We start from the raw sequence: 1,012,953 nt of genomic DNA on the forward strand, positions 1-1,012,953 counted from the left end.
TTTCAAGCATTCTTTAGGGAAAATGTGTCGTCTAAAAGTTAAATTGGTAACTGTGCAAAATTAAGATGCTTTAAATTACGAAATTAACATCTCACTGGTTGTTCGTAAACATAAAAAGACTTGAGTCTTTGTTTACATAATACAGTAGGTGAAAATTTTGGCTGTCAACATTAAATGGGTTATATTTTTTTTTTTTATCTAACACCAAAAGTGAAAAATCTACACACAAAAAATAATAATTCCAAAATCGTAGTCCCCAGTATAATAATCCAAAATCATGTAAAGTGTCTAACCAGAGCTTCTTTTCTATCATAAAAATTCAAGTATATAAGATAGGAATTAATTTTCTAGTACAATCTTGAAAGACCATGATGCAACCGTTATGTAACCTTTCTACTAAAATAACATATCTAGAACAATCTCGGTCACAGATAGTAATGAAAGAACATCACTTTCTAGAATTATCTATGCCAATTTAGTGTAAATAGTAATATACACAATAGTATATAGACAGGAGATTGATGGTATGAATGGTATTTAGTTGAAAATAACTATTAGAATAACGATAATATTTCTACTGATTTCTCATTTCAGTATTTCAGCAACGGTATCTATGACCGAATCTGCTTTTCATATTTCAAAGTTTTAAACGTGTTTAGGTACATGTATTAGAAGTATCACAACGAATGAAAAACATGCATTTAAAATATCGATCATATATGCAGCATAGCTGTACGGAAGCCGATAGTATGATATGTAAGTAATATTTATTAAAATGACGGCCGCCACTTGATTTATGTGGCGGACGCCATTTAATTTAAGTGGCCACCGCCACTTAATTCATCCATCGTGGCTGCCAATTTCAAAAGCAATTTAATTCATACTACTGAGTGATTAATTTTGAAATATTTAGAATAGTACGCAGACACGTAGCATCGTTTTCAAATTGATCTTTTTATTCACTTAATATTACATTTTACCATTCATCAATACCACCAAAAGAGTGGGATGGGGGTCACTCCATCAATTAATTTTATTTAACATGTGAAAATAATTTATTTTGCATATGAAAACAACGGAAAATGAACGTTGTTAAGAGAGTGACGGTTCATTCCCATGGTTCTACGTGCCTAATAAGTTAATATATCTAATTTAGTACACAAGTAGCTGACCTGTTTCTAGATCCATATGAAGCAGAATTTATTCAAAAACGTCTACGCGAGAAGAAGAAATTTCTCGCTGTGGCCTTCAATTCGACATTTAGATATATCGATGACGTTTTGTCTATTAACAATAATAGCTTTCATTCATATGTCGATTTGATATATCCCTGTGAGCTTGAAATAAAAGACACCACAGAGTCGTCCACTTCTGCTTCATACTCAGATATTTTCATGAAGGTATACATTAACGGCAAACTGACAACTCAACTGTATGACAAACGGGATAATTTCAGCTTCTCCATCGTCAACTTCCCATATTTATGTAGCAATATTCCATTATCACCTGCATATGGTGTTTATATATCTCAACTGATTCGATATGCAAGGGCTTGTTCTGCGTATAGTCAGTTTCTAAATCTAGGTAAGCTACTGAAAAACAAGTTGATGGTACAGGGGTTTCAACAGTCTCGATTGAAGTCAGCATTTCGCAAATTCTATGGTCGTTATAACGATCTAGCTCGTCAGTACAACCTCACATTGGGTCTAATGCTGTCTGACCTGTTTCATACCGATTGTTAAGCCGTTCTTGGGACACTGAATTTGACTGCGGATAACTCCGTTTACCTGATCAGGATATAGGGCTCACGGCGGGTGTGACCGGTCAACAGGAGATGCTTACTCCTCCTAGGTACCTGATCCCACATCTGGTGTGTCCAGGGTTCCGTGTTTGCCCAACCATCTATTTTGTATTGCTTATAGGAGTTATGAGATTGATCACTGTTCGTTATCTTCGCCTTACATACTGATTTTCTCGTGCGAAAATCTCTTCACATTTTATATCATGAACGTTTACATAACTTTGTTAACTAAAAGCACAATTGACAAGCAATAATGCTCTTAATTGTAGATCACAAACATATTACAAAGTATTGGAGATGGAGATTCATTTCGAGAGAAAGAGAGTACAATATTTGAAGAACTGGCGGCCGCTCTTTACTTCTTATGGCGGCCGTCAGTTAATTTATATGACGGCCCCAGATTGAGCAGATATATTAAGTGGCGTCCGCCAGTTACTTCATATGGCGGCTTCCAGATAATAAGCGACGGTTGCCAGCTAAATGAATATTAATTCTATACCCTGCCACCTATCGGCTCCCGTATATCTGCATTCATTAAAACTATGCATAGCTTCCATTTCATAAAAATATGATTTTAACACAGTTTGATAATATTACGTGATTTGTAAAAGGTGAAAGCACGAGGTCTATTAATATTCCTAAATTGAACGTTGTCTCTGTGTTAAGACCCTGTCACTTTGTTACCATGAGGAAAACTGCTTACTATTGAGTTTTTAAATCAGTTGATATTTCGACATTCCTCCTAAGAAAAGAACAAAGGGAAGTGTTAAAGCTATTCAGAAAATATCGTGTGTGGCGTCTATGTATAGCATTTTTAACTTTTGTATAATATAATTGCTTTATTGACCACAGAGAAGGGAGTCGATTCTGATAGGTGTTTCACCTCATTGTTTAATTTCTTAGCGTTTTTTTTTAATTATCGTGTATATCTGTTTGTTGAAATTTCCATCAATAGATAATGTTAGATTTAAGTGTTGCTGTCCAGTTGCTTGAAGGATGGATACAGAGTACAAGGTGAAGATAACGAACAGTGATCAATCTCACAACTCCTATAAGCAATACAAAATAGATAGTTGGGCAAACACGGACCCCTGGATACACCAGAGGTGGGATCAGGTGCCTAGGAGGAGTAAGCATCCCCTGTTTATAACTAATGGGGATGTTTAATGTGAATTAGTTTTCTTGTAGATATAAGGAGACTTTCGGTCTTATTGGAAGTAAAATTGATCAACTAAGTTTGACCATTCTTGAATTTTTGTTAAATCAGAGTTTGGAGTTTCAGCATCTGTGATGGGGTTTTCTATCATTATGTATATCGACGTGGCGTTTGAAAAAAAATGTTTAATAGACTTGAAGGAGAATAGCATCATTGCAAATTAGGAAAAATAAATATCCTAATAGTGATCCATGGAAAACTGAATTTATATGCGCGATTTTCATTCAACGCGACTCTTTGTTTTTTGCAATGTTCGCTAGCCAACGGTGACGCTCTACGAAGTTTCTATTTTCGGCGAAAGAAAATCTTCATGGAACATCAAACGAGATCCACCGTGGAACGTCGGACTTGGCTAGTGAAGATGATTTTCTACTCGAAAGATAATTTTCAATAAATCCAAAGATATTTTCTTGTATATCAATACTGTGCAGTTTGTAGAGTAGACCGTGACAGCAAACTTATTAAAGGTCTTACGGATATTAAACAAAATGACGGTTCAAATATCTTTTTCTGAATCCAGGGCTCTTGTTAACTCATCGGATACACACAGTACTTAGTTGATACCAAATCAACTTTTGTAAATCCAGATTGGTTAGCGTTGATAGTTTTATTGGAAACAATGGCATTACATATGTAGGTATTTATTGATATATTTTCAAACTTTTTACTAATGATATTGAATTAAAGAGATGGGGCAATAGTTCCACATCTTTTTGGTATCACTTTTTTTAAAGATGGGTACTATATTTGCTATATTCTATTCGCGTTAGTGAAAATTTTGATGTCAATGAAAGGCTAATGCATGAAAGGTGAATATATCGAACAGTGATCAATCTCATAAATCCTATAAGCGATTCAAAATAGAGAGTTGGGCAAACGCGGACCCCTGGATATACCAGAGGTGGGATCAGGTACCTAAGAGGAGTAAGCATCCCCTGTCGACCGGTCACAACCGCCGTGAGCCATATAACTTGATCAAGTAAACGGAGTTATCCGTAGTCAAAATCAGTGTACCAAGAACGGCCTAACACGTCAGACAACATTTGACCCAATGATAGGTTGTATTGACAATGTAGATCGTTATAATGACCATATAATTCCGAAATGCTGATTTTAAACGAGGCTGTTGGAATCTCTGCACCATCAACGTGTTTGTCAGTAGCCTGCGTCAATTGAAAAACTGACCATATGCAGAACAAACTATTGCGTATTGAATCAGTTGAGAGATATAAACCCCATATACAGGTGATAATGGAATATTGCTTCATAAATATGGAAAGTTGACGATGGGAAGGCTGAAATCATCCCGTTTGACATAAAGTTGAGTTGTTAGTTTGCCGTTAATATCTACTTTCAATAAAATATCTAAGTACAAAGCAGAAGAGGACGACTCTGTTGTGTCTTTTATTTCGATTTCATTGGGATATATCGAATCGACATATGAATGAAAATCATTATTGTTAATAGATTATAATTCGTCGATATATCTAAATGTTGATTGAAGACTTACAACAAGAGATGTTTTCTTCTCCCGTAGTTTTTGCAAGTGATTTTAACATTATAGAATTGATTTCATTTGAAGTACATGCTTTATTAATATATAAACATTATATACAATCAAGGACGTCTTGTTCATTTATAACTTTTTTCTGTTCACGACTTTTCATCAAGGAGGGATATATCTATAGGTAGGATATTTCATAGAAAGTCTACATCTTGACAGTGCTGATATGTAAATTTATAAAACAAAACATAAAACAATCATTAAAAGTATTGCCGGTTTGGGTTGTCAAGGCGTATGTGTCCCTGGCACAACATGTTATACAATATAAGTATTTTTTTCAGTGTGCTCAGCGAATGAATTTGAGTGCTACAATTAAAATTGAAATATTCTTGATTACCTTTATTTAGGTAGCGTTTATATATCAGTAAATCATTTCTTCTAAATATTTTCGACAATCCAAATGATATGTAGATTTACTTCAATTTACCTGTACAGACAAGCACATACGCATCCAATTACTTCCACTTCACTCTGAGCTTGTGTCATCTACTCACCCTAGTCATGGCAAGCCATGAGTGAAATAAGAATACAAAAGTTCGAAAACTATAATTTCCTTTCTAATTTTCTGGGGGGAAAATAGCTACACTTTTGCAGAGGAAGTTCTCCTTTCGAAAATTTGCATTTCGTCATCTAAACAGGAAAAAAAGTGTCAGTTATATAGTTAAAGGTGGGAGAGTCAGACAAAGACATATAAGGAGTGGATGCGATCAAGCTATTTACGCACCAGGTGCCAATGAAGTGATATTATTGATCATACATAATAAATATCTTTAGTATATTATTTATATTTTATTCACTAGAAATTTAATAATTTGGAAATTAAATGTCGTGACAATCAACTGATATCATAACTTGACTTACACACCAGTCACTTAGATGTATGCAATATAAAAACTGTCGCCTACTTCCATAGTGTGATCATTTCTAGATGTCAGTTGATTTACTCCATTTGTTTTACAGATATTCAGTGGCTATTGGGATATAAACTTATATAGAAATACAGACCAAGTACGGCTATAATACCCTTCCCCTGTCACCTACTTTACAGTTTGATAATAGATACGTGTAAAATGAAGATAACGAACAGTGATCAGTCTCATAACTCCCATAAGCAAGACTTATAAAATGTGATGTCACTATAATCAAAGAACGTTAAACACACACTGATGAATGATACGATTGACGTGAAACCTAGGACTGCAACGACAAGCATACCATATATTCCGGTGTTAGGGAAGCAAATGCAGAAATGTAGGTCATTGTTGCTTCATGCAACACGTCATATACATCCATTTACAAAAATCATCCGTATTTTCCAGATGTTTTCCAATTCCAAGAATTGTAATCTTATCAAACAGGTTATGTTAATCTCCATCAAGTAATATCCTTATTAGTAATGTAGAGTATTTGTAATTCGTTTTTTGTCATTGATGAATGACAATATTTATCAAAGCAGGTTTAGTTGTTTTTTGAGGAAATAAACGTTAACACAGAGGGGGGTCGAATATGGAACTGAAAATAACTTGCATTTTACTGTAAATACATAAAATATATGGAGAACATATACAATTCTAACCGAACAAAAAGCGATAAATTGAAAAATGGGGAATGCATTGTTATTTAGAGAGAAGAATCTTTACTATGGATATTTTTCCTAGGGGGTATTTAAACTGCGTTAATTTGTCTTGTGAAGAACATTTAACTTGGATCTGTTTTCCGGGGGGATCTATCCTAGGTCAGTATTGTCAGGAGGAAATACTATGAGATTTTTTTTACTACAACGTTATCAACTTTGAATGTATTTGGAATAAACCTCCTTCGAAGATTTTTCTTCTCAACTGAATTTAATGGCAAATTATCTGGTCAAAGTGCTTGTTAGAATTATAATTACATATTTAGACAAATTGTAATGTTTTCTGTTCTGGCAACTTAAAGATTTTGAAAATAATGCTCTCGCCATGCAGTTTCCACTAGATATAATGATTCCTGAATCATAAGTAACATTTCATTCCGCAATTTGATATTGAAGTAGATAAACAAAAACTTATCGAATTTTCAAAATTTACCAAAAATATGCACCTGTGGATAAAAGATTAGAAAGCAATCTTTTTCCAGAGAATGAAATAAATTTCAGACAAAGTAAGGTGTTACAAGTATCACTATTTTCAATATTGTTACTTTTTTCTAAATCAATTGGAAACATCTCGGTTTAATAGTAAAAGTCGATACAATTCCATTATTACACAATTTTCACATTATATGTAATCGTCTTGAAGTTGAAATTCCTAATAACTTTAAATTCATCAGATACATTTTCATACAGTATTGATCCCAAAGCTTTTATCATAAGTCTTAGAATACTTTCATTTTGACTTTGGAAGTACAACACTCCCATGGAGAATAACAGTAGACGTGAAATCCTATCTTTGCTATTTCATTTTCTGTTCTATCATATTTTGCAGGTCAAGATATATCGTTGACTCCACAGCCTCCTGCCATAGTCAGAGAGGGACAAGCTATAATGCTGACATGTCAATCAGGCCAGACTAGTGGAGTATATCGGTTCTTTTTATATCAACAGTGAGGGAAATAACATTTTTTATGCTACTGGAGGAGGAGGATTCAAGTCGTGTAGCAGTAACACTGATGATGCATTCATAGAGTGTGATTTTGGGACTCCATGGAAATTCAAACTAACATTGCTAAATCCTGTTCACAACCAGACTATCTACTGTCAGAGTCAGGATATGACTATAAGTACCACCATTTTTGTACAAGGTACTAGTAAAGCATATCAATATCATCATGTAGATTTAACAACATATTCAAATATTTTTATTGTTCGGATGTACATGTATCTTAATGAAAAGAAAAATCCAGAGTGGAATATTTTGAAAATACAAGCATAGTAAATTAAAGGCATAGGGTCTATCTTTTATTTCAAAAATGACATCACAATATTTTGCAAGAACCCCCCCCCCCCCAAAGTTTTAGTGTTAATTATGAGTTATCTATAGCAGCAGTGCTGTGAAATTGAAGTCATTTTGACGTTTTAGTCCTTTATAAGATGTTTATCTGGAGGACAATATATTAAATTGGTACCCCACTGATTGGTGGCTACACACAAACATAACAGATGCGAAGTCAACAGGGTACCAGTTTAGGCAATGATAACAGGGAAGTATTTTGTAATTACTATTGTACCCTATGTGTTTGTAAACACTCTGAAGAACTTTCTGTGATTTTCTAGTTATGATCATTAATTTCGCCACCTTTTTGGAACCTGCAAAATTTTACCAATGTCTTAGACCCTATGCCTTTAACGTATAATTGTATTCCGTTAATCAATGATGATTTCTTCGAAAATTTCAAGTTGACTTTGCTTTTAATTGTTTTCAAAATATATTTTTCTATTTATATTTGCGAAGTTACGTACAATCATGTTTTGGGACTGTTATGATGTTTTACAATTTCCAACAAGTATTCAATAATCACAAATGCATTTCTAAAATCACGGTCGCCAACGCTGAATTTGTACTAATTAACATTTCAATCCTGTACCTGTCCTCTTCTAGTGATCGACAGCAACAGTTGACAATCAATACCACTGTACCCCCCCCCCCCCCCCCAATATTCCTAGTTAATGTTCCGCGGTCTTAGTTCGATGAACATAAATCAAGATTTGCAAACACCGGAACTATTTGCATCAGCTTTGTAAAGGTCTTGATAACTTCATGGAAAAATAACATGTTGACTTTAAGCGTGTTCGTCAAGAATGATGTATCGATGATATTTGAACAGTCTACTAGTGAACGTTTTATAGATATGACATGCATTCATTTGACACGGTAACTTTACACTTTTGGTATTAATAGGCCTCAACAGCAGCAATATTTCCTAAATACATATCTAAATATATTATGTTTATTTTCTTTCTAAACCTAAATATTATTAGGTGGACTTGATATCAAGCTGCTATTTTTTGTATCAATATCTGCATACGTTTACTTACTTTAAAATGTAAAGATGTTTTCTTTCTTTTTTAAACTACTGGGTTCGAATCACTCATGGACATAGTATGTTTTCATAAAATTTCGTTTTTCATGTAATTTTTTTCTTAATTCAAACACACTTCTATTGTTTATAAGTGTTTCATGTCATTTCTCTTTATTATAATGTGCCGAGTTTGAAATAACCTTCCCACCTGGACACTGTTTCGTTTGTTTATGTTGTGAACCAATGTGTGAATGGGAGTCACGACAAACACTCCAAATACAGCATGTGGTAGATGTACCTGTGTTTTAATAGTCAAGCCTACTAACGAGAAATTTTATTGTTTTTCTGAGTGAACGGTGTTGATAAAGGCAGCATGCCTTTACAAGAAATAGTTGTAAATTTTACAAAGCTTTGAAAGAAAAAGAGCAAACAAGGTAGAGAACATATGTAGTGTGAAACAGTTTTAATGGATAACATGTTTCCAGTAGCAAATGGCTATGGTAAATCAATGTTTTCAAGTGCATGTACTTAGAATTCTGTTGAGTTTTACTGATGCGTATTAAACTTCTTATACTTTGTTTTGTTGTCAGAGTTATGTACAGATAGTTGTCGAAAATAATGCATACGAGTATAAGAGCTTTTCGACTGTAGTAGTATAGAGTATTATATATCTGAAACACTCTTAATCGTATACATTGTGTCTGATACACAGGGAAAACTAAGACAATTCGATTTTCAAGATTAAAAAAATATGTTTAGTTGGTTAGTTGTATGTTGTTTAACGTCCCTCTTGAGAATGTTTCACTGATATGGAGACGGTCAAAAACTTATGTTTAGTCTATGTATTCACATGTATTTCTTAAAAGGTTTGTCCTTAATAACTGGGAAATTTTAAAGACATTCAAATGACAAATACCTAATAATAGTTTATATAGGGATAAAGGTCTGGACCCAGTTGCACAAAAGTTAGTTAACTTTAACTGACAGTTAACCTACCATTAACTTGAACATTTATATAGTGTTAATTTGACATTAACTATCAGTTAAACTGAACTAACTGTTGTGCAACTGGCACGAGTTTTACATGTACGTCATGAATGTTACGGAGCTCCGATTAGGAAAAGTTGCCGCTTCTATGCAACACCTTTTTAAAGGTTAATACTAGTTACACATTGCATTTGACATGCAGTATATTTTATCTAAACACAAAGATTGTAATGAACTCTAATATAGTGATTTTTTGTGCTTTAAATCAAATATTTATTCACTTGGGATATTTATTTTTATCTAAGTGTTTATTGTAGCCTGTGTGCCTAAATAACTAACCACGTTTATTTGGAATATCTAGCAAGACTTGCCTAAATACCTACCTGATATCTTTACAAAATCATGTTACATAGATCGATGCTACCATCTTCATGATAACAGGGAACACAATCATAAATTTCATTGATTGAAACTATTTCAATACGTAGTTACGTGGTAATAACATCGGTCAAAATAATGTAACATATTTTTTTATATATACAAGATAGGTATTTCGTCAAGTGGTGGTATCTACTCTAGATGGAACGATCATTTGAAATGGAATTACTTATATTGTTATGAATGTGAACACTATATTGTTAAAATGTAATTATAATGATAGTACTAATATTTGTGATGATAATAGTAACACGTTGCTATTTCAGTGCCCGTCAGTAGTGCCACACTGTCACCATCGTCCAGTGTAGAGGTCATTGAAGGAACGTCCTTCACCTTCAGCTGTGTATCAAAAGCTTCCAGACCAGCAGCAAACATAACATGGTACAGTGACGGCGTTGTCGTGAGTGGAAGTTCATCGAGTACTTCAACGAATAACCTGTTGTACGATGTGACCAGTAATCTTACGTCATCCTATCAAAGAACGGATAATGAGAAGAGGATATATTGTACTGCAGTCAACATAAATGGAGACACTCCAATACAGTCGTCCCAAGCTCAACTAAATGTTATATGTAAGTATATATGTGGGGTATCATAATACAGTCCCTGAGACGTTCTACTTTACCATTTTCCGTTCGCTCACCTTTCGCTCACCGTGCGTTCACCATTCGTTCAGCGTGCGTTCACCGTTCGTTCACCGTTCACAAAGCGTTTAGCGTGCGCTCATCGTTCGTTCATCGTTCAGTCTTTTCATTGGCATTCGGAACACCAAAGTGAAAGGACCAATATTGATAGCAAGGCGAAAATAAAAAGTAAACGTGTGCATAAGAGTGGAAGGATACTTTCTTACTATATCAGAAATTTAATTTTGAAGTACAACAATGTCCGGATTATCCACTGTTCATTTGAGCTTTTGTTAAAACAATTCTAAATGAGAGACGAATATAAGAGCTTGTCGTTATGAATTTAACCCAAGTACAAAAAATAAGGCAGTTTCAGGTAATGAAAACCTCTTCCCCTGTGTTCACGATTTAGCATTTACAATTTCGGGCACAAATTATTATAATTATTTTGCATTGCTTGACAAGAAGAGTTTTAAACAAGTCACCCGCTTACTTTGAAAAATAAAAACAAACAAACGATGCTACATAATGTACATTGTAACGTATGTACGTGTCAGAATGTCAAACTGATATAGATATGCTTACGCCTATATATATGAAAGACATTGTCAATAAACTGATATTTACTACTCTTGTCAAATTTGAAACTTTGTAACATTTGTCCTTAATGCAAAGATGTAATTGTTTATATGGTACGTTTCTGCATTAGCTTTTAAACATTCTACGGGTAGTTCAGTATAATAAACAGTTTTATCTACATCAAATATATACAAATATTGCACGATCTAACTGCAATCTATGGTCACATCAATAATAAAGATAGAAAGTTTTGTACTGATTATTTCCTCGGGTCGATGTAGCTGCGACAAATGAATGACATAAAATATAAGTAGGAATATTCAATACTGTTAGGAGTGTTGATGTGTTGACACAGGGTATACCGTCCGTATTGTTTGTTTACTACATCTATCTTGACTCCTTTCGGGGGTGTTTGTTAATTACAGGTACCCAAACGATCGACCTCGTAAAGTTTGAAACCATACATGAACACCTGTTAATTCTGGATGTCACTACACATGTAGACTATAGTGTTTTCCTTTTCACATGCATTGTTTATATATTATACCCATGCATTAAATGTATCTGTACATGTAACGGTATACACAATGTGCATACGAAATTTGCTTTTGTTTGTGTATGACTGTTGCGTGTATTAATGTACAATTTGCGATAATTTCGTGAAATATATACATGTATACTCGGTACTTGTACAAAAATATGTTACATTGAATATATCCAGAACTGTAAAATATGCTGTATCACGATTCTGGTTTATTTCATTTTTTTTTTTATTAATTGATGAAATATACATGTACATGCATTTTATTACTTGACTATGAAATAAGTAAAATCCCAGGGAAAAATCCGAAACATTCCGAGTAAATAGATCATTTTGCGTTCAGCGTGCGCTCAGCGTTCGTTCACCGTTCACTTTGCGCTCTGCGTTCGCTCACCGTTCACCAAATTGCGTTCACCGTTCGCTCTGCGTTCGTTCACCATTCGCTCTGCGTTCGCTCACCGTGCGTTCACCGTTTGCTCATCGTTCAAGTGGAAAAGAAGAACGTTTCAGGGATTGTAAAGCGAACTTTTATCCTATATCATTGTGTTTCTGTTGAAAAACGAATCTTGTTTCTTACAATGCTCTTCCATTCAGAGGAATTCCGGTAAGTAAAAATCTAACTTATAGACATTGTAGGATATGCTCGCAAATAGTCTTGATTTTTTCTTCATATGTACAATTTAATTCAATTGAGAAATTCGTATATTGTTTGCACAAGCTTTAAATTCATGTAAAATAATTCAATGAATTAATAAAAGAAATTTCAATCCGGGCTTCATGCCAAGTATAAGACATTTAAATCATGGAGTGACTGTTTCTTCGCCAAGTGCCCGACATTGAAAGTACTAGTAAATGAAAGTCACGTGTCCTTTTGGATCTGACCATAAAACCGGAGGTCCCATTTTATATGTACCACTGTCGGTTATCCGCGCCTATGGAACGCTGTTACTGCCTTATAGTGTAAATTAACCTTACATTATTTCGATACATCTTTACGTTATGAGGTTACATCATTACATTATGTCGATAAATCGTTGCGTTATGTCGATACATTTTTATATTTCCATATCCATTGTCTTTTCCTACTATAACCTTGTCCTCACCAGTTGAATTTGTTTTTCTATAATTTAATTTTACTTGTAGCACGCAATTTGATTGGCTGAACACACAGCAAAAAAATAGTTTATATTGTATAATGCAACTTGGTATGGGGACACGCCCCCTTGAGAACCCAAAATGGCACTACTTTTTTTTTAAATTTCATATTGTTGGCCTTCTATGAAATATAAAATTAAGAGAACAAACCGTGCCGAATAAAATACTTTTTTGTCGATGTTCAACAAGGCGTACCTAGTTTTTTCACATATAATTACACAAAACATCAATGGTAAAAACACGTAGGATACTAATTATGATATAACGATATTATTTGCAAAATAATGGTATAATAAGTACTTGCAACTTTTCTGTTTCATTATAAAATATATTTGCACTTGGGGGATTGCTTGATCAGCCTATCAAAGCATATAATGCGTCATGTATTACAAAATGTACATATTTTAGATGATGTCACGCCAAATCGATGACATGTGGTTCGCATTCTGTGAATTGTTTACATTTTTCAGTGTCCGATCTAATAGGCGACAATGCTGCATATGTAATGATAATAGTAAGTTATAATTTAGTTTAAAACTTATATAAAGTAGGGAAATCGCAATTCATGTAGCATTTTTTGATGCATTACGTATTTTGTGTGATGTCGGGTTTAGGTTTATAAAAATAAAAATAAACAACTTTCCGGTACTTTCTGTTGGATCGTCTCAAAACTCGATCTTGCGCTGCTCAGTAAACACTAAGCTTACATAGGTAGCCCACACATATCTACTGTATCAGGATTCGTTGAAAACACCACCTTATGCTCCAGTTTTGCATAGATGGCGGTTTTCTCGTTCGACTCTTCCTCAGTCTGTTGATAAGTGAATCCCTGCGCAATGCAAGTGATTTCCATTTCTCAGTAATAGTTTACTTTTTTGTATAAATGAAGACGTGTACAATGTAGTTTTGTCTTTTTGCATCAAATTATAAGGAATAAAGCTAATTTTGAAGCGAATAGGATTAAAAGAAGTGTAAACAAGTTACATCATATCGTATAACATAGGTCAAAATTAGCTCCATTCCTTAAATAATCGCAATTGCTTTGGCTGTACTCGCAATTGTTACTCAGAACTTGCTCGGATAGAACACTTCAATTTTATACATGTAGATATATTTAAGACTATATATAGCTAATATTGTCAAAATTATTAAAATTTAGTGATCATCAAAAATATTTAAAAATCAGAATAATTGAAATGTGATTACTTTATTTTCATTATTTAAAAAAAATCAATTATAAGCATCGTACATAACTGTATAATAGAAAAAGAATCCAGATAAAACAGAGGTGTTTGAATTCTATATTCATCTGTACAGGCCTCAATGTACAAGGAAAGACAACTCTTCATAAACCGATAGGTTAAGAGTGCGCGATTCCCAGAGAATTTGCCCCAAATCCTAATCCGTTCATATTGACCATGGACAGCTCAAAAATGCTGTTCAGTTCTTATATTTATATTTATTTAATTAATCACCGTTTGTTTATTGCTTAGAACTATAAGTCGTAAAATATTTCTTTGCATAAAACGAACTATGTGTCAGTCGTATTCTGACGTACGTCAAAACATAGACACGACGTCACACTTAGCGAGATCTCTGTCACATCTGCTGTATTTTCTCTCTCGAATCATTACGCTCACTCAGTCGCGTGTTTTAAACTAGTCTAGTTCATACTTAGTTTATAGTCAATATGAACGGATTGTGTCGCGTATGACATGTCAAAAGTTGCAATATTTGATCTTTTTCAATTGTATTGTATAATTTTCCATTTGTATTTTATATTTTCCATTTGTATTGTATATTTTTCCATTTGTATTCTATATTTTCCATTTGTATTGTACAATTTTGAATTTGCATTCTATATTTTCCATTTGTATTCTATATTTCATTTGTATTGCATCCCAGGGATTGTTTATTTTGATTTGTTGCGAAGGATTTCATTAGTTAACGTTGCTTTGAGAATTGTTTACTGATGTAGACGTGCTTAGCGCACAGGGCAGTAGCAATGAGGGTTCTTTAACGTGCCAACACCTGCCACAACACAGGATATTTGTTTTTAAGGTCATTTCGGAAAGACCAGTGATTCTCACTTTTAAATGCCGAGTGTTTGGCAACGGAGCAATCACTACCTATGTTTATGTCTTATTAGCTTTGATGCGACAATGGCAGGAGCGGGGCTCGAACTCAAGACCTCCCGTCCACAAGTCCACAAACCAAGCGATATGTTACTGAGCTACCGCAACCAGGTCCATGCAGAATACAGCCCCCTCCCCAACATGATTTACTTTTATAGAACGGTCCAGAAAAGCATGCACATTTTATTTAGTCAGAATTTAGTAGATTCGGGGGACTTTGACCCTTGGGTTTAACATCGAGTTTAATTTGTTACAACTATTCATTGGATTAATCTTGATTTATCGTTTATCGAATTTGGTAATGCGCTACATGTTGAAGAGGTCAAGTTCAGGAGCCATGTTTAGCAGGAATGTACCGTAATTGCTAGATGCAATGGCGTGACACCCCCAGCCCCTCAATTAATTGCTTTTATGCGCCTATTGTGATCATCACATTCAAACCAGTTCCTGACTGATCTAGATAATCCTGAATGAAAGGATTCAGTAAACTGCTGGATGTCTGGGGGCTGTCTTAAGATCCCTAGTGACTCCAGGGCAAAGCCTTGGTGGGTGGGTGTAGGTGGAGGGCGAAATCCACTGAAACAAGTGCGTTCTAAAAAAATAAAACGTACATTCATGCTTTTGTCGACATTTTTATACAAAATAAACAAATTATTATATGTGTGAAGGGAGGGAGGGGGTGGGGTGGCCGGCAAGATTCGTCATTGCTACCTACATACATGTATCTTCAACTAGTCCTATATGGAACCGGTCGCGGTAGTTCAGTGATATACCCTTTGGTGCGTAACCGTGAGGTCGCATAGTTGAGTTCTACTCGTGTCCTGGCTGCATCAAACCTTAAACGTAAATATAGTTAATGCTTCGCCAAACGCATAGCTATTTAAAAGTGAGAATCACCGATAATGTGACCTTAAAAGCAGTTGGGACTGGCGTTGGCACGTTAAAGATCCCCACTGCTACGCCACTGTGCGTCTAGTTATGGTACGTCACTGGCCTACAGCTGGTGACGGCTAAATATAAGTGCGACCTAAGCTAAATTCGTAACAACTTCAAAATAAATGATCCCTCGGATACAATACAAATGGAAAAGTTTGCAATGCAAATGAAAATTGTACAATGCAAACGAAAAAATTATATAATACAAATGGAAAACATAGAATGCAAATGGTAAAGTATACAATATGAATAGAAACTATAGAATACAAATTAAAAAAAATTGACAATGCAAATGGAAATTATAGAAGGCAAATGAAAACTTATCCAATGCAAATGGATAATATAGAATACAAATGGAAATGATACAATACAAGTGGAAAAGATCAAATATTGCAACGTTTGACATTTCATAATGTTGACTGAATAATGTTGTTTATCTCTTAAATGTTATGTGGTTACATCATTTTGTTTTGTGCAAACACCATTATGCTATGATAAACTTTGAAGTGATGGAGATTGACGTGACCGGTCGACAGAGGATGCTTACTCCTGCTAGGCAACTGACCCCACATCTGTTATATCCAGGGGTCCGTGTTTAGCCAACTCTCCATTTTGTATTGCTTATACGAGTTATGATATTGATCAATGTTCATAATCTTCACCTTGGTTGCTTCTCTCTAAGTGAGCACCTTGGTCACTTGTTCACCATATATATATTTTATGTTACCTGATATATACATATACACTGCATGTTTTCTGATATCTGTGCTTTCAATATTTATCATTTAAATAAGCTACAGTATTTGTACTACCTATTGACAATAAACATTTATGCTAATGAGCTATTCATCCATCATGTCTAACGTTCCTTTGTTCAGACAACTCGAAGACTTTCACGGTGTTTGTGATACATGGGTACCTTACTGCTATTTTAACATCTAAATCATAACACTTGTTGCAGTGTTCAAATGGCAATCGGTACCGTAGTATATACAAAAGAAAAGCATACTTGTGCTCATATTAACGCAAACAAACGTTTCATTTTATTTTGATACCTACAACAGTTTTTCTTGTATATTCTCTAAGATATAAGAGCCAGTGTATGAGAAAAGGGTTCTTATAAATATAGCATACATATAACAAAAATAGGTTTTGATTGATTATTAAAGAGAAAAATATAAGGAATGAAAAAGTACCAGAATTACCATTTTTCTTACTGTTCAATGTTGAAAATACGTCTTTTATTACCATGACATCAAAATTTTGTGTGTTTATATTCTGACGTCGAATATTTTATGTCAAACCTTTAAAGTTACATCAATAACGTAACTGGCTTTCCATATAATTAAATAAAACAAAACGACAAATCAAATTACCGGTACATATGTAGTACATTTATTCATAATTCGCAAATTCGAAGTGATTGTAACTGTCAATACATGTTCTTATGATTGATGAAAATGACTAGATTTAACCATTGCTGTTTAAGTTATTCCATGAATAATGTTTGAATAAAGACTTTTTCCCGAACTTGGTTTGGAAATTTTCACATTTTTAAGCTGTGGTGGTACAATTCCAGGCTTTCTTTCTTTTTCCAGTAAAAGGAGATCTGACAATGCTATTAGAGCGTGGGGTATAAATCTTTCATTTTTTTTTTTTTCATTTTTCTATAGCATTTTAAAAATACATTATTCAGAATTACTTAATACTCAAGCTGGAAAAAATATTACTGTCCTCATTTACAGTTTTGTGCAATGTCATTTGCACTAGTAGTTCCGAAGGAGTGCTATTATCAATTCTGCTTGTAGAGTCAGATACATTATTTTCTGTTTCCGAAAGAAAATTGTGTATTTTGCTTAATATTTTCTGATCACAGGCTATTTAGGGCATAGAGGGCAGGGGCAATCGGTGTACGTGTCCCCCTTTAAAAGTGGGGGTGGGGGCATGTTTATTTCCATACTTTTTGAGGCGAACAGATTTTAGAACGCAGTTCGCAGCTCACTATCCGCAATTCAATAGTGAACTGTACTCTAGACCGCAGATCGCAATTCAAAATTTTATGTGCATAAAACAACACCACACTGGAATGATAAGGATGAGGTGCCAGTTACCAACCCCAAACACTGTGAAGAAATGGTGATGGTACTATCTCTAGTTACGGAGATCCGCCCTTCCAATTGTTATGCATAACGCATTACACTTAGTGAATAAATATCGGGTTCGGAATCATCGAAGACCCCTACCTCGGGGACTAAAATTTTGGGGGTAGGGTATTAGTGGTCCTCTCCCACCACTGCAAAGGAATGATGATCGTATTCGCACTAGTTATGGAGATCCGCTCCTCCAACTTTTCTTAATAACGCATTACACTTAAACATTGGGTTCGGAATAATCAAAAAACCCTACCCAGGGGACTGAAATTTTGGGGATAACATATAAATCGCCCACTCCCAACACTGTGAAAAAATGGTGATGGTACTCTCACTAGTTACGGAGATTGGCCCCTGAATTTTAAACATAATGCATTACACCTAGTGAATAAACATCGGGTTAGGTATCATCGAAGACCCCTACCCTACTCCGGGGAATGAAATTTTGGGGGTAAGGTATTAGTCGTACACCCCCACCACTGTAAAGAAATTGTGATGGTACTCTCATTTCTTACGGAGATCCGCCCCTCCATTTTTATGCGTAATGCATAACACTTAGTGAATAAACATCGGGCTTGGAATCATTGAACACCCTACCCAGGGGCCTGAAATTTTGGGGGTAAGGTATTAGTAGTCCAACCCCACCACTGTGAAGAAATGGTGATGGTACTCTTTCTAGTTACGGAGATCCGCCCCTTCAATTTTTATGTGTAACGCATTACACTAACTGAATAAACATCGGGTTCGGAATCATTGAAGACCCCTACCCCGAGGACTTAAATTGTGGGGGAAGGGTATTAGTGGTCCTCTCCCACCACTGTGAAGAAATAGTGATGGTACTCTCACTAGTTATGGAGATCCGCTCCTCCAACTTTTTTTAATAACGCATTACACTTAGAAAATAAACATCGAGTTCGGAATCATCGAAGACCCCTACCCCGGAGACTGAAATTTTGGGGGTTAAGGTATTAGTCGTCCACTGCCACCACTGTGGAGAAATGGTGATGGTACTCCCTCTAGTTACTGAAATCCGCCCTTCCATTTGTTTTATGCATACAGTACCCGCAACCTTATTCTTGACATTCCTATCGTGTTATATCGTACGTGTATCCTATCGTATCGTGCGTGTATCCTATCGTATGGTGTTTTGCGTTTATCCGATTTTCCGTTTTCTATCGTGTTTTGCGTTTATCAGGTCTATGAACAATTGAAAGAAATGAAATATCGCATCCAATTCTATTTCTTAAATGACACTTCGAGCGACTATTACACCTTGTTGTTGGAGATGGACGATAACCTCTCAGTGGCTGAGATCTTGAGACTTTTCGAGAAGCGCTTCAAATCGTCAGTGCATACACCAGATGAATTTCCAGTTAGTTTCTCAGTGTGGGAGAATCGCTGAACCAGTGGGCGGACCGGGTCCTCACCTTAGCGATACATGCTTTTCCATTTGTGCCTGATGTGCATTCACATTTCATTGCTCGGCTGTTTTATAGTCGAGGATCCAGATGCAGTTTTGTACGCCCTGGATGGTAGACATAAGACTGTAAAGGAAGCTACATGTATGGACAGGATGTAGTACTACCAGCATTCCCGATAAACCAAGTCAATTTGAGCCCAAGAAGGAAATGAGGATGGTAGACCAGGAGGAGGTTCAGCAACCAGTGGGAACAACGTCATTGAGGGATTTAAGGGACATGTCTGAGAAATGAGGAACTGGAGAAAGAACTGCGGGGCAGAATCCTTCCCCCAGATGTACGATTAATTACAGCAGGGCATGAACAGAAACCCTCGGGTGCTTCAAGTGTGGGGGCTGCTGTATATTTCAAGAGGGCTGACGGTAGCTCAATTAGAAGGATGCACCCAGAAGACAACGGTGAAACCTAAGGAGAAAGCCGAGGTCGATCAAGGGACACTTGAGCCTCAGGGGCAGGGAGCGACGATCCATCCACCGTTGGCTAAAGAGGGGTCTATCCACGGGGATGTATGGGTGCTGAAACCGAAGCGCTCTCCGCAAAGGCCCACGATATTGGTGTCAGACACTAGCAAAACAATAAAAGCTCATTGCACGAGTCATCAAAAAAAGGAAAAACCATGCACTCAATTATATGCGTCGTTTAAGGTATTCCATGTATAATGAAAGGATAATGAACAATTTTGAAGGATTTAGATCAACTTAAAAGTTTATTGTTAAATAATGATGAAAGTGAAGCAGATGAAATTCACATGACTGGTAAATGATTAGAAGCTGACCTTTTTGCACTTAAGACTTTTTGGAAGAGTTGTCTGCCCTTTGTAAAAATAAGAAAAATCTAATTTTCTAAAAATGTGTGTGGTCAATGATTAATTTTATTTCATATTTTCATAAAAAGAAAGTGTATGTAACTTTCTACCAAGAGATTAGTATGAAAATGTAATTTGTTTTTAAAATATTGTAATAAAACATGCTTTTCCCATATACTTCAATGTTAAATTCTAGGTGAAATAAATCAAGCAGTAAACAAAACTTTGAAAATTCCTATGGTGGATTATTTTTATTTGATGAACCCTTCAAAATGATACCATGAAAACAAATATTCCACCATCCATTCATTAGATATGAAATATGGTCATTATACATGGAATACCTTAAAGAGAAACAGGATCCGAGTCCGGTTCCTGGAGGCACCAGAGGAGAAGGATGAATCTGGGTACTAAATCATCGGGTGGGAAGACGACAAGTTTGAAGCCTTCTCTCCATGGATGAGTCATGTGTCCAGGACAGGTTCGAATTCCCATAGGATATCGCAGTGCCAGAGCTGAACGGGTTTGGTGCAAGGGACATGGAGTATTAACCAAATCAGGAGATATCACCTGTTTAGGAGTAGGACGTGGATAATGAGACGCTTGAGAAATGTCCGGAAATAGCGACGCGGGAAGTTTCTCAGCCAGAAGAGAAAAATGGGTTGTAGAAAGTTTTTGGCTAAGCAGCAGAGGAGACGGATGACATGCCCTGTTACCATGCTTCTTGGCCCTACAGAGACTTATTTGCCCCCGTTGGGCAATTACGCCCGACCACATGATCCATTGTAAAAATGACAATCCAGGGAGTGCAACTACAAGCAGTAGTGAACACAGGTAAAAGGATCAGTGTTAGTTTCACCATGATCTAGGAGGAACTTGATCCAATTCGCTCATAAAGCAATATGTCACCCTTGTGCAGGCTGGGTAAAACGCAAGGATGGGATGATTTATCACCTGTCCCGTGAATATACGCCTAGGAAATGTGGCATACAGTTTCCATGCCTATGTGGCTCCCCTAGAGGATCAGATTATGTGGAAATGGAGCTCCTGCATCAGCACAAAGCTCGCCTGGATTTAGAATTTGGTACTCATCTGAAAGGAGACAGTTCCCGTGACGTTCGGGCTTTCTGGGAACAAGGAGGAGGCCCAAGTCTCTGTGGCCAAAACACTCCAAGTTTCAGATGCCAAGTTGATATTTGCCTTCGTTATGACCCTATAATATCTAAGATTAGGAACTTTCAGGTGAGCTCAATTGCCCACAATGGCATTTGCTACCCCTTCCGAGGGTTCTGTAAGTTTGTCGTCGTTGTTCTCTATCCATGTATCAGTTTATTCAACTATTAGAGAGGTCTGAGACACCTTCGCGAGGCCTAATTTGCTACCCATTCAATCCAAAACTGAGGGCAAAAAGGAGAACCCAAGGGGTCCCTTTCCTTGCCTCCGCACCCCTTTTGTGGACCTGTCAAACATAAGTAGGGGCCTTCGATGATTCAGAACCCGATGTTTATTCTATACGTGTAATGCATTATGCATAAAAAATGAAGGGGCGGATCTCAGTAACTAGAGAGAGTACCATCACTATTTCTTCACAGTGGTGGCAGTGAACGACTAATACCTTACCCAAAAAATTCAGTCCCCGGGGTAGGGGTCTTCGATGATTTCAAACCTGATGTTTATTCACTGAGTGTAATGCGTTATTAAAAAAGGTTGGAGGAGCGGATCTCCGTAACTAGAGAGATTACCATCACCATTTCTTCCCAGTGGTAGGGGTGGACGACTGATACCTTACCCCCAAAATTTCAATCCCCGGGGTAGGGATCTTCGTTGATACCGAACCCGATGTTTATTCACTATGTGTAATCCGTTATGTTTAAAACTTAGGGGCCGATCTCCGTAACTAGTGAGAGTACCATCAGCATTTTTAACAGTGGTGGTAGTGGACGACTAATACCTTAACCTCCAAAATTTAAGTCCCCGGGGTAAGGATCTTTGATGATTCTGAACCCGATGTTTATTCACTAAGTGTAATTCGTTATTAAAAAAAAGTTGAAGGAGCGGATCTCCATAACTAGCGAGAGTACCATCACCATTTCTTCGCAGTTGTGGTAAAGGACCACTAATACCCTACCAACAAAATTTCAGTCCCCGGGGTAGGGATATTCCCCGCGGTAGTGGTCTTCAATGATTCCTAACCCGGTGTTTATTCACTAAGTGTAATGCGTTATGCATAAAAATTGGAGGGGCGGATCTCCGTAACTAGAGAGATTACCATCACCATTTCTTCACAGTGTTTGGAGTTGGTAACTGGCATCCCATCCTTATAATTCCAGTGTGGTATTGTTTTATGCATATAGAAATTTGAATTGCTAACTGTGTTCTAGAATGCAGTTCACTATTGAATTGCGAATAGTGAACTGTGAACTGCGTTCCAAAATCTAATTGCCACTTTTTGAATGATATTAGACAATATCACACAATGTCATTGAATCAAGCTACTCTATGCTTTGCCCATCTCTGCAGCTTTGACATATTGGTGATACGTTTATATTCAGACACACATCTGCTAGATTAGAAATGATTTAATTGAAGTAATTTGGAATCCAACAAGTCAATTATTCTATGATCTAACTCTTTTCTCCTTCTGCAAGAAGAAAAATTCCTTCTATAACTCAACGCTGATTTTTGTTTGAGAAAAGAAAGGTTAGACATATAAATTGATAATCGTTTTGTTTAACATGTGCTTTAAAATTGTGAAATAATGAATGATATAATGGTCGTTTATAGAAAATGTTAACTCTACTTTTGGTTTTGCCTATTAAGTGCTGTTCCACGTAAGAATCATGCAAAGGGTGGCACATCGACCGTCAGGGATTGAATTGATACTTATATATACTTTACCACTATACATAAGAACCCTATATGTGGTACTAATTGTTTCATCTGATGCATACCTGCAGAGATTTGTTACTAAAAATAGATTACCCCCACAATCAACACAAAATAGCTAAAAATAGGCAATAAATTGTAAATTGTATAATCAATACCGAGAGGAAAATACCAATATATTTTGGTCAATAAAAATATACAATGGCAAATAAAGTCCCCTTTTCCTTTATGCATTGCCATAGTGACAATATCTCACTTGTCTCCATGAGAACGGTTGATTTTATTTGATGAATATGGTTTTCTTGAAAAAACATCTAATTTTTAAAATTACTTTTCTTAAAACAGCAAACACTTACAATCGTATGAGATTTAAAAAAGAGAAAAGGGGATTTTGTTTAATCAATTTTCATTTTCAAAAGTGTGGAAAATTCATTTTTTTCCCAGAAATGCCTCCTTTAAAATGGTGAAAAATTCCGGGAAAATGAAAAAAAAACGAGATATATTGAAATCATTGAAATATAATAATTGTGCATTAACTTATCATCTTTAATTATTTCAGTTAATGATTATATCAATGTATTTTCATTTTTGTTTCTTAAACTATCGAGATATAATATATGATCCTACCAAATAGGTAAAACAATAATTTCTGAGAAATTTAGGTCGGGATCGAAATTCCCATTATACCTAACCCATTTGTTTCCACCACGAGTTGTACAGACGAATTTCAATTTGGAATTGGAGTTGTTTTTAAGCTTACCTTTGTAAGTTTTAATGAAGAGGCCATGTTACTGTTACATGTAAAGATGTGTGGTTTATCAACACTAACGATCGGTTAATATTCATATGAAGCACCATGTAAACAAGGTAGGACCTATATCTCTTTACCACAGGGGCTCAGTTTCAACATTCAGGGTATTCTTTAATCTCTATAGAGAAGTAGATCACAGTGAATGGGCTTGTCATATGTAGAGGTTAGAATTAATTATCCCCGGAAAAAGAATGTTCCCACCCCCGAAGATTTCTTTTCTATACAGCCCATGTGAATTGAGAGCCAGTTGATAAACTTCACTAAAGATATTAAGTATTACATTAAGGGTAGGGGATTTTTTTAACGCCATTTTCACAGTATTGGTGATAATTCATACTTGCTAATGTTATAATGCATTCTACATCAAGATATATGATTAAACCCATAACAAATATGACCAAATATTGACCAAATGGTACCTTTAACAAATCCATTGATATATAACACTCCCATATTCTATTTAAATATAATATTCAAGATGTATTACTGATGATATGGAGTATTTTGTGTGTTATACTGTTGCAGCTAAAAATGGCTTTATTTTCAAGTTTTTGTTCAAAGAGATTTATAGAAGAGGCTTTTGGTAATGAAAACCAGATCAATGAGAAATTATTCCACTTTTACGTGCAATTTACTGTATGTAAATCGAAAAAAAATATTAACGAAATAATATTTAAAAATATGAAAATGCGTGTACGTTATGCAATTTTATAAAATTCCAATGTTTAAACTTACAAGTAAAAAAAAACTACACGTTAATTCATTATTTCAACTTTTGTTTTGCTTTGAAAAATGAGTTGAATACTAAATGAAACATTATAGAAAAGTTGAGTGGATTATTCAAAACTTGAAAAAATGGCGCATTTTTCTCTAACTGGCATAAAAATGTCCCAAAATTCTGTAGTGTCCGCAACATGTGCATATTTTGGAATGCCTGATGACTTATATTTCTATACTCTTACTGGTAAGAGGCAATACAGTTACTAGTGTATCTACCAAAGAAACAGACTCTAATTCATTATTGCTAAATTTTCTGGCAGATATATTGTGTTTTGTAAAGTCCGCAACCTTGTGGAGTCTTCAACGGCTTTTTGATTTCATAGATTTTTTCAAGAAAATGTATTGTGATTTATCTTTATGATAACTATAACTATTCAAGTATTTACTTTAAACATGTAATGGATTAAAATACTGTAAAAATATATGTTCAAACTCGGAATTTACACCCATAACATATATTGTATACATATTCAAAATCCTTCAATTTTCAGTCTAAAGTTACATATTTCAAGTCAATTTTCACATATTTCAAACTGAAGAAGTGGAAACTAATTAAACAAATATATGTCAAGATCTTAATTGTTTAATGATAAATCTAAATATATTCCAATTTAATTATGTTGCAGACACTACAGTAATGATATGTATTCCAATTTTCTTAAGTGCCATAGACTAAAATATTTCAATGAGCCACTAAGATGAGCAGCCCAGAGAGGTTAATGAAATCAAGGGAGAAGATAGAAGAAATAGGGTGAAATTAAAAAAAAACCCAGTGAAGCTAAAGAAAGACAAAATAAGGAAAAGGAGAAAGAGAGAGATGGGGGAGGTATTAAAAAACAATCCCCAATTTCTTGCCACACTTGGAAAAAAGAGATTACATGAATAAAAAAAATACAGACAGAAAGAAATCTTGAGAGAAAGAAAAGGTTGAAATTGAAAAGGAAATGCAAGAAAAAGTGAACACAAAATATTGGAAAGAAAAGAACTTTAAAAAGGAAAGAATTAAAACCAAAAAGGGCAGAGAAAGAACTGTTATTTGTGACAAACATAATTTTCAGATCATAGCTATGGACAAGGAGAAAGATGAGGTTGAAATCCCCCCCTCCCCCTCCCCCCCCCCCCCCCCCCCCCCCCCCAGTACCATTCCTGTTCACACGAAATACAGAAAGTAGATTCCTCCTGGGGAAACTAATGATAAAATTAGCGTCATACTTTCTGAGCCAATTTTATCCCCAAACAGTACCAATGACAAGTTATTTCATTCTTTTGATAATTAAGTACTGTTTATATGCAAACATTATTTTGCATTCAACATTTAGTTCCAAGTTCAAGTTTGTTTGAATTTGAAAAAAAATAAATAAAAGATTTGTTCATAAATTTATCTACAGTATTTGCAGTGTCTACAACAGCACTAATTATCATTTCACTTTTATTTCATTACAATATTTCTGAAATAAGTGAATATAATAAAACATCTCTAATATTCTGTTATTTTGATGATAAAGTTGGATAACTTTATTTAAAAATACAAATGGTTAGTTTGAAAGATGACACTTCAAACTTGTATGTACACACTTTATAATTGATATATAGGTATCATTTCCAAAAGTATCATTCTAGCCCCCCCCCCCTTTTTTTAACAAATGTTCCCATCATGTTATACCATTCACTAACATAGAAAACAAGTTAGAATTTAAGGTTTTTAATTTACTTCATTCAAATCAAATATGGATTCAATCAGAAATACTTCAGTATATTTGTAGTGTCCGCAACAATATAAAATCTGAGAGAAAACAAATAAGAGTCCTCAGTAAATTCTTTAATTTATGAAATTTACTCTATAAAATCATTCCTTAGAACATGTTTAATAGAATGAACATCTGTGATACTATCAATATTTTTTGAAACTGCATAACAATGTATAACAACAAAAATTTAATGATTAATGTTATATGGTAATTCCCATTTCAAAAAAAAAAAAACCACATTCTACAACTTTTGATATTTAATTTTCCAGAGTTGATCCTATGGCACATGAATTAGTCGATCAAGAAACATTCATCAACATTGATTTTAAAATAAATGACAATATATTAGATATGTAATATATGGTGACCTGTAGTGTCCGCAACAAAAATATCTATGTATTTTCAAAATTTAAGAGGAATGAAATGTTCTGGAATGGACGTCTGCCACATTATGTCGAAGTTGGCTTCTAAGGGGACTAGATGTGCCTTTTGTTGTGAGTTGTAGAATCTGATCAGATTTACATCCATTAAATCTAACTCACGGTCTTCACTCCAATTAGAATTCTGTGATACTGATTGGGAGTAAGACTCTTGACTGTCCCTCATTGTCTAAAGAAAGGGTATATATGTATTTCAAATACTTGTGAAAGCAGTTATAATTGTAACGGGACAGTTACAAATGATCCTTAACAGCAACAACAACCCCACCCTAATTTAAACAAAAGGCCCATGAGCCACATCACTCACTTGAGTCACATTGGCCTGCCATTGTTCAGCTGATGTGAATTTTCAAAGTTCACTGGGTTTTAAAAATGATTGAAATTAAACATTTTATTCATATATAATGATTTCCATATCTAGTTACGGAATGTATAAAAAAAAACCTGGTTTGTAAATTGACAGTACACATTTTAAACACAAGGTGTCATACATGTATGCTTATAGTAGTTGTACAGTTGTTACCTGTATGTAAAATTGTTCGATTTTATTTTATCACTATCATCATCATAAACCAATTTAAAGTTGTCACTTAATTATGTGTACTTTTGTATAATATTCTATTGGTAATCTTTTGTTCTAAATGTTCACACCTGTATAGTGGCAATACCCTAATATATGGGCAAAATAAAATCTGAAAAATTGATAAGTTTCTTACACGAGAGAGAGAGAGAGAGAGAGAGAGAGAGAGAGAGAGAGAGAGAGTAAATAAATAATAATAATAAAAAAATCATTTTGATGAGGTAAACAGGTATATATTTTTTTAAACTTCACTGTAGCGTGAGTTATGTTTCCTTTTTATATTGACTTGCAGCTTGAGTTACCTTTCCTTCTTAGTGCATATATTTATATAAAATTAGCTACTGAGGTTTTATATTAATTAAATTAAATCAAATTACTTACTATTAAGTTTATGCTATATTTTTAAACATTTGCACAGAAATGAATATGCATTCATTAATTATTTGGTAAAAAAAATTAACTTAATTTTGTTAAAACCTTCGGAAAGTTACAATTTTATATCATGAAACTTAATTCAACGTGAGGATTTCAATTTAGCGAAGTGCAAGCGTGTGGCGCACAATTGTTTAACATATATATCCCATCCATAAACTCTATCTAAATCAAATTGAATTCTACTTATAGTTCAATTACAGGAGTCGGACATTTTTCTGTAAAGGTTTACAATGTAAACAACAATCACTGAGCTTTCGCTTTTAGTGACTCGATCCCCCTACTATTTTTGATAGTATTGGTGAAGAGGGAAGAATGTAAGCTTGAAGTCATGAATGTATTGACCCATTTTGAGAAGGACGACCCCCCCCCCCTCTTCCCAACACTCCCATGCCGGTTTTTTGAAGATTTGAAAAAAAAGAGTTTCCCCCCATTTTTGAAGACTTACTTTGCACGTCAAGGATTTTAGATAATATCACTCCTCGTCCAGCTACCAACACACTTTCAAAAAGATTTTACGTGCCCATATTATCATCTTTAAAAATCTCATTTAAAAGTAGTTATCCCCCTCTTTTCAAGGTGGAGCTTCGCCGTTGTCGTTTCTAATATCGCTTGTTGAGTAATTTGAACAGGAACTATATCCAGCCCAAAGTATTTCTAAGAAAAGTCGAATTGTTCCTAAAACATCACATAATACACATGTACTTACAGGAGCGGATCCAAGAAATTTTCAAAGGGCGGGGTTGGACCTAATTTTATATGGAAGGGGGTTGTCTTGTAGAGCCAAAATGGCGTGCTAAACAAGTTCAATCACAGTGGGATACAATCCCAAAAGACACCCACCCCTCCTCAATCTGCCACATACTTAAAAATATTTGTTGATTTTATTGCTTAATATATAATATTATCAAATGATCACTTATCATAATCAAGTTATTCATTCCAAGAATCCGTTACCATTATCTATAACAAATCAATTGATTTGTACCACAAATAAAATAATGCTATACAACTTTGCAGAAGCACGTGAGCTAATATTTTGTTTAATCTTTTAAATCTTTAAATTTATACATGCACCTTAACCAGAAGTAAAATATTTCTTACATAAGAAACAAATCTAGAAACCGGTGTCCTATACCGTGTCAAAATCGCAGTCTCTAAAAGACTTTGCATCAAAATAAGCATGAGAAATAATATATAAGTATGTGAAAAGTATGATATAAAATTGTGTTTGTTTGTGAAAAGACGAGCTAGAACTGATAGCTTGTGTCAAACGAGCACCCCTCAAAAACAAACTTGTCACCATGTGTTATAGTGTAGGAGTTTTGAGATTGATAACTGTTCGTTATCTTCACCTTTCATAAATACAACCCATTGGACCATTTATTTACGAATCCAAATGAGAACCATTTCCCGCTAATCTTTGTACCGTGGAGAATATAGCTTGGTGGTGGATTTTTATTTTTGTAGATGTATCTATGTCTGATAAAGCTTTTGTCGATATTTTGAGCATAAGGTCACACTGTTGCTAAATCTATAACAGTGAGGAATTCAGATCAGATTTCTTGTCGTGTACATGTCGCCAGAGTAGAGTATCACTGGTGTTCCTCTTCTTTTTAAAGATAAAAAATCGTGAATAGAATTCAAAACATTAGCTACAGTTCAATGTACTTATATCTTTTTATATTGTAAAACTCAATCGTTCCAATTTCCTCGGTAAGCTGTATGACAACTCTCCGTACTAATGTGACCTTAACATTCTAGATGTTACTCATTTCATAAAAGCCAAAACATAACTGCCATAGCTTTGCATTATAAAATGCCTAAATGATATTCATGAGTTCTCTGCAACATCTCTTTGAGACAGGCTTGCAGTATCACTAGTCGTAAACCCTTGTATATCAAACCATCTATACAAGCAAGTTCATACCTGTAATTCCAGTAGGTACGTATTTCTGTAGGAAGTTTATAATGTATCTCTGGTCATCCTTCTATAATAGCTTTCCTGAGCAACATCATGTCGAGATCTCCTGATGCTGCTTTCTGTAATTCAGCATATTTTTCTGGTGTTATTTTTAAGTACGACAAAGCAGTGACAGATAATCCATCAACTAACTTCTCAGTTGTCTCATTCAAGTAATTTCTGGAGAGGTGAACAGCAACTACAAGTGTACTTCCAGGTTTGTATGTAACGTCCAAGTCGTAACATTGTAATATAAGGATTATCTTCTGCAGACGAGCTGGAATTCCATGTAGTGGTTTGCGGAAAAATTGATTGTAGAGGTTTGTGGTCATTTTCTACTTGAATTCTTCTTCCATAAACATATTGATGGAATTTCTGACAACCGTACACAATAGCTAATGTCTCTTTTTCTAACTGTAAGTATACTTGTTGTGTTTTGGTCAGCGCTCGTGATACATGAGCAACATGTTTGCCACTTTGAACAATTACAGCTCCTAGTCCAGTTGAACTGCTGTCCACAGTAAGCAGAACTTGTTTCTCCGGATCAAAGTATGTGAGCTCTGGAGTGTTTGTAACCATCTCCTTGAGCTTTTGGAAACTTTGTTGTTTGTCTCCATCCCAATACCATGACACTTCATTTTCGAGTAACTATCACAATGGTGTGGATTCCTTAGATAGATTGGGTAGGAATTTGGCGATATATTGAATGAATCCCATGAATTTTCTCAGTTCCTTCCTGTTACTTGGTGGAATCATTTCAGTCACTGCTCGAATTTTCTCTGGATCTGCCTTCAGTCCTTCACTACTTAAAACGTGGCCAACATAAGTTATTTCCTGTTTGCGGAATTCACATTTGTCTGCGCTAAGTTTCAGATTATATTCTCTGGTTCTATTCAAAATTGTCTTCAGTCTTTGATCATGTTCCTTGGGAGTTCTACCCAATATAAGGATATCATCCACAATAACTTCAGCACCTTCGATATCCTCCACCATTCGTGACATCACACTTTGGTATATCTCTGACACACAGTTCAGACCAAATGCCACTCTCAAGAATCTAAACCTTCCCAGAGGCAAGTTAAATGTACATAGCTTAGAACTTTCTTCATCCAATTGGATTTGCCAGAATCTAGAAATTGATCCAACTTGGAGAAATATTTGGCACATTTGCGAGAAACTATTTCATCAATAGTGAGCATAGGATAATGAGGTCGCATTATAGCTGAATTGAGATCTTTTGGGATCAAGGCAACGTCTAACTGAACCATTAGGTTTAATAACAGTCACCAAACTATTAACCCACCCCGTTGGTTCAGACTGTCGGAAAACGATTCCCTCCTGTTCAATTGTTTTGAGTTTGTCCTTGACCTTTTGACGAAGAGCAACATATATGCGTCTTGGTGGATGTACGACTGGTTGTATGTTTTCCTTTAGTTGTATTTTGTGTTTACCAGGTAAACAGCCAATTCCGAGGAATAATTCTGAATAGTTCTTCTGTATGAACTGTTCTATGAGGTTCTCATCAGTGTCAATAGTTGACTGTGACACACTAAACATTTTCTGTACTAGTCCAATCACCTGGCGTGAATATGATGGTGTTTTAACTTCTACCACTTCAAATGGAATGTTGAAAGTTTCCTTGTTAAATGTACATGGTATCACAATGCGTCCTTTGGATTTCATGGTATGTAAACTGAAACTCTTCAACAAGGCATTCGAATTTTGCATCGATTTATCGAATTTCAGAGTTTGTAAAACACTGTGACTGACAAAATTACATTTGGCTTCGGTGTCCACATGCATGATAACAATTTTGTTATTCACTTTGCTCTTCATTGTCCAGTCAGATTCTGGGGTCACTGAGTTCACATCGTGTATAACACGCATAAATATACCACTACACCTCCACTGTCACTTTCCTCACTTGTACTATCTTCATCTGTATACTCATCTTGCACTAAATTGATCTTCTTCTGTTTCTGACGTTCCTTGGTTTATTTGTGTCGGTCTAATTGTTGACGTTTAGATTTGCACATACTGGCAAAGTGGTCTGACTTGTGACACAAATTACATGATTGTCCTATGGCAGGACACTTATCCTTACGTGAATGCTCATATCCACAGCGGAAACATTTCTTCTGTTTCTCCTTATATGTGCGAGGTGTGTGTTGCCTCTTCTTCATCACCATATTCACATGATGATCCTCTTCTGTAAAGTCCATGGTTTTGAGTTGTTTCTGTGACAGCTCATATGTACGTACTATATCTGTACACTTTTGTAGGGTCAATTCTGATCCTTTTTCTATTAGCTTCTCACGAATTTTCTTTGACTTCACTCCAAACACTATGTGATCCCTGAACATTTCATAACTACAGTCATTGAATAACACTTTCTGATCAGTATAAAACTGTCCAAATGTTTCATCATCACCCTGGTTGCGACATTTAAACTTGTACCGAGCATATATCACGTTATACTTCGGCTTGCAGTATTGTGCAAACTTATCAAAATACACTGACAATGTTTTTCTGTCATCACCTTGCAAATTCCAGGTCGAATATATGTTTCTTCCTTTTCCTCCAACCCATAACTTAAGGTAGTTGCACCGCTGCTCCTCATTTTTCTCTTTAAGAGTCCACCGAACATAAATTCACAGTGGGCTTTGAAAGCCTTAAAAGCACTAGGTAAGTCTGCTGACTCTCGTGGCATCCGAGGATTTTTTTCTTTAACTGATGTCATCTTGCAAAAATGACGTTAAATTTTCACTAGAACATCTATAGTAATCCTTACATACCAGTCTCAGTTGCGGATGCCATTGTTTGGGTGGGTTTTTTCGAGGATCACTTCTGACACCATGTCATATACAACACATGTGTCTGGGAAACACGTTTATTGAATCATACTCATCAGGATGCTTATCACAATAATCATCATGTATATTATTAAACTCTTGACTGACATAGATTACTTAATAGGTAATTTGCACTATGATAATGATAGATAACTTGTACTTTAAATATGTCACAAGTGTAACGTGTTAGGGTTCGAAAATATGGATGAGTCCCTATATTTATTGGTATTAGTCTTACACAAGTGATTAGGAACTATACGAGTCAATATATACAGATATATTAAAGATTATCTATCCTTATAAAAAATGTATGAGTCAATATATACAGATGTGTGCAAGATTTCCTATCTTCATCATAAATGACAATATATCTTGATGTGACAGATCCGGGAGTACGGGATATGTGTCCTTATCCCGGAGAAGGACTGGTAAAAAACACACCAGGTGAACGTCCCCACCTTTAAAAGCTTCTCTACTAGTATACTAGACACCGTATACTGTTAGTTTCTTTTTTCACCGTACCTTCGACAACTCTTTGCCAGCGTCTACTTCTGAATGACACTGTCTCTCGAAAAACAGCCGTATTTATACTACCCGGCATTCGTTATGCCTTGGGTCATTATGGGCATTGATGAGATGGCCCATTATATAATATATGTTTGGAGAAGTCGCCTGTATGGTGTCCGGATAGGGCCATTTGCAAAGGTGACTGCATGTTAGTCACAACACGCCGTCACCCCAACAAGCAACGCGCCTTCGCGCTCTCACGACAACAAACAACGCGCCTTAGCGCAGACAAGCAAGGCGCCATTGCGCCGTCACGCCAACAAGCAACACGGCCCGAAGGCATATTGCTTGTTGGCGTGACGGTGCGACGGCGAGTTGCTTGTTGGCGTGACGGCGCGAAGGTGTGTTGCTTGTTGACGTGATAGCGCGAAGGCGCGTTTCTTGTTGGTGTGACGGCGCGAAGGTATGTTGCTTGTTGATGTGAGAGCGCGAAGGCGCATTGCTTGTTAACGTGATGGCGTATTGCTTGTCTGCGCGAAGGCGCTTTGCTTGTTGGCGTGAGAGCGCGAAGGCGCGTTGCTTGTTGGCGTGACGGCGTGTTGTGACTAACGCGCAGTCACGCTTTTGCAAATTGCGCCATATCCAGACACCATACGCCTGTGTGTCTGCGGGACTTGCGTCTGTTACCATAGAAATGTTTTAATAAAGAGTGATGTCTATCATTATATTTCTAAACAAGGATTTATACATATATAGAAAATGTTACCATGAAAATAAAAATTGTATAACAAGTAAAAGTTCCGACTATAACTTTTAAATGGCATGACCTTTGCACAATACCTTTAGGCAATTTATAATTAGAAGACCGAAAATCAATTGTGTTTGACAAGCGGTGTGTGCTTTAAACGCGACACCATCAAGCCGTACGTACACGGACTGCACGTGAATTGAACACAGTTATAGCATGTCAAACTGGAGCATTATATTGAGTATGGTAAAATTTGTGAAGAATTGCGTCAAATTGTAGGGTTTCTGGATAGAGGGTGGGGGGGGGGGGGTTACAAGCGTATTTAATGTTTATTTTTGTCCCAAGTTGTAATACAATACGAATCCCGAGAAATTTAGAAGTAATGTGTAATAAACAAGAGACACCCGGAAAGGGGGGGGGGGGGGGGGGCAGCCGGAGAAGTTAGTTTCGCATCTGAAAATTCTTATCTCGCAAAATTCCTCGATTAATTTGATTATATTTCCACAACAGTAAACTACTACTATTTAAAAAAAACAAGAGGTTCATGGGCCACATCGCTCACCTGAGTCATCTTGGCCCATATCTGAAGACTTTCGATATATATTTGCATGTAAAACCTTAGTCCCTATTATGGCCCCAACCTACCCCTGGAGGCCATGATTTTTGCAAATTTGAATCTACACAATGTCAGAAAGCTTTCATGTAAATGTCAACTTCTTCAGCCCAATGGTTCTTGAGAAGAAATTTTTTAAAGATTTTTCCTATATTTGTATGTAAAACTTTGATCCCCTGTTGTGGCCCCGTCCTATCCCCGGGGGTCATGATTTGAACAAACATGAATCTACACTATGTCAGACAGCTTTCATGTAAATATCAGCTTTTCTGGCTCAGTGGTCCTTGAGAAGAAGATTTTAAAAGATTTTCCCTAGATATTTGTATGTAAAACTTTGATCCCCTTGTGGCCCCATCCTACCCCCGGGGGCCATGATTTGAACAATTTAGAATATGCACTACATAATAAAGCTTATCTATAAATTTCATCTTTTCTGGCCCAGTGGTTCTTGAGAAGATTTTTCAATGACCCTACTCTATTTTTACCTTTTCTTGATTATCTCCCCTTGGAAGGTGGCCTGGCTCTTTATTTTAACAATTTAGAATTCCCTTTACCTTGGAATGCTTTGTGCCAACTTTGGTTGAAATTGGCCTAGTAGCTTTTGAGAAGAAGTCAAAAATGTTAAAAGTTTACAGACGGACAAACGAACAGACGGACGGACGCCGGACTACGGGTGATCAGAAAAGCTCACTAGAGCTTTCAGCTTAGGTGAGCTAACAACTCACGAGCCAGCCTATAGATCGTAAATGTGTGGGGATATCAGTGGCAGATTTAAGGGGTGGGAGGCGCTTGTACTAAACTATGTAAGAAGCAACAATTTCGTCCACTCCCGGAGAAATAAATGACAAAATCTATTGATTTCTTGAATTATTTTATTGGGATAACTTAATTTTAAAAAAAAACAAAAAAACTTAGAATTTGCGTCATTTTATTAATTTCACCTGATAAAAAATGATAGAAAATAGTACAAAGACTAAATAGGAGAAATATTTCAAGCCCTATAAAATCTGTAAAATCCAGGAGCTTCCGGGAGCTTCGTCCCCTGGGCCCCCACCAGGGCTTCGCCCCCAGACCCCCTGCCTCATAAAGTGGCGCCCCCCGTAACCGCAATTCCTGGATCCGCCCCATGCTATTCACCACCTCCATCCCCTAATGCTACGTAACTCAATATATACACGTGGAGCTGTGTAATATATTAAACGTTGATTTAGATAAATAATTCTTTTTAAAATATTGAATAGCACATAAAAAACAAAAACTAAAGCAGATTTCAACAGAAAGATTACATTAGATCCGTATTCAATATACATGTATATGTAATTAACATTGTCCAGGCGCGAATCTAGAAAATGTTCAGGGGGGGGGGGGGTGAACCTGAGGATTAAGTTTTTAATATCATGATATACATTTTGTGTTTTTATCTTCTGTATTAGGTTTGATAGGATAGCTACCAAATAAAAACGCTCTTTAAAAAAGAAATTAAAATGACAAAAAGAATTTACAAATGGGTACATGTATGATCAAAAGTTCAATGTCTGACCAAAAAATGCTAAATTCACGTAATTTGTATTAACGCCCCACCAGTTTCAAACTAAATTTGATGAATGTTGAAAATAATAAAAATCAGTGTGTGAAAATTGATGTCGGATGACATAAACTTACAGGGGTTTATCCCCTCTCTCCTAACTATTTAAATTTAGATTTTTATCCTATAATCAATGCGATGCAGTAATAATGTTCCCGGAAAAATATAAATACCATACTCTTGATATCTCTCTTTCTCTCACACTCTCTTTTTAAAAACCATAATCAAATGGGTGTGAGTGTTGCAACATCAGTACTCCCCTCTAGATCAGCTAATGTAATGTACATGCCTTGTTGAACATGTAATTTCTGCGGATCGCCGACTGTTTGAGTGACGGGAGCATTAACCAATCAGAGAGCTACATTATAATAATAACATAGGCGTAGCTTGGGTTCGAATATAACCGAGGCAGGGGTTCTGGGGGCACAGCCCCCAGAAGCTATCGAAATTTTAACAACGTAATTTTTTTTTTTACCGAGGCAGCTGCCTCGGTTGCCTCAATGGAAGCTACGCCACTGAATAATATCCTTTATTTATACAGGATTGCACAATTAGTTGTATAAACTAGTTTACAGTGTGGTCCTGTCTATAACATATATACATATCAAGAACATAATATATCACAAAGCATGTAAATATCACATTCATTACATCACATTCACATCCATTAACAAGCGCTTTCTGAAGCTAAGGACGCGGCGCCATCTTGCCCGACATCCGACAGATAGTTAGATTGTTTACATCGGATCGAATTTGGCGAATATATATGAAAATGGCGAAGCGATGTTGCTTGGGAACATGCAACACAGACAGCCGATATCCCGATCCATTTGAGGGGGGTATTGTATTTATGCCATTTCCGAAACCAGGCAGAAATCTAGAGGAAGCGAGGAAATGGATAAAACTCTGGAAGGCCACGCTGCACTGCATATTGTCAGTTAAACGAAGAAATTCTGAAAGATCGAGGAAAAGCCAAACACTTATACGTATGTTCAAAGGTAATATAATAATATAGGCCTATTTTATATGTAATTACATAGTTGTATGTGTAATTTGAATCTAATGCGTCTGTGTAAAAAAAGAGCTCCGTTTACAGGCTTACATGTAGGCCTAAGGTGAAGTTCTAAGTAAGTTTATTCTCTTTAGAAAAATGGACAAGCGTAACCTATATCCTTTTAGGTTATTCCTGTCCACTTCTTTAAAAAACGTAACAGGAAGGTGTGTTGATAGAGTGTCTAACATATAAAAAAGCACTGCAGGACAGTGAAGCATATAGGCCTGTGTAATCAAGACTTGAGTAGAAGGGGAAGGGGGGGGGGGGGGTAGCCAGAATTGTAGAAATATATTAAAATCTCAAATTATAAAATGAAATAGAATATAACATGACTAATCAAAGAGAATAATTTAATCATTAGTGTAAGTCATCATTTTATAATGTTGCAGCACTTTGTAAATGTTAAACCCTCAGAGAAATACCTAGCTTACCCAATTCCAGCCAGCAGCTATGAGGTTCTAACACCTTGCAGGTAACAACCAATTGAAAGATCATTCGAGTTGGACAGATTACCTGCTTTGGAATCCAAAAGACAGATTTTTGTCAGAAATTTCATTTAATAAGTAAGTATCCCATTATTATTATTGCTATAAGATTTTACAGAACTTTTATATTATATCTATATTATACACTTGTACTATTCATACTTTTATGCAAGGTGAAGATAACGAACAGTGATCAATCTCATAACTCCTATAAGCAATACAAAATAGATAGTTGGGCAAACACGGACCCCTGGACACACCAGATAATATATATAATATATTGTTGCATCATTTTTCAAAGTTGGGGTTGGACAGTCAGCGAAGTTGTTTGTAATTGTCCAGTATTCTTGCCAAGAAAATAAGGGGGGGGGGTCAAACTTCAAAATCCTAGATCATGGGGGAGGGAGGCACATTCATCCTTTACTGCATGGGTTTAATACTTTAAATTTGAAGTTGACATTCATGCAATTTCATGCTACTATGAAAGAAAGTTGGTGGGGGATAAGCCATTAAACCTTACTTTGAAAAATGACTAATTTTGCATGTAAAAGCAACAAAAACTGATGTTCTCATAAAAGATATGTGCCTGATATTTTTACATTTTCTTATGAATTCCATAAAAAAAAATTACGGATGTATGATAGTAACATCTTGTTGTATAGAAATCAAGATGGAGAGGAATGCAGTAGAACACCACTAGATTCCTCTGAAGCTGCCCAGGGTTGTTTAGTATCCAACGCAACACAAGGGAGTGATGACCCAGGTTACTTAGATAACACAATGCAATTAAATACAGGTTAGTTTGATAACAATACTAATTCCATGTTCTTTATAATATATGTGTCGTTTATGTGACCAATTAATAATTCATATGCATCTGATTAATAAAAACTTCTCCAACCGCTCCTTTGTTTTCACGTCGCTGAATAGAAAATTTATTTGATGTTTCAATCATATCTACAAAATAACAGCCAAGTAAAATTGAAAATGTAAAATGTTGGCAATCCAAGATGTACACTCTGTCCTTGTGTTGACTTTTCCTCACTCTGTGTTATGTTAAGGTCACTCCACTCTTGTGTTTGATGTTGAATATATACAAGGTCATGTATAGGTAGGGCTTTGGGAAATGTAGTTTCTCCACAACTATTTGCTGCACAAGGCTCTGTAATTGGTTGTACCAGTGGTGCCTAAATAGAATAAATATACAAATGTTGAAAATGTCCTTAATTCTAGAACACATGATATGGGTCATAATAGGTGACGGTCTATTATAAGAACTGCAAACATGACCTATAATATCAGTTATGTAGACACTTAATAGGCATAATATCGTTATATATAGTATTGGTTTCAGCCAATGAAATTCCAAGATTTTATCGGAGGCAGGATATTATTTATTAGGATATATCAGAATGAAGTATATAATTATACTCTAATCCTTTCATTCTTGTAATATGACTCGGTGTAACTGTACAAAAATTGTTACGATTTATATGATACATATCTTACAGGTGTCTCTCAACTCAACCTTTTGGCCAGTGTTGCTGAAAACAGAGCATTATTGGAAGAGAAAGAAATAGCTGCTACATGTTTACTGTGATATTCAACAACTGTTACATGTCTTGAAAGAAAAAAAGCTGCAGGGGGAGGAGATTTGGATGTCAAAGTCTGAATGACAAAGATTATCAGTATTACATTGGGTTTTCGAGGGACCAATTTGATGCTATCTACACATTTCTTGTACCAACAGCTGATGATACTATCAAGTGGAGCAAGACAATTTTTAGTGCCAAATCATTGTCGACAAAATATCAAGTTCTAACTACTCTGATGAAACTGAGATAAAATTTTAACTTTCAGCACATCGCACATTATTTGATATATTAATCCTCATAAGACTCTAGTGCAATTTGTACTCACTGGATGAACTATATATTTTTTAGATTTAGAAGTTTAGTTATTTTGTCTGAATAAAGTTTGTAACTTACATGATAGCTGAGATGAGATCATATGTATTGAGTACCAAAGGGAGTATCAACAGTTGGTCCTGCTACTGTACGAGATACCAGATAGGAAATGGGGGCTTGTTTAAACCTTTTCTCTATTTCCATTTCACTGATTCATCACAACCAGAAATCTTCCACTGCTCCAGAATCATAATGACTGCTAGGACATGTGCACATTGACCTGCTTCCCTGTAAAATGTACACAACATGAAAAAATATAAACCAATTCCCATATAAATTTATATCAAATTAATAATAGCATTAAAACACTACATGTACCAAAATACAAAATTATTTCATATATATCTTTGGTATGATTATCTAAGCAGGCTTTTGAAAAGGGTGTGTACTTGTATTTGGTAAAGAAGCTGAATCATAGTTACACTGACCTGGTATGTGCACCCTTTAGTAAGCAAGTAACTGGAAACACTAACATTGGTAAAATGCACTGAGTTACTGAAAGGAACAAAAATGTTACAAATGAAATTAAAAAAAACAGAAGAGAACATTACTGAGCAACGTTAATGGCATAAATATGACAACTTTTCCGAGTGAAGTTGTTTACAAACACCCTCTCTCTCTATTTAGACCTATGGTCTAAAACATGCATGTACGTATATGAACGTTTCAATGATTAAAAAAAAATGTAAAATTGAAATTCTAAACATTTAAAAACTAAATTTCAATAACTCAAAATAACCGTATACAGACCCAACTTTGCAACTGCAACGTGCGTCGTCTAATTTCTTCCGTTGAGAGTTTACATCGATGTTAATCTCGTGTGGCCCCTCTGTTTTCTCTGACTCCGATATACTTGGGTTTTTATATGCATATTTTCAAGTTCTTGTGTATATAATTTAACGGATTTTACATAAGAACGCAACAGCCCTTTGTTTTTGACAAAGTAACGGTGTATCGAACATGTATGATACAGAAGAGTCGTCTGGGATGTCCTTTAACGACATGATCCGCGCCATGTTGTTTATGCGTCGAATGTCGGGTTAGTTACCGTCGTCATGGTGGGCGGGGCTTACACGAAAATCAGCGATCGGCCAATTGTGTTTTGGTCGTCCAAAATATTGAAAATTAATAATGAGGAATTGATGATATGCTAAAGATACCTTGATGCTGATCTAAATAAGTAGATGACTATTATTTACGTAATTTGTTACATCATGATCCAGCATTGTCTACGAAAAAATCATACAATAAACATATAAATAAAATCAGTGACTTAAATTATTTTACAGTCACATATTAGTTTTCATGTATTCAGGGGGAAATAACTCGCGCTGCATTGTGAAAAATGTATTCGATTTAGAGATATTTTATTCAAATATAAGACTTTTTTCCACGTAACATTACGGAAACTGGCAAGATCAGAAATTTTAACGTACAACGTCACAGTAAAGAAATTATATTTAGTCGATGCAAAGTATATAGATCAATCGGGCAAGCGTAAACTCTATATAGCCTGGCTAGTCAAGATCGTAGCGGCTAGCCTAGTGGCTAGGTATGGTGGCTGATTTGTGCAATTTTACAATGTTTTGTTATTTCGTTTTTCTGGGGTGAAAAATAGCTAATAATATCATTTTGTCGTGCGTTTTTTTTGGGGGGTGGGGTGGTGGGGGATGTTAAATATCGTTTTGTTGTCTTTTCGCCTCGAAATAACAAACAGACGATGAAGTGTAAAATGGCAGAAATCAATCACCATACCTAAATGTAACTCTACGATCTTGAACGCAGCCTGCTGTTGACTTTGGTATTGCGAATTAAGTTAACATCTTATACGGCTAGTTGCCTTATTGACCTATTAATCAGGCGCGTGTAACTAGCCCTGTTTGGAAGTGCAATTTAAGCCCATTCAGGCGAGGGGTCTGGGGGCGCCCAGGGCATGCAGAGTCCTGGTGGTGGGGGGTCATGTGGGCAAAACTCCCCGAGGGAAAACAATTTTAGGAAATCAGGGCAATCTAATTAAAATCAGACTTCTTAGATCCGCGCCGTATACCTGCGTAAGTAGCGATTGTGAGCGTATTCTAGGATCTGGTTTTAATTAGATTGCGAATCAGCCCCCTTAAAAGCATTTAAAAAGCTTCTTTTTTAACAAAATATATTTAATAATTGACCACATTGTTTTTGTTTAAGCATTATTTTAAGAATCACTGACGAGACATGACTTTAAAAATTGTATCCCGTGCCCAAATCTCAACATAACACGCCATGCGACGGCGTAATGTAAATTAAATTGCAGTATGTATCACAGACATTGGCGATGATCAGCAATTTAATTGACATCATATGATCACCTCCCAGCATCTGTAAGTTTATCTTCAATTTACATTAAGCCCCTGTGTACTTCGTGCCTTTAAAATAATTGATTTGAAATTGTTGCAGTTTCACGCTCTCTCTTCTCTTATCTTTTTCTTTTTCTATATTTTTGTCACAGAATAATGTGCAGCATGGACACGATTCAAGCTGACAATTTTCAAATTCTATTTTTTCCATTTTGAACAGTTTAATGTATAGAATGCTTAACTAAGGTGTTTCTAATGGTCAGTAAAAATCGAATGTCAGTTGTCCAGGTATATGGGAGATACATATCTCACAATTTATTGTTATGTAAACAAGGATCGTGCCATGATTTTGTTTACATGTAAGTTAAATATACTAGCAAAAGTTTCGTTTAGAGCAGATTTTTTTCCCTCAATATTCAAGTTATTTCTTGGCACAATTAAATAGTTTCTAGTGTTTGCCACATCTAACTTTGTTTTAAACATGCTATTTCCTAACAAGCAATTTATATGTAAACAAAAACATTGAACGAGCTTTATGTACATAACAAAAAAATTGTGAGTGATGTGTCTCTTGTAACTCAACATCTGATATTGAAATTTTGGTTAAGCATTAGAAATATTTTAGTTAATCATTATAAACAATACAAATGAAAAAATAGAATTTGAAAATTTTAAGCTCAAATCGTGTCCATACCCCTTAATGGTACCTTCACATTCACGGATTTTTCTTACGGATCCTTACACGTATTCCACAAATCCGTAAAAGTACACGGATTGTTAAGATTTATACACGTATATCGATAAGTGATTTACGAATGCTTGCGATTGACTACGAGTCGGAGATCCGTAAGGACTCGTAAGAAAAATCCGTGAGTGTGAAGGTGGTATTAACTATTTTTTCCCACTTAATTCTTTCATTGCCGGATTTGATCAAAATTTCTCTAATTTTACCAGCCTTCGCGGTGTAATTTTCTCGCGCTTTTAAACAAAGGAATTCTTTGGAACACATTTCTGCAAATATTTAGTTGTTACATTTCCCAAAAATTCCCGTCCCATAAATTTGGTGCCTGCACAGATGTTTCTTGTATTGTATTCTCATCATTCTCTCACCAGAGGGCGCGAGGAACTCTGGGTAGAAAATGGTATTGTCATACGATAAAATCGGGATCACATCAGCTCTATTTATAGATAACAATACATCCCGTGCCCGATCCTAATTCATCACAATAGGATTTACAGTTCGTCACAGGATCGCAACGTCACACTTGTTTGAATCAACAAAATGCAAAATATATTATGGAAACGAGGACTTGGATGATTTGGAGAATACTTGTACAATTTATACGCGGGTAGGTTGAGGATTCCCTTATAGAATATCACAGTGCACTTTATGCCTTTACTTCTCTGAACTACCAATATATGACATCATGATAGAACATGACGCCAAGTCACTGCAAACTTGAGCTGTTATGACGGGGAGAGTGTCAAAAACTTTAGACCTTATTTCAAACTGCCTATAAGATATCAGAACGCTATTGCAATATTCACGTGTCTGAATTATATTTTGATATCTTATATGTTCGAATATTTTAAAATAGTTTGTTTAATTACTCTTGATTGAAATTCAGCGTGTTTACGCTGCTTTCGAAAAATATACTTTTAAAATGTACTCTGTTTTATACCAGTGATAAGAGGTAGAATTTATGATATGTTTATAAAAGAGTCTAGCGCAGGTAATTTATAAGGATTCATTTGGGATATATTACGGAAATCGTAAGAGGATTTTGTTCTCTATCCGAATCTTGCTTGGTTAAATGTGTGATGGCTTTGTTTGAATACATATTACCCTCAAATGTGTAGGTAAGTGTGTCGGTAAGTTGAACTCTTCATGAAATACGTGTATTTTGCACGCAAGTAATACTACCATTTTTCCCAAGCACATTTCGGGTACACAAGGATACGGTGAGTTCATTTATCAAGCAAAAAGTTAAAAATAATTGTTAAATGAGCTGCGCTGAAGCGATTTATGTGAAACACTTCAAACAATTATAAATGACCGTCACGTGATCAACGAAGTCATGTGATATAACAGATATACTAATATATAGCCGAGAGAACCTTCTATATAAATTGTCTGTACTTAAGTATATAAATTACAAGTGAAAACCAACAACCGACCTCGCAATCCAATGTATGTTTTAAACGCATTTCAAACTCCGAGAAACCTTAACATAGCTGCTTAACCAAGCTCCGGTCAGCTTAGTATATTCCGTTACGATACAACTCCAACATATAAGTAAGGGAGAGTTGGAATCTGATTCACTATTTGGAACTAAGCAATATCTGATATATTTACGTGTTTGAAATATAATTTAGTTTCTAAGACAGCAACATGGGTCATTGGAAACCACAAACATAAATGTAGTATAACCCATTATCGCCGTCATTGTCCACAACATTTTTTCATACTTGGTCTCCATACGTGTTACAAATAGTATAACTTATCAGACCTGGTATATGTGATAACAATATGGTATAGTTTGCCAATACAACCTATCATTGGATTAAATGCTGTCGGACGTGTTTCGTACCGATTGTTATACCGTTCTTCAGCACACTGATTTTAACTACGGATAACTCCGTTTACCTTATCAATATATAGGCATCGCGGCGGGTGTGTGTTAGTTTACAAGTATGTTATATGGAAAGAGAAGTAACTCTTCTAATGGATACTTTATCTCCCCCTAAGGGAGCTCTTCATATTGGAAGTCATATAGTGTTTTTAGAGATGCTGAATAAAGCATGGTCTAACAGTGTGGCCGATCAACAGGGGATCCTTACTCCTCTTATGGACCTTATCCCACCTCTGGTATATCAAGGGGTCCGTGTTTGCCCAACTCTCAATTTTGTATTGCTTATGGGAGTTATGAGATTGGTTTTTATTCGATAGCTTCACCTTTCATGTGTTTGTAATATCTGCTTTTACTGAAAAAATGTTCTCTTGCTAAGATTTTGCCAGCAAAAAATAGAAGACACATATTGAATTTGAATTAAATAGATCCACCCCCTGCTGCCCCACAACTGACAGCTGATGGATCTACGTCAGTGGATGAAGGACAGTCCATTACATTACGATGTACCTTGTCTACGCTGGGCAACCCTCCCATCACGTGGAGCTGGGTGTGTGGAGATGACACACTGACCACTGGAGTGACCAATACAGGGACCCAGTCAGTGCTGACATTGACAGCAAACAGAAAGTACAACCAGAGAATGTGTCAGTGTAGAGCCACAAGTCCAAGATCGTCATTGTCGTATAACAGGACGTCAGGAACACAGACCATCACTGTATACTGTAAGTAAATTATGAAATTCCATAACTACATTAATTGATGTGTAGGAACAGTTCCCGACTTTGATCAGTTACAGGACAGCATTGATCGTTTCTTCATTTTGTTTACTTCATCTTAACAAACGTCCACCTTTCGAGATTATAATAGATTGACGGTTTAAATCCAACGGGATGAAACCCGAGGTTTGAAATATGGTTTATCAAGAACACAGTAAAAAATATTTAAATCACTAAAATTATCAACATTTAAAATGTATTCAGACAATGTCTAATTCACTTTCATTACCAAATTCATGAAATAAGAAGTAATGTTCATAGTAAGCTTAGTTTGAAGCACTTTTCTAAGTCAAAGTCAGGTGCTGATTGTTTTCTGACTGTCCTGTTCTTCATTATAAAATGTTATTTATGTGACCTAGTGAGAAACGTGGACTTGCACTCCCATTTGGTCAACTTTCCAACTGTGTTGTGAAATGGGATACATATATTGTTCATGGTGCAGTGCGGGTTATTTCCCCCTGAATCAAGGGGCGCACAACACGATGGGGTCATCAAGTGATTGCGTCATTATATAAGGACTAGATAGAAAATGTACTATTTCTAATTGTAATTCAGTGTCAGTTAAGGAATTTTTGTAGAAATTAAGTGCAATTACTGACCAATGACATGCTTGTACAAAATGCTTACTCATTTATTATATTTATGCATGTGTCCCGTATGTGATTTATCGCAGTTCAGAGTATCCAGTTTACATCAGAATAATAAGGATGAGCAATTCGTCATTATTACTTTTTATCAATAGTATTGACGACCAAAAAAAAAAAAAAAAACTGCAATGAATATGCCAGAGATTACACATGCAACCAACGCATGTAATCATTAACTTTTAAGACTATGTGGACAAATTATGTAGAATATTATATCAGATGTCAATGAACGGAACATGTTTTTGTTTTAAGTATATCGAATCTGTATCTCTAATGTAATTTTTCTGTTGGAATCTGTTTTCTAACGTACGCGAGTAATTCAATTTAAAACAAAAAATGTTTATGTAAATATATTTAACCAAAAGTACACACAAAAATTCATCAAGCACGTAGAGAGAGAGAGAGAGAGAGAGGCCGCCTTATTTTTTTCCAACAACTACCTTTATTCTTATCTTTACATGCTAGTTATTGTAACTAGGACAGTTTGATCTATAGGTTGTTCCTTTTTCTATATAGTAGTATTAAATCATAATGGAACTATGAAATTTAAGGAAACAATTAGGTGAATTTCAGGATTAACCCCCCACCCCCACCCCAATCCACGACTTAGGATTTGGAGCTTTTGGATTTTGTTATATTTCTTTCTTTGATTTTGCTTTTCAAGAATTTTCAAAACAATAATTGTGAATTCAACTTCTCCTTGTACTCCCCCCCCCCCCCGCCCCATTTTAAAAACAATGTTACAAACCTGATTATACCGAGCGAAGCTCGGACGGGCCGAAGGCCCGTCCGCGAAGCAAGGCTCTAAAGGTAACACGTATGTAAAAAAAAAAAAAAAAAGTCAAAATCAGCAAAAGAAAAAGATATAATCTCTATATACGTTCACCGAAATTTTCGTGATCCATATGGGCGCCGCCATTTATTTTTTCATTACCTGCTTCAACAGTTATTCGTGTTTTATTTTGAATGCCAATAAAAAAAGACTCTAACGTGCAATTCGTAATATAAACACTCAGTTTGTTCAAAGTGAATAGTATAATTATCATTGTAACAGGGTTTAGCAAATAAATACATAAAAAACCGTAATACGACTAAATAGATGAACGAGTTCATGAGTTTCTTTGAATAAGAATATACGATAAAATTACGGTTACTTTTTTACCATTTTGAATTTATTGGTTAATTTTGTTTAGTTTTAACGGCCTTTTTCATTGCATACGGAATGTATTATTGTTGTTTATAATTGTTTGCTTTGAAAAGGAGAAAAAAGTCGTGGCTAAATGTGACGTCACAATGCACAGTTTACGTCGCCTTGCGTTTTATTTCCCGCGTTCAATGAATAGGCGGATCATGTAAAACTGTTGTCCCCATATAAACTCCTTTAATATTGAGATGTTACTGGGTGTTTAGCGCAAGGAAATTTCATTCAAAATATATATTTTTAAATGAATCATAATCTACCGTACTTAACGGAATTATGATTACCACTCGGGACACGGAGTTACGTATATGCTTCGCTCGGTCCAACGGTCACACCGTATACATATTATTTAAATATTAGAGGGCGAAGCCCTCTCACGGCCCGAAGGGCAGTTAGAGCGGAGCTCTCCCTATAGGTAACACATATATACATGTTTAAAAGGAAAATATAGAGAACTAATGGAAAATTAAACCATACCTATGGAACTTGAAAATTTTGGTCCCAATGGCGTCGATTCGAATGCTAGCGCGTGGACATGGATTTCTCCATTTTGAATCTCGTGTACCCAAGTTCACGTCGTTCTGAGATGTTACATAAAATCCGTAAAAGAATGTAAATCTTATTTTGTTAATCATACATAATCACTCCTCGATTAACGCTTTATTGTACAATATTTCCTATGTTTGCTAAACACCGACGCTGAATATGACGTCACAATGCACTGTTTACATCAGTTGCATAGCGTTTCCCGCGTTCAATGAATAGGCGGATAAAAAATGTCTAACGTTAGAATGCTTTGATTGAGCTCTGTCCTCACACGTTAGGTGCTAATATTTCGGGATATTTTTTGTTCTGTAATGGATCTAGATACTAATGCTAATATTTTTTGCTTCGCCCTCAAACACGGTCACGCCGTAAGACATATTATCGTATAGTTTTATAGCGAGCGGAGCGAGCCAGCGCGAAGTGAAGCACTGGCTAGTACTGCGAGCTCTAATGACTAGAGCGCGCGAAATAATCCAGCTAAATCTAAACCTCTAACAAAGAATTTTTTTTTACGCCAATCCCAGAAGTCCCTTGTCAAAAATGGCTGAGATCTCGTAAAGTCACACCTTGGAATATGATTGTGAACTTACTTGGATTATCATCCTAATCTTGTGGTCTCCTAGCGCAAAATTCAGTGTACCGTTAGGCGAAATGTTTAACGAAGTGCAATGTTTATGAAAGGCAGGCTAAGATGATTTGTGACGGCATGTCTACGTTTTGAAATACGTCATAATAAGACTGACAGTGGCGGATCTAAATACGTACTTGTTATTTCCATTTGTAAAAGCGGGATAATATTGAATATACGTAAACATTAGACATACGTAATATGACAACGAAAACAAATTGTGTATAATCGACTGCAAACCACAGATCTGATTAAAATACTAAATTCTCAATAGGAATTTATTATTCTAACAAGAAAAAAGGGAGACTAACTTGTTTAAAATTGTTAGAATATGGGAGGGATCAAAGGTACTAAATTGGTGCTATTTAAAGAATTACAAAAAAACTATGGAATTCGGATTGAATTTTTTTTTTAAATCTTCTTTTTTATCGCGAGTGAAAATATATAAGTGCTTGAATCCATTTCCTTTTAACCCATCCGGAAATGCAAACCACGAACCCCCCCCCCCCCCCCCCTCTTGTCATGATAAACAACCATACCAGTTGCTATTAACGACTGAAAAATCATTAATTATTCTAGTTTTGTGAATTAATCTTAATTAATGTATCCTCACAACAACAGTGGAGAGGGGCTTAAATATGTTGCAATTCTATTCAATAATTATATGTGAATACTGAAATATTTCATCATTGTGTTACAACTAGGGTTGTGTACAATATTATAAAAAAAATTCTAATTTTCTCTTTTGGAACATACCATTTCAATAAGGGGATTATCATATGGATTTCATTTTTTTTAAAATCAGATAAGAACGCGTGTTGGGGGGGGGGGGGGGGGGGGGGGGGGGTTATCTGCTCATATACATGCCCAATAGTTGAATTTATCGATTTATTTTAAAATTATCATTATATTGTTATACTGAAATGCGTTTTATTTTCAAAAGCAGTGCTGTTTACACAGTTTTACAAATTTGAAAGGTGTGGGCATTTTTATCATACAATTAGTAACTTAAAAAGATTGAGAGTAGAGAAAAGGAAAGTAGAGGCAGTCGACAGCATACATTTCAGAACATTTCGCGCGTCAAAGATTAAGCAAGTCACAGTGAAAACAGCAGAAATGAAATGTATGTATAGCAAAATAATATTTCAATCACATTAATGTATACATGTTTTAATGATTTTTAATTTAAAACTAAAACGGACTAGCTGTTTCAGCTACCTAATTTGATTTATGTTATGAGTATTTGGCAAATAGATATTGTTGAAATTGAATCTGATCAAAGCATGAACATTACAAAATATGTACATACATGAAGTTGCGTTCGCTCAAACGGTAGCACCGTCAACATGTGTTGTTCTCAGGTGTCTGCTAATTATTATCATTTTTTCTCTACAGAGTACTCATGCAAGTTGTGGTATTGATAGACTTGAAAAGAATTAAGCATGAAACACTGGATACTGGATACCCCCCTTTTACACTCCTTCAATTTAACGAGATGTATATTCTAAAAAGTGCTCTTTGAAAAATCGAATAAACTAAACTTTGTTATTGTAGGAGCTATGATACAAAATGTTAAAATTCATCCCATAATAAAGATACCGTAAGCTTTACAATACCGTATTTGTCACTACTATTTCATCTGAAGCTTAGGACCGCATCGGTAAGCACGCCACGTACTTCCGGTGTAAGGACAGTAACTGCAAAAATGAAGGCCGTTAGAACAGAGATGCAGCATGTAGTATCATGTGCATGTCTCAGATATTTAATATTTTTAATTCAAATCCTTATTTCTTATTGAAGTGATTTTCAATGCCTTGGAACGTACATGTAGTGAGTTACGTTTTTGATTAATTGATTTCAAATAATCTAATAATTACCAGAAAAATAGAACTTTAAGTACGGAGTAAATGTTTCTGATTTATCATTGCGTGTTTATGGCATATATATATATATATATATATATATATATATATATATATATATCTATATGCCATATATATATATATATATATATATATATATATATATATATAGTATACACACAAAATCGATATCTTTAAGTGCTATTGATACCATAGGGATGTGTTTGCTCTAAAATGTGCGTTTTAACGTTTAGAAATAGTTGTGAATTTAAATACAAATATGATAATTTTAAATGATAGTAAAATCGTTGTTGTATATAATTCTTGAATCTGCTGAATATTTAGAAATTTCGAATGGTAATTTCAAGCGCATGGAACATAAATGTGACACTTAATAAACTTTTTTTAAGACCGCATTAATGAATATTTTGATTCTAATTGGATGCACTCAAGACTTGCCTGTTGCGTGATACTATACAATGACATCTGTATTTTATATTTTCTCTCTTGGCAGCCAGTATCTAGAATGTATGCAATGATTTAATTCAAAACTCATTTCCCTAAAACAGTTATAACTCTTATCTACATGGAATACATCACCACTAACTCCCGATGATGTGACGTTCCTATAGGTGATAAAATACTAGGCCGATTTTAATTGAAAAATTTGATAATAATTGGCTTGAAGTGCGTTCACATGTGATTCAAACTATACGAAATGAAAGTAAAATTAGTACCGCCAGATATATCATTCATTTTCTCCACAAACATAGGGGATACTTACTCCTCCTAGGCACCTGATCCCACCTCTGGTGTGTCCATGAGTCCGCGTTTGCCCAACTTTCTATTTTGTATTGCTTATGTGAGATATGGGGTTGATCACTGTTCGTTATCTTCATCTTTCGTCTAAAGCACTGAGCGTTTATGCTAGCCAAATTCCTCTGTGATGGGGATTCTAGCCAAATTTATTAACTGGAACGAACCTCATAGAAATAGTGATTAGACTATGCCTACTAAAATGTATATACCACTCTGTCTGGAACAAATCTTACCTAAAGCTGCTGTGAATGGGAGTCATAACAAACCCCCTCCTTTCAAAGAACATACTATCTACTTTTCAGACCTTCTTAAAAGATTCAGCTTTTTGAAAATCGTAGCTAGATACAATGCCTTATGTTTTACTACAGTCTTGTTTGGCAGTGGGGAAAGGAACACAACGTTAATAGCCTTGCACTTTTGAAAAATGTATCACAATATATATCAACAGTCTCTGTCATTTGTTACATTTTTTATTACATATTATAAGCTACACAAAATGAAAAGAGTAATGCATATCTTTTACCATTAAGGGGAGGTGTTGATAGTTTTCTAACAAACTTTCCACCAGGAGCACTGCAATTCAAAAGGCATAATTCTGACAAATATTGAATGTTTTTTTTTATTAAATAGATGTACCCCCTGCTGCCCCACAACTGACAGCTGATGGATCTACGTCAGTGGATGAAGGACAGTCCATTACAATACGGTGTACCTTGTCTATGCTGGGTAACCCTCCCATCACGTGGAGCTGGGTGTGTGGAGATGACACACTGACCACTGGAGTGACCAATACAGGGACCCAGTCCGTGCTGACATTGACAGCAAACAGAAAGTACAACCAGAGAATGTGTCAGTGTAGAGCCACAAGTCCAAGATCGTCATTGTCGTATAACAGGACATCAGTTATACAGACTGTCACCGTATACTGTAAGTAAATTCTAAAGTTTTAAACCAACATAAACTGTAACTGTACGTAAATACGCAATTTCCGTGTTGCCCGATAGTTACTTCTTTTTTGTGGAACTCTTACACACATTGAGACGCAAAACACACTTTCGCCCACTCGCTTTAGGTGCAAATGTTTATCGCTGTCATCATATATTGCCTAAGGGATGATTGTCAGACATCATGCAACCACCCAAACAGTAGGAACACACAATTTTAGTAAGATTATGAGTATTTGATAAAAAAAATAGCTCAAACAAAAACCGATAATCACCATCGTTTTTTGATTAAAGTATTACGCGTGCAGAAGAGAAAATAAAAAGATAATTTCATATTTAACTTAATGGCCTAATTCAAACAAATATAATTATTGATATGGTCAGTTTAATGTTTACCAACAGCTGATGTAAATACAATTTACGCTTTCATAACTTGTATCCTTATTTCACATAGCCTATGACAGATTTATAAACCTTGTACCCACGCAAGCGTTCAACAGAATACTGAACGCGCCCCCATAACAGAAGAGCTCATACATGTATATGGGAAGTTACGTATTTCAGATATCATCTACTTGGTGATAATTATTCCGATACGGACGACGTCGCAATAGTCACTTAAAGATATGAGCAATTTGGTGACTGTGTTGTAAGTGATTCATCATTCGTAAAAAAGTAAAATAAATAAAAATAGGCGCATTGTTTGACAAATCCCTTACCATGAAAAAAAACCCAATGTATCTCTATTTCCCACTCAGCACATGTGAACATTCGCAGAATTGATTGTATACGTCCATTTATCAATGGTGAAGCATGTACAACTCTAGTAAACTCGTTAGTTGCATCCATATTAGATTACGGAAATGCATTGCTTTATTATGGTGTTCATTCGCAACACACCAGCAAACTTCAGAGGGCACAAACACAGTTGCAAGATTAATAACACGCTAAAAAAATCCGACCATTTTACTCCTGTTCTAATATATCTTCACTGGCTCCCAGTTAAATACATAATTCAATATAATATCCTTCTTCATTCTTTCAAATCTCTAAACAACCTATCTCCAGTTTACATAAAGGATATCCTTACAGTTTACAATCCCACATGATCACTAAGATCAAAATCTCTGCATCTTCTCCGGATACCTCAGACACGTACGAAAACACATGGAGATCGACGTTTGGATAAGTCCGCATCGAGTCTCTGAAACTCTCTGCCTTTTAAACTCAGACAATGTAATTCACTGTCTAGTTTTAAAGCGGACCTCAAAAGGCATCTTTGTACCGGTAGATTAGGTTTTCATTTGTGATTTGTTTTTCATACTTAGTACTCTTACATTGTAGCTCTTGCAGTGCTGTTACATTTTTTTACCAATAAATAAATAAATTTTAAATTGTTTTATATATTATTAGGGTAATTATATCATTACATTAGGCGCTATATATTAATATTAATAATTATGCATTTTAATTCTAACACTATCAATATTTTATTCACATGTATGTGCACATCGATTTTATATTATCTTTTTTCTCATATTTGTAAAGCGCTTTAGAGAACTGATGTTGATAGGGTGCTATATAAATCTTTTAATTACAATTACAATAGCGGGTACCAACGACCAGTCCAAAACCCATATGACATTTCAGACCCGCGTGCAAAAATACATATCAATCCCAAAATGTATTCGCGAAAAATTCTGAAGTGGGACGTTCAATAATTGTGAATAAAATACAATACGTATTCACACATATCAAAGTTTTAACCATGATTGGTGAAGATAACGAACAATGACCATTTCATAACTCCTACAAGCAATACAAAATAGCGAGTTGGGCAAACACGGACCCGTGGATATACTAGAGGTGGGATCAGGTGCCTAGGTCGAGTAAGCATTCCCTGTCGACCGGTCACATCCGCCGTGAGCCCTATATTCTGATCAGGTAAACGGAGTTATCCGTAGTCAAAATCATTGTGCCAAGAACGGCCTAACACTCGTTATGAAACACGCCAGACAGCATTTGACCCAATGAAAGGTTGTATTGACGAACTAGATCGTTATAACGATCATGCGATAAATCAATGTCAATCAGAGATATCAATAACAGTTTTCACCATAGTCATTCAATGTATCACAAATTCCACATTATAATGAATGTACCTAGGTTTTTACCAGAGTAAAGTAATGTATCAAATATTCATCGATATAACTTTGAAATGCAAAAAGTCATCCGCATGTGATCAAAAGAATAACATTTTATAAGATCAGCTTCCGGACACATTTTCCATTTTTAAAAGAATCCATTATAAACACTATATCGTTCGTCTACAACATTTAAGCACGAAAAAATGCAGCATATGATGAATAGAATATTGCAAGCCAAAATCATATCTTTTCACAACAGAATTCGGATCCCATATCAACTCTCGGGCTGAGTTTAGCATGTGAAATTCTTTATAGCATTGTCAAACTATCTTGAAGACTATCTCACGATCTGAGAAATGTAAAAAATGCGACAGGTTTACATTTCTGTAAGAATATTCGATCTTCTCTGTATGTTGATGGCGTTGATGTCATGAGAAAAGCTTACAAATAAAAGGATTCAATGGTTTTCAACACCTTTTTTAAAAACTTAATTTGGATTTTAACGTTTAAATAGCATTCTGTAACTTTGAATGTAAAAGAGCAATATAATTTAATTACAATGACACATTTGACATTCACAATAATTGATAGATATAATGTTAAATTTAATGTCATGCTCATGGAGGAAGAAATCTAGAGATTGTTTTTATGAAAACCAAATGTCTCTCCAGCTCCCCAAATTGGAAGTGCTCCAAATGAAATTTCCTCCCCTTAATGTACTGCATGGTATGGAGGAGAAAGCATAAGCAGAAACATAGACAATATGAACTCCGATAAGCTACATTATAGAAGTGTTCACAAACTATTTTACCCTCCAACCTTTAGATCCACTATAATTTTAAGGACAACAATTAGATCCTCCTGTTCCTGCAAAATGCACATCTGCAAATGGTATTAAAGTATTGTACAAAATTTCAAGTCTATCGGATAAGTCATACAAGAGGAGGAGCGTTCACAAGCTATTTCACATCCCCCAACCCTCTTAGATCCACTATAACCTCTAGGAAAATAATTGAATCCTCCTGGCCCGACAATATGCATATCTACAAATGGCAATGAGGCATTGTACAAAGTTTCAAATGTATCCGATAAGCCATATAGGAGGAGAAGTGTTCACAAGCTAGTTTACATCCTCCGCCCCTCTTAGATCCACTGTAACTTTTAGGAAAATAATTGGATCCTCCTGTCTCAACAATATGCCCATCTAACAATGACAATGAAGCATTGTTCAAAGTTTCAAATGTATCCAATAATCCATATAGGAAAAGTGTTCACAAGCTATTTTACATCCTCCACCCCTCTTAGATCCACTATATCTTTTAGGAAAACAATTCGATCCTTTTGTCCTGCCAATATGCACATTTACAAATGGCAATGAAACATTGTACAAAGTTTCAAGTTTATCCGATAAGACATATAGGAGGAGAAGCGTTCACAAGATTTTGTGACACACAGACGGGCGGACGAAAAGTACTAAACCAATATGTCTCCCCTGAAAGAGAGGGGAGGGGGGGGGGGCACAATAACTGCACCACATATCAAGCTTTAAAAATCCACAATGAGATATATTGATTTTCTTTAGATAAGGTTTTACTTCATTTAAAACGGCAAAGATATAGGAGCGGTCGCGGTAGCTTTCGCATCATGACCCTGTATTGAGTTGAAAGTTCCGAGTCCGGGTCGTATCGTAAAATCTAAGACGTATACATAGACTGTGATTGCCCCTTCGCCAAACAAATTGAGAGTTACAGGTCTTTTGGATATGACCTTAAAAACGGAGGTCCTGTGTCGTGACAGCCGTTGTCACGATAACGAATCCTCACTACTACGGCTCTGAGCGCTAATCACAGGTCTAAAGGATGAAGTGAAATGGCTATATAAGATGGTACCAATATATTTATGAAAATAAATTGGGATTGATCACTGTTCATTATCTTCACCTTTCATACGGTATACATGTATTTCTGAATTTATTTACCAACACACTTAATTTTGATCAATTGTATTTAGTTATATACATGTGTAGTTATCCTTATCAGAAATAGGTGGACGTTTCTGAATCTAATTTTCTAAATAAATAATTATATTACTGCTCAAGCCAAAATATTGGAAATCCGAAATAACAATAAACTTGTAAGAACTTAAAAGAAAAACAGAGTGCCAAAGACTAGAGTCAAATTCGTCTAAGGATCAGAGCAATGCGTGGGGGAGATAACCCTTAATTTGAAATGAATTTCTAAATCTTATCACAGCAATTAAATATCCGTCCGTATTTTCAAGCTAGTAACAAAGTACTTATCTACTGGGCTGTAAAGACCCTCGGCTACTAACAGTCCACCAGCAGAGGCCTTGACCCAGGGGTCGTAATGTAAAACTTATACGGCACCTATTTTGATGCACCAGATGCGCATGTAGTAGCAATATCATCACTTTTCATTACAATGGATAAATGACATCATTAAACTATCAATCACACATGAAAGATGAAGATAATGAACAGTGATCAATCTCATAACTCCTATAAGCAATGCAAAGTAGATAGTTGGGCAAACCCATGCTGCATAAGGAAAATCTCTCTACAGTATGTCAACAATGTCTTGCATACCTCAAAAAATCAAAATAACTAAATTTAAGCCCCTTTAAAAATACCCTCACTGGTTCTGTTATAAAAAACTTTCAAAACTCAGATATTTATCGTTCCATTACTTGTAAATACTATGCAACCATACATGTTTAACTTGTCATAAAATGTAGATGACGACAATTTGCCCAGAAACGTCTCCTATATGATATGCTTAGTTCCAGTATTTTAAATTACTGGTCTCCAGCGCGTGTTAAATGTACATGCATGAAAGAAACTGAAAAAAAGGAATTATTATTAACAAATTTATATTTTCCTTTCTTTAAATAGACTATGAAGTGGTGGGATATATTTAGAATCTCGGAGTATCAAAAATCGTATACAAGATGTAAATTTTGCTTTTACCGATATAGAGGAAAACAGCAGTTTGGTACCATCGAAAATCGCACTAGAATGGACATTGGTTTGCAAAATCGTATATTACGCTCTCAACCGTGTTAAAAACCGGGGAAAATATCTTGTAATTTGTTTGAGGAGTGTTGCAATTTTAATGACATATATGTATTTGCAATGTTCAAATGTAGAAATAAATAATAAAATATCAAAATATATACAGTGTATTAACATTCTCTGTCGTTTGTTACAATTGTTATTACATATTATGCAGATTATAAGTTACACAAAAAGACAAAAAGTAATACATATCTCTTATCTTATCTTTTCTCATTTAGGGGAGGTGTTCATAGTTTTCTAACAAACTTTCCACTAAGAGCATTGCTATTCAAAAGGCATAATTGAGACAAATCTTGAATTCTGATTAAATAGATGCACCCCTTGCTGCTCCACAACTGACAGCTGATGGATCTACGTCAGTAGATGATGGACAGTCCATTACATTACGATGTACCTTGTCTACGCTGGGTAACCCTCCCATCACGTGGAGCTGGGTGTGTGGAGATGACACACTGACCACTGGAGTGACGAATACAGGGACCCAGTCCGCCCTGACATTGACAGCAAACAGAAAGTACAACCAGAGAACGTGTCAGTGTAGAGCCACAAGTCCCAGATCGTCATTGTGGTATAACAGGGCGTCAGCAACACAGACTGTCACTGTATACTGTAAGTAAATTCTAAAAGTTTATACCCACATGAAGAGACAGGCATTTCAAGTATGATTTAATTGTATATCCATGCCATTTACAGTGCAGTAACATGAAAATTATATACCTTGAATTGAAGTTGATTCTATGGGAATTATTTGGACTTTAACTCTCATACAGAATAGCATTAGCCAGTCCTCAAATGCATTTGTAAATTAACTTCCATTCATTGATTGTTGAATATTTCATTTAACTTCATTGTTTAGTTTAATTTATTGAAAAAAAATATCAATTTCAATGAATTTGTCTTTAGGATATAAAACTTTGAATATAGACTGAATCCCAATCATTTTTATTTTTTCACTTTGATGTGTTCATGACATAATTATTGTAAAAAAGAACAACCCTTTGAAGTTCAGAATTTTTTATTTCTAATGTTTAATGTTCATGAAAGTAGAATTTAAGAATGATAATAAAAGAAATACCGATGATATCTTCGAAATCCATGATTGTTAAATTTTATCTAAGACCCGTCATAGGCATGAAAATTAAACATTACGAGTACTATGACAATGATTTATTTGCACAAGCACAATAACAATTACTGGCAAAGGCACATACTATAGATTATATTATAGAAACAATAATATTGAAAATTTAATCAGTGATTTGAATGCATGAATATGGCATCAGACAAAATCATATCATGTTACACTGAAGATAAGCTGCATACGAGATAAAGGGACCATAATAGGTATATAGGAATAGTATAATACATATATATATAGGAATAGTCATAGGACTTTCTCATGATATATTATGTAGACATATTGGAATCAGTTGCTTTAAGAAAATTCCTTTCATTTAACAAATCTTCAAAAACAGCATTCCAATAGGTAAAAAAGTCTCATATAATTTATCCCTATTCTGTTATATCTAGGGGCCAATAAATCAACACATGAAAAAATATTTATTAAAGTTGTGAACTGAAGTAAATGTTTTGTCAGTATGACAAACTTTGTGCAATGGTAACTTCTGACTAATTCGGAAACTTATCAGCTGGTATTAACGAATTACTGGTTTATTCAATGCATGGTTTGATTGTTAGGCCGTTCTTGGCACACTAATTTAACCTACGGATAACTCCGTTTACCTGATCAAAATATAGTGCTCAAGGCGGATGTGACCAGTCGACAGGGGGATGCTTACTCCTCCTAAGCACCCGATCCCACCTCTGGTATATCCAGGGGTCCGTGTTTGCCCACCTCTTTACTTTGTATTGCTTATAGGAGTTATGAGATTGATCACTATTTGTTATCTCCACATTTCATGGTACAACTATGATTTCAGGAGTAGGGGTTTTGTCATCAGGGTGGGGCAAAAGTGGTCACAATTGCATAGTTTTCGCTTCTTGGTGATTATTATTTCAATTATTTTCAATTTTGGTATGAAGCATCTTCGGGACAAGAGTGACATAAATCTCTGGCATCCCTGAGGTCGTAGTGGCGGAGCCAAACTGCCAACAATTGATTGATTTTCAAAACTATTTTCTTCTACTACCGCCCATCTGTAGGAAAACTATATGCAGGGTGATGTAGAGCAGGAATTTATATTGTAACACAGTGTATATGTGTACAGATCTAAATTATATCTTTAATGGTATTAAGATGAGTCCGTACTCCTGAATGGTTTTGTTTAGGTAGCAGTGTTTTGTTTGAAATCAAGAGATCAACATCCAGGAAATTGAAGAAGAGCACACTATTTAAGGATTTACATATGAATTTTCAATACGGACACAACTGAAGTCATTTACCCCTACACAGATTTTATCAGGGTGCGTGTTTGCCCAACTATCTATTTTGTATTGCTTATAGGAGTTATGAGATTGATCAACTGTTCGATATTTTCACCTTTCATCAGTGTCGTCGGAAACACCCTTTCTGGTCATGTTGAAATGAATGACACAAACGGTCTTTTAAATTGCATTTGTTTATCAGGAAACATGTCAATGGTTTAGAATTAAAAAAAAAAATCACCTTCGGGAAACAGATATTCACAGTTATTGAACAAGATATAACAGACATATATCAGGCATGATACGAACAATTTGAATAAACTCTATAGCAGGAAGCTTTTACTTAAATACCCACTCCTATGGCCCGGATTTGATTATTGATAAACGGTAAGGGTGAAATTGGAAGACTTCTTAATATAATTGAGAAAAGTTTCTAGAGCTGACGAAGATAATATTTACATGTACATTTATAGTCAGATAAGGTATGGGCAACAAGTATTTCCCTAAAATCACGAAACACCGCGGACGGAAAGTCCAAGCGTAGGCCTACATAATATTCCGCGCCTTTGAAGTTGCGGTTTCTTCGTCGACTTTAAAAGTCCCCTGTGTTACACGCAGTATAAATAGAGGATATCTATATATACGAGTTGATATGGTGTATTTATTCGCGAGGCTTGCCGAGCGAATAAGTGCACCATATCAACGAGTTGGATAAACCAAATATCAAAATACGCAAGTATAGATGTTCTATTTATCTCATACGTCTTCTTTTCACTTAATTTTGAGATGATCCCCAGTATGGTAGAAACAGCTGATTGAATTTGTTTTGAATCCGTGGCTTAGACGTCGTGCTTAATCTGTCTACCTACGCGGGAAAAAATAGTTCGCTTACAAACCATTAATATACAGTACAAGGGGTCATTTTCATCAAAGAAACCATGGATGAAAATTGTTTTTAGAAGGGATTATAGTTTATAATTAATAATGTTTTGCCATTCCAACAAAGTACTATTGACCGAGTATTTAGTTTTTGACGTAGGCCTGACCTGATAAAAGTTTGATGTCGTCGTCGTTTTGAAATAAACATGTGAAATAACGACCAATAAAGAAATATTTTAATGCAACGTTATTAGAATGTTCAACAGTTTACAATGAAAAGTAGAAGTGTTTGTGCATTTGGATTTTATTTACGTAGTTTCTTTGGATCTAAGGGCGAGAGGAAATCCTGAGGCTTAAATAGGCCTAGCCTAGTAAGCAAAGCTGTTGAGATTTGTTACATTAAATATGCTCCAGAAAAAAGAGACTGTGCTTGCGAATACTTGGTACCGCAGCATGTCGAGGTACTTTCGATTAGGCTTGTCCAGTAGGCCGTCGATTCCTTGTCGATGATAATAGTGTGCACATATTTTTGTTTTCTGATCGTAATTTTTGAGTAGTTACACACCGAGTTGGCATTTTTGTGGCCGGTTGCTTGCATTATATGTCAGTGGGGGTAGCATCATTTTAATTTTGCTATAAAAGAAATTCTAAATAAATACAGAATAATAAGTTTTACGCTTTATTTCATGCATGGATATGCATAAACACAGAAAATATGTTATCCAAGCGGGGACAGTGTCAAAAGTAGTTCGGACCGGAAGTGTTTATCAAACGGGCGTGTGATAAAGCTAATGCTTTATCTCACTCTCAATATACACCACACGTATGAGATAAATTGTAATCTCTGAATATAGTGTACAGTACATTTTCTTGCAAAATAATATTAGATTATTTAAACCATACAGATCTATTCTTCATGGACAATTTTAAATTGTTTGAATGAGATGATTTCGTGTTTTATCTTAATTTTCAAATTCCTTGTAAAAACTTTGTATAAGTCAAGCCGAAAGCCTACATCAAAAGGGAGGCGAATTTCATTTATTTGTGGTAACTTTCACAAAGGCCTAAGATACCATTTTTAATGATCATAATCAAAACTTTCACAGAGGCCTAAGATACCATTTCTAATTATCATAATCAAAAGAGTTTGTTTATACAGTCTGTTTCGTTTCGGTAGGTTTCGTTTCGTTTAATAATAATAATAAAGCCTTTATTTATCCTGAATTACATATTTAGTGATAACGCTAGTTTTCAGTATGGTCCTGCATATAACATACATACAGACAGATATTAGTAAAATAAACACAGATTAAAAGAAGTTTCGGTGGGTTTCGTTTCGTTTCGGTAGATTTCGTTTTGTGTCAGTAGATTTCGTTTCGTTTCGATTTTGTTTCGCACTTTACAGGTACCCTAAAAACCCTTACAAAGACACATTTTTGGATCCTGTAAGTGCACACTGATTTTGACTGCGGATAACTCCGTTTACTTGATCAGGATATAGGGCTCACGGTGGGTGTGACCGGTCAACAGGGGATGCTTACTCCTTCTAGGCACCTGATCCCACCTCTGGTGTGTCCAGGGGTCCGTGTTTGCCCAACTATCTATTTTGTATTGCTTATAGGAGTTATGAGATTGATCACTGTTCGTTATCACCTTGCACCAAGCCCCTATCTTTGCTCCTAACGAAAATATCAACAGCTGTGAAAAAGAAACTTTAATCTTACTGTGCGACCACATATGCCAGAAGTGTGTAAATCAAATGTGGATTTTAAAAATATCTAAAGAACTTCTAGCTAGCTAGAATTCCCAAAACTTTTCTCAGATCAACAACATCAAAGCATATGACTTTTCAACACTTTACACGACCATTCCTCATGATAAATTAAAAACTAGAGTTTTTGAAATCATAGACAGTTGCTTCTTCAACAAAATTGGACAACAGAAATAATTATATCTATTGATCAATCATCCTAAAAATTACTTTGTTAAACACACCACTCTGATTCCACGCACACATATTCTGAAGTTGAAATAAAAGAAACATGCTAGAGTTCCCCATTGACACTATCTTTGTGGTCTTTGGTGATCAGGTATTCCAACAGCTGTCGGAATCCCCATGGGAACAAATTGTTCTCCTTTGTTAGCTGACCTGTTTTTAATCAATCGCTTAGCGCGCATGCGCCAGCGATTATTAGGAGGGAAGTCAAAAGTCTTCCAACCAACGCTCTCGGCAAATTTATAAAGTACATTATTCAGAACATATAGTGTACGGAACAGGTAACTCTGGGTAGATTGAAATTGTCATTATCATGCAATTGGACTTCTGTTAAAATACCGACGCATGTCATACATTTCTTGATATAATTTAGGATATTCCTGTGCTGCAATAACAAGCAAATGTTTTGTGGCACGTTTTGAAACGCTTAGCGTAGGATATAAAATATGCATCGGTTGAAAGAGATTGTGTGGATTGAAAGTTTCTAAACAATCATCGGGTGTTCCTAAAACGTGGAATGAAAAATGGAACGGAACGTAAAATACTGTATGCATAGTTGATATTATGGGGTGACCAGCATTTTGTAAAATCAAAAAGCTTATTATACCCCCGAACGAATGTCCGGGGATATATAGGAAACACTCTGTCTGTCTGTCTGTCTGTCTATCCGTCCATCCGTCTGTCTGTCTGTCTGTGCAGATTCGTGTCTGGGCCATAACTTCTTTGTTCTTTGACTTAGGCATACCATATTTGGCACATAGGTGGATCACCATGAGACGATGTGTCGAGTGCCTTCATGACCTCTATATGACATTGACCCTTGACCTCAAGATCAAAATTAAAGGCTTTATACAATGGATTCGTGTCCGGGCCATAACTTCTTTGTTCTATGACATAGGCATACCATATTTGACACATGAGTGTATCACCATGAGACGAAATGCCATGTACCTTCTTGACCTCCATATGACCTTGATCTCAAGGTGTTGGGTGCCTTCATGACCTCTATATGACCTTGGACTTTGACATCAAGGTCAAAATTGATTTTAGGGTTTTGACATACCATAAGACATGGGTGTATCACCATGAGACTATGTGTCATGCGCATTCATGACATCTTTATGACCTTGACCTTTGATCTCAAGGTCAAAATTATTGGTTTATGCTTTCGATTTGTGTTCGGACTACATCTTCCATTTTCTTCTACAAAGGCATACCATATTTTTACACTCAGGAAAGAGGTAATTTATACCTATTAACAACACCCTTTGGGAGATTGGGGTAAGCGGGGGGTATTCTTAATGAGAATTACTCACAGTACCTATTGTTGTATTATGAACAAGAGCAGCAGAAATTGCATAGAAAACAGGAAGTCATCACTATGTTCCACCGTTTCATATACTTCATAAGTTATACATTCTGTACATATATACTTGCATGGTGTATGCATGTTCGCATTTTAAAATTGTAATAACTTACTATTTAAGCAAGCGCTTGTGCATACTACCCCTTCTCCGGAGTTACCATTTTCTGACCCTCTCTTGCACCGATTTTGACAGTATGTTGTTTCACAAATATAAAAAAAAAATTGAAAATGAAGAAATAAAATAAATAACCTTTCAAATCTTATTATTTCTCTGGTATTAACCTTTAGAAATGATTTTACAAGCCTAATTTTATTAACGGTTTACAATAGTCTTGCAACCCAGCGTTGACAAAGGTATTAGTGAGCAGCTACATACATAATGAAATTTTCACTCCACCCACCATCCTTGAAAAATAAAAGAACAAAAATAAGACACGGAAGAAATATTAATCCGATGCATTAACGGACTTCTGACATTTGTTAAAGCTAGTAATTCAGTGCTGTGAGTAATTTGGAAATTTTGTTCAAATCAATACCGACTGATCACAGTTTCGTATATCGTTATAGTTCTTTCAAAAATTAAAATGTTAGATATCAAATTGGGAAAACTTTCTTTAAAAATATATAATCATGTGGAACACAACACAATTTCCAACTTTGTCTTTTAATGAAAGGTGATGATAACGAACAGTGATCAATATCATAACTCCTACAAGCAATACAAAATATATAGTTGGGCAAACACGGACCCCTGGACATACCAAAGGTGGATCAGGTGCCTAGGAGGAGCAAGCATCCCCTGTCGACCGGTCACACCCGCCGTCAGCCCTATATCCTGTTCACGTAAACGGAGTTATCCGCAGTCAAAATCAGTGTGCCAAGAACGGCTTAACAATCGGTATGGATCACGTCAGACAGCATTTGACCCAATGATAGGTTGTAAATCATATAACTTCGCTGTAATTGTCATTTCTATTCATCCATTTTGACAAGATTAATATCAGCCCTATCTGATCGCGAAATTTTATGAAGACGGAAAAGATAAGCATCCCTTTGTCCTTTGACGGTAGTGTCCTTTTGAAACGTGTCGGCTATCCTTTGAAACGAAGACAGTTCAAGGTGTATCTACCCAGACATCCATTCTTTACTGAAGACAGATTGAAGCATGATGTGGTGAATAACTGTGATAAAGTATTATTTTATATACGTGCTAGATATTCCTTATTCAAACGTAGACTTACTGATTGGTGTATTTTTTTCACCGTATGTGTTTAATTGTAATTTATTTTCTTAATACTGTAGTATTTGATGCTCACAAGGCTTTGTGTTTGAAAAGTTTCGAATTATATAGAATGCGCTACTTGCTGAATGTACGCACTATATCATTAGTGGTGTGACACAGAAAATGTTAATACATTGTGTAAAATAATTGAATAACATATCACATTTTCATTGATATGAATTAACATGTATTGATATTCATTAATGCTTGCATGGAGGTAAAATATACCTGTTATGTTACATTGTATGTTTCGTTAAGAAAAATATGTGATTTATAGATTTTGAATGTTTTTGTTCTGTTCCGTTTTCCGCTCCGCGTTTTTGTTTTTTCATCAAACCGAGCAGCCTACCTGTGATTTGTATGAAATAGACTACTGAAGACAGAATAACAGTATCAACTGTTGACTGTGCATGAAATGAATCTACCTCTGTTGATATGTCACATTATTACACATCATACATGTAATCATTGTATTGATAAGGAAATGAAAACAGTGATGAGGCCTGTGGACGTTGAACATGTGTATTAAACTTTCGTTTAAAGTGTGTTCTGGTATAGCAATTTTACCGGTGTTATACTATAATACTAAGCATACATATTGATTTATAACTTAACTTTTAATTTAGAGATACTGCTCTGTCATTTTCACATTTGATACAATTACCCTACAAAACCAATATCAAATTTAGATATCTTGTCTTTGTTCTAGTAAATTGAGAAGAATGAAGTTTTATATGTACAGACTAATGATAATCACATTGTTGTTTTGGAATCATTTGAAAATCATTCAAACTTATATAGATATCAGCCTATTTTTTTCTTCTTTTATTATTAAGTACCCCATTTTAATCCTCGCCAAGAGTGTCAGGGGCCCCTAAATTGGACACATATGTAGCACAGTAATTACAAAATCATATACATTGTTAGATTTGAAAATTTTATTTCAATGTTTTATATAAGCAAAACGAAAAAACCAAACATAATTCTACAAAAAATGAGTTCATCATTTACCCTGCGCTACGCTTCTAGAGGCAAGACACCTCAAATAATGGGTGTCTAGGTCATATAACGGAGTTATTGTTACATAATATTATATAAGATATATAAATATGCATGATGTACAGTGGATGCAAAAAGGGGCTTAATCCTAAGCTAGGACAACATGGATTGGATACATTTATATAATACGAGTTCTAAACATCATTAGGAGATTGTTTGAGAAAAGGGAATTTACTTTCACATGTTTTAAGAAGTGTGATACTAACAGATTAAAAATTATATACAGGTTAAAAATTCCAAGACATATTATGTAAAAATCTAAGTGGGATTAATTCGATGTAACATTTTTTTAGAATATAAGATATATTGATATTATACAGTTAGATTTGATTTAGATAATGAGGTATACTTTTGAGATTTCATCAGGCGAAAATACCTTCGGAATCATTTGAGAACATTTAAATGCTATGAGGCAAATGTGTGAGAATTTATCAAATGATTTAGAATTGCTTCCGAATTATTTGAGAACATTCTTGAGATTGTCGAGAAATAAAATTACATTTGATCGAGATGATATGATGAGACATATTTCAAAGATTTTATTACGGCGGGTGTGTTTGGTCAACAAGGGGTGCTTACTCCTCCTTCTAAAAATAATATTAACTTTCATTCGTATGTCGATTCGATATATCCCAGCGCGCTTGAAATAAAAGACACCACAGAGTCGTTCACTTCTGCTTCATACTTAAATATTTTATTGAAAGTAAATATTAAAGGCAAACAAACAACTCAACTTTATGACAAACGGGGTGATTTCAGCTTCTCCATCGTCAACTTCCCATATTTATGTAGCAATATTCCATTATCACCTACATATGGAGTTTATATATAATAATGTCTCTTCAGTGAGAAATGTTTGAAATCCGAAATAACAATAAACCTGTAAGAGTTATTTTAGGGAAAGTCAGAGTGTCAAACAAATTGGAGTCAAATTCGTCTAAGGATAAGAGCTATGCATGAGGGAGATAATCCTTAATTTTGAAATGAATTTCTGAATATGCAAGATCGTAAATACCGAGTTAGCGGAACTCTCTTGTAAAGAAGTCCGGAAAAGTGTGTCGATCTTGGGCATTTTTTGTTTATTCAAACATGGCATCGGAAGGCGATTTAACCTGTGATGTCCACAATTAGAAGTATTTTGAAATGAAAGGTGTGTAAAAACGTCAGGATACAGCAAAACTGAACTGAATTTAGCTCGTGAAGCTATCTATTTTGACGCAAGCTCTTCTCAGCTTTGGAAATTTCCTGGCTGACAGCAGTGGAAACAATCCACCACATTTCCTTTAAAATCTTTCATTTGTGGATATGTATGGGTATTATGTTTCTTTCTTGAATCATTACTACAGTTTACTGCAATGCAATGATGGTGCACCATTGTTAAAATCAGGTGAATCGATCACGACAAAAGTTACAGAACTGGTATTATTTACCAACACGCCCAAATTCTTGCATACTCTGAATTTCGCGAGACTTTGAAGGGGAAAGTAAAATTTAAAACCAAGACGGAAAAAGTAGTCGCGATCTTGCGTATTATATATACATCCGTATTTTCAAGCTAGTAACGAAGTACTTAGCTACTGTGCTGTAGAGACCCTCGGGGACTAACAGTTCACCAGCAGAGGCCTCGACCCAGGGGTCATAATGTAAAACTGATACGATACCAATTTTGATGCACCACATGCGCATTTCGACAAATAATGTCTCTTCAGTGATGCTCAACCGAAATGTTTGAAATCCGAAAAAACAATAAACTTGAAAGAGTTATTTTAGGGAAAACAGCTTTGTTTCATTTGATAATTGGGGAATAAATAGGAATTTAAAGCAAGTTTAAAATTATAATTTCATATTGATTGTGTAGTATTTATTGCCATAAGATTGGATTTGTTCGTGTATATTGTTCATAGCAATATAGCTCAAGGGCAGACCAAAGGATACGCCGTGAGCCCATGTCAAACTATTTCTGCTCAACAAGAAAGATCAAACAACTGTCGTTCTGACATTTCATCTTCATGATTATGCGATCACTGTATATTCACGAATCCCCGTAGCATCAACAAATTTCATAAGTTATAAATTGTCAAAATAAACTATCTTTATACATGTATGTATCAAAATTTCCAGAAGTCATCAAGATATTTCGTATTTTGTAATAATCAGGCGAACGATTCCAAAATCTGGAACAATGCTTGTTGAACATTTCTGATGAGATGATTTTCGATCGAAATGAAGGTAATCTAACTTAAGAGAATTGCCCCTCAACTCCATGATATTTAGTATAAGAAAGCAAATGTTGTTAACAGATATCGTTTAGAACATTGTTATATACAGATTTCGTGCATGAATGCATGTCAAAATATTTCTGTTTTCACAAGATGATCTAGCCCATAAACTCCTTGATTATGCAATTTATACATGCAGTTATTTCATTGATTCTATCAGTGTAGATCGTTAAACAAGCAACTGATGTTCTGTCATGTATTGCCTATCATGTAGCACAGATAAATTGATAATTACTGAATGTCAAAGAAAACTTTTAACATTAATATTTTTTTCGTGCTGCTTTCAGTGAGAATCATTTTTGTTTAAATATTTAAAAATCTAAACTTCTTTTTAGATAACAACGTCATAACATCAAACTTGAATGGAAAATATATCACAATTGAGCATTGGAGACTCCAAATAAGATGTGATGTGGACGGAAATCCGTTATCTAACATCACGTGGCTGTTTGTACAAAACAACACTGTTGTAAAAAGAGACTCTGATGTAAGTAGTAGTTCACTGGAGATATCGTCAGCAAACTGCCTAGATCACGGGAGTTACAAAGTTACAGCTGAAAATGGAAAGGGTCCAGCTGCTATCAGAACAATCCATGTAGCGGTGAGATGTAAGCTTTCTTTCTGTTAAAGTAATGCATGATTTGTTGGTGTCTATTAGTTTTAACAACCCATGTAGTGGTTAGATGTAAGTCTCCTTGTTGTTAGGATCCAATCATGTCCATCCGTACAGTCATATCGTTATCATTATCTTTGATCAAATATATTGAATCTGTTTCGTCTTTAGTGACAATGAACCATAAAACGTTGTCTCCAGTAAGCATTTTTATGTATACCTCAGTATGCAAATATCTTGTAAAGAATATCAATAAGGATACAAACATTAAAGCGAATACATTCAATTTCTTATTGTATGTTTTTGTTTTGGAAAGGTAAACCTCGACTGTATAACATGGATTCAGACAAACTTGGCATAGGAAATAATGAATCTCTTCAAATACTCGTGAGAATGCTATTGTATCCACAAGCAACTCTGACACAGTGGGCTTTCTCGGGGGAAAATAATGAGAGTAAAATCATTCAGAATAATACAGGTGGCTACAGCATAACAGACAGTAAAGAAGAGAATAAACAAAACAGCTCTCTATACAAAAGGAGTGCTAAGACAGAGGACTTTGGAGAGTACACCTTAATGGTTCTGAATGATGTTGGTAATTTCACCAGGATCTATCATGTAGATGCAGCAAGTGAGTTAGTTTTATTCTATTTTTCAATCAAATATACTGAAGAAGAAGCCACAGTTCTTAGTGAATTTTAACCCCAAACTATCGACGGATTTGTTGATTGTATACTGTTTAACGTCCCTCTCGAGAATTTTTGACTCGTATGGAGACGTCACAATTGAAGGTGAAGTGCTGCAAAATGTAAGTCTATGCTCGGTGCTTACGACCTTTGAGCAGTGAGGGATTTATATCGAGCCACACCTGCTGTGACACGGGACCTCAGTTTTTATGGTCTCATCTGACGGACCGCCCCATTCCGTCGGCTCTTACAACAAGTAATAGGTACTTATGACCTACCCGGGTTCTCACAACACTATCGAGGTAAGAAGTGTAAGAAAATAGAGTTTCCAGTTAACCCATCCTGAAAGCTTTTATTCAAATCAATTTTTTCTTTGGAAGATTCATTCATAGCATCTCCGTCGTCTACATGGGTGTTTTAATTGTCACAAATCTTCCTTGCTTCCGTAGCATTGTGATGTCTTCATTCTCTCAACGCCTGTCTCGACACGGGACCTTCGTTTTTGAGATAATATCGGAAAGACCAGTGATTTTCACGTCTAAATACCGAGCGTTTGTTTTTAAATGTTTGTTTTTAAAATGGGAATGCTTTGAAATCTCCGTGACAATATATATCATTTCATTTCATTTCAAAATTAAGGATTATCTCCCTCATGCATAGCTCTTATCCTTGGACGAATTTGGCTCCACTTGTTTGACACGCTGTTTTTGGCTATATTTAGATCTAAAACTTCATAGTTATTTCAGATTTCAAACATTTCGGTTGAGCATCACTGAAGAGACATTATTTGTCGAAATGCGCATCTGGTGCATCAAAATTGGTACCGTATAAGTTTTACATTATGACCCCTGGGTCGAGGCCTCTGCTGGTGGACTGTTAGTCCCCGAGGGTCTCTACAGCCCAGTAGCTAAGTACTTCGTTACTAGCTTGAAAATACGGATGTATATTTAATTGTTGTTATAAAATTTAGAAATTCATTTCAAAATTAAGGATTATCTCCCTCATGCATAGGTCTTATCCTTGGACGAATTTGGCTCCACTTGTTTGGCACGCTGGTTTTGGCTATATTTAGATCTAAAACTTCATAGTTATTTCGGATTTCAAACATTTCGGTTGAGCATCACTGAAGAGACATTATTTGTCGAAATGCGCATCTGGTGCATCAAAATTGGTACCGTATAAGTTTTACATCTAGATGTTTACTCGTAATTTTATTATCCGTTTTACCGCAACTTGAATATGCTGTTGATGAACATGGATTCTGCCTTACAGTGTTGTAACGGTCTATTTCATGTAGATAACAAAGATAAAAATTTAAAATTCACAAGACATGTCCGAATTTACATGGAATGCATTTTCTCTGAACGTAATGGAGGTCCCTTGTAAATACGGGCATGTGCCACTTCGCGGGTTTTTATATTTTCTTACAAAGTTAGTAGATTTTAAGGAATTTGGATGGACAGAGCATTATCCATATCCTTGTTTGATTACGTTTGCTGTTTATGAATTTAAATTTGGAAAGTACGCGCAACATTTCTTCATCTGTTCTAAAAAAATCAGTAAGGTTGCGGACGAGGTGTGTTATGTTCAGATTCTTAGGGTTTTATGTTGTAAGAAAAAGAAATGAATAATTGTTTCTTTGACATATATATATATATATATATATATATTTATATGAAAGGTGAAGATACCGAACAGTGATCAATCTCATAACTCCTATAAGTAATACAAAATATAGAGTTGGACAAACACGGACCCCTGGATATATCAGAGGTGGAATCAGGTGCCTAGGGGGAGTAAGCATCCCCTGTCAATATAATCAATTATGTCTCAAAATATTGAATACAAGAGAAATAACTCTGTTTTTATTAATTTCTGTATCAAGTTGGATTAGACCTCAAACAACATAAATATCCCCACACATGCAGCTGGACACACTCTGGACCTAGTGTTCACAATAGATGACCCTATGTACTCACTAGTAAAGTGATTGATATAGGGATATCAGACCACTATTCTGTTATATGTCAACTCCATTACACCTGACAAACAAAACTCGGCTAGCTAGGCAATTGAAGCGCATCCCTGTGGAAATATTGGCACAACAACAAGGATAATTACTGTCCTCCATCAAAGAGAAGAGCAATGTCGACATGTCGACGATCTGCTGCCAGATTTCGATTCAAAAGCAAAAGATGTTCTGGACAACATAGCACCCCTTCGAACGATCACCATCAAAGACGGTTCTCTCAAACCGTGGTGCAATGACTCAATCCATGAAGCCAGGCAACGGAGAAGCTGTTGGAGCGTAAAGCCATGAGCTCAGGCCTGGAGGTGCATAGACAGATGCTTGCGGAGCAGACCCGAGCTGTGGTGCATATGATCAACTCCTCTAATACCAGCTATTATCAGGAAAAGCTCATCACCGTGGACAGTAGATAGGCTTTTAGAGTTATTAGTAGTCAGGTGAATTACAATGCAGGGACTCCCTTACCACCGGCTACCAGTGACCAGACCTTTGACGACGATTTTGTGCAATTTTTCTACAGCAAATTCGAAAAGATCAGACAGGGTCTCGATGCCTCATATCTCCATGACAATACAGCTTCTCCAGACCTGGACAGACCAGTGCCTCATCTTATTTCCTTCAAGATACAGACGCAGAAATAAGTGGGCAAGGTCATCAGAAGCTGTGCTTATAAGACCTGCTCACTGGATGCCATCCCCGCTGCGCTCTTGAAGAGCAGCATTGTTCTCTCTGTGGTGCTACGGACCATTGCTGAGCTGATGAATACATCACTTTCAACCAGAGTCTTTCCGAATAAGCTGAAACGTGCACTTGTTACACCAGGTCTGAAAAAGGCTTAACTTGATATAAGAACTTTTAGTAACTATAGACCAGTCTCAAATATTCCATTCATCAGCAAGGTCATCGAGCGTGCTGTTGCACAGCAGCTTAATAGTCATCTCACCAGGAATGGTCTACATGATGATCGGCAGTCAGCTTATAAGACCGGTACCAGCACTGAGACAGCCATCCTGTGAATAAAAGCAGATGTAGACGCAGTACTGGGTGAAGGTGACGCTATGCTCCTGGTCCTTCCTGACCTAAGTGCGGCATTTGATACCATCGATCATACCCTATTGCTAGAGAGACTACGTGAGGAAGCTGGATTAACGGACACAGCACTCCGTTGGGTACAGTCTTACTTGAGTGGCCGCATCCAAGCGCTGAAGATCAACACCAGTGTGTCCTCAGATGTACCACTGTCCACCGGAGTGCCCCATGGGTCTGTTCTCGCCCCTTCTATTCCTGGTATACTTTCTTCCACTCAGGAGAATTATCAACCAATATGTCATAAACCCCCATGGGTTCGCAGATCACACTCAACTTTACAGCCGTTTGGGTGTAAAAAACACTGCCATGCGGACCTATCAAGTCAACATTATGGAGGAATGCATGGGGAATGTCCGAACCTGGATGACTGTGAACAATTCAAAATAAATGATTGTAAAATTGAGATAATGGTGATTGTTAGTGCTCACAACCAGTGCCGTGTGCAGGATATCCGTCTGAAGATTGGTGAGGCAATGTTGACACCTAAGTCTACTGTTACAAACGTCAGTGCTACCCTGGACGCCACCTTATCAATGGAAATACAAGTCAGCTGCGTGGTAAGGAAGATGTTACTTCAACATCAGGAGAATCTCAAAGGTGAAACACCATCTCACCCAGGAAGTGTGTGCGAAGGTCATCAATACAACAATCATATCCCACCTGACTATCACAATGGCCTCCTGCTTGGCATGACCGATTGCCCCATGCACCGACTACAAGTGGCTTACAACAACGCTGCACATTGTCTCTCAAGAACATGCTGCAGACAACATATTTCGCCGGTACTTCAACAACTACACTGTCTGCCTGTAAAGCAACGCGTTGTGTTTAAAGTGCTGACAACCATACATAATCACTACACTCTTTCTCAGCACCAGCATACATGAGAGAGCTATGTCTTGTTTATCAGTCACATAACACCTTGAGATCATCATCCGACCAATGGAAACTGGTATTGAAGATATAATCAAACAAATACGGTACAAGAGCCATACAAACACTAAATGCACAATTGTGGAATAAACTGCAATTGGAACTTTGAGCTTGAAACACATGGATCATTCCGCAAGACCCTAAAAACACTCTTGTTCAAGTGTGAATATGCCCTGTGAATGTAAAATTCACTGCCATATCAAGGATTTCATGTGCAAGCTCTTGCAAACTGAATTTTGATCCAGTATAAGAATACCTGTATGTCAATTGTATCTTGTCTAGTCAAAGTCAACCACTTTGTCATTTTACTACCATGTTTTATTCAAATTCTTTCTATTGTTTTATCATTTCCTTTATAGCTCTTGCAGGTCTTTTATTGGTATATTATCATTGATAATTAGCACAAACATTGTACAGCGCATAGAAACTATGTGTAATTTTGTGCTTTAAAAATGAATAAAATAAATATAATAATGATAATAATAACCAGGTTCATTATACGAATATAATTCCTTTATTTTCACAGATAGTTTGTAAAGAAACTACTTTATGAAGCCATTAGGAGTGCTATTGTGAAATTGTGATAATGTTGTTTAAAGAAAATTGCAATTTTCTAATGTTGATATACTATTCTTCTTCTGACTCATTTCTTAAAAAAGTGTCCAGTCCTAAATATTTTATTTGATAATGCATTAGTTTTAACTCTAATAAATGGAAATGATCATACTTTCTATACTTTTATCAGATAATAATGTATTTATGAAGTTAACTTAATGACAACAATGTTGTTCAGAATAACACAGGTGGCTACAGTATAACATGAACAGAAGGAGAAAGTATGCAAAAGGTTATCAATTGAACATAGCGCTACATGAAACACTGGTTCACCGTAATATCAATTCAATACATGCAGAGGAAGAATAGTTCAAACAAATGTGGACTCAATGGACATCCAATCGCCAGACGTTTTAAGAAATAATAGTTTGCTATCCCATTTAATACCATGATAAGGGCACAACTGTATGCAAAAAGGCACAATTTCAAAAGTGTTTGTAACACCAGCTTTGATAAGCAGCGAACTTCTATGGATTTCAGATCAGTAGGGATCCGGATTAAAATAGGTCCTCAGTACCCTTGTTTGTCGTAAGAGCCGACTAAATGGGACGATCCTGCGGAGGAGACCATAAAAACAGAGGTCCCGTGTCAAGGCAGGTCTGGCACATAAAAAATTCCTCCCTCCTCAAAGGCCATATTCACTGAACATAGGCCAAAACTATGCTACTCTTCACCGCTAATAGTCATCATATGAATGAACTATTCTCGAGCGGGAAGTTACACAATGTACAACTAACAAACCAACCAAAGAATTTCTTGATTAGATTTATTACATTTGTTCACATAACTAAGCCCTTTCTGTTGGATAATTCATCTAAACGTGGGTTTTTTATGGTATTTTGTGATGCCAAAATACCAATAGGTCTCTTTATATTTCCTTTCATCTATTTCTATTGGATGTGTGAGAGCGAGATAGATAGAGAGAGAGAGAGAGAGAGAGAGAGAGAGAGAGAGAGAGAGAGAGAGAGAGCACGTTTCAGACCATGAAGCATACTACTGCACCAGTGGAACAGTGGACAAACACTGAACGGTTTGGGTTGAACGGTTTTGTTTGGGGAACGAAAGCTGAATGGTTTAAATGGAGTGGTTCAGCGAGAGTGGGCAATCTAATTAGAATTAGAATGTTAGATCCGCTCACATACTCGCTACACAAAGATATAACAACATCCCATAGAGGGTCACGTAAGAGGACAAATTTGCATGAAAAATTAACCAATCACTACAAAGGTGGACGTGTCATCGGCATCCAATAAGAATCCACATGATATAATATATTTGGTTACTTATCAAAGATGGCGAAGAAATGGAAGCGATTAAAACCGCTTTGTAGATATTTGATTTGAGGCTTTAAAACATGAACAAGAACAGATTCTTAATGTTTTCTTTGTTGAAGTATACATGAAAATATCCCCCGATGTCGCCATAGTTTAAAATCTAAACAAAAACACACGATAAACAAGTCACGATCACGGGTTCCGCTATTTTTTTCTTCCTTACGTAAACAATGCGTGGAATTCTGGGATAATGCCCTAATGATATGATGCGGGAAAGTTGACCTCTGACGTGACCCTTGATGGGATGTTGCTATATGTTTGTGTAGCGAGAATATGAGCGGATCTAACATGTAGTTTTAATTAGATTGCGAAAACGGGGCGCTTTTTATCGAGAATGAAACACTTTGAGAAAGGGAACGAACAAACAGTTCTCACCAGGAACGGAACACTTTGGGAACGAAAGGTTTACCCTCGATTTCCAATTCTGCATTTCAAACACTTTCGGTACTTTTAGTTCATACATATATTGCGAGAAAAAAAGTTGATTGTTTTTAATTTGTCGATGGGAGATTTCGAAACAAACAAAATATCAAATTAAATAATATAGTTTCAAAACGTATAACTCTAAAACTGATATGAATTTGACATGTTTTGAAGAAAGTTTTGGAGAATTGGAATGTATTGTTTACGTGTTAGTATTTCAATTGATGTGCTGCCGTCTTTTAAAGTAGGTATGAAGTTATCAGGGCAATAAGGGTTGCTAGGGTAACGGTTTACATATATCAGTGAACAGAAAAGTTGACATAGAGTCCACTCTATATGTCCCTGTCTCAAGTAACATTAGTTTCATTGATATCCTTCTTTAAATTTTGACAGTTGTCTTCAAAGCTTTCTTCAAAGCTTTTTATAAATATGTCCCGAATGGGCACCATTAAGTGTTCCATCAATCACCATTATAAATCACCATTGAAAAATGTGGACATTCCCCTATCAAGTTAATACGGAAAATATATCAATTTTGAAAACATTTTTTTAATCATTTATCATTACGTTACATTAATTATATTAACATGGAAGGTGAAGATAACGAAAAGGGATCAATCATATAACGCCTATAAGCAATACAGTATAAAAAGGTGGGCAAACACAACCCCTGGACATACCAGAGGTGGGATCAGGTGCCTTGGAGGAGTAAGCATCCCCTGGCCACCGGTCACACCCGCCGTGAGCCCCATGTCTTGATCAGGTAAACGGAGTTAACATGCATTGGCCTATTCATTTTGGATATCTTCATTCTGAATATAAATGAATGTTGAAGATAACAAACAGTAGTCAATGTCATAACTTCTAACAGAGAGTTGGGTAAACTCAGACCACTGGATATACCAGTGGCGGGATCAGGTGCCTAGGAGGGGACAATGTCCGCTGTCTACTAGTCACACCCGCCGTGAGCCCTATATTATGTAAAACTTATACGGTACCAATTTTGATGCACCAGATGCACATTTCGACAAATAATGTCTTTTCAGTTTAGCGCAGTTTAGCGTGTTATACACACTGTATTTGTAAATGTAATTGTTCTTTTAAAATACTTCTGCATTAAGTAATCAAAACAAATAATAAAATTCGGACCTGAAATGACCTATTGCGATCGTTTCTTTTTAAACAAGAATGTTCTTTTCTATTAATTACATTAAATAACGCTGACTTTGCCGATGTGGATTTAAGGCATATTATTATGATATACTACTCAAAATTTGATAAGGATCACTAGGTTATATGTGTGGAATTTGCCACTAACATAACAAAGGACATAAATTTGACTCAGAAACATGTTTACTCAGGTTATGAATGAAAATTCATGAACGGCATGAACTTTTATCAATACGGAATGCTTGAAATCTGATAACAACACCAAAAGACATTTCATTACAAAAAGTTAACAGCAAACCAGAGAAAGCATTACACAGTTTTTAGAGATATTCCATCATTACACTTAGTCGATGAAGTGTCAATACCGGGTATGGCCCCCATGCATCAATAACGGCTTGACAACGTCGAACCATGCTGTCAATAAGCACCCGGATGTTTCCAATGGGAAGTTGTTCCACTCTTCCACGAGGGCGTTTCCGAGCTCTGCCAAAGTCGTGGGTTGTGCTCTACGGCGTGAAAGGGCAACCTGCAGCATGTTCCATACATGCTCAATCGGGTTCAAGTCCGGCGAGCTCGCTGGCCAGTCCATACGGACAATTGTCTCCTGCTGAAGGTACTGCTCCACCATCCTGGCGCGATGAGGACGGGCGTTATCATCCATGAGGATGAACTCAGGGCCAACAGCACCAGCGTAGGGTCTGACGTAAACATCGAGGATCTCATCCCGGTACCGCACCTCCGTCATTGTTCCTTTCTCCAGGACATGAAGATATGTTCTTCCATCCCTGTTGATTCCACCCCAGACCATGATGGAACCACCACCATGACGGTCATGTTCACTGATGTTGGCATCATGGAAACGTTCACGTTGTCGTCGCCACACTTGTTGCCTCCTGTCTGTAAAGTCCAAACAATACCTGGACTCATCGGTGAACAGAACTTGAACCCAATCGTTCTGTGTCCAAGTGACATGATCTTCAGCCCAGTCCAATCGCTCCCGACGGTGTCGAACAGTCAGGGGGACTCGAACACATGCCCTTCTCGAGTTGAGACCTGCATTGTGAAGCCGATTCCGTATCGTCTGAGTGGACACATTCACCCCCGGGGCGTTCAGGAGGTCGTTACGTAGGCTGGTTGCTGTCCAGAAGGGATGGCGTCGTGCCTGAAGAGCCACGAAATGGTCTTGGCGTTGAGTTGTCGACCTCTGACGACCACCCCCATGTCGGTGTGCTGCTGTACCAAAAGTTTGCTGTCGGTTCCAGGCCCTGTTTACAACGCTCTGGTTGACGTTTAGTGCATTTGCAACGTCACGTTGTGAATAGCCAGCGTCAACCATTCCAATACATTTGCCGAGTTGTTCTGTCGTCAGGCGACGCCTTACACGTTGAGGGGGCATTGTGTTGATAAACGTAGTGTAAACACTCAAGTGAGATTGAAATTTTAGAAAGAATCGACACCGATGCCTGAGTGAAAATCGTGCAATGGTAGCAAAAGTATAAACTTCGACGAGAAACGCATTTCCCATGGCATGAAATGCACGTGCAAGTTTGTTGAAGACGTTTTTGATTTCACTTGGAAACAATATTGCCAGTTATGCAGTTATTAATTTTTTAAACAGAAAAATATCTATGATTGTTATCAAATATTGAGTAGTATATATTATAACTATATTTATATATACCTTCATTCCATTTTAGAATATGCATAGCTGTAATTAAATTAACCTGTTAGTTCGGCAAGAAATATTGTCAAATCAAGAGCGATGGTCTTTTATCACTTTGACAAGCGTCATGTTGACTTAGAATGGCGAACTGACGCGCGAGCTCCAAATGATCATGCCGGAACGAACAGTTTTAGGGAACAAATGCTTTGATGGCACGAACGGTTTTCGATGATAACGGAACGTTTTGACCTGGGGATGAAACATAATAGTAATAATAATAATGATATAATAATAATACTTTATTCCAAGAAGTTGACCCGAATGCTTCACACACTATTCTTTCCCAGGTCCTTTTATCACTCGGATCACCTCAGTCGATTCCATCTAACCTCAAATGTATGGTGTTTTCCACCACAGTGCGCATGCAGTAACGTATAACTAATATCGCTGATCAAGTGAAACTACTGACAACTCCCGCGAATAAAATCCTTTTAAGCATAAAACACTCTTAATGCTTGTAATTACACTGCATTTCTCTTTGCGAATCTTTTCTTTCGAAATTGAGCGAAGGTTTGTAACAAAAATTCGTAGAATTCATTTTAAACGAAAAATATATTTTGATCACTACTTTCTGAAAGAAGGGTAAATATACGTTCACATTTCAAATGTAAGGTTGATCTACATATCAATTATCATCACACACCGAGGTTAGTTGAAGGATACCAGCATCTGCCGAAGTTTGTCGAATGGGCCTTCCCATTGATACATACAATTATGTACAAGAATATTAACTTAAAACAAAGTCTCAAAAACATGAACACAAGGTTATGTAGCAAGTCAATATCACTTAATACGATTGAATATCAGTAATAAATAATAACAATATCTATCATCATACCTCAGCATGAAAATTCTATGCAACGTCTAATCTATTTGGTATAGATATTCACGCGTCAAGGATGATAAAACTTCGTATTTCCCTCTCAAACATTATATTCCTCCATTATATTTCACCCGTTCTGCAGTTTCGTGCATTATTCTTTATTTTTTGTGAAGGTAGACGTAGTTTATTGTAAGTCACAATAAGTTTGAGTCCATGTACATTTATTGTTCGTAAGACACAAAATATACGGGTCTCAGATATACAGTTTTGAAATCGCCTACTTTTGATTGATATAAAAACAAGCGTGTGGATCAGCGTTCAAGGAGAATGGGAATACAAGAAATGGTTATCATATCACTGAACTTCGTTGTTTGTACCTTCTACACTGACGGCGCTGTGTTACCACTAAGGCAATCTCAGCTACATACAATGTATAGATGGCGGACTCCAAAATGCATTTTTGTAGTCTTGCGTTGTTGCGGTATAATAAACAATATATTGCATGAATGTTCTGGAGATTCTATGATCGTTATAACTATCTGGTTCGTCAATACAACCTACTTGACGTGTTTCATACCGATTGTTAGGCCGTTCTTGGCACACTGATTTTGACTACGGATAACTCTGTTTACCTAATCAGGGTATAGGGCTCACGGCGGGTGTGACAGGTCGACAGGGGATGCTTACTCCTCCTAGGCACCTGATCCCACCTCTGGTGTGTCCATGGGTCCGTATTTGCCCAACTATCTATTTTGTATTGGTAGTCTTATCTGTGAAAACTTATGTGTCTGATCAGGATATAGGGCTCGCGGCAGGTGTGACAGGTCGACAGGGGATGCTTACTCCTCCTAGACATCTGTTCCCACCTTTGGTTTATCCAGGTGGCCGTGTTTTACTCAACTCTCTATTTTGTATTGGTTATAGAAGTTATGCAATTGATCACTGTTCGTTATCTTCACCTTTCATGGATGTTCTGGAGATATGACGATTTATTGACCCAAGAGAAATTATTTCCCCCTCGGACGATAAGATTGTTCTTGGTTGAGTAAATCTTCAAATATCCCTTACTATGAATAACTGTATAATATTCCAGATTGTGAATAAAAGACAAATGCATATAATGTATATACAAGAAGAAAAAAAGCATACTTAAATAGTGATACGGCAGCTTGTAATGTATTTCTCTACATTATTCTTCAAAATATGTTGAGAATGAGTGAGCCTTATGTGTTGTAGTTTGTGCAACAGGTTTACATCCGAGTATTGTAAGGAAGTTTTAGAATGCTAGTATCAATAAGGTGAGTGACCGGTGCACATTATGCATGTATCTAGACAAAATATCCAAGAGGTATGGACCGATAATGTCAACATGTATTAATATCAAGATAATTTTTAACATAGTGAGAACTTCACTTTCATCAATTTGTTGAATTCCAAAATGAATATCATCATAAAGTTTTGATGTAACAATTGCTGTAGAATATTTGGGCTATACCGATGTTTTGCCAAATCTTCTAAAAGCTTACTTGACACATTCATGGGATGCTTTCTCCTCCTAAGCACCTGATCCCACCTCTGGTATATCCAGGGGTCAGTGTTTTCCCACCTCTCTATTTTGTATTGATTATAGGAGTTATGAGATTGATCACTGTTCGTTATATTTACCTTTCATCCACAAAATGAGAATTAAAAATATTCACTATATCGTGCAAGATATCTACTATTGCCGCGTTATATGTAATATGATCATTTTGCGTTGTCTATAAGTATGTTTACCTTGTTTCGATATAGTTTATAATTTTCCATATCTCTTTTGTCTGGTAAGAGTCACATACATGTAAGTGTCTAGCATCAGTTTCTTGTGTTAGCCATTTTGGTTGAATTTTGCTCTTTAATCGCTTAGTTTTAAGATGTGGATGTTTGTCAAATAATTTATTGAATAATTCATAGGATTCAGTTAAAATATCATTTGAGTTATGTATTTGAAGGAGGTTGTTCAATTATGAATGTTGTCAGTCTTGTGGAAAGTTACTTTCATTATTTTTTTCTAATGCCGCGATATTGCAATTGAATTTCGATATGATTTCTTTTTTGCTGCATGCTATCAGTTTTTCTGGAGGCACAGATACGATGATGGTCAGATATAGCAATAAAGGATATGTTATTTTCACACGTTTTCTGGTTTATTAGCACAAAGGTGAACAATAAGGGTACTTGAAGTGCTATTTACTCTTGTTAGGGTTGTTATTGTTTGTTAAAACCAAACTCTTCTAAAGCAGATGCCCAAATTAGGTTTTGTTTGAGGAAGTCCACATTAAAATCATTTCTACGCTTATTGCTTCTGTTATTAGAAATATAAACCACAATTTCACCACCTGCCCTTAAAGCGCGACAAATTCTTTCAAAATCAAAATACTGAATATGCAACGCACAATCGCTTATTTGTTCATTCAAAAAGGTTTCAAAAAGTCCTATAATATTAAGAATTTGTTTGTTTTGGAGAAACATTTTGATTTCCTCAAGTTTAGACAGAACATGACATACACTTAGTTTCCCAAATATTGGACCCTTTTTAATTAGTCCACAACCGTTATTGTGTGAAATCAAAAGTAGATACAGTAGGATTATTGTTATTTACAGAATTAAAGATCTCCTTGGTATAGATATTCTTATTTGCCTTCAGATGTTTAGACGTAATTGCCTGAGTAGTTCAATCACATAAATTTTGTACAATTGCCCAAGAATCATCATAATGGTGACATGAACAATTAGGGTTATTTCAATCTGAACATATGTCATTAAGATTCGAATAGGCATTGCTGTTTAACAAGAATGATAGAGAATTGTTGTCGGCTACACATTCGTTGCGCGTTTTCTAAAAGCCATGGTGGAAGAGCTCGTTTTTGTGCCCTAATTCCTCACAAGTCCAGCGCCCAAGCTTTCTCCAATGCCAACAACCGGGAAATGTGACAACTTTCTCCACAGAAAAAACAGAAAGTTGAATTAATTGAAGGATGGGAATCCGACATCTTCCCACTTCCATTGACGCTTTCACCAACATATTTAAGGATCTCCTCGTAGCCTTGAAAAAGTTTGAGTAACGCCGCGGTGCCTCTGTCCGAGATATGTATCCCATCTTTCCAAGAACAATTCCTTGTGAGGCTTTTCTTGGCTAAAGATGAGTGTAGAAATCTTTTTACCACCATACATTTCACTTTTTTTATTTCATTTACCACACTTGTGTCCGTATCATGCCTTACTGGAACTTCAGAAATATACACATGAACATTTGGATCCCTGGTTCGGAGATCCAGTAATTGTTTCCACGAAGTCATGCCTAATTGCCTCTGGATCTCGTTTTCTGTATGAATCATTTCCTCCTGCCAAGATGATGATACTCTGATACGATGCTATATCCATCGGTATACCCGCGAATAGTAATTACCTTTACAAATGACGATAATTCTATTGTCTGAATCATTTGTGAAATTGAGCTCCCAGTGATCAGGATCAATTTATCATTGGGTTTCTTCCCTGGACTACGTCTGGGATCTGACGATACGGGTAAGGTGAAAACACTCTGTGTTTCGGTATTTCATGAACATCTGTCATTGTCCTTTTGCAGGAGTTCAGGCCTGTAAGGGTGCACTTACTTTGTATAGAAATGCCAATCGGATTTAAAAGCCCCTCTGTTGTTGTCTCCTTCTCTTTAATCTTGTTTGAAACTGTTTCGGTACATTTAGTGACAAGTATTGCAGTCTTTTTCGTTGTGTCGAACTGCTGTTTAGGTCATTTACTTCCTCGGAAAGACGCTGGACAGTGTCTATCAGTTTGTTGATAATTGCTTTGCTATCAATACACTGTTGACAATTCATTTTGGTAAAATACTATTTTTGGATTTTTTCAATTTAGGAATATATTTGCATTTGGAAGAAGATTTTACCACAGTTTTATATTTTGTCTCCAAATCGTCATCCATACTATTTAGATCGCTGAGAAATTCATGCTACCAAGAGAAATACGAATCTCCTTAAATATGCAGAGTACTAGTCGACTTATAGATTGTAACTGTGACGCATTCGTCCTGAGATTTGAAGATACATCCATGTCTTATTTACTGACTAGTTTGAAGAGTTGGTGTTTGTTTTAAGTACATGCAAAATCACCGAGTATTTCTCACTGTGGAAAGTTATCTTTACACTTTCCCGATATTCCTTGACTCGACAAAAAATGGCACATTAATATTTACAGGATCACGTACAAGGAATGAGTTTAAAATTGACTTGAAGACATTAGAAGTATCACTCATTTTATCAGATTTCCACATTGTAAGCATATTGATGAGATTCAGGAGCTGTAAAAGCAGACCTGATCACCTGGACTGCTTGGATGAGAACGGAACGCCGAACGGTTTGATGTGGGAACGAAAGGTTTCATATAGGAAACAGTTCATATGGTATAGTAGTATGCTTCATGATCTGTGGGGTACTGTTTCGCACAGACCAATTCACTTAGTCATTTTTTGAATTTCAGTAGTGAGTCTGCCATTTATGAAACTAAACTGGTCTTCATTAATTCTACAACGATATAAAATACTTAAAACCACACGGTTTAAAGGATCATGAACACGTTTGAGCGGAAAATTTTATTTTTCCATATTTATTATTTACAGTGCTTAACTTAAGTATTTCTAACGGTCAATTTAGATTTGAATATAAGTTTTTGCGTTACAAGTGACACAGCACTCACAATTCTTTGTGATGTAAACAAGGCTCGTGTCATGCTATTTTTTAAATATAGATTCCTTGATAGAAAATAACATGTTTAAAACAAAATTATATAAGCTACACACTAGAAACTTTTTAATTATGTTCAGAATTAACTTATAAATTGAAAAGAAAATCTGCTTTAAACGAACGTATACTGGATTAACCGCCACGGTGGTTTAAAGCACATGCAATTCTATCGCTTGGCGTCTGCACTTTACTTATCACAGTCATTTTGCCAGTGCCACTAACTACCCAAAGTAACATCAATAATATAAATCGTCAAGCATCTGTGGTTTGCAGAAACATAAAGTAATAAGACATTTTTATCTTTATAAAGACTTTTCATAACCATAATGTATGCCCTGTAATAAATTAATATTGATGAAAAATAATATTTGATTCTCTAAATCGTTACTGGTCTTTTAATCTTGTTTGGGTAATATAGTTGCACCGGTGAAAATGGCTTTGATAAGTGAAAATGACTATTTGTGTTTAGAATTTTCAGTTACTTGGGGCTACCGACTTCACTTTATCAATTCGGGTAAGAAATTCAACTTAGAAATGATATGTTATGCTGCACAGTTTATGTAATAGTTGGTTACATTGCTCAAACATTCTGTGTAGTCGTTAAGTGACAGGGCCAACTAAAAGTCAACGAAAAAATAATAGGCGTTTTTCGGACTTTAGTTCAGCATATCTTAGTATACGGACTTTTCGGATGAACTTTGGCGATAATTTTTATACCATTTGGTTTATTGTATTTACATCGGTGATCTTGGTTACCCTATGTTTAGAGTTCTATAACTTTAGTCTTTATTAAAAGTAAATTCGACCGAAGCGATATAATTACCTGTGGTCTAGAAGTAGAGTGTTTCCTGCACATGCGGAAGGTTGATGTTTGAATCCCGGCCGCGACAGACTTAAGTCGTTAAAACAGGTAAGGACAGTTCCATCGCCAAACGCTCGGCATCAGCTGTGAATGTCACGGGTCCTCGGAGATAACCTTACAAAACGGATGTCTGTTACAGTAGGTGTAACACGCTAACGAAACCTCACTGCTCAATGGCCATAAGCGCCGAGCATATGCCTAAATTTGAAGCCCTTCACCGGTCTTGGTGATGTCTCCATATGCGTGAAAAAACTTTGAGAGGGATGTTAAACAAGATAAAATAAATCAATCAATTTACTTGTATCTTTTAGCTTATGTAAACAAAACGAGCCTTGTTTACATAACAAAGAATAGGGAAATTTGTATCTCTCTTGTATCTCGACAACTGACATTTGAAATGTTGCTGATCATTGGAAATATCTTAGTTAAACATTCTGAACATTAAAATGCAAAATAAAAAATAAAATTCGAGAATTTTCAGCTCAACCCGTTCCCTGTATGACCATATCAAATCGGATAGTTTTGTAGCCTATGTGCCTCTCAATATTAGAGTCCATTTGCTGCCCAAATTTTTAACTGGATCGTATTCATTAATAGAAATATAATATGTTTACACCAATGGGATCAGTATTGGATCAGTAAATACTTAGTTATAGCATCTTGCGCAGTTGTGGTCAAAAGCTTAGGATTGATTGATTGAATATTGTTTAACGTCCCTCTCGAGAATATTTCACTCATATGGAGGCGTCACCGCTGCCGGTGAAGGGCTGCAAAATTTCGGCGCTCATGGCCTTTGAGCAGGGAGGGATCTTTATCGTGCCACACCTGCTGTGACACGGGACGTCGGTTTTTGCGGTCTCGTACAACAAGCAAGGGGTACTGAGGACCTAACCTAACCCGGATCCCCACGGGACCAAAAAGCTTAGGAGGTAACTTCCTTAAGTGCAATGTTTCCCAATAACGTTGTTACCAATGCTACCTATGATATTACTTACAGGGCCACCATTTAAACCCACTAATCTAACATTGGTATGTGACACTTCGTCAGTAAAGTTATCATGGATTTCCAACTTTAATGGCGGAGATGGTCAGATCTTTAAGATTTCCTATTCTATGGATGGGGATATGACAACATCCTATAAATATCTAGAGAGCATCATTGACAATGGATATGGCAGACTCCACAGCTACACTCCCAGTATTGAGCTGCAGGGGGCAGTATGGTTTACTGTCAATGCCTACAACATGTTTGGGGAGGCTAAATCAGATTCTGTCCACTGCACTGTTAAAGGTAAATATTGTCTTCAACATTCACCCTGGTATATCTCAAATTTTCTGAATTTCTGAAAGCCATCCACTATCAGAGATGCAACACAGCTTAGTCTCCGTCATTTAGTATCGATTAGTCCTTCCTTTCAAAAAATTGTACTGGTAATTAGAAAACACTTTTGGAAATGGTTATTTCATCATTTAGGACGTATAATGATAAACGTTTCACATATGCATTTAGACCTATGCATGTTTCTAATGACCGTATACATGATGTTTCCTTATCGTGTCAATACTTACTGTGACACAGTACACCTTACGTTTGTCGAGAATCATACTCAGACATACGGTTACGAAGCAAACACCCTGACGATCAGACTACCGCGACCAGACAATGAAAAAAATGAATATCTACTATTGGAAATAGGTTGACTTTGTACTAGGTACTAACTGTCGGTAACCGTCCTTCTAATAGGTTGAATTTAATACAACTCGGTTGAATTGTTTTCTTTGTTTGGCAACGGTTGATAACAGGAAATTATCCGCGGTATTCTTACTTTAAGCAATGTATCAAATATTAATTAAAATATATATTTATTTTGGCAGTTTATAGAAAATACTAAATGTACAGTGCACGTACATTGATTATAACACATTTGATTTTTCATCATTAGAGTACCGGTACTTAAAGGTAAAAAAACAAACAAGAAAATGGTAAACAATTGTAACACTGATATTATATTTCACCCGGTGAAAACACGCACACACGTAGAAAAGTGAACTGGAGCTGGTGATATAGAAAGATTTAAAAAACATACATACGAACCATAACAAAATCTGAACTTGTCCTGGTAAAGTAATGCCCAAATATCAAATAAATATATATGCAAGCATTATGAAATATTGCAGAGACCGTATTTGCCGGGATGACAGACAGATGGACGGATGAACGAAGTGCAAACTTAAAAGTCCCCCTCGGCTCTTTCGATATGGCACTAAAAATTGAGAGCTAAGAAAATGACAATTCATGTTTATGTCAACATTTCTTTGCACTGATTTCACGAATATGAATATTTTCAGAAAGTAATATAATTACGACGGCATGCTTTAAATTTCCTCTTTGAATTACATATTTCACTGTAGATAATTTCGTTGATCCGCGACCGTACTGTATTTCCGATTTCGCAGCCAAAATTAGAATAAGATATGTACTTTTAAAAAAACCCATCTGCTTGATGATTCAGGAAATTAACTGTATGTCACCATTTAAGAGGAGAATTATAGATTTTTTTATCCTATAGTAGTGTATGTTTTGTGTATGATATGGATATATTTTCTGCTCTATAATATACAAATGTAAATACAATTTAAAATTCAAGTTTTTCCATCTTAAAAGTAAAAATACACGAACAGTGACCAAATTCAGAAATCCCATAAATTTATTTATAGTATAAAACCAATAGCAGGGCAAACACGGACTCCTGGACACATTAGAGGTGGGTCTAGGTGTCCAGGAGGAGCAAGTATCCTCCGCCATTCCCGCCATGGACCCTCTGTCTTGATCAGTTAAGCGGAATAATCTAAGTGTTTGAAAAGGTGTAGGCCTATAGCAGCTGTCATAGGGACTTCAACATTTCAAAACCAGTACATCACCATTTTTAAAGCAAAAAGGTAGCAATAGTACAATGTACAAATTGTATCATACAATTCACTACATGTAACTGTTTGGTTTATGTAAACAGGGCATACATTATTTTAATATTAATACGTCTCATGCTGACAATAGATCAGGAATTGTATAACCATGCATATTAAATGCGATATATCTGATGTTCCGCACCGAATTTCCAAACTTAAAAAAAAACCCGGAGATACATGTATATTATAAGTACATGACCATATATTCATCTGGCCTCCTGGAATTGTCACACTTCATTTTTACGATTTCCCCATACCTTGAATAGACAAACAAAACGGGATAGCTGACTTAAACTTTTACATCACCTGAGTATGGTGATTATGTCTCTAAACTGAGTCCATACCCGGGAGTATGTTCTGAGCATGATTAATTTCTAAACCAAGATTGTTTAAGGCCAGCAATTTTACAAATTTTATGGTTACTGTTGTAATAATCCTAATAACTCCGTTTACTTGATCAAGACAAAGCCTTGTGGCCCATGTGATCGGTCAACATCGGATGTTTACTCCTCCTAGGCATTCAATGTTTCCAGGAATCCGCCTTTATCGTGTTCTCTATTTCGTATTTTTAAAGGATTTATGAGATTGATCACTGTTCGTTATCTTCACCCAGTTAATCTATTATGGAAACTATTCAAGTAGGAAATATGTTTACCATTTCCCCAAATGCTTGTTTGAGAGAAAGGACGGTGTACGCGATACACACGTCAGACTTTATGTTGATTTCATATATCATTGTAATTAGTAGGAATGCAAGAGGAGGTCAGCCGTCAGACGGAGACGATTGTCGGCAGTGTTGTTGGCAGTGTTGTCGGCAGTGTGGCGTTAATCATCGCTGTTTTAGTCCTTGCGATCTTCCTCCGAAGGCGTTATAAATGCACCTGCATCATAAGTAATGTATCAATCTTTCCCAAGAATTTACATATGTATTTAACAGCATATTGAAATATATATTTCAACAACAAATATTTCAACATAATAGGGTGACTTTATTAATATAAAGATATATCATATATGTATTTGGCCTATGTATATACTTTTTTGTTACATGTCCTCCATCTCATGTATATTTGTAAATATATCACTGAAGGTTAAACATAGATATATTTTGGTAAAAGGAACCAAACCATTAGCATCTTGATGTTCTATTAGGTATTGATTTAGGATTCTCTTGATCATTGACTACATGTACAACACTTCTAAGAAAACATAGATTTGCATAAAGTTTATAATTGGAGTACACCTATGCATGATGGGTTGTATTTATGCTGGGAATGCTAGGCATGGTCTTTATATTCTGGTTTGTGACTTGTAATGAACAGTAAAACTTTCTTGTTAGGAATCCCTTGATTTCTCTGGATCATACTATTTACTTGTTTCAACTTAATGATATTGTATCCCGTTAATGCAAAGAACATTCTTATATGAGAAACAAAGGAATGCAATTTAATTTACAATCAAATGAGTACAACATCGTTCTTTGTTTGAAGCACATATACATGTTTTATGCATGCATGTATAGGCGGATGTTTAGTACTGTCTTAGTTATCCACTTTAAAGATAATTCCTTTAAAAAATTTAAAACTATGGAAAATGGAATTAGACGTATCAGTTTTCGTGAGCTAAAATAACTCATCCGAGGTTGCATAGGCTATTGTAAATAATGATAAATAAACATTGCCACCCGTTTGATTTTATGTGCCTGTTATAAATATTGCAATTAATCAAAAGAATACTATATTCTAAAATAAAATATGAAAATAGAGTATATAAACATACCAATACATCCTATAGAAAAGGAAGTGGATCATAAAACTTATTATATATAACTTGTTCAATATTGATCCTGAGTGCACTCGTCAATCTTGTATTCCATGGTGGTTAAGCGTATGCGCAAATTCCATGCACTTTGCTAGTTGTTGCTATTCATATGAAAGTTTGCTTATAAGTGAACAACGTAATCAGGCTACTTAACAGACAACACCAACGGTAGCGTCAATAGTTCTATAAATAACCTTAATGAAAAGTGAAGACAACGAATAGTGATCAATCTCATAAATCCCAAAAGCAATACAAAATAGATAGTTGGGCAAACACGGACCCCTGGACACACCAGAGGTGGAATCAGGTGTAAAGGAGGACTAAGCATTCCTTGTTGACCGGTCAAACCGCCGTGCGTCCTATATCTTGATAAGGTAATCCTCAGCCAAAATCAGTATGCCACGAACGGCTTAAACAGCTCAGCTAACAGAGGAGCGCAATTCGTGCCCATTGAATTTCAACGAACTGTTGAAAGACCTGTTTACCAAAGACCATGAATAATTTGTCAATGAGGGACTGTAGCATACTTCTTCAGAATGCTTGTGCGTGTAATCAGAGATGTGTTTAACATACCATAAATTATTTCATCATTTTGTTAATAAGCAGGTAAAGGAAAACAATTATCAATTTATAGATTTAACTTTTCTTTTCATTGAGGTAGAGCTTCAGGGTAGGGGAATATTTTCTAATTAAAAAGTCTTAGTTTAACCTTGACCCTTTGACACAAACATCAAGGATATACGTTAGAATCCCAACGATAGGATTTTTCAAGTGTGAAGTATAATCATTGTTTGCAGATATACTGTTTAAAAGTTAATGATTTTGAGTGTCGAAAGACATAATAGTGTCTGTTGAACCTCAGCCTTGGCACTGAACCCCTTTTAATACCACCAATGAAACTCGCTACAGGTTTATTTTCGAATGTGTTGAAAATTTTCTAGGTGTAATATACCTAACATAGTTCTCTATTTATTTCACATTGTCGTTGAAAGTCAATGGACCTTAATTAGTAATATATGAACTTCGTTTACCAATGCATGCTTTAGGACATGCAGTCTCATTGGGCAAAAAAGATTTCAATGTTAGCAAATATATGATTTGTTTAGAAAAAATCCCGAATGAACTTTCCCAAAGTTAATACTACAAGTAAACTCTCACTCTGACGTCCACACCATCAAATGCCCACCGGAGGTCATTGCATGGTAGAACATACCAACCTATTGAAATCAGCTTTCCCGCAATAACTGATGGTATATTCTAACAAAAATAATTTTGTTACATTGTTTTTAAATCCAATAATAAAATTTTCATTTCAATTTTGTTTGGTTACCTTTATTATTATTTGTAAACAGAAGTGGCATTATAACACCGAGTTACAATGTAAGTAAGAACCTGTGGCGTCGCCATTCAAAGTAGTTCCAATACATAATTTACAGTACGGGATTCTGCCTGAATGGCTCAATGCCATCGTCGCAAATCATGCCCATTGCCTCCATTCAGACTACGTCATGGCCTTAATAGAACACCCTGGACTTTATGGTACTGATTTTAATGTATTAACCATTTGGGAAGTTCTGACAATGTTTGCGGGGATAGAAAAAACAACAACAATCGGAGATAATGGTGTGGCTCGCAGCGGAATAATTAGAGTAGTGTCGATTTGGAAAACTGACAAAATAAGTTTATTGTTGCATACTTTGCAAGCATAGCCTCTGTTATTCAGGCGAAGTTCGTTGAACATACAGCTAAGTACGTACTTCTAAAAGAGAGATCTATAATCTTTTTGTTTGTCAACATTTGTAAACAAATGTTATGAGTTTTACCTGTGAGTGCAGACGCTAAGATATCGAGATATAGTACCGTGACTGTCATGTGTCAATACATAATTGTGTCAGTTCATGAAAATCGAAGGTTTCACTGATCATACATCTACAGCCACAGTTTGAGGTGGAGTAAGTACACGCAGACTCAGTAATCAGACATTAGACTCTCTCTGTACAAGCACGGATACTCTTTATATAATATATAGGTTGAATATCACAGTCACTTTGGTGTGGACGATTTTCCTTTGATATGGTATCCACAGTAAAAATGTTCTAAGGGAATGATTCCTACATAAGAATACGATCATTCCGTTTGAAGTTAGTTTTTTAAGCATACAAATAACATAAGCTCTGTACTGATATTTACCGACATCAGCATGTTGCGAGTAAGTTGTGAGTGTGTAATCGATGTTGTAGGAATGATGTGCCTCAATGACTGGGTATTCATGAAGTATTGGTATATTGTGTACCCGTTTTTGTTTAGTACGCTATGTGATCTTTTTGTTTTTTTATTTTGTAGAAATGGAGCGCATGTAAGTTTCACTAATATCACCTATTGCAATCATTGTATATGTGTTGGGTGGATAAAACAGTTTTAGATTTATTTCTAATATGGATTCAATTTCTCCAAAATTTCAAATGTTGTATCCCGTTGAAAAGTAAAACGAATTACACCAGAGGTTTTGAAAAATATATATCAAAATGTATTTTTAAAAAACCAATATCTTTGTTTTACTCCTGAATATCGTCTGTTACAATCCTCTCAATCTCCATTTAGAACAGAAATCTCCATTAAATGTATGAAAATTTGAAAATAACAAATATTGATAAATTTTATAATTCCTATAAGGAACACAACATTAAGAGTTGGGCAAACACAGATCCCTGAACACACCAAACCAAAGGTGGAATGAGGTACCTAGGAGGTGTAAACATTCCCTGTCGACCTGTCAGACCCACGATGAGCCCTATACCTTGGTGAAGGAAACGAATGATTCCATAGTCAAAACCAGTGTGTAAAGAACGTCAGCCCGCATTTGACCTAATGGAAAACTGATTTGTCAAATTATGTTGTTTTAATGACCATGGAATTTGCGAATTATTTTATAGGAATATAGTTCCTACACACAGATTTTTTGTAACTATAATATATATGTGGAAAAGTTAATGCAAATTCGATAACGAAACGTTTTCGAGTTTATTGGGCAGTTTCAACTCGCGTTCCATAGGTATGGTCACCAATAATTATGAACTGTTGTACTTTTTAAAGTAGCATCTTGATAGGTAAATGCACGTGTCTTCATACGTACAAGAAATTAACATCTTGTGTGATCCTATTATACTAAAATTAGATAAATGATTATAGCAGGTTTCCATGAGTTTGTTTTTCCCCTGCTCTGGATTTGTAATTTTACTAGGTGAAATCACGCTCAAATGCGGGAATTCAGAATTAAATTATATTGCATAGAGGAAGGACTTTTGATGCGTGTTTGAATTCTTCCGCACATTAATTGAATGAACGAAATATTTAATTCAAATGAATTTACGAACAATATTTGAATAATTCGGTGTATTAATTATGTTCACGGCGGATGTGACCGGTCAACAGGGGATGCTTACTCCTCCTAGACACCTGATCCCACCTCTGGTATATCCATGGGTCTGTGTTTGCTCAACACTCTATAGGAGTTGTGAGATTGATCACTGTTCGTTATCTTCACCTTTCATCTACTGATTGATTGATTGATTGTATACTGTTTAACGTCCCTATCGAAAATATTTCACTCATATGGAGAAGTCACCATAACCGGTGAAGAGCTACACAATGTAGACCTATGCTCAGCGCTTATGGCCTTTGAGCAAGGAAGAATCTTTATCGTGCCACACCTGCTGTGACACGGAACCTCGTTTTTTGCGGTGTCATCCGAAGAGCCTCCCCATTTAGTCGCCTCTTACGACAAGGAAGGGATACAGAGGACCTATTCTAACACGGAGGATCCCCACAGGACTTCATCTATTGCTATCATATACAGAAAATAAAACTTGATTATTAGGATGTCACCCGGAGCTCTAAATTAAATGCTTTTTTATATGTTACATAAATGATCCCTCTTCTTATTGAAAAATATATAATGATTTTACGAATGCAATCGTAATGCGTCATGCCGAATACTTGACCAAAGACAGAATTAACACTCGTTCATAATTTTGATATTTGAAACTCAGTATTGCAAATGTGTTTATAATGGTAGTTTTTGTCCATTGCGACAATCAAATTATGAATACACATCGTTTCTTCCCGTCAAACACAATAATCCAAATATTAATGCACTATATGAGTGACTAACAGAAAGACTGTTATACTGTAAATAGTGGGTTGTATATTTTTTTTGTATTTCCCCTTGTATTATCCATGTTATGGATCCGACACTTAATTTTAGGTATCGGGTGTTGTTGGAACTTGGTGCTTATATATATATATATATATATATATATATATATATATATATATAATGGATCTTTGTGGGTCTAGTCAAAACTATTATACGTATAACTATCACTGAAAGCCTACATAACTTTATGCTGACCATATTGTAATCCAATATCGTATCTTTTTGGCTTGCCGGAAAGGCCCGAGAGTGTGCGAAGGGTATGACATTGCCTCGCTTCGTTCTGGAAATTCCCATAAGGTGGATTTAAGACTAAAATCATTGATTGAAGAAATAAGCAGGCATATTCTGCTTATTCAACAACTCATTTCTTCTGTAAGATCAAATTCATGCATCGATAAACAACGGATTAACATCACTTCGTATTATCTCAAGTTGTCATTAAGAAAAGAAACTGGCTGAAATCCGCCACTCTACTTTCAATTTTGCTATTTCAGGGTAGTTTATCGAAACCGAAAGTACGTTTTTAATTAATTTTACGATATTTAGTAATCAAGTAACATTCTGTTGTAGCTTACGGAATTCACTTCACATATAAAAGATAGTAACGCTGCAAGCAGTGACTCTTGGGCAAATGTTTAGGGTTTAAGTATAGATAGACTCAAATATTTGAGAATAAAACTGACTTTGAAAAGATTTTTGTGCTCCACTTTTTTATGACGGCCGCTGATTCTCAGAATGAGGGAGTTGAGAACAATCCCAGACTTGAGAATATTCTCAGACTTAAGTATGTTTTATGACGGCGGGGCCCATGGTATAGAATATTTTATTTCAAATGCAAGACGAGCAATAGGTTGTGATTGTTCCTCCGTCAAGCACCGGATATTCGAATCGAAAGTCACGTATCATTTGGATATTCCCACGGAAGGATTTTGGACAATATAGAGAGCTCTTTCTGCTTAGCCTTTAAGCGTCATGCATAGGTCAAACTGTGTGACACTTCACCTGCAATTGGTGTAATCCGTGAATAAAATATGAATGGGGCGTAAAATAACAAACAGAGAAATAAAAAATAGTCAGTGTGTTTAGAATGTATACCTGTAAAGTAAAAATAAATAGTCAGGGTGTTTGGAATATATACCTGTAAAGTAAAACATAAAAAATAGTCAGTGTGTTTAGAATATATACCTGCTGAAATAAAATATAACGGCGATTGCAGTGTGATATTTATGTTGAATTATTTTTGTTACCAATGCTGTGAAATTAAATGAGTTTGAACAGTTGGAGTACAATATTTCTATAAATATTTATCTACGCTTAAAGGCAACATTTGTAGCGATATGTACACTTTGTAATACATATTCATTTCTGCACAAACGACAGTTGATTTCGCTTAGAAATGAAATAGCTGATCATACTTACTACATGTATTTGAAATTTTGATTGTAATGTACTGTCATGATCCGATGATAGCCAATTTCCACTAAAAGCGATAGAAACATGTTAATGCAGTCATTTATATTGCTTTACTTATAGAGACGAAAGTATAAAAGCAACTGACCTATCTAAAGATGAATCTCAAATAAATTTGGCAGGTAAGTGATTGCATCAAGTATAAGAATATTGATAACTTCAACATCCAGAACTACCTGTGGTGTCCCACATCCAATGCTATTCTTGTGAATAAGATAATGTTTAAGTTACCTATCCAGTTATCGGGAATAGCAATTACACATAGGTAGGACATAGTAAATATAAGACGATAATTTTAAAGCTATATATTTTCTGCTATAATTTTTGTTCACGTAAGAATTATATTTTCAAATATACAGATAAATCATTCCGGCAAGGTATATTTTGATAACTGTTTATCCATGGAAACCTTTTCAACGATTACCATGCAACGAACGCATAGATGATTATAATACTTAATACTATAGATGGTCTACTAAGTGTAAATTACCTCACCTGGTCGAAAGATTTTCAAATCAGGTTTTCTGATAAAATATTCTCCATGATATCTTTGTCCGTATGTGTCGCTGTTAAATCTTTGCATTTTTTAAGTAAACATGTCTGAGAATAATAAGGCCACGGACAAATTGTAGAGAATAACATTGCTCGACTGCTGATGCCAATTTCAAGCTGTTCAGTTGGTAGATCAATTAACCTCAAGTCTAGAGGTTTTTGAATTTCATTCCGGTCTGGTTCGTTTCCCTCTATAGTTACAGTGTATAATGCCGTACACCCAAACCCCATGAGTGGATAGATAAACAGTGTGATATGGGATACAGGTTCTGGGTTGCGAGTCATCAACAATAAACGCTTTAATGACTTAGAAAAGTCAGCTACTTGTCATATAGCACAGTTGTGGACGTATCTAATATTCTAGATTCAGGGTTCATAAATTGAACCTCGGTTATGTCCGTTGGACACCTTCTCCTGTTCCGATGTGATTACGGCCTAGCTTAGTTTAGTGGAGTCACGCTTATGTATGAATGAATAAAGAATGTACAAATATCCTCAGTGCTATCCATCATCATGATCCTTAGGACCATTATAGGATCTAATTTTTACATGGTAAAATACATCTTTGCTGGTAAGTAATGTTGCCCGTAAGTCCTTTATGTAGTGAGTTTCTTTCCATCAAGTATAAGTGCAAGTTCATACAGTCGTTCCATGCTCCATTTAAACAGTTTTAACTTATGACATGATATGGGATTTTTATGACATGATATACTTACGTGGTATTATATAGTGCTATGGTACAGTATCACACGCTTTGATTCTTTAAGAATAACATTTTCCCCAGACGAGTTCCAAATTTCCATTTCGTTAAAAGAGAAAATGGTATGTGTATGGATTATTTGTTTTTGCTAGATTTTATTTCAGAAGTATTAAAAACAATTTATTAACTAAATCCAATTCAATACTGTATTGATCATACAGTAAACTATCAATATCGGGTACAGTCAGATTAAAATACACCTCTTTAAAATAGCACACAGCGTAGAAATTATTCGCACTGTTCAAAATGACAATGCTGGGCTATGGTGTTGTGTAGCAAGCAGCGAATTCCATGGTATGACGGTCGAATTTTTTTTCCATATTGTATGTCATATATATGGTATGGTTTATGTTGTGAAATGACAATATGCTATAGAAAACGGTGCTAATGAACTTGAGATTTATGTTATAAATGTATATGGAAGGAGTCCAGATTTGAGATATTTCTGATGAAAATTTTCGTTTCCGTAATATATAAATGAAATTCATAAACGTTGTTTATATTGTTTTATCATATACTTGGTAATGATTATGCAGGTTCTGCACTGCTTGATACATGCAAAAATGCATATCAAGTCGGAAATAACGTGTTCTCTCGTAACAATCAACGTATCAATGTTTTTTGCCCATGGTAAATCAATGTTTTTATTGTGGTAAATCAATGTATGAGAGTTTTTACCATAGTTTATCATAATTGATATATCAAAGTTTTTAGCACCATGGTTAATCATTTTTACTAGAGTAGACCTAAATCATTGCAACACGGTTCTTATAATAGAAAAATAATGTAACGAATATTCCCTGATCTGCCTTTAAAATGCAAAACGTAACTTGCATGTGATAACATGAATACTATTTTATAAAATCAGCTTTCGAACTCCGTATCAAATTATTAAAAAAAAAACCATCAAAGATACTATCCCGTTCGCATGAAATATTTCATTAAACATAAAAAGGTGCAGTATATGATGAATAGAATACTGTAAATGTATTACATTTGGCTGTGTATTCTATTTAGCGCCTTTTGCGGAACGCAGCTTCCGCTAAATCAAGTACATCGCTAAATGCCATCCGTAAATCTAGATGTTTAAAGTAATTCAGGAATGCGCTAAATCAAATCTACGCTAACTTGTTGAAAAAACGATTTCCGCCAAATATCGTACACGCCAAATATAATACATTTACAGTATTACATGCCGAAATCCATATCATATGTCAAATCAGCCCTCGGGCCCTAAATCAACCTTCGGCCCTCGGGCTGATATGACTTATGATATGAATTTTAGCACGTAATATTCTGTATACCATACACATACGGTTATTTCAAATATATGTATATTCCACTGTGCAACTATATGTATCTATGATACACTAGTATTTTAGTCAAACGGAGACAGACAAATAAATGACTTGTAGATTGAAAGTCAATTGTCGACAGATTAGCATATGGTAAAATTCAGGGGGAAATCATTTTGTATGCACTTGCTGTTTTTCATTTAATTCTTATTTGTATTTTTCAGAGCAAAATATGCAGGGAGAAAGGTAAATACAATTATTGGAAAGGAAGTGGTGATTTAATGGTTTGAGAATTTATTCTTAACTTTGAACATGAGTGCAGTCAATATATACTTGTTGCTGAAGCAAGAATACAAATCCGTTCCAAGGAACCTGTTTTAGTTTTGAACTGATATGGAGCACTTTCCATTTATTCATCAAGCAGGTTTTGAAAAATTATATATTTAACCTCCTACTGCTCAAAACCGAAAAGTGTTAATTAGTAATCTAAAAAAATAACTACCATGACACGAAGGCGTTGTCATTACTTTCACAGTCTAAAGTATTTAAAGTAATTTCGATTCGGTGCAGTGGATCTGATTGACTTTCATGTCCATGGGATGGAACGTAAAATGGTGTCACACTTGACACCCAAAATACCGTTTTACTGATTTTCGAAAAAGCGTTGGCTCACTGTGGGCCGTCAAGGAAACTCAAACACAACCAAACTGATGTATAGCGACAGCAGTTAACAGTGGTGTATAGTGGTGACAAGTTAACGGTGGTGTATAGTGGTGACAAGTTAACGGTGGTGTATAGTGGTGACAAGTTAACGGTGGTGTATAGTGGTGACAAGTTAACGGTAGTGTATAGTGGTAACAAGTTAACGGTGGTGTATAGTGGTGACAAGTTAACGGTGGTGTATAACGACGATAGTTACAGTAACGCTGACGTATAGGGACGGAAATTAAAGTAGATGCATGACGACGATAACTAACGCTTATGTATGGTGACACAAGTTAAGGTTGGTGTATGGCATTGGACGTTAACTCTGTTGTAAGGTGACATACGCTTACGCTTGTGTTGGAACAATTACAAATGTATCAGCATTATAAAGTTTAAAGTAGAACGATGTGCAGTGGTATATACTATTGACATGCAATATCGCTTTTGTTACAATTGTGCTCAGTGATTTATTTTTTTTTTTATATTTGCATACTCATAATAGGACGGGCATCAACATAATCAAATCATTTTTGCTTTACAAATTTAATTCTAACGACACTTCATAATTAAATTATTTATTTCTGGCATTGTAGGGGGCCGTATTTACTTCGGGATTGCTTTAAAATAAATATTTCAAAGTCAAATCAAAAACAGAAAATAGTGAATGTCATAAGGAATATATATGTAAATGATTCAAATTAAATTATATCTACATGTAGACTATCTTCAACCCATCGCCCATATTTTGTTAATTAAAAGCAAAAATAGTATATAGTCGTGTTTCGTTTTGAAACCTAGTAAAATGCAGAAGACAAATATGACAAGTCGTTTAAGCCAACTACAGTAGTAATGACGTATTATATTAGGATAAAATCACATCATTTATGTTGTGGTAACTTAACGAGGTCAAATCGTAGCTTATGAGCCTTTTGTATTTTGTTTTAATGAAATACAAAATATTGAATTTTACTGATCAAATGGCATAGTGTATACTTATTTCCTTCAGAATTGTGTATGAAGAATTAAAAGAGAGAAAGACTGGAAATCAATACCAGGATCTCTCCACTAAAGGTTATGTATTGTTTTAATCTGGATTTGAAAACTTACTTTTCATTACACTAATTCTCATAACAAGTGCTAAGATCCAATTATTTTCTTTATACAGGAAATCAAGGAATTAAAACGTAAGATAAATATTATCTCTCTCTCTCTCTCTCTCTCTCTCTCTCTCTCTCTCTCCATCGCCATCCATCATACTTTTCAAGTTCTATTCAAGAACTACGATTATCTACCTTGTGTACGATAAGTGTTGTCTTTTGGGGAGGGGAAACAAATACACTGTGAATGTTATTTAAGTTGTAATTTTTACTAAGGATAAGGACATAACCAACAAGCGCGTTTATTCCATTAATCAAAGTAGTAGAGAAAAAGATAATTCTCATCGGGTTATTAGTTTCAAGAACGGGTACCTGTAAAGTGCGAAACGAAATCGAAACGAAACGAAAGCTACGAAAAGAACCTACCAAAAAGAAAAAAAAAATACGAACATTATAATTTATTGTGAAAAATAAGAAGAAAACGCATCTTGGTGCCACTATGTTTTATATTTACATTTGCAACTGTTTTCTCCTACATAACACTATTACGAGTAATACGTATTTATCCTTGCATAAATCCACTACGGGGTCAACAGAGGTCACGGCTGTGCGTATGAACATTTGTTAAAAGTAGGTAACAGGTACTACTTTACTAAGGCAATACACATCTAGCAATCAATCTCACGTACTACAGAAATCTATCAATAGATGAAATCAACAGTACAAAATGTATTTACGGTTTTATTTGTATTCCAAGCAGTGGACTTTCATCCATAATTGATAAAAGCATCTCTGTAAACAATATTTTACTATTGTATGTCTAACATTTCGTCTGCTACAACTTCACCCTGGTCATCGGTAATGCGGAATTGTACGTACTGCTAGACGATGACATTACGCTTTAGCAAAAAGGTCATTCACAGGATGTATGGCCGATAAGTCGTCAAAGTGCATTAAGACCTACACACAACACTGCTTCCGTGCCACAACATCCATGAGTGATTGATGTCGGTTTCCAAGTTTATGTCGGGACATCGAAGCGAGGCATCGTTAAAAACCTATTACAGAAGTTTATCGAGTCAAAAGAAGCGTTCAGTGAGCTCATATTTGTCAACAATTACATATCCAAATCCAAACCGTCCCTTACCTTCGTGCAGTTCCACATTCTCTGCGATGTTCAGTTCTTTCCGGAGATTTATCTGAGCTGCGTCCTCTGTCCTGTCTATAATGATTTGCCTCACCTGACGACTGCCGCCCTGTTGTCCATGTTCCTCCATCTCAGTCTTCTGTTAACTCCGTAATATCCACAGAATATCTTTCAAAGTCGGTCATCAACGTCTTCACTTTTCAAAAGTGAAAGCGCATCACAACTGTAAGTGTAACATTGCGAACCCCCGTTTAAATCATAATTCCCCACCCCCTAAAATTAGACATATTTAAGAGTTTTCCATTATATACTCCCGAGTTCATGTATAAGTATATGTTGGTATACTTGCTTTTTAGCGTCTTAATAATTAAAACAGTTCTTAATTTTATGGAACTTTGTTTTGTGTTGTCGTCATTTGGAACATCTATGACCCTTTATTGTGGACGTCAACAATTCGAAATGTATGGAGACGTGTTGTTAACACAATTCAGCAATGTTACCGACCAAAAATGTAAATATAAGTCATAAGGTATCATTTTAAAATATTTATCGGGATATAAATACAGGTTGGTACATGATAAATTTTCCATAAAGCCCTTTGGGCTTTATGGAATTTGATCACGTGACCAACTCGTAGTTATATCCCGATAAATATTCTAAAATGATACCTTATATATATATATATATATATATATATATATATATATATATATATATATATATATTCAAAGACCTAAAAAAAGCTTGTGTCACTTTTATAATTTCACCTTATCAAAAATGACAGAAAATAGTAAGAATGACTACATAGGAGATATATTTCAAACACTATAAAATCTGTAAAATCCAGATTTTCTGGGGGCTTCGCCACCTAAACCGACAGACAGTTGTGTCGCTTGGGTTCAACGTACATGTGTACTCTTTAAAGGGACTGATTCACGATTTTCTTCAAACTTTTCTATTTCACTTTTAATGATCAAAATCTACTGTCTAATGTGTTTAAAAGATTTCACATAAAAATCAAGGTTATGCATTATCACAGAAGCTCATTTTAGAAAGTTATGATTATTTGTTTTGTAAGCAAAGATTGGGGTATGTCATTGTTTACATTTTCAAAAGAAATGGATATTGATCTTAGTTTATTGTATCTTTCACATTTCAAGCATTTTGGGGTTAAAATGTGGCATCTAAAAGTTAAAATTTGTGACTATGCAAAATTAAGATTCTTTACATTACAAAACCAACATTTCACTTGTTTGTTTGTTTACATTAAAACAACTCGAGTATTTGTTTACATCACAGAGATTTAAGGCTAAACTTGTATTCAGAAGGTCAAAAGTTTGGCTGTCAACATTAAATGAGTTATATTTTTAATGTTTAACAACAAAAATGAAAAAAAATATATCTTTATCAAAAATCGTAAACCAGTCCCTTTAATAGTAATTTCCAACCGAAGCGATATAATTGCCTGTGTCCCGACCCACTGGGGGCCTTAAGACACCCGGACTACCTGCCTTATCAAGTTGCACCCCCTAACCTTAATTGCTGGATCCGCCTAGATAATATGATACTACATTGTATATACCTTTTCCATGATTGAAAGTACTCGCACCTAAGCACTTAAAGATAAAAATAAGATGCTACACGTCTCCCAGATTTTTAACTTTCTCAAATACCAGCTTCTTCAAACAATGTTTTATTTTAACCGATGGACATCTTAAAAATGCATCAGTCCACCCCGAAAGATCATGATAAATAGATGTGATAACTTTTACCGGGAACACGAGGTGCCCGGCCATATCATTTTTGTCACCATTTACGAGTTTGGTTATACAGTTTCGTTTTCTTCTGTTTTGTTAGATTTTCTTTTGTTTCGTTTAGGCAGTTTTCGTTTCGTTTCGGTAGATTTCGTTTCGTTTTGGTAGGTTTCATTTAGGTATATTTCGTTTCGTTTCAATTTCGTTTTACACTTTACAAGTACACGTTAAGAACATTAGATGCTTATATTTAACACAGGTATTCTTATGCTTGGACAGTATGCAACAATTTGCATGGGCAAATCATTTGGTCAATGTCATATTCACTGGTACATTGTACCTTTAACAATATAATGAAGTGGTTTAACTAGATCATCAATTTATAATGCAGAGACATTAGGATATTACATGAAACACACAGATTGCTTCTAATCAGGCAGAATGATTTCACTTTGAACAAAAATCATTTGACCAAATGATGGGCCTAGGACAAATATTACAAATATTTGTCAAACTGATCAATGCACGAAATAGTAGTAGTACTGATCCTTACTTTTGCCGTTTAGTCGTTTGAAATGCTAACATATTTGTAGGATATTTTCTAGGCAAACATTCGAGAGTATGCAAGGACCCAGTGCTGACAACAAATACGAAGAACTTTCAGCGGTTTCTAAAACACTAGGTTAGTCCAATTATATATATTTATTCTTATTCGTGTGTTACTTTTCAACCGCAGCTCAATGTTGTGGAGGACTTAAAGACAACTAAAATTAAAAAGCATGCAATGCATATCACATAGCTGCTATGATTTCCTAAAATCTTATTAAATTGATCATGTTTATTAATCGCGGTACGTCTTTTAGATGGAATTACCTACGTTACCTTACTCCGAAGTATCCAAAATACACCCTTTCCCGAGGTCACTTTCAAACGATAGAATCAATTGAAGAAATATCGTTCCTTTGAAGCAAAGCGGATTGTTTTGTCCCTTGGATGTTGATATCTAATCCTAATTTGAGGGTTTTTTTTTTGGGGGGGGGGGGGGTTGTATGAAAACCTACATTTAGATTCAATGTGGATTCCAGGTGTTTAGAAGTCAATTAAGATCGATGAGCCCCCTTTTCAATCCAATTAGTGGATATTTATGTGTAAAAATATGAATTAAAAGTAGATTTCAACTTACGATTTTTCAACATATCTTGAAATCCATTCCTTTGTGGCATCCTAGATAGAGTAAGGGATTTAAAAACTTCATGGGTATGTAAACAACGAAAGGTAAAAAAAAAACTTACATAAGCATATCTAGATCTGTTCTTTAAAATATTCACAAGAACCAATATCGTACAGGTGCTTAGATCATTTACAAACATCATCATGAAGTTTAGATTAATTATGTAGCAGCACTGGAGCTAGGGAAGGGCCATCCTTCACAACTCCATTACTATGTACTCGAGCAATAAATAATATCAATAAAATGTAAATTGTTTTCACAGATCAGAGAGACCAGACTTACTACAACTCACAAACGGTAACGCCCACTGATGTGTACGTCAACACCTCATTTCAGAACTAGTCAAATGAGGTAACGCCCACTGATGTGTACGTCAACACCTCATTTCAGAACTAGTCAAATGAGGTAACGCCTACTGATGTGTACGTCAACACCTCATTTCAGAACTAGTCACGTGGTAGTCATGTGAACTCTAGAAGATACTTACGATTTGTTGTTGCTGTGGCTGTGTGTGCGTGTGTAAAAATATATAACAGTAGCACACTGTTTTATGAACAAACTACTGTCAGTCAATGACATATATGTTATAGATGTGAATGATTCTCTTTCTGGTGTACAAAAGTTAGAACTTTTCAATGTTATTCAATATTTTCTAAATGAATGTGACTGTATTTAAATTTCTCAAATGAAAATGATTATGTATCTTTTTTTACTATGATACTACATGTACACTCTCTAAACACAAATAAGCTTAATACGCATGCATTGTATTTCGTTATTTATTCTATGCCCATCATTTATTTATTATATACCCACCAATTTATCGTATTTTTGATACTTTTGATTCCACAGAGTGTGATCTGATTTTCCGGATCACCACTCTGAGGTTTTCTGATTCCGTATCAGTACCCTATGAAACTGATTACGTCACAGTGCATCGACACATTTTTCTTTTGAAAATATTGACCACGTCACAAACAAAACTGCGCACACAAAATAGAATTTTAATCTATGTCTGTTTGTTTGGTAATTTGATTACATATAAATGTGGATTTAGAAATACATAAGGGTGTTAATGATAAATTTAACATTACTACAATTACATGATGCGAAGAGTTGGATCGAATAGCGTGTCTCGCTTGATATGATAAACCGCGTCTGTCAACTCAACGTGATCCAACTCTTCGGATTAAGTTACTGTAGTAATAATGCATATATATCCATTGTAGATTGGTCATGATATATACCAATTTTATAAATTATTGTAATGGGAGAGGGTGATCTAAATATTTGAACTTATGTTTAATCCTTTTGATGTTTTTATCAATAAAATATGACCAATTACATTCAATAAACCTGTGATGTCTTTTATTTCGAGTTCTTGTGCATATATTGGGTTCATATATGAATTAAAATTGTTATTGTTAATAGATAAAACGTCATCGATATATGTGAATGTCGATTTGAAGGCCACAGCAAGAAATGTTTTCTTCTGAAGTAGAAGCTTTTGAATGCACTCTGATTCATAAGGATGTAAAAACAGGCCAGATAACAACAAAAAAGCACAATTTGTGTCCATGGGAATTCCAACAGACCTGATCACCAAAGATTATGAAAATATTGTCAATGATGAACTATGGCATATTTTGTTTTAGTTTTCATATCAACTTCATGCTACCTTTGCGTTCAATCAAAGTGATGTTTAAGATTAATTCTATGTAAAAATCAAAGAAATCAGATAGGGTCTGGCCACTCAATGTCACAGATTTCTTTGATTTTTACAGTATTAACTTTACTTGCACCATCTTACATAATTTTAACCCCACCACTAAATTTCTACCATCCGTTGCCATGGAAACCGATAGCAGTCTATGAGGGCTAATTCAACAGCAAAATTCAGCCCGTTTTACCCATTTTTTGTCCTTGTGGTATTTAAAAAAGTAAAAAAGACAATTAATTCTTTCCATAAATCTCGATTCCCCATACAATTCCCTCCTTATTCATGATATCTATATCCACCTATGGTAAGGAGTGTGTTACTGACCTTTGTACCAATGTATTATAATCTGGCACATTGCCAAAACGTGATTTTTTGTTTTATTTCATTGATGAATTTAAATAATTTGGAAAATACATGCAGCATAATCAACTGCCATCAAAGAAAGTCCATATCAAAGACTCTTAATGTATATAAAAAGATTAATGATGAAACGTAGTGCAATTGATCTATAGTAGCATGAAAACTGTAGATTTGGTATTTTACCAAAAAGTGATTTTTTGTTGGATTTCGTTGATGAATTTAGATAATTTGGAAAATACATACAGCATAATCAACTGTCATCGAAGGATGTCCATATCAAAACTCTTAATATATATAAAAAGATTAATGGTGAAACGTAGTACAATACGCCATTTCCGAATTGCCTAATAGTTCTTTCCTTTTGTGGAACTCTTACGCACCTTGAGACGCAAAACATACATATTGATGCCGAATAACGCAGTCAGACACGTTCTATGTTACCTATCTCGTCTGCCGACACCAGAAAAAAAACACCCTACGCGGTATTTTCGAACAAAAACATTGCCCGCAAACAAGACTACCCTCAAATGCACGTGTTTTTCACATGTGTGTAAACAGCCGGAGTGCACTTCAGGGAGTAGCCTCAGCTACCAACAGCAAATAGTTCCTTTGTATACTATTGGTTATTTCTACAAATTACACAAAATTTCCTAATCAGGGGTGCAAAGATTATTAGAAAAGAAGAAGAGGAAATGAGAAAAATCGCGCAAGGAAAAAATATTTCTTTAAATCTATGGAACTACAATTGACTAAGTTCATTTTGATTGGACAATTACCGGTGTGATACCTACAAATGCCTATCGTTGCCTTCATATGTTGCCTAAAGGCCGATTATCAGACATTCTGCAACCACCCAAACTGCAGGAACGCACATTTGTAACTTTGTTAGTATTTGATTATAAAATAACTCAAACAATAATCGATAATTATCATTTTTGTTTGATTAAAATATCGCTCGTGCAGAGAAGAAAATAAAAAAATAATTTCATATTTAATTTGATTGCCTAATTCAAACAAATATTGTACATGATATGGTCAGTTTAATGTATACTCGGTTGAGCATTACTGAAGAGACATAATTTGTCGAAATGCGCATCTGGTGCATCAAAATTAGTACCGTATAAGTTTTACATACTAACGGCTGATATAAACAAAATTGACACTTTCATTACTTTTATCCGTATTTACATAGCTAGTCTATAGTATATGTATGCATAGTGCACCCACTCAAGCGTTCAACAGAACATTGAACGTACCTCCATCAGAGAAGAGCTGATATCTCGGAAGCTGCGTATTGATCTATTGTAGTATACACTGTATATTTGTGCATTTTGCCAAAAATCCATACTAATGACAAGTAATACACACCGAGATGCATGAAACGTTAAAATTTGTTGAAGTTTGTTCAGTGTTTAATGCTGAGATACCAGTAATTAGTAAATTTATAATATTAACACCGAACAACTAATTTTTGCAAAGTTGTTTATTCAACAAACATGGATCATAATAGTATCCAAACAACACAATCCTCCCTTTTAAAATCATTATAATAGTGATTTCCTTCAACTGTTCAGTGATAAATCCTTATTCAGCTCACATAAGACACTAACAGGAGTTCTAGCCTGTTAAGTTTGCAATGTTTTAGTTACATTGGTCTTCCGACACCAAAGCTTGATCTTAACTAAGTTATGGTGTGTCCTTAGAAGAATAGACTACCAGTTCATTGAATCAGGATGGACTTGTGTCGTGAGGTGTTTTCATTGACTGTAAAACTCGTATGTGTGGGTTTTTTTTTATTCTCAAGAGCTCTCATTTGTCTTCTATATCATACATTAGTCATGGAATGCATATTCTGCTCTTCAAGTTCTAAAAAATGTGTTGAACAAATATTGAAAAGTTCATCTTATTTTTCACATTTCACATTTTCATACAATACACACCTAATTCAGTTTGATTAATCCTTTCTCTACCGGCACATTTTAGAGGTTTTCAAAGACTAAATGACAATATTTTTAAATCGAGCTACATCTGCATGTATCACCAATTTAGGTAGGCGTGTGATATATAATTTTGTTCAGAATTGGACAGGGAACATTTTTTCTATAAAGTTTGTCATGTTATCCCATTAACCCAAAGAGTTATACGGATTTAAAGGTCATTTAAGTGCACAATTGTGAATTCTTTTTTCTCTGGAATATATATATTCATATGTTTTTATATTCATATGAAGCAGACTTTATTCAAAAACTTCTACGTGAGAAGAAAAAATCTCTCGCTGTGGTCTTCAATTCGACTTTTAGATATATCGATGACGTTTTGTCTATTAACAATGATAGCTTTTATTCATATGTCGATTGATATATCCCTGTGGGCTCGAAATAAAGGACACCACAGAGTCGTCCACTTCTGCTTCATACTTAGATATTTTATTGAAAATAGACATTAACGGCAAACTGACAACTCAACTGTAAGACAAACGGGATGATTTCAGTTTCTCCATCGTCAACTTCCCATATTTGTGTAGCAATATTCCATTATCACCTACATATGGTGTTTATATATCTCAACTGATTCGATATGCAAGAGCTTGTTCTGCGTATAGTCAGTTTTTAAATCGAGGTAAGCTACTGACAAACAATTGATGGTACAGGGATTTCAACAGTCTCGATTGAAGTCAGCATTTCGCAAATTTTATGGTCGTTATAACGTAGATCGTCAATATAACCTCGCATTGGGTTAAATGCTGTCTGATGTGTTTCATACCGATTGTTAAGCCGTTCTTGGCACACTGATTTTGACTGCGGATAACTCCATTTACCTGATCAGGATATAGGGCTCACGGCGGGTGTGACCGGTCAACAGGGGATGCTTACTCCTCCTAGGCACCTGATCCCACCTCTGGTGTGTCCAGGGGCCCGTGTTTGCCCAACTATCTATTTTGTATTGCTTATAGGAGTTATGAGATTGATCACTGTTCGTTATCTTCACCTTGCATATATTACGACCCCTCAAACTAGATTTGAGTCAAAAATAGGAAATTCTAAATGTATGAGCTGATGTGTATTTTAAAATACTACAAAAACATCAAATAAATCAATTTTATTGACAGAGATATTTTTGGTTGCTAAGTAATAACACTCTTGGTATAATTTTGACCATAATTTGCCTTTCTACATCTATTCGACACAAATTAATCATAATTACATTGCATGATGATTAATAAATGTTACATTATTTTAAAAATATAATCTTTGACTAGGTCTTAATCATTTTAAAAGGTTTTTAACAAAAAATAATAATAATGAAGAGAATTAAGGTCAAAGGTCATCAAATGGAAAAGTCGTACTTTACACACATATTAATCATTTTCTAATAATATGACGTTTTGTCATTGTGTTTCACTAAATAGTATAAATATTGCAACATTAAAACAAATATCTTTACTGTGAAAATCTAAAATAAACTATTTTTTTCATTCAAATATGTTTGGTTGCTAAGCAAAAACACCATTATTCTATCAAATGTTATGAAAAGGTACTGCCCGTTTTTCCTCCCCAAGTTCAATGTATACGAATGTTAAAGTACTTACTTTCAATCACTAGATTTTTGACAATGTATAGCTTTTCCATAATTCTAACATACGAAGTTTGATTTATCCCCATCCCCTTTATGGTAGTAGTGAATGCTTGTGGGAATGAAATGAAACCTTGAAATCCACGTCCTGGTGAATCAACCGTTTCACAAAACGTAAACATTTATGCTGCCTACTTGAATGTGCTATTTGAAAAATATTGCATTAGTGATCATGTGCATGTATACAAAATTAATTTGTCACGAATGTACATATATGACGGAAAATAACTTTATAATATTTATCCGTATATAACACAAAGCGATGTATGATACAGGCATATAGAATATGGGGTGTTTTCTTAACAACGTATATTTTTGTAGTAAAAAAATATATTTGGTGACTTCCCTATGCCACTTTTTAAAAAGTAATAGTGAATGGTAAGAATGCAGTTTCGAAGTAGTACTAATAGAAGTTATGAAATGAATTCATGTATACAAGGGAGCACCCTCCCCCTCCACACCCCCCCCCCCTCCGACCCCCCAACACCCCCGAATGAAGGACTAAAAGTTAGGGAAAGCGTAAACTTTAATCAATATTATATTTAACGAAAATATATTGCATGTATGTCAACCCAAACCCTCCCCCACCCCACAAATTAGGATTTTGAAGAACATGTTGGCTTTCTGTTTCACTGAATTTTACAAATATTATTTTTAGATATAGTGAAGTCAACTTCTCCGGCTCCCCGCCTCCCTTGAAAAAACGACCCTACATGTCTGTAATAAAATAGGTAATATACTAATATTCACGAAAGGGTAACACGTTACGAATCTGCAGATATAGGCCTAGGCCTAAATATAGTCGTATAGCATGACGGCATATGCACTGTAATGTTAAATAAAAAGTAGATCAGAATTACATTGAAATAGATCTACTTTAAATTAAAAAAATATCTTGATATTGGTCGTTTCCACTACACTACCGGCTGAGGTAACGTACTATGTAAGTTGACAAATCGATCTATCAACCCATTATGACGTCACTTTTGAAAAGTGACGCTATATACCGAAATACATGTATAAATCGGCCTAGTGCTCTGCCACGCATTTAGCTATATAGATTAATAAGAAATAGTAGCTTTTTGTATTTGGCAAAATGTTTTATATAATGCAATTCCATTAAAAGTATTTGATATCAAAGTATTCCTAACTAGTGTACATTTCGCTTAGTTACAGGGCACGGAAGTAAGATGACATGATTAATATATAATACACAACACAAGGGAAGACATGTAAATATCGTATCGTGACATTGCCCCCTCAATTGAATTAAGGCGTCCCATACAAAAATAAAGTAAAATAGGTACATAAAATGGCCTTTAGTGTTTTATATGGAAAATATTTAATGGAAAATATCCGAGAACGAAAGGACGTTTAAACCGATACCCAGTAGCCTTCCATACATTTTCATCGAGGCATGTGTTGAACATCACGAGACTATCACGTGACATTATATACTTAGAACCAACAAAAATTCTTGTGATAATTGCAAAAGTGGAACGATATCGGTTACATGCAGGCTGACCCTTTTAATATTGAAAAACAGAGCCTACTTTACATTACCTGAAAAGTTTTGGGAGCAAGTTCTCCGATAGAAGGAAGGAAGTTTAAAATGCCTTTAATGCAGCATATTTCTTAATTTTCATGAGTATGCAAGATATTATCAGATGCGGAAAGGGGTTTCTGTTTGTGTCAGAAGTTGATCTCAACACTTTTCTGATATATCAATGTAATAAGAATAAAAATATATAAACATCAAGCACCACCATACACTGTACATCGTTGCATTTTTACATTTACTGCAGCTGGTCGCAATAATTATGTAAATTAAACGCAGTGCTAATCCGATCAGGAGAATATGTAGGGGCGATTTCAAGGTAACAATATAAAATGAACATCACCTTCTTGCAAACTAGATATGATAAATGCAGAGTGATTTGATATGAAAAAGAAATAATATATGATTATATGATAAGCATTTAACAAGAAAAATTTTCATGAATACTGCTTATCACTTGATAACGGTAGTAAATAATGACATACTATTATGACACTTTCCCCGCGATACAACTGTAAGAACTTATGCATCGTGACGTATGTTTTTACTGTGACGTCATATGGTGCGAAGTGCACTGAGCTACATTTATATACAGCACTGTAATTGTTCCTGGCAAGCCTTAACTGAACTGAGCCGTTAAATTGATGTTAGGAATTTTATCATTTGATGCGGTGTTAGGCGTGTATTTTCTTTTGTAAACAAAATATAGGTAAACTTATTTAGCAACACATATATAACAACATCCATAAACACGACATGTATTTCCATGCTGTAAAAACGCTAAAATTATGAACGTTAGAATAAGAAATAAGTATGGTCCGCACAATATCACCATCGTAATTTGTTGTATGTGAAATGCTTACACATAAATGTTTCATGTGTGAAAATTTTAAATTGGTGATATTATGCGGACCTATTCAAATATCTTCAAAAGTGGTTAACTTTTATGACATTTTCCGGAAATTTGTGTTCCGTACGTATTTTGACCACGTCAATGTTGTAGAAATGAGACACATTTCCAAAGTTTCGGTTTATTTTTTAGACAAGTGTATCTCCGTCAGTATTTTGCAATGTAGAAGTTTGATTCAATATGTACTTCATTTTTGAATAATTCAGAGGGCCAAATATGACACCAAACGAACTTCGTCCTTTAAATGTACTTGCATTATATTTAAGAAACATGTTCTTCTTATATTCAACCTCTTAAACCCTATTTCTAGACATAATTCTTGGTACTGGATTGTTCCGATAGGGGCATGCGTTGACTAATCTGTCTATCGACTGGAACATCTCAGCATACATGCATAAGGTAATGCCCAAAAATCTGGAAAAAAGAGATTTCTTTATACTTAGCCCCAAATACTGATGTATTCTCAGAGCTTTTGAATACTCAATTGGCTCTGTAAATGTTTTCTATAATCAAGACCCTCTGAAAATAATGCGTTTAATTACTTATGAAATTTGATCAGGGGTAATTATAGTACACATTTGATAAATGTGTTAGATGCACAGCCAGATTAATTTTGGTAAAGATAATCTTATTAAAATGCATTTTATTATTCGTTTAAACTGGAAATCACTGTCACAATATTGGTACTTTAAAACTAGTAATACCTGTAACAGTTCCTCTTCAGTGACAGGCTGCGAACGTCCTTGGGAAACATATGACAATCCTTCCCACTAAATATGATCATCTCAGCATAATGGCTGGTGACAACACAGATGGAGAAAACCAAATCTTCTGTCAAAAAACAGCTTCATAAAATCTGCAGTTCTCTGAATAATTGGGTCAGATATCTGAATGGAAATTGCAAATAAGCAGTATTGGCCATCACACCTTATTTGTCAGCATTAAAAACACTTATCATACCTTATAATTAGAAACAGAATAATGATTTATCGTATTTAGTCTCATTTTTGTATTGCATGTTATATCTAGTGATGCAACGATAAACAGTAAAATGGTACACGCATATTAGTGTACCATAATGCCATTATTCCATTTGTTAATGTATTATCTGGATTCATTTGAATGTTAACCAAATGTATACGGATTTAACCTGATATTCAACCTCAAAAAGTAATACCAACTGAATGCCAGATTGTCGCTCCGAATGAAATGCCACAGTTCTTGGATCAGGTGCCCCTGTGTCCTCTACATCAGCATCCTTCCAATACATGTCTTGATTTGCCAGTAGACTGTCACTAGCGGACGATACTTGGAAGCTTTCCACTAAAGATTGGGATGTCAATAACCTTTATAAAGATGAAAAAATTACAAATCTTAATTAAGAATTATTGATTTATGTTTTAAAGCAAAATATAAGCTTCATCATAGTAAGGGGCAGTTTTGCATGAAAGTATTGGTCATATTTATTTAAGATAGAGATGTCCTATATTTGAAGTGCCATTTGGTAAGGGATTTACATACATGTCTTAGAAATTAATGGAATATTTCATTATACATAGCGATTGCAGCCGAGTGCGTATTGAAAGAAAAAAGATATGCATCATGGAGGTGTTAGCATTACGCCTAGCATATACATGGGGACAAATACTGAAGAAATTCAGGTTAAAACATACAGGATTCAGCGAAAATACTGTAACTCTGGGGGAAATTGAATGGCCCCAGATTTAAAGTAGAATTGAATTGGTTCTTCATTATACACAGTGAGTGTCTAAATTCTATGACATGGTACTCTGATGGGGTGTGGGTTTAATCGAAATTAGAGAAAATCTAGGCAAGAAGTGAGCACATGCCCATCAGCTCATAGCACACCAGCATGATAGATCACATGTAATTTATGGTCATAAGCTACTAAGTGTATATAAGATAAAAGAGAAATTTCTATGATTTTTCAATAACCTGTCATAATCATAATTGATGTTACACCCCCCCCCCCCTCCCCGACCTCTTGTCTCGAACACACATTTCGTTTTTATTTCTGTTACAATATGAAGAAAAAACTCAAATTAAGGTAATAAATTATATCATTATGATAATACAATAATGTGATATGTGCTTTCCTAACAGATTGTGTTTTATTTTCATAGAAAGATAGTCTTTTTATACACATAGAAAAATCTTGGAAAATAGCCTCCGCACCAGCGGTCATGAATGCCCAGTCTGATTAAAACCACCCCACCCCCTTCTCATCGTACACTAAATCTGACCTTTTCTTACACTCGCGCGTCAGGTAAGGAGAGACCAGAAATGGCGGGTAGTGGTGGTAATCAGACTGATTAATGCCGGGGCAGGATAGATTGATTGGTGTCAGATATGTTTAGCTCTTAATAAACAATTAGGTGTTATACACTTGGTTGAGATATCATAAAATATAAATGTTTTCTTTCATGAAACGAAAACTTATGGCATCAAATCGTGGTTAATATATTAATTGTGAATTTTTCATAACATGACATAACCATAGACGTTCTTTTTTCCTAGTCGGCCTTTGTGGCTACATTAACTTACATGTTTATACTGAATGCATGATCGTTTGGGTCATCTTGCAAGAGGAGATCCAGTGCATCTTCTTCATCTGACATCAGGTCCTTTTCAAGATGTAAAATACATTACAAGCGTTCGCTTTGTTGTTTTCGTTGAAACGGACACACGTGTGTTGCCCGTGCACAATTTCACAAAACCCCACGGTCGCGATCCGGATCACGGAAAAAAAATATAAAATATGCAAACTGGTTTCGTTTTTTTTGGGGGGGGGGGGTCTTTGTTTGGCAGAAAAAATATTACTATTCCGAACAAATATTACATAACGTTTATATCTGAATTTGAAGTATTTTTTTTTTAATTCACTCTACCGATATAACATTCTCATTAGGTGTTTTATGGAGTTACAAGTAGGTGGCGTAACTGTTATTCACAAACAATGGTTTCATACTTTTTTTTAAAACGCAGAGAATACCTGGCTGATTAATTCATACATATGTGTATATTGTTTTAGTGTATCAAAAAGTATTCAATCACCAATAGAGGGCATACAAATAGTTTTCACTACTTTATTGTGCGACGCGCGTCGATCACTTTCAGCGACGACGTTTTGTCGCTAATTTTAAAGAAAACCGTGCAGTATGTCCCAATTTCATTTTATCGTAATATAAAATCTACCATGAATTATAACACAAATAAGGGCCCATCAAAAAGAAAATGTCCTCTACTTTTACAGGCTGTATTTACTTTTCCCTATATCCATATTTGAATGTTGGTAAAACGCCGATCTGTTTAAACATTGAGAAATAAAATCGTAAGAAAGTGTACATGTGCAAACAATTGCTATTTTCTTATAACTTTGCCAGGCATTAAGAATAATTTTTATATGTGCTAAAAGCAGGGAATATATGCCTTTCAAAAATATAAAAAAAAATAGTGCATTCATATGGAAAATAAAACAAAAATCGTATTTTGGACCCACATTCACAACCCTGTGTTTGCGAAATTCGCAGTATTGGTACCCCTTTCTGCTTTTCCTTCATAAGCATCAAGTTTTATTTAAGGTAGTTCCAACCTCCTGTGACGTCATAAGATTTTGCGAAGTCTATGATTTAATAAGATTTATACGTGACATGAACATACATTTTGTTCGAGTCTTTTTCAATAGTTATTGTAAAAACAATCTTGTTAACCATAAATATTTCAAACCTATGTAAGGTGAAGATAACGAACAATGATCAATCTCATAACTCTTATAAATGGCCTAAATATGCAAAAAGAACTTGATACATTGTCAGAATGGGTTAAAAGCATAAGAGGGATATTAAAACCCCCGCATTAGACACATGAAAACAAAAGTACGTACCATCTATCCTTCTGTGTTTAATAAACCAGAAGTGATAAAAGAATTAGATAGGTTACATGAGGAATATGTTTTGGTTCCAGCTGACAAAGCTTGTAACAACATTGTCTTTGTTTGTAAGGCTCATTATTACAACTGTATTTTAAACGAACTTTAAAGCATTAATTCCACTTTTGGTAATCACACATATACTCTAACTGCTCTTTCAAAAGATGACATTCTTCAAAACCATGCTTCCGTTTTAGACACATTTAATATTCCAGTCAATGGGTCGAATGAATATGAGTTATCGTACATATACTGGATTCCTAAAATACATAAAAACCCTTACAAACAAAGATACATTGCTGGATCCAGTAAGTGCTCTACCAAGCCCCTATCTTTGCTCCTCACGAAAATGTTAACAGCTGTGAAGGAGAAACTTCAAACTTACTGTGCGACTACATATGCCAGACGTGGTGTTAATCAAATGTGGATTCTAAAAAATTCTAAAGAACTTTTAGTAAACTTGAAATCGCAGAATTTTTCCCAAATCAAAAACATTAAAACCTATGACTTTTCAACACTATACACGATCATTCCTCACAATAAATTAAAGACTAGACTTTTTGACATCATAGACAGTTGCTTCTTCAACAGAAACGGAAAACGGAAATATTCATATCTAGTGATCAGTCATTCAAAAACTTACTTTGTTAAATACCACTCTGATTTCACGCACAAGTACTCTGAAGTTGAAATAAAAAAAATATGCTAGAGTTCCTCATTGACAATATCTTCGTGGTCTTTGGAGATCAGGTCTTCCAACAGTCTGTTGGAATTCTCATGGGCACGAATTGTGCTCCTTTGTTAGCTGACCTGTTTTTATATTCATATGAAGCAGGATTTGTTCAAAAACTTCTACGCGAGAAGAAAAAATCTCTCGCTGTGGCATTAAATTCGACATTTAGATATATCCATGACGTTTTGTCTATTAAGAATAATAGCTTTCATTCATATGTAGATTTGATATATCCCTGTGAGCTCGAAATAAAGGACACCACAGAGTCGTCCACTTCTGCTTCATACTTAGATATTTTATCGAAAGTAGACATTAACGGCAAACTGACAACTCAACTGTATGACAAACGGGATGATTTCAGCTTCTCCATCGTCAACTTCCCATATTTATGTAGCAATATTCCATTATCACCTACATATGGTGTTTATATATCTCAACTGATTCGATATGCAAGAGCTTGTCCTGCGTATAGTCAGTTTTTGCATCGAGGCAAGCTACTGACAAACAAGTTGATGGTACAGGGATTTCAACAGTCTCGATTCGCAAGTTCTATGGTCGTTATAACGATCTAGTTCGTCAATACAACCTCGCATTTGGGTCAAATGCTGTTTGACGTGTTTCATACAGATTGTTATCCGTTCTTGGCACACTAATTGTAACTGCGGATAACTCCGTTTACCTGATCGGGATATAAGGTTACCGGCGGGTGTGATCGGTCAACAGGGGATGCTTACTCTCCTAGGCTCCTGATCCCACCTCTGGTGTGTCCAAGGGTCCGTGTTTGCCCAACTATCTATTTTGTATTGCTTATAGGTGTAAGAGATGTATGTTAATACCATATTTTTATGTATATGTTAGAAAAGGAAAAAAAATATATTTTAGCATGGCTAGGATTCGAACCGGGGTTGTTGTGGTCTGGAATTGCCAATCCCGTATGTTTACCACTTGACCATTGCAGATTATATACGGTAGCAAAGTTGTTACACAATATTTTTTTTTCATCGTCGCACTCTCAAAAATAATGCAGTCATGTAAATTAAGTTTTGTGCAGATTCAGAGTAATGCAAAATATTGTAACTTATATTTTGCATTATTTACATGTTTAAAATGGTATTTTTTTGTAAGAGAAGTTTTTGAAATATGTCAAAACTTGGTCATAGAGATTGTTTTTCTCGTGCGCGCCATTTGTGTTTTGGTTTATAGTCAAACTGCACAAAGATTCTCCTGTATTATAAAGTACATTGTAAGTATTGATTAGAAATGGAGATGCATACAGAGTGTGTAGTATTTGTGTGATATATATTTTTAAGATATATTGTGTAATATGAAATTGGATTATTTAATAGCAATGTTGTCAAACTTTGCAAGTTGGGTGAAATACCAGAGTAATGCCAATTGCTTTTCTATTATGGTTTTATTCTTATTATCAAATTATTAAGATAAGGGTATCGTTTACAGATAGATCTGTCAATGCTGTGTCAGTACGCTAGTCTGTTTGTCTGTCTGTTATTTGTAGACGTCTGACATACCAGTGTTTCTCTATCTGGGGTAGGTATAGTGGTCAGATAGTATGATATATTGTATGCTTTATATTTTGTTTTTATTAATTATGAACCATGAACCTACATTGTAATATTTGTGCAATAGTGTGTACTAGTTGTGTGTTTAGAAAAGGTTCATGAAGGTGATGCATATACATATAATTGTAAATAGAGCAGCACATAAAGTACTTGCAATTATTCATGTATTAGTAAAGTAAATTGAGTATTCATAACTTATTTGATAAATAGTTCATATCATGGTATTTATGTAGAATAATAATCTGAATTTGAAAATCCTTATAATTATTTTTTTTTTTTGGTAATTTCTTTTCTACAACATTTGTAACTGTGTTTTGTAGATCCGGTGTGACCGGTCAACGGGGATGCTTACTCCTCCTAGGCACCTGATCCCACCTCTGGTGTGTCCAGGGGTCCGTGTTTGCCCAACTATCTAGTTTGTATTGCTTGTAGGAGTTATGAGATTGATCACTGTTTGTTATCTTCACCTTGCATCCATCACCTTGATACAGTTAATACTGATTACTTCATGAATATCATTCAATAAAGAATAAAGTGAGACAAAAAGAATTCAGTTTCTTACATAGGAGTTATGAGATTGATCACTGTTCGTTATCTTCAACTTGCATATTTGTATTGTTTTCACATTCTATAATATCATTACCAAAACAAAATTTTTCCTCCAATAGTCTACCCGAGTTGTTGAAAATTATTGCTTTTTTATGTTTAATTCTAGACACCATTCACTACAGTAATCATGAAGGATATTTAGTGTATGTTGGAGATCTGATTTGGTATTGGATAATAGTACAAGGTCATCGGCATACAGAAGACATGAAATCTTTTCATTATCTAGAGTAACAGGAACAGAACTGTCATCTAGAATACTTGGGAAGTCATTTATAAAGAGTTTAAATAAAGATGGGACAAGGACATCACCTTGTCTAACTCCAACCCTAGATGTGAAAAAATATGTCCGATAACCCTAACCCAAACCCAAAAACTGCAATTTCCACATCCTGCCATACTGAAAACAAATGAAGGCTGTTCATATCCCCAATGCAAGAGAGTGTTACAAAGGGCAATAGCTCTTCCTGGTGTATTTTGGTTTATGCACCAGAGGAAAGTACTGGTTTATGTGTTTATGTGTTTATCTTTCCTTTCTCCACAAATATGTTTCTGTACTTTTTTAATGTGGATTCTAAAAAATTCTAAAGAACTTTTAGTAAACTTGAAATCGCAGAATTTTTCCCAAATCAAAAACATTAAAACCTATGACTTTTCAACACTATACACGATCATTCCTCACAATAAATTAAAGACTAGACTTTTTGACATCATAGACAGTTGCTTCTTCAACAGAAACGGAAAACGGAAATATTCATATCTAGTGATCAGTCATTCAAAAACTTACTTTGTTAAATACCACTCTGATTTCACGCACAAGTACTCTGAAGTTGAAATAAAAAAAATATGCTAGAGTTCCTCATTGACAATATCTTCGTGGTCTTTGGAGATCAGGTCTTCCAACAGTCTGTTGGAATTCTCATGGGCACGAATTGTGCTCCTTTGTTAGCTGACCTGTTTTTATATTCATATGAAGCAGGATTTGTTCAAAAACTTCTACGCGAGAAGAAAAAATCTCTCGCTGTGGCATTAAATTCGACATTTAGATATATCCATGACGTTTTGTCTATTAAGAATAATAGCTTTCATTCATATGTAGATTTGATATATCCCTGTGAGCTCGAAATAAAGGACACCACAGAGTCGTCCACTTCTGCTTCATACTTAGATATTTTATCGAAAGTAGACATTAACGGCAAACTGACAACTCAACTGTATGACAAACGGGATGATTTCAGCTTCTCCATCGTCAACTTCCCATATTTATGTAGCAATATTCCATTATCACCTACATATGGTGTTTATATATCTCAACTGATTCGATATGCAAGAGCTTGTCCTGCGTATAGTCAGTTTTTGCATCGAGGCAAGCTACTGACAAACAAGTTGATGGTACAGGGATTTCAACAGTCTCGATTCGCAAGTTCTATGGTCGTTATAACGATCTAGTTCGTCAATACAACCTCGCATTTGGGTCAAATGCTGTTTGACGTGTTTCATACAGATTGTTATCCGTTCTTGGCACACTAATTGTAACTGCGGATAACTCCGTTTACCTGATCGGGATATAAGGTTACCGGCGGGTGTGATCGGTCAACAGGGGATGCTTACTCTCCTAGGCTCCTGATCCCACCTCTGGTGTGTCCAAGGGTCCGTGTTTGCCCAACTATCTATTTTGTATTGCTTATAGGTGTAAGAGATGTATGTTAATACCATATTTTTATGTATATGTTAGAAAAGGAAAAAAAATATATTTTAGCATGGCTAGGATTCGAACCGGGGTTGTTGTGGTCTGGAATTGCCAATCCCGTATGTTTACCACTTGACCATTGCAGATTATATACGGTAGCAAAGTTGTTACACAATATTTTTTTTTCATCGTCGCACTCTCAAAAATAATGCAGTCATGTAAATTAAGTTTTGTGCAGATTCAGAGTAATGCAAAATATTGTAACTTATATTTTGCATTATTTACATGTTTAAAATGGTATTTTTTTGTAAGAGAAGTTTTTGAAATATGTCAAAACTTGGTCATAGAGATTGTTTTTCTCGTGCGCGCCATTTGTGTTTTGGTTTATAGTCAAACTGCACAAAGATTCTCCTGTATTATAAAGTACATTGTAAGTATTGATTAGAAATGGAGATGCATACAGAGTGTGTAGTATTTGTGTGATATATATTTTTAAGATATATTGTGTAATATGAAATTGGATTATTTAATAGCAATGTTGTCAAACTTTGCAAGTTGGGTGAAATACCAGAGTAATGCCAATTGCTTTTCTATTATGGTTTTATTCTTATTATCAAATTATTAAGATAAGGGTATCGTTTACAGATAGATCTGTCAATGCTGTGTCAGTACGCTAGTCTGTTTGTCTGTCTGTTATTTGTAGACGTCTGACATACCAGTGTTTCTCTATCTGGGGTAGGTATAGTGGTCAGATAGTATGATATATTGTATGCTTTATATTTTGTTTTTATTAATTATGAACCATGAACCTACATTGTAATATTTGTGCAATAGTGTGTACTAGTTGTGTGTTTAGAAAAGGTTCATGAAGGTGATGCATATACATATAATTGTAAATAGAGCAGCACATAAAGTACTTGCAATTATTCATGTATTAGTAAAGTAAATTGAGTATTCATAACTTATTTGATAAATAGTTCATATCATGGTATTTATGTAGAATAATAATCTGAATTTGAAAATCCTTATAATTATTTTTTTTTTGGTAATTTCTTTTCTACAACATTTGTAACTGTGTTTTGTAGATCCGGTGTGACCGGTCAACGGGGATGCTTACTCCTCCTAGGCACCTGATCCCACCTCTGGTGTGTCCAGGGGTCCGTGTTTGCCCAACTATCTAGTTTGTATTGCTTGTAGGAGTTATGAGATTGATCACTGTTTGTTATCTTCACCTTGCATCCATCACCTTGATACAGTTAATACTGATTACTTCATGAATATCATTCAATAAAGAATAAAGTGAGACAAAAAGAATTCAGTTTCTTACATAGGAGTTATGAGATTGATCACTGTTCGTTATCTTCAACTTGCATATTTGTATTGTTTTCACATTCTATAATATCATTACCAAAACAAAATTTTTCCTCCAATAGTCTACCCGAGTTGTTGAAAATTATTGCTTTTTTATGTTTAATTCTAGACACCATTCACTACAGTAATCATGAAGGATATTTAGTGTATGTTGGAGATCTGATTTGGTATTGGATAATAGTACAAGGTCATCGGCATACAGAAGACATGAAATCTTTTCATTATCTAGAGTAACAGGAACAGAACTGTCATCTAGAATACTTGGGAAGTCATTTATAAAGAGTTTAAATAAAGATGGGACAAGGACATCACCTTGTCTAACTCCAACCCTAGATGTGAAAAAATATGTCCTTTTAACATTTACTTTCACACACAATCGGTCATTTTTATACATAGATTTAAGAATTCTGTAAAAAATACCTTCTGATATCATATGATTGTAGTTTATACATAATGCCAACATGAATGACTTTATCAAATGCCTTGCGAAAATCAACAAAGCAGGCATATGATTTCTTATCACCAGCCTTTAAATATTTGTTAATCAAACATTTCAACACAAAAATATTACAGGGAGCGCGCAGCACATTGCGGTCCTCATTTGATGGGATCAAGTAAGGAATAAATAGAAAATTTGCAATTTCTAATTGAAATCAATTGCCAGTTAAGGAATTTTTCTAAGAATTAAGTGTAATGACTTGAAAATTGTATAACTGAACAAAATTTCTTAGTCATTGATTACATTTATATATACATGTGGCCCTAGTGTGTTTTTTTTGCAAGCAATGTATGGTCATGGTGTAACAAAGTATATAAATATTAACTAGTCCTCAATTTCTTTAGATCAGAATAATGATGTCCTCAGCATATCAGCTATTCTTCATTTTTAATTTCTATCAATATTTTCGACAATCAAACACCAAAAAAATGCAATAAGATATGCCTAAAACACATGTACAACCAACGCATACATGTAAATTATCAATTTATCGTTTCATACTGAACAAAACTACTTGTTGTTAAATCTACACCAGATGCCAATAAACAAAGCATATTAATTATCTCGAATTGGCATCCCTAGTGTAAAATTTTCGTTAAATTATTATTTTTTTTTTGCATGTGATTCAATGTTTTGAAATTTTGTGTACATCAACTTATAGTTCCTCTTCCACTTAAACTACTCAAATGAGCACAAAAATAATCATCAGACACATAGCAACATTTGAACAATGGATCTGCCCCCTTTTATTATTACAAAGTTGGTTATTTTTTACTTCCAGATATAGTTCTATAGATAGTCTGCTCCTCCCACTCTTTTTTTTTTTTTTTTTTTTAGAAAAAAGCATTGTCATGAATGTTAAAAATTAACCAATGAATGGAAGTGGAAGATCAACCCTTGCCATCTTTCTTCTTGAGCTTTGGATTTTCAGGCAATATTATGAAGTCAACCCCCCCCCCCCTCCTTATCACATGTATGGTTTCATTGTGTTCTTAATTCTAGGTGTCTTTTGTTTTAAAACAGACTACTACTGAAATCCTCAGTATTAATTGCATAATTTGGAAACAAATAAATGTCAAGTACACTTATAAACCCCCCTACTCAACTCTAGAATTCGACGAAGTGTATACCTTATAAAGTTTTCTCCATTAAATCGAAGAAAACAAACCCTGGTTCTAAAACAAAATTCTCAATTTTGGTAAAGAAGTTTTTGAAAAGTACCGTCAATCCAGAGTCCTTAGATTTACAATCTATGTTCCCCTTGTCCCAAAGATGCTTAAAAGACATTTGAAAAGAATTGGAAGGTTGGTTATCAAGAAAAATATTAATGTTCAATTGTTAACGTCAGTCTGTCTGTCTTATGACTGACGCAGACAAATAGCAATATGTAGGTCACTTGAGTGATTCTCAACATTGACCTAATTAGAATTAATCATTTTTACAAATGATACTGAGCTCATACACATGTGTATACATATATGCGCGTCATTGGCAACAAAACAACTAGTCTTTCTGAGTATGCTAAGTGAAGTATATTTTTTTAGGAAGTTGTGATGAAAACGTTTCAAGTCATCATGTTGCATAAAAAAATGGATGGTCTCATGTGATTATTCTAGAGAATTTGATTTCCATGCAGGCTCTAACCAAGAAACTAAACCCAATGTACCACATTCCCAACATCTATTAATTTGTTTTAGGATTTCTTATACTGGGATTCAAATTTGAATTTCAAATTATGCACTCAATGTATATTTATTAATGATGAATACTTACCGCCTCAAAGTCAGCTCCTTGGTCCACTCCATCTTTAGATGATTTGCACAGTATGATGCTCATGCAGCTGAAACACAGAAAAGCACACATTAAACAAAATAGTGGTCATGTAATTGGGCTAAAATATGTGATTTTTGGATCAAAAAGCAAGAGTTCAAAAATATTTGTATTACAATTTACATTTAATATTTTTTGATTTACTTCAGTTGACAGGACCTACATGTTTTACAATTTGCGGACCCAGTTACATGGCCCATTCCAAAATCATAATTGTGGGGGTTACCACAGGTACACAAACTTTAAGGTAGCCTGGCTGCACACATGCCATTCACATGTTTGTTTTTATCGTAAACTTCAGAGAGAGAGAGAGAGAGAGAGAGAGAGAGAGAGAGAGAGAGAGAGAGAGAGAGAGAGAGAGAAAGATTAGGATTAAACTATGATGATGAAACATGATTTTGTAAGTATTCCCCAATTTTACAGATCCTGAACTTAGTGTAATTATGTTCGGAAACTCCCTGAGTGAATGTTAGGTAGGGAACATGCTTAACTAGTATTCTATTGTACACCCATGCAGTAAATGACAGGACTACTTACAATGTTCAGTCTACATGTATACCACTATAGCTGACGAGCCGGACTGGCAGTATAAAATAAATTGGGGTTCTCATATGTTTACTATAAGCCAATTTTCTGATACCTTTCATTCAGACTTTACTTTAGAATTTGGATTCGACATCAAATAGAAAACTTACGCCAATGCACGGTGAAGATAACGAACAGTGATCAATCTCATAACTCCTATAAGCAATACAAATAGATCGTTGGGCAAACACGGACCCCTGGACACACCAGAGGTTGGATCAGGTGCATAGGAGGAGTAAGCATCCCCTCTTGACCGGTCACACCCGCCGTGATCCCTGTATCCTGATCAGGTAAACGGAATTATCCGCCGTCAATACACGTTCCAACACGGCAACAGGCCGGACTTTTTCATATTTTCTATGAATATGTCTGTGCCTTCTGTGTCCCTGGCCATTTTATTAATCGGATGTGATTCAATAAACCGTCAAATTCCACAACATCTACTTTCTCTACGACTACGTAGACGATTGGATACTAGAGTTCGGTGACTTTGACAAAGATCAAACGGATTTGTATTCCACGAAATAAACCGGACTCCTTTAGCACAATTGAAAATAAAGATCGTGGTGGTGAATTAAGTGAACAAAGAGCATCTGATGTTTACAAACTTCTGAAGAACAGATTGAATAAAAACTGCAATTTCCACATCCTGCCATACTGAAAACAAATGAAGGCTGTTCATATCCCCAATGCAAGAGAGTGTTACAAAGGGCAATAGCTCTTCCTGGTGTATTTTGGTTTATGCACCAGAGGAAAGTACTGGTTTATGTGTTTATGTGTTTATCTTTCCTTTCTCCACAAATATGTTTCTGTACTTTTTTAAAAGGCAGATTCAAAATGTTTACTCGCATGTGAGTTTACACCATATGATTGGGCAAATATATTTTATTCCTCTCTAAAAATTACATATATCAAAGCCTTATACATCATAAAAATAATTATTTCCATTGTTTTCAAAGATTAAATAAATACAAAGAAAATCAAAAAGCTTAAACCCAGCTCAACATAATTTTTACCATTTTTTTCATAAACAATAGCAGTTAATATTTGATTATTCAAAATATAACATACATGTACAGATTTTGTCCAGCTATTGTTAGAGGGTCGGTTTCCATGGCAACAATTACTAAGTCAAACCTTCACATGTCCTTTTTGTTTTATATTTCTCATAATATTGTTATAAACAAAGTTTCATCAAAATCTGTGACAAACCGTGGCCACTGAATTTTGATAGTTAAAATGGAATCAGTCTTAAAAAGCAATTTTTAAATGACTGATCACTAATTATGAATATTTCCTTTTTCCGTTTTTGTTGAAGAAGCAACTGTCTACGGTATCAAAAAGTCTAGTCTTTAATTTGTCGTGAGAAATGATCGTGTAAAGTGTTGAAAAGTCATACGTTTTGATGTTGTTGATTTGAGAAAAGTTTTGCGATTTCAAAATTACTTAAAGTTATTTACAATGTTTTAGAATTTAGAATCCACATTTGATTTGCACCACTTCTGGCATTATTTGTGGCACACTACGTTTCACCTTCACATCTGTTAAAATTTTCGTGGGGAGGAAAGATAGGGGATTGGTAGAACACTTATTGGATCGTGTAAGTTTTCTTTCTTTCTAAGGGTATTTGTGAAGTTTAGGAATTCCAGTATAGGTACGGTAACTCACATTCATCAATCCCATTGACTGAGATATTAAATGTGTAAACAGAAGCATGATTTTGAAGAATTTCATCTTTTGAAAAGGCATTTTGAATATAGGTACAACTACCAAATGTAGAATTAATGCCAAGTTCGTTGAAAATACAGTTGTAGTAATGAACCTTACAAACAAAGACAATAGTGTTCGAAGTTTTGGCAGTTGGAACCAAAACATGTTCTTCGTGTTTACTAATTTGATATTTTGATATTTCAGGTCCTCGTTTCAAACTACATCAATGTCACCACACAGCTATTATAAGGTTTCCCGGAGCTTTGAAATGCATTCAAAACATACATTGCATTGCGAGGTCGGTTTTGATCTTAAATTGCAATTTATATACTTGAGTGCAAAATATTTAGATAAAAGGTTAATTCAGCTATATATTAACATGAATTGCATGATCACGTGAGGGTCGCTTATAATTGTTTGACATGTTTTACATAAATCGCTTCACCGCAGCTGTGCGGTTACCTTAAGGCAGGTTATGAAAATCTTTACTGGAATAATTCAGTGAAACAATATGACGTCACAATTGAAATAAGTATATCACTAAGTATATACTAAATTCCAATATTAATTGCATTCAATATTTAATTATGCATAGAATAAACCATGCGGCTACTAAGATCCAAAGATATACAAACTGTTATATTGCTGTCGTGTCTAATCACCATGAAAGTAAACAGATGACGTCATAACTATACAACGAGTCACGTTGACACATGTAAAGAATTTGTTAAAGTGTGTCATGTAGATACCATGTTTTTGCCCAGCTCTCTATTATGTATTGTTTATAGGAGTTATGAGATTGATCACTGTTCGGTATCTTCACCTTTCACTGTAATGAAACTTCAAAAGTAACACACTACGCCACATATCTATATAAACTTTATATACCCTGTGTGAAAGGTCATAAACTAATGTACACGGCAATTACCGATATAACCGTCTGTTATGAAAACTGTTAAAGAAACTGTATATCACCAGTTTAAAATGTGAAGGATAGACTATATGGTTTCGTGTTTAAATGTTTAATAGTTATTTTTTACTGAAAGTAGTAGGATTCTAACAACACTTTTGATAAACGATGGGTGGTTTACCGTCATTATCTTCAGTTAGATCACAGTTTAAATCCTGGGGTTGTGTGGTACTTTTCCATTTTCAATTAAGGTACATTCGTGATCTATTTATAACAGTCATGTAATGACGTCATACAGAATCACATGTTTGTCATGTTATGATACAAAAATGTTTTCATGTAAACATCCAAAATAGTTTTTTTAAAGTAAGTAGCTATCTCCCTTCTTAAAGGACAGGTTTTAAAACTTGTGTAGTTTACGTACAATTATTTTTAACTTTTTGTTTTAAAAATGCACTCACCGTATTATGACACTCTTCCCGTCATAACAAGTCAAGTTTGCAGTGACTTGACGTAATTTATCTATGGGAAGCTTCACCCTACCTGTGCAGTAGTGACATCTACAGCTGGGCTGGGTTAATTATCTTCAGCTTGCCATGCGCATGCAATATATTGACCTTTTCCGTCTAAGAAAGGTGTATTTCGCAATTTATCTGTCAATAAATGGTTCATAAAAAATTGAACGTGATGAACAGTAGCTAATCTCATCAATCCTATAGAAATACAAAATTAAGAGTAAAGCAAACATGAACCCCTGGACACGCCAGATGTGGGATTGGGTGCCAAAGAGGAGTAGCAAGCATTTCCTATTGACCAGTCACAAATTGAGCTTTCCTGTTTCGTCAGGTAAACGGAGTTATCCATAGTGAAATCAGTATGTAAAGACTAGCCTAACAATTGATAAAAAGGGTAGACATCATTCAACCTAAGGAAAAGTTGCATTTGCAACTAAGATCATTGACGTTTCGTGCTGACTTCAAACGAGACTGTAAAACTACATTTAACATCGACTTATTGTTCAGAAGATTGTCTCAATTGAATAATTTATTATTCGTAGAACATGCTCTAGCAGGTCAGTTAAAAGACATTGAAACCATCATGGAATGATTCTCCATAACTATGGGGAGCTGGCGATTGATATGATGTATTTATTCTAATTGTCATCAACTTCAATCATTAGTTTGCTGTTTGGAAACGTAGATGGGGTCAGAGTTATATTGTGTGTTAATTTCCTTAATACGCCCAGTATATTGAAGAAAAAATAAAATAAAATTTATTCTTTTCGTCATTTATTGAATCAAGTAGTAAAGAAGATACAAAGTAATGATTTAAATGCAAATCACATATCTTGCAATAATACTTTGAATAAAGAATCCACGGTATCTCATCAAACTCTCGGTTTTTTTCTTGTTCGTGTTATCATCCCACCAAAAATTGGCCCACACTGGACTCTAAAACAAAAAGTGTGCAATTTATTGATGTGGTAGCTAGTATCACGTAAATACGAACAAACTAGTAAGGGGCACTAATTATTTGTAATGTAATTCAAAATATCCACCGTGGTTAACTACAGATTGGTGCGCACCTGCATCCTGTGCAGGGTTTGAAAAAGGGGGTTGAGAAAAGGAAAGTGTATTGTTGTGTAATACTTATACCTGATTAGCACATGTGACCTAGATTGTTCAAGGTGTTCGATGTGTGTCGATATTCACCACTTTAGTAGAAAGATGACGTGATACTGATTACATAACCGCCTTTCATAAATGTTCCAGATACTTAGAATATATACGTTATGAAATATTATGATATTAAGTTCTTGAAGACAAACACTTTAACAAATGATGATTAAATGCATTTCCGAAAATGTATTGGGGACCATAGGGATTATTCTGACTGGAATTTAGGTTTGCGACATTTTGACATGTAGTGAATAAATTCTTGTAGGAAATCAGTGTGTTCTGCAGGAATATATCGAACGCTTTTTTTTTTTTTACTTTTAACAAAAAATTACCGGTGTTGTTTTTGGACAAGATAGTCTTAATTTTTGGATGTTTTACATTTTCTGTACCTTTGTACAAAAGGAAATACTTTTGGTATAAAAAGTACACAAGGCATACATGTAGGATATAAATGTAGAAGAGGTTTTAGGAAGAGTACTATTTATCAAATTATATTATTTTGTGAAGAAATTCGAAATCAAAACACAGAAATAGCACTTTGTATATCTTGATCAAAATGTATATTGGTTGTCATGGCAACATAAATGCATATTGAACAGCTTTACAAGGTTTACGTCCGAAAAGTTTACTTTTAACATATTTGTACATTAAACTTTTATAAAAGCAAATAAGATTTCTAGCACCACCCTCAGACTTTGTTTACTTGGTAACAGAATAAAACAATTGTTTCAATTATGTGATTTGTTATTTTGTATTATAACTGTACAATTTTTGAAGGGTGCATTGAGCATTTCATGAACAAAATATGATTCAAAGCTAAAATGATAAACGAATTCTGTTTATTTGTCAGGTATGTTCAAGCATGGTAGTACCACATATTCTCCTGATTTATTTCACAATTTTAATATCAAGCGATATGGATCAACCTGATGATCGATGAAGGCGAAATTAGAACCTAATTATCTGATATCAAAAATAATATGACCAGACACAAAAGCAAATAGGATGAATATAAACCTATGGGTGTCTACCTTACAAATGAAATGTCAATTTCAATGAAAATGTTTCCTTTAATTCAATTACAGGAGGACAATCTACATCTTCATTTTCTCGGCAGGTTTTCTACAGTCCTGTTTTTGTCATAAATTAAGTGTTTCAGTAGCCTGAGACTGTATTGAATGCCGCGTCTTTGAAATAAATCACAAGGCACGTTTGGGGCCAAATTTCGTCCCGCGTCCAAATTAAATGATATTCCTCAAAATTCTTTCATATGGTGTATACTTCCATACAATGGTTATGATGTATTTGTAAAAAGCTTTACTTATGTATAATACATATGTAAATACAGTATAGTTTACGATAACGTTGTGCCATTTTGACGTTACTTTATGCGACGTCATGAACAAGAAGGCTATGTCATCAACTCAATATGAAAATAATCCAATGTATGTCGCCATATGCTTCAAGTTTTATTAAACAAATGTGCTCTATGATTTTTATTTGAAAAGTTTAATTGATTTCTTTCGAAAGTTTTAATCAATCGATGAGTCGATGCGGCGGATGCCATGATTTGAAGGACGATTAGTGTAATCGTATATAAGAATTGTAGAGCAACCCATATGTATTCATTGAATTTTACTTTTGTATTTACAGTACATCTATGTAGCGCGTGGTTACCTGAGGATGTTCTTGTGTATATATGTACACTTTGTTATTTTTTTCTGAGCACACTCAATATGTTTTCACCGAAGGCACACGCACTAACCAATGCTACATTGGATTGTAGTAAAAAGAGCATGAAATTCATTCAGAAGTTATGTGAAAAGGAATATTATAAAACGAACTTAAAAAGTTTGTTTTAAAATTCAACACATAACAATGGGACCGAATGTGAACCTTATAGGATGTGGTAAGATTTACAAACAATGTGATAAGTTCTACACAAGATTTGACACTGACACCATGAAAAATCTAACAAAAAAGAATCTTGTCGGTATTATATTCAATTTATTTTAGCATTAATACACTTGTATCTATTTATACTCATTATTTGAAGAAAACATATACAGGCTCCTGATAATTATTTTCATATAACAAATCGTTCAATGCACTAGTATTTACGCAAAGGAAAAAGTTTGAATCATAAATCATATTCATTGTCGCAAACCACGTCCGAATTCCGCATGGGAGATGATCGTATATTTTGACGAGGGGAAGAGTGTGGGAGAGGGCTTGCTCCCTCTTAAAGAGGGTGGGGGTCCGGGAAAAAATTTCAAAATCTAGATGCAAATTGTTCGTTTGAGACAAATAAATGAAAATTTGATGACCAAATCTATAAGCCTCTATTTTTCCTGATTTTCACATCAAACCACCATATTTCTGCTTGAATATTATGAAGAACACGTCGATGCTACAGTGTAATACCGTATTTTGTCGAATATAATATGCACTTTTTTTCAAGAACTTTTGGTGTGAGAAAGGGGTGCGTATTATTTACCAAATAGTTTTTTTTCCAGGTGAAACTCGGCAGTTAAGTAATGTTTCACTCGGAGACATATCATATGCTTGTTCACGTTGTTCGCCTAATCCATCTCAAGAAAATTACTACGGAACGTATAATTGTAGAAAATGTTTTACTTAACAATATGTAAATAATTAAATTATTATGAAACGGCCAATTAAGTTTCATTCGATCTTCAATTCATATTATATATTCATCATTGTGCAAAAGTGCCAGATATCATGAGATCGTGATCATGACCGGTACATGTTTTTCGAAGCCATAGTTGTATACAAGGACTTCGTCACTTGATTTTGTCAGACACCTCTTCAGGGTACTTTCTGTATGCTGCACGATTTCCTAGGATTTGGGAATATGCGATTTTCTTTTACAGTAAATGACATTCGACTGACGTACTTCGTCTATCTAAATACAGCGACATTTTGGAGAGTTATGTTTGAATTCTTCATTTCACTACCGTCTCCAAATAATGGTAGTGTACGATTACAACACATTGAACAATTGTTCAATATTTTTGTTTTATTTCTATAACGTTGGCTATTTAAATTATTTGAAATTTAAACAAAGAAAATATCGAGTGTTCAAACATTAATGCTACAAAATATCATGCTTTGCTGAAATTGATATATTATTACCGTGCTGTATCCCAATTCTTGTGCTTTGTTGAGAACTTGCATTATTTCCATAAAAATTTCGAGTGAAATTGAATAAAGTCAAGAATACCGCTTGGTTAGAATGTTTACATTAATCACCGGTAATTATGTAAATTGGGAAAGGGATATCAAACAATCGTTCCGGCTTTATACAGATGATTTCATGATAGCATTGTGATGTGGTGCAGTCCTCATTACTTTGCACACAAATTACATGCAAATTTAATTCCAGAGGGGGGAGGGGAGGGGGGGGGGGGGTCGGGGGTCCAGACCCCAACTCTAGATCCGCACATGATTCAGATATAGACATTAAGTGATGTTTTGTGCACATGCCTCTAAATGCTAAGTGAACGACGGTGAGTACGATGGTTAGAGTTTAGAGTGTAAATGCAGGAAAAGAAAGGTCTCCTTATGTGTGAAAATCGCGTTTTACTACTTCAACATCAGTTTCACGATTTAATGGTGAGAATAGTAACCAATGACTAGCTATCATGTAATTTTTGATAAGACTATGTCACAGAATACGTGCGTCAGTTATCGACAAATGTAAGGCGATTTCTAGAAACAAATAATTATTACAGCCACGTAGCAACACGAGCATTTGGCGAGAATGTAGTTTTTCCATAAATTTTACATGCGAGTTTTGATATATCACCCCACCCCCCTTTATGGTTGTACTGAATGCTTGCGAAAATTTAAGCATGGAACATGCAGTCAGAGTCGTTCGTTTCTCTAAAGATTTTTTTTTATTTATTTATTTTTACATGCAATGATCGGGGTTCACCGGGTTTTATCCTCTTAGAACACACAATACAAGTGTATACTTTATCTTTCAGCCTACAAATGAGTAATAATTTAGATATCTAAATATTACATCGTTCATCTATAGACTACCAACATTCACGCTTATAGCAGAGTAAATGCGAATGTTTCATTACCATATATATCATGAAGTAACCTCTCCTAAATGAGTTCACCAACTTTGTAATATAAACGACAGATCGGTGAAATTGGAATTGTTTTGATAGGAAACATGCATGTCATAAACATACATGTACTGCAGCATTTAAATTATCAAAAATGTATTGTATTGAATTGATTTTCAAGTGTATATATTTAAAGCCTGCATGTTTGACTTGCTACTAAGTCAGTTTTTACGGGGAAATTGCATTCGAACTCTCGCTCTATTATGCTCTGATGTAAATGTACCGATTAAGCCATCGTGCTTTCATTTTCGATATTTGTAATATGTAATTTTTTTATTTTATAAACAAAGATCGGTTGCAGACGTGCATTAAAAAAAACGCAGGCCAAAGCCATAATAAAATTCTAACTTAATTAAAGAGGTTCGCACCTGAGATTTGGAGAAATGTCACTTTTTTGGGAAGTGTATTTTTGATTTCTACATTGAAGGAGGATTAGGGAATTAAAAAGAAAAACTGGGGTCGCAACGCTTGTTTATTGAGCTATAGTGTTCTAAACATGACCTTTTTGAACTTAAAACTTGATATTTCTGTCGTTGTCAACACAACATAAGCAACACAAATCAATCATTACATAAATTAGATACATCATCATGTCTTCTAACACTACAGATAAAAAATAAATTAATACTGGTAATGGAAATAAATAATGACCTATTTGTACTTGATATACGAAAAACTTTATGTATCAAAATTGATAGTTTAAAAGGACATATTAAGAGTAATGTCAATTTCTAAAATTTTACACAATTTTCAAGGTATGGCCTTACAGTTCAAAATGCAACTTAAAAAAGTGGGGGTTGGAGATCAAGTTTTTGAATTATTGGCGAAAATACTGAATTTTTATGCAAAATTTCGAGTAAATTAATTAACCCTTTTTTTAAGAATCGGTGTTCTGTTTGGAAAACATAATAACCACGTTAATAAATTACAACATTTGAACTAGTTCCAAGTCTCAACTACCTGTATCATAAATCATAAAACTGAAATACATGTATAGGAGTATAAAAATAGACGATACAGTGGATGAAACAGAAACTGTAATATCATGCAGAATTAGAACTTTTTGATTAATGAATCCTTCCGCCACAAAATATAACCCCTGCCAAACCCTTTCAAAATTAGAATTGACACAACATTTTACAACTGGATAGGGTTCAGCAATAAATGTGTAATATGTTTGCATCAATGGTCAATACTAGTCAATACTTAGTTGTAGCATCCTGCGCAGTTGTAATCAAAAGCGCAGGAGCTAACTTCCTTAATAACATACATATTATGTATCATGAGTGGGTTTTTTTTTTCAGATGGACAATCATTAGATGATTGATTGATTGATTGTATCTTGCTTAACGTCTCGCTCGAGAATCTTTCACTCATATGGAGACGTCACCAAGACCGATGAGGGGCTTCAAATTTAGGCCTATGCTTGGCGCTTATGACCATTGAGCAGTGAGGGTTCTTTAGCTTGCCACAGCTACTGTCACACGGGTCATCCGTGTTTAAGGTCATCTCCGAGGACCCGTAACATTCACACCTGATGCTGAGCGTTTAGCGATGGAACTGTCACTACCTGTTTTAACGACTTCGGTCTGTCGCGACCGGGATTCGAACCCCGGCCTTCCGTATGCGGGGCGAACGCTCTAATCTCTCGGCCACCGCGGCGGTTCAATCATTAGATGTGTCTCCGGGATTCGAAGCCGGCCTTCCGTATGCGGGGCGAACGCTCTAACCTCTCGGCCACCGCGGCGGTTCAATCATTAGATGTGCCTGTCAAATTGCTTAATACACTATTAAAATATCATCTGAAATACTACATGCAACATACCCATTAAGTTAGCCAGCATGTACGTTAGAACATTATGACTGGCATTGCGTATTTAGACAAGTATATAGATACGCATTGTAGCCGGTTCAGTATATGCACACCAATTTAGAGGTATAACTCATATCATAAATTATCTATAATAAAAAAGAATATGTAATTGAACTTTGCCATGTGTTACATTAATTGCATTAATACCATTGCGTATCCATATCAAACTTAAAACGAGTAAAATTGGAATCGGAAATAGCTGTGACGAAGATTCCAGTTCTCTGTATACACACTACCTTCTTCAATGCAAACTGCATAGAGTCTTATAAAATTTAATATGTTATATCACAGGCACTTGTTTCTGTAAATGACTTATGACTTCTGTATACTAATAATAACACAAGGTACCTAGCTTCAAATGACAACGAATGGCACCCCCTGATAATGTCGGCCTTTTGAGCTTCCAAGGAATATGCGATGCAAATGTATTTACTACCGTTTTATTGTACAATCATTCAACTAAAAAAACATGTATGACATGACTGCATCCATTGCCTCTTATCGCCGAAAACTGCAACAAAACCTGGGTATACAGCTCGAGTTTCCGTTTCATACCACGAAGTGCTATGTACTGATACCATAGGCGCCCGGGTAAAGGATATTGCACTATAACCTATATGTAAACAATGGAGGAAATTTAACCACGATTAAATATTTCTTTCCGATCTATGATGTCTCTTTTTACATTTTTTCATATTTCAGGAAGCTTAACTACACAGAACACTAATTTATCCACGTTTTAAAAATGTCTTATCTCACTGATTCAAAATATTTAACAAGGCTTGTAACTCAGTCTGCCCCTTTCCGTACCACATGAGAGATATTTCTCGATTAAAAGTTATCTACACTGCTTACCAGCGGGTTTTTGAGCACCATTCACTCCCGATAATTCTTTTTTGATGATTGAAATCCTTTAATAACAATGTCCATATCCGTTGTATATTTTTAATTTTTTTTTCTGTCGAAAGTCGTCTTATTCAATTCTCTAGTAAACAGTACTAAACACGAAACGGAATAAGGACAATCCGAATTAATCTCGAGTTCCGAAAGACGCTAGCGCTATTTAAACTCCAGAGGATATCGAGAATAACCAAATACTTTATTGGCGTTACTTTTCAAAATGAACAAGGAGAACAATTTTACAACTACAGCATGATAATTATTAGTCTCTGCATTGACAATCTTTTCTACTACTTTATCAAGGTTTTATGAATTCCCACACTGTCCTTCATAAAAAGAAATGACAGCAAAATAAAACAGGTACCCAGATTTGTACAGCGGGTGAAGGGCAGACCCTACCACTCCCCACCCCACTCCCCCCCCCCCCCAATGTTCTTTTTTTTTCAATTTAGATTAGAAATTTCACTACTTGCCAAATACATAGAGCCCCCCCCCCCCCCTTCAATAGTTGTTAAGGTAATTCCACCCTCATGTGACTTGTCTATATCAATTATGATTGAAAGTGGAAAATAATATTAATTTCCACTCAATATAGTTTAATTAATAACCAAAGAAAATGTGCATGCCGCTACCTTTTTTAAATGTAAGACACATAAAAACAGAATTGTAGGTCAAGATCAGAAAATCATACAAAATAGAATAATAAAAATAGATAAAAAAAACTTGTTATAATGATAATTTTATAATATCAGCAGTTTATAAAAACTGCTTATTTAAAAATATGTATAAATTAATTGTGGATATTGGGGAAAACATTGCACGATAGACATATATGGAGCGCCAAATTAACATAAACTTTGAAGATATCATCAATTCATTTGATGCGCGCAACAATTTAATTAAAGATCTCTTCAAATATAATTAATGATATCTTCAATTCTGAATCATTGCGCGCATTAATTGTATTGACGATAGCATTAATTCTTCAGCTGAATTGATGCATGCTTTAATTTAATTAATGATCTCTTCAAATGAATTAATGATATCAACAATTGAATTGATGCGCACTACAATTCCATTGAAGAGAGCAATAATTGATGTAATACGCGCATTAAATCAATTGATGAGAGCAATAATTGAATTGATGCACACATTAATTCATTCGATGAGAGCAATAATTGATTTAATGCGCGCATTAATTCAATTATTGCTCTCTTCAATTGATATAATGATATCTTTAATTCATTTGAAAACAGCAATAATTATTTTAGAGAGAGAGCAACTATATAACTAAAGATATCTTCAATTCAACAATTCAACATATCCACAATTGAATTAATGATCTCTTTAATTGAATTGTTGATCTCTTTTAAAATAATTGATGCGCGCATTAATTCCTTATACAAAAGCATTGTAAATAATTAAAGATATCTTCAATTGAATTAAAGAGATCATCAAATCATTTATACCGTGCTCTAAATTAACTATTGCGAGCAATGTTTCTACAAAATTGATGCTCTCATCAATTGAATTGAAGAGAGCAATAATTGAATTAATCTGCGCATCAAAAATGTTATTGCTCTCATTAATTCAATTGATGTGCGCATAAATTGAATTGAAGTGAGTAATAATTCAATTAATGTATGCATTAAATCAATTATTGCTCTCGTTAATTCAATTGATGAGAGCAATAATTGAATTGAAGCACGCACTAATTCATTTGACGAGAGCAATAATTGATTTAATGCGCGCATTAATTCAATTAAAGAGAGCAATAATTGAATTGATATCTTCAAATAATTGAACATATCTTCAATTCTTGGAGTTTATGTTAATTTGGTGCTCCATAGACATACAGTAGAGGAAATACTAATACCAGCATAGGAGTTATTGCCCTTGACAACACTTTTTTCATAATAAATAATTGATTGCATTTGGAAAATATGAACGTTTTCACTATCAATGTTTACCAGATTTTTTTAATTTTATACATTCAATAAAATTCCTCTGAATGACATATTTCTATAATGCGCTAAGTTTAATTTGATAAAGATTTTTGCAAAGACCTATGACATCACATGAGGATTGATTTACCGCGAGTGTAATGGTTATAAAAGCAAGCATGTACATTTAGGGTGGACCGGAAATGCCCCCTACCCCACTTTTTCTTGTTTTAAATGTTATTCTGTAATGTAAATCAAAAACATATTGGGTGACCCCCCTTCCCCGGTGACAGAGTATTAAAAGACTCCACTACCCATGGAGCAAGAGTCAAAATTGGGGAATGTATTTTTTTTATTCTCTTGAGGTAACATATGACTCCAACCTCCTCTGTATTTTATACTGGGGTAGTTCTGCTTGTCAATAACTTTTGGAAAGCCAATTTTCCCACTTTTCTTCTGACCCCCCCCCCCCCCCCCCCCCAATAATGATACAAGCACAAAAATAATTCCAGTAATAGTGAGAACAGAATTTGCAATGTTGAATTTGAATAGAACAGGTCTAGCTTATCACCCCTTGACAAATGTGGTTTGTGCCTGTATAACAAATCAGAAGTAAAAGAAAGCTACACAATAAATCAAGCAACTGTTCTATTAAATAATTTTAATGATATGTAGGCTAATTAAAATATTTCTATTGGTGTGTAGGTTATTGCAACACATAGAAGAAGACGAACAAAGTTCTCTATGTGTCACAGATATTGCCCAAAAATGACATTGGGCTCTGGAAAACAAGTTCACAAACGTACATTAGGGAAAGAAGTTAAAAAGCTGTTCAATGTGACAGTAAAACGAAGACGTGCCTCTTTAAACTGGACGGAAGTTAAGATAGTGTACCAGGGATTGAAATTTAAAGAAAATACTGAAAAAAAACATTACTTTGATTGATATACCAAGGCTTTCCCCTGCTGAATTTTTCTGCATTCCATCAAATCATTTAATATCAATGGGGTCAAATTTGGACATTTCTTAAATGCTTCATTAAACAATAATAACATTTATGTTGAAGTAATGTTTGACCCAACAAATAAAATCTGGACAGTTACATCCTGTGGAAAACCAGTTCATCCTGAATACTTAGGGTTTCTGAATAATTCATTTCAGATGACAGAAAGTTCAGTTGTAGCTATTTTCACCTCAATCAAGAAACTGAAAATATGCAGAGGCATTTCTGAGTGCAATCTGCCATTAGAGAGTCCTAATGTGTTAAAAGTCTTGCATTGCAGTAATAATTGCAAAAACCAGAACATTTCTTACCATTCAACTACATGCAACACATTCATTTCAACCAAACAACATCAGTCTTAAAATGTGTGCTATTATTGCAAGAAAATAATGAAGTTGAATTTTGACAACAGTAGTGAAACAGGGAAAGAAAACATAAGTGAGAAAGTAAAATCCGACTCTGATATATGTAGAGAAAAAGAAACTGTTCTCTCTGACATCACAAACAATCCACTGCCAACGAAACAGTGTCCAGTATCACCTAATCAAAATAATGATGACAATGTTGTAGATTCTAGTAAAGTTCTAATGTCAGAGTCTGATCATTTTGATTTACATACTATTCTCGACTCCATCATACCCGACTGCCCCCCTAGAATGTTAGCATTCTTACAGTCCCAACAAAGGGCAATGAATACATCAAAGAATGGTCGACGTTGGAATAAAGATATTATCAGGATGTGTCTGAGCCTCTGGTGTAGAAGTCCTCGTGGTTATAAAGATTTGCGTGACAGTGGTTTTATGGTCTTGCCTTCACAGCAACTTCTGCAAATATATAAAAACAAAGTTCACGAAAAGCCAGGTGTTAACAAAAACCTCATGTACTGGATGTTGTCAGAGGCAGAGTGTAAAACTTACCTCCTGAAGGATATGATGGTGGGTTGATACTGGATGAAATGTCGATACAAGCTGACCTCCAGTTTTATTCAAAGGATGACATTCACCACTTGATAGGTTTTACAGATCTGGGAGAGGAACCATATCTGATGAATAGCATTCAACATGGCAAGAATGAAGTGAAACTGGCCACACATGTTCTTCAGTTTTCATTCCTTGGTTTCACTGGCTTCATATTCCCCCTGTTCCACTACCCATCTTTGCAAGCTACAGCTTCCAAGTTATATTTATTGATCTCAAAAATCATACAATCTATCAATACATTTGGTTTTAATGTTCAGTACATTAGCACTGATGGGGCTGCAACAAATCGGGATCTAGCGAAAATACTGCTTGGTGACTTCACCTCAACTTCTCCTAGTATGAAAATTCAAAATGTGGTTCCTTCTCTGCCACAGAGCATCTTCTTCATAATAGATTATTCACACCTGATGAAGAAAATTAGGAACAATCTGAGTAAAAGTATCTATAAACCACAGAGCAAACGCTGTTTGAATCACAAGGGTCATTATATTCTCTTGGAACATCAGTATAATGCCTACATACGGGACATATCAAGTAACCCCTTTCCAGTGCGCAGAAAACTTAACCATGAACATTTTAATCTAAATGGGGAATCTAAAATGAGGAATCACCTAGCTGAAGAAGTGTTGAACAAGGATATGCTTCATCTGGTCCAGTGTTATGCCAACTTCTTGAACAATGGTGACCATCTCTCCAGTACCATTGAGCTACTGAATCACACAAGTGTTCTAGTAGAAAACTTTCGAGATAGGCGACCCATTACAGACATATCAGATGTACGGCTTGTCCAGAATAAATCGGCACTAGAATGGTTCCTGGAATGAGAGGAAAGTATCAAATCTGACCCTGAAATAAAACAAAAAGAAAAAGCATTGATATCCCATCAGACAAGGGCTGATTTAACATCACTTTTCATTGGGTTAAACGAATTATGTGAAGACAAATTAAAAAAGAATTCATGTTCAATTATACCAAGTAGAGTTAACTCTGACGTTATTGAGAACTTGTTCTCACAACAGAGGGGAATCTTCCAAGGCAACAATACAAACCCTTCCTACCTCACATACTGTAGAACAATGAATGCTGTTATACTTGGTCAGCCATCAATCTCAAGAAAGTCAAATGCTGCAGATGTAACAACTCCAGCTGATCCAAAGTCATTTTAAGGGCAAGGTAGGACTATATCATTTAAATCACATACGATTTCCAAATACTAAATGTGTCAATTAAAAATAAGGTAGGAAGTTAGCATCTATTTCCATCTTCCACTGGTCTTAGAATATATAGTCTCACCATCATCAAAAAGAAATGTGTATGTTCTCAAAAACAATCCCAATAATGAACTGATAAGTGTCACTCTAACATTTTGCACTGGTGGCAATATTATTCATTTGAACAGTTTTCTGGGTCAATGCTTACACATTGAAAATGGCACCAATCATAACACCCATCACATGCTATAGCATTTCCAAAACATTCATCTCTGCACACTCCACATGGGTATTTAACTATTTTCTTTGCTTTGGCTTTACCCTTCCCTTTAGATGGTTTTCGTTTACTGCAACCCTTTGCCTCGGATGACTTTGTAACAATTTGTTCATTTTCCTCTAAGTGTGGCTTGGAAGAACTTGATGTACTTGGTCCATATTCTGCTTAAAATATTTTCAAATGACATTATAATGAATTTGAAGTCGCAATGAACAGTATAGTTTGCCAAATAAGATTAGAGTTTAATGTTGCATCACTATTGGCAATTGAAGGTGCCTTAATTGCATGTGCCCTTTAGATGTACATGCACCTTTTAAGTTTATGATGATTAAATTTAAAATCATAATAGAAATATCAGGCATATAAATAACAGTATGTTTGGATACCATGCATAAACTGATACTCCGTTGGTCCATGAAGGATTACATTAGCTTCTGATTGGTTCACTGAATCATTTTTAACTGCCTGGATTTCACCAGATCCTGGTTTGGTCTGTACTTCAACAACTGGAGTATTAGATCCACTGGGTTCTAAAGTTTAAATAAATCAAAACTGTTACAACAGTAGCACAACGACGTCTGAAACTACAACAGACTTCTATACATAATAAATCATTCAAACATATCCAGGGGTTCGTGTTACCTCAACTCATTATTTTGTATTTCTTGTAAGAGTTATGATATTGTTCACTATTCATTATCTTCACCCCTCACTGTATGCATAAAAAAAATTGCCAACACAATGTATGGAGAAATTATAGAATGGCTAAAATCATTTACAGTGAAAACATAACTGGTCAAACTGTTTTTCAGTGATGTTTGGCTAAAATGTAGAACAGGGTGAAGATAACTCTGCATGTATACAGTAACATTCACATGTGTAATAAACTGTACATAATGGTATATTGTTGCCAATAAATTACATATATATCAAAATATTTACTATACCTTCACTAATGCTTGGTGTCCGAGGTTCATTAGGGTGCATTCATTTTCCTTGGACAGTAAAAATCGAACTAAGGGCATCTGGATTTTTCATGGAATCAGCTTCAAGGACTGCTTTTACTAAAGACTGGTTGATTTCTGCTTTCTTCTTGCTTTTGGAAATCTTTACACCATATGTATTACAAAGATCCAGTAATTGTGCCTTTGTGTAGTTTATTTCCAGGGTTTCAGATTATCTCATAATTTCACTCTTTATTCTTAAATGAGAAGCAATCTTGTTTACTGAATTGTCATACTGAAATGTTTTTAAATCGAAATGTTTCCCCTTCTTCACTTCCCTTTCTTTCACTTTCTGTCTTAATGCTTTTGATTTTTCCACAGACAGTGCAATCAGGAAATCCTTTCTGAATTGATTTATGGAAACTTTAATGAACAGACTTACAAGTTCGATGTATAGGTAATCCAAAGTCTTTCAAATTTTACACTGGTCACAAATGGTGCGACTGCCAGCATGTCATGGTCATTGTCTTCATCTGGGAATGTCCTCAACAAGTCTGCAAATAAGCTTTTTGATTGCATGTCTTCAAGTAACAGTTTTTCAATGACTTCATAAAACTTTGATTTGGTCTCAACAAGTTTTTCATATGTTAATAACTGTCTAGATTTCAATTCTAGTTCTCTGAAGAAATCAACAGTATGATCCTGTATATTACACAAGCTTTCAGACACATTCTGTTTTCTTTTTGTCTCAAGTAAACTCTCTGGATCTGTAGCGTGTCAATTAAATCCATATCTGATGAACATAAGGAGTTTTAAAAGATTCTGTTGACGCTCACACTCTCCCATTACATTTCCTTTTCCAGGAGCAAATGCTGAACGTCTGACAATCCGGGAGTTTCTATACTTTAGTTTTGCAATAACATATCCTCCAATATAGCGAATTTTCCTCTTCCTGGTCCACTTACAGGTTTATCTGCAGACATTTTTTCAAGCACAGATGGGATTCCTTTTTCTTCTCTTCTTGCAACGTCTTTCAATACATCTCGCTGTACTTTAAACATAGATGTTGTGATAAACCTGTACAAAAGTTGTCTGGAATGATAACTGTCACAAACCTGTTCTGTCACATTTCTAAATTCATCTGACTAAATATATATGTTGAACTGCGTGTAAAAATTTCTGAAATCCCACTGGGAAAATTTGCTTTTCTCCATAGGAAAGACTTTACTGCCAATGTTCTCAATTTCCATTTTGTGTTTGTGAACACATACAATAAATGAATTTGGAGAAAGACGGATTTCATTCTGTAAATCTGCTGCACTGTTACTGAGAGGAGTATCTTCAAATTCTTCCATAATGTAGGAAAGGATTTCCTCCAATTCCTCTGTTTTGTTAGCATTCTTTTCCCAAACTTCAATTTCCTCAATAATGTCTAATTCTAAGTCTGATAAGTATGATTCATCACCTTGAAATCCATTGTCTTCAACTACATCATCATCTTTATCATCATGATCATTATCACTGTTACCATCGTCACCCTGACCATGGATGTCGTCTGTCTCATATCCATTATTCCTATTGCAGCAGGTATATTCATCCTTGAATTCTCCATGGCAACAGTGTAGATAAAATTGTTTAACTGCAGTTGAATGTGGACGGCATAATGAGGGTTTAAAGTTTTTTTTACACATAAACCATCAATGGATTTAGCTCTGCCAATGGCGACACCAATTTGCCCTGGAAAAGTTGCAATACTGCAATCAACTACTAAATTCTCAATAGTCATACCTTGAGATTTATAAACAGTAAATGCATACGTCAAATTGAGAGGAAACTGTCTTCTAGTTGCAATAGTCGATTTCCTTACTGGGTTAAATTTAGTGAAGGTAAACTTTGAAACCTTTACTGCCCTGGTCTCTCCAAACAAACAAAATGTTACAAGAATGTAGTCTTCTTCTATAATTTTGACAGTGCCTATTTTCCCATTTACTAAATAGTCTGTTAGATTGATGAGCAGCATTAATGGGCACCCAATTTTCACCCCTAAGAATTTTGGACCCAAGAATTGATCGCACATTTTGACGTCTCCACTGTCTTCAGTTCATGAAGGTCGCCAACAGCTGATTTTAATTTATTGTGATTGAACAGCATACCGTCAATATTTCTAGCAAAAAGATACACTGCACTTTGGGTTCTTTCTGGAGTGATTGGCCTAGATAACGAATTTAAAAATGCTACGGTGTTTGATGATGGTTGGCCCAGTTCCAATTCATTTACAGCAAGTATAAGATTGGGTCTACTCTTGTCTGTGAATTACCTTTAAATTGATAGCATGTGGAAAAGCATTTTTAAACCATTTTTGCTAAAAAGCATGGATGTCCTAGGTCACCATAAATATCATTCCGCACTGGTTGTAATTGATAAAATCCCCAACTAGAACCACGTGTAAGCCCCCCAAAAACAAATCTGAATTCCTGACACTTCTGCAGACAAACTCTATCTGAATAAGAGTTCTTTTCGAAACCATCGACACTTCATCTTTAATCAAACAATTTGTTTGAAGTATGTTTCTTTTGGCATTCTCAAATCTTTCGTCTGTCTTGATAAGATGTGCCAATTCCTCATTTTGGTGACGTCCATCCTCTAAACCGCACCACTTATGAATGGTATATGACTTGGTGGAATGACTATACAATGACGCACCTACCAAACACATTTCTTATCTCATTAAATATGTAAATATATGTGTAAACAATTTAGCAGTCAACAAAACTATCTATCCATTTAAGAATTAGGTGCAATTATATAGATGAAGTGTAACAACATATCTAGAATTGAATGGAAATCAATTACCAAAAGAGAAGTTTATGTGAAACCTTGATGCCCCCAGATTACAACAAAGTGGAACTTATTCAAGCAAATAATTTTTAAGTAGGTCAGGGGTCAATTTCAAGGTCACAATGTCAACAAATTTGGTACCAATAGAATGGTCTTCTCACAAGAAATGCAGATTCTCAATATGAAAGTAGTGCCTCACGGTTTAAGATATGGCTTATATTCAAATTTCTAGAAGTAGGTCAAAGGTCACCCGGTCAAAGAATTTGGTATCAATGTAAAAGTCTTGCCACAAGGAATACACATACCAAATATGCAAGGCCAACCTCTTATAGTGTAAAAGATATGACCAAAGTTAAAGTAGGTCAAAGGTTAATGTTAAGGTAATCAGGTCAAAGATTTTGGTGGCAACGGAAAGGTCTTGCCACAAGGAATACACATACTAAATATGAAAGTCTACCTCACATGGTATAAAAAATATGAGCAAGGTTAAAAATTGTTGCCACAGACAGACAGATGGACAAACAGGCCAAAAACTATATGCCCCTGAATCGAGCATAAAAATGTATTTGATTATCAATTAAAATCACCTTTTTAAAATATTACCATTAAGAGTCTTAAACATGTAACTTTGTTCCAGGACGCATGATGTGAATTCTTCAATTAAATAGATTCCAATGTTTATAGCAACAACACAACATTTAATGCTTTGTCTTAGAAATCATATATACATGTATATATATATATATATATAGTACATATTGTTATTAAATTTCACTACCAGAGTGACAATATTCATTTGAATTGTAAACACGTCATATTTCTTTTAACATATGGAAGTTTTAAAACCAAACAATTGGAAATTATTTACTGTAATATGTATGAAATTGTTGGCAATTACACAGTTCAAGTTCATTGATTTCATTAAAAACATGACGCCTATTTAGTGGCCCCAACCTAGTACCAAAGGTATCCACCCTATTTTTGCCTTTCATGAGTATCTCCTCTTTGAAGGATCCATGGTCCTTCCGTTCAACAAACTTTAATCTCTTTCATCCAAGGATGATTTGTACTAAGTTTGGTTGAAATTGGCCCAGTATTTCTGGAGAAGATGAAAATGTGACAAGTTTATGAACAGACAGACAAAAGGTGAGCAGGGAAGTTCAATGAGCTTTTATTTAATGCATATACATGTGAATCCTGAAATATTCAATCACTGCATGTAACTCTATAGTAGGAATCAAATGCAGAAAAGTTTCTAATAGAAAAAAAGGGGGCAACCCAAATACATATATGAACTTTACTGTCCCAAAAGGGGGTGAGTGGGTGATATTTGTGTTAAAAGTATTCAACCGAAAGAGAGTGGGTGGGGTTTGCAACGACTGTAACCCCCTTCTAGATCCACTACTGCAGCACATGTTCTAATTTTTTTTTCAAATCAAATTGTATTTTTATTGGTGAAGGTTATGTCACACGTGCACATAGGAATTGAGGGTCCATTCCACCCCATTTTGAGCGAAAATAATTCAAATTATTATATTCACCTATTTTTAAGCCCATGTACTGACAGTTGTGCATATGAAATACTAAATGCTATTCCCTTCTAGCATGATTAATATTGTCATTAACAGTGTCTATACCGGTGTATTCTTGTACACATGTTTTCATAATAAATATTTGAAAATATTCAAATGTAATGTGTAATTTAATTACTTTGTCAAAACAAATTATAATTCAATCAATTACATTTGTAAAATGCAGCAAATGCAATTAAATTCATCTTGCTAATCACTTTGATTGATCAAAAACTATAATAGTGTAATTCCAAAATGGAAACAGTGCATGACCATAAGTCACTTGCCCTACCTGAAATTTACTTGCCCTACCTACCACAAATTAAGAAAGAAAACAATTCATGCAATTCTTATTTTTTCTGGACTACTTCACATTCATCATAATATAATTCCCATGAGCATAACTGGTTTGATAAAATATTTTAATGATACCCATTCCTCATGAATTTGATGCAGATGTGAACAATGATTCCCGATATAGTCATAATAAGTACATCTATTTTAACAGCTGTGAATTCTGACAAAAAATGAGAGTAGAATGTGAATATATTAAATAATTTTTTTTGTAAATACATGAGGGTATGAACTTGCAATGTTTCATGACATAATAATGCATTTCTGCAGTTTATGCGTTCAGGTCGTGTATTTTCAAAAAAAAAGGGCATATCTTAATATTTGGGGTTGGCAACAATTGGAAACTCCCAACAGTAAATACAAAACTTTGACAACACTATTACATCATACTTAGATAATGGCTCAGCATCGTTCATGGTTTTTGTCAGTTCTCGACTCAATGATTGGTCTGACATTTGCGCTTTAAAATTTTCTCCATCACTAATGTTCTCACCTTCTACCGTTAATGTGTTGACTAATAAGTGTTCAAACTTGAACTTGAAACATGTCTGTATGAATTGTATTGACTCAAAATAACAGATTAAACTGGTTCGCATATTTTTTTTATGTTAAATAAATAATGGAAGATAACTCGTACGATGATTTATCTTCAATTTCAGTACGGATGTACGACATATTTTATTTTACATTTCATTGATTTGGATTTTTTGTCACTCCCACAGACAAGTGGTCATTAGATATTCACTTGCCCGAACAGAAAATCTACTTGACCCAGGCATTGGGATGTGTCTGCTCCTGATACCTAAGGTCACACTCCTCTTAAAACATACCAGGAGCAACCTTTTAAGGTTAACAACATAAACGTGTACATGTATATAGCTACTATCATTTTTCAGGTAAAATAATCTATATACAGGTAATTTTTATTCCTTTATTCAATAATATTTCTATCATCTCTTTCGTCGATCTTCAATATTTTTTTGTGCGCAATCAAATGGGGAGGGGGGGGGGGGTTGAAACCTTTACTGGATTTGAATCCGTTATCCATACAATGCACTCGCTCTGACTGTAGTATCGTCAACAATATTAGCTTCTTTAAGAAAATTAACATCTAGTTTCAGCAAGTTCCGAAAATAATGAGCAAGATATAATACTTTAGTACACTTCAGTAGGCCTACACTACTACCTGGTGCATACGTATCTTTACGTACCTAATCCCGTTGACGCCGTGACACTGAATCTTGTTCGGGTATTCTGCAATAGTTTGATAATTTACTTGATGACGTGGCTTTTTCCCGTCCCAGCTTGTCCTGTGAGTACGATATTATGTCCTTTAAAAATGGCCTCAACTGCAAACTTCTGGTCTTCGTCCATTTTACCCGCGCATATGCTAAATGCTCGATATCCTCTGGAGTTTACACAGCGCTAGCGTCTTTCGGAACTCGAGATTAATTCGGGTTGCCCTTATTCCGTTTCGTGTTTAGTACTGTTTACGCAACTTCCGTGATTAGAGATTTGAATGAGACGACTTTCGAGAGAATTTTTTTTTTTAAATATACAACGGATGGACAGTTGTTATTAAAGGATTTTAATCATCAAAAAAGAATTATCGGGAGTGAATGGTGTTCAAAAACCCGCTGGTAAGCAGTGTAAATAACTTTTAATCGAGATATATCTCTCATGGGGTACGGAAAGGGGCAGACTCTGTTGCAAGCCTTGTTACATATTATGAATCAGTGAGATAAGACATTTTTAAAACGTGGATAAATTAGTGTTCTGTGGTAATGACACATGTACTTAAGCTTCCTGAAACATGAAAAAATGTAAAAAGAGACACCATAGATCGGAAAGAAATATTAATTCGCGGTTCGAATTCCCTCCATTGTTTACATATAAGTTATAGTGCAATATCCTTTACCCAGGCGCCTATGACTGATACCGCGCAGAATAAGTGCGCGAGTTTGACTGGCTAGTACGCTCTTCTAAAACTACGTTTGGAATTCTTTAGAGTTATTTATAGAAAGATGAAGAGTCAGGGATGCAGTAAAAATAACAGGCAAAAGGATGGTTTTAATGGTGACTATTGACCACAGTTTATCTTATTTTATATTATTTAGTTACTAACATTAGGGGGGAAATGCTACAAAAAATAAAGGGGGCTGCATCTCCCCATATTTTTTCCAGAGACACCTGATATGTATATATATATATATATATATATATATATATATATATATATATATACAACTACCCCCCCCCGTTCTGATTTTTTTTGCGGTGACATTTTTTTCAAAATTTGTGAATTCCTTGTCTTTCTCATCCCAATTTCGATTGATGTAGTCATTTCACGCTTTTCACAAGCTTTAGCGATTGGCCTTCTACTGGTCGACAGGTATAATAAAATATACTTATGATATACAGTATAAGGCAAGTATAAGGCTTACAAAAAGCATGTTCGAATTCACGATTACATAAATCGAAATCAGTATGGAATAGACGGGGAATCCACACACACATTTCGGAAAAAAGCCAAAAGAATCAGAAGTGGGGGGGGGGGGGGGGGTAGTGGTGTCCATACTTCAGATGCCTGTGAAATTTTCCATATCGGCACAGATCTGTAAAATTAGGGATGCGGGGGAGGGGGCGCCGGAAAAGTTGTTAGTTGCACATGGCTTGTTTAAATTTCCTCGCAGGCAATTATAAAAATATAATAGTCATGATAAAGATCTTCAGAACCTTAATTAGTGTGTGTGTGTTGGGGAAGGGGGGGGGGCAGGATTTATAGTGTTCGTCATTGCTGTCAAATTTTTTTTCCTTCAGGCTGGGAGGGGGTCATCCTTTGCCTCAGGGCTTCACTTTATAACTTTCAAGCTTACATGTATTAATATCTTCTCATTCACTACTACGTAGTACTATAAACAATAGTGGAGGGGCCGGTCTCGCAATATATCTTCATTTGCATACATGAAAATAACAGCTATGTAATGTTTATTGTCAATTAAAAGGGTGGGCCAGTCCCCTCCGAAAAACATTGGTATGTGCCTGCAGCGTTCTTGGTACTTATGGTGGGTTTCATAAGACATCAATACATACCACAAAGTCAATAAAACATTCTTGCTCTATTTAGCATACTTCCAAAAAATCTTTGATCGATATTTTCACTGACTTTCCATAGATCTGCATGAAACATTCATTTCGTAGAAATATTTTTCATATTAGTTTTACAGTAAGTCATAATTTCATTATTATCTTCATCAGAAATGATTCCGACACGAAAATATTTTTAAATATTCACTCGGGAAGTTTTTACTTAGCTTCTATCTTCTGACGACATGTAAAATCCCGAAACGTACGAACAGCTTGGTTTTTTTAGTAACTAAAATAAGCGCACAGCGACTTCAATTTCAAATTTTTATTTTGTTAACAAATCAATATTTTCAAGATTTTTTGGTAATAAACATCGTATCAATTTATTGTGATAATAAAACAATGAGACTTTATTTTTCAACACAACGAATATACAATATTCATTCTGTGCGGTATCAGTACATAGCACTTCGTGGTATGAAACGGAAAATCGAGCTGTAGACCCATGTTTTGTTGCAGTTTTCGGCGATAAGAGGCAATGAATGCAGTCATGTCATACATGGTTTTTTAGTTGAATAATTGTACAATAAAACGGTAGTAAATTAAATACATTTGTATCGTATATTCCCTGGCAGCTCAAAAGGCCGACATTCTCAGGGGGTGTCATTCGGTGTCATTTGAAGCTAGGTACCTTGTGTTATTATTAGTATACAGAGGTCATATGCCATTTACAGAAACAAGTGCCTGTGTGTTATACATATGGATGTTACTTTTGCATTAAACTTGTATATATGAACAACATCAACGTTGAAATTTGTATTACAGATGAACGCGGGAAACGGTTTACGTTAAATTTGATAGTCTGCGCATTTATCAACCACGTCGAAATTGTTTTCATTACTGATTTTCAACATGACTAAAGTGCATACAAAACATCCGTATAGTTGATGCATATGCTCTATCTTAAAAATGGTTTTAAAGGCATAAACAAGCCAGCCAATTTCGCCGATTTTTGTAAATCTTGTCAATCGCAGATGACGAAAATGACGTCACAACATATAACGTCACTAATTTCCACATGTATCATCAGGGCCAATGTTCTAGTGCATAATTATAATGATTAAACCAAGTGAAACCTCATTTTAAGTTTACCCTAATTTTGAGGCGAAAATTGTGGCTTAGTGTACCTTGCTCTTAGCTCTTCTTTTTACATTGCTCGAAGCAATTTTGAAAGGTATCGCATTGTTAGGTTTATTTGAAAAATCCATGGGAATATGAAAATTCCTAGCTTCGTTAAAAGTCGGACCTCGTGAAATGTGAGGATACTATTTACAAACAATGATCGATTATGACAGAGCCAAAATGGATTCTACTTCTCCAAGCAAAATTTGCAGAGATTGCACGTTCCCTTTTATGGTTCCACACGAAATATATAACATATAATCATTTTTACCGGCACCAAGTCGTTGTTTACAAATAACTGACTTTCTTGATCTCAAGGTCAAACATTAAATTGAAATTACAGTAGCGCATACTGTATACAAACAAGTGTATACTTATATACACTGTAATATAAAAGAAAATAAATGATCGTATGAGAAACATTTGTCAAGTATATTTACACATACGCCGCTACAGCGGTAGGAGATAACGATTGATTGATTGATTGATTGACTGAGGTTTTTCGTCACACTCAACAATTTTTCAGTTATCTGGTGGCGCCCGGATTTTATTGGTGGAAGAGAGAACCCAGATGCAAAGTACCTAGGAAGAGACCACCGACCTTCCGCAAGTAAACTGGGAAATTTTCTCACTTACCGGCGCGAGCGGGATTCGAACCTGCGGTGAGCAGAGGTGAGAGACGGGTGGTTTGGAGCGCAGTGATCTAACCATTACGCCACGGAGACCCCTGGGATAACGAGAAAACATTACGACATTTCCCTGTAATACAACTATGTAGACATGCATGCCATGGTGCATTTTTTTTAATGTGAAGTCATAAATTGCGAAGTGCACTGGGGTATATCATGTTTCTCCCTGTTGGTTATTTGAAAAGTCAAAATTGGTGTAAAATTTTAAACTTTAGTTCGAGTTTTGACGTAAGTTTCTTTCAGAAAATCCAGACCAGGTGCCTAAGAGGAGTGAATATATCCTCTGGTTACACCTGCATTGAGCCATACATCATTATTTTTATTTCCAAATTTTAGGATTTGAAAATGACATTCATACATATATTCAAACACATAGTATAATTATTATGTTATCAAGGTTGACAATAGCTATGTAAAGAGTAGACAGACATTAATTAAAAAAAATTCCATACAGCCCAGATTGTACTGAACATGCTCCTGCATTTCGAGTCAGTTGAAGAAACACAGACGCCATATGTAGGTGATAATGAAATGGTGCTGCATAAATATAGGAAGATGGCGATACTGAAGTCATCCCAATTGTATTGAAGCTGGGATGTTCGTTTGCCGTTAACATCAATGTTCAATAACATATCCAAGTAAAAAGCAGATATCAAAGACTTTGCAGTGTTCTTTATCTCAAGTACACTGGGATATATCGAACAGACATATTATGAAAATGAGCATTGATTATAGAGAGATGACGAAAAGTAATCAGTCTCATACAGTCCCTGAAACATTCGACTTTCCCACTTAAACGATGAAAGCACAGTGAACGAACGGTGAACGCACAGAGAACGAACGGTGAACGCATGGTGAGCGAACGGTGAATGCACGCAGATCAAACGGTGAACGAACGCAGAGCGAACGGTGATCGCACCGTGAACGCACGCAGCGCGTACGGTGAACGCAATTTAGTGAACGGTGAGCGCACGATGAACGCAAAATGGTACATTCATTCAGTTTATTTCGGATTTTTCCATTGGGTTGTATTTACTTTATAATCAGGTAGAGAATATAGATATGAATATATTTGTTTGTTCATTTTTGTGCAAGTACTGGATGTATATTTCTCATGAAAATGATGGTAAATTTCATATTAATGCACATAGCAATCATGCACAAACAAAAGAAAAGTTCATATATTCACTGTTTACTGTATGTCATATACATATACATGTATACATGTAAATAAAAAAAAAACATTTTATAATATTTAGAATTCCTGATGTTTTCATAAATCATGAATATTGGTGCGTCATCTCAGTATGCTACATGTAATCATACATTTTGACTTAAGATGTATAATATTTGATTTCTTAATATAAAAGTATAAAAATGCAGGTAAAATAAAGATAGTCTAGTAATTAGCGCCAAGAATTTACAGGTGTGCATGCATGACTTCCAAATTTACGAGCGCGGTCGTTTGGATTACACGCTATTAAAAACATCCCCGAAAGGAGTAAAAATAAATGCATTAAACAACCAACAAGGATAGAACATGTACCTGGTGCTTAATTCACTTTACTGCAAATACATGTATAGTATATCGACCTGAGGACATATTCCCAGAATTAATGTACGTATGTAAAAAAAAAAATAGTGTGACCACGAATTTACATTTAGATTGTGAAGTATTTCTATATTCATAATGCGGATAAAATTGTTTATTTTGCCGTACTATATGTATATCAAATGTGGGGCAGGAATGTACGTGAAATATTTCATCTTTATATTAGATTCAGATATGGAAAATGGAGTAAATACATTTATTGACAATGTCTCTCTCAAATATTGACGTAAAATACTCAGAAATACTTGTCAAATGAATGTGACATTTTGCCACGAATGTGCATTGAAGTGCACAGTGTAGCATATGATTTTAAGTAAGAGAAGGAGGGGGGTGGGGGTTAAGAAAGATAACAGACTTATATAGAATTATTGTCAAGTGAGAGGAAATAAAATAGACAATAAATTGTGCCATTACTCAAACTTGAAAATGTTAAAATGATAGTTCTGGTGGGGGCAAAGTATTTATTAACTGAGACTGCCTCATTTTCGTATACGTACCAGCGCTCGTTGCTCGTTCTTCGCTACCTGTACATGTATAGGGGTTAAATTCATAACTGAAGGCTCTTACATTTTTCTCTCATTCAGAACTTCTCCCACTTTTTAACCAAACAGTACTTGTGTGTTGTAATGATAATAAAACTGATTTAATCTATTCTTTGTAATTGATGAGTGATCTGCAGGTTTCCTTGAATTTTCACAGTTGATAATCCTAATATTTGTACTTTATAAATCAAAGTTCTAATATAATAAAGTCACTGAAACGTTCTACTTTACCATTTTTCCGTTCGCTCACAGTGCGTTCACCATGCTCTCTCCGTGCGTTTACCGTGCGCTCTCCGTTTACAGTTATGCGCTCATCGTGCGTCCACCGTTCACAGTGCGTTCACCGTTCACTGTCATTTGGAACAACAGTCAAAGGATCGATTTTCATAGCAAGGCAAAAATGAAAAAGAAACTTGTGCATAAGAGTGAAAGTAAACTTCTTGATATATCAGAATTCATAAAGCACAAATATCACAATTATCAACTACGAAAATTCAGGGAAAACGGATGATCACTCATCAATATCAAAGAATAGAACAGATCATTGTCATTATCATTACGAAACACAAGTATTGTTTGCGTAAAAAAGTGAGAGGAGTTTTGAATGAGAGAAAAATGCAAAAGCCTTCAGTTGTGAATTTAACCCTTATACATGTGCATGTGGTGACGAACAAGCATCGAACGCTGGTACGAATACGAAAACGATGCAGTTTCAGTTAATAAATACCTCGCCCCAACCCGAATTATTATTATAATATTTTCAAGTATGGACAAAAGCACAATTTATGATATTCTATTTTGTCTGACTTGACAAGAATTATACATAAGTTTCTTATTTTTCTTAAGCCTACTCTCTCTTACTTAAAAACAACTATGCTACAATCTACGTTTCCATGAACATTCGTGCCCAAATGTCAAATTGATTTGACGATTATTTCTGATTATTTTATGTCTATCGTTATGAGAGACATTGTCAATAAATATATCTCCTCCTTTCCTCAAATTTAAAAGTTTTGCATCGTCTGTCTTTAATATATAAAGAGGAAATATATCTCGTGTATTTCTGTCCCACATATGATGTACGTATAGCTCACTGTAATAAACAGCTTTACCCGCATCAAAAGTATACAAATCTTGCACAATCTAAAAGTAAATTCATGATAACACTGTGTATTCTGTACGCAACTAGGTTAAGGGTTTCCAAAGTAAAATGCACAATAATCATGGGGTGAAATTGCACCTTAAATTCACAGGTATCATTACACTTGTTACGGTTAAACACCGAACCGATACTACCCATATGTTGACTGTGACTGAGCTACCGTAAATTCCCCTCATGGTAATTTCCCGTAACGTTAGTTGAATATCACGTAACATTTTATTTTTGGAAATCAGCAAGAGGCCCTACTTGTGAACAAAAGTTCAGGTTCATGCGGGTAACCAGCTGAATTTTTATTGATATACTCAGAAAAAAATAAAAATCCTTAACATGAAAAGTGTTGGAATCAAATGCATACTCAAATGTAAAACTTTTACGGTAGTAATTTTGAGGCACCAGATGCGCATTTCGACAAATAATGTCTCTTCAGTGATGCTCAACCGAAATGTTTGAAATCCGAAATAACAATGCAGTTTTAGAGCTATTGTAGGGAAAACAGTGTGCCAAAAAAAAACCATGCTGTAATTTAACAACATATCAACAGTCATCTGCAAATTACCGGGGTTGTCCATATTCTTATATATGTCATACCGTTAATATACAAGACAGAAATTCCTCCCCGCACTTTTCAAACGGATAAATATACATGTATTTATATTTTATATCAGAAAAATTCATATTGTTTTTTATAGCAGATAAACCTGAACTTTGCCACTGTTTCTGTAGTATGAGATTATTTATGTACATGAGGGAATTTTTAAACGCATCAGTCATTCATATCAGGGGCGATTTCAATGTCACAATATAATATGAATATCACCTTCGTGTATACAATATATTAAAATGGAGAATGATTTGATATCATAGAGGAATAACATATATAACCATTTTACAATATATGTTTTCACGTATACAGCTTATCACTTGATAACAGTAGTAATTATCGACAAAATGTTATGACACTTTCCCCCCGATAAAACTATCAGAAAATGTACGCTGTGACGTACTTTTTCATTGTGGCGTCATATGGTGCAACGTGCACAGAGGTACATTTATAACAGCACTGTGATTTTTTTTTCGGATAGCCTTAACTGAGCTTCGTACGTACTTACACTAATTCTGAGATTATTTCTTCAGGTCGATATACTATACCTGTATTTACAGTAAAGTCAATTACGCCAAATCTCCGTGGGGATAAACATTTTATACCATTTAGAAGCGTTCAGGTGTCAACACGAGGTACCTGTTCTACCCGTGTTCGTTGTTCAATGCATTTATCTTTACTCTTTTAATTGCGTTTAATCCAAACGACCGCGCTCGTACATTTTGAAGTCATACATGTGCATCTGTAAATTCTTAGTGCTAATTACTAGAATATCTTTATTTCACATCAAAGACACCACAGAGTCGTCATCTCCTGATTCGTACTTAGATCTAATATCGAAAGTAAACTTTAACGGCAAACTGACAACTCAACTGTATGACAAACGGGGTGATTGTAGCTTCTCCATCGTCAACTTCCCATATTTATCTAGCAATATTCCATTATAACCTACATATGGTGTTTATACATCTCAACTGATTCAATATGCAAGAGCTTGTTCTGCGCATAGTAAGTTTTTAAATCGAGGCAAGCTACTGACAAACAAGTTGATGGTACAGGGGTTTCAACAGTCTCGATTGAAGTCAGCATTTCGCAAATTCTATGGTCGTTATAACGACCTAGTTCGTCAATACAACCTATCATTGGGTCAAATGCTGTTTGATATGTTTCATACCGATTGTTGGGCCGTTCTTGACACATTGATTTTGACTACGGATAGCTCCATTTACCTGATCAGAATATAGGGCCTACGGCGGGTGTGATCGGTCGACAGGGGATGCGTACTCCTCTTAGGCACCTGATCCAACCTCTGGTGTGTCCAGGGGTCTGTGTTTGTCTAACTCTCTATTTTGTATTGCTTATAGGAGTTATGAGATTGATCACTGCTCGTTATCTTCACCTTTCATTTAACCATCGAGCTTGTATCTCTGCTAATGGACAGTCTGTCCCCGAGGATACTTTTCACTCCATATATGTTTCTTCATAAATATACACAATAAAGAAACAATACTGGCTGACACATCGCCCAGTATAAACAATTGTCACTCTGTGGAGTCTATAAGGGACACATGCTCCTACAGATCGGTTGGTGTCCTTCGGATTATCCTTCGAGATATCAAAGATTTGTCTTATGTACAATCGTTAGATCGTCAGCTTTGGTACAGAAACCAAAATTCTTATAACCAAATTAAAAACTGTCATGTTCCTTTAAGAGATATATTTGATATTTCCTTTTCAGACCCCATGGGTTCAATCTCAAAATGTTCCGCAAAAAATTGCAAAACTTGTGATATACTGATCAGTAAAATTTCATTTAGTAGTAATTTATGTGGGAGAAACCAAGGGTGCACTTAATAAAATCATATCGAGGCACATATTTCAAATAAATAATGGTGGTAACCATCTTCTTTACAAGCATTTTAATGCACCGGACCACTCAATCTTGCCCAACGTTAAGCACTCCTTTTCGTAGACAACGAGAAGATCAGTGGATCAGGACCCCAGGCACTGCATTTCCATAGGGATGCAATGATAATGTATATGATGTGGGGAATTTGACTAGTCCACAAGGAAATAACGTGAATGTGATGGGACTCTTTCCCAATACTCAAAGACGGAAACGCAGTCATGGACATCGTTCATATAAAAGACCAAGTATAAATGATGTCACGTTTGATTCACTTTTTGCCTTACGTCAACAGACAATTAGGTCCACATCATATTCGTACAAAACTTTACTATGTTCCAATTGAGAGTTTTACATACGTTATTTGAAGAAGCTACAGCTAGTCTATACTTGGATTTTTCAACACCTCAATATAGACTGAACTCTATAATTATGGATGTTGCCCATCACAGGTTCTTTAAACCAGCACGGGTCATAGACAATATTCCTTCCACATCGTGCCGCCATTTCCTTAAGCTCAGATTTACAAACAAAGGAATAGATGTCGTCAACATAAGCAACATTCTTCGTCATAAAAGGGTTCAGTCGTGTATTCCAACTTATTTCAAGTTCAAGTCTACTCCCTGTATTTCCTACAGCTATACTTCTACTATTGCATCCAAGCTTTTTCATTATAAGCAAACTTTGCAGTGCCTAAATATAGACCACCTTATACATAACCCACCAACGTGTTCTTGTTCTTTATCTTCTTTCAACTATAGTCCAGCTGGATATGCCATTACTGGTGATGTTGATATAGTTTAAAATGAGTACCTCAAATCACTTATTCTAAAAGGTCCTACATACAGAGAACCTCGGTCTTTTAATTGGCGAGATAACTTCATCTCTATGATGAATTCTGTCGAAGATTATGTCAGACGATAGGCTGAATATGAGAAAGAAGAACTTGATACATTGTAAGAATGGGTTAAAAGCATCAGAGGAATATTAAAATCCCGCACTAGACATATTAAAACCAAAGTACGTACCATCTATCCTTCTGTGTTAAATAAACCAGAAGTGATAAAAGAATTAGATAGGTTACACGAGTAATATGCTTGGTGCCAGCTGACAAAGCTAGTAAGAACATTGTCTTTGTTTGTAAGGCTCATTATTACAACTGCATTTTAAACGAACTTGGCATCAACTTTTAGTAATCGTACTTATAATCCAACTGCACTTTCAAAACAGGAAATTCCTCAAAACTATACTTCAGTTTTAGACACATTTAATATCCCAGTCAATGGGTCGAATGAAAAAGAGTTACCATACCTATACTGGATTCCTAAAGTACATAAAAACCCTTACAAACAAAGATACATTGCTGGATCCAGTAAGTGCTAAATCAATCCCTTATATTTGCTCCTCACAAAAATATTAATAGCTGTGAAAAAGAAACTTCAAACCTACCTTGCGACTACATATGCCAGAGGTGGTGTAAATCAAATGTGGATTCTAAAAAATTCTAAAGAACTTTTAGTAAACTTGAAATCGCAAAACGTTTCCCAAATCAATAACATCAAAACCTATGACCTTTCAACACTATACACGACCATTCCCCACGCTAAATTAAAATCTAGACTGTTTGACATCATAGACAGTTACTTTTTTAACAAAAATGGAAAAAGGAAATATTCATATCAAGTGATCAGTCATCCAAAAACTTATTTTGCTAAACATCATTCTGATGTCACGCACAAGTACTCTGAGTTGAAATAAAAAAGTATGCTAGAGTTCCTCACTGACAATATCTTCGTGGTCATTGGTGATCAGGTCTCCCAACAGTGTGTTGGAAATCCCATGGGCAGGAATTGTGCTCCTTTGTTAGCTGACATGTTTCTATATTCATATGACAAAAGGGATGATTCCAGCTACTTCATTGTCACCTTCCCATATTTATGTAACAATATTCCATTATAACCTACATATGGTGTTTATATCTCTCAACCGATTCGATACGATAGAGCTTGTTCGGCGTATAGTAAGTTTTTAAATCGAGGCAAGCTACTGACAAACAAGTTGATGATACAGGGGTTTCAACGGTCTCGACTGAAGTCAGCATTTCACAAATTCTGTGGTCGTTTTAACGATCTATTTCATCAATACAACCTATCATTGGGTCAAATGTTGTTTGACATGTTTAATGCCGATTGTTGGGTCGTTCTTGTCACACTGATTTTGACTACGGATAGCTCCGTTTGCCTGATCAGGATATAGGACTTCTCCTAGGCACCTGATTCCCCATCTGGTGTGTCCAGTGGTTCGTGTTTGCCCAACTATCTATTTTGTATTGCTTATAGGAGTTATGAGATTGATCACTGTTTGTTATCTTCACCTTTCATGCATCATTTATATCCTTGTATTAAGAAATTAAATACTATGCATCTTAAGTCAAAATATGTAATTACCTGTAGCATACCGAGATGACGCACCGATATTAGTGAATGATAAAAACGTCAAGAATTCTAAATGTTATAAGATATATTTTTCTAGTTTTCGTGTATACATGTGTCTGCATATGCAATATTGTAAACAATGTACTTATGAAAGTTTCTTTTGTTTGTGTATGATTGCTACGTGCATTGATGTGAAATTTACAATGATTTTCATGAGAAGTATGCATCCAGTACATGCACAAAGATGAACAAACATATATATTCATATATATATATTCTCTACCTAATTATAAAGTAAATACAATCAAGGGAAAAAAATCCGAAATATACCGAATGAATAGACCATTTTGCGTTCTTCATGTTCTCACCGTTCACTAAATTGTGTTCACCGTTCTCTCTGCGTGCGTTCACCGTGCGCTCACCGTTCACTCTGCGTGCGTTCACCCTTTATCCACCGTGTGTTCACCGTTCAAGTGGGAAAGTAGAAGGTTTCAGGAACTATAAGAAAGTTTACTTTCACTCTTATGCACACTTTCTTTTTTTTCATTTTAGCCTTGCTATGATATCGCTCCCTTGACTTTGGTGTTCCGAATGACAGTGAACTGTGAATGCACGATAGCCGCTTTGTGAACGTTGAACGCACCGTGAGCGCAAAACTGTAAACGGAGAGCGAACGGTGAACGCACGGTGAGTGCAATTTGAACGCACGGAGAGCGAACAGAAAAATGGTAAAGTAGAACGTTTCAGGGACTTAAAGTTCTATAAGGAATACAAATAAGATATGATTATAATCTACCGATTATAAATTATCTCAAACGACGTATTGGCTGTATAAAAGTGGCTTTTTCTGACTAGTACTATTTCTTTTACTTGACAAAATCCACACCAGTTTATGCTTCATTTCGAAACTCTACATCACGAAGGCTTTGATTTGAAAATCTTCAAAAAATCCCCGGTTTTTTCCCCAGTAAAACATGTGTCACTTGACCTTTATCCCAGTGTGTAGGTCCATAATCTTCTTATCATTTTTGATGATCCGATATCTCTATCAGTCCAGTTTCTAAAATTATACAAGTTTTTATAATCAAGGTTAAATGTCAAGGTCAAAGGGGTTACTACTTTGTGGGTAACTAAACCCGTTTATCATTTCTGAAGATTCCATGTCTCTATTGGTCCCAGTTCTAAAGGTGTACCTTACTTATGTTTAGGTTTAGAGGTCAATGTCACTTGACCTTAATACCAATATATAGATCCCATAATCGTTTTAATATTTCTGAAGATTCCATCTCTTTATCAAACCTAGTTCTTAAAATATTACCAAATTTATGATTAAAGGTCAGAATTCAAGGTTACTGTTGACCTTGTAACTGATTTGTTGATCTCACCATCCTTTCATCATTTTTCAAGATCCAATGTCTCTTTCAATTCTAGTTTTAAAATTATGAGTTTGTATGTCCAAGGTCAGAGGTCAAGGTCAAGTTTACTGGAGTCACTTGACCTTGATCAGAATTTGCATATTTTATCATCCTTTTATCATTTCTGGGGACCCCATACATCTACAAGACCTGGTTCTTTACTAATACCAATTTCATGTTTTAAGGTCAAAGTCACTAGAGTCACTTGACCCTGATACTAGTGTGTAGGTCCTGTCGTCCTCTTGCCACTTTTGAAAATTCCATGTCACTATTAGTTCAAATTTATATCAATTTTTATGTTCATTGTCAGAGTCCAAGGTCACTAGATCACTTAACCTTGATACTAATTTTTAGGCCCTGTCATTTTTTATTCATTTCTGAAGACCCCAAGACTCTATCTATCTTTTTTGTCTCTTGAATTTTGATAAATTATCCTAGAATATGGGTCATGCTTTTCAGTTTTTTTATGCAGGCTTTGTAACACAGTTTGTTTTCTAGAGTAAATATTCTTTTTATTGGATCTTTGTTTAAAGGTATTAGCCTTGCTTCTCAGTCCCCATGCCAACAACGCCATGAAAGTCTAATTGTCGTCCTCTTTCTTTCAAGAAAATTGCATGCTAAATTTTGGATACTATTAAACAAATTCAGGAGACGTTGAATAAACAAACATATGTGTTTTACTATACTCAATGAAGGATCCATGAATCCGTTTTGTTTATTTTCTTTTAATGTTTAGATCATGCCCATTTTCATCAAAACAACGAAATTCACATTTGAGAAGAAGCTGAATCCAAAGAAGTGGCCTTGCAGAATGGTTCTTCTGTCATATATATTCAAAGACTGTCCGTATTCATACCTTCAAAATCATATGGTCCAAATCTATAATCTGTTGAATGCTGAGTTCCAAGGCTGCTTGTAAATGTGATCTGGAAGTACACATTTGATTTCCCAGAGAGATCTGCATATGTTGACGAGTCTATGTCCACTGTTGCATTTGTTTGCAAATCAAATTCATTTGTTTCACACCCTACACTAATAGCTGACAGTCCCACTACTTAAATTGTTGTCAATGGCAAGACTGATCCAGAAATCTGAAAACAAAAATAATGAAACAAAATATCAAATTCCAATTTTATTCCAAACATGATCATGGGTTACAGTCCCTGAAACGCTCTACTTTCCCACTTGAACGGTGAACGCACGGTGAGCGAATGGTGAACGCACGGTGAGCGAACGGTGAACGCACGCAGAACGAACGGTGAACGCAAAACGGTCTATTCATTCGATATATTTCGGATTTCCTCCTTGGATTGTGCCTACTTGATAATCAGGTACATAATATATATATGAATACATCTGTGTGTTCATTTCTGTGCAAGTACTGGATGTATATTTCTGATGGAAATGATCGAAAACTTTTACATCAATGCACGTAGTAATCATGCACAAACAAAAGAAAATTTCATATGTACATTGTTTACAGTATATTACTTATACATATACATGTATACATTAAAAATAGAAACATATATTTCATAATATTTAGAATTCTTGACGTTTTCATAAACCACGAATATTGGTGCGTCTTCTCGGTATACTACATGTAATTATACATTTTGACTGAAGTAGCATAGTATTTAATTTCTTAATGCGAGAGTTTAAACGATGCATGTGAAATAAAGATAGTCTAGTAATTAGCGCTAAGAATTTACGAGTATATTTGCATGACTTCTAAATTCACGAGCGCGGTCGTTTGGATTACACGCTATTAAAACCAACCCCGAAAGGAGTCACAATAAATGTATTAAACAACCAATTCGGGTAGAACAGGTACCTCGTGTTGAGACCTGCAGGCTTCTGAATAGTATAAAGGGTTTATTCCCACGTAGTTTGCGTAAATCATTTTACTGCAAATACATGTATAGTATATCGACCTGAGGATATAGTCCCAGGATTAATGTACGTACGTACAAAATAAATAGTGTGACCATGCATTAACATTTAGATTTTGCGATATTTTTATATTTTGATGCGGATAAAACTGCTTATTTCACTGAACTGTACGTATATCATATGTGGGGCAAAATTATAGAGAAATATTTCATCTTTATATTAGAGACAAACGATTCAAAAGTTTCAAATTTGAGGAAAGGTGTAAATGCATTTATTAACGTTGTCTTTCATAAATATAGGCGTAAAAAATCCGAAATACTTGTCAAATCCATTTGACATTTGGCCACGAATGTGCATTGAAATATACCGTAAGTAAGTAAAAGGTAAGTAATTTTTATTTAAAGTCGGAAACTACCGTGTAGCAGCGTTTCTTTTAAGTATGAAAGGGGCGGGGACTTTAGAAAAATTATAAACTTATATAGAATTCTTGTCAAGTGAGACAAAATGAAATATAATAAATTGTGCTTTTGCCCAAACTTGAAAATGTTACAATTATAATTCGTGTGGGGCGAGGTATTTATTAACTGAAACTGCCTCATTTTCATATACGTACATGTACCAGCGCTCGTTCTTCGCTACATGTATACGTATAAGGGTTGAATTAATAACCGAATGATTTTACATTTTTCTCTTTTTCAGAGCTTCTTCCACTTCTTAACCAGCAAGACTTGTGTTTTGTAATAATAATAACAATGATTTATTCCATTCTTTGATATTGATAAGTGATCTGGAGTTTTCCTTCAATTTTCGCAGTTGATAATCTTGATATTTGTGCTTTATAAATCAAATTTCTGATATAATAAGAAAGTCTACTTTCATTCTTATGCACACGTTCCTTTTTCATTTTTGCCTTGCTATGAAAATCGATCCTTTGACTTTGGTGTTCCGAATAACAGTGAACGGTAAACGCACGGTGAACGCTTTGTAAACGGTGAACGCATGGTGAGCGCAAAACTGTAAAAGGTGAGCGCACGGTGACCGCACGGAGAGCGAACGAAAAAAAGGTAAAGTAGAACGTTTCAGGGACTGTATCTTATAAACTACGTTGAATCTACACAACAAGAGAAACCTACATATCTGACAAGGATCATGTACCTCAGATGAATCTACACTACACGAAAAGCCTAGCATTTTCCGAAATACACTGTAATCTTGTGATTTTTGCTGAAAAGTTGAAGATAAGGAACGGTGATCAATCGCATTACCCCTATCAAGAATAATTAATAAGCAGAGTGCGGTACACGTTGACCCCTGGATATACCAGAGGTATATGGTAATTAATTATACCAATTATTAACCGAACATTTTGCTATACTTATTCACAATAGGGATTTAAATCTAAGTAAGGACTGTAAAAACATATCGTTAATTAGCTAGGGATTACCTTCTTACATTAATGTCACATGCGACCTTCGATCAACATATTGTATAGATAGCTATATATTCAGTTATAAAACCCAGCTTTTATAATTATTAACCACAGAGAACACCTTTTTTCAATGTTGACCCAATTCGCAAGTATAAACATTTAACCGGATAGGTTTGAGCCGCCAGCTTGTTAAGTTGTCGATGTAAATACTTGAGAATGTAATGAGGTTGAAACATGATCGTAATTATTGTCCAGTGATGTAGGCAGTATCTTATATACATAATAAATGGGTTATCAATGGGTTTTCTTCCCCTACTGATACTACAATTGTAGGGATATTCTAGGGCACTGTTCTCGATCCTTTATTATTCTTACTCTACATTAATGATATTGCTGATAAGGTTAAATTATTCCACTGAGCTTTTATTGATTTAAGATGTTGATATTGATGTTGACCTCCATTACAATTAAGAAGAAAATGTACACGAATTGTACTTACCAAAAGGTTTCGATAATCTTTAAATGTACCAAATATATACATTTAAATATTTGTAAGAGCGTATATAACCGGCACCATCAATGTTATATTTATGCAAGGTGAAGATAACGAACAGTGATCAATCTCATAACTCCTACAAGCAATACAAAATAGATAGTTGGGCAAACACGGACCCCTGGACACACCAGAGGTGGGATCAGGTGCCTAGGAGGAGTAAGCATCCCCTGTTGACCGGTCACACCCGCCGTGCGCCCCATATCCTGATCAGGTAAACGGAGTTATCCGCAGTCAAATCAGTGTGCCAAGAACGGCTTAACAATCGGTTTGAAACACGTCAGAGAGCATTTGACCCAATGATAGGTTGTATTGACGAACTAGATCGTTATAACGACCATAGAATTTGCGAAATGCTAACTTCAATCGATACTGTTGAAATCCCTGTACCATCAACTTGTTTGTCAGTAGCTTACCTCGATTTAAAAACTTACTATACCCAGAACAAGCTCTTGCATATCGAATCAGTTGAGATATATGAACACCATATGCAGATGATAATGGAATATTGCTACATAAATGTGGGAAGTTGTCGATGGAGAAGCTGAAATCATCCCGTTTGTCATACAGTTGAGTTGTCAGTTTGCCGTTAATGTCTACTTTCAATAAAATATCTAAGTATGAAGCAGAAGTGGACGACTCTGTGGTGTCCTTTATTTCGAGCTCACAGGGATATATCAAATCGACATATGAATGAAAGCTATCATTGTTAATAGACAAAACGTCATCGATATATCTAAAAGTCGAATTGAAGGTCACAGCGAGAGATTTTTTCTTCTTACGTAGAAGTTTTTGAATAAATTCTGCTTCATATGAATATAAAAACAGGTCAGCTAACAAAGGAACACAATTCGTGCCCATGGGAATTCCAACAGACTGTTGGAAGACATGATCACCAAAGACCACGAAGATATTGTCAATGAGGAACTCTAGCATATTTTTTATTTCAACTTCAGAGTACTTGTGCGTGGAATCAGAGTGGTGTTTAACAAAGTAAGTTTTTGAATGACTGATCACTAGATATGAATATTTCAGTTTTCCGTTTTTGTTGAAGAAGCAACTGTCTATGATGTCAAAAAGTCTAGTCTTTAATTTATTGTGAGGAATGGTCGTGTATAGTGTTGAAAAGTCATATGTTTTAATGCTATTGATTTGGGGAAAATTCTGTGATTTCAAGTTTACTAAAATACCTTTAAATATCTTCTCCATCGTCAACTTTCCATATCTATGTAGTGATATTCCATTACACCTGCATAAGGTGTTTATAAGAAAGGTGAAGACAACGAACAGTTATCAATCTCATGACTCTCAACTGATTCGATACGCAAGAGCTTGTTCTGTACATGATCATTTTTTTTTTATCCATAGGGCTACTGACACATACAATGATATTACAGGGTTTGAAGAGTTTCGCTTTAGGTCAGCATTTCACAAATTTTATTATCGTTATAATGATCTAGTTTGTCAATACAACCTATCATTGGGTTCAATACTGTCTAGCGTGTTTTATGCCAATGTTAGGCAATTCTTGGTACACTGATTTTGGAAGATATTGTTATTGAAGAAATCCAGCAACTTGAATACTTGAACGTGGAATCAGGATGGTTAACAAAACAATTTGCTGTTTGCCTGATCACTCGATATGAATATTTCCGTTATCCATTTTTGTTGACGAAGCAACTGTCATTGATGTAAAAGATAGATTCTTTGATTTAGCGTGAGGAATGGTCTTGTTAAGTGTTGAAATATCATATGCTTTGATATTATTGATTTGTGAAAAAAAGTGTTGTATCTGTAATTGGCGTTGTTTTATCATAAATTGTGCAATTAACATTTATTTTTGGATTTAAAAAATATGATGCCTGTTACATATTTGATCACTAGTCCTACTGTCACGGGAGCGTTTCAAAAATAAATAAATAAGTGAAAATAATGAAATGCAAAGTAGGAATCACAATACTTTAATTGTTTTAAATTTAGTAATACTCTTTCGTGTTTAGATTGTGATATGCACGTTGTTAGCAAGTTGGAACACTGCCTTATATTGCACTTTATGTTATGAGTTAAATTATGTTATTTTGAATTGTAATAATTCAATCTGAAGTTGAGATCTACAATATTTTATTATCTATAAGTACAGCTTCAATTATCTTTTGATCTTTAAAATGTTTGTAAATCAACAAGTTTATAGAAACTGGAGGCAAAAACATATATTTTTTACAAGATCACTTTATATTCCCAGAGTGCGAGTGTATATTTTGTGAAGCGATTGAGATCAGATTAGAATGCATATGCTGTAACCGTGCTTAGCTTCTACTAATACATTCCCACAGTTTGACTGAATCTCTTTGGAACTTTTTTTTGTGGAAAACTGCATGGGCAAAGGCGACTGTTTTTGTATAACGACGTCCTTGCACTGGTATGATTAGATCATTCAAGTCTTCTCTCACAAAATTGGACAAAAATCCATATCCCCTTCTTCTGACAGCTCGTAAACCCGTACGTGGTACAAAACACCCTAATACAATGCTATCGACAAGTAATTAACGTGAACACGGACTTATTTGTCAACTAAATCTTTTTGTTGACTAATTCTAATTCGTCTATCAAATTGCAAACAACTGCTTTCAAACCGTCTCGTTCGAGGTCGCACATGACGTCACACGTAATGGCGCGTAAAATATCGAAAGTATACATGTATATGCATATGGCAAGATTTGAATTTCATTCCTCTCTTTCTCTAGCAGAAAGCTACGCAAACTCCGTTTACCTGATGAAGACATAGGGCCTACGGCCGGTGTGACCGGTTGACAGGAACTGATTGATTCAAACATATTTTAGAGTATATATATCCAAAAGGATTGGTTACAAGTTCTAGCAACTTCGAAAACCTCTCCCATAAGTGATTACTCCTCCTAGGCACCTGATCCCACCTCTGGTACATTCAGGGGTCCATGTATGCCTCCGCATTTTGTATTACTTAGAAGTCTTATGAGATTAATCACTTTTCGTTATCTTCAGCTTACATAAATGTACACACCCTGAAGCGTGCTGCTGCACCTCCAAATCGTTTCGTTTCGTTCCGTGCAAACCGTTCACCGTTCTGCGCAAACCGTTCTCCGTTCCATGCAAACCGTTCAGCTTTTTGTGCAGACCGTTCAGCATTCCATGCAAACCGTTTCGTGCAAGAACCGTTCCTTGCATGGTCAAGTCACGCCCATAGAAACGTGCAGATCGTTCAAACATCGCCCTTAGAAACGTACAGACTGTGCAAGTCATTCTGGCATGGAATGTAGAACAGGTAAACATTGTTAGGGATTTGATCAATTATTTCAAAATGTACCTAGACGGACTTTCAACAGTGAAAATCTGCAAATAATCGAAAGAAAACAGTTTACTGAAAAACCACTGCGCAGATCAAAATCGGATGCCATTTTATCACGTTTGGTAGTTTTTAACAAACGCAGAGAAATGTATATCTGTCTCCTCAGTAGATTTTTTTTGTATATAGGAATAATTTATTTGTCTTGCTACATTTGTAAGATCAAGTTTCTCTTTTTAAATGAAAAATATTTTCATCAAAATTGTTTATCGGAACTGTCTGCATAATGCAAAGACCGACCTGTGTATAAATTGTATATTCTACACAAATTCCAAAGTACTTTTTTTTTTACTGCAATAGAGGTCAGCTAATCCGGGTATTTGAAATTAACATGTTTATAGAAGGTGTGAAAATAGGCGGGGCAATTGAAATATGACAAAAGAGGTGTTTATATATTTTGTCTTTCAAAAATGAATGCACTTTTCTATAGGTTTAGAATCTAATTAGAATTGGATGTTACATGAGGATCCGCTCGCATATCTGTTGATCTTTATTGCAATTGTAGTCATTATTTGTTTTATCTATTCATTTATATGTTTGATTTATTTCTCAATCTATTTCAATCATATTTTGATTGTTTCTTTTTTGTTTTCTATATTTCCTTATCATCGTAGATGACAGGTTTTTATCGACTGGCCAATACAATGCCTAGACACAACCCCATGTGGAGAAGTCAAAAGCAACATTCAGAAAATCAAAAGTCAAAGTGAACGTTCACACGGTATCTGCTCAGATTGACCCTGCCACCTGGCCATCTTGACCGTCTTACCTGGCCAGCTTGACCCCGCTAACCCCTGCACTCAAAACTCCACTCATGTCCCTATAAAACTTGAACTCAAAACTGCACTTAGTTGAACTCTCTATAAAACCTGCACTCAAAACTGCACTCAAATGAACCAGCCATCGAGGTGCGTTATACTACTCACATTGTTTTCTTTTACGTGAAAGGTGAAGACAACGAACATTGATGAATCCCACATGCAATACAATGCAAATGTTTTCAAGTATGTAATTAAAGGACACAATGCATGTTTCTAAACTTTTTAATTTTTGCAGCAAAATTGATTCTTTTCATGCCTAAAACTAATTTAATGTGTTTTAAATGAAATATTTTGCGTAGTTTTCAAGTTTGAAAGCGATGAAATTCAAATCTTGCGATATGCATATTTACTATTGCTATTTTAGCGTCATAATGTGTGATGTCATATGCGCCCTCGGGTTTGGAAACATTTATTAGCCATTTCATAAACAGATTATATTTAATCCACGAAAAACCAATTTTCACGTTAACGGCTTGTAAATAATGTTGCATTAAGATGTTTCGTGCCGTGCTCGGGTGTACTAGTTGTCGGTAGAAAGGATTTAGATTGAGTATTTTTCAATTTTTCGAAGGAAGATACAAGAAAAAAGACGTGGATATTGTTTTGTTGAAGCATTAACTTTACCTTTAAAAAAAACACCCATTCACTTTTTCAAAAACCGCTTAGACAGAGGCCCTGATAAACTGCGAGAAAATGGATAAATCGAAGCTATAAACAGTGGTAGGCCTACATCATACATTCTGTTTTGGTCTTCAAATTCAATACATATTCGGATCAACTGACCTTCACCTTGTAACAACAATTACAATATAACTAGTGCCAACTGGTAGATTTACAAAAAAATTAAAGATACAATATAATTGAACTTTTCAGTATACAAATAATAGAATATTTTATTTCTTAACTTTAAATTGAATATAAAATAATGTCCTTATTGAACTCGTAACATCTTGAGTACGCCAGTATGTATAAAACACCGTGCTCCCACTTCTTACGACGTGCAACTCACATTTCAAAAATAATGATAAGATTGCTTTATCAAAATAATGTGATTTCCACTTTAAATTTGATTATTTTTATTCATTTGTGCGTCATTTTTTTCTTTTTCATTCTTTCCGAAATGCACCCGTGACACTAGCTTAGCCTTGGGCCTAGATGTCAATAATGTAACGCATTATAATTTGTAATCCAAAAATAAATAATGATTGCACTGTTTATTTTAGAAAAACAGCGCCAATTACAGATTACAGATCGATGTATAAAGGGATAACATTACCAAACAGTTTGTAGACAGCGACCCATATAAACATTATTTACTCGCAACATTGCCGATTTCATACACGCGTTATTCGCTATATTTTACGGAAGGGTATTGCTGCCAATTGATATAAATTTTTGGTATGTCGTACGTACGAGATACTACGTCGTATGAACGAGATACTAAGTCGTACGTAAGAGATAATAAGTCGTTATTACGAGATATGCCGTACGTACGACATACTACGTCGTACGAACGACATAATAAGTCGCAATTACGAGATAATTAGTCGTATAAACGACATATACAAAGTCGTAGGTACGACATACACTCTAAAAAACTTTTACTTAGTAATTCATATTTACTTAAATTTGTGTATGCAAGTAACAACAAATTACTTGGTTTTTACTTACAGTTAACTATTAATTACTAACTATTACAAATATATTTTTAAATTGCAATATTTAATTGGTTTACTTAAAACAATAAATTATTTACTGCATCGAGGATATTTCAGAGCAGCTGCAGTACAAATTACTTAAATCTGGTAGTCTAATCGCTATATATACTATAATAATAAACAAAGATAAAGATATCAGAATTGTATTTAATTCCAGTATCATTTATTTCATTATTTCACATTCACATAATTGCAACTGTTTTATTGTGAAGAAAATATTTCCAAAAACATTAGCAAACAAATAACAAATTCATTTTTGATAATTAAAAATACAATATTTGAAAAAAAAAATGGATCTGATTCAGATAATACATTAGATTGTGGTAAACTTCTAATTACATCTAAATTGCAATCAATAATTAAGCACAATTTTTATGGAAAGTACAGATGTACTTAAATCTCATAATGCACTTTGACATCAAATAATAGATTGTGAAAATAGTCATGATGTAATGATAGGATGTCAAAATTTTCAAGTAAAGATATTTACATCACATAACCAACTGTTGATATCACATAACAAGATAAAATAGCCCGTAAAGAAATATTCATATAATATGACACCCAGACAGACTCATGTCTTCAATAAGAAAGAGTTTGGTAAAATAACACAATTTTGTTTTTCTTTATAGTAGTGCTGTAATGATGATTTTTCACATGAAAAAATACATATTAAATATAGAGCTAATTATGTCTTTTTGTTTACATATTTAACTCTTTATGTATCATATCAACTAAATCATAAGGAATTGGGATGAACAGGTTTTGCTGTTTACCCTCATATAAATGGAGAGGGTAATCTATTAACATGTTTTCTATGTAGATCAGTTTATTACCTTGTGGTAAATCAGGTTGCTTTATTTGATATGACAATAATTCTCCACTGAAATTCAAAGTTTCAAACATATGAATATTAAAGTAAACATTCTGAATGTCATATTCATCAACACGTTCCTTGGTAATCCAAATAGACTTAACAGTTCCAAATTCAGGTACACCATTTGCCACACCAAATGCAATTTCACATTGATCAGATACAAGTTTGTTACCCTCATATATGATCCATCCCACCTCATGAATAAATATTACCTGGTTTTCATCTATTTCAAAAAAACTTGAAAGCCCCTCTTTGCAGTAGTTAATATTTTTCACAGGCTTTGTTTTGCCATACATACAACCATTGTTAAGAAGTGGATGATCATCACACAAATTTAAAGTACATTCATACATAACACATCGATCTGAAATAGACTTTTCAATGTTTTTAAAATTATGACAGCCAGTCATGTGTTCCTTAATAAAATTGTGTTTTGATTCAAACCTCATGGACCAGACATTACTGAGACATCCAAATTTCTCTATTGTTGAGGGTAGGTGAATAAGATAGTGCTGTTTTGGAATGATATTTTTGCCTGGGAATAAATATGTAAATTTTCTTAGATGATCAGATATAATCATTTTCAGCATTTGCACAGACTCATATGATACAACTGGAGACATCAAAATCAATGTAATTTCACATAATTTTACCAAAAATGCTACATATCTATTGTTGAAATCACAATTTAATTTTTCAATGAGGAAAAAAGGAAGTAGTTTCATAAGCACTATCATTCTAGTTGCAGATTGTTTTAATGTTGTGTCATTCCCATTAAACACTTTGGCAGAAATTGTCACTGGTCTGCTACTTCTATCTGCATATCCATAACAAAAATTATCTATAGCATTATTGAGCTCTATTAATGAAATAAGTTTTACATCTAGAAGAACTTTTAATATTAATTTTATCTCATGAACTGCAACACCCTCAAACATTACATGCATAATATCATGTGATATGTGCTCAGTCAAGTTAAAATAGGGAAACTCTCTTGCAATGCTTTGAAAATTAATACCATAAGAACGAGAAATATCATCTCTAATAGACACTGTATGTGCTATTGCAAGCTCATTGCACTGATCATCATATCGTTCTAATGTTCTTTGGATAAAAAGATGGTCCTCAAAATTTGTTTGCATTTCGTCAAAAGTGCATTCGCAACTCCTACATTTTTGATATGCAAATCCCACCCCTAACTTAAATCCTCCAAATTCATGGGCAGCTAAAGTGTCACCAATGACACAAAGACAACCCCCTACAATATCATAATTATTTCCATTTATGGATCATGTTATGCCATTAGAAAGTACTTCTGAATCAGTTTTAAGCCGATCAAGAACAACATTAATCCCATGCTTATTCATAATACTTCATTTAATAACATCCAATAAGCATGTTGCTTGTAATCGAGATCGATAAATTACAGGAAAATTTGCAAGACTGTAGTAGAATATACCAATTTTGTGCACTCCAGCTTGCTTATTCATAGGATTACAAATGTCTACATCATCAAAATAGAGAATAATTGACAAACTTAATCTGTTCTGCTGAAATAGAACATTACGTCTATATGCAGTGCCAGTTCTAATATCAGAAAAAAAAAGCCATGAAAAGGTAAAGGATCCTGCATAATAAGTTCAAGTGTGTCCTCATTCTGGAGAAATTGTTCAATACTTTGTGTAATATGCACATACTAGAAAGAGTCTAACAACATCAAGGTTAGCATCTCCTCTCCGTCTAATAACTCGCAGCCTTTGTCCTACCCGAACAAGTTCTGGTTCCTATGAAAGAAAATTGTATGTATAGTACATGTAAAATTGAACTGTTGCTCCATTCTTAACATGGATAATGATTATGCTTCAATATTGTTGCTTCAATGAAATTTAACAAAAACAAAAACAAAAAACACACCAACAATTGTGCATTCATAACATTTACAAAAATACATATGTAAAGTTATACACTATACATACAATATATAGGAAGTCCTCTTTTATAAATTTCTTTCTTTCATGCGATGCAACAACACCATGAAATGGCAGTTCAACGTCAAATACTTTATTCAACTCGTTGATGTGTTCAGGAATACCAGCACCCTGCAAACATTGATGTACTTTATTCCTCAACATGTCGATGTATTTCTGGACTATGCCATTAATCCCATTTGCAACAGCTTCTGCAGTAGTCTGAAATTCATAATAATAATATACATGTATTGCAGTTTGTGCTTTTTCTACCTTAACATGTTTAATACAAAATCCAAAGGATATTAGACAGGTTTAAATAACTTTTATCCCATCGACGATCATCATACAGCTCTGCATAGAGTATTTTGAGAATCATGAAATTGTCATCATTTCGTCCATCATGATATTATATAAGTTTTGTATTTTGCATGCGTACAACATCTTTATACAAACAAGTATCAATTGGTACTTTGTTTCTGCATGCAAATAAATTTTAACACTGCTATAGGTACACATGTGTGTATAATTTGCCAAGGGAAATCTTGATGACAGAGGATACTTGTATACCTGAGGTTTAATTGTTGTAAGTTACAAGCAACACATATACATTACAAGTAGGTTATTCGACCTCTCTTTCAATGAAACATAAAATGCAAACAAGTATATACCTCCCGTATCCTGTGCATTTCTTTGAGATTCATAATAAAAGACACTGCTTTGCCTCTATCGTAACATTCACTATGGTCAAGTTCAACTTCCATAGTGTCTTTTCTTGGATTATCTTCAGTATCCACTTCCATAACCTCCCCAGTGTCCTACAACAGGATAACGTATTTACGATACAGATCACTTCATTATAAATACATAAAAGAAGGGACTGACAAATCCAATTGCCCAACGCCCGGGGCTAGTGAATTTTAGGGATGGGCAAGTAAATTTTGATGAACATCAACATATCAGTTTATGATGTGGCAAAAAAAAAAAAGCGAACCAAGCAATGCACTTGCCAATGCGTAAGTGCATGAAAATATATTTGTCAGCCCCTAACAATAAGTAAAAGCAGAGTTTTATCATATTGAAATTTCGATTACACTTGCTTACAAGCACTATTTAATATCAAACAATGACATGATTACATTTAACTCACCATCTGTATTATGTCAATCTGTTCCTGGTCGCTGTTATTCGGTAGATTTCGAGCATCATCTAACTGATGGACATGCATTTCACTAGGCCTATCCAGCAAGTCGGAGTGATGTTTCATTACGTGACGGTAAAAAGAATTGTATTTACGATATGTTTCTTTTCATTCATCGACACTGCATTGTATTCGAAAATTTGGTGCTTGTGAATGTTCTGAGTAAATGTGTCTCATAAGCACATGCAGTGTAACAGCTGTTGTTAACTTGTACATCTATTTGGATTAATATCTATTACATTTGTAAGCTATTGAAAATAAAAATTAATGAAAGAAATGAACTTAATTTGCTTGAGACATACAAATCTAAGACTTAAAATAATCATATAATATATAACTTAGTCATAAGATAAAGTAAAATTACTTGAACGACTCATGCGGGTACGAGTTAATAACTACATCTGCAGAACGTCATATCCGTTTAGCGCCATGGCAGGATTGAAGGACGCAGAAGGGTTCGAAGAATTCGATGTTAATAAATTGTGCGATTGGTTAAGATGAAAAAAAAGCATCTTAAGACATCATAATTGCTGTTGCAGGTACGTAATTTTGGTCAAATATTGTATGTTGAACTCTTTGAAGTGAATTCATACACTTGTGCACCAGGAGAACCAGTAACAATAATTTGGAAGAAAACACTTTGTCCAATATGTTTTGTATTTTAAATATAAATCCAATTTCTTATATGATAAACAATGCAATTAATGGAAGGACATTTCTGGATCTAAATGGTGAAGATTTGAAAGACCTTTCCAATTCTGTTAAAGTAAGGAAGGAAATCAGAAGGTTTTTGGAACAATTGATAATATTTATGTTTGTAATGAATATCGTCTTGGAAATCAGAGTTAAGTATATATATAACATCATACTGCAAAACGTTACAAATCATTCAACAATAGATGAAATTTATAGTATGAACCTGCATGTACATTCAGAGGTGTGGAATTACCATTACAGTACCCGCAAAGTTATTCTTGACATTCTTATCGTGTTCTATCGTGCGTGTATCCTATCGTGCGTATATCCTATCGTATCGTGTTTTGTGTTTATCGGGTTTTCCGTTTTCTATCGTGTTTTGCGTTTATCAGGTCTATCGTGTTTTGCGTGTATCAGGTTTTCCGTTTATCGTGAAAATCGTTTACAGTGTAGCTTCGGAAACTATCGGGATTGTATATCAAATCTATTGAAAAAGTACGATACTTTTCGAAAGCTTTATTCGTTTTGTTAAAGAAGCTATTTTTAGGAATCCAGAAAAGACAGTATATTTGAAGGAGAACATAAAGCTGTCGATTTTAAGGCAGAATAAGAGCTATTTGTCTGTCCAGAGAGTGAAAATTTATCCCAATTTCATTCTAAGTAGTATGAAAAGTAGGCAGTGGTTTGCCGCGCAAACCGGGGACAGTACATCTGAAAGCTCCTTCATGTACAGTTCATAAACATTTGCTTGTCTAGAAACAATTATTTGTAATTAACACGCACAGAGAAATAGGAAGTTTCGATTTGAAAGGAAAAATCAGTAAGTTACGTTGTTTATTACTACACATATTTTAATAACGGCTCGTTTTCTTCCGATTTTTTTTCCAGCTGTGTTCTATTTATATACCCACCATTGAACTTCTGCGCGTCTGTGTATCACCCGTGTTTTGACTGCAAACATTTTCAGGGACATTTTATTTGACAAATTTAGAAGATTAAGTTTTAAAAGGGTGCAAGGGTGTTACATCTCCCAAAAGTCTGCACAACTGGGCACGACTCAGCTGTCATCGTTGTTTTTTTTACTTGTACACTTGTACATGTACCTATAGTCGTACTGGTAGATACTGGAAATTAATACAGGGTTTGATGATTATTTTTATATTTTTTTTTACATACTAAACACACATTTTTTAAGCCTTTCAAAATTGTGAATTTAAAATAGCCGTGTTTTATTTTTTGTCCCGATAGTTTATTTATTTTTGTTATTAATGTAAAACTTATACGGTACCAATTTTGATGCAACAGATGCGCATTTCGACAAATAATGTCTCTTCAGTGATGCTCAACCGAAATGTTTCAAATCCGAAAAATCATTCATCACTCATCGTGTAGAAATTTGGTGTAATGCAGTGGATCTTTTTTAAAGCTGTCATGATGAAAATAATTGTAATTGTTGAATGACCGGTGAACTTACAGCTTGATGCAAAATAACCCCCTCCTCGCTACACACAAACTATTCCTTGGTTTATTTCACATTCAAGATAATATACATTAGAATTATAGAGCTACTGAAGCATGATATCACTTCATTATATTACATTTAATTAATTCACTGTATAATTTTTATATTAAACATTAGGTGGCAATTATAATTTTAGAATCATTGGCTGGGAAAATTCAAATAGATATAAAATAATGAATTAAATACCGTATAGAGTTAATCCCCCAAAATGGCATTACTCCAAACTACTTTAAGAAAATCTTACTCCGTGGGAAAGACTTTCATTTTGAAGGAGTGGATTTTATTTTGTGAGAACGAATTTATGTCAAATGAATTGATTTTATTTCGTGGGAAGTAATTTCATTTCAAGGGAATGAATCTTAGTTCGTGAAAACGAAATTCAATTGAAAAAATCCATTTGTTGTAAACTAGGAACCGTAGGTGCAAGTAGAAAAGACGGTGGGTTAAATTGATCTAAAAATGGTTTAACAAAGATCTCAGTTCTACTAAATATTTCTTTTAACACTAACCCCAACGCTGTATTGAAGATTGGCTGAGGAGATTGATGGGGAAAAACAGTAACTTCTAGCTGATAGGTTTACTATTTTATATTTTGTTCCTGGGACTGGTGTTGTACTTGATCCGTTTATGAAGGTTGTTACTGATGGCTCAGCTGAAAAGAATTTAAAGGTGGCATGAATTTATGAATTTCCAATCATTTTTTTTTTTCGATAAATGTATACCATCGTCTGCCATCTTTGTGCTTGTTAAACCCTATAACGGTTTTTCTTTATAAAAAGTAAATTGGTATAATTTCCGATACCGAAAACCATCGTAATGTGATTGATTTCTCTGCAAAAAGAGATGGTGACCTAAGATATATCTAATCGGAAAATCTAGCAAGTTATTATATCTTTTGGGAAATTCTGACACCTTCCGAATAGAATCATGAATGTTTATTCAAGCAAGGAATTGCGTCACAACTCAACTTCGGCATATTTGGAGCATTACTATATATATATATATATATATATATATATATATATATATATATATATATATATATATATATATATACGAACAAGTTTACGATAGCAAACGGCAATACTTATGATGAATTGGGGTTTTAAACAGTGTACGAATTTCAAGATTTGTTTGTTTCAATATGAGAAGCTAAAGAATCTTTTTGACCGAGAAATTGTAATAATTGTTTTATATGATTAAATATTCTGAATCATCACAATTGACTACCAAAACTTTCCAAATGAAGCCATTTATGTATACAGATACATACACGGTGTAAAATGTATTCGAAAATGATTAAAGATGCGTTTTTGTTTATCACAACTGAATAATCAAAACATCAAAATCCGCTTCGAGAACTTACAAAAACAATATATGCTTGATCATACTTAGATCAGATTCGATGTTGCTATGAATCAACGATTCTTACTCTAGTTTGTAATAGAAAATACCTCCTTTTTTACAATTAAAGCGCAAAATGGTTAAACAAGAAATAAAGACGCGAATTTTTATTGAGTGACCAAAACAATTATCAATCCTGTCAATTTTTAAGATATCCAATCCATTTTTTACTTAAATGATATAGAAATCAAATGTTATATACACATTGAAAGCACATACTGGTGAAAATCGTGTTGCATGTTTTCCTAGGTTATTGGTAGCGAACGGTGATTGATATTATAAATCCTTTAAGGAATATTTATGCCACTACTTCTATAAGGTATGCAAAATAGAGTTGGACAAACACGGACCCCTAGATATGCCAAAGAAGAGATCGTGAGCCTAGGAGGAGTATTGTCACAATTTTGACTGGAGATAGGAAAACACCTCGTCTTCAAACTGAACAATGACATTTCGAAAAGAAACACACACACGAGAAATAACTTTATTCACACAGAAGGGGCACAGATAAAACCATTCACACACTACACGCTCAAAACTCACACACTCAAATTACATAACGTATGGCAATAACACAACGTACTTTGCTTAAAGATAGACAGTCTATTTCCCCAAAACCCCGACCGTATAGGGAAATAGAACGTTCAATGATTCATTGGTTTACAATACGATGTGCATACATGGTACGGATACTTGCACATGTTGGTTATGTCACCACTTGGTATCCGTAGTTGTAACATGCATTTCAGAGATTTCTCATAATGCCTCATCCAGGTATAATACGCTGATACATGTAGTGGAAGTCGATTTTCGCATTGCTAGTAGTACAATGACACTCACATGCAGTACAATCAGACAGAACCAGTACACAGATTACGTGAATCGCCTCAATGAGTACAAATCAGAGGTCACTGCCATTCCACACAGGATTTCACACAGAAAAACGGCACCATCAATACCCATAATAGCACCACCACATTGGACAGATATATGACGACACAGGTTTTCACAGAGTAAACGGCACTACCAACACACACACACACACACACACACACACACACACACACACACACACACACACACACACACACACACACACACACACACACACACACACACACACACACACACACACACACACACACAACAGTACCACCGCACAGGACAGTTCTTGACCACACAGGGTAATCTATATGACCAAACAGGTCCACACATACATGACTTGAGCGCTCTCTGTTTTAAGGACACACCTTCTCGACGACTCGTGCTGGACTGACGCACCCTATATAACTGGTTTTACAAAACACGTGACCTCACTCTCGCCTAAATATAGTTACTCTCTCATACAAGTTAATAAGTTACTATGTACAAATTGTGGCAATACCTCCCCTCTTTAACTTCAAAATTGTGGAACCCATATTTTGAGAATAATGATACTAACTACTGTACATGACGACTGAGGAAATCAACACCAATATTATCAACACCTTTGATAGCCTGGATCGTAAAATTGTAAGACTGCAAATAAATTGTCCAGCGCAGCAATCTACCATTTGCCACTTTCGACCTATGTACGTACATTAAAGGTTGATGACTAGTCTGTAAGAAAAAATGTATCCCATACAAGAATGTCTGAAATTTCCTCACTGCCCACACTATTACCAAGCATTCTTTCTCAATTACAGAGTATCTTTTTTCTCTTTCACTCAACTTGCGGCTAGCGTACGCAACAGGAAGCAATTTGTCGTGCTCTTGCAATAACACTGCGCCGATACCATAGTCCGAAGCATCGGTTCTAAGATAAAAATCGTTTCGACAATCTGAAAGTCTGAGAATGGGTGAAAACAACAACACAAACTTTAATGACTGAAAAGACCTCTCGTGTTCCTTGTACCACTTGACTTTGTTAGGAACACCCTTTTTTGTCAGATATGTCAATGGACAGGCTATTACAGCAAAATTAGGGATACATTTGCGATAATAACCCATGAGACCTAGGGAAGATCTTACTTGATTCTTAGTTCCAGGACATGGAACATTTTTTTATTGCCTCTAGTTTCGCATTGTTAGGTTTCATCACACCATCACCAACTGAATGACCTAGAATTTCTAATTAACTAAATCCAACATAACATTTTGATCGTTTTGCTGACAACTTCCCAGATCTAAGTATATCTAAGAAACCTCTAAGAGACAAAATGTGCTCTTCCCAAGTTTCCGAATAAATCAAAATATCTTCGATGAAACTTTCAGTGTCTTTGAGATCTTTTATCAAGGCTCGCATCATTCAATTGAATGTTGCGATAAAATTTGATCAACCGAAAGGCATTACCTTGAATTTAAACAAACCATCAGGTGTTACAAATGATGTCAGGTCTTTTTCCTCATCTCTCTTTGGGAATTACCAATATCCGTTACACAGGTCTACTTTAGAAAAAAGCTTACTTTGACCTATCTTGGCGAAAATCTATATTCTTATATTCTTATGAAGCATAATTTATTCAAAAGCTTCTACATGAGAAGAGAAGGTATCTTGATGCGGGCTTTAACTCGACATTTAGATATATCGACGACGTTTTATCTATTAACAATAGTAATGTTCATTCATATTTTGATTCAATATATCCCTGCAAACTCGAAATAAAAGACACCACGGACTCTTTCGCATCTGCTTTGTACTTATTGAAAATGAATATTAACGATAGAATAACTCAACTCTATTAATAGCGAGATGATTTCAGCTTCTCCATCGTCAACTTCCGATATTTATGTAACAACATTCCCTTATTGTCTGCATATGGCGTTTAAATATTTCAACTGATTCGATGCACAAGACCTCGTTCTGGGTATGATCAGATTCAAAATCGAGGCAGGCTATTGACACCCAAGTTGGTGGTGCAAGGGTTTCAACAATCTCGTTTAAAGTCTGCATTTTGAAATTTTTATTGTCGTTATAATGATCTCTAGTTTGTCCATATAACCTATCACTGGGCTAATTACTGTTTGACGTGTTTAATACAAATTTTAAGCCGTTCTTAGCACACTGATTTTGATAACGGTAAACTTGGTTGACGTCATTAAGATATATGGCTCAGGGTGGGTGTGATCGGTCGATAGGGGATGCTCACTCCTCTTAGGCACCTGGACACCGTTTCATCAAACATCGTAACTAGTTGCGTAAGCTTAGTTTGGCGTAACTTTCTGACTAGACTAAATATTTCACGTAAGTCCGTTTCATCAAATGACGTAAGATTAGAATTTACGCAAGTTTTCTACTAACTTGTAGAAACACTACGTCAGGTCGAACCCTTACGTAAGTACCTACATGTACGTAAGCAAAAATCATGGTCAGCTGTTTTTAAATATATATGGAATTTTTAACGATTAGATTTGCGTCGTGATCTAATTTTTCAAGACCAGATGCTTTTAGACGTTTACAACAATAAATATGTAAAGCCATAAGGGTTACTTCCCTTTGAAAACTAGAAAATTTATAGCTTACCTTTACTGTATCATTATTTTCCACAAGTGTATATCTGTACATAAATGATGAATGTACAATGTTATTCACTAATCTCTTTATAAAGTAGTCCACCGTAAAAGGAACATTTACTTTGTTGTAGTATATGTAGGCTATTTATAAATATCTTCAAAACTTCAGCTCTGACTAACTTGGAACAAATGATTAGTGAGCCCGATTCAATTCGGTATATCTCGTATGGTAGGTGGATTTACGGGAGTGTAATGTACATATTTCATGAACAGTTATTTTAAGATCTACTATTTTCGATTGTATATCTTAAATCTTGAAAAAAATATCCCGTCTAAAGAGATACATACTTAGATATTTTATTGAAAGTAGACAATAACGGCAAACTGACAACTTAAATGTATGACAAACGGGATGATTTCAGCTTCTCCATCGTCAACTTCCCACATTTATGTAGCAATATTCCAGTATCACATGCATATGGTGTTTATATATCTCAACTGATTCGATATGCAAGAGCTTGTTCTGGGTATAGTCAGTTTTTAAATCGAGGTAAGCTACTGACAAACAAGTTGATGGTACAGGGGTTTCAACAGTATCGATTGAAGTTAGCATTTTAAAAATTCTACGGTCGTTATAACGATCTAGTTTGTCAATACAACCTAACTGCTCTCTGACTGCTGTCTGACGTGTTTCATACCAATTGTTAAGCCGTTCTTGGCACACTGATTTTGAGTGCGGATAACTCCGTTTACCTGATCAGGATATAGGGCTCACGGCGGGTGTGACCGGTCAACAGGGGATGCTTACTCCTCCTAGGCACCTGATCCCTCTTCTGGTGTGTCCAGGGGTCCGTGTTAGCCCGACTATCTATTTTGTATTCTTATAGGAGTTATGAGATTGATCACTGTTCGTTATCTTCACCTTGCATTAAGACGGGATTTTTTTTTCAAGATTTTTTAAAATATCAAAAATAAAGTTCTTCCAAATAAAAAAGGTCTTCGTAACAATTTGATACTTGACGAATTTCGGTGATAAGTGATGTGCAGGATAATCCGTACAGATATATATTTTATGTTATCAAATAAAGAAAAACATCTACATGGTAGGGAGGGGGCACCATGCGTTGCTACTCCACTTTTTTTAACAATATGATTTTTATATTATTATGTACTGTAAGTGAATGAGATTAAATTATTAATAAAAACTATTTAGCGTGGTATGATTATTAGCATTGATAGAAGAAGTCTACCCCCCCCCCCCACCACCACCACACACACACGATGTTTTTAGGAAAATGTTTTGAGGCACTCATGATAGAGGACTCTAGCACCCCCACGATTGAAGAAAATGAAACCTGAGAGAAAAAAAAATGTGGAAATCACTGCAACAGATTCCAACACCACCCACTCAACCTCATCTCCGAATTAGGATTTTGCAGATAGGACAAAACTCTTTTTTGCGTTATAAGATGATTTGAAAAGCCAACATCTAATTTATGTTCCAGCTGCACTCACCCTACCCGCCCCCACTTCACTTTGCAAAACGATGGTACGTGCCTGTATATAATCCCAAATTATAAAATATGCACATATATTCAATTGTTTTAACACATTTAGGCCTATGAGTCTACATTAATTATCCATTTAAAGTATGGATATATAGTTAATATTTATATACAATGTAGATGTATCGTGTCGACCTACATGCACTTAAAATATAATGACATTTGGAATCATAAAACAACTACTTTTGTAGAAGAAGAGATGTAAAATATATACATAGGCCTATATAGATAAAAACAAATTTTGTTTATGGAGTGATATGTTTGATTTAGTATGCAGTGCCCAAATAATATGGTATAGGAACATTTTACTGCCTCTGCCAACACGGCCATCTCTGTCGCCTCCCAATTTCACTTGTGGATTTTCTTTGCGTTCTTTTCATTCATTATTTTGGTCCAGACGACAAGTGAAAAAAAACCTCGGAAGTATGATGTACGCATGCTCAGGACGCGGTAACTAAGCACATAAGCTTAGTTGAAAACTTAGTCGAGTAGTAACGTACGCATGCATTTACGTCGTTTCGTGAACCGTGGTTTGCGCTAAACTAAGATTATAGTAACTAGATTTACGTAGTTGACGTAAGACTAGTTAGTTGAAAATTTACACTTATTGATGAAACGGCGTCCTGGTTCCATATCTGTTGTGTCCAGTGATCTCTATGTGTCAGACTCTTTATTTTATATTCTTTGTGGGATTTAAGAGATTGATCGCTGTTCGTTATTTTCGTCTTTCATTGTATGGTCATATTCCATTGCTCAGTGGCAAGTATTAAGCAATATAATTCTTTTAACTGTTTTTATCAGTGACTTTGTCCAAGTAAATTTAGATATCTTTAGTCATGAAAGATATCTGCATCAATTGAGCCTTTATATTCCTGATGAGGGGATTATGACATGAAAAATTACACATATTGTTAACCTTTAATACTACCCATAGAACCGTACCTTGTTGTATGTGACTTACACAGATTAACAATATCAGCCAACGGCAATATATTTCTTTTAATGAATTTGTGATGAGTATTTGCTGAATTATTATCCCCTTCCATTGTCAAATCAAAACAAAAACCACTATCTAAGATTATTTGGATAGACTGTGCCAAATAAGCCGAAATCACCAAATATATTACAGTCCATATAAAGAGAGAGCTGCAATACATCATGGATTGATACTATTTGAACAATAACTGTTAATGGGGTATTTTAGTTCATATTGTTACAAATAAAATGTAATCAAATATGTATCGAAGTTGCCATCAATACTTACTTTGAACAACAAGAGAATAATCTTTGGGTGATGATGATGCTATTGAGCACGTCCAAGTTCCAGTGTCACTTGTATGGCTTAAAGAAGTGATTGTCACTGTTACTGCTGAGGAGTTTGATGAATATACATATCTACCAGCATCACTGTTTGATGGATTGCATATATTTGTATTGTCACACGATGTCTTCAAACTGCCATCTTTGGTAAGGGAAATGGGAGAAGTGAAGTCTGATGGTGCAATAGTGCACACAAGACTCACTGTTGCCCCTTTAACTGTGTCTCCATCTGGATTGAATTCAAGACACAGAAATGCACCTGGAATAATAGTTTGTTGATAAGTAACAATATCATCAATTACCAAAGCAGCAAAAGATACTTGCAATATTTAGTAATCACAGCCCTTACCATGTTTAGGTCATCCACGAATTTATACATGTGGGTATTTCTTAGCATGATAGGCCATGATTCAATGGAAATTGTGGAACAGTTAGAGAGAAGTTCCATTTGGCAAAAAGAATACAAAACCAATGTAAATCGGGAGAACGTTATCGCAATCTTACAACAACATGTAAATAGTATAAGGCAACAATTGACACATTTATAACGAAATGCGAAAATAACTTTAGTTAAAAAATAATCTTAAACGATTGCGTTTGAACTAATTAATGTTACCCAAATCCTCGCCCCATCCCAAATCGTCGACGGCGACGATTTGCAATGACATTTCATAAAATGTAAATCATGTTCTAGAAAACAGTATTTAAAGAAATATTATTATAAACACCCTTCTACTTTCAAGCCTGTCCAACTATTATCACCTGGAAATATTACAGAATTATCTAAACTTGGTAAATACCTATATAAATGTTCATCTATTAAATCTCAGTCATTATAAGATTATTCTCAGTATCCGTCCTGTCCATGTCCATCAGTATGATATATTATGTTCTGTTACTATTTCATTGTATAATTTGTTATTGTATATACTTTATACCAATGAACTGTATGGTTCTTGGTCAATAAACAATACAATACCCCACATCGTTGCCCTGGCGAGGATTTGGGACAAGATTGGACTATCATTAGGGCGACGGATGTACTATTGTACAGTACCCGTAACGTTTTTCTTGACATGATAAACGATAGAACACGATACCAGCACGATACGATATTATATACGCACGATATGATAATATACACGCATGATACGATAGGATACATGATATACCTGATAAACACAAAACACGATACACGATCTTCACGATAAACGGAAAACCTGATAAACGCAGAACACGATTAATGATCTTCACGATAAATGGAAAACTTTATAGACATTTTATACATATTTCGAAGCAATTTATACAACGCGGCTGAGTTTAGGCTGTCCCCATAATTACCAGTGCTGTACATAAATGTACGTTACCGTACGGGCACATTACATGACGTCACAATGAAAAATACGTCATGACAAAGGTCATGACGTACATATCTACAGTACTTTTTAGGTTGAAAATGTCAAAATATTTTTTCGTTATTTACCACCGATGTCAAAGGATAAACCTCAATCGTGTAAAAGTTTCTGCCAAATGGGTTTTATTAATTCTCTTTGATATTGAAATAGTTTCAATTTCTTCTTTATATAACATACAAACTAAAGTAATATCCACATTATATTGTGATCTTGATATCACCCCTAATCTGCACGTATAGTTACTTTCACAATGGACTCATTTGCATAAACAGGGTTTCCGTACATACAAATTTCATCATCGGTACGACACCCCGAGGTTTTTGAGTGAAAGCTGTTTGATTTATATGCAAAAATCGCTGCATCTTGCATATTCAATGCAAACATTAGACATGTTACAAGTCACGATAAACTTGCTCCCAACACTTTTCAAATTAAGAAATTTGTATGTTTTGAAGTTATATTAACTTCAACTTGCATTGATATCTGGATATCGTGCCAATGGACCGATTTATACATACACGGTACGATTTTATCTTGATATTTGATCACATGATACACAGCTGATGTAGAGACTGTCGGTCTAATGAAAAATGTATGGAAGGTCCATATGCGCTTAATGCTATATGCATATTGTTTTTGTATAAAAGGATTGTGTTTACAAAATTTGTCAAATATTGACCTGTTTATTTATGTTTTTTCCCTGACATATTTCTATGGCCCTACCTAACACAACTGCGAAAACGAAATTTGAATATATGTAGTTGTGTTATACAAAATGAATTGTGTTGATAACAACACCGAAAAATATCAACATACATGCAAATAACATGTACTTCCAAAATAACATCTAACTGGAAGGTACGTGTAATATGCATACAAATAAAGACAAGACAATACTTTTCTGCAATTGTTTTGGTTTTGTAATAGAGGGCTTTGTTTTCAAAATTCGTCGCTTCCTCTGTTGCAACTAAATGTGATCGTTGACTTTTTCAACTCGTAACTTTTGCTACCAGTATAGAAGAAAAAAACTATAGCTGTCTCTTAATCATACGAGTAAGTATAACTGTATTCTTATCTTGCTACTAGCACTAGTGGAACTACTAGTTTTATTATCATTATTCATAAAAATCATGTTCTTATATATTTTCAATATTTTTGTCATTCACATTCCTTGTTTGTTTTTTTTTTTTTTGGGGGGGGGGGGGGGGGGGTCTTTGTTAAATGCATTAATTGGTCCAGTTTCATAACGCAATGTCGTACATTTCTCATATATCATTTAGAATTATTCCTTCATGTATTTTGGTACATTGGCAACTATATCAGATTTGGTATATAGCTATAAAGACGTTTTTAATTGTTTGTGTTGGTTTAACGTGTTATCACGCTTGATTTTAGTTCGTTGACTGCTAAGTTGCGTACGTATTTTGTGCCACATTCCCCTTACCTCGCCAATGGTACATGTAAAGGGCGCATTATTTGAATGTCGATAAAGAAGAAGCGATTACAGGTGTTTACCACTCTAAACTAAAGGTGTATCCCTCTCAGATAACCTGTAGCCTTTATTGAAAACTCTAAAAACATTGGGGGAGAACATACCTATTAGTTGGCATTGTGTGCTGTCAAAACACATCCCAGATCAGGACCCAATGGCATAGAGGTAGAATGAACGGGTTCCCAATTATCGACCAATTAATTGGCGACGTACACAAAGCATGACAGGTGTGGGTATCCATGATATTGACGTTAGAACCCATAAATACACCCTATACCTAAAATGGTAGATCTACTCAGTTTAGGGCTTCATTTAGGAGTATACATGTAGGTATACCTAAAACCTTTACACATCGATCAGTTGAATCGGGAAATATGAAGTGACTGGTGATATATAGGACTTAGCTGGTTAAATTATTCTATTGGACGTAAACAGTAGGTATTACGCAAATCATTATATTCTGGGTTTTTTTTTTACTTTAGGGCAGCAAAGTTCAAAGATAAGATTGAAAACTGCAATAGACTTTTCAAAGGCCTTCGACAAAGTTTCTCACAAGATTCTTTTATATAATTTAGACCACTATGGGATTAGACACAGTCATCTGCAATGGATCAACAACTTCCTTGTAAGCCGGACCCAACAAGTGTTACTGGAGGGTGTTACAGTACCCGCAACGTTATTCTTGACATGATAAACGATAGAACACGATACACGCACGATAGGATAGGATACACGCACGATAGGATAGGATACACGCACGATACGATAGGATACACGATAAACCTGATAAACGCAAAACCTGATAAACGATCTCCACGATAGACCTGATAAACGCAAAACACGATAAACGATCTTCACGATAAACGGAAAACCTGATAGAAATGTTGTAAATTTAGAAACGGTTTAGACGGAACGAAATTTTGATACCTACAACATAATTACATTATGTTTACATTATGTTGATAATAATATTGAAGGATTTCAATGTTCATTATATACCTACATTACGGACAAAGCGGATTTCTTGTTTCCCGCGTTCTCGCAATGGGAAAAAATCTAACGCGGTAATCTATAGGTTAACTCAGGAAAACCGCGTTCTCATCGCGGGATGACTATCCTGTCCCCGTCGCGGTAACATTTGTTTAAAACATTGATCGGTTTTGTACCATATAATTTCTTTAATCCACGGTCATACGTTTTTTTTTTTGTTTTTTTAATGCCATCACAGCTAAAATTAATATATATATATATATATATATATATATATATATATATATACGACATTGAATTCATTATTTGATATCTATATGAATTTTATCAGCCAATGATTCTAAAACTTATATTGTCACCTAATGTTTAATATATAGATTATACAGGGAATTAACTAAATGTAATATAATGTAGTGATATCATGCTTCAGTAGCTCTCTTATGCTAATGTATATTACCTTGAGTATGAAATAAAACCAAGTAATATTGTGCGTGTAGCGAGGAGGGGTTATTTTGGATCAAGCTCTAAGTTCACGGCTCATTCAACATCTCAAGTTATTTTCATAACGACCGCTTTAAAAAAAATCAACCGCACTACACCTGTTAGATATTTTTACACTATGATTGATAATTGATAGTCATAAGTAATTGGAACATATTTATTTGAATTGATATTTTGTTAACAAAACATAAATATACTGTTTAAAAAACATAAACAAAACTCGGCTTGTTTTAAATTCGCAATTTTGAAACGCTTAGTGTGTAAAAAAAAAATTCAAATAATCATCAAAACCAACATAAATTTCCAGTATCTATACTTACGAGTATTGGTACATGTGTACATGTACAAGGTATATATAAAAAAAAAACAACGATGACAGCGGAATCGTGCCCAGTTGAGCAGAATTTTGGGGGATGCAACACCCTTGCACCCTTTTAAAACTTAATCTTCTAAATGTGTGAAATACAATGTCCCTGAGAATGTTAGCTGTCAAAACACGAGTGATATACAAAATCAGATATAAGGACGCGCACAAGTTCAGCAGTTGCTGTGTAAGTAGCATACACGTGAAAAAAAAATCGGAAGAAAAAGAACCATTATTAAAATATACATGTATGTGATAAACAATGTAATTTACTGATTTTTCCTTTCAAATCGGAACTCCCTATTTTTCTGTTAGTGTTAATTACAAATAACTGTTTCTAGACAAACAAATGTTTATGAACTTCAGAAGGAGCTTTCAGATTTACTGTGCTCGGTTTACTGTCCTACTTTCCAGACTACTTAGAATTAAATTGTGATAAATTTTCACCCTCTCTCTGGACAGACAAATAGCTCTTCTTCTGCCTTAAAATCGACAACTTTATGTTCTCCTTCAAATATACCGTCTTTCCTCGATTCCTAAAAATAGCTTCTTTAACAAAACGAATAAAGGTTTCGGAAAGTATCGTACTTTTTCATTAGATTTTATATACGATCCCGATAGTTTCCGAAGCTACACGATAAACGATTTTCACGATAAACGGAAAACCTGATACACGCAAAACACGATACACGATAGACCTGATAAACGCAAAACACGATAGAAAACGGAAAACCTGATACACGATAGGATAGGATACACGCACGATACGATAGGATACACGCACGATACGATAGGATACACGCACGATAGAGCACGATAGGAATGTCAAGAATAACGTTGCGGGTACTGTACATCATCTACAGCCCCAGAACAATCAGGTGTATCCCAGGGTAGTGTGCGTAGACCATTGCTGTTCCTGTTGTTTATTAACGCCCTACCAGATTGTGTCTCATAGGCATCTACAGTAATGTTATTTGCAGATGACTGTGTCCCCTACTGGTATATCAGAAAGGAGGAGGACGCCATCAAGCTTCAAGAAGACCTAGGAGTTCTACAGGAATGGGAAGGTAATTGGTTGATGAAGTTTTACCCACGAAATGTCAAGTACTGCATGTCACCAAGAAAAGGAAGTGTGTAGAATACCTTTACAACATCCATGGACATACCCATGAAGTGGTTGATTCTGCCTAGTACCTTGTGGTTAATATCCACAAAAGTTTGAAATGGACTCAGCACATCAACCAGATAATCAGGAAAATAAACTCAGCATCAGCTTTTCTGCGTTGTAACATCCATCAATGCCCACGTGAGACCAAAGCTCTATGCTATAAGACATTAGTCTGTCCCTTGCTGGAATATTCAAGTGTTATCTAGGACCCGCATATGGTAGAAAATATCAACAACATTGCGATGGTACAGAGGAAGCTGCTAGAATGGTAATGGATGGTTTTAGGACAGCAAGTAGTGTCTCCAATATGATCCAGCAACTCAACTGGCCCTTACTACAGGAGCGCAGAGCCCAGGCCAGGAGTATTATAATGTACAGGATTGTGTATCAGCTGATTGACATTTCTTCTACATTCCTGATAGGAACCATTTCTCCAAAAGGGAAAACATCACCTTCCTTGTGCCCTACGCCAGGACTACAGTTTACCAGAAATCGTTTTTTCTAGATGGGATTAGGATTTGGAACTCTTCAAGTGGTGAAGTACCATACAGGAAGAAGAAGACAAAGACGAAGAAGAAAAAGAAGAAGAAGAAGAATCTAGTCGGTAAATAGCTCTTTAGTTTAGAGCTCTTCCATATGGACCCGACTTCAACTTTAAGTATATCTTGATATAAATATTTCAAATCTTGTAACAGATTGATGATTAATTTCTACAAATTAGTTGTATAGAATGGAAAGCTGCATGTAAACTTACCAAAAAAAAAAAAATAATAATTAAAAAACATTGTGGTCTGTTTAACAAAAAAGATTACGAATTGTCGTGGATTTTATTATGACAATACTATTTTAGATCTATATCATAGATAAGGACAAATATCTTGGCATATTTTTTATAATCAAATGGTACTGTAGTTTCTTGTGATGAGTTTGCTGCTAAAGCTAGAAAACCTTACTCTGCCCTGAAATATAAACTTCCCTTTGCCCAGATTTTTGGTGTCAGGTCGTTCCATATCATGGCTGACCCGTCCCTACTCGATCTGTCCCTAGATGGTCCGTCTCGTTGTCGATCCGGTCCATTTTACTTAGTCGATTCGGCCCCCGAATCTTTTTTTATTAAAGATATAATAAATGATTGATTAATTAAGAAAAAAGGGATGATTTTGCATGCATAGTTTAACATGATTTGGCAGAGATATTATAAAACAATTTTAGGTATCTGAAGTTAGAAATTATTATTTTTGTTTGAAGTGCGATAATCAATGCGAATGTTTATGAAAAAGCATGCTCATTAATTATTGTAAAAAAAAAACATTGTTATTTAAGTTTGTACTTCAATCAATGTAAAAAATTGTCCATTAATAGTTGTGAAAAAAAAAAACACTTTTAGAGGTATGCTTTGTTTTACGATCTTTGATCATTAACCTAACAATTTAAAGTTTTTTCTTTAAAAAAGGCATTGCTCAAAGCTTAGGAATATTTTTAAGCTACCGAAACTAAGGATATATAATCTGATCTTCAAAATGGTCTGTCATTTAAATGTAAATAACAATTGCAAAATCGTTAAAAAACTTGGTAATCATTTTTTTCTGAGGGCGGGATCAACCTTGGGACGTATTAACTAGAGGACGAATAGTCTAGAGACGGATCTGTAATGGGACGAATCGACTAAGGGACGGATTGATAATGGGACGATTCGCCTAGAAATCCAGATCTTTCACTCAATTGTGGATAAAAGAAAGGCGAAGATAACGAACAGTGACCAATCTCACAACTCCTATAAGCAATACAAAATAGATTGTTGGGCAAACACGGATCCCTGGACACACCAGAGGTGGGATCATGTGTCTAGGAGGAGTAAGCATCCCTTGTCGAACGGTCACATCCGCCGTGAGCCCTATATCTTGATCAGGTAAACGGAGGTATCAGTAGTTAAAATCAGTGTGCCAAGAATGGCCTAACAATCGGTATGAACCACGTCAGGGTATATGAATAAATTATTGTTCCAATTCTAACAATACATCAAAAATATAGATCTCTGATTTTAACAAATTTGAAAAAAAACACCCTTTGAAAAGATTGAAAATTTCATCTTGTAGAACATTCTAGGTGTACACATTAAAGCATCTAACTTGGCTACAAAAATTGAACTAGGTAAATCCCCTTTACATGTTAAAATAATTTAGCTCGCATTTAAATACTTTCCAGATTGACGAAATCAAATGATAATGATAAACTTGGTTTAATAAATGCATTCTTGGAAGATACAATGTCGAACACTGAAAATCTAAAATGTTGGCAAAGCTTTATAAAACAATGACCTACATTTGTGCAGTTACTCCCCTTACACCGGAAGTTGGGGGCGCGCTTATGATTGCAGTCCTAGCCTTCACATAAATAGTGTTAACAAATAGTGTATAGTAAAGATTAAGTTACCGAATTCTCCATTATGCTGAGTTTTAACAGGTTGCATTTTATCTAAGACACAAACAAAGTTTAATTTCTTCGATTTCATGGAAAAAAATAATTTTAATATGCACTTCGTCAAATTATAGAGTTGGGGAGGTGAGGGGGTGTTAAAAGCGTATTTGACGTTATTTCTGTCCAACTTATAATGCAATTAATACCGATAATTTCAGTAGTAATCTGATTTAAAAACAAAATACACCTACAATTAAAGCACAATGAAAGCATGTGATATAATCAGGCACGTTGCATCGTGACTTCATGATATTGCCCTACAATTCTTGACAAGTAAATCTTTTAAAAATCCAAAGCTCGAGAAGGAAGGTTTCAATGGTTGATCGTTCAGTTCCATTCATTGGTTAAATTTTACTTTTCCGTTATACCATTCACAACGCTGTTTTTTTTAACAGGGGGGGGGGGGGGGCTTGCAGCTTATCTTTAGAGCGAACTTTGCACTTACGTTGCATGGAATATTAAAAGGGGACAGACCCATTGTTACTACGTGCCTGATAATTGTTTTTGTGCTCATTTGAGTAAATGAAGTGCAAGAAGAGCCGTAAGTTGAATGAGTTACATAAAATTTAACTTTCAAAAGATTGAATCACACGCACGTTCCATCGTTTAAAAAAAGGGGGGGGGGTGATTTCATAATATTGCCCTACATTTCTTTACAAGTAATGTTTTTTTTTAAAAATCCATGTTCTGTTTATTGCCACCTGGTGTACATCTAGCAACAAGCAGTTTTGTTCAGTGTGAAATTATAAATTGATAATGTACATGTATGCATTGCTTGCACATGTGTTTTTATGCATCTATCATTGCATGTGTTTTGGTTGTCGAAAATAGTGATAAAAGTTAATAATGAAGAATTGCTGATATACTAAAGACATCCTGATTCTGATCTAAAGAAGTCAAAGAGCAGTTAATATTTACATACTTTCTTTCATCATTATCATACACTGCTTGCAAGAAAACCACACAAGAGACACATACTAGTAGATGTTATCAGTAACTAAACTATTATTGCTCAGTTAAACTATTTTTTAAGTCATTACACTTAATTCTTAGAAAAAATCTTTAACTGGCTCTTTTGAATGCAATCAAAATTTGTATATTTTCCATTTATTTCCTAAATGACACTGTCAACTAAGGACCGCAATATGCTACACGCCATCTGTAATCATGGGGAAATAACTCGCAAAGGATTGTGAAAAATGTAGGCCATTAAAATGAACATTGAATATTAATTGTGACACAACATATAAAATATTTGGTTCTAGGCTTCATGATTTCTTTGTTAATAAAACCTTAAATTGAAGAATTAAGAATGTTAGTAGCACTCAATGTGGAAATCGTTCATTTTATATCATTTTGTAACTATGAAGACAAAACTAGAAATACAACCATATGTGTGTCTTCAAATTCACAGGAACTTGCACTCTTATCTCACAAAACTGAGATTAAGTGCACATTAGTCATATACATGTATAGAAATAGGTAGATATTGTAATCATGTCATTTCTACAGAGAAATCAGATTTTTCTACTATTGTAAGACCAGTGTTGAAGATGAAAAACATTTCACTTGATTGTCCTTTATACAAAGATATAATAAGAAAAAAGTATTCAGAAATATCATATGATTATCCTATATCTTGTTTACTGAATCCTCTTAATATTTTATCTACAAAAGAAATTTGTTTATATATCAAGAGACTATTTATACCTTAAACACAATGTATGTGTGTATATTTCATACTACATGTGCATGATTAACAACACTTGCATGTGCTTTAATGCCAATGAAGATCTGAATTAAATTGAATCTAAATGCATAAAAATAAAATTTCACTGAGTGAACATAATTTATTCTTGGAGTCCATACAACACATTGTAGACAAAACAAAACAAAACAAAATAAACTACATCTCTTAGGAAGAATTTTGATTCACTATTGCCAAATGTTTAGGGTTACTAAGTTAATAAACAGAATAGAATAAAAGTCTAGAGGGGTCAACAGAATAATAAATTGGTAATCGTATTACACAGTGTAAAGTCATCATACTCACCTACGTATACGCTTCATGAAAAGGTAGTCAACATTTAACAACATAAAATAAATTGGCTTTTCATAAAAAAATCTTAGAGATACATTGTTTTGGTATGAACTCTAATTAAAATAGTATTATGATAAGTTCAAAGAATCAACACATTCAAAACTTATTATGCAACTGCAATATACATGTAATTCATCTAAACAAGCTTAATCAAGCTATATTTCAAATAGCTTTATAAAGCTATTAGCTTGATAAAGTTAGGAAAAACTTATACGGTACCAATTTTGATGCACCAGATGCGCATTTCGACAAATAATGTCTCTTCAATGATGCTCTAGCCGAAATTTTGGAAATTCAAAATAACAATAAACTTGTGAGGGCTAAAAGTAAAACTAGAGTGCCAAAAACTGGAGCCAAATTCGACCAAGGATAGAGCTATGCATGAGGGAGATAATCCTTAATTTTGAAATGAATTTCTAAATTTTATCCCAGCAATTAGATATACATCCGTACATTCAAGCTCGTAACGAAGTACTTAGCTACTAGACTGTATAGATCCTCTGTGACTAACAGTTCACCAGCAGAGTCCTCGACTGTTGCTTGATAAATAAATTGTGCTGGACCAGTCTTAATGTACGAACTATTGCCTGTGGGTTGGACCATACATGTATGTTATATATAGAAAATCTTCTTTAATCGTGTTCATGCTATTGTATTGCTACTAAATTGAAAGTAAATGGATATTTAGAAGGAGTACGTAGTCCTACCAAAATTGTAAATTTCATGATCCTTGTGTTTAGAAGGTTTTGGTTCCAGGGTGGAGCCAAACTTCTTATAGCGATCATTGTCTTTATCATTTGAAAAACTTCTTGAAGTCTGCTTATACAGTTAATACTATAGTTAATGATCAACTCCTCCAAGTCCAGCTATTATCAGGAAAAGCTCATCACAACGGACAATATCGAGACTTTTAGAGTTATTAGCAATCTTGTGAATTATAATGCAGGGACTCCCTTACCACCGGCTATCAGTGACCAGACCCTTGCCGACGATTTTGTGCAGTTTTTCTACAGGAAAGTTGAAAAGATCAGACAGGGTATCGATGCCTCAGATCTCCATGACAATACAACTTCTCCAGACCTGGACAGACCAGTGCCTCATCTTGGTTCCTTCAAGATCTAGACGTAGGAAGAAGTAGACAAGATCATCAGGAGCTGTGCTAATAAGACCTGCTCACTGAATGTCATCCCCACTGCGCTCTTGTAAAACAGCATTGTTCTCTCTGTAGTGCTACCGACCATTACTGAGCTGGTGAATATATCACTTTCAACCGGGGTCTTTCCAAATGAGCTGAAACGTGCACTTATTACACCACGTCTGAAAACGCCTGGACTTGGTATGAGAACTTTTAGTAACTATAGACCAGTATCAAATATCACATTCATCAGCAACGTCATCGAGCGTGTTGTTACACAGCAGCTTAATAGCCATCTCACCAGGAATGGTCTACATGATGATTTGGAGTCAGCTTATAAGACCGGTACCAGCACTGAGACAGCCATCCTACGAATAAAAGCAGACGTAGAAGCAGTACTGGATGAAGGTGACGCTATGCTCTTGGTCCTTCTTAACCTAAGTGCGGCATTTCATACCATCGATAATACCCTCTTGCTGAAGAGACTACCTGTGGAGGCTGGAATGACGGACACAGCACTCCGTTGGGTTCAGTCTTACTTGAATGGCCGCATCCAAGCGGTGAAGATCAACATCAGTGTGTCCTCAGATATACCACTGTCCACCGGAGTGCCCCAAGGGTTTGTTCTCGGCCCCCTTCTCTTCCTGATGTACCTTCTCCCACTCAGGAGTGTTATTAACCAATAGGCCATAAACCGTCATGGGTTCGCAGATGACACTCAACTTTACAGCCGTTTGAGTGTAAAAAAAAAAAAACACTGTTAAGCGGACCTATCAACTCAACATTATAAAGGAATGCATAGCAAGTGTCCGAACCTGGATGACTGTGAACAAACTTAAACTAAATGATAGAAAAACTGAGATTATGGTGGTTGCTAGTGCCCACAACCAGTGCCTTGTGAAGAATATCCGTCTGAAGATTGGTGAGGCAATATTGACACCTACGTCTACTGTTAAAAACCTCGGTGCTGCCCTGGACGCCACCTTATTAATGGAAATACAAGTCAACTCCGTGGTAAGGAAGATGTACTTCAACATCAGGAGAATATCCAAGGTGAAACACCATCTCACCCAGGAAGCGTGTGCGAAGGTCATCAATGCAACAGTAATATCCCACGTTGACTATCACAATGTCCTCCTGCTTGGCATGACCGATCGCCCCATGCACCGACTACAAGTGGCTCAGAACAACGCTGCACGTTGTCTCACAAGAACATGCTACAGACAACATATTTCGTCGGTACTTCAACAACTACACTGGCTGCCAGTAACTCAAAGTGTTGTATTTAAAGTGCTGACAACCATACATAAATCACTACACTCTTTCTCAGCACCAGCATACATGAGACAGCTATGTCCTGTTTACCAGCCACATAGGACCTTGATATCATCCTCCGACCAATGGAAACTGGTAGTGAAGAAGTCATCAAACAAATACAGTACAAGAGCCATAAAAACACTAGGTGCACGATTGTGGAATAAACTGCCACTGGAACTTCGAGAGCTTGAAGCACATGGAGCATTCCGCAAGAACCTAAACACACTCTTGTTCAAGCGTGAGTATGCCCTGTGAATGTAAAATTCAGTGTAATATCAAGGATTCCATGTGCAAGCTCTTGCAAACTTAATTTTGATCCAGCATACGAATACCTGTATGACAATTGTATCTTGTCAACTCAAAGTCAACCACTTCGTCATTTTACTACCATGTTTTATTTTAATTCTTTTTATTGTTTTATCATTTTCTTTATAGCTCTTGCAGGTCTTTTATTAGTATATTATCAATGATTATTAGCAAAAACATTGTGCAGCGCATATAAACTACAGTGATCCCCCGCTATATTGCCCCCCCCCCCCCCCCCCCCCGTTATAATGCCACCCCAGCATATCGCCAAAAAAGTTCAAAGTCCCGTTTTCCTCGCTATGTAAAACCCCGTTATATTGCCATCCCCCGCATCCTGCCATCCGCCAGCCTATTTACAGGTACGATTTGGTCAATTACCATTATCATCACCCCCGCTAATTATCGCCAATCAACGGCAGGACAATTTCAGTGAGCAGGCTTAGGCAATTATCCGTTATTAGTCCTCAAGGTATCAACGTTTGGAGCAGATAATAAGTTATGTAAATTATAATCAACTGAGTTCAAATATGCAGTAATGTTTTTGAAAGCTGAGAATGGCGTATACACCGAAGTCTAAGAGTGTTGGACATAAAACAAAAACGGGAAATCATTCAATATCCCTACCATTACGAGTCATTTACGACCACTTGACGCCGGGACTACCCAGGCATTCAAAGCACTATGTACTAGATAAAATTTGTTTGATATCTTTTGACAGCTGTACACATACCCCCTCCCCCGATATAATGCCACCCCCGTTATAATGCCAAAATTGCCGAGGAACAAATGTTGGTGTTATAACGGGGGATCACTGTATAGGTAATTTTGCGCTTTATAAATTAATATAATAATAATAATAATAAACTAAATGCATATTTAGAAAAAGCAGAAGAGGATGTAGAAAAAAATATGAAGTTTGTAACCTTAGGGTTTTGACTGTAGGGCAGTTCCAAATTAGTCATTTCGCGTTAATGTTGCATATATTATAGCATGTATAATATTTCATCAATATAGGCTCTTTTGAGGGCATTTAAGTTTTAAGAACACGTCATGTTTTATATGTGTATTAGAATTTAGCTTAGATATTCAGAACAGGGATTTCTTCTAGATTTTGTAGCTCTTGGGATTAGGGATACCTTTAACTAATAGTCAAGTGATCAATAAGGCCCGTGGGCCTCTTGTTCTCAGTCATAAGTAATTTATTGGTTATTCAAATATTAACCAATCAAAAGCTTACACATGTATGCAAGTGATTTTGACAATGCTACTAAGTATATTTGTAGATCGAGAGTCCAAAAACATTATTTACCACCTACATTTCAAAACATTTCATTGTAATCTTAAAATATCATACATCAATATCTGATGAAAGAAGCTAAATTTAACAATGTACATGCATTCACATGTACACGAATTGATTTCTCACCTATGGTTCACATCATTCATTAGCTATTGTAAACGTATAGCAGAAAAAATCCATTTCCTGTTAAATAATAGTCTTTACTCTTAAAAGCTTATGACAATTTCAGTCCCAAAAATGAATGGCACATAATGATAATAAGACACAATAAAAACAATACGTTTGCAAACATCATTTGGGAACATGATGATGAGGTTTTTGCATTGTTATGTTTCTATAGTCAGACTAATTTTGGTAAAATTTGCACAAGTCATCGATGGAATTTCAGCCACCCCCACCTCCGTATGCCTAGATTTCTTTCGATTCCACGCCTAATATACTAATATGCCCACTTTTTTTTAATATTGTTCTTCTGCTTGATCCCCACTTAGTACATATAAAACCAGTAATATGTTTTTGAGTGAGCACAGCATCATATGAGTGAGCACAGCTACATATATCATATGTAATGTTGAGGGTTTTAATCAATTTTATCAAATTTGCAAATTAAAATGACCTGTTTTAGCCCTCTCTAACAGTTTATGTTAGGTATATCGTTTGATAAGACACTTTGCATGTAAAAGCAAATATCATCTATGTATCGTGCTTGGTATCATCAACTACGTAACATCGGACAAATACGGTCGCTCATCACAGAAGATGCGTGCAAGAATGTGATCTCGTGAGATATCAGCTCAACTACGCCAATGCTCTTCTTTCCGGTATTAACACAACCGACTTGGCAAAACTGCAGCGGATACAGAATATGGCAACACGAATCATCACTCGTACCAAGAGAAGTGACCACAGAACTCTAAGTGCTGAATTCTTTACATTGGCTTCCTATCAACAGACGCAGCCAATACAAAATCATCCTCTACTCATATAAGGTGATTCATAAGATGGCACCAACATACTTGGAGGAGGTGATCACTGTTTACGAACCAAATCGTTCCCTAGGATCTGAACATTCACTGACATTAGTTAGACCTAGATGTCGAGCCTCCTCATATGGAAACAGGCCCTTGGATGTGGCAGCAGCTATACTCTGGACCTTAATGCCTGATACCCTCCGCCGTTGTCAGAATTTGAACACTTTTAAAAAACATTTAAAAACACATCTTTTTAGACTTGCATATCATTAGTATTATACTTAATGGTTAAATCTTTACGGTTTGTTTACCATCATTTTAACATTACTTCTTCAAGTCTATAATTGTATATTTATTTCAACTATTGTATTTATATCATTTAATTGTATGGAGTGAAACTTTCTTCATACACATTATGTTTTAGATTTTAGTAATTTTACTTCACATTATTGATGTTTTGTTAGCATTGTTTTGATATTATCTGTCTTAATGCTATTATAATATCCATTTACTACTTTTATAACATGTTGTATCGTTTTTATTGTGTGCAGCGCTTTAGAGTGGTTATTTATAGTCATATAACGCGCTATATAAATAAATATTATTAGCATTATTAAATCATGAACAACGTCCTGCAAAAAGTTATTTAGGTTCATTCATTGCTATATTCGGATCACATTGAAATACCCAACATGCATATCAGCAATTATAATCACAGCCATACACATTAATTTGACCCATTATAGGGAGTTTGATAGCCATGGCAACTCTCAATCTTTCAAAGTCACTGCATTGCGTGATGGAAATGCCGAAAACTGTCTTGTCGCAAACCTATTAAGTGTAAACAGCACTGCCTGTGAGCAAAAAAACCAATTTCAATATAATGGTAATTCAAATATTTTTCAATTTGAACATTAGATATGCATTAATGTGGGTAAAATATTCATTAAATAAATTGTTAAGTCCGACTTCATTGCATATACATGTATTGGTGCGGATCCAGAATTTTTCTTGTTGTCACGCAGTTTCCCTCTCCATTATGAAATGGATAAAAACATCCAAACATGTATATATTATGACAAGGCCATGCTTATCCTGCATACTGATATAACAATTCCCAAGTAGCAATCACATGAAATTAGAACAATAGAATATAATGTGCAGAATCCTATATGTATTTCACACTTTGAGGCCTGAATTTGAGTATGCAAATATATATATATATATATATATATCCAAATTGTGTTTTTAAAAAAAATCACAGTGTCCGGTATAAAATATTAAAAGAAATAGAATAAACAGTACACAAAGTTAAAAATTTAACGCAAGCGCTTTCATTTTATAATCCTCAGGCGTTACATTTTAAAATAGTTTTGAAATGCTTTGACGTCATAAAGGCGTCCTAACATTTCACGTACATAACGACGTCATAAACGAATGAAGGGAAAAGGATTTTACGTTAAGCATATTATGACGTCATAGATAATAACAGTAAACATATTTTACAGTAAGCTATTGAGAGCCGGTTTTAAAGTCTTAATAAAGTGTCTTTCTTTTTCTCGTCGGGAAATAGTATTTTCTGTATACAGTTTATAAAACGGAAATACATTGAATTGTCCGTGGCCACACACATCTATATGTTCACTAACTTTAATTTTTCTGTATTCGGGTGCTGAAATGTGTTGTTTATGAACTCGTATACGAGTTCGCAGAGTAGTTCCAGTTTCACCGATATAATGTTTTCCACAGCCAGCACATGTTATAACATAAATTAAATTTTTGGTGGAGCACGTCATATCTGAATTTACCGTAAATTCCTTGTTGTTAAATTCGAACGAACTTCCTTCCCTTAAGTATGGGCACGTTCCGCATCGCCGATCGTCACATTTGGTAACGGTGAAAATTTTTTTGTTGGACTTTTCCTGAAAATTAGATTTACATAACAGTCTCCTAAGATTTTTCGGTTGTCTCTTGCTGTTGATAAAAGTATATTTCTTCATAATTTTCCCCATTTTTTCATCTGTTTTTAGTAGGTCGTTGAGTTGCCGAACGATAGGTGTAACATTAGAGTTCCTTGGGTTGTATGTTGTAACAAACGGTAAAATGTGTGAATTTGTTGTGGGATTGATTTTGGATTTATTGATAAGATTTTCTCTATTGAGTTCTCTGGCTTTCTTGATTCCGTCGTTTATAAGTTTGATTGGATAATTCTGTTTTTGTAAATAACTATTTAATTCCCCTAAACGTTGTTCTCTGGTAGGTTCTTCGCTAACGATGGTACATATTCTTCTGGCGAGGTTGTAAGGTATGGCACGTTTTGTGTGTCTTGGATGCGAGGACGAAAAGTGTAAATACTGGTGAGTGTCCGTGTGTTTGTAAAAAATATCTGTAATTATTTTATCCTCCTTTTTGATAACAGAAACATCCAGGAATGGTATACAAGATGTACTGTAATCCATTGTGAATTTTAAATTGATATCCAATTCGTTTAGAATGTTCTTAAATTTATTCAAATCCGTAATGTCTTTGTTCCAAATAATGAAGCAATCATCCAAGTATCTTTTCCAGTTTTGTCTTATATATAGACCGAATTGTTCATCAAATGATTTTTTAACTTTTTGGTATAATAATTCCTCTAAATAGCCGAGTGTAAGTGTGGCATATGTTGGAGCCATTTTGGTTCCCATTGCGGTACCTTTATCTTGAAGATAGTGTTTGTTGTTGAATGTGAAAACATTGTTTTGTAGTACAAGTGCTGTTGCCTCTAAAATAAAGTCTTTAGAAAAACGTTCATCTATTTGTTCTGGGTGTTTATCTATCCAATATTCTAGTGCTTGAAGTCCTAGTGGACAAGTAATATTAGTATATAAATTAACAACATCAAACGTTACTAATATTGCATTCTCGTTTACCTTATCAGGTAAGTGTCGTAAGAAATCTAAATCATCACGGACAAAACTGTTGACTTCATTACACAGAGGTTTTAATATAATGTCCAGCAAGTTACTAAGTCTTTGTGTTGGGGCGGATGGCCCCCCTACAATTGGGCGGAATTTCAAATCCTTGGGTCTAAGACAAGTGATGTATTCACAATTTTGAAGCTGTATTGCGTGTTTTATTTCATCCGATTTGTGGACTTTGGGTAAGCCATAGAAACAGCTTTCTTTCAAATCAAAATTTGTGATAAAATCCTCTTCTTTTTCAGTAAGTGATGACGGATGTTTTTGTATAATTTTTCTAATTTTTTGTAGAATCTTTTTATTTTGACTTTCATTTATTTCCGAGTAGAACTCATCGTTGTTTAGCATATCTAATATTTTGGATTTGTAGAAATCTGAGTCCATTATTACAACTGCTCCCCCTTTGTCAGCTTCTTTGATAACAATGTTTTCATCCAATGACAATGATTTTAAAGCATTCATTTCAGTTTTCGATAGATTGTTTTTTCCGGTGTTTGAATTATCATCAATGATTGGAGTTTTTAGTAAAACATCACAAACTGTATCTAACATATTATTTCGGCCTCTCCTTGGATTAAATTTTGATTTATTTCTGAGAAGGCTTTCTTCCAGATTTTTCTCTTCATCATGTTCATCCTCCTCACCAAAGAATTCGGCCAGTCTCAATCTGCGGGTGTATTCTTTAATATCTTTAGTTAATTCTTGGGTATTATTTCTCGGTGTTGGTGTAAATTTTAAACTTTTCGATAATAAATTTATTTCGTCTTTTGTCAAATGTTTGCTAGAAAGGTTGATTACCTTTGGGTCCACGGTTTTGGTCTGATGTTCTCGAATCTCTGGCTTCCGTTCAGTTTGCCTCCGCCTAAAAAATACTGGCTGCTTTTTCTTCCAATATACGTGGTGCCATTATGTTTGAACACGTTTGTTGTTCCCGAATTTTTATAGTTTTTATAAACAGTTTGGTTTTTCGTTTTGAATCCTCTGTTGGTCTTTCTCTGGGTATCTGAGTCTGATGTCGGCCTCGATTGATACGGATTGCGTCCTGATTGTCCTGGTTGTTTTTGTTGTTGGTTGGTTACAGGACCTGTCCTTGTATTTTCTGTACTAGTGTTGTGATTTTTCCTATTACCCTCCGTTTTGAAGGAGACATTTTTCCTGGTTGCTGCAGCATAATTGACCACTTGTTCGTTGTTTCTGTTGGGTTTTCTTTTATTTGTATTCCGTTTGTTTGTTTTCTCCTTGATAACGGTTTTTCCATACTTTCTTATGTAATCTAACTGCCAAATTTCTTTGTATCGCCACCTGTCGATAGATTTCTTTTCTTCTTTTTCGCAGTCGGATTTCCACATTTCCTGCAGAATTTCTAACACTCTACCTGACGTTAAATCCTCGAGTTTTGTTTTGATATTCTCGTCGATGTTCATGACTTTCTGCTGGTTGTTGGAGGATCTCATTCGGAGAAGTTGTATTTCTCCTTTTACTCTCTCGATGGCAACGTTAGCTCTTATATCCGTTTGGTTTTCTGGTTCACCTCGGATTTCTGGAATTCTGAATTTTCTTGGTATGATAGGGGTATCTTCACTCAACCAATTTTCAAACTGATCAGCATCCTTTGCACAGTTTATCTGTTTCCAGAACAGTTGTTTTCTTAAATTTAAAGCTGTATTCCACTGGGTCTTCATTTTCTGTTTAATTTTGTTAGCTTCTTTCAGCAAAGTTATTGCCATCACTTGCTGCTGAATTGATTCAGTCGGTGTATGGTATACAGCGTGATTCCTCGAAATTTCCACACTAGAATTCACTGATTTTATGTAGGTTTCCTCATCGCTGTTGCTTACAGGAATCTCGCACACCATTAAGATATTTTTCATCTCGTCCACTTTTTTCTCAATGGATTCAATGCGATCCAACAAATCGTGAAGTAACTCATTATTATCCTTTTCCCTATGAGTCCCTTTGTGTTCTGCCATCACGGTCACTGGTGTAATATATCCAAATTGTGTTTTTAAAAAAAATCACAGTGTCCGGTATAAAATATTAAAAGAAATAGAATAAACAGTACACAAAGTTAAAAATTTAACGCAAGCGCTTTCATTTTATAATCCTCAGGCGTTACATTTTAAAATAGTTTTGAAATGCTTTGACGTCATAAAGGCGTCCTAACATTTCACGTACATAACGACGTCATAAACGAATGAAGGGAAAAGGATTTTACGTTAAGCATATTATGACGTCATAGATAATAACAGTAAACATATTTTACAGTAAGCTATTGAGAGCCGGTTTTAAAGTCTTAATAAAGTGTCTTTCTTTTTCTCGTCGGGAAATAGTATTTTCTGTATACAGTTTATAAAACGGAAATACATTGAATTGTCCGTGGCCACACACATCTATATGTTCACTAACTTTAATTTTTCTGTATTCGGGTGCTGAAATGTGTTGTTTATGAACTCGTATACGAGTTCGCAGAGTAGTTCCAGTTTCACCGATATAATGTTTTCCACAGCCAGCACATGTTATAACATAAATTAAATTTTTGGTGGAGCACGTCATATCTGAATTTACCGTAAATTCCTTGTTGTTAAATTCGAACGAACTTCCTTCCCTTAAGTATGGGCACGTTCCGCATCGCCGATCGTCACATTTGGTAACGGTGAAAATTTTTTTGTTGGACTTTTCCTGAAAATTAGATTTACATAACAGTCTCCTAAGATTTTTCGGTTGTCTCTTGCTGTTGATAAAAGTATATTTCTTCATAATTTTCCCCATTTTTTCATCTGTTTTTAGTAGGTCGTTGAGTTGCCGAACGATAGGTGTAACATTAGAGTTCCTTGGGTTGTATGTTGTAACAAACGGTAAAATGTGTGAATTTGTTGTGGGATTGATTTTGGATTTATTGATAAGATTTTCTCTATTGAGTTCTCTGGCTTTCTTGATTCCGTCGTTTATAAGTTTGATTGGATAATTCTGTTTTTGTAAATAACTATTTAATTCCCCTAAACGTTGTTCTCTGGTAGGTTCTTCGCTAACGATGGTACATATTCTTCTGGCGAGGTTGTAAGGTATGGCACGTTTTGTGTGTCTTGGATGCGAGGACGAAAAGTGTAAATACTGGTGAGTGTCCGTGTGTTTGTAAAAAATATCTGTAATTATTTTATCCTCCTTTTTGATAACAGAAACATCCAGGAATGGTATACAAGATGTACTGTAATCCATTGTGAATTTTAAATTGATATCCAATTCGTTTAGAATGTTCTTAAATTTATTCAAATCCGTAATGTCTTTGTTCCAAATAATGAAGCAATCATCCAAGTATCTTTTCCAGTTTTGTCTTATATATAGACCGAATTGTTCATCAAATGATTTTTTAACTTTTTGGTATAATAATTCCTCTAAATAGCCGAGTGTAAGTGTGGCATATGTTGGAGCCATTTTGGTTCCCATTGCGGTACCTTTATCTTGAAGATAGTGTTTGTTGTTGAATGTGAAAACATTGTTTTGTAGTACAAGTGCTGTTGCCTCTAAAATAAAGTCTTTAGAAAAACGTTCATCTATTTGTTCTGGGTGTTTATCTATCCAATATTCTAGTGCTTGAAGTCCTAGTGGACAAGTAATATTAGTATATAAATTAACAACATCAAACGTTACTAATATTGCATTCTCGTTTACCTTATCAGGTAAGTGTCGTAAGAAATCTAAATCATCACGGACAAAACTGTTGACTTCATTACACAGAGGTTTTAATATAATGTCCAGCAAGTTACTAAGTCTTTGTGTTGGGGCGGATGGCCCCCCTACAATTGGGCGGAATTTCAAATCCTTGGGTCTAAGACAAGTGATGTATTCACAATTTTGAAGCTGTATTGCGTGTTTTATTTCATCCGATTTGTGGACTTTGGGTAAGCCATAGAAACAGCTTTCTTTCAAATCAAAATTTGTGATAAAATCCTCTTCTTTTTCAGTAAGTGATGACGGATGTTTTTGTATAATTTTTCTAATTTTTTGTAGAATCTTTTTATTTTGACTTTCATTTATTTCCGAGTAGAACTCATCGTTGTTTAGCATATCTAATATTTTGGATTTGTAGAAATCTGAGTCCATTATTACAACTGCTCCCCCTTTGTCAGCTTCTTTGATAACAATGTTTTCATCCAATGACAATGATTTTAAAGCATTCATTTCAGTTTTCGATAGATTGTTTTTTCCGGTGTTTGAATTATCATCAATGATTGGAGTTTTTAGTAAAACATCACAAACTGTATCTAACATATTATTTCGGCCTCTCCTTGGATTAAATTTTGATTTATTTCTGAGAAGGCTTTCTTCCAGATTTTTCTCTTCATCATGTTCATCCTCCTCACCAAAGAATTCGGCCAGTCTCAATCTGCGGGTGTATTCTTTAATATCTTTAGTTAATTCTTGGGTATTATTTCTCGGTGTTGGTGTAAATTTTAAACTTTTCGATAATAAATTTATTTCGTCTTTTGTCAAATGTTTGCTAGAAAGGTTGATTACCTTTGGGTCCACGGTTTTGGTCTGATGTTCTCGAATCTCTGGCTTCCGTTCAGTTTGCCTCCGCCTAAAAAATACTGGCTGCTTTTTCTTCCAATATACGTGGTGCCATTATGTTTGAACACGTTTGTTGTTCCCGAATTTTTATAGTTTTTATAAACAGTTTGGTTTTTCGTTTTGAATCCTCTGTTGGTCTTTCTCTGGGTATCTGAGTCTGATGTCGGCCTCGATTGATACGGATTGCGTCCTGATTGTCCTGGTTGTTTTTGTTGTTGGTTGGTTACAGGACCTGTCCTTGTATTTTCTGTACTAGTGTTGTGATTTTTCCTATTACCCTCCGTTTTGAAGGAGACATTTTTCCTGGTTGCTGCAGCATAATTGACCACTTGTTCGTTGTTTCTGTTGGGTTTTCTTTTATTTGTATTCCGTTTGTTTGTTTTCTCCTTGATAACGGTTTTTCCATACTTTCTTATGTAATCTAACTGCCAAATTTCTTTGTATCGCCACCTGTCGATAGATTTCTTTTCTTCTTTTTCGCAGTCGGATTTCCACATTTCCTGCAGAATTTCTAACACTCTACCTGACGTTAAATCCTCGAGTTTTGTTTTGATATTCTCGTCGATGTTCATGACTTTCTGCTGGTTGTTGGAGGATCTCATTCGGAGAAGTTGTATTTCTCCTTTTACTCTCTCGATGGCAACGTTAGCTCTTATATCCGTTTGGTTTTCTGGTTCACCTCGGATTTCTGGAATTCTGAATTTTCTTGGTATGATAGGGGTATCTTCACTCAACCAATTTTCAAACTGATCAGCATCCTTTGCACAGTTTATCTGTTTCCAGAACAGTTGTTTTCTTAAATTTAAAGCTGTATTCCACTGGGTCTTCATTTTCTGTTTAATTTTGTTAGCTTCTTTCAGCAAAGTTATTGCCATCACTTGCTGCTGAATTGATTCAGTCGGTGTATGGTATACAGCGTGATTCCTCGAAATTTCCACACTAGAATTCACTGATTTTATGTAGGTTTCCTCATCGCTGTTGCTTACAGGAATCTCGCACACCATTAAGATATTTTTCATCTCGTCCACTTTTTTCTCAATGGATTCAATGCGATCCAACAAATCGTGAAGTAACTCATTATTATCCTTTTCCCTATGAGTCCCTTTGTGTTCTGCCATCACGGTCACTGGTGTAATATATCCAAATTGTGTTTTTAAAAAAAATCACAGTGTCCGGTATAAAATATTAAAAGAAATAGAATAAACAGTACACAAAGTTAAAAATTTAACGCAAGCGCTTTCATTTTATAATCCTCAGGCGTTACATTTTAAAATAGTTTTGAAATGCTTTGACGTCATAAAGGCGTCCTAACATTTCACGTACATAACGACGTCATAAACGAATGAAGGGAAAAGGATTTTACGTTAAGCATATTATGACGTCATAGATAATAACAGTAAACATATTTTACAGTAAGCTATTGAGAGCCGGTTTTAAAGTCTTAATAAAGTGTCTTTCTTTTTCTCGTCGGGAAATAGTATTTTCTGTATACAGTTTATAAAACGGAAATACATTGAATTGTCCGTGGCCACACACATCTATATGTTCACTAACTTTAATTTTTCTGTATTCGGGTGCTGAAATGTGTTGTTTATGAACTCGTATACGAGTTCGCAGAGTAGTTCCAGTTTCACCGATATAATGTTTTCCACAGCCAGCACATGTTATAACATAAATTAAATTTTTGGTGGAGCACGTCATATCTGAATTTACCGTAAATTCCTTGTTGTTAAATTCGAACGAACTTCCTTCCCTTAAGTATGGGCACGTTCCGCATCGCCGATCGTCACATTTGGTAACGGTGAAAATTTTTTTGTTGGACTTTTCCTGAAAATTAGATTTACATAACAGTCTCCTAAGATTTTTCGGTTGTCTCTTGCTGTTGATAAAAGTATATTTCTTCATAATTTTCCCCATTTTTTCATCTGTTTTTAGTAGGTCGTTGAGTTGCCGAACGATAGGTGTAACATTAGAGTTCCTTGGGTTGTATGTTGTAACAAACGGTAAAATGTGTGAATTTGTTGTGGGATTGATTTTGGATTTATTGATAAGATTTTCTCTATTGAGTTCTCTGGCTTTCTTGATTCCGTCGTTTATAAGTTTGATTGGATAATTCTGTTTTTGTAAATAACTATTTAATTCCCCTAAACGTTGTTCTCTGGTAGGTTCTTCGCTAACGATGGTACATATTCTTCTGGCGAGGTTGTAAGGTATGGCACGTTTTGTGTGTCTTGGATGCGAGGACGAAAAGTGTAAATACTGGTGAGTGTCCGTGTGTTTGTAAAAAATATCTGTAATTATTTTATCCTCCTTTTTGATAACAGAAACATCCAGGAATGGTATACAAGATGTACTGTAATCCATTGTGAATTTTAAATTGATATCCAATTCGTTTAGAATGTTCTTAAATTTATTCAAATCCGTAATGTCTTTGTTCCAAATAATGAAGCAATCATCCAAGTATCTTTTCCAGTTTTGTCTTATATATAGACCGAATTGTTCATCAAATGATTTTTTAACTTTTTGGTATAATAATTCCTCTAAATAGCCGAGTGTAAGTGTGGCATATGTTGGAGCCATTTTGGTTCCCATTGCGGTACCTTTATCTTGAAGATAGTGTTTGTTGTTGAATGTGAAAACATTGTTTTGTAGTACAAGTGCTGTTGCCTCTAAAATAAAGTCTTTAGAAAAACGTTCATCTATTTGTTCTGGGTGTTTATCTATCCAATATTCTAGTGCTTGAAGTCCTAGTGGACAAGTAATATTAGTATATAAATTAACAACATCAAACGTTACTAATATTGCATTCTCGTTTACCTTATCAGGTAAGTGTCGTAAGAAATCTAAATCATCACGGACAAAACTGTTGACTTCATTACACAGAGGTTTTAATATAATGTCCAGCAAGTTACTAAGTCTTTGTGTTGGGGCGGATGGCCCCCCTACAATTGGGCGGAATTTCAAATCCTTGGGTCTAAGACAAGTGATGTATTCACAATTTTGAAGCTGTATTGCGTGTTTTATTTCATCCGATTTGTGGACTTTGGGTAAGCCATAGAAACAGCTTTCTTTCAAATCAAAATTTGTGATAAAATCCTCTTCTTTTTCAGTAAGTGATGACGGATGTTTTTGTATAATTTTTCTAATTTTTTGTAGAATCTTTTTATTTTGACTTTCATTTATTTCCGAGTAGAACTCATCGTTGTTTAGCATATCTAATATTTTGGATTTGTAGAAATCTGAGTCCATTATTACAACTGCTCCCCCTTTGTCAGCTTCTTTGATAACAATGTTTTCATCCAATGACAATGATTTTAAAGCATTCATTTCAGTTTTCGATAGATTGTTTTTTCCGGTGTTTGAATTATCATCAATGATTGGAGTTTTTAGTAAAACATCACAAACTGTATCTAACATATTATTTCGGCCTCTCCTTGGATTAAATTTTGATTTATTTCTGAGAAGGCTTTCTTCCAGATTTTTCTCTTCATCATGTTCATCCTCCTCACCAAAGAATTCGGCCAGTCTCAATCTGCGGGTGTATTCTTTAATATCTTTAGTTAATTCTTGGGTATTATTTCTCGGTGTTGGTGTAAATTTTAAACTTTTCGATAATAAATTTATTTCGTCTTTTGTCAAATGTTTGCTAGAAAGGTTGATTACCTTTGGGTCCACGGTTTTGGTCTGATGTTCTCGAATCTCTGGCTTCCGTTCAGTTTGCCTCCGCCTAAAAGTGAAGATACCCCTATCATACCAAGAAAATTCAGAATTCCAGAAATCCGAGGTGAACCAGAAAACCAAACGGATATAAGAGCTAACGTTGCCATCGAGAGAGTAAAAGGAGAAATACAACTTCTCCGAATGAGATCCTCCAACAACCAGCAGAAAGTCATGAACATCGACGAGAATATCAAAACAAAACTCGAGGATTTAACGTCAGGTAGAGTGTTAGAAATTCTGCAGGAAATGTGGAAATCCGACTGCGAAAAAGAAGAAAAGAAATCTATCGACAGGTGGCGATACAAAGAAATTTGGCAGTTAGATTACATAAGAAAGTATGGAAAAACCGTTATCAAGGAGAAAACAAACAAACGGAATACAAATAAAAGAAAACCCAACAGAAACAACGAACAAGTGGTCAATTATGCTGCAGCAACCAGGAAAAATGTCTCCTTCAAAACGGAGGGTAATAGGAAAAATCACAACACTAGTACAGAAAATACAAGGACAGGTCCTGTAACCAACCAACAACAAAAACAACCAGGACAATCAGGACGCAATCCGTATCAATCGAGGCCGACATCAGACTCAGATACCCAGAGAAAGACCAACAGAGGATTCAAAACGAAAAACCAAACTGTTTATAAAAACTATAAAAATTCGGGAACAACAAACGTGTTCAAACATAATGGCACCACGTATATTGGAAGAAAAAGCAGCCAGTATTTTTTAGGCGGAGGCAAACTGAACGGAAGCCAGAGATTCGAGAACATCAGACCAAAACCGTGGACCCAAAGGTAATCAACCTTTCTAGCAAACATTTGACAAAAGACGAAATAAATTTATTATCGAAAAGTTTAAAATTTACACCAACACCGAGAAATAATACCCAAGAATTAACTAAAGATATTAAAGAATACACCCGCAGATTGAGACTGGCCGAATTCTTTGGTGAGGAGGATGAACATGATGAAGAGAAAAATCTGGAAGAAAGCCTTCTCAGAAATAAATCAAAATTTAATCCAAGGAGAGGCCGAAATAATATGTTAGATACAGTTTGTGATGTTTTACTAAAAACTCCAATCATTGATGATAATTCAAACACCGGAAAAAACAATCTATCGAAAACTGAAATGAATGCTTTAAAATCATTGTCATTGGATGAAAACATTGTTATCAAAGAAGCTGACAAAGGGGGAGCAGTTGTAATAATGGACTCAGATTTCTACAAATCCAAAATATTAGATATGCTAAACAACGATGAGTTCTACTCGGAAATAAATGAAAGTCAAAATAAAAAGATTCTACAAAAAATTAGAAAAATTATACAAAAACATCCGTCATCACTTACTGAAAAAGAAGAGGATTTTATCACAAATTTTGATTTGAAAGAAAGCTGTTTCTATGGCTTACCCAAAGTCCACAAATCGGATGAAATAAAACACGCAATACAGCTTCAAAATTGTGAATACATCACTTGTCTTAGACCCAAGGATTTGAAATTCCGCCCAATTGTAGGGGGGCCATCCGCCCCAACACAAAGACTTAGTAACTTGCTGGACATTATATTAAAACCTCTGTGTAATGAAGTCAACAGTTTTGTCCGTGATGATTTAGATTTCTTACGACACTTACCTGATAAGGTAAACGAGAATGCAATATTAGTAACGTTTGATGTTGTTAATTTATATACTAATATTACTTGTCCACTAGGACTTCAAGCACTAGAATATTGGATAGATAAACACCCAGAACAAATAGATGAACGTTTTTCTAAAGACTTTATTTTAGAGGCAACAGCACTTGTACTACAAAACAATGTTTTCACATTCAACAACAAACACTATCTTCAAGATAAAGGTACCGCAATGGGAACCAAAATGGCTCCAACATATGCCACACTTACACTCGGCTATTTAGAGGAATTATTATACCAAAAAGTTAAAAAATCATTTGATGAACAATTCGGTCTATATATAAGACAAAACTGGAAAAGATACTTGGATGATTGCTTCATTATTTGGAACAAAGACATTACGGATTTGAATAAATTTAAGAACATTCTAAACGAATTGGATATCAATTTAAAATTCACAATGGATTACAGTACATCTTGTATACCATTCCTGGATGTTTCTGTTATCAAAAAGGAGGATAAAATAATTACAGATATTTTTTACAAACACACGGACACTCACCAGTATTTACACTTTTCGTCCTCGCATCCAAGACACACAAAACGTGCCATACCTTACAACCTCGCCAGAAGAATATGTACCATCGTTAGCGAAGAACCTACCAGAGAACAACGTTTAGGGGAATTAAATAGTTATTTACAAAAACAGAATTATCCAATCAAACTTATAAACGACGGAATCAAGAAAGCCAGAGAACTCAATAGAGAAAATCTTATCAATAAATCCAAAATCAATCCCACAACAAATTCACACATTTTACCGTTTGTTACAACATACAACCCAAGGAACTCTAATGTTACACCTATCGTTCGGCAACTCAACGACCTACTAAAAACAGATGAAAAAATGGGGAAAATTATGAAGAAATATACTTTTATCAACAGCAAGAGACAACCGAAAAATCTTAGGAGACTGTTATGTAAATCTAATTTTCAGGAAAAGTCCAACAAAAAAAATTTTCACCGTTACCAAATGTGACGATCGGCGATGCGGAACGTGCCCATACTTAAGGGAAGGAAGTTCGTTCGAATTTAACAACAAGGAATTTACGGTAAATTCAGATATGACGTGCTCCACCAAAAATTTAATTTATGTTATAACATGTGCTGGCTGTGGAAAACATTATATCGGTGAAACTGGAACTACTCTGCGAACTCGTATACGAGTTCATAAACAACACATTTCAGCACCCGAATACAGAAAAATTAAAGTTAGTGAACATATAGATGTGTGTGGCCACGGACAATTCAATGTATTTCCGTTTTATAAACTGTATACAGAAAATACTATTTCCCGACGAGAAAAAGAAAGACACTTTATTAAGACTTTAAAACCGGCTCTCAATAGCTTACTGTAAAATATGTTTACTGTTATTATCTATGACGTCATAATATGCTTAACGTAAAATCCTTTTCCCTTCATTCGTTTATGACGTCGTTATGTACGTGAAATGTTAGGACGCCTTTATGACGTCAAAGCATTTCAAAACTATTTTAAAATGTAACGCCTGAGGATTATAAAATGAAAGCGCTTGCGTTAAATTTTTAACTTTGTGTACTGTTTATTCTATTTCTTTTAATATATATATATATATATATATATATATATATATATATATATATATTTTCACCTCTAGACTTACAATGACTATTAACATTTTTATAGGTGCCTTTGTCTTTACAAACCATGTGTGCTCTTGTCCTGTTTGATATTGATGGATGCACGGCTATTTTTGATGCTAAGAAGTTTCAAGTCCTTGATACAAAAACTTTGTGCAAAGGACAGCAAATATATGTGCAGTGCCAGAAGAAATCTTTAAAAGTGGAAGTCTTAGAATTGTCAGGTAACTTTAAAAAATTACAATATTGTAGTACGTATTAAAGAGATATAAGATGTTTACTGGTACAATGCACAATGATACATGTAGGTGTACATGTACATGTGCTCTTGCATAAAGAATTTCTCATTGATAATGACTATCATGACAAACATTTTGCTAATGTATATCTTAGATGGTATATTCTCATTTCATAGAATCCAGAGCGTTTCTGAATAAATTTGAGGACATAGTTCTTCAAGCCATAGATCAATAGCTTTGGACAAATAAAAAGAGAAAAAGAATAAAGAGCATAGATATCTGCCTGTCTGGCCACATGATCAGGTACTGCAACTTGCAACAGATACGAAAAAATGTCAAATAACATATTCTGGTTTGGTACCATATTCTGCTCTTTTAATTAAATTTAGTCATAAAATTTTGAACTAATATTTATAAGATAGATACATTGCAATGTGTTATATGTCATATTCTGCTCTTTTAATAGCATTTATTCATAAAATGTTAATCTGATACATATATTTAGATCAGATAGATACATTGTAGTATATTTTATTAAAAAAACAAATATGGCTTGCATCATAGCAAGCCATGGCTGAAGTGTGCTCCTAAAGGGAAGATAAACATACAAATGTACATTTCATCTGTGGTTTGAGACATATCTGTCTTGTTGATAGTTTGTAAAAACAGGTTTCCTATCAATTGCATTCTATTATGGCTTTTTAGGAGGATGTTACAGAAGATCAAATGGAAAGTTCTGCATGTAACAACAGTAATGAGGAAACTCAACAGAACGTAAATTTCAAAAAACTAATCTTAAAATCAGTATAGCTAATTCTTTGACCGGAAGCTACTTAATACTAAGAATTACCTTGGTATCTTTGGTTTCTTTCCGTCTATTCACCAATATTTTGTTAAACTTTCCATCCATCTCTCATTCTAACCTTCCTTTATTCGGCTATTAAATAGGTGGAATTTTTCCAGTAATTAATAGGTGGATTTCATGTGTAGCCACACGTGCTAAATTTCTTTTCATGGACCTACTTTCAGCAGAATTATTTCCCTCATAATTGAAAATTGTATGAGTTTCAAATATTTCTGTAATATGCTTTAGGTGGAAGAATTTGTTGATGGACTGTATAATATTGATCGTTTATATCCAAGCTTTATATGTAAATTGCACAGCATATAAATGTAAATCACAGACAGATCCAGAAATGTTGTGAAGGGGGGGGGGGGCACATTATCATTTACGGACTTACCCATGTCGAGACCCTCTGCTTGTGTATGTAACATATCAGGGACCCTGAGACATTTTTAAATTAAAATGCACAGTTAATGTTTTACTTTTCGCGCACAAATCTCGGGATGATATAACTGTGTATGTATTAGTTTGATACGGATGTCATTGCTTCATATATAGTATACATTTTTGACTTGAACCTGTCCATTTCCAAAAGAATATGTGACTTCTTTCAAAAGGTTTAATTTAGAAAGGACAACTTTTTGGCCGAAGGATTGTTAATCAGAAAAGGTCTAAATCTGCTTACTTATCGTCGACTGACCGGTTTCGGTGACCTTAGTGATAAACACTCAAAGTCAATAAAAGCGTGCAATCGATGTCGCCGGCACTTTATTAGAAAATAAGCTATACCAAATCATATATTTTGTGTGCTATACATTCATGGACCCATAGCCTCCCTAGGCATGGTATACTTTTTATTTCCCCTTTACTTATAAACTTGGTAGGAAGCGTAGATACCCTAATTTTGTAACGTACGTGACTGTCGCCGACTCAATTTTTAAAATTGAACAAGCAAATATAAAAATCTGAGAGCGTGTTTTTAAATTTTCTTTGCGTTAATATCATTTGTATTTCCTAAATTTTCATTCAATAAAAGTTTAACAACTTTTGCATATGATTTTAAGCAGTGGTGTATATATTACTCCATGTCGCCAGATTATATTATGTGATCATAGGGTCAATTAAACACCCAATGTATGGACAAAGATTTCGTATTATCTTTATGTTTTTGATCTATTTTGGCGCTAAAATATTCAAAAACTGTGTGAAAATATTCATCAAGCGATATTTGGATGTGGCATTGAGAAGAAGTCATCATATTCTCAAAATTTTGAATTCTGATTTTAGAAATGTAACATACGATACACTATTTTTTTTTTATGAAAACGTATTTGCAGAGCAAATGTTACCCCTTTTATGAAAATCTCGTAGTGTACAGAGAATGAAAATATAAACATTTCTTTTGCAGAAGTCATTGGTTGGTCTGAAATTTGACAAACGTGTCAAGATGTAACATTCGTGATGTAACATTCGTTACCGAGAAATTAATTAAAGGGAATGACAGAACAATTTCCAGCGTATTTTTGCTCTCTCTCTGCATGATGTGGTATACGACATGAACGTCTACTATGAACATTTGAGTTTGAAAGTCAATACGTGTTAAACTTTGAGAATTAGGATTAATTTTCTCTTACGGTAAGTACTGTTACAACAACTGCAATGTTTGATATACAATATTGATGAAATGTTTTGGTCTGAATTTGTTCTTCTGATATCAAAGAATGTATATCGTATTCCAAATATCTCGAAATTCTTCTGGTGTAAGAATTACATTGAGTAGAATGCTGGTAACATACGTTACTCAAAGTAACGTATGCTACTTAATGAAATGCTTGATTCGACATCAAATATTGAACTACATATTGACAAAATATCATCATTAATGATATGTTTGTTGAATATCAACTATGTTATGAAGAAACAAATGTGTTATTGTTCCCGTATTCACTAGCATATACAGATATCCTCTGCAAGAAATGCAGGCCATGTTTTCTTCTGCTCCTGTCCTATTTATGATACATGTAACTATGCAACTCTACATTTATCAATTTGCTAGAATTCAGCATCTTTTCATAATATATCTTAGAAATGAAGGGACTAATCTCTGATGATTGTTCTATGCAATCTTATAGAGAAATCATTCAAAAATATTTTATCTGAGTGTAACATATGTTACCACAAATTCCGTTACGTAATATTATTCTACTTGTTTTTAATTTTTTATTTATTTTTTTCAGAAATGGCGCTTGTGAGAGTAGAAGTACAGAATAACTACCATGAAAAAAATGTATTAAAACATAAGAACAACCATGAAAAAATGTTTTCGAAATAATGTTATATGCTCCCCTTGTGGCAATACTGAAAAGGTAGAATGTCTGTATAGACAGTGAAAATAAAGGTTTAACTACCGGTCAAAGGCTACCATAATGATACATGTAAGTTTTGCCTCTCAAAATACTTTTAAGCAACTGGTCATTTGAGTAATTTTGTATGACCTTTGACCTTGTGACTTGGAATCCAATGGGGGTCATCTATTCATAAGGGGCACCAGTGTTTCAAGTTTGATGTCTATCAAGGAAAGATTTCTCAACGGACAATAGCGTATGTCCAGAGTAGTTTAACCGTTGTCCTTTTGACCTCAAAATTAATAGGGGACATCGTTAAATATTCATTCATAACACCACGTGGTGGATCATACTGACAGTTTCTATGGAAAGGTATTCCAAAATAAGCAACAAAAACATAAGATTCGATATACATTTAATTAAAATGTTGGGAAATTAAACATTTTCTTTATATTATTATTGTAAACAGATTGTTAGAAATGGGTACATATGATTCTTTCCATTTTTTGAATAGAAATGATGTGTTTATAGTAATGAAAGGAAAAATAAGAAACATACGTTACTTTCATTGTTTATTATAACAAAGAGCAATCCAGGTTTCAAAACATGTGTCTGTTATTTCTATAAGAATCATGAGCATTTAAATAGCGAAACATCAATCTATCACTTTTGTTTTAATCGCACATTTATTGCAAATTAACAAATTCATAAGAAAAGACACATTTGGTAAAAAGTTTTGCTTGTCTACGTTATATTTCTATTAAAATTGGTATTCCCATTGAATTAAGTGATGTCGTTATGATTTTGCAACATCAATCGTAAAGAATAACTGATGGTGACATCGTTTTGGCACAATATTTTCATGGATGTAGTGTTGTGTAAGTGTTGAAACATACGTTACATAATTATAGCGCTACTTCATTTACATACAAAAAAGCTATCGTTCTATATCTATTGCTAGTCTTTTGTGTTCATGTTTCATACATATTGAACTGTTCGAGAATATTTGTTAATCAATTTTATTTTTTGCCATTTCAAAGATATTGAAAGTGATATCTAGTCGTTTATTTTGCGCTCTTAAAATCTTATTGCTGACTTTTACAGGAGATAATTTCTTGTTGTGTTGATTAAATATTTTCTTTGAAAACCTGTATTTATTGTCTTTCGCAAATTAGAAAAAATATATGCTCAGTCAATTCCAATACAAATTATGGAATAATACATGGAAAATTAATGTTTATCTTAAATATTATCATGTCAAGGACTCAGTAACGAAGGTTACATGTGAGAAAAATCTCGAAAAATATACCATACTTTGACCTACTGTAAAAAAAATATGTCATACTTAACTTGAAACAATTTGAGGTGAGTGTTCAACAGATATTTACCATTAATAAACGCATGTTACCATATATATTTTGAATGGTCGATAAACTATGATTTTGAAACCCTCAATTGCACGCTTTTATTGACTTTGGGTGTAAAACGCGATTTCCCCATTAATCACTTGGATTAAATAAATAAACAAATACTCATACCTTTAAAGTAATTAAATTCCAAAAATTCCAACTACATTGGTACGTTAATTGAATATGTTTTCGTAACACAAACATGTCACTTTGTGCTCCTAAAACGTTGACGTCACCTATTTCGGTGACCATTGTTAATACAGATTTGCCAAAAGTTCGTAACTGTAAAAAGCTGTATACAGAAGGAATGTGCAACTAAACGTCAGTTAATAAAGTAACAGTGTAGAATTCTAGACTTTTGGTATACTTTATATTAATTTGAAGGTTTTCTTGAAAATGTGATTAGTAAATGGGCTTATTTTTGGGGTGCTCATGTTGGGTTTTTGCATACTCTCCATCTAGTAGTTTTCAGCAAAAAAATGAAGATAAGCTCTGTGTATGTTTGCAAACATTACGGCGAAATCGATGACATACTCAAAACTCGGAAACGACAACGCGATTTACACCCCAAATCGTCGCCCCATCCCAAATCGTCGCCCGGCATCCCAAATCCCAAAGCAACCCCGGCGACGATTTCGGACAAGATTGCACTATGACTATGTTCTATTGCACAACCCAAATCGTCGTCCGCTAATATTTTATTGACGTTTTTAGGATATATTACACAGAAATTGCCGTCTTATATGGGAGTCTGTTTGTCTTTCCGCACTCATATATCTAGTGTTGGTCGACCTATTGAACTGCAAATTTGTCTATAGAGTACAACTGACCCTCTGACATGCCTCCCCCAAAAACGCAAATTCTGGGATGAGAGCTTAAAACACCAAGAGCTGTGCACAAATTTCAGAAACTCTGCAATATCCCCGTTGTTTGTGAACCGATGTGTGTGGGTTACATGTGATCCTGGCATGTGCTTCCCGTAACATGAAATCTTTTCACCGTGATCTCAATGCGCCGCTAACTGAAATCATAGCAAACTAATTTCGATTCTGATTATGAACCGGTTGAGCTAAAATTTTGTATATAGGTTATACGGGACTAAGCATAAGAAAGAGAGGGAGAGAGAGAGAGAGAGAGAGAGAGAGAGAGAGAGAGAAAGAGAGAGAGAGAGAGAGAGAGAGAGAGACAGCAACGAATTAAACAAAAAAATATTGAGAAATATAGAGGAAGGGTGGCTGTTTCTCGAGGTTTTCACAAGTGTTCAAACGGCGGGAGAGTGTATAAACGGCAGATAACAGGCGTGATCTAACATAATCTGAAGTAAGTAACAAATATGTGATACACAAGAGCTAACAACCCCATGTTCAGCAGAATGACCCTACAACAAAAGACAAAAACAAAATTGTCGGACACATCTCTCTCTCTCTCTCTCTCTCTCTCTCTCTCTCTCTCTCTCTCTCTCTGGTGGAGTGAACAAAAAAAATCATATAAACAACAATGACACCACCACCATCAACAACAACATACATATACAGCAGAACAAGTAGAAGACGAAGTAGAAGGTTAAAATGCTTTCAAGGTCCAAAGAACCTTTTGTGGCCATAACTGGACCACAGAAAAAGTTGTAGAATTCGAGTTGTAGAAACGTTTTTAGCCAGTAGTAATTTGAATATTTAAAAAAGTTGATTGATTTATCCCCCACTTTTTCGCTCAATTGATCTTTTCTGATGAGCTTTTCTCTATCATCTGAAGTTTATGAAACAATGTTTTTCATATACAATATTTACATATACTGTCAGTCTTCCCTCACAAACATTGTCAATAAGTAAAGCAAAGGAAAATTAAGGATATTATTGGACAATAACAAGACGTTTTCATCAGTTAATCAACCATTTTTAGCTCACATGACCTGCTCAAGTGAGTTATTCTGATTCTTTTCCAGTGTCAGTCTATATGTTTGTAAACATTTTTGTTTGCTTCTTCTCCTACACGACAGGGTTATTTTCAGTCAAACTTGCCACAAAATGTACTTGAGTAAAGAAAATTCAGTTTGTTCAAATAAAGTGTCTATGTCTGTCAGCAGAAGCTCGACAATTCAAGTTATTTTTTCATCATATATACATTTTTATTTAATCAGACAATTTACAGTGATTGGTATACTTACATTGATTACAGAATGAAGAAAGTAATGACCAAGAAGAAAGAAATATCTGGAGAGAGCTTAAGGTAATTTCTAGGCAAATTAGTATCAATAACATGATTAAGTTAAGGTGATTCTGATAGAGTACAACTGTGCTTTTCATTATTAGCTTTTCGGACCAAAACTTTCCGTTGTCTCTCGCTGGCGTCGTCGTCATTGCTATAAACTTGTCACATTTTCATCTTTTTCTCCAAAATCACTGGGCCAATTCCAACCAAATTGGACACAAAACATCCTTGGATAAAGGTAATTCAAGTTTGTTAAAGTGAAGGGTCATTCACCCTTGAAAGGGGAGATAGTCACAAAAATATAGTAGGATCAGAAAAGCTGAAATTATCATGAAAGTTTCCTGAGATAGTGGATATTCAAGTATGTTTAAATCTTGATCCCTGGGGTATGGTGGGGCTACAATAAGGGATCAAAGTTTTACATGCAGATATATAGGTGAAATCTTTTACAATCTTATCCAGAAACACCAGGCCACAAAAGCGAAAATTTAAGTGAAAGTTTCCTTATATAGGGTAGACTCAAATTTGTTCACATCTTGGCCCCCGAGGGTAGAGTGGGGTCACTTTAGGGTATCAAAGTTCTACATGCTGGTATCTAGAAAGATCTTCCCCAGAACCGCTGGGCCAATTTCATTCAATATTGATAGAAATCAACCTTAAGTGAAGGAGATCCAAGTTTGTTCAATGCCCCCTTCATGGGGGAGATAATTTCAATAAAAAAAGCAGTATTTTCGCCAATAATTTAAAAATTTGGTCTCTAGCCCCCACTTTTTAAAAGTTCCATTTTGAATTTTAAAACGAGCTTGAAAATTATGTGAAATTTTAGAAATTGATACTATTTCTAATACATATATATGTCCTTTTAAACATTCAAATTTGATATCTTGCATATTTCGTATATCATGTGCAAAAAGGTCAGTGTTTATTTCCATTACATTTTTTAGCTCACCCGAGCTGAAAGCTCAAGTGAGATTTTCTGATCGCGTGTTGTCCGTCGTCTGTAAACTTATTTTCAACTTCTTCTCCAGAACCACTGGACCAATTTCAATCAAACTTGCCAAAAATCATCCTTTGGTGAAGGACTTTCAAACTTGTTAATTGAAATGACCCCCCCCCCCTTAAATGGTTATAATCGGTAGTGTTAGAAGACATAATCATGTATCTATTTTATGTAATGATTGATTTGTGTAACTTATGTTGCGTTGACACCAGCAGAAAAATAAAGTTTAATTGAATAAATCTTAAATCAATATTAGTGTGTAAAGGAGATGCTTAGAACACTGTATCTCAATAATAAGCATTGCGATCCTCGTTTTTCCTTTTAATTTCCTAATTCTCCTTCAATGTAGAAATAAAAAAAATCACTTCCCAAAAAATTACATTACTCCAAATCTCAGGTGTGAACCTCTTTAAAACAAATGAAACCACTTACTAAATGGGGAACATTTAGGCAACATCTGTAACAGTCCCTGTTACAATCAACACTATTTGTGTTGTGAAATAGAATAAAAATGAATTATATCTAGCATCATTCCCAAATGTATATTTATAGACACCTTACCTTAGATAATTATTTATTTCAATATATTCCCCCTCTTTCATGGGAAAACATCGTTTTTGAACTTTTTGTCCGTCCGTCTGGCTGTCTGTCACAAAATATTGTGAACGCTTCTCCTCCTATATGGCTTATAGGATATACTTGAAAATGTGTACAATGCTTCATTGCCATATGTAGATATGCATCTTGGTGAGACACGAGGATCCAATTATTTTTCTAAAAGTTATAGTGGATCTTAGAAGGATGGAGGATGTAGAATAGCTTGTGAATATTTCTATGTTTCATGGCTATTTGTAGATGTGCATATTGTAGGAATGGGGGATCCAATTATTACCCTTAAAGTTATAGTGGATCTGAAGTCTGAAAGGTATAACATAGTTTGTGAACACTTCTCCTATGTGGATTATCGGAGTTCATGTCTATGTTCCTGCTCATGCTTCCTCTTCCATACCACACAGTACATTATGGGGAGGAGGTTTCATTTTGAGTTTCCAATTTGGGGAACTGGGGAGGCATTTGTTCTTCATAAAAACTATCTCTAGTTTATCTTCAAATTTATTCAATAAGTGCAGCTATTATGTTCAAATCACGAGTATTAACTATGGTCGACTTGATTTTAGGGTTCCAAAAATCTCCATCTTGTATGAAGGATCCGCTGCAGGTCATTCATCGCATGCCAGCCCACGATGGGATCCTTGCTACTTCAGGGATCTTTCTACAGATGATGGTGAAGTTTTAGAACTCCAAATGACCCATTGATCTGAGGGAAAGATTTGCTCTTCTTCTCAAACAGAACAAGTTGTTGCAATCCAAGACGAACAGGAGATCGTTGATCTCATTTCACAGCAAACTAGGAAGAAGGAAAGCAGATAAATATCCACTCAGCCTGACACTGTAGAGTGTTTAAGTTATTTTGTGCAGACTGGCTCTCTCAATCAAGATCTTGCAGCAGTCCATAGGAACTTGAATGATATAATTGGCATTCTTGAAGTAGGATTGGAGGATTCCCTGAAATGTAACAATATAAGTGACATTGTTTTATGGGTAACGGATAACACCTCAACACAGCAACAAGGTTGTCCATCTGTAACAATAGTTCCAGTGGAGGAGGCAGTGCTTGAAATTCCTGCACGATGGGCAACTGTTGCTTTCCCAATATTGGCAAGTGAGCACCACAGCCATCGCTTGACAATCCATCTCCACCTGTCAAGAGAATTCTGTTTGAGGAGGACTCTGAGACATATGTTAGTGATGTTATGCTCAAGAAAGACGTTGGACCTAATGTTGATATGGAATATGGTTTGGAGTTACCCTTTATGAATGTCACTCACAGGCTTAAAAACCAAAATCCTCAAAAGAAGAGAAGGTCATCGAGGTGGAATGGAGCCCTACAAAGACTTTGAAAGAGATAAAGAACACCTAAGACATCATCCCGAGATATTATGAGTTCAGGATTCGACGGGCTGTACTCACAGATGTGAAAACCAGTTCCTATTCTGATGGCAATTTCATGTGGATTTTAACCAGGAATTTTTTAGAGATGAAGAACTGATTGGAAGAAATTTCTTTGGACGGAAAGGAAGAAAACCATTATCTCCAAGTAGGAAAAATGCCTTAAACATGCTTACATGGTTGCCCGTGGGACAAACTACAAGGCACTCACCAAAACTGTAAACAATATAAACAATGGAATCCGATTTCTTGGACGTAAAAGTAAAAACGGGGTCCATGAACAGCGGACGTGTACATCTAGAAAATCAAACTTATGCCTTATTTTTAAGTTCTTGTATGTTAAATGCATAATTGTAATTGTTACAGTGACTAATTAACATGCAGGACATTGGGTAAATATGACATTTTTGCATTGGTGTATGTTGTATAAAATGCTTATTTGGGAAAATATGACCTTCACTCTCTATTGCCGATCATGTGTAGCCTTTTTCTAATTTAAGAGAAGTTATTAATAATTTTGTATGACAGTAAACTGGTAGGTTTATATAAATAACTAAGATATTGATATTATTTAACTTTTGTTCTTCATATTAAAATGAATTAAAATTGAATTAAGATATTTTTATGTTTTACATATGTATTCAACATTTGATTGTATAGAAGCATGACAGCATTGTGTTGATGAATGTAACTCATCAGCAGCTTAGTGCTCTAAGATTGGAGAAATTAACTTAAAATTCTAAAACATGGTGTTCAATGGTATACCTTAAAGTCAGTCTACCTGTAGTTTGCCTACTTCGTGATTCATCTATATGCAGAATAAACATGCTAAAAAAGTTATATTATATAAATGGGTTATGGCTAATCACAGTTGTGTCCATGCGAGGCATCAAGGACAGTGTCAACTTAAGAGCTGGAATTTGTTCTAAGCGCTGTATTTTGTAGCATTATGTTAGGTGCATGACAATGGTACAATTGTTAAACATGGTAAAATTTTAGATTACTATTGTCAAAAATGTTTTTAGGAGCAATGTTACACCAACAAAATTTGATATGGATGAAAAATGGTGGATATGTACAGCAACATTTTGAAATTCAAAACTTTTAAATTTACTTTTATTTAATCAAAAAATGCAGTTTTAATAGAAAGTAATCTGAAAAAAATTCAAACCCCTGCCAGATTCTAAACCGTGATGTACAGATCAGCGGTCGACGTGCTAACCTGCTGAGCTACTCATCTAATCTAAAAGGAAAAGACAAATATTGAATTGCTGATATTTATATTTTCATTCATGGTTTAAAAGAAAGTAAATCGTTATGATGCAGTAGAGTACCTCCTAAGCTCAGACTTCACGTTGTATTACTTATGAGTATTTGGTCTGTATTATTGACATATCAAGCATCCTGACTTATTGGATTTATCTATTTCAAATTGTTATCTTTGGTGACTTATTCTTCAAAATACTTCCATTGTACATTCTGACATTTTGAAAAAAAAATATTTAGAACACTGTAATGATTTACTTCAAATTTTGAATAGGTATACACATTTCTTTCACAGTATCAACCCCAAACTTTACCAATCCATGAAAAGTATAATGAAATAAAGTAACTTGGTCTTTGCTTCATTTAGTATTGCATCATCAACAAACAATGGGAATTCTCTTAATTTTTGTGCATAGGATATGCGCACGATAGAACGCAATGGGAATGTCAAGAATAACGTTGCGGGTACTGTACATCCCAAATCGTCGCCGGTCCTAGATCGTCGTCCGTCCTATATCGTCGCCCGCCAATATTTTATTGACGTTTTAAAATAGACTATACAGAAGTTATATTATTGTACCCCCTCCTATATGGGGGTACATGGGTTTCACTTTGTATGTTTGTCTGTCTGTCCACACCCATATCTCTGGTGTTTGTCGACCTATTCAGGGGTGTAGCTTCGTTAGGCACAGGTACGTACGTGCCTACATATTTTTGTCTTTATTTTCAAAACACATTTTTGTCCATAAATGTTTGGAAAATAAAAGTTATTCATATATATTTCTAGTAATTGAAATCGAATATAAAATTATCATTCCGTCGGACGTTTTCATTTTATAATGAATTCTACATAATGGTTCTAATTTTTGTCTAAACTTTGGTGATCACAATGACTCACTCTCTAACTTAGCATTTTGAATTTTTCAAAAGTTGTACAATATTTAATGTATATTGCAATCATTTTGATGCTCAGAGTAGTGCAAACGAGTCCTAATATTTCAAAATTTTCTCGAGGTGACCCCCTCCTGCACCCACCCCCTCGGCGCTTCGCACCTCGGTAAAACCTTCAGTTTCATCTTTCGTGCCTACACATTGAAACAGTTCTAGTACCGCCCTTGCAGTATTAGACTGCAATTTTCCAAAAATGAGAATTCTGTAATGAGAGGTTAAAGCGCCGCGGGCTGTGCACAAATTCAGCAACTCGGCAATAGCTCTGGTGTTTGTGAACCGATATGTGGGGTACATGTGTTCCTGGGATGTGCTTCCCGTCACTTGAAATATCTTGATCGCAAGCACAAAGCAGCGCGAGCTGTAATCATAGCGAACTATTTTCGACTATCACTCTTGTGTTTGTGAACTGATTAAGCTACACTTTTGTATGTAAGTTATATGGGACTAAGCACATAGGGTTCGGTTGTTTGTTTGATTTCTTGTTTATTAGTTTACTTATTTATTGAGAAATAAAGAGGAAGGGTGGGTGTTTCTCGAGGTTTTCACGAGGACCAAAACGGCGGGAGAGTGTCTAAACGGCGGCTAACAGGCGTAATCTAAGATAATCTGTACGAGGGGTAATCGTGTTCAAAAATCCAAGTATTTAACCTTGTTAATCGAAACATGCAACCGTGTTAATTTCTCAGTTTCCGGTATGTGTGTTTGTAACTCAGAGGGTGTAAGTTATGTTTCTCAAAAATGTATACCTCAGTGTTGTACTCTTCATTTCTGTAATCGTTTGATTTCTTATCGTACATTTCTCGTTATAAAAATGCGTCATTGCTTCTTAAGTTATACGGGGTCATCCCTATAGTATTTCCGTTTGTAGAATTAGTATTTACATAGCTGTAGTTTATGTGGTAGTGTGAGTGATATGGCATTCCTACTAGCTCTGGCTAGTGGGTTAACCCTTTAGTTCGATTGGTAGAGTGCTGGACTTCAGTGCCAGAGACACGGGTTCAAATCCCATCAGAGGCATAACAATGTCTCTGTTACATTTACAACATCGCATCTTACACCTTACAAGTCAACAAATGTCAAGTTTACATGTTTGACGAATTTCGATCTGATCATATATGGAAAGACAACGGAAATTCCCGATTATTACCGGGAACCGAAAAAAAATCCCCATCTGTAGAACTAAGCTATTGAGCATGCGCCAAAATTGACACTGTATGTGCATCTCGAATTTGTTAAGCTTTTATATAAAAAGAATAATAGACATGTGTCACAGTCTCAAGTTCTCATCGGTACGTATTACAAACAGAAAATTATCTATAAGGTTAAGAAAAATGGATTTACACCAACGCCTAATAATAAGCATATCATTTCTTGATGTGCATGTGCACAGGCATTTAACGTTCATGTATGGATAAAACCATCCAACTTGCTAGTACAAATATTTTGCACCGATTAAGGTAGCTCATTATGTAGCAGTGTGAACATTTTGTAAATAACTTTTAAATTTTATGATTAAAAAGAATTGAATTTGCAATTGATAGGATTGTATAATAAAGTTCTACTAAAAACTTACGCGAAAACAATGGCAATCAGCTTTGATTTTTTTTAATTTCCAAATTGATGCAATTAGTATTTTCCCGCCAAAAGTTTGGTGAGCGTTTGGCGCCTCTTACAGTCATGTGACTTTAGACCAGGGTTGGATTTTTTGATATTGTCCAGTGGGTTTGAAGTGTTCAGACGCTTGAGTTAAATAGTTATAGTTAGAGCTATTTCGCCTTCATGGTATGTTTGGTTTTTCTTTTTTTTTATGGAAGCAATAGCATCGCAGTTGGCGCTCGTAATTATATTGCTAATATCTAACAAAGTGCATGTTTAACTTTAATTGCAGTTGCACTAAAGAAGCTTTGATATATAGATTACAGCTTTGCATTTGATAAATATCAAGCCTAAAGTCCATAACATTGGTAAGTTATACTATTTAGACTGTTTAAACAATATAAAAGTCAACTAAAGCAATAATATAAATAATTTGGTTTTTTTTTTAAATTCTCACTTATTAAATACAAATAAGTTCGGTGGATCACTTTTATAAAATTGTGATTAAAGTGCTTGAATATCATTTGATATAACTATATGCTAAGTTTCAAATGATACAATATATGTATATATAACATGTATAAAATGTATATATGTATTTGACGTGATGTACATTTTCATGTCATTTTGATATGCGGCTTTCTGTTTGTTACAGGACATTTCAATTTATGCTACTTATTATGCAATTAACTGTGCAAGTTAATGGACTTACATGGATGAAATATAAATACGAACTTTTAACAAGGATTAACGTTGTTGTTGTATTTCTATCAATGCATCGTGAGCTACATTTGGAGCCCCCGGTTTGGTTTGAATAGCCCCGCTTCGTGTGAACACCCACAGTGAGGTATTTCCACAGGACAAAACTTGGTCTCCACAGAATTCAATTTATTCTTAGCCTATTGAAGAGTGAAATCTACTCATCAGAGTTGGACCGGTTCGCTGGATTTCATTCCGCAAGAAAGGCGCGCACCTGTAGAGGCGGATCCATGTAACGTCAAAGCGGATTAAAAATCGCCAAAGACTTGTGAATTCGGAGGGCGGATCCAATACTTTGATCAACCAATGGAATTCCAGGATTCGGATTTGCGCACAAAACATCTGACTAACTTAGTGACAGAGAGATTCCGAATTAGTTTACGTACTACTTGTCTTTGCGTGTCACACCGGAAATATTGCAGTTTCGATGTAAACATTGTTTGACACTGACACAACTGGTGTTTTCTTGGATCATTTGGACTTTCATTTTATTTTAAAAAAAACAGAAAAACAAACAACAACAATTCTTTGGATTATCTTACTGTGTTTATTTGTGCTATTGTTCATGGCCCTGTGATTTTTGTGTGTGTTTTTGTTTTTGTTGGTTTTGTTTTTAAATTGTGTTTGTGATCCATTCGACAATAGACACATTCAAGGCTAAAGTCAGCAGATCGGTAAACAAGTAAATCTAAATAAAATTTCAAAATATCTTTCTATAAATAAATGGTAAAGTTAGGGCATAGAATGGCACTACTAACATTGCATGCAAGTTTTGTTGATAATTAAGTTAATAGCTACCAAGAAAACAAGTTGAGCGCAATTATTTGACATTGTTTCTTGGTGATTATACAATCAGAGATTGGTGGTATTAAGATTATATAATTGGGAGTTTATCATTAGATCTGAGTATGTCAGTTTGTTATAAAAACATATTTCAGTTTGCATTCAGTGTCAGATTGGTATAAGCGAGTAGACATTGACAGTGACTTGGCTAAGGTATTCTGGTTGATATAGTTTGTCGTCTACTGGAAGTGCGTATTTTCAACCGGAAGTATCCAGTTGATAAAACCAAATTACTAGTTTTACAAAACAACTACCATACTTTTTTATTGTCAAACTTCAATATTATCATTGGTGTGTAGTTTGTATGAGATATTTTGAATAGCTAGACATTATCATACTTGGTGTATGTACCGTGTGTTTACACTTGCGCGTTTCGGTTGATGATCGTTAATTCAGTGCACTAAATCGTGTTCATTTCATATTACGGTTTATTTACGCTGTCGTTTTCGCAAACTCAGTTGGTTTAAACTATGACATCTGAGGATGAATGGAAGCTTTTGAGTGCTTTTAAGGAATTTGGTCTAAAGCCAAAAACAGATACATCCGAGGATCTTAAAAATGGGTGGAAGATTTTTCAACAAAAGCAAAATCAGAGGAAAACGTTGAATCTAAACCGATAACTATAATGCAATCAGGTCATCCTAGTCAGCCTCGACTATCCATTTTCTATGGGGAAAGTACCACTAAAGGTGAAACAGATTATGACCAGTGGTGCTATGATGTAAAAAGTTTATTGCATGATGAGATCTATAAAGAGGAAGTTATTATGCAAACAATTAGAAGGTCAGTCAGGGGTGAAGCTCGCAGAATCTTGATGAAATTGGGACCTGGTGTTAGAATTAAGGCTGTTCTAGAGAAATCTGAGAATGTATATGGTACAGTTGATACAAAAGAGGAATTACTTGCAAAATTTTGCAGCGCTAAGCAAGAACAGACTGAAGATGTTACTTGATGGTCATGTTGACTGGAAGACATTTTAAGGAAACTTGTTGAACAAGGGTTGATAAGGAGTTACGGATCAGATGAGATGTTGAAGTCCAAATTTTGATCTGGTCTTCGACAAGAGTTGAAAGATATATCTGGTTTCAAATATGAAATGATTGCAGATTTCGACAAATTGAGAGTAGAACTGAGAAAAATTGAAAGAGAACATAAAGTCCCAGTAGCAGAATAATAATCTAGGAAAGCATTAAATGCTCAGCAGAATGTGACTGACAGTGCAAGTACTAGCAAAGAGTCAGAAATATTCGAGCCCAAGTATTTAGTACAGGATATGTCAATGACAATGAAAGCTATGGGTAAGGATATTTAAGATCTTAAACAACAAACATATCACCACCACCCAAATAGAAACAAGTATTCAGGAAGAGGTCGAGCTAGGAATAAGCAGAATTACAATTTAGATTTCTCAAGGGATTCTAATCAGGACAGAGGGCATGATTCTGAGCAGAATTTAGGACCTCAATGTTATAAATGTAAGCAATATGGGCATTTTCAATGGCAGTGCACAGTCAGATTAGATCATTCAAAGAATTTAAACTACGGATCACCTTGTACGAGGGGCGGGTACTAGGTGCAAAGAGAGCATGCCCTTTTGAGGAGACTGTAGGTATTAGCAATGAAGCAGTGGTCAAAGTAGATGGAATATAAGTGAATTATTTGGTTGATACTGGTAGTGCTCTTAGCACAATCAGTGAGAAGTTTTATAGAGAAAATCTCAGTCATAGAGAATTACAGTCTGTCAATGATATTTTGCAAATAGAAAGTGCAAATGGCGATACTCTCCCTTATTTAGGATTTATAGAGGTTGAGTTGGAATCAGAGGGTATCTCCATATCTGATTCTCATACATGTATTTTTCTGGTTGTACCAACAACGGCATACAGTGAAAAGACGCCATTGTTGATTGGCACTAACATTTTACGTCATTTAATGGATGGTTGTAGAAATAGATTTGGAGACAGGTTTCTACAGAATGCTGCTTTGTTTACATCATGGTACTTGGCATTTAGGTATATGATGATGCAGGAAAGGGAACTAAGAAGAACAAACAATAGATTAGCCTTGGTTCCTTCAGCTGAGAAAATTAAAATAATTATCAAGCCAAGTAGTAGCATATGCATTAGACGATACATCGATGCCAATAGCAGGACTCAGCACCCTGATACGTATGCTATTTTGGAACATACAAAAAGTCAATTTTGCCAAAGGATTTGGATATAGTCCCAACAGTCATGACTTTTTCAGTCAAGACAAGACAAGTTGATGCCATATATCCAATAGAACTACACGAATGGTATCAGTTCAGCCAAAGCCGTTGTTTTGTGAAGTACAGCTAGTGGATTTGAGTCAGCTCCTGCCTGATGAAGTACACCAAGATAACCAATCAGAACATATTGGGAATCTTACTTTGGGTAATATTGATTTATCTGATAAGCAGATAGAGGATATATGGAGATTACTCAGGCACTATCAGAATATATTTTCTAAGGGGGATACTGACATCGGTCATTATACAGATATTAAACACAGGATCAACTTACCGGATGAAACGCCTTTTAAACAAAGGTACAGACGTACACCACCATCTATGATGGATGAAGTTTGAAAACATATTGAGCATTTAATATCTGCAGGAATGATTAGAAAGTCAAGTTCACCCTTTGCATCGAATGTTGTTCGTGTACGGAAAAAAAGATGGCAGTATTAGGATGTGCGTAGATTTTAGGATGCTCAACAAGAGAACCATCAGAGATTCATATGCCCTTCCCAGGATAGAAGACATTCTCGACACATTATCAGGATCAAAGTATTTTTCAGTTCTGGACATGAAATCCGGATATCATCAAATCGAAATCGAAGAAAGTCATAAACACAGAACAGCATTTACAGTCGGGCCTATTGGATTTTTTAAATTCAATTTACCATTTGGTCTTTCAAACAGTCCAGCAACTTATCAACGTTTAATGGAATAATGCTTAGGAGATTTGAATATGAAAATATGTGTCATATATTTGGACGATTTAATAATTTTTTCGGATTCATATGAGCAACATTAAGAAAGATTAGAAATCATATTTAGGAGATTAAAGGAGTGTAATCTCAAGTTGAATCCAAAGAAATGCAATTCATTCCACAAAGAGGTAAGGTATGTCGGATTCATCGTATCAGAACAAGGCATATCTACAGATCCAGAAAAGGTGAAGACGTTTTAGAATGGCCAACTCCTACTCATTCCGATTAAGTAAGACAATTTGTTGGATTTGCTGGAATTTATAGACGTCTCATCAAGGATTTCAGCAAAAATGTAAGACCTTTACAGGAAATTATGCCTCCACAGTATCAGAGAAAGAAAAGGGTTAGATCAGAAGTGAAAGGATGGACTTGGGGTCATCAGCATGAAGCAGCATTTAAGGAGCTGAAACATCATATGACAAATGCAGCTATTTTGGCTTATGCAGACTATGACAAGCCATTCGAGCTTCATATAGATGCAAGTGCAGAGGGGTTAGGAGCAGTTTTGGGCCAGGAACAGGATGGGCAACTTGGAGTTATTAGTTATGCTAGCAGAACATTAGGAAAATCTGAGGAAAATTATCCTGCTATGAAGTTGGAATTTCTATGTTTGAAGTGGGCAGTTACAGAGAAATTTTATGATTATCTCTATGGGCATAAATTCACCGTCAAGACAGATAACACTCCTTTAACATACATTTTGTCATCAGCAAAGTTAGATGCCACAGGTCAAAAATGGGTATCTGATTTCGATATTATTTATAAACCAGGAAAACTGAACACAGACGCTGATGCGTTATCTCGGTATCCTAATTCCAACAAGATAGTACTCTACAGTCACGGGATGGTACCCCCCGGAATTCCAGAGATCACATTATTCTAAACTGCGGATACCCCCGCCACCAACATATATGTATGCTAACTGAATGACCTTTTCTTATGAAGACTTAAACATACACCAAAAATGAAAAGTCTATATCAAAAGAAAAAAGTGGTGGTGCAGACAGGAATGAATGGTAGATACCTACATTTTTGACCTTGAGAGCAAGGGCAGAGGTCATATAGAGGTCACTGATATAATTTGTGACCTGAATATGTTAACTAATGTATATCTGAGCTTGAGGTCAAAATAATGAGAGATAATTAAAATTTTGGTGTTACACATAAAATTACCTCTTTCTTACAAAGTTGTATCTGTCTCATTAAAATCTTGGTTTTACATATGAAATTACCTCTTTCTTATAAAGTGATAGGTAGAAGAACTGTGAAGAAACATTTGTTATGAAGAAAACCAAACAAATCCATGTGAAAATAGAAAGCAATTTTAAGCTTGAGGTCAAAGGTTAAGGTCATATAAAGGTCATAAATTTACTTGACAGATTGTCCCATAGTGATAATGTCAAGGTCATAAAAGATGTCATGAATATACACAACAAATCTTCTCATGGCAACACACCACTGTACAAATATGGTATGCCTTTGTAGAAGAAAATGGAAGATATAGTCCGAACACAAATCCATGTTATAAACCTATAGTTTTGACCTTGAGATTAAAGGTCAAAGTCATAAAGAGGTCATGAATGTACATGACACATAGTCTCATGGTGATACACTCATGTCTTATGGTATGACTATGTCAAAACCCTATAATCAATTTTGACCTTGAGGTCAAAGTTCAAGGTCATGTAGAGGTCATGAAGGTACCCGACACATCGTCTCATGGTGATACACTCATGTGTCAAATATGGTATGCCTATGCCAAAGAACAAAGAAGTTATGGCCCGGACACGAATCCATTGTAAAAAAAACTTTAATTTTGACCTTGCGGTCAAGGGTCTAGGTTATATAGAGGTGACGAAGGTACTCGACACATTGTCTCATGGTGATCAACATGTGTGCCAAATATGGTATGCCTAAGTCAAAGAACGAAGAAGTTATGGCCCGGATACGAATCTGCACAGACAGACAGACGGACGGACAGCCAGACAGACGGACAGACAGACAGGCAGGCAGACAGAGTGATTCCTATATATAATAAGAACATCAGTTTGGAGACAGTCAAAACAGTATACAACTCTGTGGAAGTACAACAACACATCATTAATATGGTAGAAACAGTGGAACCTTTTGATATAATTGAAGCAACAGAGTTTCCAAGACAACCTTTCGCTCAGCTAGAGTTGAAAGAACTTCGGAGAATTCAACGAGATGATCCACTTATTAGATTTTGGATAAATGCAGTAAAGGCAAAAGCTCTTCCAATGAACCACAAAATTCCAAAAGGCAAAGATCATATCTACATCTATAGGAACTTCAACAATTTGAAATTAAAAAAGGGGTATTATACAGAGAAATTAAGAGTCAAGACAACGTCATCAGTCAACTTGTATTCCAAATCAACGTATGCCTATTGCTTTAACAGGACTACACAATAATATGTGTCACCCAGAGAAGGATAGAACATTTTCTTTATTAAGGGACAGATGTTTTTGGACAGACATGAACTCGGATGTAGAAAACTGGATTAAGAACTGCGAAAGATGTTTGAGAAGAAAATCCTGATGTCAGAAGGCACCAATGATGAATATCACATCGTCTTATCCACTAGAATTATTTTTTTTAGACTATCTAACATTAAAGCCTTGCAAAGGAGGAATCGCCAACATTTTAGTTCTTACAGACCATTACACAAGATATGCTCAGGCAATTCCGACAAAAAATCAGACTGCAAAAACAGCAGAAGCACTTTACAATAATTCCATTGTACATTATGGTATCCCAGCTACATTACACAGTGACCAAGGCGCACAATTTGAGAGCAATTTAATTAACAAAGATGGAAAAATCAAGAACAACACCATACCATCCGATGTGTAATGGCATGACAGAAAAATTTAATAGGACTCTCATCAATATGTTAGAAACTTTAGAAAATAAAAGCAAGACTGGAAAAAAATATATATCTCTTCATTGGTTCATGCCTACAATTGTAAAAAAACATGAAAGTACTGGTTATTCTCCATTTGAGCTCATGTTTGGAGGAAAACCTAGATTACTGATAGATTTAGCAATTGGATTACCTGAGGAGCACAACAAAAAGGAATCATACGGCGAATTTATTACCGGATTAAGGGACAGAATAAAAGAAACCTTTGAATTAGTAAAGAATACAGCAGAATCTTCCAGGCATAAACAGAAAATGAATTTTGACAAGAAAGCTAAAGCAAATAAATTGAATATAGGGAATCAAGTCTTATTGAAAATATTGGCATATGATGGCAAACACAAAATTGCAGACAAAGAAGAAACAATTTACACTATCAAATCTCAACCGAATACAGATATTCCTGTGTTTGTAATTACAGATGAGGATGGGCATGAGAAAACAATTCATAGGAATCTTATTATTCCTATTGGACCGACATTGAGGCCTAAACCAGCAGAGAGAAAAGGTGTTAGAGAAAGAAATCCGCGGATTGAGGAGAAACAGGACGAACAGAGTAAGATATCAGATAGTGAAGATGAAGAACAATTTGTCACAATACAAATTGAAGGAGTAGGACACACTGATAAACAGAAGGATACGAATATGGCACCACAACCATTGGAAATCCATGAAGCGCATGATCATGCAGAAGTACAAGCTGAGGAGGAGCTAGTAGAAGATGATGACTCAGTAGAGGAGATTAGACGTTCGTCAAGAAGAAACCAAAGTGGCATGACACTTATGTTATGTCTCAAACACAGGAGGTTGAGAACAGACAAGAGAGCGCAAGTTAACAAATTTGTTTTGCTCCAATATTTTAAAATCTACATCTCCTTTATTGATTGAAAACATTGTACATAGTATCATTAAACGATGGGACATCATTTCATGGAGAGGGGGGGGGGGGGGGTGTAGCAGTGTGGACATTTTGTAAATAACTTTTACATTTTATGATTAAAAAGAATTGAATTTGCAATTGATAGGATTGTATAATAAAGTTCTACTAAAACTTACGCCAAAACAATGGGAAGCAGCTTTGGTTTTATTTTATTTTCAATTTGATGTAATTAGTATTTTCCCGCCAAACGTTTGGTGAGCGTTTGGCGCCTCTTATAGTCATGTGACTTTAGACCAGGGTTGGATTTTTTCATATTGTCCAGTGGTTTTGAAGTGTTCAGACGCTTGAGTTAAATAGTTATAGTTGGAGCCATTTCGTCATCATGGTATGTTTGGTTTTTCTCTGTTTTTATGGAAGCAATAGCATTGCAGTTGGCGCTCTTAATTACATTGCTAATATCTAACAAAGTGCATGTTTAACTTTTATTGCAGTTGCACCAAAGAAGCTTTGATATAAAGATTACAGCTTTTCATTTGATAAATATCAAGCCTAAGGTCCATAACTTTGGTAAGTTATACTATTTAGACTGTTTAAGCAATATAAAAGTCTACTAAAGCAATAATATAAATAATTTGTTTTTTTTTTAAATTCTCACTTATTAAATATAAATAAGTTCGGTGGATCACTTTTATAAAATTGTGATTAAAGCGCTTGCATATCATTTGATATAACTATATGCTAAGTTTCAAATGATACAATATATGTATATATAACATGTATAAAATGTATATATGTATTTGACGTGATGTACATTTTCATGTCATTTTGATCTGCGGCTTTCTTTTTTGTTACAGGACATTTCAATTTATGCAACTTATTATGCAATTAACTGTGCAAGTTAATGGACTTACATGGATGAAATATAAATACGAACTTTTAACAAGAATTTACGCTGTTGTTGTATTTCTATCAACGCATCGTGAGTTACATTTACACTAAAATTTGATTCAATGGCTCGTTAAAACACGTCTTAGGAAGTGTGATTTCACCATCGAAAGACTGATACAAGCTCTCAATTTTTTTTATATGATTTTTTGTTATTTATTCCGGAATGATAGAAAAATGTTTTCTTTGCAATAAAAGGGTTCTAGAATTCAAATTTCACTGTGATTTGGTGCATGATATGGATATCTAATTAAACATGCCTAAAAGATTCAAATATAAACGTTCTAAATTTTTAGAATAAAATATTTATGAAAATTGAAAGCGTTATTTGTTAATATACAATTATGGGCTGTTTATATCAGGGATACATCGGAAATTATCCCATTTAGGAGGGGTATCACCCGAGGGTGCCTATGTGTATGTGTATGTAACATCAAAAGTGCATGTTGGCATGTGGTACTGCACTTCACAGGGCCAGTCAAAAGGCTGAGAGAATGCTGTAGTAGAAACAATTTTTTCCACAATCAATGAGGGACACCCCATCTCTGTCAAAGTGTTCCTCTTTATAAATTTTGTGGAAGATGAAGTTTCAAAGAAGTTGTTTGAGTGGATAATCACATTTGATATCCTTGATTTCGTTTATCTTATACTCAGACACGTTAAAACAGAAAAGGGACCTTTTTTAATTTTCATAAAATCGATTTTCCGTTATTTTTACGTGCAAAGTTATTTTCACATAGAAACTAAGGTATATTGGATGGCACCCCCCCCCCCCCCCCCCCACCACATGTTCATTGTAGTAAATCATGAATCGAAGGACTAAGCCCCCTCCCCTCCCTTAGGTTGTTAGTCTGGAATAGACAACATATTTTATGGGGTTCTTTTTTGGGGGTCTCCCTTTTTTGCTAGATTGACATTAATTTAGACGACTTTTCCTCTGTCCCCACCCCCATCCCCTTTTCAGAAAAGCCACATCATGCTCTTTGTCATTTTTTATGCAACAAAAATTAAGTTGATCTAAATTTCTGACAACTAATTTCTTACATATTGCTACATATTATAATGGAAAAATATATGCGTATTTTGATTTATTTCAGCCCTAGATATGATTGAAGAAAAAAATATTAACCTACCAAACTGACATGTAATTCCAGTCAAGTTATGCCTCGTAAAATTTGCAATGTAATAATATGTCTAAGGTATTTTAGATCTAATAAATATGACTTTACTATGATTAATTTATCAAATATTTAAAATACGTTAACATTTATTCCGGAAATATATTGTTCATCGGTGACGTTTCACCCAAGTACGTACAATTTCACGAGAATACCGTTTGTGTTCTGCCCGTGTAGCACATTGATTTTCTTTCGGTTCTTGGTAGTAGTCGTGAATTTCCCTTGTCTTTCCATATATCGGGATATCGAAATTCGACAAACATGTAAACTTGACATTTGTTGACATGTAACGTGTAATATGCGATGTTGAAATGTACAGCTATGTAAATACTAAGTCTACAAACGGAAATACTGTAGGGATGACCGCGTATAATTTAAGAAACAATGATGCATTTTATAAAGAGAAATGTAAAATAAAAAATCAAACGATTGCACAAATGAAGAGTACAACACTGAGGTATACATTTCTGAGAAACATAACGTACACCCCTGAATTACAAACATACATAGTTAAAACAGAAATTAACATGGTTGCATGTTTCAATTAGTAAGTTTATATCCTTGGATTTTTTAACACCATTACCCTCCATAAATCTGAGGTCACTAACAAATCTGCGACACACAAGGTGTGTCCAGGGGTCCGTGTTTGCCCAACTATCTATTTTGTATTGCTTGTAGGAGTTATGAGATTTATCACTGTTCGTTATCTTCACTTTGCACAAGACCTAACAACCCTACGTTCAGCAGAATGACCTTACAGCGAAAGGCAATACGATTCATTGTCGGACACATATCTCATATAAAATGATGAGGAACGTAAATAATTGATATAAAGCAAATTAAAAAAAAAAAAACGATGGGTATATTGCAATTCATATAATAAAAATTGGCATGGGAAATATGAATTTGTTGAATTTTGCACATTTAGTTATCTCCCTTTGTGGAATTTCTAATGTACGAGATAATAAGTAGTGATATTGTGAACAGTAGGAAAAGGAAAACCAGGCAAACAAACGTGTTTATTGGCATTTTAAACCTCCATTACCATTACTATATATGTACATGGATGTATACTTGTGTGAAGTAGTATATAGATAGACAATGGGTGTAGTAAAGAACGATTCCTGATAAATAAACTTAACTTGATATGAATTGAAAGCCAAAATCGTGCCTACATGTACCCGATTTACGCTGTTATACGGTCCATTCTACGGTTTCCCATTTAGCTATGAAAGGTGTATTAAGGTCAGTCGGAAAACACAAGTTTACGTAAATACTGCTTGTAGTTTGTTACATTGAAAGATAACAATCATGAAGCATTACCTCATAAGTACACACACACATCTCTCTCTCTCTGTCTCTGTCTCTCTTTCTCTCTCTCTCTCTCTCTCTCTCTCTCTCTCTCTCTCTCTCTCTCTCTCTCCTCTCTCTCTTTCTCTCTCTCTCTCTTTTTCCGGAGGGCTGGACGAAATAAAATCACATAGACAGCAATGACACCACAACCGTCACCACCACCACCACAAATAACAAATACAATAACATTTTTTTCAATAGTAACAAAACCAATAACAACCAAAACAACAATAACACATAATTTGATCATACATGTAATAAATCTATTGACAAAATATACAACAAAACAAGTAGAAAACGAAGTAGAAGATTAAAATGCTTGCAAGGTCCAAAAAACCTTTTGTGGTCATAGCTGGACCACAGCAGAAGAAGAAGAAAAAGATGATGATGATGAAATAGAAGAAAGAGAAGGAGAGGAGAAGGAGTTAACAAACGGGCCAGTTCGTATGTAAATGATGTTTCTAAAATAAATAGTTGCAGCAAAGGAGACGACAATTATGAGTTGTGAGGTTATGCCCAAATCTTCGCCGGCGACAATTTGGTACGGGCGATTATTATGGACGTTACATAATAATTTACATCAAAAACACAAATCGTCGCCCATCCCAAATTGTCGCCGGTGACGATTTGGGACGGGCGCCGATTTGAGGTGTAACAATGGAAAAGCTTAAATGCCGCAGGAGAAAAGTTATACATAAATTGTGCTGGTGATATTAATGATATCTCCGAATTTCGAAAACTTTAGATAAGGGTGAAAATGAAGATCATCAAAAAAGCTAAACATGGGATTCGGCATTCAAGTGGTTTCTCCAACGAAAAGATGATGCTAACAAACAATAATCAATGTCAGTCAGTTATATTAGAAGAGTGCATCGATCTTCAATAATTTCTTCTACACTGATTCAACAGTTCCGAATTTCTAATCGGTTGAGATATATATGTATAAACACCTTATGCAGGTGATAATAACTATGGAAAGTTGACAATGCAGAAGCTGAAATAATTCCATTTGTCATAAACTTGAGTTGTTATTTTCCCTTTCATCTTTATTTTCAATAACGTTACCATAACTATACTGGATTCGTAAACTACAAAACAAAACTTACAAAGATACATTGCTGGATCCAGTAAGTGCTCTACCTAGCGCCTACCTTTGCTCCTCACGAAAATATTAACAGCTGTGAGGGAGAAACTCTACTTACTCTGCGACTACATATGCCAGAAGTGGTGTAAATCAAAAGTGGATTCTAAAACATTCTAAAGAACTTTTAGTCAACTTGATATCGTAAAACTTTTCTCCAATTAATAACATCAAAACGGATGATTTTTCAACCCTTTACCTGACCATTCCTCACGATAGCTTGAAGACTGGACTTGCTACCTCAACAAAAATGGAAAAGGGGAATATTCATATATAGTGATCAATCATTCAAAAAATTATTGTGTTAAACATCCCTCTGATTCCATGCAAAAGTACTCTGAAGTTGAAATAAAAGATATAATAGAGTTCCTCGTTGACAATATCTCCCTGGTATTTGGTGATCAAGTGTTTCAGCAGTCTGTTAGAATTCTAATGGGCAAGAATTGTGCTCCTCTTCTAGCTGACCTGTTTTTATATTCATATCAAGCAGAATTTACTTAAAAAATTCAACGTGAGAAGAAAAAGACAATTCCTGTAGCCTTCTATTCGACATTTAGATGTATGGACGATGTCTTATCATTTACAGAAATACCCTCCATGCATCTGTAGATTAGATATATCTCTGTGAACTAGAAATAAAAGACACTACCCAGTTGTCAACTTCTGCTTCATACTTATATATTCTATTGAAAGTAGATATTAACGGCAAACTAACAACTCGACTTTATGACAAACAGGATGATTTCAGCTTCTCCATCGTCACCTTCCCATATTTATGCAGCAATATTCCATTATCACCTGCAAATGGTGTTGATATGTTTCAACTGATTCGATACGCAAGAGCCAGTTTTTAAATCGAGGCAAGCCACTGACAAACAAGTTGATGGTACAGGGGTTTCCACACTCTCGTTTAAAAACAGCATTTCGCAAATTACATGGCCGTTATAACGATTTGGTTTGCCAATACGACCTATCAGTGGGACAAATGCTATTGGGCGTGTTTTATACCGATTGTTGAACCGTTCTTGGCACATTGATTTTGACAACGGATAACTCCGTTTACCTGATCAAGATATAGGGCTCACGATGGGTTTGACAGGTGGACAGGAGATGTTCACTCTTCCTCGGCACTTGATGCCACCTCTAGCGTGTCCAAAAGCCCGTGTTTGCCCAACTCTCTATTTCCTTTGTTTTTGGGAGTTCTGAGATTGATCACTGTTCGTTATCTTCACTTTTCACAAACCGCCGCGGTGGTCGAAAGGTTAGAGCAGTCGCCCCGCATGTGAAAGGTAGGGGTTCGAATACAGGCCAAGACAGAGAAAAGTCGTTGAAAGAGGTAGTGACGGTTCCATCGCCAATCGTTCGGCATCAGGTGTGAATGTCACGGGTCCTCGGATATGACCTTAAAAACGGATGTCTCGTGTCACAGTAGGTGTGGCATGCTAAAGAACCCTCACTCTTCAATGGCCGTTAATAGAGATACAATCAATCAATTAATCAATCAATCAATCAATCAACCACATTTCATACGGAGAACTCTGTGATGTTTATTCTTATTTTCGAGTCCACAAGGACACACCGAATCGACATAACATGAATAAAATATATAATTGTTAAAAATTCGTTGATATGTTTAAATATCAAGTTCAAAGCCATCGCTAGAGAGTTTTTTGTTCCCATTCAGAAACTTTTGAATAAACTTATGTTTCATTAGACTATAAAAACAGATCAGCTAACAAATGAGCACAGTCTGTGCCATTGGGAATTTCAAATGTTGGAAGACCTGATCACCAAATACCACGAAGATGTTGACAGTGATGAACTCGAACATGTTTTTATTCAACTTCAGAGTACTTGTTCGTGGAATCAGAGAGGTGTTTAACAATATGAGTTTGGAATGGCTTTTTACTAGATGTGAATATTTCCTTTTTTTTTTAGTAAACTCATGTGACCTATTACCATCGGTCTTCGCCCGTCGTCGTGCGTCGTTTGGGTTTTACATTTACAACTTCTTGCAATTGTAAATGGCATGGCCTCTGGATCAGGGGATCAGGGCCTAGGGCGGGGGTCCACATGGCCATATATTGAAAATGCATGATATCTTAGTTACTTGGTTGTAAATACGGCATAAAATTTAGAAATTCATTTCAAAATTAAGGATTATCTACCTCATGAAAGGTGAAGATAACGAACAGTGATCAATCTCATGCATATATCTAATCCTTGGACGAATTTGACTCCAGTTTTTGGCACTCTGGTTTTCCTTTTAGCTCTTACAAATTCAATGTTATTTCGAATTTCCAAAATTTCAGCTTGAGCATCACTGAAGAGACATTTGTCGAAATGCGCATCTGGTGTATCCAATTTGGGACCGTATCAGTTTTATATCTTACAAACTCTTCTTCTCTGTTCCCATACATGTATTTGAGAAAAATAAAAGCTTAGTTATAATGTTCATGAAGCTATTTATCTAAACTGACTCCTGGGTTAAATGTTCAGGCCGTTGAACAGGATCAATATAGCCATATAATAAAGATATATTACATCTTATAAAATGTTCTCTCTTATGTATTTGAGAAAAACTAAATGCATGATTATCATGTTCATGAAGCTTCCTACCGGAATGGTCAAATTCATGGATCCCCGGTCAAGGGTTCAAGGCCTAGGGCGGGACCACCTTAGACGGGGCCAATATGGCCATATAGTGGAATTGTAATAGTTCTTAGACAATATTCTGCTTTACTCCCATAAATATTTCATATTTCTAAATGCGTGATTATGTTGTTCATGAATTTTTCTACCAAAGTTGTGAAATTCATGTCTCCTGGGTTAGTGTCCATGCGCTAGGGCGATGCCAATATGACCAAATAGTGAAAATGTATTAAATATTGAATGATAGAAAATAGACAAATCCCACAATCACCCAGATTGTCAAATTTTTGGGGCGATATGTCCTTTCTTCGGGACAAACGAAAATATTGCCATTATATGGCCAATATTGACAGATAATAATAACAAAGCAACAACAACTACACATAAATACACATAGCACCAAAACGAAACAAACTTTTACATGCTGTTGGTTTTTAGGCTTTGCCAATATTACAATGTACTTGGTTGGGATGCTTAATGTTAGGCAGAGGTTTCCCTACTCCATATCGATATCTGCTCAGGCTGGTTGTTTCATGCTTTAAGATTTCCAAACGTTTTGCGTGTCCCGTTATCTAATTGAATCCCACTTGCGTCATCTTTCTAAACCATAGGTTACTTCAGATAAGCATTTGGTTTAATTAATTTTGATCGAGTATCATCTCCAAATCATTGATTCTATAAAGTCGCGTTTAAAGTCAACTTTTCACAAATTCTATGGTCGTTACAACGATATAGTTTGCCAATACAAACTATCATCGGGTCAAGTGCTGCCTGACGTGTTTCAAACTGATTGCTAAGTCGTTATTGGCACACTTATTTTGTTTACGGATAACTCCGTTTACCTGATAAAGATATAGGGCTCACGGCGACTGTGACCAGTCGACAAGGGGATGCTTACTCCTCTTAGACACCTGATACCACATTTGGAATATCCATGGGTCCGTGTTTGACCAACTCTCTATTCTGTATTGCTTATGGGATTTATGAGATTGATTACTGTTCGTTATCTTCATCTTTCATGCATCAAAACTAGCTTTTTACCATAAAACAGTCAGAGTTGATAATTTCATTAGTCATATTCGTTTTTAAAATCATACACAAAGTTATGTCACAACCTTCTCTCAGGCTGTCAATGTACGTAAAACTCGGGAACGATGAAATGAGAGAATGTGACAAATAAAACGGGTGACATGGGATTTAGATGAAAGACATCAAAAGAATTACATTAGTCTGACGAAATATTCGCATAAATTTATACCCAGTATCCCCCTGTTTGTGTACATGATTTGTTGCGGACTTTTACATATAGTAGTAACGCACAAGTGATCATCTCAAAAGCTTACAGAAGGTAGCAACTGACTTATGAGGGTAATCGGCGGGGAAATAATATTTTGGATAAATTATTGGTTCTGTATGAAATTAATTTCTTTATAGAAGTAGGGGGTATGTACTTGTACATAAGATCTATACAAGCTATCCACACTTCGGGTGCCTGGGATATGAACAATGTGTTGTGAATGAAAAATAGATAACAAACGCTGTAAAACAAAGTTTTAAGGATCAATTTGTCCAGACTTATCAAGGGATGCAATGTACAGAATTGTTTAAACAAGTTTTCGTCTGGAAACTTATCTTAAAAATCTAGTTAAGAAACCCAGTAGCCTCTTTTTGAAATTCCGTAGAACGAATCATCATATCCCAGTAGAGACTGGTTGATGGTTTAGTATACCATATGTAATGGTAATATGTAATGAAACAAAAATATTGATGGATATTATTTTGTAATAGAGTGTAGTGTTTCATCCGGTACAAGAAAAGAATATCTACACAGAAAATATTGTGTGAGACAAAATATCATGATTGTTTTTTGAAATTATGTCAACGAGCGATTTTAAAATATTAAAAAGGTTTGCATTATTTATTTTGAAGGTATACGAATTAATCTGTTATCTTTAGCACACAACTTCCTCTGACGTTACTTGTATTGATACATGAAATTCCTGTATTGTACCTCATGTAGATGTAAATGAATAAAATGAACGAATCAATCAAAATAGATGTTTAGAGTGCTTTACGGCGGCAATCCTGTAAACAATCAAATTCTACTTACCAATGTGAAAGAACAAGAAACCCGATATCACCAGTAATTTCGCCATCTCTACAATCTGAAACATAATGAAGAATTAGAGATCGGCATTGCCCTATCAAAGGCAGGATCAAAAGTTCAATGTCTAAAATGTAGATTCACAAAGTTTTCATTCATTACCCCCATATGATGAATATTGACCCAAGTACGACCAAAATACTGCAACCCAAACTGAAAAATTGTCGATTGTAATCATAATGATAATAATAATGATTGGTTTTATATAGCGCCTTTTCCAGCGTATGCTGCTCAAAGCGTTTTACAATAATCAATGTACATTATTACCCCGGCAGACCATATATCAATCTAGAACTTTCTCAGCCTCCTAGGAAGCATACAGTGCAAGCTGCCATTACAAGCGCTAGAGCACTAACATTCTAACAATATATTTCACTGTCTATAACCAGGTACACCTTTACTTGGGTGGAGTGAGGAAATTCATGTGAAGTGTCTGCTTCATACTTAAATATTTTACTGAAAGTCGATATGAACGGCAAACTAACAATTCAACTTTATGAGAAACGGGATGATTTTAACATTTCCATTGTCAACTTCCCATATTTATGTAATATTCCATTATCACCTGCATATGGTGTTTACATCTCTCAACTGAATCGATACGCAAGAGCTTGTTCTGCATAAGGTGAGTTTTTAAATTGAGGCAAGTCACAAACAAACACGTTCATGGTACAAGGGTTTCAACAATATCGCAAATTGTATGATTGTTATAACGATCTAGTTCGTCAATATAACCTATCATTGGGTCAAATGCTATTTGAAGTGTTTCATACACATTGTAACAGACCGTTCTTGGCAAACTCATTTTGACTACGGATAACTCAGTTTACCTGATCACGATCAAGGTCCCACGGCAGTTGTGACTGGTCGACAGGGGAAACTTACTCCTCTTAGGCACCAAATCCCCCTCTGGCGTGTCCAGGGGTCCGTGTATGCCCAGCTCTCTATTTTGTATTGCTTATAGGAGTTATGAGATTGATCACTGTTCGTTATTTTCACCTTTCATAAAAGAACTGCAATATAGGCTTGCCATTTGTATATTTTATACTAGTTGATGTACATGGACCACAGATAAAATTTGGAGATGCAATTTACAATTTAAAAAAAAATATATTAAAACAATACTTATTCAGAATGCGTAACAGTGTCAGGGGTTTTAAGAAATGCTCTTTAGGAAATGCACCCTGAACGTATGTCACAAGAAATGAAGGTAAAGCTACTCTCATCCCCCCAAGAGGCTGACCGCGTCGGACCTAGTTGATAAACTGCGTGTGCGTCTTAGATCTTGATATCATGACTGCAAGAGATTTGTTACTTTATTATATCACATGTGTATGTGTGATTGGTAATGTTTACACATCAATGTCATGTTGTGTTTAAATTTTAGTACATGAGAATACATAATGTATTTTTCCTTTTCGTTTGTTCTTAATTTTTTAACAAAATGTTACCCATGTCCTCTAAGACACGTCCTCTCAGGGTACACACATCCATGTATAATTGTAAGTTGTGTCAATTATAACAGGACTTAGACACATTATGTCAAATTATGGGTGTGGAGAACTGCACTTTATCCCACCTCTGATGTATCCAGGGTTCCGTGTTTGCCCAAATATCCATTTTGTATTTTATAGAAGTTATGAGATTGATTATTGTTTGTTATCTTCACCGTTCATGTGCATATCTGTTATCTACCACAAAATGTTCAAACTCATGACAACAAAGACCCCCCTTGAATGTACATAGCTACAATTTACACAAGAACACCAATCAAAGAAAAATCCTCTCTCATTAAAATCAACTGCAGGTAAATAAATATTATTCTGAGAAACAATTTTTCCTCTGTAATATCAGTTTCAAAATGATATCCCATTTTTAATTCACTTTCTGTTGATGACATTTTAACGTTGATGCTTACAATGTGCCAAAAATACACATCATGTCTTACTGACGTCAGAATCAATAATTTCGGTGTACATTAGTTCAATGATTTTTATGCGGTGTATAACAAGTCTCTAAAAGATTGCGTCGTAGTGTGTTACTTTTGCAGTTTTATTTCAGTGTGTGAGGGAGAAAAATCGGATGGACATTCTATTGAAATGTTTCCCTGTTAAACAAAATTGTCAATGAATGAAATCAACATACCTTCATAACATCAATAAATTCTCAGCATTTCACACATATATCCCATGTCTTATATTTCAAATACTCCACATTTTGTTGATATTTACACGGCACACTTTATCAAATTCTTTACATGTGTCAACTTCACTCGATGTATAGCTATGATGCCATCAGTTTACTTTCATATTGATCAGAAAGATATTACACGACAGCAGTATAACATTCCATGGTTCTTTGAATCTTAGTAGCTGTATGATTTATTTCATACATTAATAAAACTTCTATTTGAAAAAACTGGAGTTTAATATCTACTTAGTGTTATACTTATTTCAAGTTCGGGGGCCTCCGTGGCCGAGTGATTAGAGCATCGCGCTCAAAATCACATGACCTCTCACCTCTGTCGGCGCGGGTTCGAATCACGCTCGCGCCGGTAACTGAGAAAGTTTCCCAATTTACTTTCGGTAGGTCGATGGTATCTTCCCAGGTACATTGTATCTGGGTTCTCTCTTCCATCAATAAAAACTGGGCGCCACCAGATAACTGACAAATTGTTGAGTGTGACGGAAAACATCAATCAATATCTCAATTTCAACGTCACATTGTTTCCTGGATTTTATCCCAGTAAGAATTTTCATAACCTGCCTAAACGTACCGGTGTAATGATTTTCAGAATTCATTATATACATGCACATCAAAATGACAAATTAAAACCCTTTGTCACATTTTCATATTCACTTCGTTTAACGTAGTTTGGATATCTTTGGAGATTTTGCAATGAAAGGTAGTCAATCTGTCGATTCATGTGCCAAGCTTCTTTTTTGTGACTTTATGACAAACAATGTAACCATTAACATTTATAAATAGCAATACAATTAAGCAATGTTTCCCAATGACAATTATCTGAGGAATACGTCCTTATTCTTGAAATCAATATGTATCATGCAATACACATATTTTAGTTTTAATTTACCTGACTATGACCTCGGTAAACTCTGGGGAACCATTGCAATTAATCAACATTCGTCGTCTCCGTCAGACATTAACCATTCAATATTTTCAATGTCGTCTTGATAACTACCATTCCATTTTTTTTTTAAATTTAGTATAAAGCTTCTTTGGAACAAGAGTGGCGTAAATGTAATTGCAGGACTCCGGCTACCCCAGGGACTCATGAGACGGGCAAAAACTGCCAAACATTTCCCAAGTTTCATAAATATTATTTTCTACAACCACAAATTTGTAAGAAAAACTAAATTCATCATGATGTAATGTCGGACATCCTCTACCACAACAATTGTAATTTTAATAATTTCCAGTGTAGAGCCAAATTTGGAAAATGATGATTTGTGTAAATATTAAAATAACATATTCTTTAGAGCTATTGCTATCAGGGGTAGATGTTCTATGTGTACATTTTTCCTGGACTCTTTTTTGATAGACCAGACATAATTTAATGTAATCATTGCTTAATAAACGTACACTCTATTTCACATCGTTTCGGTCTTGAATTTAGACCTTAAGCTATCAAGACGCACTATTATATTGTATTGTATTCTCTCACGTAAAACAATAATTCATTCAATCCCATTATTGGTTGACTCATTGTAATTGTTTTCTCATTATCTTCACCCTTTCAATATCAAACAATTCAGCATATGAATGGTTTTCTAAGGACAAAGTGTTCGATGCTCTCTTTAGAATTCCTGACGAAAATCATAACTTGAGATGAATCCGTAAAGTTATTTCAAATCAGAAAACCGGGAAGAGTCTAAGAAGGATTGAATGCACAATGGAGTGCAAAATACGAGTGCTACATTCGTTATTTACCTTTTGCTATGGAACTGCTTATATCCCCTCAATATGGCGGATAGCGTGTTTGTCCAGTACGAAAACGCTGTATAATCGACACTAGAATACCTTGAAATTGTTGAGTTGTGAGTGTATTATCAGTTGTGGTGACGTGCTACAGTTCTGTCATGAATAGTAGAGTGCATCGATACTTGAGAGATAGTGAACTATTTTAAGATCAGCAACATGAAATTTAATGTCATAGTTTATGTGAAAATCACGTGGTTACCCTGAATAATTTTAAGAGGTTCTAACCTGAGGTTTGTAACATAGTCAGTTTTCTAAAGCATGTTACTTGAAATACACGTGTATGTGTTTGCGTAATGACAATATATTAGATGAAAAGGAAAGGGTAAAATTATAAAGGTTTAGATATCACAGAGTCATCCATTTCTACTTCAAACTTAGATATATCATTGAAAGTAGACATTAACGACAAGCGGATAACTCAACTGTATGACAAACGGGATGATTTCAGCCTCTCCATCGTCAACTTCTTATATTTATGTAGCAATATTCCATTATCATCCACAGAATATGGTGTTTATATCTCTCAACGGGTTCGATACGCAAACGTTTGATCTGTGTATGGTCAGTTTTTAATCGAGGCAAGCTACCGACAAGCTATCGACAAACAAGTTCATGGTACAGGGGTTTCAAAAGTCTCGATTAAAGTCAGCATTTCGCAAATTCCATGGTCGTTATAACGATCTAGTTTGTCAATACAGCCTATCATTGAGTCAAATGCTGTCTGACGTGTTTCATACCGATTGTTAAGCTGTTCTTGGGACTCATTTTGACTACGGATAACTCCGTTTACCTGATCAGGATATAGGGCTCACGGTGGGTGTGACCGGTCGACAGGGGATGCTTACTCTTCTTATGCATCTGATCCCACCTCTCGTATATCCAGGAGTCCGTGTATGCCCAGCTCTCTATTTTGTATTGCTTATAGGAGTTATGAGATTGATCACTTTTCGTTATCTTCACCTTGCATGTATAAAATAAACCCCGCAGCTACTAAGATCCAATGAAATATGGAATGTTATACCGCTGTCGTGTAATTTCTGTATGATCAATATGAAAGTAAACTGATGACGTCTTAGTTATACATCGAGTGACGTTGACACATGTAAAGAATTTGATATTTGAAATTGTATGTCCTAACTGGGTCTCCTTACTTAGAAAAATGCTCAAAAATCCTACTCTATAAATGAACCAGCGAGGTGGAAAATATAAGAGAGATGAGCAACATCACCCAATATGATATCTACCATAACACTCTAAAGTTGAACTATAAAAAATAATGTAAAGTTGGGGCTCTAAATATAACTGACCCAGAAAATAAACAACACCAAAAATATAAAGGGCAAAAAAATGATAAATAGTGGTTCTAGAATTTACATCTGTAATCTACATATCCTTAGACCAGGTTGGACTTGGAAAGGGGAAACTTCAACTTTATAAAACCTACATCCTAAGCTTATTCCTAACACTATCAAAAACCTAGAACTTATGAAAAACGGGCAACTAAAGCTAAGACCTAGAGTGCTGTTAAATCATAAGATTTTCCTAGCACAAAAGTACTAATGAAATAGTGCTGATAAACCATGAGGTTTTCCTGCACAGTAAAGAGGAACTAACCATGAGGTTGTGTTCTCCAACCCAAAGTGAAGAAAACTACACGGACACGGCTTTAAATACCCTAGCTAGGCCCAAACATAGAAGCCAATAATTATCAAAGATCCTGAGACTAACTTAGCCAATCAGAACACAGCTATCAAAAGTACTACGGAAAGACTGCGAACATGGATGACACTTTCTGTTTTAAAAGTAAAATATGTGGAATGTCAACACACGACCTAACTTAAAAACAACCAGCATTAAAGGGTGTTTACGTAAGTAGCAACTGAACACTCAAGGTAAATACAATTATCATACTGAAATACCAGCAAAACTAGCTAAATAGAGATTACGAAACCAAGGCTGTAGAAATAAAAATCAAAACCACTACATTTGCATAGGCTCGAGTATCACAACATTCATTTGTTTTCCTTTATTTTAAAAAGTAGTAAATTATTTTTTTTAAAAATCCCAATTAGTAGCATAGTTATCTTGAAATCACGGTACATGAATTAAGAATATTCATATAAATAAATAATGTCTGTCTTTTCTCTAGCTGTATAAGTCTAGATTTTAATTTTTTACTCGGAAATATGTCACGAATATCATGTGTATAAACACATGTAATGGAATAAGAATGCTCCTAAGTAGTTAGGACGTCCTAACTTAAAATGTTCCAAAGATATCGTCGAGAAACATGCAGATAGCTACCTGTAAATTGTTCTAACACATTTTTATTACATGTACGTGTGTAAAACAATCATCATGAAGGATTTAACTGTAAAATAGAATTCGAGAATACTGGTCCATATTACTTCCAGAATGTCACACTCTGTCGCCCAAGAATGCGCACTAGCTGCAAAGATACCAACGTATTTGCTATCGCCAAAAGGCGCTAGCAATAATCATTTTGAAATGGATCATTATCATTAATCTATACTTTTTAAAAAAAAACAAAATGTTGAATATATTATTATCACATTCTACTTTATGTCAGTGCCTCCTAGTGGTTAGAGCATCGCGCTCAAAATCACACAGTCTCTTACCTCTGGTCGGCGCGGGTTCGAATCCCGCTTGCGCCGGTAAGTGGGGAAGTTTCCCAGTTTACTTTCGGAAGGTCGGTGGTCTCTTCCAAGGGATATTATATATATCTGGGTTCTCTCTTCCACAAACAAAAACTGGGCGCCAACAGATAACTGAAAAATTGTTGAGTGTGGCGGAAAACATCTAAACAATCAATCAATCAATCTACTTTATGTCGTCTTTTTACATATTTTATTGAGGCCACTGCTAAAGTGTCTAACACTATCTAAACTACAACAAATATCCTATTGTATTTACTTTGTGCTCCAACAATTATTCATTATCTAAACTACAACAAATGTTTTCATTTTGTTCACAGTGTGCTCCAACGATTATTCATATTTCGGGTTTCAGTCCGTTAAACTAATAAACCTTCCGATCATTGCATTCATCAAAATAAAAAAAAATCAACAAAGCAATAGACCGTTACAGAAACCTCCCATTACACTCTGGGTAAACCCAAATTTTGTATTGTATTATATTGCTTATTGGTTTTAAGCCTCAGGGTACTTTGATCTTGAACAGCGCCTTTTTAATGCCTTTTCCTTTCAGATTTCTTTTATGTACTTTAGACAGAAATAGTCCTATCCTCTGAAACATTCCATTTCTACAGTACATCAAGCATAAGCTAAAATAAGCAATAATCAAATTTAATTGTTGAACGAGATATGCCGAAAGTGCACTCATTTGCTCCCATGTTCAATACATACGCCACACTCCTATTTACCTTTTAAAAGATAACATTTTGTACATGCAAACTATGTTTACATACACGTCAATGAAGAACAAGGAAGTAAATCAACTGACAAAATGTGTGCTGGATATTCGCCTTCGTCGTTTGGATTTGGAACCCTTTTATTAATTTGCCTCATTCTACCCCACTGCTTCGGTAAGTAATATCAATAATATGTTCATGTTCAACATCTTAACGAATATTGTAGTGTTATTTTATCGTCGTGGCTTTAATAATCTGTAGACGATACATATATGTGTTTTGATAATACATGACTAGAAAGTTATGATGCAGATATATTCACAGTTCAATATATGTATACTTGATCATATAAAATGTATGAATGTATATATGTGTATGTGCATGTATACAAATACAAATGGAATAGATACACTTACAATGTAGAATGAGGGACGTCCCGGTATATAACAAAAACGAAATGACCCAGTGGGAGGATTGAAATCAACCGTCATTTAAAGAAATATATCCTTATTGATTGTTTACGAAACGTCTTTCCATGATATAAATTTATTTTTCATTTTAAAAGCAAAAGAAAAATCAAAAGGGAAATAACTCTAGTATATTCAATGCACACTCTGCGACTTCAAATGACATTCTAGACCAGACACATTTGTCCAAGATCACGATTTATTTGTGATAACTACTTGTACTTATATGTTCAAAACACAGGGACTAAACTAAGAGGGGCCCGACCTATGTGATACCATAAATATTGAAAAGGGTCTAACTCTGACCCATATACACAAACTACCCACTCGCTTCAAATGCCTAAAAAATCAGAAACTATGTGCAATATGCGTAATTTGTCGGTCTCCTTGAATATATGAATATTTTGTCTAGTCTGTATTTCGCTACTGTCATAGGCGATAATTCATCCGCTGAACTAGACCGATAAATGTCTTAGTAAAAATTAACACATGGAATCTAGAGAACGATGGTGTATATCACTGTTATTTTAAGACGATGCAGCTTGAAATTTGGCATGCAAGTAGTCAAACATTAGTCTCCATTCAAGGAGACCGGCAAAACACGCATATCGCATCTATTTTCTGATTTTTTAGGCTTTGGAGCAAGTGAGAAGTAATTTTTCCCGGTCAGAGTTAGACCCCTTTCTATATTTATGGTATCACAGAGTTTAACCCAAACGGGCTTAGCCCCTGGGGTTCAAAATCCTCCATCTTTTGTCAAAATTAATGTGCTACCACCGACGATATACAGAAATTTGTCTAATAATAAAGTATACAACAATATCCCAAACTTCAGAAATTTTATTCCACTAGTTTAAACTGTATACATTCAAAAGAGAAATACATACAGGGGTCCATGTTTGCCCAACTTTATTTTGTATTGCTTGTAGGAGTTATGAGATTGATCACTCTTTCTTATCTTCATCTTCTATAGGAGTTATGAGATTGGTCACTCTTTGTTATCTTCATCTTTTATAGGAGTTATGAGATTGGTCACTGTTATCTTTACATCTTTTTAGGAATTATGAGATTGATCACTGTTCGTTATCTTCACATTTTTCAAGATTCATGAGATTGACCAGTGTTTGTTACATATGTATATCAACCTTTCATGATTGCATACATTTCATTTAACCGTTGAGACTAGAAAATAAATGTTTCTCATTATTATGAATTAACAAATGTCGATCACGTTTGACGAGAAAGAATAGATCAGAGCAAGGTCAAGAACTGAAAAACAAAAGAAAGTTTAAACAGGAATCAATAATTGTAATTGGATCATACAAATTTTAAGCAGTAAAGGCAAAGTTAGGGCATGACTATGAAAATGTATGAATCATACGGTAGGAAAGATAATCTAGCTGAATAAATACACACAGATTGGGGGTATGTATGGTATAGACGAAACGCAGAAGAGCAAATATCGAATTTACACTACGGTGTATGAATAAAATACATTGAGATAATAAACGAGCTTATCGTATCAATAATACTGATACATGTACTAAACAAGAAGCAGAGTGTCAAACATCAAATGAAAACAACGCGAGGAAAGGACATAAACAATGAATTAAGACAACACTAAGCATAGCATGAAGCTTGTATAATTATAGTATCAGATATTGTTAGACCTCCTCCTCTCTCCCTCTTAGATTTTCAGGAAACTTTGTGCACAGATTCGATTCCTGCTGACCCCAATATTAAATTTGTCAAATAAACAGTTTTTATCATGTTTAGTTTGGGTTCAACATGGAATAACTACTTTAAGATAATGTTTGGTGCAAAAGGGTCACGGAATATTGAGGGAAAGCGTAACGTTTTAACAGCTCCACAATATCACATAATTAAGAAACAGGGATAAGCAATATTATATACGTTAGATATACACCACATGCAATAACTAAGAGGGTTTTTGTGTGTACATTCATCCAATGAATACATTTATTAATTGTTAAATTTGCACATGTTTTACATCAATATATTTTACAAGATAATGGTCAAAATTTAAGATACATGTAAAACTCAATACAATGTCTCAACAGAAATACAGTATGCATAACCACCAAGATAAAGATGTGTCTTTCAAGTTACAAAAATAAATTCAGTGGGAAAAGCAAGGTTTGATGGTGAAAAGTTGAACTGAAATATCTAAATTTTCAATAAGTCCAAAACTGTCAGTTACTTAAATGAAGATTGTTGATCTACATAAATAGAAATTAATATGAAATAGATATAATCAATCAATGATTAATTAAAGGATTGAAATACATGAAAAATTACTAGAACCTATGAACATTGAGAAATAAATTTCATATGTGTGTATACATTGCAGTTAATTTTTTTTTGGGGGGATGCCACTAATATTCGGCTGTTTCCCCTCACAAACTTTAGCTTTCCCCCTCAATTTTATATATGTCTTTCCCAATTTCAAATGTAGGGAAGTCAGTCCTATATGTTGAAATTTTAAACAAAGGTTACCGTATATTGCTGATAGAGAGCAAATATGTCTTTTACTTCAATTTTATTCTCCAAAGTCCTGCATATGCAAAATGTCTGGTAAAGAATGTATAAGATAATGGAGGTATCCATATAAACAGATACTAGCGTATTGTATACTAATTAGTATACAGATCCCAGATACAAGCCTTGTTGTTGACACTTTTAGTGTGGCCATCATTATTACATCGTCATAATGGCTGACTTCCTTCTAAAACATGGTGAAAAATATAATATCAGCAATATTTGTCTATTCATTTGAAAATTTCTCGCCTAGCTGAGTAGCTCAGTAGGTTAGCACGTCGGCTGCTGAACTATAGATCGTGGGTTAGAGTACAACAGGGGTTTTAAAATTTTCTTAGATTGCTTTCAAATAAAACTGTATGTTTTGACTAAATAAAGTAAATTTGAAAATTTTCAATTTCAAAATATTGTTGTACATATTCTACACTTTTCATCCATATCAAATTTCCCTCGTGTAGCATACATCCTTAAATGTAGGGTCAGGTTGATAACAGGAAATACTAAAACTTATAGGGTTTCACTAAAATCAGGAAAACACAAACAGGGGAGACGTTCTGGAAACTTGATTATTCGAAGATTATGCCAGACGATGGGCTAAATATGAAAAAGAAGAACTTGATCACTGGATGAAAACGCTAGTTTCCGCAAAACTGAAACCATATGGAAACCTTGCGGAAACCTGACGTTGAGGTTTCCCATATGGTTTCCGCAGTGCGTAAACGATTATATAGTTTCCGCAAGTTTCGTCAAGTTTCAGTCTGCGGAAACCTGAAGTTGAGGTTTCCCGTATGGTTTACGCCGTGCATAAACGATTATATAGTTTTCGTCAAGTTTCAGTCTGCGGAAACTGTAGGCTATGATTCCTAATGGTTTCCGCAATGCTGAAACTTAACAAAAATTCGGAGGTTTTTAAAGTAATAATATGCAATAAATAATTCAAATGCGAATTTAAAAAGCACATTAAAAACTTAGAAATGTAAGTGAGAGAAGAATAGTAAGCACTTTATATACATCATATTGTTATAAGAATTTTTTCAGTTAAACAAAACAGACATGAAAGGAGATACAGAAAACAAAGTATATTCCGTGTGTTGTTACGTTTGACAAGCTAGCATGCCTGTGCACTTCAGTTAATCCCTCCGTGTACTGGAAGAATAATGTCCAGCTTTGTCACCGCATAGAAACAAAGATCGAAGTTCATTGTAATTAAAAATAAGTGCATATGTGGGGTTGGGGTTGAATTGAACATAAACCTTCAACTGGGACATTTATATACAGTCATGTATTTACGCAGATTTTACGTTGCATTTGCATTACTAAGAATGTAGATTTTCTTATTTTCATAATTTCAAAACTGAATACTATAAATTAAGATTTCAAACACTAATACTATAGTCAGGTGGTAGAATTAGACACATATGTCTGCGTGTGAAAGACGTTCGCACATGCAAGTAATTACATGAAATATGCCAATTGGAATTTTTTTCGAATATGCTCAATTGATTGATTTAGCAATCAATATGTAATTTGCATACATGTATAATTATGCATGCATGTCAATGGGTGTTTTGATTTTATCATATGTTATAATAGTATCAAGGATATACAATATGATTATAGGCATATGTTCTGAAAACTTATGTTGCCCTCTCTACATACAGTGTACATGTAGATTATGACATGTGTACATACATTATTAGTCACAGTACATTTTAGGACATTATACATGTGTAATAATATTAATATTATTTGTTTAAGAACATTTCAATTCAAAGCTTAACTGAATCTGTCAGGTTTTCTAATATATCTTTGAAAAATACAAAATAATTTAACACAATACGAATCATCGTCTCATAAAACATATGGTGTCAACGGTTTGAGTTTTATCAAGTCCATAAAAATGACCGAAGGAATCCTTCCTAGCCTTTGTGAATTTCGGACAGAAGAAAAAAATAATGGTATGCATCTTATACTTATAATATTCACATGAACATAACGAGGTTGCAGTAATAGAGCATTGTTCATAGTACACAATTTTGACAAAATCTAATACCTAGATGTACCACCATAAGTGGTAATTTAGCTTGCCGCTTTATTTATGTTTTATAATTTGAGATTGAATGAGCATTTCTAATACCAGTAGAAAGGCAGTTGACCTGTAAGGATGTAATGCTTCCTTCATTTTATCGATATCAAATGAATATTTTACGCCTATGGAATCGACTCGTTACAATGCCGGACGACAGGCTTACGAAAAAAAAATTACATGTGGGATATGAAATAATCACACAACATAAATTGGTCAAATACAGTCAAATTCCTTTTTGAATCTCTTGATATGACAGCATTTTTCCTAAATCGTATGGTCTGTAACTTGAACACAGTGGAAGAAAAACTTCTTCGGGATTTTATGAATGGCTGGAATAAAGAGGTCCATAACGTTCCAAAACTTAGAACCTACCGACCGTAAAAATATGAGTGATTTTCAAACAGAAAAATATGTAATCATGGATATTCCAAAAAGTCATCGTTCTATACTTGCCTAGTACAGATGTGGTGTCTTACCTATGAGAATTGAAACAGGACGGTACAAGGGGGAGGAGTTATCGGTTAGGCTGTGTACTTTATGTTCTTCAGATAGTGTAGAAGATGAATGTCACTTTTTACTTCATTGTTCCTGTTATTCAAAGCTTAGAGTAATCTTTTTTACCAGTATCGGATTTAACCCCACTGTGATCAATATGTCAGATTTAGACAAAACAAAATTTCTATTATTAAATTTCCCAAGACAAACTGCAAAATTCCTGTTCTCCGCATACACCTACAGACAATCTACCATATACCATAATAGTATAAGTCATGCGTAATACATGTACCACTGTATTTATTATTTAATGTGGGGGGTGTGTTCTGTTAAAAGTGACATATAGGCCCGATGGGCTGGGTGTTTAAATTCCTATTATTCTGTTTAATGTATTTTTCAATTCTGTAATGTATAAAACACATGTCACTATAATAAATCATTTATTTACTTACTTACATTCCTAGATGTATTTGTGTTCGATTATGCAGATGAGTTTTAAATTACCTCGCATGTTTGTAACATTTGGGCACTAAACTGTATGCGAATATTTGTCGCATATAGTACTTGTTCACAAAATTCAGGACTAGTTAATTTTGGAATCAGCATATCTTATAATATGAATTTAATGCAGTGTAGTTTGAAACCATGCAAAGTTTCACACATTAGACATGAATTCAGCATTCTAATACAAACATGCACTTATGAACACTTTTCAATTTAAGTTCCTGAAAGTCCATATTGTAACCTGAAAGTCTATTTACTGTTATTTAGAAGTTTGAATCTAAACCTACAACATTTGCAAAATCTGCATCTACTCAACAATACAATTCGGTGTGCATTATTTCGACAATAAGTTCTATGGGGATGTATTCTACACAACTCGATCTAGAACTCGGGTATTGGTAGTAAATTAAAGCAAATCTAATTAGATAATATCTTCACCATCTCTATATTATTATAACCCTCAACAATATATATCCATGCACTTTGGAAGTGATATCATACAAATGAACATGATATAAGCATAAAATAATCGGCAAACTTAGAAGCTCTCAAATGTGTACTGTTGATTTAAATAAAAATATATTTACGAATTTTTCACTTCATACATATATCACTGTTGCATACATATGGGAAATAGGTTACATGGATATTTTCACACATATTCATTTTGAAATACGAACTCAATAACATAAGGTATACTGTCTACATTTCATATTCATCTTATTCTTTTATGTAAGCATATATATGATGTACACTTCTTTTTCAGAGAGAGAGAGAGAGAGAGAGAGAGAGAGAGAGAGAGAGAGAGAGAGAGAGAGAGAGAGAGGTACATAAGTATTATTTTCTTGGTAACATATTTTGATAACTATAATACATGTACATGTAGATATAGATATGATTTACAATGTATCTATTGATCAAACCAAACAACACACAAAAAAGAAAAGGAAAAAAAAAAAGAAAGAAAAAAGAAACGCAAACGTATTTGATGAAAAAGTACATATAGACCTACATGTATATACTGATCATGCATATGAGTTTTTACATATTCTCTGCCAGTGAATTTCATAATCATCATGTCTACAGTTTCTTAGCAGCACGTACTTCTCAACCACAATTCTGTCCGTAACTATTTTTCTAATCGCAGATATATGTACTTGCGGACTATTTTGATATTTACAAGAAAAAATATATTGTTTTACTACAAGCAAATCAAATTTTGAATGTCTAACTGTTGATTTTTATTATACATTTGTAGAATCAATATTTTATTTTTACTGACATGTATCCCGACTGAGATATTAATTATAGAAAAAGAAACTTAAGCAATTACTTGAATTTAGTATATAGTTCCTGTGTTTAATCTATCATCTAAGGATTTCAACGTTTTAGTTCAGTAAAAATTGAGACTCCAGTAGTGAATAAAACCACTTTAAATGAAAGTAGATGGTTGAGGGGCAGACGTACATGTTCATGTGTTTACAAATATCCTTGACAATTGCGAGGCGAAATTAATGTGTTGCTAAGAAAAAAGCAGTTCATTCTTCAAAACATTTCCATGTATTTGGATATCTCACATGCAGAATTTCCAGTCTTGTATATACACTTACTTTATAGCTCATATTGTGAGAACAGAAAAAAGTCGGGCAGAAGAGGGGCACCTTATAATACCCCATAAAGATGCAGAAGAAAGTTTGTGTGACTGTATGCTACAACGGTATTGAGTTTATTTCGTGATTTTTAGACCTCTAATAAACGTAAACTTTTCATTATAACACAACATAAAGCACACTACAGATTATTTACATTTAAAATTGTAAACAAAGGGCGGCCATTTTGAACTTAGAGTCGCAGGGACGCTATTTAAAAAAATCCTATGATATAGAAAAACGATGCAGAAATTTAACACATGCATGATTTTTTAAATTCAGACATTTGTGAAACAATTTACACGCAAAATAAATTATATATCTATAAAATTATGTTTTCCCATAAATCCTTTCCTGATCGGCGCTGATTGGTTGTACTTTTTCGGCGGGCAAAATTGATTGTTGTTTGTGAGAGAAAACCTAGCGTGACTCAAATGGAACCATGTCATGTTTTGATTAAATGGAAGATCCAAAGATTTTTCTGAGAATAGGAGACGTCTACTGTTGTTGGGCATCATTCAGGTATGTCTTTTGGAGGGTATTGAGTAAAAATTTCTGGAACTTTTTAAAACAATCTTCCATTATGCATCCTCACTGAATATTTTAGTATGAGTCTGTCCATAGCCAATACTGGCAATTGCCGTCTCATTTAAACAATTTTTGACGGGATATCATGTTATCTCTGACTATACAAATTATCCTTTTCTCATAAAAGAGCAATGATATTTAATATTCATTTCATAATCACAACAGAACACATCAAAACATGCTTGATATTCACCTTTTAGAATTTTAAATACAAAATAAAAAAAAATATCCTGTCCCGATTCGGAAACAGAACGCTATCTAACCTATTCTTTCTCTATATATATCATTGTAGGTTTTCCAGTGTTGACTTGAAACATTTTCATTCACGATGTTGCGGATTCATCATTGCATTTGCATGGAGTAGTGCATATGTTGTGTGTGGCCTTCTAAACGATAAATCTATGGATTAGAGGATGAACAGGTCGATGCAGGAATATTCATTTTAATGATAAGGAAATACGAAATGCAAGGACAACCTCCAAGCATGCAGTATGCCTTATACAAACAATGATGGGATGTTCCAGTAAGTGGTGAAAGGTTTTACATATAACGTTTGATTTTGTGTTGTGATTACAAGGTCCTTATATAGATCTAGTTTATGTGAAATTTGAAATGGTTTTGCATTGTAGTCTTTGAGAAATTTAGTGGGTTGGGGGGGGGGGGGTATTACGTATAATACTGTATACAGTATTGTATGTAGGGACCAAATGATATTACGACTATTGCATATTAGCCATACAAATATCTACAAACTATTTCCAGTTAACCATCCGAATTTTTTAGTCCTAGAAATAGTTTCTATTCTCAATTATGGTGCAGCATCAAATTAAAGATGACAAGTAAATCCTGTGCCAATCTCTCAGCATTAGAAGTGAAAGGCACAGGTGTTTTAGGCATGACATTAAAACCAAAGGCCCCATATCACGGTAGGTATTGGCACGATAAAGAACCCTCACTGCTACACAGCTAAGTTAAGGCTAATCCCCCCAAAAGTCTCAGTGCTGTACATAAATGTACCTTCAAGTTGAACAATGCACTTCACACCATACCATACAATGTCACAATGAAAAAGTAAGTCACAACGCACAGGGCTATATATTCATATCATTGGGAAAATATTGCAATATTTTAGCTGTGTTGACCAAGGCTATCAAGTTCTAAGCTGTATACAAATTTGTTTAAATTTTTCTGCCATATGATATATTTTTCTCTTTGGTATTGTAACAATTTCAAATTTTCAGTATAGAACATGTGCAAAGATATTATTCATATGATTGATTGATTGATGTTTTCCGCCATACTCAACAATTTTTCAGTTATATGGTGGCGCCCAGTTTTTATTGGTGGAAGAGAGAACCCAGATACAATGTACCTGGGAAGAGACCACCGACCTTCCGAAAGTATACTGGGAAACTTTCTCACTTAACGGCATGAGCGGGATTGGAACCCACGCCAACAGAGGTGAGAGGCCGCGTGATTTTGAGCTCGATGCTCTAACCACTCGGTCACGGAGACCCCTTATTATTCATATGATATTATGACGTTGAAATCACCCGTAATCTATACATATAGTTTGTATTAATCCGAAATATTTGACGTTTTCCTGGCTTTTGATATTTACTGTGCCAGGAAAACGTCAGAATCGGCACCATTACGTAAACTGGAATCGTTTTATTGATTAATTATGAGTTTCACATTGTATTCGACTCCAAAGTATTTAAAATAGACCCGAGAATGCCGCCTCCAAAAGGAGGCGGTGAATTTCCAGTTTACGTAATGGAGCCGGTTCTGACGTTTTCCTGCACGGTAAATATCAAAGTCATAAAAAAGCCAGAAAAACATCAGATACTTTGGACTAAGTGTGTATATGCTCATTGTATGTAAATAATGCAAAGGTTCAAGGACATCTGCTAAATTACTATAATAATAAAAAGTATTTCACCCCTCCCTCTACATAATAGACACCCACTTTATTAGATAATATAGAGAAAAGAACAAAATTCAGATTTTATAAAGTGTATTAATTTTACTTATAATATTAACATAAATTAAGTGTCCATTTTCATCATTTCAGGAAAAAAAAGTTTTGTTTGTAGCAAGTGTCATTCACTTCAATGCAGTCTTCAATACAGTTCTACATTTTTTGACATACTGTAGTTCAATTTTTATTTGCCCCACAATACAATAAAATTACTCTGTTGTTTCAGTCAGGTCTATAAAATTAGACATTTTTCATCTTTTTAAAATAAAGGCTTTAAGGGGGTACTCTACAGCATGATAATGGCTGTCCTTTTAAACCATGTATGAAAATATAAATATTAGCAATATATGTCTTCTCCTTTTGGTTTTCATTGCCTAGCTGAGTAACTTAGTGGGTTAGCACGTCGACTGTTGTGCTGTACATCACGGGTAGGAATTTGGCAGGGGTTTTAATTTTTTTTCCTCGAATACTTTTTACTAAAACAGCATTTTTTGACTAAAGAAGGTAAATTTAAAAGTTTTCAATTTCAAAATGTACATATCCTCCATTTTCATCCTTATCAAATTTCTCTGGTGTAGCATTCCTTCTTAATTGACACCCTCTGTTGACAAAAATAACTTTTGTCATCAATGTCTTTTCTCATAAAAATAAAATCCACCACCCAACCTACATTTTTTTGGTGACCCTGGATATTAATTAATCTACTCACTTGCTATTGTCTATCTAACTGATGAATTTAGGTACTCGAATGCATTGAGTTAGACCACAAGAAAGGTAGTAGTTCTGAAATCTAATACATAAACTGGTGTATATAGTCATAATGATCTTGGTGGCCTCTATTCAAATAATGTGTCCTGTATTATATAATTTTCTTTGAAATTGTCAGCTGTCTGGTAGTTTTTTATGTAATCATGTGCATATAGATAAACACATATACATTTATAAACAATGTCACATGTACACAAAATAAATCTAATTAAAATTACTGTACCAAAAACACTACCAGCAATAAAATTTGGTATTTTAGAATCCCGAAATGATCTTGTACATGTAAATGCATGCAGTGGTGGATCCACGGTTTGTTAAAGGAGAGATAGGGCTCCAGGGTTTTGAGGCTTTTTAGGTAACTTGTAAGGTTTATTCTAGTTATAAATACATGTACAACATAATAGAATTATTATATGATAATAAGTAATGGATTTGCTTATCTTTATGTGCTTGTGTATATATATATATATATATATATATATATATATATATATATATATATTATGTCAAATCCTATACCGCTATTTCTTTTATTAGCTCACCTCAACTGAAAGCTCAAGTGAGCTTTTCCAATCGACTGTTGTCCTTCATCTGTCCATCTGTAAACTCTTTACATTTTTACATCCTTGGGTGAAGGGCTTTTAAGTTTGTTCAAATGAAGGGTCATGTCCCCTTCGAAGGGGAAATAATCACAAAAATGCAAAAAATAGGGTGGGGTCATTTAAAAATCTTCTTCTCAAGAACCACTGGGCCAGAAGAGCTGACATTTACCTGAAAGCTTCCGGACATATTGCAGATTCACGTTTGTTCAAATCATGGCCCCCGGGAGTAGGATGGGGCCACAAGGGGGGATCAAAATTTTACATACAAATATATAGGGAAAAACTTTAAAAATCTTCTCAAGAACCACTAAGCCAGAAAAGCTGAGATTTACATGAAAGCTTTCTGACATAATGCAGATTCAAGTTTTTTCAAATCATGGTCCCCGGGGGTTGGATGGGGCCACAATAGGGGATCAAAGTTTTACATACAAATATATAGTTAAAATCTTCTTCTCAATAATCACTGAGTCAGAAAAGCTGATATTTACAAGAAAATTTTCTGACATAGTGCAGATTCAAGTTTGTTCAAATCATGGCCTCCGGGGGTAAGATGGGGCCACAAGGGGATCAAAGTTTTACATACAAATATATAGTTAAAATCTTCTCAATAACCACTGAGTCAGAAAAGCTGATATTTACAAGAAAACGTTCTGACATAGTGCAGATTCAAGTTTGTTCAAATCATGGCCCCCGGGGGTAAGATGGGGCCACAAGTGGGTGAGGGTCAAAGTTTTACATACAAATATAGGAAAAATCTTTTAAAATCTTCTCAAGAACCATTGGGCCAAAGAAGTTGACATTTACATGAAGGCTTTCTGACGTAGTGTAGATTCCAGTTTGCAAAAATCGTGGCCTCCAGGGGTAGTTGGGGCCATAATAGGGACTAAGGTTTTACATGCAAATATATATGGAAAGTCTTCAAATATGGGCCAAGGTGACTCAGGTGAGCGATGTAGCCCATGGGCCTCTTGTTAGTTCATAATACAATGCTTTTTGAGAAATAATCAGATATCAACCTACATACTTGAATTTTGATTATGATCCTTGTTTTTATTACTTTTCTCTAACTTTAAATTCTAGGAACATCAAACATTTGCTAAACACCGACTTGCTTTAAAAAAATTGTTGTTGCTATTCTAAGTTACTAAATCGAAAGATACAGAGACACAAAACATTTACTCATGAATTCACTTTAAAAAAAATCCAGTGAGAGATCAATCGAAGGGATCTGAAGACCCTTAAACCTGGTTTATTCCCCTTGAATGTCTGCAGTTTTTTGTTTGAGCGCTGGCTCTTCTCAAATACAGTAGATGTTTTGTGACCTTATATAGAACTTTGAATTCTTGTCAACCCCAGTTACCATCCCTTTAATTTTATGTTTTGACTTGAATATCTTTGATACTATGACATGTACTCAGTTTAGGTTTTCTTAATTCTGGTTCTTACTCTTTCGATCTTGAATTTAGGGTCAAAGGTCAAGGCCATACATATATTTTCTAATGTTTGCATTTTTCAAACAAATTGAGCATTTTTAAGTTAAAGTCACCTTTCTTTTACAAAGCACTATGATACGATCTCTTAGAGGTTGTGTTTAGTCTCCTACCGACAGAATGGAAGGGGACTTTAGGTTTGCACTCCGTCCGTCAGTCTGTCAGATCAGTTTTAAGCACTTTTTTTCTCTGTTCTTACAGATATACATATAATATTTAGTAAAATGTAGATGACCCTTAGTGATTTTGAGGTCACATGGTCAAAGGTCAAACTGGACATAGGAAGATACTGACCACTCAATATCTTGAGAACTCTTTGCTTGAAAGACATCAAACTTGGTGATACATTGGTACATCTTAAGAAGTAGATGACCCTTAGTGATCTTGAGGTCACATGGTCAAAAGTCAAACTGGACATAGGAAGATACTGACCACTCAATATCTTGAGAACTTTTTGCTTGACAGATATCAAACTTGGTACACTGGTACAGCTTAAGAAGTAGATGACCTGTAGTGATTTCGAAATCACATGGTCAAAGGTCAAACTGGAAATAGGAAGATATTGACCACTCAATATCTCGAGAACCCTTTGCTTGACAGACATCAAACTTGCTACACTGGTACATCTTAAGATAAATGACCCTTAGTGATTTTGAGGTCATATGGTCAGAGGTCAAACTGGACATAGGAAGATACTGACCACTCAATATCTCGAGAACCCTTTGCTTGGCAGACATCAAACTTGGTACACTGGTACATCCTAAGAAGTAGATGACTCCAAGGGATTTTGAGGTCACATGGTCAAAGGGCAAACTGGACATAGGAAGATACTAACCACTCAATATCTTGAGAACCCTTTGCTTGACAGACATCAAACTTGGTACACTGGTACATCTTAAGAGGTAATGACCTTTAGTGATTTTGAGGTCACATGGTCAAAGGTCAAACAGGACATAGAAAATACTGACCACTCAATATCTTGAGAACCCTTTGCTTGACAGACATCAAACTTGGCACACTGGTACAGCATAAGGAGAATATGACCCCTAATGATTTTGAGGTCACAAGGTCAAAGGTCAAGGGTTAAACTGGACATAGTAATATATTGTCTCCTATACTTTAAGAATTATTTGATTGATTGACACCAAACTTGGTACACTGGCAAAGCATAAGGAGTAGATGACCCATATTGATTTTTAGGTCACATGGTCAATCCACTCCTGACATAGGAAGATATTGTATTCTCAATATTTTGAATTGGTGATACTACTATAAAATTAGATGATGCTTGTATATAACCCTTTTCAATTTTGCACCATGGGGGCATATATGTTTTACAAACATCTCTTGTTTGGAATTGAATTAATAGTTTTGAAATTTATGTTGAAGATACATTTTTGGATTCTGTACTCATTGATGTTTGGGGAACATCTGTAAAGATCCCAATTGAGAATTATATAACAATTTATTTTCATAGAAATTAGGTTTGTGTGAAGGACAGTCAGATATAATATGACATTTACTGTATAATAAGATGTGTTAGTACACATGATGTGTTAAACAAGATACTGAATGCTTGAATGACATTTCTTTGGATTCTATGCAGAAGTATCCTATATACGAATATTGCTAGTATAAGTTCACCATCAGTATCGTTATAATTCATTGCACATCTTTTTACAGAAACTAAAGAGTCGAAAGGCCCAGCTGGAGAGAGATTCCCATTTCTTGACCAAGGATGAAAAAAAAAAGATTAAAAAGGTGCTGACTAAGGATGCAACGTCTCCAGAAATAACGGATGATAAGGAAGCCACCCAGAGGAAGGTCTTACCATTTATATGGGAGTCATCCCTGCTGCGTATTGTTAAGTGCGACCTGGACAGAGAGTATTTTGAATCTTTGCAACTTCAATCAAAGAGACAAAAAGCCAAGGTCATTAGAAGTAGAACGGAAATGACTATGACCCCACCATCTAGGAGCATTCAAGAGTGGGCCGTTTCCTCTACTTATAAATGATGCTATTACTGTTAATAGTTATATTTAATTTCCTCATTTCTAGCTCACCTGAGCCAAAGGTTCAAGGTAACAATTAATAATATTATACCGTTATAACCAGTTTTTATGAAATTTTAATAATGCTGTTGAAGGAGAATTGCAATTTTTGGGATGTTTATATTTGATACTGTTTAAGTATGTCTAGCATCTTAAAAAGTGTGATGACCTATCTATTTCATTTGATAATTTATTAATTTTAACTTTTATAAATTGAAATAAATGCATTTTCGATACTTTTATCAGTGAACATTGCAAGTATGGAGTTACCTTGATATATTTATACAGATTTGTTTTGCTTTAGTACTAGTGTATCAGTATTATTACATCAAGTTCATTTGTGTGAATATTATAATATTTAAGAATGAATAAAACTGTCAAATTGTGGCTTGTATTCTCTGTACAGTAGAAGGTCTTTGAGCATCAAGTTGGAAACTTGATATCAAATGCATATATGCAGAAACCATTTGCATATCAGTAGCTTATGCATGCGGAAACTTAACGTAAACTTTGTGGAAACTTGACGTAAACCATATATAAACCAATATAGTTTATGTATGCGTAAACTTATGATAAACCATATATGCATGTTGATGGATTACGCCTGCGGAAACTTATGATAAACCATATGTATGTCAATGGTTTATGGCTGTGTAAACTCGCGGAAACTTGAGGTTTCAGCAAGTTTCCGTTGCGGAAACCATATGGATTCGTGGACACCCTAAGTTTCCGGAGTGCGGAATCTTGCTGAAACTTAAAGTTTCCAAGCGGAAACTTGGCAGACATCTTATGTATACTTAAGTTTCCGCAGTGTTTCCGCAGTGTTTCAGCCTTGCGGAAACTGCATTGTTCATCATGTGGATACATTGTCAGAATGGGTTAAAGGCATAAGAGGGATATTAAAATCCCGCATTAGACACATGAAAACAAAAGTACGTACCATCTATCCTTCTGTGTTTAGTAAACCAGAAGTGATAAAAGAATTAGATAGGTTACATGAGGAATATGTTTTGGTTCCAGCTGACAAAGCTAGTAACAACATTGTCTTTGTTTGCAAGGCTCATTATTACAACTGTATTTTAAACGAACTTGGCATTAATTCCACTTTTGGTAATCATACTTATACTCCAACTGCCCTTTCAAAAGACGAAATTCTTCAAAACCATGCTTCAGTTTTAGACACAATTAATATTCCAGTCAATGGGTCGAATGAATATGAGTTACCGTACCTATACTGGATTCCTAAACTACATAAAAACCCCTAGAAACAAAGATATATTGCTGGATAAAGTAAGTGTTCTACCAAGCCCCTATCTTTGCTCCTCACGAAAATGTTAACAGCTGTGAAGGAGAAACTTCAAACTTACTGTGCGACTACATATGGCAGAAGTGGTGTTAATCAAATGTGGATTCTAAAAAATTCTAAAGAACTTTTAGTAAACTTGAAATCACATAATTTTTCCCAAATCAATAGCATCAAAACCTATGACTTTTCAACACTATACACGACCATTCCTAACGATAAATTAAAGACTAGACTTTTTGACATCATAGACAGTTGCTTCTTTAACAAAAACGGAAAACGGAAATATTCATATCTAGTGATCAGTCATTCAAAAACTTACTTTGTTAAACACCACTCCGATTCCACGCACAAGTACTCTGAAGTTGAAATAAAAAATATGCTAGAGTTCCTCATTGACAATATCTTCGTGGTCTTTGGTGATCAGGTCTTCCAACAGTCTGTTGGAATTTCCATGGGCACGAATTGTGCTCCTTTGTTAGCTGACCTGTTTTTATATTCATATGAAGCAGAATTTATTGAAAAACTTCTACGTGAGAAGAAAAAATATCTCGCTGTGACCTTCAATTCGACATTTAGATATATCGATGACGTTTTGTCTATTAACAATGACAGCTTTCATTCATATGTCGATTTGATATATCCCTGTGAGCTCGAAATAAAGGACACCACAGAGTCGTCCACTTCTGCTTCATACTTAGATATTTTATTGAAAGTAGACATTAACGGCAAACTGACAACTCAACTGTATGCCAAACGGGATGAAATCAGCGTCTCCATCGTCAACTTCCCACATTTATGTAGCAATATTCCATTATGGCCTGCATATGGTGTTTATATATCTTAACCGATTCGATATACAAGAGCTTGTTCTGGGTATAGTCAGTTTTTAAATCGAGGTAAACTACTGACAAACAAGTTGATGGTACAGGGATTTCAACAGTCTCGATTAAAGTCAGCATTTCGCAAATTCAATGGTCGTTATAACGATCTAGTTCGTCAATACAACCTCGCATTGGGTTAAATGCTGTTTCATACCGATTGTTAAGCCGCTCTTGGCACACTGATTTGACTGCAGATAACTCCGTATACCTGATCAGAATATGGGGCTCACGGCGGGTGTGACCGGTCAACAGGGGATGCTTAGTCCTCCTAGGCCCCTAATCCCACCTCTGGTGTGTCCAGGGGTCCGTGTTTACTCAACTATCTATTTTGTATTGCTTGTAGAAGTTATGAGATTGATCACTTGTTCGTTATCTTCACCTTGCATAAGGCTGTTTACATGATATTGAATAGAAATGCTCATAAATCATTTTTAAAAAAGAAATTAGACAATAAGTAATTCAAAGAAAAACTACATAATATTTATACAAAGTGTGACTTCCCATTCATATTTAATATTAAAAAATAATGTTTTTTAAAATTAGATCTCAAATAACCTTCAAATAAAAATGGTTGTTATTCCTTATGCTTGATTATTTTATGCATTTTTGTTTTCATTCTGATTTTCTATAAATGATTTTTAACAATTTCAGAAAAATTTCCCCAATTCAAAAGGTGGAGTGGTAGTTTACAAACAAAAACAAAACGAAAAAGAAACAACACCCCCTCCAAAAAAAACCCCACTGCATTCTAGATAATAAAGGCAAAATAATGCTTATGTATATCATGGTATGAAAATTCACAATTCTCATATGTGAGGACACAGGATTTGATTGCCTATTACGAAGAATCTTAATTCATTCCCTCACATTACAAACTTAACATTGGTGGATCCAGAGGGGAGGTAGGGGTGCGGGGCTTTGAATGCAGGGTCCTACCTTTTTCCCTGAGACATCAATGTAGTTTTTTAGCATTACCTAGACATTTTGTGACCCTCCATCAAAGTATTTCCATTTGCATTCATGAAATAGCATGCCATATTCTATTTTCTGCCTACACCAGATTGACAGGACTTGCTTTAATACATGTTAACTTTGATGTTGATATAGATGTTGGCCAGATATACAAAATGTTAGTTGAATTTTTACCCACGGAAAACATTCAAAAAGTCTCTTTTATTAATGTATAAAAGATTAACTAGCAATGAATAATACACCTATCAATTTTTGGTTTCGATTCATCGGATAAGATCTAAGGCAGATCTTAGATGATTTTTGTGACCCCCTTCCCATTTCCAAATCACTTGATCTTCCTCTGTTTAACAAATGACAATAAACAAACCATGTCTTAGTGCTTGATACTTAACAGCAATGGTAAAGAAAGAGCTAGTGTGCATTTATAACACTTGTTAAAAACAAACTTTCCCAACATAAATTATGAAAATGGCACTGAATTTATGTTCATAAATTAACAATAGATATATTTCACGGTGTGGAATCTTAATTTTCCACTTCACAATTCTCTTCTAATTCACATATATTGATATGCAATAGCAGTGTTTCTTTAAAATATTGGTCCATAAAAAGGAATAAAATGTGTCACTTAAAAATCGAGATATGCTGCAACATAGACTTAAAGTAGTGGTCATCATTTGATTATCCTTGTCAGCTGCAAACTGCTTCTGGGAAATATCTCTTGAGATATCAGTTAAGGTGAGCTAAAAACTATATATCTACTGTCTGACGTGTTACATACCGATTGTTAGGCCGTTCTTGTCACACTGATTTTGACTACGGATAACTCTGTTTACCTGATCAATATATAGGCCTCACAGCAGGTGTGACCGTTCGACATTGGATACTTACTCCTCCTAACCACCTGATCCCATCTCTGGTATATCCACGGGTCTGTGTTTACCCAACTCTCTATTTTGTATTGCTTATAGGAGTTCTAAGATTGATCACTGTTAGTTATCTTCACTTTTCATTTACAAATAAAAATATCTTTAAGCAGTATTCTCCAATAACAATAATCTGATCTTGCATTCAAATATATATTTCTGTGCATATTTATATATATCAGGACAATACACATTTTGATAAATAATTATTGTAATTTTTTTCATCTTTCATCTCGTTTGTGTGTGATTCCATTGTTTCTTAATTCAATGATTTGTGGGTAAAAATTGTGTACTGGTTTGACAAATTCCTACAGTAGTAAAAGAAAACCAAGTTAATTATTATTATTTTAAAAGAGAATAATTTTATCAAATGAATTGTTGCATAAAAATGTCCAGCAATCAAAGATATTTTTCAAAGAAAAATAACAAAGTAAATTCGACATTGATTCTTATCACTTCCAAACCACTGACATGAACTTGAAATAGGGAAAAAATATTCCCATTGAAACTTTGATTTACTACTCTGTCTGCTTTACACCTTCTTTTGTATAGTAGATAACACCATTTGGCGGTGAATTGCTTCCAGTAAATCCCCAAGGAATCACGATGACCCATCATACTAGTAGGCTAAGTAGTAACAGTCATCTACACGATAGTTCTACGTCTAAGTACCCCGATCTGTACAGCAGGAGGTCAATCTCGATTGAATATTGCACACAGTTCCAACTTTAAGATATCTTAGATATCCACTTGTGTCTATGGAAAATCATTAAGGGTTGACTAGTCCTATAGGCAAGGACCACTCCTAGAAGAATTTATGTTTCCATCACCTTTCGGCCATATCTGTTTGATAAGGTCCGGGCTGAATATTCATTTTTCACCATAAGATAAAAACAATCTACATTTAGATTTGATAAAACAAATTGAGATAAGTGAAATATGTTCTGAATACTCGTTTACAATTTATGCGAGTTTTGAGTCACTTGGATTAATGAATTAAGCCAAGTTTTGGCATTTAACAATGTGTGTTTGCGAAATTTACATTGCATATGATAGAATTGGCATATGATCGTAACTTTTATTGGATATGAATAAAATTTTGTTCGTCCGAATATAAAAAAATTACAATTCAATAGTAACAAAAGACTTGCATATAGGAATACTGCTCGCTAGAACATGGAAATAACACAGAGTTTGGAGAATAATTATAACACATATACATTTACTTTGATATATCTAAAAATGTTGTGACATTTATTTTCCATGAAATTTTTAATGTTAATGTCTCTTAAAACGTCCTACTTCCATCTGTCATGTAACTTGACAAGCCTGTCAAATACGTTATTTTTAGGCCGCTGTTGCACCGCTGCTTCAAAAACTATGTAATCCGAATATGTTGGAATCGAGACCTATAGTTTTTAAAGCTTCAAGTAATAATTCTGTTGCATGTGTGTAAGATAAAGGCGTATTTTGCTCACAGAATTTGTATTGTTTTGAAGATTTAAAAATCCCTAATGCCCTAAAATATACCCTTCTGTAGATATATCTGCTAATTCGAAAGAATGCTTCATCCAAAACATGGGGCACAATGAGCCACCAGTTTTTGCAATAGTCACAGCGCCACCTCCCCTTTATACATAAGTTTTGCTTGATTGAATACACAATTCCATCTAAAGATAGCAAAATTCTTAAAATAGAAGTTGTATTTCTTGGAAGTGTTGTTACTGACGCTTTTCTTTATTACTTGCAGAATATCGTCGTTGCACACATAGAACTATCCCCACTGTGTCAATTGTTTTACATCTGACCAAGCTTCCCTGAAACTCTAATGAGAAAAGAAAAATGTAATCAAATTATGAATCACTTAATTTTTATACTCAGTCATCCTATCTAAATCTACTTTTGCTACAATTACGTTTTCATTGATTTTTTGTGTGCAAATATACTCATCTCATCGGAACCAGATACAAAGAAATTCTAAGGACTTTGATACTCAATACATTCCTTAATGAAACTCGTGAATGCTCCATGTACTTTTCCCCAAATAACTGGCCAAGATAAAGCAGATTTCCATGCTGGAAAAATCAAAACCGTAACATTTACAAATATCTAAATGCTTCAACACTTTACAAATCATTGTAGGTGATGAAACAATCCAGCAGTTTTCATTTGACCAATTGTACCCAAATGAATCAATTCCCGATGTACCGAAAGTCCATTATTTTGGGAAAAACGTTATTATTTTTATTGTCTGCGAATAAATCATATGTAAATATACCCATTTACTCTGACATCACTTAAACATATGATCCGACACACCCCAATCGTCAAAATCAAATATGTTACTGTATTCATTAGCTACACTGTTAAGATCCCTTGAGATTCACTGTAATTTTAATTCAATAGCATATCTTACACATGCACAATAATTGTTCATTGCAAGCTGATGCAGCTCTTGATCCATGCTCCCTTTGCATGCGTATCGCATTTTGATTGTCAGAAAACACTTTCAAAATGTTCCCAGTGAAAAATTCTGACACTCAAGATAATAATGTGGACTGTTTTGAGGTTTTTTTCAGATTGAACTTTTTTGGTTTTTCCATACTATTCCACATATGAAAGGTGAAGATAACGAACAGTGATCAATCTCATAACTCCTAAAATCAATACTATATATAGTTGGGCAAACACGGACCCCTGGGTACACCAGACGTGCATTACTTTGCTATCTTTCTCATATGTGAACCTTGCACCAGCAGTACTACTTCCTTTAGAAAAAAAATGTTTTTTCGGGAATCGTGGAAAATTAAGTTTTCTGATGTTTTCGTACCAAAATGCAATCTTCTCCACACAGTTGTCTGACACGGTCAGTTTTCAATCCCATGAATGTCTACAACAAATTACCATACACATCCAACGTGTCTTCAACTGGCATATGATGCTCAGTGACGGTATTAACGCCAAACCTTTTCTCACCAATGAAGCTAGAGTCCTACCTGTAACATAATTGTAATTGTAATTAAAAGATTTATATAGCGCCCTATCAACATTAGTTCTCTAAAGCGCTTTACAAATGTGAAAGAAAAGATAATATAAAATCGATGTGCACATACATGTAGATAAAATATTCATAGTATCAGAATTAAAATGCATAAATATTATTATTAATATATAGCGGAAATGCAATTATATGATTACCCTAATATCATATGAAACAATTTAAAACAACCCTTAGGAATAATTAAATACATAAAAAGGACATAGTTATAATAACAAAACTCAGGTGTTTTTTTATTTTGTTTTTGTTATTGTTAACAGCACTGTAAGAGCTGTATGTAAGAGAACTAAGTATATAAAATAATCACAAAATTAAAAGCTAATCTAAAGAGATGTGCTTTGAGGTCCACTTTAAAATTAGACAATAAAGTACATTGTCTGAGTTTAAAACGCAGATAATTTGAGAGACCCGATGTAGCCTTGTCCAAACGTCGATCCCCATATGTTTTCGTACGTGTCCGAGGTACCTGGAGAAGATGCAGAGATTCAGATCTTAGTGATCGTGTGGGATTGTAAACTGTAAGGATGTCCTTTATGTAACCTGGATATAGGTTGTTGAGAAATTTGAAAGTATGAAGAAGTATCTTATATTGAATTCTGTATTTAACTGGGAGCCAGTGAAGATCTATTAGAACAGGAGTAATATGGTCTGAATTTTTTTTAGCGTGTTATTAATCTTGCAGCTGTGTCATAATGTAAAACATATGATACATTGTTTATAATGCTTTTAATGTAAAACTTATACGGTACTAATTTTGATGCACCAGATGTGCATTTCGACAAATAATGTCTCTTCACTAATGCTCAACCGAAATGTTTGAAATCCGAAATAACAATGAAGTTATAGAGCTATTATAAGGAAAAACAGTCTGTCAAAAAAGTGGAGTCAAATTCGTCTAAGGATAAGAGCTATGTGTGAGGGAGATAATCCTTAATTTTGAAATGAATTTCTAATTGTTTTAACAGCAATTAAATATACATCCGTATTTTGAAGCTAGTAACGAAGTACTTAGCTACTGAGCTGTAGAGACCCTCGGGGACTAACAGGCCACCAGCAGAGGCATCGACCCAAGGGTCATAATGTAAAACTTATACGGTACCAATTTCAATATCATTTATGCACCATATTTTATCAATTGGAACTTCTATAGTTCCTTTTTCTAAATTCCACAAAAAAAAAAAAAAAAAAACAAACAATCCAAGTCAACTTACTGGTTTCAGACAAGATTTTTGTTAATTTATTCCAAATCTGGTAGTATTATGGTATTTTCTACTATCTTTGGATTTTTGTTTTACACTTTTCATACTGATCACAAACCCAGTCGTCGTCTAAATGTAGAAATACAGGAATCCCAAGTCCTCTCCAATACTTGACTGAAGTTCTTACCACCTTTGTGAATATATTGTGGCCCGCAGATGACAGTCCAAACGATAATATTGTAATATTTCAAGATATGTACACACTCCATCAATATTCCAAATAAAACCAAGATATTTGTGATAATTTGGATAGATATTAAGATGGTGGTATCCTGAATTTTAATCAAATTTGACCATGAACATAGTTCTCTTTGCATATTGTATTCCCTCAGAAACTCCTTCAAATCTGATCTTTTGTTTTCTACATACTACTTTACATATCTGAAATCCAAAACTAAACTGGGTTTTTTCCGGATACATTACCAGAAACAGTTAACGGATTGATAAGGAAATGATTTTCAACTTCTCGTATACACCTTGTATTTTTTAAAATCCCTAATGGCATTATTCACAAAATCACTATGAATAAAAGCTGACCTGTTATTTTTCAATATACATTTGTGAGGATTTTGAACAAAAGGAATGTATTGTAAATTGTAAAGTATTATGAGCTAGTGTATTTGCTGATAGTGCATTCTTCCAAAATTGTAATTTTTGTGTAACTTGGATTTTATCGAAATATTCTTCTCATTACTCAGCTCATATTCATGCATTTCACCAATAACACCATCATTTTTGTATTCAACTTCACTTGTTTCTGTATTTTCGTTATTGTGTGGCACTGCCGGCTACAGAGGGAGTGGAGTTTAGTGGTATTTTGACTTATTGCGACCGTGTGGGTGGACAATTCCTGACGAAATGACCTGGTTGCCTGCAGTAGAAACACTTTCTCTCTGGATCAGCCGACGCTTTGTAGGGGACATTGGGGTTAGCCGTGTTTCCAAATCGTTCTTGTTGAAAGCTCCGGTATTCTAGCCCCCTGAAGGCTTGTAGCGATATATGTTCTTCCTAGAAGTACGACTAACAGTACCACTTAGTTTATCGCGTCATCTTTGTCATCGGCTAGGAATAATCTAAATAGTCATAAACCGTGTCCCAGCCATGGCGATCCGCTATTTTCAGAATTTTGTTTCTCTTTCTAGCTTCGGCCTTTTCTTTCTCATTAAGAGTAGTCACAGCATCAAAGTCTTTTGAGACAATATATTGTTGAAGCTCTACCAGCTTTTCAATTCGTTCTTGATTAAAAGCAAACTGAATTTTCTGGTTTTTAGCCCACTTGAGCTGAAATCTCAAGCGAGCTTTTGTGATCGCCTGTTGTCTGTCGTCTGACTGTCCGTCTGCCTGTAAACTTTTTACATTTTCGACTTCTTCTCAAGAACCAGTGGGCCAATTATAACCAAACTTCGCCAAAAGCATCCTTGGGTGAAGGGCTTTACAGTTTGTTGAAATGAACGGCAATGTCCCTTCAGAAGGGGATATAATCACAATTAATGCACAAATAGGGTTAGGTTATTTAAAAATCTTCTTCTCAAGAACCATTGAGCCAGAAGAGCTTATATTTACATGAAAGCTTTCGTTCATAGTGCAGATTCGCGTTTGTTAAAATCATAGCCCCTGGGGATAGCATGGTGTCATCATATGGAATCAAAGTTTTACATACAAATATATAGGGAAAATCTTTAAAAAATCTTCTCAAGAATCACTGAGCCAGAAAAGCTATCATTTACATGAAAGCTTTCTGACATAGTGCAGATTCGAGTTTGTTAAAATCATGGCTCACCGAGGGTAGGATGGGGCCACAATATGGCATCAAAGTTTTACATACAAATATATAGGGAAAAATCCTCTCAAAAACTACTGGGCCATGAAAATGGAAATTTACATGGAAGCTTTTTGACATAATGCAGATTTCAGTTTGTTAAAATAATGGCCACCGGCGGTAAGAAGAAGCGACAACAAGGGATCACAATTTTACATACAAATATATAAGGAAAATCATTAAAAATCGTCTGAAAAATCACTGGGCCAGAAAAGTTTACATTTACATGAAAGCTTCATGACATAGTGGAGATTCAAGTTTGTAAAAATCCTGGCCCCGGGATTAGGTTGGAGCCACAATGGGGATCAAAGTTTTACACGCGAATATATAGGAAAAATCTTTAAAAATGAGCCAAGGTGACTCAGGTGAGCGATGTTGCCCATAGGCCTCTTGTTTTGTCATTGACCTCACTAACGTTTTTTACCCGGTACTTTAGCGAACTGGTTTACAATGTTACTCACAATAGCGTCACCTTCCTCCTGTAAAGCTATCTTTAAATAAAGACGTGTTGAAAAGAGAAACGACGTCTTCATTTGTCAAGGGATCCTTTTCATAGAGTACTTCATCGTCCGAATGATCTGCCATAATATACAAACATTCAACAAACTCTTCAAGTTCCAGCGAGCGGTAAAATGTTGGAAACAGCACGGACTTCCTATCTATACCACCCGACCACGTGTCTACATAGACAACGAACAAACCTTATCTAAGCATAAGCATAATATTTTTTTAAAAAATTCACGTATACATAATACAGCTTGTCACTTGATAACGGTAGTAATGTAAAACTGATACGGTACCAATTTTGATGCACCAGATGCGCATTTCGACAAATAATGTCTCTTCAGTGATGTTCAACCGAAATCTTTGAAATCCGAAATAACAATGAAGTTTTAGAGCTAAATATAGCCAAAAAAGTGGAGCCAAACTCGTCTAAGGATAAGAGCTATGCATGAGGGAGATAATCCTTAATTTTGAAATGAATTTCTAAATTTTATAACAGCAATTAAATATACATCCGTATTTTCAAGCTAGTAACGAAGTACTTAGCTACTGGGTTGTAGAGACCCTTGGGGACGAACAGTCCACCAGCAGAGGCCTCGACCCAGGGGTCATAATGTAAAACTTATACGGTACCAATTTTGATGCACCAGATGCTCATTTCGACAAATAATGTCTTAGTTACTCTCTTCAGTGATGTTCAACCGAAATGTTTGAAATCCGAAATAACAATGAAGTTTTAGAGCTAAATAACGAAAACATATTATGACACTTTCCCTGCGTTACAACTTTCAGAACCTGTACGTTGTAACGCATTTTTTTCATTTTAACGTCATATGGTGTGAAGTGCAAAGCATTATGGTTCTTCTCAGATAGTTTTAGCTGAGCAGCATTTTCATATCAATTGACTTTAAGTTGATGTTATCAATAACTATAATTTCATTTGATACAGTTATACATGGTATTGCTCTCAAACGGACTTTTCATCAAAAGCTTGGAAGACCCTTTTTACTTCGGAAGTTCAATACCCAAGATTATGGAAAATAACTGTAGACGTGAAATACCATCTTTCCTATTTCAATTTCTGTTCTATTATATTTTGCAGGTCAAGATATAACACTGACTCCACAGAATCCTTCCACAGTCAGAGAAGGACATACTTTAGTGCTGACATGTCAATCAGGCCAGACAAGTGGATTGTATGATTTCTTTTATATCAACAATGAGGGAAATAGAATTGGTTATGCTTCAGTAGGAGGAGGATTCCAGTCATGTAGCAATAACACTGATGATTCATTCATAGAGTGTGATTTTGGGACTCCATGGAAATTCAAACTAACATTGCTAAATCCTGTTCATAACCAGGTCGTCTATTGTCAGAGAAGTGGCGGGGGTCAAGATGTAAAAAAACAGCAGTACAACCATCTTTGTACAAGGTACTAGTAAATCATACCCTGTGAGCTCGCAATAAAGGACACCACAGAGTCGTCCACCCCCGCTTCATACTTAGATATTTTATTGACAGGTGACATTAACGGCAAACTGCCAACTCAGCTGTATGACAAGTGGAATGATTTAAGCTTTTCCATCGTCAATGTCCCATATTTATGTAGCAATATTCCATTATAACCTGGATATGGTGTTTCTATTTCTCAACTGATTCGATACGCAAGAGCTTGTTCTGCTTATAGTCAGTTTATAAATCGAGGCAAACAATTGACAAACAAGTTCATGGTACAGGGTTTCAACAGTCTCCATTGAACTCAGCATTTTGCAACTGCTATGGTCGTCATAACGATCTAGTTCGTCAATACAACCTAATATTGGATCAAATGCTGTCTGACGTGTTTCTTACCGATTGTTAGGCCGTTCTTGGCACACTGATTTTGACTACGGATAACTCTGTTTATCTGATCAGGATATAGGGATCAAGGCGGGTGTGACCCGTCGACAGTTTATGCTTACTCCCCTTAGGCACCGGATCCCACCTTTGACGTGTCCAGGGGTATGTGTTTGCACAACTATTTATTTTGTATTGCTTATAGAAGTTATGAGATTGATCACTGTTTGTTATCTTCACTTTTCATCAATAGCATCATAGAGATTTAACAATTGAGTTAGACATTCTTATTGTTCGGATGTACATGTATTTTAATTAATAAATATCCAATATGAAACTTCAATTTTACAACCATAGCAAACTAACGCGCATTTCCCCCTTAATGAGAATCGCTTCTAAAACTTAAAATTTACCTTTCCTTTTCATTGTTTTCAAAATATATTTATCTATTTATGCTTGCGGAGTGACGTACAATCGTGTGTTGGGACTGTTATGATACCGAAACAAATAGTTTACAATGAAATAATGAATACTACAGTTGATTGATTAATTTTATATTGTTTAGCGTCCTACTAGAGAATGTATTAGTCACATGGAGACGTCACCATTGTCGATGAAGGGCTGGAAATTGTAATTGTAATTAAAAGATTTATATACCGCCCTATCAACATTAGTTCTCTAAAGCGCTTTACAAATATGAAAGAAAAGATAATATAAAATCGATGTGTACATACATGTGAATAAAATATTCATAGTGTCAGAATTAAAATGCATAATCATTATTATTAATATATAGCGATTTGATATGATTACCCTAATAACATATGAAACAATTTAAAACAACCCTTAGGAATAATTGAATACATAAAACGGACATAGGTATAATAACAAACAGCATTTTTGTTTTTTTGTTCTTTTTTTGTTTTTTTTTAAGGATCTTTGTCGAGCCACACCTACTGTAACACGGGACCTCGACGTTTGCGGTCTCATCCGAAGGACCGCCCCACTTAGTCGCCTTTCACGACAAGCAAGGGGTACTGTCCGTACTGAGAACCTATTCTAACCCGGATCCCCACGGGACTAAATACTAAGACGTTCTTTTTAAACTTAGATAGTTTATCAAGATTTTCAAATAGGAGTTTAGTATTGGGGGTCTCCAAACTGATATTTGGCAACGCCTTCGCCATAAATAATGCATATATTTTACCACTTTCATTACCGAAAATATTCAAATCAGAGAGATGTATACTCTTTGTACTTGCACGTACATTCATATCATTAGACCTAATTGATTTTTTAAAAATATTTATGACTTTTAAGTAATTGATAAGAAATGCACCTCTTTGCTAACCCCGTAAGTGTTCCAACAGGGCCCATTTCATTTCTAACACTTCGCCTAATATTGATCTATCGAGAAATCATTGACACACAACGAATGTATATTCATATGGATTAATGCTTATCAAATTTGGCGCGAGGGATGAGGTAGTAGGGGATAGTTTCATATTATAGGTAATGTCAACTTTCTTAAGTAGACCAATACTCGGCCTACGTCACAATCATACGGAAGCCGATAGGTGCCAGGGTATATAATTAATATTTATTTAACTGGCGGCCACCATTTAATTTATGTGGCTACCATTTGTAAAAACAATTTAATCCGTATTGCTGAGTGATTATTTTGGAAAGATTTAGAATAGTACACATACGTAGGATCGTTTTTCAAAGTGTTGGGATAGTCGGAGGAGAAATTGTCTTCTACAATTGTTGACAAGCAGAAAAGGAACCTAAAAAAATTCTCTTTTGCCGAAACTTCGTACTCCTAAATTGGAGGGAGGGGGCTCCATTCGTCCTTCAATTCATCATTATTACATTTTTACCATTCATTACTACCACCAAAAGAATAGGATGGGGGCTAGTCATCCATTTAATCTTATTTCACATGTGAAAATAACTTAGTTTGCATATGAACATAAAAAAGAACGTTGTCAAAGAAGTGAAGGGTAAGCACCCTGGTTCTACGTGCCTCATACGTTGGTATATTAAGTTTCAGTTCAGTTGATTAGCATAAAACCACACGGTGTACAGGCATGTACAAATGAAGATTTGCTCGTGCGCGAATCTGTCGACATTTGATATCGCAAACATTTATATAGAGTTGTAAATTAACAGCACAATCGAAAAGCAATAATGCTCTTAATTGTATATCACATACAGGGAATGCTTACTCCTCCTAGGCACCTGATCCCACCTCTGGTGTGTCCAGGGGTCCGTGTTTGCCCAACTATCTATTTTGTATTGCTTGCAGGAGTTATGAGATTGATAACTGTTCGTTATCTTCACCTTGCATACATATAACTAAGTATTGGAGAAGAGAGGGATATTAAAGGGATTGCATCAATTTGATTTCGAGAGAGTGAGAGGTGGGGGGGGGGCGGAAGAGAGAAAGATTGATTGAGTGATGTTTTCAGAGAGAAAGAGAAGTTGACTGTAAATTAAGTGGCGGCCGCCAGTTAACTTATATGGCGACCGGCACTTAATCTAACTGGGGGCCGCCAGATAATAAGAGGCGGCCGCCAGTTAAATTAAGTGGCGGCCGCCACATTTATTAAGTAGCGGTCACCATATAAATTAACTGGCGGTCGCCACTTGATTTATATGGCGGCCGCCATATAGTAAGTGGAGGTCGCCACATAAATTAAGTGGCGGTCGCCAGTTAAAATGAATATTAATTCTAAACCCTGGCACCTATTGGTTTCCGTAAAATTGGCAGTATCGTTATGATTTTTGTCATTATATTAATATGTGTTTTAAAAACGCACATAATTAAATTGTGGAAAATGAGCTGTTGTGTCTCTTTAAAAATTGGAAACTCTTCATATTTAAAGTTGAATTAATCGTATACAATTGTGTAAAATAAGATTAGTATCTATGTGACGTGTAGCTGATAGCTTAATAAAAACAAATGGTATGCAACATGTAGGTGTCACCATGATTCCTAGCATATACAAAACTAAGACACGTGGCCAATTGCTGCAGAAATGCAGGTGAGGGAGTGTGAATTTGCACAAATAAAATGTCGATTTTTAAGAAGGGTAGACGGAGTTCGTGATTGTACACAGAGTCTAAATCCCGTCGGACGGTACGTTGATGAGATGTAGGTGGTACGGATTTAGTCCAAAATGAGAGAAAATCAAAGCGACAAAGGCACAGCTCCTCAGAGGATGTCATGTGCACCAGCACCGGTAATAATGAATTACATGTAACATATGGCCATAACTTATTAACCACAACAAAGAAAACAGAAACATGTCATATTCTCTCATTTATCTGTCTGTGGATATGTTTTACACAGGACCACAATGTAAACTAGTCGTTTGATACTGATTTGATTGAACATATTGTACTGTCTATGTAATATTTAGAGTATCCTTGAACGAGTGTATCTTCCGATACCAGTCGAGGGAGCGTAGCCCCCGAGACTTGTATCGGAAGATGCACGAGTTCAAGGTTACTCTAAATGCGCTCAGAAATTATTGCATTATCCTTAATTATATAACTGTACTCTAGCAAGAAACTGCGTGACCAAAATTTAGACCAATCAAAACTCATTATCGAAATCACATGTTTATCTGATACGGTCGAATAAAACGCTTGTCACTTTTTAAGCAATAACCACCATTGACGATGGCTGGGAATTTTTGCTCTCACAGTTTGCAGAATCCGTATATAGAAAATCAGATACATGTTGAAGATTCGTTACAAAGTATGACACTCGATCTACCGGGACTAAAAAATGAACCTCATGGATTTCGATATAGGAGATATTTTGAAAATGATGGAGACTTATTTAAGTGCGCCAAATTTCTCCAGTCCTGAGGTCGAGATGAAAAATGAACGATTTGAACCGGTGTCCGATGATGAAATCCAGCGTTTGATAGACTCACAACACATCTTAACACTCGTAAAAATACTAAATGGGCAATTGAAACGTTCAACAAATGGCGTGCCGCACGAGACAATGCCCCACTTTTGACCGAGATGAATTACTGGATGCAACGATTGGTGTTGAAGTAAGAAGACAGCTCGGAATATCCAATACGTTTATTTGAGTTTGTTTTATTGATAATAAAATGGACTAGTTTGTTTATATTGTTTCTCCTCCAATGTGAGGTCAAATGGCATTGAGATTGTCGATTCACCCTGACATGGTCTATCTTGATAGAGTATGGTTGTTAGAGCACAACAAGTCATGGTGTATCAAAAATAAAAACACAGTGATCATCAAAGGAAAAACACCACAGCAATGATACAAATGTCTATATCTTATAGCAAAAGGATTGAGCACACGTTCCTAAAACTTGGAACACCCTCTCCTATAGGACAATTGATCACATAAGATAATGTTCAAGAAACGAAACACAAAGGTATCAAAGGTCAAAAGATGATTTGCTTTCATCAAGCTATTGTATGATGAATTATATCTGTAGATATGTATGTGCAATTGATTATTATATACATGTGAGTACAATTGATTAATATATGTAGCACGTATAAAGTAAACGCTATGAAAACCCCATCAACTCAAAAACGACCAGATCTCTTTAAAATAAATGAACATAGGAAAATATGGGTTTTTTCCCCATTTTCTGTGGTACTAATTGCGTCATCTCCCCATTATAAAACATGTCTGTCTACTACATGCAAATTATCCAATCTTAAAAAATAGCATTAAATAGGTCATTTCTTGGAGCGGTGTATTTTGCATATGAGAAAACGAAATGATAAGCATCTTCTACTTTACCATTAGTATACAAGGACTGTAAATGATGTTACATCTAATTAAATATACAATCCTCCGTGGCCGAGTGGTTAAAGTATCGCGCTCAAAATCACACGGCCTCTCACCTCTGTCGGCGCGGGTTCGAATCCCGCTCGCGCCAGTAAGTGAGGAAGTTTCCCAGTTTACTTTCGGAAGATCGGTGGTATCTTCCCAGGTGCATTGTATCTGGGTTCTCTCTTCCACCAATAAAAAATGGGCGCCACCAGATAACTAAAAAATTGTTGAGTGGGGCGGAAAACATCAATCAATACACAGTTGTGTCTTAGTCTCATATGGATTACGTTCCAATGGCGTTCTTCGAAAGAAGAAAAAGAATGAAAGGTGCAATTTTTGGAGGTGACAACAATATTTAAACAAGCTTGGTGTCGTAGATTACCTTATTCCTAGGGGCAAGGAGGGGAGGGGGGGGGGGCTGAAGTCATGTTCACAAGCACCTGGACGTTTACTTGATCAAGATGTAAGCCTACAGCGGATGTGACCGGTCGACAGAGGATTCTTACTCCATTGACCTATATCAAATATATGAGGATCTAATACGGATCTTTGAAGGACTCCAACCTGTAAAGGTTTGAAATCAGACATTACATTTCTATGTAATACCCTCTGAATTCTGAAATTTAAATAGCTTTGAAACCATTGTAATAAGTTAACACTCACTCCATAAGTATGTAGCTTAAACAAAGTCCCTTATGCCATACAAGATCAAAGGCCTTTGACAAATCACAAAACACCATACCGCAGCATTTGCCCTGATCTATGGATTTCGCTATATGACCATATGTTTCAATAAGCTGATAGACGGTTGAATGATCAGGTAAAAAATGTAAAAGAGAACATTCAAGTGAAAATAATTGTAAACATATTGGAAAATAACACGTTCCATAATTTTACCCACACAACTCAACAATGATACAGGTCTCTAATTTGACATTACTGATTGGCCACCTATTTTAAACATTTGATACTAATTGTGCTATCCTGCTTAGATAAGATACTTTATCAATTATTTATCCATTATAGTATTCACATAAAACGGTTATATGATTTTTCCTTAAAGTAGTCTCCCATAATGTGATTGATTGTATACCACTACCCACATGCTTCAGAACCAAACAAAATCCCCTGTCATCTGATATGACACGTGGTCGTTGCTCTGTAAGATAACCTCAATCGAGACTAGAATAATGGGAATGGTGATTTAATGCCAAACTAATTGAAGCAATGGTAATGTAATGTATTACTATGAATATAAAGCACAGAGAAATATAATTTATTACTATAAATATGAAATACAGAGAAAGAAATATTATACATGTATTGCTTGATAGTGAGGGAGATATAGTCCAGTCAAATTAAAAAATTAACTTTACCTAATTGCAACAGAATTTTTATTAATACAGACATGATGTATAAGTAAAAAGGAATATCTGATCAAAAATCCACCGATTTCTATCGAGCCGTTTTAGAGAATTCAAAATAATTATTTCGCGTAATATTTGTTCAAAACCGATGTCCTGAGTGATATTCCATACTTGATTTTCCATTGCGACGTCATGAGTGTATGACGTAAACAATATATGAAATGATAACAATGTACGGAGATAATACATAAAATGCCGATTCCTTTGAGTGTTCCTCTATATATTGCATTTCTAACAGGTAAGTAAACTTACTATCAATCAAATTTTCACAAATTGCCTTGATTACACCAAATATTCACTCAAAAATTCAATGTAATTGCAGATTTTATTCTCGTATTTACATTAGGACTAATGCATTTACAATACAACTTAGAACGTTGCAATGTATTTTGTTGTCTCATATCTAAGATAAACAAATAAATAAAACGTTTATTCATGCATTATGAATGCAAATACGTAACAATGATGAAGCAATACAGTATTTATGTCCATGCCGTTCTGGTCAATTTTTCAAAGTATGGAACGCCGTTTATGTTAAAATGTTAGCATTTTAAAGGAATGTGTTTTTTGGTTGTTTTTTTTTAAACTTTTATCAATACCTAACGATATTTTTCAGCTATGGCATCAACTGGAGAATTGTGAATCATTTGCTGTGAAACTGTGCCTTGTTCAGAACGACACATTTTGACGGTAAAGGGAAGTCTGGACTTGAATAATGCCAGTCAAGAGCGTCAAGGAACAATATTTTCCAAACCTGGTGATGTAGTTCATCAACAATGTAGAAGGAATTTTACAGATAAAAGAAGAAATTTACAAGCTAAAAGAAAACAAACATATGAGACAGACAATATGGATGCAGTGGAGCTACGATCCAAAAGCATTTTTGACTTCAAAAATCACTGCATATTTTGTTGCAAGCCAGCCAAAGTTAATAAGCAGAAACGGGGAAATGACGTTTATCCTGTTCGAACTATGGACTTTCACAGCAAAATATTACAAGTATGCATTGAACGAAATGATTCATGGGGAAATCAAGTCAAAGGTCGCATATATTCTGTGAATGATTTACATGCGTCATATGCGATATATCATCAGCCTTGTAGCATCAATTTTCGGTCACTGAAACAGCTTCCAGTCCACAGCTCATTTGAAGAACCACGTCGGAAGAGGCGCTCTCTTGGAAGGCCTGTGAAAGATACTTGTAAAATTGCGTTTGAGGAAACTATGAAATATTTTGAGGAAAATGACGATGAACAAATGACAATTGACGAATTAGTAAGAAAAATGTCTGAGCATTGTAACGATCCGTACTCAGTCAAACATATGCGTCAAAAATTGAACGAAAGATACGGCCAAAATATCATAATTACAAGTATCAATGGTAAACCAGATGTTGTCACTTTTCGTTACACAGCCAGATATATTCTGCACGAATTTTTCAGAGAATCCAAAAACGGAGAAGCAGAAAACAAAGATGCTATTATTAAAGCTGCAGCGAAAATAATACGATCAGAAATTAAATCAATGAGTGTATCACAACAAGCATATCCCAAGCCATCAGAAGTTGAATGCCTTCAACAAAACCTTAGTTTTCTTCCAGGTGGACTTGGGGCACTTCTCAGAAGAAAAACATCCGTTAAAAATTGCTTCAATTGGACAAGCTATTATTCAAGCTGTGCGCCCAAGGGTGATTATAGCACCATTACAGTTGAGCCTTTCAGTACAACTTCACCAACATTTTGCTTCAAAATACCTTGTTGACACTCTCAACAAAATGGGATTCTGTTCCTCATACAGTGAAGTGCAAAAGTTTGAGTCCTGCGCAGCTCTAGTTGAAGGGAACTCCCGATTTGATATACCTGCGGAGTCTTGTATGCAATTTATCGCCGCTAATGTTGCCCATAATTCTAATACAATAGACGGTCACAATACATTTCATGGTATGGGGATCATGTCAACAGCCACCCCAGGTTTCTTCAACAATAAACGTGTTCCTAGAGTCGATGTTTCAAGAGACTCGATATTAAATTTAGGAACAATCGAAATAAAAATCTACAGGAAAGCTTTGGAGTTGCAAGAAGTGAAATTTGACGAGCTTCAAAGCCTTCGGCACATCGACAAGTATCATCACTTGGATGTCTTATCACGGATAATTAAACCACTAAAGTCTCCAACGCCATCGTGGTCAGGATTTATGCAAATGTTGCACAAAGGTGATCATCCCGGAAAAACATCAATGGTGTTTTTTCCAATGATAGATTTGGAACCTGGATATATGTCCTTTATATGTTCAACATTATTGTTTGTCACAGGTGAAGCCGAAAAATACGCAAGAGTTCCAATTGTCACGTTTGACTAGCCACTGTACTGGAAATCTGTTATCATAATCAGAAATGAATCAAAAGATCATGTGCTACGAAACATCGTATTACGCCTCGGTGGGTTTCATTTACAGATGAGTTTTCTGGGATCCATTGGTCATTTGATGGCAGGTTCGGGTCTAGAGGAAGTCCTTGAAACAGTATATGCTCCTAACGCAGTTAAACATATGCTCAATGGTAAAGCGGTATCAAGAGCTCTTCGTGGTCATTTTTTAGTGGAATCCGCCCTTAGCAGCATCGTGATCAAAAAAGCCTTTGGAATTGCTGAAGATCTACAAAGCAGTGACACTTGTATTTCAAACAAGGACCTCAAAGAAGTGCAAGAAATATATGAGGACCTTCTGAAGGGGAACATAACAATCGTTGATGCTGTACGTAATGCAGTTTTTGATAGAATAGAAAGTGTACTCTCCAATTATAAGGATTTACTATCAGAATGCAGAACGGCAAATTTATGGTTCCAGTATCTTGAAATGATTGATCTTGTCCAGAAATTTATCAGAGCGGAAAGAACAGGTGACTGGCTGCTTCACTTAGACACCGTTCAAAGAATGCTGCCATATTTTACCGCTTCTGGACACAATTTGTATCTTAAATCTGCTTACATCTACCTTTCCGATATGCAGAAGCTTCAATCATCACATCCCTTGATATATGAATCTTTCTTGTCTGGGAAACATGTGATAAGAAGATCAGATCGTTTTTGGGCCGGTATCTGGACAGACCTGACAATTGAGCAAGTTCTCATGAGAAGTCTAAAGACATCTGGTGGTCTCACAAGAGGGCGAGGTATAACAGAGTACCAACGAACTTTGTGGGTCTTATCTTCTCCCTTGTGTGCTGAATTCAGTCTTGCAATGCAGACCCTTACAGAGACATTGTACACATCCAGTGAGCAGCATAAAGACACGTCTCATTCGCGCATGAATAGAGATGAAATCGATACGACCAGAATTTTAGCTTATCTGGAAGAGAGTGCACCTTTCCAAGAAGACCTCAAGGATCTTCGTGGTTTACACGATGGTGTAACAGCTGAATCAAATGTCAATGTTGACAAAAGTCTTGAGATTAGTAGGCAGGTTATTCAATCAATGGTCGGAAAAGATGCAATGAAACATGTTTTCAAAAGGAAGGATCATGCAATCACCCTAACATCAAAACACTCAGTTAAAGTCGATGATGGAGATAGTGTCAATGTGGATCCACAATTGATGTTTCAACGTCTCAGTGCTATTGCTAAAGATAGTTATCCGGACTTGAGTGGAGTTTTCAGATACGAACTGACAAGTATTCCACCAGCAGTTTTTGATAGTTCAGGTCTTCTGAGAGAAGCTAGCAAAAGCCAACTTGCAGATGCTATTTGGTCAACAGGTGATTGCAGTAGCGATGGCGCATCTCTAAATAAATGTTCTACATTCGTACTTGATGGAGGATCTCTGCTACACAGGTTTAACTGGCCACAGAAATCAACTTTCGAACAAATACTGACCATCTACATGCAATATGTCACCCACAAATTTACAAATGCCTGTGTTGTATTTGATGGCTACAACAACGCACAATCACCAAGGATCTCACCCATCAGAGAAGATCAAAGGGTTTACAGTCTAGGAAGACTATATTCAGCGAATCTACTGTATGTGCCGCGAAAAGAGAGCATTTTCTGTCAAACAAAGAAAACAAGAAAACATTTATTCAAATGCTGTCTACAAGACTCCGAGAAGCCGGTTGTGAAGTAATACAATCTGAAGCAGATGCAGACCTTACTTTGGTTTTCACAGCTCTTCAGAAAGTGAGAACTCAGTCCGTTGCTTTAGTTGGCGAGGATACTGATTTGCTCACACTATTACTTTATCATGTAGAGCCTGATATCGAAAAGGAGTTATTCTTTTATTCCGACAAGCAAATGAAAAACCATCGGATTTGGAACATATATAACACAAGACAGATTCTTGGAAAAGACCTATGTCAGTGTCTCTTAGTGATGCACGCTTTGACGGGATGTGATACAACATCCAGGCTGTATGGAATCAGTAAACATGTCACACTCAAGAAGATGAAGGCAAATTTATACTTTTATATAACAGCCAGTAAGCCTTTCCTAGATAAATTTGCCTCTGTCACTAAATTGGAGCAAGTTGGAGGGGAGATGTTGGCGTCATTGTATGGGGCATTACGAGGAGAAGGTTTGGATATTTTGCGATTCAGAAAATTTGTTACCAAAATGTCAAAGGTAGAGAAACATATTGATGTACAAAGTCTCCCACCTACTTATGAATCTGCAAAGCAACATATATATAGAGCGTATCATCAAGTACAACAATGGATAGCAAACGACTTGGACGCGACAAAATGGGGATGGAAATTGAATGACACTGGTTATCTTCTACCGATTAAGACTAAATTGGCACCAGCACCGTCCGATCTTCTGAAAATAATTTGTTGCAATTGTCAAAGCAACTGTGACTCAAAGCGGTGCAGTTGCAGACGACACGGAATTAAATGTTCAATTTGTTGTGGAGAATGCCGGGGTACAAGTTGTACGAATGCTGAACCTTGCCATGATGACGATGACTGATTTATCATTCAATTGAATATTTTTTGTATACATGAATGATGAACTGAACACGTGAGATGGTGGTGATCATCATTCATTAGCATTATAAATGCTGCACAAATGTTTAAACAAGCCATAAGTTATTACTGAAATAACTCAATATATTGATATTAGTATTGTGAATTAAACAAGAAATCTATTAGTGAAAATATACATGTACTTTGTATGGATTATGATAATAACGATGATGTGTCAGATGATGCTTAAACATAATGATTTGTGTGCTGAATTACGCTTTCAAATGAATATTTTTCTTTTATCTTTATTGATGTCAACTTCGCTTTCAAAACAAAGTTAGTATTACACCAACCCCCTATATTCATGCAAGATTTACTTGAACAGTACTCGGAGAATTTTGGAAAATAGATTATTAGTTATTGATATTTAAACAGGTAGATCATATATATATATATATATATATATATATATATATATATATATATATATATATATATCTACCTGTTTAAATATCAATAACTGTATGTCACTCTAGTACTTTATACGATATTTTATCTGACTTTCATGTTTCGCGTCTTCCAAAATGTATGGAAATCGACAAACCTGAGAACGTATATATCCATGAATGGCGATAAAATACCATTTAAGCTACCCATTTTCAAACTAGAATTACCCGAAAAGTGCTCGGTGGATTTCAGTGGATTTTGGAATATATATTGTCTAGGGTCTACCTGTTGATGCTCTGTAATCAGAATTTCTGTTGCAATTAGTTCAAGGTTGACCCCCAATATCCACTATTTTGACTGGACTAATATGAAGATTTATTCACCCAAGAAAAATCATATTCCCCTAGGGCAACGCCCGAGGTGAATATGATTTTTATTGGGTGAATAAATTTTCATATTTCCCAAACTTTCATGTAATAAATTGTTTATTATACTGAAACAAAGCAAGACTACAAAAATGCATTTGAAATTGGAGTCTGCTCATCTATACATTGTATGTAGCTGAAATCGCCCTAACTGTAACACCGCGCTGTCAACGTATTAGAAGGTAAAAATAACGAAATATAGTGATATGATAACCAGTTTTTGTATTTCCATTCTCTTTGAATGCTGATTTACTTGCTTGTTTTAGTATCAACCAAAATCAAGCGATTTTAAAACTGTATATCAGGGACCCACATATTTCGTGCCTTACGAACTATGAAAGTAGAAGGACTCGGACTTATTTTGACGTCATAATACACTTCGTCTACCTTGACGTTAAATTCATAGATAATGTACGAAGATGCCCAAGGGGCAAAATATGATAGGGAGATATGATGTTTGAGAGGGATATATGAAGTTTTGTCATCCCTGACACGTGACTGTATAGACCAATCAGATTACGCGTTGCATACAATTCTCATACTGAGGTATAATAATACATGACGGCCCTCGGACTGATACTAGTCTCGGGTTGATATAGAGTGTGATACAGATATGGCCATGCATGATCATTTTTATTACATATTTGAAAATAGTGAATGTTAAGGGCTCTTTAACGGATAAAAGTTAAAAACAACGATTACTGTGTTTGAATGATTTAAGATATTCAATGAATACATGTAGGCTACCGGTACATGACATCAGATAGCAATTTAGATAAATTGTTTCAATTCTTTATAGTTTGATATTACTATTTGCTAAAAATTATTGTTACATCTTGATCAACTCGATCAATTCCTCAAGTTCTCCAATCGTTAACGATTCCAGCGTTCTCTCTTTCTCCATCTGTTTACAAAATCATATCCTCTGCTTCCAAGCGGAATAAAAAAGTCCGAGGTACTCCGAATCAAAACTAGAGAGGTGTTCCAGAAACGTACGATAAAGGGTGAAATAAAGGGTAAAATAAAGGGAGATGATACAGGGTGTGTGATAAAGGGTGCGTGTTTGTGTTCATATCAGGGGTGCAGAAATGCTGTATTAAATAACAAATATATAATAAAACTTCTTATCATCCCTGGCACGTGACTGTCTAGACCAATCAGATTATGCGTTGCATAGAATTCTCATACTGAGGTATAATAAAATGTATTACTATGAATATAAAGCACAGAGAAATATAATGTATTATAAAGAGCACAGAGAAATTCAACATAAACAGAATACTCACTTCCTGGGTTGAACTAATGATCTGCGGAAGCAAATCTTCTAGCATCGTGTGACCAGCGCTCTAGAAGGCTCAACAATCTAGATATGTATATATATATAAAAAAAAAAAACCCACTTGGTATCAATAACGATGGAATTATCGACATGTTGTCACACGCTACACGGTAATTGAGAATTGAAATGATATATAGTTATGTGACGTGAATTTAAGATAAACAGTTGGCATTTGACTATATTTCATCAAATAAAATCAAAGTATCTTTATCTAAAGCCAGACATTGTATATATAACAATACAGCATTGGCTCTAAACGTCTATTTACCGACTAATATATAAAGAACACCGATTGCACTAAACTCTAATATAGTGTTTTTTGTCTACGCTATATATTGAATATTCTTCATTTAGGGCAGCTATTTTTATATATGAGTTTATTGTAGTCTTTGTGCTTCAATAACTTACCCCGTTGATTTGGGATAACTACCATGACTTGACGAAATATCTAAACATGTACCAGGGCCTGGGGTTTCGAAAGGTGGTTAGCTTCAGTGTTAGAATTAACACTGTAATAAACCGATTTTAACTGCTATGGAAAATACGGTGGTAGATATAGGATACGCAATATATAATTGGTTGAACTCACTTTAGATAGGAACATATTGTTTAACAAAGGAGGACGAGAGATACTCACTTCTAAATCGTTGTTAGCAATAATCTTTAACATTACGTGGGTCTCAAAATATTAATATTTATTAGAATAATCTTTATTTACTCTGATCACTAAAACACACTTCACTGCAATGTGCGTATATTTTTAATAGTCTACTGTGCAAATGAGAAATATTGGAAACTATCTACCATGGGCACATTAGTTTGATGGGTTTTAAAGTAGAGAGATCAAAATACTCCTGCTTTTGTTTGGCGTTGACCAGCACGCTGTCTTGGATTTAATCGCGTGGGAGATATTGTTTCGTACGCACGAGATAATATGTGTGCACGAGATATTATGGCATGCGCAAGACACAATTTATTTCGAAAAAACTTGCGTGTCGTAAATATATACAGTAAAAATAGACTAAGAAAGAATTTTTGATATTTACATAGCATATCCCACACATTTTGTCGAGTTAAGAATGAATCAAACAATGTAGTAGAACACATTAATTTTCAAGGTATGTAGCCCCCCCCCCCCCCCCTCTCATACTTTTTCGACAACGAACGTTTACTATCAAGAGCAATAATTGATATTAATTACAAAAAAATGATTTTAATCAATAAAACATACGTATCATGTAATCTCTTTCAACCAATTAACAAAAATAAAAAAAAAATACCGACATGTCTGAGCAATGGAGATTTTGAATTGAATTCTTTACAACGAGGTATTATTATTTGTGTAGGAAGTAAATGTGCACCATGCGTAATCAATTGATTAACAAATGGTTGAATTAGTTAACACAATGTTAGTTGATCATTGTGTTGAATTCTCTTGAAAAACAGATTCTAACCAGTGTGTTAGCTGATCACTTGACAAGGACTATGTTAAACCTAACCAATGTGTATGTTGGATTAAGCAACTTTCGAAAAACTGAGCCCTCATGGGCATCTCGTCAAGTGGTGATAACTACTCTAGACGAAAGGATCAAAATTATTGAAATTACCAACAGTGCTATGAGTGTGATATGTTGGTAAAATGTAATGATGATAGTACATATATTAGTGATGATGATATTAATACGTTTTTATTTCAGTGCCCGTCAGTAGTGTCACACTGTCACCATCGTCCAGTGTAGATGTCATTGAAGGAACGTCCTTCACCTTCAGCTGTGTATCAAAAGCTGCCAGACCAGCAGCAAACATAACATGGCACAAAGACGGCGTGGTCGTGAGTGGAAGTTCATCGAGTACTTCAATGAATAATCTTCTGTTCGATGTGACCAGTAATCTTACGGCATCCTATCAAAGAACGGATAATGGGAGCAGGATATATTGTACTGCTGTCAACATTAATGGAGATACACCAAAACAGTCATCACAAGCTGAACTAAATGTTTTATGTAAGTATCTATGTGGGATGTTCTGCGTTTTAGCAACACTCATAGGTGTGATATTTAGATATGTATATGGGTAACGAACAGTACTCTAAAACGTACATTTTGATTGACTGATGGGCTTCAGCAATCTCAAGAAGGGCTTGCGAGATAATCCGATCAGGGTAAATTTCATAAGCGAGTAAGTTTTGAATTGAAACAAATATAGCACATTCATCCTGTTGTAAATTAAGCTGAATGTCATAGTAAATCATTGAACTATTTTCAAATACCGCTGCGTTGCTCTTGAAAAGTGAATCTGATTTCTTACAATACGTTTCCCTTCTGTACAAATAGAATGATGAAATACTGGTCTGGAGGTTATTTAACTTTTTGAGCACGTTTTCATACTCAGACTCGAACTCCGTGCTCTAAAAAAAGGGCAAGGACGGAGAGAAATAATCACTTAGGGTTTATCATACCGTCATGGGCACTTCTACTCCGTAGGTTGTCTAAACTAAAGCCTACATTGCCTCCCAACCTACGGGGATACGGGGTTATGTCGCGCTACTGCTGGGGTATCCAGGGAGGGGCAAAATCCCAACAAAGAAGACACCTCATCCATAGACAAATGCATCACCCTCATAGACAAAATATACAAAGCTACTAATTTTTTTATTACAAAATGTCTAAATAATTGATTCTATCTATCTAAAACAATTACTAAACCTCAATTTAATTCAAATTGAATAACATAAACTAAATTGAAAAACTCCGACATAATGGCAGCAAACCAGCGTACTGCAGAGAAACAAATACTTTGCAATCACCCATGGAGATAACTCCGTGGCCTGGAGTTAAAATACCCCATAAATTAATCATTAAAGAGCTCTGAAAATGGACCGAGACTCGGAAGACCCAAGGTGGGACCCCAGCAGTAGCAAACTGAGGGCGGAAAATTATAGTCCTAGGGTTTCCCCTTCTTACCCCCATACCCTTTTGGTGGACACTTCAACGATTAAGATGTTATTAGTCTTTCTTATATATGATCTTACATGATGGAAAATCATGAACTTTCAGGTGAGCTCAATTACCCTAGAGGCCTATTTGACACCTTTGAAGGGTTCTATATTTTCGACGTCGTTGCCCTCTAACCTTATATCAAAATTGTTTTCTTTCATCACCCAATATTCAAACATAAGAAAAGTCTGAAATGTTGTCCCACTCTTGGGATCGAGGCGTAAGGTTGTACTCCTACAGTCCAAAACTGAGGGCGGAAAATGATAATCCGAGGGATCCCCTTCCTTGCCTGCATACTGTTTTTGTGTACTCTTCAAAGATTAATTTGTTATTACATGTACTGGGGTAGACTACATTATGACCTTACATAATGTAAAATCAAGAACTTTCAGGTAAGCTCAATTATCCTTATAGGCCTAAGTGACCTTTTAAATGTTGTATGTTTGACGTTGTTCTCTATCCGTCTATCAGCTTTGTTTTCTTTCATTACCAAACATTCAATTATTAGAGAGGTCTGAAAAGTGGCCTCACCTTTGTGAGGCCCCAGGTAATACCCCTAGTCCAAAATTTAAGAGCGAAAAATGATAGCCTTAGGGTTCCCCTCCCTTGCCTGCATGTCCCTTTTGTGGACTCTTCAAAGATTAAAAAGTTGTGATTAGCCTTCATTATGACCCTACATGATGTACAATCATGGACTCTCAGGTGAGCTTAATTGCTCTTAAAGGCCAATGTGACCCCTTGTATGGGTTCAATATGTTTAACATCATTGTTCTTTACCCTTTATCAATTTTGTTTTATTCCAACACCCTATAGTCAATTATTAGAAAGGTCTGAAAAGTGGCCCCATCTTTGGAACACCCCAGGTGGTACCCCTACAACCCAAAGTAAGGGCGGAAAATGATAACCTTAGGGATCCCTTTACTTGTCTACATTTATGACCCTACATGATGTACAATTAGGAATTTAAACGTGAGCTCAATTGTACTTTAAGGCCTATGTGACCTTTTAAAAGCATTATTTGTGTTGTACCTTGTTGTTCTCTACTCGTCTATCCGTTTTCTTTTCTTTCATCGTCCAATAATCAATTATTAGAGAGGTCTGAAAAGTGGACCCACCCATGGGAGTCCAAAGGGGGTACCGCTACATCCCCAAACTGAGAACGGAAAACGAAAGCTTTAGGGTCCCCCTCCTTGCTTGAATACACATGTACTCCTTTTGTGGATTCTTCAAAGATTAAGTTGTTATTAGCCATCATTATGACCCTACATGAAATTATCACCCTACATGTAAAGTCATGAATTGTCAGGTGAGCTCAACATTGCCCTTAAAGCCCTATGTTACCCTTTTAAAGGTTCTATGTGCTTGACTTCATTGTTGTCTAGTTTTTTTTATCAGTTTTGTTTTATTTCAATACCCTACAGACATTTATAAGAGAGGTCTGAAAGGAGATCATACCCTTGGAAGACCCCAGATGGCATCCAAAAGGCATCAAACTGAGGGCGGTAAATGATAGTACTATCCACCGGGGTAGGCGTCTTCAATGACTCCGTACTCAATGTTCATTCATGAAGTGCATTGCATTATAAATAAGAATAGGAGGGCGGATTTACGTAACTATCAAGAGTATCTTCAACAAATCTCCACAATGGTGGGAGTGGACTAATAATATCCCAACCCCAAAATTTCAGTTCCCGGCGAAGGGGTCTTCGATGATTCCACGTCCGATGTTTATTCACTAAGTGTATTGCCTTATCAATAAAAATCGTAGGGGCGGATCTCCATAACTAGAGATAGTACCATCACCATCTCTCCACATTGGTGGGGGTGGATCACTGATACCCTACCCCCAAAATTTCCGAGCCCGATGTTTATTCACTTAGTGTAATGCATTATGCATAACAAATGGAGAGGTGGATATCCATAACTAGTCCCAGTACCATCACCATTTCTTCCGAGTCGTGGGAATGAACAACTAACACTTTACTCTCAAAATTTTAGTCCCCGGGGTAGGATTCTTCGATGATTCCGAACCCGATGTTTATTCACTAAGTATAATGCGTTATTAAAAAAAGTTGAAGGAGCGGATCTCCGTAAGTAGAAAGAGTACCATCACCAGTTACACCTTACTCCCAAAATTTCAGTCCCTGGGATAGGGGTCTTCGATGATTCTGAGCCCGATGTTTATTTACTAACTGTAATGCGTTATGCATACACAATGGAGGGGCGGATCTCCGTAAGTAGTAAGAGTACCATCACCATTTCTTCACAGTGGTGGGAATGAACAACTTATACCTTACCCCCAAGATTTCAGTCCCGGGGTTGGGGTCTTCGATGATTCCGAGCCCCATGTTTATTCATTAAGTGTAATGCATTATGCATAAAAATTGAGGGCCAGATCTCCGTAACTAGAGATAGTACCATTTCCATTTTTTCACAGTGGTGGGAATGAACAACTAATATTTTACGCCAAAATTTTAGTACCCGTGGTAGGGGTCTTCGATGATTCCGAACCCGATGTTTATTCACTAAGTGTAAGACGTTATGCATAAAAATTGGAGGAGCGGATCTCCTTAACTTGAGAGAGTACCATCACCATTTCTTCATAGTGGTGGGAGTGGATCACTAATACTCTACCCCCAGAATTTCAGTCCCCGGGGTAGGGGTCTTTCATAATCCCGAGTCCGATGTTTATTCACTAAGAGTAACGCTTTATGAATACAAAGTGGAGGGGCGGATCTCCGTAGCTACAGAGAGTATCAGCACCATCTCCTCACAGTGGGGGGAGTGCATCACTAATACCATATTCCCGAAATTTCAGTCTCAAAGCCAGGGGTCTACTATGATTCTGAGCCCGATGTTCATTCACATAGTGTACGACGTTATCCATAAAAATAGCAGGGGCGGATCTCCTTAACAGGAGATAGTACCATCACCATTTCTTCACAGTAGTGGGAGTGGATCATTAATACACTACCCTCAAAATGTCAGTCCCCGGGGTAGGAGTCTTCGATGATTACGAGCTAGATCTTTAATCCCTACGTGTAAGACATTATGCATAAAAATTGAAGGGGCGGATATATGCAACTAAAGAGAGCACCATCACGATATCTTAACAGTGATGGAAGTGGATCATTAATGCCCTACCCCCAAAATATCAGTCCCCATGGAAGGGGTCTTCGATGATTCCAAGTCTGATGTTTATTCACTAAGTTTAATGCCTTATGAATAAAAATTGGAGGGGCGGGTCTCCGTAACTAGAGATAGTACCATCACCATCTCTTCACAATGGTGGGAATGGATCACTAATACCATACCTCCAAAATTTCAGTCCCCGGGGTAGGGGTTTTCAATGAATCCGAGCCCGATGTTTCTTCACTAAGTGTAAGGCATTATGCATGAAAATTGGAGGGCGGATCTCCGTAACTAGAGAGAGTACCATCACCAGCTCTTCATAGTGGTGGGGGTGGACCCCTTATACCCTACACCCGAAATACCAGTCCCAAAGCTAGGGGTCTTTAATGATTCCGAGCCCGGTTTTTATTCACATAGGATAGGACGTTATGCATAAAAATTGGAGGGGCAAATCTCCTTAACAGGAGAGAGTACCATCACCATTTCTTCGCAGTGGTGGGAGTGGATCATTAAAGCACTACCCCCAAAATGTCAGTCCCTGGGGTAGGGATATTTGATGAATACAAGCCCGATGTTTAATCACTAAGTGTAAGGCATTATGCATAAAACTGAAGGGGCGGATCTCCGTAACTAGAAAGAGTACCATTACGATATCTTCAGAGTGGTGGGAGTGCACCCCTTATACCCTACTCCCAAAATTGCAATCTCCGGGGTAGTGGTCTTCGATGATTCCGAACCCGATGTTTACTCACTAACTATAATGCGTTATTAAAAAAGTTGGAGGGTTGGATATCCGTAACTAGAAAGAGTACCATCACCACTTACACTTTACTCCCAAAATTTCAGTCCCTGGGATAGGGGTCTTCGATGATTCTGAGCTTGATGTTTCTCGTTAACTGTAATGCGTTATGCATACAAACTGGAGGGTCGGATCTCCGTAAGTAGTAAGAGTACCATCACCATTTCTTCACAGTAGTGAGAATGAACAACTTATACCTTACCCCCAAGATTTCAGTCCCCGGGGTAGGGGCCTTCGATCATTCCGAGCACGATCTTTATTCATAAAGTGTAATGCATTATGCATAAGAAATGGAGGGGCGGATCTCCGTAACTAGAGAGAATACCATTAACATTTCTTCATAGTGGTAGTAGTGGACCACTAATACCATACCCCCAAAATTTCAGTTCCCGGTGTAAGGGTTTTCGATGATTACATGCTCGACGTTTATTCACTAACTGTAATACGTTATGCATAACTATTGGAAGGCCGGATCTCCGTAACTACAGAAAGTACCATTACCATTTCTTCACAGTGGTGGGAATGAACAACTAATACTTTACCCCAAAAAATTTTACTACCCGGGGTAGGGTTCTTCGAAGATTCCGAACCCGATGTTTATTCACTACGTGTAAGACGTTATGCATAAAAATTGCAGGGGCGGATCTTGTTAACATGAAAGAGTACCATCAGCATTTCTTCACAGTGGTGGAAGTGGATCATTAATACATTACCCTCGAAATGTCAGTCCCCGGGGTAGGAGTCTTCGATGAATACGAGCTCGATATTTAATCGCTACGTGTAAGACATTATGCATAAAAATTGAAGGGGCGGGTATCCGCAACTAGATAGAGTACCATCACGATCTCTTCATAGGGGTGGGAGTGGACCTCTTACACCCTACACCCGAAATTTCAGTCCCAAAGCTAGGGGTCTTTAATGATTCCGAGCCCGATTTTTATTCACATAGGGTAGGACGTTATGCATTGAAATCGGAAGGGCGGATTTCCTTAACAGGAGAGAGTACCATCATCATTTCTTCAAAATCGTGGGAATGGACCACTTCTTCCTTACCCCCAAAATTTCTGACCCCGGGGTAGGGGTCTTCGATAATTCCGAGCGTGATGTTTATTCACTAACTGTAATGCGTTATGCATAAAAAATGGAGGCGCGGATCTCCGTAAGTAGTCCCAGTACCATCACCATTTCTTCCGAGTCGTGGGAATGAACAACTAGCATTTTACTCTCAAAATTTCAGTCCTCGGGGTAGGGTTCTTCGATGATTCCGAACCCGATGTTTATTCACTAACTATAATGCGTTATTAAAAAAAGTTGGAGGGGCGGATATCCGTAACTAGAAAGAGTACCATCACCACTTACACTTTACTCCCAAAATTTCAGTCCCTGGGATAGGGGTCTTCGATGATTCTGAGCCCGATGTTTATTCACTAACTGCAATACGCTATGTATACAAACTGGAGGGGCGGATCTCCGTAAGTAGCAAGAGTACTATCACCATTTCTTCACAGTAGTGAGAATGAACAACTTATACCTTACCCCCAAGATTTCAGTCCCCGGGGAAGGGGCCTTCGATCATTCCGAGCACGATCTTTATTCATAAAGTGTAATGCATTAAGCATAAAAAAATGGAGGGGCGGATCTCCGTAACTAGAGAATAACATCAACCTTTCTTCATAGTGGTAGTAGTGGACCACTAATACCTTACCCCCAAAATTTCAGTCCCCGGTGTAAGGGTCTTCGACGATTACACGCCCGATGTTTATTCACTAACTGTAATACGTTTTGCATAACTATTGGGAGGTCGGATCTCCGTAACTACAGAGAGTACCATTACCATTTCTTCACAGTGGTGAGAATGAACCACTAATACTTTACCCCCAACATTTTACTACCTGGGGTAGGGTTCTTCGATGATTCCGAACCCGATGTTTATTCACTAAGTGTAAGACATTATGCATAAAAAATGCAGGGGCGGATCTCCTTAACAGGAGAGAGTACCATCACCATTTTTTCACAGTGGTGGGGGTGGATCATTAATACACTACCCCGTAAATGTCAGTTACCAGGGTAGGGGTCTTTGATGAATACGAGAACGATGTTTAATCACTAAGTGTAAGGCATTATGCATACAAATTGAAGGGGCGGATCTCCGTAACTAGAAAGAGTACCATTACGATATCTTCAGAGTGGTGGGAGTGCACCCCTTATACCCTACTCCCAAAATTTCAGTTCCCGGGGTAGGGGTCTTCGATGATTCCAAGCTTGATGTTTATTCACTAAGTGTAAGGCATTGTGCATAAACATTCAAGGTTCGGATCTCCGTAACTAGAAAGAGTACCACCACGATATCTTCACATTAATGGAAGTGGATCACTAAAACCCTACCCCCGAAATTTCAGTCCGAAAGCTAGGAATATTCGATGATTCCGAGCCCGATGTTCATTCACTTAGTGTACGACGCTATGCATAAAAATTGGAGGTGCGGATCTCCGTAACTAGATAAAGTACCATTACAATATCTTAACAGTGGTGGGAGTGGATCACTAATACCCTACCCCCGTAATTTCAGTCCTAAAGCTAGGAGTCTTCGATGATTCCGAGCCAGATGTTCAATCGCTTAGTGTACGACGTTATGCATAAAAATTGGAGAGGCGTATCTCCGTAACTAGATATAGTACCATCACGATCTCTTCAGAGTGGTGGGAATAGATCATTAATACCCTACCCCCGTAATTTTAGATCCCGGGGTAGGGGTCTTCGATGATTCCCAGCCCGATGTTTATTCACTAAGTGTAATATGTTATGCATAAAAATTGGACGAGCGGATCTCCTTAACTGGAAAGAGTACCATCATTATTTCTTCACAGTGGTGGGAGTGGACCCCTTATACCCTACCCCCAAAATGTCAGTCCCCGGGGTAACTGTCTTTGATTTTTCCGAGCCCGATGTTTATTCATTAAGTGTAAGACGTTATGCAATCGGAACTCCTCGAATGTCTCGCGCACTCGACATAGATCTCGGATGTAATACGATGGCATCCATGAGCGAATTTGATGCATTGCTGTGACGTCACAATTGACAATTGCATCAAATTCACTCATGGATGCCATCGTATTACATCCGAGATCTATGTTGAGTGCGCGAGACATTCCAGGAGTTCCGATTGAGACGTTATGCATAAAAATTGGAGGTGCGGATCTCCTTAACAGGATAGAGTACCATCACCATTTCTTCACAGTATTGGGAGTGGATCATTAAATCACTACCCCCAAATTGTCAGTGTCCGGGGTAGGGGTATTCGATGAATACCAGAACGATGTTTAATCATTAAGTGTAAGGCATTATACATAAAAATTGAAGCAGGGAATATCCGTAAGTAGAGAGAGTACCATCACGATATCTTCAGGGTTCTGGGAGTGCACCTCTTATACCCTATTCCCAAAATTTCATTCCCTGGGGTAGGTTTTTTTTATGATTCCCAGCCCGATGTTTATTCATTAAGTGTAAGACATTGTGCATAAAAATCCAAAGGGCGGGTCTCCGTAATTAGAGAGAGTACCATCACGATCTCTTCACAGTGGTGGGAGTGGATCATTAATACCATTCCCTCAAACTGTTAGTCCCCGGCGTACGGGTCTTTAATGATTCCAATCCCGATGTTTATTCACTTAGTGTATGTCGTGATGCATAAACATTGGAGGAGCGGATCTCCGTAACTAGAGATAGTATCATAACGATCTCTTCACAGTGGTGGGAGTGGATCATTAATACCCTTCCCTCAAACTGTTAGTCCCCCGTGTAGGGGTTTTTAATGATTCCGAGTTCAATGTTTATTCACTAAGTGTAAGACGTTATGCATAAAATTTGGACTGGAGAGAGTACCATCACCATTTCTTCACAGTGGTGGAAGTGGATCACTAATACCCTACCCCCAAAATGGCAGTCCTCGGGGTAGGGGTATTTGATGATTCCGAGCCCGATGCTTATTCACTAAGTGTAAGGCATTATGCATAAAAATTCAAGAGGTGGATCTTCATAACTAGAGACTGTACCATCACTATAGCTTCACAGTGGTGGGAGTGGATCATTAATACACTACCTCCAAAAATGTCAGTATCCGGGGTACGGATCTTAGACGATTCCGAGCCCGAGGTTTATTTACTAAGTGTAAGGCATTGTGCATATAAATTGAGGGGTGGATCTCTGTAACTAGAGAGAGTACCATCACGATCTCTTTACAGTGGTGAGAGTTGACTATTAATACCCTACCCCCAAAATTTCTGTCCCTGGAGATGTTTCCAAGTCTGAGGTTTATTCACTAAGTGTAATGCCTTATGAATAACAATTTGAGGGGCGGATCTCCGTAACTAGAAATAGTACATCACCATCTCTTCACAGTGGTAGGAATGGATCACTAATACCCTACCCCGAAGATGTCAGTCCCCGGGGTAGGGGTCTTCGATGATTCCAAGTCCAATGTTTATTCACTTAATGTACGACGATATCAATAAAAATTGGAGGGGCGGATCTCCGTAACTAGAGAGAGTACCATCACGATCTCTTCACAGTACCGGGAGTGGATCACTGATACCCTACCCATGAAAGAGCAAGGTACATTAAGCCCCAATTTTCGCCTCAAAATTAGGGTAAACCTAAAATGTGGTTTCACTCAGTTTGATCATTATGATTATGCACTAGGGCATTGGCCCTGATGATGCATGTGGAAATTAGTGACGTAATATGTTCTGTGACGTCATTTTCGTCATCTGCGATTGACAAGATTTAACGAAATCGGCGAGATTGACTGTTTTTCAAGAATTTAAAACCATTTTTAAGATATAGCACGTTCATCAACCATAATGATGTTTTGTTTGCACTTTAGTCATGTTGAAAGTCAGTGATGAGCAAAATTTCGACGTGGTTGATAAATGCGCAGACTATCAAATTTAATGTAAACGGTTTCCCGCGTTCATCTGTAATACAAATTTCAACGTTGATGGTGTTCATATACAAGTTTAATGAATAAATAATATCCATTTGTACAGCATATTAAATTTTATAAGACTCTACGTAGTTTGCATTGAAGAAGATAGTGTGTATACAGAGAATTGGAATCTTCGTCACAGCTATTTCCGATTCCAATTTTACTCGTTTTATGGTTGATATGGATACGCAATGGTATCAACGCAATTGATGTAATACATGACAAAGTTCAATCACATATTCTTTTTTTATCATAGATAGTTTAAGATATGAGTTATCCCTCTAAATTGGTGTGCATATACTGTGCCGGCTACAATGCGTGCATGTCTAAATACGTCATTCCAGTCACAATATTCTAACGTACATGTAGGTTAATTATGACTTATTGGGTATGTTGAATGTATAATTTCAAATGCTATTCTAATATTATATTAAGCAATATGTCAGACACATCTAATGATTGTCCATCTGGAAAAAACCACTCATGATAAATAATATGTTTAAGTTAGAATTTTATTATGGCTTTGACCCGTTGTTTATTTTTTTTAGAAAATGCACGTCTGCAACCGAATGCAATCTTTGCTTATAAAATAAAAAGTTTAATATTACAAATATCGAAAATGAAAGCGAGATAGCGTAATCGATACCTTTACATCAGAGCATACTAGTACGAGAGTTCGAATGCAAAATTCCGTTATATTTCCCCCGTAAAAATTGAATTAGTAGCAAGTCATACATACAGGCTTTAAATATATACACTTGAAAATCAATTCATTACAATACATTTTCATACTTTACATGCTGTAGTACTTGCATTTTTATGAAATGGATCTTTCCTATGAAAACAATTTCAATTTCACCGATCTGTCATTTATATTACAAAGTTGGCAAACTCATTTAGGAAAGGTTGCTTCATGATATATGGTAATGAAATATTCGCATCTACATGTACCCTGCTATAAGAGTAAATGTTGGTAGTTGATAGATGAACGATGTAATATCTAGATATCTAAATTATTACTCATTTGTAGGCTAAAAGATAAAGTATACGCTTATATTGTGTGTTCCAAAAGGACAAAACCCGGTGAACCCCGATCATTGCATGTAAAAAACAAAACAGATAAAAAACATTTCTTAAGAAAACGTTTTTAGTAGAAACGAACGACTCTTGACTGCATTTTCAATCAATGTCAACAGATCTACAACTCTAATCGTTTCCTGCTTAAATTTCCGCAAGCATTCAGTACTACCATAAAAAGGGGGGGGGGGGGGTAAATCAAAATTCGCATGTAAAATTTATGGTAAAACTACATTCTCAAAACAAAAGAATGTGTGGACCATTCTGATGTTGTTATATGGCTGTAATAATTATTTGTTTATAGAATCACCTTACATTTTTCGATAACTGGCGCACGTGTTCTGTGACATAGTCGTATTTAAAAATACATGACAGCTAGTCATTGGCTACTATTTTCATCATTAAATCGTGGAACTGGTGTTGGAGTAGTAGAACGCGATTTTCACACATAGGGAAATCTTTCTTTCCTTGTATTTACACTCTAACCATCCCACTCACCGTCGTTCACTTAGCATTTAGTGACATATGCACAAAACATCGCTTAAAGGGAAAGGTCAGGCAAAAAGAAAAAAGAATTGAAACAATGATTTTTACCATAACAATTATATTAATCATTCTAATTTTCTTAACGTATATACAATTAAGCACTAATCACCGATTAAAAATCAGAGTTTGAGAAAATCATGTAGGCTGCCATTTTAATGTTCTTCACTGTTTAGAGAAAAATATGTTGTAGCTTATCATCGTGTTTTATCCTAGAATCCCGATCACTTCCAAATGCTCTGCTACGTCAGCAAACCCCTTTCACTGTTCTTATCAGTTCTCTAGGGAAGTTTAATAACAGTAATGTGTTTCTAAAATTGCAAGTTTGTCAAGCCTTTAATCGCACACATAAGCAAGAACAGTGCACGACAATTTTCTTTGTGATGTCAAGCCCTGCTCAAGATGCTGCATCCAAATGAAGATCTTTGCAAACAAAGGATAACTAATTTGAAGAATGGGAAGTTGTGTTATGAAACTTTTGTGTACGATCTTACTTGTTAGATAACTGTTCTGGTGCACATCCTTGCTGTCTTTTGTAAATCATTATTTTAATAAATGCAACTGCAAGAATATCTGGGTTTAGAATCAATAAATCAAATTGTTCATGGTCAGTTATACACTGGAGCTCCCCCATATTCCTTACTGTGTAATCACATTAGTAGTATAACGCCTCCCGATAGGGGGTTCAACTGAGTGCACTTTTTATGCAAATGAGGTCAAGCAAGGGCGTCTTTTGATTGGTCAAGCGGTGTCGGGGTCAACGGAGTGGTTCAATATCTAGGACGGGGTCAACCCCAGCAGGGGTTGTAGAGCGGGTGTCGGGTGAATAGGTTGGCCTATGGCCGCTGGTCTAATTTTAGCATGCGGTACTTTCGCTTTGAGTTCCTGGAATGAGTTCCTGCTATTTTTCTGAAAATAAAATCCAGTGAAATCCTGTGAAATCCTGTGTATTAAATCTAAAAGAATAACACAAGGTTTTAAGTTGACATGTTTATTAAAGAACAATTTAATTAATTTAGAGTGTTATTGACGTTGTGAAAAAACCTGCTTTTCTATGACGTCACAATAAGTATATAAACGCAATACACAATTCGCGTTATCACTTTCGACATCATGTCAGACAAGTTACCTAGTGGACTTCCACGGAGTTATATTGAACAGCGATTGAGATTTTTGAATGATCAGCTGAACAGACAACGGCAGCGTGAATTACAACTCCGCAGAGAGAATCAACGGCGATTACAGTATTTACAGCGGGGAGGAGGGAAAAAGAAACTCATTTCGGATTATTACAAAATTCAACTGGAACGAGGACGTCAATCACGGAAATTTAAAGTCAAGGAAAATGTCTACAATGTTGCCTTCAAGCCTATTCCAGAGAAAGAAAATACAGCCTTCATTCGTCGCCTCTTCCGGGATATGTTAAAAAATGTGAAACAGGAAATGCAGTGCAATCCCAATGATTATCTACGTTTAAATATTCGGACCCGTCTCTGGATTCAGCTATTTGGTACGAATTTACGCAGTCCAATCAGCTCAACGAGGACAAAATTCTGAACAAAATAGAATCCGTGCAGCAATCTAAAAAGGAATTCCTAATCACCGACGGGGCAGTGCAGATGGATTTTTTCCATGTCAAATATCCACAAGGCAGCGGGTGCACTAAGAAAAAACATCTACACGTGGATAAGGAGAAATTCAAAACCTCTAAGAGAGCGATCGTTCGCATTCAAAATCCTGAGGATTCTCTCTGCTTGTCCCGGGCTATTGTGGTAGCACGTCTACACAGCCAGAAATCAAACGACCCGGCATGGGAAACGAAATGGTTACGCATGAGAAAAGGGGATAAAGATTCTCTCGATCAGAAACGAGAAGCGATAGCCTTGATGGAACAAGCTGGGTGTGTTATGAACCAGCCGTGTGGGCCACGTGAATGGGAGCAATTACAGCACGCGCTCGCCCCGCAGTATCGATTGAAAATATTTCAATTCAAAACGAATACAACTCGTTTACGACTGGAACCTATTTACAAAGGACCGGGGCACGGGACTTGTTTGAATATCCTGCTGGATAACGAGCATTACGATGCCATTGTGTCTATGCCTGGAGTGACGGAAAACAAATACTATTGCGATTATTGCGATGTTGGCTACAGTCACATTGAAGATCATCGGACCGTCTGTCCTCATCGATGCTCATTTTGTTTAGCCGATACCCCCTGTACCCCGGACGGGACTCAGACGAATTGCCCTCATTGTAAGGGATTTTTCAGAAATGCAGCTTGTTACCAGACCCACTTGAAACCTTACAGCAGTAATACAAAGACCACGGTCTGCAGTTTAATGGGGCGCTGTAACCAGTGTCAGAAATGGATGTCCAAGCAATTATTAAAACGCCACGCGTGTGGGGGTCAAACCGAATGCCGCATCTGTCACAAAGTCGTCACCATGCCTCATCACTGCTTTGTACAGACGAAACCCAAACCTAAGAAAGAAAAAGAAGAAGAGGAGTTGAAAATATACATTTATTACGATTTCGAATGCAGTCAGGAAAACGGTATTCACATACCCAATTTATGCGTGGCAGAACGTGTGTGTCAACATTGCGACAGTGTGGATATCGACAAGGCCTGTTCTCATTGTGAAGGATTCGGATCACAACGCCGCTTCCTATTTCAAGGACCCGACACGTTAAAACAGTTTATGGAATGGCTCTTACAGAGCGAGACCGATGAGCAAGGCCATGTGGAACTCAAACACGATGAAGCCACCATCATTGCCCACAATTTCAAAGGATACGATGGGCAGTTTATTTTGAATTACCTGGTGCACACGGCGTGTATCAAACCCACCGTCATCCTGAACGGCAGTAAAATCTTATCCATGCAAGTCTTGGGGTTGAGATTCATCAATTCTTACAACTTTCTACCCTTTGCTCTTGCCAAGATGCCCTCTGCTTTCGGATTAACGGAATTGAAAAAAGGATATTTCCCGCACTTTTTCAACACGACAGAGAACCAGCAGTATGTGGGTCCTTACCCGGCCGCTCATTTCTACAATCCTGACTATATGTCCACCGCCAATCGTGAAGCCTTCTATACTTGGTACCATCAACAAGAGGGCAAAGTCTTTGATTTCCAGAAAGAATTCTTAGCTTACTGCATCTCGGACGTGGATATTTTACGCCGGTGTTGTGCCCATTTCAAGTCCACCCTGTTTGATCTGGTGGAAGTAGACCCCTTTCAAGAATCCATCACGTTTGCCAGCACGGCTAATTTAGCCTACCGACGAGGATTCATGGTTGAAAATACCATCGCCATCATTCCTAATATGGGCTACCGGCCAGCACGACGATATTCAGCTAAAGCTTGTCGATGGCTCGCCTGGCTAGAACATCAACATCACTGCATACGACATGCTAGAAATGGGGGCGAAGTCACGCTTGGACCCTATACAGTAGATGGGTATGATGAGGAATCTCGTATCGTGTACGAATTCTATGGCTGTTACTGGCACGGCTGTCCCACCTGTTTCCCGAATCTGTTGACTGACATGCATCCTCATCGTGTTCAGCATACGTATCAAGACCTCTACCTGGACACCTTAAAACGAGCCAGTGCTTTAGAAGACCAAGGCTATACAGTCGTGAGCATATGGGAACACGAGTTTGATCGTCAGACCCAGACCAATCCCGACTTACAGGAATTTTTACAAGGAGTCGATATACAAGATCCTTTGAATCCCCGTGACACTTTGTACGGAGGCCGGACCAATGCTACACGACTGTATTGTGAGGAGGGTGACATGCGATACGTGGATGTCTGTTCCCTGTACCCGTACGTGTTGAAATACAAGCCATTTCCCGTCCAACATCCCCAAGTCATCACCAGCCATTTCACCGATGTCAGAGACTATTTCGGGCTCATTCGTTGTCGTGTCCTCCCACCCCGAGAGCTGTATCACCCCGTATTACCTTACAAGACCGGGGGTAAATTACTCTTTCCCTTATGCCGCACCTGTGCGGAACAGCGCAACTTAGGACCCGACGAGCGGTGCCAGCACACCGATTCTGAACGCAGTCTCACTGGCACCTGGGTGACCACCGAACTTCACAAAGCATTATATCTAGGCTATCGTCTCGACCGCATTTACGAAGTTTGGCATTTTGAGAAAACCAGTGACCACTTATTTCGAGGGTATATCAACACCTTTTTGAAAATTAAACAAGAAGCTTCCGGATTCCCCGAGGATTGTCAAACAGCCCAACAGCAGCAACATTACATTGAGGAAATTCAGCAACGAGAAGGCATTGCCATGAACCCGGCAGACATCCAGAAAAATCCTGTCCGAAGAACCATTGCCAAACTCTTTTTAAATTGCTTGTGGGGAAAATTTGCTCAACGATTACAATTACCCAAATCCCTGTATCTCACGGAAGAAGAAGAATTACAACAGAAATTACAAGATGCCACTTTAGAAGTCAAAGGCATCGAACTCTTAGAAAATCGTGAACGCCCCGAATGTGATATGATGCTGATCAATTATCAGGAGAAAGAAGAATTTTTAGAAGACTGTCCCTTTGGAAACGTGGTGCTGGCGTGTTTTACAACAGCTCATGCTCGTTTACATTTGTACGAGACGTTACAGCCTTTGGGAGAGCGTGTCCTCTACTTTGACACGGATAGTATCATCTATCAGCACGACGAGACCCAGTTCAATCCGACCATTATCAACAGTTTAGGTGGCTGGACCGATGAATTGGGTGGAGATCGTATCATCAAGTACATGTCGGGCGGGCCCAAAAATTATGCATACGAGACCCAGGGGGAAAAATCTGTCTGCAAAGTCAAAGGATTGACACTCAATTATCGTGCCTCTAGAGTCGTGTCTCTCGATACGTTGGAAAAAATGTTAAAAGGAGAAGAAGAAGAAGTCCATGTCCGTTATCCGCACTTTATTCAACGAACCCGCCAACATGATGTGCGAACCATTCCTCTGGTGAAGAAATACCGCATGGTGTATGATAAACGTCAACGTATTCATGACTATGACACGCTGCCTTACGGGTATTAAAAAGGATATGCTAGAGAAAACCATCAGTCGGCAAAATGACGGACTACGAATCACTACATAACCCGGGTACACCACGTTATGCTCTACTGTCAGATCGAGTAGCGTCGTTTGAAAATGCTCCCGAACACTTGCAGAAGCTATTACCTACCATTGCAGAAGCGGGATACTTTTACAAAGGGTACGGGGATAACACGTGCTGTTTTTATTGCAACTTTGGACTTCACCATTGGGGAGCTGTCGACAATCCTAGGATACAACATGCTTATTGGTATCCTCACTGTCCTTACCTGAAGTGTAATAAGGGTAAACAATGGGTACGCCAAATGTTCGATGCCGTTAGCCGAATGCGAGACACGGGGAAGGATTGGGGAGACTTGTCTGTAGACAGTGTGGAGAATCCGGCTACGACGACGGAGAAATGTCATCTGTGTTTAGAAAGAGACTTGAGAATAGCTTTTTTACCTTGTGGTCATTTATGTACTTGTGCTATATGTGCTACGGGACTGAAACAATGTCCTATTTGTAGACATGGTGTTGAGCAAGCTGTACGTATTTTTATTTGTTAATAAATATGTATGATCCCGTGAACTTGTGTCATTTATCAAGATGTATACCTACGAGACACTTGAGCCTTTTCAGTTGAAACATGAATTTACCATGGTGGTGGCTGGACCCTCTAAATCGGGTAAAACAGAATTTGTGAAGCAACTGGTACAAAATACGCAAAGGATTGCACCGCCTCCCGAAAAGATAGTATGGTGTTATCGAGAATGGCAGTCCGCGTACGAATCCTTACAGGACAAGGTCACTTTTATCCGCAATATACCTCAAGACGATGAGCAGATAGTGGCGGATCTCAGTACGCGTCATCTACTCATTTTTGATGATATGATGGGAGGTAAAGCCATCGAATCGATTGTCGACTGGTTTACGCGCAAAGCGCATCATCGAAATACCAGTGTCATTTATATCACACAAAATCTGTTTGATCGAGCAGTACAACATCGTACCATCAGTCTGAATGCTCACTATCTTGTGCTGTTTAAAAATCCTCGAGATAAATCTCAGATTGGGGTGTTAAGTCGGCAATTACAAATGCCGCATTTACTTCCAGCCTATGAGGACGCCACCCGTGTACCTCACGGGTATTTACTAGTGGACTTGAGTCCTCAGACGTCGGACGATTTAAGATTAAGAAGTCAACTCTTTACCAACTTGGCTGTGCACATGCCCCCGAGAGTATAAATAATGTCACATCATGGGCAGGTGTATCATTCGAAAGACAGTCTTCACCATGGGTAGACCTTCCGCGAAGAGTAAATTAGTCAAAACGTTACGCCGTTTACAACGGGAACGGGATCCCGTTCAACGGAGCCATCTCATTGAATTAGGACGTAGAGCCTTACTCAACTGGTTTGCGATGGGAGCTCGAAATTTATTGCGAGGCGTCTTACCAGGCAATAAAATCACTCGGCGGTTCATTCAATCCCATCGCCAAGACTTGAGTGTCATTGCCGATAAGAAGTCCAATGAAGAAGAGCGTAAAAAAGCCATTTTGAAACGAGGAGGCGCCGGATTCTTAGGAGGGACCATTATCCGTCATTTATTCAAATGGGAAACAGGCCGTAAGCCCCGTGGGGGACAACCCAAGAAAACCAAGAAACCACGGGCTAGGAAAGCTAAAAAATCACCTCAGAGAATTCCTAAGCTCATTATTCGCTTACCTAAGAAGACACCTAAGAAGTCCCCTAAGAAGTCCCCTAAGAAATCCCCTAAGAAGACACCTCTCAGGATGAAGAATCCGTTTCCCAATTGGGCTCCAAAGAAAACCCCTCTCATTGTGAAGATGCCGTTTCCCAAGGCCACTCCCCCCAAGGTCACTAAAACGTTAGCCAATCTGAAAGCCGGATTAGCTCAAAAGAAAATGGAACGATCCATGCATGGGCCTATAGGAAGTTCCAGAACCAGTGATACTGCTCTACCGAGTTTTGCTCATACCTTTGGAAGCATGAAATTTCAACCCTTAACCACCTCAACACCGGTTCAGGTGCAAAAGAAATATAAATGTAAATTTTGCCCTCTGGTCTTCAATGCGAGAGAGAACCGCAATCGTCACGAAGAGACCGTCCATCACAAGCGTTTTGATCCTAAACATCCGAGTGCCATTGTCGTGGACTAGGTATAAAAAGGAGGGGGAAGGTGCCCCACCCTTCATTACCATGGCTCATACGAAGAAGTGTGAATGTCGATTACGACCTCATTTACCGCTCTTGCAGACGTTAGCAGCTCCTCACTATTCCAGCAAATTAAAGACAGAGGTGTTGAAACATTGTTCCAATGACTGCATTTTAAAGATTTGTGAGATTGTGTACAATCTATTAAAAGGGGTGATTCCTCTCACCCCTACTCAGAAGCGACAACTGGGTCGAAAGAAACACATCTTAAGACGCTTAGTCCACCCTCAACCCGTGAAAAAACGACGAGGTATACTCATCCACCAAAAAGGATTGGGTTCGTTTGTGTGTGGCAAGATTTGTAAGAAATCATGAGTCGAAAAATGGTGTTGGTACCGGAAGCGATGCTCAACGAATTAAAAGGCAAATTACCTAAACCTCCCGAATTTACCTCGACTATTGGTTTACGCAGTGATTTGGACGAGATTGAACATCGAGATGATTTAACCGAGAAAGAAAAAGTGGGGTTGTACGGTCATCAACTTCATCGCTATCGTCAATATTTACAACAAGCTCGACATCCCACCACAGCGACTCGGCCCTCCCCAACCAGTGCAGCCAGTGCCGCCTCACCACCCTCAACCGCCTCAGCACCCGATGAGTTGGAGGAACAGATTATCAAAAGCGTCAATAAACCGGGTCAAAAGAAAGCAGGTTTATTACTCGATCATCTCAAGAAATCCAAAGTGGTGACTTGGAATAAAGAAGGAGAAATCAGCTATAGAGGACGCAGGGTTCCCGATTCCAATATCGTGGATTTAATCACCGAGTCCCAGAGACAAAAACCTTTGAAACATCGTGAACCGCCTGCAGGGTTACAGCAATTTGCTCAAGCGTTAAAAGAAACGAATGCCCCTAAAGGATATTTGACCAATCGTGATGTTATAAAAGCCATGGACAAGCCCGGAAAAATCAGTACTCCTAAACCTATAGAAGAAGAAGAAGATGAGAGCGGATTTCAAGAAATCTCTGGTTTTGACCAATCTTTCTATGAAACTCCCAGACGAATGATGACCCCTAAAAATATCAGGGAGGCTGGTAAAAAGACATCACGTGAAATTGGAAAATGGTTAAATCTGCCATGAAACCAGAACAGATCTTACAGCGACTGTATTACGATCCCAAGACAGGTTATGGGGGAGTCCAGGCGTTGTATCGTCAAGTGCGTCAATTAGGACACAAGATTACCCTGTCTCAAATTCGAGAATGGGTGAAAGCTCAAGATACCTATACCTTGCATAAACCGATACGGAGGAAATTCAAGCGACGACAAACACGAGTGACGGATATGGATGAACAATGGCAATTAGATTTAGCCGATGTCTCCAGCTTGAAACAAGACAATAATGGGTATACGTTTTTATTATGTGCCATTGACGTGCTGTCTAAATATGCCTGGGTCGTGCCTTTAAAACAGAAAACGGGGAAAGAAATGATACGAGGCTTACGACGGATTTTTCGAGAGGGACGTCGCCCCGTGCGCATTCAGTCCGATCAAGGAAAAGAATTTACCAATAAAGAATTTCGTCAAGCCTTCAAATCCATTCATTTCTTTACGACCCGTAATGCCGAAACCAAAGCCAGTATTGTGGAACGTTTTCAACGCACGCTGAAAGCACGCATGTGGCGGTATTTTACACGTCATAAAACACGACGGTATGTCGATGTCTTGGCCGATCTGGTGTATGGTTACAATCATACCTATCATCGCAGTATCCGGCGAGCTCCTGCTCAAGTCAATGCCAAGAATGTCTTGACCGTATGGAAAACCTTGTATGGAAAACAGAGTGCCGATACCACGAGTCGCTTGCAAGTGGGAGATCGTGTACGCATTAGTAAAGCCAAACGTACGTTTGAAAAAGGATATTTACCGAATTGGACCAAAGAACTGTTTACCATCTCTAGAAAAGTGCCAGGACGAAACGTCTATCGCATTCAAGATGACCACGGGGAAGAATTAGAAGGAACCTTTTACGAGAAGGAATTACAACAAGTGATTAAAGACGATGATGTCTACGAAGTGGAGGAGATCTTAGGGTATAAAAAGCGGCGTGTGGGAAAAAAGTCATTTCAGAAGTCAAAGTGCGTTGGAAAGGATATCCTCCCAGTTTTGATTCATGGATTCCGCAAGCGGATCTCATTCGACCATGACCACCCAGTGGACTTTCTTGGGTGAAAAAGTCCCCCGAGCAGAAATTGTGTATTTTGCACAATTATTCCTGTGTTTAACCATCATTATCACCTCGGTCGTCATGTTAGCCTTAGGCGATCCCAATCGCGATTTTTGGATGGTGACCTTAAGTTCTCTCGTAGGCTACGTCATGCCTAGTCCACAAATGACGTTAGCGAGCCCGAGTATAAAACAGGAGTCCCCTTCACCTGAGAGATCAGTTCACCATGGTTAAGCCACAGTACGCCTGGAAACAAGAGGGGAAGAAAAGTACCTGGTTCTGGGATAAGCAAATGTGTTTGATGCATTGTAAACAACACAAAGTGTTAGATCAACCGGTGTACTTGTACAAACGGATACTGATACCTCACGGATGGTCAGCCTTTATCATGAAGACCAAGTATCAAGAGTTTCGGTGGAAAGTCAAAGCCTTCTGGGGATTGATGGGACGACAAGACGAATCCGATTGGACCTTAAATGCTAGTCCTTGGTTTGACCATTCCGAGGACTGTCTCCGACATTTTAAAGACATGATCAATGAAGGTTATGATGTAGCCGATTGCTGGGGAACCCGACACTATCTGGTGATGCGACGACGCTTAGTCCCGAGACGAACACTAGAGTTGGAAGACTCTTTTCTACAATCGTTGACTTGCGGTGGTGGTCGCGATCAAGAAGAATGACATGTAAAATTGTGTATTAACATTATGTTGTATGTTCAATAAAATATGAAAATGTTCATTGTGTTATGAGTATAAATAGAGAAGGAAACAGAGACAGGGTCTCATTTAAGACATCATGGCTGGAGGAGAAGGGTTTTACATGACTCTGTTGAGTGATGGGTCGATGGAATCGTTTCCGACGAATACGACGGCTCAATTTAAAACGTTATTGCCACACACCATGGACTTAACGGATGGAGCATGGGAAGTCGGATTGACCGAAATGATGTACTCGGCCAACTTACAAAACGTATCGGATAGCGAGGCTTATGTGGACGTTCTCATTCCAGATCCGTATACGCAACATGTCCAAGATCCCAACACTTATAAATGGGAAAGATTTAAGACAGAGAATATGGGCAAAGTCACGATGGCCGGGTGTGAGGTGGTGGTCCCCTGGGCTCTGACGCCATGGTCCCATCTCTTTGCGGGAGGGGATAGTTTATTTCCCTTCGATATCATTCGCATTCACTTCCGACCCGGAGCTTATACACAACCTTTGGCGTTAATCAATGAAATCAACGCAGCCTTAAGGAGAACCCTGTGGAAAGTATGGAGCGAGTTAGGGAATCCTAACGACGAGGGGAACAACCAGATCTTAGTGTATCACCCCGAGTACGATCGTGTCGAGTATCAGTTTAATGGGAAAGCACTGAGAACCACCCCCATGTGCATTCGTTTCCCTACGCCCTTAGCTTACAAGCTAGGTCTGGATAGTGACAAAATGATCCTGGGCGATGAAACCATGACGGAATGGATCAACGTGAATTACTTGGGGAACACGACCATGGATGTCTACGACAATCTGAAAGCCATGTATGTGTATTGTGACATTGTGGATCCTCAAGTGGTGGGCACCAACAAATTGAAATTATTGAGAGTCGTCCCCTGTACGGGTCAATACGACGATCGACAACAAGCCCGTTGGGAACCGATTCGAGCCGAATATTTGAAACTGAGTAAGAAATATTTCGATACCATTGAGGTACACATCATTAATTCTTTAGGGCGTCCTATGGGGTTTTTAAATGGGCGCTCCTTAGTCAAACTTCATTTCCGCAAAGTGTATTGAAAGATGAAGTACCATCGAGGAGTCAGACGCCAGAAAGGACACGGAATCTGGTTTCTCATTCCATGGATTGCCAATGCCATTGTGGGTCAAGCGGGCCAAGGAAAGAAGAGAAAGAGACGGCGTAAAAAGTATAAAAAGCGGGTGTAACCCCTAACGAAGTTCATTTACATCAAGATGCACTACCATAAAGGTTTAATACGGCAGCAGGGTCACGGGCTTGGAGCCCTGCTGGGAATAGCCAGCAAAGTGGCGGGTCTCCTGATCAGTGGATTATTAGGTGGAGCTCCCGCACAACAGCAACAACAACAGCGTCCTGTCTATCAAGAGAGATATTATGATTACGACCGCCCTTATCGCTCTTATCAGAGGAGACGACGTAGAAGCCATCCAACAGAAGAATATGATCCAGAATCTGAAAAGCAGAAGGGAAAAGGATTTTTCACCGATTTACTCAAATCGGGGGCTAAAAGTGCCTTAAAGGCTGCTGCTAAAACAGGGATGGATGTGTTAGATAATAAACGATCACTCAAAGACGCTCTCAAGACACACGGTGCCCAAGCCCTGAAAGAGACAGCAGGGTATGCTCGTAGGCGAAGGTCTCGAAAAGCCCCATCCAAACGAGGAAGAAAAGCACGCACAGGAATACTCAGGAAGCCTGGAACCACGACCCTCAAAAGAAAACAGGTGGGAAAACAGGTGGAAATACAGGAAGGAAAAGGATCTGTTAAAAGAAAACAACGTATCTTAGCTCGGGGAGGGCCTCATAAGAGACCTAGGAAGCAACCTAGGAAGCGATCTAGGAAGGGAGGTAGGAAGCTAGTGAAAAGGGGTAAGCCAAAACGCTCTCTGGATATTTTCGACTGAGAACCCTATAAAAAGGGAGTGAGAAGGAGACCAGAACACATTTGATCCCAGTTCACGCTGAGTAACACATCGTTCCAATATGATGCACCGAGAATCTTGCGCTTGTGGCACCAGCAGTTTAGAACTGTTTAAAGTGCCCCCGACCAACGTCACTTTAGAAGATTCGAAATGGATGGAATATTACCCCATTTCCAGTACCCTCAACTCGGATACGGCTCCGATTGAATTTGAAATCAAAGGACAAGGAGATGAATATCTGGATTTATCCCAAACTTATCTCCAGATGGTCTGTAAATTCACGAAAGCCAATGGAACGAATCTCACAGGAGGCCATTCGACCTCCACCCCCGTGAATAACATTCTCCATTCCTTGTTCAGTGAAATCGATGTCAGTCTCAATGGAAAAGTCATTACCCCGGGGACGGATACTTATCCCTACAAAGCGTATCTGGAGAAATTGTTGTCTTATGCACCCAAGACTCTGGAAACCCAGATGAGAGCCTGTAGCTTGTGGGAAAAAGATACGGCAGGACATATGGATGAGGTCAAATTAGAAGCTCTGGCTCAAACTCCTGTGGAATTTGCAGTAGTGAATAACAAAGTCAACATCGCCGCCGTCATCCCGACTCCCGAGTATCCGGATGATTCCAAGAATGTAGGGTTGAGAAAACGTCACGGGAAGATTACAGACAGTAAGGAGATCGTGTTGATGGATCGATTACATCTGGATTTGTTTGAGCAAGAGAAATGTCTCCCTAATGGTTTGGATGTCCGTCTCAGATTCAATCGCGCTCGACCCCAGTTCTACATGATGACCGATGCCGGGAGTAGTGGGAAAGTGGTCATTCAAAGTATGATCTTGTGGGTGAGGAAAGTCAAACCTGTGCCGAGTATCATTAATCTCATCAATCAGCAACTGAGTACTCAAACGGCGAAATATCCATTGAGACGAGTGGAAGTGAAAACCTTCACCATTCCTAGTGGCACCCAATCTAAAATCACCGATCATCTGTTTCAAGGACAGATGCCTAAACTGATCGTGTTGGGCTTTGTGGATAATGCGGCTTTTAATGGGGATAATACCAGAAACCCCTTTCATTTCCAAAATGAGAGAGTCAAGAAATTAGAAATCAGTATCAATGGAGAAATGATGGAAACCCGACCTTTGGAACCTAATTTCACCGACGATCAGTACCTGAGATCGTATTTGAGTCTGTACAAAGGTTTGGGAAAATTAGGCCAGGACTGGGCTCCGGACATTACCCTGGAAGAGTATAAAAACGGTTACACCCTCTGGTGTGTGGATTTCACGAAAGATCAAGAAGCCCAGACGGATAAATTTCATCTCATACAGACGGGGAACTTGAGAGTGGAAGTGCAATTTGCCGCCAACGTAGCCAGGACCTTAAACTGTGTGGTGTATGCCGTGTTCGACAATCTGCTAGAAATCAACAAACAACGAGAAGTCAGCATCGATTACTAAGAGAGAGAGATGGATACTCAGCAATTGAGAGATGTTTTACAACGAGATTTAGGACCGGCGTTTGCAGGTGTGTATCCTCGAGATGTCATACCTGAGCTGTTACCTCATCACAAAGCCATCGTGGTGAATACAGACCCTCACGATCGCCCTGGAGCGCATTGGGTCTGTTTGTATTTGAGTAGCCCTACCGTAGAATATTTTGATTCTTACGGATTACCTCCCAGCCATAAAGACATCCAAGACTTTATTCAACGCCACGGAGAGACTTGGATTCATAACACCCATTGTTATCAAGATTTGAATACGGATGTCTGTGGACAAGACTGTGTGTATTTTTTACATCAACGCCATCGCCATAGAAGCACCGTACAAGAATGGTTACTTCCCTGGAAAGGCACGGCCTTACAACGCGATCGTTTTGTGGCTGATTGGTTTAAAGAGACCTTCCGAAAACCGAGAACCCATCAAGGACAAACTTGTCAATGTCAAAGACTGAATGTATTGTAAACTATGTTATTGTTATTGTTCATAGTTGGAGTTTAATAAAACGTTGGAAAAATTTTTTTTTTTTCTTGTCATTGTAATCAACCATGTCTTTTCAAAAAGAATGGGTAGCCCTGAAAAGGGCTGTTTTCTTTCTCTCTGTTCTTGGTCTTTTCTCTTCTTCTTCTTCTTCTCTCTTCTCCTTCTTCTCCTTCTCTTCTTCTCTTCTCCTTCTCTTCTTTTCTTCTCGGTCCCCCTCACTGTCTGTTCTTCTTCTTCTTTCTTCTCTTCTTTTTCTGCTCCTCCGGGGGTTGCTCGTGGTCAAACACAAAAACAGGCAACCACCCGTGTTTAAAAAACAATCTCCTCGGAGGCCGTTGCACCACTTCTAACTCTGCGTCCCAGTTTTCCTCTGGCGGGGGCAGATCCTGGCTCATGGGCGGTGGGGGAAGAGCCTCCCGTGAGGCCGGCGGGGCAATCTCTTCGTCCCAATCCTCCTCGCATTTGTAACAATAATCATTCACTGTAGGGTCTGGTCCTACTCTACGGCTCATGGTTCTGGTTCCTTTAAAAAATCGGAATGCCCGATTTTTGACGTTGCGCTCGTTTAAAAAGGCGAGAGCGCGGACGTCCTCGAAAACATCCCCTACCTCAGATGGCTGACGTCATGTTGATGACTCATCAAAAAACACTATATAAATAGGTCACTTGTTACCATTTTTCTCAATCATGTCGTTTGAACGGTACGTGCAAGATGAGAAAGATGTACTAGTGTGTGGGTATTACCGAGGACCTTGGAGAACTTGTGGGTGTTTTCATTATAAAAAAGAAAACATCCTGGCCAAACATAAGTGGATAAAGTATATGGCAGAGCTGAATTATTGTCCCTTTGTCTATAAATGTTGTGGTCACATTAGAGAACCCTGGTTACCGTGTACGTGTCCGCAGCATTGTACCATCACCCCTGAAGAAGAAATAGCACATAAGAACTGTACCTGTGAGATATGTCAGGAGTTTAGAGAGCGCTGGACTCAGAGAAAGTTTAAACCCCACCTGTTTCAACATTGTCCTTACAGTCAAGAACCCCGGTCAACGTGTACCTGTGAGACCTGTCAACCAGCATGTCGGTGACGGATCTACGAGGAGATGTATTATCTCTACCTTGGGTGGATGCTATTGTACAACAATGTAACTGTTTAACGGTGAAACCTCATGGATTAAGTCAACGTATTGCCGACCGATTTCCTTGGGCTAATCTGTATGCGACCCGACAACCTTTAGGACGGAGAAATTTAGCTATAGAAGCGGATCGAGGAATACCGGGTACTGTGTGTATTATGCCTCATTCTACTCATCCTGATGTGATCTGTTTGTTAGCGCAATGGGATTACGGGAGAGGCACTCAACGCTTACCCCTGTATGCCGATACCCCCGAACAACGTGAACTTTGGTTTCAACAATGTTTACAGGAATTAGGCACTTTGTCTTACCAGACTTTAGCGTTTCCTTATCGTATTGGATGTGGATTAGCCGGAGGCAATTGGACTCATTATAGACAATGGATTTGTGACTTTGCTTATCAGTATCATAAACATGTTTACATTGTCAAGAAAATGTAACTTTATTATAGCTTTATTCTAGCTATTACTTGTGTTAATAAAACTTTTTTAAAACAAACTTGTGTGTTTCTTGATTTTTGCCATAAAAAGTGTCTTTTCAAAAAAGTTGGTGGCCCTGAAAAGGGCCGTTTGGTCCTAAGGACCGACTTTTCAATCCCTGGTTCCGGTAAACCGGCATAACGGGCACCGTCCCCGGGTGTGTCGCCGCTCCTGTAACTCTTCCACGCACGAGCAGCAAGCTGGGCGCTGCCCACATCCCCTACACGTGATACCGGAGTGTACCCTGTCTTGCCAGCAGACAGGGCACTTAAACCAGATAGGAACCGCCCTATCTGCCCAGCCAGGGACAGTCATAGGGTGGTTCCTCGGGGGATGAGTTGCCACCGGTGCGTGGGTTGGTCTCGGTGGTGGAGTCCTCCCTGCAAACCGGATGGTAGGTGGTGGGGGTCTTGCAGGGGCTGCTGGTCTCGGTGGTGATGACGTGCCTGTCACCAACAGCGACGGACTCTGGGTTGGGCTGGGCGGTGGTGCGGGGGACGGTGACCTCGGTGAATACTCCACCGGCGACGCTGGTGAGTCGCTCATCGGCACCGGGCTGTATTCCACTGGTGCCGATGGGATCGCTGGTGGTGGTGTTGTAGGCGTCGCCGGGGAGTAAGGTGGTGGTGGTGAGGGTGGCTGTGGGGCCCGTCGGCGCGGTCTCGTACCCGTGGAGATTCGAGCGGTGCGGCGGCGTCCCCTCCCTTCATACTCTGCCCGCACCCGGCAGATGATCTCACGGACCCCACTCTGGTCGAAAGGGGAGAAGGTGCTCAGGTCGTTCTCAGAACGCACGACCCAATTCTCCCCTACCCGTTCCTCAGCCACCACTAAGAGCCGGTACCGAAACCCAGGCAAGGTCTGGAAATTGTAGAGCGGGTCTCTTCTTGCAGCCATTCTTCTTTCTTCTTTCTTCTTAAATAATCTTCAAAAATCTTCTACAACTGTGCTGGATCACCAGTGAAGCGAACTGGCGAGTTCGCTGGTATATATCAGGAAAGCGCGGACCTCCTCGAAAACATCCCTCGCTTCGGAGACGAAGCCAAGATGGTGGTCGTCAAAATGGCGGATTTGTTCTTTCGAGTACAGAGTTTTTGCTCATTGTCTTTTTCTAGACATTCGATATCTGTGCATGGTAAATTTAATCTGATAGATTCTGGGGCACGGAATTCGTTAAACTTATTTTTATTTTGCTACGTCGCATAGTTTTCAAAGAAACAGAGGTTAAAGAGGTTGAGTCGAGGTTCAATGTTTCTTCACCACCTCTTTAAAAATTTATTTCTCGACCATGTACATCCCTAAAAACATCTCATAAGGTCTATTCGATAGAAAACACCTTATTTGATTCGATTTTCACTCTACCTTTAGGATTTTCTGGATTCCTCAACAAATAAACCCTTATCTGAGAGAGTCAACCAAACACAGCTTTCGTGTAAACAATTTTATTCATGTCACATATTTCAAATACATAACTCCCACACACAACACCAATGCACATGTCTTTTTAAAATAGGGTCCAACATTTTTTCCATTTCTCGAATCCTGCGTTGAAATCGATATCGATCAGCGGCTACAGTCATCCAGATACTTGTCCGGTCTTCTTCGGGTAACAGATACACTTCATTATGATCCAGATTAAAAGTCACACGTTTAACTTGACGTACATCTCTCGAAGACATCGTAGTCTGATTTTCTCGATTTCTGCTCTGTCTGTGGGTCGAATTCGTTTCAATTCCTGGCCCATTAAATGAATCAATACTAAGGCTTGCGGGGTGATCCGGTTCTCGATCAAATACTGACAGAGACATGGATAGTCCTTTAAGCTGATGGGAAATAATTCTTCTCGCAGATAGTGTAACACAAATTCAATCTGCCAAGAATGAATGTCTGTGAGATAATCCAATACATAAACTATCGCTTTCTCTGTGATGTGGTCACTGCTGGCCATCCTCCGGGAATAAATGAAATGAATTAAGTTCTTCACACTTTATGTATACTTCTCGAAGCCAGTCCTTGGTGATACTTTCAATCTCGGCGGTTTTTTCAGGCATGCGTTTCTTGAATTCCTCCCCCAGGACATGAATTAACATCAATCCCGCATCGTTATAGAGATTGATGTATATCCGGTTCCGTAGATCTGTATATTCGTCCAGAGTCATTGGAAACACTCCCGCTATCAGAATTTTTTTAGCGAATTGAAACACCGTATCGTCTTGCATTTTCTCGACCCATTCTAATGCATGGTTATACGCTTTTTCTGCGATGTTGTCACTTTCAGCCATGGTTTGTAAATGAAAAAATTCCAAAACGTTCTTGTTTTATAACAGGGCAGCCATTCCTTTCATACGAATCAGTTCCACGAATCCTTTTTGTAGACAATCGCGTAAGATCCGATCAATGTCACTCATCTGGTCTGGAAGATTCTGTTTCAATTCCTCAGCATACAAATAAATCATGAGTAAACGTCCCGTATTGGTATTCTCCGCTAATGAATCAGCAATCCGTTGAAAACTATGTACATTTCTGACCTCCGGTGACATCTGTTGTACAAATTGACGAGCATTTTGAATGTGAGGGTTATGTAAGGCCACGTTCATACATTGTAGTACATAACTATATCCATTTATTCTCGTAGTAGCACTGCCGCCCATAGTAAATAACGAACGTTCAGAAAACACCTGTATTTATAGGTAAAGGTTATGCATCACGTGATCAAACACCTGCACCACGTGATCAAACACCTGTACGTCAGCTGGTTTTTCTACAGTCATTCTTGTCTGACCTTCAGTCATGGATACACGGAGAATTTTAAGAGCGAGACGCCGCCGCCAGGGAATACAACAAGTGGAGAATTTAACCATAGTAGAAGATTATGTAGACGAGATGGAGATCTGGGACAATTTAGTACAGAGATGTCGCCATCGATTACGCTGGGGCCGATCTAAAAATTGGTGTTTTGACTATGTATTGCGGTCACATGAAACAGTGGAGGATATTTACCTGCGTTTAAGTGACATGTACCTGAAAAATTCCCCCCTCATACAGTACATGATTTACCAGTTTTACACGTTATTGAACGGCACTCAAAAAGTATCGGGATTTATTCGACTGGAGAAACCACGTTACCGGAGAAGTGTATGGGTATTGTTTTGGGATGCACACTGGATGTGGGAAACCGTCGAAGAGATACGTTTCCCCGGGAGAAGAGCTCGACAATTAGTACAACACATTATATCCGAAGATCATGACTTACACGTGTATATAGAAGAACCTGCGTATGAAGCCGGCCATTTTTAAAGATAAAAACTTCATGCACAGCCCTTTTTAGGGCTACTTTAAACACCAATGTAAGTTCCATTCCACTAAAGTCAATGTGTACCAATGTGCACTAGCACGCGCTGGTCGCGAGAAACCGGCTTTTCAAGTTCAATTAGTGCACTAGCACGCGCTGGTCGCGCGATGTTCTAGCTGAAACCGGTTTTTCCAGAAAAAGATGATGCAACCACGTGCTCCCCACGTCCCCCTCACGAGACAGAATAGTCTAGACATTTTACTGGCTATAAAAGCGGAGCCCCAGTGTCAGTCCTCATTCGATCTTCAATCACCTTCCAGAAGACATGGCTCAGAAACAACTAGAATTTGTGGACAAAGCTCAGAAGAAAATAGATCAGCTGGTACAGAAGGAGATGGGGCCACGGAAAGACTACATTGAACTGAAGAAAGCTAAGAGTGACGATCAGAAGACTGAACTGGGGAAGACCTCGAACTTCTTGCTCACGTCTCCAGACTACGTTGCTCAAAGAAGAAGAGAAGAGAAGAAGATGGCCCAGACCTCGAACCAGACCACGAGCTTCAATCTCACGCCTTCAGACCACGTTGCTCGACAAGAGAAGATGGCCCAGACCTCGGATTACCTCCCTAGCCAGAATCCGACAGACCCCGGATTAGGCTTCTATTTTCCCGATTCACAGGATGCTACGGGACTGGAGATGGGCTTATACGATAAACTCCCCTTCGGTGGAGAAGATTCCCCCATGAGCAGGACCGATTTCGCCATCATTACCACGACACTAGACGGGATCGTTAACCGCATTAATGTGCTGAGTAATGAGATTGGAAATCATACCACAATCCTACTGAAGAAGCTGGAAGAGCTGACTTCTAAAAAACCTAGGAAGGAATACACTCCAGATTACACTGCTAACCCGTGCTACACGTGTGGAGAAACAGGACATTGGTCGCCGGATTGCCCACAGAAAACAGATTATCCGCAGACCAGTAAGAAATCGAGGTCAGCAGATTCTCAACAGACCAGCAAGAAAACCAAACAAAAGGATCCTTGCTTCAAATGCGGAAAAATAGGACACTGGATTAGTGAGTGTCCAGAAGAACAAGCGGAGATAGATGCGATGATTGGACCCGTACCTGGCTCAAAACCCCCTGTGAAGAGAGAATACACACCGTTAGAGATGTGGAATCCGCCCGCACCTACTGAAGAACGGCCAAAAAAGAAGAAGAAACTCAGCAGAAAGTAATGGACTGTGCTTGAACTGTTATGCTTATTGAACTGTTTTTTATACTTATTGAACTGTTTTGCATTGTTCTATGCTTGTACCATTGTTCTTTAATAAACATGTCAACTTAAAACCTTGTTTTATTCTTTTAGATTTAATACACAGGAATTCATAGGATTTTATACCGATTTTCAGAAAAATAGCAGGAACTCATTCCAGGAACTCAAAGCGAAAGTACCGCATCATAGAATTAGACCAGCAGCCATAGGCCAGCCTATTCACCGGACACCCGGCCTACAACCCCTGCTGGGGTTGACCCCGTCCTAGATATTGAACCACTCCGTTGACCCCGACACCGCTTGACCAATCAAAAACGCCCTTGCTTGACCTCATTTGCATAAAAAGTGCACTCAGTTGAACCCCCTATCGGGAGGCGTTATACTACTCACATTGTTTACAACACATGCATTCCTCTGCAGTAGGCATATCCTCACACTGTCCACAGGAACACCATTCATCTAATGTGGAGATGACTGCATTTGGTGCATCATCAGTGATGTTTTCAAGTAATTCTTCCATATATTCAGGTTCAAATGCATATGGAACAATCCCAAGGTTATTTTTTTGTGCCATTCTTGTTTAGTTGTAACCATCTGCAGGTCAGTTTTCAAAGGGGTTTGCTGACGTCACAGAGATGCTATCATGGCAGCCTTCATGCGCTTACAGGATAATTAACACCGACCATATAACTGAACCACATTTTATGGCTTTAAATGACACTATAAGATAATATATATAGTGGGTGTATACAACATACTTTAGTTTATTTATTTCACTAGGAATATGTTATACCTGACCTTTCTCTTTAATGACTCTATCCGAATTATGTGCGGATCTAGAGTGGGGGTCCGGACACCTGGAATTAAAGTTACATGTAATTTGTACGCAAAGTAATGAGGACTGAACCAGATCACAATATTATCGTGAAATCATCTGTATAAAACTGGAACGATTGTTTGATATTTGTTTAGTGAATCGAATGAGTTAATGTATGAACTTTCTAGTTCCGGTGTATCCTTATGCACAAGTTAATGTGTACCTGACTTGTGTAGTTTTAGCGCCATATTGAATAAATATGTGTGTTTGAGCTCGGGTGTTATTTTGAAAAACCAAGCCATCCAAACATGGTGTCAGAAGTGTAAAAGTCGTCAACATGCCGAAGTTCAATCCCCCGGAGAATTTTGCCTTCACCAGGCCGAATTAATGTCCGGAATGGAAGCAGAGATTCACACGTTTTCAGATCGCAACAAAGCTGACCGACGAAGATGACGAAATTCAGATAAGTTATCTTATTTACGCCATAGGACCGGAAGCAGAGGGAATATTTAAGTCCTTCGCAGTCGCTGAGGATGATGAGAAAAAGTTCAAGAAGGTTCTTGAAAGTTTTGACAAACACTTTGTTCCAAAGAAAAACGTGACCCACGATCGCGCCAAATTCCACATCTGGAGTCAGCGGCAGGGCGAGTCGGTAGAAGAATTCGTCAGGAGTTTGCACGGGTTGGCGGCGCATTGTGATTTCAGGGACAAGGATGACCAAATTCGTGACAGGTTAGTTGTGGGCATAACTGACAAGGAACTAAGTGGGATATTACAGTTATAATCTGAACTTACACTTACAAAAGCTGTCGATATGGCACGCAATTCTGAGTTAGTAAAACATCAGATAAAAGACTTACAATTTAAGAACTTAGATGCAGTAAGAGTTAGACAGCACGATGGCCAACACACCAGACACAGTCATAGCAGACAGTTTAAAGCTAAGGAAAAGTTTCATAGTAACTGTGACAAGTGTAATCAGAGGTACAGTCCCGGGAACTGTCCGGCATCAGGGAAAAATGTTTGAAGTGTGGGAAAAAAGGACACTTTAAGGTTGTTTGTCGTAGCAAGCCGAAACACCTGGAGGAAGTCCAAGACGTGTGCTCACCATCTGATTCATTCTACATGGGCTCAATAGACCTGAGTGACTCCGACAATACGGATGCATGGACAGTGAAATTGAAGGTGTGTCGTAAGTACATTACTTTTAAGATCAACACTGGTGCCGACACTTCAGTGATTACCGAGGTCACATACAATTCCTTACCGATAAAGCCGAGACTGCAGACATCAACAAACCAGTTGTACAGTCCAGGAGGGTCAGTAGAGTGTAAAGGGATGTTCGTTGCTAAGACCTTTCAGAAAAACACAAGAGTTTCATTTTAGAGTGTATGGGCTTAAGAACTCTAATAATGGTTCTAATTTGCTCAGTCGAAGTGTGGCACACCGCATGAGACTTGTGATTAAAGTAGAGGAAATTCGGGATGTGTTTGGTACACGTGGATGCGTTAAGGGCCCACCCGTCAAAATAACGCTTAAACCTGGAGCCGTTCCATATTGCGTCACAACAGCACGCAGAATCTCTTTTCCATTGATGCCTAAAGTAGAATGGAGAAGGCAGGAATCATCGTGAAAGTCACAGAACAGACAGATTGGTGTGCACCAATAGTGACTGTATCCAAGAAAAATGGGGACGTTCGTTTGTGTGTTGATCTCAAGAAACTGAATCAGGCAGTTCAGCGTGAACATTTCATGTTACCAAATCTGGATGACATTGTACCGAAACTGAGCAAGGCTACAGTCTTCTCAAAGCTTGATGCTAGCAGTGGTTTTCACCAGATACCCCTGGCACCAGAGATTTGTCACCTTACAACCTTTATAACTCCCTTTGGACGATATTGTTTTCAGCGGATACCTTTCGGGATAACGTCAGCCCCTGAAATATTTCAGCGTCGTATGTCAGAGATATTAGCAGATATTGATGGAGCAGATGCCATCATGGACGATATCATTGTATACGGAAGTACAGTGGAGGAGCATAACGAGCGTTTGGACCTTGTACTGGACCGTATCAAAGAAATTGGTCTCAAACTCAACAAAAGTAAACGTGTGTTCCGGAAACAGAGCATTGCATATTTTGGACACTTGATTAGTTCAGATGGGATCAGTCCATGTCCGGAGCGTGTGCGTGCAATTCGTGAATTGACTGCACCGACAAATGTAATTGCACTTAAGAGAATACTGAGAATTGTGATTTATCTTGGCCGATTTTTTCCAAATCTATCCACAGGCATGCTCCCTCTTACTGATCTTTTGAGGAGTGACTCAGCTTGGATATAGGACAGCCCCCAGGAAGAAGCCTTCAAAAAAGTGAAGAATATGCTAACAGAAACACCTGCCTTGGCATTCTATAATTCTTCAAAGCCAGTCGTGATCGGTGCAGATGCCATATTTCAGCAGTTCGATGGTCAACTTAAGCCTATTGCTTTTGCTTCGAGAACACTTATGCCAGCTGAAACCAAATATGCACAAATCGAGGAGTGTTTAACATTGGTATGGGCCTGTGAGAAGTTCGAGCGGTAAATCATTGGACTCGAATCATTCAAACTAATCACAGATCACAAACCTCTCGTCCCGCTCATTAACACTCAACCGCTAGACAAGACACCACTGAGATGTCAGATACTTTTGATGCGACTGCGCAGATTTAATCCGACTGCTGAACATGTGTCAGGGAAAAATCTTGTGGTTCCCGACACCCTATCGAGGAGTCCGTTAACTGGGAACTCCGAGGAAACAGAGGAGGAAGTCAATCTTTACGTAGACTCTGTCGTAAGAAATCTTCCAATATTTGACCAACGACTAGAGCGCATTCGATTAGCTACCGCAGATGATCCAGAATTGTCTGAAGTTTTGCAGAAAATTCAGAGCTGGTGGCCAGACCATGAGATATCATTGAAAGCAGAAATCCGACCATATTTTACTGCAAGATCGGTACTGTCAGTCTGGAATGACATTCTGATGTACAGAGACCGAATTGTATTTCCAGAGGCCCTTAGACCAGAAACCTTAAAAGACATACATTCAGGACATTTGGGTCTTAATAAGTGCCGTGAACGCACACAGAGAGCAGTATGGTGGCCTGGAATTTCAACCGACATTGAACGTACCGTTAAGTCCTGCGAATTCTGTCAAGTTCATCAACCAAAACAGAACCGAGAGCCATTGAAGACAACAACCCTTCCATATACATTAACATGGCAAAAGATCGCTGCAGATCTATGTGAGCTGAAAGGTAGACATTTCCTAGTAGTTACCGACTATTTTTCTCGTTATCTGGAAATTGCTTACCTGGATTCGTTGACTAGTGCTCATGTGATTGGAAAATTCAAGAATATATTAGCTCGATAGGGTATTCCTGAGGAATTGGTAACCGATATTGGCACCCAGTTTACATCAGACTCTTTCAAGAAGTTTGCTCCTAAGTATGGATTTGTGCATACCACCACTAGTCCTCACTACCCGCAAGCAAACGGTGAGGCTGAAAGTGCAGTCAAGACCGCGAAACGCATATTGCAGCAGGAAGACATCTTTATTGCGCTTATGACATACCGTTCAACACCCATTTCAACAACAGGAGTTAGTCCAGCGGAACTGATCATGGGACGAAAAATTCGAACCGTTGTACCAGTCACACTTTACTTTTACCAAAGTGGCCGGACTTAAAACAGGTGAGGAGAAAATGGGCGCGTACGAAGGAAACTACCAAGTTTCATTATGATAACCGATTTGGAGTAAAGAAACTCTACCCACTTGGATCAGGCGACCAAGTTCGTATCAACACTGATAAAGATAAAATGTGGCCAGATAGTGTCACGATTACCAGTGCAAATTACCAAACTAGGTCGTATGTAGTGGACACTGATTATGAATTATTGAGGGAAAATCGAAGCACCTGCAGCATACCGGATATGTCACATCCTATTAGTGCGCCGTATCCGACAACAGACAGTGTGCGTGACAGTGAACCAAATGTCGTTATATCTGACATTGAACCACCCTCCGTGTCTCCTAGCCGGGAAGTGACCTCACCTCCTGTGAAGCAACATGTAATGACACGATATGGTCGTGTTGTGCACCGTCCCATAAGATTCAAGGACTATGAGTGAACTTGTGGACCTTTTATGTAACGTTTTAATGTGTACGTAACAAGTAATGCATGCTGTAGATCTTTCGTAATTGTGTTTACTACTGAAATGCATGTGTTTCTTTTCTAGTCAATTGACTCGATATTCTAGTCATATAGTTTCAGAGGGGAGATATTTAGTGAATCGAATGAGTTAATGTATGAACTGTCTAGTCCCGGTGTATCCTTATGTACAAGTTAATGTGTACCTGACATGTGTATTTTTAGCGCCATATTGAATAAACATGTGTGTTTGAGCTCGGGTGTTATTTTGAAGAACCAAGCCATCCAAACAATATCATTTTCCCAATTTACATAATTACCGATGATTAATGTACACATTCTAACCAAGCGGTATTCTTGACTTTATTCAATTTCATTAGAAATCTTTGTGGGAATAATGCAAGTTCTAAACAAAGCACAAGAATTTGGATACAACGCGGTAATAATATATCAATTTCAGCAAAGCATAATATTTGGTAGCATTAAAGTTTGAACACTCGCTATTTTCTTTGTTTAAACTTCAAATAATCCAAATAGCCGACGTTATAGAAATAAAATAGAAATATTGAACAATTGTTCAATGTGTTGTAATCGTACACTACCATTATTTGGAGACAGTGGTGAAATGAAGAATTCAAACATACCTCTCCGAAATTTCACTACATTTAGATAGATGAAGTACGGCAGTCGCGTGTTATTTACTGCAAAAGAAAATCGCATATCCCAGATCCATGGAAATCGTGCAGCATGCAGAGAGTACCCTGAATAGGTGTCTGACAAAATCAAGTGACGAAGTCCTTGTACACAACTATGGCTTCGGAAAAACATGTGCCGGTCATGGTCACGGTCTCATGATATCGTGACACTTTTGCACGATGGTGAATATCTAATATGAATTTAAGATCGAATTAAACTTTAATTGGCTGTTTCATAATAATTTAATTATTTACATATTGTTAAGTATAACATTTTCTACAATTTTACGTTCTGTAGTAATTTTCTTGAGATTGATTATGTGAACAACGTGAACAAGCATACGATATGTCTCCGAGTGAAACATTACTTAACCGCCGAGTTTCACCTGAAAAAACTCAACTATTTGGTAAATAATACGCACCCCTTTCTCACACCAAAAATCCTTGAAAAAAAAATGCACATCGTATTCGACAACATACGGTACTACAATGTGGCATCGACGTATTCTTCATACTATTCAAGCATAAATATGGTAATCAGGAAAAATAGAGGCTAGATTTGGTCATCAAAATTTCATTTATTTGTCTTAAATGAACAATTTGAATCTAGAGTTGATCTTTTTCCCCGGACCCCCACCCTCTTTAAGATGGACAAGCCCCCTCCCTCTACTTTCAACAGCCGGACTAGTCACAAATCAGCAGGACTGGTAAATTATAGATTATAATAGTCCTTTTCACTAGTATAGTAAAAAACTTCGTGTCAAAAACAGATTAGATCTTACACTTTTCATTATTTTGACAACAAATTGCTGGAAAATATAAACATCTTTGACTGACGGCATTATGTATGCTTGGTGCACTGTCATAGTGATTAACTTTAGTACTGTTAATAGACAATCTCTGCTTCATTCATCATTAAAAACTGGCCAAAAAGGAATTGTTGAATGATTTATTAGACAGGGAAACCAAGATTATTTTCATGATGTTTCTGACTAAATCGGCATGAAGCAAAAGGTAGAAGGGGGGGGGGGGGGGGTCAAGATATACGATCCTCTCCCATGCGGACTTCGGACGTGGTTTGAGACAATGGATATGATTTATGATTCAACCCTTTTTCCTTTGCGTAAATACTAATGTATTGAAAGATTTGTTATATAAAAATAATTATCAGGAGCCTGTATATTTGTATCTTCAAATAATGAGTGTAAGTAGATACAAGAGTATATGCTAAAACATTGAATATAATACCGACAAGATTATTTTTTGTTAGATTTTTCATGGTGTCAGTGTCAAATTTTGTGTAGAACTTATCACATTGTTTGCAAATCTTATCACATCCTATAAGATTCACATTCGGTCCCATTGTCGTGTGTTGAATTTAAAGACTTTTCAAGTTCGTTTTATAATACATGTATTTCTTTTCGCATAACTTCTGAATGAATTTCATGCTCTTTTTACTACAATCTAATGTAGCATTTGGTTAGTGTGTGTGCCTTCGCTGAAAACATATTTAGTGCGCTCGGAAAAAAAGAACAAAGTGTACATTTACACACAAGAATAGCTTCAGGTAACCACGCGCTACGTACATATATGATATTCATTTAATTTAGATTAAAACAATGCAAATTGGATGCAAATGTAAATATAAAGGTAAAGGGGGCTGCTTTACAATTCTTAGATACAATTACACTAATCATCCTTCAAATCACAGTATCCGCTGCATCGAATCATCTACAATTGATTAAAACTTTCGGAAAAAGTCAATTAAACTTTTCAAATAAAAATCATAGTGCACATTTGTTTAATAAAACTTAAAGCATATGGCATGACCTTCTTGTTCATGACGTCGCAAAAAGTAACGTCAAAATGACACAACGTTATCGTAAAGTATACTGTATTTACACATGTATTATACATAAGTAAAGCTTTTTACGAAGACATCATAACCATTTTATGGAAGTATATACCATATGAAAGAATTTTGAAGAATATCATTTAATTTGGACGCGGGGCCAAATTTGGCCCAAAACCTACCTTGCTCTTTCAGTCCCTAAGCTAGGGTTCTTCGATGATTTCGAGCCCGATGTTCATTCACTTAGTTTACGACGTTCTGCATAAAAATTAAAGGGGCGGATCTCCTTAACTGGAGAGAGTACCATCACCATTTCTTGACAGTGGTGGAAGTGGATCATTAATACCCTCTCCCGAAAATGTCAGTCCCCGGGGTAGGGGTCTTCAATGATCCCAAGCCCGATGTTTATTCACTAAGTGCAAAACGTTATGCATAAAAATTGGAGGGGCGTATATCCTTAACTGGAGAGAGTACCATCACCATTTCTTCACAGTGGTGGGAGTGGATCATTGATACCCTACCCTCAAAATTTCAGTCCCGGGGTAGGGGTCTTTGATGATTCCAAGCCCGATGTTTATTCACTAAGTGTAATGCCTTTTAAATAAAAATTGGAGGGGCGGATCTCCGTAACTAGAGATAGTACCATCACCATCTCCTCACATTGGTGGGAGTGGACCCCTTATACCCTACCCCCAAAGTTTTAGTCCCCGGGGTAGGGGCCTTCGATGATTACGAGCCCGATATTTATACGTTATGCATATAAATTGGGGGGGGGGGGGTCTCTCCGTAACTAGAGAGAGTACTATTACCATCGTTTCATAATTAACGTTTAGTTTTAAAAAACGGCAAGCGGGTGTTGGGCGATTCAGAACTGCAAAAATAACTGAGCAGTATACACGTTTACATCTACATGTGTAGTTGTATGGTGGGTACTTGGGAATAAACAACACGTAAGTGTTAGAAAAAGAGGAGTTACATGTTACATTAATTTTAATAAGGAAGCTCGGATTTGACACGAGCCAAGTTGTACTTGGTTGTGTTAACTCTGAAGAGTTTCTAAGAGAAAGACCAAATGATTCAAGGGATGGGGGAAGGGGAGGGAGGGGGTGACGGCGGAAATTCCGTGTTGCGGTGTGATATTCAAAATGTCAAAATTCCGTAAAGTGTCGTATGATTGCATCATTTTGTACTTCATTCCTCAATAATTCTTCTGGTGGCGGACCCCATAGTCCCCTCTACCTATTACTTTAGACCGTAATAAAATACAGTCATGTAAATTCCCCCTACTCACTCCCTACCCTATTTTTTTTATTTCATTCCAATAAAGTCTACTAATGATTATACAATACAATGCGAGAAAAGTCAAAGGGTATTCTTATTTATACTCAACATTCTACTATTTTTATTCGCTTGATAAAATTATTGAATAAGCCACTGTTCAAAATGAATGATTAATCTGCCTTGGCGTACCTGGGAATACATTATCTGAGCTAGACCATGCTCAAAATGAATATTTCCTCCCGTTAACCCCCCCCCCCTACCCCCAAGGATCGAAGATACATTTTGTATACTTGAGGTCATTTTTCAATATTGAATTTTGACCCCTCCAATTTTAATTAAATTAGAGAGTTTTGAACATTTTCTTAAAATATTAATGTACAATACTCATTCACTACCGAGTCACCCCCTTTCAACTAAACAGGTGAGGGTTTGAACACCCTCCCCTTAAGCTCGGCATCAAATGGATATATTCGTAATTACTCATTTTTAATGTACTACCATTAAAAAATACAATGCAAAGGTTACACCGACTCAACAAAATTTCATCACGTGGGACTTGCTCCCTGGGGAAAATTATAGTTATGCATGCAGATGTCGTTCTGCTCGCACTAACAAACTATTTGTAGTATAATTTTTGCAGATGCGAACTTAAAAGCAAAGGTGACAAAAGTAATTGTGTCGCGTTTCTAACTACGAATATTCATTCTTCCTTTTAAAGATACCTCCATGATCGTAACGTACGGATACTTAATCAGTTAGTTTAGAAGTAATTACAGTTGTGATAGTGATAAGGGAGTGTTACTGACAAATTCTATCATGCTGAGGTTTCTCTAGCAAAATGCAAATGTAAAGAATATCAGAGAATTGTGAAATTGAATTAAATAGATGCACCCTCTGCTGCCCCACAACTGACAGCTGATGGATCTACGTCAGTGGATGAAGGGCAGTCCATTACATTACGTTGTACCCTGTCTACGCTGGGTAACCCTCCCATCACGTGGAGCTGGGTGTGTGGAGATGACACACTGACCACTGGAGTGACCAATACAGGGACTCAGTCAGAGCTGACATTGACAGCCAACAGAAAGTACAACCAGAGAACGTGTCAGTGTAGAGCCACAAGTCCACGACCGTCATTGTCGTATAACAGGACGTCAGGAACACAGACTGTCACGGTGTACTGTAAGTACATAAGTACATTCTAAAAGTTAAAAAATTACCTTACGGTATGTAAATGACCGGTTTCCGACCTTCATCAGTTACAAAGCCGCGTTGATTGTTTACTTATTTGATTTAGTTTAGTTTGATAAACGTCAACCTTTCGAGAGTATATTATATGAAAGATTTGAATTCAGCAATAGGAAAACCCATGTTTGAAATATGGTTTATCAAGAACACACCGACAAACATTCAAATCACTCAAAATATCAACATTTGATTGATTGATTGTAGTTTTACGCCGTTTTGACAACATTTCAGCAAATATATTTAGATAATGTCTAATTTACTTTCATTACCAAATCCATGAAATAAGAAGTAATTGTTCATAGTAAGCCTAATTCAAAGTACTTTCCAAAGTTACATCTGGTGCTGATTGCTTTCTGATTGCCCTCTTCTTCATTATAATTATAATGTTATGCATGATATGCATGTGAACTAGTGAAAAACATGGACTTTTTACTCTCAGTTAACCAACTTTCCAACTATGTTGTGTAACTAGAACAAAGATGCATCATGCTGTATCAAGCGGGTGTCTTATGTATTTAATATCTTCAAATTCCGAATCCTTATTTCTTATTGAAGTGATTTTCAATGCATTCAAACATACATGTAGTAAGTTACGTTTTTGATTCATTGATTTCACTGAATTGATATTAGTAATCAAATAATCTAATAATTACTGGATAAATTAACCTTTAAAAAGGTTCGCACCTGAAATTCGGAGTAATGTTAATGTTTTTGGGAAGTGTATTTTTGATTTCTACATTGAAGGAGAATTAGGAAATTAAAAAAAAAAAAAAAATGGGGGCGCAACACTTGTTATTGCAGTACAGTGCTCTAAAGATGACGTTTTTGTACTTAGAAATTATTCAATTAAACTTGATTTTTCTGTTGGTGTCAACACAACATAAGCAAAACAAATCAATCAATACATAAATTACATAGATAATCATGTCTTCTAACACTAGAGATAAAAAAAAAATACTTGTAGCGGAAATAAATAATGATATTGTTGTTCTTGATATGTGAAAAAATTCATGATATCAAGATTGAGAGTTTAAAAGGACAAATTAGGGGTGATGTCAATTTCTAAAATTTTAAATTATTTTCAAGGTATGGACTTACAATTTAAAATGGAACAAAAAACATGAGGGGTAGAGATCAAGTTTTTGAATTATTGGCGAAAATACTGAATTTTTTTTTGCACAGTTTCGAATAAAATAATTTAAAAAAATTAAGCAATCGTTGTTCTGTTTGGAAAAAATATATCAACAAAATTAAGAAATCACAGCATTTGAATTAGTTCCAAGTCTCAACTACCTGTATCATAAATTATAAAACTGAAAATACTACGGATTACTCCGTTTACCTGATCAGGATATAGGACTCAGGGCGGGTGTGGCCGGTCGACAGGGGATGCTTACTCCTCCTAGGCACCTGATTCCACCTCTGGTGTGTCCAGGGGTCCGTGTTTGCCCAACTATCTATTTTGTATTTCTTATAGGAGCTATGAGATTGATCACTGTTCGTTATCTTCACCTTTCATACATGTATAAAAGTATAAAAATAGACGATACATTAGATGAAACTGTAATATATTATGCAGATTTAGAACGTTTCGATTAATAAATCCGACCAACACAAAATATGATCCTTGCCAAATCCTTTCAAAATTTGAATTGACACAAAAATGTTCTCCTGGATAGAGTTCAGGAATAGATGTGTGATATGTTTGCACCAACGGAATCATTATCCTGCACAGTTGTACTCAAAAGTTCAGGAGTTAACTTCTTTAAGTACGGAATGAATATTTCTGATTTATGAGCGTGTGTTTATGCCACATATATATATACAAAATCGATTAATTTTAGTGATATTGATACCATAGGGATTTTTACTCTAAAATGTGCGTTTTAACGTTTAGAAATAGTTGTGAATTTAAATAAAAATATGATAATTGAAAATGATAGTAAACTCATTGTTGTATATAATTCTTGAATCTGTTTTAATCTTTAGAATTTTCGAAGAGCAATTCCAAGCTCATGGACAAAATGTAACAATTAACTTTTTGAAGACCGCATTAATGAATATATATTGATGTTAATTGGACACACTCAAGACTTGCCCGTTGCATGATATTATACAATGACATCTGTATTTTATATGTTCTCTCTTGGCAACCAGGATCTAAAGTGTATGCAATCATTTAATTAAAACTTTATTTCTCTAAAACAGTTATAACTCATATCTACATGGAATGTATCAATAACTCCCTGTGACCGGTCAACAGGAGATGCTTACTCCTCCTAAGCACCTGATCCCACCTCTGGTGTGTCCAGGGGTCCGTGTTTGCCCAACCATCTATTTTGTATTGCTTATAGGAGTTATGAGATTGATCACTGTTCGTTATCTTCACCTTGCATGTCTTAAATATCCACGAAAAAGTTGTTTGACTGATTAATCTCATTATCATGTAATGATGTAAAACTTATACGGTACCAATTTTGATGCACCAGATGCGCATTTTGACAAATAATGTCTCTTCAGTGATGTTCAACCGAAATTTTTGAAATCCGAAATAACATTAAAATTGGTAAGAGCTGTTTTAGGGGAAAGCAGAGTGCCAAAAAGTGGAGTCAAATTCGTCTAAGGATAAGAGCTATACATGAGGGAGATACTCCTTAATTTTGAAATGAATGTGACGTTCCTATAAATGATGAAATACTTGACCTATTTCGCTTGAACAATTTGATAATATTGAGATTTAACTTGAAGTGTGTTCACATGTGATTCAAACTATAGAAAATGAAGTAAAATTAGTAGCGCCATACATATCATTAATTTTCTCCACAAACATAAGGGGTGCTTACTCGTCCTAGGCACCTGATCGCACCTCTGGTGCGTCCAGGGGTCCGTGTTTGCCCAGCTTTCTATTTTGTATTGCTTATAGGAATTATGAGATTGATCACTGTTCGTTATCTTCACCTTTCATCTAAAGCACTAAACGTTTATACTAGCCAAATTCCTTTGTGGTTGGGGTTCTAGCCAAAGATATTAAATGGAACGAACTTCATTAAAATAGGAGTTATACTATGCCTACTAAAATGCATATACAATTTTGTCTCGAGTAGTTCTAATCTAAAGCTGCATTGAATGGGACTCATAACAAGCCCCTCATTTCAAAGAACATACTATCTACTCTTCAGACCTTATGCAAACATATAGCTTTTTAGAATCATAGTGAGATATAATGGTTTATGTTTTACTACAGTCTAATTTGACAGTGGGAGAGGAACAAAACGTATCAAAATGTATAGCAACACTCTCTATTATTTATTACATTTTCCATTACACAAAAAGAAAGAAGTAGCACATATTTGTTGCCATTAGGGGGAGATGTTTATAGTTTTCTTTCCACTTAGAGCATTCCGATTCAAAAAGCATAACCCAGTCAAAAATTGGATTCTGATTAAATAGATGCACCCTCTGCTGCCCCACAACTGACAGCTGATGGATCCACGTCAGTGGATGAAGGACAGTCCATTACATTACGATGTACCCTGTCTACGCTGGGTAACCCTCCCATCACGTGGAGCTGGGTGTGTGGAAATGACACACTGACCACTGGAGTGACCAATACAGGGATACAGTCAGTGCTGACATTGACAGCCAACAGAAAGTACAACCAGAGAACGTGTCAGTGTAGAGCTACAAGTCCAAGATCATCATTGCCGTATAACAGTACGTCAGGAACACAGACCATCACCATATACTGTAAGTAAATTATAAAAGTTTGAATCTACAAAGATTGTAACTGTATGATAATTTCAGTTATCATCTACTTGGTAATAATTATTCCGATTCTGTACTGTACGATACGTATTACGTCACAATAGCAGATACCACCGACTGGTAAAAAAAATACCATATCATATATCAGACCGGAGTGCAAAAATGCATATCAATCCCAAAATTACGTATTCTCGACAAATTGTCAAGCGGGACATTAAAAGATATAGAATACAACACAGCATATATTCAATTGTAACAATCAACATATCAAATGTTTTAACCATGTGCTAAATCAAGGTAAATCAAAGTTTTCACTATAGTAAATCAATTTATGAGAATTCCTACCATAGGTAATCATAATCAATGTATCACAGTTTTTACCATAGTTAATCTATGCATCACAGCTTTACCATTATAATGCAATAATGCATGTACCTGGATTTTTACCGGAGTAAATCACGGTATTGATATTTACCATAATAAAGTAATGTATCAAATACTCCTTGATATAACTCTAAAATGCAAACAGTAACCCGCATGTGATCAATAGAATAACATTTTATAAAATGAGCTTCAGGACTCTTTTTTTTTCAAATCCATTATAAACACTATACCGTTCGAATACAATATTAAAGCATGAGCAATTACAGTAAATGATAAATAGAAGATCGCATGCCAAAATAATATTTTTTCATATCAGCCCTCGGGCCTCATATCAACCCTCGGGCTGATATGGATGTCACACGGGCTGATATGACATGTGATATTGATCGTAGCATTTGGTATTCTCGCTTTTTAGCACTGTCAAACTATGTTTAAGAATATCCGACGATCTCAGAAATGTACAAAAGTACCACAGGTTTACATTTCAGTAATAATATCCGATTTACCTTTTTGCATGTTTATGGTGTTTGTGTCATGAGAAATTCGTACAAATTAAAGGATTTAATCGATTTCAACACCTTTTTCAACTTAAGTTGAGTTTTAACGTTTAAATAGAATTATGTAACTTTGAATTTAAAACATAGCAATATAATATAATTGCAATGAAACATTTGACATTCATAACAATTTATTTTGATTAATAGACGGGACGTTGAATGTAATTTAATGTGCACCGAGGAAGAAAATAACTGCACCACATATCAACTTTTGCGAAATGCACAATGAGATTTATTGAATTTCTTTAGATAGGTTTTTACATGTCAACTTCATTTAAAACGGCAAAGATATGGGACCGGTCGAAGTAGCTAAATGGTTGAGCATTCACATCGTTACCCTAAGGAGATTGTGAGTCCCGCTCGTATCGTAAAATCTAAGACGTAAGCATAGAGTCTTACTTCCCCTTCACCAAACGAATTGAAAGTTACAGGTATTTCGGATATGACCTTAGGTACAGTGTCGCAACAGCTGTTGTGACATTAATGAACCCTCACTGCTTCGACACTGAGCGTTAAGCTAGGTTTAAAGGACGATGTGAAATGACAACATGAAATGGCCGTAATATATTTATAAAAATAAATGCTTTTGTTTTCTCTTAAAATTTACACGATAACTCGGATAATTCCGTTCACCTGATCAGGATATAGAGCTCACGGCGGGTGTGACCGGTCGACAGGGGATGGTTACTCCTCCTAGGCACCTGATCCCGTCTCTTGTGTGTCCAGGGGTCCGTGTTTGTCCAACTATCTATTTTGTATTACTTATAGGAGTTATGAGATTGATCACTGTTCGTTATCTTCACCTTTCACGTTTCAAGTGATTAACATTTGCAGTTTTATGATTTAAATGTTACATGGCGCATGAATTCTCCACAAACTGTATATAACTCTGAGTTTAAGCTTGAGGTTCCTCATTAATACAACCTCGCATTGGGTCAAATGCTGTCTGACGTGTTTCATACCGATTGTTAAGCCGTTCTTGGCACACTGATTTTGACTGCGGATAACTCCGTTTACCTGATCAGTATATTGGACTCACGGCGGGTGTGACCGGTCAACAGGGGATGCTTACTCCTCCTGGGCACCTGGTCCCACCTCTGGTGTGTCCAGGGGTCCGTGTGTGCCCAACTATCTATTTTGTATTGCTTGTAGGAGTTATGAGATTGATCACTGTTCGTTATCTTCACCTTGAATGAAATTCCCATAGGAATTTGACCCCGCCCATATTTTACAGGTCTGGAAATATATGGACGATAGTAGTGCTGTGCCATCACACTGCGTCACAGTACAGACACTGAGAATTTGCGTACTTGAAAAGTACTGCGTCCTCCTAGCTTTAGCTTCTGGTACGTCCAGACCATATCACGATATAAAAATAGAGGCGAATATGATCTTTCAACAATTCAGTGACATAAAACTAAACTAAATTGCAATAATCTTCCATAATATACACATTCTAAGGCCGTTCTCTAAAAAATGAATATGGATGGGTGTTTCGGAGGGAATCGGAAGATTTCGTGGAATTTAGTGGAAAGTGAAAAATGTTCCCCAAATCATGAATAATACATTTCTCTTTCTCACCTCACATCTTAAGGTAGCGACGGATAGCAACCACGTGATCAGTAAAAATTGTGTATTTTCACGTGAATTCATTTTCCGGAATTCCTTACTCCGTCATAGAATAGTCGAAAACAAAAAGGGGTTCCGAAAGTGTTTTGTTGCTGTGACTGACTGACTCGCCTACAGAAAATATGCACATACCACATAAGTATACGTCAATGTCTGTAATAATGGTAGATCAAATGTTTCATCTGTGTGAAACTTATTGCTAATCGAAATGTTAAACCCACCACCAATCCATGTACATAGATGCGCTACGTAAACAAAGTTGTTGATTGATGCATCGTAATATCCGAGTGCTGCATGCTGAGAGATTAAATACTGTTTATACAGTTATTGAGAGGCTAAACAAAGTTTCTTGCAAGAAGAGGAAGTTGGTGGATGCATTGAACTTGGACAACGAAATCATAGTTTCGTTTGGTGAGTGAAAAAATGCCATAAATTTGTATTCAAAAGTTCAACTCACATTTCCTCTGCCATTTCACAACGAGATTTATAATAACATCTGTAAGTTTAAACACACGACATACAGTAGATGTATTATTTTGTATGTATATATGTATTCCATATGTGCATAAAATATAACTCCCACCTCTGCATGTGATTGTAAACGAACGGATGTCATGTAAATGTATACCACATTTGTAAACATGGGCTCTCACAACTCTTTTACTAAGAAAATAATAATATCGTTATGAAAATAATCGTTACGAAAATAACATACCTTGAACTACGTGTTTAAAAGTAATGAAAAACAAATATCTGTATAGACCTACTATCTAGGGGTATGAGGGAACCAGATAAAAAGTGGAAGGGGGGGGGGGGCATGTGTTGAATTATAATTCCCTAGACTATAGTATACATGTATACTATTACTTTGAAATTTCAGTGACCTAAGAAATATATCAACCCTGAAGTTTCGTGTTTCACACAAACATGTAGGTTGGCAAAACCATTTTAAATAATGTAAATTAATCACAAGTCTACATAAGTAAGATATGTATACTACACGTATGCCCTTCTCTTGACCCATATTTTGTAAATAAAACAGATATGATAAGTCTATGGCAGTTTATGAAAACATATATACATGTCATCTCATTGCAATTTATAATTTTGAAACATCAGTATTTAAATTTTAACTGAATATGTGTTGAGACACAGTTTTAAAATTCACATTGTCTGACGCAATCTAATTACTCAATGGTATAATATAGACCTAACTGTGCAAATATCAATTATGATGATCTTTTTTCTAGGCATCAGCCTGAAGACCGAGGGAGGTTAGATAGGACCAGTGCAGGTTGAAGTGGATTTCGAGTCAACAAGTATAACAGCAAGAGAGGTACTATATATTTTTTTTGATAAACATTTGTAAAGACAATTCTGAGTATATCAGATATTCATCTTTTTTGCTATATTTAAATATATTTATCAATATTTTGAACAGGTACTCCATTTACAGTGATGATGACATATCCCCTTGACCCCCACAACTCCACAAATTTAAAAATGTTTGATCAAGTTCCGAAGATTAAAGAACTACTGCAAAATTTGGGACTGGATGAAAAACATTAATTCACTTATATGAGCTCAGAGCAGTGGATGTTATACAACATACTTTAAACTAAATTGTGAATTTAAGGGAAAACAAGTACATGTACTCGTATATTACAAGTACATGCCTTTTGAAAAACAATAATATTGCATAGATGTAAAGGAAATTTCAATGTTGATTATTCTTTCTTAGATATATTAGTAAAAAATGTGCACATGATATTAAGAATATCAATTTTATAACTTCAATCAATGTGTTTGAATTTTCCTTGTAATTCAAAATTTAGTTGAAACATACATCATAGATACATTAATGTATATCAAATTTTTAGAAAAGTTTCATAATGGAACTAATTCACCCCCCCTCACCCCCTTATACATACAGTGAACATAGACCTTCACCTGGGGAAAACTTCAGTTAGTTAATGAAATATACATGTACATGCATTCTCAGTTATCCAATAGTGAGTTTTTGGTTCCATGTGAAACTACAATTAGAAATCTTAAACTTATGAAAGACACACCTATCTGTGAGGGTAAGATGACTCAGATGGACTTAAATGTAGTGATCCATGGGCAGTCCATGGGTCTCTTTCCATTGATATTAATTACTTATTGAAATATGAAATGGTTATTTAAACATATTTGGTGTATTATACTGTATAGTGATATAAATTTCTATCAAAACATATGTATAGGTAATAGATTTGGTCCAGTTATTACAAGAAATTGTATGAAAAATAACTAAATATTTAGGCAATCATTGTGAGTGCGAAAAGGTCAACTGCCACTATATATCATTCTTAAATGGCTCATAGAAACTTCTAGTATTGTGAGTTTGAATGCTCAATATGGTTATTTGGGAATGCTTAATCATTTAAGGTCAATAATTTATCTCTGCTGACTGTATCTCTTAAAATTCATTTCTAGAAGGGAGGGGGTAGGGTTACAAAATCTGACATAGTTTCAGATTAAACCTCATTTGGTGTATTTTTTTCTATTCAATATTTTAGATACTACTTGACTTATTGTAAAAATGAAATAAAATCAGAAATTTTATGAGCAGAATTTTGTTGTTGTCAGAAAATGTATGCCTGATAGTATTTGAGAAACGCCATATTTAGGGTAAATTTGGCCAATTGCCAAGTCGAATCATGCCAATGTTTTCCTTAGATGCATTTTGAATTTCTAATCCATGTTGATTTTTTATCTGTTTGTGTTTAATTTACATAACTATATATGACAAACAATATTTCTGGTGTCAATAAAATTTTTATTGGCTTTTGTGTTAATTTGCTCAATTTTGGCATTTTTTGCCTTTTGGGGCTGCAAAAGAATGGATTTCAATTTCGCTTTCCTCGAAAATTAACCTGATTTCTTTTGTAGATTTTTTGATATGTTTTAGGATAAAGTCAAAATGTTGTAATAAATAAAATTGAAAAAAATTCAATGAGCGGTTTTTTGGGGGCTAGCTATCAACAGCTACCTTAAGAGCCATTTTCTGTAAGCATCAACATTTTTATTATAGGGGTGGAAAGGTACCCTCACCGATTTTGCTGAAATTTGGCATATAGTGATTATTTGATACCCTCTCATAGAATGTGGTACCAAATTTCGAAATTGAGGTACCGTTGTCATGGTAACAAGAACACTGTGAAAACAGCTCCCAAGATGCTTAAAATTGCTCGATTTTGGCCTGTTTTTGATTAAACATAAACAAATTAATTTTACTGATGTACAAATGTATTTATTGCTTGCTTAAAGATTAGGTTCAGGATAAGGAATTCTTAATAAAACATCAATAAATCAATATTGGATTACCTATTTCTCCTGAGGTTGAAAAATCAATGTTTTAGCATTTTGACTAAATTTGAAAAAAAAATCATTTTTAAGCCATTTTATGACATCATTTACAAGAAAACACAACAACACACATCAATGAAAGTTATATATAATGTAATTCATCCCATTTTGTGTAAAATATAAAAAAAAAATGACTAATGTCTTATTTTGCTAAATAAAATTATATAGCTTGAAAAATTGGTTGCCATGCTAACATGAAAAATCTCACAATATGAATATATGAGTCAATTTTTAATAATTTATCAATATAAAATCCTTAATCTATTAAATTTGGCATAAACAATGATAAATATCGTGAATTATCATGTTATGAAATATTTCAGTTGCCATAGCAACCATATTTCAGTATTTTATAACAAGGTTTTAATAAGCAAACTAGTATGCTAATTTGTATCAGAAAGCATTACAGGTCTGCTTATTACCATGTGATAGTGTAAACTCATTCTAATATTATATTTGAACATATAAATTGATGTAAAAGTCTGCTTAAATTAACCATATAAATGATTAATTCTTTTGTTACCATAGCAACCATTATAAGATACATGTTTTGAAGAAAAGTGCTGACTATAAAACTGATTTGTGTCAGGAAGCAGAAACGTGTGTGCACATTATTAAGTGAAAGTGTTCTGTCATATTCTTAATCACTGTTATAAAGTACAAATTTCATAATTTCCATGGATTAGTCAGAAGTTGGATTAGTTGGTGTAGCAAACATTTAAAAAAATCTTCAAGTGAAAAGGCATTGGTAGAAGATTATTACATTTAGAATGAAAATCAAGTTTTTTTTAATGTGTTTGAATTACTTTGTATTCAATAGAATTTTTACTTTTCACAAGATAAGAATTACATATTTATCTCTAGGTATTTCCTGTAAAAGCATTATATGACTCTGTTTAATCATTTGAATTTAATTATACAAAGGGGAAAATATGAAGAAAAATGTGTTACTATGGAAATGATAGGGCCAGCAACCATAATCATTGAAAACAATTTAATGTACACGTATTTCAGTAGATTTATTCTATAATATTATAACTTTATTTCTGAATTGTTTTGTGTGTCAACTAAAGCTGCAAGGTAACAGAAAGATGGTGTTACTTAGGTCATAATCTACTTACACCAGTACACCACCCTTTCATTTCATTTCTTTATTTCTCGATTAATCCAACTTTAGTGGGGGGGGGGGGGGGGACAACTGAATATGGATGGCCTTTTGGGTTGTGTCAGTACTTTCTCCATAAGTACTTAAGTGCACTTTTCTAATTACTTTGTTGCAAATAATTTCATTCATTTCCATGAATACCAGATTCTGTGATGATGGCATTAAAAATATTTGCAATGCAAAACCAATGCCCATAAAAATTCCCAAAACATCCATTGTTTATAACAACACAATTTACAGGGGGGGGGGGGGGGGGTGGATTGCTGTTGTTAAAAATAGGTTTTTGTTTTGTATCAAAATTATAATATGGATGTATGTGTCATACATGTAGTAGAATGAATTATAAGATGCATACATTACAAAAATACTGCCCAACTTCCAATTCGGGGTGGGGATGGGGTATTATTTTGTTTTTAAAAGCAAATTTTGTGTCCATCTTGGTTATATTAAGAATATGAATTTAAAGTTGTCCTGTTTCTGTCAGACTTATCCTGATTGTTTTCTATTAGATTAAAATTGTACATTTTAAATTGCAGTTTGTGAAGCTCGCAGTCAGTGCAGACAATAAATTAAACAATCTTCAATTATATGTTCAAGCTTTATCTAAAAATGAGTTTTAAACAATGACTAACACACTTTATTTGTTTTTGCATATACATCAGTGTTTTCCTGTAAACTATGGACATGTACTGTACAGTTGCATTGTTCAGTTGAGTAGAGTTCCTTCCATGAAAGGGGATGAGAAATTCAAAAACTGGTCATCATATATTCTCCAACAGTTTCAGCCTCTGTGATTTTCTCAGTGGACACATTCTAGTTGAACAATCTTTAAACAATTTCCAGCCATGTTGGATCCACTTAAATTTCAATGACCCACAACTGTGTTGTGATAATGATGATGTTGAGTCTTATACATTCCTCACAGAAAATATTTCTGTCTTAATTTCATTTAGAACATCCAATTTTGAATATGCACCCCTGACTGTCAGAGCTAGAAATGTATATTAACAATAATAAATATTTCTTGCTGATTAATAAGTTTAAATAACATCAGAATGAGCAATTGCAAACTTCAAAATGAAATTAAATTGACAGATCTATGAATATTTACAAACGTTAAAGTTAATGTGATAAATCTTATTCACAAACACCTATCGGCACAGGCATTTCTCATGTACAAGATTTTGCTTGAAGTTTATATTCAACGGTGAATTGCATATGGAATTCGATAGATCTATATGTTTGTTTACTGTCTAGTTATTTTACAAACTGAGACAAAATGAATGATAGTAAAGTACTTACGGATCTGAATTGTTATGACAACAGCGTTGGACACATTTAATGCCACATGTGCGTTTCTTTTTCGGCTAATTTTCTCAGAAGTTTTTGCATACAAGTTATCCCTGTTGTAATCACGATCGCAGCGTAAATCCACTGATATATCATCATTGAAAGCTATCCATCGAGAGCATAACGGTCTCCGACAAACACTTAAGTATCAAATGTAAAATTCTAGTTGATTTAAAGACTTAAACCAGCTCAAAATATCCAAATCACCACTCACGAATTTCTACTTTCACTTCAGACAAGGGACGTAACTTGTCTTGATCATGAATATACTTGGAATACGAATTGCAGTCAAGAGCCGAGGTGATCTAGATTTCGGAAAAACTCGCATATTTTCACAATAGCGCAAATATTAAAATCCATTTATTTTCTTAAATGAAATATGACATCTCAATTTTTTTTTATATGTTATTCTAGTAGATACGATACACATTTATCAATGTAAGAACAATCCACCAGTGGTTGTGTTTCTGCACAAAATTGAAACAATTTTCTCTCATTTTCAGTGGGATTTTGGGGTATTTGAGGGCATATATTTCATGTTAAGGCGTTGCAGCAAATTAATTTTATTTTTAAAAATTGCACACAACATAGCTTAATTAAATAGCAATGGAAATTAAATGAAAAATTAATATACACATTTTTATAAAGGAAAATTCAATATTTACTGAGGGGCACGTCTTTACACAAAATTGGATGTCTCTTGTTGCCATGGAAACACGAGTCAAAGCCCATTTTAAGGTGTCATGATTAAAGGACTGACGTATGTATACTTTGTGTAAAATTTCGTCAAAATCCGTGTCGGTCGTTTTCCACATGTTTTGATGCTTACAGAGAATGGCTCTTAAACTATGATTTGATTAGTTTCAATCTAACTTTGATTTATAACTTCAGTGTTTTGTCAGGATTATCACCAAAAATCAACACTTGGTATTACCTTGGAGTTGAAGGAACACTGGTCTAATCAATATGTATATCTAATACATAATATTAGAACTTATAAAATCTTCTCATTAAATTTGTCTTAACAAAATTTCTTACATTTCTCCTTTCCGTCTTCTCTAAATACATTTCTTCTCTCTAATTTTTCTTGCTCTTCCCTCGAATGCTGGGATACAATCTTCGCCAAATAATTCAATGTTGCCTGGTTTTATACTAACCGCGTCCTAAACTACCAGGAGGCGTTCGGTTATTTTTCAGCCAATCAGAACGCTGAATCGTATTTCGTGCGGTGTGGTCCATGCAGACGAATGGACGAGTTTGTAAATGAAACTAAGTAAATGTTTGTAATTCTAAGTCAAATGACATGTAAAATTCAAGCGAGCTTAACAATTAGCACAAATACATAACACAGAATGTATTCTTCACCGATTTCCTTGATGAAATGGCTTGTAGCAAATGTAAAGTTGAAACATTCATCGGATATCGAAAGTTTGAGAACGACCATTATAAAACATAAGGTAAAGTTGTCAACAATGTGTACAAGCATACCACATTAAATTACGATGCATATTGTGCACAGTTAGTAATTATAGATTACATAGATAATATCAACAAGATATTAATTACCAATTGCATCATAATATATCGTACTTGAGCGTTACAACGAAAAATAAACAACGCGAACACTCGAACATGCACAATCAAACTTCGTGTGTATGTTGAATACCTACTTCATTAGAAGTAATTAAATGTTTAACTGATAACTAAATTAACTCATCATTTATATACAAATTATATCGATGAGAATTCGGAGAGGATATTCTTGAATGTTCAGGCCCTGAGTGCTATATTATGTAAGTGTATATCTAAATAATGAAGTGAAATTGTTATATGAAATGGCCCCAATATATTTTATGCTCCAATATATTTTTATATAAAAATAAATTGTCTAGTTTCCTGTTAAAATTTACATGATTCAAGTGATTGATATTTGCACTTTTATGCTTTAAGGACGACATACCCAATTCGAAATGTTGCGCCTCATGGCATAAAGCCGAGCACATCGCCATTTAGATTATCGATGCATTGTGACGTCACTGTATTTATTTCAATACATTGTAAACATACGGACTGAACTTGAAACTGTATTTCTATCATCATACAGGAGTACATCTTATCTTAATCCATATTTCATATAAATGCTTCCATAAAATCATTTCATAGAATTTCCGTAACTTTGGTATCCAGGAATCCGTTACTTTAAAAAAATCTCTCCGTGATTCTTCTGTGTTTTTGCGTGTAATTCATGTGATGTCCGTGATTGTCCGTGTTTTGACAACCTCCCGTGAAATCAAACTGTCATAGGTATGTCCAACGGAGTAAAAAAAAATTAGACTCTTTCGATATTTAAATTTTACTTATGTAAAACTTATACGGTACCAATTTTAATGCACCAGATGCGCATTTCGACAAATAATGTTTCTTCAGTGATGCTCAACCGAAATTTTTTGAAATCCGAAATTATGAATATGATTATGAATATACTTTGTATCCTGAATATTCTTATTAATATCAATTACTGTATTACTCTATAAACAATGAACGATTTACGGCATGCACCAGAAGCGTATTACTCAATACCGACGATAATATCTGTTTATATGAAATGACTCCCAAATATATTAATAAAAATAAATTTTCTTGTATCATGTTAAAATTCACATGATTCAACTCATTGACATTTGCACTTTTATGATTTAAATGTTACACAGCGCATAAATTCGTCACAAACAGTACATGTTTATAAGCCTGAGTTTAAGCTTGGGGTTTCCCTATTAGCTGAATTTCCCATAAGGATTTTGGCCCGCCCATATTTTACAGATCTGGAAATATATTGACGATAGTAGGTACTGTTAAAGCTATGGTTGTATATTATTAAAAACTTTTAAATTTCGTATGGCGATATTTTGAAAAAAATTTCGAATTGTTTTCCAGAACCCTCTCTATTATGGATACCTGTTTGAAATCGATGAACTACTCTGAGTAGCTCGCTCTATACAAAAGACGATAATTATTACGTGATCTGCATGTATTGTCTGCTGTTTTAGGAACATTAACATATAATTTAAACAGAATACATTCGATATATATGGTATTCATATGTATGTAATTTTAATATTTACCAACACACTAAACTTTGATAGATTATATGTAGTTATATACACGTGTAGTTGGCATTATCAGAAAGAAGTTAACGTTTCTGAATCTAATTGATTTAAACAAACAATTATATATTTCCATTGTTTACACTACAGGCATATGCAAAATAGAATACACTAGTATTTTCTTTCTTTCTTTAAAAAAAAAACGTACTCTTTATTTTTAGATCTTTTGGTTCTTTATTCTACCGGTAATGCAATTAACCAAAACATAAAGACTAAGCTATACTGTACATGTATTTTCACAGCTCGGGCTTTTCAAATATAAAAATAAATAATCAAGGTATTTTCATAAATATTTATTTACATATTTTGCTTCAAGTCAAATTCGACCAAGAGTCTGTGAAAAGGGGAGGGGGTGTCTTTATTTTTTGTGAGCACTTGTGACATAGATTTAGTACATCACAATATGATATAGTGTTTGAATGAATCGTATTTTGAATGTTAACAGTTCTAATATAATTTCCGTATTTAGTTGAAAATAACTATTTGAATAACAGTAAGATGTGTACTGATATCTAATTTCTTCTTTTTTTCAGCGACGGTATCTAAACATATATGACCGAATGCGCTTTTGATAACGTGTTTAGGTACATAGGCCAGCACTATCATCACCTTTTATCACAACAAATTAATAACATGCATTAAAATATCGATCACACAAGCTGCATAATGAAAATCTCTCTAATGCACATCAGCAATGTCTTGCATATCCCTAAAGTTCAACATAACTTAAGATAAGTTCCTTTGAACATACCCTCCCTGGTTGTGTTATAATGACCTTAAAAACCCAGATATCTATTATTTCATTAGTTCCGTGGGGATCCGGGTTAGAATAGGTCCTCAGTACCCCCTTGCTTGTCGTAAGAGGCGACAAAATGGGGCGGTCCTTCGGATGAGACCGCAAAAACCGAGGTCCCGTTTCACAGCAGGTGTGACACGATAAAGATCCCTCCCTGCTTAATAGTCATAAGCGCCCAGCATAGGCCTAGATTTTGCAGCCCTTCTACGGCAGTGGTGACGTCTCCATATGAGTGAAATATTCTGGAGAGGGACGTTAAACAATATTTAATCAATCAATCAATTAATATTAATTCATTACATTCTTAATACTATGCCACCATACATTTTTAAAGCGCTCCAAGTTATCGAGCTTGTCCCATAAGACGAAAACTTACTTCCCGTATTTCAAATTACTGGGACCAGTTACACAAAACTATCTTACGACTAAGATCTGTCTTCAGACTAAAATTTGTCATAAGATCTATCATAGCTCTTTCACAAAACTGTCATATCTTGAGATAATCTTAAGATTGTTAGAAATCTTAAGACATCCAGATAAGTCTATACTGATTTTGGTGGTAGTCTATGTTTTATTAGGAAATAGGTACTTTATCCGGAGGGAATTGGTTTCAGGGACAGAAACAATCCATTAGACTATGTGGAGGATGTGGACATCAATGATAAGCTTCGTATACCGGGAATGTGATCTTTGTGATGAACGTTCCTACTTTTGCTGCTTTTTCTTCATTTCTTTCCCCGACCGGACATAATTTTTGAATTTACTGCATTGACTTTAGAAGTTACATTTTGCCAAGTTTCCTTAACAACATTGTAAACTATGGAGTTTTGTTTAGAACTGCTTTTTTTTTCTCCACATCTTCAGTCAATATTGATATTTCAGCAGGAGAAAATGGACATCGTTTCATAGACATCTTTTAAAAGTATTTTGATACCGGTTTATCTGAACACACGGACTTTGTAACCGCTCCGATGTCACAAGTAAACGCTTTCGAATATTTGTAGTCACAGAAGCAGTGTTGGATAAATTCATTTCTTATATTTGGTAGTTTTCGTACTTTCTCGTTTTATTTAGTAATTTGCTTTCTCACGTAGGAACGCTTTCGTACCCAGTATATATGGTTGAACACGTGTTTTGATTTTTTTTTTAATTTAGCATGTTATTTTATTAAATAAAATTTAGAAAACATTTATTTTCGGAGGAATGGAAAGAGGGAGAATATATATATATATATAAGTATATATAAAGTAAAAAAATAAAATCCAATGCTCAAACTTTTATCTATAGCGCTTTCGCCCTGCGGGCTCGTCAGTAGATTTTTAAACAATGTAAACAAGTTCCATTATGACGTCATCCTCGTGACGTTATGTGGGCAACGTTAAACATAATGCAGTCATGATTGTGACGTCAGAACATTATACAATGTTAATGTAAGGCACTTTTAAAAAATACAGACATATTTTAAACAGTTCCGTCTATAAGTTTTAAGCGCCTCTAAATTCCTGTACATTAAAGGAGACATTCAATGTAAAATATACATGTTAAATAACATGAAGTAAAAATATTAACAGTTTAGTTTCGGCTTAAACAGTTTTATGAAATAGTATTCCTTGGCTTTGCGTAATTGTTCATTTTCCTCTTTTACTTTGTAAAATGGGAAAATATAAAAATATAAAAACTGCCTTCCCCGCACGAATCAAAGTGGCCGCTACACGGTGTGTTTCTTATTGTAGGATCTCTGATCGGTTGTTTATGTACACGAACACGGTCAGCCAATTTGGTTCCTGTTTGTCCTATATAGTTTTCTCCACATGTAGGGCACGTCATACAATAAAGTAGATTTTTAGATTTACACGTCATAGTTGAATTTACTTTGAAGTTCATTCCGTTTTTGAAAGTTATGGAGTGGCCGGTTTGTATAAATTGGCAAGTACCGTATCGTGGATCCTCGCATTTGAAGACTGCTGGTTTTTCGAGGTTTGATGTAAATTTGGCTTTAGTGAGAATGTTTTTCAAATTTGGTGGTTGACGTCTGCTATGGAGTATATCTGTGGGTTGAATGAGGTAATTTAATGTTTCTGATTGTTGAATAATAGGGAATAACTGCTTTGCTGTTTTGAATATGTTGTGATTTCTCGGGTTGTGTGTAAGAACGAAAGGAATTTTGTTGTTGGTTTCTTCATGTTGTTTAGTAGTTCGCAATTCTGTGATGGGAGTTTCTTTAGCCTTTTGTATAGCTGTTTCAATTAATTTTGGTGGGTATTTCTGTCTGCATAAAAATGTCTTAAGTTCAGATAATCTTGTATTTCTGCGATCCTCATCTGTTACTATTGTGCAAATTCTCCGGGCCATGTTAAAAGGGATGTTTCGTTTGGTGTGAGATGGATGGCATGAGTTAAACATCAAATATTGATGGGAATCTGTATTCTTGTAGTAGAGATCTGTTATGATTTTCACCCCCTCCTTTACAATCAGGATGTCTAAAAATGGTAATTCATATATATATATATATATATATATATATATATATATATATATATATATCAGAGTTTCACATTTACAAGATCAGGATATAGAGCTCACGGCGGGTGTGACCGGTCGACAGAGGATGCTTACTCCTCCTAGGCACCTGATTCCACCTCTTGTGTGTCCAGGGGTCCATGGTTACCCAACTATCTATTTTGTATTGCTTATAGGAGTTATGAGATTGATCACTGTTCGTTATCTTCACCTTTCATATAGATGCTTTTATAAAACATAATTCAATACTTTCACTTTGTATCAGAAATTGCTGTAATTAAATGGTACCCAAACCGAGCATAATTTTCGAGTAACGTGTAAAATAACACAATTTAGAAAAGAAGTACCATATATTAAATCTTTTAAATACATTAAATTATTACAAATGGCTAAATTCGTAATACTTCATATTCCTTTTATATTTTTATATATTTAAATCTTTCATTTAGCATTAAAATTCACCCATGCAGTTAAAAGATGATAAAAAAAGGATATTTTTCAATGTAACGAGTATAGCAATGTCATAAGATCTATCTTAATATTTCTTGAAGTTAAGATAGTTTTGTGAAACGGGAATGTCGTATCTTATGATTGTCATTAGTCAGATCTTAAAATAGTTTTCTGAAACCCGACCCAGGTCTCTAGTGCGTGTTAAATGTGCATGCATTAATAGAAAGGAACTCAGCATTCTTGTATCATCAACAATTGCATAAAATAGACATTGGTTTGCAGAGTCGTATAATACGCTTTTAAACGTGTTAAAAGCCGGGAAAAAATTAAAAACATAGGATGTACTTTGTCAGAGGGGTGTTCAAATTTTAATGACATACATTTATTTGCAATGTGGAAATGTAAAAATAGGTAATAAAATATCATGAAATTGAATAACATAGATGCACCCCCTGCTGCCCCACAACTGACAACTGATGGATCTACGTCAGTGGATGAAGGACAGTCCATTACATTACGATGTACCTTGTCTACGCTGGGTAACCCTCACATCACATGGAGCTGGGTGTGTGGAGATGACACACTGACTACTGGAGTGACCAATACAGGGACCCAGTCAGAGCTGACATTGACAGCCAACAGAAAGTACAACCAGAGAACGTGTCAGTGTAGAGCCACAAGTCCAAGATCGTCATTGTTGTATAACAGAACGTCAGGAACACGGACCATCATCGTATACTGTAAGTAAATTCTAAAAGCGTATACCCATATGAAGATACAGGTATTTCAAGTATGATTTAATTGTACATCAATGCCATTTACAGTACTCGAAGGTGAAAATTATCTACCTTGAATTGAAGTTGATTCATTGGAAACTATTTTGACTTTAACTCTCACACAGACTAATTTTAGCCAATCATCAAATGCATTTGCAAATTAAATTCCATTTATTGATTGTTGAATATTTCATTTAAATTCATTGTTTAGTCTGACTGATTGTAAAAAGTATTAATTTTAATGAATCTGTCTTAAAGATATTTAATTTTATATACAGCCTGAATCCAAATCATTTTTTTAGTTGACGTGTTCATGACATGTCATACAAAGAAGAGAAAAATAAAACACCGAAGTTTAAAACTTTTATTTCTACTGTTTAATGTTGTTGAAAGTTGAATTTAAGAATAATAATAAAAGAAATACCGATGATATCTTCGAAATCTATGATTGTTAAATGTTATCTAAGACCCGACTTAGGCATGAAAATCAAACATTGTAAGTATTATTCCTCTGGCTACAAAAGTCTCATATATTTTAACCCTATTATGTTATATCCAGGGGACCGTGTTTGCCCACCTCTATATTTTGTATTGCTAATAGAAGTTATGTCCTTTGTCTTCACCTTTCATTTTAAAGTAGCGCACATTCAATTTCTAAGAAATATTTAAGAACCCATAGATTATGAAGGATGTATTTTTCCATACCAGGGCGACTGCAAATGTTCTTATTGGTGTCATTATTACAGATGGACGAGCTGACTGTAACCATGCCAAGCTAACACATTTAAAAAAGTCTCAATATAGTTATAAAGAGTTTATTATGTACAATATCTCTTATATGAACATGGTCCTAATTTTACAAGTGGCCATGCCCATGATAATCTTAAGACCTCTGTGGGGTCCCTTGACCGATGTACCCACTCCTGGAGCTTGGTTATCCTGGTCCTATACTATTACTCTTCACGTCCTTCATACACTGGTTACATCAGGATAACTGCAGTAGACCACAGGGAGAGGACCTGTTTTAATACACATACATAAACTGTAATATATTACTTGTACGCACTGAGTGGCGTTACATTACACATAAATACAGACACATTATCTTATTTGCAGATAATATCCTGGACATGCCTTCTGTTTAAGACAATACATTTACACTTTTGTCTATTGGAAAGACTCCACAAATACATCCAAGTTTTACATTGCATTGGTATACATTTACACATATTCGACCAAGTCTACTTGATGACTATAATACTGCTTCATACACTGAAAACTTGTTTCAATTAGTACCATTTTGATACGAATGAAAATCACATGTATGAAATTAAGTTAACACTAAGGAACTCCATAACTGGATGTTGTAGGACTGTTAAAATAACATAAAACAATAGACATATTGCTGAGTAGTAAATAAAACACCTTACCTAAAAAAAGCTGGATCATATGCAGTACTACGTATATGCCATGTATAGAACTAGAAAGTTTGCTGATTAATATAAGTTGATATGCAGAGAAGTATAAAAACGTTCTTCCTGCTAGAATGTCGTGTCCAAACTGAATTCAGCACGGACTGGTGGTTTAAAGTCCAGTGAAGTAAGGTTCCAATTAGGGCAGAGTAAAAAGAGGCTCCAAGCAGGATTTGGAGTGTGTTCGATATGTACACAAAATAAGAGCATATGATTTACAATACATACAAAATGAGAATAAGTGGAATTGAATGTGACAAATACCCCCCTTTTTGAGGAAGTACGAAGTATTTTAGCCACACATTAAAATTCAACGTCATAAAACAAATCTCAATGGGTTATGTACAGTCTACAGTATTACAAACGACTTAGATAATCCGCACCTACGTTATCCTTGCCCTTGATGGCTTGGATTCTATACTTGGACGGCTGTAGGCTGAGCGCCCATCTCATCAGTCTAGGATTTGTGCGCTTTGACTTATTCAAATATACCAGACCAGCGGACTATGGTCAGTTTCCAACACAAACTGATGACCGTATAAATACTTCTGAAACTTCTGGATAGTACATACAATAGCCAAACATTCTTTCTCCACTGTTGCATCCTTGCACTCGCACACTTTGAACGTTCTGCTTGCGTATGCTATAGGTAGTTTTTTTTTTTTTTACCTTGCTCCATTTGAAGGGGAACTGCTCCTAAACCTCTGTCAGACGCATCGGTTTGAAGTATAAATACATCCTTGATATCTGCCAGTTTCAGAATGGGACATTGTGTCAAGGATGATTTGAGTGCCTGGAATGCTAATTCGTGACACTGATTTCATTCAAATTTAGTTGGGCTACCCTTCCTTGTTAAGTCGGTTAGTGTTAACGCAACATGCGCAAAGTTTGGCACAAACTTGCGGTAAAATCCAGCAAGACCAAGAAATAACTGTAATTGTTGTTTGGTAATAGGTCTTTGTGCTTGTCTAATCGCTGTTACCTTTTCAGAATCTGGCTTTAGTTGCTCATTTCCGATAATGTGACTTGGACATTTCAAGCTTGAATAGGCAATTGAGCATTTGCCTGGTTTAGCTCTTAAACCAGCTTCACGCAAGCGTCTAAAAACGTCTTTGAGAACCATAAAATGATGATCCAATGTCTTTGTATAGAGTAGAATATCATCGATGAAATTATCTACATTTTCTAGTCCACACAAAACTTTCCTCATTAGTCGGGAAAAAGTAGTAGGGGATCACTGAGCCGAAAATTGAAATAACCCCTTCCCCGTTCTGAAAGCTGTTTTTGGTTTTGCAGAATCAGTTAATTCAACTTGCCAGTAACCTTTCGATAAGTCGATTTTGGAAAAGTGACAATGCCCAGTCAGTTTAGAAAACATGTCGTCTGAGTTAGGCATTGGTTAAGAGTCGAACACTGCCTGACTATTGAGCAGTCTGAAGTCAATGCAGAACCTATTTGTACCATCTTTCTTGGGCACAATGATAATGGGTGAACAAAATGGAGAGTTCCATGGTTCAATAATGTTCATTTGCAACATCGCAATTACCTCTTTATTGATTGTATCATCCAAGAAATAGGGTATCTGACGGTTTTTGACTTGAATTGGGTTTTCACTTACCAATCTGATTTCATGTTGTAAAACATGAGTTATCCCTGATCTGTCCTGAAGAACATCATCAAATTCCTCCAAAGTCCTAATCAATTGTTTTCTGTCCGCTGACGAAAGCATTGGGTTTGTATCAACTTCACTTTTGCTGCTTACTTGCAACTGAAGATACTCGTGTATCTGTCCCTCCTGTGTTTCATCCTCCACACAATCTACCACTGTAGCATTCACCAATCCAAAGGCACTTTCGTCTGTGAGCATCACTGAAGCAATTTCTGTTCTCATTATGTACTTCTTGAGTAAGTTTACATGAACAGTTTTTGTCTTACCTTGAATGCTAAGCTGGTAATCCACTCTGATGACTTTCTTGGTAACAACAAAAGGACCTTTCCACTGGATAAGAAGTTTGTTATTATCAGTTGGTAATAACACGAGAGCTCTATATCCTACCTTGATACTCCTGTATCTTGTTCTCCTATCGTACATTTTCTTGTGTCTGATCGAGGATTTCTCCAAACTAGCCTGTGGAAGTTCTGACATAGATTGCATGATCTTTCAAGTGCAACACGTACTGGTCAGTGTCCTCTGTATACCTAAATGACCGCCAACAAAGAATCATGAGCTAATTGCATTACCTTTTCTCGATGTTCCTCTGGAACGACTTTAGTAGCCCATCCTTTCTTGTACCATGTAACCTTACCTTTTTTCTTCATCTGTGTAAAGTTTTGTGTTGCATGCTCACGTATTTTCCCTGGTGATGGATCTTGCTCTTGAGCGTCCTTGATGATTTGAGGATCTATTTCCGCTGCAATGATATCTGGAACCTTAAGCTTTTGATATGGCTTATTCTTGTCACGTCTTTGTTGCCTAGTTTCCACCGCATTTACCTGCCATTCAGGATCGGGTTTGTCTGCAGATCTTGCACCCGGGACATTTCCAACAATCAAATCATAAACCGGATTTTCCATACACCATGCCTCATGTCGACCTTTTAGAAAAGGACTATTGATGCTGACTTCTGCCACTGGGACGGTGATTGTAGAGCCATCTGCTAGAATACAAATCTGTGTCTTACCTTTCAAGATATTTTCTTCTGTCACTTTGCTCCTCCTGATCACAATGCCAGCACATCCAGTATCCCTCAACACTGTTACCGGTTCGTCATTGACGTGGCCAGCAGATATTGGCATGTTCAAACTTGAGTTTCTTTGGCAAGATGATGTCAATATGGTCGTTGGTGAAGTTGTAGCTTTAGAATCCACCACGGATTCAGTTGATAATGTGCTTACAAAACATACCTGTTTTGTTGATTCAGTCACTTGAATGACTTGAAATACTCCTTTAGCAAACAGCTTTGACCTAGATTCCGACGCTATATGACCAATTTTATGAGACTTATAACATGTACGCTCCGATTTAGGTATAAACTTGCTTTGCTTATCAGATGCACGACGATTTTCAACCCGATTTTGTTTCTTCCCTTCACCTCCCTTCTTTGGCGGATAAATTTTGCTCTTACCTGTAGACTGTAATGCACTCACATCTCGAGCATCCTTATACTGATCAGCCAATTCTGCCATTTTCTCTAAAGTATCTGGCAATCTCTCTTTCAGAAAAAGCTTCAAGTCTTGACTGCAGCTATGAAGAAATTGATCGCGTAGCATTAGGTCATACAAACCGTCAAATGTTTTCGGCGATTTTGCCATTTCAACTCATCTATCGAAATAACTACCTAATCTTACCACAAATTGGGAAAGTGTTTCACATCACTCGGGTCTGCAAAATTTAAACTTTTTCTTAAATCCATCGTCCGTCAGTTCAAAACGTCGCAATAATGCATTCTGAATTTTCCTATTATCAAGGGCGTCACTCTTTGGCATTAACGCATACACATCTAAAGCCTTTACCCTTAGGAGGGCACTTAAATTTATGACCCAATCTGATTCATCCCAATATTGAGTTCCGGCATATCTTTCAAAGCTTAATAGATAGCTATCCATCTCGTCATGAATATAGTCAAAAACAGATAATTTGGGAACTCTTGGTTTAACCCTACCCTGATTAACATTGAAATTACGCTCACTGTTACTATCTTCAACTGGTTCATCATCTAATTCAGGTGACCTAGATCATACACGCATTTGTTCTATCTCATGCCACATTTCATCTTACCCTAATTCAACCATTGCACTTTCTTTCTCTGCCTCTGCTTCAAATCTACTTCTCTCTAACTCTTCTTTAATGAAATTTTGCAACCCTTCATCCTTAAAACCCACAGATTCAACATACCTCTTCAATTCATTGAGAATGTGCATATTTGAACATGCAACTAATTCATGCGTTTCAGAATGATTCGTATGGACCTTTATAATCTAATTGTACTTCAATTCACTTTGGACATAATACAACACTACATATTTTGCTTGTTTCAGCAAAATTTCATAACTATTATTAACATGGCATACACGGCAAGTACCAACATGATCAAACTTACTGAGACAGGTTCAAGTCTTTTCCCAAGTTTTCTAAGATCCCAAACAACCAGAACTGGACATTTCTTCTACAAGATATGTAACATAGTGAAAAAACAGTAGTTGGAAATAAACCACACCAAAATACATCATGAAAATGTATTTACAAAAGACGCTACATTACAACTTATACATTGATTGTAGAAAAAAATATATGGAATGTTTCTACAATCTGACAGTCTCTGCAAAGTCCACGACCATGAAGTCTTTATCAAACGAAGGCTTCATCCCTGAAGGCTGTATCCTGAAGACTGTATTCCTGACAACTGTATTCCTGATGGGTGTATCCTGAAGGCTTGCAATCCCTTCAGGCTGTTATCCCACTTCTGACACCACTTTGTCACAGATGGACGAGCTGGCTGTAACCATGCCAAGCTAACACATTAAAAAAAGTCTCAATATAGTTATAAAGAGTTTATTATGTACAATATCTCTTACATGAACATGGTCCTAATTTCACAAGTGGCCATGCCCATGATAATCTTAAGACCTCTGTGGGGTCCCTTGACCGATGTACCCACTCCTGGAGCTTGGTTGTCCTGGTCCTATACTATTACTCTTCACGTCCTTCATACACTGGTTACATCAGTATAACTGTAGTAGACCACAGGGAGAGGACCTGTTTTGATACACATACATAAAATGTAATATGTTACTTGTACACACTGAGTGCCGTTACATTACACATAAATACACATACAACATTATATTATTTGCAGATAATATCCTGGACATGCCTTCTGTTTAAGGCAATACATTTACACTGTTATCTATTGGAAAGACTCCACAAATACATCCAAGTTTTACATTGCATTGCTATGCATTTACACATATTGGACCAAGTCTACTTGATGACTATAATACTGCACCATACACTGAACACTTGTTTCAATTAGTACCATTTTGATACGAATGAAAATCACATGTATGAAATTAAGTTAACACCAAGGAACGACATAACTGGATGTTATAGGACTGTTAAAATAACATAAAACAATAGACATATTGCTGAGTAGTAAATAAAACACCTTATCTCAGAACAGCTGGATCATATGCAGCACTACGTATATGCCATGTATAAAATTGGAAAATATGCTGATTAATATAAACTGCTATGCAGAGAAGTATAAAAAAGTTCTTCCTGCTAGACTGTCGTGTCCAAACTGAATTCAGCACGGACTGGTGGTTTAAAGTCCAGTGAAGTAAGGTTCCAATTACGGCACAGTAAAAAGAGGCTCCAAACAGGATTTGGAGTGTGTTCGATATATACACAAAATAAGAGCAGATTATTCACAATACATACAAAATGAGAATAAGGGGAATTTAATGCGACAGTCATCAGTTATACGATATGTACAGTGTTTTCACAAAACTGAAATCCACAGTGTATTGTGGTCTGGTCAAAATATTGAAACCTACAAGAACATACTAGTATTAGTCATATTTATATTTCAACGAATATGTGAACTAGTTTCCTATATGAACAAGTGAAGATAAGCAATCTCATAATTTCTATCAAAATTACAAATTTAAGAGTAAAGACAACACGACCCTTGGAAACACCAGAGGCGGGACCTAGGTGCCTTGGAAGAATAAGCATCCCCTGGCAACCGGTTTCACCCGTTTTAAACCCTATTTCTTCGTCACGTAAACGGAGTAACCCGTAGTCAAATCAGTTTCCCAAGAACGGCCTAACAATCGGTATAAATCATGTCTTCCAGCATTTGGCCCGATCACAGGTTGCATTTGCAAATTAGATAATTATAACGATCATAGATAAATGCTGAATATGAGTGAAAAATTACCAAGCGGGACGTTATAAAATATACAACCAACTACAACCATTTTACAAGGTGGTCGTTTTCAAAATTCTGAAATGTATTCTCATAAGATCAAGAGGAAAACAGGGGATGAATATGAGTTTTATGTTCCTATTCTTTTCTCATGAGAAACAGATTGCTCATTTACAAGGCTTGATTTTAATCAATTTTAGGAACTGTATTTTTAAACTAGATGTATATGAAAGGCGAAAATAACGAACAGTGATCAATATCATAACTCCTATAAGCAATACAAAATAGTTGGGAAACACGGACCCATGGATACACCAGGGGTGGGATCAGGTGCCTAGGAGGAGTAAGTATCCCCTGTCGACCGGTCACACCCGCCATGAGTCATATATTATCAATCATTAATGGTGATAATTCAGTAATGGTAGAGCAAGATAAATGAGTTCAAAGAGAGTTCATTAAATCCAAAAGAAGAAACTACGGATACCTCCGTTTACCAGATCAGAATATATGGCTCACTGTTTAACAAGAAAAATCAAACAACTGTGGATCTGACACTTCATCTTCATGATTATGCGATCATTGTATATTCACGAACCTCTGTAGCATCAACTAATTTCGTGAGTTCTAAATCGTCAAAATAAACTACATTTATTTATATGTATCAGAATTATCAGAATTTATCAAGATATTTCGTATTTTGTAATAATCAGGCGAACAATTCCAAAATCTGCAACAATGCTTGCTGAACACTTCTGATAAAATGATTTTGGATTTCGAAGTAAATGTAATCTAACTTAAAGGAAGTGCCCCTCAACTCAATGACTCCAGTACAAGAAAGCAAATGTTGTTAATAGATGTCATTTAGAACATTATTATGTAGAGATTTCGTGCATTAATGCATGTCAAAATATTTCTGTTTTCACAAGATGATCTAGCCCAATACACTCCTTGATTATGCAATTAATACATACAGTTATTTTATTGATTTCACATGCAGTTATTGTATTTATTTCATGTATTGTAGATCGTTTAAATAAACAACTGGGGTTCTGTCATGCATTGCCTATCATGTAGAACAGATTGTTGATGCTTATTGAATATCAAAGAAAACTTTGAACATTAATATTTCTTCGTGCTGCTCTCAGTAAGACTAATTTTTTAAAAAATGTTTACAAATCTAAACTTCTTTTCAGATAACAACGTCATAACCTCAAACTTGTATGACGAATATGTCACCAGTGAACATGGACGACTTCAGATAAAATGTTATGTGGATGGAAATCCGTTATCTAGCATCACCTGGCTCTTTGTACAAAACAACACTGTTGTAAAGAGAGACAGTGATGTAAGCAGTAGCTCACTGGATATATCATCAGCAAATTGCGTAGATCACGGGGTTTACAAAGTTACAGCTGATAATGGAAAGGGTACAACTGCTGTCAGAACAACCCATGTAGCGGTTAGATGTAAGTCTTCTTTTTGTTAGGAACCAATCCTGTCCATCCGCAGTCATGTTATCATTATCTTTGATCAATTTTATTGAGTATGCTTTTTCTTTGGTGGCAATGACCAATACGTATCGTCTTCAGTAAGCATCATTATATATACATCAGTATGCAAATACCTTGTAAAGAATATCAATAACAATATATATATATATATATATATATATATATATATATATATATATTGAAACTAATACATTCAATTTCTTATCGTATGTTTATGTTTGGAAAGGTAAACCTCGACTGTATAGCATGGATTCAGACAAACTTGGCATAGGAAATAATGAATCTCTTCAAATACTCGTGAGAATGCTTTTGTACCCACAAGCAACTCTGATACAGTGGACTTTGTCGGGGGAAAATAATAAGAGAAAAGTCATTCAGAATAATACAGATGGCTTCAGCATAACAGACAGTAAGGGAGAAAATAAACAAAACATCACTTTATACAAAAGGAGTGTTAAAACAGGGGACTTTGGAGAGTACACCTTAGTGGTTCTGAATGATGTTGGAACTTTCACCAGGATCTATCATGTAGATGCAGGAAGTGAGTTAGTTTTATTCTATTTTTCAAATATACTGAAGAAGCCACAGTTCTTACTGAATTTTAATCCAAGACTGATTAATTGATAGTATACTGTTTAACTCTCTCACGATAATTTTCACTCGTATGGAGACGTCACTGAAGGCCTGCAAAATTTAGGCCTATGCTCGCCACTTACGGCCTTTGAGCAGGGAGGGATCTTTATCGAGCCACACTTGCTATGGCACGGAACGTCGGTTTTTTATGGTCTCATCCGATGGACCGCCCCATTTCATCGCCTCTTACAACATGCAAGGGGTACTGAGGACCTATTCTTACCCAGATTCTCACAACACTATCGAGGTAAAAGTGTAAGAAAATATAGTTTTCATTTCACCCATGCTGAAAGCTTATATTCACCATATAAGTTTTACATTATGACCCCTGGGTCGAGGCCTCTGCTGTTAGTCCCCGAGGGTCTCTACAGCCCAGTAGTTAAGTACTAGCTTGAAAATACGGATGTATATTTAATTGCTGTTATAAAATTTAGAAATTCATTTCAAAAATTAAGGATTATCTCCCTCATGCATAGCTCTTATCCTTGGACGAATTTGGCTCCACTTTTTGGCACGCTGTTTTTGGTTATATTTAGCTCTAAAACTTCATAGTTATTTCGGATTTCAAACATTTCGGTTGAGCATAACTGAAGAGACATTATTTGTCGAAATGCGCATCTGGTGCATCAAAATTGGTACCGTATAAGTTTTACATATAGCACTACAACTACACTAATCTACAAACGGATTTACATAGCAGACTACATGTTTGTTGGTCTTTAGGCTTGCCAATCAATGTTAATAGCGGAGCGAATTAGGAGATGCCTTATTTGTCCAAAGAGCTGATCCAAAATTTATGAAGTGATAAAAATCTCAAGTCTCTCCAAATAAGTGGTACAGCTATGGGAACAAAAATGGCACCATCGTATGCCAACATCTGTATGGGGAGACTGGAACGTAAACTTCTACATTATTCACCAGTTAAATCCCTTAGTTGGTGAAGCAAGGCGATGTATCGTTGGTAATATGAGGCGGTACGCAGATATCTTAAGAGAAATAAAGTTATGAGAAAAAAACCGTTGTCGTTTATCAGAGGGAGAATAACATTGTTATATCAGGAATAGGTTTAGCCAATGTTCATTCTGGCAAAGTCAATAATTTTGTTCATGCCGCTAGGACGGATGCACAGACTAAAGTCATTGGAAACGAACGGTTTAGCCTCGATTTCAAATTCTGCATTTCAAACACTTTCGGTACTTTTAATTCATACATATATTGCGAGAAAAAAAGTTGATTGTTTTTAATTTGTCAATAGGAGATTTCGTAACAAACAAAATGTCAAATTAAAGAATATAATTGCAGTACGTATAACTCAGGATCCAAACGTTATAAATGAAAGGTGAAGGTAATGAACAGTGATCAATCTCGTAACTCCTATAAGCAATACAAAATACATAGTTGGGCAAACACGGATCCATGCACACACCAAAAGTGGGATCAGTTAACTAGGAGGAGTAAGCATCATCTGTGCGAATTTGACATGTTTTGACATGTTTGACATCTTTTGGCAAAGGTGTTGGAGAATTAGAATGCGTTGCTTATGTGTTAGTATTTCAACTGATGTGGTGCATCTTTAAAGGTAGGTATGAAGTTATCAGGGCACTAAGTGTTGCTGGGTGTAACGGTTTACATCTATCAGTCAACAAGAGAGTTGACTCTATATGTCCCTGTCTCAAGTAACATTAGATTCATTGATATCCCTCTTTAAATTTTCACGGTTGTCTTCAAAACTTTCTTCAAAGCGTTTTATATACGTGTACCGAATGGGCACCATTAAGTGTTCCATTAATCACCATGATAAATCACCATTAAAAATGTGGGCATTCCCCTATCAAATCAAAACAGAAAATATACCAATTCTGCATTCACAAAAGTTTTTAAATCATTTATTATTAAGTTACATCAATTACATTTTGACATGGAAGGTGATGATAACGAACTTGGATCGATCACATAACGCCTATAAGCAATATGAAATAGATAGTTAGGCAAACAAGGGTCCGTGGATATACCAGAGGTCGAATCAGGTGCATAGGAATAAGCATATCCAGTCGACCAGTCACATCAGCCCTGAGCCTTATGTCTTGATCAGGTAAACAGAGTTAACATGTTTAGCCTATTCATTTTGGATAATTTCATTCTGAATATACATGCATGGTGAAGATAACGAACATTGATCAATCCCATAACTCCTACAAACAATACAAAATAGAGAGTTGGGTAAACTCGGACCCCTGGATATACCAGAGGCGGGATCAGGTGCCTAGGAAGAGGAAGTATCCCCTGTCTACTAGTTACACCTGCCGTTAGCCCCTGTATGATAAAACTTTCAAACAGTTTAACACGCTATATACACTGTATTCTGCATGTATTAAGTTTATAAAAAAGTATTTGTAAGACATGTACAAACTTAATTGTTCTTTCAAAATACGTCTGAATTAAGTAATCAAAACAAATCATAAAATATTTAGTTAAGGGGATAATGCTATGATATTGAAATCGGACCTGGGATGACCCTTTTGCAATTTTTACTTTTTAAAGAAAAATGTTCTTTTCTATTAATTACATCAAATACCTTTGGCTTTACCAATGTGGAAGTTACGGCACATATAACTGTATGTATTAATTGATTTCATCCACCTTCATTCTATTTTAGAATATACATAACTGTAATTAAATTTAAATTTAGATTAAGATATTTTATCACCTCGACAAGCGCCATGTTGACCTAGAATAGCGGACTGACGCGCGAGCTCCGAATGACCATGCGAAAACAAACCGTTTTAGGGTACAAACGCTTTGATGGCACGATTGGTTTTCAATGAGAAGGAACGTTTTGAACTGGGGATGAAACGTTTAAATAATAATGATAATATAATAATACTTAATTCCAAGAAGATGACCTGAATGTAAAACGTATACAGTACCAATTTTGATGCACCAGATGCGCATTTCGACAAATAATGTCTCTTCAGTGATACTCAACCGAAATGTTTGAAATCCGAAATAACAATGGCGTTTTAGAGCTATTATAGGGAAAAACAGTGTGCCAAAAAAGTGGAGTCAAATTCGTCTAAGGATAAGAGCTATGCGTGAGGGAGATAATCCTTAATATTGAAAAGAATTTCTAAATTTTATAACAGCAATTAAATATACATCCGTATGTTCAAATTAGTAACGAAATACTTAGCTACTGGGCTGTAGAGACCCTCGGGGACTAACAGTCCACCAGTGAATGCTTCACGCACTATTCTTCCTCAGGTCATTTCACCACTCTGATCACCTCAGTTAATTCCATTTAACCTCAAATGTGTGATGTATTCTGCCATAGTACGCATACAGTGACGTATAACAAATGTCGCTGATCAAGTGGAACTACTGACAACTTACGCGAAATTAAATTCATTTTATGATAACACACTCTTAATGTTTGTAACCACACTGCATTTCTCTTTTAGAATTTTTTTCTCTCTCGAAATTGAGGGCACGTTTCTAGCGAAAATTCGATGAATATATTTTAAAAGAAAGACATGTTTTGATCACCACTTAATGAAAAGAGGGTGAATATACGATCACATTTCAAATGTGAGGCGTTGCTACATATTTATTCTCGTCATACATTCTAGGTTACGAGCATCTGTCTTCCCAATGATACATACAATTATGTACAAGAATAATAATTTAAAACAAAGTATCAAAAACACGAATACAAGATTATGTAACAAGCTTCAGTCAATATCACTTAATATGATTGAATATCAGTAATAAACAATCACAAAATCTATCATCAGACGTAGCATGATAATTCTATGCAACGTGTAATCTGTTTGGTCTAGATATCCAAGCGCCTGGGATGATAAAACTTCGTACCCCCCTCTTAAACATCACGTATCCCCATCATGTTTCACCCGTTCGGCAGCTTCGTGGATTTTCCATTAATGTTTTGTCGAGGTAGACGTAGTTTATTATGAGTCACAATAAGCCTGAGCCAATGTACTTTCATAGTTCGTAAGACACAAAATATACGGGTCTTAGATATACAGTTTTGAAATCGCCTGCTTTTGGTTGATACAAAAACAAGCAAGTAAATCAGCATTCAAGGAGAATGGAAATAAAAGAGATGGTTATCATATCAATGTATTTCGTTGTTTGTACCTTCTAATTAATACGTTGTCGTTGCTGTTATACCATTAGGGCAATATCAGCTACATACAATGTATAGATGAGCGGACTGCAAAATACATTTCTGTAGTCTTGGTTTGTTTCGGTATGATAAACAATATATTGCATGAATGTTCTGGAGGTATGACGATTTATTCCTCCGGCGATAAGATTTTTCTTGGGTGAGTAAATCTTCATATCTCCCTTATTATCAATAATTGTATAATATTCCAGATTGTGAATAAAAGACAAATGCATAGAATGTATATGCAAAAAGAAATGAAGGATACATAAATAGGGATATGGCAGCTGAAAATGTATTTCTTTACATTTTTCTTAAAAATGTTGAGACTGAGTGAGCCTTATGAGTTGTGGTGGTTTGTTCAACAGGTTTACACCCGATTATTGTAAAGAAGTTTTATAATGCTTGTATCAATAAGGTGTACATCACATTATGTATAGACCAAATATTCAAGAGGCATGGACTGATAATTGTCAACACCAGCTAATTTATTAGTATCAAGATAATTTTTAACATATTGAGAACTTCACTTTCATCGATTTGTTGAATACCAAAATGAGTACCATCATAAAGTTTTTGATTTTAAAATTGCTGTAGAATATTTGGGTTATACTGATATTTGGCAAATCTTGTAAAAGCTTACTTGACACATCCATGGGATGATTTCTTCTCCTAAGCACCTGATCCAACCTCTGGTATATCCAGGGGTTAGTGGTTTCCCACCTCTCTATTTTGCATGGCTTATAGTAGTTATGAGATTGATCACTGTTCGTTATATTTACCTTTCATCCACTATTGCCCCGTTTGAAAATACGTTTGAAGGAGTTATGTTATTGAAATTAGATGATAACTGGTTTAAGTATTTCTACATTTCTTTGGGACTAGAACTTTCTTCAATTGTAGTATATGTAACATGATTATTCTGCACTGTCTATAAGTATGTTTACCTTGTTCCGATATAGTTTATAAATTTCCATATCTCTTTTGTCTGGAAAGAGTTACATGTAAGTGTCCAGCATCAATTTCTTGTGTTAGCCATTTGGTTAAATTTACTCTTTACCCGCTTACTTTCAATGTTTGCATCGTTGTCAAGTAATATATTGAATAATTCATAAAATTCAGTTAATTTGTCATTTGAGTCATGCATTTAGAGGAGGTTGTTCAATTCTGCATGTTGTCAGTCTTATTGAAAGTTACTTTCATTATTTTTTCTAAACCAACGATATTGAATTTCGATATGATTTCTTTTTTGTTGCATGCTGTCAGTTTTTCTAAAGACACAGATAGGGTAATTGTCAGATATAGCAACAGAGGATGTGTTATTTTCACACACGCTATCGGGTTTATTAGCACACAAGTAATCAATAAGGGTACTTGAAGTGCTACTTACTCTTCTTAGGGTTGTTATGATTTGTGAAAACCAAACTTTTCTAAAGCATAAGTCCAAATTAAGGGGTCTTTGAGAAAGTCCACATTAAATTCATTTCTACGCTTATTTCTTCTATTATTAAAAATATAAAACATAATTTCACCACCTGCCCTTAGAGCGCGACCAATTCTTTCAAAATCAAAACACTGAATGAAAGGTGAAGATAACGAACAGTGATCAATCTCATAACTCCTACAAGCAATTCCAAATAGATAATTGGGCAAACACGGACCCTGGACACAGCAGAGGTGGGATCAGGTGCCTAGGAGGAGTAAGCATCCCTGTCGATCGGTCACATCCGCCGTGAGCTCTATATCATGTTCAGGTAAACGGAGTTATCCGAAGTCAAAATCAGTGTGCCAAAAACGGCTTAACAATCGGTATGAAACACGTCAGACAGCATTTGACCCAATGCGAGGTTGTATTGACGAACTAAATCGTTATAACGACCATAGAATTTGCGAAATGCTGACTTCAATCGAGACTGTTGAAACCCCTGTACCATCAACTTGTTTGTCAGTAGCTTACCTCGATTTCAAAACTGACTATACGCAGAACAAGCTCTTGCATATCGAATTAGTTGAGATATATAAACACCATATGCAGGTGATAATGGAATATTGCTACATAAATGAGGGAAGTTGACGATGGAGAAGCTGAAATCATCCCGTTTGTCATACAGTTGAGTTGTCAATTTGCCGTTAATGTCTACTTTCAATACAATATCTAAGTATGAAGCAGACGTGGACGACTCTGTGGTGTCCTTTATTTCGATCTCACAGGGATATATCAAATCGACATATGAATGAAAGTTATTATTGTTAATAGACAAAACGTCATCCATATATCGAAATGTCGAATTGAAGGCCACAGTGAGATATTTTTTCTTCTCACGTACAATATACAACGCAAAATTACTGATCTGTTCATTCAAGAAAGTTTCACAAACTCCTAGAATATTAAGAATTTGTTTGTTATGGATAAAATTTTGATTTCTTCAAGTTTAGACAGAACATGACATACGTTTAAATTTCCAAATGTTGGATCCTTTCTAATTAGTCGAAAACCGTTATTGTGTGAAATCAAAAGTAGATATCGTGGAATTATTCCTATTTACGGGATTAGACACCTCCTTGGCGTGAATATTCTTATTTGCCTTTGGATGTTTAGACGTAATTGGCTGAGTAGTTGAATCACATCAATTTTGTACAATTGCCCAGGAATCATCATGATGGTGACATGAACTATCAGGATTATTTTAATCTGAACATATGTCATTAAGAATCGAATAGGCATTGCTGTTTGACAAGAATGATAGAGAATTGTTGTCGGTTACACATTCGTTGCACGTTTTCTAAAAGCCATGGTGGCAGAGCTTGTTTTTGTGCCCGAACTCCCCACAAGTCCAGCATCCAAGTTATCCCCCGTGCTTACAACCGAGAAATGTGTTGACTTTCTCCACAGAAAAAAAACCCAGGAAGTTGAATTAATTGAAGGGTGGGAATCCGACATCTTCCCACTTCAATTAACGCGTTCACCAACAGATTTAAGGATATCCTCCTAACTTTGAAATAGTTGCGGTGCCTCTGTCCGAGATATGTATCCCATCTTTCCAAGCACAATTCCTAGTGAGGGTTTCCTTTGCTAAATATGTTTGTAGAAATCTTTGTACCACTATACATTTCACTTATTTGATTTCATTTACCGCACTGTGTCTGTATCATGCCTCGCTGGAACTTCAGAAATATACACACTAACATTTGGATTCCTGGTTTTGAGATCCAGTAATTGTTTCCACGAAGTCATGCTTAATTGCCTCTGGGTCTCGTTGTCTCGTTCGTCAATACAACCTATCATTGGGTCAAATGCTGTATGACATGTTTCATACCGATTGTTAGGCCGTTCTTGACACACTGATTTTGACTAGGGTTTGCTCCATTTACCTGATTAGGATATAGGGCTCACAGCGGATTCGACCGGTCGACAGAGGGTGCTTACTCCTCCTAGGCACCTGATCCCGTCTCTGGTGTGTCCAGGGGTCCGTATTTACCCAAATATCTGTTTTGAATTTGCTTGTAGGAGTTTTGAGATTGATCACTGTTCGTTATTTTCACCTTTCATATGCTAAACACTAGAAGATATTTAATTATGTTCAGAATTAACTTGTTAATTGAAAAACAAATCCGCTTTAAATGAACGTTTACTGGTATAACCGCCGTGGTGGTCTAGAGCACAGGCAATTATATCACTTGGCGTTTGCGCTATGACTTATCACAACCGTTTTGACAGTGCCAATAACTACCCAAATTAACATCAATAATATAAATCGTCAAACACCTGTGTTAAATAAAATAATAAGACATTTTTCTCTTTATAATGACTTGTTATTACCATTATGTATGCACTGATATTGATGAAAAATAGCATTTGATTCTTTAAATCGTTAAGGTCTTTTAATCCTGTATGGGTAATATAGATGCTTCAGTAAAAATGGCGGGGATAAGTCAAAATGCAGACTTCGTTATACATTTTTCAGTCACTTGAGGCTATTAACAACTACACTATATTAATTTGGGTTAGAAATTCAACTTCGAAATAATATTTAATGCTGCACATGCAATGTAATAGTTTGTTACAATGCTCAACCATTCTGTGTAGTCGTATAGTGACAAGGCCCAACTAAAAGTCGACCAAAAAATAATAGGCGTTTTTCCTAATTTATTTCGGCATATCTTCGGAAGTATACGACTTTTTGGGATGAACTTTGGTGGCAATGTAGATTGATTAAGTATAAAAATATTAGAATACAAAGTAAAATATTATATCATTTGGTTTATTGTTTTTACATCGCTGAACTTCGTTACCCTACATGTATATTTAGAGTTATATACCTTTATTCTTTATTGATAGTAAATTTGACCCAAGCGATATAATTACCTGTGGTTTAGAAGTAGAGCGTTCGCCATGAATGCGGAAGGTTGGTGTTTGAATCCCGGCCGCAACAGATCTAAGTCGTTAAAACAGGTATTGACAGTTTCATCGCCAAACGCTCGGCATCAGGCTTGAATGTCAAGGGTCCACGGAGATGACCTTAAAAACAGATGTCCCATGTCACAGTAGGTGTCACACGCTAAAGAACCCTCACTGCTCAATGGCCGTAAGCGCCGAGCATAAACCTAAATTTGAACCCCTTAACCGGTCTTGGTGACGTCTCCATATCAGTGAAAAAATCTCGAGAGGGACATTAGACAAGATACAATCAATCAATCAATCAATTTACTTGTATATTTTAGCCTATGTAAACAAAACAAGCATTGTTTGTATAGCAAAGATATGTGAGCTATGTATCTCTCTTGTATCTCGACAAATGACATCTAAATTTTTGCTGACTATTGGAAATATCTTAGTTAAGCATTCTAAACATTAGAAATGGAAAAATAAAATTTGAAAACTTTCCGCTCAAGACGTGTCCATGTCCCTATAAAAATAGTATTTAAAGTGTATCGAAAGTGTGGAATTAAAACTCCCTGTGTGAGCATATCAAATGGGATAGTTTTGTAGCCTATATGCCTCTTCATATTAGAACCCTGTTGCTGCCAAAATTTTCAACTGAATAGGGTTCAGTAATAGATGTGTAATATGTATGCACCAATGAGATCAGTATTGGATCAGAAAATACTTAGTTATAGCATCCAGCTCAGGTGTGCGCGAAAACTAAGGAGGTAACTTCCTTCAGTGCAATGTTTTCACAGTAACTTTGTCACTAATGCTACCTATGATATTACTTACAGGGCCACCATTGAAACCCACTAATTTAACATTGGTATGTGCCACTTCGTCAGTAAAGTTATCGTGGATTTCTAACTTTAATGGTGGAGACAGTCAGACATTTAAGATTTCCTATTCCACTGTTGGGGATTCTACCTATCAAGATATAGAGACCATCAGTGATCAGGGATATGGCAGATTTCACAGTTACACTCTCAACATTGAGCTACAGGGAACAGTATGGTTTACAGTGACTGCCTCCAACATGTTTGGGAATTCTACATCAGATCATGTCCATTGCATTCTTAAAGGTAAACATTATATTCAACAGTCACCCCTGGGATATTTCAAAGGGAATTTCTGAAAGCCACTCACTATCAGAGATGCAACACAGCGTAGTTTCCGTCATTTAGCATCGATTAGTCCTTCCTTTCAAAAATGTGTACTGGTAATTAGAAAACAATTTTAGAAATGGTTATTTCATCATTTATGACTATCATAACAAACGTTTCACATATGCATTTAGACCTATATATGCATGTCTCTAATAACCGTAGATATGAGGTTTCGTTACCATGCCAATACCTACAGGACACCTTACGTTTGTAGAGAATCATACTCGGGCACACGATTGCGAAGCAAACACCTTGTCGATCGGACTACTGCGACCGGTCTATGAAAAAAATGAATATCTATATTATTGCAAATAAATTAGCTTTGTACTAGGTATTCATTGTCGGTCTCCGTCCTTCTATTAGTTTGAATTTGATGCAACTCGGTTGAATTGTTTTCTTTTTTCGACAATGGTTGAAAACAGGAAATTATCCACGGTATTCTTACGAAATTGTTACTTTAAACAAGGTATCAAATATTAATTACATGTAAAATAGATATTCATTTTGACAGTTTATAGAAAATACTAAATGTACAGTGCACGTAAATTGATTATAACACATTTAATTTTTCATCATTAGAGTACCAGTACTTAAAGGGAAAAATCAAACAGGAAACTGGAAAAACATTTGAACACTGATATGATATTTCACGGGATGAACACACGCACACTCAAAGAAAATTGAAATGAAGCTGGTGATATAGAGATAATTATTCATGAATCTCAGCTTAAAAACACATACGGACCATAACAAAATCTGAACTTGACATGGTAAAGCAATGTCCAAATTTCAAATAAATATATCTTAAGTATCACAAAAAAAGTCAGGAAAACGTATTTGCCGGAATGACAGACAGATGGACGGATGAACGAAGTGCAAACTTAAAGTCCCTCTAGGCTCCGACGGTAGTGGACTAAAAATCGAAAGTTAAGAAAATGTCATTACATTTTTATTTAGAAATTTCTTTGCACTGATTTGACGAATATAAATATTTTTCATAAAGTAATGTCATTATGATGGAATGTTCTAAATTTTCTTGTTGAATTACATATTTCACTGTAGATCACTTCGTTGATCCTCGACCTCACTGTATCTTACTATTTCACAGCCAAAATCAGAATAATATATGCACTTTTCAAAAAACCATCTGCTTGGTCGTACAGGGAATTAAATGTATGCTACCGCTGAAGCGGATACTTATATATTTTGTTAATGTAGTAGTGTGTGTTTTGTGTATGATATGGATATATTTTCTGCTTTATGATTTAAGAAATGAAACTTATAATTCGTTGTTTCATGCATGTATCAAACGAAACATTGGATAGAAAACTTCATCAATGCACGTAGCGCATTGATGAAAAAGTTGTCCTTCCAATTTTGCATTTGATACATGCATCAAACAAAGAATTATAAGTTTCATCTCTTATCATTTAATTATGTTTTTAAGATAGAAAAACAAATAATTTCTCCGGTCAAAAAGCTTGAATTAACGTTTTTGAAATGGTGCGTAGGAATACATATATGTACGAATGAAAACAACAACAACATGGCATGACTGTGTGTTCAGGTCAGGTACAGTTGCTGTGCAGATTTAAATGGATTATACGCCAAATTAAAGGTGCAATGGTTAAAAGCTGAATTAAATATAAAGGAAGAAAAGAAATGGTGACTGGATGTATGCTGCATTGTGTTGGAGGAGACGTTGAATACTGGTTGTGTCGTTGGAACGGTGGAATGTAACTCGGCTCCATTTCAATATCGAGTAAAAAATTCAACACTTCTTCATCTAAAACGCACTTCTTGACTGAGTCCGATATATCGCAGTTCAATTTCATTAATATTTACCAGATCAGAAGTCGCCACTTCCTCGTAAAGTAGATGATTCATACCGGGAACTCGTGTAATCTGTCTTTTTCTACCAGAAAGTGGATCTACGTCATCAAGTTGACTATTCTGCCACGTCATTGCCTTTGTATGTTGTTTCATTAAATTAATTTGTATTTAATTCATATCTTTATTTGTGCTTATTTTTGATAGCAATGAAAAAGAAACATCAAACGAATGCATTTCGTTAGATATAATGCTTGTGTGGAAAATCCCGTTCTATAGATAGCGCTAAAATTAGAAAGGGGAAGACGCATTCCAGAGAAAAGTATTCCCGCGTGCTTAGTGCAGATGAACTCCAAAGGAAATTTTGACACAGAAATCAAACGCATTTTTCAACCAATCAGCGTCGTTCTTAAGTCATCACTTTAAAAGTTATTAAATGATATATAAATGTAAATGAAAGTTAAAATTCAAGTTCTGCCATCTTAAAAGTGAAAATAACGACCAGTAACCAATTTCACAAATCTCATAAAGAGTATAAAACCAATAGCAGGGCAAACACGGACTACTGGACACATTAGAGGCGGGTTTAGGTGCCTTGGAGGAGAACGTATCATCCGCCAGTAGACTATACCCGCCATGGACTCTCTATCTTGACCAGGTAAACAGAATATTCTAAGTGTTCCAAAAGGCGTACGTGAGAGTATTTTCTGTGCTTGATCAATTTCTAAACCAAGATTATTTAAAGTCAGCAATTTTACAAATTTTATGGTTACTGTTGTAATAGTCCTGGTAACTCCGCTTACTTAATCAATACAAAAGCTTACGGCGTATGTGAACGGTCAGCATGGTATGTTTACTCCTCCAAGGCATTCGATCCAACCTGTAATGTTTACAAGAATCCGCCTTTACCGTGTTCTCAATTTTGTATTTTTAAAGGATTTATGATATTGATTACTGTTTGTTATCTTTGCCCATTTAATCCATTATGGAAACTATTCAAGTAGGAAATATGTATACCATTTCCCCAAATGCTTGTTTGAGAGAAAGGTCAGTATACATGTAACCGATAGACACGGCAGACTTTTTGTTGACTTTATTTGTCATTGTAATTAGTAGGAATACAAGAGGAGGTCAGCCGTCAGACGGAGGCGATTGTCGGCAGTGTTGTCGGCAGTGTGGCGTTCATCATCGCTGTTTTAGTCCTTGTGATCTTCCTTCGAAGGCGTTATAAATGCACCTGCAGAATAAGTAATGTATCAATATTTCATAAGAATTGATGTTTTGAATAACATGTCTATACACATTTCAACAACGAATCTTTTAACGTATTTCAACACTTTTCTTAATACAAAATTACATATATATTATTATAAATTTTATTCGCCTGTCCTCTGTCCGTCCCCCATCTGATTTGTGTATAGGTCATTTTCAAATATGCTAGCGGAAAAAAGAAACTGCATTGTAAAATTTCGTATACTTTTTCTATATTTATTGTTTATATTTATAAAATCTAAACAATCGATACAGGTGATGTTTTTAACAATATCGGATAGTACTCGACTCAGAGCACGGACGTTTTCATGGTTAGTGAACGCATGTTGTTTATTGAAGTGTTCGTACGCACGATTTTTTCTGGCCTATACTGTTTGGAGTAAGAAGTGTAAAAGGTTTGTTTGGATACAATTCGTTACGGAAAGCACTTTAGTTTTGACAAAATTTACCCTTTTGTCATGCCACGACTCGGCGAAAACCAACGTAATCGTGCTGTTGGGATGCTTCAAGCTGGAATGGCACAAAATATCGTAGCAAGAAACTTTGGAGTTCATTGGAACACCATCCAGTCATTATGGAGACGTTTCCAACAATATGGTAACACTCGGGATCGACCACGTTCTGGACGTATTCGTGTGACGTGGCGTCGACAGGGCAAGCACATTAGACTTGTGCATCCGATAAATCGTTTCCAGACAGCACCTTTGACTGCTCGTAGCATTCTTGGACTTCGACCAATCAATCCAAGAACTGTGCGTAATCGTCTACGCGAGCACACCATCAGACCAAGACGTCCAGCGGTTCGCCCAATACTGCTTCAACGTCATCGTATCGCTAGACTAGCGTGGTGCAGACGACGTCTGTGATTCAGAATACAGGACTGGGACAATATTCTGTTCACTGATGAATCCAGATTTCATTTGGATAGCAGTGACGACCGTTGTAGAGTGTGTCGTCGCGTTGGGGAGCGGTGTCAGGATGCTTGTGTTGTGCAACGTCCACAATTCGGTGGAGGTAACATTATGGTGTGGGGTGGAATAACAGCACGTGGAAAGACCCCTCTACAAATTGGCAATGGAAATCTCACCGGCGTACGCTATCGAGACGAAATTATTCTGCGAAATGTGCTACCATTCATACAGAGACAGCAACATCACATCACTCTGCAGCAAGACAATGCAAGGCCACATGTTGCACGTGTAGTCAGGGACTTTTTTGTTCAACAGAATATCGATGTCTTACTTTGGCCAGCTGTTTCCCCAGATATATCGCCGACTGAGCACGTCTGGGATGAAATGGAGCGACGTCTACGCTGTTTACCAAATCGGTAAGTGGCATTGGCTGATTTAGGCTAGGCTTTAACCAACACCTGGAACAACATCCCTCAAACATATCTGAACACTTTAGTGGCATCAATGAGGCGCCTTTGTCAAGGATACGTGAATGCAAATGGTGGTCAGACGCGTTATTAACTTTGTTAATTCAAGTTCGAATACAAGTGTCTTTCGAGTGTGCTGAAATTGACGTTATTCGACGTAAACAGTAATGGAATATGGAATGTTGTAACAAATACATTTGTTAACAGTATTACAAAAAATAAAAAGAATTCATTGTTATTTTTCATTATATTTTTCATATATTAAATACTACACAGTTTAATTTTTCCGCTAGTATATATTCGGTATATCTGATAGTTAAACTTCATGGACAAATATTTTTTTTGAAAAGGAACCGACCCTTGATCGATTATTCATCTTGACACTCCTATTCCCACCTCCAGTTTTTTCATCGATTTCAAATTTCTTGGTTATTGACTACAACACGATTACGAATGCATATATTTGCATTAGGAGCAACTTTGAATGACGAGTTGCTTTTATGCTGGTGATACTAGGTATGATCTCCATATTCTGTTTGGTGACTTGTAAAGAACAGTAAGATTTGCCAATCAGAATTCTATGAACGAATTCCGTTGTATGATATTATGTATTATACTATTTACTTGTTTCAACATCATGAACTTCATACGTCTACCGTTAATCTATATCTCTTAGTTCAAATCACAAATTCCTTGAAATCATTATATAATTCATCTCTGTTTTTGTATTTTCACACTGTACATTATGTATAGTGGATATTACTAAATAACAATTAAAATCCCGAATATGTCTCTCCAAAGTTAATATTAAGGTACACACCATCAAATGCCCATCCGAGGTCATTGCGTGATAAATCGGACCAACCTGTTGTGCACCGCTTCCATCCAACGACTGGTGGTGAACATCTGCCCTGATATTCGATCAAAAATCGTTATATTACTTTTTTTCAAACTTAAGAATGAAAATTAGAATTTCACAAGCGCACATTCGTCAAAATTCACGTTTCTGTTTGCGTTCATTATTTGCAAACAGAACTGACATTAAGGTACTACCAAACAGTATTCGATTTTGGAAACACCTGTGGCCTCGATTTTCACGTTTACAACAGGTCAGCACATCAGAATCGGGCTGTATTGTTAACTCACGTGTGTAACAAGTGTTCATTTCAAAACAACAACTGTGCTAGCTATGACATCACAGTCAATCACACTACGTTACAAATATATGGTGAAGTATGAAGCGCGAGCTTCGGGGTGGATACAACGACGCTACCATTCAGGGTCTCTAATGCGGCATAAAAATCAAATAATCGATGCAATTGGCTCATGTGGGCTGACCAAAGCACCAGTTACCCGTTGTTTGTGTGTAGCACCAATTAACGGGGAACCAGTTTAACATTTACACGGCGTTTGAGTCAAGCGTTAGTAGCAACAAATAATACAAATGACACTAGTCTCGTGCAACCAGACGATCGGCTGTTATAATGTATGTAAGCAGCTGGGATGTCAGGAATCAAAGAAGTTATCGGGCAAAATTTATAGCGCGAAATTCTACGTAAATAGCTCAGCACTTTCGTCGCAAACCATGCATATTGTCTCCGTTCATACTATCATAGCCGTGGTTATATGATTAAGAAAACCCTCGACTTTCAATTACTTAAGTTCATATGCCAACTAATCGGAGAGCCCCTTGAATGTTTCGAGGGATAGAAGGAAACGGAATAATCCGAGGATTGCCCATCGGGGAAAACTGACAAAGTACGCATAACCTCTGTTATAAAGGCAAATTTCGTTTAATATATAACTATATGACATATAATTATATACTTGACTTGCCTCTAAGAGTGATCTGCCATCGTATTGTCCGATATTATTTGTAAACAAACGCCACGAGTTTAATTTGTGGGTGCAGCCACTAAAATATGTTATTGGCCAATACTTGAATATGTTAATTCATTAAAATCGAAGTTTTCAATGATCAAAAACAGCCACTATATCAGGTAGGGTAGTTACTCCCAGATTTATTAAGCGTGCCCAGTAATCCATGATGGTTTCAGTGTAATTAAGTCCGGGTATTCTCTATGCAACATATCACAACATCACTTTGACGCGGACAACTTTCCTCTGTTATGGTATCAACAGTAAAACTGATGTAAGGCAATTTCCCTTACATAAGAATAAGATCATTCCATCTGAAGTCGGGTGTTTAAAGCATACACATAACTTAAAGCTCTGTACTGATATTTACCGATATCAATATTTTGCGAGTGGGTAATTTATGTTGTAGGATCGCTGTACCCCCATGCCTGGGCATTCATGAATTATTCACATATCTTGTACATGCTTTATGGCTACGATGCACAATCGTTTTCTTTTTTTATTTTATAGAAATGGAGATAGAGCGCATGTAAGTTTCGCTAACATCATCTATTGCAATCATTTTTGCATCAGCGTAGGGTGAAATGAACAGTTTTGAATTTATGTCTAGTCTCGAATGCAGTATTAAGTAACAAAGAAACATAGATCATTACATAGGTTTTCAAAATAATATTTTGAATGTTTCTTTTTTCGAAAACTATATTTAATTTGTTCCTGAGTATCGTCTATAACAGTCCTCTAAACCTCCATTTAGCACACAACACTTTTCATTAAATGTATGAAAAGGTGAATATAACAAACAGTGATTAATTTCCTATAAGCAATACAAAATTACAAGTTTGGCAGACACGGACCCTTGATATTCTCGTAGGAGAGGCGACATCAGTTACCTAGAAGGCGTAAGCATACCCTGTCTACCAGCCCCACCCGCTTTGAGACATACACCTTTACCAGGTAAACGGAGTAGTCTATATCTAAAACAAATGTGTCAAGAACGACCTAGCAATTGGTATTTAACACATCATACATCGTCGGAAACCCACGGTCGGTCGCACTTCTTTTACCTCCCATTGGAGACAACGCCGATATTTTCACATAACTCATTAAAATGCCTGACCTTATATGACCTATCGAGGAACAATTGGAATCGCCGTAAGTATACCCGGAACAATAAGGGTCAGCAGTAATGGCAGCACCAACGGGTTTCCGACGATGTACGGCATACAGTATTTAACCTAATTTTAGGTTGTTATATCGACCATATAATTCGCGAAATGCTGTATATGACCATATTTCCTTCAAATGAGTAGTGTATTATATCGTAATTGTAATCCATGTGTGGAAAGGTGGATGCAAAAACGACTACGAAACTTCTTCGAGTTTACTGCTAAGATATAACACGTATCCCATAGATCTGGTGATCAATGACTATAAACGCTTGTACTTTATAGAATATTATCATGATAAATAAAGCACATGTCTTGTCAAATACTAGTAATGAATATTTTGTGTAATGGAATTAGCCTAACATCAAGTAGATCAAAACAATAGGTTCATGGCGAGTATGTGTTGTCAACATGGGGGCTCACTTCCTCCATGTACCCTATCTCACCTCTGCTGTTTCCATGAGTTTGTGATTGTTCACCTCTCGATCTACATATTTTCATTGTTCAGGGGATCAAGGGGTCATGCGCGATATTCACAAATGGCTGGTATATTTGGTTAAGCGGGTCAGGAATTTAACACCAAGCATAGGTTAAAGTATGTACTCTGATTATAGTGATTCCCCGTGTATTTCTGTGTGTTTATCAGTCGCAGTAGTATGATATCGAATATCTTATTTCAAATGTCGGATGAAGCATCTCAGCACCCGTACGGTAGTCTAGCATTATTGCAATGTCTTCGCACCGGAAGGGCTTGATTTCTATTATTTCCTGTGACTGCGTGAAACTTTATCGTTTAACATGAAATGTGAAGATAATGAATAGTGATAAATTTCACAACTCCTATAATCAATGCCAAATAGGGAGTTGGGCAAACAAGGTACCTGGATATACAAGAGGTGGAATAAGGTGCCTTGGAGGAGTAAGCATTCCCTTTCGACTGGTCATAACATATTTTGTAATTATTCATTCGTCAAGCACGCGGTATTAGATATTTAGAAATAACTTAGCTGTCCATACGATTGATTGATTGGTGTGGGTTTTACGCCGTTTTGGCAATATTTCAGCCATTTTACGGCGGTGCTGTCCATATGCATACTTATACTTAAACTATTGGTTGCAATGCACTGTCATGCTCCGATGATAGCCAATTTCCACTGAAAACGACATTAACATGCTAATTCAGCCAATTGTATTGTAGAGATGAAAGTGTAAAAACAGCTGACCTATTTCAAGATGGATCTCAAATACCTTTGGCACGTAAGTAATTACATTGAGCATAAGAATATTGATAACTTCTACATACGGAACTGCCGGTCGAGTCCAACATCCAATACTAATTTTGTGAAAATAGGTATAGGAAAAGCATTTTGAATGTTGATATTTTTCTTTTGATTCTCTTATTCGTGTAGGAATTGTATTTTCCGATGAACAGATAATTGATTCGGGAGGGCCTACTTCGATATTTTTTTTAATCGTGGTAAACGTTTAGATGATTATCATGTAACTACAGCAAAGATTATCATAATTCCTAACAACATATCTGATCCACTCAATATAATTTACCTAACCTGATCCGAAGGTTTGCATGTCAGGTCTGATAAAATAATGTTCATCGGTGTCTCTGTTAAATCTTCACAAAATTCTGCTAAATGAATACACCTGAGAATCCTGGACGACATTTGCAGAAGTTAGACTTGCTCGATGACCGATGACAATTTGAAGCAGTTTAATTGGTGGATCAGTAACCTCAAATTAGAGTTTTTTGGTTTAATTCTGGTCTAATTTGCTTTTTTATTCCCACTTTGCTCTATAGTAATAAGTTGCAATGTGTAGTGCAGTGGACCTAACACCTTGAACTGACAGGTGAGATACCTGCTCTGGTGTGCGATTCCTCAACACTATACGCTTTAATGACGTAGAAAAGTCACCACCAGCCGTTGGCCACAGATAGCACAGTTGTTGACGTATCTAATATTCTAAAGTCACGGGTTCATATATTGAACCTCCGTTATGTCCGATGGGATTATGACCTATTTCAGTCAAGTATAGTCATACTTATGAATGAATATATAATGTGCCAATATCCTCATGTACTGTAGATCCATTTTAATTTGCATCATAAGCTTTAGAACCATTATAGTATTTAATATTTACATGGTAAAATGCATCTTCGCTGGTTAGTAATGTACCCCATGAGTCTTTTATGGAGCTAGTTTGTTTCGATCAAGTGCAAATTCATAAGTCGTTTCATTCTCATTTCTAACAATATTTATCTCAATGGATCTGAAAGCTCAAGTGAGCTCTTCTGACCACCCGTTGTCCGTCGTCCGTCTCTCTGTCCGTTCTTCTGTCTGTAAATATTTCATATTTTCGACTTTATCAAGAATTATTGGGCTAATTTCAATCAAACTTGTCATAAAGCAACCTTTCGAAAGGGATTGAAGTTTATTTACACGAATGGCTATGTTCACCTCAAAGAAGGAGATAATCTCAAAACTTCGGTGGGATCATTTGCAAATCTTCTCAAGAACCACTAGGCCAGAAAAGCTAGATTGACAGGAAAGTTTTCGGACATAGTGCAGATTTAACTTTGTTAAAACATTGACCCCTGGGTGTATGTTGTAGCCACAATAGGGGATCAAAGTTATACATACAGGTATATAAAGAAAATCTTTAAAAATCTTCTTCGCAAGAACCACTGAACCAGAAGAGTGGAACGTTATGATTTAGAGAATATTCAAGTTTAATGTTCAGATAATGGCCCCCAGGGGTAGGATGGGGCTACAATAGAAGACCAAAGTGTTCATGTAGATGCATAGCTACAATAGCTACAATAGGGGATCACATTTTTACATGCGAATATGTAGGGGAACTCTTTAAAAATCGTCTCAAGAACCAATCGACTGTAAGAGTGGAGATTGAAGTGAGATATTCCTGATATAGAGCATATTCAAAATTGTTCAGATCATGGCCCTCAAGGGTAGGGTTTGGTACATTAGGGGATCACATTTTTACATGCTGATATCTCGAAAAATCTTCTTCTCTGGAACCACTGGCGCCTATTTAGATTAACCTTGATACAAATAATTCTTAGGTAAAGGGATCCACGTTTGTTCAAATGAAGAGCTATACCCCCTTGCAAGGGGAAATAATCACAACAAATGCAAAATTATGGTGTTTTTTTTAATGAATATTTATCTCAAGAACCAACGGGCCAGAAAAGCTGATATTTACATGACAGCTTCCTGACAAACATTCTAGATTCGAGTTTGTAAAAACCATAGCCATTCGTGTTAGGGTGGGGCCACGTCAGGGGATCAAATTTTTACATGTCAATATGAAAGGCCATACCCGTCTACAAAGGCATATGATAATGAATGAATTTGTAGTCAAGGTAAACAATTAAGTTTGATGATTAATGAATTTTTAATCGGTACCTTTGAAACGTTATTTTCTGAACCAGGCTGCTTGTATAATGATTGTTTATTGATAAGAAATGCTGATCAGTTGAGCGATGTGGACCATGGGCCTCTTGTTATTCTATGATATAGTACGGGATTTGAATGGTATGATATATCTGCATGGTATCTATCTTTTATATTTAGGGTTTTCCACCTTTCTGTGAAAAGCCCTATTGTTATTGTTCTGTTTATTATTATTAGGGCTTTCCACCTTTCAGTGGAAATTCCTATTATTATTGTTCTGTTTATTATTATTATTATTATTATTATTATTAGGTCTTTCCACCTTTCTGTGGAAAGACCTTTTGATATTGTTCTGTTTATTAGGTCTTTCCACCTTTCTGTGGAAAGACCTTTTGTTATTGTTCTGTTTTTTATTATTATTACTATTATTATTATTTGTCTTCTTTTCTTTCCGCCGCGAGAAGCTCTTGACGTTTTAAGACTTATCGAAAAACAATTTAGACCATCATATTTGACATCTCGAAACATGCTCAGATCTCACCCTGCGTATTTGATCTTTGACCCCTAACGAACTTATGGGACTTTACGCAAAAAACCCTTGTTATCGGTTCACCTCGAAAACCGTAAATGATAAGAGCATGAAACTTTCACTAAATTCTTAAGTCGATCAAGCTGAAGCGTTGTAGTGTTTACTTTTAAGTTTTCAGTGATCCCTAAAGGGAGTTAATGGCCCTGAAAGTTTACGATTTTTACGGAAAAATTCAAAACTCCTAAAATATAAGTCGTAGAAAGACGGAACCAACTGGAATGGAATACTTGACCTTTGACCTTGAAAATCAGGTCAAGGTCAAAGGTCAAGGTCCTCTAGAAACTTTGAAAATAAGCAATTTTCATACCGTCTAAAGCATATAAAGTACAGATAAGGTATACTATGCACAAGTAGTCAAGAACCAACTTAAGTCAACGCATATCATTACCATTCTGAACTTTGACCTTTGTTCGATTTACAGCGACTTGCGTAAAAACCATTGTTATCACTACAGTATGGAAACCGTAAATGGTACGAACACGAAATGTTCACTAAACTTATTGCCTGACCAATTGTAAAAGATGACTTCCTGTTTTTGATGATTCGTTGATCCCTGACGGGAATTAATGCCCTTGAAAGTTTTCGATTTCGCGTAGAAATTTACAACTCCTAAAGTATTTGTCGTAGGAAGACAGGACCAACTGAAGTGACATCCCTGACCTTTGACCTTGAAAATTAGGACAAGGTCAAAGGTCAAGGTCATCTAGAAACTTTGAAAATAAGCAATTTTCACAGCATCTAAAGCATATAAAGTACAGATTAGGTATATTATGCACAATATGTCAATAAGCAACTTAAGTCAATGCATTGCATTACGACTCTGAACTTTGACCTTTCTTCGATTTACAGCGACTTGCGTAAAAACCATTGTTATCACTACAGTATTGAAACCGTAAATGGGACGAACACGAAATGTTCACTAAACTTATTGCCTGATCAATTGTAAAAGATGACTTCCTGTTTTTGATGATTCGTTGATCCCTAACAGGAATTAATGCCCTTAAAAATTTTAAATTTAGCGTAGAAATTTACAACTCCTAAAGTATTTGTTGTAGGAAGACAGGACCAACTGAAGTGACATCCCTGACCTTTGACCTTGAAAATTAGGTCAAGGTCAAAGGTGAAGGTCATCTAGAAACTTTGAAAATAAGCAATTTTTATACCATCTAAAGCATATAAGGTACACATTTTTTTGTATTCAGAGACATTGTTTGAATGTCTGAAAAGGTGGAAAGACCTCTAATTGTTCGCGAACAATTAGGATTACTAGTTATTATTATTTGTCTTCTTTTCTTTCCGCCGCGAGAAGCTTTTGACGTCTTAAGACTTATCGAAAATCAATGTAGACCATCCTTTTCGACATCTCGAAACATGCTCAGATTTGACCCTGCGTAACTGAACTTTGACCTTTAACGAACTTGGAGGACTTTACGCGAAAAACCCTTGTTATCGGTTCTTCTCGAAAACCGTGAATGATAGGAGCATCCGACCTTTTCCAGAACATAGAGACGACTTGGTCCAATTGACATGGGAATTCAACCAAAGGATTCGAGGACCCTTTCAGGAAGTTAGTACCCCTCGTGTTTTACGGTTTCTGCGTAAGAAATTGTCGACTCCTAAAGTATTCGTCGTAGAGACACCGAACCCACTGGAGCGGGTTGGGTGACCTTGACCTTGAAAAATAGGTCAAGGTCAAAGGTCAAGGTCACCCAGAAAGACCAGAAAATGGCACATTTTATACGCTCTTTCACGCTTCAGATAGCATCGAAATATCACATGGGTCAGCATGGAATTCTAGACTGGTCTGGGTATCATGAATGTCAACTCTGAACTTTGACCACTCTGCGAATGTCGGCGACTTAACGTCAAAAACCCCGTTATCGCTACTCCTGCTAAACTGCAAGTCGTGGAGATCCGAGACCTTGACCGACGAATTCAAGATGAAACACTCTCGCACAGAGAAATCGACCGAGGGAAACCGAGAACCCCGAAGCACGGTTTTCGCCCCCGAAAGTCTCCGACGTCGTCGTTCGAGCCCACAACTTCTTCACGGATGTAGATAGAGACGCGGGACCACTTAAACGAAGCCCCATGACCTCTCTGACCTTCAAAATGGGGTCAATGTCAAAGGTCAAGGTCACACTTTCTCTCCCATGGGTTTTTAAAGTTTGACCTTGAAAGTGGGTCAAGGTCAAAGGTCAAGGTCACGCATCCAGGGGCCAGTTTCCACGAGTAAGGCCAACCCACCCATCACGCCTGTCGTCCCCAAGGAAGAACTCCCCCACCCTTCAAGTGATCTGTCTGTGATCAGCTGTTTAAATACACTATTTTGACCGGTCTCATGCCATGCAACAATTACAGGATTCTAGCTAATCTGACTGACACCTACACATCTGACCTACACCCATTTCTTCCATTTCTTGACTGTCTTGTCAATCAAACATGAATTCCATTTACATTCATGAAAAGACATAGGCCAGATTCAATTGTCTGCCTGCATCAACATAAAGACTAAGTTGGGTTTTTTTTTGGATAATCATGATGCAACTTTACTTGACAGTTGAACTCATTGACATTCCATCCTGACTGTCATTGTAAACAAATAAACACTTACCTGCAGGATCAGATGGGATGCAGTACTCCTAATTCTCCGTTCAGATATCCTACATGCACTCAGACACTTTCTAATTCACCGGCCGCCATTTTGGTTGTTTGTTGTCAAAGCCTATAAATCCGTATATGCATGCCTCCTTGGGTGAAATGACTGAAAGACATTGTCTCCGTGAATTAAAACACATAGAATGAGCCATTAAAAACTGTATATTCAATTCCACAATCCACAACACACACGGTCAAATCCAGTGCATCTTCACAACATCAACATGAGGCTTGTAGACTCCCAGCATGCACCAGCAGTTACTACAATCTAGGAAAATGTCACATCCGGTTTCTTTGCACCTCCAAATATCCTATCTAACAGGTCCAAAGTCACCCCAAACACCTGCACAAGTCCCATTACACTTTTTACCTGATATGTGCATATGTGCTGGCTACCCAACACCCACACCCCTTTTCTCCTTCAAATTTGACGGGTACTTAATGCGAAACCAAGCATTGAACACACTTCAACACTCAAATTTAGGCGGCAAATTTTAATTTCTTTTCTAGCCAAATCAATTTTTTTTGGCCTCATTTGACCTACTGAAGAATGGATCAAGATCAAAGGTCAAGAAACAAATCCAGAAAAGGTGGAAAGACCTCTAATTGTTCGCGAACAATTAGGATTACTAGTTAGGTCTTTCCACCTTTCTGTGGAAAGACCTATTGATATTCTTCTGTTTATTATTAGGGCTTTCCACCTTTCAGTGGAAAGTCCTATTGTTATTGTTCTGTTTATTATTATTATTATTATTATTATTATTTTCCTGCCGTCAAAAAAAATCTTCGTCTTAAGACTTATCGAAAAACTTTATAGTCCATCATATAGTACTTCTTGAGAAACGAATACAGTTCACCCTGCGTAATTGAACTTTGACCCCTTACGGAGTTATTTGACCTTTCGCAGAAATCATTGTTAGCACTTCTACTTTGTAACCGTAAATGATAGGAGGATGAAACCTTTTCTAAAACATAGAGGGTAATTAGTAGAAGCGAAGAATTTCAAATGAAGGGATTCGGTGTCCCCTAAAGGGAGTTAATGCCCCCTCATGTTTTGCGATTTGTCCCCTACAAATTGACGACTCCTAAAGTCTTCGTCGTAGAGAGACGGAACCCACTGGGACGGGTTGGGTGACCTTGACCTTGAAAAAGTAGGTCAAGGCCAAAGGTCAAGGTCATCCAGAATGGCCAGAAAATGGCACTTTTTATACGCTCTTTCACGCTTCAGATAGCATCGAAATATCACATGGGTCAGCAAGGAATTTTGGACCGGTCTCGGCATCACGAATGTCAACTCTGAACTTTGACCACTCTGCGAATGGCGGCGACTAAACGTCGAAAACCCCGTTATCGCTACTCTCACTAGACCGCAAGTCGTGGAGAGGCGAGACCTTCGCCGACGAATTCCAGATGAAACGCTCTCGCACAGAAAAGTTGACCGAGGGAAACCGAGAACCCCGAAGCACGGTTCTCGCCCCCGAAAGTCTCCGACGTCGTCGTTCGAGCCCACAACTTCTTCACGGATGTAGATAGGGATGCGGGACCACTTAAACGAAGCCCCGTGACCTCTCTGACCTTCAAAATGAGGTCAAGGTCAAAGGTCAAGGTCACACTTTCTCCCCCATGTGTTTTTGAGGTTTGACCTTGAAAGTGGGTCAAGGTCAAAGGTCAAGGTCACGCATCCAGGGGCCAGTCTCCACGAGTAAGGCCAACCCACCCATCACGCCTGTCGTCCCCAAGGAAGAAACCCCCCACCCTTCAAGTGATCTGTCTGTCATCAGCTGTTTATAATACACTATTTTGACCGGTTTCATGCCCAACAACAGGATTTTTGAGGTTTGACCTTGAAAGTGGGTCAAGGTCAAAGGTCAAGGTCACGCATCCAGGGGCCAGTCTCCACGAGTAAGGCCAACCCACCCATCACGCCTGTCGTCCCCAAGGAAGAAATCCCCCACCCTTCAAGTGATCTGATTGTGATCAGCTGTTTCAATACACTATTTTGACCGGTCTCATGCCATGCAACAATTACAGGATTCTAGCTAATCTGACCTACACCTACACATCTGACCTACACCCACTTCTTCCATCTCTTGACTGTCTTGTCAATCAAACATGAATTCCATTTACATTCATGAAAAGACATAGGCCAGATTCAATTGTCTGCCTGCATCAACATAAAGACTAAGTTGTTTTTTTTTTGATAATGATGATGCAACTTTACTCGACAGTTGAACTCATTGACATTCCATCCCGACTGTCATTGTAAACAAATAAACACTTACCTGCAGGATCAGATGGGATGCAGTACTCCTATTCTCCGTTCAGATATCCTACATGCACTCAGACACTTTCTAATTCACCGGCCGCCATTTTGGTTGTTTGTTGTCAAAGCCTATCAATCCGTATACGCATGCCTCCTTGGGTGAAATGACTGAAAGACATTGTCTCCGTGAATTAGAACACATAGGATGAGCCATTACAAACTGTATATTCAATTCCACAATCCACAACACACACGGTCAAATCCAGTGCATCTTCACAACATCTGACAACATGAGGCTTGTATAGACTCCCAGCATGCACCAGCAGTTACTACAATCTAGGGAAATGGCACATCCGGTTTCTTTGCACCTCCAAATATCACATCTAACAGGTCTAAAGTCACCCCAAACACCTGCACAAGTCCCATTACACTTTTACCTGATATGTGCCGGCTATGCAACACTCGCACCCTTTTTTTCCAAATATTTGACCGGTACTATCGTGCGAAACCAAGGCCTTAATCTCCAACACTACAACACTCAAGGCGGCAAATTTGAATTTCTTTTCTAGCCAAATCCATTTTTTTTTTTTTTTTTGGTGAGGGTGGGGTGGGGTAGGGTGGGGGTGCTTTTAGCATTTCAACACTACTGAAAAACCGCTAGAAGGTGGGAAGCCCTCTAATTGTTCGCGAACAATTAGGATCACTAGTTATTATTATTATTTTTCCTCCCCGTGATTTTGAGTTTCAAGATTTATCGAAAAGATTTATAGCCCATAAGAATGTACTCCTTAAAAGATTTTGGCAGTTCACCCTGCGTATATGAACGTTGACCCCTCAAGGAGTTATTACCCCTTTTGCAATAAAAGCTTGTTATCACTACTCCTCCGAAATCGTACACCGTAAAGATACCAAACCTTCACCAATGTCTTCGACTAGTCAAGGAGACTCTTCAATCTATTCATTGCGAAATGATTCTTCGACCCCTTTTATGAGTTATTGCCCCTGGAAGTTTTTGATTTTTACAAATAATTGAAAATTTTTAAAACCATTTATCCTAGAGACATGGGACTAACTGCATTAGAATCTTCATTCTTTGACCTTTTGATTTATATCAAGGTCAAAGGTCAAGGTCATTCAAAATATGAGAAATTTAGCTCTTTTTATATCTCTTTTGTCTTTCAACATATACTACATATCATTGTATCTTTAGTATGTCCTTTTAAATATATTTTAAAGATTTAATTCCTGTACCTTAAGACTGACCCCTTTAATAGTTATTGCCCCTTAGAGTATTAACCTTGTTATCACTACTCCTCCGAAATCGTACACCGTAAAGATACCAAACCTTCACCAATGTCTTCGACTAGTCAAGGAGACTCTTCAATCTATTCATTGCGAAATGATTCTTCGACCCCTTTTATGAGTTATTGCCCCTGAAGGTTTTTGATTTTTACAAATAATTGAAAAAATTTAAAACCATTTATCCTAGAGACATGGGACCAACTGCATTAGAATCTTCATCCTTTGACCTTTTAATTTATGTCAAGGTCAAAGGTCAAGGTCATTCAAAATATGAGAAATTTAGCTCTTTTTATATCTCTTTTGTCTTTCAACATATACTACATATTGCATCTTTCGTATGTCCTTTTAAATTTATTTTAAAGATTTAATTCCTGTACCGTGAGATTGACCCCTTTACAAGTTCTTGCCCTTTACAGTATTAACCTTGTTATCGCTACTCCTCTGAAACCATAGACCGTAGAGACACCAAACCTTCACCAATGTCTTCAACTATTCAAGGAGACTCTTCAATCTATTCATTGCGAAAATATTCTTCGACCCCTTTTATGAGTTATTGCCTCTGAAAGTTTTTCATTTTTAGAAATAATTGAAAAAAAATTAAAACCATTTATCCTAGAGACATGGGACCAACTGCATTAGAATCTTCATCCTTTGACCTTTTAATTTATGTCAAGGTCAAAGGTCAAGGTCATTCAAAATATGAGAAATTTAGCTCTTTTTATATCTCTTTTGTCTTTCAACATATACTACATATCATTGCATCTTTAGTATGTCCTTTTAAATCTATTTTAAAGATTTAATTCCTGTACCCTAAGATTGACCCCTTTACAAGTTATTGCCCTTTACAGTATTAACCTTGTTATCGCTACTCCTCTGAAACCATAGACCGTAGAGACACCAATCCTTCACCAATGTCTTCAACTATTAAAGGAGACTCTTCAATCTATTCATTCCGAAATGATTCTTCGACCCCTTTTATGAGTTATTGCCCCTGAAAGTTTTTGATTTTTACAAATAATTGAAAAAAATTAAAACCATTTATCCTAGAGACATGGGACTAACTGCATTAGAATCTTCATCTTTTGACCTTTTAATGTATGTCAAGGTCAAAGGTCAAGGTCATTCAAAATATGAGAAATTTAGCTCTTTTTATATCTCTTTTGTCTTTCAACATATACTACATATTATTGCATCTTTAGTATGTCCTTTTAAATCTATTTTAAAGATTTAATTCCTGTACCCTAAGATTGACCCCTTTAAAAGTTATTGAAACCATAGACCATAGAGACACCATACCTTCACCAATGTCTTCGGTTTCTCAAAACACAACTTCAACCTATTCAGTGTGAAAGGATCCGCTGACCCCTTATGTGAGTTATTGCCCTTTTATGTGTTTGTGCTAATCGTTAACTTTTAAACGGATAATCATAGAAACATGGGACCAACTGCAATGTGATCATTGACCTTTGACCTTGAATATTAGGTAAAGGTCAAAGGTCAAGGTCACTTCAAATATTGAGAATTTAGCTCTTTTTATACTCTTTTATCTTTCAACATACATCATTTTTCATTGCATCATTAGTATGTTCTTTTAAAACCAATTAAAACTTCTTTCTTGGCCCTTAAGCCGGCCTCCTTTAAAAATGATTGCCCATCTTACAAATAAAGCTTGTTATCACTAGTCCTTCGAAACCGTTAACCCTGGAGATACCAAACCTTAATCATTAATGTTTTGTACTGATTTAGTAGACTTCAATCTATTCAGTGCGAAAAGATTCACCAACCCCTTTAAATAGTTATGGCCCCTGAAAGTTTTCCAAGTTTACATTGACTTGAAAGTTTTTTGGCCTCATTTGACCTACTGAAGAATAGATCAAGATTGAAGGTCAAGAAACAAATCCAGAAAAGGTGGAAAGACCTCTAATTGTTCGCGAATAATTAGGATTACTAGTTAGGTCTTTCCACCTTTCTGTGGAAAGACCTATTGATATTCTTCTGTTTAATATTATTATTAGGTCTTTCCACCTTTCTGTGGAAAGACCTATTGATATTCTTCTGTTTATTATTATTATTATTTTTCCTCCGCGTGATTTTGAGTTTCAAGATTTTTCGAAAAGATTTATAGTCCATAAGAATGTACTCCTTAAAAGATTTTGGCAGTTCACCCTGCGTATATGAACTTTGACCCCTCAAGGAGTTATTGCCCCTTTTGCAATAAAAGCTTGTTATCGCTACTCCTCCGAAACCGTACACCGTAAAGATACCAAACCTTCACTAATGTCTTCGACTAGTCAAGGAGACTCTTCAATCTATTCATTGCGAAATGATTCTTCGACCCCTTTTATGAGTTATTGCCCCTGAAAGTTTTTGATTTTTACAAATAATTGAAAAAATTTAAAACCATTTATCCTAGAGACATGGGACTAACTGCATTAGAATCTTCATCCTTTGACCTTTTGATTTATATCAAGGTCAAAGGTCAAGGTCATTCAAAATATGAGAAATTTAGCTCTTTTTAGATCTCTTTTGTCTTTCAACATATACTACATATCATTGCATCTTTAGTATGTCCTTTTAAATCTATTTTAAAGATTTAATTTCTGTACCTTAAGACTGACCCTTTTAAAAGTTATTGCCCCTTAGAGTATTAACCTTGTTATCGTTACTCCTCCGAAACCGTACACCGTAAAGATACCAAACCTTCACCAATGTCTTCGACTAGTGAAGGAGACTCTTCAATCTATTCATTGCAAAAAGATTCTTCGACCCCTTTTATGAGTTATTGCCCCTGAAAGTTTTTGATTTTTACAAATAATTGAAAAAATTTAAAACCATTTATCCTAGAGACATGGGACTAACTGCATTAGAATCTTCATCCTTTGACCTTTTGATTTATATCAAGGTCAAAGGTCAAGGTCATTCAAAATATGAGAAATTTAGCTCTTTTTAGATCTCTTTTGTCTTTCAACATATACTACATATCATTGCATCTTTAGTACGTCCTTTTAAATCTATTTTAAAGATTTAATTTCTGTACCTTAAGACTGACCCTTTTAAAAGTTATTGCCCCTTAGAGTATTAACCTTGTTATCGCTACTCCTCCGAAACCGTACACCGTAAAGATACCAAACCTTCACCAATGTCTTCGACTAGTGAAGGAGACTCTTCAATCTATTCATTGCAAAAAGATTCTTCGACCCCTTTTATGAGTTATTGCCCCTGAAAGTTTTTAATTTTTACAAATAATTGAAAAAATTTAAAACCATTTATCCTAGAGACATGGGACCAACTGCATTAGAATCTTCATCCTTTGACCTTTTAATTTATGTCAAGGTCAAAGGTCAAGGTCATTCAAAATATGAGAAATTTAGCTCTTTTTATATCTCTTTTGTCTTTCAACATATATTACATATCATTGCATCTTTAGTATGTCCTTTTAAATCTATTTTGAAGATTTAATTCCTGTACCCTAAGATTGACCCCTTTAAAAGTTATTGCCCTTTACAGTATTAACCTTGTTATCGCTACTCCTCTGAAACCATAGACCGTAGAGACACCAAACCTTCACCAATGTCTTCAACTATTCAAGGAGACTCATCAATCTATTCATTGTGAAAATATTCTTCGACCCCTTTTATGAGTTATTGCCCCTGAAAGTTTTTGATTTTTACAAATAATTATAAAAAATTAAAACCATTTATCCCAGAGACATGGGACCAACTGCATTAGAATCTCCATTCTTTGACCTTTTAATTTATGTCAAGGTCAAAGGTCAAGGTCATTCAAAATATGAGAAATTTAGCTCTTTTTAAATCTCTTTTGTCTTTCAACATATACTACATATAATTGAATCTTTAGTATGTCCTTTTAAATCCATTTTAAAGATTTGATACCTGTACCCTAAGACTGACGCCTTTAAAAGTTATTGCTCCTTACATTATTAACCTTGTTATCGCTACCCCTTTGAAACCATAGACCATAAAGACACCAAACCTTCACCAATGTCTTCGGTTTCTCAAAGCACAACTTCAACATTTTCAGTGTGAAAGGATCCGCTGACCCCTTATATGAGTTATTGCCCTTTTATGTGTTTGTGCTAATCGTTAACTTTTAAACGGATAATCATAGAAACATGGGACCAACTGCAATGTGATCATTGACCTTTGACCCTGAATATTAGGTGAAGGTCAAATGTCAAAGTTACTTCAAATATTGAGAATTTAGCTCTTTTTATATCTCTTTTGTCTTTCAACATACATCATTTTTCATTGCATCATTAGTATGTTCTTTTAAAACCGATTAAAACATCTTTCTTGGCCCTTAAGCCGGGCTCCTTTAAAAATTATTGCCCATCTTACAAATAAAGCTTGTTATCACTAGTCCTTCGAAACCGTTAACCCTGGAGATACCAAACCTTAATCATTAATGTTTTGTACTGATTTAGTAGACTCTTCAATCTATTCAGTGCGAAACGATTCACCAACCCCTTTAAATAGTTATGGCCCCTGAAAGTTTTCCAAGTTTACATTGACTTGAAAGTTTTTTGGCCTCATTTGACCTACTGAAGAATGGATCAAGATTGAAGGTCAAGAAACAAATCCAGAAAAGGTGGAAAGACCTCTAATTGTTCGCAAACAATTAGGATTACTAGTTATTATTATTATTATTTTTCCTCCGCGTGATTTTGAGTTTCAAGATTTATCGAAAAGATTTATAGTCCATAAGAATGTACTCCTTAAAAGATTTTGGCAGTTCACCCTGCGTATATGAACTTTGACCCCTCAATGAGTTATTGCCCCTTTTGCAATAAAAGCTTGTTATCGCTACTCCTCCGAAACCGTACACCGTAAAGATACCAAACCTTCACCAATGTCTTCGACTAGTCAAGCAGACTCTTCAATCTATTCATTGCGATATGATTCTTCGACCCCTTTTATGAGTTATTGCCCCTGAAAGTTTTTAATTTTTACAAATAATTGAAAAAAATTAAAACCATTTATCCTAGAGACATGGGACCAACTGCATTAGAATCTTCATCCTTTGACCTTTTGATTTATATCAAGGTCAAAGGTCAAGGTCATTCAAAATATGAGAAATTTAACTCTTTTTATATCTCTTTTGTCTTTCAACATATACTACATATCATTGCATCTTTAGTATGTCCTTTTAAATCTATTTTAAAGATTTAATTCCTGTACCTTAAGACTGACCCCTTTAAAAGTTATTGCCCCTTAGAGTTTTAACCTTGTTATCGCTACTCCTCCGAAACCGTACACCGTAAAGATACCAAACCTTCACCAATGTCTTTGACTAGTCAAGGAGACTCTTCAATATATTCATTGCAAAAAGATTCTTCGACCCCTTTTATGAGTTATTGCACCTGAAAGTTTTTAATTTTTACAAATAATTGAAAAAAATTAAAACCATTTATCCTAGAGACATGGGACCAACTGCATTAGAATCTTCATCCTTTGACCTTTTAATTTATGTCAAGGTCAAAGGTCAAGGTCATTCAAAATATGAGAAATTTAGCTCTTTTTATATCTCTTTTGTCTTTCAACATATACTACATATCATAGCATCTTTAGTATGTCCTTTTAAATCTATTTTAAAGATTTAATTCCTGTACCCTAAGATTGACCCCTTTAAAAGTTATTACCCTTTACAGTATTAACCTTGTTATCGCTACTCCTCTGAAATCATAGACCGTAGAGACACCAAACCTTCACCAATGTCTTCAACTATTCAAGGAGACTCTTCAATCTATTCATTGTGAAAATATTCTTCGACCCCTTTTATGAGGTATTGCCCCTGAAAGTTTTTAATTTTTACAAATAATTGAAAAAATTTAAAAGCATTTATCCTAGAGACACTAGATTAACTGCATTAGAATCTTCATCCTTTGACCTTTTAATTTATAACAAGGTCAAAGGTCAAGGTCATTCAAAATATGAGAAATTTAGCTCTTTTTATATCTCTTTTGTCTTTCAACATATACTACATATCATTGCATCTTTAGTATGTCCTTTTAAATCTATTTTAAAGATTTAATTCCTGTACCTTAAGACTAACCCCTTTAAAAGTCATTGCCCCTTACAGAATTAACCTTGTTATCGCTACTCCTCTGAAACCATAGACCGTAGAGACACCAAACCTTCACCAATGTCTTCGACTAGTCAAGGAGACTCTTCAATCTTTTCATTGCGAAAAGATTCTTCGACCCCTTTTATGAGTTATTGCCCCTGAAAGTTTTTGATTTTTACAAATAATTAAAAAAATTTAAAACCATTTATCCTAGAGACATGGGACCAACTGCATTAGAATCTTTATCCTTTGACCTTTTAATTTATGTCAAGGTCAAAGGTCAAGGTCATTCAAAATATGAGAATTTTAGCTTTTTTTATATTTCTTTTGTCTTTCAACATATACTACATATAATTGCATTTTAGTATGTCCTTTTAAATCCATTTTAAAGATTTAATACTTGTACCCTAAAACTGACCCCTTTAAAAGTTATTGCCCCTTACAGTATTAACCTTGTTATCGCTACTCCTTTGAAACCATAGACCATAGAGACACCAGACCTTCACCAATGCCTTCGGTTTCTCAAAGCAGAACTTCAACCTATTCAGTGTGAAAGGATCCGCTGACCCCTTATGTGAGTTATTGCCCTTTTATGTGTTTGTGCTAATCGTTAACTTTTAAACGGATAATCATAGAAACATGGGACCAACTGCAATGTGATCATTGACCTTGAATATTAGGTAAAGGTCAAAGGTCAACGTCACTTCAAATATTGAGAATTTAGCTCTTTTTATACTCTTTTGTCTTTCAACATACATCATTTTTCATTGCATCATTAGTATGTTCTTTTAAAACCAATTAAAACTTCTTTCTTGGCCCTTAAGCCGGGCTCCTTTAAAAATTATTGCCCATCTTACAAATAATGCTTGTTATCACTAGTCCTTCGAAACCGTTAACCCTGGAGATACCAAACCTTAATCATTAATGTTTTGTACTGATTTAGTAGACTTCAATCTATTCAGTGCGAAAAGATTCACCAACCCCTTTAAATAGTTATGGCCCCTGAAAGTCTTCCAAGTTTACATTGACTTGAAAGTTTTTTGGTCTCATTTGACCTACTGAAGAATAGATCAAGATTGAAGGTCAAGAAACAAATCCAGAAAAGGTGGAAAGACCTCTAATTGTTCGCGAACAATTAGGATTACTAGTTATTAGGGCTTTCCACCTTTCAGTGGAAAGTCCTATTGTTATTGTTCTGTTTATTAGGGCTTTCCACCTTTCTGTGGAAAGTCCTATTGTTATTGTTCTGTTTATTATTAGGGCTTTCCACCTTTCTGTGGAAAGACCTTTTGTTATTGTTCTGTTTATTATTATTATTATTATTATTATTATTATTTGTCTTCTTTTCTTTCCGCTGCGAGAAGCTCTTGACGTTTTAAGACTTATCGAAAAACAATTTAGACCATCATATTTGACATCTCGAAACATGCTCAGATCTCACCCTGCGTATTTGATCTTTGACCCCTAACGAACTTATGGGACTTTACGCAAAAAACCCTTGTTATCGGTTCACCTCGAAAACCGTAAATGATAAGAGCATGAAACTTTCACTAAATTCTTAAGTCGATCAAGCTGAAGCGTAGTAGTGTTTACTTTTAAGTTTTCGGTGATCCCTAAAGGGAGTTAATGGTTTTACGGAAAAATTCAAAACTCCTAAAATATAAGTCGTAGAAAGACGGAACCAACTGGAATGGAATACTTGACCTTTCACCTTGAAAATCAGGTCAAGGTCAAAGGTCAAGGTCATCTGGAAACTTTAAAAAATAAGCACTTTTCATACAGTTAAAAGCATTGAAAGTACAGAAAAAGTGTTGTATGCACAAGTAGTCACAAACCAACTTATTCCAACGCATTGCATTACAACTCTGAACTTTGACCTTTCTTGAATTTACAGCGACTTGCGTAAAAACCATTGTTATCACTACAGTATGGAAACCGTAAATGGTAGGAACACGAAATGTTCACTAAACTTATTGCCTGATCAATTGTAAAAGATGACTTCCTGTTTTTGATGGTTTCTCGATCCGTAACGGGAATTAATGCCCTTAAAAATTTTAAATTTAGCGTAAAAATTTACAACTCCTAAAGTATTTGTTGTAGGAAGACAGGACCAACTGAAGTGACATCCCTGACCTTTGACCTTGAAAATTAGGTCAAGGTCAAAGTCATCTAGAAACTTTGAAAATAAGCAATTTTTATACCGTCTAAAGCATATAAAGTACACATTTTTTTGTATTCAAAGACATTGTTTGAATGTCTGAAAAGGTGGGAAGACCTCTAATTGTTCGCGAACAATTAGGATTACTAGTTAGGGCTTTCCACCTTTCAGTGGAAAGTCCTATTGTTATTGTTCTGTTTATTAGGGCTTTACACCTTTCAGTGGAAAGTCCTATTGTTATTGTTCTGTTGTTTATTATTATTATTATTATTATTATTATTATTATTATTTTCCTGCCGTCAAAAAAAATCTTCGTCTTAAGACTTATCGAAAAACTTTATAGTCCATCATATAGTACTTCTTGAGAAACGAATACAGTTCACCCTGCGTAATTGAACTTTGACCCCTTACGGAGTTATTTGACCTTTCGCAGAAATCATTGTTAGCACTTCTACTTTGTAACCGTAAATGATAGGAGGATGAAACCTTTTCTAAAACATAGAGGGTAATTAGTAGAAGCGAAGAATTTCAAATGAAGGGATTCGGTGTCCCCTAAAGGGAGTTAATGCCCCCTCATGTTTTGCGATTTGTCCCCTACAAATTGACGACTCCTAAAGTCTTCGTCGTAGAGAGACGGAACCCACTGGGACGGGTTGGGTGACCTTGACCTTGAAAAAGTAGGTCAAGTTCAAAGGTCAAGGTCATCCAGAATGGCCAGAAAATGGCACTTTTTATACGCTCTTTCACGCTTCAGATAGCATCGAAATATCACATGGGTCAGCAAGGAATTTTGGACCAGTCTCGGCATCACGAATGTCAACTCTGAACTTTGACCACTCTGCGAATGGCGGCGACTTAACGTCGAAAACCCCGTTATCGCTACTCTCACTAGACCGCAAGTCATGGAGAGGCGAGACCTTCGCCGACGAATTCCAGATGAAACGCTCTCGCACAGAAAAGTTGACCGAGGGAAACCGAGAACCCCGAAGCACGGTTCTCGCCCCCGAAAGTCTCCGACGTCGTCGTTCGAGCCCACAACTTCTTCACGGATGTAGATAGGGATGCGGGACCACTTAAACGAAGCCCCGTGACCTCTCTGACCTTCAAAATGAGGTCAAGGTCAAAGGTCAAGGTCACACTTCCCCCCCATGTGTTTTTGATGTTTGACCTTGAAAGTGGGTCAAGGTCAAAGGTCAAGGTCACGCATCCAGGGGCCAGTCTCCACGAGTAAGGCCAACCCACCCATCACGCCTGTCGTCCCCAAGGAAGAAACCCCCCACCCTTCAAGTGATCTGTCTGTCATCAGCTGTTTATAATACACTATTTTGACCGGTTTCATGCCCAACAACAGGATTTTTGAGGTTTGACCTTGAAAGCGGGTCAAGGTCAAAGGTCAAGGTCACGCATCCAGGGGCCAGTCTCCACGAGTAAGGCCAACCCACCCATCACGCCTGTCGTCCCCAAGGAAGAAATCCCACACCCTTCAAGTGATCTGATTGTGATCAGCTGTTTCAATACACTATTTTGACCGGTCTCATGCCATGCAACAATTACAGGATTCTAGCTAATCTGACCTACACTTACACATCTGACCTACACCCACTTCTTCCATTTCTTGACTGTCTTGTCAATCAAACATGAATTCCATTTACATTCATGAAAAGACATAGGCCAGATTCAATTGTCTGCCTGCATCAACATAAAGACTAAGTTTTTTTTTTTTTATAATGATGATGCAACTTTACTTGACAGTTGAACTCATTGACATTCCATCCCGACTGTCATTGTAAACAAATAAACACTTACCTGCAGGATCAGATGGGATGCAGTACTCCTATTCTCCGTTCAGATATCCTACATGCACTCAGACACTTTCTAATTCACCGGCCGCCATTTTGGTTGTTTGTTGTCAAAGCCTATCAATCCGTATATGCATGCCTCCTTGGGTGAAATGACTGAAAGACATTGTCTCCGTGAATTAGAACACATAGGATAAGCCATTACAAACTGTATATTCAATTCCACAATCCACAACACACACGGTCAAATCCAGTGCATCTTCACAACATCTGACAACATGAGGCTTGTATAGACTCCCAGCATGCATCAGCAGTTACTACAATCTAGGAAAATGGCACATCCGGTTTCTTTGCACCTCCAAATATCACATCTAACAGGTCTAAAGTCACCCCAAACACCTGCACAAGTCCCATTACACTTTTACCTGATATGTGCATATGTGCTGGCTACCCAACACCCACACCCCTTTTCTCCCTCAAATTTGACGGGTACTTAATGCGAAACCAAGCATTGAACACACCTCAACACTCAAATTTAGGCGGCAAATTTGAATTTCTTTTCTAGCCAAATCAATTTTTTTTTTTTTTTTGGGGTGAGGGTGGGATGGGGTGGGGGGGGGGGGGGGCTTTTAGCATTTCAACACTACTGAAAAACCGCTAGAAGGTGGGAAGCGCTCTAATTGTTCGCGAACAATTAGGATCACTAGTTATTATTATTATTATTAGGGCTTTCCACCTTTCTGTGGAAAGTCCTATTGTTATTGTTCTGTTTATTATTATTTTCCTGCCGTCAAAAAAAATTTTCGTCTTAAGACTTATCGAAAAACTTTATAGTCCATCATATAGTACTTCTTGAGAAACGAATACAGTTCACCCTGCGTAATTGAACTTTGACCCCTTACGGAGTTATTTGACCTTTCGCAGAAATCATTGTTAGCACTTCTACTTTGTAACCGTAAATGATAGGAGGATGAAACCTTTTCTAAAACATAGAGGGTAATTAGTAGAAGCGAAGAATTTAAAATGAAGGGATTCGGTGTCCCCTAAGGGGAGTTAATGCCTCTTTATGTTTTCCAATTTATTCGTAAAATATGTCGAGCTTGAGAACAGTTTGTCGTAGAGACATGGGACCAACTGGAATAGGATCGGTGACATTTGACCTTGAAAACTAGGTCAAGGTCAAAGGTCAAGGTCATCAGAAAAGAGGAAAAAATAGCACTTTTTATACTCCCTTTCCTGCTTAAGATAGCCTTGAAATATTATATGGGTAAGTATTGACTTCTTGATTGATTTTGATAGTATGCATTACAACTTTGAACTTTGACCCTTCTGTGAATTTCGGAGACTCGCGTCGAAAACCTTGTTATCGCTACTCCTACTTAACGGAAAGTCATACAGACACGAAACCTTCGCTAATGAATTCACAGTAAAACCCTCTTGCAAAGAAAAAATAATCAAAGGAATACGAAAACCCTTAGGCATAGTTATTGCCCCTGAAAGTCTCCACTATCATTATCTAAGCCTATAACTTTAATATTAATATAGATAGAGACATGGGACCACTTGCTTGAAGATCGATTGCCTTTGACCTTCAAAATGAGGTCAAGGTCGAAGGTCAAGGTCATAATCAAAATTTTTTTTTTCCATTTTAAAGGTCTTTCAAAGGATTTTTAGCATTGAGAAGCTAACCGAAAGTAATCGAAAACCTCTAGACAAATTATTGCCCCTGAATGTCTTGATTAACATTTTTAACCTTATAGCTTTTATATTAATATAGATAGAGACATGGAATCACTTGCATTAAGAGCGATGACCTTTGACCTTCAAAATGAGGTCAAGGTCAAAGGTCAAGGTCATCGTAAAAATTATTAATTAAATTTTCTAGGTCGTTTTGAGTTTCGTACATAATCTTAAATATTCTTTTTTAAATCATTGTAGGTGGAAAGCCCTCTAATTGTTCGCGAACAATTAGGACTACTAGTTATTATTATTATTATTATTATTTTCCTGCCGTCAAAAAAAATCTTCGTCTTAAGACTTATCGAAAAACTTTATAGTCCATCATATAGTACTTCTTGAGAAACGAATACAGTTCACCCTGCGTAATTGAACTTTGACCCCTTACGGAGTTATTTGACCTTTCGCAGAAATCATTGTTAGCACTTCTACTTTGTAACCGTAAATGATAGGAGGATGAAACCTTTTCTAAAACATAGAGGGTAATTAGTAGAAGCGAAGACTTTCAAATGAAGGGATTCGGTGTCCCCTAAAGGGAGTTAATGCCTCTTTATGTTTTGCGATATATTCGTAAAACATGTCGAGCTTGAGCACGGTTTGTCGTAGAGACATGGGACCAACTGGAATAGGATCGGTGACATTTGACCTTGAAAATTAGGTCAAGGTCAAAAGTCAAGGTCATCAGAAAAGAGGAAAAAATAGCACTTTTTATACTCTTTTTCCTGCTTAAGATAGCGTTGAAATATTTGATGGGTAAGTATTGACTTCTTGATTGGTTTTGATAGTATGCATTACAACTTTGAACTTTGACCCTTCTGTGAATTTCGGAGACTCGCGTCGAAAACCTTGTTATCGCTACTCCTACTTAACGGAAAGTCATAGAGACACGAAACCTTCGCTAATGAATTCACAGTAAAACCCTCTTGCAAAGAAAAAATAATCAAAGGGATACGAAAACCCTTAAGCATAGTTATTGCCCCTGAAAGTCTCCAATATCATTATCTAAGCCTATAACTTTTATATTAATATAGATAGAGACATGAGACCACTTGCATTAAGACCGATGACCTTTGACCTTCAAAATGAGGTCAATGTCATAGGTCAAGGTCATCATCAAAATTATTTTTTTTTCCATTTTCAAGGTCTTTAAAAGTATTTTTATCATTGATAAGTTAACCGAAAGTAACCGAAAACCCATAAACAAATTATTGCCCCTGAATATCTTGATTAACATTTTTTTAAGCTTATAGCTTTTACATTAATATAGATAGAGACATGGGATCACTTGCATTAAGAGCGATGACCTTTGACCTTCAAAATGAGGTGAAGGTCAAAGGTCAAGGTCATCGTGAAAATTATTAATTAAATTTTCTTGGTCATTTTGAGTTTCGTACATCATCTTAAATATTCTTAAATGTCTTTTTTAAAATCATTGCAGGTGGAAAGCCCTCTAATTGTTTGCGAACAATTAGGATCACTAGTTATTATTATTATTATTATTATTATTTTCCTGCCGTCAAAAAAAATTTTCGTCTTAAGACTTATCGAAAAACTTTATAGTCCATCATATAGTACTTCTTGAGAAACGAATACAGCTCATCCTGCGTAATTGAACTTTGACCCCTTACGGAGTTATTTGACCTTTCGCAGAAATCATTGTTAGCACTTCTATTTTGTAACCGTAACTGATAGGAGGATGAAACCTTTTCTAAAACATAGAGGGTAATTAGTAGAAGCGAAGAATTTAAAATGAAGGGATTCGGTGTCCCTTAAGGGGAGTTAATGCCTCTTTATGTTTTGTGATTTATTCGTAAAACATGTCGAGCTTGAGCACGGTTTGTCGTAGAAAGATGAGACCAACTGGAATAGGAAAAAATAGCACTTTTTATACTCTCTTTCCTGCTTAAGATAGCGTTGAAATATTATATGGGTAAGTATTGACTTCATGATTGGTTTTGATAGTATGCATTACAACTTTGAACTCTGACCCTTCTGTGAATTTCGGAGACTCGCGTCGAAAACCTTGTTATCGCTACTCTTACTTAACGGAAAGTCATAGAGACACGAAACCTTCGCTAATGAATTCACAGTAAAACCCTCTTGCAAAGAAAAAATAATCAAAGGGATACAAAAACCCTTAAGCATAGTTATTGCCCCTGAAAGTCTCCAATATCATTATCTAAGCCTATAACTTTTAGATTAATATAGATAGAGACATGGGACCACTTGCATTAAGACCGATGACCTTTGACCTTCAAAATGAGGTCAAGGTCAAAGGTCAATATCATCGTGAAAATTACTAATGAAATTTTCTTGGTTATTTTGAGTTTTGTACATCATCTTAAATATTCTTAAATATCTTTTTTTAAATCATTGTAGGTGGAAAGACTTCTAATTATTCGCGAACAATTAGGATCACTAGTTATTATTATTTTCCTGCCGTCAAAAAAAATTTTCGTCTTAAGACTTATTGAAAAACTTTATAATCCATCATATAGTACTTCTTGAGAAACGAATACAGTTCACCCTGCGTAATTGAACTTTGACCCCTTACGGAGTTATTTGACCTTTTAGCAGAATTAATTGTTAGCGCTTCTACTTTGTAACCGTAAACGATAGGAGGATGAAACCTTTTCTAAAACATAGAGGGTAATTAGTAGAAGCGAATAATTTAAAATGAAGGGATTCGGTGTCCCCTAAAGGGAGTTAATGCCTCTTTATGTTTTGCGATTTATTCGTAAAACATGTCGAGCTTGAGCACGGATTGTCGTAGAGACATGGGACCAACTGGAATAGGATCGGTGACCTTTGACCTTGAAAATTAGGTCAAGGTCAAAGGTCAAGGTCATCAGAAAAGAGGAAAAAATAGCACTTTTTATACTGTCTTTCCTGCTTAAGATAGCGTTGAAGTATTATATGGGTAAGTATTGACTTCTTGATTGGTTTTGATAGTATGCATTACAACTTTGAACTTTGACCCTTCTGTGAATTTCGGAGACTCGCGTCGAAAACCTTGTTATCGCAACTCCTACTTAACGGAAAGTCAGAGAGACACGAAACCTTCGCTAATGAATTCACAGTATAACCCTCTTGCAAAGAAAAAATATTCAAAGGGATACGAAAACCCTTAAGCATAGTTATTGCCCCTGAAAGGCTCCAATATCATTATCTTAGCCTATAACTTTTAGATTAATATAGATAGAGACATGGGACCACTTGCATCAAGACCGATGACCTTTGACCTTCAAAATGAGGTCAAGGTCAAAGGTCAAGGTCATCATCAAAATTATTTTTTTTTCCATTTTCAAGGTCTTTCAAAGTATTTTTAGCATTGATAAGCAAACCGAAAGTAATCGAAAACCTCTAAACAAATTGATGCCCCTGAATGTCTTGATTAACATTTTTAAGCTTATAGCTTTTACATTAATATAGATAGAGACATGGGATCACTTGCATTAACACCGATGACCTTTGACCTTCAAAATGAGGTCAAGGTCAAAGGTCAAAGTCATCGTGAAAATGATTAATTAAATTTTCTTGGTCATTATGAGTTTCGTACATCATCTTAAATATTCTTAAATATCTTTTTTTAAACCATTGTAGGTGGAAATCCCTCTAATTGTTCGCTAACAATTAGGATTACTAGTTATTATTATTAGGATTTTCCACCTTTCTGTGGAAAGACCTTTTGTTATTGTTCTGTTATTATTATTATGTCTCCGAACACAAAGTGTCGGAGACATATTGTTTTTGCTCCGTTTCTTATTATTCTTATTTTCTTCTTCTTCTTCTTCTTCTTCTTCTTCTTTTTATTCCTCTTCTTTCCAGAGAAATTTGTCCGCTCGATTTTATGAAAGTCTTTCGACAGATCCACTTCAAACTTTGTGAGCTGATAGGGGGTCATGAGGAGGGGTGCAATCAACTTTCTAAATTTTCAAAATGACCGCCGTTTCAAGATGGCGGCCAAAAAACGTCAAAAATTCAAGGTTGTCGAATTTTAACCAAATTCTATTTCTAGGGTAATTTAGTGACAACAAGTCCATTTCCACCATCAAAATGTTTTTTTGAGCCGCCATTTTCAAAATGGCTGCCATATACTGAAATATTTGAAAGTGTTAAAATCTGTACAACATTTGGGTTCTGGGGTAAATTGGGTATCCACAATTCATTTCTAGCATCAGTATTTCCTTCCAATCAATTTTCAAATGTTTCAAAATGGCCGCCATTAAAGAAAATGGCGGACAAAAATCAAGTCCCTCGGATTTCAACCAACTTTAGTTTTTAGGGTTTTTGGAGAATCCTGAGTGCATATCTGGCATCAAAAAGCATTTCTGACATAGGGAGGTGTTCGGAGACATTTGTGTTGGCATCCCAACACAGTTATAGCTCGTTATTATTAGGTCTTTCCACCTTTCTGTGGAAAGACCTTTTGTTATTGTTCTGTTTATTATTATTATTATTATTATTATTCTTATTATTATTATTATTATTTGTCTTCTTTTCTTTCCGCCGCGAGAAGCTCTTGACGTTTTAAGACTTATCGAAAAACAATGTAGACCATCATATTTGACATCTCGAAACATGCTCAGATCTCACCCTGCGTATTTGATCGTTGACCCCTAACGAACTTATGGGACTTTACGCAAAAAACCCTTGTTATCAGTTCACCTCGAAAACCGTAAATGATAAGAGCATGAAACTTTCACTAAATTCTTTAGTCAATCAAGCTGAAGCGTTGTAGTGTTTACTTTTAAGTTTTCCGTGATCCCTAAAGGGAGTTAATGGCCCTGAAAGTTTACGATTTTTACGGAAAAATTCAAAACTCCTAAAATATAAGTCGTAGAAAGACGGAACCAACTGGAATAGAATACTTGACCTTTGACCTTGAAAATCAGGTCAAGGTCAAAGGTCAAGGTCATCTGGAAACTTTAAAAATAAGCACTTTTCATACAGTCTAAAGCATAGAAAGTACAGATAAAGTGTTTATGCACAAGTAGTCACAAACCAACTTATTCCAACGCACTGCATTACGACTCTGAACTTTGACCTTTCTTGAATTTACAGCGACTTGCGTAAAAACCATTGTTATCACTACAGTATGGAAACTGTAAATGGTACGAACACGAAATCTTCACTAAACTTATTGCCTGATCAATTGTAAAAGATGACTTTCTGTTTTTTATGGTTTCTCGATCCGTAACGGGAATTAATGCCCTTGAAAGTTTTCGATTTCGCGTAGAAATTTACAACTCCTAAAGTATTTGTCGTAGGAAGACAGAACCAACTGAAGTGACATCCCTGACCTTTGACCTTGAAAATTAGGTCAAGGTCAAAGGTCAAGGTCATCTAGAAACTTTGAAAATAAGCAATTTTCACACCGTCTAAAGCATATAAAGTACAGATAAGGTATACTATGCACAAGTAGTCAAGAACCAACTTAAGTCAACGCATATCATTACCATTCTGAACTTTGACCTTTGTTCGATTTACAGCGACTTGCGTAAAAACCATTGTTATCACTACAGTATGGAAACCGTAAATGGTACGAACACGAAATGTTCACTAAACTTATTGCCTGATCAATTGTAAAAGATGACTTCCGTTTTTGATGGTTTCTCGATCCGTAACGGGAATTAATGCCCTTGAAAGTTTTCGATTTCGCGTAGAAATTTACAACTCCTAAAGTATTTGCCGTAGGAAGACAGGACCAACTAAAGTGACATCCCTGACCTTTGACCTTGAAAATTAGGTCAAGGTCAAAGGTCAAGGTCATTTAGAAACTTTGAAAATAAGCAATTTTCACACCGTCTAAAGCATATAAAGTGCAGATTAGGTATAATATGCACAATATGTCAAGAAGCAACTTAAGTCAATGCATTGCATTACGACTCTGAACTTTGACCTTTCTTCGATTTACAGCGACTTGCGTAAAAACCATTGTTATCACTACAGTATTGAAACCGTAAATGGGACGAACACGAAATGTTCAATAAACTTATTGCCTGATCAATTGTAAAAGATGACTTCCTGTTTTTGATGATTCGTTGATCCCTAACGGGAATTAATGCCCTTAAAAATTTTAAATTTAGCGTAGAAATTTACAACTCCTAAAGTATTTGTTGTAGGAAGACAGGACCAACTGAAGTGACATCCCTGACCTTTGACCTTGAAAATTAGGTCAAGGTCAAAGTCATCTAGAAACTTTGAAAATAAGCAATTTTTATACCGTCTAAAGCATATAAAGTACACATTTTTTTGTATTCAGAGACATTCTTTGAATGTCTGAAAAGGTGGAAAGACCTCTAATTGTTCGCGAACAATTAGGATTACTAGTTATTATTATTATTATTTGTCTTCTTTTCTTTCCGCCACGAGAAGCTCTTGACGTTTTAAGACTTATCGAAAAACAATGTAGACCATCATATTTGACATCTCGAAACATGCTCAGATCTCACCCTGCGTATTTGATCTTTGACCCCTAACGAACTTATGAGACTTTACGCAAAAAAACCCTTGTTATCGGTTCACCTCGAAAACCGTAAATGTTAAGAGCATGAAACTTTCACTAAATTCTTTAGTCTATCAAGCTGAAGCGTTGTAGTGTTTACTTTTAAGTTTTCGGTGATCCCTAAAGGGAGTTAATGGCCCCGAAAGTTTACGATTTTTACAGAAAAATTCAAAATTCCTAAAATATAAGTCGTAGAAAGACGGAACCAACTGGAATGGAATACTTGACCTTTGACCTTGAAAATCAGGTCATCTGGAAACTTTAAAAATAAGCACTTTTCATACAGTCTAAAGCATAGAAAGTACAGATAAAGTGTTATATGCGCAAGTAGTCACAAACCAACTTATTCCAACGCATTGCGTTACGACTCTGAACTTTGATCTTTCTTCGATTTACAGCGACTTGCGTAAAAACCATTGTTATCACTACAGTATGGAAACCGTAAATGGTACGAACACGAAATGTTCACTAAACTTATTGCCTGATCAAAATTGTAAAAGATGACTACCTGTTTTTGATGGTTTCTCGATCCGTAACGGGAATTAATGCCCTTGAAAGTTTTCGATTTCGCGTAGAAATTTACAACTCCTAAAGTATTTGTCGTAGGAAGACAGGACCAACTGAAGTGACATCCCTGACCTTTGACCTTGAAAATCAGGTCAAGGTCAAAGGTCAAGGTCATCTAGAAACTTTGAAAATAAGCAATTTTCACACCGTCTAAAGCATATAAAGTGCAGATTAGGTATAATATGCACAATATGTCAAGAACCAACTTAAGTCAATGCATTGCATTACGACTCTGAACTTTGACCTTTCTTCGATTTACAGCGACTTGCGTAAAAACCATTGTTATCACTACAGTATTGAAACTGTAAATGGGACGAACACGAAATGTTCACTAAACTTATTGCCTGATCAATTGTAAAAGATGACTTCCTGTTTTTGATTATTCGTTGATCCCTAACGGGAATTAATGCCCTTAAAAAATTTTAATTTAGCGTAGAAATTTACAACTCCTAAAGTATTTGTTGTAGGAAGACAGGACCAACTGAAGTGACATCCCTGACCTTTGACCTTGAAAATCAGGTCAAGGTCAAAGGTCAAGGTCATCTAGAAACTTTGAAAATAAGCAATTTTCACACCGTCTAAAGCATATAAAGTGCAGATTAGGTATAATATGCACAATATGTCAAGAAGCAACTTAAGTCAATGCATTGCATTACGACTCTGAACTTTGACCTTTCTTCGATTCACAGCGACTTGCGTAAAAACCATTGTTATCACTACAGTATGGAAACTGTAAATGGGACGAACACGAAATGTTCACTAAACTTATTGCCTGATCAATTGTAAAAGATGACTTCCTGTTTTTGATGATTCGTTGATCCCTAACGGGAATTAATGCCCTTAAAATTTTTTAATTTAGCGTAGAAATTTACAACTCCTAAAGTATTTGTTGTAGGAAGACAGGACCAACTGAAGTGACATCCCTGACCTTTGACCTTGAAAATTAGGTCAAGGTCAAAGGTCAAGGTCATCTAGAAACTTTGAAAATAAGCAATTTTTATACCGTCTAAAGCATATAAAGTACACATTTTTTTTGTATTCAGAGACATTGTTTGAATGTCTGAAAAGGTGGAAAGACCTCTAATTGTTCGCGAACAATTAGGATTACTAGTTATTATTAGGGCTTTCCACCTTTCTGTGGAAAGTTCTATTGATGTTGTTCTGTTTATTATTAGGGCTTTCCACCTTTCTGTGGAAAGACCTTTTGTTATTGTTCTGTTTATTATTATTATTATTATACTTATTATTATTTGTCTTCTTTTCTTTCCGCCGCGAGAAGCTCTTGACGTTTTAAGACTTATCGAAAAACAATGTAGACCATCATATTTGACATCTCGAAACATGCTCAGATCTCACACTGCGTATTTGATCTTTGACCCCTAACGAACTTATGGGACTTTACGCAAAAAAACCCTTGTTATCGGTTCACCTCGAAAACCGTAAATGATAAGAGCATGAAACTTTCACTAAATTGTTTAGTCTATCAAGCTGAAACGTTGTAATGTTTACTTTTAAGTTTTCGGTGATCCCTAAAGGGAGTTAATGGCCCTGAAAGTTTACGATTTTTACGGAAAAATTCAAAATTCCTAAAATATAAGTCGTAGAAAGACGAAACCAACTGGAATGGAATACTTGACCTTTGACCTTGAAAATCAGGTCAAGGTCAAAGGTCAAGGTCATCCCCAAAGACCAAAAAATGGCACTTTTTATACTCTCTTTCCCGCTTCAGATAGCAGTGAAATACCACATGGGTCAGCATGGAATTCTGGACGGGTCTCCGTATCGTGAATGACAATTCTCAATTTGGACCCCTCTGCGAACTGTGGCGACGCGCGTTGAAAACCTTGTTATCGCTACTCCTCCAGAACCGAAAGTCGTAGAGACACGAAACTTTCGCTGAGGAGTTCCCAGTGAAACTCCCTTGCAGTGAGAAGTCAACCGAAGGGCACCGGAACCCCTTGAGCAGAGTTATTGCCCCTGCAAATCTCCGATATCGTTATTTCAGCTTCTAACTTGGACAGGAATAGACCTAGAGACACGGGAGCACTTGTCAGAAGACCGATGACCTTGACCTTCAAAAGGAGGTCAAGGTCAAAGGTCAAGGTCACACACCTCCCGGTGCGAGTCCGTGGTGGTCCACAATACAACACAACAGGACTTGCGGTCTCTCGGCACGTCCTCCTAAAAGCACACTAGATCCCTGCACATTGACGCCTGTCCTACGTTCAAACACACAGAAGAACAACAAGAAAACCCTTAAAATTCCTTTATTTATTGTCTTTGGATGTTACGATCTTTAAACAATGGCTTTCGTGGCCCTAAACAGTTTATAATTCACTTGGACTTGTTTGTTATTAAGCAAGTCAGTCTGGTGTAGTGGTAGAGAGTCTGTCGCCATGATGGAAGTTAAGCAACATTCATTGTGACGAGTAGTTGGATGGGTGACCGTCGGAACTGTTTTTTTTTTTTTTTTTTTTTTTTTTTTTTTTTTTTTTTTTTTTTTTTTTTTTTTTTTTGTGCTTTTTTTATATATATATAAAGGATTTAGGCGTTGTCCGGTTAGGTGATAAAAGAAGTGAAGAAGTATAGAAGTTGAAAATGATTTGAAAATTAATTTTCAAGAAAAAGCACTGAAAAGGTGGAAAGTCCTCTAATTGTTCGCGAACAATTAGGATTACTAGTGTTCTACCCAACTGCCACCTTGCACTGTTTTATGCCTAAGCGAATGCGAAAATTGAATTGAACATGAAATTGATGCTTAAAACAATCAATTTGGGTTAAGTCGTAATGTTTGTAACACTTCGTTTGTGGAAAAAATAAATCGCAACTTCATTCAATGCGAAAAAGGGAATGCGACATGTTGCACGTACTTTTTGGTCTTTATTGGGGTCGAAAGTGTGTCGCGGTGGTATTTTTTACTGTATGATCATTTGTTTCTCTATATTGGACCATTATCAAGCTGATTTACCCAAACAAACCCTGTTTTCTCCAAGAAATAAGGGATAATGTATTACGTCTTAACTATTGCCAATATCGAACTCTCCGTACGTGCGACGACTCCACATTTCCTGGTAGACTGACCGAGGGAATCGAACCCACCCCTTTTTCCATCCGAGAACGGAAAACGTGCACCTTTACACCTGGTCAGTTGCAAATCTTGAAATGTAGAAATCAACAGTATACGAGAATTCTGAATGGACTCGACCGCGCATTTTGGACGTTAAATCATCAAGGATTCCCATTCTGACCTAGGATTGACAAACGTATTCAATACGTGGCACTTTCGTCTCAATTATTAGGGCTTTCCACCTTCCTGTGGAAAGTCCTATTGATATTGTTCTGTTTTTTATTAGGGCTTTCCACCATTCTGTGGAAAGTCCTATTGATATTGTTCTGTTTATTATTATTTTCTTCCTTCTTTTCTTTCCGCCAAAAAATAATTTGACATCTTTAGACTTATTGAAAAGTTTTATAGCCCATCATATTCAACTTCTCGAAACATGATCACATGTGACCCTGCGTAATTGACCTTAGACCTTTTACGGAGTTATTGGACTTTACGTAAAAATCCTTGTTATCGCTACTCCTCTTTAATCGTAAAAGATAGGAGCATCAAACCTTTGCTGAAACATAGAAGAGCCTTAGATGGATTCATATGGGCATTAATCAAAAGGATTCGAAGACCCCTCAGGGGAGTTATTGCCCCTTAGGTTTTACGATTTATTGGTAAATAATGTCCAACATGAGAACAGTTTATCATAGAGACACGGGACCAACTGGAATGGGATCGCTGTCCTTTGACCTTGAAAATTAGGTCAAAGGTCAAGGTCACCCCAAAAGGCCAGAAAATAACACTTTTTATACCGTATTTCCTGCTTAAGATAGCATTGAAATATTATATCGGTAACTATTGACTTCATGATTGGTTCAGATACTATGCATGATAACTTTGAACTTTGACCCTTTCGTGAATTTCGGAGACTCGTATTGAAAAGCTTGTTATCGCTACTCCTACTAAAGCGAAAGTCATAGAGACATGAAACCTTCGCTAATGACTTCAAAGTAAAAGCCCCTTGCACTGAGAAATTAATGGAAGGGATACAAAAACCCTTAAGCATAGTTATTGCCCCTGAAAGTCTCCAATATCATTATCTAAGCCTATAACTATTATATTAATTTAGTTAGAGACATGGGATCACTTGCATTAAGACCGATGACCTTTGACCTTCAAAATGAGGTCAAGGTCAAAGGTCAAGGTCATCATCAAAATTATTTTTTTTCCATTTTCAAGGTCTTTCAACGTATTTTTAACATTGAAAAGCTAACCGAAAGTAACCGAAAACCCCTGAACAAATTAGTGCCCCTAAATATCTTGATTAACATGTTTTAAGCTTATAGCTTTTACATTATTAATATAGATAAAGACATGGGATCACTTGCATAAGACTGATGACCTTTGACCTTCAAAATGAGGTCAAGGTCAAAGGTCAAGGTCACCATAAAAATTATTATTTTTTATTTTCAAAGTCTTTTAAATATTCTTAAATATCTCTTTTTCAATCATTGTAGGTGGAAAGCCCTCTAATTGTTCGCGAACAATTAGGATTACTAGTTATTATTATTTTCTTCCTTCTTTTCTTTCCGCCAAAACATAATTTGACATCTTTAGACTTATCGAAAAGTTTTATAGCCCATCATATTCAACTTTTCGAAACATGATCACATCTGACCCTGCGTAATTGACCTTTGACCTTTTACGGAGTTATTGGACTTTACGTAAAAATCCTTGTTATCGCTACTCCTCTTTAATCGTAAAAGATAGGAGCATCAAACCTTTGCTGAAACATAGAAGAAACTTAGATGGATTCATATGGGCATTAATCAAAAGGATTCGAAGACCCCTCAGGGGAGTTATTGCCCCTTAGGTTTTACGATTTATTCGTAAATAATGTCCAACATGAGAACGGTTTATCGTAGAGACACGGGACCAACTGGAATGGGATCGTTGACGTTTAACCTTGAAAATTAGGTCAAGGTCACCCCAAAAGGCCAGAAAATAACACTTTTTATACCCTTTTTCCTGCTTAAGATAGCATTGAAATATTATATCGGTAAGTATTGACTTCATGATTGGTTCAGATATTATGCATGATAACTTTGAACTTTGACCCTTTCATGAATTTCGGAGACTCGCATTGAAAAGCTTGTTATCGCTACTCCTACTAAAGCGAAAGTCATAGAGACATGAAACCTTCGCTAATGACTTCAGAGTAAAAGCCCCTTGCACTGAGAAATTAATGGAAGGGATACGAAAACCCTTAAGCATAGTTATTGCCCCTGAAAGTCTCCAATATCATTATCTAAGCCTATAACTTTTATATTAATTTAGTTAGAGACATGGGATCACTTGCATTAAGACCGATGACCTTTGACCTTCAAAATGAGGTCAAGGTCAAAGATCAAGTTCATCATCAATATATTTTTTTTTCTTCCATTTTCAAGGTCTTTCAACGTATTTTTAGCGTTGAGAAGCTAACCGAAAACCCCTGAACAAATTATTGCCCCTGAATGTCTTGATTAACATGTTTTCAGCCTATAGCTTTCACATTATTAATATAGATAAAGACAAGGGATCACTTGCATTGAGACTAATGACCTTTGACCTTCAAAATGAGGTCAAGATCAAAGGTCAAGGTCATCAGAAAAGAGGAAAAAATAGCACTTTTTATAATTATTATTTTTTATTTTCAAAGTCTTTTAAATATTCTTAAATATCTTTTTTTAAATCATTGTAGGTGGAAAGCCCTCTAATTGTTCGCGAACAATTAGGATTACTAGTTATTATTATTATTTTCCTGCCGTCAAAAATTTTTTTCCTCTTAAGACTTATTGAAAAACTTTATAGTCCATCATATAGTACTTCTTGAGAAACGAATACAGTTCACCCTGCGTAATTGAACTTTGACCCCTTACGGAGTTATTTGACCTTTTAGCAGAATTAATTGTTAGCGCTTCTACTTTGTAACCGTAAACGATAGGAGGATGAAACCTTTTCTAAAACATAGAGGGTAATTAGTAGAAGCGAAGAATTTAAAATGAAGGGATTCGGTGTCCCCTAAAGGGAGTTAATGCCTCTTTATGTTTTGCGATTTATTCGTAAAACATGTCAAGCTTGAGCACGGATTGTCGTAGAGACATGGGACCAACTGGAATAGGATCGGTGACCTTTGACCTTGAAAATTAGGTCAAGGTCAAAGGTCAAGGTCATCAGAAAAGAGGAAAAAATAGCACTTTTTATACTGTCTTTCCTGCTTAAGATAGCGTTGAAGTATTATATGGGTAAGTATTGACTTCTTGATTGGTTTTGATAGTATGCATTACAACTTTGAACTTTGACCCTTCTGTGAATTTCGGAGACTCGCGTCGAAAACCTTGTTATCGCTACTCCTACTTAACGGAAAGTCATAGAGACACGAAACCTTCGCTAATGAATTCACAGTAAAACCCTCTTGCAAAGAAAAAATATTCAAAGGGATACGAAAACCCTTAAGCATAGTTATTGCCCCTGAAAGTCTCCAATATCATTATCTTAGCCTATAACTTTTAGATTAATATAGATAGAGACATGGGACCACTTGCATCAAGACCGATGACCTTTTACCTTCAAAATGAGGTCAAGGTCAAATATCAAGGTCATCATCTAAATTAATTTTTTTCCATTTTCAAGGTCTTTCAAAGTATTTTTAGCATTGATAAGCTAACCGAAAGTAACCGAAAACCCATAAATTTTTTTATTGCCCCTGAATGTCTTGATTAACTTTTTTTAAGCTTATACCTTTTACATTAATATAGATAGAGACATGGGATCACTTGCATTAAGACCGATGACCTTTGCCCTTCAAAATGAGGTCAATGTCATCGTGAAAATTATTAATGAAATTTTCTTGGTCATTTTGAATTTCGTACATCATCTTAAATATTCTTAAATATCTTTTTTTTAAATCATTGTAGGTGGAAAGCCCTCTAATTGTTCGCGAACAATTAGGATCACTAGTTTTTATTATTTTTCTTTCATACAAACAAACAAACATTGAAGTCAATACCAATAGCATTTGTTTTGAAACACTCTCTACGTCTGAACACTTTCAAAGAGTACATACATACCGTACACATAAAAAGAACAGATCCAGTTAAGTGGTTACGACGGCGTATTCGTGCCAATTTACTTAGCAGAAAAAATAAAAATAAATCGTTTCTACGATATATTAAATCGTAGAAACGATTTAAAAGGTCGTTTCTATGATTAAGAAAGTCGTTTCTACGATTTAGAAAGTCGTTTCTACGATTTGATAAATCATTTCTACGATTTATTTATATTTTTTCTGCTAGGTAAATTGGCACGAATACGCCGTCGTAAGTGATAGATAGATTTGGTATTTTATTTTGCAATAAACAAATGAAAATATATTGCTTACCATATAGAATAATACAATTAATGAATTTGTTATAAGTGTAGATTGATATAAGATGACATGCTGTGTTAAAGTATGCCATGTTATGATACTTTACGAATCACATTTTCTCCAGACGTGTTTCCAAATATCCATTTAATTAAAAGAGAAAAATGGTATAAGTACATGTAATAAATAAAAGACACTACAGAGTCGTCCACTTCTGCTTCATACTTTTATTGAAAGTAGACATTAACGGCAAACTGACATATCAGCTGTATGATACGCAAGAGAATGTTCTGCGTATAGTCAGTTTTTAAATCGAGGTCAGCTACTGACAAACAAGTTGATGATACAGGGGTTTCAACAGTCTCGATTAAAGTCAGCATTTCGCAAATTCTATGGTCGTTATAACGATCTAGTTCGTCAATACAACCTATCATTAGGGCAAATGCTGTCTGACGTGTTTCACACCGGTTGTTAAACCGTTCTTTGCACAATGATTTTGACTTCGGATAACTCCGTTTACCTGATCAGGATATAGGGCTCACGGAGGATGTGACCGGTCAACAGGGGATGCTTGCTCCTCCTAGGCACCTGATCCCACATCTGATGTGTTCAGGGATCCGTGTTTGCCCGACTATCTATTTTGTATTGCTTATGGGAGTTATGAGATTGATCACTGTTCGTTATTGCTCACTGTTCGTTATCTTCACCTTTCATTCATATGATTAAATTCAGTAGAGAATTATTTTGTACACATTTGCTGCTCTTTCATTGAATTAACATTTGTATTTTTCAGAGCAAAATATACAGGGAGAAAGGTAAATACAACTATTGGAAGGGAAGTGGTGATGTAATGCTTTGATAATTTATTCATAGCTTTGAACATGAATGCAGTTAACATATACTTATTGCTGGAATATTTTCCATTTTTTTCTGAAAAACGTTTTGCATTAAAACTGGCTTCAATTATTACTTATTTAGTCCATATGTAACCGGGTGTAATAATAATAACTCCGGTTTCGTGGGTTTTATCTTTATTGTGGTGATGATTGTTGCATGACCCTGAAAATGAATACAATAACAATAACTCTGCATAAGAAGTTTTACAATCAAGGGCCTTATCAAAATATTAAAAGAGAGGTTAAAATACATAGAAATTATGAATTACAATGATTTCTTGAATCAATAATCTTTCCCTAAGCTTAGCATGGATAAGCTTATCATAGTAAAGAGTTTATGATATACACAAACTGAATACATTCTAAATAATAGATAATTCATGCTAAACTGCTAAAGTACATGAATTGAACAAAAAGAAAGCTGACTATAAATGCTTTAACAATTTTCTTGTGAAATACTGAATTTATAGTAAAACATCTCTACAATTAACCTTACCTCCCATGAGGTGCAAAGGTCGGTGCAAACATTAAGAAATCCTCCTACTTTATAGAATGTGTTGATGTTTTAACTATAATAAAATAGGTATTTACTGTAGAGTTATAATTTATTGCATGAATGAATATTTACTCTTAAGTATTTATAAAGTGTAAAACATTCATTCTCTCCTTTAAAAGTTAAATACATTAATTTGAATCTTATTTAATTATATATCAATTATTTACAGCATTCGTGCAAACTTGCAAAGATCATTCACTCCTCATATTGTCTATCATTCAAACATTCACTCAGACAAGATAAAGTAGTGAAAATAAAGAAATAGTGCATCCTAACTTTAATACTAACCTGATCAAATAGAATAAATCTCCATCCAATAAATCAATCCACTAGCAAAGAACAAGCTACTATATGAAACTTTTATCGAAAAACCCTTCTGTGCCACTTAAGCATGAAAACAAGAATACCTGTCCTCAAAAGAAATTTCCCTCCTAAAAACCATGTGACCAAGCTAGAGTGATCTATAAATAGTAACAATTATCCTAAAGAAAAACCTGTTCTGCATAGTAAGCAGTAAAATTTAATAAGTAATGAAATAACAAGACAAACACAAGTCATAGTTATAATAATGATTTCAATTAGATAAAACTTTATTCTCATATCAAATTTCAAAACTCTGTAAAGAAATTGAATTAAAGCAATTTATTTTCAATAAATAAAAATCCCTGAAATAAAGTATTAAAAACATGTAAAATTCACTCTATTACACATATAAACCAGAACAGTTTACTCAATTGACGCAAACGGTTTAGAAGGTTAGTGAAAATACTGGTCTCGGTAAAGTAGTGGTAAAGCGTTCGCTTTCTGACCGGGACGTCGTGAGTGAGTTCAACTCGTGTCATGGCCACGACAAACTTAGGTACATGTAGTGAATGCTCCTTCGTCAAATGTTCGGCATTTAAAAGTGAGTTACAGGGTTTGGATATGACATTAAAATACCACGTACACGAACTGATATTGCCCTGAATGCGAATCACAGATATAAAGGATGAGGTGAAAAAGCTATTAGAGTCGGTCCCCTTTTCCGTGGTCAATAAAAGCAATTCTATTGTGCAAATGTGAACATGTTATACATAGAGGCCACAGACAATGGTTTCTGAAAAGTTTTAATAGTTCCATTTGTTGTTGTTTTTTGTCACGAGAAATTTTGACATAACAATTTTTAAACCCCATACCAAGCAGTTTTCGTCATGGCACTCCTTCATGAATAATGATAAACAAAGTGGGCGGGTCTTAATACCAAGGAAAACATTCACGTTAGGAATAGGAATCGATCTCGTGCTTTCCCCGTTTACAAATCAAGTGACATTATTTAATTGCCTTACAATTTTGATATATTTTTTTTAATTAAATTTCAGCTATGCTTGATGTGCACTGATTATATATATATATATATATATATATAGATAGATAGATAGATAGATAGATAGATAGATAGATAGATAGATAGATAAAGCACAGAAATAGCAATGTACTCTTAAATGAACATAATACTTGCCTAGATGGTCGAGCGGGCTAGCGCGCTGGTTACATGCTGCTAGGAGATTTGGTTCCGCAGGTCGTGAGTTAAACCCCGGGTAGGGGCGGAAGTGGGTATCCAAATAAAGTGAAATTTCATCTGCTTTATATATATACATATATATATATATATATATATATATATATATATATAAATTGATGATCAGATGGAGTTCAATCACATACCATTAATTTCTCTACAGGGGATAGTTTCCCCTCACTCGTCGGGAGAAAAATTATTTCATAAGATTTTTCTCCCGACGAGTGAGGGGAAACCATACCCTTACGAAACAGCCTGTAGAGAAATAAATGTTATGTAATTGAACTCCATCTGATCATCAATTTATGTAGTTCCGTGAGGCCATGTCGAGCACTCTAGAAGATTATATCGGAGATTTATCCCACTATATATATATATATATATATATATATATATATATATATATAGGTATAGATATATATAGATATATATATATATATTCAATGTTTGTATTCACCTGAGGATGGATGTTAAAATCCAGAAAGCGTTAGTGATTTAAATTTATTTTGGAACTGCATATTTTCCTGCCTTTTTATTGAATTATTTTTACTGTGTGATATCAACTCTTTCTATTTGGATTATATATGCTATATGTGTGTTTGACATCTTTTAATGCATGTTATTTATTCGTTGTGATGAAAGGTGATGATACTGCTAATGCATGCACCTAAACACTTTCGGTGATTTATTTCCAGATACCACCGCTGAAAAGAATTAAGTTAGAAATCAGTACAAATTTTATTGTTATTCAAAGACATGTACTTATTTTCAACTAGATACGGAAAATTTATGTAGATTAAACTGTTGACATGCAACATAAGTTTCGTTCAATTTTACAATGCTCTAAATATGTCACAAGTACCCCCTCCCTCCAAAAAAAGACAACCCTCTCCTTTTCTCAGGCTCCTGATCTTATTTGCCTTGGAGCAAAATATCATAAAATATCTGGGCTCGTATAAATATTTATGAAAATACTTTGATTATCTATTTTCAAATCTGAAAAGCACGTGCTACGAAAATTAGCGGATTGGTAAATAAATTATGTATGCGTGTATACCGTATGTACCTAATACACTCTTCTTAAAGTACATGACGTTGAAGGCCTGTTTATGTTCACAAAATAGCGGATAATGCATCCAAATCACGTGTTATCGTATTTTGTATAGAGCTACTTCGGGTACGTTATCAAGTTCGAACATATTTTCGTAATGAAGAGGCTTCTTTGATTTTGTTTTAAATATCGACGATGCGGGCTACATTTATAGTCATGTGAAAGCCAACAAAGTTGAAATTGGGTTGGTCTTAGGATGGTTGTAAGATTATCACATTTTTAAAAACATTTTTGTCACGCAATCCTTTGCCTTTTTATGCTTTTATATAGAAGAAATTCCACTTATAATGAAAAACTTACCTATAAGTGTCCAATAAGTTGACAATTGATGTCCATTATTTTAAAGAAAGGACATATTCTGTCCGTTCTTAAAAGTAATTGACAGTAATTGTCAACTTATTGGACATTGCCAGGTAAACCCACAGGGGCTAGGCCCGTTTGGGCCCGAACTCAGTGATACCATAGATTTAGATTTATTAACCCAAAAACTTATTAGACATCTACAGGTAGGCTGAAAATAAAAGAGAGACAATACACTTGTCAACGAGATACAAATTGATTTTAATCTTAAATTTCCTACAATTAAGAATCAGCACAGATACTGGAAAAATCACTGAAACACTTAAAAACGATATTTCCCTTAGTAGAATTCTTTGCTCTAACTTTAAGATTCACAACGTTTTAAATTCCATTGGCAATTATTATATCACATCAAAACTTAAATTTGAAAGACATATTTCCATGCTGTATTTGAATTTCGATGGATCCAGAGGTACGGTACATTCCGACATTTTTTAACAACGCTATTTTTAATGTTTTATTCGTTAACATATCCTAATTTTGAATTATCATTTTCGCTTTCATGAATAATTTCATTTCATTTCACGAGATGGGCGGATTAGGTTCTTTTGGCTGGCAGTAATTATTTTCTCATCCAAATATTCAAAAACACTGTTTTTCAGATCAAAAGTTGGCTCCATCACCTTCTCACCCTCCCTGTTGTTTATCATATAACACTCATTAACATAATATTCGCAGTAATTTCATTAAAATCCTTTGAATTGTGCAATGAAAATGCTCCCCTATCAAAGGACGACATCTTCATATGACTCAGTACTACATACAAAGTGAATATAAAACCTGTAGTACAAGATTACTTATCTGACATTGTCCAGTAAGTGAACATTTGAAGCATACTTCTAGGCAAGATTTGTCAGACTATTCAAAAATAGCTTTATTCATAATAACAATTGTCAATGGGTTTACCTGAGCCCGTCCACACTTAGAACAAAATATGTAATGTTTTAAGTAGGATATAAGCCTCAAACTGCCCATTCTGCGAGAGAAAGAACTCATATCGGCCCTACAGGCCTCGATCAGTTCTTTCTATCACAGGAGGAACAGTGTTTGGCTTGTATACTTTACTTAGGTATAATTTTACAAATGAAAAACTATTATAACATTCATTTTCAAACAAAAGAGGTGAACATTCGTTTGAAATCATCTTTATTTTGAAACATAGGAATAGGAAAATTAGATTTGATTTGACTCCGGAAATTAACGAACATTTATATCAACAAAGAAAGCTACGGTAGATTAGTTGGTAAAGTGGTAGCTTCCTGTGTAACAGGTGGTCTGCGTCAGATCTGGTTAATCAGACCATGCTGTAAGGTAAGAAGGTGCCACATTAGGGGGGTGAAAGCTTTACAAAGAAATATATCGGGAAAATCTGCTTAAGAACCACTAGGCTAGGAATGTTCAAATATACATGAAAGCTTCCTGACATAATGCAAATTCAAATTTGTAAACATCATTGTCCTCGAGGGTAGGGTAGGGCCACAATAGGGGATAAATGTTTCATATACAAGTATATACAGAAAATCTTTAAAAATCTAAAGTTTCACTGGGCCAGAAATCTTCAAATGTACACTAAATTTCCCTGACATTGCAGATTTAATTTGTTAAAATCATGGCCCGGGCATGGTTCAAACTTTAGCCCCCCAAACATATATCCGTGCCTTTCTTGAAATATTCTATTACGACGAATATTATTAGCTCGTCTTTGCAATTGAAAGTACATAGCAGTCATATTTGTATTCGGGTGACGTTCTAGATTTTGCCTGTAACTTAGAACCATCCGAAATTTGTCATAACTTTTGTGACAATCGAAAGACCATCCTAAGATATATTGCTTGACGTCCTAAGATTGAGTCCGATCTTAGGACGAATCCTACTTTAGGACTCAATCGAAAACATGTCTTATGACTCAAACATGCCCTACGATAATCCTAAGACATGTTTCAGTCCTAAGACTTATTTTTTCGAACACCCTTGTGCCCCTTGTGTAGGGCGGTACATATTAACGTTTGTGTTGAAACAATTACAAATTGATCAGCATTATAAAGTTTAAAGTAGAAGGATGTGTAGTGGTGTATACTAATTACATGCGATATTGCTTTTGTTACAATGGTGCTCAGCGAGTTATTTTTCATATTTACATACTCATGATAGGACTGGCATTAAAATAAACAAATCATTTTTGCTTAAAAAAATTCTAACGGCACTTTACAATTAAAAATCTATTTCTTACATTGTAGCGAACCAGGTTTAATCAGAATTGCTTTAGAAGAGTTACTTCATAAGCTATTCAAAAACGGAATATATTGAATTTAACTCTATTAGCTTCAAGCCATCACCCATGTTTTGTTAACCAAAGACAAGAAATAATATATACTCGTAGTTTTGCTTGGTTTCGAAATCCAATAAGATGCAAAAGAAAGAGAAACTGCATTGATAATAGAATAATTTATTGAGGCAAAATCATATCACTTGTGAATGGTAATTTGAAGAGACCAAATCTTGACCTATGAACTTTTAGTATTTTGTTTGAATTATAAACATGATCTTTATCAATGTCCATCAGAAGTGTCTATGAAGAATTAAAAGAGCGGGAAACTGGAAATCAATACCAGGATCTCTCCACTAAAGGTAATGTATTGTTTTAATCTGGATTTGAAAATTTACTTTTCATTATACTAATTTTCATAACAAGTGCTAAGATTTAATTATTTTCTTTATACAGGAAATCAAGAAATTAAAACGTAAGATGAATATACTCTCTCTCTCTCTCTCTCTCTCTCTCTCTCTCTCTCTCTCTCTCTTTCTGTTGAGGACAAGTTCTAATTTTATCTAGGGACGTTAGTAAATATAAGTGAACTATTTGTTTTTTATTCAATTTTATAATGAAGGAATATTAGAAGTTCATACTCAGCAAAAAAGGTTACTTATGACCAAAACTCACGTTAATACCCTAAATCAAATAAAGTGAAAAAATAATTTCCATTGGGTTATGATGTACAAGAAATATTAAATATTTAACACAGATATTGCTCTGCTCGGACAATGTGCAATGGTCTGCATGGGGTATGATTTGATCAATGTCAAACTCACTGGTACATCGCACCTGTAAAAATAGAAAGAAATCGTTTAACTATGTAATAATGATAATATCCTTTATTTATAAAGGATTGCACAATTAGTTATCCAAACAATGCTGTCCTGTCTTTAACATATCTACATATCGAGAGCATATACGATAAAAAATGAAAATTCACAGTTTAAATATATACAGATAAGATATACCCAAGAAGAGACAATAGACACATGCATATGAGTTACGTACCTATACTGGATTCCTAAACCAAATACAAAACCTTACTAAAGATACATTGCTGGATCTAGTAAGCACACTACCAAGCCCCTATCGTTGCTCCTCACTAAAATATTAATAGCTGTGAATGAGAAACTTCAAACTTACTGTGCGACTACATATGCCAGAAGTGGTGTAAATCCATTGTGGATTCTAAAAAAAATTGAAAGAACGTTTAGCAAACTTGAAATCGCAAAGCTTTTCTCGAATGAACACCATCAAAACGTCTGACTTTTCAATCTTCACACAATCATTCCTCACGATCAATTAAAGACTAGACTTTTTAACCTCGTAGACAATTGCTTCTTCAACAAAAATGGAAAACACAAATATTTATATCTAGTGATCAGTCATCCTTAAAAATTACTTGGTTAAACACCACTCTGATTCCACAATGTACTCTGAAGTTCAAATAAAATATCCTAGAGTTCCTCATTGACAATATCTTCGTGGTCTTTGGTGATCAGATCTTCCAACAGTCTGTTGGGATTCTTATGGGCACGAATAATAATAACAATAATAATAATAATGATGATGATAATAATAATGTCCTTTATTTAAAGAGGAGTTTACATTGTGGTCCTGAAAACATAAATACAGACAGCAGTATTCTACATATACAATATAAAATGGTATATGAAGGTGTGTTGCATACATACATGTACGCTATCTACATATTTAAAACTGAAACTAAATAGATAAATAAATAAAATGAAACTGAAAATGATCAAAAACAAATCTATATGGTTTTAATTTCCCTAAGATAAGCGGATTTAAAAGTGTCTATTGCATGGTAATATTTAAAAATTCTGGCATATCATTCCAATTGTAAAAGATCTTCTAAAATACTGTGTCTTTGCTCTCTGGATATATAATGAATTACGTTGACTTAATCTGGTAGATCCACAGGCACTCGACGTTTTAAATATCTATAATAAAAAAAAATGTCTTCCTGTAAACATAATATTCACAAGGTATATCACACCGCCATCTTGGTTTTCTTTTTTACCAGCTGATACTTGAGATTGATTGTAAGTTTGTTTTTATCCATCCATTCCAAAGTATTTCTAAGATCCATATGTAATTTGTTTTCTATAACATCTATACTTTCATCCGATACATCTTGAGTTGTATCGTCCGCATACATATGGGCTGCAGGGTATTGTAAGCCATATGTATAGTCATTTACATATAGAATAAAAAATGAGGGACTAAGTATTGATCCTTGAGGTACCCCTATTTTAATATCAAATTTGTCGGACTGAATTCCATCTAACACATTGTGATCTATTTGTCAAATAAGGTTTAAACCAATTTTATGAATTTTCACATATTCCAAAAGACAATAGTTTTGAATTAATACGTCATGATTTACCGTGTCAAAAGCTTTACTTAGGTGTACAAATAAGACACCTTTAAGTTTGCCATTGTCAATGTGTCGTAACAATTTTTCAATCATACTATGGAGAGCTGTTTCGCATGAATGTTTGAGTCTGAAATCAGACTGTTTTTCATTGATAAGATTGTGACGTAATAAGTATTCGTAAAAATAATTGTGAACATGCCTTTCAATAATTTTGCTGAGAATAGGCAGAAGACACACTGGACGGTAGATATTGACCCAAAACTTTTCACCAGTTTTATACAGTGGGGTAACCCGTGCATTTTCCCACTCAGCAATAAACACATTCGACTTAATTGAACAATTCATGGTATGTGTTAAAATATCCTCTATTACATGAATGCTAATTTTTAGACGTTTAACAGAGATATCGTCTAAACCAGTTGATTTTGAGTTGGACATAGACAAAACCTCAGATATAACACAATGTTCGCTGAAGAGAGGTGTTGAAAATAAACCTTTCGGCATTTGTTCGTTAACACTGTATAACATCATGTTAAATTTAGCTGCATATTTGTGCCCGATATTAAAGAAACCGTGTTCCTTTGTTAGCTGACCTGTTTCATATTCATATGAAGCAGAATTTATTCAAAGACTTATAGATTAGAAGAAAAAAATATCTTACTGTGGCCTTTAATTCAACAGTTAGATATATCGACGACGTTTTATCTATTAACAATACTAAATCTTATTCATATGTCGATTCGATATATCAATGTGAGCTCGAAATAAAAGACACCACAAAGTCGTCCACTGCTGCTTCATACTTAGATATTTTATTGAAAATAGACATTAACGGCAAACTAACAACTCACATATATGACAAACGGGATGATTTCTGCTCCTCCATCTTAAACTTCTCATATTTATGTAGCAATGTTCCATTATCACCTGGATATGGTGTTTATATTTCTCAACTGATTCATTACACAAGACCTTGTTCTGTGTAGGGCCAGTTTTTAAATCGAGGCAAGTTACTGACAAACAAATTGATTGTATAGGGTTCCATCAGTCTTATTTAAAGTCAGCATTTTGCAATTCGGTAGTAGTTTTAACGATAAAACATACCATTGGGTTAAATATTGTCTGACATGTTTAATAACGATTGTTAGACTGTTCATAACACACTGATTTTGTCTACGGATTACTGTGTTTACCTGTTCACGATATAGGACCCACGGCGAATATGATCGGCAGACAGGGGATGCTTACTCCTGCTAGGCACTTGATCCCACCGCTGGTGTGTCCAGAAGTCCATGTTTCCCACCTATCTATATTACACTGCTTATAGGAGTCATGGTATTGATAACTGTTCATTATCTTCGCTTATTATTGAGAATCAAAATGATGTTTGAGATACGCTGATTTAAAAGGTAGTTTTGCATTTTCTAATAAACTCTGGTAATCAGTTCCATTACATTGCTGCTGAAATGATAAAATATCTTCTAAAATTTTCAAATAAAATAATTAGAGTTCTGTCTTATATTGCTTGTGTTTACCTCATTCACAAGTCTAAACACATTTTAATGCCCTAGAGTTATGTGATGTAAACCTTTAAACACAAGAATAATGTTTCGATACATAAAATAGTCAAACAAATGCATCCACCTCAAATTTGATAATATACAAGAAGTTGACACTGAATGAGGTACTTTGATGTGTAAACTGATTCTTGCGGCTCCCTTTTGGAATTTAAAAAGCTTATCAATATTGTCTTGTTCATGCCATATTGTACAATAGTTAAAATGAGGAAAAGCTATCGTATTGTAAATTTTGAATTGTGCTTCCTTTGTTTAAATGTACCCAGTCTCTTTAAAACTCCAAGTTTCTGACTATTTCTTTTACAAAAGGCAGCTATGTGGTAAGACCACGTAAGACATTCATCGATGTAAACACCTAAAAGTTTGGCACATTTGGCATTTTCAAAAAATTATTGTCATGTAGTTTTTATCCATCCATTCCCTATAATTTAAAAGGCCGTCCTTTCTTTGTATCACATCTAGATTTTTATCAGAAACATCTTGCATGTTATCATCTGCATGTCATGATGCAGGTCATGTAGTGAGAAGACATCGAAATATATCGTGGAACATTGTTTTTTTTTATAACCAGGTAGCATGTCTTGACCCTGAAGAAAAATTCATTTAACCTAATGAAAGGCCTTGGACAAAGAATAGAAATATATCTCAAACTGATCAGTGCAGGAACAGTACTAGTACTGATCCTCACTTTTGCCGTTTGGTTGCTTGAAACACTAAACTATTCATATTACATCAATTTCTAGTCAAACTTATGAGAGCATACAAGGACCCAGTGTTGACAATAAATACGAAGAACTTTCAACGGTTTCTAAAAGACAAGGTAAGCCCAGTTATATTTAGGAATTCTTTTATTACTGTTTAACAACGGCTCAATGTTGTGGGGTATTAACGGTAACTGCAGTTTAAGAAATCACGATGCATATCAAATACCTACTATGACTTCATGAAAAAATATGTTTACAATGCTTTTCATTAATCTCGGCACGTGTTATATATGGGATTAACCGACGTTAAGGATAAATCCCAAGTGTCCAGAATTACACCCTTTCCCATGGGTACTTTTGAATGATGCAAGGTGAAGATAACGAACAGTGATCAATCTCATAACTCCTACAAGCAATACAAAATAGATAGTTGGGCAAACACGGACCCCTGGACACACCAGAGGTGGGATCAGGTGCCTAGGAGGAGTAAGCATCCCCTGTTGACCGGTCACACCCGCCGTGAGCCCTATATCCTGATCAGCTAAACGGAGTTATCCACAGTCAAAACCAGTGCGCCAAGAACGGCCTAACAATTGGCATAGAATAAATGGAAGAAATCACATTAGTTTGAAGCAAATCGGAATTCATCGATGACAAGCGGATTCTGTTGTCCCTTGTAGGTTGATATTTTGTCCTAATTTAAGTTTATTGGGACTTCTTTTATAAATGTATGTTTAGATTCAATGTGTATTAGGTCAATTAAGTTTTATGAGCCCTCTTTTCTATTCAATTCGTTGACTTGTATGCGTAAAATATGAGAAAAAACTAGATTTCAACTTAACCATCTTTCAACATATCTTGAAATGGCATTCCTTTGTGACATTCTAAATAGAGTAGGGGATTTAAAACTTCTCATATTAGTAAACTCCCAGTAACTCCTACACCTGAATGAGCCTCAGTGCCAGACGGATTTCTTAGTAGGGGTTTAAGATCTCTACAGTAATACATCGGATTATTTTTAAAGATATTCCTCATCAATATGAAAGCATCGCTATATATACATGTATTGACGTTTCTTCACACCTTATCCCTCGTGGTTAGATCAGAGCTTCAATGTTTTGCACAGGAATATGTATAAAAAAGGTATTTTCAGGATTTTCTTTTTACTAGTAGTGAGAAAAGTGAAACAATTTGAAAAAAAAATGCATGTAGACCCCTTGGATATAGCAGAGGTGGGATCACGTGCCTTGGAGAAGTATGTACCCCTGTTGATCGGTCACACCCACCGTGAGCTTTATATCTTGATCGGGTAAACGGAGTTATCCGTAGTCAAAATTATTGTGCCAGGAACGGCCTAACTGAATCGGTATGAAACAAAGTCAGTGAATGTAACAATATTCCATTATCACCTGTATATGGTGTTTATTTATCTCAACTGATTCGATACGGAGAACTTGGTCTGTGTATGGTCAGTTTTTAAATCAAAGCAGGCTACTGACAAACAAGTTTATGGTGCAGGGGTTTCAACAGTCTTGTTTAAAGTCAACATTTCGCAAATTATATGGTCGTTATAACGATCTAATTTGCCAATACAAGATATCATTGGGTCAAATGCTGTTTGACGTGATTCATACCGATTGTTAGGCCGTTCTCGGTACCATGATTTTGACTAAGGATAAGTCCGGTTACCAGATCATGATATAGGGCTCTCGGTCAGTTTAAATATATATTTTAAAAAATCCAGGGAAAATGGAAAAAGTAGGATATTAAAATAAATTTTAATACAATAATTGTGCATTAACTTATTAAATACATTGTTTTAATTCATTATAATATCCGTTTAGATGATCAGGATATAGGGCTCACGGCGGGTGTGACCAGTCGAGAGGGAATGCTAACTCCTCCTAGGCACCTGATCCCACCTCTGGTGTTTCCAGGGATCCGTGTTTGCCCAACTATCTATTTTGTATTGCTTATAGGAGTTATGAGATTGATCACTGTTCGTTATTTTCACCTTTCATTTTCATTTTGAAAAATAAGATACCAAAATATCGTACATAATCATACCGAAAAGGTAGAATAGGATTTTTAAATATGTTTATATCGTGATTGAAGTTCCCATTATAAAGAACCCATTTGTATACACTACTAGTGCACCGACCATTTTTGAGTCGTTTTTCTGTCAATGTGTGCAAGTTGTAGTGACGACTGTATGTTATTGTTAAGAATCAGGGGTTTATTAACACTAACGGTCAATTGAACTTGATATACGACAACACGTAAACAAGGCAGGACTCAATATTTCTTTGTTAGCCCTACAGGCCTGGGGCTCAGTTTTAGGGTGTTTTGCACAGGGAATGTTTAGAGAAAAAAGTAGTTCTTCCCAGAGAAAGAATGTTTATCACCCCCTCCATCACAACTGAAGATTACTACTTTTTATTCATGGTCATATGACTTAAGGTAGTTCCAAACTCTTGTGAAATCCATTTTCACCAATAAATAAGTATCTTTTGAAATTTAGTAATCTAATTAATGAAATCTCCATAATACTGTACAGATATTCAATGATGTTATGATTTGATAAACTCTCTATGAACTCGTTTATCTTGTTTTACTTTAAGGTCACCTTAGCTAAGTTTTTTCCAACCTACGTCACTATCAGTACTATCAGTATCAGTGCTTTGAGAAGTTGTCTTTTATTTACAAACGGAAAATATTGTTGTTGTCTATATTTTTGGACTTGGAAAGACAAATATGATGTCACAATGCTCTCTCGGCTGGCGTTATATTTCACGTGTTAAATGAATATGCAGATTATGTAATTCTCCTCATATGTTCCCTCTTTAATATTTGGACATTACTGAGCGTTGCGCACAAGGCAAATTTTATAGACAATGAATATTTTCAAGTGAATGGCTATTTCCACTTCTAATATTTATCGTACTTAATTAAGGTATTCAATGTATATTGACCATATTTCATATCTAATAAATGGATGGTGGAATTTTTGTAATCATGGTATCATTTTGAAGGGTTCATCAAATAAAAATAATCCAGCATAGGAATTTTCAAAATTTTGTTTACTGCTTGATTTATTTCACCTAGAATTTAACATTGAAGTATATGGGTAAGGCATGTTTTATTACAATATTTTAAAAAGAAATTATATTTTCACACAAATCCCTTGGTAGAAAGTTACTAACACTTTCTCTTAGTGAAAATATGAAATAAAATTAATCATTGACCACACACATTTTTAGAAAATAAGAGTTTTCTTATTTTTACAAAGGGCAGACAACTCTTCCAAAAAGTCTTAAGTGCAAAAAGGCCAGCTTCTAATCATTTACCAGTCATGTGAATTTCATCTGCTTCACTTTCATCATCATTTAACAATAAACATTTCTAAATCCTTCAAAATTGTTCATTATCATTTTCATTATACATGGAATACCTTAAATTAATTCTTGCATAAATGATTTTCACTTAGAACAACAATTACCATTTCATGCTTCGCGCGGTCCAACGGTCACATCGGATATCCATATTAATGATAATGATAAAATAATAATTATGGTACCGTTGGTTGCTGTGGGAGCAGCAATGTGATAATCACAGCTTCAAACAAAATAATAAGCAATCAGAGACATACTACTTACTTGACTCAAATGTGTAGTCTCGTCGAAGCAATGCGCTTTCAAATTCTCATTTGAACTTCAATGCCAAAATAATTAGAAAGGTAGAAAGAGCTACATAAAAATGGTTCACACTGTGAGTGTAACCGAAGAAAAACTCAAGGTTACCCTTTAGAAAACTATATGAAATTAAAATTTAACGAAAACGACACAAAATATGTTACTTCACCATATAACGTAAAAAATACAAAATATAGTGGTTCAACAACAGGACTTGGTATATTGTGTAACCGTTATCAGTTTTCAGCTAAGACGGATAATCTGAAAGCACGGCTTCTTCCTCAAACGCTCGACATTTAGCAATGAAAGTTGCAAGTCTTTACGGTGGGCTTTAGTAACTAACATCTCCTGTCACGGCAAGCGTTGCCATGATAAAGAACCCTCACTGCTAAAGTCTTTTAAAAGCGCCATGCATCAATCGAAATTGATGGCGCTTCACAAACAGTTGGTGATATTTCCATATCAATAGACAAAATCAGAGCGATGTAAAACAAAAAAACCCTGACAAATTAGTTCAAGGAAGGTCTATGTATGAGCAAAGTGACTTAGGTGTGTTTTGGGATCATTGGTCTCTAATTAAGTTTATTCAAAAACATGGATGAGATTTGCAATCCCGCAACCTTCTCGTTACGTTTAGTTTAATTAGCTAATAAAATGCTCAATATAATACATTTTAAACAATGAAATTGAATATCTAAAAAAAAATTGGAAAATTCAGGATTAAATTGTGGTTTTGGACTTTACGGGACTGGGCTAAACTCATATCCTAACTAAGTTCTAACTTGTCAAGGTGAAGTCAAACCCAATTGCAAACGCTACTCAATGGAATGAATTTACATTTTCTGATCAAACAAATTCAGGACAATGAAAGGTGAAAATAAGAGTAGTGATCAATCTCATAACTCCTATCAGGAATACAAATTAAATTCAATTGTTGAGCGTAATGTGATACGCTTTAGTTCTGTTTTCATTTCTTTTTTACTAATTTGTACGGAAATTCTCGTTACATCATTATAATTATTACTTTCATGTGATTTCATTTAATGTCGCGCTCTAGTTTACTACTACATGCCTTCTACTTTCAATTTTTGGGCATCGGATGTATGATTATGTTCATGTTATTTTTATTCAAAAAAGATAACTAATCATTCACAATTCCTTTGATATGTACTCTAACAATAAAAGATATCAATGAAATGAACGTTGATTTTCCAGATCAGAGAGATCAGACTTATTACAACTCCCAGACGGTAACGCCCACTGATGTGTACGTCAACACCTCATTTCAGAACTAGCCACGTGATAGTCATGTGAACTCTAGAAGTTAATTACGATTTCTTGTTGTTGTTTTTCTGGTTGTGTGCTCGTGGGTGAAAATATATAACAGCAAAGCACTGTTTATTAAACAAACTACTGTCATGCATGTGCATCTAATGCTACGGAAAATGCTACGGAAAATGAGTTTCTTTGCAATGTACTAATGTTAGAACTTTTAAAAGTTATTCATTTTTTTTTAAATGAATGTAGCCGTCTTTCTGAAAAAAAATAATTATTTACTTTTTGACTTTATCTGAATGATAATACCACCTATACATTATCTAAACACACATAATATTCATGTATTGTTTTTTTATATCCGTCGCATATTGCTCATAATGTATGACAATTTTATACATCATTGAAATGGGGAGAACTATCTAAAGTTTTGAACTTATGCATACTCCTTTTGATGTTTTTGTCAATAGAATATGTTCAGTTAAATTTGATCAACCTAATAAATGGTTTTAGCAGAATGTTGATACGCGTAACTATTAGTCTTAAAAATTATAAGATCATTACGTTCATAATATTAACTGTTTTGTATACAAACTAAATACGCTAGTTTCGAGATACGTTCGAGTTATTTCCCTTTAAATAACTCTCGTACATAGTAAGGCGCGAAACAACTTGTTCACATGCAGGAGTGGGACGAATATTCATCACTGCATAAGTAAATGTATTTTTCTCATACGCTATTTCATCACCCGAATTCAACTGATACACAGATTAAATAAGTGATAAGTATTCAAGGAATAATTAAATACATGGAATTCTTATTATATCACGAATTTCGTTGGTCGTAGGTATCATATCAAGAATACTGCTTTCAAATATGTCATTGTTGTTATGTTTCTAATTTAGTAAAACATTTATTTCGATAGTATTTTGTATTTCCTACATTTAGATATCTAAAGAGAAGCCGCTTTTAATACATTTCATCGTCTTCCTCACTGTCTGTAGGTTCACTCTGTCCCACTTAGGCACTTAAAGTTTTACTAAATCTACCTCTTACACAGGCGAGCTCTTATTTCGAAACTGGCGTATTGATAGATGTTTAATATTGTTATTTCATTTACTAAATGGTGAAGTTGATACTCAATTCTTTCTTTGGACTTTTCGTTCGCGTTGTTGCACTCTTAGATTAGCTGTTTTTTTACTTCATCACTAACATATTCATAACATTCCGATTAAACACTCTCTGTAAACAAAATATGTTTCACTTTCTATGAGACTCAGAGGAGATACAATTCGCAACGTACGGTTATGATATCTAAGCAACTTCATATCCAACTGTCGGACGATAAATTTAGTCTTGATGCAATATTCCTGACTTGACAATAATTATAATAAATAATTGATTGATTGTGTATTGTCCCTTTCGAGAATATTTCGCTCATATGGAGACGTCACAAATGCTGATGAAGGGCTGCAAAATCTAGGCCTATGCTCTGCGTTTGCGGTCTTTGAGCAGGGATGGATCTATATCGTGCCACACCTGCTGTGACACGGGACCTCGGTTTGTGCGGTATCATCCGAAAGATCGCCTCCTTTAGTCACCTCTTACGACAAGCAAGGGGTACTGAGGACCTATTCTAACCTGGATCCCCACGTGACATACTCATAACGATATGAAGTATGGCAATGATGATAATCCTCATAACCTTTATATATTTATCCAGATTAAACAAAATAAAATACAACTAATTTTCATTGTAGTTATTCATTCAAGTATGGATATTAGTATAAAATGATGAAACTCAGTTACCTTTCAGCTTTCTAAATGGTATAGTTTCATCTTGTGTATACTAACACAAAGTGAGCATTTGACTATATATGTATCAAAGTATGAATACACAATGAAAGGTGAAGATAACGAATAATTTGAAACCATTAAAAAGTGGCATGGCAAAATTATATAGGTATTAAAGTATGAATACACCTTAGAGCATAACATTTTTTCCTCTCTCTTTCTCTCTCTCACAAACACACACAATGTACATGATAAATAACTGGCTCTAAAATTGTGGTCCCTAAAGATCTACTTTATCAGTATTTGACATACCTCTCCATCTGATATATTGTCATGATTTGAAACCATTTAAAAGTATTTTGGAGAATTCCAACATTTATTAGTAATAAATAAGTGTTAAAGAACTTTACAAAAGGTGAATATAACGAACAGTGATCAATCTCATAACACAATATAGATAGTTGGGCAAACATGGACCCCTGGACAGTCAGAATCAGTGTGCCAAGAACGGCCTAACAATCGGTATCAAACACGTCAGACAGCAGTTGCCCTAGTGATAGGTTGTATTGACGAACTAGATCGTGATAACGACCACAGAATTTTCGAAATGCTGACTTCAATCGAGACTGTTGAAACTGTAGACGACTCTCTGAGGGTGTATACATTGTTGAATAAATTATGCTTTAAATGAATATAGAAACAGGTCAGCTAACAAAGGAGCACAATTCGTGTCCATGGGAATTCCAACGGACTGTTGGAAGACCTGATCACCAAAGACCACGAGGATATTGTCAATGAGAAACGCTAGTATATTTGTATTTCAACTTCAGAGTACTTGTGCGTGAAATCAGATTAGTGTTTAACAAAGTAAGTTTTTGGATGACTGATCACTAGATATGAATGTTCGCCTTTTCCATTTTTGTTGAAGAAGCAACTCTCTGTGATGTCAAAAAATCTAGTCTTTAATTTATCGTCAGGAATGGCCGTGTAAAGTGTTGAAAAGTCATATGGTTTGATGTTGTTGATTTGAGAAAATATTGCGATTTCAAATTTACTAAAAGCTCTTCAGGATTTTTCATAATCCACATTTGATTTACACCACCTTTTGCATATGTTGTGGTACAGTACGTTTGAATTGTATCCTTCACAGCTTTTGATATTTTCGCGAGGAGCAAAGATAGAGGCTTGGTAGAGCACTTACTGGATCCAGCAATGTATCTTCGTAAGATTTTTTATGAAATCTAGGAATTCAGTATAGGTAAAGTAGCTCATATTCATCCGACTCATTAAATGATAGGTCGTATTGGCAAACTAAATCATTATAACGGCCAAAGAATTTGCGAATTTCTAACTATAAACGAGACTGTTGGAATCTTTGCACCATGAACTGGTTTGTCAGTAACCTGTGTCGACTTAAAAAATGATCATACGGAGAGCAAGATCTTGCGTACCGAATTTGTTGAAATATATACACACCATATGCAGGTGATAATGGAATATTGCTACATGTACATAAATATGGGAAGTTGACGATGAAAAAGCAGAAATTATCCCGTTTATAATAAGATTGAGTTGTGAGTTTACTATTACTATCTATTTCCAATAAAATATATAAATATCAAAACGGAGTTCACTTGCGTCGGCACGTTAAAAAAAACAATGGTACGGACGTAAGCGTTGAGCATCTGAGACTATATGTGTGGTACTTGACCTACAGCTGTTGAAATCTGAATGAAAAATTATCGACGGAACTTAAAGCAAATAAACAAACAGTGTCGTGTTTTAAATGTAGTATGTACATGTAGGGGCAGATTAGGATAGCAAATAAAATGGTAGACTCAAAATTTTAAAAGTGGCGGAAGTTTTAAAATAGCCACAGATACCGCATTAAATTTTCAAAGTAGTCTAATGTCAACAAATTTTGGGAATCAGACAACTCCATTAGAATTTGATATTTTGACATTCTCATCAATAATTACTCTGTAGATATCTGACATTTAGTAATGTAGTTGTAAACGAAAGCAGATGTATTTTTATTAGTGTGCCCAGAGCATATATCCTTATGCATAGAGTTACCTATATGATTATAGATAGTTCAGTATAGTCGAATCCCGCTCCCGTCGGTAAGTGCGAAAGTTTCCCAGTTTACTTTCGGAGGGTCGGTGGTCTCTTCCCAGGTACATTGTATCTGAGTTCTCCTTTCCACCAATAAAAAAACTGGGCGCCACCAGATAACTGGAAAATTGTTGAGTGTGGCGGAAAACATCAATCAATCATTATATTCACCTTCGAGGACTTCGGATTTCGCTAAGGTTTCTTTCCACAGGGAACCCTGGAAACAATCCAACACAAACATTACACTCTAACATGTACATAAAATGTCCCATTTGGCTACCAAATTTGACAATATAAACTACTTGACGAAGGAAGAGTCATTGTTTTTTTTAAATGTTTTATGATCAAGAATCCTACTCGAATCCACTTTGATGAAAATGGTAAATAAATGAGTAAGGTCAGCGTTGTGAGTCACGATAGTATTGCTTAAAGTATCCAATCAAGTTTTCAAAGCCATTATTAATTTGAATTATAATGTTCCTTGATATGCATTCTAATGACAAATATACACATTGTGTTTCAACACACGATGACGACAAAGATCCGACTGCCCCACAACCCCAAAACAATAAGATCTGCTGATGTGTAAATCAACACATCATTTTAGATTTAGCGACTTAAGCGGTGGTTTAAAATTGTGACAACCATGTAAACATTTTGTTCAATCTTGAACGAGCAGAAATGTTCACCAACAATGTATGAAGTGGCGGATTCAATTTATCTGGATAGATATATAAAGGTTATGAGTATTATCAATGAAGGGTTCAGGTCCCATTTTTGTGAACAGAAATAAAAAGATAGTAGGACGACACAGAATGTATTAGATTTGACACCAAGCCTACAAACAAGTGCAAAAAGATGAAGAAATCAATTATTTGTTGCTCCTTCATTATGCATAAAATCTTACTAGAATAAGCCATGAAATAACATAAAAAGCATGAAGACTTTGGATCCACCAGAGCACCAGCTTTTTGCGCCCATTTCTTATCACATCCTGGAGCCACCACTGCAATGTACATGTACATTATGACCCCTGGGTCGAGGCCTCTGCTGGTGGATAGTTTTTATTTAATTGCTGTTATAAAATTTAGACATTCATTTCAAAATTAAGGATTATCTCCCTCATGCATAGCTCTTATCCTTAGGCGTACATGACTCCGCTTTTTGGCACTCTGTTTTTCCCTACAATACCTCTTAAACTTCATTATTATTTCGGATTTCAAACATTTCGGTTGAGCATCACTGAAGAGACATTATTTGTGGAATTGCGCATCTGGTGCATCAAAATTGGTACCCTATAAGTTTTACATGTAATATATACGCGGGTTGCGTCGGAAATTTGAGTTTTAAATAACTAACAGTGCCGTGACCTTTACAGTGCTTATATATATATATATATATATATATATATATGTATATATTGTGTTTATATATAAATATACTACGATTATTTTCATCGGTATTGATAGACATTGTGGAGAAAAATATCTGGATATATTTCAATCTTGAAGGAGAACGGCAATGAAAAATGTATTTGATTAGGTCAATTATGATAACGAATACAAGGACAAATATATAAGTAAAATACATGTGGTTTGTCTTAGCAATTTCTAAGGAACACGACATAGAAGTAAAGAAAATCCAGGATGTGTTAGTAAATATATGATTAGAAAAATACACAAACGAAAAGATATGTCTACGTTGAATGTTGTTGAATTATATGGAAACATGAAGTAATTCGTATGATGGTCCGATCTGATTATGTATATTCCCGAAAATAACCTAGATACTTATTCATTATATTTATATTTTTGATATGTAGGTTTCTATTTTAAATTTAAAAACATGTGCTATTACCGGTGTGCAAAAGTAAAAGGATGGAAGACAAAAATAACAAACAGTGAACAATATCATAAATCCTGCAAGAAATACAGAATAAAGACTTAGGAAAACATGGACCCAACAACAAACTGGACGTGGTATCAGGTGCCTAGTACGATTACGTATCCCCTGTCAACCGGTCACACCCACCATGATCCCTTTGTTTTGAACTGGTATATGAAGTATTCCCTAGTCAAAATCAATGTCCCAAGAAAGGCCTTACAATCGGTATGAATTACCTCAAACATCATTTGATCCAAAGATAGATTATATAGGGAAACAAGATAATCATATTGACCATATAATTTGTGAATTGCCGACTTTATACGAGATTGGTGAACGATATATTGAAAAAGGCAGATGTTCTGGAAAATGTAGATTTTAAAGCATATCAGCAAATTGTTTACAGGTAACATGCTCTGCATATACAACGTATGTCAGCATAACATATGAAGTAAAATATTGTGTTCAAAAACAATATTGTAAAATCAATACAAAACTAGGAAGTTATTTTCGCTATCCTGCACTAATATGAGAGTTTAGAGACATAGGTATGTACAAGATAACATTTTCTCTTCAACATAATTTATGTAAATTTGAAAAATATTTACCAAGATAGACACAGGGATATTATGATGACTATTATAACTCAACTATAAGCTACTGTATTATATATGTGTGTTTAACAAATCAAAAATCAGCGAATAGTACACAAATATACGGTTTTTTATTTTAGTTATGTTATTTGCTAGATATCAATCTTAGTTTTCACGTGGGTTTTTTTCCTATTGTAAATATGATAAATACTTATCTACTTGTACCTTCATGTTGTTCACTAGAACTTCAAAGAGTTTCTCAAATCAGCACGGTATGATTTAATCATAAAATGTATGGTATGTAATAAATACATACCTGAATAAAACAAAATATATACAATGATCAATAAAACACGGTTTTCTAACATTTAATTGAATAAATAGGAGCTAAAGAGCGCTAGCAGATCAAACTGTGAGTCGGCAGCCTGACACTCTATCCACTACGCTACAATGATAGACAAATTTACACACTGATTTTGACGACGTATTACTCCGTCTACTTGATCAATATATAATGAGAACTCCTCTTAGGCACCTGCTTCCTCCTTTGGCATATCAAAGGGTCCGTGTTTGTCCAACTCTTGATTTTGCATTCCTTATAGGAGTTATGAGATCAATGAATCTTCGTCATCTTGATATTTAATTGATTAAACGAATTAGTGAGTGTATCTATCCTGAATAACTCGTGTGTAAGTGAAGGACTTTTATTTTGAATACGGATGTCAGCAATGACGCGATAGGAGTTGTGTTATCACAGATTCGGTGACCAGCTGCAGAGAGTACCTGTTACGCATCCCCGCTCACTAGCCAGTCGACGGAGACCTAACCCTTTGAAGACGCAGCCAGTACGCCCATCCATCGCAGACGCCAGACTTCAGTCATCAGCCGCTAGCCGATCAGATTCTGAATCTGAGGGGTGACCAGAGAATGACCCCCCCCCCCCCCAGATTCTCCAGACCCAGAAAACATGGCATGGGCGGGTCATAAAAAGACCACTTCGTTTTGAAGACAATAATCAAAGACACCCGCCTCGAGGCTCCAATTGGGTCTTGGTGGGGACCCAGGGGGCGAAGCCCCTGGAAGCTCCTAGATTTTAAAGATTTTATAGGGCTTGAAATATGTTTCCTATTTAGTCATTTGTACTATTTTCCTTCATTTATAAGGTGAACTAATAAAATGACGCAAATTTTAATGATTTTTGAAAAAAATTAAGTTCTCCCAATAAAGTAATTCAAGAAATAAAAAAAAATTGTCATTTTGTTCTCCAAGAGTGGAATAAATTATTGCTTCTTTTATCGTTTAGTACATTTTTCTAAAAAAAAAAGATACCACAATTTACCTTAAATTTGAAAATTTTAGGGGGTAGCGCCCCCTTAAAATCGCCACTGCCAAAGGCATTATTTTAAGAGTTGAGGGTGTCAGTAGGTGATGTAAGGATGAAAGTGTATTTAGTTTGGTGTAACGCAGCGTGTTCATGAGACATTTGACAATGGGCAAGGGTTAATCCCCGAGCCACTGCCACCAGACAAATTCTGACCTGACATAGTGCCAACGCCACACACACCACTGCGATGATAGAGGATGATAAGTAAAGAATGATAAAATGCAACGAATCCTACTCCAACTTGGGCATCTCTACAATGAGATACGGAGTTCGGATCATAAGCAATTTAATCACATCTCACAATGAGTGTGTCGGTAGGATGTTAAGGGAATGAACGATGATGTGTATACGAGATAACAAATTGGTTTAAAATGAAGGATGAAGTGAGAAGGACAACCTACACAAAAACGCAACTAAACACAGATGACAGAATCCTACCTCAAATGGGCATCTCTACAATAAGATAAGGAGTTCGAACCATAAGCAATTCAACAACATCCTAGTGTGGACTGTCGCCCCCCACCCCACCCCACATATTTAGATATATCATGGCCTGTACTGTAGTTAGTATATCTAGTTGATGTGATAGAGTTTGATATTGTTGGTACATTAGTGGTAATATTGCTCGTGGATAAGGTTAGAAGAGTTTGAGGGTTAAAGGTAGTGACTCCTCTACGTGAAGTCTTTGTATGATGTTTGTTCTGTGGTGGTTGTGTAGTGGACAGTGTAATAGGTAATGGGCGATTTTTTCTGGGACCTGGCGAAAATATCTTTACCACCTATGAGAAAATTGGAATGCTGGACAACTGGTCTCCAAGACAACTCACCCTCAAGACAACTCGCCCCCTCTCAGAACAACTCGCCCTCTCTCAGGACAAGTCGCCCCTTCTCTTAAGACAACTCGCCCCCAATATTATCTATAAATATATTATCACATTTTATTTTCATTTTCTGTGTGTGTTTAATTGTACAAAAATTAACACTCTCAACCCTATAAAGATACGTCTTTTTATTTCATACTTTAACACGAGTAGTAAATTCTAATAGAATTATACACCGATTTAATTGTTGCATTTCAGAAAAACAGTGATATTTTTCATGTTTCATTTGGCAAGGAAAATTATGTTTACTGATCTTTGGGCAATTTATTAAATTGATTAAATTAAATACTGGAAAATTTGGGGGGGGGGGGTGAAAGGTGTGTGTTTTATCAATACAGTATACGTAAGTGTAAATGTGAAGCATGAATATTCTACTACATGTAACTATCTTTTAATGCGTTTCTCAACTAATTCACGTTGAAAATTCATAAGATTCTCATTTTAGAAATTTTATAACGACTTTGTTTCCTTGATTCTTTTTACGCGGCAATTTCAAAGTGAAAAGTACTCTGATTATGAGTACCTAAACGTTTGAAGTACATTTACAACAGCTTGGGGTAAGTCAAACAATTAGATTTAACAACAGACGCAGGTTATAGATAATCATACTACGCCAGCTGTAGACCAAGTTAATAATGGCTTCACTACCAAACGCTAATTTAACTTGCTTCCGCTGAAATTATATATTCTACGTGTACATAAAAATGATGAATTTACTGAACCCAAACACTGGATTTTCACTAAAATCTTTCGTCTTGCATAAAAAATATGAAGTTCGGTGTTTATGTGAACATTTCTTTTTGTTTGTGATTTATAATCTCTACAAGAAATTCCGTAATTTTTCCTAATACACCTCTTGAATATTTAGACCAAATATGATAATTGTAAACATGTATAATATGCAAGGTGAAGATAACGAACAGTGATCAATCTCATAATTCCTACAAGCAATACAAAATAGTTAGTTGGGCAAACACGGACCCCTGGACACACCAGAGGTGGGATCAGGTGCCTAGGAGGAGTAAGCATCCCCTGTTGACCGGCCACACCCGCCGTGAGCCCCATATCCTGATCAGGTAAATTTATCTGATAAATACAATTAAAACATATGAAAGGGCGAGTTATCTCAAGAGAGGGGGCGAGTTGTCTCGAAGAGGAGCGAGTTGTCCCGAAGAGGGGGCGATTTGTCTTAGGGGCGAGTTGTCCCGAAGGGAGGGCGAGTTGTCTTGAGGGTGAGTTGTTTTGAGGGCGAGTTGTCCCCAAAAGAGGCGAGTTGTCTTGAGGGCGAGTTGTCCCAAAGAGGGGCAAATTTTCCAGAAGAGGGGGTGAGTTGTCTTGAGGGCGAGTTGTCTTAGGGGCGAGTTGTCCCGATGAGGGTCGAATTGTCTTGAGGGGGAGTTGTCTTGGGGGCAAGTTGTCCTGATACCGAAAATTGGGATTTAAAAATAATGGTATGTCTGTATAAACTACCTGATATCGTATTTTTTCATTTATTTTATCTTTTAACCCGATCCAGGCTTTGATCACATCTATCCAAATTTAAAAAAACTATTTTGCTTTTCATTACATGTTCTAAATACGTCTTTCCACGGGTAAGTCTTTTAACTAGATCAATCGAAGGAAAAAAACAACATAATTCTTTAGTTGTAAAAATAAGTTCTCTCATCCAAAAGATCTCCAAATAATTCAGAAAAGCTTTAAGATATGTCCTTTTCAACCATATCTCCTTAAATGTTTTAACAATAGAATATGTCTTGACCTTTTGTCTTGCACCTTCTATACGAGAGAGAAGAAGTGTTTCTCTAATTCTTGACAGAAGGATGCATTTGGATTTGGAATAGACATACTAAGTGATTCAAAAGGGAAGTACTAGGGATTTTAGAATAGTGATTTCTCCTATTGGAGTCACGAAAATCAGCATCGAAAACAATTCCATGTGGTGTAAATCTATTAACAGCCCAAGAGTGGGTGATTATGTTCTGATTCTTCTTCCAACTCTTAATGCAATGAAAATTCCATTTATCGTAGTTTCACCCACCTGTGACGTCATAAGATTTCGCAAAGTCAATGATTCAATAAAATATATGCATGACAGGAACATGATTTTTGTTAGAGTCTTTTTCAATAGTTATTATAAAAAATCTTGTTTTATCATAAAATACTTCAAAAGTCTATGAATGATCAACCATGTTTCAAAATATTAAATCCATGGGCAATAGCGCTGTTTTCATCAAATCATTTATCAAGTCCATTGTGCAATAAATTTACTTTATTTTTCACAAACATTTTGTATATTTCTTAAAGAAACAGTTTCATGAAATTGTTATGAATATTATTATATCGTTTTAATCAGGTTTTGTAATATTTTGATAATGAAATTGCAATTTTCTGAGGTTGATACCGGTATATGTGTGCTAATTGATAAAAAAAATATCAATATGGCAACATACTTATTTTATCACTTTTTATTTGTGTAATGAGTTCTTTTTAAATTTTGTCAGATTAAGAAAATACTGACGATAAGTTGTAGAATAAACAAGAACAAATTTATTGTTTAAATAAATAAATAATATATAAAAAAAAATACACACACTGACTCCTTTCACTCTCAACACAAATTTACATGAATAAGCAATTGGCGATATAAATATCTGATACGTTGTAAACAGTTCTTTTGAAAAGTTCGATAGTACGTATCAGATGTAAAGCAAATGTACAAGTATTAACTTTTCAAGTTAAAACAATATTCAAAAGTAGTATAATTTAGAAAAAACTCCAATATTCAATTCTCCTTTTCTGTAATATAATATTCTTTGGTTTTGTTTCTAAATTTCGAGTTACTTTAACTATATAATGTAACTAATCTGCACTCTGAAGACACTGTTCCGGTTTCCCGCCAACTTGCGATAAGCACGCCCAGAATGGAAAACAATCCCTCACCATGCAAGCCTTGCACAAGCTATCGTCAATTCCTGACAATACAACAGGGTTCCGATCCCTACCAAGTCTCGGGTTATTTTTTTACTGCGCTACACCACGCCCTTCCATATTGTAGTACAATATCTGCATGGACCTCCGTATATCTTAATCCCGCAACTCTCTGCATGCCTTCGGGTTGAAACTGGTTTTGTTAAACACCCATGTACGCACTGAAATTAATTTCATAAAAACTACCAACTTGCAACCAAACAAGAAACCGAGAACTTACAAATAACAAGACCGTGCTAGGCTAATTATTAAAACTCACGAACTATCAGAATACAAACAAAACACGCTTACCGGCTAGGAAAAAGATGTGCTCTCCAAACAAACTCCTACATAAAATATGACAGGAACATAACCATCCCCTGAACTTCTAGGACCTGTCAACGTGGCACCCGGCTGATGTCGTTACCGTGCCCTATCCAACTTACAGCCAGCAAAACCGGTCTCTTTTATACTAGCAACAAAAAATAACTCACACCCGACTCACTCTTACGATAATCCATTCGCATAAAAATCAAAACAAACGAAAAATACAAAACGCTAAATCAGCAAAACTGAATCAACTTCATTACAATTTGCTACTAAGATATATTATTTGAAGAATCAACAATCAAATATAAGATTGAATCTATAATTCTAGAAGGGTGTAATTACCTTAAAGTGATATAGAAGAAAGGACCCGCAGATTATCGCAAAGATACAAATTCATGAATAGTACAAAGAGACTGCTTCATGTAAATTTGTTATAGAAATACTATGTTAGAGGATAACTGAAAGCTGCTACGATCTCATCATCAGAAGTGACATTGGAATCTGAGAAGAAAACAAGAATCAAACAACGAACAGTTGTTGTTAGTTGGTATATATTTTACCTACGAAAGACACAGAATCCTTTCTCGATGCCAGAGTCAGTGTTGCAACTTTATCATTTGATGACCAAATGTGTGTAAATAACTTACTGCAATAATGTCAGAATGTGCTTACTGATCATCCGAGAAAAAGCGATGTAATCCAGCATGAAATTAACCAACAACATATGAACCAATTAGGAGGAGACCAAATGAGATCCCTTGTGCAGTCAGAGGCGCAGTGCCAGAGGACATCAAAAGCATGATAGATAACGACGTTATTGAACCGTATGTCAGCTCGATCATCGTAGCAAAGCAATCAGATGGTAGTATTACAATATCGTCTACTTTCGGAAATTCAATAAGGTAACTGTTTACGGCCTTTCATATGTTTCTCCTTAATATAGTGAGCAAAATGAGAAATAGAGTACCTGAATGAAGAATTTCTTCGATGGAACATAACAATAATTAATTTGGGTATACGAATTTTCATTTCTGTACTAAAGCTGACTATTTGACGACTGTACATGTGAGCCATATTTGATATATCGAAGGATAATCCGAGGTACACCAACCATTTTGTTAGAGCCCGTGCTTCTTTGTGGGTAAACTAAAATTGAAATAGTGTCAGCTAGTATTACCAGGGATTTTGACCTTCCACGGCGCTTTATATTTAAGACGCTTTATGTGTATTAGACAGTTAATGAGTAGATCGTGGATTTTAATTTTATGTTAAATTACTTTCTACTAAAATAGTTTTCAATTTCAAAATCTTGTTGCACATATCCTCCATTTTTCATCCATATCCTCTGGTGTAGTATTCCTCCTTGAAGATAAAATTATATGCATGTACACTATGTTTACATACACTTCAATGAAGATTGAGGAAGTAAATAACCAGACAAAATGAGTGCGGGATCTTTGTCCTCGTTGTTTGGATATGGAACCCTTTCATTAATGTGTCTCAATCTATCTCACTGCTTTGGTAAGTAATATCATTTAAACCATCTTACTTAATATCTGACAGCTATTTTCCGGCGTGGCTTTAATTGAATGTGTTGTGATAATACAGATGACTAGAAAGTTGCGATACATATACAGTGTATGTAGACACTTAAAACACAGACACATTTTCTTGTAAATAAGTTATGACGTCTGTGTACTAATGGACTTTTGCGAAAAGGGCTGACTTACAGTTAACGGTTGACTTCGACTCTAGCATGATATACGGAAACCTTTCCGTGACATATATGTATGCATGAATAAGTTATGAACCGATGCAATGTTCAACTTGTCCAAAGGGATTTTTGTTTTAGAATTTTTGATAATTTCACAAAAAACGTTACATATCTAATGGAAAAACGGCAAAAGAGAACACAAAATAATCGATATTAAATGAAATATTAATTATAAATGGTTGGAACATAAAATCAAAGTACTGAAAATACTGAAAAGCGCTAAGCTGACTTCATTCTGTCTGTAATGTTAATGAACAGCTAAAAAAGAGTATCCACTCACCCCTTAAGTATGACTATTTTCGGCTTCCATACGTTTCTTCCTTTGTTATATTTACGTGATCGATACTTATCTCGATAAATACATTTATATTTACATTTCATACTTTTTTGTGTAATAGCCCTTTGAAGCTTCAGAGTATCGCATGCTCATATATTTATGCACTTCCTTATATGATATTGACATTCAATTTCTTGTAACATGAACTAAGCCACGTGATCTGTCTTTCTTGCGTATGAATAAAATCATTGCTTCAACAGTCAGGTAGTTTCACGTGGCTTCTTGCTTACGCAATCCAGTGACGAATTTGGAGGCCCTCCCCTTTTTAAAAGTAGTGTGAGTAAAATTCAAGATTGGCACCCAAAATGGCCGAGTAGTTTGGCTAATACTTGACTTTGGTATGTGCCCCCCTTTTGGAAAATCCTGGATCCGCCTCTGCAATGACATAATAACAGAAACAAATGCATCAGGATATTCATACAGAGTTTATTTTGTAAACAGACAAGAATTTTATCAATTGATCAAACAGAAACATTAAATATACCTTCAGTTGTTTTATTTCAAACATTTTTAAATACCGTCTGCAACTATGCCTAAACTGGAACTTCTGCAACATGGCGAATTCGTAAAGTAACGTTGACATTGGAGGCGAAAAAATGGAGGCAGAGTTATAAGCCTATTCACTTTATGATGATGATGATAACCTGTTGTTTCCGGGCAACTGCCATCACGGCTGACTTGGCATGAGCGAGGCTGGTTTCGAGACTCGAAACATTATGCTCATGTCAGGGTACCGCTGCGAGTCTTCATTAAAATCCTGTATCAGAAATCTCTTAAGTGAACAAAAACTCTGTCAGCTCGTTTTTATTTTCTCTTACACACACTGAAGGCAAATAAAAGAACCAACCTACCTGCATTTCGTCTCAATCTATTATACTGTCTCGGAGCGTCTCGTATATCAGTGCATGGCTACAACTACGAGTCCTAACGATGAACATGCCGTTGTTTCCTTCCAAAAAGCTGACTAAGAGCTTAGTGTTAACTTTACCCATTAATCCTCCATCATTTCTATCAGATCCATTGAATTTCTGTCGAAATCTGTGTTCAGCAATTGCGTTTTCAACTTAGTAGCTACGCCAACGCCCCAGTTTTTCCGTTGTAGATCGCGACCAAATCACATCACGAATGTAGTTTACTCCGCTCTTCTTGTCTTCAATTCAGTTGATTGTACGCCCTAAATTACCTTTATGTTACACCTGTTTCGTGTTAAACTTCTAAATTGAATATCTAAATCTTCTCTTTGATATTGTTCCAAATTATTTATTCGATGCAATTGTAGCGAACTATATTTTGTGTTGTACGATCGTTAATTCGGTTATCTGCTACATAATCCTTCAACGATCACACGGAAACCTGTATTTGACAAGAAAACGTAGTCCGATAGACAAACACAATCTAATTAAGCTGGATCACGAGTGAAGTGTTTTAATTGTGGAAAACATTGACATAAATCACTCAAATGAGGTCAAGTCAACTTATCTATACGTGCGCTTCCAGAGAAGCCTTGCGTTTGGGAAATTTAAACGAGCAATATTCCAGGAAGCATAACTTCAAAATAATGGGCGTCCAAGAAAAACACCACGGAAATACTTGGAAGGTAGTCCAAGACTTTCTGAAAGCGAACGCGAAAGTTGAGTTAGAGGACCGAGAAATCGTTGCCACGCACATAATTCCAGGCGTAAAAGGAAAACCTCGACCAATAATTGTTAAAGTGCTAAACACAAACATTAAGGCACGAGTCATGAAGAAACGATCGGACGTCAAACAAAAAGGAAGGGGCTGAAGGTGGTGGATGATGTGACCAAGAAGAACTCTGAACTCTGAACTCTCCTTAACCATGCGAATATTGACTCCGCGTGGTATTTTAATGGATCAGTTTTTGCAAAACTGAATGGTAACGACCGTCGAGTCAAATTCGACATATTTGACGACATCGACAACAAAATCAAACTTTCCAGCAAGTGAAGTGAATTATCCGGAATTTTCTTAAACCCTCAGTCTGAGGTCCCATATTACATTTCCCACATGAACTTCCGATTTTGACGCGTTGTGCCATTTACAAGAGTAGATATAAAAACTCGTTTATCAATGTTAAGTTTTTCATTTTGTTTGTTATTTTGTGCAGGTGAGTGTAAAAATGTGATTCAGCATGACTGCGATGTATGTTTTATTAGTTGTTTTGCTTTGAGGTTGCTTTATTTATCAACTACATTTTTGATTAATGAATAATGCTATAAGTATTCCTACGGTCAACTGTCAAGGACTAGCAACACCCCAGAAACGGCAAGATGTCTTTAACTACTATAAGAAAAAAAGGTATTATATTCTATGTTTACAGGATACACACTTCTTATATGAATTACAGCCATATATAGAAGCACAATGGGGTTTTAAATGTGTTTTCAGCTCTTTCAGATCCAATTCTCGTGGCGAGGGTATTCTTTTTAATAATAATTTTGAATTTAAAATTCATAAGGAAAAGGGAGATTGTGAAGGAAATCTAGTGACTTTAGATTTGACAGTGGAGGACAATGGATTAACGCTTAATAATGTCTATGGGCCTAATAGCGACCATCCTGACTTTTATGAAAAGTTCGTGAAATCTTTCTGGAATTTGATAATGATTTCTTTATATTATGTGGTGATCTAAATATTGATCTAAATAACCCCAAGACTGATACACACAGCTATAAAAATATTAATAATCCAAAGGCTAGAGAAAAATTGTTAGAAATTATGGAGGATTTGCAAATTATTTACTACTACAGAGTTTTGAACCCAGAAAGAAATGTATACACATGGAGGGAAAGAAATCCTTGCATACAAGGTCGTCTCGACTATATTGTTATTTCGGAAGGGTTGTCTAATTTGGTAGAAAATTTTCACGATCAAACCAGGATATCGTTCTGATCACTCTATTGTTGTTTTAGAATTAAAATTCAGCTCTTTTAAAAAGGGTTGTGGTTTATGGAAATTTAATAACAGTGAATTGCATGATAAGACATACGTAGATAAAGTTAACAAACTATTCTGAGTGTTAAGTTTCAATATCTTCAAAATCCTACATCCAATGGAATGATTACAATTATATTGATAGTATCGATGATAGTGCATTTCTTGAAGTTCTCCTTATGGAAATACGGGGAATAGCCATTTCATACTCATCATATAAGAAAAGGAATAGAGACCAACTTGAGAAATCCCTAGTTAAAGAAATTGAAAGGATGAAATCACAAAACAGGAGTGATACTGATATTTTTGAAGAGAGATTGAGAAAAGAAAAAATGCAAGGTCATTTAATAAGGTCACATGCTAGATGGGTGGAAGAGGGTGAAAAACCAACGAAATATTTTTGTAACTTAGAATCACATAATTACATTAATAAAGTTATTAAAAGGGGGTAGATATTGAAGGACAATATACTGTTGATGATCAGTTTGAAATTTTAAACAAAGTTCAAACCTTTTATAAAAATATATATGCAAATAGAGATTCGGAACTTATTGACTTAGATCTTAATGATATCATTGATCATTCTGAAATTTAAAAAACTTGATGAAAATCAATAGACGCCCTTGAAAATGATATTGTAGAGAGTGAAGTTTTCAATGTCCTAAAAATATAAAAACAACCAATTGTATTTTAAAAAACAAAGAACTGCCAATTTCGCAAAGACATGGTATTATTACATGTATACCCAAAGGTGATACACCTAGACAATATTTAAAACACTGGCGTCCAATAACTCTGTTGAATGTTTTATATAAACTAATATCTGGGTGTTTAAGCAACAGGATGAAATCTTCATTATACATGTATGTAATTATTTCAGATACACAGTCTGGTTTTATAAAAAGTAGATATATAGGTGAAAACACAAGATTTATTTATGATTTAATGTCTTATACTGAATCCAACAACATACCAGGTCTCTTAGTGCTAGTTGATTTTGAAAAAGCATTTGATTCAGTATCATGGTGTTTTATGAATAAAATATTGAATAACTTTGGTTTTGGGAAAAGATTTGTTGAATGGATTAAAATTTTGAACACAAACTTCAAAGCATCAGTTCTACAATATGGGCATTTATCTGACCAATTCATATTCAAAGAGGTTGTAGACAGGGATATCATATTGCTCTGTACTTGTTTCTTTTTGTGCTGAGATCCTTGCCATCCTTGTGAAGCAAAATAAAGACATAAAAGGTATCACCATCTCTAAGAGAGCATAAAATTGCTCAATATGCCGACGGTACTTCGCTTGCCCTTGACGGTTCACCAACATCATTGTTTGCAGCTATAGATACTTTAGATTTCTTTTCAAAATTATCTGGGTTGAATATAAACAGTTCTAAAACAAAAAGTATTTGGATTGGATCTAAAAAAAAAATTCACACCAAGTCTTCCACCATCCAAGATGGAAGCTAGATTGGGGATCAACAAGTTTTTTTTTACTTGGTATTCAATACTCAGTAGATTTAGAATCTATCACTGAAATAAATTATGACAAAGTTCTACCAAAAATCAAGTATATGATTAAACAATGGAAACGAAGAAGTTTGACCCTCATTGGTCGAGTCACTATTGTAAAAACTCTTATTTTACCTAAATTTAACCATATATTCATTTCTCTTCCTACTCCCAATACAGAAAAAAATTCTTTGTTGTGTAAAGACATTTTTGAATTTCTATGGAAATCAAAGTGTGACAAGGTAAACGGATCTGTAGTTAACCAGGATCATCTCTCTGGGGGTTTAAAGATGGTGAACATTGATTTTGAAGATTCATATATTTCAAATGTTCTAATGAACAAAAATAATATTTTTTGGAATGATGTTTTAGCTCATGGCAGCATGTTATAAAGAAAATACATCAAGATAAGAATATGAAAAATAAAACGTTCACTATTCCAGTAGGGTATAATTCAAACATAAATATTGGTGGTAAATGTATTTTTATAAAGAATTGGTACCAACAAGGTTTTAAAATTGTTGGATATTTTTTGTCTGATGGGTATACTTTCTTATCAAAATCTATGTCTGAACAGAAGTTTCATATCCCTGATATAGATGTGATGCAATATAATAGTGATATTTGTGCTCTTTCTAAATGCTTCAAGATTTTGAAAATTGAGAGGACCTGTATGTTAAAAATTTGTCTTCCTTATTTACCATTTTATTTTAAAAATATTCTGCCAAATGTCAGATGTACAAATATTATTTATAATTGTATAAACACAAATGCGGTAACTCCTACTCCAATACCAAAGTGGAATGTAGAGTTATCTCCCCATGGTGTCAATAATATATGCATAAATGATGCTTTCAAAGTTTGTTTCAAAACTACATCAGATTCCTCTGTACAGTGGCTACAGTATCGACTTCTTCACATAATTCTTCCTGTCGGTTACTATCTCAAAAAATTCAAATCAAAACATCAGATGTTTGTAACTTGTGTAAAAAAGAAACAGAACCTATTCAACATATGTTTGTGAGTTGTAATGAGGTATTGGATCTCAACTGTATGACAAACGGGATGATTTCAGCTTCTCCATCGTCAACTTCCCTCATTTATGTAGCAATATTCCATTATCACCTGCATATGGTGTTTATATATCTCAACTGATTCGATATGCAAGAGCTTGTTCTGGGTATAGTCAGTTTTTAAATCGAGGTAAGCTACTGACAAACAAGTTGATGGTACAGGGATTTCAACAGTCTCGATTGAAGTCAGCATTTCGCAAATTCTATGGTCGTTATAACGATCTAGTTCGTCAATACAACCTCACATTGGGTCAAATGCTGTCTGACGTGTTTCATACCGATTGTTAAGCCGTTCTTGGCACACTGATTTGACTGCGGATAACTCCGTTTACCTGATCAGGATATGGGGCTCACGGCGGGTGTGACCGGTCAACAGGGGATGCTTACTCCTACTAGGCACCTGATCCCACCTCTGGTGTGTCCAGGAGTCCGTGTTTGCCCAAGTATCTATTTTGTATTGCTTGTAGGAGTTATGAGATTGATCACTGTTCGTTATCTTCACCTTGCATCTTTGGAGAGCTTTAAGTTTGCATATTTACAGTACTACTTCAAAAAGGATTGGTTTTAATTTTAAAAATATAATTTTAGGAGAATTACCACTTACTAAAGACAACATGAAAATTAACTTTAATATTTTGTATACTAAACAGTATATTTTCAATACCTCATTACATGGCAAAACATTAAACAATTAGGTCTTTGGAACCATTTGAAAATAAAATACAGTATTGAAAGGTGTATATCTATTTACAATTCCAATCAATTATTTTTTGAAAAACAATGGAATTTGTGGAACAATATATTTGAACCCACTGAATAGTATATTTTTTAATGCATGTTTTGTATAAATTTATATTTTTTTTGATACTATTATAGCAACCTCAATAATTATTTTTTGTTTAATGTCAGTTAATTTCGACATGTATGCGTCGAGTATGAATGGTTGGTATGAGTGATTATATATCCATTGTACATCTTACCTATAAAAGTATATAATATGATGCACTTAATTAATTTCTATTTGTACAATGGACAATGCTAATAAAAAAAACTTATCTATACGTAATGGATTTGAGAGAACGTCTTCATGAAACTTCCAAAATAGCTCACGAACATTTAGAAAAGGCCAGAAAGTATCCACGCAAGTACTACAACAAGAAAACAAGAAATCGTCGGATGGCACAGGGAGATAAAGTGCTAGTTCTTTTTCCAACGAAGTATAACAAACATATCATGCAATGGAAAGGAATATACAGTGTTTTACAGAAGATTGGCGATATGGACTATACAATTGATATGGGAGAAATAGTGAAAACGTAGGTGCAGATTACCTAAGTCGCCAGTGAGTAGTAAAATAGATATGTCAAGGCATGTACATAGATTAAAGTGTAAATAAGTTAGAATATCAAAAATTTACTGTTTCTAATACTCAGTTATTGTTAGTTTTGAAAACAAAGTGTACGACAATTTTTACTAAGGAGGAAGTGTGTAACGATCACAAGTATGCCATATCAAATACGCCCTTGATATTAGAACTACCCATAATTTTCTGCGAATAGCTCAGTGACGCTCGAACAATAGCAAACGTGTCATTCCAAGCAGAGCCGTCATGTAAGACAGACGGGTACATTGTCACAGCGGACTAATATCTGCATTCATTGAATAATTCAATGTTTCATCCGGCATATTACAAACGAAACACAATGCAACAATGTGTTATTAGTATACATGTATTCACTATTTTTTAGTTTCATTAATTGCCGGGATAATACGATTGATGAATCGATCATTGTTGTAGCGTCATATCTGTGATGACGATGACAACGATGATGATCGTGATGGTGACTTCATCGTGATGATGTTGGTGACGATGATGATATAATGATGATGGCGATGATGAAGACAACGATGATGATGATCTTGATGGTGACTTTATCGTGATGATTATGGTGATGGTATCAACGTGGGTCGTCTCGGGCATCTTATACCATTCCCAGCTCTGGATATAAAGCCTGAAAGGATTGGATGGATTGGATGTGACATCTACGGTTTGATGTGACTTATAGTGATACAAAAACGATTTAATTTAATTTTCCCGGGTTTTCTTTTGCTTGATTTTTATGAATAAATAATAGGTACTGTTTTCCTATTATCGTGAATGTTAATTGGTGTAGGTGTGTGGTTGGTGTGCGATTGTCTATGCGGTTTGTTTCTTTATCAATTACCTATATTGCTTCCTTTCTGTTGTAAATGAATTATTTTTGTTTGTTTGAATGATTCTTGTTTGTTATTTGGAATGTAGCCTCGCTCATCCCGTTCCATAGTGACCTTTTTGTTTTCGGGTGGTAACCTACAATTGTCATCCACCAGAACTGCACTACAAATGAAACTTCCTTCGTCATAGGTAACAGTCCCTGTGATAACTTACTTCCCAATACGGCGGTTGCATTACCCAGCAAATATAACGGCATGTAAAAACTTTAGGACATTCATCCCAATCGAGACTGAATCCCGTTCAGGAGCCATATAAACAGGCCAGCAGACTTGATGACTACCAGTTTGGATGGTCGCAGTGACCCCTCCAAATGAAGCCATATCTGTTCCATTTTCCGCGCTGGGGATTTGCGTTTTTCTGCACCCAACATTCTCAATTTCTGATTCCTCTGCAGCATTTGATGCGATCGCAGTTACATCAGCCCCTGTGTCTTTTAAACTACTGGTCTTAATATCTTTCACATCAACCCGAATAAGCATTCCACCTGAAAAAAGATCTTGTATCTGGTCAACCTTCTCGGGCGAGTCGTTCATTATTGGTTGCAATTTCTGCTCTGACTGCTTGAATAGCGAATTTCAAGACTTGCATTCATTTTTGAAATACCCAGTCTGTCCACACTGGAAACAACGAGTATTTAGCTCCTTGAATATCTTATCACGCTCTTTGCCCTGTCTCTTTATTGTCTTCTCTTGAGTGCAACTCAATCTGCCTCAGCCGGGTGTCAAGCTGCTCCATGATGGAGTGAGTAGGTCTTGACATTCTTTGTGTTCCAAGCACCTCTCGATTTTCATCTTAGGAAACTTCATCATGAGACTCATCTATCCAACGATAACTCTCACATAACCTCTCGTATGGGACGAAGACTTTTCTGTAATCCCGCCCTCCATAATTGTGGACTTTAGTCTGTGAACCTTTATTAGAGATAAAATTTTCCGTTAGCTTGGAATTGCTTCGACTTGGCCCATAAGGTCCTTCAATAACACACAGGGCATCATCAAATGATCTCTCAGTACCTCTGCAATATTGGAGGCTGTTTACAGCCTGAACAGTGCTTGAAGTCTTTCGATTCTTTTTATTCTGCCACAAGGCTGCATAGAGTAGAAGGTAGTCTTGATGACCAAGGTACATATGTTGATTAGTTTGACCATTCCCTAAGCCCACATTTTGTCCCGGAGTTGATGCAAACATGATAGTTTGGCAGGCATGGAGGAGTTGTTCTCTTGATTAAACGAGGAACAATTCAAATTGTGTCGTGTAGCAATTCCCTCTGTCTTAGATGTCTTCATCTCCCTCCCGCAATGTTCTCATAAAGGCCTCCTGGTTTAGATTTGCTGTTTTTCGAAAGACGCACTAAACAACTATTTTGCTTCTTCAGAGTCTTGTGAAACCAATTTCTACCTCCTCCCCATTTTTTCCTGACCGGTTGCAAACGTATACTTTTAATGTCAGATATTACAAGTAATAACAGGTATGTCCCGTGCCTCTTCTAGCGTTAACAGTTACCACTATGTGTCAACACTCCAGGATCAGCTCGCTGTAACACTTTGTTCGCAGTGAACAAAACAAATGTCAAACAATGTAACTAATCGCAGTGAACACCATAAAAAAGTCCTTTAACACAAGCTAAAAATGTTACGAATTTATTTATGATTAGTTAATCAATAAGTTTATCAATCGTCGTTATTTTACTCTAGTCTACACTTTTATTCAAAACACGAAGTCTACTTTCACAAACAGCATGTACCACGCGAACCGCTTAGTGAATTCCTTGTTCTAAGAATAGATATATCGTATACCGAAATGAATTACTTGATAATTTTAAAAAATGGAACGGTTTGATTTTTTTATCATTCAATATTTTTGCCGACTTTTTACCCCCAGGAGCTCCCAGTCAGCACCCCGTACACTATCAAACACGTGTGTTGATTCACGCTTCTTGAAACAAACGCCAAAATCTCAGCCAAAATCGTCCAAATGGGGAGAATCTTGGTTGAATCCCACTTCTGAGACTAGTTAGGGGACTTTTGGTGGCAATACACTACAGATATTGGCCAATATGACCGAAAAAGAAAACGCGAGCTGGATATCAATAATACGTGTACTCAGTGAAACAGCCAGCGCAACTCTGCACGCATTGACAACAAAAGAACAGAGTAAAAGTAGAAAAAATGAATAAAATAAAACTAATCCAAGTCCAATTGCATCACACTACATTCAAAATATACAAGTTTTCGTAAACGGATAATCAGTATTCGGACATCAGTATACCAAAAAAAAAAAAAAACGGGGGGAATATGGATATGAACTCTGCATGTGTGAGATGTTTCGATTTTGCTGGTGTAATAGAAATCAAGTGTATTTTAAAATATATCAATTACTGCAAACATACAAGTATTACATTGGAGTTGATATATTGATCGATAATTCAAAAAGGCTTTTAATGGTTCGCGAACGTCAGACTAGCGACTGATGGGAAACAAATAGATCTTGTCTACCACTTCACATAACAATATGTAATGTTATTGTTTAAACAATCTTTGATTGAAATTATCAGAAACTTAATCCGATTACTTGAACATCCAAACCCTTTTTAAATAACATTCTTTAAGGGTGGAAATACTTTTGGTTAAGGTCCACTGAAACAACCTGAAGGCCAATTCATTCTGATTATCCCTCTTTTGTGCTCTCTCTCTCTCTCTCTCTCTCTCTCTCTCTCTCTCTCTCTCTCTCTCTCTCTCTCTCTCTCTCTCTCTCTCTTGTATTCTCTTATCTAGGTCGACTGACAACCCTTGAGGCTAATCCGGATAATCCCACTTTTGTATTCTGATAACAAAAGAATATGTTGTATTTACACTCCATACAGACACTATACTGTTTGAAATAAGTTCATTCCACATTGTTTACGAGCCACAGCAGTTACTTACTTGAATGACAGCATGTTTATGTCAAAATGAACAGACAAAACATCCGGCCTTTGGCAAGTTTCTTCAATAATGCAAACTTATCGGTTGTACGTTTAACTCTCGTTAGAACCGAAATTGCGACTGTAGACAGCTTCACTCCTCTGTAGGGTGCCATTACACAATCAACTGGAAAAATTGTTGCAAAGATATACCATTGTTAATTGTTGTAATCATTGATAAATGTTAACGTTTGTTTGCGAAAGATATTTTTTCTCCAAGTAATATCCCAATGCACTATACTTTTCATAGGAAAAAGAGTTGATTGTTGGCTCTTTCGTTTATTGCTCACACCAGTTCTTTATAAAAAAAAAAATAAACTAAAAAATGTAAATATAGGCATTGAATTCTTATATTTGGATGTCGTCCGTAGAATAACTGCACCTGGACGTGTCGAAAAATCAATTTGTGGACACGGTCAAGGTGATGTTATACCTGATTTCTTAATAAAAGATTATTCCGGAGTCCCACGACACAAAAAGTGTCCAACGTCTCCTCCAACACAATGCAGCATCCAGCGAGTCAGCGCTTATCCTCTTCCTTGATATCCAAACCTTTTTTAACCATCGCATCTTTAATTTGGCGTCCAATACATTTAATTAGATAACTCTACCTGACCTGAACACACAGTCATTTTGAATTTAGTGTTGTTGTTTTTATTGTTTCGTATATGCATTCCTACGCACCTTTCAAAAACGTTAATTAATGCTTTCCGATGAGAGAGACTATTTGTTCTACTATCTAAAAACATTATATATTGTAAGAAATGAATACTATAGCTCTTTTCTTAATGCCGGTATCATAGGAAAAAATGGACGGAAAACCTTTTCATCAATGCGCTACGCATATAAGCTACGCATATACGATTCATTTTTTAGATAAAGTATTCAATTGATGAAAAGTGTAGTTGCTTTGATTAAACCACATATACTTCTTTATGGAGTGATCCCTGTTCCGTGGCCGTTAGGCACTAGATGACCGATCCCGATGCTCGTTTTGTACAATATTTAACATACTTTTTCTTGATGTGGTGCGCTTACTGATATAGTGGTTCATATTTTTAAATGATATTTCCCTACTCCTGGAACATTTTTCAAGAAAGGATAGAAGTAAGGAAACACACGTGTTTTCAAATGTGGAAGAACAACTGTTAAGCGCTTCACATTATAAATGAAAAGGTTCGGAAAACATACCTGCTGAATAATGGAAGTTGCATGTAATAGACAGACTCAAACGCCAGTCATCGCATGCATGACATTCAACCATGCAGTGTACCAAGAAAGCGCACTACCTGCATGAAATATCATCACTGTTTGACTGAAAACCTTGATCTTTCAGTTTCTTATTGTTCTCACAAAACATACATTGATATTTGTTTTTTGTTGACATATTGCATGGATTACACGTTTGTCATACACTATTTATATCGTATATAGCGTGTGTGATTAACTGGTCACGTGAGGCGGTACTATTTACCAAGCATTGGACATTGGTGTAAGTAAAGCCCCGGGCACGTAAGATCAGGGGAGGGGATCTGCAGTTATTTGTTATTTTGTAATGCGCGTCCAATATCAATATTTGGTGAGTGCCCCTCTTACTATTGAAGTGGAAAAGAAGAATGTAAGCTTGTAAGTTGTGACATCATAGTAAAATACCCCCCTCTCTCTACGAATTAAGAAATCAAAGATTGGGGAAAAAGACAGTTTTAAGGCACTCAGTTTAGAGGACTCTAACACCCACCTCCCCTACCCAACGTATTCTCATTCTGTCAACATGAATTATCTGAGATCGACCTCAATGACCGCAATCAACTTCATAGTTCATGTCTGTGAATTTTCTTAAGACTTTGAACGGTCCTTTCCAAAACCTTGTAAATTTTGGAGATTGTCCTGGTATATATCTTGGGAAGAACACATATACTTCATCACCAGGTTTGAATTTTTGCCAGTTAAGCTTTTGATCGTGAAAAGATTTTTGTCGTAGCATTGCCTCATTAGCATTTTGTCTAGCTATTCTGTGAACAATCTCCATTCGCTCTTTTAATTCCCAAGCCCATTGATTTTTTGGAATTTTCTTTATGCTAGTTGGTATCTCAGACATGAGGTCAATTGGTGTTCCTACTTCTCTTCCGATCATTAAGTAGTTAGGACTACATCCTGTCGTTTCGTGTTCTACTGACCTATATGCCATCATAATAAATGGAAGGAACTCATCCCAATCTGTGTGGTGCTCATTTACATATGAGCTGAGCAAAGTAGCAAGAGTTTTGTTGAACCTCTCTACCATACCATCTGATTGGGGGTGGTAAGGGTTTGTATGTGTTTTCTTGATGTGCAAGAGTTTACACATCTCTGTGAAAAGCTTACTTTCAAACTGAGCTCCCTGGTCAGAATGAAGAGTAGTGGGTACTCTGAATCGTGTCACTACTTCTTTAACGAATATCTCTGCAACAGTTTTGCCTCGATATTTGGCATTGCAATGACTTCGGTCCACTTATTAAAATAGTCTGATATCACTAACATGTATCTATTACCCTTTTCCGTTGTAAGTAATTCACCAAGGATGTCCATTGCTACTCGTTCCATTGAAAACCGGCTCCAACTATTTTTATTGGTGCTCGTTTAGGTTTTGTTGGACACTTGTGCTTTGAGCAAACAACACAGCGATGTATTGGCGTACATCTTTGTGAAGTCCTGGACAATAGTAAGACACTGATTTTCCTCAGGGTTTTTCTGATGCCTAAATGTCATGCAGTCTTCTGATCATGACTATACTGGAGGACATTTCTACGCTGACTCACCGGAATCATTGCTTGAAGAATGTCTTTATCATTATTTTTCAATCTTTTCAACAGCATATCATTCTGAATAACTAGCATATATTTCTATGCCCAAAGAGATTTGATCATGACTCCTCCTGAGTTGAGGTCTTTAAACTGACGTTGCTCTGTGCTCTCCAGCCATCTGCTGATATCACTTATATCCTTGTCATTCTTCTAAAGGTCACATAATGAGCTGTTATCGTACCATGAAACACTTTCTTCTACAGATTCTTGCTCAGGGCAGTTGGACTTTAATATCATTAGCTGATGTTTTTCCCACTCCGGATAAAATTTACACTTTTTGGATGGACGTCGACTTAGTGCATCTGCGTTCCTATGTTTTGTTCATGCACGGTGCTCAATGGCTATGTCATACGAGCTTAGAATTTCCAACCACCTGGCTAACTGACCTTCAGGGTTTTTAAACTTTAGCAACCATGGCATAGAGCTATGGTCTGTTCTCTGATCGTAAACTGTTTCCCATAAAGATAGTGGCGAAAAGTAACTCTTTTTTTTTGTCATGCAGTAGTTTTTTCTGACTTTGTGAGAGATCTGCTTGCATATACTATGCCTTGCTCATTGTCATCTTGTATCTGGGATAGTACAGTTCCTATTGCATTGTCGCTCGCATCTGTGTCCAAGATGAATGGCTTTGTGAAATCTGGGAAAGCCAGAATTGGTGTATTTGTGAGCTTACTCTTTAGTGCATCAAATGATCCTTGACATTCCTGTGTCCATACAAAACCTTTGCTCTTTTCCATGAGTTTATGTAAGGTTTAGCGATCTATGCAAAGTCTTTTACAAATCGTCTGTAGTAACTGCATAGGCCCAGGAAGGATCTTCCTTCTGTTACATTGCATGGTTCAGGCCAATATCTTACTGCTTCTATCTTCTTTGGATCTGTTGTAATGCCTTTTTTTCTTAGATAACGTGACCCAAGTAATCAACTGTTTCCGAAAATAGCAAACATTTGGATGACTTTACCTTTAGACCTCCTGCTTTCAGCCTGGAAAATATGGTCTCAAGATTCTGCACCATTTCGTCGAATGATTTGGCAATAACTTTTATATCATCTAGATACACTAAGCAGATATCCCATTGTAGTCCACTTAGTATTGTCTCAACAAGTATCTCAAAAGTTGCTGGCGCGTTGCATAATCCGAAGGGCATTACTCTGAACTGGAATAGTCCTCTCTTCGTAGCAAGCGCTGTTTTGGTTTGTCTGCGGGGTCAACCTCTACCTGCCAATATCCGGAGCACATATCGAGAATGGAGAATAAACGAGCTCCTGATGAGTGATCGAGAGATTCATCGATCCGGGGTAATGGATACGAGTCTTTTATGGTAGCGGCATTCAAATTCCTGTAATCAACACAAAATCTTGTGCTTCCATCTTTCTTTTTCACTAATACAATGGCAGCTGCCCAGAGGCTCGTTGACGGCTCAATTACACTTGTTCAAGCATCTCGTCTATATGTTTGTCAACTTCATCCCTCATATGGACAGGTATCCTGCGAAATGGCTCTTTGACTGGTGCAGACTTTCCAGTGTTTATCTTATGCTTGATGATATCCGTTTTGCCGAAGTCCTTACTGTCAATAGCAAAAAGAGTATAATGTTTTAATGACATCTCTCTCAATTTACGTTTTTCCTCTGAGCTTAAATATTTGCTTGATCTTTTGAACAAATCATCCAGAGCTGGAGTGAGCTTGCTGTTGTTTGTATGACTAATCATTTCTGTGTTTTCAATGATATCTCCAACTGGTGTCAAAGTTGCAGTGACTGTTCCTTTATGAAGAACTTTAGAATCTGATGAGAGGTTCATGGTTCTAATTGGGAGTTTATTATCTGTATTGACAAGAGCTTTTCCAACAAGACCATTGTCGCTTTTAATAAAGGTCTCATCTGGCTCAATCAATCCAAATCCTTTTGGTCCTATCTCATTTTCTTTGAGACAAGCCTCTCCAAATGTAATAATCTCACTTCTTGGTGGAATGCTCAATGTATTGGCTAGAGCAATCCTATAGCATGCAATTTTGCCTTCAGAGAGCAGTGGAACTTCGTCTCCTTCGACCCAGATCTTCTTGCGGTTAATATCAATAGTGCATCTATTGTTGATCATAAACTCAAGTCCTAACACACCATCTACTGATAAATCTGCTACTGCTGTCGTATTTTCATATACTTGGCTATTTAGTTTAAACTTTAACTGTGTCTTGCCAAAAACTTTAATTGGTTCACCATTAGCAGAAAGAATTTCTCTATTGAGATATTGAAGCTTTTCTTCATGACCCGAAATCCTTTCAAAAACTTCTTTGGAAATGAAGGAAACTGGCACCAGTATCTACAAGGATATTTGCTGATGTACCATGTATTAAAGCTTTTACATAAAATTCTGGTGGTTTTGACATGAGATCGGACATTTCTCTAAAAGTACATTAGTCTAAATTTTGTTTAAAAGTCCTGTCATTGTCAGCGTAACTCATTTAAACCACCTCAACATAATTTAAGAAAACTTAGATAATAAAGGTTTACAGTGTAGATGTGCATATTTACAGGAAATTTCCATTTGAATGGGTTTTTTTGGGGGGGGGGGGGAGTTGTGTCACTTTCGAACTTAGACCTCTGTCAGTTCTGTTTTTGTCAGTGCAACTCCCCTGAAACCGGTTAGCTGGAGTGGACTGTACTGTGTAAATGTACATATTCGTAGAGAAACCTGATCCGATCTTTTGCTGGGATTTATGCGCCTTCTGACCCTAGAAGTCTAGAATTAGATATATCACTACTGAAACAATTTGCCAGTGCAACTAGTCTGAAACCGCTTAGAAGAATTCCGTGTAATTTTGTATGCAATATGGGCACACTTTGTAGATATGCATATTCTTTGAATTTTTTTCTGGTGAATTAATGGGACTAAAATCTCTGTGCAGTTGGACTCATATTTAATAAACATCCCCATACTTAAAGTATTATCAACAGTTTACATAATTATGACTGCATGAAAGTCTTAATGCATTGGACTTCTTTATACTTATCAGCAAGGCCACAATATAAAACATCAATACGTAGATAAATTCGAATTTGTATATTCCTAATTAACAGAATCGTTTCAGTTTTGGTAGAAAAGAAATGTGTAAGACTACTAGTATGTTAAAAAATGTCCGTAGCCATATCTGCGTTAACTTTGCACCTTAAAAGGGTTGATGCTTTCTCGTACATTTTTCCATGATTCTACAATATATATAAATAATACTACCAACGTGACATTGTCTCCATATAAACAAGTAGTTATTTACTACATTTGCTGACTAGCAAGTAATAGATATAAGTTTCTTTATGAGCACCAACCAGAGTTTGGTATATCTTAGTGTATCTATACTAATAACGTGACATTATATCCAAATAATAGGTGTTTCTGATGAACTACTAATGTTCCCTTTTCATGGAATATGGATTATCGTTATCGTTATTGACCATGATGAACTTTCTTACATTCTGATATAATAAATCATATAAAATTCCTTTTATATGCATGCTTATGACAAATATACATATTTTGCTTCAATAGATGATGACGGCAAATACCAGAATTCCCTCAAACCGAAGACGTTAGGACCAGATGATGTGTACCTCAATACCTCATTTCAGAATTAGGAATTTCGAAGGAGGTCTTAAGCAGTACTTTAAAATGATAACTCCATGCAGAATTGATCTTAAATACACCGAAATATTTAACGCACGGACAATACTTATACGCACTTTAACTTATACATATGCAACTTGCAAACCATTGTAGTTTAAACTTGATACACTGTATGTATAATAATGAGATACATTTGATACACTGTATGTATAATAATGAGATACACTTGATACACTGTATGTGTAATAATAAAATTTACAAAGTATATGACAGAATCAATTCCGTCAGTTTGAGGTCATATGGTTAATTATCTTAATCATAATTTGTTAAGAATCCAATTTTACAAGAGCCGTTTAGAAAAACGCTGAAGATGATTCATGTCCTCATTACACTAGTAATTCAGCGAATATTTTTATATTTGATAAAGTAATCTTTCATAAGTTAAAATACATATCGCATTTTACTAAGCTTTAAGTTTTTGTTAGCAAAATCAAATCAATAGATGACTAAAATGTCTTTGAATTTGTTTTAAATAAAATATTTTGTGTAGTTTTCGAATTCACCGTATACAAGGTCAGAACCGAGGGGTCGTCACTGTGGATCACGAGTGCACCGAAGTAGAGCAAACGCAGTATCAGTCAGTATGAAGTCGATTGTTGCATATCATACACAATATTTCTGCAAAAATCATATTACATAGAGTGTCCTAGATACATCTTGATCAATCAAAGTCACCAAACTTAACAATCCAGTACTTGCCTCAAACACTTCGTTCGCGTTTCACAAATAGGTCTGTAGCGTTGAAAGTGATGATTTAAACCCATCTTTATCGGTCATGACATATCTTTTCATTTTAATTTGTTTGATAGAGAGCGTCTATATGCCGATGGCAATTGGTGATGATTATATCGCCCATTTTGATACATTTCACGTGTAATTCGCACAAAATTACAGTAATTAAAATTTGTTGCGTGAGGGCTATGATTTGAAATCCCACGAGAACCATGTTATATGTTATTTTTGCTGTATTGTCGGGCTTTAATAATTATATGATAGGCGTCTAAATGTAAATTTTATTATGATCTTTTTAATATCACATATTTTTCAGACGTACTTGGAAGTACCGAGTTCTACAACTAACGGAACGTATACATTTTATTGTTTTGGACACATTTTTATACTACTCGATCATACATGTATTTGTGACAATAATCTACTATCGATTATCACAGCCTTGAAAAGGGTACAATAAGCAATTTTGAAATACTGTGGTGGGGTGCCCATCTACTAGCCCTTTCATAAAAATCGAACTGTGATGTATTGATGTTCATTTATGTATAAAGATATCTCGACTGAATTATGACGTATTATACTTAACGTTATTAGCAGCCGTAAAACCAAAAACTCCATGGTAGAGCTATGGTTAAAAATATCTAAGGTCTTCCTTGAAAGGCTGTATAACTGTTATTTATATTTAACTTCATGTACACATATGTATTATATACCTACTGATCTTACTATGAATCTATGCATTGTAATAATATCTAATACGAAGTGTATGTAGCTTGCAGTCTCTGTAAGGGGAAATAGAGATTGATTGACGGAATGCATGAGTCTTATGATGTTTTAAAGCTGGTATTATTGATGTTTTCTGTATATCTGTTTTATTTGTCTTTCTTATCATCCAAAGTGTCAGTTTGTATCGAAGTCTTGCTCTGTAACACCATTATATATGTAGTTCTTAGGCAGGCACAACACTTACATCACCATTGTGGTCAATTCATTGAAATTATATATTATGACTTATCAGATAAAACTGCCAAACACTTTGCATACTCATCAAAGAATGCAACGGAATAACGAGTTGCTTCGCCTTAGTCTAGTGCGAAAAAAGGAAACTCTGGGTTTTGAAATGAGGTACCTGTATTAAGGATTTCTCTGACTGGATGAATTCCTGAACTGTGGATTCCTTCTGAAATCGAGCGTAGAGGAGAGATCAGGGATAAAATACTTACCCAAATAAAGTAAAGTGCATAAACACACTGTAATGGAATTGGGAATAAGTGAATAAATTATTGTCTTCAAGGAAATTATTGGCGTCTATTCAATTACACATATCAAATGAGGACCCCCTACACGATATAGTCAACTATAGTAAAAAATGTACATGTGCGGCAATGTCAAAAAGTAATAACGACGTTGAGCGTAGCATGGACGATCTTTTTAATTTTGTAATTTTTAACTAACTAGTCTTTAGTATTTTTGCAATTGGTGAGCGTCCGCTACCGTGCATTAACAATTGAACATTATTAACATATTTAAGTTAGGGTTAAGGCCGTTTACTTAACCCTAACTCCAACTTCTTATCAAATTAGGTTTGACGCATCTTTTGGACAAGGGTGATATAAATCATAACCTTCAGGACTCTTATGTAAATTCATAATCCTCAGTTCAGTGCGGGGCCAAACTTGGTATATGCATGTGGTGTATATGTTTGAAACATTTAAAACATCATCAATCTATTGATGCTAAATTGAAACTAAATGGTTTTTTTTTTAAAAGAGTAGGTAGTCTTTTACAAAAAAATGAAATTTCCGAAAACTTGCAATATTTGGAAAGTGCACAATAATTATGAAATCTGAAATCTGAAAATAACTACGGGGAATCACCCAATGAAATGATGACTACGCAACATATAAATATATATATATATATATATATATATATATATATATATATATATATATATATATATATATTGATGATCAGATGGAGTTCAATCACATAACATTTATTTCTCTACAGGCTGTTTCGTAAGGGGATGGTTTCCCCTCACTCGTCGGGAGAAAAATGACATCTAACGAAAAACATCCGCGTGGCTGAGAATATGTTACACAGAAACATACTGGATAGTTGCTAAGCCTGATTACACACAGGATTGAGTAAATAGAAATTTATGGGAGTGACGGCAAGTGCTGAGAAGTTCTGAACGCTTATTCAATGAAGATTTTTCGGGATGACATATTATAAAGAATTTCTCTAGAATACAAAGGTTGCACTTTTTTGAAATGTTTGAGTATGATGATGTTTTTCCTAAAATTTCCCACTTGATTTTGTAGTCAACATTTTTGTCTTTCAATGTCCATATGAATTTGCTGAGTTCGGTTTTATTCTTTTTCGTGGAATTACGGAATGAATGAGTGTGGTTGGCGTATCTTAATTTTACTCGGTGTCTGCTAGTCCCACGTAGCTCTCTTCTTGTCCATTATCGGTTCTGACTCTAGCTAAATACACAATTCCGTGGGCGCGACATTCACTGTTGAGCGGGCATTGATCTTTGTTTCGGCAATTACACCTGTTACATGTATCTCCGGTCTGGCGCACTTGTTTGATTGAAGCGTTATGCGAGTCAATTACATTTTGCATGGATGGCATACAACTGTATGATATTTTAATAGTGTTTCTGTTGATAATCGGGCGTAGAACATGGCCTATCAGGAAACACTCATCTATAATTTTGAGAAACTGTTTACCCAAGTTTGTTTTTACGTTGCTATCATATGGGGGGTTAAACCATGTGATGTTACGGGAACGATTTCTTCTGCTGTTCTGTTTAGTTTTGGCTGATTCGTCGTATGTTAGCTTGTATTTATAGCCGCTTTCATCAAGTGCTTTTTGGTATATGCCGGCGGCTTTGACGAATTCCTCTTTGTCCGATGAAATTGATGACAATCCGTGATTGATGCCTGATGGTATAACTTTAAGTATGGAAGGCGGGTGGTTACTGCCGGAGTGTACGTAACGCGGAATGTTGCCGGGTTTCAAATACGGGGAATGTTTACTTGTATGTAAGTTCAACGTTACGTCCAAATAGTTGACCACCTTCTTGTTGGCATCTATAGTGATACGGAGACCATGATCCTCAACTATCTTGCACAGACGTTGTTTTATCTTCTCTGTGACTTGTGCGCTGCATTTCGTAACGCCTAGTCCGTCGTCTCTGTATAGTCCTACGTTTAATAGACTACCGAACTCGGCTTTGATCACTGACAGCAGGTAGATGCCGACTAATTCACAACACTCAGCGCCATCGTATGAGCCCATGGTAATATCGAATAGATTTTCTTTGGCTTCTTTCTTGACCCACGGTTGGTTTTGACATAGTAATAACGACTTCTTTGTGTGCATAATGATGTGACTATCCGCATCGGAAATATGATGGAACTTCGATGCGTAACTGAGAGCATTGCGGAGAAATTGCTCAGATATGCAGGGATAAAAGTCCACGATATCAAAACAAATGAATGAAGATGAACTCTTGTCAGGTATACTGTCGAACCGTTCCACTACGGATAAAGAAACCATCCCCTTACGAAACAGCCTGTAGAGAAATAAATGTTATGTGATTGAACTCCATCTGATCATCAATTTATGTAGCTCCGTGAGGCCACGTCGAGCACTCTAGAAGATTATATCGGAGATTTATCCCACTATATATATATATATATATATATATATATATACAAGTTTATTAGTAATGATTGGCCATCTTATAAATGTAGGAGCCAAGCATCAATTATTGCCCTACAGGACATCCTTAAAAACAAGCAACATATTTGAGCCCTGGGAACAGATGCTCAGATTATTTGCTGATCTAGTCCACAATAGACAATTCAAAATGTCAACTCATATAAAGTTAACATAGAAACACTACAGGTAAGCCAGAACGCCTTCACATAACGATACTGTGCATCGTCTGCGCCATCAGTAGAGTTATGAGCTACGCCCCATGTTGTGAGATTTCTTTCTATCAGAGGCAAATTCTCACTACAGAATGAACAAAATAATGCGAACTTGAATTTGAATTTGGGCGAGCTTTTTAAACCATTAGCATTAATAAAGATAACTTTTCATGATATGGAGACCCCCCCCCCCAATGAAAACAAAAACCAACAAAAACAACAGAAAAATGTTATGACACCCATGCACGGGCACACATATTAGTATGTGAATATGTGTATACATTGACGGTTTAATCCCGCCTATAATCAGTCAAAATGGAACAAACAAGATAATCTACATCCGTCATAGCGGATATATTAGATATCTGGTATACTGGACTAGGTGAAAAGAAAATCATATATCAGTGTCAAGTATGACAAACTATGACCCAATTAGTCATAGCGCAGCCACGGCAATTCTTCCCCAGTTTTAGGAGATACAAACACAGTTGGATCAGACAAAAATGTTTGCAAAGCTTGCTGTAACCTGTATAAAAAAAGTCATTCCCGAGATTAGAAAGGTGAACTTTGACGAGAATAGATCAGGTCAATATAAACGTAGCTCAGGGTATCTAATGTAATTTCCACCCAACCTCTTTAAAAATGATGTCACAGCCGTATGTGTCTGGTTCCTCGCTCTCTCTAACGCCACATGGTTCCTCTCACCCCTCCATTCACCTGAGGCAAAATCTGAAACTAAACTAAAGCAGTGGATGGCAGCATTTTTGAAAGATGCTGCAGTGTTTTTATTATGTTAAACCTAAGTTTAATGGACCCCCCCCCCACCCTTGTGTGGGGATAGTATTGCCCCCGCAATGTAAAATTAAGATTTTGGGTGGGTCTTCCAACCGAAGCAACAATTTAACTTTTTGTATAAACTTGCTCCCACCTCATGCCCCTTTGTCCTTGCCAGAAAATGGATGAATTGAGTATATCTAACTGCAGGTTGGAACCAAAGAGAGGCTTTCTTGTATGACAAAAAAACATGTTTAACCCGACGATCTAGATTTTTCTATGTTCTAAAATGATTAATAAACAAACTAACATAAAAAACTAATCTATCTGGATAAGTCCATTCATTATATAATTACGCAAGCATTGAGATTTCCATCTACCTTCTGTAGTAATCTACTGCTCACTATCTCCGGAAGCCTATGTGTTATGGGCTGCATCTATACGGAATGAGTGCGTTTTGTACGCCCTACTGTCTATCCTCAACTCTTGGTTTGAGGTATTGAAAACTGATACAACCTGGTATCTGGTCACATGGTTTCCTGAAGTTAAACAGAGCCCGCCTTACCAAAAAAATGATTCTATTCGATTAGATTTTAACTCTAATTATAGCCGAATGAAAGAGATAAGACAAATGGTCTTTTGAGTATGTTTTAAATGAATCAGTACCCCTTTCCCTCCTGGTCAGTTTTTCGATGTTTTAGCAGTCTGACGGTATTGTTGTGTGGTGAGTATAGAAGATTTTGAGCTTGAATGACATGACCTGCATCATGTTTACTGCTCTAGACTAACTCCTCCATTCGGAAAACCACAAAAAATGCTGTCAAAATATGATTGAGAATAATGTAGATACATAATATGACTGCCATATCTTTGAAATCGTCTGAAACATGGCAGTTAAAATATCCAAGGTGATTGATTTCCTTCCATCACTGTGTAGGTTGCTACGACATTCTTGAGTAAAAATGACTGTGTAGTGTCAAGAAAACCGTCCAATTTCTTGTGGTAAGAAATGCCTGCAATGTATGATTTCACTGTGTTACATGTAGGCGAAAACTTCGTGAGGGATAGGTATGACACAAAATCAACCAAAGTTGCAAGAGATGGGGCTAGACTTCGTTTTGGAGATAACTGGAACAAACCATATGATATGCCTTAACTTTAGAGACATACAGTTTTTTGGTATTGGCTGATAAAGCACAATTTAGAAGATCTTGGGATCTAAGCTGTAAATCATGTACAAACATGATGGGGGGATTGGGGGTGATTGTGCATCTCCTTCTTCTTCGCTTCCATTGCTGTCGGGAGAGAGAATCCGTTTTAATGTTATGTATACCTGAAATATGCTCGGCTTTAAATTGAATATTAAGCAGTAAACCTTGGAGAACTAGTCTCCTAAGCAGAAACATCACTGTCTTGAACCTGGAGGTTTTCGAGTTAAGAATTGAAACCAAAGCTACGTTATCAGTATGAATAATGACTCGTTGACCTGACAAACCACTGCCCCAAACCTCAAATGCCATGGTTATAGAAACCAATTTTAAAAATGTTATGTCAGAGAAAATATATGACCCATTCCACTCCTCTGGCCAAGCTAAATAAACCCAATGAGTATCGTATACTGCTCCTCATCCTAAACTGGCATTGCCTGCACTGTCTGTAAACAACTCTTATTCAAAATAATTCAACAAACTGACCATTCTACATGATGTAATGCTATTAAAATCATCTAAAAATGCAAGCCAAGTGTATATAACTTTCCTCATTTCCTCGATGACTCTACTCCTGTGATGCGGACGGGAAAGCCCACAACATGCATCATACGGCCGCCTAACGAAATCCCTACCTGCTGGAATATCACGAATGCAGAAATTGAGTAAACCAGTAACTTCTTGGAGGTTGATTAGAGTAACCTTACGTTTTTGTAATATCTGAAACAACTTGAACCTGAGCTGCTCAATCTTATCTGATGGGATCCTAACAGTCATACTAAGAGTGTCTATTTCTAAACCAAGATATACTTAACCGACAGCCCGTTGGCCCTAGTGTTTTTTCCCCAGCTAAGGGGACACCGAACTATGCACAAATTGCTCTAAAATAGACATAAGATAGACAAAGTTTGGAGTACCTGCCCTCCCAGCGAGAGGAAAACCATCAAGGTAGTGTACCACATTTAAACTATTTGCCTGTTGGTTAAGTAACCACTCTAAAAATGTTGAAAATTTCTCAAATTTCGCACCATTAACCAAACAGCCAAATGGTAAACATTTATCCATAAAAATCATCCTCATCATTTTGAATTCTAATAACTCAAAATCAGACTTATGAGCAGGTATCAACCTGAAGACAAATTTAATATCCATGCGAGGTATTAAGGCCCTGTGACCAAGGTTAGCTAGCATGTTAAGGGGCCTCATCAAAAGAAAAACATTTAACTGTGCAAACAATTTGTCCATGAAGTCGTTAATACTATACCCATGTGGTTATGAGTTATGAGTCGGAAAGAACCATCTTTCTTTGGTACCATACCCACAGGTGACAACCTAGGGTTTTGGAGTCGTGAATGAATGGAAGGACCAGCAATCCTCCCCAAGCTTATCTTTGTTAATAGGTGCATTGCCTCCTCTTGCAAACTGTGCAATGATTTAAGTTTTCTACAATTCGATGCCACACCCGGGCCTTGGTAGCAAAGTTCAAAACCCTCTCTAAATCCCTGTAATGATTCTAAAGCTGCCACTTCATCTGGATAGTTAGCCAAGTATCTAGATGAGAAGGAAATACTAATAGAGAAGGGGACGATATCCTCGAGGTCTAAACTGCTGGGTTGTTTAAGGGGTCCTAAAGCGCTGGAATTGTGGGGGGTCTAGTAGTGGTCGCTTGGGTGGATGGTACTCCATTCAAGTGTGGGTGCCATGATGGTGAAGCACTGGGTGGCCTGCAAATTCAATCAACACCTGAAATACATCTGCATTTGACTTAAGGTTGATACAAGGAACACAAGATACTTTCGTGCTTGTATTGATATGCAGTTTTACTGCATTGCCCTTTGTAGTTGAACTCATAACATCTTAAGGTATTCCATGTATAATGAAAGGATAATGAACAATTTTGAAGGATTTAGATCAACATAAAAGTTTATCGTTAAATAATGATGAAAGTGAAGCAGATGAAATTCACATGACTGGTAACGATTAGAAGCTGACCTTTTTACACTTAGACTTTTTGGAAGAGTTGTCTGCCCTTTGTAGAAATAAGAGAAATCTAATTTTCTAAAAATGTGTTTGGTCAATGATTAATTTTATTTCATATTTTTATAAAAAGAAAGTGTATGTAACTTTCTACCAAGAGATTAGTGTGAAAATACAATTTGTTTTTAAAATATTGTAATAAAACATGCTTTTCCCGTATACTTCAATGTTAAATTCTAGGTGAAATAAATAAAGCAGTAAACAAAATTTTGAAAATTCCTATGGTGGATTATTTTTATTTGATGAACCCTTCAAAATGATACCATGATTACAAATATTCCACCATCCATTTATTAGATATGAAATATGGTCATTATACATTGAATACCTTAAGGAGATGGCTTGTGACACAAACCCTTGGACAGCGAGTGGGCTGGGATAGCACGAATGCAGCAATTGAGTAAACCAGTAACTTCTTGGAGGTCGATTAGAGTAACCTTACGTTTTTGCAATATCTGAGACAACTTAAACCTGAGGTGCTCAATCTTATCTGATGGGATCCTCGATTCAAGTGAGGGTGCCAGGATGGTGAAGCACTTGGTGGCCTGCAAATTCAATAAAAATCTGAACCACGTCTGCATTTGACATAAGGTTGTTACAAGGAACACAATATACACTCGTGCTTGTATTGATATGCAGTTTTACTACATTGCCCTTTATAGTTGAACTCATAACTTCTTACGGTGGATGATTATTTTTATTTGATGAACCCTTCAAAATCATACCATGGTTACAAATATTCCACCATCCATGTATTAGATATAAAATATGGTCATTGAACACTTTAAGGGGATGGCTTGTGACACCAACCCTTGGACAGTGAGTGGGTTGTACGTGTACAACAGCCACAGCCCTTGATTAACAACAGGAAATGACATACCGGGGTTGTATTCTTTTTTCGAACGGAAATAAATATTATAATCCCTCCATCCACGTGCCTCTGATCGACTGGCCTATTCTGATAGTATGCATGTATTTAAACAGGATGCAATAATTATGGGTGTGTCAATGCATAAATTGAGGCATAGATAAAAATGCATTGGTCCACACCTGAATATCTGAAATGACCATGGATTTATATTTTGATGATAAGTTAAGTTGCCTCCTTGCATAAAAAAAATATTTATTATCGTCATTGAGATCAGAATCATCACTGCAATCGATCAAAAGCCTTAAAATAACATACTCGCCATTGGCAATTTTGGGTTTGAGATTGTGGAAGACATTATGCACACATGTACACAATGCACGGCAAGCACCAAGTCATGTCCTGCACTTAGCAACAATCAAAGACAAGTCCTACTCTTGCATTTCAGAATTTCTATAGATTCTTTCACCCCTAGTCCAGGCCTCAGCACTACAGAACACCAATCACTCCATCCCAGCAGAACTATCTCGGCTCCCCATCCAAACTCCTAACTACAGGGGAAATGCACACAACATCAATTAGAATTCATGTATTGCCCAAATATCTTGTCAATTATGCCAACAAATCAGTAGCTCATAAACTTATACTAGATTTTTTAAACATTAACAAAGAGGTGGAATTAGGTAGGGTAGGAACCTTACAAGAGTCGACCTATTTCTAATCTTCGTATATATCCCGTAGGAGTTGTTCCAAATGGTAACAACACTGGTTGGCGTCTAATAACCCATTTATCATACCCTGCAAAGAACAGTGTCAATTCATACATAGAGTCAACAGTTCATTACTCGTCATTTGATACAGTGATGAGAATGTTAGCCACGATTGGGAAGAGTGATTTCATCGAAAATGGATATAAACTCATCATTCCGATAATTGCCAATTTCTTCTCGGGATTTTGATTTATTAGGTTTCAAGGTCAGTGGTGTGTATTACATTGATAAATGGACTATTCATTGTCATGTAGATGTTTTAAAGAATTTACATTGCTTTACCCAACACCTTATTGGTTCTAGTACCTTCATCACTTTCACATGAAAAGATCAAATATATTGTTACAAACAAATGTAAACATTTCAAACAGTGTGTAGTGAACTTAAGGTCTCACTTGCCAAGGCAAAAGCAGTCTTCCCTACACCTTGTCTTGTTTTCCTGGGTCTGGAAATTGATACCATGCAGATGATGGTTCGATTACCTCAAGCTAAATGTGATGAGTTGTTGGAATTATTGAGGGAATATCTAAGGAAAAACATATTCTACTGTGGCAGTTACAATCCCAGCTGGGGAAGCTTGTTTTTCCCCACTAAATCCATCTCACCGTGAAGGGCATTGGTGAAGTGTTTGAAGAACACAACCCATGGAACGAGTAAGCCAAATCAGCATTTTATTGAAAATAAATATTGATTAAAGGCAAACTAACAACTCAACTTTATAATAAACGGGATGGTTTAGGCTCCCCCATCGTCAACTTCTCATATTTATATGGCAATATCCCATTATCACTTGCATATGGTGTTTATATCTATCAACTGATTAGATACGCAATACCTTGTTCTGGGTATGGTAAGTTTTTTAATAGAGGCAAGCTACTCACAAACAAGTTGATGGTGCAGGTTTTCAATAGTCTCGTTTAAAGTAAGCATTTTGCAAATTCTATGGTCGTTATAATAATCTAATTTGCCAATACAGCCTATCATTGGGTCAAATACTGTCTGACTTCTTTCATACCAATTGTTAGGCCGTTCTTGGCAAACTAGTTTTCGATACGGATAACTCCGTTTACCTGATCAAGAGGGCTGGTGCGACCGGTCGACGGGGGATACTTACTCCTCCTAGGCACCTGATCCCACCTCTGGTATATCCAAGGGTCCCTATTTGTCAAACTCTCTATTTTGTACTGCTTATAGGAGTTATGAGATTGATCATTGTTCATTATCTTCACCTTTCATGAAATTCAATAATGAAATGAAACAAGACCTTTGTATGTGGGTAAGTTTGTTAGAACGTTTTAATGGTAAAATGTATTTCATAGAAACCGATTGGTCATCGAACTTGAACTTTTGGACCCAGACAGTGCTATTTCTGCTCATTCGGATTGTGGTGTCCACTTTTAGGGTGAATGGTGTAATTTTCCTCGGCCACATGATTGGTACGACTCGGAAATAATGCATGATATGACAACTTTAGAACTTATTACAGTGGTTTGACCATCAAGTTGTGGGCCAGTAGATTACCAAATAAAGAATTCATTTTTCATGTTGATAATGAAGCATTGGTGGTAGTTTTGAATAAACTGTCCTCCAAATTCAACCGGGTTTTGAAGTTAATCCATGCATTTGTTGTGGATTGTATATTGCATAACATTCTTCTTAGAGCAGTTGACATACCTATTAGGGCTAAAAAATTCAATTTCTCGCCAACAGAGGCACCTTTTTCAGGCAAGTTGGCTGTCATTCACAGGCATCACTATGCACGATACCTATCACATTTCATACGCCTATCTAAAGTTTGAGGTAAACAAGTTGTTCGCAGCAGCTTTGTCAGAAATCACATGAAAGGCATATCAAATGTACCTAAAAACGTATTTTGATTATCACATGATTCAAGGTTTAAATATCCCGTGGCCACCTACTTCTGAGTTGATGGTAAGGTCTCTCGCCTATTTGTCATTGAAACGTCATACCTGACATCAATATCCTACCCTTGTAAAGTCTCAAAGATCCCACTGTTGAATTACTGGTGCAAATTTTGTCACAGGGCTTACAATTCAAGTCTGCTAAGATAGATGGTATGCTACCAATCACCAAAATCATCTTAGGTCGGATCATTTCAGTTCTATCCTGTGTTTTTTTTCAAGTTCAACAATTACCCATTTTGCCCCACTATTTTTTTTTGTATTGCTTATAGGAGTTATGAGATTGATCACTGTTAATAATAATAATAATAATAGCCTCTATTTATCCAGGATTACACAAATTAGCATATAGCTAGTTTCCATAGTGGTCCTGCATTAAAACATATACACAAACATAAAATTAGCATCTAAAATAAGTATCTAAACATGAATACGCCATAGAAGGAAAAGGTGAAAAAATATAGCATAAGACACACCTAATTAGTGATAAAATTATTACCTGAATATGAATACATGACATAAAAGGAAAGAAGAAAAAATAACATAAGACACACTGTTCGTTATCTTTCCCCTTTTGTAGACAACGATAGGATCACTGGATCAGGAGCCTAGGCATTGTATATCCATATGGATGCAATGGTAATGAATATTATGTGCGAATGAATATGAGTTACTGTACCTATACTGGATTCCTAAACTGCATAAAAAAACCTTACAAGCAAAGACAATGACATTCGACCCATTGACTGAGATATTAATTGTGCCTAAAACTGAAGCAATGTTTTGAAGAATTTCATCTTTTTAAAAGGGCAGTTGGAGGATAAGTACGATTACCATAAGTGGAATTAATGCCAAGTTCGTTTAAAATCAGTTTGAATTATTAGCTTTACAAACAAAGACAATGTTGCTAAAAGCTTTGTCAGCTGGAACCAAAACATATTCCTCATATAATCTATCTAATTCTTTTATCACTTCTGGTTTACTAAACGCATATTCTGACTGGCACCGAGTCAGTCAAAGATGAAGCAAAATCTGGCCGACCTGTGACTGTAACAGGCAAGGCAAATGTCTTATAAGTCAGGGAAACAATTGAAAGTGATGGCGGATACACGATTCGTGATATTGCCAAAGCTGTTGGCATATCGCTATCGTGGGTGCATTTTATTTTGAAGCCTATTTTGAAAGTACGAAATATTTCTGCCAGATGAATACCGCATATATTGACAGATTACTAAAAACGGGTACGAGTACAAACCGCTAGGCAATTGCTCAAAATGTTTCCCACATTCTATCAAGGTTTGTAAACGTTGTTACTGGTGACGAAATATGGGTTTACTATTTCGAACCAGTAAGAAAAATTGGACACAAAATATGGCTAAACACGGTAGAAGGCATGTAGTTGCCAAAAGAACCATAAGCACAAAGAAGGATCTTTAATCCATGTTCTTCTCATGTGATGGTATAGCCGTAAAAATTCCGGTGCTGAAGTTCAAAAGTTTTACAGGTCGGTATAACCGAGATGTTATGCTAAAAAAGTTTAAGAAATATTATCATAAACGACGCCTTATGTCATGATTTAGGCATGTTCGTCTACTTTAATGCTTCATCACATCGAGGTAAGCTATTAACACAAAAGTTGATGGTACAGAGGATTCAACAGTCTCGATTGAAGTCAGCATTCTCAAATTATATGGTCGTGATAACGATCTAGTTCGTCAATACAACCTATCATTGGATCAAATGCTGTCTGACGTGTTCCATACCGATTGTTAAGCTGTTCTTGGCACACTGATTTTGACTGCGGATAACTCCGTTTACCTGGACAGGATATAGGACAGCGGGTGTGACCGGTTGACAGGGGATGCTTACTCCTCTTAGGCACCTGCCCCCACCTCTGGTATGTCCAGGGGTCCATGTTTGCCCAACTATCTATTTTGTATTGCTTGTAGGAGCTATGAGATTGATCACTGTTCGTTATTTTCACCTTTCATACATATGAGGTTGTGAAGCAATTCTTGAAGTCAGATATGGTTACCGTCTTGCCACATCCACCATACTCTTCGATTCTAGCCCCATGCGACTTATTCCTTTTTCCAAAACTTAAAACATTCTTATTTGGTCGTTGTTACAAGTCCCAACAAGCCTTTGACTCAGCCATCAGTCAGTGCCTCAGAAGTCTACCGAAATCAAGGTACCGTGACGCATTTCAGAAATGGATTTAGAGATTGAAATTGTGTATTTCAAACCACGGAGAATACTTGGAAGAGATGTAATGTTAATTTCACTATTTGAGTAGAATGATTTTGAGATATCGTACAATACACATTACGTGTCGAACAACCCTCGTATATATTAAAAAAACTAAAAATATGTATGAACAAGAGTGCAAAATTGAAAATGGTTTATACCTATGCATCATTCAATTAATAGTAGTGCCAAAACAAATTAAGATGTTGAGCGGACAATATCTTTCTATGTCTTGGTTGAATTGACACTTGACCTTTGACCTCAAAATTAATAGGGTAAAACTCCTTAGGATGTATCAGTGTACCGAGTTTGATGTAAATCATACAAATGACTCTTAAAATGTAGAAGACAGTTTATTACTACGACCAGTTTGACACTTGATTTTTAACCCCATGAACCCAAAATAAATAAGGATAATCTACTTTTAAGGATGTACCAGTGTAGTAAAATATTGAGCTGATAATATCTTTCTATCTCCATAGTGGATTAACCTTGGTTTGTTACCATGTAACCTCAAATTAAATCGGGGTCGTCTACTCTTTAGGATGACAAGTGTACCAAGTTTGATGTTTGTCAAGCAAAGCGTTCATAAGATATTGAGCGGACTTTATATTTCTATGTCCAATTTGACCCTTGATCTTTGACCATGTCACCTCAAAATCAATTGGTGTCATCTACGCCTTGGGATATACCAGTGTGCTAAATTTGATGTTTACTAAGCAAAGGGTTCTCAAGATATCGAGTGGACAGTATATTCCTATGTCCAGTGTGACCATGAAAGGTGAAGATAACGAACAGTGATCAATCTCATACTCCTATCAGAAAAAATGAATAAATAAAGAATTGGGCAAACACGGACCCCTGGATATACCAGATATTTCAAAATCAATAGGCATCTTCTAATTCATATGATGTACTAGTCTGTCAAGTTTGAAGTATTTCAAGCAAAGAATCTTCAAGATATTGAGCAGGCGGTATATTCTTATTTCCAGTTTGACTCATGACATTTGACAACGTGGCCTAAATCAATATGGGTCATCTACTTCTTAGTATGTACTAGTGTGCGAAATTTAATGTGTGTATTATCAAATGAGTCTTTCTGTTCGCATTATGAAATGTTTTTTTTCTTCTAATTTATATTTTCACTGATGTATGCTATGCAGTATAAGCTAATTTTGTTTCTGATGTGAGTTATGAACAGATTTCTATGCATGGGATGCATTTTGATAAAATATTTTTTAAAAATGCAACTTTTATGATCCCAGGGGTAGGGGTTTGGTATAAGGGTGGGTACAATATTTTCAAGAATTTAATGTGTTAACAATGGAATATTTTTAATGTCCTCACAACTACTAGTACCATTCCAATTCTTTTTAAGTCTCTCATCAATATAGGCATCTTAGGGACGTTTTCAATGTATTCACAGTGTGCTCCGACTATTCACAGTGTGCTCCGACGATTCATGTCTGGGGTTTCAGGCCGTCAAACTTATAATTACAGACGTTTCTATCAATTCATTCGCCAAATTTTAATTGAAAACAATATAAAATCAATGAAAACATAGACCACCATACGAAACAGGTAAACTCTAACCCTGAAATTTGGTCACCTGGTATTGGTTTTGTGACCCTTAACAGTGCTTTTTAATGTCTTTTTGAAAAACTCTGTATGCGTTGTTAGACAGAAATAATTATGTATCTCTGAACCAGTTTATTTATACAGTACAGCAATCCTAAACTAATACAATGGAGAGTCATATTTGAATGTTGAAAGAGATATATCTAAAGTGCACTCATTCGCTCCGGTGTTCAATACATACACCACACCTTATTCACTTCTTTAAAGATAACATTTTATACATGCTTACTATATTTACATACACTTCAATGAAGAAGGAGGAAGTCAATAACCTGACAAAATGTGTGCGGGATTTTAATCTCCGTTGTTTGGATAGAGTGCCTTTCATTAATGTGCCTCATTTTACCTCACTGCTTTGGTAAGAAATATCAATGATATGTTAATGTTCAACATCTTGATAAATATTTGATTGTTATTTTTCCGGCGTGTCGTTAATAATCTGTAGACGATACATGAAAAGAATATAAAATCGACGAAAAAAATAGACTATTATACAAAACTGGTAAATTAAAATTGAAATGGTCAGCTGGTATTTCCTGGGTTTGTGACCTTTAACACCGCCTTTTAATGGTCATATATATATATATATATATATATATATATATATATATATATATATATATATTGCTATATAACTCTTTATTTGTTTTAAACAGAAACAGTCCTGTATTCTGCATCATTTTATGTATACAGTACATCAATCATAACCTAACACAATGGAGAATCATATTGAATGTTGAAAGAGAGATACACAGAGTACACTCTTTCGCCCCAATGTTCAATACATACGCCACACTCCTATTTACCTCTTTAAAGATAACATTTTATACATGCTTACTATATTTACATACACTTCAATGAAGAAGGAGGAAGTAAATAACCTGACGAAATGAATACGGGATTTTGGCCTCCGTCGTTTGGATATGGAACCCTTTCATTAATGTGCCTCATTCTACCTCACTGCTTTGGTAAGTAATATCAATGATGTGTATGCTCAACATCTTAATCAATACTAGACTGTTATTTGACCGGCATAGCTTTAAGAATCAGTAGACGATAAATGTATCTGTTGTAATCATACATATTACCAGGAAGTTATGATACGTAGATATATGTACAGTTTCATACATGTTTTACTGTTTCATACATGTATATGTATTTGTGACATAATATGTATGAATGAGTGCTTGTATGTGTGCATGTTTACAAATACAAATCGAAGGGTAACACTTACAATGTTACTAATTTCCGTTACTGTCATCTTTGTTTTTACTTTTACTTTCGTTACTATCATCCTCGCTGTTTTTTCAACGAGGAATTTTCCGTTCATATGAGCCGTATAAAAGATAAAATAACACCTAATCGTAATTGTTGCTAGTGTATGATATGTCTTACCTACATATCATTCGCAAATAAACAATACAAATAGATATAATAAGTAAACGTGGTTTTACCCGAATATCCTTCCGCCATCTTGGGATGATAGTAACGATCGTTACTATCATCAGTTTAATACCAGTGATATTTGCCATACTTAGCGTATGGCAATATGTTTCCAGGCATGGAATAGAAATCTTTAGTTTGCTCCAATAATATCGATATTGACACATATTTATATAACATTTTCATCTGCAGTAGGTTGCTACTGCACTAGGGCTCAAGATACGCATTAATGTCAGGGTCATGGTCACTAGGTACAAGTAGCTTGTAGCAGACAACATATACATTTGTTGTGGAATTTCCTTACTGGCTATCTTGTGAAATGCTGTCTTGATGTGCACAAGTTCCTCACGGATGGGCCATTTTATAAATATTTCTGTCAAATGACACAAGTCCTTAACCACCTTTATTGCTGTGCCTGCTGCACTTTTAGAAACATTGACTCGATGATTGATAGTCACCCAACGTAATTTAGGTCAGGTACTAAATTAAAAGTCTGGTAATAAAGAATATACACATTTGTATATCATTATGTGAAATATCACTATAAAAAACTTGGGACAAACTATCATAAGAATTCCAGTATATATTATAGGAATGAATTTTCTAGTACAATCTCGAAAGACCATGATGCAACCGTTATGTAATTTTTCTAACATGTGTAGAACAATCTCGGTCACAGATGTCAATGAAATCAACATTACTTTCTAGAAGTATCTATGACGATTTAGTGCAAATAGTAATATACACAACAGTATATAGACAGGAAATTGACGGTAGGAATGACATTTAGTTGAAAATAACTATTAGAATAACAATAAGATTTGTATTGATTTCTCATTTCAGTTTTTCAGCAACGGTATCTATGACCGAATGTGGTTTTCATATTTCATAGTTTTGAACGCGTTTAGGTACATGTATTACCAATATCACCACGAATGAAAATATGCATATAATCAAAGTACTGAAAGTACTGATGGGAGTTGATTTTATGTAGATTTGCACTAGATGCTTCTGGGATTGAGAATTATTCCAAAATAATAATAAAAAAGTAGAGACGTACACTCAGAAGTCATAAAAAATATTTTGTGTCTCTAAAACAATCAACACGCAATTATTTATGTTTACATACATATATACACTGATAAGTTAACACATTGTCTAGATTCTGTTCTATTATTCCAACATATTATATACTAATACTATTAAAATTGCCCATTATTTGTCAAAATATGTCACTACACTAATATTCTAGCACAGGAGCATGTTTGAAAAATCTCCACACATCACTTAATAATTCTTTAGTTTATGCTAAATTTTCATTTTTTCTACAACTTCTCTTAAAGAATGACACGACTTACACAACTAAACAATTCCCCATTGCTTGAAGTGCAAGAACTTGTACTTAGACATCAGACATTTATGTATCCTTTATCTTTAAAAATTGTGTATTATCTTACTTTTAATTTGAAATTCAATTTCTAGAGCTCTATGCAAATCATCTAGGAAAATCTCGATTTACATAACATCGTAAGCATCAACAAATGACAGTGCTATAGCTAAAATTTATTTAATGTCCAGGAAATAGCCACGCCGTCTTAATTTTGCACAAGTGAAAAGGTGAAGATAACGGACAGTGATCAATTTCATAAATCCTAAAAGGAATACAAAATTAAGAGTTCAACAAACACGGAGTCCTGTATATATTAGAGGTTGGACCAGGCGCCTAGGAGGAGTAAGCATCCTCAATCGACCGCTCACACCCGCCGTGAGCCCTATGTCTTGATCACTTGAACGCATGTGATTGTGTACAGGACTCCATATCCCACCCCTCCTTGTATTTTTGAATGGTGTTTCAGGTGTAATTTTGATAAGATATAAAACTTTAGTCAGGGTTAGGGTTAGGGTTAGGGTATTGTTAAGTAGATGCAGATTTTGCAAATGTTGAGGTTTCGATTCAGACTTCTAAATAACAGTAAATATATTTTCAGGTTACAATATGTACTTTCAGGAACTTAAATTTAGAAGTGTTCATCAGTGCATGTTTGTATTAGAATTCTGAGTTCATTTCTAATGTGTGGAACTTTGCATGGTTTGAAACTGCACTGCATTAAATTCATATTATAAGATATGCTGATTCCAAAATTAACTAGTCCTGAATTTTGTGAACAAGTACTATATGCGACAAATATTCGCATACAGTTTGGTGCCCGAATGTTAGAAACATGCGAAGTAATTTAGAATTGGTCTGCATAATCGAACACAAATAGGAATGTAGATTACATCCTTACAGGTCAACTGCCTTTCTATTGGTATTAGAAATGCTTATTCAATCTCAAATCAAATTATAAAACATAAATAAAGCGGCAAGCTAAATTACCACTTATGGTGGTACATTTTGGTACTAGATTTTGTCATAATTGTGTACTATGAACAATGATCTACTACTGCAACCTCGTTATGTTCATGTGAATATTATAAGTAGAAGATGCATACCATTATTTTTTCTTCTGTCCGAAATTCGCAAAGGCTAGGAAGGATTTCTTCGGTCATTTTTAAAGACTTGATAAAACTCAAACCGTTGACACCATATGTTTTATGAGACGATGATTTGCATGCATATGATGTTAAATTATTTTGTATTTTTCAAAGATATATTAAAAGACCTGACAGATTCAGCTAAGCTTTGAATTGAAATGCTCTTAAACAAATAATATTAATATAATTACAATACACATATATAATGTCCTACAATGTACTGTGACTCATAATGTGTGTACACATGTCATAATCTACATGTACACTGTATGTAGAGAAAGGGTAACATAAGTTTTCAGAACATATGCCTATAATCACATTGTATATCCTTGATACTATAAGATATGGTAAAAGCAAAGAACCCATTGACAAACATGCATACTTATGCATGTATGCAAATTACATATTCATTGCTAAATCAATCAATTGAGCATATTCGAAAAATTTTCCAATTGGCATATTTCATGTAATTACTTGCATGTGCATACGTATTTCACACGCAGACATATGTGTCTAATTCTACCACCTGACTATATTATTAGTGTTTGAAATCTTAATTTACAATATGCAGTATTTATAGTTTTGAAATTATGAAATAAAAAAATATACATTCTTAGTAATGCACATGCAACGTAAAATCTGCGTAAATACATGACTGTATATAAATGTCCCAGTTGAAGGTTTATGTTCAATTCAACCTCAAACCCCCATATGCACTTATCTTTAATTACAATGAACTTCGATCTTTCTTTCTATGCGGCGACAAAGCTGGACAGTATTCTTCTAGTTTACCTTGTGTATTTATCTCTATTGTTCCCATGACGGAGGAAAAACCTTGCAATTAACATGGGACTAACAAGAAATATACGGAGGAATTTACTGAAGTACACAGGCATGCTAGCTTGTCAAACGTAACAACACACGGAATATACTTTGTTTCCTGTATCTCATTTCATATCTGTTTTGTTTATCTGAAAAAATTCTTATAACAATATGATGTATATAAAGTGCTTACTATTCTTTTCTCACTTAAATTTTTAAGTTTTCTGTGTGTGTGTGTTTGTTTTTTTTTCATATTCGCATTTCAACTATTGATTGCATATTAATACTTTAAAAACCTCCGAATTTTAGTTAAGTTTCAGCATTGCGGAAACCATTAGGAATCATAGCCTACAGTTTCCGCAGACTGAAACTTAACGGAAACTATATAATCGTTTACACACGGCGTAAACCATACGGGAAATCTCAACTTCAGTTTTCCGCAGACTGAAACTTGACGGAAACTTGCGGAGACTATATAATCGTTTACGTACTGCGGAAAGCAAATGGGAAACCTCAACGTCAGGTTTCCGCTAGGTTTCCATATGGTTTCAGTTTTGCGGAAACTAGCGTTTTCATCCAGTGAAAAGTTCGAACCTCTTCTAATTTCTGGGGAAAAAAATAGCTACTATTTTGCAGAGGCAGTTTTCCTTTCGAAAATTTATATTTCGCCATCTAAACAGTAAAAAAGTTCTCAGTTACGTAATTAGAGGTGGGGGAGTCAGACAAAGACATATAAAGAGTGGATGCAATCAAACTAAATATAAGCACCAGGTGCCAATGAAGTGATTATTATACGTGTACAGAATTAATATCTTTAGTATATCATTTATATTTTAATCACTGGTAATTCAATAATTAGGAAATTAGATGTCGTGACAAATAAGTGATATCAAAACTCGACTTTTATTTCAGTTACTTAGATGTATGCAATATAAACATCACCTGCTTCCCTTGTGTAATCATTTCTAGATGTATGTGGATTTACTCCATTTGTTTCTACAGATATTCAGTATCAATCTGGTTATCAACTTAGATAGAAGTACACACCAAATACGGTTATAATGCCCGTCCCCTATCACCTACTTTACAGTTTGATAAAGATACGTACATTTATGAAATGTGATGTCCCTGTAATCAAAGAACGTTAAAAAATACACTGATAAGTGATACGATTGACGTGAAACTTTGGACTGCAACAACAAGCATACCCATATATTCCAGGGAAGTAAATGCAGAAATGTACGTCATTGTTGCTTCATGCAACACGTCATAAACATCCATTTACAAAGATCGTCAGTATTTTCCAGATGTTATCCGATTCTAAGAATTGCAATCTTAACAAACAAGTTATGTCAATATCCATCAAGTAATATCCCTATTAGTAATGTAGATTATTTGTAAATTAGTTTTTTTTTTGTCATTGATGAATGACAATATTCATCAAAGCAGGTTTAGTTTTTTTATTTAGGAAATAGAAGTTGCCACAGTTGGGGGGTCGAAAATGGAACTGAAAAAAACTTGCATTTTACTGTAAATACATAAAATATATGGCGAACATATACAATTCTAACCGAACAGAAAGCAATACATTGAAGAATGGGGCTGTATTGTTATTTAGACAGAAGATATTTCTCCTAGGGGGTGATTAAAATGCGTTAATTTGTCATTTGAAGAACATCTAACCTGGACCTGTTTTCCGGGGGTTCTATCCCTGGTCAGTATTGTCAGGAGGAAATACTATGGGATTTTTTTTACTACAACGTTATCGACTTTGAATGTATTTGGAATAAACCTCATTCGAAGATTTTTCTTTTCATTTGAATTTAATGACAAATTATCTGGTCAAAGTGCATGTTATAATTATAATTACATGTTTAGACACATTGTAAAACATGTTTTCTGTTCTGGCAACTTATGCAAATAATGCACTCGCCATGCAGTTTCCACTAGATATAATGATTCTGAATTATAAGTAATATTTAATTTCGCAATGTCATATTGAATTAGAAACAAAAACTTATCAAATGCTCAAACTTTTCCAATACATGCACCTCTAAAATAATTAGAAAGCAATCTTTTTTCCAGAGAATGAAATAAATTTCAGATTAAGTAAGATTTTACAAGTATCATTATTCTCAATATTGTTACCTTTTTATCAATCAATGGGAAACATCCTGGTTTAATAGTAGAAGTCTATAAAATTCCACAATTACACAATTTTCACATTATATGTAATTGTCTTTAAGTTGATATTGCCAATAACTTTAAATTCATCTGATGCATTTTCATACAGTATTGATCCCAAACCTTTTATCATAAGTCTTAGAATACTTTCATTTTGACTTTGGAAGTACAACACTCTTATGGAGAATAACGGTAAACGCGTAATACCATCGTTGCTATTTCAATTTCTGTTCTATCATATTTTGCAGGTCAAGATATAACGTTAACTCCACAGAGTCCTGCTACAGTTAGAGAGGGACAATCTTTAGTGCTGACATGTCAATCAGGCCAGACTAGTGGAGTATATCGGTTCTTTTATACCAACAGTGAGGGAAATAAAATTAGTTATGCTACAGGAGGAGGAGGTTTTAAGTCATGTCTAAATAGCACTAATGATGCATTCCTAGAGTGTGATTTTGGGACTCCATGGAAATTCAAACTAACATTGCTTAATCCTGTCCATAACCAGACTGTCTACTGTCAGAGGAGTTTTCAGGGTCGAGATGCTGATATAAGTTCCACCATCTTTGTACAAGGTACTAGTAAATCATATCAATAACATCATGTAGATAAACCTTTTTATTGTTCGGATGTACATGTATCTTAATGAAAAGAAAAATCCAGAGTGGAATATTTTGAAATTACAAGCATAGTAAATTAACGCATTATTGTATTCCCTTAATGAGGATTTCTTCGAAAACTTCAACTTGACTTTGCTTTTAATTGTTTTCAAAATATATTTATCTATTTATATTTGCAAAGTGACGAACAATCATGTTTTTGGGACTGTTATGATCTTGTAGTGAAATTCCGTTGATCAAGTTAATCATATGCAAATTAGATAATCAAGGTTGAATTATTCTTTTCTAATCATATGTTATCTCCTGTGTTCGGACAATGTTCCAAACGTTAAGATGATCTAGATCTGACTCAGCAGATTTAGGGAAACTATATAAAGAGGTCTTATTCAATATCGGTTGTTCATTCTGGAAGAAGTCGTCGTATAGTGAAGACGTGCTTGGAGGTAAGGTATTTATGACTACTCATTTGCGGTGTCTCAAATTGCTGAAGACGGACCATTTGGGTATCATAAATTCTTGCTGAATAAAAAGGAGCAAAGTGTATTAATAGGGTGTTTGAAACCCAGTGTTTAGAAATAGGTCTGGGAGCTAAGGCTCAAATGTAAGTTTCAGACCTAGGCTCAAAGCACAGAGAGATAACAGAGAAAAACCAGATAAATATAGAAGATCAGTTTAAATCATTGTGTTGTTGATTATTATTGATTCTGTTCTATTATTTTATTTAAATCCAATCAGTAGAATACGCCAAGTAGAGTAAGGAAAATTATATATATATCTACTTCATTCGTGGTCGAACCTACAAAACACATTACAATCTTTTACAATTTCCAACAAGTATTCAATAATCACAAATGCATTTCTAAAACCACTGTCCCCAACGCTGAATTTGTACTAATTAACATTTCAATCCTGTACCCGTGTTCTTCTAGTGATGTCAAATGGCTGGACAGTAACATATGACAATCAACACCACTTTATCCCCCAATATTCCTAGTTAATGTTCCGCGGTCTTAGTTCGATGAACATAAATCAAGATTTGCAAACACCGGAAATATTTGCATCAGCTTTGTAATAGTGCTGATAACTTTCATAGAAAAATAACATGTTGACTTTAAGCGTGTTCGTCAAGACTGATGCATCGATAATATTTGAACAGTCTACTAGTGCATGAAAGTTTTATAGATATGACATGCATTCATTTGACACGGTTACTTAGCACTCTTAGTATTAATAGGCCTCAACAGCAGCAACATTTCCTAAATACATATCTAAATATATTATGTCTATTTTCTTTCTAAACTTAACCCCCTTCCCCACAATCACACACTTTAACGCACTTTCAATGAGCATTTGTTTTTACTGCGTTTTATCGTTGATGCAGCGAAAAGTGTTAATTTTTTTGAATATCTTGGGTTGTAAGACAAAATAGTGATCAAATGAGCGATTTGCCAGATTTATTTGATAGTTCCAACAGTAGCAAAGATGCATTACTGCAACGCAGCTTCATTGTTTACCGACGGGAAAATCTAACGCGGTATTGTAGAGGAATTTTTCATCTTTGGTTTTATTATTTTATTTTATTATTTCAATTCATTATATTTCTACAGGGTTATGAAGATTACTGATTGTCAGGAAGATGATCATTTTATTTTAAAGTTGCATCAGAAAGAGGGGGGGGGGGTACTAAAATCCATCATGAATTACATAATGAATTTCGTGGTATGCATAAGTTATGTATATCAAACAAAGTATACAAAATAGGGGAAATATTTTTTATATGTATAAGATCTTTTAGACTGTAGTAGTATAGGGTATTATATATCTGAAACACTCTTAATCGTATACATTGTGTCTGATGCACAGGAAAACATAAGACAATTTGATTTTCACGATTAAAAAATATGTTTAGTTGGTTAGTTGTATATTGTTTAATGTCCCTCTTGCGAATGTTTCACTGATATGGAGACGGTCAAAAAAGTATGTTTAGACTATGTATTCATATGTATGTCTTTAAAGGTTTGTCCTTAATACTGGGGAATCTTAAAGACATTCAAATGACAAATACCTGATAATAGTTTATATAGGGATAAAGGTCTGGACCCAGTTGCACAAAAGTTAGTTAACTTTAACTGACAGTTAACTTACCATTAACTTGAACATGTATATAGTGTTAACTTGACATTAACTATCAGTTAAACTGAACTAACTTTTGTGCAACTGGCCCCAGTTTTACATGTACGTCACGAGTGTTTAAAAATAGCAGTGTGTTTTACAAATGAACTTACGACTTATGACCAACTTAACATGATGGAATTTTCCGGGTTTTTCGTAAGATCATACGCTCCAAATGCAAAATATTTTCTTTTTAAATGTTGAAAATTAAAGCCTCAGAAAAGCTTTACTTCATTCATTTAAACTAATAACTGTGCAATACAATTTAAGACTTGCGACTTTGTCACAAGTTGTTTTGTAAAACGGGCCCCTGGTACGGAGATCCGATTAGGAAAAGTTGCCGCTTCTATGCAACACCTTTTTAAAGGTTCATACTAGTTACACATTGCATTTGACATGTAGTGTATTTATATAAACACAAAGATTGTCGTGAACTCTAATATAGTGATGTTTTGTACTTTAAATCAAATATTTCTTCACTTAGGACATTTATTTTTATCTAAGTGTTTATTGTAGCCTGTGCGCCAAAATAACTCACCGCGTTTATTTAGAATATTTATCAAGACTTGCCTAAATACCTACCTGGTATCTCTAAAAAATCACGTTACATAGATCGATGCTGCCATCTTCATGGTAACAAGGAACAAAATCATAAATTTCAATGATTCAATGAGTAGTTACGTGGTAATAACATCGGTCAAAATAAAACAACAGATGTACAAGTATCTCGTCAAGTGGTGGTAGGTACTATAGATGAAACGATCATTTGAAATGAAATTACTTATAGTGCTTTGAGTGTGAACACTATATTGTTAAAATGTAATAATAATAGTACTGGTAGTAGTGATGATTATTGTAAAACGTTATTATTTCAGTGCCCGTCAGTAGTATCACACTGTCACCATCGTCCAGTGTAGAGGTCATTGAAGGAACGTCCTTCACCTTCAGCTGTGTATCAAAAGCTGCCAGACCAGCAGCAAACATAACGTGGTACAAAGACGGCGTGGTCGTGAGTGAAAGTTCATCGAGTACTTCAACGAATAACCTGTTGTACGATGTGACCAGTAATCTTACGTCATCCTATCAAAGAACGGATAATGGGAGGAGGTTACATTGTACTGCAGTCAACATAAATGGAGATACACCAAAACAGTCATCCCAAGCTCAACTAAATGTTATATGTAAGTATATATGTGGGGCGTTTTAACAACACCCATATTTGTGTGAAATTTAGATATGTATATGGGCAAAGAACAGTACTCTAAAACTTACATTTTGATTGATTGATGGGTTTCAACAATATCAAAAAGGGCTTGCAAGATATTTCGATCAGGGTAAATCGCATTAGCGAGTAAGTTTTGAATTAAAAAAAAAATAGAATATCCATCCTGTTCTAAATGAAGTTCACATATCATAGTAAAGTTAACTTTTATCCTATATCATTGCGTTTCTTTTGAAAAATGAATCTTATTTATTACAATGCTCTTCCAATCAGTGGAATTCCGGTAAGTAAAAATCTGATTTATAAACATTATAGGATATGCTCGTGAATAGTCTTGATTTTTTCTTGATATGTGAAATTTAATTCAATTGAGAAATTCGTATATTGTTTACACAAGCCTTAAATTCATGTAAAAATAAAGCAATTTTCAATCCGGGAATCATGCCAAGCCTAAGACGTTTAAACCATGGAGCGACTGTTTCTTCACCAAGTGCCCGACATTGAAAGCAAATGAAAGTCATGGGTCCTTTCGGATATGACCATAAAAACGGAGGTCCCATTTTTTAGGTTATCCGCGCCTATGGAACGCCGTTACTGCCTTACAGTGTAAATTAACCTTACGTTATGTGGTTACATCATTACGTTATGTGGTTACATCATTACATTATGTCGATAAATCGTTACGTTATGTCGATATAATTTTATATTTCCATATCCACTGTCTTCTCCCACTATAACCTTGTCCTCACCAGTTGCATTTATTTTTCTATAATTTAGTTTTACTTGTAACACGGAATTTGATTGGCTGAACACACTGGAAAAAAAAGTGTATATTGTATGATGTAACTTGGTATAGGGATACGGCCCCTTCACAATCCAAAACGGCACTGTCTTTTATTTGAAAATTCATATCGTAGGCATTCTATGAAATAGAAAATCAAGAGAACAAACCGTGCCGAATAAAATACTTTTTTCTCGATGTTCAACAAGACGTACATAGTTTTTTCACATATAATTACACAAAACAACAACAGTAAAAACTCGTAGGATACTAATTCTGATACAACGATATCATTTGCAGAATAATGGTATAAGTACTTGCAACTTTGCTGTTTCATTATAAAATATAAGATATATTTTCACTTTGGGGATTGCTTGATCAGCCTATCAAAGCATATAATGCGTCATGTATTACAAAATGTACATATTCCAGATGATGTCACGTGACATCTGGATCGCATTCTGTGAATTGTTTATATTTTTCAGTGTCTGATTTAATAGGCGACAATTCTGCATAAGTAATGGTAATGGTAAGTTCTAATTTAGTTTAAAACTTATATAAAGTAAGGAAACCGCAATTTATGAAGCATTTTCTGATGCATGACGTATTTTGTGTGATGTCGGCTTTAGGTTTATAAAAATAAAAATAAACAACTCTCCGATACTTTATGTTGGATCGTCTCAAAACTCGATCTTGCGCTGCGCAGTAAACACTAAACCTACATAGGTAGCTCACACATATCTTCTATATCAGGATTCGTTGAAAACATCAACTTGCATTTAAAGTACATGCTCCAGTTTTGCATAGATGGCGGTTTTCTCGTTCGACGCTTCCTCAGTCTGTTGATAAGTGAATCCTTGCGCAATGCAAGTTATTTCTATTTCTCAGTGATAGTTTACTTTTTTGTATAAATGAAGACTTGTACAGTGTATTTTTGACTTTTTGCATCAAATTATAAGGAATGAAGCTAATTTTGAAGCGAATCGGATTAAAAGAAGCGTTAACAATTTACATTATATCGTATAACATAGGTCAAAATTAGATCCATTCCTTAAATAATCGTAATTGCTTTGGCTGTAACCGCAATTGTTACTCAGAACTTGCTCTGAGAGAACACTTCAATTATATGTGTATTTTAAAGACTATATATAGTTAATATTGTCAAAATGATTAAAATGTAGTGATCAGCAAAAATATTAAAAAATTAAAATAATTGAAATGTGATTACTTTATTTTCATTATTTTTTTAAGTCGATTATAAACATCGTACATAATTGTATAATAAAACGATTACAGATAAAACAGAGGTGTCCGAATTCTATATGCATCTGTAAATGCCTCAATGTACAAGGAAAGACAACTCTTCATATACCAGAAGGTTAAGAGTGCGCGATTACCAGAGAATTTGCCTCAAATCCCAATTCGTTCATATCGACCATGGACAGCTCAAAAATGCTGTTCAATTCTTATATTTATATTTATTTACTAAATCACCGTTTGTTTATTGCTTAGAACTATAAATCGTAAAATATTTTGTTTCATAAAACGAACTCGGTGACAGTCGTATTTTGATGTGCTTCGAAACATAGACACGACGTCACACTTCGTCTTACCCTGCCTTTTATCAACATTGTACGGTGTACTGTATTTTTGAGCTAGGAGACCACTAGATTGGGATGATAATGTACGTACGTTCACAATCTTAATCCGAGGTGTGACTTGGCGAGATCTTTGTCACATATGCTGTATTTTTTTTTTAAAAATCATTACGCTCACTCAGTCTCGTGCTTTAAACTAGTCTAGTTAATATTCCACTTAGAGTCAATATGAACGGATTGTGTCGCGTATGGCATGTCAAAAGTTGCAATATTTGATGTTTTTCATTTGTATTGTATAATTTTCCATTTGTATTCTATATTTTCCATTTGTATTGTATAATGTTCCATTTGCATTCTATATTTTCCATTTGCATTGCATAATTTTTCATTTGTATTGTATAATTTCCATTTGTATTGTATAATTTTTCTTTTGTATTGTATATTTTCCATTTCTATTCTATAATTTTTCATTTGTATTGTATCCAAGGGATTGTCTATTTTGATTTCTTACGAAGGATTTAATTACTTAACGTTGTTTTGAGAATTGTTTACTGCTGTAGATGTGCTTAGCGTACAGGGCCGTAGCAATGCGGATTCTTTACCGTGCCAACACCTGCCACAACACAGGATATCTGTTTTTAAGGCCATTTCGGAAAGACCAGTGATTCTCACTTTTAGATACCGAGTGTTTGGCAAAAGAGAGATCACTACCTATGTTTATGTCTTATTAGGTTTGATGCGGTAATGGCAGGAGCGGGGCTCGAACTCAATATCTCCCGTCCACAAGTCCACAAACCTAACAATATATTACTGAGCTACCGCAACCAGGTCCATGCAGAATCCAGCTCCCCTCCCTCAACATGATTTATTTTTATTGAACTGTCCAGAAAAGCATGCACATTTCATTTAGTCAGAATTTAGTAGATTCGGGAGACTTTGACCCTTGGGTTTAACATCGAGCTTGGTTTGTTACAACTATTCATTGGATTAATCTTGAGTTATCGTTTATCGAATTTGGTAATGTGTGAGATGTTGAAGAGGTCAAGTTCAGGAACCACGTTTAACAGGAATGTACCGTAGTTGCTCAATGCAATGGCGTGACACCCCCGTCCCCTCAATTAATTGCTTTTATGCGCCTATTGTGATCATCACGTTCAAACTAGTCCCAGGCCGATCTAGATAATTCTGAATGAAAGGATGCAGTAAACTGCTGGATGTCTGAGGACTGTCTTAAGATCCCTAGTGACTTCAGGGCAAAGCCTTGGTGGGTGGATGCAGGTGGAGGGCGAAGTCCACTGAAAAAAAGTGCGTTCTGACAAAATAAAACGTACATTCATGTTTTTGTCGACATTTCTATACAAAATAAACAAACTATCATATTTGTGAAGGGAGTGGGGTCACCCGGCAAGATTCGTCATTGCTAGCTACATACATGTATGTTCAACTAGTCCTATATGGAACCGGTCGCGGTAGTTCAGTGATATACCCTTTGGTATGTAGCCGTGAGGTCGCATGTTCGAGTTCTGCTCGTGTCGTGGCAGCATCACGCCTTAAACATAAATATAGCTAATACTTCGCCAAACGCATAGCTATTTAAAAGTGAGAATCGCCGTAAATTAATGTGATCTTAAAAGCAGTTGCTACTGGCGTTGGCACGTTAAAGAACTCCCACTGCTACGCCACTGTGCGTCTATTTGTGGTACGTCACCGGCCTACAGCTGTTGACGGCTAAATATAAGTGGGACCTAAACTAAATTCCTAACAACTTCAAAATAAATAATCCCTCGGATACAATACAAATGAAAAATTTTGCAATGCAAATGGAAATTATACAATGCAAACGAAAAAATTATATAATTCAAATGGAAAATATAGAATGCAAATGGTAAATTATACAATATGAATAGAGAATATAGAATACAAATGAAAAAAAAATTGACAATGCAAATGGAAATTATAGAATGCAAATGAAAACTTATACAATGCAAATAAAAAATATATAATACAAATGGAAAGTGATACAATACAAATGGAAAAAATCAAATATTGCAACGTTTGACATGCCATACTGTTGACTGAATAATGCTGTTTATCTCTTAAATGTTATGTGGTTACATTATTTTGTTTTGTGCAAACACCATTATGCTATGATAAACTTTCAAGTGATGGAGATTGACGTGACCGGTCGACAGGGGATGCTTACTCCTGCTAGGCAACTGATCCCACCTCTGTTATATCCAGGGGTCCGTGTTTAGCCAAAGCTCTATTTTATATTGTTTCTACGAGTTATGATATTGATCACTGTTCGTTATCTTCACCTTTCATGCAAATGCATATGTGATTGGGATCGTATTCGGTTGCCCGAGCCTTACAATGTTATAAAAATAATGAATGCAACATATACAGATTTGCCATACACTTGTCTATTGTGATAGATTAAAGACTTACAAATGATATTAACAAAAAATGTTTAGCAACTTGTCCTACTAATTGGCCACTTGACTAGATGGAGGCTTGCTCACTCGGCATTTGGTTATTCATAACTCGGTATAGAGTGAGAAAATTGGTCACTTGCCACTTATCAAGCGTACCCTTGTCACACAGTGCACACATTGGTCACTGGTTGCTTCTCTCTAAGTGAGCACATTGGTCACTTGTTCACCATATACATGCTTTATGTCACCTGATATATACATATACACTGCATGTTTTTTTTATATCTGTGCTTTCGGTATTTATTAATTAAATAAGCTACATTATTTCTACTACCTATTGACAATAAACACTTATGCTAATCAGCTATTCATCCATCATGTCTAACGATCCTTTGTTCACACAACTGGGAGACTTTCATGGCGTATGTGATACATGGGTACCTTACTGCTATTTTAACATCTAAATCATAACACTTGTTGCAGTGTTCAAATGACAATCGATACCGTAGTTTATACAAAAGAAATTTAGCATACTCGTGCTCATAATAATGCAAACAAACTATTCATTTTATTTTGATACATACAACAGTTTTTCTTCTATAATCCTCTAATCAAGGAATCTGTTGATTATAAATATCTACACTGATTTCTTCAATTCTCAAATTCAACAAAGGGACGTAGCTCTCGACCGTTTCAGACACTTCAATGATATATCTAAACGCTCAACAGCCGAGAAGAATTTACAAATTTAATGAAAATACAAGTACAAAGTTGTTTTTTATATACAAATATGCATTTTAATGTGCATTTATAGATATATAAATGTGCATGCATCTGCAAAATACCAGATCATAGTCTAAAGTATTTCTGATTTTTGGCGTTTTTTATGTTTATACGATATATCAGTCCTGTTTATTTATTCTTTAAAATGCATTCTAAACTCATGTAAATCGCTTCATACAATACACTGGAGTGGTGGCTGATTTGTACCACTTTGCAATTTGTCATCTTGTCGTTATTTCGAGGTGAAAAGACGACAAAACGAAAAGACGACGAACGATAATTAGCAACTTTTTGTCCTGAATTAACAGGAAGTCGAAAAGACGACAAAACGAAAAGTCAAAAAGACGACAAATAACAGGCGAAAAGAGAAAAAATAAAACCTGCATAATTAGCAACTTTACTTGTTGTCTTTTCGCTTGGCGTTTTGTCGTCTTTTCGAGGCGAAAAGACGACAAAAACGAAAAGTCGACAAAACGATAATTAGCGACTTTTCGCCTCGAAATAACAAAAAGTCGAAAAAACGAAACAACAATATAGATTTTCCCGTTATTTCGCTATCTCATTTTCTAGGAATTCAATATCAAATTTGCTGCGATTTCGATCATTATTAATTACATTTACGAAAAGGAAACATCTAAAATTAAAATATAGTTCTTATGTACTTGTATTCTAGTGAAGATTTTTTTGTAAATGTTACATCAGGCATGTTAGATTGGAGATGGGGTTGGGTAGGGGCCCTGGTCTCTCCCCTTTTTACAATTTACCTTTCCCGTTTTTGCATACAAATCTCATATATTCTACATGCAAAGATCGACTGATTTGCCCCTCTCCCCTCCTCCTCTCATTTTTAAAGTAATAGTGAAGGTGGTAGATGCTGGAAGTGATGAATTGAAGAATACGTGCAATGAACTACCCACCCACACCCACCTCCTCCTACGATGTATAGGATATTGAAATTTGGACAGAGGTAACCAAATTTCATTTTTTCTTACTTGTCAAGAATTTCATCGCAAGTGTGAAGTGAACTCCGGCTTCCCCCGTCCCTACTTCGTAGGAGGAAGGGGGGTGTTTCGTTCAGTGCACGTATTCTTCAATTTAGCACTTCCAACATCAACTACCTTTCTCTACTAATTTGAAAAATGAAAAGGGGGGGGGGCGCAAATCAATCAAACTTGTAAAAAAAATATGAGGTATGTATGCAAGAATAACGTGGAAAGTAAATTTTAAAAAGATAAGAGACCAGGGCCCCTGCCCACCCCAACCTCCAATTCAACATGCCTGATGTAACATTAACAAAAAAAAAAGATTTCTTCAGTAGAATACAAGTACATAAGAACTATAATTTAATTCTAGATGTTTCTCTTTTTTTTTTTATATAAATGTAATTAATATATGTATGATATAAAATTGTGCTTGTTTGTGAAAAGACGGGCTAGAACTGATAACTTGTGTCAAACGAGCACCCCTCAAAAACAAACTTTTCACCACGTGTTATATTGTAGGAGTTATGAGATTGATCACTGTTCGTTATTTTCACCTTTCATAAATACAACCCATTGGGCCATTTATTTACGAATCCAAATGAGAACCATTTTTCGCTAATCTTTGTACCGCGGAAAATATAGCTTGGTGGTTGATTTTTATGTTTGTAGATGTATATATCTCTGATAAAGCTTTTGTCGATATTTTCAGCATTAGGATCACACTGTTGCTAAATCTAAAATAGTGATTAATTCAGATCAGATTTCTTATCGTGTACATGTCGCCAGAGTAGAGTATCACTGGTGTTCCTCTTCTTTTTAAAGATAAAAAATCGTGAAGAGAATTCAAAACATTAACTACAGTTCAATGTACTTATATCTTTTTATATTGTAAAACTCAATCGTTTCATTTGCTCGGTAAGCTGTATGACAACTCTTTGTACTAATGTGACCTCAATATTTTAGATGTTTCTCATTTCCCTGGCATATTTTCATCTTTTCTCCATTATCAAATTTTCATGATTTTAGATTCATTTCTTTTGTCTTTTGTCTGTGTGGTTTTATATTTTGTTCTCTTTTTTTTTTAGTTTTCTATATAACTTTTCCTTATAATTCGCTTTATTTTATCCCTCCTTTCAATCCTCCAAAAAATTTGAAATATAAAGCAAGAAGATGAAAATAGTGTCATATACAACACATGTATCCGGGAAACATGTTTATTGAATCATACTCATTAGGATGCTTATCATAATAATCATCATGTATATTATTAAACGCTTGACTAACATAGATTACGTAGTAGGTAATTTGCACTATGATTATGATAGATAACTTGTACTTTAAATATGTCACATCTCCATTTCTTTCAAGATAAATGTTCAATTACCAACTGATAATGAAAACAACAAATGTTTGACTTGTCATTTGTAATAATGAATTCAAGATGTAAATATTTAACAGTTAATATTATTGATCACCAAGGAATCCTCCAGAATGAATTGGAATAGCTCTTTCTGAGCCACTAAAATAAATTCACATTCACAATTTCACAAATGCACATAGTCGTATTCGTCACGAAACCTTAATGGCTTTTTCACTTCACGCCCAGATTTTGTTTTCACCGAATTTGGTATTACTTCACATCTGGATCCTGATTCCACGGTGCTTGGTCCAGTTGGAATACCTTTTCACGGCTGCATGTCTTCCCCCTTTGCTTTCTCTAGATTACGACTGCCTGGTTTGAGTGTTTGTGTTCCTTTTTCCTTCATCAGGATTCTTGGGCTGTAGGTACATTCACTGCTGTACGGTTTCAGGTTAAATTCTTCCTCTATGGTCACACCTTTATGAACTGATTTCGTAGATTTTAAGTCACATCTGTTCCTACGGTACTTTTTACCATTGCTCGTTTCAACAATATAGAACGAGGGGTTTCAGGCTTTTCCACAACAGATCCATGCATCCATTTTTCGTTGTGCTTGATCATCACATTTTCTCCTTGAACTAATTGTTTCAAGTCAGATGCTGAGACATGCCGATCAAATTTCCTTTTCCGCTTAGCTTAACGAGTCATGAGGCTCTCTCTGCCCAATTCTGCATTATGTGGTTTCAACAGAGTTGATGAAACAGGTAATTTTATTTTGAGTCTCCTAGCTAAGAATAGCTGAGCTGGCGATAATCCAAGTTCTTCCAGGGGAGTATTCCGATAATCAAAATAACAACGTGAGGATCATTTGCTTTTTTAAGCAAGTGTTTTATTGTTCGGATCATACGCTCCACTTGTCCATTGGATTGTCGATATTGAGGGCTTTATGTGACATGACGGAATTCGTATTCCTTTGCGAATTTCCGGAATTCAGCACTGGCGAATTGAGGTCCATTATCCGACATGGCTTCATCTTGAATACCATATCTTGCAAATTGGCTCCTAAGGTGTTGAATAACACAGTTGGATGTAAACTGATCTAGTTTTGCTATCTCTGACCATTTCGAATAACAGTCCACTGATATGAGATACTGGTTTCCACAGAATTCAAACAAGTCCATGGGTATTTTTGACCAAGGTCGGTCTGGGACTTATGAGGAACAAGGCTTTCCCTTGGATTTTCTCTTTGCTGACAATCACAAATGCTGCATTTGGAAATGATGTTTTTGATGTGGCTTCCAATGGAAGGCCAAAACATGACATGCCATAGCTTTGCATTATACAATGCTTAAATGATAGTCATGAGTTATCTCCAACATCTCTTTGCGACAAGCTTGCAGTATCACTAGTCGTAAACCCTTGTATATCAAACCATCTATACAAGCAAGTTCATATCTGTAATTCCAGTAGGTACTTATTTCTGTAGGAAGTTGATAATGTCTCCCTGGCCATCCTTATATAATAGCTTTCCTGAGCAATATCATTTCTAGATCTGCTGATGCTGCTTTCTGTAATTCAGCATAATGTTCTGGTGTTTTGGTAAGTACGACAAAGCATTGACAGAGAGCTCATCAACTAACTTCTCAGTTGTCTCATTCAAATAATTTCTGAAAAGGTGATCAGCAACTGCAACTGTACTTCCAGGCTTGTATGTAACATCCAAGTCGTAACATTGTAATTTGAGGACCATCTTCTGCAGACGAGCTGGAATTCCATGTAATGGTTTACGGAAAATTGATGGTAGAGGTTTGTGGTCATTTTCTACTTGAATTCTTCCATAAACATATTGATGGAATTTCTGACAACCTTACACAATAGCCAATGTCTCTTTTCTAACTTTGAGTATTTCCGTTGTGTTTTGGTCAGAGCTCGTGATCCACAAGCAACAGGTTTGCCACTTTGAACAATTACAGCTCCTAGTCCAGTTGAACTGCTGTCCACAGTAAGCAGAACTGGTTTCTCCGGATCAAAGTATGTGAGCACTGGAGTGTTTGTAACCACTCCTTGAGCTTTTTGAAACTTTGTTGTTTGTCTCCATCCCAATGCCATGGCACTTCATTTGAGAGTAACTGTCACAATGGTGCGGATTCCTTAGATAGATTGGGTAGGAATTTGGCAAAATATTGAATGAATCCCATGAATTTTCTCATCTCCTTCCTGTTACTTGGTAGAATCATTTCAGTCACTGCTCGAATTTTCTCTGGATCTGCCTTCAGTCCTTCATTACTTAAAACGTGGCTAACATAAGTTATTTCCTGTTTGCGGAATTCACATCTGTCTGCGCCAAGTTTCAGATTATATTATCTGGTTCTATCGAAAACTTTCTTCAGTCGTTGATCATGTTCCTTGAAAGTTCTACCCCATATAAGGATACCATTCACAATCACTTCAGCACCTTCTATATCCTCCACCATTCGTGACATCACACTTTGGTATATCTCCGACGCACAGTTCAGACCAAATGTCATTCTCAAGAATCTAAACCTTCCCAGAGGTGAGTTAAATGTACATAGCTTAGAACTTTCTTCATCAAATTGGATTTGCCAGAATCCAGAAATTGCATCCAACTTGGAGAAATATTTGGCACTCGGCATGCGAGAAACTATTTCATCAATAGTGAGCATAGGATAATGAGGTCGCTTTATAGCTGAATTGAGATCTTTGGGATCAACGCAAAGTCTAACTGAACCATTAGGTTTAATAACAGTCACTAAGCTTTTAACCTATTCCTTTGGTTCAGACTGTCGAAAAATGATTCCCTCCTGTTCTATTGTTTTGAGTTTGTCCTTGACCTTTTGGCGAAGAGCAACAAATATGCGTTTTAGTGGATGTACGACTAGTTGTACGGTTTCCGTTAAGTGTATGTTGTGTTTACCAGGTAAACAGCCAATTCCGAGGAATAAATCTGAATAGTTCTTCTGTATGAACTGTTCTATGAGGTTCTCATCAGTGTCAATAGTCGACTGTGACACACTAAACATTTTCTGTACTAGTCCAATCTCATGGCTTGATTATGGTCCAAGTATGGTTGCTGTTTTAACTTGTACCACTTCAAATGGAATGTTGACAGTGTCCTTGTTAAATGTGCATGGTATCACAATACGTCCTTTAGATTCCATGGTATGTCCACTGAAACTATTCAACAAGGCATTCGATTTCTGCATCGATTTTTGGAATTTCAGAGTTTGTAAAACACTGTGACTGACAACATTACATATGGCTTCGGTGTCCACATGCATGATAACAATTTTGTTATTCACTTTGCACTTCACTGTCCAGTCAGATTTTGGGGTCACTGAGTTCACATCGTGTATAACACCCATAAATATACCACTACCACCACCAGTCACTTTCCTTACTTGTACTATCTTTACCTGTATACTCATCCTGCACTAAGATGATTTTCTTCTGTTTCTGACTTTCCTTAGTTTACTTGTGTCGGTCTAATTGTTGACGTTTAGATATGCACATACTGGCAAAGTGGTCTGGGTTGTGACACAAATTATATGATTGTCCTATGGCAGGACACTTTTCCTTACGTGAATGCTCATATCCACAGCGGAAACATTTCTTCTGTTTCTCCTTATATGTGCGAGGTGTGTGTTGCCTCTTCTTCATCACCATATTCACATGATGATCCTCTTCTGTAAAGTTTATGGTTTTGAGTTGTTTCTGTTGTAATTAACATTGTCAAAGCGCGAATCTAGAAAATAGAAAATATTCAAGGGGGCGGAGGGGGGGGGGGGTTCAACCTGAAGATTAAGTTTTTACTATCATGATATACATTTTGTGGGGTTTTTTTTATCTTCTGTGTTAGGTTTTATAGGTTAGCTACCAAATAAAAACGCTCTTTAAAAAAGAAATTAAAATGACAAACGAATTTACAAATGGGTACATGTATGATCAAAAGTTCAATGTCTGACCCAAAAAATGCTAAATTCACGTAACGTAATTTGTATTAACGCCCCACCAATTTCAAATTAAATTTGATGAATGTTGAAAATAATGAAAATCAGTGTGTGAAAATCGATGTCGGATGACATAAACTTACAAAAGTTTATCCCCCCTCTCCTAACTATTTAAGTTTAGATTTTTATCCGATATCCAATGCGATGCAGTAATAATGTTCCCGGAAAAAATATAGATACCATACTCTGATATCTCTCTTTCTCTCGCACTATCTTTGTAAAACCATAATCAAATGGGTGTGTGTGTTGCAACATCAGTACCCCCCTCTAGATCAGCTAATGTAATGTACATGCGTTGTTGCACATGTAATTCTGCCTATCTAATTGTGTTTTGGTCGTCCAAAATATTGAAATTTTTTAATGAAGAATTGATGATATGCTAAAAATACCATGACCCTGATCTAAATAAGTAAATGACGAATATTTACAGAATTTGTTACATCATGACCCAACATTGCCTACGAAAAAATCACACAATGAACATTTAAGTAAAATCAGTGACTTAAATTAGTTTACAGTCACATATTAGTTTTCATGAATTGAGGACCGCATCGTGTTGTGCGTCCCCTGTATTCAGGGGGAAATAACTCGCGCTGCATTGTGAAAAATGTATTCCATTTAGAGATGATTTTATTCAAATATAAGAATTTTTACCACGTGAAATTACGGAAACTGGCAAAATCAGAAATTTAACGTACAACGTCACAGTAAAAAAATATATTTAGTCGATGGGAATTATATAGATCAATCGGACAAGCGTAAACTCTATATAGCCTGGATAGTCAAGATCGTAGCGACTAGCCTAGGGGCTAGGTATGGTGGCTAATTTGTGCAATTTTACAATGTGTTGTCTTTTCGTTTTTCTGAGGTGAATTAAATATCGTTTTGTTGTCTTTTCGCCTCGAAATAACAAACAGACGATGACGTGTAAATCGGCAGAAATCAAGCACCATACCTACATGTAACCCCTAGACTAGCCGCTACGATCTTGAACGCAGCCCGCTGTTAACTGGTATTGCGAATTAAGTTAACATCTTATACGGCTAGTTGCCTTATTGACCTATTAATCAGGCGCGTGTAATTAGCCCTGTTTGGAAGTGCAATTCTAGCATTAGCATCATTTGTATAGCACTTGCTAGTTTAATAAGGATTTTAAAACACTTTCATTTGACATGATTGATCTAAAACGGCCAAAATTCTATTTAAATCACAACCTGACCTTACGCCAGAAAAGTGTCACAGTGGGTTGATATTTTTCTCTTGGATGTTGAAAGAAATTCTTTATGCAACAGTTTCCAAATAAAATGTACTCTCATGGCCATGGTGGGACTTCACCGAGAACTTTTTAACATTGCACAATGCAATATTTGTGGATTAGAGGCTGTTGCAGTTTCTTTAAGTTTTCTCTCACATCTTGTTATTATATTTTATATTTTTGGTCGGGTTGTACAATGTGCAAACAGTTTATAAAATGGTGAATGACTGGTGGGCAAACGACAATAGCGTTCCTGTAATAGTACCTACTTTGTGTAATCAACGATACCTATTACCTATTAACTCCTCTTACAGCATTTATTTGACATCCGTTAGACCTTGAACAGCTGTTATGGAAGCATTGTAAATGTCCATTTGTCTTTACGGAAGTGATCAGGCATTTTTGAAAAATTTACATGTGCATGGTGAAGTTGAACTTCGTCATTTTTTTTTAAAGCATGGGACTTTATGTAACCAACTCAGCTTTTACTTAACATTTTCCAGACCCTGTACATTATAGATGTCATAAAAACATTGAAGATATACATGTAATATTTTAAAAATGCTTCTATTTTTTTCTGGAAAAAGTTTACCTTTAATTTGTCATTTTCCAGTATGTTTCTACTGTTGTTCCTATGATAGATAACATATTTTACAAGAACCCGGTCATATCTGTTTTTGAATCAATTTTTTTTGAATATGTTAATGTCATTGTTCTTGAAATTCTATTAATTGCATTGTTATTGTGTTTTTGTAATGACAGTTTATATAGGATCCCTTAATTTCGAGCAGACAGTACCAGAAGTGTGCCGCAAGTTTGCTGCAAACTGTGCTAGAAGTCTGCAGTAAGAGTATGCCGCAAGTTTGCCTCAAACTGTGTGCCAGAGGGAAAATTTGCATACGAAAAGTATACTTGCGGCAAATGTGCTGCAACTAGTTGCGGCAAACTTGCCGCAAATGCACTGCAAATTTGCAGCAACTGTATGCCAAAGGGCTTATATTTTGTTAAGGATGTTACACTTCCCAAAAATTCCCGTCCCATAAATTTGGTGCCTGCACCAATGTTTCTTGTATCGTATTGTCATCCTTCTCTCGCCAGAGGGCGCGAGGAACTCTGGGTAGAGAATGATATTGTCATACGATAAAATCGGGATCATATCAGCTCTATTGATAGATAATAATACATCCTATGCCCGATCCTAATTCATCACAATAGGATTTACAGTTCGTCACAGGATCGCAACGTCGCACTTGTTTGAATTAACAAAATGCAAAATATATTACGGAAACGAGGACTTGGCTGATTTGGAGAATACTTGTACAATTTATAACCAAGTTCCGGTCAGCTTAGTATATTCCGTTACGCTACAACTCCAACATATAAGTAAGGGAGAGTTGGAAGCTGATTCACTATTCGGAACTAAGCAATATCTGATATATTTACGTGTTTGAAATATAATTTAGTTTCCAAGACAGCAACATGGGTCATTGGAAACCACAAACATAAATGTAGTATAACCTACTATCGCCATCATTGTCAACAACATTTTTTCATACTTGGTCACCATACGTGTTACAAATAGTATAACTTATCAGACCTGATATATGTGATAACACTATGGTCTAGTTTGCCAATACAACCTATCATTGGATTAAATGCTATCGGACGTGTTTCGTACCGATTGTTATACCGTTCTTCAGCACACTGGTTTTGACTACGGATAACTCCGTTTACCTTATCAATATATAGAGATCGTGGCGGGTGTGGCCGGTCAACAGGGGATCCTTTCTCCTCCTAGGGACCTGATCCCACCTCTGGTATATCCAAGGGTCCGTGTTTGCCCAACTCTCTATTTTGTATTGCTTATGGGAGTTATGAGATTGGTTTTTATTCGATAGCTTCACTTTTCATGTGTTTGTAATATCTCCTTTTACTGAAAAATGTTCTCTTGCTAAGATTTTGCCAGCAAAAAATAGGAGACAAATCTTGAATTTTGATTCAATAGATGCACCCCCTACTGTCCCACAACTGACAGCTGATGGATCTACGTCAGTGGATGAAGGACAGTCCATTACATTACGGTGTACTTTGTCGACGCTTGGTAACCCTCACATCACGTGGAGCTGGGTGTGTGGAGATGACACACTGACCACTGGAGTGACCAATACAGGGACGAAGTCAGTGCTGACATTGACAGGCAACAGAAAGTACAACCAGAGAACGTGTCAGTGTAGAGCCACAAGTCCACGACCGTCATTGTCGTATAACAGGACGTCAGGAACACAAACCATCACTGTCTACTGTAAGTACATTTCTAAAAGTTTATACCCACATGAAGATACAGAGATTACTGTAATCAAAGTTACTTTCACTTGGAGTTGATGTTTAAACAAGCATATATCAATCCGCGAGAAATATTAAAATTGCATCTGCATTTGATGGAACACTTCTAGTATACCGGTCCCCAAAATATAACGCTAAAATAAGTGCCGCCAAAGGCGGTTTAGTATATATACAGTATACGATCGCATGAGCGATCGGTAAAATCATTAAAACGGCAAAAAATCGCAAAATTAAGCCCCAAATTTAATTCCTTGTGTAACATGAAGTTTAAAAAACTGGTTTTTAAATAGTTTTTAAGATTCAATATGAAAACAGAATGCAAAAATACGTGCATTTTGTGTTCCAAAATTGATAGAATCCGTTGTGTAGAAATATTGTGACGTGTGCGTTATCTTGCGTAATTCTCCTGAATATTATCGTCACTGATGTTGATGAAAGCAAACTGAATTTCTTCTTGGATTGAGAAAGGATACTGATTCTTCCTATTTTGCAAAAAAAAATATTCTAGTAAGTGCAACATTGGGGAAAAAACTTTTAAAAACGCTTTAATCCATATTTTAGCCCACGGATACATCCGAAATGGGGGCTGCTCCCAACGTCCTTGCTTAATTTCTTTAAAACCTATATAATAGACTCACATGATCACCTTGATTTATCAGGGGCTGCCGCTCCTGATCCGCCGCTTCCCATGTGATTTATCAATATTAGTGGTTGAAAGTGGAAAACTGTATTAATTTCCACTCATTTTAAAAGCTATCAGACATACAAAAACAGAAGTATGTGCAAATCACACATTTGCGTTGTACAGAATATTTATAATAGATAAAAACTTGTTGAAATGACAAATTTTAAATATCAATAATTTAAAAAAGCTGCTAATTCATAAAAATGTATAAATTAATTGTGGATATTGGGGAAATCATGTATAATAAACATGCAGTAAACGCAATACCAGACTAGGAGTTATTGCCCTTGACAACATTTTTTAAATCATAAAAAATTGATTATCTATGGAAAATGGAAAAAAATTCAATATCAATAGTTTACCAGATTTTTTATTTTATGCAGTGAATAGAATTCCTCTCAATGATATATTTCTAATATGCGCAAATTTTATTTTGATAAAGATTTTTGCAAAAACCTATGACATCACATGAGGATCAATCAACCTTAAATACGCTCAATCGCCGCTGGGCTTTCTAATACATTTTATTTCACGAAACATTAGCGAGATTCACGTCTCAGCATCCGAGGCGAAAATGCAAATGGCGGTGTGTTTACAGTCCGCTTAGCAACGACAAGGGGAATAACTGCTCACGTATAGTCGCGTGCTATTGGGGATCGGTATACTAGAAACTTCCCGTAATTACTCTGCTATTTAATATCCCTTTACATCGAATTTAATTTTGTAGTGGTCACGAAAAAAACACCCTAAAGAACAAGGTCTGTTTTTTTGCAATTGTAATTACCGTTACAGAAAGACATCTATTACTCAACCAATTTAGACACTCGAGTGCAAAACGTTAAGATCATGATATTGTTGAAATAGTTTGGAGAATTTTCATAAAATCAAAATAATGGTTATATGAATTCGATCCAATAGGAACATATAGATTATCATCATTGTTTCCAGAGACCACAAAGGCGTGTACTTTATTAGAAAATAAATTAAAATACATGTATCAGCGGGAAGAAAATTTACAGATATTACATGTAATAATCGACTTGTAGGGGAGAAAACGGAGGTGATTTATATATATATATATATATATATATATATATATATATATATATATATATAAAGGATTATCTCCCTCATGCATAGCTCTATCCTTGGACGAATTTGGCTCCAATTTTTGGCACTCTAGTTTTCCTTTTACCTCTCACAAGTTTATTGTTATTTCGAATTTCAAAAATTTTGGCTTGAGCATCACTGAAGAGACATGCATCTGGCGCATCAGAATTGGTAACCGTATACGTTTTACATATGATAGTTTAATATTGATTTAATCGTTAACAAAGGATTTTTGGTGTTAATGACTGTCATTTACGATATCAGTAAGTAATACTTTATTCATAAAAGCATCATTGTGGCTATGGCTGCTTTCCCTTTAAATAGATACACCCCCTGCTGCCCCACAACTGACATCTGATGGATCTACGTCAGTAGATGAAGGACGGTCCATTACATTACGGTGTAATTTGTCTACGATGGGTAACCCTCACATCATGTGGAGCTGGATGTGTGGAGATGACACACTGACCACTGGAGTGACCAATACAGGGACCCAGTCAGAGCTGACATTGACAGCCAACAGGAAGTACACTCAGAGAACGTGTCAGTGTAGAGCCACAAGTCCAAGATCATCATTGTCATATAACAGGACGTCAGGAACACAGACCATCACTGTGTACTGTAAGTAAATTATGAAATTCAATAACTACATTAATTGATGTGTAGGAACAGTTCCCGACTTTGATCAGTTACAGGAAAGCGTTGATCCTTTCTTCATTTTGTTTACTTCATCTTAACAAACGTCCACCTTTCGAGATTATAATGCATTGACGGTTTATATCCAACGGGATGAAACCCGAGGTTTGAAATATGGTTTATCAAGAACACAGCAAAAAATATTTAAATCACTCAAATTATCAACATTTAAAATATATTCAGACAATGTCTAATTCACTTTCATTACCAAATTCATGAAATAAGAATTAATGTTCATAGTAAGCCTATTTTGAAGTACTTTTCAAAGTCAAAGTCTGGTGCTGATTGTTTTCTGAATGTCCTGTTCTTCATTATAAAATGTTATTTATGTGACTTAGTGAGAAACGTGGACTTGCACTGCCAGTTGGTCAACTTTCCAACTGTGTTGTGAAATGGGATACATATATTGTTCATAGTGTAGCACAAGTTATTTCCCCTGAATACAACACGATGGGGTCATCAAATGATTGCGTCATTATATACGGATTAGATAGAGCATGTACTATTTCTAATTGTAATTCAGTGTCAGTTAGGGAATTTTTGTAGAAATTAAGTGCAATTACTGACCAATGACATCCCTGTACAACATTCTTAATCATTTATTATATTTATGTGTCTCGTATGTGATTTATCGCAGTCCACGGTATCCTGTTTAGATCAGAATAATAAGGATGAGCAATTCGTCATTATTACTTTTTATCAATAGTATTGACGACCAAAAAAACTGCAATGAATATGCCAGAGATTACACATGCAACCAACGCATGTAATCATTAACTTTTAAGACTATGTGGACAAAATATGTAGAATAGTACATCAGATGTCAATGAACGGAACACGTTTTTGTTTTAAGTATATCGAATCTGTATCTCTAATGTAATTTTTCTGTTGGAATCTGTTTTCTAACGCACGCGAGTGATTCAATTTCTTTTTAAAAAAATGTTTGTGTAAATCTATTTAACCAAAAGTACACACAAAATTTCATCAAGCACGTAGAGAGAGAGAGAGAGAGAGAGAGAGAGAGAGAGAGAGAGAGAGAGAGGCTGCCTTATTTTTTCCAACAACGTACCATTATTGTTATCTTTACATGCTAGTCATTGTAACTAGAAAAGGTTAATCTACAGTTTGTCCTCTTTTCTATATAGTAGTATTAAATGATTATGAAACCCCTCCCCTCCACGATTTAGGATTTAGAGCTTTTGGATTTTGTTATGTTTCTTTGTTTGATTTTTGCTTTTAAAGAATTTTCAAACAATAATTGTGAAGTCAACTTATCCTCCTCCCCCCCGCCCCTTTTTAAAAACAATGTTACATACCTGATTGTATTTAAATATTATCGTATGGTTTTATAGTGATTTTGTTCCCAGGTGTCTGCTATTTATTATCATTTTTTTTTTTACAGAATACTCATGCAAATTGTGGTATTGATAGACTTGAACAGAATTAAGCACCAAATACTGGATACGTCTACCCCTCCCCCATTTACACCCCTTCAATTTAACGAGATGGATATTCTAAAAAGTGTTCTTTGAAAAATCGAATAAACTAAACTTTGTTTTTGTAAGAGATATGATACAACATGTTAAAATTCAGCCCATAATAAAGATACCGTAAGTTTTACAATACCGTATTTGTCACTACTATTTAGGACCGCATCGGTATACACGCCACTTCCGGTTTAAAGACAGTAACTGCAAAATGAAGGCCATTAGAACAAAAATGCAGCATATGGTATCATGTGCATGTCTCAGATATCTAATATTTTTAAATTCAAAATTCTTATTGAAGTGATTTTCAATGCATTGGAACGTACATGTAGTGAGTTACGTTTTTGATTCATTGATTTCACTGAATTGATATCAGTAACAAAATAATCTAATAATTACCGGGAAAATAGAACTTTAAGTACGGAGTAAATGTTTCTGATTTATAATTGCGTGCTTATGCGTATATATATATATATATATATATATATATATATATATATATATATATATATATAGGTAAAAAATAAAATTGAAACACGAAGACGTTTAGTAAAGCTTTAGCGCTTTCATTTCAAATCTTCAGAAGATTTAAAAAATGTAAAGCTTCTGAAGATTTGAAATCAAAGCGCTAAAGCTTTACTAAACGTAATCGTGTTTCATTTTTATTTTTTACCTATACTTTAACCGATCATTGCGAAAAGTAAATATTATATATATATATATATATATATATATATATATATATATATATTTGATATCTTTTAATGCTATTGATACCATAAGGATGTGTTTGCTCTAAAATGTGCGTTTTAACGTTTAGAAATAGTTGTGAATTTAAATACAAATATGATAATTGAAAACGATAGTAAAAGCGTTGCTGTATATAATTCTTGAATCTGCTGAATATTTAGAAATTTCGCAGGGTAATTTCAAGCGCATGAAACATAACTGTGTCACTTAATAAACTGTTTTAAAGACCGCATTAATGAATATTTTGATTCTAATTGGATGCACTCAAGACATGCCTGTTGCATGATATTATACAATGACATCTGTATTTTATATTTTCTCTCTTGGCAGCCAGTATCTAGAATGTATGCAAATGATTTAATTAAAAACTTATTTCCCTAAAACAGTTATAACTCTTATCTACATGGAATATACCGCTAACCCCCGTGTCTCGAATATCCGTCAAAAGGCAGTTTGATTAATTTTATGATCATGTAATGATGTGACGTTCCTATAGGTGATAAAATACTAGGCCGATTTTAATTGAAAAATTTGATAATAATTGGCTTGAAGTGCGTTCACATGTGATTCAAACTATACGAAATGAAAGTAAAATTAGTAGCGCCATATATATCATTCATTTTCTCCACAAACATAGGGGATGCTTACTCCTCCTAGGGACTTGATCCCACCTCTGGTGTGTTCATGGGTCCGCGTTTGCCCAACTTTCTATTTTGTATTGCTTATGTGAGAGATGAGGTTGATCACTGTTCGTTATCTTCATCTTTCGTCTAAAGCACTGAACGTTTATGCTAGCCAAATTCCTCTGTGATGGGGATTCTAGCCAAATTTATTAACTGGAACGAACCTCATAAAAATAGTGGTTAAACTATGCCTACTAAAATGTATATACCTTCTGTCTGGAACAAATCTAATCTAAAGCTGCTGTGAATGGGAGTCATAACAAGTCCCTCCTTCCAAAGAACATACTATCTACTTTTCAGACCTTCTTAAAAGATTCAGCTTTTTGAAAATCGTAGCTAGATACAATGTCTTAAGTGTTACTACAGTCTAGTTTGGCAGTGGGGAAGGAACACAACGTTAATAGCCTTGCACTTCTGAAAACTGTATCACAATATATATCAACAGTCTCTGTCATTTGTTACATTTTATATTGCATATTATAAGCTATGAAAAAAAGTAATACATATCTTTTACCATTAAGGGGAGGTGTTCATAGTTTTCTAACAAACTTTCCACCAGGAGCACTGTAATGCAAAAGGCATAATTGAGACAAATATTGAATTCTGATTAAATAGATACACCCCCTGCTGCCCCACAACTGATATCCGTTGGATCTACGTCAGTGGATGAAGGACAATCCATTACATTACGGTGTATCTTGTCTACGCTGGGTAACCCTCACATCACGTGGAGCTGGGTGTGTGGAGATGACACACTGACCACTGGAGTGACCAATACAGGGACCCAGTCAGTGCTGACATTGACAGCCAATAGAAAGTACAACCAGAGAATCTGTCAGTGTAGAGCCACATTTCCTAGACCGTCATTGTCATATAACAGGACATCACCAACAAAGACTATCACCGTGTACTGTAAGTAAATTCTAAGGTTTTAAACCAACATAAACTGTAACTGTACATAAATACGCAATTTCCGTGTTGCCCGATAGTTACTTCCTTTTGTGGTACTCTTACACACATTGAGACGCAAAACATACTTTCGTCCAATCGCTTTGGGTGCAAATTTTTATCGTCTTCATATATTGCCTAAGGGATGATTATCAGACATCATGCAACCACCCAAACAGTAGGAACACACAATTTCAGTAAGATCATTTGATAAAAAAATAGCTCAAACAAAAACCGATAATCACCATCGTTCTTCGATTAAAGTATCACGTGTGCAGAAGAGGAAATAAAAAAAATAATTTCATAGTTAACTTTATGACCTAATTCAAACAAATATAATTATTGATATGGTCAGTTTAATGTATACCAACAGCTGATGTAAATAAAATTTACACTTTCATAACTTTTATCCTTATTTCACATAGCCTATGATATATTTATAAATCTTGTACCCACGCAAGCGTTCAACACAATACCGAACACACCTCCATAACATTAGAGCACATACACGTATATGTGAAGTTACGTATTTCAGATATCATTTACTTGGTGACCATTATTCCGATACGGATGACGTCGCAAAAGGCACTTAAAGATGTGAGCAATTTGGTGACTGTGTTGTAAGTAAAAAAAAAATAATAATAGGCGCATTGTTTGACAAATCCCTTACCATAAAAAAACAATGTATCTCTATTTCCCGCTCAGCACATGTGAACATTCGTAGAATTGATTGTGTAAACTGAAGATAACGAACAGTGATCAATCTCATAACTCCTATAAGAAATACAAAATAAATAGTTGGACAAATACGAACCCCTGGACACACCAGAAGTGGGATCAGGTGCCTAGGAGGAGTAAACATCCCCTGTTGACTAGTCACACCCACCGTGAGTCATATATCATGATCAGGTAAACGGAGTTATCCGCAGTCAAAGTTAGTGTGCCAAGAACGGCTTAACAATCGGTATGAAACACGTCACACAGCATTTGACCCAAATGTAAACGTCCATTTATCAATGATGAAGCATGTACAGCTCTAGTAAACTCGTTAGTTACATCCAGATTAGATTACGGAAATGCATTGCTTTATAATGGTACCTTTACATTCACGGATTTTTCTTACGGATCCTTACGTATTCCTCAAATCCGTAAAAGTACACGGTTTGTTACGACTTAGACACGGATACCGACAAGTGATTTATGAATGCTTGCGATTGACTGCAAGTCGGAGAGAAAGAAAAATCCGTGAGTGTGAAGGTGGCATCAATCATAAAGTTTAAGTATGTACTTCGTAAAGTAATCGTGTCTATACGTAAAGCGCTCGTAAAGACTCTGAACAATCCGTAAAGCGATTGTAACCCGACGTGAATGAAATCGTATCACTTAACCATTCGTAATAATACGTAAACAACTCGTAAACTATCCGTAACATATCGTAAACTAACCACAAAGATACGTATAAAATAAACTTTTTACGAGTCTTTTACGGATTCTTACGAGCAGTTTACGTGTTCTTGCGACCAGTTTACGATACTTACGGATTGTTACAAGTTATTTACGGGTTATTTACGGAAATTGAAATCCGTGGACAATCGTGAATGGGTTTTTTTTTTACGTGTCAAACAATGTGCCCCGACTTTCACGTATCCTTACGGATGTGTGCGAGATGTGACGATGTATTAACGGATACTGACAAGTGGAATGCTTGCGATTGACTACGAATCAGAGATCCAAAAGGACTCGTAAGAAAAATCCGTGTGTATGAAGGTGGTATTATGGTTTTCCTTCGTAACACACCAGCAAACTTCAGAGGGCACAAAACACAGTTGCAAGATTAATAACACGCTAAAAAAATCCGACCATTTTACTCCTGTTCTAATATATCTTCACTGGCTCCCAGTTGAATACAGAATTCAATATAAGATACTTCTTCATACTTTCAAATCTCTCAACAACCTATCTCCACTTTACATAAAGGATATCCTTACAATTTACAATCCCACACTATCACTAAGATCAGATTATCTGCATCGTCTCCGGATACATCAGACACATACGAAAACACATGGGGATCGACGTTTGGATAAGGCCACATCGAGTCTCTGAAACTCTCTACCTTTTAAACTCCGACGATGTACTTCACTGTCTAGTTTTAAAGCGGACCTTTGTAGATTAGGTTTTCATTTGGAATTTGTTTTCATACTTAGTGCTCTTACATTGTAGCTCTTGCAGTGCTGTTACAACCCCCCCCCCCAAAAAAAAAAACAACAACCTTAAGTTACTATTTGAACTGTAGTTTGATATTATACTTATGTCCTTTCTATGTATTTAATCAAATTTCTTAGGCTTGTTTTAAAATGTTTTATATATTATTAGAGTAATTATATCATTACATTAGGTACTATATATTGATATTAATAATTATGCATTTTAATTCTGATACCATGAATATTTATTTTCACATGTATGTGCACATCGATTTTATATTATCTTTTCTCTCACATTTGTAAAGCGCTTTAGAGAACTGATGTTGATAGGGTGCTATATAAATCTTTTAATTAAAATAACAATAGTGGGTTCCAACGACCGGTCCAAAACCCATATGCCATCTCAGATCCGCGCGCAAATTGCACATCAATCCCAAAATTATGCATGCGCAAAAAATTCTCAAGCAGGACGTTCAATAATAGACAAAACAATACAATACGTATTCATGCGTAGCAATCAACATATCAAAGTTTCAACCATGAAAGATGAAGATAACGAACAGTGACCACGTCATAACTCCTATAAGCAAAACAAAATAGATAGTTGGGCAAACACGGACCCCTAGACACACCAGAGGTGGGATCAGGTGCCTAAGAGGAGTAAGCATCCCCTGTCCTGTATCGAATATATTCTGTTTAAAGTATGTTCCTAAAACTGTAGGCAATACATCCATATCCCATGATGTCTTTTGTATAGAGTGGGTTACTCCGGGTAGGTAATCGAGTTCAAACAGGTATCTGTAATGGAGAGGATTCTAGAAAAAAAATGCTAATGTTCTTTTTTTAAATATCGACGATGCGGGCTACATTTATTCCCAGCTTTCATTCATATGTCGATTTGATATATCCCTGTGAGCTCGAAATAAAGGACACCACAGAGTCGTCCACTTCTGCTTCATACTTAGATATTTTATTGAAAGTAGACATTAATGGCAAACTGACAACTCAACTGTATGACAAACGGGATGATTTCAGCTTCTCCATTGTCAACTTCCCATATTTATGTAGCAATATTCCATTATCACCTGCAAATGGTCTTTATATATCTCAACTGATTCAATATGCAAGAGCTTGTTCTGCGTATAGTCAGTTTTTAATTCGAGGTAAGCTACTGACAAACAAGTTGATGCTACAGGGGTTTCAACAGGTTCGATTGAAGTCAGCATTTCGCAAATTCTATGGTCGTTATTACGATCCAGTTCGTCAATACAACCTCGCATTGGGCCAAATGGTGTCTGACGTGTTTCATACCGATTGTTAAGCCGTTCTTGGCACACTGATTTTCACTGCGGATAACTCCGTTTACCTGATCAGGATATGGGGCTCACGGCGGGTGTGACCGGTCGACAGGGGGTGCTTACTCCTCTTAGGCATCTGATCCCACCTTTGGTGTGTCCAGGGTCCGTGTTTGCCCAACTATCTATTTTGTATTTCTTATGGGAGTTATGAGATTGATCACTGTTCGTTATGTTCACCTTGCATTTGAGAGTTTTTAATAGTATACAACCATAGCCTAAATGATTTAAATGTACCTCCTATCGTCCACATATATCCAGATCTGTTTCCTATGGGAATTTCAGCTAATGAGGAAAGCTTAAACTTCGAGTCTTTTATCCTTTGTGGGAATTTATGCGCAGTGTAACATTTAAACTATAAAGTGCAAATGTTAATGACTTGAATCATGTAAATTTTAACATGAAACTAGAAAAAATTATGTTCATAAATATATTGGAACCATCTCATAGAGCCATTTCACTTCATCCTTTAGACCTATGCTTACAACACAATACAGGGTCACGATGCAAAAGCTACCACGACCGCTTGAGGGAGATAATCCTTAACTTTTTTTTATTTCTAATGCTTAATGTTGTTGTGAGTGGAATTCAAGAATGATAACAAAAGAATACTGATGTTACCTTCGAAATCCATGATTGTTATTTTTTTCTAAGACCCGACATAGGCATAAAAATCAAACATTACGAGTACTATGACAATGATTTATTTGCGCAAGCACAATTATAATTACTGGCAAAGGCACATATTATACATCATACCATAGAAACAATAATATTCAAAATACAACCAGTGATTCGAATGCATGGATATGGCACCATACAAAATCATATGTTATATTACACTGAAGATAATGTGTGCACGAGATAAGGGGATCATAATAGGTGTATAGGAATAGTTTAATACATACATATAGGAATAGTCATAGGACTTTCTTATGATATATTATGTAGACATATTGGATTCAGTTGCTTTTAGGAAATTCCTTCAATAAATCATTCCAGTGGGTAAAGAAGTCTCATATAATTTATCCTTATTCTGTTATATCTAGGTGTCAATAAATCAACACATGCAAAAATGTTTATTAAAGTTGTGAACCGGAGTAAATGTTTCGTCAGTATGGCAAACTATGTGCAATGGTAACTTCTGACTAATTCGGAAACTTATCAGCTGGTATTAACGAATTATTGGTTTATTCAATGGATGGTTTGATTGTTAGGCCGTTCTTCGCATATTGATTTAACCTACAGATAACTCCGTTTACCCGATCAAAATATAGCGCTCAAGGCGGATGTGACCAGTCGACAGGGGGATACTTACTCGTCATAAGCACCCGATCTCACCTCTGGTATATCAAGGGGTCCGTGTTTGCCCACCTCTTTATTTTGTATTGCTTATAGGAGTTATGAGATTGATCACTATTTGTTATCTTCATCTTTCATGGTACAACTATGATCCCAGGAATAGTTGTTTTGTCATCAGGATGGGGCCACACAGCAATAAATATCAAAAATCATTTTCTCTAGTGCTGTTGATACTGAATTGAAACTTTACGGATAATTAGAAAGATCAGGTAATCCTTTACCAAAAATATAAACTACACGATCCCAGGGTACAGGTTTGGTATCGGGGTTGGGACAAAATTGTCAATGGTTAGATGTGTTAACTAGTGAACATTTTAAGTTCTTGATAATTACCATTCCATTTCTTTTCAAATTTGTCATGAACCATATTTGGGAAAGGGGGAGACAAACTGAAAAACTAAATGCATAGTGCTATAGAACAGGAAGCGTGTACTAAACTTGTAAATTTCGTGATATCCAAGCTAGTGGTTCTGAATCAAGGGCGGGACCAACCTTCGTATATAATTTATAGTGTAACACAGTGTATATGTGTACAGATCAAAATTATTTCTGTAATGCCATTAAGATGGTTTTGTATAGGTAGCAGGTTTTTGTTTGAAATCAAGAGATCAACATCCAGGAAAATGAAGAAAAGCTCAATATTTAAGGATTTACATATGAATTTTCAATACGGACACAACTGAAGTCATGTACCCCTACACAGATTTTATCAGTGTGTGTGTTTGCCCAACTATCTATTTTGTATTGCTTATTTGAGTTATGAGATTGATGAACTGTTCATTATATTCACCTTTCATCAGTGTCGTCGGAAATACCTTTTCTGGTCATGTTAAAATGAATGACACAAATTAAAGTCTTTTAAATTCCATTTGTTTATCAGGAAACATGTCAATGATTTAGAATTTTAAAAAAAATCAACTTTCGGGAAACAATTATGTACAGTTATTGAACAAGATATAACAGACACATATCAGGCATGATACGAACAATTTGAATCAATTCTATACCAGGAAGCGTTTACTTTAATAGCCACTACTATGGCCCGACGGTTCTTGTGAAGAAGATTTTGAAAGTTTTCCCTACAGCTGTATATATTCGACAGTAAAACTAATGTCCTACTGTGGCCCGAACATAATGTGCCCGGATTTGGTTATTGGAAACCGGTAAGGGTGAAATTGAAGACTTCTTAATGTCATCAAGAAAAGTTTCTAGAGCTGACTAAGATAACATTTACATGTACATTTCGTACATTTGAGTACTTATTTATAGTCAGATAAGGTATGGGCAACAGACATTTCCCTAAAATCACGGGACACCGCGGACGGAAAGTCCAAGCGTAGGCCTACATAATATTCCGCGCCTTTGAAGTTGCGGTTTCTTCTTCGGCCTTTGAATGTCCTCCGTGTTACACGCAGTATAAATTGTATTCTCTGAATATAGTGTACAGTACATTTTCTTGCAAAATAATATTATATTATCTAAACCATACAGATTTATTCTTCATGGACAATTTTAAATTGTTTGAATGAGGTGATTTCGTGTTCCATCTAAATTGTCAAATTCCTTGTAATAGGAGTAAGTCATATTGACATCAATTTCCGTTGGTTTTAGTGCGATATACATGATTTGTTTATTTGTTTGTTTATTTAATTAATATTTTCAATGATACATGCAACTCAAGTCTATGTGACACATATTTTATAACAATTGTTCCTTCGCCTCGTGAGATTTTGGCATCTTTGAATTTGATATTGTACACATTACGCAAAGTGACGAGTTTGCTACAGCAAAAGAGATGTTGGGTGCGTGGACAGTTCAAATCAAAAGGGAATAAATCGGTCAACGATGTTAAAACAGTTACTTTGGACTTGCATTAAATTTCAAGTGGTTGCCACATATGGAGTTTCTTACCTTTTCATAAATATATTCATAAAATTCCCCAAAGACTCATTTAAATTCAACCGATGGGAAATTCCACTCATTTATAAGAGTTGGTATACACATAATTTTTTTTTTATAGAATTGACGTTTAACATATAGGTATTTTGTAATTTATAGTGTGTATTGCGTTGTACTTTTAGGAGAAAAATGTTTTTAAAATAATTTGGAGTTTAATTCTTGTTTACTGAATTTACAAGTTTTTCGCCTTATGTGAAGCGGTTCCTAACTTGTTTCCAAATAAATAAATTCCCTCGATGCTAAAAAATGTCATCATGTAACTTTATCCCAGTAATTAGTAGAATATATTACTAATATTGCAGATACGTTTTGATTTTTACATTCTCCCTGATCGAGGCAACTCTAGATATCTTTTTGGTAACTCCAACATTATATTAGTTTGATAATTAGTGATTGAGAATTCCAAGACTTGGGAAAAAAATTGAATAACCCAATAGATGAAAGTAGTTTAAACACATGCAATTCTTCAAAACCATTCTCCAGTTTTAAGCACTTTTGGTACCCTAGTCGGTAGGTTGAATGAATATGAGTTACATTACCTATACTGGATTCCTAAACTACATAAAAACCCGGGTACCTATAAAGTGCGAAACGAAATCGAAACGAATCGAAATCTACCGAAACGAAACCCACTGAAACGAAACGAAACCTACCGAAACGAAGCAAAACAGATTGTATAACCGAACTCTTTTATTTATAATAATCAAAAATGGTATTTTAGGCTACTGTGAAAGTCACCACATATAAATAAAATTCGCTTCCCCTTTGATGTAGGCTTTCAGCTTGACTGATACAAAGTTTTAAAAGTTGAAAGGGGGTGAGTAAGCACAAAAAGTACATATCCGAAGTTGATTAAATACCATGTGCAATTAGTTTCAATTTCAGAACGGAGGGTTATTGTGTCAGAAGTCTGGGAAAACACACTAAATGAGGCATATATACTACATTATTTGAAGAAGCTGGTGTCTGAGAAAGTTGAAAGCAGAAAGAACTCTTAACCTCTTATTTCATCTCTAATTGCTGAGGTGCGAATACTTTCAATTATGGAAAAAATTAAATAGTGTACTATATTAAGTGTAAATGCTATTCAGTGAGATATATATATATACATGTATTATTCAGAACTAATATTGACATGTAGTGATTCTAAAAATAACTCTTTACATTTGGGGTTGAAAACGGGACGGAAAACGGATTTTTTATGCAATAATATCAGTAGGAGGTCAGTATTTTGTAAAATCAAAAGGCTTATGAACAAGGGAAACATAAATTGCAATGCGAACGGGAAGACATACCCAGAATCTACCGTTTGATATACTACATACAAAAACACAATATGCACATGCATACATAAATTTGTCTTTAGCAGAAAAATACTGAAACATGTAGTTATGCCCAGCGGCGGATCAAACGCCGGCGACCCCACCCTCGTTTAGTGTGTTCCCCAGACATCTGACGTGTTGGACTGTAACCCTTTGTTTTGAAATTTATGCATCCGAAACTAATTGCACATGGTATTTAAGGTTAGGGTTAGGGTTAGGCCTCATGCTTAGATGTTTTATTGAAACTAGATATCAAAGGTAAACAAGCAACTCAACTTTATGACAAACGGGGTGATTTCAGCTTCTTCACCGTCAACTTCCCACATTTATGTAGCAATATTCCATTATCGCCTACATATGGAGTTTATATATAATAATGTCTCGTCAGTGATACTCAACCGAAATGTTTGAAATCTGAAATAACAATAAACTTGTAAGAGCTATTTTATGGAAAAACAAAATGCCAAAAAATGGAGTCAATTTCGTCTAAGAATAAGAGCTATGTGCGAGGGAGATAATCCTTAATTTTGAAATTAATTTCTAAATTTTATCACAGCAATTAAATATACATCCGTATTTTCAAGTTAGTAACGAAGTACTTAGCTACTGGGCTGTAGAAACCCTTGGGAACTTACAGTCCACCAGCAAAGGCCTCGACCCAGGGGCCATAATGTAAAACTTATACGGTACCAATTTTGATGCACCAGATGTGCACTTCGACGAATAATGTCTCTTCAGTGATGCTCAACCGAAATGTTTGAAATCCACACAGCTATTTTTCATTTCATAATTAGGGAATAAATAAGAATTTAAAGCAAGTTTGAAATAATCAGTTCATATTGATTGGGTAGTGTTTATTGCCGTAAGATTGGATTTGTTAGGATATATTGTTCATAGCAAGATAGCTCAAGGGCAGATCAAAGAATGCGCCGTGAGCCCGTGTCAAACTATTTCTGCTCAACAAGAAAGATCAAACAGTGTGGTTCTGACATTTCATCTTCATGATCATGCGATCACTGTATATTCACGAATCCCCGTAGCATCAACTAATTTCATGAGTTGTAAATTGTCAAAATAAACCTTTATCTAAACATGTATGTATCATAATTTCCAGAAGTCATCAAGTTATTTCGTATTTTGTAATAATCAGGCGAACGATTCCAAAATCTGGAACAATGCTTGTTGAACATTTCTGAAGAAATGAGTTTGGATTTCGAAATGAAGATAATCTAACATAAAAGAATTGACCCTCAACTCCATGATATTTAGTTCGAGAAAGCAAATGTTGTTAACAGATGCCGTTTAGAACACTATTATATACAGATTTCGTGCATGAATGCAGGTCAAAATATTTATGTTTTCACAAGATGATCTAGCCCCATAAACTCCTTGATTATGCAATTTTTACATGCAGTTATTTTATTGATTCCATCAGTGTAAATCGTTAAACAAGCAACCGGTATTCTGTCATATATTGCCTATCATGTAGCACAGATTATTGAAAATTACTGAATGTCAAAGAAAACTTTTAACATTAATATTTATTCGTGTTGCTTTCAGTGACACTCATTTCTGTTTAAATATTTAGAAATCTAAACTTCTTTTTAGATAACAACGTCATAACATCAAACTTGAGTGCAGAATATGTCACCAGTGAACACGGACGACTTCAGATAAAATGTGATGTGGATGGAAACCCTTTATCTACCATCACCTGGCTGTTTGTGCAAAACAACACTGTTGTAAAGAGAGACTCTAGCGTAAGCAGTAGCGTACTGGATATATCGTCAGCAAATTGCCTAGATCACGGGAGTTACAGTGTTACAGCTGATAATGGAAAGGGTCCAGCTGCTGTGAGAACAACCCATGTAGCGGTGAGATGTAGGTTTTCTTTCTGTTAAATCAATGCATGATTTGTTGGTGTCTTTTAGATTTAACAACCCATGTAGTGGTTAATGTAAGTCTCCTTGTTGTTAGGACCTAATCATGTCCATCCACACAGTCATATCGTTATCATTATCTTGATCAAATATATTGAGTCTATTTTTCTTTAGTGGTAATGACCAATAAAACGTTGTCTCAAGTAAGTATCATTATAATTGTATGTATACGTCAGTATACAAATATCTTGTAAAGAATACCAATAAGGATACAAACATTGAAACGAAAACATTCAATTTCTTATTGTATGCTTTTGTTTTGGAAAGGTAAACCTCGACTGTATAACATGGATTCCCAGACTCCAGACAAACTTGGCATAGGAAATAATGAATCTCTTCAAATACTCGTGAGAATGCTATTGTATCCACAAGCAACTCTGACACAATGGACTTTCTTGGGGAAATATAATGGGAGTAAAGTCATTCAGAATGATGCAAATGGCTACAGCATAACATATAGTAAGGACGAGAATAAACAAAACATCTCTCTATACAAAAGGAGTGTTAAAACAGAGGACTTTGGAGAGTACACCTTAATGGTTCTGAATGATGTTGGTACTTTCATCAGGATATATTATGTAGATGCAGCAAGTGAGTTAGTTTTATTCATATTTTTCAATCAAATATACTGAAGAAGAAGCCACAGTTCTTTGTGAATTTTAACCCCAAACTATAATTTGATTAATTAATTATATATTGTTTAACGTCCCTCTCGAGAATTTTTCACTCGTATGGAGACGTCACAATTGAAGGTGAAGTGACGCAAAATGTAAATCTATGCTCGGTGCTTACGACCTTTGAGCAGCGAGGGATTTATATCGAGCCACAACTGCTGTGACACGGGACCTCGGTTTTTATGGTCTCATCCGACGGACCGCCCCATTCCGTGGCCTCTTACAACAAGCAATAGGTACTGATGACCTACCTGGGTTCTCACAACACTATCGAGGTAAAAAGTGTAAGAAAATAGAGTTTTCAGTTAACCCATCCTGAAAGCTTTTATTCAAATCAGTTTTTCTTTGGAAGATTCATTCATAGCATATCTGTCCTCTACATGAGTGTTTTAATTGTCACAAATCTTCCTTGCTTCCGTAGCAGTGTGAAATCTCCATTGTCTCAACGCCTGTCTCGACACGGGACCTTTAGTTTTTGAGATAATATCGGAAAGACCAGTGATTTTCACGTCTAAATATCGAACGTTTGGTGAATGCGCAATCACTACCCTACGTATTTTAATATCTTAGATGTGACGCAATCATGGCATGAGGGGTGCTCAAACTCATGACCTCCCGGTTACAAAGCGAACGCTATAATAATAATAATACAATATCTATATAGCACCCTTTTCATACACTATATACGCTTAAAGGTGCTTTACAATGTATATATACCTTACAAAAGAATGTTATACACATAATACATAGAAAATAGATAAAACATTAAAAAGCAATGATATAAAATGCGTTATCACATGTAAACAGCCCGTAGTTGTACCTATCCTGATTGTACATATAAAACAAGAAAACACAAGATACCATAAATATGCTAGATAAGAAAAAACATCAGTTTCAGGGCGTATTAAAATAATAATAATAATGAAATACACACTCGCACACATAGCGTATAATGTCCCAGGTATAATACATGAAAACATTTTTTTAATAAAACATCATAAAATGGTACTCAAAAACTAAGACACACGGTCAAAACAGATAATGCGATGAAACAGCAAACACGATTGACTGAAATTATAGAAACTAGTCCTGGAAAACTTGATGGAAAAATGTGTTTTCAGTGACTTCTTGAACGCACACAGTGTTCTACAGTCCCTAAGAACTGAACTACCGCGAGTAGTCCGGATAAAATGGAAAATTCAAGTTATTCTCCATGTTCGGTCTTCACAAACGAAAGTCAACAGGAAAATAAAGCGTTAGCGGTTTCATTGATTTATTCAGACGTTTTACAAAACGGAATTAATACATGTATCGAAGTATATAATACAATAACGTCATGGTAACGTTGAGGGATAGAATATCGCGGAAAGTTTGTGATAGGCTATAAAATGCACATGTACACATCAGTTAACCATTAATAAGAAGTTGTATTAAACTTTTTCAAACTGGGTTTGGATTTTTGAAGAAAATGTATCCCTTTTGTCTTCTTTGTATAACATCGTGCGCATACTGTTTGTGTTTAAATGTTTGTTGTAAAAATGGGAATGCTTTGAAATGTCCGTGACAACATATATCTAGATGTTTACTCGTAATTTTATTCTCCGTTATTCCGGGACTTGAATATGCTGTTGATGAACATGGATTCTGCCTTACAGTGTTGTAACGGTCTATTTCATGTATATAACAAAGAAAAAAATTAAAATTCACAAGACATGTCGGAATTTACATGGAATGCATTTTCTCTGAACGTAATGGAGGTCCCTTGTTGTAAATGCAGGTATGTGCCACTTCGTGGGTCTTTACATTTTCTTACAAAGTTAGTAGATTTTAAGAAATTTGGATGGACGGAGCATTATTCATATCCTCGTTGGATTAAGTTTGCTGTTTATGAATTTAAATTTGGAAAGGACGTGCAACATTTCTTCATATGTTTTTAAAAAAAATCAGTAAGGTTGCGCACGAGGTGTGTTATGTTCAAATTCTTTAGGTTTTATGTTGTAAGAAAAGGTAATGAATAATTGTTTCTTTGACATAACGAAGATAACGAACAGTGATCAATCTCATAACTCCTATAAGTAATACAAAATAGAGAGTTGGACAAACACGGACCTCTGGACACACCAGAGGTGGGACCAGGTGCCTAGGGGGAGTAAGCATCCCCTGTCAATATAATCAATTATGTCTCAAAATATTGAATGCAAGAGAAATAACCCTGTTTTTATTAATTGATGTATCAACTTGGATTATACCTCAAACAACATATAGATGTCCCCACACATGCAGTTGGACACACTCTGGACTTAGTATTCACAAAAGATGACCGTATGTACTAACTAGTAAAGTCAATCTCTGTAATTGATATAGGGATATCAGACCACTATTCTGTTATCCCACCTCTGGTGTGTCCGGGAGTCCGTGTTTGCCCAACTATCTATTTTGTATTGCTTGTAGGAGTTATGAGATTAATCACTGTTCGTTATCTTCACTTTGCATGTCAACTCCATTACACCTAGCAAACAAAACTCGGCTAGCTAGGCAATAGCTGCAGAACTGTAGCTCTCTGAAAAATATGTTGACATAACAGAGAGATACAGATCCACCCCTTATAAAAACCTTCGATTTACGGAACACAAAAGGCTGCGCACGGTTGAGGCCTTATATCGTTGTATTCTTGAGTTGCTGTCTCATTAATTTAAAGGAACTGATTCACGATTTTCAATGATTTAGGAAATAAAATTTATTGCCAGAAATGTGTAGATTTTGTCTATATTCTGCTGTTACATTTACTTTTTCCACCGGATACCCTTCTAGATGGACAGAAAACCGGGTCCAAAACTGTGTTTGTAAACACCAGCCGTGTGCTTTAATAATGTGCGCGCGCATATGCTTTTGGCGGAGAAATTGAACAATGTCGACAAGAAAGAGAAAGCAAGAGGCGGTAAGATGTTTTTTTTTAAATAGGAAACGGATCTGAATTATAATTATTTTGATATTGAAGACTCATAACTGTTTCGGTCGACGTTGACAATATTATTTACTTGCTATGATAATCAGAACTGATGATTTAGCTAAGTGAAGCAATTGTATGTGTCGATTCGGGGGTCATCTCAGAACACATAAATTAATACTCGGGGCACACCAGTTTGCAATCGTGAAAATCAAGGGATATGTTTAGATATTTTTTTTTACAGGTTAGAGTTCAGAGAAGATTGAGGCGACAGAGGTTATCAGATGTAGTGGAGGAGTCCAGTAGTTCGGAAATTGAGGATCCCACTAGCCACGAACAGGCAAGATCTTTTCTAACACGTAACGACTACGTTACCACAATATTTGAGTTACTTTAGATCTTGTGATATAGACCTATGAATTTTTTTTATCAGAATCCGAGGTTTGAAAAGTGTCTTCGACTCAGAATATAATTTTACCTTATTTTTCACAATAAAATTTGATTTGTTATCAACTTCAACATGTGCTAGACTAACACTTTACATGTAGATCTATATTCTGTACTGTCTGTTGTATATATATGCAATATATCTATTTATATATATTATAGATATATAATCTTCATTACGAATTTAAAATTTAGGATACAGAATCTGACTTGCCAGAGCCAAGTACAAGAGGCAGAGGAAAACGAGGGCGGGGTAAAGGACGCGGAAGAGGACAGGGCACCACTAGAAGAGGGAGGCGTGTCTTTCATGGAAGACAGTTTGAAGAAACGGAGAGAGAGGCGGAGGCTTTCACTGATGTACATTTGGAATGTATACAAAAAGCAGATGTAAGTAAAATAATATATACACATATAATTATAGTTATTGTGATATCTCGTATAAGGAGGCCCTTTTAAAATTAAGGAGGTAAAGACTTGTGTAGGGTAATTAAATGATTTTACTATTTCCTTTGCAGGAGTTTATAGACCAACTGTCAGGGGAAGAGTCAAAAGAATTACTGAAAGAAATGTGTAAAGAAATACCGTCAGTGGTTCTAGATGTCAGTGAAATCCTAACAAGGAGGAACGAAGAACCAGACCCACCAACACCACCACAACCCGATGGGGAAGTTCCTAACTGGTGCGTCTGCAACCACTGCGTTCCCGTGAACTCGGCTATAAAAAGGGTGTGCTGCGAAATGAGGCCAGATCTCTGCTTAAGCCTGCGGCCAGTGAGTCTCTCATTTTCCATTTTGACATAGTATATTTCACCTTGTGCCTAAACATTACAGCTATTTCACCTCCTAGAGTTTAAAGTGTTGTAATTTAAGAATATATTTGAGTTTGAGGAAGTTGCTAAATATTAATAGTTGATAGCATAGTTTCCCTCTTTTGCATTTCCATTAATTTTTGAATGGCTTCTAAATTATTTCATCCGTGTAAATAATTCATCTTTCTTTTTAAAAAAAAAACTTCCTAGAAATGATATACAATATGTGCAAAGAAACTAAATTTACAGCTTTCCTATTTTACATAATTCAGGAGATGAATCTTGTTATCGTCCACCCATTTGTGCTACACCTGCAGCAAAGATTTAGGAATGACATTTTTGCACGGGATGCCCAAACCCAACAGGACGTTAATAAAGCGTACCGACATAGTGCATACCGACAGTATATCCTATGGGTCTTTGGGCGCCTTCATCGGAATGACAGAAGAGTTGTCCCATCTTGCTGTGTGAAAGTGATAAGAGAAAAGTTTCCCGATCCCCGTGGTCGATATCGAGGATTTGTTCCGGCATACAGTGCAGGATGGTAACAACATGTCATTTTGAACATGTAGAGAAATAGTTTTCTCTAAGAGACCATGCATTGTGGTAACATTTGGATTTTTTATTTATATCATCCATGCAGCATTTTCATTATTCTTTTGTTTAGCATTTACTATTCATTATTTAATTTTCCTACTTACTACCTATGATTCTTAAACCATGTACACAGCAAAGCTATTAGAGAACTACTGTTATCATGTGGTTTTCTTTCTTTTGTTCATTCCATCCCCATGGAAATATAAACATTGTCATTTTTGTAATACATGTATCATCTGCTTATACAATAAATAATAACAAACGTGATATTTATATCTGCTATGTCAATATGTGAAAGTTCATCAATACTCTTTCCATGTAACAATACCCAGAACTTTGGAAATTAATATGTAATAAAGCAGCAATGCACCCCTGACAAAATTATCCCTCTAATATACATAAGAGCATAGCTGAACCTTGCTTCTTTTATTGAAGCTTTCTTGATTTAGTAGGACAAGGCACTTATAGTAGTATTGAAGGCCTACAGATTGTTCTTCCATTAGATACAATAGATGATACAACAAATACATAGAAAAAATACATTAAACACGAGATGAAATTAACCTGTCCATAATTAGACAATAAAAATTCTCATTTACACAGCAGTTTACATTTGCATACTCGAATACAAAATAATAAAACGCCTACAAACTACAAAAAAATTAAGACTTGCACCCTAATATCAATCTTGAAACTATGAAATTGTTCTTAGTTATACAGCTGTGTGTGGCAGCACATTTAGTATTTACACAAAGTCTTTTTTCTTGATGCGGGGTTTCATTTTCTCCACAAGTTCTGATGTTGGAGGGGGTTCTTTTGGAGCAATTGTTGATGCAATATTCCGAGGATCTTCATCTGAAATCACTGTACGAGCTCGCAAGGGGTGGAATTTATGTCCACCACAGTATTCATTAACAATTGTCTCGATCAAGCTTGGAATATAGGCATACTGTTTTGGAGCTTTTGCTTCAGAAGAAGTCCACTTGTTGGAGCCTTTGGAGAACTTTCTCTTGTACCTGAAGTTCAAAACACAAGTTGAAAGTACTGAAAAACATAGATATTTTTCATCTTACAGTCCACTGATAACATTCCGAGATGCATGTATTAAAATAATTTGATGCTACAGGGGTTTTAACAGTTTTGTTTAAAGTCAACATCTAGCGCATTCTACTATTGCGAACATGGCTACCTTATTTGCAGTTACAACCTGTCATTAGGTTAAATTGTGTATGATGTGTCCAATACCAATTGCTAGGCCGTTCTTTACACACTGACTTCAACTGGATTACTCTGTTTACATGATCAACTATAGGCTCACGGCAGGTGACCAGTCAATGGAGGATGCTTACTCCTCATAGGCACCGGATCCCACCCATGGTATATCTGGGGGTCTCAGTTTGCCCAACTCTTAATTATGGAGAACTTATGATATTGTTGATCATCTTCACCTTTTCATTATATGTTGAAAATTGCAATGAATGGAAATTATTTTTTCTGTATATATAATATGCGAGTGACACTGTCACATCTTGTCAACAAGTATTCTTAAAGTATTGCACTACAAAGTAGGACAGACTAAAGAACACCTACAGTCCCCTTCAGTATATCATTCAAACTGATGGATGCTTCTCGAAATGCATCTAATTAATACTGAACTACTTCATATAATGAAAACCTCACATGATGGTCAATAACTGTTGAAATGAACTTGAAGGTTTCTTTTTCATATAAAAGGGATATGTTGACCTTTAACAACATGACATTGAGTGACCTTTGTCTGGAAGTCATTTCCCTATTATTTGTGTAATATATGATCAATCCCTGTTCAAGAACTTGTAATAAGACAGTTTTTCTGTACACAAGGCACTTATTCTGTGTGACCTTGACCTTTCCAAAATAAACTTGGTCCAAAAGATCAATAACTGTTGAAATGAATTAATTTTTTTCACATGTAAGGTATGTTTTGGATGACCCTGACCTTTACAAAATGACCATGAGTGACTTTTGTCTGAAAGCTGTTTGTCTACAACTTATTTTGTGATATATGGTCAATCTCTTTTTAAAAAAACTGTTAAAATATCGAGCTTTTTACTTGGTCCAAAAGTCTCAAAGTATATTTGTGATTGATTTCAGATGAGATGTTTAGCAAATGGGAACTTTTAATATACCAAAAACTGTTGAAAGAAGGAACTTTTATATATGTTCTGATTGACCTTTTCAAAATAACCTTGAAAAACCCTGGTCCTAAAGTCTTTATCTCAAGGAATATTTGTGATCAATTATAATTAATATCTGATGATAGGTTTAGGGGATGTGAGCTCGGACAGACAGACATGATGGCGACTATATGTGACCCACACAATTTTTCGGGGAGCACAATGAACTGCATACATAACACATGCGCCCTACTTACTGTTTATTTCCATTCTTATCCTTGAGTGTATCACGTTGCAACATGCTTGGTGTAATCGATAGCTGCCAAATAACATCTGCATTTGTACGATTCATAACTGAAAAAGTGTAACATAACAGTCTATTTCAATACATGCATTGGGGGAAAGGAACAGAAATATACATGCCTAAACCAGTATCTTTTCTCACCATAATGATGATAATGGAATCCGTCTCAACGGTGTTTTGATTTATAAAGTTTTGAATTATCTGTCAGCATTCTTTACTTTTGAGATGAAGTATATGGGCCACATCTCACACCTGAGTCATTTTGACCTTGTTGTTCAGCTGTTGTGATTTTCAAAAGAGTTTTTTTTTTCAATTTTTATTTCCATAATAATTTTCTGACCTCATATTGTGGTCCCAATCTATACGCAAAGGGTCATGGCATTATCAAACTTGAAATGACAAAATATGGAAACGTCTCAACACAAATATGATTAACAAGATCTCTCCATTAAGCAAAATGGCAAGGGTCACGATATGAAATGAAAGGTTTTACCATAAAAAATCTTTACAAAAACTATAAATATAACCCTAACCTTTTTTCAATATTTCCTTAGCTGTTAAGGTAGGACACCTTAACAGCTAAGGAAATATTGAAAAAAGGTTAGGGTTTTTAAAAAGTAGGCCAAACTCTCAAGGCCAACATCACAAGGTTAATAAGAGGCCCATGGGCCACATCGCTTACCTAAATCACCTTGGCCCATATTTAAAGATTTTCCCTATATAATTCTATGTAAAACGTTGATCCCCTGTTGTGGTCCTAACCTACTACTTCGGGAGGGGGGGGGGAGGGGGGGGGAGGGGGGGGATAATTTGAACAAACTTAAAAGCTGCACTATGTCCGGAAGCTTTCATGTAAAATGTTAGCTTCTTTGTCCCAGTGGTTCTTAAGAAGATTTTTAAATGACCCATAATTTTGCATTTTTGTGATTATCGCCCCTTTGAAGGGGGCATGGCCCTTCATTTGAACAAACTTGAAACCCCTTCACTCAAGTTTGGTTGAAATTGACTAATGGTCTGGAGAAGATGAAAATGTGTAAGTTTACAACAACGACAGTGAAGCCGACAGACAACGAAAGAATTTTGAACAGAAAAGCTCATATGATTAGGTGAGCTGAAATCTAAAAAGTCTTTTTGCAAAGAATGCACATATAAAATATGATATCCCTATTACTCACAAATTGAAAGTTATTAGCAAGGTTAAAATTTCAGACAGGCAGATAGGACAATAACAATATGCCCCAAACTTTGGATCCCTACAACTTAGACCATTTGTAGTTGGATGTTCCTGGTACTTTTGGGTTAACTTTCTGCATATTCCTATTTAAAAATATGTATCTCCTATTGTGACCTCATCCTATCCCCGAGGCCCCTGAACTAAATAAAATTAAATTCTAAATACCTGTAGATGCTTGCATATCAACCGTATTATTCATTGCACTGTCAATCTTGACAAGAACAATTTATTTGATACATTTCCTTGTGATTACAACCTAATACCATGGACAACAATATGAAGAAACTTGAATCTGTACTCCATGGGATTGCTTGTATATTAATGAGTAATAGTGACCTTGTTATTCTTGGAAAGGAGAACTCTTAATGAGATTCCCTATATATCCTCACGTAAAAATGACAGACAAAAGGTGATCAGAAAACCTCACTTGAGCTTTCAACTTAAGTCAGGCAGATTTCAGACCTGGATTTCTCTAATGAAACTTGAGTCCAAACTTGGACTTAACTATATTTTGACGGGTCAAATAAAACAAAACTTAAAGTTCAGTTTTGAGATTTTTTTCAAGAAATCCAAGCCAGATGATAAAATTAGATTACTAAAATATGAACTAACCCAAAAGCAGATCATTTTGGAGCATACATTAGGATGTGATTATTGAAACTTTCTAGTTCTGATGTGGCCCTGCAATGGGAATTTAAGTAAAGTAGATTATGAGGTTTTTTTTTTTTCATTTTGTAGACAATTATAATTTGTTCCCATCAAATACAAGTATTTGCACACTTACTGGCAGGTAGTGTAATAATGGAATGATTTCAATAATCTGGGTTCCAAAATTGCTCTCTGCAAATCGTTGTAAACACGACTATGAGGTGACAGCCACGCTTTGTCTCGGTCCTCCTCTTGTATTGGTTCATGGTCACATTTTCCCAAGGCCCAAGAATGGCGGTTGACAATGTGGTTTAACATTGAAACCCACTTTGCCTACATAATGTACAATGACTTTATTAACATTCAAATTGTTTGATATCTAAATAACTCTTAGGAAAGGATGTAACATACGGGTTGCATAAAACAATTATAGAATTATGGAAAATCAATACAACTTGTAACACACGCACACATATATAATATTGTATGCACCTGCATTATTTCAACATTTCCATCACAGTTGTCTGCAGAGTAGAAGAAATGATTTGTTATATCACCCAACCATGGCTTCAGTTCCTCATTTCCTTTACTGCATGCTACCTAAAATATAAATATATGTCCTCTAAATGCTGTCATCCACATGAACTTTGTCATGTAAACCATTATTTTACTTTGTACAGTATATGTAGATATGTAAATGTGTTTTAGGATAGCTATTAATGTACACGGTCAAGCTATATTGGTGCATAATTATACCATAACTTACAGAGGCCAGTTTCTTCCCCATGTTTTTAGCCCCATGCCACATGTCGTAACTGTGCCTGATCTTAGGAAAATTCTTCTCTGAAATAGATTTGGATTGATCAATGAAGCTTTATCGATATTTCTTTTTAAAACTACTGCTTTTATCAATAAAGTGAATGCAGATGCAATGTAACTTTATAAATTCAATTCTTACTCATTATGGATGCGATTTGGGGGTGTGCATTTGTTACAATTTCTTTTAAGATCACTCCATCTTTTTGGAGAGAGGCAATATATCTTTGAAATCCCTCGGCCTCCATAAGACCTGACTTCAGTTGGCACTCTCTTTTGTCAATAATTTCCATAGCCAGTATCTTTTTATCATCCTGGTTCATCACGGTGTATGTGCAATATTTGGCCGAATAACCAGGTGAATCCATGCGACCATCTCCTGTTAGGAATGAATAATATTAGGTTCAATTTCATTTCCATCATTGTAAAACCTATGACCATCTTTGGCTATTTACTTTACGTGAATAACAAATCTTGACTTACCAGATACTACAACTTTTGTTGACCTATGTTCTTCCACCACTGAAGATTTCAGGTCATTCCAATAGTTCTCCACTACCGGAGCCACATACTTTGACTGCACTCGGTTATATGTGCTTTTGGTAGGAAAACCCATTCCTAAGAATTTGGCAAACAGGGCAACTTTTGTGAAGTTATTTCCAGACAAAGTTACAGCTGTTGATGCTTGGAAGTTTCCAAGATATATTCTATTAGGAAGTTGGGGCTGTGAAGTCCAGCTGTAAACTTCGTGACCAGCAGCACACATCTGTTCAGGGGGAAAAAGCATCAGTTTGATTAAAATGAAGACTACTATAACGCACTTTAAACATCTTTGAATTCGACGAAATAGTACATGTATATATCATTAAATAAACATGTAATAAAATTACCCATGAGCCAGCTACAGCAGAGCCATTGTCTATTAAATGGGGTGACACTGGTTTCTTACAGTTTTTCACAATACATGTAAAAGTTATTTTTCTGAAAATGGCCATCAAGCAGAATTTGAAAATTATATATTTTGGTTCTGTAATATCTTCCAGTGACACCTCTTCTTTCTGTGACATGGCCCTTACTCCCTTAGAAGATGGGTGCGGAGGACTGGGGGGTACATATTCCTCATCACCATCATTCTCACTGGATTCAAGGTCATGAACCTCCTCGGCTAAACCAATGTTCTCTTCATCATTGCTATCAAGTAGTCTAGCCTTTCCTTCTCTGAAACTTGGAAAATGGGAGATCAGTGCATTTATTAATGAACACACACATGTTTTCACTGAAAGATATTTCGATTGTATTTATTCAAACATGTGATCACACATTTCTCTATCTGTATGACCTTAACTTTGTACTTGTATAAAGAGGGCTTATATAGGCAATGCCTTTTGAGTAATCCATTTATGGTTTATACATAATAAAATAGTTTCAATCAATAATTAGATTGCAAATTTATCATTTGGTAGTTGTTGAATACTCACACAAAGGAAATTTCAAGGCAAGATGACTCAAAAGTAGGATCATCATCATCCTTACCAATGTCTGATGAAGACGCAAATTCAATGTTGACACTATAACATTAGAAAACTATAAATGAATTGGAGTAATTCATTTTATTAATCTCACAAGAAGTGCTTTTGTATGCATGCAAGACATTGTGCTAGTGGGGATGGTGTGTTTGCGACATGTATAGATATGATATGTGTGTGTTTGTATATATATATATATATATATATATATATATATATATATATATATATATATATATATATATATATATATACATATATATATATCTGATTTCTACATTAGGTAGACCATCCTATAAAATCTGGCTTAAGGGGACAATATACATTTCTCTAATCCTTGCACATTTCAAGAAACAAATAGCATTTCTTTTAGTAAAAGAGTACCAAATTTGCCCTTGTGCCAATGAATTCCACATAACGGTGCGCATAAGAAATATACAAAAAAATCCGTCTCCCTAATAATGTGTAATCCTTACGTATTCTTTAGGGAGACCAGTATATATAATTTGCAATATATGGCTTAAGTGGACCTTATATATAATTTGCAATATATGGCTTAAGTGGACCTTCATTTGTAATCTTTCTGCATAGTTTAGGGAGACCAATATATATTTTTGTGATTTAAGTTGACCATTGTTTCCTTGCAGTTTTTACCATTTCAGTTTAACACAGAGACAGAACGAATGGTTATGTGCTTAATTTTCATAGTTGCATCATATATAATGTAAACTAGATCTTGTTTTTAGTAAAAACAAATGTCTCCCTTGTTCCCCAAATTAATATTATACAGATTCAGAATATTTCTACTGTAACATTTACAAAAATGTTTGGATTATCATATATCCTGATGATAGGCACATCTCCAAGTGGTAATGAGGCAACATACAAAGATTCAAGGTTAAGTGATGAGCCATGTAGGAGAAGTTTTGCAATCTCCACCCCTCTTACAACAATTATATAATGTCCAAAAATAACTGGATCCTCATATCCTGACAATATGCACATCTTCATATGGTAATGAATCATTGTAAAATTTAATTTCAAGGCTATGTAATAAGCCTTCTAAGAGAAGTATTGATAAGCAATTCTACGTCCTTGATCCCACTAAATCCAGTGAAACTTTTAATGGACTTCAGATCCTGATGAAATGCACATTTTCAAGTGGAAATGAAGCATTGTACAAAGTTTTAGGGTGATGCAACTAGCAATATAGGAGGAAAGGCATTCACAAGCTATTTTATATCCTCCACCACTCTTAGATCCACTATAACGTTTTAAAAAATTAGTGGATCTTCATTCCCTTATAATATGCACATTTTCAATTAGCAATGAAACATTGTACAAAGTTTCAAGGTTATGCGTTAAGTGATTTATGAGGAGAAGCATTCATAAGCTACCACCCCTTTTAGATCCAATATAATTTGTACAAAAATAATTCCATCCTCATATACTGATGATATGGGCATTACAAAGGTAATGAAGCATTGTACAATATTTCAAGGCTATGCAATAATTGATGTACGAGAAGTGTTTACAAGCTATTTTATACCTTCTACTCCTCTTGGATCCACTATAAGTGTACAAAAATATATGGATCCTCATATACTGACACCATGCAAATCTTCAAAAGGTAATGAAGCATCTTACAAGGTTTCCAAGGCTATGTGATAAGTGATGTATGAGGAGAAGAGTTCGCAAGAGATTTTTTTTATCTTTCACCCCTCTTAGATCCACTATATCTTAGACAAAAATAATTGAATCATCAAATCCTGATGGTAGTTACATCTTCAAATGGTAATGAAGCATTGTACAAAGTTTCAAGGCTATATGATAAGCCTACACAATCTATTTCATACCTTCCACCTCTTAGATTTACTATAACTTGCACAAAAATAATTGGATCCTCATATCCTGACGATATACACATCTTCAAATGGTAATGAAGCATTGTACAAGGTTTCAAATCTATCGGATAAGCAATATTGGAGGAGGAGTGTTCACAAGCTATTTTACACCTTCCACCCCGCTTAGATCCATTGTAACTTTTAGGAAAATAATTGGATCCTCACGTCTAGATAATATGCATATCTTTAAATGGCAATGAAGCATTTTGCAAAGTTTCAAGTCTATTCTATAAATAAACCATATAGAAGGAGAAGTGTTTACAAGATTTTATGACAGACAGGTGGACAGAAAGTACAAAAAACGTCTTCCCCTTGAAAATTGAATATAGGAGTGCCTGGCCTTGTGATATATACAATGTATATTGGCCTCTCATCAAGGCAGCTTCAGTAAGATTATTGGTCTTAGTGCACACAAGTTTTCTCTTTCATGAATCTTTCAGACTTCATTTGCAGTCCTATTTCACTTCAAAAATATTTCTGTTGAATATTTGACCTTACCTAGTATTTCTAATTCATGTACAATAATTCTGAAAACCAATCATAAAATGATGACTTCTGTTGAAAAACAAGACAAACCACAGGAGAAGTTGTTGAGCAAAACTAAATTTAAATCTAGATTTTTCCTTTAACAGAACCTAGTTTCCTCAGGTTAATCTACATAAGTTGACAGAAAACAAATCATACAGCAACATTTTAACATTTATTGAAACAATCTCCCAGTATTTAAGACATTATTGCAATTTAAACAGTAACTATGATTTCTCAGAGATGTACATAAAGCATTTTAAGAATTCATGACAACATGATTATATTATTTAAAGTGAAATTTAAATGAGTATCCCCACCTGTAGGTAGGTTACAGCATGTTCATGAAAGGTCCAAGAGGATCTGATGCTCTACTGACATATGCAGAAATAATTAAATTCTTAAAATATACTTAGGCATAGCCTTAACTTTGTTCCTTGGGACTTGTCCACATACGAATTGGGACAAACTACATCAGGGGATCATTGAGGGCAAGTTTCATCAAAATCCAGCTGGTATCTTAGGAGAAAATGCAATAACATACTCTTACTGGGCCCCTAAGGATGGATTTTTTTTAAGGACCAACTACAACACTAGGGGATCATTCTTGGTCAGTTTCAACAAAATCCAACCAATAACATAGGAGGATGCCATCATTACTTTTTGGGTGTGGTCCCTGATTGGGCTTGTAGGGGTAGGACACCCATGATAATTCATTAGCACCAACTAAAGCACTAGACGATTATTCCGAGTAAGTTTCATCAAATTCCAACTAATAACCTGGGAGATGTGATTACCCTTACTTGGCCCCTACAGTCAGACACCTATGAAAATTCATAAGGATCAACTAGACCACCAGATGATCAATTTGGAAAAGTTTCTCCAAAATCCAACCAAAAACCTGAGAAAAGATTCAATGACAGACTTATTAAGGGGTTGCCTCTTACTTTGTCAGACTGGGTCAAGAGCCCCATGAAAATTCATAAGGACAAACTACACCACTAGGGGATTATTCTGCGAAAGTTTTATCAAAATCCAGCCAATGACATAGGAGGAGATGCAATAATAATCTTTTTGGGGGATGGCCATTAACTGGGTCAATTCCTATGAAATTCATAAGAACAAATAATCTTCTAGGGGATCAATTTGCATAAGTTTCATCAAAATCGAACCAAATACCTAGGAGTAGGAGATGGGACAACAAACTTGAAGTGCCTAATGTGATCCCTAGAGGTCTGACCCCGATAAAAATTCATTAGGACCAACTACACCATTAGAGGATTATGCTGTATGTTTTATCAACATCCATCCATTGCCTTAGGATAACTTTTGGGGTGGCCCTTAAATAGGCCCATAGGGAACGGACCCCCATGAAAATTTATAAGGTCTAATTAGACCAATAAGGGAAAATTCTGGGTATGTTTCATCAAAACACAACCAAAAACCTAGGAGAAGTTGTGATACCAAACTTTTTAGGGCTTGGCCCCTAAGTGGGAACTGGAGTTCTGACCCCTATAAAAATTTATAAAACCAACTAGACCACTTGGGGATTATTCTGAGTAAGTTTTATCAATATCCAACCAATAATGTAGGAAGAGATGCAATAACAATTTTTTAGGGTTCACCCTTACTAAGCCCTTAGGGGTAGGACCACCATGAGAGCTTATTTGAACCAATCACACTAGTCAGGTATCATTCATAGTAAGTTTCCTCAAAATGCAACTTATAACCTAGGAGGAGAGGCAAATAACAAACTTTTTGGGATGAGGCAGTTAACTGGGCCCCTGAGGGTCAGACCCCTATGAAAATTTAAGATCAACTAAACTACTAGGGAATCATTCTAGGTAGGTTTGATCAAAATCCATTCATTACCTCAGGAGATGGTATTACAAGTTTTAAGGGTGTGGCCCCTTATTCGACCCCTAGGGGTCAGAACCCAATAAAATTGGATTTGTACCATCTAGACCACTACCAGCTCATTTTATGAGTTTTATCAAAATCTGTTCCATGCAAAGAACCTTAAGTTTACAGATGGATAGACGACAGGGTATCACATAAGCTCAGTAGAGCTAAAAACTGTAAAATATAAGTATTCATTCAGGCCAGTGACCTTGACCTTTTGACCTCAAAGACATAGACCATGTCTCAATTCAAGCTTTACCCCTTATGCTCAAAGAATAAAAAGGAAAGTGACATTCAGAAATCTTGGAAACTAGGGGATCATTCTTGTTCAGTTTCATCAAATTCCAATCAATGACCTAGGAGGAAATGTGATGACTTTTTAAGTCATGGCTCCTTAGGGGTTGAACTCCATAAAATTCATTAGAACCAACTAAATCACTAGGAAATCATTCCGGTAAAGTCTCATGCAAATCTTCTCGTTAACTTAGAAGGAAATGTGATGACAAGAAATGACAACAGATGGACAGACAATAGGGTAATGTATCAGCTTCAACTGTAGATCTAAAATCTGTTTATTGCTTTTACTTTGTTCCTGACATTTTTGTCATGGATGTTGCTGTTTTTGTTCTCATAGTCTGTCATTAAATAGCCTTGTTCTGACTTTGGTGTATTGTTCATGTGCAGTTAAACCTCTGATGCTCTGTAAGTTAGTTGTTGCGAGAAATTGAAGAATGGCCTCTTTGCCTACAAAAGAAACCAAAGATGTCCTATAAACATTTAATTCCAAATTATTTTTAATGAAAACAAGGAATCTGTGAGCCAATGCTCACTAGTGATACCCCGCTCTAAACGTCCAAGTTCTCAGCAAACAGGAAGTTGTCCAATGGATCTGAAAATGCATCCCTAAATACATCATACCTATATAAATCTTCATGCAAAATATCAGTAGCCTGTGATGTATAGTTGCTGAGAAATATGTTACGAAAAATGTTGTATCTGACCACTGCATACGAAAAATTCTAAGTTTTCGGCAAACAGGAAGTAGATGTCTGATGGATCTGAAATTGCATCCCACAATACATCTCATCCATATAAAGCTATGTACACAATTCTAAGATGTTAAGTTGTATAATTTTTGAGATATGGCAACAGAAAGGTGTTACAGATGGAATGATGGACAGACGGATGGAATGACACACAAGGGTAAAACAGTATATCCCCCTATCCTTGTGGGGGTATAATTAGCCCTTAATCACAACCTTGGTAAACTAAGGGAGATCATAATAAAATTCATTACGATCTTATCTCACAACCTTCATGTAATAATTTCCATTCTATATATATTTACATTACATGTATTCATTACAAATGCTTACTTTGCAGTGGTCTCTCATTTGTGGAGCAGATGGCAGTCTGATATACAAAGTCCCTAAAATGATTTCTTACAATAATGCTATCTTCTCTTGACCATTTCACTACAACAAAAAGTATGATTTTATATTAACTGTAAATGCATTATAATTTGAACACCAAAACGAAATAATGTGTCTTCCAAAATATGAAAGTTATGTCTTTTTAAATGTTGCCATCTAGCTTGTCTAACATTACAAATCTGTTTTATGGCTGTTGGTGGTTGTGTTGATTTTACTGGTGTAAACCAGCAAGAAGCAATAACAGTACAACACAGTGAGATGGATGGGGCAAAGCTGTATTTCCTTGAGAAGCTTTACTGAAAATAGTTACTTTGGTTTCATTAATATTCCCGGTCATGGAATTCCATGGTTTTCAGTAGGTGCTTCGGTTCAAGCAAAGATGCTTAGATTCTAGAATATTTGAATTCATGGATGAATGTTTTATATTTAACATATATAGGTAATTATAACATTTCGTTGAACATTTGAATTCATGTATGAAGTCAACAACAAAATCCACGAAAATTGATGATCGACAAAAAATGATGAAACTACAGTAAGTCTTTCTGAGAAGACAATTTGTTTGTTTCCCTACTGCTCATCTCCTCAAGAATTCCTTGTACTGACCCATAATACAATTATCATTCACTTTAACAATGATTATTAAAATCTAACAATTCAAGGACAGTAACTTTGAAAAGACAAATACCATCAACTTTAAAACAATTTTGACCTTCATCTTTGCTCAATATACTTTTGCACTAAATGTAAATCCAACATATCACATTCTGATATTTCATCTGAAGTTAAAAGTGGTGGAATTAAAATTTTCAAGGGCAGTATTTCTAGCATAATATGTCATCAAAGTCAAACTTGTCCTCTGTATTTGCTTTGTTTTTATGAGATTATTGATTGTTTATCTCCACACTCAACAATTTTTCAGCTACATGTATATAATGGCATCCATGTTTTTATTGGTATTCTCACATAATGTCATCCATGTTAAATATATCCATGTTCTAATTTAAATTAAGGTGTGATGCCTTATTTACACATTTAATAAAGTGCACCGCCACGGCACATGATACGCCCGTCACATATTGTTAACAGTATAGATTGTACCCATTAAAACATTCTTTTTTTATATCACCTTAATTAAATGTCACAGTGACCTTAAAGTAGGATGCGACACACCTTCTACCTAAGATGCATTAGTTGACCAATTTTGGTGATTCTAGGTCTAATAGTTTTCAAGTTATGAGCCGGACAAGTTTTTGCCATATATGGCCATATCTTCTTAATGAAAAGTCACAGTGAAATGGTTTTAATGTGCGACACACCTTCTACCCAAGATGTATCTACAGACAAAGTTTGATGATTCTAGGCCTTGTAGTATTGACATGTAAGTTACGGGTCGGACACGAAAAAGCTAACAGACGGACGGACATGAACGCCATACCAAATACGTCCCGTCTTAAGACGGGCGTATAAAAATGTTAACTGCAGTTGTACTCAAGCCAGATACCTTGCCCTTTGAGAAGCAGTAACAAAAGTAATACAGTTCTGGATGAATGGACAGTTAAAAGATGACAGAACATGGAATGACACCTCAATGGCTTCGGTTTACAAGCAAAAGTTGATTAAATTGCATAATCCAATTGTTTAAGAACAGTAGAGCAAATATAATATGAAACTTAATTCTTGCCTGAGCATTTTCTAGATGTCCTAGGAACATTCTTTTGAACTGATTCCACCTGTTCATCATCACCGTTAGTATCTTCTTCATTAACATAACAAGTTTCCTCTAAAATTGAATGGAATTCATCAGTAGTCTACTTATTCATTAGGAAATTAAGAAGTCAGTAAATTGTAAAAGGCAATATTTCCGGAAATGTAACTTAGAATGTTATGTAGATCAATACCCAAAATGAGGTAAAAAGAAATGATCAAGAGAGAAAAACAGATGACTCAAATATCTGAGAATACAGTTTTTACAATCCTTGTGTTCAAGTTTCAAAGTTTCATCACATTAAAACAGAGCTTATTAAACATCTTCATGTTAAAGCACTGATTAAATTATTCGAAAGAACAATGAAAGCATAACTATACCTGGAAGCATTGCAGAACATTGAATACCATTTAGGGACTCCTGAACAGAACCTGAAATATATTTAAATATGCATTACAGACTACAGGTATAAACGTTAAGGTTAGGGTTGGTTTCAAGAAATACTAAAATTGGCCAAAATGGCATGGTTGATTTAATACATTATTCACTGACATAAAATGAAATATTTTAGGCCATGCCTTTAGATATCATGCTGGGAAAATTACAAAGATATGAACATGTAGCACACTTCTAAAGTGCCACATGTAGATTTTCTTCGTGTCCATTACAACTGTACATGGTCTGAAGAATATCAAATAAAAGCTGTGAGAGGAGTTAATAACATTGTGCAGGTACCATTTATACAAAACATACTGAGAAAAATACAAAGTTCAACTACATGTAAACTTTTCCAAAAAATGTCTGAACACTTCCTAAAAATCACATACATATCTTCAATGTGTTCATTACAACTGTACAAGCAAGGTCTGAACAATGTGAAGTAAATGCTATGAGAGGAGTCAATTTTACAAAGTAGGTACTGTCTATTCAAAACAAGTTGTGAAAGTGACAAGTTCAACTAAATGTAAATTTTGGAAAAATGTCAGAGCGCTTCCAAAAAGTCAAAAATACATCTTTAATGTCTCCATACAATTGTACAAAGTTTGAAGGATGTCAAGTTAGAGGTGCCATGAGATGATTTGATTACACAAAGTACATTGCATGCACAATTGGTCCGCTCAGCCAGCTGATCACCTGGCATTCACCATACTTCAAAGCTGAATGCAGGTTCTGCAACCCGGCCAAACATTCAACATCATAAGGAGATTAAATTAGTTGTAAAATACACTCAAAATCTATTTGATCATCATTTTTGTATCATGCTACAAAAGCAAAACTTCTTCCTAGCAAAAATTTGAGCGAAGCATGAATGAATTTATGCTAAATCCAAAAATTGCTCCTGCAAAAGCTGTGTGTCCTCCAATTACCACTTTACTGTGAAAGAAATGAAGTGTAATTGTTAGGAAGTATCACTAAGTCTCAAATAGAACCTTCAGATTTAAAAGCCAGTGCCCTACCAAAAAAAAAAAAAGTTTGAACCCACTAGCTAGTATTAATAGGTGCCCAGATATACTTAAACCTAAGTACCACATCGGCCAAATCTACTAAAATTAATTCAGTTTGCAACATCTGCACTAGTTGTTGATGCATTTATGGTTACCTCACATATTCTTAAATTCTTTACTGTTAATTTTGTTTGCTTCTCATGCAAAAAAATGTTAAAATCCAAGTTTGGAAGTGCAAGGATGATCATGTTGCTTTTTGTGCCCTCAAGTGAAGATAGCATAGTCATGTGGGATGCTTTATTTTATGGGAAAATGCCATATTCACATCTGCAAGAGACATCTTTTACTGTCTTAACATACATTGATGACACCTTTTTTCATTACCTGATTTTTTTTTTTTGCCACACTCAACACTTTTCCATCATACAATGGTGTCCAGTTTTTATTGGTGGAGGATAAAACCAGTAACAATATACTTGAATCTCATGGTCGCTTATATGACCCGTGCATAATATCAAATCATTCTCTCCAGTGCTTTATGACAAGATGATTTTTTAAGAATGGTACCTTTTTAACCATTTGGGCCCATAAGCACAGAACCCTGTGACTAGGGGCACCATTTGAACACACTTGAATCCCCATCGCGCAATGATACGTTTTGCCAAGTTTGGTTGAAATTGGCCTGGAGAAGAAATTGAAAATGTGGAAAGTTTACAGACTGACGGATGACAGACAAACTAATCAAAAAACCTCACATGAGCTTTCAGCTATAGTGAGTTAAAAATGAAATGGAGCCATATCATTTGGGTGGATTAACATACATGTATCATGGATCAAACCGAAACTTCTGTATCACAATTTATAACACCATGGTATGTTGTTGTACTCCTTTTGCTGGGGGAGACATAATTGATTAACAGCTTTACCTGACTTGTTCCTTTGGTTGCTGCAGCTACTGCTTCCCTCATAGTCACCCTGTCCATTTTCATCATTTTCTGTGTTTCCATTACATGTATGTTCCACTGAAAAAGAGTATAAAATGATACAATGCCAACTCATGGTAAGGAATGAACGGTCATGAGTAAAATAAAAATAGGTTCTCCAAACTTGCAGATTAACCCTCAGCATTTTGACATATTGACACAAAAAGGCTAATCTACCATATCTGATTAACATCCTACCAAGTTTCAATAATCTTCTAAATTTAAGACTTTTTTTATATTTTCAGTACATGTAACAGTGACCTCCCCAAAGGTCAAATTCACATTTTGACCCCAACATCTACCTTATCTGAGTAAACATCCTGAGAAAGTTCAATGATCCATCTTCTATAGTTTAGGAGATAGCTAATTTGCTATTTTTAGTAAACAAATTTGTTATTTTTAATAATAGTGATCTCTCCAAAGGTCAAATTTACATTTTAACCCCAAAAAACAAATATAAACTATATCAGTAAAGATCCTACCAAGTTTCAATGATCCATCTCCTATACTTAAGATTTTTCTATTTTAATTTACATTGACCTCCCCAAAGGTCAAATTGATACTTTGACCCCAAAAGGCATATCTACTCTCTCTGAGTAAACATCCTACCAAAGTTCAATGATCCATCTTTTATAGTTTAGGAAATATTTTCCTAAAACAATTTTGCTATTTTAAGTTATAGTAACCTCCCCAAATGTCAACCTGACATTTGACCCTGAAAAACACATCTACCCTATGTAAGTGAACATCCTAGTAAGATTCAGTGGTCTTACTTCAAAATCAAAGGATGTATGGCCTGGAAACAATAGTCTAATGCACACACACACAAACACTAATACACTCACATCTGACTTTGTGTTGACAATACCCTTAGGCCAAAATTGGCAGAGGGGTAAAAAATTAAGAAATCTAACTGCAAAGATAGTATTAGATATGTCCAAGTGACACCATTGCCCCACTTCAGCAGAAAAATTGGAAATTTACACTCAATTTGTAACTACCTATAATACAGCTATATATAAACAAGAGGCCAATGGCCCACAATGCTCACCTAAACATAAAAGTTGCTAGAAAGCTTTATGCAATATACCAAGTCATTCTGCTCAGTACTTACACTAAAGACAATTTATATCTTTTCCAGTTTAAGACTTTGTTAAACTTTCATCCACTTGCAGGCCCTTAACATGCTTAAGTCAATGGATTGATTTCCCTTGAATAATTTGACTCCTCTTGTTGCTGGGAAGTTCATGCAAAATATCTAATCATTCTGCTTAGTACATGTACTTTCACAGAAGAACATTTTTATATCTTTTACTGTATAGGGGCCTCCATGTCAAAGTGGTTATGGGATCACATTTTTAATCATGAGGCCTCTCATGTCCAGTCTTATTAGTACTTTCGCAGAATATTTTTTTTATATCTTTACCTATATAAGCATATGTTTAACTTTGAACCTACCCCCATGGGTAAAATTTGAAACCACCACCCCATCCCCATCCATCCCCTTATGGGCAGTCGACAAGTTGACAAACCAATATCACTTTAACAATTTTTGTTGCTAGGAAGCTTCATGCAAAATATCAAGTGGTTCTGCCATGTACTTTCACAATTTTTTTTTATCTTATTTCCTATATAAGCCTACGTCAAACTTTGAACCCCCTATATGGGCCCCAAAGTTTGCAGATCATTTTCTCTTGAATGAACTTGAATCTCATGGTCCTTTAGATGTCCCATGCATAAAATCTTATCATTCTTTCCAGTGCCTTCTGAAAAGAAGATTTTTTCAGAAATGGTACATTTTCACCCTTTTTGGCCCTTAAGTACAGAACCCTAGGTGCCAAGGGCACCATTTGAACAAATTTGAATCCCCACCGCGCAATAATGCTTCCTGCCATGTTTGGTTGAAATTTGCCTAGCAATTTCAGAGAAGAAGTCTAACACTTAAAAAATTTACGAAGGACAGACAACGGAAAAATTGTGTTCAGAAAAGCTCACATAAAACTGCTGTTCCACGCGAGATAAAATGGTCCATAATACTGAATTTTCTATGAAATGACAAAGCAATCAATTCATGGCTTAGGTGAAGTCAAGTAATGAGTAATAATATATACCTCAATCAATGGTTGTCAGCATTTTCCCCATCACACGTGCTGTTCTAACTGCAGGGGGACATTGGTAATTTTCTCTGTTTATATTTTCTTCGTGCCCCATGTACTCTAGGATAACTTTCCTGTCCTCTGGTTTCATCTCCAAACTGGCATAGATTGACGACAATCTATGTCTTATCTTGGTTGCTGTTACAGGAATGCTGATCTCAGCCCTTTCACTAACTTCTGCTACAGCATGCCATCCAGAACAATGTGAAAATCCATTTTTTGTTGCAAACAAGAAGGGATTTTCTTTTCTTATGCCAAAATCCCGTCTATCATTGCTTATCCTGTCTATTGCTTGGATAAGGTCAACAGGAATCAGCACAGGTACATATTTTCTGCCCTTTCCTTTCAAGTAGGCCATCTTGAAATTGTCTACAAGATATTGTTCTGCTGGATCAGAAATTTTTTCTACTTCATCCTCTTGAATCCAAACACCTTTCTTTGCATCTTCCCATTCGTTTGTAAGCATCCTTGATGCTTCCTCACCTCTTATTGCATTGAATAGTGTAAGTCTTGCAACGACAAGACTTCTAAGCCAAACATAACTCTTAAGTGTATAGTTCTGCAGAATGCATGAAATCTCTGCTGATATGTATGCTTTTAGTTTCCTAAGATCTTCACCTGTACAGCTAAAAATCATCTATAAATTATGAACATGACAGATGTAGATCTTTTTGCAAAAATAATTTGGTATTTAAGGGGTGGAACATAAAGAAAAGAGAAACTTATTACCCATGAGCTGTCTCAGAATGCAAATGTCTGATTGATGAGATTGGACACTGGAGTGGCACTGAAATTGAAAAAAAAATTATACAAAAATTAAGAGTTGGCATTTTGATAATTTTCCATCCACTACATGTCCTTACATATTCAGTGTTACATGTGATGTGTATATTAAAAGCAAACAATACTGTCTATTTTTTTTGGTATAAATGATGTGTAGAAGTCAGCTTCATGTATAACTATCTTCTACTGCAAGACTGGGGCAATATATTAAGTTGCCATGAAAATTTAGTGGGTAAAACAGATGTTTGCCATATGATAATGCTCCCTGAATTTACTAAAATAGGAAGTTAGCTCAGTATGCATTATGGTATAATTCCTTAACCAACATTTACACTTAATGTTGAAAATATTCTATATGTACTAGTAACATTAAATCACTTTCATATACCTAACAATACGGGAGACAACTTTTCTATATATCTAAAATTAGGGAGACTAATCTTATATGTACATTAGGGAGACCAATATTATATATATACACCAAACATTAGGGGGACCAAATTTATATAAATATACATAATATTAGGGAGAGCAATATTATATATATACACCAAACATTAGGGGGACCAATTTTATATAAATATACATAACATTATCGAGACCAATTTTACATATATATACCAACCATTAGAGAGATAAATTTTACAAAATGTTATATTAGAAAGACCAATTTCATATAAATCTTACATTGGGGATAATTTCTACCACGTTTCATAAATTCAATCCAGTCATGTGTAAGACAAAGACATAAATGTCTGATCTAATTAAAGACAGACATAGACAGATGGAGGTATAACACCATACAATAATACTTCCCCGTTTTTCAATTTGGTGTATAAAAATTCTATGTGTGTAGTATGAAACAAATTGCCAAGCTTCTACCATATCTAAAGAGAAAATTTATTGAACTCAGGACAGTAATTCAAAGAAGCATCAATTGAGATTAAATACAGCTAATATTCATACCTATTTCAGATATGTTGGAATCTTCAACAATGTCTGACAGACATGATGGATAGGGTAGTTGAAATTCCAAATCTTCAATACATGAAAAACAAGATACAGTATGTCAAATGTATAGCACATATTTCATTAATTTCTTATGAAGACGCTGTTAATTGTGACACAGTGTGAGAATTTAGTAGTAGACCTATAGACCGAGTATATGCCAAATGGATCAGGTCTATACCACTTGTGATTGAGCTAGACTATATTTGTCTTAGTATGGCATATTTAATTCATTGCTCCTGAATTTGTCTCAGTTAAAATAGTATTGCATTTTAGGGAGTTATTCTATATTGCTTTTCTGATGGATATTTATTGTTTAAAATAATTTTAAAGACATTGGATGTAATTGTATTGAGTAGGAAGTAAACACATTTTTCTTTTCACATCAGGTCTATACCAAAATATTGTAGGTCTATGCCACAAGTATTTGGCATAGACCGATTGTCTATGCTACTGGGAAAGTTAAATTCTCAGACTGCTGACACTCTCTAGAAAAAAACCAAAAATATTTTCATGAAAACAAATACATAAAAAATTACAGGTTTGAATAGCACACCTGAACACACCAAACAATTAAAAGAGGCCCATGAGCTTAAAATAGCTCACTTCAAATTTGAACTTTTATAGGAGTGACCTCAGAGAATGATTCATGTACAAATGTAGATCTGAAACTAAAATCCATGTGATCCTATGATTGGGACAACTTGCTTATTTTATATTCGAAAAAACAAACTATAATTCAATTATGTATGCACTTGCTTACTGAACTCTTCGGCTAAATGTTCACACACTGTACTTATTTTTTTCACGAATTTCATTTTCAACGCTTTTGGTTTGGCACCATGGAGTATCGAACCCTCTCCTCCAGCACAAGAAAAATAGTAATTTTAAGGCTCAGAATTTCAGAGTTTAGGGGCTACAGATCCCTCAAGAAAGGGGCTAGCAATTTCCAATACTTTCAGATGATGTAACTTCTCATTTCTAACAACTTATCCATTTATGTCAACTTAAAATATTTCTAGTTAAAAAGTTATATAGAGAGAAAACTCTGATTTTGATGCTACAAAATTACCCCCTTGCATTCATTCCCTACTGAGCATTTTTCTGGGACAAGATAGAATATTTTTGATACAGCACCAGCAAAAGTACATACATTTTCCTACATAATGAAAAATATCACGACTTTTTAGCATGAATGGTAACAGAGATATTGTGCGGACAAAACTTGTGATGAAAATCAACAGAAGAGGCCCATGGGCCACAACGCTCACCTGAAACTTGTTGATTTTTTAAAATACATTTTCCTATATCAGCCTATGTTAAACTTTTACCCCCTTTACGCCCCCTAGGTCAATCGACAGACCAATTTCCCTTTAACAAACTTGATTTTTGTTGTTGCTAGGAAGCTTCATGCATAATATCAAGTCATTCTGCCATGTATTTTTACAGAAAAAGATGTTTTCGTATTATTTTCTATATAAGCCCATGTCAAACTTTGAACCCCCTTTATGGGCCCCTAAGTCGGCCGATCAATTTCACTTGAACAAATGTGAATCTTGTGGTCCCCAAGATGCTTCATGCATAATATCAAATCATTCTCTCCAGTGACTTCTGACAAGAAGATTTTTTAAGAAATGGTACATTTTCACCTTTTTTGGCCCCTAAGTACAAAACCCTAGGGGTCAGGGGCACCATTTGAACAATTTTGAATCCCCATCCCGCAATGATACTTCCTGCCAAGTTTGGTTGAAATTGGCCCAGCAGTTTCAGAGAAGAAGTCGAAAATGTGAAAAGTTTACAGACGGACGGACGGCAGACAAAATGTGATCAGAATAGCTCACTTGAGCTTTCAGCTCAGGTGAGCTAAAAAAGGGGGATAACTCTAGAAGGAAAAGGAATCTTTAAAAATTGAGAAAAATTATCAACAACAATTTTTTGGAAGTAATACTCTCTGAAAATTTAAGATAAATCCTTTCAGCCTTTTCGAGTTATGGCTCCGACAAAAAACACTTCGTCGAAGAAGAAAAATAACAAGAAAAATCTACAGAATCAATATAAGGTCACCCGACCTAAAGTCGAATGACCCTGATAAAAGAACTGGGCACAATAACAATATGTCTCCCTTCAATGAAGGGGAGACATAATTATTTCATTTAAAGAAAAAAACTTTAAAAAAAAGAACATGCATTTAACTAATAAAAAAAAGAATGTGCATTAAACTAAGCAATGAAGTAGAAATAAAAATTCAAGCTTCAGGAAAGAGAGAAGATTTTAAGCCATGTTCCCAGCTCTTGCAAGGTAGAACCTATTTGGACATCACCTCCTTTTTTTCATTTACACTACACTTTCAGAAGTTTGGGGCAGTATTAATAACTCTATTATCACTTCCTTGAAGCTTGAAGTATAAATAAGAAATATTGGCCATAGTCATTATGAATCCATACCCATACTCAGGGGTCTAGAATTGTGCTTTCCCATTGCCTGGGGTGAGTGAAAAATTTATTTGGGAAAGTGAGATATTAGTATAGACTTGCCTGTGGAATTATTTCTCATCAACAAACTTAAATCATGGAAATGCAAGGACCTCGTTAACAGCACCTCTTTTATAACAATGGTATCCCCATATTCCATGCCATGTTGAAACTGGCCCATCAATTTCAGATCAGTTGAAACTGTGATAAGTTGTTTAATGAAGGACAGACAGACAAGTTAAATTTGATGTAGAAGAGTTCTTGAAAACCACCGGACCTCTAGTCTTGACTGGTAAGTTTTCATAGGATCTGGCAAAATTCTGATAATTGTTGGTCCTATTGTCCGACAAAAAATGCAAACAAATATTTGTTATTCTTACGATAGTTTCAACATGAGATAGAAAATTCCTGTGAATTGTTATTCCATTATTGTAACAGTATGTTAATATCACAAGAAGATATATTAACATATTTCATTGGCGCAGTATTCTGCTGGGATTTAATATATATTCTTTTTCTCTCCACGTGAAAATATTAAAGGCACACCATTAAATTATGCCCGGATGGCACAGGTTACTCTCTAACATTTTCTTTAAAATTATTTTATTTGGCATTCCCGAATGATACAATATCTTTAGGATTTTTTTTTTGTTTCTTTGAAGAGAAATAAATGTGTAATTGTACTAGGCAAACAAATTAAGACCTGAAATTTCACGAGTTTCACGTAATTCCAGAGATTGTACTCGTCATGCGCTGACCACCTACATCATGTAAATGTATGTTATTTTTAGTGGAAATGCAACACCTCTGATTGATTGCATATCATGCCCTTAACTGTTGATTACCTAATTTTAAAAAAAATTGTCATACCATTACCAAGTTAAACAGATAACTTTGTAATTACACAAACACTAGTGATCTAAAGCTTCCTAGTCGAAAGCGGCCATCCGTATTATGATTGATGCCAATAAAGCTATATGGTAAAATTTCTGGAAAAAACAAAGATTTAAAACTCAACATGACAGCATACATGAACTAATATTTTGCCATTTTTAAAAACTAACATTTTTATAATCTGCATCATCTGAAAAGTACCATTTTTTTCTACCTGAATAAAATGAAGTTAGGAAAATAATTTATGTGTATGTCAGCTACAAGACGAATACCACCACCCCCACCCCCACACACAAAAAGTGTATAATGTTATCATACACTGTGTACTTTTTTAGGACAAATAACAGTGGGTCCTGCAAGATGTTGTTGATAGGTCCTGTAAAAATTTCATACTAGCAGGACCTGTTGTCCGGCTAATTGGTAGAAGTTTTCAAGAACTCTGATGTAGATCAGAAAAAGATTATTTGTGATAAAAAAAAAATGAACAATGCAATTTCTCAGTTACACTTATTAATTAAATTTGACATGTACAAGTATGTTCATAATGACTATGAAAACGAAAACAAATAATTCTTCCCTTTACCATAATCATATTCATCCCTAGTAAATCTCTGAAAATTCAGAATGATAGAAGATTCTTTAAAAAATTATAAAGCCCCCTAGGAGAGCAAGGAAAATCCATGATTTCTTATTACTTGACCACCCATAAAAATATATATCATTTCCTTCCATGGGATGAGAAAAGCCATAAACTTCAAGTATAGGTTGAGAGGTGAAAAACTCAAAATACAATGTAAACTGAAACTATTCATCTTCATGGTTATCAAATTTCAAATTTGTATTAATGCCTCAATTCAAGGGTAAATCATTATATAACTTTATATCTAAAGAAATTTAATCCAGTTCATTGAACATTTGATATCGTGGATCAAGTCAATCACAGTAGATTGAGAAATTATTATGCTTTCTTCAATATCTGTACCTTATTTCTCCACCAGAGATTCTGAGTATCTCCATAGTTATACAGTATTTCTTCTTTCTCTTGAATATCTCTGACAGCAAACAAGCATAGACAAGGCCTCTCAAAAGTCAAAAGTTTCATGACAGCATTAGCCATCTTGTTCCCATCATTGACATACTGGCATATATGATCTTGAGTTGATGAAGCATCAATACTGAAAATAACAAATAGATGTATCTCAAAGTGGTAGCAAGTCAGCATAAATGGCAAAGTTATGAGATTAACCTATATTTTGACTAAAATTGAAAGTGGTAAGGGTTGTAACTCTTTAAAAAAAATTAAAAACAATGGACCATAATGCCCCTCCTCCATGTGCATCTTCATATCATGCCTTTACGTTTTACAAAGTTTCAAAACATTTTCCCTCAAACCATTGAAGAGGAGTTGCGATGAAAAAATTAATCTACTATTCTGGAGATATTCTAAGTGTCAAGGGCTGTAAACTCTGTAAAAAAAAAACAATGGAAAATATAGGTGGCGGTGACCTACTTTTGGTATAGAAAGAAACAAGGCACACAAAATTTTGCCTTAAAAGGGCACACGTTATGCAATTTTCGGATTTTTAGGGCACTTTGTTATCGTAATTATTTGATTTTAAAGGCAACAATATTTAGTAATATATATAACTTTGCAATACATCCTACATGTATATACTTTCTCTTTTTGAGAAAGTGTTATCTGCATCTTCATGTACTTGCCTTGCAAAAATAAAATTACACAGGTTCAGAAAAAACAATATTTAATATACTAGTATATAGGGGGGAGGGGGGCATTATTTCATAACTTCAGGTCATGTAAAATTCCCTCAATTTAAATTTCATAGAATGAACTTAACTCGTTGTATCTTTCTTTTTTCGTTAGAGACGACCAGTGGTCTAATGTAGTTTTAAGATTACTTTTACCAAAAAGAAATAAATGGCGCTCTGTTGTCGATAGGTTTGAATGAGAAAAAGGGCATGGCGCCGAAAAAAAGGACATGGCATCAGGAAAAGGGCATGACACCGCGCCATGCTAAATTGCTTTAGATTGAACACTATGGTATATTACACAATATACCTACTCATGTACCAAATATGAATATCCCGATTGAACTAGTTGAGGAGATATTTCCCAAAAACCCAATTTCTTTAATTGGTTAAGGTCAAAATACAAAAGGCAGTGACCTAATTTTGGTATGTGACATAGTATTACATGTAACAAAGTATGTACACAGCATGAACATCCTGCACAAAATAGTTGAGGAAAAATAAACCAACAAGAGCAACGCCAATGTGGCATAATACGCCCGTAGATTTTGCTCAAGGAAAACATATTTTAGTGGGATTCATATTTTAGTGAAGTTAGCACTGTCCTCTGTGAGCTAATTCATTATTATGCTTGTAGAAATGGATATCAAGATATAAAGAGGGATAGCCTTAGAACCTTGACCTCTGACTTTGAAAAAACAATAGGCACCTTCCTCTCATCATGATGATCAAATATAACAAGTTATAATATCCTGGAGCTTACGGTTTGGTTTGTATCCTGCCCACAAGGTTTTCCTATAAAGTGATACTACGACCTTGACCTTGAAAAACAATAGGCATCTTCCTCTCATCATGGTGATCAAATATACCAAGTTATAATATCCTGGAGCTTACGGTTCGGTTTGTATCCTGCCCACAAGGTTTTCCTAAAAAGTGATACTACGACCTTGACCTTTGACCTTGAAAAACAATAGGCATCTTCCTCTCATCATGGTGATCAAATGTACCAAGTTGTAAAGTCCTAGGGCTTATGGTTCAGTCTGTATCCTGCCCACAAGGTCCGGACAGACAGACGGACGACGCCATACCATAATACGTCCCGTCTTCGACGGGCGTATAAAAAACTATCAGGCAGACACGCAATAAGCAAGTAGGCACACACGCTGACAGACAGTCAGGCACAAAGCAAATACATGTACAGGTATCATATTACCCCGACTTTGTCAAGTCCGGTACAAAAAACTATTTCAATTATGCATTAACCAAATAAAGATCAATAATGTTCTTACATGTACATGTCGTTTAATTTAGAAAACAACAATGAGCTTTGCAAACTGAAAACAAAACACTTTCTGATGTCTACCATCATTCATGTATAATACTTACCACATACTTTTTCCTTTGTTCTTGTAAAAAAAAAAATATTTTCATCACATTTTCTCTGCCTTTCAAATGCCTCTTCTTCAGTAATTATTTCTCCAACATATTCTAGAAGAAAATCCCCTGCTCTGAAGTCTTTTTCGGCAAATACACCAAATCCTGCATAATGCAAGAACAAGTGCATTCATACAAATAGAGCACAAGCAACTCAGCATTAGTTCACCTAAAGTAAACAGTACACTGTATGTATAGCAATAACATTTCTTTCTCATTTGCACTCAATTTCAGTGATTCAATATTTGGTGATACAAGTACTTATTAGGATTACATACATGTACAATACCATGCAATTACAAGCTTATGTGTGTCTGAGTTGATGGGTCAAACACACAATAGTGCCAAAAAATATCAATATGATTTTTCAAAATCTACTACATGTAGGTGAGCATTTATAATAGCACAAGCAAGCAGATAAATTCTTATTTCAAACCTTCTAAAAACCTCCTAAAAATATCTCTATTTAAAGTATATTCAAGAAAAGGTACCAATGTGGCAATCAAAATGGAAAGACCAGGGACAAAATTGAAAATAAATACGATCGACACATAAAAACACACAAAAAACAAGGAAACGCATGAACCCTAGAATCATCCTGGGTGAGGCCAGGTGTTCCAGAAGAGTGAGCACTTCATGAGTGAGTGCTCCACATGTGTCACTCGTCATGCATTTCTCAAAGTCAAACCCTTAGCCAAAATAACTGGAAATTTTCCATTGAAATAAAATTGAAAATCAATTGAAATAGCAGTTATCATTGAAATACCAGTATTTTATCAGTGATTTGCTTTTGGGGCTCATTAGAACAGTTATTTCATGACCATTGAAATACGTGTTTTTGGATAAATGTACTTTCAATACCTTAAATTTACCAGTGAAACACAAGTTTTTCTTAAAACTTGATAATCAATGCTATAAATATACATTGTTACACCAGTTAATTTCTATTACAGTTTTTCTGTTTTCAATGGTGAAGCATATCTTAGTCTAGTCAATCTAAAAGTTATATAAAAGTTTCCATCCTCTAAACCTTTCATCAGAAATTGATATTGGTATAATTGATCACAAATTTTCCCTGAGACAGGGACTTTTGGACCAAGGTCATTTTGGAAAGGTCAAGGTCACTCGGAACATATACCTTATGTAAGTAAAAGTTTTTGAAGTTATGAATGAATATTGACACCAAAATAATTACCCCCCCCCTGTAATTTTTTTTTTAAAAATCCTAGTTAATAATTCTCAAAAACACCCCCCCCCCTTCATCCTTCATTCAAAATGATGCTGCGTATCAACGTAGTAACCCCTCCCCCCCCCGAATGCAACGTACTTTATAATGGGTGGCTCCCCCCTCCCCCGGCCACTCTTTTTTATTTTTGTAGTAGTGAGTGGGAAGATTAGGTAGAGGTTATGAGTATGGCCCCATGTATTAAGTGACACACACACACACTCTCTCTCTCTCTCTCTCTCTCTCTCTCTCTCTCTCTCTCTCTCTCTCTCTCTCTTAAACACATGATATATGATTTTCAAAGAAGTCGATATCGAGAATATTAAAATCTGGTAGGTCCCCCCTCTGAAAAAACAGTAGATTAAATAGATATCGGTAAATCGGTTGTTTCTTTCGACACGAGTCCTGGATCCGCCCTTGATCCTCTCGCTTCTTCAGGATGCTGATCGCGCAGACTCCACATGACGTCATTTAAGGCATTTGAATTTCTTTCAACGCGGAGTGTTGGACGAGTGAATATATTTGATCAACATGTTTGCAGCGATATATTATACCGATGACAGGAAAATAGAAGTGGTCCATTCTAAGAAGTGAATCGGTTGGAAAATGCAAACAAATATTCACAACTTTCAACTTGTTGTATAGAGACTGTGACAAAATGTAGCTACTTGATGATGCACGGGGCGGGAGAGTTGGATTCAGAGACGTGATGTCGACTACGATGTGTGTAAACAAAGGTAAGCATTTCTTTCGTATAAATTTCAAGTGCAATCACATGGGCCTGTCACGAATTTGACCCTTCTCTATATAGACTATACAATAAATTATAGTGCGGGGGCCTAAATTTTGCAGCCCTTCACCGGCAATGGTCACCATTCTCGAGAGGGAAGTAAAACATAGCGCAGATTTCAATTCACTGCGATGATTTACGTGGATGTCGTTAGACGGAAATATCGAGATTAAATATGTGTTTCTTAATTAGATCTTAGGAGTTGGGAGTTTTATCTGTAAGGGTGTACAACATAAATAACAAACACTAAGCTCTTTGCGATCGAAGCGACAGGAATGTAACCCAATTTTGGCAAAACACAACACGCGGCCCGGTATGATTTAATTAACTAAATATGACAGTGGAAATGTCCCACCTGATTTCTGGAACGACCACGGTTAATAACGTTGACAATTTAGATTTATTAAACATCACAATGTGTAATATAAATAATATATTTTTGAAAATACATATTTCTAGACTGTCCTGACTACAATTTTATTTCTACATGTTACATAAATGTGGGGAAAAATACTCGTCTTATGATTCTTCTTTTATTTTATTTTTTATTTTTGTAGATTAAGCTTGATGAATCCTACAACCTGTTAATAGATGCGAGCAAGATTACCAGGCGGCACCGGACTTGGACTTGTTGCTGCATTATTTTACTCCGACATATCTGGCAGCACACTCGACAGCAAATAGAACACTATACTGCTAATTCAAGGTATAGTAGACTATGAATCCAAAATCATATTCAATATTAAATTTGGGATATTGACACAATTTGAGATACAGTTGTTGTCTTCAGACAGGCTGCATTTTTAAAAAGTTTCTTCACTGATAAGTTCTATAGTATTTTACAAATTTTGCCCTCAAGTCAATTGATAAGCTTTTCCCCTTTAGAATTTATTAAGCTATTAATATAACAATAATACACATGAAATATCTGATCTGTTCATGGATTTACTATATTGTATCTTGTCAAGTCAAAGTCAACCACTGTCATTTTACTACTATGTTTTATTTAAATTCTTTCTATTGTTTTATCATTTCCTTTATAGCTCTTGCAGGTCTTTTATTAGTATATTATCAATGATTATTAGTGCAAGCATTGCACAGCACATAGAAACTATATGTAATTTTGTGCTTTATAAATGAATAAAATTTTATATATATATATATATATATATATATATATATATATATATATATATGGCCCCTAGAGGCACTGTCAGTTGTCTTGATAACTGATAACTAGTATATATATATATATATATATATATATATATCTGTGTGTGTGGAGTAATTACTGCAGTTCACTACAGCTCGAAGATCTCGTTATCTCTAATTCATTAAACTTAAATGAAACCTTTTTATTTTACAGAATACTTACAAAAGCAGTTCAAATGTGATAATGCCACACCCCTCATAAAAAGAAAATGCTTGGACATTCCCAGAAGCCCGAAAATGATTGATTCAGTGTTACATTGAATTTATAGGACGTGTACTAGACATGAAATCTGCAAAATGGAATTTTCCTTGTTGTGCCGACATTTCTTAAATGTTAACTGTAGCGCACTCGTGCTTGTTGCGCCAATGGAAGCAGCCATTTCGGGCATAGTAAGATCCAGATTGGACCAGAAACAATTTTTGTTCCGGAATTTAAAAGCAGTCGGGGGTTTTGAGTCCAGGTCAGTCGGGCAACGGGAAACAGACATAAACTTGAAGAAACAGGCTTTAGAGGAATACACCAAAAAAATGTGAAAGAAAATTGTATTTATGACATAATACATTTTGATGTATGCTTTCATCATTTTGTTGATGGCAGTGATCAACTGTTGAATGTTCAAGTCCAGTTTTATATTTTCTTAAACAATGTTGTAGAATAAGCAGCAAAAAGAATGTGCATTTACCTGATCATGTACCATTTGCTTTTCAACTTTCTATGTATGTGTTTTTTGCTTCATTCTATTTTGTACAATTCATGAGTTTACATAGAACATGAGTTGGCACACATGTGGAAATTTGTTTTATTGGTATTTCAAATGCCAAGTACAAAATAATTTGACTTGTAGTGGGTTGTGAAAACAAAAAATAGATTCTTTTTTTCTTTATTGTTATATTTGTATTTCATTACATTGTCAACAAAATTTCATTAATCAGTTTTCCTGTTAACAGTAAATAATAAAAAAAAAAAGAAATATTTTTCAATGGATTTTTAATGTATATTTATGAACTATTATTTATTTTTCAATGGATTTTACAGTTAATTTTGATGTCATTTAACTGGCTCAAGCTCATTTACATATTTCGCTTATTTCAATGAGGTTTCAATGGAGTTTCACTGCATTTTCAATGAAAACTGGAAAATCACTGGTTCAAGCTCATTTACATAATTCGCGTATTTCAATGAGGTTTCAATTGAGTCTCAATGGAGTTTCACTGCATTTTCAATGAAAACTGGAAAATCAATGCTTTTTCTAGGTTAGAATTGTATTGCTAGTTTTATTTGAATTTGTGATACTGGTATAACACTGTTCTTTCAATGGTCAGAATAAAACTACAAAAGTAATGGAAATTTAATGCCATTCTTTTTTCTAAGGGAATCAGGTAAGAGACCAGAAAAATTAGTTATGTAGCGCAGAGTATATCACGAGACAATTTTGAAACACTGATGCTGTATCTGTTAACGAGTTTGTGGTGTCGCCCATAAACTTTTTCATTGATGATATAAGCTTGGGCATTTGGTATCCCTGTGTCAACAGTTTTTTGGCAAGCAACACAGATCTGTTCAAGAAGTCTTTATACAAAGAGCTTCCTCTAGCATGTCTAGCGTAGCGAATCAACTGGGAAACAAATACACCGTACGCGGGAAAAGATGGAATGTTGCTTGACAAGTGTGGAAAGTTGACAATAGGGAAATTGTAATCATCACGTTTATCATATATCTTCGTGTTTAATTTTCCTTGCCTGTCAAATAAAAAAAAAAAAGGTCTAAATATGAGCCAGTAAAATCGGGATCGGGCTTCTTAAAATATTAAACCCTGGAGTCTGGTGGGCCTGTAAATGTTTTCTTATATGTTCTGTATATATTACAAATAAAGCGTGAGATTGACTCAGACTAAATGTCATGATTTAGTAGTCAAATTTCGCATAGAAAAATTATCAACCATGCTGCCTTTTTCTGAAGTATAGGGAGGGGGCTCGTCCAGGAAATTCAAAACCACCCAAGCGTATTTCACAATCACAACCATCCGATAAAAAAAACCCCAAAAAACCCTGTCGTACGAGGAGAAAAAAAACGAAAATTCATGCCCCATTGGACCGAGGGCAGTGTTCGAAATTAACCATAGACCGAGTATATGTCAAATGGCACTGGTCTATGCCAACTGTAATTGAGATAGACCAAATTGTCTATGCCAATTTTCTAGATTTAAAGCAAAAAAGTTATCCAAGAGGGCCTTGCATGGTCAGTCGATGTCTGATAAACATTATGAGGAAAGGATATTACAGAAATGGAAAGAAAATACACTTTCTAAGTATATTAGAAGTAAATGAAAATGTTTTAAATTTGTGTTATTATTTTTTCAATGTTATGGTCTAGATGCCAATTCGATGAGGTCTAAGTCATTTTATTTTGGCATAGACCTGTGGTCTATACCAAATTTTAAACCAATTTCGAACACTGCGAGGGTGGGCCTTGGCTAACATTTAAGTGATTCTGGAGAAAACAAAATGTTTTGTACGTGGTGTATACAAAACAGAGTTGAACATAAGCTGCTGATGTATCTGCAAGATTAATCAGTCTATGCGAAAGACATCGGACCGTCGGACCTGACCGATGTGCAGTGCCTCAGGTCCGATGCATCATTTTTTACACCGGACCAGAATGTCCGATGTCTCAATGTCCGGTTTTGAGCTTTATTATATTGATGCGGAGTTTGTTATAAGTAAAAAAAAAAAATAGCACACATCCAAATACGTAAATGAATTGATTAAAACCGCATGGACTGTCTAAAGTATTATACGGGAGGGATTCCTGGTATAGTATTACTAGTATAATAAATAAGATTCCCTTGGTTTTGCATTTTCATGTGTTTCACTTTTTTACATTAGGTTTTTCGGTCTGACAAAATTTGGTTCGGTCCGGTGTGTTCATTGATTACACTGGACCGAATGTCCTGTGTGGTCCAAAAACTTTCGCATACACTGGATTAATATGTTGAAAAATAATATAATCCTTTTAATGTCAGTTGTTCTCTAACTATGATCATCTTGACCTGTATTTTCCTACAGTAGAACTGTGCATGTGTCTATAGAGTAGAATCAGTAGATAACAAGAGGTCAAATTAGAAAAAAAACATTTTGGGCCTGCAAAATATTGTTCGGGCTTGCACAATTATTATACTGGGAAGCCCGAAGGGCCTGTGCTTTACAAAGTTTTTCGTGAAGACTGGTTAATACATGTAGATAAGACGTCATCTATGTATCTGAACGTTAGATTAGATTTTGAGGCTAAGATCTTGTTTCTTATGCGGAGTTGTTCCTGCATGAATTCAGCCTTGTAGGAATATAGGAACAAATGAGCAAGCAAAGATGATATAAATATGGTTTAAACTCACCTTTATAGTCAGATATATATTTTACTTTGAACCCATCTTTGTCAAGACCAGCCTGACACCACCATTTGGCATCTTCCTCAGGCTTCAGGCGTTTTACTTTCTGTTACAAATAAAAACATAAAATGAAAACATCATATATCAGTCAACACTTGGTCATCTAACCATCTTTTAATATCTCAAGAAAGTCACTCAATAAATTGGGATATAAAAAGGTGTGCACTGTCTCAAAGTAGATTATAGTGCAAGTCATGACACATCGTGTTGACATAAGTTTTAAATATCCTAAATAAGTTGGAGATATAGAACACACAAGAAATTAACAAAAAATGATCTAGTGACCTTAAAGATATGACCTAGAGGGTAGGTCATGACATGAATTGTATCATTTCATTCATATGGGTGCAGAGTCAGAGTGCATAGGAAAGTTGACAAAAAGTGTCACAAGGACTGACAAATACAATTTTAATGCACTTGCCCAAGGGCAAGTAGCTATGTCAACCTGCTGACCAATCACAATACCCCCCCCCCCCCCGAGATAAATGTTGAATATTGAAAAGAGATGTACATGTATACAGTTTCAAAGAAGGGCCTTGCTAAAGAGATCTATATATAGTAATACATATTTAATTATCCATACTGTGAAAAACATGTTACGAATTGTGTGTGTGTGGTGTGTGTGTGTGGGGGGGAGGGGGGGGGCTCTGCATTTGTGTTAGCCTCCTTTCTTTGTTTACATTACATGTACCATATCCCCACCCCCACATAATGACGAGTTGACAGAAAAAGTTACAATATCTCTGGTGTCAAAGAATGAAGGTGATTGAACATTGGAATCATCTTTTAATGCAAGATTGTACCCACCTTTTGCAAAATGCCTTGACTTTCAAGTCCAGCTTTTAACTGAAAAAGTACAGATGAGTCCACTTAAAGGCATACACAATAGTTACAGGGGGAAATAACTCTGTTTTGCTATCACTAAGGCCATGGCGTCACAATATATGGACAATCAAAGCCATGACAGACATGTAAACAAACGCCAGCGCGCAACAATAGGTAAACATCATAGTTCATTTTTAATGTCACAGTGATTTAATAAAAGCAGGAAACGTACATCATAATTGCATGTAAATGGCAATGCTGCCGTCCGCCAAATAACGCGCCATTCATTGACATGGGCAAAAATAAGATGAAAAAAGTGTTAAATAATACCAAATATCTAAAAAAAAAAAAAAAAACAAAAAAAAAAAAAAACAAGCGCATTGACCCCATGTTTTGAAAAGAGCATAAATATACGTGTATTATCATTTACAGCATATGAAATTATGAACAAATTGTCATCATGAGGAAAAAATTTAATTTGCCTTTTTCATGATTATGTATTGTATAAAAGGGTATAAATAACGATAAAAACTGCAATTTTACCCCATAAAAATTGGAAATTCAGTTCACAATGATTTTTTTTACAAGAAAATAAATTTAATGAATGCTCTCAACAATGAACCTCAAACAAGGCAGTTCTGACTTTTACTTTGCAAGAAATTTAAGTTTTTATTTAACATTAACATGATTAAACTGTTTTTCATGTATTTTCAAAAACGCCCCCTTATGGCGGCCCCATAGCTCTGTAAATCGCGCATTATGAGGTAATTTTCTTTGCATATATCTAATGTTCATATCTTCAATGATACGTGGTGTAATTTTAAAGAAAATCTCATTGTAGGAAAAAACTGTTGTGTATGCCCTTAATCTGATATCAGTTGCTTAAGGTTATAACCATAACTACATACGATATATACAACTGACATACATAATTATAATATTCTATAAATAGGAATTTTCGCCGTGACGTCAGAAATCAGTCACATGACTTACTGGTTGGCAAAACATTTGAAAGTTTAATGGCCGAATGCTGAGTAAACACGAGCAAAACGATGGTTGTGTCATGTTGTGTAATAGGCTGTGCTAATAAATTTGATAAGAGTAGTCCGAAAAGCTTAAACCGCATACCCAAGAAGCAAGAATCAAGAAGAGAGCTCTGGATATCTGCAATTAAGCGTCAACACATCAGTGGTAAATCATGGAAACCAGCGGACATCTTCTGTACTAGTACGTTAGTCATGAATTCCATTAGGAATTATTTACAAGAACAACTATCGTAATTATGCATTTATATTGTCCCATACTTGTAAGCATCTAATGATTTGTAGGCCTTCATAGACTCCTTTGTAAACAAAGATGGTGTGTCGATCAGGTACAGGTAAATATCACCGAACGTCAGAGCTGGCCAGGTACCTGGGCTTTGGCTCCAATTCACGTTAAATGGTAAGGATCATGCAGAGAACAGGTACCACGGTTGTACAGCAACTTTACCGTATATCTCCTTTTCGCTTCTTCTGACAAAGAGTTCGCATATGTTGATAAAATATCGTTATCGGTAGACTTCTTCATACTAAGTGCCATTATCAATTTTTGGTTTTGCCAACCAGTTTACACACATGCCTGAATCGTGACGTCGCAGTACGCTTCGGCGAACATTCCTATACATATTGTGTAGGATTAACATGTGTGTATGTAAAATAATACACTAAATATGCAATAAGTATAACTAAGTATACATGTAACTCAAGTATTATACATATGTATGATTATTTTGGGTGCAGAGTTAGAACCTTAATAATGAATAACGAATTTAATCAATATCAATTTTCATTTAATCAACTAATGATTTGGAAAATATTATAATAAAAAAGTAAACAATAGTGTTTATCTACAGTCAGATACATCTGAGATCTTTTCCTATATAAGACTATGTTCAACTTTTGTGTCATAGTACTGACCTCATACCGAATTTTCTCGCGTTACCATAAACGCTTGCTGTGCTAGCTATAAACTTGAGATTTCTGGATTTGGTGAAACGTACAAAAAAACAAAAACAAAACCAAAAAAACAACAACAACAAAAACCGTGGAGTTATGCATAATGAAAACATTCTATAAGTATTACTGCTCTTGAAGAGTTGCTTTGGGTTGCATATTTAAAATTTGGCTAAAAGATAGCAAGCTTTTTTGAAAAGCTGATCATTGAACGCATTGATACTTATTAAAGCCGACAGAAATATAGCTGTGTTTTAATCTGCACTATAAAAAAAATAATAGTTGATTTGTTTATCCTTGTAAACTTACCATGCGTTTCCCGTAAGATAAATTCGCCATTTTCCGCTCAATGTGACTGGATACGGAACACAAAACTCCGAGCCCGAGCGTTAATTTCGGAATCGTGAAAATGAACATCTCATCGAACAACAAAATTTAAAGTTTTTAAATAATAAAATTTTAAATAAAGCAAGTGTCCAGATATGTGCCTATTAGTCATAGAAACAATGTTCAAAAACCGAAAATAAAATATATAGTCGATTTTTGATTTTTCACAACGATTTTTGATGGTCTCCCTAAGGCAGGTTTACTTTATTTTTCAATATACAAAGTCTATAATTAAAATTTATTTTCTGTCCTTAAAACCTGAAAGCGCCTACTCCTGATAACGCATTCTATTAAAGTACAATCTAAAGATACTACTACATAAGATTTATTCTTGAAAGTACAGTGAGTTGGCACCTGCACGATGCTAAAATATTAGGGAGACCAGATTTTTTCCCCCTAATCCTGCGGTCTCCCTAATGCAGATAATTATATACCATTGGTCTATCTAAACATGATTTCATATATATATTATACATATATATATACATATATATATGAACAGCATGAACAAAAGTGAATTGAACTTTTCTATTGCCACAAATTACACTCAATGCCGTTTTCTTTGTTATCAGCTTTTGTAGTTTAGTTGTAGTTTTAGTTTCCTTTTCTATTTAGTTTTCTATGTAAATATTCGATCGTCCTGAGGAAGGGACAGTCCTGAAAATTCGACAATTCACTGTTGTTTGTGTCGTTGGTCATTTTTAGTGCTTTTCATATCCTTTTTTATTTGACCTCATATCTACTATTCGATCCAACACTTTGGATGTTGAGTGTTGTTGGATTATAGTGCTATATATATACTCATGGACAAAAGAAACGTTACACCAAAATGTATAACTGTAATTTTATTTCATGAAAATATAATATAATTTGGGAATAAAAAAATAAAATTTGAATGTTCAAACACAACAAATATCTAAGGTTTCCCGAATCTGAACATACACAAATTACGGAGTCAAAGCCGGAAAGTGTTAACTTCGGATATTCAATTCACAATGTCAATAACGAGTGAAAGAACCAATGTTATCGATAACAGCTTGACAACGACGACGCATAGAAGCAATGAGACGATTGATGGAGACCTGAGGGATTCTTTGCCATTCTTCCTGCAAAGCAGTTCTAAGCTGTTCAAGCGTTTCCGGTTGATTGCGGCGTTGTCTTACTCGACGGTCTAATTGGTCCCAGAGGTGCTCGATTGGCGATAAATCGGGCGAAAGTGCTGGCCATGGCAAGATGTCGATGTGATTGTTGGCAAGAAAGTCTCTGTTGGCTCTTGCAACGTGGGGGCGCGCATTATCCTGTTGGAAAATTCCGCCATTTGCAGCGATAAAGGGACGGACATGTTGTGCAAGGATTTCATTACGGTATCGTTGTGCATTTAATGTCCCAATGATCGGTACAAGATCTGTTCGTCGATTACCACTTATTCCGCCCCACATCATTACACTTCCGCCTCCAAAGCGGTCATGGCGTAGCACACATCCATCAGAGAAGCGTTCACCGCGTCTACGGTACACGCGTGTTCTGCCATCCACTCGGCGCAGCATGAAACGTGATTCATCACTAAACAGAACGTGATTCCAGTCTGCAAGCCTCCATCTCAAGTGACGTCGAGCCCATTGAAGTCGTTCTCGGCAGTGTCTTTGGGTCAGCATAGGTCCTTTGTATGGGCGTCGTGCACGTAGACCTGCAGCCGACAAACGTCGTTGAACTGTTCGGCGACTGATTCGCCGCAATCCAGGAATTCCAACAGCAGTGTTTGCTGGATTTTCCGTTCTGTTCCGTAGATGACGTAATCGTATCATGCGGTCCTGCCTGGGCGTTGTTACCCTAGGTCTTCCAGATCGGGGGCGGTCTGCTGTTGAATTTGTTGTGTTGAAACGGTGCAATAATCGAGAAATCGTGATCCTTGCAACCCCAAATCGCCGTGCAACGTCGGCTTGCGACGCTCCAAGTTCCAACATGCCAATTGCTCTTTCGCGACTGGAACTGTCGAGCCGGGGCATTGCAATACGCGAAGATGTTGGAAAATTTTGATGTTTTTCTTACTGCCTGAATCACCTTGAGTAGTATTTGATAAAAATGAAAATGATTTTCTTTGCACGTGCAATGCGATATCCACGAAACCATGTTTACGGGTATCAACGATAAATTCACGCATGACTAGGTTTTAACATTTGTTGTGTTTGCCAGTGTAATCAGTAAAGCATGAAGTGTTGTTAAACAAGTTTTTATTTATTTATACGAAAAAATATTGTTTTACTATAATTTTTTCATGTGTAACGTTTCTTTTGTCCATGAGTATATATATATATATATATATATATATATATATATATATATATACATGTATATATAATCCAAATAGTAAGAGTTGATACCACACAGTCAAAATAATTATTTGTACTGACCTGAGAATGGATGTTAAAATCCAGAAAACACTAGTGATTTAAATATATTTTGGAACTGCATACTGTAAACGTATTATATTTGGCGTGTACGATATTTGGCGGAAATCGTTTTTTCAACAAGTTAGTGTAGATTTGATTTAGCGCATTCCTGAATTACTTTAAACATCTAGATTTACGGATGGCATTTAGCGATGTACTTGATTTAGCGGAAGCTGCGTTCCGCCAAAGGCGCTAAATAGAATACACAGCCAAATGTAATGCATTTACAGTATTTTTCTGCTTTTTTATTGAATTATTTTGACTGTGTGGTATCAACTCTTTCCATATGGATTATATATATATATATATATATATATATATATATATATATATATATATATATATATATATAAATGCAAGTGTACATGGAACATGTAAACTGTAACAAATCATATGTTTCTTATATACAATGAAATTTATAAATGCTACGTACAATGGGAGATTTCTTGGTGATATACCTTTTCTCTTTTCCAATACTAAGCCCCCACTCTCTCCTTTTCTGGAAGAAAAAAACAATAAGTTAAATGAAAATCATCAAACTTTGAATGTGTTAAAACAAAACAGAAACAAATATGATACAGCATGCACACAAGTAATTTTCAGTCTGACAGTTTAAAAAATGTTTAATTCTTACCTATTCTCAAGATTTGGGCTTTCTGTAAGGAAAGAGAGTTTCCTCTTGCGCCTATTCAAAATTAAGTTAAGAATTTAAATAATACACAAATAATACACACACACATATGCTATGATGATTCTATAAATAATTTTAACGCCCCCCCCCCCCCCCGAAAAATTATTTTAAGAAATGTCAAAGGCATACCGCTCTTCCTCTCCTTCTGTTGCACTTTCAGTACTTTCCCCAGTTGATGTACTTGCCGTAACCGTGGAGACTGAAACATTTAATGATAAAGTCGTTGGTGCAAGCTGACGTTTTGGCGTAGAAGTACTGAACAAAGTGGAGGGTGGAAGGAATTGGTTTTGGACCTGTCCTTGTACCTATATAATATTTAAACAGCAAAGATATGAAATCTGGCTTGATTGCCATGGCTACATGAGACAATGATATTTCATTTATATATACATATTGCTTTAAGTTTTAACAATGACAATTGTCTGGCAAACGAAATACCTCTGGTTTACAAGTACATTGTGCAGTAACATGTACTCATGTTACTTTAGCAGAAAATATGGGAAGATAAACATGTAGAGGTCTATAAATGTATATGCAATGTATAAGACTACGTGGATATTGTATAAACTTGTAAATCTATGCGAACTTAAAATGCCACTGTTAGAATCCTTTGTAAACATTGTCGATGGTCCTGTATACACTAAATTTTCTCGATGTTACATCTTTAACTTCATTTATAATATTGCTTATGTTTATACCAACAAAGGATCCATGATTTTACGGCAGACATATATGTGATAATGCATTACATTAGTCTGCGATTGACTTTAACGCGAATCTTCCAACAATTTATGACGTTTTCAGATGGTCCCTGTTATTATTGTAAACTACTTACGCTTGTATCAGCATATGCGCCAAATTCCTGTCACTTGCAGCACCTGCTTCTTCTTTCAAAGCCTTCCAGTCTTCGATGACAGGCTCTATGTACACAGTCTGACTGCGGTATTGTCGAGATCTATCATTTTTCCTTCGTTTCTTCGTCGACGGCGACATCAACGACGCCATTACTCTGTCTTGAATCACGTGATCAATTGACAGCTACGTATACAACAACAGTGACTCGAGTCACTGTTTACAAACATTGTTTTTATGCCTCGAGTAAACCTTTGGGGTGCGATGTTTGAATTTAATTTTTTTTTTCAACGTATTGATTGAGGAGACCTTTTACCAAGGCAATGATTGTTAAAGAAAATTGAATTACATCAAAAAATCGTGAATCAGTCCCTTTAATATAAAAAAAATCTTTACATATTGTCCTACTATACTTGTGTCTAAACATATCTTGAATTATTCATTAAAGTCCCATACGACCTGATAACTCCCAACTTCAAATGATTTCGTTTGTTGTAGGTACCCGGTCAATTCGAATCCCGGTTAATTTCCATATTTGCACAATAACGTCTAAATGTGGACTAATATCCCCGCAAATATTTTAGCAAAATATTTTAGATAATATATCATCCCAGTGCCTTAAATAATAATTATTCAAGTAGCTACACTCACGGCAATGCGGGTTTCATTAGTCTGGTTCGGTCTCCATCCCTGCCACACGAGTGTTAAGGACTTTTATAACATTTTCATGAACCAAGAGCTTATTTTCTCTTTAGAAAAACCATATATTTTTAATTTATATAGATTATTCGTATTGATAATAAATGAAGAGCGAATACATAACATATAACGAATTTTATGGATAGATACCAACAACAGGGTTCGAATTGACCTGGGTGCTTTTTATCGAGAACGAAACGCTTTGAGAAACGGAACGAACAGACAGTTCTCACCACGAACGGAACACATTGGGAACGAACGGTTTATCCTCGATTTCAAATTCTGCATTTCAAACACTTTCGGTACTTTTAATTCATACATATATTGCGAGAAAGAAAGTTGATTGTTTTTAATTTGTCGATAGGAGATTTCGAAACAAACAAAATATCAAATTAAAGAATATAATTTCAGTACGTATAACTCAGTTAGCCCACACAACTATTATAAATGTATGCAATGTCTTTGTGATCCTTAAGCAATGTTTCTTGTACACCAGCTAGTGGGGATGCTTCTTTGGTTAATTCGTCTCCGACGGATCCAAGAGGATCCAAACGTTATAAATAAAAGGTGATCAATCTTTTAACTCCTATAAGCAATATAAAATAGAGAGTTGAGCAAACACGGACCACTGGACACACCAGAGGTGGGATCAGTTGCCTTGGAAGAGTAAGCATCCCCTGTCTGAATTTGACATGTTTTTGGCAAAAGTGTTGGAGAATTAGAATGGATTGCTTATGTGTTAGTATTTCAACTGATGTGATGCCATCTTGAAAAGTAGGTATGAAGTTATCAAGGCACTATTAGTTGCTGGGGTAACGGTTTACATCTATCAGTGAACAGAAAAGTTGACCCTATATGTCCCTGTCTCAAGTAACATTATTTTTATTGATATCCCTCTTTAAATTTTGACAGTTGTCTTCCAAGCTCTCTTCAAAGTTTTTTTTATATACGTGTACTGAATGGACACCATTAAGTGTTCCATCAATCACCATGATAAATCACCATTGAAAAATGTTGACATTTCCCTATCAAATCAAAACGGAAAATATATAAATTTTGCATTGCAATAAATTTCACAAACAATTTTTAAATCATTTATTGTTAAGTTACATAAATTACATTGACATGGAAGGTGAAAATAACGGACAGGGATCAATTACAAAACGCTTATAAGCAATATGAAATAGATGGTTAGGCAAACAAGAACCCCTGGATACACCAGAGGTGGGATCAGTTGCCTAGGAATAAGGATATTCTATCGACCGGTCACACCCGCCGTGAGCCCTATGTCTTGGTCAGGTAGACAGGGTTAACATGTAATGGCCTATTCATTTTGGATACATTCATTATGAATAGACATGAATGGTGAAGATAACGAACATTGATCAATCTCATAACTCCTACAAGCAATATAAAATCGAGAATTGGGTAAACTCGGACCCCTGGATATACCAGAGGCGGGATCAGGTGCCTAGGAAGTGTAAGTGTCCCCTGTCTACTAGTCATACCTGCCGTGAGTCCTATATGATAAAACTTTCAAACACTTTAACACACTCTATACACTGTATTCTGCATGTATAAAGTTTACAAAAAAAGTATTTGTAAGACATGTACAAACGTAATTGTTCTTTTAAAATACGTCTACATTAAGAAATCAACACAAATCATAAAATATTTAGTTAAGGGGAAAATATTGTGATATTGAAATCAGACCTCAAATCACCTTTTGCAATTTTTACTTTTTAAAGAAAATTGTTCTTTTCTATTAATTACATTAAATACGTTTGACTTTACCAATGTGGAATTTAAGGCACATATAACTATATGTATTAATTGATTTCCATCCACCTTCATTCCATTTTAGAATATACAAAACTTCACTGTTATTTCGGATTTCAAACATTTCGGTTGAGCATCACTGAAGAGACATTATTTGTCGAAATGCGCATCTGGTGCATCAAAATTGGTACCGTATAAGTTTTACATAACTGTAATTAAATTTAAATTTATTTCTGCAAGAACAATGATCTTTTATCACCTCGACAAGCGCCATATTGACCTAGAATAGCGATCTGACGCTCGAGCTCCTAATGACCATGCGAGAACGAACAGGTTTAGGGTACAAACGCTTTGATGACACGATTGGTTTTCGATGAGAAGGTAACGTTTTGAACTGGGGATGATTTTTTTTTAGGTTTTGATAATAATGATATAATAATGATACTTTATTCCAAGAAGTTGACCCGAATTCTTCACGCACTATCCTTCCTCATGTCATTTCACCACTCGGATCACCTCAGTTGATTCCATTTAACCACAAATGTATGATGTTTTCCGCCATATTATGTATACAGTGACGTATAACAAATGTCGCTGATCAAGTGGAATTACTGACAACTCCCGCGAAATAAAATTCATAACATACAACATTCTTAATGTTTGTAACTGCACTGCATTTCTCATTTAGAGTTTTTCTCTCTCGAAATTGAGGGCACGTTTCTAGCGATAATTCGATGAATTCATTTTAAACGAAAAACATATTTTGATCACTACTTTCTGAAAGGAGGGTGAATATACGATCACATTTCAAATGTAAGGTGTAGCTACATGCAAGGTGACGATAACGAACAGTGATCACTCTCATAACTCCTACAAGCAATACAAAATAGATAGTTGGGCAAACACGGACTCCTGGACACACCAGAGGTGGGATCAGGTGCCTAGGATGAGTAAGCATCCCCTGTTGACCGGTCACACCCGCCGTGAGCCCCATATCCTGATCAGGTAAACTGAGTTATCCGCAGTCAAAATCAGTGTGCCAAGAACGGCTTAACATATCAACTATCGTCTTACATCCGAGTTAATTGAACGGTTCCAACTTTTGCCGACGTTTGTCAAATGGGCCTTCTCATTCATAGATACAATTATCTACAAGAATAATAACTTAAAACAAAGTCTCAAAAATACGAACACAAGGTTATGTAACACGATCCACTCAATGTTGCTTAGTATGATGGAATATCAGTAATAAACAGTCACAAAATTTATCATCATACCTCAGCATGAAAATTCAATGCAACGTGTTATCTGTTTGGTCTAGATACATGTATTCACACGCCAGGGATGATAAAATTTCGTATCTCCCTCTTAAACATGATATCTCCCCATCATGTTTCACCCGTTCGACAGCTTCGTGCATTTTCCATTAATGTTTTGTCTAGGTAAACGTAGTTTATTATCAGTCACAATAAGCCTGAGTCAATGTACTTTCATAGTTCGTAAGACACAAAATATACGGTTCTCAGATATACAGTTTTGAAATCGCCTGCTTTTGGTTGATACAAAAACAAGCAAGTAAATCAGCATTCAAGGAGAATAGAAACACAAGAAATTGTTATCATATCACTGTATTTCGTTGTTTGTACCTTCTAATTAATACGTTGTCGGTGCTTTTTTACCATTTGGGCAATCTCAACTACATACAATGTATAGATGAACGGACTGCAAAATACATGTATGTAGTCTTGGTTTGTTTCGGTTAAATAAACAATTTATTGCATGCGTTTTCTGGATATATGACGATTTATTCCTCCGGCGATAAGATTTTTCTTCGGTGAGTAAATCTTCATATCTCCCTTATTATCAATAATTGTAGAATATTCCAGATTGTGAATAAAAGACAAATGCATAGAATGTATATACAAAAAGAACAAAAAGCATGTTTAGATAGTGATACGACAGCTGATAATGTATTTCTTTATATTATTCTTAAAACTTTTGAGACTGAGTGCGCCTTATGTGTCGTGGTGGTTTGTTGAACAGGTTTACACCCGAGTATTGTAAAGAAGTTTTATAATGCTTGTATCAATAAGATGAGTGACCGATACACATTATGTCTAGACGAAATATTCAAGAGGCATGGACTGATAATTGCCAACACCGCTGATTTATTAATATTAAGATAATTTTTAACATATTGAGAACTTCACTTTCTTCGATTTGTTGAATATCAAAATAAGTACCATCATAAAGTTTCTGATTCAAAAAATTGCTGGAGAATATTCGGGTTATACTGATTATACAAATCTTGTAAAAGCTTACTCGACACATCCATGGGCTGCTTTCTCCTCCCAAGCCCCTGATCCCACCTGTGGTATATCCAGGGGTTAGTGGTTTCCCACCTCTCTATTTTGTATGGCTGGTAGTAGCTATGAGATTGATCACTGTTCGTTATCTTTACCTTTCATCCACAATATAAGAATTAAAAATATTAGCTATATCGTGGAAGTTATCCACTATTGCCCCGTTTGAAAACACGTTTGAAGGAGTTCTGTTATTGAAATTAGATGATAACTGGTTTAAGTAATGCCATATTTCTTTGGGACTAGAACTTTCTTCAATTACAGCCTATGTAACATGATTATTTTGCACTGTCTATAAGTATGTGTACCTTGTTATGATATAGTTTATAATTTTCCATATCTCTTTTGTCTGGCAAGAGTCACACACGTGTAAGTGTCTAGCATCAATTTCTTGTGTTAGCCATTTTGGTTGAAATTTGCTCTTTACTTGCTTAGTTTCAATTTTTGCATCTTTGTCAAGTAATCTATTGAAAAATTCATAAACTTCAGTTAAAATATCATTTGAGTCATACATTTAGAGAAGGTTGTTCAATTCTGCATGTTGTCAGTCTTATGAAGTTACTGTCATTACTTTTTGTAAACCTGCAATATTGAATTTCGATATGATTTCTTTTTTGCTGCATGCATACACAGATAGGGTAATGGTCAGATAGAGCAATAAAGGATGTGCTATTTTCACACACGTTTGGCTAAAAATGTTTGTAGGAATCTTTGTAGCACCATACATTTCACGTATTTGATTTCATTACCGCACTTGTGTCCATGCCATGTCTTGCTGGAACTTCAGAAATATACACACGGGAAATGGATTCCTGGTTCGGAGATCAGTAGTTGTTTTCACGAAGTCATGCCTAATTACCTCTGGGTCTCGTTGTCTGGATGAATAATTTCCTCCTGCCATTGACGATACTCTGATACGATGATGCATCCATTTTTTTTATACTTTGGCACGACAATTGGAGATTGTTGCCCCGCGAATAGTAATGACCTGTACAGATGGCCATGATTCTCTTATCCGAGTCCTTTGTAAAATTGAGCTCCCAATGATCAGGATCGATTTATCATTGGGTTTCTTCCCTGGACTACATTTGGGATCTGAGGATATGGGTGAGGTAGAAACACGCGATGTTTCGAGTATCTCACGAGCATCTGTCATTGTACTGCTGCAGGATTTCGGATACCGACTTTGTCTAGAAATGTCAATCGGATTAAAAAAAACTCTGTTGACAAGTATTGCAGTCTTTTTCGTTATATCGAACGGCTGTTGTAGGTCATTTACTTCCTCGGAAAGGCGCTGGAAGGTGTCTATCAGGTTGTTGATAACTATTTTGCTATTGATAAACTGTTGACAATTCATTTGGGCAGAATAATATTTTTGGATCGGTTTGATTTAGGAGTAGATGTGCATCTGGAAGAAGTTTTACCATTGTTTTACATTTTGTTTCCAAATCGTCATACATATTATCTAGATCCCTGGGGAACTCATGGTACCAAGATAAATACGAATTTCCTTGAATATACAGAGTACTAGTTGACTCATAGATTGTGACTGTGACGCATTCGTCATGAGATTTGAAGATACGTCCATGTCTTATTTACTGACTAGTTTGAAGAGTTCGAGTTTTGTGTTAAGTACATGCAAAATCACCGGACATTTCTCACTGTGGAAAGTTATCGTTACACTTTCCTGATTTTCCTTGATTCGAAAAAAAAATGGCACATTAATATTCACAGAATCACATACTAGGAATGACTCCAAAATTGACTTGGAGAGATTATAATTTTCACTCATTTTATCAGATGTTCACATTGTAAGTGTATTGATAAGATAAAGGAACTGTAAAAGCAGATCTGGTCACCTGGACTGCTTGGATGTGAACGGAACACCGAACGGTTTGATGTGCGAACGAAACGTTTCATATCGGGAACAGTTCATATGGTATAGTAGTATGTTTCATGGTCTGTGGGATGTTTTTTTTTTCGCACAGACCAATTCACCTAGTCATTTTTTTTAAATTTCAGTCGAGAGCCTTCCATTTATGAAACTGAATTTGTCGTCGTGAATTATTTGATGGTATATAATACATGTACTTGAATCCACACGATTTAAAGGGGCATGAACATGATTGAGCTGAAAATTGCATCTGGTGCATGAAAATTGGTACCGTATAAGTTTTACATTATGACCCCTGGGTCGAGGCCTCCGCTGGTGGACTGTTAGTTCCCGATGGTCTCTACAGCCCAGTAGCAAAGTACTTCGTTACTACCTTGAAAATACGGATGTATATTTAATTGCTGTTATAAAATTTAGAAATTCATTTCAAAATTAAGGATTATCTCCCTCATGCATAGCTCTTATCCTTGGACAAATTTGACTACACTTTTTTGGCACGCTGTTTTTTGGCTATATTTAGCTCTAAAACTTTATAGTTATTTCGGATTTCAAACATTTCGGTTGAGCATCACTGAAGAGACATTATTTGTCGAAATGCGCATCTGGTGCATGAAAATTGGTACCGTATACGTTTTACATGCTTCCAGTTTTACTGTTTACAATGCTTAAATAAAGTATTTATAATGGTCAATTTAAATTTGAATATAATTTTTGCGTTACAGATGAGACACAGCACCCACAACACTTTGTGATGTAAACAAAGTTAGTGCCATGTTTTTTTTTTTTTTTACATATAGAATGCTTAATAGAAATTAGCATGTTTGAAACAAAATGATATATGCTAAACTATTTACTTATGTTCAGAATTAACTTGTGAATTGAAAAGAAATCTGCTTTAAACGAACGTTTACTGGAATAGCCGCCGTGGTGGTTTAGAGCACATGCAATTCTATCGCTTGGTGTCTTCACTTTCACTTATTACAGTCAGTTTGACAGTGCCACTAACTACCCAAATTAACATCAATAATATAAATCGTCAAACACCTGCGTTAAATTGGTTTGGATAAAGATAAAGTAATAAGACATTTTTGTGCTGCGTGATCATTTTGCAGTAATCTTCAACGCGTGTGCCCCCAAGCCTGCTCCTTTGAGGAAAACAGTTACATACAGAAAACTCAGATCCGTCAATGTGAAGTCTTTCAGGAAGGACATTAAAGTATCAAAAGTTCTGAAGGACTCTCTAAAATCTGTGGACATTGAAGAGCTAGTTGCTATATACAACAGTGAACTTTCATGCTCCACAACGGACAAAAACAATTACAATTAGACCTACCTGCCCTGGTACACTGAAGAACTCCATGGGGCAAAACATATGAGGCGAAAATTTGAACGCAAATGGCAGAGGACAAGACTTACAATTGATCATGACATTTATAGAAATCAGTGTATTAATGTGAACAAATTGCTCAGACAGGCCAGACTAAATTACTACACAGAAAAACTATCATCAAGTCAGCGAGACCCAAATATTCTATTTAAAGTGACACGTATTTGTTGGAAGGTTCCAGTGAAGTTGTACTACCATCTGACAAAGTACCATGTGAGCTTGCCCAAGACTTCAGAGACTTTTTCATCAATAAAATAGAGTGTATAAGAGATAATATGAATTCAAAGTTTCAGCCTGAAATATGTACAGACAATATCGAGGCAGAAGTAGACACGACCATGACTCTCCTGGAGGAGTTCACTTCTGTTACAGAGGAGGAGGTAAAGAGAATAATCAAACGTTCACCTAATAAATCGTGTGAGCTAGACCCAATATCAACATGGTTTTTAAAATCTTATTTGCAAGAACTTCTACCAATTCTGACAAACATTATAAACCTATTGCTTACATTTGCAAGTGTACCAGCAGCATTCAACTAGCACATATAAGACCTCTTCTGAAAAAAAACAAATCTTGAACCAAATACTCCTAAGAACTATAGACCTGTGTCCAATTTGCCTTTTGTTTCAAAGGTTCTGGAAAAGGTAGTGAACTCCCGTATTGAAGACCATTTGACATTAAATAACCTTCATGAGGAACAACAGTCAGTATATAGGCAGTTCTATTCCACGGAATCTACACTATTGAAGGTACAGACTGATATACCACAATCTTTAGACCAAAATGATGTCACTATACTTGTGATGTTGGATCTTTCCGCTGCATTTGACACCATCGAACACACTACCCTGTTGCATCGACTTGAACATCTGTTAGGAATAACAGGCAAATCACTAGGATGGATATCATCTTACCTCAATGACCGTCACCAAACGGTCTGCATTGATGGTGCCAAGTCAAGGCCAGTGAAAACGAATTTCAGTGTGCCGCAAGGATCGATGTTGAGTCCAAAATTCTATACAATGTACACAAAACGAATTGGTTCCATTTATAGATATCATGGACTTGATCACCATTTTTACGCTTATGATTCTCAGCTTTATCTGTCTTTTAAACCTAGGGGCATAGCTACACAGGCAGATACATTACATCGTATTGAGCGTTGTCTATACGACATCGTGTTTTGGATGCATGACAATACGTTGAAACTCAACACTGTTAAGACCGAAGTCATTGTGTCTGCATCTGGTCGTAATGCAAATTTCATTAGAAATATTTCAGTGACAGTAGATGACTCACAAATTAATCCTTCAACATGCGTTCGAAATCTTGGTGTCATGTTTGACTCCAAGATGGATATGGAGAAACAAGTGAACTTTGTCAACATATCTTGTTATGCACAGTTGCGTTAAATAGGCCACATCACAAAATATTTAATAACAGAAGCAACTAAATATCTTGTGAACTCCCGAATTACAACAAGTTTAGATTACTGTAACGCTTTCCTGGTTGGTGTTCCAAAGAAAGTCCTGAGCAAGCTCCAACATATTCAGAACACTGCTGCACGTCTCATATCCAGGACTTTTCGTTTCAACCATATCACTTCAATACTAAGAGAACTACACTGGTTACCTGTACAGTAAAGGACACAATATAAAATACTTATACTTGCAAAGCCTTACATGATGAGTGCCCAACTTACATCAAACGATTACTAGAGGTATATCAGCTTACCTGAAATCTTAGGTCTATAAAACAATCGGTCACTCTAGTTGTTCCAAAATGTCGATCCGTTACGTACGGGGATCGGTATTTCAGAACAATAGCTCCAAGATTGTGGAATGCCCTTCCAAAACATGTAAGGGACTGTAAAACACTGTGTGCGTTCAAGAAGTCACTGAAAACACATTTTTTTCAAGTTTTCCAGGACTAATTTCTAGCATTTCTGTCATTTGTGCTTGATGTTTCAGTGCATTAAGATTATCTTATCTGTTTTGACTGTGTGTCTTAGTTTCCGAGTACCATTTTGTGCTGTTTTATGAAAAAAATTATATGTCTTAATGTATTATAACTGAGCCATCATATGCTGTGTGTGCGTATGTGTATTTCAAAATTATTATTATTTTAATACGCCCTAAAACTGATGTTCATTCTTATCTAGCATATTTATGGTATCTTGTGTTTTTATGTTTTATATGTATAATCAGGATAGGTACAACTACGGGCTGTTTACATGTGATAACGCCTTTTATATAATTGCTTTTTAATGTTTTATTTATTTTCTATGTATCATGTGTATAACATTCTGTTGTAAGATATATATGCATTGTAAAGCACCTTTGAGCGTACATAGCGTATGAAAAGGGTGCTATATAAATATGGTATTATTATTATCGTCTTTATAATGACTTGTTATTACCATTATGTATGCACTGTAGTGAATTCATATTGATGAAAAATAGCATTTGATTCTCTAAATCGTTACGAGTCTTTTAATCCTGTATGGGTAATACAGTTGCTTTGGTGAAAATGGCTGTGATAAGTCAAAATGTAAACTTCTTTATAAAATGTTCAGTCACTTGGGGCTATTACCAACTTCACTTTATCAATTGGGATAAGAAATTCAACTTCGAAATAATATTTAATGTTGCACATTATATGTAATAGTTTATTGCAGTGCTCTATCATTTTGCGTAGTCGTAAAGTGACAGGGCCCAACTTAAAGTCGACCCAAAAAATAATAGGCGTTTTTTCAAAAAAAAAATTTCGGCATATCTTGGGAAGTATTCGAAATTTTGGAATGAACTTTGGTGGTAATTTTTATACCATTTGGTTAATTGTTTTTACATCGGTGAACTTGGTAACCCTATATTAAGAGTTGTATACCTTTACTCTTTATTAATAGCAAATTCGACCCAAGCGATATAATTACCTGTGGTCTAGCAGTAGAGCGTTCGCGTGCGGATGCGAAAGGTTGGGGTTTGAATCCCGTCCGCGACAGACCTAAGTCGTTAAAACAAGTAGGGACAATTCCATTGCCAAACGCTCGGCATCAGGCATGAATGTCATTGGTCCTCGGATATAACCTTACACAAACGAATGTCCCGTTTCACAGTAGGTTTCACACGTTAACGAACCGTCACTGCTCAATGGCTCTAAGTGCCGAGCGTAAGCCTCAATTTGAAACCTTTCATCGGTCTTTGTGACGTCTCCATATGAGTGTAAAAATCTCGAGAGGGACTCTAAACGAGATACAGTCAATCAATCAATCAATTTACTTGTATCTTTTAGCCTATGTAAACAAAACGAACCTTGTTTACATAACAAATAAGAGTGAGCTCTGTATCTCCCTTGTGAAAACTGACATTTATTTTTTGCTGACCATTGAATATATATTAGTTAAGCATTCTAAACATTAGAAATCGAAAAAATAAAATTTGAAAATGTTCAGTTCAACCGTTTCCATACCCCTTTAAGGATATTCTTTAATGTGTTTCGAAAGTGTGAAACTAAAAATGCCTTTGTGAGCATAACAAATCGGATAGTTTTTTAGCCTATTGTATAAGACCCTGATGCTGCCCAAATTTGTCAACTGAATAGGGTTCAGTAATAGATGTGTGGTATGTATGCACCAATGGGATCAGTATTGAACCAGTGAATACTTAGTTGTAGCATCCTGTGCAGTTGTGCTCAAAAGCTTAGGAGGTAACTTCCTTAAGTCCAATGTTTTCATAATAACTTTGTCACCAATGCTATCTATGCTATTACTTATAGGGCCACCATTGAAACCCACTAATCTAACATTGGAATGTGGCACATCTGTAAAGTTGTCATGGATTTCTAACTTTAATGGTGGAGATAGTCAGACCTTTAAGATTTCCTATTCCACTGTTGGTGTTGGGGATTCATCATATAAAGATCTAGATACCATCAGTGATCAGGGATATGGCATACTCCACAGCTACACACCCAATATTGAGCTACAAGGGACAGCATGGTTTACAGTGACTGCCTCCAACTTGTTTGGGAATTCTACATCAGATTATGTCCATTGCATTGTTAAAGGTAAATATTATATTCAACAGGCAGCCCTGGCATATTTCAAAGGGAATTTCTGAAAGCCACCCACTATCAAAGATGTAGCACAGCTTAGTCTCCATCATTTAGCATCGATTATTCCTTCCTTTCAAAAATGTGTACTGGTAATTAGCAAACAATTTTGTAAATGGTTATTTCATCATTGATGACATATCATAATAAACGTTTCTCTTCTGCATCTAGACCTATGCAAGTCTATAATGACCGAAGTTATGAGGTTTCTTACTGTGACACAGTACACCGTACGTTTGTCGAGAATCATACTCGGACAGACGGTTGCAAAGCAAACACCCTGTCGATCAGACTGCCGCGACCGGCCTATGAAAAAAAATAGTATCTACTATTGCAAGTAGGTTAACTTTGTACTAGGTACTCACTGTCGGTCTCCGTCCTTCTATTAATTTGAATTTGATGCAACTCGGTTGAATTGTTTTCTTTTTTCGACAATGGTTGATCACAGGAAATTATCCACGGTATTCTTACAAAATTGTTACTTTAAACAAAGTATCAAATATTAATTACATGTAAAATAGATATTCATTTTAACAGTTTATAGAAAATACTAAATGTACAGTGCACGTACATGGGTTATAGCATATTTGATTTTTCATCGCGAGTACCAGTATTTAAAGGTAAAAAAAAAACAACAACAGGAAAATGGAAAACATTTTTAACACTGATATTGTATTCCACTGGATGAAAACGTGCACACGCGTCGAAAAGTGAACTGGAGCTGGTGATAAAGAAGGATTTATTCATGAACCTTAAGCTTTCAGCTTTAAAAACACATACGAACCATAACAAAATCTGAAATTGTCATGGTAAATCAATATCCAAATATCAAATAAATATATATGCAAGCATTATGAAAAAGTGCAAAGACCGTATTTGCCGGAATGGCAAACATGTGGACGGATGAACGAAGTGCAAACTTAAAATACCCCTCGGCTCCTTCGGTAGGGTCTAAAATTCGAAAGCTAAGAAAATGACATTACATGTTTATTTCAAAATTTCTTTGCACAGATTTGACGAATATGAATATTTTTCAGAAAGTAATATCATAATGATGGAATGCTCTAAATTTTCTCGTTGAATTACATATTTCATTGTAGATCATTTCGTTGATGTGCGACCGCACTGTATTTTACGATTTCACAGCCAAAATCAGAATAAGATGAGCACTTTTCAAAAAATCATCTGCTTGATCATTCAGGGAATTGACTGCATGCTACCATTTAAGCGGAGAATTATAGATTTTTTTCCTATAGTAGTGTATGTTTTGTGTATGATATAGATGTATTTTCTGCTCTATAATATACAATTAAATGTAAATGAAATTTAAAATTCAAGTTCTTCCATCTTAAAAGTGAAAATACACAAACAGTGACCACATAATATAAAACCAATAGCAGGACAAACACGGACTCCTGGACACATTAGAGACTGATCTAGGTGTTCAGGAGGAGCAAGTATCCCTCACCAATCGGCCATTCCCGCCATGGACCCTCTGTCTTGATCAGGTACGCGGAATAATATAAGTGTTTGAAAATATGTAGGCCTAAAGGAGCTGTCATAGGGACTCCAACATTTCAAAACCAGTACATCACCATTTTCAAAATAAAAAGGTAGCAATAGTACGATGTACAAATTGTATTATACAATTCACTTTTTGGTTTTTGTAAACAGGACATACATTATTTTAATATTAATCCATCACATTACCTGATCAGGATATGGGGTTCATGGTGGGTGTGACCGGTCAACAGGGGATGCTTACTCCTCCTAGGCACTTGATCCCACCTCTGGTGTGTCCAGGGGTCCGTGTTTGCCCAACTATCTATTTTGTATTGCTTGTAGGAGTTATGAGTTTGATCTCTGTTCGTTATCTTCACCTTGCATGCTGACAATAGACCAGGAATGGTAGAACCATGTATATGAAACGCGATCTATTTGATGTTCCGCACTTTCCAAACTTAAAAACAAATACGGAGACGCATATATATTATAAGTACATGACCATATATTTATCTGGCCTCCTGGAATTATCACACCTCATTTTTACGATTTATCCATACTTTGAATAGACAAACAGAACGGGATAGCTGACTTAAACTTTTACATCACCTGGGTATGGTGTTTATGTCTCTAAACTGATTCAATACGCGATAATATGTTCTGGGCTTGATTAATTTCTTAACCAAGATTATTTAAGGTCAGAAATTTTAGAAATATTATGGTTGCTGTTGTAATAATCCCGATAACTCAGTTTACTTGATGAAGACAAAGCCTTGTGGCCTATGTGATCAGTCAACATAGGATGTTTACTCCTCCTAGGCATTCGATATTTCCAGGGATCCGCCTTTATCGTGTTCTCTATTTTGCATTTAAAGGATTTATGAGATTAGTCATTGTTCGTTATCTTCACCCACTTAATCGATTATGGAAACTATTCAACTAACAAATGTGTATACCGTTTCCCCAAATGCTTGTTTGAGAGAAAGGACGGTGTACGCGATACACACGTTAGACTTCATGTTGATTTCATTTATCATTGTAATTGGCAGGAATGCAAGAGGAGGTCAGCCGTCAGACAGAGACGATTGTCGGCACTGTTGTTAGCAGTGTGGCGTTAATCATCGCTGTTTCAGTCCTTGCGATCTTCCTCCGAAGGCGTTATAAATGCACCTGCATCATAAGTAATGTATCAATCTTTCATAAGAATTTACATATGTATTTAACAGTATATTGAAATATATATTTGAACAACAAATATTTTAACATAATAGGGTCACTTTATTAATATTAAGATGTATCATATATGTATTTTAGCCTATGTATATACCTTTTTCGTTACATGTCCTCCATCTGCTGTATATTTGTAAATATATCACTGAAGGTTAAACATAGATATATTTTGGTAAAAGGAACCAAACCATTATCATCTTGATGTTCCATTAGGTATTGATTTAGGATTCTCTTGATCATTGACTACATGTACAACACTTCTAAGAAAGCATAGATTTGCATAAAGTTTATAATTGGAGTACACCTATGCATGATGGGTTGTATTTATGTTGGGGATGCTAGGAATGGTCTTTATATTCTGGTTTGTGTCTTGTAATGAACAGTAAAACTTTCTTGTTAGGAATTCCCTGAAAAGAAATTCCCTGGATCATACTATTTACTTGTTTCAACTTAATGATATTGTATCCCGTTAATGTTAATGCAAAGAACATTCATATTCGAGAAACAAAGGAATGCAATTTAATTTACAATCAAATGTTTACAATATCGTTCCTTGTTTGAAGCACATATACATGTTTTATGCGTGCATGTATAGGCGGATGTTTAGTACTGTCTTAGTTATCCACTTTAAAGATAATTCCTTTAAAAAATTTAAAAAACTATGGAAAATGGAATTAGAGGTATCAGTTTTCGTGAGCTAAAATAACTCATCCGAGGTTGCATAGGCTATTGTAAATAATGATGAATAAACATTGCCACCCGTTCAATGTTATGTGCCTGTAAAAAATATTGCAATTAATCAAAAGAATACTACATTCTAAAATAAAATATGAAGATAGAGTATATAAACATACCAATATATCCCTCCACTTATTTAGAAAAGAAAGTGGATAATAAAACGTATTATATATAATTTGTTCAATATCGATCCTGAGTGCCCTCGTCAATTTTATAATCCATGGTGGTTAAGCGTCTGCGAAAATTCCATACACTTTGCTAGTTGTTGCTATTCATATGAAAGTTTGATTAGTAATATCTGCCGGATGATGAACAACGTAATCAGGCTACTTAACAGACAACACCAACGGTAGCGTCAATTGTTCTATAAACAACCTTAATGGAAAGTGAAGATAACGAATAGTGATCAATCTCATAAATCCCATAAGCAATACAAAATAGATAGTTGGGCAAACATGGACCCCTGGACACACGAGAGGTGGGATCAGGTGTCAAGGAGGACTAAGCATTCTCTGTTGACCGGTCAAACAGCCGTGCGTCTTATATCTTGATAAGGTAATCCGTAGTTATCGGTAGTCAAAATTAGTATGCCAAGAACGGCCTAAACAGGTCAGCTAACAAAGGAGCGCAATTCGTGCCCATGGAATTTCAACAAACTGTTGAAAGACCTGTTTACCAAAGACCACGAATAATTTTTCAATGAGGGACTGTAGCATACTTCTTCAGAATGTTTGTGCGTGTAATCAGAGAGTTGTTTAACGTATCATAAATTATTTCATCATTTTGTTAATAAGCAGGTAAAGGAAAACGATTATCAATTTATAGATTTAACTTTTCTTTTCACTGAGGTAGAGCTTCAGGGTAGGGGAATATATTCTAATTAAAAAGTCTTAGTTTAACCTTGACCCTTTGACACAAAAATCAAGGATATACGTTAGAATCCCAACGATTAGATTTTTCAAGTGTGAAGTATAAGCATTGTTTGCAGATATACTGTTTAAAAGTTAATGATTTTGAGTGTCGAAAGACATAACGGTGTCTGTTGAACTTCGGCCTTGGCACTGAACTCCTTTTGATACCACCAATGAAACTCGCTACAGGTTTATCTTAGAATGTGTTGAAAAAACATTACGTGTAATATACCTAACATAGTTCTCTATTCATTTCATATTGTCGTTGAAAGTTAATGGACCTTAATTAGTAGTATATAAATTTCGTTTACCGATGCATGCTTTAAAACATGCAGTCTCATTCGGCAAAAAAGATTTCAATGTTAGCAAATATATGGTTTGTTAAGAGACAATCCCGAATTAACTTTCCCAAAGTTAATACTACAAGTAAACTCTCACTCTGACGTACACACCATCAAATGTCCACCGGAGATCATTGCATGGTAGAACATACCAACCTATTGAGATCAGCTTTCCCGCAATAACTGATGGTATATGCTAACAAAAATAATTTTGTTACATTGTTTTTAAATCCAATAATGAAATTTTCATTTCAATTTTGTTTGGTTACCTTTATCATTATTTGTAAACAGAAGTGGCATTATAACACCGAGTTACAATGTAAGTAAGCACATGTGGCGTCGTCATTCAAAGTAGTTCCAATACATAATTTACAGTACGGGATTCTGCCTGAATGGCTCAATGCCATCGTCGCAAATCATGCCCATTGCCTCCATTCAGACTACGTCATGGCCTTAATAGAACACCCTGGACTTTATGGTACTGATTTTAATGTATCAACCATTTGGAAAGTTCTCACAATGTTTGCGGGGATAGAAAAAAAACAACAATCGGAGATAATCGTGGGGCTCGCAGCGGAATAATTAGAGTAGTGTCGATAGGGAAAACTGACAAAATAAGTTTATTGTTGCATACTTTGCAAGCATAGCCTCTGTTATTTAAGCGAAGTTCGTTGAACATACAGCTAAGTACTTACTTCTAAAAGAGAGATCTATAATCTTTTTGTTTGTCAACATTTGTAAACAAATGTTATGAGTTTTACCTGTGAGTGCAGACGTTAAGATATCGATATATAGTACCGTGACTGTCATGAGTCAATACATAATTGTGTCATTTCATGGAAATCGAAGGTTTCACTGATCATACATCTACAGCCACAGTTTGAGGTGGAGTATGTACACGCAGACTCAGTAATCAGACATTAGGCTCTGTACAAGCACGGATACTCTTTATATATTATATAGGTAGAATATCACAGTCACTTTGGTGTGGACGATTTTCCTTTGATATGGTATCCACAGTAAAACTGTTCTAAGAGAATGATTCCTACATAAGAATACGATAATTCCGTTTGAAGTTAGTTTTTTAACCATACAAATAACATAAGCTCTGTACTGATATTTACCGACATCAGCATGTTGCGAGTAAGTTGTGAGTGTGTAATCTATGTTGTAGGAACGATGTGCCCCAATGACTGGGTATTCATGAGGTATTGATATATTGTGTACATGTTTTTTTTAGTACGCTATACGATCTTTTTGTTCTTTTATTTTGTAGAAGTGGAGCGCATGTAAGTTTCACTAATATCACCTATTGCAATCATTGTATGTGTGTTGGGTGAATAGAACAGTTTTAGATTTATTTCTAATATGGATTCAATTTCTCCAAAATTTCAAATGTTGTATCCCATTAAAAAGTAAAACGAATTACACCAGAGGTTTTGAAAAATATATATCAAAATGTATTAAAAAAAACCAATATTTTTCTTGTACTCCTGAATATCGTCTAAATCTCCATTTAGAACAGAAATCTCCATTAAATGTATGAAAATGTGAAAATAACAAATATCGATAAATTTTATAATTCCTATAAGGAACACAACATTAAGAGTTGGGCAAACACAGATCCCTGAACACACCAAACCAAAGGTGGAATCGGGTACCTAGAAGGTGTAAGCATTCCCTGTCGACCTGTCAGACCCGCCATGAGCCCTATACCTTGGTGAAGCAAACGAATGATTCCATAGTCAAAACCAGTGTGTAAAGAACGTCAGCCCGCATTTGACCTAATGACAGACTGATTTGTCAAATTATGTTGTTTTAATGACCATGGAATTTGCGAATTATTTTGTAGGAATATAGATCCTAAACAGAAATTTTTTGTAACTATAATATATATGTGGAAAAGTTAATGCAAATTCGATAACGAAACGTTTTCGAGTTTATTTGGCAGTTTCAACTCGCGTTCCATAGGTATGGTCACCAATAATTATGAACTTTTGTACTTTTTAAAGTAGCATCATGATAGGTAAATGCACGTGTCTTCGAATGTACAAGAAATTAATATCTTGTGTGATCCAATTATACTAACATTCGAGAGATGATTATAGCAGGTTTCCATGAGTTTGTTTTTGCCCTGCTCTGGATTTGTAATCACGCGCAAATGCGGGAATTCAGAATTAAATTATATTGCATAGAGGAAGGACTTTTGATGCGTGTTTGAATTCTTCCGCACATTAATTGAATGAACGAAATATTTAATTCAAATGAATTTAAGAAAAATATTTGAATAATTCGGTGTATTAATTATGTTCACGGCGGATGTGACCGGTCGACAGGGGATGCTTACTCCTCCTAGACACCTGATCCCACCTCTGGTATATCCATGGGTCTGCGTTTGCTCAACACTCTATAGGAGTTGTGAGATTGATCACTGTTCGTTATCTTCACCTTCCATCTACTGATTGATTGATTGATTGTATATTGTTTAACGTCCCTATCGAAAATATTTCACTCATATGGAGAAGTCACCATAACTGGTGAAGGGCTACAAAATGTAGGCCTATGCTCGGAGCTCATGGCCTTTGAGCAAGGAGGAATCTTTATCGTGCCACACCTGCTGTGACACGGAACCTCGTTTTTTGCGGTGTCATCCGAAGAACCGCCCCATTTAGTCGCCTCTTACGACAAGGAAGGGATACAGAGGACCTATTCTAACGCGGAGGATCCCCACAGGACTTCATATATTGATATCATATACAGTAAATAAAACTTGATTATTAGGATGTCACCCGGAGCTCTAATTTAAATGCTTTTTTATATGTAATATAAATGATCCCTCTCCTGATTGAAAAATAGATAATGATTTTACGAATGCAATCGTAATGCGTCATGCCGAATACTTGACCAAAGACAGAATTAACACTAGTTCATAATTTTGATATTTGAAACTCAGTATTGCGAATGTGTTTATAATGGCAGTTTTTGTCCAGTGCGACGATCAAATTGTGAATACACATCGCTTCTTCCCGTCAAACACAATAATCGAAATATTAATGCACTATATGAGTGACTAACAGAAAGACTGCTATACTGTAAATACTGGGCCTGATTTTTGGAGATTACCAGGTAGTGTACAACCTAAAATGTTTAAGTTTTAAGGCACAAACTTCCCAGAACAGTCCTGGACCAATCGATATCTGACATATTGGACAGTTCTGAATTTATTGCTTGATTTCAAGACCTTTGTCATCACAAAACATGTTCAACCAAAATAAAAAGAACCTTTTTGTGCTGATCCAAATGTCTGTACACATCAGTAACTGTTAATAAACTATTACGAAAAGTCATAATAGTGAATTTTATAATAACGGAGACAATTAAGAAAGAACATTGAACATATCAAATTAATATCATACTTAAAAATCCATTTTCGTTTGCCCTGAAGAAGGGATAGGTCGTCCCGAAGAAAAATGACAATCTGGTTGATAGTGTCGTTGGTAATTTTAGTGCTTTGTGTATTTTTTTGTATTTCACCTTGTATTATCCATGTTATGGATCCGACACTTAATTTTAGGTATCGGGTGTTGCTGGAACTTGGTGCTTATATATATATATATATATATATAATGGATCTTTGTGGGTCTAGTCAAAACTATTATACGTATAACTATCACTGAAAGCCTACATAACTTTATGCTGACCATATTGTAATCCAATATCGTATCTTTTTGGCTTGCCGGAAAGGCCCGAGAGTGTGCGAAGGGTATGGCATTGCCTCGCTTCGTTCTGGAAATTCCCATAAGGTGGATTCAAGACTAAAATCATTGATTGAAGAAATAAGCAGGCATATTCTGCTTATTCAACAACTCATTTCTTCTGTAAGATCAAATTCAAGCATCGATAAACAACGGATTAACATCACTTCGTATTAACTCAAGTTGTCATTAAGAAAAGAAACTGGCTGAAATCCGCCACTTTACTTTCAATTTTGCTATTTCAGGGTAGTTTATCGAAACCGAAAGTACGTTTTTAATTAATTTTACGATATTTAGTAATCAAGTAACATTCTGTTATAGCTTACGGACTTCACTTCACATATAAAAGATATTAACGCTGCAAGCAGTGACTCTTGGGCAAATGTTTCGGGTTTAATTGTATAGATAGACTCAAATATTTGAGAATAAAACTGACTTTGAAAAGATTTTTGTGCTCCACTTTTTTATGACGGCCGTTGATTCTCAGAATGTGGGAGTTGAGAACAATCCCAGACTTGAGAATATTCTCAGACTTAAGTATGTTTTATGACGGCGGGGCCCATGGTATAGAATATTTTATTTCAAATGCAAGACGAGCAATAGGTTGTGATTGTTCCTCCGTCAAGCACCGGATATTCGAATCGAAAGTCACGTATCATTTGGATATCCCTACGGAAGGATTTTGGACAATATAGAGAGCTCTTTCTGCTTAGGCTTTGAGCGTCATGCATAGGTCAAACTGTGTGACACTTCACCTGCAACTGGTGTAATCCGTGAATAAAATATGAATGGGGCGTAAAATAACAAACAGAGAAATAAAAAATAGTCAGTGTGTTTAGAATATATACCTGTAAAGTAAAAATAAATAGTCAGGGTGTTTGGAATATATACCTGTAAAGTAAAACATAGAAAATAGTCAGTGTGTTTAGAATATATACCTGCTGAAATAAAATATAACGGCAATCGAAGTGTGATATTTATGTTGAATTACTTTTGTTACCAATACTGTGAAATTAAATGAGTTTGAACAGTTGGAGTACAATATTTCTATAAATATTTATCTAAGCTTAAAGGCAACATTTGTAGCGATATGTACACTTTGTAATACATATTCATTTCTGCACAAACGACAGTTAATTTCGCTTAGAAATGAAATAGCTGATAATACTTACTACATGTATTTGAAATTTTGATTGTAATGTACTGTCATGATCCGATGATATCCAATCTCCACTGGAAGTGATAGAAACATGTTAATGCAGTCATTTATATTGCTTTACTTATAGAGACGAAAGTATAAAAGCAGCTGACCTATCTAAAGATGAATCTCAAATAAATTTGGCAGGTAAGTGATTGCATCAAGTATAATAATATTGATAACTTCAACATCCGGAACTACCTGTGGTGTCCCACATCCAATGCTATTCTTGTGAATAAGATAATGTTTAAGTTACCTATCCAGTTATCGGGAAGAGCAATTACACATAGGTATGACATAGTAGATGTAAAACGTATACGGTACCAATTTTGATGCACTAGATGCGCATTTCGATAAATAATGTCTCCAGTGTTGATCAACCGAAATGTTTGAAATCCAAAATAACTATGAAGCTTTGGAGCTAAATATAGCCAAAAACAGCGTGCCAAAAAGTGGAGCCAAATTCGTCCAAGGATAACAGCTATTCACGAGGGATATAATCCTTAATTTTGAAATGAATTTCTAAATTTTATAACAGCAATTAAATATACATCCGTATTTTCAAGCTAGTAACGAAGTACTTAGTTAATGGGCTGTAGAGACCCTCGGGGACTAATAGTCCACCAGCAGAGGCCTCGACCCAGGGGTCATAATGTAAAACTTATACGGTACCAATTTTGATGCACCAGATGCGCATTTCGACAAATAATGTCTCTTCAGTGATACTCAACCGAGATGTTTGAAATCCAAAATAACTATGAAGTTTTGGAGCTAAATATAGCCAAAAACAGCGTGCCAAAAAAGTGGAGCCAAATTCGTCCAAGGATAAAAGCTATGCACGAGGGAGATAATCCTAAAATAAGACGATAATTTTAAAGATATATATTTTCTGCTATATTTGTTCACGTAAGAATTATATTTTCAAATATACAGATAAATCATTCCGGCAAGGTCTATTTTGATAACTGTTTATCCATGGAAACCTTTTCAACGATTACCATGCAACGAACGCATAGATGATTATAATACTTAATGCTATAGATGGTCTACTAAGCATAAATTACCTCACCTGGTCGAAAGATTTTCAAATCAGGTTTTCTGATAAAATATTCTCCATTATATCTTTGTCCGTATGTGTCGCTGTTAAATCTTTGCATTTTTTAAGTAAACATGTCTGAGAATAATAAGGCCACGGACAAATTGTAGAGAATAACATTGCTCGACTGCTGATACCAATTTCAAGCTGTTCAGTTGGTAGATCAATTAACCTCAAATCTAGAGGTTTTTTAATTTCATTCCGGTCTGGTTCGTTTCCCTTTATAGTTACAGTGTATAATGCCGTACACCCAAACCCGATGAATGGACAGATGACCAGTGTTCTATGGGATATAGGTTTTGGGTTGCGAGTCATCAACAATAAACGCTTTAATGACTTAGAAAAGTCAACTACTTGTCATATAGCACAGTTGTTGACGTATCTAATATTATAGATTCAGGGTTCATAAATTGAACCTCGGTTATGTCCGTTGGACACCTTCTCCTGTTCCGATGTGATTACGGCCTAGCTTAGTTTAGTGGAGTCACGCTTATGTATGAATGAATAGAGAATGTACAAATATCCTCAGTGCTATCCATCATCATGATCCTTAGGACCATTATAGGATCTAATTTTTACATGGTAAAATACATCTTTGCTGGTAAGTAATGTAGCCCGTAAGTCCTTTATGTAGTGAGTTTAACTTATGACATGATATGGGATTTTTATGACATGATGTACTTACGTGGTATGATATAGTGCTATGGTACAGTATCACACGCTTTGATTCTTTTAGAATCACATTTTCCTCAGACGAGTTCCAAATTTCCATTTCATTAAAAGAGAAAATGGTATGTGTATGGATTTTTTGTTTTTGCTAGATTTTATTTCAGAAGTATTAAAAACAATTTATTAACTAAATCCAATTCAATAATGTATTGATCATACAGTAAACTATCAATATAGGGTACAGTCAGATTAAAATACACCTCTTTAAAATAGCACACAGCGTAGAAATTATTCGTACTGTTCAAAATGACAATGCTGGGTTATGGTGTTGTGTAGCAAGCAGCGAATTCCATGATATGACGGTCGAATTTTTTTTTCATATTGTATGTCATATATATGGTATGGTTTATGTTGTGAAATGACAGTATGATGAACTTGAGATTTATGCTATAAATGTATATGGAAGGAGTTCAGATTTGAGATATTTCTGATGAAAATTTTCGTTTCCGTAATATATAAATGAAATTCATAAACGTTGTTTATATTGTTTCATCATATACTTGGTAATGATTATGCAGGTTCTGCACTGCTTGATACATGTAAAAATGCATATCAAGTCGGAAATTACGTGTTCTCTCGTAACAATCAACGTATCAATGTTTTTTCCCATGGTAAATCAATATTTTTATTGTGGTAAATCAATGTATGAGAGTCTTTACCATAGTTTATCATAATTGATATATCAAAGTTTTTAGCACCATGGTTAATCATTTTTATTAGAGTAGACCTAAATCATTGCAACACGGTTCTTATAATAGAAAAATAATGTAACAAATATTCCCTGATCTGCCTTTAAAATGCAAAACGTAACTCGCATGTGATAACATGAATACTATTTTATAAAATCAGCTTTCGAACTCCGTATCAAATTATTAAAAAAAAAATCAAAGATACTATCCCGTTCGCATGAAATATTTCATTAAACATAAAAAGGTGCAGTATATCATCAATAGAATATTACATGCCAAAACCCATATCATATGTCAAATCAGCCCTCGGGCCCTATATTAACCTTCGGCCCTCGGGCTGATATGACTTATGATATGAATTTTAGCACGTAATATTCTGTATACCATATACATACGGTTATTTCAAATATATGTATATTCCACTGTACAACTATATGTATCTATGATACACTAGTATTTTAGTAAAACGAAGACAGACAAATAAATGACTTGTAGATTGAAAGTCAATTGTCGACAGATTAGCATATCGTAAAATTCAGGGGGAAATCATTTTGTATGCACTTTCTGTTTTTCATTTAATTCTTATTTGTATTTTTCAGAGCAAAACATGCAGGGAGAAAGGTAAATACAATTATTGGAAAGGAAGTGGTGACTTAATGGTTTGAGAATTTATTCTTAACTTTGAACATGAGTGCAATCAATATATACTTGTTGCTGAAGCAAGAATACAAATCCGTTCCAAGGAACCTGTTTTAGTTTTGAACTGATCTGGAGCACTTTCTATTTATTTATCAAGCAGGTTTTGAAGAATTATATATTTAACCTTCATGTATTATACTCCTACTGCTCAAAACCGAAAAGTGTTAATTAGTAATCTAAAAAAAATAACTACCATGACACGAAGGCGTTGTCATTACTTTCACAGTCTAAAGGATTTAAAGTAATTTCGATTCGGTGCAGTGAATCAGATTGACTTTCATGCCCATGGGATGGGACGTAAAATGGTGTCCCGTGTCACACTTGACACCCAAAATACCGTTTTCCTGATTTTCGAAAATTGTTGGCTCACTGTGGGACGTCAAGGAAACTCAAACACAACCAAACTGATGTATAGCGACAGTAGTTAAAGATGGGGATTAGTGGCGACAAGTTAACGGTTGTGTATAGTGGTGACAAGTTAACAGTTGTGTATAGTGGTGACAAGTTAACGGTGGTGTATAATGACGATAGTTACAGTAACGCTGACGTATAGGGATGGAAATTAAAGTAGGTGCATGACGACGATAACTAACGTTTATGTATGGCGACACAAGTTAAGGTTGGTGTATGGCATCGGACGTTAACTCTGTTGTAAGGTGACATACGCTTACCCTTGTGTTGGAACAATTACAAATTGATCAGCATTATAAAGTTTAAAGTAGAACGATGTGCAGTGGTATATAGTATTGACATGCAATATAGCTTTTGTTACAATTGTGCTCAGTGATTTTTTTTTTTTATATCTGCATACTCATAATAGGACGTGCATCAACATAATCAAATCATTTTGCTTTACAAATTTAATTCTAACGACACTTCATAATTAAATTATTTATTTCTGGCATTGTAGGGGACCGTATTTACTTCGGGATTGCTTTAAAATAACTATTTCAAAGTCAAATCAAAAACAGAAAATAGTGAATGTCATAAGGAATATATATGTAAATGATTTAACTTAAATTATATCTACATGTAGACTATCTTCAACCCATCGCCCATATTTTGTTAATTAAAAGCAAAAATAGTATATAGTCGTGTTTCGTTTTGAAACCTAGTAAAATGCAGAAGACAAATATGGCAAGTGGTTTAAGCCAACTACAGTAGTAATGACGTATTGTATTAGGATAAAATCACATCATTTATGTTGTGGTAACTTAACGAGGTCAAATCGTAGCTTATGAGCCTTTTGTATTTTGTTTTAATGAAATACAAAATATTGAATTTTGCTGATCAAATGGCATAGTGTATACTTATTTCCTTCAGAATTGTGTATGAAGAATTAAAAGAGAGAGAGACTGGAAATCAATACCAGGATCTCTCCACTAAAGGTTATGTACTGTTTTAATCTGGATTTGAAAACTTACTTTTCATTATACTAATTCTCATAACAAGTGCTATGATCCAATTGTTTTCTTTATACAGGAAATCAAGAAATTAAAACGTAAGATAAATATTATCTCTCTCTCTCTCTCTCTCTCTCTCTCTCTCTCTCTCTCTCTCTCTCTCTCTCTCTCTCTCTCTCTCCATCGCCATCCATCATACTTTTCAAGTTCTATTCAAGAACTACGATTATCTACCTTGTGTACGATAATTGTTGTCTTTTGGGGAGGGGAAACAAATACACTGTGAATGTTATTTAAGTTGTAATTTTTACTAAGGATAAGGACATAACCAACAAGCTCGTTTATTCCATTAATCAAAGTAGTAGAGAAAAGGATAATTCTCATCGGGTTATTAGTTTCAAGAACGGGTACCTGTAAAGTGCGAAACGAAATCGAAACGAAACGAAAGCTACGAAAAGAACCTACCAAAAAGAAAAAAAAAATTACGAACGTTATAATTTATTGTGAAAAATAATAAGAAAACGCATCTTGGTGCCACTATGTTTTATATTTACATTTGCAACTGTTTTCTCCTACATAACACTATTACGAGTAATACGTATTTATCCTTGCATAAATCCACTACGGGCTGTGCGTATGAACATTTGTTAAAAGTAGGTAACAGGTACTACTTTACTAAGGCAATACACATCTAGCAATCAATCTCACTTACTACAGAAATCTATCAATAGATGAAATCAACATTACAAAATGTATTTACGGTTTTATTTGTATTCCAAGCAGTGGACGTTCATCCATAATTGATAAAAGCATCTCTGTAAACAATATTTTACTATTGTATGTCTAAAATTTCGTCTGCTACAACTTCACCCTGGTCATCGGTGATGCGGAATTGTACGTAATGCTAGACGATGACATTACGCTTTAGCAAAAAGGTCATTCACAGGATGTATGGCCGATAAGTCGTCAAAGTGCATTAAGACCTACACACAACACTGCTTCCCTGCCACAGCATCCATGAGTGATTGATGTCGGTTTCCAAGTTTATGTCGGGACATCGAAGCGAGGCATCGTTAAAAACCTATCAAAGAAGTTTATCGAGTCAAAAGAAGCGTTCAGTGAGCTCATATTTGTCAACAATTACATATCCAAATCCAAACCGTCCCTTACCTTCGTGCAGTTCCACATTATCTGCGATGTTCAGTTCTTTCCGGAGATTTATCTGAGCTGCGTCCTCTGTCCTGTCTATAAATGCTTTGCCTCACCTGACGACTGCCGCCCTGTTCTTCATGTTCCTCCATCTCAGTCTTCTGTTAACTCCGTAATATCCACATAATATATTTCAAAGTCGGTCATCAACGTCTTCACTTTTCAAAAGTGAAAGCGCATCACAACTGTAAGTGTAACATTGCGAACCCCCGTTTAAATCATAATTCCCCACCCCCTAAAATTAGACATATTTAAGAGTTTTCCATTATATACTCCCGAGTTAATGTATAAGTATATGTTGGTATACTTGCTTTCTAGCGTCTTAATAATTAAAACAGTTCTTAATTTTATGGAACTTTGTTTTGTGTTGTCGTCATTTGGAACATTTATGACCCTTTGTTGTGGACGTCAACAATTTGAAATGTATGGAGACGTGTTGTTAACACAATTCAGCAATGTTACCCACCAAAAATGTAAATATAAGTCATAAGGTATCATTTTAAAATATTTATCGGGATATAAATACAGGTTGGTACATGATAAATTTTCCATAAAGCCCTTCGGGCTTTATGGAATTTGATCACGTGACCAACTCGTAGTTATATCCCGATAAATATTCTAAAATGATACCTTATATATATATATATATATATATATATATATATATATATATATATATATATATATTCAAAGACCTAAAACAAGGTTGTGTCACTTTTATAATTTCACCTTATCAAAAATGACAGAAAACAGTAAGAATGACTACATAGGAGATATATTTCAAACACTATGAAATCTGCAAAATCCTGATTTTCTGGGGGCTTCGCCACCTAACTCGACAGACAGTTGTGTCGCTTGGGTTCAAAGTACATGTGTACTCTGTAAAGGGACTGATTCACAATTTTCTTCAAACTTTTCTATTTCACTTTAAATGATCAAAATCTACTGCCTAATGTGTTTAAAAGATTTCACATAAAAATCAAGGTTATACATTATCACAGAAGCTCATTTTAGAAAGTTATGATTATTTGTTTTGTAAGCAAAGATTGGGGTATGTTATTGTTTACATTTTCAAAAGAAATGGATATTGATCTTAGTTTATTGTATCTTTCACATTTCAAGCATTTTGGGGTTAAAATGTGTCATCTAAAAGTTAAAATTTGTGACTATGCAAAATTAAGATTCTTTACATTACAAAACCAACATTTCACTTGTTTGTTTGTTTACATTAAAACAACTCGAGTCTTTGTTTACATAACAGAGATTTAAGGCTAAACTTGTATTCAGAAGGTCAAAAGTTTGGCTGTCAAAATTAATTGAGTTATATTTTTAATGTTTAACAACAAAAATGAAAAATAAAAACATATCTTTATCAAAAATCGTAAACCGGTCCCTTTAATAGTAATTTCCAACCGAAGCGATATAATTGCCTGTGTCCCGACCCACTGGGGGCCTTAAGACGCCCGGACTACCTGCCTTATCAAGTTGCACCCCCTAACCTTAATTGCTGGATCCGCCTCGATAATATGATACTACATTGTATATACCTTTTCCATAATTGAAAGTACTCGCACCTAAGCACTTAAAGATAAAAATAAGATGCTACACGTCTCCCAGATTTTCAACTTTCTCAAATACCAGCTTCTTCAAACAATGTTTGATGCTAACCGATGGACATCTTAAAAATGTATGAGTCCACCCCGAAAGATCATGATAAATAGATGTGATAACTTTTACCGGGAACACGAGATGCCATGCCATATCATTTTTGTCACCATTTACGAGTTTGGTTATACAGTTTCGTTTTCTTCTGTTTTGTTAGATTTTCTTTTGTTTCGTTTAGGCAGTTTTCGTTTCGTTTCGGTATATTTCGTTTCGTTTTGGTAGGTTTCATTTAGGTATATTTCGTTTCGTTCCGTTTCAATTTCGTTTTACACTTTACAGGTACTCGTTAAGAACATTAGATGCTTATATTTAACACAGGTATTCTTATGCTTGGACAGTATGCAACAATTTGCATGGGCAAATCATTTGGTCAATGTCATATTCACTGGTACATTGTACCTTTAACAATAGAATGAAGTGGTTTAACTAGATCATCAATTTATAATGCAGAGACATTAGGATATTACATGAAACACACCGATTGCTTCTAATCAGGCAGAATGATTTCACTTTGAACAAAAATCATTTGACCAAATGATGGGCCTAGGACAAATATTACAAATATTTGTCAAACTGATCAATGCACGAAATAGTAGTAGTACTGATCCTTACTTTTGCCGTTTAGTCGCTGGAAATGCTAACATATTTGTATGATATTTTCTAGGCAAACATACGAGAGTATGCAAGGACCCAGTGCTGACAACAAATACGAAGAACTTTCAACGGTTTCTAAAACACTAGGTTAGTCCAATTATATATATTTATTCTTATTCGTGTGTTACTTTTCAACCGCAGCTCAATGCTATGGGGGACTTAAAGACAACTAAAATTAAAAAGCATGCAATGCATATCACATAGCTGCTATGATTTCCTAAAATCTTATTAAAATGATCATGTTTATTAATCGCGGTACGTCTTTTAGATGGAATTACCTACGTTACCTTACTCCGAAGTATCCAAAACACACCCTTTCCCGAGGTCACTTTCAAATGATAGAATCAATTGAAGAAATATCGTTCCTTTGAAGCAAAGCGGGTTGTTTTGTCACTTGGATGTTGATATCTAATCCTAATATGAGTTTTTTTTTTTTTTATGTATGAAAACCTACATTTAGATTCAATGTGGATTCCAGGTGTTTAGATGTCAATTAAGATCGATGAGCCCCCTTTTCAATCCAATTACTGGATATTCAGGTGTAAAAAGATGAATTAAAAGTAGATTTCAACTTACGATTTTTCAACATATCTTGAAATTCATTCCTTTGTGGCATCCTAGATAGAGTAAGGGATTTAAAAACTTCATGGGTATGTAAACAACGAAAGGTAAAAAAAAAACTTACATAAGCATATCTAGATCTGTTCTTTAAAATATTCACAAGAACCACTATTGTACAGGTGCTTAGATCATTTACAAACATCATCATGAAGTTTATATTAATTATGTAGCAGCACTGGGGCTAGGGAAGGGCGATCCTTCACAATTCCATTACTATGTACTCGGGTAATAAATAATACCAATAAAATGAAAATTGTTTTCACAGATCAGAGAGGCCAGACTTACTACAACTCACAGACGGTAACGCCCACTGATGTGTACGTCAACACCTCATTTCAGAACTAGTCAAATGAGGTAACGCCTACTGATGTGTACGTCAACACCTCATTTCAGAACTAGCCACGTGATAGTCATGTGAACTCTAGAAGATACTTACGATTTGCTGTTGTTGTTGCTGTGGGTGTGTGTGCGTGTGTAAAAATATACAACAGAAGGACACTGTTTAATGAACAAACTACTGTCAGTCAATGACATATATGTTATAGATGTGAATGATTCTCTTTCTGATGTACAAAAGTTAGAACTTTTCAATGTTATTCAATATTTTCTAAATGAATGTGACTGTCTTTAAATTTCTCAAATGAAAATGATTATGTATCTTTTTTTACTATGATACTACATGTACACTCTGTAAACACAATAAGCCTATTATGTATGCATTGTATTTCTTTATTTATTATATGCCCATCATTTATTTATTATATACCCACCAATTTATCGTATTTTTGATACTTTTGATTCCACAGAGTGTGATCCGATTTTCCGCATCACCACTCTGAGGTTTTCTGATTCCGTATCAGTACCCTATGAAACTGATTACGTCACAGTGCATCGACACATTTTTCTTTTGAAAATATTGACCACGTCACAAACAAAACTGCGCACACAAAATACAATTTTAATGTATGTCTGTTTGTTTGGTAATTTGATTACAATTAATATCATATAAATGTGGATTTAGAAATACATAAGGGTGTTAATGATAAATTTAACATTACTACAATTACATGATACGAAGAGTTGGATCGAATATCGTGTCTCGCTTGATATGATAAACCGCGTCTGTCAACTCAACGTAATCCAACTATTCGGATTAAGTTACTGTAGTAATAATGCATATATATCCATTGTAGATTGGTCATGATATATACCAATATTATAAATTATTGTAATGGGAGAGGGTGATCTAAATATTTGAACTTATGTTTAATCCTTTTGATGTTTTTATCAATAAAATATGACCAATTACATTCAATAAACCTGTGATGTCTTTTATTTCGAGTTCTTGTGCATATATTGGGTTCATATATGAATTAAAATTGTTATTGTTAATAGATAAAACGTCATCGATATATGTGAATGTCGATTTGAAGGCCACAGCAAGAAATGTTTTCTTCTGAAGTAGAAGCTTTTGAATGCACTCTGATTCATAAGGATGTAAAAACAGGCCAGATAACAAAAAAGCACAATTTGTGCCCATGGGAATTCCAACAGACCTGATCACCAAAGATTACGAAAATATTGTCAATGATGAACTATGGCATATTTTGTTTTAGTTTTCACGTCAACTTCATGCTACCTTTGCGTACAATCAGAGTGATGTTTAAGATTAATCCTATGTAAAAATCAAAGAAATCAGATAGGGTTTGGCCACTCAATGTCACAGATTTCTTTGATTTTTACAGTATTAACTTTACTTGCACCATCTTACATAATTTTAAACCCACCACCAAATTTCTACCATCCGTTGCCATGGAAACCGATAGCAGTCTATGGGGGCTAATTGAATTGCAAAATTCAGCCCGCTTTACCCATTTTTTGTCCTTGTGGTATTTAAAAAAGTAAAAAAGACAACTAATTCTCTCCATAAATCTCGATTCCCCATACAATTCCCTCCTTATTCATGATATCTATATCCACATATGGTAAGGAGTGTGTTACTGACCTTTGTACCAATGTATTATAATCTGGCACATTGCCAAAACGTGATTTTTTGTTTTATTTCATTGATGGATTTAAATAATTTGGAAAATACATGCAGCATAATCAACTGCCATCAAAGGATGTCCATATCAAAGACTCTTAATGTATATAAAAAGATTAATGATGAAACGTAGTGCAATTCATCTATAGTAGATGAAAACTGTAGATTTGGTATTTTACCAAAAAGTGATTATTTGTTGGATTTCGTTGATGAATTTAGATAATTTGGAAAATACATACAGCATAATCAACTGTCATCGAAGGATGTCCACATCAAAACTCTTAATATGTATAAAAAGATTAATGGTGAAACGTAGTACGATACGCCATTTCCGAGTTGCCTAATAGTTCTTTCCTTTTGTGGAACTCTTACGCACATTGAGACGCAAAACATACATATTGATGCCGAATAACGCAGTCAGACACGTTCTATGTTACCTATCTCGTCTGCCGACACCAGAAAAAAAACCACCCTACGCGGTATTTTCGAAAAAAAACATTACCCGCAAACAAGACTACCCTCAAATGCACGTGTTTTTCACATGTGTAAACAGCCGGAGTGCACTTCAGGGAGTAGCCTCAGCTACCAACAGCAAATAGATCCTTTGTATACTATTGGTTATTTCTACAAATTACACAAAATTTCCTAATCAGGGGTACAAAGATTAAGAGAAAAGAAGAAGAGGAAATGAGAAAAATCGCGCAAGGAAAAAATATTTCTTTAAATCTATGGAACTACAATTGACTAAGTTCATTTTGATTGGACAATTACCGGTGTGATACCTACAAATGCCTATCGCTGCCTTCATATGTTGCCTAAAGGCCAATTATCAGACATTCTGCAACCACCCAAACTGCAGGGACGCACATTTGTAAGTTTGTTAGTATTTGATTATAAAATAACTCAAACAATAATCGATAATGATCATTTTTGTTTGATTAAAATATCGCTCGTGCAGAGGAGGAAATAAAAAAATAATTTCATATTTAATTTGATGGCCTAATTCAAACAAATATTGTACATGATATGCTCAGTTTAATTTATACTCCGTTGAGCATTACTGAAGAGACATAATTTGTCGAAATGCGCATCTGGTGCATCAAAATTAGTACCGTATAAGTTTTACATACTAACGGCTGATATAAACAAAATTGACACTTTCATTACTTTTATCCGTATTTACATAGCTAGTCTATAGTATATGTATGCATAGTGTATCCACTCAAGCGTTCAACAGAACATTGAACGTACCTCCATCAGAAAAGAGCTGATATCTCGGAAGCTGCGTATTGATCTATTGTAGTATACACTGTATATTTGGGCATTTTGCCAAAAATCCATACTGATGACAAGTAATACACACCGAAATGCATGAAACGTTAAAATTTGTTGATGTTTGTTCAGTGTTTAATGCTGAGATACCAGTAATTAGTAAATTTATAATATTAACACCGAACAACTAATTTTTGCAAAGTTGTTTATTCAACAAACATGGATCATAATGTTATCCAAACAACACAATCCTCCCTTTTAGAATCATTATAATAGTGATTTCCTTCAACTGTTCAGTGATAAATCCTTATTCAGCTCACATAAGACACCAACAGGAGTTCTATCCTGTTAATTTTGCAATGTTTTCGTTACATTGGTCTTCCGACACCAAAACTTGATCTTAACTAAGTCATGGTGTGTCCTTAGAAGAATAAACTACCAGTTCATTAAATCAGGATGGACTTGTCCCGTGAGGTGTTTTCATTGACTGTAAAACTCGCATGTGTGCTTTTTTATTCTCAAGAGCTATCCATTGTCTTCTATATCATATAATAGTCATGGAATGCATCTTCTGCTCTTCCATCTTATTTTTCACATTTCACATTTTCATACAGTACACACCTAATTCAGTTTGATTGACCCTTTCTCTTCCGGCACATTTTAGAGGTTTTCAAAGACTAAATGACAATATTTTTAAATCGAGCTACATCTATTTTGTATTGCTTGTAGGAGTTATGAGATTGATCACTGTTCGTTATCTTCACCTATCTGCATGTATCACCAATTTAGGTAGGCGTGTGATATATAATTTTGTTCAGAATTAGACAGGAAACATTTTTTCTATAACGTTTGTTATGTTATCCCATTAACCCAAAGAGTTATACGGGTTTAAAGGTCATTTAAGTGCACAATTGTGAATTCTTTTTTCTCTGGAATATATATATTCATATGTTTTTAAATTCATATGAAGCAGACTTTATTCAAAAACTTCTACGTGAGAAGAAAAAATCTCTCGCTGTGGCCTTCAATTCGACTTTTAGATATATCGATGACGTTTTGTCTATTAACAATGATAGCTTTCATTCATATGTCGATTTCATATATCCCTGTGGGCTCGAAATAAAGGACACCACAGAGTCGTCCACTTCTGCTTCATACTTAGATATTTTATTGAAAGTAGACATTAACGGCAAACTGACAACTCAACTGTATGACAAACGGGATGATTTCAGCTTCTCCATCGTCAACTTCCCATATTTGTGTAGCAATATTCCATTATCACCTACATATGATGTTTATATATCTCAATTGATTCGATATGCAAGAGCTTGTTCTGTGTATAGTCAGTTTTTAAATCGAGGTAAGCTACTGACAAACAAGTTGATGGTACAAGGATTTCAACAGTCTCGATTGAAGTCAGCATTTCGCAAATTTTATGGTCGTTATAATGATCTAGTTCGTCAATACAACCTCGCATTGGGTTAAATCCTGTCTGACGTGTTTCATACCGATTGTTAAGCCTTTCTTGGCACACTGATTTTGACTGCGGATAACCGGTCAACAGGGGATGCTTACTCCTCCTAGGCACCTGATCCCACCTCTGGTGTGTCCAGAGGCCCGTATTTGCCCAACTATCTATTTTGTATTGCTTATAGGAGTTATGAGATTGATCACTGTTCGTTATCTTCACCTTGCATATATTACGCCCCCTCAAACTAGATTCGAGTCAAAAATAGGAAATTCTAAATGTATGAGCTGATGTGTCTTTTAAAATACTACAAAAACATCAAATAAATCAATTTTATTGACAAAGAAATATTTTTGGTTGCTAAGTAACAACACTCTTGGTATAATTTTGACCATAATTTGCCTTTCTACATCTATTCGACACAAATTAATCATAATTACATTGCATGATGATTAATAAATGTTACATTATTTTAAAAATATAATCTTTGACCAGATCTTAATCATTTTAAAAGGTTTTTAACAAAAAATAATAATAGTGAAGAGAATTAAGGTCAAAGGTCATAAAATGGAAAAGTCGTACTTTACACACATATTCATCATTTTCTAATAACATGACGTTTTGTCATTGTGTTCCACTAAATAGTATAAATATTGCAACATTAAAACAAATATCTTTACTGTGAAAATCTAAAATAAACTATTTTTTTTTTCATTCAAATATGTTTGGTTGCTAAGCAACAACACCATTATTCTGTCAAATGTTATGAAAAGGTACTGCCCGTTTTTCCTCCCCAAGTTCAATGTATACGAATGTTAAAGTACTTACTTTCAATCACTAGATTTTTGACAATGTATAGCTTTTCCATAATTCTAACATACAAAGTTTGATTTATCCCCATCCCCTTTATGGTAGTAGTGAATGCTTGTGGGAATGAAATAAAACCTTGAAATCCACGTCCTGGTGAATCAACCGTTTCACAGAACGTAAACATTTATGCTGCCTACTTGAATGTGCTATTTGAAAAATATTGCATTAGTAATCATGTGCATGTATACAAAATTAATTTGTCACGAATGTACATATATGACAGAAAATAACTTTATAATAGTTATCCGTGTATAACACAAAGCGATGTATGATACAGGCATATAGAATATGGGGTGTTTTCTTAACAACGTATATTTTTGTAGTAAAAAAATATATTTGGTGACTTCTCTATGCCACTTTTTAAAAAGTAATAGTGAATGGTAAGAATGCAGTTTCGAAGTAGTACTAATAGAAGTTATGAAATGAATTCATGTATAGAAGGGAGTACCCTCCCCCTCCACCCCCACCCCCCCCCCCCCCGACCCCCAACACCACAGAATGAAGAACTAAAAGTTAGGGAAAGCGTAAACTTTAATCAATATTATATTTAACGAAAATATATTGCATGTATGTCAACCCAAACCCTCCCCCACCCCACAAATTAGGATTTTGAAGAACATGTTGGCTTTCTGTTTCACTGAATTTTACAAATATTATTTTTAGATATAATGAAGTAAACTTCTCCGGCTCCCCGCTCCCCCTTGAAAAAACGATCCTACATGTCTGTAATAAAATAGGTAATATACTAATATTCACGAAAGGGTAACACGTTACGAATCTTCAGATATAGGCCTAGGCCTAAATATAGTCGTATAGCATGACGGCATATGCACTGTAATGTTAAATAAAAAGTAGATCAGAATTACATTGAAATAGTTTTACTTTAAATAAAAAAAATATCTTCATATTGGTCGTTTCCACTACACTCTACCGGCTGAGGTAACGTACTATGTAAGTTGACAAATCGATCTATCAACCCATCATGACGTCACTTTTGAAAAGTGACGTCTATATACCGAAATACATGTATAAATCGGCCTAGTGCTCTGCCACGCATTTAGCTATATAGATTAATAAGAAATAGTAGCTTTTTGTATTTGACAAAATGTTTTATATAATGAAATTCCATTAAAAGTATTTGATATCAAAGTATTCCTAACTAGTGTACATTTCGCTTAGTTACAGGGCACGGAAGTAAGATGACATGATTAATATATAATACACAACACAAGGGAAGACATGTAAATATCGTATCGTGACGTTGCACCGTTAAATTGATGTTAGGAATTTTATCATTTGATGCGGTGTTAGGCGTGTATTTTCTTTTGTAAACAAAATATAGGTAAACTTATTTAACAACACATATATAACAACATCCATAAACACGACATGTATTTCCATGTGTAAAAACGCTAAAATTATGCACGTTAGAATAAGAAATAAGTATGGTCCGCACAATATCACCATCGTGATTTTTTGTATGTGAAATGCTTACACATAAATGTTTCATGTGTGAACATTTTAAAATGGTGATATTATGCGGACCTATTCAAATATCTTCAAAAGTGGTTAAATTTTATGAAATTTTCCGGAAATTTGTGTTCTGTACGTATTTTGAACACGTCAATGTTATAGAAATGAGACACATTTCCAAAGTTTCGGTTTATTTTTTAGATAAGTGTATCTCCGTCAGTATTTTGCAATGTAGAAGTTTGATTCAATATGTACTTTATTTTTGAATAATTCAGAGGGCCAAATATGATACCAAACGAACTTCGTCCTTTAAATGTACTTGCATTATATTTAAGAAACATGTTCTTCTTATATTCAACCTCTTAAAACCTATTTCTAGACATAATTCTTGGTACTGGATTGTTCCGATAGGGACATGCGTTGACTAATCTGTCTATCGACTGGAACTTCTCAGCATACATGCATAAGGTAATGCCCAACAATCTGGAAAAAAGAGATTTCTTTATACTTAGCCCCAAATACTGATGTATTCTCAGAGCTTTTGAATATTCAATTGGCTCTGTAAATGTTTTCTATAATCAAGGCCCTCTGAAAATAATGCGTTTAATTACTTATGAAATTTGATCAGGGGTAATTATAATACACATTTGATAAATGTGTTAGATGCACAGCCAGATTAATTTTGGTAAAGATAATCTTATTAAAATTCATTTTATTTTTCGTTTAAATGGGAAATCACTGTTACAATATTGGTACTTTAAAACTAGTAATACCTGTACAGTTCCTCTTCAGTGACAGGCTGCGAACGTCCTTGGGAAACATATGACAATCCTTCCCACTAAATATGATCATCTCAGCATAATGGCTGGTGACAACACAGATGGAGAAAACCAAATCTTCTGTCAAAATCTGCAGTTCTCTGAATAATTGGGTCCGATATCTGAAAGGAAATTGCAAATAAGCAGTATTGGCCATCATACCTTATTTGTCAGCATTAAAAACACTTATCATACCTTATAATTAGAAACAGAATAATGATTTCTCGTATTTAATCTCATTTTTGTATTGCATGTTATATCTAGTGCTGCAACGATAAACAGTAAAATGGTACACGCATATTAGTGTACCATAATGCCATTATTCCATTTGTGAATGTATTATCTGGATTCATTTGAATGTTAACCAAATGTATATGGATTTAACCTTATATTCAACCTCAAAAAGTAATACCAACTGAATGCCAGATTGTCGCTCCGAATGAAATGCCACAGTTCTTGGATCAGGTGCCCCTGTGTCCTCTACATCAGCATCCTTCCAATACATGTCTGGATTTGCCAGTAGACTGTCACTAACGGAAGATACTTGGTAGCTTTCCACTAAAGATTGGGATGTCAATAACCTTTATAAAGATGAAAAAATTACAAATCTTAATTAAGAATTGATGATTTATGTTTTAAAGCAAAATATAAGCTTCATCATAGTAAGGGGCAGTTTTGCATGAACGTATTGGTCATATTTATTTAAGATAGAGATGTCCTATATTTGAAGTGCCATTTGGTAAGGGATTTACATACATGTCTTAGAAATGAATGGAATATTTCATTATACATTGCGATTGTAGCCGAGTGCGTATTGAAAGAAAAAAGATATGCATCATGGAGGTGTTAGCATTACGCCTAGCATATACATGGGGACAAATACTGAAGAAATTCAGGTTAAAACATACAGGATTCAGCGAAAATACTGTAACTCTGGGGGAAATTGAATGGCCCCAGATTTAAAGTAGAATTGAATTGGTTCTTCATTATACACAGTGAGTGTCTAAATTCCATGGCATGGTACTCTGATGGGGTGTGGGTTTAATCGAAATTAGAGAAAATCTAGGCAAGAAGTGAGCACATGCCCATCAGCTCATAGCACACCAGCATGTATGGATAACAACTCAACTGTATGACAAACGGGATGATTTCAGCTTCTCCATCGTCAACTTCCCACATTTATGTAGCAATATTTCATTATCACCTGCATATGGTGTTTATATATCTCAACTGATTCGATATGCAAGAGCTTGTTCTGCGTATAGTCAGTTTTTAAATCGAGGTAAGCTACTGACAAACACGTTGATGGTACAGGGATTTCAACAGTCTCGATTGCCCAACTATCTATTTGGTATTGCTTATAGGAGTTATGAGATTGATCACTGTTCGTTATCTTCACCTTACATTAGCAATACAAAATAGATAGTTGGGCAAACACGGACCCCTGTACACACCAGAGGTGGAATCAGGTGTCTAGGAGAAGTAAGCATGCCTTGTTGACCGGTCACACCCGCCGTGAGTCCTATATCCTGATCAGGTAAACGGAGTTATTCGCAGTCAAAATCAGTGTGCCAAGAACGGCTTAACAATCGGTATGAAACACGTCAGTCAGCATTTGACCCAATGCGAGGTTGTATTGAATCATAATCAATGAGCTACATTTTCACAATGTTATATGAGTTATTTACCCCTGATTACGTAGAATAGAACTTTATAGAATATAACTTAATAGAATATTTATTCAATCAATTTGGGTCCCCAGAGGAGCATAATGATGTACATTGACAAAGTCCAAAATCACAGAAACACATGACAAAAGAAAACAAAGAAAATTGCACTGCATGATGAACAGAGAGTTAGCCATCACATCTAGCAATGCATAATAAACACACAAAACACACATTCATATAGTACAGACATAGTTACTATGTTGCAGTAATCAACTTGCATCTTATACATGCACATAACTATATTGTACATGTATGTTGTTTTCTTGTATTGAAATTTACAATTAAATATTGGCATAATAAAACAGCAAAGTCAGGATCTTCATTTGACATAATCCATGTAAACAGATCACTATTGTTAAGCAGTACCTGGTTTGGAAAGGTTTTAAATATCTTATTCAAAACTTCTCCTCTAATTTATTATATAGTGGACATTCAAGAAGAAAATGCAATTCAACCCCTGTTGAACTTGAGATACAGTGTTGACAGACTCTTTCGCATCTAGGAAGAATTTCATATTTACCATAGTTATCAATTTTTCTTTCATATCTGCCTGTTTCTATCCGTAGACAATGATTACTAATTCTGAATTTAGTGAGTATTACCCGATTGTCTCGAATTTTTAAATTCAGGTATTTTTCAAAATTGAACAACCTTTTGTACTGAAAGTATCTACTTAATTTTCCAAATCCTTGCATATAACTGGTACGGATATCTTCCCAAAAGTTTGAGAAATTGTTACGCAGTTGCTTTTTTATGTACAATTTAGATTTATTTTCACATAATTTTTTGCAGAGGGGCAAATTGATATTTAGTTTTTCACTGTAGAATAATATACTAGAATACTAGTCACTGTTAATGGTGTTGGACCTGCACTCATTGAAAGCAGCCTGTAATAGGTTCGAAGTTGGGTGTTCTAGTCTATACCAGTACATAAATGTTTGCTTTAACATATCAATATATAATGGATACCTGCCCAGTTCAGAATAGATGCCTATATTTGTACAAGTTTTAGACACCCCCATAATATATTTACAGAATTTCATATTTAGCTCTTTTGAATATATCAAAGAGTGCAAGGTTTCTTCTTTTTGGGGTAACATTAATAATGCTCCAGTTCTCAGAACTATACAATACTATGGGTTTAATACAATGATCAAATATATGTAAAAAAGTTTTTATAGACGGATTAGCAGTTTTTACATCTCTCTAAAATTTGAAGCATGTCTTTAAGCTTTTTTGATATAACTGTTTCTTTGCTTCAATAAACTTTCCATTGTTTTCAAGAGTTAAACCCAGATATTTTTAATTTTTAATTATAAACAAACTTTGCAGTGCCTAGATATAAACCATCTTATATGTAATCCACCAACATGTTCTTGTTCTTCATCGTCTTTCAACTATAGTCCAGCTGGACATGTCATTACTGGTGATGTTGATATAGTTGAAAATGAGGACCTCAAATCACTTATTCTAAAAGGTCCTAAATACAGAGAACCTCGGTCTTTTGATTGGCGACAGAACTTCATCTCTATTATGAATTCTGTCGAAGATTATGCCAGACGATGTGCTAAATATGAATAACAAGAACTTGATACATTTTCAGAATGGGTTTAAAGCATAAGAGGTATATAAAAATCCCGCATTAGACACATTAAAACAAAAGTACGTACCATATATCCTTCTATGTTTAATAAACCAGAAGTGATAAAAGAATTAAATAGGTTACATGAGGAATATGTTTTGGTTCCAGCTGACAAAACTAGTAACAACATTTTCTTTGTTTGTAAGGCTCATTATTACAACTGTATTTTAAACGAACTTGGCATTAATTCCACGTTTGGTAATCATACTTATACTCCAACTGCGTTTTCAAAAGTTGAAATTCTTCAAAACCATGCTTCCGTTTTAGATACATTTAATATCCCAGTCAATGGGTCGAATGAATATGAGTTACCGTACATATACTGGATTCTTAAACTACATAAAAATCCTTACAAACAAACATACATTGCTGGATCCAGGAAATGTTCTACCAAGCTCATATCTTTGCTCCTCATGAAAATATTAACAACTGTGAAGGAAAAACTTCAAACTTACTGTGCGACTACAAATGCCAGAAGTGGTGTCAATCAAATGTAGATTCTAAAACATTCTAAAGAACTTTTAGTAAATTAATAACATTAAAACTTATGACTTTTCAACACTATACACGACCATTCCTCACGATAAATTAAAGACTAGACTTTTTGACATCATAGACAGTTGCTTCTTCAACAAAAACGGAAAACGGAAATATTCATATCTAATGATCAGTCATTCAAAAACTTACTTTGTTAAACACCACTCTGATTCCACGCACAAGTACTCTGAAGTTGCAATAAAAAATATGCTAGAGTTCCTCATTGGCAATATCTTCGTGGTCTTTGGTGATCAGGTCTTCCAATAGTCTATTGGAATTCCCATGGGCACGAATTGTGATGCTTTGTTAGCTAACCTGCTTCTATATTCATATGAAGCAGGTTTATTCAAAAACTTCTACGTGAGAAGAAAAAATCTCTCGCTGTGGCCTTCAATTCGACATTTAGATATATCGATGACGTTTTGTCTATAAAAGAATAATAGCTTTCATTCATATGTCGATTTGATATATCCCTGTGAGCACGACATAAAGGACACCACAGAGTCCTCCACTTCTGCTTCATAATTAGATATTTTATTGAAAGTAGACATTAACGGCAAACTGACAACTCAACTGTATGACAAACGGGATGATTTCAGCTTCTCCATCGTCAACTTCCCATATTTATGTAGCAATATTCCATTATCACCTGCATATGGTGTTTATATATCTCAACTGATTCGATATGCAAGAGCTTGTCCTGCGAATAGTCAGTTTTTAAATCGAGGTAAGCTACTGACAAACAAGTTGATGGTACAGGGGTTTCAACAGTCTCGATTGAAGTCAGCATTTCGCAAGTTCTATGGTCTTATAACGATCTAGTTCGTAAATACAACCTTGCATTGGGTCAAATGCTGTTTGACGTGTTTCATACCGACTGTTAAGCCGTTCTTGGCACACTAATTTTAACTGCGGATAACTCCGTTTACCTGATCGGGATATAAGGTTACCGGCGGGTGTGATCGGTCAACAGGGGATGCTTACTCTCCTAGGCACCTGATCCCACCTCTGGTGTGTCTAGGGGTCCGTGTCTGCCCAACTATCTATTTTGTATTGCTTATAGGTGTAAGAGATGTATTTTAATGCCATATTTTTATGTATATGTTAGAAAAGGAAAAGAAATATTTTAGCATGGCTAGGATTCAAACCGGGTTTGTTGTGGTTTGGAATTGCCAATCCCGTATGTTTACCACTTGACCACTGCAGACTATATACGGTAGCAAAGTTGTTACACAATATTTATTTTCATCGTCGCACTCTAAAAAATAATGTAGTCATGTAAATTAACTTTTGTGCAGATTCAGAGTAATGCAAAATATTGTAACTTATATTTTGCATTATTTACATGTTTAAAATGGTATTGTTTTTGTAAGAGAAGTTTTTGAAATATGTCAAAACTTGGTCATAGAGATTGTTTTTCTCGTGCGTGCCATTTGTGTTTTGGTCTATAGTCAAACTGCACAAAGATTCTCCTGTATTATAAAGTACATTGTAAGTATTGATTAGAAATGGAGATGCATACAGAGTGTGTAGTATTTGTGTGATATATATTTTTAAGATATATTGTGTAATATGAAATTGGATTATTTAATAGCAATGTTGTCAAACTTTGCAAGTTGAGTGAAATACCAGAGTAATGCGAATTGCTTTTCTGTTATGGTTTTATTCTTATTATCAAATTATTAAGATAAGGGTATTGTTTACAGATAGATCTGTCAATGCTGTGTCAGTACGCTAGTCTGTTTGTCTGTCTGTTATTTGGAGACGTCTGACATACCAGTGTTTCCCTATCTGGGGTAGGTATAGTGGTCAGATAGTATGATATATTGTATGTTTTATATTTTGTTTTTATTATTTATGAACCATGAACCTACATTGTAATATTTGTAAGACATGAAATCTTTTCATTATCTAGAGTAACAGGAACAGAACTGTCATCTAGAATACTTGGGAAGTCATTTATAAAGAGTTTAAATAAAGATGGGCCAAGGACATCACCTTGTCTAACTCCGACCCTAGATGTGAAAAAACATGTCCTTTTATCATTTACTTTCACACACAATCGGTCATTTTTATACATATATTTAAGAATTCTGTAAAAAAAAAAAGAAATACCTTCTGATATCATATGATTGTAGTTTATACATAATGCCAACATGAATGACTTTATCAAATGCCTTGCGAAAATCAGCAAAGCAGACATATGATTTCTTATCACCAGTCTTTAAATATTTGTTAATCAAACATTTCAACACAAAAATATTACAGGGAGCGCACAGCACATTGCGGTCCTCATTTGATGGGATCAAGTAAGGAATAAATAGAAAATTTGCAATTTCTAATTGAAATCAATTGCCAGTTAAGGAATTTTTCTAAGAATTAAGTGTAATGACTTGAAAATTGTATAACTGAACAAAATTTCTTAGTCATTGATTACATTTATATATACATGTGACCCTTGTGTGTTTTTCTTGCAAGCAATGTATGGTCATGGTGTAACAAAGTATATAAATATTAACTAGTCCTCAATTTCTTTAGATCAGAATAATGATGTCCTCAGCATATCAGCTATTCTTCATTTTTAATTTCTATCAATATTTTCGACAATGAAACACAAAAAAATGCAATAAGATATACCTAAAACACATGTACAACCAACGCATACATGTAAATTATCAATTTATCGTTTCATACTGAACAAAACTACTTGTTGCTAAATCTACACCAGATGCCAATAAACAAAGCATGTTAATTATCTAGAATTGGCATCCCTAGTGTAAAATTTTCGTTAAAATATTTTTTTTTTTGCATGTGAGTCAATGTTTTGAAATTTTGTGTACATCAACTTACAGTTCCTCTTCCACTTAAACTACTCAAATGAGCACAAAAATAATCATCAGACACATAGCAACATTTGAACAATGGATCTGCCCCCTTTTATTATTACAAAGTTGGTTATTTTTTTACTTCCAGATATAGTTCTATAGATAGACTGCTCCTCCCACTCTTTTTTTATTTTTTTATTTTTTTTTTTAGAAAAAAGCATTGTCATGAATGTTAAAAATTAACCAATGAATGGAAGTGAAAGATCAACCCTTGCCATCTTTCTTCTTGAGCTTTGGATTTTCAGGCAATATTATGAAGTCACCCCCCCCCCCTCTTGTGATAAGGAGTATCACATGTATGCTTTCATTGTGTTCTTAATTCTAGGTGTCTTTTGTTTAAAACAGACTACTACTGAAATCCTCAGTATTAATTGCATAATTTGGACACAAATAAATGTCAAGTACACTTATAACCCCCATCCCCCTACTCAACTCTAGAATTCGACGAAGTGTATACCTTATAAAGTTTTCTCCATTAAATCGAAGAAAACAAACCCTGGTTCTAAAACAAAATTCTCAATTTTGGTAAAGAAGTTTTTTAAAAGTGCCGTCAATCCAGAGTCCTTAGATTTACAATCTATGTTCCCCTTGTCCCAAAGATGCTTAAAAGACATTTGAAAAGAATTGGAAGGGTGGTTATCAAGAAAAATATTAATGTTCAATTGTTAACGTCAGTCTGTCTGTCTTATGACTGACGCAGACAAATAGCAATATGTAGGTCACTTGAGTGATTCTCAACATTGACCTAATTAGAATTAATCATTTTTACAAATGATACTGAGCTCATACACATGTGTATACATATATGCACGTCAATGGCAACAAAACAACTAGCCTTTTTGAGTATGCTAAGTGAAGTATATTTTTTTTAGGAAGTTGTGATGAAAACGTTTCAAGTCATCATGTCGCATAAAAAAAATGGATGGTCTCATGTGATTATTCTAGAGAATTTGATTTCTATGCAGGCTCTAACCAAGAAACTAAACCCAATGTACCACATTCCCCACATCTATTAATTTGTTTTAGGATTTCTTATACTGGGATTCAAATTTGAATTTCAAATTATGCACTCAATGTATATGTATTAATGATGAATACTTACCGCCTCAAAGTCAGCTCCTTGGTCCACTCCATCTTTAGATGATTTGCACAGTATGATGCTCATGCAGCTGAATCACAGAAAAGCACACATTAAACAAAATAGTGGTCATGTAATTGGGCTAAAATATGCGATTTTTGGATCAAAAAGCAAGAGTTCAAAAATATTTGTATTACAATTTACATTTAATATTTTTTTTGATTTACTTCAGTTGACAGGACCAACATGTTTTACAATTTGCGGACCCGGTTACATGGCCCATTCCAAAATCATTATTGTGGGGTTTACCACAGGTACACAAAATTTAAGGTAGCCTGGCTGCACACATGCCATTCACATGTTTGTTTTTATTGTAAACTTCAGAGAGAGAGAGAGAGAGAGAGAGAGAGAGAGAGAGAGAGAGAGAGAGAGAGAGAGAGAGAGAGAGAGAGAGAGATTAGGATTAAACTATGATGATGAAACATGATTTTGTAAATATTCCCCAATTTTACAGATCCTGAACTCAGTGTAATTATGTTCGGAAACTCCCTGAGTGAATGTTAGGTAGGGAACATGCTTAACTAGTATTCTATTGTACACCCATGCAGTAAATGACAGGACTACTTACAATGTTCAGTCTACAAGTATACCACTATAGCTGACTAGCCTGACTGGCAGTATAAAATAAATTGGGGTTCTCATATGTTTACTATAAGCCAATTTTCTGATACCTTTCATTCATACTTTACTTTAGAATTTGGATTCGACATCAAATAGAAAACTTACGTCAATGCACGGTGAAGATAACGAACAGTGATCAATCTCATAACTCCTATAAGCAATACAAATAGATCAGTGGGCAAACACGGACCCCTGGACAAACCAGAGGTTGGATCAGGTGCCTAGGAGGAGTAAGCATCCCCTCTTGACCGGTCACACCCGCCGTGATCCCTATATCCTGATCAGGTAAACGAAGTTATCCGCCGTCAATGCAAGTTCCAACACGACAACAGGCCGGACTTTTTCATATTTTCTATGAATATGACTGTCAGCCTTCTGTGTCCCTGGTCATTTTATTAATCGGATGTGATGCAATAAACCGTCAATTTCCACAACATCTACTTTCTCTACGACTACGTAGACGATTGGATACTAGAGTTCGGTGATTTTGGCAAAGATCAAACGGATTTGTATTCCACGAAATAAACCGGACTCCTTTAGCACAATTGAAAATAAAGATCGTGGTGGTGAATTAAGTGAACAAAGAGCATCTGATGTTAACAAACTTCTGAATAACAGATTGAATAAAAACTGCAATTTCCACCTCCTGCCATACTGAAAACAAATGAAGGCTGTTCATATCCCCAATGCAAAAGAGTGTTACAAAGGGCAATAGCTCTTTCTGGTGTATTTTGGTTTATGCACCAGAGGAAAGTACTGGTTTATGGGTTTATCTTTCCTTTCTCCACAAATATGTTTCTGTACTTTTTTAAAAGTCAGATTCAAAATGTTTACTCGCATGTGAGTTTACACCATATGATTGGGTAAATATATTTTATTCCTCTCTAAAAATTACATATATCAAAGCCTTATACATCATAAAAATAACTTTTTCCATTGTTTTCAAAGATTAAATAAATACAAAAAAAATCAAAAAGCTTAAACCCAGCTCAACATAATTTTTACCATTTTTTTCATAAACAATAGCAGTTAATATTTGATTATTCAAAATATAACATACATGTACAGATTTTGTCCAGCTATTGTTAGAGGGTCGGTTTCCATGGCAACCGTTGCCAAGTCAAACCTTTACATGTCCTTTTTGTTTTATATTTCTCATAATATTGTTATAAACAAAGTTTCATCAAAATCTGTGACAAACCGTGGCCACTGAATTTTGATAGTTAAAATGGAATCAGTCTTAAAAAGCAATTTTTGAATGACTGATCACTAATTCTGAATATTTCCTTTTTCCGTTTTTGTTGAAGAAGCAACTGTCTATGGTATCAAAAAGTCTAGTCTTTAATTTGTCGTGAGAAATGATCGTGTAAAGTGTTGAAAAGTTATACGTTTTGATGTTGTTGATTTGAGAAAAGTTTTGCGATTTCAAAATTACTTAAAGTTATTTACAATGTTTTAGAATTTAGAATCCACATTTGATTTGCACCACTTCTGGTATTATTTGTGGCACACTACGTTTGAAGTTTCACCTTCACATATGTTAATATTTTTGTGGGGAGGAAAGATAGGGGATTGGATCGTGTAAGTTTTCTTTCTTTCTTTGTAAGGGTATTTGTGAAGTTTAGGAATTCCAGTAGAGGTACGGTAACTCACATTCATCAATCCCATTGACTGAGATATTAAATGTGTCTATAACAGAATCATGATTTTTGAAGAATTTTATCTTTTTAAAACGCAGTTTGAATATAGGTACGACTACCAAATGTAGAATTAATGCGAAGTTCGTTGAAAACACAGTTGTAGTAATGAGCTTTACAAACAAAGACAATGTTGTTCCAAGTGTTGGCAGTTGGAACCAAAACATATTCCTCGTGCAACATATCTAATTAGTTGCTCCCTTCGTGTTTATTAAATACAGAAAGATAAATAGCACGTGTTTTATTTTCATGTGTCTAATTCGAGATTTTGATATTTAAGGTCCTTGTTTCAAACTATATCAATGTCACCACACAGCTATTACAAGGTTTCCCGGAGCTTTGAAATGCATTCAAAATATACATTGCATTGCGAGGTCGGTTTTGATCTTAACTTGTAATTTATATACTTGAGTACAAAATATTTAGATAAAAGTTTATTTCAGCTATATATTAACATAAATTGGTTGATCACGTGAGTGTCGTTTATAATTGTTTGACGTGTTTCACATAAATCGCTTCAGCGCAGCTGCTCGATTACCTTAAGACAGGTTATGAAAATCTTTACTGAAATAAAATCAGTGAAACAATCTGTCGTCACAATTGAAATAAGTATATCACTAAGTATATATTAAATTCCGAACTAATTTCCATTCAAGATTTATTTATGCATAAAATAAACCATGGGGCCACTAAGATCCAAAGATATACAAACTGTTATATTCCTGTCGTGTCTAATTAACGTGAAAGTAAACTGATGGCGTCATAACTATACATCGAGTCACGTTGACACATGTAAAGTGTGTCATGTAGATACCAAGTTTTTGCCCAGCTCTCTATTATGTATTGCTTATAGGAGTTATGAGATTGATTACTGTTCGTTATCTTAACCTTTCACTGTAATGAAACTGCAAAAGTAACACACTACACCGCATATCTTTATAAAATTTATATACGCTGTGTGAAAGGTCAAAAACTAATGTAGACGGAAATTACTGATATAATCGTCTCTTATGAAAACTGTTAAAGAAAACTGTATATCATCAGTCTAAAATGTGAAGGATAAGCTATATGGTTTCGTGTTTAAATGTTTAATAGTAATTTCTTACTGGAAGCAGTAGGATTCTAGTAACACTTTTTATAAACGATGGGTGGTTTACCGTTACAGTTAAATCACAGTTTAAATCCTGGGGTTGTGTGGTACTTTTCCATTTTCAATTAAGGTACATTCGTGATCTATTTATAACAGTCATGTCATGACGTCAAACAGAATCACATGTTTGTCATGTTATGATACAAAAATATTTTCATGCAAACAGCCAAAATAGTGGTTTTTTTTAAAGTAAGTAGCTACCTCCCTTCTTGTAGGACAGATTTTAAAACGTGTGTAGTTTACGTACTTAAATGGAGTGTGACATGTCTTAACATACCCGCGTGATCAAACAATTATTTTTAACTTTTTGTTTTATAAATGCACTCACCTTATTGTGACACTCTTCCCGTCATAACAAGTCAAGTTTGCAGTGACTTGACGTCATTTATCTATGGGAAGGTTCACCCTATCTGTGCAGTAATGACATCTCCAGCTGGGCTGGGTTAGTTATCTTCAGCTTGCCATGCGCATGCAATAGATTGACCTTTTCCGTCTAAGAATGGTTTATTTTGCTATTTATCTGTCAATAAATGGTTCATGAAAAAATTGAAGGTGGTGAACAGTAGCTAGTTTCATCAATCTTATAAAAATACAAAATTAAGAGTAAAGCAAACATGAACCCCTGGACACGCCAGAGGTGGGGTCGGGTGCCAAAGAGGGGTAGCAAGCATTTCCTATTGACCAGTCACACCTTGAGCTTTCCATTTTCGTCAGGTAAACGAAGTTATCCATAGTGAAATCAGTATGTAGAGCGCAGCCTAACAATTGATAAAAAGGTAGACATCATTCAACCTAAGGACAAGTTGTATTTGCAACTAAGATCATTGACGTTTCGTGCTGACTTCAAACGAGACTGTAAAACTACATTTAACATCGACTTATATATTGTTCAGAAGATTGTCTCAATTGAATAATTTATGATCCATAGAACATGCTTTAGCAGGTCAGTTAAAAGACATTGACACCATCATGGAATGATTCTCCATAAATATGGGGAGCTGGCGATTGATATGATGTATTTATTATATTTGTCATAAACTTGAATCATTAGTTTGCTGTTAGGAAACGTAGATAGGGTAAGAGTTATATATATCATCTATAGTGTGTGTTAATTTCCTTAAGGTAGCTATTGATAGCTAGCCCCCAAAAAACCGCTCATTGAATTTTTTTCTATTTTATTTATTTTAACATTTTGACTTTATCCTAAAACATATAAAAAAATCAACAAAAGTAATCAGGTTAATTTTCGAGGAAAGCGAGATTGAAATCCCCTCTTTTGCAGCCCCAAAAGGCAAAAAATGCCAAAATTGAGCAAATTAACACAAAAGCCAATAAAAATTTTATTGACACCAGAAATGTTGTTTGTCATATATAATTATGTAAATTAAACACAAACTGATAAAAAATCAACATGGACTAGAAATTCAAAATGCATCTAAGGAAAACATTGGCATGATTCGACTTGGCAATTGGCCAAATTTACCCTAAATATGGCGTTTCTCAAATACTATCAGGCATACATTTTCTGACAACAACAACATTCTGTTCATAAAATTTCTGATTTTATTTCATTTTTACAATAAGTCAGGTAGTATCTAAAATATTGTATAGAAAAAAATATACCAAATGAGGTTTAATCTGAAACTATGTCAGATTTTGTAACCCTACCCCCTCCCTTCTAGAAATGAATTTTAAGAGATACAGTCAGCAGAGATAAACTATTGACCTTAAATGATTAAGCATTCCCAAATTACCATATTGAGCATTCAAACTCACAATACTAGAAGTTTCTATGAGCCATTTAAGAATGATATATATAGTGTGTGCTATTGCAGTTGACCTTTTCGCACTCACAATGATTGCCTAAATATGCCTAAATATTTAGTTATTTTTCATACAATTTCTTGTAATATCTGGACCAAATCTATTACCTATACATGTTTTTTGATAGAAATTTATATCACTATACAGTATGATACACCAAATATGTTTAAATAACCATTTCATATTTCAATAAATAATTAATATCAATGGAAAGAGACCCATGGACTGCCCATGGATCACTACATGTAAGTCCATCCGAGTCATCTTACCCTCACAGATAGGTGTGCCTTTCATAAGTTTAAGATTTCTAATTGTAGTTTCACATGGAACCAAAAACTCACTATTGGATAACTGAGAATGCATGCACATGCATATTGCATTAACTAACTGAAGTTTTCCCCAGGTGAAGGTCTATGTTCACTGTATGTATAAGGGAGGGGGGATTAGTTCCATTATGAAACTTTTCTAAAAATTTGATATACATTAATGTATCTATGATTTTAAATTTTGAATTACAAGGAAAATTCAAACACATTGATTGAAGTTATAAAATTGATGTTCTATCATGTGCACATTTTTTACTAATATATCTAAGAAAGAATAATCAACATTGAAATTTCCTTTACATCTATGCAATATTATTGTCTTTCAAAAGGCATGTACTTGTAATATACGAATACATGACATGTACTTGTTTTCCCTTAAATTCACAATTTAGTTTAAAGTATGTTGTATAACATCCACTGCTCTGAGCTCATATAAGTGAATTAATGTTTTTTATCCAGTCCCAAATTTTGCAGTAGTTCTTTAATCTTCGGAACTTGATCAAACATTTTTAAATTTGTGGAGTTGTGGGGGTCCAGGGGATATGTCATCATCACTGTAAATGGAGTACCTGTTCAACATATAGATAAATATATTTTAATATAGCAAAAAAGATGAATATCTGATATACTCAGAATTGTCTTTACAAATGTTTATCAAAAAAAGATATAGTACCTATCTTGCTGTTATACTTGTTGACTCGAAATCCACTTCAACCTGCACTGGTCCTATCTAACCTCCCTCAGTCTTCAGGCTGATGCCTAGAAAAAAGATCATCATAATTGATATTTGCACAGTTAGGTCTATATTATACCATTGAGTAATTAGATTGCGTCAGACAATGTGAATTTTAAAACTGTGTCTCAACACGTATTCAATTAAAATTTAAATACTGATGTTTCAAAATTATAAATTGCAATGAGATGACATGTATATATGTTTTCATAAACTGCCATAGACTTATCATATCTGTTTTATTTACAAAATGTTGGTCAAGAGAAGGGCATACGTGTAGTATATATATCTTACTTATACATACAGTGCATACATTTGCCTATGAGAGGGCATATGCAGACTTGTGATTAATTTACATTATTTAAAAAGGTTTTGCCAACCTACATGTTTGTGTGAAACACGAAACTTCAAGTTTGATATATTTCTTAGGTCACTGAAATTTCAAAGTAATAGTATATCTATACTATAGTCTAGGGAATTATAATTCAACATATGCCCCCCCCCCTTCCACTTTTTATCCGGTTCCCTCATACCCCTAGATAGTAGGTCTATACAGATATTTGTTATTCATTACTTTTATACATGTAGTTCAAGGTATGTTATTTTCGTAACAGTTATTTTCATAACGATATTATTATTTTCTTAATAAAAGAGTTGTGAGAGCCCATGTTTACAAATGTGGTATACATTTACATGACATCCGTTCGTTTACAATCACATGCACAGGTGGGAGTTATATTTTATGCACATATGGAATACATATATACATACAAAATAATACATCTACTGTATGTCGTGTGTTTAAACTTACAGATGTTATTATAAATCGCGTTGTAAAATAGCAGGGGAAATGTGAGTTGAACTTTTGAATACAAATTTATGGCATTTTTTTTCACTCACCAAACGAAACTATGATTTCGTTGTACAAGTTGAATGCATCCACCAACTTCCTCTTCTTGCAAGAAACTTTGTTTAGCCTCTCAATGACTGTATAAACAGTATTTAATCTCTCAGCATGCAGCACTCGGGCATTACGATGCATCAATCAACAACTTTGTTTACGTAGCGCATCTATGTACATGGATTGGTGGTTGGTTTAACATTTCGATTAGCAAAAAGTTTCACACAGATGAAACATTTGATCTACCATTATTACAGACATTGACGTATACTTATGTGGTATGTGCATATTTTCTGTAGGCGAGTCAGTCACAGCAACAAAACACTTTCGGAACCCCTTTCTGTTTTTCGACTATTCTATGACGGAGTAAGGAATTCCGGAAAATGAATTCACGTGAAAATACACAATTTTTACTGATCACGTGGTTGCTATCCGTCGCTACCTTAATACACCCAGTATATTGAAGAAAAAATAAAATAAAATTTATTCTTTTCGTCATTTATTGAATCAAATAGTAAAGAAGATACAAAGTAATGATTTAAAAGCAAATCACATATCTTGCAATGGTACTTTGAATAAAGAATTCACGGTATCTCATCAAACTCTCGGTTTCTTTCTTATTCGTGTCATCATCCCACCAAAAATTGTCCCACACTGTACTCTAAAATAAAAAGTGTGCAATTTATTGATGTGGTAGCTAGTATTACGTAAATACGAACAAACTAGTAAGGGACACTAATTATTTGTAATGTAATTCAAAATATCCACCGTGGCTAACTACAGAGTGGTGCACCCCTAGCGGAATCCTGTTCAGGGTTTGAAAAAGGGGGTTGAGAAAAGGAAAATGTATTGTTGTGTAATACTTATACTTGATTGGCACATGTTACCTAGATTGTTCAGGGTGTTCGATGTGTGTCGATATTCACCACTTTAGTAGAAAGATGACGTGATACTGATTACATAACCGCCTTTCATAAATGTTCCGGATACTTAGAACATATACGTTATGAAATATTATGATATTAAGTTCTTGAAGACAAACACTTTGACAAATGATGATTAAATGTATTTCCGGAAATGTATTGGGGAACATAGGGATTATTCTGACTGGAATTAAGGTTTGCGACATTTGGACATGTAGCGAACAAATTCTTATTAGGAAATCAGTGTGTTCTGTAGGAATACATGTACATGTATATCGAACGCTTTTTTTACTTTTAACAAAAAATTACCGGTGTTGTTTTTGGACAAGATAGGCTTAATTTTTGGATGTTTTACATTGTCTGTACCTTTGTATAAAAGGAAATAGTTTTGGTATAAAAACTACACAAGGCATACATGTAGGGTATAAATGTAGAAGAGGTTTTAGGAAGAGTACTATCTATGAAATTATATTATTTTGTGAAGAAATTCTAAATCAAAACACAGAAATAGCACTTTGTATATCTTGATCAAAATGTATATTGGTTGTCATGGCAACAAAAATGCATATTGAACAGCTTTACAAGGTTTACATCAGAAAAGTTTACTTTTAGTATATTTGTACATTAAACATTTATAAAAGCAAATAAGAATTCTACCACCACCCTCGGACTTTGTTTACATGATAACAGAATAAAACAATTGTTTCAATTATGTGATTTGTTATTTTCTATTTTAACTGTACAATTTTTGAAGGGTGCATTAAGCATTTCATGAACAAAATATGATTCAAAGCTAAAATGATAAACTAATTTTGTTTATTTGTCAGGTACTTTCAAGTATGGTAGTGTCACATTTTCTCCTGATTTATTTCACAATTTTAATATCAAGCGATATGGATCAACCTGATGATCGATGAAGGCGAAATTAGAACATAATCATCTGATATCAAAAATAATATGACCAGACACAAAAGCAAATAGGATGAATATAAACCTATGGGTGTCTACCTTAAAAATGAAATGTCAATTTCAATGAAAATGTTTTCTTTAATTCAATTACAGGAGGACAATCTACATCTTCATTTTCTCGGCAGGTTTTCTACAGTCCTGTTTTTGTCATAAATTCAGTGTTTCAGTAGCCTGAGACTGTATTGAATGCCGCGTCTTTGAAATAAATCACAAGGTACGTTTGGGGCGAAATTTCGCCCCGTGTCCAAATTTAATGATATTCCTCAAAATTCTTTCATATGGTGTATACTTCCATAAAATGGTTATGATGTATTTGTAAAAAGCTTTGCTTATGTATAATACATATGTAAATACAGTATAGTTTACGATAACGTTGTGCCATTTTGACGTCACTTTATGCGACGTCATGAACAAGAAGGCTATGTCATCAACTCAATATGAAAATAATCCAATGTATGTCGCCATATGCTTCAAGTGTTATTAAACAAATGTGCTCTATGATTTTTATTTGATAACTTTAATTGATTTCTTTCGAAAGTTTTAATCAATCGATGAGTCGATGCGGCGGATGCTATGATTTGAATGACGATTAGTGTAATTGTATATAAGAATTGTAGAGCAACCCATATGTATTCATTGAATTTTACTTTTGTATTTACAGTACATCTATGTAGCACGTGGTTACCTGAAGCTGTTCTTGTGTATATATGTACACTTTGTTATTTTTTTCTGAGCACACTCAATATGTTTTCAGCGAAGGCACACGCACTAACCAATGCTACATTGGATTGTAGTAGAAAGAACATGAAATTCATTCAGAAGTTATGTGAAAGGGAATATTATAAAACGAACTTGAAAAGTTTGTTTTAAAATTCAACACATGACAATGGAACCGAATGTGAACCTTATAGGATATGGTAAGATTTACAAACAATGTGATAAGTTCTACACACGATTTGACACTGACACCATGAAAAATCTAACAAAAAAGAATATTGTCGGTATTATATTTAATTTTTTAGCATATATACACTTGTATCTATTTACACTCATTATTTGAAGAAAACATATACAGGCTCCTGATAATTATTTTCATATAACAAATCGTTCAATGCATTAGTATTTACGCAAAGGAAAAAGTTTGAATCATAAATCATATTCATTGTCGCAAACCACGTCCGAATTCCGCATGGGAGAGGATCGTATATTTTGACGAGGGGAAGAGCGTGGGAGAGGGCTTGCTCCCTCTGAAAGAGAGTGAGGGTCCGGGAAAAAATTCAAAATCTAGATGCAAATTGTTCGTTTGACACAAATAAATGAAAATTTGATGACCAAATCTATAAGCCTCTATTTTTCCTGATTTTCACATCAAACCACCATATTTCTGCTTGAATATTATGAAGAACACGTCGATGCTACAGTGTAATACCGTATTTTGTCGAATATGATATGTACTTTTTTTCAAGGATTTTTGGTGTGAGAAAGGGGTTCGTATTATTTACCAAATAGTTTTTTTTAGGTGAAACTCGGCAGTTAAGTAATGTTTCACTCGCAGACATATCGTATGCTTGTTCACGTTGTTCGCCTAATCCATCTCAAGAAAATTACTACGGAACGCATAATTGTAGAAAATGTTTTACTTAACAATATGTAAATAATTAAATTATTATGAAACGGCCAATGAAGTTTCATTCGATCTTCAATTCATATTATATATTCATCATCGTGCAAAAGTGCCACGATATCATGAGACCGTGATCATGACCGGCACATGTTTTGCGAAGCCATATTTGTGTACAAGGACTTCGTCACTTGATTTTGTCAGACAGCTCTTCAGGGTACTTTCTGTATGCTGCACGATTTCCATGGATCTGGGAATATGCGATTTTCTTTTACAGTAAATGACATTCGACTGACGTACTTCATCTATCTAAATACATCGACATTTTGGAGATTTATGTTTGAATTCTTCATTTCACTACCGTCTCCAAATAATGGTAGTGTACGATTACAACACATTGAACAATTGTTTAATATTTTTGTTTTATTTCTATAACGTTGGCTATTTAAATTATTTGAAATTTAAACAAAGAAAATATCGAGTGTTCAAACATTAATGCTACAAAATATCATGCTTTGCTGAAATTAATATATTATTACCGCTCTGTATCCCAATTCTTGTGCTTTGTTGAGAACTTGCATTATTTCCATAAAAATTTCGAGTGAAATTGAATAAAGTCAAGAATACCGCTTGGTTAGAATGTTTACATTAATCACCGGTAATTATGTAAATTGGGAAAGGGATATCAAACAATCGTTCCGGCTTTATACAGATGATTTCATGATAATATTGTGATCTGGTGCAGTCCTCATTACTTTGCACACAAATTACATGCAAATTTAATTCCAGAGGGGGGAGGGGAGGGGGGGGGGTTCGGGGGTCCGGACCCCAACTCATGATCCGCACATGATTCAGATATAGACATTAAGTGATGTTTTGTGCACATGCCTCTAAATGCTAAGTGAACGACGGTGAGTACGATGGTTAGAGTTTAGAGTGTAAATGCAGGAAAAGAAAGGTCTCCTTATGTGTGAAAATCGCGTTTTACTACTTCAACATCAGTTTCACGATTTAATGATGAGAATAGTAACCAATGACTAGCTATCATGTAATTTTTGATAAGACTATGTCACGGAATACGTGCGCCAGTTATCGACAAATGTAAGGCGATTTCTAGAAACAAATAATTATTACAGCCACGTAGCAACACGAGCATTTGGCGAGAATGTAGTTTTTCCATAAATTTTACATGCGAGTTTTGATATATCACCCCACTCCCCTTTATGGTTGTACTGAATGCTTGCGAAAATGTAAGCATGGAACATGCAGTCAGAGTCGTTCGTTTCTCTAAAGATTTTTTTTTTAATTTATTTTTACATGCAACGATCGGGGTTCACCGGGTTTTATCCTCTTAGAACACACAATACAAGCGTATACTTTATCTTTCAGCCTACAAATGAGTAATAATTTAGATATCTAAATATTACATCGTTCATCTATAGACTACCAACATTCACGCTTATAGCAGGGTAAATGCGAATATTTCATTACCATATATATCATGAAGTAACCTCTCCTAAATGAGTTCGCCAACTTTGTAATCTAGACGACAGATCGGTGAAATTGGAAATGTTTTGATAGGAAACATGCATGCCATAAACATACATGTACTGCAGCATGTAAATTATCAAAAATGTATTGTAATGAATTGATTTTCAAGTGTATATATTTAAAGCACTGCTTGAAAAAACGGCTTTACAAAACTTTACTGCATTTGTAAATTTCATTAAAGGTGATTCAAAAGCAAGTTCATCTTTTGTATTAAATTTACTTAAAGTAAATATGTAAAGTTCATCTTTACCTTGGCTTTACAGAAAGTAAATCTTTAAAGGTCATCTGTATATTACCTTTACTAGACGTAAATTTGTAAAGGTCATGTTTGTTTATAAACTTTACGGAAAGACGACCTTTACTAGTACTAAAATACAATTATTTATGTACTTAGGTTCTATCATAATAAACCATATAACGGGTATTTTCTGCAGTTGTCCATTTTTGCGGATAGAGAAAATCCACAAAAATCATCGCACTTTCTGTAGAGATAGAAATGTTATAAAACCGCAGAATAAATTCTGCTACCTTTTCTGGATCGAATCGCAAATTTCCGTTTATAGGAAATGTCCCTTATACGATATGTTTAGGGTAGGGCTATGCGCAATTTCACACACAAATATATATTTGTGTGTGTACACATGCCTTCATTTGGTAGATCAGCATTTTCATATCTATTTATCCACTTTTTCAATCTCGTCATATTGATACTAATGTATGAGCTTCAAATTATTCCACAGTAAAAACCAAGAGGCCCATGGGCCACATCACTCATCTGAGTCACCTTGGCCCATATCTGAAGACTTTCCATTTATATTTGGATGTAAAACCTTAGTCCCTATTGTGGCCCCAACCTACCCCTGGAGGCCATGATTTTCACAAACTTGAATCTGCACATGTCAGGAAGCTTTCATGTAAATGTTAACTTCTTTGGCCCAATGGTTCTTGAGAAGAAGATTTTCTCTATATATTTCTATTCAAAAGTTTGATCCCCCATTGTGGCCCCAACTTATCCCCGGAAACCATGATTTGAACAAACTTGAATCTGCACTATGTCAGGAAGCTTTCATGTAAATTTCCACTTTCCTGGACCGGTAGTTTTTGAGAATATTTTTAAAGATTTTCCCTATATATTTGTATGGAAAACTTTGATCCCCCTTGTGGCCCCATCCAACCCCCCCCCCCCCCCCCCGGAACCATGATTTTAACAAACGTAAATCTGCACTATGTCAGGAAGCTTTTGTGTAAATCTCAGCTCTTCTGGCTCATTGGTTCTTGAGAAGAAGATTTTTAAAGTCTCTTGATTATAAAGCTACATATGAAGTATCAAATCAATCGAGCAAACAATGACCTGAAGATGTCTACAAGATCAGTGTTTGACATACACTCACCCACTATATCCCCTCTCGCAATGAATTGTGAGGGGATAACTATGAACTAGATTTCACACCATGTTTATATAGATAACACCACTTTCACCCTATCCACCTATTTCAATTTCCGATACACCAGTGTTATAATTTACTTGCGCATCTTCAATTCAGTTAATATTTCTAAATTGAACACATAATTCGCAAACCCATTTCATGTCTATTTTTTGAACTAATTATACATTTACTTTACACCAATTTCATGTCAATTATTTGAACATTGTATATTTACTTAGTACATATATTCAATAAAACAACAGAATTCAAAATGGTGAAACAACATAACAAAGATTAATTCATGCTTTTGTGACAATTACAAAAATTAGCAGGAAATTTTTAAACTTTAATACTAAATTTGAATATGGATTATACAAATACCAGGTAAAATATGTTTTTTAAAAAAATAGAAATAATATTTGTACATTGCAGCTTTGGAAGATAAAATAACAAAAACACACTGCATGAAAAAGTGTGCCAATAATGAACATAATCATGAAGGTGGACACGTTATGTTAGAAATGTAAAAACAAAAATTATGAATATGTATCAACATGTATATTGGATAAATTGAATGTGTTTATGTGTCAAGCTTCACACTTGAACAAATGTGTGCTGACTTCACAAAGCGGTATCATGCATTTGGTGATGAAGTGGCTGTGTCAATACCATGTGCTCTATGTGTCAAGCTTCACACTTGAAAAAGTGTGTGCTGACTTCACAAAGCGGTATTGTGTATTTGGTGATGAAGTGGCTGTGTGAATACCATGTGCTCTATGTGTCAAGCTTCACAGTTGAAAAAGTGTGTGCTGACTTCACAAAGCGGTATTGTGTATTTGGTGATGAAGTGGCTGTGTGAATACCATGTGCTCTATGTGTCAAGCTTCACAGTTGAAAAAGTGTGTGCTGACTTCACAAAGCGGTATTGTGTATTTGGTGATGAAGTGGCTGTGTGAATACCATGTGCTCTATGTGTCAAGCTTCACACTTGAAAAAGTGTGTGCTGACTTCACAAAGCGGTATTGTGTATTTGGTGATGAAGTGGCTGTGTCAATACCATGTGCTCTATGTGTCAAGCTTCACACTTGAACAAGTGTGTGCTGACTTCACAAAGCGGTATCATGTACATGATGCCGTGATAAAGTCAAAACAGTGCCTTACGTTAAGTAAATGAATCGCATTTGTGAATATATGTTGTCCTTGCCCGAATCATTTATGCATAAACATATTTTTTTTTAGACTGCCAACTGTGTTTCCAACAATACAGGAATCCATAAACATAATATCACATAATGTATGCATAGCAAAAATACATATCATTGTAACAGTCTAGTGGTTCGATCACTGGATCGTGAATTTATTTTATGAGATTACTGTTGTTGTAAATATAATATAACAGACTCAACAGAAACAATTGTTAAATGTCGAGTATATCAGAATATGTCAGATGATCATTCGCGATGAACTTCACATGAACGTATATTAGTGCTTCACTTCACAAAAAACAAGTGTTCTGAAAAATTGTTTAGTGTCTAACAAAAAGGTACAATATAGTGCTAATGTGACTTAATATAAGTTCCGTATTTCCTATAATGCATTGTTTTTTCAAAAACTAGGTATTTCGTCAATAATCATCTCCAAGGCAACTCTTATCCAAAGCTTCTGCTATCAAGTATCTCGAATGTGAGTTCTGGTATACATCTTCTGTCAGAGGGCATTGGTTGCTGAAAAATATATAACATACATTAATGATCAATGATATACATTTTTCAACATAAATCTTCAATTTTGTGAAATAAGACATCACATTACAATTATCTTCTAATAAACAAGTTCTCCAACATTATAGTATACAATGACCAGATATTTAGATTTTCCTAAAACATTCACTGATCTGAGAAATTCACTAGTCCATAACTTTAAGGTAGACCATCCATAACTGATCTATTTTGTATCTAATAATGGATGGTGGGATTGTTCTTACCTTTGTATCATTTTGAAGGGTGGGTAAAATCAAAATATTCTACCACAGGATTTTTCAAAATTTTGATTACTAACCGATAGATCACACCTTAAAGTTTTTCCCCCCTTCTTATTTTCTAAAGGGCAGATAACTGTTAAAGAAAAAAAAATTCAGTAAAAAAAAATCAACTTCTTATCTTTAACTAGTCCGAGAATTTCGTTAAATTCACTTTCATAAAACACATTCAATTTGCTTTCAATCATTAAAAGTACACGCTTCCTTCCAAAATGTTTTTATTGTTATACTTTTAAAATATTTTTTTCTGCTTGATACTGCTGGTCTGACGGACTATTGGAGGCAAATGGAGGGTGAAAATTAACTAGTCCACCCCATAAACTTCAGATCCCAGACCTTGGACCACTGTATTTTAACCCCATGACATATATAATATGAACCATAAATTATTTATGGAGCATTATCAATATACACAAATTAGAATTAACATTTGAGGACTGGACTGTAAAATGTGTGTATTGCAGAGAATACAGTGTGCATCTGAAATATGATACTTAGTTCTCACCCATTTCAAAATGACAACTCTGCAAGTGTCCACACGATCTTCTTGTTGGATCAGATGCTTTCTCTTACACACTAGTTTGCGAGTCTCAGGACTGACGGGCCATAATGCATGTATGATCTCTCGCACTGCAATAAAACAGCACCTGTTTACTTGATAATTTCCATTTTACTGAGAAGGACATTATGATAAAAGTAAACAACAATTCTTTTCACCTAACCACAATGTAGCTATTGTAAAGATGATGATATGTGAGCTATTCTCCCAACTGTTGGGCACATGATGTATATTGGCTACTCGCTTGGCTGTCATTTACCAATTTTGTTTCAGCCATTTGCACAACCGTCGTGTACTTATTTCATATGAGTGTGGCTACATACACAACAGTCGTTCACTTCTTTCAAACTGACTGTCTTCACGACTATGACCAAACCATAATAATTAAAATTACTACCTATATGTATATCAGGTGGTCATGTAACAGTACTATACATATATAATACATATCAACGGTCAAGTTCACTGCCATGTCCATGATCAGCTGATGATAGGAGACCATAAGTGACTATTCTGAAGTTTAAGTAATAAATTGGTGTCGTTAATATATATAAATGTATGTACTATGTCATCACCCTTGCTGCGTTTTTTAAAGTGTGACTCACCTCTCAGGGAGCCTCATTGCCTGCAACTTTGAAAATTTAGATCCGCCCTTGATGAAATAACCACACATTAGGTTGATGCAAGTTGGCACTCAGTTACAAGTCGCAGAAACATTGAGTCCACTACACGTCTTAGACTCTCTAGGCACCGAGTGTGTACACCGTTTACATCTAGCACCAATCGTTCAATGCAAGTAGGTCATATACAAGTTCGGCATAGCCTGGGCCCCATGCTCATGATCCTGGGGTCACTATTTCCCTTTATCTACAGGCCTACAAATACAATCAGTTAGCTTGTGAAGCAATATGACCCAAATGATCTGAAGCTTCATATCAAGGAATAAAAAGTAGCATCATGGAATAGCAAGCTATTGTACTTACTTTTCTCCCTTTGTCTTTGTTCTCCCATTTTGGCGGATTATCTTGTTTACATCCCCATGATGCATTTCGGTTCGGCAATCACATTCATTCCTTTGGTAATTCGGTTTGTTATTTCATTATTCATTTTAATTCAATACTTCTGCATATTCCTGTGAAAGTTCGGTACGATCTTATAAAATGTCTAAATGATATAAATTTGGATCATCCCAATCTTTTCCCCACTACACTCCTCATTGAATCTCACATGGGTTTGAACTTTTGTTGGATTCATCGAATTAATATTTGAACGAGTTAGCAACTACGTTGTTTACCTCACCATATTTGGTACATTGGAATTCAGACTCAGAGAACCAATCAATTTAAAACGTGCTTTGCGCGAATTGCGCTGTTTATTAAAATGTGGAAAGAAGACATAGAAAGGGGCTTTTATCTACTGAGATGGAGACTTCCATTAATCGACTTCGGGAGACCAGTACCAGGTAGGTAGCTGAAGGAGAGTTACTCACTGTAACAAAGACTTTTGACAGTCTAATACATGTAAAGTATTGGTTATATGTCGAACGTTAGTTCCTTTCAGATGACGTGTTAACGCAGGGTTGGTATTACATAGTGGATTGGTATAAGTACATTGTATGATTGATTAATCCGAGTTTACTCATACATTTCCTGTCCATTTCCACAACAGTTCTGTATTACTATTATCTTGCATGTACAGCTACAGTGGCTGATCTGGAAAGGTGGTGCTCTCCACTTTTGTTGAATATTTTTAACAAAAATGTAAATTAATTTATTATGTGCCATTATCTCCTCTGGGGACGAAAAAGGTACATTTAAATTCCTGTGAAAATTTTCTAGACCCGTCTCTGAATTCTATATAGTGCAAGTACAAGCGAAACAATGGACTAATAACTGACTTACTTCTTAGCCGTATTGTGGAAAAATGTAAATATTCATCATCATATAATATTATCGTATCTTCCATTTCTATTAACAGGTTCTTTTTTCAATAGCCATCACAAACTAAAATATTGAAAAATGAAGTGAGTGGAGCTACTCAGCACTTCAATGAGGTAACTTTTGAATTTGATATTCTATATGTAATGAAAAGTAAATATGTGTAGTAGTTAAAGCTATATGGACCATGAATATTGGCTTAGGTAGCTCAGTGGTTAGAGCACCTGACTAGTAATGCAGGGGTCCCAGGTTTGATTCCTGGTTCGTTCATACATTTGATTTCCTCTTCCTTTATTACAGTTAAGTCCAATGTCTTGGTATAATGAAGGTAAACATTAAAAAATAACCATTAGTTTTTATTTTGTAATTTAGCAAGTTAAGGGACAAGATGAAAAGCTCAATGTCTGAAGAAAATCTTAATTGAAATAGTTTGGGGAAGGGAAGGGGGTAAAAACTCCCACAAGTTTCGGTCACTCATCCAATATTCTATTTATTATAATACATGAATAATTGCAGCACTTCAGCAGGAAGAAAGTGAGCAGGACTGAAGTAACTCATTGAAAATTTGGAAATAACATTTATTACATTTTAATGAACATTTAAAATAAGAATTAGAAAATGTACATAGTCTTATTTAGTACTATTGTGTTATTGCATGATAATCAATTTGGGTCAAAACTGTGAATTATTTTATTTTTTATCAGACATTGAGCTTTTGATCTTGCCCAGGCTAACAATGTGTCATATTTATCTATGCATCTAATATACCAGTATATATATGTAATATTACTCCAAATTTTTATTTCAGTTCAACTGAGATATTTGATTTACAACAGTAACTTGGAATAAGGCAACATTATAATAAAGGAGGACAGGTACATGGTTAATATACTCTTTGTTTTAACGATTACAAGCTCTCAAAGTAATTCAATACAAATCAATCATCTGAATATAACTTGAAGATTTGATGCAATGCACATGAGTTGTGTACATGTTTAATATTAAAGTTATTAACATACGATAGTCATCATTTTTATTTTTACATACATGTACACATAAAAAAAATCTAAAGTAACTAATCAATTACATCCTCTAAAGTACATGTAATCTATTGCAATCGATTACAGGGCAAAATTGACTGTACTCAATTAGTAATCAATTACACAAAATTCCTTTAAGTTGTTGATTATTGATCGATTACATTTTTGAGTAATTGTGACTGGTCGCAGTAGCTCAGTGGTAGAGTGTTTGTCTCGTAACTGGTAGGTGGTGAATTTGAGCCCTGCTCATGGCCATGTTAAACCTAAGATGTAAACATAGGCAGTGTGCGAAACTAACTTTAAAGTCCTATAGACTTTCGGTCCATAGTTATTTTATTTCCTATAGACCACAACAAATTCCTATAGACCAAAATTTAACATGCAATATTCATTGTTATTAAAAAAAATAAATAATTGACACAAATCGGTTGTTCATAAGTTTAATTATATTCTTTTTCAATTGCGTTCACAGCAAGCTTTTCAATTAGAATTTCGTTTTCTTTTTCATTTTGTGCCAGCTCAGTTTCACTGTCTGATTCTTCATCTAAGTTACTTCTAAGTTTCGTTTTGAACTATTCTCATGATTTTCTGCGACTTTAGCCTTGCTGGAACTTGTACTGACCGCTTTCCGTTTGATTCAAGTGCATGCATCTTCCACATATTTTTCAAACCATTAAAAAGGACATTTCGAATTTGCACGAAAATGGCGTACATTGAAGTAAATATCAAATTGACCGCCCCCCCCCCCCCCTTTAAAAATGGAATAATCTTATTCGAATGATTTGTAATTACATTGGGGGGAACATTTTATTACAGCTAAGGGGTGAACAGAAACATCAGCGTACTACATATAAACTAGCAGAGAACCAGTTTTTTTCCTCAGAATTTCTATAGACAAATCGGTCTATAGCTATTTTGATCGTTATAGACCAACTCGATTTTCTATAGACATTGTCTATCGGTCCATGGTTAATTTCGCACACTGCATAGGTAGTGATTGCTCCTTTGCCAAATGCTTAGGATTTTGAAGTGAGAATCACGGGTCTTTCGGATATGACCTTTAAAAAAGAGGTCCCATGTCGGGGCAGGTGTTGGCATGTTGAATAACCCTCACTACTACGTCCATAAGCGCTATGAATAGGTTTAAATTTGTGGTACTTCACCTACAACCGGTGACATCTCAATATGAGTGAAAATTTCTTGACGGGGCATAAAACAAACAAACAACCCATGCCTGTTCCAAATATAGTACAGTTTTTATTTTTCGTATGAATATAAATTTTCATTTTTGATTACAGAAACCAAGAAATAGACCATTGCCAAAGAAAATGGACAGAAGGGAAGAAGAAAAAGGTTACAAATTTTACAAAATCCAAGTGTGATAATGGAATGATGCCAAGTGATGAAGAAGATGATGAGGGCTTCTTGACATACTGATATTCATAGGAAAGCAACTCCTTTAAAACATACATGGAAATTTGTCTGGCAAGAAGAAATAGACTCGTCTAAACAAGAACGGGGGATCTATAAAAGACAAAGACAAACCCAAGGCTGCAGATGATTTCTTTTGGATATTTAGATGAGATCTTCATTTGGGACTTGGACAATAAGCCTATTTTCTGTATAAATATATCACAATATTTGTACCATGATCCATTTTATATTAATCTGATTTTGAAATTTACAAAAGTGCTTTTTTATTACAAATACAAATTTATCATATCAACTATGTAAAAATATATTTTTTTAAATATGATATTGGAACAAATCAAACTTTAATATAGTGATTGTGTTTGAAATATGTGACTGTTCTTTATACATTTATTCACTATCTTGAATAATTGGTCTGAAATTATTGTTACAGTAACTTTTGTAAATGTTTTCATCTTAAATTTGATGTTTTCATCACATTAATCTTCAAATGAAAATACTGAAAAATGATAATTTTGATTACAGGCAATTTTCTTTGTGAATTGACAATTTGAAAAAAGAGTAATGTGACAAGGACTTAATTGTATTTTAGTTTGCCCTTATACAAGTATATGTATGTTGTACTTAATAATAGTTGAATAAATATTTTTATATGTACTAGAAAATATCTTTGTTAGTTTACTTTAAATAAAAATCTCATTTTTTGTTCATTTTTGATTAATCTTAATTTGATAAGTTGAATGAAAGATGACAAATTATCAAATTTACTTTTAAGTAATGATTAAATTTACTTTCTAGTAATGTCAATTAAGAATAATTAAAGATGAAATTTACTTCCAAGTAAAGCCAGTTAGGAATATTAAAGATGTGTAATGATGAACTTTACTGTCCAGTAAAGTCAGTAGAAGTTAACTTTATGACAAGTAAAGGTGAAATTTCAGGACATCATATATCTGCTTTACTTGATTAAATAATAACTTTAATGAACCTTAAAGTCCCTGAAATTTCATATTTACATTGAAGTAAAGTTAAGACAATGTGGGACATTACATTACCTTTAAGTCAAATTAAAGTTAATGTTTACCAACTTTGCCTTAAATCAGTAAAGTTATTCAAAGGCAATGTAAATTTTAAATTTACATTGCCTTTACTTGCTTTGTAAAGCCATTTTTTCATGCAGTGAAGCCTGCATGTTTGACTTGCTACTAAGTCAGTTTTTACGGGGAAATTGCATTCGAACTCTCGCTCTATTATGCTCTGATGTAAATGTACCGATTAAGCAATCGTGCTTTCATTTTCGATATTTGTAATATGTAATTTTTTATTTTATAAACAAAGATCGGTTGCAGACGTGCATTAAAAAAAACGCAGGCCAAAGCCATAATAAAATTCTAACTTAATTAAAGAGGTTCGCACCTGCGATTTGGAGAAATGTCAATTTCTTGGGAAGTGTATTTTTGATTTCTACATTGAAGGAGGATTAGGGAATTAAAAAGAAAAACGGGTCGCAACGCTTGTTTATTGAGCTATAGTGTTCTAAACATGACCTTTTTACACTTAAAACTTGATATTTCTGTCGGTCTCAACATAAATCAATCATTACATAAATTAGATACATAATCATGTCTTCTAACACTACATATAAAAAATAAATTAATACTAGTAATGGAAATAAATAATGACCTATTTGCACTTGATATACGAAAAACTTTATGTATAAAAATTGATAGTTTAAAAGGACATATTAAGAGTAATGTCAATTTCTAAAATTTTACACAATTTTCAAGGTATGGCCTTACAGTTCAAAATGCAACTTAAAAAAGTGGGGGTTGGAGATCAAATTTTTGAATTATTCGCGAAAATACTGAATATTTATGCAAAATTTCGAGTAAATTAATTAACATTTTTTTTAAGAATCGGTGTTCTGTTTGGAAAACATAATAACCACGTTAATAAATTACAACATTTGAACTAGTTCCAAGTCTCAACTACCTGTATCATAAATCATAAAACTGAAATACATGTATAGGAGTATAACAATAGATGATACATTGGATGAAACAGAAACTGTAATCTCATGCAGAATTAGAACTTTTTGATTAATGAATCCTTCCGCCACAAAATATAGTCCCTGCCAAACCCTTTCAAAATTTGAATTGACACAACATTTTCCAACTGGATAGGGTTCAGCAATAAATGTGTAATATGTTTGCATCAATGGTCAATACTAGTCAATACTTAGTTGTAGCATCCTGCACAGTTGTAATCAAAAGCGCAGGAGCTAACTTCCTTAATAACATACATATTATGTATCATGAGTGGGTTTTTTTTTCAGATGGACAATCATTAGATGATTGATTGGTTGATTGTATCTTGCTTAACGTCTCGCTCGAGAATTTTTCACTCATATGGAGACGTCACCAAGACCGATGAGGGGCTTCAAATTTAGGCCTATGCTCGGCGCTTATGGCCATTGAGCAGTGAGGGTTCTTTAGCTTGCCACAGCTACTGTCACACGGGTCATCCGTGTTTAAGGTCATCTCCGAGGACCCGTAACATTCACACCTGATGCTGAGCGTTTAGCGATGGAACTCTCACTACCTGTTTTAACGACTTCGGTCTGTCGCGGCCGGGATTCGAACCCCGGCCTTCCGTATGCGGGGCGAACGCTCTAATCTCTCGGCCACCGCGGCGGTTCAATCATTAGATGTGTCTCCGGGATTCGAACCCCGGCCTTCCGCATGTGAGGCGAACGCTCTAACATATCGGCCACCGCGGCGGTTCAATTATTAGATGTGCCTGACATATTGCTTAATACACTATTAAATATCATCTGAAATACTACATGCAACATACCCATTAAGTTAGCCAGTATGTACGTTAGAACATTATGACTGACATTTCGTATTTAGACATGTATATAGATACGCATTGTAGCCGGTTCAGTATATGCACACCAATTTAGAGGTATAACTCATATCATAAATTATCTATAATAAAAAAGAATATGTAATTGAACTTTGCCATATGTTACATTAATTGCATTAATACCATTGCGTATCGATATCAAACTTAAAACGAGTAAAATTGGAATCGGAAATAACTGTGACGAAGATTCCAGTTCTCTGTATACACACTATCTTCTTCATTGCAAACTACATAAAGTCTTATAAAATTTAATATGTTATAACACAGGCACTTGTTTCTGTAAATGACTTATGACCTCTGTATACTAATAATAACACAAGATACCTAGCTTCAAATGACAACGAATGGCACCCCCTGAGAATGTCGGCCTTTTGAGCTTCCAGGGAATATGCGATGCAAATGTATTTACTACCGTTTTATTGTACAATCATTCAACTAAAAAAACATGTATGACATGACTGCATCCATTGCCTCTTATCGCCGAAAACTGCAACAAAACCTGGGTCTACAGGTCGAGTTTCCGTTTCATACCACGAAGTGCTATGTACTGATACCATAGGCGCCCGGGTAAAGGATATTGCACTATAACCTATATGTAAACAATGGAGGAAATTTAACCACGATTAAATATTTCTTTCCGATCTATGGTGTCTCTTTTTACATTTTTTTTCATGTTTCAGGAAGCTTAACTACATGTACCACAGAACACTAATTTATCCACGTTTTAAAAATGTCTTATCTCACTGATTCATAATATTTAACAAATCTTGTAACTCAGTCTGCCCCTTTCCGTACCCCATGAGAGATATTTCTCGATTAAAAGTTATTTACACTGCTTACCAGCATGTTTTTGAGCACCATTCACTCCCGGTAATTCTTTTTTGATGATTGAAATCCTTTAATAACAACTGTCCATATCCGTTGTATATTTTTAATTTTTTTTTCTGTCGAAAGTCGTCTTATTCAAATCTCTAGTAAACAGTACTAAACACGAAACGGAATAAGGGCAATCCGAATTAATCTCGAGTTCCGAAAGACGCTAGCGCTATTTAAACTCCAGAGGATATCGAGAATAACCAAATACTTTATTGGCGTTACTTTTCAAAATGAACAAGGAGAACAATTTTATAACTACAGCACGATAATTATTATTCTCTGCATTGACAATCTTTTCTACTACTTTATCAAGGTTTTATGAATTCCCACACTGTCCTTCATAAAAAGAAATGACAACAAAATAAAACAGGTACCCAGATTTATACAGCGGGTGAAGGGCAGACCCTACCACTCCCCCCCCCCCCCCCCCAATGTTCTTTTTCTTTCAGTTTAGATTACAAATTTCACTACTTGCCAAATACATATAGCCCCCCCCCCCTTCAATAGTTGTTAAGGTAATTCCACCCTCATGTGACTTGTCTATATCAATTATGATTGAAAGTGGAAAAATAGTATTAATTTCCACTCAATATAGTTTAATTAATAACCAAAGAAAATGTGCATGTCGTTACCCTTTTTAAATGCAAGACACATAAAAACAGAATTGTAGGTCAATATCAGAAAATAATACAAAATAGAATAATAAAAATAGATAAAAAAAAACTTGTTATAATGATAATTTTATAATATCAGCAGTTTATAAAAACTGCTTATTTAAAAATATGTATACATTAATTGCGGATATTGGGGAAAACATTGCACGATAGACATATATGGAGCGCCAAATTAACATAACCTTTGAAGATATCATCAATTCATTTGATGCGCGCAACAATTTAATTAAAGATCTCTTCAAATATAATTAATGATATCTTCAATTCTGAATCATTGCGCGCATTAATTGTATTGACGATAGCATTAATTCTTCAGCTGAATTGATGCATGCGTTAATTTAATTAATGATCTCTTCAAATGAATTAATGAGATCAACAATTGAATTGATGCGCACTACAATTCCATTGAAGAGAGCAATAATTGATATAATGCGCGCATTAAATCAATTGATGAGAGCAATAATTGAATTGATGCACACATCAATTCATCCGATGAGAGCAATAATTGATTTAATGTGCGCATTTTTTCTATTATTGCTCTCTTCAATTGAATTAATGATATCTTTAATTCATTTGAAAACAGCAATAATTATTTAAGAGAGAGAGCAACTAATAACTAATTAATGATCTCTTTAATTGAATTGTTGATCTCTTTTAAAATAATTGATGCGCGCATTAATTCCTTATACAAAAGCATTGTAAATAATTAAAGATATCTTCAATTGAATTAACGAGATCATCAAATTATTTATACCGAGCTCTAAATTAATTATTGCGAGCAATGTTTCTACAAAATTGATGCTCTCATCAATTGAATTGAAGAGAGCAATAATTGAATCGAATTAATCCGCGCATCAAAAATGTTATTGCTCTCATTAATGTAATTGATGTGCGCATAAATTGAATTGAAGTGAGTAATAATTCAATTAATGTATGCATTAAATCAATTATTGCTCTCGTTAATTCAATTGATGAGAGCAATAATTGAATTGAAGCACGCACTAATTCATTTGACGAGAACAATAATTGATTTAATGCGGGCATTAATTCAATTAAAGAGAGCAATAATTGAATTGGTATCTTCAAATAATTGAACATATCTTCAATTCTTGGAGTTTATGTTAATTTGGTGCTCCATAGACATACAGTAGAGGAAATACCAATACCAGCATAGGAGTTATTGCCCTTGACAACACTTTTGTCATAATAAATAATTGATTGCCTTTGGAAAATATGAACGTTTTCACTATCAATGTTTACCAGATTTTTTTTATTTTATACATTGAATAAAATTATTCTGAATGACATATTTCTATCATGCGCTAAGTTTAATTTGATAAAGATTTTTGCAAAGACCTATGACATCACATGAGGATGGATTTACCGCGAGTGTAATGGTTATAAAAGCAAGCATGTACATTTAGGGTGGACCGGAAATGCCCCCTACCCCACTTTTTCTTGTTTTAAATGTTATTCTGTTATGTAAATCAAAAACATATTGGGTGACCCCCCTTCCCCGGTGACATAGTATTAAAAGACTCCACTACCCATGGAGCAAGAGTCAACATTGGGGAATGTATTTAATTTTATTCTCTTGAGGTAACATAAGACTCCAACCTCCTCTGTATTTTATACTGGGGTAGTTTTGCTTGTCAATAAATTTTGGAAAGCCAATTTTCCCACTTTTCTTCTGAACCCCCCCCCCCCCAATAATGATACAAGCACAAAAATAATTCCAGTAATAGTGAGAACAGAATTTGCAATGTTGAATTTGAATAGAACAGGTCTAGCTTATCACCCCTTGACAAATATGGTCTGTGCCTGTATAACAAATCAGAAGTAAAAGAAAGCTACACAATAAATCAAGCAACTGTTCTATTAAATACTTTTAATGATATGTAGGCTAATTAGAATATTTCTATTGGTATGTAGGTTATTGCAACACATAGAAGAAGACGAACAAAGTTCTCTATGTGTCACAGACATTGCCCAAAAATGACATTGGGCTCTGGAAAACAAGTTCACAAACGTACATTAGGGAAAGAAGCTAAAAAACTGTTCAATGTGACAGTAAAACGAAGACGTGCCTCTTTAAACTGGACGGAAGTTAAAATAGTGTACCAGGGATTGCAATTTAAAGAAAATACTGAAAAAAACATTCCTTTGATTGATATACCAAGGCTTTCCCCTGCTGAATTTTTCTGCATTCCATCAAATCATTTAATATCAATGGGGTCAAATTTGGACATTGTTTAAATGCTTCATTAAACAATAATAACATTTATGTTGAAGTAATGTTTGACCCAGCAAATAAAATCTGGACAGTTACATCCTGTGGAAAACCAGTTCATCCTGAATACTTAGGGTTTCTGAATAATTCATTTCAGATGACAGAAAGTTCAGTTGTAGCTATTTTCACCTCAATTAAGAAACTGAAAATATGCAGAGGCATTTCTGAGTGCAATCTGCCATTAGAGAGTCCTAATGTGTTAAAAGTCTTGCATTGCAGTAATAATTGCAAAGACCAGAACATTTCTTACCATTCAACTACATGCAACACATTCATTTCAACCAAACAACATCAGTCTTAAAATGTGTGCTATTATTGTAAGAAAATAATGAAGTTGAATTTTGATAACAGTAGTGAAACAGGGAAAGAAAACATAAGTGAGAAAGTAAAATCTGACTCTGATATATGTAGAGAAAAAGTTACTGTTCTCTCTGACATCACAAACAATCCACTGCCAACGAAACAGTGTCCAGTATCACCTAATCAAAATAATGATGACAATGTTGTAGATTCTAGTAAAGTTCTAATGTCAGAGTCTGATCATTTTGATTTACATACTATTCTCGACTCCATCATACGCGACTGCCCCCCTAGAATGTTAGCATTCTTACATTCCCAACAAAGGGCAATGAATACATCAAAGAATGGTCGACGTTGGAATAAAGATATTATCAGGATGTGTCTGAGCCTCTGGTGTAGAAGTCCTCGTGGTTATAAAGATTTGCCTGACAGTGGTTTCATGGTCTTGCCTTCACAGCGACTTCTGCAAATATATAAAAACAAAGTTCACCAAAAGCCAGGTGTTAACAAAGACCTCATGTACTGGATGTTGTCAGAGGCAGAGTGTAAAACTTACCTCCTGAAGAATATGATGGTGGATTGATACTTGGTGAAATGTCTATACAAGCAGGACCTCCAGTTTTATTCAAAGGATGACATTCACCACTTGATAGGTTTTACAGATCTGGGATAGGAACCAGATCTGATGAATAGCATTCAACATGGCAAGAATGAAGTGAAACTGGCCACACATGTTCTTCAGTTTTCATTCCTTGGTTTCACTGGCTTCATATTCCCCCTGTTCCACTACCCATTTTTGCAAGCTACAGCTTCCAAGTTATATTTATTGATCTCAAAAATCATACAATATCTCAATACATTTGGTTTTAATGTTCAGTACATTAGCACTGATGGGGCTGCAACAAATCGGGATCTAGCGAAAATACTGCTTGGTGACTTCACCTCAACTTCTCCTAGTATGAAAATTCAAAATGTGGTTCCTTCTCTGCCACAGAGCATCTTCTTCATAATAAATTATTCACACCTGATGAAGAAAATTAGGAACAATCTGAGTAAAAGTATCTATAAACCACAGAGCAAACGCTGTTTGAATCACAAGGGTCATTATATTCTCTTGGAACATCAGTATAATGCCTACATATGGGACATATCAAGTAACCCCTTTCCAGTGCGCAGAAAACTTAACCATGAACATTTTAATCTAAATGGGGAATCTAAAATGAGGAATCACCTAGCTGAAGAAGTGTTGGACAAGGATATGCTTCAACTGGTCCAGTGTTATGCCAACTTCTTGAACAATGGTGACCATATCTCCAGTACCATTGAGCTACTGAATCACACAAGTGTTCTAGTAGAAAACGTTCGAGATAGGCGACCCATGACAGACATATCAGATGTACAGCTTGTCCAGAATAAATCGGCACTAGAATGGTTCCTGGAATGAGAGGAAAGTATCAAATCTGACCCTGAAATAAAACAAAAAGAAAAAGCATTGATATCCCATCAGACAAGGGCTGATTTAACATCACTTCTCATTGGGTTCTACGAATTATGTGAAGACAAATTAAAAAAGAATTCGTGTTCAATTATACCAAGTAGAGTTAACTCTGACGTTATTGAGAACTTGTTCTCACAACAGAGGGGAATCTTCCAAGGCAACAATACAAACCCTTCCTACCTCACATACTGTAGAACAATGAATGCCGTTATACTTGGTCAGCTATCAATCTCAAGAAAGTCAAATGCTGCAGATGTATCAACTCCAGCTGATCCAAAGTCATTTTAAGGGCAAGGTAGGAATATATCATTTGAATCACATACGATTTCCAAATACTAAATGTGTCAATTAAAAATAAGGTAGGAAGTTAGCATCTATTTCCATCTTACACTGATCTTAGAATATATATTCTCACCATCATCAAAAAGAAATGTGTATGTTCTCAAAAACAATCCCAATAATGAACTGATAAGTGTCACTCTAACATTTTGCACTGTTGGCAATATTATTCATTTGGACAGTTTTCTGGGTCAATGCTTACACATTGAAAATGGCACCAATCATCACACCCATCACATGCTATAGCATTTCCAAAACATTCATCACTGCACACTCCACATGGGTATTTAACTATTTTCTTTGCTTTGGCTTTACCCTTGCCTTTAGATGGTTTTCGTTTACTGCAACCCTTTGCCTCTGATGACTTTGTAACAATTTGTTAATTTTCCTCTAAGTGTGGCTTGGAAGAACTTGATGTACTTGGTCCATATTCTGCTTAAAATATTTTCAAATGACATTATAATGAATTTGAAGTCGCAATGAATAGTATAGTTTGCCAAATAAGATTAGAGTTTAATGTTGCATCACTATTGGCAATTGAAGGTGCCTTAACTGCATGTGCCCTTTAGATGTACATGCACCTTTTAAGTTTATGATGATTAAATTTAAAATCATAATAGAAATATCAGGCATATAAATAACAGTATGTTTGGATACCATGCATAAACTGATACTCCGTTGGTCCATGAAGGATTACATTAGCTTCTGATTGGTTCACTGAATCATTTTTAACTGCCTGGATTTCACCAGATCCTGGTTTGGTCTGTACTTCAACAACTGGAGTATTAGATCCACTGGGTTCTAAAGTTTAAATAAATCAAAACTGTTACAACAGTAGCACAACGACGTCTGAAACTACAACATACTTCTATACATAATAAATCATTCAAACATATCCAGGGGTTCGTGTTACCTCAACTCATTATTTTGTATTCCTTGTAAGAGTTATGAGATTGTTCACTATTCATTATCTTCACCCTTCACTGTATGCATACAAAAATTGCCAACACAATGTATGGATATATTATAGAATGGCTAAAATCATTTACAGTGAAAACATAACTGGTCAAACTGTTTTTCAGTGATGTTGGGCTAAAATGTAGAACAGGGTGAAGATAACTCTGCATGTATACAGTAACATTCACATGTGTAATAAACTGTACATAATGGTATATTGTTGCCACTAAATTACATATATCAAAATATTTGCTATACCTTCACTAATGCTTGGTGTCCGAGGTTCATTAGGGTGCATTCATTTTCCTTGGACAGTAAAGATCGAACTAAGGGCATCTGGATTTTTCATGGAATCAGCTTCAAGGACTGCTTTTACTAAAGACTGGTTGATTTCTGCTTTCTTCTTGCTTTTGGAAATCTTTACACCATATGCATTACAAAGATCCAGTAATTGTGCCTTTGTGTAGTTTATTTCCAGGGTTTCAGATTCTCTCATAATTTCACTCTTTATTCTTAAATGAGAAGCAATCTTGTTTACTGAATTGTCATACTGAAATGTTTTTAAATATAAATGTTTCCCCTTCTTCACTTCCCTTTCTTTCACTTTCTGTCTTAATGCTTTTGATTTTTCCACAGACAGTGCAGTCAGGAAATCCTTTCTGAATCGATTTATGGAAACTTTAATGAACAGACTTACAAGTTCGATGTATAGGTAATCCAGAGTCTTTCAAATTTTACACTGGTCACAAATGGTGCGACTGCCAGCATGTCATGGTCATTGTCTTCATCTGGGAATGTCCTCAACAAGTCTGCAAATAAGCTTTTTGATTGCATGTCTTCAAGTAACAGTTTTTCAATGACTTCATAAAACTTTGATTTGGTCTCAACAAGTTTTTCATATGTTAATAACTGTCTAGATTTCAATTCTAGTTCTCTGAAGAAATCAACAGTATGATCCTGTATATTACACAAGCTTCCAGACACATTCTGTTTTCTTTTTGTCTCAAGTAAACTCTCTGGATCTGTAGTGTTGTCAATTAAATCCATATCTGATGAACATAAGGATTTTTAAAAGAGTCTTTTGACGCTCACACTCTCCCATTATATTTCCTTTTCCAGGAGCAAATGCTGAACGTCTGACAATCCGGGAGTTTCTATACTTTAGTTTTGCAATAACATATCCTCCAATATAGCGAATTTTCCTCTTCCTGGTCCACTTACAGGTTTATCTGTAGAAATTTTTTTAAGCACAGATGGGATTCCTTTTTCTTCTCTTCTTGCAACGTCTTTCAATACATCTCGCTGTACTTTAAACATAGATGTTGTGATAAACCTGTACAAAAGTTGTCTGGAATGATACCTGTCACAAACCTGTTGTGTCACATTTCTAAATTCATCTGACTAAATATATATGTTGAACTGCGTGTAAAAATTTCTGAAATCACACTGGGAAAATTTGCTTTTCTCCATAGGAAAGACTTTACTGCCAATGTTCTCAATTTCCATTTTGTGTTTGTGAACACATACAATAAATAAATTTGGAGAAAGACGGATTTCATTCTGTAAATCTGCTGCACTGTTACTGAGAGGAGCATCTTCAAATTCTTCCATAATGTAGGAAAGGATTTCCTCCAATTCCTCTGTTTTGTTAGCATTCTTTTCCTGAACTTCAATTTCCTCAATAATGTCTAATTCTAAGTCTGATAAGTATGATTCATCACCTTGAAATCCATTGTCTTCAACTACATCATCATCTTTATCATCATGATCATTATCACCGTTACCATCGTCACCCTGACCATGGATGTCGTCTGTCTCATATCCATTATTCCTATTGCAGCAGGTATATTCATCCTTGAATTCTCCATGGCAACAGTGTAGATAAGATTGTTTAACTGCAGTTGGATGTGGAATGCATAATGAGGGTTTAAAGTTTTTTTTACACATAAACCATCAATGGATTTAGCTATGCCAATGGCGACACCAATTTGCCCTGGAAAAGTTGCAATACTGCAATCAACTACTAAATTCTCAATAGTCATACCTTGAGATTTATAAATAGTAAATGCATACGCCAAATTGAGAGGAAACTGTCTTTTAGTTGCAATAGTCGATTTCCTTACTGGGTTAAATTTCGTGCAGGTAAACTTTGAAATCTTTACTGCCCTGGTCTCTCCAAACAAACAAAATGTTACAAGAATGTAGTCTTCTTCTATAATTTTGACAGTGCCTATTTTCCCATTTTCTAAATAGTCTATTAGATTGATGAGCAGCATTACTGGGCACCCACTTTTCACCCCTAAGAATTTTGGACCCAAGAATTGATCGCACATTTTGACGTCTCCACTGTCTTCAGTGCATGAAGGTCACCAACAGCTGATATTAATTTATTGTGATTGAACAGCATACCGTCAATATTTCTAGCAAAAAGATACACTGCACTTTGGGTTCTTTCTGGAGTGATTGGCCTAGATAACCAATTTAAAAATGCTACGGTGTTTGATGATGGTTGGCCCAGTTCCAGTTCATTTACAACAAGTATAAGATTGGGTCTACTCTTGTCTGTGAATTACTTTTAAATTGATAGCATGTGGAAAAGCATCTTTAAACCATTTTTGCTAAAAAGCATGGATGTCCTAGGTCACCATAAATATCATTCCGCACTGGTTGTAATTGATAAAATCCCCAACTAGAACCACGTGTAAGCCCCCCAAAAACAAATCTGAATTCCTGACACTTCTGCAGACAAACTCTATCTGAATAAGAGTTCTTTTCGAAACCATCGACACTTCATCTTTAATCAAACAATTTGTTTGAAGTATGTTTCTTTTGGCATTCTCAAATCTTTCGTCTGTCTTGATAAGATGTGCCAATTCCTCATTTTGGTGACGTCCATCCTCTAAACCGCACCACTTATGAATGGTACATGACTTGGTGGAATGACTATACAATGACGCACCTACCAAACACATTTCTTATCTCATTAAATATGTAAATATATGTGTAAACAATTTAGCAGTCAACAAAACTATCCATCCATTTAAGAATTAGGTGCAATTATATAGATGAAGTGTAACAACATATCTAGAATTGAATGGAAATCAATTACCAAACAAGAAGTTTATGTGAAACCTTGATGCCCCCAGATTACAACAAAGTGGAACTTATTCAAGCAAATAATTTTTAAGTAGGTCAGGGGTCAATTTCAAGGTCACAATGTCAACAAATTTGGTACCAATAGAATGGTCTTCTCACAAGAAATGCACATTCTCAATATGAAAGTAGTACCTCACGGATTAAGATATGGCTTATATTCAAATTTCTAGAAGTAGGTCAAAGGTCACCCGGTCAAAGAATTTGGTATCAATGTAAAAGTCTTGCCACAAGGAACACACATACCAAATATGCAAGGTCAACCTCTTATAGTGTAAAAGATATGACCAAAGTTAAAGTAGGTCAAAGGTTAATGTTAAGGTAACCAGGTCAAAGATTTTGGTGGCAACGGAAAGGTCTTGCCACAAGGAATACACATACTAAATATGAAAGTCTACCTCACATGGTATAAAAAATATGAACAAGGTTAAAAATTGTTGCCACAGACAGACAGATGGACAAACAGTCCAAAAACTATATGCACCTGAATCGAGCATAAAAATGTATGTGATTATCAATTAAAATCACCTTTTTAAAATATTACCATTAAGAGTCTTAAACATGTAACTTTGTTCCAGGACGCATGATGTGAATTCTTCAATTAAATAGATTCCAATGTTTATAGCAACAACACAACATTTAATGCTTTGTCTGAGAAATCATATATACATGTATATATATATAGTACATATTGTTATTAAATTTCAATACCAGAGTGACAATATTCATTTGAATTGTAAACACGTCATATTTCTTTTAACATATGGAAGTTTTAAAACCAAACAATTGGAAATTATTTACTGTAACATGTATGAAATTGTTGGCAATTACACAGTTCAAGTTCATTGATTTCATTAAAAACAAGAGGCCTATTTAGTGGCCCCAACCTAGTACCAAAGGTATCCACCCTATTTTTGCCTTTCATGAGTATCTCCTCTTTGAAGGATCCATGGTCCTTCCGTTGAACAAACTTTAATCTCTTTCATCCAAGGATGATTTGTACTAAGTTTGGTTGAAATTGGCCCAGTATTTCTGGAGAAGATGAAAATGTGACAAGTTTATGAACAGACAGACAAAAGGTGAGCAGGAAAGTTCAATGAGCTTTTATTTAATGCATATACATGTGAATCCTGAAATATTCAATCACTGCATGTAACTATATAGTATGAATCAAATGCAGAAAAGTTTCTAATAGAAAAAAAGGGGGGCAACCCAAATACATATATGAACTTTACTCTCCCAAAAGGGGGTGAGTGGGTGATATTTGTGTTAAAAGTATTCAACCGAAAGAGAGTGGGTGGGGTTTGCAACGACTGTAACCCCCTTCTAGATCCACTACTGCAGCACACGTTCTAATTTTTTTCAAATCAAATTGTATTTTTATTGGTGAAGGTTATGTCAGACGTGCATATAGGAATTGAGGGTCCATTCCACCCCATTTTGAGAGAAAATAATTCAAATTATTATATTTACCTATTTTTAAGCCCATGTACTGCCAGTTGTGCATATGAAATACTAAATGCTATTCCCTTCTAGCATGATTAATAGTGTCATTAACAGTGTCTATACCGGTGTATTCTTGTACACATGTTTTCATAATAAATATTTGAAAATATTCAAATGTAATGTGTAATTAAATTACTTTGTCAAAACAAATTATAATTCAATCAATTACATTTGTAAAATGCAGCAAATGCAATTAAATTCATCTTGCTAATCACTTTGATTGATCAAAAACTATAATAGTGTAATTCCAAAATGGAAACAGTGCATGACCATAAGTCACTTGCCCTACCTGAAATTTACTTGCCCTACCTACCACAAATTAAGAAAGAAAACAATTCATGCAATTCTTATTTTTTCTGGACTACTTCACATTCATCATAATATAATTCCCATGAGCATCACTGGTTTGATAAAATATGTAATGATACCCATTCCTCATGAATTTGATGCAGATGTGAACAATGATTCCCGATATAGTCATAATAAGTACATCTATTTTAACAGCTGTGAATTCTGACAAAAAATGAGAGTAGAATGTGAATATATTAAATAATTTTTTTTTGTAAATACATGAGGGTATGAACTTGCAATGTTTCATGACATAATAATGCATTTCTGCAGTTTATGCGTTCAGATCGTGTATTTTCAAAAAAAGGGCATATCTTAATATTTGGGGTTGGCAAAAATTGGAAACTCCCAACAGTAAATACAAAACTTTGACAACACTATTACATCATACTTAGATAATGGCTCAGCATCGTTCATGGTTTTTGTCAGTTCTCGACTCAATGATTGGTCTGACATTTGCGCTTTAAAATTTTCTCCATCACTAATGTTCTCACCTTCTATCGCTAATTTGTTGACTAATAAGTGTTCAAACTTGAACTTGAAACATGTCTGTATGAATTGTATTGACTCAAAATAACAGATTAAACTGGTTCGCATATTTTTTTTATGTTAAATAAATAATGGAAGATAACTCGTACGATGATTTATCTTCTATTTCAGTACGGATGTACGGCATATTTTATTTTACATTTCATTGATTTGGATTTTTTTGTCACTCCCACAGACAAGTGGTCATTATATATTCACTTGCCCGAACAGAAAATCTACTTGACCCAGGCATTGGGATGTGTCTGCCCCTGATACCTAAGGTCACACTCCTCTTAAAACATACCAGGAGCAACCTTTTAAGTTTAACAACATAAACGAGTACATGTATATAGCTACTATAATTTTTCAGGTAAAATAATCTATATACAGATAATTTTTATTCCTTTATTCAATAATATTTCTATCAACTCTTTCGTCGATCTTCAATATTTTTTGTGCGCAATCAAATGGGGAGGGGGGGGGTTGAACCCTTTACTGGATTTGAATCCGTTATCCATACAATGCACTCGCTCTGACTGTAGTATCGTCAACAATATTAGCTTCTTTAAGAAAATTAACATCTAGTTTCAGCAAGTTCCGAAAATAATGAGCAAGATATAATACTTTGATGCACTTCAGTAGGCCTACACTACTACCTGGTGCATACGTATCTTTACGTACCTAATCCCGTTGACGCCGTGACACTGAATCTTGTACGGGTATTCTGCAATAGTTTGATAATTTCCTTGATGACGTGGCTTTTTCCCGTCCCAGTTTGTCCTGTGAGTACGATATTATGTCCTTTAAAAATGGCCTCAACTGCAAACTTCTGGTCTTCGTCCATTTTACCCGCGCATATGCTAAATGCTCGATATCCTCTGGAGTTTACATAGCGCTAACGTCTTTCGGAACTCGAGATTGATTCGGATTGCCCTTATTCCGTTTCGTGTTTAGTACTGTTTACGCAACTTCCGTGATTAGAGATTTGAATGAGACGACTTTCGACAGAAAAAAAAATTAAAAATATACAACGGATGGACATTTGTTATTAAAGGATTTTAATCATCAAAAAAGAATTATCGGGAGTGAATGGTGTTCAAAAACCCGCTGGTAAGCAGTGTAAATAACTTTTAATCGAGAAATATCTCTCATGGGGTACGGAAAGGGGCAGACTCTGTTGCAAGCCTTGTTACATATTATGAATCAGTGAGATAAGACATTTTTAAAACGTGGATAAATTAGTGTTCTGTGGTAATGACACGTGTACTTAAGCTTCCTGAAACATGACAAAATGTAAAAAGAGACACCATAGATCGGAAAGAAATATTTATTCGCGGTTCGAATTCCCTCCATTGTTTACATATAGGTTATAGTGCAATATCCTTTACCCAGGCGCCTATGACTGATACCGCGCAGAATAAGTGCGCGATTTTGACTGGCTAGTACGCTCTTCTAAAACTACGTTTGGAATTCTTTAGAGTTATTTATAGAAAGATGAAGAGTCAGGGATGCAGTAAAAATAACAGGCAAAAGGATGGTTTTAATGGTGACTATTGACCACAGTTTATCTTATTTTATATTATTTAGTTACTAACATTAGGGGGGAAATGCTACAAAAAATAAAGGGGGCTGCATCTCCCCATAATTTTTCCACAGACACCTGATATATATATATATACAACTACCCCCCCCCCCCCCCGTTCTGATTTTTTTTTTGCGGTGACAATTTTTTTCAAAATTTGTGAATTCCTTGTCTTTCTCATCCCAATTTCGATTGATGTAGTCGTTTCACGCTTTTCACAAGCTTTAGCGATTGGCCTTCTACTGGCCGACAGGTATAATAAAATATACTTATGATATACAGTATAAGGCAAGTATAAGGCTTACAAAAAGCATGTTCGAATTCACGATTACATAAATCGAAATCAGTATGGAATAGACGGGGAATCCACACATTTCGGAAAAAAACCAAAAGAATCAGAAGGGGGGGGGGGGGGGTAGTGGTGTCCATACTTCAGATGCCTGTGAATTTTTCCATATCGACACAGATCTGTAAAATTAGGGATGCGGGGGAGGGGGCGCCGGAAAAGTTGGAAGTTACACATGGCTTGTTTAAATTTCCTCGCAGGCAATGATAAAAATATAATAGTCATAATAAAGATCTTCAGAACCTTAATTAGTGTGTGTGTGTTGGGGAAGGGGGGGGGGGCAGGATTTATAGTGTTCGTCATTGCTGTCTAATTTTTTTTCCTTCAGGCTGGGAGGGGGTCATCCTTTGCCTCAGGGCTTCACTTTATAACTTTCAAGCTTACATGTATTAATATCTTCTCATTCACTACTACGTAGTACTATAAAAAATAGTGGAGGGGCCGGTCTCGCAATATATCTTCATTTGCATACATGAAAATAACAGCTATGTAATGTTTATTGTCAATTAAAAGGGTGGGCCAGTCCCCTCCGAAAAGCATTGGTATGTGCCTGCAGCGTTCTTGGTACTTATGGTGGGTTTCATAAGACATCAATACATATCACAAAGTCAATAAAACATTCTTGCTCTATTTAGCATACTTCCAAATAATCTTTGATCGATATTTTCACTGACTTTCCATAGATCTGCATGAAACATTCATTTCGTAGAAATATTTTTCATAGTTTTACAGTAAGTCATAATTTCATTATTATTTTCATCAGAAATGATTCCGACACGAAAATATTTTTAAATATTCACTCGGGAAGTCTTTACTTAGCTTCTATCTTCTGACGACATGTAAAATCCCAAAACGTACGAACAGCTTGGTTTTTTTTAGTAACTAAAATAAGCGACTTCAATTTCAAATTTTTATTTTGTTAACAAATCAATATTTTCAAGATTTTTTGGTAATAAACATCGTATCAATTTATTGTGATAATAAAACAATGATACTTTATTTTTCAACACAACGAATATACAATTTTCATTCTGTGCGGTATCAGTACATAGCACTTCGTGGTATGAAACGGAAAATCGAGCTGTAGACCCATGTTTTGTTGCAGTTTTCGGCGATAAGAGGCAATTAATGCAGTCATGTCATACATGGTTTTTTAGTTGAATAACTGTACAATAAAACGGTAGTAAATTAAATACATTTGCATCGCATATTTCCTGGCAGCTCAAAAGGCCGACATTCTCAGGGGATGTCATTCGGTGTCATTTGAAGCTAGGTACCTTGTGTTATTATCAGTATACAGAGGTCATATGTCATTTACAGAAACAAGTGCCTGTGTGTTATACATATGGATATTATTTTTGCATTAAACTTGTATATATGAACAACATCAACGTTGAAATTTGTATTACAGATGAACGCGGGAAACGGTTTACGTTAAATTTGATAGTCTACGTCACAACATATTACGTCACTAATTTCCACATGTATCATCAGGGCCAATGTTCTAGTGCATAATTATAATGATTAAGGTAGCGACGGATAGCAACCACGTGATCAGTAAAAATTGTGTATTTTCACGTGAATTCATTTTCCGGAATTCCTTACTCCGTCATAGAATAGTTGAAAAACAAAAAGGGGTTCCGAAAGTGTTTTGTTGCTGTGACTGACTCGCCTACAGAAAATATGCATATACCACATAAGTATTCGTCAATGTCTGTAATAATGGGAGATCAAATGTTTCATCTGTGTGAAACTTTTTTGCTAATCGAAATGTTAAACCAACCACCAATCCATATAGATCGATATAGATGCGCTACGTAAACAAAGTTGTTGATTGATGCATCGTAATGTCCGAGTGCTGCATGCTGAGAGATTAAATACTGTTTATACAGTCATTGAGAGGCTAAACAAAGTTTCTTGCAAGAAGAGGAAGTTGGTGGATGCATTTAACTTGGACAACGAAATCATAGTTTCGTTTGGTGAGTGAAAAAAATGCCATAAATTTGTATTCAAAAGTTCAACTCACATTTCCTCTGCTATTTCACAACGCAATTTACAATAACATGTGTAAGTTTAAACACACGACATACAGTATATGTATTATTTTGTATGTATATATGTATTCCATATGTGCATAAAATATAACTCCCACCTGTGCATGTGATTGTAAACGAACGGATGTCATGTAAATGTATACCACATTTGTAAACATGGGCTCTCACAACTCCTTTATTAAGAAAATAATAAAATCGTTATGAAAATAACTGTTACGAAAATAACATACCTTGAACTACATGTATAAAAGTAATGAAAAACAAATATCTGTATAGACCTACTATCTAGGGGTATGAGGGAACCGGGTAAAAAGTGGAAGGGGGGCATGTGTTGAATTATAATTCCCTAGACTATAGTATACATATACTATTACTTTGAAATTTCATTGACCTAAGAAATATATCAAACCTGAAGTTTCGTGTTTCACACAAACATGTAGGTTGGCAAAACCTTTTTAAATAATGTAAATTAATCACAAGTCTGCATATGCCCTCTCATAGGCAAATGTATGCACTGTATGTATAGTAAGATATGTATACTACACGTATGCCCTTCTCTTGACCCACATTTTGTAAATAAAACAGATATGATAAGTCTATGGCAGTTTATGAAAACATATATACATGTCATCTCATTGCAATTTATAATTTTGAAACATCAGTATTTAAATTTTAACTGAATATGTGTTGAGACACAGTTTTAAAATTCACATTGTCTGACGCAATCTAATTACTCATCAATGGTATAATATAGACCTAACTGTGCAAATATCAATTATGATGATCTTTTTTTCTAGGCATCAGCCTGAAGACCGGGGGAGGTTAGATAGGACCAGTGCAGGTTGAAGTGGATTTCGAGTCAACAAGTATAACAGCAAGAGAGGTACTATTTTTTTTTTGATAAACATTTGTAAAGACAATTCTGAGTATATCAGACATTCATCTTTTTTGCTATATTTAAATATATTTATCTATATTTTGAACAGGTACTCCATTTACAGTGATGATGACATATCCCCTGGACCCCCACAACTCCACAAATTTAAAAATGTTTGATGAAGTTCCGAAGATTAAAGAACTACTGCAAAATTTGGGACTGGATGAAAAACATTAATTCACTTATATGAGCTCAGAGCAGTGGATGTTATACAACATACTTTAAACTAAATTGTGAATTTAAGGGAAAACAAGTACATGTACTCGTGTATTACATGTACATGCCTTTTGAAAGACAATAATATTGCATAGATGTAAAGGAAATTTCAATGTTAATTATTCTTTCTTAGATATATTAGTAAAAAATGTGCACATGATAGAATATCAATTTTATAACTTCAATCAATGTGTCTGAATTTTCCTTGTAATTCAAAATTTAGTTGAAACATACATCATAGATACATTAATGCATATCAATTTTTTAGAAAAGTTTCATAATGGAACTAATTCACCCCCCCCCCCCTTATACATACAGTGAACATAGACCTTCACCTGGGGAAAACTTCAGTTAGTTAATGCAATATACATGTACATACATTCTCAGTTATCCAATAGTGAGTTTTTGGTTCCATGTGAAACTACAATTAGAAATCTTAAACTTATGAAAGACACACCTATCTGTGAGGGTAAGATGACTCGGATGGACTTAAATGTAGTGATCCATGGACAGTCCATGGGTCTCTTTCCATTGATATTAATTATTTATTGAAATATGAAATGGTTATTTAAACATATTTGGTGTATTATACTGTATAGTGATATAAATTTCTATCAAAAAATATGTATAGGTAATAGATTTGGTCCAGTTATTACCAGAAATTGTATGAAAAATAACTAAATATTTAGGCAATCATTGTGAGTGCGAAAAGGTCAACTGCAATAGCACACACTATATATCATTCTTAAATGGCTCATAGAAACTTCTAGTATTGTGAGTTTGAATGCTCAATATGGTAATTTGGGAATGCTTAATCATTTAAGGTCAATAGTTTATCTCTGCTGACTGTATCTCTTAAAATTCATTTCTAGAAGGGAGGGGGTAGGGTTACAAAATCTGACATAGTTTCAGATTAAACCTCATTTGGTATATTTTTTTCTATTCAATATTTTAGATACTACTTGACTTATTGTAAAAATGAAATAAAATCAGAAATTTTATGAGCAGAATTTTGTTGTTGTCAGAAAATGTATGCCTGATAGTATTTGAGAAATGCCATATTTAGGGTAAATTTGGCCAATTGCCAAGTCGAATCATGCCAATGTTTTCCTTAGATGCATTTTGAATTTCTAATCCATGTTGATTTTTATCTGTTTGTGTTTAATTTACATAACTATATATGACAAACAATATTTCTGGTGTCAATAAATTTTTTATTGGCTTTTGTGTTAATTTGCTCAATTTTGGCATTTTTTGCCTTTTGGGGCTGCAAAAGAGGGGATTTCAATTTCGCTTTCCTCGAAAATTCACCTGATTACTTTTGTTGATTTTTTTTGTTATGTTTTAGGATAAAGTCAAAATGTTAAAATAAATAAAATTGAAAAAAATTCAATGAGCAGTTTTTTTGGGGCTAGCTATCAATGGTTTACCCTAATTTTGAGGCGAAAATTGTGGCTTAGTGTACCTTGCTCTTAGCTCTTCTTTTTACATTGCTCGAAGCAATTTTGAAAATTATTGCATTGTTAGGTTTATTTGAAAAATCCATGGGAATATGAAAATTCCTAGCTTCGTTAAAAGTCGGACCTCGTGAAATGTGAGGATACTATTTACAAACAATGATCGATTATGACAGAGCCAAAATGGATTCTACTTCTCCAAGCAAAATTTGCAGAGATTGCACGTTCCCTTTTATGGTTCCACACGAAATATATAACATATAATCATTTTTACCGGCGTTAAGTCGTTGTTTACAAATAACTGACTTTCTCGATCTCAAGGTCAAACATTAAATTGAAATTACAGTAGCGCATACTGTATACAAACAATTGTATACTTATATACACTGTAATATAAAAGAAAATAAATGATCGTATGAGAAATATTTACACATACGCCACTACAGCGGTAGGAGATAACGATTGATTGATTGATTGATTGATTGACTGAGGTTTTTCGTCACACTCAACAATTTGTCAGTTATATGGTGGCGCCCGGATTTTATTGGTGGAAGAGAGAACCCAGATGCAAAGTACCTAGGAAGAGACCACCGACCTTCCGCAAGTAAACTGGGAAATTTTCTCATTTACCGGCGCGAGCGGGATTCGAACCCGCGGTGAGCAGAGGTGAGAGACGGTTGGTTTGGAGCGCAGTTATCTAACCATTACGCCACGGAGACCCCTGGGATAACGAGAAAACATTACGACATTTCCCTGTAATACAACTATGTAGACATGCATGCCATGATGCATTTTTTGAATGTGAAGTCATAAATTGCGAAGTGCACTGGGGTATATCAAGTTTCTCCCTGTTGGTTATTTGAAGTCAAAATTGGTGTAAAATTTTAAACTTTAGTTCGAGTTTTGACGTAAGTTTCTTTCAGAAAATCCAGACCAGGTGCCTAAGAGGAGTGAATATATCCTCTGATTACACCTGCATTGAGTCATACATCATTATTTTTATTTCCAAATTTTAGGATTTGAAAATGACATTCATACATATATTCAAACACAGAGTATAATTATTATGTTATCAAGGTTGACAATAGCTATGTAAAGAGTAGACAGACATTAATATAAAAAAAAATTCATACAGCCCAGATTGTACTGAACATGCTCCTGCATTTCGAGTCAGTTGAAGAAACACAAACGTCATATGTAGGTGATAATGAAATGGTGCTGCATAAATATAGGAAGATGGCGATGCTGAAGTCATCCCAATTGTCATGAAGCTGGGATGTTCGTTTGCCGTTAACATCAATGTTCAATAACATATCCAAGTAAAAAGCAGATATGAAAGACTTTGCAGTGTTCTTTATCTCAAGTACACTGGGATTTATCGAACAGACATATTATGAAAATGAGCATTGATTATAGAGAGATGACGAAAAGTAATCAGTCTCATACAGTCCCTGAAACATTCGACTTTCCCACTTAAACGATGAAAGCAAAGTGAGCGAACGGTGAACGCACAGAGAGCGAACAGTGAACGCATGGTGAGCGAACGGTGAATGCACGCAGATCAAACGGTGGACGAACGCAGAGCGAACGGTGAGCGCACCGTGAACGCAATTTAGTGAACGGTGAGCGCACAATGAACGCAAAATGGTATATTCATTCAGTATATTTCGGATTTTTCCATTGGGTTGTATTTACTTTATAATCAGGTAGAGAATATAGATATGAAAATATCTGTTTGTTCATTTTTGTGCAAGTACTGGATGTATATTTCTCATGAAAATGATGGTAAATTTCATATTAATGCACATAGAAATCATGCACAAACAAAACAAAAGTTCATATATTCACTGTTTACTGTATGACATATACATATACATGTATACATGTAAATAAAAAAAAACATTTTATAATATTTAGAATTCCTGATGTTTTCATAAATCATGAATATTGGTGCGTCATCTCAGTATGTTACATGTAATCATACATTTTGACTTAAGATGTATAATATTTGATTTCTTAATACTAAAGTATAAAAATGCAGGTAAAATAAAGATAGTCTAGTAATTAGCACCAAGAATTTACAGGTGTGCATGCATGACTTCCAAATTTACGAGCGCGGTCGTTTGGATTACATGCTATTAAAAAAACATCCCCGAAAGGAGTAAAAATAAATGCATTAAACAACCAACAAGGATAGAACATGTACCTGGTGCTTAATTCACTTTACTGCAAATACATGTATAGTATATCGACCTGAGGACATATTCCCAGAATTAATGTACGTATGTAAAAAAAAATAGTGTGACCACGAATTTACATTTAGATTGTGCAGTATTTCTATATTCATAATGCGGATAAAATTGTTTATTTTGCCGTACTATATGTATATCAAATGTGGGGCAGGAATGTACGTGAAATATTTCATCTTTATATTAGATTCAGATATGGAAAATGGAGTAAATACATTTATTGACAATGTCTCTCTCAAATATAGACGTAAAATACTCAGAACTACTTGTCAAATGAATGTGTCATTTTGCCACGAATGTGCATTGAAGTGCACAGTGTAGCATATGATTTTAAGTAAGAGAAGGAGGGGGGGGGGGTTAAGAAAGATAATAGACTTATATAGAATTATTGTCAAGTGAGAGGAAATAAAATAGATAATAAATTGTGCCATTACTCGGACTTGAAAATGTTAAAATGATAGTTCTGGTGGGGGCAAAGTATTTATTAACTGAAACTGCCTCATTTTCGTATACGTACCAGCGCTCGTTGCTCGTTCTTCGCTACCTGTATATGTATATGGGTTAAATTCCTAACTGAAGGCTCTTACATTTTTCTCTCATTCAGAACTTCTCCCACTTTTTAACCAAACGGTACTTGTGTGTTGTAATGATAATAAAACTGATTTAATCTATTCTTTGTAATTGATGAGTGATCTGCAGGTTTCCTTGAATTTTCACAGTTGATAATCCTGATATGTGTACTTTATAAATCAAAGTTCTAATATAATAAAGTCACTGAAACGTTCTACTTTACCATTTTTCCGTTCGCTCACAGTGCGTTCACCATGCTCTCTCCGTGCGTTTACCGTGCGCTCTCCGTTTACAGTTTTGCGCTCATGGTGCGTCCACCGTTCACAGTGCGTTCACCGTTCACTGTCATTTGGAACAACAGTCAAAGGATCGATTTTCATAGCAAGGCAAAAATGAAAAAGAAACTTGTGCATAAGAGTGAAAGTAAACTTCTTGATATATCAGAATTCATAAAGCACAAATATCACAATTATCAACTACGAAAATTCAAGGAAAACGGATGATCACTCATCAATATCAAAGAATAGAACAGATCATTGTTATTATCATTACGAAACACAAGTATTGTTTGCGTAAATAAGTGAGAGGAGTTTTGAATGAGAGAAAAATGCAACAGCCTTCAGTTATGAATTTAACCCTTATACATGTACATGTGGTGAAGAACAAACAACGAGCGCTGGTACATATACAAAAACGATGCAGTTTCAGTTAATAAATACCTCGCCCCAACCCGAATTATTATTATAATATTTTCAAGTATGGACAAAAGCACAATTTATTATATTCTATTTTGTCTCACTTGACAAGAATTATACATAAGTTTCTTATTTTTCTTAAGCCTACTCTCTCTTACTTAAAAACAACTATGCTACAATCTACGTTTCCATGAACATTTGTGCCCAAATGTCAAATTGATTTGACGATTATTTCTGATTATTTTATGTTTATCGTTATGAGAGACATTGTCAATAAATATATCTGCTCCTCTCCTCAAATTTAAAAGTTTTGCATCGTCTGTCTTTAATATATAAAGAGGAAATATATCTCGTATATTTCTGTCCCACATATGATGTACGTATAGCTCACTGTAATAAACAGCTTTACCCGCATCAAAAGTATACAAATCTTGCACAATCTAAAAGTAAATTCATGATCACACTGTGAATTCTGTACGCAACTAGGTTAAGGGTTTCCAAAGTAAAATGCACAATAATCATGGGGTGAAATTGCACCTTAAATTCACAGGTATCATTACACTTGTTACGGTTAAACACCGAACCGATACTACCCATATGTTGACTGTGACTGAGCTACCGTAAATTCCCCTTATGGTAATTTCCCGTAACGTTAGTTGAATATCACGTAACATTTTATTTTTTGGAAATCAGCAAGAGGACCTACTTGTGAACAAAAGTTCAGGTTCATGCGGGTAACCAGCTGAATTTTTATTGATATACTCAGAAATAAAATACAAATCCTTAACATGAAAAGTGTTGGGATCAAATGCATACTCAAATGTAAAACTTATACGGTAGCAATTTTGAGGCACCAGATGCACATTTCGACAAATAATGTCTCTTCAGTGATGCTCAACCGAAATGTTTGAAATCCGAAATAACAATGCAGTTTTAGAGCTATTATAGGGAAAACAGTGGGCCAAAAAAAACCATGCTGTAATTTAACAACATATCAACAGTCATCTGCAAATTACCGGGGTTGTCCATATTCTTATATATATCATACCGTTAATATACAAGACAGAAATTCCTCCCCGAACTTTTCAAACGGATAAATATACATGTATTTATATTATATATCAGAAAAATTCATATTGGTTTTTTTATAGCAGATGAACCTGAACTTTGCCACTGTTTCTGTAGTATGAAATTATTTATGTACATGAGGGAATTTTTAAACGCATCAGTCATTCAGATCAGGGGCGATTTCAATGTCACAATATAATATGAATATCACCTTCGTGTATACAATATATTAAAATGGAGAATGATTTGATATCATAGAGGAATAACATATATAACCATTTTACAATATATGTTTTCACGTATACAGCTTATCACTTGATAACAGTAGTAATTATCGACAACATGTTATGACACTTTCCCCCCGATACAACTATCAGAACATGTACGCTGTGACGTACTTTTTCATTGTGGCGTCATATGGTGCAAAGTGCACAGAGGTACATTTATAACAGCACTGTGATTTTTTTTCGGATAGCCTTAACTGAGCTTCGTACGTACTTACACTAATTCTGGGATTATTTCTTCAGGTCGATATACTATACCTGTATTTACAGTAAAGTCAATTACGCCAAATCTTCGTGGGAATAAACATTTTATACTATTTAGAAGCGTTCAGGTGTCAACACGAGGTACCTGTTCTACCCGTGTTCGTTGTTCAATGCATTTATCTTTACTCTTTTAATTGCGTTTAATCCAAACGACCGCGCTCGTACATTTTGAAGTCATACATGTGCATCTGTAAATTCCTAGCGCTAATTACTAGAATATCTTTATTTCACATTAAAGACACCACAGAGTCGTCATCTCCTGATTCGTACTTAGATCTAATATCGAAAGTAAACTTTAACGGCAAACTGACAACTCAACTGTATGACAAACGGGGTGATTTTAGATTCTCCATCGTCAACTTCCCATATTTATCTAGCAATATTCCATTATAACCTACATATGGTGTTTATACATCTCAACCGATTCAATATGCAAGAGCTTGTTCTGCGCATAGTACGTTTTTAAATCGAGGCAAGCTACTGACAAACAAGTTGTTGGTACAGGGGATTCAACAGTCTCGATTGAAGTCAGCATTTCGCAAATTCTATGGTCGTTATAACGATATAGTTCGTCAATACAACCTATCATTGAGGCAAATGCTGTTTGATATGTTTCATACCGATTGTTGCGCCGTTCTTGACACATTGATTTTGACTACGGAATGCTCCATTTACCTGATCAGAATATAGGGCTTACGGCGGATGTGATCGGTCGACAGGGGATGCGTACTCCTCTTAGGCACCTGATCCCACCTCTGGTGTGTCCAGGGGTCTGTGGTTGTCCAACTCTCTATTTTGTATTGCTTATAGGAGTTATGAGATTGATCACTGCTCGTTATCTTCACCTTTCATTTAACCATCGACCTTGTATCTCTGCTAATGGACAGTCTGTCCTCTAGGATACTTTTCACTCCATATATGTTCCTTCATAAATATACACAATAAAGAAACAATACTGGCTGACACATCGCCCAGTATAAACAGTTGTCACTCTGTGGAGTCTATAAGGGACACATGCTCCTACAGATCGGTTGGTGTCCTTCGGATTAGCCTTCGAGATATCAAAGATTTGTCTTATGTACAATCGTTAGATCGTCAGCTTTGGTACAGAAACCAAAATTCTTATAACCAAATTAAAAACTGTCATGTTCCTTTAAGAGATATATTTGATATTTCCTGTTCAGACCCCATGTGTTCAATCTCAAACTGTTCCGCAAAAAATTGCAAAACTTGTGATATACTGATCAGTAAAATTTCATTTAGTAGTAATTTATGTGGGAGAAACCAAGGGTGCACTTAATAAAATCATATTGAGGCACATATTTCAAATAAATAATGGTGGTAACCATCTTCTTTACAAGCATTTTAATGCACCGGACCACTCAATCTTGCCCAACGTTAAGCACTCCTTTTCGTAGACAACGAGAAGATCAGTGGATCAGGACCCCAGGCACTGCATTTCCATAGGGATGCAATGATAATGTATATGATGTGGGGAATTTGACTAGTCCACAAGGAAATAACGTGAATGTGATGGGACTCTTTCCCAATACTCAAAGACGGAAACGCAGTCATGGACATCGTTCATATAAAAGACCAAGTATAAATGATGTCACGTTTGATTCACTTTTTGCCTTACGTCAACAGACAATTAGGTCCACATCATATTCGTACAAAACTTTACTATGTTCCATTGAGAGTTTTACATACGTTATTTGAAGAAGCTACAGCTAGTCTATACTTTGATTTTTCAACACCTCAATATAGACTGAACTCTATAATTATGGATGTTGCCCATCACAGGTTCTTTAAACCAGCACGGGTCATAGACGATATTCCTTCCACATCGTGCCGCCATTTCCTTAAGCTCAGATTTACAAACAAAGGAATAGATGTCGTCAACATAAGCAACATTCTTCGTCATAAAAGGGTTCAGTCGTGTATTCCAACTTATTTCAAGTTCAAGTCTACTCCCTGTATTTCCTACAGCTATACTTCTACTATTGCATCCAAGCTTTTTCATTATAAGCAAACTTTGCAGTGCCTAAATATAGACCACCTTATACATAACCCACCAACGTGTTCTTGTTCTTTATCTTCTTTCAACTATAGTCCAGCTGGATATGCCATTACTGGTGATGTTGATATAGTTGAAAATGAGTACCTCAAATCACTTATTCTAAAAGGTTCTACATGCAGAGAACCTCGATCTTTTAATTGGCGAGATAACTTCATCTCTATGATGAATTCTGTCGAAGATTATGTCAGACGATAGGCTGAATATGAAAAAGAAGAACTTGATACATTGTAAGAATGGGTTAAAAGCATCAGAGGAATATTACAATCCCGCACTAGACATATTAAAACAAAAGTCCGTACCATCTATCCTTCTGTCTTAAGTAAACCAGAAGTGATAAAAGAATTAGATAGGTTACACGAGGAATATGTTTTGGTGCCAGCTGACAAAGCTAGTAAGAACATTGTCTTTGTTTGTAAGGCTCATTATTACAACTGTATTTTAAACGAACTTGGCATCAACTTTTAGTAATCGTACTTATAATCCAACTGTCCTTTCAAAACAGGAAATTCCTCAAAACTATACTTCAGTTTTAGACACATTTAATATCCCAGTCAATGGGTCGAATGAAAATGAGTTACCATACATATACTGGATTCCTAAAGTACATAAAAACCCTTACAAACAAAGATACATTGCTGGATCCAGTAAGTGCTAAATCAATCCCTTATATTTGCTCCTCACAAAAATATTAATAGCTGTGAAAAAGAAACTTCAAACCTACTTTGCGACTACATATGCCAGAGGTGGTGTAAATGAAATGTGGATTCTAAAAAATTCTAAAGAACTTTTAGTAAACTTGAAATCGCAAAACGTTTCCCAAATCAATAACATCAAAACTTATGACTTTTCAACACTATACACGACCATTCCCCACGCTAAATTAAAATCTAGACTGTTTGACATCATAGACAGTTACTTTTTTAACAAAAATGGAAAAAGGAAATATTCATATCAAGTGATCAGTCATTCAAAAACTTATTTTGCTAAACATCATTCTGATGTCATGCACAAGTACTCTGAGTTGAAATAAAAAAGTATGCTAGAGTTCTTCACTGACAATATCTTCATGGTCATTGGTGATCAGGTCTCCCAACAGTGTGTTGGAAATCCCATGGGCAGGAATTTCGCTCCTTTGTTAGCTGACATGTTTCTATATTCATATGACAAACGGGATGATTTCAGCTACTTCATTGTCACCTTCCCATATTTATGTAACAATATTCCATTATAACCTACATATGGTGTTTATATCTCTCAACCGATTCGATACGATAGAGCTTGTTCGGCGTATAGTAAGTTTTTAAATCGAGGCAAGCTACTGACAAACAAGTTGATGACACAGGGGTTTCAACGGTCTCGACTGAAGTCAGCATTTCACAAATTATATGGTCGTTATAACGATCTCTTTCATCAATACAACCTATCATTGGGTCAAATGTTGTTTGACATGTTTAATACCGATTGTTGGGTCGTTCTTGTCACACTGATTTTGACTACGGATAGCTCCGTTTGCCTGATCAGGATATAGGACCTCTCCTAGGCACCTGATCCCACATCTGGTGTGTCCAGTGGTTCGTGTTTGCCCAACTATCTATTTTGTATTGCTTATAGGAGTTATGAGATTGATCACTGTTTGTTATCTTCACCTTTCATGCATCATTTATATCCTTGTATTAAGAAATTAAATACTATGCATCTTAATTCAAAATATGTAATTACCTGTAGCATACCGAGATGACGCACCGATATTCGTGAATGATAAAAACGTCAAGAATTCTAAATGTTATAAGATATATTTTTCTAGTTTTCGTGTATACATGTGTCTGCATATACTGTAAACAATGTACTTATGAAATTTTCTTTTGTTTGTGTATGATTGCTACGTGCATTGATGTGAAATTTACAATGATTTTCATGAGAAGTATGCATCCAGTACATGCACAAAGATGAACAAACAGATATATTCATATATATATTCTCTACCTAATTATAAAGTAAATACAATCAAAGGAAAAAAATCCGAAATATACCGAATGAATAGACCATTTTGCGTTCTTCATGTTCTCATCGTTCACTAAATTGTGTTCACCGTTCTCTCTGCGTGCGTTCACCGTGCGCTCACCGTTCACTCTGCGTGCGTTCACCGTTCATCCACCGAGTGTTCACCGTTCAAGTGGGAAAGTAGAAGGTTTCAGGAACTATAAGAAAGTTTACTTTCACTCTTATGCACACTTTCCTTTTTTTTTTCATTTTAGCCTTGCTATGAAATTGATCCTTTGACTTTGGTGTTCCGAATGACAGTGAACTGTGAATACACGATAGCCGCTTTGTGAACGTTGAACGCACCGTGAGCGCAAAACTGTAAACGGAGAGCGAACGGTGAACGCACGGTGAGTGCAATTTGAACGCACGGAGAGCGAACAGAAAAATGGTAAAGTAGAACGTTTCAGGGACTTTAAGTTCTATAAGGAATACAAATAAGATATGATTATAATCTACCGATTATAAATTATCCCAAACGACGTATTGGCTGTATAAAAGTGGCTTTTTCTTACTAGTACTATTTCTTTCCCTTGACAAAATCCACACCAGTTTATGCTTCATTTCGAAACTCTACATCACGAAGGCTTTGATTTGAAAATCTTCAAAAAATCCCCGGTTTTTTTCCCAGTAAAACATGTGTCACTTGACCTTTATCCCAGTGTGTAGGTCCATAATCTTCTTATCATTTTTGATGATCCGATATCTCTATCAGTCCAGTTTCTAAAATTATGCAAGGTTTTATAATCAAGGTCAAATGTCAAGGTCAAAGGGGTTACTAGTTTGTGGGTAACTAAACCCGTTTATCATTTCTGAAGATTCCATGTCTCTATTGGTCCCAGTTCTAAAGGTATACCTTACTTATGTTTAAGTTTAGAGGTCAATGTCACTTGACCTTAATACCAATATATAGATCCCATAATCGTTTTAATATTTCTGAAGATTCCATCTCTTTATCAAACCTAGTTCTTAAAATAATACCAAATTTATGATTAAAGGTCAGAATTCAAGGTTACTGTTGACCTTGTAACTGATTTGTTGATCTCACCATCCTTTCATCATTTTTCAAGATCCAATGTCTCTTTCAATTCTAGTTTTAAAATTATGAGTTTGTATGTCCAAGGGCAAGGTCAAGTTTACTGGAGTCACTTGACCTTGATCAGAATTTGCATATTTTATCATCCTTTTATCATTTCTGGGGACCCCATACATCTACAAGACCTGGTTCTTTACTAATACCAATTTCATGTTTTAAGGTCAAAGTCACTAGAGTCACTTGACCCTGATACTAGTGTGTAGGTCCTGTCGTCCTCTTGCCACTTTTGAAAATTCCATGTCACTATTAGTTCAAATTTATACCAATTTTTATGTTCATTGTCAGAGTTCAAGGTCACTAGATCACTTAACCTTGATACTAATTTTTAGGCCCTGTCATTTTTTACTCATTTCTGAAGACCCCAAGACTCTATCTATCTTATTTGTCAGTTGAATTTTGATAAATTATCCTAGAATATGGGTCATGCTTTTCAGTTTTTTTATGCAGGCTTTGTAACACAGTTTGTTTTCTAGAGTAAATATTCTTTTTATTGCATCTTTGTTTTAAGGTTTTAGCCTTGCTTCTCAGTCCCCATGCCGACAAGCGCCATGAAAGTCTAATTGTCGTCCTCTTCATTTCAAGAATGTTGCATGCTAAATTTTGGATACAAATTCAGGAGACGTTGAATAAGCAATCATATGTGTTTTACTATACTCAATGAAGGGTCCATGAATCCGTTTTGTTTATTTTCTTTTAATGTTTAGATCATGCCCGTTTTCATCAAAACAACGAAATTCACATTTGAGAAGAAGCTGAATCCAAAGAAGTGGCCTTGCAGAATGGTTCGTCTGTCATAGATATTCAAAGCCTGTCCGTATTCATACCTTCAAAATCATATGGTCCAAATCTATAATCTGTTGAATGCTGAGTTCCAAGGCTGCTTGTAAATGTGATCTGGAAGTAGACATTTGATTTCCCAGAGAGATCTGCATATGTTGACGAGTCTATGTCCACTGTTGCATTTGTTTGCAAATCAAATTCATTTGCTCCACACCCTACACTAATAGCTGATAGTCCCACTACTGAAATTGTTGTCAATGGCAAGACTGATCCAGAAATCTGAAAACAAAAATAATGAAACAAAATATCAAATTCCAATTTTTTTCCAAACATGATCATGGGTTACAGTCCCTGAAACGCTCTATTTTCCCACTTGAACGGTGAACGCACGGTGAGCGAATGGTGAACGCACGGTGAACGCAGGCAGAGCGAACGATGAACGCAATTTCATGAATGGTGAGCGCACGGTGAACGCAAAATGGTTTATTCATTTGGTATATTTCGGATTTTCTCCTTGGATTGTACTTACTTGATAATCAGGTACATAATATATATACCTGATCAGGATATAGGGCTCACGGCGGGTGTGACCGGTCAACAGGGGATGCTTACTCCTCCTAGGCACCTGATCCAACCTCTGGATTACACGCTATTAAAACCAACCCCGAAAGGAGTCACAATAAATGTATTAAACAACCAATTCGGGTAGAACAGGTACGTCGTGTTGACATAGTATAAAGGGTTTATTCCCACGTAGTTTGCGTAATTCACTTTACTGCAAATACATGTATAGTATATCGACCTGAGGATATAGTCCCAGGATTAATGTACGTACGTACAAAATAAATAGTGTGACCATGCATTAACATTTAGATTTTGCGATATTTTTATATTTTGATGCGGATAAAGCTGTTTACTTTACTGAACTGTACGTATATCATATGTGGGGCAAAATTATAGAGAAATATTTCATCTTTATATTAGAGACAAACGATTCAAAAGTTTCCAATTTGAGGAAAGGTGTAAATGCATTTATTAACATTGTCTTTCATAAATATAGGCGTAAAAAATCCGAAATACTTGTCAAATCCATTTGACATTTGGCCACGAATGTGCATTGAAATATACCGTAAGTAAGTAAAAAGTAAGTAATTTTTATTTAAAGTCGGAATCTACCGTGTAGCATCGTTTGTTTTAAGTAAGAAAGGGGCGGGAACTTTAGAAAAATTATAAACTTATTTAGAATTCTTGTCAAGTGAGACAAAATGAAATATAATAAATTGTGCTTTTGCCCAAACTTGAAAATGTTACAATTATAATTCGTGTGGGGCGAGGTATTTATTAACTGAAACTGCCTCATTTTCGTATACGTACATGTACCAGCGCTCGTTCTTCGCTACATGTATACGTACAAGGGTTGAATTAATAACCGAATGATTTTACATTTTTCTCTTTTTCAGAGCTTCTTCCACTTCTTAACCAGCAAGACTTGTGTTTTGTAATAATAATAACAATGATTTATTCCATTCTTTGATATTGATAAGTGATCTGGAGTTTTCCTTGAATTTTCGCAGTTGATAATCTTGATATTTGTGCTTTATAAATCAAATTTCTGATATAATAAGAAAGTTTATTTTCATTCTTATGCACACGTTCCTTTTTCATTTTTGCCTTGCTATGAAAATCGATCCTTTGACTTTGGTGTTCCGAATAACAGTGAACGGTAAACGCACGGTGAACGTTTTGTAAACGGTGAACGCATGGTGAGCGCAAAACTGTAAAAGGTGAGCGCACGGTAAACGCAGGGAGAGCGAACGAAAAAAAGGTAAAGTAGAACGTTTCAGGGACTGTATCTTATAAACTACGTTGAATCTACACAATAAGAGAAACCTACATATCTGACAAGGATCATGTACCTGAGATGAATTTACACTACACGAAAAGCCTAGCATTTTCCGAAATACACTGTAATCTTGTGATTTTTGCTGAAAAGTTGAAGATAAGGAACGGTGATCAATCGCATTACCCCTATCAAGAATAATTAATAAGCAGAGTGCGGTACACGTTGACCCCTGGATATACTAGAGGTATATGGTAATTAATTATACCAATTATTAACAGAACATTTTGCTATACTTATTCACAATAGGGATTTAAATCTAAGTAAGGACTGTAAAAACATATCGTTAATTAGCTAGGGATTACCTTCTTACATTAATGTCACATGCAACCTTCGATCAACATATTGTATAGATAGCTATATATTTAGTTATAAAACCCAGCTTTTATAATTATTAACCACAGAGAACACTTTTTTTCAATGTTGACCCAATTCGCAAGTATAAACATTTAACCGGATAGGCTTGAGCCGCCAGCTTGTTAAGTTGTCGATGTAAATACTTTAGAATGTAATGAGGTTGAAACATGATCGTAATTATTGTCTAGTGATGTAGGCAGTATCTTATATACAGAATAAATGGGTTATCGATGGGTTTTCTTCCCCTACTGAAACTTCAATTGTAGGGATATTCAAAGGCACTGTTCTCGATCCTTTATTATTCTTACTCTACATTAATGATATTACTGATAAGATTAAATTATTCCACCGAGCTTTTATTGATTTAAGATGTTGATATTGATGTTGACCTCCATTACAATTAAGAAGAAAATGTACACGAATTGTACTTACCAAAAGGTTTCGACAATCTTTAAATGTACCAAATATATACATTTAAATATTTGTAAGAGCGTATATAACCGGCACCATCAATGTTATATTTATGCAAGGTGAAGATAACGAACAGTGATCAATCTCATAACTCCTACAAGCAATACAAAATAGATAGTTGGGCAAACACGGACCCCTGGACACACCAGAGGTGGGATCAGGTGCCTAAGAGGAGTATACATCCCCTGTTGACCGGTCACACCCGCCGTGAGCCCCATATCCTGATCAGGTAAACGGAGTTATCCGCAGTCAAATCAGTGTGCCAAGAACGGCTTAACAATCGGTATGAAACACGTCAGACAGCATTTGACCCAATGATAGGTTGTATTGACGAACTAGATCGTTATAACGACCATAGAATTTGCGAAATGCTGACTTCAATCGAGACTGTTGAAATGCCTGTACCATCAACTTGTTTGTCAGTAGCTTACCTCGATTTAAAAACTAACTATACCCAGAACAAGCTCTTGCATATCGAATCAGTTGAGATATATAAACACCATATGCAGGTGATAATGGAATATTGCTACATAAATGTGGGAAGTTGACGATGGAGAAGCTGAAATCATCCCGTTTGTCATACAGTTGAGTTGTCAGTTTGCCGTTAATGTCTACTTTCAATAAAATATCTAAGTATGAAGCAGAAGTAGATGACTCTGTGGTGTCCTTTATTTCGAGTTCACAGGGATATATCAAATCGACATATGAATGAAAGCTATCATTGTTAATAGACAAAACGTCATCAATATATCTAAAAGTCGAATTGAAGGTCACAACGAGAGATTTGTTCTTCTCACGTAGAAGTTTTTGAATAAATTCTGCTTCATATGAATATAAAAACAGGTCAGCTAACAAAGGAGCACAATTCGTGCCCATGGGAATTCCAACAGACCGTTGGAAGACCTGATCACCAAAGACCACGAAGATATTGTCAATGAGGAACTCTAGCATATTTTTTATTTCAACTTCAGAGTACTTGTGCGTGGAATCAGAGTGATGTTTAACAAAGTAAGTTTTTGAATGACTGATCACTAGATATGAATATTTCCGTTTTCCATTTTTGTTGAAGAAGCAACTGTCTATGATGTCAAAAAGTCTAGTCTTTAATTTATCGTGAGGAATGGTCGTGTATAGTGTTGAAAAGTCATAGGTTTTAATGCTATTGATTTGGGAAAAATTCTGTGATTTCAAGTTTACTAAAATACCTTTAAATATCTTCTCCATCGTCAACTTTCCATATCTATGTAGTGATATTCCATTACACCTGCATAAGGTGTTTATAAGAAAGGTGAAGACAACGAACAGTGATCAATCTCATGACTCTCAACTGATTCGATACGCAAGAGCTTGTTCTGTACATGATCATTTTTTTTATCCATAGGGCTACTGACACATACAATGATATTACAGGGTTTGAAGGGTTTCGCTTTAAGTCAGCATTTCACAAATTTTATTATCGTTATAATGATCTAGTTTGTCAATACAACCTATCATTGGGTTAAATGCTGTCTAGCGTGTTTTATGCCAATGTTAGGCAATTCTTGGTACACTGATTTTGGAAGATATTGTTATTGAAGAAATCCAGCAACTTGAATACTTGAACGTGGAATCAGGATGGTTAACAAAACAATTTGCTGTTTGCCTGATCACTCAATATGAATATTTCCGTTATCCATTTTTGTTGACGAAGCAACTGTCATTGATGTATAAAATAGATTCTTTGATTTAGCGTGAGGAATGGTCTTGTTAAGTGTTGAAATATCATATGCTTTGATATTATTGATTTGGGAAAAAAAGTGTTGTATCTGTAATTGGCGTTGTTTTATCATAAATTGTGCAATTAACATTTATTTTTGGATTTAAAAAATATGATGCCTGTTACATAATTGATCACTAGTCCTACTGTCACGGGAGCGTTTCAAAAATAAATAAATAAGTGAAAATAATGAAATGCAAAGTAGGAATCACAATACTTTAATTGTTTTAAATTTAGTAATATTCTTTCCTGTTTAGATTGTGATATGCACGTTGTTAGCAAGTTGGAACACTGCCTTATATTGCACTTTATGTTATGAGTTAAATTATGTTATTTTGAATAGTAATAATTCAATCTGAAGTTGGGATCTACAATATTTTATTATCTATAAGTACAGCTTCAATTATCTTTTGATCTTTAAAATGTTTGTAAATCAACGAGTTTATAGAAACTGGAGGCAAAAGCATATATTTTTTACAAGATCACTTTATATTCCCAGAGTGCGAGTGTATATTTTGTGAAGCGATTGAGATCAGATTAGAATGCATATGCTGTAACCGTGCTTAGCTTCTACTAATACATTCCCACAGTTTGACTGAATCTCTTTGGAACTTCTTTTTGGAAAACTGCATGGGCAAAGGCGACTGTTTTTGTATAACGACGTCCTTGCACTGGTATTATTAAATCATTCAAGTCTTCTCTCACAAAATTGGACAAAAATCCATATCCCCTTCTTCTGACAGCTCGTAAACCCGTACGTGGTACACAACACCCTAATACAATGCTATCGACAAGTAATTAACGTGAACACGGACTTATTTGTCAAATAAATCTTTTTTGTTGACTAATTCTAATTCGTCTATCAAATTGCAAACAACTGCTTTCAAACCGTCTCGTTCGAGGTCGCACATGACGTCACACGTAATGGCGCGTAAAATATCGAAAGTATACATGTATATGCATATGGCAAGATTTGAATTTCATTCCTCTCTTTCTCTAGCAGAAAGCTACGCAAACTCCGTTTACCTGATGAAGACATAGGGCCTACGGCCAGTGTGACCGGTTGACAGGAACTGATTGATTCAAACATATTTTAGAGTATATATATCCAAAAGGATTGGTTACAAGTTCTAGCAACTTCGAAATCCTCTCCCATAAGTGATTACTCCTCCTAGGCACCTGATCCCACCTCTGGTACATTCAGGGGTCCATGTATGCCTCCGCATTTTGTATTACTTAGAAGTCTTATGAGATTAATCACTTTTCCTTATATTCAGCTTACATAAATGTACACACCCTGAAGCGTGCTGCTGCACCTCCAAATCGTTTCGTTTCGTTCCGTGCAAACCGTTCACCGTTCTGCGCAAACCGTTCTCCGTTCCATGCAAACCGTTCAGCTTTTTGTGCAGATCGTTCAGCATTCCATGCAAACCGTTTCGTGCAAGAACCGTTCCTTGCATGGTCAAGTCACGCCCATAGAAACGTGCAGATCGTTCAAACATCGCCCTTAGAAACGTACAGACTGTGCAAGTCATTCTGGCATGGAATGTAGAACAGGTAAACATTGTTAGGGATTTGATCAATTATTTCAAAATGTACCTAGACGGGCTTTCAACAGTGAAAATCTGCAAATAATCGAAAGAAAACAGTTTATTGAAAAACCACTGCGCAGATCAAAATCGGATGCCATTTTATCACGTTTGGTAGTTTTTAGCAAACGCAGAGATATGTATATCTGTCTCCTCAGTGAATTTTTTTTGTATATAGGAATAATTTATTTGTCTTGCTACATTTGTAAGATCAAGTTTCTCTTTTTAAATGAAAAATATTTTCATCAAAATTGTTTATCGGAACTGTCTGCATAATGCAAAGACCGACCTGTGTATAAATTGTATATTCTACACAAATTTCAAAGTACTTTTTTTTTTTACTGCAATAGAGGTCAGCTAATCCGGGTATTTGAAATTAACATGTTTATAGAAGGTGTGAAAATAGGCGGGGCAATTGAAATATGACAAAAGAGGTGTTTATATCTTTTGTCTTTCAAAAATGAATGCACTTTTCTATAGGTTTAGAATCCAATTAGAATTGGATGTTACATGAGGATCCGCTCGCATATCTGTTGATCTTTATTGCAATTGTAGTCATTATTTGTTTTATCTATTCATGTATATGTTTGATTTATTTCTCAATCTATTTCAATCATATTTTGATTGTTTCTTTTTTGTTTTCTATATTTCCTTATCATCGTAGATGACAGGTTCTTATCGACTGGCCAATACAATGCCTAGATACAACCCCATGTGGAGAAGTCAAAAGCAACATTCAGAAAATCAAAAGTCAAAGTGAACGTTCACACGGTATCTGCTCAGAATGACCCTGCCACCTGGCCATCTTGACCGTCTTACCTGGCCAGCTTGACCCCGCTAACCCCTGCACTCAAAACTCCACTCATTTCCTTATAAAACTTGAACTGAAAACTGCACTTAGTTGAACTCTCTATAAAACCTGCACTCAAAACTGCACTCAAATGAACCAGCCATCGAGGTGCGTTATACTACTCACATTGTTTTCTTTTACGTGAAAGGTGAAGACAACGAACATTGATGAATCCCACATGCAATACAATGCAAATGTTTTCAAGTATGTAATTAAAGGACACAATGCATGTTTCTAAACTTTTTAATTTTTTCAGCAAAATTGATTCTTTTCATTCCTAAAACTACTTTAATGTGTTTTAAATGAAATATTTTGCGTAGTTTTCAAGTTTGAAAGCGATGAAATTCAAATCTTGCGATATGCATATTTACTTTTGCTATTTTACGCGCCATTATGTGTGACGTCATATGCGCCCTCGGGATTGGAAACATTTATTAGCCATTTCATAAGCAGATTATATTTAATCGACGAAAAACCAATTATCACGTTAACGGCTTGTAAATAATGTTGCATTAAGATGTTTCGTGCCGTGCTCGGGTGTACTAGTTGTCAGTAGAAAGGATTTAGATTGAGTATTTTTCAATTTTTCGAAGGAAGATACAAGAAAAAAGACGTGGATATTTTTTTGTTGAAGCATTAACTTTACCTTAAAAAAAACACCCAGTCACTTTTTCAAAAACCGCTTAGACAGAGGCCCTGATAAACTGCGAGAAAATGGATAAATCGAAGCTATAAACAGTGGTAGGCCTACATCATACATTCTGTTTTGGTCTTCAAATTCAATACATACTCGGATCAACTGACCTTCACCTTGTAACAACAATTACAATATAACTAGTGCCAACTGGTAGATTTACAAAAAATTTAAAGATACAATATAATTGAACTTTTCAGTATACAAATAATAGAATATTTTATTTCTTAACTTTAAATTGAATATAAAATAATGTCCTTATTGAACTCGTAACATCTTGAGTACGCCAGTATGTATACAACACCGTGCTCCCACTTCTTACGACGTGCAAATCACACTTCAAAAATAATGATAAGATTGCTTTATCAAAATAATGTGATTTCCACTTTAAATTTGATTATTTTTATTCAATTGTGCGTGATTTTTTCTTTTTCATTCTTTCCGAAATGCACCCGTAACACTAGCTTAGCCTTGGGCCTAGATGTCAATAATGTAACGCATTATAATTTGTAATCCAAAAATAAATAATGATTGCACTGTTTATTTTAGAAAAACAGCGCCAATTACAGATTACAGATCGATGTATACAGGGATAACATTACCAAACAGTTTGTAGACAGCGACCCATATAAACATTATTTACTCGCAACATTGCCGATTTCATACACGCGTTACTCGCTATATTTTACGGAAGCGTATTGCTGCCAATTGATATAAATTTTTGGTATGTCGTACGTACGAGATACTAAGTCGTACGAACGAGATACTAAGTCGTACGTAAGAGATAATAAGTCGTTATTACGAGATATGCCGTACTTACGACATACTAAGTCGTACAAACGACATAATAAGTCGCAATTACGAGATAATAAGTCGTATAAACGACATATACAAAGTCGTAGGTACGACATACACTCCAAAAAACTTTTACTTAGTAATTCATATTTACTTAAATTTGTGTATGTAAGTAATAACAAATTACTTGGTTTTTACTTACAGTTTACTATTAATTACTAAGTATTACAAATATATTTTTAAATTGCAATATTTAATTGGTTTACTTAAAACAATAAATTATTTACTGCATCGAGGAGATTTCAGAGCAGCTGCAGTACAAATTACTTAAATCTGGTAGTCTAATCGCTATATATACTATAATAATAAACAAAGATAAAGATATCAGAATTGTATTTAATTCCAGTATCATTTATTTCATTATTTCACATTCACATAATTGCAACTGTTTTATTGTTAAGAAAATATTTCCAAAATCATTAGCAAACAAATAACAAATTCATTTTGATAATTAAAAATACAATATTTGAAAAAAAAATAATGGATCTGATTCAGATAATACATTAGATTGTGGTAAACTTCTAATTACATCTAAATTGCAATCAATAATTTAGCACAATTTTTATGGAAAGTACAGATGTACTTAAATCTCATAATGCACTTTGACATCAAATAATAGATTGTGAAAATAGTCATGATGTAATGATAGGATGTCAACATTTTCAAGTAAAGATATTTACATCACATAACCAACTGTTGATATCACATAACAAGATAAAATAGCCCGTAAAGAAATATTCATATAATATGACACCCAGACAGACTCATGTCTTCAATAAGAAAGAGTTTGGTAAAATAACACAATTTTGTTTTTCTTTATAGTAGTGCTGTAATGATGATTTTTCACATGAAAAAATACATATTAAATATAGAGCTAATTATATCTTTTTGTTTACATATTTAACTCTTTATGTATCATATCAACTAAATCATAAGGAATTGCGATGAACAGGTTTTGCTGTTTACCCTCATATAAATGGAGAGGGTAATCTATTATCATGTTTTCTATGTAGATCAGTTTATTACCTTGTGGTAAATCAGGTTGCTTTACTTGATATGACAATATTTCTCCACTGAAATTCAAAGTTTCAAACATATGAATATGAAAGTAAACATTCTGAATGTCAGATTCATCAACACGTTCCTTGGTAATCCAAATAGACTTAACAGTTCCAAATTCAGGTATACCATTTGCCACACCAAATGCAATTTCACATTGATCAGATACAAGTTTGTTACCCTCATATATGATCCATCCCACCTCATGAATAAATATTACCTGGTTTTCATCTATTTCAAAAAAACTTGAAAGCCCCTCTTTGCAGTAGTTAATATTTTTCACAGGCTTTGTTTTGCCATACATACAACCATTGTTAAGAAGTGGATGATCATCACACAAATTTAAAGTACATTCATACATAACACATCGATCTGAAATAGACTTTTCAATGTTTTTAAAATTATGACAGCCAGTCATGCGTTCCTTAATAAAATTGTGTTTTGATTCAAACCTCATGGACCAGACATTACTGAGACATCCAAATTTCTCTATTGTTGAGGGTAGGTGAATAAGATAGTGCTGTTTTGGAATTATATTTTTGCCTGGGAATAAATATGTAAATTTTCTTAGATGATCAGATATAATCATTTTCAGCATTTGCACAGACTTATATGATACAACTGGAGACATCAAAATCAATGTAATTTCACATAATTTTACCAAAAATGCTACATATCTATTGTTGAAATCACAATTTAATTTTTCAATGAGGAAAAAAGGAAGTAGTCTCATAAGCACTATCATTCTAGTTGCAGATTGTTTTAATGTTGTGTCATTCCCATTAAACACTTTGGCAGAAATTGTCACTGGTCTGCTACTTCTATCTGCATATCCATAACAAAAATTATCTATAGCATTATTGAGCTCTATTAATGGAATAAGTTTTACATCTAGAAGAACTTTTAATATTAATTTTATCTCATGAACTGCAACACCCTCAAACATTACATGCATAATATCATGTGATATGTGCTCAGTCAAGTTAAAATAGGGAAACTCTCTTGCAATGCTTTGAAAATTAATACCATAAGAACGAGAAATAGCATCTCTAATAGCCACTGTATGTGCTATTGCAAGCTCATTGCACTGATCATCATATCGTTCTAATGTTCTTTGGATAAAAAGATGGTCCTCAAAATTTGTTTGCATTTCGTCAAAAGTGCATTCGCAACTCCTACATTTTTGATATGCAAATCCCACCCCTAACTTAAATCCTCCAAATTCATGTGCAGCTAAAGTGTCACCAATGACACAAAGACAACCCCCTACAATATCATAATTATTTCCATTTATGAATAATGTTATGCCATTAGAAAGTACTTCTGAATCAGTTTTAATCCGATCAAGAACAACATTAATCCGATGCTTATTCATAATACTTCATTTAATAACATCCAATAAGCGTGTTGCTTGTAATTGAGATCGATAAATTACAGGAAGATTTGCAAGACTGTAGTAGAATATACCAATTTTGTGCACTCCAGCTTGCTTATTCATAGGATTACAAATTTCTACATCATCAAAATGGAGAATAATTGACAAACTTAATCTGTTCTGCTGAAATAGAACATCACGTCTATATGCAATGCCAGTTCTAATATCAGAAAAAAAGCCATGAAAAGGTAAAGGATCCTGCATAATAAGTTCAAGTGTGTCCTCATTCTGGAGAAATTGTTCAATACTTTGTGTAATATGCACATACTAGAAAGAGTCTAACAACATCAAGGTTAGCATCTCCTCTCCGTCTAATAACTCGCAGCCTTTGTCCTACCCGAACAAGTTCTGGTTCGTATGAAAGAAAATTGTATGTATAGTACGTGTAAAATTGAGCTGTTGCTCCATTCTTAACATGGATAATGATTATGCTTCAATATTGTTGCTTCAATGAAATTTAACAAAAACAAAAACAAAAAACACACCAACAATTGTGCATTCATAACATTTACAAAAATACATATGTAAAGTTATACACTATACATACAATATATAGGAAGTCCTCTTTTATAAATTTCTTTCTTTCATGCGGTGTAACCACACCATGAAATGGCAGTTCAACGTCAAATACTTTATTCAACTCGTTGATGTGTTCAGGAATACCAGCACCCTGCAAACATTGATGTACTTTATTCCTCAACATGTCGATGTATTTCTGGACTATGCCATTAATCCCATTTGCAACAGTTTCTGCAGTAGTCTGAAATTCATAATACTAATAGACATGTATTGCAGTTTGTGCTTTTTCTACCTTAACATGTTTAATACAAAATCCAAAGGATATTAGACAGGTTTAAATAACTTTTATCCCATCGACGATCATCATACAGCTCTGCATAGAGTATTTTGAGAATCATGAAATTGTCATCATTTCGTCCATCATGATATTATATAAGTTTTGTATTTTGCATGCGTACAACATCTTTATACAAACAAGTATCAATTTGTACTTTGTTTCTGCATGCAAAGAAATTTTAACACTGCTATAGGTACACATGTGTGTATAATTTGCCAAGGGAAATCTTGATGACAGAGGATACTTGTATACCTGAGGTTTAATTTTTGTAAGTTACAAGCAACACATATACATTACAAGTAGGTTATTCGACCTCTCTTTCAATAAAACATAAAATGCAAACAAGTATATACCTCCCGTATCCTGTGCATTTCTTTGAGATTCATAATAAAAGACACTGCTTTGCCTGTATCGTAACATTCACTATGATCAAGTTCAACTTCCATAGTGTCTTCTCTTGGATTATATTCAGTATCCACTTCCATAACCTCCCCAGTGTCCTACAACAGGATAACGTATTTAGGATACAGATCACTTCATTATAAATACATAAAAGAAGGGACTGACAAATCCAATTGCCCAACGCCCGGGGCTAGTGAATTTTAGGGATGGGCAAGTAAATTTTCATGAACATCAACATATCAGCTTATGATGTGGCAAACAAAAAAGCGAACCAAGCAATGCACTTGCCAATGCGTAAGTGCATGAAAATATATTTGTTAGCCCCTAACAATAAGTAAAAGCAGAGTTTTATCATATTGAAATTTCGATTGCACTTGCTTACAAGCACTATTCAATATCAAACAATGACATGATTACATTTAACTCACCATCTGTATTATGTCAATCTGTTCCTGGTCGCTGTTATTCTGTAGATTTCAAGCATCATCTAAGTGATGAACATGCATTTCATTAGGCCTATCCAGCAAGTCGGAGTGATGTTTCATTACGTGACGGTAAAAATAATTGTATTTACGATATGTTTCTTTGCATTCATCGACACTGCATTGTATTAAAAAATTTGGTGCTTGTGAATGTTCTGAGTAAATGTGTCTCATAAGCACACGCAGTGTAACAGCAACAAAAACAAAACAAATTGAACATCGCCAAGCCATGTTACTTTCAGTTTCGCTTACTATGTTGTTAACTTGTACATCTATTTGGATTAATATCTATTACATTTGTAAGCTATTGAAAATAAAAATAAATGAAAGAAATGAACTTAATTTGCTTGAGACATACAAATCTAAGACTTAAAATAATCATATAATATATAACTTAGTCATAAGATAAAGTAAAATTACTTGAACGACTCATGCGGGTACGAGTTAATAACTACATCTGCAGAACGTCATATCCGTTTAGCGCCATGGCAGGATTGAAGGACGCAGAAGGGTTCGAAGAATTCGATGTTAATAAATTGTGCGATTGGTTAAGATGAAAAAAAAAACATCTGAAGAGATCATAATTGCTGTTGCAGGTACGTAATTTTGGTCAAATATTGTATGTTGAACTCTTTGAAGTGAATTCATACACTTGTGCACCAGGAGAACCAGTAACAATAATTTGGAAGAAAACACTTTGTCCAATATGTTTTGTATTTTAAATATAAATCCAATTTCTTATATGATAGACAATGCAATTGATGGAAGGACATTTCTGGATCTAAATGGTGAAGATTTGAAAGACCTTTCCAATTCTTTTAAAGTAAGGAAGGAAATCAGAAGGTTTTTGGAACAATTGATAATATTTATGTTTGTAATGACTATCGTCTTGGAAATCAGAGTTAAGTATATATATAACATCATACTGCAAAACGTTACAAATCATTCAACAATAGATGAAATTTATAGTATGAACCTGCATGTACATTCAGAGGTGTGGAATTACCAGTACAGTACCCGCAAAGTTATTCTTGACATTCTTATCGTGTTCTATCGTGCGTGTATCCTATCGTGCGTATATCCTATCGTATCGTGTTTTGTGTTTATCGGGTTTTCCGTTTTCTATCGTGTTTTGCGTTTATCAGGTCTATCGTGTTTTCCGTGTATCAGGTTTTCCGTTTATCGTGAAAATCGTTTACAGTGTAGCTTCGGAAACTATCAGGATTGTATATCAAATCTAATGGGAAAAGTACGATACTTTTCGAAAGCTTTATTCGTTTTGTTAAAGAAGCTATTTTTAGGAATCCAGAAAAGACAGTATATTTGAAGGAGAACATAAAGCTGTCGATTTCAAGGCAGAATAAGAGCTATTTGTCTGTCCAGAGAGTGAACAGTTATCACAATTTCATTCTAAGTAGTATGAAATGTAGGCAGTGGTTTGCCGCGTAAACCGGGGACAGTAAATCTGAAAGCTCCTTCATGTACAGTTCATAAACATTTGCTTCTCTAGAAACAATTATTTGTAATTAACACGCACAGAGAAATAGGAAGTTTCGATTTGAAAGGAAAAATCAGTAAGTTACGTTGTTTATTACTGCATATATTTTAATAAAGGCTCGTTTTCTTCCGATTTTTTTTTCCACTTGTGTTCTATCTATATACCCACCATTGAACTTCTGCGCGTCTGTGTATCACCCGTGTTTTGACTGCAAACATTTTCAGGGACATTTTATTTGACAAATTTAGAAGATTAACTTTTAAAAGGGTGCAAGGGTGTTGCATCTCCCAAAAGTCTGCACAACTGGGCACGACTCGGCTGTCATCGTTTTTTTTTTACTTGTACACTTGTACATGTACCTATAGTCGTACGGGTAGATACTGGAAATTAATACAGGGTTTGATGATTATTTTTATTTTTTTTACATACTAAACACACATTTTTTAAGCCTTTCAAAATTGTGAATTTAAAAAAGCCATGTTTTATTTTTTTTCCCCATAGTTTATTTATTTTTGTTATTGATGTAAAACTTATACGGTACCAATTTTGATGCACCAGATGCGCATTTCGACAAATAATGTCTCTTCAGTGATGCTCAACCGAAATGTTTCAAATCCGAAAAACCATTCATCACTCATTGTGTAGAAATTTGGTGTAATGCAGTGGATCTTTTTTAAAGCGGTCATGATGAAAATAATTGTAATTGTTGAATGACCGGTGAACTTACAGCTTGATGCAAAATAACCCCCTCCTCGCTACACACAAAATATTCCTTGGTTTATTTCACATTCAAGATAATATACATTAGAATTATAGAGCTACTGAAGCATGATATCACTTCATTATATTACATTTAATTAATTCACTGTATAATTTTTATATTAAACATTAGGTGGCAATTATAATTTTAGAATCATTGGCTGGGAAAATTCAAATAGATATCAAATAATGAATTAAATACCGTATAGAATTTACTCCCCCAAAATGGCATTACTCCAAACTTCTTTAAGAAAATCTTACTCCGTGGGGAAGACTTTCATTTTGAAGGAGTGGATTTTATTTTGTGAGAACGAATTTATGTCAAATGAATTGATTTTATTTCGTGGGAAGTAATTTCATTTCAAGGGAATGAATCTTAGTTCGTGAAAACGAAATTCAATTGAAAAATCCACTTGTTGTAAACTAGGAACCGTAGGTGCAAGTAGAAAAGACGGTGGGTTAAATTGATCTAAAAATGGTTTAACAAAGATCTCAGTTCTACTAAATATTTCTTTTAACACTAACCCCAACGCTGTATTGAAGATTGATGGGGAAAAACAGTAACTTCTAGCTGATAGGTTTACTATTTTATATTTTGTTCCTGGGACTGGTGTTGTACTTGATCCGTTTATGAAGGTTGTTACTGATGGCTCAGTTGAAAAGAATTTAAAGGTGGCATGAATTTATGAATTTCCAATCATTTTTTTTTTCGATAAATGTATACCATCGTCTACCATTTTTGTGCTTGTTAAACCCTATAACGGTTTTTCTTTATAAAAAGTAAATTGGTATAATTTCCGATACCGAAAATCATCGTAATGTGATTGATTTCTCTGCAAAAAGAGATGGTGACCTAATATATATCTAATCGGAAAATCTAGCAAGTTATTATATCTTTTGGGAAATTCTGACACCTTCCGAATAGAATCATGAATGTTTATTCAAGCAAGGAATTGCGTCACAACTCAACTTCGGTATATTTGGAGCATTACTATATATATATATATATATATATATATATATATATATATATACGAACAAGTTTACGATAGCAAACGGCAATACTTATGATGAATTGGGGTTTTAAACATTGTACGAATTTCGAGATTTGTTTGTTTCAATATGAGAAGCTAAAGAATCTTTTTGACCGAGAAGTTTTAGTAATTGTTTTATATGATTAGATATTCTGAATCATCACAATTGACTACCAAAACTTTCCAAATGAAGCCATTTATGTATACAGATACATACACGGTGTAAAATGTCATCGAAAATGATTAAAGATGCGTTTTTGTTTATCACAACTGAATAATCAAAACATCAAAACCCGCTTCGAGAACTTACAAAAACAATGTATGCTTGATCATACTTAGATCAGATTCGATGTTGCTATGAATCAACGATTCTTACTCTAGTTTGTAATAGAAAATACCTCTTTTTTTACAATTAAAGCGCAAAATGGTTAAACAAGAAATAAAGACGCGAATTTTTATTGAGTGACCAAAACAATTATCAATCGTGTCAATTTTTAAGATATCCAATCCATTTTTTACTTAAATGATATAGAAATCAAATGTTATATAAACATTGAAATCACATACTGGTGAAAATCGTGTTGCATGTTTTCCTAGGTTATTGGTAGCGAACGGTGATTGATATTATAAATCCTTTAAGGAATATTTATGCCACAACTTCTATAAAGAATGCAAAATAGAGTTGGACAAACACGGACCCCTAGTTATGTCAAGAAGAGATCGAGTATTGTCACAATTTTGACTGGAGATAGGAAAACACCTCGTCTTCAATCTGAACTTTTGGAAAAGAAACACACACACGAGAAATAACTTTATTCACACAGAAGGGGCACAAATAATACCATTTACACTCTACACCCTCAAAACTCACACACTCAAATTACATAACGTATGACAATAACACAATGTACTTTACTTAAAGATAGACAGTCTATTTCCCAAAATACCCAACCAGTATACCGGTAAATAGAACGTTCAATGATTCATTGGTTTACAATACGATGTGCATACATGGTAAGGATACTTGCACATGTTGGTTATGTCACCACTTGGTACAGTTGTAACATGCATTTCAGAGATTTCTCATAATGCATCATCCAGGTATCATCCAGGTATAATACGCTGATACATGCACACCCAAAGTCAATAAAAGCGTGCAATTGAGGGTTTCAAAATCATAGTTTATCGACCATTCAAAATATATATGGTAACATGCGTTTATTAATGGTAAATATCTGTTGAACACTTACCTCAAATTATTTCAAGTTAAGTATGACAGTTTTTTTTTTACAGTAGGTCAAAGTATGGTATATTTTCGAGATTTTTCTCACATGTAACCTTCGTTACTGAGTCCTTGACATGATAATATGTAAGATAAACATTAATTTTCTATGTATTATTCCATAACTTGTATTGGAATTGACTGAGCATATATTTTTCTAATTTGCAAAAGACAATAAATACAGGTTTTCAAAGAAAATATTTAATCAACACAACAAGAAATTATCTGCTGTAAAAGTCAACAATAAGATTTTAAGAGCGCAAAATAAACGACTAGATATCACTTTCAATATCTTTGAAATGGCAGAAAATAAAATTGATTAACAAATATTCTCGAACAGTTCAAAATGTATGAAACATGAAAACAAAAGACTAGCAATAGATATAGAACGATAGCTTTTTTGTATGTAAATGAAGTAGCGCTATAATTATGTAACGTATGTTTCAACACTTACACAACAGTACATCCATGAAAATATTATGCCAAAACGATGTCATCATCAGTTATTCTTTACGATTGATGTTGCAAAAGCATAACAACATCACTTAATTCAATGGAAATACCAATTTTAATAGAAATATAACGTAGACAAGCAAAATTTTTTTACCAAATGTGTCTTTTCTTCTGAATTTGTTAATTTGCAATAAATATGCGATTAAAACAAAAGTAAAAGATTGATGTTTCGCTATATAAATGCTCATGATTCTTATAGAAATAACAGACACATATTTTGAAACCTGTATTTCTCTTTGTGATAATAAACAATGAAAGTAACGTATGTTTCTTATTTTTCCTTTCATTACTATAAACACATCATTTCTATTCAAAAAATGGAAAGAATCATATTTACCCATTTCTACCAATCTGTTTACAATAATAATATAAAGAAAATGTTTAATTTCCCAACATTTTGATTAAATGTATACCGAATCTTATGTTTTGTTGCTTATTTTGGAATACCTCTCCATAGAAACTGTCAGTATAATCAACCACGCGGTGTTATGAATGAATATTTAACCTGAACCTTAAGACTTAGATGTCCCCTATTAATTTTGAGGTCAAAAGGACAACGGTTAAACTACTCTGGACATACGTTATTGTCCGTTGAGAAATCTTTCCTTGATAGACATCAAACTTGAAACACTGGTGCCCCTTATGAATAGATGACCCCCATTGGATTCCAAGTCACAAGGTCAAAGGTCATACAAAATGACTCAAATGACCAGTTGCTTATAAGTATTTTGAGAGACAAAACTTACATGTATCATTATGGTAGCCTTTGACCGGTAGTTAAACCTTTATTTTCACTGTCTATACAGACATTCTACCTGTTCAGTATTGCCACAAGGGGAGCATATAATATTATTTCTATAACATTTGTTCATGGTTGTTCTTATGTTTTGATACGGGTTTTTTTCATGGTAGTTATTCTGTACTTCTGTTCTCACAAGCGCCATTTCTGAAAAAATAAATAAAAAATTAAAAACAAGTAGAATAATATTACGTAACGGAATTTCTGGTAACATACGTTACACTCAGATAAAATATTTTTGAATGATTTCTCTATAAGATTGCATAGAACAATCATTAGAGATTAGTCCCTTCATTTCTAAGAAATATTATGAAAAGATGCTGAATTTTAGCAAATTGATAAATGTAGAGTTGCATAGTTACATGTATCATAAATAGGACAGCAGCAGAGAAAAACATGGCCTGTATTTCTTGCAGAGGATATCTGTATATGCTAGTGAATACGGGAACAATAACACATTTGTTTCTTCATAACATAGTTGATATTCAACAAACATATCATTAAAGATGATATTTTGTCAATATGTAGTTCAATATTTGATGTCTAATCAAGCATTTCATTAAGTAGCATACGTTACTTTGAGTAACGCATGTTACCAGCATTCTACTCAATGTGATTCTTACACCAGAGGAATTTCGAGATATTTGGAATACGATATACATTCTTTGATATCAGAAGAACAAATTCAGATCAAAACATTCCATCTGCTTAATGAATATTGTATATCAAACATTGCAGTTGTTGTAACAGTACTTACCGTAAGAGAAAATTAATCCTAATTCTCAAAGTTTAACACGTCTTTACTTTCAAACTCAAATGTTCATAGTAGACGTTCATGTCGTATACTAATGCAGAGAGAGAGCAAAAATACGCCGGAAATTGTTCTATCATTCCCTTTAATTAATTTCTCGGTAACGAATGTTACATCACGAATGTTACATCTTGACACGTTTGTCAAATTTCAGACCAACCAATGACTTCTGCAAAAGAAATGTTTATATTTTCATTCTCTGTACACTACGAGATTTTCATAAAAGGGGTAACATTTGCTCTGCAAATACGTTTTCATAAAAAGTTTATTGTATCGTATGTTACATTTCTAAAATCAGAATGCAAAATTTTGATAATAATGATAACTTCTTCTCAATGCCACATCCAAATATCGCTTGATGAATATTTTCCCACAGTTTTTGAATATTTTAGCGCCAAAATAGATCAAAAACATAAAGATAATACGAAATCTTTGTCCATACATTGGGTGTTTAATTGACCCTATGATCACATAATACAATCTGTCGACATGGAGTAATATATACACCACTGCTTAAAATCACACGCAAAAGGTGTTAAACTTTTATTGAATGAAAATTTAGGAAATGCAAATGATATTAACGCAAAGAAAATTAAAAAACACGCTCTCAGATTTTTATATTTGCTTGTTCAATTTTAAAAATTGAGTCGGCGACCGTCACGTATGTTACAAAATTAGGGTATCTACGCTTCCTACCAAGTTTATAAGTAAAGGGGAAATAAAAAGTATACCATGCCTAAGGAGGCTATGGGTCCATGAATGTTTAGCACACAAAATATATGATTTGATATAGCTTATTTTCTAATAAAGTGCCGGCGACATCGATTGCACGCTTTTATTGACTTTGAGTGTGCAGTAGAAGTCGATTTCGGCATTTCTAATAGTACAAGAACACTCACATGCAGTACAAACAGACAGAACCAGTACATGGATTACGTGAATCACCTCAATGAGTAGATATCAAATTTCACGGTCATTCCACACAAGATTTCACACAGAAAAACGGCACCATCAACACCCATAATAGCACCACCACACAGAAGAGATCTATGACCACATAGGTTTTCACGCAGAATAAACGGCACCACAAACACATACAACAGTACCACCGCATAGGACAGTTCTATGACCACACAGGTAATTTATATGACCATACAGGTCCACACAGACAGGAGTTGAGCGCTCTCTGTTTTAAGGGCACACCTTCTCGACGACTCGTACTGAACTGACACACCCTATAGAACTGGCTTTACAAAACACGTGACCTCACTCTCGCCTACATATAGTTACTCTCTCGTACAGGTTATGTTAAGTTTGTAATGTGAGTAAATGAATTAAGATTCTTCGTAATAGAACATCAAATCATGTGTACAAAAATGTGAATGTTCATATCATGATATACATAAGCATTATTTTGCCTTTATTATATAGAATGCAGTGATTGTTTGTGGGGTTGTTGTTGTTGTTTCTTTTTCGTTTTGTTTTTGATTGTAAATTACAGCTCCACCTTTTTGAATTGAGGAAATATTAGCGACATTTTCCTGAAACTGGGAAAAATCATTCATAGTCAATTAGAATGAAAACAAGAATGCATAAAATAATCAAACATAAGGAATAACAAATGTTTTTATTTGAAGGTTATTTGAGATCTGATTTAAAAAACAAGCAAACCATTTTTTAAAATATTAAATATGAATGGGAAGTCATATCTTGTATAAATATCATATATTTTTTCGTTGAATTACTTATTGTCTAATTTCTTTTTAAAAAATAATTGATGAGCATTTGTATTCATTATCATGTAAACACATTAATAATCAAGTTTCCAGAACGTCTCCGCTGTTGGTGGGTTTTTTTCCTGATTTTAGTGAAACACTAGAAGTTTTAGTATTTCCTGTTATCAGTCTGACCCTACATTTAACAATGACGGTGACACTAAAAGGTTAAATAACAAGGCTTGTATCTGGGAACTATATACTAATTAGTATACAATACACTAGTATCTGTTTATATGGATATCTCCATTATTTTATTCATTCTTTTCCAGAGATTTTGGATATGGAGGACTTTGGAAAATAAAATTGAAGTAAAAAACATATTTACTCTTTGTCAGAAAGATACGGGAACTTTTGTTTAAATTTTTACCTACATGTATAGGACTAACTTCATTTGAAATTTGGAAAAATATATATATAATTGGGTAAAAAAGCTAAAGTTTGTGAGGGAAACAGCCGAATATCGGTGGCATTTCCCCCCAAAATCACTGTAATGTATACACACATGTGAAATTCATTTCTCAATGTTTATAGGTTCTAGTAATTTTTCATGGATTTCAATGCTTTAATTAATCATTGATTGATTTTATCTATTCCATACTTATTTCTATTTATGTAGACCAACAATCTTCATATAAGTAACTGATATGTTTGCACTTATTAGAAATTTAGAGATTTCAGTTCAACTTTTCACCATCAAACCTTGCTTTTCCCACTGAATTTATTTTTGTAACTTGAAAGACACATTTTTATCTTGGTGGTTATGCATACTGTATTTGTGTTGAGACATTGTATTGAGATTTTGATGATCATCTTGTAAAATATGATGATGCGAAATATGTGCAACTTTAACAATTAATAAATTCGTTCATTGGATGGATATACACACAAAACCCACTTAGTTATTGCATGTAATGTATATCTAACATATAGAATATTGCTTATCCCTATTTCTTAGTTATATATTTTGGAGCTGTTAAAACGTTACACTTTCCCCCCAATATTTCGTGACCTTTTTGCACTGAACATTATCTTAAAGTAGTTATTCCATGTTAAACCCAACCTAAATGATAAAAACTTTTAATTTGGTAAATTTGATATTGGGGTCAGCAGGAATGGAATCTGTACACAAAGTTTCCTGAAAATCTAAGAGGCAGAGAGGAGGAGGTCTTAAGCGCCTTTCACACATTCACGGATCAGGAGCCCGTCGACGCCGGATGCAAATTTGTATAGTCATCCGGGGTGATCCGACGTCTTTGGGTTCTGTGACGTCGTAATGCCGGTGTCAACACGGTTTTATCACGATGCAGACATGGAAAACGCCGGTTTCTCTACGGATAAGCACGGTAGCTACCCGTATGTCCTGGGGAAAAATCCCGGTCGGTGCCGGAATACCACAGTTTCTGTCGGTCCATCCACTGTTGTTTCACGGAGATACACGGATTATTACGGTCTTTCTTTCCTGCGATTATCGTGTCTGTCCATGCAGTTACCGGAAACAATCCGTGTACAGACCGTAGACATCCGTGTTCTACAGCAGAAAAGTTTCATACACGGATGACCCCGGAGTTTACACGCTTACTTCGGTGGCTACACAGACTTTTCAATTGATACACGGACCTCTCGGTTGATACACGGTGGTACACGGTACCTACACGGATCAATACGGAGGATTTTCTTGAACAAATGTGTCTGGTCTAGAACGTCATTTCAAGTCGCCAAGTGTGCATTGTATATACTGGAGTTCTTTCCTTTTTGATTTTTCTTTTGATTTTAAAATGACAAATAAATTTATATCATGGAAAGACGTTTCGCAAACAAGCAATAGGGATATATTTCTTTAAATGGCGGTTGATTTCAATCCTCCAACTGGGCCATTTCGTTTTTGTTATATACCGGGACGTCCCTCATACTACATTGTAAGTGTATCTATTCCATTTGTATTTGTGAACATGCACACACACATACATACATTTTATATGATCATGTATATACATATATGGAACTGTGGATATATCTGCATCATAACTTTCTAGTCATGTTTTATCAAACCACATACATGTATCGTCTACATATTATTAAAGTCACGACGGTAAACAGTCAAATATTCGTTAAGATGTTGAACATGCACATATTAGTGATAATACTTACCGAAGCAGTGAGGTAGAAAAAGGCAAATTAATAAAAGGGTTCTATATCCAAATGACGGAGACGAATATCCAGCACACATTTTATTAGGTGATTTATTTCCTTGTTCTTCATTGAAGAGTATGTAAACATAGTTTGCATGTACAAAATGTTATCTTTAAAAGGGTAAATACGAGTGTGGTGTATGTATTGAACATGGGAGGAAATGAGTGCACGTTCGACATATCTCTTTCAACAATCAAATGTGATTATTGCTTACTTTAGCTTATACTTGATGTGCTGTAGAAATAAAATGTTTCAGAGCACAGGACTATTTCTGTCTAAAGCACATAAAAGAAATCTGAAAAGAAAAGACATTAAAAAGACGTTGTTAAAGGTCAGACTTCCCTAGAAGTACTAGCTGACCCAATTGAAATATATATGTTATGTAAACTTGACTTATAAATCTCTTCGTGTATGTCCGTCCTCTAATATTCATTCCACTTCTCATATTGTATCCAGATTTTTTTGTTTATACTCTGTACTTGAATATATATCATGCTGATGAGCCTTGGGGCTTAAAACCAATAACCAATACAATACAATACAAAATTTGGGTTTACCCACACTGTAATTGGAGGTTTGTGTAACGGTCTATTGCTTTGTTTTGTTTTATGAATGCATTTATCGGAAGGTTTATCAGTTTAACGGACTGAAACCCGAAATATGAATAATTGTCGAAGCACACTGTGAATACAATGAAAACATTTGTTGTAGTTTAGATAGTGAATAATTGTTGCAGCACAAAGTAAATACAATAAAATATTTGTTGTAGTTTAGATAGTGTTAAACACTTTAGCAGTGGGCTCAATAAAATATGTAAAAAGACAACATAAAGTAGATGTGATAATATATTCAATATTTTGTTTTTTAAAAAAGTATAGATTAATGATAATGATCCATTTCAAAATGATTATTGCTAGTGCCTTTAAGCGAGAGCAACTACGTTGGTTTCTTCGCAGCTAGTGCGCATGCTTGGTCGACATAGTGTGACATTCTGGGAGTAATATGGACAAGTAGTCTCGGATTTCATTTTACAGTTCAATCCTTGATGATGATTGTTTTACAGAAGTAAATGTAATAAAAATGTGTTAGAACAATTTACAGATAGCTATCTGCATGTTTCGCGACGATATCTTTGGAACATTTTAAGTTACTTACATGTAAGACACGTCTTAGTCCTAAGATAGCTTCGTGAACATACCTGCTGATTTTTATTTTGCGGGCTAATCATATTCAAGCACGGGTTTCACGTATTGATATTGTCACATGTATTCTAGTCCCAACACCGCAACTCATTGATCTCTTGTTTTGGGGACCACAAAACAAGTGAACAATTAGTGGCGGGGGCGGGGACCAAACCATGTTACAAGTAGCCTAAAAATCTTTATTTGCTTAACATGATAATATTATTGATAGAAATGACACCTGTAGTGTTTTAAATACCATCCTTGACATTTGGATATAAAGATAATTATTCCATTTATTTTTAACAAACTGAGTGTTTGAAATATTTGCAAATTGCACGCCAGTCGTGTATTTTTTGGCATTCAAAATTAGAACATGAATAACAGTAGAAAGAATTAATGAACAAAACAAAATTGCAGCGCTTATATAGATCACATAATTTTCTTTGAACGTATGTAGAGATTATCTCTATTCTCTTGCTGATTTTCTCGTTGTTTGGTTTACATACATCTTACTTTTAGAGCATTGCGTCGCGGACGGGCCTTCTGCCCGTCCAAGCTTTGCTCCGTATTAATTAATAACACGGGAAACACAAGACTGTATCAAATCCACAAAAATGTGTCGTCGGTAAATAATGGAATGCTTATTTTATCTCCGGTACTGATCCGAACACCCATACCAAATTTACTTATGTCAGCCGCAAGATCATTGATGAAGATTGAAAACAAATAGGTCACAAATGCTCACCTTGGTGCACACTGAAACTAGTTTGCTTGGTAATAATTCGCAAAAACATCAGAAAATGTGTCCATGCATAAACTACAGTGAGAGGAAAAGATAAGATCATTAAATACACAAGTATGAAAGATGAAGATAACCAACAGTGATCAATTTCATAATTCAACTTTTGCGTTTCGAATCAGTTGAGAGATATAAACACCATATGCAGGTGATAATCGAATATTGCTACATAAATATGAAAAGGTGACGATGGAGTTGCTAAAATTATCCCGTTTGTCATATAGCCGAGTTGTCAGTTTGCCGTTAATGTCAACTTTCAATAAAATATCTAAATTTGAAGCAGAAGTGGATGAATCTGTGACATCTAAACCTTCACAATTTTAGCCTTTCCTTTTCATCTAAGATATTGTCATCATGTAAACACATACACGTGCATTTCAAGTAGCAGACCTTCCAAAACTGACTGTTACAAACCTCATGTTTGAACCTTTTAAAATTATTCAAGGTAACCATGTGATTTTCACATAATCTATGACTTTAGAATTCATTTTGTTGATCTTAAAATAGTTCACTATCTTTGAAGTATCGGTGCACTCTACCATTCATGACAGAACTGTAGCACGTCACCACAACTGATAATACACTCACAACTCAACAATTTCAAGGTATTCTAGTGTCGATTATACAGCGTTTTCGTACTGGAAAAACACGCTATCCGCCATATTGAGGGAATGTAAGCAGTTTCATAGCAAAAGGTAAACAACGAATGTAGCACTCGTATTTCGCACTCTATTGTACATTCAATCCTTCCTAGACTCTTCCCGGTTTTTCGATTTGAAATAACTTTACGGATTCATCCCAAGTTATGATTTTTGTCGGGAATTCTAAATAGATCAGCTAACATTTTGTCCTTAAAAAATAGTTCATATGCTGAATTGTTTGATATTGAAAGGGAGAAGATAATGAAAAGAAATTGCAACGAATCAACCAATAAGGAAATTGAATCAATCATTGTTTTACGTGAGAGAGTACAAAATAATATAATGGTGCATCTTGATAGCCCAAGGTCTAAATTCAAGACCGAAACGATGTGAAATAGAGTGCACGTTTATTAAGCAAGGATTACATTAAATTATATTTAGTGAACCAAAAACGAGTCCAGCAAAAATATACACATACAACATCTACCTCTGATATCGATAGCACTAAAGAAGATGTTATTTCAATATTTACACAAGTCACCATTTTCCAAATGTGGCTCTACACTGGAAATAATTAAAATGACAATTTTTATGATAGAGGATATCCGACTTTATTTAAGAAATAAGATATCATTTTTAAATATTGTTGGGATATGACATGAATTTGGTCACGTGATCAAATCCTATATCGCCCAAAGGGCGTTATAGTAGATTTCATCACGTACCAACTTCATGTCATATCCCAAATAACACTCATGATATTTTATTTCTTTTATTTATATTTTCTATTTTGATTTTGTGTTCTTACCGAGCTTCCATGATTATGTAGCAGATGACCTAACTAACGATCGTAGAACACAAAATATAGTTCGTTAGAGTTTTATCGAATAAAACATTAGGAACAATATGAAAGAGAATATAAGATATAGATATTTAATTGAAAATGTTAAAAAATACGAAAAAGGTGTAAAATGAAGGTAATGTAGAACGTAAAGTTAACTGAAATGACGACAAGAAGAGCGGTCAAAATTACATCCGTGATGTGATTTGGTCGCGATCAGCGATGGAGAAACTGGCGTCGGTCTAGCCTAAAAAGTTGAAAACGCAATTGTTGAACACAGATTTCGACAGAAATTCAAAGGATCTGAGAGAATTGATGGAGGATATGATGGGTCAAGTTAACGTTAAGCTCTTAGTCAGGTTTTTGGAAAGAAACAACGGCATGTTCATCGTTAGGACTCGCGGTTGTAGCCATGCAGGAGGCGATTCGATACCGTAGGACAGATTTAGACAAAGTGCAGTAGGTTGCGTCTTTTATTTACCTTAAGTGTGTGTAAGAGAAAATAAAAACGAACTGACGGAGTTTTTGTTCACTTGAGAGATTTCTGTTGTAGGATTTTAATGAAGATTCGCACCGGTACCCTGGTATGAACATATACATTTTTCGAGCCCCGAAACCAGCCTCGCTTATGATCATGCCGAGTCATAGCCGTGATGGCAGTTGCCAGGAAACAACAGGTTAACGTATCATCATAACGTAAATAGGCGTATAACTCTGCCTACATTTTTTCGCTTCCAATATCATAGAACTTTATTTGATAAATTCGCCATGCAGAAGTTGCAGACGGTATTTAAAACTGTACAAAATGAAACAACAGAACGGTGTGTTAAATGTTTCTCTTTTATAAATTAATGAAATTCTTCTTTGTTTACAACATAAACTCTGTATAAATATCCTGCTGCGTTTGTTTCTGTTATGATGTCATTTCAGTGGCAGATCCAGGTTTTACAAGAGTGTGTTTGTGAAAGTCAAGTATTAGCCAAAATACTCAGCCATTTTGGGTGTAAGTCTGAAATTTTACTTACACTATTTTTATTATTTAAATTTGTAGCGAGATGGGAGGGGTCTAACACCCCCCCCCCCCCCCCCCACTGCATTGCATAAGCAAGAAAACAGGTGAAAGTACAAGAACTGACTTTTGAAGCGGTGATTATATTCATACACAACAACAACTGCTCACGTGACCAAATTCATGTTACACGAAAATGAACATCGATTTCATTAGTACTGTGATATAAGGAAGTGCATTGGCAAATGTAAATATATCATGATGAATTTAGTTTTATTTACAGATTTGTGGTTGTACAAAATAATATTTATGAAACTTGAGAAATTGTTGACAGTTTTGCTCAAGAGGCCCTTGGGGTGTAGGTGTCCTGCAATTACACTTTACGTCACCCTTGTTCCAAAGAAGCTTTATACTAAATTTCAAAAAATGGAATGGTAGTTATCAAGACGACGGAGACTACGAACGTTGATCAATAGGAATAGGTCACCAGAGTTTACTGAAGTAATAGTCAGGTAACTTAAAACTAAAATATGTTCATTGCATGATAACAAGAATGTATTCCTCAGATAATTGGCATTGGGAAATATTGCTTAACTATACTGCTATTTATAAATGTTAATAGTTACATTGTTTGTCACAAATAAGAAGCTGTGCACATAAATCGACTGATCGACTACCTTTCAGTGCATAATCAAAAGAATCTCCAAAGATATCCAAATTACGTTAAAGGAAGTGAATTAAAACTGTGACAAAGGGTTTAATTTGTCATTTTGATGTACATGTATATAATGTAAAACTTATACGGTACCAATTTTGATGTACCAGATGCGCATTTCGACAAATAATGTCGAATTGAAGGCCACAGCGAGAGATTTTTTCTTCTCACGTAGTTTTTTGAATAAATTCTGCTTCATATGAATATAGAAACAGGTCAGCTAACAGAGGAGCACAATTCGTGCAAATGGGAATTCCAAGGGACTGTTGGAAGACCTGATCACCAAAGACCACGAAGATATTGTCAATGAGGAACTCTAGTATAGTTTTTATTCCAACTTCAGAGTACTTTTGCGTGGAATCAGAGTGGTGTTTAACAAAGTAAGTTTTTGAATGACTGATCCCTAGATATGAATATTTCCTTTTTCTATTTTTGTTGAAAAAACAACCGTCTATGATGTCAAAAAGTCTAGTCTTTAATTTATCGTGAGGAATAGTCGTGTATAATGTTGAAAAGTCATAGGTTTTAATGCTATTGATTTGGGAAAAATTCTGCGATTTCAAGTTTTCTAAAAGTTCATTAGAATTTTTTAGAATCCACATTTGATTAACACCACTTCTGGTATATGTAGTCGCAAAGTAAGTTTGAAGTTTCTCCTTCACAGCTGTTAATATTTTCGTGAGTAGCAAAGATAGGGGCTTGGTAGAGCACTTACTGGATCCAGCAATGTATCTTTGTTTGTAAGGATTTTATGTAGTTTAGGAATCCAGTATAGGTACGGTAACTCATATTCATTCGACCCATTGACTGGGATATTAAATGTGTCTAAAACTGAAGCATGGTTTTGAAGAACTTCATCTTTTGAAAGGGCAGTTGGAGTATAAGTACGATTACCAAAAGTGGATTTAATGCCAAGTTCGTTGAAAATACAGTTGTAATAATGAGCCTTACAAACAAAGACAATGTTGTTACTAGCTTTGTCAGCTGGAACCAAAACATATTCCTCATGTAACCTATCTAATTCTTTTATCACTTCTGGTTTACTAAACACAGAAGGATAGATGGTACGTACTTTTGTTTTCATGTGTCTGATGCTTTTAAGCCATTCTGACAATGTATCAAGTTCTTCTTTTTCATATTTAGCCAATCGTATTGCATAATCTTCAACAGAATTCATAATAGAGATGAAGTTCTGTTTCCAATTAAAAAACCGAGTTTCTCTGTATTTAGGACCTTTTAGAATAAGTGATTTGAGGTCCTCATTTACAACTATATCAACATCACCAGTAATGACATGTCCAGCTGGACTATAGTTGAAAGAAGATGAAGAACAAGAACACGTTGGTGGATTAAATATAAGATGGTCTATATCTAGGCACTGCAAAGTTTGTTTATAATTAAAAAGTTTGGATGCAATAGTAGAAGTATAGCTGTAGGATAAACAGGGTGTAGACTTGAACTTGAAATAAGTTGGAATACACGACTGAACCCTTTTATGACGAAGAATGTTGCTTATGTTGACGACATATATTCCTTTGTTTGTAAATTTGAGCTTAAGGAACTGGCGGCATGATTTGAAGGAATATCATCCATATATATAAAGCACAGAAATAGCAATGAACTCTTAAATGAGCATAACTGCCCTAACTGAATAAATATTTAATATAAAGCACAGACAATTTCACTTTATTTGGATTCTCACTTCCGCCCCTACCCGGGGTTGAACTCACAACCTGCGGAACCAAATTTCCTATGTAACCAGCGCACTAAACCGTTCGACCATCTATGACTTGCCTGTGATGGGAAACATCCATAATCATAGAGTTCAGTCTATATTCAGGTGTTGAAAATCCAAGTATGGACTAGCCATAGCTTCTTCAAATATATTTGTTTGTTCCATTTATTTCTCCTTAACCTCTGCACTCTCAGCGTCATGGAGATTTAAGATTACTTTTACATTGAATGTTCATTTCTTTGACTATGACTTCTGCATCTCTCAGGGTCAATGTCAAATTAAGTTGTGGTTTTGCATTGAAATGCTGTATGTCATTGATTGTGTTTGTGATGAAGTTAATTTTGATTGTAGTTAGTTTTGGTGGTGTTGTCTGTAAATAGTTGTTTATGCTTGTAAGGTGTTTCCGTAGTGTGAGTGTTGGTCGATAAGGCTATTTTTAGCATACCGGTTTGGTCAGTCAGAGTAGGGGCTGTTTGTCAAGCGTGCGGCCACGTTTTCATGCTGTCCAGCAGGGGTCTTTTCTTAGCGAATTCCAGAAGTTAGTTTGGGTAATGGGTAGCCAGGGAGACAAACATTTTACTGTGTGGGCATTGGTTTTCCCCAGCCGGTAAGCTATTTTTTGTGTGAATTATTTGCGAGTTTTCGGGTTAATTTTCTCGTGTATTGTGTTTTCAATTTTGTTGTTAACCAAGTCGCTTTGTGTATAGGTTTTAGGTTAAGTAATTGCTATTTCAGTGCAGAGGGGTTTTAAGAAGCTATCTGGGTCATATCAGGTAGTGCTCTCAGCGTTTCAGAAGGTGCTCAGTGTGGGAATCAGAACACATGAGACTGCGCTGTACATGGGTGTTCCACGTGGTGGATTCGGCAATTTTTTGTGGGCCTAGTGTTCGCATTAGTTTGAAGTCGGCATTACCCAGTATCGTTGTCCAGTGAGAGACCTGTGAGTCCGGGACTGGAAGCGGAGGGGCTGTTCGCGCTGTATGGAGGCCTGGTGGTGCCAAGTGTGACGTGGAGTTAAATTGAATCGTGCTGAGTAGCCAAACTTTCATATTGAGTTTCAGTAAATTAACATTTTATCAAAAAGGAAGTTGAGAAATTTTGTATGTACAAAACGTAATTTACTACTGCTTAACTTTTTCTGTAGTTAGCGGAATTTACTACTATTTGAACCATTTTGTAATACATTTATTACCAGTTACATTTTCAGCCTGGAATGACATATTTGTTGTATGGACTATTGAATTGTCTTGACAGTTATACGTTATATTGATTGTCAATATTGCCAGGTTTATTATACCAATTTATATTTTCTTTCTCGGTGAGAGAGTATGGGTGTGTGTATGTGAAAGTGTGATTTCTTTGTCTTTTTCAAACATCTCTATATTTCTTATCTTATTGTTAAATACATTTTCTTTTTACTTATTCTACGATTTATCATTTTCTCTATTGCCACACAAAATCCAAAAGAACTTCATTACAGTGTTGCTGTGTCTACCTGTTGTTTTTTAGGTCCAAATTTGTTTGTATTATCAGCCGTGCTCATCAACACAAAATAAACGTAACCCGTAATTCATTTCTTTTTATTGCATTTGAAAAAAATAGACATAAATGAAATATACGTATAGATAAAAATGATATCGACAGTAAATGATATGACAATGCATCATGGATAAGTAAAATACTAGGAACAAGAAATGTTTGTAAAACGCATATGCCCCCATTGTGCAAAATTGAAAAGGGCTATACATACGCATCATTTAATTGATAGTAGTGCCAAAACAAACCAAGATATTGTGCGGAGAATATCTTTCTATGTCCAGGATGAAATGACACTTGACCTTTGTCCTCAAAACTAATAGGTATATCTACTTCAGTGTACCAAGTTTGGTGTCAATCATACAAATGACTCTTAAGATATAAGATACGATATACTACTACGTCCAGTTTGACACTTGATTCTTACCCATGTGAACCCAAAATAAATAAGGGTAATCCACTTTTTAGAATGTACCAGTGTAGTAAGATATTGAACGGAAAATATCTTCTTATGTCCATAATGGATTGACCCTTGGTGTTTGACCATGTAACCTCAAATTAAATCGGGTCATCTGATCTTTAGGATGACCAGTGTACCAAGTGTGATGTCTGTCGAGCAAAGGGTTCATACGATTTTGAGTTGACAGTATATGCCTATGTCCGGTTTGACCCTTGACCTTTGACCATGAAAGGTGAAGATAACAAAGAGTGATTAATCTCATAACTCCTATAAGTAATACAAAATAGAGAGTTGGGCAAACATGGACCCCTGGATATACCATATATCTCAAAATCAATAGACATCTTCTACTTCATAGGATGTACTAGTTTGTCAAGTTTGATGTCTTTCAGGCAAATAATTTTCAAGATATTGAAGAGGCGGTATATTCCTATGTCCAGTTTGACTCTTGACCTTTGACAACGTGGCCTAAAAATCAATACGGGTCATCTGCTTCTTAGTATGTACTAGTGTGTGAAATTTGATGTTTGTCAAATAAATTGATTTCAAGATATTGAGCGCACAGTATATTCCTATGCCTAGATCGGATTGACCCTTGACCTTTGACTTCATCAATATGATTTCTCTTCTACTCATACCCAACAACATATGAAATATCAATACGATTAAGTGAATGGTTCTCAAGATATTGAGTGGACAACACGTGGTGTTCCGACCAACATACCGACCGACAGGTGCAAAGCAATATGTCCCTCTTCTTTGAAGGGGGCATTAAGCAAGATCAGAAAATTCAGCTATCAACTACTTAATGATATGTTGAACAATAATGTATATTTAAATTAATGGAACGAAAATATATCTCCATTATTGGATGCTTGCAATGCAGATGAAGATATAAACATCTTTTGTATCATTGCAAAATTGTCAAGCATACTAGGGAGAAAATTAATATGATATTACATGTACATGGAAAACTGGTGGACGTGGATGATGTGATAAAATCAATAAAATACACAACCTTATATAAGTATGAAATGTAATGCTGATTACAGAAAGAAAAAACGTTGGAGCAAGATCTCCTGCATAAGTTTGGAAAAGAACTTTTGGTTCAGAATATGGTTCTCGCCAATACTGGCAAGAATGAAACTGACTTTTATAAAAATGCAGGGAGATGCTTACCTGATCAAGACGTAGGGCTCACGGTGGGTGTAAATGATTGACAGGGGTGCTTACTCCTCCTTGGCAGGTGATCCCAAGGCTCCGTGTTTGATCGATCCTTTATTTTACAGAGGAGTTCTCAGAGAAAAACATGCAAAATCACAACATCGTCCAGACGGGTACATCAAACATTCCATTTTTTATATGTTTTTATGATCTAGGGTGTAACATGAGATGAAATATGTACCCTGGAATTCCCTCACGTGTTTCTTGTTTCTGGCATTCATGCATAGCAGTAATTATGAAAGTTTGATGCCTTATAAAATAATTGCAATACTTAGTTGTTTTGCTATGTCACCAAAACATACATTAAATTTATATAATATTAGTGTTTCGCTCTGATTTCATCCATTTATAATTAAGGACAAAGCCATATATAGGCTAAACATTGGAATTGCAGATTAGATATGCAAGTTTGGTGCAGCAGTGAAGCTTAAATTGAGATCAACATTTCATGTAATGATAGAAATTATGAAGATCAATTTAGGTTTTAACAAGTATATAAAATCCACTGATGGCATTTTATATCTAATATATTAATAATTAGTTGAAATAATGACTGTAGTAATTTTAACCAATATCTCATTTACTTGATATTTTTATCTAAACATAATTTATATAGTATCATTATTTAGGTAATATTTTTTTTAAATATAAACGAATATCATAAATTCAATGAAAAATGAAAAACATAAAAATGAACAATGCATGCCATAAATGAAAAACATATTACAAGATTATGATAGTGTTTGGAAGAGTTATCTCCCGTAATGCCGCTCTTTATTCAAGTACGGAAAAATGGTGAGCAGTCGCGACATGCATAACATACCGGTCGACAGGTGGTGCTTACTCCTCCTGGGCACCTGATACCATCTCTGGTGTGTCCAGGGGTCTGTGTTTGCCCAACTATCTACTTGGTATTGCTTATAGGAGTTATGAGATTGATCAGTGTTCGTTATCTTCACCTTTGCATATTGCATTAGATATGTAATTTCAGAGTTTTTTTCGAACACTCCATTTAGTGAATGCCATATATTTCAAATATGTGAATGTCGGACGGATGTGTCTTGTCACTTGCGACTGTAACAATGCTCGGAACAACTTTCTGGACAGTATGGTAAACATTTGGATGCGCCGGGGGCAATCCTTACGATGTTTAGAATTGTGATATTTCCGTGGACAATTGCATATTAAGACTAAGAATGTGTCAAAAGCATCGATCGAATTTTGGATTAATAAAACTAGGTGCTATCATGCAGAAAGCTGAACCATAGTGAGGAACAACCCCTCCACTTTGTCAACACTGGTTGAGAACGAGACGGACAATGCAATTAATGGTTGGATCAGGTATGGCCCAATTCTTAAACAAATTGAACAACATAAATAGCATATATATGTATGTGTATCTATTTATGATTTTACTTATGTTTATATTTCACGTGTGTATGTATACACACGTGCACACACATACACAGAACCCACTTTTCTGCTTCTGTACTGGTATAGATTTAGGGAGTGATTTCTAATCATGAATAAACAAACTGACATATTGACTCATTGACTCAGTTATGAAGCAGTAAACATGATAGAGGTGAACCTGAGCAGTACATGTGTATCAGTTTCTTTCAACTTAACCAATGCACCCCCACCCCCTCTGACATCAAGAAGTGGTTTTTTTAAAGTTATTTTTGTTTCTGTCAAGACAAAACATAGAAAAACTTAGATATGACAACAATCAAAAAAGTTCCCCAGGACATTACACTAATATCTATCTACCCCTCAAATTGGAATTACCTGATGACATGATATAGTGTTTTACACCCACACCCTTGTTTAGCAATAACTTGAACAATAATTACAAAAATTATTAATATTATATTAAAAGTCATAAACATAATTAAAATATGGGTGTAGAAAATATATGTTATTTCTGTGAAAATGACTTCTCAGGACATTATACTAAATATCAGGATGTATATACATACAACCGCATGAATTATTTTGCATCAAAATTTTATTTAATCAAAACAAATCTTAAAAATCATTTTTAAATACAGTTTAGCATGTTTAGTGCATATAAGTTCCCAGATGTTGACATTATTGTGCAAACAGAAAGTGTGTAGTTTTAGTCAGAACACTGGGGAAAATTTTGTAGCGGAAGTATTAATTAACCAAAAAGTTCTATATCTGCGTGGTATTACAGTTTCTGTTTCATCCAATATATCTTCGTCTTTTATACTCCTATACGTGTATTTCAGTTTTATAATTCATGATACAGGTAGTTGAGACTTGGAACTAGTTTAAATGTTAATGAATTCATAAATTACAGAAACTCTTACTTGTCACTAATGCCGAGTGTACTATGGCATTCATTCTTCCTGGGCCAATTTTAACTTGTCCAGGACGAGTACATTTTTTCGCAACTTGCATGGTTGCATGGTCACAATAAGAATATCTTTCTATTTTTGGGTCTCTGTACATGCAGATGAGTGAATTCATTGTTTATTGTATTACCATTTTACAATGGAATACTTGTAGGATTGTACAAGTAAAATCTTTGAATTTATATACAGTGTTCTCACAAGAGTCACAGACTCACAGATGATATACATGTATTAAGTATTCACAATTACTATTTATCTTATCTTTTGCACCAGATTACACAAATGTTGCATATTTAGTGAAGTTTAAGGTGTTTCAAAATGGTGGTATTTGACTTTATATTAGGCCAAAAGAAAATATGTGTTTCCTACTTCCCTCTTTAAAAAATTAGGTACGTAGAACATTTTATTTTATTGAAACATTTTATTTGAAATCTTAGTTTTTGATATGCTTTCAATACAGGTCTATACATTACAAATACTTTCACACATTTTGAAGATCAATAGTAGTAAAATGTACATCAGAGAAAGTTGAATGCAAAGAGATAGAAATTCCAAATCCAGGAGATTTATTTTCAAACACGTATAGCATCTATAAAATATTTAGTGTCAGCAGCAAAAAGGGAAACCTGAAACACACATTTTATTGTGGCCTTATTATGATTGCACTAGTGTGGTAAGGTTTTGGATATGATAAATCATTAATTAACTTGTAAAACATTGTTTGCTAGGTTTCAGGTCACACAGGATTTTCCAAGAGAAAAGGAACACAGAAGAGGTACTGTTTTGCTCAATCAACACGATGCATTGACTGATCAAGAGTCAGAAGTTGGAAAACTTCTGGCAATTTGAAATCATTCTTACAATTCAAGTTGAAGATCAAGTATGGATGCAGCAGCTGATATGTATGTCTGAAAATATGACAGCATTTCTCATGATCTGCTGATATAATCAGTCATTGCAGGAATTGGTGACTATGGACTCCACCACGAACTAGCAGAGAAAAAAAACCCCAACTGAATGGATATTGAAATGCAGAAAAAAGGCCACAAGGTTTTCCATTAAGTGGGTATATTGTCTCATATCTGTCCAAAATATCTAAGAGTGTCATTGAACCTCCTGAAGCACAAACAAAAGCAATTATTGTCTGAAAGATGTTTGTTTCTACTTTAGACTCAAATGATTATGCTGAACAAATGAGTAGCATGGTCAGTGATGTGTTTACTTCTGTAATTGTTCATTAAGTATGCATACATGTTAGCATATACTTATAAAACGTATTACATGTAGGAACTATATTTCCATCTACAGAGAATTGCCTTTTTTAACAGAGTTATCATGCATATATATATTGAATATTTCAAGTTTATATATATACTAGAAAAAATTACTTGACTGTACTAAGGAACTTCATCAGAAGTCAGAAAAGTGAATTTGTAATATGAAATTCTAATATGATGCTTATTTAGGTATTGTTTTACGTGTATTGCTGAATTAGACACATTCTATGATTCTTGTAGATTTCACCTTTTTGCACTTGTCTACAAACCTAAACAGAGAAATTTCAGGGAATTTCATTTTTAAAAATCAAATTGTTTTACAATTGTATCAATGGTTATTAATGGTTTTCTACCATGTAATGAGTTCTTTCTAGATTTTGTCAGATTGAGCAAAGACTAAGCTTTAGAATAAACAATAACAAATTTATTAATTAAATAAATAAATGATATTAAAAAAAATATGTACACTCACTCCTTTTACTCTCAACACAAGTTTACATGAATAATCAATTGAGAATATATATATCTGATACGTTGTAAACACTGTTCTCTTTTTGAAAAGTCCGATAGTACGTATCAGATGTAAAGCAAATGTACAGGTATAAACTTTTCAAGTTAAAATAATATTCAAAAGTAGTATAATTTAGAAAAAGTTCCAAGTATTCAATTCTCCTTTTCTGTAATATAATCTTCTTTCTTTTGTTTCTAAATTTCAAGTCACTTTAATTTTATAATGTAACTAATCTGCACTCTGAAGACACTGTTCCGGTTTCCCGCCAAATTGCGATAAGCACGCCCAGAACGGAAAGTAATCCACTACCATGCAAACCTTGCACGAGCTATCGTAAACTCCAGACAATACACCAGGGTTCCGATGCCTCCCAAATATCGGGTTATCCTCTACGGAGCTACACCACGCCCCTTCCATATTGTAGCACAATATCCGCATGGACCTCCTTATATCTGAATTCCGCAACTCTCTGCCTGCCTTCGGGTTGAAACAGGTTTTTCTAAACACCCATGTACGCACTGAAATTAATTTTATAAAAACTACCAACTTGCAACTAAACAAGAAACCGAGAACTCACAAACAACAAGACCGTGCTAGACTAATTATTAATACTCACGAACTATCAGAATGCAAACAAAACACGCTTACCGGCTAGGAAAAAGATGTGCCCTCCGCACAAACTCCTATTTCAGAAGATATATTTCTCCAAATGTCTTACATAAAATCTGACAGGAAAATAACCATCCCCTGAACTTCTAGGACATGTCACCGTGGCACCCGGCTGATGTCGTTACCATGCCCTATCTAACCTACAGCCATCCAAACCGGTCTCTTTTATACTAGCTACTAAAATAACTCGCACCCGACTCACTCTTACGATAACCCATTCACTTCAAAATCAAAACAAACGAAAAATACAAAACGCTAATTCAGCAAAACTGAATCAACTTCATTACATACTAACACATTTGTATGTAGTTTTTCCAGAATTTTGAAAAGTACACTTGGTAGAGAGAATGATATCTGTTAGAAATTGCATTGTAATTTGGCACCCCCCCCCCCCCCCCCACACACACACCTTTTCTGATGAATGATTTGCTCTTTATCATATGAATGAAATCATTAATGAATTTTTCTTTTAAAATATATATTTTTATGAACAACCACAGAGCCATATTTTGATGTTTTCAATTTTTTTTTAAGTCGTTGTGTGTATAACACTACTCATGCTCTAAAAACTTTGACATTTTGTCATGAAAATATATCATTTATTGATACAGTAAAAAAAAATACTATGAAATACATTTGCCGTCAGTAGATTTTTGTAATATTTTGTATACAATATATTGGTTAACAATAAGCAAAAGGTTTTTTAAATTGTAATTCTCCACTATGATTGGAAAGGTATTTCAAAAGCTTAGAAAATTTGCATATTTTTCAAAATGTGACAATATGTCATTTTCATGACCTTTTCACACTTAAACAGGATGACTGTCAGCCATGTTGACTGTAATTTCAAGAGGTGCTTATCTGATCTATTAGCTTGCAAAATAAAATATATCAACAGTTATTTAAGATTTCATTTGATTTATACCCAAAATTGGACAAAACCCAGTAACATTTGACTTAAAATCTTGTTACAGAAGGTAAAAACAGGTCAACCACCTTGTACGAGTAGAATTATCGGGATAAAACCTTTCAGAAATTCAATTCATTCATACTAGATATTACTGGCAAAGTTTGAACCCAAACAGAGAATTCTGCTACTGGACCATTTTGCATGTTTTTTTCACTGAGACATCCTCTATATTCCTTATTGGAGTTATGTGATAGATCACTGTTCCTTATTTTCACCTTTGTAACTAAATGAAAATATTAGGCAAATGAAATTATTGTTTTTTTATCCATGATACGCTTTATGAAATTATTTTTCTCTGATGTATAATATGCAATGCGATTTTTCTGATGTGTGCATTATCAAATGATTCTTTCATCATATGAGTCTCTGTATGCATTGTGAATTTTTTTCTGATGTATGATATGCAATATAAGATATTTTTAGTTTCTGATTAAAGATATCAACATATTTTCTATAAATGGGATGAATTTTGATGAAAGATTTCTTAAAAATGCAATTTCATGATCCTAGGGGTATGGGTTTTGGCATTAGGGTGGGATCAATATTGTCAATTATTAAATAAGTTAACAATTGAACATATTTAATTTCTTCATATAACTACTAGTCCCATTACAATTCTTTTCAAATCTGTCACCAATATAGGCATATTCGGGGGCGTTTTAAATGTATTCACAGTGTGCTCCGATGATATCATATATGGGCTATCAGGCCGTTGCAGTTATAAAGCTTTTCTATCAACTCACTCACCAAATTTTAATGTAAACGAATATAAAATCGAAAAAACTGACTGTCATATGAAACTGTTAAACTAAGATTGAAATTGGGTCAACTGGTATTTCCTGGTTTTGTAAACTTTAACAGCGCATTTAAATGTTTGTTTTTTGTTGTTGTTTTTTGTAAAGCGCTTTATCTGTTTCAGACAGAAATCGCCCTTTATGCTGAGCCACTTTATTTCTACAGTACATCAATCATAAAGTAACACAATGGAGAGTTATATTTAAATGTTGAAAAAGAGATATCTAAAGTATACTCATTCGCCCCGATGTTCAATACACACACCATACGCTTATTCACCTCTTTAAAGATAACATTTTATACATGCTTACTATATTAAGAACAAGGAAGTACTAGTAAAAAACCTGACAAAATGTGTGCGGGCTGTTGGTCTCCGTTGTTTGGATATGGTGCCTTTTCATTAATTTATCTCATTCTACATTGTTTTGGTAAGTAATATTAATGATATGTGTATGTTCCACATCTTAATTAATAGTTGACTGTTATTTGTCCGATGTGGCTTTAAGAATCCGTAGAAAGTAGATGTATCTGTTGTAATCATACAGATGGCCGGGAAGTTATGATACGTAGATATATGTACAGTTGCATACGTGTTTTACAGTTTCATACATGTATATGTATTTGTGACATAATTTGTATTAATGAGTGCTTGTATGTGTTCATGTTTACAAATACATATGGAATTGTATAACGCGGAACGTCCCGGTATGTAACAAAAACGAAAATTAAATTTCCGTGGAACTCATCATTGTGTTACAGATAGTCAGACTGCAGTTGCAAAAAATTTAAATCAAGCATCGTTTAAAGAAAAGTATATGTCTGATTTTTAGCAAAACATCTCTCTATGATCTTCATTTTAAAAGCAAAATAAAGTCAAAGTGGATGCAACTCTAGGATATTTCTACCTACACATCTGTATGGCCCAAAAGTATTTACAGAAACTTATCTGATCATAAAGTATACAACAACATCGTCTGTCTTCCCGTACTTTAGAAACTTCACTGTCTGTGTGGAATCGGAAATTTGTCTTGGATTATATCAGCTTATAGTTTGAATCCAAAGGGAAAAGTTAACTTTAGGTTCTAAATCATCAGATCCGAAAAGTTGGAGGTAAGCAACGATACCAATGGCGTCTTTGAACGCGTCCGAAAAAATGTGTATGACACGACTGTTGCACATCTGGAATAAGTATTTAGAATGCTGTCTAAAGAGATAAATAGTTTCTACTTCTACAAGTGAGAGTACCAAATTTCCCATGGGTTTAAGAATGAATTTGGTAGTGGGACATCCCAGGAAAACGAAGGCATGCGGAACAGAATCTCTTTCATGAGGAATTTCCCTCTTTCAACCACAGGTACCAAAAGCTTATGGGATCGTACAACTTCACATATTTATGTAGCAATATTCCTTTATCATCTGCAAATGGTGTTTATATCTCTCAGCTGATTCGATGCACAAGAGCTTGTTCTGCGTATGGTCAGTTTTTAAATCGAAGCAGACTACTGACAAACAAGTTGATGATGCAGGGGTTTCAACAGTATCGTTAAAAGTCAGCATTTCTCAAAGTATATGGTCGTCATAACGATCTAGTTTGCCAATACAACCTATCATTGAGTCAAATGCTGCCTGACGTGTTTCATACTGATTGTTAGGCCGTTCTTGGCACACTGATTTTGACTACAGATAACTCCGTTTACCTGATCAAGATATAGGGCTCACATTGGGTGTGATCAGTCAAGGTTTGTTGCGTATAACAGGGCCCAGTTTTTCGAAAGGTGGTTATGTTAAAGTTAACCATGTGATTAACTGTTTTTCAAAATGTGAGTTTGCGTTAACACTGTTTAACGTTGTGTTAACTTTAATCCACCTCCAATACCTGTGTTAAGTCTTAACACAGTGGTTAAAAATGGCCGCCGACTTCATTTCTCTCCGCCTCAGACCGAAAATAATGAAACTTTCAAAGGCTCATACATTTTGAGGTGTGTACTGATGCTGAACTATGACAGTGTGTTGTTTATGTTGTCATAAATTGATATAATCGTCAAATCTCATGAAATTTACCTAAGGGGAACACCTAATGGAAAAAATAGGGCCTAGTACAGTTGGATGATGGTGTTACACTTTTCGGTCAGTGGCAATATCTTGCACGTATCTATAGATACTTTCGGCATAAACGGGGGGTCGGGGGGGGGGGGGGGGGTCAATAAAACTCATATTATATTCACTTATATGAAATCCTGCAACAGGACCCATGCTTAAGATGTAATTCTACCTAGTTTTTTTGGCTTCCAAATGTCAAAGTGCACGCAGGCACTTAGGTCATGATGATAATCTCCATCGAAACACCAATTTTAAAAGCACTCTCGTCTGCACTGGCCTTGACCTTTTGAAAATCCCTTGTATCATTTAAAACTGATTCAGATGAAGATTTACATGCACGAAACGTATATACATGTATTTTTTTTATTAAGGTGATCTAATATGAAGAGTATTCAAATTCATGCTAATACAGAATAGTTGTTAACACAAACTTAGGAAGAAGAGTTTCTCGTTGTTGATATTCCAGATTCATCTCCCTTAGTAGAAATAGAGTGGTGGATCAAGTATTATGTTTAAAACAAAAAGAATATTAAAATAAACAAATGCATAAACGAACATAGATATAAAATGCTATAGATATGTATGTGAACAGACTATCAGAGGGTAAATTAATTTACCATTTTCTTCATGAATATTTTTAACTGTTTGGGGGAAATAAGATTAAGAGTATATAAAAAAAAAGAAAGTTAGCATCGCTGTTAAACCCCTCCCATAGATTTTGTCCAATTATGAATTAAACAATATAGAAAATCATGTTTTATTGCGTATATTAATTTTCAAGACATGTAGCACCCCACCCACTTATTTCTGACAACATACGTTTACTGTCATTTTTACATGCAAAGTGTGACAGCCCCCTTCCCCGTTTTTTTTTTATATCATAGCACCAGTGATTAGTAGTTGAAATGTGAGCTTCAACGGATGAACTGAACCCGTATATTTTACTGGTAAAGGATACCCCCCCCCTAATCATGCAACTTAGGATTTGAGGTTCGGCCCGTACAGAACAACTCATTTTAGGTGGGTTCTATAAATTATTTTGTTTTGGCTTGTCAAATATTTTCAGACAATTGTGAAATCAACTTGTCCGACTCCCTATATACCTCCACTTTGATAAACTATGCAATGAGCCTGCTTTCTACAAGATAAGCACCGTTTTTCTCAATTAGGCTTAGACCTAGTATATGTTATCAAATAAGGCTATGATTATTCAAATTGAATAAACTGATGAATGTATTTATACAAGTATAAGTGCATGGCACACAGTCACTGTCGTGTATTTCGAAACTAACCAATACATGAACATTTCATCAGCTATCTCCCACAAACAAGACTTTTATTTACTACTGCACTCTTATTGTTTACATAGGAAGTATATGTGCATTGTGGGTAATCAAATGATTAGCAAGTGGTTAACTCGGTTAACACAGTGTTAAATAACCAATGTATTAAATTGCTTTCGAAAAACGGAATTTAACCATTGCGTTAGCCGATCACTTGGTTGGGAGTTAACACTGCGTTAAACTTAACCACTGTGTTAAACGTAACCAACTTTCGAAAAACCGAGCCCAGAGCGGTTTCGATAATACTAACTACTTAACTAGAGTTTTTGAAATTGGGGCTTAGATTAAAGTCTGTATTGTGGTTAATTATCGCAATATTTCGGCGAACGAATCATTAAAACTAATTACTATAAGCATAAATAAGACAAAATGCATATATTTTCGTATACTTTGAAAACATGATATGTGTCCTCTAATGGACCAGTCAAGGTTGTTTGCGTATAACAGCGGTTTCGATAATACCGCTTGAAAATTACTTTTGTAAATTTTAAGTGCCCAGCTTGGGATTCTCATTGAGCTTATACATTTACATGTTGCAAATACGCTATGTTATTGCGAGTCACTTATGTTGCTTTTTTTCCATATTTAATTTAGAACTCCTACACAAGTAGCGAATATTATGCTTTTTTGCTAAAGTTATTTGGATTTAAATATTAAGTACCGTTTTATAATATTCAGACGATAGCAATATGTATTATGTCTCATTCAGACCCAAGACAAACAAGTGAGCTTCCTTTGCAATATGAATATGAGCCTTTACACAAGGAGTGTAATACACACATGTTGATGAGTACAGTGTTTAATGTGCTTATGTACAAACTTTTGGAGTTTTTTTTTTCTTTTTAGATTTACGTATCAACAAACAATCACTACAATGCATAAATATAAATCCATGCACACATATGTTAGTCTAATTTATCATATATTCGATTTAGTATATCCTCTTGCACTTACTTTCAATATTAAAAATGAGTTCGTTCCACCTTTATTGATAAAGCAGCATTACGTTTTAAAGTTATCAATATTGCACATGTATAATGGATTTTTTTAGTCTCCTACCAACGAAGTCGAAGGGGACTTTAGGTTTGCGCTCCGTCCGTCTGTCTGTCTGTCTGTCCGTCAGTCCTGCAAATGATTTTTCCAGACTTTTTTATATGCTTGCAGATATTCATTTGATATTTTGCACATCGCTTTGCCATAACAAGTCAAATTTCGTCTCGGTCCGTTGACTTACAAAAATAGCATGGATTATTAGTTTTTTAGACTTTTTTATTTGCTTGTAGATATTTATTTGATATGTGGTACATTGCTTTGCCATAACAAGTTACATATCAACTTCGAATTTCGTCTCGGTCTATTGATTTTTCACTAAGTTATGGCCCTTGGACTTAAAAAAATGCATGAATTGTCAGCTTTCACGATTTTTTTTTTTTTATGGTTGTGCTTATTGATATTCATTTGATATTCAGTACATCATGATGATTGCTTTGCCATTAAATAACTTCCTAAATTTTGCTTTCAATTGCACATGTATTTATCTGGTTTATTTGGATTCACATTCTCTCCAACCTGATTTTGAATTGAAATCAACCTCATTATTGATTACAAAAAATATTTCCACTTTCATGGTTGGATTGTTATATACAGATAATTATGCACTGGACTCTGTAGTACAAGTCATACAGATGCATGTTTATTAGGGATGGCAATCGGTAAAAATTTTATAACCGGTTAGTCATAAATCTTTCGACAGACTAACTGGTTAGTCGAACAAAAATGCTTTTTTTTTTGTAAATTCATTGAAAATTATTCAAGACATATTCATATGAAGTAAATTAAAAAAAAAAAGATGTTTAATTATAATAATCAGAATTCTTTATTTGTTTTAATCAATGTTGAAGACAACAGAAACATAACATTTAATTCGCGAGTTATTGTAGTCTGATTCTAACAAAATCGCCGTTGATATCGTAATACTGATGTTCTCCGACTGTATACCGGTACCTGAGGGTCTTCTCATACGGGGAGAGCTGGCAATGGAACTGTCGCTACTTGTTTTCAAGACTTACATTTGTCGCGGCCGGTATTCGAACCCCGGCCTTCCGCATGCAGGGCGAACGCTCTACCTCTACATCACCGCGGCGGTGGTAATGCTATCAATACTGAATTCTGATTAAATAGATATTTAAAAGGAGCTGGTGTCCTTTACCAAAATTGTAAAGAACCTGATTCACAAACTTCAAAATATGGCCCTTAAAATATATAAAAATGAAAGTAAATGTTGAATGCGAGTATTGGTGTTATAAATATGTATCAGAATCCGGGGTTTAAAAAAACATGTTAGATTTTAAAAATAGGAGCACAACTAAAGCTGTATACATACTAGAACCGGATATGGTACCGTATTTTTGTCATTTTTCACCATAAACTGGTTATTTTGTAAAGGTTTTGCCATACTGGTTTCATCTCGCCCAAAATATTTAAAGTATTTTTATAATATACACCTTTTCAATTGACCATAAAACATATTTTAGGGCGAGCTAGGAGTACTATTTTTATTTTTCAAAAAACGATATTCCGGATTGCTGAAAAATATTACGGTTATAATGCGCTGGTGATGGTAAACTTTAATTTTACAGAAAATATGGCTGGTTTAAGTATCTTATGGAGAAGGAAACTACGTTTTTTATTTCGTGTCATGTATATGTACATAGGTCATTTTAGTTCGGTGGTTGTTTTTAAAGCAAGGGGAATTCCCTCATCTAATAATAGTTTTCGGTTGCAGTTTGTTTTGCCCTTTTACTATAGAAGTTCATTTTCAATACCTGGTTGTTTTCATCTTTTAAAGTCGTTCACAATACATCTTCATTGCATTGTTGCTTAAAAACTGTGTACAATATTGGTAGTTTTACATTATTATCATAACGAAACGACAGTTATTGAAACTGTTGGGCCTAGTGACTGAAATGAACATGGCGCGGCGTCTTCTTTTACTTTGGGATATCGGAAAATAATCAGGCTTCACGCAAGTATTCTTGTATGGTACTGATATCACATCGAATAATTTTTGCTTTATTTATTTTACAAAATTGTTACTACGCAGCTTTAGACTGTCAACATTCGAAATAACTGTTTTATTTAACCTAACTTTATGTACACTGGTATTCTCTTTAGAGAAGTCGAGAGGCATAGCCTTCATCGACTTCTCTTCGCAAGCATTCATATTTTGATTCTGGAAAACGTGTAAATGCCGGAGTCGGTGACGGTTTATCCTTCGACCGACGTTTCGACTCAGATGTGCCTGGATTTACACTTACTTGCTTTTAATCCATTTTCAACATGTCCCCTGTCCCGGGTTTAAATCACATTACTCTGTTTACTTTCTTTTAACTGGTCCCCTATTTTGACAACTCCCTAGACCAGTTAACGTAAACCCAGTACAGGGAACATGTTGAAAATGGATTAAAAGCAAGTAAGTGTTGATTTCCTTGAGACGGTTATGTGCATTACTGCTAAATGTTTGAAAACAAGTTGTCTTTTGCTTAAATCCAGGCACATCTGAGTCGAAACGTCGGTCGAAGCATAAACCGTCACCGACTCCGGCATTTACACGTTTTCCAGAATCAAAATATGAATACTTGCGAAGAGAAGTCGATGTAGGCTATGCCTCTCGACTTCTCTAAAGAGAATAGTATATTGGGAGCAAGTCCTTCTTTGATTTACAGTACATCCAAGTTTCGGGTTGAATATTAGCATGGCCTGGTCAGGCAAAAAGGAATTCAAAATAACATATCTAAACTACAATATGACTTACCATAGCATGCAGCATTGCTGCCAGTTAAATCCGACACAGCAAATTATGTAAGCAATTCATAGATAGCGATCCACATGTTATCGATGGGACATGACGTCATCTGTTGTAAGACATTCATGACGCATTTTATGCTTCGATAGGCGGATCAAGTAACCCTCATATGAAAATACTCGATATACCGGTTTGTTTGTTTTTTTATTTCACATATGATAAATTTTTATTTTCCATTTTTATGTAACTTTACTTGTAAACAAAGACTGCGGGTTTTTTTTTTGGGGGGGGGGGGGGGGTAAGACAGTACAGTATTTATTGTGCATGTTTAATTCCGTTGATTTTCAATTTCATTGCCTAGTTCGAAGGCCTATCAACGTATCAGTGTTCCATTGTCTAATGTAAAATTAGAAAAGGAAAAATAGCGTCGTCTTGGTTGTCAAGGAGGTGTGTCCCCATGCCAAGTTACATTTATACAATATCAACAAATATTTTTTCAGCGTGCTCAACAAATCAAATTGCGTGATACAAGTAAAATTAAATTATGACAGACGGACTGAATGCTATATTATATATGTTTTGCCAATTAATAAACTGGACATGTGTTGTGCCAATAAATATATCTTAATTCAATAATCCAGCCTACAATAGCAACAGGAAATTGTGCTTAAATTGCCCAATCTTCAAAACCTTAAATTGTGTACATGTGTGTGGTGGCGGTGGTGGGTGGTGGTCTTCATCCACTCAAACTGTCCCAATCCCCCTCCCAAATTCAATTTCTTTAAGTGTACAGTGGATAGATCGCCACATGGACCCATCCAAGTCTACTGTAAGGATGTTTTAAAATATCGGTTTCAAATGCAATTAGTTCACACACAAAAATATATAGTCAACATTATTTGACGATATGCATTTTAGTTGCTTCTATTCATACACGCTATACAACATTACTGAATCTATAACAGCGAGAGAGAGAGAGAGAGAGAGAGAGAGAGAGAGAGAGAGAGAGAGAGAGAGAGAGAGAGAGAGCACCAGTAATTCTATACAAGGTACGGGAAGTTTAATCAAATCTTAAATGTACAATATTATTCTTATTAATTAACCATTCCACTTCATTCTGATATATTTAATTTCCCTTTTTTCCATGTTAAATTATTTGGCTGGCGCGAGTTAGGACTGCCCCCCCCCCTCCCCGCCTCCCTTTTTTAAACCGATGTTACGTGCCTAGCTATCTAACGCCCTCTCAGTCAAAAATGAAATAAATATATAATTTATATTACTACAACTTCATCGGATTTACTAGACTTTTTTTTACCACCGTTATACATGTTTATGTAAGCGGACACTCTAGGCATTTTAAAAAAAAAATTCCATCTTCGATAGCAAAATGTATTCAGTCCACGAAGAGCAGAATGGACCCAAAACCCATGGCAAGCGAAGATTATTTTTACCCCCGTTTTCGGGTGTTATAACTGACCAAAAAAAATAGTATGTTTTATAACTTTCATTCAGAAGACGGGTAAGTTCGTGAGTCACTGAATAAACAAAAATTCGTCCGCAGTCTTATTTCAATCGCGTTGTCAACTGTACACTTTTTGATATTTCTACACTACCTGTAAACATGTAGACAGCGGATCTAAATCATCTAATATTCTTAATTACAATAAAACTTTTACTTTGAAAGACATGTGGTGCACTAATATAAATGTCAATCTTTTAAAATAATCGCACAAATAAACCAATGCTTTTACTTGTCATTTTATGGTCCACATTTCTTTGAGCTGCTATAATTCATGCTATTTAACAAATTGAAATCAATGCCAATTTATAACATGTGATATTCGTTTGTTCATTTTCAAAGTCAAATGATCCTGAAAGTCTCTTATTTGGTGAACTCATGCTGCTCGTGCTGTGAAACAATGTACCGACTAACACGTACAGGTGTTTGTGTACGGGGTGTCGAGAATTTGGGCGTTTCATAAAGGTGTGAACGTCTGCGGGGAAGTCTGCATACGGATATGTATCAATATCTTGATATATCTATATACACGATAATCCCGATTTACAAACATGTTGAGGTTTCTACTTCGAGATAATTAAAATCCATTGAGCGACACTGTCCACTCTATATCTGCTTCAAACATATAAACGTGGAAAGTTAATACAGAACGGATGTCATACGTTAAGGGTAATTAAGATGAATTGTTTCGAATAGCAAACTCCAATATGTAAAAAATTTAAGTAAGTTATCAAATCAGTATGATAATTCTTTAAAGATAGACAGTGAAGGTACATTTTTAAAAAATAAATTACTATTTTAAATTTACAATAATATATATCATTAAATGATATGAATATATACAAGTCGCCGTTTTTACGTTTTAATTTTCACCCACTAATATTTCGCTTAGTATTTTCTTTTTTATCACACGAAGGTGCACGGTTGCACAAAGGAGGCACAGATGTCAGATCTCCGTGGACTCAAATGTCTACCTCGCTCAGAAAATTAAGACTTCAGAGGTGCCGACAAGTTTAAAGGTCCACCGTGTTTTATTTTTTTTTTAAATAGTTTTAAAAATCCATTTTTGTAATTAGTTACTATAATTACTCAAGTTTAACCAAACTTATACAGTTGTCTCTCTTTTTTTTATCCTCAATTATATCAATTTTAATGGAAGTTGATACAAATAGATATATGCAACTTGAAAATATAAACTTGTCTTTGAGATAGACGGTAAAACAATACTATTTGCTGTGGTCCTTTCACTGCAAGGAATTCTAATTTTTGATCACGATTTTTCAATTATGTCCAATACAGCGGGGGAAAAATTGTAGTGTTATGTAGTGGGGAGGGGGGGGGGGGGGCAATATATCACAAATTTAAACATCGTGATAGAAAATATACAAGTTCGTAGTATTTTAACAGTTGTGATTTACAATCAGAATAAGCCCAAAAAATATATACTAACCTATGCGTCCATTTTTTGTGTATTACACTGTGATTCTCATAACGTCAACATCATGACGTTATATAGCTTTTCTGTTGAAAAACAACACAAAGTTTAAACGACTGTAAAACGAAAACTAGAAAAGATATAGTTGTAAAATAAATTGTTCTATAACCTATAAATCCTAGAGCATCAACTGTGAAAGTCTCATTTATTTTGGTGAAAGGGCCAATTTTAGTACTTTGTGGCTCAGGGACCCGTTTTACAAAACAACTTACGAAAAAGTCGCAAGTCTTATATTGTATTACACAGTTATTATGAGCTGGAAAATTCCAGTAGGTAAAGGTGGTCGTAAGTCGTAAGTTCTTTTGTAAAAAGTGCCCCTGGTTCTTTCTTGATCCAAGGACAGGGTTTTAGTTCCGGTCGGGACCAAAATGATTATAGTAGTCATTGTTTTTAACAACATCATATAAAGAGTTTTTCCTAATATTGACGACATTTAAATTTTGTTGAGTATTCTGGTGACAATGACTACATTATGGACATTTGTTTTGATAGTGGGCGTGTCTTGCTAATTATCTATCAGTCCTGCAGATTTACAGACGTTATCTAGTTTTCTTTTTGAAAGGAGGATATAATTTTACAAACGTAAAAAAAATTACAGATACTTTAAATAGCATCGACTTACCGGCTATGAAATTTGTAACCAATTGCGAATTTTCCGACCGATTAATCGGTTAACCGTTGCCATCTCTAATGTTTATGTATACATTAAAATGATTTCTGGTAAAGTGATGAAATGGATGTAAAGTGTTTCATAGGCCTGTGTTATTATGTTGGTATGTTTTGAAACAGGGGGTGCTTACTCCTACTAGGCGCCTGATCCCACTTCTGGTGTGTCCAGGGGTCCGTGTTTGCCCAACTATCTATTTTGTATTTCTTATGGGATTGGTGAGATTGATCGCTGTTCGTTTTCTTCATATTTTATGAATGTATGGAACACTTGTTACTTAGTATATATAGTTATGTGTATTTTTCTATTTTGTCCAGTTGTTTGTTTGTTCCTTTCTTTCTTGTTTGACATACATATATGTATCAAACTATTGATTTGTGATATTTTAGTTGTATTCTAAAACTGTTTCATACACTATTAAACTGGAACACAGTAGTAAGTTTAAATATTAGTTGTTGTGAATGATAATAGGCTTCTTCTCGTGTTGTTCCTGCTCATTAACATTGCAGGTATAATTCATGAACTCAGCATAGCGCTTTTTAGTAGTTTCAGTACTTTGATTTATTTTGTTTTTAGTAATGCAGTTTTTGACAATAAAATGTTTGGAATTTTTGTTAAATAATGCAGTTTTTCACAATCAAATATTTTTTTCTCAATATTGGGACATAACTCGGCGAAATGGTCAAAATCCACAACAGTCCTATATTTTCTCAATTTCAACATTAATACTTGTAATTGTAATAGTACCAATCACTTGTCAATCCCTTTGCGCAACTTTACACGGTATTACGCTCAGACAAACTTTTGGATAAGTTTTCGTTGACTTGCTTTTCGACTTCGAAAGTTCAGCATTCCTTGGGAATATATTTCCTATTTCAATTTTTGTTCTATCATATTTTGCAGGTCAAGATATAACGTTAACTCCACAGAGTCCTGCCACAGTCAGAGAGGGACAGACGTTAGTGCTGACATGTCAATCAGGCCAGACTAGTGGATTATATCAGTTCTGTTATACCAACAGTGAGGGAAATAAAATTGCTTATGCTATAGGAGGAGGAGGATTCAAGTCATGTGAAAATAGCAGTAATGGGGATTCATTCCTAGAGTGTGATTTTGGGACTCCATGGAAATTCAAACTAACATTGCTAAATCCTGTTCATGATCAGGTCGTCTACTGTCTGAGAAGTTATAGTCAATATTTAAAGAACAGCAGTACAACCATCTTTGTACAAGGTACTAGTAAATCATATCTATAGTATCATGTACACTGTAGATTTAACAATTGAGTTAGACATTCGTATTGTTCGGATGTAACTGTATTTTAATGAAAAAAAGTCTATAGTTGCAGATTTTGAAATTACAACCATAGCAAATTAACGCACAATTGTTTTCCCTTAATGAGTATTTCTTCGAAAATTTCAAGTTGACTCTGCTTTTAATTCTTTTCAAAATATGGTTTTCTATTTATATTTGCGAAGTGACGTACAATCATGTTTTGGGACTGGTATGATGTTTTACAATTTCTTACAAGAATTCAATAATCACAAATGCATTTCTAAAACAACGGTTGGTTTAATAGTCAACTAACTTATTTGAAGCGAACAGCAGTGCCACCTGAGTGCACATTGATTGCTAGAACTGGTTGAAGCTGAACGTAAATTTCCAAACATAGATTATGAAGGACTGCTCCAAGATTCGGTGAAGGCTTCAGTCCAAATATTCAGTCAAGCCGAACCTCAGTTGAGATTACGGTCTACAGTATAAACTGTTAATGATGCAGTCTCCCCTAGTGAAACACCTGTATCATTAAGCGTTCCACTTGCAGTGCCGTTGCGACGCTAAAGAATGATGCAACCATTAATTTGCAGTCCAAACCGCTAATGATACAAGTTGTGTCATCAAGCGTCGCAATGGCAACGCTTAATGATACTTTGAATCAATAAGTGGAGTCTAATTTTGATTTTTGATAATTTTGTTGAAAATCTTTTTAAGGTATCCGATCCATAAAACCCTCATCTTTTTTTTAAGAATTAAATGTTATGTAATATAAAACTTGATATCAAATGAAAGATAATTAGTATACGCTGTGATTCATAAAAATGAATTTTCAAAATTGACATATCAGAAATATCTATCATAGAGAGATTAACATTAATCTCTATGAGAAAAACACACTTCTGACATATAAAGTCAATCAGGATATAAGTTCCAAAGAAAACTCAAGTTGAAAAGATTGGCATTACCATGGTCGTTTAAAATATGCAAAGAAAAGTAAAGGTCACCATATAAATTATGAAAATAATTTTTCTACGTGTTTAAAAGGGGAAATAACACTTGCAAAAACTCTAATGATTATAAATAGATCTGGTCATCACCAACTCTTTCGTTCTGCCGTCATTGTTTTACTAAAAAATAGGCATTTTGTTTTCACAAAAGATTTAGTGCTACATATATTGGCTTTTTGTGAAAATAAATGCTTTTGTGGATCGGGTAACTTAAAATCATCATAACCATATCGAGGATTGTTTTTTCCTTATATACATGTACTTGATGCCTCCAGTGGCTCCAGGGGATGGAACCCACGAATGTTACTGGATTTTACAGATTTTTAGGGTTTGAAGTATGTCTCGTATGTAATCATTTTTTACTATTTTCTGTCAATTTCAATAAGGTGAAATTATAAAATGACGAAAATTTAAGGATATTGTCGAAAAAAATTAAAGAGACACTACAGCTCATGAAATGACAATTTTCCCAGCGCTTTCTGAATTTTTGTTGTATTCTTGAATGTATGAACTTTGCGAAAATAACACTTATCTAAAGCTAAAAATTCTCGTTTTAAAGTAAAAATTAATACTTTTTGATGGCATTTACAAAAAATATCGAGTCTCCTCCTTTCGGTCTTCAGACGCATGCGCAGACAGCAAACAGTGCAGCATGTCGTCCAGTGAGAGAAAGTGTAATGGATAGATCCAAAATTTTGACAGATTCTGTGAGAAAAGAGGTTAAAATAGAATGAAATAAAAGTCATACGTGAAATAAAATTGACCTTGGGATGAGTATGACCATTGGAAAACAAAGAGCTAGGAGAAACGCATGAAACTCAGTGGCGGATCTAGGATTTCCGAAAGGGGATATGAAAGTCAAATATTAGCCAAAGTAATCGGCCATTCTGGATGCAAAATTTGGATTTTCACTCACAATTTGTGTCAAAAAAGGGAGGGGGATCCTGGCCCCCTAAATCTGCCATTGGGACTAACCGCGAAGACACTGCTTTAAAAGTAAGTTTTATTTTTATCTGAACACGACACGTGTTAGTTGTAAAAACATCGGTCAATAGGAACATGGAAGGGTTCCTGTTGAAATAATGATTTATATGATTACTTATTATAAGGAGCAGGGAATAATCGTATACTTCAAAGGTGACTGTGGACCCCTTTGAAGGGGAATTTGAATAATTTCCTACACAACACCTTTGCTGTCATTCAAAACCATGTGATGCAAATAAGCATTCAAAAGTCCGGGTCAGCATGAAGAGATCTTTGCATTCCGGACGATCTTCAAAGCGCAGTTGAGAGTAAATTAATGCATCCAATTGTTCAAAATTGTCAGTATCGATATGAATTTTATCATTTTATCAATATGTGTTTTAAAAAACACTTTACTAAAATGTGGAAAATGAGCTGTAGTGTATCTTTAAGTTCTTCCAATAAAAGTAATTCAATGCATCGAAACTTCTTGTCATTTGATTCTCCGCGAGTGGAACAAATTATTGCTTCTTTTATAGTTTAAATTTTTCTAAACAAAAGACCACGATTTACCTTAAATTTGACAAGTTTAGGGGGGGGGGGGAGCAGCTGCGCACCTGAAATTTGGCATTGCTATAGTGAATTTTCTTCCCGGAAAGTCTATACAGCCAGTTTCCCCCTTTATAGCGAGTTTTTCACCTTTGCCTTGGTATTATGAATTCTTTCTATGGCCTCTTTGCATAATTTACACGTGTTTATTGAAAATAAACTTGAAAAAACGGATGTATGTTTAATTGCTGTTATAAAATTTAGGAATTCATTTCAAAATTATGGATTATCTCCCTCATGCATAGCTCATATCCTTGGACGAATTTGGCTCCACTTTTTTGGCACGCTGTTTTTGGCTATATTTAGATCCAAAACTTCATAGTTATTTCGGATTTCAAACATTTCGGTTGAGCATCACTGAAGAGACATTATTTGTCGAAATGCGCATCTAGTGCATCAAAATTGGTACCGTAGAAGTTTTACATTATGACCCCTGGGTCGAGGCCTCTGCTGGTGGACTGTTAGTCCCCGAGGGTCTCTACAGCCCAGTAGCTAAGTACTTCGTTACTAGCTTGAAAATACGGATGTATGTTTAATTGCTGTTATAAAATTTAGGAATTCATTTCAAAATTATGGATTATCTCCCTCATGCATAGTTCTTATCCTTGGACGAATTTGGCTCCACTTGTTTGGCACGCTGTTTTTGGCTATATTTAGATCCAAAACTTCATAGTTATTTCGGATTTCAAACATTTCGGTTGAGCATCACTGAAGAGACATTATTTGTCGAAATGCGCATCTGGTGCATCAAAATTGGTACCGTATAAGTTTTACATACAAACACGGTTTCATTTATATACTTTACCAAAACATAATGTCCGGAAATTAGGCACTTTTAAGACGATGGATTCTATATCAGTTCAACGATATGATAGCTTCTCGGCCAGTGCATGAGGCTGTTAACAATGAATATTTGCATATACCCGGGTATCAATTTTAAGTGTCACAATGTAACCAATGTATATAATCATAATTCAATCAAAGGAATCGATGTTTTATCATGGCGCGCGATCAGGTTCAGCTTAAGAGGGATGGGGACGGGCGGTGACGTGGACCAATGTGTTTAAAGAGTCCGCCGTTATGCCTTAAGTGTGTCCATGACTAAGGCCTGGCCTTTTTTAATTTAGATTAAATTAATTTTCATGTGTTTAGTGTAAAAGCAAGGAAAATGACTCCTATTTTCCCCTGGGTAATGGGTTGCACTATAATTTTATATACATATATACACAAGAGTAGGATAACTAAGTTTTCTCACTTTTATATCATTTATAAAAATCTTTTAATTAGTTGGGCTAGAAAAGTGGAATATTACATGAAAGCTTCCTGACATAGAGTATATCCAAATTAGTTCAAACCATGACCCCCGAGGATAGGATGGGACCACAATAGCGGTACTGATACATGCATGCCAGAAAAATCTTTACAAATATGATATACTATCCGTATTCGTCTGCCCATACATTGTTTCCTTCTACAGAGTACAGGAGTAGCCTTTCTACTAGCCATCAGCCCCACCAACCCCGGAAACCTGGCTAACTAGCAGTATTACTCTCATGGAAATATGACTTCAAAACGAAATGTAATGAATATTGAAGATGTGATTACTTGAGAGGACATAAACAAATCCTAGGATAAAAACATCATTTGATTTATTAAATTTGATGCATTAAGATGAAAGGTGAAGATAAGCAACAGTGATATCAGGAATTGATTTGAAGATAGCATACATTCAATTAGATGTATAGTGTGTAATAACTGAATTAATGATAACATCGGTTGAAATATGGCATGTACATGTGTTTTTAGGCATATCTTATTGCATGGTTTTTGTGTTTTGGTTGTCAAAAACATTGATACAATTAATCATGAAGAATTGCTGCTATTCTAAGGACATCATGATTCTGATCTTAAGAAATTGAGGACGAGTTAATATTTACATACTGTTACATCAAGACCATACACTGCTTGCGAGAAAACCACACAAAATACACATATGAAATAAATGTAATCGGTGACTAAAATATTTTGTTCAGTTATACTATTTTAAAATCATTTCACTTAATTCTTAGAAAAAATCCTTAGCTGGCAATTGATTGCAATCTAAAATTATAAACTTTCTATTTATTCCTTATATGACACCGTCAACAGAGGACCGAATATGCTGCGCGCCCTCTGTAATCAGGGGGGATAACTCGCATAGCACTTTGAAAAATGTAGGCCATTGATGCAGGCATCAAATCAATTATCAATTATAAGTTTTATTGCTTTCATCAATTGAATTGATGCATACATCAAGTTAATTGATGCGCGCAATAATTGAGTTAATGTTGCACATCGATTCAATTGATGAGAAAAATAATTGATTTGATGCGCTCCACAGATGACTCATTAAAAGTCATATACAGTCTTCCAATGGAAAATAACAAGATGCCCATGGGCCACATCACTCACTTGAGTAACCTTGTCTCATATTGAAAGATTCCCCCTATATATTAGCATGTCTTTGATCCCTATTGTGGCCCCAACGTACCCCGGGAACCATGCTTTTTACAAAGTTTTACTTGAATCTGCACCATATCAGAAATATTTCATGTAAATGTGTATTGTTCTTATGAAGACGATTTTTAAAGAGTTTTTCTATATATTTGTATGCTAGACGTTGATCCCCTATTGTGGCCCACCATTTTCCCGGGGTCATGACTTTAAAAAAATGTATCTAAACTATGTCAGAAAGCATCATGTAAAAGTAAACTGCTGGCCCAGTAATTCTTCTTCTTCAGAGTTTTAAAGAGTTCCCTATATATTTGTATGTAAATGTTTGACCCCCGATTGTGGCCCCGCCCTAACCCCGGGGAGGATAATTTCAAGAAACTTGAATCTGCATTATGTCAGGAAGCTATCGTGTAATTGTGAACTTTACTCGCCCAGTGATTCTTCAGAAGAGTTTTAGAGATTTTACCTATATATTCCCATGTAAAACTTTGATCCCCTATTGTGGTCCCGTCCTACCCCCGGTGCCATGATTTGAATAAACCTAAATCTGCACTATGTCAGGAAGGTTCGTGTGAATTTGTACTCTCCTGGCCATGTGGTTCTTGAAAAGAGGCTTTTCAAAGATTTTGCATATAGCTTCGCCTATAAAACTTTGTTCCCTTATTGCAGCCCAACCTACCCCCGGGGTCATGGTTTAACAAACTAACTTGAATCTGCACTATGGCATGACCCCACCCAATATTTGCATTTTTGAAGGGGGTATGACCCTTTATTTGAACAAACTTGAAAGCCCTTCACCCAAAGATGCTCTTTGCCGAGTTTGTTTGAAATTGACCCATTGGTTCTGGGGAAGAATTCGAAAATGTAAAAAGTTTACAGACGGACAGAGGACGGACATTGGGTGATCAGAAAATCTCAGTTGAGCTTTCAGCTGAGGTGAGCTAAAACAAAATCCGGACGAAACACGTAGAGGGAAGCTACACTATTGATAGTTTTGGGGTGGGATTCTAAGTGCAAGGTGAAGATAACGAACAGTGATCAGTTTCATAACTCCTACAAGCAATACAAAATAGATAGTTGGTCAAACACGGACCCCTGGACACACCAGAGGTGGGATCAGGTGCCTAGGAGGAGTAAGCATCCCCTGTTGACCGGTCACACCCGCCGTGAGCCCCATATCCTGATCAGGTATACGGAGTTATCCGCAGTCAAATCAGTGTGCCAAGAACGGCTTAACAATCGGTATGAAACACGTCAGACAGCATTTGACCCAATGCGAGGTTGTATTGACGAACTAGATCGTTATAACGACCATAGAATTTGCGAAATGCTGACTTCAATCGAGACTGTTGGAATCCCTGTACCATCAACTTGTTTGTCAGTAGCTTACCTCGATTTGAAAACTGACTATACCCAGAACAAGCTCTTGCATATCGAATCAGTTGAGATATATAAACGCCATATGCAGGTGATAATGGAATATTGCTACATATATGTGGGAAGTTGACGATGGAGAAGCTGAAATCATCCCGTTTGTCATACAGTTGAGTTGTTAGTTTGCCGCTAATGTCTACTTTCAATAAAATATCTAAGTATGAAGCAGAAGTGGACGACTCTGTGGTGTCCTTTATTTCGAGCTCACAGAGATATATCAAATCGACATATGAATATATGTATAGACAAGGTTCCCCCTTGGGTCTCATTATATAACCAGGCTTCCCCTTGGGGAAGACTATCACTATATACATGTAGCCAGTCTTTCCGGGAGGGGGTCTCACTATATAACACAGACACTACATGTGTTTCAAGCATTATACGTTGTATTAAGAATCTATGTTTCTAAATAATAATTATGCTTTAATACTGGTAAATGAATGTCGCGGGTCGGGTGAGAATTGTCTCTTTGCTTAAATACCATACACATTGCATTTAAATGAAGTTCTCAAAGAGGAGCTTATAGTTTATTAGCGAAAACTATTCCGAAAAGTATGGAGGGTAATCGTGTTAAAAATGGAAGTATGTAAGCTTGTTAATCCAAACATGCAACCGTGTTAATTTCTCAGTTTCATCTATATATATTTGTGACTGAGGGGTGTAAGTTATGTTTGTCAGAAATGTATACCTCAGTTTTGTACTCTTCATTTGTGTAATCCTTTGATTTCTTATTTTACATTTCTCTTTATAAAATGTATCATTATTTTCTAAGTTATACGCGGTCATCCCTACAGTATTTCCGTTTGTAGACTTAGTATTTATATATGTGTATTGTAGATGGTTATGAATAAGTTTCTTGCAAACATAAAGCAGTATCTTTTCATTCATTGAATCATCCACAATCTCACCTTCCCAAGGGTGGAAAACTAAAGGCGCGAATGCGTAAGGATATAGCACAGATACAATATCGTACAGTTACAATATGATATATCAATACAGAAATAGTCACTGACATCAAAATAGTATCCAAACATTACGAGCATTACTTCGTAACACGCAATATTTTTGAAAATATGCAAAATAAAGAAATTCACCCATGTACACTAGTGTAATACAAATCCCTATTTATGTAAACATTAAAAAATAAAGGTTAAGACTAAATGTAATCGCTTTCTAGGTGGCACACACACCACAATCAACATAGAAAAAAGCACATGTAGTGCTCAGGAAACAATAAAGGTACACTAAAATGTGAATCAATCCGGGAAATTTTCCGGGCCACTACACACCCACTTCTAGCTTTTGAAAGGTCAAAAATATACACACAAACAAAGGTAACAGTATTTGATCTCTCCAAGCCAATGTCAAAAAAATACATATTGCTTCATATACCGGGTATGGTTCAATGTCTTTAAGTGACTAGGTAAGCGAATAAAGCCCCGTACACTAAATTACAAATAATCACAATCAATGAAATATCAACGATACAAGATTCACTCGATTTCTAAAAAGACGACAAAATTATGCAATAAGTCACACATAAGATGATCCATTTCGACCACTACCCGTGAATATTTCCGTCACTACTGCAAGATGCCATTATTTTCCCGGAAGCGAGCCTTCACGCATGAGAACGATTTAAAGTACTGTCTAGAGAGATAAATATTTTCCACTTCTACAAGTGAGAGTCTCAAAGAACATGACCCACGAACCATGAAAAATGACCTAGCCTGGGATATTGATAATTTCCGTATATAATAATCTTCGGAATATAGGCTTTCTAGAAATGTTTTTCTTTTTTTCATATATTCTATACTTTTTTGTTAATATGACGTTGAATATTGTGGTATTTAATGTTTAAAAATTAACAATTCGGGATACACGTCACAACAATAAACCTCCAATGACCATGTACAATGTACATAAACCTATAAATCTCTGAATATATCAAGTTATATGCACTCAAATAGCTAGAATGGCTTATTCAATGATCATAATAAGCATTTTTGACCAAATTTGGGAAATAGAAATAAGAAATCTTTTGGAAATGATGTTCAAAGCCGTGATTGTTCAACTTTACTTTTAAATTATTTTTACTTGAATTTTAAAATACTGAAATAAGAAGAATGAATATAGTATGTAGTCTATTTACATGGCGAAGGAAGTGAATCATTGGAACAATTCTGTTTCATATCATATTCCATAGTTTTTTTTTTTTTTTTTTTTTTTTTTTTTTTTTTTAGTATTAAAACGACCGAGTATTGATATCAATGGTAACGAAATAAGTTGACACCGCGTCTCGTCAAAATATGTTCAATTCGAATTTACTCGGAATTACACGTTCAACGAGCATTTACTGTGAAACCTGATTGAAGGAAAATTAATGTAGACACCTAATAGTAAGTATTAAATGATCTTTTTTGTTACATGTACATGTAGATTTCATAGCGTGAATAATAACAACAGAACACCGATATAGGGGATCAGAGTCAGTATATTATTGACTCTGAAAATACGATTTGAGAAATGATACTGTATAAATTTTACTGTATTTATCTTGATCAATAATTGTATATTCCTATACGTATTAATCATGTAAAGATACTGAGGTCTTTTAACCAACAATTTTAAATGTTTGTGCAATACATTATTGACTGACAGAACTTAATTCATGAGCTGTGATCTAAAAATCTTTCAGGCATTAATATAGATTTGAATAGAATTACATCTAGATACATATTTGAAATAGAATATATCCTAAGGCACTGTAGTTTTAAATTGTTTGGATTATATTGCATTTACATGTAACGTATACATGCTTGTAAATGCCACAGAGTGAGAAATAATCTAAATTGGCCTATTTTCATAATGTTCCCAAAATAGAAGTATCATGTAGATCAATAAAATCAAATACCCTTTTTATTGTCAACAAATACATCACTGGTAGAAAGGTTATTAAGCTTTTATCTAGCACAAGTTTCCATATTCTACAGGTTTACATATGTCAGCAAGTCCTCAAAAGCAGCTTTAGGGGTTCCCGGGAGATTCTGATGCTCACTGTTAGACTTTCACTGTTGTCAAAATCCAACCTTATTTTCTCTTTTCTCAAAACTTCAGCTCTCAAAAACTTAATTGATTAATTATGTCACTCCTGTTTTGTTGAACATGGTGTTGTCAGCAATAGGTTCAAGTTCCTCTATGTCTTGTTGTAAGTGATTTGTACAGAAACGAGCCCCGTCAGGAATGATGGCCTATTTTGAAATGAAGATTTCATGCCTTACTCCTACTGGGACTACAACTAACTTTGGACGTGGTCACCCGCAGATACAGCATGAAGTGTACCCTCTTGATGTACATGGGAATGGGAGTGATACAGAAGGGGGACTAATTGGAAGAACTGCTGCTGATGGTGGTGCTGGACTGTCTTGAATCTGTGGCCTAACCAACTTGATATTATTCTGTTTAATATGGGAGCAACACAAACACTCTGGCATCTATTGCACAGAAAATCATGATCAGATGGTGCCCTTCCTATCAGAGTGGTGATCACTGTCCAAAATTTCTTTGAAATCCTGGATCTGTGTTTTGGTTTTACTCTCCATGGACAGTTGAAACAGAGAAAGAATTTGGGACCACTCCTTGGCATATCTGAAATATTTATGTCATATACATGTAATAGAAATTATACAATTTGGGTTGGATGAAAATCTTATCTTCATGTTAAAACCCATTAGCTTAGGTTATGTTTCCTAAAATATAATTATAAATCAATTAACTTGTTAATTAATGCTTGATGAATCAATTAATAAATTGTATTGAAAAACTTGGAATTATTTTTTTTCCACTAATAAACTCAAAATGTGTATCTTCAAATGTTTTGTTGATTAATATCAGTGTGAAATATAGAGGGGGTATGGGGTTTACAACAATGTATATTACATGGTTAATTTATTTCTATTATGTAGTCCACGTAAATTTCTGTGGAATCGAGGAAGTTATTTATATTTGGTATTTCCTGGATCTGTTTAATGGACCCTTTCAAAGTCCTTTTTTAAGGAAAAAGTAAACCATTTTCCTAATCCAAAAAGAAAACTGGTGCAAAAACCATGCACATCTCCATACATGAAATAATATAAATAATAGAAAAATTATCAGTAGTATTGTAATACATTTTCGGGTGAGGGGGGGGGGGGTTGCTGTTTCACCTTTATAGATTGTTTTTTCCCCTAACATTTAAAACATGTCTTTTCAATATCAATTTTGTCTATAGCACAAAATAAAAATCATTTAAAGCATTTGATATACGTGTGTATATATAAAACAAAACGAAAGAAAAAAAAAACTAGTATCCACCACTAGTAAACTATGTTTTCCATTTAGAGTTATTGCCCTTCAATCGAAAAAAAGTAAATATAATTAAGTGAATACTCTACATTTCAACACAAGTTATGTCAAATATTCTTTAACAAGATATACTTTGATATGTATTTAAATTGACCTACTTCATTAAAAACAAACTCTCTGTGTGTTTTTGTAGGGTTTTTTCCACGTATGTGCAAGGGACTTATGAATTTACGAACTTAAATAGTTGCAATTGAAAACAAAACAGTATTTGCTTCGTCTCCGTTCGATGTATGAATATAGTGCGTTCAAATTCTCAAGTACAAATGTAAAATAGATAAAGCTAACAGCCATGTTTGACATTGCCGTAATATGCAGACATTTGTTAGTGTATACTTTGCTACAACTTTACAGTTACGATTGACAGATTTAATATTTTATAAGAAACTTTGAACTGTAGCCTATAATAATTAAACGTAGATCTACGGAATTTGTAAAAATTGAAAGAACCAATGGACAAATTCATACGATAGAACATACTGTCTGAATATATATCGCACATCCCCATGCGTAATACATGTGTACATGCTGGGCCTGTGTAATTGAAATGTTTACTGGGGTATTCCTAGATAGAATGTTCTATCGTTAAAATGATGATAATGTCCTACGGACCGATTGTGGTGAGGGCCTGTCCCGAGACGCAGTTAGATTATTCTAACTAGAGTATTCCGTATGGCCGTATAAGTTTGTACTGTACGTTTGATTCGAACATTCATTCTGTTTCGAACAATATCATTTTTAAAGTAACAAAAGGTAGGGAAATCGGTACTTTTAAAGCCATCGGAACGGACTTCGGAATCAAACATACACGATAGGTGTAACCCCCCCCCCCCCCCCCTGTACCTTTTTACCATAGGCCACGACTCTCATATTTACTCGTTTAGATATTGATTTTGTATTTTAAAAAATATATAAGAACATAAAAACTCACCTCTTTGCTGTTTCTTTTTGAGTCGTATCAACTGCGTTAGATGTATGTATTGACTTCCTTGGAATCTGACGTTTCCAGACGACACTTTTGTTATTTTTATTTATTTATTTTTTCGACATGGCCGCATTGATTACGAGTTAAATTTTTTAATATGTACAAAATTGAGTCGTGAGTAATGCGGCCCATGTGAATTTATAGACTGAAGTTGGCAAATTTATGCGATTTTCCCGGAAAACGTGAAACTGCGGTAGGTTTCGGCATTTACTTGAGTGCTTTAAACATCCGGTGTGAGGAAACGATTGCACAATACAACTTGGCTCATGTTATGGATAAAAAATATAATCTTAGATTTATTCTAAAGTGTTCTTTAACTTTTCCAAATTTGGTAGGCCAAAAATGGCATATTGTGGGTCATGTTCTTTAACGATGTCGCCTTTCTGGAACTTGATGCCTTCGTTTGCCTACTTTTGAAGGATTTGTAAGCTCTGTAGATATTTTGTACACCATCTATTCCAACTCTTATCGGCCAGATGCTGAACACGCTTCCAGGAACTTGTAACGGTATCCTTCGAGCTAAATTCAGGATTTTGAGATGTTTTCTGATGAATCAACATATCAGGTGTAAGAACTTGTGGTGCTTCGGGATCGGTCAACACTGGCTCTGGGATTTAGAATTGTGCTTACTTCCATCAAGGAGGTGGTAAGGACTACGCTTGTGAAAGGAGCTTTGTGGTTCAGAAGCAAACTATCTACAATATAAGATTTTTCGTGATGCACCAAGCACCCTTTCCCATGTCCCACCAAAGTGAGAACCATAAGGAGGATTGGAAATCTAAATCATGTAATTTTCTTCACGATATTTCCTTGACACAGGTCCGAGTCTGTCTTTATGCAAGGCGGCCATCAATTGTCATGCAAGGCTTCCTCTCAATTTGCGACACAAGATTTAATATCTGATCGTAAGAGATCGTGGCACCAAAAATCCAGTATTTACCACAACGCAGGGCACCCTCTGTCAACGGTCGTCCTTCATGAAACACTTGGTGGTGGAATTTCCGCATAAGTAACCAGGTGGGGGTAATTATTGTTAGGTTGAAGATTGATGTCGTATTGCCTAAACTTTTTGCTTTTGTCTAGGCTCTGTCCTACACAGAGTACACCATTTTGGTCAATAAATGGCGATAAGGTAAGGAGTGGGTGTCCATTTGATAAGGGTAGTCTATTTTGAATCCTTCTTATCACATCAATATATGCTTCTCTCTGTGTTGTCTGTATGACACAGAGTTCTGTATTTTTGTAAGCTTCACTAGAATCTATAACACTGAGTTTCAAATGTTTGTAATTAAACTTTTGCAGACAGTTTACTATTCGAACATAGGATTCCCATGTTGAAAATCTTGATCCAATCATGTGTACAGCAGGTTTTATACCGTCTTACTCAGCCATCTTGCATGTAATCTCAAGTAGAATTCCACATCCATTGCTAGGTTCCACTTATAGGTATCACTCAGAAGTGACACGTTCAGCTAACACTGTGTGTGGAGATCCTGTCAGCCACATGTTTTTTGACAACCGACTAACGTCTACTGATCTTGTAGCTAGATCTGCTGGATTCTGTTTTGTGGGACTGTACTTCCACTGTTAGGCGCAAAGGATATGTGAATCCGGCTCACCCTGTCCGACATATAAACATAGAATCTATGGATGGTCTTTATCAGGTAACCAAGAACAACTTCACTATCTGTGTAGAATCGGAAATTTGTTTTGGATTATATCAGCTAGTTTGACTTCAAAAAGAAAAGTTAACTGCAGGTTCTGAATCATCGGAACCGAAGAGTTGGAGGTAAGTAATGATACCACTTGTAATCAGTGGCGTCTTTGAGCGCGTCCGAAAAACGTGTCTGACACGAGTGTTGCACATCTGGAATAGGTATTTCGAGCTCTGTCTAGAGAGATAAATATTTTCTACTTCTACAAGTGAGGGTATCAAATTTTCCCATGGTTTTTAGAATGAATTTGGTAGTGGGACATCCCAGGAAAACGAGGGCATGTGGAAGAGAATATCTTTCACGAGCAATTTCCCTCTTTCAACCACAGGTACTAAAAGCCTAAAGGATCATGCAACTTCGAATATTGATGTACCGGTAGCAGTATTCCATTATCATCTGCATATGGTGTTTATATCTTTCAGCTGATTCGATGCACAAGACCTTGTTCTGCGTATAGTCAGTTGTTAAATCGAAGCAGGCTACTGGTAAACAAGTTGATTTTGCAGGGGTTTCAACAGTCTCGTTAAAAATCAGCATTTCTCCATTTCTATGGTCGTTATAACGATCTAGTTTGCCAATACAACCTATCATTGGGTCAAATACTGCCTGACGTGTTTCATACCGATTGTTAGGCCGTTCTTGCCAAACTGATTTTGACTACGGATAACTCCGTTTACCTGATCAAGATATAGGGCCCACAGCGGGTGTGACCGGTTAAGCTGTTTACTCCCCCTTTGCGCCTGATCCCACTTCTGGTGTGTCCAGGACTCCATGTTTGCCCAACGTTCCATTTTGTATTGCCTATAGGAGTTATGAAATTGATCAATGTTCGTTATCTTCACCTTTCATAGTACAGTTTATCACTGAAATAATTTCACGTCTGGCGAATGGTTTGACGCTCTTCGAGGTATGGAATGTAAATTGATCAATTTCGATATCTCATGTAAGTCCTAGATTTCCCTGCATCGGTGAGTCCTCATTGAAAAGATCTAGGTTACACAAAGTGTTTGCTATGTCATTTTGAGGGAAAGGAATAAAAAAAAACAACAACAGACATGTCGTTGGATGCAAATTTATACAACCTCAGTTATCCATTGTCATTGAGTGTTTGTTTTGTCCGCTTGATAAGGTCAACAGCTTCTGGCGTTTTGCATGAAACCAACCATCACCAACGTAGATGTTTTGATGGTCTGCGTTTTCGACTGCTTTTTGGAGACCATGCATGCCCATGACTGGGGAAGGACTGTTTCTAAACAATTGAACATTAATGTTCTAGTCTATCAGAGGTTTTGAAATATCATTCCTCTTATGCCACAGAAAGCGCAGGTAATTCCTGTGTTCCTTACACACGGGAAAGTTGTGGAACATCTACTCTACATCTGTAGTGACCGCATACGATTCTTTCCGGAAACGCAGCAGGATTCCCTGAAGACTGCTATGTACTGTCAGGAATACGTCATTGAGAGAAATTCCATGGAACTTGACGGAAGAGTTAAACACTATCCTCACGCTGTTGGGCTTAACTTAGGGTGATGCACACTAAATAATGGCAGGTACCAGGTCTCAGCTACACTGTCTGTCACATAATAATAATAATAGTAATAACAATAATGATAATAATAATAATAATAATAAAGACAAGAATACGCAAATATTCCCCTATAGTTTTGAATAAAATTCCAAAATGTCATGATATGGAATAGCTTACACCTTCTTTATAAATCCAATTTCCTTGAAAAGCCATGCATATAGAAATTATGACATGCAGAACCAATGAAAGTCGTGTTATTTTTGCAAACGTTGATAATTTCCAACAATATGCACCAAAAATTAGTATAACCCCCAGGCCTCGATCCAAAGCTGTCTGACTTGTTTTATACCGATTGTTAGGCCGTTCCGGGCTCACTAATTTGACTACGGATAAGTCCGTGTATCTGAACAAGATATAGGGCTCACAGCAAGTGTGACCGGTCGACAGGGAATGCTTACCTCTCCTAGGCACCTGATCCCACCTCTGGTCTGTCTAGGGGTCCGTGTTTGCCCAATTTTCTATTTTGTATTGCTTATGGGAGTTACGAGATTGATCAATTTCGTTATCTTCACCTTTCATCAAGTTCTGACTAAGGGCATTTTTGCCTATTCGTTCCTCTGGTTCTTAATATGGCACCAAATACAAAATCATTTGAATATAGACACCGAAGAACTTTTCTTTTCATGTTGGAGGATTGTAACATGTTGTTTTGCCGGCTTGCGTTTGCTCGGTTCATGGTGAATGTCGATCCATAGACTGAGAACGTTTTTTTATTCTAGCCATCCTCTGAAGATACGACACAGACACAGGGAATGCTGGAAATGCCTCTCCAGTTCGACGTTTTAAGTTTGTGGCCTCGGTTATCCACTTTTCTTGTAAACTGAATGGAAGTTTGGCTAGAACTGGGTTTACGACTAAGGGCGAATCGTAATAGGCGAGTAAAGTGGAATGGGCCGGATTTTTGTTCGGACTCAATTTTAGACACATTGTCATATAGTTCACAGAGTTTTGCACTGTCTTTATTGGTCAGTTTCGGAAACGTAGTAGTTTATTGTTGATAGATAATCCCATAACATCAAGAAGTGCAAAATGATTATTGAGACGCTTCCAAATACATTGTAAGCCATAGTGAGGGTTTGATGCATTCGCATTACTGATACATTTTGCTTGAGTGGAAGACGGTATGTTGCCAAGTCACTGGATCAATGTAAATCAATTTATTCCATAACCAAGAGACCGAGTTCACTAAGCGCATTTTTAAAAGAGTCTTACCAGGATGAAAGGTTCTCTGGATTGTCATCAAATATATGCTTCTTTAAGATAAGATCGTTTTTGGTAAACACTTGATGTTAGTATCCCTAACCCTTTTCACCGATTGTTGACAACTCTGGAGTAGGTTGTTTTATGTCAATGGAGTGGTCCTGTGTCACTGAAATTTTGAACCGAGTGTGTTTGCATGGTTTTGCAACCACATTCAGCTGCTGAGTTTGTTGGATGTCATCCTTGATCGAAAGATGATCTGAATTTGGTGTAAGATATTTTACGTACGATTCTCTACGCTGACGAGTATCGACTCCTGATAGATCGTCATGGCCATCGGATGGGACATACTAGGGTTGTTCAATATATAATGTGTATTGTATCACAGCGCGATAACGCTCTTTGCGATTTTGTGGATGATGATACTAGTGAATAGCTCTATTCGATACCTTTCCAACGGTGTAAACATAAGCCTTCAGCTCCACATAGTTTTAAACTTAAATTAATTTGAATAGAACCAGTCGTTGACCACTGTTGTAAAAATGGTTGCGAAACGGGTTGAGAATATTGAAGAAATCAGAGCTAATATGAAAGTTAGCACAAACTTCGATCAATCGGTAATGCAGATTTTGTGTTGAATTGGGGGAAGCTTATGGGTCTGATAGGGTATGTTATGAGACAGTTCGTTGGTGGAGAAAGCAATTTCTGACTGGTACATATTCATTCAAAGATGCAGCAAAATCTGCCCGACATGTGATAGCAACAGACAAGGCAAATGTCTCAAAAGTCAGGGGGAAAAATGAAAGTGATAGCAGATACACGATTCATGATATTGCTAAAGCTGTTGGTACATCGCTATCGTGGGTGCATTTCATTTAAAGCGTATTTAGAAAGTACGAAATATTTCTGCCAGATGGATACCGCATATATTGATAGATGACCAAAAAAAACGGGTACAAACCGCTAAGCAATTGCTCAAAATGTGTACCAAATTCAATCAAAGACAATTTGCAAACATTGTTACTGGTGACGAAACATGACTTCACTATCTCGAACCAGCAAGAAAAATTGGAAACAAAATATGGCTAATTAAACACGGTAGAAGGCCTACAGTTGCCACATGAACCATAGACATTATTTGTCGAAATGCGCATCTGGTGCATCACAATTGGTACCGTATAAGTTTTACATTATGACCCCTGGGTCGAGGCCTCTGCTGGCGGACTGTTAGTCCCCGAGGGTCTCTACAGCCCAGTAGCTAAGTACTTCGTTACTAGCTTGAAAATGCAGATGCATATTTAATTGCTGTTATAAAATTTAGAAATTAATTTCAAAATTAAGGATTATCTCTCTCACGCATAGCTCTTATCCTTTGACGAATTGGACTCCACTTTTTTGACACACAGTTTAACGCTATAATAGCTCTAAAACTTCATTGTTATTTCGGATTTCAAACATTTCGGTTGAGCATCACTGAAGAGACATTATTTGTCGAAATGCGCATCTGGTGCATCAAAATTGGTACCGTATAAGTTTTACATAAGCACAAAGAAGTTTCTTTAATGCACAATTTTCTCATGTGATGGTATAACCGAACACATTCCGATGTCGAAGGGCAAAAGTGGTACAGGTTGGTATTACCGAGATGTTATACTAAAAAAAACTCAAGAGATATTCTCATAAATGACACCCTGCGTCAGGATTTAGGCATGTTCGTCTACTTCATGATAATGATTCATCACATACAATGTACATCTGAGCTTATGAAGCAATTTTTGAAGTCGAAGGTTACCGTCTTGCCACATCCACCATGCTCTTCAGATCTAGCCCCATGCGACTTTTTCCTTTTTCCAAAATTTAAAAGGTTCTTCTCTGGTCGTCGTTACACGTCCCAACAAGCCCTTGGCTTAATTCTCACTTAACTCACTTTTTTTCGTATGCAGCCTCTATATTGCACTTAAGTTCATCAAGTTCCTTTTCCATATCCAACACCATCTTAGATGCGTTTAGTCCGGCTTCTTGTTTCCTGAGCAACGCTTCCTCTCATGCATATTTTATGCAAGCTTTTGCTGAGGCAAGGCGCTCGGAATGTTTTAGCACATCTTCACTTAGTTGTTTACCAGTTTCAAGTGATCGTAGACTGGAGCGTAACGAGTAGTGACTACTTCGAGAATGAAGACTGTGTCGAGACGAGTGTGTTCTAGGTTGCTTCTTGGATGGAAGCATTGGTCTAAGTTGCTCAACGACACTGTTTATCTTCAACTGGAGTAGTTCCATACTTTGTCTTTGTTTTTCACTTTCTTCAGCAATTTCTGAAGTTCTTTGACTTACTAGGTATGACATAAACTTATCACAAAATATCTTATAGTCATTCGAATGTTGATTAATTTTCTGTATTGTTTTGTCAATACTCCCCAAATCTATTGGGTTTTTCACAAGATATTCACAAATATTTTCCATATCAGTTTTCATCTTTGTCGACGGTCTCTGCATACTGCAAGGTTCCCAATTCAGCGAGACTTCTGTCTTGTCTTGTCTAAATCCGAGATGAAAGTGGATCAAAACGAAGATGAGTGAAGTTTGATTTTATAAAGGACGGATCTGTATCTCTCTAATCTGTCCCAAACTTTTCCCAGAAAGATACAGTTCTACATCAAATAGACAACAGACAGACAGGCGATGGATATGTCATCAGAAAAGCTCACTTGAGTCGTCGGCTTAGTTGAGCTAAAATTGGTGTGTGTAAATGTTAATCAAACCATGTAGCAGATGCAGCGGGGAGGAGGATAGGGGGTTTAAGGGGCCAACCCCCATCCATTCTGTGTTTTATGAGTTTCAAAGAATTATTACTACTATGTATCCCCAAAACTGTTAACCCCATGAAAAAATTGGGTTACCTGAAAAAATGAAAAATTCAAACAAACACTACATATTTGTAATATTAAGCGTTGCTATTGGTATAACTTGATGCATCATTAGCGGTTTAGACTGCAAATTTATAGATGTGTCATTAAGCGCATTTTCGCTAGATAAGGGTTTACAATCCGCTCCGTTTCTCTACAGCCCTTGTCTGCGTTAGCACGATTTTCGTGACAACAACTTCCTGCATATGATTGAATACAGGCCAAGTTCCCTGCAGAGAGCGTCTTACGTCATAACACGTGCAAGATTAACGAATGTGTACACATTTAGTTATTGTTTTCGAAACGCTTCCATTTAATCAGATTTTCATAGTCTCTATATATACAACATGGTGGTGTGTAAACTGTGCAATGAGACTTTGCCTACAAAACATTTGACACTTTTTGCATCTACAATTTGCCAAATCATCTGCTCTTACAACTTGAGTTTTTTTAGTCATAATATTGTATTTGTGATTTTTTTTAATACCTGATCAGGATACAGGGCTCACGGCGGGTGTGACCGGTCGACAGGGGATGCTTACTCCTTATAAGCACCTGATCTTACCTCTGGTGTGTCCAGGGGTCCGTGTTTGTCCAACCATCTATTTTGTATTGATTTTAGGAGTTATGAGATTGGTCACTGTTTCTTATGTTTATTAGTCACAATTCCTTAGCATGAATTGCAGTATTATGTTTTTAGTTTGTTATGTTTTTAACTGTTTTATATGATTTTTAGGTATATACTTTCTCATTTACTAGCTAATAAATGACCATTCTAATTCCTCAAACCGTGTTATGTGTTTAATTGTGTCGAACAGAGCACCACCCTATCAGTTATTGATAAAGTTTATCGAGTTTAATTGATTTACATATAAAACAGGGTACTCACTAGTTGCAGTCAGGTAATGTACTTGAAAAACGCATTTTCGTTGGTTGAACATGATGCTATCCAAACAGTTTGTTTTCTCCATCCGCTAGATGTCGCCACTAAAAGCTGCGAAAATCGTGCTAACGCAGCCACGGGTTGTAGGGAATCGGAGCGAATCGTAAACCCTTGCTAGCGAAGATGCATTAAGCGTTGCAGCAGCACTGCAAGTGGAAAGCTTAATGATATAAATCTATCATTAGGGGTGGGGTCGTGTCATTAACGGTTTATACTGTAGACGATTAAAACGATAATCTAGCATGAACATATTCTTGTAGTTTCTGACTAACAACGGCCTTTATTTATTTGTAAATGTTAATATGATTTCACTCATATTATTTTCAACTTCACATTTACTTTAATTTTCGAAAGCCCTTCATCGGTGTTGGCGGCTTAATAGGAGTGAAAATTTTGGAGAGGGACGTTAAACAAGATACAATCAATCTATCAGAATTTATGGTTTACTGCATGGTTCAGTGGGTTAGGTTGTCGACTTTAAAACGTGAAGATGGTTTCTATTTTTAAACGACTGGGTTTGAACTCCTCACGGACAATTGCTTTTCATAAACTATGTTTTTTTTTCCATCTATATTTTTGTAAAATTTAAACACAATTCTATTCTTTATAAATGTTTTATTTCAAATTTCGGTTTATTGAAATGTGCCGAGTTTGAAATAAACTTCCAACCAAGATTTTGTTTCGTTTGTTTATGTTGTGAACGGGACTTGAAACAAACATGCCGAATACAGCATGCCATTCCTGTGTTTTATTAGTGAAGGCTGTTAACTATCTTAAAAAGTAGATACGTGATAATAATATCGGCCAAAATAGATAGGTCACGTGGTGGTAGATTCCACAGACGAAATAATCAAAAGTATCATAATGACTGAAAGTGTTATGAGTCTGAATTCTATGTTGTTAGAATGTAATAATGATAATACTAATATTAGTGATGATAACAGTAACACGTTTTTATTTCAGTGCCTGTCAGTAGTGTCACACTGTCACCATCATCCAGTGTAGAGGTCATTGAAGGAACGTCTTTCACCTTCAGCTGTGTGTCAAAAGCTGCCAGACCAGCAGCAACTATAACATGGTACAAAGATGGCGTGGTCGTGAGTGGAAGTTCATCAAGTACTTCAATGAATAATCTGCTGTACAACTTGACCAGTAATCTTACGACATCCTCTCAAAGAACGGATAATAAGAAGAGGGTATATTGTACTGCAGTCAACATTAATGGAGATACACCAAAACAGTCATCCCAGGCTGAACTAAATGTTATATGTAAGTATATATGTGGGATGCTCTGCGTTTTAGCAACACCAATAAGTGTGACATTTAGATATGTATATGGTCAAAAAACAATACTCTAAAATGTACATTTTGATTGATGGATGAGTTTCAACAATATCAAGATATCCCGATCAGGGTAAATTTAATAAATGAATAAGTTTTGAATTCAAAGAAAAGGAGCATATGAAAGGTGAAGATAACAAACAGTGATCAATCCCATAACTCCTATAAGCAATAAAAAATAGCGAATTAAGCAAGCACGGACCCCTGGACACAATAGAGGTGGGATCAGGTCCCTAGGAGGAGTAAACACCCCTGTCGACCGGTCACGCCCGCCGTGAGCCCCTATATCCTTCCTGTTGTAAATGAAATTGATATGATAAAATAAATTGAACTATTATGAAATATCACTGCGTTTCTCTTGAAAAATGAATCTGGTTTTTCATAATGCCTTTCCCCTAGAGATGAATTTTGGTAAGTAAAAACCAGACTTTTAAAGATTATAGAATATACTCTTGGGAGTCGTAATTTTTCCCTTAATGTATAAGATTATATTGAATTGAGAAATTGATAATTGAAATTGATAAAATTTATATTTGTGATTTTACTTATAATTTATGTAAAACAATTAGTTTTAAGGAATTCATAAAACAGTTGTCTCTGATAAAGCTTTTGTCGATATTTTGAGCATTACATACATACATAGATACATGTACATACATACATACATACATACATACATACATACATACATATATATATATATATATATATATATATATATATATATATATATATATATATATATATAAGCACACAAACCCAACAACACCCAACACCCTACTTTCTTAAATTTTCGGATCTGAGAAGATACAAGATCAGTAAAGAAATTTATAAAAGCACTGAAAAGGCCACGACACTGTTGATTATTTAAAACTCAAATTTTCGACGCAACCCTCGTTTTTATCAAGAGAAATATATTGCATAAACAAATAACACGAAAAAACGACAAGTATCAATAATCTACATTGGTAACAAGAGTGATACACTGTTGTACTGAGTGATACAAATGGTGATTTTGTTGTAAAGTGTGTTTACTGACGATGGTGTAAAGACTTTGTACCATGGTCGGGTCGGGATGAAAAAAGAATATTCTTGAAAATTACAAAAATCAGATAAATTTAGAGGAAAATCTTCCAAAACAATGTGATTATGGAATTAAATGATGGGAACATAATGATATGGAGTGATTAAGTTCAAAACAATATTTGGTAGTCTCTACCATTGATGATTCGGATATGGTAAACAGTGCTGACAACGAAAAATAATATGATTGCCAGAAGAACACGATTAAACAACAAACAATGTCAATCAAAAGACACAGATCTAGCATTAAAATCAACAATCCAAGAGGTGAATGGGAGGGAAGTCTAAGGAAAAAGATACGGTATTATATTTCAAGCTAATATATTTTTCAAGGTCAGACGAATTAAAACCGCATTCTAAAAATTCTGATATCACAACATAAAGAGCTATGCGAATCCGAACTTATGTTAATTTAGAATAACGTTTTACCATAGTTTAGAGGTCTCAAGATGACATATTAATGATATACTAGTCTTCAAGGTCAATACATTTTTTCTTATTATCACCCCCTTACTTTTTAAAAAAGAGAGTAAAAGCCGCCATGTCGAGACTAGAATATGAGAGAGAGAGAGAGAGAGAGAGAGAGAGAGAGAGAGAGAGAGAGAGAGAGAGAGCTATATAAATTCATAATTGTAATGATTTCTTATGATGTTCTAACATAATTAGGAAGTATTGAAGGTCAAACAATGATCGCAATTTTGGGAATCCTCGTTATGGCTAAATTAAGGAACTCAAGGTCAGAGCCTTGAAACGAGAGAAACGGATTGTTTAACTTTCAGTATCATTTCATAATGAATTCCAGTATATTGACAGCGTGTACGAATTCAGGTAAGTTGGTGAGCTAACTTTGTGTTTGTATGCTATCATATTATTGAAAGTTATTGTGCACAAATTTTGAGACGTTGTGTATGAATTAAGTGTCTGAAACGGTTGAGAGTTATGTTCCTTTGTTCAAACTGGAAATAGAAAAAAATCAGTGTAAATATTTATAATTAACGGATTACTTGATAAAATGATTGTACAAAGAAAGACTGTCATAGCTATCAAAACAAAATGAAAATGTTGTTTGCGTTAATATGAACACGAGTATGCTAAATTTCTTTGTATATACTAACTGCTTGGCTTTTAAACACTGTTAACAAGTGCTATGAGTTAGATGTATGAAAAGCAGCAAGGCCCGTTTATCTAAGTAAATGTCATGAAGTATAAAGCATCACGGCGGGTGTGACCGGTCAACAGGGGATGCTTACTCCTCCTAGGCACCTGACCCACCTCTGGTGTGTCCAGGGGTCCGTCTTTGCCCAACTATCTATTTTGTATTGCTTGTAGGAATTATGAGATTGATCACTGTTCGTTATCTTCACCTTGCATATGACAAATGAAAAACTCGTAAATATGAGAGTAAGTTGATAGATGAATGATGATATAGTGGTGAGTTATCTGCTTACAATTGATTTTTAAAAAAATAATCTACTGATTAAGTGACCAAGGTGCTCACATAGATACAAGCAGATAAGGGTACCCTTGGCAAGTAAATAACCAACTGACCAAACATCCACCTAGTTAAGTGGCAAATTGATAGGACAAATGGTTAAAGCATTCATTTTGTAAATATTCTTGGTTTTTCTATAATTTATCCCACTAGGCAAGTGTCTGGTATATCTGTATATTTTGCATTCATTATTGTTTAGCAATGTAAGACTTGGGCAAACCGAATACGATCCCAACCACGTATGCATGTTATGCCCCCCCCCCCCTCCCCGGAGTAAAATGTTTCGCACCTGTCTGTTAGCCAGTTGGTACACCTAGTGTTGTCCACATTATATATTTTGGAACCTTTCCTTGAAAGAAAAAGATACCTCTTCCACTGAAAGAGAGAGACAGGGGAGGGGTTGATGTGAGCAAAAAGAAGCAGAGTTGGTATAAAGGATATGGTATAAATTGAAAGTAGTTTCCACATGATAAATATTTCATATTTACTCATCAAAGCTATATATATATATATATATATATATATATATATATATATATATATATAAAGATGAACTAATACATCTTCATTTTCTGCAAAAGAATTTGCCCTCATCCCTCAGATATGCCTAAATAATGTTTATAACATTTCCTATCGCGAGAGGATGATCTGCTTCGCGAAGCTCTTGTTACAAATCACGGGCACTGGAAGTCAATGTAATCGATTTAGTGCGATTAAACCGGAAGTAAGACAGGCTAACGAAATTCTTAAGCACTTCGAGGTGTAAAAACATCTTTCTATTTCTTCAAATAAACGGCATTGTAGCGGAACGAAACCCTGCAGATATTGAAAGTAAGGTATATGTGAACGATTCATCGCGTCAGGCCGTTTGAGAAACGCCCACACCGGAATTTGCCTCAAAAAGAGTGTCCTACCCTTCCTTGTTTATACATACACATACTATAATATATTTACATTAACTTCCAGTGCCAGTGTTACAAATAGTGTTACTTATACGACCTGACATACATGACACATACAACACTCTGGCTTTAGGTTGCCAATATAACCTATAATTGGGTCAAATGCTGTCGGACGTGTTTCATACATTGTTAGACCGTTCTCGGCACACTGGTTTTGTCTACGAATAACTTCGTTTACCTAATCAAGATATAGGGCTCGCGCGGGTGTGACCGGTCAAAAGGAGATGCTTACTCCTCCTAGGGTCCTGATCCCATCTCTGTGATATCCAGGGGTCCGTGTTTACCCAACTCTCTATTTTGTATTGTTTATGAGATTGACCAGATCACCGTTCTTTATCTTCACATTTCATGTTTTTGTGCAACTTTCATAACTTTGTAACCACTTCTCCTTCTACTGAAAAATTCTCCCTTGCTAAGATTTAGCTAGCAAAATGTAAATGGAAAAATATGAGAAAGGTATTAAATTTGAATTAAATAGATGCACCCCCTGATGCCCCACAACTGACATCCGTTGGATCTACGTCAGTGGATGAAGGACAGTCCATTACATTACGGTGTACCTTGTCTACGCTGGGTAACCCTCACATCACGTGGAGCTGGATGTGTGGAGATGACACACTGACCACTGGAGTGACCAATACAGGGACCCAGTCAGAGCTGACATTGACAGCAAACAGAAAGTACAACCAGAGAACATGTCAGTGCAGAGCCACAAGTCCGCGACCGTCATTGTCGTATAACAGGACGTCAGGAACACAAACCATCACTGTGTACTGTAAGTAATTAAATTATGAAAGTTTATAACTACGTTGAGTGATGTAGAGTACCAGTTTCCGACCTTGATCAATTACAAAATAGCGTTGATTGCTTATTGAGCTTTGTTTACTTTATCATGACAAGCGTCACGCTTCCGAGATTATATTACATTGACGGTTTAAATTCAGCGGGGGGAAAACCGATGTTTGAAATATGCTTTATGAAGAACACACCAACAAATATTTAAATCATTCAAAATATCAACATTTAAAATGTATTCAGATATGTCTAATTCACTTTCATTACTAAATTCATGAAAAAAGAAGTAATGAATTATCAACATTTGAAATGTATTCAGATAATGTCTAATTCACTTTCATTACCAGATTCATGAAATAAGGAGTAATGTTCACAGTAAACCTAATTCAAAGTACTTTCGAATTTCAGTCCGGTACTGGTGTTTTCTGACTCGCCTGTTTTTCATTATAATCATATTATCATGCATGTGAGTAGTAGGAAACGTGGACTTGTACTCCCATTTGCCCAACTTTCCAATTGTATTGTGCAATTACTACAAAGATGCATCATGCAGTATCAAGCGGATATGTCCGATATTTGATATATTTGAAATTCCAAATCCTCATTTCCTATTGAAGTGATTTTTAATGCATTGAAACGTACATGTAGTGAGTTACGATTGTGATTCATTGATTTCACTGTTCAAATTGATTTCAGTAATTAAATAATCTAATAATTAGTGGTAAGTTAACTTCAACTACGGATATAATATTTCTGATTCATCATTGTGTGTTAATGGTATATATTTGTACAATAGTTGATATATATTAGTGCTATTGATACCATAGGGATTTTTATGCCCCCAAGATCGAAGATCGGGGGGCATATTGTTTTTGTCCTGTTTGTCATTCTGTAATTATGTCACTCTGTCTGAAACTTTAACTTTGCTAATAACTTTTGAACAGTAAGTGATAGAGCTTTGATATTTCACATGAGTATTCCTTGTGACAAGACCTTTTCGTTGGTACTAAACCTTTTGACCTCGACATTTGACATACTTTATTTTTTTTTTTTTACATTGGTCATAACTTCTAGATGGTAAATATTAGAGCTTTCATATTGTACATGCGAATTTCTTGTGACAGGAGCTTTCTACTTGTACCAAGATATTTGTCCTTGTAACCTTGGCCTTCTTGGAATTGGTCATTATCGGGTGCATTTGTGTTTCACACATACATCTTGTTTTTGCTTTAAAATGTGCGTTTTAAAGTTTAGAAATAGTTGAAAATTTAAATAAAATATGATAATTGAAAATGATAGCAACATCGTTGATGTATATCATTCTTGAATCTGCTAAATCTTTAGAATTTTCGAATGGTAATTTCAAGCTCATGTAAAAATAACTTTAATATTTTATAAACTGTTTGAATACCGCATTTATGAATATGTTGATTTTAAGGTAAGGTTTGCGACATTTTGACATGTACCGAACAAAGTCATGTTGCATATCAGTATGTTCAGTAGAAATTTATCTTTTAAAAATTGACTTTAAAAAAATTGCCCGTGTCGTTTTTTGACCAGATAGGCTTAGTTTTGTGATGTTTTACATTTTCGGAATCTTTGTACAAAAGGGAATACTAATGGTATATAAACTACAAGAGGCAAACTTATGGGGTAAAAAAATGTCATTTTAAAACACAAAAAATAGCACTTTTTATATCTTGCATAAAATTTAAATCGTTTGCCATGGCAACAAAACAAAAAATGCATATTGAGCAGCTTTACAAGGTCTACGTCAGAGAAATTTCACTTTAAACATATTTGAACCATAAACATTTACGAAAGCACATAGAATTACTACTCACCGGGCTTTGTTTCCATGGTAACAGATTAAAAAGAATTATTTCATTTATGCGATTTGTCACTTTGTTTTATAATTGTACAACTTTTAAAGAGTGCCTTGAGCATTTTCATAAACAAGATACAATTCCAGCCCAAAAATGATAAATTATAGTTATATCTAATTGTCAAGTATTGTAGTATCACATTTGAGGTTTTTTTCGGAATACAATACAATGTTTTCAATATCCCGGCGGGTTTCCCACGGTCCTGCTTCGTCATAAATTCATTGTTACATTAGCCCGAACCTGTCTTATATATACTACATCTTTGAAATAAATTCCCTCTTCTTGTTCCATTGCCTGATGTTTGTTTACATAATTGAACATACAACTGTAACCTTCACGACAATATAAAGCCCGGTCAGTGGTGGATCTAGAGAGAGGGGGGGGGGGGGTAGCGTAAAGTTAGTAAAAATGGCACTAATAAATCTGTTTTATGTCGACGTATGCAGATGTTCACCTGAGTCAAAATTAAGACTATGTTAAGATATACTAGAGAAGACCCTTTCTTATTCTTACATGATCATATCAGTTGCTTTTCTACATTTCAAAGTACATGCGATAAATCGTTCTATCAGCGCAAGTAGATGTCATAGCATTAAAATAAAAAGTGGATGTCATACCATTGATATAAAAAGTGCATCTAATTAGAGAGTATTGTCAGGTTTATTTTTTTTAAATGCTTGGGAATAATAATTCCTAGCATTGTTAATGTCGAACCTTGTCTTTGAGGATACTATTCACAAACAATTGATTATGACAGCATGAAAATAAATCCTACTTTCCCTAGCAAGATCCACAGAGATTACATGGTCACAACATAATTTTAATGAAAATTAACCGTAGAGCATACTAAATATATGTATACATAAAAAATGTAGACTTTTATAATATCAAAGGAAATAATTTACAAATGATCATTTGAGAAACATTAATAGACATTAATAGACATGAACGGTAAACTGACAACTCAACAGTATGACAAACGGGATGATTTCAGCTTCTCCATTGTCAACATCCCATATTTATGTAGCAATATTCCATGATCACCTGCATATGGTGTTTATATATCTCAACTGATTCGATATGCAAAAGCTTGTTTTGCGTGTCGTCAGTTTTTAATCGAGGTAAGCTACTGACAAACAAGTTGATGGTACAGGGGTTTCAACAGTCTCGATTGAAGTCAGCATTTCGCAAATTCTATGCTCGTTATAACGATCTAGTTCGTCAGTACAGCCTCGCATTGGGTCAAATGCTGTCTGACATGTTTCATACCGATTGTTAAGCCGTTCTTGGCACAGTGATTTTGACTGCGGATAACTCCGTTTACCTGATCAGGATATAGGGCTCACGGCGGGTATGACCGGTCAACAGGGGATGCATAATCATCCTAGGCACCTGATCCCATCTCTGGTCTGTTCAGGGGTCCGTGTTTACCCAACTATCTATTTTGTATTGCTTATAGGAGTTATGAGATTGATCACTGCTCGTTATCTTCACCTTGCGTTACTATTATTTTATCATAGAGATCTACACATACGCCGCTTGGCACTTAACAGCGGTAGTAGATAACGAGTAAATATTATGTCATTTTCCATCGATACATCTATGACGTGACGCATTTTTTCATTATGACGTCATAAAGCGCGAAGTGTATTGAGGTATATCAAGAGTTATTTCCCTGTTTTCGCGAACCTTACCTTAATTGGATACTCTTATGTTGCCTATTGTATGGTGTTATTCAATGAAATCTGCTGCATTATATATTTTTTCTCTTGGCAGCCAATATCTAATTTGTATGCAACCATTTGATCAAAATCTTGTTTCACTAAAACATTTATAACTCCTATCTACATTGAATATATCACTTCAGATTAGCAAATATCATGCAGTTTGACAAATTGACTTCATCATCATGTAATGATGTGACGTTCATATAAATGATTGGATAATATTTCGCTTGAACAAATTAATAATGTTGAGATATGACTTGAAGTGCGTTCACATTTAATACAAAGTATACGGAATGAAAGTAAAATTAGAAGCGCCATACATTACATTCATTTTCTCCACAAGCATATCCAAAGCACTGAATGATGATACTAGCCAAATCCCTATGGAGCGCCAAATTAACATACACTCAAATAATTGAAGATATCTTCAATTATTTGAAGATATCATCAATTCATTTGATGCGCGCAACAATTGAATTAAAGATCTCTTCAAATAATTAATGATATCTTCAATTCTGAATTATTGCGCGCATTAATTGAATTGATGATAGCATTAATTCTTCAACTGAATTGATGCACGCTTCAATTGAATTAATGATCTCTTCAAATGAATTAATGATATCAACAATTGAATTGATGCGTGCTACAATTCAATTGAAGAGAGCAATAATTGATATAATGTGCGCATTCAATCAATTGATGAGAGCAATAATTGAATTGATGCGCGCATTAATTCATTTGATGAGAGCAATAATTGATTTAATGCGCGCATTAATTCAATTATTGCTCTCTTCAATTGAATTAATGATATCTTTAATTCATTTGAAGAGAGCAATAATTCTTTTAGAGAGAGCAACTATATAATTAAAGATATCTTCAATTCAACATATCCACAATTGAATTAATGATATCTTTAATTGAATTGTTGCTCTCTTTAAAAGAATTGATGCGCGCATTAATTCCTTATACAAAAGCATTGTTAATGATTTAAAGATATCTTCAATTGAATTAAAGAGATCATCAAATTATTTAAACCGAGCTCTAAATTAATTATTGCGAGCAATATCTCTATTAAATTGATGCTCTCATCAAATGAATTGAATAGTGCAATAATTGAATTAATGCGCGCATCAAATCTATTATTGCTCTCATTAATTGAATTAATGCGAGCATCAATTGAATTGAAGAGAGCAATAATTGAATTAATGCACGCATTAAATCAATTATTGCTCTCATTAATTCAATTGATGCGTGCATTAATTCAATTGATGAGAGCAATAATTGAATTGAAGCGCGCATTAATTCATTTGATGAGAGCAATAATTGATTTAATGCGCGCATTAATTCAATTAAAGAGAGCAATAATTGAATTGATGATATCTTCAAATAATTGAGTTTATGTTAATTTGGCGCTCCATAAATCCCTTTGTGGTAGTTGGTCTAGCCAAATTTATTAAATGGAACCAACTTCATAACATAGTGTTTAGACTATTCCTTCTAAAAATGGATATACTCATTCTGTCTCGAACAGGTCTGATCTAAATCTGCTGTGAATGGGGAGTTATAACCAGCCCATCCTTTAAAAACATACTATCTACATTTCAGACCTTCTTAAAACATTTAGCGTTTTGAAAATTGTAGCTAGATACAATAGTTTTACTACAGTCTAGTTTGACAGTGGGGAAGGGAGACAACGTTAATATCCTTGTAACTCTGAAAACCGTGTCAAAATATATATTAACACTCTCTCTTATTTGTTACATTTTAAATTACATATTATACATATTATAAGTTACACGGAAAAAATAAAAGTATTACATATTCTTTGCCATTAAGGGTAGATGTTTATGGGTTTTTTTTAAACAAAAAACAAGGTACGATTGTGTACATAAAAAGGCCCCCAAAATTATCTGATTTAAATGTGTCTTGAATCAAGCTTGATCTGTGTTTTGAATAAGTTAAATACATGCAAACTATACTATCCCTACTTGAATCAAAGCTATTTCTTATTTTACAGCATTGATACGTCATCAATAAGAGTTTATCCCGCGGTTTTTTTCAAAAAGAGCTTGATAACTGTTAATTTTCATCCATATTATTGCTTAGGGAAAAGTGTGCCCATCCGTCGAGCAAAATTAAATTAATATATATTGTGTATTAAGACAATATAAAAAGTGTGTTTAAATATGAATTTGCTCGACACATGGGCTGTATGTTTTCTGAAAGGAAAACCCCCTGAATTTATGAAAAGTTTCATTGATTTGTTCATTTTTGGCAATTTTATGCAAACTTCAAGCTCTTGTCATACAACTCAAAGCATTTTTGGATCAAATTAAATGTAGTTTGGATTTCCTAATATATTCCTTATTTGAATTTGGGACTCTCACTGAAATCATCTATTTTCTGGGCCAGATGACTGTAGAAACTGTCCCTACTTCTTTCACTAGGAGCATTGCGATTCAAAAAGCATAATCCAATCAAATATTGAATTTGAATTAAATAGATGCACCCCCTGCTGTCCCACAACTGACAGCTGTTGGATCTACGTCAGTGGATGAAGGACAGTCCATTACATTACAATGTACCCTGTCTACACTGGGTAACCCTTCCATCACGTGGAGCTGGATATGTGGAGATGACACACTGATAACTGGAGTGACCAATACAGGGACCCAGTCCGTGCTGACATTGACAGCCAACAGAAAGTACAACCAGAGAACGTGTCAATGTAGAGCCACAAGTCCAAGACCGCCACTGTCGTACAGCAGGACGTCAGGAACGCAGACTGTCACTGTATTCTGTAAGTAAATTCTAAAAGTTTAAACCTACGTATACTGCAACTGTTTATCAATTCCAGTTATCATATTCTTGGTAATAATTATTCCGATTCTGCACTGTGCGAAACGGATGACGTCACAATAGCAATTACCAACGACCGGTCCAGAAACCAATATAACATATCAGACCGGCGTGCAAAAGTGCATATCAATCCCAAAGTTTACGTATTCGGGAAAATTATCAAGGAGGACGTTCAACAATAGAGAAAGCAATACGCATTCACGCGTAACAATCAACATATAAACGTTTTAACCATGTGGGAAATCACGTTTTACTGTAGTAAATCAATGTATGGGAATTTTTTACCATAGTTAATTATAAGCAATGCATCACAGTTTTTGCCATAGTTAATCAATGTATCACAGATTTACCATTATAATGAAAGTGCCTACGTTTTTACCAGAGTAATTCACTGTATAGAATTTTACCATAATAAAGTAATGTACCAAATACTTGATATGACTTTAAAATTCAAACAGTTACCCGCATGTAATAAATAAAGTAATATTTTATAAAATGAGCTTCCGGACTCGTTAAAAAATCCATTAAAAGCATTCTACCAGTCGTATACAATATTTAACGTAGTGATTGCATGGGTCATTGAATATTAATGAATCTATGAATTTTTTTTTTATTTTTACATATTTTGTTGTTGACAGTCTTTGTAACTCATTATGAACGCAGTTGTCTTAAGTAGGGTCATAGAAATATGTCAGGAAAAAAGCATTAATAAACAGATCAAATTGTGACAAATTCTGTAAACACAACCCTTTATACAAAAACAATATGTATATATCATTAAGTGCATATTGACCTCTTATACATTTTTCACCAGACTGACAGTCTCTACATCAACTCTGTATCACGTGATCAAATATCAAGATAAAAACGTATCGTGTATGTATAAACCGTTAAATTGGCACGATATCCAGATATCAATGCAAGTTGAAGTTAATATAACTTCAAAGCATATTGATTTCTTAATTTGAAAAGTGCTGAGAGCAAGTTTATTGTGACTTGTAACATGTCTAATTTTTGCATTGAATATGCAAGATGCGGCGATTTTTGCACATACGAAGTTGAATCTAGCCTGAAAAACATATTTTCTGTTGAAGTCAGAACTTGCTCCCCTAACTTTCCTTTGGCACTGAAGTTCACTTGTCACATAAATCAAACATCTTTCACTTAAAAACCTCGGGGTGTCGTGCCAATGATGAATTTTTAATGTACGGAAACCCTGTTTATGCAAATGAGTCCATTGTGAAAGTAACTATACGTGTAGATTAAGGGCGATATCAAGATCACAATATAATATGGATATTACTTTAGCATGCATGCTATATAAAGAAGAAATTGAAACTTTTTCAACATCAAAAAGAATTAATATAACCCATTTGACAGAAACTTTTACGCGATTGCAGTTTACCGTTTGACAGCGGTGGTAAATAACGAAACAATATTTCGACATTTCCAACCACAAAAGGACTGTAGTTATGTACGTCATGACCTTCGTCATGACGTATTTTTCATTGTGACGTCGTGAAATGTGCCAGTGCGGTAAAGTATATTTATGTACAGCACTAGTAGTAAAAATTTTATGGGGAAAGCCTTAACTCAACCGCGAAAGTATCATATTTGGTTTTCACGGGAATAATCAATTGTCACGCAACAGTTGTCATAGTAACCCGTCTTATCAACTTTCTGTAATAAATGGTACATGTGTTTCAGATGGTGTCTAAAATTGATATAAAAAGAGTAAATGATACAAATTTTATATCAAATTGAAGTTAAAACCTTAATTAATATATAGTATGCAAGGTGAAGATAACGAACAGTGATCAATCTCATAACTCCTACAGGCAATACAAAATAGATAGTTGGGCAAACACGGACCCCTGGACACACCAGAGGTGGGATCAGGTGCCTCGGAGGAGTAAGCATATCAAAGTGTACATTTACTTTCATATAAAGTAGAAGCACGGCTGCTTATGAGAAGTTTCGCTATTTTTGGAAGGCAAATATTCGCCAAAGCAGACACATTTTCACCCCTGAAAAATAAATGACCAATTCTTTTTATTTTTACATATGTTTTAATATATATTAGTAGGATTTTTTCCCTGAAGTCATCGATATTGGTTTTCATATTTATTATAGCGCTATGAGCTCTAAATAGTTACCCCCTCCCCTCCTCATATAAATACTGCAGGTGATAATACGATAAATATGATCACTGTTTGTTATCTTCACCTTGCACGTATCTATTTTAACTCATATTAAATCTAAAAAAACGTTTCATGTTTATCATTGAATTTATTCCACGTAGAATGATAGCACTGCTGATTTGGAGATGCATTTATTACTTTCTGTTTGAAATTACTTGTATAGCATACTCTGTAAATGAAAGGTGAAGATAACGAACAGTGATCAATCTCATAACTCCTACAAGCAATACAAAATAGATAGTTGGACAAACACGGACCCCTGGACACACCAGAGGTGGGATCAGGTGCCTAGTAGAAGTAAGCATTCCCTGTCGATGTAGGTTAAAAACGAGGGAAGTATTACCCAGCCGATGTAAACTGTATATTGTGACGTCGTATTACCTGGATGTTTTTTTCTCCTTTCAAACCAACCGATTATCAACAATAACAAAACGTTCTTATTTTTATATTATAAGAATTAGCTGAACTAATTCAGAAAAATAAACACTTTCTGATTTCTGTTATCGTCTACGTTACATATAGTACACTCCCTTGATTTCCTCTTAGCTGACGATCTCAAAGTGGACGATGGAAATATTTGTAGCAAATGTTTTAAATCTATGTATAGTGTATTTAAGAAATACATGATAGGGATTATCAATATTCTTTGTTCAAAATGACGCGTTTACGCCAGCTGTGTTTCCTTGGCCTAACGGTTTCCCTTAGATATTATACAGTATATCCAGCATTTTAGATTTATGTGCACTAACACCACTGTATACAAGTTATGAAATTTATAACATTGGGCGTATATATTATAATTTTAATAAGCCTAGTGGTTTGTGAATTAAATTTACGTAAGTCTGAAAATTAACAGGGGAGTGGGGGTTACATGTATCATGGAGACTTAAACTATGACTATTATTTAAAAGATATTTAAAACGTAGTCTTTGTTTCCATCGTATGTCATTACTGATGCTTAAGCGAGTAATGTATTCCGGAATCGGAAACGATAATAGTTTTTCTTTAGATATTACATGAATAAACCACGTGATACCTTGCAATCACTACCTTAAGCATGAAAAATTGCAGTATGTGATAAATAGAATATCGCATGCCAAAATCAAATATTTTCATATAAGCCCTCGGGCCCCATATCAACCCTTGGGCTGATATAGGGGCCATGCAGGCTGATCTGACATGTGATTTGGATTTTAGTATTTGCTATTCTCTCTTTATAGCATTGTCAAACTATGTTTAAGAATATCTCACGAAATTTGGGACTATCATTTAATCATGATTTTTATTTCACCGCAGCGAATGCAGGAGATATTGCGCATCTCGGAAATGTACAAAAGTTCCAAAGGTTTACATTCCTGTAAGAATATTCAATTTACTTCTCTGTATGTTGATGTCATGCAAAATTCATAGAGTTAAAACGATTTTTATCGTTTTCAACATCATTTTCAAGTTAATTTGGGTTTTAACGTATAAATAGCTTTTGTGTCTTTGAATTTAAAACATAGCAATATAATTTGATTACAAAGAAATGTCTGGTATCCATGATAATCTATTTTGATTAATAGATATAATGTTGAATGTAATTTCATGCTCATGGAGGAAGACAATAACCACATATTAAGCTTTGGAAAACGCACGAGATATATTGCTTTTCTTTAGATAGGTTTTTATAGGTCAGCTTCATTTAAAACAGTAAAATATATAGGACTGGTCGCGGTACCTGAATGGTAAAGCTTTGGCATCGTGGTTCTTAGGAGGTTGTGAGATTCGAGTTCTGCTGTACTTCACCTACAGCTGGTGATGTCTCAATACGAGCGAAATATTCAAGACGGGACCTTTAAAAAACGGAAAAAACCAACATATCTTGCAATTTCATTGACGGATGTTGAAATGTTAATGACAAATATTATCATCTTAAAGTCCCATACACAATGTGCAGATGTAAAACAGTAATAAAATGTAATAAAATTTAATTAAATAGATACACCTCTTGCTACCCCACAACTGTCAGCTGTTGGATCTACGTCAGTGGATGAAGGACTGTCCATTACATTACGGTGTAACTTGTCTACGCTGGGTAACCCTTCCATCACGTGGAGCTGGGTGTGTGGAGATGATACACTGACCACTGGAGTGACCAATACAGAGACCCAGTCAGAGCTGACATTCACAGCCAACAGAAAGTACAACCAAAAAACGTGTCAGTGTAGAGCCACAAGTCCAAGATCGTCATTGTCGTATAACAGGACGTCAGCAACACAGACCATCACTGTATACTGTAAGTAAATTCTAAAAGTATATACCAACATGAAGATACAGAGATTTAAAGTTTCGTTTAATTCTAAACGTATTTCATTTACATTTTAGTATTATGAAAATTTTATACCTTGAATTGAAGTTGATTCTGTGGTAAAAATTTTGACCTTAACTCGCATACAGAATGGCTTGAACCAGTCCTAAAATGCGTTTGCAAACTGAATTCCATGTATTGATTGTTGACTATTTCCTTTTACTTCATTGTTTACTTTTATTGATTGAAAAAACATATTTTAAAAGAATGTTTTAAGGATGTACCACTTTAGATATAGATTGAATTGAAATCATTTGTACTTTCTTTACTTTGATGTATCCATAGGGTAGAAAGTAAAGAAAAAAATGATCGAATATTAAAACTTTTTATTTTTAATCTTTAATGGAGCTGAAAGTTGAATTTAAAAATGATCATGATAAAAAAAAATGACGACGAGAACTTTGACATTCATGACTGTCAATGTGATGTACGATCCGACATGGTCATGGAAATTGAGTATTGTGATTATTATTCCAGTGGCTACAAAAACCTGATGGAATACATCTGAAAGTAGCCAGCATTGAACTCTTTAAAAAAATGGTCAAGAAGCAATCTATATGGTCAATGACGGATCTTGTTATAACTTATGTTGCTCGTTTGCCGCTGAAATTTAATAATTTAATGATTTTATAATTTTAAACAAGCAACTGGTGTTTTATCATGTAATGTCTATCATCTAGCTTATAGCATTAAGAATTACTGAATATCAAAGAAAACTGAACATTCAACCTTTGTTGTGATGCTTTCATCGACAATCACTTTTTTTCAATATCTAGAAATCTAAAATTCCCTTCAGATAACAACATCATAATATCAAACTTGAGTGCAGAATATGTCACCAGTGAACACGGACGACTTCAGATAAAATGTGATGTGGACGGAAACCCGTTATCTACTATCACGTGGCTGTTTGTACAAAACAACACTGTTGTAAAGAGAGACTCTGATGTAAGCAGTAGCTCACTGGACATTACATCAGCAAATTGCCTAGATCATGGGAGTTACAAAGTTACAGCTGATAATGGAAAGGACCCAGCTGCTGTGAGAACAACCCATGTAACGGTTAGATGTAAGTTTTCTTTGATTACGGACCAATGTTAAACTTATGTCAGGAGGCAATGCAATTAATACAGGTTACATAGGCATTGCTTGCCCTTAAACTCTTTTTTTTATAACTCAAGATTCTTAATCTTTATTAAATTTCCAAGAGATGGGAGGCGGCTTGCAAATTTAAAAAAAAGTAGTTAAGGAACGTTTGGGAAAACCGGACATTAGCAAGCACGTGTTATGGAACCTATTACTTTCATTATACTCTTGCAGTTGATTTCTCCATTTTTGTTAACGCCTTACCTTCCGCTGGTATCCAATAATTGAAATATACATTACAAGTCAGTTGATTCAAACTATGCTAGTGGAGACTAACTGCGTTAAAATTATGTAACAAAGTCCATACTTATAAAAGCGCAGTTATTTCAATTGATTCGTTCATTTGTATAAATTGATACTTTTTTATTTTATGGGTGGTGTAAATTCATACAGTTGTCTATACCTCACAAGTCAGTAAATCAATCGAAACAGGCATGATACATCTTGGAGAACAAATCCATTTGGAAAAGCATACTTCCCTCTTTGTACGTTCTGCGTAGATATTGTTTGTAAGCAATTTACATTACCGTAGAATTTTTTTTTTCCGATCGTGTGTTTATTTATCGAACAGGTAAACCCCGACTGCATTACATTGATTCCCAAACTCCGGACAACCTTGCCCTAGGATACTGCGACTCTCTTAACATTCTCTTGAAAATGTTATTATACCCACCGGCGAATCTGATGAAGTGGACTTTCATGGGGAAAAACAATTTGAGTAGAATCATTCAGAATAATACAGATGGCTACATAATTACAGACGCCAAAGGAGAAATGGAACAAAACATCACTCTCTACAAACGTAATATCAATACTAAAGATTTTGGAGATTACATCATACTAATTCAGAATGATGTTGGTACCTTCTACAAGAGCTATCGAGTGGACACAGCAAGTAAGTCAGTTCAAATAGTATGGTATGTTATTTATGTAATTCACCCTTATTTTCAGTCACTCAAATGGCGTTTGCTGTATGGTTTCTCCGTCGAATACTTTTAGCTTCTTCTGAACCAATCTAAAAGAAGTTTAGCATGTAACATCCATGCATATGGGTCAAGGAAACGAAAAATTGAAGTTGATTGGTGTGACTAAAGCCATCATCTGAGTCACTCAAATGACGTATTGTGTTATCTAATTTGATTAATCAAAGCTTCAAGGGTCTCAGTCTCAGTCGACTCGTTCACGATTTCCAACAATGGAGGGTTTATATAACACCATCTTATGGGTTTTAAATTTCTTAATATTTAAGGTATAGCATAGCAAAATATACATGCATAAGCAGTATACTTAACTAGATAGGTATGACATTTCAAGGTCACAAACAAGGAGTACGATGCATCGGCTTGCGAATTTTACCCATGAAAGTTTCAAAAGTTGTGTAAACATAAAGTTCAAGATTAAAAGTCACTATCCATGTTACCCAGAACATCAGCATGAAATGGTCAGTTATCCGTACATGTAAAATGTCAAAAGCTTACCACGAAAGACAAAAAAGTGACAGCCCGGACAAAGTTTGTAGCAGGTATCGACACAAATTATTCTACTGAAGTACTCAAAGATCTTGATCGCCTCATCCTTCGTCTTCTTAACATGAAGTATTCTTGCACAAATGTACCACGTTAGTATGTACATGACGTTAACGCCTTAGTTGTTTATTTATTTACATATAACAAATATATAATTCGTTAATTCATTTCAGATACATTTTCGTCAGAATTCTATTAAAATATTACTTCAAGGATCACCATATTCGTTTTCATGGAAAGCTAAATGGAATATATCAAGTAATACAAAGTCCTTACTCATCTAACCTTCCCCTCCTTATATATATTCGCGATTAAGATTTCATTTGAAAGATTTTATAAGTCTTTCACCATTATTGTTTGGCTACAATTTGAATATATCATACGTAACGTTATTAACCATGTTTAACAAATATCTTAAACTCAATGAAAAACATACAATGTCTGCTTTCATATTCACAAAGTATCTTCTTCCGTAAGCCCTATATATTATTAGATCGATACGCAAATGCTTGTTCTTCGTATGATCAGCTTTTAAATCGAGGCAGGCTACTGACAAACAAGTTGATGCTACATGGGTTTCAACAGTCTCCCTTAAAATCAGCGTTTCGCAAATTCTATGGTCGTTATATTCATCTAATGTGTCAATGCAACCTCTTTTTGGGTCGATTGTTAAACCATTCTTGGCACACTGATTTTGACTAAGGATTACTCCTTTTACTTGATTAGCATGTAGGGTTACGGTGGGTGTGACCGGTCAACAGAAGATGCTTTCTTCTCTTAGGTACCTGACCTCACCTCTGATATTCCCAGGGGTCAGTGTTTATCCACCTTTCTATTTTGTATTCGTTATAGAAGTAATGAGATTTATCACTGTTCGTTATCTTCACCTTTCATAATATAACCAGAATAGTTATATTTTAGTAGCACTCAGTTCGAGGTCATAAATTTAGTGGATATGGAGGTTGGATAGAGGGCTTACTGCGGATTTGACCGTGATCATCAGTGGTATATCCAGGGGTCCATGTTTGTCCTACTTTTAATTTGGCATTCTTTATAAGAATTATAAGATTGATCACAGTTTGTTATATTCACTTTTCAAGTATGTTTCAAATATAAGGTTAGCTTGGTATCTAACCAGGAGTAGATTAATTGACGGATCATTTTACGGTGAACACACTAATATACCATGAAATGGTGGTTTACAACATGAAAGGTGAAGATTTTCAATGTGTTTTACGCATTAATCATAGACATACATACTCTGCAAAAAACTGATAATATATAGAGTTAGGGATAGAAATAAAACTGCTTACAATTTCTGAATATTCACACGACAGTTCTTGACTCACTGATGTTTTACGGATTACTCCGTTTATCTGATCAAGATATAGGGCCTACGGCGGGTGTAACCCATAGGGAAGGGATGTTTACTCCTCCAGAGCACCTGAGCTAATCTCCGCTGTGTCTAGGGGTCCGTGTTTGCTCAACTCTTTATTTTGTATTTCGTATTAGAGTTATGAGATTTATCACTATCCATTATCTTCACCTTGCATGGGACAAACGTATAAATATTGTTTTACGCTATTGTATTGTCTCTACGACAATGTTTTTGATGATTTATCTTGAACTCGAATTCTGAACATTAGATTTCGTTATTTCCACAAATCATATATTATCACCAATACTATATTGACTTCAGCACCACCAGTGACACCTACCAATGTTACGCTGGACTGTGACAATCCCCATTCCATAAAGCTATCGTGGATTTCTAACTTTAATGGTGGAGACAGTCAGACATTTAAGATTTCCTATTCCACTGAAGGAAATTTATCAGCATTATTTAAAGATGTAGAGTACATCCGTGACGAGGGATATAATAGACTCCACAGTTACACTCCCAGAATTAAGCTTCAAGGAACAGTGTGGTTTACTGTTACTGCCTCCAACTTGTTTGGAAAATCTACATCAGATGCTCAATATTGCACTGTTGCAAGTAAGCTTTTTCACTAGACAGCTGTTATTAATAAGTTTACATTAATTTTATTTTGGGCATTTTGAATGAAAAGATGTAATGCACTTCCAGCTTTGATGAGTTGTATTCCCTGATTCGGTTTCATAGGAAGTGTGCAATCTACATACACATGTACACATTTTGAGAGAGAGAGAGAGAGAGAGAGAGAGAGAGAGAGAGAGAGAGAGAGAGAGAGAGTAATGCTAAAGTATTCCGTGTTGATGTGAAAGCATCATATATTATTCCCTGATGTTTCTGTCAGTGCTTGCGTTATTGTGAATTTTAAGTTTACTTGTAAAGCGGCAACTAGTTTGATTCTGACAACGGTTTAAGTTTGCAAAAAAAAAACCGGTTTTCCACTGGGTTAAAATTTGGCGATTGCACCAACAAGAATCCATATTCAATGCTTTGCTGTCCAAAATACTGACAGAGGGCTCTTTTAGAGTGGATAAATGAAGTTGTATCTTTTGAATTACGATGCATTGTTGTCACTTGTTATTCTACAGAAATGGTCGATTGATTGATTGATTGTATCTTGCTTAACGTCTCACTCGAGAATAGTGACATTCACAAATAGTGCCAAGCATTTGGCAATGGAACTGTCACCATCTGTTTTTAACGACTTAGGTCTGTCGCGGTCGGGATTCGAACCCCGGACTTCCGCATGCGGGGCGAACACTCTAACCTCTCGGCCACGGCAGAAATGGTCGAGTCATTATTCCAAAATTAACGTTCATCAGAAGACCTTAAACCTTTCATACAATAGATTGATTGAGTGAATATCGTTTAACGAGAATATTTCACTCATATGGAGACGTTACCACTGCCGGTGTTGTAGTGTGAGCCTTCCCCCATAATGAGACTTTCCCCCGGAAGCCTGGCTCTAGAGTGAGCCTCCCCCTAAGACACACTCATTCATTCTTTTGAGATAGTGTTGGGTGTGGGTGTGAGTGTGCGATGGAAACAATCTTAATTTTCAACGTTCATACACATAACAGTGTATATACGCCTTGACAATTAAGATTGTTGGTTTTTGGACACACGAAACACCATTATTATGTAAATGCTTAGGATGACCCCTTTATAATTGCAATTGTTTTGTCGTTAAAATTTCCAGAATTACAAGAGAGCGTAGGGAATCAGACTGGAGCAGCTGTTGGGAGTGCTGTAGGGATGGTGGCCCTCATCATCATTATCCTAGTCCTCGTGATATTTCTCCGCAGGCGTTATACATTCATAATAAGTAAGTATACCTATTTTAATCTGGTAGTAAAGAATTTAAAGAGCTATGATGAAAATGTTCGCAAACGAATATGCACAATTACGTCAAAGACTAGACTATTTGACGTCATAGACAGTGGCTTCTTCAATAAAAATGTAAAAAGACCTTCGGTGATCAACCCTTCCAAAAGTCTGTTGGAATTCCCATGGGCACGCATTGTGCTCCTGTTTTATTTCACCTGTTTTAAGATTCTTGTGAGGCATTATTTATTCAAACCTTCTACTTGAGAGGAAAACATTATCTTGCTGTGGCCTTCAAATCAACATTTAGATGTCTAGACGACGCTTTATTTATTAATAATCATTTTCATTCATATGTTGATTCAATAAATCCCATTATATCGGAAAAAAGGACACCACAGATTCTTCTACATCTGCTTTATACTTAGATAACGTGGATAACGAACAATGATTAATATCTCCTGCATATGGTGTTTATGTTTCTCAACTGATTCAATACACAAGAGCTTGTTCTGCATATGATCAGTTTTCAAATTGAGACAGGTCACTGACAAACAAGTTTGGGTGCAACGGTTCCGACAGTCTCGTTTGAATTCATCATTTCACAAATTCATTGGTCGTTGTAACGTTCTAGTTTGCGAATACAATCTATCATTGGGTCAAATGCTGTCTGACGTATTTCATATCGAATGTTAGGCCGTTCTTGACAAAGTGATATTGATTATGGATAACTCCATTTACTTGATCAAAACATAGGGCTCACGGCGGTTGTGACCAGTTGACAGGGAATGCTTACTCCTCCTAGGTACCTGATCCCACATCTGGTGTATAGAAGAGTCCGTGTTTGTCCAACTTTCTATTTTATATTGCATATAGGAGTTATGAGATTGATCACTGTTCCTTATCTTTACCTTTCATTGGCCACTATTCGTTATCTTTACTTTTGATGTAGATATTGTTACGCCCGAAATATGCACATATTTAGGGTAAACACCATATCAATTTTATGAAATAGGAAGGAAGCGCATGCCATTTCATAATTTTTCTAAATTGCATACTTTATTTGCTTTGAAATAATGCAATTCGCACATCCAAGCTCAAACTTTATTTATTTTAGGAAGAAGAACATATCATTTGAAATTATTGAGATTGGATAAGAAGTGCATATGTACTTCTACTAATTCCTCTCTAATTGTCATATATTAACAAATGATGCTCACTTGAAAACAATAGAGATGAAAATCAAGAACTTAAAAGAGAAAGAGATAACTGTTGAACTGAAATAATTACAATCCTCGAGTTGTTATGTTACGCTTTTGGCTGCTTTAACATGTGGTTTTTAAATGCAGACGATAACGGGGAATATTAACTTAAAATAAATATTTCATTTTGGTGTGATAGTGTATTTCACCTGCTTTGCGAGGGTTATTATCGAAATAATATTTATCTTCATGACAATGCGTTTTATGAATAATAATAAACAGGCTTCCCAAGATATAAATTTGCAGAATAAAAATAAATCAAAATGGAATGGACAACAACGTTATCTAGAGCTGGTCTGAGTAGTGAACACACTAAATCAGAAAATGTTATCCTAAAATGGATATTTTGGACTCTTTCAGGATTGTAATACCTCTTTTGGGATGGAGAAATATATTTGCTCACAGGTGCACTTTAATTAACAACCCATCTCATATCTAATAAATTCTGGATCCGCCTCGCTCTGGGACATACTTAGGAATGAACTAGGCTATATGTCGGTCTTAAACCAGTTTCTTTATGTTTCGCAAATTCTGTATTCGTTATAATGATCTAATTCGCCAAAAATATCTATCATTGGGTCAAATTGTGGCTTATGTGTTTCATACCGCTTGTTAGGCCGCCCCTGACGCACTAATTTTAACTACGGATTACTCTGTTTGTCTGATCAAGATATAGGGCTCACGGCGGGTGTGACTGGTTGGGCCGAAAGGGGCTGCTTACTTCTCCTAGGTACCTGATGCCATCGTGTTTGCCCAACTCTCTATTTTGTATTGTTTATAGGACTTATGGGATTGATCACTGTTGGTTATCTTCACCTTTCATTGATATATATTATATACGTTTTGCGAAAACTTTCAGAAACTCGAAATAATATCTCGGTAAAATTTGCTTAAAGTCATTATTTCATGAATTTACAGAAAAATATGAAAGTTGCCCCGCAAAAATATGCGATTTTTTAAAAACTTTGCCAAAGAAAGACAACGTAACGAAATATATGCATAGGGAGAGTTCACGAATTACATAGATGTGTGTTAAATCTAATATAATAAAAAAGTCATTAAATGATTAATCATCGATCGCATCCATATTTGTATAAAATTTTGATTTTGCTTTTCTTGCAGAATTGGATAGAAAAAACACGTAAGTTCCACCGGCATATTATTACAATCATTGATCACTAATACTCCAACTTGATTTGAAAAAGTTTTAGCTGGTATACCCAATTTCAACCAACTCAGGTGTACGAGAATTGGAACAGAAACCATTTCTAATGTCGATGAATAGCAAGACATCATTTCGAAAAGCTATCATATATATCATTATTTCATTATTATTATTATCATAATTAAAATTGATAAAGCTCACAATTATACAAAACAAAAATGCAACCAATGGCGCTCTACATGCAAATTTGAATCAAAAGATACACAAGTATAAGACATTAAAATTGACTAGTTATTAACATAGCGATGTCCATGAAGGAATAATACGTTAGTTGAAAGCACTGATATAAATAAAAATATCAGAATCGCTGATTGTTGTAATGTGTGTTGGTAGTTCATTCTATACGGTAGATCTTGATATGTCATATGACATTGAAACCAATGTTTTGCCTTTGACGACAGGGACATTTAGTGTTTTAGCGTCATTGTTTAGGGAGCGAATGTTGTATGGCGATGTTCGAATGTTCAGCATTTTACTGAAGTATGCTTGGCTTTCTCTATCATTGAGACACTTAAATCAACACATGCAACTTTAAACTTGATCCACAAATGAACATGTAACCAGTGTAAATGATTTAGAGCCTCTCTAGAACTGTCAGCTGACTTCTATTTTAGCAAAATTTTTGCCACACGATTTTGTAAAACCTTTTGATGGTACACTGTTGGTATAATCTAAATGGGTAATGACTAACGATTATACTAACTGCTTGCTCGAATCATCAGTAAGATATTGACGAATGTGCTTAATGTAATATAAATTTAAGGAAATTGTTTTACATTTTCAGTTGCAAATTTCTTACAGGTTAAGTGTTTGTCTAGATAACATCCTCGATACTTGATGCACGAAGACGTATTTACATTTTCAACAATCACATTTATTGATTTGGAAGAAGACACTGATAACATTTGTTGACTTCAAAATAGAATAAATTTCGTTTTACTTTTAAGTCATCCAGTTGTTGATATCTACCAAAACTGGCTCCAAATTTTTATAATAATAATAATGATGATAATAAATTTGTTTTGTAAAGCGTAAAATTCATTTTGCTCTAAACGCTATTTACATAACAAGAAAATAAGTAAAATAAGTAGTATAAGAACAAATGACTAGTACGTGAAGATAAAGAGTCCGTTATGATTGCACAACATAATAATCTTGACTTAAAGTTTATCTGCACAGAGTAGTTGTAATTAATCACATACAGATGAGTCTTTAGTTTAGATACAAAGATACAGAGACTAGCAGCAGTTCTGATATCATATGGTAGAGCATTCCACTGTTTAGGGCCAGCCACACTAAAGGCTCGAGTTTGAATCACAGATGAGGTGGTAATTGGCACTTGTAGTAGGCTCTGATCACTGGACCGCAACTTTCCGGAGGGAGAATAGGTGTTATCAGTTCCTGCAGATAGGATGGAGCCATGTTGTTGACTGTTTTGTACACTAACACCAATCTTGAAGATGACTCTCTGCTGAACTGGAAGTCAATGGAGGGATATTACTGGTGTAATGCTGTCCTATTTGCGGGCGCCTGAGATGATTCTGGCTGCATCGTTTTGGATGGATTGAACCGCTCGAACTGCTTTGATGGTAAACCACAGTATGCTTAGTATGCATAGCTCTTATCCTTGGACGAATTTGGCTCCACTTTTTTGGCACGCTGTTTTTGGCTATATTTAGCTCTAAAACTTCATAGTTATTTCGGATTTCAAACATTTCGGTTGAGCATCACTGAAGAGACATTATTTGTCGAAATGCGCATCTGGTGCATCAAAATTGGTACCGTATAAGTTTTACATTACAGTAGTACAGCTTTATTGTTATGAAGGCATGGATAACACATTTCAGCGATTCCTTGTCTAAATATTTCCTCAGATGGCTTAGGTTCTTAAGGTGTATGAAGGCACCTCTGCTCACTGATGATATATGTGCCTCCATGGTCATGTGACAGTCAATGGTTACACCAACGCCCTTGGCCTTAGTAACAGGAGTGATAAAGTCGTCTCCTACTTGTAGTGATGGTATGTGCAGCTTAGAGGCCATTTGTCTGGAGGATATCACTAACACCTCAGTCTTGTCTGTGTTGATCTTGAGGTGATGCTGAGCCATCCAGGTTTGAACTGATCTCAAGCAAGACTCCATTTGACTGACTACAAGAGCGGCCTGTTGGACTTCAAAGCTGATATACAGTTCATTATCGTCAGCATACATGTGGTACAATACATTGTTATTTCTAAGAAGGGCCCCCGGGGATGCTGTGAAGATGTTGAGCAGAACAAGCCCGAGCAGCGATCCCTGGGGACATTGCAGACCAACTGAGTGGCACCAGATTTCGCTCCCTTGACTTTGACAATCTGGGTCTGATTGGTAAGATAGGACGCGAACCACATGTGCACAGTGTCCTGAATTCTAAGGTCCTTAAGTATTTGCAAGTGTGAATGATATACAGTGTCAAAGGCAGCCGATAGGTCCAATTACACTAACAAGACAGTCTTTTGCTCTCCAAGAACACAAGTCACATCGCTAGGAACTCACAGAAGTGCTGTCTCAGTACTATGCCCCTGACGGTAAGCACTCTGGAATTGCTCCAGTAGATTGTTCTCCGTGATATAGGTTTGTATATGTACTGCCACAACCTTCTCAATGAACTTGGATTAACAAGGTTAGACACCGGCCGGTAGTTCTTTGGTATGTCAGGGTCCAGTGAAGCCTTTTTCAGAAATGGTGTCACAATGGCTCCTTTGAAAGATGTTGGGAAGGAACCACTATGAAGTGACTTATTTATGATAGAAGTGATGACGGGAGCAAGAGCTGTGACTTCTTGCTTCACAATAGATGTAGGTATAGGGTTCAGTTCACAGCTCTTGTTGACAGATGACCTAATCAACTTTGTGACCTCATCCACAGTAATATGTTGGAAATGGCTAGGTTAGTTTCATCGCCGAGTGCTGGTGGGTCAACAAGTGGATTGTCACATGTAATGGAGCTTTTCATCATTTTAGGTCTTCGGATTGAAACTGTCTTATGTGGATTGATCATCGGCCTAACCAAGTAGAGAGACATCGGAGTCTTTGATAAAATATTGTAAAGTACTAGCATAAACGGTGTAAAGAACACGCCCACATATACCTGTGGTACAGAAAATTCAACGTCTCTGAGTTGAGATTTAGACGAATTAATATGCACTTCCATCATTCTGGGGGAAATATGTTTTAAACCAATCTAATGCTGACTTGAACACCCCGAAAGTAGTTTGTACTACTTTGGCGAGTATATTATGATCAAGTCGAAAGCAGCTACCGCGGTGACCTGTTGCCATTCCATTTTCCAAAGAACATCAGATGAGAGTTTGAGAAGAGTTTTATATATACTAAAGCCCCTTCTGTATACACATTGTTAATAAGGTAGTAGTTTGCGCAATTCCATGTATTTCATAAACTAGTTTAGTATGTACTTTTCGTCAATTTTTGAAATAGAACAAGTTACTCAACGGAAGATAGTTTTTTTTTAAATCGCCTCTAAGCCACTTTTCTTCAGTAGTGGTCTTATGATTGCTGTTTTCCACTCATTTACAAAAGCACCTGATGTGAGGGATTTGTTGACTAGGGCGGTTATTGTTGGCAATGACACCTCAGAATACTGTTTTATCAATTTTGATGGAATGGGATCAGTTAGGCAGGTTCTAGGCTTTGAGTTTCTGGTCACACTTAAAACATCTACACCAAACATTGAATTAAAATTATTAAAGTGATATGTGCATTTGAATCCAAGATTTGGATCAAATTGTTCAAAATCGTTTAAAGTATTGCGAATTTTAAAACTTTTATCCATACAAAATAAACTAAATGCGTCTGCTAATGATTCGTCACTATTATTTGACGGCATAGGATTGTTTTTACTTCTACCCATCAATCCAAAGACAGTTTTAAATTTTTTATGTATTCTTACCGCACTCAAAAATATTTGAATTGATGTGCTTGAATTTGTTGTATTTAAGATGTTTTCTGTGCACCCGTTTAGCATATCTGTATGCGTAATCATGGTGCGCAGTCTTGTTTCTTCTCCATTTTCTTTCCACTGACCTGCAACGTGCCTTAACATGACCCGATTCCTACGTAAACCACGCTAAAGTAGTTCGAATCGCCAACAATTTCTCTTTTTCAGGAGCATGATTCGCAGTTGTGTTAAGTAGGGCCATAGAAATATGTCGGGGAAAAAACGTTAATAAACAGATCAAATTGTGACAAATTCTGTAAACACAACCCTTTTATACAAAAACAATATGTGTATATCATTAAGTGCATATTGACCTCTTATACATTTTTCACGAGACCGACAGTCTCTACATCAACTCTATATCACGTGTTCGAATATCAAGATAAAAACGTATCGTGTATGTATAAATCGTTGAATTGGCACGATATCCAGATATCAATGCAAGTTGAAGTTAATATAACTTCAAAGCATATTAATTTCTTAATTTGAAAAGTGCTGAGAGCAAGTTTATTGTGACTTTTAACATGTCTAACGTTTGCATTGAATATGCAAGGTGCAGCGATTTTTGCACATACGAAGTTGAATCTAGCCTGAAAAAACATATTTTCTGTTGAAGCCAGAACTTGCTCCCCTAACTTCCCTTTGGCACTGAAGTTCACATGTCACATAAATCAAACATCTTTCACTTAAAAACCTCGGGTTGTCGTGCCAATGATGAATTTTTTATGTACGGAAACCCTGTTTATGCAAATGAGTCCATTGTGAAAGTAACTATACGTGTAAATTAGGGGCGATATCAAGATCACAATATAATATGGATATTACCTTAGCATGTATGCTATATAAAGAAGAAATTGAAACTTTTTCTATATCAAAGATAATTAATATATTCCATTTGACAGACACTTTTACGCGATTGCAGTTTACCGTTTGACTGCGGTGGTAAATAACGAAACAATATTTTGACATTTCCAACCACAAAAGGACTGTAGATATGTACGTCATGACCTTCGTCATGACGTATTTTTCATTGTGACGTCGTGCAATGTGCCAGTGCGGTAAAGTATATTTATGTACAGCACTGATATTAAAAATTTTATGGGGAAAGCCTTAACTCAACCGCGTTGTGCAATATGTTTCGAGGTTCAGAATTGTAAAACTTTGCTAAATCTTCCGGGTCGTACTGTTTGGTTGTATTTGCATTAAATTGAATGAGATCATCATGAAGGGTGCTACTACGTTGCTGCTCGTTCCTTGCAAACTGTTCATCGTTCCTTGCAAATCGTTTCCTACCGTTCCGTGCAAGTGGTGTAGTAGTACGTTTCAGGATCTGTATATCGTATTTGTGTCTTTAAGGTTCCCCACTTTCCGGATTTCTCTAGTTATCTTAAGCTTAGGTAGATCAATATATATATATATATATATATATATATATATATATATATATATATATTTATGTGTGTGTATATGTATATATATATATATATATATATATATATATATATATATAAATATAGATGTATCAAGCTATTGTCACTTATTTGAGCATTTTCGGTTGGTTCGGACCAGACTATCGTAACATTGTTCCGTACAGTGATCAGATAAGTGTATTATCAGATGGATGTGTCTGGCAATTTACAAGTTGAACTAATCCCATAACTTCACAATTGTGTCGTCAACTTTATTGTAATGAATTCTGAAATCACCACAAACGATAATAATACAGTAGATTGTTTCTCTTCTAGAAAAGATGTAAATTCTTCAAAAACACCGTTGTGGTCACTGGATGCGCTGCTGAGAAAGGATGACCGATCGACCGTAAAATATGTTTTGTTGTCATCTATATTGTAATCTATATATTGAAAATTCAAAGGAATATTTTTGTCCAGAATTCGGCGACTTTACACCAAGAGTGTTTCTGTACATGATGTTCGCTCCGCCACCTGATCGAAACTTGCAGGAAACATCGATAAAGTTATAAACAGATACGTTAAGATCAGATCTGACAACTGTATGTTTTGGATTACCGTCATCTAACCAAGTTTCCGTTACGCAACAAATAATCCACAGACGAAACTATCAAACGTCTTCATTAAGTCTTAAACAACATGGTGATATAAGAATTCACAGGTTTGCACTTAAAACAGCACTGAAAGTTTTGATGTTAACAGAGAGCTAAAAAACTTGCTGCCATTCACGCGGCGCATTAGAAGTAAATATAATAGTATTGAGCAATCAGTAGATAAATATAGTGATAATCACCATTATCAATTTCATTCTCCTACAGGTTTACACCTCAGCGTGGGGGCTAAATAAACTATAGTAAGAACTCGTGAAAACCTTACCAATTGTTGTAATTTCATTCTAATTTATATCAAACTATGTGTATATTCACAATCATAAACATTGATATCTTTAGAAAATTACAAACTTTTGAAACTGTGGGTTTAAAAAGTCTAACTCTGGAGTCAGGCTAAACCAATTTTCTACTTAACCTGTACTTATCTAGTCCAGCGATTTATTTTTTATGTTTAAGTTAAGTTTATACTCTACAAGTATATACATTTTTTTCTGGGAACTAAACATTAGATCGGAGAAAATGTACACTGAACATTAGACTTGTTCCTGACCGTCTACAGAAATATGTATGTGAAAAGCAAAGTTCATCCTTTTTTAGTTTGGGGGCTCACGGCGGGTGTGACCGGTCAACAGGGGATGCTTACTCCTCCTAGGCACCTGATCCCACCTCTGGTGTGTCCAGGGGTCCGTGTTTGCCCAACTATCTAATTTGTATTGCTTGTAGGAGTTATGAGATTGATCACTGTTCGTTATCTTCACCTTGCTTTTAGGATAGTTGTTAGAGTTGTTAGAAACATAACGTACCGTTGATACGTCATTCAGTTTTGTGATGTTATTAATATGACAACAACTGTGAAATAAAACCATAAAGATATTGTGAACCTATAAAAACACGTCGCTCAGTCGCACTACAAAAGGGTTGTGGAATGACATACAATCCTAATAATGTTTCAGTTTTGTTGTTATGGTAAATACTGCTTTGTGTCATATAAAACGCCAATGATCTTAAAGATAATCATGCGTTTATGAGAATTGTATCATAAGAAAAATGCAAGTTTTGCTCATACAAAAATACAGCCAAATACATGATGTCTTTTCATTTCAAAACGAATTGAAGTACACTTCGCTTAGGAATAATCATTTCAATGGTATTGTAATGTAATTATAAGGTGTTTTTGTTACCAGTGGATCGGTGGCATAAATATGATTACTGAACCATTAACATGCGGGGTTTTATCTTACAGAAACAAAAGTGTAAAAGTAAACGATTTAATGAAAGAGGAATCCAGTACCCCGATGACAGGTAAGTGAAATTTATACATAATATTTATGTCTTTCGCTTCCGGAATTACACTGTACCTTTCCATTCACCAGGAGTAACGATAGATGATATGAAATACAAAAAAAACCTATAATTTTTTTGACTAAAAGGCGAAGATAACAGTGATCAATCTCATAACTCCAATAAGGAATACAAAATTAAGAGTTGGGCAAGCACAAACTCTTGGAGTTGTGAATCATTTTTCAAAGATATGTTTATGTACTTGTATATTTTCTGTGCGCATGAGTAGCTTTTTCGAAAACAAAATCTTGGTCGATAGATAACACGGGGAATGTTTGATTGGAGTTTAATTTGCTATAAAGCTTAGCTCTGCATCTGATCTATGAAACTGATATTGACTTTACCAAATAGAAGTAAGGGTTTCGATCTGTGTAGAGTTATCTCTCTGATAAAATTCTCTAATATTAAAACATACCCACATTTTCAATAGATACATGGGAAATGTTTGATTTTGCTACAAAACTTAGATACAAGGTGAAGATAACGAACAGTGATCAATCTCATAAATCCTATAGAGGTGAAGATTACAAATATGGATCAATCTCATAACTCCTGTAAGCAATAAAAAGTAGACAGTTGGGCACACACGGACCCCTGGACACAGCAGAGGTGGGATCAGGTGCCTAGCATCTAATCTATTAAACTGATATTGATTTTACCAAGAAGTAAGGTTTTTGGTTTGTGCAGAGTTTTTTTAAAGGCATATATATAATTTATATCAAAGTACAAAACATCACTATATGTATAATAACATATCTCAAATATTTGTTACAAGCATTTTTCAATTCATAGAAATATCATATACAACATAGGAATTACTTAACGAATGATGTATATCAAACAATGTAGTCGTAACCTGACCGTATAGTGTTATAATGATAAATATTTAAGGATAGTGGTTTGTGCAGAGTTGTCTCTCTGATCAATTTCTTTACAATTAAAACATACCCATATTTTCAATACATATATTGTTCCTCTTATGGTGTCACTATGCGCTTTGAAATTGAACATACAATTCATAAGATGGTATGTAAGGGTTCAAAAACAAATTCACGAGGAACCATCGGACGAAATTCTGGTACGAAAGGCGAGGATAACGAACATTGATCAATCTCTTAACTGCTATAAGCAATACAAAATAGAGAGTTTAGGCAAACACAGATCTATGGATATACAAGAGCTGGGATCAGGTGCCCAGAGAAGTAAGCATCCTTGTCGACCGGTCACATCCGCCGTGAGCCCTATATCTTAATCAGGTAAACGGAGCTATCCGTACTCAAAGTTAGTGTACCAAGAACGGCCTAACAATCGGCATGAAACAAGTCAGACATCATTTGACCCAATGATAGGTTGTATTTGCAAACTTTATTATTGTAACGACCATGGCATTTGCGAAATATTTAGTATACAGTGTCTTCCAAGACTTCCCAGACTGGTATTTATGTAAGTTTGTACCAATACCAAATTCAAGGAAGGATATTAGTACAAAACATAGGAAATATTTTGGAAGATTTGATGAATCAAAATTGATACAAAACACTAAATAAACAAGACGGCAAGTTATCTCAAACGGCCATTTCCTTTCACACTCCCAAATGTACTTCTACCAGACTGAGTTTATTGGAAGGGAATATGAAGTGTATTCAACTAGTAATACCATGCATATTTGCGTGGAATCTTCGTTAACCATGTTTTTACACTCAGCACAGCAATGCACAGTATTTTCTAGGGAAAGATAGCTTTCGCAGTGATAAAAATTCAGTATCAAATTCATTATTTTCAATATCGGATAGTCTAAATAAGTGTAAATAGTAGAGACAAATTTGTTAAGCCATATTACACACAATATTGTTCTTATTAATATATAAGTAGTTCAATTATATTACAATATAATGTATGTTGTTTATGTCCGTTCTTCCACTAAATAGGACAAAACCACACTTAGGAGCCAATTGTTTTCCACAGGTATTTCACTAAACATTTTTCAGTGTAAAATACAGTTCTTGTTTATATTTTCAGAGCATACTGTGCATGAACACGGAGAAAGGTAAATGACAATAGGAAGAAAGAGTATTGTCCATTTGTAATTTATGGGGACTTTAGTCAACATATTCTTATTCGTGATCGCCTAAGAGAGATTTTCTGAGTTATCTTTTTACATCGTCAATCTGTCGTCTGTAAACCTGTCACATTTTCGACGTCTTAGAACATCATGCAGTGGACTGTTGTCAAACAAGCTTGGTACAAAGAAAAAAGGATTGCACCTCGATGGGTAGAGATACAGCCCGTGAGCATTGACTTCATTTTCTAACATCTAGAAAGTGAACAAAACATCCCACAATTACTAAAAATGGTGGAAGTTTAGGTTGATAACAACGTGGTATTTTTAGCATTACTGTATAAATATATTATGATTATCGTGACAGATCATGGGGCATAACAACGCATCGCAACTAAACGTGGTGTTTACCTTGTAAAAGATTAACTGGTATCATCACGATTTGGGAGCACCATTAGATGCAATATAATGCGGTTTGTTACGATGCAATACGATTTTATGCGGTTATAGTGACTGGAAATTAATTGTGGTGATCGTAGAAAAAAATTTGACAGGCAAAGTATTTTCTTCTATCGACACAATTGTCACGACTGACCTCAAGATCTGATATAATTTGATATGATCCAAGTCCACGATGAAGACCAGGATTTCAATCGTGGTGTGAATGGTGATAGTGAGAACATGACATTAAATAGACACAGTCATCATTTTTCCTTTGCTTTTAATCCTTTTAAAATTTAGTAAAACGCATAACAAAACTTTAGAATATTCACCAAAGTTACTTTCTTGTAATCTAACTGCGGAACAAATAGAGTATTTGAATAGGACAGAGCATTTTCACGATTTTTTTGTTTTGTCTTTTCAAATTAGTTGATAATTACATTAAGATGTGTATGTTTTTAATCAATTTGGATATTCGTCTGAGTGAACTGATATGAATATATGCTTGCATTCATTGCATGGTCTAAAAATCAGAATATTTAACTTTTTTATACAGAGGTATATATGACGACTTAACAGAGACAGATAATGGCAATCAGTATGAAGGTCTATCCACTAAAGGTTATGTAAAGTTCTATTTCTATCACTGGGATTTCTTGAATTGATGATGCATCTTTACCTATCTTTGAATATTGATGCATTTGGTTGAGAATGTCTGTGTTTTAATCAATATTGAAATTTATTCATTATTTTACACAGATCAACAAGAAAATGAGAGGTAAGGTATACATATATCTCTTTTGATCTCGATCTAACATTGACGTGTCTGTATAATTTTTAAGTCCCCGTATGGCAATCTCTGTGTCAGCCTGACAATCTGTAGACGTTTTATGAAACAAGTAAATGTATTTGTATATTTTCATAACTTTCTGCTCAATAGGAGAAGTATACCACTGGAGTCAACAAGATTCTAATTCCCAGAAATCAGAACTATTTAATTATAATAAAATCTATATAGCGCCTTATATAGAACAAATTACTCCAAGGCGAATTTGATTCCTATCTTAGACACTCTTTTCTTCTTCTATTTTTTTTTTTTTTTGGTTTTTTTTTTTGTTTTGTTTAGTTCTTACAAGTTTATTGTTATTTCGGATTTCCAATATTTCAGCTTGAGCATCACTAAAGAGACATTATTTGTCGAAATGCGCATCTGCTGCATCAAATCTGTACCGTATAAGTTTTACATTACGATCCCTGGGTCGAAGGCTTTGTTAGTGGACTTTTAGTCCCAGAGGGTATATACAGCCCAGTAGCTAGGTACTTCGTTACTAGCTTGAAAATACGAATATATATTTAATTGCTGTGATAATATTTATAAATTTATTTCAAAATTGAGGATTATCTCCCTCGTGAATAGCTCTGATTCTTAGACAAATTTGACTCCAGTCTTTGGTACTCTGTTTTTACAAGTTTATTGTTATTTCGGATTTCCAATATTTCAGCTTGAGCATCCCTGAAGAGAGATCATTTGTCGAAATGCGCATCTGCTGCATCAAAATTAGTACCGAATAGGTTTTACATTAGTATAAAGAGAAATAAAACATTAAACACATTTAAATGAAATTAAATCGGATAATATTTTGTATCTGTAAAAGTACCAAAATAAAACACAATGATTAAGATCCATAGCCAGAGTTTTTTTTCTATTTTCCAAGGAGACCTTCAATCAATTGCTTTCATATTCAGCTTGGCAATTGTCATAGGAAGACACGCATATATTTGAGTAAATAACCAAATGTCACTATGCAAAAATGGCTGACATTATATCAAGTTGCTTCATTTGTATTTGGTGCACGGTAGGTGATGGTCAGATAAAAACAGCTTTACCATTTGTGCCATTAGATCAAGTGTGAAGATCAGAACAGTACATTATTTCAAATCAGCTGATGGTGGGGTCCAGTTTAACTTTGTCAGTTCTCTGGCTTGCAATGTTATCGTTAATATTTACAATAATGTGTTATCTTAAGCAAACATTTGAGGTCAAAGGATAAAGGTCACAGGGAGAATTTGATTTCAAGATCACAGGATATCCTTAATCCATTACTTTATGTTTAGTACAAGGTAGATAATCGTGGGGAAACAGCTGTAAAATCTGGGTCTTTAGGTCAGAACAAGATCATCATAAAAACAGCACATTATCAAAATGAAATTATGGCGGGACTTGTTTGACTTTGTCTAATTTCTATTTAACAATGTGATAACTGTCATCATCTTCAACCATGTATTATTGTAGGCAAACTTACGAGAGCATTCAAGGGCCCAGTGGTGAAAATAAATATGAGAAACTTTCAACGGTTTCTAAAAATGAAGGTACACTCTTAAGTCATGTTATTATTATAGCTTACATCATTATTACTTGGAACACATAGTTTAGGTCGCTTATAAACTTTAGTTAATGATCATAAATCAAAAGATCATAGTTATTGATGTAATATATTCAAGGGGTTATCATAGTTAATAAAAGTTTATGTTATTGACATTATGTTGGTTTTAGGAATAGAGCAATGACATTGAGCAGTATAATATTCCCAAAAGTCATCTAATCAATTTCAAACAAGCTTGCTATATTAATCTATATAGAGTATTCAATTTTCATCAAATGAATGATCCAGTTTCTTTTCAATTGATATCAATGTCAGTACAACAAATTTATGTAAACTATTTATCCAGGATTACGTGGAAAAAGTTTTTAAAACATATAACCAATTGAAATTCGAATTACGACTCCCAAAAAGGAGTCAAGTTCCAGTTTATTATTCCTCTCAAACCCATTTATAACATATGACAGAGATACAAGTAATGCAATTTGAATTCAGAGGATGAAAGTAAGATTTAGTATATAAGCCTAGAAATCCCGGAGGAGAGACTAAATAAAGTATCTTTATGATATTTTTTGGGGTTTTCTTTTTGAATGACTTGGGATCTGGTTTTGACCTGAGATCGGAGATTTCTCTAAAAGTACATTGGTCTAAATTTTGTTTAAGAGTACTGTTATTGTCAGCGCAACTCATTTGATCCACCTCTACATAATTTCAGAAAACTTATATACTAAGGTTTTATTGTGTACGGTAGATTTTCATATTTACGGTAAATTCCCATTTGAATGTGTTTTGGGGGGTGGGGGTGGGGGTGGGGGGGTGGGGGGGGGGGGGGGTGGGGGATGTCTCTGTTATTTCTGTTTTTGTCAGTGCAACTCCCCTGAAACCGCCTAACAGAATTCCAGGAAACTCTCTAGCTAATAAGGACATACTGTGTAAATGTGCATATTCGCAGAGAATTCTGATCCGATCTTTTGCTGGGAGTTATGCGCCTTCTGACCCTAGAAGTCTAGAATTAAAAAACTGCTACTGAAATAATTTACCAGTGCAACTAGTCTGAAACCGCTGAGAAGAATTTCGTGTAATTTTGTATGCAATATGGACACAGTGTGTAGATGTGCATATTCTTTGAATTTTTTCTGGAATTTTCTAGACCATCCACACTTTTATTGATGAAGTAATTGGATTGAACTCTTTGTGCAGTTGGACTCATATTTAATAAACACCCCGATAATTAAAGTATTATTAACGGTTTACATAATTATGACTACTTGAAAGTCCGAATGCATTGGCATTCTTTAAACTTATCAGCAAGGCCACAATATAAAACATCGATACGTAGATAAATTCGAATTTGTATATTCCTATTTAACCGAATGTTCTCAGCTTTGGTAGAAAAGACATGTTTAAGACTACCAGTATGTTAGAAAATGCCCTTAGACATATATGCGTTATTAACGTTGCACTTTAAAAAGGTTAATACTTTCTCATACAGTTTTCCATGATTCTACAATATATAGAAATAATACTTAGTGTCACTAACAACGTGACATTATCACCAAATAAACAATTATTTATCTACTACATTTGCTGACTATCAAGTCATAGATATAAGTTTCTGTATGAGCACAAACCAGAGTTTGGTATATCGTAGAAATTAACGTATGGATTACAATATTCAAATGACAACAAAGTATAAACTTTCATTTGTCAAAATGACGACATTCAAACATCTTTAGACAGACTGTTATTGTATAATAAGTGTTTCTGATGAACTACCAATGTTCCATTGTCATGGAATATGGATGAACGAGGTGTATCCGGTCCGGTGATAAACTTTCTTACATTCTGATATTGTATTAAATTATATACAATTCCTTTTATATACATGCTCATGACAAATATACATACTTTGCTTCAATAGATGATGACGGCAAATACCAGAATGTCCTCAAACCGAAGACGTCAGGACCAGATGATGTGTACCTCAACACCTCATTTCAAAATTAGGAATCTCGAAGGAGATTTTAAGCGGCAGTTTGAAATAATGACTCCTTGCAGAATTGATCTTGAATGCACCGAAATACTTAACGCACGGACAATACCTATACGCGCTTTAACTTATACATACGCACCTTGTAAACGATTGTAGTTTAAACTTGATACACTGTATGTATAATAATGAGATACACTTGATACACTGTATGTATAATAATGATATTTACAAAGTATATAACAGAATCGATTCCGTCAGTTTGAGGTCATATTGGTTAATTATCTTAATCATCATTTTGTTAAGAATCCAATTTTACAAGAGCCGTTTAGATAAACGCTGAAGATGATTCATTTCCTTGTTACACTCGTATTTCAGCGAATCTTTTGATATTTGATAAAGTAATCTTTCATAAGTTGAAAGACACATTGCATGTTACTAAGCTTTTAAGTTTTTTTTTAGCAAAATCAATTCAATATATGACTAAAATGTCTTTGAATTTGTTTTGAATAACATATTTTGTGCAATTTTCGAATTCACCGTACACAAGGTCACCACCGAGGGGTCGTCACTGTGGATAACAGGGCTCCTAAGTGGAGCAAACGCAGTATCAGTCAGTATGAAGTCGATTTTCGCATAGCATACACAATGTTTATGCAAAAATCATATTGCATAGAATGTCGTAGATACATCTTGAACAATCAAAGTCACCAAACTTCAAAAACCCGTACTTGCCTCAAACACTTCGTTCGCGTTTCACGAGTAGGTCTGTAGCGTTGAAAGTGATGATTTAAACCCATCGTTATCGGTCATGTCATCTCTTTTCTTTTTGATTTGTTTGATAAAGAGCATCTATATGCCGATGACAATTGGTAATGATTATAACGCCCCTTTTGACACATTTCACGTGTAATTCGCAGAAAATTACACGACATTAAAATTTGGTGCATGAGGGTTATGATTTGACATCCCGCGAGGCCTATGCTCCATGTTTTTTTTAACTAAATTGTCAAGCTTTAATAATTATCCTTTGGGCGTCTAAATGTGAAATTTTATTTTTTATCCTTTTAATATCTCATATTTGTCAGACGTACTTGGAAGTACCGAGTTCTACAACTAACGGAACGTATATATTTTATTGTTTAGGACACGTTTTTATACTAATCGATCATACATGTATTTGTGACAATAATCTACTATCCATTATCATATCTTTGAAAAGGGTGCAATGAGTAATTCTGGGATGCTGTGTTGGGGTGCCCATCTACTTGCCATTTCATAAAACATCGTACTGTGATGTCGTCATGTTCATTTATATATAAAGGTATCTCGACTGAATTGTCATGTATTATACTTAGCGTTATTAGCAGCCGTAAAACCAAAACACCATGGTAGAGCTATGGCTCAAAATATCTAAAGTCTTCCTTTAAAGGCTGTGTAACTGTTATTTATTTTTAACTTCATGTAAACATATGTATTCTTTATCTACTGATCTTACTCTGTTTCTATTGAATTCATGCATTGTAATAATATCTAATATAAAGTGTATGTAGCTTGCAATCTCCTTTAAGTGAAATAAAGATTGATTGACGGAATGGATGCGTCTTGTGATGTTTTAAAGCTGGTATTACTGACGTATTCTGTATATCTGTTTCATTTTTCTTTCTCATCATCCAAAGTGTCAGTATGTATCGACGTCTTACTCTATAACACCATTATACATGTAGCTCCTAGACAGGCACAACACTTACATCACCATTGTGGTCAATTCATTAAAATCATATATTATAACTTATCATATAAAACTGTCAAACACTTTGCATACTCACCCAAGGGATTCAATGGAATAACGAGTTGCTTCGCCTTAGTCTAGTGCGAAAAGGGAAACTCTGGCTATTCAAATAAAGATTCCTCCAGCTTGATGAATTCCTGGATTGTGGGTTTCTCTTGAAATCGAGCGTATAGGAGATATCAGGGATAAACATGCTTACCCAAATATCACGTGAAAGGTGAAGATAACGAACTTTGATCAATCTCATGTTCCTATAAGCAATACAAATTAGATAGTTGGACAAACACGGACCCCTGGATGCACCAGAGGTGGGATCATATGCCAAAGAGGAGTCAGCACCCCTGTCGACCGGTCACACCCGCCATGAGCCCTATATCCTGATCAGGTAAACAGAGTTATCTGTAGTCAAAATCAATGTGCCAAGAACGGCCTAACAATCGGTATGAAAGACGCCAGACAGCATTTGACCCAATGATAGGTTCCATTGACGAACTAGATCGTTATAACGATCATATAATTTGCGAAATGCTGACTTCAATTGATACTGTTGTTTCGAAACCCTGTACCTGTCAGTAGCTTGCCTCGATTTCAAAACTGACCATACGCAGAACAAACTCTTGCGTATCGAATCAGTTGAGAGATATAACACCATATGCAGGTGATAATGGAATATTGCTACATAAACATGAGAAGTTGAAGATGGGGAAGCTATATTAACCCTTTGTCATACATTTGAGTTGTATTGTGCATAGAGACAATGTAATAAAATTGGGAATGTGTGTGTAAAATATTGTCTTCAAGTAAATTGTTTGCGTTTATGCAATACACCTATCCAACGGGGACCTCGTACACGATATTGTTAACTATAGTCAAATGTATACATATATATGTACATCAATGTCAAAAAGTAATAATGACGTTGCGCACAGTATGGACGATCTTTTTGATTTTGTAATTTATAACTAAAACACGATCGGTTATAGTCTTCAATATTTTTGCAATTGGTGAGGGTCCGCAACCGTGTGTTAACAATTGAACATTTTTAACATCTTTACATTAGGGTTAGTGCCGTCTACCTAATCCTAAGTCTAACATCGTATTGAATTAGGTATGCAGCATCTTTTGGACAAGGATGGTGTAAATCATAAATTTCAGGACTCCTGTACCCCGCTTTAGGGGCGAGGGACAAACTTCTCCAATTTCAATCATCTTTACATCCGCACATCTGTAAACATACTTAATACATTGTGATGTAGAGCAGGAAGGTATCTACAAAAAATGTAAATTTTATGACCCTCATAGTAGGGATTCTGACTCCAGGGCGAGGCCAAACTTGGTATATGCATGTGGTATTTATGTGTGAAACATTTAAAACATCTTCTAGCTATTGATGTTAAATCGAGACTAAATGGACATTTAAAAAGAGTAGGTAGTCTTTTACAAAAATTGACTACGCAACATATATTTTGTAACTTTATTGGCTACGATTGGCCATGACCGCTTATAAATGTGGGAGTTAGGTATCAATTCTTGCCTTACAGGGCATCTATAAACAAGCAAAATATTTGAGCCCTGGGAACAGATGCTCAGATTGCTTGCTCACCTAGTCCACAATAGAACATTCAAAATGTCAATTCATGTAAAGTTAACATAGAAGCAGTACTGGTAAGCCAGAATGCCGACACAAGACGATGTTGGGCTATGAGCTACGCCCCAGTGTTTTGGAGCTTTTTTCTATCAGGGGCCACTGTTCACAGCAGAATGAACAAAATAATATGAAATCTGGGCGAGCTTTTAAAACCAGTAGCATTAATAAAGTTAAATTTCCATGATATGGAGAGCGCCCTCCCCCAATAATAAAAGAAAAAAACAACAAACAAATGATATGGCGCCCTTGCAGGGGCACACATATTAAAATGTAAATATGGGTATATATATAGGTACAGTACCCGCAACGTTATTCTTGAAATTCCTATCGTGTTATATCGTGCGTGTATCCTATCGTATCGTGCGTGTATCCTATCGCATGGTGCGTGTATCCTATCGTATTATGCCTGTATCCTATCGTCTCCTGTTTTGCATTTATCAGTTTTTTTCCGTTTTTGTTTTGCATTTATCAGGTCTATCGTGTATCGTGTTTTGCGTGTATCAGGTTTTCCGTTAATCGTGAAAATCCTTTATCGTGTAGCTTCAGAAACTATCGGGATTGTATATCAAATCTAATGAAAAAGTACGATAATTTTCGAAAGCTTTATTCGTTTTGTTAAAGAAGCTATTTTTAGGAATCGATAGAAGAAAATATATTTGAAGGAGAACATAAAGCTGTCAATTTTAAGGCAAAAGAGAAGAAGAGTTATTTGTCTGTCCAGAAAGGGTGACAATTTATCACAATTTCATTCTAAGTAGTATGAAAAGTAGGCAGTGGTTTGCCGAGGAAATCGTGGACAGTAAATCTGAAAGCCCCTTCATCTAAAGTTCATAAACATTTGCTTGTGTAGAAACAATTATTTGTAATCAACACTAACAGAGAAATATGAAGTTCGATTTGAAAGGAAAAATCAGTAAATTACATTGTTTATTACATATATTTTGATAAAAGCTTCTTTTCTTCCGATTGTTTTCCACCTGTGTTCTATTTATATACCCACTACTGAATTTGTGCGCGTCTGTGTATCACCCTTTTTTGACTGCAAGCATTCTCAGGGACATTCCATTTCACACATTTAGAGGATTAAGTTTTAAAAGGGTGCAAGGGTGTTGCATCTCCAAAAAGTCTGCCCAACTGGGCACGATTCGGCTATCATCGTTGGTTTTTTTTTTTACTTGTACTTGTACACTAATAGTAGTACGGTTAGATGCTGGAAATTAATGCCGGTTTTGATGATTATTTGAATTTTGTTTACATACTAAACACAAACTTTTCTAAGCGTTTCAAAATTGTGAATTTTAAAAAGCCGCGTTTTGTTTATTTTTTTTTCATAGGTTATTTTTGTTATTAATTTAAGATATCAATTCAAATACACATGTTCCAATTACTTATGAATATCAATTAGCACTCATAGTATATAAATATCTAACGCATGAATAGTTGGTGCAATGCAGTGGATCTTTTTTAAAGCGGTCATGATGAAAATAATTGTAATTGTTGAATGACCGGTGAACTTAGAGCTTGATGCAAAATAACCCCCTCCTCGCTACACACAAAATATTACTTGGTTTTATTTCACATTCAAGATACATGTAATAGACATTAGAATAAGAGAGCTACTGAAGCATTATATCACTACATTATATTGCATTTAGTTAATTCCCTGTATAATTTTATATTAAACATTAGGTGACAATATAATCTTAGAATGATTGGCTGGGAAAATTCATATAGATATCAAATAATGAATTAAATACCGTATATAGTTAGTTTTCTGATTTTAGCTGTGATGGCGTAAAAATTGAAAAAAAATTTTTTAAAGTACGACTTTGTATTAAAGAAATTATACGTTTTAGTTGTATAATGAATATTGAAATCCTTCAGTATTACTATCAACACAATGTAATTATGTTGTAGGTATCAAAATCTCGTTCTGTCTAAATCGCATCTAAATTGACAACATTTCTATCAGGTTTTCCGTTTATCATGAAGATCGTTTATCGTGTTTTGCGTTTATCAGGTCTATCGTGAAGATCGTTTATCAGGTTGTGCGTTTATCAGGTTTATCGTGTATCCTATCGTATCGTATCGTGCGTGTATCCTATCGTATCGTGCGTGTATCCTATCCTATCGTGCGTGTATCGTGTTCAATCGCTTATCATGTCAAGAATATCGTTGCGGGTACTGTATACATTGACGGTTTAATCCCGCCGATAATAGTCAAAATGAAACAAACAAGGTAATCTACATCCGTCATAGCGGATATATCATGTATGGTAGACTGGACTAGGAAAAAAAAAAACATATCATTGTCAAGTATGACACACTATAAATAATAATTATAATAATAATAGCCGTCGTTTATCCAGGATAACACAAATTAGCATATACAGCTAGTTTTCATTGTGGTCTTGCATTAAAACATATACACAAACATAAAATTAACATAAAATTAGAATATAAACATGCAAATACGATATAAAAGGAAAAGGGGGAAAATATAGCATAAGACACACCTAATTAAAGATAGAATTATTACCTGAATATGAATGCATGACATAAAGGGAAAGAAAAAAAAATAGCATTAGACACATGCACTCACAGTGCCATATCATGACTACATTTGGCACACCTGAACAGAAAGAGGAAAAAACGATGTTTAAGTGCTACTTCTATGAAATATTCCATCAAATACACAACTTGAAAAATGCGAATCGAACTAGAGTTTCGAACATTTTGAGACAGTTTGTTCCAAAGGAATGCAGCAGAGTAGCTGTATGAACGTTTAAACTTTTCAGTTTTAGGTGGCAGGGGACAGTTTCGTTCGTTCTGAAACATGTGGATAGGGGTAATACATCAAAGTCAGATTATGACAGACTAATGAAAAATCATATTTCCCTTTTATGTCAATACTTGTATTTCATATTAGTGTAGTTAATAAATTATGACCCTACATTACATGTAATCTATAAATACTGGTGCTGGTGTACAAAACATGCTCTGAGCAGGTTCCCCTTTTTTGCTTTGATTTTCTTTCATTTGGGCTAATCCGCACCACCCCCACACCATCACAGTACCAAACATGGGGATTTAGATACTGTGCACAATCAAGAACCATATCCGCCCTTCTCAAAAATCTACCTTTCATATGGGGCCATCCACCTTCCTTCAAAGCCACATACCTTTTGCTGGACCCTGCATGTTTTCACCGGAATTTCTTCAGCAACTGACCACGTGTCTTAGTTTCGTATTTGCACCCATTTATATGCTAGGAATCATGATGACACCTACATGTTGTATATCAACATTTTTATGAAGGACATGCATCGTAAAATTATTGTATACATTTTTACACATGTAATATCACTTCAAATATGGGGTATTTCCATTTTTTGAAAAAAGTTGACCGGGCCTATAGTGCGAAAGTGTCCCCTGCTACCTTAGCTCTCTGCAAATATGATAAATTAGACATATAATCATTCGACCTGGTTTGGCGACAACTCACATCTCTTGTATAATTAAACACGTTTGGGTATTTTGACATTTGATTATTTAAAACTTTGAACAGAAAGATGACCTTTCTCAACATAAAATAATCTGTAATGAAGTTGATTCAGGTTTGCTGATTTAGCGTTTTGTATTTTTCGTTTGTGTTGATTTTGATGCGATTGGGTTATCGTAAGAGTGAGTCGGGTGTTAGTTATTTTTAGTTTCTAGTGTAAAAGAGACCGGTTTGGCTGGCTGTAAGTTAAAGCTGACATGAATTAATAAATATAGTATAATTCTATATGTCCGTCATATTTCTCTGCTAATCCGCCATATTAGTTGGAATTTCTATCGTCATATGTATCGGGGTTCGCATGGTATATAAGGGGACGAGCTTTGCTACGCTTCACTTCACATCGGTGTCTTCGATTTACCTGTGCGGGTAGCTTCGACAGGTAACACGTACATCTCCGATACTAATTTACAGGACATCAAGAAGAAACGAAATCACGCTTTGGAACACCACGCAGTGCTCAAAATTATAATAAACATATCGTACAGTAGTAAATCATTCTAAATATATATTTTTGGATAAATAAATATAGAATGCCTTTTCTTTACGTGAACGTCCGTACATTTGCAGTAAATATGTCAAAACTATACAAAAATGCGGAGAAATATTTCATCTTTTATCTATTGATAAAATGGAATAAGCAAAGAGTATACAATCTATACCATTCACAATTACTTCAAGTAAAAGGCAAAGACATAAATACTACTGTACTTATAAAAATGACATGTATGCTCGCCATGAAAACGCATCGAATGCGGACGACTTTTTAACTGGGCCTACTCGTAATATATGTAAAGGACCGCAGATGTGCGTGCACACTTGTCGAAAATACTCTAAGTAGTAGTGAAACTCCCTTTATTTGCATAATCCATGAAACAAAACGATAAACTCCATTTGCATTCCAACAGTAAACAACATTGTCCATTGTACAGACTGCGACACACTTAGCCCTTGCCGATCAGCTATCTTCAATGAGGGGAAATGTCAGAGTATAATAGTTACCCTATATTGTGCATGAATCCTTATGCCATATGATTTACTGGTCAGAGTATTGCAGATTTATAAATCAGGAAATCATTTAGGTACATAAATTTGCATATACAACACTGTACGAGTGTATGGGATGTGAGAGAGAGAGAGAGAGAGAGAGAGAGAGAGAGAGAGAGAGAGAGAGAGAGAGAGAGAGAGAGAGGGTGTAACGAGAGAGATAACGACAAGAGAGAGAGAGAGAGAGAGAGAGAGAGAACCGATGATCTTGTAATAATCGTGTTCTTATTAAGACAAATGATATCGTTAATTCAATAAAAGGAGAACAGTACTAGTAACTCAATACTGCTCTTGATAATACAGATTTATTTGATTCATTTAAAGCGCGCATTAATTAAAATTTAAACATATTTTTAAATAATGTTATTTTCAATTACTTCATTTTATGCTAATTTGGTGCTCAATAGATCTTATATATCTATGCCATTTTGCGTTATTACATTCTGCGTCGAACTCGACGCAAATTGTACTAATGCAAAATGTAATAATCGAGTTTATCATATTATGCGTCGTTATCAAACATCAACGGGAGAGGACAAGAGTGTCTGTCACCCACCTTTAATAACAATATCCATTTTTTGTTAGTTTGTAATGCAAATAAAAGATACATTGAGTGACAACCCCTCCCCCCACTTACCCCAGCTTGAAAGTTCTGATATAATAGTAGAAGACACACATCACCAATTAAGAAAATGAAGATATAAGGCACTCATAGTAGAGGACTCTAATCACCCCACCCGACCCCCAACGATAGAAGAAAATGAAGTGTAGGGGGGAAATTATTGAGGTAGTCAAAGTAAAATACTCTTTAACCCTTCATCCCACATTAGGACTTTGAACATAGGACAAAACATCTTGGTTTGTTTGGGTGTTTTGTTTTATTTTATTGCTGTTTTCGTTCATCTTTTTTAATTATTATTTTGAATGGCAAAAAATTTTGAAGAATGCAAGGTGAAGATAACGAACAGTGATCAATCTCACAACTCCTACAAGCAATACAAAATAGATAGTTGGGCAAACACGGACCCCTGGACACACCAGAGGTGGGATCAGGTGCCTAGGAGGAGTAAGCATCCCCTGTTGACCGGTCACACCCGCCGTGAGCCCCATATCCTGATCAGGTAAACGGAGTTATCCGCAGTCAAAATCAGTGTGCCAAGAACGGCTTAACAATCGGTATGAAACACGTCAGACAGCATTTGACCCAATGCGAGGTTGTATTGACGAACTAGATCGTTATAACGACCATAGAATTTGCGAAATGCTGACTTCAATCGAGACTGTTGAAATCCCTGTACCATCAACTTGTTTGTCAGTAGCTGACCTCGATTTAAAAACTGACTATACCCAGAACAAGCTCTTGCATATCGAATCAGTTGAGATATATAAACACCATATGCAGGTGATAATGGAATATTGCTACATAAATGTGGGAAGTTGACGATGGAGAAGCTGAAATCATCCCGTTTGTCATACAGTTGAGTTGTCAGTTTGCCGTTAATGTCTACTTTCAATAAAATATCTAAGTATGAAGCAGAAGTGGACGACTCTGTGGTGTCCTTTATTTCGAGCTCACAGGGATATATCAAATCGACATATGAATGAAAGCTATCATTGTTAATAGACAAAACGTCATCGATATATCTAAAAGTCGAATTGAAGGTCACAGCGAGAGATTTTTTCTTCTCACGTAGAAGTTTTTGAATAAATTCTGCTTCATATGAATATAAAAACAGGTCAGCTAACAAAGGAGCACAATTCGTGCCCATGGGAATTCCAACAGACTGTTGGAAGACCTGATCACCAAAGACCACGAAGATATTGTCAATGAGGAACTCTAGCATATTTTTTATTTCAACTTCAGAGTACTTGTGCGTGGAATCAGAGTGATGTTTAACAAAGTAAGTTTTTGAATGACTGATCACCAGATATGAATATTTCCGTTTTACGTTTTTGTTGAAGAAGCAACTGTCTATGATGTCAAAAAGTCTAGTCTTTAATTTATCGTGAGGAATGGTCTTGTATAGTGTTGAAAAGTCATAGGTTTTAATGCTATTGATTTGGGAAAAATTCTGTGATTTCAAGTTTACTAAAAGTTCTTTAGAATTTTTTAGAATCCACATTTGATTAACACCACTTCTGGCATATGTAGTCCAATTTTCCATTTTTTCCCCTGTTGTGCCCCCCCCCTCCCCCCATGAAAAATGACGATACAGGTATGGTTATTACATATACATTTTGCTTTGCAACACATACATGTATACTAATTGTATGGTGCATGTAGAATTGCACCCTTTACCAAGTTTTCCTTCATTTGCACAGTGTAAGAAATGGTAAACCAAAATTACAAAACAAAATGCATAAAGACCAAGATATTTTCAAGCGTAGGAACTTCATTCATGAATACATAAATACGTGTTTGTCCAACTATCTATTTTGTATTGCTTGTAGGAGTTATGAGATTGATCACTGTTCGTTATCTTCACCTTGCATTCAGAAAAATCGCATGTATGCATTGCAGGACTATAGCATTTGTGTGTTTTAACGTTTCTGTAACATGCCATAATGATTACTTTGAGGCTTGAGTGTAATTTATTCATAAGTATTTTCATTTCGTAGATCTGGCACAATGGCCATACCACTGTACGTAGAAATTTCAAATTCAAATGTATTCGATAAGATGTTAGTATGCATAAATCAGTAAAATTCGTGTTGAGCTTTTATTTGATATGATACAATGTCAATATACTGTAATGCATTAGTAGGATATGCAGAAGGCAAGAGTATACACATTTTCTTTTTTCATTATCAATATCAATATCTATATGATCACGAAAAAAATTATATAATTTATATCCGGATTCATTTATACCGATTTAGATATCAATAAAAACAAAGCGGTATAGTTTGGGAGAGGGGTTTCTAATGAGTCTGATGAAATTAAAAGAAGGAACCCAACATTTGCATTCAAACTAGATATACTTCAACATGAATTCATTTCTGCTCTGACTGAAAGCATGATTCTAAATTCGGGAACGAATCTTGCATACAAAATAATTAATAGGGGAACACATAAATTCGAGCTCCTTTGGAATTTAATGAAATGTAGATATGCACCTTTCTTTCAACACGAATTGATATGTTTTCTCAGGCACGAAAACAGGGGGTTGGGGTGGGCAGGAAGGCTGGTCTGCTTTCCCCACTTTTTTGACAATTTTCTTTTTTCCCGTTATTCTAACATACAAAGTCGGTATTTTCTACATGCACAGTTCAAACTAATATTTTTTTTAAAGAACCAGAGCCACGAAGTACTAAAATTGGCCCTTTCGCCAAAATAAATGAGACTTTCACAGTTGATGCTCTAGGATTTAAAGGTTATAGAACAATTTATTTTACAACTATATCTTTTCTAGTTTTCGTTTTACAGTCGTTTAAACTTTGTGTTCTTTTTCAGCAGAAAAGCTATATAACGTCATGATGCTGAGGTTATGAGAATCACAGTGTAATACACAAAAAATGGACGCATAGGTTAATATATATTCTTTGGGCTTATTGTGGTTGTAAATCACAACTAATAAAATACTAGGAACTTGTATATTTTCTATCACGATGTTTAAATTTATGATATATCCCCCCTCCCAACTACATAACACTTTACAATTTTTTCCCGCTGTATTGGACATAATTGAAAAATCGTGATCAAAAATTAAAATTCCTTGCAGTGAAAGGACCACAGCAAATAGTATTGCTTTACCGTCTATCTCAAAGACGAGTTTATATTTTCAAGTTGCATTTTTATCTATTCGTATCAATTTCCATTAAAATTTATATTAATTGACGATAAAAAAAGAGAGACAACTGTATAATTTTGGTTAAACTTGAGTAATTATAGTAACTAATTAGAAAATGGATTTTTTGAACATCCACCTCGTAAACTAAATTTTTTTAAAATAAAACACGGTGGACCTTTAAAATTGTCGGCACCTCTGAAGTCTTAATTTTCTGAGCGAGGTAGACCTTTAAGTCCACGGAGGATCTAAGTGGATATCTGACATTTGTGTCTCCTTTGTGCCACCGTGCACCTTCGTGTGATAAAAAAAGATAATAAATACTAAGCGAAGTATTAGTAGGTGAAAATTAAAACGTATAAAACGGCGACTTGTATATATTCATATCATTTAATGATATATATTATTGTAAATTTGAAATAGTAATTTAATTTTTAAAAATGCACCTTCACTGTCTATCTTTAAAGAATTGTCATACTGATTTGATAACTTACTTAAATTGTTTACATGTTGGAGTTTGCTATTCGAAACAATTCATCTTAATTACTTTTAACTTATGACGTTCGTTATATATTAGTTTTTCACGTTTATATGTTTGAGGCAGATAAATTGTTTTTAAAAACCCCAGAAATAGAGTGGACAGTGTCGCTAAATGGATTTTAATTATCTCTAAGTAGAAACCTCAACATGTTTGTAATTCGGGATTATTTCTTGTATATAGATATATCAAGATATTGATACATATCCTTATGCAGACTTCCCCGCAGACGTTCACACCTAAATTCTCGACATCCCGTACACAAACACCTGTACGTGTTAGTCGGCACATTGTTTCACAGCACGCCAAATAAAAGACTTTCAGGATCATTTGACTTTAAAAATGAACAAACGAATATCACATGATATAAATTGGCAATTATTTCAATTTGATAAATAGCATGAGTTATACCAGCTCAAAGAAATGTGGACAATAAAATGACAAATAAAAGCATTGAGTTTTGGGTCCATTATGCTCTTCGTGAACTGAATACATTTTGTTATCGAAGATGGAAAAAATTATTTTTAAAATGCCTAGATTGTCCGCTTGCATAAACATGTATTACGGTGGTAAAAAAATCTAGTAAATCCAATGAAGTTGTTGTAATATAGATTATATATTTATTTTATTTTTGACTGAGAGGGCGTTAAATAGCTAGGCACGTAACATCGGTTTTAAAAAGAGAGGGGGCAGTCCTAACTTGCGCCAGCCGAATAATTTAATACGGAAAAAAGGGAAATTAAATATATCAGAATGAAGTGGAATAGTTAATTAATAAGAAGAATATTGTTCATTTCAAGATTTGATTAAACTTCCCGTACCTGTATATAATTACTGATGCTCTCTCTCTCTCTCTCTCTCTCTCTCTCTCTCTCTCTCTCTCTCTCTCTCTCTCTCTCTCTCTCTCTCTCTCTCTCTCAGTTATAGATTCAGTACCGTTGTATAGCGTGTATGAATAGAAGCAACTAAAATGCAAATCGTCAAATCTTTTTGTCTATATTTTTTTTTGTGTGTAAACTAGTTGCATTTGACACCGAGATTCCAAAGCAGCAGACTTGGATGGGTCGACACTGCACACTTGAAGAAATTGAATTCGGGAGGGGGATTGGGACAGTTTGAGTGGATGAAGACCACCACCACCATCACACACATATACACAATTTAAGGTTTTGAAGATTGGTCAATTCAAGCACAATTTCCTGTTGCTATTGTAGGCTGGATTATTAAATTAAGATATATTTATTGGCAAAACACATGTCCAGTTTATTAATTGGCAAAACATATATAATGTAGCATTCAGCCCGTAAGTCATAAATTAATTTTACTTGTATCACGCAATTTGACTTGTTGAGCACGCCGAAAAAAATATTTGTTTATATTGTATAAATGTAACTTGGTATGGGGACATACCTCCTTGACAACTAAGACGACACTACTTTTCTTTTTCTAATTTTACATTGGACAATGGAACACTGATGCGTTGATAGGCCTTCGAACTAGGCCTATGAAATAGATAATCAACGAAATTAAACATGCACAATAAATACTGTATTGTCGTACCCCCTCCCCCTAAAAAAAACAAAAACAAAACGCACAGTCTAAAATAAAAAAAATAAAAAACTCTTGACATGTACGACGATATCATATGTGAAATTTAAAAACAAAACCGGTATATCGAGTATTTTCATATGGGGGTTACTTGATCCGCCTATCGAAGCATAAAATGCGTCATGAATGTCTTACAACAGATGACGTCATGTCTCATCGATAACATGCGTATTGCTATCTATGAATTGCTTACATAATATTTACTGTGTCGGATTTAACTGGCGGCAATGCTGCATGTTATGGTAAGTCATATTGTAGTTTAAATCTGTTATTTTGAATTCCTTTTTGCCTGACCAGGTCATGCTAATTTTCAGTCCGAAAATTGGATGTACTGTAGGTCAAAGAAGGACTTGCTACCAATGTACGTGAAGTTAGGTTAAATAAAACAGTTATTTCGAATGTTGACAGTTTAAAGCTGCATAGTAACAATTTTGTAAAATAAACAAAATAAAATTATTCGATATGATATCAGTACCATACAAAAATACTTGCGTGAAGCCTGAATATTTTCTGATATATCCCAAAGTGACAGAAGACGCCATGAACATTTCAGTCACTAGGCCTAACAGTTTCGGTAACTCGTTTCGTTCAATGATAATGTTTATGATAATAATGTAAAACTACCCAAATTGTACACAGTTTTTAAGCAACGATGCAATGAAGATGCTTTGTGAACGACTTTAAAAGATGAAAACAACTAGGTATTGAAAATGAACAACTATAACCTAGTAAAGGTGCAAAACAAGCTGCAACCGAAAACTATTATTAGGTGAGGGAATTTCCCTTGCTTTAAAAATAAACACCGAACTAAAATGACCTATACATGACACGAAATAAAAAACATAGTTTCTTTCTCCATAAGATACTTAAATCAGCCATAGTATCTGTAAAATTCAAGTTTACCACAACCAGCGCATTATAACCGTGATATTTTTCAGCAATCCGGAATATCGTTTTTTTTAAAATAAAAATAGTGCTCCTAGCTCGCCCTAAAATATTTTTGCATTTATGTTCAATTGAAAGGATGTATATTATAAAAATACGTTAAATATTTTGGGCGAGATGAAACCAGTATGCCAAAATCTTTACAAAATAACCAGTTTTTGGTGAAAAATGACAAAAATACGGTACCATATCCGGTTCTAGTATGTATACAGCTTTAGTTGTGCTCCTATTTTTAAAATCTAACATGTTTTTTTAAACCCCGGGTTCTGATACATATTTATAACACCAATACTTCTGTTCAACATTTACTTTCATTTTTATATATTTTAAGGGCCATAATATGGGGTTTGTGAATCAGGTTCTTTGTAATGAATTCAATTATAAGCATCAACTCCTGTAAGTTTCCAATATATTGTCAATCACACATTTTTAAATAGCTGGAAATTTTTAATGCTTGAAAGCTTACATTTATATAAGTGATCAATTTTCTTTCCTTCTGTGAAATGATATATAATAAATCGAAGTAGGAAGGTCGCTCTCTCTCTCTCTCTCTCTCTCTCTCTCTCTCTCTCTCTCTCTCTCTCTCTCTCTCTCAATGAATATGGTCATACAGAGACCGTAAATAATTATGTGGATTGCAAATGTAATACACGCATTTGCACACAGATGTATATTTTCGATCATTATTCCCTTATTTGTATATCCAAGTTTGTATATGATCATCGAGAAATTTTGAATTGTGCACGCAATATATTCAACCAGATATTAGATTCCCCATTTCTATAAACTGCAAAACCTCGACCAGACAAGCATTCAATACAGGAAAAATTTTCGACTCTGACATCTCTCCTGATTGAAGACACACTGTTTGGCACGGGTGAAGTGTGTCGCAGTCGGTATAATGAAATGAGAACGTGTTGTAAAGTTCTAACGAGATACAAATGGAGTTTATCATTTTGTTTCGTGGATTTATCAGAATAAAGAGAATCTAATATTTTCGGCAAGTGCACATCTCCGATACCTGTTGAATAGACGCCCGTATTTGATACTTTTTTTGGTGATTATACCTTGTGCATTGCATATTATGCATATGGCATGCACCTTTGTTTTGCAAGAATTGATATAAATAATATAGTTTATGCTCTTTGCATATTCCATTCTATCAGTACGTAATTGGCAAATGATTTATCCGCATTTATTTTATTAGAAAATGCAAATACTTGCATGCACTTACAAGTATGCAAGAAAATCTTCTTTTTTTTTGCATTTTTGTCTAACTTATCTAAACTTCCAGAATGTTGAATTAGTATACAATCAATATTTTGTAATTTTGAGCAAAGCATAATGTTTCAAAATGTTTTTTTATTTGTTTCTCATTCCCTATATATTACTATCGGAGATGTGCACTGGTCGAGTCCACCTAGAAAAATCACTCAGGTGTGACAATCACATTTGGGGTATATACGGGTAGAGTAAATTAGGCTACCTGAAAGAAATATGGCGGATAAGATGAGAAAGGTGTACGTATTTATTAATTCATGCCAGCTTTAAATAGGGCACGGTAACGACATCAGCCGGGTGCCACGTTGACAGGTCCTAGAAGTTCAGGGGGTAGTCATTTTCCTGCCAGATTCTATGTAGGACATTGGGAGAAATATAACTACTGAAATGGGAGTTTGTTTTGAGGGCACATCTTTTTCCTAGCCAGTAAGCGTGTTTTGTTTGTATTCTGATAGTTCGTGAGTATTGATAATTAGTCTAGCACGGTCTTGCTATTTGTAAGTTCTCGGTTTCTTGTTTACTTGCAAGTTGGTAATTTTTGTGAAATTAATTTCAGTGCGTACATGGGTGTTTAACAAAACCAGTTTCAACCCGAAGGCAGGCAGAGAGTTGTGGAATTCAGATATACGGAGGTCCATGCGGATATTGTACTACAATATGGAAGGGCGTGGTGTAGCTCCGTAGAAGATAACCCGAGACTTGGGAGGCATTATAACCCTGGTGTATTGTCGGGAGTTGACGATAGCTCGTGCAAGGCTTGCATGGTGGTGGATTGTTTTCCGTTCTGGGCTGGGCGTGCTTATCGCAAGTTGGCGGGAAACTGGAACATTGTTTTCAGAGTGCAGATTAATTACATTATAAAGTTAAAGTAACTCGAAATTTAGAAACAAAACCAATGAATATTATATTACAGAAAAGAAGAATTGAATATTTGGAACTTTTTCTAAATTATACTACGTTTGAATATTGTTTTAACTTGAAAAGTTTATACCTGTACATTTGCTTTACATCTGATACTTACTATCGGACTTTTCAAAAGAGCTGCTTACAACGTATTAGATATCTATATTGTCAATTCCTTATTCATGTAAAGTTGTGTTGAGAGTGAAAGGAGTGAGTGTGGATATTTTTTTATTCATTTATTTGATTAATAAATGTTATTGTTATCGCTAGTCTTTGCTCAATCTGACAAAATCCAAAAAAAGAACTCATTACATAATCCTTAATTGGCATCCAGTTCAAACAAGAGAATAAAAAGCTAGTAGAAGTCCTGATATCTCGAATATTTAAAAGTATTCTTGCGGCCCTTTTTCGCAGCTTGGACTTTTTTTCTAAATATAGTTGATTCTGTACTTTACACCAGACAGTAGTGCAGTAACTAAAATGTGGGAAAACAATACTATTAAAAACCTTTCTAAGTGCATTTGGTGGCATAAAATAACTCACTCTCTTAAATACAGCAAGTTTTCTTACAATTTTCTTTCAACTCCACGTATGCATCCCGTGAATAAGTATTATCTATATAAACACCTAATAGTTTAGCCTGCTTCATAAATTCAATTTGTACACCATTAAAATCTATATTCAACATTCGGCATTTCCGTAACCTTTGAGATGTGCCTGTCACAGATGGACGAGCTGGCTGTAACCATGCCAAGCTAACACATTAAAAAGTCACAATGTAGTTTTAAAAAGTTTATTATGTACAATATTTCTTATATGACCATGGTTCTAATTTCACAAGTGTCCATGATAATCTTAAGACCTCTGTGGGGTCCCCTGACCGGTGTACCCACTCCTGGAGCTTGGTTGTCCTGGTACTATACTATTACTCTTCACGTCCTGCATACACTGGTCACATCAGGATAACTGTAGTAGACCACAGGGAGAGGACCTGTTTTGATACACATACATAAAATGTAATATATTACTTGTACACACTGAGTGGCGTTACATTACACATAAATACACACACAACATTATCTTATTTGCAGATAATATCCTGGACATGCCTTCTGTTGAAGACAATACATTTACACCTTTGTCTATTGGAAAGACTCCACAAATACATTGAAGTTTTATATTACATTGCTATGCATTTACACATATTGGACAAAGTCTACTTTATGGCTATAATACTGCTCCATACATTAAACACTTGTTTCAATTAGTACCATTTTGATACGAGTGAAAATCACATGTATGAAATTAAGTTAACACTAAGGAACTCCATAACTTGATGTTTTAGGACTGTTAAAATAACATAAAACAATAGACACATTGCTGAGTAGTAGATAAAATACCTTACCTCAGAAAAGCTGGACCATATGCACCACTACGTACATGCCATACAGAACTGGAAAGTTTGCTGATTATATTAAACTGATATGCAGAGAAGTATAAAACGTCTTTCCTGCTAGTCTGCAGTGTCCAAACTGAATTCAACACGGACTGGCGGTTTAAAGTCCAGTGAAGTGAGGTTCCAATTAGGGCACAGTAAAAAGAGGCTCATAAACAGGATTTGGAGTATGTTCGATATATACACAAAATAAGAGCATATTATTTACAATACATACAAAATGAGAATAAGTGGGAGTTGATGTGACAGTGCCAATAAGCATACATTGGGGTTTTTGAAGATTTATACTGTGTTTATTTTTAAGCACCCATTCTGCACCCAACTTAAGGGTCCTCTTCCAATTTTGACTCGATTACATCAACAGATTTATCACTCACGTCCTGTGAAGTGTCGGCTGCATATATTGTAAATGAAGAGTGTTTAAGACATTTTGGATAATCGTTAATGTACAAAATAAAAAATAATGGTCCTAAAATTGACCCCTGAGGAACTCCTAAGGATATACTTTTTTTCTCTAGATAACACACCTCTTCAACTGAGACATTGCTTACGATTTGTAAGACACGATTGAAACCATTTAAAAGTATGGTGACAAATTCTAAACGACATAAGTTTATGCAAAAGTACTTCATGGTTGACTATATCAAAGGCCTTTCGCAAGTCAATAAACAGAACCCCTGTAAGCTTTCCATCGTTCATGTTTTTGAACCATTTATCAGTAAGATTATCCAACGCTGTCTCACATGAATGACTTGGCCTAAATCCAGATTGACTATCTGTAATTAATTTGTTTGTGGATGAATATTAATAAAAGGAATTGAAGACATGTCGTTCAATAATCTTACTGACAACTGGTAAAATAGAAACTGATCTGTAATTATTTACCAAATTCTCACCACCTGCTTTGTACAATGGAACTACGCTAGCTCTTTTCCAAGCATCCACAAATGTGCATGAGGATATGGATTTGTTAAAAATGAAATGTAAAGTATCACCAATATGATTAAATGACAACTTTAAGAGTTTAACAGACAAACCATCAATACCTGTGGCTTTCGAAGATGCCATTTTGATCATTTCCTTTGCAATAAATTAATTTGTAGTTTCTGGAATTTTAAATGAACCTGGTGGTTTTAGATGTTCCACATCCGGTAAAGAAGAATCAAAATGCTTTCCTATTTCATGTCCTACATGACAAAACAAATCATTAAATCAGTTAGCCATTGATTCAAAAGAGGTAATGGTACCGTTGTCAGTTCGTAAATGTGTACACGGTGTCGAATTCTGCTTCGATGGTAAAACTTGTTTCAATCTGGACCACATATCCTTTGGTCGAGTGGTACATCGATCAACTCCCTCCTCAACAAAGCCCCGTTACGCTTCTCTGATCTTAAGAATGACACCATGTATGATTGCTCTGTAGGGAGCCCAGTCATCCTCTAATTTGGACCGTAATGCTCTTTCATGTAGGTACTCACAATGATGCATCTCATTGAATATTTCATCATTTATCCATTCCTTTCATTTAACCTTTATTCGCCTATTTTTAAAAGAAATATGTTTTTCAATGACTTTGAAGAAACGAGAGTTGAATTCACACCATATTTCATTTATATCACTCAAATTTTTGATATGATTCCAATAGACTTCATGGATGTCACGATAGAATTGGTCCTCATCTAAATTGCGGAAACTGCGGTATTTTACATTAATGTGACAGTTTGTACCATACTTTATTTTCCCACGGACAGCATAATCTAGATGATGACCACTGATGCCTTTCGTAGTTGTGTTAAGTAGGGCCATGCCTATGTGGATTACGCTAGATTTACAAACATTCCGTGGTTCAGACACATATATATGGTCAATAAGAGTGTTGGAGTCCTTTGTTACTCTTGTGGGATCTTTAATTATTTGAAGAAGTCCGTACGTTTTCATTAGCTTTTTAAGATTTGAATTCTTATTTTCATCGATGTTAAAATCGCCCATAAATACAATATTATTTTTAACAGTAGTTAATGTCTCCACATTTTTTTCTCAAAATGTTCACATCATTCACATTTAGAACTTGGCGGTTTATAGACAATTGCAAAAGTGAACCTTGGGGAGTTACCTATTTTGATGTCAAAATATAAAACCTCAATGTATGCATGGTGTTGCACACCAGTAACCTGAAATTTATCTTTGATGTACACAGCAATTCCTCCACCATTCCTGTCCCGGTCCCGTCTTACGAGCCTATATCCATTAATTGATAATTCTGAATCAGATATACCACTGTCTATTTTACTTTTTGTAACTGCAAACACATCAAATGAACCTTTACATAACACGATTTACTAAATAAGCCACATACATTTAAGTGTCCAAAAGAAATCCCTTTCGGTAAAGACTGGATGATATCGTCTACCGGTTTGTCAAGGTCATAATTCATGAATATATTTTCTATGCAGGAATCGCAAATCCATTCTGAAATATTTGGGAATGGAATAATTCTGGACATGAACTACGTACACATGTGTTTACTCCGATAATATACCTTAAATACTGTATCAATTCAAATAAATACACGTTTTCAAACAAATGTATGGAATGTGCTAATGCTCATCTTTGTCTTACCGAATAAGTAGTTTCTCTAGGAAACAGCAGTTCAGTACAATGTCCAGCAAAACAGGAACATACCCACATTCTTTCCAGCGAGCTCGTGCATACAAACTTATATATATGCCCTTAAAACTATGACACTGGGTCGAGGCCTCTGCTGGTGGACTGTTAGTCCCCAAGGGTCTATATAGCTCAGTAGCTAAGTACTTCGTTACTAGCTTGAAAATACGGATGTATATTTAATTGCTGTTATAAAATTTAGAAATTCATTTCAAAATTAAGGATTATCTCCCTCACCCTAGCTCTTATCCTTAGACGAATTTGACTCAACTTTTTTTGGCACACTGTTTTTGCCTATAATAGCTCTAAAACTTCATTGTTATTTCGGATTTCAAACATTTCGTTTTAGCATCACTGAAGATACATTATTTGTCGAAATGTGCATCTGGTGCATCAAAATTGGCACCGTATAAGTTTAACTTTACGCAACACACAAATAACGTGTACATATTGGCGTAAAAATTGAAGACTGATTCTATGTAACTATCAACATTCAGTGGCCACGTTATGTCACAGATTTTGACGAAACTTTGTGTGTAACAATATCATGATAGGTATAAAACAAAAAGGGCATGCAAAGGTTTGACTTAAAAACGTTTGCCATGAAAACCGATCCTCTAACAACAGCTGGACAAGATATGTACATGTATGTTACATTTTGAATAATTAAAAATTAATCGCTATTGTTTATAAAAACAACAATGGTATAAATTATGTTGAGCTGGGTTTTAGCTTTTAGAAATTTTTTCGCATTTATTTAATCCTTGAAAACAATGGAAATAATTATTTTTATGATGTATAAGGGTTTGATATATGTAATTTTTACAGAGGGATAAAATATATTTGCCCAGTCATTTGGTGTAAACTCACATACTAGTAAAATGTATTGTATCTGACTTTAAAAAGGTACAGAAACACATCTGTGGAGAAACCAAGGATAAACACATAAACCAGTACTTTCCTCTGGTGCACAAACCAAAAAACACCAGAAAGAGTCATTGCCCTTTGTAACACTCTCTTGCATTGGAGATATAAAAACAGTCTTCATTTGTTTTCAGTATGGCAGGTGGTGAAAATTGCAGTTTTTATTCAATATTGTTCTTCAGAAGTTTATCAATATCAGATGCTCTTTGTTCACTTAATTCACTACCACGATCTTTATCTTCAACTGTGATAAAGGATTCCGGTTTGTTTCGTGGAATACAAATTCGTTTGATCTTTGCCATTGCCACCGGACTCTTGCATCCAATCGTCTACGTAGTCGTAGAAAAAGGAAATGTTGTGAAATTTGACGCTTTATTGCATTTTTGCCGATAATAGCTCTAAAACACTTCATTCTTATTTCGGATTTCAAACATTTCGGTTGAGCATCACTGAAGAGACATAATTTGTCGAAATGCGTAATTTGATGCATCAAAATTGGTACCGTATAAGTTTTACATCCGACTACAAAAATGACCAGGGAAACAGAAGGCTGAGAGACATATTCATAGTAAATATGAAAAAGCCCTGCCTGTTGCTATGTTGGAACTTGCATTGACGTAAGTATTCTATTTGATTTAGAATCCAAATTCTAAAGTAAAGGCTGAATAAAATGTATCAGAAAATTGGCTTAGAAAACATATGAGAACCCCAATTTATTTTATACTACCAGCCAGGCTAGTCAGCTATACTAGCGGTATACATGTAGATTGAACATTGTAAGTAATCCTGTCATTTACTGCATGGGTGTACAATAGAATACTAGTTAAGTATGTCCCCTACCTAACATTCCGATCATATTTACACATAGTTCAGGATCTGTAAAATTGGGGAATACTTATAAAATCATGTTTCATGTGGACATCTTCCAAAGGACTAGGCTTAATTTATGATAATACATGTAATCCTAAGTGATGACCTGTAGCTCTCTCTCTCTCTCTCTCTCTCTCTCTCTCTCTCTCTCTCTCTCTCTCTCTCTCTCTCTCTCTGACTGTCAAGTTTACAATAAAAACAAACATGAGAATGTCCTGTGTGCATTCTTGATAAAGATTGTTAAAATCATATATATTGATGAGCCAGGCTACCCTCAAGTTTGTTTACCTGTGGTAACCCCCACTAATATGTGATGGTTCTAATCTACAGAAGAAATCACAAAAATATTATTATGATTTAAAGTTTTCTTATCTCTGTAATTATGAACTTTAGGACACTTGATTGGGAAGAATTAAATGATGAAAGTAGGGGAAAATTGATAATTTTGAACTGGGTCCTGTAACTGGGCCTTCAAATTTTAATACATGTAGGTCCTGTGAACTGAAGTAAATTAAAAAAATAATAAATGTAAATTGTGAATATTCACATATTTTTGAATTCTTACTTTTTGATCCAATAATCACATATTTTAGCCAAAGTACCTTGCACCACTATTGTGTGCAATGTGTGCTTTTCTGTGTTTCAGTTGTATGAGCATCATACTGTGCAAATCACCTAAAGATGGAGTTGACCAACTTGCTGACTTGGAGGAGGACAGTATTCAGCATTAATACATACACACTGAGTGCATAATTTGAAATTCAAATTTGAATCCCAGTATTAGAAATCCTAAAACAAATTAATAGATGTGGGGAATGTGGTATATTGGGTTTAGTTTCTTGGTTAGAGCCTGCATGGAAGCTGAATTCTCTAGATTAATCACATGAGACCATCTATTTTTTATGCGACATGGTGACTTGAAACGTTTTCATCACAACTTCCTAAAAAAAAATATGCTTCGCTTAGCATACTCAAAAAGACTTCTTGTTTTGTTGCCAATGACGCACATATATATGTACACATGTGTATGAGCTCAGTATCATTTTTCAGAATGATTAATTCTAATTAGGTCAATGTTGAGAATCACTCAAGTGACCTACATATTGTTATTTGTCTGCGTCAGTCATCATACGACGTTAATTGAACATTAATATTTTTTCTTGATAACCACCCTTTCAATTATTTTCAAATTTCTTTTAAGCGTCTTTGGGACAAGGGGAAGATAGATTGTAAATCCAAGGACTCTGGATTGACGGTACGTTTAAAAATCCTCATTACCAAAATTGAGAATTTTGTTTTAGAACCAGGGTTTGATTTCTTCGATTTTATGGGGAAAACGTTTTAAGATATACACTTCGTCAAATTGTAGAGTTGGGGAGGAGGGGGGTTATAAGTGTATTTGACATTTATTTGTGTCCAAATTATGCAATTAATACTGAGGATTTCAGTAGCAGTCTGTTTTAAAAACAACAGACACCTAGAAGAATTAAGATCACAATGAAAGCATACATATGATAAGGGGGGGGGGGGTGACTTCATAATATTGCCTTAAAATTCTCAACAAGTAATTTTTTTTTAATCCACAGCTCAAGAAGGAAGGTGGCAAGGGTTGATCTTTCAGTTCCATTCATCTGTTAACTTTTAACATGCATGTACTGAACTGCTGTTTCCTAGAGAAACTACTTATTCGGTAAGACAAAGATGAGCATTAGCACATTCCATACATTTGTTTGAAAACGTGTATTTATTTGAATTGATACAGTATTTAAGGTATATTATCGGAGTAAACACATGTGTACGTAGTTCATGTCCAGAATTATTCCATTCCCAAATATTTCAGAATGGATTTGCGATTCCTGCATAGAAAATATATTCATGAATTATGACCTTGACAAACCGGTAGACGATATCATCCAGTCTTTACCGAAAGGGATTTCTTTTGGACACTTAAATGTATGTGGCTTATTTAGTAAATCGTGTTATGTAAAGGTTCATTTGATGTGTTTGCAGTTACAAAAAGTAAAATAGACAGTGGTATATCTGATTCAGAATTATCAATTAATGGATATAGGCTCGTAAGACGGGACCGGGACAGGAATGGTGGAGGAATTGCTGTGTACATCAAAGATAAATTTCAGGTTACTGGTGTGCAACACCATGCATACATTGAGGTTTTATATTTTGACATCAAAATAGGTAACTCCCCAAGGTTCACTTTTGCAATTGTCTATAAACCGCCAAGTTCTAAATGTGAATGATGTGAACATTTTGAGAAAAAAATGTGGAGACATTAACTACTGTTAAAAATAATATTGTATTTATGGGCGATTTTAACATCGATGAAAATAAGAATTCAAATCTTAAAAAGCTAATGAAAACGTACGGACTTCTTCAAATAATTAAAGATCCCACAAGAGTAACAAAGGACTCCAACACTCTTATTGACCATATATATGTGTCTGAACCACGGAATGTTTGTAAATCTAGCGTAATCCACATAGGCATGGCCCTACTTAACACAACTACGAAAGGCATCAGTGGTCATCATCTAGATTATGCTGTCCGTGGGAAAATAAAGTATGGTACAAACTGTCACATTAATGTAAAATACCGCAGTTTCCGCAATTTAGATGAGGACCAATTCTATCGTGACATCCATGAAGTCTATTGGAATCATATCAAAAATTTGAGTGATATAAATGAAATATGGTGTGAATTCAACTCTCGTTTCTTCAAAGTCATTGAAAAACATATTTCTTTTAAAAATAGGCGAATAAAGGTTAAATGAAAGGAATGGATAAATGATGAAATATTCAATGAGATGCATCATTGTGAGTACCTACATGAAAGAGCATTACGGTCCAAATTAGAGGATGACTGGGCTCCCTACAGAGCAATCATACATGGTGTCATTCTTAAGATCAGAGAAGCGTAACGGGGCTTTGTTGAGGAGGGAGTTGATCGATGTACCACTCGACCAAAGGATATGTGGTCCAGATTGAAACAAGTTTTACCATCGAAGCAGAATTCGACACTGTGTACACATTTACGAACTGACAACGGTACCATTACCTCTTTTGAATCAATGGCTAACTGATTTAATGATTTGTTTTGTCATGTAGGACATGAAATAGGAAAGCATTTTGATTCTTCTTTACCGGATGTGGAACATCTAAAACCACCAGGTTCATTTAAAATTCCAGAAACTACAAATTAATTTATTGCAAAGGAAATGATCAAAATGGCATCTTCGAAAGCCACAGGTATTGATGGTTTGTCTGTTAAACTCTTAAAGTTGTCATTTAATCATATTGGTGATACTTTACATTTCATTTTTAACAAATCCATATCCTCATGCACATTTGTGGATGCTTGGAAAAGAGCTAGCGTAGTTCCATTGTACAAAGCAGGTGGTGAGAATTTGGTAAATAATTACAGATCAGTTTCTATTTTACCAGTTGTCAGTAAGATTATTGAACGACATGTCTTCAATTCCTTTTATTAATATTCATCCACAAACAAATTAATTACAGATAGTCAATCTGGATTTAGGCCAAGTCATTCATGTGAGACAGCGTTGGATAATCTTACTGATAAATGGTTCAAAAACATGAACGATGGAAAGCTTACAGGGGTTCTGTTTATTGACTTGCGAAAGGCCTTTGATATAGTCAACCATGAAGTACTTTTGCATAAACTTATGTCGTTTAGAATTTGTCACCATACTTTTAAATGGTTTCAATCGTGTCTTACAAATCGTAAGCAATGTCTCAGTTGAAGAGGTGTGTTATCTAGAGAAAAAAAGTATATCCTTAGGAGTTCCTCAGGGGTCAATTTTAGGACCATTATTTTTTATTTTGTACATTAACGATTATCCAAAATGTCTTAAACACTCTTCATTTACAATATATGCAGCCGACACTTCACAGGACGTGAGTGATAAATCTGTTGATGTAATCGAGTCAAAATTGGAAGAGGACCCTTAAGTTGGGTGCAGAATGGGTGCTTAAAAATAAACACAGTATAAATCTTCAAAAACCCCAATGTATGCTTATTGGCACTGTCACATCAACTCCCACTTATTCTCATTTTGTATGTATTGTAAATAATATGCTCTTATTTTGTGTATATATCGAACATACTCCAAATCCTGTTTATGAGCCTCTTTTTACTGTGCCCTAATTGGAACCTCACTTCACTGGACTTTAAACCGCCAGTCCGTGTTGAATTCAGTTTGGACACTGCAGACTAGCAGGAAAGACGTTTTATACTTCTCTGCATATCAGTTTAATATAATCAGCAAACTTTCCAGTTCTGTATGGCATGTACGTAGTGGTGCATATGGTCCAGCTTTTCTGAGGTAAGGTATTTTATCTACTACTCAGCAATGTGTCTATTGTTTTATGTTATTTTAACAGTCCTAAAACATCAAGTTATGGAGTTCCTTAGTGTTAACTTAATTTCATACATGTGATTTTCACTCGTATCAAAATGGTACTAATTGAAACAAGTGTTTAATGTATGGAGCAGTATTATAGCCATAAAGTAGACTTTGTCCAATATGTGTAAATGCATAGCAATGTAATATAAAACTTCAATGTATTTGTGGAGTCTTTCCAATAGACAAAGGTGTAAATGTATTGTCTTCAACAGAAGGCATGTCCAGGATATTATCTGCAAATAAGATAATGTTGTGTGTGTATTTATGTGTAATGTAACGCCACTCAGTGTGTACAAGTAATATATTACATTTTATGTATGTGTATCAAAACAGGTCCTATCCCTGTGGTCTACTACAGTTATCCTGATGTGACCAGTGTATGCAGGACGTGAAGAGTAATAGTATAGTACCAGGACAACCAAGCTCCAGGAGTGGGTACACCGGTCAGGGGACCCCACAGAGGTCTTAAGATTATCATGGACACTTGTGAAATTAGAACCATGGTCATATAAGAAATATTGTACATAATAAACTTTTTAAAACTACATTGTGACTTTTTAATGTGTTAGCTTGGCATGGTTACAGCCAGCTCGTCCATCTGTGACAGGCACATCTCAAAGGTTACGGAAATGCCGAATGTTGAATATAGATTTTAATGGTGTACAAATTGAATTTATGAAGCAGGCTAAACTATTAGGTGTTTATATAGATAATACTTATTCACGGGATGCATACGTGGAGTTGAAAGAAAATTGTAAGAAAACTTGCTGTATTTAAGAGAGTGAGTTATTTTATGCCACCAAATGCACTTAGAAAGGTTTTTAATAGTATTGTTTTCCCACATTTTAGTTACTGCACTACTGTCTGGTGTAAAGTACAGAATCAACTATATTTAGAAAAAAAGTCCAAGCTGCGAAAAAGGGCCGCAAGAATACTTTTAAATATTCGAGATATCAGGACTTCTACTAGCTTTTTATTCTCTTGTTTGAACTGGATGCCAATTAAGGATTATGTAATGAGTTCTTTTTTTGGATTTTGTCAGATTGAGCAAAGACTAGCGATAACAATAACATTTATTAATCAAATAAATGAATAAAAAAATATCCACACTCACTCCTTTCACTCTCAACACAACTTTACATGAATAAGGAATTGACAATATAGATATCTAATACGTTGTAAGCAGCTCTTTTGAAAAGTCCGATAGTAAGTATCAGATGTAAAGCAAATGTACAGGTATAAACTTTTCAAGTTAAAACAATATTCAAACGTAGTATAATTTAGAAAAAGTTCCAAATATTCAATTCTTCTTTTCTGTAATATAATATTCATTGGTTTTGTTTCTAAATTTCGAGTTACTTTAACTTTATAATGTAATTAATCTGCACTCTGAAAACAATGTTCCAGTTTCCCGCCAACTTGCGATAAGCACGCCCAGCCCAGAACGGAAAACAATCCACCACCATGCAAGCCTTGCACGAGCTATCGTCAACTCCCGACAATACACCAGGGTTATAATGCCTCCCAAGTCTCGGGTTATCTTCTACGGAGCTACACCACGCCCTTCCATATTGTAGTACAATATCCGCATGGACCTCCGTATATCTGAATTCCACAACTCTCTGCCTGCCTTCGGGTTGAAACTGGTTTTGTTAAACACCCATGTACGCACTGAAATTAATTTCACAAAAATTACCAACTTGCAAGTAAACAAGAAACCGAGAACTTACAAATAGCAAGACCGTGCTAGACTAATTATCAATACTCACGAACTATCAGAATACAAACAAAACACGCTTACTGGCTAGGAAAAAGATGTGCCCTCAAAACAAACTCCCATTTCAGTAGTTATATTTCTCCCAATGTCCTACATAGAATCTGGCAGGAAAATGACTACCCCCTGAACTTCTAGGACCTGTCAACGTGGCACCCGGCTGATGTCGTTACCGTGCCCTATTTAAAGCTGGCATGAATTAATAAATACGTACACCTTTCTCATCTTATCCGCCATATTTCTTTCAGGTAGCCTAATTTACTCTACCCGTATATACCCCAAATGTGATTGTCACACCTGAGTGATTTTTCTAGGTGGACTCGACCAGTGCACATCTCCGATAGTAATATATAGGGAATGAGAAACAAATAAAAAAACATTTTGAAACATTATGCTTTGCTCAAAATTACAAAATATTGATTGTATACTAATTCAACATTCTGGAAGTTTAGATAAGTTAGACAAAAATGCAAAAAAAAAGAAGATTTTCTTGCATACTTGTAAGTGCATGCAAGTATTTGCATTTTCTAATAAAATAAATGCGGATAAATCATTTGCCAATTACGTACTGATAGAATGGAATATGCAAAGAGCATAAACTATATTATTTATATCAATTCTTGCAAAACAAAGGTGCATGCCATATGCATAATATGCAATGCACAAGGTATAATCACCAAAAAAAGTATCAAATACGGGCGTCTATTCAACAGGTATCGGAGATGTGCACTTGCCGAAAATATTAGATTCTCTTTATTCTGATAAATCCACGAAACAAAATGATAAACTCCATTTGTATCTCGTTAGAACTTTACAACACGTTCTCATTTCATTATACCGACTGCGACACACTTCACCCGTGCCAAACAGTGTGTCTTCAATCAGGAGAGATGTCAGAGTCGAAAATTTTTCCTGTATTGAATGCTTGTCTGGTCGAGGTTTTGCAGTTTATAGAAATGGGGAATCTAATATCTGGTTGAATATATTGCGTGCACAATTCAAAATTTCTCGATGATCATATACAAACTTGGATATACAAATAAGGGAATAATGATCGAAAATATACATCTGTGTGCAAATGCGTGTATTACATTTGCAATCCACATAATTATTTACGGTCTCTGTATGACCATATTCATTGAGAGAGAGAGAGAGAGAGAGAGAGAGAGAGAGAGAGAGAGAGAGAGAGAGAGAGAGAGAGAGAGAGAGAGCGACCTTCCTACTTCGATTTATTATATATCATTTCACAGAAGGAAAGAAAATTGATCACTTATATAAATGTAAGCTTTCAAGCATTAAAAATTTCCAGCTATTTAAAAATGTGTGATTGACAATATATTGGAAACTTACAGGAGTTGATGCTTATAATTGAATTCATTACAAAGAACCTGATTCACAAACCCCATATTATGGCCCTTAAAATATATAAAAATGAAAGTAAATGTTGAACAGAAGTATTGGTGTTATAAATATGTATCAGAACCCGGGGTTTAAAAAAACATGTTAGATTTTAAAAATAGGAGCACAACTAAAGCTGTATACATACTAGAACCGGATATGGTACCGTATTTTTGTCATTTTTCACCAAAAACTGGTTATTTTGTAAAGATTTTGGCATACTGGTTTCATCTCGCCCAAAATATTTAACGTATTTTTATAATATACATCCTTTCAATTGAACATAAATGCAAAAATATTTTAGGGCGAGCTAGGAGCACTATTTTTATTTTTAAAAAAACGATATTCCGGATTGCTGAAAAATATCACGGTTATAATGCGCTGGTTGTGGTAAACTTGAATTTTACAGATAATATGGCTGATTTAAGTATCTTATGGAGAAAGAAACTATGTTTTTTATTTCGTGTCATGTATAGGTCATTTTAGTTCGGTGTTTATTTTTAAAGCAAGGGAAATTCCCTCACCTAATAATAGTTTTCGGTTGCAACTTGTTTTGCACCTTTACTAAGTTATAGTTGTTCATTTTCAATACCTAGTTGTTTTCATCTTTTAAAGTCGTTCACAAAGCATCTTCATTGCATCGTTGCTTAAAAACTGTGTACAATTTGGGTAGTTTTACATTATTATCATAAACATTATCATTGAACGAAACGAGTTACCGAAACTGTTAGGCCTAGTGACTGAAATGTTCATGGCGTCTTCTGTCACTTTGGGATATATCAGAAAATATTCAGGCTTCACGCAAGTATTTTTGTATGGTGAGCAGACAACATCTTCCTATGTCCATAGTGGATTGATCCTTTGTTTTTGACCATGTAACCTCAAACTGGTCTTTATGATGACCAGTGTACCAAGTTTAATGTCTGTCAAGCAAAGGGTTCATAAAATGAGTGAACATATCTTTCTGTATTCCGTTTGACCCTTACTCTTTGACCATGTCACCTCAAAATCAATTGGTGTCATCTACGCTTTAGGATATATCAATGTACCAAGTTTGATGTCTATGAAGCAAAGGGTTCTCAAGATATCGAGTGGACAGTATATTCCTATATCCAGTTTTACCCTTGACCTTTGATCATGAAAGGTAAAGATAGCAAACAGATGATGTCTTTCAAGCAAACAATTTTCAAGCAGGCGGTACATTCCTATGTCCAAGTTGACTCTTGACCTTTGACAACGTGACCTAAAAATCAATACGGGTCATCTACTTCTTAGTATGTACTAGTGTGTGAAATTTGATGTCTGTCAAATAAAGGGATTTCAAAATATTGAGCGGACAGTATAATCCTATGCCTAGATTGGATTGACCCTTGTCATTTGACTTCATCATTAGGATTTCTCTTCTACTCATACTCAACAACAAATGAAATAACATTACTATTAAGTAAATGGTTCTTAAGATATTGAGCGGACAACATGTGGTCTACCGACCAACATACCGACCGACAGGTGCAAAGCAATATATCCCTTTTCTTTGAATGGGACATTAAACAATATCAGTAAATTTTACTATCAACTACTTAATGGTAGTTTAAACAATAATGTACATCTAAGTAAATGGGACAAAACCTATCTCCATTAATTGAAGCGTGCAATGTAGATGAAGACAAAACATTTTTTGTATAGCTGCAAAATTGTCAAGCGTACTCTGGAGAAAATTAACTTGATATAACATGGAAAATTGACGTACTGGGGTGATATGATAAAATCAACAAAATACACAACCTTATATCCTTTGTACGTTTTTCTATATATAAATATGAAATGTAATGCAGATTACAGAAGGAAAAAATGTTGGAGTAAGATATCCTGCATACGCTTGAAAAGAAATATTTGGTTCAGAATATGGTTCTTGCCAATATTGGCAAGAATGGAATTGACTTTTAGAGAAATAAAAGAAACTGTTTACCTGATCAAGACGTAGGGCTCACGGTGGGTGTGATTGGTTGACAGGGGATGCTTACTCATCCTAGGCACCTGATCTCAGGGTTCCGTGTTTGAAAAACTCTTTATTTTGTATTCCTTATCAGAGTTATGAAATAAATCATTGTTCGTTATTTTCAACTTTTTAGCTAATTGAAAATATTAGACAAATTAATTGATTATTTTTTTATGCATGATGCATTATAGAATTATTTTTCTGATGTAAGATATGCATTACGATTTTCTGATGTGTGCATTGTCAAATGAGTCTTTCATCATATGAGTCTCTGTATGCATTATGAAATTAATTTGTTTTCTTCTGATTTATAGTTTTACTGATGTATGATATGCAGTATAGGATAATTGTTGTTTCTGATGTGAGATATGAACATATTTCCTGTATGGGATGCATTTTGATAAAAGATTTTTGAAAAATGCAAATTTCATGATCCCAGGGGTGGGTTTTTCGTATCATGGTGGGGCCAATATTGTCAGTAATTAAATGTGTTAACAAATGAACATCTTTAATTGTTTCATAACTACTAATACCATTTCAATTCTGATCAAGTCTGTCATCAATATAGGCATCTTCGGGGGAGTTTTCAATGTAGTCACAGTGTGCTCCGATAATTCATATCTGGGGTTTCAGGCCGTTGAACTTATAGAAATTTTTATCAATTGATTTACCTTTCATTCGAAAAGAACATAAAATCAACGAAAAAATAGACGGTCATACGAAACCGGTAAAATAAAATTCTAATTAGGTCAGCTAGTATCTTCAGCGGTGTGTGACCTTTAACAGCGCTCGCTAATGTCGTTAAAAAGCAACTCTCTATGTGTTTTAGACAGAAACAGTCCTATATTCTGCAACATTTTATTTCGACAGTACATCAATCATAAACTAACACAATGGAGAGTTATATTTAAATGTCCCAATGTTCAATATATACGCCCCACTTCTATTTACATATTTAAAGATAACATTTTATACATGCACACTATATTTACATACACTTCAATGCAGAACGAGGAAGTAAATAACCTAACAAAATGTGTGCGAGCTGTTGGTCTCCGTTGTTTGGATATGGTGCCTTTTCATTAATTTACCTCATTCTACCCCACTGCTTTGGTAAGTAATATCAATGATATGTGTACGTTCAACATCTTAATTAATACTTGACTGCTATTTTTCCTGCCTGTCGTTAATAATCTGTAAAAGATAGATGTATATGTTGTAACCATACAGATGACCAGGAAGTTATGATACGTAGAAATATGTACAGCTTCATACATGTTTTACAATTTCATACATGTATATGCATTTGTGACATAATTTGTATGGATGAGTGCTTCTATATCTGTATGTTTACCAATACAAATGGAATGGATACACTTACAATGCATAACGTGGGACGTCCCACGTTATACATTCTAATTCAAAAACGAAATTGGAATTTCCGTGGAACTCGTTATTGCGTTACAATAATAGTCAGACTGCAGTTGCAAGAATTAAAATTAAGCGTCGTTTAAACAGAAAACAAGTGCATATGCACTTATAAATAATGCCTTTCTCAATATTATAAATCAACAAATGAAGATCACGTTTAACCATGAAAAGAAAGACAGCAAAAACAAAAACCGAAAAGAGAGCAAAAACTAGAACCGAAAAGAGAGCAGAAACAAGAACCGAAAAGGGAGCAAAAACAAGAACCCAAAAGAGAGCAAAAATAAGAACCCAAAAGAGAGCAAAAACAAGAACCCAATAGAGAGCAAAAACAAAAACCCAAAAAGAGAGCAAAAACAAGAACCCAAAAGAGAGCAAACGCAAGAATCGAAGAACAGATAAAACTATTGGAATAATTACAATAGCAATTGGATCACACACATTAAACACTGCAGGAAAAAGTTAGGCCATGAAATATGAGAATGCATGGATCCTACGGCAAGTTAAACAATATGGATTATACATGTGTTTATAGACAAGGGATTGGCGGTATGAATGACAAATAGTTGAAAATAATTATTTGAATAACAGTAAGATTTGTACTGATTTCTAATTTCATTTTTTTTTCTGTGTCGAATGTGTTTTTCATAATTCAAAGTTTTAAACGTGAGTTAATGTACATAAATTAGCAGTATCACAACGAATAAAAAACTTACATTTCAAAAATATCGATCACATATGCAGCATATATGTACGGAAGCCGATAGGTGCCAGGGTATAGAATTCATATTAATTTAACTGGCGGCCGCCACTTGATTTATGTGGCAGCCACCACTTGATTTAACTGGCGACCGCCACTTATTTTATCTGGCGGTTACCACTTAATTTATGTTGCGACCGCCATTTAATTCAACTGGCGGCCGCCACTTAAGTTATCTGGCAGCCGTTTCTTAATTTATACATTGCGACTGCCGATTTCAAAAACAATTTAATTCATACTTCAGAGTTATTATTTTTTAAATATTTAGAATAGTATGTTGACACGCAGCATTGTTTTTTTAAAGTGTAGGGGCAGTCAGAGGAGAAATTGTTTTCTACAATCGTTCACAAGCAGAAAATGAACTTAAAAATATATCTTTTACCTTAATCCGCATACTCCCAAATTGGAGGGAGGGGCTCCTTTCGTCCTTCAATTCGTCAGTTCATTCATTATTACATTTTTACCATTCATTGCAACCCCCACAAGAGTGGAGTGGGGGGGGGGGGGCAATCCGCCAATTAAACTTATTTCACATGTGAAAATCACTTGGTTTGCATGCGAAATAACGGACAATGATCATTGTCAAAAGAGTGGAGGGTCAGTCTCCTAGTTCTATATGCCTGATATGTTGGTATATTTGATTAAGTACACGTAAAACTTTTCTCGTGTGCGAATCTGTCGACATCTGATAATCATGAAAATTTACATAGCTTTGTAAATTAACAGCACAAATGACAAACAATAATGCTCTTAATTGTATATCACATACATATCACTAAGCATTGGAGAGGTAAATTACAGCGATTGTACTCCTTTCATGTTGAGTTCGAGTTTCAGAGAGAGAGAGAGAGAGAGAGAGAGAGAGAGAGAGAGAGAGAGAGAGAGAGAGAGAGAGAGAGAGGTGGCATTACTGGCGGCCGCCATTTAATCTATATGTCGGCCACCAGTTGATTTAATTGGCGGCCGCCAGAAATAAGTGGCAGCCGTCAGATGATAGGTGTCGGCCGCCAGTTAAAGGAATTTAAATTTAATACCCTTGTACCTATAGGCTTCCTTATATCTGTATTAATCAAACACCATGCATAGCTTCCTTTTACTAAAGATATAAATTGAACAAAATTTCATGTTACGTGATTTGTAAACGGTTAAAGCACGAGGTTTATTCCTATTTGTAAATTGAATACTATCTTTTTGTTAAAACCTGTTAACGTTGTTTATCATTATTCATGAAGGAGTACCATGACCAAAACTGCTTGTTATTGGGTTTAAAAATCAGTTAATATTTCGACATTCCTCATAACAAAAACAAAGGGGAACTTTTAAAACTATCCAGAAAACGTCGTCTGTGGCGTCTATGTATAAGATTTAATCTTTTGACCAAGGAAGCGGGGGTCGACTATAATAACTGCTTTACCTCATCCTTTTATTTCTCAGCGACTTTGTTAATCATCGTATCTATATGTTTTTGAAATTGGTAGTAGTTAGATTTGAATTTTTATGCTCAGTTACTTCAATGACGGGTGTAGAGTTCATGACTAACTGGAGTGGTTGATGAAAATTAGTTTTCTGAAAATAAGGAGACTTTCATTTTTATTAAAAATAGACTTGATCACCTGTTTTTGAGACATTGTTAAATTTGTTAAATCAGTATTCAGAGTATCGGCATCTGTGATGGGATTTCTATAAGTATATAGAACCTAATAATGATCCTTGAAAAATTCCGGAATCTATATGCGCGATTTTCATTCAACACGACTCTTTGTTTCCTGTGATTTTTACTGGCCAACGGTGACGCTCTATGATGTTTCTCTTTTCAGAGAAAAAAGAAACACTCTTGGCTAGCAAAGATAATTTTCTGCTCGAAAGGTTAAATTCAATAAATTCAAAGATTATTCCCTTGTATATCTACATGTAATTTGTGCAGTTTGTAAAGTAGTCCTTGGTAACAAACTTATCAAAGGTCTTGCTGATATACAAGGGCTGTTCGATATGTAATGTGTATTGCACGATATCTCAAAAGGATTCGACTCAGATAGTGAAATGAACATTACATCCCTTCAAAGTATTCTCCGCGGTTTGAAAATCATAATTTCAATCTCTGAATGCATTTCTGAAATGCGTCACGGTACGCTGATTTAGGTAGACCTCTGAGGCACTGACTGATGGCTGAGTCAAGGGCTTGTTGGGACTTGCAACGACGACCAGATAAGAACTTTTCAAGTTTTGGAAAAGGAAAAAGTCGCATGGAGCTAGATTTGGAGAGTATGGTGGGTATTGAAAGACGGTAACCTTCTCCGACTTCAAAAATTGCTCCACTAACTCAGATGTATGTGTAGCATTATCATGAAGTAAAAGAACATGCCTAAATTCTGACACAGGGCGTCGTTTATAAGGATATTTCTTGAGCGTTTTTAGTATAGCATCACCTCGGTAATACCGACCTGTAACACGTTTGCCCTTGGCCACCGGAATTTGTACGGCTGTATCATCACATGAGAAGAATATGCAATAAAGAACCTTCTTTGTGCTTATGGTTCTTTAGGCAATTACATACCTTCTACCGTGTTTAGTTAGCCATATTTTGTTTCCAATTTTTCTTACTGGTTCGAAATAGTGAACCCTTGTTTCGTCATCAGTAACAAAGTTTGCAAATTGTCTTTGATTGAATTTGGGAAACATTTTGAGCAATTGCTTAGCGGTTTGTACTCGTACCCGTTTTTGGTCATCTGTCAATATATGCGGTATCCATATGGCAGAAATATTTCGTACTTTCAAAATACACTTGAAATGAAATGCACCCGCGATAGCGATATGCCAACAGTGGCAATATCACGAATTGTGTATCTGCCATCACTTTTAATTATTTTTCTGACTTTCGAGACATTTGCCTTGCCTTTTACGGTCATAGGTCGGCCAGATTTTGCTGCATCTTTGACGGACTCTGTGCCAGTCAGATATTTCTTTCTCCACCTACGAACTGTATCATAAGATACCTTATCAGACCCATAAACTTCCCCCAATTCAGTAAAAATCTGCATTACCGAATGACCGAGTTTTGTTCAAACTTTTATATAAGTTCTAATTTCCTCAATATTCTCAACCCGTTTCCCAACCATTTTTACAACAGTGGTCAACGACTGGCTCTATTGAAATGACTATAAGTTTAAAACTATGTGGAGCTGAAGGCTGGTGTTTATACCGTTGGAAAGGTATTGAATGGAGCTATTCAGGAGTATCATCATCTACGAAATCGCGCAAAGCGTTATCGCGCTGCAGTACAATACACATTACATATCGAACAGCCCTCGTTAAGAACTGACCGTTCAAATTTCCTTTTCTGCATCTAACGCTCTTGCAAAATCGGATACATACAATGATTAATTGATATCGAATCAACTTTTGTAAAGTTAGAAAACTTTAAACTCCTTCTAATTTTCTGGAAAAAAATATTAGCTACTATTTTGCAGAGGCAATTTTCCTTTTGAAATTTACATTTCGCCATCTAAACAGTAAAACATTGTTTGATATGTAGTTAGGGGGAGACAAAGGGTGGATGTTATCAAGCTAAAACCACACCAGGTGCTAATGAAGTGACTGTTGATTATACAGAATCAATATCGTTAGTCTGTTATGTTTTTTAACTAGTGATTGAATAATTTGGAAATTAAATGTCGTGACAATCAACTGATATCAAAGATCGACTTGTATTTCAGTTACTTAGATGCATGTAATATAAAGAGTATCACCTGTTTCCATAGTGTTATCATTTCACTTGATTTACTCCATTTGTATTTACATATACTCAGTACCAAGCGTGTTATCAACTAAGATGGAAATACAAACCAATTACGGTTATCATACCCCTCCCCTACCCTGACTCCACAGTTTGATAACATGTACGTACATTTTTTAAAATGTGATGTCCTTATAATCAAAGAAAATCAGAAAAATACACTGCTGATCGATACGATTGACGTGAAACTTAAGACTGTAGCGATAAACAGACCCATATCTTCTGGATGTAAGGGAGGTAAATGGAGAAATATAGGTAATTGTTGCTTCATGAAAGGTGCAGATAAACAACAGTGATCAATCTCATAAGTCTTATAAGCAATACGGAATAGAGAGTTGGGCAAATACGGACCCCTGGGTATACCAGAGGTGGGATTAGGTGCCTAGAAAGGGTAAACATTCCTTGTCAATCATTCAAACCCATCGTGAGGCATATATATTGATCAGGTAAATGAAGCTATCCGTATTCAAAATCAGTGTGCCAAGAACGGCCTAGCAATCGGTATGAAAGAAGTCAGACAACAATTGACCCAATGATTGTCATTGTGATTGTTGTATTGGCACACTAGATCGTTATAACGAACATAGAATGTGAGAAATTATAACTTTAAACGAAACCATTGAAACTCCTGCACCATCAACTTATTTGTGAGTAGCCTCCCCTGATTAAAATAAACTAACCATACTCAGAACAAGCTCTTGCGTATCGAATCAGTTGCGAGATAGAAACACCATGTGCAGGTGATAATGGAATATTGCTACATAGATATGTGAAGATGACGACGGGGAAGCTGAAATCATCCCGTTTGTCATTAAGCTGAGTTGTTAGTTTGCCGTTAATGTTTAACACGTCATAAGCATTCATCTACAAAGATCGTCCGTGTTTTCCAGATGTTTCGAATTCCAAGAAATGCAATCTGATCAAACCGGTTATGTTAATCGCACATGCACTTGTTTCTGTAAATAACTTCGACCTCTGTATACTAATAATAACACTAGTATACAGAGGTCGTAAGTTCTTTACAGAAACAAGTGCCTGTGGCTAATCTCCATCAAGTAATATGTCTATTAGTAATATAGACTACTTGAAAATTAGGGGTTTTTTTTCTTCATATTTATCACAGCAGATTTAGTTGTTTGTAAGGAAATTTAAAATAACAAAGCTGTGGGTCGAAGATGGCACTGAAAATAACTTGCATTTTATCGTAAATGCCTACGAGAGATGGAGAACATAAACAATTCTATTATCGAAGAAAAAGCGATTAGTTGACAAATGCGAACTATGCTGTTATTTAGGGGGATTCTCAATATGGACATTTTTCCAAGCGGGTGATGTAGGATGTTCTCTCCTGGCTTGATTTTGTTTCAGAAGTATCAAACGTTTTCGATAAACCATCTTAACTGATACATCTTTATCAGAAAGACATTCAAAACGTAAAAAAGAGTATATTAGAGCGGACTTTAAAGAATTACAACCCTTCAAAGATGCCCCTTTGCTGGAACTAAATTTTTCATCAAAATCACCAATTTGTACAAGAAATACACTAAAAGACAAATATTAAGGACAGAACAATCTTGCCAGTTGCTATATTTGATTTTATCTGGGAGAATTGCGGCAACGAAGATGTATAAAATACCTGAAATCGAATAGTCTTGCCTGATTCCCTCGTGCATCTAGTATGTTTTAGAGATTCATCCGTTCTTTTTTTAAACACAAGGTCCGATTTTTATATAGTATTTGTATCCAGTTGATAAAGATTATTCCAAAATTAAACAGTTTTAAAGTTTTGAATAGAAAAATCTATTCGACGTAAGGTTTTCTCGATATCAAGAAAAATAACAGCAAGCCTTCTTGATTGTTTTCAAAATATCCAAATATATCTACTATTAATCGAGCATTACTTCCGATCAACCTTCCTTTAATAAATGCAGATTCTATTTCATTTATTTCTTAATGCTAGAATGTTGTTTTTAAGATTTTCTGCGACTTAATGGAAATATATATAACCTATATATATACAACCTATCATTGGGTCAAATGCTGTCTGACGTGTTTCATACCGATTGTTAGACCTTTCTTGGGGCACCGATTTTGACTACTGATAACTCCGTTTACCTGATCAAGATATAGGGCTCACGGCGGGTGTGACCGATCGACAGGGGATGCTAACTCCTCCTAGGCACCTTATCCCACCTCTGGTGTGTCCAAGGGTCCGTGTTTGCCCAACTATCTAGCTTGTATTGCGTATGGGAGTTATGAGATTGATCATTGTTCGGTATCTTTGCATTTTAAGATTTTCTGCGATTTAATGGAATATGTATAGAAAATAGCTTTATTTCGTGTTTTAAAGGCCGGGAGTAACCTAGAAAATTTTACACCCCTACAGCAATTAAGCATATATGGCAAGAGGGCAGGGCTTAGCAGTGTTATCAGAATAAGCAGCAATCTGATGCTTGACTCTACACGTGCTCTGTAGCAGACGATATTTTGAACAGGGAGACTAGCTGGCATGATTTATCAAAATAAACTAAAGTTTTCCCGCATTTTTCTACCACTCTGCTCAATCTGTGAGGCACTGAAAGGCTATGTTTTTACTTTAACAAAACTTCACCCTAGGAACTACAAAATGAATTCATCATTGTTTTATCCATGTCTTTTAAAACATGTAGTTTTTTTTTTATAATATACACAAATATTGGTATATATGATATACTAATACTTATGATTTTCCTCTTGGTACCTTTCAATTATGAGAACAATTTGGGGGGAAATTGTAGCTGTGCAATGGAGGACATGTGCATTGAAGGGTTATTAAGAAACATTTTGTCCATTATGATATTTGGAGGCCTACTATCTGTGATTGTCTCTTTTGACATTGTAATGTTCACATGTAAGAGTCCAGATTGAGAGTAATTTTAGAGTGATGGTTGATCAATTGGACATTTGTCATCATTGGTGAGAGACAATTAATGGGAGTTACACAACTGGCCTAGGAGATTGTTGCTTAATCAGACAAACATCATGCTTGACATTATTCGAGAAAAGGTACCAGCAATCCTGCAAAACTCTGAAACAGTGATCAGACTGAACAGTCCTAATGAGTTATTTTCATAAAGTTAACCAATTTTTTTAATTGAATGTGATTATATATAATTAAAAAATAAAATTTGGATTTACCAATGATATATGAGTAAGTACTTTTTTTCCACGTTATACAGTGATTTGATTACATGTTGCCTTTGGTGCAATCCCTCTTATCTAGAACTAGACAAGCATGCTCCTGCAATATGTGAGTCAACATCCGGTGTAAACAATAACAAAAGATAATCACACCCACAAACTGCCAATCCCTAGTTTGAAATACAAATTTAGCCCTGCTTCAGATTTTTGAGGCCAAAATTAAAACTTCATGAGAATTTATATCTAAAATAGATATGGCCAATATATGCACAGTTATGAGGGGAACAAGCATACCTATTTTAAAATTTCAGTACAACAGCTTAATTTTTATTTTTGCAAAATAAGTGCTGCAATCTGAATGTGACCAGAAAATTCATATATTCCACCATTTTCACCGATTGGCTGCTTTTATACCCAATTGCCGGCCTTTAAGTTCCTTGTGTGTTTCTTATCCTTTGAATTTAAGATGATATTGCCAACAACAGTAAATTCATCTTTCATTTCATACGGTATTGTTCCAAATTTTTTGTCATAATTCTTAGAAGACTTTTATTTTGATTTTGGACTTGCAATACTCCTATGGAAAATAAAAGTGGACGTTAAATTCCATCTTTGGAATTTCATTTATCTTGTGTTTTGCAGGTCAAGATATAACGTTGACTCCACAGAGTCCTGCCACAGTCAGAGAGGGACATACTTTAGTGCTGACATGTCAATCAGGCCAGACTAGTGGATTATATCAGTTCTTTTATACCAACAGTGAGGGAAATAAAATTGCTTATGCTATAGGAGGAGGAGGATTCAAGTCATGTGAAAATAGCAGTAATGGGGATTCATTCTTAGAGTGTGATTTTGGGACTCCATGGAAATTCAAACTAATATTGCTAAATCCTGTTCATGACCAGGCCGTCTACTGTCAGAGAAGTGGCGGGGCTCAAGATTTAAAGAACAGCAGTACCACCATCTTTGTACAGGGTACTAGTAATCATATTAATGACATCATTTAGATTAAAGAATAGAGTTAGACACTCTTGTTGTTCGGATGTACATGTATCTTAATGAAAAAAAATCTATAGTGGAAGATTTTGAAATTACAACCATAGCAAATTAACGCACAATTGTTTTTCCTTTATGATTTTTTTTCTTCAAAAACTTCGAGTTTCTTTTAATTGTTTTAAGATCATATTTATATATTTATATTTGCGAAGTGACGTACAATCATGTTTTGGGATTGTTATGATGTTTTACAATTCCCCACAAGTATTCAATAATCACAATGCATTTCTAGATTGATTGATTGATTTATTGATTGTATCTTGCTTAACGTCTCGTTCGAGAACTTTTCACTCATATGGAGACGTCACTAAAACCGGTGAAGGGCTTCAAATTTACGATTATGATCGGCGCTTACGGACATTGAGCAGTGAGGGTTCTTTAGCGTGCCACACTTACTGTGACCCGGGTTATTCGTTTTTGAGGTCATCTCCGAGGACCACTGACATTCACTCCTGATGCCGAGCGTTTACCTGTTTTAACGACTTAAGTCCGTCGCGGCCTGGATTCGAACCCCGGCCTTCCAAATGCGGGGCGAACGCTCTAACCTCTCGGCCACCGCGGCGGTTCTAGAACGGTTGGCTTGATAGTCAACTAACCTATTTGTAGCGAACACATAAGTGTACATTAACTGCTAGAACTGGCCGAAACTGGAAGTAAATTTCCAGACATTAATTATGAGATTCGGTGAAGGCGTCAGTCCAAATATTCAGCTAAGCTGAATCTCAGCCAAGATCACGGTCTAGAGTATAAACTGTTAATGTTACTGCAGTGATTCCGGATATTTGAGGTACGACCATGCGGAATTCTCAATTAGTCACTGTTTGCATCACGTGATCTCATTTGTGTATAAATACCGAGACTCCGCAGTCGTCTGTATCATTCTGATAGGAGAAACAACCAAATAGAGAGAACGAGAGTAAGTGCACTAATAAAGTATTCATGGTAAACAATTCCTCGCCTGTTCTTGCGGTTAGAGAGTGAATTTGGAGGGCCATCAGAAGTCTGGCCTGCCACGAAGAGGTTGACCTCCAGTAAAGAGGCTAGCCATAGTTTGTTTTGGTGTCGTTTGCATTGGCTGAACAGACCGTCGTCCAGGCCGCTATACTCATTGTCCGTCCTGAATAAGGCATCCTACAGTGAGTGCAGTGGTTGAAGGGCTACCACATTTAATGTCCGTCCTGAACAAGGAGTCCTACAGTATATGTGATAACCCGAGGGCGACTGGGCTCTACATTTTGTTAAGTTAGCACTACCAGTTTATCGTTGCTTGCCTCTGATTGATATAGCGATTCTCTGTTTGACTATGATTAAACTAGATAAGGTTAGGACATATTTGTATATTTTGGCAGTCCACTAAAACCATACCAATTAGTTAAAATTAGGTATTGTTGAATACCCCAAACCCTGGAATTGACCAGGTACGATCTCAAAATTTAATGTAAATACGTTACAATGAAATCCCCCTATTGAATCACCTGTATCATTAAGGGTTCCACCTGCAGTGCCGTTGCGACGCTAAAGAAAGATGCAGCCATAAAGTTGCAGTCCAAACCGCTAATGATACAAGTTGCATCATTACACGTCGCATTAGCAACGCTTGACGATACTTTGATTCAATAAGTGAAATCTAATTTTGATTTTTGATAATTATTTTGAAAATGTTTTTGAAGGTATCCGATCTATAAAACCTCATTATACCCCCAAATGAAGTTCAGGGGTGTATATAGGAATCACTCTCTCTGTCTGTCTGTCTGTCCGCCCGTCCGTCCGTCTGTCTGTCTGTGCAGATTCGTGTCCGGGCCATAAATACTTAGGCATACCATATTTGGCACACAGGTGGATCACCATGAGACAGTGTGTCCAATACTTTTATGACCTCTATAGGATCTTGACCCTTGACCTCAAGGTCAAAAGTAAAGGGTTTTTTTTTTTACAATGGATTCATGTTTGGGTCATAACTTCTTTGTTCTTTGACATATGCATACCATATTTGACACATGAGTGTATCACCATGCTATGATGTGACATGTACCTTCATGACCTCCATATGTCCTTGAGCTTTGACCTCAAGGTCAACATTGATTATAGGGTTTTTATATAGTCATACCATAAGAAATGGGTGTATCACCATGAGACTATGTGTCATGTACATTCATGACGTCTTTATGAACTTAACCTTTGATATCAAGGTCAAAATTATAGATTTATGCCATGGATTTGTGTTCGGACTATATCTTCCATTTTCTTCTACAAAGGCATACCATATTTTTACACTTTGAAAGAGGTAATTTATACCTATTAACAAGACCCTTTGGGAGATTGGAGTAAGCGGTGGGTATTCTTAGTGAGCATTGCTCACAGTCCCTCTTGTTTTTTTAAAGAATGAATTGTTTTGTAATGCAAAACTTAGTATCGAATGAAGGATGATTAACATACACAGTGATTCACAAAATCAATTTTCAAAATTAACAAGACATATAAGAAATATCTGTTATAGAGGGATTAACATTAATCCTTATGAGCAAAACATATTTCTGACATATACATGTAAAGTCAATTAGAATATAATTTCCAAAGAAACCTCATGGTGAAAAGATTCTTATTATCATTGTCTTTCAAAATATGCAAAGAAAAGTAAATGTCACCATATAAATTATGAAAATATTTTTTTCTACATGTTTAAAAGGGGAAATAACTCTGGCAAAAACTATAATAATTATATATAAATTTGGGCATCACCAACGCTTTCTTTCTGCCATCTTTGGTTTACTAAAGATTAGGTATTTTGTTTAGTGCTACAGATATTAGCTTTTTCTGAAAATAAATGGTTTTGTGGATCGGGTAACTTAAAATCATCATAACCATATCGACAATTGGTTTACCTTACATACATGTACTTGGTGCCCCCAGTGGGTCCAGGGGGCGAAGCCCACGAAAGCTCCTGGATTTTACAGATTTTTAGGACTTGAAATATGTCTCGTATGTAATCATTTTTATTATTTTCTGTCAGTTTTAATAAGGTGAAATTAATAACATGACGGAAATTTTAAAGGTATTGTCGAAAAAAATTAAGTTTTTCCAATAAAAGTAATTCAATAAATCAAAACGTCTAGTCATTTAATTCTCCGCGAGTGGAGTTTATAGTTTATTTTTTTCTAAACAAAACACCTCGACTTACCTTAATTTTGACAGTTTTAGGAGGCCGGGGCGGCTGCGCTCCCTGAAATTCGTTATTGATATAGTGAGCTGTTTCCCCCGGAAGTCTATATACTAGCTATCCCCCCCCCTTTATAGTGAGTCTTTCCGTTTTCCCTTAGTATCATGAATCCTTTTTATGACCTCTTTGCTATAATTTACAAGTGCCTATTGAAATACAAACACAGTTTCATTTATGCATATTACCAAAACATAATGTCCTGAAATTAGGCACCTTTAAGAAGACATATTCTATATCAGTTCAACGATATCATGGCTTCTCGGCCAATGCATGAAACTGTGTTAGCAATGAATATTTTCACATATCCGGACAACATCAATTTGAAGTGTCACAATGTAACCAATCTATATGATCATAATTCAATTAAAGAAACTTAATGTTTTATCATGGCGCGCAATCAGGTTCAGCTTAAGAATGGTGGGGACGGGTGGTGACGTGTACCAATGTGTTTAAAGAGTCCACCATTATACCTTCAGTGTGTTCATGACTACACTCTGGTGGGGCCAGTGGCGGATTTAAGGGGGGAGGCTCAAATTTAAGGTAAATCGTGGTATCTTGTTTAGAAAAATGTAGTAAACGATAAAAGAAGCAATGATTTCTTTCACTCCCGGAGAAATAAATGACAAAATCTTTTGATTTCTTGAATTACTTCACTGGGAGAACTTAATTTTTTCCAAAAAGCCCTTAAAATTTGCGTCATTTTATTAATTTCACCTTATTAGAAATGATAGGAAATAGTACAAAAGACTAAATATGAGACATATTTCAAGCCCTATAAAATCTGTAAAACCCAGGACCTTCCGGGGGCTTCGCCCCCCTGGACCCAGTGGGGGTCTCACGGCGGCCCCCAGAACCACTCCCTGATAAAGTGGCGCCCCCCATAACCGCAATTCCTGGATCCGTTCCTGGGGGACATGAGATGAAGCCTCTGATATTATAGAGTAGACTCCCCTTTGAAAAATCCACTTTATACCTGCCCATTTAGTATAACTTTAGGAGAAGTTAGGATAATGGAGGACTTAGAGGTCTATTTACATGTACGGCCTATTTTAAAAAAAATTCAAAAGGCATTCTCTATTCACTATTTGATTAATCGTCTATCATCGTATGAAAGTCTTTTTAAATTTAGATTAAATTAATTTGTGTGTGTTTAGTGTAAAAGCAAGAAAGAGACTCCCATTTCCCCCTGGGTATTAGGTTCCACTATAACTTTATACACATATATACACAAGAGTAGGACAACTAAGTTTTCTCACCTGTATTTCATTTATAAAACTCTTTTAATTAGTTGGTCTAGAAAACGAGAATATTTCATGGAAGCTTCCTGACATAGAATATATCCAAATTTGTTCAAACCATGACCCCGGGGGTAGGATGGGGCCATAATAGTGGTGCTAATACATGTATGCCAGAAATCTTTACAAATATGATTTAATATACGCATTCGTCTGCCCATATATTGCTTCCTTCTACAGAGTACAAGGGTAACCCCCCCCCTAACCATCTGTCCTCCGAAATCCTGACTATAAAGCAGCCCCACCCACCTCGAAAACCTGGCTATAACGCAGCCCCACCAATCCCCGGAAACCTGGCTATCTAGCAGTATTACTCTCACGGAAATATGACTTTATAACAAAATGCAATGAATATTGAACATGTGATTACTTGAGAAGACAGAAACAAATCCTAAGATAAAACATTATATGGTTTATTAAATTTGATGCATTAAGATATCAGGAATTGATTTGAAGATATCATACATTACATCACATGTATAATGTGCAATAACTGAATTAATGATAACATCGGTTCAATTATTTAAAGTTGAATTACTACGTGATATATCTAATTCAATTCGGTTTAAATTCCTTTGAAAATACACCTTATTAAAAAAAAAGAACCTTGAATAGCTCATTCAACGTAGCAGTTAAACGACTAATAAAAGAAGCTACCCGTTCAATTAATAAATCAAAGACATCGATAAAATGCGCGCTACAATTCAATTAACGAGAGCGACAATGCAAGCAATGATTCTCATGAATTAAATTGATGCACGGATCACATCAATTATCAATTATAAGTTTTATTGCTTTCATCAATTGAATTGATGCATGTATCAGTTTAATTGATGCGCGCAATAATTGAGTTAATGTGCGCATCGATTCAATTGATGAGAGCAATAATTGGTTTGATGCACTCCGCAAATGACTCACTAAAAGCCATAGCCAGTCTTTCAATGGAAATTAACAAGAGGCCAATGGGCCACATCACTCACCTGAGTCACCTTGTTCCACATTTAAAGATTTCCACGATATATTTGCCTGTAAATCTTTGATCCCTATTGTGGACCCAACCTACCCCGGGACCCATGATTTTTATAAAGGTTTACTTGAATATGCACCAGATCAGGAAGCTTCCAAGTAAATGTAAATTTGTCCGGCCCAATTGTTCTTGAGAAGATTGATTGATTGGTGTTTTCCGCCACACTCAATAATTTTTCAGTTATCTGGTGGTGCCCAGTTTTTATTGATGGAAGAGAGAACTCAGATACAATGTACCTGGGAAGAGACCACCGACCTACCGAAAGTAAACTGGGAAACTTTCTCACTTACCGGCACGAGTGGGATTCGAACCCGTGCTGACCAGAGATGAGAGTCCGTGTGATTTTGAACGCAATGCTCTAACCACTCGGTCACCGAGACCCCTGTTCTTGAGACGAATATTTTTTAAGATGTTTTCTATGTACTTGTATGTAAGACTTTGATCCCCAACTGTGACCCCACCCTTTCCCCTGGATCATGACTTAAAAAAACTACATCGGAACTATATCAGAAAGCTTCATGTAAATGTAAACTTTTCTGGCCCAGTGATTCTTCTTCAGATTTTTAAAGAGTTCCCTATATAAATATATTTAGGTTGTCCAGGTAGCGCAGAAGTAGCCAGGGCCGTAAATTACATGGAGGCGGAGGAGGCAGCTGCCTCCTCCAACTTTTGAGCCAAAAAAAAATTAAATTTAAAGTTCATTAGAATTTATGTTGTTTCCAATAACTAAGAACATGATACCTCCCTTAAAAAGCATTCCAAATCTTTCTTTTAGAATGAGTTAGTCAAGTAACATCTTAGAAGGCCCTAGAATCAAGGATTTTGCACGAAACGTGTTCAGTGTGCACAAAATGTGCTCAGCGTCTGGGGGCCTGGGCGGCCCCCAGACCCCCGCCTAATTTCCTGCCTCCTCCAAATTGAAGGTTAATTTACGGCCCTGGTAGCGCTCTCGCTTCTACCCGCTGGGACCCGAGTTCCATCCCCATGATTGGCAGTGGTTGTATGTGAGAGGGTACGTGGGTTTCCTCCGGGTACTCCGGTTTCCTCCCACATAAATGACCCCTAGCGCAGACATCCGTGCATCAAAGGACCCCAGTGGAAATAAGCTTTCGAGCATTCATGGGTTACATGTACCCTGGGTATTTATGTATATATGTTTGTATATACCGAATACACATATATTTCATCTATTCATATTTCTATATAAATTTTTGATCCCCTATTGTGGCCTCATCCTACCTCTGGGGACCATAATTTCAAGAAACTTAAATATGCATTATGTCAGGAAGCTTTCACGTAAATGTAATTTATTCTGGCCCAGTGATTCTTCAGAATATTTTAAAAGATTTTCCCTATATATTCGCATGTAAAACTTTGATCCCCTATTGTGGTCCCTTTCTGCCCCCGGGCCATGATTTGGACAAATTTAAATCTGCATTATGTCAGGAAGGTTTCATGTAAATTTGTACTCTCCTGGTCAAGTGGTTCATCAGAAAAAGATTTTCAAAGATTTTGCCTATAGATTAGAATACAAAACTTTGTTCCCTTATTGTTACCCCAACCTACCCCGGGGGGTTATGATTTAACAAATTTGAATCTGCACTATGTCAGGAAGCTGTCATGTGAATTTCAGCTCTTCCGTGTCAGTGGTTTATAAGAAGATTTTTAAATGACCCCACCTTATTTTTACATTTTTGTGATCATCTCTCCTTTGAAAGGGATATGAACCTTCATTTGAACAAACTGGAAAGCCCGTGACCCAAGGATCCTTTTTGCCGAGTTTGTTTGAAATTAACCCATTGGTTCTGGAGAAGAATTCGAAAATGTATAAAGTTCACAGACGGACAGATGACGGACAACAGGTGATCAGAAAATCTCACTTGAGCGTTCAGCTGAGGTGACCTAAAACAAAATCCGTACCAAAACCTAGAGGGAAGCTTTACTATTGATAGTTTTGGAGTGGGATTCTACTTATATAGCCAGAGGTCCCCTTAGAGGTCTCATTATATAGCCAGGCTTCCCCCTGGGGAACACTATCACTATATACATGTAGCCAGATAATCACGCATGAGAACGATGTCGTCTTTGTGGAACTTCATGCCTTCATTTGACCACTTTTGACGGATGTGTAAGCTTTGTAGATATTCTGAACGCCATCTAATTCAAACGTTATCGGCCAGATGCTGAACATGCTTCCAGGAACTTATAACAACATCCTTCGATCCAAATTCTGGAATGCTAAGATGAAATGTTTAATAACTTTTCTGATGAATCAACATAACAGGTGTACGAACTTGTGGTGCTTCAAGATCGGTCAACACTGGTTCTGGCATTTAGGATTGCGCTTACTTCCATTAAGGAGGTGGTAAGGACTACGCTTGTAAGATGAGCTTTGTTGTTCAGAAGCAAACTATCTAAGATTCTTCTTTATGCACTAATCATCCTTCCCTATGTCCCACCAAAGTGTGAAGCATAAGGATGATTGGAAATCTAAGTCATTTAATTTTCCTCAAGATATTTTCTTGACGCGGGATTCTCAATAATATCTGCCGGTATACCTAACTCGTTGACTACTCTTACACAGTTTGTTCCACCATCTGACCTCAACGGATCATGGGGTTAGGGTTAGGGTGCTACAGTGCTACGAAAACCCGCATTTATTAACGAAGCAGTAAACAACTCCTTAAGCACTTCAAGGTGAACTGCTCTGGTGAAGAGACAGGTGAACATCAGCGACCACCTCTTCTGGTTCAAAGTGCCTCCTCTGATCCATTGATGAGTGATCTGCTAAGGACCAAAGTTATCTACACCAACGTATGTAAATGACGGTGATGGTTCGGGTCTGTCTTTATGCATGGCGGTCATCAACTACCACGCAAGGCTTCCTCTCCATTTGCGACATGTGACACATGATTTAATCTAATATCGTAAGAGATCCTGACACCAAAAACCTAGTATGTGCTACAACGCATGTCACACTCTGTCAACGGTCGTCCTTGATGAAATTCTAGGTGTTGGAATTTGCGCACAAGGAACCTGATAGCGTAATTATTCTTAGGCATTATCATAGGGTGTAGATTGGTGTCGTCTTGACTAATCTTTTTGCTAGTGTGTACTCTACATCCTACACAGAGCACACCATTTTGCTCGATACATGACGATAAGGTAAGGTGTGGGTGTTCATTTGATAGGGGTAGTCCATTTTGAATGCTTCGTATCACATCATCATATGCTTCTCTCTGTTTTGTCTGTATGGCAAAGAGTTCTGTATTTTTGTAAGCTTCATTAGAATTAGAATCTATAACACTGTGTTTCAAATGTTTGTCAATAAAGTTTTTCAGGCACTTTACTACTAGAACAAGGGATTCCCATGTTGAAAATATTGATCCAATCTTGTGTAGAGCAGGTTTTTGACTGCCTTGCGCAGCCTTCTTGCATATAATCTCGAATAGAATTTCCTGTCAAACACATGCTTTTTGAAAACCGACTAGCGTCTACTGATCTTGTAGCTATATCTGCTGGATTCTGGTCTGTGGGAATGTACGTCCACTGTTAGCCGCAAAGGATGTATGAATCCGGCTCAGTCTGTCCGATTCATAAACATAGAATGAACGGATGTTGTTTGGCAGGTAACCAAGAACAACGCGACTGTCGTGTAGAATCAGAAATGTGTCTGTGATATAATAATAATAATACCATATTTATATATAGTTGTTCCTTTATCATATCAGTTAGTTTAGCTGCAAAAACTGCCGTGCACAGTTCCATTCTCGGACTGTTGTTGCTTTCACTGGATGCAAGTTTCCCTTTTTCAAACTAAAAGCTAACACAAAGTTCTGAATCATGGGATCCACAGAGTTGGAGGTAAGCAACGACACCAATGGCGTCTTTGAAAATTGTGTATACCACATGTGTTGTACATCCGGAATAAGTATTTTAAGTACTGTGTAGAGAGATAAATATTTTCTACTTCTACAAGTGAGAGTACGAAATTGTCCTATGATACTTTGAAAGAATCTGGTAGTGGGTCATCCCATGAAAACGAAGGCATGCCGGACAGAATCTCTATCATGAGGAATTTCCCCCTTATAGCCACTAAAAAGCCTATGTGATCGTATAACTTCCTATATCTTTGTAGCAATAGTCCATTACCATCTACATGTGGTGTTTATATATCTCAACTGATTCGATACACAAAACATAGTTCTGCTTATAGTCTGTTTTTAAATCGAGACAGGCTACTGACAAACAAGTTGATGGTGCAGGGGTTTCAAAAGTCTCGTTTAAAGTCAGAATTTCGCAAACTCTATGGTCGTTATAACAATCTAGTTTGCCAATACAACCTATCATTGGGTCCAATGCTGTCTGACGTGTTTCATACCGATTGTTAAACTGTTCTTGGCACACTGATTTTGACTACGGATAATTCCGTTTACATGATCAAGATATAGGGTTCACGGCGGGTGTGACCAATCAAGATGTTTACCCCCCTTATGCACCTGATCCCACCTCCGGTGTGTCTATGGATCCATGTTTGCCTAACTCTCTATTTTGTATTGCTTATAGGAGTTATGAGATTGATCACTGTTCGTTATTTTCAACTTTCATAATGCAGTTGTTACTGAAATAATTCCACGTCTGGCGAGTGGTTTGATTTCCTTCAAGGTATGAAATGTAAATTGATGAGTTTCGATATCTCATGCAAGCCCTAGATTTTTTCTGCATCGGTAAGTCCTCGTTGAAAAGATCTAAGTTACACAGAGCGTTTGCGAAGTCATTTCGAGGGAAAGGGAATCCAAAACAGACCTGTCGTTGGATGCAAATTTATACAACCTCAGTTGTCCATTGTCATTGAGTGTTTGTTTTGTCCGCTTGATAAGGTCAACAGCTTCCTATGGCGTTTTGCATGAACCCAACCATTATCAACGTAGACGTTTTGATAGATAAAGTTCTGGACATCAGGGTCCGTGTTTTCAACTGCTTTTCGGAGACCATGCATGGCCATGGCTGGGGAAGGATTGTTTCTAAAAACTTGAACATTCATGTTGTAGTCTATTAGAAGTTTTGAAATATCATTCCTCTCATGCCACAGAAAGTGCAGGTAGTTCATATGTTCCTTACACACGGGGGAAGTTATGGAGCATCTACTCTACATCTGCAGTGACCGCAACAGCTTCCTTCCGGAAGCACAGCAACATTTCCAGAAGACTGTTATGTATTGTTGGTCCTTTCAGGAGCACGTCATTGAGGGAATTTCCATGGAACTTAGCGGAAGAGGGGAACACTACCCTCACGCTGTAGGGTTGCTTGAGTTGAAAGACGGTTTGTTGAAATGTCACTCGATCAATTTAAGTCAATTTCTTCCATATCAGAGAGACTGCGTTCACTGACCGCATTTTTAAAAGAGGATTTCCATGATGACAGATTCTTCGGATTGTCATCAAATACGTGTCTTTTTCAGATAAGATCCTTTTAGGCAAAAACTTTAGATCACATTGGGCCATAATAAAGATGAGTGAAGTGTGTTCTAAGATTTTCCATTGTAGATGTTTGTAAATAAGCTTATGCTTCTTGCAAGTATAAAACAGTATTTATTCTTTTATTGAATCATCCACAAACATCGCCTCCCCAAGGGTGGAAAACTAAAAGCACAAATGCACACAGATATAGCACAAATACAATATAGTAATTCAATATAGAAATACTCACTCACATCAAAATAGTATCCAAATGTTACAGGTATATTTAGTAGATTATGTTTTCGTAAAAGTAGGTAAAACCGAAAAGTCAAAAGCCATGGAATGAAATGAAAGGTTTTGCCATACAAAGCATATACATAAAATATGAATTATCTACCTTGAAAAGTTCAGGAAATATTGAAGAGGTCAATTTTGTTAAAAGTAGGTCTAACTTCCAGGTCAAGGTAACAAAACACATCATTTTATCACGGCGGGTGTGACTGGTCGACATAAGATGTTTACTTCTCCAGGGCACCTGATCCCACCTCTGGATTATCCAACACATATATTTGCCCAACTCTCTATTTTGCATTGCTTATATGAGTTATGAGATTGCTCACTGTTCGTTATCTTTGCTTTTCATGAAAGGCCATGCTATAAGAATGTATAAACAAAATATTAAAGCCCTAGCCAATATAAGTAAAGAGACAGTTTCAAAGATTTTTCTTAGATATATGTATGCCAGAAAGTTTCAAGTAAACGCGTCTGGAACAATGAGTCTTGACATGATTTTATTTAATGCTTCGCATTAAGTTTGCATTTTCGTAATTACTTTCCCTTTTGAAACGGGAGTGCCCATTCATTTGAACAAAGCGAGTTCGAATCCCGATCGAGCCGGTAAGTGAGAAAGTTTCCCAGTTTACTTTCGGGAGGTTGGTGGTCTCTTCCCAGGTACACTGTATCTGGGTTCTCTCTTCCACCAGCAAAAACTGGGCGCCACCAGATAACTGAAAAAATTGTTGAGTGTGGCGGAAAACACCAATCAATCAATCAATCAATCAATCATTTGAACTAAAAAATGAATCCATTTCACTCAAGGGTTTTTACCAAGTTTGAGTGAAATTGCCCCAATGGTTCAGGAGAAGATTTTCCTGTATATTACTATGATCGCCTTTTGTGGCCTAACCAACCCCCGGGGTGTGATCTGAACAAATTTGAATCTACTCTATATCAGGAATTTTCATGTAAATATCCACTCTTCCGGTCCAGTGGTTCTTAAGAAAATGTTTAAATGATCCCTCCATATTTTCTTGATTTTATCCCCTTTTAAGGAGACATGTTCTTTTATTTGAACAAACTTGAATCCCCTTTACACAAGGATGATTTATGGCAAATTTTATGGAATTTGGAGTAACAATTTTGGAGAAAAAGTTAAAAGTTTTAAAACTTTACGGACGGACAGACGGGAGACAGACAGACGAAGAAAATGCCATCAGAAAAGCTCACTTGAGCCTTCAGCTCAGGTGAGCTAAAAAGTTTATATATGTGATTGATTATTAAAACGTTCAGCAGATCCATCGGGGAAGGAGGAAAGGGGGTTAAAGGGGTCCGACCATCATCCACCCTGGAATTTATGAGTTTCAAATGTGTATTACTACTATGCATCCCAAGAGCAGTTAACCGCATAGAAAAATTGGGTTACCTGAAAAAAAAAAAAAAATAAAACCAAACAAGCACTGCATATTTGTAGTATCAAGCGTTGCTATTGTGACGCGTAATGATATAAGTTGTTGCATCATTAGCGGTTTAGATTGTAAGTGTGTGGCTGTATCATTAAGTGTTGCAACATCACTGCAAGTGGAAAATCTATTGATATAATTGTATCATTGTGGGGGGTAGTGGGGGGGGGGGGTCGTATCATCAACGGTTCATATTGTAGACCGTTAATGCGATAATTTAACATGAACATGTTCCTCAAGTTTTCCACTAAAATTATCTTATTGAAATTTTGTCTCAAGAGGTCATTTATTCGTAATTTTTTATAGGATTTCACTGATATTATTTGCAACTTCACTTCTACGGTAATTTCCAAAAGTCCTTCACAGGGGTTGGTGACGTCTCCATTTAAGTGGCGTTAAACAAGATACAAACGATGTATTGGAATTGATGGTTTACTGCATCTTTCAGTGAGTTAGGTGTCGACTTTAAAAAAAAGTTAAACGTCTGGGTTATAATCCCTCACGAACTCAATTTCTTTTCTCATAAAATTACGTTTTCCATCTACATTTTTGTCATAATTGAGACACACCTTTATACCTAATAAATGTTTGGTGTCAAATATCTTGAAATTACTAACAGTGCTATGAGTGTGATATGTTCGTAACATGTAATAACGATAGCACGATTATTAGTGATGATGATAGTAGCACGTTGTTATTTTAGTGCCCGTCAGTAGTGTTACACTGTCACCATCGTCCAGTGTAGAGGTCATTGAAGGAACGTCCTTCACCTTCAGCTGTGTATCAAAAGCTGCCAGACCAACAGCAAACATAACATGGTACAAAGACGGCGTGGTCGTGAGTGAAAGTTCATCAAGCACATCAACGAATAATCTGCTGTACAATGTGACCAGCAATCTTACGTCATCTTTTCAAAGAATGGATAATGGAAGTAGGATATATTGTACTGCTGTCAACATCAACGGAGACACTCCAATCCAGTCATCCCAAGCTGAAGTAAATGTTATATGTAAGTATATATGTGGGGTGTTCCGCGTTTTAGCAACACCCATATATGTGTGATATTTAGATATGTGTATGAGTAAAGAACAGTACTCTAAAACGTACATTTTGATTGATGGATAAAAGGTGACGATAACGAACAGTGATCAATCTCATAACTCCTACAATCAATACAAAATAGATAGTTGGGCAAACACGGACCCCTGGACACACTAGAGGTGGGATCAGGTGCCTAGGAGGAGTAAGCATCCCCTGTCGACCGGTCACACCCGCCGTGAGTCCTATAACCTGATCAGGTAAACGGAATTATCCGCAGTCAAAATCAGTGTGCCAAGAACGGCTTAACAATCGGTATGAAACACGTAAGACAGCATTTGACCCAATGATAGGTTATATTGATGGATGTGATTCAGCAATCTTAAGATGGGCTTGCCAGATATTCCGATCAGGGTAAATTTCATCATAAGCGAGTGAGTTTTGAATTGAGAGAAATTTAGGATATCTATCCTGTTCTAAATGAAGTTCACATATCATAGTAAAGTGAACTTTTATCCTATATCATTGCGTTACTTTTGAAAATGAATCTTATTTCTTATAATGCTTTTCCATTCCGAGGAATCTCGGTAAGTAAAAATCTGATTTATAAACATTTGCAGAATATGCCCATGAATAGTCTTAATTTCTTCTTGATATGTAAAATGCAATTCAATTGAGAAATCCATATATTGTAATGTTTACACAAGCTTTAAATTCACGTAAAATAATTAGTTTCAATGCATTAATAAAACAATTTTCGATCCGGGCATCAAACCAATCCCAAGCCCTTTAAGTCATGGTCGTGTATCCGCGCCTATGGAACGCCGTTACTGCCTTATAGTGTAAATTAACCTTACGTGATTTCGATACATCTTTACATGATGTGGTTACGTCATTACGTTATGTGATTACATCGATGCATGCACGTTATATCGATACTTCTTTTTGTTATGTGCTTACATCATTACGTTATGTTGTTACATCTTTACGTTATGTTGTTACATCTTTACGCTATGTGGTTTCATCTAAACTTCCGCCAGAGTTCGTTTGCTCACAAACCAAACTCTTCCAGTTAGGCATTATGGGATAGCGATTTTTAGGCCGCGTATACTGTGTGACGTCACTGTAGAATGACAAAAAACATAACGTGAAACGCAAACAGTTCAAAATAAGAACGTAAACATCAAGTTCAAACGTTACACTATAATTTGAAAAGTCTCCCTACTTTTTAATGATTTTTTGATCATTTATGCTTACGATAAAATCCATTCTTTTATATCAATGTTCTTAATGTCAATATATTCAAGCTTTTAACTGCGAACTTCTTCTTCAGTGTTATTTGCCAGTGTGGTAATCGCGGATTCATAATATACAAAACTGTATATTGTACTGCGTCGCATAGAAAAGGTCTATATGTAGGTGACGTAATGAGGCCTTGATGGGGAGTTTGTGGTTTAATCATTACGTTATTTGATTACATCATTACGTGATGTGGTTCATCATTACTTTATGCTGTTTCATCATTGCATTATGTGGTTACACCATTACGTTATGTGGTTACATCATTACGTTATGTGGTTACATCTTTATCTTATGTGGTTACATCATTATGTTATGTGGTTACATCTTTATCTGATGTGGTTGTATCAGTAACATCATTATGTTATGTGGTTACATCATTACGGTATGTGGTTACATTTTTACGTTTTGTTACTACATATTTACGTTATGTGGTTACATCCTTACGTTATGTGGTAAAATCTTTACCTTATGTTGTTGTGTCAATAACATCGTTACGTTATGTGGTTATATCAATACGTTATGTGGTTACATCATTACGTTATGTGGTTACATCATTACGTTATGTGGTTCAGCATTACGTTTTGTGGTTACACCGTTACGATATAAGGTTACATCATTACGTTATATGATTTCATCTTTACGTTATGACGATACATCTTCATGTCATGTGGTTACATTATTTTGTTATGTGCAAACATCATTATGTTATGATAAACTTTCAAGTGATCGAGATTGATGTGGCCGGTCGGCAGGGTACGCTTACTCTACCTAGGCACCTGATCCCACCTCTGGTTTATCCAGGAATGGTCCGTGTTTGCCCAACTATCTATTCTGTATTGCTTATAGGAGTTGTAACAATGATCACTGTTCGTTATCTTCACCTTTCACGCAGATGCAAAATGGCGCGCTCAAATCCAGACGGTGTTCCTCCAGAATCATTGCTAGCGACCTTGAGCGATAACATATACGATAGTGGCTTGATTTTTACATGGCGATATGAATATCCGATATCAATTCATTCCAGGACGTTTTTGTCGGCTGCATTCAAATTTAAGCTGATATTTTTTATTTCAAAAAGGGGGGGGGGGGTAAAGATGTTTCAAGTTTTAGAAGAAAACAAAAACGGTTAGAGAACAAATGAGATGATGGCGTCTGAGGACGTGTCAAAATACATTGTACATGTCCGTGAGGCATTTAGTGTACATTGAATATTCATGTACATGTATGTAAAAGTTTTACAATGATCCGTGTTCAACATATGGAATTACGGGGGGAGGGAGATGGGAAATAGGGGGGGGGGGTAATACTTTACGCCGGTGTAGAGGCAAATTTTGACTCCCATAGAATAATGACCGGGGCTCATTTTTCGACGTCGAAAAGTGACCCCTGGTCATTATTCGACGTAGAATAATGACCCCTTTTGCAAGTAGAAAAAAATGTCTTTTTCAAAAAATCAGTCCATTTCACATTTAGAAAAATGACCCCCGTAGAATAATGACCCCCTTGTAAATTTTATTAAGGATTATTTCTCTGGTAATGCCTAAGGGAGACAGTCCAATATTGTCATATTATAAGTAAATCTATCATTCATATGAAACGTAACCAGATTAAAACATATTAGGAATTGTAATTTTGTTTAAAATAGTGAGGGGCCCAAAGAAATCCACATTAAACACATCTTGACTTCACAAGCAAAAAAATTAAACAAACACGTAGCATATCCTTCTGACACTCCAAAATCCTATTTCGGGGAGGGGGGATTTACACCTCCCTTGTCACTTTTGTTTTACACTTTATATACTTTGCTTGTGTGCCATTCCTTACTGACATCATTAATCAAGTTTCATGTATTTTCATGTCTCCCGAAGAAAATTTTGAAGAATTCAAGATTCATGGCCTCTGGATTGTCTTCCGACTGTAATGACTCAAAATTGTTTTATTTGTGGGTACTAACTAACAATCTCAATCTGATAGAAATGAAATCCTCCATCTGCTCCTTTGTTTTTATGTTGTAGAGACAATATGAAAACAAAGGAGCGGATCGGGGATCTTATTCTAATCAGATTGTAAAAAAGCCTTACTTAAGGGGGGAGCACAACCATACTTCTTCCCCCTTTGAAAAGTGTGGGGGGCATGTGCCCCGGCTGTACCTTTCCCTACTCCCCTGTACTGTGTACGACATACTACACTTTTAAACATTGCAATGGGGAGATCCCCTTCTAATATAAATGATATATAACTATTTTCACCGTGAGAACATATTTCTTGTAACTAACAATTTTATGACGTTCTAAAACGTAACTCGGTTCCAAAAAAAAAATAGTACGGAGAGAATAGGTTATGTACATGCAAGAAATAATGTTTTGACTGCTGATAACCTGCATATTAGAATTGAGTATTTTTTTTTAACCGTGGTATATTCTCATCTGATCAATCTGTTAATTTTGTGTTAAAAAGATGAGGGGGCACAAACTCACTTGTGCCCCCCCCCCCATCTTCCAAAAGTGTGGGGGCACGTGCCCCCGTCCCCTTGTCCTACGCCCCTGATAGGCATAAATTATCCAGTGAAATACTATAGTCTACCCAAAGTTATCGTTTGCATACTCACTAATACCTCTATCAACACTTACTCATTTTTCAAATTTCTTGAAAAACGATAATGATGCGTAAATGAAATAAGCTATTGACTTCAGTTGCAAACAATGTATGTCCATTCATCAGTTTTAAGAAGATTTCACGCCTCTCTGTGACACAAGAAGTATTGTATTTAGCCGCAGCTCTTTTTTATGTGTGTGTTTGATTACACAAGATCTATACATGTAAATAGATAGCATAAATACATTGGTAGATTCAGAGGGAGGTGTGGAGGTTTAATAGGTTGTACCTCTGCCTATTGTTACAAAATGTTGCTTAATGAGGTAAAAATAACACATTTTGAGAATGGAACTCCCCTTTTTAAAACTGAAATTTGTGGTAGAACCCCTTTTTGAAAATTCTCTGGATCCGTCCCTGAAATATGCGGGGTTTTTTCCAGTTGTAATTGGTCCTGGAACCTACTGTGGGTTTTCCTCAAATGTAATGAACTAGTTCTTACTTTTATTTTATCAACCGTGAAAAAAAATTTACACATGGAATAAATTTGATAAGAGGAGCAGCAGGAACGATAACTCTGGGTAAATAATGACCTAAAAACCCGTATCAACTCCTTTAAAATAAATCAATCTATTAAGAAAGGGAGGGGGTCATTTGTCTACGGGGGTAATTATTTTTCGGGTATGACACGCAAAATAATGACCCTTGGGTCTTCTTTCTACAAAATTATCCAATTTTTCTACGGCTAGGGGGTCACTTTTCGACGTCGAAAAATGACCTCCGGTCATTATTCTATGGGAGTCAAAATTTGCCTTTACACCTGCAGATGAGCCGGTGTAGAGGCAAATTTTGAGTCCTATAGAATAATGACCGGGGCTCATTTTTTAACGTCGAAAGGTACCCCCGGTCATTATTCGACGTAGAATAATGACCCCTTTTGCCCGTAGAAAAAATGTCTTTTTCAAAAAATCAGTCCATTTCACGTTTAGAAAAATGACCCCCGTAGAATAATGACCCCCTTGTAAATTTTATTAAGGATTATTTCTCTGGTAATGCCCAAGGGAGACAATCCAACAGTGTCATGTTATAAGTAAATCTATCATTCATATGAAGCGTAACCAAATTAAAACATATTAGGAATTCTAATTTTGTTTAAAAATAGTGAGGGGCACCAACAAAATCAACCTTAAACACACCTTGACTTCACAAGCAAACAAAATAAACAAACACTTAGGATATCCTTCTGACACTCCAAAATCCTATTTCGGGGGGGGGGGGGGGGGGGACTTTACACTTCCCTTGTCACTTTTTTTTTTATACACTTTATATAGTTTGCTTGTATGCCATTCCCTACTGACTTCATTAATCAAGTTTCATGTATTTTCAAGTCTCCCGAAAATGTTTTTGAAGAATTCAAGATTCATGGCCTTTGGAGGGTCTTCCGACTGTAATGACTCAAAATTGCTTTATTTGTGGGTACTAACTAACAATCCCAATCTGATAAAAATGAAATCCTCCATCTGCTCCTTTGTTTTTATGTTGTAGCGACAATATAAACACAAAGGAGCGGATCGGAGATCTTATTGTAAAAAAAGCCTTGCTTAAGGGTGGGAGGGGGGGGGGGCACAACCATACTTCTCCCCCCTTTGAAAAGTGTTGGGGCATGTGCCCCGGCTGTACCTTCCCCTACTCCCCTGTACTGTGTACGACATACTGCACTTTTGAACATTGCAATGGGGAGATCCCCTTCTAATATAAATGAGATATAACTATTTTCACCGTGAGAACATTTTTCTTGTAACTAACAATTTTATGACGTTTTAAAAGGTAACTCGGTCCAAAAAAAAAAGTAGTACGGAGATAATAGGTGATGTACATGCAAGAAATAATGCTTTGAGTGCTGAGAACCTGCATATTAGAATTGAGTATTTTTTTTAACCGTGGTATATTCTCATCTGATCAATCTGTTAATTTTGTGTTAAAACCCACTTGTGCCCCCCTCCCCCATCTTCCAAAAGTGAGGGGGCATGTGCCCCCGTCCCCTTGTCCTACACCCCTGATAGGCATAAATTATCCAGTGAAATGTTATAGTCTACCCAAAGTTATCCTTTGCATACTCACTAATACCTCTATCAACACTTACTCATTTTTCAAAATTCTTGAAAAACGATAATGATGCGTAAATGAAATAAGCTATTGACTTCAGTTGCAAACAATGTATGTCAATTCATCAGTTTTAAGAAGATTTCACGTCTCTCTGTGACACAAGAAGTATTGTATTTAGACGCAGCTCTTTTTGGGAGTTGAACTATGTTCAATCTCCCTTGGTCATCACGCACTTTTCAGCGCAGTAATTTTTATTGATTTGTATAGTGGTCGTCAGCGGGGGTTCTGTGTCAGCTGATTTACTCGTAGGTAAATCAACATAAACTTTTATAAACATCCGTCATTAAATAATCCATGTAACTTTTCTGAATTAATCTAATTTTGATAATTGACATGTAAGTAAATGCAATGATATTGTATTCAAATCAATTTGAATACAAGATTTCGCTCAAATTGATACTGACATACATAGAAAAATAAAAGATAAGGTTGAAAATTGTCGTTTGTAGCGCAGCGTCACCTATAAACATTGATAGGGAAACGAACGACAACTGCACACAAGACCTATTGACACCGTGGCGCGAAATATCGAATATGGTGCGAAACCTCAGAAAATTTACAAGAACATAACTCTACAACATTGTGTATGTGTATATATTTGGTTTTTTTTTTAATGTGATATAAAAAATGCTTGATGTTACATGTATATTGAATTAAAACACGTCATTCCCAGTCAACAACTTTCGATCGGGATCGGAATACGAAATAAAATTTCTTATATCCGGTTGCAAAGTGAAACTGCTTCATGCTTCAAGTTATTGAATTACGTAGTAATTGCACGTTACACATTAGAGAACTGTTCCTTTTAATAAAGAAAGTCACAAAATAGATACAAAATGAGTGTACCTTATTCATTACTGTTACCGAGGTTTCGTCGGCGAAAATCTCGAAATGACGTGTTTTGCAGCGCTTGATGACGGTAAGGTCCACATTTTCTACGTGAGTATTTTGATATTTGTTTATGAATTTTTTGCGCATACATGGTATGTCTCGGCTAGGAATAATGGAAACTTTCTCACCTATGCATCTAAAGACATATTAATCTCTATTTTTAAAAATGTAGAACACTTTTATCAAATGACAATGTTTGAAAACGCTTAGAGCCCCGATGTCAGAATTTACTTTTCCAAGACATCAATATGTCAAATTCATTATCCTTTTCGAATAGTATGTACCATATTTTGTACCAGTTATCCATTTTGAATCCCCTATTACAATGGGATTTTGCTGCACTCTGTAATGTTTGAGTGGATGTCATGAGTGTGTGTCAAACAGAAATTTTAAGAGCATGGGATAAGGTGCTGCCATGTATTACTTCACTATAAAAGTTTAACCCAGTTGCCACAATGTTGAATTTATGCTGCAAAAAAGATTGGAAATTGCTTTGGTCAAAACACATTGTTTATTTGTCTACAGTTTATTTGTCTACAGATGAAAGAGACATGAGGATTCTCCCTCACAAACTGAAAAAAAATAGTTATGGATCTTGTACATGTATAGTTTATTAATCACTATAGATTCCCAGCATCACAAGTCTGATTCCACTATATGTTTCCCATACTGTCAGGTTCATTCACCCCCAGTTTGAGCCACAGTATAATATCCCAAATACCTTGGCAATAAATAACATTATTTGACTAATGTTTCATTTTTAGCGGAGTTGCGATGAAGTCGAACTCGGCTTATGATCTGATGAAGTGCCTTTGGGCAGGCACACATCAACATTTTATTTCCGCACCATAGCTCTTGCGCAAATTATAGGATCTCATTCAAACTTAGATGGGTTGTCACCCTTAGTAAGATGAGGAAGCCTATCGATTCTGGAGTCACTAGGTCAAAGGTCAAGGTCACAGTGGCTATAAATAGACTGAAATTTGGAGAAAATTTTGTTTTCCGCACCATAGCTCTTGAACGAATCATACGATCTCAATCAAACTTAGATGGATTGTCACCCTCAGTACGACCAGGAAGTCTATCGATTCTAGGGTCACTAGGTCAAAGGTCAGGGTCACTGGCTATAAATAGACTGAAATTTGGACAACATTTTGTTTTCTACACCATAGCTCTTGAACGAATCATAGGATCTCAATTAAACTTAGATCGATTGTCACCCTCAGTAAGACAAGAAGCCTATCGATTCCGGGGTCACAAGGTCAAAGGTCAAAGTCACAGTGGCTATAAATAGACTGAAATTTGGAGAAGATTTTGTTTTCTGCACTATATTTTTTTAACAAATTATAAGATCTCAATTAAACTTAGATGGATTATCGCCCTTGATGAGACAAAGAAGCCTATTGATTTTGGTCAAGGGTTAAAGGTCAAGGTCACAAAGGATTTAAATCGGCTGAAATTTATGTACGCAAAATTTTGCTCCCTGCTCGATAATTCTTGCAAACTTTTCTGCCGGTTCCCTCTCTGCCCATTCCTTGCGCAACTCGGCTTGTGCATCTCCGATGCCGGACGATTTTTAATTTTTTTGCATTTCATTTATTTTGAGTTATCATACAATTACTTACCATTCCATTGATCCTCTACATGACTGTAGTATACTCAGGTGACAGTTTAGCATATTGGACAACCTTTTAGCTACAACTAGGATTAAACTTGAATATATACAGGAAAAAAAAACTTCTTCATAACTGCAAGGCATTGATAACCATATTGATTTGAATGTTTGGGCCATAATATGTGGTCACATTTTTCATGAGAATATAATGGGGTGAAATTCTAGAAAACAACAACACGACTTCAGTTACTCGAGGAGCGTTGTGGTCCATGGGCCTTCCATTATCCATGTTTGCTGTTGTAACACTTTGAAAAACAACAACAGTTAATTTGTATCTAAAATCATGATAATATTCAGTCATTTATCCCCCTACCCTTCCAGTACTATCTGTTCTAACTGAATTTCCACAATGTTCAACTCCCATGAATACTTTCAGTATTTTGATTTATGTGTGTGTTTGATTACACAAGATCTATACATGTAAATATATAGCATAAATACATTGGTAGATTCAGAGGGAGGTGTGGAGGTTTTATAGGTTGTACCTCTGCCTATCGTTACAAAATGTTGCTTAATGAGGTAAAAATAACACATTTTGAGAATGGAACTCCCCTTTTGAAAACTAAAATTTGTGGTGGAACCCCTTTTTTGAAAATTCCCTGTATCCGTCCCTGAAATATGCGGGGTTTTTTCCAGTTGTAATTGGTCCTGGAACCTACAGTGGGTTTTCCTCAAATTTAATGAACTAGTTCTTAGTTTTATTTTATTAACCGTAAAACAAAAAAATTACACATGGAATAAATTTGATAAGAGGAGCAGCAGGAACGATAACTCTGGGTAAATAATGACCTAAAAACCCGTATAAACTCCTTTAAAATAAATCAATCTGCTAAGAAAGGGAGGGGGTCATTTGTCTACGGGGGTAATTATTGTTCGGGTATGACACGCAAAATAATGACCCCTGGGTCTTCTTTCTACAAAATTATCCAATTTTTCTACGGCTAGGGGGCCATTTTTCGACGTCGAAAAATGACCTCCGGTCATTATTTTATGGGAGTCAAAATTTGCCTTTACACCGGCACATGATGACATAAATATAACATACCATATTAATTCATTACATTTTGAGTCATTTTCATAAAGGAATTGACGCAATGGGCATTAAATTAATCTGGGCACAGTCATGCCGGCGTAAACATTCTCTGTGGGCTGCATGGGTGCAGAGCTACATATTTGTTGAAATATTACAAACGAAAAAAGCTGCTGTGATATAAGAAAATACAACCCTGTCTATTAGGTCGGCCTTGTTGCCTTTCGTGGTGGCTCCTTTTTTCTTTAACTCGTCTTTGAGTCGAGAGACGGAACAATTTACGTAAGGTACTCTTTCCATTTCACTGTTTACAAACGCCTAAGTGAAATTTTTAACGTATCCCCATAACGACATAAAGTTTAGAGCCGGTAACGGTCGTCGGCGATTTCACCAGCATCATGAAAATATGTCTTGTGTGAGGATCTGGATTAGAGTATGTCCTCGGTACCCCATGCGTGCCGTAAGAGGAGACTAAAAGGGGCGGTTTTTCAGATGAGACCGCAAATACTGAGACCCGCCGTGTCATAGCAGGTGTGGCACGATAAAGATCCCCCCTTACTCAAAGGCCGTAAACGCCGAGGATGGGCCTAAACTTTGCGGCCCTTCACCGGCAATGGTAACGTCTCTAGTTGAGTGAAAAATTCTCGAACGGGGAAATTAAACAATGTAAATTCAATCGATCAATCTTTTTGCCATAATAACAGAGTATGAACAGGGGCGGATCCAGGAATTGGGGTTACGGGTGGCACGACTTTAAAAGGCAGGGGGTCCAGGGCAAAGTCCTAAAGATTTATAATGCTTGAAAATGTTTATAAATCATATAAAGTTTTGCATTTTATGGAGCGTTTAATGCAGGTTTGTATCCTCGAATAAACAACGTTTCTTTAGTTTCACACTAACCCTGTTTTATTTGATTGTTAACACATAGGTCAGAAGTCAACTGCTATGTAAACAAACTTGTCATTAGTATTGTACATATTGTATATTTTTTATCTTGCACAGACCAAAAGTCGGCTGTGTGTTTATTTCCTTTTTTTTCATAACGTTGTATCATGACGTCATAATGATCTTTGTTAAAGCGTCAATACAATCCCTCAGGTTTGGCGTCCTAATTAAATCTATAATGTGTAACTAAGCAAGAATGTCATAACTCTTGAAAATTGAAAATGAAACCGGTTGAGTTATTTTCGGCGTTCTAATTTTTCTTTATTATATCTATCTATCTATCTATTTATTCCCTTGGGGATCCGGTTTAGAATAGTTCCGCAGTATCCCTTGCTTGTCGTAGAAGGCGAATAAATAATCAGATATTCGTGAACAATTTTTAAATACCGTAGAAGACGACTAAATAGGGCGGTCCTTCGGATGAGACCGCAAAAACCGAGGTCCCGTGTCACAGCAGGTGTGGCACGATAAAGATCCCTCCCTGCTCAAAGGTCATAAGCGCCGAGCATAGGCCTAAATTTTACAGCCCTTCACCGGCAGTGGTGACTTCTCGATATGAGTGAAATATTCTCCAGACGGATGTTAAACATTATTTAATCAATCCATCAATCATTTTCAATCTTCAAGAGTTATGGCATTGTTGCTTAGTTACACATGATAGATTTAAGTATGACGTCAAAAGCTGCGGATTGTATTGACGCTTTAGCAAAGATCATTATGACGTCATGATACAACGTTATGAAGTAATAATATTACATATTATGTTTACGGTGAGACCGTTGAGACCAATCGTATCTACTCGGCAATTTCCGTAACGCAAATGAACCTCGTATGTGGATCAACGCCATGTGTACACAAATGTAACTATGACCTCACAATATGAAACGCGAGTTTTCAAATGCATCTAAGATTGATTGATTGGATATTGTTTAACGTCTCTCTCGAGAATATTTCACTCATATGGAGACGTCACCACTACCGGTGAGGGGCTGCAAAATTTAGGCCTTTGCTCGGCGCTTATGGCCATTGAGCAGGGGGGATCTTTATCGTGCCACACATACTGTGACACGGTGTTGTGTTTTGTCAACAAATGTCAACACATGGTTCAGCCATCATGGAACTACCTTTATTCACAAAACCACATGTAGATATTAATACGCAAGAAGTGACTATAATACAATTCACTTCATTACAACTTAATTGAGTTTAAGTAGATACAAATGTCAGTAAATGTCCAATGTCATACGACTGAATTTTTGTTTTATAATACTGCAAAAAACTGAAGGAAGAACACCTTGCAACATGACGTAAAGCTCTGGTTCTTGTGAATTAAATAACTCCGTTTACCTAATCAGGATATAGGGATCATGGTGGGTTTGACCGGTCGACAGGGGATGCTTACTCCTCCTAGGCACCTGATCCCACCCCTGGTGTGTCCAGGGATCCATGTTTGCCCAACTCTCTATGTTTTTATTGCGTATAGGAGTTATGAGATTGATCACTGTTCGTTATTTTCACCTTTAATGAATGCAATTTTACACAAAACTAAATCTAAATTTTTAACACATTTACCAATGAAGAACTCTGGGTTCTTTTTTATTACACAGGAAATTATTGTGCTCCTTTACACAGTGTAATCAGACCCTACAAACCTAAGCGTTTTGGTGCACATCTTTTTCTCTTCGGATAACGACGTACTTCCGGAGTTTTAGCATTTGCGATTGGTGCAGGTTCTTTTTCAGTTGATATCTTTTTCGGGATCGTTCCTCAGCCTGAATATTGTCACCTGTTGGTATAACTGGAGTGGAAATCACAGCTTCCGCTTCTTTTGTACATGATCTTGTACGAAGTTGATCCGTATGACGACGCCAAGTTGTACCGAATCCTGGATCTACTGTATTTGAAAGTAGTCCTGTCTGTGCCGCAATATCTGCTGGTATCCATCGATGACCCAGGGTGCGATAATCACGAACCATCACATTTTGTCCTGGTTTAAACTCCCGAACTTTTGTTCCGCATTGAGTAGATAGTTTCGCTTGATCTTGTCCTCATTCCACCTTCGCTCTCAAGTCTGGTTTTAAAATGTCAAGTCTAGTTCTCAAATTATGACCATAGAGTAATTTTCATTTGTCAGGAATGTAGCATTGTCCGGCACAAGGTTGTCATCCTTTGCATATTTCATCGCTTGTTTGAATAGCTCCGCTTGACCGTTTGTTCTTGGATGATATGATGCCGATGTAATGTAAAATTTATAAAGTACCAATTTTGATGCACCAGCTGCGCATTTCGACAAATAATATCTCTTCAGTAATGCTGAAGCCGAAATTTTGGAAAATCGAAATAACAATAAACTTGTAAGAGCTAGAAAGAAAACCTGAGTGCAAAAAACTGGAGCCAAATTCGTCTAAGGATCAGAGCTATGCATGAGGGAGATAATCCTTAATTTTGAAATGAATTTCTAAATTTTATCCCAGCAATTAAATGTGCATCCGTATTTGCAAGCTAATAACGAAGTACTTAAATACTGGACTGTCGAGACCCTCGGGGACTAACAGTTCAACAGCAGAGACCTCGACCCAGGGGTCGTAATTTAAAACGTATACGGTACAAATGTTGATGCACCAGATGCACATTTCGACAAATAATGTCTCTTCAGCGATGCTTACGCTGAATTTGGAAAATCGAAATAACAATAAACTTGTAAGAGCTAAAAGGAAAACCAGAGTTCCAGAAACTTGAGCCAAATTCGTCGAAGGATCAGACCTATGCATGAGGGAGTCAATCCTTAATTTTGAAATGAATTTCTAAATATGTTGGATACCATTTAGCGAGAGAAACGTCTGGAATTCCTCTGAAATGAGCTGAGGTCCATTGTCTGAAACAATCTGTTTAGACAAATCATGTTGTGAGAACAAAATGCGTAATTTCTCAATAGTGGTACTGGCTGTGGTAGATTTCATTGGGTAAATTTCCAACCGTTTTGAATGTGCGTCGATGGTAAGTAAAAACATGGACTTCAAAAATGGCCCAGCAAAATCCATGTGTAAACGTTCCCAAGAACTGTTCGTCCAATCTCAAGTATGCACTGATGCTGTTCGCGGTATGTGGCTTGTTTTCTGGCATCCCGAACACGATAAAAAGAAGTATTCGGTGTTTTGATCCAATTTAGGCCACCAAATGTATAAAATTGCGTAGGATTTTGTTTTGACCATTCCAGAGTGTCCTTCATGTAAGTCCTATAAAATCCTCTGTCTCAATGATTGAGGTATGACAACACGATTCCACGATATAAGACAATCTTCATGACAATATAGTTCCTGAAATTGGTTGCGGTAATGAACAAATTCTTCATTTTTTGGTAACTTATTGCGTCCTATTGTTACGTTTTCTAATACGTGCGATAGAACACGATCCCGACGCGCATGTCGAACTTGTGTGCTTGTAACCGGTAACTGCTGAATTTGTGAGTTGTAAAACACAGATGCCGTGTCACTGTAGTCATCGACAGAAGTCGTAAGCGAAAGTCTGCTTAGTCCGTCCGCGTTGCAATGCTGCCTGGTATTTCTGTATTCGATATCGTACATGTACGTATGTCCAGCGAGGTAAAACACGTATCGCTGTAAACGTGCTGCTGTCATGGCGGGGATGCCCGCCTGCGGATTCAGAGTTGATACCAAGGGTTCATGATCTATTACACGACGACCATATAAGTACGAGTGAAATTTCAATACTCTCCAGTACAATGCTAATGCTTTTTTGTCAATCTGAGAGGATCCCTTCTCAGCCTTGCTTAGAGATCTTGACGCGGACGCTATTGGTCGCTCCGTGCCATCGTCCATGATGTGTGACAAAACACCACCCAATCCGAAAGTAGATCCGTCACACGCTAGTTCCACGGGTCTGTTCGGATCATAATGACACAATACTTGTTCCGACGTCATTATTTCCTTGACATCCATGAAGGCTTGATCACACAGTGACGTCCATTTCCAAGCCTTCTACCCTTGTAATATATCATTCAGTGGTCCAAGCACAGTAGACAAATTGGGTATGAAGGACCTGTAGTAGTTAACTAACGCATGAAAAGAGCGAATCTGCAGTAGGTTCTCAGGTTTTGGCGAATTCGATAACATTCAATTTGTCTGGTGACTGAAATTATGTGACCACAATAAGTGACTTGCTCCTTGAAAACTTCAAATTCTGTTCAAAATTAAGGATTATCTCCCTCACGCATAGCTCTTATCCTTAGACGAATTTGACTCCACTTTTTTGGCACACTGTTTTTCCCTATAACGGATTTCAAACATTTCGGTTAAGCATCACTAAAGAGACATTATTTGTCGAAATGCGCATCTGGTGCATCAAAATTGGTACCGTATAAGTTTTACATTTGTCAAGATTTGCCCGTAGACCGAATATCTCTAAACGTTCCAATACCGCTTCAAGGTTTGCCAAATTTTCCTCATGTGATTGCCCACTGATGATCATGTATGCACGATGTGAACGGTAGTTTTGTGACACCTATTATATGGTACGTTGTCATATGGCTGGGACACTAACCTTTAGGTGTATTGATTGTAAGTAGTTTCCTGCATGACTCATCTACTGCCATCTGATTGTGTGCTTGAGTCAGATCTATTTTGGAATTTTTTTTCCTCCAGACAGTGTAAGGAATATGTCCCGTATTCTCGGTTACGGATACTGATCCACTTTAAGAACTGGGTTAATCAACACCTTGTAGTTCCCACACAGACGAACTTGTCCATTTTTCTTTACGACTGGAACTACAGGTGATGCCCAATCACTGTGACTGACAGATGTAATTATACCATCATTTTCCTAACGTTTAAGCTCCTCTTCCACTTTCGGCTTTAACGAGTAAGGCATTGGTCTCGCCTTGTGAAATTTAGGCTGCACGTTGTCCTCTATATATAACTTCGCCACAGTGTCTTTCAATTCACTGATTCCCTTTTTGAACACCGGTTTGTGTCTAGCAAGTAATTCTTGTAACAATCTCTGTATCCAGTCCTGCCTTGTGTAACTTGTGTACCTTGATTTCCTGTCAGTTAATTTTCAATAGTAATAGTCCGTCTCGGCCAAATAGGGCTGGTCCAGATTGTTTCACTACTATGAGGTTCCTGATGTGCTCCTGTTGATCTAAAGTCACAGCTACTTCGATAGTTCCAAGTGGAGCTATGTATTCATTTGTGCAAGGTTTTAGTTTCACTTTTGTTTTTCTCAAGGGAATGTGACAGATATTTTCCGTAGAAGTTTTTTTCGGAATGAGCGACGCTGATGATCCTGTATCTAGTTCCATTGGCAGAGTATGTCCATTTATCGAGGGATGTATGATAATCGGGTCAATTTTATTGATGTTGTTGACGTCTTTGACTCCAACAGAAAGGCACGTTTCTGTTCTTTGTGCAATGTCAGATTTCCATCATTATAATCTCGCTAGTTTTTTTAATGTAGAATCCATAGTTACGAAGTGAAAGTGAAATAATACATTTGACAAGACAAAATAGTTCCATAAATATGGAGGTTGCACTAACGTAATACAGCGTTTCGATACCTACCAATGTGTTTTTAACTCATAAATGTATGTTTTATTTATGAAAATGATGCAGATTTATTTTATTTTCAAAGACGCTCTGTTTTACAAAATTCTTGTAAATTAGATAATAGCAGAGGTGTTGTGGAGCGTAGCGTAACACCCTCTGGTGAGAGATTGGATCAGGATGTGGGGCTCGCGGTGGGTGTGGCCGGTTGACAGAGGATGCTTACTCCTCCTAGGCACCTGATCCCACCTCTGGTGTGGCCAGGGGTCCGTGTTTGCCCAACTATCTACTTTGTATTGCTTATAGGAGTTATGAGATTGATCATTGTTCGTTTTATTCACCTTTCACTGTCACTAGTGCGTTGATCACGTTTATGAAATCGGAAACGCTCGGCGATGATCGACGGTTTTGGGTTCAGGTGATTGTTCAAATGATCAAGAATCTCTTGGTAAGTGCGCTGTAGGCCTCTGGTGGCTAACAATATTTTTTCTTCAATAATCCGTACGTTTTAGCGCCTACAATCGCTAAGAATGAAGGAACTCGGAGTGCATTCGGCACCCCATTAGCTTGAAAGTACAGATCAACACGTTCTGTGTATACTTCCCATGTATCGATACACTCGTCAAATGGACTGATGTTACCGCTTATGTTCTGATGATCTGACCTGTATTTGTTGTTTATTTGCATTAGGTGCAGCAATATCAGGGTTTTCACTGACTGCAACCATTTAATCGTCTGTCATATCACTGATCTGTAATGTTTATGGGTATATATGTCCCCTGAAATAACCACCTCGTCTCCAAGAAACGTTGTGTTCCGTCAATAAATGCCAACACATGTTTCAGCCATCATGGAACTATATTATTCACAAAAGCACGTGTAGATATCAATACGCAAGGCGTGATTAAAATATGAATTACACAGTACTGGCATATAAGAATCCGGGTGGATCTAATACATAACACACGGGACTTCAACTTTTGCGATCTCATCCGAAAGAAAGGCCCATTTAGTCACCTCTTACGACAATTAGGGGACAATGGGGACCTATTCTAACCCGGATCCCGACAGGACAAATGTATCGATGATATTATGTACATATCTACCAAAAAGTATTTTACCACTATCAATTTCCACTTATATGTTTATGTATTAGAGTGAATAAGACTTTAATGATAACAAAATCTAAATCCGTGTTGAAAATCTAAAGAACACTTTATACAGGATTCGGTTTTAGCCTTTTAACTTCATCCATATGCGCGCTTCCAGCGAAGAAATGCATCGATTTGATACAATTCTTGTGCCGATCCACGTCCGAATCTTCCTACACGTGACAAAAATAGACGAACGCATGATCCGATTGCGTTGAGACGAAAGCCCATAACATCAACTTTAGGCGATTCATTTCAAGCGGAAAATATAGCGCGGTTGATGTAAACAGGACATTGTGACGACATCATTAGCTGCAATTGTTTTTCTCTCAAACCAAACAAATCACCAAACGTACAAAGGTATGGGGAAGCTCGTCTGGAATTTTAAATAATTTGTGGTACTTTCCAAATTATTTATTTGTTTTATCTACGGGGTTGTCATTGAAGTATACCGCAATGACGACGGCATTTTGAATGATATCAGTTATAAGTGTTATGTTTGAATGATACTAGATAATGTCACATAATGTCATTGAATCAAGTGATTCTGTGTTTTGCCCATCTCTGCAGTTTTGACACATTGATGATACGTTTATATTCAGAAACACACCTGTTACCTTAGAAATAGTTTTGAAGCGGAAAGCTGTATTTCTTATGTTATCCTTATTGCGAGAGTTATCGCCCTTGTCAATTTTAATTGCTTATTAGACATACTCAAATATTTCAGGAGTGTTAGTTTAGAATTAAAGTACATACAATTATAATCATTGTGTGTTTCTATAATAAATTCTATATATATTAGCCAGTTTGGGTATGATTAGTATTTTTTCTTAATTTGTAAGTAATTATACACTACGGATCATATATGGTACTGCGGATATATAGAATTTTTCTACACGATGGGTTATAAAACGGTTCTAGATGTGAAACTCGACAAACTTAGTAAGGTACTTATAAGTGTGCGGACTGTATTAATGTAGTGATAGGTGTGCGGTCATCCCTGCTTGTCCTTGTGGAAGTGCGCTGGTGTGTGGAATTCCCTGCCAGTGCAGTTGTTCGCTACGAGTCAATATATCCTATATAGGCGCAGTACAACCGATAAAGTCTGCGCATTGTACATATTTGCAGCATCTCAGGGTTATCCGTTTCTATCACAGGTATGAGCCCGCGGGGGCTTACAGGCAGTGACCTCCCCTGCATGTTACAGTTTTGATTGGAGTAATCTGGAATCCATAAAGTCAATTAATTTATGATCTTCCTCTTCTCTCTTTTTGCAAGAGGAAAAATCCTTCTATAATCAACGCTGATTTTTGTTTGAGAAAAGATAAGTTGGATATATAAATTGATAATCGTTTTAAAACGTTTAACATGTGCGTTAAAATATTGAAATAATGAATGATATAATGGTCGTTTATAGAAAAGTTGACTCTACTTTTGATGTTGCCTATTCAGCATTACAATCATGATAACTTATAAGCCCGATTACGTTGTTGTCTGGCTGATACTAGTAATCAAATTTTCAGATGAATGACAAAAGCTAATAGAATGCATCATACTTGCACAGTCGTGATGGGATACATGACTTCTGAGGTAACTCATGCCAATTCGTATTTTTTTTTATACTACCACCCCCTGTAAACAAGCGGAGAGTTATATTACCTTGTATAAACACAATACTAATATTTCATTTCAAGGTATAACATTGTTTTGATAAGTCGCAATATTGATTACAAGTAAGTAGAAAAGCGGGGGTGCTACTTTATTTTCCATTATTTACAATTACAAATACAAATAAAGCTATGCATTGGGTGGCTTCCCCTACTATTTTTTATAATAGTGGTGAAGAGGAAAGAATGTAAACTTGAAGTCATGAATGTATTGACACATTTTTGGAAGGACACCCCACCACCATAAAAAAAAAAAAAAAAAACACACATATCTAACATTTTCAAGACTTGAGAAAATAAGTGTCCCCCCTTATTTATTCACTTACTTTACAAGTCAAGGATTTTAAAGAAGTTAACTTCTCCCCGGGCTACCAACACCCCTTCAAAAAGATTCTAGATGCCCGTATTATCATCTTTAAAAAAATTCATTTAAAAGTGGTTGCCCCCCTCTTTTCAAGGTGACGCTTAGCCGTTGGCCTTTTTATCGCTTGTTGCGTAATTTGAATCAGCAGCTATACCAACCCCAAAGTATTTCTAAGAAAGGTAGAATTGTTCCTAAAACATCACAAGATACACATGTACTTACAAGACATTTTCAAGGGCGGGGTTGGACCCAATTTTGTACTTATTAAGCTAGAAAGAAGGGGGTTGTCTTGTAGAGTCAGAATGGCGTGCTAAACAAGTTCAATCACAGGGGATGCAATCCCAAAACCCACCCACTCCTCCGCAATCTACCACAGACTTACAAATATTTGTTGATATTATTGCTTAATATACAATATTATCAAATGATCACTTAACATAAATCAAGTTATTCATTCCATGAATCCGTTATCATTATCTATAAGAAATCAATTGATTTGTACCACGAATGAAATAATGCTATACAACTTTGCAGTGAGCTAATATTTTGTTTAATCTTTTAAATCTGTAATTATATACATGTACCTTTAGATGTTTATACATGTCTATTTATCCATTGTTCATGTGTGCAGATATTTGTCTTCTCTATTCTTTCAAAATGACAAGCAATATATTTGCTGACTAGTCCAGGAAGCATATAGGGAAGCCAGGAGTTTGTTATACCGACACGAATTACATGTATGCAACATAGCTGCAATAATGTAGCCCTATCCGATTTTTTTATTCTGAAGTTTTTGGTATAGGGCTACAATTTCATAGGATCTCCGTAATGGTGCAAAATAAAGTTATGAATAACCGATAATAAGCTCCGTGTTTTAGTCCCAATTGTTGTTTGCATCAAAAGGAGTACCAATTTTGTGCTTGGGCATATCTAATAAAGGTGTTTTTCATTAAACATCAAGTACGGCATCAAAATTCTTCATCTGCTCCGCCATGCTTGTTATCGCGAGATCTCGTAGGTGGATCTACTGAAAAACCTAAACATATTGACAATCTGCGCGAAAATGCAGTTACTCGAGCCACTCCGACAAAGAAAGGAAAACCATATGGTTGCAGAAAGTGTTTACTCTCCGCTGTTCCCTTTTTAACTTGATATTAAATCTAAACCCTTTTAATACTGACGAAATAGCGTCCTCCTCCGTACTATTGATTAGTTAGCCCTCCGGCTGACTAGTTATCAAACGAAGAACTTCAAATACGCTTGCGCTCTTTGGAATTGTGGGCATTGAGGTGATCTTGAAGTAGGTCATTCTTGATCACTTCGTAACAGTAGAAAAGAATTCTGTGATCTGTGTGCATTTATTTGCAAATATAAAATATGTTGTCTACAACAGATATCTGTATTTTCAGTTAAAATAAGAAAGTCTTACAAAACGGACACATTATTTTCCTCGCTCAATAAAAAACAAAACTGGTTTAAATTAAACTGGTTCCCACTTTGAAGGTAATCTTTAAGTACGTCATTCCTAAGAACTTCGTTACGAATTAAAGAATTCCGTTTTATTGATTTTACGATTAAACTTTATTCTTTACACCATAATCATATCTGTTATATCAGTAGAAATAAGAACATTTTGCTAAATGGAAAAGTAATTGCATAGAAACCTTCAACGTACACTCGCAGTGTTGTAGGTTCTTAATTAAACTGGTCAATTTTAACTGGTTCGCAGTTCTTACCTGTGTTTTACGCAGCGAAGCATATAAATGTAAATAAGATCCCTGTATATGATGCTTGGCCCTTGAAACTATTTCGTTGAGTAATATGAGTTTTATCTTTAGGTTCATATGTACATGTGCAGCGAAACATTGGTGTATTCTAGATTTATAAGCATTTTACCAATCAAGGCACCTGTACGGACGATCAATTTTTACACCTTTTTTCTTAAATATTTCAAGATTTTTAAAGTTATGCACTTGCCAGAATTTGTATTTCAAATGTTCATTTTTAATCATGTCAATTAGAGGCTTTAATATAGCTAGACTGTTATGGAACAATATAATGAAATGGACAAGGAAACACAGATTTGGCGATAAGGGCGTCTCGCCCATTGTCTAAATGCTGAAGCCGAGGGGGATTTCACCGACATCCACAACCTGAGTATAAAAGAGAAAACTGCGTCGCATCTTTCATTTCAGTCATAATGCTGAAATACATTCCAACAGGGATAAAAATCCAGTGGCTGACTCTCTAAACTTTTTTTCAAAAGCTAAACTTGTGTAAATATTACCTTAGGCCTATATGGCATATGCTAATAACTTGACAATCGGACGTTGAAACTTCAGTACATCAAAATGACGCACAAATATGAATCGACAAAGTGTAATATATCGAAATTGTTGAACACGGTAGAATAGAGCCTCACAAATCTTCAGTTGCAGGTTCTAAATTTATAGATGAACTAAGAAACATAGAATATCATTTTATTGACGTAAAGAAAGTCAGCATATGTGTATAATGATCGAAACTGTTGCGGGAGTGAATCACTCATTTGCACCATTACGGAGATCCTAAGGAGTTGTACCCCCCCCCCTCCAAAAAAAAAAATCGGAAAGGGCTACATTATTGCAGCTAGTATGAAAATTGTAACAAAGACAGAATACGATATACTCGATATACTGTGTGAAAACAAATAGGACAGTGAGTTCTCACTGATAACAAAAAACAAAGTGAGTATCCAGTTTCGTTAACGAGAAGTAAAATATTTCTTACGTAAGAAACAAATCTAGAAACCGGTGTCCTATACCGTGTTAAAATCGCAAAGTCTCCAGAATAATGCAGAGACTTTGCATCAAAATATTAAGCATGAGAAATAGTATACAAATATGTGAAAATGTATGATATAAAATTGTGTTTCTTTGTAAGAAGACGGTCTAGAACTGATAGCTTGTGCCAAACAAGCACCCCTCAAAAACAAACTTGTCACCACGTGTTATATAGATACAACCCATTGGGCAACCCATTGGACCACTTATTTCCGAATTTAAATGAGAACTATTTTCCGCTAATCTCCGTATCTCGGAAAATATAGCTTGGTGGTGGATTTTTATTTTTGTAGATGTCTATATCTCTGATAAAACTTTTGTCGATATTTTGAGCATTATGATTACACTTGCTAAATCTAAAGGTTTTCCTCGTCCTTTTAAAGATAAAAAACGTGAAGAGAATTTAAAACATTAACTACAGTTTAATGTACCTACATCTTCTTATATTGTAAAACTCAGTCGTTTTGCCTGCTCGGTCAGCTGTATGACAACTCTGCATTAATTTGACCTCAACATTCTAGATGTTATTTAAGTCACCGGTACATTTGTATATTTAATCCATTTTCAAATTTTCCATGTTTTAGATTCATTTGTTGTTGTTTTTTTGTTTTGGGTTTTTTGTTTTTTTGTTGTTGTTGTTTTGTTGTTGTTGTTGTTGGTTTGTGTGTGTGTGTGTGTGTGTGGCTTTTTATTTTGTTGCTTTCTATTTAGTTTTTTATACAACTTTTCCTTACTTATGATTAGCTTTCTTTTCTCCCTCGTTTCACTCCTCCAAAAATTTGAAATATAAAGCGATAAGATGATAATAGTGTAACGTGTTAGGGTTCGAAGATTTGGATCAGTCCTTATACTTATTGGTATTTATTGTAATGATTTCATGTTTTTCAATGTTGTAAGAGGCCTACAGAAACGGTGATCTAGAAACTTAACTATGGCTGATACACAATTAGCTAGCAGCGGGTGATCTAGAAACTGTTGCTGATCATGTGATCCACAGAGGGTATATATACAGCTGCAGCCAGTCAGTAAGGTTCTTTTAAGCCAAGCGGAGGAAGAAGAAGCATTATAACGGTTAGTTTGGTCAGGTGGATTGCCTAATATTGGAGGCTTGCCACAGGTGGATTGCCTTATATAAATATTGGAGGCTTGCCACACTTCTTTGTTATATAGGACCATTTGTTTGGAGTCTGACCACAGTAGTGGCTAGCATTTTAGAGGTTGACCTCCTGGAGGTTCGCCTATTTATTTGTCATTCTTCCTCGGTTAGGGAAGGTGTAAGGCTTCAGAGGTTAGCAGTTCACTGTCCGTCCTGAATAAGGCATTAACACAGTAACTGCTGCTTCTGGAGTTGGACCACCTTTATTCGGCTAGGGCTTACCTCTTAGATAGTTGTTATTGCCTGAATAAGGCATATCTCTATCTAGAGGTGTATAAACTCATAAAGTAGTAATATAGGCCGACCAAGTGTGATTTTCCCCTAAGTAAGGGAAGGGTCTTCTTTGTATATATTTGCAGACCAGTAGTTATATATTTAAATCACTTTAGAGAGGAAAACTGTATCATTTTGTTCAATCATTTTTACAGAGGAAAATTATTTACTTGTTGAATTAATTCAAAACCCCAGATCCTGGAATCAACCGGGTACGAACCCCCTTGACACGTTACATTATCTTACACAAATGATTAGGAAATATAATAATCAATAGATAAAATAAAGATTACCTATCCTTATGAAAATTGTACGAGTCAATATATACAGATATGGGCAAGATTTCCTATCTTTATTATAAAAAGTGACAATAGATCTTGATGTGACAGACTCTCATCCACGAGTCAAATCACGTCATTACGTAACTTTATGCGACTCTATACAAAACGGTGTTTTTTAAAACACGGAAATAGATTATTTTTACTCTGTCACTAACAAAATCCGTAATAGAGTTTAAGAAAGAATTTCCTTATTGATCAAAAATGTATAATATTGTATAATATAAATTAACCAATCAAAATGTAGGTCACAATAGATTAAAGGTTAGAGGGTACATGTATTTACATATAAACTTAAAATATGAGAGAAAGCTTATTCTTCTAATATGTTTACCAAACAACGAAACATTTCTTTTAACACAGAAAACTATAAATGTTTGGATGTATGCTTAGCATGCAGACAGGCCCGTGGAAAGCGAGAAAGGAGGTAGACAGAAAACTTCTTCCAGCTCCCACATATTAATTCTGCACTGTATGTGGTAACCAGGTCAAATAATGACGAATACACATCATGATATACCTTAAAGTGAAATCGTATATGAAGCCTATCAACCAATGATACCCCTCTAACAATTGATTCTAGTTTCATTTTCCCCCAGTTATCTATATATAAACAATGGAGGAAATTCGAACCAAGAATATTATTTTTTATTTTATTTTATTTTATTTTTTATTTTTATAATGTCTATTTTGTATTGCTTGTAGGAGTTATGAGATTGATCACTGTTCGTTATCTTCACCTTGCATGTTTATCTCGGATCTTCTATGTTGTATCTTTTTACATTTTTTTAGGCTCCAGTGAAGCTTAGCTACATGTGCGATAACGGCAGAATACTAATCTTTCCACGTTTTAAAATAATCGTATGCACTGATTCATATTATATCAGCCTACGTACCACAGGAACTGGTAATTTTGTCTGTAATATAATAATAGTAGGGGTCTATACTAAATCACCTCCTAATATTTATTAAGGGGTGGTATAGTATAGAACCCTACTACTACTATTACGGACAAAATTACCGGTTCTTAATATTATCAGGGGCGGATCAAGTAATTGCGGTTACGGGGGGCGCCACTCTATGAGGCAGTGGGTCCAAGACGAAGCCCTGGTGGGGGTCCAGGGGGCAAAGCTCCTGGATTTTACAGATTTTATGGGACTTGAAATATTCTCCTATTTAGTCATTTGTACTGTTTTCTATCATTTTAATAAGGTGAAATTAATAAAATGACCCAAATTTTAAGGGTTTTTTTTGGGGGGAAAAATTAAGTTATCCCAATAAAGTAATTCAAGAAATCAAAAGATTTTGTCATTTATTTCTCTAGAAGTGGAAGAAATTATTGTTATAATAACCAGTGAGGGTATTCTTCTAAAAGGGCTTTTTTAAAAATTGTTTTAGACTTTATGGGTATGCACGACGTTGTTGACATGTATTAGAAATATTTTGAACCCCCAAAAAATTAAATCAACTCATGTAGCTTATTCGGGGTGGGGGGGGGGGGGGTCCTGAACTCAAGCACCTGTTAACATAGATGGGAGAGAAAATAATTATTCATGGTTCGAATTTCCTCTATTATTGACGCCCAGGCGCATATAAAAAAATAAACGGGCGAGGAAGATATTTGTACAGGCATCTGAAATATGGACACTACTACCAACCAACCCCCCAACCCCTTCTGGGGGTTTTTTCTGCGGCGATAATTTCTCCGAAATATGTGGATTCCTTGTCGATCCCATCCCTATTTCGATTTATATATAATCGTTTCACGCTTTTCGTAAGCTTTAGAGATTGGCCTTCTACCGGTATAATAAAATACAATTTGTTATACCAATAGAAGGCTAAATATATATATATATCCAAATTAGGATCTGATAGACAAGGAATCCACACATTTCAGAGAAATTATCGCCACAAAAAAATCAGAAAAAGGGTGGATGGGTATTGGTACATGTAGTAGTGTCGATACTTCAGGTGTCTGTTGATATTTGGTCAAACACTAAAATAGGTGGTTTGTTTTCCCTCCCCTTCCCCCTTTTTGAAATTGCCGGCCGGCTACGGGTCTGGTTAAACACTCGATAATCAATACCGGTTATTACATTATAATTCTTCCTTCATACATGTAGTTCACGGGTGCTCAAAAACAAACTTGTCACCACGTGTTATATAGATACAACCCATTGGGCAACCCATTGGATCACTTATTTCCGAATTTAAATGAGAACTATTTTCCGCTAATCTCCGTATCTCGGAAAATATAGCTTGGTGGTGGATTTTTATTTTTGTAGATGTCTATATCTCTGATAAAACTTTTGTCGATATTTTGAGCATTATGATTACACTTGCTAAATCTAAAGGTTTTCCTCGTCCTTTTAAAGATAAAAAACGTGAAGAGAATTTAAAACATTAACTACAGTTTAATGTACTTACATTTTTTTATATTGTAAAACTCAGTCGTTTTGCCTGCTCGGTCAGCTGTATGACAACTCTGCATTAATTTGACCTCAACATTCTAGATGTTATTTAAGTCACCGGTACATTTGTATATTTAATCCATTTTCAAATTTTCCATGTTTTAGATTCATTTGTTGTTGTTTTTTTGTTTTTGGGTTTGTTGTTGTTGTTGTTGTTGTTGTTGTTGGTTTGTGTGTGTGTGTGTGTGTGTGTGTGTGTGTGTGTGTGTGTGTGTGTGGCTTTTTATTTTGTTGTTTTCTTTTTAGTTTTTTATACAACTTTTCCTTACTTATGATTAGCTTTCTTTTCTCCCTCGTTTCACTCCTCAAAAATTTGAAATATAAAGCGAAAAGATGATAATAGTGTAACGTGTTAGGGTTCGAAGATTTGGATCAGTCCTTATACTTATTGGTATTTATTGTAATGATTTCATGTTTTTCAATGTTGTAAGAGGCCTACAGAAACGGTGATCTAGAAACTTAACTATGGCTGATACACAATTAGCTAGCAGCGGGTGATCTAGAAACTGTTGCTGATCATGTGATCCACAGAGGGTATATATACAGCTGCAGCCAGTCAGTAAGGTTCTTTTAAGCCAAGCGGAGGAAGAAGAAGCATTATAACGGTTAGTTTGGTCAGGTGGATTGCCTAATATTGGAGGCTTGCCACAGGTGGATTGCCTTATATAAATATTGGAGGCTTGCCACACTTCTTTGTTATATAGGACCATTTGTTTGGAGTCTGACCACAGTAGTGGCTAGCATTTTAGAGGTTGACCTCCTGGAGGTTCGCCTATTTATTTGTCATTCTTCCTCGGTTAGGGAAGGTGTAAGGCTTCAGAGGTTAGCAGTTCACTGTCCGTCCTGAATAAGGCATTAACACAGTAACTGCTGCTTCTGGAGTTGGACCACCTTTATTCGGCTAGGGCTTACCTCTTAGATAGTTGTTATTGCCTGAATAAGGCATATCTCTATCTAGAGGTGTATAAACTCATAAAGTAGTAATATAGGCCGACCAAGTGTAATTTTCCCCTAAGTAAGGGAAGGGTCTTCTTTGTATATATTTGCAGACCAGTAGTTATATATTTAAATCACTTTAGAGAGGAAAACTGTATCATTTTGTTCAATCATTTTTACAGAGGAAAATTATTTACTTGTTGAATTAATTCAAAACCCCAGATCCTGGAATCAACCGGGTACGAACCCCCTTGACACGTTACATTATCTTACACAAATGATTAGGAAATATAATAATCAATAGATAAAATAAAGATTACCTATCCTTATGAAAATTGTACGAGTCAATATATACAGATATGGGCAAGATTTCCTATCTTTATTATAAAAAGTGACAATAGATCTTGATGTGACAGACTCTCATCCACGAGTCAAATCACGTCTTTACGTAACTTTATGCGACTCTATACAAAACGGTGTTTTTTAAAACACGGAAATAGATTATTTTTACTCTGTCACTAACAAAATCCGTAATAGAGTTTAAGAAAGAATTTCCTTATTGATCAAAAATGTATAATATTGTATAATATAAATTAACCAATCAAAATGTAGTTCACAATAGATTAAAGGTTAGAGGGTACATGTATTTACATATAAACTTAAAATATGAGAGAAAGCTTATTCTTCTAATATGTTTACCAAACAACGAAACATTTCTTTTAACACAGAAAACTATAAATGTTTGGATGTATGCTTAGCATGCAGACAGGCCCGTGGAAAGCGGGAAAGGAGGTAGACAGAAAACTTCTTCCAGCTCCCAGATATTAATTCTGCACTGTATGTGGTAACCAGGTCAAATAATGACGAATACACATCATGATATACCTTAAAGTGAAATCGTATATGAAGCCTATCAACCAATGATACCCCTCTAACAATTGATTCTAGTTTCATTTTTCCCCAGTTATCTATATATAAACAATGGAGGAAATTCGAACCAAGAATATTATTTTTTATTTTATTTTATTTTATTTTTATAATATCTATTTTGTATTGCTTGTAGGAGTTATGAGATTGATCACTGTTCGTTATCTTCACCTTGTATGTTTATCTCGGATCTTCTAAGTTGTATCTTTTTACATTTTGTTAGGCTCCAGTGAAGCTTAGCTACGTGTGCGATAACGGCAGAATACTAATCTTTCCACGTTTTAAAATAATCGTATGCACTGATTCATATTATATCAGCCTACGTACCACAGGAACTGGTAATTTTGTCTGTAATATGATAATAGTAGGGGTCTATACTAAATCACCTCCTAATATTTATTAAGGGTGGTATAATATAGAACCCTACTACTACTATTACGGACAAAATTACCGGTTCTTAATATTATCAGGGGCGGATCCAGGAATTGCGGTTACGGGGGGCGCCACTCTATGAGGCAGTGGGTCCAAGACGAAGCCTGGTGGGGGTCCAGGGGGCAAAGCTCCTGGATTTTACAGATTTTATGGGACTTGAAATATTCTCCTATTTAGTCATTTGTACTGTTTTCTATCATTTTAATAAGGTGAAATTAATAAAATGACCCAAATTTTAAGGGTTTTTTGGGGAAAAAAATTAAGTTATCATTCAAGAAATCAAAAGATTTTGTCATTTATTTCTCTGGAAGTGGAAGAAATTATTGTTATAATAACCAGTGAGGGTATTCTTCTAAAAGGGTTTTTAAAAAATTATTTTAGACTTTATGGGTATGCACGACGTTGTTGACATGTATTAGAAATATTTTGAACCCCCAGAAAATTAAATCAACTCATGTGGGGGGGGGGGTGGGGGGTGGGGGGGGGTGGGGGGGGTGGGGGGGTGGGGGGGGGGTCCTGAACCCAAGCACCTGTTAACATAGATGGGAGAGAAAATAATTATTCATGGTTCGAATTTCCTCTATTATTGACGCCCAGGCGCATATAAAAAAAATAAACGGGCGAGGAAGATATTTGTACAGGCATCTGAAATATGGACACTACTACCAACCACCCCCCCCCCCCCCCCTTCTGGGGTTTTTTTCTGCGGCGATAATTTCTCCGAAATATGTGGATTCCTTGTCGATCCCATCCCTATTTCGATTTATATATAATCGTTTCACGCTTTTCGTAAGCTTTAGAGATTGGCCTTCTACCGGTATAATAAAATACAATTTGTTATACCAATAGAAGGCTAAATATATATAAATCGAAATTAGGATCTGATAGACAAGGAATCCACACATTTCAGAGAAATTATCGCCACAAAAAAATCAGAAAAAGGGTGGATGGGTATTGGTACATGTAGTAGTGTCGATACTTCAGGTGTCTGTTGATATTTGGTCAAACACTAAAATAGGTGGTTTGTTTTCCCTCCCCTTCCCCCTTTTTGAAATTGCCGGCCGGCTACGGGTCTGGTTAAACACTCGATAATCAATACCGGTTATTACATTACAATTCTTCCTTCATACATGTAGTTCACGGGTGCTTGGGTTGTCCCCCCCCCCCCCCTCCCGAATAAGCTACATGAGTTGAGTTATAAGTATGTTCGTTGAACATCTCTTTAATGAATATCAACAATGTCTTGCATACCCCAAAAGTCCAAAGTAAATCAAAATAAGCCCTTGTTATAAATACCCTCACTGGATATTACACTGTAAGGGTATTCAATAAAAAGGCTTATATTGAGTTATTTTGGCCTTTTGAGGTAGACAAGACATTGTGCCATGCATCAGAGAAATTTTGAATAAAAATAATAATTAAATAAACTCTAGTAGGCTATTCAGGTGATGTGGGGGGGGGGGGGGGTGCTGAACCCATGCGCCTGTGTCATTGTTAACTCAAACATGTACAGTTATCTTCATGTAAAAGAAATTATAAGAATATGATAATTCAAGGAGAAAAAATGGTATACGGGTAAATATACAGATTAATCTAAATCAGAATCCGTTTGCTATGGGATGTCATCAGTTAATTTTATCATATATAACCTTCAATTCCATTTCATTTAAAATGTACTATTTGAGGTGTATTCAACCTACACCCCCCCCCCCCCCCCCCCCCCCCCCCCCCCCCCACCGCTTTCTATGAACCTGACTTTCTACAGGTCTATTTGCATATAATAGTCTAATAATGATATGATTTATAATGTCAAAACAATGCACATATTATGAATCAGTGGGATAAGATAATTCTTAAAACGTGGATAGATTATTTTTCTGTCGTAATGACACATGTAGTTAAGCTTCCTGGGCCCAAACAAATGTAAGAAGAACATAGATCGGAGATAAATATTTATTCAGGTTCGAATTTCCTCTATTGTTTATACATAATAGATAAATACTTGACCCAAACACTCACAACTACGGGCCTGTCTGCATGCTAAGCATACATCATAACATTTATAGTTTTAAAAGTTTGGTAAAAATATTAGAAAAATAAGATTTCTGTCATATTTTAAGTTTATATGCATGTACTCTCTACCCTTTAATTTATTGTGACCTACATTTTGATTGGTTAATTTGGATTATGAATTTCGAAATTCGAATCTCGTATTCTGAATTTTGAATCTCGTATTTTGAATTTCGAATCTCGAATGAGCCTTCTGGGCTTCCGTACTTGTTCGCATGAAATACGCCGAAATTATCAAAGGTAATAAAAGTCGCGCTTTATTTATCGGCAGTTTTTCTAAACTGTACCAAGGTGCATGAAACTGTTACTTGTTACAAAAAGACTCCCGAGAATCTGCAGAACAAAATGATTATAAACATTTTTATTACAGATGCAAAATTCATCATGTTGATAAACTGCATGAAGGAGGTAGTTTTCAGCCGAATTTTTCACACTTTTCTCCGAGAGGTTGCATACATGTTACAATGTCAGATAGATTCAGTATTTTCTCCACTTTAATTTGATATACAGGTTTCCCATTTAAACAACAACGCTAAAGAGCGCTTTCAGAAATAAGACCATGCATATGTTAGACCCCCATCACACTAGGCCACGTTCGCACTACGACCATGTAAAAATTGATGATCGTAGTGCGATCGGGTACGTCGTAGTAAGGTCGTAGTAAGAACGTAGTAAGGTCTTTGTGGTCGTGATGGTCATGGAACAACTTTGAACATGCTCAAAACAAACGTAGTGCGGTCGTGGTCAAATTTTATCTTAGTGGAAGCGTAGTAAGGACGTACTAAGGTCGTATTTAGATCGGCATGGTCGTAGTAGCATCGTAATGGGATCATGATGCAGAAGAAAACTACTGCACTGCGATTCCACTACGCTCTCTATACGATCATCCCGTTTGCACTACGTTTTCTTCACGCTTCCGCTACGATCACGGCACGTCCATACTATGTTGTTGAAGACTGTAGAAAGTTTCTACTAAGCTCACCCCGTCCTTAATACGTCCTCACTACGATTTCACTGCGCGCAAGCCACGATCGAATCACGTTCTGTTCTCCCCCACACACTGGTATAAAAACTGAACAAAGATTGAATATGACCATTGCTTCTTTGGAAATATGGAAAAACCAGACCAAGAAATATTGATGGAGATGTTGATGCATATTCAGTATATGGCACTTAACGACCAAGCTGCTATATTGTTACTTAGGCGAAGGAGGAGGAGAATCGTAAGGCAGCGTAGATCTTGCTGGGTACGACCTTGGCTTTCTGTTGAAAGAAGACCATTATGATCAACTGATGAATGGATTGAGGATGGAGGATCAACAGTCCTTCTTCAACTTTTTGAGGATGCCTCCAGAGATGTTTGATGAATTATTGAATAGAGTTGGACCTTTTACCATGGAAATCTTGGTACAAATGGATGACAAGAAGGTTCTGAGCTGTATTTATACTGAATCTGGATCTGATTCAGCTGCTGCAAAGCGTGGCGACAGCGGCGCGGAAACGTGGTAGAACCGTAGTAAGATCGTGGTACAATCGTAGTAAGATCGTGGTACAATCGTGGCAGAAGCGTAGGAAACTCGTGTTGCAATCGTGGGAGTCGTGGTGAGAGCGTAGTAAGAACTTGATGAACGTAGTGAGAACGTGGTGAAATCGTAACAAGACCGTAGTTTAATCGTAGTGGAGTCGTGATAAGAGCGTAATGAGGACGCCGTAACATCGTGAAGACAGACAAAATTACAAATTCATACCGTTCGCACTACGATCTCACCACGATCTAAAAACAATGATAGAACGTAGTGAGGTCGTGATGTAGTGTGAGAGGGCCATTAGTTCACCAGTAGAAATGACGTCGCTTATGAAACTAACGAAACCTCCAGCTCGGAGTTTTGTTTACTGTAACCAATGGAAATACTTACGGGGGACAACTCTTTCAAGCTTCAAATTGGGGTACCCAATGGGGACTTAAAAATAAAAATCTGAGACGTATATAAATGTTTATATATTTTTTGACAAAACTCACCCTGATACTGTCACCAATGTAAATATCTAAGGTTTGTTTTTCATTACCAAGTTAATAGTAAAGAATAGTGTTATCAGAAAATAAAATGAAATAAAAATACTAAAATAACATGTACATATTTTTTCAAATGCATAAATGAATAATAAGGAGTAAACATACATGTGTTTATAAATATAAATAGATAAATGTATAAATGATGAACGTGAATATATAAGTACTAAATAAAAAATACATAGAAAGTCAGTGAAATACACAAGTATAGTCTTAATTATTATTTTTTTTAAATATATTAAGCACTGCATATTTTATGTGAAATCTTATGAGACTAAATCTTCCACATGTACATCTGAATTTTTTTTTATTTCAAAGAGTAAATATTGTCACAGTATACAATTTAAGAATTATATAAAAAGGTAAAATCTTGTTTCACTTTTTTAACTAAAACTACTTGTATATGTATATTTATATTTATTGTTTGTTTGTTTGGTTTTTTTTGGGGGGTGGGGGGTGGAGACAGTATCATTCTATATATGATATGGTCACTTTCCTTGATTTGATTTTCTATTTAATTTGTACGTATTTCATTGCATATATAATGTACAATAGGTTTCAGTACTATTTCTGACGACTTATGAGGTTCTGACTTTCCTTCTACGAGCTTTTTGTGATATGTCTTGTACTACCCCCCACCCCCCACCCCCTAAATTTTGAATTATGATGTGATTAACTTGAAAGATATCAATCTAATTAAAATTAGATCTTTGATCCGCTCATGCAAGATTGGAAAGATATCATCGTACATTTAAAACTGCCCCGTGGATAGAACATTACAAGGATTGTAACCTGATGATGATTTTTTTTTTAAATATTTAGAATAAATCTATAATTAAAGGAAGTATCATTTTTCAAAGTCCGGGGGGGGGGGGGGGGGGGTGTTGTAGGGATAACTTGTCGGAGTTGTCTAAAATTCTTGGAAAGCAGAAATAAATAAATAGTAATAAAAAACCCACCAAGTTATTTTCGCAAAACTTTCAAAATCCTACATTTTTCAGTCCTTCGGATGAGACTGCAAAAACCGAGGCCCCGTATCACCGCAGGTGTCGCACGATAAAGATCCCTCCCTGCTCTGAGGCCATAAGCGCCGAGCATAGGCCTAAATTTTGCAGCCCTTCACCGGCAATGGTGACGTTTTTTGCCTAGGCTTCGATTTCCATTTCTAAAATTGGGGAGGGGGGAGGTCGTTCACCCATCATTAATATATTCATAATTTCAATCTTACATTCTTAAGTTGTCAGTTGAGGGGGAAGGGGATTCATAATTTTTATTTCATTTTTTTTTTTTTGCTTTCCGTTATTTCTATACGTGTAAAGTCACCGGTAGTTATTTTCAAATGCAAAATTAGTTATATAGGTAAATTGCCACCCTCCACTTTTTTTTAATAAAAGTAATGCATTGTAAGAATGTAAGTTTGAACTTATGGATTGAAACCATGTCGTGAAAATGGAAAGCTACCCCCCCCCCCCAACCTAACACACCCATCCACATCAGGGGGGGGGGGATCCAGGAATTGCGGTTACGGGGGCGCCACTTTATGAGGCAGGGGGTCTGGGGGTGAAGCCCTGGTGGGGCCCAGGGGGCGAAACCCCCGGAAGCTCCTGAATTTTACAGATTTTATAGGGCTTGAAATATATCTCTTATTTAGTGTTTTGTACTATTTTCTATCAGTTTTTATGAGGTGAAATTAATAAAATGACGCAAATTTTAAGGGTTTTTGGAAAAAATTAAGTTCTCCCAATAAAGTCATTCAAGAAATCAATAGATTTTGTCATTTATTTCTCTGGGAGTGGAAGAAATTATTGCTTCCTACATTGTTTAGTACATTTTTCTAAACAAGATACCACGATTTATCTAAGTTTGAAAATTTTAGGGGTGGAGGGGGGGGGAGGCTGCCCCCCCCCCCCCCCTTAAATCCGCCACTGCACATGTTCAAACAAATCATCCCTGAGTGAAGGACATTCATGTTTGCTCAATTCAGGGACACGTGGGGTAGGGTGGGGCCACAATAGGATATGGGAATATACATCGTGCCACACCTGCTGTGACACGGGACTTCGGTTTTTGCAGTCTCATCCGCCTTTTACGACAAACAAGGGGTTACTGAGGACCTATTCTAACCCGGATCGTGCCAATACCTTATTTTGGTGTCAAAGCTTAAGCCTTTTGATCTTGACCTTGAATAATTCAGGGGTTTAACCTACTTTTAAAAAAACTGAACCTATCAAATACCGCCTGTACTTTCATAATACAGTATGTTTACATAAATTATTGATGGTAAAACGTTTATTCATTACTGTGATGTTTGACCTCTGTATGCTTGTTTGATGTCCCTTTGAGAAGTTTTCACTCATTGAGACGTCACAAGCTGTAGGTTTGGACCCATGCTTTATCAGCACTCAGAGCAGAAGTAATGAGGGTTCTTAAATGTGCCAACGCCTGCCACGAGACGGGGCCACTGTTTTTAATCAATATGCACTGTTTAGTTACAATACAATACTTAACAAATTATTTCTACAATGTACGAAATAAACTACTGGCCGAATTGTAAGCAATTTGTTTACGCTCTGTTTTTTTTGTTTTTTGTTTTTTTATAAAATACTTTATATGAATTAGTGAAAAGTTAGCGTAACGCACCGTAACGTGAACATAGTGCCAGTAGATTAAGAATATCAGTTTAATCTATCCATTCTAAAAGTATGAAAGTTTCAATCAATACTATATGTTTAAACAATTAATAGTGCATGTAATATTTATAGATTTTTATTGAAATATAGATGCATTGGTCATTGATTTGAAACACATATTTTCTAGAAAGGTGGTCACAAACAACTTCACAACCATGATATTTCGCAATCTAATTTTAGTAACAACATACGACCTGTTACCCCCAAAATGCGATTATATTAATTTACATTCGATATGCTTCAAAATGATCTATGATGCAAATGGTAAATATCTTATATAAAATTTGACTTTTGGATGCTACCGGGAGTATGGGAGATGTGTTCTTATACCGGAGAAGGATTGATCAAACAAAAATAATAAAAAAACACCAACACAACAGGTAAACCACCTTTACAAGCTTCCCTACTAATATACTAGACACCTTATACTGTCAGTTTCTTTATTCACCGTACCTTCGACAGCTCCTTGTCAGCGTCTACTTCTGAATGACACTGTCTCTTGCAAAACAGTCGTATTTATACTACCCGGCATTCGTTATGCCTTGGGTAATATCGTATTGTCATACGATAAAGTCCGGATCACATCATTTCCTTCCTTAAATAGCTCTAACAAGTATACTGTTATTTCGGATTTCAAACATTTCGGTTGAGCATCACTGAAGAGACATTATTTGTCGAAATGCGCATCTGGTGCATCAAAATTGGTACCGTATAAGTTTAACATCAGCTCTGTTTATAGGTAATAATACATCCCGTGAACGATCCTAATTCATCACAAAAGGATTCACAGGATCGCAACGTCGCACTTGTTTTAATCAACAAAATTCAAAATATATTATGGAAACAAGGATTTGGATGATTTGGAGAATACTTGTACAATTGATAACCAAGTTCCGGTCAGCTCAGTATATTCCGTTACACTACAACTTCAATATATAAGTAAGGGAAAGTTGGACGCTGAATCACTATTTGGGACTAAGCAATATCTGATATATTTACGTGTTTGAAATATAATTTAGTATCTAAGACAGCAACATGGGTCATTGGAAGCCACAGACATAAATGTAGTATAACCTACTATCGCTGACCTTGTCCACAACATTTGTAATACTTGGTCACCATACGTGTTACAAATAGTGTTGCTTATAAAATTTGACATACTCGTACATGACAACACTATGACCATTATAAAGATCTAGTTTGTCAATACAATCTACCATTGGATTAATTGCTGTCGGACGTGTTTCATACCGATTGTTATACCATTCTTAGCACACTGGTTTAGACTACGGAAAACTCCGTTTACCATATCAAGATTTAGGGATCGCGGCGGGTATGGCAGATCGACAGGGGATCGTTACTCCTCCTAGGGACCTGATCCCACCTCTGGTATATCTAGGGGTCCGTGTTTGCCCAACTCTCTATTTTGTATTGCTTACTGGAGTTATGAGATTGGTCGTTGTTCGTTAACTTCACCTTTCATGTGTTTGTGCAATTTTCCTAACGTCGTATTCATATATCCTTTTACTGAAATTTGTTCTCCTGCTGAGATTTTGCTAGCAAATCTTGAATTTTGATTAAATAGATGCACCCCCTGCTGCCCCACAACTGACAGCTGATGGATCTACGTCAGTGGATGAAGGACAGTCCATTACATTACGGTGTACCTTGTCTACGCTGGGTAACCCTCCCATCATGTTGAGCTGGGTGTGTGGAGATGACACACTGACCACTGGAGTGACCAATACAGGGACCCAGTCAGTGCTGACATTGACAGTCAACAGAAAGTACAACCAGAGAACGTGTCAGTGTAGAGCCACAAGTCCCAGACCGTCATTGTCGTATGACAGGACGTCAACAACACAAACTGTCACTGTCTACTGTAAGTAAATTATGAAAGTCTATAACTACATTAATTGATGTGTATGAACAGTTCCCGACTTTGTTCAGTTACAGGACAGTGCTGATCGTTTCTTCATTTTGTTTACTTCATCTTAACAAACGTCCACCTTTCGAGATTATAATGCATTGACGGTTTAAATCCAACGGGATGAAACCTGAGGTTTGAAATATGGTTTATCAAGAACACAGCAAAAAAATATTTAAATCACTCAAATTATCAACATTCAAAATATATTCAGACAATGTCTAATTCACTTTCATTACCAAATTCATGAAATAAGAAGTAATGTTCATAGTAAGCCTAATTTAAAGTCAAAGTCTGGTGCTGATTGTTTTCTGACTCTCCTGTTCTTCATTATAAAAATGTTATTTATGTGACCTAGTGAGAAACGTGGATTTGCACTCCCAGTTGGTCAACTTTCCAACTGTGTTGTATCCAGTTTAGATCAGAATAATAAGGATGAGCAATTCGTCATTATTACTTTTTATCAATAGTATTGACGACCAAAAAAACTGCAATGAATATGCCATGCAACCAACGCATGTAATCATTAACTTTTAAGACTATGTGGACAAAATATGTAGAATAGTACATCAGATGTCAATGAACGGAACAGGTTTTGGTTTTAAGTATATTGAATCTGTATCTCTATTGTAATTTTTCTGTTGAAATCTGTTTTCTAACGTACGCGAGTGATTCAATTTCTTTTTAAAAAAAAAAATATTTGTGTAAATCTATTTAACAAAAAGTACGCACAAAAATTCATTAAGCACGTAGAGAGAGAGAGAGAGAGAGAGAGAGAGAGAGAGAGAGAGAGAGGCTGCCTTATTTTTTCCAACAACGTACCTTTATTGTTATCTTTACATGCTAGTTATTGTAACTAGAAAAGGTTAATCTATAGGCTGTCCTCTTTTCTATATAGTAGTATTAAATCATAATGGAACTATGAAATTTAAGGAAACAATTAGGTGAATTTCAGAACTAACCACCCCCCCCCCCCCCCCTCCTCCCCTCCCCGATTTAGGATTTGGAGCTTTTGGATTTTGTTATATTTCTTTGTTTGATTTTGCTTTTCAAGAATTTTCAAACAATAATTGTGAAGTCAACTTCTCCTTGCCACCACCCCCCCCCCCCCCCCCCCGCTCCTTTTTATAAACAATGTTACATACCTGATTATATTTAAATAATATCGTATGGTATTATCGTATGGTTTTATAGTGATGTTGTTCCCAGGTGTCTGCTATTTATTATCTTTTTTTTTTTTTACAGAGTACTCATGCAAGTTGTGGTATTGATAGACTTGGACAGAATTAAGCAACAAATACTGGATACGTCTACCCCCCCCCCTTTACACCCCTTCAATTTAACGAGATGCATATTTTAACAAGTGTTCTTTGAAAAATCGAATAAACTAAACTTTGTTTTTGTAGGAGATATGATACAACATGTTAAAATTTAGTCCATAATAAAGATACCGTAAGTTTTACAATACCGTATTTGTCACTACTATTTAGGACCGCATCGGTAAGCACGCCACCTACTTCCGGTGTAAGGACAGTAACTGCAAAAATGAAGGTCATTAGAACAAAGATATGCATGTCTCGGATATCTAATATTTTGAAATTCCAAATCCTAATTTCTTATTGAAGTGATTTTCAATGCATGGAAACGTACATGTAGTGAGTTACGATTGTGATTCATTGATTTCACTGAATTGATATCAGTAATCAAATAATCTAATAATTACCGGGAAAATTGAACTTTAAGTACGGAGTAAATGTTTCTGATTTATAATTGCGTGTTTATGGCATATATATATATATATATATATATATATATATATATATATAAGCACTAAAGTTCCAACAGCACCCGATACCTCAAAGTGTCGGATCCACAACATGGATACAAGGTCAAATACAAAAAAATTATACAAAGCACTAAAATGACCAACGACACGAACAACGAGATTGTCAAATTTTCGGGACGACCCGTCCCTTCTTCAGGACAAATGAAAACAATTACATAATGTGGTCAATATCAACAGAGCATAATAACAAAAACTACATATAAATACATCTATCACTACAACTACACTAATCTACAAACGTATTTACAACGCAGACTACATGTTTTTGGTCTTTAGGCTTGCCAATCAATGTTAAAAGTGGAGCAAATTAGGACATGCCTTATTCGTCCAAAGAGCTGATCCAAAATGTCCGAAAAGAAAAACAATAAACTGAATTAATCTTAAGTGGAACGAGTTAGCCCAATTACGTTGACAAATAGTAAAGCTAACTCGTTTTGGAAGTTTTCCCTTTAAATTTATCTGATTTCTGTAATTTTTCAAGAATAATTTTATTTTCATCCTAACCCGACCATGGTACAAACTTTCTAAACCATAGTCAGTAAACACGCTTTACAACGAAACCACCACCATTTTTATCACCCAGTACAATAGTGTATCACTCTTGTCACCAATGTAGTTTATCGATACTTGTCGATTTTGCGTGTTATTATGTAATATATGTCTCTTGATAAAGACGTGGGTTGCATCGAAAATTTGAGTTTTAAATAACTAACAGTGTCGTGGCCTTTTCAGTCTCTACAGTCCAGTAGCTAAGTACTTCGTTACTAGCTTGAAAATTCGGATGTATATTTAATTGCTGTTATAAAATTTAGAAATTCATTTCAAAATTAAGAATTATCTCCCTCATGCATAGCTCTTATCCTTGGACGAATTTGGCTCCACTTTTTGGCACGCTGTTTTTGGCTATATTTAGATCTAAAACTTCATATTTATTTCGGATTTCAAACATTTCGGTTGATCATCACTGAAGAGACATTATTTGTTGAAATGCGCATCTGGTGCATCAAAATTGGTACCGTATAAGTTTTACATTATGACCCCTGGATCGAGGCCTCTGCTGGTGAACTGTTAGTCCCCGAGGGTCTCTACAGTCCAGTAGCTAAGTACTTCGTTACTAACTTGAAAATACGGATGTATATTTAATTGCTGTTATAAAATTTAGAAATTCATTTCAAAATTAAGGATTATCTCCCTCATGCATAGCTCTTATCCGTGGACGAATTTGGCTCCACTTGTTTGGCACGCTGTTTTTGGCTATATTTAGATCTAAAACTTCATATTTATTTCGGATTTCAAACATTTCGGTTGAGCATCACTGAAGAGACACTATTTGTTGAAATGCGCATCTGGTGCATCAAAATTGGTACCGTATAAGTTTTACACACACACACACACACACACACACACACACACACACACACACACATATATATATATATATATATATATATATATATATATATATATATATATACACACAAAATCGATATATTTTAGTGCTATTGAAACCATAGGGATGTGTTTGCTCTAAAATGTGCGTTTTAACGTTTAGAAATAGTTGTGAATTTAAATACAAATATGATCATTGAAAATGGTAGTAAAATCGTTGCTGTATATAATTCTGGAATCTGCTGAATATTTAGAAAGAACATGACCCACAATATGCCATTTTTGGCCTACCAAATTTGGAAAAATTAAAGAACACTTTAGAATAAATCTAAGATTATATTTTTTATCCATAACATGAGCTAAGTTGTATTGCGCAATCGTTTCCTCACACCGGATGTTTAAAGCACTCAAGTAAATGCCCAAACCTACCGCAGTTTCACGTTTTCCGGGAAAATCGCATAAATTTGCCAACTTCAGTCTATAAATTCACATGGGCCGCATTACTCACGACTCAATTTTGTAAACTAAAATTAAAATGCAAAGTTAGATTAACACTTTCCATCAAAAAAATTAACTCGTAAGCAATGCGGCCATGTCGAAAAAAAAAAAAATAATAACAAAAGTGTCGTCTGGAAACGTCAGATTCCAAGGACGTCAATACATACATCTAACGAAGTTGATACGACTCAAAAAGAAACAGCAAAGAGGTGAGTTTTTATGTTGTTATATATTTTTTAAAATAAAAAATCAATATCTAAACGAGTAAATATGAGAGTCATGGCCTATGGTAAATAGGTACGGCGCGGGGGGGGGGGGGGGGGGGGGGGGGGGGGGGGGGGGTTGTTTACACCTATCGTGTATGTTTGATTCCGAAGTCCGTTCCGATGGCTTTAAAAGTACCGATTTCCCTACCTTTTGTTACTTTAAAAATGATATTGTTCGAAACAGAATGAATGTTCGAATCAAACGTACAGTACAAACTTATACGGCCATACGGAATACCCTAGTTAGAATAATCTAACTGTGTCTCGGGACAGGCCCTCACCACAATCGGTGCCGTAGGACATTATCATTTTAACGAAAGATTTCAATTACACAGGCCCAGCATGTACACATATATTACGCATGGAGATGTGCGATATATATTCAGACAGTATGATCTATCGTATGAATTTGTCCATTGGTTCTCACAACTTTTATAAATTTTGTACGTTTAATTATTATAGGCTACAGTTCAAAGTTTCTTATAAAATATGAAGTCTCTCAATCGTAACTGTAAAGTTGTAGCAACGTGTTACATTAACAAATGTCCGAATATTACGGCAATGTCAAACACGGCTGTGAGCTCTATCTATTTTACATTTGTACTTTAGAATTTGAACGTACAATTTTCATACATCGAACGGAAAGGAAACAATTATTGTTTTGTTTTCAACTTCAACTATTTAAGTTCGTAAATTCATAAGTCCCTTGTATATACGTGGAAAGAAACCTACAAAAACACAAAGAAAGTTTGTTTTTAATGAAGTAGGTCAATTTAAATACATATCAAAATATATCTTGTTAAATAATATTTGACATAACTTGTGTTGAAATGTAAAGTATTCATTTAATTATATTTACTTTTTTCATTTGAAGGGCAATAACTCTAAATGGAAAACATAGTTTACTAGTGGAGGATCCTATTTTTTTTCTTCTTTCGTTTTGTTTTATATATACACACGAAAATCAAACGCTTTCATTGATTTTAGAATTTTTATTTTGTGCTATAGACAAAATTGATATTGAAAAGATATGTTTTAAATGTTAGGAAAAAAACCCAATCTATAAAGGTGAAACGGCAAACCCCCCCCCCCCCCCCGAAAATGTATTACAATACTACTGATAATTTTTCTATTATTTATATTATTTCATGTATGGAGATGTGCATGGTTTTTGCACCAGTTTTCTTTTTGGATTAGGAAAATGGTTTACTTTTTCCTTAAAAAAGGACTTTGGAAGGGTCCATTAAACAGACCCAGGTTGGGAGATTTCAGGCTCTCATGGACTTAATTTCCGTGGAAACGAGGGGGTTATTTATATTCGGTCTTTCCTACCCCGGGATAGGAAAGACCGAATATAAATAACTTCCTCGTTTCCACAGAAATTTACATGGACTACATAATAGAAATAAATTAACCATGTAATATACATTGTTGTAAACCCCATACCCCCTCTATATTTCACACTGACATTAATCAACAAAACATTTGAAGATACACATTTTCAGTTTATTAGTGGAAAAAAAATAATTTCAAGTTTTTGAATACAATTTATTAATTGATTCACCAAGCATTAATTAACAAGTTAATTGATTTATAATTAGATTTTAGGAAAAATAACCTAGGCTAATGGGTTTTAACATGAAGATAAGATTTTCATCCAACCCAAATTGTATATTTTAATTACATGTATATGACATAAATATTTCAGATATGCCAAGGAGTGGTCCCTAATTCTTTCTCTGTTTCAACTGTCCATGGAGAGTAAAACCAAAACACAGATCCAGGATTTCAAAGAAATATAGGACAGTGATCACCACTCTGATAGGGAGGGCACCATCTGATCATGATTTTCTGTGCAATATATGCCAGAGTGTGTGTGTTGCTCCCATATTAAACAGAAGAATATCAAGTCGGTTAGGCAACAGATTCAAGACAGTCCAGCACCACCACCAGCAGTAGCAGTTCTTCCAATTAGTCCCCCTTCTGTATCACTCCCATCCCCATGTACATCAAGAGGGCACACTTCATGCTGTATCTGCGAGTGACCAGGTCCAAAGTTAGTTGTAGTCCCAGTAGGAGTAAGGCATGAAATCTTAATTTCAAAAGAGGCCATCATTCGCTTCTGTACAAATCACCTACAACAAGACATAGAAGAACTTGAACCTATTGCTGACAACACCATGTTCAACAAAACAGGAGTGACATAATTAATCAAACAAGTTTTTGAGAGCTGAAATTTTGAGAAAAGAGAAAATAAGGTTGGATTTTGACAACAGTGAAAGTCTAACAGTGAGCATCAGAATCTCCTGGGAACCCCTAAAGCTGCTTTTGAGGACTTGCTGACATATGTAAACCTGTAGAATATGGAAACTTGTGCTATATAAAAGCTTTATAACCTTTCTACCAGTGATGTATTTGTTGACAATAAAAAGGGTATTTGATTTTAGCATAATAATTACTTATCATGAACTACTAGTATTATCATTATGATACTTAAGGTATTCCATGTATAATGAAAGGATAATGAACAATTTTGAAGGATTTAGATCAACATAAAACTTTATTGTTAAATAATGATGGAAGTGAAGCAGATGAAATTCACATGACTGGTAAATGATTAGAAGCTGACCTTTTTGCACTTAAGACTTTTTGGAAGAGTTGTCTGCCCTTTGTAAAAATAAGGAAAATCTAATTTTCTAAAAATGTGTGTGGTCAATGATTAATTTTATTTCATATTTTCATAAAAAGAAAGTGTATGTAACTTTCTACCAAGAGATTAGTATGAATATATAATTTGTTTTTAAAATATTGTAATAAAAGATGCTTTTCCCATATACTTCAATGTTAAATTCTAGGTGAAATATATCAAGCAGTAAACAAAATTTAGAAAATTCCTACCGTGGGTTATTTTTATTTGATGAACCCTTCACAATGATACCATGATTACAAATATTCCACGATCCATTTATTAGATATGAAATATGGTCATTATACATTGAATACCTTAACTGGCAAATAACAAACAACAAACATGATTTGTAAATGTTATTTCCTGTATAGATCTACATGATACTTCTATTTTGGGAACATTATGAAAATAGGCCAATTTAGATTATTTCTCATTCTGTGGCATTTACAAGCATGTATAAATTACATGTAAATGCAATATAATCCAAACAATTTAAAACTACAGTGCCTTAGGATATATTCCATTTCAAATATGTATCTAGATGTAATTCTATTCAAATCTATATTAATGTCTGGAAGATTTTTAGATCACAGCTCATGAATTACGTTCTGTCAGTCAATAATGTATTGCACACTGCAGGGCCGTAAATTAACCTTCAATTTGGAGGAGGCAGAAAATTAGGCGGGGGTCTGGGGCCCCAGGCCCCCAGACGTTGAGCACATTTTGTGCACACTGAACACGTTTCGTGCAAAATCCTTGATTCTAGGGCCTTCTAAGATGTTACTTGACTAACTCATTCTAAAAGAAAGATTTGGAATGCTTTTTAAGGGAGGTATCATGTTCTTAGTTATTGGAAACAACATAAATTCTATATGAACTTTAAATTTTAATTTTTTTTGGCTCAAAAGTTGGAGGAGGCAGCTGCCTCCTCCGCCTCCATGTAATTTACGGCCCTGGCACAAGCATTTAAAATTGTTGGTTAAAAGACCTCAGTATCTTTACATGATTAATACGTATAGGAATATGCAATTATTGATCAAGATAAATACAGTAAAATTTATACAGTATCATTTCTCAAATCGTATTTTCAGAGTCAATAATATACTGACTCTGATCCCCTATATCGGTGTTGTGTTGTTATTATTCACGCTATGAAATCTACATGTACATGTAACAAAAAAGATCATTTGATACTTACTATTAGGTGTCTACAGTAATTTTCCTTTAATCAGGTTTCACAGCAAATGCTCGTTGACCGTGTAATTCCGAGTAAATTCGAATTGAACATGTTTTGACGAGACGCGGTGTCAACTTATTTCGTTACCATTGATATCGATACTCGGTCGTTTTAATACAAAAAACAAAACAAAAAACAACCAAAAAAACAAAACAAAATCCAAAAACCATGGAATATGATATGAAACAGAATTGTTCCAATGATTCACTTCTTTCACCATGTAAATAGACTACATACTATATTTATTCTTATTTCAGTATTTCAAAATTCAAGTAAAAATAATTTAAAAGTAAAGTTGAACAATCACGGCTTTGAACATCATTTCCAAAATATTTCTTATTTCTATTTCCCATATTTGGTCAAAAATGCTTATTATGATCATTGAATTAGCCATTCTAGCTATTTGAGTGCATATAACTTGATATATTCAGAGATTTATAGGTTCATGTACATTGTACATGGTCATTGCAGGTTTATTGTTGTGACGTGTATCCCGAAATGTTAATTTTTTAACATTAAATACCACAATATTCAACGTCATATTAACAAAAAAGTATAGAATATATGAAAAAAAGAAAAACATTTCTAGAAAGCCTATATCCAGAAGATTATTATATACGGAAATTATCAATATCCCAGGCTAGGCCATTTTTCATGGTTCGTGGGTCATGTTCTTTCGAAGGGTAATTTCAAGCGCATGGAACATAACTGTGACACTTAATAAACTTTGTTTAAGACCGCATTAATGAATATTTTGATTTTAATTGGATGTACTCAAGATTTGCCTGTTGCATGATATTATACAATGACATCTGTATTTTATATTTTCTCTCTTGGCAGCCAGTATCTAGAATGTATGCAATGGTTTAATTAAAAACTTATTTCCCTAAAACAGTTATAACTCTTATCTACATGGAATATACCACTAACTCCCGTGTCTCGAATATCAATCAAAAAGCAGTTTGATTAATTTTATTATCATGTAATGATGTGACGTTCCTATAGGTGATACAATACTAGGCCGATTTTAATTGAAAAATTTGATAATAATTGGCTTGAAGTGCGTTCACGTGTGATTCAAACTATACGAAATGAAAGTAAAATTAGTAGCGCCATATATATCATTCATTTTCTCCACAAACATAGGGGATGATTACTCCTCCTAGGCACCTGATCCCACCTTCTGGTGTGTCCATGAGTCCGCGCTTGCCCAACTTTCTATTTTGTATTGCTTATGTGAGATATGAGGTTGATCACTGTTCGTTATTACCTTTGAACTTTTATGCTAGTCAAATTCCTCTGTGATGGGGATTCTAGCTAATTTATTAACTGGAACGAACTTCATAGAAATAGTGGTTAGACTATGCCTACTAAAATGTATATACAGTATAATTTGTCTGGAACAATTTTAATCTAAAACTGCTGTAAATGTGAGTCATAACAAGTCCCTCTTTTCAAAGAACATACTATATACTTTTCAGACCTTCTTAAAAGATTCAGCTTTTTGAAAATCGTAGCTAGATACAATGCCTTATGTTTTACTATGGTCTAGTTTGGAAGTGGGGAAAGGACATACCGTCAATAGCCTTGCACTTCTGAAAACTGTATCACAATATATATCAACAGTCTCTGTCATTTGTTACATTTTCTATTACATATTATAAGTTACACACAATGAAAAAAGTAATACATATATTTTACCATTAAGGGGAGGTGTTCATAGTTTTCTAACAAACTTTCCACTAGGAGCATTGTAATTCAAAACGCATAATTCAGACAAATCTTGAATTCTCATTAAATAGATGCACCCCCTGCTTCCCCACAACTTACAGCTGATGGATCTACGTCAGTGGATGAAAGACAGTCCATTACATTACGGTGTACCTTGTCTACGCTGGGTAACCCTCACATCACGTGGAGCTGGGTGTGTGGAGATGACACACTGACCACTGGAGTGACCAATACAGGGACCCAGTCAGTGCTGACATTGACAGCAAACAGAAAGTACAACCAGAGAACGTGTCAATGTAGAGCCACAAGTCCAAGATCGTCATTGTCGTATAACAGAACGTCAGGAACACAGACCATCACTGTGTACTGTAAGTAAATTCTAAAGGTTTAAACCTACAAAAAACTGTAACTGTACATTAATACACAATTTCTGTGTTGCCCGATAGTTACTTCCTTTTATGGAACTCTTACACACATTGAGACGCAAAACACACTTTCGTCCACTCGCTTTGTGTACAAATCTTTATCGCTGTCTCCATATATTGACTAAAGGATGACTATCAGACATCATGCAACCACTCAAACTGTAGGAACACACAATTTTAGTAAGATTATGAGTATTTGATAATGAAATAGCTCAAACAAAAACGGATTATCACCATCGTTCTTTGATTAAAGTATCACGCGTGCAGAAGAGGAAATAAAAAAAAAATAATTTCATATTTAACTAAATGGCCAAATTCAAACAAATATAAGTATTGATATGGTCAGTTTAATGTATACTAACAGCTGATGTAAATAAAATTTACGCTTTAATAACTTTTATCCTTATTTCACATAGCCTTTGACAGATTTATAAATCTTGTACCCACGCAAGCGTTCAATAGAATACTGAATGCACCTCCATAACAGAATAGCTCATATATGGAAAGTTACGTATTTCAGATATCATCTACTTGGAAATCATTATTCCGATTCTGCACTGTGGAAAGCTTATGACGTCGCAATAGTCACTTAAAGATATGAACAGTTTGTTGACTGTGTTGTAAGTGATTCATCTTTCATAAAAAAAAGATATTCTTCGACAAATCCCTTACCATGCAAAAACGATGTCTTTCTATTTCCCGCTCAGCATATGTGAACATTCATTCACAGAATTGGCTGTATCCGTTCATTTATCAATGATGAACCATGTACACCTCTAGTAAACTCGTTAGTTACATCCAGATTAGATCACGGAAATGCATTGCTTTATGGTGTTCATTCGTAACACACCAGCAAACTTCAGAGGGCACAAAACACAGTTGCAAGATAAATAACATGCTAAAACAAATCCGACCTTATTACTCTTGTTCTAGTAGATCTTCACTGGTTCCCAGTTGAATACATAATTCAATATAATATCCTTCTTCATACTTTCAAATCTCTCAACAACCTATCTCCAGTTTACATAAAGGATATTCTTACAGTTTACAATCCCACACGATCACTAAGATCAGAATATCTGCATCTTCTCCGGATACCTCCGCCATGTACGAAAACACATGGGGATCGACTTTTTGATAAGGCCGCACCGAGTCTCTGAAATCCTCTGCCTTTTAAACGCAGACAGTGTACTTCGCCGTCTAGTTTTAAAGTGGACCTCAAAAGGCGTCTTTTTTTATTAGGTTTTAATTTGTGATTTGTTTACATATTTAGTCCTCTTACATTGTAGCTCTTACAGTGCTGTTACATTCTTTTTAACAAAAACAACCCCCAACCTTCAGTTGCTATTTGAACTGTAGTTTGTTATTATACTTATGTCCATTCTATGTATTTAATTAAATTTCTTAGGGTTGTTTTAAAATGTTTTATATGTTCTAAGGGTAATTATATCATTGCATTAGGCGCTATATATTAATATTAATAATTATGCATTTGCATTCTGATACTGTGAATATTTATTTTCACATGTACATGTATGTGCACATCGATTTTATATTATCTTTTTCTCTCACATTTGTAAAGCGCTTTAGAGAACTAATGATGATAGGGTGCTATGTAAATCTTTTAATTACAATTACAATAGCGGGTACCAACGACCGGTCCAAAACCCAAATGACATTTCAGACCCAAGTGCAAAAATACATATCAATCCCAAAATTATGTATTCGCGAAAAATTCTCAAGTGGGACGTTCAATAACAGTGAATAAAATACAATACGTATTCACGCGTAGCAATCAACATATCAAAGTTTCAACCATGAAAGGTGAAGATAACGAACAGTGATCATCTCATAACTCCTATAAGCAATACAAAATCGATAGTTGGGCAAACACGGACGCGTAGACACGCCAGAGGTGGGACCAGGCGCCTAGGTCGAGTAAGCATCTTCTGCTGACCGGTCACACCCGCCGTGAGCCCTATATCCTGATCAGGTAAACGGAGTTATCCGTAGTCAAAATCATTGTGCCAAGAACGGCCTAACACTCGTTATGAAACACGTCAGACAGCATTTGACCCAATGGTAGGTTGTATTGACGAACTAGATCGTTATAACGACTATATGATAAATTAAGGTAAATCAGAGATATCATATCAGTTTTCACCATAGTTATTCAATGTATCACAAATTCCACATTATAATGAATGTACATAGGTTTTTACCAGAGTAAAGTAATGTATAGAATATTTCGCGATATAACTTTGACATGCAAAAAGTTACCCGCTTGTGATCAAAAGAATACCTTTTTTTAAGATCAGCTTCCGGACACATTTTCCATTTTTTTTTAAAAAATCCATTATAAACACTATATCGTTCGTATACAACATTTAAGCAAGAGAAAATGCAGCATATGGTGATTAGAATATTGCATGCCAAAATCATATCTTTTCACAACAGAATTCTGGCCCCATATCAACTCTCGGACGGAAATTGGCTTCATGCAGGCTAATCTGACATATGATATGGAATTTAGCATGTGCAATTCTTTCTTTATAGCATTGTCAAACTATGTTGAAGACTATCTCACGATCTCAGAAATGTAAAAAATGCGACAGGTTTACTTTTCTGAAAGAATATTAGATCTTCTTCTCTGTATGTTGATGGCGTTGATGTCATGAGAAATGCTTACAAATAAAAGGATTCAATGGTTTGCAATACCTTTTTTAAAAACTTAATTTGGATTTTAACGTTTAAATAGCATTCTGTAACTTTGAATTTAAAACAGCAATATAATTTAATGACAATGACACATTTGACATTCACAATAATTGATAGATATAATGGTAAATGTAATTTCATGCTCATGGAGGAAGAAATCTAGAGATTGTTTTTATGAAAACCAAATGTCTCTCCAGCCCCCAAATTGGAAGTGCTCGAAATGAAATTTCCTCCCCTTAATGTACTGCATGGTATGGAGGAGAAAGCATAAGCAGAAACATAGACAATATGAACTCCGATAAGCCACATTAGAGAAGTGTTCAAAAACTATTTCAAACCTTCCAATCTTTAAATCCACTATAATTTTAAGGACAACAATTGGATTTCCCTGTCCCTGCAAAATGCACATCTGCAAATCGCATTGAAGTATTGTACAAAATTTCAAGTCTATCAGATAAGTCATACAAGAGGAGAAGCGTTCACAAGTTATCTCACATCTCCCACCCCTCTTAGATCCACTATAACCTCTAGGAAAATAATTGAATCCTCCTGGCCCGACAATATGCATATCTATAAATGGCAATGAGGCATTGTATAGAGTTTCAAATTTATCCGATAAGCCACATAGGAGAAGTGTTCACAAGCTATTTTACATCCTCCGCCCCTCTTAGATCCACTGTAACTTTTAGGAAAATAATTGGATCCTCCTGTCTCAACAATATGCCCATCTAACAATGAACAATTGTTCATAGTTTCAAATGTATCCAATAATCCATATAGGAAAAGTGTTCACAAGCTATTTTACACACACCTCTTAAATCCACTATATCTACAGATGGCAATGAAACATTGTACAAAGTTTCAAGTATATCCGATAAGACATATAGGAGGAGAAGCGTTCACAATATTTTGTGACACACAGACGGACGGACGGACGGACGAAAAGTACAAAAACAATATGTCCCCCCTGAAAGAGGTGGGGATAATAACTACACCACAAGCTTTTTAAAAAATCCACAATGAGATATATTGATTTTCTTCAGATGTTTTACTTCATTTAAAACGGCAAAGATATAGGAGTGGTCACGGTAGCTTTCGAATCGTGACCCTGTATTGAGTTGTAAGTTCAGAGTCCGGCTCGTATCGTATGATATATTACGTAAGCATAGACTGTGATTGCCCCTTCGGCAAACGAATTGAGAGTTACAGGTCTTTTGGATATGACCTTAAAAACGGAGGTCCTGTGTCGCGACAGCCGTTGGCACGATGATGAATCTTCACTACTACGGCCCCGAGCGCTAACCATAGGTCTAAAGGATGAAGTGAAATGGCTATATGAGATGGTCCCAATATATTTATGAAAATATTTTTTTCCCCTATTTCATGTTAAAATTTACATGATTCAAGTCATTAACCTTTGTACTTTTATAGTTTAAATGCTACACTGCGCATAAATTTGCCACAAAGGATATATAGCTCTGCGTTTAAGCTTTCCCCATTAGCTGAAATTCCCATAGGAATTTGGCCCACCCATATTTTACAGATCTGGAAATATATGGACGATAGTAGGTACATTCAAATCAGTTAGGCTATGGTTGTATACTATTAAAAGCTTTCAAATTTCATATGGGAATAAATGTAGCCCACATCGTCGATATTTAAAAAAAAGAACATTATTTTTTTCTAGGATCCTCTCCATTACGGAGACCTGTTTGGACTCGATGACCTACCCGGAGTAACTCACTCTATTCAAAAGACATAATGGGATATGGATGTATTCCCTGCTGTTTTAAGAATATACTTTAAACAGAATATATTTGATACAGGATAGGGGATGCTTACTCCTCTTAGGCACCCGATCCCACCTCTGGAGTGTCTAGGGATCCGTGTTTGCCAAACTATCTATTATGTGTTGCTTATAGGAGTTATGGGATTGATCACTGTTCATTATCTTCACCTTTCTTACGGTATACATGTATTAATGAATTTATTTACTAACACACTTAATTTTGATCAATTGTATTTAGTTATATACACGTGTAGTTATCCTTATCAGAAATAGGTTGACGCTTCTGAATGTAATTTTCTAAATAAATATTTATATTACTGCTCAAGCCGAAATATTGGAAATACGAAATAAAAATAAACTTGTAAGAACTTAAAAGAAAAACAGTGCCAAAGACTAGAGTCAAATTCGTCTAAGGATCATAGATATGCATGGGGGAGATATTCCTTACTTTTGAATTGAATTTCTAAATCTTATCACAGCAATTAAATATTCGTTCGTATTTTCAAGCTAGTAACAATGTACTTAGCTACTGGGCTGTAAAGACCCTCGGCAACTAACAGTCCACCAGCAGAGGCCTTGACCCAGGGGTCGTAAAGTAAAACTTATACGGCACCAATTTTGATGCACCAGATGCGCATGTATTAGCAGTGTTATCACCTTTCATTACAACGGATAAATAACATGATCAAACTATCGATCACACATGAAAGGTGGAGATAACGAACAGTGATCAATCTCATAACTCCTATAAGCAATGCAAAGTAGATAGTTGGGCAAACCCATGTTGCATAATGAAAAGCTCTCTAATGTATGTCAACAATGTCTTGCATACCTCAAAAAATCAAAATAACTAAGAATAAGCCCCTTCAAAAATACCCTCACTGGTTCTGTTATAAAAGCTTTCAAAACTCAGATATGTATCGTTCCATTACTTGTTGATACTATGCAACCATACATGTTTAACTTGTCATGAAATGTATATGACGACAATTTGCCCAGAAACGTCTCCTATATGATATGCTTAGTTTCGTATTTTAAATTACTGGTCTCCAGCGCGTGTTAAATGTACATACATGAAACTGAAAATAGGGAATTATTATTAACAAATTTGTGTTTTCCTTTTTTGTTGTTGAATAGACTATGAAGTGGTGGAATATATTTAGAATCTCGGACTATCAAAAACCGTATACAAAATGTAAATTTTGCTTTTTACCGATAGAGAGGAAAACAGCATTTTGGTACCATCGACAATCGCACTAGAATAGACATCGGTTTGCAGAATCGTATATTAAGCTCTCAACCGTGTTAAAAACCGGTAAAAATATCTTGTAATTTGTTTGAGGGGTGCTGAAATTTTAATGATATATCTTTATTTGCAATGTTCAAATGTAGAAATAAATAATAAAGTATCAAAATATATATTAACATTATCTGTCGTTTGTTACATTTGTTATTGCATATTATGCATCTTATAAGTTACACAAAAAGACAAAAAGTAATATATATCTCTTATCTTATCTTTTATCATTAAGGGGAGGTGTTCATAGTTTTCTAACAAACTTTCCACTAGGAGCATTGCAATTCAAAACGCATAATTCAGACAAATTTTGAATTCTCATTAAATAGATGCACCCCCTGCTGCCCCACAACTGACAGCTGATGGATCTACGTCAGTAGATGAAGGACAGTCCATTACATTACGGTGTACCTTGTCTACGCTGGGTAACCCTCACATCACGTGGAGCTGGATGTGTGGAGATGACACACTGACCACTGGAGTGACCAATACAGGGACCCAGTCAGAGCTGACATTAACAGTAAACAGAAAGTACAACCAGAGAATGTGTCAGTGTAGAGCCACAAGTCCAAGATTATCATTGTCGTATAACAGGACGTCAGGAACACAAACCATCACTGTCTACTGTAAGTAAATTCTAAATATGTACATGTATACCCACATGAAGATGCATGTATTTCAAGTATGATTTAATTGTACATCAATGCCATTTACAGTGCAGTAAGATGAAAATTATATACATTGAATTAAAGTTGATTCTATGGATTTTTTTTTTACTTTAACTCTCATACAGAATAATTTTAGCCAGTCCTCAAATGCATTTGCAAATTAACTTCCATTCATTGATAGTTGAATATTTCATTTAACTTCATTGTTTAGTTTAATTTATTGAAAAAAATATCAATTTCAATGAATTTGTCTTAAGGATGTAAAACCTTGAATATAAACTGAATCCCAATCATTTTTATTTTGTCACTTTGACGTGTTCATGACATAATTATTGTAAAAAAGAACAATCCTTCGAAGTTCAGAACTTTTTATGTCTAATGTTTAATGTTGATGAAAGTAGAATTTAAGAATGACAATAAAAGAAATACCGATGATGTCTTCGAAATCCATGATTGTTAAATTTTAAATAGACGTTTTGTCTATTAACAATGATAGCTTTCATTCATATGTCGATTTGATATATCCCTGTGAGCTCGAAATAAAGGACACAACAGAGTCGTCCACTTCTGCTTCATACTTAGATATTTTATTGAAAGTAGACATTAACGGCAAACTGACAACTCAACTGTATGACAAACGGGATGATTTCAGCTTCTCCATCGTCAACTTCCCACATTTATGTAGCAATATTCCATTATCACCTGCATATGGTGTTTATATATCTCAACTAATTCGATATGCAAGAGCTTGTTCTGGGTATAGTCAGTTTTTAAATCGAGGTAAGCTACTAACAAACAAGTTGATGGTACAGGGATTTCAACAGTCTCGATTGAAGTCAGCATTTCGCAAATTCTATGGTCGTTATAACGATCTAGTTCGTCAATACGACCTCGCATTGGGTCAAATGCTGTCTGACGTGTTTCATACCGATTGTTAAGCCGTTCTTTGCACACTGATTTTGACTGCGGATAACTCCGTTTATCTGACCAGGATATGGGGGCTCACGGAGGGTGTGACCGGTCAACAGGGGGTGTTTACTCCTCCTAGGCACCTGATCCCACCTCTGGTGTGTCCAGGGGTCCGTGTTTGCCCAACTATCTATTTTGTATTGCTTGTAGGAGTTATGAGATTGATCACTGTTCGTTATCTTCACATTGCATCTAAGACCCGCCATAGGCATGAAAATCAAACATTGCGGATACTATGACAATGATTTATTTGCACAATCACAATAACAACTAGTAATCCTAATTGTTCGCGAACAATTAGAGGGCTTTCCACCTACAATGATTTAAAAAGAGATATTTAAGAATATTTAAGATGATGTACGAAACTCATAATGGCCAAGAAAATGTAATTAATCATTTTCACGATGGCCTTGACCTTTGACCTTGACCTCATTTTGAAGGTCAAAGGTCATCGGTCTTAATGCAAGTGATTCCATATCTCTATCTATAATAATGTAAAAGCTATAAGCTTAAAAAATGTTAATCAAGACATTCAGGGGCAATGATTTGTTTAGAGGTTTTCGGTTACTTTCGGTTAGCTTATCAATGCTAAAAATACTTTGAAAGACCTTGAAAATGGAAAAAAAATAATTTTGATGACGACCTTGACATTTGACATTGACCTCATTTTGAAGGTCAAAGGTCATCGGTCTTAATGCAAGTGGTCCCATGCCTCTATCTATATTAATATAAAAGTTATAGGTTTAGATAATGATATTGGAGACTTTCAGGGGCAATAACTATGCTTAAGGGTTTTCGTATCCCTTTGATTATTTTTTCTTTGCAAGAGGGTTTTACTGTGAATTCATTAGCGAATGTTTCGTGTCTCTATGACTTTCCGTTAAGTAGGAGTAACGATAACAAGGTTTTCGACACGAGTCTCTGAAATTCACAGAAGGGTCAAAGTTCAAAGATGTAAAGCATACTATCAAAACCAATCAAGAAGACAACACTTACCCATATAATATTTCAACGCTATCTTAAGCAGGAAAGAGAGTATAAAAACTGCATTTTTCCTCTTTTCTGATGACGTTGACCTTTGACCTTGACCTAATTTTCAAGGTCAAAGGTCACCGATCCTATTACAGTTGGTCCCATGTCTCTACGACAAACCGTTCTCAACCTCGACATGTTTTATGAATAAATCGCAAAGCATAAAGAGGCATTAACTCCCTTTAGGGGACACCGAATCCCTTCATTTTAAATTCCTCGCTTCTACTAATTACCCTCTATGTTTTAGAAAAGGTTTCATCCTCCTATCATTTACGGTTACAAAGTAGAAGCGCTAACAATGATTTCTACGAAAGGTCAAATAACTCCGTAAGAGGTCAAAGTTCAATTACGCAGGGTGAACTGTATTCGTTTCTCAAGAAGTACTATATGATGGACTATAACGTTTTTCAATAAGTCTTAAGACGAAAAATTTTTTTGACGGCAGGAAAATAATAATAATAACAAAAAGAACAATAACAATAGGACTTTCCACTGAAAGGTGGAAAACCCTAATTACTGGCAACGGCACATTTTATAGATTGTATTATAGAAACAATAATATTCAAAATACAATCAGTGATTTGAATGAATGAATATGGCACCAGACAAAATCATATCATGTTACACTGAAAATAAGCTGTACACGAGATAAAAGGACCATAATAGGTATATAGGAATAGTATAATACACACATATATATATAGGAATAGTCATAGGAATTTCTCATGATATATTATGTAAACATTTTGGAATCAGTTGCTTTAAGGAAATTCCTTTTATTTAACAAATCTTCAAAAAACTATTCCAATGGGTAAAAAAGTATCATATAATTTATCCCTATTCTGTTATATCTAGGGGCCAATAAATCAACACATGAAAAAATATTTATTAAAGTTGTGAACCGAAGTAAATGTTTTGTCAGTATGACAAACTTTGTGCAATGATAACTTCTGACTAATTTGGAAACTTATCAGCTGGTATTAACGAATTACTGGTTTATTCAATGCATGGTTTGATTGTTAGGCCGTTCTTGGCACACTGATTTAACCTACGGATAACTCCGTTTACCTGATCAAAATATAGTGCTCAGGGCGGATGTGACCAGTCGACAGGGAATGCTTACTGCTCCTAAGCACCCGATCCCACCTCTGGTATATCCAGGGGTTCGTGTTTGCCAACCTCTTTATATTGTATTACTTATAGGAGTTATGAGATTGATCACTATTTATTATCTTCACCTTTCATGGTACAACTATGATTTCAGGAGTGGGGGTTTTGTCATCAGGTTGGGACCAAAATGGTCACAATTGCATATTTTTCGCTTCTTGGTGATTATTATTTCAATTATTTTCAATGTTGGCATGAAGCATCTTCGGGACAAGAGTGACATAAATCTCTAGCATCCCTGAGGTCGTAGTGGCGGGGCCAAAACTGCCAACAATTGATTGATTTTCAAAACTATTATCTTCTACTACCGCCCATCTGTAGGAAAACTATATGCAGGGTGATGTACAGCAGGCATGTCTCTACCAAAATTGTGAATTCCATGATCCTCTAGGTAGAGGTTTTGGCTCCAGGACAGGACAAATCTTGGTGTATAGCATTGCTGTGTAAATATCAAAAAAGCATCTTCTTTAGTACTGTTGATACTGAATCGAAACTTAACGGATATTTAGAAAGATCAGGTAATCCTTTACCAAAAATGTAAACTACACGATCCCAGGGGTAGAAGTTTGGTAATCTGGGTGGGGACAACATTGTCAATGGTTAGATGTGTTAACTAGTGAACATTTTAAGTTCTTGATAATTACCATTCCATTTCTTTTCAAATTTGTCATGAAGCATATTTGGGAAAGGGAAAACAAACTGAAAAACTAAATGCATAGTGCTATAGAACAGGAAACGTCTACTAAACTTGTAAATTTCGTGATATCCAGGCTAGTGGTTCTATATCGAGGGCGGGTTCAAACTTGGTATATAATTTATAGTGTAACACAGTGTATATTTGTACAGATCTAAAGTATATCTTTAATGGTATTAAAGTGGGTCTGTACTCCTGAATGGTTTTGTTTAGGTAGCAGTCTTTTTGTTTGAAATCAAGAGATCAACATCCAGGAAAATGAAGAGCACAATATTTAGGGATTTACATATGAATTTTCAATACGGACAAAATTGAAGTCATATACCCCTACACACATTTCATCAGAGTGCGTGTTTTCCCAACAATCTATTTTGCATTGCTTATAGGAGTTATGAGATTGATCACCTTTCATCAGTGTCGTCGGACACACCTTTTCTGGTCATATTGAAATGAATGACACAACAGGTCTTTTATATTGCATTGTTTATCAGAAAACATGTCAATGGTTTAGAATTAAAAAAAAAATCAACTCTCGGGAAAAGAAGTCATGTACCCCTACACAGATTTTATCAGGGTGCGTGTTTGCCCAACTATCTATTTTGTATTGCTTATAGGAGTTATGAGATTGATCAACTGTTCGATATCTTCACCTTTCATCAGTGTCGTCGGAAACACCTTTTCTGGTCATGTTGAAATGAATGACACAAAAGGTCTTTTAAATTCCATTTGTTTATCAGGAAACATGTCAATGATTTAGAATTTAAAAAAAAATCAACTTTCGGGAAACAGATATGTACAGTTATTGAACAAGATATAACAGACACATATCAGATATGATACGAACAATTTGAATCAACTTTATACCAGGAAGCTTTTACTTAAATATCCACTCCTATGGCCCGGATTTGATTATTGAAAAACGGTAACGATGAAATTTGAAGACTTCTTAATGTAATTAAGAAATATTTCTAGAGCTGACAAAGTTACCATTTACATGTACATTTATAGTCAGATAAGGTATGGGCAACAGACATTTCCCTAATATCACGGGACACCGCGGACGGAAAGTCCAAGCGTAGGCCTATATACTATTCCGCGCCTTTAAAGTTGCGGTTTCTTCGTCGACCTTTAAAAGTCCCCTGTGTTACACGCAGTATAAATAGAGGATATCTATATATACGAGTTGATATGGTGTATTTATTCGTGAGGCTTGCTGAGCGAATAAGTGCACCATATCAACGAGTTGGATAAACCAAATATCAAAATACGCAATTATAGATGTTCTATTTATCTCATACGTCTTCTTTTCATTTAATTCTGAGATGATCCCCAGTATGGTAGAAACAGCTGATTGAATTTGTTTTGAATCTGTGGCTCATATGTCGTGTTTAATCTGTCTACCTACGCGGGGAAAAATAGTGCGCTTATAAACCATTAATATACAGTACAAAGGGTAATTTTCATGAAAGAAACCATGAATGAAAATTGTTTTTAGAGGGGATTATAGTTTATAATTAATAATGGTTTTGCCATTCCAACAAAGTAACAACTATTGACCGAGTATTTATTTTTTGACGTAGGCCTGACCTTCTGATAAAAGTTTGATGTCGTCGTCGTTTTGAAATAAACATTTGAAATAACGATTAATAAAGAAATATTTTAATGCAATGTTATTAGAATGTTCAACAGTTTACAATGAAAAGTAGAAGTAATTGTGCATTTGGATTTTATTTACGTAGTTTCTTTGGATCTAAGGGCGAGAGGAAATCCTGAGGCTTAAATAGGCCTAGCCTAGTAAGTAAAGCTGTTGAGATTTGTTACATTTAATATGCTCCAGAAAAAAGAGACTGTGCTTGCGAATACTTGGTACCGCACCATGTCGAGGTACTTTCGATTAGGCTTGTCCATTCCTTGTCGATGATAATAGTGTGCACATATTTTTGTTTTCTGATCGTAGTTTTTGAGTAGTTACACACCGAGTTGGCATTTTTGTGGCCGGTTACTTGCATTATATGTCAGTGGGGGTAGCATCATTTTAATTTTGCTATAAAAGAAATTCTAAATAAATACAGAATAAGTTTTACGCTTTATTTCATGCATGGATATGCATAAACACAGAAAATATGTTATCCAAGCGGGTACAGTGTCAAAAGTAGTTCGGACCGGATGTGTTTATCAAACGGGCGTGTGATAAAGCTAATGCTTTATCTCATTCTCAATACACACCACACGTATGAGATAAATTGTATTATCTGAATATAGTGTACAGTACATTTTCTACATAACTTCACCAATTTATCACAAGAAATTACCCGTACCATCACGTAGCTGTCTAGCCTGTCAGTTGTCAAGGAGAATACACGGGTATTGAAATGAAAGTTGAATGGGGAGGTGAATACCGATCCCGACCAGAATCAAGACGAAGAAAATCAGAAATTTTACAATAATAGGGGAAAAATCGAGGCGGGCGGGGATGAGAATCTATAAAAAATTTTATCATGGTCTAACACATCTATAGCGATTGACAAGAAATTACACGGATGTAAGAGAGTATAAACAAGATTACAGCACTGGCAGAATGACAAGAAATCAAACACTCGATGCGCATTTTCAACACCCATAATGTGCCTTACTTCAATCAGCTGTTTACAGTGGTTTACACAGGAACTTTGACCTACGTTAGATACCACCACACAAAAAGAAATCCGGAGAAAATTTAAATTTTTAGGACTTATGAAGTATTCTTTTAACATTAGTTTGAAAATAGTTAATCTAGAGCATTTTTAATATAATATTAATATGTATACGGTGTGACCGTTAGACCGAGCGAATCATGTAATGGTCATTGGAGTGTCCCAAGTAGTAATCGTAATTCCGTGAAGTACGGTATAGATTATGATTCATTTAAAAGTATATATTTTTAATGAAATTTTCTTTGCGCTAAAAACCCAGTAACATCTCAATATTAAAGGGGTTTATATGGGGACAACAGTTTTACAGGATCCGCCTATTCATTGAACGCGGGAAATAAAACGCAAGGCGACGTAAACTGCATTGTGACGTCACATTTAGCCTCGACTTTTTTCTCTTTTTCAAAGCAAACAATTATTAACAACAATAATACATTCCGTATGCAATGAAAAAGGCCGTTATAAAACTAAACAAAATTAACCAATAAATTCAAAATGGTAGAAAAGTAACCGTAATTTTATCGTATATTCTTATTCAAAGAAACTCATGAACTCGTTCATCTATTTAGTCGTATTACGGTTTTATATTTAATTATTTGCTAAAACCTGTTACGATGATAATTATACTATTCACTTTGAACAAACTGGGTGTTTAAATTACGAATTGCACGTCAGACTTTTCTATTATTGGCATTCAAAATAAAACATGAATAACTGTTGAAGCAGGTAATGAAAAAATAAATGACGGCGCCCATATGGATCACGAAAATTTCAGTGAACGTATATAGAGATTATCTCTTTTCTTTTGCTGATTTTGACTTTTTTCTTTTACATACGTGTTACCTTTAGAGCCTTGCTTCGCGGACGGGCCTTTGGCCCGTCCGAGCTTCGCTTGGTATAAAGTATAATCTAACATTAATAAATGTATGTTACCATCTAATATGCATCATGCAGCTTATCATAATCACCCTGACCGTGTGGTCCCAAGAATAATTATGAGAAAAAAAATTATATATGTCAGAACTTGGAATTTTTTCCGGTTTGAGAGAGTTTGTTAAAATATTAGCGTTTTGTTAATAATCAAAGAATACAATGTTATGAAATGGCAGACAATTAATATTAACACACAGCTTTAGGCTAGTGTGACCACAATGAGATATTATTCATTTATTAATCTTAGGAATTGTGTAGAATAAAAGGGAAAAAAAAAATGGTTGTAGCTATATTATTTATAATTTATATCAGTGATTTGATCACTTTTTAAATCATTGCATGCATTGCTGCAGCACTAACATCCCTAGTATAAACAACCTGAACACATTTATTACAATTAGTTTAGTCTTAAACAATAGAAAACAAGTGCGTTATCAATTGAGTAACAATGAAGTACGTTGATGTTTTATTAAGTAAATCCCTTTTGGATTTTCTTATTTTAGAGCTCTGTGTTTTCTGAAACAAAATGTGCTGAAAATTAATGAAAATTTGCGGCATAAAAATGAAAAAAAAAAATCAAAAAAAAATCGGATATTGGCACAATATTTTGTGACCTTATGTGACCTTTGTATATGATATCCCATAATCAATATTCATTTCATAACAGGGATGGCAACAGGTTTCTAATGATGAATTATTGCATCATTCTTAGGAACACCACAAACAAAGAGCAAAGAGGGGTCTGATCCTATCTTGTCCTTTTGTTTGGTAGTGCCCCCCTTCCCCCAGGAAAAAGACACCCCCCCTACCGCACTGAAATTGCTTTCTAAGGTCCTGATAAGGTCTACAAATTTTAGACACAAGTCAAAATAACATGTTCTATTTTAAGCATGCGTAACAATAAGTGAGAGGAAGGACTATATATAGTAATAGGTTGATGAATTAAAGAAGAAAAGGGAGGATAGACTCCGATCTCAAGTTTGGCTTCAAAAACCTACATTACGTGTACTATTTTCCCGTATCTCCAATTAACGGGGACCAAATTCATTTATTATAATACTTACAAAATCTCATATTGCTATGACAAATATGTGTGCACATTCATATCGTTTATTAGTTGAATTCTAAAATATTGTGAAATGAATACAGCTTCCCCGGGAGTTTGAAATGCGTTCAAAACATACATTAGATTGCGAGGTCGGTTTTTTGGTTTTCACTTGTAATTTATATGCTTAAATACAGATAATTTATATAGAAGGTTCTCTCGGCTATATATTAGCATATCTATTATGATATCACATGACTTCGTTGATCACCTGACGGTCATTTATAATTGTTTATAATTATAATCGCTTTAAAATAGCGCAGCAAATTTAACAATTATTTTTAACTTTTTGTTTGATAAATGAACTCACCGCCCAGACACCGTATCCTTGTGTACCGAAGAGTTCAACTTACCGATACACTTACCTACACATTTGAGGGTAATCTGTATTCAAGCAAAGCCATCACACATTTACCCGAGCAAGATTCGGATAGAGAACAAACCCATCTTATGATTTCCGTAAAAGATCTCAAATGAATCCTTATAAATTGCCTGCGCTAGACTCTTTTATAAACACATCATAAATTTACCTCTTACCACTTGTATAAATCAGAGTATATTACAAAAGTATATTTTTCGAAAGCAGTTTAAACACGCTGAATTTCAATCAAGGGTAATGAAACAAACTATTTTAAACTATTCGCACATATGAGATATTAAAATACAATTCAGACAAGTGGATTTTGCAATAGCGTTCTGACATCTTATAGGCAGTTTGAAAAAAGGTCTACAGTTTTTGACACTCTCCCCGTCATAACAGCTCAAGTTTACAGTGGCTTGACGTCATTTTCCATTATGACGTCATATATTGGTAGTTCGGAGAAGTAAAGGCATAAAGTGCACTGTGATATATTCTATAAGGGAATCCTTAACCTACCCGCGTAGTATACATTGTGTACTATTTGAAGGGAAAATATTAACCAATATGTCTGTCTTTTCATTTCAATTGAATTTCTAATATGCAGCAATCGTCAATGACTCCCCCCCCCCCTCACACTTTAAAATAAGATACAAGATTCTTCACATCATATTTCATCAAACAAGTAACAAAACATACCCTTTTCCAGCGTTTCTTTGATATAGAAAGAATCCTTATTGAAAGAATCCAGAATTTCCTGCCCAGCCTTTCTGCGTCTTCTTTTTGTCATGTTTGTTGACTCCCACCTCAAAACATTTATACTTCCGTTCTCTTTACACATGCGCATGCGCATATTACATGTATGTATCGTCAGAGGTGCGTAAACGAAGATGGCAACTTCAATCCACACAGTATCTGTGTAATCATGTGTTTGATGAAACCCCGAAAGTGGGACACGTTATTTTTTTTTATTTTTCTAGAAAGTAGACATGTTATTTATTTGTTTTCAACGATAAAAAAGATTGGGGACCTAAGTCAAGTCCCCAAACTTTTTGAGGCCCCCATTTTAAGACTTGCGTATCTGTAGCAGGTCCCCAATATGGCAGAATCACACACGCACACACACACACACACACACAGTCACACACACACACACACACACACACACACACACACACACACACACACACACACACACACACACACACACACACACACACACACACACACACGTGTAACGCGTGTCAAATGAACACCTTAACTTCCCACCTGCAACTGAACACTTCTACAGTTATTGGTATTTTAGTACGAAAATTTACTATTTGGTACTAAAAACAACATAGAAGACATTTCTGCGGTCGAAATTTGTGAAATATCGTTTTATTCACTCCTTGAATTTTTGCTTATCAAGTGAACACTTTCCTTTACACACGGTCAATTGAAGACTTTCCTTTACACACAGGCAATTGAACACTTTCCTTTACACACGGGCAATTGAACACTTTCCTTTACACACGGGCAATTGAACACTTTCCTTTACACACGGGCAATTGAACACTTTCCTTTACACTCAGGCAATTGAACACTTTCCTTTACACACAGGCAATTGAACATATTCCTTTACACACGGTCAATTGAACATATTCCTTTACACACAGGCAATTCAACACTCTGGCACACACGGACAAATGAACACTCTGACACACACGTGTAATTGAACACTCTGACTCACATGGCCAATTAAATACTCTGATACACGCAGTCAGCTAAACACTCTGATACACACGGGCAATCAAACACTCTGAAACATCCAAACAATCATTCTCACCACGCTAAATAAATAAGGCCAAATCTCTAAAGCTTACAAAAAAGCGTGAAACGATGACATAAATCGAAATTAGGATGGGATAGACAGGGAATCCACACATTTCGTTGAAATTATCGCCGCAAGAAAATAAAAAATAAAGGGGGGGGGGTAGTATTGATTGAATGATTGATTATATATTTTACGTCCCGTCGAGAATATTTTATTTATATTGAGACGTAACCAGCTTTAAGCGGAGTACCACGAATTTAGACCTATCCAATGTATCCATAGGGTTCAGGGTCGTAGCAGTGAGGGTTCTTTGAAATATCGTGCCAACACCTACTACATGTACGACAAGGGATATACGTTTATAAGGTCACATCCAAAAGATCCGTGATTCTCACTTCTAAATGTCGAGCGTTTGGCGAAGGAGCAATTAACACTATCAATTTTAACGTCTTAGGTTTGACGCATGAACGATGCTTGAACTCACGACCTCCCGGTTACGAAGCGAACTCTCTACCAATGAGCTACCGCGACCGGTCGGGGGGAGGGGTAGTAGTGTCCATAATGATGACTTTTAATGTAATAATAACTTATGATAATCATCATTATTATATATATATATATATATATATACTTTTATGATTATAGACTCCCTCGTTTGCCAATGCATGCTGTACGGGCCAGACTCTGTAGTAATTCGACCAAACATAATAATAAATAAAATCAAAATTCTGTAATACAGTGCCTAAAGGATCTAAAACAAGTATTCATAATTATATACATTTTTTGTATCACTCTAAGTTTTTTGTTGACTTTTGACATGAATAAAAATTAGATATCTTTGTAAAGAAATGTTACGCGATATCTTAATTCCACTCCAAAAGGGAACATTTTCATGAACATTCTGTTTATATATGTAACTACATAGATGTGACCTTACAGAAAACTTTAATCAAACGTTGCAAAAACCATAAATTCTTTGAAAATCCGGTTTATAACACCAGTTTATATAACATAACTTCATAATCAGGATTTGTTCCCGGTTCCTTTATATACTGTTACAAAAATATAATCTCCCTCATAAAAGTGATTTGGACCCCCCACTCCTTTCCCTGCCGATCTGAGGACAGAGATGACCAATTGCAAATTCAAGGGAATATATTACCTTCTGTTTTTGTTAAAAAACTGGACGTGTCCTCTCATGACCTTTATAATACAAATTCACCAGGTTGATTTTTTAAATCTTATTAATGTTTTACATAAGCTCAAATTGAAGTCCAATAATATACGCGCATCAAATCAATTATCGCTCTCATTAATTCAATTGATGCGCACATCCATGTGGTGGAAATATTGCTCGCAAAAATTAATTTAGAGCTCTGTATGAATGACTTGATTATCTCTTTTAATTCAATGGAGGATCTTTTTAATTATATATACAAGGCTATTTCATAAGCAATTAATGCGCGCATCATTTTTTTTTTTAAAGAGCAACAATTCAATTAAAGAAATCATTCAATTGTGGATATCTTGAATTGAAGATTATAATTCAATTAGATAATCTCTCTAAAATAATTATTCCACGCATCAATTTAATTAATGATATCATTAATTCAATAGAAGAGAGCAATAATTCAATTATTGTGCACATTAAGTGATGTTAGCATTAATGAATTATTGCTCTTTTCAATTGAATTGTAGCATGCATTAATTCTATTGTTGGTATCATTAAATTATAATTCATTTGAGGAGAGCATCAATTAAATTATTGCGTGCATCAATTCAGCAGAATAAATAATGATATCAATAATTCAATTCATGCTCGCAATATATATATAATGCAGAATTGAAGATATTAATTATTTGAAGAGATCTTTGATTGCGTGCATGAAATGAATTGATAATATCTTCAAATAATTAAAGATATCTTCAAATATTTGAGTTTGTTAATTTGGCGCTCCATAGATCTAAAACTATTCCTAGTGGATTCTGGTGCTTTCTGACTCGAGACATCATAACAGCTCTTGCCACAAATGAATCTCACCATACAAGTGATAAAAACACACTTGAATATGTTGCAGAAAAATAAAGATCAGGTGGGTCGCATATACCTATAGCCACCTCTCTTTTAATTTCTTCATAGGATTCATATACTTAAAGGGATTTTTCTCCTTGAAAAGGTGATATTTAAAAATAAGTCACTTTTTAAGGAATTTTATAATCCCCCAATAGTATTTACCGGGGTAATTTCTGAACTGTTCGGTGAAAATGTTGACAATTAAGAATCAGTCACTGGTTATCCATGTGGAATTTAGCTATCTCATATGAATAAACCCTTGATTATTTTACTACAATGTACCATATTAACCAATTTCGGAAATAATTCCTTATTTGTCTTAAATTTTGATTTGATATAAAGAGCAAACTGAAATGATAAACCAAAGTTCACATTGAACACCAGTGAGGCAATTGTATACAAATATCAAATTCATATATTACAGAATTCATTAAGATATTTGAATCATTCTATTTTTTTAATGTTCCATGGTAGCAATGAAAACAGCAGGTCTTTTATTCTCAGTCATATATTTTATTATATTACAGGAGATGTTATATGTACAATTAGTATATATATATATATACATTATATATGTAATTGCATGTGCCAAAAAAATGTATACATACATGAGTAATTCAACTACAGACATATCAATAAATTTGCATTTAATACATTGAATGTAGTCCTTTGATTAAATAATCAACACAGATGGATCCATATGATAATACATGTATTTGTAAAAGAAAAAAAAAGAGTTCCATTTCTCATACAAACGATATCTGTACAAATATCAAAATCAACAAGAGGCCCAGGGACCACATCGCTCACCTGAGTCACCTTGGCCCTGCTGTTTTGATTTTTAAATGCTATTTTATCAATCTTTATTCTCATGAATAATGTGACCCAAACCTACCTCTAAAGAACACAACATTACTAAAATGAAATCATATAACACAAAGATATGACAAGGATGATATTGCTGTTCTGGATAAGACCAAGGTATGAAGTCATAGGTCTTGGAATGATATGAAAGACCTTGCCATAAGTAATATATATCCAATACATGAAAGCCCTATCTAAAATAGTCCTGGATATACTTAATAAGTTATACTTTCTTAAAAGTAGGTCAAACTCAGAGTTCAGGGTCACAAGGTCAAAGAACATAATATGATTGATTGTTTTAGCTGTTTTCCGCCACACTCAACAATTTTTCAGTTATCTGGTGGTGCCCAGTTTTTATTGGTGGAAGAGAGAACCCAGATACAATGTACCTGGGAAGAGACCACTGACCTTCCGAGAGTAAACTGGGAAACTTTCTCACTTACCGGTGCAAGCAGGATTCGAACCCATGCCAACCACTGAAGAGACATTATTTGTCGAAATGCGCATCTGGTGCATCAAAATTGGTACCGTATAAGTTTTACCTTAAACACAATGTAGTTCAGGACACACTCAATAGGTCAGATTTATTTTGCCATAAAAATTGTTTATACAAGATATGAAAGCTCTAGCTTAAATAGTTCAAGAGATATCTTCCTTTAAATATATCAGCATATAAAACTTTGATCCCCTATTGTTACCACACCATACCTCCCGGGAAATGATTTTAACAAACTTGAATATGCACTATGTCAGGAAGGTTTAATGTAAATTTGTGTGCTTCATACTAAATTTGAAAAGAATTCTGTTATTCGAATCGTAGATTGATCGCTGTTCGTTATCTTCACCTTTCAGTTATAGAATTTAGTTAAAAATATTCAATTGTTAACATCGACGGACTACAATGGACGCAGACCAATAGCAATATGTCATCTGAGTTTACTCAAGCGACCTAAAATTGTATGATTTTTCTAAAGCTTTTGAAAATTGATAATGCTATTAAAGCCTAGTCTGATCCCTTACACTCCATTTCAATAGTTAAGCGTAAAAACAGACTAGAGTGGATGGGGACCAAACTTAAGAAAGCTGTGAGATTAGTTCAATATTCAAACCTACAGTTTTTGAATAATAAGTATTTAACCCAACTGGGATGATTTCATCCAAAATATTTCACTAAAAATATTTGTGGGGATATTAGTTCACACAGACATTATGTTTCAAAATGAGTACGAGTATGGAAATGAACTGGGGTTCAAATTGACTGGCTATGTATACCTAACATGGCTACATCAACAAAGAAAATCACTTGAAGCTGTGAGTTTTTAGGTTATATGTGGGTTTAAGGAATATTTGAAAGTATGCTTGGAAACAAGTATAGTGGGAAAATATGTTAGGAATTATTTAATATTAAATTCATGAGACAGCGATGCAGGAATGCAGTGATAGAGGGACTTAACCATGCACTTTTTTTCTGTGCCGTAAATTGAAGATTTTTAATAAGGGGTTCATCTGAAGCTCTAGCGCTCTGACTTGCCCCAATATCTTCTCAAAGAGCTACGGTTTTGGGTTTAGTTCTGCATCTAGTTTTTTAGGAGAAGATTTTAAAAAATTTCCTTGTACATATTTCACATATAAAACTTAGATCCCCTATTGTGACCCCACTCTACCCCTGTGACCTTTAACAAACTTGAATCTGTACTATATATGAATGTAAAACTTTGATCCTCGATTGTGACCTCACCCTACCCCCGGATACCATAATTTGCACAAAACAGGAACCTTTTATGTGAATTCAACTTTCCTGGTCCAGTGGTTCTTGAAAAGGTTTTTTAAATGACCCCACCCTATTTTTGCATACCCTTTATCTATTGATGATGCATACCAAGTTTGATTGAAACTGGCCCAGTGGTTCACTCTGGAGAAGAAAATGAAAATGTGAAAAGTTTACAAAGAGACAGACGACAGGCAAAGGTGATCAGAAAAGCTCATTTGAGCCTTTGGCTCAGGTGAGCTAAAAAAGTATATAAACATGTTCAATGTTAAACCTGTTTGTTGTATTGCTTAACAGCTCCATTGCCAGCATCTACCCTTACTGAGCTTACAGTGTCATACCTTGATATCATCATCATCACTCATTTTGACTATCCAGGCCAAATTAATATTTTTGCAAGGGTGAGGCCTGGCTGTCCTGTCGAGGTTGAAGTTTGTACTTCCACACTTGGCGACCCAGTGGATTGATCTTATCCAATCCTCGAAACTCTAGGTCTCGTTTTAGGATCTCATCCCATGTCAGCTTTGGTCTACCTGTGAAGTTTTTTTCTGTTGATCATGATGCATAACATTCTGACAAATCTGCAAAAATATTTAGAGAAGTGATTAGTAAAAGGTCTTCGTAAAAGGTAGCAAGAAATGTACAATTAGATAAAAATCATAATTTCTATTTCTAGAAAGTAAGTGTTTATCAAATGATCAGCTGTAAATATTAATTCACATATCAATTATCATTTTTAAAAATTCAAAGTGATACAGATATCATAAACATTTTATGACAAATATATCATAACTTCAGATCGTTTTTATGATAAACAAATGTATCCCCAGCTCCCCAAATTGGAAGTGCTCCAAATGAAACCTCCAACCCCTTAATGTACTGCATGGTATGGAAGATAAAGCATGAGCAGGAACATAGACATTATGAACTCCAATAATTAAGCCACATAGGAGAAGGGTTCACAAACTATTTTACACCCTCCACCCCTACAATCCACTATATTAGGGACAACATTTGGATCTTTGATCTGTCCCTGCAATATGCACATCGCAAATGGCATTGAAGTATTCTACAAAATTTCAAGTCTATCGGATAAGCCGCATAGGAGAAGAATTCACAAGCTATTTTAACATCCTCCACACCTCTTAGATCTACTATTAACTTTTAGAAAAATAATTGGACCCTCCTGTCCCGACAATATGCACATCTACAAATGGCAATGAAGCATTGTACAAAGTTTCAAATCTATCCAATAAGCCATATAGGAGAAGTGTTGACAAGGTATTTTACATCCTCCACCCCTCTTAGATCTACTATTAACTTTTAGGAAAATAATTGGATCCTTCCGTCCCACCAATGTACACATCTAGAAATGGCAATGAAGCATTGTACAAAGTTTCAAGTCTATCCGATAAGCCATATAGGAGAAGTGTTCAGAAGATTTTGTGGCAGACGGACAGAAAGTACAAAAACAATATATCTCCCTTGAAAGAGGGGAGACATAATTACAGTACTGCAGCAATATTTTCACTGTATTTCAGTTGGAGGCTGTCAAAATACAAATTATCAATATACTCTTAAGGTGCAAATCAAAACTTGTATATATATACCTTTTCTCAATACATTTTAATGAGTTTTATTTCATCTCTAGTGGACTCTCTTTAGGACTGGCTCATTTTGCTGGGAATATGGGCATCTAGCTATCCTGGTGCCATGCTCTTTTTAATGAATATTGTATTTTCTAGGTTATGTCAAATCCACTTTTTCTCTTTGATGCAAAATTATGTTTGACTGAAATTAAAGTGAAGGTTATTTAACAAGAAATCTAGTAGACACATTCAAGCAATACCTGTTCCCTACCACTATTAACTCTATATTTATTCAACATATGTTCAAATTCAATGGAACCACTGGACTTCATATACTATTTTGTCAAAATGCACAGTATTAATGAAAAGGGTGTTACAACTTACATATACCAGACGTATCATCAATGTTCTACCTAATATATTAATATCTGCTCTAGAACCTGATTTTCATGCACCCATGTTATGATGGACTGTATTATGGTATTTATCAAGCTCTTTCATCTGTCTGTTAGCTTTTTTAAAAATTCAAAATCTTAGTTTATCAATCCTTATACCCACTCAGGTGATCTAATCAGTAATTAAAACAAGAGGCACATGGGCCACATCGCTCACCTGAGTCACCTTGGTCCATATCAGAAGATTTTCCATATCTATTTGCATGTAAAACCGTAGTCCCTATTATGGCCCAAACCTTCCCCTGGAGGCCATGGTTTTTGCAAACTTGAATCTACACTATGTCAGAAAGCTTTCATGTAAATGTGAACTTCTTTGGCCCAATGGTTCTTGAGAAGAAGATTTTTAAAGATTTTCCCTATATATTTGTATGTAAAACTTTGATCCCCTATTGTGGCCCCATCCGATCCCCGGGGGTCATGATTTTAAGAATTTAGAATCTGTACTATATCAGGAAGTTTTCATATAAATCTCAGCTTTTCTGGCTCAGTGGTTCTTGGGAAAAAGATTTTTAAAGATTTTTCCTATATATTTGTATGTAAAACTTTGACCTCCTATTGTGGCCCCATACGACCCCCGGGGGCCATGATCTTAACAATTTATAATCTGCACTATATCAGGAAGCTTTCATATAAATCTCAGCTTTTCTGGCTCAGTGGTTCTTGAGAAGAAGATTTTTAAAGATTTTCCCTATATATTTGTATGTAAAACTTTGATCCCCTATTGTGGCCCCATCCGACCCCCGGGGGCCATGATTTTAACAATTTAGAATCTGTACTATATCAGGAAGATTCATATAAACCTCAGCTTTTCTGGCTCAGTGGTTCTTGGGAAGAAGATTTTTAAAGATTTTCCCTATATATTTGTATGTAAAACTTTGATCCCCCCTTGAGGCCCCATCCGACCCCCGGGGGCCATGATTTTAACAATTTAGAATCTACATTATATAAGGAAGCTTTCATATAAATTTCAGCTTTTCTGGCTCAGTGGTTCTTGAGAAGAAGATTTTTAAAGATTTTCCCTATATATTTGTATGTAAAACTTTGATCCCCTATTGTGGCCCCATCCGACCCCTGGGGGCCATGATTTTAACAATTTAGAATCTGCATTATATAAGGAAGCTTTCATATAAATTTCATCTTTTCTGGCTCAGTGGTTCTTGGGAAGAAGATTTTTTAATGACCCTACCCTATTTTTACCTTTTCTTGATTATCTCCCCTTGGAAGGTGGCCTGGCCCTTTATTTTAACAATTTAGAATTTCCTTTACCTAAGGATGTTTTGTGCCAACTTTGGTTGAAATTCGCCCAGTGGTTGTTGAGAAGAAGTTGAAAATGTGAAAAGTTTACAAACGGACGGACGGACGCCGGAATACGGGTGATCAGAAAAACTCACTTGAGCTTTCAGCTCAGGTGAGCTAAAAACTGATTAATCTTTTTGAACATCATATCTAGCAAAGATACTTACGTACATATGTAACTTTAAAATGATACTTATGCCTTGTTCAAACAGCGGTTTTAATGCATATTTTGAATTAAAATTTTCAAACTTTAATGCCCATCAAATATACTTCGTAGAATAGATATAGGCCCCTGTATAATGACAAATTTGGGTCACATGCATCATACCCCTGGTTAGCTATAGATTTATATTTATGCTAATTTTGATTGAAAAACTAATTTTAATAAACTTAATTGATCGCTAAAAATAGTGAACATTAAGTAATTAGAAAATGCCAGATGTAGATCTGTGCTCTGCAGAGACATACTGGGTCATATATGCATAAAGAAGAAAAAAACTATAAAACAATTGTCTTTGATCCACTGTAAATTGTAGGAAAATATTCGATCCCTGGGTCAGAAGAACGTGAACAACATTAAATGATAATGAAGTATTGTACACAATGGCCTTCATTTTTGCAGTTACTGCCATTACACCAGAAGTAGGGGGGTGCTTACTGATGGGGTTCCCCCCCCAATTGTGGCCCCATCCTACCCCTGGGGGCCATGATTTGAACAAACTTGAATCTGCACTATGTCAGAAAGTTTTCATGTAAAAATCAGTTTTTCTGGCTCAGTGGTTCTTGAGAAGAAGATGTTTAAAGATTTTTCATATATATTTGTATGTAAAACTTTGATCCCCTATTGTGGCCCCATCCAACCCCCGGGGCCCATGATTTCAACAAACTTGAATCTGCATTATGTCAGGAAGCTTTCATGTAAATCTCAGGCCATCATTAAAAATATTTTTGTTTGATGTACTCTGACTCACATTTTTCAAGGTGGGTCGGTAGGTAGGGTTTTTTTTTTTTTTGGGTTTTTTTTTAACGTCATGAAAATTTGTAATATTTTCTTTTAGAATAAGGAGAATTTTCTATTTTTCAAGGGACCCCCCCCCCCACCAAAGTTTTAAATTGCTGGAAAAAATGGTCAGGTAGGAGCAAATTTGATTGGTCGGTCGGAGTACATCAAACAAATCAATTTTTATTTTGGCCTCAGCTTTTCTGGCTTAGTGGTTCTTGAGAAGAAGATTTTTAAAGTTTTTCCCTATATATTTGTATGTAAAACTTTGATCCCCCCTTGTGGCCCCATCCTACCCCCGGGGGCCATGATTTGAACAAACTTGAATCTGCAATATGTCAGAAAGCTTTCAGGTAAATTTCAGCTCTTCTGGCCCAGTGGTTCTTGAGAAGAAGATTTTTAAATGACCCCACCCTATTTTTGTGATTATCTCCCCTTTGAAAGGAACATGGCCCTTCATTTGAACAAACTTGAAAGCCCTTCACCCAAGGATGCTTTTGGCCAAGTTTGGTTGAAATTGGCCCAGTGGTTCTGGAGAAGTCGAAAATGTGAAAAGTTTACAGACGGACAGACAGACAGACGGACAGAAGACAGACAAAATGTGATCAGAAAAGCTCATCTGAATTAAAATATGCAAATTCATTTTTGGGTTGAATGGGTTAATTGTTACACAAATTTACTACATGTATATGTATCTATAGTTTACAAATCATTACATTTTGCTAAATTATATAATTATTCTACATATATCATCTAAGATTTTAATTATACAAAATAAGATCATATAAAATCTGTAAATAAATTATGGATCAACAAAATTGTTAAATACTAAGATCTGCTTTCATATTTACTGTACTTAAGGCCACATAGAATTTCATATTTACAGATTATCATTCACGCCCACCCCTCTCAAAATTATCCACCCCATTGTTTTTTATTCTACCTTTTTTTAAAAAAAAAAGAAGTTGAGAACAAATATTTGGGTTGTATATCAAACATTTAGAGCATTTCAATGACTGACCCTAACATTTTGGCATGTTGTGGTTATATTTGACATGTTTCTATTATAATGGTACCCAAAGATGTGGTAGTTGTGAAGGACTGTTGCAGTGTGATATGCATTTGGTCAAGTGACTGCACATGTATGCCTTGTTAAAATTGATTAATAGAGATGCTATTGAATGTGAAAGTATGCGATACCATGCCATTTCCCAATTCTGTGTTTGGAACTTTTATTATTGAGTGTGCGTGTCTTAGACTAGAAGAAGATGATGGCAAACTGAATTGAATAATGTTAAGCAAAAGAACTACAGTACAGTGACTGTTGCTTTGTGGTACAATGATGGTAATTATGACTCATTAATTAGCGGATACGGCAATGGCATATCCTGATCCTGCATAAACTGCATATTCAAACAAGAGGCCCATGGGCCACATCGCTCACCTGATTCACCTTGGCCCATATTTAAAGATTTGTTCTACATATTCACTTCTAAAACTTTGATCCCTATTTCAGTATTGTGGCCCAACCTATTCACGGGGCCATGATTTCTCCTACCTAAAATCTAACTCCAAAAAACCCCACACAAACATAGCTTGTAAAGGGGATAGGAGGACTTGCCTGGTGTTTAATAATTCAATGTGTACAGGCATTAGAAAAATGTGTATATGCAAAAACATACTTTAAATTGTATGCAAAATGATACCCATGTCTAGTCCTATTATAACATTGGAAGGAAAATTTGATCTGGCCACCATTGCTACACGACATTTTAAGTTACGAAAAATAAAAAATTTATATATGAACACCTAGGCTGTGTCAAGCTGAGTGAGCAAGTTTGTGCAGAACGAACAAAAATTACACCAAACACAGCGACACCTTTTCGAAATTTTATTTTTACAAACTTGAATCTGCACTACAGAGCTGTATGTCAGGAAGCTTTCATGTAAATTATGTAAACTGCTCTGGCCTAATGGTTCTTAAGAAGAAGATTTTTATGGCCCCATTCTACCCCAGGGGGTCATGATTTTAACAAACCTGAATCTGCACTATGTCAGGAAGTTTTTATGTAAATTTGTACTTTCCTAGCCCAGTGTTTCTTGAGAAGATGATTTTTAAAGATTTTCCCTTTATATTTGTATGTAAAATAGTTGATCCCCTATTGTGGCCCCATCCTACCTATGGGGGTCATGATTTGAACAAACTTCAATCTACATTATGTCAGGAAGCTTTCATGTAAATTCCAGCTCTTTTGGCCCAGTGGTTCTTTAGGAGAAAATTTTTAAATGACCCAACCCTATTTTTGCAATTTTGTAATTATATCTTCCCTTTGAAAGGGGGTGTGGCCCTTTATTTGAACAAACTTGAAAGCCCTTCACAAAGGATGCTTTTTGTCAAGTTTGGTTGAAATTGGCCCAGTGGTTCTGGAGAAGAAGTAAGAAATGTGAAAGTTTACAGACAGACGGACAACAGGGGATTGGAAAAGCTCATTTAAACTTTCAGCTCAGGTGAGCTAAAAATTACTATTATTCAAAAAAGCGCAAAAGAATGTTCAACTTCAGTGTTACATGAAAATATACTTCAAAATCACTTAAAAACAATTATAATATTGCTGTATGAAAATTTTCTGTCCAAAGAAAACAATGTAAAACAAATATGAAGTAATCTACACTCTACAGCAACATGCGAGTATAATGAACGGGAAATATATATTCTGAAAAATAAAAAATACACCACCTGCCCCATTTTTTTCCAAGCAAGGATGGAAATCTAAAAAATAATTTTATGACTATGTGGCCTAAAATATTTTGTATACTTACTAATTTCAAAACTCGAAAAGGAAATGTTATCCATGTGAAGCACTCTGTTCATCCTCTGGGGAAGACAATCTTTGATTTGCAGTTTGTGTCATGACTACACCATGATATCTTCTAATCTCGTCATACTATCAGAAAGTAGTTTTGGCAGTTGGCAAGTGTATCAATGGTGTAACTTCTTCATGATCAGATCTTCTATACTGTGTCATATTCAGCATAAAGTAACAAGGGCTATCATCTAGTTCTGAGGTACTGAGGAAGGGCTGTTTTTCTCAACACAGCCTTTCTTCTGGTATTCTTAGGGATACTTTATTCATCTTTTAATTACATTTCCTTCTTGGAGATTAAAAGTTGAAGACCACTGAAAGAAAAAGAAGTGATTTAATGAGTTCCATGTACAACTGTAGTTTATCGAATGTGCTGACCAGAATATTATTTAACTGTAGCCCCCCTCCCCGATCAAGCATGCAATGTCATACATGTATCTGAAATCAATACTTATAAAAAATTAATTAAAATTAAAATGTTCAAATCTACAATCTTGTTACACATCTCCTATATTTTTTGTTTATCATAACTTTGAATTTTTAATAAGTGTGTCTTTTTGTCCACAAACTTTAACAACCCCTCATAAACAATTTACAAATATAATATCAGAAATAATAATCTAAAAACATTATCCTGTTGTTCATAGATGCCATCAACACTAAGAGTATAACAAATAACAAAAGCTCTCCTGACATTGTCCCATTCTGAAAGAAATGATGTGCTTATATCCCCAAAGGCAGGGGGTTACCCAGAATTGTGTCTAGAGAGAGGAATAATATTTATGGAATTAACCAAAAAATTAGTTATAAATTTTTAAATTTTTTAGCTATGAATTCATGTTAAAAAATTGGTAGCTCAGTGGTAACAGAGCATTTGCTTCATGATGAAGAAATCATGGTTTCGAGCCATGCTAATGTACTTTATTTAGGGTGTAAATGTAGGTAGTGAGGTGAATGCTCCATCGTCATATTTAGCATTCAAAAGAGAAAGTTGCTGGTCTTTCAGATGAGACCTTTAAACACCACATGCATGCGTCTAAATGTGTCGCACTTCATATTACTGAAATATTCTCTACAGGTATTATACTAAAATCAAACAAACACATATAATCATATACATGTTAAAAATCTTAATTTTAGAAATTTCTTCTTCTGACAAAATGATGCGCAAGCATATAAATGGAAGCTATGCCACTATATGTCATGACACTGTACAGCTTGATCAGTTGATACATCACATAAACAAATCACAGATGTAAACAATCAAGAAAAACTCAATACACAACATCATCCCTTAATTTTGTATTGTAGCTGAAGATCATTCTTCCAAGATCGAAATGCAGCTTGGAAATGATTAGCGAGGGTTGAATTATTCTTAAAAAGTAGATTGAAAGCAAAAGGTAACTGCCAAAGTTACCAGGAGACAATAATCCATACATCGTTCGAATTTCCTTCACTGCCACCTAAAGTGCACGTGTAAACCACGCGTGTGACACCACAGCCCGACAGGCTACATTGTAAACAAGTAAAACGCATTCAGAGTAATAGTTTTACATATCATATTCTCTTTGGTTTATAGTCTTAGTAGTTACATACCTATGTGGTACGCCTGTACCATGTACATTTGCATCCTCAGGGATTTCAACCCGGACAAAGTGGAACTTGCCAATCCGAATACATATACATCTTTCTTTTTTATTTTTGCATTTTTATTTATTTATCTATTTATTATTTATGTCATGGCGTTGGAAAAAACTTCAAAGTAGGGAGACAGATGTAAAGGGGTATACGTTCCAATCATCCAAAAAATGTACCGTGTGGGGGGTGGGGTAGGGGGTTTGATTCCTAAGGACCTGGCGCAAATCTTTTTGTGAAATTCTATCCAAAATCAATATGAATTCTTAGTATACAGAGTACATTAACTGCAAAGATTATATTTCAAAAAGAAAAAAAACCCAAACAGTTCACGCAGATTTATCACTTTTATCATCGAAATTTTCAGTAACTCGGGTACTCTGTCGCTTGTACATAACACGATCGGTATGAAACACCATTTAATCAGTCTATGTAATAAAAAACCCATTGATAATATGCCAAAAAATTCTTTCAACCGTGTTTACTTACCTCAGATGGGCCAACTTCTTTCCCTGGAAAACTCCATTATGATGATATCACAAATGACGTCATTTAAAACAGAGCATGCGCACTTCGAAAGTGTGTAAGCCATGCTCGCATGGAAAAAAGATGGACGAGTGCTAAATCTTTACACACCTGTTACACACATCTCATAAATCCTGTTAAGTAAACACTTCAGGATTTTGATGGTAGATGACCTATTTAATGATTTTATGCTGATTTTTATAAAAATCCAACTGAACACCACCATTTCCGTGTTCCTTTGGCCGACCCCGTGTTGATTTACACGTGTGCCTTCTTATTCACTGGTTCAATTGACAGGGCTTACAAACACACACACACACACACACACACACACACACACACACACACACACACACACACACACACACACATATATATATATATATATATATATATATATATATATATATGAAAAGTGAAGATAACGAACAATGATCAATCTCATAACTCCTATAAAGGTGAAGATAGCGAACAGTGATCAATCTCATAACTCCTATAAGTAATACAAAATAGAGAGTTGGACAAACACGGACTTCTGGACACACCAAATGTGGGATCAGGTGCCTAGGGGAAGTAAGCATCCCCTGTCAATATAATCAATTGTGTCTCAAAATATTGAATGCAAGAGAAATAACTCTGTTTTTATTAATTCCTGTATCAAGTTGGATTAGACCTCAAACAACATATAGATATCCCCACACATGCAGCTGGACACACTCTGGACTAGTGTTCACAAAAGATGACCCTATGTACTCACTAGTAAAGTCCATCCCTGTGATTGATATAGGGATAACAGACCACTATTCTGTTATATGTCAACTCCATTACACCTGACAAACAAAACTCGGCTAGCTAGGCAATTGAAGCGCATCCCTGTGGAGATATTGGCACAACGGCTAGGAGAATTACTGTCCTCCATCAAAGAGAAGAGCAATGTCGACATGTCGACGATCTGCTGCCATATTTCGATTCAAAAGCAAAATATGTTCTGGACAACATATCACCCCTTCGAACGATCACAATCAAAGGCGGCTCTCTCAAACAGAGGTGCAATGACTCAATCCATGAAGCCAGGCAACGGAGAAGACAGTTGGAGCGTAAAGCCATGAGCTCAGACCTGGAGGTGCATAGACAGATGCTTGCAGAGCAGACCCGAACTGTGGTGCATATGATCACCTCCTCTAATTCCAGCTATTATCAGGAGAAGCTCATCACCATGGACAGTAGATAGGCTTTTAGAGTTATTAGAAGTCAGGTGAATTACAATGCAGGGACTCCCTTACCACCGGCTACCAGTGACCACATCCTTGCCGACGATTGTGTGCACTTTTTCTACAGCAAATTTGAAAAGATCAGACAGGGTCTCGATGCCTCATATCTCCATGACAATACAGCTTCTCCAGACCTGGACAGACCAGTGCTTCATCTTGTTTCCTTCAAGATACAGACGCAAAAATAAGTGGCCAAGGTCATCAGAAGCTGTGCTAATAAGACCTGTTCACTGGATGCCATCCCCGCTGCGCTCTTGAAGAGCAGCATTGTTCTCTCTTTGGTGCAACAGACCATTACTGAGCTGGTGAATACATCACTTTCAACCAGGGTCTTTCCGAATAAACTGAAACGTGCACTTGTTACACCAGGTCTGAAAAAGGCTTGACTTGATATAAGAACTTTTAGCAACTATAGACCAGTCTCAAATAGCCCATTCATCAGCAAGGTCATTGAGCGTGCTGTTGCACAGCAGCTTAATAGTCATCTCACCAGGAATGGTCTACATGATGATCTGCAGTCAGCTTATAAGACCGGTACCAGCACTGAGACAGCCATCCTGTGAATAAAAGCAGACGTAGACTCAGTACTGGGTGAAAGTGACGCTATGCTCCTGGTCCTTCCTGACCTAAGTGCGGTATTTGATACCATCGATCATACCCTATTGCTGGAGAGACTACCTGAGGAAGGTGGATTAACGGACACAGCACTCCGTTGGGTACATTCTTACTTGAGTGGCCGCATCCAAGCGGTGAAGATCAACACCAGTGTGTCCTCAGATGTACCACTGTCCACCGGAATGCCCCAAGGGTTTGTTCTTGCCTCTTCTATTCCTGGTGTACCTTCTCCCACTCAGGAGAGTTATCAACTAATATGTCATAAACCCTCATGGGTTTGCAGATAAAACTCAACTTTACTGCAGTTTGAGTGTAAAAAACACTGTCATGCGGACCTATCAAGTCAACATTATGGAGGAATGCATAGGGAATGTCCGAACCTGGATGACTGTGAACAATTCAAAATAAATGATGGAAAAATTGAGATAATGGTGGTTGTTAGTTCCCACAACCAGTGCCGTGTGCAGGATATCCGTCTGAAGATTGGTGAGGCAATGTTGACACCTATGTCTACTGTTAAAAACCTCGGTGCTACCCTGGACGCCACCTTATCAATGGAAATACAAGTCAGCTGCGTGGTAAGGAATATGTTACTTCAAGATCAGGAGAATCTCCAAGGTGAAACACAATCTCACCCAGGAAGTGTGTGCGAAGATCATCAATACAACAATCATATCCCACGTTGACTATCACAATGCCCTCCTGTTTGGCATGACCGATCGTCCCATGCACCGACTACAAGTGGCTCAGAACAACGCTGCACGTTGTCTCACAAGAACATGCTACAGACAACATATTTCGCCGGTACTTCAACAACTACACTGTCTGCCTGTAAAACAACGCGTTGTGTTTAAAGACCTGACAACCATACATAATCACTTCACTCTTTCTCAGCACCAGCATCCATGAGAGATATATGTCTTGTTTATCAGTCACATAGCACCTTGAGATCACCATCCGACCAATGGAAACTGGTAGTGAAGAAATCATCAAACAAATACGGTACAAGAGCCATAAAACACTAAGTACACAGTTGTGGAATAAACTGCCATTGGAACTTCGAGAGCTTGAAGCACATGGATCATTCCGCAAGAACCTAAAAACACTCTTGTTCAAGTGTGAATATGCCCTGTGAATGTAAAATTCACTGCAATATCAAGGATTTCATGTGCAAGCTCTTGCAAACTGAATTTTGATCCAGCATAATAATGCCTGTATGCAAATTGCATCGTGTCTAGTCAAAGTCAACCACTTTGTTATTTTACTACCATGTTTTATTCAAATTCTTTCTATTGTTTTATCATTTCCTTTATTGTTCTTGCAGGTTTTCTATTGGTATATTATCATTGATAATTAGCACAAACAGTGTACAGCGCATAGAAACTATGTGTAATTTTGCGCTTTATAAATGAATAAAATAATAATAATAATGATAATAATAATCAAGTCCATTATGCGAATACAATTCCTTTATTTTCACAGACAGTTTGTAAAGAAACTACTTTATGAGTGCTATCATATCGTTATAACCGATCCCTGTTAAATTTTTATAATGCTGTTTAAAGAAAATTGCAATTTTCCAATGTTGATAAACACTGAACGATTTGGGTTGAACGGTTTTGTTTGGGGAACGAAAGCTGAATGGTTTGAATGGAGTGGTTCAGCGAGAACGGGCAATCAAATTAGAATTAGATGCTAGATCCGCTCACATACTCGCTACACAAAGATCTAACAACATCCCATAGAGGGTCATGTCAGAAGACAAATTTGCATGAAAAATTAACCAATCGCTACAAAGGTGGACGTGTCATCGGCATCCAATGAGAATCTACATGATATACTGTATTTGGTTACTTATCAAAGATGGCGAACGATGAACCGCTTTGTAGATATTTGATTTCGAGGCTTTAATACATGAACAAAAACAGATTCTTAATGTCTTCTTTGTTGAAGTATACATGAAAATATCCCCCGATGTCGCCATAGTTTAAAATCTAAAAAAAACACGTGATAAACAAGTCACGATCACGGGTGCCACCATTTTTTTCTCTTCCGTACGTAAAAAATGCATGACATTCTGGGATAATGCCCTACTGATATGAAGCGGGAAATTTAACCTCTGACGTGACCTTTTATGGGATGTTGCTATATGTTTGTGTTGCGAGTATGTGAGAGGATCTAACATATAATTTTAATTAGATTGCGAAAACGGGGCGCTTTTTATCGAGAATGAAACGCTTTGAGAAAGGGAAGCAACAGACAGTTCTCACCAGGAACGGAACACTTTGGGAACGAACGGTTTAGCCTCGATTTCAAATTCTGTATTTCAAACGCTTTCCGTACTTTTAGTTCATACATATATTACGAGAAAGAAAGTTGATTGTTTTTAATTTGTCGATAGGAGATTTTGAAACAAACAAAATATCAAATTAAAGAATATAATTTCAGAACGTATAACTCTAAAACTGATATGAATTAGACATGTTTTGGAGAAAGTTTTGGAGAATTGGAATGTATTGTTTACGTGTTAGTATTTCAAATGATGTGCTGCCGTCTTTTAAAGTAGGTATGAATTTATCTGGAAAATAAGGGTTGCTAGGGTAACGGTTTACATATATAAGTGAACAGGAAAGTTGACAAAGAGTCCACTCTATATGTCCCTGTCTCAAGTAACATTAGTTTCATTGATATCCCTCTTTAAATTTTGACAGTTGTCTTCAAAGCTTTCTTCAGAGCTTTTTAAATATGTGTTCCGAACGGGCACCATTAAGTGTTCCATCAATCACCATGATAAATCGCCATTGAAAATTGTGGGCATTCCCCTATCAAGTTAAAACGGAAAATATATCAATTTTGAAAACAATTTTAAAATAATTTATTATTACGTTACATCAATTACATAAACATGGAAGGTGAAGATAACGAAGAGGGATCAATCAAATAACGCCTATAAGCAATGCAATATAAAAAGGTGGGCAGACACAGACTCCTGGACATACCAGAGGTGGGACCAGGTGCCTTGGAAGAGTAAGCATCCCCTGGTCACCGGTCACACCCGCCGTGAGCCCCATGTGTTGATCAGGTAAACTTAGTTAACATGTATTGGCCTATTCATTTTGGATATCTTCATTCTGTATATAAATGAATGTTGAAGATAACAAACAGTAATCAATGTCATAACTTCCAATAGAGAGTTGGGTAAACTCAGACCACTGGATATACCAGTGGCGGGACCAGGTGCCTAGAAGTGGACAATATCCGTTGTCTACTAGTCACACCCGCCGTGAGGCCTACATGATGTAAAAACTTATACGGTACCAATTTTGATGCACCAGATGCACATTTCGACAAATAATGTCTCTTCAGTTTAGCGCAGTTTGGCAGTTTAGCGCGTTATAAACACTGTATTTGTAAATTTAATTGTTCTTTTAAAATACTTCTGCATTAAGTAATCAAAACAAATAATAAAATTAGGACCTGAAATGACCTATTGCGATCGTTTCTTTTTAAACAAGAATGTTCTTTTCTATTAATTACATTAAATATCGTTGACTTTGCCGATGTGGAATTAAGGCATATTATTATGATATTATAACTATATTTATATATACCTTCATTCCATTTTAGAATATGCATAACTGTAATTAAATTAAACTGTTAGTTCGGCAAGGAATATTGTCAAATCAAGAGCTATGGTCTTTTATCACTTCGACAAGCGTCATGTTGACCTAGAATGGCGGACTGACGCGCGAGCAGTTTTAGGGAACAAATGCTTTGATGGCACGAACGGTTTTCGATGAGAACGGAACGTTTTGGACTGGGAATGAAACATGATAATGATAATAATGATATAATAATAATACTTTATTCCAATAAGTCGACCTGAATGCTTCACACACTATTCTTTCCCAGGTCCTTTTACCACTCGGATCACCTCAATCGATTCCATCTAACCTCAAATGTGTGGTGTTTTCCGCCACAGTGCGCATGCAGTAACGTATAACAAATATCGCTGATCAAGTAAAACTACTGACAACTCCCGCGAAATAAAGTTCATTTTAGCATACAACACTCTTAATGCTTGTAATTACACTGCATTTCTCTTTGAGAATTTTTTCTGTCGAAATTGAGCGAAGGTTTGTAACGAAAATTCGTAGAATTTATTTTAAACAAAAAACATATTTTGATCACTACTTTCTGAAAGGAGGGTAAATATACGTTCACATTTCAAATGTAAGGTTTATCTACATATCAATTATCATCACACATCGGAGGTTAGTTGAAGGATACCAGCATCTGCCGAAGTTTGTCGAATGGGCCTTCCCATCGATACATACAATTATGTACACGAATAATAACTTAAAGCAAAGTCTTAAAAACACGAACAAGTCAATATCACTTAATATGATTGAATATCAGTAATAAATGATAACAAAATCTATCATCATACCTCAGCATGAAAATTCTATGCAACGTCTAATCTATTTAGTATAGATATTCACGCGTCAGGGATGATAAAACTTCGTATTTCCCTCTCAAACATTACATTACCCCATTATATTTCACCCGTTCTGCAGCTTCGTGCATTATTCTTTATTTTTTGTGAAGGTAGACGTAGTTTATTGTGAGTCACAATAAGTCCGAGTCCATGTACATTTATTGTTCATAAGACACAACATATACGGGTCTCAGATATACAGTTTTGAAATCGTCTGCTTTTAATTGATGTAAAAACAAGCGTTTGGATCAGCATTCAAGGGTAATGGAAATACAAGAAATGGTTATCATATCACTGAACTTCGTTGTTTGTACCTTCTAATTAATACATTGACTGCGCTGTGTTACCACTAAGGCAATCTCAGCTACATACGATATATATATGGCGGACTGCAAAATGTAGTCTTGCTTTGTTGTGGTATAATAAACAATCTATTGCATGAATGTTCTGGAGATTCTATGATTGTTATAACTATCTGGTTCGTCAATATAACCTACCTGACGTGTTTCATATATATTGTTAGGCCGTTCTTGGCACACTGATTTTGACTACGGATAACTCTGTTTACCTGATCAGTGTATAGGGCTCACGGCGGGTGTGACCGGTCGACAGGGGATGCTTACTCCTCCTAGGCACCTGATCCCCCCTCTGGTGTATCCAGGTATCCGTGTTTGCTCAACTCTCTATTTTGTATCGGTTATAGAAGTTACGCAATTGATCACTGTTCGTTATCGTCACCTTTCATGGATGTTCTGGAGATATGACGATTTATTCACCCAAGAGAAATCATTTTCCCCTCGGGCGATAATATTGTTCTTGGTTGAGTAAATCTTCATATCTCCCTTACTATGAATAACTGTATGATATTCCAGATTGTGAATAACAGACAAATTCATATAATGTATATACAAGAAGAAAAAAGCATACTTAAATAGTGGTACGGCAGCTTGTAATGTATTTCTCTACATTATTCTTAAAAAAATATGTTAAGAATGAGTGAGCCTTATGTGTTGTAGTTTGTGCAACAGGTTTACACCCGAGTATTGTAAAGAAGTTTTAGAATGCTAGTATCAATAAGGTGAGTGACCGGTGCACATTATGCATGTATCTATACGAAATATCCAAGAGGTATGGACCGATAATGTCAACATGTAAGAGAATTTTTAACATAGTGAGAACTTCACTTTCATCAATTTGTTGAATTCCAAAATGAGTACCATCATAAAGTTTTGATGTAGCAAATTGCTGTCGAATATTTAGGCTATACAGATGTTTTGCCAAATTTTCTAAAAGCTTACTTGACACATTCATGGGATGTTTTCGCCTCCTAAGCAGCTGATCCCACCTCTGGTATATCCATGGGTCAGTGTTTTCCCACCTCTCTATTTTGTACTGATTATAGGAGTTGTGAGATTGATCACTGTTCGTTATATTTACCTTTGATCCACAAAATGAGACTTAAAAATATTCACTATATCGTGCTAGATATCTACTATTGCCGGGTTAGAAAACAAGTTTGAAAGAGTTATGATGAGAACTGGTTTAAGTATTTCTGCATTTCTTTGGGACTAGAACATTCTTCAATTGCAGTATATGATCATTTTGCGTTGTCTATAAGTATGTTTACCTTGTTTCGATATAGTTTATAATTTTCCATATCTCTTTTGTCTGGTAAGAGTCACATACATGTAAGTGTCTAGCATCAATTTCTTGTGTTTGCCATTTTGGTTGAAGTTTGCTCTTTAATCGCTTAGTTTTACGATTTGGATGTTTGTCAAATAATATATTGAATAATTCATAGGATTCAGTTAAAATGTCATTTGAGTTATGTATTTGAAGGAGGTTGTTCAATTATGAATGTTGTCAGTCTTGTGGAAAGTTACTTTCATTATTTTTTTCTAATGCCCCGATATTGCAATTGAATTTCGATATGATTTTTTTGGCTGCATGCTGTCAGTTTTTCTTGAGGCACAGATACGGTAATGGTCATATATAGCACTAAAGGATATGTTATTTTCACACACATTTTCTGTTTTATTAGCACAAAGGTGATCAATAAGGGTACTTGAAGTGCTATTTACTCTTGTTAGGGTTGTTATTGTTTGTTAAAACCAGACTCTTCTAAAACCTATATCCAAATTAGGTTTTTTTTTAGGAAGTCCACATTAAAATCATTTCTACGCTTATCGCTTGTATTATTAGAAATAAAAACCACAATTTCACCACCTGCCCTTAAAGAGCGACAAATGCTTTCAAAATCAAAACACTGAATATACAACGCAGAATTGCTTATTTGTTCATTCCAAAAGGTTTGAAAAAGTCCTAGAATATTAAGAATTGTTTGTTTTGGAGACGCGTTTTGCTTTCCTCAAGTTTAGACAGAACATGACATATATTTCATTTCCCAAATATTGGACCCTTTTTAATTAGTCCACAACCGTTATTGTGTGAAATCAAAAGTAGATACAGTAGGATTATTGCTATTTACAGAATTAAAAACCTCCTTGGTATAGATATTCTTATTTGCCTTAAGATATTTAGACGTAATTGCCTGAGTAGTTCAATCCCATAAATTTTGTACAATTGCCCAAAAATCATCATAATGGTGACATGAACAATCAGGCTTATTGCAATATGAACATATGTCATTAATAATTGAATAGGCATTGCTGTTTGACAAGAATGATAGAGAATTGTTGTCGGCTACACATTCGTTGCGGGTTTTCTAAAAGCCATGATGGCAGAGTTTGTTTTTGTGCCCGAACTCCCCACACGTCCAGCAGCCAAGTTATCCCCAGTGCCTACAACCGCGAAATGTGTTTACTTTCTCCACAGAACCCCCCCCCCCAGAAAGTTGAATGAATTGAAAGGTGGGAATCCGACATCTTCCCACTTCAATTAACGCGTTCACCAACAGATTTAAGGATATCTTCGCAACTTTGAAATAATTTGAGTAGCGCCGCGGTGCCTCTGTCCGATATGTATCCCATATTTCCAAGCACAATTCCTGGTGAGGGTTTCCTTTGCTAAATATGTTTGTAGGAATCTTTGTACCACTATACATTTCACTTATTTGATTTCATTTACCGCACTTGTGTCTGTATCATGCCTCGCTGGAACTTCAGAAATATACACACTAACATTTGGATTCCTGGTTTGGAGATCCAGTAATTGTTTCTACAAAGTCATGCTTAATTGCCTCTGGGTATCGTTGTCTCGTTCGTCAATACAACCTATCATTGGGTCAAATGCTGTCTGACATGTTTCATACCGATTGTTAGGCCGTTCTTGACACACTGATTTTGACTAGGGTTTGCTCCATTTACCTGATCAGGATAAAGGGCTCACGGCGGATGCGACCGGTCGATAGAGGGTGCTTACTCCTCCTAGGCACCTGATCCCGTCTCTGGTGTGTCCAGGGGTCCGTATTTGCCCAAATATCTGTTTTAAATTTGCTTGTAGGAGTTATGAGATTGATCACTGTTTGTTATTTTCATCTTTCATATGCTAAACGCTAGAAGATATTTAATTATGTTCAGAATTAACTTGTTAATTGAGAAAAAAATCCGCTTTAAATGAACGTTTACTGGTATAACCGCCGTGGTGGTCTAGAGCACAGGCAATTATATCACTTGGCGTCTGCGCTATGACTTATCACAGCCGTTTTGACAGTGCCGATAACTACCCAAAATAACATCAATAATATAAATCGTCAAACGTCTGTGTTAAATAAAATAATAAGACATTTTTCTCTTTATAATGACTTGTTATTACCATTATGTATGCACTGCTATTGATGAAAAATAGCATTTGATTCTTTAAATCGTTAAGGTCTTTTAATCTTGTATGGGTAATATAGATGCTTCGGTAAAAATGGCTGTGATAAGTCAAAATGCAGACTTTCTTATACATTTTCAGTCACTTGGGGCTATTAACAACTACCGTTTATCAATTCGGGTAAGAAATTCAACTTCGAAATAATATTTAATGCCGCACATGCAATGCAATAGTTTGTTACAATGCTCAATCATTCTGTGTAGTCATATAGTGACACGGCCCAACTAAAAGTCGACCAAAATATAATAGGCGTTTTTCCTAATTTATTTCGGCATATCTTGAGAAGTATACTAAATTTTGGGATGAACTTTGGAGGCAATGTAGATTGATTAAGTATAAAATATTAGAACACAAAGTATAATATTATATCATTTGGTTTATTGTTTTTACATCGCTGAACTTTGTTACCCTACATGTATATTTAGAGCTATATACCTTTATTCTTTATTGATAGTAAATTTGACCCAAGCGATATAATTACCTGTGGTTTAGAAGTAGAGTGTTCGCCATGAATGCGAAAGGTTGGTGTTTGAATCCCGGCCGCAACAGATCTAAGTCGTTTAAACAGGTATTGACAGTTTCATCGTCAAACGCTCGGCATCAGGCTTGAATATCAAGGGTCCACGGAGATGACCTTAAAAACGGATGTCCCGTGTCACAGTAGGTGTCACATGCTAAAGAACCCCCACTGCTCAATGGCCGTAAGCGCCGAGCATAAACCTAAATTTGAAGCCCTTCACCGTTCTTGGTGACGTCTCCATATGAGTGAAAAAATCTCGAGAGGGACATTAAACAAGATACAATCAATCCATTTACTTGTATATTTTAGCCTATGTAAACAAAACAAGCATTGTTTGTATAACAAAGATATGTGAGCTATGTATCTCTCTTGTATCTCGACAACTAAATTTTTGCTGACTATTGGAAATATCTTAGTTAAGCATTCTAAACATTAGAAATAGAAAAATAAAATTTGAAAACTTCCCGCTCAAGACGTGTCCATGTCCCTATAAAAATAGAATTTAAAGTGTATCGAAAGTGTGAAATTAAAACTCCCTGTGTGAGCATATCAAATGGGATAGTTTTGTAGCCTATATGCCTCTTAATAATAGAACCCTGTTGCTGCCAAAATTTTCAACTGAATAGGGTTCAGTAATAGATGTGTAATATGTATGCACCAATGAGATCAGTACTGGATCAGAAAATACTTAGTTATAGCATCCAGCTCAGGTGTGCTCGAAAGCTAAGGAGGTAACTTCCTTGAGTGCAATGTTTTCACACTAACTTTGTCACTAATGCTTCCTATGCTATTACTTACAGGGCCACCATTGAAACCCACTAATCTAACATTGGTATGTGACACTTTGTCAGTAAAGTTATCATGGATTTCCAACTTTAATGGTGGAGACAGTCAGACATTTAAGATTTCCTATTCCACTGTTGGGGATTCTACCTATAAAGATCTAAAGACCATCAGTGACAAAGGTTATGGCAGACTTCACAGTTACACTCCCAGTATTGAGTTACAGGGGACAGTATGGTTTACTGTGACTGCCTCCAACATGTTTGGGAATTCTACATCAGATTATGTCCATTGCATTCTTAAAGGTAAATATTATATTCAACAGTCACCCCTGGGATATTTCAAAGGGAATTTCTGAAAGCCACTCACTATCAGAGATGCAACACAGCGTAGTTTCCGTCATTTAGCATCGATTAGTCCTTTCTTTGAAAAATGTGTACTGGTAATTAGAAAACAATTTTAGAAATGGTTATTTCATCATTTATGACTATCATAACAAACGTTTCACATATGCATTTAGACCTATATATGCATGTTTCTAATAACCGTATATATGAGGTTTCTTTACCGTGCCAATACCTACAGGACACCTTACGTTTGTAGAGAATCATACTCGGGCACACGATTGCGAACCAAACACCTTGTCGATCGGACTACTGCGACCGGTCTATGAAAAAAATGAATATCTATTATTGCAAATAAATTAGCTTTGTACTAGGTATTCATTGTCGGTCTCCATCCTTCTATTAGTTTGAATTTGATGCAACTCGGTTAAATTGTTTTCTTTTTTCGACAATGGTTGAAAACAGGAAATTATCCACGGTATTCTTACGAAATTGTTACTTTAAACAAGGTATCAAATATTAATTACATGTAAAATAGATATTCATTTTGACAGTTTATAGAAAATACTAAATGTACAGTGCACGTAAATTGATTATAACACATTTAATTTTTCATCATTAGAGTACCAGTACTTAAAGGGAAAAATCAAACAGGAAACTGGAAAAACATTTGAACACTGATATGATATTTCACGGGATGAACACACGCACACTCAAAGAAAATTGAAATGAAGCTGGTGACATAGAGATAATTATTCATGAATCTTTCAGCTTAAAAACACATACCGACCATAACAAAATCTGAACTTGACATGGTAAAGCAATGTCCAAATTTCAAATAAATATATCTTAAGTATCATCAAAAAGGTCAGGAAAACGTATTTGCCGGAATGACAGACAGATGGACGGATGAACGAAGTGCAAACTTAAAGTCCCTCTAGGCTCCGACGGTAGTGGACTTAAAATCGAAAGCTAAGAAAATGTCATTACATTTTTATTTAGAAATTTCTTTGCACTGATTTGACGAATATAAATATTTTTCATAAAGTAATGTCATTATGATGGAATGCTCTAAATTTTCTTGTTGAATTACATATTTCACTGTAGATCACTTCGTTGATCCTCGAACACAATGTATCTTACTATTCCACAGCCCAAATCAGAATAATATATGCACTTTTCAAAAAACCATCTGCTTGGTCATACAGGGAATCAAATGTATGCCACCGCTGAAGCGGATAATTATATATTTTGTTAATGTAGTAGTGTATGTTTTGTGTATGATATGGATATATTTTCTGCTTTATGATTTAAGAAATGAAACTTATAATTCGTTGTTTCATGCATGTATCAAACGAAACATTGGATGGAAAACTTCATCAATGCACGTAGCGCATTGATGAAAAAGTTGTCCGTCCAATTTTGCGTTTGATACATGCATCAAACAAAGAATTATAAGTTTCATCTCTTATCATTTAATTATGTTTTCAAGATAGAAAAACAAATAATTTCTCCGGTCAAAAAGCTTGAATTAACGTTTTTGAAATGGTGCGTAGGAATACATATATGTACGAATGAAAACAACAACAACATGGCATGGCTGTGTGTTCAGGTCAGGTACAGTTACTATGCAGATTTATATGGATTATACGCCAAATTAAAGGTGCAATGGTTAAAAGCTGAATTAAATATATAGGAAGAAAACAAATGGTGACTGGATTTATGCTGCATTGTGTTTGAGGAGACGTTGAACACCGGTTGTGTCGTCGGAACGGTGGAATGCAGCACGGCTCCATTTCAATATCGAGTAAAAAATTCAACACCTCTTCATCTAAAACTCACTTGTTGACTGCATTCGATATATCGCAGTTCAATTTCATTAATATTTACCAGATCAGACGTCTTTTTCTACCAGAAAGTGGATCTACGTCATCAAGTTGACTATTCTGCCACGTCATTGCCTTTGTATGTTGTTTCATTAAATTAATTTGTATTTTATTCATATCTTTATTTGTGCTTATTTTTGATAGCAATGAAAAACAAACATCAAACGAATGCATTTCGTTATATATAATGCTTGTGTGGAAAATCCCGTTCTATAGATAGCGCTAAAATTAGAAAGGGGAAGACGCATTCCAGAGAAAAGTATTCCGGCGTGCTTAGTGCAGATGAACTCCAAAGGAAATTTTGACACAGAAATCAAACGCATTTTTCAACCAATCAGCGTCGTTCTTAAGTCATCTCTTTAAAAGTTATTAAATGATATATAAATGTAAATTAAAGTTAAAATTCAAGTTCTGTCATCTTAAAAATGAAAAGAACGACCAGTAACCATTTTCACAAATCTCATAAAAAGTATAAAACCAATAGCACGGCAAACACGGACTCATGGACACATTAGAGGCGGGTTTAGATGCCTTGGAGGAGAACGTATCATCCGCCAATAGACTATACCCGCCATGGACTCTCCATCTTGATCAGGTACACAGAATAATCTAAGTGTTTCAAAAGGCGTACGTGAGAGTATTTTCTGTGCTTGATCAAATTCTAAACCAAGATTATTTAAAGTCAGCAATTTTACAAATTTTATGGTTACTGTTGTAATAGTCCTGGTAACTCCGCTTACTTAATCAATACAAAAGCTTACGGCGTATGTGAACGGTCAGCAAGGTATGCTTACTCCTCCAAGGCATTTGATCCAACCTGTAATTTTTACAAGAATCCGCCTTTACCGTGTTCTCAATTTTGTATTTTTAAAGGATTTATGAGATTGATTACTGTTCGTTATCTTCGCCCATTTTATACATTAAGGGAACTATTCAAGTAGGAAATATGTATACCATTTCCCCAAATGCTTGTTTGAGAGAAAGGTCAGTATACATGTACCCGATAGACACGGAAGACTTTTTGTTGATTTTATTTGTCATTGTATTTAGTAGGAATACAAGAGGAGGTCAGCCGTCAGACGGAGACGATTGTCGGCAGTGTTGTCGGCAGTGTGGCGTTCATCATCGCTGTTTTAGTCCTTGTGATCTTCCTTCGAAGGCGTTATAAATGCACCTGCAGAATAAGTAATGTATCAATCTTTCCTAAGAATTTATATATGTTTTGAATAGCATATCTATACACATTTCAACAACGAATCTTTTAACGTAATTCAACACTTTTCTTAATACAAAATTTCATAGATATTATTATAAATTTTATTCGCCTGTCCTCTGTCCGTCCCACATCTGATTTGTGTTTAGCTCATTTTCAAATATACTAGCGGAAAAAAGAAACTGTGCATTGTAAAATTTCGTACAATTTTTCTATATTTATTGTTTATGTTTATAAAATCTAAACAATCGATAAAGGTGATGTTTTTTTAACAATATCGGATAGTACCCGACTCAGATGCACGGACGTTTTCATGGTTAGTGAACACGTTGTTTATTGAAGTGTTCGTACGCACGATTTTTTCTGGCTAATACTGTTTGGAGTAAGAAGTGTAAAAGGTTTGTTTGGATACTATTCGTTACGGAAAGCACTTTAGTTTTGACAAAATTTACCCTTCTGTCATGCCACGACTCGGCAAAAACCAACGTAATCGTGCTGTTGAGATGCTTCAAGCTGGAATGGCACAAAATATCGTAGCAAGAAACTTTGGAGTTCATCGGAACACCACCCAGTCATTATGGAGACGTTTCCAACAATATGGTAACACTCGGGATCGACCACGTTCTGGGCGTATTCGTGTGACGTGGCGTCGACAGGACAGCCATATTATACTTATGCATCCGAGAAATCGTTTCCAGACAGCACGTTTGACTGCTCATAGCATTCCTGGACTTCGACCAATCAATCCAAGAACTGTCCGTAATCGTCTACGCGAGCACAACATCAGACCAAGACGTCCAGCGGTGCGCCCAATACTGCTTCAACGTCATCGTATCGTCATCGTATCGCTAGACTAGCGTGGTGCAGACGACGTCTGCGATTCAGAATACAGGACTTGGACAATATTCTGTTCACTGATGAATCCAGATTTCATTTGGATAGCAGTGACGGCCGTTGTAGAGTGTATCGTCACGTTTGGGAGCGGTGTCAGGATGCTTGTGTTGTGCAACGTCCACAATTCGGTGGAGGTAACACTATGGTGTGGGGTGGAATAACAGCACGTGGAAAGACCCCTCTACAAATTGTCAATGGAAATCTCACCGGCGTACGCTATCGAGACGAAATTATTCAGCGAAATGTGATACCATTCATACAGAGACAGCAAAATCACATCACTCTGCAGCAAGACAATGCAAGGCCACATGTTGCACGTGCAGTCAGGGACTTTTTTGTTCAACAGAATGTCGATGTCTTACCTTGGCCAGCTGTTTCCCCTGATATATCGCCGATTGAGCACGTCTGGGATGAAATGGAACGACGTCTATCCTGTTTACCAAATCGGTCAGTGACATTTGCTGATTTAGGCCAGGCTTTAACCATATCTGAACACTTTAGTGGCATCAATGAGGCGCCGTTGTCAAGGATGCGTGAATGCAAATGGTGGTCACACGCGTTATTAACTTTGTTAATTCAAGTTCGAATACAAGTGTCTTTCGAGTGTGCTGAAATTGACGTTATTCAACGTAAACAGTAATGGAATATGAAATGTTGTAACGAATACATTTGTTAACAGTATTACAAAAAATAAAAAAAAATCATTCTTATTTATCATTATTTTCTTCATATATTAAATAATGCACAGTTTATTTTTTCCGCTAGTATATATTCGGTATATCTGATAGTTAAACTTCATGGACAAATATTTTTTTTAAAAAGGAACCGACCCTTGATCGATTATTCATCTTGACACTCCTATTCCCACCTCCAGTTTTTTCATCGATTTCAAATTTCTTGGTTATTGACTACAACACGATTAGGAATGTATATATTTGCATTAGGAGCAACTTTGAATGACGAGTTGCCTTTATGCTGGTGATACTAGGTATGATTTCCATATTCTGTTTGGTGACTTGTAAAGAACAGTAAGATTTGCCAATCAGAATTCTATGAAAGAATTCCGTTATATGATATTATTTATTATACTATTTACTTGTTTCAACATCATGAACTTCATACGTCTACCGTTAATCTATATCTCTTAGTTCAAATAACAAATTCCTTGAAATCATTATATAATTCATATCTGTTTTTGTATTTTCACACTGTACATTATGTATAGTGGATATTGCTAAATAACAATCAAAATCCCGAATATGTCTCTCCAAAGTTAATATTAAGGTACACACCATCAAATGCCCATCCGAGGTCATTGCGTGATAAATCGGACCAACCTGTTGTGCACGGCTTCCACTCAACGACTGGTGGTGAACATCTGCCCTAATATTCGATCAAAAATCGTTATATTACTTTTTTTCAAATTTAAGAATGAAAATTCGAATTTCACAAGCGCACATTCGTCAAAATTCACGTTTCTGTTTGCGTCCATTATTTGCAAACATAACTGACATTAAGGTACTACCAAACAGTATTCGATTTTGGAAACACCTGTGGCCTCGCTTTTCACGTTTACAACAGTTCAGCACATCAGAATCGGGCTGTATCGTTAACTCACGTGTGTAACAAGAGTTCATTTCAAAACAACAACGGTGCTAGCTATGGCATCACAGTCAATCACACTACGTTACAAATATATGGTGAAGTATGAAGCGCGAGCTTCGGGGTGGCTACAACAACGCTACCATTCAGAGTCTCTCTAATGCGGCATAAAAATCAAATAATCGATGCAATTGGCTCATTTGGGCTGACCAAAGCACCAGTTACCCGTTGTTTGTGTGTAGCACCAATTAACGGGAAACCAATTTAACATTTACGCGGCGTTTGAGGCAAGCGTTAGTAGCAACAGGTAATACAAATGACACTAGTCTCGTACAAAATTTATAGCGCGAAATTCTACGTAAATAGCTCAGCATTTTCGTCGCAAACCATGCATAGTGTCTCCGTTCACACTATGTCATAGCCGTGGCTGTATGATTAAGAAAACCCTCGACTTTCAACTACTTAAGTTCATATGCAAACTAATCGGAATGTTTCGAGGGATAGAAGGAAGCGGAATAATCCGAGGATTGCCTATCGGGAAAACTGACAAAGTACGCATAGCCTCTGTTATTAAGGCAAATTTCGTTTAACATATAACTATATGACATATAACTATATACTTGACTTGCCTCTAAGAGTGATCTGTCATCGTTTTGTCTGATATTATTTGTAAACAAACGCCACGAGTTTAACCTGTGGGTGCAGCCAATAAAATATATTATTGGCCAATAATTGATTGTGTTAATTCATCAAAATCGAGGTTTTCAATTATCAAACAGCCACTATATCAGGTAGGGTAGTTACTTCCAGATTTAGTAAGCGTGGCCAGCAATCCATGATGGTCTCAGTGTAATTAAGTCCGGGTATTCTCTATGCAATATATAAGTAACATATCACAACATCACTGTGACGCGGACAACTTTCCTCTGTTATGGTCTCAGCAGTAAAACTGATGCAAGGGAATTTCTTTTACATAAGAATAAGATCATTCCATCTGAAGTCGGGATTTTAAAGCATACAAATAACTTAAAGCTCTGTACTGTTATTTACCGTTATCAACATTTTGCGAGTGGGCAATTTATGTTGTAGGATCGCTGTACCCCCATGACTGGGCATTCATGAATTATTCACATATCTTGTACATGCTCTATGGCTACGATACACAATCCTTTTCTTTTTTTATTTTGTAGAAATGGAGATAGAGCGCATGTAAGTTTCGCTAACATCACCTATTGCAATCATTTCTGCATACTTGTAGGGTGAAATGAACAGTTTTGAATTTATGTCTAGTCTCGAATGCAGTATTAAGTAACAAAGAAACATAGATCATTACAGAGGTTTTCAAAATAATATTTTGAATGTTTCTTTTTTCGAAAGCTATATTTAATTTGCTCCTGAGTATCGTATGTTACAGTCCTCTAAGTCTCCATTTAGCACACAACACTTTCCATTAAATGTATGAAAAGGTGAATATAACAAACAGTGATTAATTTCCTATAATCAATACAAAATTACGAGTTTGGCAGACACGGACCCTGGATATACTCGTAGGAGAGGCGACATCAGGTACCTAGAAGGCGTAAGCATACCCTGTCTACCAGTCTCACCCGCTTTGAGCCATATACCTTTACCAGGTAAACGGAGTAGTCTGTATCTAAAACAAATGTGTCCAGAACGACCTAGCAATTGGTATTCAACACATCATACATCGTCGGAAACCCACGGTCGGTCTCACTTCTTTTACCTCCCGTTGGAGACAACGCCGACATTTTTGCATAACTCATTAAAATGCATGACCGTATGTGATCTATCGAGGACCAATTGGAATCGCCGTAAGTATACCCGGAACACTACGGGTCAGCAGAAATGGCACCGCCAACGGGTTTCCGACGATGTACGTCATACAGCATTTAACCTAATGTCAGGCTGTTATATCGACCATATAATTCTCGAAATGCTGTATATGACCATATTTCCTTCAAATGAGTAGTGTGTTATATCGTAACTGTAATCCATGTGTGGAAAGGTGGATGCAAAAACGACCACGAAACTTCTTCGAGTTTACTGCTAAGATATAACACGTATTCCACAGGTCTGGTCACCAATGACTATAAACGCTTGTACTTTTTAGAATATTACCATGATAAATAAAGCATATGTCTTGTTACATACTAGAAATTAATATTTTGTGTGATGTTATTAACCTAACATCAAGTAGATCAAAACAATAGGTTCATGGCGAGTATGTGTTGTCAACATTGGGGCTAACTTCCCCTATGTACCCTATATCACCTCTGCTGTTTCCATGAGTTTGTGATTGCCCAACTCTCGATCTATATATGTTTTAAAGAATTAAGAAAATGATTGCTGTGCGTTATTTTCACGTTTATCATTCTTTGTAAGCTTTGTCTTAAAACAACCATGTAGAAAAATGCACAGCTATCAATAACATTTTTAAAACTTAAATGTTCGGGGGATCAAGGGGTCATGCGCGATATTCACATATGGCTGGTACATTTGGTTAAGTGGGTCAGGAATTTAACACCAAGCATAGGTTAAAGTATGTACTCTGATTAGAGTGATTCCCCGTGTAGTTTTTGTGTATTTATCAGTCGCAGTATTATGGAAATTCAGATGACAGATTCCATATCAAATCTCTTATTTCAAATGTCGGATGAAACATCTCAGCATCCGTGCGGTAGTCTAGTATTATTGCAATGTCATCGCACCGGAAGGGCTTGATTTCGATTCTGCATTCCTGTAAATGCGTGAAACTTTATCGTTCAACATGAAATGTGAAGATAGTGAACAGTGATAAATCTCACAACTCCTATAATCAATACAAAATAGGGAGTTGGGCAAACAAGGTCCCTGGATATACCAGAGGTGGAATCGGGTGCCCAGGAGGAGTAAGCAGTCCCTGTCGACTGGTCATAACATATTTCGTGATTATTCATTCGTCAAGTACGTGGTATTAGAGATTTGGGGATAACTTAGCTGTCCATATGATTGATTGGTTGGGGTTTTACGCCGTTTTGGCAATAGTTCAGCCATTTGACGGCGGCACTGTCCATATGCATACTTATACTTAAACTATTGTTTGTAATGTACTGTCATGCTACGATGATAGCCAATCCCCACTTAAAGTGACGTTAACATGCTAATTCAGCCAATTGTATTATAGAGATGAAAATGTAAAAGCAGCTGAACTGTCTCAAGATGGATCTCAAATATCTTTGGCAGGTAAGTAATTGCATCCAGCTTAAGAATATTGATAACTTCTACATACGGAACTGCCTGTCGAGTCCAACATCCAATGCTAAGTAGGTATAGGAAAAGCATTTTGAATGTTGATATCTTCCTTTTTTTCTTATTCGTGTAGGAATTTTATTTTCCAATGAACAGATAATTGATTCGGGTGGGTCTACTTCGATATTTTTTTATTCGTCGTAAACATTTTGATGATTATCATGCAACTAAAGCAAATATTATCATAATTCCTAACATTATATATATCTGATCTATTCTATATAATTTACCTAACCTGATCCAAAGATTTGCATGTCAGGTTTCCTGATAAAAAAAATGTGCATCTGTGTCTCTGTTAAATCTTCACAAAATTCTGCTAAATGAATACACCTGAGAATCCTGGACGACATTTGCAGAGGTTAGCCTTGCTCAATGACCGATGTCAATTTCAAGCAGTTTAATTGGTGGACCAGTAACCTCAAATTAGAGTTTTTTGGTTTAATTCTGGTCTAATTCGCTTTTTTATTCCCACTTTGCTCTATAGTAATAAATTACAATGTGTAATGCAGTAGACCTAACCCCTTGAACTGACAGGTGAGTAACCTGCTCTGGTGTGCGATTCCTCAACAGTGAACGCTTTAATGACGTAAAAAAGTCACCATCATCCGTTAGCCAGATAGCACAGTTTTTGACGTATCTAATATTCTAAAGTCACGGGTTCATATATTGAACCTCCGTTAGGTCCGATGGGATTATGACCTATTTCAGTCAAGTATAGTCATACTTATGAATGAATATATAATGTGCCAGTATCCTCATGTCGTGTAGATCCATTTTAATTTGCATCATAAGCTTTAGAACCATTATAGGATTTAATATTTACATGGTAAAATGTATCTTCGCTGGTTAGCAATGCACCCCATGGGTCTTTTATGGAGCTAGTTTGTTTGGATCAAGTATAAGTGCAAATTCATAAGTCGTTTCATGCTCATTTCTAACATTATCTATCTCACCGGATCTGACAGCTCAAGTCAGCTCTTCTGACCACCCGTTGTCCGTTGTCCGTCTCTCTGTCCGTTCGACTGTCTATAAATATTTCATATTTTCGACTTCTCAAGAATAGTTGGGCCAATTTCAACCAAACTTGTCATAAACCAACCCTTCGAAAGGGGTTGAAGTTTATTTACACGAATGGTTATGTTCACCTCAAAGGAGGAGATAATCTCAAAACTTCGGTGGGATCATTTGCAAATCTTCTCAAGAACCACTAGGCCAGAAAAGCTAGATTGACAGAAAAGTTTTCGGACATAGTGCAGATTTAACTTTGTTAAAACATTGACCCATTGGTGTACGTTGCAGCCAAACTAGGGGATCAAAGTTAAACATACAGGTATATAAAAAAAATCTTTAAAAATCTTCTTCGCAAGAACCACTGAACCAGAAGAGTGGAACGTTTTGATTTAGAGAATATTCAAGTTTAATGTTCAAATAATGGCCCCCAGGGGTAGGATGGGGCCACAATAGAAGATCAAAGTGTTCATGTAGATGCATAGCTAAAATAGGGGATCAAATTTTTTACATGCGAATATGTAGGGGAACTCTGTAAAAATCGTCTCAAGAACCAACGGGCTGTAAGAGTGGAAATGGAAATGAGATATTCCTGATATAGAGCAGATTCGAACTTGTTCAGATCATGGCCCTCAAGGATAGGGTTTGGCACATTAGGGGATCAAATTTTTACATGCTGATATCTCGACAAATCTTCTTCTCTGGAACCACTGGCGCCTATTTAAATTAACCGTGACACAAATAATTCTTGGGTAAAGGAATCCACGTTTGTTCAAATCAAAAGTCATACCCCCTTGCAAGGGAAAATAATCACAAAAAATGCAAAACTATGGTGTGCTTTAAAGAATATTCATCTCAAGAACCAATGGGCTAGAAAAGCTGATATTTACATGATAGTTTCCCGACAAACTGGAGATTCGAGTTTGTAAAAACCATAGACACTCGTGTTAGGGTGGGGCCAAATCAGGGGATGTCACTTTTTACATGTCAATATGAAAGGTCATACCCGTCTACAAAGGCATATGATAATGAATGAATTTGTAGTCAAGGTAAACAATTAAGTTTGATGATTAATGAATTTTTAATCGGTACCTTTGACACGTTATTTTCTGAACCAGGCTGCTTGTATAATGATGGTTTATTGATAGGAACTGCTGATTAGTTGAGCGATGTGGCCTATGGGCCTCTTGTTATTATATGATATAGTACGGGATTTGAATGGTATGATATATCTACATGGCATCTTTCTCTTATATTTTTTTATTTTTCTTTCATACAAACAAACAAACATTGAAGTCAATACCAATGACATTTGTTTTGAAACACTCTCTACGCCTGAACACTTTCAAAGAGTACATACATACCGTACACATAAGAAGAACATATCTAGTTAAGTGATAGATAGATTTGGTATTTTATCTTGCAATAAACAAATGAAAATATATTGCTTAGCATAGAGAATAATACAATTAATGAATTTGTTATCAGTGTAGATTGATATAAGATGACATGCTGTGTTAAAGTATGCCATGCTATGATACTTTACGAATCACATTTTCTCCAGACGTGTTTCCAAATATCCATTTCATTAAAAGAGAAAAATGGTTTAAGTATATGTAACAAATAAAAGACACTACAGAGTCGTCCACTTCTGCTTCATACTTATATATTTTATTGAAAGTAGACATTAACGGCAAACTGACAACTCAGCTGTATGACAAACGGGATGACTGCAGCTTTTCCATCGTCAACTTCCCATATTTATGTAGCAATATTCCATTATCACTTGTGTATGGTGTGTATATCTCTCAATTGATTCGATATGCACGAGATTGTTCTGCGTATAGTCAGTTTTTAAATCCAGTGAAGCTACTGACAAACAAGTTGATGGTACAGGAGTTTCAACAGTCTCGATTAAAGTCAGCATTTCGCAAATCATATGGTCGTTATAAGGATCAGGTTCGTCAATACAACCTATCATTAGGGCAAATGCTGTCTGACGTGTTTTATGCCGGTTGTTAAACCGTTCTTGGCACAATGATTTTGACTACGGATAACTCCGTTTACCTGATCAGGACATAGGGCTCACGGCGGGTGTGACTGGTCAACAGGAAATGCTTGCTCATCCTAGGCACCTGATCCCACCTCTTGTGTGTTCAGGGATCCATGTTTGCCCGACTATCTATTTTGTATTGCTTATGGGAATTATGAGATTGATCACTGTTCGTTATATTCACCTTTCACTCATATGATAAAATTCAGTAGAAGATTATTTTATACACACTTGCTGCTTTTTCATTGAATTAATATTTGTATTTTTCAGAGCAAAATATACAGGGAGAAAGGTAGATACAACTATTGGAAGGGAAGTGGTGATGTAATGCTTTGAGAATTTATTCATAGCTTTGAACATGAATGCAGTTAACATATACTTATTGCTGGAATATTTTCCATTTGTTTCTGAAAAAGGTTTTGCATTAAAACTGGCTTCAATTATTACTTAATTAGTCCATTTAATGCATGCTATTTATTTGTTGTGATGAAAGGTGCTGATACTGATAATGCATGCACCTAAACACATTCGGTCATTTATTTCTAGATACCATTGCTGAAAAAAAAGAAGTTAGAAATCAGTACAAATATTATTGTTATTCAAATACATGGACTTATTTTCAACTAAATACGGAAAATTTATGTAAATTAAACTGTTGACACGCAACATACGTTTCGTTCAATTTTGCAATTCTCTAAATATGTCACAAGTACCCCCTCCCTCCAAAAAAGACACCCCTCTCCTTTTCTCAGGCTCCTGCTCTTATTTGCCTTGGAGCAAAATATCATACAATAGCTGGGCTCGTATAAATATTGATGAAAATACTTTGATTATCTATTTTCACATCTGAAAAGCACGTGCTGCGAAAATTATAGGATTGGTAAATAAATTACATATGCGTGTATACCGTAAGTACCTAATACACTCTTCTTAAAGTACATGACGTTGAAGGCCTGTTTATGTTCACAAAATAGCGGATAATGCATCCAAATCATGTGCTATCTTATTTTGTATAGAGCTACTCCGGGTACGTTATCAAGTTCGAACATATTTTCGTAATGAAGAGGCTTCTAGTACAACTTTTGTTATTTTTTTTTTAAATATCGACTATGCGGGCTAGATTTATAGCCATGTGAAAGCTAGCAAAATTTAAATTAGGTTGGTCTTAGGATGATTGTAAGATTATCACATTTTTAAAAACATTTTTGTCACGCAATCCTTTGCCTTTTTAGGCTTTTATATAGAAGAAATTCCACTTATAATGAAAAAGTTACCTGTAGGTGTTCAATAAATTGACAATTGATGTCCATTATTTTTAAGAAAAAACAGATACTGTCCGTTCTTAAAAATAATGGACAGTAATTGTCAACTTATTGGACAGTGCCAGGAAAACCCACAGGGGTTACGCCCGTTTGCGCCCGAACTCAGTGATACCATAAATACATATTTATGGTATCACTGAGTTCGGGCCCAAACGGGCTTAGCCCCTTTGGGTAAACCCAAAAACTTATTAGACATCTACAGGTAGGCTGAAAATAAAAGAGAGATAATACATGTACATTTGTCAAAGACATACAAATTGATTTGAATTTTAAATATCCTACAAGTAAGAATCATCACAGATATTGGAAAAATCATTGAAACACTTAAAAACGATATTTCCCCTTAGTAGAATTCTTTGCTCCAACTTTAAGATTCACAAAGTTTTAATGTCCATTGGCAATTATTATATCACATCAAAACTTAAATTTGAGAGACATATTTCCATGCTGTATTTGAATTTCGCTGGATCCAGAGGTACGGTACATTCCGACATTTCTTTACAACGCTTTTTTAAATGTTTTATTTGTTAACATATCCTAATTTTGAAATTATCATTTTCGCTTTCATGAATAATTTCATTTCATTTCACGAGATGGGCGTATTGGGTTCTTTTGGCTGGCATTAATTATCTCCTAAACCAAATATTCAAAAACACAATGTTTTTCAGATGAAAATTTGGCTCCATAACCTTCTCACCCTCCTTATTTTTTTTATCATATAACACTCATTAACATAATATTCGCAGTACTTTCATTAAAATCATTTTGATTGTGCAATGAAAATGCTCTCCCTATCAAATGACGATATCTTCATATGACTTAGTAATACATCGGGAGTGAATATAAAACCTGCAGTACAAGATTACTTACCTGACATTGCTCAGTAAGTGAACAGTTGAAACAGACTTCTCGGCAATATTTGTTATATTGTCCGACTATTCAAAAATAGCTTTATTCATACTTACCATTGTCAGTGGGTTTACCTGAACCTGTCCACTTTTAGAACAAAATGTGTAATGTTTTAAGTAGGATATAAGCATCAAACTGTCCATTCTGTGAGAGAAAGAACTGATCTCGACCCTACAGGCCTCGATCAGTTCTTTCTCTCACAGAATAGACAGTGTTTGGCTTGTATCCTTTACTTAGATATAATTTTACAAATGAAAAACTATTATAACATTCATTTTCAAACGAAAGAGATGAACAATCTTTTGAAATCATCTTCATTCTAAAACATAGGAATAGGAAAAATTAGACTTGATTTGATTCCGGAAAATAACGAACATTTATACCAACAGACAAAGCTACGGTAGATTAGTTGGTAAAGTGGTCGCTTCCTGTGTAGCAGGTAGTCTTCGGCAGATCTAGTTAATCAAACCGTGTGGTCGCTGCTTCTTCGCCAAACGCTTGCAGTTGGCATTGTCAATGCTAGTCGTCGGTCTTTCTAATGAGACATTAAAAGCTGAAATTCCCTTTCATGGTAACCGGTGGTATGATAAAGACTCCTCATTGCTAAATGGTTCAAAGTCTCCAACATGTTTCAGAATATGTGGCAGTTCACCTGAGGTTGGTGACGTTTTTAATGAGTGAAATATCAACAAATCAAACGCCTAAACTCGCTTGGACACATCTTGGCAACAGCACAACGCTGTTGTAGAAATGTTTAAAATTAATCAACATTATTTAGTTAAAATTAGCCAGTGTAAATTACTGTTAATGTTCAATTTTAGTGTCTATCATTAGTACCGTAAATGATTGTTACCAGTAAAATAGCCTGTATGTATTTTTTTGACCATGAGTGTAACATTTTTGAGAGAAAAGTATCATGTATGCAACGTTCATTTGTTATACACTTAATGCTGAGAATTGAAAAGTGTTAATTAGTAATTTGAAAAATCGCTACGATGAAACACAATCGTTGTCATCACTTGTTCTGTCCTCAGAATTTAATGCGTCTTTATGGCGAAGCTAACGCTTATATATATAGCAACACAAATTAAGGTTCCAGTGTATGACATCGGTCGCTAACTTTAACACGTGGTTTTTGAAACTTTGCTAGGATTAATCGTAAGACATATATCTTAGAACAAATCTTATGACACTCTTAGGACTATCTTATGACAATCTTAAATTGTAAGCCAAAGATGTCTTAGGATTGTTCTATTAAAATTGGAATTGGAATGGTCTTAGGATGGTCGTAAGATTATCATACTTTTTAATATCAATTTACGAATGAAGAAGTATTATAACATTCATTTTCAAACCAAAAGGTGGGCATTTTTTAAAAATCATCTTTAGTTTAAAACATAGAAATGGGAATAAATTAGATTTGATTTAATTCCGGAAAATGACGAACATTTATATCAATTATTTTAAAAGATGAAATACATCTACAAAACCAAGCAGTCCACCAACTTCAATTGCAATTATTGGTATTATGAAAATAGTCAATTATATTATGATTTGTGAGGTGAAAATGAATAATTATTTAAGACTTTTTCCCTATGGAATATGAATTGAGAAGTAAGACAAACAATATTTTAAATTACAACAAATAAATTAAAATAAAGGTCCCAATATTGTTTGTTAATGTTAAAAGCTCAAGTGACTTATTGTAATCGTCATCTATCTCTCTGTTTGTCCGTCTGTCTGTCCGTAAACTTTTCACATTTCATTTTCTCCAGAACCACTGGGCCACTTTCAATCAAAGTTGGTACAAATCATTCATGGATGAAGGGGATTCAGTTTTGTTCAAATGAAGCGCAGTTGCGTTAAGTAGGGCCATAGAAATATGTCAGAGGAAAAAGCATTATAAACAGATCAATTTTTGACAAATTCTGTACACACAACATTTATATACAAAAAAAAAAATGTGTATATATAATTAAGTGCATATTGAACTCCCATACATTTTTCACCAGACCGACAGTCTCTACATCAGCTGTATATCACGTGATCAAATATGAAGATAAAATCGAACCGTGTATGTATAAATCGTTCCACTGGCACGATATCCAGATATCAATGCAAGTTGAAGTTATGACTTCAAAACATATTAATTGCTTAATTTGAAAAGTGATGAGATCAAGTTTATCGTGACTTGTAACATGTCGAATTTTTGCATTGAATATGTAAGATGCGGCGATTTTTGCATATACTAAGTTGAATCTAGTCTGAAAAACATGTTTTCTGTTGAAGCCACAACTTGCTCACCTAACTTTCCTTTTACACTGAAGTTCACATGTCACATAAATCAAACATCTTTCACTCAAAAACCTCGGGCTGTTGTGCCAATGATGAAATTTGTATGTAAGGAAATCCTGTTTATGCAAATGAGTTCATTGTGAAAGTCACTATATAGGTGCAGATTTAGGGGGGATATCAGGATCACAATATAATATGGATATTACTTTAGGATGTATGTTATATAAAGAAGAAATTAAAAATATTTCAATATCAAAGAGAATTAATATAATCCATTTGACAGAAACTTTTACACGATTGCGGTTTATTGTTTGACAGCAGCGAAAACATATTTTGACATTTCTAACCGCAAAGGGAATGTAGATATATACGTCATGACCTTCATCGTGACGTATTTTTCGTTGTGACGCCATGTAATGTGTCAGTGCGGTAAAGTACATGTTTACAGCACTGGTATTTATGAGGAACGTCTGAATTCAGCGCGAGGGTCATGTCCCCTTCAATGGGAACATAATCACGAAAATGCAAAAATAGGGTGAGGTCATCGAAAAATATTTTTCTCAAGAACCAATCGGCCAGAAATATCCAAGTCTACATGGCAGCTTTCTGACATAGTGCATATTCAAGTTTGTAAAAAAATTCGCCCGGAGCTAGGGTGGGACCACAATAGGGGATTAAAGTTTTACATGCGAATATATAGGGAACATCTTTTAAAATGTTTTCAAGAACTGCTGGGCCAGCTTCGGGACATAATGCAAATTCAAATTTGTAAATATCATAGCCCTCGAGGGTAGGGTGGGGCCACAATACGGAATAAATGTTTCATATACCAGTATATACGGAAAATCTTTAAAAGTCAAAAGATTCACTTCTTTACATGAAAATTCCCTGACATAGTGCAGATTTAATTTTTTAAAATCATGGCCCGGGCATAGGATGGGCCCACAATAGTGGACAAAGTTTTACATCGGAATATTTAGGGAATATCTTCTCAAGAACGACTAGTCCAGGGAAGTTCAGATTTACACGAAAGTTTCCCCGATCTAGTGTAAATCAAACATTGTGAAAATCAGAGTATCCAATGTTAAGGTGGGCAACAATAGGAGATAACATTTTGCATGAAAGTCTATAGGAAAAGTCTTTTTAGAATCTTCTTTTCAAAAGCGACAAGGTTAGAAAAGTGGGACTTTACATGACAGATTCCTAACATAGAGTAGGTCCAAATTTCTTACAGTCATAGTATCTGTGGTAGGGTGGGCCACAATAGGGGATCAAGTATCATATGCTGTAATATAGAAAAAATATATAAATATTTTTCTTCAACAATTAAAGCTAGAACTGTCATATTTTGTATACTATATTCTGTATGGGAAGAAATTGTTTTTCCATGAGGTTTGACCTTTTGATATTGACCTAGTTGTTGGACCTACGTTTTAAATCTCTGACGTATTCAATATCTCCTGAACTATTCAAGCAGATCTTTACTTTTTGGTATATAGATTTCATTTCATACTAAGACCTTTTACCCTTTGACCTGAGAATTTGACTTGCTTTAAAGAAAGGTAACATATTAGATATTTTCAAAAATATTCAAGATAGGGCTTTCATCCTGTGTTTATAGATTTCTTTGACAAGATGCTTTGATACAATTGCATTTTATCTTTTGACATTGACCCATTTTCCAAAAATTCTGACCTAATCAATATCTTCTGAACTATTTGAGGTAAACCTTCCATATTTTGTATACGTATCATTAATGGCAAGACCCTGTTGTAGTTTGGTGTTTGACCTCGTGCCTCGACCTGGAAAGTTTGACCTACATTTGATTAAAAAGTCTGACCTATTCAATATATCCTGACCTATATGTATTTAAGATAGAGCGTTCATATTATGTGTATAGTTTTAAAACTTCATTTGGTCAGATATCATATCATATCAAGATATATGACCTTGTGACTTTTTCTTAAATAGACCAGCAAGGTCATGCTAGTCATATTGGTGTTATATATGCTTGGGTCAAAATACGGGGCGGGGGGTCAACATTTTTCACAGGAAAAAAGATTGATAAATACCTTTTTAAAATCTCGACAGCTGAATAACGGCAGGGCCAAGATGACTCTAGTAAACGATATGGCTCACGGGCCACTTGTTTAATGATGTATGCTACCTCTTTCTACTATTTGCCTGTTTACATTTGAATAAAGACGCACATGATTGGAATGAACATTTATATTGTTATATCAAGGACTAGTAATGGGTAATGGTTCAAAATTTAGCCCGACAAACATTTATCCGTGCATTTCTTTACATATTCTATTACGACGGATATTATTAGCTCGTCTTTGCAATTGAAAGTACACAGCTGCCATATTTGTATTGGGGTGACGTTCTAGATTTTGCCTGTAACTTAGAACCATCCTCAATTTATCTAAACTTTTGTGACAATCTAAAGACCATCCTAAGATATGTTGCTTGATGTCCTAAGATTTAGTCCGATCTTAGAACGAATCCTTCTTTAGGACTCAATCGTAAACATGTCTTATGACTTAAACATGCCCTAAGACAATCCGAAAACATGTTTCAGTCCGGGCGACACATATTAACGTTTTTGTTGAAACAATTACAAATTGATCAGCATTATAAAGTTTAAAGTAGAACGATGTGTAGTGGTGTATACTAATTACATGCAATATTGCTTTTGTTACAATGGTGCTCAGCGAGTTACTTTTTATATTTACATACTCATGATAGGACGGGCATTAAAATAAACAATCATTTTTGCTTTACAAATTCTAACGGCACATTACAATTAAAATATATTTCTTACATTGTAGCGAACCAGGTTTATATCATAATTGCTTTAGAATAGTTATTTCATAAGCTATTCAAAAACGGAATATATTGAAATTAACTCGATCAGCTTCAAGTCATCACCCATGTTTTGTTAACCAAAGACAAGAAATAATATATACTCGAAGTTTTGCTTGGTTTTGAAATCCAATAAGATGCAAAAGAAAGAGAAACTGCATTGATAATAAAATATTTTACTGAGGCAAAATCATATCACTTGTGAATGGTAATTTGAAGAGACCACATCTTGGTCTATGAACTTTGAGTATTTTGTTTGAATTATAAACATGATTTTTATCAATGTCCATCAGAAGTGTGTATGAAGAATTAAAAGAGCGGGAAACTGGAAATCAATACCAGGATCTCTCCACTAAAGGTTATGTATTGTTTTAATCTGGATTTGAAAACTTACATTTTATTATACTAATTTTGATAACAAGTGCTAAGATGTAATTATTTTCTTTATACAGGAAATCAAGAAAGTAAAACGTAAGATGAATATATACTCTCTCTCTCTCTCTCTCTCTCTCTCTCTCTCTCTCTCTCTCTCTCTCTCTCTCTCTCTCTCTCTCTCTCTCTCTCGTCCTCGTCCTATTTTGCGATTCAGCGTCATTCATCATACTTTCAACTTCCTCTCAAAAAATATATACCTTGTCAACGATAACCGAATTTAGTGTGTATAGTCTTCTGGGGAGAGGAAACAAAGACATTGTGAATGTTGTTTACTGTCCCTAGGACGTTATTGTTGAGGACAAGTTCTAATTTTGACTAGGGACGTTAGTAAATATAAGTGAACTATTTGTTTTTTATTCAGTTTTATAATGAAGGAATATTAGAAGTTCATACTCTGCAAAAAAGGTCACTTATGACCAAATATCGCGTTAATACCCTAAATCAAATAAAGTGAAAAAATAATTTCCATTGGGTTATAATGCACAAGAAATATTAAATGTTTAACACAGATATTGCTCTGCTCAGACAGTGTGCAATGGTCTGCATAGGGTATGATTTGACAAATGTCAAACTCACTGGTACATTGCACCTATAAAAATAGAAAGAAATCGTTTAACTATGTAATACTGATAATATCCTTTATTTATAATGAATTGCACAATTAGTTATCCAAACAATGCTCTCCTGTCTTTAGCATATCTACATATCGAGAACATATATGATAAAAAATGAAACTATCACAGTTTAAATATATACAGATAAGATATACCCAAGACGAGACCATAAGCACATGCATATGAGTTACGTACCTATACTGGATTCCTAAACCACATACAAACCCTTACTAAAGATACATTGCTGGATCTAGTAAGTACACTACCAAGCCCCTATCGTTGCTCCTCACTAAAATATTAATAGCTGTGAAGGAGAAACTTCAAACTTACTGTGCCACTACATATGCCAGAAGTCGTGTAAATCCAATGTGGATTCTAAAAAAAATTGAAAGAACGTTTAGTAAACTTGAAATCGGAAAACTTTTCTCGAATGAGCACCATCAAAACGTCTGACTTTTCAACACTTTACACAACCACTCCTCATGATCAATTAAATACTAGACTTTGTAACCTCGTAGATAATTGCTTCTTCAACAAAAATGGAAAACGCAAATATCTCCTCACGAAAATGTTAACAGCTGTGAAGGAGAAACTTCAAACTTACTGTGCGACTACATATGCCAGAAGTGGTGTTAATCAAATGTGGATTCTAAAAAATTTTAAAGAACTTTTAGTAAACTTGAAATCACAGAATTTTCCCCAAATCAATAGCAATAAAACCTATGACTTTTCAACACTATACACGACAATTCCTCACGATAAATTAAAGACTAGACTTTTTGACATCATAGACAGTTGCTTCTTCAACAAAAACGGAAAACGGAAATATTCATATCTAGTGATCAGTCATTCCAAAACTTCCTTTGTTAAACACAACTCTGATTCCACGCACAAGTACTCTGAAGTTGAAATAAAAAATATGCTAGAGTTCCTCATTGACAATATCTTCGTGGTCTTTGGTGATCAGGTCTTCCAACAGTCTGTTGGAATTCTCATGGGCACGAATTGTGCTCCTTTGTTAGCTGACCTGTTTTTATATTCATATGAAGCAGAATTTATTCAAAAACTTCTACGTGAGAAGAAAAAATCTCTCGCTGTGACCTTCAATTCGACTTTTAGATATATCGATGACGTTTTGTCTATTAGCAATGATAGCTTTCATTCATATGTCGCTTTGATATATCCCTGCGAGCTCGAAATAAAGGACACCACAGAGTCGTCCACTTCTGCTTCATACTTAGATATTTTATTGAAAGTAGACATTAAAGGCAAACTGACAACTCAACTGTATGACAAACGGGATTATTTCAGCTTCTACATCGTCAACTTTCCACATTTATGTAGCAATATTCCATTATCACCTGCATATGGTGTTTATATATCTCAACTGATTCGATATGCAAGAGCTTGTTCTAGGTATAGTCAGTTTTGAAATCGAGGTAAGCTACTGACAAACAAGTTGATGGTACCGGAATTCCAACAGTCTCGATTGAAGTCAGTATTTCGCAAATTCTATGGTCGTTATAACGATCTAGTTCGTCAATACAACCTCGCATTGGGTCAAATGCTGTCTGGCGTGTTTCATACCTATTGTTAAGCCGTTCATGGCACACTGATTTTGAGTGCGGATAACTCCGTTTACCTGATCAGGATATGGGGCTCACGGCGGGTGTGACCGGTCAACAGGGGATGCTTACTCCTCCTAGGCACCTGATCCCACCTCTGGTGTGTCCAGGGGTCCGTGTTTGCCCAACTATCTATTTTGTATTGCTTGTAGGAGTTATGAGATTGATCACTGTTCGTTAACTTCACCTTGCATCTAGAGATCAGTCATCCTTACAAATTACTTGGTTAAACACCACTCTGATTCCACGCACAAGTACCATGCACTCTGAAGTTCAAATAAAAATATGCTAGAGTTCCTCATTAACAATATCTTCGTGGTCTTTGGTGATCAGGTCTTCCAACATTCTGTCGGGATTCTTAAGAACACGAATAACAATGATAATGATGATAATAATAATAATAACAATAATGCCCTTTATTTAAACAGGATGGTACAATTAGCTTAAAAACCAGTGTATATTGTGGTTCTGAAAATATATATACAGACAGCAGTATTATACAGATACAATATAAAATAGTATATGAAGGTATGTTGCATACAGACATATACGCTATCTACATATTCAAAACTGAAACTAAATAAATAGATAAATAAAATGAAACTGAAAATGATCAAAAACAAATCTATATAGTTTTAATTTCCCGAAGATAAGCGGATTTGAAAGTTTCCAATGTTTGGTAATATTTTAAAAATTCTGGCATATCATTTCAATTGTAAAATATCTTCTAAAACATTGTGTCTAAATTTCCCGCTGGATATATAATGAATTACTTTGACTTAATCTGGTGGATATACTGCTAACTTTATGAACATACTGAAAACATCTAAATAAACGGGGGCAGACCAGGTAAAACTTTGAATACAAGAATGATAGTTCTATATACAAGTCCGAAAGAAGTATCCATCTAAGTTGTTGCATCATTTCTGTTGTAGGTGTATACAAATTTCTATTTAAAATCACTCTAGCGGTTCGCTTATGAACTTTGCATTGTTTGTAAAAACCATCCTTGTTTTTCATATTGCACCAAATAGTACAACAGTAGTTAAAATGAGGAAAAACACTTGTATTAATTTTTTTCAGTAATAATTCGGTTGACAAGAATGAATGTAATCTAGATAACACACCTATTTTGCTTGCACGTTTTAAAAAAAAAAGTTCAACATGTCAGACCACGTGAGACATCTGTCAATATAAACACCAAGTAGTTTTGCACATGATACATTTTCTATGGCGATATTGTCCACTTTTATCAATAGTTTTCTACAATTTCTTAATCTTTTGTACGTACCAATCATCATGCACTGCGTTTTCTGGAAATTGATTGTAAGTTTGTTTTTATCCATCCACTCCAAAGTATGTTTAAGATCCATATGTAATTTGTTTTCTATAACATCTATACTTTTATCCGAGACATCCTGAATTGTATCGTCAGCATGCATATGGGCTGCAGAGTATTGTAAGCAATCTGTATAGTCATTTACATATAGAATAGAAAACGAAGGACTAAGTATTGTTCCTTGGGGTATCCCTATTGTAATATCTAATTTGTCGGACTGAATTCCATTCCATCTAACATATTGTGATATATTTGTTAAACAAGATTTAAACCAATGGTATGAATTCTCACATATTCCAAACGACAGTAGTTTGTGAAGTAACACGTCATGATTTACCGTGTCAAAAGCTTTACTTAGATCCACAAATAAGACACCTGTAAGTTTTCCATTGTCAATGTTTCGTAACCATTTTTCAAAAATACTATGGAGAGCTGTTTCACATGAATGTTTTCGTCTGAAACCAGATTGTTTTTCATTGATAAGATTGTGACGTATTAATTATTCGTAAAAATAATTGTGAACATGCCTTTCAATAATTTTGCTGACAATAGGCAGAAGACACACTGAACGGTAGCTATTGACCAAAAACGTTTCACCAATTCTGTACAGTGGGGTAACCCGTGCATTTTTCCACTCATCAATAAACACATTCGACTTAATTGAAGAATTCATAGTATGTGTTAAAATATCGCCTATTACATGAATGCTAAGTTTTAGAAGTTTAACAAAGACATCGTCTAAAGCAGTAGATTTTGAGTCACACATAGACAAAACCTCAGCACTAACAAAATGTTCGCTGATGAGATGTATTGAAAATTAACCTTTCAGCAGTTATTGCTTAACACTGGGTAATATATTGTCAAATTAAGCTGCATAGTTGTATTCGATATTAGAAAAACCGTGCTCCTTTGTCAGCTGACCTGTTTCATATTCATATGAAGCAGAATTTATTCAAAAACTTCTACATGAGAAGAAACAATTTCTTGCTGTGGCCTTCAATTCGACATTTAGATATATCGTCGACGTTTTATCTATCAACAATACTGACTCTCATTCATATGTCAATTCGATATATCCCTGTAAGCTCGAAATAAAAGATGCCACAGAGTCGTCCACTTCTGTTTCATACTTAGATATATTATTGAAAGCAGACATTAACGGCAAACTAACAACTCACATATATGACAAACGGGATAATTTCTGCCCCTCCATCTTCAACTTCTCATATCTATGTAGCAATATTCCATTATCACCTGAATATGGTGTTTATATTTCTCAACTGATTCATTACGCAAGACCTTGTTCTGCGTATGGTCAGTTTTTATAGGGGTTTCATCAGGCTTATTTAAAGTCAGCATTTCGCAATTCGGTAGTAGTTATAACGATACAACATATCATTGGGTGAAATACTGTCTGACGTGTTTCATACCGATTGTTAGACTGTTCATAGCATACTGATTTTGTCTACGGATTACTGTTTACCTGTTCACGATATAGGACCCACGGCCAATATTATCGGCCGACAGGGGATGTTTATTCCTCCTAGGCACTTGATCCCACCTCTGGTGTGTCCAGAAGTCCATGTTTCCCACCTATCTATTTTACATTGATTATATGAGTCATGATATTGATAACTGCTCATTATCATTGAGAATCAAAATAATGTTTGAGATAGGCTGATTTAAAACATATGGTAGTTTTGCATTTTCTAATAAACTCTGGTGATCAGTTCCATTACATTGCTGCTGAAATGATAAAAGATCTTCTAAAATTTTCAAATAAAATAATTAGAGCTCGGCCTTATATTTCTTGTGTTTACCTCATCCACAAGTCTAAATACATTTTAATACCCTGGAGTTATGTGATGTAAAACTTTAAAAACAAGAGCAATGTTTCGATACATAAAATAGTTAAACAAAAGCATCCACCTCAAATTTGATGATATACAAGAAGTTGACACTGAATAAGGTACTTTGATGTGAAAACTGATCCTTGCGGCTCCCTTTTGTAATTTAAAAAGCCTATCAATATTGTCTTGTTTATGCCATATTGTACAATAGTTAAAATTAGGAAAAACTCTCGTATTGTAAATTTTGAGTAGTGCTTCCTTTGACTTAAATGTACCCAATCTCTTTAAAACACCAAGTGTCTGACTATTTCTTTTACACAAGGCATCTATGTGGTAAGACCACGTAAAACATTCATCGATGTAAACACCTAAACGTTTGGCATATATGACATTTTCAAAAAATGATTGTCACCTGGTTTTTATGCATCAATTCCTTAGAATTTAAAAGGCCGTATCACATCTAGATATTTGTATCAGAAACATCTTGCGTGGTATCATCTGCATGTCATGATGCAGGTCATGGGTGAGGAGACATCGAAATATATCATGAAACACTGTTTTTTTTATAACCAGGCAGCATGTCTTGACCCTGAAGAAAAAATCATTTGACCCAATGAAGGGTCTTGGACAAAGAATAGAAATATATCTGAAACTGATCAGTGCAGGAACAGTACTAGTACTGATCCTCACTTTTGCCGTTTGGTTGCTTGAAACACTAAACTATTCATATGACATCAATTTCTAGGCAAACTTATGAGACCATACAAGGACCCAGTGCTGACAATAAATACGAAGAACTTTCAACGGTTTCTAAAAGACAAGGTAAGTCCAATTATATATAGGAATTCTTGTGTTACTGTTTAACCACTGCTCAATGTTGTTGGGTATTAACGGTAACTGCAATTTACGAAATCACGATGCATATCACATACCTACTATGATTTCATGAAAAAATGTTTATAATGCTGTTCATTAATATTGACACGTGTCATTTATGGGATTACCCGACGTAAAGGATAAATCCCAAGTGTCCAGGTCCCATCTTTACTAAAGTTCGTAGACGTAAACGTAAAGTAAATCTAGACGTTTACGTGTGGGATGTTATTCACTAATAGTCGTAGACGTAGATTTACGTCAGAAATAAGTGTAACTCTACGTGTGCTATACTAGTACACGTAAGCTGATCATAACTTTAAGAATAAACAAAGCAAATGGCGACTTGTCATTTGTATCGATAATTTCTTGCGTAAAGACCTTACAACCCCTCTAGATGCATATAAGCTGGTTATTAATAAACAAATTAATTGTATTTATCCAGATTATCGATTTTTTTTAGATCATCTGCAATTGTGTGACAATTCTCATTTAATCCCGATCTAATTTACATTGTGGCGCATCTCAGTCCGATTTAAAATCCCACCACGCAGCGACTGTCCGTATATCTGGTAAAGTGAGAGGTTTGATTTTAAATCAGACTGGGCGGATCTAACCTTGCCTTTAGAAATAATTGGGAAGAATTTTATTTTAGTCATGCAGGATATTAAAAAAAGAAGAAGAATATTTGCCATTTATCTTATTATATAGGGTAGATCTAGCATCTTTCAGGGAAATACATTTTTTAAATTTTCCAAACATGGTGGAATTAATGTATATATATGCAATCAAACATGCAGTGTTTTAGATTTGAAAAGAAGAGAGTCACTGTGTATACAAGAATACATGGTGATCGACAGCTATAGAAACACTATTTCTACTGGATTGATAGGTGAGCTTTACTTTGTGGTCATAAGCAAATACTGGTAGTCCAAAATAACTATTTGTTACATTGTAACTTACACAACAGGGAAATGAGCCTCTAAATCAATATTTCTTTAAAGATATGCATTTCATTCTAAGAATACAATTTGGTGAAATTTGTTTCAGAGAGCAATTGTGATGCCTACTAGTGTAGTCATGTGTAGATTTTCAATCTTTCAGAGTGCCATTTCCTATTAACTATAATCCTACATGAGTCAAACCTTCATTGATAATGCATCTATGAATCTTTCTACCATTCATGATTTGTATGCAATTGACCTTTATATGTGATCAGCTAGGTAAAAATCGTTGCATTATATATTACCAAACTCCAAGGATGATGCCTTCAACATACATATTTTTTGTTGAAGACCCCCCCCCCTTACAAAAATATCATTGATAAAACTTCATTCTGAAGGCTTCTCACATTAATCCGACATATGTACTAATGACCCTCTTTACAAATTTTAACCCACTAGGCAACATTGTTGACAACTATTTAAGATTTATTTAAATTGTCATATTTTTAATATAAAGATGTTAAAATCATTCTAGAAATGAAAGTAATACATGTACATGTCAATATCAATAACAACATGAAAATTCATCTAAAAATTTATCTATTTAACAAATATAATTACATGTACATAATTGTATGTATAACAATGCATGTACTTAATTTCTTAAATATGTATTGTAACAAATTCTATTTTACTGTCAAATGTCCATACGATATAAATGAATAAATAAATATATATGATGATATCAATGTAGCAGATGGACCATCAGCATGGCTTGGTCAGTGGGTAGAGTACCAGACTACGGGTCATGGGTTAGATTCTCAACCCTGCCATATATTTTTGAATCATTCCTCTGCTCGTCCTTTCACACAATCATGGCAATAGAAGATTAGCATTTCTCGGTTTCGCAAAAGATTTTTTAGGATTACAGTATTGTACCCATATACCTTAAAAAATAATAGTATTACATTGATTTAAACAACTGTCATTAGACTGCAATCAAATTTCATAAGGGTTGAAAAATACATGCAACATAATTGTTATTTAAATAAACTGTAAAATTGTGTTAATACTGATTTTATTGTATATTTATCTACACCATATCTGGGAAGATATCAGCAAGTATCACCTACAATTTCTAGTTTTAATGATTTATAACCCAAGAGCCCATAACAGGAAAAAGATTTCAAATGACCCCAATGTCAACTTTAGTATTTCTTCATTACCCATTCCCCATTGTAATGAAATTGGCTTCTTTCCAAAACATAAATAAATACTCTTTAACGAAGAATGGTAAGTTTCAATTAAAGACATACACGTTTCTAAATAAAAAAAATAATTTGTCGTGACATTTTAAGTACAATTCACTTGCATTCTATTGTGTTTCTACAAAATTCTCAGGTTTGATTTAGTCTACAGTTAACATATTTTGATAGTTCTTGGTTGTGGCAAGTAAAATTGTAAAATCAGCTGATATGTACTGCAGTAAGCTATATAAATGGGATTTTCCTGTAACAAAGAAGGTGAGAAAAATCTTTAGAACAATTGAGTATCGAACCTGGTACCTGTACATTACTACATTACTAGTTAGGTGATCTAACCACTGAGCTACTCGGGCTGACATATAATGCATGATAGTACTACACTATAAAGGACAAGGTACGGTTTTAGCCAAAATCTGCCCTGTCAAGGAAATTCACCAAAATACTAAATCTGGTATTTGAGAATGTGCCATTTATGAAAATGACCATTGTTATTCTTTATCTACCATAGTAGTTGTAATATATTCAACGGAAAACTTTATATTAACCTGACGACGTCACCAAATTTGACGTTAATTTTGACGTAATATACGAGAGTTCTCCCCAAGCGATGTTTTGAGTAGGAAAATAAAAACTGTATCACACATAGAAGTATTAATTCTTAATAAATGCGAAATTATTGGTTTTTGTACTGATTTGAATGGGTATTAAATGGAAATTGAAACCACATCAGATATGCCGCACAGGGGCAAAAACTGCAGGTATTCGCGGAAAGCTTTTCTGGTGCAGAAATATAATGGTTTGAACACCAAATTAATTAAAGAAACATTTATATACTGGTAATAGTGATTTCTTATTTCTGTCTCCAACTTCCTTCATTGTGGCGAATTTCAAGATTTTTTTTTTATATATTTGTTAGAGTCTCGCGTGCATTCGAAAAAAAAATGATGACATCAAAGGCAGCTCAAATTCAAAACACTGAATTTTATGCGAAGTTTGGGTTATCACCAATGTAATTCTTCACGAATCGGTACACAATAGAATTCATCGGTATTTGTTTTTAATTGGCATACGCAATATTCCATATATGTATATTCTCAATAGTATATGCATGGTATGAAGTTGGAGCAAAATGTCATTTCATAGGTATACTCAGGAAAAAACGCAGTGTTTCTGAGAAAGTAGAAACACAACTTCAAAGGGAAGATAATTATGAAACGGTTATGGTTATCAGTGGTAGGACATTCGCTTCGTAACCGGGAGGTATAGTGTGTTCGAACCCGGCTCATGACATGCCACGTCGAACCTGAGACATATACATGTGCTCTTCGACAAATGCTCGACAAAAGTGAGAATCACGGGTCTTTCAGATAGGCACTTGATGCCACCTCGACTGTGTCCAGGGGTCCGTGTTTGCCCTACTCTTTAATTTGTATTCTTTATAGAAATTACGCAAGTTCGAATTCATCACTATTCGATATCTTCAGCTTTTCGTGACCTTCAAAAAGGAGGTCCTGTGTCACAACAGGTGTTGGCACGTTAACAAAAATCAATGCTATAGCCTTATGTGCTAAGCATAGGTTTTATATGTGGTACTTCACATACAGCTGATGATTTCTCAATTTGAGCGAAAAGTTCTCGAAAGGACGTAAAATAAACAAACAAAACATGAAAAACTTTTAAAGTCAAAATACCTCTCTCTCTCTCTCTCTCTCTCTCTCTCTCTCTCTCTCTCTCTCTCTCTCTCTCTCTCATAAATATATCATGCCTCAAACAGACCATCTCTCATATACATATTCACACACACTCTCACTCACCACTATCAGGCTTCTCCACAAAAAAATCGTCAATGTGTTCGGTACTGTACAACTGAGCGATACAAAGCTGGTACACCCCAACACTTGGTTTGAGCAATTTAGTGTCATTGTATCCACTTTTGCCCAAAGAAACCCTCTTAAAAGTTGTAAAATACAAAAATCATTCGATAGTTTATACAAGAGAAATAAAACTTAAAGACTTGCTAACCAACCCCTGCCCCATGATAAAAGTAAACCATTCAAATATAAACTGCATTTTCTCATTATGCAAGTATATACATACATCGTATATTTATCTCGAATGGAGAAAATTTGACTTAAAATTTTGACGGAATGCTCAATACTGAGAATCTCAATATTATATTTGTATATATCCATATGTTGTGTATTCGCATTGTGTAGGCCTAACTCCCCTCCCCCGGACTGCATTTTATAGTAGTAGAGAAAGATAGATGAAATGTAATTGTAAGTGATACATTGGATACATGTAATCAACCCACTCCATTGACCAATGATACCAAAATCCCTATTTTTGTGTTTGTCAATGTTTTCGAGAAGTCACCCCCCCCCCTTTTTTTTGGTTGAAAAAAACGATCTATGCGCCTATAATCTTGTAAATTAAAATACATATCGTAATACAAGTAACACATATGGAGCAAATTAGTGTTTGTACAAAGACCTATGGAGATCGAAGGTTTGATGTAACAGCTGCCACACTATGGAACAGCTTACCGATAGACACCCGTTCGTGTGGTACTGTCAAAAGTTTTAAGACAAACCTCAAAACATATCTTTTTATGAAATCTTATAACCATATTTTGTAATATATTCTTTTTTAAAGTAAAGGCTGGTTTGTCGCATGAACTCGTAATGTTTAAATTGTTTTATTTTATTGGATGTTATATTTTATGCTCTGATTAATCTTATGTTTTACATTTTACATTGTTAAAGCGCTTAGAGTAATTACAAATTATATAAATGCCGCACATTATTATTATTTATCTTTCAGGCACCTCAATCATACCATTTAAAAATAATTTTAATGAGTAACATATATTCCTTCTAGGACTAATGCAAGTAAAAAGTGCCTTGCAAGAAATGTATATTAATCCTTATCTTAGCTACACAAACTTTTTTTGTTTTGTATTGTGTTTTCAAAAATGAAAGTGAATTCGTGTTCCGAAATAGTTTTGTAACCATTGCAGATATATTAAAACACGGAAGACCCCCAGTGCCATTCGTTTTTAAGGTGATTTCCGATCACCTGATGCCGAGCGTTTGGCGATGGAACTGTCACTACCAGTTTTAACGACTTAGGTCTGTCGCGGCCGGGATTCAAACCCCGGGCCTTCCGCATGCGAGGCGAACGCTCTAACCGCTCGGCCACCTCGGCGGTGTATATTTAGAGATAGTGTGCGTAAAATTCTATATTCGTGAATAACCATCGTAAACTTTCTGACAAATAAATTGTTGTCTTTGAAAAATATAAAATGTTACACTCGCACTAAATACGTCACTGATGTACGTACGTACCTAGGTGGATATTGTCGTCTGCTGTTACATGTAATATACCACATGCCGTTTCCCATTTAATCAAATGAATGTGAATGGTAAAAAACAATGCTTGAATCTTCAAGGAATATATTATTTATTAAAAGAATCGTCCATCGTTATATAAACTATTTAAATGTAGTTTGCCTGATATGTAACATAAATTCTCACGAATCGTCGGTTGGTGCTATTTATACACCGTTCTGTTTACGCTATAGTCATAACAACAAAAATGGCATCCGGTCTGTAAGATAGGCTTAAATTTATCCGGATTTTTATTATTATTATGATGATTTTAATAAATGTCAATGTGTTTAAATAAATAACTATATGAACATATATTATTTGAAAATATATTTACTACTCAAGTGATTCTCGTTTCCTCTTCAACCGCCACGATCAACGCAAATTGCGTCACGATGGCGAATTTGTTAGCATCTTTCAACTGATATTTTAACCCCTCTTCCATCGTCGCCCGGGATAAAACTAAGAAGAATTGTAAGTTATTTAGTAAATTTTTAATCCATATAAAAATTATTCCCGGCGACGAGGGAAGAGGTGTTCAATTTCACAAGTTCATCAATACAAAAACCATGAAAACACCACAAATAGCCTGAAAGTCCTTACTTTATTTGATTATGTACTACGCATGCGCGTAGATGAGTTGATTTACATACGCTTTTGAGAGTTACTATAAGTTACTTTTTTAGGAATTTGACAGGAAAATATCTGCAACGCAAAATAATTTTCCTCCATAAACGCCGGGCAGAATTTGGCCAAAACCGTACCTACTCCTTTAAAGGGGCATATTTGCTGTGAAAGTGATGGCAACAATTTCTATCTCTCAAAATATCCCAATGGCAAAGGAATATGTATTACTGACTAATAAAAATATTTCGTTTGTAAAAGAAAAAACAAAAACAAAAAAACAAGAGAAACCTAATAAAACTACATTTGATAACCGCTTTTAGTGTAAAGAAATATATTAAGAAAAATTATTCGCTTGCAAGATAATACTTATTTAATCACCAAAATTATATATTCATTTGCTTGCTTTGAGATTAAAAGGTGTTTGAAATAACTGAATACTTGTGTTATTACTGAAATATATAATATAGAACAATTTTTATTGAATTCAAATTTTGGTGACAACATTACAGCTAATGTCCCTTTAAAATTATTTTGGAAATCATGCAAGAATTCTTCATATCGAGGAGATAAAAAATAATTTCAGAGAAACATAGTGTATGTCCTTAGATTGGTTAAATTTCTATTCGCCAAAAAGGTGAAGAGATGCTAGACAGACAGGTACAAAACATGCAAAATAGACAAACTTTGATCATAAAAACTCATAAATTTATGTTCTTAAGTCTTTGCCTAAGGTTTTAATCATCAATGCATTAAGAAAATCATTACATGTACCATAATTTATTTTGATTTTTTAAAACTTTGTAAGTACAGAAATGATTATGTGTACAAACAGTGGATATTAAAATTATTGTGCCAGGAACGGCCTAACAATCGGTATGAAACAAGTCAGTGAATATAGCAATATTCCATTATCACCTGCATATGGTGTTTATTTATCTCAACTGATTCGATACGAAGAAGCTTGTTCTGTGTATGGTCAGTGTTTAGATCGAAGCAGGCTACTGACAAACAACTTGATGGTGGAGGGGTTTCGTCAGTCTTGTTTAAAGTCCACATTTCGCAAATTCTATGGTCGTTATAACAATCTAATTTGCCAATACAACATACCATTGGGTCATATTCTTTTTGAAGTGTTTCATGCCGATTGTTAGGCCGTTCTCGGCACAATGATTTTGACTATGGATAGGTATGTTTAACTGATCATGATATAGGGTTCACGGTCAGTTTGAATATATTGAAAAAAAATCCGGGGTAAATGGAAAAATAGGATATTAAAATCAATTTTAACACAATAATTGTGCATTAACTTATTAAATACATTGTTTTAATTTATGATAATATCCGTTTAGATGATCAGGAAATAGGGCTCACGGCGGGTGTGACCAGTCGACAGGGGATGCTTACTACTCCTAGGCACCTGATCCCACCTCTGGTGTTTCCAGGGATCTGTGTTTACCCAACTATTTATTTTGTATTGGTTATAGGAGTTATGAGATTGATCGTTGTTCGTTATTTTCACATTTAATTTTCATTTTGAAAAATAAGATACCAAAATATCGTAGATAATCATACGGAAAAGGTAGAATTAGATGTTTTAAATACATTTATATCGGGATTGAAGTTCCCATTATAACGAACCCATTTGTATACACTACTATTGTGCCGACGATTTTTTGAGTCGTTTTTCTGTCAACGTGTGCAAGTTGTAGTGACGATGTTATGTTGTTGTTACTGATCAGTAGTTATTAACACTAACGGTCGATTGAACTTGATATACAACACCGCGTAAACAAGACAGGACCCAATATTTCTTTGTTAGGCCCAGAGGCCAGGGGCTCAGTTTTAGGGTGTTTTGCACAGGGAATTGTCATGTTTAAAGAAAAAAGTAATTCTTCTCAGAGAAAGAATGTTTATGACCCCCTCCACCACATCCGAAGATTACTACTTTTTTATACATGGTCATATGACTTAAGGTAGTTCCAAACTCTTGTGAAATCCATATTCACCTATAAATAAGTATCTTTTGAAATTTAGTAATCTAATTAAATAAACCCCAATAATACTGTACAAATATTCAATGATGTTATGATTTAATAAACTCTCTATGAACTCGTTTATCTTGTTTTACCATAACTGAATTATTATTACAAAATGAATCACTGTTGAGAGTTGCTCGTTCAGGGAGTTACTACTTTAAGGTCACCTTAGCTAAGTTTTTCCCAACCTACGTCACTGTTTATCAGTACTCTCAGTACCAGTGCTTTGATAAGTTGTCTTTTATTTACAAACGGAAAATATTGTTGTTGTCTCTATTTTTTGACTTGGAAAGACAAATATGATGTCACAATGCTCTCTCGGCTGGCGTTATATTCCACGTGTTAAATGAATATGCAGATTATGTAATTCTCCTCATATGTTCCCTCTTTAATATTTGGACATTACTGAGCGTTGTGCACAAGGCAAATTTTATAGGCAATGAATATTTTCAAGTGAAAGGCTATTTCCACTTCTAATATTTATCGTACTTAATTAACTGAATTCTTGCATAAATGATTTTCACTTAGAACGTCAATTACCATTTCATGCTTCGCGCGGTCCAACAGTCACATCGGATATGCATATTAATGATAATGATAAAATAATAATCATGGTACCGTTGGTTGCTGTGGGAGCAGCAATGTGATAATCACAGTTTCAAACAAAATAATAAGCAATCAGAGACATGCTCGTCGGAGACTAGCTGATGAAGAGCAAATTACTTGACTCAAATGTGTAATCTCGTCGATGCAACGCGCTTTCAAATTCTCATTTGAACTTCAATGCCAAAATAATTAGAAAGGTAGAAAGAGCTACATAAAAATGGTTCACACTGTGAGTGTAACCGAAGAAAAACTCAAGGTTACCCATTAGAAAACTATATGAAATGAAAATTTAACGAAAACAACACAAAATATGTTACTTCACCATGTAACGTAAATAATACAAAATATAGTGGTTCAACAACAGGACTTGGTATATTGTGTAACCGTTATTAGTTTTCAGCTAAGACGGATAATCTAAAGGCACGGCTTCTTCTTCAAACGCTCGACATTCAGCAGTGAGAGTTGCAAGTCTTTACGGTGGGCTTTAATAACTAACATCCCCTGTCACGGCAAGTGTTGTTATGATAAAGAACCCTCACTGCTAAAGCCTTTTAAAAGCGCCATGCATCAATCGAAATTGATGGCGCTTCACAAACAGTTGGTGATATTTCCATATCAATAGAAAAAATCAGAGCGATGTAAAAAAAACAAACAAAAAAACAACTGACAAATTAGTTCAAGGAAGGTTTATGTATGAGCAAAGTGACTCAGGTGTGTTTTGGGATCATTGGTCTCTAATTAAGTTTATTCAAAAACATGGATGAGATTTGCAATCCCGCAACCTTCTCGTGACGTTTAGTTTAATTAGTTAATAAAATGCTCAATATAATACATTCTAAACAATGAAATTGAATATCTAAAAAAAATAGAAAATTCAGGATTAAATCGTGATTTTGAACTTAACGGGACTGGGTTAAACTCATATCCTAACTAAGTTCTAACTTGTCAAGGTGAAGTCGATCCCAATCGCATTCATGCAATGGAATTAATTTACATTTCCTGATCAAACAGATTCAGGACAATGAAAGGTGAAAATAACAATAGTGATCAATCTCATAACTCCTATCAGGAATACAAATTAAATTCAATTGTTGAGCGTAATGTGATACGCTTTAGTTCTGTTTTCATTTCTCTTTTTTACTAATTTGTACAGAAATTCTCGTTACATCATTATATTACTTTCATGTGATTTCATTTAATGTCGCGCTCTAGTTTACTACTACATGCCTTCTACTTTCAATTTTTTGGGCATCGGATGTATGATTATGTTCATGTTATTTTTATTCAAAAAAAGATAACTGATCATTCACAATTCCTTTGCTATGTACTCTAACAATAAAATATATCAATGAAATGAAAGTTGATTTTCCAGATCAGAGAGATCAGACTTACTACAACTCCCAGACGGTAACGCCCACTGATGTGTACGTCAACACCCCATTTCAGAACTAGTCAAATGAGGTAACGCCCACTGATGTGTACGTCAACACCTCATTTCAGAACTAGTCAACTCCCAGACGGTAACGCCCACTGATGTGTACATCAACACCTCATTTCAGAACTAGTCAACTCACAGACGGTAACGCCTACTGATGTGTACGTCAACACCTCATTTCAGAACTAGCCACGTGATAGTCATGTGAACTCTAGAAGATACTTACGATTTCTTGTGGGGTTTTTTCTGGTTGTGTGCTCGTGGGTGAAAATATATAAAAGCAAGGCACTGTTTATTGAACAAACTACTGTCATGCATGTGCATCTAATGCTACGGAGAATGATTTTCTTGGCAATTTATTAATGTTAGAACTTTTAAAAGTTATTCAATTTTTTTTAAATGAATGAAGGCGTCTTTCTGAAAAAAAATAATTATTTACTTTTTGACTATATTTGAATGATAATATCACCTATACATTATCTAAACACAAATAATATTCATGTATTGTTTCTTTATATCCGTCGCATATTGCTCATAATGTATGACAATTTTATACATCATTGAAATGGGGAGAACTATCTAAAGTTTTGAACTTATGCATACTCCTTTTGATGTTTTTGTCAATAGAATATGTTCAGTTAAAATTGATCAACCTAATAAATGGTTTTAGCAGAATGTTGATACGCGTAACTATTAGTCTTAAGAATTATAAGATCATTACATTCATAATATTAACTGTTTTGTATACAAACTCAATACACCAGTTTCGAGATACGTTCGAGTTATTTCCCTTTGAATAACTCTCGTACATAGTAAGGCGCGAAACAACTTGTTCACATACGGGAGTGGGACGAATATTCATCACTGCATAAGTAAATGTATTTTTCTCATACGCTGTTTCATCACCCGAATTCAACTGATACACAGATTAAATAAGTGATAAGTATTCAAGGAATAATTAAATACATGGAATCCTTATTATATCACGAATTTCGTTGGTAATAGGTATCATATCAAGAATACTGCTTTCAAATATGTCATTGTTGTTATGTTTCTAATTTAGTAAAACATTTCTTTCGATAGTATTTTGTATTTCCTAAATTTAGATATCTAAAGAGAAGCCGCTTTTAATACATTTCATCGTCTTCCTCACTGTCTGTAGGTTCACTCTGTCCCACTTAGGCCTTAAAGTTTTACTAAATCTACCTCTTACACAGGCGAGCTCTTATTTCGAAACTGGCGTATTGATAGATGTTTAATATTGTTATTTCATTTACTGAATGGTGAAGTTGATACTCAATTCTTTCTTTGGACTTTTCGTTCGCGTTGTTGCACTCTTAAATTAGCTGTTTTTTTACTTCATCACTAACATATTCATCACATTCCGATTAAACACTCTCTGTAAACAAAATATGTTTCACTTTTTATGCGACTCAGAGGAGATACAATTCGCAAGGTACGGTTATGATATCTAAGCAACTTCATATCCAACTGTCGGACGAGAAATTTGGTTTTGATGCAATATTCCTGACTTGACAATACTTATAATAAATAATTGATCGATTGTGTATTGTCCCTTTCGAGAATATTTCGCTCATATGGAGACGTCACAAATGCTGATGAAGGGCTGCAAAATCTAGGCCTATGCTCTGTGTTTGCGGCCCTTGAACAGGGATGGAACTTTATCGTGCCACACCTGCTGTGACACGGGACCTCGGTTTGTGCGGTATCATCCGAAAGATCGCCTCCTTTAGTCATCTCTTACGACAAGCAAGGGGTACTGAGGACCTATTCTAACCTGGATCCCCTCGTGACATATTCATAACGATATGAAGTATAGCAATGATGATAATCCTCATAACCTTTATATATCTATCCAGATTAAACAAAATAGAATACTAATTTTCATTGTAGTTATTCATTCAAGTATGGATATTAGTATAAAATGATGAAAATAAGTTACCTTTCAGCTTTCTAAATGGTATAGTTTCATCTTGTGTATACCACCACAAAGTGAGCATTTAACTATATATGTATCAAAGTATGAATACACAATGAAAGGTATAGATAACGAATAATTTGAAACCATTAAAAAGTGCCATGGCAAAATTATATAGGTATTAAAGTATGAATACACCTTAGAGAATAACCTTTTTTCCTCTCTCTTTCTCTCTCTTACAAACAAACACAATGTACATGATAAATAACTGACTCGAAAATTGTGGTCCCTAAAGATCTACTTTATCAGTAGTTAACATACCTCTCCATCTGATATATTGTCATTATTTAAAACCATTTAAAAGTATTATGGCGAATTCCAACAGTTATCAGTAATAAATATGTGTAAAAGAACTTTACGAAAGGTGAATACAACGAACAGTGATCAATCTCATAACACTATAAGCAATACAATATAGATAGTTGGGCAAACACGGATCCCTGGACACACCAGAGGTGGGATCAGGTGCCTAGGAGGAATAAACATCCCCTGTCGACCGGTCACTCCTGATCAGGTACACGGAGTTATCAGTATGCCAAGAACGGCCTAACAATCGGTATCAAACACGTCACACAGCATTTGCCCTAATAATAGGTTGTATTGACAAACTAGACCGTGATAACAACCATAGAATTTTCGAAATGCTGACTTCAATCGAGACTGTTGAAACTGTAGACGACTCTGTGCAGGTGTATAAATTGTTGAATAAATTATGCTTTAAATGAATATAGAAACAGGTCAGCTAACAAAGGAGCACAATTCGTGTCCATGGGAATTCCAACGGACTGTTGGAAGACCTGATCACCAAAGACCACGAGGATATTGTCAATGAGAAACTCTAGTATATTTTTATTTCAACTTCAGAGTACTTGTGCGTGAAATCAGATTAGTGTTTAACAAAGTAAGTTTTTGGATGACTGATCACTAGATATGAATATTCGCCTTTTCCATTTTTGTTGAAGAAGCAACTCTATATGATGTCAAAAAATCTAGTCTTTAATCTATCGTCAGGAATGGTCGTGTAAAGTGTTGAAAAGTCATACGGTTTGATGTTGTTGATTTGAGAAAAAATTGCGATTTCAAATTTACTAAAAGCTCTTCAGGATTTTTCATAATCCACATTTGATTTACACCACTTTTGGCATATGTTGTGGTACAGTACGTTTGAATTGTATCCTTCACAGCTGTTGATATTTTCGCGATAAGCAAAGATAGAGGCTTGGTAGAGCACTTACTGGATCCAGCAATGTATCTTCGTAAGATTTTTAATGAAATCTAGGAATTCAGTATAGGTAAAGTAGCTCATATTCATCCGACTCATTAAATGATAGGTCGTATTGGCAAACTAAATCATTATAACGGCCAAAGAATTTGCGAATTTCTAACTATAAACGAGACTGTTGGAATCTTTGCAACATAAACTGGTTTGTCAGTAACCTGCGTCGACTTAAAAAAATATGATCCTACGCAGAGCAAGATCTTGCGTACCGAATTTGTTGAAATATATGCACACCATATGCAGGTGATAATGGAATATTGCTACATGTGCATAAATATGGGAAGTTGACGATGAAAAAGCAGAAATGATCCCGTTTATCATAAGATTGAGTTGTGAGTTTACCATTACTATCTAATCCCAATAAAATATCTAAATATCAAAACGGAGTTCACTTGCGTCGGCACGTTAAAAAACAATGGTACGGACGTAAGCGTTGAGCATCTGAGACTATATGTGTGGTACTTGACCTACAGCTGTTGACATCTGAATGAAAAATTATCGACGGGACTTAAAGCAAATAAACAAACAGTGTCGTGTTTTAAATGTGGTATGTACATGTAGGGGCAGATTAGGATAGGAAATAAAATGGTAGACTCGAAATTTTAAAAGTGGCGGAAGTTTTAAAATAGCCACATATACCTCATTAAATTTTCAAAGTAGTCTAATGTCAACAAAATTTGGAAATCTGACAACTCTATTAGGATTTGATATTTTGACATTCTCATCAATAATTACTCTGTAGATATCTGACATTTAGTAATGTAGTTGTAAATGAAAGCAGATATATTTTTATTAGTGTGCCCAGAGCATATATCCTTATGCATACAGTTACCTATATGATTATAGATAGTTCAGTATAGTCGAATCCCGCTCGCGCCGGTAAGTGAGAAAGTTTCCCAGTATACTGTCGGAGGGTCGGTGGTCTCTTCCCAGATACATTGTATCTGGGTTCTCTTTTCCACCAATAAAAAAACTGGGTGCCACCAGATAACTGGAAAATTGTTGAGTGTGGCGGAAAACATCAATCAATCAATCATTATATTCACCTTCGAGGACTTCGGATTTCGCTAAGGTTTCTTTCCACAGGGAACCCTGGAAACAACCCAACACAAACATTACACTCTAACATGTACATGAAATGTCCCATTTGGCTACCAAATTTGACAATATAAACTACTTGACGAAGAAAGAGTCATTGTTTTTTTTAAATGTTTTATGATCAAGAATCTTACTCTAATCCACTTTGATGAAAATGTTAAATAAATGAGTAAGGTCAGCGTTGTGAGTCACGATAGTCTTGCTTAAAGTATCCAATCAAGTTTTCAAAGTCATTATTAATTTGAATTATAATGTTCATTGATACGCATTCTAATGACAAATATACACATTTTGTTTCAACACACGATAACGACAAAGATCCGACTGCCTCACAACCCCAAAACAATAAGAACTGCTGATGTGTAAATCAACACATCATTTTAGATTTAGTGACTTAAGCGGTGCTTTAAAATTGTGACAACCATGTAAACATTTTGTTCAATCTTGAACGAGCAGAAATGTTTACCTACAATGTATGAAGTGGCGGATTCAATTAATCTGGATAGATATATAAAGGTTTTGAGTATTATCAATGAAGGGTCCAGGTCCCATTTTTGTGAACAAAAATAAAAAGATAGTAGGACGACACAGAATGTATTAGATTTGACACTAAGCATACAAAAAAGTGCAAAAAGATGAAGAAATCAATTATTCGTTGCTCCTTCATTATGCATAAAATCTTACTAGAATAAGCCATGAAATAACATAAAAAGCATGAAGAATTTGGATCCACCAGAGCACCAGCTTTTTGCGCCCACTTCTTATCACATCCTGGAGCCACCACTGCAATGTACATGTACATTACGACCCCTGGGTCGAGGCCTCTGCTGGTGGACAGCTTTTATTTAATTGCTGTTATAAAATTTAGAAATTCATTTCAAAATTAAGGATTATCTCCCTCATGCACAGTTCTTATCCTTAGGCGTATTGGACTCCGCTTTTTTGGCACTCTGTTTTTCCCTAAAATACCTCTAAAACTTCATTGTTATTTCGGATTTCAAACATTTCGGTAAAGCATCACTGAAGAGACATTATTTGTCGAATTGCACATCTGGTGCATCAAAATTGGTACCCTATAAGTTTTACATGTAATATATATACGCGGGTTGTGTCGGAAATTTGAGTTTTAAATAACTAACAGTGTCGTGGCCTTTACAGTGCTTTTCTATATATATATATATATATATATATATATATATATATATATATATATATATATATATTGTGTTTATATATAAATATACTACGATTATTTCCATCGGTATTGATAGACATTGTGGAGAAAAATATCTGGATATATTTCAATCTTGAAGGAGAACGGCAATAAAAAATGTATATGATTAGGTCAATTATGATAACGAATACAAGGACAAATATATAAGTAAAATACATGTGGTTGGTCTTAGCAATTTCTAAGGAACACGACATAGAACTAAAGAAAATCCATGATGTCTTAGTAAATATATGATTAGAAAAGTACATAAACTAAAAAGATGTCTACGTTGAATGTGTTTGAATTATATGGAAACATGAAGTAATTCGTATGATGGTCCGATCCGATTATGTATATCCACGAAAATAATCTAGATACTTATTCAATATATTTACATTTTTGATATGTAGGTTTCTATTTTAAATTCAAAAACATGTGTTATTACCGGTATGCAAAAGTAAAAGGATGGAAGACAAAAATAACGAACAGTGATCAATCTCATAAATCCTGCAAGAAATACAGAATAAAGAATTGGGAAAACATGGACCCAACGACAAACTGGACGTGGTATCAGGTGCCTAGGATGATTACGCATCCCCTGTCAACCGGTCACACCCACCATGATCCCTTTGTTTTGAACAGGTAAATGAAGTATTCCCTAGTCAAAATCAATGTCCCAAGAAAGGCCTTACAATCGGTATGAATTACCTCAAACATCATTTGACCCAAATATAGGGAAACAAGATAATCGTATTGACCATATAATTTGCGAATTGCCGACTTTATACGAGATTGGTGAACGATATATTGAAAAGGCAGATGTTCTGGAAAATGTAGATTTTAAAGCATATCAGCAAATTGTTTACAGGTAACATGTTCTGCATATACAACGTATGTCAGCATAACATATTAAGTAAAATATTGTGTTCAAAAACAATATTGTAAAATCAATACAAAACTAGGAAGTTATTTTCGCTATCCTGCACTAATATGAAAGTTTAGAGACATAGGTATGTACAAGATAACATTTTTTCTTCAAAATAATTTATGTGAATTTGAAAAATATTTACTAAGATAGACACGGGGATATTATGATGACTATTATAACTCAACTATAAACTACTGTATTATATATGTGTGTTTAACAAATTAAAAATCAGCGAATAGTACACAGATATACGGTTTTTTATTTTAGTTATGTTATTTGTTAGATATCAATCTTAGTTTTCACGTGTTTTTTTCCTAATGTAAATATGATAAATACTTAACTACTTGTACCTTCATGTTGTTCACTAGAACTTCAAAGAGTTTCTCAAATCAGCACGGTATGATTTAATTATAAAATGTATGGTATGTAATAAATACATACCTGAATAAAACAAAATATATACAATGATCAATAAAACACGGTTTTCTAACATTTAATTCAATAAATAGGAGCAAAAGGGCGCTAGCAGATCAAACTGTCGGTCGGCAGCCTGACACTCTATCCACTAAGCTACAATGATAGACAAATTTACATGCTGATTTTGACAACGTATTACTCGGTCTACTTGATCAATATATAATGAGAACTCCTCTTAGGCACCTGATTCCTCCTTCGGCATATCAAAGGGTCCGTGTTTGCCCAACTCTTGATTTTGCATTCCTTATATGAGTTATGAGATCAATCAATGTTCGTCATCTTGACATTTAATTGATTAAACAAATTAGTGAGTGTATCTATCCTGAATAACTCGCGTCTAAGTGGAGGACTTTTATTTTGGATACGGATGCCAGCAATGACGCGATAGGAGCTGTGTTATCACAGATTCGGTGACCAGCTGCAGAGAGTACCTGTTACGCATCGCCGCTCACTAGCCAGTCGACGGAGACCTAACCCTTTGAAGACGCAGCCAGTACGCCCATCCGTCGCAAACGCCAGACTTCAGTCATCAGCCGCTAGCCGATCAGATTCTGAATCTGAGGGGTGACCAGAGAATGAGACCCCCCAGATACCCCAGACCCAGAAAACATGGCATGGGCGGGTCATAAAAACAAAGACAATAATCAAAGACATCCGCCTCGAGGCTCCAATTAGGTATTGGTGAGGACCCAGGGGGCGAAGCCCCTAGATTTTACAGATTTTATAGGGCTTGAAATATGTTTCCTATTTAGTCATTTGTACTATTTTCCTTCATTTATAAGGTGAACTAATAAAATGACGCAAATTTTAATGATTTTTGGAAAAAAATTAAGTTCTCCCAATGAAGTAATTCAAGAAATCAAAAGATTTTGTCATTGTGGAAGAAATTATTGCTTCTTTTATCGTTTAGTACATTTTTCTAAAAAAGATACCACGATTTACCTTTAATTTGAAAATTTTAGGGGGTTGCGCCCCCTTAAATTCGCCACTACCAAAGGCGTTACTTTGAGAGTGTCCGATAGTTGAGGGTGTCAGTAAGTGATGTAAGAATGAAAGTATATTTAGTTTGGATGTAACGCAGCGTGCTCATGAGACATTTGACAATGGACAAGGGTTAAGCCCCGAGCCACTGCCACCAGACAAATTCTGACCTGAAATAGTGCCAACGCCACACAAACCACTGCGATGATAGAGGATGATAAGTAGAGAATGATAAAATGCAACTAAACGCAAATGTCCGAATCCTACTCGATTTGGGCATCTCTACAATAAGATATGGAGTTCGGATCATAAGCAATTCAATCACATCCCACCATGAGTGTGTCTGTAGGATGATAAAGGAATGAACGATAATGTGTATACGAGATAAGAAATTGGTTTAAAATGAAGTATGAAGTGAGAAGGACAACCTACACAAAAACGCAACTAAACACAGATGACAGAATCCTACCTCAAATGAGCATCTCTACAATAAGATAAGGAGTTCGAACCATAAGCAATTCAACAACATCCTAGTGCGGACTGTCGCCCCCCAGCCCACCCCACATATTTAGATATATCGTGGCCTGTACTGTAGTTAGTTTATCTAGTTGATGTGATAGAGTTTGATATTGCTGGTACAATAGTGATAATATTGCTCGTGGATATGGTTAGAATAGTTTGAGGGTTAAAGGTAGTGACTCCTGCTGCGTGAAGTCTTTGTGTGAGGTTTGTTCTTTGGTGGTTGTGTAGTGAACAGTGTAATAGGTAATGGGCGATTTTTTCTGGGACCTATGAGAAAATTGGAATGCTGGACAACTCGCCTCCAAGACAACTCGCCCTCAAGACAACTCGCCGCCTCTCAGAACAACTCGCCCTCTCTCAGGACAAGTCGCCCCTTCTCTTAAGACAACTCGCCCCCAATATCATCTATAAATATATTATCACATTTTATTTTCATTTTCTGTGTGTGTGTAATTGTACAAAAAAATAACACTCTCAACCCTATAAAGATACGTCTTTTTATTTGATACCTTAACACGAGTAGTAAATTGTAATAGAATTATACACCGATTTAATTATTGCATTTCAGAAAAAAAATGATATTTTTCATGCTTCATTTAGCAAGGAAAATTATATTTACTGATCTTCAGGTAATTGATTAAATTTATTAAATTAAATACTGAGAAAAGTTTTTTTTAGGGGGGGGTGGGGGGGGGGGGGTGGAAGGTGTGTGTTTTATCGATACAGTATACGTAAGTGTAAATGTGAATCATGAATATTCTAATACATGTAATTATCTTTTAATGCGTTTCTCAACTAATTCCCGTTGGAAATTCATAAAATTCTCATTTTAGAAATTTTATAACGGCTTTGCTTTCCTAATTCTTTTGACGCGGCGATTTCAAAGTGAAAAGTACTCTGATTATGAGTACCTTAACGTTTGAAGTACATTTACAACAGCTTGGGGGAAGTCAAACAATTAGATTTAACAACAGACGCAGGTTATAGATAATTATACTACACCAGCTGTAGACCAAGGTAATACTGGCTTCCCTACCAAACGCTAATTTAACTTGCTTCCGCTGAAATTATATATTTTACGTGTACATAAAAGTGATGATCAATTTACTGAACCCAAACACTGGATTTTCACTAAAATCTTTCGTCTTGTTCAAAAAGCATGAAGTTCGGTGTTTATGTGAACATTTCTTTTTGTTTGTAATTTATAATCTCTAAAAAAAATTCGTAATTTTTCCTAATACACCTCTTAAATATTTAGACAAAAAATAATAATTGTAAACATGTATAATATGAAAGGGCGAGTTATCTCAAGAGAGGGGGCGAGTTGTCTTAAGGGCGAGTTGTCCCGAAGAGGGGGCGAGTTGTCTTGAGGGCAATTTGTCCCGAAGAGGGGACGATTTGTCTTAGGGGCGAGTTGTCCAGAAGAGAAGGCGAGTTGTCTTGAGGGTGAGTTGTCTTGAGGGCGAGTTGTCCCGAAAAGAGGCGAGTTGTCTTGAGGACGAGTTGTCTTAGGGGCGAGTTGTCCCAAAGAGGGGCGAGTTGTCCAGAAGAGGGGGCGAGTTGTCTTGAGGGCGAGTTGTCTTAGGGGCAAGTTGTCCCGAAGAGGGTCGAGTTGTCTTGAGGGCGAGTTGTCTTGGGGGCGAGTTGTCCTGATACCAAAAATTGGGATTTAAATATAATGGTATGTCTGTATAAACTACCTGATATCGTATGTTTTCATTTATTTTATCTTTTAACCCGATCCAGGCTTTGTTCACATCTTTCCAAATTTAAAAAAAACTATTTTGCTTTTCATTACATGTTCTAAATACGTCTTTCCACAGGTAATTCTTTTAGCTAGATCAATCGAAGGAGAGAAAAAACATAATTCTTTAGTTCTAAAAATAAGTTGTCTCATCTAAAAGATCTCCAAAGAATTCAGAAAAGCTTTAAAATCTGCCCTTTCAACCATAGCTCCTTAAATGTTTTAACAATAGAATCTGTCTTGACCTTTTTTCTTGCACCTTCTATACAAGAGAGAAGAAATGTTTCTCTAATTCTTTACAGAAGGATGCATTTGGATTTGGAATAGACATACTAAGTGATTCAAAAGGGAAGTACTAAGGATTTTAGAATAGTGATTTTTCCTATTGGAGTCACGAAAATCAGCATCGAAAACAATTCCAAGTAGTGTAAATCTATTAACAGCCCGAGAGTGGGTGATTATGTTCTGATCGTTCTTCCAACTCTTAATGCAATGAAAATTCCATTTATCGTAGTTTCACCCACCTGTGACGTCATAAGATTTCGTAAAGTCAATGATTCAATAAAATATATGCATGACAGGAACATGATTTTTGTTAGAGTCTTTTTCAATAGTTATTATAAAAAATCTTGTTAACCATAAAATACTTCAAAAGTCTATGAATGATCAATCATGTATCAAAATATTAAATCCATGGGCAATAGCGCTGTTTTCATTAAATCATTTATCAAGCCCACTGTGCAATAAATTTACTTTATTTTTCACAAATATTTTGCATATTTCTTAAAGAAACAGTTTCATGAAATTGTTATGAATACTTTTATATCGTTTTAACCAGGTTTTGTAAAATTTTGATAATGAAATTGCAATTTTCTGAGGTTGATACCGGTATATGTGTGCTAATTGATAAAAAAAAAAAAATATCAATATGGCAACATACTTATTTTATCACTTTTTATTTGTGTAATGAGTTCTTTTTAAATGTTGTCAGATTAAGAAAAGACTGACGATAAGTTGTAGAAAAAACAAGAACAAATTTATTGTTTAAATAAATAAATAATATATAAAACAAAAAATATGCACACTCACTCCTTTCACTCTCAACACAAATTTACATGAATAAGCAATTGGCAATATAGATATATGATACGTTGTAAACAGTTCTTTTGAAAAGTTCGATAGTACGTATCAGATGGAAAGCAAATTTACTGGTATTAACTTTTCAAGTTAAAACAATATTCAAAAGTAGTATAATTTAGAAAAAGTTCCAATATTCAATTATCCTTTTCTGTAATATAATATTCTTTGGTTTTGTTTCTAAATTTCGAGTTACTTTAACTTTATAATGTAACTAATCTGCACTCTGAAGACACTGTTCCGGTTTCCCGCCAACTTGCGATAAGCACGCCCAGAATGGAAAACAATCCACCACCATGCAAGCCTTGCACAAGCTATCGTCAATTCCTGACAATACACCACGGTTCCGATGCCTCCCAAGTCTCGGGTTATTCTTTACGGAGCTACACCACGCCCTTCCATATTGTAGTACAATATCCGCATGGACCTCCGTATATCTTAATCCTGCAACTCACTGCCTGCCTTCGGGTTGAAACTGGTTTTGTTAAACACCCATGTACGCACTGAAATTAATTTCATAAAAACTACCAACTTGCAACCAAACAAGAAACCGAAAACTTACAAATAACAAGACCGTGCTAGACTAATTATTAATACTCACGAACTATCAGAATACAAACAAAACACGCTTACTGGCTAGGAAAAAGATGTGCCCTCCAAACAAACTACTATTTCAGTACTTATATTTCTCCCAATGTCCTACATAAAATATGACAGGAAAATAGCCATCCCCTGAACTTCTAGGACCTGTCAACGTGGCACCCAGCTGATGTCGATACCGTGCCCTATCTAATTACAGCCAGACAAACCGGTCTCTTTTATACTAGCAACTAAAAACAACTCCCACCCGACTCACTCTTACGATAACCCATTCGCATCAAAATCAAAACAAACGAAAAATACAAAACGCTAAATCAGCAAAACTGAATCAATTTCATTACATACACCCCCATTTATTTAACAATGTCAATTGTAAAATAAATCAATAATGATGTTGATAAGAATCCTATATAGAACGTGATAGGTAATCCGCCATCTGGTTGTTTTTTCCTTTGATGTGTCGTATAATGTACTTGTACTCCTGTAGTACAAGACTCCAACATAATAATCTTGGATTTTTTGACTTCATTGTTTTCAGCCATTTTAATGCACTGTGGTCTGTTTTGATGATGAATTCTCTACGATACAGATACTTTTGCAGACGCTGTACTGACCACGCAATACTTACTCTTTCTCCACTGTGGCAAAGTGCTGTTATCTAGGAAGAAGCTTTTTACTGAGATATACCACCGGATGATACTCACCACTTTTCTCTTGTAGCAATACCGCCCCCAGCCCTCTGTCGCTTGCATCTGTTTGTAATACAAACGTTAATGAAAAGTATGGATTCCACAAAACTGGCGCACTTACCAAATCATCCTTCAGTTAACGAAATGCTTCATCGTGCTCATCTGTCCACGCTATTTTGTTTGGATACGACTTCGTAGTAAGATCAGACAAGACCGCGGATTTTACCGAAAAATTCGGTATAAACTTTCTGTAAAAGTTTATAGACCCCAAAAAAGATCTCACCTCTTTTTTCTTTGTTTGAGCGGGGATATCCAATACAGCCTTCACCTTGTCTGACGTTGGTTTTACCTGTCCACGACCAACTATATGACCGAGAAATTCCATTTCTCTAGCTCCGAACTCACATTTCTTGGGATTTATCGTTAAACCTGCATCCTGAATAGATTGGAGAACTGATTTGATATGATCAACATGACTATTCCAATCCTCACTAAAAATAATGATATCACCAATGAATGAATCTACAAACTCTTCATGACCTGCCAGAATCTTTCTCACCACCCTGTTAAAAGTGGCTGCTGAATTCATCATACCAAATGGCATCACGGTAAATTCATAATGACCAAATGGTGTGATGAATGCACTCTTTTCCTTCGCATCATCATCAAGCGAAATCTGCCAATAGCCCTTAGTCAGCTCTAATTTACTGAGGTACTTAGCCTTGCTTAATCTATCAATAATATCCTCTATTTACGCATTTGGCTCCAGATCAAATTGTGTGACCTGATTAAGTTTGCGGTAGTCAACACAAAATCTCATAGATTTGTCCTTTTTTGGAACAATAACAACCGCTGAAGCATAGGGACTAACTGACTGTTCTACAACACCTGCCTCTAACATTGCATCTAATTCCTTCCTCACTTCATCGCGAAGAGAATGGGGAATCTGATACGGTCTCTGATGAATTGATGTTTCACTAGTAGTAATCAGTTTGTGTTTAAGCATATTCGTCCTACCTGGAACGTGTGTCAAAATAGAATCAAATTGTTCTAAAACTTCCCACAACTCACAAGTTTGCTCTGGGTTAAGTTTACGAGATATGTTCACATCCTTCACCGTATCTCTAGTATGCATCAGGGGGTTTCCGATCCAATCTTCGTCTGAAGTTTCAGCCTGATATACAGCTGACATCACAACATTGTCATCCTGTCTCTCTATCCACTTCTTTAACATATTAAAGTGGTAAACTTTTCTGACACCGTTGCCGTACTGAATCTTAAAAAATCTACTGGACTCACCTTCTCAATAACTGAAACTGGTCCTTTCCACTGTGCTAACAATTTTCTTGTATTCGTAGGTAACAAAACTTATACCTTGTCACCAACCTTCAATGATCGTTGTCTTGCCTTCCGATCATATTACCTGTTCTGGTCACACTTACTTGCCTCTTCGTTATCCACAACAATATCCGCCATTTTAGCTAGCCGATCTCGAGTCTCAAGCAAGTAACTCAACACTGACGGTTGCAATTGACACTCACCTTCATTTTCCTCTAAGCTCTCTCGCAAAATGGCTAAGGGACCTCTCACATACCTACCATAGAGCAACTCAAATGGGGAAAATCCCGTAGTTTCCTGAGGAACCTCTCTATAGGCAAACACTAAATATGGCAACATTTTGTCCCACTTACCAGGTTCATCTTGTGCATATACGTGAAGCATTCTCTTTAGAGTACCATTAAACCTTTCAACGAGCCCGTTTGCCTCTGGGTGGTACGATGTAGTGTTTAACTTGCGTACATTGATCAAACGACAGAGTTCTGTAATTAAGGAAGACATGAAATTCGTACCTTGATCCGACAGAATTTCTCTGGGTATTCCTACCCTCGTAAATATCTCCATCAATGCTTCAGCCACTACTTCAGCATCTTGACTTCGAAGAGGTATCGCTTCTGGATACTTGGTTGCGTAGTCACACATCACCAGAATATACTGATTGCCTCTTTTTGTCCTCGGCAATGGTCCCACCATATATATCGCCACCCGCTGAAATGGTTCTTCAATAGCAGGAATCTTTACTAGAGGCACCTTACTTACCTTTTTCTTTGCCGTTCCCAATTGACATTTTGGGCAGGATTGACAGTATTTTTTTGTATCTTCAAAAATACCTGGTCAAAAGAAATTTCTAAGTATCCTCTCTCTAGTCTTCTTGATTCCCAGATGACCATCCAGCGGAATATCGTGACCTAAAGCTAATATTTGCTTCCGAAACTTACTTGGTACAACGACTTGTTTCAGCGTCTCACCTGTTTTCCCTCTGAACACTCTATACATCATACCATTTTCCCTTATGATATAAGTTCTCTTCTGGACAATCGTTTACTGTCCGCCTTCTAAAATGTTCTAAACTAGAGTCCTTACCTTGTTCCTCTAGCCACTCGTCCCTAGAAACTATTTCATTGACTACAGACCGTGCTTCAAGAACTTCATCATCTTGTTTGGTCTGTTTTTCTGATGCTCTCGTTTCTACTGCCCAACATTTCTCGTCTACAGCCTTATCCACCTTACGAGGCATGTCCTGGGGAATATCGACTCTCGTAAAATTCCCACATATCAATTCTGCAAATGGAGAGTTCATTACTAATGCTACAACCCTACCTTTAACATAAGGTGTATCTACATCTATCCAAATCTCTGGACATGTTTCTGAACTCCCGTTTGCTAACATGACCTTGCTTGTCACCCCTGTCATGTCCTTATGTTCAATAAGTCTACTTGATACCAATATTGAGGTACAACCCGTATATCTCAATACAGAAGCATTCTTACCGTTCACTGTACCTGTCTCAATTCTCAGTCCTCTCTCTTTACTGTCTGACTCACAAACAACCTTGTTTTCTTTCACCAACACTGGAAGTTCTACTGATTGGCTTTTCCTATACATAGTTGGCGATTAAATCAATCCCACTCTTTCTTTACCTGACACTTTGTTTCGCACTATCCTGAACATTTGGTTGACTTACACCTGTTGTAGTATTGTTCTTAGGTGATTGCTTGCGAAGAGGAAAGTTTTTTTTATAAAATGACCTGCCTTTTGACAATGAAAACATTTCTGTTCTGCCTTACCTTGCTGATGTATTTCTGAATTTGTATTACCTTGTGCACCAGAATTTCTAGTTTTGTCCTTTTGAGACACTGATGCTCGGTGTGCATTCTGGTATGCTTCTGCCAATTCCATCATTTCCTCTACACTCTTAGGTTGTCTCTCCCTCAACCAAACCTGTAGCTCTCGTGGAGAAATATTAACAAGCTGTTCACGCATAAGAATATCCAATAAATTTTCATAACTACTGTCTACTTTTTCCATCTGACACCAGTGGTCAAAGTAATTGAAAGCACGACTAAAAAATTCTCTAAACGTCTCATTTGAATACTGTCTACAGCCTCTGAACTTATCCTTATACGTGCTAGCTGTGAGATTGTATCGTTTAAGAATTACTTTCATTATGACTTCATAGTCATTTGCAAATCCTTCTCCCAACCGTGCATAAATGTCTAACGCCTTACCTGTCAGCTGGGGTATCAATCGTAGAGCCCATTCTGGTTTGTGCCACTTGTGAAGTGTTGCCAAACGCTCGCAAGACCTTAAGAAAACATCTACATCTTCACCCTCCACATATTTCGCTAAATTAAACTTTATCTCGTGTTTTCTTTCTCTATTACCAAAATCTGACTGTTGAGTAGTAGCTCTCTCCCCCATAGCGTGTTCTTGCAATTCTAACTCCTTCATTCTTGCCTTTAATTTCCTTTCCTCTAGTTCTTTCTCCTGAAGGAATTTCTTTTGTTGAACATCGCTTTCTAATTTTATTCTCTTCAATTCCTGTTCTTCCTTCTCCTTCTCATGTCTTGCCATTCGCTCATCCCGTTCAACTGCGCTGGCCTGCTTCCACAACTTAAGACAAACAGACATATCATGACCCTTATCAACAGCATCCTGAACCCAACTAGCTAACGACACTATGACACCCACTAGCCAAAACCAACCTAAATGAACAAGTACTCTTCAGTGTGCCTAATCCTGAAATAAATCACAAAATTTATGAACATTTACTGAACCTTTTCTGTACCACTAACTTGTAAACTTGGATCTATTCTACAAAATATCTTCTTGCTCAATCCATTCTAACAACTTCCCACCGCTGCCATCATATGTATCGAGTTCTCTTTGGATTTTGTCAGATTGAGCAAAGACTAACGATAAGTTGTAGAATAAACAAGAACAAATTTATTGTTTAAATAAATAAATAATATATAAAAACAAAATGTGCACACTCACTCCTTTCACTCTCAACACAAATTTACATGAATAAACAATTGACAATATAGATATCTGATACGTTGTAAACAGTTCTTTTGAAAAGTTCGATAGTACGTATCAGATGTAAAGCAAATGTACAGGTATTAACTTTTCAAGTTAAAACAATATTCAAAAGTAGTATAATTTAGAAAAAGTTCCAATATTCAATTATCCTTTTCTGTAATATAATATTCTTTGGTTTTGTTTCTAAATTTCGAGTTACTTTAACATTATAATGTAACTAATCTGCACTCTGAAGACACTGTTCCGGTTTCCCACTAACTTGCGATAAGCACGCCCAGAATGGAAAACAATCCACCACCATGCAAGCCTTGCACAAGCTATCGTCAGTTCCTGACAATACACCAGGGTTCCGATGACTCCCAATCTCGGGTTATTCTTTACTGAGCTACACCACACCCTTCCATATTGTAGCACAATATCCGCATGGACCTCCGTATATCTTAATCCTGCAACTCACTGCCTGCCTTCGGGTTGAAACTGGTTTTGTTAAACACCCATGTACGCATTGAAATTAATTTCATAAAAACCACTAACTTGCAACCAAACAAGAAACCGAGAACTCACAAACAACAAGACCGTGCTAGACTAATTATTAATACTCACGAACTATCAGAATACAAACAAAACACGCTTACCGGCTAGGAAAAAGATGTGCCCTCCAAAAAACTCCTATTTCAGTAGTTTTTTTTCTCCCAATGTCCTACATAAAATATGACAGGAAAATAGCCATCCCCTGAACTTCTAGGACCTGTCAACGTGGCACTCGGCTGATGTCGTTACCGTGCCCTATCTAACTTACAGCCAGCCAAACCGGTCTCTTTTATACTAGCAACTAAAAATAACTCCCACCCGACTCACTCTTACCATAACCCATTCGCATCAAAATCAAAACAAACGAAAAATGCAAAACGCTAAATCAGCAAAAACGGAATCAACTACATTACAATTTGCTACTAAGATATATTATTTGAAGAATCAACAATCAAATATAAGATTGAGTCTATAATTCTAGAAGGGTGTAATTACCTTAAAGTGATATAGAAGAAAGGACCCGCAAAGATACAAATGTATGAATAGTACAGAGAGACTGCTTCATGTAAATTTGTTATAGAACTACAATGTAAAAGGAGAACTGAAAGCTGCTACGATCCCATCATCAGAAGTGATATTGGAATCCGAGAAGAAACAAGAATCAAATAACGGAGAGTTGTTGTTAGTTGTTATATATTTTACCTCTGAAAGCCACAACGTCCTTTCTCAATGTCAAAGTCAGTGTTGCAACTTTATTATTTGATGACCAAAAGTGTGTAAATAACTTACTGCGATAATGTCAGAATGTGTTTACTGATCATCCGGGAAAAACCGATGTAATCCAGCATGAACTTCACCAACAACAGATGAACCAATTAGGAGGAGACCAAATGAGATTCCTTGTGCAGTCAGAGGCGCAGTGCCAGAGGACATCAAAAGCATGATATATAACGACGATATTGAACCATCGAAATCACCGTATGTCAGCTCGATCATCGTAGCAAAGCAATCAGATGGTAGTATTAAAATCTCGTCTACTTTCGGAAATTCAATAAGGTAACTGTTTACGGGCTTTCATATGTTTCTCCTTAGTCTAGTGAGCAAGATGAGAAATAGAGTACCTGAATGAAGAATTTCTTCGATGGAACATAATAATTAATTTGGGTATACGGATTTTCATTTCTGTACTAAAGCTGACTATTTGACGACTGTACATGTGACAAATGTTTGATATATCGAAGGATAATCCGAGGTACACCAACCATTCTGTTAGAGCCCGTGCTTCTTTGTGGGTAAACTAAAATTGAAATAATGTCAGCTAGTATTACCAGGGGTTTTAACCTTTCACAGTGCTTTATATTTCAAACTCTTTATGTGTATTAGACAGAAATAGTTCCGTACTCTTAAACATTCTATTTACACAGCACATCGATCAATAGCTATTTGTTTGATGAAAGAAAGATAACAAAAAGATAACAAAGGCGCAGTCATTCACTCCAATGTTAAATACATAAACCACACTATTACATGTATTTACCTATTATACTAAATGTACATCGTCATAATGACTGACTTCATTTTGAAACATGAAAGAAAATATAAGACTTCCTGTCAAAACATGAAAGAAAATATAAATATCAACAATATTTGTAGATTCCCTTTAAATTTGATCGCCGAGCTGCGTAGCTCAGTCGGTTAACCTGTGGACTGTTAATGAGTAGATCGCGGATTTTAATTTTTTTGTTAAATTGCTTTCTACTAAAACAGTTTTCAATTTCAAAATCTTGTTGCACATATCCTCCATTTTTCATCCATATCCTGTGGTGTAGTAGTCCTCCTTAAAGATAAAATTATATGCATGTACACTATGTTTACATACACTTCAATGAAGAATGAGGAAGTAAATAACCTGACAAAATGAGTGCGGGATTTTTGTCTCCGTTGTTTGGATATGGCACCCTTTCATTAATGTGTCTCATTCTACCTCACTGCTTTGGTAAGTAATATCATTTAAAACATCTTACTTAATATTTGACTGCTATTTTTCCGGCGTGGCTTTAATTGAATGTGTTGTGATAATACAGATGACTAGAAAGTTGCAATACATATACTGTGTATGTAGACACTTAAAACACAGACACATTTCCTTGTAAATAAGTTATGACGTCTGTGTACTAATGAACTTTTGCGAAAAGGGCTGACTTACAGTCAACGGTTGACTTCGACTCTAGCATAATATACGGAAACCTTTCCGTGACATATCTGTATGCATGAATAAGTTATGAACCGATGCAATGTTCAATTTGTCCAAAATGATTTTTTTGTTTTAGAATTTTTGATATTTTCACTAGAAACGTTACATATATAATGGAAAAACGGGAAAAGAGAACAAAAATAATTGATATTAAATGAACTATTAATTATAAATGGTTAGAAACTAAAAAAGAGTATCCACTCACTCCTTAAATACGACGATTGTTGGCTTCAATACGTTTCTTCCTTTGTTATATTTACCTGATCGATACTTATGTCTATAAATACATTTATATTTACATTTCCTACTTTTTTCAGTGATAGCTCTTTGAAGCTTCAGGGTATATCATACTCATATATTTATGCACATCCTTATATGATATCGACATTCAATTTCTTGTAACGTGATCAGTCATTCTTGCGTATGAATATAATCACCGCTTCAAAAGTCAGGTACTTTCACGTGGCTTCTTGCTAACGCAATCTAGTGGCGGACTTGGAAGCCCTCCCCCTTTTTGTCACAAATTAAAAAAAAATAGAAGTAGTGTGAGTAAAATTCAAGATTGGCACCTAAAATGGCTTAGTATTTTGGCTAATACTTGACTTTAATATGTGCCCCCCTTTCGAAAACCCTGGACCCGCCTCTGCAATGACATCATAACAGAAAAAAAAACTATCAGCATATTTATACAGAGTTTATTTTGAAAACAGACAATATTTTTATCAATTAATAAAACAGAAACATTAAACATACCGTTTTGTTTCATTTTAAACAGGTTTAAATACGTCTGCAACTATGCCTAAGCTGCAACTTTTGCAACATGGCAAATTCATAAAATAACCTTGATATTGGAAGTGAAAAAATGGAGGCAGAGTTATAAGCCTATTTGATTTATGGGCAACTGCAATCACGGCTGACTTGGTATGGGTAAGACTGGTTTCGAGACTCGAAACATTATGTTCATGTCAGGGTACCGCTGAGAATGTTTATTAAAATCCTATATCAGAAATCTCTTAAGTAAACAAAAACTCTGGCAGTTCGTTTTTATTTTCTCTTACACACACTGAAGGTAAATAAAAGAAGCAACCTACCTGCACTTCGTCTAGATCTGTCATACTGTCTCGGAGCGTCTCGTACATCAGTGCATGGCTATAACTACCTGTCCTAACAATTATTTTTTTCCCCAAAAATTTGACTAAGAGCTTATCGTAAACTTCATCAATCTATCCTCCATCATTTCTCTCAGATCCTTTGATTTCTGTCGAAATTTGTGTTCAGCAATTGCATTTTCAACTTAGTAGGCTACGTCAACGCCACAGTTTCTCCATCGCTGATTGCAACTAAATCACATCACGAATGTAGTTTACTCCGCTCTACTTGTCTTCAATTCAGTTGACTTTACGCTCTAAATTACCTTTATTTCACACCTGGTTCGTGTTAAACTTCTAAATTAGATATTTATATCTTATATTCTCTAAGATATTGTTCCAAATTATTTATTCGATTGAAATCTAACGAACTATATTTTGTGTTGTACGATCATTCATTCGGTCATCTGCTACATAATGATGGCAGGATTCGCAGATCACTTCGAGGAGGCAAGGACAATTCAACAATCACATGGAAACCTGTATTTGACAAGAAAACGCAAGCCGATAGACAAACACAGCCTACTTAAGCTGGATCAGGAGTGAAGTGTTTTAATTGTGGAAAACATGGACATAAATCGTTTAACTGTAGTTACCAGGTCTTATCTAGTAAAACAGTTAGTGGAGCTGAGAACCAAGAATCAACACCAAAATACTCTCAAAATAGTGATTCTCAACGTGGTTAGTTTAATAATTCACGTGCGGGCAACGTTGGGAAGCCGGGGACGTGGTAAAGGTCAAGGGTCGGCTAGTCTTGAGAAACAAAGTGACTTACCATGTGTTGGTGGATCATCGGTTACTATTAAAACGAACATGTCAGTTGTGAAAGGATGTGTTGGTGATAAACTAGTGACCGTGCTGAGAGACACCTGATGTAGTGGTGCTGTAATTCGCAAAGACTTGGTAACGGAGGAACAACTATAAGATGCAAGTTAGCAGATGGTCGAGTTATAGTGGCTGACGTGGCAAAAGTTGAAGTGGATACTCCGTACTTTACCGGAACTGTCGATGTTTGGTGTTTTGATTTTCCTTCATACGACCTAATTCTCGGGAATATCCAAGGAGTAAGAAAGCCTCATGTATCAAATACGTCGTGGATTCTTTCTATGGAAAACATGGCAACAGTCGAAACTCGTGCGCAACGGAAAACAAAACAGTTACCTTACAAACCTCTGAAAATACCGGAAGCAATTTGGGATGTGTCACCAGAGGATATGATATGGGAACAGCGAAACGATGAGGCACTGAAAAAATTCTGGAACTTCGCAGAAAGTGAAAAATTAAAACATTACAGTGATGGCGGAACTTCAAAGATCTATGAACGGAAACAATTGTTATTTAGAGAATTTAGTAGTTCAAAAGTGTCAAATGCAAAAATTTAATCGATAACTCATGGTGCCACGAAGATAGAGGGATATGGCGATGAAAATCGCACACGAATCTCTAATGGCTGGTCAATTGGGCGTGAGGAAAACGACTGAAAGATTTATATCCGAGCTTTATTGGTCAGGAATTCAGGCGGATATTAGACGTTTCTGTACATCATGTGATGTGTGCCAAAGAACAGTTCAGAAGGGTAAAGTACCTGTCGTACCTCTTGGGAAAATGCCGTTGATTAGGGAGGCCTTTCATCGTGTTGAAATTGATATAGTTGGACCTCTCCAACCAATAACAGATAAAGGAAATCGATACATTTTGACACTTGTTGACTATGCCACTCGTTACCCAGAGGTCATTGCACTTCATGGTATTGAGACGGAACGCGTTGCCGAGGCGCTAGTTGATATCTTCAGTAGAGTGGGAGTTCCAAAAGAGATGCTCACAGACCCAGGTTCTCAATTCATTTCAGACGTGATGAAGGAAGTTAGCCGTCTCTTGTCCTTGAAACGAATCACGACCACGCCTTATCATCCTATGTGTAATGGACTTGTACAAAAGTTCAATGGAACACTGAAACAGATGCTTAAAAGGATGTGCTCTGAAAGACCTAAGGATTGGGATAGATACATCAACCCATTATTTTTCGCTTACAGAGAACTACCCCAAGAAAGCCTTGGTTTCGCACCGTTTGATTTCCTTCATGCGCATTCTGTACGTAGTCCCATGGTAATTCTGAAGGATTTGTGGACTAAAGATATTTCAAATGAGGAGGTCAAGTCAACTTATCAGTACGTATTGGATTTGATAGAACGTCTTCATGAAACTTCCACGATAGCTCACGAACATTTAGAAAAAGTCAGAAAGCATCAACGCAAGTACTACAACAAGAAAACAAGAAATCATCAATGGCACAGGGAGATAAAGTGCTAACTCCTCTTCCAATGAAGTGTAACAAACTTATCATGCAGTGGAAAGGAATCTACAGTGTTTTAAAGAAGACTGGCGATATGGACTATACAATTGATATGGGAGGTTGATTGATTGATTGATGTTTTTCGCCACACTCAACAATTTTTCAGTTATCTGATGGCGCCCAGTTTTTATTGGTGGAAGAGAGAACCCCGATACAATCTACCTGGGAAAAGACCACGGACCTTCCGAAAGTAAACTGGGAAACTTTCTCACTTACCGGCGCGAGCGGGATTCGAACCCGCGGCGACAGAGGTGAGAGGCCGTGTGATTTTGAGCGCAATGATCTAACCACTCAGCCACGGAGGCCCTTGCTATGGGAGGAATAGTGAAAACGTAGACGAAGATTACCTAAGTCGCCAGTGAGCAGTAAAATAGATATGTCAAGGTTAAAAATTTACTGTTTCTAATACTCAGTGATTGTTAGTTTTGAAAAAAAAGTGTACGACAATTTTTACTTAGGGTGAATTGCGTAATGATCACGAGTATGCCATATCAAATACGCCCTTGAAATTAAAACTACCCATAATTCTTTGCGAATAGCTCAGTGATACTCGAACAATAGCGACTGGGTCATTCCCAGCAGCGCCGTCATAAAAGACAGACGAGTACATTATCACAGCGGACTAACATCTGCATCCATTCAATAATTCAATGTTAGTTAGGGAACTTATGACTTGGGCACGGATAGCTGACCGTGGTGAGTACTTTTTGCATTATATGTGTAGTATATTTTGTGGTAAAATGTACTTTTAACTTTTGTTATGCAGTGTCACCTTGGCTGCCATTCACTGGGGACGTTACCTGTATGTGCTCTCATGTGTGATATTAGCAAGAGAGTGTTTGTATAGCATAAGAGTTTTCTATAGATATTTTTGACATGGCTTTTGTTATATACTACCTGTAAAACAAATGTTTATTCTGTTTTATTTCATTTTTGTTCTCGGGTGTTGCTTTTCTTTTAAATGGCTGGGCGGAAGTAAGTGACCGGAAGTTTGATCCGCCATATTACAAACTGCCATTTTTGTAAACATATCACTGACAAACGAAACAGAATGCAACAATGTTATATGTATTCACTAGTTTCTAGTTTCATTAATTGCCAGGATCATACGATTTATAAATCGATCAATGTTGTAACGTCATATCTGTGATGATGATGATGACAACGATGATGATCGTGATGGTTATTTCATCGTGATGATGTTGGTGACGATGATGATATCATGATGATGACGATGATGATAACAACGATGATGGTGATCATGATGGTGATTTCATCGTGATGATGATGATTGTGAAGATGACGATGGTGATGATATCAACGTGGATTGTCTCGGGCATCATATACCATTCCCAACTCTGGATATAAAGCCAGAAAGGACTGCATTGGGTGTGATATCTACGGTTTGATGTGACTTATGGTGAAACAAAAACGACCCATTCTATTGGCAATTTAATTTTCGTGGGTTTTCGTGTGCTTGATTTTTATGCATATATAATAGGTACTGTTTTCCTATTATCATTTTAGGTGTGTGATTGGTTTGTGATTGTCTGTGTGGTTTCTTTATTTATCAATTGCCTATATTTCTTCCTTTCTGTTGTAAATAAATCATTTTTTGGTTTGAATGAATGCTTCTTGTTTGTTATTTGGAATTTAGTCTCGCTCATCCCGTTCCGTAGTGACATTTTTGCTCTCAGGTGGTAACCAACAATTGTCATCAACCAGAACTGCACTGCAAATGGAACTTCCATCGTCATAGCTCACATTCCCTGCGATAACTTCCTTCCCAATACGGAGGTTGCATTGTCCAGCAAAGATAACGGCATCTAAAAACTTCAGGATATTCATCCCAATCAAGACTGAATCCCGTACAGCAGACTTTATGACTACCAGTTCGGATAGTCGCAGTTACCCCTCCAAATGAAGCCATACCTGTTCCATTTTCCGCACTGGGAATGTGCGTTTTTCTGCACCCAACAGTCTCAATTTGCGATTCCTCTGCAGCATTTGATGAGATCGTAGTTGCATTAGCCCCTGTCTCGTTTACACCACTGGTCTTAATATCAATCACATCAACCTGAATAAGCAATCCAGCTGAATACGATCTTGTATATGGTCGACGTTCTCGGGCAAGTCGTTCATTATTGGCTGCAATTTATGCTCTGACTGCTTGAACAGCAAATTTCAAGACGTGCATTCATTTTTGAAATGCCCAGTCTGTCCACACTGGAAACAACGAATATCTAACTCCTTGAATATCTTATCACGCTTTGCCATGTCTCTTTCTTGGCTTCTCTTGAGCTGCAACTCAATCTGCCTCAGCCGGGTGTCAAGTTGCTCCATGATGGAGCGAGTAGGTCTTGGCGTGTTTTTTTGGTGTGTCTAGCACCTCTCCATTTTCATCTGATGAAACTTCATCATGAGACTCATCTGTCGAATAATAACTCTCACATAATTTTCTCATAAAGGCCTCCTGGTTTAGATGTTGCTGTTTCTCGAAAGACGCACTAAAGAACGCCAGAGTCTTGTGAAGCCAACTTCTGCCCCCATTTTTTCCCCTGACCGGTTGCAAACGTATACTTTTACTGTTAGATATTACAAATAATAACAGGTGTGTCCCGTGCCTCTTCTAGCATTACCAGTTACCACTATGTGTCTATACTCCAGGATCAGCTCGCTGTAACACTTTGTTCGCAGTGAACAAAACAAATGTCAAACAATGTAAGTAATCGCAAAGAACACCATCAAAAAAGTCCTTTAACACAAGCTAAAAATATTACGAATTCATTTATGATTAGTTAATCAATAAGTTTATTAATCTTCGTTCTTTTACTCTAGTCTACGCTTTTATCCAAAACACGAAGTCTACTTTCGCAAACACCATGTACCATGCAAACCGTTTACTAAATTCCTCGTTCTAAGAATAGATCTATCGTATACCGAAATGAATTACTTCATAATTTAAAAAAAAGGAACGGTTTGATTTTTTTTGGATTATTCAATATTTTTGCCGACTTTTTACCTCCAGGAGCTCCCAGTCAGCACCCCGTACACTATCAAACACAAGATATTTTCAAATATATATCAAAATCAATATTTTAAAATTTTCTTATGAAACTGTGACTTTTTGCCTTGTGACATTTTGTCATACTTTCATAAAATTTCTAATTGTGACTTTTTGTCTTATTTTTTTTTTTTTTTTTTTATAAAACTGACTTTTTGTCCTGTGAAATTTTGTCCTACTTTCATAAAATTTCTTTTTGTGACTTTTAGTCCATGGTCGTCAATGTCCGTGACTTTTTGTCTGTGACTTTTTGTCCTGTGACTCTCTGTCCTACATTCATTTTGAATTTAGTGTTGTTTTTACACATTTATTGCATGATAGGGAGGGAGATATGAAGATTTATTCACCCAAGAAAAATAATATTCCCCGAGGGCAACGCCCGAGGGGAATATGATTTTTCGTGGGTGAATAAATCCTCATATCTCCCGAACATTCATGCAATAAATTGTTTATTATACCGAACTAAAACAAGACTCAAACGTGCATTTGAAATTGGAGTCCGCTCATCTATACATTGTATGTAGCTGAGATCGTCCTAACGGTAACACCGGTCCGTCAACGTATTACGGTAGAAGGTACAAACAACGAAATACAGTGATATGATAACCAGTTTTTGTATTTCCATTCTCCTTGAATGCTGATTTACTTGCTTGTTTTTGTATGAACCAAAACCATGCAATTCAACTGTGTATCAGAGACCCACACATTTTGTACCTTACGAACTATGAAAGTAGAATGACTCGGACTTATTGTGACGTCACAGTACACTTCGTCTACCTTGACGTTAAATTTAAGGGAAAATACACGAGGCTGCCCAAGGGGTAAATATGATATGGAGATATGATGTTTGAGAGGGAGATATGAAGTTTTGTCATCCCTGGCATGTGACCGTCTAGACCAATCAGATTAAGCGTTGCATAGAATTCTCATACTGAGGTATAATAATATTGTTTCGTATATGCATTCCTACGTACCATTTCAAAAACGTTAAGTAATGCTTTCTGATGAGAGAGACTATTTGTTCTACTATCTAAAAACATATATTATAAGACATGAATAATATAGTTTTTTTCTTGATGCCGGTATCATAGGAAAAATTGGACGGAAAACTTTTTCATCAATGCGCTACGCATAAAAGATTCATTTTTGAAATAAATAGGCCTCCGGTGCCCAGCACTGTCGGCGCGGTGTTCAGGGGTCCTGACTGGGCATTGGTATTTGGCTGTTGAACGGGTGCACGGTTGCCCTAGCCACATTAAGGGTCGCGTGCTCTGGCGCCTGTGGCTGCTCGGCAGGGAATGCATGATAGACCGGTGTAGCATGTTGCGTAAGGGGCGTCCCCAGGGGTGGAGATTGTACCGACTCCCTCTTGGGACTGGTCCAGTCGCGGTTGACAGGGCGCTGGACTCCAGCGTCCCCCATATATGGGTGTTGCAGCATCAAAAGCTTGATTTAGTGGCACGGATAATTTAGCTCTATTCCCTAAACTCTGAGTGGGTTCAGTGTGTAAACCCAACCTATGGACATCAACCCCTGAACCATACGAAGGTGAGGTCACACTATGGGAGACGGAGGGTAGGGGTGGATACAGGGTAAAACCTCTAGGCAGCGCCCCCTCCGGGTCACTGGGCCTGGGGGCATGCTCCATACTCATCCCTATCTCAGGGTACCTAACATCCTCCCACCCAGGAACACTTGGGGTCTCACAATCAACCGGAAGCCCCGACGAAACACAAGTAGATAGATAATCGCCATCCCTAGCGGGGTAGTGCTTGAGTGACAATAGGACCCTTCCCGGCCATGGGCAGACCCTGGTGCAAGTCGACATTCCAACCCCCTAACTCAAGGTCACTCTTGACTGAGGGAGAACGCTCCCCAGTCCTAGCAAAAGGCCCCCATAAAAGCATACTACCCCCACCCCTCACAGAGGTGATAGGGGTATCCAGGTCAAGCCCCCCTAGTAGGAACTCCAATATACTCCCCAGGTGGCACCACCCTCCCTGGCTGGATTGGCGAACTACTCCGGTGGGATGAGTCCACAACACCCCGTGGCTCATTCACCGCCCCTCCCTGTGACCTAACTACCAACTCATCAAAACGGACCTCCCTACGAGACCTGACAGAATATCCCTCCCCCAGGGGCTACTTCGATGCACTAGGGTAGCGGACGCTCTCAGAGCAGCCTCATACCTACTCTCTGGCATAGGGGTATCTGTGTAAGAAGGTGGGCCACATACCGGCACCACCACGCTCCGATCTTGGACAGTAAACCCCCTCACCCCATCTCACTACCCATGGGGCTACTCCCACCCCCTCCCTGGGTTGAGGGATCTACTGGGGTAAGGATCGTGTCCGGACTGTCGCTGAGACCGAGAGCAGAAACTGCCTCGCTAAAGGACCAGTCGATAATGCACAAATATACAAGGCAAATTAATGAGTAAAATCAGAGTACAAAATAAACAATACAATCATAAAGATTATAAAAGGAATCTAATTCAAATAGAAAAAAACCCGATACCGAGCACGTGGTGCTACAGTCGACCAAAATGGCGGAGTCTACACGACTCGAACCCTCAGAAAAAATTTTGACAGGTCGCCGCCAAATCCTCAGGCCTCGAGTTGGGCGCCAATGTCGTATTTATTAAGTAATACGATTATACAAGTATCAATCAAGTTTTTCTCCTGAGGGAGGCTCACTTCTGGTGTCTGTAGACTGTCGGAACTGTGCTAGTCTAGTGCTGCAATTCGTCCGCACTGCTCCAGGTATCGCATCTGTCTGTCACATGTAGCTAGGCCGTGCGCAAAACCCGCGGATGGCCTACGTTATCCCGGTAGCTGGGCGAGGCGTTTTCAGAACGGCTCACCCCCAACTACTACAATATGTATGTTTTAAAGGAGTTGCTTTCCTATGAATTTCGGTGTGTCAAGAAGCCCTCATCATCTTCTTCATGGCATGACATTATTTTATGAGCACACTTGGATTTTATCAAATTTGTAACCTTTTTCTTCTTCCCTTCTGTCCACTTTTTCTTGCCAATGGCATAAAAGCTACGTCTTGGTTTTTGGAATTATAAAATGAAAATATATATTCATACAGGAAATAAAAACTACTGTATTTGGAACAGGCATGGGTTGGTTGTTTGTTTTGTGTCCCATCGAAAATTTTCCACTCATAGTGAAACGTCACCGGTTGTAGGTTAAGCACCACAAATTTAAACCTATGCATAGCGCTTACGGCCGTAGTAGTGAGGCTTCTTCAATATGCCAACGCCTGTCACGACATGGGACCTCCGTTTTAAAGTCAGATTCTCACTTCAAAATCCCGAGCGTTTGGCAAAGGAGCAATCACCACCTATGTTTACATCTTAGGTTTGACACGGCCATAAGCGGGGCTTGAACTCACGATCTCCCGGTTATGAGACCAGTCACAATTACTCAAAAATGTAATCGATCAATAATCAACAACTTCAAGGAATTTTGTGTAATCGATTACTGATTGAGTAAAGTCAATTTTGCCATGTAATCGATTGTAATAGATTACTTTAGAGGATGTGATTGATTAGTTACTTTGAATTTTTTTTATGTGTACATGTATGTAGAAATAAAAATGTTGACTATCGTATGTTAATAACTTTAATATTCAACATGTACAAAACTCATGTGCATTGCATCAAATCTTCAATTTATATTTCAATGATTGATTTTTATTTAATTACTTTGAGAGCTTGTAATTGTTAAAACAACGAGTATTTTTAACCATGCACTTGTCCTCCTATATTATACTGTTCTCTTATTCCAAGTTACTCTTGTAAATCAAATCTCAGTTGAACTGAAATAAAAAATTGGAGTAATATTACATATATATACCGGTATATTATAGACGCATACATTGGGTCAAATGCTGTCTGACGTGTGTAATACCGATTGTTAAGCCATTCTTGGCACACTGATTTTGACTGCGGATAACTCCGTTTACCTGATAAAGATATAAGGCTCACGGCGGGTGTGACCGGTCAACAGGGGATGCTTACTCCTCCTAGGCACCTGATCCCACCTCTGGTGTGTCCAGGGGTCCGTGTTTGCCCAACTATCTACTTTGTATTGCTTATGGGATTTGTGAGATTGATCAGTGTTCGTTATCTTCACCTTGCATACAGATAAACATGACACATTGTTAGAGTCAAGATCAAAAGTTCAATGTCTGATAAAAAAAATTAATTCATAGTTTTCATCAAGACCCCCCCCCCCTCCCATTAAAACTTAATATGATGAATGTTAACCCAAATATATTATCATGCAATAACACAATAGTACTAAATATAATTATATTCATTTTCTAATTCTTATTTTAAATGTCACTTCAAATGTTCATTAAAATGTAATAAATGTTATTTCTAAATTTTCAATGAGTCACTTCAGTCCTATTCACCTTCTTCCTGTTGAAGTGCTGCAATTATTCATGTATTATAATAAAATCAATATTCGATGAGTGACCGAAACTTGTGGGAGTTTTTACCCCTTTCTCCCAAACTATTTGAATTAAGATTTACATCAGACATTGAGCTTTTCATCTTGTTCCTTAACTTGCTGTAAGAAGTTTTCAAACACAAAAATTCCAGGAAATTACAAAATAACAATGGTTATTTTTTTTTAATCTTTACCTTCGTTATTCTTTCGACAGACTAAACGGTTAGTCGAACAAAAATGCTTTTGGTATAGACACAGCCACTTCATCACCAAATACACGATACCACTTTATATTTATATTACAAATCGCATTTTCCTCTATGAACCAACCAATTTCAGCACTCGACACAATCCCTTCATATTGACTATGAACTGATTATGAACTAGCTTAAAGAGCGTAATGATTTGGAAAAAAATACAACATGTGTTACACAGATCTGGCAAGTCACACCTCGAATTAAGATTGTGAACTTACGTGGATTATCATCCCGATGTTGTGGTCTCCTAGCTCCAAATTACAGTGCACATCATGTAATGTTGATAAAAGGCAGGGTGAGACGAAGTGTTACGTCATGTCTATATGTTGACGTACGTCACAATGCGATTGTGACAGAGGCTAGGAGTTCGTTTTATGCAACAAAATAGAAGTAATGCAAACAAACGGTGTTTTAGTAAATGAATATAAATATAAGAAATGAACATCATTTTTGAGCTGTTCATGGTCAATATGAACGGATTTGGATTTGAGGCAAATTCTCTGTGAATCGCTAGCGCGATTCACAAAATTTGCTTCAAATCCAAATCCGTTCATACTGATCATGAACAGCTAAAAATTAATGTTCATTTCTGAAGTGAAGTCAGCACGCATTTGTTCAAGTGTAAAGCTTGACACATAAAGCACATGGTATTGACACAGCCAATTCATCACCAAATGCACGATACCATTTTGTGAAGTTAACACACAATTGATAAAGTGTGAAGCTTGACACCTAAACACATTAAATTTATCCAATATACATGTTGATAAATTTTCATTTTTAACATAACGTGTCCACCTTCATGATTATGTTCATTATTGGCACACTTTTTTATGCATTGCTTTTTTGTTATTTAATCTTCCAAAGCTGCAATCTACATATATTATTTCTATTTTTTTAAAAACATACTTTACCTGACATTTGTATAATCGATATTCAAATTTAATATTAAAGGTTAAAAATGTCCTGCTAATTTTTGTAATTGTTACAAAAGCATGTTGTTATGTTGTTTCCCCATTTTGAATTCTGTTATTAAATATACAATGTTCAAATAATTGACATGAAATTGGTGTAAAGTAAATGTATACTATGTTCAAATAATAGACATGAAATGGGTGTGTGAATTATGCGTTAAATTTAGAAATATTAACTGAAATGAAGATGCGCAAGTAAATTATAACACTGGTATATCAAAAATTGAAATAGGTGGATAGGTTGAAACGTGAAGGTGATGTTATCTATATAAACATGGTTTGAAATCTAGTTCATAGTTATCCCCTCACAATTCATTGCGAGAGGGGATATAGCGGGTGAGTGTATGTCAAACACTGATCTTGTAGACATCTTCAGGTCATAATGTTTGCTCGATTGATTTGATACTTCATATGTAGCTTTGTTATCAAGAGGAGAAACCCTATTGATTTTGGAGTCAAAAGTCAAGGTCACTACGGGACATAATAGAAAAAGCTTGTAGACACTACAATCCACTTTTTTGTCCATTTGAATTCCTACTTCACATGTAGCTTACTTATCAAGAGAAGAAAAACCCTGCTATTAATTTTGACGTCAAAAGGTGAATGTAACTATGGAATTTCTTAGAAAAAGCTTGTGTAGACGCTTGTTCCGAGGGGATATGCCCCGCCTTGTGGAGTTCTCTTTTTTTATTGTGGAATAATTTGATTAGTATCAATATGACGCGATTGAAAAAAGTGAATATAAAGAAGATCTATCGATTTACTTTCTGTAAAGCCAAAGATGAACTTTACATATTTTAAATTAGAGAAAAGGGCAGCCAGAATTATATTGAAGGTGAAAGTAACTCAGACTTCTACAGCTGATATTTTAGTGTTCTTAAATGGATGCCTGTTCATGATTATTTTGTATATAGAAAACTAGTGCTTGCTTTTAAGGTTCTGAATAACATGAGACCAGAATATATGAACGATTTTAGTTTTCTCAGCCAAGTTAGTTCCAGAACAACAAGAAGTAGCGATAGTGGCATTTTATATTTACCAAAAGTTCGAACTGAATATCATAAACGGTCTTTTAAGGTATCCTCCACAATTTTATGGAATCAGTTGCCTGAGTCTGTCAGAAGCTGTGGTTCTCTTACATTTTTTAAATCAGCATATTTGCAGCATTATTACTCAAATAAGTGATATATAGATATGATGTATATGTTTATTTCCCCCCCCCCCCCCCCAGTGATATCGAGTGTATATTTTATGTATATATTTTATATCATGTTATCTATTTTTCTATTCTCTCATTTATCTGTCTGTGAATATGTTTTATACAGGACCTCAATGTAAACTAGTCATTTGTACTAATTGTGCTATCCTGTCTAAATAATGAATTTATTATTATTACATATTCACTTTAGGTAAATTTAATACAAAATATGAACTTGCTTTTGAATCACCTTTAATGAAATTTACAACTGCAGTAACGTTTTGTAAAGACATTTTTTCAAGCGGTGACAACCTGGAATTTTACGAGGACTGTTTACTGAAATACATATGATTAGAACAAGTGTTAGATAAAGGTTGCCATTCTATGTCAAGCACGAATGTAAAATGGTTTGCGGTCCACAACATGCAACACACAATGGACACTAATCGTGTTTTCAATTGTTGTGTACTTCAAACAAACAATTGACAATGACAGGTATATGCTACATGCATTTCCGAACGTACAAATGATGAAGGAGGGGAAGGGGCATGGTTTTACTGTCAGTGTTCCTCGTCCCCACATTTTATTTTTCTGTGAAAGATCTTTTCATATAAAGAAATGTATATTTTTTTTGGCGAGATGCCTCTTCATTATTTCTAACAGGAGCAATATTAATAGTGAAGATTTTTATTAAAGATCATGGAGACCGATATAGCCTCTCCACATCTGGAATATAATGATACCAAATATATATAGTATATAGTCCGTATATGAGTTTACAGCATTTAATATGTAGGTGGTTTCATTATGGAAATTTCACTGGCTGACTCCCTAAGCTAAACTTGTTGATACTAGACTGGTTCTGCCTATTCCGCAATATCTTTGTTAAGGGACCAGTCAAGCTTAGTTGATAAATAACAGAGCGGTTTCAATAATACCGTTTGAAAATTACTTTTGTAACTTTTAAGTGCCTAGCTTGGGATTATCATTGAGCTTATACATTTACGTGTTGTAAATATGTTATGTGTATTGCGAGTTACTTCTGTTACGTTTTTTTCATATCTTATGCTTTTTTGCTTAGGTTATTTGCATTTTCATATAAAGAGCCATTTTATGAAATTTAAACAAAATCAATGTGTATTATTTCTCATTCAGACCCAAGACAAACAGATGAGTTTCCTTTGCAATATTTTTGTTTTCAATATTTTTTATTTCTAGCTAACATACATTTGATATTTGGGGTAATGTCTGCGCAGAGACCCCCGAATAATCATCATCTAGGGTACCAGGGGCTCCCTGGATTGGATATATATATATATATATATATATATATATATATATATATATATATATAATCCAAATAGAAAGAGTTGATATCACACAGTCAAAATAATTCAATAAAAAAGCAGGAAAACATACAGTTCCAAAATATATTTTGGAACTGTATATTTTCCTGTTTTTTTATTGAATTATATATATATATATATATATATATATATATATATATATATATACTGTACATATATGTGTTAATTATACATGTATGCATATGTTAGAAATATATCTACATGATATCAAACATAGTATAGTTGATAAGATTGTTTTCCTTTTACACTTAAAGATTTACATGATCTTAATCACTACATAGCAATATTTTTCAATTGAAAAAAAAGTAGCATGAAATAATATCGTTCATTGTAAAGATAAAATGACGAAATATCAGTGGAAATCATCGTCGCATTAATTGCTTTAAATTATAATGATAGCAATAAAAAGACGTAATACATATAAAGAAATGATTTATCCATATTGTTGCAGAGGAGACACAATCACAAACAGTTCACCACTAACCTAACAACAAGTACTGAGGAACAGGTCACCCTCGAGTACTGGTGGAATGCTATTGTTGGAAACTAAATACCAAATGCATAGCACAGATTATTGCAATACATTTGTATTATAAGATAAAGCATTAAAGTAACAAAGAAAGTCTCAAATTTTGTGATCTAGGAAATCGTATTTTAATTTCTTTAATGTTAAGTATGTTCTATAACAGTCTAATTTAACCTGTATTAACAGATTATTCACACTTTCAGTTTTGTTTTCAAGTCTTAATATCATTTTACTTTGTAAATTCTCAAAGCAATATATGAAATCACAAAGTTAAATGTATGTACCTAGAACAATATGTTTCCATCGAATGTCACTTTTGAGCACTGTCTTATATTTTGACCTTCACAAATTAAATGTGCATTGTTTTAAATGACATTAGCAAAAAATGTACAGTTTCAATGAACATCTTTTTCCATTTGCTAAGTAGATAATTGTTGTATAAAAGATTGTGCAAAAGTTTATAGTTAAATTCAGCAACACTTTTATCAACAACTTTACATACATTATTTCTATAAATATTAGTCCAGTCTGATTTTTCCAACATAAAAGTCTTTTCCCACATACTTTCCATGCAAGGTGAAGATAACGAACAGTGATCGATCTCATAACTCCTATAAGCAATATAACCCTTGGACCCTTGGACACACCAGAGGTGGGATCAGGTGCCTAGGAGAAGTAAGCATCCCCTGTTGACCGGTCACACCCGCCGTGAGCCCTATATCCTGATCAGGTAAACGGAGTTATCCGCAGTCAAAATCAGTGTGCCAAGAACGGCTTAACAATAGGTATGAAACACGTCAGACAGCATTTGACCTAATGCGAGGTCGTATTGACGAACTAGATCGTTATATATATGATCTTTGAAACTGATCATCAACAAAAATGTCGTAAAAGAATTTTCAAGATTTGCCAATTATAGATTCAATTTTTCCATTTTTAAATAAAAACATGTTTTCTTTTTCTGCATGATATTTTGTCTTATGACTTATTTTATTAAAAATATTTCTTAGTATTTTATATTCACATAACCAGTTATGTTTGTTTTTAAGATTTGAAAAATCAGTAATATCCTTGAATCCCATTTCATTAAACAGATCATCTACTTTTAAAATACCACTTTTCATCCAATTTGTAAAACAAAGTGTCTCATTTTTATAAGTAAATCTTTTATTTTTCCAAATATTTTGGGAAAATTGTAATGTTGTTGATTTGCCCTAAGCTTCATTGAAATATGTAATAATTTCTCTATAAAAATAGGGTATGTTTTTATGTAACATTCCACTTTTACTCAAAAATGAGTCGTTTGTCTTTAATAGATAGTAAATATCATACTTATTCCTTTGACAGAAACTCTGTAAAAAGTCTTTTAATGTATGGTTACATGATATTATTTTTGGGATCCATGATGCTTTAAGCGCTTTGATATTTGTATTCCTCCTTTTAGTTTATCTCCTATCAGGGTGTTTCCTTTAATCCTGTCTTTCTTATTCCAAATGAAATTGAATATTATCTTATTTATTTCTTTGATAAATTCGTCGTTGGTAATAAAGTTGCTGCATATACTAATTTTGATATTGCCAAAGAGTTTATTATGCAGCATTTTCCAAATATTTTAAGTTTTCTGGTTCTCCATGAATCTAATATATTTTCTATATCTCTTCGATACCGTATCGAGGTTTTTTTCAAAACACTCTTCTTTACTATGACCAATGTGGATACCTAATGATTTAATTGAATTTTCATTTACTTTCAGATTAAGAATTTCTTTTGTTATTCCTTTAAGCTATCCTAATAATAAACATTCTGTTTTATCTTTATTTAGTTTTAATCCTGAATGTTTACAGAAAATATCAATTGTGTTTAATGCTATTTGTAATGATTTTTCATTCTTAATAGTAATCGTACATTCGTCAGCATGCTGAACTATTTCTATTTCTTGTTTCACTACTTTAAACCCATTTATATCTTTATTTGATCTAATATTACAGGCAAAGGCTTCTGCTACAAAAATCAAAAGCAGGACAGACAATGGACAACCTTGTCTGATCCTCTATTCATTTTACACTTTTTAGAAATCCATCCATTATTTTTCACTCTAAAGATAGGGTCTTTGTACATAATTTTTATCCATTGCATGCAAGGTGAAGATAACGAACAGTGATCAATCTCATAACTCCTATAAGCAATACAAAATAGATAGTTGGGCAAACACGGACCCCTGGACACACCAGAGGTGGGATCAGGTGCCTAGGAGAAGTAAGCATCCCCTGTTCACCGGTCACACCCGCCGTGAGCCCTATATCCTGATCAGGTAAACGGAGTTATCCGCAGTCAAAATCAGTGTGCCAAGAACGGCTTAACAATCGTGCACCAAACGTGCATGAAACGTGCACCAAAATTAAACTTCTTCAGTGTTTTAAACAAAAAATTTCACTCCATCAAGTCAAAAGCGTTCTCAAAATCACAGAATAACAAAATTTGTGGGTCATTTGAGTTTTCATAAAATTCATGTATATCAAGGATAGTCCTTTCACTAAATCCAATAAATCTGCCTTTAATATAAGCAGTTTGGTCTTCCTTGATTAAATTATTAACTACTTTTTGTAGCCTTCTAGCTAACACGAATGCTAAAATTTTGTAATCTGAATTTGTTAAGCTAATCGATCGATAATTTTTTTTATCTGATCTCTTTCTCCCTTTTTATGCAGTAATGATAAAAGTGAGAGCCTCTGTGTAAAGGGCATATTACCAGTTTCAAAAGTGTATTCAAGGGTTGCATAAAAAATGTCTTTAATTTCATTCGAAAAGGTTTTATAGAATTTGTTAGGAATTTCATCCATCCCGGGTGATTTATTTTCTTTGAGGAGTAAGCATTTCATCGCAAAAAGATCCGTTTTCATCTAATTTTTGTTCCATATTTAATTCTTTTAAATAATTTTGTATTTCATTATCATCAATGTGCTTTAATTTGATTCATATAGTTTGTCATAAAATGAAAATATTTCATTTAAAATATCATTATCATTATAAACACTTTTTGTTTGTTCTGTTACCTTACTAATCACATTGTCTGATTTGTGGTAATTTTCTACTCTGAGAAAATAAGACGTATTTCTTCCCCTCTCTTCTATCCATTTTACTCTAGATCTGATCTGTGCTCCCTTGCTCTTTGTCATACAGATGAGTTTTGTTTTCTTTTTTTCTTTCATGTTAATTTCATTTGCAGGTTTATCTTCTATATCTTATATTTTTTTTCTAGATCCATGACAGACTTTTTGTAACTTGTTGACAGTGATTTTGAATATGAAATACTGAAGCTAGGAATTTCTTGTTTAAGTTGTTCCCAAAAATCATGTACATTTACCGTATTGAAATTTGCTAGTTTAACATTTTATTTATGAATTAAATCATTAATAATCATTTTATATTTCTTATCGTTCAAAAGACTCGTATTAAGTTTCCAATAACCTTGACCTCTTTCATTTTCAATTACAATACCAGAAAGTTTAATAACTTTGTGGTCACTTAACCTGATTCCATCAGAATGAGTTCCTGGCACTTGTTGTACACGTATTTTGTGAACTTTAGCTAACATGATTTGACTTAAAAAGATATAATTTCAATGTTATTTATTACAATTGTTTTGATTGGACAAAAATGAAATTGAACAAGAGTTTATACATCAATAAATCCGAAAACGCGATGTATTCATACACGCCTGAAAAC

General features: G+C 35.4%; 9 protein-coding genes, 8 long non-coding RNA genes and 1 pseudogene across 25 annotated transcripts in view; 9 read left to right on the top strand and 9 right to left on the bottom strand.

Moving 5' to 3' along the window:
• The first annotated feature begins 9,052 nt into the window (after positions 1-9,052).
• On the top strand, positions 9,053-425,315 carry LOC130048670 (peroxidasin-like). The gene is made up of 10 exons (XM_056145683.1): positions 9,053-9,077; positions 10,269-10,574; positions 360,743-361,039; positions 369,671-369,943; positions 370,215-370,529; positions 380,025-380,312; positions 383,343-383,474; positions 387,265-387,283; positions 389,119-389,177; positions 425,264-425,315. Exons 1-10 carry the CDS (start codon positions 9,053-9,055, stop codon positions 425,287-425,289), a joined length of 1,740 nt encoding a protein of 579 aa, XP_056001658.1. The 3' UTR covers positions 425,290-425,315.
• LOC130051328 (uncharacterized) lies at positions 96,163-100,685 on the top strand. Its single transcript, XR_008799795.1, has 3 exons — positions 96,163-96,423; positions 99,133-99,154; positions 100,620-100,685. It is a non-coding gene; the product is annotated as an uncharacterized LOC130051328 (long non-coding RNA).
• LOC125678922 (uncharacterized) lies at positions 129,769-252,625 on the bottom strand. 5 transcript variants are annotated; one of them, XR_008799790.1, is made up of 8 exons: positions 252,487-252,625; positions 248,482-248,536; positions 186,635-186,949; positions 179,419-179,561; positions 163,707-163,941; positions 162,424-162,495; positions 160,450-160,494; positions 129,769-129,937 (listed from the first exon to the last, which is right to left on the bottom strand). XR_008799790.1 is itself a non-coding variant. In XM_056153291.1 (6 exons), exons 2-5 carry the CDS (start codon positions 248,525-248,527, stop codon positions 163,906-163,908), a joined length of 540 nt encoding a protein of 179 aa, XP_056009266.1. In that variant the 5' UTR covers positions 248,528-248,536; positions 252,487-252,623; the 3' UTR covers positions 129,769-129,937; positions 163,707-163,905. The 5 variants fall into 5 exon arrangements, 3 of the variants coding, with proteins under 3 accessions (XP_056009266.1, XP_056009265.1, XP_056009264.1); XR_008799791.1 differs by lacking the exon at positions 160,450-160,494; XM_056153291.1 differs by lacking the exons at positions 160,450-160,494; positions 162,424-162,495 and having other exon boundaries at positions 252,487-252,623.
• LOC130051325 (uncharacterized) lies at positions 174,828-176,303 on the bottom strand. Its single transcript, XM_056153292.1, has 3 exons — positions 176,162-176,303; positions 175,500-175,712; positions 174,828-175,307 (listed from the first exon to the last, which is right to left on the bottom strand). Exons 1-3 carry the CDS (start codon positions 176,291-176,293, stop codon positions 175,194-175,196), a joined length of 459 nt encoding a protein of 152 aa, XP_056009267.1. The 5' UTR covers positions 176,294-176,303; the 3' UTR covers positions 174,828-175,193.
• Positions 261,538-271,559, top strand: LOC130051327 (uncharacterized). 2 transcript variants are annotated; one of them, XR_008799794.1, is made up of 4 exons: positions 261,538-264,213; positions 264,572-264,802; positions 265,596-265,740; positions 270,804-271,559. It is a non-coding gene; the product is annotated as an uncharacterized LOC130051327 (long non-coding RNA). The 2 variants fall into 2 exon arrangements; XR_008799793.1 differs by having other exon boundaries at positions 261,543-264,802.
• Positions 394,471-397,578, bottom strand: LOC130051326 (uncharacterized). Its single transcript, XR_008799792.1, has 2 exons — positions 396,875-397,578; positions 394,471-394,698 (listed from the first exon to the last, which is right to left on the bottom strand). It is a non-coding gene; the product is annotated as an uncharacterized LOC130051326 (long non-coding RNA).
• Positions 425,316-489,293: 63,978 nt separating the features above from the next.
• Positions 489,294-974,715, top strand: LOC130051329 (hemicentin-1-like). 2 transcript variants are annotated; one of them, XM_056153294.1, is made up of 17 exons: positions 489,294-489,389; positions 495,654-495,980; positions 499,073-499,378; positions 514,648-514,944; positions 517,105-517,401; positions 521,012-521,308; positions 531,158-531,430; positions 531,757-532,080; positions 589,828-590,118; positions 592,716-592,847; positions 596,163-596,175; positions 599,928-599,986; positions 602,953-602,974; positions 604,376-604,440; positions 604,535-604,553; positions 607,994-608,070; positions 973,978-974,715. In XM_056153294.1, the coding sequence occupies exons 1-17, from the start codon at positions 489,311-489,313 to the stop codon at positions 974,055-974,057; spliced, it is 2,958 nt and encodes a 985-aa protein (XP_056009269.1). In that variant the 5' UTR covers positions 489,294-489,310; the 3' UTR covers positions 974,058-974,715. The 2 variants fall into 2 exon arrangements, with proteins under 2 accessions (XP_056009269.1, XP_056009268.1); XM_056153293.1 differs by lacking the exon at positions 973,978-974,715 and adding an exon at positions 608,870-609,923.
• Positions 534,337-537,229, top strand: LOC125649630 (P2X purinoceptor 7-like). The gene is made up of 5 exons (XM_056153296.1): positions 534,337-535,101; positions 535,355-535,450; positions 535,753-535,944; positions 536,073-536,327; positions 536,638-537,229. Exons 1-5 carry the CDS (start codon positions 535,072-535,074, stop codon positions 536,911-536,913), a joined length of 849 nt encoding a protein of 282 aa, XP_056009271.1. The 5' UTR covers positions 534,337-535,071; the 3' UTR covers positions 536,914-537,229.
• Positions 537,246-541,297, bottom strand: LOC130051331 (uncharacterized; annotated as a pseudogene).
• On the bottom strand, positions 548,598-571,166 carry LOC130046364 (N-lysine methyltransferase KMT5A-A-like). Of its 3 annotated transcripts, none has more exons than XM_056153298.1 (6): positions 561,841-561,884; positions 553,490-553,585; positions 551,499-551,549; positions 551,095-551,193; positions 549,354-549,452; positions 548,598-548,721 (listed from the first exon to the last, which is right to left on the bottom strand). In XM_056153298.1, the coding sequence occupies exons 3-6, from the start codon at positions 551,506-551,508 to the stop codon at positions 548,606-548,608; spliced, it is 324 nt and encodes a 107-aa protein (XP_056009273.1). In that variant the 5' UTR covers positions 551,509-551,549; positions 553,490-553,585; positions 561,841-561,884; the 3' UTR covers positions 548,598-548,605. The 3 variants fall into 3 exon arrangements, with proteins under 3 accessions (XP_056009273.1, XP_056009274.1, XP_056009272.1); XM_056153299.1 differs by lacking the exons at positions 548,598-548,721; positions 549,354-549,452 and adding exons at positions 564,012-564,164; positions 570,679-571,137 and having other exon boundaries at positions 551,097-551,193; positions 561,841-562,033; XM_056153297.1 differs by lacking the exons at positions 548,598-548,721; positions 549,354-549,452; positions 551,095-551,193; positions 551,499-551,549 and adding exons at positions 553,071-553,245; positions 564,012-564,164; positions 570,679-571,166 and having other exon boundaries at positions 561,841-562,033.
• On the top strand, positions 565,641-568,624 carry LOC130051334 (uncharacterized). Its single transcript, XR_008799799.1, has 2 exons — positions 565,641-566,780; positions 567,441-568,624. It is a non-coding gene; the product is annotated as an uncharacterized LOC130051334 (long non-coding RNA).
• Positions 638,557-641,857, bottom strand: LOC125662831 (uncharacterized). The gene is made up of 4 exons (XR_007365548.2): positions 641,805-641,857; positions 641,427-641,696; positions 640,768-640,892; positions 638,557-639,948 (listed from the first exon to the last, which is right to left on the bottom strand). It is a non-coding gene; the product is annotated as an uncharacterized LOC125662831 (long non-coding RNA).
• Positions 642,055-645,894, top strand: LOC125662834 (uncharacterized). The gene is made up of 3 exons (XR_008799797.1): positions 642,055-642,283; positions 642,799-643,633; positions 645,097-645,894. It is a non-coding gene; the product is annotated as an uncharacterized LOC125662834 (long non-coding RNA).
• Positions 823,968-901,187, top strand: LOC130051330 (kin of IRRE-like protein 1). The gene is made up of 6 exons (XM_056153295.1): positions 823,968-824,055; positions 832,746-833,078; positions 846,600-846,905; positions 884,047-884,343; positions 894,116-894,412; positions 900,603-901,187. The coding sequence occupies exons 1-6, from the start codon at positions 823,977-823,979 to the stop codon at positions 900,905-900,907; spliced, it is 1,617 nt and encodes a 538-aa protein (XP_056009270.1). The 5' UTR covers positions 823,968-823,976; the 3' UTR covers positions 900,908-901,187.
• LOC130051332 (uncharacterized) lies at positions 889,872-892,984 on the bottom strand. The gene is made up of 2 exons (XR_008799796.1): positions 891,391-892,984; positions 889,872-890,879 (listed from the first exon to the last, which is right to left on the bottom strand). It is a non-coding gene; the product is annotated as an uncharacterized LOC130051332 (long non-coding RNA).
• LOC130051333 (uncharacterized) lies at positions 916,898-923,998 on the bottom strand. Its single transcript, XR_008799798.1, has 3 exons — positions 923,572-923,998; positions 918,022-918,202; positions 916,898-916,992 (listed from the first exon to the last, which is right to left on the bottom strand). It is a non-coding gene; the product is annotated as an uncharacterized LOC130051333 (long non-coding RNA).
• An 11,881-nt stretch (positions 974,716-986,596) lies between the features above and the next one.
• On the bottom strand, positions 986,597-987,941 carry LOC125669161 (uncharacterized). The gene is made up of 3 exons (XM_056145689.1): positions 987,579-987,941; positions 986,991-987,143; positions 986,597-986,770 (listed from the first exon to the last, which is right to left on the bottom strand). Exons 1-3 carry the CDS (start codon positions 987,939-987,941, stop codon positions 986,597-986,599), a joined length of 690 nt encoding a protein of 229 aa, XP_056001664.1.
• Positions 987,942-993,489: 5,548 nt separating this feature from the next.
• Positions 993,490-1,012,953, top strand: part of LOC130048680 (hemicentin-1-like) — an 87,190-nt gene continuing 67,726 nt past the window's right edge. Inside the window, exon 1 of the mRNA XM_056145695.1 lies at positions 993,490-993,615. Coding sequence (XP_056001670.1) covers positions 993,537-993,615 — 79 coding nt within the window. The 5' untranslated portion in view covers positions 993,490-993,536. The remainder of the gene's footprint in view (positions 993,616-1,012,953) is intronic.

The sequence above is a fragment of the Ostrea edulis genome, chromosome 1, assembly GCF_947568905.1.
Source record: "Ostrea edulis chromosome 1, xbOstEdul1.1, whole genome shotgun sequence".
Classification (NCBI taxonomy): domain Eukaryota; kingdom Metazoa; phylum Mollusca; class Bivalvia; order Ostreida; family Ostreidae; genus Ostrea; species Ostrea edulis.

Excerpts from the sequence above, each read along its gene's own strand:
- LOC130048670 (XM_056145683.1), top strand. The coding sequence starts at position 9,053 with ATGTTTCCAGTAGCAAATGGCTATG. Across the intron at positions 9,078-10,268 it reads TCCAGTAGCAAATGGCTATG|TGCCCGTCAGTAGTGCCACA; the intron begins GTAAATCAATGT and ends TTGCTATTTCAG. Across the intron at positions 380,313-383,342 it reads TGTCCATTGCATTCTTAAAG|GAATACAAGAGGAGGTCAGC; the intron begins GTAAACATTATA and ends TGTAATTAGTAG.
- LOC130046364 (XM_056153297.1), bottom strand. Across the intron at positions 553,586-561,840 it reads ATCTCTGGTGGAGAAATAAG|TGGAACATACATGTAATGGA; the intron begins GTACAGATATTG and ends ACTCTTTTTCAG. Across the intron at positions 553,246-553,489 it reads CAACCAAAGGAACAAGTCAG|GCCAATTTCAACCAAACTTG; the intron begins GTAAAGCTGTTA and ends TTTCTTCTCCAG.
- LOC125678922 (XM_056153290.1), bottom strand. The coding sequence starts at position 248,527 with ATGGCGAAATTACTGGTGATATCGGGTTTCTTGTTCTTTCACATTG. Across the intron at positions 179,562-186,634 it reads TTATTCTCTTGTTGTTCAAA|CTGAGCCATCAGTAACAACC; the intron begins GTAAGTATTGAT and ends AATTCTTTTCAG. Across the intron at positions 129,938-179,418 it reads ATCTTCAATACAGCGTTGGG|AGTCCAGTGTGGGCCAATTT; the intron begins GTTAGTGTTAAA and ends TTTTTGTTTTAG.
- LOC130051329 (XM_056153294.1), top strand. The coding sequence starts at position 489,311 with ATGAATACGGGATTTTGGCCTCCGTCGTTTGGATATGGAACCCTTTCA. Across the intron at positions 499,379-514,647 it reads AGCTCAACTAAATGTTATAT|ATGCACCCCCTACTGTCCCA; the intron begins GTAAGTATATAT and ends TTGATTCAATAG. Across the intron at positions 517,402-521,011 it reads ACAGACCATCACTGTGTACT|ATACACCCCCTGCTGCCCCA; the intron begins GTAAGTAAATTA and ends CTGATTAAATAG.
- LOC125649630 (XM_056153296.1), top strand. The coding sequence starts at position 535,072 with ATGTCGACAAGAAAGAGAAAGCAAGAGGCG. Across the intron at positions 535,451-535,752 it reads ATCCCACTAGCCACGAACAG|GATACAGAATCTGACTTGCC; the intron begins GCAAGATCTTTT and ends TTTAAAATTTAG. Across the intron at positions 536,328-536,637 it reads TCTGCTTAAGCCTGCGGCCA|GAGATGAATCTTGTTATCGT; the intron begins GTGAGTCTCTCA and ends TACATAATTCAG.
- LOC130051330 (XM_056153295.1), top strand. The coding sequence starts at position 823,977 with ATGTGTGCGAGCTGTTGGTCTCCGTTGTTTGGATATGGTGCCTTTTCA. Across the intron at positions 846,906-884,046 it reads AGCTGAAGTAAATGTTATAT|ATGCACCCCCTGCTGCCCCA; the intron begins GTAAGTATATAT and ends TTGATTAAATAG. Across the intron at positions 894,413-900,602 it reads ACAGACCATCACTGTGTACT|ATGCACCCCCTGCTGCCCCA; the intron begins GTAAGTAAATTC and ends CTCATTAAATAG.
- LOC125669161 (XM_056145689.1), bottom strand. The coding sequence starts at position 987,941 with ATGTTAAAGAAGTGGATAGAGAGACAGGATGACAATGTTGTGATGTCA. Across the intron at positions 987,144-987,578 it reads CAGGTGTTGTAGAACAGTCA|GATGCAGGTTTAACGATAAA; the intron begins GTTAGTCCCTAT and ends CAATCTATTCAG. Across the intron at positions 986,771-986,990 it reads CTCAAACAAAGAAAAAAGAG|ATGCAAGCGACAGAGGGCTG; the intron begins GTGAGATCTTTT and ends TATTACAAACAG.
- LOC130051325 (XM_056153292.1), bottom strand. The coding sequence starts at position 176,293 with ATGGAAGTGGATACTGAAGATAATCCAAGAAAAGACACTATGGAAGTT. Across the intron at positions 175,713-176,161 it reads AAATGCACAGGATACGGGAG|ACTACTGCAGAAGCTGTTGC; the intron begins GTATATACTTGT and ends TATGAATTTCAG. Across the intron at positions 175,308-175,499 it reads AAGAGGACTTCCTATATATT|GAACCAGAACTTGTTCGGGT; the intron begins GTATGTATAGTG and ends TTTCTTTCATAG.